This window comes from Alligator mississippiensis, chromosome 9 (assembly GCF_030867095.1).
Source record: "Alligator mississippiensis isolate rAllMis1 chromosome 9, rAllMis1, whole genome shotgun sequence".
In the NCBI taxonomy this organism is placed as follows: domain Eukaryota; kingdom Metazoa; phylum Chordata; order Crocodylia; family Alligatoridae; genus Alligator; species Alligator mississippiensis.
The window spans coordinates 68,564,340-69,717,772 of record NC_081832.1 but is presented as its reverse complement, the minus strand read 5'-3'; the positions used below and the strand labels follow the sequence as shown (position 1 = coordinate 69,717,772).

General features: G+C 43.3%; 1 protein-coding gene and 1 long non-coding RNA gene across 2 annotated transcripts; one reads left to right on the top strand and one right to left on the bottom strand.

Moving 5' to 3' along the window:
- Positions 1-424,654: 424,654 nt before the first annotated feature.
- On the top strand, positions 424,655-960,071 carry FSTL4 (follistatin like 4). The gene is made up of 16 exons (XM_059712862.1): positions 424,655-424,735; positions 424,978-425,027; positions 432,418-432,553; positions 462,397-462,430; positions 603,569-603,817; positions 724,768-724,958; positions 741,942-742,062; positions 876,382-876,548; positions 898,285-898,405; positions 920,190-920,351; positions 921,456-921,590; positions 929,514-929,632; positions 939,117-939,266; positions 939,943-940,050; positions 943,414-943,523; positions 947,791-960,071. Exons 3-16 carry the CDS (start codon positions 432,428-432,430, stop codon positions 948,491-948,493), a joined length of 2,496 nt encoding a protein of 831 aa, XP_059568845.1. The 5' UTR covers positions 424,655-424,735; positions 424,978-425,027; positions 432,418-432,427; the 3' UTR covers positions 948,494-960,071.
- Positions 960,072-1,112,674: 152,603 nt separating this feature from the next.
- LOC132243400 (uncharacterized) lies at positions 1,112,675-1,135,199 on the bottom strand. The gene is made up of 3 exons (XR_009454932.1): positions 1,135,095-1,135,199; positions 1,114,626-1,114,703; positions 1,112,675-1,113,574 (listed from the first exon to the last, which is right to left on the bottom strand). It is a non-coding gene; the product is annotated as an uncharacterized LOC132243400 (long non-coding RNA).
- Positions 1,135,200-1,153,433: the final 18,234 nt, after the last annotated feature.

Genomic DNA, 1,153,433 nt, shown 5'->3' with positions numbered 1-1,153,433 from the left:
GGTGGAGGAAAACTTGGTGATATAATCAGGGATCCTCGTTTTCTCTGATTTAAAAAAAACAACAAAATCCCCAATTTTTGGATTAAAAAAAACCCCAAAACCCCACAATCCACATTTTACTGTGATCAAAATGAAACGCCACTATATGTATGTATATATGTATGTGTATGTATGTATATGTTTCATAGTAGCTAGGGTCAGGAGGGACCTGATCAGATCATCTAGCCTGACCCCCTGCCACAGGCACGAATGAATGCTGGGTTCACAAGACCCCAGACGGGTGATCATCCAACCTCCTCTTGAATTTGCCCAAGGTAGGGGCAAGGACCTGGGAAGTTGGTTCCAGATGTATGTATGTATATGTGTATAATTTTTGTGTGTGTGTGTGTGTGTGTGTGTGTGTGTGTGTGTATGTATGTATGTGTGTATATATATATATATATATATATATATATATATATATATATATATATATATAAAATTTGGAAAAATGTGGATTGTAGGTTACTTTTTTTAACCCAAAAATTGGGGATTTTTTTTTTTTTAATCACAGAAAACCAGGATCCCTGGTGATAATACTCATAACGTTTAGGCACTGAATCAAAACGAGGGTCAGCACCATGAGCAGGCAGCTCTGCCATTGCTCATCAGTACTTACCTGCAGTGCTCTTCTCATACCAGTGTTGAGCCCATCGTGTGTAGTAGTTTTATAGTGTGGTAAAGGGTTTTCAGGAAAACAATTTGCTACTGAGCTAAGATCTCGTTATGGATCGAGAACCTTGGGCTGGGCCTCGGAGACGCGGGGTATCTGTTAGCATATGTTTCGGAGCCTAGTGTGTATGTACGTGTGCATTCTGGGGGGAAAAACAATTACTATCTAATCAAGCACCTGAAATTCACCCATGACTACAAGGTTATTTTACTGAAGGTCCAGATATAAAATCACAAATTGTTTTGCTGAAATCCATGATTTAACCTCCAATCTGGAGGAGGCAGTTTGTTTTTATACCCGGTATCTTATACCATTTATTTTTAACCCCCTTGGTAGAAGAGACTTTGTGCCGATGTCTAAAATTGTGGCTGCTGCCCTGGGTGGGATATCTTTGTCTGTGAGGTCAATGTTTCCTACCCCGTGACTCTCTTGCAGAAGTCCCAGACAGCACGTGTGGATACGGAGCCTGCGTTGAGCATCAAAGCAACTGTTTCACTGAGGCTTCCAGCTGTTTAGAAACCATTTAAATAAAACCAGGGTAAGGTTGTTTTTTTTTGGGGGGGGGGTTTGAATCAAAATGTTTTATTACTAAAGAAAGTTGAAACAAACCATTTTGATCCTTTTCCCCCCAAGAATATTTTTTAGCTCTTCTGATCCAAACAGTCCAGCAAAATCTGATGCAAATTCATGAAACAATTTGGTTGACCTGAATCTGCATTTTGATTTAAAAAAAAAAAAAAGTTTTGAAACATTTCCCACAGAAACAATCCCAAAGCTCATGGGCAAGATGGTGGCATGGCTGTGACAAATATTATGAAAAGGCTTGTTTGCTTTGTTCATAATTAAAGAAAGCAATGTGTAGGGAGCATCTTTGAGTCACTTAACCACCTTTCCACTTTTATTTAATGTCTTTAACAGAGGCGGGTTTTGGGACCTCCATTTCCCAGCTCCATGGTTCTGGCTTGTGTGTCCTTGCAGTTGTAGCTTTATCATTATGCCTGCTCCCAAATCACTTCCTCAGGCAAAAGCTCCCTGGGAGTTCGGGATTGAGCCCCAACTTGGCACTGGTAGTTATTGCTCATTGTACCCATGTTCCTTTCTCTTGTGGGAAGATGGTTGTGAAGAAAGAGCATGCACAGTCTCTAATACCAGAGAGACTACTTCTGTAACTGCTCAGTGGTGTGAATGAGGGGTTCACTAGCACCCACTAAATTTTAGCTATCTGAAGTTGGGGTATGTCTGATCAGAGGGGAAACTACCTACCATTACCCAAATACTGGCAGCTGGTCAGTGTCTCTCTAGTTTGAAGCGAGGCAAAAAAATAAAGCAACACTCCTGCCAACTGGAGTTGGTGATGGAATTGTTTCTGCTATTATGATAAATGGTCCATCTGAACCTAATTATTTTGTTTTAACTGAATTCTTTCAATGTGCCTTGAAGCTACAAGTGAAGATTCACCTTTACATCTCTCTTCCAAATAGAAAGCGTAGATGCACTTAATTTTCCTATAACCTTCAGCTGGTTCAATGCTAAGCCTGCAGTGCTAAAGTAGTTTAGTGCCCTGTTAATTATTTTGGAGGCCTGCGGTGCAAGGTGGTCTGGGAACTCTGCACGGTTACAACTGCACCATGCTGAAACGCAGCCATTTATTGAACAGGAAGTAACTTTATGGCACGGCTTTAAACTTCTTAATAAATGGAGCTTGGTTACCAAGGGCAGAATCTCCCCTCTAAGGAAAGTACATAGCCTATGCTTAGTCTTATTAGGAACTAGAGTTTTTGTTGCATAATCCTCTTTTCAATGCACACAAAGCAACCACACAATGAATAAATAGGGCTTCAGTTATCCTCTGGAGGTAGGTGAGTCCCAAACTACATAAGATGTTAATCAAGTTCCCATACTTCATCTATGCTTTTGCCACGAAGTTGCAGGAAGGAATAACATTATGAGTTTGTAATTTATTTCCATATTCTTTAATCATATTTCACTGGCTGTTTGGTTTATGACCTTTAAAACCACCTTAGATTTAGGCTGATAAATGGATGGCAAATAAATTTAACAATATAAGCAACTTCAGCCTATGGAAGGTCAGCAGAGGGCTGTGCAATCATTGCTTCCATTAATATGTTATATTTCAGTCAAAAGCTTTTCAGTGTTGAAGGTTTTCCGAGGGAGAACCTCTAACTTTGATGAATGGGTTTCTTCTAATAGCTGAATGAGAGAGGGAAATCAAAGCAAGGGAAAACCCACCTTTTTGTAGTAGAGAAAAGAAATTAGCCTAGTGTTATTGATATTGAATGTGAACAGAATAGTAGCTGAAATGTGGTGAGACGGAGCAGACAGCCTGCTTCCTAATAAACTGCAGATTTGCACCTCAACCAGCAAAAACTTTCTGAATGTCCCAGCAAATATTAGCTCTTTGGCAGGTAGTAAATAATAGTATTGATATGGGATCTTATCCAAAGCTTGCTGAAGCCAGCAAGAGGACTTGGACCAAGGTCTGCCACATCCCAGGAGAGTGCCCTTACTAAGGGGCAGATGTTCTTCTGGATTTGGTCCCTTGGCAGCTCCTGTTCAAGCTGTTCCATTTGATACTTAAATGCTTCAACCCCCCACCCTTCCTGGGGGGCTCCCTAACCATGGGGCTAGAGAATCCATTTTCATTGTTTTCTTTGCCCCAGTGACTATTTACATTTTCTTTGCAAAGCGGAACAACTTTCACAGGCGAGTGTGGGTGAGCCCCCTCCTCAATGTTTTGTCCCCAAACAATGTAGTTCGTTTGGTTCAGCTGCCCTATTGAAAACTTGTGGAATGCAAATCATTATCCAAAAGGACTTCAAATCCAAGGGCATGTGTAGACAAAATGAGGGGCATTTGTGCACGACATTTTAAAGCAGGTTAAATGCTTTTGCACTGCTTTAATGGTGTTGGTGTTTGCACGTGTTGGCAAAATTGAAAAACTCACTGCTTCAATTTAGGACCCCCGTTTCATCTACACATGCATCAAGGTCCTATTTTGAAATCCTGGCTGCAGGGAAATTGGGAGCAAAACTCCAGCTGACTTGATGACACAGGCCTGCCTGCCTCCACTGAAGTCAGGCAGGGCTCTAGCGGGGGTCAGTGGCACGTCCAGGTGGGGTTGCTTGTGGGATCAAGACACTCCATGGAGGCTCATTACCTTTGGTGTCACGTGGAGCAACCTGCGGGATCTGGATGCAAGTAGGTATTTGCTCACAGAAAGGCACTATTCTCTCCGAGTTTTGACATTTAAACACCAGGGGCTTGAGTTAGGGACTTGTTAACTCAACAAAGAGGAACTCTATGAGATTTGGATGTCCAGTCAAAGTGGCATGGCTAACCATCTTAATTTTGCATTTTAAATGCTTTTGCAACAGGCTGCTCTGGAACAACCTAGATACAGAACTGGATAATGGATAAAAAATCCGGGAAACCATTGAGTTGCTTGAAGACTAGATGCGAACAGAAAGAGGCAAATGTCACTAAACTGAATTATTTGCTGCTGATATATTTGCCCAGCTAGGTTTGTAATCTCATTCAGGGCTGGAAGGAAAGCTAGTTTTTTTGTTTCTGTTGCAGTTGAAAGAGTTAAAGTAATGGAGAAAACTGCAGAAAGCCTCTTATAGGATCGAGGTGACCTTTCCCTCGTGTTTAAAGCTGTGGTGCTTTTGTGTGAAATAGGAACTAAAAATCTGTTAAAAGCTCCGGTGAGAGAGAGAGCAGCAGTCATTATGGCAGAGATACAGGAGCTGAAAGAAAGGAGCATGTTAAAAAGAGGAATTAGAGTTAATCTCTGGTTCCCACAAAAAAAGGTACTGCCACCACAATGTCCGTTAATGTCTCTGGTCTCTTCAGTGAAACAAAATTGTTTCTTGCTTCTTAGGGTGGTGGGCAGGATCATGGCTCCTGATAAGGATGTTTTGCACGGCTCCAGCAGGTCAGAGCGGCCTTACAGCTCTTTGAAATGGCCAGCTGAGGATTTCCATGACTTGGGGGAAACCCTCGATGATGTAGACCTAGCCAGACCGTGGTGTTTGGGCATGACCGGGAGAGGAGAGTTTGCAGCTGGAGAATGTGGCATTCTGGAAACCCTTTTGCCATGACAGTCCCTCAGTTGATCAGAGGAGCCCCGAGGCTGCTCTGACTTGCACCAGAAAGCAGGTACAGAACCGGGACGGGGCACCAAGGTGGGGTTGGTGTTTGTCTCCTACTGTCTCTGGTCCTGCAGCTGACGCCGTCGCAGAGGCACGCAGTAGAAGGGGTTTATAGCATCCGAACTGTGGGGTGAACGTGTGAGGGGAGAGAGAGGCAGTTGTCAATGCCCCTTCCTGTGTATAAACCACCCAGACGACTTTGCCTTCACTTGGGCACCATTCCCACCAGTGGTGAGACTGGCAAAAGTGAACTGTAGCATTGTTACCAGATTTGCCAAAAAACGAACATCTGCCTTCGTACCAATTGATTCTTCTATACCAAAAATACCTAAGGCAACCAGTAGCCCCCTTTGCTGCCAGCTATAACGTCAGTCCAAGCCTCTGTTGGTATTTCTTTTGGGCACAACACATACAGCCAGGCCAATACAGAAACCAAAGGCCAGATTCTCAGCTAGCGTAAATTGGCATAGGTCTGATTTCAAGAAAGCCTAATTTACACCGGCTAAGAATTTGCCCCCTATTGTCTCTGGTACAGAGAGAATGGGTGGGGAATTGTTTGTTAGTGTATGAATCTCAAGTGGCATTTGCTGTTGATTTAGTATCTCTTAAGTGATATATGATTTCAATTAGGAAACAAAGATGCTTACTGCATCTTTATGATATGTTTGGTTGGACAGAAGTGCTTTGCACAGTCTTTCCATTTCAGATGAGGTAAACAGGAGCAAAGGCTTTGCAGGTTGCTAACTGCAAAGTTACTTCAATGACAGCCTGGAAAGCCAATTGGATTGAATTCATGTCCTGTGCATCAAAGTCAACAAGAAGTCATTGAATCAGATACTCTGTGGGCCTAAATTGGCCTGGCTGTGGAGGTAACTAATGCATACTGTTTGGGGATCTGTTTCACTAAAGACAATGCTCTCTGTTAGAAGGAAGCAGAGGAGCTCGACTATGTCCCGGGCACTGCCATTGAATGGATATTTTCAGCTCCAGTGATAAGGACAAGGAATTTTTGGGCAGAACGATCTAATATTTCCCCGTGTTTCTGATGTTCAGCATAGTGACACCTGTGAACTTCACATCACAGGCTGTCAGAAGTGCCAAGTGCTCTTGTGCTTGCTAAAATTTTATAGCCGTGTCCATAAATGCGGGGGTCTAGCATTAGTCGTGAGAAGAACCTCAGTTTGAGTTAGCGTGCACGACGGCATAAGAGCTGAGGGCAACATCAAAAGAATTTTAAGCAAGGCCAGTCTCTGTGATGCCTGATTCATTAACATCTAAAAGGGCTTTGTGTAATGGGGATACAAATATATTTCTGGATGGAATTAGCAGAGCGGCTACAGAGAGCTATCGATGTTCCAATTCTGCTGTGAGTGAAGTATCGATGTCCAACGTTAAAGTAACACTTCCTATTTCAGATGCAGTGTCATTCTGTGCCAGCTCTCTCTGTTCAATGAGGCATAATAACATGCAAAGGGGGACGGGGGTGTTGAAATAGGGCACTTTTATGACCATCCTCACAGTCGTGACGTTGAGATGAAATGACTGGCCTGTGCAATCCATTTCCTTTTAGGATATCTGCAGAGGAAGAGAAATGTTGGAAGTAGGTAGGCAGATGAGGCGGAAGGTAGGTTCCATTGCTGTGGGCTGGTAGGGGAAGGGCACAGGTGCACTACGTATGTTAGCTCTGTATAAGCACCAGTGGGGGGGGTGTGGGCCTTTCCCATCTGTCCTGCGTGGCCCTGCATCCTTTGCAGCGAATGTGCGGCAATCCTGAGAGATTCTGAACTTCACTTCCCAGCGCTGATCTCCGCAAGTCTGTGATGATGATTGCATGCTCTGGCTTCTTACTGGGTGGGAGCTGCATGGTGCCTTGCTTCTGTGCCCTTTTGCTTCTTGTCTAGTGGCATTCCTCCTAGGACAACAACTGTTTAAGGTAGATCATCTAACCGAGGCTCTGAAGTGGGCAACACAACGACCTAAGAATCATTCCAACCATCCCTGAAATGCAGGCACCCTTTTATTAATGACCTTTAAAAGCAGAGTTTGAGTTTGAAGGGATGAGACTCAGTCTGTACTAGGAACAGTAGATGGTCTTTGAACTCAAGGTATTAAAATTAGGTTTGACAAACTGGTGCCTAAAGCTAGTAGCAGGCATGCTGAAAAAAGAGGTTAGTCTGAAGTCAGGCAGAAGGTAAGGCAGTTATTGGTTGATCTCTAAAGTGCCACTCTACTGGAAAAAAGTGGCTCGTAGTATTCACAGCATGAAAAACCAGAGCTTGTGCTGGTTTGGCAATTACAGGTATAAGTATTAAATACAGGCTGAAGTGTTAACATGTAGTCGTACAGGAAATTTAATATCTAGTTGTGTTACCGCATTCCTTGTACACACTTCAGAACTCCCATGTCGGTCATCTGGAGTTTGGGTTGCTCTCAGAATGCCGGAGATGGCTTGAAAATGAGGATCTGATGATTAAAACTAGGGCTGGAGCTGATTGAAAGCTGGGTTTGAATGTATGACATGCTGCAGCACTCACACTGTCGATGCGAATGTCCCCAACGATATTGCATTTTTAACAAATTAGCTGCCACTCGCAATAGTACGAGTAGGCTTGTAAAATAAATGCCAGCTGTAATTAAAAATGCTCATTTCAGATGCATGTCTTTGTTTCTTCCTGGTGAGAGATGTTCCTGAGTTTCATCCATATGAACTTTCAAACTGCTGAGCTAAACAAAATGGGCATAGTTTTCTTTTAAAATATTACAGTCAGGTGCTTACAAGCAAATTAAAATGATCTGGGATTGATTAGTATCTTGGAAAGCCCTTTGTAAAGCAAGAGGAAGAGTGATCACATAACTGCTTGTAAAGAGGGATGTTTGCCCTGTTCCCTTGGGAGTGTTTCATTGTTCATATGCTCTTCCCAATCTGTGTGCAGAATGTGCTCTCACGGGAAAGTCATACATCCTTCCACCCATTTTCCCTCCCTCCCACTGACCCGGTGCCTTGCTCATTGAGCTGGGCTTGGTGCTAGGGATGACTTTCTCTTTCTATAGAAAAGCAGGAAGCAACTTTCCTCTAGACGGCATAATAGAAATGAATCTGCAGCCCACAGGCTGCTTTGTCCCATAATAGCTGGAGTAGCCTCTGTGACCCCAGATATTTCAGAGATAACGAGAACCTCCAAATAGTGCTCATCCCTCATACGTGCTCCCTTCCTAAGTCTCTGCTGGTGCATGGCCATGCAGAGAGCTCCGGGAGAGCTGGGTTGCAGGGTGGAGAGACCCTAAACCTTTTATTTCTGTTCCTGCTCTTTGCAGCAGTCTCTGTGCCAAAGCCCAAAGAAGTGACCAGGATTTTTCCCTTCACTAGAGGTAGCCATGGCTTTGCTTATAGTACGCTGGGCCACAGGATGCATCTACACGTGCATTAACACAGTTTGGTTAATGTGCATTAAATCTAGGAGCTCAATTGTGAGGTACTAGGCAAATGTGCATTAGCCCAGCTTAATGCACATGAACTAAAGAGCACAGGGCACTTTTACACATGCTCTGGTGGGGAGGATGGGGGGCGCTTTACTTAGAGCGGCTCCGATAGGTGCTGTAATTAAAGCACCTCAGCATCTTGTGTGTTAGCATCCCTGTGCCTCAAAACAGCTGCAGGAGCACTTGAATTAAAGCTCTTTTGACAAGCTTTAGTTAAAGTGCCCCCAGTGCTGTTTTGAAGTGTGGGGATGCTAATACACAAGATGCAGAGACTGGCAGGAGCATGGCAGTTATCACACTCCAGCAGACTCATTTAATCAATGTGCTATAATTACAGTGCCCCGGAGCAGCCTCTGCGCTTGTGTACAGGCGCCCACAGTTTGTAGCGATGCTTTAATGCACATTAGCCTATTTAATGTGCATTAGTGGAAGTGCACTTTTTTTAGTGACGCTTCAATACACATTAAAATAGGCTAATGCCCATTAAAGCACATATATAGACGGGTCCGCTGACATCTAAAACGTGCTTAACAGCAGTCCTTGTCTTTTACAATATGAAGTGTGGTCTGTGGTGATCAGAGGTGGCTGCCTGAATCTTTCATCCTGATCCAAAAAGCTGCCCTCCCTCGCTTCCCCCCCGCTGGGTGTGTTGAATGGTGAACTGAAGGAGAGGTGACGGCAAGCTCCCCAGTCTTATGTGATTTAGATGCAGTCCTTCGGGCTCCAGTGAGGAGTCTGTGTAATAATGGGAAATTAATGATATGTAGCAGCCTGCACCTCTACAACAGCTTTCATCTGAGGATCTCTGTGCTTTTACTAATTAAGCCTCCCCACAAACCTGGCAAGATAAGATACTCATCTTAGATGGTAGCAAATTGAGCCAATTACTCAGAGTCACACAGCCCGACAGTACAGCGATGGGGCTAGGGCTGAGAGTCTTACCTCCAGGCTCTTTGCACTAACCCCTTTGGGCTTCAAGGTGTTTGGGGGCTCCTGGCTTCTCATCATGGCATTTGTGTCTGAATATACCTAGGGCACCATGGTACTGGCTAACATTGCCAGTTCAGCTGCATTTCCCTTGCTATCCCTCTACATTCAACGTGGCTGGAATGAGGGGAACACTTAGGATCGTATACACTACAAAGACCTAAGAAGAGTGAATTAACTCGTGTGTGAAAATAGTCGCAAGTTAAGGGTAAAAACAATGGATGTTGTACATTGAAACAGAGGACAAGGTCAGAATTGATGTCCCAATTCTGAGCTCTCCAGGGGCTGGGAGGAAGGGAGCTGAAATAGCTGGAGACAGAAAGCTGAGTGACAAGAAGGGAAGGAGAGAAAAAGCAACAGAAAGCAAGGAAGCAGAGACGTACCATGTAAAATGGAGATGAAGCAAATAGGAATTGGAAGGTGAGAATAAACAGGGGCAGGAGAAAGGGCATGCAGAGAAGGACAGAAATAATGAGGTGGGAATAGGAGTTGCCAGGGAGGATTAGACAGAACAGTGCCCCTCTCTCTGTAGAGTCGCTATAATTGACTCAGTCTCTTTCTTATTTCCCTGTTTTCAGAGGCTCATAACCAATCTTTCCAGGCAGATTAAATTTGGTATTGGTTCTCATTTCCCTTTCCAAGCTGACTGAAATTGCTCATTTAAGTGCTTAAAGTTATGGCCAAATTCTAACCCCATTTGTTGCATGGGGTAAAAGTCAGGGCAATATTTAGTCCTTCAAAATAGCCCTGAGTTGATAAACCCTAATATCCATCTCTTGAAAACTTGGAAAAGGCATTCTCGGTAGTAGTCTATGAATGCAAAGTATTGCTATTGATGTGATATCATCTCTGCTTGCATCTGCACAGTCTGTAAGAGAAAGACAGTGCCTTTGATTTGAGTACTGCACTTCTACGTGTAAGAGAGGCTCTAAGCTCAGAGGCAGCTGCCATTTGGTGCTCAGTTCAGATATGGCATGTTGGTTTACTCATGTGAGCTCCTTCTCTTCCAGAGACTTAATTTTTTTCTTTGTTGCTGTCCCTAATCTATGAGCGAGATAGCTAGATTGAAAAATACTTGGTTTTTTGCCCTTGGTACATGGAAAAAACATAAGAGCATCCATTTATTGTGCTTTCATTATCTGAAAGTTGTTTTTGTTGGTTGTTTTTAAATCTGGTGTGAAATGCAGAGAAGGCTGGAAATCGTTACATATTCACATTGTTTTTCAAGAACCATCCAGTGCCCTTTTTCTGTTATGGACTCAATCGTCTATGGCCGTGTATGTCAGGATTGCAGGATTGTCCGAGTACACCAGACCTGGGGTTTAGCTCGTCCAGTAATTGGTAAGGGCCGCTGCCAGAAACCTGATGCTTCAAATGTCTGTGTGAAAACCCAGAGGAGGCAGATGCTGAATCATCTTCCTCCATCTGAGATCTGTTGCTCATCGCCAATAGTCAGAGGCTGGCTTAATCACTGAAATACAAGGCTTAATATCCCTTGCAGAAGTGCTGCTGTCATTAATTATGCTATCTCTGTGTATTCCTAATAAGTGTTGCTCAGTTAGGTCTCTCCACTTACAGCTGCAGTCCTTGAATAAACATTTTTACCAGTGATCCAAACAAAGATCAGATTTATAATTTCTCTCGCCCTCCCCCTTTCCAAAATTAGGCTTCCTATATATTATTTACACTTGTTTACTCGTATCCTGCTGTGCTGAAGATAACAGTGCTGTGTTTCCTCTGCAGAAGGCTGTTGTTTGTCTGCAGTGAAGTTCCCCCACCCAGATCTCCCTGTCAGTGCATGCATGTTCTTTTACATGGTGCCCTGAAAGCTAGAAAATTATACATCTGTGATGTATCCCTTAGAGTTGAGTTGGATTTTATTGAGCATTAGAGGTTATAATAATAGGGGCAGGGGAACTGCTTGTACGGGCTGCTCTTTGCAGTACCTCTTCCTTTTTGTGCTGATTTCTGGTAAGCAAGGGTGAGCACAATAGGAGTGATGAAGGCATCGAGTACCCATGGGAAAAGCTGTCTGTCCCTTGGAGACAGGCAGGGCATAATGCTCAATGGGGGTGGTTATGGAAGACAAACCTGGAAATAATCTTCCTTCCCCAGCCCACTGGTGGTGGAAGGGAGTCCAAGTGCTTTTCGAGACTTTGGGAGAAGCGAAGAGGCCTAAACAGAGGGTCTTGTCCCTGTCTTGGCAAATATAAGGGAGAGTTAAACAGAGGCCTAAAACCATGTGAGTTCTTTCAAGAGCAGAGGGAAATGAGGCTTCCACAAAGGAAATATTGGGGCTCTTGTGGGGAAAACAATTAAGCCAGGCCTCATAGTCCCTTGGGCTAAACTGGTCCTTTCTGTGCATCTGAATGTCCTGTGGCAAAATCCCTCACTGTCCATGGCGAGGACCTCATGCCTGGATCTACAAGTGCGTTGGTAACAAGAGGAAGATCAGGGAAAGTGTGGGTCCCTTACTGAATGGGGGAGGCAACTTTGTGACAGAGGATGCAGAAAAGGCTGAAGTGCTCAGTGCCTTCTTCACCTCAGTCTTCACAGACAAGGTCAGCTCCCAGACCATTGCACTGGGCAGCACAGTTTGGGGAGCAGGTGAGCAGCCAACAGTGGTGAAAGAACAGGTTAGGGATTACTTAGAAAAGCTGGATGTTTACAAGTCCATGGGGCCAGATGGGATGCACCTGAGGGTGATAAGGGAATTGGCTGATGTGATTGCAGAGTCATTGGCCATCATCTTTGAAAACTCATGGTGATCAGGAGAGGTCCCAGATGATTGGAAAAGGGCAAACATAGTGCCCAGATTTAAGAAAGGGAAAAAGGAAGCTCCAGGGAACTACAGATCAGTCAGCGTCACATCAGTCCCTGGAAAAATCATGGAGCAGATCCTCAAGGAATCCATTTTTAAGCACTTGGAGGAGAAGGTGATCAGGAACAAGCAGCATGGATTCACCAGGGGCAAGTCATGCCTGACCAACCTGATTGTCTTCTGTGATGGTATGACTGGCTCTATGGATGTGGGGAGACTGATGGATGTGGTGTACCTTGATTTTTAGCAGGGCTCTTGACACGGTCTCCCACAACATTCTTGCTGGCAAGCTAAGGAAGTATGGGATGGATAAATGGACTGTGATGGATAGAAAACTAGCTGCAGCATCAGGGTCAGAGGGTAGTAATCAATGTCCCAATGTCTAGTTGGCAGCCAGTATCAAGTGGAGTGTCCCAGGGGTTGGTCCTGGGGCCAGTTTTATTCAATGTCTTCATCAATAACCTGGAAGATGGCATAGAGTGCACCCTTAGCAAGCTTGCAGATGACACCAAGCTGGGGGAAGTAGTAGATACACTGAAGGATAGGGCTAAGATTCAGAGTGACCTAGACAAATTAGGATTGGGCCAGAAGAAATCTCATGAGGTTCAACAAGGACAAGTGCAAAGTCCTGTGCTTGGGACAGAAAAATCACATGTGGTACAGGCTGGAGGCTGACTGGTGGGCAGCAACTCTGCAGAAAAGGACCTGGGGGTTACAGTGGACAATAAGCTGAATATGAGCCAGCAGTGTGCCCTTGTTGCAAAGAAGGCTAACGGCATAGTGGGCTGCTTTAGTAGGAATGTTGCCAGCAGGTCAAGGGAAGTAATTATTCCCCTCTATTCAGCACTGGTGAGGCCACATCTGTAGTACTGTGTTCAGTTTTGGGCCTCCCACTACAGGAAGGAAGTGAACAAATTGAAGAGAGTCCAGTGGAGGGTGCCAAAAAGGGTGAGGGGGCTGGGGGACACGACTTATGAAGACAGACTCGGGGAACTGGGCTTACTTAGTCTAGAGAAGAGGAGACTGAGATGGGACTTAATAGCAGGCTCCAACTACCTGAAGTAGGGTTTGAAAGAGGATGGAGCTGGACTATTCTCAGTGGTGGCAGATGACAACAAGGAGCAACAGTCTCAAGTTGCAGGAAGGGAAGTTTAGGTTAGATATTAGGAAGAATTTTCTCACTAGGAAGGTAGTAAAACATTGGAGCAGGTTATCCAGGGAGGTGGTGGAAACTCCATCCTTGGAGGTTTCAAAACCCAGATAGACAGACAAAGCTGTGGCTGGGATGATTTTGTTGGGGATGGTCCTGCTTTGAGCAGGGGTTGGACTGGAGGATTTGCTGAGGTCCCTTCCAGCCCTGACTTTCTATGATTCTAATCCCTTTTCTGGGGTGAGAAGTGGCACAGAAGAGCAACTGCTGGTTTAGTTTACCTGTCCCCCCCTTGTGGATTTCTGGTCCTGGCAGAAGCCTTTCCCTTCTCAGCACATAGCCTTCAAAGCCCTGTCCCATAGTGGGTGTGTCTACACATGCATCTATGTAGCATTAATTTTACTGTGCAGTAAGTGGGTTTAGGCCAGAGTTAGTCCCAAGTCAGTCCACACAGTGTTACTGTACAGTTACTGCACAGTAACTAATCAGGTGTAAATGAATAACTAACTGGGCATAATTCACATATCAAATTTACACCCAAGTTAGCATAAGTCGGCAGTACGGGTGTGAACATGTAGATGCCGCCCATACTGGGCAGTAATTTTTGGTTACTGAGCAGTAAATTTGCACATGTAATCGTGCTCAGCGAGTAGGAGAACATGTAGCTATGATGCAGCTGCCTCTTTTTCTCCTTGCAGACACATTTTGCCAGTTTTTTTTGCCCCATTGAACTGTGTAGCAGAGAAGCACATGGCTTTTTCCCAAGCGATTATGACTCTTCACTGGCTTTGTATGCATCTGACATCTACCTAGAGTGGTAGCAGTAGAAGCTAGCAGGAATAATAATCGATACTGCAGGCAGGATTTTCAGAAGCACCCAACATTGACCTGATGCTGATCCCAATGAATTTAAGAGGAGTTTTACCACTGACTTTGACAGAAGCTATACCTCTGGATTGTATTTGAAAATCCCATCCCTGGTGAGAGCCAGGAGCAGTCACTGTCACTGAACAAAATGAGGGTAATGAGACTGCATGGTCCCAAATTTTGCGTTGTAAAACAGACAGTGCAATGCAGAAGGGTCCCTGCTTTTGAGAGGTCCTGAATGCTATCACCCCAGAGGCCCTTATGGGTACTAACCACCTGACAGAGTCAATTCCCATATGGTCAACTGCATTACTACGGATGGGTGCATCTCTGGCTGCTACAGAAATGGCTTTATGTACAAAAAAAAAAAAAAAGAAAAGAAAAAGATTGAACATGTTTTTTAATAACAGTATTTGTCATTGGTGAATGAATGAGGAAAAGGTTAGCACAACATTTGACTGCAGTAAATCTCTGGATGCAAAGCACAATGTAAGCGCAACATATTTTGAGCATTAATTACCAGAAGACATGGCCGTTTGTTTAGCTCACATATGCGTAAGGTTAGGAAGCCCTTCATCAGATGGCATCTGCTGAATATGCAAAGTTTGTGGTGCATCCTACTGGGAAGTTCAGTAACTTGAATGTTGCAGAAGTGACATTGCTTATTTAACTAGGAAGCCAGTCTGGGGAGCTCCATGCTCCCCAAAGGCAGGAGAGCAGAGTACTTGTAAACCTCCTCTGTAGGTTAACATGAAAATCTAGCAAGTGGGCCCCACCCTGGGGAAGAAAGTGGAACCTGACTTTTCCAGTGGTGCAACGTGAAAATATTTATCACACGGGTAAAATTTTTCTTTGTAGCAGAAGTTTCAGAGTGACAAAGAGAACAGTTACTTCAACTTAACTTCTGTGCAGTGGAGGTTGGAGCACTAAGCCTGCTGTCAGTAAAAACCAGCAGCTCTTGCCTTGAAGTGGTTTTGTGTGCATAACACGCACCACAGACTGTTGCGACTGTGCAGAAAAAGGACAGCAACCTGGTTTACAGCATCCAGCTGCTTCCTGTATAATGGGAGTGTCAAACACCTGGCTTCTTGTGGGCTAAGATCAAGTGTAGGGAGCACCTGAAGTCCCAGACTTAAGAGTTTGGGATGGAGGATGCTTGCTTGTAGTATCTGGGGCATCTGCCCAAGACCTCCGGGCTTGGGCCTGCATGTAGGATGCCTGCCAATGGTTTTGGGAGTATCTGAAGTCCCAGGGTGAGAGCCTGGGTCAGAGGGTGCTTGCTGGTTGTAGTGTCATACATGGTGTTTAGAACAATTGAGTTCTGCTCAATTGGTGATTTGGAACTGATTTGGCTGATTTGACATGAACTATATTAATAAAAAAAATAAATCTGGCCTCACAGACCAGATGAGTGGTACAGAGCTGATCTATGGCCCAAATTGGGCCCATGAGCCCCCTAACCCCACATGGGGTACCTTCTGTGGCTGGTCTGGGATTTGTGCTATATGTCCCCAGCTGGACTGTGCCATATAGGTTAGGGACAGACATTCAAAAGCCTGAGCTGAATTGATTCAATCTTTGCAGGTTAGTCTAACCTGGCTAGGCTAAACTGGTTTGTAACTGTACAGACAGCCCCTCTGGACTGAAAAAATGCATCAGGCACATACCTGCAGTGGCTCATGCTAGAAGCTGGGAGGTGCTAGAGCAGCCCTCTTTTCCCTTACATAGTGCTGAGCTGAGGGGAAGTGAGGCCAGGCCCCAGCAGGATCTCTGATTAGGGTCCCCAATCTCCTGAGCAGCTGAGTAGGGAGTTGCCAACACAATGTTTATTACCCCTAACTCAGTGTTTATCAGCTCATTAAGAAAACAAAGCCTCTCTCCATTAGTTCAAGCTCTTCTTAAACAGCTTTTCCATGGAAGGACATTACCGACTACCTGTTGATTAGAGACAGTCTGCCTTTGTCCCATCTGCCACAGCAGGGGCCGTAGCTAGCATGCGCTCTGCTAGCTAATGCTGAGAGGTGTATGCACAAGTCAGAGGGGAGGGGGAACCCCTGCTTCAGCAGGGAATAGTGAGGAGAGGAGGGGAACAGGAGGAAGCCAGGGAGACACTGCTGTGCCTGTCGTCTCTGCTGTAGCTCCAGCCAGGGAGCAGAGGGGAGGGGCTAGGCCAACCCTCTGGAGCAGAGAGCCCCACCCAGCCCAGAGAGCATGCCAGGTTGCTGGGGGAGTCTGATTTAACTTAAACCAGGAAGGGGTCTGGGACAGACATTGCATGAACCATTTTGACCCAAATCAGTTAAGGTTCATACTTCACTCAACCAGGTTTATCTCAAACCAGTTTCAGCCATTTTCAAACTAGTTTATGTGCACAGGTGTAAATTGGTTTCTGATCACTTAAACTGGTTTATGTGTAATGTCTGTTCCTAGCCTTACAGTGATGGTTCCAGCCGCTTTGGGATCTACATTGCATATGCCTGCCCATAAATGCAGTCCTGGAGTGACTGCATACCTCATGGTATGCTTCCCAAGGCCTTCCTGTGGGGCACATGTCTAGCACATGTTGTACCCATGTGAGTCTGCTCAGACCCAGGAGCAGCACCAGGGGCCAGTTGATGGAGCTCTGGGGACTGGCTCCAGCCTGTTGGCCGTATATTTGCCACCCCTGCTGTACAGGATGCCAACGTGACTCTCCATTGTACAGGAAATGGCCTGAGATCAAAGAAACGGGCTAGAATTTCTAAGCTGTACAAGACTTAAATAGAAAAATCTCTTACAGTTCAGTGAAGGTAGATGCAGGAGTTTTAAGTAGTGAGGCATAATTTCATTATTTTAAGTTGGGCAGAAAGCCAGGCAGGGGAGCTCCTATTAAGCTGTGTGCCAATGTGAGTCAGAAATTGCTTTACTGTAGCAACATCTAAAATGTGCTTGGTGCTGTACATGCACAGAGGGAGAGCTGTACCTGTTCTGAGTTTAGGATCTACATGGATTGGGCAGAAATAGTCTCCTGTGGGATTTTGCAGGGCTTTGCCCTGACTGGGTTACTGACTTGTATTGCAAAATTGCTAATGGACATATGCTCCAAATACTGCTGGCTGAGTGTGGAAAAGAGATGTGCAAAATGTGGAAATCAGCAGTAGTCGCATCTCTCCAGAAAAAATGTTGTCATAATAACACAAAACCACCACTAAAGCTCTGACTGATGTACTGAAAATTAGAGGTTTTAGGGGCACCAACACGTCACATGGAAAACTGGAAGTTCTTCAAGGTGTGATCTTGAAGCTGCAAGGTGTGATTTTTCTGCGCTCAGTGCAAAATCCTGGCTTTCCTGTGCTAAGCCTCACTGTCATGGTACCCTCCATGCAGAGGGTTCCTGAGCCAGGTTGCTGACCTGGGGTGAGTTGGCTCAGGAATCTGAGGGTATTCTCTGTGGGCATCGCTTCCCACCTTTCTCTTGTCTGTCTATTCTCTAACTTCTTCAGGGCACAGACTCTTGCTATGTTCCTGAATTGCTCCTCATTCATCACCTGGCAAAATGGAGCTGCTTTCCTTGCTTGGGGCCCTTGAGTGCTACTATAGAACAAATGAATAATATAACGGAAAAGTGAAAATGCTAGCAAGGCACATATGTGTAATCAGATCTCCTTCTTAGAGGCATACTTGATTATTTATCTATTATTCATTGCCCAGAAAGATCTGTGTTGCTAAGGTCCTGAGATCTGGATTGGAAACAGTAGCTTTCAGTAGCAGTTACTATTGGCATCGTTAGGCGTGTTACAGTGTTTGACTTACATTAGCAAGGACGGTGTGTTGGCATCGGATAGAGAACGGGCGTGTGGGGTAGGAAGTCAGATTGAAGCCAACAGTCGTTCTTCATTTGGGGTGAAATTGGGTCAGTGCCAGCAGGAGGTGCACATGCCATTTCAGTCCCACTGAAGTGCTCTTTAGAGCACCTTTGGCACCTCGTTGTGCATAGGTGAATTTTACCCTTGGACAGTGATCAGACCTGGTGGCTGACAGATTACCTGTCCTGCTGCTGTCAACAGCAAGCAAGACTTCTGTGTTTTACCTTTTTACAACCAGCAAAGTTCCAGGCAGCTTTAGGTTGGGCGCTCTTCTATCCGTGCCACGTGAAACGCAGAGAGGTAAATTTCACCTGCCGAGGTGGTCTGCTTTCGCACCTTTATATGTCAGCAAGAGATAATTTATTTAAATTTATGATGGCTAACAGGCTTATCTAAGTACAGTTAAAATAACTTGCTGAATTATTCATGTGATATTTGGAATCATGATTGTGGGAACAAATTAGCTAACTGAAAACTGGAAATTAATGTTGCTCATTAATAATGCATGGATTAAGGCAGGATACCGGCAGAGCCGGAGAGTTGATTCCAAGCATACAAATGTGAAATTTTCCCTTTTATAAATACTCTGTTGATGACAGTGTTTGTGTGCAGAATTATCACAGGCAACTGCATGCGATTCAGGGAAGCCAGAAGACAACGTTTGGGGATTGTAATAACTTTGTAATTGAATCAAGTTGCTTGCCTCGGAAAATACAGCTTCCAGGGTTATTTTTTGTTTTGTTTTGTTTTTGCTGTTAACTGCAATGTTGCTTTTCCATCTTCTGGATGCCAAAGGCTGACCCGTTGGATACCAATTCATTGTGGTCAAATAAATAAGCCTGGTCATTGGCCTTATCACTGGCAGAGGTAGGATCTCTGGTGTTAGGAGGGGGAACATATTCATGATATGAAATGTTGTTGCCTTGCAAATAAGGGCATGATGAACAGGAGAATCTTATGCCTCCTGCCAGCTCTTTGACCTCGGAAAAGGCCAAGCCTTGTCTGCTTCACTCATAAAAACAGTCCTGCTGAAAATAGTTTGGCCTAGAGAGAGCTGTTTCTGGAAGACGGGCAGTTTGTACTGTATATAGCACTGCAGTTAATGCCATTTCTTTTCTATCCAATCTTGCTCATAACTAGGTGATGGTAAGTGGAGTTGTACAAATGATTTTCTCGTTCACTTTCCCTAATGTACGTTAGGCATGAGAGAGTTTCCAAAGAAGAGTTGAAAAAGTTCAAAACATACAATACTCTCTAACCATGAAGGAAGCCAACTCCTAGGACAAGTAGTGTGAGAAAGCCAATGGGTATGAGCCTAGATTTAAAGGCCTCTTGCAGTACCAGAGAATTGATACATATTTTGGAAAAATATGAAAAGGCATGACATGTTAAATCCATCTCCTTTTTTTTTTTTTGAGGAGTCGTCACTAAAGATTAGCCAAGAGGTTCTGCATGATTGTTTGATGTGCCTTCAGATGATATAATACACACAGGGCACGGCTTGGATAATGACAGGTATATGTGAAGTGACATGATTGCTTTGATTAAGATAATAGTTGAAGCATGTGGAGAAGGAAATTATAAATTATATATTGCTGATTGTGAGGTTTATTTTAAGGGCATAATTTAAAGATTGCCAAAATCAGAAAAAGAAGATACTTAATGGAAGGAAGTCAGTGAAAGGAAAGAGATCAGGGGAATTGCCGCTGAGTGACCAATGCAAGTAACCCAACTGACTGGGGCACAGCAAGTTTCAATTAGTGGATCTGTTTTTGCTCCCTTGGGGGGAAAAAACAGCCAAATTGCTTGGCCAGGCCATTCATTCTAAGTAAGGGAGAACTGAGAGCCAAATGTGCTTGGGGGCTAGGGAGCAATGGACATTGCAGTCTATTAATAGTGACAAAAGTGTCTCTTGAATGAACAGGAGGAAACGCTACTGTTTCGGGCATTAAAAATGGGAGCAGAAGCAACAGTAATAAGGATGCAAGATACTAGGGCTGTGTGAAGCTTTGGTCCTTGATTCAATTCGGTGGCCGAATCTTCGAATGCAAACTGAATCGGGAGACCCTTTAATCTCTCCGAATCGAATTGGAACCCTCCAAATTGATTCGGGGATTCGGACATAGACACAGCTTTAAATGTTTTTTCTACATACCTCAAGGTACCAGGCGGCTTGTGAATGCTGAGATGGCGGGGAGGATGGAACGTATCACAGGAGCATGGGGGGCTCCCCAGTGCGCTCGGCTGCAGACCCAGAAGTGGGCCAGAAACACTTCCGGTCTACTTCTGGGTCTGCCTCCTGGGTCTGGGGGGCACCCAGGGTCCCCCCATTGCTGATAACTGAGCTGGGGGGGGGGCACGGGAGGGCCCCTTAGCACGCTCAGTGGCAGACCCAGAAGTGGACTGGAAGCACTTCCGGTCCACTTCTGGGTTTGCCGCCGAGCGTGTGTGTGTGTGTGTGTGTGTGTGTGTGTGTGTGTGTGTGTGTGTGTGTTGGAGGGGGATGCTCCCGTGGGATGCTCTATCCACCCCAGCATTGCAGCATTCACAAGCCACGCCTGGTACCTCAAGGTATGTAGAAACAACAATTAAAGCTGTGTCTATGGCCGAATTGCTGATTCTCCAAATCAGCATCAAATCTTCAGATTCGGCTGAATCGAATCAGGGACAGCGATCTGAATCAACAAATCGAATCACTGTCCCTGATTTGGGCCAAATCTGAATAAAATACAGCCCATTTTGCACACCCCTACAAGATGCAACAGACAGTAGCAAGATGGGTCGAAGCTGTCCTGCTTTGTTGACCGCTAGATGGATGCTTCTGTACTCCCAGATTTAGTGCTGGCAGAGTTCAAAGATAAGAATGAGGGAATTGGAGACGTTGTGAAAGCTGGTTTTGGGGTGGGATGGTTTGGTCATGGGTAGAGGTGGTGACTGGATGAGAGGGTGAGGCAGCTGTTGGGTGCACATTCTTGGGCAATAGGGGGCTGAGGAGAGGTGCTGAGTAAGCACAAAGGAAAAGAGAAGAATAAAGGGGTCTGCTGTACGGGGTGCCCAGCAAAGCTGAAGGCTGGTCAACTAGCTACATTCAGAGGCATGTTGAGGGCTGGTGGGGGATCTGCTGCTGCCTGAACCATCTCAGGTGGTGGGGACAAGAGCAGTGCTGAGTGGGGCAGGGCTTGGGGAGGTCTAGTAGAGGTGTGGGGAGGAGCTGCAGACAAGTTTTGAGGAGAAGGGGTTGCAATGCCCCTTCTGTACCTGTGAAGCTGTTCCTAATGCATTTGTATTAATGCTTGCTGTAGGATAAAAGTCTTAATTGTCTCAGTTACCAGCAGTTTCCTTGTGCAGCTACTCTCACTTGGTTTCCACGTGTCAATGAGTGTTGAGAGCATGTCTCTGGAAGGCTAGATTTCTTTTTTGCATTGATGACTTACACACTACATTTCTTTGTGTTCATCTGCAGCATCTTTAATATGAGTAATATTGGAGGTTTTGAACACTGATCGTGATTAACCAGATCTGCTGATGACTCCAGTTAAATCAGTGAAGTCCAATTTCAAACATATCTGGGGTGAAGTTATAAGAAAGGGGCTAATTTAGCACATTATGTATAGATCAGGCAAATTAAGCATCTTTGCCTGCGTGAAGGACAATATTAATTGAGTATGCAGGTATAGATGGCAGTCTTTCAGGGTACTGAGTATTTATTTAGAGGCAGAGTATATATTTATGCTTTTACCCTGCAGCTTACACCTAAACCTTGAATACCTTAATTAAAACTGGTGGATGTTGGCTTTCAGCTCACTGCCATTGTATTCCTATTATGGATCAAAAGTTTATTTGCTTCTCTGGCTTGTGTGCAAGAAATAAAGATACGCTGCATGAGCTCCTAACCTGCACAGCCACAAATGAAATGCCTTTAATGGATGAAACTGCCCATGTGTTATGACCTTGATACACGATTAAAAAGACAATTTTTTCAAGCTGACTGAAACCTTTCACGCGAGCTGGGAGATGAACCACTTGCATGCACTATGAACCCAGCTCTTTTTTTCTAATTAATAATCCAAAATAGTGGTGGAACAGATTTATTATTGTCAGCAAAGCAGTTAACTGTCATGCCACTGATGAGTCAATGTCTTGTTTTTGGTAAGTGCTGATAATACCCAGGTGTGGGCAGGGCATTAGGGCTGTGAGGTAGTGATTTCATTTTTACACACCATTTAGTTATGCCTTTATCTCAATTTAATCTCTGTTTTTTTTTCTCCTCTTTACTTCGGTGCTTATGTGATACGTTTATGAGTGACACAGGTTGTATTCAAAATGTTTTGCTGTCAGACTGGGGTTCTGTTTTTAATTGCTAGGTGTTGGGCTTTCATTGAAAAAGAAGCATGTAGAGCACAACCAGGAGAATGGATAGCAAGGGTAATGATCAGTGCAGGGTGGGGTGGGGGATGAAGAATGACCCAGGACTTATGATTTCAGGGGTCCTAAACAGCCACAGGCAATGGGTGAGTGGCAGCCACCATGGCTAAGGACAGACATTCAAAAACCTGAGCCTGAATTGATTCAATCTTTGCAGGTTAGTCTAACCTGGCTAGGCTGAACTGGTTTGTAACTGTACAGACAGCCCCTCTGGACTGAAGAAATACAGCCACATGCCTGCAGTAGCTCAGGCTAGAAGCCAGGGGGTGCTAGAGCAGCCCTCCCTTCCCTTCTACAGTGCTGAGCTGAGGGGGGCATGGCCAGGTCTCAGCAAGACACTCTGATTAGGGAGCGGTTGCCCCCTCCCTTTGTTGCTTCTGACCAGTGAGGGAGCCAGCAAGGAGTTAAACAGCATTTAGACAGCAAGGAGATGCACAGGGAGTAACACAGCGTTTAGCACCAAACCAAACCTGCCTCTCATTAGTTCAAGCTTTTCTTAAATGGCTTTTTCCAAGGAAGGAACAGAGTGACATTACCAGATGACCTGTTGATTAGCTCCAAAAAGACCACTGTCCTGTCTGTCTTTGTCCTGTCTGCATTATACACAGACACATCTCAGGATTAGCTAGCATACCATATGCTGGCTATGGTCTGTGCTGTGGGAGAGGGAAGGGGAGAATCCCTGTTTGAGCAGGGAGTGGGAGGGCAGGCAGAAGGAAGAAAGGCAAATGGCACTGTGCTTGCAGTCTCCATGGGAGCTCCAGCCAGGGAGCAGAGGGGTGGGGCCAGTCCTGCTGTGGAGCAGAGAGGCCCGCTCAGGGCTGCAAAGCACCTGGGATGCTGGGGGACTCCGGTTTAACTTAAATTGGGAAGGGGTCTGGGACAGACATTACATAAACTGTTTTGACCTAAATCAGTTAAGTCAGCCAGGTTTATCTCAAACCTGTTTCAGACATTTGCAGACTGGTTTATGTGTACTGAACATCTGTTCTGTTACAGGTTTAGACCAGTTTCTGATCACTTAAGTCAGGTAATGTGTAATGTCTGTCTCTAGCCTATGACTCCTACTGTGGGAGGTAGGCAGGCTTTGGGGAGGAGCAGAAAGAGTCCTGGGTTTGTAGTGCCTTTCAACCAGCTTTGGGGTATCTCTCTGGCCTTTCCAGGCTATCCTGATTTGCTCGATGTCTGTGAACATTAAAGGGAGAATCTGCAGATCACTGGTGATTAGTATTTGAAGTCTGTGGTCCTGCTGTTTGTCTAGATGCACCTAAAGGTGAAGAGGGACAGGGCGAGCTCAGCAGTGCTAAAGCATGTGGAGCACAAGTCAGGAGAGGCAATGGGCAGCTGACAGCTCCCTCTCTTTCTTGATCCTGGTGCTACTCTGTGAGGACCTCCTCCCTGCAGGTGGAAATGGAGCAGTTTGCAGCTGCTGGCTCTTAGGTCAAAGGACACCTTGGGGTCTGTGACCATCAAGCAATCGAATTCACCATATGGCATGAGGTGGGAAGGATAACTAGTAGGTAGGGTGGTTGACTTTAGGAAGGCTAACTTCAGTCTGCTCAGGAGTTTAGTCATTGATGCACTGCAGGATAGGAGTATTGGCGAGATGGGAGTCCAGGACGGGTTCCTAAAGGAAGCGATCCTTCGGACGCAGAGGGAGACAATCCCATTGCGAGGGCAAGTGGGTAAAGGGGCCAAAAAACCTCCTTGGCTAAACGGAGAAATCCAGGGAAGCCTAAGGGCAAAAAAAGAGGCGTACAGGCAGTGGAAACAGGAGGAAGCTACCAAGCAGGAGTATACATACTTGGCCTGCACTTGCAGGGAGACGGTTAGAAAGGCCAAAGCAACTACAGAGCTGAGACTGGCAACAGAAATTAAAGACAACAAAAAGCCTTTTTTTTAGGTATGTGGGGAGTAAAAGGAAGGTGCAGGGCAACATAGGACCCTTACTGAACAAACAGGAGCAATTAGTGACAGACAGCGGGGACAAGGCTGAGCTCTTCAATGAATTTTTTGCCTCAGTGTTTCTGAACAAGAGTCAAGGTAAGTCTCCTAATGGGTTCTTCGATGGGCATCAGAGGGACACCAGCCCACCAACCATCGACACTGACTTGGTGCAGAGTCACGTGGATGGACTGGATGTGTTCAAGTCAGCAGGCCCAGATGAGCTGCATCCAAGGGTACTGAAGGAACTGGCTGGTGTCATAGCAGAACTACTGGCATGGCTGATTGAGTGCTCGGGTCAGGTCCCAGAGGACTGGAAAATGGCCAGTGTGGTCCCTATTTTCAAGAAGGGGAGGAAGGAGGATCTGAGTAATTATAGGCCAGTCAGCCTCATCTCTATCCTTGGAAAAGTCTTGGAAAAAATTTCTGTGAGTCCAGCGGGAAAAATAATGCAGCAGGGCAACCAGCATGGAGTCATAGCAGGTAGATCATGTCTGACTAATCTGGTTTCTTTTTATGACCAGGTCACACAATGCTTAGACACGGGAGTAGAGATGGATGTCATTTAGTTGGATTTTAGGAAGGCTTTCGCTATGGTATCCCATCCCATTCTCATAAATAAATTAAGAGGCTGTGACTTAAATGATTACATGGTCTGGTGGGTGGCAAATTGGCTCGGGGGTCGCACCCAGAGAGTGGTGGTGGACGGGTTGGTATCAACCTGGAAGGATGTGGGCAGTAGGGTCCCACAGGGTTCGGTCCTTGGACCTGTACTCTTCAATATCTTCATCAGTGACTTGGATGTGGGTGTGAAGCGTACTCTGTCCAAGTTTGTGGATGATACTATATTGTGGGGTGAAGTGAACGCAACGGAGGGCAGGGAACGATTGCAGGCAGACCTGGACAGGTTGGAAAAGTGGGCAGAACACAATAGGATGCAGTACTACAAGGGCAAATGCAGAGCGCTGCACATTAGGCATAAACATTTCCAGCACACCTCCTGGCTGGGGAATGACCTTCTTAGCAGCACGGAAACGGAAAGGGATCTCGGAGTCCTAGTGGGCTCCAAGATGAATGCGAGTCGTCAGTGTGACGAGATCATCAGCAAAGCTAACCGCACTTTGTCATGCATCAATAGATGCATGACAAACCCAAGAAATCAGTCTAGTGAAGAGGCATCCTGGTCCTTGTCATGCCTCTGTCCCTTGTTGTGCTGGCACTGCGGAGAAGGTATGTGAGACTCCTGCTTTGGCTCTGTATCACTGCAAGATAACTGCCATGCTGGGCTGTTTAAGATACCTTCAGGGACTTCCATGCCACTGGGTGAGAATTTAGAAATCAGTACCATGTCTGCAGCTGTCTCACAATAAATCCTGCTCATTTTTTTTTTAAATTGAATGTCTCTATCCTCTGTTTTCCACAGTGTTTTATAGAACTCTCCTGGAGAATAAAGTTGGGAAAGGAGGTGATTGAAGGGATAAGCTTTTAGCATTTTTCCATATTTATATAAAAAAAAGTGCTCTGACTTCACCCCCCCCTTTTTTTTTTCTCCCCAATCTCTGGCTATATCCTGTGGCCCAAGTGAAAGGAGAGGAAGCAGTGGCTGGGAGTCATGTGACTCAATGAGCCTCAATTCAGATATACAAAGTGGAGATGACTGTGCTGTTGCCTGCGTGTTCTTTGATGTGTGAACTATCTCTTACGCATTTTTGTGCATGCTTTTGAACAATGAGATCTCGATCTCAGTTTGGATCTCTGAGATGCTGCTTTGATATAGTGCTTAACAGTACTGCATCGGACTGTTTGAGGAGGTGAAAGACCTTTTTAAGGGTGCACACATTTTTTGTACAGCTGGGACTTGGTGTACTTTTTATTCAGTCTGGGCATGTCTGCATGTTCATTCATGTGCCATGGTTATTGTGTGTTCAGTTTGGTACCTGTAATCACAGGCACTAACTGAATGCTTAGTAACCGGCGCTACTGAGCAGTTGTGCTGGCGCATGGTTTTTGTGATGCTAATGCGCAGTCGATTAATTCTACTATACATTAGCGCATTAGCATGGCTTTTGCTGCGATGCGCTGATGCGCAGTAGAATTAGTCGACTGAACATTTAGTGTTTCATGTAGACGCTTTAATTTTTTGTTGTAGACGCAATAAATTAGACCGTTAGTTTTTCTTACCTAGGCGGCTGTTTGGATTTGTAGTGTCAAATTGAGCCTGATGAATGTCTTTGACATGCTCTGTGCTTTACAAGTGGGTTCGGTACACACACATCTGGGATTGTGTTCACCTGGCTGGAACAATACAAGTTAGGGCTTTGTTATTTCTGAAGTCTCAGGCTTCGTGGCCTACTACGTTCCTGGAAAAATCCCTGTGAGCTGAGTTTGGAAGTCTTTTTTGTGTAGCAGCATCTGAAAACATGGAAACACTCGGCATTGAACACGCTATGAATACCTGTAGCTTTTACTACTTGTCCTTTTGAAGATTTGGCTATGTTGAATGGCTTTACCTGGCAGAGGAAACCTTGTATTTTTTTCCCCCGCCAAATGCAGACCCAGCAATACTAATGGGAAATTCTCACCCAGCGGTATGTAGATAAGATGAGTACTTTGTGCTGCTCTCTCAGGGAGTCTGATGTAGGACGAGCAGGAAGAAAAAATAGAAATTCACTTCCAGTAATTCAGTGAAACTAATTCAATGATATTAAAAGTATATGTATTTTGTCAGATGGAATAAACTGTTCTTTGCCGCTCGCTTTCAGCTCTGTCAGTGAGTCCACGAGTGCTAGAGAAAGTCTCCAATGCACATGACAGCCATGGAGCTAAAGATCTGAGGTCAGCCTGATTCCATTTCTCATCTTTGTTTTATCATTCAGAGCAACATTTTGAATGACTTGACAAGACTTTGTATGTCTGTTGCCCATATTTTGAATTCAGTTTAGATGTACTTTATGCTTGTGAACATTTTACTTCATGCAAAGGTTTTATTTTCTGTGGAACAGCCCGTAAATCTATTTTAAAATAACAATGAGTCAAACTAAAATTTACAAATTGCGGGAAGTGAGCATGGAAGTGGAAGGTTAGGTCTCAGGGTTAGGAAAATGTCCTTTATAACAGAGACCTCCACCGAATTAGCAACCAAGTCCAGCCACCCTTTCTTATGTTGTGTAGTAAATCACTGCAAGGTTAGTCATTAATTTTTTGGTGTTTGGGGTGAGGTGTCCATGTGCCACAGCGACATCTGAACTGAGATGTGACTGTAGAAATCACAGAAGCCTTCATGGTTAAAGATACAAAACTCAGTGAGTTCTTTCCCCACACTTTCACCCTAATCTTTTGGAAGCTGGGTGAAAAACTTTCCTTAATGACTTCAGATCCACAACTGGATTTCTACTAGCAGATCCTCAGGCTCTGCCAGGGACTTAAATGGGATTTCATTTAAGAAATGAAGGATCTACCTGTCCAGAGAAGCCTGTGGGATTCGGGCTTAATCCTTTGTGCCTGACCAGCAGGCAAAATGACTATCCTATTCAATTAAGTCATTTTTGACACTAAGCCAACCCACCACAGATTCTCTGTTGTTCAAAGCAATTTAAATTAGCCCATTTTCTTCAATGCTGCTGCAGATTCTACCTTTTTAAACTAGGTTTTAACATGACTATGATGATAAGCACAAGTCTCTCTTAGGGCATGGCCTCAATTTAGAGGCTTATTTTTAGATGGCAATGAACTGGGTTAAAACTGAAAGCAACTCATAGTAGTTGAAGGCCAGTAAGTTATGGAGGGTGCTTGCACAGAGTAGTCAGCTGGAAGCTTGCAAAACAAATTACTTGGTAGAACAGCAGTATCTTTTTTTTTTTTTTTTTAAAGTACAAGACTTTTTTATATGATTTCTGTTGAATTTTTATGAATTATAGACTGGCACTGAGCTTGTGCATACCTAGAAAACAGCAGGAATAATTTGCATGTCTGTTTTTTGCTCAGTGACCCAAATTATTGCATTTTGAATATGTGCTTCCATTTCGTCTGCTCCTGAAGCACATGATATCTGTTCTCAGAAAACTTCACTGGTGATTCCAAGAAAAACTCCACGCACCCCCGCACTGGGGATAGTTGGAGACTTTCACTACGCTTGCTATTGTCAAAACTCTGAGGGCTGTTTGCAGTTGCAAAGGGTTATGAAAAGGTTATGGTGAATGCAGTTAGAAAACCATGGGGAGGCTGCTGTTGAAATACGTGCAAATCGGTGGCAAATTGGTAGCAAAATCAGTTACGTGCACTGGCATATGAGAAGATTTGATTTTACAAAAATGACAAAATGAAGCAGAAATATTTCTAAACTGGGTAGGGGCGGTTGCATTTTCTAGAAAACCTGATAGTTTGTAGGGATGTTTCACTTTGTGATGAGGGTTTCTGTCCCTAGCAAGAAGACCCCTATAAAATGCAGCATCTGGATGTCTCATGAAGATGAACAAACGTATCTTAGCTGCGTACTGCTATGGCAGATATCACCAGGTGTGGTGCTGTTATGGGCAGTCGGCCAGTTCTTAACAGGTATCTGAGCAAAGATCGAGGGACCTGCTGTTTTATTATACGAGGTTTTGCATAGATGGAGGAGTTATTTGCCTTGCCCTAGTCTCTAGTTGGAGTCAACTCTCAAAGCAGAGTTGCTTCCTAAGCTCTGGGAACTGATACAGGGTTGAGCTCTGTAAAAAGGGTTTCCTGCATGATGTTTGTGACTACCTCTGTTCCAGGACTAGTATGTATGTGTAATTACAGCAAGCTACAGTTAGACTACAGTCACAGCCATTCCTGATTCCTGTGCTGCAAAGGTAGACCTGAAAAGACCTAGACATCCACAGCCGTTTGTCAGAAGGTCAACAGCTCTTTCCTCATTTAACATCTGGAGAAACGGGGCCCTGAACGATGAGTTATCTCAAAGTAACATGGGGAGCTAGTGGCAGAGCTGGGGAAGGCGCATCATATTCTGAGTCCCAATCCATTGCTTAAATGGTGCGCTTGCCCTTCCTTCTGGCATTGCCATGTACTGGTATCCTCTGACAGACTTGCATGTCGCTGCTTAGGACGGTGACACACTTCTAACTAGGGTTGGCAAGCCAGTCAACTGACCAGTCAAATATTGTCAATTGACCAGTCAATCAACTTCTTGTTTTTTTGCCCAAAGTTTATAGTAATGTTACAACCCCCCACTACATTTTTGTACTTTTCTTGATAGACACACAATTTTAAAAATAGGTTTTGACACATTTCTTAATGGAGAATTTGTGCTTTTTCTTTGTATGATGTGGATGAGTTGGCAATTTTTTACAATTTTTGACCAATTTTTGACTAATCAGATGACCAAATTTTATTTGACAGGCCAAATACCCATCCCTATTTCTTAAAAACTCTCAATCCTTCATGTTCCTTGCTCAGATGCAGGTAGGATAAATAAAGCTGAAAGGGGAAAATGGATATGATGATATAGAATATATAAAAACAGCAGGTGACACTAAGGAATGACTGACTGTCACGTTGCATAATAAATCCTCAGTTAAGGTATAAAGCCCTTGTATCCATTTTTGATGTAGAATTATTTCAGTGCTTCCAGTCCTTTAACTCGGGCTCATATATCAGTTCATTGGCATCTTCAGGGCCACATCCACATTACAGTGGACGTTAGTATTATTTGCAATGTTTTTTCTATTAGTGTAAGGTATTTAAGCAGTTAAAGTGGGGGCCCAGTTTGATACCTACTGCAAAAATAACTCATGCATTTTATATCTCCTGGCCATCTAACTCTTACTAGAATGTCAGGCAACATTGGTTTTGCATTTACCGTAACATCTTCATAGTGATTTTTTTTGGATGAAGCATCTTAAATGTGGTCTTTTATCATTTTTCTTTTGTGTATTTAAAATCTCAGTACCCACAAACTTGAAGCATGATCAGGTTGGGGGCTCAAATTAGGTTGATTTAATATGAAAATAAAAGCACAAAGCTGAAATGAAATGAATAAAAGAAAGTAACAAGGACATTACATTGATATTAATTAAGGACTCGGCTCATTTTCTGCATACAGTTCAGGAGCATTCCTTTTCTAGCTCCGGAGCTTTTGACACCTCTTTCTAGCGGTTGTCAAGGTTTAAGAGGATGCAGATGCACTCTTCCAAGTAACATGCTTTATTTTCTGTAGCTTTTCTTCCTAGACTGATTAATCTTATGGGGGAGTAATGTATTAGTATCGGGAGTTTGTGCTCGTGTTCTGATCTTCAGGAAACCATAGAAAATTGTCAGAAAAGTAATTGTTTGGACTTGAAAGTGCTCCGTTAAGCTGAAGTAATGGGCAAATTCAACATTCCAAGAGAGTGCTGTCAGGTTTTTTTCCAACTCTTACAAAGCGAATCATTATTTCTGCACCATTCAGTCCCATATTTTCTACGTTTGCCTAGCAAATATTCCAAAATTACTTCTACAGCTGAGGAGGCTTCACTGAACAGACAGACACTATTTTACATTGCAGCAAGTTTTGCTGTATAAGGATTAGAAAGAAGATTCTTGGCAAGGCAGTGTCAGGCGCTGTCAATATTGCATCTGCTTTGTGGTCTTATAACACAGATCCCCAGAATCTGGTTCTGAGAGTGGTAGAGGCCCCTGGCCTCCTTTTCTGGCCCTGCCAATGTTGCTGATGCTGCTGTACAGCTTCTCAAGGCTGCTCCTAATTTACCCCATCCCACCATGGTCACAAAAGGGCTGTTCCAGCTGATTGGGGTTGCCCGGGGGCAGGAGGAGGGAGGATTACTGGCAGGTTGGGAGGGAGGCAGCCCTCAACCACAGAGTTAAGGATTTTTCTTGGCACAAAGAAAAACACGTGTAAACTCGGTGCCTGGGAGCAATAAACTCTGGCACAAACTATGCCAGAGTTTATTATATGGCACTAATAGCACGTGTAGACTTGTCCACAGAGTTCCCAAATGCAGGGGACATCGTCTAGTAACACTTAGGATGGCTTTATACCATCCTAACCTCCAGTGGTTTCCAAGAGCAAGAAATGCTTTCTTGTTTGAATGGCGGTGTTTTGATGCGTGTTAGTGAAACGCAGATTGTAGAAATAAGAGCAGTTCACAAAAGAGCTTCTATAAAATAACTTGCTGAGTTTCAGTGAGGTGTAAATGAGACTTTTTGAACTCCAGCTCAATATGTATAGCTAGATTGTGCCTACTGACACCAGGACATTAATTGCTGAATTTTATCTGTCCTTTAATATGCACTTTTGTGAGATTCATGGCAAGACCGGTGCTTCATAAAGCCTTACGTTTATCAAATATAATGAAGTATGGCTGGTTTGGAGAGGTGAAGGCCTATGCATTGGGATTCATTTTGAGCATGAATTGGTTCTTATATTATCCAAGACTGATTCAGCCATCCTTGGTAAAGAAGTCACTTTCATTGGATGGTGGGTTTTGTTATGAGTATTTATGTCAGTAAATAAAAAAGCTATCATGATGTGACATGTGAAATGTGAAGTCTCAATTATTTTTACGTTGCTTTTCCCTCTGTAGATCTGGAGTGAAAAACATTTTTAATTAAGAAATGAAATATGATATGCAGTTCTCAGTGTGTCTGAGGTAGAACAATCTAAAATTATTGGAGTGCTTCATATATCTTAAAGCGCACACCACAGCTATAGAGAGGCATGTAATGACAACCAATAATACTGATTGATTTATTTCTTATTAGCTGACAGTTTTCCTTGGTTAATGAAATGAAAGCTTCAGCTGAAAACCTGCATATTTTAAATAGCTGCCATGGCCAGAGGTTATCTTTCTCTAAATGCGTTTTACAGTGTAATCCTTTTTTTATTTAATTTTTGTAATGACAAGGGAAAGAAACATGTAGTCATGAATTGTTAATCACAGACATTTAGGTGAAGTCTGTGGATATTTAAGTCTTAAATGTAACAGTAAATGTTAATTTTAAGATCGATCTTGGTACATTTGCAAAGTGAGGAGTAGTTGTGTGTCAGTGCTGTGCTTCGGAGAACTTATCTTCGTGACCTCAGCTGGAGTAACGGACATGATTTCATTACTTCGATATTACATTGACCACGTAAGCCTTTCGCAGGTTTAGCACCTACATTACTGGGGCATAGTGTCATACGTGATATAATCAGAGGTGCATTTAGGGTAGACCTCTCCATCAAATGAGACCATTAAAGTTCAATGCTTAATAGCCCTTTTCTTGAAAGCCTCGCCCACTGACAGGTGTCGTCCCCCCCACTCTCCCCCCTGCCCCCCCAGTTACCCTCTTGGGACTGGATGTCCCCCCCCCCAACACCTAACCTTTGCCACTAGAAGTCCCTCCCCTTGCCCCCTGGAATTACTCCTTTCAGCAAGGGGTTTTGCCATCTCTGAACCAGAAAAATACCAAATTATATTCTAAAAATCAAATGTACTACAACATACATGAATTTCATTTCAAAAAATATTTTTGTCCTGATTTACCATGTGTTTGTGTAGTGTACATAGAGGTGATAGTGTAATAGCTTAAAATGAAGTCTTACTCTTGTATATTGTGGTGGGGTGTGGGTGGGTATAGGTTTGTGGGTATGTGGGATCTGGGGGAGGGTGCTTCTGTGGTCCCAGTGCTGCAGCTGGGAACCACGTGATGCCAGAGCATGGCAGCTGGTGGGGAGAGCAGGGAAATGGCTGCAGCAGGCGGGGGGAAAAGGCAGCGAGCGGGTGCACGGAGTGCAGTGACAGTTGGGCAGGAGTGTAGGGCCCACCTTGGTGCACTGAGGCCAGTGCCAGCGGGGCCCAGAGTGGGGTTGCAGGAGCACGGGGCCTGGGCTGCCAGGGGCTCTATGGAGCTGGGCTAGCTCCCTCCTCTCTCTGCTTGAGTAGCTCAGCCTGGCTCCATAGAGCCCCTGGCAGCCCGTGCTTCTGCCGCCCTGCTCTGGGCCCCACTGGTGCTGGCCCCGGTGCACCGACATGGGCCCCACGCTCCTGCCCGGCTGTCACCGCACTCCATGAGCCTGCTCACTGCCCCTTCCCCCCCACCTGCTGCAGCCCCCTCCTGCCTGCTTAGCACCATGTGGTTCCCATGGGACCACAGAAGCTGGCCCGGCTGGCCCTGAGGACTGGGGCGATCACCTGCGGTCCTCTCCTGCCTCCCTCCCCACCCTCCTTCTTATCTTTATTTCCCTCCACACAGGGAGGCAGGAGCAGTCCCAGGCCAGAAGCGTCCAGAAGCCCCTGCTAGGCAGAGGCTTTCAGCTGGTGCTCAGGGAGTACGGGGTGGCTGGGCTGGACTTGCTGTGGCAGCTGTTTAGTTCTGCCACTGACTCCTCCTGGGTCTTACTGCCCTGGCTCCTGTCATCTTTGACAGGCAGTCAGGGGCAGATTAATATTTATTTTCTAAATTTTTAAGGGTCTCCATGGGCTGAATAGAATGGCCTGGTGGGCTCTATCTGGCCTGCAGGCAGTATTTTGCCTACCCCTGGCCTAGATCCTTGTGATGCTTAGTAACATCATACTGTTCATAAACAGCCACTGATGGCATGACTATCTCTTGTGGTCATCAACCAGCTGAATGCACATGGCATGGAGTTAAGAACTCTGTTCTCTAAAGTGAGAACTGTGTATGAAAATAGAGCTTTATACTCTAACTCCCACCAAACTTAAAGTTATGATTCTTCATCTCCAGGTCCCCTCTCTCCCCATTTACCTTTTTGATGTTATAAAGCAAGGGTGGGCAAAATGTGGCCCGTGAGCTGGATGCGGCCTGCCAAGCCATTCTATCCATCCAGCGGGGCCCCTAAAAAATTTAGAAAATTAATATTAATCTGCCCTGAGCTGCCTGTCATGCGGCCCTCGATGGCTTGCCAAAACTCAGTAAGTGGCCCTCCACCCAAAATAATTGCCTGCCCCTGTTATAAAGCCATATATCCAGAATAACCTGTAATACTAACTGAGCTAGAAAAGAACTTCTTTTAGTTGTCAGTGCATACTAGTGCTCACAAGTTTCTTTTAATTTTGTAGCTGCTTATTATAAAAAGAATAGAACTGAATATTCTGTATATAAAGAACAGAAATGTCTATACATAATAATGGCCATTTTTAGATTATGCTTGCAAGCCTTTAAAAAACCCAGCAAACTAAATGGAATAAAAAACTTTTATACCAAAGAACTACAGATGACTAATACAACCAGCATTTAAATAGTATCATGAAAAATTCAAAATATTTGCTGAAGCAAGTTACTGAACAGATGCACACGATGGCTCAGAAGGCAGTACCTCCTTTTATATATTTGTGAAAAAAATGAGAAGGTAAAATGGAAAACTCCATGCCTTTTGGATCTTGTACATGATCTGAAACTTTGGTATTGCTTTCCAAATGACCTCTCAGAAGTTTGTGGAGCCATGTGTAATGGGTCAAATTACCTAAAGTTTTGAGGATAGCAGCACTAGAAAACCAGGGAAAATAAGGATTGGGTAATAGCATTTCTTAATCATCTTCTTTTCCATAAGGCTCTGATTTTTTTTATAAACATGAAAAATCAATGCGAGTTTCATTGACTGCAGTGCAGCCAGAATTGTCATACGTTAAATTATCTAAATCTGAGCAGAATCGTCTCCACTGCATATATTACCTCAAATACTATGGCAGTTGTGAGCCTTACCAGTCATAGCATTTATTATTATTTGTATTTAGTGCTGGGATAGTCATGATGCTAGAAGGATTTCTGAATTAAACAGTCATTAACTATGACAACTGTCCCAGGGGAGCGGGGGCACTGGGAGACCCCCGCGGTGGCCAAGGGGTCTGCTTACCTCCCGCAGGGCCAGAGAAGCCGAAGAAACTCCACACGCCGGCAGCGCCAGCGTGGGTCGTCAGCTGGGCATTTATCCGGCTGCGGCTGAGCGGCGGGGGCGGGGCACGCCGGCCGGGAGGAACAAAAGGCGGCCCCGCCGAAGCAGCGGGGCGGCTGAAGGGAGAGAGCTGGAGCGCAGAGCCCCAGCGAGCAGGGGATCAGCCGCTGCCCGCAGAGAGCGGGACGCCGCCGTGTAGAGGCGGAGCAGGCTGTGAGCAGTGCAGCGGAGCACCCAGGAGTGAGGAGACAAGGGGAGAAGTCAGCCCCAGAGGTGGGGCAGCAGCCAGCGGGGAACCTGACACCCGAGGCAGCAGGAGGCGTAACAGCTATCCCGAGAGTGGGGCCAGCTGTAGCCTGCATTACGGAGCCGACGGCGCGGGTAACTGCGGCCGGGACTATTGGGGAAGCAGAGAGGATGTCTGCATCCCAAGGAAGGAGGGATCAGGTCAGCACCCCCCACTGGGAGAGGCATACCCGGTCTGAAGACCGCCGGTAGTGGCTAGGGGGACTGAGCCGAGACAGGACGAGACGAGGACGGGTTAGAGGCCAGGACAGGAAGACCTGAGGTGGCGTATGGCCGGGGTGTAGGGGAGGACGGAGCCCCGAGAGTACCCGCGAAGAGGCGTGCCGGCACCAGGGGATACCCCAAGGGAAGACCCCCCACTGAGAGAGTCATCAAAGTCGTGGCAGGCGAGTTCTGGGGTCCCCCTTTATACCAGCCGGGGTAAACCCTGGGGTGTACCAGTGAAGCCCGGGGGTGCAAGATCTCGAGTCCGGGCGAAGGTGGCGCGTGAACTCCTAGTCCAACGGAGGCGGGTACAACAACAATAATGGAAAGTGCCCTGCAAAATTATTATTTAATTACTGACATTCCAAGTCAAGACCAACAATTTGTTTAGAAATGGAAAATAATTAAATTATTTTACTGTAAGTGCATCTCCAAAGAGTAATAAATGCCTAGATGGCAAATGATAAAGAGTGAACAAAAGCTACCTAGTAAAAAGACTTTTTGATAACTTAGATTTTTTTTTCCTTTGAGAAAACGTGCAGGCTGACTCAAATTCTTGGCCTTGGTTGCTGGGATCTATTAGAAACAATTAGTGCTTATGAAAATGAAAGAGCATCTTGCCAAGGAGAAGAATAAAGGCAAGTTTACTAACAGATGCTAAGAATGCCAAGAATGCTTTATTGTTAGTTGTGGAGGATATCTAGATTCAGATTTGAACAGCAATTGCTTTATTGGGTCATAGCTTTAAAAAGTAATATAGCAAAAGGAACAGATGCATCTAATCTGGTATTCAGAAAGAGAATTCTGATAGACACTTCTAGCTATGGCGCATATCGTTATTACAATTTGTTGGTATACAGTAAAGAATAGAAATGTTAGCCAAGGCACTAAATAATAATTAGAGTTGGGCGGATACTTGGAGAATGTGTCTGCAAACATATTAACTGAATCCAACTGGTGGTTTGATTTGGACATGTTTATTACTGCTTTCTGTTAATTTGTTGGAAGCATTTGAGGAGAGCAGCTTGTATTAGGCCGATATGGATATGCATGCATGGACGAGCAGGTTCATGTGTGGCTGTGTGTAGTGTTGGAAAGAATAACAATTAGAAGAAGTAAGAAGCTGGACCAGAATTCTCCAGTAGCAGAAACGATGGTGACTCTTCTGCAACAGGAGCGTGAAATGCAGAAGAGGACTAATATATTTCCTGGTCCAGTCACATTGTGCCGGGAAGAGTTCCAGATAGATCTTGCTCACATTTTACAGATTACAGAGATTTGACTTTCTGCTGTTGCACTCAGCAGCAGAATTACTAGCTACTTAGACATCGTTGGGGATCTCTTGTCTCTCTGGTGGGAGAATAGGGAACTGTAGGAATAGTCTGGGAGAGGGCTTTGCCAGCGCTCGACTTGAGTAAGATTATCAAGAATGAGACGTAGGAAACAGAAGAAGCATTAGCCAGGCAAAATTTAACCTCAGGAAGCAGGGCTTGTAGGTTGTTAGAACTACTCTTTAGTAGAAAATATTGGTGGCATAAATCTTTTTTTTTTTTTTTTTTAAGGTCACTTTCCTCCACCAGCGAGTGAATTTGAAAGCAGCATTATTTTGTTATCATTTTTTGTTTTAATTAGAAAACACATTCCAGCAGTATAAAATATTTATGTAGCCTGGAATGTCATCTCTTATGTACAGTGGTATTTAATAAAAGTCACAACGCACACTTTTATGACCATCTTCTGTTTACAGCAGTTGTTCTTTATAAAGTGCTTTTGGCTCAAATGTTCACATTGGCCCAAATCCATTCTTAGTTTAACCCCGATGACTTTGATTCAGTTATGCTAATGATGAACTTTGTCCGTTTTGCCGCCAGTGGAGTACGAGATCTATCTTTTGTTTATCAGATAAAAATATATATACAGTAGACAAACGAACGCTAATGGAATCAATATGGCAACAGAAAGCTTGCAAACTCTCGCTACTTTTTACAATTTACTTTCTTTGGTGCCATTAATTCTTTTATTGATTTTGCCATAAACACAAACTGCATTCCTATCACAGCCCAAGAAAAAAGCACATTGATTATATTGGAACAAGGTATGTTGTAAAAATGAAATGCCCCAAACATTTAAATGTAGTAGGGTCTCCTAAAGTACATATATCACATTGTTTAATGTTGTAAATGAGCAATGCCTTCTTAAACACCAGAAAAATATGACACTATAAAACAATTTTGACATGGAATAACAGTCTCTGTTTCTTTGTACCTGCCACTTTAAAAGTGCTATCAATAATGGTTATGGTTGTTTGTAAGGAGAATTGGAAAGTGTTCTCAGTATCCCCTTTGAAAAAGTTCCTTCAAAGTCACTTTGTAAAAATGACAACAGTGGTGTTTTATCTAGCCGTAAATAAATCTCACTTATTATTATGTCATGTTTGCTTTTATAGTTCACTCATCAAAAACTTTGATGCATCATTACTAATGATCATTTCATGATCCAGAGATATTGGTGTGCTTGACTGTTATTGATGGTTGGGGAAATTATAGTTGCTTTTTACTACCATAAAGACCAAATTCTCTGTAGAAATAAGTGGATGTGGCTCCATTAGCTTAAATGGACACACATCCATTTACACTGGCTGAAAACTTAGCTTGACACATATAAAAGGTGCTGTTATTATTAGCACATTGTGGTTTGAGGGTATATCCTATGATGAAGTACCAACACGGAGAATGTCATAGGGTTTTTGTCACCATGATTCGAACTGTGTGCAGAATGTCTCCACTTTTGTATTTACTGGCATTACTGTAGCACCAGGGACCTCAGTCATAGATAAGGGTCTGTACAAGCACACGACAAAAAGATGAGTTGCAAAGAACCTAGGTTCAAGAGAAAACACAGTAGATGGATAAAGTGAGTATGCAAGGAAATGGAGACCGTGTTACTCAGCAGCATGGGCTGTGGTCACAGCATATCAACAATATGTCATGATAACTACTAGGCCTGTGCGAATCGGCAGCGATCTGATCCAGCTTCGGATCCGGCCACTTCGGATGGCCGCAATCCGATCCGGAGCTCCGGTCTGGGTTTCTGCCTCAATCCAGCTGAAGCGGCTCCGAACCTTCAGAGCTGCCTTGGAGATCCGGCCATAGGGTATAATGGGGAATCAATTAAATATGTATAATATTCTTGTTTTTTCGTCTGATTTGGATGAAACTTGCAGGGATGGTAGCCTCTGCTGAGAGCATGAACCCTGCCAAGTTACAGGAAGATCAGTGTAGGGGTTTGGGGGGAACGGCACTCCAGACTCTTGAAAGCCAAACTCATGTCACAGCCGTGTGTTACAACACGGGGGTCAAAACAGCAGGACCAGTAGCTCTTACTGAGGCCAAAGTCTGCCAAGTTCCAAGGAGATCGGTGCAGGGGTTTGGGGGGAACTGCACCCCAAGCTGTGGCCAAGCACAACTTGTGCCATGGGTGACACTGCATGTGCTAAGGCGCAGCAGGGTGACAGCTGAAGGGATGGTGGCCCCCCGCTGTGACGCCTGCCAGCTGTCGAGGAGATCGGTGCAGGGGGGTTCTGGGGCCCTGCACCCCTAGCTGCTCACAGACAAAACTTGTGCTAAGACTATGTCTGTCTTGGGGCAGTTGATTGTTGGTCTTGATGCTTTCCTCTCCTTAGCCTGGTTTTGTAGGTGCTAATTGATGCTCGTTAAGTCGTTATGTAGTAGCTAGGTCCTGTGTATTGAACTGGGTCCTGGGGCCCTGAGTCCCTGGTCCCTGAGTGAATCAGGATTGATTGATTGATTGGTAGCTGGGAACACAGCAGCTTAGCAGCCAGGCCTGCAGCAGTGTCTCCCCTCCCACCCCAAGACAGACACAGTCAGTCCCACAGCACCCATGGCACCAGTTTTGCTTGTCTGCAGCTTGAGGGGCAGTTCCCCCCAAATCCCTAAACCAATCTTCTTGAAACTTGGCAGGCTTCATTCTCTCTGCAGAGTCTACCAGCCTTAAAAATTTCATCCAAATCGGACAAAAAATAACAAAGTTATAGATATTTTATTGTTTTCCCATTATACCCTATGGCCGGATCGCTGAGGTGGCTCCAAAGCTCTTTGGGAGCTCCGAACCGCTTCGGGAAGCCGAACGAGGCCAGCGCTTCAACTCGGATGTGCCGCTTCAGACCCCGAAGTGTCTGAAGCTTTCCGGATCTGAAGCTCTGTCCGAAGCCTCGCACAGCCCTAATAGCTACATGCAAATGTGACAGCAGATAAAGGAGGGATTTGAAGGAAGACAAGGAGGTAGCTTTGCCGATTTTTGTGGCATGCTCTTCCCATGTGTGAAGGGCAGGTTGGGAGAAACTGGGTGATGCAAGTGATTATCTTTTTTCCTATTATCCTTAAAGCAGTCAGGGAAGGGACCAAGTCTTCTTATTGTCCCTATGTAGCTCCACATTCACTAGGCTCTGCCTATCTCTTGTGCCATTTCCTTTCTTTTTCTTTAAATTTAGTCATGAGATTTAATTAATCTTGGATTATTCAGATTTTAAACTCTGAATTGCTAAGGTCCTGGCTACCAAGGAGGAATAAATAGATTTCACCTTTAAAAGCAAAGGTAGGCCAAAGCCTTTATAGGCACTTGGGTGTTGTTGTTTCTGTTGCTTCTGTCCTCAGCATGTTTGAATCGGATTCATGTTCCACATGAATAACAAACACTGTTCCTAAGGCAGCATGGCTTGGGAAAGTCACCAGGGACTAGTGAGTTAAAAACTCGATTGTGCTAATCTTAGCTCTGGAGGTACAGACAGAAGTGACAATTTTTCTCCATCTGGCCCTGAAAGTGCTCTGCAGCTGTGATGTAGCACAAGTGCATGGCTGCAGAGCGCTTTAAAAGGGTCCAATCCCACAACAATCTGAACCCCTCAGTGAGAGTTCACATGAAGGTGCTCCAAAGTAGAGTGCCTTCATTAACTTGTGTCTGTGCCAGGAGCAGGGCTGGGCTGCATCAGCTCGGCCCCAGCACTGTTTTCAGATTGGGATTGGGCAGAAGGGAACAGAGGGAGCTTATTCTGGGGTTTGCCCAGGTGGTGCTGGAGAGTGGGGTGGGTGGACTGAAGCCACTTCTCCCCCTCCCCCCACCTCTAGTGTAGGCTGAAGAAACCTCAAACTGAACCTCCCTCCCCTCCCTACTCCTCCCATCTTGAGACAGCACCAAGGACTGGAAGAGGGGTGATGGAGCTAGGGAAAGAGGCTAGAGAGATGCACCCTCTCTCCCTGGATCAGCTCCAAATTAGAACTTGATTCTTCACCCTCCCAACCCAACAGCTAATGGGTTGGGTTGGGAGGATTGGATTAACTCATGGCACTTTCTGTAAAGTTTTATTCGGCTGGCTGATCTCCTTCAGTGAACTTTAAACTAGGCTCACTGGGGGAAGGGGAGGATGAGGACCGAGGGAGCCATGGAACACCGAACCAAGAACAGCCCAGCCAAGACAGGCAAAGAGCACAAGAAATGCCCAGGTAAGAGACAGGGGCCCAGATAGTCCTGGGATTAGGGGTGAGGTGCATACACCTCCAGGAGGCCTTAAATGCCTCTACACTAATGCTCGTAGTATGGGGAACAAGCAGGAGGAACTTGCCCTCCTGCTAGCTAACACTAACCTGGACATAGTGGGGCTCACTGAAACTTGGTGGGTCCAACGCATGACTGGGCGGTAAACATTAAGGGCTATAGGCTGTACAGAAGGGATAGAACAGGGAGGAAAGGCGAGGGTGTGGTGCTTTATGTCAAAGAGCAATACACATCCTCAACAAACAGCACCGAGTCGGAGGAGGTGCAGACTGAAGTGCTCTGGGTCCGTATACAAGGGGGTCAGGGCGGGGGAAAGGGACTTAATGGCAGGGGTTTACTACAGGCCACTCGACCAGGGGGAAGAGCTGGATCAGGAATTCTCAGGTCAGCTTGAGGAGGCAGTAAAGTCAAGGTGTCTGTACTTGGTAATTAAAAGTGCCTCGACACAGCAGAATTCTTAGCACAATGTGAGTACCTGATGCAAGGGATTCCTCACTACGGTGGGAAAAGCCTTGGTGCAGTGATCAGCTCCTGCCAAAACTAGCAGTTGCACTGTTTGGATGCATGCTACCGATTGGCTCATTGTAAATTATTCACACCCGGCGGCTGGCAATTGGCTCACTAGCCGTATAAAAGCTTGGGTAGTTTCCGCCCAAGTCGGAGAACTCCGCGTGTATGCTGGGAACGAGTTCCTCATGTACCTTGGAGCAAAATTGGGGGCCTGATCAACCACCAACCACTCCCCGTCGCCGACCGTCCCGATGTACCCCGCACCCTGCATGCTCGGAAAACATCGGTGTGCCACCCGGTTTTCTTTCTTTTGTTTGTAACCTGTACGGAGCATGCCTACACTGTGTGCATCGACGCAAGTCGCTGTACGCCAGTTTGTAAGTAAAGTTCTTTTCAATTCAACCAGTATGCGTTGGTGCCTAATTCCACTCCATCGGTGCGGCCCCATTTCGGCTATACTCGACCCCCACACAAGGGACGTGGTCATCATGGGTGACCTAAACTACCCGGACGTCTGTTGGGAAGAGTAGTCAGCCAGGTCTGACTGCTCACACAGGTTCCTAGCCGAGTCACAGGACCTCCACCTAACCCAGGCGGTGCACAGAGTCCCACCAGGGGAAATGCCTTGTTGGACCTGGTCCTGGTCCTGGCCATAGGCAACGACCTGGCGAGTGGACTGCGGGTTCTTGACCACCCGGGTGATAGCGATCGTCACCTACTTGAATTCACCATGCAGCACAGGGTGTCAAAGGCCTGCAGCAAGGCAGCAACCTTAGACTTCAGGAGGGTGGATTTCAATGAGGTAGGGAGACAAGTCGGGGAGACACTGATGTCCCAAGGGGAGTTGGGAGTCCAGGAAGAGTGGTCGTTCCTTAAGGAGACGATCCTTCAAGCCCAAAGGGTGACAATCCCGACGCGGATCAAAGGGGGCAAGAGTGCTCAAAAGCCCCCATGGCTCACCAAAAGCATCCAGGAATGTCTCAAAACTAAAAAGGAGGCGTACACCCAATGGAAGGGAGGGGCCATCACCAAGGAGGATTATACCTCCATTGCTCAAGACTGTAGGGGGGCTGTTAGGAACGCCAAGGCGGAGATGGAACTGGGACTAGCGACCCAGATCAAGGATAACAAGAAGTCCTTTTTTGAATGCATAGTGGGTAAAAAGAAGGTACCGGGTATCTGCAGGATACGTTAGGAAATCTGGTGGTCACACCAGATGACAAAGCTAACCTCTTCAACAGTTTCTTTGCCTCTATCTTTTTAAGCAGGGACCAGGGCATCCCCAACATTGAGATCCCCGGCAGATGCAGGGGAGGCGCTACCAGGCCCATGGTCAGTGAGGACCTAGTCAGAGAACTTCTGGTGGGTCTAAACGAGTTCAAATCAGCAGGTCCTGACGATCTCCACCCGAGGGCTGAGGGAATTGGCAGAGGTTGTTACGGGACCCCTGGCACAGCTTTACGAGTACTCGTGGTGCTCTGGTGAGGTGCCGGAGGACTAGAAAAGGGCCAATGTGGTCCCCATTTTCAAAACAGGGAGGAAGGAGGACCCAGGAAACTACAGGTCCGTTAGTCTTACCTTGGTCCTGGGGAATCTTTTTGAGAAAACTATCCAGGAGCACATCTGCGAAGGGCCAGCAGGGGAGATCATGCTTAGGGGCAACCTACATGGGTTCATTCAAGGCAGGTCCTGTCGGATCAACTTGGTGGCCTTCTACGACCAGGTCACAAAATCCTTAGACGCAGGTGTCATGGTAGATGTAGTCTTTCTGGACTTCAGGAAGGCCTTCAACACTGTCTCTCACCCCATTCTCATTAAGAAATTAGGCAACTGTGGCATTGATGTCTACACAGTCAGATGGGTCACTAATTGGCTGGAGGGCCACATCCAGAGAGTGGTGGTGGATGGGTCTTTTTCGACCTGGAGGGACGTGGGCAGTGGGGTCCCCCAGGGCTTGGTCCTCAGGCCAGCACTGTTCAACATCTTCATCAGCGACTCGGACAGGGGGTGAAAAGCACCTTGTTCAAATTCGCGGATGACACTAAGATGTGGGGAGAGGTGGGCACGCTAGAAGGGAGGGACAGGCTGCAACTCGATCTGGACAGGTTACAGGGGTGGGTGGATGAGAACAGGATGGGATTCAATACTGACAAGTGCAAGGTGCTGCACCTGGGGAGGAAGAACCAGCAGCATACCTACAGGCTGGGGAACTCCCTTCTCCTCAGTGCAGAGGCAGAAAAGGAGCTTGGAGTCATTACAGACTCCAAGATGAACATGGGCTGACAGTATGAGGATGCAGTCAGGAAGGCTAACCGCACCTTGTCATGCATCCACAGATGCATTACTAGCAGGTCCAAGGAGGTGATCCTCCCCCTCTGTGCGACACTGGTCAGGGCGCAGGTGGAGCACTGTGTCCAGTTCTGAGCGCCGCACTTCAGGAGGGAGTGGCCAGCATTGAGAGGGTCCAGAGGATGGCCACTCGCATGATCAGGGGGCAGCAGGGCAGGCCCTATGAGGAGAGGCTGAGGGACCTGAACCTGTTCAGCCTCCATAAGAGAAGGCTGAGAGGGGATCTGGTAGCCATCTACAAGCTGGCCAAGATGGACCAAGCTGACGGAGAGTAGATTCAGGCTAGATATCAGGAAGCACTACTTCACAGTCAGGGAGGCTAGGAGCTGGAACCAATTTCCAAGAGAAGTGGTGCTCGCTCCTATCCTGGGGGTCTTCAAAAGGAGGCTAGATAATCACCTTGCTGGGGTTGTTTGACCCCAGTACTCTTTCCTGCCATGGCAGGGGGTCGGACTTGATGATCTGCTCAGGTCCCTTCTGACCCTGCCAACTGTGAAACTATGAAGTGCTGTGAGTTTGAAGGTGGAACTGCACTTCTGTCTGTGCCTTGACTTAGTGACTGTGAATAAATCACAGGACCTCTTTGCCTCACTTTCTCCCAGTTTAAAATGGAAGTAATCAATAGATAGTCTGGAAATATTGGGCCAAAGCCTGCTTTCCTTTAATTCCTTTTTCTTTTTGTTTTCAGTTGGATTTCTATAAAAGCCAGGAATGCCCAAGTGAGGGTGAAGAAATTCCTCTGGATTTACACCGAGAACAGAATTTGGCTCATGAATTCTGGTAAGAAGAGATGTAGGATTTGTGTTTGGAGATTTTAGGCAGGGCTCTTCTTTTTTATTTCCAGATCAGTTTATGGACTCAGGGCAGTTCAGTAAAGTTACTACTGCCCTACCAAGCAGCTGGCCTCTGTTCAGAAAAACTGCCACAAGCAAGCAAAAGCAGAGTTAGCTAATGGCCCTTGTGCAAGGTGTGAGCACCAGACAGTAATTGTCACTGAAACACGATGCGTGCAGTGTGCATGCTTTGTATTCATTCAGCTTTAAATGTTCCCTTTGTTGGTGCCTCATCTTCAAGTAGGTGAAAATATGAAAATTACCTCACCCTTGGGTAGTGTGAAGTCTGCAGCTGCAAGCGGCAAGTTCATTACTTAGTACTTCCTTATTCTAATCTCCTCATACTGGCTTTTCCCACACAGACTGTGTTCCTCTTTAAACTTACAAGTACCGACTTAATGGGCAAGTCCTATCTTTACCAATTTGGCCAGCAAGGCACAGCCGTGTTTTCACACTTTTGATGAAGCAACAGTCAGCAAAGAACAGCAGGCCTGTTATTTTCTGCCAGTTTGGTAGATCAGCACCACTTCTCTCTAACCTCAAAGGCGGCTGAATGAAGCAGTATGAGGAAGCGTGGCAGAGAGGATGAAATTTATGAAACCCTGTGAGCATTAGACTCGCGCATAGCAGATTCCTGCTAGTGCAGAGGGTACTCGAAAAGGACAGTGCGTGCTTTAAAAGGTCATCTGGAAAGCTTTTCTAAGTAAAAGATTAAAGTTAATTGTCTCTGTCCTCTCAGCAGCGAGGGCCCCTTCCCGCAGTGTGCCAAACCTCTTCATTTCCTGTTCTTTCATTCCTGTAAGATCATAAGCATTTTGGTCTTGATAGAGAAAAACACGTACGATCACAGGAAAATAGGCCTGAGCATGCTCACATGTGAGCAGTCCCCCTGCGGTCCTTTCCAGCTGATAGTGTCCTCATGCATCGTTGCCAGGACAGAAGGGCAGAAAAGAGAAGCTAGAATCTGACTCTCCTGCTGTATCGGTGAGCCTATCGAGCCTGGCTCTCAGCCACAGTCCTTGCGTGCCTCCCAGTCTCATGTGTATTTGTGCACGCACTCCTTGTGTGAGGGAGGCAAGTTCAGTATCGTTGTTCCACTCCTACAGGCTCAGTGAGACTTAGGCCAGGTACAGACATTACGCTTTTATAGGTATAAGTGACTGGAAACTAGTCTATACCCATCACATAACAGAAGTTCAGCACACATAAACTGGTTTAAAAAATGGTGGAACCCAGTCTAAGGGCAAATGTGTGTTCTGTTCACTACTGATCTGAACTATGTCACCGTGTAACATAGATCGATTCCACCTTGGGCTTTTTGAATGTCTCTACCTAGCCTTAGGGAATGCCTGCTCTACTGAGGACCATGCCAGGGAATCCCGCAGTCAAGCATGGCATGCCAGTTCTGCACGGGCTATGGATGTAACGTGTGGGAGCAGCAGCTGTAAGCTCAAGGGGCTTGTAGACATGCTGGGAGGCAGCTCCGACATGCTGTAATTACAGCGCATGGGGGCAGACTCAATTAATTCACTCTGCTGGCATGTGCTACTTAGTGTGCTCCAGCCAGCTTCTGCATCCGTGTATCAGCGTCTTTGCACTTCAAAATGGCAACGGAGGCACTTTAACTAAAGCTCGTTTGACGAGCACCCCCACTGCCATTTTGAAGCACAGGGATGCTGATGCATGAGACGCTGTGGGCGCTTTAATTAGAGCGGGTCTCAGAGCTGCTCTAATTAAAGTGCCTCCCCCCCCCCCCCAACCCTGGAGCACATGTAAAAACACCCCTTGAGGCATGTTTAAGTCAGGTTTGTTGGTATGTGCCCAGCGCTGCTCTAAAGTGGCTAGGCTAAGCCTGTTTAAGTGCTTGGTGCATGTGCAGCCCTCTGTGAAGTATGTCCAAAATGCCATTTTAGTTTCATAGATTCATAGACATTAGGGCTGGAAGGGACCTCCAAAGATCATCGAGTCCAGCCACCTGCAGCTGTGTGCGAGTGCGAGATGGGGAGTGTGCAGCAGCTGTGAGGCATTCAGAGTCAATTTGCCAGTATACACCTGGGAACTGCAAGGCTTGATTGGACCCTGGTAGGTTAATGAGGCTGAACACACCTGGCGGTGTCCACCCTGTAGGTGATGAGCTGGGCTGAAATTCTGTGGCACGAAAGCATGGTCCATGTGTTGTGATGAAATATCACTTCTAGCACAGAGTGGCAGCCAGAAAAGGTGAGTTGGGGGACAACCCTGATTTTTTTTTTCCTTTCTGTTTCAGTTTATTTCTGTTTTAACAAGGGGTTCCCAAAATTCCTGCCTCTAAAAGCCCTCAGCTGCCACCACATATATGGGAGGAGTTGCAGGGAATCCATAGATTTTTTTCCATTCTTCCCCTTCCCTTAATTTGTAGAAGCTTTTTGTCCGTTAAACCTAAAAAAAAGACTTTCTAGCTTGATTTTTAGTATGAATTTAGCTGGGATAATAGACTCCTCAGTTAGAATCAGCCTGGATGCATAGAGGGCCACATACTTTGTGCTTAGCTCAGGTGCTGAGCACTGTTCAGGTGGCACAAAGCAGCTGGAAAGCTGCCCTTGAAGGTCAGTTGGAGATTTCCCCGCACGTTGGAGAGCGCGTGGGTGGTGGGGAAGCTGACATCGCAGTATCTTTGCCTTTTTGCTTCCTCAGCACGGGGGTTCCCACACTTGCTGGGAGAGTGTGCAGGTAGAGCAGACTATCCTCTGTAATCCAGAAAAACGGTGCCTAGAGAACAGTTTTTTGCTGATGTAACTTTAAACAATCTATGGGCTGCTCAAAGTTTTATGTTTGGCTCAATCAGCTTTAATATTGTGGGAGCAACGGTTTAATGTCAGACTGTGCTGTTGTTGCCTCTCACAGCACAGTCCTACACTGAATGTAGCTTGGGCAGACCTGAGGACTATGGTATTAAGTCGGTGTGATTTATGGAATCAAACGCTGCCTCGATGATGATGGTGATAATTATTCTATTTATACCTGGCCCTATCCAGAAAGGCTCAGAGCAGCTTACACTACATGACAACAGCAGTAGGGCTTATTGTTTACTGAAAAGGAAGAATAACCAGAGCAACCACTCAAAAGAAACAAGAAACTAAAATGCAGCTAATAACAGTAAGTGCATTCTCAAATGAGCAAGACATTTCCTTCTGTAGCAGAAACCTGTGGGGGGATGCAGTGTAATCATATAAAACTGTTAGGGTAGAATGGAAAACACATTATCTGGTATAGTACTACACATTCCTGTCCTGACATTTTAAAATCGAGTGCATCCAGGTCGAGGGTGTACTATAGAACCATAGAAATGAGGGTGGGAAGGGACCTCAGGAGGTCACATCTAGTCCAACTCTCTGCTCAAAGCAGGACCATTTCCGATCAGATTATCCCAGCCGGGGCTCTGTCAAGCTGGGCCTTAAAAAACGCAAGTAATGCACGTTCCAGAGTCTTGCAAGTATTATTTAGGCAAGAGATTGACAATGCAAGACCTACCTTGATTTCCATGAGCTCCATTGCTAAGTAGGCATGAAAGCCTCTACCATATCTTTTAACTAAAGCTGTCCTAGTTAAACAATGCCGAGGTCACGATGCAGTGACAGGAGGCAGGACGTGAAAAGTGAAGCCTGATGCCCTGTCCTTCATGCTCCTCCGCAGGCTCCCACGTCCACTTTTTCTTCCTTGTGCGGAGCATGAAGGACAGCCTCAGCCCTAATGTCGCTCTCTTTGGCTTTGGATGGCGAGTGTCGCACCCTCAATGTAAATTAAACAGTTGCTTCTGTTTAATAGATGCTGAGAAGCCGATGAAGTCAGTTTGATTTTTGACAGATATTAGATGAATGGGTACTAAACAGGTCTTAATCTTTCCTTACATGCTTTCTTTTTTAAATAACACGATGTTCTCTAGAACTGCCATGTTGCGACTGCCTGATTTAGACTTCCGAGGCAGAATAGCTCCCTCTTTTTAAAGTGTTTCCTCTTTGTAAACATCTTGGACACTTTTTTTTTTAGTACCTTCCTGGATCCAGGTAATAAGGGTTATAAAATCCTTTGGGTGATTATCATTTGACTTGTATTAATATTTACAATAACATTTTTGTGCTGTTTAATTTTTTTGCCACTACAGGAAATGAAATGCAAATTAACAACTGTAAAGATTAAAACATAATGAAATAGGACCCAAGCTCTAAAGAACTAATGAATAAAGTGGCTTCAAGGCACAAAAAGATGTCCTTCAAAAACAAACATGCAGATAAATAACGAGATAAATAATTTGGAGGCATTAAACTGACAAAAAGAAAGAAATACCATGGCCAGGATAAATTGTTTAGTGCCAAAGTCATAATTGCATTCTTTCTTCTTATTACAAAAAATGAAGTTTCTCCCCAAAACTTAACCAAGTGTGTAATTACTGCATGGTAAATTTCCCCCAAACTTACAAATCAGTGCATCATTTTTTTTATTTTACTATCCTCATCAGGTTGTTTAGCAAATGTATTCAGCTCGTGTTGTACAGTATTTATCTCCTGTCTGTTTTCTGAAGCAGAGGTGCATCTGAAGCTAATAGATGCTTTGTCTGGTAATTAATGTCTGAGCAAACCAACAGCTATTAGATCCTGACTCAGCAAAGTACTTAAGTATTTTCTTAAGTCCCACTGACCTCCCCGAGGCTTAATCAGGCGCCTGATGTTAAGAACATGCTTCGTTGTTTTGCTGTGTTGTTGTGTATTTTAAAGATGAACTTTGTAATGCACTCCCGTATTGTGTGTTGCATTGTGCTTCATGGCAGCTAGCTAGGTAACAAAATGACACTTCAATGATGTATCAAAGTTAACTGTTAACTTGCATTTGCAGCAAACGTGTGCTAATCGCTGGGGTGTGTTTACGTCCCTGTGGTCCCTTCTGGCCTTGGAATTTGGAAAATCATTGTACATTTCTTAGCGAAGCAGATGTTGGGACTTCCCTAAGTCCACTCTCGCCTGCATAGTAAAAACTCTAGTGGCATGAAAATCCTTTAATGGGTAGTTCATATTCAGACCCACATGGGACCTGCTATAGCTCCCATTAAAGTTATTAGAAAATTTCCTGTTGACTTCTTGGGTAGTGGAGTGAAGCCCTTTGTACATTGTGGGGGCTATGCTTTCTCATTTGCCTATGCACAAGCATATAAACTGAAAAATTAGTTTCAGACATGTTGATGTGGGATACTTCATTGCACAAGTGTGCAGAGTATCTTACACAGAAGATGGGGTAGTGGTAACACTGAAGATGGGAAACTTGAGAGTACCTAATGCATCAGAGAACCCGATATCCAGGTTGTAGCCATATTGGACTAGAGCAGGGGCAGGCAATTATTTCGGGTGGAGGGCCGCTTACTGAGTTTTGGCAAGCCATTGAGGGCTGCAAGACGGGCAGCCCAGGGCAGATAAACATTTAATTTTCTAAATTTTTTAGGGGCCCCGCGGGCCAGGTAGAATGGCCTGGTGGGCCGCATCTAGCCCCCGCGCTGCATTTTGCCCACCCCTGGGCTAGAGGCAAAAGGAATCAGAACTTGCGTTAAAGGCGATATCTTTTATTAGACCAACTAGTTTTTTTCCAAAAAAAGTCTTTATTTAAAAGCTTTTGGGCACAGGCGCCCTTCTTCAGACATGAAGAAAAGATTGTGAAAGTTCTCCTAGCCAGAAATGAAAGTTCATATTTCATAGGAGAGTTGAAGGTCTGGTAAAATCTCCTGTTTTAGAGGAGATGGATAGATAGCTATATATTTTTGCAAGCTTTCAGGCACAGGCACCCTTCAGGCATAGAAGAAAAGATTGTAAAAGTTCTCCTATATATATAATATATATATTTTTTGCAAAAATCTAGTTGGTTTTTATAAAAGATATTGCCTCTACCACAAGTTCTGATTCTTTTCAGAGTATCTGATACATCTGGGTACCCCACCCTTTGTGAACCCTGTACTGAACAATACAACATAAACTAAAAGATAAAAAAGCATTTGCATTGGATAGTTAAATACTTACAGCTGACCTACCGCTCTTGGATATGAAAATACAGAAAGAGAGAGAGAGAGAAGCCTAAGTATTACTGTATTTCCCACATAACAGTCATTCTTATTCTGCCAAATTTCTTCTGTCCAGTACAAGCTAATGAAGAATTTCCAGGGTAGACCTTAGCTATACACAGGTGACCGGTATAAATGGCTCTATTATGGATCTATAATAAAATGTAATGAACAAATTTCACCACAGGCATCTACTGCCATTCTTCCTCACTCTAGCTCTAGCTTTGCAGCTAGTTGTAATATTTTTGGAGGAGCCATACCATATCTTGCTTTAGGTCCTTGGTCTTTGATCATGCCAACAGTTCATTGTGACCGAAGTATTTTGGTTAAGAAGGTCATTTTCAGGGCTTGAACTTCCTTAGACTTTCTCATTTATGGCAGGAGCAGGCCATCACAATTTTTGCATTCCATGATTTGCATTATAAAGGAAGTTTAGGTTCACCAATCTACTGGTGGTTTCTGGCTTCAAAATCTATAAAAATGTTAGTAATGTGGCTTTCATTTTTTTTTTTTTGGTTTGTTTTCTAAGGAAACAACCAACTCAGAATTGCTCTGAGCTTTATTGCACATGCTATTTTTCATGTAAACCAGCTCTTCACAGATTCCAAATTCTATTGGGATTATTCATTTCTGTCCTGAAATGTGTTTTTTTTTTTTTCTCTAATGCCTCTCTACCCTTTTAGTTGGAGACTGTAATTCATGATTTCAGGCAGAAATAGAGCTGCTAAAAGGACAGTGGGCCATATAATCAAAAGTAGGCACTTAGAAAGTCAGATAGATGTAGGCACTTTTGAAAATCCCCCTAACTCCCTTGGAAATCAGTTGGAGTTAAGCACTTAACCTAATCAGGCACTTTTGGAAATCTCATCTAATGCATATTTGCAACTGTACATGGCTAAATACCTTTGTGAATCTGGGAGAGGAGGAGCTGGAAAAGAGAAAATGACCTTTCCTGCCATCACAATGCGCTACAGACTTCTGCTGACTTCATATGAACAGAATTGGGTCTGAGACAGTGAAACCCCCTCCTTTTCCCTGACAAAATGCTTGAATGCTGGAAGCTGTATTAGAGGAGCAGCAGGTGGTGAAAAATTCAGGACATGCACCAGTCACCATCCCCTTCAGCATCCAATCTCTGCCACTGTGTGACATAGGGTGTGTCTACACATGCATTTACGTGCGACTAAATTTAATGCGCATTAGTGATTTTTGGCAGGTGTTACATGTGCAGGGACTTGGCACTAAAGTTGGTTTCAAGTCCCTGCAGCCCTGCCACGTGCCCTTGTGGCCATTGGGGGAGCTCCAGTCTCCAGCCACATGGCTTCCAGCACTTTGCAGCCATGTTGAAACCAGAGCCAGCTGTCAACACCTGGAAGCCATCTGGGAAACTCTGCTTCCTGGCGAGCCCCTTCCCTGTCCAGGAGCTGCATGCCTAGTGCAGGGGCAACATGTACCAATTCCCTCCTTGCCCACCCTACTTCCCTGTGCCAGGGCTGCCCCTGCCAGCGATGCCCAGTGCCCTGCTGCTTCAGCCCGGGCCCTGCTAGTGACAAACCAGTGTCTCATGCTCCTGTTGGCCATTGTGCTGGCCCTGCTGACCCCAGGAAGCCCAACCCCCCAGGACCCAGGACAGCTGCACATCCACCAGCAGGGGACAGGGCACTGGCTGTGGGAGGCCCTGCCTGACCACCTCCTCCTGCTCTCCTCATTCCAGCTCGGCTGCTCCATAGCCCACACACCATCTACCCCCTGCCTATCCCCAGTTCCACTCTCAGGCCATGCACATGGGTGAAACAGAAAAAAACTTTATTAACCTCACAACACCCACCACCATCCCTCCCCCTTCCCCTCTCAACAAACAGGACCACTTTCCCCTCCACCAGCAGAGCCCCCTTACCACCCTGCCCACCACCAAGAATAAAAAACCTGCTTACAAGTAGGAAACTATATACAATGGAAAAACTATTTACAATATTTTAAGTCTTCAAGCTCAGAGTGGGAGGCTGTAGAGGGGCAGGGAGCTAGGGGTTGGCACCCTGGGGCAGGTGCCCAGAACCCCACCCTCTGAATGTTTCCTGGGCCTAGGATCAGGCTGGCCCCCTAGTGGCAGGGAAGGCCCAGCATTAAGTTAGTGCCAGGTTGCTTATACACATGCGTTCATGTGCATTAACTAATCATGCCTAAATTTGATGCCTGCATTTGCAAGCATCAAATTTAGGCACAATTAGCTTAAGTTAATGCACATTATGGGTGCACATATGTAGACACATGCCCAGAATGTACATTAACTTAGGCTAATGCCCATTAATGCATCTCATGTAAATGTGCCCATCGAATACTGGGCTAGATGGACTTATGGTTTGACCCAAGATAGGGCAGTTCATATGTTCTATAGAGTGATTTCCAGCTATCTACCGCATAGTGCCATAAACTCTTTAAAAAAATCACTTACAATTATGTATTATAGCTCTCTGTGGCCTCAAGCCTACACCAGGATTGCCTAATGCGAGCACTTTTCACCATAGGATTGTGGCTGCGGGAGGCACCCAATAACATTTGATCAGTTAGGCTGACACACATATGGATAATATCCTGTAGCATGCTACACAGGAGAGACCAAAGTGGTGTGAGAGATCTAACTGAAAAAACCTTCATCGTAGCTTTACATCGTCTCTACAACTTCCCAGCTTTTGCTTTATCTTTGTGACTCAATTGTACAAATACTTCACAAGGAATCATGACTTGGGAAAAGCGTATTTATGCTACCCTGTCAAATAAATGAAAATCAGGCCTGTTATTTTTAAGCTAATGCCCATTCATTCAAATCACTGGGGCTATGACAATTTGCACCTCTTGACCTGACAGCTGTGCATAAATTTATGGTCAATAGACACTGCCAGGGCATTGTAAATGGCTTTAGTAGGAATGAGAACCCACCCTAATTACACTGAATGCATATCTGGTACCTGAAATTTTTGCTAAGGCTTCTCTCGTATCCTTTCCCCTCTTCCCCCAGTACTCAAGTTGAAAGGATTCTGTTTGCAAATACTGTTTGTGATTAAAGATTGCACTTATATAATCCGGAACGCATGCGTACTTTTGTATTTCTACAGAAAGAAAAGGGAAAGAAAAGGCACCTCCAAGTAATTTATATTACTTTAAATGGTGATTGCTAATAAGAACTACAGGTTTATGCAAATATGAATTTGTTGAAGTCTCTGTATTTTACTTGTGGAAGTTTTTTTATTTTAATTGGTCTCTTCTGGGCATAGATAGGGGAAACCTGACTTAATCTTAATTCTGAGAAAGACATTCATTTAATAGAAAGCCGCCTTCAGCTAACCATATGTAAGAAGAGCATCCTACTCACTGAAATGAGGTCTGATTCTCTGCAACCTGTTTTCTCACTTCAGACACATCATAAACGTCTGTCTCTTGCATTCATGGTGGCATCAAACTTTGACAAATGTAAGTAATTCTCTCCGGAACTGGCAAAGGTTAAGGTAGATTTCAGTGAACACGGGGAGTGTGTAAGATGAAGTTTAATAGTTAGGGATATATTTAGGGAATCAATGCCATACAACCAACCCCCCCCCCCCCCCCCCCATTATGAAAGCTGAGATTTTTCCATCCAGAGATCATGTAGGGTGAAAACATCAGCCTGTTGCTAAGGTTCAGGTAGTATTTGGTATCTTTATGCCTCATAACATTTACACCCAAAGCTTTCATAAAGCCCTACCTTTTGACGTGATGCCACATGGAGAAGTATCAGTCCTAGGTGTGAAAGCTTCTGAAACCACTCAGCTACTGCAAAGAGTATGATAGCTGAATGCTTTCCAAATGATTTTGCCTGGAGGGGGAGGCATAAACTGCCCTCAGAGATGAAGCTAGTAGGGCTGTGCGAAGCTTTGGTCGCTGATTTCAATTCAGCGGAGATTCGGCCCAATTCATTGGCTGAATATCCAAATTGAATCAGGAGACCCTTTAATCTCTCCGAATCAAATCAGAACCCTCCAAATTGATTCAGAAAGAGTCGGAAAGATTCGGTGATTTGGCCATAGACACAGGTTTAAATGTTTTTTTCTACATACCTCAAGGTACCAGGCAACTTGTGAATGCTGAGATCCTGGGGCAGATGCAGTGTCCCACAGGAGTGTGGGGGGGGGCCAGTGCACTTGGCAGCAGACCTGGAACTGGACCAGAAACACTTCTGGTCCACTTCTGGGTCCGCCGGGGAGCATTCTGGGGGGCCCCTCTGCACCCCCCCCGGATTGGCAACTGGTAACCTGGGTCTGGAGGGGCATCTGCGGTCCCCCCACAGCTGATTGCTGAGCCATAGGGGGCCCCCTGCATGCTTCCTGGTGGACCTGGACTTCCAGGTTCACTGCCGAGCATGCAGGACCCCCCCCCCCGACGCTCCTGTGGGATGCTCCATTTGCCCGACCATCACAGCGTTCATGAGCCATGCCTGGTACCTCAAGGTATGTAGAAAAATAATTTAAAGCTGTGTCTACAGTTCTCCGAATCGGCATCAAAACTTCAGATTTGGAGTTGGCCGAATCGAAACGGGGAAAATGATCCAAACCAACAAATTGAATCACTGTCCCTGATTTGGGCCAAATCTGAATCAAATAGGGCGCATTTTGCACACTCCTAAAAGATGGTGCCATTTTGTAGGGCATCCATGCTGGTAGTTTTGTATGTTGTCAAGTTCTCATTAAAGGGCCATATTTTCCAGCAAGCTAGGTAGCCAGCCCACAGGTTGTGTTTCCCTTAGTAGCAATTGCCAACTGGTGAAGTCCAGCCACTGCATTTAGGCACCTAAAAGTGAGCTCAGCTCTTCTGCAGATGTGGTCTTACGGTGCCTTCTGGTATTAAGAGTCACAGAGCTGGAAGTATCCACCTCTACATAATGACTTTACTAGGGCCATGTCTGGGCTCTTGATGCTATCAAAAGAGAACTGCCATCCAGAGAAGAGCACCACAGTGTGGTGTGGGTGTGGACCTCAGTGCACAATATCAGATGCATATGAGTGCACCAGAGTGCCTTTTTTTGTATACTTAATCACTGGAATGAATTATGTCCAGCACTCTCATGTATCAGTGACCACCTCCATGTGTACATGTGTGTGCAGGTGCATGAGGAGCTCTGTATCCCAACACATTGTTACATGCACATTGATGCGTGTAACAATAGCTGGCTCATTAAGGGAAGCAACAAACCCAGTAAAGCCTGTTCTTGATTTTGGCTCAGAACAGGGGCTGGGAGAGCAAGGAATGCTGGGAATGGCAAACCCCATATAAGGTGAGCTTTCCTGCATAACCCAGAGACAAAAGTAACCAAATTAGATGTCATGTGGAGGAGAGAGTTACTGAACTGTGTAGCCCAGGGAAAATGTGTCTTTGGGTGGGCTCTCATCAAACTCCAACCCACATGGGAGGAGCTGTACTACATCAAACCATTGTTACCTCTAGTGTTGCTGAAACCAGCATGTTTTATGGTTTAAAAAAAAATCTCTGCAATGGACAATTATGAAATGACTGCCTATAGGGGCAGCTGCATCTTAACCCTGGTCAGTTATTAGTAACTCTTAGTTGTTCTCAGAAAACAAGGGCTTGGAGTGAATGTAGTTCCCCATCAGTACCTCCTTCAACATTGTTATATTCATGGCAGACATTCATGGTAGTCAAAGTATTTAGGATAGAGTCTGAACTCCTTTTAAAAAATACAAGACCAGAGAGAGGTCTCAGTACATTACAAGGACTTTTCCTAACATCAGTTTGTTTAATTGAAAAATGCAAATCTACTGTAGGCGGCAAGCACGCTTGTCTTTAATATGGGGATTACTCACAATCTGTTTTAATCCAGTCTTTGGAGATCTAAATGCAGAATAAGCCCATGCTGTACATTTGTGGTCTGCCTGCCTATCTCAGGTAGCAAGTAGTAAATGGGAAGTGTGCCATTTAGAAATGTGCGGTGATCCGTTTGTATGGACAATAAGGAGGTTTGGCGAAGTATACAAATGAGGATAAGCCAATCTCCTTTGGCATCTAGCAGCCCTCCTAAGAAACAGGTTTTGCACAAAAGAATGAAGATCTACATTTTTTTTGCAAGTCTCCTGTTGTCTTTAAATACCAGGGAAAACTTTCAAAAGCAAAAAGGGGACTTGGGTGGCAACAACCATTGAAAAGAAAATACCCTGTAATAACATCATTCTTGTATCTTGCATCTTCCTCCTTGTCTTCACTGCAAAATTAACTTGAGTTATGATTCCTAGTTTTAACTGAAGAGGATCTTGGGATGGCAGTTCTTTAGAGTCATGCTGTTCTCATACCAGCTAGGGCCAAAAAGAGAAATTCATAATCGGTCCTGAACATAATCACCACAAAGGTTTTTTGTTTTGTTTTTTTCCACTGGCAGAGTTTGCTATACTCCCACCAGTCATTTTATGGCTCAAGGCTCTTTGAATTAAAACCAAAATATGTCTATTTGGAGAAGTTGCTAATTTGAATTTCCCTAGTATTTCTATGCAGATGGAAACATGTATCTGGTACAGAAACAAATTCTGCTGCACCTGCCTGGAAATGTAGGTCCTGCCCATACATGAGAACGTCTCCATTATTTATATGCTTGCTACACCCACTAGTTAGCTGGAAGTAGAATTGTTGAGAGCCCTAGTGCAGACAGGCTGCTACCGGCTCTTTTACAAACATATTGCTTAGACGTTCTTTGAGCAGGATGATGTGATCTGCTGTTATCAAGGCTGGTAGTAGATCAAGTCTTGTTTTTCAGTGCTGTTAATGCCATTGGCTCCAGGGAGCAACAAACTTAACAAGGATAACCTTTTAGCCTTCCACCAAATGACAGTGCGGCTATGTCTGAATGAACTGGCAGCCTGGCATTTAGTTTCGTCGGACTCTCATCACTGTAGTGCTTTCATAAAGCTGATGCTATGCTGTAACCCTGAGACCGGAGAGTTTGCACTGAAGACAAGTGGCCCTTCACACTCTCGAGAGTCCACTTATCTAAAAAAGCCTGTGATTAGAACATGACAGGCCACCCTCTTTTGCTATATGCCTTGAAGTATCTCATAAATGCACTTGTGTTCCTTTCGTACTGGGGAGCGGGGGTGGCATAATGACATACTACTAAGAAAGACCAGCGCGGATCTCAGGTCGGCAGGTGTGAGATCTGTTCAGTCAGACGCTGTACATCTGTCAGTCACTGGACTTGATTGTTCATTCAAGACCGAATTGTTGGGCCAGATTCTTGATTTCCTTGCATGCACACTTGTATTTGTGCAAAACAGCTAACTAAGATGTATAGTAGAATTACATTACATCACAAGGGGGAAGGGCATGGAGAGTGAGACCTGCTAATCTGGTTTTGGCCACACTAATGGCTGTAATTGCCAGTGGTATGGCTAATGCTACCAGTAAGGAGAGAAGCATTACAACTACACAATTTGGATCTAGGTTTCTGCCTGGATTTTGAATGTTTGTGCCTTTTGAGGGTGTTTGGATGTGGAGTTTGACTTCAGACTCTTCTCTTATGCTAAAGGGGATCTTGGAATCCATTACTGACTGTGCTACTAAAACAGCAGCTGGTCTGATAGATCTGCCATCCAAGCAGTTCTGGAGTGATCCGTGTTTGTTTCTGTGCAAAAACAAATCTGAGTAAATGTTGGCTTCAGATAAACTCTCCTGAACTCAGACTATTGCTACAGATGACATAAGGTAAATGAAAAAAGCATGTTCAGAGGCTTGGCTGCATCTCCTTGTGTTTTCTCTCCCCGAGCGCAGAAGTGTTCATGCTGCTCTTTGAAGCTTTTATGAATTCGTCTGGCTGTTTCATTTGTCTTCTCAACATTTCAGGCCAGCTTCTTCTGAGCAGCAGGAGCTGGTGATGGTCACGGACTGGCCAACCTGGCAAAGGAAGAACAGTGCAATGGAAGAGAGAGGAGGGGAAAAAAAGATATTCCTTTAGATTTCTGCCTGTAAAGGTTTGATAAGGCTTATGTACCATAATTCTTTAGTAAATCAAATTGTGTTCCTAGTCTTAAAAGTGTTGTACAGGACACCAGAGGTGCCGAGTGGCCCTGGCCCCCCTCGGGAAAAGGGCTGTCACCTGAAACGCTTAAAACTTTCCACAAGTCCATCATCTAAGTCTCCCCTCTCCCCACCCTGGCAAAAGTAAAAGTCAGCACCTATGCCCACTAATAGTTCCCAGGAATATCACTGGTGCTGTAATCTTTTCAAAGGTGAGGAAACAGAGGTAAAGGGCCCCATTCTGCTTTACATGCCAGTTAGTGGATTTAAAGTATTTTAGAACCAGTGGGCATGTCTACATGAGATGCTGACTGCGCAGTAGCTGAAAACTACTGTGCAGTAGAGAGTTGCAGCACGGACAGTGCTAATACGCTACTGTCCAGTAGCTTCTCCTAAAAGACGTTTGTTGGTGCTACTGTGCAGTAACTCCACTTACTGCACATTTATTTAGTACTTGCTAATACAAGTACTAAATAAATGCACAGTAATGACTGTGCAGTAGTGTCTTGTGTAGACATGCCCAGTGAGGATCTAATCTCAATCCCTCAGAGATTTTGTGACCTATTTAAATGTCCACTCCTGCATACAGAATGTGTATATGCTTAGAAGGTAAGTGTTCTTTGAGGCCCACCCAATTAAAACAATATAGCTTTTAATTACTTTAGTAAAACCTATACTTTGTTTCTTTTAAATATAGAGAGTATGTAATTCCTGACAACAGCTCCCTAATAGGAGCACTGATGAGCACAGCCATGTTTTGCTACATTTCCCTTTATTCAGAGCATGGAAATAAAAGAAAAAGATAATTTGTGCCTTACAGTTACTCTCACAAACCTCTTTATAATGTTCTGAGCAGGACTGAACTTTCTAATCTGACAGAAACCTCTCTCACCACTGTTGTTCAGAAACAGCTGAATATCTTCTTTCTCAGAGAATTATGCTTCTCTAATCACATGCTTCATGGCAGTGCCCAGGTATCAGCTTTCAGGCTTTATATAAGGAGTATATACAAGCAGAGGATCTAATTTTAGACTAAGAAGATTTTTACCCAAAATGATGATGTCTCAAAATCATAAGCGGAGAGTAGGTGAACAGCTCTTTAACACATCTGGATGTAGAAGCACAACAGCTGAACCTGGCATATTTATCAAAACTGAAACGCTAATCTCTCATCTACAATAAGGGACCAACCTTTTTTCCCATTCATTTTTGGCAACATGACTGAAGTAGACTTTGTACTGAAAGGATTTTTTTTTAAAGCTTTCACAAGCTGAGTCAGATGGAAAGTACTGGTGTCAGATGTTTGTGGATTATTTTTACCTCTGTCTCTCTGTCTTCTACTTTTTCTTGCTCTAAGTCGACGTGTGCCATGCCTGGGTTCTCACTGCTCACTCTCATATGATTTGGAGGCGGTGGCACCTAGTGGCAGCAACACTAGAGGAAGCCTGCCTGGCCTGGTGCACCCTGTGCAAGCTACCCATACCCAAGAGAACAGCAACCTCCAGTGGCAACTGCTGCATGGGGCCCTTTTATCCCTCACTTAGACCCGGCAGCATTGGCAGCCTGTTCTTTCTGCAAGGAAGATGTGGAGGAGACTCTTCCATGCCTTCCTGGACTGCCCCCCACCTGCAGCCACTCTTTGCTGCCCTTGGCACCCTTTTTGGCATACTGGACTTGGACTTCTCTGAGATTATGTACATCGCTATTCCGTACCGAATGGCCAAGAGGAGTGTGATTTGCCTGGCCAACTTCCTGCTTAGCCAGGCCAAGACGGCAACTCTGAAAAGCCGCAGAAACCATCTTGCACAGGCTGGCTCCAATGACACCCTCCAACTTTTCTGCTTTCTGCTCTTGGCACATATCACATTTGATTAAGACACTTCACCTTGCAACACATTTGATTAAGACACCTTCACCTTCCTCTCCTCCTGGGGGTCTTCAAGAGGAGGTTAGATAGGCATCTAGCTGGGGTCATCTGAACCCAGCACACTTTCCTGCCTATGCAGGGGGTCGGACTCAATGAGCTATTGAGGTCCCTTCCGACCCTAACATCTATGAATCTATGAAAATGTGGACCAGTTTATGTTGCACTGGATCATCAAAGGGGCCCTTTGCAAGATGGAAGACGGACAGCTTCCCCTCCATGTGAAACCCCATGAGGGGCATTGGAGGGAGGGGGGGGGAGTTTCAATCTCTGGTGACATTAGTGTTTGTTGCTTACAAGTGTTTCATACTCAGCCCCTGGGGAGGCCACACACCTTTGCATTTTCACCATTTATTATTAATATGTGTATAATGAAGTTCTTAAAGTAAAAAAAAGCTTCTTTCTGTGCATCTCCCTTCCTTCCCTCTTTTAAAATTGGAAAAGGCAAGTCCTTAAGTTGTATTTTGCATTTCCTTATGTCCTCTGTGTGTGTGAGGTGTTCCCAAGGAAAGGCTTACTTAGAAAAGACATCTTGCATCATGAGAAATGGTCCCAGAGTATTAAGAAATAATCAACCCAATATGAGTTTATATTGATGAAATAAAGCTTCTCATATATTCATTGATTTGCATAGTCTTTTTTCCTTTTCCTGGAGATTTGACGGGTAGAAATCTGTGAAAGGAAGCTCAAAGCATCCTCAGCTGATGCAGTTTGATTGACTTCTAAAGCTGTGAGTTGTTTAACTCTCTTTCAGATTCTTATTTGTTTCTAATCCTGTAGGCCTCTTCTTAGCATCTCTTACACAGGTGTATATACACATTGTTGACTTCAGTAGGGAGTTGTTGGGGCTGGGGCTAAGGAGAAGGGGGAAAGATTCATAAGTATTTTACTTGGAAAAATTGTGTGAAATGTATATGCATTTTTGTGTTTGTTTTTAAATTGCATCCACTGAGGCTCCGTCTGTGCAGTTAACAGAATGAGAATCCTTTAGTTTAAGTGGGTCATAGTATGAAACAGTGCTTGGATCTGTGTTTGGATTCAAACTGGAGAACGTTAAGTATTTCCCATACCTTGGAAGCCATCTCTCCCAGAACGCTAACATCAACCAAAAAATCCACCAGCACCTCAAATGTGCAAGTGCAGCCTTTGGATGCCTGAAGAAATGAGTGTTCAAAGACTGTGACATCAGGTCTGAAACCAAGCTCATGGTTTATCAAGCATTCATGATCCCCACCTTGCTGCATGGAGCTAAGAAATGGACAACGTACAGGAAACATCTAAAGTTGCCGGAGAGGTACCATGAATGCTGCCTGCGGAAGATCCAACAAATCCAGTGGGAAGACAGACACATCAATGGTAGTGTCCTCCTGCAAACAAACGTGAATATTGAGGTGATGCTCATCCGGCATCAACTTCATTGAGCTGGCCATGTCATCTGGATGTCTGATTCCAGGCTCCCGAAGCAAGTTTTATTCTCCCAGCTCAGCCAAAGCATAAACTCAAGAGGAGGGCAGAGAAAGCACTTCAGGGATGTCCTCAAGGCCAAATTAAGAAAATGCAACATTGATGTAAACTCATGGGAGACTATTGCCCAGGACTGCCACAAATGGAGGAAGAGTCTGCTGCAGGGTCTCAGTACTTTGAAATCTCATGATAACAACAGGAGATGGAAAAGTGTAAGCGGCAGAAACAGCATGTCATAGACCAAATCAAGAGTCCAGTGCCACCCACCCCACACGAAAACACATGTTCAAGCTGACTAGAGTCTGTCGATCCTCCTGGTGTGTCTAGCCCATCTTCCTGGTGGGGCAGTCTGTAGTAGACCCCCACTACCAAGTCCCTTTTCCCCCAGCCCACCCTGTATCATAGGAGAACCACTGGCATGGTTGTTTGATCATTCATGGTGCCCAGGTTAGGTCCCAGCAGATTGGAAAAGGGCCAACATGGTCCCTTTTTTCAAGAAGGGGAGGAAGTAGGATCTGAGTAACTATAGGCCACTTAGCCTTACCTCTATCCTTGGGAAAACCTTTGAAAAAATTATTAAGGATCACATTTGTGGGAGTCCAGCAGGAAAATAATGCTGAAGGGCAACCAGCACAGGTTCATAGCAGGTAGATCCTGCCTGACTAACCTTGTTTCTTTTTATGACCAGGTCACAAAATGCTTAGATGCAGAGGGCAAGGTAGATGTCACCTACCTGGATTTTAAGAAAGCCTTTGATACGCTATCTCATCCTATTCTCATAAATAAACTGGCTGTGACATAGATGATTACATGGTCTGATGGGTGGCAAACTGGCTAATGGGACACACCCAGAGAGTGGTGTTGGACGGGTCTGCATTGACCTGGAAAGGTGTGGGCAGTGGAGGTCCCCAAGGTTCAGTCCTTAGACCAGTGGTGTTCAATGTCTTCATCAGTGACTTGGATGAGGGTGTGGAGAGCACTCTGTCCAAATTTCTGGATGACACCAAATTATGAGGTAAAGTAAACACACTAGTGGGCAGGGAACAAATCCAGGCAGATCTGGACAGGTTGGAAAAGTGGGCAGAACAGAATAGGATGCAGTTCAACAAGGACAAATGTGAAGAGCTGCACCTAGGGAGAAGGAATCACCAACACACTTACAGGCTGGGGAATGACCCTCACAGCAGCACTGTAGCAGAAAGGGATCTTGGAGTCATAGTCGACTTCAAGATGAACATGAGTCGTCAATGTGATGAAGTGATCAGTAAAGCTAATGGTACTTTACATGCATTAGCAGGTGCAACACAAACAGGTCTGGGGAGGTGATCCTTCCCCTCTATGTGGCACTGGTGAGGCTGCAGCTGTAGTATTGCCTCCAGTTTTGGGCACTGCACTTCAAGAGGGATGTGGATAACCTCGACAGGGTCCACAGGAGGGTCACTCGTACAGTTAGTGGCCTGAAGGTAAGGCCCTACGAGGAGAGATTGAGGGACCTGGATCTCTTCAGCCTCTACAAGAGAAGGCTGAGAGGTGATCTTGCGGTCATCTACAAATTAATTGAGGGACAGGACAGCAAGGGATAGGAGATGCTCTGTTTACCAGAGCACGCCTTGGAGTAACTAGAAATAACAGCCACAAATTGAGAGAGAGCAGATTCAGGTTAGACATCAGGAAGAACTTCTTCGTGGTAAGGGTTGCCAAAATCTGGATTGGGCTTGTAAGGGAGGTGGTGCTCTCCCTTACCCTGGGGATCTTTCAAAGGAGACTGGACAAGCACCTGGCTGGGGTCACCTGACCCCAGGGCTTTTTCCTGCCCAGGGCAGGGGGTTGGACTTGATCTGCTGAGGTCCCTTCTGACCCTAATATCTATGATCCTGGATAGGCCTCATCAACCGTCTTCGGACACAGATAAGACAATCATGGAAGATAATCATCTTCGACTGTGAGGGATTGCTGAAGAAGAAGAGAAAAGGAGTATGATATAATTTCATGTTGTTAGGGGCTGGAAGGGACCTTACAGATCATTGGGTCCAGACCCTGTGCACTTGGGCAGGAAAGACTGCTGGGGTCAGATGACCCCAGCAAGATGGGCATCAAGATGCTTTTTGAAGATCACCAGGTTGGATGACTGTACCACCTCTGGGGGAAGCCTGTTTCAAACCCTCGGTACTCAACTTGTAAAAAAGTTTTTCCTTATGTCTAGTTTGAAGCTATCTTAAATCAGTTTGTGCCCATTATTTCTAGTCCTCTCCTGAACAGATGCTCCGCCAGGCCTTGATGTACTCCCCTGATATTCTTATAGGCTGCCTCCAAGTCCCCTTTGAGTCTTCTCTTCTCCAGGCTGAACAGTCCCAAGTCTTTCATTCTCTCCTCATGTGACCTGGTCTCTAGGCCTCTAATCATGCATGTGGCCCTCCTTTGGACTCTCTTGAGCTTCTCTACATCCTTCTTGACGTACAGTGTCCAGAACTGGACGCAGTACTACAGCTGCAGTCTCACCAGGGCAGAGTAGAGTGGGAGGATGACACTTTTAGCCTTGCTCAAGATGCCTCGGTAGATGCATGCCAGTGTTTGATTACCTCTGCCAGCTATGGTATCATATTGGTGGCTCATGTTCATTTTGTTGTCTATCACGATACCCAGGTTTTGTTCAGTTGTGGTGCTAGCAAGCAGAGTACTGCCGAGCCTGTTAGTGTGTTGTGGATTATTTCTCCCCAGATGGAGCACTTTACATTTCTCTGTATTAAATGACATCAGGTTGAGGTCTGCCCACCTTGCAAGCCTGTTCAGGTTGACCTGTAGTGCCCACCTGTCTTGGAGTGTGGCCACACTCTCCCATAGTTTGGTGTTGTCAGTGTAGTTTGCCAGTCCACTTTTAATACCCAAATCCAAATAGGTGATGAATGTGTTGAAAAGCACCGAGTCCTGAGGGATGCCACTGGTTACCTCTCACCATGATGACTCAGTTCCATCAGTCAGTACTCTCTGGGTCCTACCACAGAGCCAGTTACCTAGCCACCAGATTGTAAAATAGTTGAGGCCGCATTTTCCCAATTTAACCATGAGGACATCATGAGAGACCAGGTCAAAGGCCTTTTGGATCCAAGTGTATGACATCAACATCATTTCCCCTATCCAGGTGGCGAGTTACCTGATCATAGCAGGAGATGAGGTTGGTCCGGCATGACCTGCCCGTAACAAAGCCATGCACTTGGGCAGGAACACTTGGATCTGGGTTTGGGCTTGAATATTGTCAGCTTCAAACTAGAGTAATATTTGCTCTCTAAATACACTTCAGTCTTTTACTGAGGGTCTGGGAAAGCCCAACTGCTTGCCCTAGCCCTGGGGTTATATGCTCTTCCTCCCTCCTCCAACCATGACTGGGCTATTCTTAGCCCCCTAAGCCTCTCAGCAGCTCCTCCATGGACTCGCTAGCTTCCCCCCCTGCCCTTGATCCCACCCTTCATCCCAAGTTACTTACACTGGGTCCTTGGTGCAGCTCCTGGCACTGGTGAATGTCTGCACGTCACTCTCGATCTATGATCATGTGGCTTAAAACCAGCTACATGATCATAGACTGGGTGCAGTGAATGTCTGCACATACCCCACGGTTATAAATTTCACATCCAGGTTCCGGGCTGGCTTTTGACCCTATCCAAAAGTATTCAGTGCATTTGCTCATATCTTAGGTTAAACCTTAGAAGTTCAATGCGGAAGATGGGAAACAAATGGAAACTAGAAATTTTTAGCCCTTGTGATAGCAACCATGACATGCCACCTGGCAGATGACAATCATGCCTGTGTTGATTTTTAGAAAAGCATTTCACTCACTGCAGCTTCAATTGAAAGATAATTATTAGTATTGGTCTTGCAATTGTCAATGCTCAGTGGTGTGGGCGGTAGAAAAGAGAAGTGGTGATTGTGCTTCCCTGTGATAAGATCAAAATCCTAATTGTGTGCAAAAAGGTGACAAAGAAGCAATTATGAACAAGTTTGCCTGATGATGCATCTGAAAACAAAAGCTACCGCTTGATTTAACGACACTTTTTTGCAGAGAGGACTAGAGTCAGTGCTCTATAAAAATAGCCCCAAGTTCAACAAGTGAAGATGGTAATAATAATAATAGTACTTAACGTATCACTGTTATACATAGCTTAACTTCTGTAGAGAATTGTTCATCAGTAGGTCTCAGAGTTCTGTACAAAGCAAGCAGGTATAATTATCCACATTTTACATTTCACACCTTGGGAAACTTTTATACACAGACTAGTGAAGTGGCTGACCTGCAGTAGAACACAGCAACTTGGTATTTCTATAAGGGTAAAGGTCTTGGTCAGACTAGTCCCAGAGTTGAAAGCTTGGATTTGTGACTCTCTAATTGTTGCCGCTGTGCAACAGGTTCTTAATATTTAGCTCCACTTTAATGTTGTGTGTTCTTGGCATTTTGTTTCTTGGTGTCTCAGAGCTTCTGTTTCTCATTGCTTTTACTGTACAAGCACACAGTGGATCTGGACTGAGACTTAGCATACAAGAAATGATTTGGTTTATAGTATCTTTTAATAGAGTTGCTCAAATATCTTGTACCTAACTGATAGGGGGCTAACATTTGCAGCTTTGGAATATCTTTGGAGTCTTGTTGGTGGAGCACCTGTGGTGGAGATTCAACTCTGGGCCTTTGGGCCAAAGAGCACGAGTTAGGGGACCCAGGTCTGTTAGCTGTCACAGGTTGACTAACTTCTAGATGTGGCCAAGTATCTCTTTGTAATGGATAGAGAAATACACCGATGGGCTATGGCTTGCTACATTTGTGATGTTGTATTAACCATTGAACCTGCTCACCAGGGGCCAGAGTGAATTCACCAGTGCTCAGGATGCTTAAATCAAGATGTGATGCTTTTCTGAAAGAGATGCTCTGCTCAAGTCCTGCTACAAGCTTTTGGGCTCAGTACCAGGACTCGCCAAGGAAAATGTGACATGTTATGAAGGAACTCAGACTAGGTTATTACAGTGGTACCTTCTAGGTTGAAAAGTTGTGAACAAGTGCTGTTAATTAGGATGTTCTTGGTTTTTGGGGAACATCTGAGTTCCTTCATTTCTTGCAGACCAGCAAGCAAAAAGCTTGTCTAGGATGAAAAAGGTAATCTCTGTTTAGTACCCCCGCTCTCTGGAAGTCCATTCATACCTTCTGAGGAAGTAGGTTGGTGTCTACAAAGACTCATACCTTTCTGAACAAGTTAGCCTTTTGTCTGGGATGAGGATGTTATAAAGAGGAAGCAATGGGCAAATAGCCTGGGGAGAAACACCGTTTGTTTATTAGTAAAAACAGCTGGCAGAGTCTGAAAGCCTGAGCTTCTCAACTCTCTTACTACACTCAGTTCAGTTTCTCTGGTGTAACTCCATGGCTGCCTAGTTATAGACAGTAAGACTGCATGTTGGGGCAATAATAGCAAACCTTAGAGATATGGGGGATGAGGCAGAAAAAGATAAAATAGTGGCTGAGGCATAAGGCTACTAATTAATAAAGAGAGCAGAAAGGACAGGTAGAGAATGTCTGATAACAGAGCTGAGTTTTTTCAGTCCGCTGATTGATCTGCAAAATTAAAAAATTGTCATGTTCATGTAAAACAAATGTTTTTGTGGCTTGTACAACAAATACAAAGCATGGGAGAATGGCATTTAGGATGGAATGAAATCATTTGCTTCATTAATTTTTAGTGTTTTAAAAATATTTTTTCTAAACACAAACTAAGAACAAAGCACCCTTTCAAGTTGCAAAGTTTTGTTTTGCAACTGTCAAAGTGAAAGTTTTTCAATATCTTTAGAACTTTTTTATTTTAAACCAAAACATTTTGTTGAAATCGATACGAATCAGAAACATGTGCTGGTCTCCCCAGAACTGCACTTCGAGGTGAAAGAAGTTTTGCCTGAAAATCTGCCAAGCTGTTGTGGTAGCAGAGAAGGAACATTGAGTTAGGAACCTGGCTTTTACAACAGCCAGCTAGCTGCTGTTAAAAATGAGGGGGAATAAGCTGGACCCTGGAGTGCTGTACGTAGCATGAAATATAAAGTTTTAGTTTCTGCATAATGCAACCTTTCATTTCTGGGAAGTGAAGAAATTTTAATAGCAGAGTAGACGCAGTCTGTTATAGAAGAAACACGTGCTGTGCTCTTCCACAGAGACTTATATCCATTGCTGCTGTTGTCCTTCTAAATTCATAGACTCATAGATGTTAGGGTCAGAAGGGACCTCAATACATCATCGAGTCCGACCCCCTGCATAAGCAGGAAAGAGTGCTGGGTCTAGATGACCCCAGCTAGATGCTTATCCAACCTCCTCTTGAAGACCCCCAGGGTAGGGGAGAGCACCACCTCCCTTGGGAGCCCATTCCAGACCTTGGCCACTCGAACTGTGAAGAAGTTCTTCCTAATGTCTAGTCTAAATCTGCTGTCTGCTAGCTTGTGGCCATTATTTCTTGTAACCCCCGGGGGCGCCTTGGTAAGTAAAACCTCACCAATTCCCTTCTGTGTCTGCGTGATGAACTTATAGGCAGCCAAAAGGTCACCTCTCAACCTTCTCTTGCGGAGGCTAAAAAGGTCCAGGTTCTCTAGTCTGTCCTCGTAGGGCTTGGCCTGCATGCCCTTAACCATACGAGTGGCCCTTCTCTGGACCCTCTCCAGGTTATCCGCATCCCTCTTGAAGTGCGGCGCCCAGAATTGCACGCAGTACTCCAACTGCGGTCTGACCAGAGCCCGATAGAGGGGAAGTATCACCTCTTTGGATCTATTCGTCACGCACCTGCTGATGTACGATAAAGTGCCATTAGCTTTTCTGATGGCTTTGTCACACTGCCGACTCATTTCCCAGGCAGTAGGTATGCTGGACATTTTTCCTCCCTAGGTGCAGCACTTTGCATTTCTCCTTGTTGAACTGCATTCTGTTGTTTTCTGCCCATTTGTCCAACCTGTCCAGGTCTTCTTGCAGCTGTTCCCTGCCATCCGGTGTGTCCACTTCTCCCCATAGCTTTGTGTCATCCACAAACTTGGACAGAGTACACTTCACTCCCTCATCCAAGTCACTGATGAAGACAGTAAAGAGTATCGGTCCAAGAACCGAGCCCTGCGGGACCCCACTGCCCACACCCTTCCAGGTCGAAACTGACCCATGCACCACGACTCTCTGGGTGCGACCCTCCAGCCAATTCGCCACCCACTGGACCGTGTAGTTATCCAAGTCACAGCCTCTTAACTTGTTCACTTAAAATGAAGTCCTTTTAGAAAAGGAAATAGACAGAAATAAAAAAATGTTTTGTCTAGGCTGAGAAAACATAACAGCTAGTGTTCATAGAGGATAGAATGAAGAAGGGAAGTGAGAGAGAGATGCTTTGAAAAGAAACCAAATATCTCCAGTACTGAAAAAGCAAATTTAAAAATACATGTGTGTTTTTTTTCATTTTGAATTGCTGAAAATAACTGTCATTTAAAAATTCAGTCCTCTAGAAGAAGTCTAAAGTGTTTGACTTTAACCTGCTCTCCATTATAAACATGTATGGAAGTTTAGACTTTGAGATGTTACTTACAGATGCATCCTTGGATCTTCCCAGGTTCCATTTTCCTTCTAACCGTATTTCCTTTTGGCAGAATTCCAACAATTATTTTAATAAAATCTTCCACTCCGACCATGGGATTATTTTACAGGTACTGAATTAGTTCATTTTAAGCCACAGATGCTTCTTTCTGAGTAATTGAGTTCACTTTCCAATTATGATACCTTTATTTAAACTGAGTCTATATGACTTAAGTTCTGTTCTGCAGTGTTCAGCTGACTCATATTTTCTTAATCTGTATATCCACTCGGTGTCATTGATAACTAGATGTGAATGGTTTCAGGTTGGGCATCTTGCAACTAATCTAATGCATTCATCATTTTTGCCTTAATCATACCACACATCTCTAGGGTTTCCCAATTAATTGAAGGGAAGTTGAAATAATGCTAATCACAATCTTGTTATTCTTACACATTCTCTTTATCTCAACATTTAGTTGTTCAGTCTAATGTGCCTCTGGTCCTGGGTGATTTCCCTGCATTTCTTTCCTGTTTGCAGTGTAATTTTTTGTCCTCCAATGCACCTAGCTCAACTCCCTCTGTATTTCCCAGGAGGTGAAAATGTAGAGTTTCCTATTCAACCTGGACCTTAACAAGCACTGTCCTTTAAAAGACCCCACACCTTAGTTTGAACACATTGTAGCTTTTGATCCCAGCACTTTACACCCTGAAACAGAAGGAAGATGTGGGAGGAGTTTGTCACATCTTAGAGAGATGCCTGTCATCCAGGGAAGCGCACAATTTTGAACACTGAAGGCAAGTGGAAAAGGTCCTGTTGATCTTAGAAAAGGAGCCATGCCTCCAGAAGGGTACAGAGCTGTTATTTTTCTTCCATTTGGAGCTTTGTTACTTTACAGCGATTAGGCCTTTCAGACACGACTTTCCATAGCAAGAGGGTAGCTATGCAAAGAGCATAAAGTAAACTACCTACTAGTAGGTAAAGTGAGACACATTATTCTGTGTAGGGGGAGAGAGCGCTTGCCTATAAAGGGCATGTTTGGTTTGGTATTGTAGACAAATGCACTTTTTCCCATTTGTGAGCTGCCCAGCGTTTATCCTGGGCAATTAAATTTGTGGCTGTCAGCCCAGTGTGGTTCTTGCTATACGAAAATGATGAGCCTGGCTTACAGCATGACTCTTAGTGTGCAGAGAGTCATGTCCAAACTGGTTAAAAAGCTCCCTGAAGTGTTCTTGAAGCATGGCATTCTGCAGTTTGTCCATCCTCCCTGCTTCTGCAGCTGCAGCCAAGGATATTTGTCTTCAAAATAAGATTAACAAAAAGCAAAACAGTTAGGCTAAGTCCAGACAGTCAGAAAGCCCGAGGCTGAATCAATTCAATCTTTGCAGGTTAATCTAAGCTACATAGATTGAATGGATAAGCAGCTGAACAGACATTCACTTTTGATTCCAGAAATGCAGCCATATGCCTGCATTTGCTCAGGCCAGAAGTTGTGGGTGCTAGAGCACACCTCCCTTCTGGGCTGGAGGATCCAGCTTGGGCCAAGGCTAGCTTGCCCACCTTGTGAGAGGGGTGGAGGAGGTGCAAAGCATCCTGGGATGCTGGGGAGGGACTGTGAGTTAACTTGAATCTGGGGAGGATCTGGGACTGAAGTTCAATAAACTGATTTGTCCTAAATCAGTGAAGTCTGATACTACATCCATCCAGGTTTATCTTAAACTGGTTTTGGCCATTTAGAAAGTGGTTTATGTGCACTGAACTTCTGTTATGTTACAGATTTGAACTGGTTTCCAATCACTTATACCAGTTTGCATGTAATTTCTGTTTCTAGCCTCAACAGCTTGTAACTGGAATAGGTTTCAGCTACAGTGTGTGCTACACATAGGAAAATGTAGTCATGCTAAGGGAAGAAGAATATTAACCAGGGTCAGTAAATAAATCAAATAGACCATTTCTCTCGAGGGACTATCCCAGGCCATAGCTCTTGTCTTAGAAGAAACCTCATGCCCTGAACCTCAGATAGTTTGGGGGTATAAGAACAGTCCCATTCCCTCCTGCTGGTGGGACATGGACACAGATGTTCCCCTGGCAGCAAGGTGTTTGGGTGGGACTAACACAGGCATGTTTCTGGGATCAGTGAAGGAAATCAAACACTGTTCAGATGCACTGAATTAAATATATGCAAATAAAATCCACATTTAAGGGGAAAAGCATAGGAAAGATAGACAGAACTTTACCCAGCTCAGTCCACGAACAAGCACCACTGTTCAAACTTGAGACAGATAACATAAACAATAAACCAGCAACATGACAGCAGTCTGGAGAGTGTCTGATGCCATCCAGTCACATGACAAACCCAACATATTGCTATGTGACTTCCAATAAGAGGCTCACTGCTGCATATAATTGAGGTTTCTGATGACACTGTATTTAAAGTTGTGTCAACACTTCCATTTATAAATCCTGTTCTGCTGGCATCCAAGTTCCCAGCTGGAATCTGGCTCGCAGGATCTAATCCCAGAAGTGATTTTTTATTTCAGTTGGATAACAAAGGAAGCAGTTAAGTTACGTGGATGGAAAAAATTAGATGCTTTCAGTTATATTTCCCTTTAGACCACTGATGTTTTCAGGCTGCCAGCTGTGGGTACATATGTTTTGCTCTAGACATATATATATTTGTGTAGGCACAGAAACATCTCTCTCCCTCTCTTTCTCTGCATTACCATGAAAACACAATAATTAGATTTGAAACCTATGTGCTATAGCCATTTTTATATTTTACTTAAATCTCAAAAGATATTAGTCGATGCCTTGGCTAAATTGTGAATTAGAATTTGAAAAATCAAAGATAGGATGTTTGCTTTCCTTTTCTTGAAGATTGTGTGTTGTTAGATGCACATCAAAATACCGATTTCTCTCCCCCCTCATCCCCCCCGATCCAAATACTCTGTGAAATGCATGTTACACCTCAGTGAGACCAAAGCCTTAAGAGGATTCCAGGAAGACTTGGTACAGAGTAATGAGAACATCTGTTACAATAGGAAGGCTTTACAATGAACAAACGCTAGAATTCAGGAAAAAGAATGAAACCCTCATGTTTCAGGGCTCAAACCAATTGTTAACATTTGGGTGAAGACTTTTCCCATAGGTACATTATTAGCTAGTTGCTTGCTGCATGGTTTCTTTTACCTTCCTCGGAAGTATCTGGTACTGATTCCTACACGGACAAGATTCTGACCTGGATAGACTGCTAATCTGATCCACTATGATGATCTCTTAGTTCCTATTTCAACTCCAGTTTTGAAGAAACTCTTGTCAGTGGACTAAGATTACGTGCAGCCGGTAGATTAATAGAACCTGTCGAGGAAGCCATCTCTGGTTAGCTGTCAAGTCTATCAAAAACATTGATTTCCTGCCCCCCCCCCCTTTTTTTTTTTTTTTTTGCTTTTCTTGTCTCCAAAGCTGGTTCACTTGAAAGGTAACATTTCAAGCCGGTGAAAATGTTTTTAAAAATGGTGGAAAAACTTCCAGCGAAATGTTGTGAAAGTCTTAAATCCAGTCACTGCATTATATCTAGGGTCAGATCATGCTCCCCGAGTTGCCGTGCATGGTGGTTTACTTTGTACATTGAAGTCAGCAATCCTTTCTCTGCAGGCTGTCCAGCTGCAGGTGAGAAGGGTGCATAAGGACAGATCAAGCGAAGTGAGAGGAGACTCGCTGTAAGGTCTCATTCCAAAGGACATTTGTTTTCTAAAATTCAACAGATGTAAATAATGACCTCTAAAGGGCTGTAAAATTGTGTGCATTCAGTTGCTGAGGACTAAGCCATTTGATTTTGTCCTGTTGAAGGTCTGGAGTTTTCAAATGGATAACTAAATTCCAAAGGCCATTAAGCAAGGTAATTTACAATGTTCTCAAGCTTTGCCCATAGAAATATATTAACACCGTTTCCCATTTGGCTTGTAGAAAAGTCATTATTCCAGGCACAAAAAAGGTGGTGGTGGGGGAATTAATGATGATTGGTGATGTTAAAGAAATTGGTTTGCTCTCTAATAAGTTTATTCGTACTAGTTGCCTTGCGCGTTAGTTTTGAAAGAGAGCTATGGACCTGGGCAAGGTTCAGGAGGACCTTTAAAATATATCAAAAGGAGATGGGTAGGAACTCCTTTCCTCTTTGTTCCCTGCGCAAATCTGTCTCAACAAGCTTCAATTAGACAGCCCACCACTAGGGAATGTCAACAGTGGAGTTCTGTTCTGTGGAAGCATGTACATAATACAGCGGATATGAGGCATGTTCAAAGGATGGATTGAGGTGGAAATTTTAGCACACCCTAACAAGCCTTGAATCCCATAAGCAAGAAAATATTCCCAAAGGGTTTGGTAAATTGATCCATATGGCATCCAGGCACCCGCAGAAATAGCCTAAAGTGGCCCTGTAGGCGAGACTGGTATGTAGAACATCAAGGGTCAAGCTTTCTCCTTTCAGTATGTGGCATCACTCCCTTAGGATGAAAAAGAGAATGCTTGTCTAATTAATAGGACTGTGAGAAGAAGAGGAGACTGAAGAGAAGGGGTGAGAAAAAAATGACGTTAGCTACACAGTTGGAATAATTTCTTTCTTCATGCCTCGTCCTGCCCTTTGTAATACATACAGCCCTCTCCTGGCAGTTTTCTGAAAGAAGGCAAGGTAGATTTGCCTCTTATAGACTAACCAGATTAAATTATAGACATAGCACAAGCACTTGTGAGCTGAAGCTCACTTAATCAGATGTTGTGAAAGGATGTGCAGGACGATGAGAATGAGGAGGACACGGAAATTGGAATACAAAACACAAGGATGGGGAAAAAGTGCTTTCTAAAGGGTCAGAGCTGTAACTGCCTAGGGAACATAGGCTAAATCCAGGCATTCAACAAGCCAGTGGTGGAAGCGTTCTAATTTTTTAACTTTACTGTAAGTGTCCTCATTTTGGTCAGGAGGAAGCAACATGGCTGCCTGGGCACTGTCCCCCTTCTCCTTCCCTCCCCAATCCCACCAGGGGCATACACCAGGGTGCGGGGAAATGCATCATAAGGAAGAGATGTGCCTTGTTTTACTCACATGGTGAAGGTGCCAAACTGTTAGTATGTTTATTAAACAAAAACAGCAATGTTGCTCACTTTGGAACCTGGAACCTTCTTCTCAGTCAACACTGAGAGAGAGCGGAAAGACCCTGGCTGCACTGGGTGGTTATAACATTGAGGGGGGAGGGAAGTGGGCAGCTGCAGGGGCTCATCTTAAAATACAAAACCTTGGGGCACCAGGGGCAATGCTACATATAAAACTGCTGCCCTGCAGTTTAATTAAATGTTGCTGTCCCTATTTGATTCAGCTGAATCAGAATTGGAGATATGGTGCTGATTCCGTGTTGATTTGGAGATTTGGATTGGCCGGGGAGAGGCAGGCACAGCTGAGTGTCTGCAGCTTCTGCTGCTCATCTAGCTGTGCCTGCCTCTCCTTGGGAGGGGGGAGCCACAGGAGAAGCCCCCATGGCTGCCCTGCCCTGCCCCCATTCCCTGCCAGGCTGTAGCCTAGTCCTGGCACTTCAAAAAAAAAAAGAGCAAAAAAAAGCAAAAAAAAAAAAAAAAAAGCCCCACACTCACCAGATGCAGCAGTGGGGATCAGGGCCTCTGAGAGCTCGTGGCAGAGCCCTCCTGCGCAGTGCAGGGCAGTGGGGATCACCCCCCTGCCTGGCACTCGTGTGGCAGCTGCCCCATGGCACAGGTGCAGTGTGGCTTGGCAGGGTGCTGAGTGGTGTTGGGCTCCGGCTGACTGCTAGAGCCCCCCCAACGCCCAGACAGCACAGGGTGCCCTGCTGAGCCACACTGCACCCACACCATGGGGCAACTGCTGCATGGGTGCCAGGCAGGGGAGGGGCAATAGCAACGTGTAGGGGGTGTATGCAGGTGCATGTTCACCCCTGAGCATGGCAGTGCACCCCCTACGAAAAGGCACCACTGACAGGCAGTCACCACTCACCACCCCCACCACTGACACTGTCGGCGGTGTCTACGGGTAATCGGTGATCACCACTGGCCACTCATGGCGGTGTCTATGGGTGGTCGCCGACCCCTGGTTGGTGCTTGCCACCACCCCCCTGCTGCCAGCAGCACTGGCAGTGTTTGCAGGAGCTCCCTCACTTACCACTGCTGCCAGCACCACCATGTCCCCCCAGCCACCAGGGCCATGCATTATTCATGGGGGGAGCGATCCCTGCTGCCCTGTGCTGTGCGTGCGTGCGTGCGTGTGTGTGTGTGTGTGTGTGTGTGTGTGTTTGTGGGAGGGGGGATTCTGCCACGAGCCCCCAGAGGCCCTGATCACCACTGCTACAGCCGGTCATTGCAGGGCTTTTATAAAGTGCCAGGAGGCTGGGGCCAGGCAGGGCAGCCATAGGGGCTTCTCCCATGGCTCCATCAGCTGTGCCTGCCTCTGCCCCACTGGAGGAAGCTGGGGGTCAACATGCCACTTGCCCGGTCAACATGCCACTTGCCCAGTCAACTGGGGCGGGGGGTGCGATGCAGGTGTGGCTCGCTCCAGGTGGCATCAGCTCTGGGAACAGGTGTTCTGACCTGCCGCTGCTTGTCAGCCATTGTGGGGGGCATGGAATGCAGGTGCGGCAGTGCTGGGAGCGGGGTCTATGCCCTGCTGCCACTTGCCCCCTTCTGCCTGGAGTGAGCCACACCTGTATCCCACCACCCCCACCCTGGCTGGGCAAGTGGCAGCAGGGCAGAGACCCTGCTCCCAGCGCTGCCATGCCCACATCCCTCACCCCCCTCTCCATGTAACGCACCCTGCTCCACCCTGGCTGGACAACTTATCCCAGCCCTTTCCCCTCCACTCCCCCAACCCCAACAGACTTACCAGTTGAAGGCAGCTGTGTCAGCTGCCTGTGTAGCCTATGGCTGAATCTCCGAAGCAACCAAATCTTTTCTGAAGCTTTTCCAAATAGATTTGGATGCTTCAAATCAATTTCCAATTCAATTTGGATTCAGAGATTTGGTCCCTGAATCAGGTCGAATTTCCTCCAAATTGAATTGTCTACTGAAGCTTTGCACAGCCCTATCTTGAATGTCTTTGGGACCCCGCGCCTCTGCTGATGACTGACTGCCAGTGGCTGGGGGTAGCGAGTTGGCACTAGAAGGCTGGCGGAGCCAGTGCTGGCCTTGACATTGGGTTTTGGGCATCCTGGGCCTCTCCGCTCCCCCAGTGGTGTTTTCTGGCGTGGGCCGCACTGGACACTTTCCTGGCTCCTTGGATGATGGGTCAGTTTTTCCTGCATGTTGTATCTCCTGTTCCAGGGCTCCCCTTCACTCCAGCATCTCCCAATCAATGTGCAGCGTGGAGCATTGCCTAGAGGTGGGGGAAGAGTGGGGTTTGCTAGGGAGAATTCTCATTTTCCACTGTGCCTTACCCACAGCAGTGCTCATTTGTAGCTGCTGTGCCAAATGGAGCCTGGAGGATCACCAATGAAGACGTGCAGATTTGCCTGCTGGTTATACCTTCACTGTGGACTTGAAAACAGCTTTCAGTTTATACTGATGTCTGTTTGGGTTAGGGTTTGTCAGGTGGATCCAGGTAAATATACTGGCCTCTCCCAGTAAAGCAATGCCAGTTTGAGGGATGGGGTGGTCAGTTGCCAATTACCCAGATTTATGGCCCAACTCAGTGTAACACAAACTGCTAAGCCCCCAACAATGGTAGAGGTGACTGAGCCTGGTGCTGTACCTTCATTCCAAGCAAGTGGCATAGAGGTTGGGGGGCGGGGGGGTGGCGGTTGCTTGAGATGCATGAGGTCAATGAGGAGCATCAATAAATTGGGATCATCAGTCTTTCACACGGACAATCGTCAATTCAAGAACACTCTGAATATCAGAGTAGGCAACTATATCCTTTCCGGTGAGTCCACCTCAACTTACCAAGGAGTCATGCTAGACCATTCCCTAGCTTATAAACATCACATTCAGAAGGTCAGCAATAAAGTCTCTGCATGGGTATCTGCCTTAAGATGTTTAGCTTGCATGACACAGTGCGTCAACTTCAAAGTACTCAGAAGCACTGCACTTGCAATGGTATATATCTCAGTAGATTACTCTGCTCATGTTTGGTCCAGAAGTTGTCTCACTAAAAAGCTCAACACAGTACTTAACAGTGCACAGAGACTTGTAACAGGCTGTACAACTTGTACACACACAGATGTATTCTCTGCACTAGGGCATGAGACCATATGATATAAGACAGGCCCTAATTGCTCCCTTGCTGCCTGGCTTCTGGGCCTGTGGAGAGCCTGGCAGGCCACGTACTGTGGCCTTGTGTATTGTGCTAAACTTAGACAAGATGTGGGATGAATGGAAATGAAATGATCATTCAGAGTAATCCATTCTGAAATTTATTCTTAGTGTTTTATACCAACACCAATCAAGTCCCCCATTGGACATGAGCTTGACAGAGAAATGTGGGTCAAGGTGAACAGACTGAGCTCTGGATACAGATGGTTCAAAACAACACTGCACAACATGAACATCTTGGATAGCTCCCTGTGTGAATGCAGTGTCCACAAGCAGCACAGCACTTAATCAAAAGCTGCAATCTTTACAAGTGCCCAGGTGGGGTAGATCGAATCTGGGTAGTGGCTCATAGCTGACTGGAGGGAGCAAGGTGGTGGAGAGGTTGGAAATGGGGCTTTGCTGACTCTTGTCAATGACAGCCCTGGGGTGTGGGGTGGGGCACTGCAGTCCTGGCACTTGAGCAGTAGGGCCATGCAAAGCTTTGGGGGCTGATTCGATTCGGAGGAGATTCGGCCTGATTCGGTGGTCAAATCTCTCAATCCGAATCGAATCGGGGGACCAATGAAAAGGTCAAAATCAATTCAAAGCCCTTCAAATCAATTCGGAAAAGATTCTCAAAGAGCTTCAGTGATTTGGGCAGTCCCTGCCTGCTGCAGCAGGGAGCTGGACCCAGACTCTGAGCTGATAAGTAGTGGGCTGGGGGGGGAGGCTGGAGGAGTGGGGAGGGGACCATGGGAGGATCCCTGCCAGGCCTCATCCCCCCAAGCGCCCCCAACCCCAACCTGCTGCCTCACTCCCCCCAGTTCCCAACCTTTTACAAAAAGCCCCCACTGCAGCCAGGTAGGGGGGTGATCCATGCTGCCCTGCACTGCCCCTTGTCATGTGGGGGGCTCTGCCATGAGCCCCCCTGGCTTCCCCTGCTGTCCTAGCCCCCCCCATGGTTGCCTCCCCACCACAGCTCCAGCCCTTTAAGAACTCCCCCCAAAAACCCTGCACTCCCAGGCTCCTGCAGTGGCCTTGGGGCTTCTGGGGGCTCATGCAGAGACCCCCACATGGGGTGGGGCTGTGGGGGGCAGCAGGGATCACCCCCTGCCAGGCAGGAACTGGTGAGTCTGGTTTTTTTATTTATTTATTTTTCTTAAAGGGCCAGGAACTGCGGTGTGCAGGTCAACCATGGTGGGGGGGGGTCTGGGAGAGTGGGTGGTGGGTCAGGGGGCTTGTGTCAGAGCCCCCCATGCAGCATGGGGCAGTGGGGGGCAGCAGGGATCGTCCCCCCTGCCAGGCAGCAGCTGGTGAGTCAGGACTTTTTTTTCCCCAAAGTACAAGGAGCTGGGGTGGGTGGGGCAGTCTTTGCCAGGGCTGGGAGAGCAGGGGATGGGGCCTATGTGATTTGGAGATTTGGCTGATTCTGCAGCAGCTGAATCTCTGAATCAGATTCAGCCGAATCGATTTGGGACAGTGATTCAGATCACCGAATCAAATCACTGTCCCCTGAATCGGCTGAATCTGAATCCAAAGCGAATACCAGCTGCTTCACACAGGCCTATTGAGCAGAGGAGACGAGCTCTGGCCTAGGATAGACCACCATCCCGCAAGGGGGGGTGCGGGAGAGTGGGGTGCTTCAATGTGACCTACTGTAAGTTGTGATGGGATGTGATACAGATATTCATTATGGCACCCTAACCTACAGCACTGAAATCATACCACAGCCATCCAGGGTTATCTTAGAGTGGGATCTACCAATTTTATAGCACTTTATGTGCCCTGACCATCTGTTCAGTTACAGCTGTAGAGCTCTTGCTGCCTGCCTACCATGCAATAAATGTAACTTCTGTCCTAGGCCATGTAGGCCAAAACACAAGGGTTGTATAATTGCATGGATTTGAATTCCCCCAAAATTATTTGCTTTCAACATCCAGTGGCCAGCGAGTCTTTCTTTTATTTTGGAGAAGTGAGCCATTTGCCACCTGCTCTTTCACAGAGATGAACTATTCAACACTAGTGTTAAACTCATAATTTATCATTACCTGCTTCTGTCAGTGCTGGAGGTGAGGAGCATTTTTTGAACTGTGGTATCAGGATACTGGGTTGGCTTATCTGAAGGAAATAGATATGATAACCCCAGTCATTGCTGTGCTCCCCAGTGTACCCTATACAAAGGGTACACTAAAAAAGACTACTATATGATGTTTGCTAAACTCAGTATTTATCTATGGTAAGTGAGCTAAATAAACACCACTGCATAATCTGAAGAATGTTTAAAATCGCTGGGTTAAAAATGCACCAAATGCCTTTAGCAGTGGCAAATATTCACAAGAGGATACATCTGACTCAGTGTCTGTTTTTAAATCATACAAACCAAGATGAGAAGTGTTGGCTTCTGAACTCCAAGGCTTAGCTTTTTTTTGGGACCTAATTGTTAATACTTCTATCTATTTAATAATTAATATAATCATTTTATACCAGTGTCTTTGACATCAATAGAGAGGTAGACTGGTTAGCAGAAGGTACTTCTGTCCTAGTGTTGTTTGAGAAGAAGAAAGTCTTAAGTTCTATTTGCAAAGCTTAAAATATTGCAGTACAGCCAACCACGTTGACGTTGTAGGCCAAATTTTGTCCATGGGACTGATATTTTGCTGCTGGGCATTTTTTCTGTCTAGTTGCTGCTATCTTTATGGTCACTTTTGCTGTACATGATAGTCCCAGAAAATATTCTATGTTCTATGAAGTGTCTCTCGCCTGAGTATTAACCACATGCCCTAATGACCTTCTAACCATCTTCTCTACCTAGTGTATATTGCTGTTAACATTTTCCTGCTTTTTGACATCAGGATCAAGCAGTGCTGTCAGTGTATATTGTTTTTATTTTCTACTGGATTTTTTTTTGTTTGAAATATTGGGTTGTAGAATCTGGAAGGATACAGAGTAGGGCTGTGCGAAGCTTTGGGTGCCGATTCGATTTTGAGGAGATTTGGCCCAATTCGGAGGCCGAATCTCTGAATCCAGATTGAATCGGGAGATCAACAAAAAGGTTTAAATTGATTCAAAGCTGTCTGAATCAATTCAGAAAAGATTTGGAGAGCTTCAGAGATTTGGGCAGTCCCCGCTTGCCACCGGAGGGAGCTGGACCTGGACTCTGTGCCGGTAAGTAGGGGGCGGGGAAAAGGGACCTTGGGGGGACCCCTGCCAGGCCCCATCCCCTAACCCCCATCTGCTCTCCCAGCCCCATCAATGGCTGCCCCACCTGGCCCCAGCATCCCAGATCTTTAAAAAAAACAAAACAAAAAAACCAAAAAACCCCGCACTCACTGGCTCCTGCCAGGCAGGGAGGGTGATCCCCACTGCCCGGCATTGTTTGGGGGGCTCTGGCATGAACCCCCCATCTTCCACACTGTCTCCCAGCATCAGCTTCTGGCTCTTTAATAAACCCCCCCCCCCCAAAAGCCTGACACTCACTGGCTGCTGCTGCAGCAGCTGTTGGAGCTTCTGGAGGCTCATGGCAGAGCCCTTCCCCATGCAGCGTAAGGCAGCAGGGGGCAGTGGGGATCACCCCCCCCGCCTGGCAGCAACTGATGAGTGCTGGGCTTTTTTTTTTTTTTTAAAGTGCCTGGAGCTGGGGGCGGGTAGGGCAGCCATTGACGGGGCTGGGAGAGCAGGTGGGGGATGGGCCTGTCCAATTCGGAGATTCAGCTGATTCGGTAGCAGCTGAATCTCCAAATCAGATTCAGCTAAATTGATTTGGGACAGTGATTCGAGTCACCAAATCGAATCACTGTCCCCCGAATCAGCCGAATCTGAAGCGAATACTAGCCGTTTCACACAGGCCTAACACAGAGTATTTGAATCCTAAGAGAAATGCTGGAGGGAAAACTGGAGGCTGTTTTAAAACAGGGGTTATTGTTACCAAAGGAGATACAGAAATTTCCAGTTAAAGCTTAATTTAGGACTACTTAGAGAAGTAGTGACTGAAAGGGAACACAACAAGTTATGTGCTGTATGGTATAGTAATACGAAGCTAAATTGGACATGTTGCTTTACTGTGTTCAATGCAACAGAAAGAAGGAGATATTGAGAAAAGGGAAAGTCAAACCTTTGAAAATGAGAGGTGCCTGGTCATAGGTAGAGGGAGAGATTGAAGCATTTTTCTGGTGAACAGAAAATGGTTGTGTGTGTGTGTGTGTGTGTGTGTATGTGTACGTGTATGTGTGTGAGAGAGAGAGAGAGAAGCAGCAATAACTTGTGAGCACTTTTCATTTTTCTTTTTTCCTCTTTGCCAATGTTTCCAAAAATAGAAAATGCATGACCGAGCTGCTGAACGCTGTCCATGGTCCTTCATCTCTTTGTGATTCTGAAGTGAGTTTTTTGGAAGATTTCTTAAAAAAAAAAAAAAAAGCAGGTGTTCCCAAGTGTAATCTGTATTTCTGCAGTGCACTCCCAAGTCTGATCAGACGGTCCTTAAATTTTGCAGTGTGCAGGGATCTTGTTCCAAAGTTACTTCACAGTTTGGATTGGATTCCTTCACTCTGCACTGTTTGAATTTCCACTGTCTTCATGGTGAGATTTAGAATGGGTACATGTTGGGCATCACAGGCTTAATGATGCTTTCAGGCTTACAATGCAAGGTGAAGGCTGTAAGATCACCCTCTTCGGAGGTCTGAGTTTGAAGGTATGGCAAACTGTTCACAGTACCATGCTTTAGATAAAACCAGGATATTATTTTACCCATCGCCTTCTGAGCCTTAGCACTGGATAGCAGAGTTTGCACAGTCCTAAATAGCTGCAGCATGATATAACTAGCATGATATGAAGGCCTTACATTTCCAGCTGATGATTCACAGCAGATCATTTGATATTTAGGGCTCTGTTCATTAATAAGTTATGCTCCATTTACCTTGTTTTCTGTGAAATTTATGAGTCAAAAGTGCAGAGTGCACCAAAAATGATCCATTCATCAAATTCCTCTTCCCTCTGTATAATTGGCTAACTCATCATCGCAACCCCGAGGGGCATATTGCACAGAAAGGTGTGTCTTGCATGAAAGAGCAAAGCGGTCTGATTTGAAGAAACAAAAACTCTACTTCTGTTTTAGCAGGCAGCAGCTGCAGTTGCAGTCCTTGAGCTGCCTCTCTTCTCCACCAGACACTTCCAAACACCTATTTTTGCCTTGTTTGCCGGGTGTGTATAGAAGAGCCGTAATGGTAGGGAAAGATATTTGGAATAATTACGGCTCACTTCCAGCATGCAAACTGCCTCACTGAAGTCACTGCTCTCAAACAAACCTAGACTCTACTAGACACAAGCAAAAGTGGGGAACAAGCCATGATGAAAATCCAGCATCATCTGCAGTGCTGGCTTGTCATCTCACTTTTTAATTTAGTTCACATACTGCAAACCTGTCAATGGCACAGCATAGAGCTTACCCATTTGAAATAGGCAATGTCTTCAGGTAAGAAGTCACAGCAGTAAGGTGCTGAGCCTTCTCTAGAATGTGGGAAAGGTACATCAGGGCATAAATACAAATCTGCAAATCGACAGGCACAAATGTTTCTGTGCATTTTTTAATCAATATTGGGGAACAGCTGCAAAAGAGACCTTTTTAGTATTATTTAAATGCTGTTTTGTGTTTTGCTGCATCTACTTAAATACATGAATAATTACTTGCTCTTTGACACAAACTAGGAGAGAAAATGTAGTCAGGATAAAGACCTCAGGAAAAAATTGCATGCATCTTTTGGATTTGCCATCTCTTAATGCATAAAGGATAGAATAGAACAGAAAGGCTGCATGTACTCAGAGTCACTGTTTAAACACACCCATGCATGGCAGGAGGTGCAATTGTGGGGTCCTGCATTAGATCCTATTGCACCCTTTTGCCAGTGCAGAGGGATCCTGGTTCTGGACTCGCCCTGCACTGGCAGGTAGCAGGCCTGGCTTCCAGCTAGGGGAGTGCACCATGCCTGGGAGAGCTCGCAGCCAGAGGAGCACATGGTACGCTGCCTTGCCTGGGAGCTCTGATCAGCTGAGGGGCCTCCCAGCCTCCAGAGCATGTGAGCATCTTGAAAGGCTCACGTGTGCTTCAGAGGCTCTTGCTAGCCGCACATTCAATTAAAGGTGTGGTAGGAGCCAGCCAGGAAATGTATATAACAATGTTGTGGCTTCATTTTATCATCCCATTAATTGGCTGAATGTGTGGCCAGGTCACTACTTAAAATGTGATTAATCAGTTAATCACATCTTAAGTGTAATGTCCCCCTAGAACGTAGGGGGAATTGAGTTTTGTACTGACCACTGGCCCAGATGGCGCAACCTCTTGCCCCCTTTACCGTGTTTAGGTTTTCATGTCACTTCTGCTAACAACAGTTGCTAGGCTGGAAAATACATCAAACATTGTTTCCTAGTATGGTCATTTGCAAGACCTCCATCCTTGGTAAAGTATTTGAAAAAATTATCAAGGCTCACATTTGTGAGAGCCCGGCAGGACAAATTATGCTGAGGGGAAACCAGCACGGGTTTGTGGCGGGCAGATCGTGCCTGACCAACCTAGTCTCTTTCTATGACCAGGTTACGAAACGCCTGGACACAGGAGGAGGGGTGGATGTCGTATACTTAGACTTCAGGAAGGCCTTTGATACGGTATCCCACCCCATACTGGTGAACAAGTTAAGAGGCTGTGATGTGGATGACTGCACAGTCCGGTGGGTGGCAAATTGGCTAGAGGGTCGCACCCAAAGAGTTGTGGTAGATGGGTTGGTCTCGACCTGGAAGGGTGTGGGCAGTGGGGTCCCGCAGGTTCGGTCCTTGGACCGATACTCTTTAATGTCTTCATCAGCGACTTGGACGTGGGAGTGAAATGTACTCTGTCCAAGTTTGCAGATGACACAAAGCTATGGGGAGATGTGGACACACCGGAGGGCAGGGAACAGCTGCAGGCAGACCTGGACAGGTTGGACAAGTGGGCAGAAAACAACAGGATGCAGTTCAACAAGGAGAAATGCAAAGTGCTGCACCTAGGGAGGAAAAATGTCCAGCACACCTACAGCCTAGGGAATGACCTGCTGGGTGGCACAGAGGTGGAAAGGGATCTTGGAGTCCTAGTGGACTCCAAGATGAACATGAGCCGGCAGTGTGACCAAGCCATCAGAAAAGCCAATGGCACTTTATCGTGCATCAGCAGATGCATGACAAATAGGTCCAGGGAGGTGATACTTCCCCTCTATAGGGCGTTGGTCAGACCACAGTTGGAGTACTGCATGCAATTCTGGGCGCCACACTTCAAGAAAGATGCGGATAACCTGGAGAGGGTACAGCGAAGGGCAACTCGTATGGTCAAGGGCCTGCAGACCAAGCCCTACGAGGAGAGACTAGAGAAACGACCTTTTCAGCCTCCGCAAGAGAAGGTTGAGAGGCAACCTTGTGGCTGCCTATAAGTTCATCACGGGGGCACAGAAGGGAATTGGTGAGGATTTATTCACCAAGGCGCCCCCGGGGGTTACAAGAAACAATGGCCACAAGCTAGTAGAGAGCAGATTTAGACTGGACATAAGGAAGAACTTCTTCACAGTTCGAGTGGCCAAGGTCTGGAACGGGCTCCCAAGGGAGGTGGTGCTCTCCCCTACCCTGGGGGTCTTCAAGAGGAGGTTAGACGAGTATCTAGCTGGGGTCATCTAGACCCAGCACTCTTTCCTGCTTATGCAGGGGGTCGGACTTGATGATCTATTGAGGTCCCTTCCGACCCTAACATCTATGAATCTATGAATCTATGAAACCTAACATCTATGAATCTAAGAGTTGTACAGCTTCTTATTTTGATGGTATAACAGCAATAAAGAAGCTAGACAAATGGGTCACTTACCAAGGGCTCCTTGCCTCCCTCTGTTATATGAATAGATTATTCCATTAATACAAAGATCCCATTAAAACACGTGACGTTTCACCTTCAAGGCTTAAGTTGGCAAGGAGATGGGTACTTTGGCTCTGGCCCATCAAAGCACACTGGTTTAAATTTAAGCATGTGCAACATCCTATCGATTCCACAGAGTTATCCCTGGGTTTAAGAGGTTTGCTGGATGGGGTCAGGGTGTTTGGCTCTTTGCAGGATTGAATCATCACATCTCCCTAGGGGGAATGCTAGCATGTATGTGGAGGTCAAAGGGACCATATGAAATTCTGTTCTGCAGAAGTCAGCCTAGATTATAGTAGTGGACTCTTCTGGCCCTAAAGTTGATTTATTAATCCGATCTTTATTTCAGTGAGATTCTTATCTCAGCTACAGCACCTAAGAGTGTGGGAAAGAACCCAAGTTAGGCAGAAAAAAATTAGAATAATGTGGCTGGCAATGAGCAAGTATAAATTGTGATTTAGGGTATACTGTAGGACCCAGGCTGAAGCGCCTTTCCTTAACATCAGTGGAACTCAGTTTCTGATTGAGTTGAGCTAAAAAAGTGCTAAGTGCCTTCTTAAATTGAGGTCTCAGTCTTGCCTACCCCATTTCTATTAATCGGACTAATGTGGTGAAATCCTCATGTATTGGGGTGAAATATGCACATCTGATCTTATGATACATCAGGCTCTGCAGATGTTCTGAAAGATCAAAGTTAGCTTAGTAAAGTTTAACAGAGTCTTATTGTGTTTGTTTGCTTGTTTGAATTATATGTGCCCTCCTCAAAAAAAACCCCAGTCTTGGGTTACAGGGTCATAGGATCATAAAGAAGGGCTGGAAGGGACCTCATGAGGTCATTTAGTCCAGCCCCCTGCTCAGGGCAGGATCATCCCTGACTAAGCCATCCCAGTGAAGTCTAACCTACTCTTGAACATTTCCAGGGATGGAGATTGCTTCACTTCTCTAGGTAGCCTGTTCCAATGCTTGGCCTTCTTCATAGTCAGAAAGTTCTTCCTAATCTCCAGCCTAAATCTCCTCTGCTGCCAGGGGCCAAGCAGAAGTGGTGACTTCCAGACTTCCAGTTTGAGACTATGAATGCACACCTGCCTCCTCCACCAAGTCAGTGCCCAGGGCAGTTTCCCTGAGGCCCCCCTCCACCCCTGTTGTAGCATTGGTGATCAGAGTTCAAATGTAATAAAACTGAAAAAGTAGTGAGTAGTGTGAATATTTCTTCTTAATTAACAGATGATTTAATGTGAGACCATCCTATGATCTTTGTAATGGAAGGCAGAAGAAAACATTTGGAAACATTCTGGTGGCTTTGAATTTTGTAAGAGGCATTTGTATGAAATAAGCTTTTATTGGGGACCAAATCTAATAGTAAGGTCATTTACATGAGACATGCAGCCAGTGGCCAAATCCTGGTTCCAGTGAAGCTAATGCTAAAAGTCCCATTGCCTTCAGCAGAATCAGGATTTTTTTGCCTATAGAAATGTATTTCTTCATTATTAAGAACTTCGGAAGATCTCCTGCAGAAGGGCTCTTTTACTATTCCATGTGATTGTGTGTGTGTGTGTGTGTGTGTGTGAGTTAAGTGTGTGTGTGAGAGAGAGAGAATCGGTAGAAGATACAAGCAACAGAAGACACTGGATCTTGATTACAGTTTGACACCTCAGTGAATTAAAGCCTTGCTGAAAAACATTTGGCAAATAGATGAAATACACTTCCTTTAGACAAAGAATCCCCAAGGTTTGCACACAGAAAAGCTGGAATGTAAATTATTATTTTTTTTGGAATTATTGCAGTATAATAACTCACACAGAATAACCCCAGATGACCTATGTAAACTACAACCAGTTTGATTGGTTAACTTTATATGCTACTAACACTGGTCCCCAAAGGGTTATTTATCCCTTCACACATTTGATTAGTTTTCACTTGGTTAGACATTTCTAAGATTAATTTTATATTGAAGTATGTATGACAAATACAAAATATCTTTTTAACTTTTTAGAATGAAGAGTTTCAGATCCATGCAAACACATTTAACCCGTTTTTTTCATTCAGGGAGTGTCACCTGTCATTTTCTTTTTATTCACATTTACATCATTATCACTCTTTACGACCTTTCAGCCCTATCAAACCTGTACTTTGGTTATGGGCAGCGTTCTGTCATATCACTTTAGGGGACTGTTAATCTTATAATTAATTCTTGCTATAATCTCAATTAAATATCCAGACACCTTAGCTTTGCAGTCTTGTCTATGTAAAATGAATAGTCCCTATCATTGCATACTGATGACTAGAACTGCATTACCTGCATATGGAGCTGTAGGTTGCTTTTTTAACCTTGAGAAGGTGCCTTGAGGTATAAAGGTAATGTTTGTAACCAGCTACAATTTTCTGTTTAAAATCACCCATTTCTTTGTCTTGTGTCCCGACCACCCACGGTTTTATGCCACTTCTACAGCCAGATTGGCAAACAAGGTTAAACACTTCTGCGGCCAGATTGGCAAACAAGCTCCATCTAAACATGGAGCTCACAATCTAAGACCAAATGGGAGTCGCACACCTAATTCATTTTGGTGCTGTACTAAATCCCCCTGCCTTAAAGACCTTGTAAAAATGGGTAGTACCCTTTGAGCACATCTACATGAGATGCTCTGAGCGCAGTCAATTAATTCTACTGTGCAGTAGCACCACATGCAAAACCCATGCTAATGCACAGTAGATTTAGTTTACTGCACATTAACGTCACAAAAAGACTGTTCATTTGCGCTCGTGCAGTAGTGCCAATGATGGCACATTAAGTTAGTACCTGTAATTATGGCACATTAATGAGTGTGATGATGTGCCCTTCGTCTGCTTAAACACAATCTAGATCATGCCTCAGTAAGTGGCTAGCGTGGGGAGGTTGGATGGATTGCTACTTAAATGTTTAGGTCATCATTGTCATCAGTTTAAAGTAGGACTGCATTGGCAGTGGCTACTTGTCACATTTTTAGCTTTGCTAATTATTAGGCGTCTCCTTAAATTGTGGAGAAACTAAACAATTTTTGCGGATTGGTCGTGGCATAAATAGAAAATTCCATGGATATTTCCTGCATGTGCTCTGGCAGCCCTTGGCATTGACTGGTGGAGGGGCCTTAGTGGGATGAGGGATCAGGGGGGCGGTCTCATCTGTCTATTGGCTGCCCTTTGTGTGGCTCCGCCCCTTGGAACTGATTGGCAGAGCGAGCTGGGCAGGGGGAGGAGGGATGAGGGGGCAGCCACCCCTTTTCCCCCCACCCTGGATGGGCTGCGAGGCTGGGCCACAGCAGCAGCAAGGACCACTGGCTCCCACTGTGGGAGGTGGAGGGGGCAGCATTTAATTTTAATGTTTTCTAAGTTGATTTGGTGGACAATCCCAGATGTTGCAGTTTCTACAAAATCTGCAGAATCACAATTTGAGAAGACCTTTACTAATTCTGCAACATCAATAACCTGTTTTATTCTAATTTTTAGTAGCTGGGCGTCCCAGGCTCAGAAAGCAACACCCCAGAAATAGACTAAGCAGCGGACAGTGAGTCCACAAACAGCTTTGCAGCGTTCATTTTCACGGTGTTCTGGAGAGTCTCATTTCCTAAGGGGTGTGATTATTTTTTTGTGATTTATTATTGCTCTTTATCATAAAGTAGGGTGGGGTGTTTTTTTTTTAAATAATTGAATTTTTTTCTTTTACTGTAAACTGGATGGGGACCAAATTAGAGATTTTGAAACTAGTGCAGTTATAGTCAAGGAAAGACCGCTCAAAACCCAAACATTTCAGCTGCACTGACAACTCTTTCATGGGCATTTTCAGTTTCAAAACAAGGCCAAGGATGTTTAACCTGCTTTGCTGATTAGCGCTTTTGTTGGCAACCTCAGCAGATGCTCAGTTCATAAAAGGGCATTGTCACAGGGCCAGAGGCAAAAAAGATGAAAGGGAGAAGTTCATATGGAGGCTCTGGTTTGAGCATGTTCTGGCAAGGTTTTACTGGAAGGGCTCTGGCTTAAGCAAAGCTATTACTGCCTGACAACTCTCTAGCTGCTCAGTCCTTTCAGAGTATTTTACAAGCCAAAAATTCAACCCTCCTAATTCACCATCACTCCCAGCCCTGACTTCTGAAGTCTTTTTTCTCTCCAAAGCTTTGCTTACATGAGGAATTAAAGGAAAAGCTCATTTGATTCATGCTGTCATTTTCCTATCAACCATTTTTTATTAGTTTTTGAAGGCTTTTCCACCACATCAGTTAAAATCTTGCATAATTTTACTTGATGAGGAACGACATTAGACTGGCTCCACTGAAAAATGAAGAGCTTTAATAGCTGAATGAGCATCAGCAGTGCCAGCTTCCACCTACCAACTTGACTTAAGTACGAGCTGTAGCAAGGATGGCTCACAAGGTGCTTAAATGTGGTTCCTGAAGACAAATTACTATTTGAACTGGACACTGCACCACATCATTGGCTCTGTGGCATGTGCATCTCACGTACTTTCGGTCCTGCTGCTCTTGGCTAAAAGAGCTAGGAAGTTTGGCCACCCCTGACCTAAAGGGTTGCGTGGCCAACAAGCACAATTATCCAACAAGCATAATTGTTGGATTATACCAGGGCCTCGTTTACATTTGGGTTGTGCTAGGGATACCATCCAGTCACTTATGCCAACGAGAATTTTTTATTAAACCCAAAAGGAAACACTTTGTTCATCCTTTTTATGCATAGCGTCTGGCATCTCCGTCTCACCTTTACTAACCAGAAGTCCAAGGTTACCAAGGTGCATGCTGGTTATAGCAGACATGTCGGCCTAAACAACATATAATTCACTGAAAATCATCTTTTTTTTTTTTTTTTTTTTTTTACATTTTTACCATCCTGCTAAGGTTTAAGCATATGCCTAACTTTATGCATGGTGAATAGTCCTGGTCACTTCAGTGGTGTTGCTCTCAGGTGCGTCAAGTTCAACATGCATCTAAGTCGTTGGTGGCTCCACCCCTGCAAGCACTCATTACCAAGCACAGAGCCGATGACCCTGAGCAGCCTTTAAAGGTGCAGCTCTCATGTTACCGATTTCTGTGCTAGGAGTTGAGTCTTTTAAAGCCGAAAAGATTGAATGAGAAGCTCAGCTCTCATTAAAAGGAAAAAAAATAAGTTTCTAGCCCATAGTTACAGAGAAAAAACCCAGGTAAATCAGAAGGGAGTGTGATCTATACCCTCCAGACTTTGACTGCAAATAGAAAGAACCAAACATTCATTCACTCATTTTATTTATTTTAATCCTTTGGTTTTTTCACTAGCGTCATGATTTTTAGAGTCCTGACTTAAGATCCTTGAAGGCTTGAGCTTTGTGTTATGGTTATTCACAGTTACTTTGCGGGATTGGATCTTTAGTTTATTGTCTGCTCTCCTGCGTGTTTCCAAATTCATTTATTATAGAGGCTCAATGCCTGAAAGGAACCTGAGAAACTTCTGTATGTTCTGTAACTCTTTTGAACTTAACTTTATGTGCCATTTTCAAAGATTTATTTTTGAGACATCCTAGAAAGAAGCCTCTAAAAGGTTTGCAAGAAGCTCACATTTAATTATCAAGTAATGATGATTCAAGCTATCAATGGCCATGGATAAATCTGGCTTACGGGCCACATGTATAAGACCAGTAGACTCATTTAGCCTATGTCATGAAGGCGTCTGCTTCCAGAATGTATTTTTTGAAGTAAATTATACTGACAAATGTGCCTGTAGGGCTGGTATAGGCAGTTTTACCTTTTTAATCATCTATGCTCCAGAATGTGAACTTATGCATTGGGGGAGAGGGAGAATAAACCTTCTCAGTGGCAATGCATAGGGGGTGCACATGGACCCCCTACAAAAATGCACCACCGACGCTGTTGGCAGCGCCTGTGGGCAGACGCTGCTTGCCAACCTCCCCCCTTCCCCCCTGGTCACCGATCTGCAGATGGTCAGCAATTGCTGCTGGCTGCTGCTGCCAGCGGGGTCTGAGGATGGTCGCTGACCCCTGATCCGCACTCACCAGCTCCCCACAACAGTGCCGGTGGTGTCTGCAGGAGCTCCCCGCTTACCACTGTGGTGCCCCTGCCACCACCAGTGCTGCCATGCCCCCCCAGCCGCCAGGGACACACGTCGTTCATGAACCTTCTCCAAATTGGTATTATTAGGGCAGCTTCCTAATCTGAAAGCAGCTCTAATAAGATCAAACTAAAAATACAGCGGGCGTCATGGTTAATGTGGGGCTGGTCACATCCTTTACAGAATTGTTGGAGAAACAGATGGAGATCGTCTTGCTTTACACAACTCTTCCTCTTCCGCTCTCATGGCTGCCTTCTTTGTTCCGACTGAACTTTCTCACATTTACACTTACTTTATCATCACCCTCGTTTTCCCTTCTATAGCCCAGACCCCTGTTTTTCCTTTCAGAGAAGCTTCTTATTCTGTTCTCCATTGGATTCTAGCCTCCCTTTATCGTCTTTGACAACCATGTTGTGTTGACAGCGTTTTCCCCCCACGTCTGTAAGAACCCCATATCAATTAACTTGACATCTGCTGCAGCCTGCAGGAGAGGGGCCAGAGAGGAGATTTAGCTTTTGGAGCTCAGGAAACTGTAGCATAAAGACAGGCCGAGGTATCTGTGAACCAGCTACAGTAGTGGCACGCTGCTGTTTTCAGACAATGACAAACTCTTCATAGGAAAAACAGACTGAAACTGGGAAACCAACCAGCAACATGAAAGACGCCAGCATAAAGAGAAGGGGATTTGGAGAAAACATTTGTAGTAGTTGAAAGCCCTTGAGGTCTGTCTCATTCATAGTTAAATGTCTTGGCCGTTTGCATTTAAAAAGAAGTCGCTGCAGGTAAGGCCTCTAGCCAGAATCTGCTTTTTAACAGCTTTGAAGTCCAAGTCATATATTATTTTACTTTTTTTGAAGGATGCGCTATGAGGTCTGGGAAGCAAACAAATATCCATGATGTTTCGTTTTAATTCAAACTAGTCCAACAGCCTTCATGCTTCAATAACTGCAAGCTGGGTGAGTTATTGGCTTGTAGGAAGAGAAAAAAAAGAAAAGAAAAATAGCATCTGAATATAAAAATAAAGCTGTCATTTGGAGATTGATTCCAGGTGCTAAAGGCGTTTAGGTTGGCGTAAGGCATTGTAGATGTGCTGGATTGAGTTGAAGACACCCCTGTTGTGTTAATAATTTGCTGCTTCTTTGTAAGAAGCCTATGAAATGAATGTGTCCAGCAGAGATCTGCAAATCAGAAGATTGCCTACATGAACACACATAGATTTTTGTCCCCCAATTCCAATTTTAAATAGGGCCTATAAACTTTTTATAGCATTACCCAACATTTAATTAGCTGGAACGATAAATTTTTGTTCATTGGACAACATAATTTTAATCTGTTTTCCTTATTTTGACCCTGTTGTCATCCTGTGAAACGGTTTAAGAAGAGCAGTGCTCAAGTGTTAGAGAGAGTTGCATATAAAATTATGAAGTTTAAAGTAGCTGCACTAGATAGCTATTTATTAATCAAGCATTAGTTATGGTAGTTAAGCTTTTAGGGATAATAAAATGTAAATGTGCTTTCAGTAAAAAGCTATGTTTTTTGAAAATGAATATATTCTTGAAGAAAAATTGTTGCAGCAAGGTTATGGGCAATATTAATTGTTTAAATTTACATATCCTACAGATGGCTATGCAGATGCTTGTTAAAGTAAGCAACATCTTAAGGAATTGCTTTTATTAATGCCTACTACAAGACTTAAATTGTCTCATCTACTAAAGGTGAAGTCTTTCCTGGAATCTTTCTCATTTTAGCACTTCTGATTGTGCAGCTGTTTTAAAAGGCATTAGAAGCAAGAGGTCAAAAGCTTTCTATCTTCTACTTTATCTAGATCATATAGGAAGCCTACTAGTTACTGCAGAAAATGTTTTCGTACCTGACGTTTTTGTTTCCTGTTCTGTATTGGGAAGCCAGAAAAAAAGTAGGTATTGAACAGTGTATATAATCCTAAATATTTGTATCAAAAGTAGAATATGGAAATGTTCAAATATGCAGAGAAAAATAGAGATGTAAAAATAGTACAATCCATTTTTGTATGCACGTGTGTCTGTGTGTGTGTACACATACTCGCCCTGTCCGGTCCTTACTGCCCTGCCTGTTGTTATATCCCATGCCTGGAAATATGTTGCTCACTTGTTAAACAATATTTCTATTTTGTAAGAGAGATTACCAGTTGAAACAGCATCCCTTATTTTATGCATGGAGAGTCTCTAGGTAGCTTGAGCCTTTTAACCCTGTAGAGCTGGTCCAAAAAAATTCAACTAACTGCTTTTGACATATCTGCATTTTCAATGGAAAATCTAAAAATTTAGCAGAAAGGAATCAATTTTTATAACATTTCTTAAAGCAAGAAGTTGCAGTTTTTACTTTTGACAATGTTGAAATGTTTCACTTGAAATGTATCATTGATGTAGCTTTGTATTCCCTATATTAGAGATATTATAATATTGGGAATGCATGCCTACTAAAGCAAGCAAAGGGCATTACAAGAATCAATTCTAAATGAAACATTTCACCACTGTCAAATTAAAATATTTTGTTGGTCCCAAATCAATTATTTTTCTTTTGAATTTTCATTTTTAAAACCCTAGCTTTTCATGTGATTTCAGAATGAAAAAAAAAATGTTGGAATTTCTTTTTTTGTAGAGCAGAAATCCTGGTCCTCAAATAGTTTTAACATCCTGAAAAGTTCTTCGAAACTTTACCGACTGGAAGGTCAGGCGCTCAGTCATGCCCAATGGCAAAAGTATTTGTTCATGCTCTCTCTTTCTGGGGCAAGCCCTACACCACTCCTGGCCTCAGATTCCAGGCAGACTACTGTACGCTACACTGGCTGCATTTGGCCCCAACGGGGGCTTTCATTAGCAACAGCTATCTGCTATGTAAGGCAAACCACCAGTCACACCTTCCCCCTTCTCCCGGTCACTGGTGACATGGGAATGGAGGCAGCTGCACTATCTCTATGTACGCTGGCTAGTCTCTTATAAAGGGTGGAGATAAAGTAGCTTTCTGTGCTGTCAGAATAGTGCAGAAGGAGCACATAGCATGCCAAAGAAATTGGCCCAAAATATTTATGATCGATTTTTATTTTTAAAGATGTTTGTCTCTGATGCTTACTGATGCTTTTCTTATCTGGTACAAACAGTGCAGGTGGTGCTTGTTTCTGCAGCCATAACACATTTGAATTTTTCTTACCGAGCAAAGTGGCAATACAGTATGCGCTAATAAGAATACATTTTATTGTGAGGCACTATCCACTCTAAAAATTTCTGATGATGCAAGCTGTGAAAGCCTTGCTTGAAGGTGGAGTCATTGAAGCCCCAGATTGCTATGGAGTGCCTATATCAGTTTGTTGGCTGATGTGCTTTTTTGGTATGAGGATATTGGATACATTAAAGAGTTTATGGACTAATCCATAAATTTGATTGTCTTTAATGATCTTTGCTGTCTGTTATTTATTCACCACATTATTACATAGTGAGCCTATGGTACATTAGGTCATTAATATATTCACTTTACAATTTGTTAGTTTTAGCTGCTCGGCTAACCAGTGTTGGGTTATCCTAAGAGGTGTATGTGGATTCTAGTGAATCGGTATACAAAGAAGCAGCAATAAAGAATTAAGTGACAAATCTAAATAAGAAATGAAGCATGCATGTAATAAAGATCTTCCCTTGGAATCCTTCAGTACTGGTCAGGTCAGTTCCCGTCCAGTCAGGGTCAAAACTTTATTGGCCAATTGCTGTAAAAGGTCAGTTGACTTAAAATGGTTTACTAGGTCCAAGGAAATAAAATGTTTCTGAGAAACTCATTTGTATTTTTTCATTTCTTCATGTAACACAAAATCCCCTAAAGAGATGCTTCAAAGTAGGGGCTTGTTTTATATGCTCCTTAAGTTTGATCTGGGCATTTTTTTGAAATGTTGGGGAAATGCCCAATATGCACATCTCCTGTCTGCACCAGGGCTACAGAGCAGTGATTCTCAGCCAGGGTGCCATGTGCGAATCCCTGGCGTTAAAAACACGCTGACCTTTGGTGTTTTTCTGAGTTCTGTGACAGAAGAATTGCTCTGTCATTTTTCTGTAGTCAAAAAGCAAGTGAAAACTAAGCGCTGGCATTTTCTGAGGGCTGCCTTGAATCTTAAAAGTTTGAAAACAACTCATTTATAGTGTTTGTCATCCACCACCTACTCCTGCAAGATGCTGTTATTATGACAGGAAGGTCCTAAGGACTTCTACAACTTAGTATGTCCCACAAAAAAATAAAAAATTTGGACAGATAGACTTTGTGGTACGTGCTCAAGGTGTGCCTGATGCTGCTCTGTCTGGAGCACGTATATGCCATGGGACCAGTACCGCTCTAAGAGGTACCTACAGTGTGTGCGCATGTGTGCGCGTGTATGCATATATTCTTGTATTTTTTTTCTGGTATGTGGCCTATGTAGAGTGGGAATGAATGAGCAGGATGTTTCTCATGGCATCGCTTTCTAGAATGGGAGGCCAGTGTAGATGCTCAGTATTTCAGTATTAGTGAACAGCCACTGACTCGGTGAAAGCTGCTTCAGTGCTAAGCATCTCTCAGAATTTAAGCCTTTAATCTCTGTCTCAGCTTCTCCATCAGCAAAATGGGGCTGACTTGCTTGGTTCACAGGGGGGCTGTGAAGCTTAATTAAAGAATGTGTATGAATTGCTTTGAGATCCTCAAAGAGGCCATACAAATGCAAATCATTATTAATTACTCTTTTTTCTATTAGCTAATTACTGTACTATTAATTAGGACTGGAAATGCTTCTTATAAGAAGCCAGAGGTAGTAAGAAATTGGATTTTCCATTGCATAAGAAAAGATGACATTTTGTATTTTGTCTTGTAAATCAGAATGAAAAGCTGAAAGTACCTGAGGAAAGAAAAGGCCAGAAAAAAAATATTCACAACTGTTGCATCATGTCATTTCTATGCCAAAATGTTTCATTTGGATAACATCCAAATGTTATAATATACAACTAGGCAATTGCCCATCAGGAATGACAGGGGCGGGAGGGGGGAGTGTGTGGGGATGGAGCCCCAAGCCCCCTCCATCCGGGCCCGCTCCCCCTTTACCTTCTGCTGCTTGGGCTCTGGGGCCGCTCCCCACCCCCCTGCTGCAGTGGCAGGGGGAGGGGATGAGTGGGCCTGGGCCCGATGCAGGGGAGGACCAGGCCCAAGGGTGGGGAGAAGCCAGCCTGCCATGGCGGAGGGAGCAGTGGGCCCGGACTGACCTGGGGCTGTGGGGGAACAGGAGGAGTGGGCTCGGAGCTGATGTAGGGGAGGAGTGGCCCGGGCCCGAGGTGGGGAGAAGGCCCGAGCCAGGGGAGAAGCTGGCCTGCCATGGCAGTCGGGGGAGCAGCAGGCCCAGCCCAACACAGCAGCAGCTGGGAGAGGGGAGGAGCGAGCTTCTTCCCCTCCCATCAGGCCAGGCCCACTCCTACCCTACCTCCCCTCCTCCATCCATTGGCTCTGAGCTTGCTCCTCCCATTCCCCCACTGCCATCAGGTCAGCCCAGGCCCGCTGCTTTCCCTGCCGTAGTGGGTTGGTTTCTCCCCACCCGTGGGTTCGGTCCTCCTCCGCACCATGCGTGGGGCCTGGGCCCACTCTTCTCCTATCCCTACTGCCACCGCCACAGTGCATCCGCTATTCCCCCAACCTGCGCCAGGCCCACTCCTCCCCTCACCCCCACTGTATTGTTCTGCATTGGGCCCTGCAGGCAGTGATGACAGGAAGGGGGAGGGGCGGGCTGAGGCCAGAGCCCTGGCTTGGGCCCTGCCCCCCCCACACCAATGCCACCATCACCTACAAGGAGTAAAGGGGGGTGTAAGGCCACCTGCACTCCACCCTTGCCACCCCTCCTACACTCCACTCCATCCTTGTCACCTGCAGGGGGCAAGGCAGGGGGGCCAAGGCCAGCGCTATTGACCTTGCCCATCCTGTTCCATCCGCTCTGTTGCCCCTGCCTCCAGGGAGCACAGCTGGCTTCGCCACCCCCTCCCATCCCCTGTGTCCCCACCCTCATGGTGGCACTCCACCGACCACCAGCTTGTGTTGGAATGCTTGTTTGCACTCTGATTGGCTGTTTGTCAGCCAATCAGAGCGCGAATAAATTATTATGGACAGACAGACTGACTTAAGTATTCTAATATTATAAAAGCCTAAAATAATAATTTCATTTGTACATAAACTCAATATAAAAGTTGAAACAAATCAAAATGTGAACATTCAACTGAAATGCTTTCACCTCTTCAGAACAAAATGACAAAATTGAAATTATTTGCCTTGGCCTTTTCCATTAAAAATTTCATCAGAACTGACACAGAAAATCTAGTTTTGTCAAAAATCAAAACATTGTGGGCCTGTCAAAAATGGTTAAAAATTGTTCAGTGGCCTCTATGAGGGATTATATCACTGTTTGCAGACTCATAGCTTTCAGTCTCAACTGTTGAACGGAGGTTCAATAGACTGGCCACAAATACCTGAGCAAAGTGCTACAAGTAGCAGAATAAAATAATGGATGAACGATTAGGTCCCCTGGGTGTATATCACATTGCCTTTGAAAAGACTATGGCTATTTAATGCACAAGATATCGACAGGTACATTCATCTCCTAAACTGTTTTGCTTAGCTGAAATACTGCAACCCAATGTGTAGGAGTACATCAATTAGCATTGACTTGCAGTTTAAAAATTGCCAGGATGCTTGTAGGGTGTCTACAGATGTTACAGTCCTACTCTAACTCATGACACTTTACATAAAGTGCCACAAGTTAGAGCCACCCCTCAATGCCCCCGACCCAACAACAGGCAGAGGTGGTCCAGCAACCTCCCAGGGGGATACCAAATCACCCCTCTCCCTAGCCCTGCTCCCTGGTTCCCCCCCCCCCTTTCTGGGGCTATCAGTGGGGGAGGAAGGGGGAAGGGGAGGGAACTGTCAGCTGCTGAATGGCCAGAGATGAAGGGGAGGGGAAGGGAATGGAGCCCCCTTGTCTTGCAGGCCTGGCTCAGCTCTCCCCAATACCACAGCCATGGTAGCTCGGGGGTGCCTATAAGCTGTGGGGGCTCTGTTCCCCCTCCCCCAGCTCTGGCCATTCAAAGCAGCTGGGAGCTCACTTTCCTTTCCCTCTGTCCCCCCACACTGCCCCCCACCCCCCCGCAGCAGCCCATCCCCACTCCCTGCATAAAAAACTAATCCCAGATGGAGCGCAAGTTCCCTAATGTGCTCTGCTTTAGAGCACCTTAATGTAATACCTCATTTGAAGAGGGTTAATTTTTGTGCCATCAGCCATTTAAAAAGTGCTCTGCAGCCATGCATATGTGTTACTCATAGTTGTAGAGCACTTTCAGGGGCCCATCTGTGCAAAAAATGTCACTTGTGTATGTGACAACGCTCTTTTGATGAAAGTCAGAAAGCTTTATGAGAATTAAAAAAAGAAATTGCAGCATTGTATAGTATAGGTGGTGTTCCATGGCTCCAAAGATAGTAGAAGAGTGTTTTTTGAAGTGTTTGATAGTAAATGATAATATTCATGGTAATTTAAAAATTAGTTGAACTAAACAAAATAATAATCAAGGTCATACATACTAGTATATATTGAAATTGTTTTAAGCATTGCCATAGAGGTTGTACTACTCTACCCTGCTTCGAGCATAGTTATTGGCCCTACAGCACTCTCTTGTACAGTCAGGGAAAAGACAGCTGGAAAAAATCACTAGGCTGGCTCTCTGTCTCTTCTGTAGTTAACAGAGCATTTCTCTTTGATCTAGTAGTTCTCTCACTACTTTTTCCTTGATATTCAGTCTACATGTTCATTTGCTTAATTATGTGCCACTGGTCCTTGCTGTACTTGTAATGCATCCTAAAAATGTTTTTCCTTGCTAGGACCTTGGCCATTGCTGTTTTATATTGGATAAAGTTATATACAGGAGTAGTACTATTGATTGAAAGGGAATATAGTGTGAGTAGCTGCTCAATAAGACATTCCCAATCTGACTATAATTGATAGTTCTAAATTCCCCAATGTCCTTTGGTTGAGATATTCATATCAAGTAGATATTTTAAAAAAAAATTGTTACTGGGACCCATTGCTTACACTGAATTTATTCACCATTCAAGCAAGACATGCTGATCTGCCCCACAATGATGACCATTCACAGAATACACAAGCAAAATGAAAAATAAGACCTGAGTTCTGAAAAATTTCAGTTTGACTCAGAGTCAGTGAATGGGCCACCCCTATTAGAGAATATTGTCACTTGTTCTTCCATTTTGAAGCCATGTTGTTATGAGTAGGGTCATCTTCAGTGACTTGATAGTATCTTGGGTCCTGGACTCATTATTCTGGGCTGGCTATTTCCTTCTGGCTTACTCAGGTTAGGAATTTTGCTTAATAAGTGTCATTGTGACAAGCCTGCTTTAAACAAACAGCTCAGAGCAGGGGAGTGCTGTTCTCTGTAATGGTAGACAGTAGGAATGTGCAGTGCTTCTATTATCACTTGTGGGAGGCAAAATAGACTTCATTAGTGGAAGTAAGGCATGTGGAGAGGGGGGAAATGAAAAGCAGACTGCATTGACTACTACTCAGAAAGCACCAGCCCATCATCCATTAGAAAGTGCTGCAATTAAAAACACTTTCACCCCTCTGAGAATATAACCCGGCATGCTTGAAACTCAGCATAATTCCCAAATGAACTCTTTTGTTAAATAAATTGCAGCACTTGATTACTTACTCTATCTAGGGTGACTGACTCTTAAGTGTAGAATTTCTCTCTCTGTCTTATTGTCACATGCTCATATAGTAAACAGACAAAAAAAAAAGAGAAAAAGAAAAGGCTGTTTACGTGCTTATGAGAACATTTTAATAGTAGAAGCCTCCAAAAGCACTTCAGTCAGCAGCCAGGCTTCATGAAGGGTTGCATCTGTGCGCAATGGAGGTGGCATTAGTCTAAGCACAGGGCTGGGAGTTGGGATGTGTTGTGTTCCCTTTGCAGCTACTGAGTGGGTGGAATAATTCTTTGCAAACATAAGATAGGCCTTGCACTATTCCAGTGTATAATATTCCAGTGGAGTAGGTAGATAGTATCCTCATTTTCCAGGTGTGAGATGACACATTTGTTTTCTCTTCTCAGCTTCTTCTGGTGGGGGGCAGGGACTCATTTGCTTACAGTGCAGCCCTGTAGTAGCCACGTACTATATTCAGCTACCATGGGATAGCTGTGGTGTAGATGTGTTGCCTGCTCAATATTTTCAAAAGCATCCTTTAATTTTGAATGCCCGGGTTGTGATCCCTGGATTGGGCACCCATTAACTAATGAGCCCCAGACTTACTGAAAATTTTTAGTAAGAATGGTTTGCTCCCTAATCATTTGAAGTCAGTTTTGGGAAGAAGAGTAGAAGAATACAGGTTTTGTGATGCTCTAAAGTCCAGGATAATCGTACATCCCCAATAAAGAATTTTAAAGGGGCCAAGAGCCAAATAACGATGGATTTGGGATGGGATAGGAAAAATAGGTAGGAGTTAATAAAACAGATGAAACATGCTTTCTGTAATGGAAGAGATTCAGAAACTGAGAAAAGCAGTCAAAGGGTTTTGTTTTTTATAATACTCGAGTCAAGAGAGGTGGCATTTCATTTGTTTGTGGTGAAGTGCCTGAAAGCTGCAGCAGGGTTGGAGTGTTGTTATAGCTGAGATGGTCCAGGAAATACTGCAAAACAAGGTATTTTGGTGATGTCTTTTTTATTTTATTGTAGTTGGGAGGGATGTTAAACAAGCTTATGGGCACAGAGTCCCCTTCAGTCATGATTAAGACCTCTGTACAAATGACAGGTAAAATCAGCCCTGGTTCTAAATTCTCCTCTGCTCTATTACTACTGTAGTCCTTTTTTGCTGTTGTTTGAGAGCTATGGTACTAGACGGCATAAGCACACTTTTTCCATACCATGACTCCATGCTATGGCAGAAGAAGATTTTTGGTCCTCTTTTCCCAAAGATCATCAAGGAGGCCGGAGTGGCTGCAATCCTGGTTTTCTTTCTTGCATTTCTGATGATCGTGACCCTCTGTTTGTGATTCTCTAGTCTACCTAAATTGTTAGCTTGGCTAGGCAGGGAGCCGTCCACAGAAGCTCAAGCACTTTTCTGGGTGCAGTATAAATAATGCACAATAATAACAAGATGAGAGAGCCTCTTAGTAAAAGGCAACACTTCATATTTGAGTATAGGGTGTGCTCTAGCTAGGAGAAAATGTAATCATTTATTGAGTGCTAAATAGTGGCTTCTGAATCCATTTTATCTTATCCATATAGATTACATTAATTTTAAATTATGTTAAATCTTACATTTTATCCTTGTCAAATCAAAATAATGTAACCTTGAAAACCCTTTTAATGTGGTTGCTAAATCATAATATAGCTTTAGAGGAGAATGTATAAATTATGTAACTAGAGAGAGTAACAGACTGAAGCTTATTGAAGAATATGTCATGAAACTATTAGGATTAAAAATGCAGCTATCTAAACTATAGGAAGGAGGAACTCCTTAAAATGGTGTAAAGGTATTAGGACCTGAATACTGTATGTCCATGAAGTTTTGAGTAATCTAAATACAGCTTTTATGAAACTGCTGGACCAGTTATTATCCTATGGCATGTGGAAACCACCATCACATACAAGGGTAATAGAGGGGTGCTATACTTTGATAGCTTTCATGCAGAGAGAGGAACCATTGGCAACGTGGTGGCTATAGCACAGGGCAAACCTGTTCTTCAAGGGTGACCCCAAGGCAGGTTGATAACAACTCAACAGGAGATCCTGAGGGCCTGGGGTTGCTGGGCTATGCATACAAGGGGGAAGAGTTGGCCTACGTTCAGCAAGGGTATGAAAGAGGCCAAGAAAAGAGACAGAGCCGCAGCCTTCCTACACAAGGTATGGTGGGACACAACAGCCTAGTGAGTGCCCTACAAGGGAGTTCTTCTAGAGCTGTAACAGAAGAATCGAAGCGGCTGAAGGCCAGGGCCATTTCTGGAGGAGGATGCCAACATATACCATGTAGGCCATGCTCAGCAAAGGCCATGTGTTTCTAGTCATAAAAAAAGGGTGTAAATAAAAATGTAAACCTTGCTCCACTCCCTTGAGAGTGCATGGAAAATTGTGTTTTTGTTGCTGAACCATTCAACATTTGGTTAATAGCTCTCCCTGCTCTGTTAGGAAAGTAAAGTGTCAGCTATTACGGACATTTTGCCAGAATTTGCTGTACAGCTTTGCCTTGAATATTGGAAGTTGCTGTGCCTCAGCGGAGTATTTTGGTGTCTTATCATCCGTTCGTTAGGTTTGTCAGCTGCAACATTACATCTTTCATCTGATTCAAGTATATTCTTTCTATTTATTACTGTCCTTTTTCTAAGAGCCTTGGGAGTTGAGGGGAAAGGAAAAAAGCTGGTAATTTCCCCCCTACCCTCATTCACTGTTTATGTGGGGCTTAACCAGGCAAATTTGGACAGATAAGCTTACATAAGCAAGGCAGTCGAGGCAAATTTTCAATACTTCAGTGGTTCTAGTCTTTGGAAAGGTACCAAGAGAGATCCTGCCAGTATTTTCAGTACAGCCATATGAGTAGGGATGAAGCCAGAAAGTGTGCATTAGCTCATAACTCCTGATAGAGAAAAGTGCTAGTGAATCTGTAGCCTGTGGTTTAGTGTGTGCTACAGGTCCACCCCCTGCTTGTTCTTGGGGGATATGAGCCTATTACAACCCTAGACAGAGCTTTTGGGATGGGATAGGGAAAATAGGTAGGAGTTAATAAAACCGATGAAACATGTTTTCTGTAAAGGAAGAGATTCAGAAACTGAGAAAAGCAGGGCTGGACTCTGTCTTCTAACTGTGGCAGTCCCTAATTAAGTCCCTGATGACCCCCATTGCAAATGTGAGCTTATCCACTTAAACTTCTGGTCATTTTCCTTTCCGTGATCTTTGGGTGGAGCCGATTTTATAGAAACAGGGTTTCAAGACTTTCAGACGGGATCCTCAATTTATTATAGATTCATAGATGTTAGGGTTGGAAGGGACCTGAATAGATCATCATTAGTTTGCTCTTGCTATGTAGGCATGGCCAACTGGCTTCTGTATGGATATGGTAGTATTGACTTGTTTCCCCAAGTTAGAAATAGTTTAATGGTCTAGTTTGTGTGGGGGGAACCAGGTGTTCTAGGTTGGGGCTCTGTGCCGCTCCTCCAGGCACTGCATTGGAAGTACATCCCATGAGCAAAGGGGAAGAAGTAGCTTTGACACCATTGCATCCTCTTGCTTCTGGGCTGCGCTGGGAGATGATATGACCTGGGTATAAGTTAACAGTCTGGAAGGCTGCTTACAGTGACTTCAGTTGTGCCTACTGTTGGAAGTGCAAGCCAGAATGGCTGTGGTGGCATGCACTACATCCATGCCTCAGTCCCCTCCCACTACCCTCATGCCTTCAATCTGCATCTTGCAGGCAGGCTGTCATAGTGCCAGCTATTGCAGGCCAGTGCAGGGCCTTCCTTCCCAGTCCCTTTCCAGTTGTTCATGGCTCCTGTACTCTACCAGCAGGGCAGAGGAAGTATTGCAGGGTTTTCCAGCAGGGTCTTCTGCATTCCAGGCAAATGCTCCATCTCTCTCTCTCCATGGAAATTTTAATTACATCCAGAGGTTCTTTGGGTGAATGTGATATCTTTTATTAGACCAACTTAAACACTTGGAAGATGTTTCTTCCAAGTATTTAAGTTGGTCTAATAAAAGATATCACATTCATCCAAAGAACCTTATCTGCCTATGTCCTTAGACCCACACAGCTACAACCTACACCCCTAATTACATACAGCAAGTACAACAGCTCCAACAATAGAAAAATAGGTGGGAACTGTCCACTGCTTGAGCTGTAAGAGACCTAGATTTAAACCGCTCCTCTGAATAAGTCTCTTGTGTTCCAGGGACTCTGCCCCACAACCCCCCAGCTTTGGATCAGTGAACTCCTTCCTAACCATTTTTGCTACTGAAGCAGATGCAGTCCTATGAAAACAGTCCTATCTGACTGCAACCAGGGCCATCCTTGCAATCATTTGGAAGGACTGGGCTGTTTATCGCTGATGCCCTCTCCTTAGATAAGTCTGGGGATTGGAGGCAAGGCATTTTGAATGGATAGATATTAGCTGTGGAATTTGTTGCTTGGAAGAACCAGATTTTCTTGGCCATCAAGGCCATGGTACAAGGCTAATCCGTTCATTCAGGCTGTTGTCTGAGAATGGGCAGCTGTGGAAGATAGAGCTTCATTCTGGGGCAGGGGTCTTATTAAACCACTTTTGTGCACTGGACCAAATTCCTCCCACTGTAGGACCAGTTAAATTGCACTGTGGCTGAATTTGGACCACCATTACTACATTTCTGTATGATCCCAGAGAGATTTTTTGCTGATTCATTTAAAAAAAATCCTTAGAAATAATAATTTTGTGCAAACAGTGCATGCAAATGAAGGCACGCTGGCTTTGCCTGCATTTAACTGTTGTTATCCTGTGATTTTCATTTAATTATTTATTTCTGAGGCACAGTCAGGGAGAGAACAGAGGTACTTTTCTTTCACTGCGGAACTGAGCTGCAGAATAGGTTTGTCTATAAATTTAAATTGTGCGGTGACATAAATGTCATGAAAGAAAAGTGAAAGTGTTTGCCTTTGGCACTCAAGGTTGCAGTGTCTGAAGTACTAAAAAAACTCAGAAAATATTGGAATAGTTGAGAGAAGTGATGCATCTAACCAGGTCTTATTTCAGGAACATTAAGGAACAGAAGTCAGTGTTTATGTTCATTTGCTCGTCAAAGACATACCTTCACTGAGGATTTGCTACTGGAGTTAATGGATTTAACATTACACTAATTACCACCGGCTTACAAGAAATGTTCTGGTGTTCTTCAGAAGGTAACTTAACAAAGTGTATTCACTGAGTATAAAATCTAGTCTGATATTTGACAGTGCTATAAAACTTTGAAGATGGTATGTGCAGTTTTTTTCAGCTGACACCAGACATATACAAATTACCCTAGTATATGGTGTATAGGTATCAGGGATATAATTGTTAAAAAGTTGTTGCTTGAGGACTAGAGAATAACACATGAGCAACAGTCCTGAAATGGGATAAGAGGTGGAGGGAAGCTCTTCCTTGTCTAGTGTTGCTTATAGATATATTTGTTTGCCACAGTATATATTGAGGGTTGGGTTTTTTTTGACAGCTTGACTGAAAAGCCTATGATATGCTAAAATAGTTGGGCGAGCAGTTACATCAGAATGGTTCTAGCTTTTTTTGTGGTAGGGTCTTTATGGTTTTTTCACCACACCACGGGCTCTTTCAGTATTGTGCTGGTTTCTGTTGACTAGGGGGGATTTTTTAACCAAGGAGCAATGGTCACGTCTCCTTTTGAAGCCCAAGAGCACAAATCCTGCCTTGAACAAAGTGGCTGCTCAAGAACAACGTGAAGTGTTCCCATTACTCATCTGGGCAGAGATCTTTAGAGTTGTCCTGCTTTTCCATGTCTAGTCTCCCTGGGCTCCTTGACAAGATTTCTGTGATTGTGGGGACCTTCCAGCCATATTTTCTCCTGCTTCTTTGGAGGAGAGAGGTTGCAAGAGCCAACGGCAAAAAGGAATTGGCTGACAGTGAAGTAGCTATATGGGGAAAATGAATAGCTTGGAAAATAAGGGCATAGCAATAGTATATTAGAGTACTGGGGACTTGCTATGAGCATGAATCCGAACTTGGACACTTACCCGGAGGCCATAAACTCTTCTTCCATCCTACTGCACTGCCTCTCGTTGTGTCCAGAACTACAAAATTAGCCAGTCACTGATAATATCTATGTCAGCTGCAGCATTACATCTTTTGTCTGGTTCGAGTGTATTCTTTCTATTTATTACTGATTAATAATTTCTATTTATTACAGGCCTGGGATCTGGCTTATTTCTTAACGGTTTAGTGTCTACTAGAAAAGGTGTGCTAGTGTCAATTTGTAGTGGATCTCAGAATGAAATAAGCTTTAGTAGCAAAAGGACTCTTCTGGTACAGCTGTGACAATTCTTGTGCTTTTGTCAGAATAGCTAGGTTGGCTGGGGATATAGTTGGTTGTTCTCATCTTCCAGCCAACAGAGCCAGGCTGGCAGCATTTAAGTGCTGAATGTGTCTAAGATGGTAAAGACCTTTTCTCGTTAGTCCTTTTACATGGTTGTGAAAGGTATGGATAGTGCCCCTTTAAGGATGTTGGATGCCAAAGATGATGGCAAGCTAGAGCACCCTCTTTTGCATGCAGTTGTTGAAAGAGGACTTTGTGTAGTACAAACTAGCATCACGCCTAGGAAAGGCTGATGTCTGCAACCAGCTGGCAAGATTGTGTGGCCCAGAGGGGGAGAGCGTGGGGCAAACTGCAAGGCTGAATGCAAACCATGCGCTAAACTGTGGTCTCTGCAAAGAAGCAGTCTGTGCTGGCTGCTGGAGAGAGAAACCGGAGCTCTCTCTGTGAAAAAAACAAATCAGCTCAGACAAGGCTTGACTTTGTGTCACCCATGAATATTTGGATCAGGGAAACTGGCCTGCAAGACCCACGCCTGTGGCTGCTGCTCAGCCCAGGAGGCAATACTGCCATAGGGAGAGAGGTTCTTGCTTTTCCTGAAGGGAAGCTCCTTGTTTCTTACTGCCCCTTCTTATTTTCCTTTCCCAAAGGATGTTCCATTACTGGGGATGGAAATGAATAATAATATTTGTACTTGGCTTTTCCTCTGCAGTCCCTGGGGAGGAACAAAACAACTAGCCTGCCTGTCAAAGCCATCTCCCCTTGCATCTCCTGGCTCTACCAGTATATTGGGCTGTGCACTCTAATGGGCTACCCAGTATTCCTCTGTCAGGAAGGAGCTGACCCATGTAAGGGATGTGACCCTGAACCCGAGACTCCATAGTTGCCCTGTAAAAAGGACAATTATTTTCACGGTAGTCTAATACCAGCTGAGATGCACCTTGCAAGTCTCCCTCTCCTGCCAGCTTAATTCCCTGGTGGACGGGCTGTTTCCTTTCTCATTGCCCGTGGGAAATGAGCCAGAATTGGACAGCATGAAGTTCCTGGGATTTCCAAGCGGAGCAGGTACAAAGGAAAGCAAAGGCAGCAATTGAAGGTAATGATCTTCCACTAGAATTTGGCCATTGGGTGTTTAAATTGCCTTTTGAGGAGGACCTGGGAAAGCAGCAGTGGCTTATTGGTGCTTATTCGTACTAAAAGGCAGACTGGTCTGAGTGGCACTCACACAGCTTGAGAGAATATCCCAAATCATACAATTTGGTCCCTGTTAATGCCACCTGTCAAATGAAGGCTGGCAGAGCCGAGTCCTTGGTTTGTTACTTTGTGAATGACCTTTTGCTGGAGCGTCTTTGTTTCCAGCCAAAGGGCAGGAAACAGGCTGGCCAGCAGCTCTGGAAAGACTTTGCCTGTCTGTGGTTCACTTTACCAAATACCCGCTACGTTGCCATGCCATAGCTCCCTTCAGCGTGTCTAGGAGCCTGCTGCCCCACTTACATCTGTGTAAATCTGTAGTGACCATTATTGGCAATGGGCCACATTCATATTTCCACGTGTTGTTCATGCACAGATCCAGGAAAAGAGAAGCAGTCCAGGACAACTTGACTCTCCTTTTCCTTATGCATAGCCATGAGAAGGGTCATGATCTGGTGCTGTGCATGACACAATGCAGCTGTAAAATCTGTGCAAGGGTAGGTCCTGGTAGCGTAGCTCTTTTTTCCTGCCTCCCCCCAGTCTCCTAATGGAGGGGGTGTAGCTGGCATATCCCTGATCCTGCTCAGTATCCATTAAGGCACTGATTCAGGAGTGCAGGGGCAGGTGGGTGAGTGGGTGTGAGAGTTAGAGACGCATGTAAACCTACTGCTGTGCACAGCTTTGGTATAGAGCAGGTTGGAGACAATAAGGCATTTACTCTATTTATGCAGGATTCTGGCTATTTCTTCATTGTAATGAATGAAGGAAGGAAAAATTAGGTTTCATTTTCCATGGCTGCCTGCAAGTGGCTTGAGGAAGATCCCTAGATGCAGTTACCACTCGGATGTGCTCTGAAGTCCCTGCTCCTGTACTCCAATAGCATGTACAAAGTCTGCTTAACTGAAGCCACTATCAGTGCTGGAACAAAAGATTTCAAATCCCAGTGCCGTTGTTCCCAGTATATTGCAAACTCTTGTTTCACTGGTGCTCTTCTGTTCCCAGTGGAAGGATGGCAGCCTGGCAGAAATGCAGGATGCTCTGATGGTCGATTAGCTTTCCAGTGGGACCCAGAGCAAATCACTTTAGCTTTGTACCTCAGTTTCCCTCACTGAGAACTGGTGGTAATGGCCACTCTGTAACACAGGAGAGGGGTGAGAGATTTAATTTATTAATGTTGGTCATGTCCCCAGAGAGCCCTTGGGTTGAATGCATGCCTGTGCACGGGGTTATTGTTTCTGCTTTGTATGGAGGTGTGATGTGATTTGCTATTGTCTGACTTCCTTGAAATTCTGCAGGGATTCTCGGCGCTTTACAGTCTCAAATGAGATTTTTCAACATCTTTAATGCATTCAACTGCCTACAATATAAGGGAAATCATGACTCCAGAGAGGCTTTGTACCTGATTTCATATGAATAGCATTATGGCCAAATTCTGCCCTCAGATAAGGAGGTGTGACTCCCACTATTTTGTCAATCTCTCTTTATTGTTTTTGTAATGGAGAAAATTAAATGTCCATATATGTCCGGTGAAAATGATTGCCAACAAGAAAAAGATTGCTTTGTGTCTAGAAGCTGGACTGACACTCATTGCTTGGATCTGAACTCTCCCTGGCTGTGTTCCTATTTGGGGGATATGAATTGGACTCATTACAGGGAGAGGATATTGCTAAAAGGTAGGGATGACTGACTTCAGAACCAGATTCAATATTCCTAAAGCACAGGCTTGTTTGGATTCCAGTTTTAGGACAATATTTATAACCATGTTGGAGAAAGTACAATGTTATTCATGAAAACAGCAAATTTAAGTGCTTATGTTTAACATATGGAGCCAGAAATCTTTAGTGACATCCTCTCTCCGGATATGTCTGAGGGATTTCCATTTACTTGTTGCTGCTAACTCATTTCTCAAACTTATCCATTGGTGTCACATGGTAATGGCTGAGATGTTGCAGCTGTCAGAGGCATAACAGCATGCCTGGGTGCCCAGAGCACCTGCTGCATACGAAGGATGCAGCTACTTCTGGTTGCCACTGTACCACCAGTGTGATTTGTGCGGCTGCAGTGGCAACTGGTTTTACCATCCTGCTTCCCACCCCCCACAAAGCTGGTGCCCAGGGCAGTTGTTCTAGTTATGCCACTGGCAAATCTACGTATCAGGGAATAATGTACAACAGCTCACAATTGGGACTGTTCCTGTGTACCAGGATGCTTATACTCTCAAACCTAGGCATAGCAAGCTTTCTGAGGTAGCTGACACGGTTTGTGAATTCATGGAGGTATCACCAAATCGTTTCAGCCAAAAGATAACTTTGAATGTTTAACTTGGACTTCACCTTAAAACTTCATCACTAAATTGTTTGAAAATTATATATGTGTTTTTTTTTTTTAAAGAAAGAGTGAAGACACTCAAAGAAATGCTTCCTTTTGGGTTAAACGCAATCTTTTGCTGGGTTCCCAACTAGCTTTGTATTTTTGTATTTATTTCAGGAAGAACAGCAATGACAAAAGTCCTTTTCAATCACCTTGAGACTTTAAAAAAAAAAATCCTTTTGGGTTTGTCTACTGCAATCACTCACACAGGCCTACTCCCAGCTTCCATTTTCTGCTAGATGCCGGGAACATTTGTTGCAGCTCAGGGGAAGGAAACTCTTTCCCGGGAGATGGCGCGGAGGGCAACCCAATAACCACCCCGTGCTACTTAAAATTCTGCCAACCTAATTTTCTCTGTGCTCTTAAGATGACAGACCTCTGGCAATGGAAGTGCCTCAAAAGACAATAAACAAGGAAATTGAATATTCCTTTGCCACTGTATTAATTTCAGTTTGAAACATGAGCTCATTTTCTACAATCGCCCTGGGGATGTGTTTGTGTGTGTGTGTGTGTGTATGTGTGTGGCATAGGTCCCTGACAAAGATCTATTTTCTATCATCTTGCAACATACTGCAGGCTCCCCTGCCAGAATGGATTCAATTGAGGAGGAAAGCTAAGCAAATTGCTCATTTGCATTGTGGCCAAAGGACATCATCAGACTCCTGGCAATTGATGGTGTCATGTGTCATTACATGATACAAATGTACAGCGGCACAGGGCAGGTAGCAGAGGATCACCTAAGCGCTCTGACACTCGCATCCGTCAAGAGGAAGGATACAGGTGATGGGAGCAAAAGCCAGAACCTGTTTTTGTCTGAAATGGCAATATGTACAGTTAAACATGCACATTCTTAACAGCAAGTCTCACATATAGGATCCAATCCAAAGTCTGTTGGGACTAACAGAGAGACTCCCTCTGACTTCATTTGGCTTTGGATCTGGTCCATGGAAGCGATTGCATTGCAGTGCATAGGCTGTGTGTGTATCGAGGCAGGTGATTGCCCATGTATGCAAAATTTGTTTTGAGTTTCATCACTTTAAATTGCCAGTCACAACCAAGAGAGGGGATCCCCTCCAGAGGGGAGACATCTAAGGATGCCTAAGCTAGTGTTGGGTACTTGTATAGCCTTAGCTTCACCTCACAGCCAAATCCGTCCCAAGTGTAACTTCATTAGCCTCAGGGCTCAAACTGACCCAATGACTTTTTATTGTCAATGTTCAGAGGTTAAAGCTATGCAACATGTATTTAATATGTGGTACCATTTTGGATTGCTTACAATAATGTGCCATCTTCAGTCAACATGGTGAAAGCTGTGGGTCTGAACTCTGGCAGAGATGTTCAGGCAATATGACTACATCCTGGCATAAGCCAGCCTATTTGAATGAATCATTTTGCACTCTTTCATTTTTTTTTAAAGGCCAAATGGAGTTTGCAGTACATCTTCTACATTTCACGGCTGCTGTTTAATGCGTGAAGGTTTTTTCTATGCTATAAAGGGAATTCTAGCTGGAGATCCAGAATGAGTTAAAAATAATATGCTTTGGAAATGCCTGCAGATGAGATCTTTTGCTGTTATAAGATGGTGTAGCTGTAGCGGTAGCAAAGCTAATCGAACTATGTTGGTTTAACACCAGAGATCTGATGCATCTTCTGCTGTAGACAGTGAAGGGACAGTGACTTCAGTGGCAGCAAGATCAGATTTCACCTGACAATTTGATGCATTAACTAACCGTTCCTTTAACCTTTGCCTAATCGATTTAAAAATTGTCCCCAAACAGCATTGCACAAAGCACCTTGCTTGACGGTGTCCAAGCCATCGGATGACAACATGAAGCATTCCAGGATGCAGTACTCTTCAAAGTTGCATTTGAAATGGATGATAAAACTTCTCTTAACTTTTTAATCTTGAACTGATATTGAGAAACCTTTTAAAAGGTGTTAGAATAAAACAATGTGCTTTCTAATCAATCACATACAGTTATAATATGTTGGAAACTTATTATTAATAATGGAATATTATTCTTTATGTATCATGCCTCCCTATCTAATCTATCTAGGTTAGTTACTTTTTAACGGAATGGAGTGATAAATGGCTCTCTTAAGAATGAAGAGACTTAAGTTCTTTCATAGGACAAAATTGCAAAGGAGTTTTAATAGTGACTTACAGTTTTGCAAAATACATTGTGTACTCCTTGCATCTTCCTGAATGCTGCAGAATGAATGAGCTAGGCTAAAAACGCTTATAGGATTTGTATCTTGATGCAAGAGGCAAGGACTTCTTAAGGTGATATCTTTCATTGGACCAACTATGGGATAAGGTTAGGCAAGCTTTTGAATGTAAGACATCCTTTTTCACTCATTTGGGGAAACAGTTAAACACACGAAGGATATCTGTATTTTGGATGGCATGTTAACACTAAGTGTGTGCTTAAGTGATGTTTCCTGAATTGGTCATAACCTTTAATACAGGGGTAGGCAACCCCCGGCATGTATGCCAGAATGTGGCACATGAAGGCATTTTGCTTGGCACACGTGCCTCAGGGTGGATGGTAGGGGAACTGCAAGGGGCCCCATCCTTGCGGCAGTGCAGCCCTGGCCCTTCCCTGCTGTCTCCACTGAGGCATGCGTGCACCCGCCACTGGCAACAAGCTGGGCTGGGGCTCTATGGACCTTGATGCAGTGGCTTGAAGCCTCTCTCCCACTCTCTGTGGCCGCACTGGGGTCCGTGGAGCTCTGGCCTGGTTCATTGTTGGCAGCAGGTGCACTCTTGCCTTGGAGCGGACACAGCAGGAAAGGGGCCAGGGCTGCACTACCGCAGCAAGGATCAGACCCCTCATAGCTCCCCTGTCATCTGCCCCTGGCACACCAACATCTTACAAGTCGAGGTTGTGGATGTTTTTGGCATTCTGCCCAAAAACATTGCCAACCCTTACTTGAATAGATACTTCCGTTGATAATACTGGGATATATATTCTTTTGGAAAGACGATTAATATTTCATCTTTATTTTTAATTATTATTCAAGCACTGATAACTTTTTTTGGTTATTTTTTTAACTAGTGTCCAAGCTATGAATGCTTAAAAGGAGATGCTTTCTATGAAATTCCTTTAGAAAATGATTTCCCAGACATCCTTTGAAGTGACTAAACAGCAGAAGGCAAGTGTGTATGTGATGTAGGGAGTGAGTGAGATTGAGGCAGAGGCAATAAGGAGTACTTTCTCACTCTTAGACATGCAGCTTAGGAGTGACTATCACGGGTGCCATAGAGTATGCTCTTCAGGTTTTAGCCTTTCAGCCTCCAAGGCAGGTGCAAACCGAGGGTGAATAGTTGGCCTGGGAACCTAGTGGTAGATATCAACTACAAGTGGCTGCCTGGGATTGAGCGATGTTGGTTAGTGGCAGCTGTGCCTTTAGGATGTTAGGTGTATTAGAAGAACAATACCCTCTTCCTGAGAGGCAGAGCTGTATGCAAGACCAGATAGCCAGGATCTCCTGGGGCTTGTTCATGGGTGACTGGTGCCTCCGGAGTCTGGGGGGGGCACCAGGTTGCTGATGGGAGGGGAGGTGTCCCCCAGCAGCCGATCACCAAGCCAGCGGTGAAACTGGAAGTGCACTTCCACTGTCACTTCTGGTTTCATGGCTGGTGCTTCCAGGGGGTGCATGGCCGATCTCAGGGCGTGCACATGCACCTGCGTGCACCCCCTACGCACCACCAATGATCCTGTTCATGGTCCTGTTGTGTGTGAGCAAGTCTCCTTTCCCACTGTATCCTCACTTCTTTTTCTATTGTGATTTCGCCTGGAGGTGCTGGACTAGACACTGCACTGGACACTGTGCAAGCATCTTTAAAATGAGGGCTGCTGGGAAGATGTTTCTGATCGGACATCCAAATTCTCCCTATACAAACACGGAGGAGAGAAACTCAAACAAAATAACAGCTAAGGTTCATCTATATTAATGCCTTAGTGGTATACTGTACATATATGGGAAAAATCAATTTACAGAAATCCTAAATAAATAACTGATAAAATAGCACAGTTTGTCTTGAATTGCAAACAAAAATGGGTGCAATAAATAAATGACTGAATGAATAAGTGAAAGTGTTAAAAGCAGCAGTCGCAGAGTTGGAGGGCTAAAAGGCCTTTAATTTTCATATAAAGCAAAGTATAAAAGCAGCATAAATTAAGGATAAAGCCTGGCTAGTAAGAGGCCCTTGTTTGTTTTCTAATGCTCTAAACAGCTCATTTCCCCCACTCATTTTGATTTAAAATAATCTAAAATGATGGGGCGGGATTTGCTGAGAAGAAGCACAGCACGCTGCCTAATCTTCCATACCACAGGCTTACGAGCATTATCATAAAAAAGCTGGAGGTTTTCTCTTTTTGATCTTACTTTTGTGAAAGTCGTGACAAAGGAGCCCAGAGTGCATTAATAATGGAAGTGGAGTGATTTTTCATGTATATGAAAAGATGCGCTCTCCTTGGATTTTGTATATTTATTGTCTTTGACAGTCTTTGTAATGCTCCATTGGCAGTAACAAACCGTTCGTTTGGGTTACATTTTAGCTGTGTTGGGGTTTTTTCCTCTCCACTGAATTTTTCCAATTGTAAATTGACCCTGTTTTAAACTTCAGCGCAGATGACTGAAAACTTTCAGATTGACTTTGCTATTAAAGCCTGCTTATTTCTTGAAGTGCATGCATTAGTAATATGACTCTTCTTCTTAGAGGCACCAGATCATAACTGGCATTGGGTAAATCCATTGGCATACCCCAGTGTCATTTATAAATAACACAGTGTGACACTGCAGTTGAGGATGCATTTAGGTATTCCCAAGTTAGTTTTAACTTAGCTGCCTTGGGTACCACATAGTAGTGTTGTCATAATAGTATGGGCTTCAGTGTGGACTAAGTTCATTTGTGACCCTGGTTCCTGAGTTGGGTAGATCTGTTAACCTTGTTTTTTTGCAGTCATACCTCTCCTTGCAGTGTGGACACACATAAGCCTATTCTATACTTGGAAGTTTTATTAGAACAACTCTGATGATTAGGGAAAAGCTCTAGTATAGAAACACTTGTGCTTGTATATGACTGACTATACAGATTCAGCTATTCGTTCTCAAGTGAGAATAGCTAGCACAGTACAGCATACTTCTCCACCAGTATATTTGCTTGCACAGTAGGCAGATTATGCTGCATTAACTGTAACCATTATAGCTATAGTGCAACTAATTTCTAATCCAAATAAGACCTTAAGAGTAGCTACTCTGAATTTACCTCAATATAACAGTGTGTCTGGGGTTACTATTGAAGTAATGGATTGGGATCAGCTCGTTTCTTCTGTTTTGTTGCCAATAAAACATAATGTTGTTTGTTATATGGCTGGAATTGGCTAATTATTGTAGGTTGTACCAGTGCTGCAAGAGAAAAGGAAAGCCAATAAGAAAAGATGACATAAGTGTTTTAGGAGAAAGTACTAGTTGAGTCTGCTTTTTCCAATGTGTTGTTATAATAGCATAATAGCAGCAACTGCTTGAAGAATATGCTGGGGATATAATGGACCATAACTGTACAGATAAAGAGAAGGCATCTGGCCAGTTATTTTCTTACCATAGAAGATGATATAAATTGAAATTTTAATTATGCATGTTTGTTTGTCTGTTTACATCATTATTTATTTAATTATGTGCATAGAAAGTTGCAGACAATTAAAAAAAATGCCACTTAGGCATAAAACTGAAAGGGAAGCTGATAAATAATGGATGGGTGGGAGTGGAGAACAGGAAGGATTATACTTACCAACATGAAGGCTGTGAGATGAGCTTAATACATGCTGTTATACTTCATGTCGTATTACTTCTGTTACGTCATATTACTTTTGGTAACTGCTGTAGTGTCAGGGAAAAATGGCAGTGGCAGAAGCGGGGTAAAACTCAGCACTGGAAAAATGTGAGTTATGAAGAGGGTGTTATAACAGGATGAAGATAAATGCATGTTCCAAAAGACTGAGTGAATATACCTGTAGAGAAAACCAAACTAGCCTTCTGGAGTACAAGCAAAGCAAGCAGGGCTAGAGACATGTTTCCCCATAAAATCAAGTATATGTATTTGAAGTCAACGTTTATGAAAATTAGGCTATGTGTCTAGGGGCCTAGGCATCAACTTTTGATAGTATTGAAGTCCCTGCTCTAGAAAGCTCGTGGTCTTGATGAATTATTCATAGGAACCTAGGAATTGTCTGTATTTCTTTACCTTGTTAATGAGAATGTTGTGGGATATGGTGTCAAAAGCCTTGCTAAAGTCAAGGTACATCACATCCACTGCTTTCTCCCCACACAGAGCCAGTTGCTTTATTATAGAAGGAAATCAGGTTGGTCAGGAATGACTTGCTCTTGGTGAATCCTTGCTAGTGGTTCCTGATCACCCTGTCTTCTTCTAGGACAGACCAGCTCCATGGTCCTTCTAGGTATTGAAGTCAGGCTAACTGGCCTGTAACTCTCCAGATTTTCCTTTTCCCCTTCCTTACAATGGGCACTATGTTTGCCCTTTTCCAATTAAAGGTATGTTATGCATTGCCGTTCTCATTTCTCTATATTAATGGATCCCAGCCATTTAAATGTCTCTTCATTCACACCTGTAATAACCTGTGCCAACCCTGAAGCCCCAGAAACTGGTGTAAGAAGCAAGGGGAGTTTCCACTTTTATACAGAAAATCATAGGGTTAGGGTCACAAGCCAATGGGCCAAAGGGAGGTAAAAGGTAAAAAAAAAAAAATCAACACGGTGGTAACACACTCAGTACCTAAATTTCCCCCACAGACCTCTGGAGGTGTCCCCAGACAAGCCATAGAGCACTCCAACAGCACCCTGTGGCTGCCTCCAAGTCTGAGTCCAGTTCCTTCAATCCACAGGCCTGGCTGACTGCGCCAGTGAGATCTCCAGCTCCACCGTGCACTCCTCTGTGTAGTGCCTACCAGGTTCCACGTGCACGTTGCTGTCTCTTCCCCGTACTCCAGCCTCAAGCTTCCTCTTCCTTTTTCCCTTGCCTCACCCCTCTCCCAGCCCCTGGGGGTTTCTGAGAGTTGTAGTTCAAATTAACAGCACAGTTCTGCAGACTACCCCCTCGTTCCTCCTGCTGTCACACACATTACATTCACATTACAAACTTTTGTTGCCAGTCTCTGTACCCCTCTTTCTCATAACATCTTTTTGAGACAGGCTGACCAAGAACTGAAGACAGAATTCCAGGTGTAGGCATCTCTTTGCATGATCTGATGGCATCAGAATACTTTAGTATTCTTTTCTATTTCTTATTACCTCTCCTCTCTGCCTGGGAGAGGTTTTCACCGAGCTGCCCTGAATGATGCCTCCGTCTTTTTATGAGTAGTTATAGTTAAATCAGGATGCAGGAATGTGTGTGAATAATTCAGGGGGAAAAAAAGATTTATTACAAAAGGTTGCTTTGGTTTGTTATGCACATGTTTTTGATTTAAACACAATGACACTTTTAGCGTGTGTCCACCTATTGGGAATTGTGAAAAGGAAACACTACAAACTTACATAATAAATGTATACTTATATAATAAAAAGTATAAATTCAGAGGTAACTATTGTAGTAATAACTTGCTATGAAAGCATAAAACTGTTTTCCAGCAATTTCTCTTAAGCAAATGCTTGGATGAAAAAACCTATGTTGTTGTTGGAAAAAAACCTATTGTTTTATCTGAACAATCTAGACGCAGGATTTTGTGTTGGGTGGAGATGGATAGAACATGCAGTGTATCTGGGTCTGTTATAGTAACTAACAGCTATAAAACATGCTAATAAGGATAATTTAAGAATTTTTACTTTGAGACCTCATTTGTCTTTTGAAATTATATGCGTTTTCTGGCTCAGTGCTTTTCTTAATGGTCACATAAGCTGGAGGTCTGGAATGTTCATTTTATACTTTTTGTTAAAATGTGGAAATAATTTTCCAAGTGCTGTTCTGTCATCTGATGTTTTGTATCATGAGAAGAAGTGTGGCCTCTTGTGACAGGCTCATGACCACCATACCAGGTGCTGGGCATGCTCTGCCCCTTGACCTGTGTCGCACCTAGATCTATTTGCCTGCCATGATTTGCTGTCTACACTGGGTTTTACCTCTGGAGGTGATAACCAGTGGTTCCCATCGGACCCCAGGTAACTCTATTGCCACGTCTTTTGTGGGGCTCCTCCTCCCCTACACCCCTTTCCACTCAGGTGTTATGATTAGCCTGGGTGAAGGTCAGGCATGATGACAGGGCCTTCTCCTCCTGTGCTGGGTCCTGATGAGAACGATGGCTGCAAGGGGTCTTGCTGATGTCCTGTGTGCTCTGAAAATTGCAACACAACTGAAAATCCCACCCAAATAGCTCAGATGGTGTGGTGTGTAGGGCAGCGATGCCCCTGTACTGAACACTTTCCTTATGCATGTGGGTGACTTGGTGCTTGGTGTAGCCTTCGCTCGCCCACCTCTAGGTTTACAGTGCCTTCCAGTGAGCCAACTTTCTGGTCTGGGTTCTTCCTGTTGTATCGCCAGGCCAGGCATGGCAATGCTGTGAGACATGCCCTGCCATCCCCACATGAAGCTCTCAGTGCTGCCAATCCCCTGTTGGTGTGCTCTGGGCCCGTGGTCAGGTCTCTGGTGCCCCATGGGTGACGTAGTCTTCCTGGGTTTTCCATGGATCTTAGCTCTAGGGAGAGCAACCAGCTTTCAGCTAGCCACAGAGAGAGTGTCTGGGTCCTCCCAAGATGCTTCAGCGGCAAGATGTGTGCACGCCACTTCTGTGGGTGTGCTTGGCCCAGAAGGAGGTGCCAGGCCCCTTCTGGCCATGAGGAAAACATCCAGCTCTGCTTCTGGTGCTCTGGCATGCTCTCCCCCAGCTCTCATCTCTGGGCTCCTTTTTACTCTGAGGCCTCTGGGCTTCTGGGCTTGCCCGCAGACCCACCATGTGGACACTGGTGCCACAGTGAGTAGGTTGGGAGCCTGTCGCACCTCTAATGATATTGTTTCCAGCTAAATATTGATTTTGTAATAAATCAACCAGTAGCCATGTTGGGGGTAAGTTGAACACATTCTTGTAGCATACAAATAATGTAACTTTAGGAGAATCCCAGATTGGCTCCATCTCCATCTAGGGCATTCTGCAGGGATAGATGGGTATGGATATTAATGGGTGGTATAGTCCAAGGAACACTTGACTGAGAATAAGGTAGCTGTAGACTATGTGGTGCTTCACTTCAGCAGACTAAATTCACGTACAATTTGGTTATATTTCACAAGGCAAGGGAGGCTTAAAATTTCTCCCTGCCTGATTAGGAGAAGGAGCATCTTTTGCTCAGTTTTTAACAGTGGCTGTGTGCTATGCAGAGGAATTCGCTTTGTAGGGCAGTAAATACCCTGCAGGATATGTGGAATTTTAAGAATCTATCTTGTCTCTGCATGCTCAGAGCTCCCATTGAAATTAATGGGAACTGTGCTCACGTAGCCATGTTAGGATGGGACCCCGTGACCTTATAAATGCAGGCAATATTGTGAAGTAGCTGGCTGCCTCTTGGTAGTGAAGAACAAACAAAACTGCTCTTTATGTTTGCCATCACTCATTCACCCTTTCTCTTCTTCTACTGCACTCCAGGTCCTGATCCTATTAGCCATAGTGTCCTGCTGTAATTTACAAAAGTAATGATTTAACTTGGAAATTCCTAGGAGATTTCTTGCATTGTCCCTGCTAGCATCGTTCTTTCTTTAGAGAGAACAGTCCAGGTGGAGAAAGTCTTTCTATTCCTAGCACAAATCAAACATGTCTATTGTATCAGCTAGCTCTGACAAATCTATTTTCAGTCTGGTTTTTTCCCTCCCCCCTCCATATAAGCAAAGGAATAATACTGTTATTTTTACAAAGGAGGTATTGGTGGGGGAGAAAGATTTGTGCATTTATCTAACTTACCATAACCCTACTTCTACCCCTAGCTCAGGGTGCTGCAGGAGCTCCAGGCATCAAGCCCTGAACAGCCCGATTACAGGAGCTGGCTTGGCAGGCCCCCAAATCCCATGCCTAAGGCCAGTCAGGAAATCCCTGGCTGCTAAAACAGCCCCGGAGCAAGAGGAATCCTCTCCCTCTCAAAGCTGACCAAAGGGATCCCAACCTGGTGGGCCCAGGATCCATCCTGCTTACTCTTAGCATGGACTGCCCTACCTACCTATGTCCTACATATAACTCCAGGAGGCCCACCAATCTCAAGTAGTAAAATAGCTCTAAACCTTTCCCATTCCCTAACATCAACTCTAACCCTAAACCTAATTCCAGCTCGGGGTGTTGCAGCAGTCTCAGGCAGGAGGTCCAATCAGCCTGACTACAGGAACTGGCTTGAAAGTGCCCCAAACCTCATGGTTAAGCCCAATTGGGAGTTTTCTGGCTGCCAAAACAGCTCCAGAGCAAGAGGAACCCTGTTTGCTTTTTTGGTGATGCGGTATATTATAGCATGACAAACAAAGCTCTCAAATACTGTCTTGTTGAATAGAGATGAATCGAATCTGCTGGAGAGATCTAATCAGAGCACTCCAGCATGCTGTGGCATCGCATGCATTCAGCATCCCCACGTTTCAACATGGTGGTGGGGGTGCTTTAGCTAAAGCTTGTTGAACAACCTTTAGTTAAAGCATCCCAGCTGCCATTTTGAAATGCAGGATGCTGAATATGTGAGATGCTGCAGGTGTTTTCATTAGAGTGGTTCCTGAGAGCCATTCTAATTAAAATACCCCTCTACCCTCTACCCCGGAGCACATGTACAGATGTCCACAGATGTTAGGTAGTTCTGGCTAGAAGATGCAGCACTTCTGAATAAAGACTTGTACCTGATACAGTCGGCTTTGGCTTCTGAAAATACCTAGTTCAAGGCTTCTTTATGTATGCAGTGTGAATTACAGGTAGGAACAAAAGTCAAGCCTACTGGTTCAGAGATGGTTGTGAGAGTGAGAAAATGGGCATTAAAATCCCACAAGTGTCACACTTCCAGGGAAGTATCCAGAAGAAAAGTTATGCTCCTTGCTGATCAAGCTGCTCCCATCCTACCCCATCACTCAGCCTCTATTTAGAGTGATAAATGTGGAGAACGTGTTACCAGTTTGGCAGCATCCATTCAAGGTGGTGTCATCTGTCAAATGAACAGTTGCAAAGACTGGGCTAGAACCATCAGTGTCTGTTGGCGCAACTGAACCATAAGTTGCCTTTTTCTAAGGAAAAAATCACAATCAAATCATTTGCATCAAGTTTTCTTTAAAAATTCTAGTTTTGGTAAAAATATGTAGTTCACAAAGAAAGTTTGGTTCAGAATTGAATTTTTGAAAATGCTCATTTTCATTTAAAACACAATTTTATGTGAAAACAAAACTTTCTACTTACATGTCAGTTTTGACAAAATCACTATTTTTCAGCTTTTAAAAAATCCAACTTCTAATAAATAACTTTTGAATATCTGAAATGAACTCTTTAGAAAAGACAGTGGTAATGTCTTCCTCAGTACCTCTCAAGACAGAAGGAGTAAGGTATAGCCAAATGAAGCTTGTTTTGGAAGCCAATCTCCAACCATTAGATGAAAACAGTGATTGGAAAAAGTGATAGCACTAGGGAATAATGGAATTGCTCTTGCACTTGGGTAGAGGACCTGGGGGTGCCTTTTCAGAGTATATCAGGAGGAAAAGGCAACCAGGAGCTGAATGTAAAAGGGGGAGACTTGAAGAATTTACTTTAGATTTGGAGCTTCAAAATGATTTTTTTTTTTTTTAAAGAATCAAATAAATCACTCAACAGTCTCTCCATCCATTATGTGGAAGTTTGAAATGGGTTTTCAATTGCTGTCTGACTTTCATTCAAAAGCAGCGCACAAGTTAAACAGTTTAAACTGGGCAAAGGCTGAGTTCTTTGCTTGACTCACGTGAACATAAATATTTCAGTTTCATCCTGGGCGTTTTTGCTGGCCAAACTATCCTTGATTCCAGTGAGGCTACGGTCAAGGAAAGCTTTGTCTGTGGGATCCAGTCCGTTGAACTGATATTAATTGGGAGATAAAAACGATAGTACTTAGGGCCATGTTTTGTGATTGTAACCACTTCAGTTTGACTGTGATCATGTCACAGCTCTGGGAAAAGGAATCGGAACTCGTGGCAGAGGTGATATCTTTTATTAGATCAACTAGATAGTTGCAAAAAAATATCTTTATTTGCAAACTTTCAGGCACAGGCATAAGAGACAGAAAAGATTGTAACATTTCTCCTAGGTGGAAATATAAATTCATATTTCACAGGAGAGCTGAAGGTGTAAAATCTCCTGGTTGGAATAGTTCATTTTGTGTAAATGAGGCTCAGATAAAAATTGGGACAGTCCATTTGCCTCAATGTTGCCTGGTGTCCAACAGGATATTGAATTATGTTTCCTTCTCGTTATGATATTTCACAGGACTGTGGGGTGATGGATGCTTTTTTGGGCAAGGAATTTCTCTTGCATTGAGGCAACTTTGAGCTCCATGGGCATGCAGATTTAGCTGGAACAATAGGCAGGAGCCATGGTGTCAGCTTTCAGGTTTCAAGGTGGTGACTTTTCTTCCTTTTTGTAAAATTATGAAGTTTTTGTTTCAAAACTTTCTATTTCTATTTGCATTTCTAAAGCATTTGTCTCCAGATGTAAAGAAAGAAGTTCCTACCAGAGTGGAATTAGATCCTACACACCCTAACTCCCAGTCCTTGCCTTAGTGACTGTTCCAAATCTGCAGGTTTACAAAGATTTGTGCCGTTTGGTGAAAGAGGATTTGCATGGAAATTCTGACTAACTCTCAGCCACAGCCGAGAGTAGCGGTTCTCATCTCTGCTGCAGGGAAAGATTGTTGAGTCTTGCTATAACACTCATTACTGAAAATGTCTTGGTGTCCTGTATCAGAGTCTTCAATGGGTGAGGTCGTTTATTGCAGAGAAATATCATATCACGTGAAATATCGCAATTGGGTGTACAAGCTCATGGATCAGGAAGATTGCCTGAATTAGCTCGACTCTGTGATGAATGAGAGAGAGGAGTCACTTTCAAAAGAGCCACAGGAGGCCAGCTGTGCCTTGATTAGCAATGATAGAGTGCTGGTATTAAAATCTAGCAAGGAACAGTTGCTTCCAAAAATGATAACGCGACTATCTCAGGGCTGTGCCTTGGGAAAATGACTGGCAGCCCAGTGGTCCAAGTGTGGGTGAAGCAACATCACAAGGGAAATTAGCCTATCAGTTGTCAGAAGCCAAGGTTGGCAGCAGACAAGTGTGTAGGGGAGTGCGCAAACTGAAAAAGGAGGAATGAGGCAAGGTTTTCCAAATTCCCAGGATTCTGCTAAACTCTCTTCTTCTTGGGAATGACTGATCTGGCTCATAATTCAATAATATTCCTTCTGAGAAGTAAGAACCTGTTTTTCCCTTAGTGAGTTATACTGGTTTAATCCCATTGATGTCAGTGGAGTTTACTTGTGATTTACACTTATTTAAATGAAAGTAGGATTATGCCAAAAGGTCAGATTCTCACCTGATGTACAACAGTGCATTCTGTCTGAGTCAGTGAAGTGATGCTGGCTTATGAGTGGAGTATCTAGCCCCAGATGCTCTGCCTCTGAATGTGGCTGCAAAATCTTTACTTGAAAAGGACACTTTTAGGTCCCTGTCTGAAGGCTCCATCTTTCCTCTACCCATAGGCGTTGAGCTTGTGGGGGCCTGAGGGCCCTGGCCCCCTTTGCGGAGAAGGTAGGTTGAATACCTGTCTCTAACTGGGCAGGACAGTCCCAAAATGGGAACATCAAGTCCTGATCCTGGCCTGCATGACTCCAGGATTTGTCCCAGATTCCCAGTATCATGCAGAGATTCGGGTTTTCCGTTTACTGCAGAAAAACATGGGAAAAAGCAGGTTTCTCCTTGCAGGCTGGTAGAGTTCCAGCCTGCACGAGGCTGTGGGGAGCAGGACACAGGGTGCCACATGCATGTGTGTGCACGCACACATGCACGTGGCCAGGAATACAGCCCCAGGCAGCAGTGGAGAGCAGCTCCTCCAGCTGCCTGCAGGTAAGTTTGTGGGGAAGTAAAGACTGAGGCCCCCATGGTGAGGGAGGAGTGGGGCAGGGGCTGGGCCTGTGGGTCCTGCCCAGCAAAGGTGGTGCATGGCTTCTGGGGCTGAGGCAGGGAGTGGGACAGCTATGGGCAGCTTGTCTGGTGGGCAGTGAGGGAGGGCATGGCTCCCTGCTCCTGCACTCACTCTTGGGGAGGGGAGCACATGCCCCCCAGATTTGTGCTCCAGGTGGTGGAGGCTATGGGCTCCCCACCCTGCTGCCCTCCCTGTGGGAGCCCTGTGCTAGCTGAGCCACCATAGCCACCATGGCGAGGCACTACCCTGGCCATCTGGCAGCAGTGGGGGCAGTGGCATGGAGTAGTGCACACCTGGCTCAGAGCTCCCAGGGTGAGGGCAGGAGGGCAGGGAGCCCTAAGCCCATAGTGGGCAGTCTGCATCTGCCCACCGCCCCATGGGCTCTGCTTGGCTCTGCTCTGGCTGTGCTGACAGGGGTTGGGGGACATCATCTTTTGCTGCCCCGCACCTCTGCCAAAAATAAAAATCGGCACCTATGCTTCTACCTCCCTTTACATCTAATACCATGGACCTGAAATAGTTCAGGAACAAACTTAGCTGGTGGCTGTGACTGAAGTGTCTTTATCAATCCATGACACAACATCAAGCAGCTGAGAGTATGGAGAAACTGTAACAAGGATATTTAGGGGGTCAGGGTGTTTTTCAAGGATGGTATTCTTAATCCATTTAAACTGTAAATTCCTCAAGACTGGCACCTGCCCTTCAACTTTGCATAGTCTGTGTGTCTTGAGGGTGGGATATTTAGCACATTGAAGTCAAGGGGAAGCTTTGCTGGAGGTACTAGATGTTTTATTGGGCCCATAGGCTAACAATAAACTTGAAAAAAATGGGATTACCTACAATTTTGTAATGAGGCACCATAAGTAAATGCTACTTTGGATGGAAAGACAAGAATACTCTGAGAATAATGAGCAGCCCAGAAATTGGAACACAGGCTTCACAATGTTGCTAAATCTCTAATTGACTAACATATAATAAAAGTATTTTTCTTGGTATGTTAGAAATCCTCATTCTGCATCCAATTCAAACTCAACTGCACAAACACTAGAAAACTGGGAATAAGTCTTTGGTGGCAGGGAACAGGGTTACATAACCAGATACCATTGGGAGTGTGTGGGGGGCAGGAGGGGCGGGGGGGGTGGTCCATCTGACTTTGCTGGTTTGTTCTAGCTGGTTGCACAGAAACATGAGAGTCCCGGGAAAGAGTTCTGCCTACATTAGATTATATGTGCACTGATGATTAGTGTGAATTTTTCAGGTTTCCCTAAAGCCTATACCTATTGACTGTTTATTAGGGCTGCGTGAAATTTTACTAGCTGTTTCATTTCGACACTGTTTTGACTAATTTGAAACTCAAAACAGTGAAATCGAAATGGAATGAAGGGCTTTGAAACAGCCTCAAAACAAAATGAGACCAGTTGAAACGTTTCAAAGCAGCCAACAGCTAGGTGGTGGGAGATAGGAGAACCAGGGCTGCGCTCCCAGTGGCTCTGCAGCCCCATGTGGCCCAGCCAGCCAGAAGCGCAACCCTGGCTCTCCCCGCCTGCCGCGGCTGGGCTGCGGGAAGCCGATCGCAGCGCAGGGGAAGGGAACTGAGCCCAATGCTCAGTTCCCCTCCCCAGCACTGTGATTGATCGGGCTGGGGAAGGGAATTGAGCCCGATTGCACAGCCTCTGCAGCCCTCCAAGGGTTGCGGCCCCCGATCTGTCTGCCGGATGAGAAAAGCCAGGTGCTGCTGCCTGGGACCAATGGCGTGCTGGCATCAGTCCCTGGCAGCAGTACCCAGCTTCCCTCCCTCATCTGACAGGCCGATCGGGGACCCGCAACCCTGGGAGGACTGGCACAGCCCCTACAGCCCTCTTGGGGTTGTGGGCCCCCAATCTGCCTGCCGGATGAGAGAGTCTGTTTCAAGCTTTCCCATTATAGCCTATGGGCAAAATGTTGAAACAGCGTCAAAACAGTGTCACTGTTTCAATTAAACAAAATGGAACAGTGGTTTCGAATTGAAACAAAGTTCAAAATGAAATGCTGTTCCGTTGAAACGCAAGTTGAAACGGAATGGTGCCATTGCGCATAGCCCTACTATTTATATTAGAAAGCATCCCACACTGACCCTGGAAGCTCTGCTGAATTTCCAGGTATGTGGATATAATTCTCCTCCTCCCCTGCTAGCCCTCCCCTTTCTGTCTGCAAGTTATCTGTGTGCACCTTCAGCACAGGAAGCCTGCCAGCAAAAATCCCCAAATCCTCTGCTCTCAACTTTGTGTCTGTACTGTCCATAGTAGAAATAATCCTGGACAAGAGAAAAGTCTTGAGACTGAATGCTAAAAGGGCCCTTCTTGGTACATGAGCGGCACAATGTGTCTGGCTTTGGTGCGGGCTATACTGTGATATGTACAGGGAAGAGCAGACTGATGGCAATGTCTCTTTAAACAACAGTGGAGATTGCTGAGGTGCTTTGTTTGGCATGTGCTGAAGTCCCTTGCATGGGGCAAGACCTTACTGTTGGGGTCATACTAAGGGTAGAACCGTTGCCTCTACTCGGTGATTTTTTTCCCCAGATCAGGTCATGGGATACTTGAATCATAGTATTTTTCCAACTCTATAATAATTTAAAACTAAAGAAAAAATAGGAAATCTTCAGCTAGATTGCCTGTAAGTACCTCAGGAGCACAGTGTAAGTACATAAGGTCAACAGGTCCCTCAGGTGTAGAAGCACTTGAATTTCTCTTAGCTACTTTAGATGCCTTCTGCTGACATGCTCAGTTGATTCGACACAGGTAGAACTCGGGGTGATTTTTTTTTCTAAGTGAGGGATGCAGCTGAGATGAGTGGAGATTGTTATATAAAAAAAAATCGTTAAAAGCCAGGCCTAGTTAAATTGCATCTGTTTGCAAACTCCCATTTATTTGGATTTTTTTTTTTAAAACCCACATTAACCAGTTCACTGATACAGGATTATTGCTGAAACACAGGCAATTTAGCTTTCCTCCATGATCATAAAACTGCCAGATTAATACAAACTTCACTTGTTCCTTACGTAAAAATGTTTGCATTATACAAAACCACTCTACCACAACAGTTTTATTAAAGCAGCCCTGCAGCTTACATTTAATGGTTTTCTACTGATGAGGTATTCCAGAAGACCACCTATTGTATATACGCACATTCATTTTGCCTTTAAAGATGACTCTGGGTGCTTTGGAATTAGGTTACTAGAGAACAGTGTGGCCTATAGAGACCTAGTGTTAGATTTAAACAACTCTATGTGCTGTAGGATGGATAGCGACATGAAACGTTTCAGATAACCAGGCATATGGCAAATCAAGCACAAATGCACCATATTTGAGTGCATGAATGTTATATCTTCTTTTTTTCCAGCAAAACATAATGTAGAAAGAGTCAAAGCAGCATTAGTGGGGCCATTTGCATAAAGGCATTGTGATGGGTCTCCGGCACAAAGTAGAATAGACGGATTATCTTATTAGCAACTTCAGTTAAGTGCTCCAGTGAAATGGGTCCAACATTCAAAAACCAGATATGAATTTTACAAACTCCCTTTCCTTTTATTTCTTCCCCAAAATGTGCTCTGAGCTAGGATTTTGACCCGTGAGGACTTTAGATTCCTTCAGTCTTGTACACATTGGTGGGAGCCTTTGCATTCATGGTGTTGATTTTGGCTCAAATTCATCGTATATTGACTGAATAGTTGCAATCTGAAGGCAGTACAGCCAAGCATGTTCACATATTGGGGTAGAGGTGGACTGTAATATTTATGTATGTTGGTGTACATGGAAGTGATTGGAATTGCCCTGGGGTTTTTTTTTTGTTATAAATTCTAACAAAAAAAATTACTGGAGTAGATGCTACTTAAACTAACTTGGGAATTGGGACGGGTGAGAGTCTCTTGGGATGTTGAATTCGGTCCCCGTGGAAGTTTACAATGGCCCCTAGATGGAGGAACTACAGTTGCATTTGTGCAACTAATGGGTAGCACTGAAGCCAGTGATAATGGTTCACAGTACACACCTTTTTCATGAATGCTTTGACGTAAGGAAGTAGAAAGAAGAATATGTAGCTATCCAGGGCTTACCCTTAGAGTAAGATAAAGCTTGAGAGGTATATAAGCACACTGATCCAGGAAGGACTACCAGAAAATCAAATCTGGATCAAAGGATTAAGAAAAAAGTAAGGTCATAGCAACCATCGTTGTAAGGTTTTAATACAGCCCAAGCAAAACAATGGGCGATATGAAGAAATGGGATAAATTTAATGGACCAGCACACTAGCTGAAATACCACCAGGCTTTTATATCCAGCTCTCTTCCTACTGCAGAGAGAATTCTGAATCTCAGCCATACCCTGATTAAGTTCTTATTTCTTTTAAAACTCCACGTTTTAGAGATTATTGTAACAGTGTTTGAGATGTTTTACCATTTTATGGCTGTAATGCCACATAAGTGGAAAGCAGGATTCTGCAGCTCTCACTTGTCACTCCGGCAAATCAGAACAGACTAAAGAACAGTATGTTTTTATTTAGATGTATTGTAATGTAGAGTGAAGCGCCTCGTCTCCGCTTGGAGCATCTTAATTAAAATTAAGGGTGTCAAAATAAACAATCCACTCTTATTAAAAGACAGCCCGGCAGATACTTAGCTGTTTATTCGCCAAAATCCTACTAAAAACAATAATAACAATCCAATCTGGCAACATTTTTGCTTTTGTGCCCTTTCCTCCCCAAACACTGTCTAAATAGACAAGTCTTGAATATAGCCTGGAGGTTAAAAAAAAAAAAAAGGTTTGTGTTGAGGCTGGGGGCATTAGTTTTAGACCCTGGGAAGCTGTGAAATTCTGTGATGTCCCTCAGAGGGTTGCAGCACGGAGTTTGCAGTCTGGGGAGGCAGGAAACAGAGATGGTTTTAAGTCACTTTTGCCTTGTTGCAGACTTATGCCAGCGCCCTGGGAAAAGCCTCAGTCGGAGAGCACTGGGGAACCATGCGCTGCTTGGATCTGCACCACTGCAAGCTGGGGTTCTTCCAAAGGCAGCTGAGCATGATGTAGTGGGCTATACCTGTATCTTGTTCAGCACATAAGACATGGTGATCATAACAGGTATCTAAATTTGCCAGACAGCACAGTCTATTGAACTACATTTCAGACAGCTGCCTATCTGGGAAAGGCCCGTGAAACATCTTTGAAGAGCCATCATGGAGAAGACAACAGTATGGCACCTTGGCACCATCTGGTGAATGGCATACCAGCTCACCCACATCTGACAGTGCGTTTTCTACAGTGGTGGGGGAAGCATGAGTGGAGTGGGAGCTGCAGAGTCCCAGAGGGCCATGTAGCATGGGGAGAGAGAGAGCTCCTTTTAGAGCGGGGTACTGATTTTGTGCATGGATTGGGGCACTGAAGACGAGCTTGCAGGACAATGATTGCAGAAGCTGGGAGTGATGCTAGCTGAGTGATTGCTGCCTGTGCCTGACAAGTCCTAATGGGGTGGAGCTAGTCCAGGCCCAGCTGGGGATAAAAGCAGACTTGCCAAGCAACCAGGGAGCCAGTGAACAAGGGCAGCAAACAGGGCAAGCAGTTCGCAGGTCAGTTTGCATCCCCCACCACCCATGCGGGGAGAGCCTTTCAGTTTGGTGTGAGGAAGCATTGGGAAAGGAACCCTTGGGGGCCTAGGAGCAGTCAATAGTCTGACTTTCAGGCCAGTTCGCTAGGGAAGGTGTGCTTGGAAGAAGGGCAGTAAGAAAGAAGAGGCAGATTAAGAGACCCATGGAAGTGGCTGGAGGACGTTGCAATGCCACAGCCACTGCCGCTGCCTCTGCTTGCACCTGTGAGGTTTCTGTCCAGGCAGGGTCGCTACAGGAGGAGGTGGTGAGGCTCCAATGCATCCTCTGCCATGAAGAATTCATTGATGGAGACCAAAGCCCTGAGGTAAATGGGGAAGAGGGTGACCTGGAGGAAGCACAAGGAAGGGGCAACAGGGGAGGCCTCCTTATTCTTCCTGAGAAATCAGGGCAATTGGCTAGTTACCTGAGGTGCCTGTACACGAATGCAGGAGCCTGGGAAATGAGCAGGAAGAATTGCAAGTCCCTGCTCAGTCAGGGAGCTATGACGTGACTGGAGTAACAAAGTCGTGGTGGGAGCTCGCATGACTGGAGCACGGTCATGGGTCGGTACAAACTGTTGAGGAAGGACAGGTAGAGGAGAAGGGGAGGAGTTGCCCTTTATATAAAAGAGCCATATGATTACTCAGAGCTCCAGTATGAAACTGGAGACAGGCCTGTTGACAGTCTCTGGGTTAGGGTCAGAGGAGAGTGCAACAAGGGTGATGTCGTGGTGGGGGTCTGCTATAGACCACCAGACCAGCAGGACGTGGTGGATGAGGCTTTCTTCAAACAGCTAGCAGAAGTTTCCCAATCACAGTCCCTGGTTCTCTGGGGGACTACAGTCACCCTGACATCTTCTAGAAGGGCAATACAGCAGTGCACAGGTAATCTAGGAAGGTTTTGGAGAGTGCTCGGGACAACTTCCTGGTGCAAGTGATGGAGCAGCCAACTAGGGGCCATGCTCTTCTTGACCTGCTGTTCAAACAGGGAAGAACTGGTGGGGAATTTAATAGTAGTTGGCAACTTGGGCAGCAGTAACCATGAAATGATTGAGTTCAGGATCCTGAGGAAAAGTAGGATGGAGAGCAGCAGAGTGAAGACCCTGGACTTCAGAAAAGCAGGCTTCGATTCGCTCAGGGAACTCATGGGCAGGATCCCCAGGAAAGCCGGTCTGAGTGGGAGAGTAGTCCAGGACAGCTGGCTGTACTTTAAAGAAACCTCACTGAGAGTGCAGGGACAAACCATCCCAATGTGCAGGAAGAGTAGCAGGTATGGCAGAAGACCAGCTTGGCTTAGCAGGGGACTCTTCAGTAAGATAAATCGCCAAAAGGAAGTTTATAAGAAGTGGAAACTTGGACAGACAACTAGGGGGGAGTCAGGAAGGCCAAAACACAACTGGAGTTGCAGCTAGCAAGGGATGTGAAGGGTAACAAGAAGGGTTTTTACAGAAACTGGCCATTATCTTTGAAAATTCATGGTGATTGGGAGAGGTCCTGGATGATTGGAAAAGGTCAGACATAGTGCCCACATTTAAGAAAAGGAAGAAGGAGGATTCAGAAAACTACAGACCAGCCAGCCTCACCTCAGTCCCTGGAAAAATCATGGAGCAGATCCTCAAGGAATCCACTTCTAAGCACTCGGAGGAGGAAAAGGTGATCAGAAACAGTCAGTATGGATTCACCAGGGGCAAGTCATGCCTTACCAACCTGATTGCCTTATGTGATGAGATGCCTGGCGCTGTGGATACAGGGAGAGCAGTGGATGTGATATACCTTGACTTTAGCGAGGCTTTTAATATGGTCTCCCACAACTTTCTTGCAGGCCAGCTAAGGAAGGTACAGGTTGGGTGAATGGACTGTAAAGTGGATAGACTGTAAGGTGGAATGGACTGTAAGGTGGATAGAAAACTGTCTGGAGCATTGGGCTCAGAGGGTAGCATTTAATGGCTCAATGTCTAGTTGGCAGCCGGTATCAAGTGGAGTGCCCCAGGGTTCATCCTGGTGTTGGTTTTATTCAGTAACTTCATCAATGAACTGGAAGATGGCATAGAGTGTGCACCCTTAGCACATTTGCAGATGACACCAAGTTGGGGGGAGTAGTAGATACGCTGGAGGGTAGGGCTAGGATTCAGAGTGACCTAGACAAATTGGAGGATTGGGCCAAAAGAAATCTCATGAGGTTCAACAAGGACAAGTGCAAAGTGTTGCACTTAGGACGGAACAATCCCATGCACCGGTGCAGGCTGGGGGCTGACAGGCTGGGCAACAGCTCTGCAGAAAAGGACCTGGGGGTTACAGTGGGTGATAAGCTGAATTTGAGCTAGCAGTGTGCCCTTGTTACTGAGAAAGCTAATGGCATCCTGGGCTGCATTGGTAGGAGTGCTGCCAGCAGGTCAATGGAAGTGTTTATTCCCCTCTATGCAGCACTGGTGATGCCACATCTGGAGTACTGTGTTCAGTTTTGGGCCCTCCCACTACAGAAAGGATGTGGACAAGTTGGAGAGAGCCCACTGGAGGGCAGCAAAAATGGTGAGGGGGCTGAGGTACGTGACTTATGAAGAGAGGCTGAGAGAACTGGGCTTATTTAGTCTGTAGAAGAGAAGACTGAGAGGGGACTTAACAGCACACTTCAACTACCTGAAGGGGGGTTACGAAAAGGATGGAGCTGGACTGCTCTTAGTGGTGGCAGATGACAGAACAAGGAGCAACGGTCTCAAGTTGCACCAAGGGTAGGTTAGGTTAGATATTAGGAAGAATTTGCTCACTAGGAGGGTACTAAAACACTGGAACAGGTTACCCAGAGAGGTGGTGGAGTCTCTATCCTTGGAGGTTCTTAAGACCTGGCTACACAAAGCCTTGGCTGGGATGATCTAGTTGGGGCTGGTCCTGCTTTGAGCAGGGGGTTGGAGTAGATGAGGTCCCTTCCAGCCCTAATTCTGTGATTCTAAGTTAACCTGTCCAGCTTGAAATGCTGACCAGCCTGGAGCTCACTGACTAGAGCAGTGGTGCTCATACTTCTGGCCCTGCAAGCCAGATGAGTGGCATGGGGTCAGTTCGGGTGTTAGATCCTGCTTGGGATTGGTCCATGGGCATGACCATGGACCAATCTCAAGATCCAATGCCTGGATCTGGCTGTGTGCTGGCCTGAAATGACCCCTGTGTGCCCAGATCTGGTTATGCACTGGAGTGATCTAGCACACAGGGCAATGTTATCTGGCCCCTGGGGCTCTCCATGGGCCTGGAAATTTGGCAGCAGAGGAGCAGCAACTAACGCTGCCCCTACTTCCCCTTTGCCATATTTTCAGACCCATGGGGAGCCCCTAGAAAACAAGATGGTGAGTCTCAGGATCTTGGTATTTTTAAAGATCTCTAAGTTTTGATTGCTTCAACAGAGAAGTATTCCTTGGCTAAACCTGCTCTTCCCTTTCCTGATGTGTTACTCCTGAATTCAAAGTAAAAGCCAAGAGTGTCCATGACCTAGGCAGGGCTCGGAAAGATTGCATGTAAGTAATGGGCCATGGCTTACTTACCAGGTTTCAGGCACTAATTTCAGGTTTTTGAAAGGCGCGCCCCAAAAATAGGTGTCGGATGTGAGGTCTAAGATAGGGCTTATCTCATAAGTTAGATGCAGTGATTTGATCCTACCCAGACCCAGTTGGCTAGCAAGCATGTGGGACCCCACAGGTCTACAAGCAGTAGACTAATGAAAATTCAGAGGGGATTGGGCCAGGTTGTAATACTGAGTTGCTTTTAGATCTCATGGCCTTGGAGAATATGTGAATTAAGGACACCCTAGAGATTCCTAAACCAAGAAAGCAAACAGGAAGAATCCTGTTTCTCATGGGTTTTAAGTCCACATCCTCATTTTCGAGGACCTAACTAGTAATTTCCTTTTTGATCCTTGGGCATTGCTAGTAATGAGCACTCACAGACTAATGTTAGTCCAAACAGAAATTAATCCACCAGGGACAGATGGTTGTAAGCCTCCAGCTATTAAAATTGCTGCCTCGCCCATATAGGCAAATAAACTACATTTCCATAGGTGACGTTTTCCCACTTTATCATCTCACTGATACAAGCAGCATATTTTAGCTGTAGTATGAGATGAGCTGCGATAGAGATCAGCTTCCTGGGAAGTACAGATGTGATAGAGAGGCTATCTTCTTTGCATTTTGAACTTGACACAAGAGAAAAACACCCGGGTCTCAGGTTTCAATTACATGTACAGAATGTTGAAGTTGATGATATTCTATAAAAATTCAATAAACCTTGAAAACAGCATCAGGGCTGATATCTGTAATTTAAAATAATGGATATCAAGAAATTGTTTCTCATTTATCTTTACTGCTGAGTTTCAGAGGCACCAAAGAGACTTCATTAGGTTTTTTTGTTTTTTTGTTTTTTTTAAATAGCTTCATCTATCTCAATCAATGACGGGTTCTAGAGGTGGCTGCCTATTATGTTTAATAATACACAGGATAAAAAATGTCTCCATCCTTTCCCAGTTTTTGACGTGCGATAGGAATGTACAGAATCACTTTGCAGTGGCAGACAAAAACGGATTTTTCTTTTTAATTTCATCATGTTGGATAAATATGTTTTTGTTGTACGACGTGATTCTGCAGGCAGAATATTTAAGAGTCTGTTATACATGGGTTGAGGAAGTAATTATACTTTGGGAGCTTTGCTTCTACTGTTTGCTTAAACAGTGCTGCTTAAACACAGCATAATGGAGTCGTACAAGCCTGGGCACTACTTCTGAGAGCCCCACTCCAGGCACCGAATGTAGCCTGCACCTCTCAGTGACAGCTTTGTCACTTATGGAAGAGTCAAAATCTCAGGTAGCTAGTTTTAGTGCCCTCCTGCCCCACACACTTTCTCTTGTAAAAAAACATCAGCGGCCCAATCTTTTAAGGGTGGGTTTAGGCACATCCTGATCTGGAGTCTGTGCCACCCAGGTAACTGGCAGTTAGTTAAGCCCCTGAAAACAAACAATTGCAAAGTAGTCTAAATTTCTTTAGCCAAATGGTACCCCACTGTCTGGGTAGAGGAATATTTCCATTCCAGACATTGCTTATTAGACACCAGTCTTGCAGCTGTATTTGCCAGCATGAAAAATAATCCACGCAGAGGCACTCCTCCTCTAGCTACAATGGTCAAGAGCTTGGCACCACTTAGGAAGTAAATCTAAGGAATTATCTTGAGTCTCCTTCCCTCCTCCCCCACCCCCTGGCTCAATAAAATACAAAACTCAGCAGACCACAGTGTCGTTATAGGCGGTGAATGTGTCTTGTCCCTACAGAGTGGCATTGCATGCGAGAGCCATATAGCATGCAAAAGGCTCATCCGTGTAAAGGGAGCAAAGAAAAATGGTGTTTAGGAACTAGAGAAACCTAATAGATCTTAGACTTATGGGCTTATGGCCAAAGTTGCAATATGGAGTTTCTCTCTGGGTTTAGGAGAACTAAAGGAAATAAGATTAAGGAAGAAATGTGGATTCTGAAGCAGAAGTAATGAATGGGAAGTCAGGAGAAGGTGGCAAGTCATGGTTGCACTCATAACTTCACGTACGCACACCTTCAACATGGAAAGGTCAGACTGAGTGAGGATTTGTGGGCTAACCAAACTGCCTGGCTGCCCTTCTGGTTTATAGTGGAGACCTACCGCCACTTCATAACGGTGTGTTGAGAATGGGGCAAATGACTAGAGCAAGCCCAGGCAGCAATACCTGAAATATAGAGAATGACCCAAACATAGTGGGATAATAAAGTGAGGATCTCACTTTATTAGTAGTGCTAGGAGCCACCAGTCTTAGCTATTAATGATTCCCTGGGATGCCCCAAGGAAATGTGTTTCCTTTGGTTGAAGTGGTCTCAGTCATTTTTGCAGTTCGTGTGATGGATTGCAACTGGTTGCTGTCTGACACGGTGGAGCAGCTGCATTTCAATGGTGCCCTATGTATAACTTGAGATTTTTTTTTGTCCGCCTATAACATTATCTTTACTCCTAGTCCATTCCTGCCAAGGCTTTTTTTATAAGTAAAATCTTCTATCACACGTAACATGTGAAATATTTTGCTGTGGGATAGAGACATAGGAGCACAAGACTGGAAAGGGCCTTTTGGGCAGTCAAGTCCAGGGCCCTGCACTTACAAGTGGTCATTAACCAAAATTACCAACCTGAGCTCTCACCTAGGATTACAAGGGACAATATCAGAAACACCAGTATGGACACGTGGTTCCTATTGAAGCCACATATGGAGACAGAATTTGGCTCATGGATAGAGTTTTGACTGCTGTTGGCCTATATTAAAGTCATAGAGCAAATTTAGTTAAAAAGGGGTCAGATTGAACTCCTATAAATTATATTCAGTTTTTGAATTCAATGGAGTTTCATGGATTTACAGCCGCATAGCAGAAAGCACCGTTATTTTGCCATTTTTTTACTATTCATGAAGATTCGGGGTTCTTGTTGGGGCTTCCTCACAATCCGCTTTCCCCCCACCCCTCCTGAACAGATCAAAGAGATGTATCAGGAGCAAAGGCAGTATGGAGTAAGCCTCAGAGATGAAAGGGAGAGAAGAACGCAAGACTCTTTGCATCCTCCAAACAGCATGGCTGTCAATGGTAGAGAAGGATAAAGATGACAGGAAATATGAACTTCTCTTGATGTAGTTTACCTTGAACAGACTGGAGTTATGAAGTTATGGAACTCGCATAGGGCTTCTATGGTGCTTAGGGCTTGATTAATCCTGCTGGATTGGGGTAAATCCCACTGTGTTTGGTTATAAAATGTGAACACAAATTAAATGATGCAAACATTAGGAAACATATCCATATTATATTTGCTTCCAGCATCTGCCACATTCGGGAGGACTATCTGTGCTGAGAAGCCTCTGAAGTGACAATCTCAGGGATCAACAGAAACTAAGCCTTGAGGAGAAGTGGGTTTTTAAACTGCAGGCTGGACAAACTTGAACTAGATGTGGGTATTTTAAACCAGGAGTGTTGAAAGCTTCACTGTATCAGACACAGGATTCCTCATCTGCTGCAGTAATAAGGCTCAGGCAGCATTAACTTGTATTAAAAATCTAGTGAATAATTTAGTTGCTCTGACAAAAGTTATTTTGCAGCTGTACAAGCAGAAAAAGAGCAATTAATAGGATGGCAACGACTGGGATAACTAAGGTAGGGCACGTCACATCCTTATGAACGTTGCTTTAAAATCGGAGAGAGCAGGGGTCACGTTTATTTTCCTTAAGTATCAATACTATTTTCCTTGGGAATCTGAAGATGAAAGTCCCTACAAAAAGCACATATATTAAATACCCCTGTAACCTTTTGTTTAAATGATGCCAAGAAACTCTCCAGAATTGGTTAGCCAGAAATTACATTTCTTTCCTAGCGACTCTGTGTGAATATCCCAGTGCCTCTGTTTTAAAGTGAACTTCTGTCCCCATTTATTGATTTCACTTTGCTCCCATCATCTGTCATTGCGTAGCTTTCTGTTGTGCTTTGATTGCAGCTGGAAGGTGGGCGAGCCCTATGACTGTTTTCGGCAGACTCTCCGTGGCGTGATGGACTGCCGAATATGTTATGGACCTTTTCCAGCTTCGCTTCATGGGACTGAGTCATCCCCCTTGTCCCCATGATGGTGATGGTGGAATTAGTGAAGGAAGGAGCCATGACCTGTAGTGAAGCATGCTGGGAAGCCTTTGGACCAGCAGGCAACAAAGGCCAGATTCTGTTTCCTGTTGAATTGGTGGCAAAATCTGATTAAAATGACAATGTAATGGGACTCTAGTCCCACAACAGCAATGGTGACATGGGGTCTCTTGGTTTTGGAGTTTCAGGGCCTAACCTTGGCTGAGCTGTTGCTCCCTCTGTGCGCCGAATGTGATTGGAAAAAGCAGCATGCAGAGGTGAGACTTGTTGCTGGAATAATTCCTTCCTAGTAGTTTTGGTTCAAACAATAAAGAAAGTCTAGAAAGACTTGTATATCACTGACTGGACTGCTGCTAGGTATGTGTCAGATGGATGTCACTGATTTTTGGATTTGCCCTTCAAACAAGGTTATTTTGAAGCTTCTGTTGTCCATGGAACTTAATTTTGAGCCCCTAGAAATGAGGTGGGGGGAGGTTAATTTTGATGCCAGTGGGCATCAAGGGCTCTGAGCTACCTGGAGTGGGCACTTTGGCCCTGATGCTTCACTTGAAAGAGCCATTTATCAGAGAGGCTGCCCGTAGTGAAGCAAGTAAGAAAACCTTGGAGGCCAGATGATTTACTTGACCTTCTAGTATTAAGTTTGCAGATGGGGTGTTGGCTCCCAGTGATTGCTGGAAGACTCTGATAAGAAGAGGCCCTAACCGTGCTATTGCTCTGCCGTGGCATGCTCTGGAGGACTAAAAGGATGAAAGGGGAGGAAAACATGCAAGTAGTAATAACTTGTTCTTTGTCTTTGGGTGGAATTGGAACAGATTTGGAGTCTGCATGCATGACCTAGAGACACTTATTGCATTGTTAGCTATTTTCCAATCCAGTACATCAATGGCAGCTCACCCACGCTTACCTCTAGAATAGAACAAAACATGGTTTTACATTTTAAGTACAATGATTAAGACATTAGATCAAATGCTCTGAGCATGAGTCTTGAAGCCAGTCACTGATGAATTCTACTCACAGGTCTCTGAGCATGACATAACCTTGCTGCTTCCACATAGTTTGCATGAGAGTACAGCTAAACTAATTCATGAGGCCAAAGTGTTTGCAATGTGCTTTGGTTCAATTCCACTTGATTGCTAAACTATCAAAGGCAGAAGGTGAGTCTTTCCCCCACTCTATTAAATACTCTTCTTTAGTAAGTTTAAAATGATATTTCTATTCCATATTGGGGTCTGCTGTTTTACATCAGCTACTATATATATCTATATAGATATGTATATAGATCTATATCTATACAGGTATATAAATTAGCAGTTTATTTTTTCAAGCCTCAAAGTTTTGGGCTAGGTTAGAGTCAGGGAGTGAGCATTTATTTTATATGAAAGAAACGGCTCATTCCACCCTGGTACAGCTCTTCTTTTCTTTCTCAAGGACGTTTAGGATATACAGTATGTCTTCTGTATATAGTACCGGGCCATTAAGGTGTCTCGTTTTAGCAAGATGTTATACATGGTACCCACTCTGCCTGATGAAGTCTTACAGTGATAAATTTTTCTCTGACATGAATTGTTCTTCCTGATTCATGTAAAAATATTATTTCTTTTGGACTGTTTTTATGATTGTGAAAATGAAATTCAGGGGGAACCAGTCTGCATTTTTTCCTAAATGGTGCTGTCATTGGTGCGGTTCTGAGTGCCACTGGATACATGTAGGGACAATCTATTACAAGAAAGTTGGCCACATTTTATGACCTATTATAACTCACCTGAGGCTGTGTCAGTCTAGTCATCTCTACTGAGTTTGCTGGTCTATCTCACTTATCAAGGGGAAGTCCAACTAAAATAATAGATTCGGAAACTCTCTTATGTGAATTTCTTCTTTCTCCCCTTCGGGTTCTTTCTGCTAATCTGTATATCTTAATTCTTCTCTCCTCTGATCTTTACAGAATCCCGTCTGTAGGAATAATACCTTCAAGTTCGGACAACTTTCATTTGAAACAACTGTAAATCCTGATGAAGCAAAAGTGTAAAGGAAGACCTTTCTGCTAAGATAACCCTAATGAGGCATGGCAAAATGTAAGTTCCATGTCTAGTATGGGGCTAGTTTACTGCTACGTGTGTAGTACTTTTGGTATCCTCCACTAGTTAGTATAGGAAGTGATACTGCACTAAGTACAGGTTTTTTTTAAGGGCACAGCACACACAACCTGTTGAAATGTGGAACAAAACACCTAGCAAGTATCTGAGCGTAAGCCTGCTTCCACTGTTGGCAATGTGAGTTTTTAAATTGACTTCAGCGACAGAAGGATCAGGGTTCCTTGGAGACAAACTTCAAAATCAAACGTGTCTCTATAATATATCTTTTGGCAAGCTCTCTTTCAGGGAGCTATCCTGGACAAGATTTTGTGCCCAGGCACAAAACGACTGGTCATGCATGGTATTCTGCAAATGCAAGCAGCCTGCAAGTTCATCCAGGCTTTAATGTTAAAATAACATCAGCAAAAGATTTCACCCATGGCCATGCATTAGGAGAGTTCTATGCACACAGCAATATGGCTTTATTTTGACAACTACCAAGAGGCTGAAAATTACATTTAACTGATGGGGGTTAGGGATCAACCTCTTCTATGGGCATCATAGTTATGCGTTATGGTGTATATTTCTTCCTTTGAAACATTTGCTACTGGCACTCTCTGAGATGATATACTGGACTTGATAGACATCAAGTCTGATCCAATATGGCATTTCATAGCAGCTAAAACATGATTTTCCAGTGAAAGAGCCTCCTCTCTGGCTCAAATTTTTTTTTAATGGGATTGTGCACAATTCTTAGATTTGGGAAGATACCATATTTTTAATGTACTTGTATAGTTAGTACTCCAGCATGCCCTGATCTATGACTGGGCTGCCTAGGCAGCATTGCATTACAGACAGCTAATAACAATGAATGATACAAGCAGAACGCATTGCCAACTTACCTACAGCATCCTTCCATCTGGAGCTTGTGAACTCACTACCCAGGCTGGCTTTTTACCTCTCTGTTCTGCATTTTCCTTTTAGATGTTTCATTTTAAAAGAATGTTTTTCACTTGCCTTGGTGCCACTTCAGAAAAGAAGGAAAAAAAAAAAAAATCTGGTCTACCAGTTGTATATGAATACAAAATTTTAATATCTCTGTCAGCTATTCATCATGATTACATGAACAATTAAATCAAAAGTGGTAATAATTATGCATTTAGATTTTAAAATTCAGTAGTCAACACTTAACGCAGGAGGTAATTGACAGTGCACGTTGCAGTCTTCATCTCGAGCAACATGTGGTTCAGTGTCTTTGGGAACAGATGGTACCCTTTTTATGAGCAGAAGAGGAGCAGCATCTTGGAGCAGCTCTGCTCAGTCCTGCCCTTCCCCTCTGGTGAACCTCCGCCGGCTCTACAGTGGGGTCAGAGTTTTCTGACACTATGGTTTTCATTCTTTCCATTGGAAAACACCAATGAAACTGTGAAACGATTCATGGGAAAAAAGTCTAGTTTAGCTTTTTTGAAAAACAAATGTCACCATCATTGAAACCAGCGGCTCCCACTTTTTTTAAGCAAAAGTTTTTGTTCTGGGGTCTTGCTTTGAAATGTAATAAGAGAATCTGACCTTTTTTACTGAACTTTTGCTGGTTGGGTTGGTCTGGTCCATTTTTCTTCAGCTTTTAATTTCACAACAAAGGATGTGATTTTCAATGGTTTGTTCCCATTTGCAGCAGGAAAAGATATTAAAAATCTTATGTTCCTTCAGGAGAGAAAAATCATTTCTGTTTGGTTCCTCTCTGCTTCTCTCTGCTCCTTTTCTACCCTTGGAACTGAAAGGCGAGGAGGGGCTGAAGTCCCACCGGAGCGGCTATCCTGCCACCCTGGCTTGGGAGAGGCAATGACTAACTTTCAGAGCTTCAGGAGCAGAATTGTGTTGGTGGGAAAGACATTGGGGGAGCAGGGTGACAGTCTAGGGGGGCTCAGGGGCAGAGGAGAGGCTGGGAGGCAAAGGGAGGCACAAAACTAATTGATATTAGGGCATGGGTTCACAAGAAGGTGTGGGGGTTAGGGAATGTATAATAGGGAGGGAGAAGGAGGTTGTCGTATTACTAGCTATTTCTCATAATGAATAGAAATCCAGAAGACCAATCCAGCACAGCTCAATGCATTTATTGGTGAGGTCTGTAAAACACTAAGTAATCAGTAACCTGGCATATATGATACCACTCCTTGGTCTGTTTTGGTGCTGCAAGAATAAGTGGAATATATTTGGCACGTGACTTTACACAGTCCTTTTTATATCCGGCCTGTTTACAAGACAGGGCTGTGGAGAATTTAGCTTATTTTCATGGGTGTATGCAAGTAGCAGATGTACACGCAAAATACTGCAATACCCAGCACAAAAATCTTTCTGGTATTGGCCTGGCATTCTCAAAAGAGGAAACATAGTAGTGCAACATGTGCATGCAGTGCCTCAGCAGAACTTGGTATACAGCCTAACATAGCACTACGAAGGCTGTCTCCTAATAAACATACACGCTATAACAGATGCCTAGATGCCAGCATATGCAAAGGAGAATAATTAAGGTCATGCTAGGGCTGTGTGACTGATGAGGGGAAGGCATATGTGTATTTGTGTGTAGAAGGGACTATATTTGGGGGTTGGCAGTGTCTCCTAATGAGAGAAATTCACCTTATATGTACAGCCAGATATACATACAACCAACCAGATATTAATCTTTTAAGGAATAGTATTTCTTAACTACCTCTCAGAAGATTTTTAGTTTGGGAGAGGAATCACAGGTAAAATTTTCAGAAGTGCCAAGTGAAAACTCCTAAATCCCATCTTTATAAATGAATTACATGAATAGGGCCAGACCATGGGCTTGTGCTGATCCATATTAGTAGGCATCTTTGAAAAATCTGGCCTTTAGAAATCCGAAAGTACACTTTTACTGCAATCCTGCTGCTGCTACCAGGAAATCTTGTGCCTGAGCGTGTTCTGTCCTGTTCCTGCTCACATGCATCAAACCTGGAAATGAGTCAGTAAAAGCTGCTTTCAGACTGGAGACCGGGGTCTGGAAAGCAGCAGTCGGCAGGCTCCCTTGTATTGGCTTCACTGCCTATTTCTAGTTTTGGTACATGTGAGCAAGAGTTAATGTGTATGCAAAAGCAGTGTTCCCTAGGCATCCTGGGGGAGTGTAGGTATGGCCTAAATTCTGTTGAAAGTCACTGAATTGGTACTTAGGTCGCTCCTGAAAATGAGATCTGAACATCTAAATCCCCAAGGGGGTTTTGAGGATTTTATCCATAGTCTGATGTAGAGCACAGGGTAGGTCAGAAGATCTACATTCCCCCCCACAAGTCCTGTGTGATCTTGATTTTTACCAGCTTCACAGCAGGGTGAGGCTATATCCAGCAAAGCTCTTTTGAGATTCTCAAATGAAGGCACAAGCTAAGGACAAAAGTATTGCTTTTAAAAGCACATAAGCACAGACTCTCAGTGCAGGAGCTCTCAGGTGGTGCACGGAGGTGGAGTGTAATAAAGAGAAAATAAAGAAGTGAAAGAGATTGCACAATTTGCTGGGACCAGACTGAGTCTTCTGTAATCCTCCAGGCATCTGCTTGAATTTTGCTTTGGCATCTCTATTTGTTTTATTTTCCTGTTTCACCTTCAGGCTTCCTGGGAAGCTTTGCTTCTGTATCCCCCAAAGGTCAAAGACTTCACATCTCAGTAAGACTGATTTTGCTACACAGACTCCTGCTCCATTAACACAATCCGTAGGTTACTTCTAATCCCTGGAATTGATTTATTTAATCCTTGTAGATGCCATTTATTACACATCATTCTCAGCATTTATTCACAGCACAAACAGATGGTCAACGGAACCAATTAACCTTTCCCAATCTCCCTTTCAGACTTTCTGCGTTTTTTGAGTCTACGGACAAACGAACAGAAACTATCGGGAGACTTCATGACAGAGCGTGATGAATAGGAAGCCTGGTTGTTGCATATGCAACTTGCTCAGACAGACCCTGCGCCCGCTAGACTGGAGCACCTGAGGAGGACTTTTTATTTGATGAAACAGGTAGGGGGAGAAGAAATGATAAGAGGTGGAATGACCCATGTTTGGGTTGGTTTTTTTTTTGCAATTGGTTGTGAAAGAGAGGACGGTGCAACCTTTCTGCTCCTTTCATAAGATGTGAAAAATAAATATGTGTTTTCCTGTTTTTTCATGAATGTACAGTAGAACAGACCACATACATTTAGAGAAACCTTCTATTCAAAACATTTAGGTTAAAATTATTACTGTTTTCCTGAAAAATACAATTTGGGGTGGATTTTTCCCTCTCACTTCAATCTGGATATGTGCACGAGAGGGGGCTAGAGCACTTACATAGTACTGCTCATCATTATCATGCTTTGCAATTAAGGAGTTGATTGTCAAAACATGTGATTTAGATGGAGAACTTAAAGACATTTTTGTTCTACCCATTCTTAGGACTATGCTGTACAAAGAGACAAGGGTCTATGCTAAGAGTTAGATATTTTGGAAGTGCTGTTGGCAAGGGTACGCAGGTTTATGCTACCTAGCTACCTTGTAGGTGCTATACTACTTACAATTTGGCAACTGGTTCTGCTAAAATTGAGTGATTTCTGCTTATGTAAGATAATATTTTTGTAGCAACCTTGTGCTTCTCACTTGTTTTGTGTGCATTGTAACTGGAAATGGGCTCAAATAATCACCCAGGCCAGACTCTCTCAGGGGAAGTTAAGATCCTGATTCAAATAATGTGACTTGTCTGTATCCCAATAGTGGCCTGGAGCAGCCTGTTGACTCTAAATAGCCCAGGAAGAGTTAGGTCTGAGTTTCAGTGTTCAAGCTAGTTCCACCTTTAGTGCTAACACTTTGTGGATTGGTTTCTCTGGTCCAAAGTTTTTAGGCATGCCAGGGCACTTCAGGGCAGGAAAAACAAATGGAAATTTTGACACTGTTTTAACATCAATCTGCTGAATTCTATTCTAAGATGCCAAGAAAAGTCATTCCGGGTGTCTGTTCCAAAAGCAAATTCCTCCTTCATCCACACCCCACAAGACAGCCATTATAAGACCATGGGAGGTCTGACCACTCATAGATATTCAGCCAAATCCTTATTCATCTGGGTTTATATTGAAAGAAATCTATGGGCACCTGAGGCTTCACAGACTTCAGTAGATTTCTGGCTTCACAGAACTTCACAGGGGATCGGGAGCATCAAACTTGTCTCTCTCTTTCTCTTCTTCAAAAGCGAGTTCTGTCAGAAGAGCTAATGGAGATTCTGCACTAATGCAGAGACAATGAAACGCAGCTGAAGAGGGCAATGTAGCAGGCACACACATTAGCCGGCTTGGTGCACAATGTGCTGCACAGTGATTTCTACTTTGGACCAACCTACCTCAAATCTTCATGGCTTGGCTTGAGTCCCTTTATAGTGTATGTGGCAGAGGAGCAGGGTTGCATTTTGGACCATTCTCTGTATTATACCTTTCAGTCTCTGAGCTATATTTTCACAGAGACAGGTGGCCCTTTTGCATTCAGGTAGAGGAAGGTGGAGAAAACCTTACCCCTTCACTGTGTATTCCCTTAAAAAAACTTTACTCTTTTTGTTCTTCCATGTTGCATTACTCCAAAATAAAAGTCATAGCAACTACAGAATGCATTTGCTCCTTGTGGGCGCACCCACACTTGCAGGCATGTGTGCTTGCAGCAGTTCATATAGGAGTGGCACAAATTTGTGCTGGGGAATTTTTGCTTCCATGAACATGCCTGGACATGCACTTTGGTGTGGGGCAAGTTGTGCCAGTTGGGGCAAAATGATGCTGCCCAGCTCCGACCAGATCTGCAGCCAGGGGGAGCTAGAGCCGGGGACCAGTACAGGTGCTGGCCCCAGCAGTATAGAAAGATGCCCTGTGCTGGCCCCAGCAGTATAAAAAGCTGCCATGGCAAGCAGCTTAGGGGTACTTGCTCTCAGGAGCTTCTGGGGTCTGGCCAACTGATATCTGGGGACACTAGTCCTTGTGCCAGCTGGACCGCTGAAGCAGCCCTAACTTAGAGTTCTCTGCATCCTATACCCACTGCAGCAGTCTGGCAGTGGGGACTGCTGCTGATATGACCTGCTGCCACCTGTGCCAGCATGTGGCCCCAAGGCTGCGTGCCTGCCAGACCTAGATGGGGACCACACAGCCACAGCAGAGGCATCTGTACCTCTGGGCCAGCTGCCAGTGGGCCTTGGCTGCACAGTTGGACTTTGTGCGGCATTGCTGCCATGTATGCCCCTGCCCTGCCATCTAGGCAGCTATCGCTCAGAAGATGTTCTCAGCGTGGTGGCCTGCTTTGAGCTGTCAAAGCAAGTCCTCCTGGCCCCAATGGCCAGGAGGTCAGCCACCTAATTTGCTCTGTAGCTGGGCCCTGGCTGCCAGCCTTGAGCAGACTCCTCTGCCTGGGTCCTGCCACTTTCCTCACCAGCAGGAATCCTGGTGTTCCCTATTTAAAAACTGCATTTTCTCTGATAAAAAAAAACAACAACCCAAATTCACTCTTTTTAAAATACTCCAAAATCCATGGTCTTGCACAATTAAAACAAAAGACCATTATATCTATCTAGCTAGCTAGCTAGCTAGCTAGCTATCGAGAGAGATCAATCAATTGGGCAATGTTTTATTGATATATTTCCAATGTTAAAGCAATTTGAAGCCTACCAGTGTCTCTATCATCATAATAAAATAACTTCTAAATATGTATATGCTTTGATGTTTTCTTTTAGCCTTCTTATCATAGAAAAATTAGAGCTCCCCCTGAGCCCTTCACTAACCAGTATATGGGGACAGTTGCCCCTGTAGCCACAGTTCCTGTCAGCAGGCCTCATCCTGTCTGGCAGCTGGGCATGTTGGGTGTGTGATGGTGGGATGTGAGGTTTGCAGGAGTGGGGTGGGAAGAGGTGTGGGGGGATGTTGTGGGTGTGGGAGTGGGGTGGGGTTTGTAGAAGGTGGGTAGGAGGTGTGAGTGGGTGTGGAGTTTGCAGGAGAGGGGGTGTGTGTGGGTGGGTGTGGTATGGGGTTTGCAAGAGGGGGTGGAAAGTGTGGGGTCTGTGGGTGGGGTTTGTGGGGGGGCTGCCACATGCCTGCCCCCCCCATGGTGCCAGCCTGCCCCCCCCCCATGGTGCCAGGATGGTCTGCTAGCACACCTTTGGACATGCGGCTCCAGGACATACGGCTCCTGTCCAAAGGCACATGATACCTGGGCGGGCCAGGCCAGGTCACGTCAGGCCCATTTTCCATGAGTGTCAGGTGGTGATGCACAGTCATGTGGCTGTACCTACAATGGGCCATGGTGCATTGCCGCCTGACTCAGATGGAGAATGGACCCGGCCCAGCCCAATATGATCCAACCTGGACTGCCCAGCTAACATGTGCCTTTGGACAGGAGCCATGCATCCCAGGCCTGTCCAAAGGCATGCTAGTGGGCCATGCCAGGCTGGGTCGGTTCCCTCCAGGCCTGTTCTCTGTGCACAGACCATGGGTCCAGCAGTGCTGCTTCCGGCATGGTCCAGCTGGTGCTGCAGAGGGTGGGTGGGGTGGGCAGGCATGTTGTGGCCCCTCCACACACCCCACATCCCCCACACATACCTCCTGCTACTCCCCACACACCCACCCCTGTCTCTGCTTACCTGGGACAGCGCCCAAGGCCAGGTCCTGCTTCAGCCTTGTCCCACTTCTGTTTGCCCTACATGCAAAGGATGCATGCTGGGGCAACAGAAGCACCATGGAGACACTCCAGCCAGATACCAGAGTGTCTTTGGAGGACCCACTGCTGGTTTGCCTTGGGGCATGGTCCTGGTCCTGGACCGTGCCGTGCCTTGCTTTTTTCCCATGGGTTTTCTTTTGGTACCTGGATTTCCAGGTATCAACTTAGAGTTGGTGCTGCAAATATGCAGTGCAGGGAATGTTTTTTTTGGTTCCCAGAGTGCCTTTTGTGGGGGGTCTCAAACTGCTTTGAGACCCCACAAGAGGCACATGTGGGTTCATCTGGATGCACCCTGTGGGCGCACAAATATATTGGGTATAGTCTTATATAATACCCAAGAATGCACAACTAGTTTTCAAGGGTCTATACTTGGGCCTGTGAATTTTGACAAATTCTGGTGCTGTCTACAGTTTATAAATGTTTAATTCTTCTCAATGTAATCACATCAGTGATTACATTTACAAGTAGTCAGTACTGGTAAGCCTAGCTTGGTAAATCACGCTCAAATCTTCTGCTGACTTATTCACTAAAAAGAAATAGTAAGTGGGTAATTTTATACAGTATGTCTGTGCAAATATGGCAGAAGAGATGTTAATACAGCTATCATTCCCATTGCCAACCTTCAAGAGTTCCCTGAGCTACAAGTAGTACTGCAGATTGTCTTGGATGCATACTGTGCTTTTGTTAAACCTATTATACCTGGCCTATAATTTGCTGTCTGTATCTACACCCATTCTAACAGACAGGGGAGGATCTCACAGGGGTATCATGGGGATAAAAGGGTAAAGAGTCATGCGAAATGGAAGAGGCATCAAAGGCAGAATCTGATTAGGATGTTATTAATCTTCCTTTGTTCTTGTACCATGTGAAAATTATTTACCTTGTACAATAAGGCTTGGTGGCAGCAATCCAGTTGGAGTTGGTGACATCTTTTTACAGGTCATGGGTTAGCTTTCACTTAAAAAAAAAAAAAAAAAAAAGCATATGTGTCTATTTTGAAAGCTATCATCTGCTTGGCCTGAGTCAAAAGATAATTCTGCTTCCATTTTTCTGATATGAAATGATCATCACCTTGGTTAGGGGAAGAGGAAGAGAAAATACTGCTGTTTTTTGTAAGACATAATGCTCCTTCTCCTACAAATAATACAACATAATAGTTCACTTACCAACTTTAAAAATCATGGACTTAAATCTAACTTTGAACCTGACATTCTTTAATTAAAATTTAAAATTTAATAGAACTCTCTGTGTGTCCAACTATATACTACACAAGAAAATGAATATCTCACTTCCAGCTGGTGGCTCCATCTGTTCAAATTTTTCTATTGGATTGAAGGTAAAAGAATCCATGGGTTTTTGGACCTATGTAAAAAAATACCTGCAATCTTGGGGATAGGTTAATTCTCAGAAAAAAGAGGGATGAGACTCCTGTCTTCTGCCCTTTGCATCTGAGCTCCTCTTCTCCTCCTTTAAGAGTATCTCTGCACCAAAGTCAAAGTTATTACGTAGCTGCTTGTGTTTTCTGGAGAAAAATCTGCCACACATTCATATCATACTCTGTGCTTTCTAAATACTGAAGCAAATTCTGTTCTTGCTTGTGTTGCAAGCAGCCAAACTGTGCCCCACTTTTACTCATGCAGAATAGAACATTATGCAGAAATTAGTCCTGTTGTCTTCAGTGGATCTGTTTGTTCTGCAAGATAGTACTTAATACAGTGCTAAAATTGAGCCCCAAGTTGGCTAACTATATTTATGCCCATTTCATGAATGGGTAATGGAGAGGAGCAAAGAAACTAATAGCCTCATTGTGCAAACCTTTCACACCTGAGATACCCTTATTCCTTTGAGTAATCCCATTGGTTCTGTTGGCACTTCTGAGATGAGAAAAATTTGCCCATGGAATAATCATGTTTGTTGAATAAGCCACCTAAAAGTATCAAGCCACTGAAGAACCCGGTGAACCGCTCTAGATAATACTGGATTGAGTAATGTCACTTGTACAGGGTTAGTAGCAGAAATGAGCTCATGTAGAACCAGACACCCAGTCCTTTGCATAATGCTGTTAGCCTCTCTGTATTTCCCTTAGCCATCTGGAAGCGTTGAGGATAAATATTCCTTGGACTGCGATCTCTTCAGGGCAGGGATCTCGCCTGCACCTGCCAGCATGCTTCTGGCTCTACGGGGCATAAATCAGGGGCGGGCAATTATTTTGACTGGAGAGCTGCTTAATAAGTTTTGGTGAGCTGTCAAGGGCCGCACACATCAAATCTTTCAGAAAATATCATTTTAACAAATTACAGATAGAAACAATTCATGTACTAAAAATCAAACATCTATTATAACATAGTTTAATATATTTCATAAAATAATGTTGTCTCAATTTATGTTTTTTTGAGTAGTGTATATAGAGGCGATTGCATTATAGCTCAGAATAAAATCTTACTCTTGTATATTGTGGGGGAGGGATAGAGAGTAGGGGCTGCATGTGAGGATGGGTGTTGGGGGCGTGTAGGGTGTGTGTGGGAGGTGGGTTGTACGTGTGTGTGTGTGTGTGTGTGTGTGTGGTGGGCTGCCCATGTGCTAGGTCCCAGGAGCTGGCTGGGGTTGCGGGGAGGCAGAGACGGACAGGGGGTATGTGCAGCAGAGCTTGCCCGGGTGGTGTGGTCTGCCTCCCCCATCTGGTCCGTGACTGCCCCCATAGCACTCTGCATGGGGCTGAGCCCTGCCTGCTCCCCCTGTGGCATGCTCACACCTTCCCCAGCCTGTGCACACAGCTTCCTGGCGGGGCTGCTTCCAGGGTGGCTGCAGCTGACCGGATCCTCCTCCTCTTGCTGCACTAGTCAGCAAACGCCCAGTCAGGCAGGAGAGAAACGGCAGCTGGGTGGCTCCTGCCCCATCATGGGGGCTCCAACTTCTAGCAGACTTCCACCCACTCCGCTCACCTGGCATGATGAGCATCCCCCTGTGGGTGGGTGGAAGGTGGCCAGGAGCTGGAGCCCCACAAGCTGGGGCAGGAGCTATCCAGCTGCCACTTCCCCACACCTGGCTGGGCACGGGGTGCCTGACATACATCCTCACGGGAGCAGCACAGCAGGGGCAGGAGGAGGAGGAGCAGCTGGAGGCAGGGGCAGCCAAGCAGTACCTGGGTGGCTGCAGCTGCACCAGGAGCAGCCCCATCGGGAAGCTGTGTGCACTGGTTGGGGCCGGGATGGGCTAGAGTGTGGCACAAGCTGCCCCAGGTGGGGTTCAGCACCATGTGGAGCAGCATGGCAGGCTCCCGCCCGTGGGGTGGATCCAATCAGTTGGAGGGCCGGATCCAGCCCACAGGCTGTATTTTGTCCTCCCCGGCCTAAACAATAGCAATATTTGCAATTATCTTAGTCAGAGCCAGAATACATTGGTTAAGCTTGGAAAAATACTAAGAGCTGAAGAATTTTTTCCTTGTTTCATCCTTTATGCCTCTTAGACTTGCAAAAGCAAGCAGCTAATACTTTAGAAATGCTGTGCTTGCTCTTTGCTTTATTTACCATAGCTGTGCTTGATAGCATTGCAAGGATAGCATATGTATTACTCCTTTTCTCTATCTGTTTTTTGTTTGAATAACAGCAAAAAGGGGAGAAATGATAAACCAAACGCTATGGTACAGGCTTCTGTGCAATAATCCTTTCATTCTAAATGTATAGCTTGTGTGTTTTTAAGATAACACTAATAAAGTCAAATGACTGGGATGGGCATTTATTATTAGCCTTCCATTTGGATCATATGTCAAAACATAATGGAAGCTGGCACAGATGCGGTGCAGTATTAGGGGGGAAAACCTCTTATTATGATTTATGTGCCTTTCAGTTTTTAAAAGAGTTGTGTGATGGGTTTTAGCCATGTTTTAGGCTTAGTATATGTCTTTACTGAAAATGAGGATAAAACACCTTAGGTTTATGTTAGAAAACCAATTGTGTGGCAGGCTTTATAAAGTCCTGATCCTTCACCAGGGAAGTCAGTGAGAGTTTTGTCATTGACTTCATTTGGGGGGGAGGATCAAAGTGTTCAGAGACTGGATTGCTTTCTTACTATCTTGGCTTTTTCCTCTGCTTTGCTGGTCAAAAATCTTTCTACTGTTATCTCCTGCAAATGTTGTGATAATAAATAGGCGGCAACAGGGAGTGGATCCTATTTTAGCCCCCAAATGAGGTCTGATCCTGTTCTTGAAAGAGTTGACAATCTGTCCCACACAATTCAGGCAGGATACTTTTGGAGAAGACCTCAGCTGTGACCTAGTGGAATTTGCAGTTCAGCACATACGTACAAGTTCTGCAATCCAGATATGAGAAAGGGGGAGAGAGCTCCACTCATCTGGAAAGTACATTTTGAGAAAGAGTAATGCATGGACTTGATTAAAATGATAAATTTTAACACAATTAATACAGCTTCAAAAGGAAGCCAATGTCCCTTTACCCTATATTATAGCTTATAAATGAAGGCCACCTCCTTTTAATCTCCTCTATATCCATGAATATTTTATATTTATGTTTAATAAACTTTGGGTGGTCTGTTGAAGTCAAATGGCTTTAAGGGGCTATGCTTTCACCCTTAATCTTTTAGTACTGTTTTAATAAAAAAAACCAAAGTATACAGAGAGGTACCATAACTCTACTGATAAGGCTGCTGTATAATCCAGTAATTCCACAGCCATTTAAAATGGTCAGCACCATGAGTCATTAGTCTTAGGTGGACAGGCAAAGTTATACATTTGCTTTCTGGAGTAGAACGCAGTTAAGTATGTCTTTAAAATTAGTTCCACATTTAAGTGTTTCACTGAATTGGGGACCGAGTATTGAATTCAGTGTGAGATGAAGATTTCTGGCATCTTGCAGAATGAAGTCCTTAACTGCTTGCATCTACTAAAACTTAGAAATGAACAATGTTTTCTATTTATATCCGCTTATGTCAGTGGTAAAATTGAACACTTCGTATTTTCATGGCGTTGCAACAACACTGGAGAAATCCTCATATGCCATAAAAGTGATAATTTTGTAGCAAAGCCTAGAAATGCTCTATTTGTCTACCGTCATTCCTTGGCTTTCTCTTAATGGACTTGTTTATTATTTGTTTAAAATAAAATACATTATACCGATTTTGAGCTTGCCGGGATGCAATATTTCACATCAGATGCATTTTTGAAATTATTCTGTAGAGGACAAATAGCTGTTTTGTGCAAGATACTCTTGCTTTCCATAGAAATGGTCTGCAGGCTATGGGAACATATATATTCGGCACCAAAATGAAATTAGTTTATTTCCATTAAAATTATACTGGGAATTGATTTTTATACCCAAATAACCTGTATGCTTTCATAGATGTTTTCCAAATAAATTCATGCTTTCCAACTCTGAATATAAAATATATAAAATGGTAATATAGTCTTGACTGGAAGCACTATCCATCAAAAATAAACTCTGACACTATTTTTGTCTTGAATGATGATATCCTTTGGGCCCCTCTTGTTGTGTATGTGCAGATTTTCTCTTATGTGTTTTTAAAGAACCAAATGTTAGATCAAAGTCTATGGTAGATCTTAGTTGTTCAGGATCCCGTTTCTTTGTATAAATTCCTTCACAGGCATGTTTGAAAGCTTGTACTACTAGAAATTCCATTCTGATGAGCTCTTTTCAATTGGACTTGCTATAGGAACTGTGCGCCAATTGGGCAGTGATTAAAGAAACACTAGGGTCAGAAGCAGATCAGCAGGTAAACCAGTGAGTAGAAAAAAGGGTAGAATGTATCTCATCTTTTAAAGCACCTGATCCTGAAAGCAGTTATACTCCTGCGTGTGAATGGCTGACTTCAACTGCAAATAGTTTTATCAGCATGCAGCCTGGCTGATTAACATGGAGCACTGTATGGCAGGGGTGGCAGTGGCAGGGCTCTCCACAGGATCAGATACTTAATTTGTATGGTCTGGATCCTGCCATGGAGCTATAAACACTTGTGTGCTTGTGCTTCTGTTGGCTGAAATCCAAAGTATTCAGCACAGGGTATTGGGCTTCATCCTCCATTGCGCCATGCAGGGTTTGGAAGGTGGAAGGATGCGGGGTAGGGGAAGCTGCCTGCTGCTTTGAACAGCCTGTTTTCACTGTGAAGGAGAAAACATTTTTTTGTTAACAAGAAATTTGCTGTGCATTGCATATCATTATGTAGATATCATTACAAAGCGCACTTCCTCCCATTCCCTGGGAATAAAGCAAATGCGGCTCCAGGAGTATCTCTTACCTGCCTTCGCTTGTACATTTGAAAGAACGTCCAGGGGTCCAGTCTTCATTCCTGCCTGTTCAGAAAGAAGTCCCACTGACTTCAGTGCAAACATTAACTGCGCGAGTGGTGCAGAACAGGAATTGTGATAATAGGGACTTGCAGAGACTTTTCAGGAGCTGAAATCTGTAACTAAAATTCAAATTAGGGCCAGATTGTGACTGCATTACTTCTATACATGAGCAGTTCCTCGGTCAATTATGTTCTTATTTTAACGTGATTAGTGATGTGGTGGAGACCACCATGATTTAATAGAAGAAGAAAAGTTAGATTAGTAAGAATAGCATCATCAGGGCAAACACCCTAAGAACTTTTGTTTTAGCCACTCTATAAAGTGTTTGATCACCAAAATTCAACCCTAGCAACCTAGATTTTGCTTGCTAGCTCTATGCATTTAAACTTGTAGAAGTGCTACTGATTTGCTGGAAAAATATTTCTGGAATGACTGCCTCAAATCGAGACTTTTACAGCCTCTCTTATTGGCTTCAAATGCCAGTAACTCTGTGGTGAACGCTTTGACTCATTCTGTGTCGTATGTGAAAGCTAGTTATAAAATCACTTAAGGAGCTGAAAGTAACTTAAAATTTACTATGAGATATCCAATTACAAACAAACATTGATTACATAATTAAGGGGCCTGATGATATAGATTGCAGTAGCTCCGGAGACTTGAAAAAGGTGGTTTGTACCAAGTGAGAATTTCCCCTAAAATGTTCAGTAAAATCCTGTAGATGATTTCAGTTATGAGTGTGCACATATATGCTCTTTGAGGGCCAGAAGCTGGGACTGCGACAAGGGTCTACGTAACCTGTTTTTTTTCCATTTGTTCCAATGTCTGCCAGTTGTCCTGCCTAATGAACATGCAGAAGTATTCATGTTTCCCACTTTGTATCTTTTTCAGTACCCTGAAAAAAAATCCACTGGTGTCATTTGCTATATTTTCATATTTATGCCCATGTGGGTGTGCTCGCTATATGTTTAATGAACAATAAATAACCTCTCGCTGTTCTTGCTGCCAGGCTTCTCAGTTTTACTCACGTGGACCCCCTTCTAAATCCTTCACTGGGTCCCAGACTGACCTTTGGGAGTGACAGTCTTTCAAGCCTGCTTCTCTCTCTCACTCGAGAGAAGACAGTAAATACAACACGGGAACACTGCAGTCAAATCAATAGTCATTGCACCTACTGACTTCAGTATCTAAAAGCTACAGTGCCAAACTTATGCATCCGTTAGTTAACAGCAGCTCCCATAAGCACCACCTCACAATAAAACTATATAACTGCCAAGAAGATTTATGGTTTTCTATTGCTAAGCTCCCAGTCAGATAATTTTTCAGTGTCCACTTTTCTGCAGTACTGCGTAAAAGTGGAATTATAATTTAGAATTCAGTTAGGACCTTCTCTCTGGAAAATGACTTCTTTTGGGAAGTGGGCAGCAAAGACTCCAGCCATTGGCTAGTGCTGTGACATGTTGCATTTTGTCAGTTATTCTGATGTTAGTTCTGACAGTTTTTAGGAATCCCATTCCTCATGTGTCTATCCATTGCTGAAAAATGGATTTGACAGAGTTATTGAAGTAGGGACATGTGTTACATGATTAGACTGAAAAGCTGTCCAGTGACACAGCATCACCGAAGGGTGGAACAATGAGAGATGAGGGTTTCAAGGAGGTTTAGCTATGAATACAGCGCCTCTCTCTGAGGTTCACGTTTTTTATAGAGAGTGGTTTAATCCCGCTCTGGAGAAGCCTGTGACTGCAGTCCTTCTATACAGCTTTGTGATCAGCAAACTTAACAGGTATGCATAATTACTAGGTAGCTTCCAAGGTCATTTCCCCCGACTTCTGATCAGCACAAATGTCTTGTCTCTCTACTAGGTCCAGATGGTCTCCCACTTGTCAAAAGGCCTAACTGGTGTAAAAAGCTAAACTGCCCTGAATGTCAACTTGGATGTGCTAATACTGCAGCATTACATTTGGCAGCTCTGGAAGTTAGCACTTCTCCAGATTCCCTCTGAGCTCTAGCTGGGACCTCGTCCCTGGGATCCCAGTGTTTGGCTGGGCTGGAGAGGGCTTCTGTGCACACCATGGGGCAGAGGCCTCTCAAAGAGCTGCGTGGCCTGCCCCACGAATATGGTACAAAGGATTGAAAGTATTTGATAGTTGCTGTGTGTGGTGTGACAGCTGCCCTCAGGGCTGATGCACCAGGGACTGAAACAAGTGCTTCAAAAGCTAAAACCATAAAGAGCTACAACCTGAGCTGGAGCTCCCTGGCTAGAGGTTCTTACAACACAAATGGCACATCTATACAAGATGCTTAACTGTGCAGGAGTGTAGTTTACTGCACAGTAAGCATGTGCATCTACACATGCACATACTTACTGCACAGTAAAAATGCTTAATTGTGAATAAATTTACATGTGATTAGTTACTGTGTAGTTACACATGTGTAGACATGACCCAGGAGCATTTTGCTCCTAGGTCAGCCCCGCTACTAGGGGGTCAGCCTCAGATTAGCCCCAGGGCTCCAGGCTGGGAGCCTCTCCTGCCCCAGGGCTGGGCTGCCTCTATAGCAGCCCCTGCCTCATGCTTATAAAAGCCTGCAGGTATTTTGAGTCCTGGAGCACACCAGCAGGAAGCCTGAGGGTACCGCAGGCTCCTGTGTCCCTGTGGGCAGGACCAAGGCCAGCTGCTTTAGTCTGTCTGTCCCACGGCATCACAGCCTGGCACAGCATTGCTGCACGCCTGCGAGGCCCATGCTGTCCAGGCCTGCAGGCTGCAGCAGGCTCCTACCAGACCTGCCAGCACCCAGGCCCAGCTGCAGGCAGCTTCTGGCTGCCTGGACCAGCTCCATCTGCTCTCAACCCACCCCCAGCAGCCTGCCCTGAGCCTGCAGGTGCTGCAGGGCATTGCCTGTGCTGTGCAGCTGCCAGCCTTGTGCTGGGCCCCTGCACTGGGTGCAGCAGGGAGCTGTCCAGGCCTGGCAGCACAGGGACAGCTGCATGGGAGCCCAGAGAGCCAGTGTGGGACACACGATGGTGTCCTCCTCATCTGCAGCCATGCCCGTGCCCACCACCCAGGGCCTCAACTGGTCCATGGAGGAGACTGGTGACCTCGTGGCCCTGTGGGATGGGGTGGAGGTGCAGTGCCAGTTCGAGCAGGGTGGGTGCTCCAATGCCCATGTCTACAAGGTGCTGTCAGACAAGTGCGGGCACAACCAGTTGGTGTGGCAGTGCCTCATTGAAGTCAAAGCCTTGCAGGCATCGTGGGTCACCATCACTGTCCACAATTGTGCCCATAAATCCATGCCCTTTATGCAGCAACTGATGGACGTCCTTGCTCTTAGGTATGAAGGCTGCGGCTGTATTGTCTATAGCAGCACGGGTGGCCTGCCCAAGCCCCTGCCCTAGCCTGTCACCCCTGGTGACATGTCACTGTGGGGAGGGCCCCTCGGGTGTCCAGCAGCCTATCCTGCCGAGCTCCCTGGCCCCACCCTCCACCAGCAGCTCGGGGACCCCAGTCCAGTGCCTGCTGTTCCAGCTCCGTAGCCCCAGTCATGGCCATGAGGGGTGGTCTCCATGGGGTGGGCAGGTAAGGGGAATACTGTCCAGGCCCCTGATGCACTGGGGGAATCCCAGGGCACAGAAGCCTGCCACCACTGCCAAGGTGTCATGCATGTGTCCACCAGCACATCCGGGAGGGCACAACACATTTCCAGGACGGCTTCCCTGGCAGTGGCCTTACCCACACCAAACAGGTGGCTGATGTACTGGAGACTTGCAGGCATGGCCAACTTGAGCCTGGCAAGGGCCAGCCAGGTCTCCGCAGGGAACGGCAGCCATGTGCCTGTATGCTTCCACTCCAGGTGGGGCTGGAGCTGCTCCAAGAGATCCTGGAAGGTAGCCCAGATCACGTGGAAAGCCTCCAGCCACTGCTTGTCATCCCAGTGTGCTGGACAATGTGCTGCCATCAGTCCTGGCTGGCCCGGTGGGCCCAGAGGCAGTGGGGCTAGAGGCCCAGGAGGGCAATGGCGGCCCCAGTGGTGGCATTCTGGAGTCCATTGTTGCTGTTTCTGCTGGGTTTGGCCAGGAGGATGGGGTGGAGGTGGCAGGTGATTGGCAGTGGCCCTGTGATGGCGCGTGGTGGCCTGGCAGGCAGTCGCTGTATACGGTGGAGCTAGGAGGGGTGAAATGGCTGTGGACCAGGGGGCAGTTGGCGCAATGGGCCAGCAGGGCCAGTGTGGCAGCCAGTAGGAACCCAGGGTGTTGCTCATTGCTGCCAGGGGCAGGGGCTGGAGAAGCCATAGCGCAGGGAGGCACAGGCAAGCAGGAGAGCGCTGCCACATGCTGTCCCATGCTGCCTCCCCTCAGTGGTGGCATGAGCCCGTTGCAGGGCCCTAATAAGCAGGAGCAGATTGGCAGCAAATCTGCTCCTGCTTCCCTGCACTTGTTGATGCCTGCCTGGCACCGTTTACTTGCGAGTAATTTACTCACGAGTAAACTGGTGCCGCAGCAAATACATGTATAGACGCACCCAGCTTGGAGTAGAAGGGGACTTGTAACACACACCAGTGGCTTCCTAAGGAGCAGGAATCATCCTTTTCACTAGTAGATTGGTCCACTTTGCTTGATGTTGATAGCCTTTAGCAGTCTGGTACAGATTTTTAACTACTGGAGTTGCAGGGGAGGTATCAGTGAGGGGTCTTTATTCCCAGATCTGCTATTGACTGAATAGTCCTCCACTGGCCCTCACTTAATGGAGACCTGAGGTCTGGTTATGCTTTGTAAATGTACTTTGGGATTCTTGAAAGCAAGAGGGGGAAATAGGTATAAGAAATGGGAAAATATCTCACAATGTGCAACTGTTTGCAATAGATGAGCAAAGTCAGCAGTTGACAGCATATTTGGGAGCACTTGTGCTTTGCTTATCTCCAGTAAAGGTCTGCAGTTTATATGTTGCCACATGGCAAAATTTATCTCATGGTTTTTAGTTGAGGATTTGATTACTGTGAGTTTTTATTATAAGTAATAGCCTGACTTCTCTGAATATTTGACTGATGAAAATTGGCCTTCTACATGGGTGAACAGTGCAGTATTTTATGTAGAGCATTAGGAGCTTTAAATGAACTTAGCCAGTCTTTTCAGGAGATAGACACGTCACCATTATGCGGCACAGTGATAAGGTGTCTAAGGTGACGCGAAGTTCACAAGAGGAAGAAAAGGCACCATAGACAAGTTTTCCCGGTTTTCAGAGCGTGCTTATGTAGCAGCTGCATTCATAAAACTCCTATTGAATTCTATGGGGGTTGCAGATATATAGCTGCTATATAAGCAATCACTTAAATAACAGATTGAATGAAACGTTATTTTCCCCTGGGATAAATCTGGAATTTGCCAATCTTTGTAATGCTTTTGGTGATCTACAGATTACAAAAAAAACAAACAAAAAAAAAGGGACCAAAAAGCTAGTACCATAGGCAAACAGAGTTCCTGTTATATACAGCAGTTGGAAAAGTGGGTTTTCCTTCTCTCTTTTTAAATAGCAGAAGAATGCTTGATTTAGATAATATCCACACTTGTGTGATATTTATGTTGCTAATCTGTCATGCCCATTTGACCTACAGCCCAATGAGGAGGAGAAAAGATTTTCCCAAAGTGGATGGCTCTTACTTCCCTGTTTATATCAATGCATTTGTCATTTTCTGTATCATTTTAAGGGCTATGTGTGAAAATGGAATTTGTATCAACATGCTGTTATGCCATTAAAAATAACTCTGGTGATTGTCCAGACTGTTCCTGTCTGCAGAGACATAGAGGGCTCCCCCAGAGGACTGGTTAATTGGGCCTCTGTCGTAAGAGGTAAGTTCACTTGAAAATTAAAATGAGTGCTATAAATGGGCTTAACGGTGTAAAATCACGTGGAAAAAATGTAACCTGACATTTCTAAGCTTTTTGCCTTGTTCTAGCAAAAGGTTGGGTGAAAGCAGCAAGCTGAAAGCATTCCCAAGAAAAATGTGCTTGCTTTCAGTTTTGTGAAACCTGAGGAAAATGGCATCATTTTCATGGATTGGTGGAGACTTGTGGAAATTTATGATCAAAATCTTGTCTGCTTGCTGAAGGAGAAGAGTCATTTCCTTGAAAGGAGGTGGTGGTGCTAGCTCCTGGGAGCAGCACAGTCTAGGGAATTAAATGCCGTGCAGGAGAATGGGAATCGCGAGTCCTCATTTCACCTTTCCCACTGACTGGCCTTCGTATCCTTCCCAAGGTCCCATAAGCTCTGTAAATATAACCGGTCCCTTTCTAGAAATGGGGAAGATGGTGTTAAATGATCTCCCATAGTCACAGAGCCAGGATTAAAGTCTCTGCATTTGGACCTTCCCTCCCATTTGGAGTCCCGTAAAGCTTAACAATGCCCAGTTTTCATCATTTTTGCCCATCGGACTTTTTATGGTGAGGTAGAGTCCAAGGCAGAATTGCTGCTACCAAAAAGGCTCATGTGGATCTAGAACTGTACTCTACTCGGCATTTTTGCCTGTCTCTTGGTGGTAGTGTGTGATTGGAGAAGGAGCAGTGAATTTTGCTTTGGATAAAAGGAGTTTCTTAATTTTTGGGTAGAAATGAAGCTTGTAATGAAAAATCCATGAAAAAATAAACAAGTTGAAATACCTGGAGGACCAGGGTAGAGACCTGAAAAAAGGTTAATCAGCCTATTCTGCTTGTGTTGTATCATACGATACCTGTGAGTTGTGTGTTGATTCGAAATACCCCTGAACAAATTACTAGCTAAGCTCCAAGTTGTGTTCTTCACGATAATATTCCTGAGGCCAGCAAGATAGCACAACAAGAAAGATATTATCAGGTTAAACTCTTTTTTACCTTGAACCTTGAGCATGAATTATTCAAACCTTTCACATTAGCATTCGTCTATATCACCTCAATTGTCACTCATCAAAGGTTACATTTTCCCTCTCTGCCCAATTGTACTTGTCCCTGATCTAGGCCCCACACCTTTGGTTTTTGTTTTTTTTTAATCAGCATTGAATTTACAGGAGCAGAGTTGGAGGGCGTCTCCTCTCATATCCAGCTTTTGCTAGAATTGGAAATGATGTCTTCATGCAGGCTTTCAAAATTGCTAAGCCAGTTGCGATTCAAGGTCCTGCAACAAATTGAATCCCCTTTTAAAACTAGGATCTACATCATTTAACCCCTTTATCTTACTAAAGACTTACGGAGTTCTTTGCAGCTTCCTGCTTCAGCCACTTTTTCAAGGTTTTACCCATTATGGGGTCACTGGTGGCAGAACTTCATAGCAGAGGATGACCAAAGAGATGGATATAGCTGGCATGTGCACATCATGGGGAGGTCAGCTGCGGAGCACTAAAAGCTAGTGAGGGATCAAGAAAACTTCAGAAAATTCTGCTATGATGTGACACAATTTGGATGCGATTGCATGGGTCCCTCTCCCTCACCCCTTTTTTCTTACCATACACATTGAAAACCCTGTCAAAATCTGACATAGCAAATTGTCTTTCCTGGCAAAGGTGATCAGCAAATAGGGGAATAGGATCATAGTAAAACAGGACTAGACAGGACCTCAGGGGCATGTACCCGCAAGCGCGCATGTGTGGTTTGCAGCACCTCAAGCCTATCCGTGGTGCTGCAAACTACACGTGCTGCACATGGAGGCATACCTGGCGCTGCTAATTTGCAGCACAGTGGGTTCTTTTGACACTAGGAGATCCCAGTGTCAGAAAAACCTGTGCCAGAAAAAAGTGGGGTGGTGTGTGCACCACCCAAAACCAGAACCTGGCTGGCCAGAGCCACACTTGGGCTGCTGATCAAGCTCTGCATGCCCAGATTGCTGCTACTGGAGCTCCAGCTGGACCCCAGGTAAGGCTGCTGGGGCCAGCCTAGGTGTTGGCCCCAGCCTCCCCTTCCCCACCTACGGCAACTTGCCGCTTGTCAGAGTATGTGTATAAAGGTGTTCCCTGGGGACAAGTACCAGTGGCACAACTAGTACAAGTGGCACAACTATGTGTCACTGTTGTTTGTCCCTGGGGAAATGCACTTGCGCATTCATTTGGACGTGCTCCAGGAAGCCATCTAGTCCAACCCCTTGCTCAATTTGCAATCAACCCTGATTAAACCATCCCAGCCAAGTGTCTGTGTAACCTGCTCTTTAAAATTTCCAGGGATGGAGATTTCGCAACTTTGCTAGGTAGCCTGTTCCAATGCTTGACCTTCCTCGTGGCCAGGGTATATGATACAAGAAGTAAAAAGGCAAGTGTGTGTGCGTATGGGTGTGTTTAAGCTGGAGAGGCAGTTTCATGCTGCCTGGTTTTTACTTCTACTGAAATCATCCCAATGCTCCTTTAGTTTGATGAGTTTAATTTTAGAAATGGTGTCTCCTGCAAGACCAAGTCTTTGGAAGAAACACATCTGGTTATTATTCTTTAGCAATGGAAGCACTTAGTCTTGTTACATCACTATTAGCCTGATTGTAGCACTAAAGTCCCTTTATATGCTCTGATAGCATGGCCTTCAAATGGGAGTGAATTCTCAGAGGGGTAACCACCCGGGTCTGTGCGCTGGGCAGCAGAGCAGCGGCAGCTGGGCTGTGAGGAGGGATGATTGCCATTCTTGTGCCCCATCTAAGTGGATATCCAGGGCTTGTGCTCTGGTTGCCCAGTCCTGGTTACACTATGGTGGGCACGACTACACGTGATGCAGTGTAGTGTCCATGTGGGGTCTATACGTGACTAGCAGCAACTAGTAGCAATGCGCTCCCCTGTTATAGTGCGCTGCTACACAAAGAAGCTACTAAAAATAATCATGTGCCGCACGCATGGCATAGGAGGGGCTGTTATTGTGCCATGTTTTAGTACTTCCATGGTGACACGTGTAGATGTGCTCTGTGAGTTATATGTAAGTATGTAAAGACTGTAAGTGGTGTGTCTTCATTATCACAGAAGCCTGTACGTAGCACTTTCAACTATATTGTCACATCAAGTATCTTCTTTACAGGGTCTGAATTGAGAGAGAATTTTTCCTGATACTTTGCTGGGGGTCATGTCTTGGGGCAGTTGGGATCTTGGCTGATCACAGGGAAATGCTATTTTGCCGTGTTCTGGCTTCTTCATAGCTACAAGAACACCCACATCTAGGAAACTTTTGGTAGTGGCATGCACCTGAAAAACAGTGACCAATCCAGTAGAAAATACAGAGTAAGCAAAACAATTATTGCCATCAAGACATGTTTTGCAGTACAGCCGTGACAGCATTTGACTTCTGCTCTGAACCTAAATTAGGTACAAATAATTTTCACTTAATTAGACAAGCTATAAAACATTTGAAAAAGAAATGAAATTACAAACAATGAGTACAGCTTTTTAAAGGTCACTGGTTACGGACTGGTTTAAAAAACTATTAAGGATGTTACATATCTAGAAGCATATGGTCAAATTCTTCCTTCACTCAGTAGCAGGCTTCCTTGAAGTTACTCTGAATGTACGCTGGTGTAAAAGAAGTTGGTAGGGACCTATTTTTTCAATGACTTGCCCTCTTAATAGCTCCGTTCATCTTTAAGGTAAAGCTTAACTTGTCGGTACAACTTTGACTGCTGTTGTAGATTTGATCATAGCATTATGGGTATATTATAAGCAATCTGGTCTACAGTTTATAATTTCTCCTGGTTGTCTAAAGTAGTGAAAAGCATCTGGCACAACAGCTATTGTTTTAGGATAATGCATAGTGTGGCAGTCATTACCTGATTTGCATACTTGTAATGCATGAACTGGGTTGCATTGCATATATGCTGCGTATGTATATATGATTGTACATATATTGGGTTATATCCCTGACTTGAGAAAGACAGACTCATGTAAGGATTCTTTTTACCAATGGACTTTCCTTCCCAAGTTTGAATGTGCCTCCTGCAACTCCCAGCTCACTTCTGCCTGGTAAAGAATCCCATCCTCGAATGTTCAATATCTACCAAGTCTGGGTCTGGTCCTATGTTCATTATCTCCAGCAGTAAAACTTACAGCAAGGAAATCAGAAGTTAGAAACTGCCTTCTGTCTAGAACCACTAATTAGAGATTGCTATCTTTTTTACCTTACAGTTGCTCAGCTGTATTATCTGCCAGCACGTCGACTGCCAAGGCCATTGCCTCCAGCAGTCTGCATTCTCTCTCTTCCCAGGTCCCCCTGAATGACTGGACAGTGGGGAAGATGCAGGGGGGAAAGAACGTGACCCTGAACCTCAAAGAGCCAGTTTCATTAAGAAAGTGTCATGCCCACGGTCTCCGAGGGACTTAGAATTTGTCCATGTTTCTTTACCATCATCCTTGTCTCTGATTGAATGGACCGGAACAGGTATCTTTCTGTTGAAATTAGTCATTTGTTCCATTTTGAGATGTGCTATGGAAAATGTGAAGAGAAATGATAGCAAGGCTCCTCACACAGCATGTACCAGCTTTTATTATCGAACCAGGTCCGGCTCAAGACGGAGTTGACCACAGTAGCATCTAGTGAAAAAAAATTAATAAAACCTTGTCAATAGCTAACTTGGCTTGCTCCTACCATTCCAGGAAGAGAAATTAATCCACTTAGAACATGATCCAGAGTCTATTAAATTCAGTGGAGAGATGCCCATTGACTTCAGTGGGCTTGGAATTAGATCCTAAAAGATGAAACCAATGCAGTCCATTTCACACCCTTCGTATGTTAATATATAGGAGCTCCGTATTTTTGAAAAATATGTGATCACCGAATTATCTTTCCGAACAGCTTCTCAGCCCAAATCCTTTTATAGGCAAAAATAATGCAGGCTTCCCATTTTGATAGAATAAGGCTGTTAAAGGAAAAAAGGAATTGGGATTCAAAACTGGAAAACTGAGTCAGGAGGAACAGGAGGCATGCGGTGGCAGAATGAGAAATCCTCCATTAAAATCAAGAGATTTTTAGCACCATATTAAAAAGAAAAAAAAAGTTCTATTATTGGCAGCTGTGGGTTTTTGGGGAGGGGGAGAAGGGGGAAAAATAATGGAATTTGTACTTCTAATTTTCATTTGATTTAATGCTGTGCCTGGCATTAATAGCTCCTCCCTAGTGCGGCAATAGTCTCCCTTAGGTCATTAAGTTCTTTGGAAGCCAGCAATACGTTGGTGTAATAGCTGCATGCCTACCAGCCACTGCTTCGGACTATTATTCCATTCCTGTGTACCTAGAAATTGCCATCAGTCTTTTGTAGCACCTATGAGTCAGCTGTTTTATTCCCAGAAATCTCCAGAGGCTGTAATTGTAGAAAGGATGCCTTGTTTGGGGGCTCTGCCTCTGCAGGTAGGTAGAGTTGCAAAAAAGCTAAATGCACCCCTTTTCGAAGGTCGTTGGGTTCCCTGTGCTGCACACTGCCACTGGCATATTTATGGAGCCCCTCACAACATCTCTGTCAGAATGTGTTTTCCTAATATATGCATTAGAGTTTTTGAGCCGAGTGTATAAGAAAGATTATAAAAGGCTGCACTATAAATCTGCTCATATTAATTCAATGGCTCTCTTGTGCAAAGCATTTTTACTGCTACCCATACTGAGTAAACACAAAGCAAAGTCAAAGCGCAATGATACTTTGCAACAGGCCGTGGGTGATCCATATATAGCATAGTGAACCGCGCTGGCAGCATCAGAAATAGGATTCCTGTGACCTTAGGCTCCAAAATGACAGGGAGCCAGAGGAAACGGAGCAACCATTCGGCTGGTCTGATGAATTCTTTCCACTAGAGGACAGTGTTACACAGACACACAACGGCTTCTTGGTAATTAGTGATTCTGCATCAGGAAATTAACCTGTTCATGTAGCCTAGGTCAGATCCTCCACCGATGCAAGCTTGCCTTTACAAAGTCCCTTTAGTGTTTGACGCAGAATCCCGAATGTAGCCAATTCGTCCTGTGCATGAAGGTGTCTGGCACCTCTGTCTGTGCTGGTTCTTTGCCCTTCTGCTGGGGTCTCACTGCCTGAGACAGACTGTGCCAAGTTGCAAGGGAAGAGCATCAGAAAAGACAATGCTGCAAAGCCTGGTGTCGTTGATTCAGTATGTGGTGCCGTTCCAGCCTAGCGCTGAAAGGAACCTGTGCCCAAGCAGCAGGATGCTAGGAAATGTGGGGCAGCTGGAGGTGTCTTTGGGATGCAAGACAAAAATCCAAGTCCCAAGACACTGGCAGTCATTAAAGCCTGGCTGGTATTTTTTGCATGTGTTTGCAGAGGGGCCAGATCATCCTGCTACAGGATATAAATAACTATAAGCTTCAGAGGGAGCCATTTGTCCCCTGTGGGAGAGAAATGGGCCATTGCATCCCATTCCAGCTTAGCAATTACACTTCATCCACCTGAAAATATCCTCCAGGGTGTCCATTGGATGAGATCGCCTTCACTGCTTTGTAATTTTCAGCCTTGTCTCTGGGTGCATTTACACGTGTGCTTTCATGAGCAGCAGCCTATTTTACTGCACATTAAAGCATCACATAAAAAACTGTGCAACGATGCTAATGTGCAGTAAAATAGGCTACTGAACATTAAGCATCGCTTTAAAAATGTGTGCTTTTAGGCTGCATATTAGGGCAGCCTAATGCACATTTATTTAGTACCTCACATTGGAGGTAGTAAATTGAATGCACATTAGGAAAAGCACATCAATGCATGTGTGGACCTGCCCTCTGTGTAATAAATTACAACATAACTGGTTCCCAGTGAGACTATTGTCTGAAAGCTGCAGCCCCTCCTCCACTGTTCTATGGCATAAATTGGGAGCCCAGTTGGGCTCCAGCCATGCAGGGGTTTGACAGTTTTCCTGGGAAAGAGGGTACAATTCCTCCTCAAATACCAGTGGCTCCACTGAAAATCCTTCCTTGCCACTGGTCTCACAGCACCTAGCCAGCCTTCAATTTAAAGGAATGGCCATCTGGCTGTGTCATCAATCATTAACACATGTCTGGGGGGATTTCAGGAACATCTGTAATGTGAACGGATGTGCCTGTTTAATCGGCTTGCCAAACACATTTGTTTTTTTAACAATGGTATTAAGAGAGGAACCTGGATAAGGATGTCACCAGTAAACCAAATAAGCGACAAAGCCCTTTTTATTGCATGGCGAGGCCACATTTTATTGGTGAATTAATAGGAATAACTGAACTATTTTAAAGGCTAACTGGGAGCAGTATATTAGTAACAGTATTAATAAGTGTGGAGTGACAGGAGACTTGTGAGAGTCAGGAAATGAGATACAGTATTTATCCCCTGTGCAAAATCTCTTTTATTATTAAAGACATTGGGTTAACTGGGGATAGATTTAATGCCTCAACTATATTTTTATTGGCTAATCGGTGGTGAGAAAGCCCAAATGTGGTATGAGGACAGAAACGATCCTGCAAAGACCAGTAAAGTCATGAAAGGAACTGGAAGAAACCAAAGGGATGGGAGAACAAGGTTTGTTCCCTCTCCTCCTCCCTGGTCTTCTGAATCCTTGCTCACTGTTCACAGCAATGCTCTTTTGGCAGCGTTTTAGATTTCAAGACTGGCTCTACAACTGGCACACAGCACCCACAGCTCTTACTGATACCTGTCAGTAGAGATAAGCGGACTTGCTCCAGCTGAAGATCGGGCTATTAAGCGCTTCTCAGCAACTTGACATCAATTTGTGGAACACACAGTTCTCTTCGACGCGGTAGCACCATTTATCCTTTTCTCTTTTAGACCTGATTTTGCATTGCTTCAGTTGTCAAATGCTATTGACATCTGCGCACCGTGGTGGCTCAGTCCATTTTCTCACTGTCTTCAGTGTTCCTGTGCTTAATTTTAGCTCTGTGAGATTTGAAAGGTTGGATATGGAACACCTGAGTTCTGCCGTTGCCTTATGGACATTTAGGACTAATATTTATGATGACCATGGTGATTCCTTTCTAACATTTTGTCAGACCATGCTCCTGAGTTTGGTGTGGGTCAGTTCCTTCCTGTCTACACCCATCGTGCAGCTTGGACTGTAAGCATCTCGGGCCAGAGACCTTGTCCATCATGGCTTTTGTAAAGGTCTGCATATGCACTCAGCACCCCATAAAAATTAACTTTAGAGCTTCAAAGAAAAAAGCATCCGGTGCATCCAATCACTGAAATCAATGTGTTAGCACACATGCCAAAGGTTTCTTAAGGACACAATGGCATCTGCAGAAGGGGCTGGCTTCAGTGTGCAGGCTGACTCATTTAAAAATGGATGTACTGTGCTCAATGTCCTATGCAGAGGTCAGGCCTGGACTGAGGTCTTGCTCCTAGTGAAGCCGATGGCAATCAAAGCCCCATTGACTTTATTAGGAGCAAGACTCTACCGCTGGATTCTGGGTGTCACCCTTGCTAGTGAGCATGGAAAAGTGCCTTTTGCTTTCTCTGCCTTGGTTTATCCATGTGCATAGCTGGGATAATGATAACTTGCCAAATTGCTAAGTATTACTAGTGTATTAGGTGCCCTTGGGACTCTACTGTCCTGCAAGACAAGGCCAATAACTACAATGCAAGTTGGTACTGAACTGTCTGTGCAACTTGCTGGTTGCCTAATATAAGTGAGCCACTCGAGCTTATGCCAGCTGCCAATTTTGCCAAAGAACAGCTACAATTAGGGATCACAGAGCCACAGTGGAGGCTGCATCTAATCCTTTCTTCTGAGCACGTTCTGGAAGGTGGCAGGTAGGAAAGAGATAGTGGAGTAAGGATTTCCTTACACTATAGGATGGGCCTCCCCTGGTGAGTTCATGCGTTTTGTGACTTCTTGGAACTGGAGTTGCAGCCCTAAAGGATTGCAACTTAGAGAAGCACCTGGCCTTCAAAGCGCAGCACGTGTAATACTCATTCCACGAAGCCTCACACAACGAAACCTGAGGTCAAAAATATTCTTTGGCTGATGCAGCCCCCAGAAACAAACTCTTTCTGTTAACATTTTAATGAAGACCTCATGGGAGTTTTCTGATTAGAAAGTGTGCCACAGAGCTGGTGGTACAAAGGCCTCCTGCTAGATACTTGTTTGAGCAAGGATTTGCTCACAGGGGTTGAGAAGAACAATGGTCCCTCCCGGGGACTGAGAGCAGCAGTGGAGCCTCCCCACAGCTGCTCCTGTAATCTTCACAGCTGCTGCATCTCCCCTGTAAAGCAAAGCGCGGGTGGTTGATCGTCACAGTCACAGATCCGCTGACCTTGACATCATCTTTTCCCCAGCTTATGCTCGTTACTCTCAAGAAACAAGGCTTCCTGCTGAGGCTTAAGGAACTCCTGTGGAGCTGCTCTCTGGAGCATGCCACAGGTGTGCCCCCACGTGTGGGGTCTTCATCAATTCCACTCGTCTCGCTGGGCTTGGTTGGCATGCTCAGTCCATCGGGGGGGAGGAGGGGAGGTGACATTTCCACCCTGGTGCTTATGCAGTTGGTACTCGATCAGTCAGACGCTCACAGCCCATTTATCTTTACCTGTGATGCCACTTTAGGATTAGTAAGCAAACCTATGGCTTGAGCTGTAGCTTTGCTGTATTGTGTGCACTCAGTTCCACTAGTAGGAAGTGGGGGTAAAACCACTGCACCAGAATGGCAGCTCTTGCATTCCCTCTGTACATAAATGACTACACGTGGTACGGGACCGCTAGGAATCAGACCTGTTCCCCTTGTCCTACATATCTGATGCTACTGAAGAGGGGCAGACATATCAAGAAGCACACACCTGCTGAGAAGCTTATAGATAAGATGACAATTTCTAATGGCTGGATTTTTCTGTCCTTACCACCTTTCTGAGATTAACACTTTGTAATTTAGATACTTTAGATCTGACACTATATTCTGTCTCTGAGCCCTGGAGAAGGGCTCTATTCTTTTTTTTTTGGTAAGTAGATGATTCATTTTGGTTGAGAGAGATTCCCTACTAATGCTTGCAGGGAATGTTACATTTTGCTGAAGCTACTGTTTAATGATATCCTAGGAAGTCTTGCATGGTCCCTATAGATTTTGAGGGTCGGAAGGGACCTATTGGATCATCGAGTATGACCTGCTGCTCTAGGCAGGAAAGAGCGCTGGGTCAAGTAACCCCAGCCAGGTGCTTGTCTAATCTCCTTTTAAACACCTCCAAGGTAGGGGAGAGCACCGCCTCCTTTGGAAACCCATTCCAGATTTTGGCAGCTCTCATCGTAAAGAATTTTTTCGCAACGTCCAATCTAAATCTAGAACCATAGAAGCTGGACAGAGAGAGAGAGAAAGCTGATTTATTTTGGATATCTCATGCACCCCAATATCAAAAAGGGGTGTCTTAAAGGATAGATGTGCTTGAATTTAGCTGGATTGGGAGACTGGTGTGTTTTGTCTGTGAGGTGAGGCCTGTTTGTATCTTGGTGTAGATGGGGGAGCTAGAATCCTTGGGTCTTGTCCAGCCCTCGCTGGTTGAAGTTTGAATGCTTAATCAATTTAGTGAGTTAATCCACTCCCTCAGATTGGGGATTAAGTTTTGCAGTGAGACTTGGTAGACAAGCAAACCTCTAAGTGAGTGCAAAGAGGCTTGAGAAAGCCTTTTCTTCCAAGTACAGTTCTGGGTTTAATACTGTGATGGCCTGGGCTTGAAGGCTAGTATTGTGACCTCCTGGGAAGGTGTCTTGGTTCTTTCCTGCCTAACGCCAGAAGGGACTGCTTCTGGATGAAGTGCAAGGTCATCTAATAAGCCATGGGCAGGACCCCAACCTTTCTATTCAGAGCTTCTCTTCAGATAACTAATCCTTTGGCTGAACTCTTAGGGCCTGGACATCCTTTCCACCAGCAGACTTATCCAACTGCTAAGGTGTCAGTCTCTGGCCTGCCACAAGGCTCCTAACGGGGAGTAAGAAATCCATTTCTGCTTTTCTTCCCAATAGGTATATCTACATGCGAAATTAATGTGCCTGAATAAACCCCAGGACAATTTGTGCAAGAGTTTATTGCTCCCAGGCGCTGCGTTTATATGTGCACCTGAGACTGCAGCACCTTGAGCTGGGTTGGAGCAGCCCTGGCTGGCAGGGGCCGGGTCAGCCTGCCAGCGCAGAGCTACTCCTACCTGGCTCAACGTGCTGCGGAGGGGCTGGACGGGGCATGAGGGTGCTCTAGTGCGGGGCTAGCCAGTAGGCAGCCCCCGCATTGTGCCCCAGCTTCTACACATGCATTGCAGTGCACTAAATAATGCCATTGCAGGATAGTACTCGTGTTTGCAAGTAGTAACCTTTGACAGCAGTTATTAGTTTAGCGTGGCCTAATAGGGTTGCTTGTGTACATACCGGGCCTTTACTGTGGAGCTAATTAGGCAACTGCAGTAAAGGCCTCGTGTAGCTATGCCCAGTCACTCTACAACAGAACGACATTTGCTCCTCTCAACTCTCCTCTCTGCACCTGATATCTGCTGCAGGTCTACTGCAGCAGGGTCAGTAAGGGTCCATGAGCTCTCATTAACTGCTTCCTGGCTGGATGGGATGTGTATGCTCTATCAGTGTGACGTTTATTTATTATATCTGAGGACACTGCACTGACTGAGCTGACTGATTACATCCTCTTGTCTTTGCCTTAATACGTTAAGAAGGGGATGTGGGTTATGTGTGCCAATGCCCTTTTCTCCATTATGTTATTCACTTCTGCTAGCCAGCTCCTCTGCTGCAGAAAGTAGAGGGCAGACGCTGATGCAAGAAAATTTGCAGTTGATGCAGTTGCTGAGGTTAGTCAAGCATACAGAAGATTCTGAGAAATAATTTAGGTGAGTGGGCAACATGATGTCAAATGAACTTTGTTGCTGATAAATGCAGAGTCATGTGGGTGTTCATCACAAGTCACGTGTCTTGCTTACTTGAGAAGCAAACTCCTACTAGATTATTCACTGACTTTTCAAAATAACTTGCCAACCCCATGCTTTTATTGAGAGCCTTCTTCCTAAAAAGAAAAATAGGAAATACACTGGCTATACAATTCTGGCGCTCTCGAATCATGTTTTGCTTCTGTGGTTTTATCTTTGAAAACTAGCCGTACTACTAAAAATAATACATGCGGTGCATGGGTTTTGAAAGACCAAAAGGGGTGAGATTTTAAAGTTTAATATTTTCAAGCGGTGGAAAGATTTGGAGATGTTCAAGCCTTTTCAAAGTGTATGCAAGATGCCAGCGTTTTTGGGTGTTAAATGTAAACCATTCTTCCTTAGGCTAATTGTGCAGAAAAAGAGCACAGTGCTGCAGTTTCATCTGCAGAATGGTGTGATTGTGCAGCAGTGCTAACATTTACTGACTATGGAGTCTGCTTATTTCCTCCATTTTTTATTATCAGCAAAACTTTAATTACAGCTTACCTACCACCTTCTGCCTACATTTACAATGCAATAAATTTCCCTTCTCTCTATGCAATCTGCATCCTGAACAGGGCAGTGCATATGCAATGGAAGATATTGATTCCCTAAAGAAATTATAACGACATTTGTTCCCAAGTAAACACATACACAAAGGGTATTACAACACCTAAAAACAGTCAATTGTCTGTGCTTTATTGAACAACACAACACTAGATTAGAAACTCAATAAAATTTATTATAAAGTGATTGTTGGAACTTACTAGGAACAAAAGCAGATTTGGGACAGGAGTCCCAACTCAATTGGATTCCTGTCCTCTTGAAGACAGAAGCAGACCTTGTCTGTTAAGACGTTTTAAGACTCATTTAAAAAAAACAAAACAAACCACACAGGGTGGAGGAAAAGAGAAAAAAAGTTGGCTTTATGAATTTAAAATTAATCTTGAAATGATTTTATAGGGGTTCAATCAATCTTTCTATCTGTGAACATAAAGAAGAAATAGCAGTGATTTTGAAAAGTGTGTTTTAAAACGTGAGCTTTTAGCTATTAGAAATAAGATTAGAGAGAAAAACTCAAGGTTGCTAATAGCCACAACAGAAGTAAATTAATTAAAAAAAAAAATGCTGTCTGTCATGTGATTACTGACTGGAAAATAGAATATATCCATAGATTTATTAAATACAGCTGAAGGTGAAGACTTACAGTTCTTATTTAAAGGTTGTGTTGTTGGTCATATTGGATCGCTTAATTAATACCATAAATGATGCACCATCTGGCTGACCTCAGACAAAGCTTTGTCAGATGCATTTATTTTTTATGAAGAATGCTTTCTGAAATAATTTAGCCTAATAAACCTGTATGCCAGATTTTCAGCTGATGTAAACTGGTTTCAGTTGAAATCAGTGAAGCTATGCTGATCAACACCTGTTGATGAACCGGCACATTTTGTTCTTTTTAGGTGAAGCTACACAACTATAAGAATAACTTTAAGGAGCTTGTTTTAATGTACAATATTAATGGAAGCTTGCTATTAATATCAAGAGTTGCAGTGGATGGAATTGCAAACAGCAGAAAAGCTGAACTTTTCAAGTTGAAAATTAGTGAAATCTGAGGCAAGTGACACTTCTATTCTTACCACGGTGACAAAGAGATGAGCTGAAAGTGTGATGTGAATCATGCAGTCACAGGGAAAGGCGGCTCTGAAGGAAGCACCACAGCTGCTTAGTATATTGCAGCACACTCTGTTTCTCCAAAAAATGAGGGGAAATCATTGCTTGTAGTTTGGATGAGGTATGAACTGAGATGGTGCCCATTTTTACTGCAAGAATTGTGCCCTGGTTCTTGAGGGCATGACCTGGACCAGAAAGATGTCCCTGTTTTTGCATTTGAGTGTCAGTGATTTTGATTTATCTGCAGCTATAAACCAAAGAAAGATTAAGGTGGTGTAATGGCAGAAGAGTAGACTTTACTTGAAGCACACTTGGGCCATGTTCTCCCAAGTAGAGGAAGGAGCAGAGAACTGTAACTTAGTTCTAAAAATGCTTCTGAAAATACAGTTTCTCTATGGTGTAGCATGATGTATCCAAACATACCGTTAGCTGAAAGGCTAGCAGACCCGACATCTGTAGTGAAGCTACAAAAATCAGACGTGAGGCTGGAGAGGGCTGCTGCCACCACGCAACCTCTCTGGGAGCTTCATTCTGGCTCTCCGTTCCCCCTCCTGCCGCCCTACTCACACCCCCAGTCAGCACCCAGGGCTGGTGCTCCTCTTCCTCACCCCTAATTATACTACTGGTAGCACCTCATCCAGAAGTTCGGGTTGTTAAGACCTTTTTCTATATTACTTTGCTTTTTCCTTCACCCCCCCCCCCCCCCAAAAAAAAATCACTTTTCAATGGAGTTTAAGCCTCTCGTGTTTGGAGAGTCAGGGAAGCAGCTTTATTATTCTTGAGGGGAAGGTTTTTTACTACTATGAATACCACCAAGAAGACTGCCAGAGGTCCCATCTCTAAAATACACCAGCGGAGGAGAAGTGGAGGCATAAGTACCCCTGGAGTTCTTCAGGTAAAAGAGGGTAAGGGGGTAGGTAGCTATAAATCTTCCATTTGCCTTCAGAGCTCTCCTATTGGCTGGCCTCAGAGTAAGTCAGATATCCTCCCAACTAAACTCCTCTCAAAATCAGTTGCTTGCCCATGGGAACACTGCATAGGATGAACAGGGGCCTACCCTTCTGATGCAGTCACTACAACCCATAGCAGGTCAACACCACACTGCCCTAACAGACCCAAGATCTTCTGTATACTTGGTGGAGTAATAAGTACAGTTTTCAAAATGGACAAATTTGTGATTTACCTACCCCATGGAGAGACTGAGCCAAGCTCACCCTTTACTTCAGAAGATGATACAAAAGATAGTGAGGTTACACTGAAGAATGGTTCATAGATACCGGGCATGTCTACATGTTCATTAATGCGCTTTTGCTACTGTGCATTCAATTTGGTACCTCTAATGTGCGGAACTAAATAAATGCACATTAGGTGGTCCTAATGTGCAGTAGCAAAAGCGCATGCTTTTTTAGTGAAACAATGCAGTAGCCTGTTTTTTACTGCGCATTAGTGTATTTGCATGGTTTTTGACATGGCGTTTTAATGCGCAGTAAAATAGGCTACTGTGCATTAAAGCACATGTGTAGACATGCCCACTTTCATTCTCTCAGGCCTGATCCACTCAGAAGTAATTTCCCTAAAAGAAATTTTGGAAGCAGATTGCGCACTTTTAGTGAAAAATGGCATCTGAGCCAGCCATGCTTACAAGATTCCAGTTGGAAAACACAGATGAAAACTGCTTAGTCCACTTGAAAGTGGTGGCTCTCCAGTATGTAGTGAAGGGAAGAGAGGCCTCAGGTAATGTGCTGTTATTTCTATATTTCACATTGATGTTTCTGTATCATTCTTTGTGTGTCAACCTAAAGGTTGAAGCTGGACGTAAACCTGAGTCCTGCACAAAATCTTACATATAGCTCCACATTTTTGACTTATCCTAAACCCTTCTTTTTTTACATCCATAAACTGTAAATCCTTTGAGGATGGCTCTAAAAACGACCTCTTCACGGGGAAGCTCCAAAACTCAATGTGGTTGGTCTACCCTAGAAAAAAAAGGATTGCATTGCTTCAGTTTATTCATCTGCTCTATAACATGAATGAGTTATGACTTTGATTTATATTTTTTCATAACTTCCTTTTTTCAGGTGTCACAATAGTTGCTTTGGTGTCACCTTCACAAATTGAATGAAACTGTATTATATAAAAACCTTGGCAAACATTATCCAGCTGGTTGTGATAAATGAGTTGCCTTTGAGAGGGAAATCAAGGCATCATAAACCTCAAGTGCTTAGATCTCGCTCTGAATGATTCATCAGGAAGTCTCATCAAACTACTTAGGTTTACTGCAGGACAAAATACAAAACTCAAAGATGCTATGAGAACATATAAAAATATATATTTTTGCTGAAATTCAGGATCAAAGTATTGACATTATGGTACTGAAAGCAATTGATGAAAGTATTTGGAAAAAGGGGGTTAAGTTCTTTCATTTGAAATGTGACACTAGAAACAGTTTCAGTGAAAGGAGAACATTTGTCCACTGTTGTGCGTTAATATGAGGGAAAAGCCAAGAAGAGACTTATTGGACTTGTCCTATTGCATAACTTCACTGCTAAACACAGTTTGAAAGACCTCTGAGAACGACTCTTGAGCCTCAAAATACTTTGTGTTCTTGCTTTGTTGACGGTAAAGTTATGTCAGAGTAGGGGCATCTACACGTGCGCTTTACTGTGGAGTTGACTAATTAGCACCACAGTAAAGTATCACCACGTACATGTGTGGGGTTATGAGGTTGGAGTAAATGAATTAATTCCGCCATAGACTAGTACTGCCTGACATAAGTACTATCCTACGGTGGATTTTTTTTATTCTGCCGCAACGCATGTGTAGAGTGGGGCTGGCTGGGGCATGTGGGTGCTACAGTGTGGGGCTACCTGGCAGGCACCCTTTTGCCCCAGCCAGCCCCTCTGCAACACACGGCGTCAGGGCAGAGAAGCTCTGGGCTGGCAGGCTGATCCCTGTGGGCCCTCTGCCAGATGGGGCTGCTCTGCCCTAGCTCAATGTGCTGCGGTCGCACATAAATGCCGCACTTGGGAGCAATAAACTCTGGTGCAAACTGCACCAACATTTATTGTGTCACATTAATAGTATGTGTAGATGCACCCATTGCAAAGGAGATCTACAGATGCATTTATCAGAAAAGGAGTAAGGAAATGCCTTACACGCTGTGTGATTTGTGTGATTACATTTGGTGGTTCGTTATGTATGAGAATGTATCTGGCACTGCTAAATTCTTCTCAACTTTGACTATACAAATCTTTCTCAAGCATGAAGTGGGTACGGTGTGCAAAGACTCCGAAACTAGGTGCAGTTATCACCTGAAGACCTTAGAAATAATCCTTGATATTTTGGAAGAGACTTTTGAAATTCTGAACGGATATGGCAATTTTCCTACTGAAGCAAGAATGCTGTTGGAAGTTACAGGGGAAAAAATATATTGTTCACACCTGAAGTGATGAAACTGGGGCAAAACCTTACAAAATAAATGAACAGTTACTAGGGACCTACTTAATTTGTGGTTTTGCGGATTTTATGGTAACTGTGAAAGCCAGGATAATCCGGAAAATCAATAACAAAAAACTTAATAAAAATAAAACGCTTGCCCCCCAGTGGGAACCAGTGACCCTTGCTGCTGGTAGGGGATGGTTCCAGCTGGCAGGGTAGCATGAAGGGCAGGAGACAAGATGGTGACTGTCCCATTGTCCCTCCTCCCTTCGCCAGAGACTCTCCACCAATCAGCACTGAGGGGGACAAACAATAGCCAGCAGTCAAGATGGCAGCCTCCCCCTTGTCCATCCTTCCCCCTGGGTCTCTCCACCAATCAGTGCTGAGTGGTGGGGCTGCTGGAGAATGCCTGCAAAATCAGCTCTGCAAAACTCGTTGTCTGCCTGCGATTTAGGTAGGTCCCTAACGATTAGCTTCAAAAGGAACTAATGCATTTAAGGAAAGGACATGGCTTGATTATTATTCCCTATGAAGAACTTCAACAAAGGAGAGAAACATGTGAAATCTTTGAGGGGAAAAAATATGCCTCTTCTTTTGAAAACGTTTACGATGAAGCATTGGCTTTAAAACATACCATCAAAAGAGCCAAGGCATTGCCCCCGAATGTCAAGGTTCCAGTCACGGAGGATATACCACAAGTCCAGGGGGCGGCAGTGGTTCCAGTTTTATCGTGAGCTGCTTGATGATAACATCAGCAGTGAATTTTAAGAGAGATTCTTCTGTAAAGCACTCGAGCTATGAAGCTGTGCATGCTTTGACTCACTTGCATTAGAGAGTGAGAAGGTGGAAGGTGAAATAGCTGCATTTAAAATGCAGACATATTATGAGGAATTGCAAAAGAATTAGACATTCTAGGCACTATCCAGGAATTAAAGGAGGCTTTCCTTTGTATATCTAAAATGCCTAGATTAGTCTTGTTGGATCATAGAAAATGAGGGTAGGAAGGGAGCTCAGGAAGTCATCTAATCCAATCCCTTGCTCAAAGCAGGATCATCTCTGAATAGATCATCCCAGCCAGGGCTTTGTGTAGCTGGGTCTTAAAAACCTCCAAGGAGGGAGATTCCACAACCCCTCTGGGTGACATGTTCCAGTGCTTCACCACCCTCCTAGTGAGAGAAATTTTCCTAATATCTAACCTCAACTTGCCTTGCTGCAACGTTAAATCATTGCTCCTTGTTCTGTCATCTGCCCCCACTGAGAACAGTCCAGCTTTGTCCTCTTTGGACCACCCTTCAGGTAGTCAAAGGTTGTTATTAAATCCCCTTTCGCATAGGCGACACACGTAAACTTGGCCTTTGCCAGTGAGGGAGTGGGCGCGTTGGCCGGTGTCCCCCTGAGAAGTGTTGGAGGCACTTCTGGTTTGCCGCCAGTGCTTCTGGGATTGGCAATTGGCTGCTGGGGGACCCCCTCTCCCATCAGTGATTGGCTGCTGATGCCCCCCCAGAGCCAGGAGGCACCGGTTGCCCATGCCCTCTCACTCTTCTCTTCTCCAGCCTAAATAAGCCCAGTTCCCTCAGCCTCTTCTTGCAAGTCATATCCCCCAGCCCCTGAATCATGTGTGTTGCCCTTCGCTGGACTCTCTCCAACTTGTCCACATCCTTTCTGCAGTGGGGGGCTCATCAACTGCAGCATGTGGGGAATTTTTCTTTTTTTTTCCTGTTTGTTTGAAAATAATTTTATCCAAACCAAGCCAAGAATGAGCATGATCCAGGAAAGAAAAAGAAGCCTCTTCTTGTTGTTTTAGGAAAGTGATTTGACTTCAAAACTGAACTTGGATGTCTCAGTGGAAGACCTCTGGTGTCATTATTGAAGAAGTCTTTAAGTGTGGTTTTGTGAACAATCCTTGCTATACATTGTTTTCATGTGTTTTTATGCACTTGTTTCTATATGCTCTTTATCTATTTATGAGCGGTTGAATTTTCTGTATATTTGTTAGTCTGACCAGTCACATGAGCATGTCTGCTATTTTATCTTTATGGATTGAAAGCTCCTGACAGATGGCATTTTACACTAAGTATATGAATTTCTGAAGGCAAACACAACTGCTCTTCTTGCCCCGTCCCCTTGTGTCAACATCCTAATTGCAGGTCTCTGTTGAAATAAAGAACATTTTAGTTAAAATGTGACCCAGATGGTGACCACAGTGTTAAAAATGTTTAGGAAATTCAGCTTTCATGAACCTTTCTAGCTTCAATTCTTTTGTTTTCAAAATCAATTGCACTGGCATGCAACCAGTACATATAAAAAAGAAAAGGTTTAGATTCCAGCCCAGGCTCGTGTTCGGCTCAGATATAATCAATAATAATAAAGGAATAAACCAAACAATAAAGCTTGTGGATTATGAGAAAATGAGAAATATCATGTCTAGTTCCCTTAAGGAATTACAGTTTATACTAACTCTTAAACAGGAGGAAGATTTTTCTCAAAATGAATTATGCCGTTCTTGTCAAAACGGTTCCCCTTTGCTTGCATTTTATATCTGGAAGCATAAACCTTGCCATAAACAATAGCCAGTTACTCCAATAACTGTGGCTTACAAACCTGCTTCTGATGTTATATGGATTTAACACCACCATGACTTCATTGACTTAAACAGCTACTCCCACATTTACCTTAGGAGAGAGAAGCTCAGAATGAAGCCCCACACCTTTATACCAGCAACTAAAAAAGGCAGGAGCAACTGGATGCACAAACTTTAAAAAACATTTTTTTAAAATCAATTTTAGCATTCCCCAAAGTGCATCAAGATACTTATGCAAATAGACTGAGCTAAGCCTAAAAGAGAACAGTTTGTATACTCACTTGGCATCTAATCTCACCATAACGGCTACAAGTTCTTAGCCGGGGAAAAAATTTACAAAATTATGCACGGAAATGTTTAGCTTGGCAGGCCATGCATTTTCCCATGTGTTGATGCCGCTTAATACCTTGTGGTGTGGTGAAAACCCCGGACTCTGTCAAACCTAAATTAAGCCCAAAAGCTCCAATAAATAAATAAATAAATAAACAATATAAATAATAATAAAAAACCCTTAAAAAATTGTAAGCGGGCTTAGTTCAGCTGGATTTCAAAACTCAGAGCTCACGAGGAGCTCCAAAATCTATAGGAGCAGTTAATTGTCAACGATGATAAACTAGCTAGGGACTGCATTATATGCTTAACACATGCTCTGCTCTAAATTGAGACTTCAGGAACTCTGGCACCCCTTTTAAAATTCAAAACCGGTGAAACAAAGGACAGGTTTGTTCCGGCAGACCAGGTGTATTAAAATTAATTAACTTGTTAAAAATATATTTATCTGCAGGCGTGTTATTGCAGTTGTTCCTCCTACAAATAGAGATGTTTTAAAAGCGGTCACTTATATCTGCTGGGTGGCTATGCATGGTTCCTCGTAACAAATGTGTTTCGGATGTTCCTGATCACAAATATTTTCCCATCAGGAACGTGGGCATGACATCTGTACTTTGTTATGGTTTTGGCAACCGAGTAACCTAAGGCAGAGGGAGTCCACTGCACTGCCATAAAGTATGTTTATAGGGATATAATTAGCAGCTCTATTATTTTCATTTAGGTTTAGCATTACTGAATGTCTTATAAACACAGGGTACAAGGATATATTACTGATAAGATTAATAATATCAATTAGATAGCGGTATCACTATATCCACAGTTACTGTGTTAACGAATGGTGCTTTCTGTAATAGAGGCATTGCTTTTTTTCTTCCGAGGCTTTGGGGCAGTGAAAAACCAAACAAAAACTGTGACAACTGATTAAAAAAAAAAAAAAGCAAAAAATTTCTGCTACCAGGGACTGCACAGCTCAGGGGATTGGAAAAGGAATATAGAGTGTTTTCTTGGTAGGATGCCTGCTTTGAATTCAAGCGGAAGTTAGTTGTGATTGAGAGTTATTGCCATCTGATGGCCATTTGGTGCTCTCGGTCTGACTCCTAATACAGAAGTAGCCAAATCACAAATCCCTGTTGTTGTAACAGCTGCCACTGTTGGCCAGCTCTGGGAGAGAGGCTGAGGATTAAATGGATCTACTGGCAGACCCCTTGCAATGAGGGGCAGAAGCGCCAATTCCTGCATCCTCTGTCTTCTTCTGAGGGCTTCAACGTGGAGGCAGGCACGGCCTGGCCCTTTCTGGGGAGCCAAGCAGCTTCCAGTGACGCTGGCTACCAGGCATGGGGCTTCCTAACCACTCCACGAGAAGACCCTGGGCTCAATTTCTCATGTGCATAATACCCCTTAGTGTGATGGGAACTCGCACAGCTGCAACCTGGAAAGACTAAGAAAGGTCTCATTATCACACCCAGCTGGGACAAAGCAGCCCATTAGAAACACCTGCCGGAGCAGCCCACAGCCTAGGCAGCGTGTGGAGAGTTGCTTTGGAGGAGTTTGAGAGAGAGGATGAGGGAGGCTGTTTCAAGACTGACAAGCAGAAAAGGTAGGAAGGATTAATGAACCCCAACTTGGAGAGGGGTTTGCAGCTGGGCATACTGCCCTCTGGACTGGGTTGGGGGTGCTTAACCTCAAATGGGATGTGCCCATGGCTTAGGAAAGACTGGTATGCCAGACCTGACCATGTGCAACAGTGGACGTCCAGTGAGTCGGATTTCAAACAACCCACCTAAGCCAGTCATTGTTACTCTTGCACTCGGCCTGCTCACAGGCACAGCTATTGCCTTCCCTCTCTCATCCTCAAGTGTGTAAACTCTCAACGTTACGTGTTGACTCTGACAAACCTCATTGCCCAGTTTCACTTTTACTCTTCCCCCTGCAAACTTCCCTCCCCCACACCTACAGCTTGGTCTCGCATACACATAGCCCTGAGTTTCCTCTTTCTTTCCCTCTGCACTCATGCGGGGTCTGCGCAGGCGACGCGTACTTCCCTTCCTTTCCTGCAACGAGGTCAGCAGACAGCTTTCCTTCTGGTCTCTTCTTAGGTTGGGCTGCTGCTTTTCACCCTGGCCTGCAAAAAGCAGTCACTGCTCCTTCTCCTCTCCCCCTCTTTCTTTTTCTGCCAGCTGGCATCACAAACTGTGTGACGCTTAAGTGGGGAGAAACTAGCTGCTCCAATGTACAACTGTTGTTATGCTTTAAGAAACCCCCAAAACCTGCCTTAGGAGCTTGATCCTTCCAACGTTTCTCCTCCACTTGCTCTTGCAACATGGTTTTGAGCAGCTGAGTGCTGTGATACAGTTTTCTCTGCCTTCCTTTGAGGGTTGTTCCCAACCAAGGGCCCCTGCAACTGCGGACTGTTAGGAAGAGTCCTGTAAGCAGCACTTGTGACTTAGGGGATGGGGCTAGCCTTGTTCTTTAATGATGAGAGCTGCATACAGTGATGCCTATGCTAATTTAGCTTGACTTACTTGGGTTAATGTCATCACACGGACTTACACTTTAACCACTTGTTTCCCCTGTCCAATTGCTAAGCAACTATTACCTTGTACTTTGCTTTCTCTGGGTTTTGGCACAACAAAATGTTTACGTTCAGGTTCCCATTAGGCTCGAGGTGAAGTCTTTTCCTTAAACTGTGATGATGGCTCTGTGCAGTCAATGCATTATCGATGGAAATATCACAGGCCATCAATCAGTTTGTTCTGTGAAAATAAGAGTGCAATTATTCTTATGAGTGCTTTGTAATCCAGTTGTGGCTCATCCACAGCCCTCAAAGGGCTTTGTGCACTGTAATTAAACCTCAAAACATCCCTGTAAGGTGATTCACACAATGAGTCAGTGGCACAGCTGGGAATAGGACCCAGCACTCCTGACTCAGTCCCAAATTCTAACTGCTGGCTGACAAACACCTTAGTGTATCAGGACTTGTTAAAGTACGCGTGACTTACTTATTAAAGTATGCATGAGTTACAGATGTGTTAAAACTGTGCGTTAAGTACTACCATATCTGTTGTCTTTGGCACTGAAGGCAAACCTGATATTGGTAAGCAGGAGCAACATAGGGATTGCTGAACTAGGTTAGCGTTGCTCCGTTTAGTCTTTGGCTGCACTGAATCAGGTGGCTGGTCTAACAAGATCACTAACTCAATCCCTTCATCCAAGAACAGCTGTACCTACGTGCACAAAATTGCTAAATGTGTTCTTTTAGGTTAGCTGTGATTCTACGGTGTTAATATAAACTAAGCCACAACTTCCAAAAGCTCTGTGTTTAATTAAGCAAGCTCTATTTATCAGTTTACACATTCATTTACGGTGTGTTGCATTGCTTTTATCAAGCCAGCATTTTTTTTCCCTTCAGCTAGGACAATCAAATGATATAAGGAATACATAATGTATTTTGATGAATATTAAATGTGTACTGACTGGGTATGTTTTTCTTCAGAAAGATTCAGTTGCTTATGGTGCTAGATGCTGATTAAATGGAAGAAGGCTTATGTTGGCTCCTTGTTAGCCCTTAGACCTCGGAGCTTAGTGAAGGAGAATTGCATCTTTTGTTTCAAAAGTAAAAATGTGAGAGGCAGCATCTGTAGTTCTGCTTCATGTAAACACACTGGGCATATCTACAGGAGATGCTTAATGCACAGTAAGCTAACAACACTGTGCAGTAGTGTGCAGGGCAAAAGCCGTGTTAATACACTACTGCACTGTAGATTTAGGCTACTGCACAGTAAGTGTCACTAAAAACCCATGCACTGGTGCTACTGCACAGTAACTCTAGTTACTGTGGTGAATTAGTACTCCATTAAGCAGGTACTAAATTAAATGCGCGGTAACTACTGCACATTGATGAACATGTAGACTGATCGCTAAGGCAGGTTCCACTAGGGTTGACTTCTTCAGTGGAAGCTAAAGGGACCTGAAACTCCTCCTCCTCCTCCCTACTTTCCCTATACACAGTCTTGCTAGACAGACTGCGGTCTTGCTAAGTCTTCCCAAAGTCCTGAGCTTGGTTCTTTGTGCAGTATAGTGTTAGAGGCTTGCAAGTTAGAAAACAAATGTTTTGTGACTCGTCCAAGAAGGCTAAGGCCGGATCAGTTTAATAGGTCACCTCTCAGAGCTGACCCATTGTCATGTGACTATCAGTTGTTGAAAGCTCCCTACAGGATCTCCCTATGGGTATCTATGAGGGATGCATATATGACTCCATCACTCCCTTATTTACCTGCTCCCTTAGCAGTACAAGAGGGAGGAGTCAGGGCCGCATTATTTGTAGACCAGCTAAGTATTCTGTAACTACATCAGTCTGCTTCTTGGCTGTCTGCCTGTCCAAGCCAAAGACTGAAGAGTTGGTACTGGGAAAGCCTTTTCTGTCAGATCAGAAGATCCTCTCACTTAACTCCTAATCCTTTCTTGCCCATTTGTAAATCCCACACCATGATATCCAAGTTAGGGGAGACCTGCTCACCTTGTGAACCAAAGCAGATGCATCCTGGACCAGCAGATGACCACTCCCCATATCTGATGACTTGCCTAATATCCCTGCAGTGTGAGAAAAGAGGAGCTCAGCATGGAGCTCATCAAGACAGCCATACAAACTGATGGATTTGTGGGGAGATGGTATCATCGTATAGGGTGAACGCATTAACTAGAAAATGGCACGGGCATCTCCCCTTAAGGGGGGAAGTTTTTGTGGAAAGCCTCCGTTTTATGTTTTAGCAACCTGTCTGGCTGCGAGATGAAATACGGAGCCCGTATACTTCTCTCAATGTGTGCACACAATTACAGAGGTGGAATCATTCAAACTAAATACAACCAGAGATGTGTTTGTGTTCTATCTAAATAGGAGAGAACAAGAGATAAGAGGTTTTTTAAACAAACTCTAGTGGTGATTTTATTTATCTAACACTGGCTGTTCTGTGCTTGGAATGAGTAAGGGTTTGTTCATATGAGCAAAAGTGTGTTGGCATTTGCATCTATTTTTTGGACTGTAAGAAGAAAGTAATAGAGACAAAGCTAATGAGCTGCAAGAACCCTTCCTTTTTGTTTCTGAATTTCACCCTGCTTAAATAAAATGTGTACCTTTCTCTCAGTCCTTGCTTTGGCAGTAATTGGGATAGTGTGGGCACCCGTCATTTCCTTAATATTGTGACTTTTTTATTGATTTTTACACTCACTGTGTTTGTTTTAATTTTAGGAAGCTTCAAAATGGTATATTACCCCTATCCCCTGCCCCCTCATATTCCAGTTTTGCCTCTCCTGATCTTCATCAGAAAAAGATGCTCTTTTCCTGTTTAGACCCCCCCAAACAGTCCCGTGTTTGCTGGGTCATGTGATATTTTGACTTGATAAAAATTTTTCCTGATTTGAGAAAGTTTCATAGCTGGTAGGGTCGAAAGGGACCTGAGCAGATCATCAAGTCCGACCCCCTGCCATGGCAGGAAAGAGCGCTGGGGTCAAACGACCCCAGCAAGGTGTTCATCCAGCCTCCTTTTAAAGCCTCCCAGGGTAGGAGCCAGCACCACTTCTCTTGGAAGTTGGTTCCAGGTCCTAGCTGCCCTGACAGTGAAGTAGCACCTCCTGATGTCTAGCCTGAATCTACCCTCTGCCAGCTTGTGACCGTTATTTCTAGTCACTCCTGGTAGTGCTCGGGGGAACAGGGACTCCCCCAATGCCTGCTGGCCCCCTCTGACTAGTTTGTAACAGGCCACTAGATCCCCTCTCAGCCTTCTCTTGTGGAGGCTGGACAGGTTCAGGTCCCTTAGCCTCTTCTCGTAGGGCCTGCCCTGCTGCCCCCTGACCATGCGGGTAGCCCTCCTCTGGACCCTCTCCATGCTGTCCACATCCCTCCTGAAGTGCGGCACCCAGAACTGGATGCAGTACTCCAACTGCGGCCTTATCAGTGTCTCATAGAGAGGGAGGATCACCTCCTTGGACCTGCTCGTGATGCATCTGTGGATGCATGACAAGGTGCGGTTAGCCTTCCTGACCATGTCCCCACACTGTCGGCCCATGTTCATTTTGGCATCAATAATGACTCCAAGATCCTTTTCTGCCTCTGCGCTGACAAGAAGGGAGTTCCCCAGCCTGTAGGTGTGCTGCTGGTTCTTCCTCCCCAGGTGCAGCACCTGGCACTTGTCAGTGTTGAAACCCATCCTGTTCTCATCTGCCCACCCCTGTAACCTGTCTAGGTCCCATTGCAGCCTGTCCCTCTCTTCTAGTGTGCCCACTTCTCCCCACATCTTTGAGTCATCTGCGAATTTGAACAGGGTGCTTTTTACCCCCTCGTCCAAGTCGCTGATGAAAATGTTGAACAGCACGGGTCCAAGGACCGAGCCCTGAGGGACCCCACTGCCCACATCCCTCCAGGTTGAATAAGACCCATCCACCACCGCTCTCTGGGTGTGGCCCTCCAGTCAATTAGTGACCCATCTGACTGTGTAGGCATCGATGCCACAGTCTCCTAGTTTGTGAAGGAGCATCTCTTACTGTTTAGTTTGATTACATTATGGATTAAATTAATAGCCTTTTGAAACAACAGATGTTGGGAGAGGAAATGTATTTGTATGAATTGAAAACTTTGGATGAAAAGAAAATGTTTTTTGGTCAAATTCTGCAAATTGGATGTTTCATAACCAAAGAGTTGCTTTCTGTTCACAAGCTGCTGTCAAACATGCCAATTACATTACTAATATTAATAACCTATTTCCATAACTTTCATGCTATCTAGAGATAGAGATTATATCAACCTCATCGGCATATTGTTTATTTAGGATTCCCACCACTCCTTCAACAGGATAAAGAAAGTCATGAGTAATAATAATGCTCCAGAGTCTTAAGAAACCTAAGGGAATTTAGAATGAGGCTTACATAGGAAACAGGGATGTTTGTACCAGAAATGACCAATATCAAAGGTTACAGATGTAGACAAAAGGATGCTGCACAATTAAAAGCGTTAATGCTTTCAATACAGTTTGACCTCCGAGCCTGTACCGTTGACTCTTCTGAATCAATAATGACTTCCCTCTAGGTAGGACTAACCTTGAAAACTCTTACACTTTGTTCAGCACACAACATGTCCAAGGTAAGCAGGTGAGTCCATGCATCATTGGTTTATATGTTCATTAAGCTGCCTTAGTAATTAAAAACAAACAAAACAAGAGATGGAGATCAAACTTTCATGTGTCAGAGGGACTAGGAGAGAGAAGATCAGCCAACCCCAACCTCCCTATGACCTGTGAAAGAGATGGAGGGTGAAGATTAAACGCCAGTGGTATTCTACTTTAGGAGCTCCAAATATCACCTGAGTGAAAAGATCCCTTTTTGATGAGTATTGTTGTGGCCACCATGTTGATCATGTGAATGTTAAAACCTATGCTTGCATATACTAATTGGCATTCAGATGTGGTGTCACTTCTTTTAGACATAGACACATGCAAAGAAGCCTAGTGAATGGATCAGTTTTACTTATTCCTATGACTGTTACAAGACATGGGGGGGAAAAGTGCCTATCCTGAGATTTTAAGAATTAAACATACTTTAAGACATACACATCACTAGTTTTATCATCATCAGAAATATTAATCCATAAATTAAAAATACCAATCCCATTGCTTGTGCCTCCCAAGCCTATGAAAAAGGTGGGCTGCACCGTTTGCTGATTAAAATTAAGAGATCATGTCTATTTTGGAAGGCTGCTGATGGATGAGGCTCCTCAGCATCATCTTCCTTGCTGAACTGTGGAGATGCCAGTTTAAACTATGGAGGCTAGTGTTGTGTTCTCTGGCAAGATATTTCACTTGCCAAGTAGACTGTCAGACCGTGTGCTGCTTTAAGGAGAATACAACCAGCAGCTCCAAGTAGGATGCACTGTGAGAGTCTAAATTTAAAAACGAAAGCATACATTTTATAGTGACTTTATGCTCATCTTGAAGAAACACAGCCTTATGGCTGCACAGTAGGGAAAAACCCCCCAATTTTCAAAACTGCCAAAATGCATCACAAATGGAGGACACACATCCTCTTAAAGGAAGATACAAGTTTTGACACAGCTTTGCGTTGATTTTTCTCAGCCCACCAGTTCCATTTTAGCCTTCTCTGGATCCAGTCTCAGCTAGCTGGCCTTCATGCATACCCTGAGGTTTGTCAGAAGCTGGGTGAGGAGTTCAGTCATGTTAGGTGAGTCAGTAAAAATATAGGCAGAGTGCCATTTAGCAAACTAAAGGCATCCTTGCCCAGACACCTTCCCAAACACACCTAACCTGCATAAATTTCAGCTAAGATGGTGCAAGTAGAGCAAGTCTACTTGCAGACACACACACACACACACACACACACACACACACACACACACACACACACACACAGAGGAATCACTTCGCTTACGGAAAATCAGCTGTCTTGCTGATGCGATGTAGCAATAATTCAATATTGAACATCAACACTGCTCACTGGGTTAGGACATGAAAAAGAATCGTATAACATCCCATTAAAAGCAATGGCTCTGTTCATCCCTTATGTAACTTCATTGTTTGGAAGTTGACTTCCATCTTAGAGTTTTTGGACTTCTTTGCAATATCTGAAAATAAATAATGTAATAGAATGAATTTGTCTCTGATATACATTAGAAAGGTTCATACCTACTCTGACATATAAAAGAATGAACATACATACTCAAGGTACATGTAATGTTTCAGTCCTCTGACATATACTGCATGTTGATGCATAATTGTTCCTAAAGTGTTCTATTGTCCTTCGTGTGAAGTTGGTATTTCCAGGTCTGGCGGCTCAGTAAATAAAACGTCAGTTTTGCGTTTGCAAACCGGTAGCAATTTTTTTTCCAGGTACAACAGGAATATTTCTGTGTTGCTAGAATTCCTTTAGAATGTGTAGCAATAGTTTGCCTGCACATTTGAGGTGCTGATACTTAAAACATCCACAAACACCATTTTAAAGTAAAGAAGTCTGTAATATATAATGGCAACCTTTATGCTTTTTAAATATGTGAATGACTGCCAATAAGTTCCTTCTCAACAACTTCATATTCAGGGTTTTCCATGAGTGCAAAATATTTTGTCTTTTATCTATATGTATGTAGCTACATACATTGGCAACAATCCATTTCCTCCTTTTCCCATAGACAGTATTACACAGTTGACTCAGATACTTGACTTTCTTTTTTCCTACCTACTGTTGAAGCCCCAGGTGGAGATTGTTGCCGTAGATAGGGTCCTGGACTTTACAGACAAATGGTGTGATCCATTTGTCTGTAAATCTTCTGGTTCTATCACTAGGTCTTGTAAATAATTTGCAAATAAAAGGGGTTTCTTGGTATCGGGTGGAACAGGTTACCCAGGAAGGTGGTGGACTCTCCATCCTTGGGGTTTTTAAGACCCGGCTCGACAAAGCCGTGACTGGGATGATATAGTTGGGGCTGATCTTGCTTTGAGCAGGGTGTTGAACTAGATGTGACCTCCTAAGGTCCCTTCCACCCTTCATTTTCTATGATTCTATAATTCCAAGGTTCTTCATGACTTTAACTGAATTACACAGATAAATCAGTGCTCAGCTAGCTCCTTTCCTTTGCTGTGCTCTCTTGCCTACAATGGATACTGCAATTTCCTCTGTGAAGTTTTCATGTAGGATCTGCTCTCCTGAGGCTTAAAATGAATCGCAGAACAAAATGAAACCTGACCTTATACTATATGTATTTTTTATGAATAGAGCCAAGCTCATGCTACTCTATAGCCTATTTTGCATCCTAGAGAAATAAATTTGTATATTTATGTTTCATAAAGTCAGAGACCATTGTTTCTTTAAGGTTGGATCTTATTGTCCGTATTGTATACGTTTCACCTAAATGTGACCTCGGTTAAGAATATAAATAGTTTCCGAGCTCTGTTTTTAAGTGTGTTGTAGTAGAAGTACAATCACTTGATGACAGCTCAGTGCAGAGGAAAGGAGTGCTGAGACCGGGGCTGACTACGCTGTTATTTCCGCTTGGCTTTGACAGTAATCAGGCCGGGCAGATGTCTCTGACAGCTGCAGTTAATGGGCTGCCATACTGTGAAGGGACCAGACCTGTAAATTCTTTATGCTCCACAGCAAATGCACGGACCTGAGTGTACAGAAAAACACCAACAGAAAACAACCAAAAGCTGCTATGCGTTTAGCTTTATTATTAAATTCTGCCTTCACAACTAAATCAACACATTATTTGGTTTGAACTCCAATGTCGGCTTTCCCACACCGGGTTGTTTTATTTTTCATTTGTTTGAAATGACTATTTAAATTATTGATAGGAGCTTAAAACTGAGCTAATTCAGTTCAATTTATCCAATAGACCAAACTATTTATAATTAACGGAGAAGCAAAGGTCACTTCCGTGTGTAATAGCTGCCAAGCCAAATGAATAACAATTAGGCAATTTTTTATGCTAAGCGAAAAATTATGCAAGGACTACCCTCCGAATAGCCTTGAAATGATTAGCAAAAGATTCAGGTGATAGGCTTTGGATATGAAAAAATCCTGAGCTCTCAAAACTATGAAGCTCTTTAGCTAGTTAGACAGGCTGCGCTGATTCTGAAACCAAGTGGTCTTTTAAAATAACCCTTATCTCTAAATCATAGTGACAGCAGAAACTATTGTAAATACATGACCATACATAATTGAAAAGGGCAAAGGGTGAGTTTTAACATAAAAGGATAGGGGTTGAGTAGGAACGTGGAGTCTCATCTGATTATTTGCCTGTTTATACAATTGCATGGCCCCTCCGTATGGGTTAATTAGATGATTATGTTACTTTCCGACTTGCGTAACTTTTTCTTGTTGTTAATGTAAAGGGAATGAGAACTTAATCATGTCGGCTTTCTGTTGACTTGTCTGCATACTACGCGAGAGAGCTGGACATAAAGAATGGCCTTGTTCGTTTGCTGTCTGGGTAATGTGTGTCTGTTTGTGCATCTTATTTTATCAACGTGGAATAACAAACAGCAACGGAAAACATTAGCGTATGTTACAATACCAAGTTATTGCAGCAAAGCTGAAACAAGTGTAAAATAGCAACAATTGCATAATAGAGCAATAAAAAAGGCTTCTTACCTTTGCTTGCAGGACATAATATTCGTTCACAACACAATATAATTAGATTGTCACATCACCTCTTGTAAAACTGGAAGGAAAAGAAATTTAGGGATGCATTAAAAGTCCTTTCATTTTCTAACGTCTTTAGAGAGCTATTGGACATAGAAGACTTGCTCCAGCAAAAAAGCTCTAGTGAGCTATTAGGTTTTTAACTATTTTATAGAGTTTTTTTATTGTTACCAGACCTAGTTTTTTCAGTACAATGAGTTTGTCCTCTCTCCCTCTTCTAGTCCATCACAGAGGTATCAATCTTACAGATAACATTCTCTGTAAGTCAAGGCTCTTATGGAAGACTATGTCTCGTTGACCTGTCCTCTCTTTCTTGCAGTTTTTTTAATAAGTTATACGTGACTCGTTTTATATGATGAACTTCTGACACACATTTCTTGTGTCAGTAGCAGGATAAACAGCAAGAACAAAAACACCTCTCTTACAAGGAAGTAGCTTTCCACCATCATTTTGATGGGCAGGATTTATGAGTGAAACATAAGAGAGGAAAACAGAAAAGCTCTTGGGTCAAAAGTCAGGTCGTGCTGTATGAACACGTTTCAACTGTTGGTGAAAATCCTTCTTTGTTTGGATTAACAAAACAGCGTAGTATTTTTTTTGGTCGTCTCAGAGGTGTAACTGGGTGTTTGAGCATCCTGGGCAGTAACGGAGCATGGGGCAGCCACTGACACAGCGGTGACAATGCCAGGCTGTGGCTCTTTGCATTCATTCCAGGGTTAGCCTGGGGCTGGTGCCCTGGTTACTCCCCTATTCATTATGCTGCTGCTCATCTCTAAAAAAAGATTTGGGTAAAATCAAAAACGAGAGGGCTGGAGCAGAAAAGCTTCACCTAAGTGAATTTTGTGTCCCTCTGTGAAGATGGTGACGTTTCCCTTTAGAGAAAGGGAGTGCTTTTTTGAGGAGGACAGATGAATAAAAAAATCGAGATATATGCTTGGATTGGTTGGGATTTGCTATTTTCCACTATGAAAAATGTTGCTTGTTAGAGGAACTGCCAAAGTTTGCCTGGGATCAAGTTTCTGAAACTTTGTGGAAATGGCTGGGTGGCTTGGGATCACGACCACTGCCGTGAAAGATTTCTTCAGTAAAAGGACAGGTATAGTAGGGGTGTTTGCTCAGGGAAAACTGTACTTGCAAGGAAGTAGTGCTCTGTAGCTCTAGGTATAATTAACTTGGAGATCATCAGCAATTCAACTCTGGTGGTGGAAAAAAAAGACACAGAGGAATCCCTGATGGTTGTTTCTCTAGTGGATCATCCTAGAGCCATGATAATTTAACTCCAAGGGTTCAGATTTGATTGGTCTCTAAATCAGCTGTTTGTCCTAGTCTGCAAAATTGGGTGGAAATGTTATGTTACTAGGCTTTTCACTAGTATCTCCATAATTGTCATTGTCGTGGACTGTTTCTAACTTTTTTCTGATGTTTGGCACTTCCACCCAAGTACAGACTGGAACCGATCATTCTGCAGACAAGGTGCTTTGGGTAGATGTGGTATCTTTTATTAGACCAACTAAGTAACTGTTCTTTGCAAGCTTTTGGGTAAAAACGCCCTTCTTCTATATAACAACAGAATTTCCATATGCCTGAAAAAGGGTGTTTGCGCCCGAAAGCTTGCAAAGAACAATTTTGCCAGCTGTTTAGTTGGTCTAAGAAAAGATGCCACATTTACTAAAGCACTTTGTCTGCCTGTGTCCTTAGACCAACACGGCTACAGCCAACAGCCGATCATTCTGGGCACTTTTTTGAAGTTCACTTTAGATTTAAATCTAAAACTGAATGAATGAATGGTTGAGGGAATGAGATCCTGAGTCAGTCTCCAAACTCCTTGAAATATGAACTAGCTGGATATGGCTGAACTTAATGAATTATAGGATCCACAGAAGGTGAGGATGTGGAAATGATGTATGAAGAGCAGGCAGCATTGTTTTCTGTGTCAAGTTGCTACCAGCTGGGCCATGTTGACATGTCTTATATTTCACATATGAATTAAAAACACAAATCTCTGACTTGAGGATGGTATGTACATATACAACAGCAGGATCTGTATTATGATATGCCTATTGTGTTTATTAGCATATACTGTTCATATCTTTTGTCAGACATATTTGCAGTGACCCAGATTTTTGCCTTAAATGTGCATGTGCTCGATCAAAACTGGAGAGGGACACTTTAAAATGAAATATAAGCCATAGTCAGTGAATTCTGTTTTGCATGTCATTTGCCCAATGGGTTGACTACTTCTGTTTGTGGTATGGCACAAAGAGGCGTAAGCAGATGTGAAATATGATTTTGTGAGGTAGCAACTCCCTATCACTTGTGCTGATTGCCGAAACTTCAATTTCAGCTGAAATGATACAAGCCTCTCCAGCCCCTAAAAGAAAAGCCTTATTTTGTAGCTTATAAAAATCATCATCCATACAAGGACTTCTTAACGTGGAATGATGAGGATAAGTAAATGGCATTACATCAGCGCAAAGGATTTGAGGCAGCTTATCAGAGGTGAAGAAGATGCTTCCCTTGCAGTCTTGTGAAAGACAGAAATGAATAGCAGCGTCCAGATCAAGGGCCATACACTTAGCTAGTGCAGAGCTAGTATAACTCAGCTGACCTGCTGATTTACATCAGCCGAGGATTTAGTTCATGATGGCGTGTTGTCGGGAGAAGCCTTTCCTGGATAGTCGATAGCAGGATGAAATCTGGTGACTAGTACACTGCAATTTTAAGTTCTTCATAGAAATGTTATGCCGAAGTGAACATAGGTGAGCTAGGCTTTTCTAGCTGGATACAGTGGCAGGTCCTTACACTGAAGACTACCTTTAGCTGAGGGTACCTTGCCTTCAACAACTACTTGAAAGTATTCTCAAGGACTGAATGTGGTTTGATCGTTACCAATTTCCCTTTTACTAGCTGACTGAGTTATGCCGCTCTCTTGAGTGGCCACCGAAGACACCTTCGCTACAAAGCATATGAACGGCAGTGACGTAGCTGAACATTTGTATCTTCAGCACAGGAGGCCAAATTCTTCTCTAAGGTCGTAAGCTCTGTATCGGTGATAAATTTGACCTTTCCTGTAAAACGTTTGAGTGTGTGTGTGTATATACGCACGCATGCACGCACGCACGCACGCGCAAAGAGTTTCTGCCTGTTCATATACAAACACCCTAATTTAGACCCAAGGATTTTGGTTTAAATATGAAAGGCTACAATAAGCCTTTGCCCAGTGCCCTCTATATAGCATATTATCCCAGGAGAAACCCAGGGAAGGTATTCTCATTCCCCATCTTTGCTACTATAAGGAGGTACTTATCTCAGTACTTTACTATACGAGAGTTACTCCCCATCAGGGGAGCTTGGCTCATTTAGCCGGTGTGTTGGGGAACTGCTTTCTCCGTCTCCTCCTCACCCATCTGCTGTGTGTAACTCTGAGACTCTCAGCATCTGCTCTCTTCCTCTCACCCTAGCCAGAATATCGGGGACAATAATAGAGTCATGTGGGGATGGGGTAAATTTATTCTTCTTTTTCTTTGTGTGCATCTGAGGTAGGCAGGGCCACTGTCTGACCCAACATAATTTGGTGAGTGCTACAATCTTCAAATTTGTAGTAAGATGTTAATATAGGAATGTGATTATTTATTTTAGAGCTTTTAGGATTTTCTGAAGATCGTGCTGTTGGCTCAGGATAACGGTGAACAGCTATAATGTTCCTGGCCTCGGCCTAATGACCCCATAAGTGACTGGGAATGTGGCAGAGTGTTATCTTCTCCGTTACGAAATTCACTGTAAAAGGAAATATTAGAGAAAAGCTAATGACACAAAAAGTGAAGCATTTCTTAATTGTGCAGTGGTCACCCACCATCTCTTCACAAAGAAACTGGAATAATAGTTTTCCCTTTAACCCTACTTAGCCTTATCCTCTGAGGTGGACATCAAAGAAATAGAGCATACATGCCAAACCTTGAATGTTTGCTAGATTTTTTTGAAAGCTGGCTGCACACACCCGTTCCTGATACAGAATGGTATGCTCGCATAATTGAATTGATGGTAACTACAATTAAATTGTAAAGGGGATAGCGGAAGTGAAACCGTGCAAAAGACAATAATAGGGTGGATAGGAAACTGTTAATAATTACAGAGTTTCAGCATAGTTGCTATAAGTAATGACTTATCCCGAGCATAAAGCGCAATGCTCACTCTCTCCTGGATGATCAGCTTTCAGCTGCGGCCAAAGATGACCTTTTACATTTGTATTTGGCTTAGAGAGTGCAGCCTTTCTCACTGACTCAGACATGACCGCTCTAATCCCTGCCTTTGTTACCTCAAGGTTAGACAACTGCCATGTGTTCTGCACGGAGCGATGTGCTAAATACATTTGGAAACGTAGTGCGGTGCACAATGCGACAGCTTATTTTAAAAGCGCTGTTTCATTTGTATTGCAGTCATACCCAGGGACCCCCTCGTAGCAGTATGGTACAAAGCAAACAGAGAGATTTTCCCTGTCCCCCAGGACTTCCGTGTCACAGATACAAAGTGTTGCTTTCTGACATCAGCTGGCTTCCTGGGCACAGGGTGGAAATTCTGGTCCCTGGTTTTGAACGATAAAGCCCTGGACAACCCAAGGTGCGACTGTGGGAGCAGGGCATTTTATGTGCTGGGGCCTCAGCTCTTTAACTCACTACCTCATTTAGTCCTAAATAACCCCCGCTTGCTGATGTGCAGGGCATGCTGCAAGGCTCATCTCTTTTCTGATGGTTTGGGGGGAGGGTTGGTTGGAGAATTGCCTCCCCCACGATTGCTTCATGCTGCAAGCTCTGATTGCTGTTCTCCGTAAATTGACATTTGCTGCGGGTTCTTTTCAGTACACTTTAAAGGTGACCTGAGCTTTGGGATCAGCACCTCTTCGTTGTTCTTCTGTAATTAAATCTGCCCTTAAGTCACCTATCCTGTCATCTCCATCAATAACCAGTTACAGTCCTTTGAAACGGATATGCTGTGCTTTTGAATGCTTGAATATATAATACCACTAAACTACCCAGCCAAAGAAACTCTGTCACCTCTTCTCAGGCACGGCAGGCGGCTATACCGTACACCGGTGGCCTTTCCTTCAACATCCCTTCTCTTTACTGTGTATTTTTGGGCCTTTTGACAAATTACTGAAGGAAGTGTTGAAGAGAGTGATTTTTAAATGTTTGGGGCTTCATCCTCCAATGCAACCGTGAAATAAAGGACATGAGTATGTCCCATTAGCTTTGCTGGATCAGGCTGCCTATCTTGCAGGGCTACGTCTTGCCTGTGCTTTATCAACATTTACACAACTCAGTGTTTAATTATAACTAGTTCTTCAGAAACTGAGACCTGTTTGTGGAGAGACACTTTCCTATGAATATAAGGTTTTCCTATATATTTCCTGTGAGCATAAGGGTTTCCACACACTGGCCTTTTCTGGGTAGAAGAATTTCCACCTAGTCTGGGAACAAGGGACAGGAGCTAATAAGCTAATATTCTCAGTTGCACTCATAAATGATGCAGAGGTGCTAACTGTTCGTGCAGCTGTTGCTGATGTTTCTACCCCTATGTTTACATGCACTCATAAATGCTGCAGGAATAAGAACTACCTGTTTTTCTCTGCTAAAGCTGTGGCATGACTGCAGCTATTACAGTATAATCACTAGCACCTTTTGCTTTATTATGTACAAGAAGCTTGCACATCTTGCTACCTGAGGCATGCTCAGAGTCGGGCTGGACAGTGGTGGGAAAAGACAACGCTGTGGCCAGAAGCGCTTTTATGAGGACATTTTACACGTGTTTTCATGCGAGAGCGGATAATCTGGTGCCACACGGGCAATGCTTACGTTACCTTTTGTCTGTTATTTAGAAGGCACGTCTCTACTCTTGATGCTATGATGGGATGGGGGCAGGCACGCAGGATATGAGCATGCTGCAGGTGCTAAGGGAAGCTAGGCGGATATCCGAAGGTTTATTCCAGGTTTGTGTGCGTGTCGTGTGTAACTCCATAAACCGTGTTCATCAGGAAGAACTCCAGGTGGCAGGCAGGCCGAGTTGCAGGAGTAAGGCCTTTATGAAATAGGCTTAATGCTTAGTGCTACGTAGTGAGCTTTCGAGTGTGAGTGCAAATGCCTGATGTTCAGCTTGTATGCCTAAGCCCCCCTGGATTTACCAGGCTAAGTCCCTCTTGACATGTGACTCTCTCCAGATCCTTTCATCCTGGCTGCCGGGCAGAGTAGCATACTGGATTGATCACAGGCCGAGTGGGCTTTTCCTCTCCATTCCTGTCTCCGTTATCACGCATTGTGTTCTCTGGGTGAAGGACCAGCACTGGCCATGCTGCCATATAACAGATTAGAAGTGGATCTCTTCCTGGGAGTCCCTTTACTTTATTTTATGAATGACATGCAGGTGCCGAGCTTGATGAGCCGTAGCACTGAGTTAAAGTTGTGCCATTGATCCTGACATCCTGAGCATTTGGAAACCAAGCAAATAACAAACAAAAACCGAGTGGAAAATCAGCCTAAAAAGTTGCCTTGCCTTGCTTGCGTTTGACTGCTGTACTAATTGGGGTGAGCTGCCTCGCTTTTCTTATTTTAGAAACCTGTTATTCTGTTGACCTTGAACCCTTTGTTTATGCCAACAAACTTCTTCAGATTGACAAAGAAAGAGAGTTTTAAGGGCTGAATTGTAGTTTTTCCACTAGCTGTTATTCTGCCCCAGGTTGTGCTGTACTTCTCTGCTCCCTCCCTGCTGCAGGGTTGTGGGAGCTGGAGAAGTAAGCTGCACAACTTCGGTGTTTGCTGCAGATGCTTCCTCAGCTTACAGGTGCAGAAATGCTGGCAGAAACTAAGAACTACAGCTCTCCTGCCCCTCATTCCTCCCCAGTGCCATAGCAATGAAGTTTGGCACTCAGGGTAAAGCCCTCAGCGGCACCCCACACTTGCCCTGCATACAGATCTGGGGGGCACATGCCCCCCCATGCTTTCCTGAGAATGCACATAGCGGTAGGAGCTGCTCTTCTCCTGTCAATGAGCTGCTCACAGCTCTGTCCCACGTCCTGCCCCAGCTGGGTAGGGCCTGTTGGCACCCCTTCACTTGGGTGGTCACCCTGCTTGCCCCCCACCCCTTGCTAGGGCAATGTTCCTCCCTACCTGCTGGAAGTTTATGATTACATGGAGAAAAGAGTAAGGCTCTTTGGCTGTGGCTCCCCATCCCCATGTTGCTACTATGTTTCGGGCACTTTAACTGGGGGCACCCCCAGGCATTAAATAGTTAACCTGAAACGTTCACTGTTGTGGGACATGACTAAACAAATGTTGAAGTAGGAGGGAAAGTGGTTGGAGACTCGAGCACTGCTCATGTACCTTCAGTTTACGTATGTATTTTTAGGTACATTGCTCATCTATCATCTACATTGTCTATGGCACAGCACCTTTCCATGTTATCCCGTGACAGTGTGTTCACCCTGAGGGTAGGATTTTCAGTGCTTGTCATTGGCCGGTTGGTTTTAAAAACATTGGTCAGAATAAAAAAAATGGTAAATTTGACGTGGAACAGAAGAGAAATACTAGCTGCATCCTGATTCTCAAGTTTATATCATGGCTGTCTAGAACAGTAGCTCTCAACCTTTCTTGTATTGGGACCCATTTGCCAAGATTGATGGCTTGTCCCAAAACACCCCCTACTCCTCAGCCCTGTGGGTGCCTGACCCACAGTCCCCTGCCCCTCCGGGCCTGGCTGGTGCCCCTCACCCCCAAGCCACAGTGCTCTGGTCCTGCTGGTGCCCCTCACTCCCCATGCCATGCTGGTACTCCTCACTCCTGGTCTGAAGTTCCTTGCCCTTACCCAGCCCTGCTGGAGGGCCCCTGGCTGCCTCTGTCCCCCTCTGGCCAGAGCATGAGCAGTGAGTGTGGGCCCCTGTGTGTATGGGCGCTGCCCCGTGTCACTGGCCAAGGCACGCAGCTACTGGCTATGAAGGACCACCCCAGCCTCCTTCCCCTGCCCTGCTGCAGCTCCACATCAGTCCCCTGGACCTCTATCCCCTGCTTTGCATACTTGCCTGTATCTAGCCTGGGGCTGCTCCCATGATCCGGCCTCGCTCTGTGCTGGCCGTGAACATCTGTGCATGTGCGCCCGCTGCCTCCAGTCATCCTGAGCTGGCGCTTGGAGGCTGGAATACTGCTCCCGTTTCTCAAGATTTTTTTCCACTTACAGTCCAGAATAATATTCAATGGTATTGTCTGGACATAAATGAGACTAGCCAGCCAACATATAAAATCTTTTTGTTGCATTAAAATGATCAGAGTGGATTATGATATAATTAATTTGAATGCTTACCTACTGGTTTGACACGGAGTGTAAACAGTACAGAGAAATGTGCTGTAAAATCCACGGGGGGAGTGCAGCCAGAAAGGGCCAGCAGCACTATACCACAGTGCCTCCTTTATAGACTCGAATTCCAAAACGGCTAACCAGGAAGAAAAAATGTGAATATGAAGCTTGTACTAGGAGAGTAGATTAAGGATTTGTTTTGTTTGTTTGGCTTTTGGATTACTAGAGATGATGATTTACTGAAATGAAAGGCCTGCTCTCTGTGCCCAGACAACAGAGAAAGCACTATGGACTCTTTCCTGAGAACAACAACAGAAAAACCCTTTGAAACCTTGAAGTCAGACTAACATCAGCAGGCAAATGCTTTCAAATAAAGACCTAGCTTTTTTTCTCGTTCTTTCTTTGTCAAGTGTATAGAAGTCCTTAGTTTCACCCAAGCCTACTGTTGAATTCACCATATGCCATTTCCCCTACCCTTGCAATGAAGACAATTTCCTCTTATAAGTCTCCTGTTTCTCTCATCCCTATATTTCAGGCCAGATTTTTAGATATCAAAGTTTTAAACAACTAACGACGTTTTCCTTGATAAGTTAATGAAGATCAATAGATGGCTCAAGGACTAGTGGGATAAGGAAGGTTTTGAGAAGTTCAACCATTGTAAAGCATTTGTGGAAAGCAGCCTCTTCATGGAGGATGGACTTCACCATCCGCTTTTTGTGCCATTTAGATATATCTTTGTGCTAAGTTTGGTTAGCGTAGAATAACAACACTTGATAAGGGAGAGATAATTGCTGTCCATAAAGACATTGGGAATAAATGTTGGGGGAAAAAGCAGAGTCATTTAGCTTAGAATACACAGTTAGCAGAAGAACAAGTGGGTACAATTTGGCTATGAACAAATTTAGGCTGGAAATTAAAACAAGGCCTCTAAACTTTTGAGTATTGAATGTCTGGAACAAACTTCCAATAGGAAGAAGGGGCAAAAGACCTGGCTGCCTACAATAACTGGAGCTGGACTACATGACTCAGAAGAGCCCTTCTAATGCTTTGTTCCTATGACTAAAGATACTGTTCCTGCTCAAATAAAGAAGTTCACTCTTTAACTGGCTGACTCTTTGTACCACGCATGTTCACAGAGTAACATGATTCAGACATCTACTTTGCGGTCATGAAAATATTCATGAATCCAGATGGTTTCATAGATTTTTAGACTCATAATCAGTCAAACAAGATGTGCCACTGTCTGTGACTAACCAGTAAGACACACTAGTCCTTTGCTCCAGGTCAGGTGACAGGGATTTTAATTGGATGCTTGAAAGGTCGGAGGTGGTTTCTGAATGAGTGAATGAATCTATTAGTACTGTTGTCTTTGAATATAAACACTCTTTCTCATAAAAATTGAGCCAAAGCTATCGCATTTGTTTTGCTAAGGACTCCTACCTTCATGTTGTTCAAATTATTTTTACTCACTGGTCAAGATTGCATATAAATTGGGGTCTTAAAAGGCTAAGTGAACAATTACTGTAAAGTACCACATTTTAAATTGAAATGGTTTGGGGATTGTAAAAGAAAATATACCTTAACCTCTTCGGCTTAATCAGTTATTGAAGTCTGTATACGAAAAATATATCTGTGCTGGACCTTATGTGACACCTCTTTATGAAGTCTCCTTTGAGAATCAAAGACACTTTTCCCTTCTTCTCAGATTTAAGGAATAGCCTTTTTCTTACTAAGTCTCAAATGAAATCTTTGTTTAAAAGATCCACAAAGAAACGAGCAATCAAAACAACTGTAAGTATTGTATACTACATGCGCTTTTTGAATGCATTACTGCAGGCAACATATTTTGATGCTGGCTGGTTGGTTCCAGTGTGCTGAAACTAGCTTTCTCATCCAAAACTTAAGGGTTTCTTTCATCATAAAGTAGCTACAGAGTAGATGAAATGCCAAAAAATAGATGCTACCTGCCTCAAGGGAAAAAATGTGTGGCATAGTGCAGACTGGATAAAGCTTTGTGGGTAGAGCTGAGAATAACAGCAAATGCTCTGAGGGCTGGTCTTCAGTGCTTAAGAAAAATGTGGTTTTTACCTTGGTGTAATTAATGGACATGAATTACATAGATAAAGGAGTACACTGAAGGTCAGGTCCTTTTTACCCCAAGTGAAGACCAGTGAAAGAGTGCTTTTGCTGATATACCTCGGACCAGTTCCCTAAACAACAAGCTGTACCAGCAACTGCATCCCAGTTATAGGTGCATTATGGCCAAGAACTTACAAAGCCAATGTGTCCTTACTGAAATGCCCTGAGAGACTTGAGGAACGTGACTTACTCTCTGGGAATTAAAATACTTGAACTCCTGTGTGAAAAATGGTAACTCTGGTAGTAATGTTCTCTAGGCGAGTATCTGAAGAATAGTAATATGCCATGAAACAGAGGAGAGAGCACGGGTTCTTGAAGGGTGGCTCAATAATGAGTATGCAGCCAGAATACATTTGGAAACGGACAAGCTAGCTCAACCAAGAACCTTCCCGTTATCCGTGTTACTCCAAACTGAATCATGGTTTCATTGTGTTAGATTATGGCAACCCCATAAACAGACATGACCTCTGTGCTTGTTTTAATACAAGATGCAATAAGTTATGTTAGTCAGGGGACAGAGTGGATGAGAACAGCAGTAATGAGACCACAGAGGGGCACAGGTTAGCAGTGGAACAGTGATGGCTCAAAATAATTAATATATTTTCTTTTCTACTTAGGCATATCGGTATTGAAGGGAGTCAGTGGTGGAAAATGTGGAGGGGATGGAACTTCCCTTAAATCCCATTAAGCACTCATATGCATGTTTAGGAGTCTAAATGTGGCTCTGAATTCATTATCTGGCCTTACTGGAGCTTTTGCCCAGAAGGTACAACACTATTATAGATGCAGGTGCTAGGTATAAACTTCTACAGTGAAGGATAATGAATCTCAAGATCTCTGTATGCCTCCTTGCTGACTCATAATTACATGTATGAAGGGCATGGGTCAAGCATATGACTGCCTGAAGAGACATGGGTCTGTCTCCAGACTTGCTTTGTATACTAGGCAAGAACAACCTGCTAACTATTCAGCAGGGTTTTAATGCTGGATTTGTTTCTCTGTCCTCATTTTAACTTCTTGATGCCTTCATGTGTTGTTCAGTATTAAGTCTGGCACTGCATCCTTTCACATTCCAGTCCCTCAAAACTGATAAAAGGGAACTGAAATACAGAACTGTGAAAAAGATTTCCCCACCTTCTCTGCCGTTTCTTTCTGAGTAAGGCAAGCATTTCCATAATGAGACATCTGTGAAATCAGCACTTGATATAGTTGAATGGAGTTCTAAGGGCATGAATTCCTATTGTGGCATAAAACCAGTATAAGGGAATAGAGATTTAGCCTCCAAGTATCTCATGCTTCCTAAACCTCCAAATCTAGTGCGTATGTGTAAAAAAGCAAGGGTAACATTGGACCCCTGCTGAACCAAACGGGACAGCTGATAACCGACACCTAGGAAAAGGCCAATCTGCTCAATGGGTACTTCGCATCAGTTTTTCATCAGTCCAATGGGGCCGCCCTGCCTAGCAAGACACGGGACGGCCAGGGTGAGGGCGTATTTATACCCAGCATTGTTGTTGATCTAGTAAAGGATCACCTTGAGAGGCAGGACACCTTCAAGTCAGCTGGTCCTGACAGATTACACCTTAGAGTACTCAAAGAGCTGGCAGGTGTTATAGTCCAACCATTGGCAAAAATATTCAAAAACTTGTGGCACTCAGGTGAAGTACCTGAAGACTGGAAGAAGGCCAGTGTGGTACCCATCTTCAAGAAAGGGAGGAAAGTAGATCATGGGAATTACAGGCTAATCAGCTTGACCTCAATCCCCAGTAAGATTCTGGAGAAAATTATCAAGGAGACCCTTTTGGATAAGCTGTCTGAGGGCAACATCCTGAGGGATAGCCAGCACAGGTTTGTGGCAGGTAGGTCTTGCCTGACCAATCTCATCTTCTTCTATGACCAGGTGACTTATCACCTGGACAAGGGAGAAGAGATTGACGTTATATATCTGGATTTAAAAAAAACCTCTGATTTGGTGTCCCATGACCTCCTCGTGGAAAAATTGGCCAACTGTGGCCTTGGCTACACCACAGTCCAATGGTTGGGAAATTGGCTTTGAGGTTGGACCCAGAGAGTAGTGGTCAATGGTAGTGAATCATTATGGTGCTCCATGACCAGTGGCATCCCCCAAGGCTCTGTCCTTGGACTGGTTCTCTTTAACATCTTTATAAACAATGTGGACATTGGTGTCAGAAGCGCACTGGCTAAGTTCGCCGATGACACTAAACTTTGGGGCATAGTGTCCACACCTGAGGACAGGCTAGTGATCCAGGCTGACTTGGATAAACTTAGTAAGTGGGCGGATGCAAACCTGATGATGTTCAATGCTGATTAAATGTAAGGTACTCCACCTCAGTGGGGGGAAACATGCAGCATGCTTATAGGCTCGGCAGTGCTACGCTTGCTAGCACCATGGTTAACAGAGACTTGGGGGGGGTCATGATTGACCACAAGATGAACATGGGCCACCAATGTGACGTCACAGCTGGTAAAGCAAACAACACTCTGGCTTGCATCCACAGATGCTTCTCAAGTAAATCTCACAATGTCATCCTCCTGCTGTACTCGGCCTTGGTGTGGCCGCAGCTTGAGTATTGCATCCAATTCTGGGCTCCACAATTCAAGAAGGATGTTGAGAAGCTTGAGAGAGTCCAGAGGAGAGGCATGCACATGCTCAGAGGGCAGGAGAACAGGCCTTATGAAGAGAGGCTGAGAGCCATGTGACTCTTCAGCCAGGAAAAGCACAGGCTCGGGGTGACCTGGTGGCTGTTTATAAGTACATAAGGGGTGTGCATCAGGACCTGGGAGAATGTCTCTCTGTTTACCAGAGCGCCCCAAGGAAAAACAAGGACCAACAGTCACAAACTCTTCCAAGACCATTTTAGGTTGACCATAAGACAAATCTGTTTACTGTTCAAGCCCCCAAGACCTGGAATAGACTCCCTCCAGAAATGGTGCAGGCACCTACTTTGGACTCATTCAAAAAAACGCTTGGATGCTTATCTTGCTGGGATCCGTTGACCCCAGCTGACTTCCTGCCCCAGGGGCAGGAGGCTGGACTTGATCATCTTGGAGGTCCCTTTCAGCCCCAATGTCTATGAAATATGTACAGTAAAAGTTCTGTTATCTGGCATCCCCCGGGAATGGGGGATGCCGGATAACAAAATATGCCCTGGCTGTTGCTCCTCCCATTGCATTCCTCTGCCCCACACAGCCCCACGCAGCCTGTCATAACCCCGGGCTGTGGGGGCTTGGCAGCGTAGGCTGCTTTGCCCCCGGCCGTGGGGGCTCGGAGAAACCGGAAATGCCATGGTGGGCACTTCTGGTTTCACTTTTCCTTACAAGCTGGCATGCTGGTTAACAGAGCATGCTGGCTTGTAAGGTGCCGGTTACCAGAGAGTCTACTGTATACGTGCACTCGCACTTGCACTCGCACACAAGATTTGGGGGTTTAGGAAGCATCAGATATTTGGAGGCTAGACCTCTATTCCATTATACTGGTTTTATGCCACAATAGGAATTCATGCCCTTATTATATATAATTTTTTTTTCTTTTGGTGTGATGATAAAGGAAACGATGTAAGAATTGCAAATGGCTTGCCTCTTTCAGTACCACAAACATAGTTATAATGATGTAAAAACAGTGGCAACTCCTATAAACATCATGAAACTAGGAATTTACTGTGATGTTTCTCATGGGATCTAATTTAAAACTGTGTTCTTGGTGAAGCTCAGGTCAAGAGTAAAGAAGAAAAAGTTGATGGAAATGCAGTTTGACAGCTGAAATATCACAGAGCATGCTAGGTTCAACTATGAATGGTTTTATGTAAAAGGACTTTTTGGGAAGAATGTGCTCAAATGTCAACTAACTGGAAGTAAATGATACAAATGGAAAAAGCATATTTTTTTTCTTGTAATTTCCCACAGTGTTATCAACACCAATTGTTCACTTCTAGTAGGCACTTAAGCCAGGTAGAATACCACTCTCTCAGATGAGCACAGATGTGCATTATAAGAGCAACAGTACAATGGAACCTTTGAAAGAAACTCCATTCCCAACTCTGTTCTCTGGATGTAATGTCATTTATGGTATGTGTAAAAGGCCCTGCTGTCATGAGGACAGACATAAAATTAGAGGAAACACACTCCTCCTGAAGTATGTTATTTAGCCATTAGACAGATGCTTTTGATTTTTAAATAAATCACCCCTTTTCCTTAACTTGTATCAACTAATCTATGGTAGAATGAAGTCAATGTAAATAATGCCGGTTTAACCTGAGTTTGGATAGACAGACAAACTCAGGTTAAAAATACACTTTATTGTCTTCATTGAGATGTTTTCCTCTTTTCAGTTTCCACATGTTAAACCATGTTCTGTGTGAATTAAGAACATACACTTTTCCTTAGTGAAAATGAAGCCTTGGGCATGTAGAAGCTTGTGTTTTTATATTGACTTCTTGTTAGAGTTATGCTAGCTGAGTCTTAGGCTAACTTAGCCTAAGTCTGTTTTGATACATAAGAAGTCACAGGTTTCAATTAAGCAAATTTAATAATTTTGTACTTTATAACCAACGTTTATATAGCAAATGTTCTATAGCAACAGTCAGAGAGTTGTTTCTATGGGTAAGTAGGGCAACAAAGTTAGAAGAGGAACTATAGAGAAGTGGAATTGTATTGTTGTGGAAACATCTTGTATTTAACAGAGCCAAGAATTCTTGCAGGTGATATCCTTTATTGGCCTGACTGCATGGTTGGGATACACATAGGCAAGTTTTGGGTATCACCAGTACCCTTCCCCAGGACCCTAGGAGAGAAGCAGATGCAGCAGAGCTAAGTAGCAGATGGAACAAAAGCTTGTGTAAAAACTTGATGTGTAAACAAAAACAGTATACAAGAGAAATTATTTGCTGGCCAACAGGTGGAAGAGATGCAGTAAAAACCTGATAAAGGAGGAACAAGATTTTTCAGGAGGGTACTGAAGTGAAAAGATAGTGAGTATCAGGTAGATTGGGCATGGTCTGTGTTAAATCACTGGTACTGTGAAGTCACTACGTTAAGTCCCTGGTACTTAGTACTAGGGCCATGAGAAATTTTGACGGCTGTTTTGTTTTGACACTGTTTCATTCACTCATTTCGAGGTCAAAACAGCAAAATCAAAACAAAACAAAGGCCATTGAAACAGCAAACAAAACGAGGATAGTCAAAAAGTTTCAAAAGTTAAAACATTTCGACCATAGCACTGGGGATGAGAAGTCAGTCCGACTGGGCTGACTTCCCATCCCTAGTGCAAGATCTGGCAGGGAGTGGGGTGGCAGCCCAGCTGGGCTGCTCACCATTCCCCATCCTAGATCGTGCCAGGGGTGCCTCCCCGCTCCCGGTGTGATCTAGTGTGTGGGGTGGTGAGGCAGCCCAGCCCCACCCCCAGCATAATATGGGAAGTCAGTCCAGCTGGGCTGACTTCCTGCCCCTGGCTGAGGTTGGGAACTCAGCCCAGCTGGGGTAAGTTCCTCAGCCCCATGGTCCCGCGAAATGGTCGAACCAGTGTCAAAACAGCCTCACTGTTCCCACGAAGCGAAACAGCGAGGCTGTTTTGACTCAGAATTGTATTCAATACAAAACACTGTTCTGTCCAGACCTTGAAACTGAAGTCAAAATGGAATAGTGCCATTTCGCACAGCCCTACTTAGTACCCAATAAGCTAATTAATTTCTGTTCCCAAGCATGTTTTGTGAGGGTATTGGATAGATTTCTTTTGAGCATAAGAACTGTGAGGTCAGACAGGTTTTTCTGTGAAATATGTTCTCCTACCTATGTTCTTGATCCTTGTTTAGTGCTCATTCATTTTGTGTGCCTAGTTTGTTTTTTTGTATTTAAGAACCCTTCATACATCTGTATAATCTTTTCCCCCCATCTGATCTCCTTCAACTGTACCCATGCTGTACCTAGATCGAGGTTTCAGTGTTGGCCCATCTTTTAATAAAGAATTACGGTCAAAATATGTGAGACCTTAGATAAGTTATAATTGTATGTTAAATTTAAAATCAGTGGGAAATGTTGCAAGAGCATGAGCTTTCTGGAACAGTTTTCTCCAGGCTAAACTATTCAGGAATACCATGAGCATAACCAAACACATACAATTTTCAGCTCTTCTCCAAGAAGAGATGGACAGATCATATGGAAAAATCAAAACAATATATACTTGAACCTCTAGACAATCAGATCTCTTTGACCTTTGGATCAAGATTTGGTTGTTTGCCAGTTCCAGTTTGCATATTTGTTATTCACAGAAGGCCAATTTCAACTGGGGTTATCGTTGCTTATACTAGCTAAATGTAGCCTTATGTATTTGTTAGAAACACAGCTGTTAAAGCAGAAAAAGTTATAAAGGAAAATATAAAAGGGAGGGGAAAAGAACATGTCCTTTAGTTTTAGTAAGTTTTCCTGACTTGAGAAGCATAAAATCACTCTATTCTCTTTAATTTGTTTTAAACTTTTGCCGGAGGTTCTGTAAGGGAAGGGGTAGGGGGTTGCCAAAGAGAAAAGTCTTTTAACAATAAAAGCAGGAAGAACCAACGGATAGGGCTTTTGTGTGGCTTTTGGTAACAGAATGGGTTTTTTAACTACCCTTTGTATTCTGGATATTTTTTATTGCAAGGGGTGCTGAAACATTTTAACAATATTTAAAAAAAAAAAATGCCCCACAGGGTCTTTTGAACTGAAGGCTCTTTCTGCTTTAAAAAGCACAGGACTTTGAGATAATAGATGCTGAGGCCTCCTGTATTCAAGGGCTTTCATGTTGGAGGTATGGTTTTTTGTTTTAATAGCTCAAGCATCTTTAGGACTTCTTAAAATGCTACTTTCATGTTAGATGGTTTTTCTTGGGTCCAAAAGTTATCCATTTATTATACCCTTTTTTAATAGAGCGGAAATAAATGTTACATAAGTAACTTACCTCAAATGAAGGTAAAAATATTAGCAAGCTTAAGTGTAGCATTATTAGTGTTGGCTACAAATGTCCAACTCGGGATCCTTAAAATTCTGGTTCATTGGGTGGATTGAAACACTGTAATGAGGTCAGATCATAAGGCTTGGGGCTGGTCCCCACACACACACACACACACACACACACACAAACAACACAGTAGCGAGCTATAAGAGTCAAGGTATACCTATCCCACAAGCTCTGCTGTCAATGGCCAGTTGAAGCTTCTTCCAGTGTGGTGTTATCCTCCAGAAGGGGGTCACCGGCTGGTCCTTCTGGCTGGACAAGTTGGGTGCTGGTCAAGTAGGAGATCAAGAGGGCACCCCTGAGGGTCACTACTTTTTATCTGTCCTTTGCAGACTTTAGTGACTCCCCAGTTTTCAGTTTTGTCCAATCCAGGGGTTGTGGATGCTCGTGGGACTTCCCCCTTGGTGGTTACTGGATGGCATCTGTCAGCCCCAGGGGTCATCCGTGTGTACGTGCAGGTTTGGGAGTCCGTTGATGAATTTTGATTAATTTACCGCTGTCATGAATAGGGCTCTGGGCGCGGTCGATCTGGAGATATTCAGCCCCAGAAGGTGGTCCCCGGCAATGATTAACTCAGACTGGGGCTTCTAGCCCTTGAACAGTGAAGTTTAGAGAATTCCCGGTTGCTACCTTGTTTCCTATTGATTTCTTCCCTTGGTTGATCTGCGGTTTCAGCAGGTGTTAATTGCCGCTTGTTACTGAAGCCTGCTACTGTGTTACGCATTCAATCACTGATTCACTCGCTCTTTCAGGGGCCTACCTGATACAGGGAAGCAGGGGGGGTTTGATTCCTGCCCTTGTTAACATTGTTACAGTGTGTAACTTCTAAAACTAAAACGCAACACATTTAGTTAAAAGGTGAAGAGTATAAAATATAAGCTACAACAGTAATGCCATGGCGCACAAATAGATAAAAATACCAAAATACAAGGGGAGATGCAAAATGCACACCTACAAACTTTAAAACACAATTCCTTATTTTATAGTGAAAGAAAGAGGAAGGAAGAAAAGGTAGAAGAGGAGAAACGTATCCGAAGAGTGGAGAGCAAATGCAGGCAAGAGGAAAAAGGGGCTTTCTGCTACATTAGAAGCAGGGAGGGAGAATTTGTTTAAATGCCTGTGTGTTTCTGGAAGGACTGCATTGGGCTGATTCTCTATTTGTTGGCTAAATCTGTTTTAAGGCCATATGACATCACTTGTGCAATGCAATGGTGCTGTCTCACAATAAAAAAAATCTGGTCAAATATAATTCCAAGTATGGTAAAAGATATAAAAATACTATTATTGTTTCTTTAGGAAATGGATGGTCATTGCTGTAATGAGCATTAACTCATTACAGAATCTCAGAGGAAATTGTGAGAGATCATCCAACCATTATGAAATTAACCTGTGTCAAATCATTCAACTGCATTAATGTCAAAAGAAGACAGTATCATGCTAAAACAAAAAGGCTTGGGTCAGGGAAACTGTATAAAATAAATTGGCAACAGAAAGGGTTTCATGAGAGGCTTTATAAATGAATAATTTCTTTTTCTATTTTTTTAACCAAAGCACTACTGTAGTGCTTTTAAAAGCAACAAGAATAACAATTAGTCTTGATGAATAAATCACAGACTTTCTAGGTTGGACATAAATAAATTTCATTTAGAAATAATTTGGGGGCCTCTAAATTGGCATAGATGTTTTAGAAGAATGACTCTTTCTGGGGTACCATGGCATGGGTGCCACTACCAGGTGAAACCCTAATGCAGGCAGGAGCCTGCTTCTGCCACAGCCAGTGGCTCTGGCTCTGCAGAAGGCAGGCAGAGCAGTTTTATTTGGCAGTGGCAGAACCCTGTTTAAGAACTGCTGAGACAGGATAACAATGATTCTCAACTAGGGAGATGCTAAATTCAGAAAAGTGATGGAGGAGGGCTTCGACTCTAAAGAACAACTGGCTTAGAAATAGCAGTAGTTTTTGACAGCTGCAGTTATGAGTAAATAAAATAGCTAGAATTGAGTATTAGGGGTGTGCGAAGTGGGCCCTATTCGATTTGGATTCAGTCCGAATCGGGGACAGTGATTTGATTAGTTGATTTGGATCGCTGCCCCTGATTTGATTCAGCCAAATTTAAATCTGAAGATTCGATGCTGATTTGGAGAGATTCAGCAATTTGGACATAGACACAGCTTTAAATGTTTTTTCTATGTACCTCGAGGTACCAGTAAGACTTGTGAACGCTGCGATGCTAGGGCGCATAGAGCATCCCACTGGAGTGCGGTGGGGAGGCCCTCCATATGCTCAGTGGCGAACCCAGAAGTGGACCAGAAGCATCTCCGGTCCACTTCCAGGTCTGCCAGGGAGTGCCCTGGGGGACCTCCCCGGACCCAGGAAGCACCAGTCGCTAAGCTGGGGGGGCACAGGCCCCCCCCCCCGTGTGCTCCTCGGTGGACCCAGAAGTGGACTGGAAGTGCTTCTGGTCCACTTCTGGGCCTGCTGCTGAGCACACTGGAGAGCCCCCCATGCTTCTGTGGGATGCTCCATGTGCCCCAGCATTGCAGCATTCACAAGCCGCCTGCTACCTAGAGGTATGAAGAAAAGACATTTAAAGCTGTGTCTGTGTCTGAATCTCCAAATCTCTCCAAATTGATTCTGAAGATTGAGTCAATTCGTAGGGATTAAAGGGTCTCTTGATTCAGTTCGGATTTGGAGATTCGGCCACCGAATTGCCACCGACTCGAATAAGGAACCGAAGATTTGCACAGCTCTATTGAGTATGAGGATTTGATACTAAATATTTTCCACACCTTTTCATGTGGTTGTGTCTCTGAATATGCTTAATCACAGGTGCTGCAGTCCTTTTGGTAGTTGTACCACTAGACATTTTTGGGTCAATAGATCAAATTCACAGAAAAAAAGTCTAGTTGTGTGAGAAGTGATAGAGATGCAGGTCTTTGGTCTGACTTGCATGTTTAACAGGACAGGGTATGATAGTTAAGCTCATGATGTTGTTATGAGATAAATCTTCTCTCAGTTTGCATTGGAAGCTTATTGTAAAAGGAAACACTGGAGCTGAAACAAGGAATGCCTAGCTGTATATAATATTCAGTTTAACCTGCATTTCTCAGATAAGGTACCTAATGTTATGTGATGCTCCATTTTCATGAATACCAGACTTGTGTAAACCACATCTGCATTGCAGCAATTCCAATGTGTCAGTCACTTTATGAAAAATTAAATTCAAAAGTTATCAACTAATGAGGCTTAATTGCATCAGCCTTGAGTGCTGGTGAAGAAGAATGAATAGCATAATTAGGCTAGAACTGTCAATGGCCTTCAGAGAGGAGTTGTTTTCAAATGAACTCAACGTATCTGGAGAAGGGATGAATTTGCTTTGTGGGTTTTGGAACGATGATGATGTAACCTTTTGGCCTGAGAAAAGGCCAATGTATAAATAGCTAAGTCTGCAAGAGGGCAGGCCTGGGACAGAGTTGAGAGTGGTTTCAGAGCTGTAGACAGCAACAAAGAACATTTTACAGACCTCTCTATAGAGATTTGCAATGGCACTTACATCCTGACTTGCCATCCATTCCTGCTTGTATCATTTTTGTGCTGCTCTTAAAAATAAAATACTTAATGAGGTTGATGTCTATGGTGGTTCTGATACTGTGGTCAAGCATGACCAAGTTTATCCTTGAAGTAATTGGAGTTACTAACTCCAGTTATGTCAGCTGGAATGAGCGTGGCAGATGTGCACAGAGCCAGAATGAGGCCTATGCGCTATTTAAACCCCAGGCCTTGTAATAAGCCTCTGCACAGATGTAAATCCCTGTATTCCTCTACCTTAATAAATGAGGGTTTATTCTGTTCTCCATAATAATTCTGCCCTGCATAAGTGTAACAGGGGACTTATGTTTTTTGTTACCGAGTGAGAGAAAATGGAGGCAGCTGCACTCAGGCGGCCAAGAAGAGGGCTAGCTACAGAGCGAGAGGCAGCTAGAGCCTTTTAAACAAGAAGTGCCTCTTGCTGTGCTGGTAGCCCAGCAATAGTAGAACAGGGGAGTAACCTGGGAAAACAGCAGCAAGCGGACTGCTACAGTGCTAGCTCCGCTGCTATAGGCTATCCTGAGGGCTGGTGAGCCAAGCACAATAGAGGCCACCTGCAGGCTGGTCAGGAAGTCACGTGACCAGAAAGGGGCAGGGCTCTGGGGCGCACAAACCCAGGCCAGAGCCCGAGCAAGCAGTCTGGTCCTGGAAGCTGAGGGGGAAAGGAGCTCTGCCTGCTGCTGATGACCTGTGTACAGGGGCTGGGGCTAGCAGTGGGCTAAGGCCCAAGATTGGGGAGGAATTTTGGTCTACAGCCAGGTCCCTAAAGGTTTAGGTAGAGCCAGAGGGCTCATGTTGGTTTGAGTTTTGACCCTAGTATGGGACTAGAAAAGAGTGAGAGGAGGTCCCAGTAGTGTCAGAGAGGCACGGAGTTAGAATCAGAGTAGGCTCATTAGTCCCATTCCTGCCCCTCTTGGGCTGAGAGCTCGTAGCCCAGAAAGGGCAGATTGGGGCCAGAAAAAGAGCTCAGAGCCCTGGAGGAGCAGAGATTGGGGCCGCAGGGCAGAGATAAGAGCCCAAGAGGGTGATCTAAAGGCTGGGGCCTGGAGAGCCTGACCCATAATGGGTCTAGGTCAAAGAGGCTAGCCAGAACAGTAAGGGAAGAGGCTGGGAAGGCCAAGTCACCAATAAGGAGTGGAGGCCTAAGGCAGCCTGGTGGTGTGGGGTAAGGTACACACTCAAGTGATGACTGGAAACACCTGCAAGGCATGGGCCCAACTGTAGGGGAGGTTTGAAGGATGCGATTAGCCCTTAAGGTGATGAGCATTGACACCAGTTCTCATGGGTGAGATCTTGCTTGGGGAGCCTTATTTCTAAAGATAAAACAACAACAAAGCACAGCAAATGAGCTGAAGGGGAGATGCCCAAAGGAAGTAGAGCGGACAAGGGATGAGGCTAGGGTTGTTATGGCCACTCTGGGGTAGGACCCAGTTACAATAAGCTTGTAATACTTATGAAGTAATGCACTGAGCCACCTAACCTCTATTCCCTCAAAAGTTAGTTATAAATTAACTTAATTAGCAAATGACCTAACGTTAAAGTACAATCCTGTTTTCTACTCAAAGAATTCCACTGACAGGTCTCCAGGTACCAGAATATTTTTATCTACAAATCAATAGCAAAGCTCCGCAACACTTGTACTATCAGACAATCAACGCTGCGATAGCACTGTAATCAGTTATATCCACATAGTGCACAATACTGACTGCTAATGACATGAGTGTTATCTGAGATTTGCAGGACCTGGCCAATTGAATAGGACAGTAGTGACAATCAATAGTTTTCTATCATTATAGCTGCACCATTCATACTGCTTGGGTAAAAAAGTTTGTCAGCATTTCTATTCTATGCATTTTTGAGGGTTTTTTTTATTTCAAAATGTTCAGAGTTGAAAATCTTCTTATAAGATATATGCCTTGCAACAGGTTTTCTAGTAGCTTGATTGGTACAAGAGTTTTTTTTTTTTTTTACTTTTTTACTTAAATATTACCTTAAATTTTGACTTGCAAAGAATAAAGTGCACATGCAAACACACATGGGCACACACTAATGATTTATTCAATGCAGTAATGCAACGTTCAAAAACAGTGACAGATACAACAGTTTGTGGTCCTAATCCGCACTTCTCACCCTAACCTCTGCTTGCCATATGAATAGGTGTTGTTAGGAATAGTAAGTATTAAACATGTTAAATTTTATTTTATAAATACAGTGACCATAGAAAGGAATTTGCAAAGGCCAGTCCTGTATAAGTACAGCACAGACCTATAAGCCTTCTGAACCAAGACTTTCAAAAACAGAAAGTCAAAGTACTTTAATAAATCTGTATCTAGGGGTGTTTATTAGGGCTGTGTGTGAAGCTTCAGTTGCCAATCTGATTAAAGGGAGATTTGGCCTGATTTGGCGGCCAAACCTCAGAATCCAAATCGAATTGGGAAACCCATTAAAAGGTCTGAATCGAATCTGAAGCCTCGGAATTGATTCAGAAAAGATTCAGAGATTCGGATCAACTGTCCTCTGAATCGGTTGAATCTGAATCAAATACTTCCCTATTCACACAAGCCTGATGTTTATACATCTTCTTGGGGTGGAGGGGGGTGAGGGATTGAGGTGCTTTAATTAGAACATCTCTGAGAGCCCCTCTAATTAAAGAACCTGGAGCATCATGTGTATCAGCATCCCTGCACTGAAAAATGGCTGTGGGGGGTGCTTTAACTAAAGGTCGTTTGACAAGCTTTAATTAAAGTGCCCTCACCATCATTTTTCAGCGAAGGGAGGGTAATACACATGATGCTTCAGGCACTTTAAAGTGCCACTGCCACCATTTTTCAGCATGGGGACACTGATACACATGATGCTGGAGTAATTACCATGCTCCAGCAGACTCAATTAATCTGCGCTGTAATTACAGTGCATCAGAACAGCCTTGATATACGTGTATAGGTGCCTTAGGCTCTTAAATAAGAAACCAGGTTTTCTAAAGCACTAAACGCCACACAGTTCCTATTAATTAGATGCTGAGCACTCCTGAAATTAGGCTACCTGTTTAGAAACTGAATTATGGATTTAAGTTCTTAACTTCAGACACCTCTTTTGAAGACCTTCATGATCGTTTTTAGTGAGATTGTATTTTATTTAAAATGGCCCTGTATTCAACACAACCTAGAAACAAGACATTCAACCCCAAGGATTTAGTCCTTACCTAGCATTAGAACATTTGACATATATCCTGCCCCTTTGTTCAATAGTTTAGGCCTAGGCCCCATTTGGTTGCTTTACTTCCTGCCCTCCCAGTATAACACCTCTGAACATGTTGCTGCTCTTACATAAGCCAATGTAAATCTTTTTGTTGGCATCGTAATCTTGATCAGGAGGCCCTTTACAGGTGTTCGATTGTTGAGTTGATGGCATTGGTTGTGCTTTAGCATGTGAAAGGGAAGTCCACAAGAAGGTTGCCATGGCTTTCAGTCCTAGTGAACATTGCTCCCTTACAGCTCTGCTGTGATGCTGCATGTGTAAGGGAATACTGTAAGGCTATCAGTAGCCGATATCTCCCAATCAGTAAGGACATTGCTATGCCAGATAGGCTCCAATCTAGAAAACCATTCTGGAAATATGCCAAGAAGCTTTATGATGATAACAGGAGCATCGAAGAACAATGGAAGGAAATCTGGGCAAATACCAACCTGCTGCAGAAATACAGCATTTGTGATCCTAGAATCTGCTAGCTGGGATTTGACCTACCGAGAAAGATTTGGTCCTTCCTGAATCGCACTCAGACACTTCATGGAAAATTTAGACACCTACTCCATAAATGGAGAATCAAAAGAGAGTCTGGGTTATGAATGTGGTGTGGTTTTTCAGATGGTGCAATACATTGTCCAGGCTGACCTGGACAGGCTCAGCAAGTGGGCGGACGAGAATCTGATGGTGTTCAACGCCGATAAATGCAAGGTTCTCCACCTTGGGGAAAAAAAACCCGCAGCATCCTTATAGGCTCGGCAGTGCTATGTTGGTTAGCACTGTGGAAGAAAGAGACTCGGGGGTCATCATTGACCACAAGACGAACATGAGCCTGCAATGCGATGCTGCGGCTAGTAAAGTGACCAAAACGCTGGCTTGCATCCATAGATGCTTCTCAAGCAAATCCCGGGACGTCATTCTCCCCCTGTACTCGGCCTTAGTGAGGCCGCAGCTGGAGTACTGCGTCCAGTTTTGGGCTCCACAATTCAAAAAGGATGTGGAGAAGCTTGAGAGAGTCCAGAGAAGAGCCACGTGCATGATCAGAGGTCAGGGAAGCAGACGCTACGATGACAGGCTGAGAGCCCTGGGGCTCTTTAGCCTGGAAAAGCGCAGGCTCAGGGGTGATCTGATGGCTACCTACAAGTTTATCAGGGGTGACCACCAGTATCTGGGGGAACGTTTGTTCACCAGAGCGCCCCAAGGGATGACGAGGTCGAATGGTCACAAACTACTACAAGATCGTTTCAGGCTGGACATAAGGAAGAATTTCTTTACTGTCCGAGCCCCCAAGGTCTGGAACAGCCTGCCACCGGAGGTTGTTCAAGCGCCTTCATTGAACACCTTCAAGATGAAACTGGATGCTTATCTTGCTGGGATCCTATGACCCCAGCTGACTTCCTGCCCTTTGGCCGGGGGACTGGACTCGATGATCTTCCGAGGTCCCTTCCAGCCCTAATGTCTATGAAATCTATGAAATTGTGAACAATTGCCCAATTAGATCATTTAATAGTGGTCTAAAATCAATCCATGCAGCTACCTCTGAAGCAGTCTAATGATTATCACATTTAGATACTAATCTATCTATGTTGTAATCCTAAAATGTCATATGACAGAGAAAACCTTTCTGTTGCTGTCAGCAGGAGCAGAATCGGGCCTCTAGCATGCAGTTACTAGCATGGCCAGTGCTAACCTGTCCACAGAAGCAGGGGCAGAGTTGGTTGCTGCAAACAGGAGGTGAACCAGCCATTTTTCCTGGAACCTCTCCATAGCTCTGCCTCCTATGTGCTTCTTAGTTTTAGGCATTTCAGGAAACCTACGTCTGCCTTTGAGACCCTTGGACTACATGAGTGGCCAAACACAAACCAAAACCTGCACTAGATGGGAGGAAGATAAAGGCTCACTGTCTGGATGATGTTGCTAGTGGGCTGAACAAACCTCCCTAGGGGCTGAATGAAACCAGTGAAGATCGAGGAGGAAGAGTTAGCCAAGGTTCCCAAGTGACCTTTCCTTTCCTACCCCATCAACATTTTACCCAGAGAATCAGGGTTGAAGTTTGGAGGTTATTTGCAAGTATGGGTTAAAAAAAAATTGGCCCTTATCATTTTAGATCATATACTTGTCCTTGCGGAGGGACCAGAGGAAGGGAGGGAAAATGGATAATGGCTCTTGTTGACCCGTTTATTCTTGCTGGTCCTTGCCTTTGAGAGGTGAAGCTATTGAGCAGCATGAAGGACCTGACCCTAGTTTAATAATTTTCATTCAATTTTTGTTGTGTAAATAATTTAGTGAATGTTTTCCCATAATCTCTTACCTCTGCTTCTGTACATTTATTCCCACAGTCACCAGTTTAATCACTTATTAAAGCTGGATTTCTATTGGTGGATAAATATTATTTTAAGCTCCCAGACAGAAGCATATCACTTTATACATTCTTTATCATATTTGTAGAGAAATATACTATCTCTTTGCAATGTAATTAACTTTGTCACTACACAATTAGTTTATAGGATTTATTAATACAACTATTAAAGCCAGCTAACAAGCTCTGGCAATCCCTGTGTGGATTTTAAACCACAATGCAGACAGGCATAATAATAAAAGGAAAACTTTCTCTATTCTCCTGTGAATGGGAATCCTGGCTCTCACACATTTTACACTGTATTTACATTTAAGTATCTGACAGTGGTTCGAACCCTGAGGCCCTTGCTCAGTTTTTACTTAGGCAAACTCCTGTTGCCTTATACTGAGTTCAAGCCCAGAGAGAGGGTGTGTAGTGAAAGAAGGAATGCCCAAGCTCCCTAACAGGAGCTGCATAAAACGAAGTAGAATACCAGTCCTTTCACAAAGGCACTACTTTGTCCTCACTTTGCTGCATGGTCCTAAATGGAGCAGGGGAAGTAAGGCCAAATGAATATGTATAGAGCGCTGAGCTCTGCTCTTCTTAAACACATCCATCTTTTGAACATGACTGGATTCCACAAAAAGAGTAGGACAACTATGAAACTATGATGGCCCGCTCGGCTAGGGACAGACATTACACATAAATCAGTTTAAGTGATCAGAAGCTGGTTTAAACCTGTAACAGAACAGATGTTCAGTGCACGTAAACCAGTTTGAAAATGGCTGAAACCAGTTTGAGATAAACCTGGTTGAATGTAGTATTAGAATTAACTGATTTGGGTCAAACCAGTTTATGCAATGTTTGTCCCAGACCCCTTGCTGGTTTAAGTTAAACCAGACTCCCCCAGCATCCCGGCATGCTCTCTGGGCTGGGTGGGGCTCTCTGCTCCACAGCAGAGCTGGCCTCTCCCCTCTGCTCCCTGGCTAGAGCTCTGGCAGAGACGCATATAGTGGGGTCTACCTGGCTTCCCCCTGCTCCTCTCCTCCCCTCACCATTCCCTGCTAAGCAGGGGTTCCCCAGTCCCCTCTGCCTTACACAGACACCTCAGCATTAGCTAGTAGAACGCGTGCTGGCTGCGGTCAACAAAGGCAGAATCAACGGGTAGCTGCTGATGTCCCTCTGTTTTCTTAATGGGGTGATGAACACTGAGTTAGGGGTGATAAAAACTGTGTTATCAATTCCCAGCTGGGCTGGTCAGGGGTAGGGGCAGGGAACCCCTCCCTAATCAGGGCATCCTGCCAGGGGCTTGGCCATGCCTCCCTCAGCTCAGCGTTGTGGAAGGGAAGGGAGGGCTGGTTTAGTGTCCCCCAGCTTCTAGCCTGAGCCACTGCAGGCATGTGCCTGCATTTCTGGGATCATCACAAACTGATTCAGGCTAGCCAGGTTAGACTAACCTGCAAAGATTGAATCAATTCAGGCTCAGGCTTTTTGAATGCCTGTCCCTAGCCTCAAAGAGCTAATAGTGTACAGCTTCATTCTCTAAAGCAGGTGAAATACTGACATTTCATCTGGGTTCACGTGGCTTTTTCCTGCCCCACCTCCTGAGCTTTTTGCAATGCTTCATCATATGTTTTCATTGCGTTTTTCTTTGAAGATGAAAGAGAGATCTGATCTGTCAATTGTATGGAGGGGAAACTATTAACTTCAAGGTTATTTTTAAAGTATCGCATAGAGAAAAAAGCATATAATAGACATTGCATTTTAACCTACTCAAAATGTAGTGTCTGCAGCACTTTTATGGTGGCATTCCATGCATACAACACCATGGCAAGGGTGGAATTTGACCCACTTATTTATGCCAGAAACATAACCTTCCTCAGACTTAGCTGTTAAGATGTTTTTATCATTGGACATGTTACGCTCCTTGGAAAACAACTGTTTATTGTGGAGCGTTTGGTTTTCCAGTTTTTGCTCTGTCTGTTGTTCTGGCATGGGTTTGTGTATTTTAAAAGAAAATCAATAGTGGGTTAATGACACTGCTAGACTGCGGAAGAATTTAATGATTTTGGTGAAATATTTGAAAATGTTGCAGCTCTGTTTTTACTTATTTGTATCACAAATAGTATGTATGGGGTACATAGCAAACTTATTAAACCAAAGCTTCTGCCACATCATTAATCTGTGATGACTTAAAACCTAAAAACTGAATATAAAAATATTAATGTTTTCTAATGTTAAATGAATTAAATTCTCACTGAAAGTTGTATAGATGTAGCTCTGAATGCATTTGGATGTTTTTTGAATAGTAAAGATAATAAAAGATCTTGACTAGGCTCCTTGTCCTGCTCCAAGAATCTGATGGCAGAGGAAAATGCAACCTTTTCTTTTTTTCTTTTTCTTTCCACTTAAGAGAGAATGTGATATTCAACAAAACAGACAATTACTCTCTTAAATGAAAAGTAAAAGTTACACAATGGCAGTAAGTGCTACTGAAGCTCATAGCCAGGCCTAATTTTGTCATTAAAAATTGGGTTGGGATTTGAAAGTCACAATTCAACCTTTGGCTGACATTACAGCAGAGAAATAGGACGGTGTTTTTATTTTACAGTGGGCTCCAGGGCATATAGTGGGAGCCAAGTTTACAGAGCAGTCAGATAGAAGTCAGCAGAATTTCTCAGAGGTAGAACACCAGCACACGAGGCTGAACAGGTGCTGGCTGGCAACTTTCTCATCTCCATTATTATCCTCTCATCATCTTCTTTTACTTTAGTGACTTGCTATGATCCTGCAAACAATCTCTCACACACACGCACACTCGCACACTTAATTTTAACTGTGAATGAACTGGGCTCCTCACATAAGTAACATTAAACAAGGGTCAAGTAATTGCAGGATCAAAGGGCTAGTTCTCCTCCCTTTAGAGTCGCATCCTTAATCATAGGGTAGGGGGTTAGTTATTGTACCTCACCTTTCCCACACTCCTCCCCTTTGTAGCAGGGAGTGCAACAACTGTGCAGAACTGAGCCCCTGCCAAATCAGAGAGAAGATTGGAACCATTGCAAAAGTATGTAGGACAATTCAAAGCAGTGAGACCCTAATTAAAAAAAAAAATAAAATGACATGGCTATGGCCTCTGAAAATCGAGTCAAGAGATATTTCTGCATAACTGAGTTTCCCCATGTGTAAAATGGAGATAAGATTATTTTGCATTGAAAGGGTTAATAAGCAATTTGGAACATTATTTGAAATCTCTGGATGCAAAGGACTGTCTGGTGTAAGTACAAAGAATTATGATTATGATTATTTTTTATTAATTATATTTTGAGGGATTAATTTGCACATCTGATTACCCAGTAAAACAGATATTTTCCATTAATAAGAGAGCCTGTATCTCTCAACCTCCCCAGCTGAAAAGAGACCGCTATTAACACATCTTCTCATCATGTTGAAAATAATCCTCTGTGATGGTGGTAGATTATGTCTGAAGCACTCTGGTATGATAGCTGATCATTCAAGTGTATGGTCTGTGAAGAATCAAACTAAATGAACACATCTGTACCCAGCAGTAATTATGTCTAACAAAAGGCCATAGAAAGAGATTTTCCTGTGAATAGCCACCCATAGCTAACTTGTTGTTAATTTGATACACTAAACAGGGAAAATCAACTCTGTGTAAACCTTAAGGTCTTCTCACTTCACTTCACTTCACATACTTCACTCCTGGAGGCATAGTACATCCCCTGAAAACCTTTCTGCAAGTTGCTCAGCAAGGCCATTACAGGAAGCATGATTCATAGATTCATAGATGTTAGGGTCGGAAGGGACCTCAATAGATCATCGAGTCCAACCCCCTGCATAAGCAGGAAAGAGTGCTGGGTCTAGATGACCTCAGCTAAATACTCGTCTAACCTCCTCTTGAAGACCCCCAGGGTAGGGGAGAGCACCACCTCCCTTGGGAGCCCGTTCCAGACCTTGGCCACTCGAACTGTGAAGAAGTTCTTCCTAATGTCCAATCTAAATCTGCTTTCTGCTAGCTTGTGGCCATTATTTCTTGTAACCCCCGGGGGCGCCTTGGTGAATAAATACTCACCAATTCCCTTCTGTGCCCCTGTGATGAACTTATAGGCAGCCACAAGGTCGCCTCTCAACCTTCTCTTGCAGAGGCTGAAAAGGTCCAGTTTCTCTAGTCTCTCCTCGTAGGGCTTGGTCTGCAGGCCCTTAACCATACGAGTGGCCCTTCTCTGGACCCTCTCCAGGTTATCCGCATCCTTCTTGAAGTGTGGCACCCAGAATTGCACGCAGTACTCCAACTGCGGTCTGACCAGCGCCCGATAGAGGGGAAGTATCACCTCCTTGGACCTATTAGTCATGCATCTGCTGATGCACGATAAAGTGCCATTGGCTTTTCTGATGGCTTTGTCACACTGCCGGCTCATGTTCATCTTGGAGTCCACTAGGACTCCAAGATCCCATTCCACCTCTACTCCAAGATCCCTTTCCACCTCTGGTATAGGTAAACCTATAGTATCTCATTATGAAAGCAGACATGGAAAGAGCAGAGGTTGAGTAGAAAGCTTTTGTTTGTGGAGATCATAAAATGTTTGCCAGCGGTTGGAAACAACTTGCACCGGTTTTCTAAACATGGCCCTAATACTGAGGTCGGATTGGTTTGGCTTGCCCTGCGTGGAGTCCCACTGGCTTTCAGGAATCTGTCCATGCCAGTCTGATGGTAGGGGCAGGGTTTACATTTAATCTGAACTAGAGAGATTCTGACGTGGATTGTAGAGACCCTCACACTTTTTGACAAGCGTGCAGAAGCCGAGTCAGTTTTCAGGGCAGGCACCATCGTTCCTCCCTCGCACGTAGACATACGTTTGTTCCTTTTCTCCTTTTATTTTCAAGTACGTGTCCCCGTTTGGATGAGAGCTACTTTGCCATGTCATGAAATGTCATCACGTGGGTTTAAATTTTCTATTTAGAGGTACAGTAATGGTTATTTTCAGAAGAGTATTATTCTATTTTCTTTTTCTGACAAGTTTTGTATTTTATGGGATGAGTAAGTGCACATTCATGCTTTCTCAGTGACGATGAAGGTGGATAGCTGAAAAACGTTAGAGTTAAAAGATAGTTATTTGAAGAGTCAGGTTATTATAGATCATCTAACATCGAAGAAATGACTGGAGTAAAAGCATTAAAAATAAATAACAATCATAACCATTGTTGCATGCCAGAGATGCGTCATATAGAGTCTGAGTTCCAAATTAAGAGATCAAAGGCAAACTTCTGGCTTCAGTGGCGTTGGCATGGAGCTTTGCCATTGAGTTCAGTGCTGCCAGGTTTTTACTCCCAAATTAGCTGGAGTCAGATACAGAAAGACCAGTATTCAGCCACTAGATTTTCTTCTGTAATTAGACTGTGCTTGGAGTAGTACTGAAAAATGGGCATTTCAACAGTTTTTACATTTACCATTTTAAAGGCAGAGTAAGTTTATATACCTATCCAGCCATGCAGGGAACTAACATCTAAGTAGGTTAAAGAGGAATTATACACAGAATTCTTGGTAGAGATGGGAAATGCTTTTGAGAAACTGGTATTTCAATAACTATAATGCCATTAACAAGAAGATGCATTTTTCCCGAAAGAAAGATACCAGCTTTGTAAGTACATCTGGCTCTGTGAACCTAGGGTTGGTTTAAAAATAGTTTTGAGGCATTATATGGTTATTCTACACTATATTGTCCATTTTTGATTCAGTAGCAGATTGTAAAACAGTTTTTTTTAATCTCTAACTTTCTTATCCAGGGTTATTTAAATTTATTTTCTTCATCTGTAAATGAAAATTTTTATTTCATTTTAGTCGATGCTCCTCGAAGAAACATGTTCCTTGAACTCCACATTTTCAGAAGAAAAGTGTATAGTTGCTAATATCAGAAATGTTGTAAAATTAGAATATAATGCCTTTTAAAATGCTTACTTTCATAAATTAATTTTCTCTATTGTTCATTTTAATCAATGCGAGATGAAATGGGAGGCACTTAAACCTTCCAAATACATACTGATTGAACTGAATTACGAGGCAAAAATCCCTTAAAGAACAACCAATTAGATGATAACAAACTTTAATTAATTGGAAGATAGGATTTCAAGTTTAAGCTCTTCCTCCAGCAACTCTCATTTACTGGAGGTTTATTTGTTAGAACAATAGATGGCTAAAGAAAAGAGTATGGAGCATGTATCTGTGATCATTTAGTTAATTCTAAATGACATTTCACTTTGTGCTGACTGTTTGAACCAGTGAACTTTTGGTCAACATGCCCATGGGGGAAGTATTTGTAGTCGCAGGCAGCAAAAATATTAGGTTTGGTATCGGAGAATTAACTTATTAAGGGAAGGGACTGTCCTGAAACTAAGGACTGAAAAGACTGCACTGTGACTTGCATCAACATAGTAAAAATAGATCTCCTAGCAGTAAATAGGAACTATTTTCAGATTCAATTTCTTGTCTTCTTTCAGCTCTGTGAGGTGTTACTGTCCTTCCATAAATCCCAGCTCATGCAGATGCCAGCAGCCTGTCTCCCCAGCTGTGCTGCCCATCACAAGCATCTTACCTTTTGTTGTGCTCTCCCAATAGCTCCAAAATTGCTTTTAATGCCAGTTCTTCAAACTCTGATTATGGCCTTCAGTCAGGACCCAGCTACATCTCCGACCTGTCAAGGCAGCTGTGCGCGCCTAGCACAAAGCAGCTTATGAAACACAGCTGAATATCAGTGGGGCTGGAAGCAAGGCATTGCTAGCCAAAATTGTTTAGATGGGGAACCGATTGCAAACTAGAACCTTTGTGATAAGCAAATTATTGTGATAGCCATCTCAAAGAAAATTCAGGGAGCACAAAGTGAGTGAGATATAGGCTGATCTTTCACTAAATGCTTTTTGAAGAATTTCAAGCAGCAAATAATTTATTAGAAACTGGAATCTGTATGAAGATAATATGTGCCAAAGGGCCAAATTCACCAGATAACTTGATAATTGCAAATTGTTCAAAGCACTTCAGTAAGGACAGAATTAAACAATTAAACTAACCCTTCTGGCTTACTACTTTTAAGTGGTCTGGTGGGCTACTAAATTGCCTTGTTCTTCCCTCTCTTCACTAAGTGTGATTTTGATATTATGTCAAATACCCAAAATAAATAGTTCCTGAGACTGCGAGAGAGAAATGACTTTGTAAGAGCCCTGATTGCATCTAAGGAGATATACAGATGTTCTTTGTAGACAGCTTACTTTAAGCTGAGAGATCATAGATTGGGAGTGGCTTGTGCACATCTTTACTATGCCAGGAGCTGCACTGGGAGCCCAATCTAAGTAACTCAGCAAGGGTGGTGCCAGACTTTTCCTGGTGGTGGGGCTGAGGTGGGATACACAGAAAATTGGGGGGGGCTTTGCAGACAAAGGCGGGATATGGGCCTCACAGGCTGGACTGGGCCAGGCTGGGCCGGCCCAGAGTGCTGCACCTCTGCAGGCTGCAGGTGGGAGCAAGGCAGGCGCAACTGTGTGGGGTAGGTGGCAGTGGCAGCCTGGGAGGTAGGCAGAGGGCTTGGACAGGGGTAGGTCTGGGAGGGATGGCTATGAGAGAAGGCTAAGGGAAATTTTGAGATGGCTTTTAGGGGTGTGTGAAGCAGGCCATATTTGATCCTGATTCAGGGAACAGTGATTTGATTAACTGATTCAGATTACTGTCCTGATTCAATTTGGCTGAATCCAAATCTGAAGATTCAATGCTGATTTGGAGAATCAGTGACTTGGCCATAGAGACAGCTTTATGTGTGGTTTGTTTTTTTTTTGTGGCTTTTTTTGTTTTGTTTTTTACATGCCTCAAGGTACCAGGTGTGGCTTGTGAACACTGAGATGGTGGGGCAGATGGAGCATCCCACAGAAGCATGGGGACCCCCCTTGCACGCTTGGTGGTGAACCCAGAAGTGGACTGGAGAACTTCCAGTTCACTTCTGGGTCTACCGCCAAGCATGCAGGGGACCCCCCCACACCCCTCCTGGCTTGGCGATTTGCCATGGGGGGGACCCTGGGTGTCCCCCCAGACCCAGGAGGCACCAGTCACAAAGGCAGGGGGTGGGGTGGGGGTTCCCCGCACGTTCCCTTGTAGACCCAGAAGTGGACTGAACTTGCTTCTGGCCCACTTCTGGGTCCGCCACCAAGCATGCAGGGCCCCCCTGCTCTGTGCTGGGGAGCACCCCCCACACGTTCCCATGGGATGCTCCGTCTGCCCCACCATTGCAGCATTCACAAGCTGTCTAGTACCTTGAAGTATGTAGAAAAAACATAAAGCTGCGTCTATGTCCGCATCATTGAATCTCTCCAAATGGAATCGGAGGCTTCCAATCCTATTCGGATAGATTAATGGGTCTCCTGATTCAATTCAGATTCAGAGATTTGGCCACCCAACTGGGCCGAATCTGCTCTGAATCGAATTGGTGACTGAAGCTTCGCAGAGTCCTAGTGGCTATAGCCCCACTGCCCCTGTATTTCAGGGTTGGGGGAGGAGCAGGCGGGATCGTGTGATAGGCATTGATGGGTCTGGGGTGGGTTTTTAGGGGGGGGTTGTCTGTCTGGGGTGAGTGGGGGTTAGGAGGCTAAAAATAGCCCAGTAGGGGGGAGGTGAAGCACGGCCCTTGGGACTGGGGTGAGCAGCTGGGCTTTCCCAGCCTCAGGGCTGTGCTCCAGTTGTGTGCAGCTGTTTGGTAGATTGGGCTAACCATTCCCAATCTAACTTAGTTCACCTCTTCAGATGAACTAAGCTAGATTGGGGCAGCCATGTTTTACCTGGTCAACCCTCCTTGAACATATGTCCAGATCAGCACCTAGATCTATCTAACCCTAGTTAGGTTGATCTGAGTAGAACATCTGCTCGTACCCTAAGAAGGCTCCTCAGTTTTTCAGGAAGCAGGGTATATCTTATAGATTTAACTAAATGAGATATAAGCTTTCACAAGCTCAAGCATCCAATAAAATGAACTTCAGCGCACAAAAGCTTATGCTACACATCTCTGATTTAGTTAAATCTATAAGTAGGGGTCTACCTAACTTGAAGAGGCAGTGGGCCCATTTTGTGGGTAGTGCCAGGGCTGGCCATCATTTCCACAGGCTGAGCCCCCCTCACACCTCTGATTTGCAGAGTGGCCCCATCTCTCACCACTGATTGGTTGCGGGGGCTATTCATCATAAGGCCCTCCCCCTCACTGCCAATTGGTTGCGAAGACTGTCCGTCATGCAGCCCTGCCCCTCACTGCAATTGATGGAGAGGGTTGGGGATGCACAAAAGGCAGCCCTCTCAGCCAATTAGTGGCAAGGGGCAGAGGTGGCAGCTATCTAGCTGGCAGCCCTTTGTGCCGGTAGCCTCCCCTCCCTGTTTCTCCCCCCATGGGCAGCATGACTGGGCTGCAACACCATGAACACTGCTAGCTCCCTCTGGGGAGCCAGCATTTTATTTTCAGTTTTTTTTTTTGCAGAGCCTGCCCAAATCTGCAGTTTCTATGAAAATTGCACCATCGTGAATTTGGTAGGTCCCTATCTGTAAGGTATAAAACTATGTTGCCTTCTGCCTGACTTCAGACTAACATGGTTAACTACCTCTCTCTCCAGCTTTTCCTCATAGTCAGCATGTCTCGGTATCCTACCATGAAACCTCATGGTCTGTTGTTAACTTCTCTTCTTTTATGGCTTTTTACCTCTAACTGCCTAGAGCACCTTTAAAACTAGCAGTAATAAAAACAAAACCCTAAAAAACCCCAGCTTCTTTGGACCCAGAACTGTCATCACATCCCACAATTACATTTTTCACTTGGGTTGTACTGACTTACCCAATCAATCCATCATTATCCTGTTGTTTATTGTGAAAATGTTGAACTGTCTTTGGCATCTATTATCATAGCTCTTACGTTATCCTATCAGATTTTAACTGCTCTATAATTTCTATTGTTTTTGGTCGTCTAATCTCCCCTTTATCTATTAGGTCTGTCTCATCCATTTGTAAATGGGACCGTCTTTCCTCTTTTTTTAAATCAAATATCAGCATGGCATGTTATCTTGGAATCTGAAGTCAAAAGACAGAACCACCAGTATTTTTTTTCCACATCAAATAATATTAAGTTACGTCTATTTTGTATTTGCATTGACCGTTACCTAGATACTTCTGCATCAATGAGCTGTGCTAGTTTGCTTTTTTCCCCCTTTAAAACAAAAACTGCCATTGGCACTAATGCATTATAGGAGGCTTCTTTTTTGCTTTTCTTCTTCCTGGTTCTAGCTGAAGTCTTTCAAAGTAGCCTAGTAGTTTGATCCTGCAAAGAGGATTTTTTAAGCCCAAATCAGTTGGGTGCTTAGGAAGTTTTGCACATGCAAGTACTGAGATCCTGTTAGAAAATATGGATCTCCAAGTGAGACGTGTTTGAAAGATTAAATTTTTCAGATTGCCATCTTAACTGTATAGTCAGAAATTGTAAGCCTATCTGCTTAAGCTTATACACTGCCACATGTCTTCAGGTTAGTCTTGTCACTAGGTGGGCATATATTGGGTTATACATGCGTACATATAAGCTCTATTGAAATGGGTGCATTGGAATATCCTAACAGGAGACAAACCCTGCACTAAAGAGCTAAAATGTAAATACAGGCAAAAACTGAGTGAAAGGCAGTCTGTAGGCCGCTAAGAGAATAAACAACTTGCCCAAGGTCAAGGAGGAGGACTGTAGAAGAGCTGGGAATTAAACTCTCTTCACTCATGAGCCAATCAAAATGCTTAGCTACATATCCTTTTATCTTCTGGGGCATGGGAATTAACAGTTTAGAGAGAATCATAGATAATTGGGGCTCAAAGGGACCTCAGGAGGTCATCTGCTCCAACCCCCTGCTCAAGGCAGGATTGCTCCCCAACTAGATCTTGCCAGCCAAGGCTTTGTCAATCTGGGTCTTAAAAATCACCAAGGATGGAGATTCCACAGCCTCTCTTGCAAGAATGTTGTGGGAGACCATATCAAAAACCTTGCTAAAGTCGAGGTATACCATGTCTACTGCTCTCCCTGCATCCACAGAGGCATTCATTTCATTATAGAAAGCAATCAGATTGTTCGGGAATGACTTGCTCTTGATGAATCCATGCTGACTGTTCCTGATCACCTTCTTCTCCTCCAAGTGTGTAGCAATGGATTCCTTGAGGATCTGCTCCATGATTTTTTTCCAGGGACTGAAGTGAAGCTGACTGGTCTGTAGTTCCTTGGATCCTTCTTTTTTTAAAGATGGGCACTATATTTTCCCTTTTCCAATTATCTGGGACCTCACCTGATCACCATGATTTTTCCAAGATAATGGCCAGTGGCTTTGCAGTCACATCAGGCAACTCCCTCAGCACCCTCAGATGCACTGCATCCGGCCCCATGGACTTGTACATGTTCAACTTTTCTAAACAGTTCCTAACCTGTTCTTTCACCACTCAGGGCTGCTCACCTTCTCCCCAAACTGTAGTAGCCTGGGAGCTAACGTTGCTGATGAAGACTGAGGTAAAAAAGGCATTGAATATTTTAGCCTTTCCTTTTCCTCATTATCTGTCACTGGGTTGCCTCCACCATTCAAAAAGGGACCCACACTTTCCCTGACCTTCCTCTTGTTACTGACATACTTGTAGCAACCCTTCTTGTTACCCTTCACGTCCCTTGCTAGCTGCAACGCCAGTTGCTCTTTGGCCTTCCTGACTTCATCCCTGCATGCGTGAGCAATACTCTTATACTCCTCCCTTGTTGTTTGTCTACATTTCTACTTCTTGTGAACTTCCTTTCTGTGTTTTAGTTCCCTGATGAGCCAAGCTGGTCTTCTGCCATACCTGCTAGTCTTCCTGTGCATCAGGATGATTTGTTCCTGCACCCTCAGTAAGGTTTTTTTTAAAGAATTCAACCAGCTTTCCTGGACTCCTTTCCCCTCAGACTGGCCTCCCAGAGATCCTGCCCAGCAGTTCCCTGACTGAATCGGAGCCTGACTTTCTGAAGTCCAGGGTCCTTACTTTGCGGTTCTTCTTCCTTCATTTTTTCAGGATCATGAATTCAATCATCTCATGGTTACTGCTGCCCAATTTGCCATCTGCTTCTACATTTCCCAGAAATTCTTCCCTGTTTGTGAACAGATGAAGAAGAGCACGGCCCCTAGTTGGGCTCTCCATCACTTGCACCAGGAAGTTGTCCCCAACACTCTCCAAAACCTTCCTGTTTTGCCTGCGCACTTCTGTATTGCCCTGCTAGCGGATGTCAGGGTGACTGAAGTCCCCCATGAGAACCAGGGCCTGTGATTATCAAACTTTCATTAGCCGTCTGAAAAAAGCCTCATCTACCTCATTCTCCTAGTTCGGTGCTCTATAGCAGACCCCCATCATGACATCACCCTTGTTGCCCTCTGACTTTAACCCAGAGATTTTCAACAGGTCTATGTCCAGTTTCATCCTGGAGCTCTGACCAACCATTTGGTTCTTGTACATAAGGTGCAACTCCTCCTCTTCTCCCCTGCCTGTCCTTCCTGCACAGTTTGTACCCATCCATGACAGTGCTCCAGTCATGCAAGCTCCCACCATGTCTCTGTTACTCCAATCACATCATAGCTCCATGACTGTGGAAGGACTTGCAATTCTTTCTGCTTGTATCCCAGGCTCTGTGCATTCATGTACAGGCACCTAAGGTAACTAGCCGATTGCCCTGATTTCTCAGGAAGAATAAGAAGGCCTCCCTTGTCACCTCTGCTTGTTCTTCCTCCAGGTCACCTGCTTCCCCACTTACCTCAGGGCTTTGGTCTCTATCCCATGGCGAACCTAATTTAAAGCCCTTCTCACTAGGTTAGCCAGCCCATCTGCCTTTATTAGGAGAAGGCTTTGTACACTTCATCACCAGCACTTGCAAAGTCATCCTGAAGTGCTCATCTTGGTACAGTATCATTTAACTTTTATCTTTGGTTTTATACTGAGCAGCTCACACTAAGGTCCCTTAACATCTGGGATTCCAGCTGTAAGACTTTCACCTTGTCCCTATTCTCCCACACTTGATTCTGAACCTGAATTGTTTTTATGACAAGATGATGACAGTCTTGTCTGTGTACAGTTAATTTGTTCTGACTATCAAGACATGGACGAAAGGCTTAGATTCCCAGTGCTGGAAACATCCCCTGGCACGTTTTAAAATGTGAAATGATGTTCAATTTCCGTGAAACTAGCTATTCCACTTAGAACACCACTGTAGATTTCCTTTACAACAGAGTATTTAAGATGCATCTCCCCTTTGTGTGTCCTTGTGTTGAGAACCCATTCCTATATTATGGAGAAAGTAAGAGTCTGTATTTTAATCCTTCTGCCTTAGGTAAACTTTATTTTGCCCACTTAGATACTTTTGTGATCATTATGTTTACAAAGAAAAAAGGTTGAGTCCTGAGTATCTTTTACCAATATTTTACTGACTGAAATGGGCTGACATGCATAGGAGTTAGAGGATATATCTTGCTTTGTACATAGCTGAAATTCAGTAGGTCTTTACATTGGAAATTGCTAGTATTTTTATTCTCAATTTGATAAATGGGATGCAACATGTCTAGTGGTTTGCAGAACCATTGCATGTCTAGAGAATGTAATGAGTGCACTGACCCTATTTTTAATTCCTTAGAAAGCACAAGGTTTTGTTAAGTGAGACAAAGGACAGTTAATTCGCGTTTCCAGCACTTATCAACATGCTGACAGGTGCAACAAAATAGACCTTTGCTTTGGAGTTTACCATCAAATAAAAATACATAATTTCTGCAGTGTAACTTCCCAAGTGAACTCAAATAGTCATGAATATTCATAACACCATGGATATATTAGTGATAGCACTATGCACCTGCATAGGTTCATCAAGTGCACTTTATAAGGACTCTGTAAATACTGAATGGCTCTTATATTACTCATGAATGGTTCATGGTGGTAATTATTGTAGTTGAGATTTTTATGAGCAGACGGGATTCTGGGGGAGAAGAGCAACAGGTGCACTGAAGCAACCCAGCTGTTCGGTTACATCAACCAACATGATCAGATTCATCTTGCACCTTCAAACAAAGTGATGTTTGTATTCACACAAAATGACTCAGAAGATAGAAGAAGAAAAATCGAATCTTATCTGCAATACAGTAAGGATATAGAGCTAATTTTGTTTTTTTTTTTCAGAGCAGCATAGGGACAAACAGCAATGCCAATCAGGAAGTCAGACTCTCTGAAGATCGTAAGCACACGATTCAGTTGGCAGTAGGGCACCTCTCACACCACTGTTGAATTTGATTCAGACATTTTAAATCATGACCAAATTTCCCAGTACAGAATCTTAGCTCTGTACTATCAAAAATTGCTTGTGAAAATACTTTTTTTTTTTTTAATGTCATCTTTAGGGTAATTTTGCAGAATCGCAAGCCATGGTCAAGAAAACAGAGGATTGCTAAAACTGTGAGACTCAAAAGGAAGTCTCTCTTTCTAGATTTTCACACCTAATTTTAAGAGAAATTGTTGTTTCCAATGTAGAAGCGTAATGCCTTTCTGTGCTTGATTGTGAACCCCTTGATTTTGTTGGTAATTGTTCTTGTGCGTAATTGTTCACAAAATAAAGGATCCAACAGGTTGCCAATCTGCTCCACCAGCATTAAAGCCTAAATTTTCGTATTTGCGGACATGCAAAAGTGCATGCTTATAAACCACGTCAGCATGAAGCTTATGGTTGAATTGTGCTTGTGGGGAAATTGGCTACTAGCCCCTTTTCTTTTCCAAGTGTTGCATTCATTTCTAGGGATAAAGGTTGTAGCTGTGTTGGTCTAAACAGCAAAAGCAGTCAGTGTGATAGAAATGATGCCTTTTATTAGACCAACTAGATAGAGAGGTTTTCCTGGGCAAGGAAGTTCTGTTCTGTTCAGGCTGCTCTCCAATATGCAAATTTGGCTCAAAATAAAAGGTTAGAGCAGGGGTGTTAGTTGGTCTAATAAAAGGCATCGATCCAAGCCTAATTTGCATAAACTGAACTTTCTCCTGGCTGGAAAACTTATACCACCCTCCAGCTCTCCTGTGCAATATGAAGTTTCATTTCTACCTCGGATAATTTTACAATCTTCGTATTCTCCTTTGTCGGAGGGAGGGTGCGTGAGCCCAAAAGCTTACAAGTAAAGACTTTTTTTTTTGCAACTATCTAGTTGGTCTAATAAAAGATATAGCCTCCACCACAATGACTGCTTTTACTTTTTAGACCAACACGACTACAACATTTATTCCCGAAACACGGAAGATAGGTAGTTAGCCTCTTTGAAATGAAAATGTCTTCATCTTACAAGGAGGAAGCAAAATTCAACACCTTGAGACCTGGAAGCTAACACTCCTGCCTTTTTGTTTAGAGCCAAATTTGCATATTTGTGGAGTAGCCTTGCTCAGGAGAACCTTTCCATCACCAGTCCTCTTGTGAAAATGCAGCATCTTAACAAGAAAAATGCATAATTCAACATCCTGCTTGTCGTCAGACACCTTTGAGGTAAACAGACTGCTCTAACTTTTATCCAAGCCTAATTTGTATGAAATGAACTTTTCCGGCCAGGAGAACTTACACCACCCGCCAGCTCTCCTGTGCAATATGAAGTTTCATTTCTACCTGGGAGACGCATTACAATCTTTGCGTTCTTCTTTGCCCGAGGAAGGGTGCATGAGCCCAAAAGCTTGCAAATAACAACATTTTCTTGCAGCTATCTAGTTGGTCCAATAAATTATATCACTTCTACCACATTGACTGCACTCAGTTCTAGCCATTCTGTTCTTACTGAAATATGTAATGAGTTACTTTTGCCCCCTTTCTCCTTGTAAATATGTCCTTGAGGATTCAAATTAGTTTGTCCTTTAACTCCAGGAATCTTTAAGTCATGGTAAGATGGCATATTGATACTTTTTTTTCGTCTATAGCTGGTGGAATTACTTTCTTCGGTGGCTCAGCACTGGGGAAAGAAAGTAGGAAGCAAATCTCATGGCACTTTTGTGGAAAGTAGAAAGTCTTAACAGAACAGGCAGGGCTGTATCCTCTGACACCTCTGACCCTACCATGGTAGATGATAAGGACAGCATGACACAGATAGATCAGTCTAGATATATCCTGTTCACATGCTTTCCCTCTAAAGTACCCACTCCTGCCGCTGTTGAAGATGGGATACCTGACTCAATGGACCGTTGTTCTGACCCGGTATAGCACTGGGTTCTTAGGTTCTTTGCACCACCTTCCTTTGTGTCCTTAAAAGATAAAATGGATCAGAAACAGTAAGTGCCATAATTGTTCCTTTTTTAGTTGACACGTTGGGCCTTTTATACTAGCAGGTAGGATATTTAAAAATAAATAATTTTGTTTTAATATTCAGTCTCCAGTCATCTGAATTATTTGATGCACATAATATGGCATGTTCATTGTTCTTATTTAACAGCGTATGTGTTTATTGTTATGCTAGGTTTATGATTACCCATATGAGTGATTGTCTAAAAAAAAATTGTGGTTAAACGATGCTTGGAAAATAAGTTTTGATAGTTTGGCTGTTAAAAATACCGGTGGGATCGGGGATCAAAATCCGTAGAGATTTAAGGGAGTGGGGAGCAGTGGTGGTGGTGGTTGATGGTTAATTAAATTCTACAAATGCTGTTCTTGTCCAAAGCAAGGTAGTAAAGCTGGCTAGCTAGGGAATAATATAAAAATCAGGTTTTAATAATTATGGCAATGTAGAGAACAATTAATGCAACAGCTCAACTCTGAGCAGCTCTGTGTGAAAAAGACTAGAGATGCCTAATTAATTTCATGGGTAGAGATTCTCCTGCTTGTGGGCCATGCCATCTTGCCATCCCATTGCGGAGATGAGAAGTAAATGGAGAGGGGGAGGAAAAAAATCAGGAACAAAGTGGCAGGAGGAACCAGATGGCAACTAAGGGCAACGGAAACAGTGACACGGGAGAACTGAACAAGGAGGACGGTCAGAAACGTAGCTTTACTCACCGGACTAGAAGAACCAGAACTGCTTGTCACTTTAAATTCAGTTGCATTCACTTTCTTATCAAAATCAGTGGTGATAGGGTGACACTTGTGGCACAGCAACTGTTGTGCTGAGGATGGATACAGCTTTGTGTAGCACAGCTGGATGTAATGTTTCCCTTTCATTCTGCTGAGCTGCATCCTTCTCCCAAGTTCATGGAATGAACTTGTCTCCTGCAGCTCTCCCTCTCCTATCGTTAGCATATCTACGGTGAGAGACATAAAATTCAAGGCTGGTCCCCTTCAAATCATAGTGCATTTGCATAGGCTCTTAAAGAATAAATAATTAAATCAATAATAGAACACCTTTTAATCAGTTTTGGGAGGAGCAAAAATCTTTCTGTTTTGCTGAGCATGAATTTCCTGAGAAGGGATACTTTTTAGGCTACTCCAGGCATCCAAATCCATTAAGCTGAAGGTGAAAGTGTTGAAAAAGTTTCCTTCTTTAACCTGTTTAATTTGAGGATATCCTCCTTGCAGGTCAAAGTGGCGGGGGGGAAAGAGCGCATTGTCCCAGTATTTTTGATTCAACCAGAACATTGTTTTTTAATTGATAGCAATCGCGTCTAAATCGGTGTGAAAGATACCACTGTGAGCTGGGGCACCGTCGCCTGTGTTTTAGAAGCAAGCATAGAGAACCCACATATGACAAAAGACAGTTAGAATATGCATCCCCTTGGCCTTCCCGCAGTTTTGTTGTTCTTGTGCCTGGTGAAGTTAGATTTATGTTTGCCATGAGAACGAGATACTTGCTAGAGAATAAATATCCCTTTCTAGTCAGTTACTTTGTGAAGCGCCAAGGGCATCCACGACCTGGAACACATGGGAGCCAGTTCTTCTTTATAGGGAATAGCAAGCCTCAGAAGGAACACACAGAGCTTTCTGCAAGTCTGTCCACCTTGTTTGTCCCACAGACAGATTGTGGGAGTGGGATGTGGCTACCAGGCCCACACACATTGGAACCGCTGGTTAAAGGCCTCCTCACAAAGCACACTTTGAGGGGTGTGGAGCACTCCTTTTTGTACCTGGGATCTGCATAGTGTTAAATTCATCCGTCTTGCAGAGTCCTTTACTCATGATTTGCACAGGACATCAGTGATGGATTCATTTTGGGGTTTAAAAAAACTATTCAAATAATGCACGCGAGCCCCATTATTAAAACGAAAAGAAGTTATCCAAGGAATGATGAAAACTAAAGGGATGATCCCAAGCACTGCATTTTAAAAAGATTTGGGCCCTTGGGAGAGGAATGGAGGGCTCAGCAGCTGTTGCGGTTAGTATTCCCTAGTAAGCACATTGTGATTGCAAACTCTGGAGTGTGCTTTGTGTAAAATTTGCGCAGTGTAAAATTTGCACAGAGCGCAATCCAGAGTTTGTAATCACGATGTGCTTACTAGGGAATACTGACTGCAACAGCTGCTGAGCCCTCCGTTCCTCTCCTAAGGGCCCAAATCTTTATGTAGGCAGTCCTACTCCCATGGAAACATGACCCGGGGATGGATTCTTTGGTCCACTAAGTTACTTCTGGGCTTTGTAACTTATAACCGTTCTAAATTATGGCAGTTTTGCCCCAAGCTGGCCCAGGATTATGGGATGGAGACAACAGCGAGGGCCACTTTTCCTCCTCTTCCTCCACAATTGCACCAAGTGCAGACTCGGGGCAGCAGATGAGCACTGAGCTCTCTGCATGACTTGACTTTATAGTTAGGAAACAGCAAAGAAAGAAGAAATGTGAAAACTCTGTTTGCAAGGAAGCAAAAGTACATGCCTCGTATTCACGATACTTCTGCAGACAGGAACCAAAGTACATATTCCATGAACCATGGAGGTAAGCGTTCTCAGTAGAAACCACAACCAGAAGTGAATGATCATGCACACCAGGGGAAAAACTTCATCAGCCTCATGGAAAAGTCCTATAGGTAGGGGTCTACCTACATCATGGGGGGATTTAGCAATTTTTATGGGTTGATCATAGCCTAAAGCTCTAATCCCAGTCATTTTTGTGGGAGCAGCTGCCATCTTGACTGCTAGCTGCTTTTTGTGTAGCCCCACCCCTCAGCACTGATTGGAGGAGAGGCCCTGCTCCTTGTTGCTGATTGGCAGAGAGGTCCTGGGGGACGGGGAGAGAGGAGGAACAAGGGGGTGGCTGCCATCTTGACTGCTGGCTGCCCTTAATGCAGCCTTGGCACTGGCACTTGGCAATGATTGGCGGAGAGGCCCCAGCAGGTAGAAAGAGGGACAAGGGGCAGCTGCCATTTTGACTGCTGCCCTTTGTGACATTTCAGCACCTGTTGCCTTTCCCTCCCAGCAGTGAGCACTGCTGACTCTCACTAGGAAGCCAGCCTTTTATTTTTATTAAGTTTTTAATTCTCATTTAGCAGATTTTGCTGACAATCCTGGATTTTGTGGGTTTTGTGAAATCCACAACACTGCAAATTAAGTAGGTCTCTACCTATGGGTTTCTCTGGGTCAGAACCAGTGGAGCACTGTAGAAATCTGCTAAGGCAGGGGTGTCAAACATGCAGCCTCCAGGCTGCATCTGTCCAGCAGAGCTGGGGTATCTGACCTGCAGACTTTTTTGCCCCAACACTGATGGAGGACCTTCCCATGATGGCAAGACCTTCGGTGACCTGAGCAAGTCCTACGGTGTTGTGCTTGTGTAGTGCTTGTCCTTGTGGCTGCAGCCAAGTGGCCAAATGAGAGCCATGGTGCTGGAGCCCCAGCAGCACTACAGGAAGGCATGTGGCACTGCAGCTTGTTCCTGTGACAGCAGTCGAGCCCCCAAGGTAGCAGGCTTGTTCCCATGGTGCTGTCCCAGCTTCCTCTAGCTTGGCTGCTGAGCACCATGGGGAGAACAGCGGCACTAGACTGCCAGCAGCAGCATGGGATGAAGATGGCACTGTGGCGCATTCCTGCGGTGGCAGCTAGATGATCCAGGCCACAGAACTAACTCCAGGTCATTCATCTGGCCTGTGGATTGGTCCTGCACCATTTAAACGGCCCACAGGGCCAGACAATTTTGACACCTCTGTGCTAAGGCACTGAAAAATTTACTTTTAAAAGCATCTACGATGTAATGGATATCAAAATCCTGCCATAGGATGTGGGTATGAACCATTTAACCAAACTCTGTAACAGGGATATGCTTTTCTGTGCAGTTCTACATGATGGTCCAAAAAGTTGTTATTTTTCTTTTAAATCTATTGAGTCTCTGGGGATCGAAGATTAAGGATGTGATTTTATGTCACTATAATACAGCCTGTTCACGTTAAAGGATTTAACTTTACATCAGCATCATAATATGGTATCTCTCAAATGCCTAATAAATAAACCTGTCAATGGAGATCATTGGAATTTTGAACAAATGAAAAACAGCCATTTAATCTTCATCTGCTTTCAGCAGATGTTATTCCCAGTGGTACAAGACTATCTTGGATCTTACTTGACTCGTTTTACTGGCTTTTTATAGCATAACATAACAAAACAAATATTTGGTATTTAAATATAGTTCTCCAAGTAAGAGTGTGTTCCTTTCTGAGACTGGCATTATGTTAAACTGGTACGTGTAAGCAGGCAGAAGTGTCACCATATGCTTGCTATGCTTCTATAGCTCTGACAAATTGAATGGAGAGAACAAGGTTGTCATTTTTCCAGAATATAGTTAGTTTCACTGTTTTCATCCTATAAAACTACTGGATTGTTAAATGGGCCTGCTGTGAATTTTTTTTGCAGTCTCATTTGATTTAAGCCCACTTACTATCGACTAAGTTTGAAGTACTGTAACGTTCCTTATGATGAGCTCATTCCAGGTGTTAACAAAGAAGCAAGGTCAGTTCAAATTTAGAGGTTTCACACACTGCCCAGTGCTAGTTGTGATATTTTTTTTGCCATGGAATTCAGTGCAAATTTTAGGTGTGCTTTGAAATGTTTTACTTTCCCATAGATTAACAGTTTTCCTTGAGTTGCCTGAACACTAGCAGTATTACTGATTTCTTATACTTGCAAAGACCTGTCTTAGGACCAAAGTGCTTCTCAAGAAGGCTGTATGTAGGGGAGACATGTTGAACTTTCTCCAGGAACTGTCCTCTCCCGGCCAGACTGTGTCCTCAGGAACAAGGTGACTGGAACCTGTAAAAGAAAAGAGTTTCATGCTCCAAGTTCTGACGTGTCCATTGAGGAGAAGGAAAAGGGCAGTGCAGGGTCTATAACGTGGGAGAAACCGGCATTTGCTTAGGGAAATAAGAGGGCTGGAGCTGCAGAGAGATGCAAGCTGATTTCTTTTTAGGGGCTAATAGAGGTGCCAGTGGCTCGGGAAGCCTGGGCAAGCAGGTCAATGCAGAGAGACCTAGTACACGGTTAGAAAAACTGCCTGAGGGAGCAAGCACGGCTTACGGGAAAAGATTAAGGGGAAAAGCCTATTTGTTCTAGTGGGAGCAGAGAGAAATAGTATTAAACCAGGCAGAAGTGTGAATAAGGAAACTCCTGCTGATTTGGGGGAGGATTGTATACAGCTGGTGAGGCTACAAGTGGGGAGAGCTATAGCCAAGACGGGAAACATAGGCATCCGCACAGAGGATAAGTGCAAGGAGATGGATACAAGGCAGTTATGAGTGAAGGTGTGGTTCATCATCTGCTTTTTTACATGTGCTGTGGTGAGAGACCTTGAGAAATGCATTAAAATGGAACGCTTCCCCTGATGAGGTGGTGAGGGAAGGCATTGGCATCCATGCAGGAAATCCGGGGAGAACTACACTGGGCTTCCATCCTGGGGGTTACTTGACACCAGCAAAGACACGTATCAGTACTAAGAGAAGTCTTTCTCCAAAGAGCCATCAAAAGGGGCTGGGGACATTTTTCCATGAGGCTGCACATCACTAGTGCCAACCTCTTTCCAAAAAGCAACACTTTGGTGGTATGGAGAAGAGAGTTAGAGCATGGGTGGGCAAAATGTGGCCCGTGGACCGGATGTGGCCTGCCAGGCTGTTCTATGTGGCCTGCGGTGCCCCTAAAAAATTTAGAAAATTAATATTTATCTGCATTTGGCCCCCGGGCCACACTTTGCCTACCCCTGCCCTAGCCTCAGAAGTGGGTGTGGTACTTCACCACTTCCTGTGCCTTTTACTGAGCCAATAGCAGTGGGAGAATTTGTGTACTAGTCAGAGCTCTGAATAAGCAAAGTGTTTTTTATATTACACTAGGGTCATGCACTCTAGGGTCATAATCTGGGCCTCTTGGACATTTGTATTCACATCTTCTAGAAGAAGCAGCTGAATAGACAAGGCAAATAAATTCCATAAATACAGGAGCTTTCATTTTGTATATGAAAAAATGTCATTTTGGAACTAAGGACTTGTGCATAATAAAGTATTTTTCATTCCATTATTATTTATATGTTCAGTGCAGCTATGGATGTTGTTCCTAACCTATCAGACAGTCTTGTAGCAAAACCCCCAGTCTGAATACTGAGGACAGGGCAGCAAGAGATACAGCATACAAAGAATATAAATCTTTCTTATAAAGACATGGGGAAAATAGACCAGTAGGAACACAAAGCTTCCAACAATAAGAATACAAATTTCAATCCCAACTTGACTAAATATATGTATATAGGCTGTTTGTTACTTAGTAGAACGAGCTGAAACTGAATTTCTACAGGAATTGCCATTTTGAAAATGTCATTCCTAATTTCTGCAAACCCCCCACAACATTTTGAAATGCCTCGCAAAATAATTTCTAATTCATCAGAACATTTGGATTTTATAAAGTTAAAATGTTTCACTTTAGGCACAGACAGAAATGACATTTGTTGTGTAATCAGCCCCTTGAAATTGCCTGAAAGCCATGTGCAAACAGAAGAGCACGGCTGCAGAGCCCTCTGATCCCATGATAAATTCACCCTCATTGTATGAGGATTCAAATGAAGCTGCTCCTAAGTGCAGCAACTTCATTAATTTCTGTCTGCTCTACTGCAACAGCAGCCCAGCTCAAACTGCTGTCTGGATGGGAGGGGAGAAAGCAAGGGAGGGAAGTCCATGCTGGGGTTTTCTCAGACCTGCTGGAGTAGAGGGCTGGTGGATTGGAGCTCCAGCTCAGGGGTGGGGAAGGGCTCCAATCTACCCACTCCAGCTCATTTGAGAGAACTGCAGAACAACCTCCCTCCCCTGCCTTCTCCCTGTCCCATTCAGAGACAGCAATGCGGGGGCGGGGTGGGGGAAGAGCCAGGGGAAGACCAGCCTTTCTTCCTGGATCAGCTCTGAATTGGAGCTGATCCTCCACCCTCTGGATCCAACAGACAATATCTCTTGGATCGGGAGGATTGGTCTAACTCATGGCAATTTCTATGAATTGCCATGAGTTAGTCCTGGGAGGTACACTTTTGTCTGTTCCTTTTAATTGGGTGCATACCTTTTTATTTCTTCTTCATCATGTCTTCAGTCCAACCTTTCTATATGGTCTGCTCCCAATATTCTGCACGGGACACTGCTTCTGGTATTGGTGTTGCCAAATCTTGTGGTGCTGCAGGGCATGTCAGGAGATAATCTATGGTTTGCTTCTCCTGACAAACACATTGGTTGCATAGAGGTCCCACGATTTCATTAGAAAGTTGAATCTGCCGAGACCCACTCTCAATCTTTTCAGGCTCCACCATGTATGCCATTTGTAATTGGAGATGGATGCTAACTCCTCACTGGGGGTAGTTCCTCACTGCCTCCATTCAACTGATTTTTCACCTAGTTTCTCCCATTCTTTATGCCAGAAGGTAGTTCTGGCTAATTCTCATGATGTGGTCAATGGTATGGTAGAGGACAATGAGAGATGGTGGTGTGCTAGTTGATATCCATATAGCGGGCGGCAGTTTTTCTGACTCTACCTGCTGGTTAATGTAGCCTGCTACTTTTTATTTCTATATTTTTTTTTTTCTATGTTCATTTTCTATTTTAGCACTTTAAAATTAGGTTTTAATAATTACTTTATATATACTATTTAGAGATAGTCTAAGTGATAACTGGTGTTTAAAGTGATTGGCATTTGCAATTCGTATTCTAATTACTTTACCAGATTTTGCTGTCTGGTAAGTGGTATTTTAACTGATCCTCACTAACTAAAATTTTGATTATAAGTACTTTCCTAAATTTTGTGTATAAAGAAAGGAACGGTGGGCTTGAAAGCTCATTTCTCTGCTTTGTACCTGGACAGTTATTATGGGCAATGAGTAGAAGAGCCTCAGTCAAAGCTTCATTCATCCCTGCACTTGTCCTTAGATGGGAATGTTCAGAGTGCAGACACCTATGCTTTGCTTCAGGTCTGGCTACTGATGGACTGAACATGGAGGTGATGTTGACAGGTTGTCATTCCCTCTCACTATCTTGTCTGGGTGAGGAAGACAAATAACACTCAACAGTTATCTTGAATTCTTTGAATAGCCACAAACATTTGCAGTTTGTTTTCTACTCTGTCTGCAAAATCTAACTGTAAACTAGTAAGAGTGTCTCAGCCCTCCTTAGAGGGACAGTGCACCTAGTAAAATATTTCATCCGATGCTTATTTTTGAGGCTTTGTATAAAATGAAATAGGAAATCGCAATGAAGTGAATCTTAATTCAGCCCAACACGGTTCTTGCAACCCTTTTTATTTTGTAGGTATAGGTATTGTAGCCTTTAATACAGGGTTCCCTCACTTTAGTGGGTAGAAGTCTAGCTCTGTGTTGATCGTAGGGGAGGATTTCTTCCTAGTGAGTATGTTTGGGGGGGGGGGGAGAAACCTCTTTTTAACCTATAGTCCCTGACTCATGTTGTTCAGAGAAAAAGTAATTTTGAAGAAGCTGCTTTTGAGACAGTCATGTGTTTCCCACAGGAAATGGCAGGTTCAGGAAGTTAATGAGGGAACTTCAGTGGTCAGAAGCTGCAGGTTTGAAATCATTACCAAAGGCTATTCTTAGAGTCTCTTAAAAAACAAAACAACCCTCCCCCCCACATATTAGAAACCACTTAGTTTTCTCCTCCATTTTCTCTCTCGCACATTTTTTACTAATGCTGAAAATTCTTTGTGTGCGCTACATGAATTCTTGTGTACCAAAAATATAAGAGGCAAGGATTTTTGTGGGTGCGATCTTTTATTGGACCAGCTGTATATTAGGAAGAGCTTGCCACTGTTCCCTGCTGTTCTTCCCTACAACCCGGCATGGCTGGGGACAGAGGAGCCACACAGGGATCTCCTAGTGGCTGCTTGCCCTGTGCTGCATCGGTGATGCGGCTCCTATGCACGGGGTTGCACTGAGGGAAGCAGCAGGCACAGGAGGCACATTGTTGCCAGGGCAGCCGGGGGATGAGCAGATCCCTGCAGAGCCCCACTGTTCCCAGATGTGCCAGGTCATGCCTGTGGGGCTGCAGATGCCCCACAGGAGGGAAGCAGGGTGGGAGCCCAAGCCCGCAGCCTGCCCCAGCACAGATCTGGGGGCACAGGTCCCCCCTGCCCCCTGAGAGTGAAAGACACGGAGTGCCCGGCTGGCTGCACGTGGACCATCCGTGGTGCTATCAGCCTGACTGGGCTCGGCACCTCCATGCGTGGCTTTCCTTAAGGGCCCATAGAAATCCATGTGCAGCCAGCCGGGCACTCCGCATCTCTCACCAACACCTTCCTGCTTCTGGCCAGAGTGCCTGGCCAGCTACACATGGACTGCGAGTGGCACTATGGGCCCTTAAGGGAAGCTGTGCATGGAGGTGCTGAGCCTGGTTAGGCCTATTAGCAGTGCAGGCAGTCTGTGTTTAGCTGGCTTGGCTCTCTGCATTGTTCTCCAACACCTGCCTGCTCCCTTAGCCCCCAGCCAGCTTCTCCCCTGCCAGCTCAGCCCCCAGCTCTGCCCCACTTACCTCACAGGCTTCGGAAGGAAAGTGAGCCAGAGGTAAGCCTTGGAACTGACTAAAAGCCTCAGGCTCTGCCCTTCCCCCTTTCCCTTCCCCTCTCTCTCCCCCTCCAGGCAGGGCTGGGGCTTTCCTGCCTCTTTTGCAATCAGCTCTTGCAGGCTGGAACTCAGCCAGTCTGCAGAGCTCTTTGCAAAAGGGGGAAATTCACAGGTTTTTTTCCTGCTAAAAGGAAAAAAAATCTGTGTTTTCTCTGATAAAAATGGGAAATCTATGGTTTTCTCCATTGTTCCATGGGAAGTGGAAAACCTGGCTCCCTGATCATCACACATGTGTGCTGGAAATATAGTTAAAGGAAGTTGCAGACAGCTTCACCAAAGAATACAGAGCTACATTTACATTATAAAGTGGAACCTGTAAAAGGTGGGAATACCTAAATAAAACCTTTCTGAATGCTTGGCTGTAAGGGGACACTGCCCGCAGGATTATGTAAGACTTAAAGACTTATGCAAAAAATTCTCTTGTCTTCCTGGTTTACATTTTAAGTTCGTATGCTGTGTTTTACTGAGCTGTATCTTCGCCTAAGCTAAGATTTTTGTTAGTTTCCTGTTGCATGCTTTGCAAAGTACTGTGTTCAATACATGCTTGCTTCAGAGAGAGGGCTTTTTCTCTATCCTCACTCCCCAGTCTGTCTGGCAGCAGCAACTGCAGGAATATGGCTGCATTTCCTGATTTTTAACAGAGAATGTCTGTCCAGTTATTTAATCAGTTCAAGCTGCGCAGCTAAAATTAACCTGCAAAGAGTGAATCAGTTCAGGCTTGGGCTTTTTGAATGCCTGTCCCTAGCCTAGATGATGATGAGACTTAAGCCTCTGGGACACATAAGTACATGATTAACTGGTTAATCACTCAATAAATTTAGACCTGCCACACATGCGAGGCAAGACCAGCCACAAGTGCAATGTAATTATCATCAGACAATTAACTGGTTAATCGTGCAAGAACTTTATACCAGCCATGTACACAAAGTTGTTATCACATGCTAAAAATGACTATCCAGCTATATAAAGAGCCAACCAGCTACAAAGTTAGTGCTTGAAAATGTGTAACAATGTTATAGCTGGTTTCTATCCAGCTTATTTTGAATATACAGCAGGGCCCTAGGAGATTCTACAGTCATTAGCAGGGATCCTGGCTTTCTCTGATTTAAAAAAAAAAAAAATCCCCAATTTTTGATGTAAAAAAGTAACCCCAATCCATATTTTTCCATGATTAAAACAAAACACCACTATATATATATATATATATATATATATATATAAATATATATATATATATACACATCTGTATATATAGTGGTGTTTCATTTAAATAATGGAAAAATTAAAATGAAACACCACTGTATATACATCTGTATATACAGTGGTGTTTCATTTAAATCATGGAAAAATGTGGATTTGGAGTTACTTTTTTTTCACTGAAAATTGGGGATTTTTTTAAATAGGAGAAAACCAGGATCCCTTGTCATTAGCAGCGTTGTCATAAAAAAATGTGCACTGTCACTAAGCAGCATTTGTATCTTGCCATATAGGGACAAATCCCCCTAACACTTGGTTATTTGCTCAACATTAACATACGAGTGGTCCCATGATAAACTCAAGAGAGTACTCTTGGTTTTAAAGCCAAGTGTGAACATATGCGTAGGATTTGAGGCTTTGTATGCTAGGATATTTGGTGCTCCAGCTATGATGGATCTTAATCCACATTTAGTACTACCCTGTTAACTCTGGTATCTGGCTCGTATTCCAGAGGGGCAGCTATATGCATCCTCCTTAAAATTCCTCCGTAAACATTGCCATTTTGTGGCCGGCAGGTGGGGAAGACAAAGCTGTACACAAGAAGAAACTGGGATTACATTTCAGTTATGGAGGCAAGTGATTTCTGAAATAAGCAATTGGTTTTTTGAGATCTTTGGCTGGAAAGTGCTGATGAAATGTCAGTCTATATCATTCTCTACAGGCCCGTCCATAAACACAAACGCTTAATATGTCATTGTTTCTGTACCCTATTTTAAGCTTCTGTCTTTAAGGAAATAGAAACCAAGCTAGATTAGTTAAAATTTAGGCTACTGAGACATCTAAAAGAACATTTTATCAGTTATTACTGCAGTAGTTAGATTTTAAATTTGGTTATTGTTTTACTTTGTTGCTGACAGCTCCTACACCCTTCACCCCTTCTACTTTAGCTTCTCACCAATCCCTTATGGTTTCCCCTGTCTATAATGTATTGTTTTTAAAAAATGCTTTCTTTTAGCAGTTAGACAATAGATAGAGAAGTGGGGAAAAAAAATCTGAAAGACTTCAGAATCCATTAACGTAGAATCATGGAAATGAAGGTGAATTCTTAGCAATTTAGTTAAGCACAAGGGGAACATAGAGGTTGCTCTATTAACAATGAAAAATTGTTAAATAATGCTGGGAAAGGATATTGATTGTAAAGCTTTTGTGTGTAAGGCCTAAGCTTGGTTTGTTTTTTTTTTTTTCTTCCTGAATTATCTAGTTTTTGGTCACGTTTCATATATTTCCTACGCAGGAAAATCTCCAATTGCAGACACCAAGACTTTTATGTTTGCACTGAGCGTGGGATCATGCCCTTAAAATAGTAGTAAATAGAAAATAACAGTTACTTAAGGCTAAAACGGTATGTATTGTTTACCAGTCTGGAGGTATCTAATTTTCTCAGAAACACTACACTGAAAAGCATAAATGGCTGTCTTTGGATCCTGGAGAGACATTTTCAACATGTTTTGTTAACCATTGTCTTGCTCAAGATAGGTGTTTGACACGAGGTTTTTATATTGGACATTTTAGTAACTGGATGTCTTTATATGGGCAAAAAACCAAAGCAAATATCAGGGTCCAGAGGGTATTCAGATCTACTTAACCTCATCCCTTAGCTGTGCCAGAATTTACACTGTGATGCATTAAATACAAGACTAGATAGTACAGCAGATGATAACCATCACAGAAAATTCTCCAGGAAGTGGTGGTAACCCATTCATCATTAGGGGTGAAATTCAGCCCTGGGCAGAGTATCAGTACAAAGCCCATTCATCATTTTTGTCCTCAAAATGCTGTATTTTGATGATGCAAGTGGTGCATAGGCAATGCACTGACTTGCTACACAGGAGGGATTTCACCCTGCATGCTCAGACTTACTATGCATAGGCAGAATAGGAAGTGAATTAATTCAGCCTGGGAAAAAAGCTACCCATCTCCTAGCAAGTATTTCTCCTGTGACAGCTTTAAATGATCAGCAGCTCATTCAGTCCAGTGGTGAAGAATTAAAGAACAAAGTTAGTTCATGTTTTGAGCTGTTTCCCAATGATGACATTCTTTATGAAATACCTAAGATATCAGTGTATGGAAGCTGAGCCTGCCAATAAATACTATGCTTTGAAAATATCAGTCCCTGATAAATGTTACATTAAAGAAGCAGCTGCTGGCATCTGTGTTCAAAGAGTTCATTTTATACCGTGGAATGGGGAGCCCTGAAAGAAGGAACCAACCACAGCATATTCACTGCAACATTTATGGCCCATCCATCCCATACTGAAGTCTTTAGCAGTTGCTATGTTCACTTCAAGGGCATTTGGATTAATCTTGTATGTAGACCAGACTCTTGTTTTAATGGTTTCTGTCCAGAAGACAGTTGGGACTACCATTTAGAAAAGGATGCCAATTCCACAAGTGTTACTTTCATCAATATCAAGATAATTAAAATCTCTCTGATCAATATTCTAGTTTTTGTACCAGGCTCTCTTATCTATATAAACATGCATTCTTGTTTTCCCTTCTCATCTTGTCCGAGAAGTCTCAATTAAGGTTGAACAAATTGACTGGGATCAAATAAGATCAAGTGAGTCAAGGCCAAAATGTGAACCAAATTCAAAACCTCTGGGAAGCTGGAAAAATTAAGTTCTCTCTTAATTACCAACAAAAATGATCCAAATCCTCTGGCATTGTTCAGCACCTCTCAGAAAATGCAGAATAGGGCCCAGCATGACAATTACTATTTGTGAAGGGGAAAATGTGCCCAAGAGCTTGAAATGAAGCAAGGGAGAAAGGATCATTAGGAAGAGAAGGCTGGGTAGGAGAGCCATGGATGACGTCTCAGATCTCAGATTAGCAAGAAAAATGTGTCATATCAAGGGGCTGCTAATTATTGTTACTGTTAATTGTTGAACCTGAACTGTGTTTGGTTAAAGATGTTTTAGCACAATCTGGTGCCTGCCAAATGATTCTTGCAAACCAGAGAACCTCAGTTAGTGCAGATTGGATGGGTCCAAATCAGAGCTCCTTATTTGAACACCTCTTTTCTTCGTTGTGTATTTTGTGATCATTGGAAAGTTGGGCGGTAAGGGGCCTCATGAGGTTATCTAGTCCAGCCCCCTGTTCAAGGCAGGATAATCCCTAATTCAATCATCCCAGCCAAGTGTCTGTCTAACTTGCTTTGGAAAACTTGGGAGGACGGAAATTGCTCAGTTCCTCTAGGTTCCAATGCTTCGGAGTCGTAACTTTCCTCCTAATCTCCAACCTAAATAGCCTCTGCTGAGGCTTGAGATCATTGCCCCTAGTCTTGTCCCCTACAACCATAGATAAAAGCCCACCTCTATCCTCTCTGTAATCTTCCTTCAGGTATTCATAGATGTTAGGGTCGGAAGGGACCTCAAAAGATCATCGAGTCCGACCCCCTGCCTAGGCAGGAAAGAGTGCTGGGGTAAGTTGACCCCAGCCAGATGCCTATCCAGGCTTCTCGTAAAGGCTTCCAAGGTAGGGGAGGGCCCCAAAACCCCTTCACCTATCTCCTCGCCAGCTAGCAGGCTTTGTGGCCGCAGCAGGGGCTAGCAGGTCTGCAGCTTTCATCCTGCTGCGCCTTAACATACACAGGGTCACCCGTGTCACGAGTTCTGCTTGTCCGCAGCTTGAGGTGAAGTTTTCCCCAAACCACTGCACTGATCTCCTTGAAACTTGCCAGGCTTTGTGGCCTCGCCAGGGGCCACCACCCCTGTGGTTTTGTCCCCAATGTGGTTTAACACACACGTGACATGAGTTTTGCTTTCAAGAATTTGGGGTGCAGTTTCCCCCAAATCCCTGTATCTATCTCCTTGAAATTTGGCAGGCTTCACTCTCTCAGTAGAGGCTGTCATCTCTGTAAGTGTTATCCAAATCGAACAAAAAACAACAAAGTTGTAGCTATTTCATTGATTCCCCATTATATTCTATGGCCGAATCCCTGAATTGGTTCCAAAGCTTTGGAGCCGATTTGACTGAATCGAAGTGGGAAACTGATTCAGAGCTCCAAATCGAATCGCCAGCATCTCAATCGGCTAAATCTGAACCCGAATTGAATAGTTCCCTATTCGCACAGGCCTAGAGAGCACTACCTCCCTTGGAAGTCCATTCCAAATTTTGGCCACCCTTACCGTGAAGAAGTTTTTCCTGATATCTAGCCTGAATCTGCTCTGTCAGTTTGTGACCATTGTTTCTTGTTACCCCAAAAGGTGCCCCGGCGAACAGAGCATCTCCGATCTCTTGCTGCGTCCCCCTAATGAATTTGTCGATGGCCACAAGATCACCTCTCAGCTGTCTCTTGTGGAGGCTGAAGAGGTCCAGGTCCCTCAGTCTCTCCTCATAGCTGTGAACCATGCAAGTAGCCCTCCTCTGGACCATCTCAAGTCTATCAACATCCTTCTTGAAGTATGGCACCCAAAACTGGATGCAGTACTCCAACTGTGGTCTGACCAGTGCCGTATAGTGTCACTTCCTTGGATCTATTTGTCATGCGTCTGCTGATGCATAATAAAGTGCAGTCAGCTTCACTGATGAAGACTGTTATCAAATTCCCCCTCAGTCTTCTCTTCTTGAGATTAAATAACCCTAGTTCTTTCAGCCTTTCCTCGTAAGCCTTGCCTCTTAGGCCCTTAATCATTTTTGTCGCTCTGGGTCAGACTCTTTCTAAACAGCCCATGTCCTTCTTGAAGTGTGGGGGCCAAAGCTGGACACAGCACTCCAGGGGAGGCCTCACCAGTGCTGAATAGAGCAGAAGAATCCCTTCCATTTATCTGCAACTGATGGTTCTGTTAATACAACCCCAGAATGCTGTTGGCCTTTTTTTGCAACAAGAGCACACTGTTGGACCATATCCAGTTTATGGTCCTTCTCTGTAGTACTGCAACCTAGGCAGTTGTTCCCCAGTCGGTATCTGTGTTAGGAACCCCATTCCAAGTCTGACCAGTTGCCTCAATGATTGATTGACCTGTTGCCTCATGTAGTATAGATGAGATGAAACTAAATTGTGATGTCCAGAAAGGGAATTCTTAGTGAGGCTCCATGCCAGAGGTGCATGAACCAGCCACCACATACAGAGATGGGGGCAACTTCTGGTTGCTGCCAACACTGTTGTGACTCTGTATTTTCAGTGGCATAAAGGGGTATTTTTTGCTCCTTTCTCCCACGAAGTTGGAGCCTAAGGCAACTGCCCAGTCATCCTGCCCTAGTTATGTCACTGCTGCAAGATGTACAAGACCCTTTGGTTCTCTCTGGACTTTGAGATGCCAGTCAGAATAATTCAGATTCTTGAGGTTCCTCTCCATATTTTCCTGAACTTCAGACTCTTGGAATGGATTGCCCTGCACTACCATCAGAGAGGGTCAACCATCACAAATAATTACGATGTCATAGGGATAACGGAGACTTGGTGGAACTCCACCCATGACTGGACCACGGGTATAGATGGCTATACCCTGTACAGGAGAGATTGGGTAGATAAAAGGGGTGGGGGTGTAGCTCTCTATGTTAAGGAAAGCTATGCGTCCCTGCATGCTGACGTTGGCGACCAGGGTGGATGACTGGAGACCCTCTGGGTTAAAATCTGTGGGGAACACGGCACAGGGGACACAACAGTGGGAGTCTACTACAGACCTCCCACCTAAAGTCAAGAGCTTGACCAGGAGTTCGCTCGGGAACTGGATGAGGTCGCATGCTCCAGGACCATGGTTGTCATGGGTGACTTCAGCTACCCAGACATCTTGTGGGAGGATCATTCAGCAAAATCTGAGCAGTTGCAAAGCTTCCTATCATGCGTGGATGACCTTTACCTGACTCAAGAAGTCTACGGGTCAATGAGAGGTAAGGTGCTGTTTGACCTGGTACTGGCTACTGGGGATGACCTAATCGGTGACCTAGTGATGAATGGGAAGCTGGGTGACAGTGACCACGAGCTGATCACCTTCACCATCCGCCGTAAAGCTGGCAAGTCAGTCGGCAACACTGAAGTCCTTGACTTCAGGAAAGCTGACTTTGACAAGCTCAGGAGGCTTGTCAGTGAGGCCCTAAGGGACCATGACTCCAGGAGGAGGGGAGTTCAGGAAAAGTGATCCTCAATGCACGAGCTAACTCTATTCCATCTCAGAGGAAAGGCATCAAGAGGTCACAGCAGCCCCCCCGGCTCTCCAGGGATCTAGCAGACCTTCTGAGGCTAAAAAGAAAGGCCTACAAAGGATGGAGGATGGGATGCACCTCCAAGGAGGAATATTGTGCACTGGTCCGGTCCGGCAGGGAGCAAACCAGGAAAGCCAAGGCTGCAACTGAACTCCAGCTAGCTTTGAGCATCAAGGGCAATAAAAAGTCCTTTTTCAGATATGTGGGGAGCTGGAGGAAAAGCAGGGGCAACATTGGGGCCCTGCTGAACCAGATGGGACAACTGACAACTGACACCAAGGAAAAAGCCAACCTATTAAATGGGTACTTTGTGTGGGTTTTTCATCAGTCCCATGGGATGCCCATGACTGCTATGGGACAGGGAGGTCTGGGTGAGGGAGATTCCCTGCCCTCCATCAATGCAGACCTCAAGAAGGAACACTTTGAGAGGCTGGATAGCTTCAAGTCAGCAGGCCCTGACAATCTACACCCCAGGGTACTCAAGGAGCTGGTGAGCATCATAGCCTAGCCTCTGGCATGGATCTTTGAGAACTCCTGGTGCTCTGGTGTAGTGCCCAAAGATTGGAAGAAGGACAATGTGGTGCCTATCTTCAAGAAAGGGAGGAAAGTGGATCCGGCAAACTATAGGCCCATCAACCTGACCTCAAGCCTGGGGAAGGTCTTAGAAAAGCTTATTAAAAAGGCCATCCTTAATGGACTGGCCGACACCAACATCCTGAGGGATAGCCAGCACGGATTTGTTGCGGGTAGGTGTTGCTTGACCTATCTCATTTTCTTCTATCTTGACTTCAAAAAAGCCTTCCATCTGGTATCCCATGATCACCTCTTGGCGAAACTGGCCAGTTGTAGCCTTGGGTCCACCACAATCCACTGGTGGGGAACTTGGCTCTGGGGTTGGACCCAGAGGGTGGTGGTTGATGGAAGTAAATCATCATGGTGCCCTGTGACCAGTGGGGTCCCCCAGGGCTCTGTCCTTGGACCCATATTGTTCAACATCTTCATTAATGGTGTGGACACTGGAGTCAGAAGTGGACTGGCCAAGTTTGCCAATGACACGAAACTTTGGGGCAAAGCATCCACACCTGAAGACAGGAGGGTAATCCAAGCTGACCTGGACAGGCTCAGCAAGTGGGCGGACGAAAACCTGATGGTGTTTAACACTGAAAAATGCAAGGTTCTCCACCTTGGGAGGAAAGACCTGCAGCATCCTTATAGTCTCGGCAGTGCTACGCTGGCTAATACTACAGAAGAAAGAGACTTGGGGGTCATCATTGACCACAAGATGAACACGAGCCTGCAATGCGATGCTGCGGCTAGTAAAGCGACCAAAACGTTGGCTTGCATCCATAGATGCTTCTCAAGCAAATCCCAGGATGTCATTCTCCCATTGAACTCGGCCTTGGTGAGGCCGCAGCTGGAGTACAGCATCCAGTTTTGGGCCCCACAATTCAAAAAGGATGTGGAGAAGCTTGAGAGGGTGCAGAGGAGAGCCACACGCATGATCAGAGGTCAGGGAAACAGACCTTACGACGATAGGCTGAGAGCCCTGGGGCTCTTTAGCCTGGAAAAGTGCAGGCTCAGGGGTGATCTGATGGCCACCTATAAGTTTATCAGGGGTAACCACCAGTATCTGGGGGAACGTTTGTTCACCAGAGCGCCCCAAGGGATGATGAGGTCAAATGGTCATAAACTACTGCAAGACCGTTTCAGGCTGGATATATAAGGAAGAACTTGTTTGCTGTCCGAGCCCCCAAGTTCTGGAATAGGCTGCCATTGGAGGTGGTTCAAGCACCTACATTGAGCACCTTCAGGTAAAAATTGGATGCTTATCTTGCTGGGATCCTATGACGCCAGCTGACTTCCTGCCTTTTGGGCGGGGGTCTGGACTCGATGATCTTCCAAGGTTCCTTCTAGCCCTAATGTCTATGAAATCACCAATCCGAATCTCCATAGTCTCTGGAGATGTTCAAATCTAGATCTCATTTTGGCTGTGGGAGCTTCCTTGTAGAGTATAGAGCAGCCAGGCAGTCCATAGGAGTGCTGTTTTATTGGTGTTCTCCTTGTTATTCCTTTGAGAAGTCAGACTGTTTGATGGGTCATACGGTCTCTCTCCTCACATAGAAGATATCCCCCTCCCCTCTTTTACCCCTTTTCAATTTGTTTGGCACAAAAGCAGCAAATGGCTTAATGTACTGACAAGCACTAGCTTGGCACTGATTGAAGGTGGGCAAGAGCAGTGTGAGGTATGTGACGTTCCTTGGGGGCAGGTAACATGTAAATGTGCATGGGAATGAGAGGTGAGCTGAGAAAGGAACCTGTTCCCTTCCTATGTCAACTGACTGGTACCCAGACAGGGGATGATGTGCAGCGTAATGACAGCAAATGCATTCCTAATGCAGGAATGTTTGGCGGTGTGGATCATGCACACCATGCAGCTGTATTTTCTCTTTTTTTTCCACAGGCTTATAGTTTTCTCTCATCAAGATGCTCAGTAAACCAAAAACAGGAGAGAGCTGGAAGCTTACTGTTTTAGTAGGTGTATACAGCTGTGAAAAATGTGTAATAAAACTCTGCAGCAATAAAGCAAAGGCCCCAATTCTCCAATGGCTTATTCTGTCTCTTGGAAGACTGACTTTTTTTTTTTTTAAACTGAATTTAGGAGAAAAACAGATGCAACGTGGTTTCACCATGTGCTATGGACTTCATGAGCGAGCTGCGTGCACACTTTCATTTCAGGAGTTGAAAATAAAACAAAAGCAAGTGTTCTGGTAACTTCAACGAGGGCTTGGATCATCTGGGTTTACATCCTATGTGACCTGGGGCAAATTCTCTCTCAGGATGTCGATTCCCACCTGTATCTGTTCTTTTCTTTTTCTTTGTGTTTTTAAAAAGCCCAAACATAATACTTGCCATTTCTTAGCTGTATTGTTAAGTTAAATCAATCCATTTTTGAAGTGCTCTTACATCATAATTACATGAGTCATCTAGCTCCTTGGAAAAAAATACAGTCAGTTCAAATACTGGGGAGAGAGGGTCTTGTAGAGGGGTGAAGGCTTTGAGGTTAATTTTCATTCATTCAGCCTATTTTCCTGTGTAGGCTGAGGAGCAAGATAGATTCTGGGGTTGGGTCACGGAGAGCCCTGCAGCTACCAAGGAGCTGTGGAGAAAGGTATTTAACACATTGTGGCCACAGGGACTCTGGGATTTAGGGAGAGGTTCCCTGATATTTGGATACTCTTGGGCCAGGACCTTTAAAAGCCACTTGTGCAGCTGGGTTGCACACAGTTTTCTAACGTCCCTGGTGTACAGGTGCCCTGGGATTGGAAAACCTCTCCCCAGACCTGGGGTCCTGGTGTGTGGGACTTCAAAAAAAAAAAAAAAAGGATGTGGAGCTGGGTTGTACGTAGGTTTTCTAACATCTTGGTGCATGAAGCTCTGGGTGCCAGGGCTAGGACAAACAATCAGGTGACTCTCAGTCCCTGCCCCAAGACCAAGCCACTTCACACCAAGGTGTGGCACTTGGCTTCCAACTGGCTGTGGCAGGGGGAATCCAAGATCATGATCTTGGCCTCTCCCTGCACTGACCAGTAGTAATGGCATGATTTGGATCTGATCCCTGATCTCATAATTATGCATCCTGCCATGAATGTGTGGCATGGTAGGAGGCTCAGTTGTTGCAATTGGGGATCAGATCCCACCCCACCATTAAATGAGCATGTGGCAGGGGGCCAAAGTTACGATTTTCAGTGTAGTTGTAGTGTTCAGTAGAAATGAATACAGGCAACCCCCGCTCAGCACTCTTAATTGGTTCCTGAAAAATTGAGATTAAGTGAAATGAGCGTGAAGTGAAACCAAAAGTATTTGACAACCCAAGATAGTGGCTGTGCGGGCTGGAGGCGAGCTGGGCCTGTCTTCGCGCACGCGGGCTGTGGCCAGCAGCCCGGGCACGTGGGGCTGGAGAAAACCGCGGGGCGGTTTGGTACACGCGAGCTAGAATTAGTTACGGAGGCGTAATGGTTGATTGAAAAGATTGTTTACTTACACCCAAAGATGGTATTGGTGTAGGCTGGACAGGTTTCCAGGCACAGCTTCCGCTTAGATCCTCGCAAGAGGAACACGACAAATTCGATTGCTCCCATGGAGTTGTTCAGGCTCCGCGGGTCCGGTTCAGGGTTCGAAGCGTTCCCCGGAGTTGCTTAGGTTCCGCGGGTTTGAAGTTTAATACACTCATTCGCATGAAGTTTGCTAGGCTCCATGGATCCGGAATTTTACAGGAAAGGGATACGTCTGGGATTGCGATCGGCGACGGGGAGAGGCTAGAAGTGAAAGCTCCGTAGGTTCGGTTCTATTGCCTCTATTGCCTGCTTAGGGGAGGCGCGTTGGGTTCGCGAGGGTCCATAGCGCTTGGAAATCTTCACACAGAGTCTCTCTCTCTTCCTCCCTCCTCCGACTTGGGCGGAAGCTACCCAAGCCTTTTGTACAGCTAGCAAGCCAATAGCTAGCTGCCACGTGTGCCTACATTTGGAATTGGCCAATAATATGGCGCGAATCCGAATACAAATGGCGGGAACTCCTTTGCAGCGTGTATCATTAGTATGCAAAAGAAATGCACCCTGCAAAGAAGCTGTAAATTGGCGGGAAATCCCCCGCTGCACCAGAGTTCTCTCTCGCAGCAGAGAACTCTACTGTGCAAAGAAAGCGACAATCGGCGGGAAAATAATTTAGCAGTGCCAAAGCACACACACAAACAAAAACCACAACTTTGGGTTGTGACAGTGGCCACAATTGTTTTTAATGACCCAAGATGGTGACCGTGAGCATTGTGATGAAACTCGCTGAGCACTAAGTGAATTCAGGTATCAATTTAAAATGAGCATTATAGTGAAATAGCACTAAGCGAAACAATGTTAAGTGGGGGTTGCCTGTAGTTGTAAAGTTCAGTAGAAATGAGCACCAGTATCCAAACCTGAAAGCTTCAGAAAGAAGGACAACGGTTTGGGAAGTCGTTGGAGACAAAGAATGACATCCACAACAGACCTCTGAGCCCAGTGCGGGATGCTCCGAAATTCTTGAGCCAGACACTAGATACATTTGGGAATGTCAACATCTGGAACTCTACAGGTTGGAGCTTTCTCCGATTCTAACAAATTAGTCCCATCTATGTTGATTGCCTACATATTAAACACAATATTAAATGTGGTTTCTAAATTTGGGCTTGGAAAGGAATGGGACCTGTTTCTTAATCAGTTATGGATTGTTGAAAATCCACTTTTAATTCCCATTTCTCAGTTCTCGAAGCCCTGATTAAACATGGTGATTTACTTGGTTTTACTAGTTCTAAGCCTAGTAGTATTCACCATACAATTCACTCAATCTAAATCCTTTAAAAAGTAGTAAGTTTCCTTAAAAGGAACTTACTTTACAAGTTTTTGACGGCCCTGGGCACTACTCAGATAATCTATGCGAGCAATGACCTTGCCAGTAATGTAATTGTCTATGTGGATAAGTCAGTCTTAAATGTTTTTTCAAGTATAGTAAGCAAATACCTCCAAAATATCACATGTTGATGTTCTTTTCCTTCATCCTGTTTACTCTCATATAAAAAATTAAATTTCCAGACCTACTTTTACCAAATCCCAAGGGGTAGAAACCCCTCTTTCCAAAGAAGATAAGACATGAACATAAAAACAAAGCTTAGGGAATGAAAATATCACAGAAACTCTGCAACCCAGGTTTAGAAAGAATCAGCAAATGAAACCAAGTAAGAAATGCCACTTAAATAAAATTTGTGGGTCAGACTTTGAAAGACCTGATTACAGGTGAGCCACTTGAAAAGTATTTGCACCCATTGAATTTATGGTTCTACCCCCCCCCCCCCACAATAACCAGGTTGATCAGGTGAAATGGGTGAATGCATGTGCAAGCAAGTAGTAGTTTGTAGGATTATCTAATTTGTGATTGCATTTATAGATAGGATTTTAGCTCACGGGTTTTTGCTCATGGGTGTTTGCATATGAGTATTAAACTATAATGTGAAACTGAGCAGCCACAAGTTTTTGCCTTTAAAAAAATACAGTCTAAACCAGATTATTGTGTAAGTATCATTCAGCCTTGGATAAACAGCTTGTACTGATATGGATCAGCAAAACATTTCCTTAAGGGTTCAACTTTCTAACAGAAAATTTGAAATTCAGTTTGTATGTAGCCATAGGAGAATAAAGTCGGCATTCGGCTGATAAGATGCATTGCTGGCAGCCAGATAAGAAGGAAGCACCAGAAACACCACTGGAAAAGTCAGAAATATCTTCACGAGATCAAAGCTTTGGCACTTTTGATTTCAAGGAGACTGAAAAAAAGGAAACGAAACAAAACAGAAAAACCAGCATAGGCTTTTGGTGAAAGTTTCAGCCACTTTCATAATAATCGCACCAGATAGTTCAGCAAAAACACAAGAACAACTTGACTTTATTAAAAGTCAACTCCACTGGCAATCAGAACAAGAAAGTGTTGAAGTAGAGACCAAAGTCGATGTTATTGCATTTCCAAGCGTTGTGTAACAAATAGGCTAAATTTCATATTTATTATCAGTAAATTAAGTTATATTTCCCCCATTCAACAAATAGTCCATTCTAAACGGTTAGGTTTAGTTCTGCCATTACTGAAGTCTCTTGGTGTCCAGTGATACTGGAAGTTTAGGACTCTCGGGATGAAGGCAAGAATCAGCCTTATGCTTGATAATGTTGCTAAGAAAGTATTTGCCTTTTGCTTTCCTCTCTGTTTCTCAGGGACTTCCCTGAGTTTTATGTGAATGAAAGATGAATTTAGTGAGGAAGCCATTATGATGCGACGGATTGAATTGCATTTACCTGGTTCTAAAAGGTTGATGGAAATCGAAAATATGTTCAATACTAGGAAGAAAAAGAGTGACGAGAAGAAGTTAAAGACAGCTGTTGTTCGATGGGCGCAGTCACTTGTGGCAGGTTTTTGGGAACCAGAACCTCGCAGTGAAACCACACTGACTTGTGTCACGTGGCAATGAGGAGCTCGTGTCAGATTTTTGTTGGACCACAATCAGCCTCTGTGAAAGAAGAGGGCTCCAGTTGGACAAAGTGTTTCGTGTTTCAGTCGATTTCCTAAGGTAAAACAACAGATGCTTCGAGGGTCTGATCCTGCAATCTGGATGCTGGATGCTGTTTAAACTTGAGGGAAGAGTTAGCTGAAGATTATCCCTGAAAGCACTTTCAGTCGAAGCAGCGTTTTACAATACCTTTTGCTTTCAAGTGACATTTTGCTTTCCTTTTTTATTTCTTCAGCTTTTTCCTATTAATGTTTATGAGCAAATAAAAGCTAGATAGGTATCTTGGGCTCTTGGATCATTTAGGACTGTGGGGTCATGAACATCTAATTTAACATAACTCATGAGTCTTTTGTTTTCTTTCTTTTTTTGTTAACATTTGCTTCCTGGATGGGTTTTTCATACGTTTTATTGTTGCACATAAAACGGAAATTTAATCCAAAACCGAGGTGATCTGTAGTTACTCTTTTAACCTCAAGTTAGTTTTCTGTGGCTTTACTTAGCTTGTGTAATTATTTTCATTGACAAAAATAAACATGCATTTGTACTATCTTTTTTTTAAAATTCGAATTGCTTGATTTCATCATTTAATAGACAAAATATTTCATACAACATTTTGCAAGTTTTCTACAGTATGTTGTCAGATATTGCGTTAGATTGCTGGAGTTCCTCTGGAGTTCTTAAAGTTGGCCTGAGATAAAATGGCATTGACAATAATCGTGCTATGTCATTCAGCCCTTATTTAAGCAATATTTTGAAGCGGATGGAAATAATAGCACTGAATCTTAACTATTGTCAAGTAGGATTATAGTAAAAAAAAATGCTACGTTTGGCAAGAATCCGTACGTTTTTTAAAAATGTTAAAATAATTGATAAAAATCATTGTAGTTTGAGAGAAGCTGCAGAACACATTTTTTAGTAGAATAATTGAAGGTGCCTAAAGCAATGTTTGGTAACCAAGTACATCGTATACTGTAGTGGTAAAGCTACTTTAATGTTAATACTTTAGGCCTGGTAAGTTTGGAAGTTGGATCTGAATGTCACGTCTATCATAACTTCATTTTTATCTAGCACCCCAAATTCGGCTCAGGGTCTCATGCACAAACACTAGGATGAAGGGGAGTCAGTGCTGTCTCTTGTATGGATTAATTTACCTTTATAAATCTTGAAAATGTACTGAACCACATCGTTGACCCTACTCTATCCCTCTTGAATTATATTGGTGCAGCAAGGAAGACTGAAAGTGGATTTTAACAGCCAGTGGGGAAATTCCTTCATACAAGGTGAGTCCTTTCATGGCATAGACAAAAAAGATCAATATCTGGTTCTCTTGCTCCCGTTCCTTGGGATGCTATTGTTATTCATGTTTATTATGGTAAATGGAAATGTGTGTGTGTTGCGTATAAAGCCAAGAAAGGGAATTTGTGGTTGGTACTGTGCAAACACAGAATAGGAGATGCTCTTTGCCCCACTCTAAATACCTGGACTGACACAGGGTAGCTCTCTGCTACTATCCCATCTTCAATTCTGCTTGTGCTGTAAGCAGAATTGAAGATGGGATAGTAGCAGAAGGTTCCTCCTAGCTATGAGAAGCCCAGCTGGGTACTTTCATTGTTTTTTGGGGTACAGCTGGCTTATGCTGCCATTTCCCATGTCTTAGGCGGCACACTGCTCCAGCACACCAATTTAGCTTCCTAAGTATATAGAGATCTTTTTTTGAAGCTGCAATGAATAAATGATCTGCATCATATCATGGGGAAGACTGAGAAAAGGCAACAATACCCATACGAAATTTCTTTAGTGAAAATCAAAGGGAGAAATTACCCTCGGGTCCAAATCCTCAGTGGTTTCTTGGAAGCTTACCTCTTATTTTGGTGTTTGAATCCTCTAAGTACCTTTGGAGTTCAGGCCATGTTTCCAGTGGAACATGAAAGTGGTTTCAATGGGGTGCCTCTGGATCTACTGTTACATAACTGAAAGGAGGGTCCATCCCAACGGTGCTGTACTTTCATGAATGTATGTTTTAAAAGTGGGGCTGACTTTCCCTCCCACTCATTATATTTTGGGACATAGATATACAGAGCTTTCTGTATAGAAAGCCCGCACATCTAAATAGACTCTAGGCCTTAGTCTGGCTTGAAATTCACATCACTCTTGCCATCCAAATTGCACTGTCTTATTGGTTAGACCATTTGATTCTTATCTGCTACTGACAGTGGTGATGAGCCAAAGCGATGATGCAAAAATCTAACTGTGTGTGGAATCGGCAGAAACTAGCAGAATTGGATATAAAACACTTTTTTTTCCCTGGTACATGTGAAAGAAGTGTCAGCAGTTTGTCTTTGCTAAAACCCAGAATTGAATAGTGACCCGAGAGGGTAGATAAGTTATCCCTTCCACAGTATTAGAATACCGATATGTATTGCCACAGTGAGAATTATTTATTTAAGGAGATTGAAATGAAAAAATATATATAGCAAACTGATATTTTTGATGCTTAGAAGGCTGTTGGGCTTAAGCCTTCAGTAATTTTCAGTGGCTTAGCTTTTCTTCCCACTGCAAGCAGACCAAAGCTCTTGGCTATGTATAAAATTTGACAGCTACTTTCAAGCTCCTATAAATTGATATTGGAGCTGTCCATTACTAGTAGCTTCTCTGTTGGAAACTGATACAAATCTTATACTGATAGGCAGAGGTTAAAATGGCAAATTTTAGGGAAAGGATTTAACAAAAATCTTAAATGAAATCTGGAAATAATAAAAAGTATTTATAAGCTTAAACAGAATTCTGTGCACTGTGATAAGTATTGTTCAGTTTCTGAAAGATTGAGTGGTGTTTTTGTGCTAGCTTTGAAAGAGATAGTATTCATCTTTATTTGTGCTACAGCTTAGATAGAATGGACTTAAAAGGCAAGATATATATGAGCAGTACTCAATCTACAGTAGGAATGACAGTCTGATTTTATCACTGCCAAAAGCAATATGCAGTCTTGTGTTCAGTACCCATACCAAAATAAAGATGCATTTTTAACTTCAGGTGTAAAGGATTTTTTGAAAGGGGAACCGAGGCATCCAGCAAATGTGTGTTGTACAAAACTTCAGAAATTTCCAGTGTATATTGCTATGTATAGCAGATAAGTTTAAAATATACAGTCATGTGGTTCCAAGTATCTGGAAGGTGATGGGGTAGGGGGAGAATGGTTTACCAAATGGTAACTCAATGCAGCTGTCTGTAAATCTGGGTTTCTGCTTGTGAATATTAGGGGTTTGTGAAACGGGCTGTATTTTATTTGGATTCGGATTCGGCTTCAATCACGGGACGGTGATTTGATCTGTTGATTCGGATCACTGTCCCGATTCGATTCAGCCAAATCCAAATCTGAAGATTTGATGCTGATTCAGAAAAATCAGTGATTCGGCCATAGACACAGCTTGAAATGTTTTTTATACATCCCTCGAGGTACCAGGCGTGGCTCGTGAACACTGCGATGGTTCCCACAGGAGCACGTTGCAATGGAGCGTCCCACAGGATCACGAGGGCCCCCCTGTGTGCTCAGCAGCGGACTCAGAAATGGACTAGAAGTACTTCCAGTCCACTTCTGGGTCCACTGCCAAGTGCTCAAGGGACCCCCCCTGCACCTCTCTGGCTCAGTGATCAGCTGCAGGGGGACCCCGGGTGCCCCCCTAGACCCAGGAGGCACCAGTCGCCGAGCTGGGGAGTGAGGAGGAGATCCCCCATGCTCTCTGCTGCAGACCTGGAAGTGGACTGGAAGTGCTTCTGGTCGACCTCCGGGTCTGCCACCAAGCATGCTGGGGCCTCCACCATGCTCCATCCGCCCCAGCATCTCAGCCTGATACCTCAAGGTATGTAGAAAAAACATTTAAAGCTGTGTCTATGTCCGAATTTCTGAATCTCTCTGAATAGATTTGGATGGTTCCAATTCGATTTGGAGAGATTAAAGGGTCTCCTGATTTGATTCGGCGGCCAAATCTCTGAATCCAAATCGAATCAGTGACCGAAACTTCTCACAGCCCTAGTGAATATGTATCCTTGACTGCTGGATGTTATAAAGTGGTATTTTTTCATATCAACCAAAAGACAATTTTAGAAATAGAAACTATAGGAAGAGTGAAGAAGCGAGAACTAGTCATTTTGTCTTAGCAAGGCATTATTGCTATTTGCTTCTCATGAATATTGTAGTGAACAATTTTGCTGGCAGGAATACATGCAGTAAAATTTAATGCAAAGTGAATATTAGTGAGTGGTTGTGAAAAACACATTTTATGCCCATAATATGACACATACAGCATTGGACACTTTGCATTCTCTAAGCATCACATAGAAAAATGTCCTGCAATTCATAGATCTTATCAAATCAAAACAGCTCAGTTTTGATTTTTTTTTTCCAATGAGCTCAATGAAGAATTCACAGAGTCAAACCTATAGTCATTTGCAGAAGTGATTGTTAGTAATGTTGAATGACAAATGTTTCACAATCAAGAGAAGAAAAAAAGTGGGTACTTTGTATAAAATGCTTCTCCTTTTTTTACTGAACCTTAATGGAAACAAGTATTCTAGAGTGACACCTCTCCTCCATGTTGCTCTGTGTAGGCATTTATTGGAAGCAAGCATGCTTTTAAATATAGCTTGAAGACAGTGAAAACTGCTTTTACTGAACTCACCACCAACTCATCCACCCACAGCATGTATGTAATAAGTACACACACCATCATATTTCGGATGACTATATGTTGCTCAAGAAAGGCCATTGGTGATGAATTAAAATAATCTGTGCAGTATTTTTATACGACAAACTGAGGAGAGTATTCTTATGAACAAGAGCGTTTCTCTCTTGCAGAGCGTTTATTTCTAGGGAAGGACACGTGTCCGGGAGGGGAACATGACAATCAATCCCAGGGCAGTCTAGAAAGTGGCACACATTAAAGCTTCATTACTTATTACAGTGCCATACACAGTGGGGTAGGAGTATAGCCAGAGAAGCACATTTGAGGTTGGAGTTGAGGTTTCTATTTGACTCAGATGTTGGTAAATCCCATTAAAATGGGTTTAAACTTCCTGTGTTCTGGGAGTCTCTGGAAGACGCTTTCTGTTGTCTTGTAAGAGGTAGGTTTGGCTCGAGTCTCAATTATGTTGGGAAGTACAAGAGCTTGTATAAATGTAATTTTTCTTAGTGAATCTTGCTGTCTACAGAACTAGAACACTTTCCCACAGTATTTTTTTACATTTGGGCTCACTTGGGTCTTAGAGCAATTTTGATAAGGTATGGTGCTCATGAAGAGCGTCTCTTTCTTAGTTAGATATAACAAAATTTAAGATCACAATTTCTTTCTGAGTTGATTCTGTTCCTTTCCCCCTTATCCCTTTTTACACCACTTCACAGTTTCCCCCTGTTTAAGAATCCTGCTTGTAAAAGTCTACTGCTTTTATGAAACATTTTTTGCTGGTCCACCACTAAACTCTCCCTGCATTTATATTTTTGACAGCGTACACCAAATTGCTCGTAATTCCATTATGTTGTGTATATCAGTGAATGTCTGCGGATAATTCTGCCATATCGTAATGCCTCTTAGTTTATACACATAAAATGCCATTCTGGTAGCGAAGTACTGGGTGTATTTTATAATGGGATATATATCATTTTGAATGGGACATGGATTTTACAAAATGTTTTAAGAGGAAGGTAAATTAGGTCATGAAAAGTGCATAAAGGCCATAAATTATGCAATAGCCTAAAGAATTATTACAAAGAGATCTGGTCTCAACTTTTGCCCATGAAACCTTTAACAGTGGCCATTAAAATGGAACGAATCGGCTGCTCACAACCTCAAAAAGAAATATTACATCCCACGGAGCAGTCACCCGAAGCACTGGAATTTCTTGCTGTATGGAAACAAGGGTGGCCCTGACTTATTGATGTGCATGATTTTAATGAGCAGCTTTAAAATCTGAAAATTATGGAAACGTAACGAAACTCTTTCATATAGACAGATCAAAATGTTTTCCTCTTGCATAATAGTACTATTACTAGGTCTATATTTTGTAACTGAACACATGGCAAAGCTCTGATGTCTGATTTAGGTTGTGACGGGTACAGTTTGATGGAGTGGTAAAATATCATGAGAGAGTGTTTGTCCGTTTGAAGTCATTGTTACCGTGGCAGTTCTGTCCATACCGTAATAGTGTATCGCAAGGAAAATGTTTCTTGTGCCCTGCTTAAAAAGAGCCTTGGCTCATTTGGGCTAGGTACAGACATTCAAAAAGCCTGAGGCAGAATCAATTTAAGTCAAGTGGTTTCCTGTAAGCAACATAGTTTTAGTTTGGTAGTGAACAAAACACATGTTTGCCCTTGGCGGGTAGGGGTGGGGAAAAGGGCAAATCTTAGACCAGGATCCACCATTTTAAAACCAGTCTACTTCTGTTCTGTGATGGGTATAGTTTGGTTTCCAATCACTTATACCAATAGAAATGTAATGTCTGTACCTGGCCTTTCAGGTCTCTTTTTTTTCCTCACTAAATGCTCTGTCACAGTATGATTGCCCTTGGAGCATATGGTCAACTTAGCCCTTCCCTCAGGATACCTGCAGCCAGAGCCTGCGATAATGGCATTCACTGAAAAAGTTGGTATTTATAGAGTACCCTGTATCAGGAAATGTGAGCACGTCACATTGCTTTTGAATGAAATTCTTTCCATTTTTTTTCCAATTGCTTGCCATTACAAGAGTTTCAGGAATTAACTGATGATACTTAACTCTTCTGTCTTTTGCCTACAGCAGTTAGTCTAGAAAGTTAGACTAAAGTACTTTAGACCTTAAGTTACTGGGCTCCATTTAAGGATAACTGGGTGAAATGTAATGCTCTGTAGTATCTAGAAGGTCAGACTACATGATGTAATGGGCCCTTCAGGCTTTATACTCTTGAAAACAAATTCCACCCCCATAGCAAATATCTGTAGTTTGTTTAATTTTTTTTGCTGTTGAAATATAAAATGGCTGATTCTTTTAAATCACTGATTGTTTTAAAAAGGTTAGAGGTCCACAAGAAGATTGAACGAAACCAACCACTATCATTTGTGTGACCTATAACAGATTTTGAAATGTGGCTTTCAGGCATGAGAGGCTATTCGTGGCTTCACTTCACCATTCTGTGATTAGGACTGTTTTTACAGTAGGATTTGGTATCACTTTAACTAAATTCAACATACAGTTGAACTACATAAAAAAATAGCCCTTGGGGTGCATTTGTATTCCGACTGAGTGGCATTGCATGGATATAGAAGTATGTGCAATTTGGCCTCCTTTTTTCTAAATTAAACTTAAAAAATCCTTCACCTTCTCAGCACAAAAGGGTCTGTCACCTCCTCAGTGAGCAACTTAATTTGATACATTTTTCAATTTTTTAATGCTATCTTCCTTTGAATACATTAGCATTCGACTTGCATTAGTATAAATTAGAAGTAAGAGAAGAATCAGGTTGTGGATTTCTAAAGGTGACTACTGTACTTGAGTAGTCTGACCTCCATCCCTGCAGAAACCTATGGGGACAACGCTCAAAAATAATGACTTTACTCGGTGGCAGCTGTTCTTGATGCATTAATGTCAACAAGAAATCAGTTCCATGTTCTCATAAAAAAAAAAAAAAAAGTTGAGTTTTTCCATACTACCTGCCCTGTGGCAAAGCCTGTGCCGCCTTGAATTTTTGCACATTTTGTAATATCTCGGTTGTATCAGACCATAGCCAATGGCTGTGGTTTCACAGTCAACTGTGATGTGTTGTGTAGTGTTTTTCTTTAATCCCTACATTCGGGAGTCATGCGAACACACCAGGCTCCCAGCTTTCATTTAACAAAAGATAGTTTGCAAATGTAGTTTCTCATCTTCCTGGTTGTGGAAAGATGTTGAAAAGGTGCCTTTAAAAAGAATCAAAAGTCAGAAGGCTTAAAAAGACAACCCTCTCTTACCCCCCTTTCAATCACATTATTTTAAAGTCAACCTCATGATTTTGGGGGTCTGACCCATGAGTTTTCAATGATTGGGGTTAGTAATACTAATATTGTTAGAATAACCGTTAGCACCATCATGGCTAAGAGCCCTTGGACACTGATATTTTTATCTCCTGTGTTAAAAAGAGGCATTTCACAGAAGTGGCTTCACACTGGAGGTTATTTAGTGGTTTTGTTTTGTTTTACATAGTGTGCTAACACGCGCAGAGCAAACAGAAATGCTTTTTAGTTTGTGGTCCCTTCCTTTATACTCTGGTTTTTCATATATCTATCTATCTATAGATATAGATGACTGCATTTTTTCTCTGAATACTTTTTACTAATTCTTTTCAGCTGCTTTTCAGCTTTAACTTGCATTCATAGGGCAAAGGGTTGTAGTATAGAAAAGCAAATGTGTTCAGTATTTTTATTCCTTTTGTGTGTAATTTAGGTAATTGTGCCAGCACTTCGGGATTTTAACAAGCAAATAACGAAAACACAGTGCTTAGCCACAGAACAAATACTAACATCAGCAATAGTTTGAGCTGACAGCCTTGAAGGGGGTTACCCTTCAGAATAAGAAAGCAATTTTGTCTCTGAATCCATCATTTCAGGACAGAGTCTGAAGGTAATTAATTGATAATGGGTGTGTGTGTGTGTGTGTGTGTGTGTGGCCCCATTCCATGAAGCTTTTAAAGGTTGTGGCAGAGCTCCTACTGCTTATGGTAATTTGAGGTTGGAACCTGTATCATTAGATGATTTGTTAATTATATAATTTTTTGGGGTGACCAACTTAGTAATTTATTTAGAAATTTGATAGGAAGTTACTTATTAGTTTAACAGGTGAGCAGATTAGAGGGAGAAATTTGTATAGATAGTAGGCTGCAAGAAGATATGGAGTGTGTGTTCTCTGCATTTCCCAGTGCTTCTGAGCAGTACTAAATTCAGAATTTCTTTCAATCCTGTTCTAGTTTAACACTGGCCACTAAGGTCACCAAAAAGTGGTCACAAAAGGACCATTTTATTCGTTCCTGCAACTTGAGCATCCATCCGCGGCAGAGTGCATGCTCTATGTGCAAGAGTTTTAGTAGCTGAGCCAGCAGCAGAGCTCCAGATGGACCATAACATGTCTTTGGGATGTGTTCCAGATGGACTGCAGCAGGTCATTCAAATGTCGATTGCCTGGGACAAAATGAAGGTAGTTGAGAACTGGAAATGCAGTGCCAACGTCTTCTGCCAATGTCTATCACAGTGTGCTGTCCCTCTAGAACCGTTTTACACCCCAGAACCAAGGATCCCTGGGGGCTGCAGTTCTTAGCGTCTCAGTGGGAATTACCATGTATCAAGGGATTCTGGGAAGGTGGCAAGGCTGCAAAGGAGCCCTGTTACTCGTAAGAGGGAGAGATCTGGAGAGAACATGAGCTAGTTGATCTCTCTTCATCTATCAAAGCAGATGGTTAAGCTTTGGTGAACCTATTCAACCTGCTTAGCAAACTATGTAGGGATAGGCCTGAAGAAAAAAACAGATTATCCCAAGTGCTCAAACCTGTTTTTTTTTCAGGACCCAGGGGCAGGCATTAAAGAAGGAAGTGTGAGGAAAATCCCTTCCCTCTCCTGCAGCAAGGCTACAATAGTAGAAGGTTTCAAACATCTTAGAAGTGGCCAGAGGAGAGCAATGAGCAAGAAGAAGTGCTCTTTTTAGATGGTTTATTTATTCTGGAGTATGCTTATCCTAGCAAAATTTTAAAGTAGCTTAACTAGTGAGGGAAACTGAGGTAGCAGCTTCCATCAGCACAATGCCACCCGCCCCCTCAGTCCCCTTGGTGCATCAAAAGGTATGGGCATCTATTTGCTGTTGCTTTGTGCCACTATAAAACATTTAATGGTGGCACAAAGGGGTTGAAAGGCTACAGCTGTTTCCACTCTTAGTTAGGATTAACACAAGCTTCCAGGAATCTCTGGTCCTGATCCTGCAGTTGGATCTATATATGGAGATCCACATACCGAAGTTTTCAGGCTTTGATGGGGCTTGAAGCAAATTAGGCATCTGTACCTTGGGCTAGGAATCTAGCATGTTAATAGTTAAAATGAAAATAGTAACCACCCTTTCTCCCCAGCGCATTATGGGGAAAGTTTTAGCCCCCCAAAGCTGTTTTTAGAATCTCCATATCCTCTTCTACAAACTCTCCATAAAAACTAGTCTCAGTAGGTTTACATACTTGCCTGGTCAGGTAGGTATTAATTGTATATCTGCCTGCCCTCCTGATCTTTTATTATCATTTCACTGTGCTTGGAGCTCAGTGCTGGCTAGGACAGCTGCAAACGCTTGCTCAATTGAGAGGCTGACACTTTCCAAAGCTGTTGGAAAAATTAGGATGGTCAGTTCTCAGGTAAGCAAATTGGAACTGAGCGTCCAAATCCTGGATCTAACTCGGGTTGTAATCACACACTCCATCCTTGTTGCTGCTTATGGGCAAATTATGTCTGGTGCCTCCTTTTGATCCACGAGTATAACTCTGATAAAGAAAATAATTAACCAGCAATGAGATGAGGTCCTTGCCCAATTCTAGTGGGTACCCAATGCCCACTGAAGTCAATAGGTTTAATGCAAATTAGGAGTACAGGATTGGGACCTTTTGAACTCTCACGATCAGACCGTCAAAATTATTTTTGACCTTTTTGTAATAAAGGATCTATCCTGGCCCCTCCAAGTTCTGGTAATGCTCTCCTTAAATTACTCCTATTTTCCAGATTTTTTCATTGGCTTTACAGCCCCTTTTAAAACCTCTAAGATTACTCTGAAAAGGAAATCACTGAGCAAAAGACTAATTGAAATTTCCCAGAGGACTTGCTTTAAGGTGGTTATGACTCAATGGTTGGCCAACATTGCTACAAGCCTTCCACATCCCTTTGTCAAGGTTAGTTAACTAAAAGGCTTTCTCCCATCATGGACTGTCAAACTGAATTTGTCTTGTTGCATGAGTACGAATCAATGAACTGATTAGCAACTGTTGAGTTGGTTGTATTTTTAGAATTGGGCCTGGTATGATTTGCATGTGTTTGTATGCGTTATTAAATATAAAAGTCTTGAATCAGCTGTTATGTAAACAGGTTCCCATCTTATGGTTTTGAAGGCTTTGCTTGTGCTAGAGAAGGATTTGGCCTACTGTACAGCAAAAGGGACAATATGATATGAGATAGCGAAAGGAAAAAATAATCAATTGCCCTTTCTTCCTGACTTCTTTCCCTCTTTTTTGTTTTAACATTATAGATGTGATGACCAAAACAGTGTCTGAGTAAATCTGCAAAATCAATAAAAAGCAAATTAAAAAAAAAATCACTTGTTGGGCAATATGATTTTAAATGCAGCCCATTTTTTGCTATGTTGTGTGTACATGGTTTTACTAATTTCCATCAGCATTTTGCCAGAGGTAATGTTTGAGAAGAGGAAGAGGGAGTTAGTTTGGGTTTTAGAAAATGACCCAAGGTTATAGCTCATATCAGACTCCCCGGAAATTGGAAACTCTCTGGAATGCATATATAATTGCTGCCTTTCTCCCACTGTTGCTTCTCATATGGTTAACTGTTCCAGTGCTTGTACGTTGGGGTTCCTCATTTCCCATCAGTGCCTTTCTTCCTTTTTTTGAAATTTAATTTTGAACAGAAACAGTTTAAAGGTGTGGCATCTTTGTTGTTGTTTTGCCTTTTAGTTTCTTCACCTTTGTTATGACTTGGGGTAGCCCCTTCTCTTCTGCACTGCTACACAAGGATTTTGATAATTAAACCAAAATCTACCATTGAAGGGATGGGCGCAAATGCGTCCCTCAGAGCATTTGCTGATCTAGTCACAGAGCCACTGGGGTAATTTGGGGAGAATTCACACAAATGAATAGCTGATAAAATAAATAGGAACACAAGGACAAGTACAACTGATATAAAAATGGCAAGACTTGCAGTTATACACACGTGCATGAGTACACCCACAAGCCGCACACCCCAGGATTGGGTCTATGCACCACAAAGCCTGGCAGCTGCTCAAATTAGACAGGCCATGCCTAAGAGCCAACTGGCTTCAGTGCCTTATCTGGAGAGAAAGAGATCTCAAGGTGGTCACTTTGCCAGGCCCCTCACAGCCCACATCCACAGTTATTTCTCTCTTCAAGAGAAAAATAGAGGCCATAAAGGCTCTGGGTGTCCTATCAATAGATGACAGAGGACAACTGGACTGTCATCTATGATGGCCACCCTACTCATTCACAGAAGATGCATACGTCAACTTAGAATAAGCAAATGGTGTCACTGAACGCATCAACTCAACAGAACAAGGCCAGGAATACTGAACCTTGGCTACAGTGCACTCTCTTTTAAACGACTGCCAGGTTTGATTCTACTTTTTGTTTCCTCTGCCAATGCCATGGCTCTTGTTGCTTTGCTCATCTCTTCTGCACCATGTTTGCTGCATTCTGTCTTCCTTGCTTTAGCCTGGTTGCAGTGGCATTCGAGTTGTTGAGACTATGAAGATTTGCTTGAGTTTGGCTGGAAGTGTTTCGCAAAGTAGAACAAAATTAAAAAGATATGAGGGCTGGTGTGATTACTGCTGCTGATGGAATCGCATCAGGGAGGCCTCAGAGCCCACATGGAAATATAGATTTGCCATATTTATTATTAATGTGACAGATGTTCAGAAAAGCACATTCCTCAACTTCTCTTTAAAGAACGTTACTCAGACAGCATGTTGTCCATGCACAAGTCTTTATTTTTAACTAACCAATAGCCATTCGAGCAAAACTTGGTGAGTTTCAGGTAATTTTTGTGAGGAATGGTGATAGAGGATTGGAGAACCGCATGGCTTCAGAAAGCAGATGCCAGGATTAGGAGGAATATGCCCACTGCCAGACCTAAAGAGGCACCAGCAGGTAGCAGTCCCAGTTCTCAGGAGGTCCCTAGGACATAAGTGAGTTGCACTTCATGGAGCCGGAGAAGATGGCTTCTTGCACCCAAACTCAGCATGCAAATGCAGAGAGAGTCTAGATGGCATAAGTCTGCCCCCCACCTTGCCCCAGACAGGAGTGTGATTTGTGTAGATATTTTTAAGCTTGTTGGAAATATCTTTTTTTTTTTTTTTATCAGACTTGGTATGACAAGGTAGGGATGTTTTGAAGTTGTCAGTGTTGTCACCATGTCAGTCCCCTGGATTCAGGGATGATGTAGCTAGGGCATTGAAGGCCAACAGATCTAATTTAGCTTGAGGAGATTTCAAGTGAAGAATTCCTACTGACATGAGGAGTGCACTTGTGACTTGAGTGATTTGCACCCCAAAGCTTTGATTGCATTCCCTGCAGTGCCATGTATGAGCCTGGGGCAGATGCATGGCCTGCAACTTCTGCCACTGCTGCTTCTTGGGCTTTGGGCATTTTTTCTGGTATGTCAGTAGTGTCATTTCTTGCAGAGGTCACACTGCTCACATACTTGCATGCCATTACAGTCTAGCTGCAGCCGGTGGGTCTCGGGCGCTGCTCTGTGCTTTTTTTGGCTGACCTTGTTACAGTTCTCTGTGGTGATCTTTGGCCTGTGCTCATTGCCATGGTCAGCTTCACCGAGTACTCCTTCATTATCCATGCTTCATTGCTGTCACAACTGGCTGGTTGCAGCACATCCGTGTCGGTTACTTTGTCACATTATCTGAGTTTTAGGAGATGGAGCAAGAAATATCAGTGCATGTTTCTTGAGCTGCCAGAAGTATCGCTTGCACCAGGTACAGATTTTACACCTGTGAAGTGAGGTTGTGGGAAGAGAAAGGTTTCTAATGCAAGTTAATATTTGTTTCCTGGTCATGCCAGAACTGCTCAAGCAATTTGCCAGAGGCTGCATTTGTTTTCAGGCGGTAGGAAACAACTTGTTCATCAATACGAATTTAATCTGCTAGCACACTGCTCAACTAGGGGAATTTATGAATCGCAGGAAGCCATTTTCTGTCAGTGCACGATATGGGCAGCACATAACTATCTTGCTCAGTGCCAGCTGATACATGACCTCAGTTTGGATTAAACTGTTAACTCAATCTGCCTGTGGCCATGGGAAAGAGACCAGCCAACCCTTGCCAGTCTTGGGCACCATTAGTGCACAGTCGTATTTGCAAAGCAACTTGCAGAGCAGCTGAGTGGTGACCTTCCATGTTGCTTGCAGTCTCTCATCACAGCTGCGCATAGACCAGAGTGAAGAAAATCAATCCAAAAACACAACCTCAGGTTCAGATGTGTCAGTGCCTATACTTACTTTTCCAAACATTTCTTTGCGGACCTGATGCGGCACCACAAGGAACTTCTCAAGACATCCAAGCCTGTCCGCAGGCTGGATAGACGGCTTTTGTTAAAAGCTTTCTTGATGTCAGTGAAAACTCTGTAGAGGGTCACGTCAATTTTCCCTGAATTTGTTGAACAAAAAAAAAAATACCTATGGAAAATCTTGAAAATTATAATATCAGTAATGATGCCCACTTCTTATAATCATTTTTGTCAGTAGATCTGCAAGTACTCCTTCACTAGTTCACATTACTTTTCTAATAATGTGACAACATAATTTAGCCGTGCTATAATTTACTGTGTCCTGCTTCATGTTCTACATCAGTGGAAAACTGAAGAAGGTTGTAATATCAGTATACATGATCAACATGTCTGTCGTTTTCCCCCTTGTTAAGAGAGGAGTTCCTTATTTTATTTCTCACATTTCCTACTCATACGGTGCATCTGCATGCGATGCTTAACTGTGCAGTAGCATAGTTTACTGTGCAGTAAGTGCATGTGTTTACACGTGTACACACTTACTGCCCAGTAAGAACCCCTAATTGTGAGGAAATTTGATACCTGCAAAAGCAAGAAGCAAATTTACGTGCAGTTAGTTACTGTGCAGTTACACGCGTGTAGACATGGCCTGGGAGCAAGTTTGCTTCTGGGTTAGCTCTGCTACTAGAGGGCTGTCAGCCTCCAGGCCCAGCTGCAGGCTGCTTCTGGCTGCCAGGGCCAGCTTCACCTGCCCACAGCCCACCCCAAGCAGCTTGCCCTCAGCCTGAAGGTGCTGTGTGGTATTGCCTCTGCTGTGTGGCTGCCAGTCCTGTGCTGGGCCCCTGCTCTGGGCTCTGCAGGCAGCTGTCTAGGCCCAGCAGCATAGGTGGGCACAATTGCAGGGGGGGGCCCATAGGTCTGGCGTGGGGCCCACAGTTGTGTCCTCCTCATCTGTGGTTGTGTCCATGCCTGTGCCTGCCATTCAGGGCCCTGACTGGAGGAGACTGGCAACTTTGTAGTGCTGTGGGGCCAGGTGAAGGTGCAGTGCCAGTTTGAGCGGGGTGGGCGCTGCAATGCCCACATCTATGAAGGGCTGTCAGCCTGGATGAAGGAGCATGGGCATGACTGGTCAGTGTGGCAGTCCTGCATAAAAATCAAGGCCTTGAGGGCACAATGAGTTCCCATCACCACCACAATCATTGGTTAGGGAGTGCCTGCAGGTCCATGCTCTTTATGTGGCAATTGATGGACATACTCATGCCCTGGGATCCAGGCTGCAGCTGTGCTGTCTATAGCAGCACAGATGGCCTGCCCGAGCCCCTGCCCTGGCCTGGCATCCATGGTGACACATCACTGGAGTTGGGCCCCTTGGGTGTTCAGCAGCCCATCCTGCCAAGCTCCCTGGCTGCACTCTCCACCCTCCACCAGCAGCTCAGAGAGCCCAGGCCAGTACCTGCTGCACCAATTCTGCAGCCCCAGCTCCTATCATAAGGTATAGCTGGCCATGACACTACCGGCCCTCAGTAGCAGCAGGGTATAGTGGGTTGAGCACATCTAAGTCCATGCAAACAGCTCCTTGTGCACTTCCTGTGCACATTCTTGGCAGCTGGGATGTGGCCTCGGGGTTGCCAGTGCCCTCTGAATGTGCCAACTCTGCCAGAGGAGGACCCTTGACAGGACCCTCCCCCTGGACCATCAGGTCACGGCATTGGAAGACTGGCTGGGGGTCACTTGGGCTGGTGGATGGAGCACGTGCCCCGCCAGAGCAGGTGGCGGGCGGAGGATGTGGACCATCAGGACAGGTGGCAGGTGGATGTCCCCCGTGAGGATGTGCGGGACTAGTGTAAGGAGGCACAGGACCTGGTGGATCGGGGTCCCAGGCCTAGTTCTTGGCTTTGAAACATGAGCAATTGGAGGCCCTGCAGGAACAGAATGCCATCCTGACCTGGGCAGCGTAGGCCATGGACAACAACCTCTGGGTACTGGACACCATTCTGGCCATGCCAGTTGCTTTCGTGCTGCCTACTGCCCAGCCTCTGACACTAGTGATCAGAAACTGGTTTAAACCTGTAACAGGACAGAAGCTCACTGCATATAAACCAGTTTGAAAATGGCTGAAACTGGTTTAAGATAAACCTGGTTGAATGTAGTATCAGACTTAACTGTTTGAGGTCAATGCAGTTTATGAAACTTCTGTCCCAAATCACTTCCTGGTTCAAGTTAACTCAGAGTCCCCCAGCATCCCAGGATGGTTTGCAGCCCTGGGCTGGGCTCTGCTCCAGAGAGCAGGGTTGGTTCTGCCCCTCTGCTTCCTAGCTGGAGGGGTGGCTGACAAGGGGCTGGGACATCCAGCTGGGGACAGCAGCTGGGTCTGCTTGGTAGGGGGGCAGCCCATGCCAGGCTATTCCCCACTCAATGCTGGAGCAGCAGGGATGGGGGCAAGGGGCAGGGTGAGAAGAAACAGTCAGAGAGGGACTGCCAGCAGACTCCACCCTCTCCCATTGCTGGCAGAGACTGAGGCAAGCAGTTGATAAGGGGAGAGGAAGGAGTGTAATTCCCCTCAGTTCCCCAAGGCCATGGGGGAGGGGAAAGAGGCTGGGGAACTGGGGCTGGAGGGACTGGTCCCCTGTCACCTGTGAGCACAGGGCCAAGCCCTTCACGACCAGACTGAGAGGTGGAGGTGTTGGCAAAGACCTGGCATAATCATATATGTGCTGGAGACAGAGCTAAGGAAATAGGAGAGGGGTCCCAGACTACTGGGGCTGGTGTGACCAAAGAAAGCAGAGAGCTATATTTACATTATAAAGCAGAACCTGTAAAAGGTGTGAGACTGGAATACCTAAGAAGAGATTAAAAAAACCACTGAATACATGAGAGTCCTGCCAAAGGTGCTATAGGTCAGAGGTACCCAACCCCCGGGCTGTGAAGGATTGGCTGCTGGTCTGCAGGAGGGTTAGCTGCCGTGAACCAGAAGTGACCGTGGACCAGCAACCTGCGGACCGGCAAAATGCAGACTGGAAGTGATCGGCATGCTGCAGACCAGCAGCCAACCCTTTTTTATACTGAGTATACTTTTTTATACTGGCTGCCTGCCGGTCACTGCTGGTCTGCAGTTTGCTGGTCCACGGTCACTTCTGGGCCATGGTTTGCCAGTCTGCAGTTTGCCAGTCCTCAGCATAAAAAGGTTGGGAACCCCTGCTATAGGTGACAAGCATACTAATGTCAAGGCACCCAAGAGGGAGAAGGGGGTTCAAATGAACCTGTAAAAACCCAAATAGAGATGAGGCCTGTGGGATTTCCACTCCCAACACCTAAGACCACCTGCTGATTCCCAAAGAAAGACTTTCTGAATACCTGACTGTAAGGAGACACTCTGCCCTCAGGATTACAGAAGACTTATGCTAGGCTTTCTCCTGTCTTTTCGGTTTATTACGTTCCATTTTAAGTTGGACTAAGTTGTGTGTGCTCACTGTGCTTTACTGGGCTGTATCTTAACGTAGGTGATGATTTTTACTTGTTCTTTGTTGTGTGCTTGAGGTTGTAAATTGCTGGGTAAAATACATGCTTGCTTCAGAAAAAGGACTATTCTTGTTCAAACATTCATGAATTCAATGCCACTACCATTTTTCCCACCCACCCACCCCCTCCTCAGCCTGGCAGGTGCTGTCCCCCCACCCAGGCAGACCCAGCCAGGGAGGGGATTTAAACCTGCACCCTCCAGGTGGAAGCCTAGGGCTCGGACCTGGCCACACCCTCCACTCGGGCAGGTAGGGAGGAAACGTCTTGGAGCTTTAGTCCCTTCCCATTGGCAGTGGCTGGAAGGCTGGGAGCCATGCTCTAGTGCCCCTCAGCTTCTGGCATGAGCCACTGCAGGCATGTGACTGCATTTCCTAAATCAAAAATAAATGTCTGTTCACTTGCTTCTCAGTTAAATCTCTGCAGTTTAGACTAACCTGCAAAGACTGAATCAATTTAGCCTTGGGCTTTTTGGCCATCTGTACTTAGCCTAATAATCTTATAGAAATATTCTATAAAGAGTTTTATAAAAAAAGCAGGCTGTTGATTGGAATGTAGCTTTTAACAAGGCTTGCACATTTCTACTGTACTATTTGAAGATAATAGCACTAACTGCTCCTCTACTAGTCACCTAACTGCTCTTTGAGAGAGAACTACTAGATGCAGTTGCTATTTTGTGTGTACATTGGCATGCACAAGTCTGTCTTTAGGACAGAATATTAATGCTTTCATAACTGCAAGTATTGAGCCATGCACAAATTCTTTTCCTGTCTTCACAGACGGCAGTATGCATGACAGTTCCCTGGAAGGAGAAATTTAACTTTGCCCCTAATCTGGGGGGCTGAGGGGATATCGAGCATTCAGTTGTAAATTACAACAAAACTCATGGATACAAGCGGCATATTTGACAGCCGCGGAATGCGGCACTGGGTCTAGTCATTTTCCAGTTTATCATGCCGAACTTGCACAGCACGCCTGCTACAAAATATATTTCCTCTGACAATGCAGCAGGGTTCTGTGACTTGTCCAATTCAGGAATATTGACTACAAATAGTAATGTTAAGGCAACGTAACTGGATATCATGCGTCATCATAATTGATAGTGTCATCCCAGGGTTGGAGAGCTTTCCTGAGATTTTTCTGAGAGCTCCTGGTTGCTACATTAATGAGAAAATATCATTTGAGTGCATTTCAAAACACTGGGTGCATCTACATACGCACTTTGCTGTGGAGTAGACCAATTAGCTCAACAGTAAACCGTCACTGTCTACACATGCAACGGTATTAGGACATAGTAAACTACTTAAGATAAGTACGGTTGGGGACAATACTATCTGAGGGCAGAGTAAGTAACTGTGCTGAAATGCATGTGTAGATGGTGACAGAGGCTGGCTGGGGCACAAGGGTGCTAAAGTGCAAGGGCTGCCTGCTGCTGAACCATATGGCTCTGCATGATCAGCACCCTCGTGCCCCAGCCAGCCCCTCTGCCGCGTGACACCGCCACCGAAAGCCTGGGGCTGGACCTCCCCCACCCCACCCTGCCCTATATTCCCTGTCAGCCCAGGGCTGCTCTGCCCTAGATCAAATTGCTACTGTCCTGGGCACACATGTAGACACTGTGCCTGAGAAAAATTTCCTCTAGCTTAAATGGGTCCAGAGTTTATTGTGTTGCATTAATTGCATGTGTAGCTGCACCCACTGAGTCTGGGGACACTTTTAAAAAAAGATAATTCTGACTAAATGGGGTACATCAGGGCTTGAGAAAAAGACATCGGATAGATTCACTCAAGTATTTAAAATTCATATGAGGATTTTCAAAGTTATTTTAAAATGCTGACTGTAATTACTCAGTAACAAATTTTAGAATGCAAAAATACATTATTTGTGAGGAACATGTTTTCCTAACTGTTTGGGAATTAAAAGAAAATAATTCCTCTGCCACATCCTCTGGACACAGGAGGAGGGGTGGATGTCGTATACTTAGACTTCAGGAAGGCCTTCGATACGGTATCCCACCCCATACTGGTGAACAAGCTAAGAGGCTGTGACGTGGATGACTACACAGTCCAGTGGGTGGCGAATTGGCTAGAGGGTTGCACCCAAAGAGTCGTGGTGGATGGGTCGGTCTCAACCTGGAAGGGTGTGGGCAGTGGGGTCCCGCAGGGCTCGGTCCTTGGACCGATACTCTTTAATGTCTTCATCAGTGACTTGGACGAGGGAGTCAAATGTACTCTGTGCAAGTTTGCAGATGACACAAAGCTATGGGGAGAAGTGGACATGCCGGAGGGCAGGGAACAGCTGCAGGCAGACCTGGATAGGTTGGACAAGTGGGCAGAAAACAACAGGATGCAGTTCAACAAGGAGAAATGCAAAGTGCTGCACCTAGGGAGGAAAAATGTCCAGCACACCTACAGCCTAGGGAATGACCTGCTGGGTGGCACAGAGGTGGAAAGGGATCTTGGAGTCCTAGTGGACTCCAAGATGAACATGAGCCGGCAGTGTGATGAAGCCATCAGAAAAGCCAATGGCACTTTATCGTGCATCAGCAGATGCATGACGAATAGGTCCAAGGAGGTGATGCTTCCCCTCTATAGGGCGCTGGTCAGACCGCAGTTGGAGTACTGCGTGCAATTCTGGGCGCCGCACTTCAAGAGGGATGCGGATAACCTGGAGAGGGTCCAGAGAAGGGCAACTCGTATGGTCAAGTGCCTGCAGACCAAGCCCTACGAGGAGAGACTAGAGAAACTGGACCTTTTCAGCCTCCGCAAGAGAAGGTTGAGAGGCGACCTTGTGGCTGCCTATAAGTTCATCACGGGGGCACAGAAGGGAATTGGTGAGGTTTTACTTACCAAGGCGCCCCCGGGGGTTACAAGAAATAATGGCCACAAGCTAGCAGAGAGCAGATTTAGACTGGACATTAGGAAGAACTTCTTCACAGTTCGAGTGGCCAAGGTCTGGAACGGGCTCCCAAGGGAGGTGGTGCTCTCCCCTACCCTGGGGGTCTTCAAGAGGAGGTTAGATGAGTATCTAGCTGGGGTCATCTAGACCCAGCACTCTTTCCTGCTTATGCAGGGGGTCGGACTCGATGATCTATTGAGGTCCCTTCCGACCCTAACATCTATGAATCTATGAATCTATTTATTGCTAGGTGTTCAGATATATGTTAAAAACATAATACTTGTATTTATGACTATGCCATGCATGACTGAATATATCCAACCTTGTCTGATCTTAGATACTGGGCAGTCTTGGGTCTACCTAGCACTTGAATGGTAGACTACATGGAAATCCTGGGTTCTGTAGACACGAGCTGAACAATCTCGATTGAATGATTGGTGAAGGTTAGACTACAGAATCTCAATGAGTGAAAAGGCCTCCGTTAGCTCAGTCATTGCTGCTCAGCTGATAGAATGGAATAATAATAATAATAAATGTTATTTCATATATAAATAACTGCATTCTTCTCCTAGGATTAAAATCTTCCTTTCTCACAATTTGGTTGTCTTTAGCTTTGACCTAAGCCTTATGACCAAATTTTGCAAAATTTGTTTGGTCCTTACTGATGGAGCAGCAGCCAGTGGAGCTGGTTTTGTGCATCACATACTGATGGTCATACACTGTTTTCCGAAGGTCGGCAACGGCGTGCCTTTTTGGACCTTTGAGAGAGTGAATTTTCTCAAGGTTGCCCTGTGGCAGGTCTTGCATATTCAGTACTAGACACTGCTAAATATATCCAAGGTGATCACAGTTGCTCCAGTGTCGTGTGGGTAGGGAGGTGATCTTTTATTCGGGTGGCATTGTCTGCCTAATCATAAATATTGCAAAATGACAAGAGAATCCTTTCTGTTAGGACTTCAAATCTACTGCTAGACAGCACATGGCTGGCAGTGCACAGAGAAGTTTCCCTTTCTTCCTTATTGCTGGAGTGGACTGGTGCTCTCATCTGACACTACAGCTGTTAAAGCCCTGTGCAGGAGATGGTGTAGGTGCCCTTCATAACTGAAGCCAATATTTCACTGGAAGAGTGCCATAGCCTGGGAAATGTTGAATGGCAATGAAGAGATGACCAGCATGAAAGAGCCCTGCATCAAAGAGAATTAGTCATAGGGTTGATCTTAGGGGAACTGGTGTCTGTCAGAGATTTGCTTCCAACTGGAAAAAACAGACAAATGGCAATGTCTGTTTCAACACTTCTTGTTTGCTAAAACTTTGATTTTCTCACTCTATTAAAAACCTTGGTGGCTCTGCAGCAGAACAGCGCTGTGGTGAGACTTCCCCAGTTCTGTGCCAAGTTTGAGAAATAGAGCTCGTGTGAGTGTGCAGCAGGGGAGGCAACGGATCAAACTCCCCCACACTGGCCTATTGTTGCAATTCCCTCATGGCCAGGAGGACTCCTTGTGCAGGACTGTGTGCTTGCCTGTATTGTGGTAGGAGCAGATTCTGGCATGGCACCCACCTGAGCATTAGGGCTGTGCGAAGCTTCGGTCCCCGATTCGATTTGGCGGAGATTCGGCCCGATTTGGTGGCCGAATCTCCGAATCCAAATTGAATCAGGAGACACTTTAATCTCTCTGAATTGAATCAGAACCCTCTGAATTTGGAGAGATTCGGAAAGATTCAGCGATTTTGGACATAGACACAGCTTTAAATGTTTTTTCTACATACCTCAAGCTACCAGGCAGCTTGTGAATGCTGCGATGCTGGGGTGGATAGAGAATCCCACAGGAGCATGGGGGAGTCCCGAGCGTGCTCAGCAGCAGACCCAGAAGTGGACCAGAAGCACTTCTGGTCCGCTTTTGGGTCTGCCGGGGAGCGCACTGGGGAGGCACCTGGGGCCCTCCCGTGGCCTATTGCCGAGCTGGAGGTGGTGCGGGGGGGGCCCCTGGTGCACTCCCCGGCAGACCCAGAAGTAGACCGGAAGTACTTGGTCCCCTTCCAGTGTATTTCTGATCCACTTCTGGGTTCACTGCCAAGCACGCGGGGACCCCCCTGTGCTCCTGTGGGATGCTCCATCTGCCCCAGCATGGCAGCGTTCGCGAGCCATGGCTGGTACCTTGAGGTATGTAGAAAAAACACTTAAACTTGTGCCTATGGCTATATTGAATCTTCAGATTCAGATTTGGCCAAATAGAATCAGGGACAGTGATCCAAACCAACAAATTGTATCTCTGTTCCCGCTTCAGGCTGAATCTGAATCGAATACGGCCCATTTCACACACCCCTACTGAGCATGTGCCACCCACCCAAGTCTGCAAGCATGCTTCAGACCTGAACAGTAGCCACCACCACTGGTTTGGGCTCATCCCAAGTGGCCACGCTCAGGCACACAGGAGACTAAGGGCCTGAAAGTGAGCCCTGGGAGTAATCTCTGAGTAGCCTTAGGAACAAACTTCTGACTTGAGGCTGAAAATGCACCATTCATCTTTTCCCATTAGAAACTTCTGTTGCAGCAGTAGAAACAAACCTTTAAGTCCTTGGTCTCTCTCCTGTACTGGCTGATAAGGAGATCACTGACTGCTGAGTGTGGTGATTGTCTTGCTGATTAGGGCATATTCACTGAGGGCTGCTATGAGATCATAAGCATTTCTCAGTGGCCCTGGACAACCATCATTTCTATTTATTAACTGAGTAGAATTTTTGAAAAGTAACTTTGGCTCTTTGGAGTTGAAGTCCCATTGAAAGCCAATGGGGTGGAGTGCTTTAGGGTCAGGTATGTAAAAGCATAAAATTGATGAGAGCATAACGTCTAAACAGTTTTACAAATCCATCCCTAAGTCCATTCTGAAAGCGTGACTTAAACTTCTACATCACTTAAATGTTTTGAAAGTTTTCCCCAGGTTCATTTAAAGCAGCAAACTATAGGAAGGACTTCATTTTCTCATTACTCACTGCAGTTGTCCATTCTCCAACTAATTTTAAACTGCTTTATATCTCTTGGTTTTTTTATATTGGTGATTTGTATTTTTCACAAATGGCAACATGTCAGCATTAGCATAATATATAACACAAATGTGAAATAAACCACCCCGCAACATGTACATTTTATTATACGCATTTGGAGACAAATCTATACAGAATAACAACTAGGTCAGTATGTTCTTTTGTTTTTTTTAACTGAATATGATTTTTTTTTCTATAACAGTGAAGACAAGTAACCTGATTAAAACAGAATTGTTGGATACTGTACCACATTACATGACTTTAATTTAGAGACAACAAGCACCAATTCAATGAAACAGAAGCTTCATAGGAACATCTAGTACATATGTTGCGTCTACAGTGGTTTACTGCCCGAAGAACAGGTAATTACAGCATAGGAACGGTGCCTTTCCTGGATCACTTATGTCACACTACTCATCTACATAGCTAAAGAGGAGGCAAGGCTGGATTTTAAGAGACAACTCCTTAGCAGCTCTGTTAACAGCTTAATTAACATGCAACCTGCAACCCTCATTGATTTATAATGATAATGTGACATGGAAGGTATGGATTGGGACAATAAACAAACTATTATGATGGGTCACCCAGATAGCACTGTTGCGTGTAGTCTTGCATTTTTCTTTTCCATGAAAACAGCATATAGCCTTTGCAGAAATACTGTGTTGTTAGTTTTTTAATGCATGTCGTTCTATAGTAGGAGGTAGGGCAGAGGTTTTTTTCTGCTTCAATGTTTTTATAACTAGATTGCAGAACTGATTCTGGCAAACCTGACTTTGGTCTGTGGAGCGAATCATCTATATTCTAGATGTTTGGCTTTGTTCCATTTGTGACCATCTCTGTGCAAGGACTGGTGTATAAATAGTATGAAAAAAGTTGCTGTAAGAAAATTCCCAAACTCTGCACCTTTGGTCCCTCCTCAGAGAGAAACTGCAAAGTCGTGGTAACTGGTACTGTTTAGCAGATGAAGGACAATACCAGATGCTTACCATATTTTTAATACACAATGTCAGGTTGCCTTTTTTCTTAGGCTAAGGACAGAGAGTATACATAAACTGGTATAAGTGATTGGAAACTGGTCTAAACCTGTAACCGAACAGAAGTTCAGTGTACATAGACCGGTTTAAAAATGGCTGAACCTGGTTTAAGATAGATCTGAATGGATGGAGTGTCAGATTGAATCACTTGCAGCTAGGCTGGTCTATTGAACTTTTGTCCCAGATCCTCTTCTGATGCAAGTCATCTCACAGTCCCCTGGTATCCCAGGATGCTATGCAGCCCCCGCCCCCCTCTCCAGCAGCCTGCTGGAACACAGTTCACCGTTCACTGCTCCAGCCCTGTGCCTAGCTGGCCCTGTCTCCGGGCTGTCACCTCTGCTTCTGCTCCCCAGCCTGCACCTGTACTTGCAGGGTGGGGGGGGGGGTGCAACCCCCTGGTCCTGGCCCAAGTTCCCCTGAGCTCTGGTCTACCCTGTGGCAGGAGCAGGAGGGGATTCTCCTCCACCCCCTTCCCCGAGAGGTTGGGCAACAGCTCAGCCCCATCCCCACATGTGGGAGGAGGGAGCAATCCTTCAGCCTGGTGCTGCCCCTCCCCATTAGGCATCTGTCCATGTAGGGGAACCCCAAGCCTCAGAGGGGGTCCCCCAAGCCCTGATCTGACTTGTAGCAGGAGCAGAGGGGTATTTTCCCCCACCCCCTTCCCCATATAATCAGGCAGACCAGGGCTTGGGGCACCCTGGGCCAGGGTGGGGGAACCTCTTGGGGTGTGGGGCTCCCTGCACATGGGCAGACACCCTGCTGCAGGAGCCAGCACCTAGATGGGGGGCTCCTTCCCCCCTGTTGGGGGACAGTAGGGGCTTGGGGGCATGTGCTGGGCTGCTAATCAAGGGTGGCCCCTGCTCTGCTGGCCTCAACAATGGCCGGCAGCCTGGGAGGTATGTCCTAGCATCCCCTGTGTTCTGCCCTGGGCCAGTGCAGGCATCTGCCTGCCTTTCCCAACTGCAAAATGAACATGAGCTCAATTCATAGAATCATAGAAGTCGGGTCAGAAGGGACCTAGTAGATCTTCAAGTCCGACCCCTTGCCTGGGCAGAAGGAAAACTGGGCTTTGTGTATATATCTGTAAAATGTGCAGCGAGGTAGAATAACATCACTTTTTTGACAGCAGTGAATTTAATATTTATGAAAGGTATCAGATCATTTAAACGTGAGACCAAAACGTAGAAAGGCTATAGCATTAGCCAACAGGTATGCAAAACTTCCCTATGTAAGAAATGAATCTCAAAACTCTTTCCAATGTGATTGCCACTACCAGGTTTCCTTGCCCTTGCACTGAATTGCTCTTCCTGAAACGCATGCCCATTGTTTCCTGTATTTTCTCATTGCTGGATGTTCTGTTGCCCCCCTCATGGCTTCCTGTGTTTGGATATAACCAAGATGATGGGCTATGAAGTTACTCTTTGGAGGAAGAAAGTTTGATCTAAATAAACCCCAGGGTTGCTTACATTAGTGAGGCTGTTGATTAGTGATACAAGCTAAGGTAAATTGGAGGACCTCTCATTTTGAGGACAGGCCCTTAGAGCATTTTTTTAGGTCCATGAACTGGAAAATTAATATAAGCTTTTATGACCTACTATTTGTGCTTGGAAATGCGGCACTGTAGCAAGCTTTTCACAAATACATATTTTTTAATTGTATTTTAAAAAAAAAATCAATCCATTCAAAAGTATGTTTTATGTCATATTAATGGCTTTGTGGGTTACTTTATTTAAGTGAACAAATCATTTGCATAGAACTAAACTATATTTTATGACCTTACATTTAGAAAAAGTCTCCCCAAAAGTGTCTTTGCTGCACTGTGAAAGATGCTATTACCATACAAGCAGTATACTTGCAAACCCCATAAATCCACCTTACAGGTTGCTTTCAGTACCCTGGTGGGCTACAGCAGCTCTGTATTTCTTTTCCAGTCTTGATCTACCATAATTTTAATTGAGAATAGTGAATTATCATGGTAATTTGGGGTGTGCTAGGGAAAAGATTTATAAGCAGCAGGAGGGATCCTACAGCATTCTGGACTCACTGCTGGGAAAGAAGCATAGCAAAGATGTTGCTATGATGAAAACTGAAAGAGAAAATAATAAGACTATGAAGTCAAACACAAAAGCCAGAAAAAGGGAAAAGAAATCTGTTCTTTTTTTTCCAGTGGAGCGGAAGGAACCAAGGAAGTGGAAAGCAGTCAGAAAAAAATACCAGGGCCCTGATTTTTCTAAAACAATAAAGGCCAAAGACTGGTCTGGTTATACATTACAAGGGCACACAAGCTAGACAGACATCCTGCATACTTTGACCCCCACTTGTTTCTGGTGCTTTATCTAAAACATTTGCTTACTGCATGAGATCATGTCTCCCTCCAGGAGCTGGTCCCTGATTCTAATGACCTGTTGTTCCCAGCTAAAGGCATAAAGGCATTGTCCTTTATAACGAGTGAGAAAAGTATGGGGGTTGATGCTGCATATTTTTGGTTTGATCCTTGTAGTCTAGATGTATGAAGATGTGTTCTGTTACACACCACAAATGTATCCATAATTTATAGGCAGACAAGGTTCCTTGGGTGAATTTGATATCTTTTATTAGACCAACCCAAATGGTTGAAGAATAGTTATTAAGCAAGCTTTCGAGTTCAAAAACCCTTCGTCAGGCTAAGGAAGCTTCAGCAGTTGCTGTGTGCTCTTCCTGGATGGAATGAAAAGTAAAGAAGCCAGGGGCTGGGCTGGGCTGGGGAGTCAGTTGCCAGGCAGATTGTCATGTATCAAAAATCCAATGTCTACGTTTAGTCCCTGATCTCTAGTATCCAGCAGGTTGATGAAATGGAGCTCATAGGCTCGTCTCTGGGAAGTGTTGTGCAAGTTTCCCTTGAGGATCAGGACTGAGAGATTGGAGAGAGAGTGGCCCTCCTGTGAGAAATGTGTCCCCACCGGTAATTGGGTGTTTCTGTCTTTGATGGATTTCCGGCGTGCATTCATTCTGGTGTGCAGTTGTTGTTTGGTCTCTCCTACATATCTTCCATCAGGGCATTTGGTGCATTGGATGAGATGTATTACATTTCTGGAGGTGCAGCTATAAGATCCTGGGATGCTGATGGCTCTGTTGTGGGGTGTAGTAATTGTGGGGGTGGTGGAGATGTGTTGGCAGGTTTTGCATTTCTTGTCCTGGCATGGTCTGGATCCTTTTGGTGTGCTCTGGGCTTGAGGAAGTTTGCTTCTGGTGATGAGGTTGGCGAGGTTTGGTGCTTGTTTGAAGGCTAGGATGGGTGTCTCTGGGAAGATCTTTTTAAGAATAGGGTCTCTTTCTAATATGGGTTGCAATTTTTTGAGGATTTTCTGTACAGGTTCAAGGGAGGGGTGATAGGTCATAACCAGCGGTGTGCGATTTGTGGGTGTTTTTCTTCTGTGCTGCAGCAGTTCTTCACATGGTATCCGGGTGGCTCTTTCAAACGTGCGATCTACCTCTCTGGAGGAGTGTCCTTGTTGGGTGAAAGCCTTTTTAAGATTGGTGAGGTGGCGATTCCGGGTGTTCTCTTCACTACAGATGGGGTGGTATCTGAGGGCTTGTTCAACACTTCCTGTGGATGATGGGAACAGCTATGGGCACTAAAATGGCCCCACAGTATGCCAACCTTTTTATGAGCCACCTGGAAGAAGACTTCCTCAAGAACTGCACCATCAAACCCTTACTATACCTAAGATACATCGGTGACATCTTCATCATTTGGAGTGAGAACCTGCAATTTCTGATTGAGTTCCATCAGAAATTCAAGTCACCATCCTCTCCACAGTTTATAGGCATCATTTTATAAAAAAATCAGGCAGAGCTAAAGGCTAATGTTTTAAAGACTAAGCTAGTCAGGGCCAGGGATAATCTAATTCCTGTGCTTGTTTGGTGGCTAATATGCAGGAAAAGTTACCAGAAATAAATATATGAAGAGGTGCAATATGTTTGTGGAAGGTCAGATTCTGAATGACAGTCAGCATGGCTGTTTTACCAATCTGAGCTCCTTCTTTATCTTACCAGTCTTATCTCCTTCTTTGTCTTACCAATCTCATCTCCTTCTACAACCAGGTGTCTCGCCACCTGGACATGGGAGACAAGGTAGACATTATACACCTAGACTTCCAAAAGGCTTTTGACCTAGTATCCCACGATATCCTTGTGGGAAAACTGGAAGATTGTGGGTTCAGATGCTTGACGCTTCAGTGGGTAGGAAACTGGCTACAGGGTAGGACCCAGAGAGTTCTCATGAACGGATCCGTGTCGTCCTGGTGTGAAGTGGCCAGTGGTATCCCTCAGGGGTCTGTGCTTGGACCAGTGCTTTTCAACATCTTTATCAATGATGTGGATGGGGGAGTGAAAAGCTTGCTTGCTAAGTTTGCGGATGACACCAAGCTATGGGGCACTGTGGCCACGCCAGAAGGTAGGTTGCAGATACAGGCAGACCTGAACAGGCTCGAGAGTTGGGCAGATCAGAACCAGGTGAAGTTTAACCCTTCCAAGTGTAAGGTGCTCCATCTTGGGGCAAACAACCTTCAACATATATACAGGTGCGGTGGTGACAGCTTGACTTGCACCATGCCTGAAAGGGACCTAGAGGTAATGATTGACCATTGCATGAATATGAGCTGTCAGCGTGAGGCAGTGGCCAGCAGGGCAAATAACACGCTGGCATGCATCAACCGATGCATCTCGTGTAAAGCTAAGGAAGCAATATTCCCTCTGTACTCGGCACTGGTGAGACCACAGGTGGAATATTGCATCCAGTTATGGGTGCCACATTTCAATAAGGGCGTGGAAAAACTTGAGAGGGTCCAGGAAAGAGCCACCTGTATGATCAGGGACTTGCAAGGCAAGCCATACGAGGAAAGGCTGAGGGACCTGGGCCTCTTTAGCTGAAAGAAGAGAAGGTTGAGAGGGGACTTGATAGCAGCTTACTGTTATATCAGCGGAGTGTATCAGGAGCTTGGGGAACAACTATTCACTAGGGCACCCCCGGGGAAGTCCAGCACCAATGGATACAAACTCCTGGAAGGCCGCTTCAGGCTTAATACCAGGAAAAGCTCCGTCATAGTCAAGGTGTCCAGACTATGGAATAAACTCCCTCCAGAGGTGGTGCAATCACCTACCCTGGAGGTTTTCAAGAGAAGACTGGACAGTCACCTCGCTGGGATCACCTAACCCCAGTTGTCTTCCTGCCTAGAGCAGAGGGGCTGGACCCGATGATCTGCAAGGTCCCTTCCAGCCCCGTACAATCTATGAATCAATCTATTAAGCTATGTTATGGATAACCTTGCCTACCCATTTCTTCTTCGGCCCTGTACATAAAGTAAACCCCTGACTTTTCTAAAACTGTCAAGTTTTTGCCATTTCTTCTCCTTGCCAGTCAACTCCAGGTTATTTATGCCTTACAGATCTGCTGGCATCTTGCTCTTGGTCTTTCAAATCTCTCTATCAGTTTCCAGTTTTAAGGATCCTGTTTTCTTCTATTCATGTTGCATGCCTGAACTGTGTTTACAGTCTTTCTTTCATAACTTACTGGTACTAACTGTTCTGGTCTTTCATATGTTTCTAGGTTTGTAACCTTGTCCATCCACTTAACTCTTCACAATCATGAGTTAAAGGGTTTCTTGTTTTGCCCCAAGTTTTATTGACCTTGGTCATGGCTCTGCTTAATACGAGAAGAGGAATGCTATTAGGGTGCTGCACAGCTTCGCTGTTATACCTGCTGACATGTTTTACTACACCAGATTTTGGCTGCCCTTTCTCTGTTTCTTCCTGTTTTCTTTATTTGTCATTTTGTCTTCATCTCCCTATGTTGTCTACTGTTGTTGGACTACAAAGGTAATTCAATTGCTCAATATTCTCATTGTTATTCTTGAGCAATTGTTATTTTTTTTTTTGTTGTCACCTGCGTTTCAGTCTCTTTATTTATTTATGTATTTATTTTTGTATAGACTTTTAATCTGTCGTCTTTCCCATATCAGTTATCTTTTGTCCACGTGTCGTATTAGCAGCCAGAAAGGAGGGCTATGTCATCTGCAAATCCGGTCTTCCCATGTTGTCAAGCCAAAGATCCTGGTGTGGTACTTTTTTGATAAACCAGTCTGAAAATACACCTCTCCTGTCCCTATTTTAAACCACCTGGCTGTGTTTTGCTTGATTTCTTTTTTTTCTTTTTTACACAATATTGACTGTCTTCAAAAAGGTTTCTTATTACTCTGACTAGCTGTTGTTGGATTCTATGGCTTGCCATTATCTTCCATAAGCTTCCCTGTCAAGACTTTCAGAAAGGTTTTTTTTAAAGTCAATACAGTTAATGATGACTGGCATTCGGTACTCCAGTGCATTTTCTAAGATTCTTTGCAACACGAATATTTGCTCAGTACATGAGCGCTCTCCTCTGAAACCTGCTTGTTCTTCTCTTAGCAGCTTGTCTGTCTGATTTCATCTGCCCCGGTATCATCTTGCTACAAACTCTTTCTGGTGCTGACAGTAATTCTATGCTGCACCAGTTGTTACAATCTGTCAGATCTCCTTACTTCAGCAGTTTGACAATTAAGGACCTTTTCTAGTTGCTTGGTACTTTCTCATCTTTCCATGCACTATTGCAGATCTTGAGTAGCCATACAGTCATTTTTTAGACACTGCCTTTAATAGCTTATCACATATTTTTTCTGCACTGGGTGATTTCCTGTTCTTTAGCACTTTATTTTTTCTTTCCATAGTTGAATAATTCTGTGCTGATTTTAAGAGCCAGGAGCATTTCTCTGAGCAAATTTCAGTGCCTGTATGTGTAATACCGGATCTTGATCTACTAAGAATCTCTTGCCAATGCTCTTCTGATCTTAATTTTTCACCTTCAGATGCGAATGTGGGACTCTATTGACTCTTGACTGTTAACTATTGGCTACCTGTCAGCTCTTTGATTTAGGAGACTAATTTACAACTAAGACAAACCATCTGAATCTTCTAGAGTAGAAACTACTAATTTTATTGCTTTTTGCATTTTCTTCCTTTTAGATAAAACAATAAAAGAAACTCGATAGACAAAAAGAAGCAAGTTTTCCTTGGGAGCCAGGAGTGGGCTGGCTCCCAAAGGCAGTAGTTTTACCCTGATTTAATAGCACTGGCTGTTGTTTCTTTGTGTTTTGCTTTATTGCCTTGCTCCTTCTCTCCTCCAGTCCTGGACTCTGAGCCAAGGGTAAGTTCTGTTGCTGTCCTGTAAATACCCCTTCCTTCCCACATAATTGCTCTGTCTGAGCAGACTACATGGTGTTCCTGTACTCGAGCAGAGTAAGAATCAGTGGCAATTGTGGATTCTGTCCTCTTGATGGCTACGCTACAACACAATTTCTTTTCCTATTACTCCCAAAAGTTAGGCATATGATTGTAGCCTGTCTTTTTCAAGCCCATGATATGGATCCTTCTTGGATCATTTTACTATTGATCATTTTGTTACATATGTAAATATAAATAGTATTCACACGTATACAGGCCCTTGCTTTGGTAGAACTCCTTTGTGAAATCCGTATGTGATGAAGTTTAAAATGGCCAAAGGTCATTTGCAGACGTGAACGTGGAATTGGATTCCTTATTTGTGCTTGCGCTTTCAGTGACTTGGGGAAACTGGACATGTATGAGCATAGCTGTGTCATTAGACTTTTCATTGCTTAGGAGTATCTGCAGTCCTCTAACCTTCCCCTCTATTCCCACCCCCCTCCGGTTGCAACGATCTCTGCAAGTGTAGATACATGCACATTTTTAAATCAAGGGGGATATGCTTTATTTTTTTTTAAAAGACTCGGAGATTTCTCCCCCACCACTGCCTTAGGCAACCTTTTGGCAGGCATACCATAAATGAAGCCCTCCACCCTCCCCAAGTGCCACACCAATCCCCTTCCTCCGGCCTGTCTGATATTCTGCTTGTTGCTCCAGGCTCAGTCTGTTGCTCTTCTATCTGCTGCTCTGCTTTCTGCTCCCTGCGCTGTGTTTGTTGTGCTATATGCTGCTTACTCCCTCCCTGATCTGCTCTGTGCCCCACACCGAGGCTACCCACGCCATATGTGGTTGGACACCTTTGGGCTAAGGCCTGGAGTATTTGAACTCCTTTTTTTTGTGTGTTTGTTTCTGTAGAAGTATTACTATATCAGCCACAGTAAATACACTAGTGAGGAACTAAGAGCACAGTGGGGTAACTACACCACTAGTTTAAACCAGTGAAACCCTAGGGAAACTACTTAACAAATATCCACACATAATTTTCACCCTTGGGAAGGAAAGTGAGAAATCCAGCACCACATGTAAGAGATGATTAGTCACTTCACAGAATACATTTCTGAAAGTTGCTAAGATACCATGATGACAGGTGCAGTAGGTAAAGCTGGATAGAACAGCAGAGACATACAGAGTGTAATTCTGGTCCCGTTGAAAGCACTGTGCATCTTGGGTCCCCTTGCTAGATTTGTTCTTCTTGTATGTATTTTTTTTCTCTTGCATAATGACTGTTTGTATAATGATTTTTCTTCTGAAGAAATCCAAAGCCATCAGTAAATTTTAACAATGACAACAACAAAACCAGTCTTGTGAGGGAAAATTGAATTATTCTATATACAAAGTGTTTTTCTATATACACGCAGCGTATCCATCACCGGAGCAAATTGCAGCAACTCTTATACAATTGTTTTAGCAACTGGGCAGCTAATTGTTCTTGTAGAAAGGCAAATGAATAGGAAACGTCATTGCTATTTTGGAAGATATAAATGCGTTGCTATTTAGACTGCTACATCTCTTGGTTAAAAACAAATGAATTAATGAGAATTTTTGAATCATCAATATTGCTGCAGAGCCACCTCTTATTCTTTGAGGGATGCATTTCCCACTGAAGTTAATCAGTGTTCATTCCATCTGTCTGAAGGTTGGTTCTTGCTCTAAGTAGGTCAAGTCAAAGAAGTCCGTGTTGTTTTCCACTGTCCAAACCAATATCGGAAACATGATGGACACAGTTGAAACATCAGATTGGGGCCCAGAAAATAAAATTATTGTGTACTTTGTCTTCATTTGGAAGCCACGCTCAGTTAGTAACCACATCTCCACCATGCCTCTTTATTACTCAAGCCGAAGGAGAAAGTAATTAAATTTAATAGGAAGTGCCCTTGCTTTGAAGCCAAAATGCATTTAAGGTTGCCAGAGAAAGTAATTAATGGTAAAAGATGTCATGACTCCTAAGCAAAAACATATAACTTTAAATGGTATATATGGTTTACTTTTTTGAAGCAAATTATTAAATTGTTTATGCATCTGCAATAACGCAAGTACAAAGACCCTTTTACATAACATAGCACAGAGGGGCACAGACTTACCATTCCCATCCAAATTCTGAGTGTTCCCTTGTGCTTCCTTTAAGTCTGGTTTCTCACAGGTTGTCTCCAGAAAAATAAATATTTTGTCCAATTGGTTTTTCTTGGAATATCTAATGGCTCTTTCACACCATTAAACTTTTCCTCTGCCTCATCATTCAGATCAGATTGACTGCTTCCTTTAAGGGGCAGATCATTTTGGATGCAAGTAGAGGATAAGTAATAGATGTATTTTACATAGTTTTCTGTGCTGCTAGAGGAATCTTGAGGACCAACATCCTCCGATTTGGGAGCTTATGACTACAACTAGTATAAATAACCAGAGGGGCATCAAGTGTGTTTCAGTCTCAGGATGCTACTATTTCACTTTGGGTTTGCTAACTAGCAATAAATAGGTCCTTTTTAATGAAACCTTCTCCGAGCTTGGGTCAAGAGATGACTGTTGTCATATGATTTTCTTTTGGGTGAAAATATGATGGAGTAAACTCTTTAGAAAATCTAAATTCTTATTCTGGTGCCTAAATAGGAGCTGACCATTGTTGAAAATCTGACCCCACTTATATGTAATGAGTCCTTTCAAATATTTTGACCCCATCATTTGGACAAGATGAGTGGATGAGATCCATGTAGTTGTGGTTCAGCCCAATAACACAGAGGCAATGTTTGATAAGTGGAAGGAGGACCTTGCAGGTATAACGGGGATCATTTCTGCAGTCATTTTGAAGACATCCTTAGGTAATATCTCTGACCAGGAGAAACTTTCTTCCACCTGAATCTGGCTTTTAACTTTCCTTTCAGATCTGTACTTTGCCACGGTCATCAGTAGTGTTGTTGCTTCTTGTCTGTACAGTTTCAAAGACATTTAAGCCAGAAAGAACTATTAGATCATCTAGTCAAACCTCCTGTATGCTTTGCAGCCTTAAATTTCACCCAGTTGCCCTATATCACACCCAAAGATGTTGGTGAATCCAAGTATTTCAGTACTCAAAGAAATGAAAAATTATGCCAGGGATGGAGAAAAGGAAACAGTAATGCATCCTCAGTCAGTGGTCCGTCTCCCACCGTGGCCAAATCTTTGAGGCTTCTATACCCCCCTACTGCAATCCTTAAATGCAACTAATTTTGGTCATGGTCTTACCACTTGCAGCTCCCCGTTATGAGCATGTTGAGTACAGTGCACACAATCCTATTTGCCCTAGAGCCCATGGAGAGGGATGAAGGAGACTTAGACCTACAGATTCTAAGGCCAGAAAGAGCTACCACATCTTTAGCCAAGTCTGTCTTTCCCCCAGGCCAAAGGATTTCTCCCAAAAGCTGGCTCAAAGCATGTCTTACAGAAAGCTACTCAGTTTTATTGTGAAGACTGAAAGCAATGGTGAGTCCATCTCTTCTCTTGGTAATCTGTTCCATTGTGTAATCACCCTTACTGCAGGATAATGGCATCCTATTTCAATATTAATCTTCTCTCTTTTGGATCTTGGTACACCTTTGTCAGCAAGGTTAAAAAGCCTCCATCTATCAAACCCTCTTCTCCATGTGAAAGTACATATAAATAGTGATCAAGTCACCTCTCACCCTTCTCTTCAGTAAGCTGAATAAATCAAACCCTTAAACCTTGCCTTGTAAGGCTTGTTTTCCAATCCCTGGGTTGTTCTCTGTCCCTCTTTTGAATTGTCTCCAATAATTCCATATGCTTCTTGAGGAGTAGACTGGAGACCTGGAGAAAACTGACAAGGCTGTGCACAGAAGACAAATCATCTTTATTTCATACTCCCCTGTATCCCCCTGGCCTCATGAAGTCTTTCTCTGGTAGCCCTGGAGCAGGTGCCCATGGCTAGCCACGGGGGCTGCTCCTGCAGCCGCAATGTTGGGTCGTGTTCTCCCTGAGGGATGCCCTGATACTCACCTGCCACATCTTGGATCTTTTGTTCAGTAGTGGGGCTCCCTCTTGTAGCAGTATGTGTGCCAGGCGTTGTCGCCAGAAGATGCTCTTGGGGCTCCACCTCCCCTGCACCTGAGCCATGAGCCAGCTTCTTGGAACGGCTGAATGATGGTCTGCCAGGTCCCCTACAGCGTTACCTCTCATAGCCTCTTTGCCACTTGGGCTCAATTTGCCCTTTGAGAGCCGCTAGTGGCTCTCCTCCCTTTCCCTGGGCTCCAAACAAATCAAAAGAAAAAATAATAAACTGAAATTCTGGGGTGGGCCTCAGCCTGCCCCCACTCACGCTTCCTATGTTCGATGGCCTCACCATCCCTCGATGCCTTCCCTTCGGCCTGGATCCCTCATCGTCCAGGGTGGCATCTCCTTTAGTTACATGTTGGACCCCTTGGTTGGGTCCCTCTTCGGCGCCTCCTCCTCTTTGCCAGAAACTCCTCACCCATCCCGTGGAACGGCACCCCAGCTTGCTTTCTGTGGTGTTCCCACAGCTGTTTCCCCGCCACTGGGTTTTATATTTTCCAGGTGGCATTTTTCAATGTCATCTTGTGCCGGTTTTAGCTACAGATAAAAGTGGCTGACGAACTGCATGGGCATTCCTTCCCTCCGTGGCTCATCTGGCTCAGCCGTTCCTGCAATGGGTAAGTTTGCCCTGTTCTCCGGGTTTTTAGGCTTGTTGTTATGGCAGGCTATGCCTTAACCCATGCCATGAGAGGGGTCTCCCACCCCTATTCCTTCATCCCCCTGGGATGTCCCCCTTCTTATATATCCAAGGATTGCATTAATTCTTTTTAGTTAGAGCATTACACTGAGAGCTGATGATAACACAATTGCCAACAATGTCCCCTCAGTCCACCTGTGTCACTTTTTCCTAAGTCAGGGTCTTTAATCCTCTAAGTATAGCCTGAAATCTTGGTCTTGGATGTTATACCCTGTGGGTGCATTTACGTGTGCCATTAATGCAACTGAGTAAACTATGGAGCAAATTGATCCACAGTAAACTACTTCCAGGTGCAGCATCTACATGTGTGTCTTGGACAGCAGCAAACTAAGCTGGGGAGGAACAGTTTAGGCCAGGGCTATTCCTGCCTTGCTCTGCCCCTCTGCAGCAGCTGGGGGAGCTCTAGACTCTGGCTGCAGCTTCCTAGGTGCCAACTCCATGGTGGTAGGGGGCACAGGAGTCAGTCTCAGGCTCCAGGTGATGGTGGTGGTGTGGCTCAGAGACCAGCTAGAAATGATTCAGTTACTGGTATGTCTCCTTAACAATCTACATTCTAAGATCTTTTATTGAGAGTTTTTAAGCCATTTAATGAGCACCCTCTTAATGCCACACAATGCTACATTTTTAATAATGTGCATTCTATACGAGGCTACAACTAAGGCCCAGTTAGTCACTATAGAAACTGAAGAGAAGTTCAATTTCTACCAGGAGAATTGCTGTTATCCTGGTAGAAACCAAAAGTATATAGACATTTAGGCTTTTTCTCTTGGAGCAAAAATGGCTGCTCTGAGAAAAATAACCAGGCAACAACCAGGGTTAAATCATTCATGAGAGATTGAAAGTCTGTATACTTTCCCCCAGCTTAACTCCTGCAGACCAGGAGGACTGGAGCCAGGAGGAAGGCTCTCTGGTTTCCTGAGACTGAGTTTACCAATCCTGATCCTTCCGTCCTATAGACTGGGAAGTGAGGGCAACAGCAGTCACCACCAGTCCCCAGTTTCAGGAAGAGATCAGGGACTTTACTGGCTCCTGTGGCTTCCCCTTGCTGCCCTGCTGAGCAGCGGAGTAGTGATTTTAAAAGCTGGTGGCCGGGAGTAGGACTCCAGAAAAGTCCTGGCCCCCAGTTCCCACTGGCTTCCCAGAGCCCTGTTCCAAGCTGCTGACTCCTTGCTTCCCTGCCACTTAGCTGCCTGGTGGGGTGGCAAAGGGAAGCTGATGGGAGCTGGGTCAGAGAGCCTTTCCCCAAGCCCTTCTCTCAGCATCTGCCTTTTAGCTTGCCACACACACTTAGCTGAGTGGCAAGGTGGAAAGCAGACCCAGCATGGCTGAGAGCCAGGTGTGCAGAGCCTTACCCCAGCATGGCTCCTGGCCTCTACAGCTTCCTCTTGCCACCCATGCTGCTCAGCTGACCCAGAGAAGTGGCAGCGAGGCAGCACAGTGCCCCCTGCTTTGCCCCACGCTACTCTGGGTCAGGCTGGAGCAGCGTAGGGTGAGGCAGGCTGCCATATCCCTGCTGCAGGGCTCCCAAAGCCTTGCTGCAGTGGCTGAGTGACTCAGAAAGACAGGTCAGCTCAGAGGAGTGTAAGGAGTAGGATATTTTTCCATTGGGGAGAACCAGGAGTGTTTCCAGCATAGGACAATACCCCCCCTTTCTGCTGAGCGGCGGGTTGGACAGCATTCTCTTGGGGCAGAAAACTTCCCTGACTGTCTGTGGCTTTTCAGCAGCTGCCAGCTTGCACTTGACAGCCTGCCCCCTTCCCAAGCAGGGGAGAGGGCGGGCTATCAATTCATGGGCTTTTTTGGCTAGTGCCCCCTGGCTAGAGAGCTTTACAAGGCAAGCTGGCCTTGTGAAGCTCTCCAGCCATGAGGCCTGATAGAGGTCTGCACACTTTGGCTCCTGGGCTATTTTTCTACTGGAAGAAATTTTTTTTTGGCAGAAATGAATGTCTGTATGCAGTCAGAGAGAAGACTAGCCACCTGGTGTGTGACATCAACTGCAATGCATTTAGTTCTTCAGCTGCTGTGGTTTCTTGTCAGTTTACATGACTAATCTGGGGTTTGGGGCTGTAGCTTTATATTATTTGAAGTTGGCTGTGACATTCTGGCTAACAACTCCTTGATTTAAATTTTAGCAGGCCAGAAAGAGGACATTTCTCTAAACCAGTGGTTCTTAATCTTTTTAGACCCCTTGAAAAATGTCAATTCTTAATTTTCACTTCATTTTTTTCTACAGGGAAAAGATAGAACCATTCTTCTGTTGCAAAGACTCAGAAAAACCAAAACAGACTTTAAACATGATGAATTCCTGTTTGAAGTCTTTGGATTTAACTTGTGAATCACATTTGCATGCCTAACAGTGCTAACATTGCATGGCACTCCATGGCACTTCTGAAAGGATCTCCAGGCACCCCAGGGTGCTGCGGCACCCTGGTGGAGAATGTCTGCTTTAAACACTAGAATTCACTTCCCTAATTGCTTTGTAAGAACAAGTATTTTTGCATCCTTCAGCCTGCAGGTCATAAATTGAGGTTCAACCCCCTGTTGTATTTTACAGGCTCTCTCTTTGCCTGATCCACAAAGCATACAAGGTTGTTACAGCTGCAGCTAGGGGATTTTTTATTAAATATGATTTGATCTGTAACTGCTGCATGCATTTCAGTCTGGAGGTTCCTGGTTCAGTGCCCCATGGGTTGGGCAAGACGATGGGTGTTGCAACAAAATCTCACAGGCATTTGTCTCTCTGCATGTTGGCATTAATACCTGAAGGCTTAAATTTTAAGAGCATTAGATATGAGATGGGGTTCTCCTTGGGCTGTTGAATCTTAGTTCTGATCTCTTGCTAGTCAACTGACAGCACTCTGGAGCAAGGCTGGTCAGAATATGCAGAAAAGAAAGTCAAATTCATGGGGAATCATTCTCAGTCAGCAGGATACAGCTGAAGTGGCATAAGGCCAAGGGGAGGGAGGTTCAATTAGGAGAAATGGAGGTGTTGCATTGCATTGTACAAAGGAAATGAAGGCCCCTTGTGGGGAAAATATAGTGACAAAATATGCTTAATGTTGTTTTAGGTAATATGTCCTTTCCATACATTTAAATTATTGACAAAAGACCATTAAAAATTACCAGGCACCAAGAAGGCGTCTGAAGGGAAGCAAAGATCTATTGATTTCTTGCTTTGCAAATATGCTATTTATCCTATTTAGGAACTGCAATTTTGCCATTGCTTCCCTTGTGAGGATAGTTATTATAATCAATAGAATGAATCAAATGACCAGGAAAATCCTGCATGGGGGAAAGTGCTGTATGGCTGATTTAAGTGTGTCCTGTTGTTGAAATTAACTTTCTTTTCTGCTGCATGTAAATAATTGTAGGAACCTTCTGAAGCAGGAGTAGTTTTTGTTGTTCAGCTGCTTAAATAGTATGTACTGTTTTGCGTAAAAAAAGGAAAATCTTTTGTAGGTAATTCTGGGGTCCAATCCTGAGTGGTGCTGAGTTTCACTTATTCCCATTGAAGTCAAATTGTATGACACTTAGGCTAAGTACAGACATTATAAAAAGCCTGAGGCTGACTTGATTCAATCTTTGCAGGTTAGTCTAAGCTGCATATATTGAACTGATAAGCAAGTGAACAGACACTCACTTTTGATTCCAGACAGGCAGCCACATGCCTGCAGTGGCCCAGGCCAGAAGCCTGGGAGTGCTAGAGTATGTCTCCCTGCTCTGTTAATGCAGACGGTTTGGGCCAAAGCTAGCCTGCCCACCCTGTGAGGGGAGGTTGTGGGGGAGTTGCAAAGCATCCTGGGATGCTGGGGAACTGTGAGCTAACTTGAATCTGGAGGGGATCTGGGACAGAAGTTCAGTAAACTGTTTTAACCTAAATCAGTTAAGTCTGATACTACATCTATCCAAGTTTATTTTAAATTGGTTTCAGCCATTTTGAAAGCAGTTTATGTGCACTGAACTTCTGTTGTGTTACAGATTTGAACCAGTTTCAGATCACTTATAGTGGTTTGTGTGTAATTTGTGTTCCTAGCCTTAGGGCCTTGTTACACATTGAACTTTGAGCTGCTTAAATGCCAATTTGGTGTTGGTGCTAGCTCAAGTTGGGATTAGTCGCACCTTAAAGCTAAAAAACTTCTCTGACTGTCCCCTATCTGCACAGCTGTGACTTACCAGTGGAGGCCTGATGAGCAGGTGCCTGACTAGGAGCTATAGCTGTGAGCTGCCACTAAAGTGCTGGTGAGCCAGGACAGGCTGGTGTCCTTGCTCTCTGAGCTAGACCCAGACTGTCAGACCTAACCTAAGTCGTACACTTCTGCTGTACCCATGTTTCTGGATCCAGGCTCTGGGGTGGTGCAAAACACCTGTTTGGGCTGTGGGCTCTTTGCACCTTTGGGCTCCAAACAGTAAACTCTAAGCAGCAGAGGAGGGAGTATAACTGCCCCAGGGATCTGTTGGAAGGAAAAGGCCCTCATGCATCGTAGGCTGATAGCACTAGAGGAAGACACGTCCAGTGCCTAGATTGTCCCCAGCCACTAAATGATGTGGTCTAAAGACTGAAATGGGTTGAGGGAGTGGGAACATGAAGCTGGGAGGCAGAGAGTTAAAGGGATGGGTGGAGTAGGTGATGAAATGGGAGGTAGAAAGGAAATGGGGGTGGGAGAAGGGTGGTGAAATGAAGGAATTTCCCATTGAAGGAGAAAATAAATAGTAGTAGGGGGAAAAAATAATTTAAAAAGAATGAAAGAGGAAATAAATTAAAGATGGTCATGTTTCAACCAATTGGGATTTGGGATTGAGGTTTAGGTTTCATGCTTCCCAGGGTGAGCAGTGAAGGAAAGTACTTTTGGGGGAGCTACTGCCTCTGCCCCAGGAAGAAAACCCCAGCTCATGGGGATCTGATGTGGTCCCCTACCTTGTTCCTTCCTGCCTCCCCTAGACCTTACTCCTGGATCTGTCCATGCCCTGCAACCTTGCTAGCTGGCATGTGCTCTACAAGCTGTTTGCACAGGGGTTGCACCTCTGCAGGAAGGAAGGTCACACTCCCAGGAGTGTCAGTGGGAGGTGGATTGGTGCTAGAACTGACTCCTAGGCAGTAGAGTTCAGGGGGAGGAAAGTTTGTTCACACAAAACAGAAGGGCAGAGGAGGAAACCCTGCATCCTGGGATGCTGAAGGACTGCAACTTGGGTAACTCATCTGTGGAGAACGGCCACACGTTAATGGAATATGAGTTGGGTAACACAGATAAGAGATCAACCTGCCCTAGAGTGGCATAACATTAAGCTGCCTAAAGTGTGCTTAGTTTCAGGTGTCAATGTGTGGACAAATCCAGGGTTTAAGAGCTCCAGGAGCCACCTAAAATTAATGTGCAACAGGGCCCCCATTACCTTTTATATGGCTAACCTCCTAATTGTTATGACCAGCCACTGTCTAACAGATTGCACACACATGCACGCACACACAACAATGGCAAAGGAAAATTAAGGTTTCAAAGTCAAGTACTAAACATTAAGTTAGGAAATACCTGTTCAACTTTAATTTGGTCTCTTGGTGCCTTTGCATTAATATTGCCTGAGGACACCAGTGTGGGGAGTACAGGAGGAGCAGCTCCCCATGAGCTATAGTCCAGTAAGATGCTAGTATTAGCATAATGCTTATATATGTGTGTGTGTGTGTGTGTGTGTGTGTGTGTGTGTGTGTGTATAAGCATTAGCATAAAAGTAGTAAAAAGGATAGACACACACACACACACACACACACACACACACACACGTATATATTTATATACCTATATAGATATATTTTCATTTGGTAAACACACAAGTGTTTTTTTTAATAGTGGAGATTGCACTACTTAGTTTTAATCTTTTTCTCCTCTGCCATAGCTGAATGGTGTAGTTCCTATCAGGATCCTCATCACAAATTGCATTTTAGGTTCTTCTTCCCAGGCTCCTTGATTCATGCAGATGGTGACTTCTTACCCCAGTAGTTTTTCTCTGAAATAGTCATGGAAAGGTTGAATGTGCCTTGGCTTTTTAATTGATCTAACAACTGATATGAGAAAAGTAGTATCTCTTACACCACAATTAAATGAAATCAGTTTAGGGTACAGTAATAAGGGGAGGTTACAGCATGTTCCTCCAAGTATTGTCTTTTGGACCATCTAGCTCTATACCTTAAGATCAACAGTTTAATAATAGCGAGGCAGTGAGGTTCCATGCAGAAATAATTTCCTTCAAGTTTCTTTGGTTTCTTCTCTCAGGACAATGGGGAGTAAAAGGAGTCTTAACTGTTGGTTGCAGAACTGTTAGGATACAGACAACCCTAAAGATAGTGGAGTCCGGTATTGTATCTCAGTTTGTTCAAGGGGCAAAAGGTCCCTCAAGAGAAAGTAGATGAAACATCAGCCTGATTTCCCTGAACCAACCTGTGAATTCCACTTCGCAGTTCCCACTATTAGCTCTAGATAACTCCTATACTAATTCATTTTATTGGGTTTCTAGATCTGTTTCCATAGCCCATTCCTCTTTCACTGTATCATGGCCAGCATTTGCCTGGACTCTGTAACCCCCAATCTTTAACTTCATTGTAATTTTATTTTAGGTTGATCTCTTACTATCTCTTTTTTTTCCCTTAAGTGTCTATCTCATTGACTTTTCTTAGTAATGCCCTAATCTTATCTTTGCTTTCATTTTTAAAGACTGACCTTTTATTAGCCTGCTAATTGGCTTTAATCTTTTTTAAACTGTCTTTTTGTCTTACCCTTACATCTTCCATTATTTTATCTTCCATTCTTCTCTTTCATTCTGCTTCTTGGTCTCTTCAGATTTCTTTGCTGTTTCCTCCACATTTTCACAGTTAGATTCCAGTTTTTTTAAACCTTATTTTTATATTTCATTAAATGTATCAGTTATCCTTTCACATACAGATGTAGTTCCTTTCTTTCAAGAAGCTTGGGACTTCACCAGCACTAATTAATCTTCCAAATGCTTTCTGTACTATTATGCACATTTTACAGATGGGTAAACTCAGGAGCATAAAAGTTAGGCAATTTACCTACAGTTGCACAAAACCTAAGTAGCAGAGCAAGCATGAAGGGGCCTGATTTTTCAGATCACCCACATACCTTCAAAGCCTACAGCCTTCAGTTGTGGTTGAGAGTACTGAAAACCAGGCCAAAGCAGATTTGATATGCAGCTGCTCCTGCATTAACTAAACACTTGTGTGGATGCAGCAGCTATGTTAATCTGTGCATTTCCAAAGGGTACCTCTGTAGTAATTGTGCTTTTTAACTAAATGTTTCAGAGAATGGCTAAAACATGTACAATATCACAGGTTACCTCTGCACCTACAGATTCTGAGTCTAGTACCATAATTATTTGGACACAAAGCAAACTTCTCATCTCATATTGTTTTTGCCCTCATAGATCCTTGCTTATTCGGTTTAAGTTGTACACATTTATGATGACTGGCACTGAGACTGGTCACTTAAGAGCCAAATCCTTTAATGACTTTTTCATGTGCCCAACACAACACCACATGGGTCTTGTTCTGATCCTCATCAAAGAAGAGACCTAGATGTAAATGCCTTGCCTATGGCTCTTCAATTTATTGTTTTACATTAACTTTATGACTCTTATTGACTCTTAATGTCGATATAAATTAGATAAATAACTAGAAGCTGTTAACTGTTTTAGTTGACTTAACCTGATCCCACATGTTGACAAAAGGAAGAAAAAAAATATTAATCGTAATTATGGGCATTTGACCACAAGGGATAAAGGGGAAATCAAATGGTAAAGTAGTTAAGCAAATATATTAAAGACCTGGACAAGGAAACAAGGTTTCTGATCTATAAATGTGGAGGGAAGTAATGTGTAGTTGCTAAATATACAGAACAAAATGCGCCAGTAAAGGGACTTTCTCCTTTTAAGGTCATTCCAGTGCCCAGCGAAGTAAATGAGAGACTTTCCATTGGCTTTAGTACATGCTGGAATTAAGGTTATGGCCCAACAACAAAAATAGCAGTAACATGAAATCAGGTAGGTAGGAAAGAGCTTAATGACAGGACTTGCAATGAATTTAAAATTAGTACCGCTAGGTCTGTTAAGGCGCACATGTATTGAAGGCTTTATGGACAACCAGTAAACAAGTACTGTTCAGTCTCTTGATTTGAAGAGTAGAAATTTGGAGAGACAATATTACTCTCATAATCCTGCTTACATGCGAGATTAGAAGCACAAATAATTTGGAAGGGAGAACATTTGCATCTCTTGGTACTATCCAAGTGAAGAGCCTTTTCATTAGGGGTTTTGTGTGTTTTCAGGGGAAAGAACCATCCATGAACATCTCAGAGCCCATGGAAGAGGTGTTGAGCACTGGGGATCACAGTAATTATTTTGAATCCATGACTGGAACCTGAATGCCAATTTCTAGCATGTGATACTCCTGCAAACTGCAGCTTTTTCCACGCAGGCTTTCCCTGTCCCTTTCTTTGGACCTTGTACGAATTCCCCTACCCTTTTTTTCGGAGGTTTAGCATGCAGGGCAGGTGGAGTGAACCAAATCTATGGTTGTGCTCATTAAGGTTATGTCTGCATTGTTGTCCTTATAGCCATCTTCCAGTCCATACCTGTCAGCCATCTACACTGAAAACTTCCAAGCTTACCCCCTGGCAGCAGTCCAGAGTAGGCTTGGATATCTGCTGAACTTCTTGCAGTGTGGCTGGAACTTGTTCAGGCACTAGAGGCTACAATTACAGGACATTTCCTAGCAGAAATGTCTCTGTTTCCCGGTTTTGACTTCTGGCCCTTTTGCACCCTACATCCTGCCATAAAAGCCATGTGCAGATGAGAGACAAATAAGGAGAAACAAGAGACCACAATATGGACAGATTTAATATAGGCTGCAAGGTAAGATATAGTCAGGCGGCTTATGTGGCTCAGGCTGGCGGAGGGATGTGCCTCAGGGTCAACTTCAAATATCAGCATAGACATTCACTAAATGGAATAGACATGAGCTCATTCATGCATATTTGATATATTGCTACTAAAAATAGCAGTATGGTCTGTTTTAGCTATTTTCCAGCAGAATTTAGAGATAAATCAGGTGGTGCACCTATTTGTACTAGTTTTCAAGGGCCTCTGATTATAAAGTAAGTTTTTAAGCAATTGCTATTGGAAAGCGGGGAACAAAAGTATAAAAGCGTGTAAGATTTTTAGCCTGTGGGCCGTTTTTTTAGTGTTAACTTAGCATGTTGCAGGTAACGTAAAGGGGACGGTGTCTCAGATTTTGTAAAACAAAGTTTTAAAACCATGAAAATACCTTTGAAAAAAAAAAATTAAAGAACTCTCCCTTACCTGCCTGCATCTCTGAGAAATGTAGCATCCCCTATGAGTTAAGGTTTCTTTTATGGAACAGTTCTGAACGATTGTCTTTTAGAGCTCAGGAAAATGGCAGGGGACACTTTTGATGCATTTACGGCTGGAGCAATATAGATTTCTTCATGTCTGCAGGTCTTAGTGGTGTCCCACTGAAACCCTCTGCTGAGCTACAGGATATGCAATAATTAAAAGAATTTATCTCATCATCCTAGGATCCTGCCTACTATGGCAGAAAAACATTCTTAATAAAATGATGTGAATCAAACTGGGAAGAAAATAAAATCTTTATGTGTTCAGTTCTACTGTAAAGAAGTAAGATGCTACTATTTTGTCTGGGGGGAAGTGAACTATGCTGAAGTGAACATCAGAAATTCAGAATGGCATTCAGTGTACAAAAAGATTTGATGCTACATACAGAATTAGGGGCCAGATAATCTTTTGGGTAGGTTTCTACTGCCTAGGACGCTGGAAACGGTGGTAACTGGAACTCGTGGGCTTTTGGTTTTGATTTTGGGTTTGCAGGGGAGGCGGACTTTACCTACGCCTGTGGAATAGAAGAAGTTGCTTTCCACTAGATCTGGAGGTATCTTGAAATCTATCTCTTGCCATTGTTCACCTCTTGCAAACTTGCCATGCCCACCGTAAACAGCGTTGCTCAAGCTGGAACCATCGTCATAATGACCTCCTTATTCTGTCCCCTAGGTGAGGATGGATAATATTTTACTTGTACATTTCCTACAAGTACAGAGAAATTTCAGTGGACATATAGATGCCTTTTCAACTCTACCTCTGGCCCACTCCCTTTCTCAGCTCTGGATGACTTTTCCTACAGGGCAATCAGGCAGCATCTTCCATGGATGTAGAGGACGTGAAGAGTGATTGTGCAGAGGTAATAACCCCCTCTTTTCATCCCTCCCCCCCCCTTTTAGTTCCTTTTGTTTGTACAGAAGAACCCATTTATTTGCCTTTATACTTATGTTTGCAAAAATCCTGGAGGCAGGTATTTTTCTATTCATCATACTTTTATTAACATTCAGAACGTCTCGTCTTTGTCTGATCTATAATAGGTTTCTATTCTTAATTGTGCCACTGCTGCTTTGTATAGCGCAGAAGATATTTTATTTGGCGTACATGAAAATATAGTTTATAGGATATCGCTAGAGCTGCAAGCCGGCAGAGTTGAGAATGCAATTCTGAAATGACGGTTGTGCAGTTTAGAAGGTTGCTAGACAGGGCTGTAAATTATGTCATGTGTGGTTCATCAATTATATAGATAAAACTGTGAAGGAGAGTGGTTTGTCAAGAAAGATAAGGAAAGAGGGACTGAATCTAGATATATGTTCTATGCTGATGATTTGGTCGTTTTCAGAAGTGAGAAGAGTCAGTTGTAGGAGCCACTTAATAAATTTAATGACTGTTGGAAGGGACAGGATGAAAAAGAGCTGGGATAAAATGTTAAGTATACTTGCAATTGCAAAATCACGGGGACTTTTTTGTTAAGTTTACTAACGATTGTGGATGTAGTCTGGGAATGAACTGTAACACAACATGCAAAGGGTTAGACTTTTCTTTGTGAATGGGGAACCTGCATATTTTCGGAAGTTTGATTCAGACAGGCATCTGCGTTTCACCTGAAGACTCCTCCGAGCATGTTTGTTCTGGCGATTAGACTGAAAATATAGCAAGATCTAGTTCTCTCCTGAGACTTCCCATGCTTGCAGGTATGAAAGAGCACAAGAAAAGTGTCTCTGGATATTATTCATGCTTCCTCTTCTGTTCCAGCCAAAACCAGGAGGTGACAAGGGGACAACAAAATTAAACTAAAATAAAATGCAACTAAATCAGTTGAGACATCAACACCCATTTAGATATAGTTCACTCTATGGTTCTTTCTTATTTCCATTATTGGTTGCCACTTTTGCATTTAGAGAGAGTGACATTTGGAGGGAAATAGCAAGGGCTAGTTTATGGCTCCAGAAGCCCCTGGGGTGCAGTGGTAGGAGCCTCTAGCGCTGCAGCAAAGGCAGAGGATGACATATACTTGTACAAAGCAGAAGGCACCCAAGGACAAAGGGACAAGAGCAGTCACGAATGGGAAATGCTAAGTAGCTGGTGCTGGTGCTCATCACCCTGGGTTAACCTGATCTAAAATGGGTTAATCAGGTCTAATGAACACCTGAATGCATTCACAGCCTAGTCCCAGGAAAACCCAGCCAGTCACCACAGCCTCGGGACTGTGCTCTTCTGACCCCCCTGCTCCTGACCAAGCTATTTTTACCCCCCTGACCAGCCTACCCATGGAGCCACCAATGCCCCTCCCTCCTGATATACTAGCCCGCCCTGCAGACCCACCAGCCCCTCCATGCCCCCGTGTTACTTAGGCTGTCTGCACTGCTCCTGGCAGTGGTGACTGCCTGCATGTGCTGCTCCTGGTTTAGGTTTAAGTGGCTTAAAGTAAGCCACCTAAATCTAAACCGGGTCCCACAAATGTGTGTTCCCACCCTTAGTACTATACCTAACACCCTCTAAATGAGATGTTAGTTTGTAGTCTGCAGTTACTTCCTGCTTTGGTGACAAAGACTTAAAGCTCCCTTTCCTCCAAAGGAGCTGAACGCAACAGGAAACACACATTTTCCATCCTTACTGCTTCCCCTGTTGGCATTTTTCTGTAGCTTAAGGTAAAATGAATTTCTGTACTTCAACTGCAAAAAGCCCTGCAAGCTGCACTAGAGAAGGGGCAAGTGAACATGCATTGGCAGGAATATTGTCCTGAGTCCAGTTGCTTTATGGCTTCTCGGTGAATGTGAGGAGAAGGCTGGAGGGGTAGGGAGAAGGAAAACCTCAGGGTGAGAAGAGTAAGAGGATCGAAAATGTTTCATTATCTTTCTTACTACCCACAAACCTCCTTTATATTTTTTTAATGTTTAATAATGTGTAATAAGATTTTATAGTAGTAGGGCTAAGCACCAAAACCTGGTCAGAATCCCCAGAATTAACAAGTGGCTACTATTCACTTGTATTAAACACCAGGTATTTAAAGACTTTCCTTTAGTTGTTGCCAAAGATGGTAATTATTACACTGGCTAAACATCAAAAGGCAGGAAAATTGAAGTTTACCATTCCACTCCTATCTTGAAATCCTCCATTGTGCCTAAGGATTATAGCATGTCGTTATTTATAACGCCCACTGACAGAGGAGGACTCAGAGTTCGCGGTACCTGCGCATTGTGGAGTGAATTATATAGTCATCGCCTTCATGCTGATTATTTTTGGAGCTCATGAGGCTGAAATTTTAACTGCTCTTGGCAGGTCAATACATTTTGAATACCTGGATTATATAAAAAAAAGACTGTATCACCTCCTAGGGAGCTGGGGTTATGACATTAAGAGAGAGATGCAAAGATGATTATCAGGGCTGTATGATTTAAAAAAAAAAAAAAAAGACAAAAAAGCATACTAATTACCACGAAACAATTCAAATGGGCAGTTTTTCCTCTGAGTTTAGTATCAGTTGGCAAAATTCACATCTATAATAAATCTGTTTAACTGCACTGCAGCTGCACTAGTTTACACCAACACTGAATTTGGCTCATTATCTTTCTTTTTTTCCCTAGGTTTTTATCAAGTCTACTATATTTTAAAAAATGAAAGTAGCTCCTTTCCCTGTTCTTTACCTTGTTGCCAGGAGAAGCCTCGCAGACGAGAAAGTTTACCTTTCATTTGTTTTAGTGTAATAATCCATTAGGTCTGCAGAGAAATACCATGTTTCTTAAGCAATGTCAACACCTCCTTCCATTTACTCTTACTCTTCAGAAAACACAGCATGAATCCCAGATGCTGAAGTGTGCCTCCGTCCTTGACCCACCGGAGCGCTCTGAGAAAGTAATTAAAGGAAACACATTGATGAGGGTTTAGTAGTGGTGAAAAGAACAGTTTCTTGCTTCCTTTTTCCGAGCTAGGACGGGGGCCTCCAGAGTTCACCAAGCATAGTGAGGTTAAAAGATTTTCTGCTGGGTCACAGTCCGTATTGGCACTTCCTCAAGGCCTGAGGTCTGAATCATTTCAGGAATGCTTGGAATTTTTTTTTAATCTGTTTTATATAGTTGCATCAAATATTGATGCCCAATTACCAGAAAACATAGAGCAAAAATAGACTTCTGAGATTTCCTCTGCACCTCCACAATTTTCTTTTTGCTGGGTGAGGTGATGGGCAGGAAAATCGAAGCTAAACGAAAGGCTCCCCCAACATAACGAGGAATTCATAGGTTTACCAACAGGCCCTTGTGATTTTTTTTCTTTTCTTTTTGTTATGATCTCCAAATCCCAATCACAGGACAAAAATCAACTGTACTTGCGTGGGATAGATGGAAATCGCACAACGCATGCTCCATGCTTGAAAGTTTTTCAAGTAAAGAAGAATGCTAGAACCGATGTTTCTAAAATATAACAACACAAGTATTAAGGCGGTTTGTTTAAATGATAAATTTGACTGTCTTAATATGCTGATGTTTTTAAAGTTGCAAAATAACTCCTGTTCTTATAACAGGTAAAGGCTTTTTGTTTTTGTCTCAATTTTTTCCCCCACAAAATAAGTCTTTGCAGTAAAGCTGATTTATGGGTTGGCGTTGGTTTTTGGGGGTCTACTAGCATGAGAAAGGAGTCTACTGGGTTGTTTGTGATTGTATAAAACTGCCTTTATTTCAGCACAAATAGATTGAACCCTCAAGTTCTTTCCAGTCATTTTTAATTATGTCCTGAGTACTATACCAAGCTGCCACCATACCACTTGCAAATAAATCTGATCTGAATGCACGCTTTTCTGAGTTCCTATGAAAAAGATGCTCTTCCTGCAGGACATCTGGAATTATATGGAAGGCTGAAGCGCCAGATACGTCCCAAGTATTACAGAACGCATTGTTCTCTATAGAAGCAGTGTCCCTCTGTTTGCTATTATGATGGTTATATTCTTTTCTGGTAAAGTTGATTGATTATTATTGTCAAGTGCTTTGAACCCTTGAATTGCTCCATAAATATTAATTTTATTAACACTGAGGTGAAATACAGAATTCAGGAAAGATATTAAATTCACAAAAAAAATTTAAAAAAATCAAAACCTGCACTCCACAAGATTTCCAGACCTTTAAAACATTCAGGTAAATTCCTAATAAAAACCAACCGTTTTTTACATGCTCAATTGGGTTGACTTTTTTTAAGCTCTGCCCATTTCCAGTATAGTCCAGTCCAGTCCAGTGTGTTTCTCTTATGGGAGAATGCTATTACTCTGCAATGATGATTCTGAACTGGGGGGGGGGGTAGGTGCTAGTGATACTTGCTGCTAAAGGTCATTAGGGATAATAGTATGATGAATGAACATGTAATTCTGTGCCCGTTGGTAGGAAGGCAAGTCACAGAAGAGATGAGGCACATGGGACTCTGGAGGACCACGTAGAAGAACTCAGTAGCTACTGACAGTGAAAAGGAAGGTTATATTGGCCTGTCTCTGAAACCAGAATGGTTTGTTTAAAGAAATACTGTAAGACACTAGGGTATTCGGAAAGCAGAGGAAAGAGTGATTTCTGGAGGCAGGAGGGATGAGATGCATTCCAGGGATTTATATACTGGAGACACAGATTGAACAAGCTATGAAAGCAGCCAGGCAGCAAGTACATGCAAAAGAAAGAGGAACCCAGGCAAACAGGCATCTGGAAAAAGCAAAATGGAGCCTGTGCTCGAATCATACATTTTTTCATTTGAAAAGTGCCTGAGTTTTGTCTGCCCAAGTGGAAGTATTTAATTCTTTTCCAGGTACCCCTAGCTCAGGTGCATGGCTTGCATGCCAGTAACAGCAGTGGGCTGGTTCTTTGTTCACCTCCATGTGTTGCATATGTCAGAAAAAGGCTGCGTATGTAGCTTGTCTCCTTCCTTGCTTGCTCCGAGGGCCTTCTGGCTAAGGGCAAGCAAAACTCGGGGGCATCCGAACCCCAAGCCTCTGCTTTTGGGCCTGCAAGTAGGATGCCTGCCAAAGGTTATGGAAACATCTGAAGCCCCAGGTGCGGGTAGAGGATATTTGCCGGTAGTATGGCCACTAATGGTTCTGGGCTCTTGGATATGGAATTAGTTTGGGCTAATTTGGCCTCGAATACCAATTAAAAAAACCCCATAACTTTTCACCATGCCTATTCTATTGCACTGGGAGGAGTGCGTAGTAAGAGAATTGCCTTTTCCATGCAAGCAAGGTTGTTCAGAAATAGTCAGAAATGCAGGACAGTTCTCAGCTGGGATAAGGCTAACAGATGACTGTAAATCACCCACCTGGAGACAGGGGGAGCAACAGGATGTTTCAGTAATGTGTAGGTGGTAGGGAAGAGTAGAATAGGGTGGCTGGGTAGGTGGGCAGGGGATGGTTTTCTGGAAGAAAGTTCCCGAGGGATCTAATGCCAGGTGCACAAGTTAGTTTCTGAGGCGCAGCCTGATGTTACAAAGGGGTCAAGGAACTATCTTTGACCTTTCCTGCCTACAGTGTGTCCAAGGGGAGCTAAGCCCCAGAGAAGAATCTAGCCCAACGAAAGATTTGCTGCTGAATTTTATGGAAATAAGTTATAAATCCCCAAGCTGTAAATATTTTGGGTTAGAAGAAAATGCTGTGATCCTACAAGCTGTAAAAATGCTTTATAGCCATTAGCAGGACTCTCAGCCTACCTGTGAAGTAGACTAGTATAATATACATTTGATGGGTGGTTAAACCAACACACACAGAAATTAAAGCCTACCTTTTCAAACTTGAGAACCTAAAGTAAGACCTACAAATCAGCACTTAGCACCTAAGCATTCTGATTTTTCAGAGGTGCTCAGTACATTTACTCAGTGGGGGCTATTAATTTTATTTGAAAACGTTGGCATATCCGACTTAGGGTTGCACAATGCAACAGTGAGGGAGTGTAAACCAGATCCCGGGAGTCCCTTTGATTCTGCTTATTCTGTTTGGACCAGTAAGCAACAAGACTTCTGCCCAGTGTTCGCCTGCTGTTAAATTGTGCCATGTAAACTCACGCAGAAGTTTTGATGTTTAAAATTCTCTCGAGCACTTGAGCAGTTAATTCTGACCAGAATGCATGTCATGAAGAAGGACTGAATTGCATCAATAAAATTCCCAGGTCACCAGACTTTTCTTGGTTCAACCAAAGTGGCTCAGAGTGTGTTTTGTGAATTTTCTCCAGTTCATTTGTTCATTAGCTAGTATTGGACTCAGGCCCACGAAAATCCCCACAGAATGCAACTTGGGCTGAAGAGCTCTTTGTATTTAATTTTTTTTTTCTTTTTAGGGCAGGTTGAAACTGCTCATAGAATGAGGCTGTTAATGACTTGCCATAAGACACACCAGTCAATGTAATATTTAATATGCATAGCTCTCTACACAATTACATGCAGTATTATGTGTATTTAAAAATGCTCATAAAATCAGTGGAGGAAGAATTCTCTTTATGCTCATAGGACTTATATGTTTACTGTATATTATTTTACCTTATTGTGGAATGAAACCCTAAACCTTTGGATACAGTAAAACAGTGCTTGTTTCATATGAGGACCAACAAATAGGTTAATCCAAGCGATATCCGTGTCTGTTATACTCCCCATATAGAAATGGGCACTTGAAAGCAGGATGGAATATTCATAACCTTCTTGCACCGTGCATTTCTCTTCCTCGCATAGAAATTAGAGATGAAAAAGGCATCCATTCATCCCCATGCCAACGTGCGTGGCTGGCATTCCCTTTGTGGAATAAGAAATACAAACGTGACAGTGTGGAAACCCACGTGGATCTAAAGATATTGCTGCTTTCGGGAGACAAGAATTCATTTAAGCTTAGCCTTAGCCAGGTTTGGGAAGCCTGGAGGGTGTGATGTGCAATGTGACTGTTGTTTTGGGAGACTTTAGTTTAAGGGTAATAACCCTAACTGGGTCAGGGTGGTGGTCCACTTTTTTAGCAGATGCTAAAATAGTATCGGTTATCTGAAACGAAGTGCAATTCTGGTGGAGCATGTGTCAAATTAGGAACAAGTTCCTAAACTCTGATTATCTTCTCCCATTTCTGGAAAAGCAGGGACTGAAGCAGTTTTTGTACAAATTGGTTGCTAAGGTAATGCTGGGGAAGATGATCAGGTATTTTTCTTTTCTGTATCTTCCCAGTTCAGACCTCTGACATTGAGATTCCAGTTTCGGTTCAATCAGGCACCGTGCTTAGGATCTTTGTGTTGGACTTTTGTGGCCCTTTGACAATAACTCAGTAACTCAACCTCAAAACGCCAGCTGCTCACAGGAACCACCTTTTAAAAGTAGTGATCAGAGGTGGATCTGACAGAGATCTTGAATCTCTTGTAATTTCTAATCTCGCTCTTGATCGGAGGCACGGAGCTATTAAAAATGAAAGCAGTCATTGTAATCAAGGTCTTGAAGGCTATCAGGAGCAATGTGTATCAATATTACATTTATTTCCTATGTAGTCTTTACAGAAGGTTTTGAAAACCATATGATTAACAAAAGCTTCTCGTGCATTGAATCAACACAAAAAAGTTTTTATTCCTTTTGCTCTGAAGTGGCTTAGGGCTCGTCTGGAGAGGGCAAGGCAGTGCAGAGATACCCCGAGCTAGTTCTGCGTGTGCTCATCTAGAACAGGAAGTAGAATTGTCACCTTAGCGTGACACAGGGTCCGCACTAATAACCCCTACTGCCCAGCAGAGCCAGTTAGCTGAAGGCAGTGCTCCAGTGCTGGCTATCCTCTTTCTGGGACTGAAACTAATATTCACAGAGCTAGCATGGGGTCTCTCCCCATGGTGTTGTCTTACACTGGGTAGACCACCCACGCACAGGCCAGACGAAGAGCCTACTGAGATCAGTGAAATGGCTTCTATTGATTTTCGTGGCAATTTGTGTCCTAAATGAAGAACGGAGTGGTTGCACCCTGTGCGGGTGAAGAAGTTAAGTTAGTAGATAAAGCAGTGGGTTGAGACTCACACACCTGTCTTAGCCAAAAACCTCCTCTGTGACCCAGCAGATTTCCTCTGAAAATCCCTTAAGCTCTACTATCCCCCAGAAACCCATCCACAAAACTGGAAGGGCCGTCCTTGTCTGCTGGGGGGGTTGGAAGGATCCGTGTATTTTATGTCAGTGAAGCATTCAGTTGCTGCAGGGATACAGGTCCTGCAAGTATCTAGGAAACTGGGGGAAGAGGGGGGTGTACTATTTTGTCAATAAAGTTCAAGAGAGTTAATTTGTCAGCTGCAAGGTTTCTCATGTTTTTATTTCTCTACAAGTAAAGCTTACTTCCTACCTACCCTCTTTTTCTTGCATAGAGAAACAAATGTAGGTGTGTAAGGAATAGAATGAAAATGTCAAATGTTATCCACTGAAGACAATGTTGTCTCTTTAATCAAGAGTAGGATTGGATCCAAGGGTAAATATACTTGGCATAGATTGTTCTCAGAAAATGCCTCTTATCTATCTGACAAGCCATGTTCAAACTCGGGGAAGGGAGGACTTGGGTAGTATCTTAGGAAAAACAGCTCAAAATGGCAATGAACAATCATGGTAAGGCAGCAAGAGTAGGGCAAAACATTTCTGGTTTCCATTTTGCTAGTGATTTGCTAACTTTTATTTTAGTTTGATTCTTGTATTAAGGATTTTGCACAATACATAATCCATAAAGAAAGACAGCAAAGATTAAAAAAGAAAGAGTAGAAATTATTTAACACTTTGGTTTGTTAGGAAATGCACTGATGGTACAAAAGGACTCTCCATTATTATCAAAAGTGACATTCGTCTTTGAAGATTTAGACATAATAAGAAGGAATCGCATCTAGTACGATGATTTTTCTTCTGGTGCTTCAATATAATTAGTCAGCTCATGTCATGGTTTTTTATTCTTTTAGGCAAACCCCAGCTTCGGGAACCAAGAGACTCTGCATAAGAATTGCAGTTTTCTTCTAAAATAAGGCAGGTTTCTAACCATCTAGGTTGTGGAGAATAACTCATGAATATGACCTGAATGTATAGTGAAGACAAAGACACAAAAAGGCAAATAAATACAACCCAAATGTGGTGAGTTTTCTTTTCCTTAAAGCAATGTCATGAATTTAAAGCCAACCTGGTGATACTTAGAGGGACATTGGTATGCTCAGCATGGAAAAATCCTGGCAAGTTTCTTTTTCCTTTTCTTCTTTTTTTTTGCATTAGAATGATTGAAGTGAGGCACATTTCCCACAATGCACTGTTGAAATGTTTGCCTTACTTTTCCTTGTGCTATGTCTGGTTTATATATTAACTAGGAACCAGCTCAAAGTCTTCGATCTTTGGTTCTCAGGCAGCTAATGGTGTTACCTTTCATCAATATATAATTATTTAATGCATTTGAAGCACTGGAAATGTACTTGGTGCTGTATGAAACTCAGTCAGCCTTGGCCTCCAAGACCTTCCAGGGTAGACAGAAAATCCAGGCAAGAGAAAGAAATAGCCAGGATGCTTTTTTTTTTTAGGCTGGTATTAGATCATTGACTCACTTAGCGGGCAACATGGGATTATATAAATGCTGCTTAGGTCTTTTAGGGTGAAATTTATTTCTGGGCAGATGGTTGCACCGAAGTGTAAGTGCTATCTTGAAAGTGTAAGTCAGATCTGTGCATAACCTTGCTGTGACCCTGTATGAATGAGAGTATATCACTGACCTAGTGATCTCAAAGTGTTTTTCAGGGCAAGGGAGATGACAATATTCCTTCTTTACAGATGAGGACATTGAGGCATGGAGAGAAATAGTAATCTGCTGAAGGTCACTAAGCAGTCAGTAACAGAATCCAGTATATACCTTTGTTTGTCATATCCACTGGTACTTTCTGCTGAGATTTTTGGAATAGTTTCATATTGGGGGGAAAAAAAAAAAGGAAGCTAAATGGACAAAATATATATATCTACTTAGATACTCCATGTCACAATAGCTTTGATTAGCTTTTAGCAGAATCATTTAAGGTACATTAGATTATATATCTCATGAATATTGCATGTTGAAAAAAGAAAACAGCATTTATAGTGCTGAGCATATTGGGTATTTTCAAAGAGGGTTATAAAGCTCTTTTCACCAACATCTCCTAGACTGCAAACAATTCCTGCTTGTTTATGCTCAGCTTTGCTACCTTATTCTCCATATGCCACTGAAATTGGAGCCATTCACTGCAACTCCCCAATCAAACTTTCAAGCATCTGTGTATTTAATGATTAGTACTGGCAATCTTAGCTATTCAATATGGCTGGATGATGAAAAGATTTAATTTTCACCATAAGATGTACTCCAGAGCTTGGCTTAACAACCATGCAATTAAATTCAAGTTGTCTACAATTTTCCTGGTTCACAAAAAATACTGTATTGTGTTAATTTGTGTAGAGAATATTTGCAAGGGAAAAAAAGCTGATAAAGATACAAAGAGCTAAACAAGATATGAAATGGGCATTGAATCTAAAAAGCATGATGTGCCTCCTCTATGATGGATTTGTTATAAACCAAGAAGTCTAAATGGTATATTCTTTTAGTGATACCATGGTGGAGTCCTCTAAGAAAGCGGAGGATATCATGTTTTCTCTCAGATTTACTATTAGGCCTGTGCGAAACAGCTAGTATTTGCTTCGGATTCAGCCAATTAGGGGGACAGTGATTTGATTCGGTGATTCGAATCACTGTCCTGAATCAATTCGGCCGAATCTGATTCAGAGATTCGGCTGCTGCTGACTCTCCAAATCTCTGAATCAGCTAGGCTCATCTCCCCCAGCTCGGCAATGGCTGCCCCACCCATCCCAGCTCCCGGTACTTGTTAAAAAAAAAGAAAGAAAAAAAAAGCCCCAACTCAGTGGGTGCTGCTGGGTGGGGGAGCAATCCTTGCTGCCCCATGCTGCATAGGGGGCTCCCCACCCATCTCAGCCTCCCATGGCTGCCCCACCTGCTGCAGCTCTGGCCATTTAAGAAAAAAAACCCGAAAAAGTCCCAGACTCACCATTCCTGCTAGGTGGGTGGTGATCCCTGCTGCCCCATGCTGCGTGGGGGGCTCTGCATGAGCCCCTTGAGGCTGCTGCAGAAGCAGTGAGTCCTGGGACTTTTCTCACTTTTTTTTTTTTTTCTTAAAGGGCTGGAGCTGGCTTGGGCAGGGCACCTGTGGTGGGGGGCTGGGGGAGAGGGGGGAGTCAGAGGGCTCGTGCAGAGCCCCCCATGCAGTGTGGGGCAGAGGGGGACAGCAGGGGTCTCCCCACCCACCCACCCAGCAGCAGCCGGTGAGCACTGGGGCTTCTTTAAAAAATGCTGGGAGCTGGGGTAGGATGGGCACCCATAAAGTTGCTGGGGGGGGGAGTGGGCAGGGGTCAGGGGCACTGGGGGAGCAGGCAGGGAATGGTCCCTTCTCCAGCTCCCCCTCTCCTGCCCCTAGTACTTACCAGCTGAGAGTTGGCTGCAGCTCCGTACTGCAGCTACCGGGGACTGCCTGAATCATCAAAGCCCTCTGAAACTTTTTTGAAGATTTCATAGACATTAGGGCTGGAAGGGACCTCGAAAGATCATCGAGTCCAGCCCCTTTCCCCAGGGGCAGGAAGTCAGCAGGAGTCACAGGATCCCAGCAAGATAAACATTCAAATTTCTCTTGAAGGCATTCAAAGTAGGTGCTTCAACCACCTCCAATGGCGGGGTATTCCAGGCCTTGGGGGCTTGGACAGTAAAGAAGTTCTTCCTCATGTCCAGCCTGAAACGGTCTTGCAGGAGTTTATAACTGTTCAACCTTGTCATTCCTTGGGGCGCTCTGGTGAACAAATGTTCCCCCAGATCCTGTTGAACACCCCTTATAAACTTATAGGTGGCCATCAGATCACTGCTGAGCCTGCGCTTTTCCAGGCTGAGGAGCCCCATAGCTCTCAGCCTGTTGTTGTAATGTCTGTTTTCCTGACCTCTGATCATGTGCGTGGCCCTTCTTTGGACTCTCTCTCCAGCTTCTCGACATCCTTTTTGAATTGTGGAGCCCAAAACTGGACGCAGTACTCCAGCTGTGGCCTCACCAAGGCCGAGTACAAGGGGAGAATGACGTCCTGGGATTTGCTAGAAGAAGCATCTGTGGATGTAAGCCAGTATTTTGCTCACTTTACTGGCTTGAGCTTGAAGGCTTGCACATTGAAGGCTCATGTTGATCTTGTGGTTACTCATGACCCCCAAGTGCCTTTCATCCACAGCTGCACCTTAACAGACACATACAGTCTCATGTCACGAGTTTTGCTCTGAACAGTTTGAGGTGCAGTTTCCCAGAAACCCCTGCACCTTTCTCCTTGAAATTTGGCAGGCTTCATGGCTTCAGCAGGGGCTACCAACTCTGCTGTTTTCATCCAAATCTACCAAGAAATTAACTACCCAAGAAAGATGGTGCCAGCAGAAAGCAGCTAGGAATTATAAAGATGATGTTGCTAGAATATTTTTTGTTTGGTTTACAACACCTCTGGCAAAGCTGCAGAATATTTAAACTAACTTTCTCTTGATTGCCATTGCAGCAATAAAGTGGATATGTCCTACGTAGATGCTATGTATTTTTCGCAACATAATGTTTTGTTGGCTTGTGGTCAAGAAAAATGAAGGAGCACAACAGAAAATGTATCATTCTTGTGGGGGATATATAGTATGTATATACATATTATTAGTGCTGTTGTATCGTATTCTCCCTTTATGTCTATAACCTGCTGACTTCAATGAGATGCAAGTTGTTGAACTTGATCCAGTCTGTATGTCCCTTGTCCCTTTGGTTAAAGAAATTGATCTCTTGACAGCGACCTGGAAATAACTAGAATGGGACTGAAAATGAAAGCCTGTTACATGGTGGCTGCTGAAGACTTTGCAGTGTCAAGTACTTATTATTCTAGACCCTATTAAAAAGGGGCCAGTTTTAGCTTGTGACCTAAGGACAAGAATCAATACCATAAAGTCTCCCAACCCCCCACAAGTATGATACATTTTCTGTTATGCTCTTTCATTTTTCTAATGTACAAGCCAGCAAAACATTATGTTGCGAAGAATACATGGCATCTACATAGGACATATCCACTTTATTGCTGCAATGGTAATCAAGAGAAAGTTAGTTTAAATATTCTGCAGCTTTGCCAGAGGTGTTGTAAACCAAACAAAAAAAAAAAAATCTAGCAACATCTTTTTTTTATAATTCATAGCTGCTTTCTGCTGGCACAGTCTTTCTTGGGTAATTAATTTTAGTAATGAACACCTGCCCTTAATTTTTACTGGTAATTAGTAGGTCAGAAAATGTGCCCAAAAGGATTACGTTCTTTGCCCCCCTTTGGATTCACGTTGTGTATTTTGACTCTAGTTTATTTCTACTATGACAGAGCAAAAGTTTTTTGCATTTTTTACTGGCCTTATTTTCACTTTAATTAGGAATGGGGCAACCAGTTAATCAAAAGTAAAATTAACTCAGGGTCATCAACATACACTTCACAGAAACTTTTTGGAAAAAAGCTGGGTTGCATTTCTGTAACAAACAAACAAACAAATGCACCATTTTTTTGCACTAAATGTGGGTTTCTCTTGTGATTAGAATCCACTGAGTCACAAGTAGCACGGGCAGAGATGGGCCTCATAGACCGTGACCCACCCAATTAGCATCTGGATACACCCGCCTAAAGCTGATCTCATGTAAATCCCAAACAGAACTAAATCTGTGGATAGGATTTTTTGTTTCTTGATCAGGTATCTTGAAAGTGGGACACAAAGGGAGGATGTTTCATGTATATGGAGCATAAATTATTTGCTATGATGTCAGATCTTTGGTCATTGCCTTCCCAGCGCAAGTAGGGTCCTATCCACGCTTTCATTCCGAGCTATGCTGCTGTATCTAATACAAGAGAAGCCTGTTTTGAGACGGCCTATTTTATCAGATTTGAAGAGCTGTTCCAGGCACTGGAAAGGCACATAGATAAGCAATAGCTCTGAAAAATATCCAAAAGCTTGTGTATTTAGTCCAAGTAAAACTCTGAAATTTGACCTTTTGTGTTTTTTGACTTTGCCAGTGGTCCTTAGTTGTCTCCTTATGTTTATTTCTGCCTTTTCAATTTTTTGGGGGGAATGATTTAAAGCATTAAAGAGGACAGATGAGAGGTGAAGAGATGAAGTGGTGCTTGGGCCTCATTTTGGTCCTCTGCGCAGGGTTAACTGCACGCACAGAGTGGAGGTGAAATGGCTCTTTGCTTTGAATGGAACAGAGAACGGCTCAAACTTTTCAGTAACGACAAGAGGAAGTAGAGTACTAGCAATACGAGTGGGCACTGTTAGCTCATACAATTTTCTACTTTCTCATTCTCACATCAGATGCCTAAAATTCCACTTCTCTGCACAAGTCATGACTAACATGTAAAAATTTGAATATTTTCCTATTACTCTTGCCTGGGTTGTACAATCTCAAGCCCAATCCAGACTCAGTCCTAGTAAACTCAAATTAGCAAAATGTATGTTAGAAATGATACCAAACCTTTGTTTTCCATCTATCCTGTAGAAGAGCAAAGATTCGTTTCTATGGTAATGTTTTAACATAACAAAATAGTTCAATCCCTTCCTGTTTGCCTTGCTGATCTCTAAAGTTAACAAAAAATTACCATGGAAACTGATCATTGTTCTTAAAACACTCTTTTTTTTTAAAAAAAATGATTCTTTTATTTTTTCTGTCTTTTCCTGGAAATATTTTTGTGTACCTTGCGATAATTTTTCTCCTGAGCAAGATATTTTGTACTACTCTGTTTCCAGGGAGTGTAATTTTTCAGGCTGCCACTTTATTTTCAAATCTCATTAGGCATAAACACAAACAAAAAGGAGAGCAAAGATGGGTTTTGCTTTTTTCTGCTGGCAGCTGACTTTCTATGGGATTTGGTATAACGTGTATTGGATTTAAAGCCAAAGCTTTGATTTCTGCTGGATAGAAGATTACAGCTGTGTTACAAAGGTTGCCAGTCAGTGCCGAAAAATATCATTAGTAAAAGCTGCGCTCACAGTGGACAGAACTTCAAAGTGCTTTCCTAATAGTCCCGTTAAAATTCTCTTACTATGAATAGCTTTGCCCACATGCGCTAAACAGCACGATAACTCAAGGTTCAAGTGGGTAATTCTGTGATTACATGATATACTAATCTTATTACCAGAAAAATAGATATTGGAAGAACACGACTCCTGACTGTGCAGTTTGTACTACTTGAGTTATTTATATTGGATAAGTAGAGACAATAATATAGTCGCTGTTTTGGAGCTTAATTCTGAAACAGAGTAGCTTCCCTTATGCAAATTTCCCTATCAAGGCAGAATCAGTTAATGAATCATGCGACTTGTACTTGCAATAAATGCATATCTTTGTACTAGAGGGCATTTCTACACCTCTGTTTTTGGTTGCTCCATCAAATACCCATTAGACATTTTTGCCTAAGACACTTCCATCATAGAGAACAATGTATTTTGTTGAGTTGGTTGTGACCGAGTAAGTTCAGCTTATATATATGTAGCGGGCCACCTGGCTCCATCAGGCTCAAATCAGTCCTTGAGCCCTTTAACTAACTCCCAGGTGTGATTACCTGGTCCCCACTGCAGTCTCTCTCTGAGCTTCACAACACAGATGAGCATGTGCTGGGTTCTTCTGCACCACAGAGCACAACAGAAATCACAAACGGTCCAAAAGAAGTTCAAGCCCTGGGATAAACCACATCACAGAGTGCAACAAAATTGTCAAGAGCCCACCGTGAACACCCAGCAGCCTGGGTGAGTTCTCACCCTGCACACATTTTTCCTCCTTGGAGAGACCTGCCTCTTCACAAAGGTAATTCCCCTTCCAGATCCTCTCTCTCACGTCCTCTTCCTGTTTCCTTTCATTCCTGCATCAGCCGATCAACTTCCCCTCATTGACTAATCATTTACTAATTTACTGATCCCTTAGGCAAGCAGCCTGCTAACTGGCTAGCTAATATATGGCTGTTACAATATATATTTAACAGGAGATTTCCTGCTTCAGGTAGTTGTTTGGTAGGGAACGTGCTGCTTTGGAGTAAGTTTCTTTTTCCCTTCCATCCTGTATTTTCCAGTGATGAGGTGGGTGGGTTCCCACTGACCGTCTCTCATCTAATGAGCTTTCTGCCAGGGCAGTAAAGAACATTTGAATGGGGAAAATAACTTTTTAACTCCAATGGAAAAATTTAAGAATACGTCTTGGAGAACATGTCTTTGAACAGACCTTTAATTCTGGAAGAAGCTTATGTTCCCTGCTAAGAGATTGTGCATGCGCTGCCCCTCATGCTGGAAATGAACATGTTGTCTCTGAGCATTAAATAGACACTGCTGTGTAGTTGAGGTGCATAGCAGAGATTAAATTAGAAGATCTTCAAATGAGGGGGGAGGACGTGTCTTGTTTTATTAACAGTACCTGCAGATCTCATGGCATGGATTGTTCTTTGAAGACGTATTGGAGTTGATGCAAAGCAAACGAGGCAACAGAAAAGGTTGGGGGTGGGGAGGGGATTCAGCCTCCACACAGCTGAATCCTTGCTATCCAGCCGTGGTTGCCCATCCTTACTCACTGCCTTTCTGATGTAATTCATCCAGGACTCGGTTTCCCAATAAAGAGAGATCTGTGCTTATACTGGCTGGCATAGACGGTTCCTGGAAATCCTGGAAGTCCCCAAAAAGTTCCTTATTACTTTCCAGGCCAGTCCAACCCTGGATTTTGCGTACATTGTGAACTGTGTATAATATTTTGCAATATTTACAAGCATGGCTGAATAAAACCATGATGGGTAACTTCACCTGCCCAACTAAGTTGCCACAATGAAATGGTTCAGATAGAGGCATAGCTGCAACAGCCCTATATTTCAAGAAGGCCGCTTCCTAGACAGAAGAACAAAAAGTATGCATATGAAGAAATATTTTTCTTAATATAGCTAAAGAAGGCTGGTAATTCCTGCAAGTACATTGTATCCTTTTTATAACATTATCATTAGAAGCCAGTTATTTTCAGTGTCATAAATGGGCTTTGTCACAAGGAATGTAAAATGAGCTTAAATATAACTAGGTAACAAGCTAAGTAGCCTTTTGAATGAGAGAAGATAGTATAGATAATGTTCTAATTATACAGACAGCATTGTTTTTTGTTCCTTGTGGCAATATTTTTTTTTACTATATTTTTTAATGGTGGTTTAGATTAGATTAAATTAAGGACCAGTGTTGTCATTTGCATGATTGATATCCAGCACTTTTGTCCAATGCATTTATTTGGCGGCATATGCTTCTCTTGTATGTGGGTGTGGAGCCAAGTCCCAGAAATGCTGTACAGAGGTGGAAAAGAGACAAACAGAAAGGGCAGGTGGTAGATTTCCAGTATAAAAACCTGTGTGTAGGCTAAGCTATCCAACTCCATCAGCAAAAAGGGCAGGGAGCCTCTCCTACATGGCACATTCTCTTTAGAAAACTATCATGGGAGGCAGCAATGATTTGCACTGTTCACAATGCTCTGGAGAGGTGTCAGTAAATAATCCTCAAATCATTGTGGGCTTTTTTTTTTATTTGCTTATTTATAGTTTGTGTGAGTAATTATCTTATTGTGTATCTCTTGAGAGAGGGGGCAAAGAAATTTAAGGGAAACTAAATTGAAGAACCAAGTTTGGAATTAATTTTCACAAGCAGTGAGGTCTCTCGCATAATCCAGCTCAGATCCCGCTTCTGTCCCCTGCACTTTTGCCATTAGTCAAGAGTTTCCTTATTCTGGGGAAACCTTGCGGTTAGTGAGTGTCATGGTTGGGAGGGCGACACAATCACAGGTGGCATGGTCCTGTCCCTTTGGAAAAGAAATGAAGGGCAGAGCAAATAGAGTGAAACACAGGAAGCTAAACAGAAGAAGGGAGGTCAGAAAAAGTACCTCTCAATGCAAAACACGACACATACCAGGCTGACTATTTAAGAAAGAAACAGTATTCACTGGCAGTTCAGTGACCAGATGGTAATAATGGGAACTACAATTCTACTTTGGATTGGAGATGATTACTCCTTCAGATGCTAGCATGTGGTAACTGAATGCAAATGCTATTTTTTTTCTAATGGTGAGCAGTCTACCTTATATATTCCGCTTGTTTTTTTACTGTCCCTAATGCCCACCGCAGACTTTGCAGTAGGTACAACAACATATAATCAGTCTTGTAAAGATAAAAAGAAATGGGTTCCTCAGCTAGAGCAACTCAGACAAGTTTTATTGAAATCAACAGGAGCTGCCGGATGGGTGCCCAGCACTCCTGACGGTCAGGTAGTTTATTGGAGAGCCTAAATGTAGATCCCAGAGTGTAGTCATAAATTGCAGTTAGGTTCTTAAGTGTTTTTTGAACTTTTTGAAATGCTTTTCTTACTTCCTAAACTCCTTTATTCTAAAATTGCTGGTAGACACAGTGACAATTTATATCATTCTGTTGTACGTAACTGGTCATAGGTAATAGCTCACAAACAATCTCTTTCCTCTGAGGGACTGGGATTTAATAGCCCAGGAGACCCCTCCTAGTCTTATGTTTTTTACTATGGATCATCATCAGTGGAGATCAAGTCTAGGAACTTAGGCTAGCTATAGATGTTACATTTAATGCACGTTAAGTGCACGGAAAGTGCTTTGAAGCCATAATGGAACAGACATCCCCAGCACTTAAAGCACTTTACAAATGGCAGATCTCACTCTAAGTTAACCCTTGATGGATGTGGTATTAGACTAAAGTGCTTTAGGTTAGAGTGCTTTTTTGAACGTCTGTACCACATCCATCGGGCTTCAATGTAGAGCGTATTCTGCTGCAATTGCAGGGGCCCCTTGCTGGTGGCTTGCTAGCTTCAGCCGGTGCTTGATTCTCTGGCCCTGCTCCTAGGCTGTTACAGGGGAGAGAGAAGCTGCATGTCTGTTGGGTCAGGAGGGTCAGTCTAACTCATGTTCCTGTGAAGCGCCATGAGTTAGACCGGGGAGCTGCACATCTGTCAGAGCCATTTAAGTTAAGTGGAATAGAGTGCTTCCACCAGGGGCTTTTTGTATGTCTGTACCTAGCCTTAAAGTTCATGTCTAAACCTCTTCCCCACCCTTCTGTCACCCCTGGGATCACTGCCAAGAAACAAACCCAACATCTCACACCTGCTTTGTCCTTGCCTAAGATAGACAATTAGGCAGCACAGATAGCTCAGAGGGAACCCGAGTGCTTGAGCCTTAGCACTATTGGCAAGCTCTCCAGAGCACTATGGCCATGTGCTCGTTCTTAAAAATGTGGCCCTTTTGTTGAGCTAAAGCAGTAACTCCATCAGCAAAAGAAGGTTATTGCCTTCTTGGGGACACGCAATGGATGCAGTGAACCACACATGTTAAAGCTGTTTGCTCCTCTGATTGGCCGACATAACTGAGTGGAAACAGGTCCCTGATAACATTTGCCAGCATGTTTCTATTTGCTATTAATAGTTTTTCCTCTCTGTATCAGGCCTTATGTGTGTGTTTACTATATCAGTGGGTTTTTATTCACGTTAGAACATATTTTATAGATATAGATATAGTATAGATATATTCCTGTTGTGTCTGCAGCAGATGTCGCATTTGTTCCAGGATAAGCCATTTTATCTGAGGAGAGAATGGAGTCGTAGAGACATCCATGTCTGCTATCCTGGGATAAATCCTAAACAAGTTTTCCTGAAAGGAGGTAGCGACAATTTATCCTCAGATATTGCAAAATACATCTATACACCTATCTTGGAATTGCATCCTTGAATCAATGGCAGAAAAGCGGCATTTCATTCATCACTTACTAAACCCTGATTAAAAAGGCAGTGTGTGTATACAACGATCTTGGGATAGTTTTGTTCTGCAGACATTTTTTTATCCAGGGACAAATGCAACGTCTGTTCCTCAGCTGAAAGAAACAGATTTTTTTCCTTGTTCTGTAAGGCAAACACTGATGTGTTTCATGTGTTTCACACAAACCCACAGGATTTCAGTTCCATTTGTTCCCCTCCTTGTGCAGCAGTAGCATTAGCGATGTCAGAAAAGGTTTGGGAGTAGATCTGTAAATAGCAGGACCTCGAGCACCCACGGTGAGCTTGACAGGGGCAGAGCAAAGTTCTGATTTTTTTGTAAATCTAAAGTCCTTTTTTTCCCCACTTTGCTTTGTTGATGCTCCGAAATGTGATCACTATGAGGAAATCGGTATCTTTTTTGCTCCAATTGATTCTGTTCAGAGCAAGAAACTCTATTCAGCTTCAATTTATGGATTCAGATGGACCAGGAGGGGGAAAATATTTGGAATGGACTTTTCTCCAAACACAGAGGGCTAAATTATTCTCCGATTTACACCAGGTTTACTCAGGTGAAAAGCCATTAATTTGTGCTAGTATAGCGAGAAGAGTGTTCGTCCCATAGCATGGGATTTGATTGAATGATTTCCATGGTATAAAACAATACCCTATTTCCATCCGACTCTCATGTTACAACATGGAGTTATAGACATAGCTTTCCATTTCTTCTAAATGTAGGTTTTAGTTTCTTAGTGGCTATCTTTTTTTCCCCCTTACAGAGCTATGCAGATAACTGATCTTTTGGTTTGCTGTTAACTTAAAAAAGTGTTTAAAATGTTGATTTTTAGGTTGTGTTAAAATTAAAAAAAATCAGGAAAGGAATACATTTTTTTAAATTTCAGAGTTGCACTTTGAAGACTTTTAATTTTTGAGTGAAACATAAAAAAAAAATATTTGGACAATGTCAAGAGGAAAAAAAACTATTAAAAATTGCTTTCCCACAACAAGAACGCTATGACAAAGTTGAAATGAATTAAAAAAATGTTGTGGTATTGTAGAATCTATATTCAAGAAAAGAAAAGCTTCAGCCAAAAATGTTCACCATCTTTTCTTGCAGATTACAATGGAAAAGCCCAGGGAAATTAAACAGCTACTCTACAAGTTCTTATTGATTACCAGAAAGCTTATAAGTTTGTCTGTCAAAAACCAGATGTAGATGGCACCATTTGATATGGATTTTCCATATCATGTAATTGCATTGCTTCAATCAGTATAAAACTATGAACAGTCCATAGTACAAATGGAAGGATGATTGATCTGTAAAAAGAAAGTCAATGCCTGTTTTTAATGTGATCACATTTGATCTTCTTTATTTTCGTGTTGAGATAGTTATGAAAATAGTATGGGACAGACTAGAGGATAGAGAATTGTGCAGAGGCAGGATGTTCAGTAATTTGAATTATCCATGGGATGTGGCTGTCATCTTTGCTATCCAAATGAATATACATTTTTAGCAAAAGCTAAATGCAAACCTAGCCTATTCTATTAGAGGTTTGGAAATTTGTGAATACAGCAAAAACTAGTATCCTAAAGTCTACCAGTTCTCTACAGGAGTTTAATTTAATCATGGCCATTACTCTTTCTGTGTTCAAAATCCTCAGACATTCTTGTCGAGCACTCATTGAAAGATAGGATTTTCCTTGATTGCTTGAATTGTCATCAATAGAAATAATAATTTTCCTTTTGATTATAACCTTTATAATTCACATTTGCATTGTACCAATCCAACACAGGACAAAGAGCAATTTGTAGATATTACAACTGAATATGCAATTCTAGAGTCATGACAAATGATGAATTCCAAGAATAATGGTGTAGCTCGCGTCTGTGTTCGTACCCCTTGGCACTCCTGCCGAATATGAATGAATTCCCTGTTTGAAGAAGCATTATAACTGGGCAAAGCTCAAAGATTACTGCAAAATAGCAAATTGTTTTAAATCAAGGATGTTGACTTCCCAAGACAATTTGGTTAAAAGACTGGCATCGGCTAACATATGGTACCAGAACTGTCAATAAGAGCCATGCAAGCCTCTTCTGGGAATATTTTAAGAACTCACTAATCACTGATGAGGAGAAACAGCGGGTCTTTCTGGTTAAAGCAAAGGAAGCGATTAAAGGGATCTTCTGATAAAGAAATGAGCCATTCTGTCTGAGTGGCTGGCTTCAGCAACAACTGAATTAGGGCTTTAGGCTTTGGCCTAGAATTGCTTGCTGTATTGCCAATTATTTAGTGAGTACTGACAGGGCTTGGTGCTTCAGGGAGCATGAAAGATGTGGGGCTAAAAGGCACTTTTGGGACAAACAGAAGCAAATACACTCAGCAGGAATTGCACTTGCCAAGTCATGAACTGACTGTGCTTTGAGCTCTTTCCAAAACCAAAGAGTTAGCGCTTAACTGCTCCGTGTGGCACTTTCAGTGATTTCAGTCCTTGGTATGGATGGTGGGGGTATTTGCCTTTCTCTGTAGTGGGGGCCTCTTCCTTGGATCTCTTAGGTGTATTTTGCAGTGATTTCAGTCCTTGGTACAGACTTGGCGGGGTGGTGCCTTTCTCTGTAGTAGGGGGAGGCTCTTTTTTGGATCTCTCAGGTGTATTTTATCAACCTTGCTGGGTTTTGGGGTGTAGCTGTGTTGGTCTAAGGTCATAGGTAGGCAAGGGTCTTTGAGTACATGTGATATCTTTTATTAGACTGACTAAATAGTCAGAAAAAAGTTCTTAGCAGGCTTTCAGGTGCAATCACTCTTCTTCCGACATAGGGAGTCTCTGCTGGTCTGAGACTCCAAGGAACGAGAGAAGCTAAAAGTGTGACAGGATGCCAGTGAGAATGTAACTAGGTAGAAATTAGAAAGACAAAAGGTAAGGCAGAGACGGGAGGGGGAAGAAGGCAGGAGAGAGAAAAGGGAGACGTTACAGTGAGAGAATACAAGGCAGAAAAGAGGCTGTCTATGAAAAAGGTAAAACGATTGATAAGGGTTCATAAGGTTGATAAAAAGATTGATAAACGGGTTGATAAAAAGATTTTATCAACCTTGCAGCAGCAGGCATTGACTGCTGTGGTCCTCCTGCTCTGCCTGTGGCAGATTATGATATGTCTTGTGGTTTTTGTCAGGGTTGACTGTAGTTTTGCTAATAGGTTAGACAACAGATTGTCTAGGAGAGTATGGATAGGGATGATCCTGCCTGAAGCAGAGGGCTGGACTAATAACTTCTAGATGTCTCTTCTGCCCTGACTTCTCTATGATTCAGTGGAAATCCCATGTCCCTGGGACTAGCAGGATCTGAACTAGAGCTGGAGAGAAACTTATTTTTTTTCTAATTGGAAAAAATCCCATTTTGTCAAAAAACAAATGTTACATGAGACGAACATGAGTTTGGACCAGTTTTTCACCAGGAAGTTTTTTGAGATCCAGCATAGATCTTGAAATGGGAGGGAGGTGGGAGAAGCAAAAGCATTGCCTGCTTTGGTACAGAGAATTTTTTTATTGCAAATCATTCTGGACCATTCAGAGCAGGGTCCAAAGAGGGCTACAGAGTTGCACGCTCTCTCTTCTTTCAGATCCTGCCCAATAATAGCTGAAGTCTTATTTTTGTTCCAGTGCACAATTCAAAGAGATTTTGAAACCCCAGAGTGTTTCAGGAAATGGGGTGGCTGGAAAACAGCGGTTCCTGCTCAGAAGTGAAGCAATATTGCATTTTTATATCTTTCACTGGAGGTAATTCACAGTTGAGTGCAGCCTGCTTCACACTAATCCAGCGCTGGAAAGTGTCTTTAAAGTGGAACCGCACAGAGAATTCACACCCACTTTAAGGTTAGAGGGGGGTAAAGGGGCCTTAGCATAGTCGGATCCATTCCCCTCGCTCTTGCCATTGAATTATGGTCAACTGACAAAAGTCCTTAGTTTTATATCAAATGTTGAATTTTCTCTGAAAACTTTTGCTTGACTTTGTAAGTTTTAGATGATGAGTCTAAATTCTGTTTGCTTTGCCTTCTTCCTCCTCTACATCTTTGCCACTATTCAAATGTCTACATTTAGCCAGTATTATAGCTTCTCCCAGCCAACAGAAATGCTAGGCAGCACCGTAACATATTGGCTATGCAATAATTTCTCTCTTTCACACTCACACTCACACACTCACATGCACTTGCTTGCTCGCTCTCTTGCTTTCTCTCACGGTAACTGGGAGTATACATATCTATATTAGGCAGAATTAAAATTGAAGAATGTTTCTGGAAAGCAGAGAGATGTTGTCAGAAAACAAGACAGAAGAAACCTATTCCATATTCAAGAATCCTTTAAATCCCCAAATGATGGTTTCAATAGTAAAGTTAACCCATGTTTAATCCCATCGACCTAAACTAAATATATCTTTTGATGTTTAAAGAGCAAAATACGTCATTTTCTTTCATTCTTTTTGTCAGGGAAATGTATCATCTGGGGGTGGAGCTCTTGAGTCTGAAGGCCTCTGTCACCTATCATTGTGGCACTTAATGTCTTTCTTTCATCCACCTCTTCATACCCTTGCATTTATGTCACTTCAGAACTAAAAGAATTCATTTCTGCAAGTCAGCTGCAAACTACCATCAAGTTGGCACTTGTAAAATTCTTCATAAATTATTATGTTCCTGAAATATTGATGTGTTTATCTATGGCTTAGGACAATTAACTATTTATAATGTCACGATTGCCAATCATATTTCTATATATAAAGCGCCAGTGACTCATCTCCAGAGAATCACTTCTTCTGTCAATGAATGCTTCCTGGTCTGGAGAACTAAACAGTACTTAAAGCCAGAAAGCAAACATAATAACAAAGACATGGATTTGCTAATTTTCGTGCCTGCTTTTTGTAAGCAGGAACTCTTTAGTAGGATCTTCTTTGACCCATCCTGGTATTGTGTCTATACGTTTTCTTTTTTGCACAAGCTGCCTCCATCTGATTAGGAGAATATGGAATGAAATTTTGACCTGTTCTGGAGAATAGTTATTTAAAGTTCTTAGAAAAAAAAGAAAGTCACTTTCCATGTAGTTCACAAGCTGATGTCTGACTGTAAGGGTCATTCTGGTCTGAATAAGTACCACGTGAAAAGCATGAAGGACCTGAGTAACTGGTATGGAAACACTGGCAGTTCATCTACTGTCTCGGTATCAGGGTGAGGCAGAGTAAGGAAGCTTCAGACTTTATGCTCAGTGCTACTCAACTTGCTTTTCCCCCTTCTTTCAGGGCGGCCAGAAAGATTCTTGAAAGAGAAATGGCTGTATGATCAGAATTAAATTGACATATCCTCCCCCAAGGAAGTGAAAAGATTCTCCCCTGACTCTTTAAAAAATGTTTCTACTACTGAATAGTCTGATTTGAAGCTATAGAATTCAGGGCAACTGTAAATGCGACGCAATGGCGTCTCATTTACATTGTGGGACTCCTTGTGTGCCAAGCAATCTAAAAAGCTGCTTGAAACTTGAGAGCGCACTGCTGATGAGTATGGGAAACTTTATCCTTTGCGTTTAATCTATTCTGCTTGTAGATAATCCCATATATATTCACCTTTTCCTTGTGTACTCGCAGCAGAAGAACTGCACCCATAATTTACCGCAATTAACTGAGCCCTCTGTGCTCATGGCATCAATATGTTTTTGCCTTAACCTGCAGCATGAGCTTTGTAAATTTATATACAAACATGTCAATACAGTGACATTTAGGTTTGACTTGTTTTGGCCACTGTTTGTTCTGTATTGATCTATCCTGGAGCGCTGAGGATGGGTTACTCTCCTAAGCTATATTTTGCATTATTACCTGTGATAAGAGGGGATCAGTCAGAGCTATTACAGATATACATCTTTTGGCCATTAAAATGCAAATTTTAAGGTGTGCGGCAGATAGAAATCTTTGCCCTCTAGAATGGTGAAAAGCCTGGATAATTATGACTCAAACTATTTTTCAGATAACTGAGCAGTAAGTCATTATAAAATTTGTAATGTGATTCTTTTTATTTCCCTTTCCCCCTGACTGTTGAGCCACAGACAATCTAATAAGGCAGTTTCTTGTTTCCTGAGTTAGTGTTCAGGAGTTTACTTTTTGTTTTTAAATTTGAAAGCAAATAAAGCCAAGAAAATCAGCCTGTTGCATTGACTATTTAAGACTCAGGCTACATAAATATTAAAAAAGCAGTCAAGTGTTGCATAATTTATATGATAGAAGATCAAAATTTGAAGCCTTAGTTATTGTTTCACTATGGTACGGCTGGTATATTTTTCCTAAAAGCTTATAGGGGAAGTCCAGATTCTCCAGGACCACAGACATCACCCGTTGGTCATGCTGCTGTAGTGCCTAACACAGGAGACAAAAATGCTCTCCTGGGCAGAGCTGAGTTCTGGGTTTTGCAGTTGTGAAATAGTTGTGTGGGCCCTAGATCATCGCATTAAAAAAGAGCATCTGCTGCTGCAAAAATTCTGTAGCTTCCACCCTCTGGGGCTACTTGTACGCGCCATGGGGCTTTAATTTGGTTTAGTTCTCCCTAAATTGAAATGGTAGGTTTTTAAAATCACTGCTTCACTTTGGGGAGAATTAAACTGAACTAAACCCCCGTGGCCTGTACACAAGTGTGGGGGCCCGAACCTTACCTGCTTCTTTGATGGCGCCGGAGGGACATGGTGGGGTAAGCTGTCAGTTTGCCCAGCAGCAGGTTGCGGCAAAAAGGGTTGGGAACCACTGATGTAAATCAATCCTTTGAATTCAAGGGAGTTAATATAATTCAGACCACCTGAGGATCCGCTCAGTACAGAAGGCTGGAACAAAATCCCAGATTCCAGCAGAAGCGCAGCAAGCAGCTTTGTGCCCTGGGTGGCAGTGGCAGCTGGGCCAGCAGCAGTGGTGACCCCTGATCATGCTGGTGCCCCACTTGCCCACCTATAATTCTGGTACTGAAGCCTACAGCAGCACCAAAATCAGTCCTGACATCTGAATGTTATGGTCTGAGCCCGTCTTTGCAAGATGGGAAATATGTTGGATTCAGGTGCATCTATACATTTGGCAGTCGTCTTTTCATTTTGAACTTCAGTGAGAGAGAGAGAATATTGCTGGCAATAACTGGCGTTTTCTGCTCCTGGCCACTTCCGATCAATGGGAAGATCTATGGGAAATCTCAGCCCAAAGAAAATTAAAAAATAGAAGAAAGAAAACTGTTCCCCTGGGTGATTACTTACAGCCCCCTGGCATCCCTACATTAGAAATTTGCTGCCTATTCCATGAGTCTTGCCTAGCCTGTTCACTCTAGTAAAGACAGGCCCTCCGACAAGAGTGTTTTTACCTTGCGTTAATTGACTGATCATTTCAGGGTAATTAACATATTTATAAACATGTCTGCATGCTCCACAAGAATACAAGATGCTCTAGTATTATTATACTCTAGGTTTACCCCTAGATTAATAGCGTAGATATGTCTGAATAATTTGTGGAGTTTCTACAACTGTTGCTTTATTGCACAGTAATGGACCCCCCTCTGATTTAGATGTCACAATGCTAAATTGGCCACATCCACCCTAGGGAAAAAAAAAAGAGGGGTATTTTTAACCTGCATTACAATCCTAGTTTAAACAAGGTCATTGTAATTTCATGCGTTAGGTAAACCTCAGGGGAGCTGGGTTCCCACCTATTATGGCTACACAGTTTTCCTAGTGAAGAAGAAGCCTAAGAGTCCAGCTTTACCTAGTAGTGCAGGGCAAGAGGGCGGAAGAAGTTAGAATGACATCTTCAATTTAAAAAATATACCGGGAGTTGTAGCTGCACAGAATACAGTTTTCCAGTTTGAAATTTAACCCAGACACCCAGGTTGCTATGCCATTCCTCTTGCAGACATGCCTTTGGATATTTAGATTTTAATCAGACTGTTTGCTTTGTATTTTAACTGAAAGACAACTAGTAAAAACTGATTTTCTTCTACCAAATGGTCTGTTCTAGAAAAGTTATAAAATGTCTGCCTTTGTATAGGTAATGCCACAGTTCACATCTTCCCTCTGGCAGTCGGTAGCTGGATTGCATAGGTAGCTAAAACCTTTGTACGTACAGCCATGATAATTGTATGCATAACATAAAATATCTTGCCCATAGAGTCCATCTCCTTTTATTTATCTAATTTGTTGTGTCTGCCTAATATAGCGTATTTTTATTCAATCTTTTACATATAGATGAGTTTTATGGAGAAATTGCTGCCATTGTCCACCCTTTGTACCATATATTTTTGCACTGTGGCTCTGTTGAGTTTATGGATCCTACTTCATTGTATTGCAGTAACAAGTTTGTTTATTGCTTTTTTAAATCTCCTTGCTGACACCAGTTAAAATTAAGGACACGGTTAAATTCTTTATAGTTTCAAAGTGTTTTTAAAATTTCATATTTCCATAAACTTAGATGCCTAACATCACAAATCAAACAAGAAATGCTGTGGCTACTTGTCTTCCGATTCACAGAAAAAGGCTGCGGTCTGCTGGTAAAACTACCACAAAGCTTCTAGGTTCCAGATGCGCAGACAGGTTACTGTTCAGATGTAACAAATAGGCTTAAAAAGGTATATAAGTGTTTGCAGCTATTCATATTTGTTTCCCTTTGTGTTTTACAACCCTGCCACCCACCATCCAACGGGGCTACATAAATCTAAGCTGCGGATCAGTGGAGGAGTGCGACTGATGATATTTGAAGCTTAGGGACAGATTTTTTGAGCAAGCCAACTTTTTACCCTTGGACCGTGCTGCAATTTTTTTTTTTGAGAACACATTTAACATTCAGGCCAGATCTCTGCAGCAACAAGAAGGCTGAGCAGTGCAGTGTTGATTTAGGCAGGTTTGTTAGGCACTTAGTATTGGCGGAAATTAATGACAGAACCGGTCTCAAAGTTAACATGTACACACGTAGTTTAATTATAACAAGAGACCTCTGCAAACATTAAAAATAAAATGACAAACCTAATTCTCCAACCCGTTAAGCCAGCTGGAGCTTTGCCATTGACTTCAGTAGGAACACGATTGTGCCTTTAATGGGGCATGTCTTAATATTTTGGATACTTAAAATACAGTCAGCAGAATGCAGAAGGCCTCATGACGAATTAAACAAACAGGTATTATTCTGATCTTTCCTGGTGTAAATAAGAAGTAACCACTCTAATGTCCATGGAGTTTCTGCGATGTAAAAAATCAGTGCAAGTAAAAGCAGAGTCGGGTGTGACAAAATCTGGACAGACCTTTGGAGGTGAAATTCATGCTTGTGCAGATGCGAACATGAGGCCTGTACAGTACTTACGTCTTTCATGTGTTTTATTTTGGAGACTGAAATGGTGAGCAGACCACATGCTGATTCTCTTCAGGGGCAAATTTAATTATAAAATCGAACAAAAATCTGATTAGTGGCAGATATTTCCAGTGCAGAAAGGTGACTAAAAAAATCGTCCAGCGGCTAAGCTATGTATAGCATACACATTTTGGCACATGAATATGGTATTTATTTTAATATTATTTTATCTATTTTCCGTGAGCAAATGGAAGAGTTATGGCGCAGACCAGCCTTTCACTTCAGTAAAAGATGTGGCTTTTTTCTTTTCATTTTGGTTCAGTTAAATGGTTGAGTAGGAAATGTTGCAGCTCTTTCATCTTTGGTATTTGAAGTCTGATCAACTTCTCAGCTCTTTAAGGTACTCTGGTTATTATTCAACAGTACTTCCCTCCACGTAGTCTTCTCTCTTCCAAGTCTAGGGACCCCCTCATTCAAGTCAGCCGTTGAACTCCTCTTTTACAGCATAGGCTTTGCCACAATGCATTATGTTGTAGGGTCAAGAGAGGGTTTGAGGTAGAAAATTACTCACTGCCCCTACACTTCCCGATAATCCATTTTGTTCAGAAATTTAAGGGATTTCAACGGGAGCAATTTTTATCCCATTGACAATTGGCAGCATTAGCGGGATGTAGGGCTAATAAAGTCCCGCTGAAATAAATGGAAAGACTCTACTGGGTTTTGGCTCATGCTCATTGTGCTCATGGCCTCTGCAGGACCATTTTTCCCCCTGACTCTGCTCATAGATATAGAGCGGGCAAGTGAGGCATAGGCCGAGCCTTTACATCATCTCCCCAGTGAGTTGGCATGGAGGAAAAGCATATCCGTTCCAGGGGCAAGATGAGGGCAGATTTCTTCCCCTGATGCCAAACAATGAACGACTGCCAGCGACTCTCAAGCTTAGGCAGAGTTGGAGCTTCATCAGCAGCTTGAACACTTCCATTGAATTCATGGGTGGCTTTTAAATGTCACTGTTGTTCTTTTTGCCAGGACACGTGCAAAAATGTGGTATAAATAATAGATGACCTGTAAGTGTCTGCAGGGGGTGGGGAGGGGAAACTGCGCCTCTGCCACTGCCCCTGCTGCTGCCAGGTGCTGGCTCCTGCTGGGCTGCAGCCCCGCACCCCACCATCAGCACAGAAATCATGCCAATGACATCTTTGCTGCTGCGAGGCCCTGGCTCTGGCCAGGTTGCAGCTCCAAACCCCACCATCAGCGCAGAAATTTGAGGGGTGGGGAGGGGAGGCATGTGCACATTTGCCCCTGGTGCCCCCCCATCGCCTATGATATAAACTTCTTGTTAGGTATTTGTACAGTGCCTACTACAATAGCGCCTTGGTCCATGTCTACTGCTCCTCAGCGTTATATTAACATTAATAATAGTCTGAACAACATGGTGTCATTTTTCTCTGCTTTATACCAGACTCTCTTTCCTTAGATTCTCTTTATGAATGAATAATAATAAAACTAAAAGCAGTGGAGTTAGGGCTTTAACTCCCAGAGGAGTAGCAAAGATGGGGATGATGAACTGTGTAAGGATACTCTTCCAGGGCTTGCTAAGTCCTGAAGGTACTCCATTTAAGGCAACAATTATTCCCAAACCAGCTGAATTCAGGAGTTACTAAATAACTTATTTGAACTCTGTCTATTTTGTGCTTTAGAGACTTCTGGTAGAATAGACGGCTATATACAAAGGGAGAGTAGGCGGACAATGTGTCCTGGTTTCACACAGGCAACGCACGTTGTTTAATGCACTGTCCCTGCCGGTTTACATCAGGACATTAAAATGACCCAGTTGTCTCCTGTTTTGCTGTTGTCCGCCCTCCGGCCTATAGGTCAGGATGAGATTTGAAGTCAGCCCTTTTTGGGAAATGCTAGATGCAAAGAAGATGAGACAGGTAGTGGAAACAGTGAGCAAGACAAGAAGTAATACCAAAGATTTTTAACTTGAAGTCATGAACATCCCCGTAAGAAGACTGTTTTGCTTATTGTACTGCTGCTTTGCTGTCAGGTCCTTTATCGTCCTTGCAGAAGTCAAGTCACATTGCAAACTGTGGACCTGTGAATGCTTTGGAAGGTACCTGTGGGTGAGGGGCATATTGTTGTCATCAGGTCTTCAGTCCTCATCCAAAAAAGAAAACTGCTTTAGCATAATAAATGCAAAGTAGTCTGATCCCATTATACTCTAGCCCTGCTTGAAATTCAAGTGTTTTGGACTACCATTCATTTTTACATGCCTCTAAATAAAGTTAATGTGTTCTTTCCCCCCCTTAAATATATACTGTAGCTTAATGAATAAAAGGCTTAATCACACTGGTATCAAGATATCCTTTTTACAGCCATGCAAATGTTCTTTGGTATATAATTTGTACATGCTTCACTCATCTATTACCATTGTTCTTCCTAAATGAGAAAATGCTAATGTTACACCAAGGGCCCCGTCTTCATAGCTTACTGAATATAATTCCTGACAGCAACATGAAGCTCTTTAGCATAATTTTTCTGTTAATAAACTGCCAATTACAGTAATTTAGTTTTTAGTTTTTAAAGACCAATAGGTAAATGATGATTTCCAGCCCCCTCCCAATTCATGTCTCAGTTTATTATTTTGATATGCTGGTGGAAACTGAGAAGAAATGGAGTTGAGATACACTAATGCAATTTGTTTCCCTTTACAAATTCAGAAGTCTTATCACTTTTTTTTTTTTTTAATGGCAAAGTATGATTTGGGGTGTGTGCATATCTATGGTTGCATTTACTCTTTCAGTATAGTATATAGACTGTCGATATTGAACATGAGCAACTATGAGATGGTATGAAGATATTACTAAACTAAACTGTTTGTGGAAGCTGCAAGTGCTTGGAAGCTCCTGCCTAGCAATGCAAATGCTTTTTTTTCCCCCTCTCCAAACTCAGATGTTTAAGAAGAGCTTTAATAAAGAAAGTGGAGAAATCTTGAAGAAGAGAGAGTGTGTGTGTGTGTGTGTGTGTGTGTGTGTGTGTGTGTGTGGAGGGGGAAGGAAATATTTGAAGAAGTGTTCAGAACGATTAGAAAAGGTTCAAAGGCACTATATTTAGAAACTATTATATTTTGAACAGACCTTCATGTATTTTTCTGTTTAGCTCTCTCCTCAGCCCTTATTATTAAAGGGAATTTGCATGAAAACAGCATCTTTGTTTCTTAAGAGTTTATCTGATCTCCCTGCTTATTTCTTCCTCCCTATTCCACCCCCTCTCCCACCGCTGAAATCAGCAGTCTCTGTTTTATGATGGAGCAGTTTTTGCAACTGGTCTTTATGACAGTGACTTTGATTGAGGGGATAAGCAGAGGGACTCTCAGGAAACCAAGGTCCTGCTTGCATTGCAAATGCCCTTGGTAGTTGAACACAGGGAATAGACATGCAGAAACATTAAGGGAAAAATATTTGGGGCTCCCAGTGGAGGTATCTTCAAAGGCTCGACTTTCCAAATGCTCTAAAAAGGAAATGCACCCCTAGAATAAAAATTAGGCTCTTGGATGATGGAGACCCCCAAATGGTGAACCATTTAAAAATGCTTGATCTACCTGTCTAAAATCAGGGAACTAAATCTAGATGAGGGCATGTAAGCACTTTCAGATGTGGTGAGTATGCCCAGCTCCCATTGACCTTGGGAGACAGTAGGTGTTTGCCACTTCAGAAAGCCAATCAGCTGCTTTAGGGACATGTACATTAGCTCGGGGACCTAGGTTTGAGGGCTCACCTTTGAAAATGTTGGCAGTGCTCTATAACGGTTTCTTTAAGCACCTGCGTTCTTAACATGTTTCAATACTTCTACTTTGGGCCCTGCTTAGTAGCCTCAGAATGAGCAACAAATAAGCTTTAAACAAAAGGAGAGACCACAGTTAACATGTTAAACTCAGCTTTTCATTTTGGGAAACATTGAGAGCTGCTACGGCCCTTTAAGGCCGACTGCAAGGATCTTGTGGAGTCTTCTGTTGCTCAGCAGTGGCACCTGCTGGCTATACCATAAAATTCAGTGCAAGAAAATTGCATGGTGTAGCCTGAGGAGATGCTATAATTATATCTTTTACCAAGATATTGCTATAGATATGTGCCTTTGCAAAATTGCCCGTGTCCTCAGTTTTGTGCATTCACTCTCTTGCATGATGTTTATTTGAATGCAGTGAGCTGCTATTGATGTGACAGGCTATATAAATGTGATCAAATTATAGGGAAAAAGAGACAGACCATGCAGGTGTCTGAGATGGACACAAAAAACCCAGGATGGGGGTTCAGACTGTCTTTGGGGTTGGATCCACTGTGTCTGCCTGTCAAGATGGTTGGCAGATCGCAGCAGAGTGGTATCTTCTTTGCCCCTTCTCTAAGCCTTAGAGGCAGCTCATTAGATTATCTGGGGTGAATGTTTTAGTTTTTCCTGTTTGAGTAATCCTGACTTATGCATCCATGTATTATTTATTCTGAGCTATTTGCCCAATAGAGCATGTGACCAAATTTCACTGTAATCCCTGCACCAGATCTAATCAGATCAGAAATGACTTTAGTGGTAGCTACCATCAGCATGAAGGAACACACCTTGCTCACTGGACCATCCACTACTGCTGATGATCTAGGATTGTGGTAAATCTCTCTGTCTCCTGGATTGTTTGGAACAGAGAACACCACTTTTTTTTTCCAGTTAACTTGTTGTTATTTTTTTTTAACTCCTTGGAGAGGCTGACTTAAATTATCTTGAAAGCTAGCAGTTCATGGCCTTCTTTTGACCCTCTCCCTCTGGATGGGACCGGCTCACTGAGTCCAGGATGCACTGCTGACTTCTCAGAGCATTCATGTTTGCACCTTGTTATTCAATAAGCTTAGTTCAGCATTATTCACAAGACAGAAAGAGGACGAGGCAAAGCTAAACCAAACACAGCTACTGAACGTCAGCCTGCTATGTTCAAGTTAAGTGATCTGGCAACACGATTTAAAGACACACCAGTCACTTTTTAAGCGGGTCATGGGGAAATGCATGGTTGGAATTGTACTTTTCATAATAGCAACTCTTATTTCATATGTTTAGCTTCAAAAGGCTCTATAGATATCAAGGCCCATATTGGGTCTGGCTTGCGTCTCTCCCACAGGGGTAGACAACGAAGGGAGGGTGTAGTGTACAAGCCCCTAGTCCAATGCTCAGCTAATGCCCAAGTCACATTTGTCAAAGGAGAAGAGGGAAAATGTTCTTTAATTACATTTGGATCGGGGTCTTCTCTGGCTTTTGGAAACAGAAAGAGTGGGATTTCCTGAAGCACTAGTATTTGCACCGGTATAGGTAGTGCTCGTAATAGAAGTCAACCGACTTCAGAAGGTGTACAGTTGAATCAGTGTTGAGCAGGTGTATAGACCTTACTCATAGCTTACACAGTAAGAACTAGAGGCAAGGATTTTTTTGCAAAGTGTTCTTCAGGTCTTTGCATTTGAAAGCTTGTCTAATGTTATCGCAACTATATAGCTGGTCTAAGAAAGACATCACCCCACAAAAAATCCTTGCTCCTTGCATAATTCCTGGGCCGTCATGGTTATACCACCACTCTAACACTACCACGTGTATACTAGGAAATTTTATACAAGTATTAAAATAGTCTCACTCATTGTACCCTTACATACTTTTGTTAGCATAATCATGCTCAGTAGCAATTCGCCATCTGCTCTTCGACCTCTAGCGCTTGAGTGGCTCTGTTAACTCTGACTAAGTACTGAGCCCTTACCATCTGCGTGAGTTCATCGTGACCACGTCACACACACCCAACTTGTGCGCTACCTGCTTGTCTGAATGTCTCAAACATCTCTAATACAAGGGATTTCAAATCCAAAAAAGTGTCCTTTTACAAGAAGTCCATAGCTGCAATCCTACAGTGGGCGCATTCCTAAATGCAGACAGAGCTCATCACGGGGCTCTAACATTTGAGCTCCTGGGGTATCGTAGGATGTTCAGAAGAGTAGCCAGTCTATTAGGCACATGGATAACCTTAACTGCAGAAGTTATGCAACCAGGGAAATCCCATTACATCCCTCACAATTTTTTAGTATTACTAGTGTTGGTTGGGGAGGCTAAATTCATTACTGGGGTAATTCCATGACCTAGGGCACAAATTGGTCCTTCTTGTGGACTAGGCCCCTATCATATTTTGAAAACTAAATTGAGGTGCCACCATTATGGAAGTTATTGGAGTTTAAGAAGCTGCCACATGCCAGGTAGTTACTTTCAAGTATTACTATTCAATTATTCAAGTTACTTTTAACATTCATTGTGCTTTTTCAAACCAAGCACTGGAATTGTGGGGGAGAGATTCTTTAAGATACTCCTTGATGGTAATGAGATTCCCATTTTAAGGGGCTGTTTGAAGCTATTACACTGGTTTTACTCATACAGCTCCCAGATTGAACCAGTATGAGACAAGCAGGCAAGACCTATGCAAAGAGAGGAGAAAAACAACCCTGCTGAACATATGATAGTGATTGTGTACCCCTTCTCAGAATAGTATTGCTAAGCACTGAACATAACTGACAACTGTGTTCATTAAATGGACATTGTTGGTATGCAGAACAATGCAGTAGCATTTCCTATATATTAGGATAAGCAAATTTGGACATGAATCTTAGGTGTGGAACATTTGCTGCTATCTTGGGTTTTTATATGCCAAAGACTATAGTCTTAGAGTATATGTAGGCTTACAACAGTATTGCATTTTTAATGCACTTGACTGTTCAGTTAGAATTGAATAACTCATATTAATCATATCACTTTTCATCTGCCTTTGGTCGCAGATTTTTTATTTATAGACTAGAGATTTAGGGCCTTATAGTATTTTCTTCCTGGCTGTTCATGCTAGTAAGTACTTCTCCTTTCTAGCCTGACCTCTCTCCCCCACTATAGCTGTAAACTCATCACCATAGCCTGAGGCTGGAAAAGCCTGACAAGCGGTTGCCGTGGAACTGGTGTCAGACTATTACATGGAACAAGGAAAGAGTTTTATAAGAGAGCGACACTATTGCTAATCTCCCCTGGAGCATTAAGTCTTTGCCTATGTGCATTATGCCTATATGCTACCAGCCTGGAAAGCAAGAGCCTCAAATATCCTGCTAGCACTGATCTTACATAAGACAGCACGAGGCACTGCAGACGTCCCAAAGGATTTACTTAATTCATCAAACAGCCCAAAGATGATTTAATCTGATGGGATGGGATGAGCTTTCATTGCTAGGAAACCTACAAAATATTTATAGTTATAATTAAGAAATGCACTAACCCTGCTGTTAACCTAATTGATGTGAAGTTTTGATTGGGTGGGAGCTGGATTTCCTCAGCTGACTGTACGACAAGAACAATTTGTCTCGAAAGAGGAGTTATAAAGATGGCAAGTTTCTGATCATGCCTCTTACTGGTTGCAAAGGAAGAAGGATTGGTTTTGCACAGCTCTTTTCTGGACCACCTCGATACAACTAAAGTGCCAGAACTTGGATCTGGCAATCGGGAGAAGAAGGCTGAGCTGTGATTGCAGGCTGATGACACGAACAATCAAGGAATCGTGTGTTTTACTCTGAGAATCCCATTTGCTTTCGAGTTTGGTGACCTGGTGGAGTAACGATGATAAAATTATGTATCCTTTCATGTGATTCTTGGAAAAAATGGCTGCTTTTGTTAAATGGAATGAAATTCATCAGAACACGGATCACCTCGGTTGGCAAGAAAATTCCCTTGCTGGTAGTTACAACTTTGTGGTTTGAGGCCAGCAAACGCGAGCATGTAGAACAGATGCTGCTGCAGAATAATTGCACGCTGTTTAATCGAAGAGCAGACTTTATATCTGAATACACATTATAGAACCAGATAGTTACTTGACCTCTGATACTTTATTTCGTATTCAAAGCCACAATAGTGTTAACCAACCTTGCTGGTTAGAAGGCGCTTTGCATCTTTGCAACATTTTGTAGACATGAATGTATTAAGTTCAAGTAAGCATGTCTTTAACATCAACCTCATCAAAGCCTTTCTACAAACAGAGACTGAAGATGGACAAGAAGTAACTCACAGTTGATACATACAGGAGATATTGCAATATAATTAGTGTTCAGAATAGCATGAACACTGTGGTTTGGCAGCAACCCAAAAGTCAGGTATTACAAAGCTGTTCTTGATATTCATTGCCATTTGGATAATAGGATGGTCAGGAATTCGTGTACTGGTAGATGCATGACCAACAGATCGAGGGAGGTGATGCTTCCCCTCTATGCGGCACTGGTCAGGCCGTAGTTGGAGTACTGTGTCCAGTTTTGGGGGGCCGCACTTCAGGAGGGACACAGAGGATCTGGAGAGGGTTCAGAGGAGGGCCACTCACATGATTAGTGGTCTCCATGAAAGACCCTACGAGGAGAAGCTGAGAGATCTGGATCTCTTCAGCCTATACAGAAGATGGCTGAGGGGTGACCTAGTAGCCGCCTATAAATTTATCAGGGGAGGATAGCAGGGAATTGGGGATGTGCTGTTTACCACAGCACCCCAGGGAGTTACTAGGAATAATGGGTGCAAACTAGTGGAGAGTAGATTTAGGTTAGACTTTAGGAAGACATTTTTTACAGCAAGGGTGGCCAGAGTCTGGAACGGGCTTCCAAGGGAGGTGGTGCTGTCACCTAACTTGGAGGTCTTCAAGAGGAGGCTTGACAATCTCCTGGCTGGGGTCATCTGACCTTGGTCCTCTTTCCTGCCAGGGGCAGGGGGTCAGACACGATGATGCATTGGGTCCCTTCCGACTCTATAATCTATGAAATGGCGATGAAGAGACCCTTCAAAAGGTATTTTCACGTCTCTATGATCATGTTCTTAAGCAGGGAATTTTTCCATGGATTCAAATACAGATTGTGGCCATTCATGTTCGGCATGAACTGCAAGAAAAGGCGGAAACTATTCACAAAGCACCAAGCACAAAATGTGTCACAATTAGGTTTCTTTCAAGATGGGCAACTGTTGTCATCTGTTCTTGCCTAACAGAAATGATGCCCATAACAGAGATACAAGCAAGGCTTTGGATGAGGCAGAGAAGCTTACAGCACCCGTCTTTATATAGCACAATGCACCTTTGTGCAAAGTTACCTCACTTCCCTATAAGGACTAGAAGCAATAGTTTCACAAGTGATAGAAGACTGCATTTAAAGGCCTACTGCCTTTGCATCCAGATCTCTTGCCCCTGCAAAATATAGCTATGCTCAGATTGGCCAGCGGGGCAAGAATTCATACTACTACAAATCAAACACCAGCAGTGTTGCTGAGACATAACTTAAGGCTGAGGTACTCTGTTAGGCTTTGGATCAGGATTATGGACAGGTAAATGAATTGTCTGAGGCCATAGATTTGAGCGAGTGAGCTATTAGGATGTAGGACAAAAATACTTTGTGGGACAATTTTTCAAAAAGGTCTCAACTCAACAGCCGTTACATTTTGGATGTCTCATTTCTGAGCAAACACAACTTGATGCTCAAATGTCAATGTACTTTTCTGCAGACATGTAAATGCACACATCTGTGGGTGCAAACTATTTAATTCTCCCAAAACATATGTGCAAAATACCTATGAGCTGTTTCAGTGACCACTGTTGGAAGGCCAGACAACTTGGACATTAATGTGCAGTACGTCCCTGTTTATACTTTCTTAGCTAGGGAGCATAGGAATCATAGCTACGTAACATTTACTGACATGTTAACAGTAAAATATTTTCATTTGGCATTCAGCATTTAATGCGCACAGCAGAACATACCCGACTCATTGTAGGGAGGTGCTGCCAAAGTGCCTTTAATACTATTAACATGTTTAGACCTTTGAAGAGTCATTGGAATGACTAGGACGGGGGAGGTCATCAAAAGCCACTGCTTCAAAGGGGAAATGTTACGGCTATTGGAGGGTAATTGAAACACTGCCTATTTACAAAGGTCTGCCTTGGAAACATTCCTTAGTGAATGCTAAGTTTGATTAAGAGCTTTCCTCCTTGAATTAGGCCAAAGACAAATTCAAAGGGTACAGAAAAGAAAGAGCAAGGAGGCTGGCAAAATAAAATGTGACATTTCCAGCAAAGCTCTGCTAATGGGCCAGCTGCAGACATTCATCAGGCATAGATCACATCATAAAAATGATTCCATTTTGGGAGGAGTGAGAGACAGCAGCCATAAAACTTTGTCTCATTTTCTTGCGATCTGTTTTATTTTGGTAGGATCTCTGCTGTGTGGTGGCGGTTTGTATTGGTATACAGCCTGGGTCGATCTACTCAGCAGTCAAGAATATCTTTTCTTGTGTGTATGTGTGCATGTTTTGATGGTTGAATTAAAAATGCAAGTGACTGGTTTAAAGACCTATTGAACTTGTCTTTGCTTCCATGGAGATAAACTGACAGGATTAAGCCCATGCTTGGGCTAGGAGATTGCAACTCAGTATGACCTCATTTGCACTACACAAGAGGAAAAGTTGGGGTCAAGCTAAAGGAGAATGGTGTTTCAGATTATTATTGATGATTATAGTATTTCTAAACCTTATCCTCTTGCTGGCCCTTGGTACCAGACCATATCAGTGTTCTTATGATAATGTTTCCCAGTTCAGATCCTGTACTGGCAAAAGTGGGAGCAAGAAATAAAGGAGATGCTGGATTTCAGAGAAGCCCTAGAAACAAACAGAGTGCTCCAAGGCCAATGGGTAAATGTATCATGTTACTTGTTCACTCCAAAGCTCAAGAAATCAAATCTAGCTTCTAGCTTGGATAGGGAGAAAAAGTAAGAGCCATGAAGAATACTTATTATTTCATCTCTGGTTTACAATGGCTCCCAATTTGAAGATATATTTTAAAGTTTACCAGTGGAAGTCAAAACTGGGCCTCTACTTTGCATGCCAAAGTCTTGGCTTTCTACTCACTTATCTTAGTAAATGATTATATGCTTATGTCTGTGCTCAACCATGAATGGACTCCTATAATCCCCTTTTGTGGAGTTAATCTGTTTAGTGTTAAAATGCTTTTGCATCTACTCAACTAAAATTTCTTTACTTTTGAAGAAATGTGTGCAGATGTCTTGTCTGCTTTACAGCCAACTTTTAATATACTCTTTCTGTCTATATACTCCATAAATTACAATATGTGAAGATGTTAACATTTTTTTGTAAATAATAAGGTTTCTGACAGGTGTGAAACAACCCCACAAAGCAGAGCTTTACCAGAAGAGGAAGCATGTTAGTTTGACCCGGTCTCCTCAGTGTCTGTATAGATCAGGTGCTTCAGTGGGGCTTTTTGGCACTTTTATCTAAGATTCAATCACTTATTAAATAAAAGTGCCAAAAAGCCCTGCTGAAGCACCTGATCTATACAGATGTTGGAAGAGCAGGGTCAAACTATTGTGATTCCTCTTTTGGGCATGAGCAGCGCTAGATGCAGGGGTGCATCAAGCTTGAAGTAAAGCACTGTTTTGGTTTTATTTCCACATCTGTAAGCAGCTGCCTAAAAATGTTTTGTAAAATATAGCGTTTCATTGATTTCAAGGAAGGCTAGCATCAGTTCTGATGTGCTCTAGTACTCTCTATATACTCAAGAGGTGCATCTCCACGTGCCCTTGACTGCGCAGTTCCCATGGCACATGGGTCATGTTCAACCCTACTGCGCAGTAGCAGTGGTATCATGGTTAGTGCTCGTCGATGCTACGTTGCCATAGCCCGTCACTACAATGACATACCATCTCATGTAGAGGCACCCAATGATGACCAATTTAACTAACCTTTTTTCATATGAATACTGATGTTGGAAGAATCATAAAAGACTTGCCTTTGGGAGATTTTCATGCTTTAGTTGCTTTCTGAGATTGGCTGAGTGCACATTGGAAAACTGCATTCGTTTTCAAACATTCATTGGAATAACTATTTCAATTTCACATCACCTGTACACACAACTCGTTTAATTTGTTTTCTATGGACATTTGTATAAGTGAATTATTCACCCATCTGTAATATTTGTCTTTAAAAATGACTAGACAATTCAGTCTCTTATAGAGAGGTGCCTCAATGTGAATTCATAAATCTAGCATAGCTGGCAGAACATTTTCTGCAGGGGATAATGATCTATTTATTCTCTCTCTTCTCCTCTCCAAAGGTTAGCCCAGGCCCTCTTTCTTTGACATGAACTGCAAGCAAACAACTCACATAATAATTTTACTACTTCCTACTTTGAATATAGAGTTCTTACAGCTGCACAACTACTGCAGCCTGTCAGGTTAGCCATTTTCTCAGCTGATTATAAGACAGAAAAAAAAACAATTTAATATGATTTTTTTTTTCTCTCTCACAGCTGCTATAATGAGCAGAAGGGATTATATGATGAATCGAAATTACTGAAGAGAATGAGGAACTGGAAGAAAATAAGGAGCTAGAGATGCACATATTTGGGTCTTTTGCACTGTTATTGGTCAGTTCTTAGCCTTCTTGCTCCGAGGCCAACTATGCCCTTTAATGTAACAATCTGGTACCCAGAGCCAGATCTTGATCCCATCAGCTGCAAAAAAGGAGCCATTATAACTCGCTGAGAGCTGGAATACTGCTGGGCCTTGGGAATTCCCAGCCAGTTAATGCTCCCTTATTAACACCAGACACTGGACACCAAGAATTAGGCTTATCCAGCAAAGCCTTACAATGGAGGTCTGATTCATGCAGGTCAAGTGAGATCAAAATATGTGATATATTTCCAATAGTTGAAGCAGTGCATTTGTGAGCACCCTGTAAATAGAAATATGGGTATATAGGAATTTCAGTGAATCACAAAGGTATCCAGGTTGTAGGCGTATTGGTCTAGGGGAAAAGGCAATCAGGACTAAAGAAAATTTTTTGCAAAACTCTTGTTGGCCTAATAAAAGATATCATCTCTACGACTAATCCTAATGAATCGCAAATACATTTGTAGACATTTTGATCTTTTGCAGAAAATCTGCACGCACGCAAAAGGGCTAAGTTCAATGGCTGGGTTTCTCTGAATTTACTTACTCAGCTGTCGTGGTGTCTGAGCTGCCTATACGTTTCTGCACGATTAGGAGGAGTAACTGTAGCTTATAGGCTATCATCACCTGGTAACCATTGTTAAATGTTGAGTAAGGCAGTGCTTTGCTTATTCTTCCAGATATTCTATAACTATAAAGTACAAATATCCTTCCCTCTTGCAGTCAGTCCAAATAACTACTTGCTACCGAGTAAGCTGGCACGGCACTTTCAGTCTCTTTCAAATAGAACATACTGTTCTTTGTCTGCCTAATGAAAACAAATACAAAGCTGTTTAAAGTGTGTATGTGAGACCTATTTTTAGTTGGTCTGCTTATGAAAAGAGGGACACTTAACTCTCTCATTTCTCAGCTCCTTAGGAATCATTATGCAGGGACTCTGTCTCAGTGAAATCTAGTTAGCTGTCTACGCTAATAAAGGATAGAAAATTATCCCAAAGTGTCCAGTTCAGAAATTGTTTTCCCCGAACACCAGGAAGCATCTAGTGCGCGTTGATGGTTCCCTTAGGGCTTGATTGGCAGGTAGGAATCTCCTCGCTCTTCCAGATCTTTGGGCCCTGTCTTAGCACAGCTGCTGTTCTCCTGGGGTTTTTTTTTTTTTTTTCCAGTTCAGTCTCTTTCCTTTCCTTTCTGCCTTTCACATCTTTCTTCTTTTTATTCATTTCTCCATATTTTTTAAAAAAATTTTTACCTTCATCCCTAACCGTCTCTCTTGGTTGGTCTTTGTTTTGTACTTACCCTTCCAAGCTCAGGAGGAGGCTTTGTGGGTTTGGGGATAGGAGTTATATATTTGGGGGCAGATCTAAAAAATTCTTAGGAGGGATTTAGGCATCTCAGTCCAAATCCCTAAACCCTATTCTGATTCTGCCCGACTTCAAGGGTACCCAAACTCCAGGGCTAACCCAGTGCCTCTTTCCCAGATACATAGATAGGTCCATGCCCCAAACTGCCCTATTGTTGACAGAGTTGAGCGATTCCAGCAACTGGCTGACACCTAAACCAGATCAGGACTGAGTACCATGATATTTCCAATTATTTCCCCACAGAGACCATGGATTTTAGCTCCTGCTGCAAGTGCTATATATGAAACACCCTGGATAAAATTAACAAACAGACCTCAGAAAAGTGACTGAGGGCGAGAGTCCTCAACATTAGGCAACAGAAGCGTGCATGTATGCATGGATCTAGGATTTTGAAAAGGACGGTGCAGACTGCGGGATACATCATCACATATAACACAACACACATTTTTCTCCAGTCAAAGAGGAACTAGAAGCTTTATGAATCTAGTAGGGGGCCATCACTATGTTGTGCAGTTTAAGACCACAGCAAAAGCAAATGCAACTACTGGAACGTGCACAAATTTTGTAGTGTGTGTGTGTGTTGGTGTGTATGTGTATGGTATAAAACCCCACAAAAATTAGGCAAAAATTGTTGTCATGGACATTGTGTCATTAGTCCTGTAGTCATTATAATGCAATGTATATCTCTTACTCAGATTCATAAAACAGAGTCTACCCTTCTTGAATGTCTTGACAGTGCCTCTTCTATGTCGCCATCAGTTTTTTCTGTACCTGAGTTAGTAGCACCACACCTGAGTTAAGGATTTTAGCCAAAACTAAAAACAGTCTTCAGGGTTGTAAAGTGTTACCAGGGATAGGAAGCAGACAGCAATATTGTAGAAGAACAGATAGTTTGAATATTGAAACATCAAGACCATTTGAAAGGAAAGAGGGTTGTTAATATCTGCGGAGCGGAGGAGAGAGTAACAGGAATCAGGGAGATGAAGATGAGTCATGAAGTCAATTGACTCTTCAGCACTACTTGAATAGAAATGCCTGTTTCCTTCTTAGGCAGTTGGTTTTAAAGTTTGGGTGGAGCAAGAATCAAAGGGGGTGCAACTATACCTTTGCAGCCCCCTGGATCTGCCCCTTGAAGCATATAACCTCGTGCTTTCTGTCTCTCTTGTGCTCTCTCTCTCTCTTTGGCCTAAAGAATCTGTATTTTTCTGTGGCACAGACCAAGCAGTGGAGATAGCTCTCCACCCAGAAGCTTGGCATTGTTGAGGGAGGAAGAAGATGTGGGTTTGAAGCCCCTCAGGCAGAGGAGGGAGTTGAGTCTGGGTCTACCACATCCCAAGTGAGTGTTCAAACCACCAAGCTTTTGATAAAAAGGGAAGGGGAGAGAAAGCACTATTACCACAGCATCTTTTGAAAAGCAAAGAATGACCTCTGCTCTCTTGAAGGAATCTCTCTCTTCAGGAAAGGGCGTCGGATTTGGGGGAAGGTCCTGAATCATGTAGCAAAGTCTCAGAGTGCGGCAAGATAGACTTCTGTCCTTAGCTGGTTCTCCTGATTCACTCTACACACCTTTGTCTCATGGCATTGTTGGTTTTGGAAGCCAGTCGGAGGCTTCTCACTCTCCCCATGTGTTAGAAAGGGTGCATAAGGATGCCTTTCAAACTTAATTTCTTCTTTGGTTCTAGCTCTTTCCCTCAGTACAATCATGCAATGCATGTCGCTGGAGAGAACGGCCATCCTGACTTGGCGGAGAAAAGGAACCATATTAATTGCAGCCCTTAAACATTTATTCCAGCCTCTTAAGGAATGTTCTTTAAAGTTCAAACTCTCTTAAGTATCAGAAAAGTCAGATTAATGTAACTTGGTGGTAATTAATAAAGCTGAACTTTTGTCTGGGCTGCTCGCAGAAGGCAAGATCTGTTGTGACCAACATAAGGGGTTCAGATTTAGGAGAAGGGAGCATTAGGGCCAGGCTCTCCACCCGTGTCAACTAGAGGGTAGCTCAGTTGTCTCCAGCATTGATTTACATAACATGAGGGCATGGCTTGAAATCTCCACTCTTAAATGTGAGTCTGGAAGTGCTCATTCGTTAATGGGATGTTCCTCAGTCACAGAGACAAGACTTACTGAAGTGCTGGGTACTGGGCAGCATACTGAACCGTGCCACACATCTTATCACACTTTATTAGATGATGACAAAATTATTCACTCTTAAACTGTGAAGGTTATTTGTAGTTTAACTATTTGGAGTATGGAAACCCTGGCCAGCAGGACTCTACCTGATTATTATAAAGCCTATTCACATCCTTACCCCATCACTTGCACAGCAGCAGCATGCTAATTCTGCTACAAAAAGGTTGCCTTCACTCAGTGGAAGGGATGATTTTCCCCTCAGAACAAATTATTCTGAAAAAGATTCACAAATCCTTATCCCATACCATTTGATCTTCCTTTGCAAATGGGTTGGTTGGTTGCACTGAAGAGCTTTGTGGTGAAAGCAGCTAAAATACTGTAACCTATTTCTACCAATTTTAGGATTTTGCTTTTGATAATATATGTGCACCCTGTCTAAAAGCACTATATTTTTGTGCAGCCGTTAAACTTGAACCTTAATGGCTGAAAATGGTATTACAGTTGCAGTTCTAAAAGCACAGACATGGAATGAGGAAATCATATCCACACCAGTTCTATTAACTGTTAAGTACCCAGCCGATGACCCAATATACAGTACAGCGTATAAAATGTTTCCTACTGAGTATAGGAGAGAGTCTGGGTCTATTAAAGGACAAGACAGTTTAAATCAATGTTGCCCAGCACGAACTAGACACCAGCTTTCTAACCTGTACAGTTTCTTTATCTGAGCTATCATCTACAGAGTACACCACTTCACAGTGATCTAATTAGAATGTTAACTGATGTAGCAATCCAGCACAGCTAACAGTGAGATTGAAGTTTTAGTTGAATGGACAAATTAGCTCTGAATTTTGCAGCGGTCATAAAAGATTTTATTGTAATTTTCCATTTCTGCTGCTGGCATATTTGCGTTTTGCTTAACAATTTATCTCCAGTCATTTGTCAGATATTATCAATCTCCTCTTAATAAGGTAAAGCAGCTTACATTAAGAATTTGTAATAGCGCTGTGCTCATTGTGCTCATTCTTCAATAGGCTGCTTTAGGCATTGGCCCTCCGGCAGTCGCATGTCCTGGTGGCCCTAAGAGTGAAAACCACAGTTGAGGAATTAAACATGGATTTATAATGTAAATCCTGTAGCAGGGTAGCAGCCTGACCCAACGGCCTGCTAAGGTGAGTTTAGGAAACCACACGAGCAGTACATTTGACTTTCTGATCAAGAGACACCATGCCTATCTGTATCCTCCAGTAACATGTTCTTAAGACCTACTTAAATGCATATAATTCTGTGACCTCCTACTAATTGCAGCCTGTAGTAGGGATGAATTGTAGTGGTACATATCCAACGGGACATCTTTAGTGCATGAGTATCTTCCTTTGCTTGCTACTTATTGTTGGACTATTTGAAAAGTAGAGGGGCAGACTGGGCCCTCTTGTGTCAAGCCAGTGATTATCTTTCTCTCTCCCTTCTTAGGCCCTGTTCTTTCTCGTGTGACAGGAGGCGCTAGCACCTTGTGATGCCTATGGACGTGCCTGTTCACGTTTAATTAAAATGCGTTGGAGCAGCCTTGATTAATCGAGTCTGTCCCACGTTCTAATGGGAATGCTCCAGCGTTGCCGCAGCGTCATATATAGTAAGCCCCTGCGTGTTTCAAAATGGTTGTGGGGGCACTTTTTCTAAACTGTGTTGAGTAAGCTTTAGATAAAGCATCCCGTGTCATTTTGAAATGTGCGGGGGCTTCATACGTGTGACAGTGAGCCGTTTTTAATTCAGCGACTATCCGGGAGCCACTCTAAAATGCTGCTGTCCCACCCCTGAGCACCTGTTTAGGCAGCCGTGGTTTTTTTTTTTTTAGCACTAAAGTGTAGCTTCTATTGCAAGGTAGTTAAAATTGTACGACCACATTGTCTTAATTTTATCTGTCACCCTGGAGCTGAAATGCCGTGTGTAACAGCCTGCCTGCAAGACATAGAGGAGAACTGGAAGGAGAAACCAAACTTTTCCCTGAGTTCTGGGAACTCTTGCCCACAATGCCTGGGCAAACACCCTTCTTAATGGCTTATGAATTGCAGATCTGGGTGGGTATATCTCAGACCCCTCCATTTCCATGGGTGCCATCTCCACTGAAAAGTATTCAACTCACAAATCCATCATATACCTGACTTAGCCCCCTCCATTCAGTCTCAGCCTTCACCTCTTTCTCTACCTCTCTCACCAAGCGTGTTTTGATGTCACATTAAATTTAACATGGCTATGCCTGAACTCTTAGCCTTCTCCCTAAACCCCCACCCCAGCACCCTCTTCTCTGTCACTACTGATTACTCCACCATGCTGTTACACACGTGCCTGGAACTCGGGGCTTATTTTTTGTTCCCCACGTGCCTTCACCCCTCCCAGCCTCCATGTGTCCAAATCTTGCTGCTTCTTCCTTCCTAATCAAATGCATCAGATCCATCCTTTTCTCTCTGCCCCAGCAGTTACAGCTCTCATCCAGACACTCCTCATTTCTCAAAACTAACTTCTTCACACTGTGATTCTCTTCATTAGATTCTCTTTCTCTTGTCCTCTCTTTCAAGACCTGACATGATTATGTCCATGCCTTGTGTCCTCTGCAAATGTCCTTGTTTTGCTGAATGCTGTCTCTTTTCAGACCATCAATAAATCATGAAAAAACCTGACCCTGTTAGTGCCCGCTGTTAATCCCTAACAATGCTCCAACGGTCTCTGCAGTCCAAACTGATCTTTCACCTTCTACCACCGCTCCCTGGCCTCTGTTAGTTAGTCTGTTCCTTGTCCAATTGATTATTTCATCAGCCAGGCTGTTTTAACAGCCTTATTGAAGTCCATGTAAATTTATAGCTCCAGTCTCACTCCCATTCTCTTTCATTGCCGCTTCTTCTGAGATATGAATCAAACACTAATATTGATCATCATTTAATGCAAGACGCAAAGGAAAATTTGCTTTCATGCAATATGAAGTATTAATAAAACATTAATGGGAGCAGGGGAGAAGGTTGCCAGCATGATAACCAGCATGTCCTTTCCCTTCTGCTGTGAAGAGGAAAACTATAGTACACATTTGGAATATGTGATCACCTGAAATTTTGGTCTGCAGAGAAATGTGCAATAGAAGGCATTCACCCGACTTCCCCTGATCAGACAGGTGTCTAGAGAGATGCATCACCCCACTTGATAGGCTGGATAGACCTGAGGATGCCATCCTGCTTTGCAGACTCGGGATGTGTTCTCAAGTATTATTAATATCCGGAACGCTAGCATCTTAATAGTCATGTTATCAGTGTTGGTAACCAACAGTGTCAGTCAAATCCCGGTATTGTCACTCACTTAATTGGGTATGTACTCAGGCTTCAAGGGTCCCCTGTATAAGTTTATCTACAGCTCTAGCTGCATAGTCTGACACTCGGGAAACTCAGCTGGTCAAAAAGAGACTGACAAGTGAGCTCTGGTTTTGATTTCAAATGGGCTGATAGTTTGCCTTCAGCTGTTACTTTAGAGTCTCTCATATATACCCAGAATCTGGCACGTCCCTTCTTCACATTATTCTACTGTTACAGCAAGAGAAGCTTTTAAGGGAGGGATAAAATGTAAATGCTGAGATACAGAAAGAAGAAAGGGGAAGTTAAATGCAAAGGAGGATGGCAAATCTGAACATGGCAAGGTGAAACACACACACACACGTGCATGCGTGTGTGTGTGTGTACAGCTCACAGCACAACTGATATATCTAGATATAACTATATCTATATCTATATATATATAGAGAGAGAGATATCTATATCTAGATATAGATATATATACTGATCTCTATATATACTGAGATTATATATATATATATATATATATATATATATATATATATATATATATCAGTAAGCTGAGTTTGAATTATAACAGTGAGGAAAGATTTCACCTGACTCAGGAAAAGGTAGAAGAGCCCACCTGGATATCTTCCATTGTGTAAAGGTAATTGGGAGCCAAGTACCTAGAAAAGGAAGGGTCAAGGAAACAAACAGCAGGTTGAAAAGCGATAGGTCAAAGATGGGCATAGTAATAAAGGAGGAATAGCGAAAGCCACATCTATAGAGGAAAAAAAAAATCAAAGCTGCATGCATGCTCATGGTGAAAATATTTTGTTCAGTTTAGATTACTGAAGCAACCTAAGGGTGAATCGGGGTACTCGGAGTTTACAGTGATATCACGGAGCACAGACTTTAGCACTGCCCTAGGATTTCAATTAATTCTTATGCGGTTGTGAATATATGAATGAGACAAGAAGATGCACTCTTGAAGCAATAGTCAGCTTGATGGTGGGAATATAAACAAAAAAGAAAGGTGGGACAAGAGTGATCGAGTGGACTACCTAATGTGGAAAGTCATTATTGAGTTTGAAACAAGTTCCTGCTACAAAAGCACTATTGTTGCCTTAGGTGGCTTATTGTTAAGCACTTTGGAGATATTTGGGTATGTCTCAGCATCTGTTGATTATTTGATCATCAAGTCTATTGCAGCTTTTGAATGAAAAAGAAGCAAAGATAACTTTGAGAGATTAATAGAGCTGGTGGAAGCTTTTATACCTTATTTGAAAGACTTTTTTGTCATTGTATTATAAGATGACAGTTTGTTTTAATTCTCCTATCTAACGGTCCCTTTTGTCGATGACTTGCATGCTGCATAAGTGTGAATTTAGTAAAATTGGCATGAAATCAATATTTGTTTCGATGTTCTTTTCCTGCTTATGTAACAGATACTTATCTGGGCTTTGTGACCTAAATGGTCTGAAAACCTTGAGCTGCCAAGCACAAAACTTTGAGGTTGGTCCTTAGACTCTAAATGCGATGGCCCTAAACTACTGTAGAGTCAGTGGAACCAACACACTAAATTAGCCTCATTTTGAGACACAGTTGAGTTGTGCAATTCACAGATACCATCGTGCTTGGCAGCACCCCATGAATAAATGTCAGTCTAATTTTGTTCCTTTTAATCAAAAACAGTCAGTGTTACTGCCAAGACTCAGTCAAATCACCCTAAATGTCAGGCTTGCAGAGTGAAAAAACATAGGAATCCAATAGAGTAGCTGTGGTCAGTGAAGGACACCTGTGAAGATGTTTCCAAACAATTACATATTGTATTAATGTATTTGTTTTTTATAATTAATTTACTGTTATTCATTCTTAATATAATTATTGTAAAGCAGGAGTGAGGCAGGGGCTCAGCAGTGCTAATTAGCTTGCCTGAAGCAATGTGCAGATACAGGACATTTTAACACGTGCTGTGGGAGGCATGGGGGAACGCTTTAATTAGCAAGCTGTGCTAATTAAAAGCACCTGATTGTCACGTGTATCAGCATCCCTGCACTGAAAAAATGGTGGCAGGACACTTTGAACTAAAGCTTGTTCAAGGAGCTTTAGTTGAAAGCGCCCCACTGCCATTTTTCAGCATGGAGACGCTGATCCACGGGACTCTAGAGTTTGTTGGAGCACATTCATTTCCATGCTCCAGCAGCCTCGATTAATCAATTTTGCTCCAATGCACTGAATTTCCAGTGTGTTTGAGCAGGCTCCTTGCATGTGTATAGGAGCCCATAGTGTTGCGAGGTTGGTAAGCAACCCTTGTGCTTGAGGACGCTGCTCTGGAGCACGGTAAGTTTATTGTGTGAACATGGCTATAGGTACCACATCAGAGGTGAAGCTTGAAGTGGGGTTCGAAGAGGATAAAACAGTGACTTGGGATTTTATCAGGTCCTCTTTCCCCCACCCACACAAGGGGCTAAGTGTGAGGAAGCAGATGCTTGAGGGAAAAGCTGCTTGATGCATGGTAAAGACACAGCTGGGGTGGCTGTCATAATGAGTTAGTATGATCAGCTGCATATAGTCAGGCAAGTCCGAGTTACCAAAGGCCTCAAAGGTGATGACAGAAAATTTGCATCTAATGTGGAGGTGCAGGGGAAGCCACTGGAAGGAATCAAAGAGGAGGCTGACATGATCAGAGCAACAAGCCAAAATGATTTTAGTATCAGCAGGCAAATAGATCGAAGTGGAACAAAGCAGCAGTGCTGAAGGCTAGAAAGGGAGGTGCAGAGCAACACCTGGCACTACAGAGGTGGCTGCACCCCTCTGCTCTCAGCCACCTTCCCTTCCTCCCCCCACCCCTCAAACAGGTGGAAATTTCCTTTCCTTTCCTTTCCTTTCCTTTCCTTTCCTTTCCTTTCCTTTCCTTTCCTTTCCTTTCCTTTCCTTTCCCCTTTGTGCTCAGAGGCATGTTCCCTCCCCTTCCCATATTCCCCACCTCCTGCTGCTAGGTTCAGCTGAGCTGGAAATGGGGTCCAAACAGCAGCAAGGGAGATGGGTGAGGGTTTTCCTTCCCTATGCCTCCTCCCAGGAAACCAGGTAGGGAGGGAGAACCCACTCTTTCTCTGTGTTGTTGCTGGCTGGAGTGGGTAGAAGTGGCTCTGAAGCTTTCTCTGCACTTGGGATAGAAGGGATAGCATGAGCAGCAGCAGGCAGGGGACTGATACAAGGGCGGGGGAGAAGAGGGGATGTGACTGAGCACAAAGTGGGGAAGGGAAAGGGGATTTTCACCTTCTTTAGGGACTTTAAAAAGTCCCTAGAGGCTCCTGCAGTATGTTCTGATCCAAAAAAAGGGGTGCAGCTACACCACTGCACCCCCTCTAGATTTGCCCTTGATTATCCACTAACCCATTTTATTCTGCTCTTGTCTTTTGAGATCTGGGATTAAACTCACTGGATTAGGAGGCTTCAGTTGTTGCCTTGACTCTGCCACTTAACTCCCATCTAACTTTGGGCAAGTCACTTTTGTCTCTTTGCCTTAGTTTATCCATCTGCAGAATCACTATAATGATATCAACTTTCCTGTTGCTTAAAATTAGTAAGAATGATTTGTTGTATACATAAAAAAATCCAACAAAAAAAATTCCAGTAAACATAACTACTACTAAAAAACCAAGAAGATTTATGAGAAGGGCTTGGAAACTGAATGGCCTATTTTGTAAATGAAAGTTGCCCCCTCTAAATTAGAGAGAGAGGTACATCTGAGTGGGCAGTTTTATGAGTGAGGCTGGGGCTGCTGTTCTTCATGCTATGCCTGTTATGGGAGTGGAGAATTTGTCTCTAGTTTCCAGGGCTGTTAATCTGGCACTTTTAACTAGATATCTATATAAAAGTAGTAAATCATCAATCTCAGATGCTTGTTAAATATTCTTGTTAGGGACTGTTTTCAATGGTCCGTAGCTTTAGTCTGCTAAGAGTCATTCTGTTCATCTTCCTGGCGGCTCTGCAGATGAGGAGAGTGACTGACAGCAGAAATATTCCAAAACAGGGGATATTAAGCAAGCATACTGATGACTGATGCCTCCTGTTCTCCCCGTGGAGTTATCACTCATTTGATTTAAGTTGACTTTGGTGACACTTTTGCCCTTGAGGATTTCTCCACTATTTTTCCAGAGTGCTTTATACTTTACTTGAAGTTTTGTAAGGAGCTGTGCAGTGAGGATACCACGCCAAATCAATATGGCACCATCAGAATTGGCAGGTGTTAAAAGATGCTTCACAGTGACAGTGCATGTCTGCAGTGTTTTGTGATTGCCTGTGGGCCCCCAATGCTTTCCTGATCGACTTTTAAGGTGATCTTGACCTATAAAGCCCCACATGGCTTGGGATTGGCTTCCATGTATAACTGAATCTCTCCTAGCCTATTATTACCACCGAGGGTCCCGAGGTGAATCTTTCATTTCAGAGAGCTGGCTGTAGGACACTCACCCTGATGGACCTTCTGCTTTCCCGTAGGATAGTTTGGGCCTGTTGATCTGCAAGATGCACTGCAAGGTGTAGCTCTCTATATGAATTACTTTCAGGATGGGGTTGGCTGGGGGTGAACCAGAGGGATAAGGAAAGTTATATGTTCTTTTAGGATTGAAAGGTCCTCCCAGCCCAACAGGTCCAGTTCCTTGTATTGGCAGGGAGCCATCTGGTCAAAAGGGTCCACAGAAACACCCACTCTGGCATTTTCAAAGCTCTGATAAAGATCCCCTACCGTGTGCCACAGGAAGAGACCAACCATGGCAACAGCTAGGTGTTTGCTAGTTGAACGACGCTCGGATGACCCTAGGAAGTGGACCATGCCCCACACTAGGGAAGAAGAAAAAACAAATCCCCAATATCAGAGAAAAAAAGATGAGCCTCAGCTTGGTGGATAGAGCTAAACATCTCCAAACCTGGTTTCGTGTCCTCTGAGAAATACATTGCTTGGCATGCACAAGGCAGTATAGACAGCAAGTAAAGTTTATTACTGCTTGATTGCTCTTTGGTGGCCTACATGAAGTGAGTTGGCAGCTGTAATCCTCTGACTTGTGGCTACCAATTGTGTTAACAACTGGTGGAAATGGGTGCTTATAGATTCATAGATATTAGGGTCGGAAGGGACCTCAATAGATCATTGAGTCCGGCCCCCTGCATAAGCAGGAAAGAGTGCTGGGTCTAGATGACCCCAGCTAGATACTCATGTAACCTCCTTTTGAAGACCTCCAGGGTAGGGGAGAGCACCACCTCCCTTGGGAGCCCGTTCCAGACCTTGGCCACTCGAACTGTGAAGAAGTTCTTCCTAATGTCCAATCTAAATCTGCTCTCTGCTAGCTTGTGGCCATTGTTTCTTGTAACCCCCGGGGGCGCCTTGGTGAATAAATACTCACCAATTCCCTTCTGTGCCCCTGTGATGAACTTATAGGCAGCCACAAGGTCGCCTCTCAACCTTCTCTTGCGGAGGCTGAAAAGGTCCAGTTTCTCTAGTCTCTCCTCGTAGGGCTTGGTCTGCAGGCCCTTGACCATATGAGTTGCCCTTCGCTGTACCCTCTCCAGGTTATCTGCATCCTTTTTGAAGTGTGGCGCCCAGAATTGCACGCAGTACTCCAACTGCGGTCTGACCAGCGCCCTATAGAGGGGAAGTATCACCTCCTTGGACCTATTCGTCGTGCATCTGCTGATGCACGATAAAGTGCCATTGGCTTTTCTGATGGCTTCGTCACACTGCCGGCTCATGTTCATCTTGGAGTCCACTAGGACTCCAAGATCCCTCTCCACCTCTGTGCCACCCAGCAGGTCATTCCCTAGGCTGTAGGTGTGCTGGACATTTTTTCTCCCTAGGTGCAGCACTTTGCATTTCTCCTTGTTGAACTGCATCCTGTTGTTTTCTGCCCACTTGTCCAACCTATCCAGGTCTGCCTGCAGCTGTTCCCTGCCCTCCGGCGTGTCCACTTCTCCCCATAGCTTTGTGTCATCTGCAAACTTGGACAGAGTACATTTCACTCCCACGTCCAAGTCGCTGATGAAGACATTAAAGAGTATCGGTCCAAGGACCGAGCCCTGCGGGACCCCACTGCCCACACCCTTCCAGGTCGAGACCGACCCATCCACCACGACTCTTTGGGTGCGACCCTCTAGCCAATTCGCCACCCACCGGACTGTGCAGTCATCCACGTCACAGCCTCTTAACTTGTTCACCAGTATGGGGTGGGATACCGTATCGAAGGCCTTCCTGAAGTCTAAGTATACGACATCCACCCCTCCTCCTGTGTCCAGGCGTTTCGTAACCTGGTCATAGAAAGAGACTAGATTGGTCAGGCATGATCTGCCCGCCACAAACGCGTGCTGGTTTCCCCTCAGCATAATCTGCCCTGCTGGGCTCTCACAAATGTGAGGCTTGATAATTTTTTCAAAGACTTTACCAAGGATGGAGGTGAGACTGACTGGCCTATAGTTGCCTGGGTCCTCCTTCCTCCCCTTTTTGAAAATGGGGACCACGTTAGCCCTTTTCCAGTCCTCTGGGACTTGGCCCGTGTGCCACGAGCGTTCGAATATTCCCGCCAGTGGCTCTGCAATGATGTCGGCCAGTGCCTTCAGTACCCTCGGATGGAGCCCATCCGGGCCTGCCGACTTAAAGGCATCCAGTTCTTCCAAGTGACTCTGCACCACCTCAGGATCTACGTGTGGAAGTCTGGCGCCTTGCTGCTGCCTCTCTACAACCCCAGTGAGAGACTTGTCGTGCCCCTCACTTAGGAACACTGAGGCAAAGAACTCGTTGAGGAGTTCAGCCTTGTCCCCCCTGTCTGTCACCAATTGTTTCTGCCCATTTAGCAGTGGTCCTATTCCTCCCTGGGCCTTCCTTTTACTCCCAATATATCTAAAAAACAATTTCTTGTTGTCTTTTACTTGGGTTGCCATCCTCAGCTCCATGGTAGCTTTGGCCCGCCTAACTGCCTCCCTACAAGCACGAGCAGAGGAGGTATATTCATCTTTAGTGATCTCACCCTGTTTCCACTTTTTATGTGCTCCCCTTTTGGCCCTTAGGCTGCCCTGGATTTCTCAAATTAGCTTATTTCAGAAGCTAATCGAAGTGGCTGAAAAGTAAGTCAACAAGATGGCTGAATTTACCTGCTCACCTTTGGGAAGGTAGAAGGATATTGGGTTGTACCTGTGATCCAGAGTAAGAGCATCAAAATGAGCCACTTATGTCTCACCTAACTGCACTTTACTGGATCAGTGGCAAAGCTCCCATCAAGGTCTGTGGTGCAGTATTAAGGCCCCATGGAGTTCATGGCTTTTCTTAAACGAAGACTGGCTATTGTTTCGAAAGTAAACATAAAAATGCACACAACTCAGTAGATTTTCCTTCGTTAAATCTCTACCCCATGTCAAATTTTTGCTGTGTTGCTGTGATTTGTGAAGCCATCCACTTAGTTGTGATAGGTCGTGAGAGCTGAAAATGAACACAAAGGACTTCACAAAGCAGCTAGACCACGTGCTAGGGGACGCAGCGAAGGTATAGGAGGGAGGAAATTTCAGTGAGGTGTTGAGGGAAGAACTGAACGTAGTTCTTTACTTTAGAGGGTACGCCACAGATAGCAGTGAAAGAAATTGCTTTTGTCAGCTCACAGAGGGAGTGCAATTTGTCATTTTCTCTGGAGGCCAGATTACTACCTTTATTAAGAAATATTATATGGATTCTAATTTTTAAGATGGTGAACAAAAAGATGTATAGTTGGACCCACAAAAGCAAACGACGTTGCTAGAAATGTGCTGAGATGAAAATGTCCGTGTGACAGGTATGATATGTAGAGAGGATCCTCTTATGTAGGTATTTATATTATGATATTGAGTTTAGTCATGAAAAGTTCTGGTCTCGGTGGTCAGCTTAAATCTTGCAGTAGAGAGGCATGTAAGAAACACTGTTTTAAATTACTTTGTTATACCATTGTGCTCGTCAGAGATTGATAGGCAATATCTTATTGGCCCAGAATATTGCTGACGTGATTGAAGATATATTAAAAGAAGCTGACTTCTTCTGGGCAAGAAATTATTGCAGCACTAGCTAGATAATTTATTCTAGTAATGTACTGCCACTTCATTTGTGCAGTGCATGGAAGTGGAGACTACTTGAAGAATAAACCATGTGTTGTGATGGTAGTATAAAATAATAAAAACAACATTTAACACTTATTGCATTCAGGGTCACAATGTGCATTACAATCATTAAGGAAGGAGCCCTCATAACACCTGTTTTTGTGCATGTAAATATTAATGTAATGTTAATATTTCATAGACAGGGAAACTGAAGCCCAGGTAGAAAAGCTGTCTTGGCAAAAGTGTCACAATGAATCCAACCTACCTGGCACTCTGCAGAATTGAGGTACCCAGTGATGAAACCCAAGAGGCTGAAAAGCCAATCCCTCCATACTCCCAGTCCAAGCATTAGGGGACAATCCCTCCCTGAAAAGAAGCATATTTCAACAAATTGGCTTTCATATAAAGTGGTGCAGAGTGATATGCAGTGTGATGTAAAGCTGAGCGAAACCCTCTATCTTTAGGAACTTTAAACAGCTGAGTTCAGACGTCATTCCTGCAAAAGTAACTTTCTAGATATAAAATACTTAGGAATGATCAGAAAAAAAATGAGCACCTAAAGACAAGGTAAGTAGCCTATCATAGGCTTCTAAACTCTTGTGTTCAGAGGAAAGCTGTTTTGTTGGGTTTTTTTGATCATCAATGCTGGCTTTATTCCTGGGCACTTTACAGCAGTGTTTCCCAACCCCGGGTGTCAACCCAAATGAGGGTTGGGGGGCAGCCGCACAGAAAAGATGACCCATGCCAAGTGCAGGGAGCTACCCTACCCCCGGGCCACCGCTACCGCTGCCACTGTACTCTGTTCCCAGCAGCAGGGCGCAGAAACAAAGGTTGGGAGCCACTGCTTTAGAGTGACATTTGTGGGGAAAACCAGGTAGAATTCTTTTGCGGGACTTCTTAATATAAATTAGCAAATCGGCTCACAGATCAGATTTTTCTCATAATCTATTCCAGCACAATTGATCCCAGCCTGTTTCAACTTACTTTAGAAAGCAGAGAGTAGTTTCCGCAAAGGCTATTTAGAGTGGGTGGAAGCATCTTGTGACCAGTCTGTTCTTCATCTGTTCTTCCAATGCAGCCTGGATGTTCCAGTGTGGTGATCAAAGTTAAAAATGCCTTAGTGTAAAACCACCAAGCTTTATCCTCCCCATAAATTTGGCCGAGGACTAGAAATGTTTTAAGGCACCTCAACCCACAGAAGTTTTAGAGTGTGCTGGAAAAGAGCTATAGCGCCGCAATTTACAGCAGGGAACATTCACCTGGACAATAGAAAGCCCGATGCACTGAGCTGCAAAATATGCTGCGGTGTACACTATTGGCTTGTTTGTAATAAACCAGTAGTGTTGTACATTTTATTGGTTTTACTGCCATTTATTGTTTTTGTTTTCAGAAATACAGTATGTAAGCAAAGCCAATAAATAGTTTATTATGTAGTAATTGTTCAAGAAAAGAAACATGACATGCCCTGCTAAAAAAGGAACTTGTGAATCCCATTTCCAAGGGGCTAGCTTGGTGTAAGCACAGTTGACCTACTCCAAAGACGGGGTAAGTTTTCTCTGTTGTTGTGAACAGGGAAGCATTAATAGTTTCTCATAGTTTATTGGAAAATCACTCACAAGTTTCATAAATGTGCTCACAAATGTTCTGAAAATTCAAAGCGGTGTGTCGTCCCTTGCTTGCCCTTCATGATTCTGCTATTTAAAAAGTTGAAACTAACCAGTCACACGACACGAACAGCAATTTGACTGGATGTAGTGGTCGTGATGGTCATAATATTTCCAGATTAGATTTAGGGCCAGATCCTGCAAAAGATTTACACACATGCTGACTTTTGTTAATCCGAGTGCTCCTGTTAGTGGTTCTGTGTACAATCTGAACACGTTGTGGGAGTTTCATGTAAAGAGAGGTACTTGAATTCATGTTAGTGTTTCCAGAATTGGGGTCTTAAATGCCAATATATTTTTAGTAAAATTAATTAAGTGATATTGTATGGGCCATTCCTTCTGTGTTCTTGCCACTTCCAACATACTTTCATTAGAACCAAGTTCAGGAGAAAGTCATTCAAGTGAAGCCGATGGAGTTGTACGCATTCATGCCAGAGCTAGGTTTGGGACATTATTTGTTATGGATTAGATGTGGGCTTTTTCCAAAACCACAAATAAGGAGCAGCATGTTCTGTTGCCTGAGGACCATGCTTTTGAAGAGCAATGCTCTGCAGATAAATAATATGCGTCATTCCTGTCCTTAGTATGGAGTGCTTCCTTCTTTGTGCGAGCTTCGTGTGTGTGTGTGTGTGTGTGTGTGTGTGTGTGTGTGTCCAGGAAGTGGGGACTGGGGGGAGAAGGTTTTGGAGGGATATAGTCAAGGCTCAGTTTGCCTGCTACAGGGTGTTACTCCATCCTGTGTTATGACACTACAATGATGAAGGCCTACACAGGACTTTCAAAGGGTGTCTTGCTCCACCATCGAGCCAAATATAGAGTGAGACTGTACCCTATCTCCACATTATTTTCACCTTTTTTTTTAAAACATTTAGTTCCAAGTCACTTAGTTGTTTTAAAAGAAAAGGAAAAAAAAAAACCCAACATGAGCAAATTCAGCATTCAGATTTTTCAAATATGGATACCTAAATTGCGTGTGAAACGTATAGGATCGTTCCTGTGCTTCTACGTGAACCTATGTGTAGGTGCTGTAATTCCTCACACACCCTATTGTCCAGTGTTAAGCTCGGAAGGTCAGTATTTCTGAAGGTATGTTGCCTTAATACTATTAAGATCATAACTAGCATGCCAGAAGACGGATCTTCTGCAGCAGTCTCTTCAATGCTTTCCTTGCTTTGACCATCAACCATAAAAGGACTTAGTTTTTCCATGAAAGGATCTCTTGGGACAGATGCTCCTGTAGTTTCCTAACTTCCGTTATGTCCTAGTCTTTTAGTTAAGAAATGATTGATACATAATCAGCCCCACCCCCAGCTTCTTAGCATCTTAAAATGCTTGCTGTGTCCAATGCTCTGTTCAACCTGCTATAATTGAGCAGTTCTTTCCAGCACACCTACTACAGCTTCATCCTTATACTACAGGAACCTATTCCAAGCTATTACTGCACTGCTTAATGATCCTGTTCAGGCTGTTTTGGAAGAGTAGTCCTTAGCTCTGCGTCTCACCTCAGGGATTTAAATAGGCTCGTATATCAAGGCCAAGCCTTGTAATTCCTTTATTTCAGGTGTTATTCTAAATCACAGGGAACCAGGAGCTTCTCCAAAGCAAGAAAATGACTCCTTGCCATTAGGCAGTACCTGCTGCTACCCAAAAGCATGCTTTAAATTTGGATCTTTAACGCTAGCAATTGATCACGTTTAATTGATCAGGCTGGGAGGAGTGAGTCACTGTTTAAATTTAATGATGTAAATGTGTCATCTAAGAAGGAGTCTCCTTCAGTAGCAATGAATTTCATTTTTTGCTTGTGTTTAGTGACTCAAGCATGTACATGGGTTTGTAAACGATTTCAAACTATCTATGAGAATTGTCATCCCCCTTCAGTGTGTATTTTAGTAAAATGCCCCCAAATAGTTTCAAGCATTACTTTCTTTGTTCTGTTTTTAATTTCTCTAAGCTGTGGGTTATAGCCTCAGATCATTGTAGAGGGAATAAAACACTTAAAATCTTTCAAATAAAGTTGAGAACATATTTCTTATGTAATAATCACTTGTGGTTATAAGAGGATTGTATTGCTATGGGAGTCACACTCCAGTTGCTTTCTTCCACAGGGGCAAGTTCAGCTGTATCTGAACTTCTTCATGTCACACTTGAACCATCCCATTGAGCTGACAGAGGGCATGATTCTGCTCTATGCTGTTTTACTCTTCAGCATTGCACTTCTACAAAGTAGTGGTTGGGAGCACTTATTTATATGTTGCTACTAGGCTTCAATATGTTTCACCTAGGTTTTGTCTAATGTGGGTTTATTCACTTCCAGATGCTGCATAAAGTTCTCTTGATTCTTTTTGAGTGTCCCCTGGAGTCTGAAAACAGAAGAAGTTGGGGTTTTTTTAAAATTTTGCATATAAATACAACTTGACCAGAGAAGTAGGATATGAGTCTATGGGCGTGTCTACACACAACGGCGGGCGCAACCCGTGACACTGCAGCTACATTGCGGTAGCAATGTGCTTCCATGGTAAAGCACATCGGTACAGTGATGTAGGGGCTAACAATAACTGTGCGCTACCGGCATGGCGCAATACGGGCTGTTACTGTGCCATCATTTAATACTTCCAAAAAGAAGTAATCCATGCCGGTGCAGTAACAACAGTGCCATAAGGGCGAGTATAGGTTTGAATTGAATTGAACTGCGCTTGTATTACTTAATCTCAAGCGCTTTTGTGTAAATGGGAGTGTTGCCTGAGTGAGAAATGTGGCATTGAGCCCTGCGGTATGGACCACTCTTGTCACTAAAGCGCAGAAGACCTGATCCAAAGCTCGCTGAAATCAATAGAAGGGCTCGTATCAGCTGTTGTGAACTCTGAATCCCGATTCCTTGAATCAAGAGATCTGGGTTTTATTGTGAAAGGAAAAAAGAGTTCACAACAACTACTTCTTGAATTTTCACCTTTTTCTTTTTGTGAAAGGCTTAAAAGTAAATTGAAAACCTTTTAATTATATTCAGTATTCATTTGTTCGTGCACGTGTAGTCTTTATTCTTGGGCAATAAAAAGGTAGGGAAAAAATCACCTAATGATGCTTTTCTTGGAGTTCCTCTAGGTCCTTACCAAATAAATGCACAATGATAATATTTTAATGGTTCTTTCTATCGTATTTACAGTTCTGATGCTAAATCTAAATCCCAGCCCATTTGTTGTCTTTCTTTATAGCAACATATTCAGACAGCTTGAAAGGATTTAACCATATATAACAAAGATTCATTTATTAATTTATGCATTAAGAGATTATCAGAAAATCAGTGGTCTGTTCAAATGAAATAATTAATACAGGAAATTAGTGCCTTTTAGAGAATGTATTAATGCTAATTACTAAGACCAGTGCAGTAATATTACATTGAAGCAATGTTAAATTTTAAAATGTAAATTCTTTTTATTTGAGAACACAGATTTAATCATACCAAGCTCTGTTTATAACAGAATATTGATTATTATTACTGACCAATGTACTTCTTAATGATTCAGCAAGCATGTTGGTTTTTATAGTAATGAATACGGGGCTCTTAATCAGGTGATCGGACAAGCGGTAGAAGGTAGGAGTTTGAATGACAGCCAGCATGGCCCCGTCATGGGCAGGTCTCATCTTACCAACCTCATCTCCTTTTACGATCAGGTAACTCGCCACCTGGATAAGGGAGAGGAGGTTGACATTGTATACCTTGACTTCCAAAAGGCCTTTGATTTAGTATCCCATGATCCCAAATTGGAGGATTGTGGGCTTAACCATGAGACAGCTAGGTGGGTAGGGAGCTGGCTGTGGGGTAGGACCCAGAGTTCTAATGAAGAGATCTGTCTTGTCCTGGTGAGAAGTCCCTCGGGGCTCAGTGCTTGGTCCAGTGCTTTTTAACATGCTTATCAATGATTTGGATGTGGGTGTGAAGAGCTCACTTGCCAAGTTTGCGGATGACACCAAGTTATGGGAAAGCGTGATCATGCTTGAAGATAGGCCGCAGATACAGGCAGACCTAGACAGGCTGGGAAGTTGGGTAGATCAGAATCAAATGAAGTTCAATGTTGAGAAATGTAAAGTGCTCCACCTGGCAACAAAACCGCCCCTACACACCTACAGGCTCTGCAATGCCAAACTCACCAGCACCACGAATGAAAGGGACTTGGGGGTATAATAGACCACAGTATGAATATGAGCCAGTAGTGCGATGCTGTGGCCAAAAAGGCAAATAATATCATGGCATGTATCAATGGATGCATCTCCAGCAAAATTAGGGAAGTGATTCTTCCACTCTACTCAGCGCTGGTGAGACCATGGCTGGAGTACTGTGTCTAACTGGGCTCCACACTTCAACAAGGACGTGGTAAAGCTCCAGAGAGTCCACAGGAGGGCTACCCGTATGATCAGAGATTTGCACAGCAAGCCATATGAGGAAAGGCTGAGGGATCTGGGACTTTTTAGCCTTAAAAAGAGAAGGCTGAGAGGGGACTTGATAGTGGCTTACCACCACATCAAGGGCATCCATCAAGGGCTTGGTGAACAACTGTTCACCAAGGCACCCTTGGGGAAAACCAGTAGTAATGGCCACAAACTCCTGGAAGACCGTTTCAGGCTCAACATTAGGAAAAACTTCTTCACAGCCAGGGTGTCTACACTCTGAGAGGTGGTGCAATCACCTACCCTGGAAATCTTCAAGAGGAGACTGGACAGTCACCTTGCTGGGGTTACCTGACTCCTAGTTGTCTTCACTGCCTGGTGCAGGGGGGCTGAACCCAATGATCCCCCAGGGTCCCTTCCAGATTTGCAGTCTATGAATCTATGAATTGTGCCATTTGCCAAGAAATTATGCCAGCCTGGATTTTTTTTGGCGAGGAATAAGTAAAAGAAAAGAATGCAGAAAATGCCAGAGCTGGGAGAAGAAAGGACTAAACTTGAAGAGGCAATTCCACAACTGAATGCAAAACATTTATCATTATTATCATGTGTTCCCAGAATTAGGTCAAAGATCAAAATTGGGATTGGGGTTCCTTTGTGCATTAGGGGCTCAAAGCAATACATGGTCTCTGCCTAAAGACCTTAAAATCTCAAGAGAGAAAGAAAGGCAAAGGGAAGAGGAACAGACTCAAACATTCGAGCAGTGTGATTGAGATGATGGTTGGTACAGGCTGATGAATTATAAAGGACTCCTTTTTCTTCAGAACAGGTAGCCTCATCCCAAATTCCTCTTTACCAGGCATCATTAGTTCCCTTTTTTTAGGGAGAAAAACTAAGTATTTGGCTTCCAGCCTGCATAAGTTATCCTTGCCATTATAGTCAAACTAGGTATCTGTCTGCAAGCCTTGCCATTCCCTTTCACCAAAATGGTCAATTCACTGATACTCCGGCCACCCAGGATCCCAAGGGAATGCGATAGAAAAGGGAGCCTTCTGGACTGGTTGCCAGCACTGCCAAAGATTCAGCACTTCCTGCTCAGAATATATTGGGAAAGCATTGCAGAAAGAGTAGAGCCACTCTTAATTTTACATATATAGAGGGCTCTGTGGGTCTGATCCAAGGAAAGAATCCCACTGATTTCAGTGGGCTTCAGACCAAGCACTAACTATCTCAGTGTTTCTTATCAGTAATTAACCTCAATCAGTATTCTGTCTGAATGCCAAAAAGTACTTAGATAACAGAGACAATTAGTCTAATAACAACTTCTCTTAGATTCATGTAAATCTGGAATGATTTTGCTCCCTTTACTCCATTTTTACATTTTAGCCCATGTGTGCTTGTACGTGAACTAAAAGATCACTAGGAACCGACTTTTCTTCTTCACCTTTACTTTGAAGAGGGAGGGAGAAATTTCTACTTTCTCTTGCAGACTTTATACTACTGTATTATTCTGTTACTTTCCTTCCTTTAATTCTGTGGGCTCAGTATTAAAAAATAGCCATCCAAAACCTAGATACAGTGCTTCCATTGAGTTTATATAAGTTAACCTTACAGAAAAAAGAAGCAGCATTACCCTTTCTTTATTTATTAGATGAGGGAATGGATTAGGCACTAGTGAATAAAGTGATTTTCCCCCCCCATTCTACACAGGATATTTTCTTTAAAATACAGGTAGTATAATAGCTTTTTATATGTTCTTTATTTCAATGGCTTGACCATTTCACTCTTTACCCTTGGTTCAAAGAGGCTGTAAACAGGCAGAGAGGTGGAATGCACACAGTCAAATGATAATGTATTGGAAAGGTCAGTGCTGGACAGCACACAAGTATAATTCACAAGGTCCAGGAGATATTAAAACTGCTGATACCTCATTCTTGTGTCCAAGGTTTTAATGTGAACAGAAAATGACATAGCATAGACTAATACTCATGACAGTCATGGTAAAAACAATGGTGAGTGTTATAAATGTAACTCATTAGTTGGCACCATTTGGACATTGCAGTTTTATAATAATGCTCGGAGTTGCTAGAGTGCTTTCAGCTTTCAGAATGCCAGCTGAACACATTATGTATTATGATTTTGGACCTTTCCCCTTGTTAAACTTTGCTTAACAACCATCTTTGGTTTCTTTGTTAATGTCAAAGAGCTTGAAGGTATGTGAGATGTGGCAGCAGGAATTAAAGAAAGGATGTTTCTATAAGTATCTGCTTTGAGGTAAGTGGGCGTTGGGGGTTTAAATAAATAGAACATATTGTATTTAAAATAGGAGGCCTAAATTATTTTGTCACAGAAGACTCTGGTAGGTAGAGAATTGCGAATCATAGAAAATTAGGGCTGGAAGGGACCTCAGAGGAGGTCAGCTAATTCAACCCCCTGCTTAAAGCAGGACTGCCCCCAACTACATCATCCCAGGCAAGGCTTTGTCGAGCCAGGTCTTAAAAACCTCCAAGGATGGAGAGCCCATAACCTCTCTGGGTAACCTGTTCCAATGCTTTCCTACCCTCCTCATGAGAGAGTTTTTCCTGATATCTAGCTTAAACTTCCCTTGCTGCAACTTGAGACCATTGCTCCTTGTACTGCCATCTTCCTCACTAAGAACAGTTTAGCTCCATGCTCTTTGGAACTGCCCTTCAGGTTGTTGAAGGCACCTTTAAATCCCTCCTCAATCTTCTCTTCTCTAGACTAAATAAGGCCAGTTCCCTCAGCCTGTCCTCATTAAATCATGAGCCCCAGCCCCCTAACCATTTTTGTTGCCCTTTGCTGAACTCTCTCCAATTTGTCCACATTTTTTCTGTAGTGGGAGGCCCAAAACTGGACACAGTACTCCAGATGTGGCCTCACCAGTGGCAAATAGAGGGGAATAAACTATAATGAAGAGATTCAAGTTCCATATGTTAGTAGTCTGCAAGCAGTGCAGTTGTTACAATAGACATTTGTGATGTATTCCCAGCTCCCTATAGAACCTTAATTATGAGTCTTTATAATAGATATATGTCGTTATTATTCCCTTCCCACTTGGTGTGCAGGAAAGGTTGATACAAAGCTGACTGAGGTCAATGAAAAGAGTCCTGTTTACTTGAATGTGCTTTGCGACAGCCCCTAACCTTACTATAGAGCTTGGACAGCTCCAAATTCTTGCCATTTGATTGTGCAGAATCCATTTTGAAGCAAGGTGCATCATCTGAAAGAACTAAAATGTTAGGTGCTGAACCTTTAAAGGCTTCTGCATATATTTAACTAGATACATGGGGAGTATTCTCAGTCAAATCAGCAAGATTATTTACTGCACCTAAGTTGGTGGGTGTTTCTTTCTTCAGTAAACTGAGAATACCAGAAACTACTGCAGTGTGCCATAGTTCTGTATAAGCTTGTAGGACTGGCTAGTGTTGTAGTCTCTCCGTTCTTTCTTTCTTTCCTCCTTCCTTTCTTACACTCCTTCTCTTATCAAGTAACTAGTTATAATTTGAAGGCAATGGAGTTCTTTAATTACTTTGGGGAAAAAAAATCATTAATATAACAGACAAAAATATAAGACTTTGAGAGTCCAGCTTTCTTATTCTTAAAGAACCAAATGGAGCAAGGAGGCAATTTCAACTGTCATTTTGTAAATAGCCTTACTTGCTTTTCCCCCCTAAGTTTAGTGCTATATCTATTGTGTGCACAGAACTCTTACAAAACAGGGTTGTGGGAAGTTGATGGAGAGTAAGCACCAGCAGCGGATCAATATAGGTGAACTAACCTTAACTCAGGAAGTAAAAATGCATTGTTGAAAAGCTGTGTTGCATTATTCCTATACTGTCTGAAGCACCTGTGCCTCAAAAATCATTTGGAAATATACAAGTATTTTTTACCTACATTGTTAAACTCTAAAAACTCCCTTGTCTGTTTGCTTTCTGTTATCAACGGCTGGTTTCAGTGATTGCATGGTATTCCCTTTGTCTTTAAAACTCCAAAATGACCATTTAGATTAAATGCCTGAAGTGATCACTAGGTAAGCCAAGCTATATTGCATTTCCTTTCCAAATCCAGTAGATGGATACATCATTCAATAACAGTGTTTCAGTATATCATAACTATGAAATGTATTGGTTCTTTTGTTCCTGAATGTTTAAAATTACTATTTTTTTAAACTTGCTTTGATAACCACTCAGCAGTATCATACTTTTCACAAAACATGTAAAAGCCAAGCTATTGCCCCGAGATACGCGTTAGTCACTGATAGTGCCTAGCACTGAGTATTCACCACATCTTAGAAAAGTTCACGATGGCTCCATCAACTTCTAATGAACTTAATTTAGTTATAAACACAGAATAGTAGAATGGTCCCCTTTCCAAAGACTTACACTTTATGTAGAGAGACAACAGATACAGAGAGGAGGAAAGGGTATAACTAGACTGAACAATATGGCCAGTGATAGGAAAAGATGCTATCTTAAGTTTCCAGAGTGTTTTTCTGTGTAGGGACATAGGGACGCTAAGAATGGGACTTCAATAACGAGGGGGGGGGTTCGTCTTTAATCTATCTAAATTCTAGAATCTTTCAGAACAGTTACATATTAACTGAATGTACAACTTGAATTACGTGTTTTTTAATGGAAATTGGTACTAACAACAGAAGAAACTTCAGATGAAAGGGAGAATCCCTACAGGTTGTTCCCAATAGGAAAAGGGGCATAACTAATGGACTAGTTTGAAACAACAGCATTTTTATGAATTCATATTAGGTTGATTAGACACATGCTCACTGATAAAGTATTTTGTGCATATATGCAGCAAATAATGAATTAAATAAGAGCATGCATAACCTAATGATCATCATCATGTCTCATCATGGTGTCCTGTGACCAGTGGGGTCCCCCAAGGCTCTGTACTTGGACCCATACTGTTCAACATCTTCATTAATGATGTGGACACTGGAGTCAGAAGTGGACTGGCCAAGTTCGCCGATGAAACCAAACTTTGGGGCAAAGCATCCACACCAGAAGACAGGCGGGTGACCTGGACAGGCTCAGCAAGTGGGTGGACAAATATCTGATGGTGTTCAACGCCGATAAATGCAAGGTTCTCCACATTGGAAAGAAAAACCCACAGCATCCTTATAGGCTCGGCAGTGCTATGTTGGCTAGCACTGTGGAAGAAAGAGACTTGGGGGTCATCATTGACCACAAGATGAACGTGAGCCTGCAGTGCAATGCTGCGGCTAGTAAAGCGACCAAAACGCTGGCTTGCATCCATAGATGCTTCTCAAGCAAATCCCGGGACATCATTCTCCCCTTGTACTCGGCCTTGGTGAGGCCGCAGCTGGAGTACTGCATCCAGTTTTGGGCTCCACAATTCAAAAAGGACATGGAGAAGCTTGAGAGAGTCCAGAGAAGAGCCACGCGCATGATCAGAGGCCAGGAAAACAGACCTTATGACAACAGGCTGAGAGCCCTGGGGCTCTATAGCCTGGAAAAGCACAGGCTCAGGGGTGATCTGATGGCCACCTACAAGTTTATCAGGGGTGACCACCAGTATCTGGGGGAACGTTTGTTCACCAGAGCGCCCCAAGGGATGACGACTAGGTTGAACGGTCGTAAACTACTACTAGACTGTTTCAGGCTGGACATAAGGAAGAATTTCTTTACTGTCTGAGCCCCTAAGGTCTGGAACAGCCTGCCACCAGAGGTGGTTCAAGCGCCTACATTGAACACCTTCAAGAGCAAACTGGATGCTTGTCTTGCTGGGATCCTATGAACCCAGCTGACTTCCTGACCTTTGGGCAGGGGGCTGGACTCGATGATCTTCCGAGGTCCCTTCCAGCCCTAATGTCTATGAAATCTACGAAATGATCAGTTCATATGGAGTGTTCTCCTTGATCCACATAGTATATGACAGTAGTCACCAACTAGTAGATCTCGATCCACCAGTAGATCTCGGAACCTCTTGGAGTCGATCTGAGGCTGGGTTGGGGGCTGAGTGCCCACGTGCATGCACCCCAGCTCAGCAAGTCAGTCCGTGGGGGAGGGAAGGGGCAGGGGCTAGATTGAGGCCTCCGCAGTGAGGGACAGTGCCGGAGAGATGAGTTGAATGGGGCCCAGGCCAGGTGGGACTTACCTGCTGGGCAGGTTCACCCCCAAATAATTTTTTCTCCCTCTGCCTCAATTTACCCCTCCCCCCCTTTCCTCCCCATAGGCTTTGCTGCTGGGTGGGGCGGTGGTGGTGGAAGTGCACGGTAGATCTTGGGTTGCTTTTAAATCCCAAAGATGATCTCCTTTAAAAAGTTGGGTTTTTAGGTTGGGATATTAGGTTTTACAGTTGTTAGGATGGAGCCTGACTACGTCTCAAGCTACAGAAATTCATGCCTTTAACTTTTTGTTCCATAACTCAATCCCTGGTGTCAGCCAAGATGGCAGCTCTTGCAACTTACTGCAACCAACTCAAATATGAGAAAAATTAAGTATTTTGAGTTCTTGATTTTTTCATAGATGAACCAGGTGGTATGGAATTGGTTTACTTTACATTCCTGCTAGTCTAGCTGTTTCAACCTCTACCCAAAAAGTAATAGGAACATGGGACAGAGAGTCTTAAACCAGTAAAGGAGGAGGAACACAATGTGGGAATCTTTTACCTTTAACCTTAACCTGGGGACACTTCTCCTTGTCTCTACCATGTTTAGTGCAGCTGAGATAGAAATGTATGAACTCAAGGAATACCTGCTCACCACAGCAGTCTCTACATAATGGGATAGTTTCTTTTGTGGAATCTGTGAGCAGAAACTAACTCCTGTAATATTTTTCCCCCTGTGGATTCACTAGAGCATCCACTATGTCATTCATCTGTCATGGCAGGAGAAGGCCTTCTCCAGTTATAGTCTGGGACTTAGCATATCTGGGAGATCATCCTTATATCTGCCTTCACTCCCTGCTCCATTCTGGTAGGAAAGAAAGGAAACAAGCTTCACGAGTTTTCTGAGTATCCATGCTCACCTATGGATATATTTGAGCAATAGTAGAATGTTTTTTTCCAAGTGGTACTAAAGATATTTTTAATTACGCCATTGGGCTAACTCTGTAAACCTGAATTTTTTGTTAGTCATCAAAACACAATTCCATAAAAAGTACCTTATTCATCACAGAATGGATCTTTGCCCAAGTGAACATCTTTTAAACATGGCGAGGGAAAGTTGAACAATGGCTTGGATTATTTTTCAGCCATCTAACGACTTTTTGTTAATTGTGGAATTTTCGTTTCCGGAAAACACCACATGTTTAAAACTTCTCAACATTTTATTTAGAGACTGTGTTTGTAGAAAGTGAAAGCAGCAGTTGCTGGATCTGATGGGTTGCAGGTTATCTCAGACATCTGAGCAAATAGAAGCAGGAAGCACAAGCAGTGACCTGCTGACTAGCAGAAGAAAGCAAATAGGCACCTCCTGTGCGTTCAGACAGGTATCGCCCAGAAGTTGTAGGAGTGCTGCTTTCATTTGGAAGTTAGCATAAAACATCCTGTAAAAATCATAACTTTTTTTCTTCCAATAGGATGTCTAGTCTCCTGATGTCTAGTCTGAATCTACCCAAGCTGGCAGAGGGTAGATTCAGGCTAGACATCAGGAGGCGCTACTTTACAGTCAGGGTGGCTAGGATCTGGAACCAGCTTCCAAGTGAAGTGGTGTTGGCTCCTACCCGGGGGCCTTTAAGAGGAGACTGGATGAACACCTCGCTGGGATCGTTTGACCCCAATGCTCTTCCTTGCTGATGGCAGGGGGTCAGACTTGATGATCTGCTCAGGTCCCTTCCGACCCTACCAGCTATGAAACTATGGATGCTCACCGTATTTACCGTCTCTGCAACAGTGTGCTCCTATTGTCAAAGGCTGTTTTAATGAAATGAGGGCTAGATGCATCAAAAGCATCACATGCCTAAAAATTAGATACCTGATCCTCAGGTAATCTGGAACACTTACGTCAGAGGACTAGGTTCACTATACTATACACAGGGTGCACAGGCAGGCATCCAAAACAGCTACTGTGTTAAACAGGGAGCTGCTTAAAGTCACTGTGAGGTTGCCTAGAGCTAGTTAACAGCAGGTATATGTCTGCAATCCCACCCCTTTCTATAGTTTAGGTGGGATCCAACTGGGGTACATAGCCCAGAACTTCTGTTGGAGATAAGTGGGGAGCACTACTTTCTTTTAAACCAAAAAGGAGTAGTCTCATTTCCTTGGCAAATGCTGCGATCACTGAGTAGTTATATGAAAGAGGGCTGTTGCTGCCACCACTTCCACTGTTTTAAACGATCTGCATTTTTGGGAGGAGCCCATTCCACTTACGTGCACTAGGCATACTGCGAGGATGCCTCCTGGACTGAAATGGGGGACTACATCAGAGGCCTGCCTAGTTGCTGGATCTGGTTACACTTAAACACAAGCTGGTAGTGGGGGCTGCCCAACCTTTTCATGGATGGGACACTTCTGGGCATTTGGAGATGGAGAACTACAGGTGCATGGGTGTCTTTAAGGCCAAAAAGTAGGGGGCCTGCAGTGTTTAGCTTCTTAAAGGTTTGGGTAGCATCAGAATGGAACTTTCATCACTTTGAGCTTGGGTGCCTAAACCCTACACATCTGACTTCAGGTATCTAAATCCTTATTGCATCTAGCCCTTATTTTGGGCTGCAGGGTAAAGGCTCTATCATCTTAGCTCTATAGCAAACTAGGTTTAAGTATCCTAGAAGCACGGGACCCTCAAAACCAAATATCTGTCAGAATGATTTGCTCACACAGTGAACTTAAAAATGTGGAAGTACCTTCAGTAGTATAAAGCATTACAAAAATGCATGTTACCTATAGTTGGATCAGCATTAGCCTTGGGGGGAAAAGCATTCAAAATCAAAATTAATCATCATCTAGGTTAGCCCAATGAGCTCATACTCTGCATTATTTATTATGAGGATCAGCTATCATTCCTTTCAGTGTCGCAGCTTCAGACATTTGTTGTCTCCAGTAAGTCCTCAATGGAGTAGCTTTCCATTAGTGATAAAGTGGGCACCATCAAATGTGCAGCCAATAAAAGATGGTTTTCTCTCTTAAAACACCATGGTGATAATCCAGGATTTTTCCAGCAACCTAAATAAGCAATAAAAAGATCAAGAAGGGGAGCAGTTGACAGCCTAATAATTCTCTTAATATGATTCTGTCCAGAAACAAAAAATGGATGTGTTAGCTGGGAAGATTATGGACAATAATGGGAGTCCTATATGTTAGCAAATATTTGTATAGCTTTCTGTCAAAATAGCAAATATGGATGACTAATGATGTTGCATGTATCATGCTCACTAATGCTCAACTGCTGTCATGTTTTTTCCATCTTTTAGTTCCATTTTGGAAATTTCTTTGTAGTTATGTTTTCTCATGGGATTTTTCACTGCAGTCTGCAAGCCTAATGACTTATGTCTGAATAAAGGACTCTATTATGGCAATTAACGGTTGCTGGGTAGCCATGGAAATAATCACTTTCTCTTGACCTGCGAAAGTAACTTATAAAGGCATTATTCTACCCTTATGCATGAATTGCATGTCTCGGTTTTTTGCATAATTTACATGCTTCTGATATAAATGATACAGTGCAGATATTCTTCTCAGGGAAAATATAGTACATAAATCAGTTAAATTGATTCCCATACCCGGGTAAAATGCATCCGTTGGATGTACTCATTGACCAAATGGATACTGTTCTCACTCACCTAACAACAGAATTTGGCCTATATACTGACTGGAAGCGGAGCAAGAATTGAGCAGAGGAAAAAGATGGAATCTTCCCAAAGAGCAAAAGGCTGATGCCCTGCATCCTTACAATAAACTGTAAAAATGTTCATAATTTAAAGCTGCCCCAGGTAATCGTTAAATTATTCAGTCCTCAATTACATTCAGTTTCTCCTTAACATAGAACTATCTCCCCAGATTTTTATATGTCTCGTGTCAGGGTGGTCATTTACTTTATTTTGATTCATCAAGTCTCATTGTCTCTGTACAAATGGTCACCTCAGTTTTTTCTACTGTGTGATAAGTCATGACCAAACAGGGCAATCAGAAGTAATGTATAGATTTTTTTTAAGCATCATTCCCATCTTCAGCATGAACATTAAAGATACACGAAGCAATGTCAAATGTAAGACTAAAATGAAAAACAAATAAAGCTAATTTACAACCAGCATTAATTCAGCTCCCTTTCTACTCTTAGAATGCATCACACATGACATTAATGTGAAGCAATAAACTCTGGTGCCTATCATACTGGAGTTTATTGCTCCCAGCTGCCACGTCTTCATGTGTACCCAGGACCGCAGCACATTGAGCTGGGGCGTCTCAGCGTGCCAGCCCAGGGCTGCTCCGACCCAGCTCAACGTGCTGCAGAGGGGCTGGCTGGGGGACGAGGGTGCTCCAGTGCAGGGCTAGCCAGTAGGCAGCCCAATGCTGAAGCATCCTTGTGCCCCAGCCAGCCGGGTCAGTGTCTACACATGCGGTGCTGCACACTAAAGGAAGCCACCACAGGATAGTACTTGTATTTACAAGTAGTAATCGGCGGTGGAGTTAATTAGTCTCCTGCAGCCTAATAGAGCCGCATGTGTAGACATCGAGACTTTACTGAAGAGCTAATTAGGCAGCTCTGCAGTAAATGTCTTGTAGAGATGTGCCCTTAGAATATCTATCACTAGACCATGATTTCTGCTATAGCTGTCCATGATATCCCTTTATGACCTTGATAACTGTCTTTTAAATTCTTCTATGCTACAGTTTAATCCTGTGACTACTGTGAAGTTGGTCAGAGAAGTCACATGCCAGTTCCCTGACTGGATGAATTGGCAAGTGATTCTGCCTGCATTGTTCATGCAGATATAAAATGTGGTTACTGTTAATATTTCTGGTTAACTAAAACTCACTTGTAACAAAGAAATCAGCAAAACTTGATTATTTCATTTTTGGGGGAAAGCCAACATAAAAAAGGGCTCAAATAAGGGCAAAATTATTCTTTTAAAAATGTAAATTAATACTTGCAGATTTTTTTTGTTCATTCATTATTTACCCAGACCCATCAAAGCCCTAAAAGATCTATATATTTAAATAGCAGGAGACGTATTCAACAGACTTGATTATACAATACCTACATAAGAGCAACTCCCTTTAACTTCAGTCAATAAGAGTTTTTGGGAGTGGACAATCATTTGTTCACTGACCTTAAAATAAAGGGCTTTATTCAGTCCCAACTAAATCTTGCAGTGTTAGCTAGCTAGCACTTAATAACCAGGCTCCAGCTATTTTAATGAGTGCTCTGCTCTCTGGATCGAAGTGGATGCTTTATTAAATGTCCATATTTTCATTTTTGTTCAACTATATATTGAAGAGGGTATTAATAAGTCCCATCAGTTACTTCTTCTTACTTCAGGAGTATATCTTTGTGTTCACATGATGAATGTCCTAGTAACTCAGACATTCTTTGAGATAGAAACTCTAGCATATAGAGCCTTAACTTTGAAATATATCTTTCTCTAACTATATTCTTCTCTTTTATGTAGCTGTTTCCTACATGCAGAGGACTTTCTGAATCACAGTTTTTCCTTCTTCACGTGGAAAAAAGGACATAGAAATTTACCATTTGCAAAATATCACCTGTTAGTAGCATCACGGTGGATGTTTACACCACAAACAGTTGTGCCCTACAACCTTAAAACTATTTTGGAGTTTTGCAAACTCCTTAGGCTTCTGCTGAACTAACTTGTTGCTTTCCACACCATTTATTTCTGACTTAATTTTTCCATTGGGATCGTCTAATTTACCATTCTATAAACAGGTTTCCATAATGATGGCCAGCTTGTTAAATGTTGTAATTATAACAATGGCATTCAACCAGCTTTGGTCCTTGTCCATTTTCCAATAAGTAGAAGACTCTGCTCCCAAGAGGAAAAAAAATATCCTTCATTAACAAGCATTGTTTTGAAATGTAGGCAAATTTTACTGTCATAAAATAGGTGCTAGATAGACTGCCCCAGAGACCTCTCTTGTCGGACTGCCAGTAGAGAGATCAGATTGTGACAGTAATTTCCAGGCAATGGCCATGCATTCATTAGGAAATGGATCAATGCGGCTAACTGTTCACAAGAAGTGTCAGATAGAAATGACTTTCAGTCACTATCAATCTAAACTTGAACCAGTGACTTGAAGATGAAATCTGTGAACTCCGTAACCTATTGCAAATCACAGAGTAAATCCAGAGAGATTGTTTTTTTTGCATCTATAGCTAGAATCATACAGCCCAATAGCTTAAAAATTCCACTTGTACTTTTTAAAATGTATTGGTTTATTATTTACTTCAATGCCATGTTATTTAATGGAACAGAACTTGTGCAGCAGGAAACCTCTCTGAAGAGGTGGCACTTAATTCTAGTGACCAAATGCTACCCCTAAGCAATCTCTCCTTTTTCCTCTATTCAAGGCAATATGTCCACTTATTTACAGGAAAATGTTGACTTTATAGCAGTAAAAGCAATAGATAATCATTCAAAATTATATAATTGTAACATTTCAGCGGGCACAGGATTCCCACAGAATTGGGAATCCTGATAAGAGGCCTCATGGAACTGTTTGGAGTCTAAGTCTTAAGAACCACGGCCCTGCGACTTTCAAAGCACAAATGAGACTCTTTTTGTGGGGAACTCAGAATAGAAGAAAATGGGTATCTGCCATGCTTTATATAGTTCTGTAAAATGAGACTACGTAGCACCTTGCAGTTGAAATATTTCTTCTGGATACCTTTTGCTTACACTTCATTTTTAATCGAGAGATTTAAATGTGATCCAAAACAAGCCCTTTCCATAATGCTGAGTTTAACGATCCTTTTAATACCAATACAGTTGGGCTTCTTCTATCTATCTATCTATCTATCTATCTGCTGTTCCCTGTCAGTGTTGGAGCATTAAACATGTTATAAAAACGACTTTTCGGTATGGTCCACAAATTAACCAGAAGGCACACACAAGCAGTATACTCACCCAGCATGAAATCAAAAGCTAATCAAGCTGGATTATGTTAGATTAGCTAAGCAGGTAAACAATTAGCAAAGTTAATGTTACCTACCCTGTCCTTCAACACTAAACAGTTAGGATATTTGTCTTCCAGACATCTCTAGCTTCAGTTCATTTTTATGATACTACAGATCAGTGGATGATGACTTTTTCCTAATGAGAGTGTCTATTATTATAGGCCTATTTGGTTTTTTTTCCTCCCTTCTTGTAGGTCTTATATAATGGTAGCAACCATTGATCCTTCTGGATCATGGTGTATGCATGAGGGCTGTCCAGACCTTCAATGCATATGCATGGATAGGAATTTTTGGAGGAGTGGAGGCTGCCCAGATCTTCTATCCTCCCTTTAGACCACTGAGCTAGCATCCAAAGACCAGATGTTTGGTGCCTCCATAGCTGTAGTTGTATAAGTGTCTGGGAATTGAACCCAGGTCTCTTGTGTTGTAGGCAAAGATTCTACCACTGAACCACAGGGGAATGTCGGGTCTTATATAATAACAAAAATAAAATGGTAGGCATTAGAAGAGGGTAGGCAGCTGATCAGTGAATCGTGATTTTTACAAGAAACTTATGATTTGCAGGCATTTGGTGTGAACTCTTACAGGAACAAGAAGGGTTTAGGTTTGATGATGTTTTGCATTTCCTGAGTTTCTTACAGAATTTTCAATTCAGGTTTAAACTCAGTTGAACTAGAATTTGCACAAGCCCAAAGTTGAAGCCTTAGATCCCTTTTTTGCACCTGGAATTTTTCCAGGATCATACAAAAAAAATAATTCCCCCATGCAAGGCAGCAGGACATCCTTATGGCATTTACATTTTGTATGAACATGCCAGATGATCTCAACTGCTGAACTCTGACTCCCATTGGCCACTGGCTGAGTATAAAATAATCATTTTTTTTAAAGGTCACAAAAATAATGGATTGTTGTGGCATAATGTCAATATAAAAGCCTGGCTAGGAGCAGATACAGAAATATACTTTCCCAATTACTAGATAACTGGGATTCTAGAAGTAGTTAGTAGGGGTGTGCCGATAGAGATTTTTTGGGCCAGTACCAATGGTTGATGTTTCATGAGCCATATTGGCCAATACCGATCCGATACTGATATGCAGCCCTGCAGCATGGAGAGCAACTGGGTCCAGCTGGTAAGTCTGTTGTGGGGGAGGCAGTGAGGGGGGAGAGAAGGGGCTTGTGGAAGGGGGGCAGATCGAGACCCCTGCAGTGATGGAGGGAGTGGGAGTGGCACTGGGGCAGGTACTGCCCAGCCGGGGTGGAGCAGAGCATGGGACACAGCCAGGGCTTGTCCAGGGGGTGCGGAGAGTAGGCGGTGGTATATGCCACTGCGTGCACCCCAGCAAGGCATGGGGGGCATGTGCCCCTGTATCTGCACGCGGGATGAGGGTGTGTTGCCACTGCAGGTTGGGGGTGGGGTGGCGTCCAGCTCTTCCCAGTGTTGGGGCAGGGTTTGTGACAGGCTGCACTTGGAGTGGGTGGCGGCAATGCTGGAAGTAGGGGCTATTGCAAATTTTGGGGTGGATGTAACTCCCCCAAGCCCCACTCCAAGCATCACCACCACCTGCCCCAAGCACAGCCCTGGTCCAGCCCCTGACCGGGAAGAGCCGGGCAATGCCCCAGCCCACAGTGGCAGCCTGGCCTCACCCCATTCACAGATCCAGGGGCACCCCCCCATGCCCTCCGAGGGTGCGTGCAGTGGCAGGAGCCGCCCCACCGCATGCCCACTGGATGAGCCATGGCTCTGTTCCATGCTCTGCTCTGCCCCCCGGTTGGGCAGCACCTGCCCCAGCCCCTGTTCCAGCCCAGCCCCACTCCCACTCCCTCTCTCACCATAGGGGCCTTGATCTGTCCCCCCCCCATACCCCTATCTTCCCTCACCTATTCCCCCACAACAGACTTATCAGCTGGACCCAGCTGCTTGCCATACTGCCAGGCTGCAGTCCTGGCCCTGTGCATGCTGCGGCCACATTTATCAGCCATGTTATTGGCCACATCAGACAAAAAAAGCTGATTGCCGATGCTCTCAATTTTCCTCATATTATTTTCCTCATATTATTTTCCTCTAGTACTTAGTAATTTTAGAAGAACTTTTCAGATTCAAACCTTTGAACAAAGGCTGCATGATACAGCAACAGGTGGAAGAAATCTGTTAGATGCTCAAGCACTTTCTCTTAACCCACAAACATCACATCTACCTTATATTAATAGATCTTTACTCGAGTTACTCTCATTTAAGACCTTGGAAAGTACAGGTACTATAGAGTGAAAATTAAATGCAGAGTTGTGCATTATTTTCAGGCTGATGACCTCAAATGTACTTTTAGGGTATGTTTCTACTGCTATCTAGGACTGCTCCCAAATTTGCTCCCTACCCCCAAATCCACTGACCACCAACATTAAAAGCTCCTTAACTTACCCTCCAGCAGCAATCCAGACTTGTCTCCCTCAGGAAGCTCACCTGAGGTTGAGCTTCCTCCTACCTTGCCTCTTCCTTGCAGTTTGTTCAGAACTCATTGGAGCTGCCACCACATGATTTAGTTCTCCACCGTGCTGCTTGTCCTTGTGACCCATAATATGAACAAACCACAGAAGAAAAGACAAGTAGTGGGCAGGCTGATTCCTAGAATGGTTCAAATGTGGAGCCCTTCTAGGAATCGAACTGTCTGCTACTTGTTTTTCTTGTGTTTGATGTGCAGCAGGGCTAAGGTATTGCAGGGATGCCTGATGCAGCATGGATTAGTTAATGGCAACCTGCAGATTTGACCCTAAGTAGCAATATCGGTATAACTTTCATAGCTTCATATGCAGGTTGGATAGCGCAGACCTCTCAGATCTGTTCTCATACTAGTTTTACACTGGCACATCTCTGCTAACTTTACTTTGTTCCTCCTGATTACCGATAATACTGGTTTAAGCAAGATAAGAGTCGGACATACTTCAGACTTGCAATGTCAAGAAGACAAGGCTGAATTAGGCCTGATGTTGAAAGTTTTTTGGCAACCATAAGGGCTAGAAAAACATTTTCTTCACTGATAAGTTGGTAATTGTCCATCCCTTCCACCTGGATTCCCCACTAGGCATAGCTTTAAATTTTCTCTCAATGACACCATAATGAAAAGGAAAATAATTAATTACCATTTGGGCTTTTGAGACCAAAAAATAGAGATTTGATAAATATAATAGGTTCTGTCTTCCAATCTTGGGCTGGTAAAACTAACAGCTGAGCTTAGGCAGCCTCGTATTCACTGAAGGATATAATGTAAATGTGCAGGTCTTTTACCATATTACATTTCAGGTTTGATTTATCCTCTGCTGCCAGTTCTTTTCCAATTAAAACAAACAAACCAACAAAAATAATTAATTTAGCAATATTAAAACTGCATCAGAGCATCTGTTTGTCTATATTACAGTTTCCAATCCGCAGAATAAACACAAGTCTGATTTTTAAGATCTTACCATAACACAGGAATTCAATTATGTTTATTTGCACAATTAATTCTCTGAGAACAAACACAACCCATTTTTAGCTGCTGTTTACTGAGTAGTTGAGGAAACGGAGTCCGTCCAGTGATCATGTTTATGACATATGAAATAAAACATTTATCTTCTATCATTAGCATTGGCTATTTAACTTGCTAAACAAGCCTCAGCAATCTCTTTTCAGCCTTCTTCCATTACAGCAAAAATGTAAAGGATTCCAGAAATGCATTATTTCTGATTTATTGTATCCTGTGCAGAGGGTTTAATCCCATATTAAACACAGGTTACAGCTATTATATTTTTCCATTAATATAACATGTTGCCATTTAGCTCCCTCATTTACGTCTGTATTAAATCTGCCCTATTTGCAAGAGAGAACAAGATGGCTTAAACAGTGGAGGAAACCCCTCAAGTGTGAAGGTGTATAGATATTTGTGAGTCTGGGAGTCTCAGAACAGTTTACCTGGGTCCAGGTCATTTTTGAGCCTGACCATGCAAGACTCTGAAAATCTTCTACCTCAATGGCACCTGTGGTTACTCAATACCTTTTAGAGTCAGAATTTAACAACTTTGTTGGACTTCCCAGAAGCAGAATTTGTTTTGGAAGCTAGGCAGGTTTGATATATCAGATTTATAGGAAAAGGCTGTATCATATGAAACCTCTCAAGGAAAAAAAGAAAACATTTCGGCATGAAAATGCTGCTGCTTGTGTTCTGCCAGTACTGGTACAAAGGTTGTGCTATTGTTTTTCTTGTCTAAAACGCCTTCAAATACCTTTGGCCTTGGAAGGGCTGTGAACAGATGTTACAAGCTGCTGAAACGCTGTTAGACACAGCACTGCATTTATCTGCGATGTTATGCACCACAGAATTTAATGCTGGAGAACCTACTATAGTCCTCTTTGCCCTCCTTACGTTTGCCTTCCTGTCAGTGACAAATCATTCTGCATGCTGGACAATTCACATCAATCCAGCACAGCTCTACAAGCTTTCCTGTCTGGTTGCAGCATACATTCCAGAAAGTGAGTTTCTCTCTTATAAATATTAGGGTGTTTGCTGTAGAGTGATCACCTTTTCCAAATTGGAAGGTGGGACACATGCCTGCCTCCCTTCCTCCCCCCCTGCCAGTGGCATGGCTGACCACAGCTGGGCAGGGGTTGCTGCCAGCTGCCTCCTGTGGACTCAGGGCTCCCCACCCTGCTGCCCTTCTCCAGAGAGCCCCATGCCGGCTGCACACCCCCTGCCCACGCAGCAGCAGTGGGTGGCACAATTACACGCTGCCTCTGCCCTGGGTGTGGTGGGTGGGCAGGGGGTGTATCACTGTGGTGGTGCAGGGCACCTGAGGGAAGAGCAGCCAGGCAGGGAGCCCTGGGCCCACAGCAGGCAGCCCACATCTGCCCCTGCCCTGTGCACAATTTGGGGGGGAGGTATGTGCCCCCTATGCCCCTCCTGAGGGGTGCACGAAGAAATGGGGAGCCATCCCCCACATGCCCCACACCCTGTGGATGTCCCCACATGCCCCACACCCCCCACAGCCCCACTTCCCACCCCAGCCCCAGGGTCCCATGCACTGCCCCCAATGCCTGCTCCATTCCCTCTCTCACCATGGGGGCCTCGATCTGCCCCCCATAGCCTTACCTTCAGGGAGCTGCTCATGAGGATGCCTGGCTCTTTCCCAGCTATGTGTATGTGTGCAAGTGCGCACATGCACGTGGTGCCCCCTGTGTACCGCTCCAAGCAACCCCTTGCAGGCTGGATTGTTGCCCACCTGCAAGGGGAAACCTGGATCCCTGCATGATGCTGTGAATGTGGGACAAATGCTGTCCCAGAGCCATGCAGCCCAGGACTGGAACTCGATGATCCCATTCCAGGACTGGGATGGGTGGTCAGGTCACTCTAGTTTGTGGCCAGAAGCAGATTCAGGATTTTACAAAGGGGGATGTGGCAGCAGCAACCAGTGCTGCATGGGTGGCTCTACCCCCTGCTCCCAGCCTCCTTCTCACCCCCCAGGCCAGGCCGATCATGCCGCAGAAACAGTGGTCAGGGACTTTAGGTCCCAGAAGCATGCAAGAATTCCCACTCCCTTCCCCTCCCAGCTCAGAGGTACATCCCCCTCTCCTCCCACTTTCCTCCTCCCCACCTGCAGCTGCCACTGTCCCTGCTGTCCTAGAGTGAGAGGAGCTCTGGAGCTGCCCCTGCTAGGCTGCATGGGGGCTATGGCAGTGGAGGGTGGGTAGGTTCCCCTTCCCTGTGCCTGTTCCCAGGCTGGCAGGGAACACCTGGAGGTAAAAAGCAAGGAGGGGGAACCTATCTACCTTCCACTGCCACTGTTGCTGCTGTCTGGAGCTGAGCTTAGCCCCTGCACAGCCCAGGTGGACTGAGACAGGACCTCCCCTCACCCTCAGGGTAGTGGGGACAGTAAGTGCAGGAGAGGAGGGAGAGGAAGGAGGGCATTCTTACCTTCTTAAGGGACTTAAAAAGTCACCAACTGCTGTTCCTGCCATATTACCAGAAAGGGGAGAGGGTGCTGCAGTGCTACAGAACTCCCTCTGGATCCACTCCTCTTTATGGCCATTATTATTGTCCTTTGCCTTCAAATTCGGTTTGGTGAGTGGCTGAGGGTGCACAAAAAGGGGAGTGAAGACACATATGGTATTATTATTTTTTACACTAATCTAATATACAGTGAGCACATCTACATGTGCACTTTACTGCTGAGCTGACTAGTTAGTTCTTCAGCAAAGCACCACTGTCTGCATGTGTGCTCATATTAAGGCTCAGTAATTAACTCCACTGGAGGATAGTACTGTCCTTGACAAGTGCTATCCTACAGCGGAGTAGTTACGTGTGCCGCAATGCACAAGGAGACAGTGACCCAGGACTGGGGCACCAGGGTGCTCAGTGTGAAGCTGCCTGCTGGCTAGCCCCTCAGTGTATGTAGCACTCTTGTGCCCCAGCCAATCCCTTTGTAGCATGTTGAGCCAGGTTGGAGCAGCCCTCCCCTGGCAGCCTTGGGCTGCTGTGCCCCATCTTAACAACTTGCGGTACTGGGCATACAAGTAAATGCTACACCTGGAAGAAAAACTCTGGCATAAATTGCACCAGAGTCTATTACTACGTGCTGATTGCACATGTAGATGTACCCGCTGGCTTATACTTTGCTATGTGAATTTTGTTTTCTTTTTTTCCCTCTGTCATCTGAAAGGATACTGATTGAATAGAAGCAGCAGAAAAAAATGTAAAAGGTCAAGTACAATTATGTTACAATTAGAGTTACACGTTTGGGTTATTTTTCTCCACAGTAAAGTAAATTATTTTTCCTTTTGATCTTCAAAGGCTTTCTGAATCGCTGTTTGTTTTCTTTTGGTATAAGAACTTATTAGCATTTCTGAGAAATAAATTGGAAACACTTTTGAGAATGAGGCCAAAACCTATTAGTGTTTCTAGATTGTAAATTAATGTTGGAGTGATAGCATTAGGACTTTCTTGAGCAGTTCCTTTTCAGTAATACATAGAGGTAAATTTAAATCTGTACTCGTTTCATCAGTAATTTGTTATATAAACACATACACACACACACACACACACACACACACACACACACACACACACACATATATATACATACAGAACATTTGCAAGCCTTTTTATTAGTGATGTTAGGGAATTTTTTTACCACTTTTAAGCCAGTGACAGTAGCGCAAGCCAAAAGGATATTGGTTAATACATAGTGTTTGGGAATAGCCTTCATGAAAATAATTATAGACCAAAAATGGTGGTGAATGGGTCCAGTGTTTCTAAATAGATCATGTCCTGGGAGTCCCATGGAGCTGCAAGTCTAGTTCTTAGCCAAGCTCATGTAATAAAAGCTATTCCTAACAAGAAGATTTTAAAAGAGGGGCTTTTTTTTCGCAGCAGGGAGTACGATCATGAAACAGTACTGGTACCGGCTCTGTCAATGGGGAGCCATCAACCACAACAGGATTGCTGCCATGCAGTCTGGTAGCACAGTAGGTACTACTGCATGGATAATGTGACAGAAGTACTACACAGCTGAACTGGTGGCAGGGCAGAACAAAAAGCAGAATTGACACTTGGCAGTAAAACAGCACTGAGGAGAACTGTCATGGTATGTGCCATGGGGAGGAATAATAACCCTTGCTAGAAAACCAGTGGAGATAAAACATGAACAGTACTGCCCTTCATCTCATTCCTTGCACTAGACTCAAAATTTGCCATTTTTTTAGCCTGAGCATGTTGGCCGAACAGTTTTGCTAGCTCAGCTATTCAGCTACTACAAGGCTGGGAGATGTCGTGCTCTGGGATTTTAAGTTACCATTTCATACCTTGTTGCTTAAACACAGCCAATGCCAAATCTGAAGGCAAAGTGGTCAGCTGGACCCAACAGAGCAGTTGGCTAGGGTCTGTGGCTGCAAAGTAGTATGCTTCTTCAGATAAGTGAGACCAGCATGGGATGCCGCCTTGGAGAACACCGTGGTTGAGGGTGGATGGAAAGCAATGCTGGATAGAGAGAGGAACAGGTTGATCATTTACCTCCTAGTGATGAGGAGCAGTGCCTTGAGGTTTCTCTTGGAGAGGAATAAGAAACACTAGATTTCAATGCTCCAGTATACCCAGGGAGTACAGTGCAAATAGGAATGAAGAACAGAGGCTTTTTGGTGTGTGCCAAGTTGCCCCAGGTGGGGTAGGGGAGGCTGGCCTCAGAAGCCTTTACTGGAGTCCTAGGGATTTCCTAGGGTGATCTGGGTGCATGGAGCTTGGCTGGCAGCTGGAGAGTGGCTCTGGCCAGCCAGGCTCTGGGTTTGGGCGGTGCACACTCCTGCTGCATGTGCTGCCTCTCATTGTTTCGGCACACATTTTTTGACACTGGGATTTCCTGGTATTTAAATTTGGCTCCATGCTGCAAATATCCAGCACAGAGACCCAAGTCATGTATGTGGGGTGTGTTTTGTGGCACCTCAAAAGCCTTTGAGGTGCTATAAAACTCACATGTGTTCTCATTTGGACATGGCCCATGAGTATTCAGGTTTTTTCTCTTAGACCAAAAATGACCATGACAGGAGAAAAATAACTTGCAAACAGCCAGGGTTAAATCACTCCTGGTAGAGTTCCTCTTGAGGGTGAATGTCTATATACATTCTCTTCTGCGAGAAGCCACATTACAGTCCTCTAGCATTTCAGGATGCTGTTTCTGTCTCTTCGCTCCCCCACATTGGACTCTACTGCTCCAGCCAAGCAAGAGGCAGGACATGCCTCCTTCACAATCGCACCTGTTCTGCAAGAAGACACTGGCTGACCCAGACTGCTCAGAGTCAGCCTATCAGGGATGCCCTGTGCACTGCTACCACTCTGTCCAGGCAGACTGAGGGAGCCTGCAAAGCTATCTGAGATGTGTGCATGAGGGCCCCCTGTCGGTGCAGCATCAGCACTGTAAGCAAACTTCTCTTCAAGGGCTCAACATTTGAATGTCTGTAAAGATGTCTCTCGGTAAGTGTTTCTACCAGAAGAAGAAACCGAAAAGATTTCTCCCAGATCATTTAAATGTGTCAACAGCATTAGTCTAAGGCTGCTTTCTGTTTTCATAGATTTCCAGTATTTTTCAACATAATTTCTTTTCTCATAACTTTACCCATCGTTTACATGCTTCATGGGCTGACTCATAATTTGTTATTTTGAAAAGTACATTAGAGCCACACTTTTTTTCCAAAGAGAAAATACTCTTCCTGGACATTGAAAACACAGAAAACACAATATGGATGTTAATGTACCTCTCCAGGAATGTTTAGAGCACTGCTGAGAGATAGCTGAACAGTGCAGTACTCCTGAGGCAGAAACACCATTCCTCCAAATAAAATCTCATTTCTTATAGTGGCCTTTTTAAATTGTTTTCACAAGTAAAATCTCAGAGGCTGGGTTTAAAGAACATGTGTGGCAAGTGAGCCAATCAGAAAGTGCTTAGGATATACTGTGATGATAAAGTTTAAAAAAAAGGAAATCTTTAAAGTGCTTAGAAACCTGCAAAAGTGAAGAAATTCTTTTTCTTTTTTTTTAATTCTCTGTAAAAGATGGCTTTCCTCTTGAAGCCTGAAGCAGGTTTTGGCATAGTGCAGGGCCTGGGAATCATCATACCCCAAGGCACACTGACTGCCAGTGACTCTTTGAAGTTAGCAGAGCTCAGCTTTAAAAACTCATTTTATTGAAGCATATTACAGGCTTTAGGTGCCCGATCCACATACCAACGAACTCAAGAAAATTACTTGGACTGACATCAAGGAGCTTTGGATCAGGCTTCTAGGTTCTGAAACAAACAACATAGAAATTTGTGACCATTGTGAGCTAACAATAAAAAATAGAGTTCATTAGAACTAAAATAATTTACATAAAGAACATATCTTATGTGAAACTTTAGATGGCTAATTACACACAGTATTTATTTATATATTTATTAACACAATAGTTCAAAGTCCCCTGGAATCCAAAAGCTATTAAATTGGTAAAGAAAAAAATAGTTTGCTGATTTGTCTTGGATATATCTTATATGTTTATCCTGCAGTGCAAAAGGACTCCGCGTTAGTAATTAATTGTGTATCTATACATATATGTTTGTCTTGGTCCTGCAAGTCCTTCTATACTGTGTTGTGCAGCAAGGTTTACTAAGGTATTTAGGTATTAGTTCCCCTTTTCATCTTGTTCTGATTCTGAGCAGAAGTAACTTATTTGTAGCAGTGTTTGTATAAATGGAGGATACCCAACTCCAGACTTTATAGTTCATTTGTTTTCACCAATCAGGGACACTCACAGCCGGTTGACCATTTAACTTCATGAAAAGTCTCACAGTGTCCAGCCACTTCCAACAGAATTAGAGAGCAGCCTGACTAGCTTATTATACCATTATAATCAAAGCCTTCAAACACATCAAATGGGATCTGTGTGAGTGCTCATTTGCTTTGCCACAGACCTTGAGGTGTGGGAAGTGAATAGTTGTACTGCCTCAAGGAATAGACCAGAAACTAGGTGGTATTGAGAACTACCCTTTGCTCCAGCTTGTACCAAACCTGTATCCGGTATACTTTCTCAAGCAGACCAGCTCAGCTGCTTTTGAAAACCAAAGTTTGAGCACTTTTCTATCCCTGGTCACCCATTTCCTAATGACATCCACTGTGGGGGAGTATTGGCCAATGGAAGTACACGAAGTGCTTTATAATTAAGTCCTAACAAAATTAAGTTTTTACGTCTTTTTTTTTTTTTTTTACCAAAGCAGTCGATTAATTATGCTCCCTTTTGAAGTAACTGGGAGTTTTGGCATTGATTTCTGGGAAAAAAGGATTAGGAGAAAGGTAATTACTTTTCAAATGCAGGGAATATTTATGGATGTCTATAACATTAGAAAGATTCCCCCCCCCCTCCCCAATTCAGAAAATAATCATATATTTTTAGACACAGAAGTTTTGGGCAAGACAAAGTTAAAAGTACAAGCCTAATCTGAAAGTCCTAGCTGCACTGACCATTAATTGTGTAGAGAGGATTTTCCAATTTTTCATTTATATAAAGCAGTTCAAAGACCAGAGGTGTTTTCAGATAAGCGAGACCCTTATCTTTTAGGGACTTACCTGCATGCATTAGGATAGAAGCCAACTTCTTCCTGCATTTTAGATGCAGGCTTTGAACCTATAAGTAACATTTAGGCTCTGATCATGCAACTGCTAATGCATATGCTTAACTTCTGCCTTCCGCAGGCCAATTTTTTGTAGGAAGTTAAATGTGTGTGTAAAACTTTGTCGACTCAAAAGGTTCTGTTGTACACTGTTCCTGTTTTTCCCATTTCTCCTCCTTAAATAATACTGATGTACATATATTAAAAAGATATAAAATATTATGAAAGCAATATGTTTTGTATTTTGTCTGATCATTGAATTTCTTGTGTGTTTGTTTTTACTTTTCAGTTTAAATGATATTATTGACAACTAGTAAAACAAAACAATTAAAAATGCTAACTATTCCACTGCATCTCCCTGGAGATATAGAAGGGAAGGAAAAGAGATGTGACATTTGAAGACCATTTTTTCTCTTTACATAGCTCTAATTCCTGAAGCCATTGTGTGCCAACAGTCATCAATGATTGCATAGCTGGAGGGCATCCACAACTACATCCATGTCTTACTGTCTCCCCATGACCAGAGTCAGTTGCAGATTATTTTACAGAATAATAATAACAATATTTGATAAACCTTGAGCCAAAACGCCCTTTTGCTGTACGCTAGACCCTTAGTTCCTTTTTAGATCATAAACTATATCAAATAACTATGGGTCAAATTTTTCTGTCATTTCTTACGTATGTATAACCTCATTTCATGAGCAGCCCATTTGAATTATGACTCTAATCCCAGAGTACTTTACTGTTACTTTTTGGATTTAACTTTAAATGAGTCCTACAGAATGACTAAATGGTGACTGGGTAGTATAATGTGATCTATCTGCAAAATCTTGGCAATGTTTTCCATACTGGAAATGGAACCTTTTGAAATTTGCTCACATACCAATGTACTGGAGCCACTGCTATTCTTGATAGGTAGCCAGATCCTACACAGTGTTTATACCTCTCAGCTTCCATGGTTGGAAGGGGGACAATGAACTCGGACCCTGGACTTCAGAAAAGCAGACTTTGACTCCCTCGGGGAACTGATGGGCAGATCCCTTGAGAGGCCAGGAGAACTGGAGTCCTTAAAATAATCTTGCTGAGGGTGCAGGAACAAACCATCCTTATGTGCAGGAAGAATAACAAATATGGCAGGCGACCAGCATGGCCTAGCACAGAACTCTTTGGTGAGCTTAAACACAAAAAGGAATCTTGCAAAAAGTGGAATCTTGGATAGATGACTAGGGAGGAGTATAAGAATATTACGCGGACATGCAGAGATGAAATTACGAAGGTCAAAGTGCAATTGCAGTTGCAGCTGGTAAGGGACATGAAGGGTAACAAGAAGGATTTCTACAAGTATGTTAGCAACCAGAGGAAGGTCAGGGAAAGTGTGAGTCCCTTACTGAATGCAGGGAGGTGACCTAGTGACAGATGAGGAAAAGGCTAAAGTAATCAATGCCTTTTTTACCTCTGTCTTCACAGACAAGGTCAGCTCTTAGACTACTGCACCAGGCATCACAGGTTGAGGAGAAGGTGAGCATCCCTGAGTGGTGAAAGAACAGATTAGGGACTATTTAGAAAAGCTGTACATATACAAGTCCATGAGGCTGGATGCAAGGCATCTGAGGGGGCTGAGGGAGTTGGCTGCTGTGATTGTAGAGCTGCTGGCCCTTATCACTGGAAACTCATGGCAGTGGTGGAGAGGTCCTGGATCATTGGAAAAGGGAAAAATAGTTTCCATCTTTGAGAAAGAGAAGAAGGAGGGTCCAGGGAACTACAGAGCAGTCAGCCTCATCTCAGTCCCTGGAAACATCATGGAGCAGGTCTTCAGGGCATCCATTTCTAAGCACTTGGAGGAGAAGAAGGTGATCAGGAACAGTCAGCATGGATTCACCAAGGCCAAGTCATGTCTGACCAACCTGATTGACTTCTATGATGAAATAGCTGGCTCTGTGGATGCAGGGAAAGCAGTGGATGTGATGTACCTTGACTTTAGCAAAGTTGTTGATATGGTCTCCCACGGCATTCTTGCAAGCAAGTTGAGGCAGTCTGGGTTGGATGAATGGACTGTAAGGTGGATAGAAAGTTGGGTGGATTGTCAGGTTCAACAGGTAATGATCAATGGCTCAAGGTCTAGTTGGCAGCCAGTATCAAGTGGAGTGCCCCAGGAGTCAGTCAGTTTTGTTCAATATCTTCATTAACAATACCTTCTATTCAGCACTACATCTGGAGTACTGTGTCCGGTTTTGGGCCCCCCCCCCACCATACAATGGATATGGACCAGTTGGAATGAGTCCAATGGAAGGCAACAAAAATGCTTAGGGACTGAGGCATGCAACTTATGAGGAAAGGCTCAGGGGACTGGACTTATTTAGTCTGCAGAAGAGAAGACGAAGGGGGATTTGGTAGCAGCCTTCAGCTACCTGAAGACTGGTTCCAAAGAGGATGGAGCTGGACTGTTCTCAGTGAGGGCAGGTGACAGGACAAGAAACCATGGTCTCAAGTTGCAGCAAGGGAAGTTTGGGTTAGATATTAGGAAAAACATTCTCACTAGGATGGTGGTGAACCACTGGAACAGATCACCTAGAGAGGTCATGGCGGAATCTCCTCCTTGAAGGTTTTTAAAGCCCAGCTCAACAAAGCTCTGGCTGGAATGATGCAGTTGAGCAAAGGGTCAGACCAGATGACTTCCTTAGGTCCCTTCCAACCCTAATTTTCTATGATTCTGTTATTTTATGACAGTACTATGCATCTCCTAGAGGATTCTCATAGTCCTTCCAGGTTTGAGTCCTGTAAAATGATATCTATGATCCTCATTCTTCAGGTATTCTTTCTCTCTCTGAATCTTTAATCAAAAAGGTATGTAATGGATACTGCACTGTAGCAGATACAGAGAAAAATAAACAAGAACATGGTCTACAGTACGAGAAATATGGAAAGACTGTTACTCTCTGAAGCTGGAATGTGACTCTTTTTTTTTTTTTTATGCCAAGACTGCAATCAGATTCCTGTGAGGCAGATCCCTAACTCTGCTTTGACTCCCACTGATGCCTTCCCACTGGGAAGAGTATCCTACCCATGTAGAGCTGATTACAGGACCAGGGACAGCTCGGCATTCGGATATTTGTTACAATTGTCAATTCTTTGTTCTTCTTGACTGAAAGGATCTGGATGCCGAAGCAGCACAGAAATCCCAAGCAATAATAAACTGTCAAAAGGCATGTAAAGCAGACTAATGTGGCAATAATTCTGTTGATAAGGGACTAAATATGAAAACAATCAATCTAAGATATGAATTTTGTTTGGTTTGCAAATAAGAATCATTAATGTAAAAGGATTTAACATTATCAGATAACTGGCATAGTTTGATTCCAGTTGCCTGGAAATTTCAGAATTTGATTCCAGCATTAAACACAGTGGTCTTTTAAGTTTTAACTTAAAAGTTGCCAGAATAATGTATCTTTTGAACATCTGAGCTTGTAAAGGAATTGTATTTTGTGTCCAATTCAAACGCTTCTGTATTCTCAGCACTTCTCTAAAAGAAAAAAAAAATTAAGGATTTTCAGAATGTGTTTTAACTTTAAAGCATTAGATTATTTAAGTGCTTTGATAATGCAGAGAAATCTCCACTAGAAACAGAAAAAAGAGAGAGAAACAAAGACAACTCTCTTTTAAAGTGTCTTTGGAAAGAACTGAAGACTTGAAAAGAGTAACTAATTAATAAAGGGCTTGTGAAAAGCAGGAATTCCCTTTTTGTTAGCTAGAAAACACCACATTTTTCATCCATTTGAAACAAAAATGAATAAGTCAAATTACAATATTTCTTTGGCCTCCTCTAAACATTACAAATATTGTGCAATTACCTTGAAACCAGCTACACATTGTAAGTAGCTATCATGCTGTAAACCAGCTATAAAGTAAGACCTCAAAAATATGTACAAGCTTTTTAGCTGGTTGCTATCGAGCTTTAATTTGCACCTGCAGCTGGGAATCCCATCAGCTGACAGGGCTCCCAGCTGCAGGGATGCACCATGCCTAGCTGGGCCTGGAAGTCCCGCAGCTGAGGGGACTCTCATCCCTAGCGGATGCTGACTCTCGGTCCTGCAGCTGCAGGGGCTGGGTCCCCAAAGCATGGTTCCTGGTGCTGGGATTCAGCTGGGTCCTGGCAGCCGCGGTGGGTGGCTGCGATCTCCCAGCCCTGGGGGTGTGTGAAGCCTCTGGGACTGGGAGTTGGCAGGTGCCACAATCTCCGAGTCCAGGTTGAAGGTGGGAAGCATGAAGCCCACCTTGAAGGCTGGAGAACTGCAGCTGTTGTGACTCCTCCAGCCCTGGAAGTTTCACCCCTCCCAAAGCTGCTGTAGTCCCGCAGCCTCAGGGGTTTCACGCACCCCCAACACTTGGGGATCCCAGCAGCCATGATCCTGCCAGCCCCAGGGGTGTACGGGGTGTCCCTGTGGCTGGGAGCTGGCTCCCAGTTGCAGGAGCTTACTTCCTGCTGGTCCTGGGATTGGGTTCCTTTGCACCCGCAATAAGGTGTGATGGGATATAATTCAGGATCCCACAATCATGCCTACTGCCATGTGTGGCATGGGAGGAGTCACGCTTATGTGGAACATGCATTAAAACCCACCTGCACATGTAGAGGGAGCACTTTTTGTGTTTGCTAGTAAAATTCCTGTAAATTGAAATCACTCTAATGACCGTGTATTGCTGGAAAGGGTAGAGAAGGGCTTCATCACTGCAGAATAGATGTAAAAATATTGTGTTAATTATAACGGTAACTGAAAGTCTAGCGATAATTTGCATTGACTACTGAATACATAAAAAGTTTTTTTCTATCATCCTTATCATCTCTGAGCACTTTCTAGTAGTGCATTAAATGGCTCACACATCTTTCATTCTTTTTCTGTGTGGAGAAGTGTGTGTTTTTGGTTTTGTGTTCGGGTTTAGAATGTGAAATGTATTGATGAGTGTGTATGCACAAGCACATGGGTGTCTACTTACGTTAGGGAAAGTAAAAAGTGAAGTAAAAAGAATATGCCTTGCACTTGGAGGAGACATTTAGAGTGGGCACATGGGAGAAGCGCAAGGTTTGACTGCAGGCTGGGAACACTCAGAACTTCACAAGGAAAAGAGCATACCATTGAAAAGTGACCACATGGTCTGCACGATGGACATAATTTGAAATAGTTTAGATCCATCTCATCAGGACAGTCTGCCAGGTTTAAAATACCTTTGGTGTTTTGTCTGAGGTTAGCTTTAATTTCGCTGTTCAATTGTCTTGTTGCCACTCATTGTCATAGGACTGTCCATAAGTATCTAACCTAACTACAGTGAGCCTAACCATTAGGCATAACTAAGATGAGGAATTTTAAAATATATGTACTTACCTGAACATACTGAAAGTGTTTGAGGAAATGAGTAAGTACGGCCTGATACACTGACTTAGAAGCTCTCTCCTTATTCTGTGTTAGAGCATCCAACATAATATGGTCTTTCTCCATGTCAGAACTTCAAGGTACTATTACAATATATATAAGGAAAAACAGCATGTAAAGGAGTAAGGGAGGGATGCCGTAGAGACACTGATGCTTGCTGTTTGAGTAGACATTTGGGAAGAGCTGTATAGCCTCTTACATAATTGTCTTTAATATTTAAATCTGGTTGTTAGCTTGCAACCCATTTCCTAAACTTATGTCAGCCTTTTCTGAACAAACAGTGTGCATTATTTTTTACCCGTTTCTGCATTTCACATTCAATGCCTGACAAGACCCGATCATTGATTAGAACATTAGAAAGTGATTGCAAATGCTGAACAGACCAAAGTTATGAGAGTCTGCTGGTGACATTTCAGAAAGCTTTGTTAAAAAGGAAAAAAAAAACCCTAAAAAATGTAAGAAACCTGTGAAAAGAAAAACCTATACAAATTATATAAATGGCAACACTTTCCTCACTGACCTGCTCCTGTTCAAGTGCAAAGTTATTGGATAATTGGTTGATTAGAAGACTTTTTTTTTTATAAAGATCTTGATATATCCTTAACCTGGTTTCCCCATACCTCCTGAAGTTATACGAACACAATTAAAATTAAGACAGCAAGCTAAAAAAGATCAAAAGGAGGATATGCTAGGATATGCTAGCTGACCTAAATTATCACAAGTAAGTGACTGTTTAATTAGGGATGTTGTTCTTAGGTTGTTCTTGTGATGGGTATAAATTAGCACAAAGAGTAACAAAAATCTTAATGAGTCCTTTCCCATAAGGCGTGCAACCCAATTATGCAGACCTCTGAGGCTTGGATGGTTCAGATATCTGAACAAAACCAAGAAATACTATTATTGATGTTATTTCCTTCTGATCTGAATGATCCAACCTACCTAGTACAGTTGAGCTGGCACATGTTTCTTTAGCAGTATCTTGTGGTGCTGCTCAAAGCCTCATTTTACCACTTTCTGTTCAGAGAAATTTTACTTTTAAATAAGTTAAATAATTGACGTGTTTGATTATATTCTAACCATCCTTTTAAAGCTAAAGGATGCTTGGCTCTTCAGTTTTCTTTGAATGAAATAAACATTTGATAACATCAGTTGAAACCTCTCTGAAATCTTTCCCTATTTTTCCCCTTAGTATAGCTGCACTGTAGGGAAGGAAGAAGACAGGACTGGGGAAGGGAAATGCAACCTTTCATCTCTATTGTTATATCCCGTTAGTTAGAGGCTACACAGATCAGGGCTTTATTGAGCTAGGGACTGTACAAACATAGGAAAGGACAGACTACACCACAAAGAAGTAGCAGTCATGGGTTAATAATATGTGGCCATGAACAGATGTGAAGGGGAGTTAGGTTCTTTATCCCCTACCCTGCATCTACTTCTTAAGGATTCCCTGAATGACAGCCTCTGTGATTTGGAGTACTACCCTACTGGGAGAGACTTACTGGAAAGGAAGCAGAAGGTAGAGTCCTGCCTAAACCTTTTGCATGTGTCATCCAGCAACAGAGCTTACTACGGCGAGCCGTGCCCTTTCTGTTTAAAAGATTGCAACATATTACTACCTCTTCCAAGCAGCTATGGGGCTTTGGAGCTATTGTGCCTCCTCGAGGCAGAATGCCTCTGAATGTTCCCGGCTGTGACTAAGTGCCAGTTATTCCTGTTACAAGTGACTATACTCGCTGATTCAAAAACGAAGAAATTTTCTTCTGTGGTGAAGGAGAGAAGATGGAGGTACAATAATCCCTAAAATATCACATCCAGCCCTTCAGAGGGTTTCAAAGACAAATACTGTCTGCTCTATGTAAAAGCAAATTTTTGGCATTTGAGGAACTAAAAAAATTTGCAACATATTTAGACCCATTGTAGCTTTGGAAAATGATTTTCAAAGAGAACAGTTGGGGGAAAAAGTCCCCATGATTTTCAAGATCCTTTTTACCCAATAGACCTTTGATTCGAATGGACTGATTTACATATAACTAAGATGCCTACAGATCCCAGAACCGCACCCCCCCCAAAACATTAGTATTCATGTGACAGTGCAGAATACCACGTGCCCCTTTGCAGTCTCCAGAAGAAATATTGGATAGCATAATGGGACATGGAGTCACGAGAGTTTCTTTCTACTTATGATTCATCAGGGTCATAGTTTGATGCCAAAAGGGAAATGGAGACTCAAATCTAAACAGGCAAGTGACTTTGTCTTGCTGCTTTGCCGTTTATGATTTACTTAGAGCACAGCCGCATGACACTCGCCAACAAAGTGCAAAGCGGTGTTCCTGCAAGCTGAGGTGGGCAGACCCCCATGCTCCCTGAAAACATGAGCGGTGTTTCCAGGGTCAGGGGCTCCCTCTCCAGAGCAGCCTATAGAATTGGGCTCTCACTTGGAAAAGCTGATATAACTAATGAAGTTTGAAGCACAGAGGTACAAAGAAAGGTGGTTGAATGTGGCAGATATTTGAGCTTCTCCCAACTCAGGACACTGAACCACAGTTTGGCTAGATAAACAAGCTCTCTGTATTTTATTTTGGAGGAGTTATAATGGGATGCGATTTGATGAATATTGAGGTAATAAGAGGTAATCTCAGCCATTTTCAGTGTAAATACTGAGACGTGTTGTTTGTTTTGATATTGCTAAAGATGATAAACTGGTTTAACGGAATTACACACCGGTTTGAACGTTTGCCCAGCACTTGAGCCACTAGGAAGGTTTAAAAAAATGTTAGTTATTTTTATTTCTTATTTTTAATTGTCATGTGCCTCTGCACTTCCAGGACTGGATTCTGATTTCATTTATACCACTGCATTCCAATTCATGCTATGAGATCACAGCCACGTGTTTGTAGGTAAAAGAGACAATGCTATATTACAGCAACTGAGGCTATTTGGGGTACATATGAAGCCTAGAAGTGTCCCAAATCCTATAAAGTAGCTTTTTGTGATATTTCTACCCAAATTTAGGGGCCAAATTACTAAGTATCTAGGCAAAGATTACTAAATAGGACCAGTTTACTAAGTATCTAGGCAAAGATTACTAAATAGGACCAGTTTGCTAAGTATCTAGGCACAGATTTGCAAAAATGACTAATTGTTTTTTATACTTCAATTTTGAAGGCACTAACTGAAGACAGCTTAAAGAAGTAGTGCTTAGCAGTTTGTGAAAATCGGGCATTTTAAAGATGTTTAAAATTGGTCACCCATACCTGAGAGACTGCAACTCACTGTTTGTTTCCAAACATTTGGGTATTGATCACAGCCCATTCCCCGTTACTAGTTGATGCATGAGCTTGTTATAGCATGCAGAGTGAACTCCAAAAAGCACAGCAGCACAAATGAAAGGAAAAGATTGCTCTGTTCTTGTGGATGGTAATGGACATAGTCTTTTTATTTCCTTTGGAATTGTTCTTGATTATATCTGTGTTTGCATCCAGAGTTCTGAGCCGTTCTTTGTCTGGGGGGTAAATGTTGCATCCAGGGTCTATGGAAATACTTATGAAAGGCCTGGCTATGTTTGTGATCTCTGATATACTTTGCAGAGTGTGCTGCGCTGTGACAGTACAAAACAAAAACCTATCAATAATCAAGGGATTGTGGTTAAAAAAATTAATGGCTTTAGATATAAAATTGGATCTTTGGTCTTCACTCATCCACATCAGAACTGTTTCAAAGCTATCCAAGGTAATAAAAGGCCTTGCTAAAATAAAAGACCTATCCAAGCTAATAAAAAACTTGACAGAGTTACTGTGTGTCATTTTCTAGGGAGCTGTAACTACTGTGTTATAGCCAGTTCATTGAGAACTAAGTACAGAGCCCAAACACTGACATAGCTTCCAAAGAAAAATGAGTCACGGCTGGATCAGATATATACACAAAAGTGCTGTGTTAGAGGTTAAAACCATTCTGGGAGCTGAAAGTCTTGCCTGCTCAGAAAAGGACATGGCAATGAGTTTCATTTAGAGATTGCATTCATTTGCTACAGGAACAATGAGGTTGTTTATCAAAATACAGATAAGCCATTTTATATGCAAGCAAAGCTCTGAATTATGTTAGAAAAGATGCAGCCCATGAGTAAAGGGTCTTTCCTGTAACGTGGACATAAATTGTGTGCGCGCGTGTGTGTGTGTATGTGCGCGCATGTGTGTGTGTGTTCACGCACATAAATGCACAAATAAACAAACACATATGGATTAAAGGAGTGATTTAACTTCTCATTTCCTTGTTCTATCAGATTTGTTTGTGAAGATGTCAGGGGCGATAATATATTATGTGGAACTAGGCGGATAATCAAGTGTGAGAAACAGTCATTGCAATTGTAAATTTCTGTTTGTGAGTCATTTGTGAGTCAATTTTGCCCATCCTGTGATGTTTCCTATTGAGGAACATTAACCAAATAGCTTTCAGGGATAATTTCAGCCAGTGGATTTTTCATAGTCTTTTTCCCTTTGATTATTTTCTAGCTGTTTATCATGGCCAGTGATTGGTCACCTATAGATTCATAGATTGTAGGGTCGGAAGGGACCACAATGGATCATCGTGTCTGACCCCCTGCCCCTGGCAGGAAAGGGGACCGAGGTCAGATGACCCCAGCCAGGTGACTATCTAGCCTCCTCCTGAAGACCTCCAAGCTAGGTGATAGCACCACCTGTCTTGGAAGCCCATTCCAGATCCTGGCCACCCTTACTGTAAAAAATTTCTTCCTAATATCTAACTTAAATCCACTTTCAACTAGTTTACACCCATTATTTCTAGTCACTCCTTGGGGCGCCTTAGTAAACAGCGCCTCCCCTATTCCCCGTTGACCTCCCCTAATAAATTTATAGGCAGTCACAAGATCTCCTCTCAGCCGTCTCTTGTGAAGGCTGAAGAGATTCAGCTCTCTCAACCTCCCCCCGTAGGTTCTATTATGAAGGCCACTAATCATGCGAGTGGCCCTCCTCTGGACCCTCTTGAGATTCCCCACATCCCTCTTGAAGTGCGGCGCCCAAAACTGGACACAGTACTCCAACTGTGGCCTGACCAGTGCCGCATAGAGGGGGAGCATCACCTCCTTTGTTCTGTTAGTCATGCACCTGCTAATGCACGACAAGGTGGGATTGGCCTTGTTGATGGCCTCGTTACACTGCCGGCTCACATTCATCTTGGAGTCAATTATGACTCCAATATCACTCTCTGCCTCCGAGCTGCTGAGAAGGACACTCCCTAACCTATAAGTGTGCTGGGGGTTCCTCTTTCCCAGGTGGAGTACCTTACATTTATCTTTATTAAATTGCCATCCTATTTGTCTCTGCCCATTGATCCAACCTGTCCAGGTCAGCCTGAATTTGCTCCCTGCCCTCCGGTGTACTAACTTTGCCCCATAACTTGGTATCATCAGCGAACTTGGAGAGGGTGCTCTCCACGCCCTCATCCAAATCCCTGATGAAGGTATTGAATAATATCGGTCCGAGGACCGAACCCTGCGGGACCCCACTGCCCATCTCCCTCTAGGCCAAGAGGGAACCATCCACCATCACTCTCTGGGTGCGGTCCCTAAGCCAGTTGGCCACCCACCTGACCATGTAGGCGTCCACTCCACAGTCTGCTATGTCACCTAGCAGTACTTCGGCTCGTTGATCTGTAACTTTCGAAATGGTAGGAAATTTTGATTTGACATTCTGCTGAAAGTTGCTCATTGTACATAGTTGCCTGGATATCCACAATGTATGATAACCCCCAGAAATAATCAGGGTGACCATATGTCCCAGTTCATCTAGGACAGTCCCAGATTATAGTTCTGGCCAGTTGGGGAAAATTAAAACAAGTGTCCCAGGTGCAGTGTAGGGAGGCAGACCAGCACAAGCTATGAAATAGGAAGCCTTAGCAGACAGCAAAATTGCCCTAACACAGGCTGGTTTGCTTAGTGGAATGACCATTAAAAAGGGGGAGATTATTGTTAACACCTGTGAAGTCAAGAATAATGGGTCATTAATGGGTCATTAACTCCCTTAGATGCCTGAATGGTAATACCAGAGCTACATCTGCCCCTGCCTCTGCTTGAAGCAGCTTGAGGGAGTAGGGAAAGCAGCGTCCTAGATTTCACATTGTCCCATATGGTCACCCTACAAATAATAGCAAGTTGAAGTCAGGCCATTTATTTGTGAATCTGTTCCCCGCACTCAACCACTGCACCTTTTCCCAACTTGTTGTAATTTAGCATGTTAATCAGACTTTTGCCAACAAAATTGCAACTTGAAATCAGACCCAAAAGTTAAGCTCCAGCTAAACTATTGGCCAAATCTTTGTCCTTACTCAGTTTTGCTTTGGTAAAAAAATCTCATTGAATTCAACCCAGTTTTACCTGAACAAGAGTTCAGATCTCAAATCTACTTCCCTGAACAAAAATACCAAATACAGATGAAAATGTGGGGTTACTTAAATGGAAAGAGTAATGTCTGACTGATCGACCACTGCCATGATTTACAGCTACCATGATTTCTGTTAGCGCTCAAGTTCTGGTCCTTTTTCCCAAAGAAATGAGAAGAGGCTAATACACCTTAAAATAAAAGTACAACAGCTGCCTATTATCATTGTGAGGTATCATCACTATGGGGGGAGTCTCCTAGGCTGAGAATGAGGTATTTGGAGGGAAATGAAAAATGGTCCTAGGTTGAATGTGGTCTGTTGATTGGACTGAAGTGAAATCTAACTTCTCTTGTTTTCTTTAATATACACCCCCCTCCCTTTGGAAAATACTGTTGGGTTTCAGCCTTGAAGGAGAAGGGACCTGTTTCATTATGTTGGTTACTCTTGAAGATCCTTTTCCTGGTTTTGCTGTAGGTAACTGGTTTTGTTCTTCTGGTCCTGTCTGTATGGTCATTTTGTAGTCAGCTTAGGGGGTATACAGGGTGGAGTTTAGACCTTTACAAAAAGGACTAAATTATATTTCAAGTGCTTTATGCACTTGAAAGGCACATATGCAGCTGCACAGCAGCCATTTTGGGCTTGCACACAGCTTGGGATTCAGCTCTGTGTGTGCAAGCCAGTGCACACCCACTGAGCATACTCAATAGGCCTGTGCTCTAAAGGGACAGTTGTGTGGCAAAGTAGGAGTCTTCAAGTATGCACATAAGGCTGAGTAAATGTGGACATCTTAGTTGTAGAAAAACTACAACTACCAGGCAGAGGCCCTCTCACCTGTTGGTTCAATGGTTAGAGCATTTTCCCAGGGAACAGGATATATGGGTTCTAGGCCCCCCCTCACCCAGAAAGGATTAAAGCCTATGACTTCATTAATGATGTGGACATTGGTATCAGAAGCAGACTGGCCAAGTTTGCTGATGATACCAAACTTTGGGGTAAAGCATCCACACCTGAGGACAGGAGGGCAATCTAGGCTGACCTTGACAGGCTCAGGAACTGGGTGGATGAGAACCTGATGGTGTTTAACATCAAAAAATGCAAGGTTCTCCACCTTGGGAAGAAAAAGCTGCAGCATGCTTACAGGCTTGGCAGTGCTATGCTGGCTAGTGCTATGAGTGAAAGGGACTTGGGGGTCATGACTGACCACAAGATGAACATGAGCCTTCAGTGCGATGCTGCAGCTAGCAAAGCAAGCAACACGCTGGCTTGCATCCATAGATGCTTCTCAAGCAAATCCCGGGATGTCATTCTCCCATTGTACTTGGTCTTGGTGAGGCCGCAACTGGAGTACTGAGTCCAGTTTTGGGCTCCACAATTCAAAAAGGATGTGGAGAAGCTTGAGAGAATGCAGAGGAGAGCCACGTGCATGATCAGAGGTCAGGAAAACAGACCTTATGAAGAGAGGCTGAGAGCGATGGGACTCTTCAGCCTGAAAAAGCACAGGCTCAGGGGTGATCTGGTGGCCACCTATAAGTTTATCAGGGGTGCTTACCAGGATCTGGGGGAACATCTGTTCATCAGAGCACCCAAAGGGATGACAAGGTCAAATGGTCACAAACTCCTCCATGACCATTTCAGGCTGGACATAAGGAAGAACTTCTTTACAGTCCAAGCCCCCAAGGTCTGGAATAGCCTGCTGCCGGAGGTGGTTCAAACACCTACTTTGAACACCTTCAAGAGAAATGTGGATGTTTATTTTGCTGGTATCCAATGACCCCAGCTGACTTCCTGCCCCTGGGGCAGGGGGGCTGGACTCAATGATCTTCCGAGGTCTCTTCCAGCCCTAATGTCTAGGAATCTATGAAATCTATGACTCCTGCTTCCTAACAAAGTGGTTGAACTCATGGGTCACCAGCTAGGCATTGATTACTCAGACTCAAGCATAGGAATGCAAGGCATAGGCAAGATGAGACAAGTAGCCCACCCAAAAGCCCCTCTGCCCTCTGTTCCCCTTATTTTAAAAAGGTAGAAAAAAGAAGAAAGAGGTGGTTTGGTAAGCAGGCCAAGAAAAGAGGATCATAAGGGTAACACTATCTGTCTGCAATTATGGTTTACAATAACTCTTCACCTTCTACTCAGAGTAACCTGATCTAACAGAAGCACTAGCTATTCCTTCTGTCTGTTGAACCAACAGATTTCTTATGGAGCTAATCCACCTCCACTAGTATTGGCTGCTAGTCTCTAAGGGACTGCATTGCAGGAGTCAAAAATAAATTACCCATCAAGGTCAATGAAATTCATGGCTATATCTTACTTGCGGTGCCCTTACTTGCAAATGGTGAGGACTTGCATGATAGTTCCATTTACCTCTGTGAAACTATTTGTAAGAGTAAAGGCAATATGATCTCCCTTTGGGAGTACATTACTGATCAGCTTCTAATCATTTTTGGTTCTTGGCTATTATTTTTGCACTACTCTTAGTGATGTCCAGAGGGCCACACTAAAGCAAGAAATATGGAGACAGCTTTTCATCGTTACAGAAGCAAAAGAGAAAGTTGTTACTTAAGCAGTGCTGAGCTGGTGATGGCTTAGTGAAGCTAATGTTTATCCCTGAAGATAAATGATTTTGGTAAGTTGAAATCAGCCAATTTTTTACCCATCCAACTGTGTAGGCATCAATGCCACAGTTGCTTAATTTATTGATGAGGATGGGGTGGGAGACAGCTTCAAAGGCCTTCTTAAAGTCTAGAAAGACTATGTCCACGGTGACACTATCATCCAAAGATTTAGTTACTTGGTTGTAAAAGCCAATCAGGTTGGTCTGGCAGGACCTGCCTTTGATGAACCCATGCTGATTGCCCCTGAGCATGATCTCCCCTGCTGGCCCCCCACAGATGTGCTCCTTGATGATTCTCTCCAAGATCTTCCCGAGCACCGAGGTGAGGCTTACAGGCCTATAGTTACTTGGGTCCTCCTTCCTCCCTTTCTTGAAAATTGGGACCACATTAGCCAGTTTCCAATCCCCTGGCACCTGGCCAGATGACCATGAGAATACTCATACAGCCGGGCCAAGGGCTCCGCGATGACCCCTGCCAGCTCCCTCAACACCCTTGGGTGGAGGGCATTCGGACCTGCAGATTTAAAAATGTCTAGCCCTTCCAGAAGATCCCTAACTACATCTGCTCTGACTGAAGGCCTGACAGAGCTATCCCCGAGATTGTCCCTACCTCTGGTAGGTGGGATATCCTGGTCCCTGTTCAAGAAAACAGAGGCAAAGAAACTGTTACAAATATCAGCTTTCTTGTATGGCATAGCCACAAGATTACCGTTTGCATCTTGCAGGGACCTTACACTGTCTGGTGCCCTTTTCTTGCTCCCAATGTACTTGAAAAAGGACTTTTTATTGTCCTTAAACCTGGATGCTAGCTGAGTTCCATCTCTGCCTTGGCCTTCCTAATAGCCCTCCTGAACTCATGGCCAAGGAGGAGTACTCCTCCTTGGTGAGTACCTTCCACTGTTTCTATATATATACCTTGAGATATATAGAAAAAACATTTAAAGCTGTGTCTATGTCTGAATCTTTCTAAATTGATTCGGAGGGTTCTGATTCGATTTGGAGAGATTAAAGGGTCTCTTGATTCGATTTGGATTTGGAGGTTCGGCCACCGAATTGGCCCAAATCTCTGCCTAATCAAATCAGCGACCAAAGCTTCACACAGCCGTACCAGACAGCTACTACTATTCAAGATAATGCTCAGCCCTTAGCAGGCTACTTGTTTCAGAAGAGGCAACAGTATAGTTCTCACCCCTGCATTCCTGGTTCAGACCTGGGACAGAAATAAAAATGAACATTTGCTGGCATGTGCAGGCCAGCTGTGGAGTCATTCTAGTTAACTGCAAATAAAAGCCAGTGTTGTGTATGAGCACGCCACTAAGTCAACCTTGGAGGTGACTGCCCCATGAGTCACTGTATTGAGAAATTGTATGTGATCATATAACTAAAGACAGGATCATAATGCATCCATGGAAGGAGCGGACACAGAGGAAAAAAATACCACTGATGTGTGAAAAGGCTGACTTGAGGACGTTGCAGCAGCATAGAGAGCCCTGGTCTGGGAACCTAAGGCTTGCTAAAAATAGTCAGAGACAATGTTTGATTTGCAAAGCTCTGAGGAGAGTGAAAGTCTTAGGAAGGTACTACTCTAGAAGACAAGAAATGATAGATATAACTGAATGTGACAGTAAAAATGTCAACCTGAGAAACAGAATTCAAGAGCAAACTTCATTGAGTTTTCATGTTAAGGTGTGTGTTTGCTAGATATGTCTCAAATATTTATGGAATCTCCATTTCTTTACCTCCCTTGCTGAAAACAAGACTTCTAGTGCCGATTTCAACTAAATTACATTCATTTCAATAATATTGTTGCATGGTAACACCTAATATTGAATCTGCTAGGCCAAGACCTGCTACCACTGAATTCAATGGAAGGTTCATCATTGGTTTCAATGGGACTGGTCGCTGATTAAATGTAAATTATGTCTGCAGAAGAACCTAAGAAATAGCTGCCTGATCCAAGGTGACTATATAATCTGCATTGTATAATCAATCAAAGGTTTGGTTTGAGTGGGTGATTGCTCAGTTACTTCAGTGGTCTTAGCATACTTCATATTTTCTCCATTATTTCCTCTATGAAGATCAGAAAGCACCTGAAAGATTAAAGAAAGACCGTGCCTCATAAAATTGTTATTGCTATCGACTTGCGAAGGATTTGATTACAGTGAATTGTCAGGGAAGAGATTTAATGCTCTTATGACACTTATGTCCAGGGAGTAATTCTAAACAGGAAGAAACGCAGATGCATGTTCCTTTGCTGTGCAAGGAAGCAAAGCTGATGCTTAATAGATAGCACAAAAAGTAAGAACAATTAATATCAATAGTGTTAGAGCAGAAATTGTTTGAATTAGGGGAAATTCAGCTAAACAAGTAACAAATTTACAGGAAAAAAATAACTCCTTAAGGAGTTCTTTCAGAAACATCTTATCAATAGCTATTACAAATAAGTGACCACAAGGTGAAATAATGGAAAACCAATGCTGGTAAAATGTCCTGGGCTAGATCCCACAATGCCATGTAACTTTCTAATGGTTGAATGTTTACACCTTAAACGTAGGATCTCTTCTTCTGGCTCAAATCAGACTTTCAAAGAGGCAATCTGACATGTTTCCCGCTTTTCTCATTCCAGTCTTCAATATTGGCCTTTCATCTCTCCCTATGTTTTGCTTTGGCTGGTGTTTTCTAAGCCCATTGTGCTCTGCTGGTTCAGACCAGACCAACTGAAGAATGACTTGCAATGCAGCTAAGTAGCTGTTCACAGGAAATAATAAGGCCTAATGATAGTCAAAGCAGAAATGCTCTATAGCACAGGTAGGTAGAACACAGCATTATGAAGCAAAAGGTGTCATCATCTATTGTGTTTAGCTAATGGCTTCTTGTGTTTTCATCTTTGTAGTCATAAGCGTGTTGCTTTATTGACAGGGTATTTTCAAACTGTAATGTATGTGCTTGTACATGCACAAGTAACACTTGTACAAGGCACACAAAGTATGGGCTCAATCCTTCCACGTGTCACCTGTGTTAGGCATTTGAGAGTGCCAGTTCTTGTAGCATCTATGCAGCACTGAGACCAGTAAAACTTGCAGGGCTTTATACCTTTCCAGAAGTGCTAAATAGCTGGGGGCTCTGGATTCATTTGATCAAATCTGGAAGTTCACAACTTTATTCCCCCTAGAGAACAGTTGTAGCAAAATTCAGTCTTCTCTGGTGGCTGACATAATAGACTAACAGCCAAGGGCATATCTTCTTACCTTTCTGATGGAATATTTTGTTTTCTCCTCTTTCATTAATTCAGAGCTAAGAAGGAGGGGGAGGTGATGTTCTGCTTCAATACAACCCTTAACATCTTTCTGGTAGGTATTAAGACATGCACTCCAAGCCCATTAGCACAAAGGAAACAAAGAGAATGGCTGTTATAATTAATTTATAAGCAGAAGGAAAGTTCAGAGGAAAAGTGGCTTCTCCTGTGGATATATGTGCTTATAACATGTCTGGTGGCCATGACATTTGCCTTTCTTCTTTCTGATAATATATATATATATATATATATATATATTCCTAAAATAGATCTTAATCCAGCTGGGAAATCTCTTTTTTTCCATAACCATTTATAACTATTGAAAGTGTAGTACAGAAAGAACTTATTTCTGTAGCCATGACCAAAAAATAAGAATAACTTTTCAGCATTACTGTATATCAATAGCCAATTATTTTTGTATGGATGGGTTCTGGCTGGCTGCTAATGGACTGACTAAATAAGATAACTCTTCCAGGAAAGAAACTATCATTTCAAAGATGGAGAAGCTGGCCCATTTAATTTGGAGGCATTACAAAATATTACACCTCTCACCTTTAAAAGCTGTAAATGATCAAGGTCCCATGCTAAATCATTTGATCTATGAACTGAGCCATTCTAGCCACTGCTATTTTGTAAGAGGTGGTCTTTTTGTAGCACTAATGCTCCATCTAGATCTTGTTGCATAATTTTTCTTAAATACCTACATTCTCTCAGCTAGTACACACCTCCCAGCCTTTCTTCCAACCCTCTCACTGAACAGGGAATCGAGAGAGTGTGTGACTTGTTCTTCCTTGCTCATGCATTTCCTTTAGGCTTGCACGCTCACTCATTTTGCTATGTGCAGGCTAAATGTAGCAGATATGTGGCTACCTGAGACGGAAGGTTTCGAGAACTTCTTGAAAGCACATAAAACAGATGTAGACTAGACCAGCAACGAGTTGAGACTGCTATTTTTTGCTAAACTGTTTTGGTACTCTATCTATTGCCTTGTTTCATGCATTTCTTGCATCCTCCCTGATATTCAAACTATCTGGGATAGGAACAATGGAGCCTGAACTCTTGATTAGGCTTCCAAAATGTTGGCTTAAAAGCTATAAATAATGAAAACACAAGATGAGGCTTTGCAATGTAACAATCATCATCTTAAGCTTTTGTGTGAAAATAAGCTTAAAAGCTTGAATGCACTTGTATGTAGGCACCAAGATATTCTCTCGCTGGATTTTAATATAAAAACCACCATTTCAGAAAACTAATGAGTAAACGTATTTTTGTAAGTGTTTGCATCTCAAAGTCTTGTCCTGTTTGCATATTCACGGTTCCCGTTGACTTCAGTGGCAATCCTCTCATATAGCAAGGGAGAGAAACTGGCTCATAAACTTCGAAACAAATGAAACCTGAGGGAAGTAGGTGTCATTCCTGCTGAAATGAGTTCACCAATGTATGTAACATCTATTTACACCACTCCCAAACTTCACCTTATGTGTTTTAGTTTTAGAGGGGAATGAAAGGAGAGTTACTGAAAAGTCGGAATGTCCCACATCCGTTTTAATTAATGTATTTTAAGCTATTTATAATGAACCGTTCAGACTGTCTCCTGTTCAACAACAGACTAGCTGTACTGACAGCTTCTAAGTACATAAGAAATGTATCTTGGGTTCTGTGACATTTTATATTCCAAACTTTGCCCAGTGGCTGATGGTTTCTTCCTCAAAGTGACATATTGATTGTAGGTACATGTAGGGTGAGTATGATTGTGTTCAGTATTTTGAGCTCATCATCTGTTATCCCATTCTTATTGTCATCCTAGGCCCAGACAGTATCAAATTGGAAGCAGTAGTGTAGAAAATTACGAACAAATCAAAAAAGACTACAGCTGTGAAATGAATCAAGCCACTGTTTCTACATTTAGTATTTCCTTTGGTATAAAACATCTTTAAAATTTTTTTTAGAGGGGTGGGAGGAGGGGGGCATGCAGCTCTCAAAACAAGAATGCAGCATTAATTACTGTTACACACTAGACTGCAGTCAGGTCATTCAGTGCAACCAGAATGTAGTAGCAAAGAATTTCTCAAATCTGTTATAATTTACTAAGGCACGCCCCCCCCCCCCCCAAAAAAAATAGGCAAAATTATCCAATATAGCATTTAGCTCATCACCACTCCACTAGCATAATATGACCCTAAGCCATTTTAACCACCTGAGAAAGCATCAATGATGTGTCAGCTGCAGTAGCATATAGCTGGGGTAAAGCCTTATATATTACAAAGCCTTCCGCCTGCTGGCATAATAGGTATAAAGAGGTGTGGGCAATAGAAACAAGGGCATGGACAGAGTTTCCATACAGTGGTTGAGTCTTTGACTGTATTTTGGTCCCTCCAAGCTTTTGCATTCGACATGAAGTGAGAAAATATACTCAGAGTAGCAATATACTTAGAACAGTTTAATTATGAGCTGTAACCCATTTTCATGCAGCGTCTCCTGCCTGGTGTCTGTATAGGTCGTCTGAACCCAGGAACCGACCCAAAGTGTGTGTGTGTGTTTGTATCTAGGTGAGCAACTTAAATTTAAAGGGGATACCAATGCTAATTCTTCTGGAACATGTATGCAAAGCTGACACAATCCCTAAGAGCTTGAGGCTGATATGAAGTGTGTTCCTCCTTATTAATTTATGACCAAAAGGATAATGGAAAGATGGCAAATTTCAAGTTGACATAAAAGTGAGAGATGTATAGTTGGCATGGATAATTTTATGCGCTGTCAAAGTGAAAAGGCTTAGCTAAATGTATGTAGGCAAAGATACACACTGTCATCTTAATAAGCAATTAAAAGGTGGGGTCTTAATAATTGAATCATGTCTCTTGTCACAATTGTATTTGTTTAAAATATGTCTGATTCTCTTTGAATATAGTTTTGAGTTTCTCTTTTAATCAGCACTGATTCAAGTTCTGGTTCTAATCACTGAAAATGACAATCATCCCTCTATCAGTTACTTCCCCAGCTTCTGCCTTCTGTAGTGAAGAAAATGGTCTGGAAAACCTCAATTTCAGTTACCTAATTTGTAGGATTTGGGATATGGGAATGGAGATGGGAGAGATGACTTTCTGTATTTTAAAATTAAATTTTCAAATAAGGGAACGTTGTCTACCTCTACTTTTGCACATTTACGAGTGTCGCAGGGCACCTCGGTACCCCTGCTCCTAGAAAGGAGGAACTGCCAGGGAGCGAGTGAGCGCGCCCTGGCCTGATATGACGAGCCCAGCTGAGGCTGGCTCAGGTAAGGAGCGCAGCTGCGGGTTGCCGGAGCAACCAAGCGGAGCCAGCTGCCTGTAGGGGGCAGGGCCTGGCCCTTATAAAGCTCAGGGCTGAGGCCAGGCTGGCAGTTCTCTGCCAGCAGCCGGAGAGGCAGGAGCTCCCTCGGCCGAGAGATGGGAAGGAGCCTAAGCAGCAAGTACAGCTCATGATAGCCCTGGAGGCTTGAGCTATTATGATGAGTTATGGCCAGGCGGCTTGCATTTGTGTTACAGCCTAGGGGCTTGTGGTTTTGCATTGTGTTATTACACCCGGAGGCTTGGGTGAGGCTGTAGGGGTTGGAGGAGGCCTCAATCACAGGGACCCCAGAGAGTGTGGGGTGCCCTAGCGCCACGAGGGCGCATTATCTACATAGCGCCAGGGAAGGCGCAGCTCGCACGCCAGTGTATGAGCAACTGGCGGCGAGGAGCGCGACCAGTAGGTCGTGGGCGCAACCCGCAGGTTGCAGACGGGGACCGAGACCCCGGATTGCGTGTGGGGGAACATAGACCCCGAAGGTGCAGCTTGCACGCCACTGCGCGAGCAGCCGGCGGCGAGGAGCGCGGCCAGTGGGTCGCGGGCAGAACCCGTAGGTTGCGGACGGGGACCGAGACCCCAGATTGCGTGTGGGGGGAACATAGCCCCCCGGCCCCAGGAAAGGGGCGGTATTACTGAGGAGCCCATTGTGGGCGCGGCGAGCCCCAGAGAGGGGGGACGCCATTGTGTTTTATTGAGTAGCCCAGCGTGGGCGCGGCGAGCCCCAGAGAGGGGGGACGCCATTGTGTTTTATTGAGTAGCCCAGCGTGGGCGCGGCGAGACCCAGAGGGGGGGAATGCCCTTGTACGTTATTGAGTAGCCCAGCGCGGGCGCGGCGAGCCCCAGAAAGGGGGAACGCCCTTGTGTATTATTGAGTAGCCTAGTGTGGGCGCACGGGCATAATGAGCCCGGCCGCAGGCTAGTGCGGCAATCCCCCTCAGACCAAGGCAGGGCGCTGCGGTTGCCCCTGAGAAGACAGGGAGTAGCAGCGCGGGGAGCCAGAGTCAGGGAGGGTATCCGTGCGGTTGGCCCATAGGACCGGAGGCCCGCTAGAGAGTCCCGAAGCAGAACCACACCGGCAGGGGAGGCCCAGAGTGGGCCAGACGAGAGTCCCAGCAAGAGGCTGGGCACGAGAGAGGGAGCCCAGAGTGGGCCACATTAGAGAGGAGGCCCGGGAAGTGGGCGTATAGACCGAACAACGTCCATTACATCTGCGAGGCTTGGGGCGTGGTATCAGGGGAGGTAGGAGCCACGCATAGCCCATAAGGCTAGGGCGCTTGGGTAGTGCCCATTGTACGGGGAGACCCACGAGGGGTCCAAGAGCTGACAGGCCCGAGGAAACACAAGGCAGCCTCCCTATTACATATATTCCATCAAGACGTGGCGGGCGAGAATGGAGGGTGCCCTCGGGCTGGAGTAGCGCGGTGAGAGGGCCTCTAGGAGATCACGGCCCTCCGTGAGGACCCCGCCGTGACAACGAGCATCTTGAAATTACTTATTTATTTACGTTAGCTTCTTTTTATAGTCTCGTGTCAGTGAAAATTGGGGAATCTTGTCTGCGTTCATCATGTTACTGCTTAGTAAAAGTGTGGCTCTTCCAGTAAGAGAGTCCTGTCTGTTCTTTGAAATACTAGTTACATCAACTACTGCAGTGACCCTCCATGGAGTCCATTGTGTCCTTTGTAGCTTCTAGGTCTACATTTCCATTCCTGTGCTTAAAATATCCCGTCAAGTTCTTAAGTGACCCAGGCCATAGATGAAATAGACTTGGAGGACTTTTGTGTGTAAAGAAAGGTATATATTATAGTTTAATTAAAGAACTGAGAGTTTGTAAATTTTAATGCAATGGTGATTCAATTTGAGTTTGCCCTGTTGGGGAAAAATACCTTCATTTGCAGTAAGACCACTTGCTTGTGGTCTTGGCAATGTATCACAGCCTTAAAGCGATACCAAATTATACTAACATCTACTTTAAGGCTTTGTAACCATGCTGAAGTGGTATAAAGTGGCCTTACTATGAATAAGAATCGGGCCCAAAATATTTCTTAAAGTTCTGAACTCTAATGTGAGGATCAGGATTCGGGGAGCTGGGGAAACTGGTTTTGGAGCCCCTTAAAAATGACGTCTTGTTTGGAGAAATTAAATCTTTTTAATCCTTAATTTAACGTGAATAGGACTCAGAACTCCTTTGTATTCCTCCAGTAGTCTAAGCCAATCCCTTTTCTTAGTCTCAAGATGGGTACCCATCTTTATTTTGAACGTCACTGCTGTGCTACTTGCAGTTTCCACTCGTACGGGTTTCCAGAGAGCTTTCATTTGGCTTTTTGTTTTCAACACATTTTCATTCTGAATATATGGCTTATTCCCAGCTTCCCTGAGCTGGCTTCAGTTCTGCATTACAACTCATTATCCAATCTTTGTCTGATAAGGAATTGCAGTGTTTCACTTCTCTGTTCCTTGGCACCTGGAATCTTCCTATTCCCAGAGTTTGATCTAAAAATCATTCCTTTTTCTTTTCCTTTCTGGTACAACCATGGTTTTATTTCTGTGGTATGAAGGGTTCCTTCCATGCCTAGTTTAATTCTATACAGCAATTATTTTGCTTCAAACTCATCTAACCCTGAACATCGGGAACTTGTTCTTTTTTCATTGCTGACAAACTGCACCAGGTAGTGGTTTCTTTCTTCCACCCCATGTTTGACAGTAATTTTCTGTGCTAGTACATGTAAGCTGTGAGAACCAGTATAAAGTATCCTGGGGCACGTTAGAGCTATGAAGATGCATAGCACCTTTTCCACAGAATCTAATGTAGAAAACCTCAGAATACATCTTAGTCGTGCCGGTTGTTGTTGGTTCACTGAAAACTCTATTCACACGGTAGTTTAAAAGTAGGAAGGGGGAGATACCAGTGTATTTGAGGGGAACAAAAGGGCTTTTCAGCAGCTTGAGGATGGGTTGCTAAGCAGTAGTGTTTTCTTTATAAATACTATTTTGAAAATGGTAAAGTACACCGAAGGTCAAACGTCTACATTTATACTGTTCGGAGATAAGTGGTACACCCTGACTTGCCATGGAAATTAATAAAAACTAGGGTGCTCAGCACCTTTTGAGAATTTGGCTATATGTATGCAATGCCATGGCAAGCAAGTTTGGCGCTCAGGGCAAAGCCTGCAGCGGCAGCCTGCCCTCGCCCTGTGCACAGATTCGTTCTCCCCTCCGCTTGTCTGGGAGTGCATGCAGCAGCGGGAGCCGCCCTTTCCCCATCCCCATGACCCACCAAACAGGCTGCTCGTGGCTCCATCTTATGCCCCACCCCAGCTGGGCAGCACCCATTGGTGCCCCTTCACTTGGGCGCCCGGGGTGGTCGCCCCACTTGCCCCAACCTTGCTATGGCACTGTATGTATGTGCTTAAATATGAAGTTAGATGCCTAAACTTAGGCATCTGAATTTCAAAATATCAGTCTTTGTCTTTTTCAAGGATACGGAACTTCCATGGAGAAGTCTGTGATCCTGCTTTTTTTAAATGGCCAACATCTTTCATGTTTGTTGCGAGTAAAATTATATTTTTGTGCAGTGAATGGTTTAAAGTGACGGATGTATGATTCAGCTTCTTAGGAACTGTGCTTCCCCTTTGAAAGGGCACTTGGTACCATTACTTCTACTACCATGGTAGAGCATGATGGAAGGACTTGCTTTTATTGCTGAACTGCTGTCAAGTATTTAACAGTCCCACCCAACCAAATGCCTGTAGTTGCAGGAAGTGGTCCCCTAGCCAATTTTACCAATGTTATTCCTTCTCTTCTGCACCCCAGAATGAACTGAAATTCAGTACCTTCTAGTATTTTTAGATGCTAGCAGAACTGCAAAGCCACCAGCCTTAGATACATGAAATCCCCAAGGCCTCCACATTTCCCTCCCACTTTCTGGCTGCAGCTGCCTCACGGATATCCACTGAGTGAATCTTCCCCATTATGGAAAGGGGCACGGTAGGAAAGGTAACCTCTGTATTTCTGGTCTCCTATTAAACTGCGTGCAGAAATGCCAAGCCTCTCCCATCTGAGGAGTGGTTGCATCTTGACCTGGACCTGCCCAGTTCCTGTACCAACCTCTCCCCCCTTCACAAATCCCAGCCCCACTGCAGGCATCCTGCAGTGATCCAGGAAGGGCCAGACTTTACCAACCGCAGCCCATGAGTGACCTCTACACAGGATAGGGGCAGGGGAGGGGGAAGGTCCTCTCTGCAGGAAGGGAGGAAGCCAGAGATTTGGGACCAACTCGCACGGACAGGCCAGCTGATACAGGTCTGAAGTAATAACACAAAGATAAGTTTGCTTGTGGGGTAAAAATGAAAACCTAACTATATGGACATACTACAATGTGAAGCTGGGCACCTAAAATTAGGCATCTGGGGTCTCTATACATGTGCTCGGGGGTGGGGATGGGCCATTTTGATTAGAGCAGTTCTCCAACAGCCACTCTAATTGAAATGGCTCACCATCTTGGATAGTAAGCCCCCTGTGTTTTAAAATGGGAGAGCTTTAACTAAAGTTCATTCAACAAGCTTTAGTTAAGATGCCCCTGTAACATGCGGTTGCAGGGAGCGGGGGAGAGCTTAATACACATGACAGCGAGGCCGTGCTGGAGTGCTCTAGTTCGAATGCAGAGCAGACTCGACTAATCCAACGCATTCTAATTAGGACACGAACCAGCATTTCTATAGGCAGCCTTTGGTTTCAAAATATCAGTCTTCATCTTTCAAGGATATGGAACGTGCCTCGGGGAGGCTGTGATCCTGCTGATTTTAAAGGGCCAGCAAGCATCTTTCATGTTTGGTCTGAAGGGACAGGTACCGTGAGTGGGAGGACTGAGAAGAAGCAAGGTCTGACATGCCAGGCTGTTGGGTTGTTGGTGTTTTTATGAGGCTACGCTTTCCTTTGGTTTTCATTACTTGGCATCTGTTTCGCTATGACCTCTTGCCACAGCCACCATGGATACACTTAAACTCTGATCTGATTATGTAAAATGAGCAAATTGTGCCTACTGCCACAAACACACTACTTAAAATATCACCCACATAAGCTGTTTTTGCAAAGCAACATGATTTTTCCCTCTACTGGGTGCGTGCATATAGGTATGCAGATATTTTAAATATAATAACTACTAGTGCCACTTGTTTTTATTCAGTCTTTAGGATTAAGGGAGGAGTTGTTTAATATTTCTAACCGATGGATGGTGTAGGTAGTTTGAAGAGTGTTTTCATTAAATAAATAATACTTATAAGCGGCAGAGTTTGTTTGGGTTTGTTTTTTTTTCCTTTAGAAAATGGAAAAGGGTTGTCTTGGCAGCTATTATTTCTTATTTCCCCCTCAGGATAGAGAAGATCTCACTGAAGATATTATTTTCCCTAGTAAGATTTCAGCCTTCAGATTTCTTTTCTTAGCCCTTGTAAACTCATGGTTCAGCTGTAAAATATTCATTCATTTCTTCCATTTACAAAGTTTTCCTTGTCTGCCTTTGGATCACTTTGCAAAGACCTGTTTTATATTGCACATGAAGAATTCACTGTCAATACTGCCTACCTCTTATATTTGTGATGTCTTATCCGAACTCCAAATCTTCAGTTTCAGATGTTTCTCATTATAAGTCTGGGAAAACCAGAGGAAATAAAAATTCACATGAACCTGTGTGTACGGCTAGACCTGGGCATCCTTTTCCTTTATTTTTCAGGTGCTGGAAAATTTTGGTAATTTTTTTAACTATCAGCTTCTGGCCAGAATTAAGCATTGAGGGGGTGGGGTGCCTTTTAGAAAATGTATCCTCACAGAAATTTTTGCCAAGGATAAAAAAAGGTCTCAATCTCATGTAAGGACCTGTCTTGCAAGATTTAGCATAGTACTGTAACTCAAAGTTTTCCTAAGCAGCTAGATTCTCTTCCAAAATGGAGTCCAATTTCTGGAGAATTATCAATTCCTCGTTCTGTTAAACTCCTATTCCAGGACATCCTGTCCTATTTCCATTAATTCTATGACACCTCCTGCTTTAAGTTAATTGAAGTGAATTCAACCCTTGAAGTCTCTCCTGGGCAAGAATATAGGAATTGTCATGTAGCATCAGATTGGTTGTTCATTTATTCTAATACTCTGCTTTTGCTTCGGTCACCGATTCGATATGGAGGAGATTCAGCCCAATTCGGGGGCTGAATCTCCAAATCTGAATTGAGTCGGGAGACCCATTAAGAGCTCTGAATCGATTTGAAGTATCCAAATCAATTCAGAAAAGGTTCGAAGATTTGGATTGGCCGGGGAGAGGCAGGCACAGCCGGGTGGCTGCAGGTTCTCCCGTGGTTCCTCCAGCTGTGCCTGCCTCTCTCTGGGTGTGGGGAGCCATGGGGGAAGCCCCCATGGCTGCCCTGCCTGGGCCCAGCCTCCTGGCACTTAAAAATGCCCTGCACTCACTGGCTGCAGCAGTCGCCCGGAGCCCAACAGTGCTCAGCCCCAGTGGCCCCAGTTCCCAGACAGTGCGCAGCACCTTGCTGAGATGCACCGCACCCCTGCTATGTGGCGGGTAGGAAATTCCTGCTGCCCCGCACTGCATGAGGCGGGTTCTGCCATGAGTGCCCAGAGGCCCTGATTGCCACTGCTGTAGCCGGTGAGTGCGTAGCTTTTTAAATTTTTAATTTTTTTTTTTTTTTTTAAGTGCTGGGAGGCTAGGACCATGCAGAGCAGCCATGGGGGTTCCCCACCCAGGAAGAGGCAGGCACAGTGGGAGGAGCCATGGAAGAACCTGCAGCTGCCTGGCTCTGCCTGCCTCTCCCCAGCCAATCTGAATCACTGAATCAGTGCTGAATCTTTCAAAGCCGATTTGGCTGAACTGAATGGGGACAGTGATTCGAATCACCAAATCAAATCACTATCCTTTGAAGTGGCTGAATCCGAATTGTATACTTCCCTATTCACACAGGCCTAATCTGTAGGTTGGTATATATTTCTCACCTACATGTCTAATCATAACTTTAAAAATGCTATTAGCTGCAATGATACCGTATTCTAAGTATATATATTTGTTTTTTCCCCCAAACATTTAAAAACATTCTTAGTGAGGAGGAGAAAGAATATAATTTTAGAGACTGGATTCCTGACAACCATGGACATGTAATTTTAATTGTCTCAAAGTGAGAAACATTTTACAAAGTGTCACAATTCCACGTTGAACAGTTCTATTACCCTGCCTCTCATTTCTCCATTTCCCCTCCCCAAGAATTACTTACCTTCCCACTGGTTTGGATCAACAGCTATTTTTAATATTAAATCATGCAGAAGTTTAAATCTACCTTGGCACAAAAAATGTGCCTGGAGCAATAGCAAACTTGATTTTACAAAAGGAAAATGGTATAAATATAAAAATAGCAATTACAGATGGTCAAAAATATTGAAGCTCTTGGTGAAAGACTAAAAATTGAAATCCTTGGACTCTTATGTGCTACTGCAGTGGTTTATGGGAGTTATATTTTAGATGCCTATTGCACCCACTTAACTATAAATCTTCTGTTCTGGCCACACCACCCCTGATGCATGAGCAAATGGAGGTAGTATATGATGGGAGATGAGATGAAGTCTAATTGGGTGAAGGAAAGAGAATAGGAATGTGAGACCATGAGCCCTGCCACCCATTCAAATAAAAGCTAGATGGAAACCAGCTATGAAATTGTTACACATTTTCAGCACTAACTTTATAGCTGCTTGGTTCTTTTTATAGCTCAATGGTCATTTTTATCTCATGATAATTACTTTGCACATGTGGTTGGTCTAAATTTACTGCATGATTAGCCAGTTAATTGTGTAATATATTGAATGTGTAGCAGGGGCCATTGTGACAGCATTTCAGGTTTTGAGTATTTTCATTTTCAACCCAAAGCTGAGAACCTGTTATAGTTTTCAACAAAAATCAATTTTCTGTTGGAATCAAACTTTTTTTTTTTTGTAAAATATTGTTCAGTCAGAACTTTAATTTTCCATTAAAAATGTCAGGAAAAAAAAATCTATATACACTTGAACAGAGGAGGATTGCAAACAAAAGAATGAGAAAATTTTAGATACAGCTAATGGTGAGTGGCTGTGCACCCAAGGTCTGAGGACAAATGTGGCTTGCTGTAATAAGTTACATGCACTTAACATAAGGAGGCTTGACTTGATTTTTAACTAGATAGGAAGAGCTTGAATACCTCTAAGGTTTAAAGTTAAATCTAGATTTTGTAGCCCTGGTCCTTCTCTAACCTAGATCTAGTTTTAAAGAATTTTTACATAAGGCTCTACCATCCTCCTCTGGCTCATAAATCCTGTTTCTTACTCAAACAAGCTGCACAATGTCTCTTTCCCAGACTGATGTTTTAATGGAAAGACAGCACCAGTGACCAGGTCCTTACCCAATGCCATTTAGAGGTATAATGCCTCCTCTTCTCCTGAGCACATGCTGTTGCCTCTTCAGAGCAGGACAGCCATTCAAAGAAATCCTATTTAGCCCTGATTGTGTCAAAACCTAATAATCCAGCTCAAAAGTCTAAGCAGTCATCGCATGATAGTGCATTGACATCATAAGAAGAAGTGTGCCCCGTCTCAACTGCAAACAGGGTAGGAATACTGAATTTTTATAGTAGCTCTACAGAGTGTGTGTATAGAGTTCAGAGTATGTTGAATCTAGTGATGACTATTTCACATAGCTCTAGGGTTAACCTACTTCAGATTCCAGCATCTTCTCAGAGGATTTCTCTCTAAGCGTGGTTTGCTGCTAATAATTTTTCCACCTTTTCCTTAGGAATTAGAGCAGCTCCTTTAGCTTTCTGCCAGGGAGTCCCAGTCCTCCTCATTAAGCAATGCAGCTGTTGGTCTTCCTAATCCCACTAACTCAGTATTATTTCTTATCTTGTAGACCTTAAAATTTGTAATCTTGAATCTGGAGCTGTGTCAATGGGGACTTGCTTTGGAAACCAAGTAGAGGAACAATGGTACCCTTACACAGCAGCCAAAATCAGTCTGAAGCTAAACTATGGGGAACCTAATACCAATGAACTAATTAAAGTTACTTCTGTGCTTTGCCCAGTCACTTAGATGGGATTTGAAAACTGAAGTTCAGGTTAGGTTCTGACCCTGGCTTCACCATATGATCTGTTTGTTCATCGGTGAATTGAAGATAAGGTAATGACCGTTTTGACATGCTTTGAGATCTCAGGAAATGCTCTACATAGAAGCTTATTACTTTTGGTGAGCAGACAAATCAATCTCTCAATGCATTTTGTCCTTGGTGCTTGTTTGCTTAACTCCTGCCGCTTGCCTGCCAAGCAACCCTTTACCGCAATCCTCATTGCTCTGGCTAAGCTAATCAAAGGTCATAAAAATGCCCTCCTGATGAACTGAGATTAAAAGCAGCCACTCACAACTTGGTCCCCATAGTTTAACCCCAGAGTTTGTCTCGAGTCATTTCTTGACTCAAAACTGGATGTGAAAAGGGCATTTTTGTCTCAGGAGGCTGATTTGCCTTGGCTCTGCACTTTGTGTAGTTTATTTAGACTAGGGCAAAGTGGGTGTGCTAATTTGATTGCACCAGTGTCTTACAGACCCATTGACATGGTCTAAAGGGCCACAAGATGCAGGGAATGCACACTTAAGTCCACCATGAACATACCAGCTTGAATGACATGACTTTTCAACCAGCAGGGGATAGCAACGTGACGGTGGTTACTGAGGTGTCAAACTTTATTACCAGCCCTTTTTTAGCATTGTGTCCATGTGCTTTGCAAGCAGCAGTGAATCAAGCCTGAGGGCACTAAAAGGAATGGGATTACCCCCACTTTACAGGTAGGAAAACTGAGGCACATGGGCATTGCAAACTTTATTACCAGCCCCTTTTTAGCACTGTGTCCATTGCTTCGCAAGCAGCAGTGAATCAAGCCTGAGGGCATTGAAAGGAATGGGATTACCCCCACTTTACAGGTAGGAAAATTGAGGCACATGGGCATTGCAAACTTTATTACCAGCCCCTTTTTAGCACTGTGTCCATGTGCTTTGCGAGCAGCAGTGAATCAAGCCTGAGGGCACTGAAAGGAATGGGATTACCCCCACTTTACAGGAAGGAAAATTGAGGCACAGAGAGGGGGAAGTGGTTTGCTGAAGGTCACTTCGGCTGTCCTGGTTCCAAGCCCTGCCCTTGAGCTTCACTAGTGATGAGGAGGAGGAGACAGCTGGAGGATGGGCATTTACCTTTACCCACACCTAGAAAAACAGCAGCATCTCACTCTGGTAATTGCTACTATGCTGCTGACAAATCCCCTGTCTAGCTGGAGCTGCAGCTCTGCAAGCCCCTCGTCCCTGCCCTTCCTCACCCTACCTGCCCCTCCTGGAGAGGGAGAGCTCATCTGGGTGTCTGGGACTCACTCCTCCCAGCTCTGCTCCGAGCCGCACAGGTGTCAGCTATTGGGTAGAATATGCAAATGATCCGGTGACGTCAGGCAGCCCTGGTCCAGACAGCAGAAATAGGGCAGGATTCAGCAAGCCGCGTTTACACCTCATAGCTCCTGGATTGCGACTGAAACCTCCCCCACGACTGTGTTGTTGTGCTCTTGGGTTGTTTTTTTTTTTTTTTTTTAATTTCCCATGATTTTTTTTTTTCTTTCTCCCCTCCTTCAGTGTCCAGCCTTTCATGATCGCCTCCCCTCTTCCCCCGGCGCTCCTGCAGACTTCTCTCTCCTCCTTTCCCCATAAAGAGCTTTCGTGCTTTTTGTTTTTAAACCCCCAAAGCCAAAAAACAACCCCAAACCCCCACCAAAAAGTCTGACATCTTTTTTTTCTTCTTCTTCTTCTTCCAGTTGCTACATGCTTTAAACTGTGCTCACTTTCTGCCCCTGGGATACTACAGGTAAGTAACAGGAGACAAGCCAGGGGTGGGGGCGGGAGGTGGAGGTGGGGGGTAGATGGATAGTCTTTTTTATCCCCTCTCCCCAGAGCAAGGTTAATGTATGAATGCTGTGATTTTTTTTTTTGCAATGCTCTTCATTTCCTTCTAGTTTCAAGCCACATGCAGGCTCGCAGGGTGCGTGCTGATCGCGGTGGCATTAAATCAGACTCACTTAATGATGAGTGACAAGAGTTTGCAACATTCACTTAACAGATGGGAGCCGAGGATGCACCGGGCGATTTGTGCTCCTGGATGCAGGGGAAGGGCTGCGGCGGGAGCGGGGGAAGGAGCAGCAGCTCCGGAGACGCCAGACTTTAGTCCTGACCCAGCGTCCTAGACCCGGGATTGCTGAGCCCGGGGCTGTCTCCGGAGACCTGGCGGGGCTGCAGTGCCGCCGGCTCCCCGGAGAGGTGGCGAGCTCTCCCCGCGGTCCTTAGGCGGGTCTTGATCGTGGGCTTGGGGGAAGCAACACCGGAGGCTGTGCGGGGAGAAAGATGAGCAGCCGCTATAGCTTCTGACACTTCATTTATGTGTGTGCGTGTGCAAAAGCTGCTTATCCAGACGTTTCTCCCCCTGGTTGTGCCCTTGCTCCTGATCATGTTTACAAGTTTGAACGTGTTACAGTAACTGCAGAGGCAGCAGAGCTGCGATGAGCAGGGAGCGCTGGCTTCTCCACCGGCCAAACCAGCAAAGCCCGAAGCGCTGCTTATAAAAATACCCTGCGGTGCAATGGCTCTCTCCCCTGCCCCTTCTTCAGGAGCTCCCTGGCCCCTTTGGGGAGCTCAGGGCACGGGGATCGCTCTTTCCCTCTTCTCAGGTGACCCTGATGCAAACCTCAGTTTAGTAGCCAGACTTTTTTTTTTTTCAATGTGCCAGGTAGCAGGAGCTGGAGCAGGCGGCAGCCCGGCTGCTTGCAGCGGTGGCGGGGGGGGGGGGGAGCGCTGCCGGGTGTCTGCGTGTGTGCGGGAGAGACGGAGGGAGAGATGCAAAATTAATTTTGCAGTCGCCTCGGCACAAAGCAGCGGGGCTCGGGGAAACCTGCCAGGTCCGCTCCCCCACCCTGGACGCATCCCTATGCAGCCAGCCGGAGGGATTTAGGAGCCAGGAGCCTGTGCACTGAGAGAAGGCTTGGGCTTTGCGTATCAGCTCCAAGATCTGCTGCCTTCAGCCTTGGGTTCCCCCCCACCCCCCATTTTGGGAGCCCATTTGGCTGGGAAACCTGGCTCAACACTCCCTTGCGCCCTTCCCCCCAGGTCCACACTGGAGCCCCCAATCCGATTTATTAGCAGCAGACTCGTGATGCTAGCACTTGTCCCCGCTCCCCCCCAAAGGGCAGGCGTGTCTAACAGGTGTCTGCTTCCGTGCTGGGATAACCAGGGCCACTTTGGAGGCCGGGAGTTTGTTTGAACTCCGGGCAGAGCCTGGGTCGTGCAGCCCCGGCCTGCGGCGGGCAGCTGTGGACCTCCCTCCGTTCCCCCCAAACGGCCGAAGCGGAGCTCATTTATCACCTGCTTCTGTTTGCAAAGGGCCGGGACTGGGGCAGCTGGTCGCTGATTTCCACTCCCTCCCTACCCCCACCCCCGACTGATGCCACAGGCGCAGGCTGGTGCGTCCCAGGGGAAGTTGCGTCCCAGTCTCTGCCTTGCTCCCCTTCCGACGGGGAGAAGCCCCCGGGGAGATGCGTGGGTCGTGTTTTCCTCCTCCATGTGATGCACAGAGTTTGGAAAGAGGGAGGAAGGGGCGATTGCTTCAGACCCTGAGCAATGGCTCTGCGCCCCCGCGGGGGCAGCTCGGGGCAGGAGCGCGGAGGGGATGCGCTGTCCACAGCTCCGGTCCTGAAATGCCTCCCCTGCGCTCCTTGCTTTCCTCTCCTTGCCCCCTAGGTGTCGCTTCTGCTGCTCTTCTGGCTCCAGGCTCAACCTTGTTCCAGGCCAAGTCCTTTTCAGACAGCACCCAAAAAGTTCCCCCCGGGGTAGCTGAAGAGCCCATCTCCCCAGCTCAGCCCCGCTCCTTGAGGGGAGCCGGGTCCTTTTAGGGCTCCATTTGCTGCGCCGCAAAAGAACAATGCCAATGGTACACTTGATTTGCTGGCACATACATAATTATCTTTCGGGAACCTGAGCAGACAAACGCACAGACACAAGTATGAGTCGGGTTGTGTCTAACATTTCACAGTAGTTAGTTATCTAGTCATCCGTGCCCAGAGTGGCTGGTTGAATGGGTGCAATTATTTTTGCATATATCTGGTATAGGCCAGAGTACCTCTGTTTTGAATTAATTTCAGCTGCGGGAGCACCAGTAACAGTTTCCACTAAACAGCAAGGAGGATACCAGTTTTTGCCTACTCTAAAAACAGAGACAAAAGTTGATGGTAGGGAAAAATGTATAACCATCAAAACAGTAGTAAAAAGCCAAAGTTTTTTTTAAATCTCTCTGCTTGTTTGCTGGTCTTCTAAATGTGTGCAGATGCTCCCTCTGCCAGAAAAAAGGTGTTTGTACCCAAAAGCTTGCAAAAAAGATTTTTTCCAACTATTTGAGTTGGTCTAATAAAAGAGACCAGATTTATCCAAAGACTCTTGTCTGCTTACATCCTTAGACCACCACAGCTACAATCAACACCCCTGAAATGTGTGTAAAATGCATTTAATTTCACCCCCTCACCCCCAGCCACTGCTATGATCCATTAAGCTATCTGCAAAAGGTGATTTGATGATAATATGTCATTGCCCTGAACTACAGGCAATATCTGTGTGATGCACCAGGCAGAGGGACTCTACTTAAATATTATGGACTTCAGTTACTTTGGGAGGGAAAGTAATAATCTGGAGCTGCCCATTAGTCTTTCACTTGAAGATGGCCTTCAGCCTGTGATCTTTGCATTCATCACTTGCTACTCTTACCCTGCAACTGGCATTGGATAATACTGACTTAATAAAATACCTGGCTCCTCTCCTACTTTGCCCTTTCTGAAATATTTAGGATGGTGCAACAGTTTTTTCCTTTATGACTTTCTAACTAGCCAGTTTTGTGGCATAATGAGGGGCAGGGGGAGGATGTTGTGGGGAAAACACTTCTCTGAGCATAACTTAAAAAACCCCCGTGAAAATAACCTTATGGAAAGGTCAATTTGCAAAGGGTGCAATAATTAAAGAAACAACAAGGTTATGAGGGCTTCACTCTCATTCAAACAGATGAATATAAGATTTCTAGGATCTCTCTAGGAGCACTTAATACCTGGCAAAACTGAGCAAGGCAGGATAGGTCAAAATAAATAGTTCTCAAAATATTAAGCTATTATTGACAACCTGTACAAAATGCTCTTTGCCTGAAGTAGAGTATATTACATATATTTACATATTACACTTGATACTAATTAGGCACCTCATTCATCAAAATATAAAGTATTAATCAGCAATAGTGTAGATAGATAATTTGAAATATAATTTAACTTCATTATAGTTTGCTGAAAGATTAGCTTTAACTGATTTTTCCTGATTCATTTTATAGGTTTACTAGTGATCTACAAAAAGTACAACCACCTAAATGATTTTGCAGATGATGGAGTACTCATTACTTATGAAGCTAAAAGAAAATTGAACTCAGATCAGTTTATCATCTCAATGGAGCCAGTTTACACTACTGTATATTGTCCTAAAAATTTCCTCTTAGAAGAACTGTAATAGGAAAGATATAGGATTTCATGATATTTATTATGTTTGGTCTTTTTGGAGACACCAGTCTAGAAACTTAAACAAAAATAATAACTTCTATTGGAAAAATGTTCTTAATTCTATTACAATAATGAAAAATAATTTTAAAAACAATTCCGTGATTGGGCGGAAAAGGTAGTTGGATTAATGTAGACATCTAATTGTTTTACTGTTTGGCATATATGTCAAAGTAGTAGTAGTCATCCTGTTTAAACAATTTGCCTTTCTCCTTGGTTAAATAGAAAATATGACTGGCAAGTATTTTTTCAAGGTGACCCCTGTGTTTTTAATGGGGTGGGCAGAGGGAAGGCTTTAGACCATGGACCATATTATTAGCTTCTGTACACTTCAGGTTTTCTTTCTATTCAGTTTATACTACAATAACTAGGGTCTGATGCTCTATTAGCCTACACATGAGCTAATATATTTGTTAAGAAGGGATATTCTTAAACTGTTTTTATTCTGGCAGCATTTATGGGACATATACTTTGATGTAAACTGTTAGGGCAAGCTTCCCCCATGTAATTCCTCTGAAGTCAATGCAGGTAGCCCAAGAATTAAGTTGGTGGTTAATTTTAAGCATACTAAAAATCAGATTTACTGAAAACTTAGACTTGGTTATCTAGTATTTTAGAATTGGTCTTTCTTTTTTCTTTTCCTTTTGTTTTTGTTTCTTGCTCATGTGAAGTTTGCTAAGAAGAGGTGTTTGGCAGGTTTTTGTGATTCTTCAGAGTTTCCTAATGTTTGCCCAAGGACATTGTTCAATAGTTGCTCCTTTTGTGCAAAACAGTACACTTGTGCTGGGCTCAAGCCTTCAAACTCCTGCTCACCTGAGCAAAAACTGCCCATGTGAGCAGGTTCAAGCTTTCATCTCTCTTTAGCGAGGAGAGAACTATTAGCAAAACTTTGACAACGATGAGCCTGTGCCCATGTACAATAAAATAAAAAGGAGTCCTTCATAAGAACTTGGTGGATTTTGAATCGTAATTACGTTAGTTTTCATTGAGTGTGATTTAAGATGCAGTCTATTATAATTAGAAGCCAGATTCTGCAAGGATCTAGTCAGATCCTATTAAACTAAATCAATCCTTACATGAACCAACTCAGTGGAAGACGATACCACTGAGAACATGGTAGGACCTGTAAACTTGAAATCAGAATTGTGCATTATTAAGGATCACAGAACTTATTTTATAGTTTATATTTCTAGTATATGAGTAGTATCTGGCTTAGCCCATTCAGATCTACACTGAGCATTAATATAAACTTCACTGTTTAAAAGTAAAGCTAATTAAAATATTGTCAGGCACTGTGCAATAAAAATAGAGCAATCTATAAATTGAATTAAGAAGGATATTAGCTGTACAAATTACACTAAAATATGTATTGGGATTATTAGCAGAATGGCAATTGCTGCACAGTTTCATTAATGTTATATGCAACTATGACATGCAACCTAATCCAAATATCATTGTGTTTCCTAGGAGTTATTTACTAATTATACTTTGGCTTGGCTAGTTCTCTGATGTTTGTGCTCTGGAGTCATAACTCCAAACAACAGATAAGTCAAAGCTCTCCAGAACTGCAAAATTAAATTGTTATCGTTTCTGTGATGGTATCAACAAATGATGCACAATACCTCTATAAAAATGTAGGGAATTGTATTGCTGTGCAAGACTGGTTTATAATGTAATGTTGTACTTGTAGCATATTGATATAGTGACTTTGGTTAAATCTCTCTCAATTCCCAGTGTTTAAAATAGTACTGAGAAACAGCAATGACTTAACTGTGCTGCTGAGTGTATAGAACCATAATCTGTGCATGTTTTATTAATAATACAAATTTGAGCACACAAAATATTTAGGACTAAATTCTACCCTGCTGTAAATTGGCATGCCCTGGGAAACAAGAGAGTGACACTTTGCCTAACTATAAAGCAAGAAAAGTCAGTTAGTGATTGTAAAACATTATAGAATTAATTTTCTGACAAGCCACATACCATATACATCCAGATGTAATTCTACCAAGTTCATTCCAGGTGTTTGCACCAACTTCTAGGTTGATTTGATTTTTAACAGAGATGTTGCATTGTTAATAAATGTTGTTGGGGTTTTTTTTCCCAATCCCAGCAGTAACTGGTCTGTCTGCTCACTATGAAAACCAAATCATTTTGCTTTGCTTAGGCTTTTATAATATACCCAGTAGGAGGACCAAGTGCATCTCTTGTGGAAGCTAAGAGCAAAACTTGCATTGATTCAAATGGAAATATTTTTTGTCATTTCTATGGAAATCTGTGCAAAATATGTGCTACAGAACACCCAAGCCCAGAACTCTTATGACTTTCACAAATACTGTTCAGTGCATCTTCATAGAAAGCTACTGGTTCTTTTTGTGCTAAGGATGACTAATTTTTTTAATGAATCTGGTCCAACCTTACAGTGAAATTGCCAAATTATTCATGGGTTTCATACTTTCCATTTCACCTGATTTTGCTTTGGGTTTATTCAAACTTCAAAATCAAATAAAAAAACCCTCCTAAAGCAGGTGACATGTACATTACTTTCAAGTATGCCTGCAAACAAGAATACCACTCTGTATTGATTACCTTGTGTCCTGGGACCCTTGTCTGTACCTGAGAATTCCCTTATTCATGGGTCTGGAACCAGTTTTTAAATCTGACAGTGGCCTGTCAATAAAATAATGGTAGGAGGGAGTCTGGAGGTGACAGGGGCTCCCAAAAGCCAACTTAAAGGCACATGTCTGAAAAGGTAGTGAATTTTGAGAAGAGAACTGCTGCCCATTTCAGAAGGGGAGGGGAGCAGGGAGAAGAGAAAGGAAGCACCACCTGTCAGACACAATATTCTTTGGGGATATAATGGAAATGTTTACACTCCTCTCCAAGGGGTACTACAGATCCATGAGGGAAATTGGGCTATAGTTTGGGAACTACTCTTGAACTCTTTTCAAAATGTAAGTCTTTCTATTTACTCAACATTTAACTTGCTTAGTGCTTAAGCACACGCATTTACATTAAGACCCTGATTCTGTGGTGGCTGTGTTTTAAATAGACTTCCTGCCCCCATGCAGAGCCTGGGTGAAGCTAATGGAAGTAGTTAGTAGTGCAGGGATCTGCCATTGCAGACTAACTAGGTTAGTACTCATTCAAAAGAAAGGAGGGAGATTCGGTAAGTGACATTATTTTTTACCAACGGGTAGCAAACCATTACATCTGGAGGATGGCTGCACTTATGTGGACCACCACTAGCTTCACTAGGGTTTTGTCAGAATAGAGATGCTTGTTGTCACCCCACTGTAAGCACTGGCATTGTACCGAGCATAGACATCTGGGGCTTTCAAAAGCACCAAAGATTTGAGTGCCACTCTCTTCTAGACTCTTGACACTTCACCATTTACTCTCCGTTTTTTATATATGGAAGTTTCCAAAGAAAATGCCTGCAGCTTGATAGGATTATACATCGGAATTCAGTTTTCTAGCACTTAAGCCATGTGGACATGGACAATTATTAACTATATATGCATCGTAAGTTAACTGAAATGTCTGCCTAGTTTCTATGGTGGGTTTTTTGTTGGTTTATTTCAAATGATCATGTTTGATTTGTTGTCATCTTGTTCTCAATAGGCTTGAAATAATGAAACCAAGAAGCTTTTCATTATTTCTCATGTTGCTTGGGGTTTTCCTGTCAGCCTCGTGGGGATGGATGGAATCAGACAGGAGCAGAAGACTTGATTTGGATGCCGGGAGGTTGCGCCAAGAGGTACTGTTTATCAGCTTCTGCTGTAGATGCCATTTCAGCTTTTGTATGTATTCTGCCTCATTCTGCTTTTAGCTTTTTCACTGGGGTAAAGGAAAAATAAGGCCGTACATTAAAGAAATATATTTGCTGAGTCAGACGGTGGAGAAACTGTAGTCTGTGTTCTGTAAAACAGAAGTGTTATTATCACCATATTACTGTAGGACTCAGTCCTCAGTTTGCTAGATGCTGCATGAACACCTCTGAAAATTCAGTACTTGCCTCAAATAGTTCAGCATCTAACCCTTCAGTCATGGAGCAGGTACAGTGCTGGCAGAGCCCTGCACTCATTTCAACCTCACTGTAGAATTAGGGTTTACAGGCAGGTCTATGCTGCCGCCAACTGTGGCGGTGAGCACCATCCTCGAAACAGCCTGGACGCTAAACACCAAAAATATATAATGGAGCTGCTGTTATTGGTGCTGAGCATACCTGATTATGTGACAACCTATAGCTATCTTTTTTTTTTGGTGTTAAGTTCACTTAGAGTGTGAGTGAATAGGGTGTGGGGCTGCTCAAAAGCAGTGTAGACTTGCCTTAGGAATCTAATCTGTATATGCAATATTAATCATAGGGACTGTTTTGTCATTATTTAAGGATTTCATCTGAGGATCTAAAAATCCTACTGTATGATAGTTTTTCCTTTTTGTAAAATGGGAATAAGCCACTAGTCATTTTTAGTGGCCTTCTAAGGTTATTACTGGGAACTTTGTCCCTGCCTCCACAGGCTATGTTGTATTACAGTCCTCAGAACTGAGGCTTGTTATATGTAAAATGGAAAAATGCAAAGGATTTCTGAAAACAAACAGTAAGAGTAATAGTGAGTAATGATCAGGGATCATGGTTTTCTCTCATTTAAAAAATTGCAAATTCTCTGATTTAAAAAAAAAAAAAAATCCCCAAAACCATTATTAAAATTTAAAGGCCCCCCACAGCACCCCCCTGGCCCTGCTGGTGCCTCTCACTCCTCTCCACACCTCCCTGGCCCTGCTCGTGCCTCATTTCAACCCCACACCCTCCTTGCCCTGCTAGTTCCTACCACTGCCTCCCCACCTCTTCTGGTGCCCCTCAGCCCCCACCCACAGCCCCCTGCCCCCACAAGCTCTGCTGGAGGGGGGGCCTCAGCTGCCAGGGCTATGAGGCCTGGGACCCGGTTCCATGGCCCCCTGCCCCTGGCAGGAGGCTGCAGCTGTTGCAGCAGAGCAGGGCCCAGCTCCTCCCTGCTGCAGACTTGGCTGGGGGAGGCTGGCTCCCTATGGGAGCATGCACCCCCCAGGGGGCAGGGGGATCCTGCGCCCCCAGAGCTGTGTGTGGGCTTGGGCAAGGGGAATGGAGCTGGCTCCCCAGTGCTGTGTGCACTCTGCGGGGCAGGGGAAACCTGCATCCCCCAGATCTGTGTTCGGGATGGGGGTGGAGGTAGGTGCAGGCTGTGGGCTCGGGCTCCCACCCTGCTGGCCTGCCCCAGTGGGCATGGTCCGGTGCAGCAGGGACAGAAGAGCTGCGTGGAGATGCTGCTTGTTGCTGTGAGCTCGTGCAGTCCTGGCAATTTGCCACTGCACACGTGGCAGCTTTAAGGGGTGTGACTCCATGCCACTGCCCCTGCTGCAGCCATGTGCACAGGGAGCGCATCACCAGGGCAGCTCAGAGCTCACAGCATCAAGCAGGTTCTTCATGCAGCTCCACTGTTCCCTGCCATGCTGGGTTACACCCACCTGGCTGTGGAGGCCTTGTGGGTAGGGCAGCAGGGTGGGAGCCTGAGCCCACAGTCTGTTCCTGCCCCATGCACAGATCTGTGGGGTGTGGGTCCCTCCTGCTCCCCTCCCCCTCCTGGGAAGTGTGTGCAGTGGTGGGGAGTGACTCTTTTCCCTGGATGAGTCGCTCACAGCCCCATCCCACTCCCCTCTGTGGCCCTGCAGCTGCACATTGTAGCCCTGAGCCCCATGCACTGCCTGGCTAGGCAGCAGCCCCAGTCCCAGCCCTACCTAATTCCCTACCTCCCTATGGGGGCTCAATTTCCACCTCCCACCCCCTACACTTACTTGTGGGAACTGCTCTCCAGGCTGCCTGGGGCCACATGCATGTACATGCACAGGGTTCCCCCTGCCTGACCACCCTCCTCCCTCTCCCACCCAGGCCCCTGCAGGCTGGAACTCTGCCAGCCTGCAGAGGGCTCATCACAAACTACAAAATCCACTGGCTTCTCCGGTAAAATGGGAAATTTGTGTTTGCTGCTGGTAAAAGGTAAAATCTGTAGTTTACTCCGTTTTTCCATGGGAAACGGAAAATCCAAATCCCTGGTAATGATGAACTTGTGATCAGATTATAAGGTTATTTCTTTGTATCAAGGCATAACTCCTTAGTGCATTACAGTTGCATCTTAATGAATATTAGGGCCCTGCTACATGTTCAAATTAAAGCTGGGTAGAAACCAGTTATAGAGTTATTACAGATTTTCAAGTACTACCTTTGTGGTTGGTTGATTCCTTATAGCTGTCATTTTTATCAAGTGATGATTACTTTGCATGTGTGGCTGGTCTATATTTAACGTTCGATTAACCAGTTATTGTATGATAATTATTTTGCACATGTGGCCAGTCTAAATTGATGTGAGATTTACTAGTTATTTGTGTAACTAGATAGTTGTGTAATATATGTAATGTGTAGCTGGGACCTACTGTGCCAACTGTAGATATTATATGGTTTGAGACCCCCTTCCCAGGGATCTCGGCCCTACTGGTGGTGATGTGGTAGCGCCTGGACTAGTCACTCGGTCTGCCTATCTGATGTTATATTCCTTGTCTGCCACGACTTTGATGTAATTTACGGGAGGCAGTTCCCCATAGTGGAATGGGGCTGGCTCCCCAGTGCTGTGTGCACTCTGGGGGGCAGGGGAAACAGGCATCCCCCAGATCTGTGTTCAGGGAGGGGGTGGAGGTGGGTGCGGGCTCGGGCTCCCACTCTGCTGTCCTGCCTCGGTGGGCATGATCCGGTGCAGCAGGGAACAGAAGAGCTGCAGGTTCTTCCCCTGTTCTCTCTGTGGGACTCCAAATCTCCCCTTACCCGCCCCCCGAACCATATCTGGTTTCTGACACAGATGGATGTTGTCAGGAGTCTCTGATGACTCTAAAGGTAAACGTTCTTTATTGCAGTTGTCTTCTCAACCGGCCCTGATCCAACTGTGGCCTTGTTCCCACTGAGCCTCTGTGGCTGCCAATTAGTTAGCTCAGCCCTTAAAGTATAGTCTTGGGTTCAGTGGCCCTATATCAGTCTCTATGCCGTGAGCAACAGTCAGTGCTGGCTCACTACACTGGCACAAACTGTAAATCTCCTCCCAACCTGAGATCCTTTTACAGTTGTACTCTTAACTGCCCCAGAGCCTGCCACTCAAGATCCCTTTGGCAATTCTGCAGGGCTTTATCACCCCCTGGCCTTCGTTCTTAGGGTTTGGTCACAAACTCTGGAGCCTCCTGTTGCCCTGTCCCATTGTGGAATGTGAGGCCTGGGTAAGGGTGTAGACCCCAGACCTTTCCCTTACCCCTAAGTACAATGATACTGTCCCAGGGGTAAAGTACTGGCTTCATACTTGGACCTTTTGTTCAGTCTGCCTCCACCCAGGGTCCCTCTGCCCTGAAATTCATCCTGCTGTTGCTGGGTTGACTGGATGTACTGGTCTCTGGCTCAGCTTCTGCTGGTCATCTGGCTTGTTGAATGGTGCTCCTCTGAGCACTCTGCTGCTCAGGCTGGGTGGGCTGCTTTCCTTCAGCCTCTAGGTGCCCCCAGCCTGGGGGCAGCTCAGTCTGCTGCCTTTTCTGCCTGCTGCCACCACCACTGTGCCCCTCTCTGGGGCTGGAAGTACTGCTCTGGATGTTTCTCTTACTAATCTGGAGCTTCATACTGCTCTGGAAGTGTCATGGTGTTTCCAGCATGCTGCTCTTGGAGCCACTTGGCACTGTGGTAAGTTTGGGATGCTGGCTATCCCTTTCTTTCTCTCCATCTCCCTCACACCTATATGCTTATACTTGTGGAAACTGCTTAAGTTATGATGCTGGGTTTATCTGGCTTAACAGAAACCTTAAGATACTGGTATTATACCATTAACATTACTGTAAATTTACAGTATTTACACAAGTACAAAATGAGGTTTGCTTTTTTCCCCCCAGTTGGCATTTGGGGGTGGGGAGGTGGGAAACCCCCTCATCTTATAATTGCATATACAGCTCACTAAATGCGTTGTCTATCATTATACTGCTGTCAAAAGCAGCATGTGCTCAGCAATGGAAAACAAACTATGAAGCTGATTAAATGCAGCTAACACTGAGCATGACTATATAACACATGACCCATGTTAGGCAAACATGCTGATGGGAGCCTACCACAAGCACAGGTTAGTGTAGCCTGTCTGAATAAGACACATGATTGTGCCCATAGTGTAGTCCCACTCACCACTGATTTTTTTTTTTTTTTTTTTTTTAACAGTCATGGTGAGCCACGGCATTGCACACAGTTCACCCCAAATCCCTCTGTTGCATACGATCAGTGTGGTTCCACCCTTCATGAGATGAAGCCAGACTAGGTTGCCCTGCACCTCATCTACATATACATTTTTGGAGTATCACAGGATTGGTGACATATACATGGGTGCAGCCTAATTAGCATATAAAACCTTTGTGGGGGTTCTCTGGGGTTCATATACATACTAAGCAATACTGAGCTATGGGGTCACTATGGCTTCAGATGCTGATGACTCTGGTGGAGCTTAGCCCAACAAACTACATGGTAAATCATGAGCCTTTGGCACGTATTTATATGTAGTATGAATTATGCATGATATTGGTCCAAAGCCAAAGTGCTGCTCAAAAATATGTTTATGAAACACCTCTGCTAAAACTTGCAGCAGTTTCAAAAATAGGCAACATGCTTCATTTCTGAATAAACTATGTGCATAGGTAGTATATGCAAATTGCTACAGCCATGTTTAATGCCAAAATTATTGTTTTCAAATTTGCTCCTCACTTCCATGTCCCCAGAGAAGGCAGGGTCTGACAGTAAAGAGAATGGGAAGGGGCTGCCAGGGGAAAAAATTGGGGGAAGCAGAAAGTTCAGATTTCTTTTCCCGGCTGTAGCTGTGGGAGGTGGACAAATTCAAGGCAAACCTCCAATAATTAGTTTCAATACCTGGAAGATTATAACACCTTTATAATTTTTCAGTATATAGAACCTTAATATTTGGGGGGTCATTTTATAGTCAGGGTCATCCTCTATTTGAGTAAATTGGTAATTTCGTATATACAGGTTAAACTCTGCGATCTTGTTTTTGTGTTCAAAACACTCTAGGTTTCTTTATCAAGTTGATTTAAAGTACCTGGCATTCTTTTTGCACTCAAATCATTGAGCCATTTTTTATGTAATACATTAGAAATTTGACCTTCTAAAGGAATATTGTTCTTAGAAGTGAATTTCATTACTCAAGTGATCTAGTGTCATAGAGTGTCTTTACATGTGCACTGGGGTGGGGAGGGAGGGGCCCTTTCATTACAGCAGGCCACTCTAAAGCACCTTCAGCTTCCCATGTGTTCAACAACCCAGGCTTCAAAATGGCGGTAGGGGCGCTTTAACTAAGGCTCATTTGGCAAGCTTTAATTAAAACACCACTGCTGCTATTTTGAAGTGCAGGGATGCTGAATACATGTGACTCTGAGGCTGCTGAAGCATGCTAATTAGCATGTTCCAGCAGACTCAATTAATCGAATCTGCTCCAACGCATGCTAATTAGCATGCATCCAAGCAGGCATCAGGCACATGTATAGGTGCCCATAGTTGTAAACTATTTAGTATAATAGTATCCAATTTAAAACTAACCTACTTGGAAGGCATTCATTCATTTGACCTTGCTCTAAAAGCCATAACGTTATTATGCCAATTATTTGATTTTTGGCTCGAGGTGAAAGGATCAAGGCCACCAATGAATTTGTTCAAAGATCTGTAAATGATTTTTAACAAGTGTGAATTTTATTAAAATATTGAAATGTTTTTTATGTACAAAGACTGCGGTTGAAATAGCTGCAAGGGGTATAACATTTATAAACGCAGATTAAAAAAAAGTAACGGTACAGGAGGCTTGTTGAACAAGCAATAGTGTTTGTACAACATGGAACTGAATACTAATAGAAATCTGAAAAAGACTAGCATGCAACTTCCAAGCAACTGGAATTGTGAAATAGCTGGATTTTCTGATTGTTCTCTCAGAATACCCTCATCTTGTTCAGAGAACACCCTTTCAGAAAATGTAGTGTCCACGCTGTGTTTATCACAATAAAATTAGACAAGGAGTTCATGTTTTCTACTGGCTATACTAGCTTATGTTTTAATTATTATTATTATTATTTATTATTTAATTTATCTAATTCCTGGCTTGTAATATGAACTAATTTCTCATAGATTTAGAACCTGTGGCACTCAGTTGTTTCGACACACTTTTGAAATGCTTAATTATCAAGCACGTGATCAACTCTGTTCCAACTTTTTGGTGTCTAACTGGACTAATTTATCTTAGTTAAATGCTGTACCACTGTGTTCAAGCATTGTGTTGTCATTGTAATTCCACTTGAAGACATTCTGACTGTTGAATGGCAAAAATCTTCTGCCAAGCTAAATAATTTTAGTTATAACTGAGGAAAAGGGCTGTTTCACAGGTCAAATAATCACTGATATAAAATCTCTATAAACCTAATCGAAACGTGTACCCATTATGAGTCACTGACCTTGACAAATGTTTGTCTAATCAACATAAGAATGAGTTTGATGTAAATAAAAAAAATATGTTTTTGATTAAGTAAAATTGCTAAATTGATTTATCCATGGTCTGTGGTAGAAGTTATACTGGTTGTGCTTTGCATTTATAAAATAAAAGTAAGACTTGGGGCCATAGATTTCTCCCTGCATGTGCAATATATAGCTCTTACAGATAACAAATTTAAATCTGTATTACAATGGCAGTGTGTGTTTCTTGATGCTCAACATTCAAGACTTTTAAAATTATAGACCATTCTAGAGGCAAACAGAATTGTTAAGTTGATTCTGTGAAATATTTGTCCTTTGAGTTATGTTTTAATTAGAATAGCAGTAACAAACATGTATGTATGTATGTATGTATATTGGTCAAAAGTGCTATTGATGCATACTAAATTAATAATAGTAATATTGTCTTTTTAAGTTAAGTTATAGTCTCTGCTTTAATCAGCAGCAGTGTGCTCAGTAATGTACATGACTCGGAAGTCACAATCCTTCTCAGGATTAATCTTTAGTAGCCTGGCTTTACAAATTACCAAGTTCTTGCAAGCTGCTGACTTCCCTTTATAAACTTTCACTGAAGTTGATGGGATCCATCTTTCTTACTTAGGATCAGGAAAGCCAACAGGAACAGAACAAGGAGGAAATGCTATTAATATTTTAGAGGAGGTGTCTCAGCTGGTTGGCCTTTAATACCAAGAGTTTAGCATCGGTGGGGCAGCAGATTCTGGAATTCAGAAACTGGAAAAATCCAACATGTAGTGTCTTTGCTGCCAGAAATTAATCCTGCAGTCACCCCAAACCCTCACATAGCTGTTCTGAAGTTTGTCACAAGGGTGCTGCTGACCACTGGCAATGTGTAGGGGGTGCATGCAGGTGCACGTACACCCCCTGAGAAACGCAGGTGCACATAGCGGTGCATGTGCACCCCTGCAAAAAGGCATCACAGGCACTGCTTGCCTCCCCCCTTGCTGCTGACACCGCTGGCAGCATCTGCGGGCAGTTTGTGATTGCCACTGATGCTGCCAATGCTTGCCACCCCCCTGGTCGACAGTGCTGCTTGCGGCAGCTCCACGCTTGCCTCTGGCACGTCCCTGCTGCTGACAGCACTGCTGCCACCTGCGGAAGCTCGCCATGCCCCCCCCCAGCCTTTGGGGGCATGCGGTGTTCATGGTGCTGACAGATTCTGAAATATAAATGAAATATAAATATATTACCTAAAAATAATTTTTTTGGTAATATATTGAGCAAATGAGTTCCTAAATATTTCCTTATTTTTTAATGTATATTAAAACAAGCAAATCACCACACGGAAGTTACAGCTTTGCAGGCTTAAAAGAAACTTGTAAATGATTTGAAGTGTTGTAGAGCTTAGGAGGGATATCTTGGCTTTACTGAAACAAATGAATTCTGTCAATGACTCCCACGATACAGGATTTCACGCTAAGTTGTCGGCATTCGAAACCCAGATTCTATAGACTGTTTTAAATCTCCTTTAAAAGTCTATGCATCACAGGTGTAACAACTTTAAGCGTAGTTTGTTTAAAGAATGGAAAAGTCATGGTTTTTGTTGTTAGTACAATATTTACCCCACAGCTCTGATTCATGATGGGATGATTATATCACCCTCTCCCCTTCCCAAAAATGCTGGAGAAGCCTGCAGTTTTATTAGGGCTGAAATCTTGCAACAACTATTTGCCTGATATGCTACTGAGAACCACCTAGTGCCTTGAGCTTCACGAGGGATGCCTTGAATCTAAAAAGGTTAGGAATCACTGGTATAATGTGCAAAGTTTCTGTTCTGTTTTGTTTTATGTTTTTTGAATTTTTCCCTGAAATGAGAAGCAAACTTTTCTCTGATCTGCAGCGTAACTGAGAGGAGCACTGCTGATCTTCCTTGGATAATCTGCGTGCACAACTTCCATCAGCCTGTGGGAGTTCCTCAAACAAAAGATTGTGAAGCACTGCATCTCAACAATGAAATCCTTGTATTATGTTTTGTGATGCACTGCTGGCATATAGCTTTGGAAAATATTATTATTCCTTGGCAAAGGAAAAATATCATTTTCTTGACAATGTGGAAATGGAAAATATTTATACACTGGTCCAGCTATTGTCTGTTTTTGTCCAATGCATAAGAGAAGCATTTTAAAGTCACTGATTGCTCATAATGTGTAGTGATTATAGTGGAAGATTGATCCACTGACAGATTTCTTTTTTTTTTTTTAATCCTTGGCTGCACCACCGAATTGCCACTGGCTTTTGTAAAGGTTGCTTACTTTCTTTTGGCATGCTCTTGGGAGGGAAATGGGTCATAAAATGAGTGCTTTATAAAATGCATTTATGTCCTTGGATAGAATGGACTTGGAATCAGTGAACATTTGTAACTAGAACCATCGTCTCCTGAATCACTGTCCTAGGACTTTGCCAGCTGGTTTACTTTTGCAGCGTTATTTAATGAAGCTTTTAAATACTTAAAATATCCAGACCCTTCTTAGAATGGAAAGCAAGGCTGGGAATCTCCTAGGATCCTTTTCTAGGACAAGAAACTCTCTTTTAGCCCAACCTGAAACATACAGATCCAGGGGAAATACAAATGATCAAGGGAGAGGCAGTTCAGAGACCGAGGTTGTGTGCAGTTGACACGATGTGTGAAGGTTCATCTTGCAGCCAGACAGGAAAAGATGAGATCAGTAGAAATGTGAAGTGGGTAAACGGTGGATGGTCATTTGGCATGATGCATTAAACGGGTGCACAAGAAATTGCTCATTTGTCGTTCAGCTCTGTTGGGTCTTGCTACTCAAGGTAAGGAGTATATTTCTAGACTAGGATAATAGAAGACTATGTGTTGGGTGGGGGGTGGAGATGGAGGGGGACGATTTGGTTTCCCTCAGAGCAAAGCAGTGATGGAGATTCAGTTCAAAATTTGTATCTTTTCATCTCATCTTGTGTATCAAATTATTTCGTTGAGGTTCAAGGAGATTAACAGAATATTGGATTAAATATTTGTACTGGGTTCAGCTGCTTTTTCATCCAAAATATTTTTCCCTTCCATTTCTAACTTCAGTTATGAAATTCAAATGTGTAGATGAGAGTGCTTTCCACCCTGAAAAAGTGAACAACCTCCTCTTTGTAAGCAGTAGGAGACAAGCTTCCTAAGTATTGAATATCTGGAAAAATATCCTTTGATGAAGGGTTTTTTCATCACTTGTATAGAAATATATAAGTTTAGCTCTTGAGCCCAAAGCAAGATAGGCATATTGTATCATACTATAGGCAGCAGTGGAGCTAATAGCCTGGTAGTTAAGTTAATTATTAACATTGGTATGAATGTATGAATTCCCCGGGGTGCATATATGGTGATCTCTTTGATTGCCGGTAACTTTGATGGCGAAATTTCAATTCAGATTTGAATTGAGGAGGGGCTGGAGAAGTCAGAGTCTTCCACTTTCAGCATTAATGAGTTTAAATGTGGAGAAACAATCTAAACATTTCTGTTGGAGCAATTTTTGTATCAGATTATTCAAAGTTGTACCTCCTCTTTATCATACAAGTACCTGTCAAATGATCATACCAGTTGATTGGAGAATCCAAGGCAACTTCTGCTCTCAGTTTTACTCAGAAGATGCAGAATATCTGCAGACCCGATGGCTGATTAGCTAAGGCTACAAAGAGGCGACATTTTTGTGCCAGCATAAACATTTTTAGGGTGACACAAAACCCAAGCAAACCGATGCCCATGCCCTTTGTTGCATTACAAAGGCCTAAAATTGTGGCCGTGACAATTGGTGGCAGTAACTTGTGCCACTTTTAAGTGGTAGACACCTGTTTGCCCAAAGCTGCCCACACTCTCCAGCTGCTCCGGGAAGATGCTTCTCAAGCTTCAGGGGCTTAAACCTGAATTCTCCTCAGGGCACATGTCCCTGGGCTTGTCTGCAAAGGTTTGCCGTTGTCCCACAGGATCAGGCCCCTGAAGCCCTAGGAGTGGCAGGGGCCTGACCCTGTGAGACAATGGGCGGCATCTGTGTCACCTAATGTGCCCCCGTAGGACACACCTGATCGGGCACAGCTGATCCCATTCCAAGAATGATATCTGTTTATAGCTTAAATGCACCTTGTTAATACATTAAAAACTGGGGAAACTATTCCTCTTATCAACAGTTACAAATTGCCTATGCTTGCTGCTTTTCTCTCCTCTCTCTGTGCCCCCCCCCCCCCCCTTTTGAGTAACCCAGACAACCCATTGCCATAAATGTTCTGTCAACCTAAGGTATTGCATTGTTCAGCTCACATTTTCCCAGCTAATAGCAACTGGGGCCACAACTAAATATGGGATTAAATAGCTATAGTAACTAATAATAACTAAATAGCTGTAAAGTTGACAGCTTGACACTCAAGGTCATTAAAATCCAGTGCTCCAGCCAAAGACTTCAGTGGAGGCTTTCCTATGGGGGAAAAGAAATAAGCCGGAGGAGTTTGAGCGTTCTTGCTCTACGCTGAGCTGCAGCACAAACTGACATTGGTAGGAATCAAATTGGTAAGTTCTAATAATGTCACAGTCAAGTATCCGTGGAAAATCATATCTGAGCTGGAAAATACTGGTTGATTCTCACAGCAGAGGTTAAAATCAGACTAAAATGTATGTTCTTGAAAATAAACTTCCCTTTGCTTATCTGGTTTTGGCAGGAATGTAATGGAGGGATACTCTTTCTGATGTCCTATTGATAAACCGCTTGCCTTAGCAGGTTCTGGTTGTCTATTTAGTCTTAAATGTAATGTCTGTATACCAATCACATGTTTATGGAAATGTGTGAAGGGGATGAGGGAGAATTTTCCATTAGTGTACCCAGAACTCTGCATCACGAAGAAGTATTTTAGATGCTTTGGAAATGATATATTTGCATTTATACAGTTCTTAAAAGAGGCTTTCAGTGAGGTTTTTTTTTCCTCCTGTGCTCGGTTAGAGATTTATGGAGTTATACCTGGGTTTATAATCTGAAGTCCAGAAATAGTAGTGAGTAAAATCAGAGATGCAGCAATTATCTCAATTAGATACCGTATGGAAGAACAGATGATACTGTGCGATTTGAGCCATCAGAGCTTCTCTGAATGTTTATACTAGACAGGACAAATATAAATTGCCAACCTCTCTGCTGAAATCAAGCTTCCTCTAACTAATAATGAGTATTTTTCTTTTGCCTCACTCAAAAAAATATTGAGTGAATGTTGCGTGCCTCGTTAGCACCTTTTTATGAAATGCAATATGTTTGTGACTGTAAACAACACAAAATCCTAATGGTTAAACCAAACCTACAAATCATAGTTGCAAATTAAATCTTGCAAATTTGAGGCATGCCACTCAAACTATCTGCTGTGTTGGCTTGACTGTGCCTGTTTGAACTCTTGCTTGTTATAGGGCACTGTTGAGCTGTATAGCTTTGAGGACGCCATAGGAAGCCTTACTCCTCCTAGAGAGGTTCCTACTTTAGATGTGGAGCATGGTTTCTGTGTCTACTGGGTAACCTCACCCTTGCACTATTTCCTTCTTGCTCTACCTGGTCTTTTGATGTCGCTTGCTTGCAATACTGTCTTGGAAGCTTGGGAGTTCAATTTTGTGTCTTGCTCGCCTTTCCTTCGCTGGAGCCTGCACAATGTGGCCCTTGAAGTTTTTGTAGTTCAGCAGAAAGAGCATTAGAGACCACCTTTGAAAAATCCAGCCCCAAACCACTAGAAAACAACCTATTTTAGTTTAGGATGTAACTATATTAAGTATCTAAAAATCCTTTTTGAAAGAGAAAACCAAACCCAAGCAACAAACAAAACAAAAAAGGGCATTTCCTTGATATAAAACAAATGGATGATGAGGCTTCTTTTTTTCAACCATTTTAAGAGTGAAGACCAAAAATCACAGGAATGTTCATCAAGGTTGAATTTATTCTTTGTGCATCCTGTATCATGTCTGAATTCTCCTGCAGGATGTAGGAATAAGATTGATTGCTGTCCCCTCCAAGGCTGTCTTGAAAACAATATGTATATCAACATGTTGTTACAGTGAACAAAAGCTTAAATGAGTTTTAAAGCCTTTATTTGGTTTGGTCTGTGTACCAGAAATGTTGCTGTCAGCAGGAATATTTATTGGTCTTGGAACAGTGTCCACTTCTTTACTACTCGGGAGTATTACCAGAGTGTTTTTAATATGCCCAAATAAAAAGTGACAAATTTAATGATCTGGTCCTACGTGTCCTGTCCATGGTAACGTAGGATGTCTGTGACTGAAGTGAGAATAAAACTTAGTTCTCCTGGTTTCCGGTCTTGTGCTTTTACTACAAAGACCCTTCTTTCTTTTTCTGAAAATTGCCTCCTAACCTTTTTACTGATGGCTTCTTTTTCTTCTTTTTTTTCTTTACTTTATAATAGTGCCAACTTTCCATTCCTTGTGTATCCATGAGCCCATTGATTGTATGCAGGAAATGAAAGGTCAAACATTAGCTTTCATATGTGTTATCTGAAAACCCATCTCATACCCTCTTTGAATTTACATACAGTGCTTTGGATTTGTTCCTCTTCCCAGTCTGTATCCCAGCCTATTACAGGCATCCACCCAAATCTTCAAAAAATAGCCACTAATTTTGGAGCTCATTCATTTCTGTTCAGATCATAGGTTTGAGTGAAAGCTATGATGTGATCAATTTATTTATTTTGCCTAGAGGGTTTGGGTATTTGTGTCTGCCACTAAAATTGAGCAGATGCATACTCAGTCTTGAGCTTTATATTCCTGGACCAAATAACTTCATTCATGTTGGGATTTTACCTGAGATACTGAGACTCTTGAGCTATAAGGAAATAAACTTATAGGTTTCAAAGTACTTGTTTGTGCCCATGTGGTTGTGTAGCCCCTAGACACCAGACAGGTGATAGCTGTTTCTGATGTTTTACTTGCAGCTTACAGAGGGGAGTTCATTTATTTCTCCTTCCTGATTTACAAATCAGGGGTTACCCATAACTGTTATAAGTTCTGCATAACTAAAATATATCGGGTTAAAACAGTTTTGTTGACCTTGACAATTTATCAGTTTCCATCTCCAACTGAATAATCAGGTAGAAGAAGCGGTCATATGGTATATTTAATGTTTCAGTGCAGTTTCTGTCCTATACATGTCACTTTGGATTCTTGCACCTTGAATGTGCTGATTTTGGGGAGATGGTGGGGCAACACACAAGGGTGCATCTTGGTCTAGTATTGCAACCCCCTTACTAGAGGATCTGTGAAATGAAAGGCTATTCTGATTTCTATATAGTTTGGCATTTTGACAGTGTATTATACATATTTCCAAACACAGGAAAAGACTGGTGGAATTACCTATTTCTTTCTTAGTCTAAACTTTTTGTTTTTTTCAAGCAAATGCAATTAGCTTGGATGTTCTGGGCAAAGGACAGAAATTACACATAAATCGGTACAAGTGATTGGAAACTGGTTAAAATCTGCAGGACAACAGAAGCTCAGTACGTGTGACCTGCCTTAAAAATGGCCCAAACTAGTTTAAGATGAACCTGGATGGATGTAGTATCAGACTTCACTGTATTAGATTAAATCAGTTTATTGAACTTCTTTTCCAGATCACCTCTGGATTCAAGTTAACTGAAAGTCCCACAGGATGCTTTGCACCTCCCTCCCCCTGCCCTAGCAGGGTGGGCAAGCTAGCCTTGGCCCAAGCTGTCTGCTCCAGCTGAGCAGGGAGGTGTGCTCTAGCGCCCCCCACCTTCTGGCCTGGGCCACTGCAGGCATGTGGCTGCATTTCTGGGATCAAAAGTGAATGTCTGTTCACTCGCTTCTTGGTTCAAGCTACACAGCTTAGAAAAAGCTTTGAAGATTGAATCCGTTCAGCCTTGGGTTTTTTGACTGTCTGTACTTAGCCCTAGAGGACCATTCTATAGGAATGTCCTATACTATGTTCTCAATAGTAAGTTTGGGTAGGGTTATTTTGTTGCACTCGGCTAAGTCTTAATATTAAAATATTCTGTTGTGTAATAACCTAATAATCACAGGGAGTCACTACTTATATTTGTTAGGCAAATACATCCTGTATATTTGGAAATCATGCAGTATTGAGGAAGACATTAAAATCAGAACCCTGAAAAGTAACATGGCCAGAGATAACCAGTCCAGTGGTCAACAAAGCCCATTTGGGAGAGGGCCTAATTTGCCTGGTTTCTGCTGGTCAAATAATACAGCCTTAAGGATCCAGTGTGAAGTGCTGCTAAAATCTGAAGATTTGCATTTGTGAAATGTTTTGCCCTTCCCCGACATCTGTTCAAGGCAGCAGAAGCATGGCTTCATACAATCCCGAAAGCATCAGTAATAATTATTGGGTTGACTTTTTTCCTTCCTCCCCTCCCCACCCCACCTCTTTTCTTACACTGGTATAAATTATCACTGTAATTGAAAAAAGAATTGGGGCCTATATACTCAGTTCCTCTAGTAATTTCTGGGTACGAGGGCATTTGGTAGTCATGTGTGTCAAGACCTGTCAGACATTTCTGACGGACTGTGTGGAATGCCTAACTTCAAACAGTGCTTCACTTCAATTCCAGACAATCCCTGGAAGAAAGGCTTTGCATACACCTACCAACACCCCCAATACCGCAACACTTGCAGTGAATTTCAATAAATTCCTACTGCCTTGACTTGTAATGAAGGGAAGTGACAACTGTGCCTCTGGGGGAATATGAGAAGCGGGAGAAGCTAAAGGCTTCAAGAGCACTGTGGTATTTATCTCTAAAGGAATTGTTGATCAGTAGATATTCATTTATTTTTTCCCTTATTTCAACCTGTTGCACTTGGAAGGCAGACTCGCATGAGAAGACGTCGTTAAATTTGCAAATCACTTGACAAAGCAAATGGAGATACTTTTGGCCATCGGTTACTTTTAACTGTGCGGCTTGCAACAGAAGGGTATGCAAAATGGAAGAAGTTTGGGTGAGGAACAGTGAGCACGTACTGCCTGTGTTGTGAAGATACACTCATTAAAAGATTATATCAAGTTGATTCTTCTCTGCAAATCCCATGTGTGTTAATTTAAAAAACAAAACACAACCGCATCTATTCCTAGCCAAACAAAAGTGGGAGGAAGTAGGAGAGACAAGAATTTGCCTTCCCTGATTCAAGCATAATTGTTGCTGCTTAATTACTAACCTTACAAAGAACAGTCGCCCTTCTCTTTAAATTAGAACCCAGGAAATTGCATGCGGCCACATTAATATAACAGAGGAGTAAGGACTGAGAGAGAGAACAAGCACTGTAATAAAAACCAGGAAATGGGATCTTCATTTTTCCCAACAGCATAATATGCTTGATTTGTTAAATATGTGCATAAATGTCATTTATGAGTGTGAAGCCTAGATTCTGCCCACTTTTACTGGTGCATACTGGGGTGCAAGCCTTTCATTCTTCCTATGTGTTACTGGTGAAGGGGCCAGGCAGGCTTGTAGCTCTTGCTCTATTTCTATTCCTCTGGGGATGCCTAGACCAGAGGGTAAGTATATGAACTCCCCTCCATACTTCCTTGAGTCCTGGAGGGTGTCTAAATAGCCCTGTTTTAGTCTCAAGCAAATAAGTAGTGTCATTTCATGTTTATTTGGGGTGGTGCCCATGGTGAGCTTAGGTATATTCCAGGCATTTAAGAAGAGATGATCTCTGCCTAGAAGACCTTGCAGTTTATGAACAGACAAAGATGCAGAGAGAGATTAAGAATAGGGCTGAAACAAATATAATTTATTAAATAAGCTGTAGAAATTAGTCACATAACATGATTTCTTGCCCTTTGGGGGGATTTTTCTTTTTTAATATGGGTAACTTCAATGTTGCATTATGTAGGTTTTTTGAATCGCACTTTATCTTTAAAGGTAGGGTTTTAAGGGGTTATTAAATGACTATTCAAAGTCATTAAGTCATTATAGATTCCAGGTTGATAGGTTGCTTATAACCATGTATAACACTTTTTTTACTTAGACTGTATATTTGAGTTAAGCATATGTCCATAAATATATTATTATAATGGTGATCATAAACCATTTATGAACAGCTAATAAATATACCCTACTTAAATATGAGGCCTCATCTTTCTAATGGCTGAAACCAAAACTCCATAACAGACTTTCCAGAAAGTTTGCATTTGTTTTGCTCATTGTCATGTGGGCCCTTGTGTATTCCAGCAGTGCACTAGATTTTTACCTGTGGCTATGTTCACCAGTAGATTGAATTTTGTTTTAGCTTTGTTTCTAAATGGTCTATCCAAGCCAACGCTGTACTCATTCTTTCATGTTTGAAGGAGGATGGAGCTAGGCTATTCTCAGTGGTGGCAGATGACAGAACAAGAAGCAGTGGTCTCAAGTTGTAGCAAGGGAAGTTTAGGTTAGATATTAGGAAGAATTTTCTCCCTAGGAGGGTAGTAAAACACTGGAACAGGTCACCCAGAGAGGTGGTAGAAGCTCCATCCTTGAGGGTTTTGAAAACCCAGTTAGAGAAAGCTTTGGCTGGGATGCTCTAGTTGGTGCTGGTCCTGCTTTGAGCAGGGGTTGGACTAGATGACCTCCTGAGGTCCCTTCCAACCCTCATTTTGTAGGATACTATGTAGTTAAGCAGTTCCACACAGTTGTTTTATTCCACTGTGTCATTCCCTGGGTGCAGAAGAAAGTGTAGGCATATTAACGAAGAACTCACTTGTGTTAGGTACAGACATTACATTTTTCGTATAAGTGATCAGAAACTAGTCTATGCTCATAACCAGGGACCCTGGTTTTCTCTAATAAAAAAATTGCAAATTCTCTGATAAACCCCCAAATCCATTCTTAAAATGGCCCCTTACAGCCCCCCAAATCCATTCTTAAAAGGACCCCCTACAGCCCCCCCTGGCCCTGCTGGTGCCCTTCGCTCCCCCCACAGTCCCCTGGCTCTGCTGGCACCTCTCACTTCTCCTAGCCCCCCACCCACAGCTCCTGCTCCCCCAGCCCTGCTGGAGCCCACAGTGCACAGCCCAGTCTGACCCCCACACATGTGGGGGCGCAGGTCCCCCCCCCCCATCCCCTGGGACCACATTCAGTGGTGCGGAGCTGGTCCCAAAGCCCCCTGCCCCCAGGACAAGCTGCCCGTGGCCCCGTTCTCCTCTCCACCAGGGCCCTGCAGCCGCTCATTGCAGCCCTGGGGCCCCAAACCCTAGCCACTGCCTGGCTGGGCAGCAGCCCCAGCAATGCCCAACTCCCTCCCTCCCTATGGGGGCCTCAATCCCCCCACCCCTCCAACTTACCTATGGGAGCTGCTCTCCGGGCTGCCTGGGGCCACATACATATGGTGCCCCCTGCCTGACCACTCCGGTCAGCCCTGTCTAGACTGGAAGTCTGCCAGCCTGCGGAGGGCTCATCACAAAACTGAAAAATCTGGGGGTTTCTCCAGTAAAATGAGAAATCCATGTTTGCCTCCAGTAGATGTTCACATCTGCGGTTTACTCTGTTTTTCCATGGGAACTGGAGAACCTGGGTCCCTGTTCATAATGGAACAGAAGTTCAGCACAGGTAGACTGGTTTAAAAATGGCAGAATCTTGTCTAAGCTTTGTGCCCCCAACCAAAGGGCAGATGCGTGCTCTGTTCGCTACTGATCCAAACTAGGCCAATTACAGAAAACGGCAACCTAGATCGATTCCACCTCGGGCTTTTTGAACGTCTGTACCTAGCCATTAGGCCTGAGAACTGGATCACCACGTTGCTGACAGTTATGATAATACCAAGGCATGATGATTACTTGTTCAATGGAGTAGATCAGTGACTACCTTCCAAATCAAAAGGTTAATTGTTTTTTAAATACATGTCAGTTTTTCCCATGACACAAAACTGGGAGTATGTGTGTATCTGCACTTTGTGGTCATTTAATGTTCAGATTAACAGCCAGAATGAGTAGAAATGCTAAATAGCAGGTGAGCAGTTGTATAATGAAGTTATCCCAACATGTAGAAGGCTAATCTTAAATTACATCAATATAAAGGATGATGTTTATTTTTAACTTTTTATGGTGGTCTTTCTGCATTTTGTTTTTCAAAATGTTTGTATTTCAAACTTGCTTTGGAGACTATCATGATATGTGGCTGAAAAAACAAGTCTTTGTTTAAAAAAAAATCATTTTGACCTTTCGAAGACATGGGAGGGAGGAAACATTTCCATCAACTGACACACAAAATTACAACTAAATCCTCACCAAAGGGTGATTGAATTAAGGCTACAAACAGATGTCACATTTGTCCTGGGATAAAGTACAGTCATACAGATGTCCATATCCATTGTCCTGGGATAAATCCTAAAAAAAAGATTCACAGGATAAAGAAGTACTAACCGTTTCTCCCAGAACCCCACAAAGTGCATCTGAATAGTTATCCTGGGATTGCATCGCTGAATGAATTGGAGAAAAACAGCAGTGCGTTCAGTCACTCACTAAATCCTGATTAGAAAGGTGATGTGTATGTATCCTGGGATATTTCTGTTCCACTACAAACACAGGCACAAATTGTCAGGGGCAAATAAATTGTCTTTTTCTAGTCTAAATGCATAAAATACTGAGATCCTGAGTGTTTATGGAAATGGATAGGACCCACCATTTTCCAATGATTGTGAACTAAGGGTGCTCAGCACCATGCAGTATTAGCACCCACACAGATAATTATTATTTCGGGAATGAAGGCATTATGACCAGCAGGCTGTTCATTTCTTTCACTTAAAACATTTTGTTTTCTTAAAGGTATTTCTTATCTCATTGTTGTGTGTTGGGGCTGTAGACAGAAGACATATGCTGAACTCAGGGTCTCCTCTGTGTGTTAAAGCACGTGTGTGTGTGTGTGTGTGTGTGTGTGTGTGTGTGTGTGTACTTGCACATGTGCACACAAGCAGAGCTGTTACATGAATAAATACCACCGAATACCAGTATTTTAACTGATAAATTATTTGTGAATGTTCATCTGATTTGCAAGACTACTTGCACATTGTGAAAGCTACATGAATTCAAGCTGGAAACGTCTTTGCCATTTGTCATGCTCTTTTCAGCAAGTTTGCCATTACAACTGATTAAAAAATACTCCTGATTGTAAATGGTCTTTTTAGACTAGGCTGATTAAACAAAATTAAAACTTTTTTTTTTTGCAGCAATATATTGGTTTTATGGGAAATTTATCAAGCGTTCAATTTTGACTTTATCACTTTGACTTTTATGTTTCTTTACAAGTTATAATAGAATATAAAATTTGAAATCTCTCTCTTCTGGAACATAATTAGGAGAAAAATCGCTTTCTATACTGGAACATAATTAGGAGAAAAAAGTTCCTAATGAAGTATTTTAAAATGACCTGAAGAACACATTACAATAAAGTATTTCGTATTAGTTTTGTGAAAAATTGGGATGTGGCAAATACTAAATTTTGGAATTTACAAGCTATATTTGTCTGGTTCAGGACACTTTGAATAACTGACAAACAGTGCACAGTTGTACTTGTCCATCTTGCAAAAAGTAATTTTTCTGAGAATGTTTTGCCTGTGCCGCATGGGGACTCTACAAATCGCAAGCTCTAGCAGAAATCTGGATTAGGTTGCAAACAGTCAATTAAATATGTGGTTTGTGAACCAACTTTTGAGTAGCAGCACAAAGTGACAATTAAATATGAGTACAAAGGATCAAGAGGAAACCAAACTGTATTGAGTGGCCGTGTCTACACGAGATGCTGACTGCGCAGTAGCTCATTACCACTGCGCAGTAGCATTGTGTGGCAGGAAGTGTAACGCGATGCTACCGCACAGTAACTGTGCAGTTATTTAGTACTCATATAAACAAGTACTAAATGACCGTGCAGTAACAATCGTGCAGTCAGCACCTTGTGTAGCTGGAGTCTGGCAGGTTAATCCTTTCTGGTATTGGAGGGCTGGTGAGAGTTAAACATGTCATGTGCTTTTTGAGGACCATGGTTGGATCTTCATCTCCTAGATTAGCTGTTACTCTGAATGCTTTACAGTAAGGGAACGGATGCATTTAGGGCTTGACAGTTACTGCAGAGAGGTCTGATGCCAGTTTTTAACCTAACTCTATCTGTGTACATAGCCATAGCTTGCAATACATCACAACCTGCTCTGGATGGATTTGCAGGATAAAGTCAAGCTGTTTGTGTAGGTGTAATATAGGATGTCAAATCGGCTTGTTGCTGGCTATCTGTGAACAATAACAATACACTTAAAAAAAAAAAAAAGAGGGTTTTTTTTTTTTTTTTTTTTTTTTTAAGGCTTTTTTACCTTGATTTGCTTGGGATGATTTGAAAAAGCTCTCAGGGTTTTACCACTTGGATGACTCCAAAAGGTGTCAAGCCCTTTCCAATACCATTGCCATCATGCATTATGTCTCTATATTTACTGTTTTATAGATGCATCTGACCTGTTGCTATCGCCAGCTAGTATATGCATATGTCAGTGTAAAATGTGTGCTACTTAAAATAGGTTTCTTCCCCACCCCCAATACCCCACTTTCAAGGAAATCTGATTCTCCATTCCAAAAGTACTCTTTCAGGTCCACTGGGGAGTACCGGGAAGCCTTTCCCCTTTTGCCCCCACCCTCCCAGCTCGGTGATCAGCTGCGGTGCTCTCCCAGACCCAGGAGGCACCAGTCACCAAGTCAGGGGGACATGGTGGGGGCAGGTCCCCCAGTGCACTCCCCAGCAGACCTGGAAGTGAACCAGAAATGATACTGGTCCACTTCTGGGTCTTCTGCCAAGTGTGCTGGGGAGCCCCCTGCACTTCTGTGGGACACTCCATGCGCCCCACCATTGCAGCATTCAGGAGCCACCTGGTACCTAGAGTATGTAGAAAAAACATTTAAAGCTGTGCCTACATTTGAATCTCCGAATCTCTCTGAATCAATTCGCAGGGTTCCGATTTGATTCTCCTGATTCTATTTGGATTTGGAGATTCAGCTACTGAATCTCCACCGAATCGAATCAGGGACCAAAGCTTTGCACAGCCTTAACAATTATCATTCTCCCTATGCCTAAAGAAGGGTGTTTATGCTGGAAAGCTTGCAGAGAACAATTTTTCCAATTATTTAGTTGGTCTAATGAAAGAGATCACATTTACTCAAAGAACCTTGTCATACAGAGTATCCTGTGCCCTTTCCCAGCATGCATTGTAATAGTAACAGTAATCACACTTTATGACTTTACATGTCTTAGCAATTCATAACATTGGTTAGATTAGTCCTTTGGAGGTTCAGCTTTCCAGTTTGATAAGAGTCTTGTGAAATGATACTTGTTGGACTATATTGCATCGGTGGTGCTCAGCCTATGGCCTTAGGACAGTATCCAGGGTTTGAATTAAACTTTGACTCTTGGGGAGGGGGCGTTCTGCAAAAAAAAAAATTGGGCTGCTCATCATGATGCCCTAATAAAATCAGAGACCCCCCCAGGTTATGATTTTCAAATTTTACAGGGGGCTCTTGTCTCTTATGGAGGGACTCATCCCCCCTCCCCCCAAGCTCCCCTGTAATTTGAACCCTGGCAGTATCCAGACTGCAGCCTTGGGGATCAGTGGCAAATAGTTCAGTTTGGCGTGCCCTGTTCCCTGCCCTGCACCGGGCCACTGAATTGCTCTACATCCCTCCCTGCTCCCTCTTGCTTGCTCTCCCTCCTCTCCGCCACCCCCAAAAAACAGGCGCTCCTTTGTCTCCCTCCCCAGTGGCAGGTGCTATTTACCATAGATAAGTATTCTTCCTCTCTCCCTCACCTCCCTGGCTTCTGCCACTGGCAGACACCTCCCTACCCCTTTCTCTCCCTCCTCCCAACCCCTTACCCAAGGGGAGTGGTGGCTGTCACAAGCATCCAGCCCCCCCACTCTAAAAGGTTGAGCACCACTGCATTGATTTCAGACTAAACAACGATTATGAATTTCTAATACTAAACCAAGTTTTTTATTTTAAGTTCAATTAACTTTCATTAAAAGAGAGAACAATGCATGCTGAAAGTCACCCTTGACAAATACAGCTGCTGTATTGTATTAGTGAAATGGCATTTAAAATGATTTGCAAGCCAGAGTCATGCAAAGATTCTAGAAAAGGAACAAAAAATGTGAAAGGAATTCCCCACTTTAAAACATGTAATTTACACTGCAATAAAATTAGATTCTTAGTTAAAGGGATTTGCAGTCATTAAATGATGCCCATGAAATAAGTCTTATTTATAACCATCTGCTTTATGGCTTCTGTAGAAAATTATTCTTCCTCAGGCTATGCATCCAAGTATTTTAGTGTCACTTTTGTCAAAATAGTTTGGTTCACTACCAGTATATTATTGACCTCTTTGTGATTATTTTTTCTTTCAAAGAAGCAATAATGAATATGTGCAAGGAGGGGAAAGGGCTCTTTTGCTAGTGACATGGTTGAATATTTCATGCTGTAGTCTGATCTAAGTTGCACCACATTTTGACTTCATGGAGTTCTTGAATTCAAATAATTTGGCTAAGCAATAGATACAGGACCTGTAAACTAAGCTTACATGTTCTAATGAGATGTAACGATCTATTTATATCATTAATAACTGGCTGTTGTATACAATTAATTTTATTGTAGATCTCCCATTGCTAATAAAGTATCATTTAGTTCCATTTTACTGGGTGGGGAGGGAGAAAGGGAGGAGAGGAGGAAAGCCACACACAGGTAAAGTGAGATTTGCCTGTTCACCAGGAGGCAAATATAAATTAAAAGATTAAGGTTGAGAGCTGGTTCCTCCATATTTCTCCTTAGAGGATGGTATCTAGTGTTTAAATTTATATATAAATACAGCATCATATTGAACCAATTAGTGGTAAATTATAGCTTGAAAATCTGGTATCATATTTGCCTATGACACTTCCTCTACACCTTTTCATCTGAATTTTTGTCATATATATATAACGGGTGTGTGTATTAGGGGTGCACCGATAGAGATTTTTATGATATATTAGATTATTAGATATTAGGGGCTGATACCAATAGCTGATTTTTAAGGAGGCATATTGGCTGATACCGATCTGATTTCCATTACAGCTGTGTGCAGATGGTAAGTCTGTTATGGTGGAAGGGGAGGGGGGAGGGAAGGGGCATGGGGGGGGCAAATCATTGCCCCCCATGGTGAGGGAGGTAGTGGGGCATGGGCAGGCACTACCCAGCTGTGGTGGAGTAGGGCGGGGTGTGGGATGGTGCCACGGCTCATCTGGGAGGCATGGTGGGGGGGCGGCTCCCATCATCACATGTGTCCTGGGAGGCACGGGGGGAGGTATGTGCCCCATGGATCTGCGTGGGGTGGGGTGGGGGGGGCTGCTGCTGAGGGCTGGAGATGGGGCTGCACTGGACTCTTCAATGGGGGCTCAGCTCAGGACAGGTCGTGGTGGCACTGGAAAGGGGCTATCGGGGGGGGGGGCTGCAGTCACCTCAGATTTTGCTGTAGCTGCCTAACCCCCCTCCCAGCACTGCTCCTGCCTGCCTGGCACAGCCCCTGCTCTTCCCAGTGTGTGGGTGAGGCAGAGGTTCAGCCGAGGCTGTGCTGGGTGGGCAGAGGTTCTGGGGAGGGCGGGGTGGGGGGCCTGTGGTGAAATTTGGGGTGGCTGCAGCTTCCCCATAGCCCCCTCCCATCCCTGCCCCAAGCCCAGCTCCTGCCGAGAAGAGCCTGGTGCAGCCCCAGCTCCAGCCCACAGCTTCAGCCCTCCCACCTGACCCTGTGCAGATCTGGGAGGCACACGTCCCCTTCTGCACCCCTTGGATGAGCCACGGCTCCATCGCGCGCCTGTCTGCCCTGCCCTGGCTAGGCGGTGCCTGCCCCCGCCCCTGCCCCACTCCCTCCCTCGCTGTGAGGGGCATTGATCTGCCTCTTGCATGCCCCTTCCCTCTCCACTCCCCTTCCACCACAATGCACTTACCAGCTGCACACTGCTCTTCAAGCTGCTGGGCTGTATGCCTCGCTGCCTGCATGCTGTGCTGTGGTTACGCACACTCAATGGCATTTATCTGCCAAATTACTGGCTGCATGGGACTGATTTCTGATACAGCCAATTTTCTTTATATTGGTGCATATCAGCTATTGGACCAATGTACTGGTGCACCTCGTGTGTGTGTGTGTGTGTGTGTGTGTGTGTATGTATATGTAAATGTATACTCTTTAGCTAAAAGTCATTTAATAGGATCTGTATTTTAAAGTGGAATATAGTAGAAGAGTAACAGAAGTGTCCATTCAAATGTCATTAATTTCACAGAGCCTCTATCCATTTTACTGATCTACCAATAAAGAAACAATTCTTTAAATTTTTTATGTATTATGATTGTTTCTTTCTTACGTTCCCTGTGGCTTCTCCCTGCCACCGCCACCAGCGCACAGTAGCTGAATGCACAGCACCAACCACTGACCTTGGCCTGCCCTGCATCTGCTCCAGACTCACCCTACCTGGAGTGGACAAGCTCCAGACCAGTCAGAAGCTGTGCACAGCACCCCACCGCCAGCCCATCCTGTGCTGCTCTGGACCATCCTGAGCACTGAAAGCAGCTGAGTAGAAGTGGCTGCTGGGCACAGGGGAAAAGCAGCCACCTCCCCCTCACTGTTGCAAGGCCCTTCTTGCTGCAGCTACCCAGAGACCATGCCCAGTCTGCCCTGTGGCTCCTCTCTGCCACCATCACTGCTGCCTGTGGGCTGCTCAGTGGGGTAGTGGAGGTAGCGCAGAAGAGCCATAGAGCAGCCTGGGTGCGGGCTCCAGGCAGCTGCAGCAAGAAGAGCCCAACAGTGGTGAGGGGAAGGCAGCTGCTTTTTCCCCACATCTAGCAGCAGCTTTTGCTGCTCAGCATGGGTGTACACTTCAGAACAGCTGTAGGGTGAACCAGGGTTGGGGCTGTACATGCTGGTCCAGAGCTGGTTTGCTTTGGCCAGATGAATCTGGAGTGGGCATGGGGTGAACTGGGGTCAGGGCTGTGTGCATGGGTCCCTGCTAGTACCATGGGGCATGGGCTCACAGCAGTGGCAGCCAGAAGGAGCTGATGCCACCGGGCCTGCATAAAAATGCAGTCCAAACATGGAGTTGCTCCAGCCCCGCTATGCTCCCAGGGCCAGCAGGATGTTTCACAACCTTGTGCCTGGGCCAGGCGGGACCAAGAGACCCACTGTGGGCCAAACCAAGTCCCTCTATGGGCTGGAACTGGCCTATAGGCTGTATTTTGCCCACCCCTGTCCTAGCAGCTTGTCTCCTTCAAACCAGCTGACCCATAGCATGACATCACTGTAGTCTTGTACAGTCAGGGTACTACACTCCAGTCTTTCTCTAAGCCAGTCTTCCTGAAGATGTCTTTGCTTCCCCTGGCCAATCAGGCCAGAATATTTTATCCAGATACAAGGCCCCAGCTTTCCATGTGCAGAGCACATGGCCATCTTGCCCATATGGCCACACAATACATTTGCTTCTTGGCAACAGACGAGAGGAGAAAAGGAAAGAAGAATAATGGTAAATACAGAACCCCCACCTACAATACACAACAACCAATGGCACACACTCTGCCATACATAGCCCAAGAGTGTGTGGGTGTTATATCTGTAATGGTGACAATTACTGTTACAGTCTCTAAACCTTTAAACAGTGAAGAATTCAAGCATCTTGTTAAAATGAGGTGCTCTGGAAGAACATAAAAAATGCCCCTTTTAAAAAAATATATATAAAACACATATATGAGGTTGAGGCTACCAGAATAGATTTAAGAATTTTTAACCTGTGTTTCCCCTCTCCACCTACGATATTTTGAAAAGCTTTGAGTTGTCCCTGGTGGAAAACTACCTGCATGTTTCAGAACTTCATTGTATAACAGAAATAAATGATTAAAAATGGTTATCTTTATCCTGAATGCTGCTTTACATATTTTTCTATATCAAGGAGGTTACATCTGTTGGGAGTTACATTCTTCTAGGATTATAAGCATATATTCAAATATAGCCCTTCCTTTTTTTTTCTGACTAACTCTGCTTTAGGGTTTATGAGCCTTGCCAAATTCTGTGTGGTTTTCTTTAATTTCCTTGCTTAATTTAGATTTTTCTTTGCTCTGTATTTTTTCTTTGCTTATATAGTCATATAAAACTAAAATTTATTTTATTTTTAACAATGTACGTGGATTTTTCTAACCAGTTTTTTATTCTCTTAGTGAGGAAGAGGATGACCTATTTCAAATAATTGCTCCAAAGTTTCACAGTAGCATGGCTTAATAGGCTCATTCTTTCCTGCAAGGAGTATCACTGAAAGAACTGTCAGATACCCAAACTTCTTACACAAATGAGCATGTTACTATAAATCCCTATCCAACAGACCACCTATTCTTGAGTCCTTCACTTGAGGAACTGCCCCTGAAGGATTAGGGCAAGGGTCTGGAACAAAAAGATTTAGAATTAGGAGCTCTTGTTAGTTGACGATCTGAGTAGACTTAGTTTTTGCCGTTTGTCCTTATTTTCCATTTCTTACATAACATCCACTAAAGGAGGCCAGTCAGACATTAGGGTTCATTGAAGGAAGTGCTGTGCAGACAAATAATGTTAAAAGCAGTCCTTGCCCTGACAAGCTTAGAATTGCTTATATTCAAGATGCCAAAGACGAGAATAAATACATAAATGAGATTGAGGGCCAGGTGACAACATAAATGAGCCATTTGCATTAGTAACTATATGGGTTTTGATGGTCATAGCGTACTCAGACTTCAGAATTGAGGTTGAATTCCTTGATACCACCTTCAAGGAAATGAAGGGGGATATCTGGTAACAGATTTTCTTTTTTTCTTACCTTACTCTTATCTAAGTTTCTCAAATCTGCTGTAAGGTTTGGCTATTTAGCTGGAGATCTAACAGCCGATTCAAGTTTTGGCCTTTCTGCAAATTTTAACGCAGCAAATCATTGCAGCTCCTTTCAGGACAGCAAGCCCTCTGGTGAAACCCTACACTTTTTAAGAAGGTAGCTTGCCAGTCCTTAATAACCCTTTATGCCATATATACATTAATAGCAGTAATTCCTTCACAATGGACAGGACATAAAAGACATGTTGGCTGTGCACCAGTGTTCAAATAAAACAGACTTTGGTCATGACCTCTATCTGAATGACCTGGTTTGATCCTCTGCAGGGTGTGGAGAGATTCAGGCCCATTATAAAGGACTATCTCCTGTCAATAAGCAAATCTGATTTTTTTTTTCCTTGAGATGAATGAAGAAAAGACACTGTCCCCTATACCAGAAAAGGCATTTGTGTTTCTCTGGTCATATAAACTTTAATATAATGAATGTCCTGATCGTGTGCACATCTCCTTGTGAAATAGGTATTTGTACTGCCTAAATCTTAAGAATTGAGTTAATGGAAGTATTGCCTATATAAAAACTTTGGGACTGATACTAGTAACTATTGCTGTCTGCCCTCCCAAACTGCTCTTTTCTTTTCCCTCACTTTAAACATTTAAAACATTTTTATATGCATTTTCTGTCTGTATTCTACATCATTTTATGCCAGACTTCCTTGACTGCAGCAGGGGGTTGGAGATGACAAGATATATGTAGTTCATTAAGTATGTGATATTTAGATTAAACAAAGTAATATATGCTATGATCCAAAGAGATGCACTGGTTTTTAAAAAAGGCAAACCAAGACCATGTAAAAACCATAATGAGCATTGTGTGGCCATGAAACTCCAGTTGTTTAGGGAGGCCATGCTGTTTCTTCATTCTCAAATGGAGAAAAGAAATACACTTTGTTTATTTCCATTCTCACATAAAGAAGAATAGTAAGTGCTAAGGGAATGAACTGAGGTTGAACAAGCTATGATCTTCAAGATTTAAGAGACTTCGCTATGGGTCACTATCAAAAGACTCTGATGTACCCTTCAGCTGTTTAACTCAGAGATGAGGAAGCAGGTGTCAAAAGAAAAAAATATTTTGTGATATCTGGGGGCAGATGATTAAAATAAAATTAAAGAGCTACAAAATCTGCCCAAATACATGCAGTAAAACAGGGACTGAGATCTCAGCCTTTGGGTTGATGGAAATCAGGTGTGGATGCTAATCTGTACTCTTCAGGGAATACCTGTGCTGTCTGTATAAGGGATAAGCAACCTGCTGAAACAATCACAGGCCTGCTTAGGTAACACATGGGTCATTTGTGTTTTTAAGCTTGCAATTCATAGGCCTGATTCTATAACCCTAATGGTCTCTGATAGTCCCTGGTCAGTGAATCCTACTCATTACAAAGGGAAAATGTTGACTGTATCTTTCAGCTTTCTCCCTAGATTCAGGTACTGGTTGTGACGGGGTGATTGATTATCTTATTTGAAAATGATTTATGAATAATCATGAATAATTTGCTCAATATTGAATAAAATGGTGTACTACATAGCTGCTTGTAGTTGCGATTCAGAGGTGGGATGTAATCTTAAATTACAAGGATCAGAGTGACTATGTTAAGAGCTGCATTGAATATATATTTTTTAAAGATGCATTTAGTACTGGTAGGAATGCCATGTAGGGTGCTGCTTTTTACAGAGATCTACACAGCTTAGGACTAATTCTAAGCACATGAGTAGTCCCATTAATTTATTTGCGACTATATGAGCATTTGAGAATTAAGCTTGTTTGTAAGTCTCTGCAGGATAAGGGCCCATTTTTATAGTAAAATGAAAACACTTAATGTATTAAAGCTTTTTTTACATCCCATCTTATTATACAAAATTGATTTAAATAAAGGTTTTGTGCTTTTTCACTCTAACTTTTCACCAAATAATGAATATAAATGTTAACTCATACGTTAAGTGCTCTATGAACAAACTCAGATCATAAATTCATTAGCTATGTAGATCATCATAAACATTTCACTATAACACGGAGTACTTTTTAGGGGATTAAGTTCATGCTGCCTATCAATTATTCTTGTGTACTTCAAAACAACAACGACAAAAACGTCTCTTTTTCCTTCTAGGAATCCAGAAGCTTTGAAGTCACAAGAAGAAAAGGTAGGAAAAATATGTTCTTTTTTTCCCACTGTATTTGTCACTGTTGAGTGTCTTGAAGTAACTTGTTGAAACAAATATGAATCTGAAAACTTGAAAGAGTTTATTGCTGTCTTAGTTTAAAAGGCCTACCTCCTAACATCTACCTGTCAGTTTTTATTAAAACCACCTGTCAGATGTTGTTAGTGAAAAATCACTGTTTCATCAGAATAGTAGAAGAGTTTTTGGTATGTGAGGGACTTCTAAATTTTATTTCCATGAGCATTACTTGATTAAAAATGTATTGGCTGACTGGAAAAAATGTGCTAGGATCAAGTTGTCTGGAGTTTGTGCTACATGAATTATTGGTGGTTGGGATCTTCCTATTAAGACAAACTGCAGTCTTGAACACAACAGAAGAGGACGTTAATTATTGGCTTGCTTTGGACATCATCTTTATGAACTAATAAGAGAAGGAGATATTCATTAGTCCTGCCCCAGCTCCTGACACTTGGAAAATAAATTAAAAAAAAGCCCCAGCTCACTGGGGCACCTGTGGGGGGCTGGATGAGCAGGGGGGGTCAGGGGGGCTCATGGCAGAGCCCCCCATACAGTGGGGGGCAGCAGGGATTGCTCCCCGCACCTGGCAGCACCTGGTGAGCACTGGGACTTCGAGAGGGTTGGGGGGGCTGTCAGAGGTCCCCCCATGGTCCCCTCCCCCAGCCCCCACTTCCCTGCCCCTAGTACTTACCAGTATGGAGTCAGCAGCAGCTCCCTGCTGCAGCCACCGGGGACTGCCCGAATCATCAAAGCTCTCCGAATCTTTTCCAAAGGTTCGGAGAGCTTTGATTCAATTCAGACCTTTAAATTGGTCCCCTTTTTCAATTCAGATTCAGAGATTCGGCCACCGAATCGGGCCGAATCTCTTCCGAATCACCACCCAAACTTTCACACAGCCCTAATATTTATCCTTTCCTGAGCTTGCACAGATACTGCATACATCTGATAGCTTTCTAAGATACTATTCATCTATGTAATGAAAGGTACTTTAAATTCTATGAATAAATCCTGTTCTATTTTATTGAAATAAAATGGCAACATACAGCTAACAAGGGCAATAGGATTCTCAATTTCATATGTATCAAAAAGACGTTTGTATGCACATTCTTCCCCCCCCCCCCCCAGACTAGTGCTGCATATAAGATGTCTGGCAGATCACTTCCCATGTGACTACTTAAAAGAAACTGTAAATAAATGTTGGTAGTGTACCTTGGTCTTGAAACAGCAAAGCGGGGCAGGAGGGTAGGACTTTGAAAGATTGCCTGGGGAGGTGGCCGGGTGATTACAAGAAAGGGAAGAGGTAAACACTGATGGTGCAATCAGGAAAGTTAGGAGGCTGGGATATGTGACATTTTTGACTTCTCTGTACGACCTCAAATGTAGTCTCTCTCTCGGGTTCAAGATTTGGGAAAGGTTTGATACTAAAATGACATGCTAGACCTGACTTGCATTTGGTCTGAGAACAGGTTATTTGTTGTGATGATGAAGTTCAACTGTTCACATATTTTTAAAGCTACCAGTTCTCTTTAATTGCTTCTAGCCTTCTGAATTTCAGCTGCTGGAGCAGCTAGGAGGGAACACCTCAATGGCTCCAGTAAGTGGCCATTTTAGAGTAATCCTCATCAGTTGTTTTTCCAAGAACATAAGGCTATCATCAAGATATCTCTGGTAGTTATGATTGCTTGGTGGCCATTAACAGAGTGAAAAGGGAAGTACACAATCATGGGGAACTGACTAATAGCTGGTGGAGTTTAGAAAATGTGTTCACAGTTGTGTGTTTGCAGTTAGTGATGTGAGACTCCAGGGAGGGAGGGAGATGTCAGAGAATGGTGTCACTACCGTGGCTCAGAAAGCCAGCTATGCAACTAGAAACTTTGTTCACATGTACACACCTGTTAAATAAAAGATCCAAGCCAGTGCACTTCTAGGTGAGTTCAAATCACACTTCCTACAATTGTTTTGAATGAACAACTAATTAGCAGTTGTCTCAAGCAGCTCTTTTATTGTTATGGGCAGCTGGCTGAAAATCAACCATCAAAGAACCCATTCTGTTTATCATTAATTTTGATTTTGTTTAACAGATGGTTTTTGGATCGCACAGTCATCTGCCTAATCTATCTTGGTATAACGTGAAGTGGGTAACAGTCGTCTATTAAACAGATTAATAGGTTTCCTAATTTTGTTCTGGTAGCTGTTTTAATTGCTTCAGACATGCAAGATACTGGGAAGTATGCTGTAAACTGTCATGGTTTTATTGTGTTTGTGACGATAAAAGGTCAGTTTCAAATGGATTTGCCCTTTGGACAGATTGTCCTCTTGCTTCCTTTGCACTTGTTCTGTGTGTGAAAGTCTTGCAGGTTGCTGAGAGAACTGAGGGACTGAATGTGTAGAGGGAATATCTTATGGCCATCGCCAAAGGAGAAATTGGGTTGCCTGAGGTTTCCAGCTGTGCAACTATTTGCCTCAACCTGCTTACTTCTTTCTAACTAAGAAATTAAGTTGTATCAGATATCCCTATATTTTAAGAGGTGGATTTTACTTGGGCAAGGATTTTCAAAAAATATTCAGCATTGGCCTGCATCTCTTCCCATTGAAGTGATTGAGTTCTACCATTGATTTTGCTAGGAAAATTCTTGCTAGATAGTGACACATTTCTGGCAGGTTTTACATAATACTTTCATTTTACTTTCAAAGATTTGTATATCTAAAGTTGGGTTTCAAAATAAGAACATTTCCTGTTGTAGTGCTGTGTACCCCTACAGTTATGAGGTAGGATAATATGATTTCACAAAAGAGATGTTGTGGAGCAAAGCAAGCTGCCTGTTCTCTTATCTGCCAGGTTTCTTTGGGTTTTTGTTTTTTTTTTACCTTTACCAGTCCCTTCTGCATATGAGATCCCATAAAAGTAACTGGCTGCCTATCCCTCTATAGCTTCCCACCCCTCTTGAAAATTTGGCTAAGAGCATATGAATTCCAGACATTTTATTTTATGAGTTTGGCTCAGTTTCTTGTTTTGTATTGCTTGTTTTGTGTGCGTGTGTTTCAGTTTTTTTTTTTTTTAATTTTTGCTTCCCCCACCCATGAACATCTTGCTCCTGGAAGTAACTGCACCCACAGCTTTATATGCAAGTTTTATACCTAACGTTTGCAAGTAACATATTAGTCAGTAGACATGCAACAATAACTTAACATCTTACTGTTTTGATAGTCAAGCATCTTGTCTATCTGTATATCCAGTCACAAGTCATTATGGGCACACAAATGTCAGAATGTCCCAGTGAAAATTGAGGCTTTAGATGATAAAATCTTTGAAACCACCTAAGTTTCTGACTTCTAACTTACCCGCCTGACCCACTCCTGTGAATGGGTCCTGAGTCCAGAAATGCATGTGGTCATTCCAAGGTTCTTCACAGGAGCAATCACAGTGGAGACTGAAGTCTCAGGAGCCATCAGTGAAGGATGCCTTTATCAGGTGTATGCTATTGCTTACGTAGAACCACTGGGATACTTTTGGGGCCAGAGCATGTCAGTAGGAACGGGCAGGTTGTGCTTGGAAATGGCCCAGCGAAGGAATACCTCTGTGACAATGCAGAAAGCCCATCTGGAACTGCAGCAATTACTTTTGACAGTGGGACTTAGGACGTTAAGTGGTTCAGTACTTTTCAAAATTTTAACTCACATCTGATGCTCAGGTTTACAAGGTGAGATTGTCTAGATTCCCTTATTGCATTAACCTACCATGTCTAACATCAAAACCCTGATTTCCCCCTGCCTTGCACAACATGTAGTAGAGTGGGTTGGTCTTGCAAGTTTTTCATGAAAAATTTCGAAACGTCTCAGTTTACCCTCAGGTGGAACAAAATGAAACCTTGAAACATCTTGTATTTTCTTTCTTTTCCACCTAGTTCTATCCCGTAGTCTTTACACCTGGGCAGTGTATATGCAAATGAGCATAGGAGTGTTTCAAATCCATTTTCCATAGGGGTAAGCTCACCCGAAGAGCAGGGCAGTCTAAAATAAGGTCCAATATGTGCTTTCTAGTCACCGTCATGTTTTGATGCCTCGCATTCATTTTCTCCAAACCATTCTCAGCAGCATGAATACCATCTGTCAATGTGAACATCCCAGAATGTTGCACTGCAATACAAACGGTATGCGTGAAGTGATTCTCCAGTTCTGATGTGATTCAGCCTTTCTGTAATCAAAGTATGTTTGAAGAATTACACGCAGCACTGAAGTCAAGAATAGACAGTTATCAACTAGGGTAAATACATATCTGGTCACAAAGAAATCTGAAATGATTTGCTAAACTAGAGTGGCTTTCTTTCCTGACTTTGCCCTCAGCTCTTTCTGTTTGAAAAGTAGTTTCTGATGTAATAAAGTATTGTAGGACAAAAGAAATGGGAGACACTGCAAAAGAATAGAAAGAAGGGAAAAAGAATATGCTTTTTATACATATTTATAAATGCATTAATAACATTTATAAACATATTTATTATATGCCAGGATTAATAGAGGGAATCCAATTTGAGAGCCAGACCTCATATAATATCAACAGTTTTCACATAGGGAATAGCTTTTACATGAAGCTCTCAAAACTGAGAGCTGTTGCAGGGAGGGCAGGGGGAACTTTTTTTCTTATGAAAAATGTTGGCTTTTTTGGCAAAATATTGAAAACAATATCAGTTTGGAAATATGCTCAAGGGGCCTCCTGAGATACATCGTTCATATACCTCATGCTTCCACGCCCCTCTTTGTGACCAGCTCTTGTTGAGTCACTGGAATATGTCATATGAATTTTCATAGACAGTAAGGCTGGAAGGGACCCGGCGATATTGGGTCCAGCCAATGCATCCTGTGGCCAATTCTATAGCCATGATGCATCCTAGGTGATGTAGAATGGCTGAGGATATCATTTAATTTTGAATAGAGCACAAATGCAGCTCCTTCTTCCCCCCACCCATTTGGTTTATCTAAGTTGTTGTGGTAAAAGCTCTGCTAACTGGCACCTTTACAAGTCAGCATTTTCTATTAACTGGCATGCTGGCTTGTAAGGTAAAGTGAAACTGGAAGTGCCCTTATGGCCCGGGGCATAGCAGGATGTGTGGGGCCCACTTCCCTGTCCCTCAGGGTCTACGGGGCCCGCAGAAGGGGCGGCGATGCCATAGGAGGGGTGGCAATGCTGCAGGAGGGGGGCGACGCCCCGGACATGGTGAGAGAAGCAGCAACCCAAACAGGAAGGGCATTTGTTTGGGCCTCTCAATAAACCAACATATTTTGTTATCCAGCACCCCCTATTCCCCATGGGTGCCAGATAACAAAGCTTTTACTGTATTTGTTATTGTTCTTTTGGCACAGTGAGGGGTAGTGGGTGGAGGGGGACAGGGAGTCCTGGTTCAGTTTTTCTGATCTCTTTTCTTTAAATTCTAAAGAGTTAAATAGAGAATTCTATTAGGTAGATCTAGACGTAGATATATATTAGGGCTGTGTGAAGCCTTGGGTGCTGATTCGATTTGGAGGAGATTTGACCTGATTTGGTGGCCAAATCTCCAAATTCAAATTGAATCAGGGGACCAATAAAAAGGTCCAAATCTATTCGAAGCTCTCCAAATCTTTGGAAAAGATTCGGAGAGCTTCCATGATTTGGGCGTCCTTGCCTGCTGCAGCAGGGAGCTAGAGATGGACTCGGAGCTGGTAAGGTGGGGGAGGGGGGCTGAAGGAGTGGGGAAGGGACCATGGAGGGACCCCTGCTAGGCCCCATCCCCTGCCCATTCCCCCAGGCCTGCCCATGGTTGCCCCGCCTGCCCCACCTGCCCCAGCTCCTAGTGCTTAAAAAAAAAAAGCCCCTACTCACTGGGTGCTGCTGGGTGAGTGGGCAATCCTTGCTGCCCCCCACTGCCCTCCTGATCCCCCCCACTTTTCCAGCCTTTCCATGGCTGCCCCGCCTGCCCCAACTCCGGCCCTTTAAGACCCCCCCCCCAAAATTGCTGGAGTCACCAGTGCCTGCAATGGCCTCAGGGGGGGCAATGGAAGAGCCCCCCCACATGGTGCAGGGCAGTAGGGGACAGCCAGGATCACCCCCTGCCGGGCAGAAATGTCTGAGCCTGGGTTTGTTTTTTTTTTTCCTTAAAGGGCCAGTGCTGGAGTGGGCAGGGTTGCCATGGTGGGGGGCTGGGGGAGTGAGCAAGGGGGCTCATGGCAGAGTCCCCCATGCAGCATGGGGCAGCAGGGATCACCCCCCTTCCCCCACCCGGCAGCACCTGGTGAGTAGAGGCTTTTTTTTTTTTCAAACTGCTGGGAGCTGGGGTGGGTGGGCCAGCCATTTCTGGGGCTGGGTGAGTGGGTGGGGGATGGGCCTGGGTAATTCAGAGATTCATAGATTCATAGATGTTAGGGTCGGAAGAGACCTCAATAGATCATCGAGTCCGACCCCCTGCATAGGCAGGAAAGAGTGCTGGGTCTAGATGACCCCAACTAGATGCCTCTCTAACCTACTTTTGAAGACCCCCAGGGTAGGGGAGAGCACCACCTCCCTTGGGAGCCCATTCCAGACCTTGGCTACTCTAACTGTGAAGAAGTTCTTCCTGATGTCCAGTCTAAATCTGCTCTCTGCTAGCTTGTGGCCATTGTTTCTTGTAACCCCTGGGGGCGCCTTGGTGAGCCTCACCAATTCCCTTCTGCGCCCCCATGATGAACTTATAGACAGCCACAAGGTCGCCTCTCAACCTTCTCTTGCGGAGGCTGAAGAGGTCCAGGTGCCCCAGTCTTTCCTCATAGGGCTTGGCCTGCAAGCCCTTAACCATATGAGTGGCCCTTCTCTGGACCCTCTCCAGGTTATCCACATCCCTCTTGAAGTGCGGCGCCCAAAACTGCACGCAGTACTCCAACTGCGGTCTGACCAGCACCCGATAGAGGGGAAGTATCACCTCCTTGCTTCTGTTCGTCATGCATTTGCTGATGCAAAATAAAGTGCCATTAGCTTTTCTGATGACTTTGTCACACTGCCGACTCATGTTCATCTTGGAGTCCACTAGGCCTCCAAGATCCCTTTCCGCTTCCATGCCTCCAAGCAAGTCATTTCCTAGGCTGTAGGTGTGCTGGACATTTTTCCTCCATAGGTGCAGCACTTTGCATTTCTCCTTGTTGAATTGCATTCTGTTGTTTTCCGCCCAGCCAAATCTCTGAATCAGATTCAGCCTGATTTGGGACAGTGATTCAAATCATTGAATCGCTTTCCCCCAAATCGGCCGAATGTATATGTGTAATTTCAGTTAAAATAGCAGTTTGAAAGTTCCTTCAGGATGAGGCTGATTGGGAAATTATATGGAAAACCTATTGAATTGATTTCAATGGCCCCAAATCAGGTTCTAACTGTGCAGTTTTCTTATTGCTATGCTATGCAGGGGGAATGCCTGCCTGACCACATGCAGTGATCCATGGAGGATGGTCTTCAGAAGCAGCTAGGGTTTCAGCTTTAGTTAAGCAGGAAAGAGAGGGTGAGTCAGATGAAGATTAGGCTCTGTTCCTGCTGTATACATCTATAACTGGAAAAATCCCACCCCCCAATTGTTCTGCATTGCAAAAACAAGGTACATATTCTATTCAGTGTATGTTGTATGCAAGGAATACAGTAATACTTCTATATATTCTTCATTCTGGAGAAAATTCTAATAATCTTAATTTCTTCTCATAAAAAATACCTTTATGACTTACTTTTAAAAATACCTATAGTTCCTTCTTCAGACACTTTCTGGTACTCTTCTATTTCATATGATTTATACACCCCAAATTGCATATAGTGCTTGAGGTGAGGATGAACTCTTGATTCATGTTAATTTGTACTTTCTCCTACTTACATCCCTGCATCTCATTCAGGGTGCATACGTGGAGATGTTCAACCAGGAGTGGGTTGATCAATGTTTGGCTTAGTCTGCATAACCTTTACGTTGAGCTGTCTGAATCATGGACTTCAAAGAGAAACATTCAAAAGTTCTACATGAGTGTTAGCTAGAATTTATTTCCTTGCTGATTGGTGCACCTGCATGTACTTCCTTCATGCTGCAAAATGAATTAAAAAAAAAAGTGTTAGTAAACTGCACTTTGAAAACTGCTGGCAAACCCACAGTAGTGAAATGGTGCCATAGAATAATTGGGAAAGGAAAGCAAAATGGAAAGCCTTACATGTTTATCCCTATCAAATGCCTCTCACTAAGCTGTATTATTTTTTGCACCTTTTAAATAGTTTTCTCAAGAAGTTGGGGTGAACCGCTGTATAATTTCTGGAGGTCATGACTGGCCCTATTCCTGTTCACTGTAGGGGAAGTAGAGAGTATGCAATACTCAAAGAGTCATTAAATCTTCTAATATGAACCTGCCTGGTGAGTATAACTACGATTAAGTAAACTGGTAGTTGTATTAAACTTACAGAGCTAGCTGTTTAGTAGATGGAAACAATCAAAACTCCATCCAGTTGAATGGAGCAATAGCAGTTTTTCACCAGGATCTAATCCAAACACTTTATGCACACTCTGCATTTGTTTGTACATAGCTTGTATCTTTCCATATAATAAATTAATGTCTAAAGATGACTTTAAGCCATCCATCCAAGAAATGATCATATGGTTCTTCCACTATGTTTGGTCAAATGGCTTTATTAAGTGAGATGCAACTCGAGATATTTACAGACAGCGGATACCAAACTGTCATAGAGATCACAACTTTTATTTCAGATTCTCCATTGAAAAAACTAAAAAATTCCTTAAAAGATCTTCATTCAGAATGAATTTATATTCATTTAAAATAATGGCTTAAAGCTTTTTCTTTTTGTTGTTGTTGTTGAGTAGTTCTATAGTGTTTATTTCAGCAACCCCAAATGTAGCTGATAACCTAATGGACAAGATTTGCCATGGGTGTAAGTTGTCCTACCTTCAGTGAAGTCTATGGAGGTATATCCATTTGCACCAGTAGAAGATGTGGCTCAGTAACTTCAATAATATTTTATTCCCTGCCCTTGGTTAACAGCTTTTTACATCATAGGTCATGGATGTCAAAGATAGGCCTGTGGGTCATGTCATCCAGCCTACAGGGATCCTGGAAGTGCTGGGAATTTTGGGGCGAGGCATGTGGGGTTGCAACCTGCTGCTGAATTTCAGGGTACAGAGACCCGTTGCAGATGCATTTTACCTGTGGTGGGGCAAGTGATGGTGGAATGAATTCCCACAGCTCCCTGAGCCAACACAGTGGGTCAGGCACCCATGGTCATTAATACCAGTGCTGCTTGCCCTGCACTTACAGTGCTTGCAGTGCTGGAACTGGGTCCAGATCTAGCCCAGGTCCCTTATGGTCCAGATTTGACTGGGAGTGGGGAGGGGAAAGGGAAGGATTGGGGCAAGAGAGTTTGACACTCCTGCTGTAGATGTAATATTTGTTCTTCATCTATATGGAAGGCAAGATTTGAATAAGAGTGGTGGCCATGGCAAGTTTCTCTTGTCAGTTTGCTCTTTTATTGCTGAACAATCAATGAAATACCACAAATTGTTCAGCAATGTTTTTAAAGCAAACAACAAATAACTACCTATCCTATGTCCAAGAATTGCCTTTATTCCCTAAACCTATAGAGGCCAGGGGCTGTCATTCTGTTGACTTCAGTGGGCCTGAAGTCCTGGATCAAGCTTTCTTGAATTCCTCATTTTCCAAATCAGTTCTGAAAAATCGTATTATATGGAAGCACCAGTCTTTCTTCAAGGACCTAAATAACAACCATATTTCAGAACTCTTCAGGAAGAGAAGTAGTACCCGGATAAAACCTGCAGTGCCTAACTGAACATTTATAATCCATGCAATTTATGGAACCCACACAAGAAATTCAAGAAAATAAGCCAGCCATAAAAACTCCTGCCTTGTGCAAGATCATGAGTAGGGGTAGTTTCATTTTATATTGTTTATTTTACTAATTTTATCCATTATTCCCACTCTGCTTGAAGCAAGATTTCACATGACTATAAATCTCCAGCTGTTCTGTCTTTTTTGTAAGAATGTGTATTATCTTTGAATCTGTTCAGGGCATATCTTGTCACAGAATTGCAATCTATTGCCAGGAGGAGGACATTTCACTCAGAATAATAATCAAAAGTGTGGCTCACATTAAAAAAAAATTAGAGACCTGTGTTGTGAAATTATAATACTCAGATAGTGTTTCCACATTGTCTTTCTTGTGCAATACTCCAAAAAAATAATGCAATGGGGCAATTAGACTAACAAGGGAATGGATAGAAATTAATTAAGGGAAAAATGACTTTTCTAGCAGCTGTCAAAGATTATAATCTTACACCCTTTCTGGAGTCAGGATCTTTCACATGTGAAAAAAAATAGTGAAGTTAACCAGTTTCATACAAACCTATCTGGAGTGAGATTTAATTATCACTTGACACATTTTTTGGTTTAGAGTGAGAAAACCTTTGGAAGAGAGAGAGAGAGAGAGGGAGTAAAAGAATCAATTAATTAGCCATTGTCAGGCATGGTATTAACTTAAAAAAAATAGAAGACATCCTAGATAAATTGCCCTGTCCTTATTTCTATTCTTTATGGAATTCAGGACAAGGAAGAGTAATCACAAATGTAGAGGAAATGCTGGTTTTCAGTGAATTTGGATAGTTTCAAATATATTTTCTAAAGCAAACCGCAATGACTTCAGTAATATTGTTTGGCTCCCAAATTTACTTTTTGGAATCAAGTTGATGGATTCTGAAACTCTAAGTGCTTTTGTGGTCTGCTTCAGTATTGCCAAGGGCTACAGTAAATCCACTGTGAAGTATGCTCAAATCCAGCAGCATTTACCGGCAGAAATAGGAAAAAAAAAAAAAAATGTGTCCTGACTAAACATAAATAAATCAGGAGGTTAACTTTCCACATTTAAGTAGTTTGGGGTGGGGTGGGTGGAGGGATAGGGGCAGGAGGAAACGAGTAGCTTCACATGCCCGTTTGTGTTCAATACACAATGTTCAGTATTCAGTACATGGCTTTGCTAGTGTGAGAGGCTAGATAAACCCATCTAGGTTCAAATAACCACCTCAGGCAGAAAGAAACAAGGCAGCAGCTGCCGGAAAGCAAGTATTCGAATGGGGCATGCAGACAAGCCTAATTGGCAGCAGGTCTCTGATTCCCTAGGGGCCGGGGAGTAGAAACTACCAGGGGAAGGTAGCTAAGAGACTTTGTGGATAACACAGAACGTCCCTTCTTTTTGGACTACTCTGTATCGTGCCACAAAGCTGCTTGCGGTGCAGTGTATAGACTTTCTAGGCTGGAACCTCCTTTCTCCTCTGTTTGGACACGGCTGAAGGCAGCTGTACTTTTCCTTTTGAATACAGAGGAAACCATGCTGCATTGGCAGCTGAATAAACACCCTGTTGTGTAGCTTTCTTCCCTGGCATGGCTAGCTGCCACACCAAGCTGCCTGTCACTCCGCGCAAGCAAGGAACACAGATCGAACAAGAGAATAAACATGTTCGTTTCCCCTCGTGCTCCTTTCATTTTCCCCGGATGAGCGCAACCTCTTCTCCCAACAGGAGCAGCTGAAGTGAACATAATAATTAATGAGAAGCTTTAGAAATCACACGGTTCAGATGTAAACCCAAGATAGAAAGGGCAGCAGAAAGTGCAAGGGATATTTTATTTCTTTTTAGGTCACCGTATCCTAACCTGAGATTGCCAATGCTGCAGGATGTTGTGATTTATGAGCTGGTAGAATATGGAGTGAACAAGAAAACCAAACCATAAATGGAGGATAAAAATCGACGTGGCATTTGCATCACCTGTATCCCCAGCATTTGATACCCATGGATGGAGCAACTGCTCAGCATTATTTTATTTTGCACGGACAAGCAGATTTATCAAGCCAGCGTGGCAAATCCAAAGCTACAAATTGTATTTCTACCACTCTGCGTGATAGACAAAGGTTTCTGGAGTCATCCCTGAGTTTTCCCATGGACCACTTATTTTATTTATGAAACTTACTGTCTTTTTAGGCAACTAATGAAACAGAGTCTGAAACGGTAACCTGCGATAGCCAGGGACTAGACTCAATAACCAAGGAGGTTGCTTCAAGTATTATGTTCTTATGAACCTGGAGCCAGCTGACATTGATACCTTTTCATGTTGCAAGTGTATGTATCGATCGATAGGTTTGAATGTATCAGTCACCCCACATGTGATAGCACCCCGTCTGAATTTCTAGGTTGACTCGTGGGATAAGGATGCAAATTGAAATGACTTCAGCCAGTGTTTGTGCAATAGCTGACACTAAGTCAGAGTTTACACTGAGTAGACTTTTAGACATAAGTTATGCAGGAAGCAGAATGACAGGCCGCTGTACAACTGCTGTGTATGCTAATAGCCCACATGTTCAGTCTCAATAGAACAACTGTCAGGAAAATAAAAATGGCAGCCTCCTGTTTTATTAACATTTTACTGAACAAGTCCCCTTCATCTAGGAGTCTCTATTTGCTAAGCATTTGAAAGGGATTTCTGTTGGCATAGTACCTATACTACATTGCAAAATTCAAACCCAAAACAGGAAATGGAAAACTTATCTTCTCTGATTCAGGTGGAGGGCACTTAAAGGTGCAAGAACTCCATGCCTGCCAGGCAAGAATAAAGTGGGGGAAATACTAACGAATGTAGTGAAAGCCAAGTACATCCATATGATTGGGAGGTGCTTTTTTGCCCGTAATGCCTGCAATTGAAACTAGAAGAGGGAGCGCTACCAGCAGTATTATCTGAAACATGTTCATGCATAGAATAAGCAGAGGTCAAGTTGAAGACTGGGAGATTTGCAAGGAAGCAGAATTCAGAATTAAGACTTCAGAGAGTTTCAGCCTGGAAAGGAAGCACTTGGAGAGAGAAAAAAAAAGCACTGGTTGGCTTTGAGAGAAGGTATTAAAGTACACTGTGTCAGAATACACATTAAGTACTTGTGTAAACCAGGAGGAAAAAGAAGCCAGGAATCTGTTAATGTCGCAAGTAATTCCAAATCACAGCAGTCCATTAAAACTTTTTATGTTAACTTCCTTAACAGCTTTTCAAACGAAGGAGAACAAGTGGTTTCCTGAATGTGCCCATTGCAAGGGGAGTATGGATACACAATTGTCATGGCAACAGTACTTTTATGTGAATAATAGGAAAGGCATCTTTAGAAGAATGCATATCAACCCTTGACGGGGTTGTGCCGTACTAGGGCAAGATTGTGACCCGTAGAAAATAACTTACAAATCCCTGCATCACTAGAGGTTAGTGTGGTGCCTAAATTGTTTGGAGCAGACCACAGGCTCTCCTTGAACAAGGAGCAAGCACTGGCTCTGTGCCTCTGTGTGCATGTCCCAAGATAATACCATATTAAAGAAACTCTAGCATCTTTATATGATTTCAGGCTACAAAATACAAGTTTCTTTGTATTATTTCAGTCCGTCGGATATTCTGGTTGATAGAGACGAGAAGAAAACCTGTTCCATTATGTATCAAAAGAGCTCTGTTTAATTTAAAAAAAATAATTTTTGTTTCGTTTTGTATTTGGTCATGTTTCAATATCTTTCTTCGTGTTTTTACCGAGAGGTGCCAGACAGTAGCGTGTGTCAGACTGAGGAAGGAGGCAGCAGCAAGAGCGACTAAAAAGCAGGAGACTTTGCATGTGTAGAGCAGGGAATGAGTGCTGATTACACTATGTGCTTCAGAAGAGCACTTGAGGAATGGTGGCAGAATGAGGAACGTGCGATGCCTGGAGGAAGTAAGGGGGTCACTAATCATATAAGGGAAGACGCAATTAGAAGAGAGAGAGTGAGCTTCAAGACACTAGCAAATTTGCCATGCTTTTTGTACTCTAGCAGCCCAACACTAGTGTAACTGGGGGGGCGGAGGGGTCAAACGGGGCATACCGGGGTGCTGTCTGTGTGGGGCACCAGGATCTGCCACCTGCTCCCCGTAGAAAATCTTTGCCCTGTGCTGGCCGGCTATAGGAGCTCCCCTGCACCCAGCGGTGTATCCAGGGGTTTGGGAAGAGTGAGGTGAACAGAATGGTGCTTCTGCTCACCCGGTCCCTTCCCCACACAGGCATTTTTTGTCACAGGAGGTACAGCCCTGTGTCCAGTAGCATATCTGGGGTGGGGAGGGAGCAAACAGGAGCAGCTCTTAGGGAGCCTATTCCATGGAGCTCCTGCTGCCCAAGCCCACGCTGCTGCCTTCAGTGTGCAGAGAGCCTGGTAAGGTAAGACTTCCCCTCCCCTTGCACTCCCTGCACCTGCAGCCCCATCACATTGGCCAGCATAACCCTTCCCCAGGCACTGATGAGCTTGCTATGCCTGTAATGTGCCATTTGAATCTACAGCTACCTGGTCCAAAATTGAAACGCACAGGAAACCAAGAAGCCGTATCCTCAGCTGTCTATGCTGGCTTAGCTTCTTTGAAGTCGGTGTAACTGCACTGATTTACACTCCGAGGATCTAGCCTGTAGTGTGTCGTACCAGCAGCTCTGTTATCTGATCCAACCAATCCAGCTCACAAAAATCACTGGGGTGTTTGTGGCTTGCAGGATGTACTATTAACTGATTACGGCACAGCAGTTTGTTTATGCTTCCATGGCTAAGCCTGCCAGATCTTCTGTTAAATCCTTATTTTTCAGGGGTTTCTTCTTCATTTGCAAATGTTCACTTCAGGCTGTATGTTTGCAAACAAGGTCCCCGCTCAGTAATTAACACTTGTGCATGGGTATATCAATTTGTTAATAATATGCTGTGAGCCTTTAAAATGGTCCAGTTGTTTTTGGTATCTGGAAAAGAAAAATGTACCGTACGTAGGGCAATGTAATTATTTCCTAAAGAAATGTCATAAGATTTTTTTTATTAGGTGTCTAAATATACATTTACTGTACTCGAGAGACCAGAATAGATCGGAACAAGCCATTTTGGTCTACTGGGTAAACAAAATAGGTTTCTAAAGCATTTATAAATATGTATTTAGTTGGTAGATCTGACTGGCTGCTCTGGAGCTGTTTGAGTCTCTGAGATAAATAATGCAAGTTGAATGGCCTTCCATAAATATTTCTTTGTTTGACACAAGCCTACTACAGTGTTTATCTAAACCACGCTGCTTGGTTTTTTGTATTTGAGAAGGACTTTGGAAGAACACTGCAGAAATACAGTATGTTTGCACACTTATGAAGTTATATAGTCAGCTTTCTGATAGCTAAGCATCCTCCTAAGGAGCTGGGGGAGAAAGAGTGGGATTCCATCTGTTTAGAAAGGGCACGAAAACTTGTCAGGTGGCAGGGCCAGCTCTTTCTCCCCATGGTAGGGGTGTGGTGCTCTTGTTTCTGTGCTTTTTCTAGTTATAAGAAAAATACTTTTCACTCTGCGTCTGCTTTTCTTATTTGCCTGCCAAAGTGTATCATGGATAAGGGGGTACAATCTATAACCATGTTATACCCCGACTCCATGCGGCTCCCAATGACTAGGGAGATGACGATCCAATTGCTCATGGATCCTGTTACTCATTAGCCAGAGCAAGCAGGGAGCAAACACCAGCACACATTGCTTACAACAGCTTTATTCAGAATGGAGACAGCTTCGGGCGAGCTCCCTCACAGACGCACAGCCTATGAACACGGGGAGCAGTGATGAACAATAGTTCTTTCCACATTTATACATTTTTTGGTTTATGCTTGTTAACGTTTATTCCACCTCTGTCCCTCCTTCTCTTCCACCCATTTCTCCTCCCATCTCAAGCTCTGCCTCTGTTTGCTGTTTGCTTCATTAGCATGGAATTGCCTATGCATTGTACTCATTTACATGTTTTTTTGCTATGAGCATTTCCAAGGCCATGCACTTGCTTCTTTAGTCAATCGGCGGACTTTGACCAAAACCTGGAAGCTTCTTCACCAACCACCATTCACGCTTTTGCAGATGTTCATCTTGGATCCTGGTACCAATTACATGTTGTCTTCCACATTCCAGTCTGTTTTTCAGTCCCACGTTGTACCATCTTCCACATTCCTAAGGCTTCCCCTCATTCATGGCACACAGACTCATTCCGGTCTGTTTTTCAGTCCCTTGTTGTACCATCTTCCACATTCGTAAGGCTTCCCCTCATTCGTGGCACACGGACTCATTCAAAAGTGGTTGACACAGTTAAGATGGTTACTTAGCATAAGCAAATGGCTGGCTTAGCATAAGTATTCATAAGCAAAATCTGCTTACCTAAGCATCTTGCAATATACTTTTAATATATCATTCTGCCTTGTGGTCAGCAGCTTTTGCTAGGCCACAGGTTATAGCCTTATATTCAGCTGCAAATCCAGTGCTCCCCAAGATCCAAATACAGTTACCCTAACAAACCACACACTAAAAATGTCACTAGAATTGTATTTGAAGACAGCAATACTTTAAAATTAAGTATAAAACTATTGGATGCAGACTGGGAAACTTCAGTAGCTAACATGCTTTGACAAAAGGAAATTAGTGTGTGTAAAAAAACCAAAACAAATAAACAACCCACTTTCCCCACCCCAAAACTCTCAGTATTCACTTCACATAACTCTCCATACAACATGGAGAGTGGTAGTGTAAGTGTATGTAGCTGCTTCTTTAGAGGTGTGACCTTGAAAGATCAGCCTCTGTACTCATTTGGCATCTCTACTGAAGTTGTCAATTAACGGCACCAGGTCTAGTGGTTTGTTGTGTTGTGGAAACTAGTAAAGACCATTAACTGATTTCCATGGAGTCCGCCAGAAAAACACCAGATCATAACAGATAGCAACAGGCTCATTTGGGTAAAGCCCTGTAGATCCTGAATTCTTTTCTTTGTGTCTGTAGAGTGTGGACGTCTTGGAGCATAATGCTTCTTGCCAGATTTCAATTCAATTTCTCATTTCAACTACAATGTGAGTAAGTTGCTTACTGTCCTCTTTTGTTTCTCATTCCAATCAATTTGCAAGTGCAGATTCCTACACAAAACTTTTCTTCCCCTCTAAATTTTCTTTTATTTTTAAAAGTTTTCCTCTTTTGGTTCAACATTATTTGAATATTTGGGTAAAACTGCAATTTATTTGCATTGGTCTATTATTATTACTATTATATTATTACTATTATCTACATTTACAGAATTTCTAAATGTTATTTTATTTCTTTTTCTATTTTGATAAGAGATTCTTCACTTTTGCATGTACATGTGTGTGTGTATAATGTTAAAGTCCTTTAAAACTTTCTTATTTAATATTATTTTAAATAATTATATTTCTCACTGTTATAATACACATCTCTCTTATTCAATTTAGAATTATTTAAAAATTGAATTATTACCTATTTTCATAATTTTGTGCTTTCCATATTATTCTCTTTCATGCAAGAGGCAAGGATTTTTTTTGGAGGTGACAATTTTTATTGGACCAAATATATAGGTGGGATAAAGTTAGAGAAGCTTTTGAATGCAAAGCTTTCATCTTCAGGTCTTGCATTTGAAAGTTTGCCTAACTTTACCCCAACTATACAGTTTGTCCACTTAAAAGATGTCACCCCCCAAAATTCTTGCCCCTTACATAATTCCTGAACCATCACAGGTACTTCATTCTAAAACAGCTATTCTTTCATGGTTTTTTTCCGTAATATAATAAAAATGTCATAGTTTCATAGTTGGTAGGGGCAGAAGGGACCTGAGAAGATCATCAAGTCTGGCCCCCTGCTATGGCAGGAAAAAGTACTGGGGTCAATTGACCCCAGCAAGGTGTTCATCTAACCTCCTCTTAAAGACACTCAGGGTAGGAGCCAGCACCACTTCTCTTGGAAGTTGATTCCAGATCCTAGCCACCCTGACTGTGAAGTAGTGGCTCCTGATGTCTAGTCTAAATCTACCCTCTGCCAGCTTGTGACCGTTATTTCTAGCCATTCCTGGCAGTGCTCGGGGGAACAGGGACTCCCCCTATGCCTGCTGGTACCCTCTGACTAGTTTGTAACAGGCCACTAGATCCCACCTCAGCCTTCTCTTGTGGAGGCTGAACAGGTTCAGGTCCCGTAGCCTCTCCTCGTAGGGCCTGCCCTGCTGGCCTCTGATCACGCAAGTGGCCCTCCTCTGGACCTGCTCCAAGTTGTCCACATGCCTCCTGAAGTGTGTCGCCCAGAACTGGACACAGCACTCCAACTGCAGCCTGACCAATGCCGCATAGAGGGAGAGGAGCACCTCCTTGGACCTGCTCGTGATGCATCTGTGGATCTGTGGACAAGGTGTGGTTGGCCTTCCTGATTGCGTCCCCACATGCTGGCCCATGTTTATTTTGGCATCAATAATAATTCCAAGATCCTTTTCTACCTCTGCACTGATGAGAAGGGAGTTCCCCAGCCTGTAGGTATGCTGCTGGTTCTTCTTCCCCAGGTGCAGCACCTTGCACTTGTCAGTGTTGAAACCCATCCTGTTCTCATCTGCCCACACCTGTAACCTGTCTTGGTCCAATTGCAGCCTATTCCTCCCTTCTAGCATGCCCACATCCCCCCACATCTTAGTGTCGGCAGCAAATTTGAATAGGGTGCTTTTTATCCCCTTGTCCAAGTCACTGATGAAGATGTTGAACAGTGTGGGTCCGAGGACCGGGCCCTGGGGGACCCCACTGCCCACATCCCTCCAGGCTGAAAATGACCCATCCACCACCACTCTCTGGGTGAGGCCCTCCAGCCAGTTAGCAACCCATTTGACTGTGTAGGTGACAATGCCACAGTCCCCTAGTTTTTTAATGAGAATGGGGTGAGAGTGTCGAAGGCCTTCTTAAAGTCCAGAAAGACTACGTCCACTGCTACCCCTGCATCTAAGGATTTTGTAGCCTGGTCATAGAAGGCCACCAGCTTGGTCTGACAGGACCTGCCACTAATGAACCCATGTTGGTTGCCCCTAAGCATAACCTCCCCTTCTGGCCCCTCATGGACACGCGCCAGGATAATTCTCCCAAAAAGCTTACCCAGGACCGAGGTAAGACTGACTGGCCTATAGTTTCCTGGGTCCTCCTTCCTCCCTTTTTTGAAAATGGGAACCACATTGGCCCTTTTCTAGTCCTTTGGCACCACACCAGAGCACCATGAGCACCACGAGCACCAAAAATATTACCTGATTGTTATTTCTTCCTTATTACATATTACACATTTTATTTATCATCCCCTTTTAGTAGAGTCAACACTATGGCAAGCTTTATTCTGTGGGAACAGAGTCAGTGGTGCTAGAAAATGGATGCAATGCTATATGGCTTCTGCGCTGGTGTTGATACATGCAACTCTGTATTAGCACCAGTGCCAGTGAGAGGTGATCCAATGCTAAAAAGGTTCCTGAGGAAAAAACAGTCATTTGTAGGAAGAGAGGGGTGTTGTAATTAGAGCAGTTACATTGCTGAGTATATGGGATGCGCTAGCAGGAAGCGCTTTAGTTTAATACCTCATCCATCAAGGGTTGACTTAGAGTGCAATCTGCCATTTTTAAAGCACTCTAAGAGCTGTGAATGTCTGTTCAGTTATGGCTTTAAAGTGCTTTATGCATGCTTAAAGAGTGATAGATGTAACATCTGTATCTAAGCCTATAAGGTCCCCTGCACATTCTAAGATGTATTTAGAGTGGAAAATTTCAACAGCTACAATCTTTAGTTAAACAAATATGTTTTATAACATGTCCTTTAGCAGCACTGAAGTTGTAGATAAGGCCATGGCCTGGCCGGTAAGATATGTGATTTCATTGATGGTTTATTGTCTGCCCTATTAAAATGCCAGTCAGAGTCATTGAAAGAATTTATGAAGTCTACAAATAATAAGATGTAACAGGTCATGAATATTTTCCTGGAGCACGTAACAGCTTGATTATATTAGGGCCTGAATAGAGAAGGCTGTAAGAAATTACTTATAAAACAGGATCATGGTATAATCTTGTCACAGAAGAAGAAGCTGTCCTTGGCTTCAAAATATGTAGAGAATATGTACAGCATTAGGATTAACTTGATTCATTAGTCCTAAGGCATATAAATTTAGAACTGTTTTGAATATAGGTAGCAATATGAAACACGATACAAATGGAGTTGGCCCTAAAGGACTGACACCTTAACTGACCTCCTTCAGAGGAAAATTGGAGGTCAGGCCTGCCCAACTTCAAAGCAGCTGGGAACTGCACACTGCACTGGTCACGGGCCCCCAGCCACACACTGTAGGAGCTGCATGGTGTGTGGGCTCCTGGACCCATGTTGTATGCAACTCCCACCCCGGGAGCCCCCTCTCCAGCCCCCTGATGTGTAGGCAAGCCCTTCCTGCTGCTGGATAGATGGGCAAGACCCCACCCTGCCATGTAAACCCACTCCTCCCCCCATTCCTTGTGACCATTATGTGGGAGACCCCCTTCACTGCTGCTGCACAAGCAGTGCAGGCCCCTTATGAGCCTCTTCCCCCGCTCCCCCAGTATCATCTGCGGGCACTTCTATGCACCAGCTCAAGCCTACCCCCTGACACCTGGGCAGTGAGTTTACTAGGCTGCATCCCACTGTACTGCCCTGCCTTAGAGTCTGCAGCTGCTGCCCCAGCAACAGAAGCAATGCGGGGAGCAGCAGGTGGGCAGGAGTTTGGGCTGCCAGCTGGGCAGACCTGTCTTGACTCACTCTTCTTTTGGGGAATATGACTGAGGCTCACAAAGAACTGGCCTCTTTGAACTCACTTAAAACTGTTTGATTGGGGCACAAATCCCTTAAAATGGGATATTTCAAGCCAATCTCACTACCTCTTGATCTTGGATCACAAATCCTACAGTAGCTTTTCATGGAGAAAGCCTGTTCCAGGAAGCAAGAAAACATGCAAAGAAAGTAATAACGGACTAAAGGAGTTTTGTCTGAACATAATACCGACTCACAATACCTTGTCACATCTTTTGAGACTCTTTCTGAACTAATCACAACTTGCAAATACATGCTTCCAGTATCATGCAGGATAAAGAAGTACAAAGAAGCCATGCTCAGGAGTAATTGTTCCTTGTCTGGTTAATTGACCCTGTCCTCTCTACAGCACTCCTCTCTGAGTGTCTCTGGGATTTATGAACAGAAGCCCTAACTCAGGGGTGGGCAAAATGCAGCCTGTGTGCCAGATGCAGCCCACCAGGCCATTCTATCCGGCCCATGGAGCCCTGAAAACACTTAGAAAAGTAATATTTATCTGCCCTGGGCTACCTGTCGTGCAGTCCTCGATGGCTTGCCAAAACTCAGTAAGTGGCCCTCCACCCAAAACAATTGCCCACTCATTCTTATGCTTCTTAATTCCTTTCCAGCATGCAAGACCTACAACATTGTTTTTTTTTCATGAGGTGGTGGTTTAGTTAATGTGAGCCTGTGACAAAAAGAAGGAATTTGACTTTCCTTTAAAAAAAAATCTGTTCTCAGTTATGTTCACTTGTATGCATGTGTGTGTACACACAGATATTTTGCATCCGGTTCTGAAAATACAGGGTGGCTTGTAGTCATTCAGGTTGTTAGTTTATGGAATCAATATATCTCCTATACAAGGTTAGCACTGGAAATGCTTTATTCTGTGGTCTGTTTTCTTTCTTATTTACAATGATCTAAATCAGAACTCCACATAATCAATTGGAGTAATACTCCTATAAATCGGAGCCCTCGCGCTCCTAGAAGCAGGCTTGTAGACTCATCAGATAGATGGAGAAGACCTACTTCCTTTCCTCTTCAATTCATCTCCGTGCCAGTTAGTATGGTCACGTGCCATTTTCTCCTGTTTTGCTCATTCTGTTTTTAAATGGTTCACACAGTAAAATAGGAGGTCCTGCCTTGTATTCTCTGTGTGCATAAACTAACATACACCTGGCACAGAACCACCATTTCGACATCCACATTTTAATTTCCAAACACGTTTCTCTCTTAGTAACTGTTGCTATCTTGTTCATGATTAGATGGAGTATAGCAGGGGATTAGAGCTGAGGTAAAGAGAATGCAGTAGAAGCTTTGATTACGTGTACACGTTTCATTTGAGTTACATACTTAACATTACCAACTGACCATTGTGTAACTTCCTTGGATACAAAGGAAGATTGGAAAAGGTGAATGGGTTATTTCAATATCAGCTATTGTAGGGATTAATGGTGTAAATGAATTTTTTTTTTTTTTTTTTGCTTATTCACCAGTGGAAACACAGTTGAGGACACTAGTGGTGTTCACTTTACTTGATTGTTCAATTTTTCAGGATGGAACTGGAACTTGGCTAAATGTTTGGATGCCCTGCTCTCCTTTCCCGAGTTTCCATTTATTTCCCTTTTATGGTTTTAAAGCAGTAAGTGTTAGATCTTACTGAAATAAACCTTATTGCTGTTTTTTCTCAGTGTATTCCCTAGAGCCAATGGGACTGCTCTCAAAACAGCAAAAGTATTTCTTTTAGGCAACCAGTTCAAAACAGAAAAAGAGAAATGCTTTGTGTGTGTATACTGCCTCTTGGTGAAGGACCGATCAAAGCTTTGATGAAGTCTAACTCTTTAGATAGCCCTATTAATATCCAGCCACTGTTATGACCATAAGAAGTGAGCGAAAAGCTTCATATTACTCTTATGTGATTTAGACACTAAATTTTTATTTTCTAATCAAGAATTTTATAAATCCCACAGGTTTGAAGCCAGAGTTTGTGTGTAAAACTCTTTTATTTTTATGGATTATTTCATTAGTTTAATTGAGTAAAAGCTGCAGGCTCTGAGTTTAAGTATAGAAGAGAGCTTAAATCCCCTTTTCAAACATATTTAGAAAAGAAAAGTTGAATGAATTTATAGCTGTGGCTTGCTTCTTTCAACCATACACGCACATGCTAATGGAAAGGCTAGATGACATGAACAGAATTAATAGACTACTAGCTGAAACCCGCAAAACATTTGTGATTACATTTTTTTTATTGCAAAAGCATTTCTTTCAATACAAGATTTTTAGTTATCCATTGGCCAAATACTTTAATGGAATCGAAACTCCTCACCTTCAAAAAGGCTACATAAGTTTGTCCATGTATAAAACAGGCTTAGGAATATAAATACATATTTTGTCAAAAGTCTGACCTTGTGACTTGCTTATAGTCACAGAATAAGAAGGCCTTTGTACACGTGACTAAGGTCCCTTGTACATGTGAGGAAATTGCCCCTTTTAGTGGTTTACTTGCCCTTTTTAATGATTTAATTGCATAACAGTGTACACGCTCGGTGGTGTAGTTCGATTTAAATGACATTTTTTACATAGCAAACTAAAACACATCCCATGTGTTTTAGTTTGCTACATATCAAATTACAGCAATATTCCTCTACCTGGCGAAGGCAGAGGGGACAGTGCATAGGGCACTGGAAGCCCGGGTATGCTTGGGGAAGCTTGAGCTTGGTGGGCTTCCAGCGCTCTGTGCACCGTCCTCGCCACCTTCTCCGGCTGACAGCACACCCAGCCACCCTCCGGCCACCTTCCCCTCACCACTTTTTTTTTCCCCCCCTCCTTTGGCAGAGCCTGCCCACTGCATGGTGGGATACCCTCGTGCTTCATCCTAGCTCTGACTCGCCTGAATATCTATTTGAAATGCCGGAGAATGTATGATAATAGCACACTTATTCTGTCTGTCCGGAGCGCTCTGGTTGTTTCAGTAAGCATTGTGATTGGCTGCCAAGACAACCAATTAGAGTGCTCCAGACAGACAGCCTAAGCCTAGTATTATTATTATAGATTCTCAAAAAATAAAGCCTTTCAGGCCAGTTTTTCACAAGTGGCAGATTTTTAAAACAGATGCAAATCCAGGTGAATGTGATTTGCCCACATCTGCATAGGAAGTCTGAAAGAGAGTTGGATGTTGATCTAGGATACCTGAAGTCCTAGTCCAGTTCTTCAACCACAAGAGAAGGATAACTTAGAACTGTACGACTTTAAGGCAGGTGCATCAACCATCAGACTGTTTGGGCCCAAGTGGGGCCCTGCATCTACACAGAGACTGGATTTCCTAGAGAGGAAAAAGACTACGAACACAAGTGGGAAACAGAGACTGTTGTGGGGAAATGGCACATTGTTAAGAACTGCTAACAGATTTGGCTTCCCTCTCTCATTTCTGTGATGCTTGGGTCATCCAATCCACCAGGTAACAAATGTACCATAATCCACAGTGAATATATTTAGCCAAACTATAGTCTATTATCTAGTAGTAAGCCTACTAGCACACTCAGCTGAATCGAATAACTCCTCTAAATCAAGCAATAGATCTGGGTTCATCAAGCAAGAGAATATTATACTAGTTTGAAACTTTCTCCTTTTGAGATTTGAGTGAGAACTAGTTTAATTAATGGATGGGCTCCCATATGTAGTACATGCTATTGACAAATAATTTCTATAGGCAACCTTAGCATTTATATAATCCCAAGATTTTTTCCCTAGGACTCATGGTGAGAAAATGAGCCTATTTGAAATTAAAACTCAAGTACCTGAATTTTCATACAGCCATTTCTATCAGCAGATGAGGTTGCTGTTGTGAAGCCTAGCTCTTTGCTCCTACATATGATGAATGAAGCATGGCTGTGTCCTGACCTGCAAGCTGGTACAGATCTCTAGATATTTCACAGAGCAGTTCATTTTTCTTTATGGCTACAGTCCTATGCTTGTTTCTTATCCTAAGAATTAATTCAGATGTTAGTATTTAATACGTTGATATTTACTTCTCTATCACTTCCAGATTCTTTTTCCTGATTCTCTTGGTTTCTTCTCTCCCATCTTTCTACTACCATTGAAAAATCACTGTAAAGCCATGGTTGTTTGGGATACAGAGACTGGTATGGTTTTGGTAGCACAATCTCATATTTGAGATTAGAGATTTAAAACGGCTACACTTTGTAACTATAATAACATCAACCTGCAATTAAATGATGCACACCCCAAACAGGGCCCCTGAAAAGCTAAAAACAAATGTCATGAAAGAAGGGAGACATCATCCACACAGCGAGAAGTCTGAACTCTGACTTGTCCAACTCTGCTGCTAGCGAAAAGAACATGCACACTGAATACAGGAAAGCTGTGTGGTCTGGAACAGTGCAAAGCACTTATGCAAATAATGAATTCATTTTGGGCCAGGACAGAAGCTGGCAGCATCAGTAGTTGAAGCGGTGGGTTTTGGAGTAGTTTTTTTGAATGTCAAACTGAAGTCCATCTTCAAAAGCAATAAGATGTGATTAGAAGTAGCAACAGCTATTAACATTTTTGCAAAAACAAACACAAATAATACCATGACTCTGGTCCATAAATCTGCATCTATTTTTATGGTACCCTTAGGACATCCAGATGCAGAAGCGAAGGAGAAACTTCTGAGACTAGGTCAGGAAGAGAGGGATGGGAAATCATTATTCAGCAGCTATAGAAGTGTTTCTATTGACTACTGAGGCGACACGAGTTCCTCCCTAACATACAGTCCCTAATATCCAGTATCTTAATTGCATCTTAAATGACTTGTGCTATGTCTACACAATCTTGGAAGCAAGCCCATCAGGTGATCAAGTCCCACCCAACTGCTCACACTCAAGCCTGAAAATTAGACCTTACAGATGACTGGAGAGACCTGTGTATGCACTGTCTTGCCCTCTGCGTCTGGAGAGCAAGAGGGCAGCGATGGGGCATGTGCTCGTGGCAGCTCCAGGTCACAAAGGCATGTTCCTGAGCTGTCTTTGCCTTTGGGCAGAATAACCATGAGGCTTTATTTCTTTGTGGAACTCCTGGGTTCACACCAGAGGCTGTGAAGAAAAAGCCTTAGGCTCCTGCGTCCCTTTGATTTTCAGTGAGGTTTTCTCTCATAACTTGCTTGGTATTTTTGAAATTTTTATTTTATAGCTGCAGTATTCATGCCCTGCCTGTGTTTGAAAACTTCTAGAGCAACAATAGAAAAAAAAATGGCCTACTCTTTTGCCCCTCTACGAGATTACGGACAGAAATTCTTTCTCGATTATTTTGTACCCCACTACGTGGACTAGAGGTACTGAGAATAAGAACTCCTTCTCCTTGTCACACCCCATGAGATATAGTTGTGAAGTTAATGGGACTTTTCTGTACCATATGGGAAGAAATAGCGTTTAAATCCAGGATGGCACTGTGTGACCTCAAAGAATTTAACCTATGTAGCAGTTTTTTTCATGTGGAAAACGGGGATATTTCTTTACCCTAAGTGAGTTTAGCCTCTGCGCACACCGATTGTACAGCACTTTGAGATTTTTCAGAAGAAAAGCAGTGTATAATTTTCTTTGAGACTGACAGTCCACTCTGTAATGAAACATGTCAGCTTCAGGTTTAGCTTAGATAATGCTGCTCGGTTTCAGGTACTTCAAGACACTCTAAAAATATATTCACTGAGTTGAAGTCCACATCTCCTGTTGGATCAGATGTTGCCTTTCAAAACCCCATCTATTGTTAACCTATATTTCTAGGCAGTGGCTCATTCACAAGGCACATCCTTTATAACAGACCCCTGCAATTTATTTAATACAGCTGATTCTGTACTTGGAACAGCTCCAACCTAGGCTGCTGCAAAGACCTTACAGGTTTTCAGAAATGTTCATTTCCTGAACAGAAGGAATCATAGATTCAGCCCCAATCCAGAAGTTGTACCTGTTCCAAGTGGAAAATCCCACACTTAGGTCTACAAATGGACAAGGGCACAGAAGTCTACGAGAGCTGACAATACAGCAGAGGATGTTTAAGGGTTGGACTGAGACAGTCGATGCTTATTTGTATGGTTTCTTCAGCAGATGACCCAGGTTTCTCTTCTAGAGCCAGTTTGAAGAGGCTTTCTGGCATAATTCACTGACTCTCAAGCTTGGGGAGTATGACCAAAGAGATTAAGTGGGCTGAATTTTAACCTGCAGTTCTGGTAGGGAACAGTTTTGTGGGGGTCAGGGTGAGCATGCTTTGCTATAACCAGTTTTGTAAGTAGGATATCTAGGCTAGGTACAGACGTTACACCTGCTGTGCTTTAAACCTGCAGAAAGTGCTCTAAAGCTGGGACTGAACAGATGTTCATGGCTCTTAGAGTGCTTTCAAAATGGATCGCACTCTAAGTTAACCCCTGATGGATGAGGTGTTGGATGAAAGTGCTTTCTGTTACGGCTCTTTATTGAATGTCTGTGCCAAGTCCCCTAAAGGGTTAACTTAGAGCATGATCACCACCATCCCACGGTTGCACAGGGCTGTGCACTAGCCTTGAGCAGAGCTCATTTGCTCTGCCTGAGCGTGGGGATGGCCCCAAGAGCCTTGGCTGTCACTAATCTGAGTCAGAGACAGCCTCTAATCCTAGCTCTGCCTCCTACCTCTAGCCAGCTGTGAGCTGCAGCTGGCTGGGGAGGGGGAGGAGGAAGGAGGGGATATTTCTCCCTGCAACCACTCCAGCCCCACAGTGTGCTGCAGCCTGGCCAGGGGGGCTGTGGGGGAATGGGTCTGGGGTCTGTCCCCCAACAGCAGCCCCAGCCCTGTGGCACATCACTGCCTGGCCAGGGGGCTGCAGGGACACAGCCCAGACACCTTCTCCCACAACCCCCCCTGACTGACTGAGCCACCCCCCCCAACATCTGTTTGGTTCACTTGCACTCTAATTTGTAGTGCTCTAAAACGTGATAGAGCACTTCTGCCATGGGCTTTTTGAATTTCTGTTCTTACGCTTAGATGTTATTTTTACCCCCGGGGAAGATGGCAGTCTGGACCTGGCAGCAGGCTGCAGAGACTGCTTTCTGCTTGGTTCCTGATAACATCATGGCTAATTTTATTGGGCAAGTGTTGTCCCCAGGTTCTTATTATTGTATTATAGTGAGTGTGGCTGACTGCCTGAGGTAAAAAGAGTAAGGCTTTAAGAGAGATGGGGAGAGAGAAAGGAGTAGTCCCAGGAAGAGTCCAAAAAAGGGCACAGGGAACTGCAGTCACCGTGAATGACTCATGGCCCCTGAGGCTGGGGGAGCACGGCAACTTCCCTCAGGCGGCAGCAGAAGCGTGGCAGCGGTGAGTAGGGACCACCCATAGGTGGCTGTGGTGACGTCGGCAGTGAGGACGGGCTGAGCAGGGACTATTTGCAGGTGGCCACGTTGATGTTGGTGGTGAGGGCATGCCAAGTGGGGACCCCCCACAATCGTCCATGGCAGTGTTGGCGGCGAGGGGAGTGGCAGCGAGTGGCAACCGCCCATAGACACCAGTGACAGCGGCCAATCTGAGGGAGGGCACGTGCCCCCGCCGTGCCCACAATGCATCACCTATGGCAGTCGCACGATAAAGATGTTTGTTGGGAGCTGAGCTGTCTGTGGTGCTGATTAGGACACCGGCATTCTGACCTTTGCCTCCTTTGAAGCAAAAAACCGGCCCTTCCCAGGAAATGACCAAAAAACTTTCTGAGAGATGGGGTCACTATGGATTGCCAGGGAAGTCAGGGTCTCAAAACCAGAGGCAAACTCCTTATAAAGTCAACCAGGGATGGCTTCAGGGCATTTTTCAGGAAAGGGAGACTGAATAAAGCTTTTTCTTGGGGAGCCCCCTGGAAGGGGTGTGATCTGTAATGGGGTATCAGCTTTTCTTTTCATTTTGATCCAAATTGCAACAGCTGAAGTTGACGTGTTGCATAATGTTTTGATTTAGTTTAGTGCATGATTGACTGCATGCACACGTGGTGTGGATGTTTGATTCCCCGAGCACAAGTAGCAGCAGTGCACTCTGTGCCGCTGCTAGTTATCCCCAGAGAATGCCCATGCCATGTGTGCTCTGTTACCCCAAGGGCATTAGGGGAGGCTGGGACCAGCACTGGGTTGGCCCCAGCAGCCTTACCTGGGTCCTGGGGGCTTCCTGGGGCTGCAGCAGGAAGAATTCCCAAAAAGTGGGTATACTGTGCTAATACCTCGGATGGTGCGCACCACCCCATTACATTTGATTTGTTTCACAAGACTGAATAATTTTAATTGTGACCTAGTCAGGAACAGAAGGCAAAACAGTGGGGTACAACAACAGAAATAAGGTGGAATATTTTTCATTACGTTCTGCCAGGAATATTAAGAAGTGGCTACCCTCCGGAAGCAGGGTTGTTGGTTGTAGCTGTGTTGGTCTAAGGACATAGCTTGAAAGAACTTTTTTCCAACTTTTTAGTTGGTCTAATAAAAGATATCACATCTACTCAAAGAACCTTGCCTGCCTATGTCCTCTGGAAGAGATTTTAAACTATGAGTTGAAACCTTCCCTATATTTTAGATTTATTTTTGTGTCTTCGCCCTCAAAAAAAAAAAGTGGGTAACGTGTATGGCTAGTCTGGATATTAATATATGAGTAGAATTCTCAGCTGAATTTGGTGTGAATTTATCATAGTTTAATTGGCTTCAATGCAACACCATGAGTTGGTATGAACAGAGGATCTGGTCCACTATATTTATGGCTACAGAAATTTTCTTACTTAGTCATCACAATAAATAGATAATGGATGGATGCCTCTGAAGTGCATGTTTGTCCTGCACCTACTATGGTAGCAGTATGCACTTTCCAAATATGCACAAAACCATTTCTCAGTAGTTGACACTTCTGCTGCATTCTTCATTGTGAACTAAACCTTGCAGTCCTTATGGCAAAACTCACACTGAGTTTTAACTCTGTAAAGGACCATGGGGTCATCTAATCTAATCTCCTTTATAACACAGGATATGGTATTTCATTCTGCTACTCTTGTATTTAGCCCAGTAACTTGTTTAAGATTAAAGTGCATCTTCCAGAAAGACATCCACTCTTGATATGAAGACTTCAAGAGATGGAAATTGTTCACTACTCACAATCATAGTTTTTTGTAACTTGTGTCTTTTCTCTAATAGATTAAAAGAGCCTTTTAGTACCCACTATTTCTTCCCTGCTGGGATACTTGTACACTGTAATCAATTCACATCTCTATCTTAGTGATAAAGTAAATTGACTGAGGACTTTAAATCTCTCGGTTTTCCTAGTCCTCAAATAATTCTGATGCTCTTCCTTCACCTTCAGTTTTCATCAGAAACCTTTTAAAAAAACTGGACAACAGGACTAGATGCAATATTCCTATGTTGCTTATCATCAGTGTCATATACACGGGTAAAATAACTTTGCTATTTCCCTATTCAGATATCTCACAATTGTATTAGCTCTTGTTACTCCAACATTGCCCTGGCAGCAGGTGTTCAGTTTTTTGGCCAGTATGTACATTAGTCTCTTTTAAGCACTGCTTTCCAAGATAGTTTCACTATTCTGTGGGTATGACCTGCATTATTTGTTCCTGCAATGTATGATCTTGTATTTTATTGTATTCAATATACAGTATTTTGTTTCAAAGGAACAGGCAATTAATAATTACCAAACTCAGGCTCAGTGTTCACCAAAAAAAAAAATTATTTTTTCCTCCTTAAGTTCTATGAAATATAAGTGGGGGGCTGCAGAATTATGTCTTGTGAAGGCTGACTTACTCTGTCCACACACTTATATTATGTACATTTCTCCTAAATATCTCTACTACCAGGACTCCTGCTGAACTTTAGAACAGCCACAAAATAATAGCATGGGATTCTGGGAGGTAGGGGAACAGATGAAAAAATCAAATAAAAGTTAATCCAGGCTTTAGGCAGAAATGTGAATTAAAGGATATAAATTTTGTTGCATTTCTTGTAGATCCCCTCAAGGGTCCGAGTGGTACATAGAGAATGGTGGCCACAACAAGAAAAAAAAATCCATACCATTTCTCTGATTGCTGGTCATGGGTAGCATGGATGAGGGTTGTTTTTGTATTGCAATGACATAAACGATCATCCGAATGGAATTATCATTCCTGTGTCAGACGGACAGGAAAATTTAGCTTTTCTAAATTAAATAAGTGTCATTCCTACTATATCTATTGTGACTTTAGCTGCGTGCTCTGTATTTTATCATTTTATATCCAGCACAAACTTCAGGTGATTACCTGGGGCTTTTGCAGTGTTTCAGAAATGTTTAAATGATCTTAGAAACAACATCTAAAATATAAAGGAAGAGGACAATACAATATGTATGCAATAGCTGAACAAAAATAACTTCTCTAGTAAGTCCCTTTAGCCTAGATCCCCAAAGGTATTTAGGAACCTGGTGCCCAACAAACATTACCATAAGTTATTTCATGTGAAAGTCTGCTACTAGGAGTGCATTTTGCAGAACCCTGTAAGAATAAGAGCTGTATGAAATGAATACACATAGAAAGTCTGTTCCAGTTTCTACTGATATTGTTTTGGAGAGATTTCTTGGGTCATATTTATATTGCCATTTGCATTGCTACCAGAGCCCTGGTTATGGAAGCTGGATTGCATTGTGTCTAGGCAATCGAGCTGGTGATGTCTCTAGAATCCAAATGAACTCTGGTGCCTCTGTTTCATAGATTCATAGATGTTAGGGTCGGAAGGGACCTCAATAGATCATCAAGTCCGACCCCCTGCATAAGCAGGAAAGAGTGCTGGGTCTAGATGACCCCAGCTAGATACTCGTCTAACCTCCTCTTGAAGACCCCCAGGGTAGGGGAGAGCACCACCTCCCTTGGGAGCCCGTTCCAGACCTTGGCCACTCGAACTGTGAAGAAGTTCTTCCTAATGTCCAGTCTAAATCTGCTCTCTGCCAGCTTGTGGCCATTGTTTCTTGTAACCCCCGGGGGCGCCTTGGTGAATAAATCCTCACCAATTCCCTTCTGTGCCCCCGTGATGAACTTATAGGCAGCCACAAGGTCGCCTCTCAACCTTCTCTTGCGGAAGCTGAAAAGGTCCAGTTTCTCTAGTCTCTCCTCATAGGGCTTGGTCTGCAGGCCCTTGACCATACGAGTTGCCCTTCGCTGTACCCTCTCCAGGTTATCCGCATCCTTCTTGAAGTGTGGCGCCCAGAATTGCACGCAGTACTCCAACTGCGGTCTGACCAGCGCCCTATAGAGGGGAAGTATCACCTCCTTGGACCTATTCGTCGTGCATCTGCTGATGCACGATAAAGTGCCATTGGCTTTTCTGATGGCTTTGTCACACTGCCGGCTCATGTTCAACTTGGAGTCCACTAGGACTCCAAGATCCCTTTCCACCTCCGTGCCACCCAGCAGGTCATTCCCTAGGCTGTAGGTGTGCTGGACATTTTTTCTCCCTAGGTGCAGCACTTTGCTTTTCTCCTTGTTGAACTGCATCCTGTTGTTTTCTGCCCACTTGTCCAACCTATCCAGGTCTGCCTGCAGCTGTTCCCTGCCCTCCGGCGTGTCCACTTCTCCCCATAGCTTTGTGTCATCTGCAAACTTGGACAGAGTACATTTCACTCCCACGTCCAAGTCGCTGATGAAGACATTAAAGAGTATCGGTCCAAGGACCGAACCCTGCGGGACCCCACTGCCCACACCCTTCCAGGTCGAGACCGACCCATCTACCACGACTCTTTGGGTGCGACCCTCTAGCCAATTCGCCACCCACCGGACTGTGCAGTCATCCACATCACAGCCTCTTAATTTGTTCACCAGTATGGGGTGGGATACCGTATCGAAGGCCTTCCTGAAGTCTAAGTATACGACATCCACCCCTCCTCCTGTGTCCAGGCGTTTCGTAACCTGGTCATAGAAAGAGACTAGGTTGGTCAGGCACGATCTGCCCGCCACAAACCCATGCTGGTTTCCCCTCAGCATAATTTGTCCTGCTGGGCTCTCACAAATGTGAGCCTTGATAATTTTTTCAAATACTTTACCAAGGATGGAGGTGAGACTGACGGGCCTATAGTTGCCCGGGTCCTCCTTCCTCCCCTTTTTGAAAATGGGGACCACGTTAGCCCTTTTCCAGTCCTCCGGGACTTGGCCTGTGCGCCATGAGCATTCGAATCTTCCCGCCAGTGGCTCTGCAATGACGTTGGCCAGTGCCTTCAGCACCCTCGGATGGAGCCCATCCGGGCCTGCCGACTTAAAGGCATCCAGTTCTTCCAAGTGACTCTGCACCACCTCAGGATCTACGCATGGAAGTCTGGCGCCTTGCTGCTGCCTCTCTACAACCCCAGTGAGAGACTTGTCGTGCCCCTCGCTTAGGAACACTGAGGCAAAGAACTCGTTGAGGAGTTCAGCCTTGTCCCCTCTATCTGTCACCAATTGCTTCTGCCCATTTAGCAGGGGTCCTATTCCTCCCTGGGCCTTCCTTTTACTCCCTATGTATCTAAAAAACAATTTCTTGTTGTCTTTTACTTGGGTTGCCATCCTCAGCTCCATGGTAGCTTTGGCCCGCCTAACTGCCTCCCTACAAGCACGAGCGGAGGAGGTATATTCATCTTTAGTGATCTCACCCTGTTTCCACTTTTTATGTGCTCCCCTTTTGGCCCTTAGGCTGCCCTGGATTTCTCTGGTCAGCCATGGAAGCCTCTTGGCCCCTTTCCCTCTTTTGCCTCGCTCGGGGATCGTCTTGCTTTGTGCCCAAAGGATCGTTTCCTTTAGGCACAGCCACCCTTCTTGGGCACCCATCCCATCAAAACTCCTACTCTGCAGTGCTTCCTTGACTAATCGCCTGAGTGCAATGAGATCAGCTTTCCTAAAGTCTAGCACTTTCACCCTACTAGTTACCTTACCCACTCGCCGTCTTATGTTGAATTCTATCATAAGGTGATCACTGTCTCCCAGATAGCTACCGATTTGGAGGTCCCCTATCATGTCATCTCCCATTGCCAATACCAGATCCAGTATGGCATTCCCCCTAGTGGGACCATACACCTCCTGTTGTATGTGCATTGGAGAGTTGGTGAATTTTACCTATAAAATGTTGGATTTAGATTGGTGGTTATTCTAAGTGAGCTCACCCACTGTTTCTTATTAGGGGTTCAGTTCTACTAGACTACATCCTGAAAGGTCTGTATCCATCCCTACAGAAGTTAGCAGGGCTTAACACCTCAAGGACTAGTCCTCTGTGCATCCTTCTAAACATCTAAATTGACTTTGGCATCAAATAGTCCCCACATTTTTGCCACATGAATAATGAATACTGACAAGTGCAGGGTACTGCACTTGGGCAGAAAGGACCAGCTTCATGCCTACAGGCTGGGGAACTCCCTTCTCGAAAGCACAGTGGCAGAAAGAGATCTTGGAGTCATTATCGATTCTAAAATGAACATGGGCCGACAGTGTGAGGACGCGGTCAGCAAAGCTAACCACACCTTGTCATGCATTCACAGATGCATCACGAGCAGGTCCAAGGCGGTGATCCTCCCCCTCTATGTGGCATTGGTCAGGCTGCAGTTGGAGCACTGCATCCAGTTCTGAGCGCCGCACTTCAGGAGGGATGTGGACAGCATGGAGAGGGTCCAGAGGAGGGCCACTCGCATGGTTAGGGGTCAGCAGGGCAGACCCTATGAGGAGAGGCTACAGGACCTGAACCTGTTCAGCCTCCACAAGAGAAGGCTGAGAGGGGATCTGGTGGCTGTCTATAAGCGTACCGGGGGGGACCAGAGGGGAATGGGTGAGACCCTGTTACCCCAAGTGCCTCCTGGAGTAACAAGGAATAACAGCCACAAGTTGTTGGAGAGTAGGTTCAGGCTAGACATCCGTAGGAACAACTTCACAGTCAGGGCAGCTAGAATCTGGATCCAGCTTCCAAGGGAAGTAGTTCTGGCTCCTACCCTGGGTGTCTTTAAAAGGAGGCTGGATAACTACCTAGCTGGGGTCATATGAGCTTAAACTTACCAGGGGTTATATGAGCCCAGTATTCATTCCTGCCCAGGGCAGGGTGTCAGACTTGATGATCTGCTCCGGTCCCCTCCAACCCTACATCTATGTCTCCGCCTCAAAATTGGGTTAGAGATAAGATTCTAAGACCTAAAATATTTTTTTCTTCCTCAAAAAAGGTTTTTAATCAGTAGAGATGACTGAATTCTACCTCAGCGTTTTCTAAGTATCCTATTTATTAAATAAGGGGAAAATTTTGAGTAATACCATGATCATACATTGACATTTTGAAATGCAGTAATGCAGCAAATTACATAGTGCAATAGGGGAAAATTGGAAGGATTTTATTAGGGTATGAACTGTGAATGGATCCCTCTTGTGTCTCTTTTTTGTAGAGTGGACTAGTCTCTTTTTAGCCTGAGCAAAATACATTTGATGAAGCACATACATTTAATGAAGTCTAGCAGTAGTGCTGTGTGCTTGTGCCCTTTGTCATCCTGAAAATTGAGGCAAGAAAAATGATGTTGTTGTCCAGTGTATAATGACATCTGTGTTGCTTGATTCAGTTAAAAGTACAGGGCAACTGGAAATATCCAGCTTGGGTATCTTCGTTTTAAAATTTAAAATGTATGCACACACATGTTTTGCTTGTTCATATGTTTCCCTATATCTCCCCAACTTGAGGGTGTGGATTTCTGAAGAAAAAGGGGGATACATGCATGGTGGGAAATTTGGGGCAAATTGCATGATGTGTCTTCCTCCCACTGGCCTGGTGCAGTGAGAGGAGCTGATCTAACATAGTGTGGCTTCCCCCCGCATATGCGTGCCTAAGACTTTAGAACATTTTGCTGTGGTTTCCCAGCTTCTCAGTAGTGCTAATATAGGCAGCAAAGTTGTAGGGTGTTCTGGGTCTTATCAGTGTCCTGGTTTGGAGGTCAGGGAGGAGTTTTTCTTGGGCAAAAATTGGCAGAGGAGTTGGCAACCTTTCAGAAGGAAGGACTACTGCTTGCGACCCAGCTGCCCTGCCCTGCTGCCACCCCAGTGTGCCGCACCCAGGTCACCTGCTCCTCCCTCCACCGTGTGCTGCCACAACCTCTGCCGCACACTGCTGAGACCTACCCCAGTGCCAGTGGGGAGGGGAAAATTCAGCAGCAGTGGGGAGTGGTGTATGCTGTAAGGAGTGATAGCAGTTGGCAGAAGGCAGGGATCAGTAGCATGATATAGGGTGGAGAGGGGAAAATGCATGGGACCCAGGTGTGGCATTGATCCTTGGTGTTGCCATATGCTGGATTTGGCCCACAGGCCCTAGGCTACCAGCCTCTGCCTTAGGGTTTGCACCTCTTTCACAGTTAAGACATCATGAACGGTGGCAGTTCTGTGACTGTTTTAGTTCATTGTAACTTGCAGCTGGTGTCCGGTGCTGCACAAAGTGCAAATGGCCAGCTCCTGGGATTGCGGAGGAACAGGAATTGTACTGGTGTCACTTGTTTCTATAGAAGGAGGAAAGACCTAGGGACTGCACAGGTCCCCTTTTGGTGCCCTCTCATCATAGGCGAAAGGGTGGAAGGGTTACAAACTGAATCCCGTGAGAAGGTTGAAGAAAGACTACCTCAAGTTAGGTGGGAGACCTGTGACCCTCATTCTGGACCCATTTGAAAGTACTAGATACGTGAGCCTAATGGAGTTGTGGCCTGTTACATAAAACTTGTTCCTGTGTCTGTCTTTAATCACCTGCATGTCTGGATTAGTTGAAACTGCTCATTTGAAAAGTTGTTAGCTGATTTCAGGGCATTGGGGTTACTCCTAACTCGAGGACTGTGTTCAGAGATACAGTGTAAACCTCTGTTCATCTCTGTAGTCTTCGAGGATTATTTCTCAAATACCTGGCCCTGTTTTGCCCTTCTCTTATTTTACTTAGAATTACAAAAGAGGTTCCAAGTATGCAACTCATCTGTGTTTGAAACTGTTTCATTAGTTACAATCTAGCCCTCAGCCACCATGTATTTTTTTTCAAAATATTATAGCTAGAGTTTGAATTTTATAAATAGCTTTTGTCTTTCTGGTCTGTGTGGCTATAGACCTGAAAAGCACTATAGTTCCCTGCCTTCCAGGATGCTCCTCACTGTGATGTTGATATTCCTATCCTTTAATGGTAAATTGTATGTTTTCTCTGTATGGACCAGCTTAATTCTTATGCTGTAATGGTTCTTTATGGATATTGCAGTAGCATGACTTTTTAGCCAGTGCTTTTTTTCTGTTTCAGTAACTTTTTGTTTTAAAAACACCTTGATGGTTTGAATTAATCTATGTCAACAACCTTCATGGTGTGTCGCAGGGAGAGAGAGGTTATGTGCCATATCTAGCCCTTGGACTATGCTGTGGATGACAAGTTAAAATGAGGCATGTGGAAGCTTTTCCAAATGCTCCTGACTTTGGAGTGTTTGAAATCAAGATCTAGGTTTTATGGCCTGAGTTCGTCTTTAGGAAACGCAAGAATAAAATAAAAGGTGCAAAAAATGTAGACAAACAATTCATCCTGCTCTTGTATTCAAATAGTTGAATTCAGTCACAATGGGCACCTATATATGAACACTGAGGCTGGTGGGGTGTGGTAATTACCGCGGTCTGGCAGACTCCAGCATCACATGTATCAGTATCCCTATGCTGCAAAATGGTGGCGGGGGTGCTTTAACCAAAGCTCGTTGAATGAGCTTTAGTTAAAGTGCTCTGCCACCATTTTTCAGCGCTGGGACACTGATACACATGATGTAATGGGTGCTTTAATTAGAGCAGCTCTCGGAGCTGCTCTAATTATAGTGCCCCTCTATCCTGGAGCATGTGGATAAATGTCCAATATTATTTATTACAAGCATTTTCTTCATGACTAAAGTCAGCATAAATAATGGTGAAATTCAGTCCAGAAGGCTTTCCCAAAGGCCTCTGCACCACTTAAGATCCTCTCCATTAATTTCCACTTAAATGTAATAATAGACTCTGCTTTTTAAGGGCCTGATTCAAAGCCAGTTAAAGTCAATGGCAAGAGTCTGTCTTTGAGTTACTTTAACTTTCTGTGTCTTGTGTTATATTTCAGAATAATGATTTGGAACCCTTTATCTATTTCACTTACTTTCTGGCGATTGTTCATGATTTAAAACCCTTTAAAACTCTCTGTTGTCATAGCCAAGAGGTTAAATAGCTTTCTTGTCTCCCAGCTAAGATCACTTGTACAAAGCTCAAGGACTACACTTTAGAATAGAGGAGGAAGATAAGTGTGTAAAGTAGAGTTCAGGGTCAGACTGGAGAGAAACACTCCTTTGGACAAAAGATACTGATTTTTCGGTTGACATGTCAATAATATATTAACATAAAACTGGCGTTGAGTGAGATTTGCTGAAGAGATCAAGAAAAGAAGAATCCCTCTTAGACAGCAAATTACCTGCGTCTAGAATCAATAATAGCCCTGTTCGAGGACCAAATACTGTTCCTGTTGAATGGTAAAACTTCTTTTTACTTTTGTTTCAGAGCTTATAAAATGTTTTTCTTATGCAAACATTGCTGGTTGATCCTAGCACCGTTCCTTCTGAAGAGTAATACCCTGCTGCAAGTTGTTCACTTGAAACTGTACAAGGCAGTACATAGCATAAGGGTGTTATAAATGGACCCTGTGCGTCTCTGACAACTGCAAGCGTGTAGGTTGGGCCAGAATCACTTAATGTGTTAAATGATATAGTTCACTTGTGTTACCCCTCTCCTCTCCCTGTTGTATAAGAGGCATGTTCATGTTCCAACTCTGGAGTTTTTTTCTCTCAACACTGTTACTATCTCATTCTTGAACTATGCTTCAAAGACTTAAGAATGAAATACAATCTTCTCTTGAAGTCTACAAAGCTAGTCTTAACAGCCTAAGTAGGCTTCTTTTCTTTACTTAAAATTCCACTTCTCTTTTCGCTCTTTCAAAACTGTTAGGCTAGGGACAGAGGTTACACATAAACGGAATAAGTGATCAGAAATGGATTCAAATCTGCACAGAAGTTCAGTGCATATAAACCGCTTTTAAAATGGACAAAACTGCTTTAAGATTAGCCTAGATGGATTTAACTGATTTAAGTTAAATTGGTTTACTGAACTTCTGTCCCAGATCCCCTCCAGATTCAAGTTAACTCACAGTCCCCCAGCATCCCAGGATGCTTTGCATGCTCTAGCAGCCCCTGCCTGCTGGCTTGGGCCACTGCAGGCATGTGGCGGCATTTCCAGACTCAAAAGTGAATGTTTGTTCACTTGCCTATTGGTTCAATCTACACAGTTTTGACTACCCTGCAAAGATTGAATCAATTCAGCCTTGTGCTTTTGGACTGTCTGTTCATATCCTCAAAGAACATTTTGTGCATTGCACTACCTGATCAGTGGCACTCGATTCGTTGTAGGTAGAGAATAGTGCAATTCTTATTTCCTTCTTGCTTAGCAGCAGCACCTCCTCTTCTGTCTACTAGTATCAAAATGTGATGCAGCATATCCTTCACATTTTTTTTTTTAATGAAATTCACTCCAAATCAGAGATATGATGCAAATCTTGGTATGTTACTTAAACCCTGAGGTCCTATTCTCTCACAAAGAGCAGGAGTCATGTTATAATTTTCAGTAGTAGGAGAAAAATCTAGGGGAATGCATTTATAAAAAACAGAAATATTTGGTTGCTTGTACTTAGTGGGAGAGTCCACTGTATTTAGTCAAAATAGTCACCAAAAATAACCAATAGTACTATAGCTGTTTGGTATACTATGTAGTTTCCCACCAACCTTTTTCCAAATTCATAAAAAATTACATGAAATGCTTGTGGATGCATGTTACTGTAGCTGCATCTTTTTCTGGAGTAATTTGATCAGCATAATTGTTACATTATTGCTTTGCAAAGTGCTTAGTTTACAAAGTTCCTTCTTTTATACACAATTAAGTATGATATGTGAATAAAATCCGAGAATGCTCATCAGCAGGCTACCAGGATTTCATGTTTACTAAACACATTTTAGCTGTTAAAGGGTGTCCACATTTATCGTTATATCTATGTTAAAAATACAATGCTTTTTGTATCTATAGCAGGAATCAGAATACTTCATTAACATATTTTCTTGGTTCAGGGCGAATACTTTTATGGCATAATTACTAAGGTGACTAATGAAGTAATAAATTCCTCTAAGGAACTAATTGATGAAAAGATATTCAGTGCTGCACCCACAGGTTTTTTATTTGTCATACGCTATAGCTCAGATTTGCTGCTTTTCCCCCATCCAAGCCCACTGTCCCATCTAGGTAAGCTTCCCTCCCATTGAGGAAGGGCAAGGCAGCCATGTCCACTGATACCTATTTTGACATGTTGGAGATCATGACCTGTAGGCAGAGAACCCGTGCTCTACAATATACTGTTTAATTAAATGAGCCATGGGGGACAGAAAAGCAAAACAGGAGGGCATGGAAGCTGGTATGCTGCTCAAGAAGTTAGAGGTTGTGTCTTCTGAAGAGACTTTAGAGGCTGTCAAAGTGCATATTCCTTTAGGGATGCTGGGAGGAACATACTTGCAAGTTGTGGTTACATTTGTAGACTGTCCCTTAAAGCAATAGAAGGCAAGGTGGATTTGCTCCTTCTAGACTAACTAAATCCAAGGTTTATGGTGTGAGCCTGAACTCACTTCCTCAGATGTTAATGCTGCTGCTGCTGATCAGGGATCCTGGTTTTCTTTGATTTTAAAAAAAATCCCCAATTTTCCAATTTAAAAAAAAGTATGCACAAATCCACATTTTTCTGTGAGTAAAATGAAACACCACTAATAAATATGTTAGTGGCATTTCATTTTAATCACAGAAAAATGCGCATATGAGGTGACTTTTTTTTTTCATCTGAAAATTGGAGATTTTTTTAAATCAGAGAAAACCTGGATCCCTGCTGATGATAGTGACTGATGATGTGAACTCAGGCTCGTGCTATACATCTCTGATTTAGTTAGTTTGAAGGTGTAGATCTATCCTGACTTCAGACTAACACAGCTAACTACCTCCCCCTGAAGGTACCAGTCAGGACACAACAGTCTTAGTAATACCTTCATCCTAGCTAACCATATGCTTTCTTGGAGGCATGTCATACTGTTGGTGGTTTTAGAAGTGCACCTTCTCTCTCTGCCCTATGCTCACAGGTTTCAGGTCTCTCATATTTTTACCTGGTCCTAAATTTTTGCATGGATCACGAAGGAAAGGATTCTTTCTGTCCTCTTTTCTGTCTCCAAGGAACTTGGGTAACATTATTTAGCCTGTAATATGATGTGTAGCTCACACATATTACTTTATTTAATTAAACAGTGGCTAGGTTTTCATCCCACACATAACTGCAACAGCCCTGGTGTGTGCTTATGTATCTGCTTATAAAGCCCTCTTGGAATCCTCAGAGACTAAAGGCTGGATTAAAAATGTAAAACCATCATCACTAATCTTGGAAGTGGACCAATGTATTTAAAATAAATAATTATAATTTTTTTTTCAAGCAAGATGACTTCATCCGATAGGGCACTTGGGAATTGGGATTTTTATTTATTATTATTATTGTTGTTTTTATTATTATTTATTACGTTTCAAGGAGTGAAACATCATCTTTTCCTCTTGGAGGGTTTTATGAGATTAGTTCCCATTTGTTTTTTTCCATCGCATATTCTTGCAAATATGTATATAAGTACGTATGTCTTCAATTTTTTTCTGAAGCTTTTTCTTTTTGCTTCTCTTTCCATGATACAATGCAGTCTTTGGGTTGGCCACCATTGGATGTCAAGGACAGTGGGGGCAGGTTTTCCCATAATCGATTGAAAACATGTACAATGATTTACTAATGCAACAGGATACTCACTAGCATTGATTCCCATAATTTGGCAACACCCTACTGGCTAATAAAATGTTTGTTTTTAAATTAATGGTTTGGATGAATATTGAATATTGAAAGATATTGAATCCCTCAAAGGATCCCTCAGTATTAATATTGAAGGATATTGAATGTGAAAATAATAAACTGGATCCATGTTCAAACTTTGAAGGATCTTTGAGGGATCCATATTCACATAAGAATCTTTGAAATTCCCTTCCAGCTACCCAGCACAGGGAACAGATGAATTGAGATCCAAATACAAACCAGTAGATGTAGTAGACTTCCAATAAGGTGAGGTGAAGGAGGTGAAGGCCTCATACTGTGTGCCAGAGGGAGAGATGTAAGAGTGGATTGGTCATAGTCCTGGAAGCATAAAGTTCTACCTGGCCAGCTTAACTGAGGAGCTCTTCTACTGTGCTAATTTCTATGGAGGGATAGGGTGCAGAAAGCGTAAGATGCTAAGCTGTCCTTGTTACTGTGCAGCATTATCAATTAAATAGCATTCAAGGTTTTGAGTTTGGAGACCTCGATCATCAATCCTATGGCAGCATCTATCAATAAAAATGTTTTATAATAAAACAAAAAAGTACATTTAAAGCATCTGAAACACAAAGTATAAGGTTTGTTATTTAATAATATTCTTTACTACCTCTCTGTTTGGATGAGTAAGGTTTATGACAGTCTTTTAGGTGGTATTTATTCTTCTGAGGACAAGTTAGGATGATTTGGTGCTATTTTTACTACTGCTTCCTCTTCAGATACTGGACTTTAACATGGAAACAGAAAATGCAACTTGTCACTGGTGTTTACTCTTACTTTCAGTCTTCCTGTTGAAGAAACGTGATCACAGTAGCCATTCTGAGGTGTGATAGCAGTGTGATAAAAGAAACAGTGTTAGCCAGTTAAACCAGACAAGCAATAGGCCAAGAGAGTGGGGAAAGGTTAAATTAAGTGAGAGGACACTTGAGGGACAGGGTGCCAAGTTGAACCCAAGAATCACATTACAGGAAGTGGCCAAAATTTAGTAGATGATAATGTCATCTTGGTCTTTCTGTAGTCAGGGCATTGTTTTGGTGTAATCAGTATAATTAAAGTCCAGTGTGGTTGTGGTGATGGTGTGCCACATCATTACACTAATGATGAGCTTTACTCCTTTCAATCCAGCTGTCCTCAGCACTTCAAACCGGTTACTGAATTCTCTTAAAAAAAGGATCACAAATGGGAGTGATGGCCAGAATAGCCATTCTCTCTTTCTTTTGTCCAGTAGACTAACTTTTATCCATTAATTTTCAATTCTGTTCTCTTTGTTTACCAACGATAATCTTAACACAATTCTTGGGTAGTATTGATGAACCCTTTCTCTTTGGCCAAATTCAAGTTTTTGTCTTTTTATGCCCCTTTTTCACCAGTCACTCTTGCAAGAACACTTTTATGTAACTTACTTTTCAGCAACTGAGCTTTCAGTTGACAGGCCAGATAGATTACAGTGGTATTGGACAGGTGGAAATGTATGGCTCCAGGGATTCTTTATAGATAATTGGACTGAATGTCACTGCCAATGGGACCATTAAAGTTTGTTGTCCAAAAACCTAGGTTCATAAGTGGAGATAGGCAAGGCCTATAAAAAAGGTGTGAAGGTCTATTTTGGATTGCTGCTGAACGTTAATCATCTGTCACTTTGGTAGCTCCTGCTCAAGCCTTCTAGGACATGGTTGTGTGCCTCTTGGAATTTGCAGGGATAGTTGGGTTAGAGAATAAGAGGTGAAAAAATGGTTGGGGGATGGTGGAAGAGAACTGAGGTTTTGTGAAACTGTTATGAGGAAGGAGGATTTGGGAGTTTGCTGGTATTGAAATTTGCAGTGGGAATATGTAGAAGACCTATGTAATAGGTTACTAAGACATGTTAGTGACTGAGCTGAACAGTAGCATGCATTTGAAGTAGGATATTGGCTGGAAGGAGTCCAATATGAGAAGAAAGAGCAGATGTGAAAATGGGAGGGAAAGTTTATCTGAAGAATGATGGGTTTCTGATGGGATCAGTTCACTTCGGTCTCCTGTCTCCACAGACTGATTCTCCCATCCATATTTATAGCTTATAAGCCTGCTCTTGAATTCAGCAGTCCCAGCTGGCAGACTAAGGAGTACAGACACAAAAACCAAGCCAGCTATGATTCAAGAGCCATGGCCAGCCAACCATATTTAAATTAGATCTGTGCTTAATGTTCGTAAATCACATTAAGTACATGCTTTGTGTTCTTGTTCATTTTTTTGGACAGATGGCACCTGTACAGAGATTTCCTCCCTGAAACATAATTATACGTCTGTTCTAACAGTGTTGCCTTTCCTTAAAACTTCATGGGTCGTCTCTCTCTCTCATGTATGCCAGGTGTAAATTGGGAATAATTCCCTTAAATTGATTTGTTACATTGGTGCAAACAAAAGGAGAATTAAGTTCATTAAAAAAAAAAAAAGAGCTTTTTTCCCCACCCCCTCAGAGGATAGCTTGAGTATTACAAGCTCCCTTTTGTTGCATGCTTTTTCTTCCCCTGGAGGCCAAAAGCAGAGGCGGCATGGGGTGGAGAAATCGGGAAGCTTGTTCGTAAATAAGGATATACTTCTCTTCAGCTAGCACTCCCTTCCCCTCCCCCTTGAATGATCCAAGTTAAATAGCAAGCATACCCTTGTTTTTGTTAGGAAGAATGCTTCATTGATTCTCTCTGATCAACCTCTGCCAGCTATTAAAAGTAAAAGTTACACTGAAATTCAGGAGGTTTGAAACCACTACATCAAACTTTTAAAAAGATCTGTAACAAATGAATTGTCCTTGCTATGGCCCTTTGTGATTGTCTGCCTCCCATAGTCTGCACTGGAAGAGTAAAACTGTTTTCCAAAAGCCCCTTGAAAGCCCTGAACCAAGGAATGAGGGAAATCAAGTGCAAGGCTACAGTTCACAGTTATTTTAAGTTTCTAGGCAATGCTGACTCCAGAGAAACTGCAGTAAGTCAGGCCTTGGAGCTTTCAGAACTATACATAGAAGTTGCCCGTTCCACACATCCGCCCAGGACCGAGGCAGTGGAAAGGTGGTTTAAGAACATGCTTATTTTCCCTCCCTTTGGTTGCAGGCTCATTGCTGGTTGCAGGCTCATTGCTAGTTGCAACCCAGAATATGGGTAACCTCAATAGTTCATCATATTTGAGTTAGACGCAGTACGTCACTATCCAAGTTAATACATTAGGGCTGTGCGAAGGTTCAGGTGCTGATTCGATTTGGAGGAGATTTGGCTCAATTTGGTGGTCGAATCTCTGAGTCCAAATTGAATAGGGGATCAATTAAAAGGTCTGAATTGATTCAAAGCTCTCCAAATCAATTCAAAGCTCTCCAAATCAATTCAAAGCTCTGCATTTGTCCTGCCATCTGTTCAAAGCTCTCTGAATCGATTCGGAGAAGATTTGGAGAACTTCAGTGATTCGGGCAGTGCCCGCTAACTGAAGCAGGGAGCTGGGCCCGGACTCCATGCTGGTAAGTAGAGGATGGGGAAGGGGGATGGCAAAGGGGGGAGGGGACCATGGGGAGACCCCTGCCAGGCCCTATCCCCTGCCTGCTCCCCCAGCCCCCCCATGGCTGCCTTGCCCTGACTCAGCTCCTGGTTCTTTAAAAAAAAGCCCCCATTCACTGGCTGCTGCCATGTGTGTGTGTGGGGGGGGTGATCCCTGCTGCCCCCCCCACTGCCCCACGCTGTGTGGGGGGCTCTGCCATGAGAACCCCCCAGCCTCCACCCACTCTCCCAGCCCCCTCATGGCTGTCCTGCCCACCCCAGCTCCCGGTCCTTTAAAAAAGAAAAAGAAAAAAAGCCCGGCACTCACCAGCTGCTGCAGCAGCCTTGGGGCTTCTGAGGGCTCATGGCAGAGCCCCCCATGCTGTGAGGATTGCTTCCCTGCCTGGCAGGAGCTGGTAAGTCAGGACTTTTTTTATAGTGCCGGGAGCTGGGGTGGGTGTGGCAGCCATTGATGGGGCTGGGAGAGTGGGCGGGGGTCAGAAGGCTCATGGCAGAGCCCCCCATGCAGTGTGGGACAGTGTGAGTAGGCTTTTTGTTTCCAAAGACCCAGGAGCTGAGGCTGGGTAGTGTTCAATGATGAGATTAAGCCTCCCCAAGCCTGAACACAAAAAAAAGGGCTAGGCCAAAAGATCACAAAAAGGCTGCAGTAGAGCAAACAGAACTGCCACTAAAGAATTTTAGGCCGTAAATACCTGGGAGTTGGTTCTTCTCAAAGTCTGTTTTACTGTAGAGGGTTTTCATTTGGAAGAATTGCCTTTCTTTATCAGAAACTCTGCAGCTGCAGATGCAAAAACAGCCTATTGACAAGGAAAAATATAACCCCATACATAATTTGAGCAATGAGACTATAAGACACCTCGTAGACTGTTATACATTGACTGTTCTCTAGATCATTTGAAAGATACTGCAAAATGCTTAAATTCACAGCAAGGTCTCTGTCTAACCTACAATCTTGTTGGCAAAGTATTAATGATCTTCCTACAAGCAATATACAAGAGAAATTGAGCCTTTTTGTAGTCTTGTAAAAACTTAATTATTTTACTGGGGATAAACTCAATTAGTGGAATTCATTAACATCTCAAGTTGAACTAACCCTGAGTTCTCTGTCCTCAAATGTTTAGCATTGCTGGTAATGATTTAATACAATTTTTGCAAACTCTAAAAATGTTTTAAATTCCCCACAGGCTTTTGAGAAGCAAAGTCTTTTCCTCCTTCATTAGAGCTTTAAATGTAACAGAAAATTCTCTGATTCCAGATGTTAAAATGAACATTTGTACTACATATATATGACAGATAGTGATGGACAAATCTCAGTAGATTTTAAGGGTTGATATGTTTAACCACCTGGAACCTTTGATGCTTATCTGAACCACATTTTAAGCCTGAACAGAAGTCAAGTCAGTACTTTCTTTGTCTTCAGTGGGCTTTGGATTAGGCCTTTGTATCACAAACTTCCACCTGATTTTGAAAATGTGTGTGTACATAGAAACTTAACACATCAGGAGTCATGGTTTTCTCTGATTAAAAAAATTCCCAATTTTCAGATTAATCATAGAGAAATGTGGACTTCAGTTTACTTTTTAATGTAGAAATTAAATATCTGTAAAGTAGTCATGTTTCATTTTAAATCACAGAAAAAATGTAGATTTGGGGTTACTTTTTTTAACCCAAAAATTGGGGATTTTTTTTTAAACTGAAGAAAACCCAAATCCCTGCTAATGATTAAGCATGTGAGTAAAATAGAACTAAATACAAGCAGCTGTTTAAGCACCTGGCCAGAGCACCTTGCAGGAGGTGGCCCCTGGAGGCACCATGATGGCCAGCTAGGACTAGATCCACAAAAGGAATTCAGCACCTGAGTTCAAAATTGCAGTCCTCAGACTCCTTGCTCAGCTGTTACCTGAAGACACGTAAAATTTCATAGATTTCCACATTAGGGCTGGAAGGGACCTCGGAAGATCATCGAGTCCAGCCCCCTGCACAAAGGGCAGGAAGTCAGCTGGGGTCATAGGATCCCAGCAAGATAAGCATCCAGTTTCGTCTTGAAGGTGTTCAATGAAGGTGCTTGACCCACCTCCGATGGCAGGTGTTCCAGACCTTGGGGGCTCGGACAGTAAAGAAATTCTTCCTTATGTCCAGCCTGAAACGGTCTTGTAGTAGTTTGTGACCATTCGACCTCGTCATCCCTTGGGGCGCTCTGGTGAACAAACGTTCCCCCAGATACTGGTGGTCACCTCTTATAAACTTGTAGGTGGCCATCAGATCACCCCTGAGCCTGTGCTTTTCCAGGCTAAAGAGCCCCAGGGCTCTCAGCCTGTCATCGTAAGGTCTGCTTCCCTGACCTCTGATCATGTGCGTGGCTCTTCTCTGGACTCTCTCAAGCTTCTCCACATCCTTTTTGAATTGTGGAGCCCAAAACTGGACGCAGTACTCCAGCTGCGGCCTCACTAAGGCCGAGTACAAGGGGAGAATGACGTCCCGGGATTTGCTTGAGAAGCATCTATGGATGCAAGCCGGCGTTTTGGTCGCTTTACTAGCCACAGCATCGCATTGCAGGCTCATGTTCATCTTGTGGTCAATGGTGACCCCCAAGTCTCTTTCTTCCATAGTGCTAGCCAACATAGCACTGCTGAGCCTATAAGGATGCTGCGGGTTTTTCCTCCCAAGGTGGAGAATCTTGCATTTAACAGTGTTGAACATCATCAGATTCTCATCCGCCCACGTGCTGAGCCTGTCCAGGTCAGCCTGGATCACCTGCCTGTCTTCTGGTGTGGATGCTTTGCCCCAAAGTTTGGTGTCATTGGCGAACTTGGCCAGTCCGCTTCTGACTCCAGTGTCCACATCATTAATGAAGATGTTGAACAGTATGGGTCCAAGGACAGAGCCTTGGGGGACCCCACTGCTCACAGGACACCATGATGAGTGACTCCCATCAATTACTACCCTTTGGGTCTGACCACGGAGCCAGTTTTCCAGCCAGTGGATCGTGGAGGACCCAAGGCAACAATTGGCCAGTTTCTCCAAGAGGTGATCGTGGGAAACCAGATCAAAGGCTTTTTTGAAGTCAAGATATATGACATCAATCTCTTCTCCCTTATCCAGGTGATAGGTCACCTGGTCGTAGAAGGAAATGAGATTGGTCAAGCAAGACCTACCTGCAACAAACCCGTGCTGGCTATCCCTTAAGATGTTGGCGTCGGCCAGTCCATTAAGGATGGCCTCCTTAATAAACTTTTCTAAGATCTTCCCCGGGATAGAAGTCAGGCTGATGGGTCTGTAGTTTGCCGGATCCACTTTCCTCCCTTTTTTGAAGATAGGCACCACATTGGCCTTCTTCCAGTCTTCGGGCACTACACCAGAGTGCCAAGAGTTTTCAAAAATCCTTTCATCTTTGAGTTTTTTGCCTGTAAATGTTCAAAAAAATTACTTCTGGGTGTACCTTGAAACATGCCTATATTTAGAAGGCTGAGCAGTTCAACTTATAGCTCATAACTGAAATCCCATCAAGCTCCAGACTCGCTCATCTGCAGTGCTTGCTCCTATGACAGAGATCCTTATTGGAGTGAGCTTGCTGGAGAAGGGGGGATTTGACAGCCCTTCTCTTTTTAATTCAATAGTTCAGTAGTTGATTAAGAGGATGGAGGTAGGAGGAAGAAGACCTTTGTTCCAGTCCCTCCAAGGAAAGGTATGTAAACATTGAAGCAGGGACTGGAATCCAGGCCTCTCCTTTCCTCTCCCCTCCACTTACAGGAAGATGGGTTTGAAACTCATCAGACAGAGGAAGGACGTGAACTTCAGTTTTCTACCTCCTGGATGAATACATCAACTAATACAGCTATTAGATGCATGGAAGAAGGGCAGTGGCCCTTCCTCTACCAGTGTTTCCAAAGAAAATATTTCAGTTTTCCACTTTTCAGTTTGTGAAAGAAAGGACTTGGCTCACTGCAACAGGAGGTTTAGGGCTACAGACCCTGAGTGGATAGAAGCATATCCTTGCAACTCAGAATAGAGTATTTAAATCCCAGAGAAAGAGGGCAGGTTTCAGACACAACTTTCTTAATGACCTGAAAGCTTCCTGCTCAGTATTCTGGCTCCTATAGACATCTGTGTCTATAGGCACTTAACTCTTCCCAGATATGTAGTTTTGGCAGAATTCAATTTTTTAAAAATAATGTTAACAGCTAAAATTGATGTTTATTTTTAAGCATTTATTTTGATTTTTTTTATGAATTAAAATGTTCAGGATTGCACAAAATTAAGGATGTGTGGGCAGATAATTTAGTAATGCCAGTATTCTGTAAAAAGCTTTATTAAAAAACCACGTCAGAATATAAAAAGTAAATATCTATAAAGCAATAAGCCATACCCACTTTAAATCATTCTGTTTATTGATCAGGAAAGAGCCAGGCAGGCAGGGACTGGAAGAGGAGGGCAGAGGCACTCCCAGAGCTCTGGGAAATGGGGAGAGGCAATGGCTGCCCTTGGCCTCCCTTGCTTAGCCAACCTGGCCCAGGCACAGCCCTGCTGCCACCAGCCTGGAGCTTTGAACACCCTTTCGCCATCTGGCTTTTGGGTAGTGGTTTGTTCAAGTAGCCTGTTATCTCCATCCAGCCCCCTTCCCCACACCTGTGAACCAACAGCTAATTGCTTAATTGATGAGTCATTAGGCAGCTATTTGCTTTAGTGAAAAATCATTATGCTGACCTTTGTTTTCCTCTTTAACCCTTCTGCCCTCTGTCCCTCCGCCTTTTCCATTGTCCAGTAACAGAGGTAAGGGTTCCCTGTTACAGCCCCTTTCTATAAATTTCGATTATTACCAAAGGAAATATTTTTCCAGAGGACTCTGCCTATGAGGTGAAATCCCTGTTTATTAATAAAAATTAAATCCTGCCAAGCCTATATGTATGATACAGGAAGCTCATACACCTATCTCAGGGCTAGCATGGCCAGACACCCAAATGCTCAATGTAGTGGCACTAAAGCTTTTTTGCAAGTGGAGCTCCCAATGTTCATAATCCCAGCAGAGCAAGGCCTGATGGTCATTGCATTATAACACGAACACATTTACAACCAGGTGCTTGTCTAAGACCACTTGCATCTGCCTTGCATCCATAGATGCTTTTCAAGTAAATCTCAGGATGTCATCCTCCCGCTGTGCTCGGCCTTGGTGAGGCCGCAGCTGGAGTACTGCATCGAATTCTGGGTGATGTTGAGAAGCTTGAGAGAGTCCAGAGGAGAGCCATGCACATGATCAGAAGGCAAGAGAACAAGCCTTATGATGAGAGGCTGAGAGCCAGGGGACTCTTCAGCCTGGAGAAGTGCAGGCTCAGGGGTGACATGGTGGCAGCCTATAAGTACGTAAGGGGTGTGCATCAGGATCTGGGGGAATGCCTGTTCACCAGAGCGCCCCAAGGGATGACAAGGTCCAATGGTCACAAACACCTCCAAGACCATTTTAGGCTAGACATAAGGAAAAACTTCTTTATGGTCTGAGCCCCCAAGGCCTGGAATAGACTCCCTCCAGAGGTGGTGCAAGCACCTACTCTGAACTCTTTCAAGAAACGTTTGGACACTGATCTTGCTGGCATCCTTTGACCCTAGTTGACTTTCTGCTCCTGGGGCACGGGGCTCGATGACCTCCCGAGGTCCCTTCCAGCCCTAAAGTCTATGAAATCTATGAAATCTTATTTGTAAGACGAGAATTCTCTATTTTTACATCTCCATATGTGGAATCTTCCTGCTTCCCACTTCACTTTCATGTATTTCTAAAGCATGTAAAAGCTTGTACAAAATATGAAGTGTTTCAGCAATCCAGTGCTCTTTACAGCATGGAGTGGTTTTAAAGCCATAGAGGGTCTTCTGTTACATCTCTTTTTTTTTCTTTTTCTTCTCTTAAGCACTTGAATTAAGAACATTTGTATTAAATAACTTTAGAACTGCCCTTATACCAAATGCCTAATGGCAGAAATAAGATATTGCTGAAAATGAAATAGTGGCTTCAATACCCAGTCAGTGCTATCTGCTAGTTTAGTAGCAAGTAGACAAAAATTATCCCTCCAGTATAGTTATGGCGCAAAACTGAGTGCTAAAGGAGATGACTGGCTTAGTCTGGGGAAAGAGAAGAGATCACTCTGATGGTTCATATTTTTCCAAAGCTCATTTTCACTGTCATATCCCCCTACTCTCTCTATTGCAGCAGTTCCCAAGCTCTGACAGATTGCGCGCCACTGATTTAAATGATACAACCTTAAGTACCACCGGCAAATTTTTGTCATATGAAGTAATCATAATAAATCTGTTAATGCCTACCACTGACAGGTTGTCTGTATACCACTGATGGTACGGGTACCACAGATTGGGAGCCGCTGCTCTATTGAAAGGCTGGAGGAAGGGGTTGTGGCAGGGGCCAGAGCAAACCTACAATAGCATTCTTAGCCTTTGTCCCTAGTTGCCCCACGGTATGGACAAGTGTCTTTTAACTGCTTTAAAACAGGAGGGGGGTGATCAGCTTTTATGGAGCATACATCAGCAATTGTGATCTAACAGTTACAGCTGCATGATCCTGTAGAAACACACTTAGTTAAATTGCTTTCTAACCCTGAATGAGACAAGGTTATCTTTACAGCAGTTTTACTATGCTTGTATTACTACCGAATCATGAAGATGTAACAGTTTCACGATAACTACTTACGTCGGTGTTATATAATATGTCAGTTGCCTACCTGTGTTTTTACCCTCAGACTTCCACGGAGTTGAGATTTGGCACTCTCTTTCCATGCGCCAATGTGGAAGTGAATGAGGGCCATTGGCATAAAGTGGTAAAATTATGTGTGCTGTTGGGCTGCAGGATGGGGAGCAGTCCTAGGGCTTCCAGATAGGCCAAACCAGTGGTCTTTGTGCTGTATGCCTCACTTGCTCTGTTTTTTTTTGTATCGGAGCCAAAAGCATTCTGGCTCAAAAGGCAGAAAAGGTTCTTTGGGTAAATGCAATATCTTTTATTAGACCACCTCAAATAGTTGGAAAAAATCTTTTTTGCAAAGTTTTGTGTACAAACACCCTTCATCAAGCAGAGGAAGCATCTGCAGTTGGTCTGTGCTCTTTTTGGATGGAGTAGTAAAACAGTCAGAGGCCAGTATGTATGCAAGAAAGCCAGCTAGTTAACATGTAAATCGAGGTAGTCAATAGATGAGAGACAGGTGCGGGGAAGGAGAATGAATGTAGCTGTAGTCAAAGGATGAGACAGGAGGGGAGTGGGGAAGGGAAAGAATATAAAGTAGCTGGTAAAAAGTGAAGAAGTTACCTGGTGAGTCAGATGTTAGATAGGTTATAATGTGTCATAAATCCAATGTCTATATTTAGTCTATGATCTTTTTTAATCCGGTAGATGGATGAAGTGAAGTCCATCGGCTTGTCTGTGAAAGGCATTTTGTAAATTCCCTTAGAGGATTAGAACTGAGAGATTGGAGAGAGAGTGATTTTCTGGCTCAAAATGCATATGTATTTGTGCATGCGCACTCTATCCTGATTGGCAGCTATAACTTTAAAAAGCGTATGTATAAATGGACCCTTTATTTGCACACACAGTTTTACTTCTATGTTAGTTCCTTAGGCAGCCTAGTTTTAATCACCTGTTTTATGTGAGTGTATTTTAAAGTTTAGCTTAAAGCTTTGCTTTTATATAGTGGCTTGATTATAACTTTAAAATGAGGGCTAATAAAAAGATTAGAAATAAATGGGAATGTTAAGTTTATTTGGTTTGTAATATTACTGTAGTTATGCTCAATCGTTTGTAAGATAGGAGGATGTAAAATATATTCCAAAGGGAGCTGTATCAAAGCTAAACATGCTCATAAATAACCAGATTCAACTATTTACTTTGTGTAATGATCTCTAAATAAGGGGTGATTGGAGTAAATATGATAGGCAACATTTAATTAAACTGAAGGTTGCCAGTGAAACAAAGTTGTGTATTGGTAGTCAGAATAGTTAAGGTCTAAAATGCATCTGTAACTCTTTTCTTTTGATAACTATTCCAATGCCTTCATGCCTGTTTTCAAATTGAGTCAAGGACATCCTGAGTGTCACATCTCTGCCTAACCTCTCAGTCGAGATTGCTGCACTTCTCATTTGCAGTGAAAACATTGCGAGTAAGGAATATATTCCATAAATATAAAATCAGTTGCTACAAACAATATTGTAAACTGAAAATACAATTTGCATTTGTGGATTGATGATTGTATTGTCACAAATGTCAAATACTCTGCTTACTCTTGTGGTGGCAGCAGCGAAGAGAAAAAAACTAAGTGATTTTTTTTTTTTTTTTGCATGGACTCTCTCTTCTCTTTCTGCCATTTCTAGTCAAAATCTAATTCATCCATGCCTTCGAATGTTACACCTCTTATTCCTCCTTTTGTCTGGAATTGTCACACCCTGAAAAAAGGGGATGAATACTTCTTTCCCATGCTGAAGGATTTCAACCCCCACTGGCTTTATTTCAGCACCTTATAGTTTTGGCTCATATATGACATACTACAACTTTTTGTAAATCTGTTCATACTTGTAAAGGAGCAAATGTATCTGGAGTGGTGCCTTGCCTGAGGAAATTGTCCACACATCAGTGTCAGAATAGACCCCAACTTGGGTGGTAGAGAGAGCTCTTGCTCCCCACTTCAGTCTGGGTGCAGATGCCCATCTCCCTCCTTCAACTGCTGCTGCCTGCTTTTGCCCCAGGCACTGGGGTAATACAGCAGTGTGGTGAGCTGAGGGTGAGTCTGGGGCCATGCCCCGGGGAGATCATGCCCATGCAGCCATGTGTTGTAGTGCAACTTGCATTTGCCCACCTCCCCCCTTAGTATGACTGCCAGGGCTTAAAAATGGAAAAGCCCTGCTTGAATACACATGCCCAGAGAATTATAACTTCAGTGCTATATCCCATTCAGAAAAGCATGCCCCAACAGAGCATACCAAATTCACCATCCCTATAAATTCCTCCTTAAGGTCTCTGAGGCCAACATCCCCTGGCTTATCACATCCTGTGCTGCATAACATCTGCGAGGCCCCGGGGAGTGCTTTGGCAAGGCCAGGGCAGAGGAGGTACAGCAGGCAGAGGACACTTGGCCCTGGGAGTACCAGCTGCAGCAGCAGCAACAGCAGTGGGCCCCCCTTCATTGAAGCTCCAGGCAAGCCACTCACCTGCCAGTGGGGGCCAGGGCCTGGACAGCTGCCCATGGACCCCAGCCCCACTGTGCATCCCCAGCACAACACTCATTGTGGACAGTTCTCAGAAAAGCACTTTATTCCCCTCCACAAACACAGAGCCCACACCCTTGCTGAACTAGAGAGCCCCTCCACCACCCACCACCAGTAAAGCACCCTCTTCCCCATGCAGACCCTATACAGTGCTATGTATGCCCTCCTGGGGGCGGTGGCAGTGGGGTGGGGGTGCTTAGGGGGCAGAGCCTGGGGACAGGTGCCCAGCACCCCAGCCTCTGGCTGCACCCCAGTGGGTGTACATACCATGGCAAGGCCAGCAGTTGAGGAGCTTGCCCAGGGTCAACGGCAGCTGCTGTTCTGCTGGTGTGGGTGGATCCCCCTCCTGCAGCCAGCAGGGCCTGTACATGGTCGTGGACCTGCATGTGGTCCTGGTTCTGCTGCCAGCAGCTCCTGCTGCAGGACTGCATGGAGCTGGGGTGAGCAGCATGGCTAAGCCCAGGTGGAGGACTCGGGGTGGGATCTGGGGCAGGGGCACCTGGCTGGTGGAGGCACCACTGAACCTCTGCCCAGGCCCATGGGAGGGCCTGTTGCTGGATGGCTGGCAGCTTCCAGCGGGCAGGTGGGGCTGTGACCAGGAGCAGGGTAGTGGGCAGCATGAAGGCAACCACCAGAGCCAGGATAGTGTCTAGCACCCAGCAGTCTTCCTTTGTGGCGTCCGCTACCCCGGCCACCAGCTCAGCCTGCTGCTCCTGGGCTTCCAGGTGCCTCTCCTTCATGACCTGGAGCCTGTTCCTGAACTTCTAGTCTGTCTGGTTTCTCTCCCCCTCATAGGCAATGTCCTCCATGCACCAGGCCTGCAAGTCTGCCAGCCACTACTTGTCCACCATGATCAACCACAGCCAGGTCCAGTCCTGGCTCCTTCACTGCCAGAGCTGGCACATATGCAGGGCCCTGGTAGTGACCCTGACAGCACATCCTGGCTACCAGCTGGTGCTTTTCTCCCGTGTACAACTGTAGGTCCTACAGAGCCAAGAGAAAGAGCTTTTTTTGTGAGAGTTTGTAACTTTTCTGAGATAAGATGATCAATACCAGGGGCCTGTGTGCTGCCTGGCCTCAGACTGGGGGTCACGCATGCAAGGGTGCCCAAGGACCATGGTAAGTTGGCTGGGCAGGCCCTGGCACAGGCAGCCATTGGCCAAGCCCCCCATCCTTGCTCACTCCATAAGGGTAGGTGGACTGCTAGGTGCTGGCTGCAGGCAGCCTGCCTTTCCCACCCCTTTCCTAGGCTGGGACAGGCCTGGCTCCTGGCAGCACTTGCTACCATGGCTCCAGATCCACTCTCCCACTTCTTCTTGTAAAAAGCCATTCTGTCTCCTGTGCTATCACCAAGCCCACGGCACCCAGGCTCAGATGCTGAGGGGCTCCTGGCCAACTGGGATGCAGGGCTGGTTATGTCTCTGCCCTTCCCCCCAGGGGCCTATCTGGGGAGGTGCCCTAGGACCAGCCACACCCTGTTCCAGCTCTGCAGCCCAAGTGTGCCCATGTTGAGAGTGTCCTGGGTGTGCCACAAGGAGCTGTTGGTGCAGACCAAGGGGTGCCTGACCCACTACACCCTGATGCTGCTGATTGCCACGGTGTCCTAGGTGCACCTTCAAACCCGGTGTGGGACCCTGAGCTTTGATGGTGCAGAGGGCAAGCCCGCACTGCCCTGCAACCTTTGCCACTGTGTGTAGGGTTATCTGTGGTTGTGCTACGTATCCCTGCCCCCACAGCTGAGGACATCATCATTGCTAGGGTTGCCAACCCTCCAGGATTGGCCAGGAGTCTACCGGAATTGGCATCGATCTCCTGATGACCATTGAAAGCAATCTGGGAGATTGAATTTGTGAACAGGTTGAACAGTACAATTAATGACGTTACGTCACGTTGGGAAAAAAAAAATCTCCTGGAGTGGCTTCAGTCAGTGTTGGCAACCCTAATCACTGCTGGCATCAATGTGTTCCTCTTCATGTTAGATGCCCATGCCTGCCTAGCTGTGGGGGTACAGCATGCTCAATAAAGTTTTGTACACCCATCTCCCTGCATGCTGTGGTGGGAGGGAACCTGGGGCCAGGGGAGCATGGCTCAACTGGGTGTGGGGGGGCAGGGCCAGGGGCAGGGGAAGGGCCAGTGGTGGGGAGGGGGAGGGCCTTCCTGCCAGTGCAGGGCTTACCAGGTGGGCATGGCAGGCATGCCCAGTGACCCAAGTTCAACCCTGGTGGTGGTGAGAACATGCAGCTCCCAGCAGTATCCTGGGGCATAGGGGCCTGGCAAGAGGCCCCATCCAGGGAAGAGCTGGAGCTGCTGAGGTCTGACAGTGCCATGGCTGGCCTGGCTTCCTGGTTGGGGTTGCATGCCTAGAGCTGCTGGGGCAGTGGGGTGCTTGCCTGGGCTCCCAAAGCTGCTGAACAAGGCCAGAGGTGGGGTGGTGGGATGGGCTTTTGGTGCCCCGAGGGACCCTCCCCTTGTGACTTGTTGCCATGGGTGCCAGGCTACAGCAGAGGCTCGGGTAGGCTGCCCATGCTGGAGTAGACAGCATGGTTCAGGTCAGGGTCCTGGGGCATGAGGATGTTATCCATCTACTGCATAAAGGGCATGGACTTGTGGACAGCCCCCAACCAGTGATTGTGTTTGGTGACAATGACGCACTGAGCCTGCAAGGCCTAGACCTTTATGCAGCACTGGTGCGCCAACTGGTCATGCCTGCACTCCTGCATGTGGCCTGACAGGCCCTTGTAGATGTGTGAATTGGATTACCTGCTCTGTGCAAACTGGCTGAGGGCCTTGCCTCACAGTGCGATGAGGTCCACGGTTTCCTTCTGGGACCGGTTGCAGCCCCAGAAGGCAGCACATTCCATTGTGGAGAATGCCAACCGGGCTCCCTTGATGGTTTGCTGGGCCTCCATGCAGCAGTCCTTGTGTTGACGGGCCTGACTAGGTGTGTGCAGCACCCAACTTGGGGCACAGCACAGGACAGGCAGGTGTATAGCAATGATGTGCCAGGCATCCAACAATGGTGGGATGGCAAGCTGCTTTGGGTGGCCTGGGGCCAGCTGGAGTGGGACCCGGTGGTCAGAGGCTGGCTTCTGGGCCTGGCAGGTGCTGCAAGATCCAGTGCAGTGCAACAACATAGCTCTGGCTGCTGCATGGTGATGTGGTACTGGGGGACCAGTGCTGGGATGTGGGCAAGCTGCTATGGCTGGCCTGGGGCCTCTGCTGTGACATACAGTGGCCAGAGGCTGGCTGCAGGTGGCCCAGGGCCCCAGTGTCCCCACAGGCTTTTAAGGGCCTGGGGCTGGAGAAGCTCCCAGCCCTGTGACCATGGGGCTGAGCTACAGGTAGCCCCCTGGTGGTGGGGTGACCAGAAGCAAATTTGCCCCTGGTCAGCATCTACATGTGCATTACTGCACAGTAACTGCTCAGGAGTTAATTTGCTACTTGTATTTATAGGTAGCTAATTAACTCATGATTTGAACAAATTCCTGCACCGTAAGCATCTGCACATGTAGTCTGTGATGCTTACAGTACAGTAATTTGCTCTACTGTGCAGTAACGCATCTCATGTAGATGCACCCTCTGTCTCTTAAATCCATTCGTGATTGTTACCATAAAGTTAGGCTTCTTCTTTGCAAAGCTCCCCAATTATTTTGTATAATTCATTTTTGTACCAATAACGCTGCTGCTTCTTTTGCTGCTGTTCTTGCTCAAAATGTAAACTTCATACATTCATAAGAAATAGGGCAACGTTTTATGTTCACTTTATCAAAAACTTAATAAAATATGTGAGTACAAAATAGATAGTAATAGTTATCATTCATATGGGAAATGTCAAGGCTATGAATTCCAAGTTGGCAAGTGTCAGTTTTTCAATTTTGAAACAGTTTGCCCATAAATTATTAGAGGAAAATATATGGAGAAATAAATGAAAGTGAAGAACATTTGTTCAAGTGTGAAAACTGTAAGCATTAAAAATAGCTTAAAAGCCTATTCTGATAGTAAGGTGAGTGTAAATCCTATGGTATAGTATTGATTTAACCCAAGTTCTACATTAAGCTCTTCAGGGCATGATCTCAACAGTGATGTAAAGTGGGTTCTGTACAGAGATAGGAAAGGGTCCAAATGGACACTCTTCCAGGTGCCAACTCTTACAATTTTTATTAAAAATCTTGTAGCATTTAATTTTTTTCTAAGCCCCAGCTCCTAAAATTGTGTTACTTCCATAGTACTCCTTTCATTTACAAAAAAAAGTGAGAGGCAGGGATTTCTTAAGGCGATATCTTTTATAAAAGATAAAATTGATCGCCGTAAGAAATCCTTACTTCTTGCATAATTTCTGGACCATCATGGCTAAACACTGCTCTTACACCATCAGGAAAATGTGAGTGAGTGTCTGGCTCTCCTGACTGCAGGCAGAAGGTTGAAAAGCATAAATCTTGACAGCTTGAGCACCAGAAAGCAAACAGACCCCAAGCTGATTGTATAACAAGTGACAGCATTGCGGTTTTTAGGTCCTGAGTCATGGTTTTAAAACTGTTAGAGTTGGGAACGATGTAATTGCAGGATCAGGACCATCATTTGAACCTTTGAATGAAGGGGCTGGTATTCAAAGATACACATGAGTTTTAATTGTCTGACTTCCATCACCTTGCAGTGACTTGTCTGACTTCCATCACTATTTTAGTGCTAATATGTCCTTTGTGCCCATGGGCGACTGGTGCCTCCTGAGACTGGGGAGGGGGGGCATCAGATCACCGATGGTCGGGGGGTGGTCCACCAGCAGCTGGTTGCCAGCTGTATCAGGGTTCCCCCAGCAGCCGATCACCAACTGGGGGAGGAGAGTGGGGTTGGTCTACCAATAGCCAATTAATTGCTGAGCCAGTGGCAAAACTGGAAGTGCGCTTCCAGTTTCGTGGCTAGCGCTTCCAGGGGGTGCACAGCTGATCTCAGGGAGTGTATGTGCACCCTTGATATGCTGCCAGTGTTTCTGCCCCTTAATTCCCTTTGCATCTATTTCAGATTCATAGGCTTTCTGGCTGTGCTAGAGTTTGCAGTTCTTTCAAATTTAGGTCTGTATTCTTTTTGTGTGAAAATTGTGCCCTGACATCCTATTGGGGCTAAGCAGAATGTAATGTCCTTCTGTCTAGGCCTTCCTTTCCCCTCTGTCAAATATCTGTGCAGCACAGAAAGAAGGAGCGGGTCAATACTGGAAGCAGGAATTGCTCTAAACATTGCCTTGCAAGCATTCCAGCCTCCCACAGGAAGCGCCTTTACATTTGAATTTGCCCTGTTCATCGTATCTCCTGTTTTGGAGTCCAGCTGCAGACAGGGGACACAGTCAGTGAACAGGAGCGAGATATACTTTGTGCATGTTGCCACAGCTGGTGGAAGGGAACCTGGGGGAGTGGACCTGCCCTCTATATATACTCCATGATGCTTGGGGACAGGAAAACTGTGGATCTTTTGCAAATCTGACAGTTTCTGCCTGTTGCCTGCATCATGCCAGTCCCACAAACCATGCCTAGGGAGAATGCCCTGGTTCTGCACTTACATGTAGAATGCCTCTTGGTTTTCTCCTTTCTAAGTACATTCACACCAGATGGAAGCATGAGATCTGTGGTGTGACTATTTTCTCATTAAGATTTTCATTAAAAGTTCATCTTATTAAATAAAAAAGTTTTCCTTTTTGAATTGAATTTTTTTTGTGGTTTAAGTGAGCATGAGAAAATAAATGAATTGGATGACAGGCCTTCTTTTGACTTAGTGTCCTAGAAATATGTCTAAGCAAGATCATTCAACTAGTGCAAGCCTCTCCCTCCCTCCAGTGGGTTAATGGATTAATTCAGATCCAGATCAGCTTGGACCTATCTCCACTTTTGGACAACCCTTATAAAACTGTTATTGTGCGAATTAGAGTGGACTCTTCCTACCGCTCTTTGTCTATGCTATATATTCATCTCAAAGGAGCAGGCATCTACTTCTGTTCCCCAGAGATGTTTTGCATTTTCTCACTTACCTAAAGGGAGTTTTAGCCTTGGGGGAGTGATGCAGTATTGAACATCCAAGAATCTGCTCATTCAACCGCTCACTTACTTGTGCTCATGCTTGCACTTGGGTGTGCTCGCTTGCTTTTACTTGCGCTCTCTCTCTCTCCCCCCACCCCCATTACTAAAACTTGAAATAGTGTTATATACTATGCTGTGTTGCTACATTGTTTGGCTTTGCATACAAGAAATAGGCTACCTTCAGTCTGCCTTAAGGTAGCTGCTAGCATTACAATTTTATTTTGCCTTTTTATATAGAAACACACCTCAATTTAATAACATAAAATTTATAAGGCCAGACAATGAGCGTTTACTCTGCGTATTCTAAACTCTCTGCAGTGCAGAAAATTATTATTTCCTTTTTTTGTAAATGAATGCTGTCAACACCCAGAGTTTGTTGTTGAACTACTGGAGCATACCTTTAAACATAAGCAGTTTCATCTGAAGACTTTAAGTAGCATCCAGAATGCACTAGGACAGTGGGGGCCAGTGTCTTTGGCGGGGCAGGCATGCCACAAATTAACCTTGCACCCTCCCCTGAGTGTCACTTTGATCCTTTTCCTTTGTCCGATCTGTTGTTCTGCTTCCTGCCCCATCTGCGGCTGTGTTGCCCATCCTCTCCCTGATCTGCTGTGAGACACAGGGACTGCCCACGCCACTTTTGGGGGACATGCTGCATGCTAGTCATCCCGGTGCTAGACAACCTGCAGTTGTTTATGAAGACCTAATACTTATTCCACAGTTCTTATAATAATTTAAGAAATTGGATGGATCCCCTTTGCATTCTTACAATGTATCCAGTTTCGTGATGAAATCTGCATGATGCGCTCATTTAAAGTGAGAGAGAGAGAGACTGTGACCATATAGATTTCTCTCGCTTCTCCCCCCACCCCCACCTCTGTCTCTCTGTTTAAGTGAATGCACTTTAATTCACATTTATTAATTTAGACTTGAAAGAAATGGTGGTGGTCGTTTTCTTGGTAAGTGAACACAACATTAATGTAGATAAGCAAATTACCCCAGTTACCCAACCATGCAAAAAGGTGCAATTTTGCTTCTCATGAAAAATTAAAAGCTAGACTTGATCTGATGGAAGACATAAAGAAAACCAATGAAGCAACTTAGCGGATGAATTCGGTCATTGCTGATAAGACGGATGATAAACTGTGTATATACTTCGGCCCTAGGGATCTAAATAGAATCTCTAAAAAGAAAATTACAGAGGAAATTATGATTAAATTTGCAAGCGCATGGTATTTGAAATGCTTTGTAACAACTGAAAAGAAATGGTGTCATCTCTTGAAAATGTGTAATTTATTCTAAGCACATTATAGGAGGTACAGAATTTTCTCTCTCCATCTGAGACACAGTACCAGCTCTCTAAATATAAACACTCAGACTGACACTTTCTTGCTCATTAATAAAGTCAGAGTTTCAAATGTGTAGCTGAGATATTTATAGAATGAACTAGGGATGTGTGCATGTGTATGTGCCCATGCACAGATCATAGCCAAGTAGAAGATGGCACTGTCTGGAAAGCTCAATCCATGAATACATTTGATGAAAAGAAAAGCTGTGAAACTGAATACGCTAGTCAACTCCCCTTGCATTAATGAGAGCTGTGAAAGAAGAGGTAATTACTTTTTTGTTTCCTGGTAATCATCAAAGGAAGAACATAGGTTTTTTGAGAGTCTAGAATGATGTCCTGCAATAAGACTTTCCATTCGGAAACCCCAGAAAGAAAATTACGACTCTGGTGTTGCTGCATTGACACTTGTCTGGGCTGTCATTTGCTATCAAAGCATGTAAGCCTGACAATGAGAAACATTTCAGTAATTGAAGCACGAAGCGATGTGCAATGCCCTCTGCGAGGTGTACTTCAGTATCTGAGATTACAGTGATCAATTCTGTGGGTAAATTTTTATCTCAGTTCTCTAAAATGACCAGCATCTTTCAAAACTCTGGTATTCACTTTTCAACACCAAGGAAGGGAGTATACATAAAAGTTTGAAGAACACTTTTTCAGAGGAGACAGCACAGAGAGCCACAGTATGAGCAGTCCCATTAAAATTTCAGCAAATCTGTCCCAGAGAGAATTGGAGTCTAAAAAAAAAATGTGCAAGGTCAGGGGCCACCTGTACTTTATGTCTCTTAAGTGACTCGGATAGGAGAAAATTGGTACCTGTTGGAAAAAGTACAAGTAGATGATGATGTTGTTGCAACAGAAAGAGTTTGCAGTGGTTTTATTTGGGAGATTATTGAAATCCTTCCTTTCTGAAAAGTCCAGGGTTAAGGACTAGGCTACTGAGTGTACTGCAAACAAAGCAAACTCATATCCATCAAAGTTCGTGGAATATGTTTAAGTTTATAAATAAATTCACTGAGGTCATAATGTGTTACTTAACTAAACCTTATAATAGGCTTTCCTAATATAGTCTGTTATGTGAACATCATTCCTTAAAGCAGCTTCATAACAATAAGAACTAATAACCACATCACATGATAGAAACCACAAGTACTAGATGCTTCTGCCATCCTGAATAGCCATTAGCATCTGATTGAGCCTAGAAGAGTCTATCAGACAGTGAGTTCAGGGTTGGAAATGGCCTGGAAATGCTGAGATGAAGCACAGATGACTGAAGAACAGAAGTAGGTATGGAAGGAAAATGGTGCCAGTATTTTTGTGCGGATCCCATTCAAAGTCCGTAGGTCAGTGACAAAACCTCCCATGATAGAAATGGATGCATATGATAATGAAAAGAGAAGAGCAGAGTGAGGAGGGAAAGCACCATTCCAGCTAAGGACGTTCCAGCCAAGGCTTTATTTATATCTCAAGACTCAAGTCTCAGGATATAAATTGAGATATCTAATTGAAGGAGAAATATATTAATTGCACTCTGCGAGAAAATCCAAGCCTTGCTTTGAAAAGCATTCAAACATTTGGATAAATCCTAGAGCACTTCAAAGGGTTGTTTTTTTTTTCATCCTTAGCATGATTTGCTGTGAATTGTACCTCAGCACTGTGAAAAGAAATTGCATCTAAAAAAAAAAAAGGAGATCTAAGCCTGTGTTGACTGGACTGTCACTTCCATGCTAATAGGTTTAGAGGCTGAATTAAATTGAAGCCGAAGTAGCTAGAATGGAAACCTTTGGGGATCCTTTAAGGAAAAACAAACATGAATTTTGCTGTCTCGTGTTCGTGTCTGCATGGTAGTCATTGTTCTTTGACGATGGAGTTAAACTGTTGAGTCACTCGTCTTTATTATAAAGGTCTTGCCTGAAGGACGGTAGATTGGTTTATTAGTTTGTTTTGACATTTTACTGTCTAGAGGTTTCAGATTCGGTAATGGCCATAAAACCTATGTGGACAGCGACTCTTGATTTGCCCCAAATTTCGCTGACGTGAACTCAAATATTGGGAGCTCTGACAGAATGTCTGCCATTTAGAGGAGCTTACAGGATCTCTGAAACTCCGAGATTTTGCTGGGGAGATATATAGGGCTGCCAGCCCTCCATTATTTTCCTGGAGGCTCTAGGAACTGGATATCAATCTCCAGGAGACTGAGAGGCCCCATGGAGATAAACGATAGGACATTCATTAAAATAGATAGTGAATGGTGCGTCCGATTTCTGTAGTAGATAGGCAGGTTTTTAAAATGCAAAAGTCATGTGCCTTTGCCTTCCTGGCGTAAAGTCTACGTGCCATCATCCATAACTGATATATGCAAGCACGTTGGCGTTGTGTGTCACGGGCATGTTGGCATTTTGGAAACCTCCCGGCATAGAGTTGCACAGAATTGGCGACCCTAGAGACATCATCATAATCTCTGAGGAATGGGCCAATGCAGTGCATGCAACTGCCCCCGGCTCTCACAAGTACACCCAGTCTCTGCTGGCACAGCTTCTGTGGCAGTTTATCTGTGTTTCTGTAACGACTCTGGGAAAGCTCTATTATCCTATGTGAATGAATTCCTCTTTTGCCCAAAGGACACCAGCTACAGAGGGCCCTCGTAGTGCAATGTTCACCACTCTGCTTGAACAAGGATTAATTTGACCAATTTGCTGTGTGACTTCAGGACCCAGTAATGTCACATTTATCTAAGTGCTGAACCTCTGTGGATTCTCTAATTTCCATCTGTCCACAATCACTGGGCAGGTGAGATGTATAAGGTCAAATCTCTTTAGAAAGTAGTTGCATGTTAGAGGGTTTTTTAAGCAAATTTTCTGTAGCAATTCATTCTCTCAAATATGTTGTTTTTAGTTAATTTATGAACAACTGTATAGTGCTGCCTGCTTAAATATGGAGAACAGCTAATGAATTCTGGGCTGTAAAGTAACTCTGGAGCAAGGGAACTTAATTCAAATAGAGTAGTTTCTATTTTATTGAAGCACTATAGTCTCTAAACTCATCCACGAGTCTATTTGTATTAAATACTGAATTTGAATAAGGTGTTTGTAAATGAAGACAGAAATGGACAATACCATTGTCTTGAAGTATAAGAAATATTATTTACTAGTCTATGCTTCCTACCCCTTTATCTTTCCAAATTAGAATCCAGTCTAAGGCATTCAAAGTTGTGACAGACAAATTGAAAGTGTTAGGAAATTTAGCTCAGGTTGGCTGCTTGCTGAAACTCCTCTACATCTTCTGAGTTGTTCTTAAAATGGGGGTAAGGATTTACAAGACTCATCTCATGTTATAGAGGTACTTAGTTAATGCTTGAATGGCAGTTAGAAGACAGAAAGTGCTTAGTGTTGCTATAACTTTTTCAGAGAGGAGCTAGTATCAAATCCAGATATCCCCAAACTGGAAAAACTGGATCTGAAACAGAATTTACAGACTGGTCCCTCCTGTTCTCTCCTCATCCCCTAACCCTTGATGTTGATGCAGGTTGAGGTCCTCAAAAAGTTGCATACCACCTTCATAGATTTCATAGACATTAGGGCTGGAAGGGACCTCAGAAGATCATCGAGTCCAGCCCCCTGCCCAAAGGGCAGGAAGTCAGCTGGGGTCTTAGGATCCCAGCAAGATAAACATCCGATTTACTCTTGAAAGTGTTCAATGTAGGTGCTTGAACCACCTCCAATGGCAGGCTGTTCCAGACCTTGGGGGCTCGGACAGTAAAGAAATTCTTCCTTATGAAAGAAATTCTACCTTGTTTCCTTCTGTCTTATTGATCCATTTAATCTGCATGAGCGGATCCAGGTAGTCAGTTTTTTCCCTTCTTTCACAACAGGTAATACTGTTTTTGGTACTTAGGTGGCAGATTATAAACTCTTCTTGTTCCGACCAGGGATAATTAACTATTTCAGAGTGAGTGAAAAGAGGCTAAGATAGAAGGACACAAGACACTATGTCTGTGTCTTACATTAAAAAAATTAAATGGCAACTGTTGTAACAAGGTTAGAGTTTTGTTTCCAAACCCATGAAAGTTAAGCAAGAGATGTATTTTTTTGTTGGTACTGACAAAACCCCTTGATTCAGTTATAGGGTAGATCTACAATTTACAGTTGTCTGACTGTTATTTTATAAGTAGATCAGGTAGCTGATAACAAGAAACAATTATTTCAGTGAGCTACCCCACAATATCAAGAAACCTGACTGCACCTGCAGCTTGCCAGGAGCAAAACCAATTAGTTAAACTTGAAATATTTCAAAGATGGCCAATACTGCTTGTGAAAATAGATTCAAAACACTTTAATGCAGCCCAGCCATTTTCCCCAGGTACAGAACCCCATGCCAAGTATAAAGGTAATGTATTGTGAGACACCCTCTCAAGTGAGAAGTAAACTGTGCCACAGAAGAAAAGCTGGTTTACATCCTGTAAAAATCTAGCTCGCGTGTAGGGCTTTGATAGTCAGTCGGTAAACTGATTTGAAATGTCCCTATTCTGCAAAGCATCAGAGAAGGGGGTTGATTAAAACTTAACTGCTCTGAAATGTATTCCCAGTTTTCCAAATTAGTTAGGCAATGGTGATTTACAAGTGGTGTTAATTCTCCTGGTGCTGTTGGGACTGCCTGGAGTGAAGTACCTAAAGCCTAGTGCTAAATTATCGAGTTAAATACTTATCTCCTGCAATTGCGCAAGTGAGTCTAGAAGTTTTGAGTTAGGCTGTGCACATCACACTTTCCCTAGAATTGCATTTACCCAGCAAGAACAAGTGACTTTAAGTGCTGCATTTATACTATACAGTTGGGACATGGTCCCACAAAGTCTATAGGTAGGAAATTCCCAGTAGGGAATCCTCTTACATCAGTGGTGCTCAACCCCCAACCCATAGGCCAGATCCAGCCCCTGGCACCATGTCATCTAGCCCGTGTGGTTTCCCATGGGTTGTGGTTCTGCATATAGGGTACTGCAGGGCCCAGTCCCAGTGCACAGGCCCAGGCAAAGGTTGCTGGGCCCCAGATACCAGTCCTGGTGCATGGGGCTAGGTGGAAGTGATGTAGGGTAGCAGGGCCTGATCCTGGTGTGTGGGTCTGATCCAGCCCACAGACTGTCCCCATGACGTTGGGTGCCATGTCCAACATCAGCCGCTTCATTGGTGCATTATAATTGTGTGGTGGGGGGAGAATGGGTAGTTCATTGTTTCTTGTTTGTTAGTGTGTCCCAAGGAGATTCACACTGTGGTGGCCAGAAACCTCTGGGTTTCCTAAGTACCAAAAAAGAGCATCACTATATCCCACTCAAGGTGCATCTACATGTTCACTTTAATGTGCATTACCCTATTTTAATGTGCATTAAAGCATCACTAAAAAAAGTACTGTTTAGCTAATGTGTAATTAAAATAGTTCTCTAAAAATAAATAAATAAAAATAAATATTTCCCAAAAATAAATAGTCCCATTCTCTTTAGTTAATGCACATTAAGACAGACTAATGTGCATTTTCCTAGTACCTCACAATGGAGGTACTAGACCTTATGCATATTAACTAAAGTGAGTCAATGCATGTGTAGATGAACCCCCAAATGCTAGCTTTTGCTCTCTCCAACATCCTAATGCTTCAGAAAAATGGGAAAAGAGACCTATAAATTAGTACCATTCATGAAGGGAAAGAATCCTCCTGGCCCCTCGTGGCAACCACTAGAGCTCTTGAAGTATGGGATTACTAGACATGTCACACTAAAATATACCCCAACATGGTCATTAATAAAACCTAATACCACATGCCTTGATTGTTGAGCCAGAACTTCCTGTCATATAGTCATCTCTTTTATAAACTTAACTCATTTACTCTTAAAGCAGCTCAGATTCTTTGTCCCACTACTCGGCTTGGAAAACCTAATGAAAAACTTGGTGTTTTAATAGAATTCTGCCTGTTTTCAGTGGCACGTATATTCATAAGATACCCAATATGTTATAATAGAAATAGCAAAGATCTTGAATCTTTCATATTAACACACTTCTACAGCTGCTTATTTGAAGACAATAATCCAGATTCTTGTACCTTTTTCACCAGTTTACACTGTGCAAAGGTTGAAAAACGCTACAACAGCCAGTTTGGTCCTCTTGAGTAAGACATGCTGGTTGCCACAGCTACAGAGGAAAATGGGAACTGTGCCCCAGCTACAAATAAATGTGGACTGTAAATGTTTCTTACCAGAAGGGAAAAAGCCAGAGTACGTGGCTATTCTTGGTGGGCAGCTCCTATTATACCTGTATACATGAAAGCAGCCACATCTCTAACTTGTCTTAGGGGCTTAACTGAAACAACTGTCTCTAGGACAGAGGGAGTGGAATAGAAAGATACAATAAGATCACTTATGACTTGTTCCTTAAATGCACCAAGATCAGGTTTATTGCACCTAATATTCTGTCCTGCTGTCATCAACCCTCATTAATAGTGTGTTCCATAATTAAAAAGAAAAGGCTGCATTATTGTGAGCTTATTTTTTAATGTTTAAGTGTTGAATCTCACTTCCTTTTTATTGTCTTCACCTGTTCTATTTAAGCCCTTCAGGACAGGGAGCTAATTCTTTATTAATTTATTAAGTGCCCTGTGTATTTATAACAGTATACCAACAAGAGTTAGCAGAAATCCATGAGGTTACTCTTGGCAATATACTAACTTTACCTAAAGGAGATTTGCCTGATAAGACATAAAAGAGTTCAACGGTTTATCGTTAATTAAAATTCTTTTAAATAGATGTAATTCTCATGGTATCAGCATCAAGCCATGCTTTTTTTGTGTGTGTTAAGCATATGCTTTTTCCAATTTTTAATTTTTTTAATGAAAAGTAGCTAGCACAGGACTCCTAATTGAGCATCTGTTATTCACAAAATATAAGGTAGACTCTTCAAAACAGCCTTAGTGTTAGCTTAACTTTGCACCTAGTGAAGAGAGTGGTAAAAGTTGTATTTATTTCAGTGGAAGCAGTTAACACCAAAGGATGATTACTGATAAAATATTGTTGCAAGAAACAACATACTGGGCCTGTCTACACGAGATACTGACTGGTCAGTAGCTCATTACTACTGCGCAGTAGCAGCACGTGGCAGGAAGCGTGCTGCAGTGCTATTGCACAGTAGTAATGAGCTATTGCACAGTCAGTGTCACCTAAAAGCTGTTCAGTGATGGTACTGCGCAGTAACTCCAGTTACGGCACAGTCATTTAGTACTCATTTATACAAGTACTAACTGACTGCGCAGTAACAGTCTCGTGTAGATGCAGCCACTGGAAGGATGTATTGAGTTCCAGTTGTATGCGTGCATTTGAGTGAACCCAAATTTTATATTAAATTGGAGAAAGCCCTCTAAAACGTTAACATTATTTTTCTCCATGAAAGCTGGGTTTGATTCTTTCATTTATGAGTGTACTAAACCTATGGTGAATGAAGACTGTTTTACTGTCAACAGAGATGGTTTCTGGTGCTTATTGAAAGATAAAATCCATTTACCTCTCCCAGTAAGCTGACTTGTGAACATCATGCGCTGTAGGATGACTTCTGTACATACTGATTCATTATATTTTTCAGAAAATTCTTATCAGAAAAATCACATTCTTGACAAATGACCTGATGTGTGCAGTAATTCCTGCATTTACCATGGTTACCTGTAACAACTCTTGCATTTTGTGGAAAACTCTATCAGTATTCGTTCTGGAGAAAAAAAATGCCAAAAATATTCAATTAGATATCCAATGTTTTGCCAAAATTCTTCCTAGTTTTACTGCAGCAATGTGATATAACATATTATTCCTGTTTATCTTTTATCTGAAATGTCCACTACATTTCCTTTACTGAGGAATTTCAATAGTAAAATCCTTTAGTCTGTACAGGCTTTCCAAACTTCATACAATTGCAGTTGTATAAATGCTTGTAGTAAGCCTATACAAGGAACGATGTGATGGAAGTCTCCTTGATTTTTATAAAGTTTGAACTTTAATATCATAGAAGAGGAAACTATGGCTCATAGGATCACAGGAAAGTAGGGGTGGGCCTCATATAGTCCTCTAGTCTAGCCCTGCTCAAGGCAGGATCATCAATGACTAAACCATCCTAGCTAAGCATCTATCTAACCTGCTCTTGAAAACTTCCAAGAATTGAGATTCAAAAATTTCTCTATGTAGCGTCTTACTCAGCAAGTTCTTCCTACTCTCCAGACAATTTCTTCTGTTGCAGCTTGAAGTCATTGCTCGTAGTCCTGTCCTGTACAACCACAGAAAAAAGTCCGTCTTTATCATCTCTGTAATCACCCTTCAGGTATTTGAAGACTATTATCAAATCTCTCCCTCAGTCTCCTTTTCTCCAGACTAAATACCCATACTTCTTTCAGTCTTTTCTCATAAGTCATGTCTTCCAGGCCCTCAACCATTCTTGTCACTCTGCGCTGGACTCGTTCCAAATGGTCCACATCCTTCTTGAAGATACTATGACTCTTTTTACATTCATTTACAATTGTTTATTGTACTTGAGTGGAATTCATGGGATACCCATTGATTTTGGGTAGATTTAGCAGGCAAGGAAGGGAAAAGAGCAGTATTGTAATTTGGGCGGGGAGAGGAGCAACTGGAGCAGCAGCCTTGGATCTTTCTTTTGGGGAGAGGGACAGAAATTGTCACCACCGCAGCTGGTGACTGGTCATTGTGCCATTCTTGGCAGTGCAAAACTCAGCACTGCCCTGTGCGCTGCTGCTGCCCAGGGCATAGAGCTTCCCTGCAGTGCCTCTGGGGCAAAGTATTATATAAACTAGATAAGATATAGTTAAAAGTACTGAACAGATTAAAGCAAATGCTCAGGGAGTTTGGGATTACGTTGAGTAGGTAAGCATATGGCGGTAACCCAGAAAGACTACGAATAACACTCAATACTCTGAAATCATACAATGTAGCTCAATGAACTACTAGATTGGTGACACATTTTAGAGTGTTTGTCACCACTATATAGCAAAACATTGATTTTGCTTTCAAGCAATATTAAGAGGATGGATTATAGTGGGTTAGACTGACAAGGTTACCCCTCTCAACTGATAAAATGAATGTTTGTTCCTCTAGAGGAAAGCAAGAAAAGATTCCTCTCAACATTTGAGCTGGATAATGGCTATAGGCTGAAACTGGTAGTCTTAGAGTAAGTAATTTTATATTCAACTTTTCTCACTAATGGGTATAACTGAAGATAGTGTGGGTTTTTTGTTTTTTGTTTTCTCATTGTGCGGCTCAGCAGCAACAATAGGAACAAATCAAGTGTTTCTATTCATTCTGATTTTGCAGTCTATTATCTGCCAAGTTTTTGACTGGCTCCTCCACTTCTACATACAGGAGTTTTAGGTGCTCTCCAATCCAAGTACTACCTACCTACAGGCCTGAAGAAGCCCTGAAGAAGCCATTGCATTCAAAAGCTTTCCTACCTTTACATCAAGTATGCAGTTGGTTCAATAAAAGAATGTGCTGTATTTTTCTGAAACTAAGTCCAGATTGGATAAATTGATTAATTAATCATATTAGTACATTTTGGTAAATTCAGTAAAGATTTTGAATTTGTAATGAAACTGAGTAAAATTTTCACAAGGCAAAAGACATATTACAAACATTTCATACTCATTAGCTGTAGTTGTCCATTGAAAGGCTGGGTATGGCTATTAGGAAAAATACCTGTTTTTAAAATACTGTAGAAAATTAGCTAATGGACTTTTAAAAATGTGAGTCTTATTTGATAGAGCACACTGAAGTTTTGGCTCAGTATTATTCCTCAGAAACTTTCAGATCTTTTGTTAAGTTACTGTACTCTAGTTGCAAAAATACAGTAGCATTCTTCTAATTTTTTCTTCAAATACTCCTGGAATCCCAATCAGCACTTGAAGAGTTGTGAACAGGTTTGATTATCTTACTAAAGACTTCTGCATTATATTTATCTGAATGTGTGCATATGCAAATATAGATGAAGAAGATAAGTTTGGTTTGAGAGTAGGTTACATTATCTTTTTAAGTAATTATTGAGATTCCAATATTAGAACATCCAATGGCAGTGTATTATGACTAATAGTACAGAAGTAACGGCAGCCAGCATTGTGCTAGCAGTGTACAGACATAACTGGAGAAGATTGCGGACAAAAAGGATTTATAATTTACGTAGGCGAAAAGGATAAACACAGGAAGTATTATTGCCAACTCAAAGATAGAGACCTGAGGCATGGAGAGATGATGTGACTTGCCCAAGACAATGTAGAAGGTCTATGGCAGAACTGAGAACAGTTCTCCTGAGTCTCAAGATTCAGACCTATTGCAACAGCTCCAGCATGGATTTTAGATATGTCATTGTGGAAAAATTTTAGGTCCATTTTTCTTAAAGAAAAATAATAATTATGGGGGTTTTTGGTTTGGGGGTTGTTTATTTTTTGCAAGATGCATCTGGTTGTGTGAAATCCTGTGTCTACTGAAGTCAACAGGAAGGTTCCCCCTTGACTTTTAACGGGGCCAAGATTTTATCGGTAGCACCTAATTTACATATGGTTCTGGTGAGGTGGAACACAAGCTAAATATGTATTAAGAGTATTAGGATAAGCTAGAGAAATGAAAATCTGTCTTCAGTTTCCCTTGTTTCATTCACTAGCTTTGCAGGGTTTACTGTCTTGTTTTTCCTTTATCCAAGGGAAATATAGTAGGGGCTAATGAGCTTCTCTTTTTCCAGCTGTTCTTCTCAGAGATTGTTTTAATTGGTTACAAACTATCAAAAGTCTTTATTGGTGATGTAAGGGAGAGAATTCAGCCAAGAGAGAATAATGCTTGGAGTGATAGTTTTGGATACTTGAACCTGTTTTAGAAGAATAAAAGAAGCAGGTGCATGACTAATAGATCAAAGGAGGTGATGCTCCCCCTCTATGCGGCACTGGTCAGGCCTCAGTTGAAGTACTGTGCCCAGTTTTGGGTGCCGCACTTCAAGAGGGATGCGGGGAATCTGGAGAGGGTCTAGAGGAGGGCCGCTCGCATGATTAGTGGCCTTCATGATAGACCCTACGGGGGGAGGTTGAGAGAGCTGAATCTCTTCAGCCTTCACAAGAGACGGCTGAGGGGAGATCTTGTGGCTGCCTATAAATTTATTAGGGGAGGTCAACAGGAAATAGGTGACATGCTGTTTACTAGGGTGCCCCAGGGAGTGACTAGGAATAACAGGTGTAAACTAGTTGAGAGTGGATTTAGGTTAGATATTAGGAAGACATTTTTCACAGTAAGGGTGGCCAGGATCTGGAATGGGCTTCCAAGAGAGGTGGTGCTATCACCTAGCTTGGAGGTCTTCAAGAGGAGGCTAGATAGTCACCTGGCTGGGGTCATCTGATCTCGGTCCTCTTTCTTGCCAGGGGCAGGGAGTCGGACATGATGATCCATTGTGGTCCCTTCCGACTCGACAATCTATGAATCTATGAATAAGTCTTCTAATTACTACCAATGGAATAGAGAGAATATTTCCCTTGTAATACGGTAAATGATTCCCCTGCCTCTGCTTTCAGAAAGTAAAATATACGTTTAGTACAAAACTGTCCAAAAATCCAAGCAAAAAGAAATTAAAACCGGGATACCTAAGCAACTCTGATAGGACAGGATTGACATGTTCCAGAAATGCACATCTGTGTCACAGAGGAAGCTAAATTGCTGGCAATATGCCCAGCTGAGAGTGAATTAGGAAGGGGGGATTCAGTAAGAGAAATGTCCAGGACAATTCATTTTCTTTTTCTTTCTGCTTTCATCTCTTTTCCTTTTCCATTCAGAAAGCACTACCGTGCCAACAAACACTGATCTATCTTCTGACACTGATAGTGTCTGACACAGGATTAATGTGTAGCCAAAGCGGTGAAAAACAAAACAAGAAGCACTGATTTGTTGTTTTCCTACTTGGTTAAGTTCCTTTCTGTTAGAGAGAGAGAGTTAAATATAGCTTGAGAGACTGGTTTGGAATATCAATGTGAGGGCTTGATCCTGGACGCACTGAAATTAATAGCAAAAATCCCACTGACTTCAGGATTAGGTAGATCTCAGTAATCATAGTAGAGGAGAGGACATCTGGGAATTTCCTGCTTCTTAATACTGTGAAGCAGCAGTCATTAAAGGCCAGATTTGTAGGCTGCTCGTGATGCTGAGTAGTACCTTATACAACCTTACATTTTAATGTGGTAGTGTGTATGGGATCAGCTGCCATTCACCGTAAGCACAGAAAGGTATCAAAATCAGGCCCTAAATGGGCAATCTCACAGCATTCTACTATAACTCTTGTTCTGCTGAAACACTCAGGGAGCTCTTCTGACTCAACAGTCATGTAATTTAAATTTTCCAAATGGCCTCTATCCCTATCCGTGATATTATTGCTATGTCCCATCACTGAAAATGACAGGCATTTGTCTTCTCAAGCAGCATCTCTTGACAGAGCTATGATCATTTCAATACTGTTTTAATTTATTTCACTTTTAGAGTTATATTTTTCTTCGAAGATTGACTCAGTGTGGCACGGCTAGCAAACTGTGGGTGAAAAAAAGCTTATGTTCACTAGACAGTAGAGTTCCTCTTCAGTATTTATCTTCATTTACTTTGGCTTTTTATAGTGGACTGAGCTCATACGCCTCTTACCAACACACTAGGAACACCTCATAGTCCAGGGGCGGGCAATTATTTGGGCCTGCGGGCCACATAGGGAGTTTTGCTGAGCTGTCGTGGGCCGGATCAGCACCTTCCCCCTTCCCTACACAACAGTTGACCAAAAATCCCTATGTGGGATGGGGCTACGGGTGGGTGGGGAGTAGTGTTCAGAAGTGGGAAGGGGAGGCAGAGCCAGGATCACAGGGTGGGGGTCACAGGGCAGTGACAGCACAGGGCTTGTGCCCAGGGCAGAGCCACTATCTGCATGCCCCTGTGACAGGCACCCGTTCCGCAGGCAGTGGTGCACAGGGAGTAGATCACAGCTCTGTCCTGACCCAGGCCTCATGCCGTCACTGCCCCAAGATCCTGGATACAGCTCCCTGCCCATCCATGGACCCATCCTATCCACCTGGCCATTGTGCCCTGCCTGCACGGCTCTCAGCTGATTTCCATGGAGACTCCAGGATCACAGGGTGGTGACAGTGAAGAGCTGGGGCAGAGCTGTGATCCACTGCCTGCAAGGGCTGTGCAAAGCTTTGGTCCCTGATTCGATTTGGCAGAGATTTGGCTCAATTTGGTGGTAAAATCTCCGAATCCAAAATGAATCTGAGGACCCTTTAATCTCTCTGAATCGAGTTGGAACCCCCTAAATTGATTTGGAAAGATTCAGCGATTCGGACATAGACACAGCTTTAAATGTTTTTTCTACATACCTCTAGGTAGCAGGCAGCTTGTGAATGCTACGGTGCTGGGGCGCATGGAGCATCCCACAGAAGCGCGTGGAGCGTCCCACAGAAGCATGCTCAGCAGCAGACCTGGAAGTGGACCAGAAGCACTTCCGATCTACTTCTGTATCCACTGAGGGCCCAGGGGGCACCCCCACCCCGGCTTGGTGACTGGTGCCTCCTGGGTCTGGTTTTGGCACCCGGGGTCCCCCCACTGCCAATCAGTGAGCCGGGGGGGGGATGCCCCCCCCCCCGCACACTCTCCAGCGGACGTGGAAGTGGACTGGTTCACCACCAAGCATGTGGAGGGCCCCCCCACGCTCCTGTGGGATGCTCCATGTGCCCCAGCATTGCAGTGTACACAAGCCGCACTGGTACTTTGAGGTACATGAAAAAACATTTAAAGCAATGTCTATGTCTGAATTGCTGATTCTCTGAATCAGCATCAAATCTTCAGATTTGGATTCGGCCAAATTGAATCAGGGAAAGTGATCCAAATCAACTAATCAAATCACTGTCTGATTTGGGCCAAATCTAATCAAATAGGGCCTGCTTTGCACATCCCTACTGCCTGCACATCCCTGCCTGCCTGCAGAACCAGGGCTCTTCCCTGGCTCCAGCCCCATGCTGTTACCACTTTGCAATCCTGGGGTCTCTGTGGAGACCAACTGGGAACCACACAGACAGGGCACGTAGCCTAGCGGACAGGATGGGTCCACAGGCAGGTCAGGGGCTGTGTCAGGGGCAGAGCCAGGATCTTAGGGTGGTGACAGCATGGAGCCAGGGCCTGGGGCAGAGTCATGATTTGCTCCCTGCACACCGCTGCTCACGGAGCTGGCTCCTGTCACACGAGTGCGCGGGCAGTGGATTGTGCTCTGCCCTGGGCCCCAGCCCTGACCCCACACCTCTACAAGATCCTGGGGTCTGCCCAGTCCTGCCAGCCTGTGGCCTCATCACAGCTACCTGGCTGAGCACCCTACCCATGCAGGTCACATCCCCAGCTGTGGGTGCGAGGCTGATGGGCTGGGTACCTGGGCAATGGGTCCAGGTCCAGCAGTGGCAGCAGCCAGAAGGAGCCACCACCACCAGGACTGCTGGGAAATGGACTATAGCCCCCTGCCTGCCCATGGGCTGCCCCCTATCCCTGGGCCGGGTGGAACCAAGTGATGCACCGCGGGCCAGACAAAGTCCCTCGGCGGGCTGGACCTGACCTGTAGGTCATATTTTGCCTACCTCTGCCCTAGCCCTTTCCTTATTGTTTGTTCATTCGGTATCTTTTAGTGCCATGCTTTCAATTAAGGAATGAGTTTCTAACTGCAAAACATAATTTATTCTTGATTTACCTATTTGTCTTTGCCAGTTACTGTTAGTACAGACATTGGAGGAGGCAGAATTCAGCAGTGAAAAGCATTATACTGCACCTTTCCTATACTGAGATGCTACCCAACCCAGCTTCAAAAGTGGGTGGGAATGGCTGAGGAGGAGAACAGGTGGTCAGCAGCCCTAGAGAACACATTATTTCCTAGGGAGTGTTTGGTAGTTGCTTTTCTCAAGCAGAAAACCTGTAAAAGAGCAGTAGTAACTGGGGTGAGAAGATCCTGGCCACCATGTAGATGTTTAATTAAAGCCTGCTTAGGCTGGCTTTAGTGAATATATGCTACAGTCTTAAGTAATGTTGCTGGTTTTTTTTAAATTCAGCCGTAAAGTAAATATAATACAGGAAATAGCTGCACTGCATATCAAAGCTCTTTCCATTCACGTTCCATATATTTAAAGGAAAATGAAAGGCATGTTTTGTGGGTGGATGTTTGGAATTTAGCCACCAGAACAACACAGTAAAAACCTATCATTTTTTTTTTTTAACTTGTAAATGGGAACATTTTGCAAGGATAATGAGAGAAGCAAAGTTACAGTTTTTCCCTGGTGCTGAATTTTGTAATGTTTGCTGTCAACAATGACAAAATTTTACCCAGGATCAAATTCACAAACACTCGAGAAAATAACTGATTTTGCATATGGGTAGTCACAAAGCAAATGCTGGTAGCATCTGAAAACTCCAATTAGTTACATTATTGTTGCAAATAAGCCTGCAACTGTTCTTTTCAAAGAGGAGTGCAGTTTTGCCTAGTACATGGCTTTCTATCTTGAAAATAAACAGAAAAAATCCATCATTTCTCTTCCTTCTTGACTCTTGAGAGGATTTTACAAGGTATTTTTATGAAATGTCTTAAATATTACATCCCGCTCCAGTAAGATTCCTGGGGCTTCTCTCTCTTTTTATACCCTCAGAAAATACTTTCTTTAATGAAATTCTACCCAATGCATTATTCACACCTGACCAAGGGATGTAATAAATAAACCAGCTTCTTAAAAATGCTTAGTTATGAGTATCACAGTATAATATCAATACTCTGAAAGTGACTGCTGTGCTTCATACCACGAAAATGTATTTCTGACGAAAACATGTTGGTTGGACTACCCATGGATTCGGGATCTCTTAAATTTGCTTGCAGTTGGGATGGGCCCTCTATTCTATACAAGACTTGACTCTTGCTTTGCAATTGGAATTAATATTTTTCAGGTTAATTGTTGCAATGTTACATATGCAATGTTTTGGAGAAGCATAGAGAGTTGAATAATCACAACACATAACCCTTTCTTTGAAAACTGTGGGTCTGGGGGACAGAGAGGTGGCAGCATAAACCATCAAACACTTGTCTTCACAAACTGGGCCAGGTATACAGGTGAAGATGGAAATAGCTTGACTAGGCTGGAAATTGCGCTCAGGGTTGTATGCAGCAGAACAAAGCAAGGTGTAACAAAGTCAGTAATTGGCAGCAAGTGCCAGAGGATGCTCAGTAGATGGCAACAATGCCCAGAAATACTGGACGAGTACCAAACGACTGACAGATATCCAGATTGTTACTGCACTGGGTCAATAACAGATGGGTATTTGGTGGCCAGCCAATGTCTTGTTTCCCTTGAATTTGAGACAATATCATCATAGAAACTGCTGTCCAAAATCAGCCTTAAATGTTCTGGTGTTCCTGTATTTCTGAGTGACTGGACATCACCCCAAACTAGTTTTGCTACTAGTACTAGGCACACAGTAATAGGAATTAATAGGAACTTCTACACTGAAGATGTCGCATTTTGTTTCAGTCAGTGTCGTCTTAAATTGTTTTACTTTATTATTATTTGTGTACAAAAAGCAAGAATACCAAAGGCTCGTTTTATTTCTTCTTGCTAATATTACAGCCTTTTTTTTTTTTTTTACCTCTTTTCTTTTCCTCTTTGATGACATCAGGTAGACCTCTTCCCTGTGTTGAACCTCCTAGCTGCCGTAGAGTGCATCTGTATTTCAATCTTGTCATTTGCAGAAAAAAATACTTTATTATGATATCCTTTTGAATAAGCGAGCTCTTCGGCACAATCCAGCAAGTGAAAATGATGGGTTCTTTAAAGTATAAAGATTGAACATAACAGACTTTGCGATACATTCCCTTTTTTACTCAAAACGCCCAGATGCCGTTAGTGCCGCTGTTCCCTTTTGTATTATATTCCACTGCAGTATTCATGTTGAAATAAGGAGGTTTGAAGCAAATTTGGTAATATGGCAGGACAGGTATGTCTCTTGTATTTTTTTTTCCAAGTATGTGAAGCAGCATTCAGGTCCTTAATTGGAATTATATGTTACCAGGATTAGGAAGTGCTTAAAATTTCAAGAACGTAATCAAGGATTTGAAAAAGAATCAGGTCTCATTTAGTTAAGTAGTAACATGTATTTACTAAGCATTTATGATTGTCATTTATTTTCCTCTAAAACATTATGGGTTGCAAAAGTGTAAATTTGGCACTTTCAAAGTTTCTTATTCTGCCCTTCTTAAGTTTTATTTTGCATCGGTAAAGGGAAGGGGAAATCCATGTTTATTAAATAATGTAGTAGTATGCATGCATAGAAAATGGGGGAGGCAGGAGATTAGCTTTGTTATGTTTTGGGAACACGTGAACCTCCTTTTACCTAGTTTATGATACTCTGTCTGTGTGGAGTTTAACTCCGAAGGGGCTGGTAGAATCAATGAGCAGAAAATGAAACAATGGCCAGAGGTCAAGCATCTCTGGGTGAATAACTTCTAGGAAGTAAAGAAAACAGAAGCTGAGCCATTAACTGGGATGATAATTTATGCACAGAAGACCAATGCTGGAATAATGAACAGTTAAGCTCTTGGTCCCAGGGAGCAGTTTGGCTGAAACATGTCCTCTAGGTGGGTCTGCTAGGCTTGTCCAAGTTTTGCCCCAAATTGTAAGTTTTAGGTGATGCCCCAATATGCTCTTATTCTGTGGTTTAAACCTTTTCCTCTCCTTTCTGCATGCCATTTAGGTGAACAATCTGTTGGGAAAGAGCTGTTAAGAGTCACTTTTTTCATAAGCTTCTAGTCACAAGTTCCTAGGAAGATCTTTCTTACAGGTGCCAAACACAGCTGTGATCATAATGATACATTTGGAAACAGGCTGGCACCACAGGTCCGGTCTTAATCCTGAAATGATAAAATTGTAGATCCACCTGGAGGGAGGTGAGGGTTGCTAGTGCTATCACCTAAGGATGCATTTGAGAGAGAGATTGCAAAGGGGATCTAAGGTAGGGCAGTTGATGAAACAGAGTTGTAATGGGGTGCTCCAGGCTAATGCAGGGTCAACTGCAGGGTGCTGGTCTTGGGGAAATGCAGGGAGAGGATTGTGGCTTGAAAGGAGTGCCCATGGGGAGGCTGGGAGAGAGTTCACTCATGCACCTGGTCCCTAACCTGGGATGCCGGGTTTATGACGTGAGTCTGTAACTTAAACGCAGAAGAGAAAAATGGGAAGAGGAGTGAGGATACCAGTATTGAATTTACGGGACTGAATGTGTAATTCTTGTCTTTAGATCTCCTTTATGTTCAAAGTGGGAAAACAAAATACAAAATAAACTTGAGACAGGTTTGTGTTGCATGATTCATCCTTAAACAAATCTTGCTGGAGGAATACCTACAGCTGTGCCACCTTGGGCTATGATCTTGTCAGATCTAATAAACTAGGCAAGGCTGAGCCCAGTCAAAGCTGGGAGATATCCAAGGGTAATCCAAGTACTTCAAATAGTAATCGTGACTTACCAGGTGGGACTTTTTCCTCTGGTCAGTAAAGAAGAAATGCCCCAGCAGGGAGTGCTGTGCTGTCTTTTGGATAGAATGTAAAAAAAAAAAATCCTAACCATCTGCAATCATATCGATCCCCTGGCAGTTGTTGCATTTATAGAAATATTAGCTCCTGGGTCCATATGCCATTCTAATGGTGGCATTCACATTAACATTTGACAAAAAAAATGCCTCCTAGACTTCAATTTTTATATTTATATCTACCCCCCCCCCCCGGCAGCAGTTACATTTAAAGATATTAATATAAATAATGTTCTACTTATCACTCCTCCTCTTCCTTCATCAGGGGCTATAGAATAAATTCATCTCTAATGATTAAGTACACCAGGGCAACAGTTGTATATGAGGATATAAATATAAGTAATGCTTTTAGTTGGAAAGAGATAAATACACACACACATTACTTATATTTATATCTTCATTATGCAACTGTTGTCCTGGTGTACTTACTCACTCACTGGAGATTAACTTACTCTATGGTCCCTGATGAAATGGAAGGACAAGAGGAGGAGCGGTAAGTGTTTCCTCTGTTCAGGTAACAGCACTCTACATGCGTGCTTTGGTTGTACCTTTGTATTAATTCCAGTTCATAGAAGGTGGCATCAGAGATGCATATCTACGCACTAGGCGCATCTACATGTGCAATTAGTTCACATGAATAAACTCTGGAGCTTATTGCTCTGGAGTTTTTTGCTCCTGGGCATGCCATGTGAACATGCACCCGGGAGCAATTTTTCATGTGCAGCACGTGGAGCCCCACTGGACCAGCCCTGGCTGGCAGTCCCCACGCTGAAGCACCCTCATGTCCCGGCCAGCTGGGGTAGGATCTACCCATGCTCTGGTATGCATGAAAAAACTCCTACCTTATTGCAGAGTTTATTACTTTCCTGTGACCTAATAGGGGTACACATGTAGACACTGAAACATTTGCTGTGGAGCTAATTAGTAAGCTCCACAGTAAATGCCTTGTATAGATGCTCCCACTGTATTCCCCAGCAAAGGAATTGACTGGGTCCATGAAATTTTTGCTCACCTCCTTGTGCATGTATGGGTTCAGGTATGTAGGCAGGGTACCAAGAGGCCTGATTTGAATTCCTATCCAGCTACTGGTAGGGAGAAGATGATTCATGAATGAAGTTAAATTATATTCCCCCCATCTTGTAGAAAAATGTGAGCTGTAAATTATACCTGAAGCACTTTACACTGACAGTTTATGTGCTTATGTTAAAAGGGATGCTCACAGTCATATTTCAAATGTCCACCCTTTTTTTTCCCCTACACAAGTACGGATGCTTCCATATGTATCTGCGGGAGAGACACTGCAACCTGTTTAGACTGTGCATCCCCAAGCTCAGACGAGAATAACCATAAGCTACGTGGTGGGACAGAAGTGTAATGGAGGGCCAGATTCACCAGGTATATTAGAACAGCGCTCTGGGATTATGGAGACACATAGGGCTATTTACCTCCCGCTCCCCACCTTTCTGGAAGCTGCAAGGGGAATTAATACTCTGGCTGCACCTCTTCCCATGCTCATCCTCTCTCCGGGAAAGAGACAAATGTTCAATCCATCACATGAGGGGACTGCCAAAATGCTGCCTTAAGGCAGGTTTGAGCCCCATTTGCCTTGTAAGCATCTAGCCTGTGTTCTTGAAAAAAATTTAACTTCTGAAAAGTTTTATAACTGTTCCAGTGAGATAGGAGAGGAGCAGCATTACTACCCACAGGGAAACAAAGCCATTTGAAATAAAGTGCTGCAAATTGCTTAGGCACGTGTTTAACTTTGAGCATGCTCTTTGGTGCATACGTCCCTGTTCAGCTCAGGCCTGAAGCATGTGTGGCAGTGTCTGGTTGATCAAGGCCTCAGCTCTTAGCCTGTGCTTTTGAAAGATCTGCACAATTCCATGCGGAAGATGGAAACCAACATGTACCATACTTAGTTGATCAAAAGATGAGTTTTTTTTCCTCATTTAGCATGGTGGTGGGGAAAGCACCTCGCTTTACAGTCATGCATGAGGCATTGGGGGGGGGAGGCGGGGGCAGGTGCCTACTTTGGCTCCAGCCCCAACATGGCGTTGGGGCTGGGGCCAGAGCTGGAGCCACAACAGCCTCCTGCACCCCACCCTACCTCTGCACACCCCACCATTCCTCCCCCACAGCCCCAGTCTCCTTCCCCCATGCTGCTTCTCCCTCTCTCTCTCCCTCTGCCACATTCCTCCTTACCTTTGCTCTGCACCAGCAGGCTCCATCCCTGCTGCAGCCCAGGGCACGGTGCATGGATCCAGCCCAGCCCTGTAGCAGCAGCACAGAGCCAGCACGGCTGTTCCAGCCTGGCCCCATAGCAGCAGTGCCAGCTCCTTGCCACTGCTGCTGTGGGGCTGGGATGGAACAGCAGTGCCGGCTCTGGGCCACTGCTACAGGGCCAGGCTGGAGCCATGCTGTGCGGTCAGGGCTGATGGAGGGATGGAGCTTGTTGGTGTGGAGCAAAGGTAAGGGCAGGGGGGGGAGGCAATTGAGGGGCAGGCAGGAGGGAAGAGGCTTTGGGCAGGGGGAGATGGGAGGAAAGGGGGCAGGGACCTGAGGCTGCAGGTGACAGAGGTGGTATGGAAAGGGGAGGAGGGGGCAACAGGAGAATGAGGAATTGCGGCAACTGGAGGCTACTTAGAGGAGGGGCAGGCAGGAGGGGGCATAGTGCCTGCCCCATTACTGCCTTCCTGCCTGCCCTATCGCAGTTCTCCCCAACAGCCTCCCCCACTGTCTTTTCCCTACCTCCTGCTCCATTACTGCCCCCCTCATCACTCCTCCCCACCCCCCACCTGCAGTAGTGGAGAGGGACTAATTTAAGATGATCTTCCAATAATTAAGTTCCAAACATGGAGAATTATAATCAATTTATAATTTTTTGTGTGTGCAGAATCTAATTATTGGGGGGTCATCTTACATTCAGGGTTGTCTTGTATTTGAGTAAGTTGGTATTATTGGCTCTGTATTATTGGTTCTTGTTGTACAAACTGCCCTATGATCCTACTCTGCTGCTGTCACCTGTTATCTGAACCAGAGGAACGTCTTCTCTCTCTCAATGTATTCCTCAGTCTTTGCATTTAAAACAATAAGTCAGAAAATGTCTTGTCTTGCTTATATCATGGCAGCTTTGAGTTACTATATATAGGGTTGTAAAAAGGTGACTTCCTGATTAAGGTTTCATGTTCTGCCCTGTCACTGGCATCAAAAATGATATTACATTCACACCTTGAATTGCACTTTACACAATTCAGCTGCACCTTCCAACTAAGCTCATGAAAAAGGAGGGGGGGAATCCAATATTATTTCATTAAGTGTAGGTATGTGGTAATTGGAATGGTAACAGTATGAAGGCATTTTGACATCTACTGTTACCACTTCCTGGAAGATGCAGTCTTTCATCAAAACATACAAAGGCCTGAATTTTCAAGGTGCTTAAGTCAAGTGTCATCAACTCCATTTGTTGGTGGAGCCCAGCGTCTCCAGTTGTCCAACCTTTTGAAGGCTTCCTTTCACACTGAGTTCAATTCAGCAGGAGCAGCCGTTCTCACACTATCATGTTTGAGCTTGACTTCTGCTTTATAGACTGGACAGCCACAAATTCTGATGTCAAAGACATGTCTCAGATCAGCTGCATTCTCTGAAGTTATAGCAAGGGTTTGGCTATGATAAATTCAGTGGGCAGCAAAGGCGAAAATACTGATTAGCTGAATAGCCTAACCTACATTCTCCAATATTATTTGTAGCTTTGCTCCTAGAGATTTACCTTCAAGTGGAATGACATACTCCAGAGTGCCTCTTCTGGGAAATTTTAATTTTTCCTTGAATTATGTGGTTTGGGGAAGAAAAGATTGGACCCGTAAATATGGTTTCAGCCAAAGTGTAACACTGAAGTATTGTCCGCCTTCATCCTTGTTGTTCCTTTTTTATCTCATTTGACAATTTCTTATGTCATGTCATGCCTGAGAACGTTTTTATTTTTTTAGTTTTTTAACAGGGAGGAAATGCTCCCTCCCAAGGAAAAAAATCATGACGTGCCATCTGCAGAAGACTATAACACAAACTTTCTACAAAAATGCCCAGGACTTTTCCCCTTCCTTTCACCATTTCTTTTACATGTAGCATCTTTTTCTAACCAATTGTTTTATAAAATTGTTGAGTTTTTTTTCCCCCCCTGTAATTGCTGTATTGTGCCTGTTTGACTGATTAGTTTTGAAAAGTTACTGGTGAAATCCTGCATTAAGTCAGCTGTTTGTGAAGTAAGGCTGACAGGTGTGATGTTTTCCTGGGGATACTCAACTAAGAAAAGTATTGCTTCATGCAGTAATGGAGCTAATGGTGTTACACTCAGGACAGCTGTGGATACATCTGGTGTTAAACTACCGTTATTTAAACTTTATGATGCGAGAGACTGCCAACTCTCCCACTTGCAGCATATAAATTATGTCGATTGCTCATGCACTTTTTTTAACCCTGATTTCTTTTGAATTATGGATGATAGACAGGGCCAGAATTTGCTTTTAGTGTTCCCTTGTGACCATCTGTGTGCTGAGTGCAGTGAGCAGTCATAATCTCAGTGTGTGCAGTCAGGGGATGCATAACATAATTTGGGCTGTGACCATATAACTTGTATCCTAACCATTAAGGGAGCTTTTATATTCGAAACTCACAAGCTATTTTTGGTTCGTGTAGTTATTTCCTCTGAAGGGGAAAAATCACTTTGCTGCTAGGTCTGGGGAGAAAACTTCAAGGCTAGAATGGTTCACAAACATGAACTTTGTGTCCCAGATAACTGTTCTGGTTTTCAAAAATATATCCATCTTCATAAAGAGAACAATATGCTGTAGAGAAAACCTAATGACCATCTTCAAGACTTCATTGTGTTTAAAAGTAATGCTACATATTTTAATGAAGACATTTTGCACAGCGTCTTTGAAGTTTTTATGCCAATCTGATTGCCAGCAGCAGTGTGTCTTCATTAAGCTACGCACTTAGTTGTGCTAGCAGGATGACTGGACCACAGACATGTAGAAGTAAATCACAGGCTTGATTGTGTAGTGCTTTCCTGTTTTTAGAAATCCACGCAAGGTAGGCCTTTCTGTAATAATAGGCAGTCATTGGCTTTCTTTGAAGTAACGTGATCAAATCCAGATTTCTGCTTTGCACTGGTAACCCATTTTCAGTTAATTTCAAAGAAATTTGTAATGATTTGAAACACATTTGTGGGTACAATGGAAGACCATCCTGTATGCGTCTTTCCTTGAGAATAGATGGCACTGTATACACAGAAAGGAATCTGGAATATTATACTCAGGTGGAGCTGAGTGAACCTCCCAAGGGTTGGACTCCTCATTCAGTTCTAAAAAGCTACAGCAGCCCTGTGTCAGCCTCAGACATGAGCATGGGTGGACCTAGGATTTTGAAAAGTGGAGTGAAAGTGATGTGCTGCAGCACTGTGTAAAGCATATAACACATTTTCTCCACTTAAAAAGAAACTAGAAGCTTGACTAGTATGCTAGAGGCCTGGGTCTTCAGAATTCAGCTTAAGAGCAAAGCAAAAACAAATGTAACTTTACAGGAACATGCATTGATTTGCCATATTATCTGTTAAGTATAAAAACCACATGAATCTAGGCAAATAACAATCAGGCCATTAGAATTGAATGTGCATCTCTTATTCAGATTCACAAAACTCTGTCTAGCTTTCTTGAGCATCTTGGCAGTGCACCCAATATTTCACTAACAGTAGATATAGATTTATGTTCAATTTGACTAGTCCATCGAGATGCTTTTCACCCATTGTTGAATAAACTTTTAAGTTTCCGGCAACAATTTTTTTGTGATATATTTATTGGACCCTGTATAGTAGCGGTGTGTGAAGCGGGCCATATTTGATTCGGATTAGGATGCGGCCCGATTTGGGGGACAGTGATTCGATTCGTTGATTTGGATCACACTCCTGATTCAATTTGGCCGAATCTGAATCTGAAAATTCAATTCTGATTTAGAGAATCAGCGATTTGGCCATAGACACAGTTTTACATGTTTTTTCTACGTACCTTGAGGTGCTAGGCACAGCTTGTGAATGTTGAGACGGTGGGGTGGACAGAGCATCCCACAGGAGTGCGGGGGGGCCCCCACATGCTTGGTGGTGGACCCCACCCATGCCTATCCTGGCTTGGCAATCGGCTACAGGGAGACCCCAGGTGCCCCCCCCCCCCCCCCCAGACCAAGGAGGCATCAATCACTGAGCCAGGGGGCAAAGGAGGGATCCCCCGCATGCTCCACGGCAGACCCAGAAGTGGACCAGAAGTGCTTCTGGTCCTCTTCTGGGTCCACTGCCAAGTGTGTTGCCCCCTTCCCCCCGCTCTTGTGGGATGCTCCATCCTTGGCACCATCTCAGCATTCATGAGCCACCTGGTACCTTGAGGTGTGTAGAGAAAACATATAAAGCTGTGTCTATGTCTGAATCATCGAATCTCTCTGAATTGAATCAGAGGGTTCCAATTTGATTCAGAGAGATAAAAGGGTCTCCTGATTCGATTTGGATTCAGAGATTTGGCTGCTGAATCAGGCCGAATTTCTGCCGATTTGAATCAGTGACCAAAGTTTTGCACAGCCCTACTGCATAGTTGGGAGAGCTGTTGGACAAGGTGACTTCAAGTTTGTCCTTGTCCATCAGCTCTCCCAGCTATACGGTGAGTCCAATAAACAATATCACAACAATCCTTGCCTCAAGAACAGTAAATAGCAACCTGCCTGAATAAGATCTATAAGGTATGAGATGGCAATAAGCACTGTAGGAGTGTAATCAAGGGGGCTGCAGAGCTGCATGATTCTAGGACACTTTAAAGTGCTGCCTGTAAAGGTAAGCCAGATCTTTCACTGCTGCTGCTGTTTGTCCAGCTGCAGGAGGTTGGCGTGTGGAGCCCTACTGGCTACATACATAGGGGAGCTGCCCTCTGTAGAGTGTGGCTCAGGATGCCATGCTTCTTTCACCCCATTTCCTGCTGGCTTCGGTACCAGCATTTGTTTCCTATGGCAATAGCCACGTTAAGAGAAGTAGTTAGCTGGGTTAGTCTGAAGCACCGTGCTGGCCACGTGGAGGGGAGACACAAAGCAGGATTTTCCCCAGGAGCAGCAGTTTCCCTGGACTCCTGTGGCATTTGTACGCATGTTTGTGCCGCAGCATTGGGTGCTGTTAAAAGCACCCAGGCGCTGTGACACATGCAATTGTACAAACGTTGTTTTAGTTGATAAACATCAACGGTTTTTTAGTTCAAAAGTGCGCCACCACCATCTTCTCAGTGCTGATGCGCATTCTGCCATTTATACAAATACATGCGATGCAGTGTCGGGCGCATCAGTTCACACATACAGCAGACTCAATTAATCAGGTCTAGCTCCAACACGTCGGAGCGGACAAATGTGCATGTATAAATGCCTCTGGAGCCCAGCTTAGGTTTTGCTCTGCTTATGTCATTCTCTGCTGGCTTCACTGCCAGCACTTTGCTCCCTAATGGCAGTAGCTGTGCTAGCCACATGGAGGGAAGGGGGAGGAGGGATGGGACTTTCCCCAGGAGCAGCACATGCCCTGAACTCTGCGAGCCCTACTGGCTTTCCCATTGCTTATCCTTTCCCATGGGTGACTGGTGCCTCCTGAGTCTGGGGGGGCACCCACAGAAGCCGTAGGTGGTGTTGGCACCAGGGACATGGCTGGCAAGCACCTGCAGAAGCCAGTGGTTGCATCAGCGGTGGAGACGGGGCTGGCAAGCACCTGCAGAAGCCATTGGTGGTGTTGGCAGAAGGGGATGGCCCCATCAGGGGGGGCACATGCCCCTCTGTGCCCCCCTTACCAGTTGCCTATGTCCTTTCCTCTTTAAATCTCTCACCCCAACCCAGCCTGACATTGTGCCAAACATGTCAGCCTCAGGCTCCCTCAGCACAACTGCTGAGTAAAGCAGGAATCAAACGGGGCAACTGCGCTCCCTCTGGATCCGTTCCTGAACATGAGTCCTAAAGCTAGTGTGCTATTAGAAACCAACAACCTCTTTTCTGAAAACAGTAGTACATCTGAGACTTATTAATGTGAAATTCAATATATGTCTATAACTACGGTGAATGCAAGTGGGAGGTATGTGGGTATTTTCAAAAGATAAAGGGTAAAATACTGGTCCCTTTGGAGACAATGGGTGTTTGCCATTGAATTCAGTTGTTCCAAGATTATACACAGTGTACAGATGGCATATAACATTTGCCTGTACAACTCAGTCATATTCCTTTTATGCTACTGTGTATTTATTGCTTGCTGAATTGATACAGATCTTTAAGTGTGTTAATAGCAACTGTTTGTAAAGTTAGTTGCACATTTGTAGCTCTATAAAAATGGTAAGTATTGGCACTGTTGCTTTTGTACTTGAATTCTGCACGAGGTTTGCTATAGTCCTCTCTTTCAACATTTATAATATATATTGGCGTTCTACAAAAGTCTCTGATGTTTGTAACCGATATTTACAAATCAAACGCCTCCATTTGTAAAAATGCCAATGAACTGTTATACACCTGCCACTGAAACAGAGCAAGTTCATGTACTCTACTTATAGTTTAAAAATAGAAAATAAAGTCTGTTTCATTCCATAGTGTATTGACATAAGTAGTTATGCAGGCATTGTCACTTTAATCAAACACTACTGAAGGAATCTGTAGGGGTAAAGTGTAAACTTCACAGTGGGCTAGCGGGATGAAGTCTGTCATTGCCAGTATCAAAAGTGTTTGACACTGGAAGATTTTAAGCAAAAGTTGGCTGTAAAGTAGACAGCAGAGTTTCAGGGTGAGAAATGGCTGGAAGAAAGGGTGGTAGAAAGTGGAAAAATCACTGAAAGAAGGGGCATAGGGCTTAGTAGAAAGGGATTTTGGGGAAGCTGGGACTGTGCAAACCTTTCCATACGAGTTAAGGACAATGCCCCATGGCCTTTTTTTTCCTCTTCATGCCCTTACGTTATTGGATCTTCCGCCTTACCCTTTCTTAATGTTATGCAGCTGGAAGGTTCTGCATCTCCCACTGAGGAGGAGCTGTCTTTTCTACAGAATAAGTGAAGCTAGTGGAAATGAAGGAAGTCCACAAGCTATATGAACGATCTCAACCCCTGAGGAGCAAATTTTGGTGATGATGACTCATATACTGAATCTCAAGGCCCATGTTCATGCTGGTGGTTTGGAGGCTGAAGGGAGATATTTTGCATAAATGTATTCTTGAAATCCCTCCTCTGTTGAGTCCTTCATTCTGGAGGCTTTTCTATCTTTTTTATATCCAAGTTTTAAAAACAGAAGTAAAAGATACTAATGCAGCAATAAACAGATCTCTGCTCAGTGCAGATCTTGGCCTCTAACCTTGTGCATGAACCCATGTCGTCATCATATCCAGGAGCCCAAACAGGGCTTTGTGAGAGAGGTAGTCAGTAGAAGACTCGCCGAACCTGTGTACTTCTAATCATAGCAACTGGGCCTTAGCTTCAACTCATTCAAAGGCTTATGCACATGTTTACTCTATCCATTTGTGCAGTGGTTTATACCAGGACTTCCCAACTTTTTCCTCAGCATGACTCCATTTAAATCCTCGACATTTTTTGTGAACCCAGAATGGTGCAAACAAGATCAACAAAGAAGGATTCATCAAATTTCCACTTTTGTATCTTGCACTCCTTTTGTTTTTCTTTCTCTTCCTTTTCATTAGCTTTGCTGCTAGAGCTTGCAACAGAAACTTTTTGGAGAAAAGCATTCATGTTAGATTCTCTGTCACGTAATAATGTATTTCAGCCAGCCAGTATCAACATACTGATTTCACGGCAGCTTTCTGTAATGTACAAGTGCCTTGCGTCGGAGCTGCAACTGTCATGCGTAGACAAATAATTGCCATGTGCGAGAGTTGTATATTTACAGGAAGCGTATTCATCATAATTGGTCGACACTGTTGAGCGGTTTTGCAACACCATTTTTTAGTGTTGTGATCTCAAATGGGGTTACAACCCCAAGGTTGGGAACTGCTGGCTTGCATGCATACGTAGTCCCACTGAGATATATATAGAACTATTCCCATATGTAAACTGTTGAAGAGTTGTGGCTACATATATTAAGCCTTTTCACAGATAGACCTGTTAATTTCGTATGGTAAGCTCTGGGGATATTTATAATGCTAAAGATACGCATGTAGCTCTAAATGCTTATTAATAATGGTAACATTTAAAAATGCATATCTTTGCAAATAATTATCCTATAATGTTGCCTAATTAATTTGTTTTTTAAAGGGCTTAATTCTGAAGCTGTCCTAGGAAAGCAATTATTTTTCAAAGACATGTCATAAGTATTTTATTTGCTTTAATATTATACATGCATTATTATTTTAGACAGGAAGTGCAACTAGATGGGCACCACTAGGATATATTTGGTAAATATTACTCTGGAAACATTTAAGAGATCAGAATACATCTCTTAACACATTATAATCTGGCAGATTGATACAAATCTGTAAATTATATTCAGCTATAAATTTTTTTAGTGGTTTTAATCTGTTAAAAATACAAATTGACAAATATTTAATTGGGGCATGTTAGCACAATGAAAGAACCATCTGCTGTTACATAAATTATAAGTATTTTATAACCTCACAGAAAGTTTTTGTTTGTGGTTTTTACTTTTCTCTTAATTTTTAAAGTTTTGTTTTTCTTACATTTTCTTAAGAAACAAAAACAAGACAACCCCCCCAAAACCTTTGTTTAAATTGAACCTGTGGGTGTGACAAATAAATCAAGCCAGGTAATAATTACTTCATGCTGTCATCTTTTTGTTTAAATCTAGGATGCTGTTTTAAAAAGTAACAGCAACAAATTAAAAAAAAGCTTCCATTGTATGAAGTGAGAGTAAGTTATCTGCCTTAATTTTAAATTTCTTGGCTTTTGTTGGTTTTGATAGAACCAGTAACACGTTTAGACTTTGTTTCATTGCATTGCAATGTATAGAATGCAAAACTGTCAAGTATGCAGGTGTTAACAAGATTAATTTGCCCCACTGTTATTAAATTCAGAGCAAAGAGCCTATAGACCTTAATGGCAGCAAGTACAGGTCCTGTTAAATTATCACAATGCCTTCAAAAAATAAATACTTTACCAATAGTACTGTCATTATCTCTGAATGACATCTAATGGCTCAGAGTTTTACTTGCTGCTTCTCCAGTCATTAGAGCCTGGTTTCTTATGGGAAAAGCATAATCTTTTCCCATGTTAGGTGTCCCTTTGAAGCCAATTGGTCTCTGCATTATTAGAAGACAGGAATTTGACTTAGTCTTTGAAGTCTACAAATAGCACTGGTGGGAATGTAGAGATGAAAAAAATGTGGGGAATAAAAGGCTCATGGCCTACCTCTACTCCCCTTTATTGTTAAAACTCCTGTTGCCTGCAGTAGATTCAGTTGGGTCAACTCTGAGCATTTTAGAAAATCATATATTGTATTCTTCCAAAGCAACTGGAATCAGCTTTGTTGGATGTAACAGGACACTCATCCCAGGCCCTATTAGTCTATGCATGCCAGCCAGACCTGAATCCAGCTAAAAATTTACCCGGGGAACTGGGTAGTTCTGTGTGTACACTGAAGACTTGGTGTTAGGCACACAGATGCAGGCTGAGGCTGGAGGGGCCAACACGGATGGCACACAACCATGTGCAGCAGAAGCTGGCTTCCATTGGCCCCAGGGATTTCTACCAAATGCTCAAAGGGGCTACCAGCACATTTGAAACCCTTGGAGAGGGGGAATGCACAGGGAGCTGAGAAAGCTGTGCAAGCCACATGGAGCCAGAGCCAGGGCCGGAGCCAGAGCTGGAGCTGGAGCTGGAGCCAAGGCTGAGCTGAAGCCTGAGTCAGGGCCAGAGCTAAGGCTAAGCTGGAACCAGGGCCAAGAAAGAGTCGTAGAGAGTGAGGCTGGTGAGCTTAGAGGGATGGCCACAGATCTCTGACCCAAGCAGAGCACAGTAGGAGGAGGCAAGACAATAGGGGATGAAGCAAGCCTTTCCTAAAGGTAGCAAGAAACGAATTGATAAGGGAAAACAAAGTGAGCTGGCAGCTAGTTGAGTTAAGGGGCTAGATTAACCATTAATTATGTTAATTATATGAACATGGGGTTGAGGGCTGGTTCAAAGAGACAATGTACTGTTACCTGGATAACTAAGTTGATTTTCTACTGAGGGTGGTGTCACTAACCACCTAGACTGGGGAAGTGGAAGGATAAATAAGTTGATTTTTACCAGTGGCGGTGAAGCTAACCAACTAGGCCAGGCAAGTGCAAACACAAGACTAAATTAGTTGATTTTGCAAGTGGCGGTGATGCTGACCAGCAGAGTTGGGAAAGTGCCAGTGCCTGAATAATTAATTTGACTAGTGACAGAAGGGGAACCAACCCTAGGAATTTGCATCAAGTAATCCAGAGGCAGAGGATTACCTGGGATGAGTTGGCCAGGAAGCTGGATGAAGCACATTTCATTGAGGATGTGAATTTATGAGGTCTGACTTTAAGCCTCAATTCCAATGGGGTGTGGCTTGGAGCAGAGTGTAGAGGACAGAGGAGCCCTGTGAAGAAAATCTCTGCCATCTAGCTGTACTGCTAAATCATTGGTAACACCTCACCTTCTTTTTTTATTGTAACACCAAGGCATGGCAGGAGAGAGAAGAGGGGTCTTGAGGCAGTTGTGCGGGTAGGAGAGACAGCTCTGGAAGAACCCACTTACACTCTTCCCAGTTTCATTCTGAACCCAAAAGATCAGGGGTTAGGCCATGGCCCTAGAGTTTGTTTTCAGACCCTATCAAGTATTGTCAGCAATGGGCTCTGCTTACCCGGTGTTGAAAACAGTTTAATAGCTGGTGTGGAGAATGTGAACAGCCAGATTGATGCAGGAAACATGTTTGTGGCCTATCTAACTTGTGGCTGTATAAGGACTTGGTGGAAGCTTGTCTTCTTTGGCCATACATTTGGCACTCCTGCCTTAAACAACTGGTGTGGCATTCATTTCTTTTCTGGATGCTTAGGCAACCAGGTTTGGCCACCTACATGGTTGTCTGAATCCCAAGATCCCACTTATAGAGAAACAGTTATTTTATTTCTGGGTGCATATGTAACCATTCACATGCATAAGGCTATGCGTTAGGGGTGTGCAAAATGGGCTGTATTCAATTCAGATTTGGATTCAGGTCAAATCAGGGACAGTGATTTGATTTATTGATTTGGATCATTGTCCCCAGTTGGATGTGGCTGAATCAAAATCTGAAGATTTGATGCTGATTTGGAGAATCAGTGATTCGGCCATGGACACAACTTTAAATGTTTTTTCTACATACCTCGAGGTACCAGGTGTGGCTTGTGAACACTGTGATGCTGGGGCAGACAGAGTGTCCCACAGGAGCATGGGGGGCCGCTGTGCACTCGAAGGTGAACCCAGCAGTACTTCTGGTCCACTTCTGGGTCTGCTGCTGAGTGTGCTGGGGGCACCCCCATGCTCTCCTCGGCAGTCAGCTGCAGGGGGACCTTGGGTGCTCCCCCAGACCCAGGAGGCACCAGTTGCTGAGCCGAGTGGGTGCAAGGGGGGCGGGGGGCAGCGCATTCCCTGGCGGACCTGGAAGTGGACCAGAAATGCTTCTGATCCACTTACGGGTCTGCTGCTGAGTGCACTGGGGAGCCCCCCATGCTTCTGTGGGACACTCCATCTGCCCCAGCATTGCAGCATTCACAAACTGCCTGGTACCTTGAGGGATGTAGAAAAAACATTTAAAGCTGTGTCTGTCTGAATTGCCAAATCTTTCTGAATCTCTCTGAGTCAATTCGGAGGGTTCCAATTCAATTCAGAGAGATTAAAGGATCTCCTGATTCTATTCGGATTTGGAGATTCAGCCACCAAATTGGACCGAATATCTGCCAAATCAAGTCAGAGGTCAAAGCTTCACACAGCCCTACTAAGCTTTCAGAATCACTAGCGTAGGACCATAATTATTATTCCCCTTCCCACCACATCCTATGTACAGGTGCCAGTGTATCCCAGTTAAGCACACTGCCACAGCAGTAGTATCACAGATTTAATGCAAGGCAGCCTACAAGTAATACCTTAGGATATTTGGAAGAGTATTATTGTTAGATAATCACTGGTGCTTTGCAGTATACAAAGCAATAGATGACTGCCGAGATTAATTAATAGACAAAGTGAAGCCGAGGTGTTTAATCCGTCTCAAAAGGCATATTTTGCCAGTCTACTACAAAGGCAAAGGGCTCAACACTAGTATTAAAAACACCCTAACATCAAAAGGAAGAAAAGCACACGTTTCTTTCCTTGTGAGTATTTGAAAGTGCACATGCTGTCGTTCTGTGCCCCAGCATTGTTTAAACCCAGTAAAATATTAGAAGTGTGTTAATTGCAGTGAGTCAGTGTAATCTATTCTCAGAATTTGAGCAAAGCGTAGAAAATGCAGTGCATACTCAGAACTGATGCAAATCTGTACCACTTATAGCGGTACTAGGAAAATGCAATAAGTTCCCAATAGTCTGGATGGATTTTAGAAGGGGTTGTGTAATATTATGGGCAATATACTAGGATATGTGGGTTAAAAAGTGTAAGTAAATGTCATGCTCAGGTATATAGAGGTAGGCTTAGGATTCGGGAAGGATTCCCATAATTGGCAAAATGAATTTGTAAGGAATGTGAATTCTTTGCTTCCTTTCAAAGCAGGGGTGTCAAACTGTTTTGGTCCCCCTAGGACTCCTTGCAGACCAGATCCAGACCATGGATCTGGACTGCAAGGATCTGCATAGGCCAGATCTGAATCCACTTGTGACTCTGGAGTGGATGGCAGTGGCAGCAGAGTGAGTGGAGTCAGGGAGCTGCAGGGGTTAATACAGCTGTTATTTGCTCTGCTGCCATCAAAATGCATTCCCAATAGGACTCCATACCCTAGATTTCAGCAGCAGGCCAGAGTGGAGGCTTGACCTGCCCCTGAATTTCTAGCCCTTTCAAGAGCCCCATGGGGTCTGCAGACATGGGCAGATCCAGGATTTTAAAAAGTGGGGTGCAGGTGGTGTGGCAAATGATCACATAAAACACAAAACATTTTTCTCCAGCTAAAGAGAAACTAGATGCTTTACTAAGACAGTAAGGGTTAGCGCTAAATTATTCAGTTTAAAGCAAAAGCAAATCTAGCTCTTGGAATATACACTACTTTACTAGATTATACATAATGTTAAAAAAACACAACAAACTAGGCAAAATTAGTCAACACAGTAAAAGATATTGCATCATTTATCCTGTAGTCATTATCGTTAAACATATATACCTTTATTTGGATTCTTAAAATAAAATCTAGCCTTCTTCAGTGCCTTGAGAGTGCCAAATACTTCGCTGTCAGTCATTTCTATACTTGAATTTATATCGCCATACCCGAGTTAAGTTTTTTAGTTAAAGCTACAAGCAGTCTGCAGGACTGTGAAATAGAAGAGCGATGTTACCAGGAATCACCTGTGGAATGGCCTGAGATTAGCCTGAATCAGGGAGATGACAATGAGCCATGTAGTCAATTGAGTCTGTCAGCACTGCCTGAATAGAAATGCAGCTGTCCTTTCTAGCAGTTGGTTTTAAAGTTTGGGTGGAGCATGAATTAAAGGGGGATACGACTGCACCCCCTAAATCCACCCCCAGACCATATCTGACAGTCCCATTCTAATGGATCCTATATTAATCATAGTATGGAGCAAGACACTAGCCTTGTTATGATTCAGTGGGTATGTCTACACAAGCCATTTACTGCAGAGCTGACTAATCAGCTCTGCTGTAAACATCTCGGCATCTACACATGTGGCCCTATTAGGCTGCAGAAACCTAATCAACTCCACCATAGGTTAGTACTTGTAAACACTAGTGTTCTCCTACAGCAGAGTTCTTTAGTGCACTGAAATGTACATGTAGACAGTGACCAGGAGTATAAATTGTACCCGGTCAGCCCAGCCAGATGGGGGCCTGCTCCGCCCTGGCTCAAATGGCTGCTATCCCAGGTGCACGTGTAGATGCTTCATCCTGGAGCAGTTTACTCTGGCTCAAACTGTTCTAGAGTTTGTGTTGCATTAATTGCATGTGTAGATGCATCCAGTGTGGCTAATTTTGTGTTCTTTAAATGTTTCATTGCTTTAGATTTAAAGCATAAATAACAAATGCTGGGAATTGCCTACAACCAGGCTGTCAGATGCCACTGGCACTATGGACTGGCTGAGGGTTGCTGGGTTGGTCTCTGGGTAGGGTTGAGACCAGTACCCTGTGCTATATGCCGTCCAGCTGACACATGGCCTGCAACATGTGCCATCCTTGCCCTAGGGCAGGCGTCGGCAATTATTTTGGCTGGAGGGCTGCTTAATGAGTTTTGGTGAGCTGTAGAGGGCTGTAAGGGTAGTCCCGCCCCTTGACAGGAGCCCTGCCTCCTGGTCACCATCTTGGAATAGAAGTCCTTCCCCTAACCCCTGACCTGGAAGCCCCTCCCCTTGCTCCCAGAAGTACTCCAGGCTGTCGGCTCCATCACACGGGGCTCTCCACAGCTCATGTGTAGTTCCCAGGGCTCTGCCAGAGCTGTGTGCCACCAGGGGCAGCCCCATGCAATGGATTCAGTGGCCTGGCCACACTCCCTGCCACCACGTGCAGCTCCCGGGACTTGGCCAGGGCAGCAGGGAGCAGAGCCAAGCCAGTCAGGCTCCAATGCACAGGGCTCCCTGCTACTTCCTGCTGAGTCCCCGGAGCTGCACATGGCAGCAGGGCCAGGCCACTGGCTCCATCGCAAGTCCTGGGAGCTGCATGTCAGCTGCAGAGAGCCCCACACGATGGAGCCAGGCTGGCCCTGTGCTCCTGCCAGCCCAGAACCTATACTTCTGCTGACCTGGGCTCCATGCTCCCACTACTCTAAGTTCCCACCAGCCTCAGCCCCAGCACAGGCCCTGCACTCCCACTGGCCCCCACCCCACACTCCAAACTCTGCACTACTGCTGGCCCCTTGCTCCCACCCAGCTGCAGCCTCCCTTGCAGGACAGGCACAGCTTCCAGGCATGGCTGCTGCCGCCATTAATACAGCCATCCAGGGAACTGCTCAGTTCCCCTGGCCTCAAGTGGCTCCTACTACTGTCCTTGCTGCAGCACTCTGGTCCACAGCCACTTTTCTGCTTGCTGCCCAGAGTGGCAGCAGCAGCCATGCCTGGAAGCTGTGCCCACTGGCCTGGCCCAGGGCTGGGCCTGTCCTGCAGATGAGAGTGGGAGTTCAGCACACTCCCTGCAGAAGTAAGCAGGGCTCATGTGAGCAGGTCTCACATGAAGCATAGCGGTGGCAGCCGCAGGCTGAGCCAGATACAACTAATTGGTGGGTGCCTGCCTGCAGGCCAGATGAAATCACCTGGATTCAGTCTGCAGGCCATATTTTACTCGCCCCTGCTCTAGGGGCTTGTGCTGCACACAGCTGAAGAGGTTGGGCCAGGGCACACGCTGCATGTGAATCCTGTGCCAGGTTGTCCCTGCTTGCTGGCTGTGGGGCGGTTGAGATCAGGCTCCGGGGGTCCATGCATGCTGGGCTCAGGTGGGCCTATCTGGATGGGGTGTTCTGTGCAGCACAGATGGATCCCGTCTGCTGTATGGAGCACCAGGTCCAGCCCCATGCTGACTCCACATACACAGTGAGTCCTGCTGCATGTAGTACTCTGCTGGATTGACCCTGTACTCTGGTTCCAGCATGGTCCAATCTGGACTGGCCCGGGAGCCAGAGCTGCTCTGGTGCAGGCACCACAAGCAGCACAACATCCCCAGGCCAACCCCCTGTTCTTCATGCAGTACATGGAGTCAATCCGAGACCTATGGGCTGTGCTTGGCCTGTGATCATGTTTGGCACTCCTGGCCTACAGTAACTCTAATGCCCCACTAGAGTATAAATATATACTGTTGCTAGTCATTCTAGGTTTTATACTAAGATAGAATTCTTATTCTTTGCAGATAGAGAAATCTAGTTAAAGTCAAAAGAAGTAAAAATGAAGTCTTTAATGAATGCCCTCAAAGTGAGTGGGTTTTATAATTCCTATCTTTATTTTTTTTTACTTTGCCACAAAAATAAAATTCCTTTATAGATTCATAGATGTTAGGGTCGGAAGGGACCTCAATAGATCATCGAGTCCAACCCCCTGCATAAGCAGGAAAGAGTGCTGGGTCTAGATGACCCCAGCTAGATACTCATCTAACCTCCTCTTGAAGACCCCCAGGGTAGGGGAGAGCACCACCTCCCTTGGGAGCCCGTTCCAGACCTTGGCCACTCGAACTGTGAAGAAGTTCTTCCTAATGTCCAATCTAAATCTGCTCTCTGCTAGCTTGTGGCCATTGTTTCTTGTAACCCCCGGGGGCGCCTTGGTGAATAAATCCTCACCAATTCCCTTCTGTGCCCCCATGAGGAACTTATAGGCAGCCACAAGGTCGCCTCTCAACCTTCTCTTGCGGAGGCTGAAAAGGTCCAGTTTCTCTAGTCTCTCCTCGTAGGGCTTGGTCTGCAGGCCCTTGACCATACGAGTGGCCCTTCCCTGGACCCTCTCCAGGTTATCCATATCCTTCTTGAAGTGTGGCGCCCAGAATTGCATGCAGTACTCCAACTGCGGTCTGACCAGCGCCCTATAGAGGGGAAGTATCACCTCCTTGGACCTATTCGTCCATTCTTTTAAATATATATACACCTCTATATGGAAAGTATTGCCAACTCTCATGTTTTTATTACGAAGTATATAAACTTTGATATTTTCCTCAGTAACCACCTCTTGGAATTTTGTAAATATGAGGCAATTTCCATTTTAAGGCTATTTTCCAGCCCTTGTAGGTGTGATCTGAGTGCACTGGAAAGACTCAAAGCCCACAAAACAAATCAAAGGGCTTTGATTTATTAATTTTATTCTTTAAAAAAATAATCTTGTACAATTCTTCAGCCAATCACATGATTTTTTGGCACTCAAATCATGATCTTTCATTGTTAGAAATTAGTAGTAGTGCATGTTTGGTTGACTTTTACTCCCTTGATCCTCCTCTCAGGAATATATTGAATTTTCTGGGAAAAGATCAGTACTTTTCCTCCTTTAGTTATGACTCTAGTCTACTGGCAGACATAAATACTTCCAAATGTAGTGACAAAGCCCAATTAATCAGCCACAGTAAAAATCAGATCCTTGAGACATATCTGTATGGGCACGTCCCCACAAGTGGAAATGTGCTTTTCCCCAGGGACAACTAGCAGCAGCACAGAAATTTTCATGATGCCTGAAATTTGCTCAGAATTTGGTACAGATTTTATTCATCTTAAAAATGTGTGACAATTATGTGCTGCTGCTAGTTGTGCTCAGGGAATTCCCCTGCACGTGCACTCTGGCAGCAATTGATGGGGTAGGGAAGTCTGGGGCTAGCACCTTGGCTGGCCTCATCAGCCTTACCTGGAGTTCTGGGGGCCTCCTGGGGCTCCAGCAGTGGTGATCCAGCATGTAAACCCTGGCTAGCAACTGGAGTGTAGTTCTGGCCAGCCAGGCTCTAGTTTCAGGTGACACATGCTGCTGCCATGTGTGCCATCCCGCTTTTTCCTGGCTTGTTTTTTTTATTTTTTGATACCAGGGTCTCCCGGTGTCAAAAAACCCCTGCCACGCCACAAATTAGCAGCACTGCAAATGTATGCATGTGTGGCATGTGAGGTTTGAGGCACCACAAATTGCACAAGTCTGGATGTGCCCTACAGGTTCAAAAAGGAATGAAAGGTGTGAATTTAAGGTGCAGTAGTTAAAGCATATTAAACTGCATCTGACAAAGTAAGCTGAAGCCCATGAAAACTCATGCCTCTCTGAACAAGTAATTTTATAAGGGCACTGTTGGTGCCTGCCACTTTAAGGGCCAGAAGGCAGCAGTCAGCAGGTGCCTGATGAGGGCAGCCATTTTGAATCTAGGGCTGCCCATATAAACAGGGCTGTTCAGCTGCCGGAGGCCAGGCAACAACGTTGCCTGGCCGGAGGGCTGCTGATATCATCTGGACGTAAGGGAGGAGCTGTAGGGGATGGTAAGGTTCATCACACATTTTTGAGTGCTTTTGTGTTTGCACATAATGAATCCATGGTGTCCCGGGGATACAGGCATGGGGGAGCAAGGAACCCTGCCTGCCGGGGAACACAGGACAAGGGGAACCCAACCCCAGAACAGGAACTCGGTAAAGGAAAAAAAACTTACCTCTTCCAGGACGCCAACAATCTGAAAGAACAAATGAAAGACCTATATGGTTCATTAGCCATGCTTATCTGCAGCTAGAGCTGGGTGACATCAGTAGAAAATGCCGCCGAGCGGATTCAAAAGCTGGCTCTGAGAGGGAGCGAGTGGGGATGCCGGGAGCAAGAGAAGCTGCAGGGATCCCCCATGCTGGGCGCACCCAGCACTGGCAGAAGCAAGAAGATCCAACGCAGGGGCTGGCATCACCACTGACAGAGTTCAAAGCAATGTCCTGCACCAGTGGCGAACAGCACAGGAGTGCAGGACCAGAGGCGGCTCAGCGAGGAGCCGAGGAAGACCCTGGCTAGGGCAAGGACATGGATCCGAGTCAAAGAGACACACAGGGTCGAGGCTAGGGCTTGGTGGAGGGAAGAGGGTTGCCCAGCCCGATACCTCTCTCCTTTTTCCTTTCAGTCTTTTCTTTATTTGGCTTCATCTATAGTTGGTTAGGGTAGTTCCTTTCCTTTTGTTTTGGTCCGCTGGTTTTCTTTCCTCCCTCTTTTACTTTGATGCAGGCTCTTGCTGATTATGCTGTCGCAGATAGGTCTTAAGGCCCATCTGTAAGGGAATTCTGGCAGGGAAAAAGGGGAGTGGTAACGTACAGCGCCCAACGGAACCACCAGGCTATTGAGACACATCTCCACAGGGAGAGCATCCAGAGGCCCCTGAGTCAAGACGGAATGAAGGTCGGGCCAATGAAAGCATAGGGAGCGAAGATCCAGAGTTGACATCACCAGAAGGGCAAGCCGCACTAAGATCTTGAGGCTCATCTCAAGGGCTGGCATATGGACGGGGTGTAGGGGAGGTGGAGCCCCACTTACATCTGCTGGGGGATGCGACAATTCCAGAGGTCTCCTTAATGGGAGTCCCCACCACTGAAGATCTATCTGAAGTCGTGGCAGGTGAGTTTTGGGGTTTTCCCCAAAGTGACCGAGGGCCTCCTCTGAGATTTGTACGAAGTCCCATCACGTCCAAAACCAGGCGCACATGCTAAAGCTGCACAGGAGCGGATAATCAAACTGAGACGGGCAGACATAGATTCATAGATTCATAGATGCTAGGGTCAGAAGGGACCTCAATAGATCATCGAATCCGACCCCCTGCATAGGCAGGAAAGAGTGCTGGGTTCAGATGACTCCAGCTAGATGCTTATCTAACCTCCTCTTGAAGACCCCCAGGGTAGGGGAGAGCACCACCTCCCTTGGGAGCCCATTTCAGACCTTGGCCAGACCTTGACATGGACATGATGCTTTAATTCGCGGCAAGCCAAACTAAACTACATCTAAGGAGTTTTAGTTAAATGCACCAGAAAGACTTGTAAAGCATCCAGAAATTCTGCTCATGCAAGCAGTCATGATGTTGCAGCACAAGAAAGGGAAAAAGCATGGTGTGTACAAATGCCTTAAGGTGCTGCTACTCTGCCCTGCCTTCTGCCTTCTACTCTGCCCTGCCTTCTAGTGAACAGCTGTGTAAACATTCTCATTCAGAATTAAAGTGGCCTTGGTATGCTATAGCTTAATTAGCTTTAGCTAAGTGAGGTTCACTTCTCAGGTAGATAACCCCTTAGGAAGAAAGTGAAATGCCTCAAATAGGAAATGGAACATATATTGGTAACTCAAGGTTTGTGTGTGTGCATGCATGTGTGTGTGAGACCTGATTTTTATTCTGCTATGTTCCAGTAATTTTTTCTGAAGCTGATCTTTCAAACCAAAATGATATATATTAAAGTCCTTTTTGGACATCATGTTTTGAGACAAGGATACAATTTTTTTCCACTAAAACTGGAGGAAGTGATTGAATAATAAAAAAAAATTCGATGATACAAAAATGATTCTTGGATATTTTTAATTATGAAAACACTGCATGCAATTTCTGGGATTACTGGATTAGGTGATAAATAATTATTCAAATTTTCATGATGCCTGAAATTTGCTCAGAATTTGGTACAGATTTTATTCATCTTAAAAATGTGTGACAATTATGTTAATTATTTTGTTATGTTTATGTTTTTTAAATTTGTAATTACACAGTCCAAAAACAGATCTAATACTGGATAACTAAGGTGAGCAATCATACTTTGCAAATAGTCAAGGGGAAAAGTTAATGAACAGCTCACAGCCTGTCTACACAAGGAATTGGATGAAGCTTTATGAATAATATGTATGAGAAATCTGTATTGTTTTTTGGGTGAATCATGAAGTGAGCAAAGAGCTGAACATACAGTTTATATTATTCAAAATAAATAATTCAACCAGCTCTGGTGAAAATGGTGGGAAGACTACAGGCAATTACCTAGCAATGTCTATACTTTCTGCTAGTATCACACAGTAATAACTTCCCTTTTTCCTTGCCGCTCTCCTGTTGTATTGTGGATGCTTTAAAAAGCTTCATACAAAAAATCCTGCTTCTGTTGTTGAACCTTTTCTTCACTAAGCAACTTTTATTTGAAAGATCCAGAAGTAGGTCTGGTCTTCACTTTATTTTAGGGCCTACATTGGAAATACCGGAATGAATGTAATCCCATACTTAAAACGACATATTTGTCCCAAGTGGGGATTTTTCAGAAGTGTCTAAGTGAAATAGTGGTACAACTTGCACTGATTTTTGTTTATATTTGTTTTGTTTTCTTAAGACTTCAGCGGGTGCTTTTGTCAATCAGCCCCCCTTCTTAAGCACCTGGGTACCTGACGTTAGGAACATCACCATTAAGAAGTACAACCTTTCACCTTAAAATCCAACAAGGCCAAAACTTCTATTCTGCGTGCAAGCACATTTGCACATCAATCACCAATGTGAATCAAAGAAATACATCTTCAAAAGCTTGAACATACAAGGCCTACACGGTGGCTTAGTAAAACCCTGTAGGTAACAAGCGCCAGCAAGTATGAACTTTGTGCCATCACAGAGACAGGTTAACTACAGGTTTCCCTTGCCAGCCGCAGGGGTTAGGTTCCTGAAAGTTCCCGTGGTTGGCAAATCTGGCAGGGCTGGGGGAGCAGGGACTGTGGGAGGGGTGAGGGGCACCAGCAAGGTTGTGGGGGCTGTGATGGCAGGGAGGGGAGTGTGAGGCATGAGCAGGGCCAGAGGGGCTATGGGGGGGTATTTTCAGACTATACCCCCCGCCTTTCTCTGAAACATGGATACTCAAAACCGTGGTTGGCAAAACCGTTGTTGGAGAGGGAAACGTGTATATGAAAATACCTCGGTGGATGAATCTCCTACAGCGCACGCGGAGCTAGCTCTTTATCAGTATCCTGTGTGGAATCCTTAACAGGTTATTTAGAGGAAAATAAAATGCAGTAATACCCCCTACCATACATTTGTCTGCTCAGGAGAAACAGCAAGAGTAGGTCAGAACAAGTAGTAGAGCATGCAGCGTAAAATCTGTGCAAGCAGAAAGTTACAGAAGCAAGTCTTTCTGTCCCATGACATTTTGTGAGTTTAGATTTCTCTGAAGCGAGGTAAACCAAGTAATCCTTGGATGAACAAATCTGATGCTAATGCCCTGTGTGTTGTTGTGTACTATGATCTAATTGAGAATTAATGCATTCCGCGTTGTCCCCTGCATGAACTTTTCCACGCGCTCCCTTTGGGCAATGCAATGCAAGTTTAGCATCAGCAACTTTCTTTTCCATGTCTCAATTTCTGTCTTCAAAGACATGTAGGCATCTGTCATTTGATTTACACACACAAACTAGAATTGTCCTGGGAAAAAGACTGTCTGCTACAAGTTTGTGTTTCTTTCAAAGTTTGTATTTTGTCTCAGACTGGAGTATTCAGTTGTAGTAATTTTATTCTTCCTTCCTCATCATGTTTAAGATCTGCCTCTCTACTACTAATTGTATCAGATACGTCTGCATCTCCCATGATGGAATTTAAAATCCCCGAGTAATATTTTTGTGTAACATCAATTTAAATTGTCAGCACAGATGTGCATGTGCAAGTCTAGCAAGAGAAAGTTTTCAAGTTACAGCTTTCCAGCCCAATTCCTCAGTGTCAGCCTGTGTATCAGTAGCTTGTTCCAGAGCCAACCACATTGTTTTCAGAAGGAAGGAGTATTTCAGTAGCAGCAAACCTGATGGACACACTACCCGAAAGATTTAGAGTAGCATCTTGGCAATGCATTTCTCTCTGGTATTCCAGCACAAATCCCGAAGGTTGATCTTTTATCTAGCCGATAAAAGAAGCGGTTGCCCTTTCATTGTTACTCACAGGACATGCTTCTGGGACCTAGCTTTCACACTTAAAATGAAAATTAAAAAAAACAGGAAACCCCCAAATTCTGCAATTTCTGAAACTCCCTCCCTTCCTGAGTGGAAGATTATTTGGAATAGGGTTGCATTTGCACAGTTACGTTTTTAACATAGGGGATTTATTCCAGTTTTATATTATGCTTAAGACCAGTTGTGGCTTTAAAGATGAACTACAAAATTCAGTATTCCTGAATTGCTAGTGCCACTCACTGAAAAGTGATTTTACCAACTTTCTTTACCCAATGAATTTGTCCCCTCACTTCCCAACTGCTAATCAACTCTAGTTCATAGTGAGAGCTGGAGGGTTTTTTTCCTTCCGTTTGCACTTCTGAACCAAACCTGAGTTTTAATCCGTATTTTTCTTTATGCAAAAATGGGGCATCACACAATCTGCTCCATGACTTCCATGACCAGTGGACTAATGGAAAGCTGCTCCCTTTGTTTCTGCAATTCTTGCTGGAACACCTGCAAATCGCATCCTTTGGTCCATTTACTGCCCTTGCTCTGCACACACTGATGTTAGTGAAGATTACGCACGAGCAAGCGGGTTTGCTATGAGGTTCTGATTCAGAATTTAACTGTAAGCAAGTGTATCTTTTGAAAAAAAATATTGTAAAAACCAAGCTTACTTTGAAATTTTGATCTGTAAAATTCTGCATAAAATAAAATTGTGTTTTAACGTGTTCACGGTATTGATCAGGGAATAACAGCTTATAGCAGAGATGAAGCTGCCTGAAGCTCCCCTCGTTGGGGTCTAACGCGAGTAGAAGCAATTGAACACATGCACATCAATAGGAGATTAGGTAGCATAAAAATTGAATTCTTTTTCCTCCACTCTTTTTCCCATAGAGTAAATAGGCCCTTTAGTATTGAAAGCTTTGGCAAGATGGTATTTACAGTCCAAGCCTAGAAAGCAGCTGTCATCCCCTGTGTGTTGTTAAATAGAAGACTTCACTTTTCACTGCTGCCAATATCGTATCCGCCATGAACAAAAAATATCAGCTGGAATTTGCCTTCTGGATATTTTCTCCCTTACTAACATGTTGAGGAAATTTGACTTGATAGTTTAACTCCTTGCAAAATATTAGGGCAACCTCCCAAAGTATCATTATATAAAAGAAAAGCCTATAATAAAGCAAACAGCGTTCTGAATGGAACTTACTTAGCCCATGCAACATTACAATTTTGTTTGTAGTCAGTAATGTAGCCAGTGAAGTGGAAAAGTTTCTAATCTTTATGGTGTGACAGCGTGTTTCCAGCTGCACAATGGATAGGAATGAAAGGCCAGAGTTACGGTCTCATGAGAAAACAGCTCCCAATGGGAGATTCTATAGATGCTATGGAATTTACATTCCGTAAATGTTGTAAACCTAGTTTTAGAGTAAATTCTAAAGCAGATGCTTTGTAAAAGTTGTCGCAGCGATCACCGACATAACCCTTCTCCTTCCCTCACGTGCCTTTATGCACATGCGCTGTTTTATGGAGTAGATCCCATTATTAAAATGCCAAACTGCAAAATATTCCCCCACAAAAAGCATCCTTCCTTAAGACGAAGTAGTTGGAATGGCTGTTGTATCTGTCTGGTTAAACAAGACCATGATCTTGGGCAAAACTATGACTTGAACAACCACCATCACAAAGGCTAGCAAATATAGACAGGTCACAGAAATACAGAAGCAGAATGACTAATATAGATTTTGTACTTTAGATATCTGTATAGAAGCGCAGATCTGGAGAGCCTTTAGCGCTTACCCTTTTACCACTGTCTGAGTTAGCACCACTTATTTCCCCCTATGTTCCATTGCACTGAACGCACTGACCCTGTGAAGCAAACTGTAATGGCATCTGCTGGAAAAGATAGATTGACTAGATTTTCACATCGTCCCTTAATTTTTTTTCTTAATAAATAGATTTGTTAGATTTGTTCAGTTTGTCTAAGCCACCAAGGAATTAGTCTTAACTGCAAGTTAATGAGAAATGTGATGAGTTCCAGCTTTAAATCTTAAACGTACAAGCGTGTCCACACTTGGCTCATTTGCTGCTAATTCTTGTTCAAGTTTATAGTTTGCATTTTAACAGAAAATTTAGTCTTGTTTCTAGTAGCTGCTGGTATTTTTTTAATGTTCTCTCACTTCAGTATGGAATGGGACTTTTTCAAAGTCAACAACATTGCCGAGTGAGAGAGAAGGAGTAAGAATAATGCAGAAATCAACAGTCTGACTTCTGTAATATTTGAAAACTTTCCACATTTATCTTTTTTTTTAAAACAGCATTTCTAATGATACGCTTAAAGGAAATAAGAATAGTGTTAATGCTTTTGAAAGCAGAAAGGCGTCCATAATGATAATAGGAATGGTTAAGAATCAGTGGCACTGCAGGGGTATAAAAGTCACAATGGGTGCATTTACATGAACAAGTGCTGCAGTAATTTACTCTACAGTAAACCCACCCTGGGCAGGCATCTACACGTGGAGAGTTGGGAGCAGCAGCAGTGTGCTCCTTTCCTCCCCAGCCCTGCACTGGCCCACTGCAGCAGTCAGGGGGAGCTCTGGGCTTCCCCTGGATACTAGCCCAGGGGCTGGCAAGAAGCATGGAGCCAGGAGACAGCTGTCTCTTGGTTGGGGCTGGGAGACTGCTCCCTACCCCTGGGAGCTGCCTGGGGCAGGTTCCGGTGGCAGAGCTCGGGCAGGGACAATGTCCCCCTGCCCTGACAGCAAGGAGCTCCCAGCCCTGGTTCTCCAATCAGGGTCACAGGGCTTAGAAAGAGCTGCAGGAGAGGGGCAGGTCCCAGCCCTCTGCCTCGATTCACTGGTAGGGCAGCTGGCAGCAAGCCCCCGGCTGGATGATCATGGACCAGAGACTGGAAACAGGCTGGGTCTGGGAACAAGTTCCCAGCCCATGCTCCATGATCACAATGGCAGAACAGGGGCTGGGAGCTCCCAGCTGCCAGGGCAGGGGGGCAACGTTCCCACCCAAGCTCCAGTGGCGAAGCCTGCCCCAGTAGCAGGTAGCTTCCTGGGAAAAGAGCAATCTCCTGCCCCCTCCTGCCTGGCTGATTGGGAGAAAATTTGTGCCTGGTTATCCATCTACATGTGCCATACTGCATAGTAATTACTAGGGCTGTGCGAAGCTTTGGTGGCTGATTCAGTTTGGTGGAGATTCAGCCACTGAATCTCCAAATCCAAACTGAATCAGGAGAGCCTTTAATCTCTCCGAATCAAATTGGAACCCTCCAAATTGATTCAGAGAGATTCAGAAAGATTTGATGATTCAGACATAGACACAGCTTTAAATGTTTTTTCTACATACCTCAAGGTACCAGGTGGCTCGTGAACACTGAGATGGTGGGGCAGATGGAGCATCCCATGGGAGCACGGAGTGGGGAGTCCCCAGCATGCTCAGCAGCAAATGCAGAGGTGGACCAGAAGCACTTCTGGTCCTCTCCCGGGTCCACTGGGGAGTGCACAGGGGACTCCCCCTCCCCCCCCAGCTCAATGACTGGTGCCTCCTGGGACTGGGGGGGCATCTGGGCCCCACCCACAACTGATCACCGAGTTGGGAGGGGCCCTGGGGGCTGTCCCCCATGTGCTCAGTGGTGGACCTGGAAGTACTTCTGGTCCACTTCTGGTTCCACCGCTGAGCACATGGCCCACCCCCCCATCCTCCATCTGCCCCAGCATTGTAGTGTTTATGAGCCTCATCTGGTATCTTGAGGGATATAGAAAAAACATTTAAAGCTATGTCTATGTGTGATGGTGGCGTGCTGCCGTCACGGGCACAGGCAGGGAACAGAGAAGATTGCGGGGGCAGCAACAACCCCTCAAGAAAACCCCGGGCCGAGCTACTTACCCTCGGGAGGGATGGTGGCGTTGGAGCCGGGACTGCGGCAGCAGCTGCAGCCGCCATTACAGCTGCGCGAGCCGCCATTACGCCGGCTGTTTAAACAGCTGTTCCCGGCAAGGGGAACAGTTGAATCAATCGCGGCAGCCGCAGCGGCCGCCGCAGGGAAGTTTAAAAACCCCAGCAAACCCCGTGGCAGGGGGGAGCCAGGGAAGGAGAGAGGAGACAGGTAGCACACCGGTGGTGCTGCGGCTCCCCTGGAGCGAATGCCTCAGACAGGCAGCTCTGCCTCAGCTCAACAGCTGGAGCAAAAATTGGGAACCTTGGCAGGGGCGGAAGGTGTGGTCCCCAGGGATTGCCAGGGCCAAAACGTTGTTCTGGGAAGCTTCCCCGTCCCGGAGGGATATTATTTCTAAGATCAGGGGAGGAAAAGGGAGACAACCCAAGCTAGTGGTGGGATCAGCAGGATCCTAAGGCAGGCTGACTTAAGGCCACCATTAGCCTGGGTCCGTACGGTCAGGAGCATCTACCGGCCAGCAGGCCTGCAAATAGCAGCAAGTTACCATCTCACCAGCAAGTGATCGGTTGGTGAGTGGACGGGGTGTAGGGGTGGCGGAGCCCCGTGGAACAACGGAAACCTCAACCGTGAGTACACCCGCGTCGGGGAAACCCCTCTGGTAAAAGAGCTCCACTGAACCCCTCCTTCGAATCACCCATAACATCAAAGTTGTGGCAGGCGGGACGAGGGGAGGGGCTACCTGACGAAGGGTGTTACCGGACGTGAGGCCACCAACGTCACACTATGGCTGAATCACTGATTCTCTGAATCGGCATCGAATCTTCAGATTTGGATTCAGCCAAATGGAATCAGGACAGTGATCTGAATCAATGAATTAAATCACTGTCCCCCATTCAGGCTGAATTTGAAGCCGAATCGAATATGGCCCATTTCGCACACCCCTAGTAATTACTCGGCAGTTAATTTGTTATTTGCATTAGCAGAGGTAGCAAAGCAACTGCAGAGCAGAAGAAATTACTGTGCAGTGAGGGCCAGCACATGAAAACAGTGATGGTTACTGTGCAATAATTAGCTCGAGTGTGCAGTGAAGTGTCTCATGTAGACACGCTCAATATGTAGCTATTCTTGTTTTTTCCCTGATGAAAAGCAGGGGAAAGTAGACAGACAGGCTAAGAACCTTATTGTCACTTCTGGCCATGCCTTCTTTACGGAAAGCCATTTTACAGACATAGTGGAATAGTACTATTTTTCATTTCTGAAACGTGTGCTGGATATACATTCCCAAACTTGAAATACTCTCGTGACTACAAAACTCTGTTGTTGTAAACACCTTTTCTTGGTCCTGATTCCTTTCTTGGTTGGGAAGTTTGGTTGCTTAGTGCTTGCTCAGAATGCATTTGCATGGATTTTAACTTGTTTGCTTTATTGTATTCTTGTTATTCCCACACTGCATACTTTTGTGGTAGCTTGTGACGTGGCATTTTGACATTAAATTTGAAGGCTTGGTTTTCTAAAGCCAATACTCCTGTTGCTTTTGGCTATATTTGAAACTTAGTCTTTCAACCTTTTGCACATAGGTACCTATCCAGCATGTAGCATACATAGGCTTTTCACTACATGAGTACAGTTTTGCTGCAGTTTGGCTTGTGTGAAACATGCACTGCTCTGAAATTTGCTTTATTTTATTCCTCTCCTCTTTTATAAAGCTATTTCCACAGAGGCCATTTGTAGGATGGTTGGTGGTGGCTATTTATTCCTAACTTTAATCCCAATCTTTTTCTACCCTGTTTTAAATTGGATCTTCTCATTCAATTTCTTGTCTTGTATTATAAGGGAAATAGTGTTTTCTTATGGCTTCAATGTGTTATGTTTCGGTTTTGTTCTGTTGTACAGAGAATTGTGAGAGAGGGACCACTGTTCCATTGTTATTTATTGCCTTTCCAGTTTGGCTAGGTACAGGCAAAAAGCCTGAGGCAGAATTGATCAAAGTGATGCGGTTTTGTGTAAGCAACATAGTTTGTATCGGTAGCAAACACAACACATATTCCCACTTGGGGTGGGGGGCAATCTTAGATTGGTTTGCATCATTTTTAAACCAGTCTGTGTGCTGAACTTCTGTTCTGTTAAGGGTATAGACCAGTTTTCAATCACCAGGGATCAGGTTTTCTGTTTCCTGTGGAAAAAATGTGGATTTTCCCCTTTAAGGGAGAAAAGCCAGATTTTCCACTTCAAAGTGGGAAACTGTGGGTTTCCCTTTGCATTCTGGCAGAGTTGCAGCCTGCAATAAGCTGTTTGGAGCCACGGGGAGCATGGGAGGGTGATCAGAGGCAGGGCTGGGCTCCCCTTCTCCTCCTGGCTGGGGCTGACACTTGGGCAACACTTCCTAAGTTACTTGCGCGACACTTCCTAAGTTGCTTTCACTTTTGGACACAGGGCTCAGAGCTCAGGGCTTTGGGCAGCAACAGCACAGGCACCCAGGAGTTGAGGCTGCAGTGGGGACTGGCAGGCATGGGCTGTGGTGGGCTGCACTCCCTGCGGGAGCTGCTGCTGTCAGTGCTATGTGTCCTGGGGGCCATTGACAACATGTCGGGGGGGACACGGGGTACACTCATTCCCCCCAGATTTAATGTTAATTGATTTTATTTATAGAAAGGGAGGAAGGTAGCAGGGAGGTAAAGGGACCCAGCCGCATATGTGGTGACAGAGGGAGGGTGTGCCAGCCATGTCTGCAGAGCAGTGGTGGGGGGGGGGGGGGGGAGGCTGTCCTCATGTACAGTTCAAGGGTCACCTGCATGTGCAGTGTTGGGGAGAAAGAGAGAGACCTGCCTATGCATACACGGCTGTACGTGGGGGGATGCAGCTTGGAGGCCCATGGCTCACATTAGGCAGCTCTGGTCTAGATGACTATTAGATAATCTTCTCATTACTTTTCAGATAATGTTAGACCACATCTCATTTAATCTATTCAACTGTATCCTCAGCTCTTGTAAATCAAGATGGCTTTAATGCAGTCTTATATCTCAATTCTAAATAAACCTTATATCTGAATTCTTGCTGCCAAGTTCTGTCCATTTCATGCTCTCCTTGGTTCTTTAAATTGTGAAGAGGATTATTAATGCTAAAGACTTATGTTTAATAGGGCATTAAGAATGTAACAAAATCTGACAAAATGGTGACATTCAGAGTTTAGGCTGTCATTTCATTCCTAGCTCATATTACATAAAAAGAAATGGAATAAGGGAAAGCAGCAGGATCTGAGTTTGATGTGTCAGTGTTATCATTCAGTTTCTGAATTTTTTCACTTTAAACAGTATTTAAGTTATTACACAAACTTAGGGATTTCTTTTTTCACTCTTAACTTTTCAGGGTATTTTTTTTTAATGAATTATTATTTCAGCAGTCTGGAATTGTACCCAACAGATAAATACCATATTTACTCAAATACAAGATGAGGTTTTCCCCACTAACTGGCATACGGGGGAAAGCTCCTCATCTTATACAAATATAAAGAAATCTCATTTTATAGACTGTCTATCATTAAACTGTTGTCAACAGCAATATGTGCTCAGTTACGGAAGTCAACTGTAAGTTGATTAAATACGGCCGGCACTGAGCATGGCTATAAAACTCATGGCCTGCATTGTGCAAACACGCTGATAGGAATCTACCACAAAAATAGGTTAGTGTAGCCCGTTGGGATAAGACATATGGCAGTTGGGGGTTACCCCACCTGACCCACCCCCCAACATGAGCCCCCAAAGCCCTGAAAATGCTGCAGGAGCAGCGAGTCCAGGGGCTTTTCTCATTTTTTTTTCTTAAAGGGACAGAGCTGGTCCTGGCAGGGCACCCGTGGGAGGGGTTGGGGAGCGGGGGGGGGAGTTGGGGGGTTCATACAGAACCCCCTATGCAGTGTGGGGCAGTTGGGGGCAGCAGGGATCACCCCCCGACACACCCAGCAGCACCCGGTGACCACCAGGGCTTTTATTTGAAGTACTGGGAGCTGGGGTGGGCAGGGGCAGCCATGGGGGGGCTGGGGAGCAGGAGGGGGTCAGGGGGGCTGAGGGAGAGGAGGGCTTGGGGGGGCTGTTTGGGATCCCCCCCTTGGTCCCCAAGCCCCTCTCCAAGGCTCCCCTCCTCTGCCCCTAGTACTTACCAGTTTGGAGTCAGCTGCAGCTCCCTGCTGCAGCCACCAGGGACTGCCCAAATCATCAGAGCTCTCCAAATCTTTTCCAAAGATTCAGAGAGCTTTGAATTGATTCAGACTTTTAAATTAGTCCCCTGATTCTATTTGGATTCAAAGATTCAACCACCGAATCGGGCCGAATCTCCTGTGAATCAGATCACCGCCTGAAGCTTCTCAGAGCCCTAATAAGGACACAAATGAGCTAAACCACAACAATTAATTCTTATTCTCCCAGCTCCCCCTGTCCCTGATAACTAGTGGTACAAAGAGGAATGAACACTTTTTCTGTTACAACATTTTTCTCTGTTTTTTTTCACAGCTGATGAGATCAGGTATGTGCCATATTTACTTGAACACAAGATGGCCCTGATTATAAGGTGACCTCCCAGTAATTAGATTCTATATATGGAACTCATAAATTTGTTATAATTCTCCAGGTATAGAATTTAATTTTTGGAGGCTGCCTTGAATTTGTCCCCTTCCCACTGCTACAGCAGGGAAAATAAACCTGGAAGCAGAGGGGGTGGGGGTTGGCAGGTAGTAGCCCTTTACTCTCTGATTCACCCCAATGTTTTCTCCTGGCAACCCCTTCCCCCTCTCCTTACTTTTATATCCTGCTCTCCCTGAGCACATGGAAGTAAGGAGCAAATTTGAAAACAATAACCTTGAAATCAAACATGGCTGTAGCAATTTGCATATAGTATCCATGAACTTATTTTAGCTAGATATGATGCATGTTACTTTTCTTTTGAAACTGGGGGCAGCCATGGGGGCCTGGGGGTGCAAGCAGGGCATGGGGCTGGGCAGGTCAGCCAATGGGGTGTCTGGGAGAGCAGGGAGGGGTTGGGTGGGCAGCCATCAAGCCCCACAAGTGCCGGGGGGTGGGGCAGCCGTTGCTGAGCTGGGAGAGGGGTGGGGGATGGGCCAGGCCTGGCTGATTTGGAGGTTCGGCTGAATCGAATCAGGGCAGTGATTCGAATCATTGAATCGAGTCACTGTCCCCCGAATTGGCCGAATCTGAATCCGAAGCAAATATTAGCCGCTTTGCACAGGCCTAGTCCTTATGGATGTTTTACTTCTTTACCATGTAAGCAGCATATTTCGAAGTGCTTCATTTCTTCCCTTCCACACTCCCTACTTCTATCTCCTTAGTTCTGATTACATCCCAAAAGTTCAGAAGTACGGCAGAATGTAAGTAATATGGTATACAAGGAGGAGTTACTGGAGTTTTCCAGAAACCTTAGAAATGGTCAGGTCAAGTTCAGAGAGAAATCTAATTAGCCACAACCAAATGATCATTCCTCAATAGGGAAGGACTCAGTCCCTCTGCAAGTTCTGAACCATCAACTTTGTCCCCATCCAAACAAGTATGGTATGTAATGGAGATTTTCATCTGTACAAGAGAGAGACTTCAAAAGCTGATGTTCAGAAGCAGGTTTTTTAGAGCTCTAGAGACCATTAAATAGGAAATCTTCCATCAAAGAGTCAGACTAATTTCCTTTCATGATGAAAAAGTGCAGTATGTAAGAGTAGCTGTCATGCAGTAGGGATGTAGCCTTGAAAGACTTGCTATTAACTAGAGGCTGTTAGCTTTGAGACACAACCACTGGAAAAGGTCAGACCGTCAAGGGTTTGTCCAAACATGGCTAAAAGATGCTGCAAAATAGCAAAGGCCCCAGATAGGTCAAACAGTGACAAAGACAACAAAAAATAAGATGCATGCAGATATAATAGGGCTAGAATATAATAACTTCTGTTACAGTTAGGTGACAAATATGAGCTAAAAGTGTGGTGGTTTGCAAAACCAACAGCATTGGTTGTGAACAGCATTGGTATTATACAGAAACAGCATGTCTTTAAATGTACTAGCCTTGAAAAGAGCTTCCTTAATGATAAGAATAATTGCAAAGAATTGTTAATTGCGTTGCAGTTTGGTAGTCTTTCAATCTGGTCTCCAGTTCAGTATTTACTGGAGACGCCGGAGCGGCGAGAGACGCGCGGGTGAAAGCTCGCTGCGCCCCCGCTCCCCCGAAGCCCCCCAGAAACCCTCCAGCAGCCGCGGAGCCCCCCGCTGACCCCCAGCACAGCCAGGGTAAGCGGGGCCCGTGGAGAGAGGGGGCTAACCCCTTAGTGTGTGTGTGGGAGGCGGCGGCTGAGTGGAGCCGGGCCGGGTCAAGCCCCGCCCAGGCCCCTACTTCGCCCAGCCCCCCAGGGAGCCACGCGACCGGAGCGGCACAAACAGGCGCGCTTCTCTGCCGGTGCGTGAGTTAGCGCGGAGTTTGCGCGGGAGGGCACACGGGAGGGCCCAAGACCCTGCCTGCGCACCCCCCAAGCTAGACAGCCCCAGCCGTAGCCAGCCTACCAGAGGCATGACACGGATGGGCACGCGCCTCACCCCGAGGGTCCCCTCGGGCTCCGCGGCCCCCCCCCCCCCGGCACCTCAGAGATGGCCACCCAGACGGAGACCCTGGTTCCAGGCTCCACGCAGACGGAGCCCCTGGCTCTCGGCTGCGGGGGCTGCCTGTCCCTTTTTCAGGCTCTGGGGCCTGGGAGCATGGCAACCTCGCCTTGCGGGGTCTGCTCCCTTTTGGGGTCTCTGGTGCGCCAGCTGGAGGAGCTCCAGGCCACAGTCCAGAGACTGCATGCCATCAGGGACTGCGAGCAGGAGATAGACTCCTACTGCCAGGCCCTTCTCCCCCAGGAGGCAGAGGGTAGATCGCAGTCTCCCTCCACACCAAAGGAGGACTCTGGGACCTCCTGCTGTGTCCAGCCAGGGGCATGGACCAAGGTGGTCAAGGGCCCTAAGGCCTGCCGCACCAAGGCCCCTCCCCCACCAGAACTGAGCAACAGGTACGCACCTCTTGCTGCCCCAGCAGAGCCTGCTGAGTTGCCGGCCCCCACAGGCAACATGGGCCTAACTGCAGCTCCTGCCCCTGCTCTCCCCAAGACAAAACGTAAGGTGTTTGTTGTGGGAGACTCCCTCCTGAGGGGGACGGAGGGGCCAATCTGTCACCCCGACCCCTTAGCCCGGCAAGTCTGCTGCTTCCCAGGGGCCCGCATCCGGGACATTGCGGAGAGGATCCCTGAGCTCCTCAAACCCACAGACCACTATCCCATGCTCCTTATTCATGTGGGCACCAATGACACGGCTCAGAGCACTCCCAGCCAGGTCATTAGGTGCTACAGGGATTTGGGAGCGGGGCTTAAGGGTCTGGGGGCACAGGTGGTGTTCTCGTCGATCCTCCCAGTCTCAGGCTATGGGCTGAGAAGGGACAGGAGGATCTATGTGGTCAACCAAAGACTGCGGCGCTGGTGTCGTCAGGAAGGCTTTGGCTTTCATGACCACAGCCCGCTCTTTGGCGAGAGAGGCAGCGAGCTGCTGGGAAGAGATGGTCTCCACCTCTCTCCCCTAGGGAGGAGGCTCTTCTCAGCCAGACTGGCTGACCTGCTCCACCGGGCTTTAAACTAAGCCCGTTGGGGGACTGGGGGACTACCGCCACTGCTGGCCTGCTGAGCAATCCTTGCAAAGCCAGCGGATCATGGCACTCAAGGGAGCCCACCCCAGCCCCAGCCCTGGTAAAATCTGTGGGCAAGGAAGGAGCCCCCCAGGGGGCACTTGCCTGCCTGTACAATAATGCCAGGAGCCTGGGGAAGAAGCAGGAGGAACTCATTCTCCTGCTCAGTGCAAACAATTACGATGTCATAGGGATCACGGAGACCTGGTGGGACTCCACCCATGACTGAACCACGGGTATAGATGGCTATACCCTGTACAGGAGGGATCGTGTAGAGAAAAGGGGCGGGGGTGTAGCTCTCTATGTTAAGGAAAGCTGCATGTCCCTGCAAGCCGATATTGGCGACCAGGGTGGACGGCTGGAGACCCTCTGGGTTAAAATCCATGGGGAACATGGCACGGGGGACACAATGGTGGGAGTCTATTACAGACCTCCCACCCAAAGTCCTGAGCTTGACCAGAAGTTTGCCCAGGAACTGGCTGAGGCAGCTTGCTCCAGGACCATGGTTGTCATGGGTGCCTTCAATTACCCAGACATCTCGTGGGAGGATCGCTCAGCAAAATCTGAGCGGTCGCAGAGCTTCCTCTCGTGCGTGGATGACCTCTACCTGACTCAAGAAGTCTATGGGCCAACGAGAGGCAAAGCGCTGCTTGACCTGGTACTGGCTACTGGGGATGACCTAGTCGGCGACCTAGTGATCGATGGGAAGCTGGGTGACAGCGACCATGAGCTGATCACCTTCACCATCCGCCGAAAAGCTGGCAAGTCAGTCAGCAACACGCAAGTCCTTGACTTCAGGAAGGCCGACTTTGACAAGCTCAGGAGGCTTGTCAGTGAGGCCCTAAGGGACTGTGACCACAGGGAGAGGGGAGTTCAAGAAGAGTGGTTGCTCCTCAAGGGAGCGATCCTCAATGCCCAAACTAAGTCTATTCCATCTCGGAGGAAAGGCAGCAAGAAGGCACAGCAGCCCCCCTGGCTCTCCAGGGACCTACCAGACCTCCTGAGGCTAAAAAGAAAGGCCTACAAAGGATGGAGGATGGGAGTCACCTCCAAGGAGGATTATTCTGCACTGGTTGGGTCCTGTAGGGAGCTGACCAGGAAAGCCAAGGCTGCAACTGAACTCCAGCTAGCTTTGAGCATCAAGGACAATAAAAAGTCCTTTTTCAGATATGTGGGGAGCCGGAGAAAAAGCAGGGGCAACGTTGGACCCCTGCTGAACCAGATGGGGCAACTGACAACTGACGCCCAGGAAAAAGCCAACCTATTAAATAGGTACTTTGCGTCGGTCTTTCATCAGCCCCATGGGACACCCACGCCCGCTACAGGGCCGGGAAGTCCGGGTGAGGGTGATCCCCTGCCCTCCATTAATGCTGACTTCGTGAAGGAACATCTTGAGAAGCTGGATACCTTCAAGTCAGCCGGCCCTGACAATCTTCACCCCAGGGTACTCAAGGAGCTGGCGAGCATCATAGCCCAGCCTCTAGCGTGGATCTTTGAAAACTCTTGGCGCTCTGGTGTAGTGCCCGAAGACTGGAAGAAGGCCAATGTGGTGCCTATCTTCAAGAAAGGGAGGAAAGTGGATCCGGCTAACTATAGGCCCATCAGCCTGACTTCTATCCCGGGGAAGATCTTAGAAAAGTTTATTAAAGAGGCCATCCTTAATGGACTGGCCGACGTCAACATCTTAAAGGATAGCCAGCACGGATTTGTTGCGGGTAGGTCTTGCTTGACCAATCTAATTTCCTTCTACGACCAGGTGACCTATCACCTGGACAAGGGAGATGAGATTGATGTCATATATCTTGACTTCAAAAAAGCCTTCGATCTGGTGTCCCATGATCGCCTCTTGGAGAAACTGGCCAATTGTTGCCTTGGGTCCTCCACGATCCACTGGCTGGAAAACTGGCTCCGGGGTCAGACCCAGAGGGTAGTAATTGATGGAAGTCACCCATCGTGGTGTCCTGTGACCAGTGGGGTCTCCCAGGGCTCTGTCCTTGGACCCATACTGTTCAACATCTTCATTAATGATGTGGACACTGGAGTCAGAAGCGGACTGGCCAAGTTCGCCAATGACACCAAACTTTGGGGCAAAGCATCCACACCAGAAGACAGGCGGGTGATCCAGGCTGACCTGGACAGGCTCAGCAAGTGGGCGGACGAGAATCTGATGGTGTTCAACACCGATAAATGCTAGGTTCTCCACCTTGGGAAAAAAAACCTGCAGCATCCTTATAGGCTCGGCAGTGCTATGTTGGCTAGCACTATGGAAGAAAGAGACTTGGGGGTCATCATTAACCACAAGATGAACATGAGCCTGCAATGCGATGCTGTGGTTAGTAAAGTGACCAAAACGCTGGCTTGCATCCATAGATGCTTCTCAAGCAAATCCCGGGACATCATTCTCCCCCTGTACTCGTCTTTAGTGAGGCCGCAGCTGGAGTACTGCGTCCAGTTTTGGGCTCCACAATTCAAAAAGGATGTGGAGAAGCTTGAGAGAGTCCAGAGAAGAGCCATGCGCATGATCAGAGGTCAGGGAAGCAGACCCTACGATGACAGACTGAGAGCCCTGGGGCTCTTTAGCCTGGAAAAGCGCAGGCTCAGGGGTGATCTGATGGCCACCTACAAGTTTATCAGGGGTGACCACCAGTATCTGGGGGAACGTTTGTTCACCAGAGCGCCCCAAGGGATGATGACTAGGTCGAATGGTCATAAACTACTACAAGACTGTTTCAGGCTGGACATAAGGAAGAATTTCTTTACTGTCCGAGCCCCCAAGGTCTGGAAGAGCCTGCCACCGGAGGTTGTTCAAGCGCCTTCACTGAACACCTTCAAGATGAAACTGGATGCTTATCTTGCTGGGATCCTATGACCCCAGCTGACTTCCTGCCCTTTGGGCGGGGGGCTGGACTCGATGATCTTCCGAGGTCCCTTCCAGCCCTAATGTCTATGAAATCTATGAAATGTAGCACTTATTCAGACTGGGTACAAGTGAAATGAAAGCTTATGGTGCTGTGATACGATAATTTCAAAGACCATTAATCAATGTCCATTTCGATGGACTTCCAATGGCTTGTCAGAGAAGTTCCAATGGCCTGCAACATTAAAATTGGGCAGCACAACTTATAAAAATGAGTACACCATGTACACGTGGCTAGGAAATGGATGGAAAACATCCTCAAGCCATTTCCAGTACATTTTTGTTATCCTTTTAAAGACCACATTTACTAAGCAGGGAGCCCTTTTTGGGTACTAAGGTGGTTATTTAAACTATTGTTCACTCTATAAATCTCAGCACATGTGCTTTTTCTCTTCTTGCAAATGTTCTCTTTCAATTCTCTACCCCCCTCCCCGCCTGCCATTTTACTACTATTTTAAATCAAATTGGTGTTCAATTTTGTGTATTTTATAGAATGTTTAATATGCTGACTGACCTCCTATTGTTTCCTTTACTGGCACATACATAAAAATGGTCAGAATTTTTTCAGTGAACTGTTTCTTCATTGGAAGAATGGAGATTAATTGAAAGCCAGAAACCTCATGAAAATATATTGTTTTAGATTAATCTTTCATCAAAAATAATTTTGGTTTCAGGTTTCAGTTTAGGCTTAGACCCTTCACCTAGGATGCAGTTTCAAGACATTTTCTCTAAATAGAAAGAGCAGGGACTTAAACTGGAACTTCTTTTAACCCAGGGGAATGCTTGAACCACTGTGTTGTTAACTATTTTGGGGTAAGTTGCTCTCTCTCTCTCTTTTTATTTTTCACACTCTCTCTCACTATCTTTCCCCCACTCTCCCTCACCAGTTGAAGTTTTTGAAAGGTCTTCTTTTCATGCTTTAGCAAAATAAAACAATTTTTATTAAATGGATTTTTGTTTTCTGGCCAACTGTCATTATCAGCCATTGTAGATTTCATAGATAGATTTCATAGATTTCTAGGGTCATAGTTTATAGTTTCATAGTAGCTAGGGTCAGGAGGGACCTGAACAGATCATCTAGCCTGACCCCCTGCCACAGGCAGGAATGAATGCTGGGTTCACAAGACCCCAGACAGGTGATCGTCCAACCTCCTCTTGAATTTGCCCAAGGGGTGAGGACCACTTGCCTGGGAAGCTGGTTCCAGATTTTGGCCACCCTAACTGTAAAATATTGCCTTCTGATCTCTAACCTAAACCTATTCTCCATCAGCTTATGACCATTGTTCCTCATCACCCCAGGTGGTGCTGGGGAGAAAAGGGCTCTGCCTATTTGCTGTTGATCTCCCCTGATGAGTTTGTAGGCAGCCACCAGGTCCCTCCTCAGCCTCCTCTTGCTGAGGCTGAACAGGTTCAGGTCCCTCAGTCTCTCATCGTAGGGCCTGTCCTGCTGCCCTCTCACCAAGTGGGTGGCCCTCCTCTGAACCCTCTCCAGGCTGGCCACATCCCTTTTGAAGTGCAGCACCCAGTACTGGATGCAATACTGCAATTGTGGCCTGACCAATATCACATAGAGGGGGAGTATCACCTCTCTGGACCGGCTTGAGGTGCATCTTTGGACGCATGACAAGGTATGGCTGGTCTTGCTAACTGCAGTCTGGCATTGGTGGCTCATGTTCATCTTGGAGTCAATGATGACTCCAAGATCCCTTTCCGCCTCTGTGCTTTCAAGAGGGGAACTCCCCAGCCTGTATGTATGCTATGGATTCCTTCTCCCAAGGTGCAGCACCCTGCATTTGTCTACGTTAAACCCCATCCTATTCTCATCTGCCCACTTTTGTAGTCTGTCTAAATCTAGTTGCAGCCTCTCTCTCCCTTCAAGTGTGCCCACCTTGCCCCACATCTTAGTGTTATCAGCAAACTTGGACAATGTGCTTTCAACCCCCTAGTCCAAGTCGATGATGAAGATGTTAAATAGTGCGGGCCCAAGGACTGAGCCCTGGGGGACTCCACTGCTCACATCCGGCCAGGTTGAATACAACCCGTCCCCCACTACTCTCTGGGTGCTCCCCATCAGCTAGTTGTTTACCCATCCAACTGTGTAGGCATCAATGCCACAGTCGCTTAATTTATTAATGAGAATGGGGTGAGAGACAGTGTCAAAGGCCTTCTTAAAGTCTAGAAAGACTACGTCCATGGCGACGCCATCATCCGAGGATTTAGTTACTTGGTCATAAAAGGCAATCAGGTTGGTCAGGTAGGATCTGCCTTTGATGAACCCATACTGGTTGCCCCTGACCATGATCTCCCCTGCTGGCCCCCCACAGATGTGCTCCCTGATGATTTTCTCCAAGATCTTCCCAAGGACCGAGGTGAGGCTTATGGGCCTATAATTACTTGGGTCCTCCTTCCTCCCTTTCTTAAAAATGGGGACCACATTGGCTAGTTTCCAATCCCCCGGCACCTGGCCAGATGACCACGAATGCTTGTACAGCCAGGCAAGGGCTCCGCGATGACCCCTGCCAGCTCTTTCAACACCCTTGGGTGGAGGGCATCTGGACCTGCAGATTTAAAAATGTCCAGCCCTTCCAGAAGATTCCTAACTACATCTGTGCTGACCCAAGGCCTGACAGAGCTATCCTTGAGATTGTCCCTACCTCTGGTAGGAGGGATGTCCCGGTCCCTGTTCAAGAAAACAGACAAAGAAACTGTTAAAAATATCGGCTTTCTCATCTGGTGTAGCCACAAGATTACCATTTGTGTCTTGCAGTGGCCCTACATTGCCTGGTGCCCTCTTCTTGCTCCCAGTGTACTTGAAAAAGGACTTTTTGTTGTCCTTAATCCTGGACGCTAGCCTGAGTTCCATCTCTGCCTTGGTCTTCCTAATAGCCCTCCTACACACCCGGGCCAAGGAGGAGTACTCCTCCTTGGTGATAGCCCCGTCCTTCCACTGGTTGTATGCCACCTTTTAGTCCTCAGGCATTCCTGAATGTCCTTGCTGAGCCATGGGGGTTTCTGAGCACTCTTATCCGCCTTGCTTCTCTCAGGGACTATTACCCTTTGGGCCCCCTTAAGGTATGACCATCCCTCATGGACTCTCATCTCTTCTACCTTCTGGGCCCTTAGTGCCTCCCCGACTAATCTCCAAAGCTCACTGAAGTTGGCCCTTCTGAAGTCAAGGGCTTTAGTCTTGCTATAAGCCCTTGACACCCTGCACTGGTTAATGAATTCCAGCAGGTGATGATCGCTATTGCCCAGGTGGTCAAGGACCTGCAGTCCCCTCACCAGGTCATCCCCCATGGCCAGGACCAGGTCCAGCAAGGCGTTACCCCTAGTGGAGCTGTGCACTTCCTGGATAAGGTGAAGGTCCTGTAATACAGCCAGGAACCTATGCGAGCGGTCAGACCTGGCTGTCTGCTCCTCCTAGCAAATGTCTGGGTAGTTTAGGTAGCCCATGACAATGACATCCCTTGACCTAACTGCCTCCGTAAGCTGACCAGAGAAGTCTCGGTCCAGCTCTTTCCCCTGGTTGGGTGGTCTGTAGCAGATACCCACCATAAGGTCCCTTTTGCCGTGCCCCCCTTGTAGTTTGACCCACAGTGTCTCTGCCCAACCCTCCTCTAAACCAAAGCTAATCCTTGATGATGTGAGTTGCTCTTTGACATAGAGTGCTACCCCCCTGCCTTTCATCTCTGTCCTGTCCCTTCTATATAGGGTGTATCCCCGAATGCCCGTTGCCCAGTCATGGGTAGGGTCCCACCAGGTTTCTGTGAGCCCTACTAAGTCTGGATTCTTAATCGCAATCAGCAGCCACAGTTCCTCCTGCTTGCTCCCCATACTATGAGCATTGGTGTAGAGGCACTTGAGGCCTCCTGAGGGTGCACACGCCTCCCCCCCCCCACTCCCAGGACATTGTTGCTTACCTGGGTGTCCCTTTCTCTTGTCACCCTGCATGATGGCAAAGCACCCTCTCTACTCGGAGCAGCCCCTTCCTCTGGCACAGCTAGTTTAAAGCCCGCCGTATGAGATCAGCCAACCTAGAAGAGAAAATACATTTGCCCTTAGGGGACAGATGAAGCCCATCCCACCCCAGCATGCCCTCCATACAGAAATATGTTTCGTTGTCAAAAAACCCGAAGCCCGCCTCGTTACACCAGCTCTGAAGCCGCCGGTTAACTACATCAATGCAGGCCTCATGACGCCTACCCCGTCCACTTACTGGGAGAATGGAGGAAAATACCACCTGAGCTCCCATCTTCTTGAGTTGGTGTCCCAAGGCCTTGTAGTCTTCCATGATGTTGTCCAGCTTGCCCTTGGATGCATCATTTGTCCCCACATGGACCACAACCAGTGGGTAGTAGTCAGAGGGCTTGATGATTTTCAGGATGGTTTCTGTGATGTCCCGAATCCTCGCTCTGGGCATACAGCAGACCTGCTGTGACAACGACTCAGAGTGACAGCTTGGACCATCGGTTTCCCTCAGGATGGAGTCCCCAATGACTAGAACTTTACGTCTCCTCCTCCTCCTCGGGGTCTGCCTCTTCTCAGCCCGTGTTGTAGGTTGAGCAGCATCAATGACTCTGGGGATCTGCTCTTCTGCCTTCTGAAGAAGGAGCCAGGGCTGGAAGGAACCTAGTAGATCGTCGGGTCCAGCCCCTTACTCCAGGCAGGAAAGAGCGCTGGGGTTAAGTAACCCCAGGCAGATGCCTGTCTAATCTCTTCTTGAACATCTCCAAAGTAGAGGAAAGCACCACCTCCCTTGGAAGCCCATTCCGTATTTTGGCAACCCTTACCATAAAAAATTTCTTCCTTATGTCCAATCTAAATCTGTTCTCCTCTGGTTTGTGGCCATTATTTCTGGTAACCCTGAGGGGCACCCTGGTAAACAGAGTGTCCCCTATTCCCTGCTGCCCCCCCTGCCCCCCAATGAGTTTGTAGGCAGCCACAAGATCACATCTCAGCCTTCTGTTGTGGAGGCTGAAGAGATTCAGATCCTTCAGTCTGTTTTCATAGGGTCTTACCTGCAGGCCCTCAACCATACAGTAGTCCTCTGAACCCTCTCAAGGTTATCCACATACCTCTTGAAGTGCAGCACCCAAAAGTGGACACAGTACTCCATCTGTGGCATCACCAATGCTGCATGAAGGGGAATTATCACTTCCCTAGACCTGCTTGTGGTGCACCTGCTGATGCAAGAAAGAGTGCGGTTAGCCTTGCTTATTACCTTGTCACACTGGTGACTCGTGTTCGTTATTGTGTCAACTGGGACTCTGAGATCTCTTTTCACTGTTGTGGTACTCAGAACGGTACCTCACAGTCTATAGGTGTGTTGGAGATTCATTATTCCAAAACCTTGAGTTTTACAGCTTTAAGCCTATATTTGCTGTTTAAGTCTTCATTCTTGCAGTGAGATCAACATGGGTTGATCTGTATCTTGTGCAGAACTCCACTGAAGGCAGCTGAATAGTGGAGGGGTCAACACATGCAAATCACTGGAAGCCTAAAACCAACATTTCTTTGTTCTTCTTAGACAGAATGGAGTTGCTCTCCGCTTCATCTACTACTGCTTTTTCCCATTGCTCTCTATACTGCATTCCCCTGATTTTCTTTTCCATCTTCCATTAAATTATTTCCCTACCAATCTTTTTAGTGACCCTTCATAGGTCTTGCAAACTAAATCTGTGAATAACTAAGCTTATTTTGTCATAGAATATTTTTGCTTGTCACTTTTGAAAAGAACTTAGCCTCCAGAGTTAGTTGGACCCTTTGGAAAAATATTGCCTTGCATTTTGAGACAGGCCATCGTAGCGACGAGAAGCAGGATTCCAAAATGAAAAAGTAATGGGGTCAAATTCAGTCCTGCTTATATCAGGGAGTATTTTGATATCTGAAGTCTTTTCAGCAAAAGCTGAACATTTATCTAAGTATCCACTTGCTGTATTTTGAATGATGACCAAACCCAAATACCGAGGAGAAAATTAAGTTGGATGAGGATAATGAATGGACTTTGTGTCACAAGTCCACAATCATAGTCAAGGAGTTGGAGGTCAGTTTACTTCTACCATGCCTACCACTGTGGTACGTGAATAACTCTCCATTCTCTTTCTTTCATATCTTTGTACTTTCTTTCTTCTCGTTCTCTTTTTGTGGTTGAGTAGTGCAGTTAACCCACTCCCTTTCTCTTTCCCTCCTACTCCACAATTAATCTGTCCAGCACTCTTCTTGACTGAAATTAAATGATTCATTAAGAGAGAGGTTAGAGGATGTAGACTAGACGCAACTTATTTACTCAGAGCTGGTGAGCAGGTGCCTCAACTTGTTATTTCTCTTTTTGAGGACCAGCTCAAGACTGATTTATAAAAATGTCCTTCCCTCCATGTCCCAACATAAATGTAATACATCCTCATTCAGTGGTTACATGATTGTAATTCTCCCTATAATGGAACAGTTTGGCTTCTACCTCACTCTTCTATTATATGGTAATACGCTTATGCTTATAATGTATGAAGCCATACAGCATCCAGTCAAGAAAACGTAAATGAAATGTCTTGGAAAAAAATATGCAAAAAGACACCGTGCTACCACAACAGTTTTCAGCTGAAAGTTGAAGCTGGTTTGGATGTGATATAGGAATGCCAATAATCCCATTTCTGAAGCTGCCTCTTCAATCAACTAATGGAGCAATGAGTCAAATATACACTGCACTTTATAAAAAAGTAAAAAAACTTAAAGTAGGAAATACCAGCACTAATATAAAACCCTAATAGCTAAATAGCCTTAAAACTTCCTTCCCTTTCCTTTTCCCTTTCCCTTTCCTTTTCCTTTCCATTCCTTGTAGTTTCACCATATGGAAAGCTTTTGCACACAAGACATAAAGCTCAGAAATAGACTTTTAACAAAATGATGTATATGCTGAGTCCTTAGTTTTGGCAGAGTTGTCTACCTTATTTGTCCATAGGATGCAACTAAATGTTACATTTTCTTAAGAGTTTTTATTAATTATTTGTACAGAGCTGAAACTATTGGTGGATTCTCTGTTGGCAACTTCGCCTAAAATTTAATCTAATTTGGAAAAAATAAATAATGTATTAAAAAGGAAGAGAAGGTCCAATCTAAAAGGTCTCTTAATATGTTGACTTTGTTTATGATATAATTGTATTAGAAGACTGCTGGTGTTAAAGAACTGAATGTTATCAGCTGTTTGAAGATCCCTCATGAATTACATTTGCATGATATGAGAAATTATATTGAAGTGTGTGTGGGGAGTAATTCCTTCTATAGAATTCTATAGGTAGAATTTGTTTTTTTCTGATACATTGTGCTATCTAAGGTTGAAAGCCCAATTTGGTTAGGTAGGGTCTAAAGGGCTTGGCTCCTTTTCCTGGGCAGATGTATGCCATTTTACTGCGCCAATGCTAAGAGGTGAAGTGATGACTCATATGTTCCTAGTGCTTTGCTTCCTAGTCAGTGGAAGAAGGGAGGTGTGGTGAGGAGTGAACATCCCATGACAATGTGGCAACTCGGGACAGCTCTCCTATCCTCAGCAGCAGGGACTGTAGAATTGTACTCTTCTCCCTTTAGCGGGAGATCCTTCTACACAGGAAAGCGTGAGTATTATTGAGATGAAATTCTTCTTGACCCGGGAGTTATTAATTGAACTATGGCAGGTATAAAAAACATGGGGTTAGGAATGGTGGTTCTAGGAGATGTCTATGTTTTGGAAGCAGAGCTGTTTGTATGCATATGGGGAAGTGTGGGCTTTGAATGTTTTTTTTTTTTCTCTTTTTGCTTGGAAAGTATAATTCTTTTGATGTTGAAGCAAAATAAAGCACCCATTCCTGCAAGGCACTAAACACCCTCAATTCTCCCTCTGAGGTTAGGCCTGCATGTGGAAGTAGGAAGAAAACTGTGGTATTTGACTGACTTGTTTTTAGTTGGGACATACCCAGTGCTCGTCTCCATCCTTAGTCAGGGCTGTACGTGGCAGCTTGTGCTGCATCTCCTTAAAGGGACTGTTTTGAGACCATTCAAAAATATGGTGCCAAGAGCAAGAAGTTAGATGCCACCCTTCAGTTTTATACCACAAAACTCTTTTTTAAGACATGAGAGCGATTAATATTAGAAATGCTAATGAAGACTTTGCTATGATGATACCAGCTGAAGTCCCTATAATTGGTCATTTGTCCTTTGCAAGCAAAGATAACCACATCCAGTGGGGAGGAGGGGGAGGGGAGAAGAGAGAAAGGGAGCAGGGAAGAAGAAGGGAGGGAGAGAAGAGAAAGGGAGAGAGAGAGGAAAAGGAGAAAGGAGAGGAGGGGGGAGGGTAGAGGCTAGGTTGCGTGGGTATGCAGGTGATTTATAAGCCTAATCTTTGCCCTGAACAATCTGCTGCAGCAGGGGCAGGAGAGCAATGAGGACTGGACACAAGAGGTCCTAATTTTCTTGGTCATGTGCTTCCTCACTGCCTCTGCCATGCACCGCTGCATGAAGGCCAATGCTCTGCTCTGGACTAATGACCTCCAGGATGGACAGTCATGAGTGATTTTTCTCCCACGACTCCAGGTTGATGCTGAAACTGTTTAGGGACAGCTTTAGGGTGTCCTTGTACTGCTTCTTTGGTGCACTGCAAAAGCGTACTCCATTTGACAGTTCACCATAAAAGATTTTCTTTGGTATGCGAGTGTCAGGCATTCTTGAAAGGTGGTCAGCTCATCTTAGCTGTGCCAGTTTCAGTAGGGTGTGGATACTGGGGAGAGATGATCTTCTGAGTGCTTCAGTGTCCAGAATTTTGTCCTGCCACTTGATTTTTTGGATCTTTCACAGGCCACACCAGTGGAAGTAGTTTAGTTTCTTGGCATGATGCTGGTAGATGGTCCAGGTTTCACAGGCATAAAGGAGGGTTGGGAGAATGAGGCTTTGTAGACCTTCAGTTTCGTCGATGTTCCAATGCCTCTGTGTTCCCAGACCAAGTTACAGAGTCTGCCGAAGGATACGCTGTCATTTGCTAGCCTTGTGTGGAATTCATCATCAATGTGGACAGCACAGGAGAGCGTGGTGCCTAGATAGGCAAACTAGTTGACCATCAACAGTTGTTGGCCTTTAACTGAAATGTGTGGTTCATGGGATGTTGTGCCAGGTGCTCATAATTAATCATATCATTTAGACCTCACACAGTAGCAATAGGATAGTTTGGCACCAATGAGAACCATTTTCCCCAAGAGCACCTTTAAAAATAATCTAAATTAGTATTAATTATAAACAGCCTTTTACCTACTCTATCTCCAACCAAAATAAATAAATAAATACAATTAAAAAAAATTCCAGACAAATATGCTGATGAGCTATTTTGGTTCATCAGTTTATGGGTGAGAAAATTAATAGTCAGGAAACTGAAAAATCCTTCTCTTCAATATGCAATACCATCTGGTTTATGCATATGTAAGGAGAAAGTATGCATAAAATAAGGAAAATAACTCCCCCCCCCTCTATAAATGATCTTATAGGAAGTGATGGATGACCAAAATCAAAGAATGAGGAAATTTCAATGGGGCTTCACATCTTTATGGTCCTTCCTCATATCAGCATTTAGATCCCCGGTTTTTGAATGAGATACGTAATTTGTAAAATAACTAAGTTGGTCATCCATGAGGTACAATGAGTACCCTTGGCTACTGTCCCTTTTCTTGAAGCCACACATATACTGAAAGATGCAGTTTTAATTGCCCTTGAAATCAAAATGGGCCTGAACCATATTCAAACTTGTTTCTGTTCTCTGATTCCTTCAAAATTCATATGTTTGGGTTTGATATTCTAGGGGGAACAAATAGAAAGGAGTTGATCTGATTCTGAACTCTCTGAAAGGTTCTGGGGACTCGATTTCTACACTAAAAAGAATGATTTTCAATCACACGTTTAAAAAAGAGTGAATGGAGAATTCCCTGTTTTATACTTGATAAAGGGAGAAAAGTTGTCTGTGCTGGTTCATACTATCACAGCAAATTATAAAGAAGGGAGAAATGACTAGAGGAAAAATGTAGGGTCCTTAAAGAAAGAAATAAGTACAGAAGGAATGAAAAACTTGACCAGTAGTGTAGTCAGTCAAGCCTCAAAAGAAATCTCACAATATGGCTCTAAAAAGATAGAGGGAAGGAAATGAAAACTTATGGAGATAGCTTATGCTAACTTGACCAATGTGGCCATTAAAATTAAGGCTTAATAAAAAAGTATCAACTGGTAAATATCCCTAACCAGACAGTGTTAGACTTTCCAGCTTACTTCCAGTGATTCCACAAGGAATATAATTGAAGGGATCACTATTAAAATAGGCAAGCCTTCTACAGTGATTTCATTATCACATTCCAACCTCTGCCACAAAAATTTCATCCGAGGAACAACAGATGGATACATGACACTGAACTATTGATTTCTCATCTCTTTCATAGTAGCCTGTCGAGTGGAAGCACTCACTGCTGTGGTCAAAGGGTAAAAGACAAGTGAAAACAAAAGAAAAGAGAGGATGGTCCGGAGAGTAAAAGTGAAGGAAAGGGGCAGTGAGAAGGGCTAATGAAAGAAATGAAATGCAACGAACTGACTTTGAGCAATGGCCTATGGGATTTCATATCCTTCTTTCAGAAGTGTGTGGCAGTATTGAACTGTAATAGATTTGTTTCCCACAGTTCCTGTGATCCATGCTCTAGAAATCAGATATTGGAAAGTTTCTTTATTTCTATGTGCTTCAAACTGTTCTACTGTGCTGTGGTGGTAAAGACCTAATCAAGACCAAAATATATCCACATATTAACTGTTACAAGGGTTCATTGGGTTGTTCACTAAGCTTTAAATTTGGGTACCCAGGAAGAGATTAAGTTTGAAAAAGGAATGTCTTGATGTATGGAGAAGCTGTAATTGTAGTTCAGTAAAGTCTTTTTTTATGACTGATTTATTTTAAGGGAAGCTGGTCATCTACTACTAAATTACCAAACACAGGCCCAAATGTTGTCCTTAAATGTATGTATATGGATTCCATTGACATGGTACACAAACACGTGAGCCATAATCAATATTTTCTGTAAGTCTGTGCAAAGCAGATAGTATTTGCTTCAGATTCGGATTCAGCTGATTCGGGGGACAGTGATTCGATTCAGTGATTTGAATCACTGTTCAGCTGAATCAATGCAGCCGAATCTGAAAGCCCTGGCTCACTGGGTGCTGCTGGGTGGGGGGCAATCCCTTTTGCCCCCCCACTGCCCCATGCTGCATGGGGGGGTTCTGCACCCTCCCCCCGCTGTCCCAGCCCCCCCTTCCCCATGGCTGCCCCACCTGCTGCGGCTCCAGCCCTTTATGAAAAAAAGAAAAACAAGAAACCCCCCCAACTCACCGTTCCTGCCCAGTGGGGGGGCAATCCCTGCTGCCCCATGCCATGTGGGGGGTTCTGCATGAGCCCCCTGAAGCTCTGAGGTCACTGCAGGAGCAGTGAGTACTGGGAGCTGGGGTGGGCAGGGCAGCCATGAGGGGGCTGGGGGAGAAGGTAGGGGATGGGGCCTGGCAGAGGTTCCCCCATGGTCCCCCCCTGGCCCTCCCTCCCCTGCCCGCTACGTATGAGCTCTGAGTCTGGTTGCAGCTCCATGCTGCAGCCACCGGGGACTGTCCGAATCATCAAAGCTCTCTGAATATTTTCCAGAGATTCAGAGAGCTTTGAATCGATTCGGACCTTTTAATTGGTACCCTGATTTGATTTGGATTCAGAGATTTGGCCACTGAATCGGGCTGAATCTCCTCCGAATCGAATCACCACCTGAAGCTTCACATAGTCCTAATTTTCTGCCCTGCAAGCATGAAGTAAGAATATTTTTAATATCAAGTATCTCTCATAGATAATCCTTTAAATAAGAGAACTTTTAAGATACAATATCCTTTATGACTCATTGACTTTAGAAGTTTCTCATTATAGGGAAGAGAATACTTAAACAAATTTTGTCTGCCACAAATTAATGACAAGTATGTATTGAGCCAGACTTTCAAACACTGAATTACAATTTTCTCTCTCAATTATTGCAGATGTAACTTACATCGTTTCTCCTTTTGATTTATTTTTTTTTTAATATCCATTCCATCTGCTGTTTCATACACTCACAAATGTACTGTTTTCCAAATAAATGTGCTAATCAAACTTTGGATCACAGAGTGTTTGATTGGGGCTGAAATTAGGCAACATTTAGTTCTAATTGTATCCACAGTAGCACAGTAGGACACTTGCAATTTTCAGGCCATTTACAATATTACCTGTAATCCTCCTCAGAGCACTGTCAATTTTCACAGACAAATTGTCTTCTAATTTTGAGTACTGCTATTTTCAGAACTGTTGGGCAGAAATAACTTTACTGCTAGATGGATTAACACCAGTACAAATTAAATCATTCTCTCAGCACACACTGGGAGGTCACAGAGATTATTTACAATGACAAGTCTCTTCCCATATAAAGGTGTTTCCTTTCTTTTAACCATCTCATGCTTTTCCCTTCTCTACAAATTTCTTTTTGTTGTGGGCTCATGTGTTTTTGTGGAATGTAGACCTTTATAAAAGTCTGTCTTCTAGCAGCTATTCTGACTGTCCGTTGTTCGAAAGATGTGCGGAGAGTGGGGAGGGAGAGTGAATAAATATTTGTGAATTCAAAGCTACACTCAGGGAATCCTTTTAATGAGCTCTTCAGGTTAGAATGGAAAGTTTTCTGGGAATAGATTGTGTATCCTGCCTTTTGGTCACATATGCATTATTACCTTTATTCACAAAGGAATTCTGATTATGGGGACAGTTCCTCTGCCATTGATTTGTCTTTATTATGGATGTGTTGTCGCGTCTTGAATTAGCCACCGGTCCTTTTACTGATCCATTTTGTTGTATCCGCTTCAGGACAATGTAACTAAACATTGCTCTTATGGCTGCCAGTTTAATATGGTATTCTTGATTTTAGTCAAATGCTCTGCTTTTAAATTGTGTCATATAGCCATGAGATCCATCTGATTAGGCACACTGATCTCATTCCCTGGACTGCCTTCCTTGACCTGTCTTGCTCAATTCTACACCATAAAAATCAATTGGAAGACTCCTAACTTCAGTAGCACAACATCTGTCCATACTCCATTCCCACTTGGATTTATTTTAACTTTCCTAAGTACTGATCACTTTCAAGCACCAGCTATTAAAATAATTTGCTGAAGAAATGTTTCTTCCTTCCAATAATGAATGGAATTTCTATAAAAAAAAAATATCTTGGGAACAAGGCCATGTTTCCTTCTGCACCAAAGATGAATTTGAGATCCAAAGTCAGAACTTAGAAATTTGAGCATTATATTGCTGGTTGGGAGAAATTCCTAGCTTTCTACTGTGAGGACGCTGGACCTGAAAATCATGACATGATATATAGAGAAGCTATTAGAGATCAGTTCTGGAAGCTTCCACTTTCTTGCAGGCCTTTGCAGTTGGAATCATTTAAACCCTGCATAATATGCCTGGCAGTAATAGACTAACATCAGTACCAATAAAGTCATCTCTAAAATAATGAGATTATTTTTCAGGTTTTATTAGTTTTTGATTTGGGGATTTTTTAATGCAATATGAGGTATACGGAGAAAAGAAGGTGAAGCAGTGTGATTAGAGCCAGGACAGAGCAGCCCTGGTGTGGGAGAGGGCACGGAGCGGGGTCATCCCCAGGCTTGAGGTGGCAGTGTTGGGTGGTAGAGGAGCTGGCAGGAGCTAGGGGTCTATCCCCTGGCTGACTGGGCACAATTTTTTATTTCAATATTATCTTACGGTGGAGTTACTTAATTTACTGAGCCCTAATACTGTGCATATGTGGATGGTGATGCTTTAGTACAGAGCTAATTAGTCAACTCCCTAGTAAAGTGCATGTGTAGATGCACCCACTATCTTTCTTTTTCCTGTAGAGTATCTTAACAAACATATAATATATTATCATTTTTTATCCTTATCCTTGGAGGCCATAATATCTCTTTCCACTGGAACAGTCTGTGTCCTTCCTCTTATGTAGTGTTTGTGTGTAATGCACATGATCTCCAAACTGTCTTATTACATGAAGGTATAGAAACACTCGTGATTATAAAATTAGTTTATATTTTTGATGTTACAGCAGTGTCACATGTCACAAATTTTAATACTCACACCCATAGCCAAACAGACAACTTTCTCATTTTCTTAAAAAAAAAAAATCAGAGCACCAAAGATCAGACACAGATAATTGTATGCTTTGCTGGCACTTCAGCTAACACACCCTGGTTTAATATAGATTTTCTAAGGTGAGTTAACTTTTTTTGCCTCTACATTTGCATAATAGGAATGCAATGCAAAAAAGATATATATTCCAGGATTATTAACAAATTTTTGCTCATTGCTTTACCTTTTATTAATGAAGCAATAATAATGCACATATACATTTGTTAACAGGAACCCACTGCAATTTGCATTTATCCAGATTGGTAGTACTTCAAAGCATGAATTATCCAAAAAGCATACAATAAGTATGTGCTAGTGAGGGAAGGTGAAAGGACCCATACTACAGTAGCTACACCTTTATTACCAGCCGAGAGCAAATAAATAATGTTAAGTCAAGTGTCAAGTACACACTTATATGTGTATAACTACACTTATATGTGTATGACACTAAGATGCGGGATGAAGTGGGTACGCTAGTAGGAAGGAACAGGCTGCAAGCAGATCTAGACAGGTTACAGGGGTGGTCGGATGAGAACAGGATGGGGTTCAACACTGACAAGTGCAAGGTGCTGCACCTGGGGAGGAAGAACCAACAGTACACCTACAGGCTGGGGAACTCCCTTCTCGCCAGTGTCAAGACAGAAAAGGATCTTGGAGTCATCATTGATGCCATAATGAACATGGGCCGACAATGTGGGGACGTGGTCAGGAAGGCCAACTGTACCTTGTCCACAGATACACAGATGCATCTCAAGCAGGTCCAAGGAGGTGATCCTCCCTCTCTGTGCGACGCTGGTCAGGCCGCAGTTGGAGTACTGCATCCAGTTCTGGGCACCGCACTTCAGGAGGGATGTGGCCAATGTGGAGAGGGTCCAAAGGAGGGCCACCCACATGATCAGGGGTCAGCAGGGCAGGCCCTATGAGGAGAGGCTAAGGGACATGAACCTGTTCAGCCTCCATAAGAGAAGGCTGAGAGGGGATCCTAGTGGTAGTCTACAAACTAGTCAAGGGGGACCAGCAGGCATTGGGAGAGTCCCTGTTCCCCCGAGCACTCCCAGGAGTTACAAGAAACAACGGACACAAGCTAGCGGAAGGTAGTTTAAGGCTAGACATTAGGAGGCACTATTTTATGGTCAGGACGGCTAGGATCTGGAACCAACTTCCAAAAGAAGTGGTGCGGGCTCCTACCCTGGGGGTCTTTAAAAAAAAAGCTGGACGAACATCTGGCCAGGGTCATTTGACCCTAGTACTCTTTCCTGCCACGGCAGGGGGTCAGACTAGATGATCTCCACAGGTCCCTTCCGACCCTACCAGCTATGAAACTATGAAACTATATGAAAAGGTCTACAAACTGTATTCTTCACAAAAAATGTCTAGTTCTGGTGCAGTTTTATTTCTGGAGGTTTACATTGGACATAAGAGTTTTAAAAAAAAATTAAACTGAGATTGTAATGAAATAATACATTCATTGCTTATTTATGAACTTTTTCACTTTAGAGGTTTTACTTTTTTTTCCCTCTTCTCAGTGTTTAATCTCTTTCCCAGCTATTCTGCTAGTAAATTAGTTACTGTAACTGATTCTGGTTTGTCAAATTAGTTATTTTTTGGGTAGAAATTTTCCATGGTTATTAAGATCTACAGATGCATGCATGCATGAGGTCTCCTACATCTAAATTATCTTTGCTGTGCTTGGCTTCTCCATATTTTCCATGTTCCAGCAAGAAATGTTGCAGGCATATTGTTCTGTAATGACTGAATAATGCCTCTTAGGTAGTATAGATTTCATTAAGTTATAAAGAAAAGAGGTTCATAAACCATTTTTTAAAGTTACATGGTTAGATTTTCATTCAGACTGAGTAAAAAAACATTGCAAGTACACAGCACTTCACAAATGCTATTGAATTTATAAACCACTTATAAAACAGGTACGTATTATGGCTTCCATTTTAAATGTGTAGAAAACAGATTAACAAGACCTGGGATTTTAATCTTTCTCCTTACTCTATCTAGCATCCTTTTAATTCTTTGGGAGTTTTGCCCAAGTAAGGAATAGTGATTAGGGATGAGAGTGTAAAAGGTGTATTATAATAAGTTGAGTGTATTTAATGTATTCAACAGTGTGTAAAATGCAGACAAGGTCTCTATCTTTATGACTTAATGAGTGGCCAGCGGATGGATAGTCTCATAAGCCCAAGGATGCAAATTGCCTCTTCATTTTTCTTTTAAAGTTTTGTGTTGAATTTAAAAGCCTTCTGAATGAACTTGACATGATTCCTGATCTGCAGTTATATTACTGTATGTATTAGGCTGATTTGGGCTTCAGCCAGAATTCCAAACTTTTCTTGTTTCCTGTCAGAATCCATTTGAGAAGTTGAATCCTGCCACTGATGGAGACAAATGGATTGGCTCTCTCCATCATGCTAACTTTTAATATAATATATCAACTTAGTCTCCGGCCACGTTTGGTAAATTTAATTAGTGTAGAAAAGTGGTTTGTTTTGCAAGATGATCAATTTTTAACCTAGGCAAATGGCTTTATAACTAATAAATTAAATGCATGATATCTTTTTCATGCAGCGTGGTGGGGCTCATAAATACTGCAAGCAGTTAGCTAATATTTTCTCTTGATTACCTTTTTCCATTACTGCTCTTTTTAACCCTTGTAGGAGTGGGGAACTCACTCTATTTTAATAACATGAAAGCAAAATATTGACAACAGGCTTATTTAATTGGTGAACTACCTTTCAGTTTTCATTCTTCTCTTAAAAGCAGAGGAGTAACCTCATGGTGTCGGTGTCTTAGATGACAATGTATGGCAATTTCAATTTGATTTAGCACTCTGAATGGCCTTCTGAGGTTTATTGTAAGTAATTATCACAAAGCAGAGCAAAATGTTAAAGTTCATAAGATGATCATGGTCAAAAGCTCGGAGAACTCTGACTTCCTTTTGACTATTGTACTTCCTTTAGTGTGACTATTGGCTAACTTTGCTGTGTTGACCCATAAATTTCTAGGTTAGGTGCCTAAAAGCCATGATAATATTCAGCAAATTCTTAAAATAAAATGTTTGGGAAAGGCTGCATGTAAAATCATGTCAAACCATCCCAAATACCCATTGTTTGAGCATTTTCAATTTGTAGCAATGTTTTCAGGGTTTTCCCATACCAAAACATTACCATTAAACTTTTAGACGTTGTAACAGGGACCATGTTTCCAATTATGTTTATAAAGTATCTTGCATTTATAGTCACTCTACATGTTGCAAATGTTTTGGAAAAACGCACAAGTAATAATTATGTTCCAATTATGAATAAATAAAGGGGAGAAAATACTTCTTCTATTGAAGCAAGCAGAAATCTTGTCATCAGGAGTGGTTATAAGACTTCTTTTTGATAACTATTTATATGACTATTTATAAGAATTATTTTTGCATGGTTGATAGTCTTCTATTTGAGATGGACCAAACTTTTGGATGTAACAATTTGGTATTGAGGTTCTGGCAAAATCTACCTCTAAAGAGGACTGGCCTTTTATTGACCATTATCTCATCTTCCCCCACCCCCAGCAGTTCTTCACATTTCTTATTCTGCTATTAGCTGTGCTTGGCTTATTTTGGTCAGACCTGAAGAAGAATGTCTTGCTTTCAGAACCTTATTCCAACCAGACAGTAGGTCCAATAAAAGAAATCACCCTGAGAAATCCTTGTTTATTGCATAATTTCTGGACTGTCATGACTAGAACACCACTCTCACACTACTTATTCTGCTATCAACATTTTTGGATGCCATATGCATGCGGTTTTTTTGACAGAACTTTTTAGCGCTTAATATGTTTAAAGGATTGTACAAATACAAATTTAAATAATATTAATTAATATCAACATCCTACAGACTGGATAAAGTAATCCAATATTATATACTTCATTTTACAGATATGGGGTTTTAAAAATTTAAGATCAGTCAAATCATGTGAGACTTACTGAATGGAAAAACTGCCTGAAATCACATTTTTATTAGTTATATAGTGTTAGAAAAGGTTCAGTGACTAGGAGAATACCAGAAGCCTATGAACAAAGCAAATAGTATCTTGAAAACCAGAATTTTTTAAAATAAATTATCTTGCGGTATCCACAATGGTCATAGAAAATCAAAAGTATGTAGGAGTCTACATCAGTCTATGTATTTAGTTACTTATGTTGGAATTTCACATCATAAAGGTCAGAAATATTGGCTGCCTATACATGTGCTTGGAGGTTGGAGAGGGGTAGTGTTTTAATTAGAGCAGTTCTTGGTCAGCCGCTCTAATTAAAATGCCACAGTGTCACACATATTGAGCTCCTGTGCATTTAAAAATGGCCACGGGATGCTTTATCTAAACCTTGTCTGACAAGGTTTAATTAAAGCACCCCAAGGCTATTTTGAAGCATGCAGGGGCTTAATTCACACAGCTCTACAGTGACACTGGAACGCTGTACTTAGACGTGGAGCAGGCTCGATTCATTGAGTCTGCTCTAACAAATTCAAATTAGAACATGAAGGAGCACATGTATAAGCACCCATTTACATTACAGTGGGACTACGAACTTTTGTTTAGACAAATCCAACAATATTAAGTTGGACACAGGCTAACATAAGAAAAAATACACCATGATAAATGTAGAACTATTGCCCCAATAGTAGTTCCATAACTACTGGTGTTCATAACTACTCTGAGGTGTAGAGGTAGCTGTTAATTTTAAGAGCTGACTTGCCACAGAAGACAGAAAAAATAGCCTAGTGTGGATGGGGAGATTTCGGTTGTAATAGGGGTAGAATGCTTTTAGTGAGAGTCATGTACACGTAGAGTCGTGTAGGTTACATGTAGAGTCAGAAACAACACGCAGGTCCTGAGTATATTAGCTACACATTGCAGAATGTCTACCAGAAAGCATGGCAGCTAGTAGGATTCCTGCCTCATTGATGCATTTTTGGTGAGTGAGATTGATATTTTATTTTAGCGAGTAAGAGAAGGCTTAAATTACCCGGATCATCTCCCACAAAACAATGCGTCAATAGAGCTAGGGGAAGGTTATGGCCCTAAATTTGCAGCCTACACCAACAATTGTGCTCACTTTCCAAAGGCACATCTATAGAACTCTGTATAGGCATAAGGATGTGTGCGTGGAGGGTTGGTGGGTGAGGATCACTGCAGGATCTAGGATCTAAGAAGGAAAACAGCAAAAAATATTTGCTTTGATTATTTTGGTTTGGGGGCACGGGGTGTAAAAGTTTCTTGTGTTCAGTGTTTTATTGAAACCTTTCATTTTAAACAACCACTGTAGCTTAAACTCCAGTAGCAAATTCTTACGTACTTTTCCAGTCAACTTGAGTAAAATAACTAACCAATGAAATGCTCATAACAATGTTGTTCAATAATGTTTCCTCATTCAAACATTGGTATGTTTATCCTGATAAATGTACAGCAGATACCGTAATTATAAATGGCCTTGACAATTAGGTCAAGTAGAGGTTGCATGTAGAGGTTATATTCCCGTGGATATTTTGCCAAAACATGCTGAACAATTAGTAAAGCGAATGAAAGATATTGAGATATGCCTCTTAGGGATGGTACTTTTCACGCAGCTCAGAGACACTTTGACCTTCTAGTTTATTATGATTCAGGAAAAAAAAATCAATATTTCTCAGCTTGACGGGGTTGGAATTTTAAAGAGCTATTGAGTCAAATAGTTAATCGTCCAGTTTTTCCTTTTGAATTTACAGTAATAAAAACAAAGGCTTAACTAGGACCTAAAAGATTGCAGTTTGTTACATATGAAACTTTGCATTTTATATTCATGTTTTAACCTGAAATGTATTCAGAGGTCCTATATTTGATAGTATTGCATTTTGGGTTAGTATGTAGTAGTGGGATATTAAATCAAGCTTGTGCTAAATTGTTGGTTACTAACTTTGTGTTTTTTAGCAACTTCCTTTTCTAATTTACCATGTTGAGCTTATTATGATTTACACAGCACAGTTTGGGGAAACTCTCATAATTGAGTATAATTCTAGTAATTACTCTTCGTACAGTTGCTTACCTGGAACTTTCCAATTTTTGTATAAATCATAATATTATTAGTTATGTTGTAAGCCTATGAATACAAAATCTTCAAATGCTACAATACTGCAATCTCAGTTAACCTCCCACGCCTTTTAAAAATATCACACAATAGATAAAATAAGTGTTCAGTCCGTCATGTTCTATTAATACCTGAAAAGAAAGTTTCTTTATATTATATTTACCTGAGGCCAAATTCAGATGGCCTTACTTATGCTGGGAAGAACCTTTGTGAATTTTACAGTGTCACCAATGGAGAAAAGTACTAACCCAAATCAGTAAAGTTATTTAAGCATATAGTCCATAGGTTTCGAGGTGCTAAATGAATTGCAGTCAACTTAAAGAGCCCATAATGCAGTGCAATCTAACCACAGTATTTGTCACAAGGACAAGTCTGCATTTTGATTTGCTTCGTTCACTCAAGAAAAATATTTTCTGTCATAACCTACACAAAAAGAAACTTTGGCCCTTGTGGTACATTTTCCCCTCCCTAGTTTCTATCCTAAACAACTAACATAGAGTTGAAGCTGTTGGCCACCATGGTTCCTGCAGTTGCCAAAAGGGAATGCCAGTCCTTGGCAATTTTCCTGTATTTCAAGGAAAAGCTCTTCTCCTGTCTGGGGTGTTATTAATTATACAGGCCACTACACATTTGACCTTTTAATATTTTAAGTGGAAAAGGAAGAAAATAGCCCCAACAAAGTCATGTATCAGAAATGCAAAATATATGTACTGTAGCAACTTAGTCACTGCAGCTGTGGTTCAGTAAATACCTAAAGTATATAGAATCATAGAAAGAAGGACTGGAAGGGACCTGTAAGATCATTGAGTCAGTCCCCTTCCATGGGAGGAGGTAATTGGGATCAAATAAGCTCAATAAGGTATTTGTCCAGCCTCCTTTTAAAGACCGGCAGGGATGGCGATTGCACCACCTCTGCTGGAAGTGTGTTCCAGATTCTAGTTACCTATATGGAAACAAAGTTTTTCCTTATGTCCGGCCAAAACTTTTCCTCAACTAGCTTGCTTTGTCATGAAATTCCTACATCTATTGCTATCTAAAACACCACAAATTTAAAATCTTTGCCAAATCAGGCCCGGAGAACTGTGCGTATATCTCTGAAGACAGTCCCCATATCAGAGTAGAGTACTGTCCACAAGATGACCGTATGTAGTTGGAATCCTCCTATGCTATAAATTCAGACTAGATGTGCTGAAACAAAAGAATAATTAAATCCTGCTCAACAAAATGTAGTTAATATTTATTTTTTTCCTTTTCTAGTGCTTTATGGACAAGATGGCCTACATGCATCATGTGAAAAGAAATTTTGTGGTCGGGGAAGTAAGTGCGTGGTTAACAAGGAGACTGATCAGCCGGAATGTAGATGCTTAGAAGATTGCAAACCTAGTTACATGCCAGTATGTGGATCTGATGGCAAATTTTATGAAAATCACTGTGAAATCCATCGAGCCTCATGCTTGCAGAAAAAGAAAATCTACATTATCCACAGCAAAGACTGTTTCTTCAAAGGTAGGACATAATTTTTAAAATACCTATGTTTTGTCCATTATCCATCTTATCTTAACCTGATAAATAATAGGGCTGTGTGAAACAGCAACATTTCATTTCAACTTCTGTTTCGCCGTTTCAACAGGACAGTGTTTCGTTTCGAGTTCTGTTTTGTTTCATCAAAACTGTTTCGTTGTTTCGACATTTCGCCCATAGGCTATAATGGGGAAGCATGAAACTGCCTATAACTTTGTCATTTCTTGCCCGATTCAGTTGAAACTTGAAGGGTGGTAGCCCCTTCTGAGGCCATGAGGCCTGCCAAGTTTTAAGGAGATAGGTGCAGGGGTTTCTGGGAAACTGCACCTCAAGCTGCTGACAAGCAAAACTTATGATGTATGTGTTAAGGCGCAGCTGTTTTTCTATCCCTCCCCCAGAGCACTGGGATTGGAAGGGACCTCAGGGAAGGATCACACTCACTGGCCAGCCACACAGTCAATATGAGAGCAGTCCTTCCCCCCTCTTCCCTCTCCCTCTCCTTAGTTTCTCTTTAGCTGCAAGCAAGCACAGCTTCGAAACTTTTCAAAACTTTTGAAACATTTCAACTGCCCTCATTTTGTTTTGAGGCTGTTTTGAACCCTTTCATATCATTTTGATTTCGCTGTTTCAAGCTTGAAATTAGTCAAAACAGTGTCAAAATGAGACACCCGGTGAAATTTCTCACAGCCCTAATAAATAACTCTGCTACATTTTCGACAAGATACATTTTTAAAGGATGATTTATTCCAAAACTCTGGGGACTGTAGCACAGTACTTTATGCAGTGGTTTAACCCATGAATACATACCCAAAATGTAATCAAAGTAGGAAATGGCAAATAACTAGATTATATATAGTGTACCTATTGTAGTAATGTTTTATATACTTTAGTTTCTAGTGCAATAATATTTTACTGTGTAATTTGTTTTGCAAAGCTTTGAACGAGACAAATTCATAAAAATGGTATAGTGTATTATACAAAGTGTGTCATGGAAAAAACCCAGAAAGTAGCCATTTTCTCCTACAAGCAAATGGGAAGACTTTATATATTGCTTGCACATGGCATGAATATTCTTGTGAGGTTTGACAATGGATTATACTTTGGCTAGGTACAGGCATCCAAAAAGCCCGAGGCAGAATCAATCTAAGTTATGTGGTTTTCTGTAAGCAGTGTAGCTCAGGTAGTGAACAGAACACACATTCACCCTTTATGAGAAATAACATGTTGATATTGATGTGGCAGAGACGTTCATGATGAGAGGAATAATTAGCAGGTCAGTTCAACTCATATATTTTTTACCCAGTAAAAGTAAAACATACCCTAAGAAGAAGTCCTCCATGGTGTAAAATGCTCTCTCAGAAAGAGTGGCCCAAAAGTTACAATTCACAAACCAAAATTCCAAAATGTCATCTATTTTGACAATGGCAGTGGTCACCAGACAATATAATATAGCTTTATATTGATCATTTGCATGGCTGAAAAAAATATGTACCTGCTATAGAAAATTATGGCCACAAATTCAGGTCTTGGAGAACAATCTATTTAAACAATTGAAGTCTGGATTCTATTATCATTGGTGTCAGCAATTGCAGTTAACACAAATGGAGCTCTGCATGGGAGTTTACTCTTACCAGAGACTCCTTTTAAGGTTTTTTATTTTCATTTTTGTTGTTGAGTAACTCATGAATGCAGAAGAGAACTCCTGAAAGATGCTGTTCTTTTCTTTTATATTCAGCCAGATTCATTTGGCTTTCCTTTAGATATCATTGAAATTTTTAGAAACTGCTTATTATCCTGTTAATTGAGAGAGATCAGCGACCCTACCTCTAGATAATTGCTGTGAAGAAACGGTGTCTGCCGGATTATTATTGTAAATGTCTTTCACATGGTCTATTATATTAAGGTGTCATAATTGTTACTGAGTTCTATAACAACTTCCAGATTACAATAGAGTTCTAGCACCTGCCAACAAGTTTGCATCACCTATGCACAACTTGTACAGATTCTGTATTAATGTCATTATTAAGACCTGATTGAGGCTGGCGAATGTTTATTCAGACTGATTTCAGTAGGTCTACCACACAAATATGCTGGAGCTGGAGCCGCAGTTCTAGCAGCAGCGGTACCTGTCAGTGTGCCGACCGACTTGGGACTAAGTCAACAGAGGGGCATGAGGCACAAGGGCTTCTGTCACATCACAAGGGAGAGGCCCCACCATGACTCTCTGCAGGGGAAAGGGGCAGCACAACATGGGCAGGCCCTTTGCTAGTGGCTACCCTGTGCTGTTCCCCTGGGGCAGGTTTGCTGGTTGGGCAATGCAGCCCTGCAAGGGTGGGACATCTTGCTGCCTGCCCAGGATTCAGGTGCCCTTAGAAGCCCACACTGGGGCTCCTGCCCAGGACAGCTGGTAGGCTGGGACTACATCTGTTCCCAGTGCCTGGAACAGCTTTCTCTCCTCCACCCATCTCCATCCCAGGCAAGTGCCCAGCCTCCTTGCCAGACACTGCCTGTGGGAGAGGTGGCATGAACTCCTGGGGGCTCTGCACAGTTCATCCAGGGCAGGTGGCACAAAGCAGGTGAGGGCTTGGCTATAGATCAGGCAGGCCAAGAAGAGAGCCTATATACTTCCAACATTGTGTCCAACTCCCTCAGGATCTCACGCAGCCTCTCCCATGGGCAGTTCCTGGCAGGGAGGCTAGGTGCTTGCCCAGGACATAGATGGATGGAGCAAGGAAAGCCATGCCAGGAGGTGGGGGAAGATGCAGTCCCAGCATGCCTGTTGTCCCGGGTTGGAGTCCCAGTGTTGGCTTTTAAGGGTGCCTGAATCCCGGGTAGGCAGCAAGGCATCCTGCCTCTGCTGGGCTGCATTGCCAGGCCAGCAAACCTGACTCAAGGGAGAGGCATGGGGGAGCCAGTAGCAAAAGCAGAGGGTCATAGGGAGGGTCTTCCCTTGTGCTCTGACAGGAGCCCTTGTGCCTCCTGTCCCTCTGCTGACTGAGTCCCAAGTCAGTCAGCACACCAACAGGTAGTGCTGCTGCTGGAACCACTGCTCCAGCTCCAGTGTCTGCACCTTGGAGAATAGAACTTGCTGCTTCTTGATCTTAGTGGTGCTTGACAGCCATGGGCAAATGGTGCCTCCTGACCCTGGGGGGGGAGGGGGGGGCACCCACAGAAGCTGGCATCGGCATCAGCAGTGGGGATGGAGCTGGAGAGCACCTGTAGATCCACCAGTGACATCAGAAGCGAGGACGGCCCTGTCAGGTGGGGCATGTGCCGCCCCCACCATGGTCCCCCTACCAGTTGCCTAGGCGAGCAGCAGTACAGGGCCCTGCAGGCTTGACTCCAGCCGGCTCTCATGCTGGGGAGACAGAGTGGGATTAGACCTGGGTCCAGGCCAATTGCATCTGGGGGGACTGAAGGCTCCCATCCCCTCTGCTGGTGCTGGGCTGTACCACCCAGCTAGGCTGCCGAGGACTTCAGGTGGCTGTCTTGGGTGCTGACCAGGGCAGGCTACAAAGGTGTTCACCCAATGAGTTGCATTAAGATGCCTTAAGGCATGCACATGTAGACACACACCTAAATTGGCTTAATGCACCTTAGGCTAAGGCACATTAATTTTAGGCATGCGTAAATTCCCTTGTAGACACGCCCTGTATTGCTTTTTCAGTAGATAGCTATTTGCTTGGAAACTGTTATCAACACATGTTATAAGCATGCCTTTTAGAATTTGCTTTCTATATTGGGGATTATATCAGTCTCTCCTATTTTCAGAAGCTATCTAACCAGTGTTAGTTGGCCAAGGAAACAGAAAATTCAGCCTATATTCTCAGGTGGTCCAAACTGGTGTAACACTATGGAGCAATGGAGCAATAGTAGAAAATTGCTGTCAGGACCTGACTGGCTGTAAAGAGCATGATTAACATAAAGTTCAGGATTAGTTTACACTGGGTGTGTCTACGTGCATTTTACTGCTGAGTAGACTAATTAGCTCTGCAGTAAAGCATCACTTGTCTACATGTGCACCAGTATTAGAACACAGTAAACTAATTAGCTCTGCCATCAGATAGTACTGTTGGGGATAGTAATATCTTATGGTGGGGTTATTTGCTGCACTGCAATGCACATGCAGATGGTGACCAGGTGAGGGTCAGACTCCTGTCTACCACTGAGCAACATAGCTCAGCACCCTCATGCCCCAGCCAGCCCCTCCATTGCCTGCTGCTGCCATCTGGAGCACAAGGCTGACACTCTATGGCACCTGCCAGCCTGGCTGTGCTCTGTCCCAGCTCAAATTGTTGCTGTTCTGGGAGCATGTGTAGATACTGCACCCAAGAGCAGTTTACTTTAGCTCAAAGAGATCTGGAATGTATTGCTTCACCCACTGAAGATTTAGCTGCTCCGTAATAACTCATAACTTGTATAAGCATAGCTGACCACTGTGGGCATTTCTATTTAATACATTAGGTTCCAATCCTTTAATTATATCTACATTGCTGAACAGGCTCCAAATAAAGCCCCACTGAAGTAAATGAGACTTTGCGCTGGGATTTCTCTGTGCAGATTCAATTGCAGAATCAAAGCTTTAGATTTAAAATCTCTGAGACAGGGACCTTCTTTTACTCTATATTTGTGCACCACTTCACATAGTGAGGCATGAAGCCTTGATAAGTCTTTAAGTACCATCACATTTAAGATATAATAATGGTTATTAAGGCAGATTTTAGGGATTAAAGAATTATTTATTGTTATCTGCGGACAGTTCTTTCTGAATCCCTTTCCATTTTTATCAAGGGGCCATGGAGGGAAGAGAGCTGAGTCTATGACTTTTATAACATTTTTTTTTCCAGTTAATGTTACCTGGCAAGTTAGGTTGCACTAGCAGAATCTATGCGATACAATGCAGCATACAGGAATGATCACAATTTCCCCATGTACTTTGACATGTTGTAAGGGCATGCAGTGCTGAGTAGAAAGGAAAGCTGAAAATGAGTTATCAAAGGTAGATCCATGGACCTGAAGAAAGCAGAATGTTCCATATGTTTCCAATGATAGTTATGTGACCAAATGGAGGAATGCAGAGCTCTTTGAATGTGTGCAGAACCATACTTCACAATCTCATACCTGTTATTAATAGTATTGTAATAAATCCCACAACCCTAGAAATTAGCATGGGAAGCCGAAAGGAAGGTTCCAGATTTTGTACTAAAATGCTGAGGATTAGGGCCACAAGCCAACAGAAATAAACAAATACAAATAGATAAATATTAACATTAAAGTACAGGAACCCCTCATTATTCGTGGGCTTGGCGTTCGTGGTTTCAAATATTCGCTAATGCCGAACCCGTTTCTTAAATACGTGCTTGCCACCACCAGGCTTCCGCTGCTGCCGCCGGGCTCCCGCCACTGCCAGAGCAGCCGTGCCCACCCCCACTAGCCGTCGGGGGCACTGAGTTCATGAATGCAAACTGCGTTCGTGAACGCTGTGCCTTATTCATGGATTTCACTATTCACGGGGGATACGAGAATGTATCCCCACGAATGGCAAGGGTTACCCATACATACACTTAGAAGCTGAACAACAGATAACAACCACTAACACTGGTATATTAATTGAACAACAGGTAACTAATAATGCACACTAGTAACAAGGTGCAGAGACTCAAAGACCCTTATACCCTCCCACACCTCCAGAGGTGTCCCAAACCAGCCTCTACTCCTCCGAGCGCTCAACTGCTATCCACGTGTCTGTGTCCTGCCACTACAGTTCGACAGTCCTGGCTCTGTCACTCCCGAGTCTTCAGCCATGTATTTTCCCTCTGCCACTGCATCTGTGCTGTGCTGCTGCTTCCCACATTCTGCTCCTGCTTCCCCTGTCTTTTGTCCCCCAGCCCCCAGGGTCTCTGGGAGTTGTAGTGACATGCAGTTAGCACAGGTTGGCAATTCACATTCAGTTAGCAGGGCTGCTCTTCTGCTGTCGCACATCTACAGCACAGCGCATTACACGATCCATTACAATACATGTGTGTATAAATGGATGTAATCATTGGAACAGGCTATCTAAACAATATTGAATCTAATAACAGAAATCTGTCTTCCCCCGGTATATAAATACTATCCAGTACCATATATCTGAGTACTACACAGAATTTAATGTGCATCTTCTTCAACTATATGTCTGTGAAGTGTTGTTTAATACAATTTTATGGAAGAACAAAGACATGGAGACACTGAGGCCCAGGTTTGTAAAGATGTGCTTCGCTCAGCAGTGCTTAAGAAACTTTGGGAGCCTAAATCCCACTTTCAGACATGACTTAGGTAACTGGCTTTAGATGCAACTTAATGTCCCATCACAATACTGATTAGAGTGACACCTCAGTACCTTTACAATCATGGGCCTCTGATTTTCAGAGTCTCATGGGAAGTCTGTGGCTGATCCAGGGATATAAGTGAGGTGTCACGAGTCCCAGACTAGTGGCCTAATCATTGGACCATCCTTCCTCATTTTAATGAAGGAGAAATGACTGCCATTCAGATTTTTCAAGTGATCTGTAGTAATTAGATTAGACCCAGAATCAATACAGCTTGTCTTAAAAAGGATTGGAAGTCAGAAAAAGAATGCTGAGCATCAAATGGGACCAAAGGGCACTTTAGAGGATATGCATCACTGGAATTTATGCAAATCTTTATTCTTTTAAATATACTTCTAGAACACCTTGATCTCTGGCTTTTTTTCCCCTTCAATAATATCTTTGGTGGGTCTCCAAATAATTAACAAGTGACATACCCAATCCTTGAATTGAATATTTGTGCCCCAAGCACTACTTGCCACATAACGAGTCATTGTTATAGGATGAAAGATGCTTGGACATCCAAAGTGAGTATCAAAGCACCTCTTCACTTTTTCCTAAAAAGAGCTAGTGAAAGAAAAGGCCCAATAAGTGAGTTAATAACTATTTTTTTTAAAGAAATGTTACAAACCCACAAATCCCACTGAAATCAATGGTGCTACAGGTTCTCAGCACCTCTGAAGATTAATTTTATATTTCTCCCCCTTCCCTGGAAGCTGGTCAGAATTATTTTCTTTCCATTTTTGCGTATGGAGTTTCCTCTTCAAAATTGTATCTGAGGACCAATATTTTATTCATTCTTTAGCTTATATACTGTAAAAGAAAATGAGTTCTCATTTCAGCAATCAGGGCCCTTGCAATGCCTATATTATACCTAATGATACAATGTCAAGCTTGGATAGTTTTCTGAACAAACCATGAAAGTATGTAAGAAAGGAGTGGTTTAACGTTCCAGTTTAAGGAAGCCCTTAAACTTTTGGCAATGGGGCTATGTTTATAGTTGCTGTTTGATATTTTATTTGGGGTATGTGGTTTCAGCATATTGTTTCAGCCATTTTAGGACATGTCATCACCAGTGTCAAGAGCTTGAAGGCCACCAGGTAGCGTACTAGATAGACATGAGTCAACAGTATGGGACACAGTTTGAACATGTCCACAACGGTACTTGTTGTCATTGCAGAGGCCCCATTGGTATAGGCTGAAGGCACAGTGACCATGTCCAGTTCAAAAATGGTTGAGAAGTGCCCAATAATGGCGTGGCCTATTAAATCCTGGTTGACTTACTGTAGGGTCAGAGATGATGGGGTGATTGATTGGTGCTTGTGCTGACCTTTTTGCATGCCATTGAGTAAATAAGGAAAGTCGAAAGGATGGACTGTACTGGATGTCTTGAGGGAAGCTGAGCTTGTGGTGGGTGGAGTAAGTCCCAGTTAACTGGCAGCATAGGATTGTCATGGAGCATTCGTCTGGTGGAGATGAGGTTTCAGTTGCTGCCTCAAGATACTATTAACAATAAGTTATTATGCTGATAAACTTATATACTGACATAAACCCCAGCAATTTGCATGTTTGTGTCTCAGGGATTAAAGAAGAAAGCCTGACAGTGCAAAATGTTGTGTGTGAGAACCGAGCGCCGTGTTTATCTCAATCAGTAGGCATGTGCTCTCTATTTGTTTTCTATAATCAGCATAAGTAGATAGTTTAATTATTTGAGCAAGATTAAGTTGATGAGAAGGGCTCTTCAAGGTGGTTTTTCCCTGTTGGTGTCTTCAATTAAGATTAAAGTGCCCAGGTAGCTGCATCTGACTAACACTACAGATTGAATCCTTATGTTCTGCCAATTTATCCAATTATCTGAGTGACAAACTTGATACCCTTTACACCCAACTACAGATAAAATATTTTGATTCCATTTGAGCGTCTGAGAAAGGTCTATACTTAATAAGTAATAGCAAATCTAGCTAGTCTGTTTGCTTGTTTTTAATTTGTTTTAGTTCTTTACCTGTCAAGTGCTCTAAAATGCTTCTCTACTAGACAGTGCTATATTGAGGATTGAGGATGCTGAGCGAGGCATAGGAAAGAATCTGGACAATAGATTTTTAAAGTCCTAAGCTAACTCCTCCATCCAAGTTGTGGGATGTAACAACCTATGCAGCCCTCGCTTGGTTTGTGTTATTCACTGGCTGAAGTCTGACCTGTTTCAAATTTTCAGAATGGTTGGATTTTGACTCTGAGGGTAGTAATAAGTAAATCATTAAAAATTTTTGTAGTAGAGCATTCTCATTTTTTTGGAGGAGGGGCACAAAGTCAGAAGCTCTTCATATCAAAAGAATGGCACCCTTCTTTGCAGGGAATAGATGGTGGCAGGGTCAGTGTAAGGCTGTTTTTGGAGGTTAGGCATTCGGGGATTAGGCAGGAAATCCTTTGAATATAGGTTAATATCCATAATGGTATCTCTCATTTTCTTCGTTGTCTCTTGCTACACTTTTACCCTGTCTCTTCAGTCCCATTTTTTTTTTTTTTTTACATTTACTGATAATTAGTCAGCAGCATTATTCAAATTATGTAAATGAGATCTCACTAGATGGCAGGTCACTATTCAAGAAGTGAAAAGTATGAACAGTTGCTAATTTGTATTAGTAAAAATGTTCAGGATACATTACATTTCCAAGCTGGACAGACAAGTACACGAGATCCTACAATGCTTTAAGGTCTGAGAATCAGGGAGCTACTGACAGAATAAAGCGGAAGCTAAATACAGGCTGTTGGGGAGAACTGGACATAGAGGTGATACCGCTCATCAATAGGAAGTTGACTCCTCACAAGCCCTCTCCTGAAACTAAAACATGGTTGACCATTTACTTTTCTGATCTCCAGAAGGGCAGTGCGCCCACGTCATGCTGTTTCAGTAATGGGAGGAGACTGCAGTAGCTGCACAAACATAATTCCCCCTCTCAATTTTCAGAACAAGTAATGAGTGAATTGCAAACATTCCTCAAGACTTTAGAGACGGAGGGAAGTCAGAATTTATCAACGAAAGTCTCTTACCTTCGGGTATCAGCAGAAGTGTTACCACTTCTAATTGATACACATGCAATTGTTGCAGCTGAAAAAGCCTGATCTATAAATGAACTGCCTCCATGTATCTTCATTCTGTATGATGCTGGAGTTTGTAGTTTTTAGGCTATCAGGGGAAAATCTCTTAGTCAAGACTTCTTTACAATGTGACTGTCCTTTTCACATGTTACTATAATGTGCTATGATATTTTTGGTAACTTTAGTGTTTAGTGACTGTAGCGGGGCAACAGAATATATAAAAATTAAATGAATTTGTTTTGTAAAAGAAAAATAAAGAACCCCCCCCCCCCCAATATTTGACAGCCATCCCCTTATTTCAAGTTCACATCTGCTCTGTACATATTTCTATTTGGTGTCCCAGCATGTTGATTTGCTGTCCTAACTGTGTTTTCCCTTAGTAACAGTTTCTTTATTTCCACTTCCATTCACTTTTCTTTCCTTCCTTCTTTTTATTGCCAACTAGTCTCTTCATTCGTTTTTCTCTCACCAGTTTAGCTACTAAAAGCTGTGCATACACTACATATTGTTCACTCCAATTTTCCTCTCCTATCTCATGCCTTTCTCGGAAATTTAGGAATAATTTACTTTCTTGTCAATGTACATACATTAGAAGATTTCTTTTCCATTTAGAGCTATCCTATTGCCCTTTCAGGTTTGGGGGCTATGTTTCTTTCTACCTTTCTGCTGGGTCAGCACTCTTAAAATGTTCTCCTGTCCATCAAACTTGCATTACAGAATGAGTAGCTGCATTGACTTTCTCTGCTTCATTCTTTGCTTTCACTTTTTTCAGATTATGACATACCTCCTTTCTCATGGTGTATTATGTTTTATAAAAAAAAAAGTTCTGTTTTTCTTGCGGGGATTTACAGTCAGCTTTCATTTGTACTGCTGCATAGATTCAGTGCAAGGAACTGACCACAATCTTGAACTTTCCATCATAAAAGCACTGTTCCTTTGATAATTTCCTTATTCATATTTTGATTAAGTCCAGTCTAAGCAGAACTCTAATTGTACTTGGCCTGGCAATGTGTAACTAGAAAATTGGAGCCTCACAGAAACGTGAGGAAACTCTAATATTCATATTCCAATCTTGCTCCCACCCACCCACAAAAGTCAAATGCCCTATTTACCCAAATCCAAGATGACTTTGAATTAAAGATGCCCCCTCTCTAGTAAGTTGATCGCATACATGGAAAATTATACAAGTGCCATGCAGGAAGATGCATTTATTTTGAGGCAAAGACCTGGCAGTTATTTCCATTTTCATATGAGACCACTTTGTGCCTGTGGATAATTTTTTTCCCATTCATGAATCTAGTATCAAAGTCTTGTGCAAAATTGGAATGGAAATCTGTCTAGTCACCTTTAGAAGTGTATAAGCACAGGCTAACCAAACAGGTGTCTGGAGTGGCGTGGCCATGGATGATTCTGCCTTGAACAAAGGGCTGGACTAGATATTGCCTTTTGAGATCCCTTCCAGCCTTACTTTGCTATGATTCTTCATTATACCGTAGACACGGCTGTTTTTTCACTGCTGTTCAAAAGGGTGATAATACTTTCTCTGCATATCATTATTTTCATTATTGTTCTCCTTACCCTGAGACGCTTGAAGAGTGAAAAGGAAATGTCTTTGTCATTGTCAAGGAAATGTCATTGTCCTTACATAAATATTCATCTGTGCTTTGGAAAAATATATTTAATCAATCGTACAACATACAGCAGTTTCATGGTTAAAATAGGACAGGACTAAAAAAGAAAAAGAAATATTCTTATTTACCACAAATTCTTTTATTGATAAGGTTATAGAATGCCTGAGCTAATAGGTTTATTTTTCATCTGCAGCTTCAGCTATCGCTCTCTTCTCCATCTCCATTAAGATTTTGCTTTAATTTTGGAAAGCCCCAGATTATCTTTGCCTGTTGACAGAAATCTTACAGTGCTTGAATACAAATGAGTTACAAAACATATTTAAAAGTACATGCAGGCAACTAACAAAGCACACGCATTTCATTGACCTTGTATAAAATACATATTCAGCCTCCAGTGTTGTTTTTTACAACTGTATTTTATTTGTCACCTTCTATGCTTTGTGCTCTGAGCAGCAGTAGTTTGTTCTGAAAAAGCTATTTTAGGAAATATTCCTAAAAGGTTTATTTGATTAACTTAGTGACTGCTCCCCTCACCCATTACCTTCAATTAGTGATTTCAGTACTGGTGTACTATGTCTGTCTCTCTGGTTGCAAACATCAAGGAAATCTATTCTTTGTAATACTATTTATCTTTGAAGCTGGAAAATGCATTGACTGTGAATCAATGGTAAATTTTCCAGTTGAAAATTAGTATTTGCCATTTTAAATTTGCTATATTATTAGTCCAAATGCCTCCATGGTGCTATAAAGGATTTAGAACGGGTGGCATGTATATAGTTAATCCCATTTGAAAAGAGGCTGAGGTCTCCAAAGTACAGGACTGATTTCTTAATAATGATCTTTTCAACCTCAGTATGTCTGAATAAGGGATTTCTAGGCTTGCAAAACTACATAACTTCTATAAATAATAGTCACTTCACATTTTTAGGATAGTAAAACTGGTTTAACATATTTGCTTTCAATAGAGCGGGTAAAGTTCTTAATATGCTGAATGCATCCTCTGTTGTACAGCGTATTACTGATTCCCTCTTTTCTCTTCCCTCGTAATATCAACAAGGCCAAATCACTCCTACTCTACCGCCCTTCCCATGTGGTACTTCAGACAGAGCCCTTTGTTCACCGGTCTTTTCGAGACTGATCAATTTTATCTAGCTTTTCAGGGCACATGCTTGAAGCTACCTGTAACAGGAAACCAACGTTTTCTTTTAGTAGATATGGGAAGATGGGAGACTAGCCTGGCAACGTAGGTGAACAGACCTCAGGAAAGAGGTGATCTGCACACCAGTGGATGAGAGAAATAGGGCAGACACACCGGCAGGCATAAGCTGGGGGCTGTGGACAGCAAAACCATGCTGCAGCTGGGAAGCAGGGCAAATTGCTCAGTAGGACTAAAGACACACAGTTGTTCTGGAGCTAAAGTCTCACCTGATTAGAAGGAACTATACTCCCAGGCACGTAAAAACCCTACACTGTGAGCAAGAGAGGGAGGGTGGACGGGCTGGTGCACCACGGGGAACAGAGCTCCCAGGAGGGGACGAGCTGCCTGAGGGACCCTGACTGGCATGGATTGCCTTGAGACAGAGAGGTGAGGGCCTGGCGGTAAGAGGACTGGCCAAGTGTTGCTTTACCCCAAGAAAGGGAAGGAACGTTTTGTTTTAAGCAGATACTTGTCTTTTGGTTTGGTTTGGTTTTGTTCTAGTTAAACCGGCAGACCAGGTATGGCTATAAGGGGTGAAGAGGAGACAACCGGGGTGCCTGAGAGGCAAGCTATTAAGGCCTTCCAGGGGTAGGAGCACAAGCCACAGTGTTGGCCAAGGGGCACATGGGTGTTTTGAGCCCTGCCAAGGCTGGGTGCAAGATACAGCAAAGGTGATAGAGGTGACTTGAGGCCAGAAAGGCTAAGGTCAAAACCCAAGAAGGACACAACAGGACCTGGCACCCAAGACCCAGAACAGTGGACTTAGGCTAAAGGGAAGCCCATCCAGAGAAAAGGGAGCCAAAGCCAGTAAGGGCAAAGCCTCCAACAAAGGATTGGAGGCCTGAGTGGGGCAAATATTGCATTGAGGGCAAGCTGTCCCATTGAAGTGTTCACTGATATCATCTGCAAAGTATGGGCATGACTGTAGGGGCTGAAGTAGGTCACACATTTAGTCCTTGAGAATGACAGGGCCCAAGAAAATGGGCACCAAGCAGAAAAGGGAAGAAGAAAAGCCTCATAGACTCACCAGCTCTGTGGGGCAGCCTCCCTTCTTTACTCTTCTTTAACAGCAAGGCTTGGCAAGTGAGTGAGCGGTTGAGTAGACTCGAGTAGGGACTGACTTCTTAGACCAGATTTTCATTCCTTAGTTGGTGCTACTCCACTGATTTCCTATGAAGATATAGTCCCTTGGTTGCAGGTGCATTGCCACCACTTCGGTTGCATGCTTCTAGGGTTTACTAGACCTTTTGGAGGAGTTGTTAGCTGGCTTTTTCTCTTCTCTAAGAAAAGAACTTACCTTGAATGCTGTGAATGAAATCTCATATTGACTTTGGACTCAGGATTTCACCACACGTGAGAAGAAATGTTTCTTTCCTCAGTACAGAAAGCAAAGAAGCACTTTCTCCCTCTTCTTCCCATGGGTTCAGATTATATCTCCTTTCTCTTACCATGTAACACCACCATTAGGAGGAACGATATATTTATGCTAGGCTTGTTATTACAAATAAATGTTAACTTTCTTTCTTCCCTCTATTTACTTGTAATTGTTTTCATGTCATTTGTGGTTTTGTATCCTTTTTTAATTAACTAGGGAAAAATGAGAGAGGGAACAGAATAGATAATGTTTTCCTAAGAGTTTGCACACTTTGTAAATTAACTTTCTTATTTAACACAAATTCAAACACATTCCTTGGTTTTTGAAACACTTTGACTAAAACATAAGTGCACATCATCTTATCAGCTCAAAAAAGCAGTAACTTGTCTCCATTGCAGCAAAAAGTGCAGACTCAAATACTTTTCTTCACTAGCACTCTTTCTTTTTCCTTCTAAATAAAACAGCGTCTTGTCTTCTAGTATGTACTCAGGTCCCTATTCTGCCACTCCTAGTCATGTCAAGTAGTACCTTACTACATAATTAGTTTCCCCTGAAATCAATGAGCCAGGTTGCGTAGCACGATACTACTTAACTGGAGTAGGAATGAAGCCTCTTTTAATGAAACTTAAAAGCAGTTAACAAAGCAAAACAGAATAGAAAATATGAACCTTAAGAAGAAAATCAAAAGAAACAACACAGATGAAGTTCCCACAGAGAACAACAGGATATGCAAATTGGAATAACAAAGATGATTCATAAAAGCCTCTGATTAGAGTCTAATGCACATTACCGCCACTGAAACCTTTGTCTGAGAACATTATAGCCCATAATGGCAACCATAGCGGTACAAAGGAGAGTGGAATCAAAGGACTTCATCAGATACTGTATAGGCTGCCTCCTGTCTCAGTGGATATGAGAGAGATTGCATGAAATTGCAGTGGAAAACCAGCTAATGAAGGCTCCAAGTAAAACACCCCACATCTAACAGGATAACAACTGTTAATGAAGCAAATATTTGATATACTCTACAGACTGATAGTCCTTTCTCTCTCTCTTTCCCACCCCCGCCCACAGAAAGTTATGTACATAGACAACCGCACAAGTTAAACTATTCAAGTTAACAGTAAAATCTTCTTTTCAGTAAAGCCAGATAGTGATGTGGTGCTGTACTATTCATCAATAAGAAATCCAAAAGTGCCCTGCTGTGTAGTGGCATTTAACAAAAGGTAGAGTAATCTTGTATACAGTGCCAGATTTCAGATATGATAAGTGAAACAGTGATGAGAAAACTGCGCTATTGATTAAATGAGTGAGAAAAGATGGTTTGAGATACAACCACCTTTTATTTGTTGTGCTTTTACAACCTCAATGCAAAGGAATAGCCACTTTGGCAATATAGGAGTGGGTGAATTATGCAACTTTATGGAATTACATAAAGCTTGCTTTTACATAGGGCGTAAATCACTTCTGAGTGGGATCCTTTTCTATCTTGATGTATCTGATTTATCTTATTTTATTTAAAAGCCTGTCTAATAATCTTTGCAAATCACTCCCAAGAGCCACTCAAATTTAAATGTCCACCCTCCCACCTCAGAGCACATGTTTAGGTGACCCAGCCAGACTAAGTCATTCAGAAAGGCACAAGCTTTTGTAGACAACAGCCTGCTTGGTCAGATGCCAAGCAGATAGCATCTCACCAAGTAGGCTACAGAAGCTTATTCCTTTCTGAACCAGTTATTTATACATATACTCTGGAAGTGGGGGTTGGGGAGGGAGCGCTTTAATCAGAGCAGCTCCAACAGCCTCACTAATTAAAGGACCCAGAGCATCATATGCATCAGCATCCCCAAGCTGAAAAATGGTGGCAGAGGTGCTTTAAAGCACCCCTGCCACCATTTTTCAGCTCAAGGACACTGATACACGTGACACTGGACTCTGCTGGAGCACAGTAATTACTAGGGCTGTGCAAAGCTTCAGTCCCTGATTCGATTTGGCAGAGATTTGGCCCAATTCAGTGGCTGAATCTCTGAATCTGAATCAAACCAGAGGACCCTTTAAACTCTGAATCAGTTTGGAAAGATTCAGAGATTCAGACATAGACACAGCTTTAAGACATAGACAGGCACATCCTATCATGCATGGATGACCTCTACCTGACTCAAGAAGTCTACGGGCCAATGAGAGGTAAAGTGCTGCTTGACTTGGTACTGGCTACTGGGGAAGACCTAATCGGTGACCTAGTGATCGATGGGAAGCTGGGTGACAGCAACCATGAGCTGATCACCTTCACCATCCACCATAAAGCTGACAAGTCAGTCAGCAACACTGAAGTCCTTGACTTCAGGAAAGCCGACTTTGACAAGCTCAGGAGGCTTGTCAGTGAGTCCCTAAGGGACCATGACTCCAGAGGGAGGGGAGTTCAGGAAAAGTGGTTGCTTCTCAAGGGAGCGATCCTCAATGCACAAACTAATTGTATTCCATCTTGGAGGAAAGGCAGCAAGAGGGCACAGCAGCCCCCCTGGCTCTCCAGCGATCTAGCAGACCTCCTGAGGCTAAAAAGAAAGGCCTACAAAGGATGGAGGATGGGATTCACCTCCAAGGAGGAATATTGTGCACTGGTCCAGTCCTGCAGGGAGCAAACAGGGAAAGCCAAGGCTGCAACTGAACTCCAACTAGCTTTGAGCATCAAGGACAATAAAAAGTCCTTTTTCAGATATGTGGAGAGCTGGAGGAAAAGCAAGGGCAACGTTGGACCCCTGCTGAACCAGATGGGACAACTGACAACTGACACCCAGGAAAAAGCCAACCTATTAAATGGGTACTTTGCGTCGGTCTTTCATCAGTCTCATGGGACGCCCATGTCCATTACAGGACAGGGAAGTCCGGGTGAGGGAGATTCCCTGCCCTCCTTCAATGCTGACTTTGTGAAGGAACACCTTGAGAGGCTGGATATCTTCAAGTCAGCCGGCCCTGACAATCTACACCCCAGGGTACTCAAGGAGCTGGCGAGCATCATAGCCCAGCCACTGGCACGGATCTTTGAGAACTCCTGGTGCTCTGGTGTAGTGCCCGAAGACTGGAAGAAGGCCAATGTGGTGCCTACCTTCAAGAAAGGGAGGAAAGTGGATCCAGAAAACTATAGGCCCATCAGCCTGACTTCTATCCCGGGGAAGATCTTAGAAAAGTTTAGTAAAGAGGCCATCCTTAATGGACTGGCCAACACCAACATCCTGAGGGATAGCCAGCATGGGTTTGTTGTGGGTAGGTCTTGCTTGACCACTCTTATTTCCTTCTATGACCAGGTGACCTATCACCTGGACAAGGGGGAAGAGATTGATGTCATATATCTTGACTTCAAAAAAGCCTTCGATCTGGTATCCCATGATCACCTCTTGGCAAAGCTGGCCAATTGTGGCCTTGGGTCAACCATGATCTGCTGGCTGGAAAATTGGCTCCATGGTCAGACCCAGAGGGTAGTAATTGACGGAAGTCAATCATCATGGTGCCCTGTGACCAGTGGGGTCCTCTAAGGCTCTGTCCTTGGACCCATACTGTTCAACATCTTCATTAACGATGTGGACATTGGAGTCAGAAGTGGACTGGCCAAGTTCACCGGTGACACCAAACTTTGGGGCAAAGCATGCAGACCAGAAGACAGGAGGGCGATCCAAGCTGACATGGACAGGCTCAGCAAATGGGCAGATGAGAACCTGATGGTGTTTAACACCAAAAAATGCAAGGCTCTCCATCTTGGGAAGAAAAACGTGCAGCTTCCTTATAGGCTCGGCAGTGGTACACTGGCTTGCACTACAGAAGAAAGAGACTTGGGGGTCATCATTGACCACAAGATAGATGAACATGAGCCTGCAATGCGATGCTGCGGCTAGTAAAGTGACCAAAATGCTGGCATGCATCCATAGATGCTTCTCAAGCAAATCCCAGGACATCATTCTCCTCGTTGTACTCAGCCTTGGTGAGGCTGCAGCTGGAGTAATGCATCCAGTTTTGGGCTCCACAATTCAAAAAGGTTGTGGAGAAGCTTGAGAGAGTGCAGAGGAGAGCCACATACAGATCAGAGGTCAGGAAAACAAACCTTACAACAACAGGCTGAGAGCCCTGGGGCTCTTTAGCCTGGAAAAGCGCAGGCTCAGGGGTGATCTGATGGCCACCTATAAGTTTATCAGGGGTGAACACCAGTATCTGGGGGAACATTTGTTCACCAGAGCGCCCCTAGGGATGATGAGGTTGAAAGATTACAAACTACTACCGCAAGACCGATTCAGACTGGACATAAGGAAGAATTTCTTTACTGTCCGAGGCCCCAAGGTCTGGAACAGCCTGCCATCTACACTGAACACCTTCAAGAGTAAATTGGATGACTATCTTGATGGGATTCTGTGACCCTAGCTGACTTCCTGCCCCTGGGCCAGGGGGCTGGACTCGATGATCTTCCGAGGTCCCTTCCAGCCTTAATGTCTATGAAATTTTTGAAATGTTATTTTCTACATACCTCTAGGTAGTGGCAGCTCATGAATGCTGTGATAATGGGGTGCATGGAGCGTCCCACAGGAGTGTGGGGGGGGTCCTCAGTGCACTTGGCAACAGACCCAGAAGTGGACCAGAAGCACTTCCGGTCCACTTCTGGGTCCACCGGGGAGCATGCAGGGGGGGAGAGCTCCCCCTGCACCCTCTGGCTTGGCAACTAGTGCATCCTAGGTCTGGAGTGGGCACCTGGAGTCCCCCCATGGCTGATTGCTGAGCTGGGGTGCATGGGGGGGCGGCCCTGTGTGCTCCCCGACAGACCTGGAAGTGAACCAGAAGTACTTTCAGTCCACTTCTTGGTGTGCCGCCAAATATGTGGAGGGCCCCTCCATCAGCATGTATGTGGAGAGCTCCCCCCCCACCCCGCTTCATCATCCCACTTGCAGTAGCACTTAGAAACCCCCTGCATTCCTGTGGGATGCTCCATCCACCCCAGCATCACAGCATTCACAAGCCACGCTGATACCTTGAGGTATATAGAAAAAACTTTTAAAGCTGCATCTGTGTCTGAATTGCTAATGCTCCAAATCAACATCGAATCTTCAGATTCGGATCCGTCCAAATCTGAATCAAATACAGCCCACTTTGCATACCCCTAGTAATTACTACACTTGAATAAATCGAGTCTGTTCTGATGCACTGTAATTACAGCGCATTGGAGTAGCCTCCCGGCATGTGTATAGGCACCCTAAGCTGCCACCCTGTCCTGACTTCTGCCAGAAAGACAATGGGAGTGGAAATCTACTGCTGCTTGTAATAGATGTTTAGCACCTGGCAACACTGACTCCTACATTATTACTTTGTTTATCAGACAGTGAACAAAATAATTAAGGATGTCTCTGCATCAATCACATCATTTTAAAGAAGAAAATCTCTGGATTTTCATTCTGAGCATTTTTACTCCTATAATTTAGAGCATATTGGTTGAACTGGGGTCACCTAAGCCCGCAATTTATGAAATATGCAACCTGTCAGCTTTGCTTCTGGGCAAACCAGACATTATACTCTGTTTGGCAGTTTACTGTTATGCATGAACATACAGGAAGGGTGTCATAGCTGTGTATATATTTAGTGAAACATGGAACAGGTTTTAAAGAGCCATTAAAACATGAAAGGAAAAGTTCACCCTACATTTTTATGACACAGTAGGAGGCTGTAGAAAGCATGAGCTGGTCCTAGCTTTTACGATCTGGAGCTGCAGCTCATTTATTGTTTAGAGTAAAGAAATGGAATGCAGCTAATTATTCTTTAGGGTAACATAAACCCATCCCACTCAAAGACCAGCACTGGAAAAATCTAAGCTGCATTTATTTCACTAAAGCTGAGAGGTGATAATGAAAATTCTTCTGATGCATAACATTAGCACTTGAGATGAGAAATGAAATGAAAGCAGAGAAGGTGGCAGAATAAAAGCGGGAAAGAATAAAATGTGGGAAAGGGAACCAGGATGTGGCTCACACTTACTAACTGATGTTCTTATTAAAACTTTTTTGTTGCTGTCTAGTGCACCTGCTGTCTTATATCAGGATATGTTAGCCTTTCTTTCCCCCCCCCCCCTTTTTTTTCCATGGGTAAAACATTAGCTACACTACCTGATATACAATGGTAAGTGAAATGACAGCTTTTCCATTAATTAAATAACAAATGCTTAGAGCAGTGCATCAAAAATGTGATGCTGGGCAGGGTTTAAATTACAGGGGAGCTGAGCCCCCCCACCATAAGAGATGAGACCCCTCCCCTGGGGGCCGGTCCACCTCACATCTTTCTAAGCAGGGTGAAAGTGGCAGCAGCTCCTTCTGGCTGCCACCACTGGTGGCCCCAGCCCTGCGATAATGGCAGGGACCCATGTGTGCAGTCCCAAACCCGGCCAATTTTTTTTGCAGACTCCCCTAAGAGTCAAAGTGTAATTCAGTCCCTGATCCTGGGAGATGCAGAGCATTTATTGGAAAATGTAGAGTACCTTCCACACCACTGTCATAACCACTTGGCATTTTTTTTAGGACTTGGCACTTCTTGGCCTGTATCATATACCTGAAAAAAGGACGTAATCAGCTGTTCTCCATCCAGTGTTGTTTGCTGAATGGAATAGTGGGTAGTCACAGCAATCTAGTTGACTGTTGTAATGCTCCCTCGCTCACTCACCCACCCATCATTATTGCTGAAATGCCCTGTATACCAGGAATGCCTGTGCTCAGTTTGCCTAACTCTAGTCCTACATGAAAGGATGGCTCAGCACAATGTTAGGTTTATGTATGTTCTTCTTATGAGGACCTGTATTAAAAAAGAAGCTGAGAGTGATATAGTCATAAGCATGCCAAGGCAATTCCATGCACAGGGCAGTGCGAGCTGTTGCTGTGCTGATTGCAGCAGTGACTACTTTTGTACCTCCTAACATAAGTGGTGCCTGAGACTGCTGCTCCAGTTGTCCTCCTTCCCACTTTACACTGCCGTATATTGTTCTCTTCATGGAGTAGTAGGACTTGGGGTCAGGCCCCACATTTTTCCATCATGTGACCCTGTTACATGAAGTTAGGGACTCCCTGTTATTAGGGAGAAGAAGAGTTCAGGTGACCTAGGCTGCTCACTAAAACATAGCAGGACATAGCCTAGGCTATACTAGGCTGGAGAGCTGGTTATTGCTGAGGTATTGGACTATTGCAGTGCTACTAAGGCAGAAAAGAGTGAGGACCGCAATCTGCCGGCTGCAAAGCTAGCTGCACCACAGTAGTACTGAGAAGGAGGGTATTTGGCTTCTATCACCCACAGTTGGGAGTGGCTCAGAGCGCCAGCTATTTTAGCCTGGGAGATCCCAAGACCTGGAGGTGTGAGGGGACCATGGCCCTATATAAGCCCAGGTCTTGAGCCCTGGAGGGAGTCTGTTTCTGCAGGCTGCCAGGGAAAGAGCTTCTCTGTGGCGGCTGTAGCTGAGAGGCTGCCTGAGTAATCCTAACTACTATGTTGCCATGAAAGAGGTCCTGCGCTATAACAAATCTGAGACCACTGGAGACCTTGCATCCATCAGGTTACTAATAAGGAACTATGAGTTTCCTTTGAGCTTGACTTTATTATGCAGCCAGGGGGCTTGATTTTGTTGTAGCTGGAGGGCTGAACTTTTCCATTATAACTTACACCAGCGAACCAGGTTGAGCCTAGAAAGGGGAGTTCTGGAGGTCCCATTAGTGCCTGAAGGGCATGTGACTTCTTTGAGCCCTGCCTGGGGGGCCAGGCTCAAAGCACTGACTGGGCCAGAGAGCACAGAGCCCTATCAGGGTGGAGACAGGGACCAGGGAGTCCAGCGTTGCCCTTAAGAGGGTGAGAACCAGGGCCAGAGACTTAAAGCCCATGAGGGGCATAACCATTGCCTGAGATGGGGCAAGAACCAGGGACGGGCTCCTGAAGCAACACCAGCAAGACTCTAGCATGTGGGCAGCCTCCCAACTCCTTTTTTTTATTAAATATCATCAAAGGCGTGGCAGGAGAGCAAAAGGGAGAAAGCCAAGACGCAGAGGCTGAAAGGCCACCACACCTCACCACCAATGGCTCCCAGTCCCACTACAGACTCCTTTAAGGAAATAAAGGTCTAAAGAAGCAGGATGCAAGCTATGAAGTGGGAGTCAGGGACTAGTTAGATAGCTTCTGATCAGGATGGAAATCTGCCCATTGGCTGATGTTCTGGTGTTCCTTTTGTTTAACAAACCCTGACTACTAGAAGAGAAATGCTACCTTATAGGCTCTGAATTTGTGAATTTTACTGGAAGACCTTGGACCCTTTGAAGGGCGATACTTTGACATAAGATAGTATGGTCTGGGATGTGACCTTGATACAAATACACGTCTGTATCCACATCAAACAGTGGTTTTAAGTAACAGCATGATATACCAGCTTCGGAGGGACAACAGGTAGAGAAAAGTGAAGGGCAAATATGGTATCTAAGCTACCCATTTTGACAGATCAGGGTTTTTTGTTTTCTTGTCAGAATTTGTTGTTTTGTGGTTTTTGGGGAGTGTTTTGTTTTTTGTTTTATTTTTAATGGAATACATCTTGAGGATGTATTTGAGTTGGAGGAGAGGGTTTTGGAAACTGTTTAGTCCTGGTTACCTATAGAATGGTAAGAACTAAGGTGCTGGCTGTGCAAGGCACATTGTTCACCTTGATCTGAAGCACCCAGCTTTGTCCATAGGCCAGTCTCTCTATCTGTACAGTCTCTGGTTTTCTACGTAGGTTGCTAAGGGTGGCGCTTTAATAGCAAACTGTGGTAGTGGCTCTTTGCAGTGCGGGGCAATATCTTGAGTCCAGATCTTGATACTGGAAGCTCTTTAGAAGTAGACCGAGACCACCATACTTGCTTCATGTAAGCTGCCAAGTAGCCAACAAGCTGTAAAAACCAGACCACCCCCCTCCCCCCAATAAACAAACCGCAAACCTGGTGGGGTGGATTTCAGTCAAGCAAGTGCTTGGGAAGGCAAATACGGGGGCAACAGAGAAAAGTCTTAGCATATATCAAGAGGTAGCATTCAAAAGTTATTTCTTGGGTTCTTTTGTACAGGGGAGTGCTGCAGTATCTCAGTTATTGCACTCCAATAACAGCTCGAAAAAGCTGACTTTTTAATGGACACCTCTATAATTATGTATATTTGGAAGGATGCCTAAGTACTGTTTGCATGTCTGACCTATATTTTCTGTGTGACTTCATATGCACTATTTTTCATTGTTTGTGCTTCAGATTCCCATTGTAAAAATTGAAGTTAATAATATTTGCCTACAGTATGTGAATTATGAGACTTAATTCATTGTTTGCACAATGATTAAAGATCATCACCTAGAAGATAATAAAGAAAATAAAGCTTGCGTTTTTCATTCTTGGATAATTTAATAATGGCTAAAACAATTTTATTAAAATATTCCAGAACAGTTCACCTTTCAGTTGAGAATAAACTTGAGAAATGTCAAGCACGGCAGAAAACTTTGGAAGTGTGGTAACAACTTTTTTAAGTAGATTTGTTTATACGTGATTACAATGCCATTTCTTTTGTCAGAGAAATCAGGAAATCTACAATTCAGATTCCTCAGTAACTCAGAAAGCTATGTATACTTTAAATGTTGTTTAAATTCATAGCTAATTATACTTTAATAGGTTCAAGCTACAAAATTCAAACTTTTCTAATGTAGAGAGGTAAATTCACTTTTCCCTATTTAGTGGTAACTCAGACCTAGCGTTAAAATCTGGATTCACTACCTCTCCCTTGTGAAAAGCACCCCAAAATAGGAATAATTTGACTGATATTTGACTCACGTTCATCTTTAGTTTTGTAACAGCCACAGTGCGTGTCTGCTTATTTTTACAAGGCAGACTATAATCTTACAAACAAATCATTTAATTTTCAAAATAAAAATGAGTTGTCTGTGATTTTTAAATTATTCGCATTACTAAAACCCATAAATCACTTAACAGTACTGATCATTTCACATGGAATTTATTGCCAGAGACAAAAGTACAATGCACAATGTAACAGGCTTTTAAAAATAGCTGGGTTTTTTGTCTCTGCTCATTAGAAGAGATGGAAGATAACTGTCGTTAGCTTTTGTGTTCAAACGCTTTTCAAAATATACAATCCTAAGTAAATAATCACATTCATTGTATGCAAAACTGATGTTAATCTAGATGTACGGTGGTAGCAATAAGCAGCAGTTCCTGGCAAGAGCTGCTTTTCTATAGAACTGCTATCCCTCAGAGCACAATTAGAGTGAAAGGCTGACCTTGTCATAGTGATATGAATTTCAATTTCCCCACCGGAACCACATTTTATTCTATAAAACTCCACATTTGTAATTCAGATTTATGAAAGCCACCTGAGATAGCATGAGAAGGCTCCATATACAGAGGCAGAGGAATCATTGTTCAAAACATGTCAAAATCTGTCACCTACGTAAATGTCATTAGTAGTACAACATCTGACTTTCATTTGGATTCGTTTTGTTATTCCCATTGCAGATGTTCATCGAAACCAGTGTAGTGGCATGCAAAATCTTGGCAGTTCTCCTGATTCTGTTCTCTTATATGAATTGTCAGATAAGCAGAATAGTTTCTACTTCGTTGCAGTTCAAGTAGTCTGTTAACCCGCCTTGGGTAGGAGTGATGCTAGATGGTGCTTTATAGGGAGAGAAAAATCTCCCATAATGGAAGTGGATTATTTGTGTAATGCTGTCATTAATGTGAATGGAACAAATTATTTTATCAATGTGAAGGCAGTGGGAGGGGTTTCTGAATCCTACAGAACGGTTGCTCTAACAGGGTGCTTAGAAGGTCCTAGGCTTACTAAACTGACAATGTGCAGGTATTCGCTACCAAAAAAACAGGATCACAACCTGTTCCCATCTTTTTAGCTTCAAATGAAATAAAAAATATTCTCAAAACATCTTGGGTAGGGTCATTCTGTTTAATTTTAGTTATATTCAGTTTCCTTTCACAAACGTCTGTAGCCAAATTACACTCAAGAAGCAAACTACATTGATTTAGAAACACCCGCATTTCGACACTTAGGGATGACAGGTAATCATCCAGCTCTCCAACACTTGATGCAGAAATCTGCAAGTAGATACATAAAACTGCAACGTGTATGACAGCGATTCTTCCATACAGGCAGAAAAGTGATAGTAACATTCTTGGGAAATCTAGGGAAATTGCTACAAAAAGAAAATATTCATGCTGTTGAAGCATTCTTCAATAACAAAGTGGTAAACTTAGCTGTAACCAGACTATGGTGTGTAGTTTGTATATAATATTTATAAAGTGAGTTTAAGCCTGCATCTCTGGCTTCCTAGCGCAGTGCTGTAACCATTAAAGCACAGGTTAGACATTATCCAGTCCCCTTTCCATCCCTTCCATTGAAGTAAGTCTCCTGGGAAGCCAAGAGAGGGAGATATGTGGGGCCAGAAGGATTAGTGGCTTAGAAAGATGGATGCCAGAGGCATAGCGGACCAGTTTTGCACCCTGGGAAGTGGTGGCACCTGGGGCAGCAGCTGTAGCTGGGCCATCAGCGTGGCAGATGCTATTTTTGTGCCCTGCTACAAATTGGCTCCCAAGGCTGGTGCCTTGGTCTCCTTATCCCCCCATTTCCCTCCCTCTTGTCCCCCCATTTCCCTCCCACTCCTACTACTACACTACTGATGGATGTTGCTCCTGATGGTAAAGGGATTTTGCTCCCAGTGGGGCACAAAATTCCTTACTGCTCTCTATTCATTTTACCTAGTGAATATTCAAAGCAAGGCAGAATGGGCCAGCTTCAAGGGGAGGGCTGTGGAGCAGCCGGGTTAATGTCTAACCTGAGATCTGGTGGTTAGAGGACTGTACTGGGAAGCAGGAGAAGCAGGTTCAAACCAACGCATGGGAAGATGTCCAAAACCTGGGTCTCCTGGTTCCTGGCTGAGTACTTTGACCACTGGCATACTGGACACAGGAGGAAGGCTTTCCTGCTCTTCCATTTTGGTTCTGGCAGGCAAGTACACACACAGCAGGCGGGGTGATGCTCTTTCACCAGAGGACCAAATAGAGCCTAAAACTGTGTAGGAGCCAAAAAGGTCAATTAATCCCTCTGGTAACTGCCATATAGGCACACGTGGGGACAGATTTAACCTTTGGTATTAACTTTTTATATAGCCGATGATTTGGTAAGGGGATATTAAGTAGTGAATTTATTGTCCCACAAGGAAGGAGAGAATGATCTCATGTGGTCATGCTCCTGCCCATCTGAGCCACTGTTTTGGCTCCTTTACTACCATCACAAGGTGCATGTGCTGCAGGACAAGAGGACATGCCAGATACTTCAAAACAGAATTAAAGAGCAGGTTTTTCTCATGGGCCTTTTTAAAAAATCTAGATTCTAGAGCTCTTTCTAGCATCACCTGCCCCATGTGAACATTGCTAAGCAGCTATTTGACATCCAAAATGAAGTATTGGTGGAAATGCTTCTAGACACTTACCCAATGGTGTTTGATACTCAACAGGCCAAATTCTGGAACCGTTATCCCTTCTGCATAGCTTCCACAGGGCTACCAAAGGAAGTACATCAGAATCGGGCCCTCACTTCAATGTTCAGGTAGTGTCCATGAGTGCAATTCATTGCAGGGACAGAATTTTTCCTAGAAAAATAGAGGCTGCTGTTGCAAAAACAGGCTAGTAAAATGTGTAGGCTACTATAAGAAACAAAAATAAATCTCGTGTAATAATTACCAAGTAAATACAAAAAGGTAGAGCGGAGTGGGTGTGAGGAATATGTCTAAAGATGGAAGCAGTTCTGTCTCTAGTATAGGGGAGGGGAGAGGTGGGGAATAGAGCGTGATGAAAAGTATTAGTTGCTGTGTTCAGGGGTTCGGTGTTATGCCTGCCTTCAGTGTGAATTTAACAGTGAGAGTCGGAGCTCAGAAGGTTGGCTAATTGCATCTCAATATAACTTAGAGATATCCTCTATATTTTGGTATACAGTTGACCTTGCCTACTGCGTGAAAGGATTGAATCAGTGAAAAACCATCTGTGATCAAAAATCCTCTTTGGTGGGGAAGGGGAGGGGGAGGGGGGGCATATTTCAAGCCAGCAAAGCTCTAAAAAAGCGGGGGGAGGGGGACAGCAAAGTGTCAGGTCATAAAAGAAAATGAGTTGCTCAGGCTAAAAGCATCAGTAAAGCCTGATTTTGTGAGCAGTGGACGCCAGATAATTCCTACATCCTGCTTTGAGCAGCTGACTATTTTGGCGCTGAGAGGGATTTATTCCTGCATGATACCTGCATTTGTTCAGCAAATGCCAAGCAGGTATATTTCCAAATGGTGAGACATTTCATCAGTAACCAAGAGTTAATTTTAGTAGAATGCTGGTAGGATCTGCCTTAGGGAGAGATTATCTACACTAAGTTTGATATTTGTTCAGTGCTTGAAAGCTAAATTGCCTGGCCACAAATGGTAATATATCAGGCAATCAGCTATACAACTGAATGCACCTGTAGTGCCTTTCTCAAAGAATATCTTTTTGGAATATATTTTAAAATACCGACTTCCAGAGATTTTTTGGCTTATGCTAGATTTTCAACATATCAGAGTAGAGCTAATAAAACAATATTTGACAAATCCCAGTGGTGAAAAGAGATTCAAGTTTCATTTTGAATTTGACAGAATGGAGTGAAACTGTTGGGTCTCTCTCTCACACACACACACACACACACACACACACACACACACTTTCTCATACCATCTGCCATCTGGAATGCTGCACCACACTGAATTTATCACCCAAGAACAGATAAGAAATCATCATGTTTATAATCACCAAATGCTACTGGTTTTATCTCTTAGTTAGCTAAGAAATCAGCAAGAGTACTTTAGTCCATCCCTATCTTTAAGCGTGATAGTTGAAATCTGAGATGATCAATGTGCTTAAGTTAGTGCGGGTATATTTGGACCTAAAGAATAATCCTTCTCAATCAACCTGAAGAGACTAGAACAATCAATTCCTGTCTCTTAAAAACAATTAAAGGGGACGACCCTGGTTGAAATCACCCTGAATGCTAAAATGCATTTTATGTTACTGTATATTTGACATACTTTTACTGAGGATGAATGAGCTGGCTAAGACAAAATAAGCACCATCCAAACTTCTATAGAAAATATGAATCTAACTGAGCCAAAATTTTCACTGCGGCTGAGAAAACTTCTGTTTGCCTTGTAATTTCATATGTAGTTCCAGTCTGGGAGCAGATCTTCAGCTGTGATAGCTCCACTGAGTTCATGGTACTTTACAACAGCTCTCAACCTGCTCCAGGATTCACTTCTACCCTGGTGGTACAATACAGTATCAAGCTTGTATTACATGAATTGTCTGTAATGCTATAATGTGGAGGTTGGCGGGTCACTTATTAACCTGCCACGATGCTAATACTTTTTGTTGCAGTGGCTTAATACCATTAGTAAATACATGTTTTAGTAGAATGGGTTTTTAAGAGCAGGTAACTTCAATACTTAGGAATTTCTCAGTTCCTGACTGTGCATTTTCTTCTTGCTTCAGTTCAGCTGATAATTCCTGAAGTCACATTTTAAGGAATGCCACGAGACCAAAAAAAAAATAATCCTGTACACGTTCATAATAACTTTGGGAATTTGTGGGGGAAACCCAAGGTTGCTCACATGTCAAGTTTATCCAGCTCCTCTTTTTTTTGGTGCCACTTTTGATTCTCACTGTAATCTGTGAGCACAGGATAAAAAACAGGACCTGAGTGCTAGTGCAACCTGAACGTTAGGACACATGCGGCGCTCGGGTGATCTTCCCACTACTCTGTATTTTGGTTAGCTGACCATTCTACTTCTCTTCCCCCTTTGCCAACGGTGCTTTAAATGGGATAAAACTGGAATAACCAACTAACCTGATGGTAGAACATTGAAAAGGTCAAAGTGGTACAGCATTCCTTTGGAATATAGACATTATCCACAGCATTAAAACTGTGATATCATCTTCTTATCACAAAAATTGTAGCACGTAGAAAAGCCCTCATCTGCTCTTGTACTAATGATTGACAAGATTTCAAAGAAAAGTGTTATTTCTTCCTGAACCCGCATATTAATGTCAGGACATAATGCAATGATGAGTCAGACCCACTGGTTCTTTGTTCCTTCACCATTTGAAATGGTCTTTGGTAAGACACAAAACATAACACACCCCAATAATAGAAGGAAAAAGACTCCAGTGAGGTGCAGTGTGTGTTGTTACAGCTGGCTCTGCCCTGTTATAGCACTACATATTTTATCTACATCTATAGCTATCTCTCTCTCTCTCTATATATATATAACAATATCTGTATCTGTGTGTGTGTGTGTGTATCATCTTCAGAAGCAAATGATCATGAATAGAAAAATGGGAAAATTCAGACTTCAGCAATACTGGAGTATCAAATAAGGGGAAGGAAAGGGAAGAACTTTATTGTCTTTCAGATGAGGAAGGGCTAGTATTATTGCATTCCTAGTCTAGTACACTAGTATTACTGAGAGAGAAGGGACGTGCAAAGGGTAGGAACAAGGAAGGTAATATTAAGGGTGCTAAAGTAATCTGTGGTATTAGATGTAGCTGAAAACCATTTCAGCAATAATGTTCAGGCATCAAAAATTCTGAAAGGTCTCCTGACTTTTTAATTATCTGCTATATTATTTGTACACTCCTCCCCAAGGAAGGAAAGCACTTATTTTTATTAGGAAAAGATGGAAGGAATACATAAGTCACCCCTGAAAATCTTCCCTAAAATGCCAGTGTATTCTAGAGAAGAAATGGTGAGGCTTGGTAAATAAAAATGTTGACTGTTTTCAAGCTGAACTTACTGGGAAAAAACCAAGAACCCATATAGGAGACTTGGTAGATTTAAACTCACTTAGCATTTGCATTGGGATTCTCAGGCTTGTTTCTGAAAGTGCATAAAATCATTGAGTCAACTACATTACGTATTGAATGATTGTTATCTTATTCATTTTCTGTCTTCCCAAGAACATGTTCTGTAAGAAAACAATGTACCCACTCTTGGGCATGTTTTGTGCACATAATTCCCATTGAAACTGAAAGCAGTTGCATCCATGCATCAAGAGAACATAACCTAATCTGCTCATAAATGAAACATTTTGCCTATGGCCTTTTCTATGGTACTGAAAAATGTCAAGATAGTCGAACATTCTCCCCTTAAACAATTGTTTGATGAGCAGTGAATAATTAAAACTAGCAATGCCCTTTCTTTTCAGGTATTCAGTAAAGGAGGGGCTTTCTTTACAAATCAGGGGTGGGGGGTTGGTGTTTTGGTTTTTTTAGGATTAGGTGTCTCTGGTATCATGTAAAGGCAAGCATCCAGTGCCCAGAAATTCATTGCCCTTGTGACAGTATTCCAGAAGGTATGGTCAGGTAAAATCTACTAATTAAATTAAGGATTGCTAAACCAGAGCTTCCTGACAAGCAACTCCATATAACAACATCTTGATCTATAAAATGGATGCTGCAGGGAATCTTAATAGATTAATGAACCCTGAGAGAGACCCAAAGATCACTTTAAAAAGAAAACTAAGAAGATTAAAAGATAGAGATTAGCATCAAAGATTAATGTGATTAGATCATGATAAAGGACCCTGGAAACGGAGGGATGAAAACTGAACACACAGAATACTTTTTAGTACTAAGGGAGTCTCATAGGCAAGGAGATTTAGAAATGCTTTAAAAAGAAGGACTGTCATTTGAGAATAGTTGATTAGAAGCTATTCAGCACAAATGCTATTTTTTTTTTAGTGGGCGCTCAGTGTGAAAATCTATGGAGTAAATTGTTACTATCACCCAGCATTTATAATTCCAGACTCAATGCCACAGATTCAATTAAGTGGCTACAAGAAAAAAAAAACAACAACTATACATCTTTCTTCAGCGTTCATTGCAATCCCTGCCTTTCAACTGTGTGATTTAATAAACATTTTTTTCCTAATGTGTATTCAAAGGAACGATTCCTACTGGAGGTCTTATCATTCAGTCAGAGCCTCACAATATGAGTATTTGATAAAATCATTTGGAGTTCCTAAATTGCTCTTTTGCATATTGTATTGAAGCTATATCCTACTTTGAAGTACATTAAGTACTCACTCTAAGGTTATCTGGCTTACCACTTCCTCTTTGTAAAATGAAATGGCACTTGACATATTCAGCTAATGAACAATTTGTGGATTTGTACTATCTGTCAGTGACTAAACTCTTCTGTTAGATACAATTGTTGCTAAAAAGCTGAGTAAGTGTGGGGAAGTCGACTTAAAAGTGCCTGGTTGGTTAAGAGCATACCTATCACAGTATCTGCATGCCAACAGAGTAGGAACTAAGGATTGTATTAGGAACCCGATGTTTTAACACAATGCATTGAAGCTGCCTGCTCATGCTGAAATTAGAGGCGGAGGAATAAGTCTGAAGCCCTCAGTACTAGAAGTCAATTTAAATTGTGGGTATGCAATTCACAGGGACACAGCGGCTGAAAGTGTTTGTTAAGTGGCGGGTACTGGTTGACTGGCTACTTTATATGAATTAGCACATCTACATGGAAGCTATTGTTAGCACCTCACCGTGGGGTCTATGCTGCTGTTAAAGCATACACATAAATTCCATTAACACTAATTGCGTGAGAATCAATCACAAATTAAAGAGAAAGAGGAAGGTTTCCAGGTGAGATTTAAATAGGTGGTTTTCACTAATAGTATTTTGCATTTTATATAGCATTTTTTCATCAAAGGATTCCCACGTACTTCACAAAGATTAATAAATGAAACCTCCCCACACTCCTGCGTGGCAGGAAAATATTAATCCTCACATTGCAGATGAGGAACCTGAGATTCAGAGCTGGAGACATTCCCAAGGTCACAGAAGTAAATGTCAGAGCTCTGATTAGAACCAGGAGTACCAGGCCCCATGTCCTATGTCATATCCACTGGATTGTGCCATTTACCCTACAGTGTAGCAAATTGGGATACATAGAGCTTTGAGGCAGTAGCACAACAAAGGGTAGGCCACTGGGGCAGTTGGACTGCTGTTCAAGGCCCAGACCCTGGTAGTTATGTCTCTGAGGAGAGGTGCTGTCTCAACTCTCATTGCTAAGACCGTTTGAGACTAGTGGTAACCTTTTCTGAGCGTGTAGGCAGGGGTAGAAAAAGGCAGGGCTATGTTCCCTTTCCCTTCAAGATATCAGTGGAATTGGTGTAGCCGATATGCTGTAAAAGTGTGTATTGGGGATTGTAGTGTTCCATGCTCCATAGCAGTGTGCCTGAGTTGCTCACAATGCTTCCTTGTATTCCTGCTGGGGCAATCATTTCTCATCTCAAATCAGCCAGATCAGGGTTGCCAAACCAAGAAAGATTCTTGTTTTGCTTTTTTGTTTTTTTACTGGCAATCTGCAAACTTTTTACTGACAGCCAAACTTTTTTACTTGCATATGTTTTACAAAATGTGAATGCAACTCTTCTTCCAGGCCATGGGCAGCAGTTAAAAGGGCCAAATTCAAATTAGGGGATTAATAACAAACATAGTAAAAAACGTTGGTTGCCATTAAAAACAAACAACTTTTTCTTGGGTTGGCAATCCTGCTTGACTGCAGCAATGGTTTTATACTATTCCACTCCCACCCTTGGGGTTTCCTACTCACCCCCATGCCCTGATACCCCTGACCACATCTAGCACCATGTTGCTCCCTCCTGGTCCACCTCCCAGCCTTACCCCCATTGGCTTTACTTCCCCTGTCCCAGCATAGACCCCCCACCTGACATCTTCCCCCCTCAGTCTGCAGCTCCATCCCTGCTGTACTACCCCCTCCCCATTCTGCCCTGCCTACATGTGGCCCAGCAGTGTTATAGATAGGAGACAGGACACAACAGCAGCAGCATAGGACTGAGGAGAAAGGGGCCTATGGGAGGCTCCTGTGGGCCACAAACCACTGGCAGAGCTCCCTGTAGGATCCTATGCTCCTGCTCAGACACAAGGTGGCTGTACTCTGTTCTTCTACATCCAGCCTTGTTCAGATGAGGAATATTAAAGCAAGCTTTCAGTTGCTTAGGTTTTTTTTACAGACACCTCCTTTCCCCCCTCCTCCCCCCCTCCCCCCGATTTTACAGACAGATGTTTTTAGCCTTTTTTTTAATGGGATTTTAGTAAATTATGGATAGTTGCCAACTTGTAGACAGATTTATAGCCACAGACTAGCCTGAATGGGGCCACACACGAGGTCTGTTACAGAACCAGGGTTAAACTCCTGCCCAACAGAAGTAGCGCTCCCACTGACTTCAGTAGAGTCAAGTTTCACTCCAAGTCTCCAAACACACAGTTCTTTGCTTTACCCATAAGACCATTCTTCTCTTCTTGAGAGGAAAAGAGAAACATAAATGAAAAAAATGATTCCCAACTAAGGGAAGTCTAGTAAAAGAAACCTAAATTACCCTAACAAATACCCTGACATGACTGTTGGCACCTTTGTTTCACAAGCTCATTTTCACCTTTGGCAGGTAGTAATGTTTTTATTATTTGCTTTTTGCCACATGGTGTGGCCGTGGTATGTGACAATTGGAATGACATGCTGTTGTGGTGCCTTTGGACCCATGGTTGCTTGTGAACAGAGAACAGAGCTGAATGCTCCTGTAAACCCTGTCCACGCCCATGTTCCTAAGCACTGTAGGGATTTTCTTTGGCATATGTATTTAATTGTAGTGTGGTAATACCTAGGAGTCATGGCCAAGGGTTGGGAACACCGATCTGTTGGCTTCTGCACAGGCAGATGAGAAACTGTCGTTCAACATTTAAGAGACTGTTGAAAGAAAGAGGAAGAAAGTGGATTTGAGTACGTAGGTGGATCTTGTGAACTAATCAACTGTTTTAGCCGCATAACGAGACAAGTTTTGAGAGTGAAATGAAGAGAGAGATGAGTATTGCAACATCTGAAATGTATTGCTTTTTAAATGTTTTAATAATCTTCCTTAAGGAAAAATATGCTAATAAAAATGGGGAAATGAGACTGATAGAACTCATCCTGGTCATATGATATTTCAGCTGCTGCTGGAATTCTTTTCAGACGCAGAAGACTCTTTACAATGATTAATGACAAACTTGCTAGTTTACCATTATGGTTAAATATACCCTGCCTGTCATGATAAATCCAAACTAAATGTTATTTCCTCTGAATTTTATTTCTTTTCATTGAAAACACCCTGATGAATTAACCAAAGATTCACCTGTAAAATGTCACATCTTGTTTTTCACAATAACTGTGATCACATTTTTAGTATCTCTGCCAGAAGTGTTTCTCTTTCTGCTTTCATTCTTTTTTTGCTGTCTCACTAATGAGTTAGCTTAGCAGAGTTAGTGAATTAAGATGTTGCTTAGAATTTTATAATTTTATTTTTTTTAATTTAATTACAGAGAAAAGAAACAGGTTAATGGGGTTTAGGTGTCTCACTCCAGAGGATTATGATCAAGGTGTTGCAACGTGCACAGAAAAGAACTTGAGTGAATCCAGAATATATACAGGCCTTTCAGTTTGCTATCAAAGCTCACACAACAGTTTCACTTGCAAAACAGCATCATTCTTTAAGCACAGTAACTCTTTTGATAAATTAAATACCCGTGGTAGGAACAGAGATTAAGGCTACAGGGCTGCAATGATCTCTCTCTGCCCTGATGGAACTGCACCAATTATTAGCAAGACTGGTACAATACCTGTACTTCACCTGCAGTGCAGTGTATGCTAGGAGCTGACACTGTTGTATTACTCTGGTAGTGCCTGGGAGCTCTGCTCAAGGACCAGGACCCAATTCCATTGGGTGCTATGTAGCAGCCAAAGCAAAATAAGACTTCCACAATAAGAGGTAACAGTCTATGGATTTTGTTCTCTGCATGGATTTTGCTCAGGAATTGGAAGGTGAAAATGAAGTGATAGTTGGAAAAATGTCTAGTGCAGAGTGTTTGCTTCCTGAGGACTGAGCAAACCAAATCTTCACCCCCCCACCCCCCCGCCAAACCCCCCTCCCCTGGAAAATGGTAACTTCACTTTTCTGAAGGAGATACTCACCACTTCCATTACTAGCAAGCATAACTATTTTTACTGGCTGTTACCAATCAAGAGATACAAATTTGTTTCAGGTATCACCTCTTTAGCTTTATCACACACACTAAAGCCTAAGTCAGAGTGGTGTGGCAGAGAACATAATCTAATAAGGTGTTGAATGATCCTTCCCAGTTACCTCCATATATAGAATTTAGTGAATAATTTTGAATAATTAGTGTATCTGCCAACTTGTGCTTTTGGACAGTTTGTAAGAAGCAAAACAAAAATACTGCCAATTATCTATTACATATTGGCAACTGTAACTCCGAAGGATTTAGGTGCATTGCTTTTATCATTCATTCAGTTGGTTTAACCGGCTAGGGAAGGAATGAAGGTTTGGGGAACACTGGCTGTGCTCAATAAGAGATTAGTCCATGGATCACTAAGGTGGCTGATACAGTTGAGTGGGTAGTTCCAGAGGATGCAGGGTGAGGTGCTGGGCCTTGAGCTCAGGAGTCTGTAGTTGGCTGTCTAGCAGACATTTTCCCTTTAGGGATGGTACGCAGGAAGAGTCTTATAACCTACTCAGCAGTGGGTTACATTACTAGAAGAAAATCAATCAGTTTATTTATTATTTATCATGTTTGTGTTCAATGAAACACTCTGTAAAAAATAGGTATCACGAGATTTTCATATGGCAAATCTGCTCTACAATAGTTTTGAACAGAAATTTTAAGAAGTAGTTGAACACCCAGTCAGCACTACTGGGGAAGTGAGGGCAGCTTCTATATGAAATATCCAACAGATTTTAAAAGTGTATTTGCCTGTGTGAAGTCTCTGGCTGTCATTCTGTGGTTCAGTTCTGCGAGATGCTGGGCAGACGGTGAGAGTTTCAGATCTGAGTGCAGGCAATAGGGTACAGTTATCCCTTCAAGGAGAGGGACTTCAAAATGGTGCTGTTTGATCAGCTGTCTCAGACTGGGTATTGCAGATCCACTGTTGAGTATAGAGTTGTGTCACACTGTACTCCTAGGCTGGAATTGCAGGTGACTATGAAAGAAGAGAGGGGAAAAGAGTAAAAACATTCAGGGTTTTTGGTTGTAGCTGTGTTGGTGTAAGGACACAGGCAGGCAAGCTTCTTTGGGTAGATGTGATATCTTTTATGAGACGAACTGAGTAGTTGGAAAATAGTTATTTGCAAGCTTTTGGCACAGTCACCCTTCTTCAGGTGTAGGGAGGCTCTGCTGTTCTGAGATCTCTAAATAATGCAACAAGCTAAAAGTATGACAGGATGTCAGTGAGAATGTAAATAGCTGGAAATTAGGAAAACAAGGGGTATAGAAGGGATGGGAGGGGGGAAAACAAGGGGGAATTAATGCCAAAAGTAAGTAAGGGAGACTCTACTGTAGTTGAGTTATCCAAGGTAGAAAAGAGGCAGTCTGTAAAAACAGTAAATAGCTGGAAATTAGGAAGACAAATGGTCAAAAAGGAGGAAAAGGGAATTGTAAATGGTAAGGTCAGGCAGGTACCTGGTGAATCAGATGTCAGGCAGGTTGTAATGTGTCATGTGTATATTGAGTCCATGATTTTTTGTATCCAGTAGATTTATGAAGTGCAGTTCATCAGTTTGTCTACGAAAGGTGTTTTGTAAATTCCCTTTGAGGAGTAGAACTGAGAGACTGGAGAGGGAGTAAATGTCTTGTGGGAAGTGTGCCCCCACAGGTAATTGGATATTTTTGTCCTTGATGAATTTTCAGTGTGCGCTCATTCTAGTGCATAGTTGTTGGAAAAGTTGTTGAGTGAAAGCATGAGCATTTACATTAAATACCTGAAATGAATGTTCACCCTTTCCAGTGTGTTTACAGCATGGAAAATTGCTCTGTCATGCTGCTGACTAGTTGTTTCACCCGCCTGCTCCTACCCCAGGCATGTGAATTCCAGAACTGATGCAGCCAGGATGCCCTGGAGGTGTCTTAAGCCATCACTGTTGAGTACCCAATTTGTAAGCATGTTGCTGCATGCATCCTCACCTTATTTCTGGGGTCAAAGTTAATGGAGTAAGAGTGGGTAATCACATGACTGTGCATCCTTTGAACATCCTAAGAGTGTTCACAAGGAAACTTAGTGCTTGGTAGCTAGGGGATACAGATTTACATACTCACTTATTGCGCACCAGCTTCTCTGTGTAGACAAACCCATACAGTTTGTTTGATGCACACACATCCATTGGGGATTAGTTTGAGATCGGCTTCCCTTTGCCTGATTCATTACTGGACCATTGCTGAGGACTGCAAATAAGTGCCTTGTTCATTTTATTGGAACAACTTCCAGCAAATAAGAGTCTTTGGTAATATGCGTCTATCACAATTAGCTTAAGAGACCTGTTGCATAGGTCACTTGGACACAATGGAGAAGAGAAATATTTCTGGATCTTCATGGGTTTCTGTCAGTAAATTCACAGAAGCTAGTTATAAGGAAAGCTACATCATTGTATTTATGCAGTAGAAAATGGAGAAGTGTGGCAGCACAGACCAAGAGGAAGGAAAGGTGAAAAATGTTGCTGTCCCAGTTTTCTTATTAGGGGCTGGTAAGCATATAAACCCTTAGCAAGCAGTGTGAATGACAAGGGAAATCTCTGTAATGGAGGCAAATTCCAACTGATTTTAATGGAGAAAACCTCTTTGAAGAGAGAAGCTGACAGGCTTTCCTTGCTATTTAGAAAAGTAAATAAAATATACATTCTAAAACTGGACCCAGCAGACACATTTCATTCAGTTTATATACAGTGGCTAGATCAGCTGGCACCTCTGTGTCTCTCTAGGAAGCCCTGTTTTTACGTACAGTAATCTCCCAGTCACTTAAGACAGGCTGCTCTCATTTCTGTTCTGCTGCACAGTTTGCTTGATATCACCTTCCTGTCTTTGGAAAGGCAGGTCAGTGAGCAGCACTTTTTCTTGCCTTTCTGAGAATGGTGCAGTCTGTAGACTCTGTTAACACAATGACAGACTGGCTGCTGGAACATGTGATCATCTGCAAATTTCTGATGCATGGTAGAAAACCGGACTGATTTCATGACATTGGATTAGCTGTGTGGACTATGAAGTGTATGGAAACCATGGATACAGCACTGTACCATCCCGGGTATGAGCTTTCCATTCCTTTCCCCATTTTTTCCATACAACAGCTTGCTAAAGGCTGCACATAGGCTCATTGCCCCCTCCAGGTGTGAGATATGACCAGAATGATAAGAAATTAATTAGGTTGGAAACTGAAAAAGATGCTTTTCTCTCAGTTTACTTTTATCAGATCCTATCCTGTAATAGATTCATAGATGTTAGATTCATAGATGTTAGGGTCAGAAGGGACCTCAATAGATCATCAAGTCTGACCCCCTAATGCAGCTAAACTAATGGAACAAGATATTTGAAACCCCAGACCCTATCTTAAGGGGCCTGGGAATGAGAGATTCAACAGATTTGGTATGAAAGGAATGCAAAAAAGTATGGTAGGATTCTGGGTTTAAATCTTTAACTTGAAGCTGTAACTGCTGGAAGTTGTAAGAAGGTTAAGTAGGTTTGTTCCATGTAGATTTTCAGAGACAAGTTAATGGTTTGCTTTATCATTTGCTACCATGTACTTTCCAATTCCAGGCTTATTTGGCTCAGATTATCAAGTGATTAGCCCAGGAGCTGATTCAAAGTTCCTCATCATCACTTTTTTTTCAATAAAATATCTGTTTACATTAAGTTTTGTTTGTTTGTTTGAATGTTAATTTGGCAATACTTCTTCGGGGGTGGGGAATAAATCTAAAATGAAGTATTTTGATAATGTCAATACATCTCATGTTGACATTTGCAAAAGGAAATGTTTCGTGTATGTGTTTTGTTTTAAAATGACCAGTCAAACGATACAACTCTTGTATAGTGAAATATTGAGATTAAAATATTTTCATTCCCAAATGGAAGGAAAAAGACAAAATAGTCAGAAATATTCATTTTTTTTCCTCCCTCAGTATTTAAAAAAATCATTGAATTTCCCATTAAGTAGTAGAATATGGCTTCCACCTATCTCTCTACTCAGTACCCAGGGATGATTTTCAGGAGAACTCAACAGGTAGTGGACCCACAACCATCACAAGCGTTTCTGAAAATCTCCACTCAACTGTGTCAATAAGGTAGCCCTGTCTAGCACAATTCAGTCTCAAGGTCACTGGAAGATCGTGCTTAATGGATTCTGTGGGTTGCAGAAAATGGTCTAACTACATTTTTTCAATGCCAAAAACTTATTAGTTTGCAGCAAACTGGCAAAGGATCTTGCTGTGTGCTAGTGCTGGAATAAAAGGCTGCTAAGAGGAAAAACTCAGAGCCTCGCTGAATCCTTGAGATTTTTGGCTTTAGATTTGCTGGAATGGAACTGAAAGACAATTGGAGACATTTTCTGGCTTTTACTTAGATTTTATTTCACATAATGAATTACTGAAAATCAGAGTACAATTATTCTGAGTTTGCTTTAAAAATGTGAACAGGTTGCTGTCTGCAGTTTGACTCATTGAATGTAGCTAGTTCTTTTGGATAGTTTAAAACTGAAAGGGGTCATTTTCATTTGCAAGAGACTTGGCATAGGCAGTTAAGCAGCATGCAGAATACCCTTCCAATCAAAATGGGAACTTACAGACTGTCAAAAGGGTTTGTCCTTCCTTAGGAACTGAATCTAATGAATGTAGAGCTTACATTCTGGTTTACTGGGATTTGGCAGTTCCTGTATGAAGTTGGGGTCTTTCCATTGCTTAAGATGACACCAGTTTTACCATGGAAAATGGAATTGTTCCAAAAGAAAGTGGTTGGAGGGGAGTGGGGAAGAAGGGTTGTGTTTCTTCTTATGTTTTGGCACTGGAATAAGTCTTTAATCACTGAAGGAAACCAGTACAGACATGTGGCTCGATTTATTATTTGGATGCTTATCTTGCTATTTGGATGCTTATCTTGCTGGGATCCTATGACCCCAGCTGACTTCCTGCCCCTGGGGCAGAGAGCTGGACTTGATGATCTTCCGAGGTCCCTTCCAGCCCTAATGTCTATGGCATTATTTTTATTAATTTTTTTGCTTTATTATAGCATGTAGCATGTAGCATGTCTATAGCTCTGGAATGGTAAATAGACTACATGGCTACTGAATATATTTTTTTCCCACTCACCTTTGAGATTTTAGACTGTGAAAGAGATCAGTAATTGCAGAAGGGGTTACGTGAGGCTTTATTATTCTACTTTATTACATATATTTATGGTCATGAAGGGTAAATGTAGTTTATCTTCTTTACATTTCCGCAACATTTTCCATAAAACTGAGAGATGGAGAAGTGGTAGCAATAAAAGTTACCTTTTGAGAGTCTTAAGAATATAAATTGCTAATGTTTACCCCAGAAGCATGTCTGTTGCAGTAGAAAGCAGATGAAAGAAGGAATGACTATTCATCTGAAAATGGACTTCCTTGCCAAAAAACTTGATTTTATACAAGTTTCCTTTCTCCTTAACCTGAAAAGGTTATAATGGACCAAATGCTCAGCTGTAAATTCAGTGAAATGCCAATGAAGACAAAAGTCATTGGCTATTGCTGTGGATGAAGCTATGCTGATTTAGTCCCTTTGGGGACCTGGTCCAACATTTTCATTTAAATTTTGTTTTACTCAATTGTTTCTTATCATTCTTCTTTTGTCTTATGTCAGCAACTTACCTGCTTACCACTTAATCTCTTCTGCTCAATTGGTGAAAAAAAGATAAGTATTGGTCTGCACACCCAAACCAATGGTCCGTCTAGTGCTTTGGTTTTCAAACTGTGTCCTGTGGATCCCTAGGGTTCAGCAGTAGGCCTGTGCAAAGCAGTATCCACTTTGGATTCGGATTTGGCCGATTCAGGGGACAGTGATTCGATTCGGTGTTTCGAATCACTGTCCTAAATCGATTCAGCCAATCTGATTCAGATATTCGATCAGCCAAATCTCTGAATCACACATGTCCCATCCCCCACCCATTCTCAATGGCTGCCCTGCCCACCCCAGCTCCCGGCTTTTTGGGAAAAAAAAGCCCCCACTCACTGGCTGCTGCCAGGTGTGGGGGGCAATCCCTGCTGCCCTGCGCTGTATGGCGGCTCGGCCATAAGCCCCTAGAAGCCCTGAGGCCACTGCAGCAGCTGGTAAGTTGGGGCTTTTTTTTTTTTTTTTAAAGGGCCTGGAGCTGGGGTGGGCAAGGCAGCCATGGGGGGGCTGGGAAAGCAGGCAGGGGGCTCATGACAGAGTCCCCCATGCAGCGGGGGCAGTGGGGGGGCAGTGGGGATTGCCCCCCACCCAGCAGCACCCCATGAAAGGGGGACTTAAAAAAACAAAACAAAACGGGGGCTGGGCTTGGGCAGCCATGGGGGGGGAGGCTGGGAGAGCAGGCAGGGGTTGGGGGTACTCAGGAGGGGCTCGGGGAGCAGGCAGGGGATGGGGCTTGACAGGGGTCCCCCCATGTTCCTGTCCCCTCTCCTGCAGCCACCCCTTCGCCGCCCCCTATGTACCGGCATGGAGTCATGGGTCCAGCTCCCTGCTGCAGCGAGTGGGGACTGCCTGAATCATCAAAGCTCTCTAAATGTTTTCCAAATCGATTTGGAGAGCTTTGAATTGATTTAGACCTTTTAATTGGTTCCCTGATTCAATTCAAATTTGGAGATTTGGCCACCAAATCGGGCCGAATCTCCTCTGAATTGAATCAGCTCCCAAAACTTTGCACAGCCTTATTCAGCATTAGGTCAGTATGGGTTCTGCAGAGAGATTGAGGGTAATGGCGAAGTGGGCGAGGAGGTACAGGCCTGGTTGCCTGGCTCCACACCAGGCTTTGTAAAGTTGTTGCAGAAGTTCTCCTAATCCTTTTTTTTAGTTCTATTTAACTCTGTCTCATCATCATATAGTAGTAAATTTATGGGTTTCTAGTGCAGTTTGCAACTCCATTGTCCTTGTTCCAATTTTGCCTTTTCCATTACAACAAAATAATACCTCCCTTTCAGTCCACACCTAATTTCCTTATAGTCTTTGCTTGGCTTTTTCTTAGCCTGGTTACATCTTCATGAAGCCATGCCCCTGGGGGTCAGGTATCTTCCCTATGCTCTCTTCAGGTGCTTTTCATTAGGCTCACAGGCTGGCCCTGCTGAAGCAGCAGCTCGTCTCTCCTCCACTCTGAGTCCAGTTGCAGTGGCTATCACTGCACCCTTGGCACTGCAAGAAGTGCCCTGCCACACCGGCTGCTTTACCTGACTGCTTGCTTTGAGTGTCTGCAGTGTGCCAGTCCTTTGCTTCTCAGCCTCTCCAGTCTCCTGGTAAGCAGTTCCTAGCCTTTGATGTTCCCTGTCTATCTACCACCTCGTAAGTAAAAGGATGTTCTTGAGCCCCTGTTATACCTAGTAACTTGGAAACTTCTTTCTAGCTGCCTGTACATGGTACTCAGTATTTCTCCAACCTTTTCCATGTCATGAAACATGTTGCAACAAGAAACGTTCAGGAACCTCCTTCCATACAGCTATAGAGAAAAGGAGTTTGCTTGGTCCCTTATCTTTCCTAACTGTTTCTCTCTTACTGTACCAAAATATAAATAAAGAGGGTTCTCCACTGAGGTGGCATTTTCTCAAGTTAGAAAGAAAGAAAAATTCAAAGGATCTCCTAGCTGGCTTCCTTCCCCTGCAACTAACATTTCTCAGTTCAGAACATAGAAATATCAGGCAGTGATATTCATGTTATACGTATGGCATGTTAACATCACCTTAATAAAGTTAAGGTTATTTTTTAAAATACTAAAAAAAACAATCTGGTTTGGTAAAGAACGCAGCTGCGGTTAAGAATATACAAGATTACAATTACTCAAGATATATTTCCTATGGAATATGATCTTTATGATTTATTTACTTATGTGATGGAATATATCTTTTTTTTATACTTTATTCTTAAGTTTCCTCCCCATACACTGATCTAGTGGGTGCTTACACACAAATATCCAATCACCAGATCTCAATTTCTTGGAAAGTGAATTTTCTTTCCCAGGTAGATCCTCAACTCATCTTACAAGAATTGCCATAGATTATCTGCCAAGTTTTTCCCGGCCATGTTTTAAGGAAGAGAACTGTAGGCTGTATAGAGTGAAGGTTAGGCCCGTGTGTTAGGACAGAGGTCAGAATCACAGTTCAGAGTGGCGGCGTTAGCCACAGCATCGGGTAAGCCAGGCTATTCAACGACAGTATCCCATGGTGCACAGACAACACCACTAAGTCTTATCACCTGCACATTGCACGTAGTCACAGAGAGGATGTTTATAACCCATGAAAGATATAGTCAAGTGGTAAACTCAGACAGCAACAGCAGCAGTTAGAGACACTTTCTGCTTCATCCACAGCCAGTTGCACTTCTCCCAGTTGTAAATGTGTAAACCTTATTGAATTTGACTTGTATACACACAGAGACTGCCTATGCCAAGTGCATGCTGAGTGGCAGGGAGTTTACATGCTCCATGCAGTCAGGAGATAGCACAACTGCTCTCAGTGAAGAAATAAACCAGAATGGTCCTGTGGAACATATGGAGCATGTCCAGCCAATCAAGGAATGAGAAAAAAATACCAAGGAACGTTCCACACATAAGCAATCTCACGTAAAACTGGAAATACCCTACAAAATAGCATATTTTTCACCCATATACAGAGGGTGCATGGGGGAGATGTAGCTGGCACTATATATATGTAGCCAATAGTATATATTCATGCAACTACAATAAATTTAAATAGAATGAACTTTAGAATGAACAGATGACACCCGAAGTAAGGTGAAATCGGTTTTATCTACTGAAAGAGGTAGCATGTTGGATTAGGAGGGAAAGAAATATTTCCCTTTCATGAAATTTTACGCATATATTTTATGAAAGTCATAATATTAAAGCATATTTCCAAGAGAAATTTTAATATTTGTATTTTTATTGTTAGGGTGGGAGTTTTAAACAAGTTCAACGTTGTCTAGTTTCTCCTGGACTGAAGTTGGTTGTGATGGTTCCATTGACTTTAGTGGGACCAAATTTAGGCAGTCACTGAACCCCTTTGAAAATCTTGCCCCTTCATTTTTCTATGTTGTAACACCCTAGACCAGTATCTGTCAAAGATTAAATAAACATACAGAATGTCTGATAAGAAAAAATAGGCAGTAAGATATTAAATGAAGTACTTAGTACTTCCACTGTAAAAATTGCCTGTGTTCAGTAGAGACTGCACTTATGGATTTAGCAAAATATGACAGCTGGAAGCTACAGACTTTCCCATGTGTCACTGCCTTGGTATCAACAAGTCTTCCTAAATGTTAATTAATAGTAATGATGAGTCATAAAGATAATAGATAGCACATCTACTTATCAACCCCAGGACAGATGTATCTTTAGCTATATGCCGAAATTGTTATTGATACTCTATAAAAACAATCACTCTGCAATTCTTTTTATTGTGCATAATTGATCAATGCGATGAAAGGGACAGATAATTGGAAAATAGATTTAGTTAGTGTAAAACAGTGAGAAAAATTGACAAGCCTTTTTAAATCTGATTTATGTTTTATACATATATTGTTCTTCCAATAAAATATCCTTTCAGAGATCCCTGTCTAAGCAGAAGCTTGGGACCCAATCGAGAAAGCTATGAAGAGTCCTGTCTCCCACTGGAGATTCAATATGGGATCTTTATTTAGGATCTTTCTTCTAGCATGCATGGCTTTTATAGTGAAGTGACTAGATGCAAATACAGGTTCCCACACAATATATAACTGGTGTCCCATGGTGCAATATTTTCCCAATATGTTCAAACAAAAAGATAAAGCATTGGATTTTCTGGAGGGTTCAGTTGGGTCCTTTAATGTTACATAAGATCTTGAATTTCAAAGCTGAAAGCCCTGCCCTGCAATCAAACTCTGAACACTTATTAATTTTCTCTTTCCTAGGCACATTGATTATTTTCTCCTTATTAGATGTATATTCTTGAAAGCAGGTTAATTTTGCGCACATACTTGCATGAATACTGGCGCACAGCTGTCGGTCCTTGACTATACAAGTCTAAACGCCAATGATTAAGCATTGCTCAGCATGACTGAATGAGCTCAGTGTATAATAGTTGTAAATTCCAACCTCATGAGTATAGTTCTCAGGAATTCTAAAAGTTTCCATGATTCAGCACAAGTAAAACCTAACAGTGATTCTTGATCCTAGCTCTGGCTGTTTGAATCTCAGATCATGTTTCATACCTCCCGTAAATGGCCACACTGCAACAGTTCCATGCACTGCAGATGACTGATATAATTGCTACATAAATCATACAGAGGTGGGGAGCTGAGACTTGATCCTTGGTCCTCTAGCTCTAAAACCATAGACTTTTATCATGTAAGCTAAAGGAGCTGCCAGAGGGGTGAATTCTGCAACATTTATATTGTGTAACTCTTATTCACATGTGTCCTCCCACTAACTTCAGCTGCTCTCTTATGAATTACATCAGGGATTGTCGTATGAATTACATCAGGGAGTACTTGAGAAGCCCTTAGGGGTATGCACGGGTAGGTGGGGACCAAGTAATGCCACCCACCACCCCACACTACTGCCTCCCGGGAGTAGGGCTGGGCAAGGGCAGTGGTATCCCTTTGCAGGCCACACAGGTGCCCCCCAGATGGCCGGACTTGTTGGGGGTGGGGGGAATCTCACACATGGCACCCACCACCCTGCGCTTTCACTGCTCTGCATCTTGCATCTCCGCACCCCACCTCCTCCCACATCTGGCTGCCAGAGGTACACTTATTAAAAAAGGTTGAAAGCCCCTGAATTACATTATAGGCCTTCATAACTGAATAAGTGCTACTCAGTGGGAAGTAGGAAACGGTAGTAGAATTTGGCCTTTAGTGAGAGAAAACAGCAGCTCTCTTATAGTTTAATTCTTATTCATTCATATACATCCTGCCAATAAATTGTAAAACATAGACTGTATCCTCTGGTGACATAATGTGCCAGCTGAGTGGAGAAACTGAAAGCTATCATTTAAATCAATCGAATAAGTTTGAATTTACAGGTGTAACTGAGGTCAAAATCTGTCTTGGTGCCCTTTAAGAAATACCAAAATGTACCATGTTGGCTAGGGAATATAGGATGATCTTTGGCAGGAAAAACAACTAACCATTTTAAAAGAAACACTAAAACAGTCTGTGTTTCCAGCTGGGGACCAACACCTGAGTGGAGATCTCAGGGCTCCATGCCATTTAATCAGAGTTGGATGAACTTTAACAAAAATCCCCTGTGGCTATGGAAACATGTAGAATCAGAGGAGGATCCAAAGAGAGAGGGAAATGTTCATTTAAAAATTGAGAAGCTAGCCGAGCAAGGAGGAGGAAGTCATTTGCACAAAACCTTTGCATTCCCCTTTATGGCTCTTCACAGCCAAGGTGCTAGGTCTGTAGACTCAATTAAAGGTAAACCAAAATCCAAATGTGAATTTCTCCAAATTTCAGGGACATTGGGATAAGGAGTTTGGATCTGGGGCTATTTCTCATTACATCTAAATTATATTTTAAAAGAGAAAGTTGAAACTGAAAAAGTGTTTCATTTAAAAAAGGATGAAATGTCATATTTTAGTTTTGTATAGTTGTATTTCCCCAAAATGAACTATTTAGTAAATTGATATAAATTTGCAAAATAGTTCTGTCCCTGGATTTGATTTTTTTTTGGATGAGAAAATGTTGCCCAGCTCTAATTTCCCCTGTAAATCCAAGAGGACAAATATCACATAAGCAGTTTTTAAAGGAAAGAATTAACCTCATTACAGAAAACTGCACAGAAAGCCATAAGAGCCCCCTGGACTCAATATATAAATGATATTCTGAGCCTGGTTCATCTCTCACCCAAGTCAGTGCAAATCAAATGAACTGTGCTAAAATCAATGTAATCACGTACGTATAATAATGGAATGAGAGGCAAACCAAGCCCTCTGAATCTTGGGATTCAAAGTTTTATGTGAAAAGTACACTCACTTATCAGCCATCAATGTGATTTAATAGCAGAACATATAAACAGATCCTTATAAGATGTCATGGACAAAGATCAATGAGATGAGGTTAGCACCAGAGTCATGCTAATGAAAAGGGTGAGATGTTACACTGAAGCAGTAACTGTTAATTATTTCACCTACAACCACAGGTTGACTGTATCACAACCTCTAATGATAATAACTCTTGCTGTATGCATAAACCTTGTCCTGGGTATCACAAAAGCTCTTTTGTCATTCCAGTGTCAGAAGCTGCTATGTATTCCCTGCATGCAGACTCTGATGCACACTTGAAAGTTGCTCTGAGAATGCTTTGCTACAGGCCCACCTCATAGTTGGTAACATTGTACGCTGTCAGCTTCCCCGCAGTGTCAGGAGGGAATTAAGCTTTAATAGCAGTGACACTGGCTCCATTTTGCTCTGTTCTGCTAAGTCTTTCATGATTTGTAGACATGTTGTGGCAATGGACAGTACAATGATGTCTCCACAAAGGCTGTCTCCTCTCCAAAGGGAAAAAAAATAATATATATGTGTGTGTGTAAAGGTAAAAGGAGTCTTGAGAATAAAAATGAAGGGAGTAGAATTGCACTCGAACATTAGCAGACTATGACAAGACATACCTCCGTTGTGTGTTTCTACTATGTCTGATCCATAGAATTGAAAGCATGCAAGTCAATTGACATGTGACATAGTGAAACAGAATATACATAGAATCATGCAATGAATTTTGTTGTAATATTTTGAATATTGTGCAACATAAGCAGATAAAAGCCGACGCAAAATCATGGCTAGGTACAGGCATTACACTTAATGCATTTTAAGTGTGCAGAAAGTGCTTTACAGCTGTCACAGAATAGACATTCATGGCATATTAAAGCGCTTTAAAAATAGCAGATCCCACTATAAGTTAACCCTGGATGGACGTGTACTAACCTAAAGCACTTTCTGTTAGAGTGCTTTATTGAACCTCTGTGCCACATCCCATCAAGAGTTAATTTAGAGTGCAATGGCCACCATCCCAGGCAGCGTTGTGCAGGGCTGTGCTCTAGCCTTGGGCAGCGCTTGTTTGCTCTGCCTGAGTGCCAAGCTGGTCCTGCCTTCCCTGGCTGTCACTGACCCATGGAGACTGGCCAGGAGCTGTAGAGGAAGGGCACGTGGCCAGGTGGGGAGTTGCTCTGGGGCTGTGGCTGGGATCCAGTGGTAGTGACAGCACAGGGCAGGGCTAGGGCAGAGCCACAATCCACTGCCTGCATACCCCTGCCCATGGAGCCCGTGCTCATTGTGGGGTGTGTGGGCAGCTGATCATGGCCCTGTCCCAGCCCCACCCTGTGCTTTTACTTCTGCAAGATCCCAGCCCCAGCCCTGGATCATCTCCCCGCCCAGTCACATGCCCTGCCTGTGTGGCTCCTGGCTGGTCTCCCTACATCCCAGTGCAGGGCTGTGACAGCACAGGGCTTCGCTGAGGTAGAGCCCAGTTATGCAGCCCCGTGCTGGCATGTCCCCACGCTCCCAGGTTCTTTCTAGAGATGGCCAGGAGCCACGTGGGCAGGGGCTGCTGGAAAATAGAGTCTGGCCACCAGCTGGGTCTGCCATTTTGCCCACCCCTTGTTTAGTGTCAGTGCTGACCAGGGTTAAAAAAAAATGGGTTATCAAGTTGCTCCCTGGTCTTCTTTTCCGTCCTTCCTCACTGAACAAATAAAGGGAAAATGTTGTCACTCATAACACAAGTGAAAAATTGGCACACAATAGAATAATGTCTGAAACACTGAATAAAATGGAGGAGATTGGGAAAAGAGTGTACTTATTAAAAGAGTCGATAGTAAAACTATTTGCTAAGAATTTTCTATGAGAAGGGACAGCTAATGAAAAGATAGATGGACACATGTATTCAAGTACATATGTAGCCGTTTTCCTTGAAAGAGCCTCTGTACATACTTATGCACCAAAACTTTCTTTCTTTTGTTCTGTCAGTATAGTGACCCCCTAGACTGGATTTGCATGTTTGGGTAGTGATGTTATGATATGTGATTAATGAGAAAATTGTACTGGGAACTGAATCATTATGGGAGACGTTTTAACTTCCCAGATATAAACTGGAGAGCATGTACTTTCTTATAAATCATGGTAAGGTCCAGATATAAGGTAGATATGCATCTATAGATTTACGTCTTATAGAGTAACTAAATCAGATATATATATAGCACAAGTTTGTGTACGCCCAAGCTAACTTCATCAGACATTCATTAGGTCCAGATGTTCCTGTTTGTGATAGCTGGTATCATACTTCACTGCACATTCATTGCACCACCAAGACGTGATGCTATTTTAGATTGGTTGTTTAGCTGGTTGTAGAACATCTATTTAGAGCCCATAATTTTAGGTTGATTCAGCTTTTGGTAAATGGAATAATAAACAACAGTATGTCTGTACCTAAGTGTCTTGATGTCAGAAGGAAACCTTTGATAAATTAAGGGAACTAGTTAGTGAAATCAAGAAGGCCAAGGGCTTGAATATGGAGGAGGTTTTCAATTTCATTGTCAGAAGCTTTAAAACCATAACGACTCTGCATCTCAAGTCAGGGGAAAGAGTTTTAGAAAGAGCTTCCAGATCTAATGGGATAAAAAAACCACCTCAAAATGAATATTAGGAATAAGCAGTGGCTCAGGCCAGTGATTCTCAACTTTTTTCAGGTGTGAGGCATCCCTCAGAAAATGCTAGGTAATAGTATTGACTCTTTTCTTTTCACTATAGAAAAATAATAGAACAATTCTTCTGTTACAAGGAAATCAGAAAGATCACAATAGGTCAGGATACTTTTACTATTATGGATCCCTATTTGAAACCTCTGAGTTTATCTTGTGAATCATGTTTGCACACCTAACAGTGCTAATATTGGGTGGCACACTATGACACCCTTGAAAGCATCTCAGAGCACTTTTGCATGCAATGTCACCCTGGTTGAAAATCACTGGGATAGACTAAATAGGCTGGTCAGCAAAGAAATGTTTGTCTCAGAGCTGACTGCCTGTCTTGTAGGCAGACCAGCCCAGTCTCTGGCTTCTTTACTTTTCATTGCATCCAGGAAGAGCACACACCAACTGCTGAAACTTCCTCAGGCTGACAAAGGGTTTTTGAACCTGAAAGCTTGCTTAAAAATAGTTTTCCAACTATTTAAGTTGGTCTAATAAAAGATATCAGTTTCACCCAAAGAACCTTGTCTCAGAGCTCAAGATATTAAGGGAAGTGAAAAATTCAGCTGAGCTAGACCTTGCAGAAGATATTAAAACAAGAAGCAAGTAGTCCTCAGCTACATAAATTACCAAAGAATATGAAAAGATGAAAGAAGGCTACTATGAAGTGAATGTGGTCTACAGATTAGGACTCATTTTGATATGGCTCCAAAAGAAATGTATTTTGCCCCAGAGTATTATTCAAATAAACGATTGTTTTATTAGACAGATACTTTCTGTCCCCAAATTTGGAAAGGACTTTCATAGTAAATCACAGGTTCAGTAGCAAGTACTTTTTAATAAAGCTATCCAACTGAGTGTGGTACTATCTGGCTTGAAAATACCAAATGTGGGTATGTCTAAACGCGCAATTAATTTGAAACAATAAACTTCGGCGCAGTTTGCAGAGTTTATTGCTTCAGTTTGCCGAGTTTGCAGTTTGTGCCAGAGTTTATTGCTCTCAGGTGCCACATTTACCCATGCACCCATGAGCTGGTCAGAGTAGTCCTGGCTGGCATGGGGCCTGCCCAGGGCTGTTCCCACCTGTCTCAATGTGCTGTGGAGGAGCTGCCTGAGGGACGAGGGTGCTTCAGTGTGAGGCTAAATGGCAGGCAGCCCCCGCACTGAAGCACTCTTGTGCCCCAGCTAGCCCTGTAAGCATCTACAGGGAGATGTGTTGCTGGGGAGTAAATAACTCTGCCATAAGGATAATGTGTGTTATCAAGTGTTTACAAGTACTAACCTACAGCAGAGTTAATTAGTTGACTCCATCCAAATAGCACTGCACATGTAGACACTGAGACATTTACTGCAGAGCTAATTAGGCAACTCCACAGTAAATGTCTCATGTAAACATACCCTGTAGTACCTATATTTAAAAAAAGGAAAAAAATCATGCTCTCAAGTATAGGTGTTCAACTCTTACCTCAACAGTATGTGAGGATTTAGAAGAAATAAGGAAAGGTAAAGAAAAAATAGGAAAAATAGGGAAATAAGAGGAAGAAATAATTGAAGACCTTGAGATTAATAGAAAATGGAGTAAAATGCAACATGAGTTTACCAAAGGTAGATTGTGCCAGACTAACTCGAAACTCGATAGCTTTCTTTGATAAGATAACTGATTTTCTAGAAAAAGAAGTGCCGTAGATCTCATCTATTTGAACTTTAGTAAAGGATTTGATACCATGTTACATGAGAAGTTATCAGTGAAGCTGGAGAAGATGGGGATCATCACAAGAACTGTAAAGTAGGGTAAAAAACTGGCTAACTAGAACAACACAAACAGTGTTGAAAGGGGAAATATCAGGTTGGAGAGAGGTTACCAACAGGGTTATCCAAAGATTGCTTTTGGGACTGATTTTATAGAATATCTTCATTGATGAGCATGGAGCAAACAGTAGGGTTACTGATGATAAAACAAAGCTTGGAGGTATGTTCAATATAGAGGTGGACTGAATTAGCATATACAAAGAACTGAATGACTTTGAGGACTAAAGTAGAAGTAGAAGGAAATTCAATAATATAAAATACAAGGTTGTGCACTTGGGCAGCAACAACAATAAGAAAAAAAATCCTTCTGCTATATGCTACCTGCTCATCAGTTTGGAATGACTGAGGAGGAGAAGGATGTAGGCGTGCCAGGTAATCGCAGAATAATGACAAGCCACCAATGTGATGTAAAGGAACGTGTGGTATTAGTTAATGTATTTCTAGGGGAGGAGGATAAATATTAGTTCTGTTATAAAAAACGCAGTAACAAGACCATCTTTGTAATATTGTGTGCGTTTCTGATAACCCTTGCTCAAGAAAGATGAATTCCTACTGGAAGAGGTACAGATAAGGTCATGAGGATAATCAGAGGAAGTAAGAGCTTAGTGTCTTAAGGAAGGAGACTAGAAGAGGTTTTCTTGTTTAGCTTAGTAATGCAAGGCTTGAGATGGGATACTACCGTTTTCTACAAATATATTTTGGAGCAGGACACAGCAAGGAGAGAGAAGACCCATTTAAGCTAAAAGGTAACATTGACATAAAAACAAACAGGTATAAATTGACCATTATGAAGCTCGTTTGGAAATGAGATTTTTTTTTTTTAAGTTTTAGAGCAGTGAGGTTCTTGAACCGATTTCTATTCATACCAATGGGGGTGGGGGGGGGAGGGAGGAGGGAGGGAGGAAGGGGACAGAAAACTTAACTACTTTTAAGATGAAGATCAATTGTTTTATTAAAATGATTATGGGAAACACTTCCTGCAATAGAGTGGGACCGAGCTCAATGAAGTAGAAGGTCCCTTCCAATCTTAGGGATGTTGGTACACAGATACTACGATGATGGGCTATACAAGCTCTAAGATGGGCATGAAACTCTAAGGGCATGTCCAGAAGAGTGCCTATGTGTGATCTGCAGCCACAAACCACAAGTCCTGCATGTACAAACATTCACCATGCTGCTAATTCCCACCACAGTGGGGGGGGGGGGGGGGTTATAGTGGGCGATCCTGGCATCAAAAAACCAACAGCAGAAAAAAGTTGGGGTGCACACATGGCGGCAATGTGTGCTGCCCAAAACTGGAGCCTAGCCAGCAGGGGCCATGCTCTAGCTGCTGGCCAGGCTCTGCATGCCCAGATTGCCACCACTGGAGCCCTGCGAGGACCCCAGGACCACCAGTAAGGAGCCCAGCTGCTGACCCCAGTCTCCCCTACCCCACCCAGGGCAACTTGCTGTGCACCAGAGCGCATGTACCTGGGCATACTCTGGGGACAAGTAGCAGTGGCATAACTGTGTGCTGCTGCTGTTTGTCCCTGGAGAAACACATGTGCATGCTTATCTGGATATGCCCTAAGAGTCTAACAAAGAACTCTCTTTCTCCAGCCATTGCTGTTAGGTAGTACTACTCTGGAAGTCAGCAATTCATTGGTAATGCAAACTAAGGCAGAAACATGAGAGTTGTTTTCAGTCTCTCTTGGGCCCCTTAATCACGTCTTAAATTGTGACCCCACCATGCATTCAATCAATTAATGGCCTGTTAAATGAAGGAATAAGCTGCAGTTACTCCACAAAAAAAATATGTAATAACTTTGTGGTTCATTCCTATTATGCCATTAATTGAATTTGTGCCCAGGGCTATCTCCGTGCCTGGGAGTCCTGTCAGCTGATTGGGGCTCCCAGCCATGGCAGCACATGGCCTTGCATCAGCTGAAGGGGGTGCTTCATGCACTTCCATGCCCCTCCATGCAGGCTGTCCCTGCATCAGCAGGTAGCAAGCTGACCAGGCTCCCAGGCACCCCTACAACTGGGATCCTGAATCAGCTGTGGGCTCTCAGTGATGGGAACATGCACCTCCCCCCCGCCCGGCTGGGGCTCCCCTGCAGCTGGGAGCCCACTTTGGCTGACAAGACTCCCAGCTGCAGGGACACCTGGGGCACCCCCACAACTGGGATCCCTGCCAGCTTGCTACTTGTTGGTGCAGGGAGATCCCAGGCAATATGGTGTGATGATGAGACCCGAAGCACAGTCATGCCTCCTGCCATGCATATGTGGCATGGTAGGAAGTGCAGTTGTGTAGATTGTGCATCAGATCCCATGCACTTTTACCTGCAGGTCTGGAGGGGCTCTTAGCCAGATGATAATTGTGGGAGAGAGACTTCAGGTTAATAGTATAGTTTGTCATAGTCTAGGAGGTAAATTTAATCTCTTTTATCTCCAGTTAGAATATCTGTGCAAGTAAATTGTTTGAATAGCAACTAAGCCAGGTTTAGTATAGGACAAGGTAAAACTAGTACTTATTTGTGAGTGCAGGGGGATCAAATGAAGTATCCGATGTCCACAGATGGACCCTTGCTGTGTGAGCTACCACCTGAAATGCAAAATGCTTTTCTAAGTAAAATGCAGTGTTAGTCAGCTGCAGCATGAATCTGAGTGGCTGATCAAAGACAAATTAGATTGTATGAAATGGTGGTCAGTGAATCATCCATCTGTGGAGGGTAGAATTAGGGATATGGACCTGAATAAGCCTTTTTCAGCAAACATCGCAAAATCCATAGCTGTGCCTGCTTGCAGGTCTCATGTTTCTTTCTGCATTCTTCTTAAACTAGCCCATTGCACATTCCCAGCACTACGACACCGTGTACAGAGAAGGTACTGTACGATCTGACGCAAGCTGGGAGAGAGAATAGCAGATGATAATACCCATTACTGATGTCGTTGTTCAGACGAATGTTGGTGGCACCTGCGAATTCCCGAGGGATAAGGCATTTTAGCAACAGCTCATCTGGTTGCTAATCACATACAGAGAAGTGAAAAAAAAATCTGCCACAGATTTCTGAAACAAGGTGGTCTCTTGGGTTTGTAAAGCTTATTTGGCTACTTTCTGAACGTGCACAATTAAATGAGATATTTACAGCTCTTCATCCAAATCCCACACGGTAAGTTTTGAAGTTTCATATGATGCAAAGTTCATTACTGTGCAGTGAAGTACTGTCAGGAAGCTTTGGCTTGCCTACAAAGGTATTAGGTACTAAAGTGCACTGATGTATCCGAGAGCTGATAATCTGAGAATCTGATAGCGGGTTGTAGAAGGGTTGTAATGTCCACATGCATTATTATTTTCCACAGAGCATTACACCAGACCAAATATCTACTTCTCTGGAGTTCTGTATCAGTGCCAACCTTCTCTTTCCCTTGAACATTTTGCAAATTATTGCAGGTGCAGTTGGCAAAATTCACTCTTTCAGGGCCATGCTATATCTCATAATGAGTCTTTCCAGGCTGTGATCTTCTGTATATCTATTTATTTATCATCTTCTTTGGTCTTTCTACTTTAAGTTTTGTCTTTGGAGAGAAGAAAGAAGTCTTTAATATATTGTGTTGTTTAATGTCCTAGATTTTCCAGTTATAGGTGAGAGAAGCACCTGCCAACATCTAGTTTCAGAAACCTTTTTACATTGTATTTACCTGAACATGCATGACCTTGGTGGGTTTTTTCTTTTTCTTTTTTTGGGAGGTGGGGGAAAAAAGCTTTATTATGAGCTGTTCGTTATTATTTTTTTCCTAAGGAGACAAAAAAGCTGATTAATTTATGTAATGAAAATGCCAAAACCTGCAATTTCTGAAAATTAGCATACAAGATATGAAAGCAGACTAGCATTGATCAATAATAAGATCTGATTTGAGGCTTTTCACAGGCTCACTGTAGTTATTTATTACTGTAAGACAAGGTTTTTATCCTTGACTAAACAGGGAACATTTAGGAGAATTTACTGCCCGGAGATTGAATTCAGGTGAAGTAATGACACTCAGAATTTCAATATAGCATTAAATCCCCTGCAGCCAGTAAAAGCTCCACGTCTGTTATTAATAAGAACAATAAATTTTAATTTATAAACGCCTTTTCTTGATGTCAAAAAACTCAAAAACCACTAGTAAATTTAAAGACTCTGATACTTTACAATCTCATTCTGGCTAAAATAAAATTAACAAAATGTTAAAAAGATAACAGTAAGACTTAAAAGTCCTGAAAAAAGTGTGTCTTTAAGGCAACCAGCATTTTTCTCTGCTCAGAGAGTTTGAATTTTTATAAGAGAAGCAATTCTCTCCTTGAATAAACTATGAGGCATTTGAAAATAGGTTCATTAGCATTTTTGTGACTATTTTAGTATATAGTGGCAGATCATATGACATTATACAGCTCTGATGTACTGTAGAGTTTTTATGAGTTGTCAAACTGCTGTAATAATCCTTCTGAATTAGAAAAGTACCAAATTGCTTGAGAGGTGGTAAGACTGATTAGAGAAGCGACAATTGCTTACCGTGCATAATGCGCCTTGGACCTTCACTTTCCATCAATCCCAACTTGCCTCTTTTGTCCACCTCCATTTCTTGTCCCGACCTGGGATTTTCAATTTGTTGGAGAAAGGACTATATTCTCACTGAATTGTGGACTGCCTAGTTTACGTTCTAATCCCTGAAAGGAAAAATAAGCCTTTTCCTTCTTTACATAAGCATTTATGTAAGCAGAAATGGGTACCTTTTAATTCAATTTTCTGTGCATTTTATATGATTTCTCAATAGCATAAGTAGGGCACCAATTATGGGGAGGCCCTAGGATTCTCTGCTGGTACTCTTTGCCCCTGCCTACTATAGGGGTTGGGAACAGCAGTGCCACACCAGTGTATCTGAGGGGCAGGATGGGTACATGGAGCGAGCAGAGTGGTGCTCCACTGCCCCCACCTCCAAATTTGCAGTGGGTGTGGGAAACCCTACACTGGTCCTGGCTGGCCATGGGGCTTGGGCAGTGTAGCACTGCACCAAACTGTGTATTTGGGGGCAGCAGCAGAGAGTGGGGTAGGCAGAATGGGGCTTCCCTCTCCAGCTCACCCTGCCCCAGGCACTCGGTGAGCACCCTACGCCACTGTATTTTCTATATGCAGAAGATGCACAAAAATGCGACTCAGTAGCCTACATTTGAAAAAAAGAATGACCATTCGTCTCTTAGATTACCATACAGTTTACCAAAACAGGGATATTTTATAACATTTATTATTGACTTCCATTTATAGATTCCTCCTAAAAAAAGTGCCACAAAGAGTTTCCATAGAGATCATCACAGCAGCTAGAAGGGAAACACTAACTAATATTCTGGGCTTATTCTGAACCATTATAATATATCTGCTAACTAAAAGGGAGAACATCTGGTCGATCTGAACCTGTGTGTGATGTGGGCAGACCCTACATATGGCACTGCAGCTACATAAATGTTATATCAGCAGTAGCATTACAGTTACAAAGTGTCTGTATTTCTAGCTCACAATGGTAGTCACAAACTATGTGTATGAATCTCTTTTGTCAGCCATTAAAATGTAGCTGCCTCTGGGGTGGAAATTTCAGAACATACATAACTGTTTAGCATATGAGTAAAAAGTAATAATTTATTTGGTTGATTCCACAAAGGGAATTTGGTAGGCAAAATATAGTTATTACCCGACCTGGAATGTTATCCTACCCACTAGGGTAACATTTTGTGTGATAGTCCTAGAGGATGTTTAACAGGCTGAAGCAGGCCCTTTGCTTTTTAACGATGCTTTTGCTTTTACATCTCCTCTAAGGCACAGAAAGAGGAGAGCCGGCTGACTTAACCTGCACCAATCCCCGTACTATCCTGGGATTTTGCTGGAATGTCTGTCATCCAAGGACTAACCAAGCCCTGCTATGTCTGCAGCTTATTCTACATTAGTACAAGGTTAATAAGGGAACTAATTTTTTAACATCAGATGAATCGGTATTCTGAATGACTTGAATGGGCGATGAAAGAATTGTACATGTCATTGTAATGATTTATATTTACACTTTTAACTCTCAGGGGTATTAATGAGCATCAATACATCTGTGAATCTCAATGCACTGCACTGGACAATACCAGAAAGTATTTGGAGGAGGCACCCTAATAATTTAGTTTTTGAGAAGTCTTTTCACATTCTGTCCAACTTGAGGAGAGGACAAGGAGCAGCCAGACAGATGTTCAACTGAAATTTAAGGAATTTTTCTGTCACTCTAAAGAATAGCACTACTTTGGGGGGGAGGGGAGAAGAGGGCAAGGAGATTAACTATTAAAGCTGGCTCTCAAGCAAATGTCAAATCAAATCCAGGGCTATAGGAAAAACCTAACACTCCCCAGGTGTACATAAAGCTCCTCGCCGGGTGCACCGTGAAAAAAATGAACAACACCTAGCAAGTAACAGATGATGTTCAGCTCTAGGGGACCTTTAAGAGAAGATGACAACTGCTGTTCACAGCCTTGAAGAGAAGCATGAGATAACAGGATCACTAACACCCTTAGAAAGCCCTTATCTTATTGGAGATGTTGGGAAATCTTGAGAACTGGCTAACAAGCCCAGCTAAAGAAGCATATCCTATTCCTAGTTCCTGGTCATGTTGAGAGCTTGCAGAAGTGCTCACTGGTTGCGTCTACACGTGCACCTGATTTCACAGTTGTTATTACACAGTCATTTATTACTTGCTTCATTTAGTACTTGCTTTAGTTACTGCGCAGTCCCAGTGGCGCATGGGTTATTTCCTACCATACTGCGCAGTAGTGACTACATCATGGTTCATGCCCACCAAATCTACATTGCCGTAGTGACCAGCTGTGTTGCTGTAGCTCATTGCTACAGCGATATAGCATCTTGTTTAGACGTGCCTACAGCATACTTACTTTACAGCACCTACATTTTAAAATGAAATCTGATTTTTACTCAAAAACAAAACAACTAATAGTACAGATTGAGTGCTTTTTAATTTCTGGATAAGGTTAACTTTAGTTTTCCAAGAAATCCTGGCCCTATGAGCTATTTAGTGTAGTTATTCATATAGGAATGGTTTGTATATGCATCAGGGAGTATGGATGGCTTTCTGAGCTGTGATATTAGATGAAATATTTGAGGTTCTCCCTTGGTAATCTGGGATTAGGGGAGGAGGCATGCTCTGTGAGATTGTGGTATTATAAAGCATGGCCAATATAAACAACCAGCTCACTGAGAATTTGGCTTGTTATGGGGGTTCATTTTTCTTTCTGGCACTGCATTGCAATGCTCCTCTGGCTTTTCCCCTCACTAGAGGAAGTTGAAATATCATAGGGGCAGTGCTTTTCCATCAGGGCAAAAGGCATGCAGATAATTTATAGCAGCAGTTGTGCACTATTGAAAAACGCTAGATAATTTCCATATTTTGAAAGAAACCTTGATCAGCTTCTCCAGCACAAACATTAGTAGAGGCTAAGAAGTGTGAAATAACTTCTCAGTAAATGAAGCCGGGAAATAGCGCTACTGTCATCAGTTCTTCCGTAATGATACAGACCAGCAACTTTAGGCTGAAGTTGTTCTGTCACAAAGTGTTGTTCCCATTTATTAATGACGCATGATACACCAATACTTTCTCAGCAGAAGTTGATTTTCTAGGTATATATTCTTGTGTAGCACATGAACTAATAATATATTGGAGAAATATTGGCTAGACAAAACTACCATATGGCTCTAGCTCAATCGCCATAAGCCAAGGGTAATTATAAATGGATCCGTGTCAGAATGGTAGGAGGTTTCACGTGCAGTTGCACAGGGGTCCGTCCTGGGCCCAGTGCTGTTCAACATGTTTATTCAGGATTTGGATTCTGGAATTGAGAACTTGTTGAGCAAGTTTTCAAATCACATGAAACGGGGAAGGACTGCAAACATGCTGCGGACAGCGGTGCTATTTAGACTGGGAAGCTGGGATGGAGCTAACAGGATGAACTTCAGTATTGACACGTTCAAGGTGATGTACCTCAGGAAGAATAATCAAAAATGCAAACACAAATAGGTAACACTGGAATGGATGGCAACACTGTGGAGATCTGAAGCTCCTGATAGATCACAGACTCAACATGAGTGCGGTGTGATGCAACTGCACAAAAGACAAATGGGGTTTGGTGATGCATCAATAGAAGCATTAGGTGCAAGACATGGGAGATGATAGTGCATCTCTACTTGGCACTGGTTAGACCTCATTTAGAGTATTGTGTGCAGTTTTGGGCTCCACATTTTAGGAAGAATGTGGAGTAATTAAGGTCTGGAGACAGGTGACAAAAATGCTAAAGGGCTGGGAAAGCAAGTCATACAAGGAGAGGTTGAAGGAGTTAGGCATGTTCAACTTGCAGAATAGGCACATAAGAGGGGACAAGATAGCAATCTTCAAGGGCTTCCATAAAGAAGAGTGAAACCATCTGCAGCGGAGAACAGGACAGGGATCAATGCAGTGTGAAGTTGCAGCAAAGCAGGTTTAGATTTGGTATAAGGAAAAACTTAACTGTTAGAGTGAGGCAGTGGGAGAGACTGCCGAGGGAAGTGGTGGCATCTCCATCATTGGAGGTGTTCAAGAAGACATTGGACGAACATTACAATAGCTATGCCTATGTTCTACTATGGGTAATTCCCATACTTCTGGGCTTTGCTAGTGGCCACATGGGGCTGGGAAGGAATTATTTTCCCTCCTGCTGATACATGTCAGGGCCTTTTTTTAGGCTTCCTCAAAATCATTAGGTGTTGGCTGCAGCCAAGGCTGGGGATTTTGACTGGCACTTGCCAACACTCCCTCTAGGATATAAGCCTGAGGTTCCTGACTAGAGACATGGGCAGATCTAGGATTTTGAAAGAGTGGGGAGGGGTGCAGATGGTGCGGTGCATCGTTGCATTTAACATTTTGAGCATATGCTCTTCTGTAAGTACATATGAGAAGGTACTTGTGTGCGAGCCTGTTTGATAAAAAGAAATACAAATGTGCATATTTTCAAAATGGTGGCACTTAACCATTATGGTTTTGAAATGTCATTTGATACAGATAGATAAATCTTTATCTTCAGCCTCTTTCCATCTGTCAGAAAAGCAAAGATTTATTCAGAACACAAAACAATTTTAAAATGTCTAGTAGTTCGCTCGAGCACTTGCCACTTTTGTGGGTTCCAAGGTTTCATTGTACGTATGTCGAAAACAATGGACATTTCTTGCTCAGCGTTCTCAGATAACCTATTGAGAATATAAAACAGCACACACAGGTCATAGCCTGGAACTAGAACAATTTCCCAAGCAATTTTCCTATATTTGGAATAACAGTGTAAGTGCTGAGGTTTGCAACTAGACTGCTGCTTTAGCAAAATAAATGTCCTTCTATGTGTACAGTCTGACTCTGAAGATGATTGACTGGGCTGGAACCAGATCTTAATACAATTTACTGAAATATCCATGTCTGCACAAAAGCAGAGAAGTAAAAGTAGATAGGGGTTACACCGGGAAGGACATTATGTTTATCTCTGGAAAACATGGTTCGTTAGAATTTGGCTTTGCAAAATCGCTCCCTCCCACCCACCTTTTTGTGGTTAAGAAACACTCCTTACCGTAACTAAACCTTGAATCTGCGTGGTAGGGAAAAGCATCAAGTGACTGTTTTTTGTCAAGTTGCATCTAAAAAAAAAAAAAATCTTTTTCTCAGTGTTGCTGTTTGAACAGCAGCCATTGTATTATTTGTGACTCCCACGTTCCTCTCCCCACTTCTTTTCAATTTGCTGAGGCTTTTTAATAAAGATGTTTCTTCAATTGTGCAAAAATAAGAATCTGGCGATTGCACTGTTGATAGAGAGCGCGGTAAGTGCATTTTTCAATGGGTGGTGTTCCAGCAGATTCATTATGTAATAAATAGCACTTAAGAATCCTAAGGGGAGTTTTTGGTTTGGGGTGGTATTTCTTCCATCTCCATGAGATGCAGAAATCACAAGACAGAGTGGTTTTGGATTTGAAGTGCTCATGGAAAAGTCCCAGGAGACTTTTGCCACCTCCAAGCCTCACTCCACAGATGAGTTCATGCGGAGTGGTGTACAGCCAGTGCCTGTGAAGCATGTGGATGCTCCGGTCCTTCTGTCATTCATTGGGCTAGCTTTGAAGCTTCAGTAGCTGCTGTTTCATGACCTTTGAGAAACCCAGCAAACAACCGAAATTTCTATGCTGCTAACTTCTGAAAAAGCTGTGAGCTGGGGAAGGCACTCTGTGTTATGGCCTCTGTTGTGCTAACAGCAGCTGTTTCTCAAAACAGGCTTTGGTAGTATCATTGCCACAGTGCTTCCTCAGAGGACTATGGTACCCCACCTCTGGGGTCAACCAACTAGGAAAATATCCACGTTAACATGTTTCAGTCACAATGTGGAAAGCAGCTGTGTACCTTCATTTGGCTCCCGAAAAATCCAAACCATTCATTCCAACATCAACACTCTGTTTTTAATACCTGCAAGTTCTTCACTGTAGCAGTTAAGATTTGTAGCGGTTAAGACTTAATAACTGGTTACCTAGACTTAGCCAAAAGCAGCCTTTGTTAAACACTCAGAATCCGTTGACAAGACCAACTTTACCCAAGTAGGAATTGAACTAAGAAAACAGGAGGTGTTGCAAGCGTTGATCAGAACCTGGAAAATCTCTAAATTGGAAGAAAAAGATAAGACAACTGCCATGGCATTAATCATTTCTTGTTACAATTTTCAGATGTTATATTCTGCTTGGATACTGCAATTCATTTTATGGTCTAGATAACAATATTTGGGAGCCATCACTATTTAGGAAGCTGCTGGCTGGCTGCACAATTCCTCTCGCATGTAGAAGGGATAATAGGTCACCAATGTTTGCTCTGTTTAGACTTGTATTCCTTTTGATGCTCCAGAAAACTCCGATGTGATAGTATCCAAATTATATGGAAAAGAACTTGTGCAGAAAACACAATGGATTCTGAAATAATAACTGTTCCTTGTTTTTGCTAATGGTAGCAAAGCAGAAGGCAGGGGAAGCTGGCACCTTATAGTTAACCAAAGTGTGTGTGTGTAAAATATTTATGTAAAGAACAACCCTACAAGCTTTTGTGGGTTGAAGCTTTATTAAATGTAGTAGTATAGCCCAGCTGGGTATATAAGGTGTATACCTCCTACATCTATGATTGCTCAGAGTGATATTTTACCAAGAAGTCATTTCATGTCACATCTCAAACTGTCTGTAAAAGACATTTATCAGACAAATATGCAAGAAGCAATGTGCAGTTTGTGCAGTGAATATTTTTCAGTCTGAGCAATAGAGAAGTAAAAATAGATCAAATGTTGAGACCAGTAGTTTGCATACCAACTGTGCCCTGCATTTGGAGGATGAGTGACGCATATCCTAGTGCGAATGGCAGGAGTTCAAACATATTTCTGTAGGTTGATAATAAAAATGTACTGGTCACATTTGATTCTGGGATACATACAGCAGGACTTCTTTTTGAAGACAGGGAATGCAGAGTGTTAATCTCAGGGTGTAATTTTACTGTACGAAATCCCTTTATAATTTGACCCGAGTATAAAAATTAGCAAAAAACTACATGTTACACACATGTGCACACTTAGCTTACAGTAGTAAGTAGTCCGTTTGAAATTAGAGGAACTACTCACAGTGCATGCAGTTAAATATGCATCCAAATTATTGCAAGATGTGACACCTAGGCTGAGTACAGATGTTCAAAAAGCCTGAGGTGGAAGCAACCTATGTTTCTAAGCTCCCTAGGTTAGGTGGGAATGAACAGAACAGATGTTCACCCTTTGGTGGGGTGACCATGCAAGCTTCCTGCACTGGCTGAGGCCAGCAGGCGGAGGCGCTCCCGCATACCTCCCAGCCGGAGAATACTGAGCCCAGATAAACATCTGAGCAGCTGCCAGTGAGGCCCAGTCCCTGCCAGCAGTCGTGGGGGGTGGAGTGGAGGTCCCCACCTCAGCCCCAGCCTCCCCAGACCTGAGCTTGCACAGCTGGGGACAGCATATGGCAGGGCCTCTGCTCCCCCCCTACCCTGCTGCCTGGCCCAGCTGACAGCCGGTATGGCCCCAGCCCATCTTCTGCCTGTGGCTGTCAGTGGCATGGTAGCAGGGGGCGGTGGAAGTGGACACCCTCACCATGTGCCCCCCACCCCCAAGCTGTGCTGGCTGAGGTCTGGGGGAGGTCCATGGCTAGGACCATGTGATGGGGCCTCCACTCCCTCCCCCCACCCACCTGGCCTGGCTGACAGCTGCAGGCAGGAAGTAGGGCTGGGACCTGTGGCAGCTGTCAGTCAGGCCAGGCAGCAGGGGAGGGGAGGGTGGAGGGGCTGAGAAGCCTGGGACCAGATCCATCTGGCAGGAGCCTCTGCTCTCCCCTCCCCACCACTATGGCTGTCAGCCAGGCCAGGCAGTGGCGGCGTGGGGTGGGGGGGTGCAGGAGGTCTGCCTCCCTACATGGGGTCCCCCCAGCTGTGGTGGCTCAGGCCAGGGTCAAGTCCAGCTGGGGCTGACCTCTCCCCACACACTGACAGATCGCCAGATCTGGTACAGAAGTTCGATATACTGGTCTAACCTAAATTGCTTAGGTCTGATACCACACTGATCCATGTGCATCTTAGACCAAGTTCTGCCATTTTTAATTAGTCTGTATGCGCTGAACTTCTGTTTGATTACGGGTGTAGACCTGTTTCGGAGCCCTTATGCTGGTTTATGTTTGATGTCTGTTCCTGGCCCTGGTCTTCAATCTCCATGAATATAAGATGTCTTCATATTTGGGCATTCTCTTCATGAAACCTATGACATGATGGCAACATGGTTCCCCATCATTATGCCTCTTGCAGGTTTTCTTGAAGAACAATTAAGAAAGCTCCTGGACAGATTCCAGCTGTGTTTATTTGAAATTTCACTCTGTTCATGTCAAATTTTCAGTTGTTTAAATAGGGAATGATATTCTTTTTTACCTATTGGACTGTTGTGTAATATGGTTGCATACAATGGATGGGAATGCCCTAAGGATCCACCTATACTTCATGATTTGTTCCTAGTTATGCATAAAACAGTGAAGAAGATAGACTGCCGCTAAAAATGTTCCAGAGCAGCCTATTTGTATTCTGCTGTGCTTTAATAGAGGAGCATTTGTTGATTTCCCCCCAAAAATAATCTTTCTATTGTACTTTATAAAGAAAAGGTGCCATCCAGTGGCCACTTAAGTAATGAGCCCTTTAAGAGACTGTCAAAAAAAGTCTCATGTTTAGTAACATGGGTCTGTCACAAAGTGTCTGAAAAAAAGAGAGTAAAATCAACTTGTATTTCTTACTTGCTGTACTATTTAAAGGAGATATTCCAAGTCTGTGTCAGATCAAGTACTCCATTATTCAGCATATTGCAAAATGAAACACGTTTTTCCCTGGCTTCTGGGTCTAATTTAATAAAGGTCTATCCAAATGAAAAGGGCATAAATGATATTCTTGTCCCTGTCACATGCATGCGGAACTCCTGTTAATGGCAGGGAAAGAGCCATTTGCAGCATCAGGGAAGAAGGTATCTGTAACTATATTCCATTTATTTTAATGGATAGGAAATGAAGCTACAGTGGTGGTTTGTTGTCACTCTAGTCATCTTGTGTTGCACTGTACAGTCTTAAAAGACAAAATATTAGAAAACCAAATTACACTGTCTGAAATGATTCCGTTTTAGACTGTTTAGCAAAGAATATGATGATGTAATGGTCTGCCAGTGTATAAATGTAGTAATGTTCCCTAATAGATAGAATTAAAATGACTCCATTCTGTGTCATTAGCTCTTTACTAATGAGGAGATTCTCTTTTAGTTCAAGTAAAGGAAGTCAGTGCTTTACAGCAGGAAGACATGAAGTCTATTGCTACTCTTACTGTTACTCCCCTGTGGAGAATGATAGCACCTACAAGTTATTTCTTAGTACACAGGACTGACTTTATAAACAGCCTAATTTTTGCAAAACAAATTGAAATTCAGATGTCTTGAGATGGATTTATTTTACGTTTTTAAACGTTGTTGTGAAACATTTTGAAAATAATTATGGATGCTTTCTGTTCACTGAAACCTAATACATTTCTGTCACCACTCTGACAACAATTTAAATAACATATTTTAAAAAAATAAAAAAGGAAAAAGGCACAATTATCTTTGCAAAAGACTGTTTTTCAAGAAGAAATATATTTTCTTGCAACAGTGTTTTATCAGAACTGTTAGCAACAGGTTTGTTACAGTATTTATACAATTCAGAACACACTCAGATTGTTTGAAATAGTTCCTTAGATTTGGGTTTGGTGTACCTTATAGCTATTCTATAAATAATAAAATAAAATCTAACTTTCTGGCAAATGGAAAATATACCCCCAACATTGTCTGAGTGTCTAGACCTATGTCTAGAAAAGCTGCAGTTCTGCTGAGAGGTCTGTGCCCTGCAGTGCATTTAATGTGAATGATAAATATAAATAAAAGTAGAAGCATATGATGTGTCTTTTAAAAAATATGTAGCCCATTTTAACTTATCTTTTCTTCCTTTCAATATCAAGTGAGTTTTTGAAGTGTGAGAGTACAGGATGCTCTTGCCCGTATCGATGGGAGGAAGTGAGAGTTTTTAAAATAGTTGGTCCAAAAGCCCTCTGGTTAGTTGGGTTTGCAATCTCACTACAATCCATACAACCAGGAAGAAGAACTGGACATTAAAGGCTGGACTGAAATAACAGTATCTGAGAGCCTCAATCAGAAATAGGTGTCTTGCGTGATTTTCAAGAAACATCATCTGGCTGGTGATTCAACTTGCAGTAGCGCTGCAAAGTATTGCATATGGCCTTTAGTGTAGAAATAAGGAAAGGTTCAGCAAGCATTCTCTTCAGAGATGGAGGCATGGGCTTTTTAAATTTGATATTGTGTGTTTTATATTTTACCGCTTTGCGGATATTTGGGACCTTTGGCTCATTCCCCACCAGACTCTCCTCATTCCAAAATCCCAGAAATACAGGTAACCACCTTGCATAGAGAGATTAATCGCATTCACCTCTTTTTAAGCCCTCTTTTTATTGTATTACCTGGTGGTAAAGGACATATGAAACATTTGAAAGTGTCTAGGGCCTTTAACTGTGAATAATTCAATGGACTCGCTGTTTAACTGATGCTCTGCCCTCAGCTTATGCTTCTAAGGGAAGTCTGAATAGACAGAAGAGATGGGATTCTAAAGATGAAAACTTTTAAGTCATGGTTTCCTGTCGTGGGCTCAAAATAAAACTACCAAACTTTTGGACTTTCATAAAATAGCCCTGCTGTTCTTTTAACTTACTATCCGCAGGTCTCTAATCCAAGTATGTAAGGCAGGAGGAAGCCATCATATGTTGAATTAGATTTTCCACTGTCTGCAAAGAAGTTCCAGCACTATCAGCCGTTGGCAAAATATAGGTGAAGGATCGCTGAGGGGTACACATTTCTGTGAATGTGGCATTGTGACGCCCGCCACTCACTTTTGGCCAACACAGGCACTTCTGGCAGGCCACTCTTATAAAGAAAGGTGGCTCCAGGAAGAACCCAGCCTTTTCCTGCTCCACTCTTTCTTCCTCATACTTAGCTCCCCTCCCTAAAAACATGAATTCTTGCATGCACAGAGTTAGCTTCATATGGGTTTTTTTGTTTGTTTTTTCTAGAGTTGATATGCTGTGCATCAGATCGTTGTGGCTCATTGGGTTGTGTATTTATCTTTTGGACTTTAAATCAGTTGATGAGGTTGTATTGTGCAGTCATAAACCACTTGATACAGGTGCACAGCTGTCTGAGGTATGCTGATGGTTTGTTCTTTCATAGCAACACTATTTTGGGGCACTTTGTCCTGGCTGAAGGAACTAGACCCTTTCCTGGTAGAGTTAAAGTGACTGGATGCCTATAGATGTCTTCATTCACGTTCTAATTAGAAAGTGTTGGACTAGGCTCGATTAATCGAGTCTGCTCTGTGTTGTAATTAAAATGCTCCAGCGTTGCCTCACCATCACGTGTATTAAGCCCCCACACATTTCAGAATAGCCTTGGGGTGCTTTATCTAAACCTCATTGAATGAGCTTTAAATGGAGCATCCCATGCCATGGCAGGGGGGCTTAATACACATGACGGTGAGCGGCTTTAATTAGAACAGCTGTCTGGGATTAAACAGCCCTTCCCACCCCAACCCCTGAGCACATGTATAGGCAGCCACGCAACTGAGGAACAAACCTACCAACAGGAGATGGGTGTTGCTCTTTCCTGCAAATTAGATATCACCCTGTCTCATGTGGCAAAAAGGTGTGGCTTCATAAGGCTGCTAAATTACTTGTGATGAGGTTTCTTCTTATGCGATTTTCAGGGTGTCTCAGTTAAACCTTGAAATTCTGTGGGTTCCTAAAGGCCTACACCAAAGTAGTTTGCACCTTGGAAATTTAGGTTTTTCTAGATTTCTAGAAAGATAAAGGAGGTTAGAACAGTTAACAGCTTGTAGCAGTTGTTGCTGCCTCCTTTCCCCAGCTGCCATGTGACTTGGTTTTAAGTGGTATCCTCTTTTAAATTTGAAAAAAAACCCTCTTGCTGGCATCTCTCTCTCCTGACTTTTGCCATTCACAGGAAGCAGTTTCCACTATTTCTTTGCACACCTGCACATTTAGATGTGCCTCAGCATACCTGTAAGATGAATATAATTTCTGCCTGAATGTTCTTTAAACTGATGCACTGTTGACCGATATCTGAGAGGCACTGATATTAAGTTGTCTGAACCACATTCATTGAGAGTGAAGTTGGAACAGCTTAGGAAAACTGCTGGGCTTGTTTGCTCCTAAACTGTCTAGCTGATCTAAGCCCACAAGCCTAAGGCATGCTCATGTCATCCCTGAGAAACAGTGGTCTCTCATAAATGAGTTGATATCTGACATCTGTAATTATTGGTGACGGTGGCATTTATTTTACGGCATTTCTTGATCAATGTTCTGCTTTCACTTCAAGGATCTCATCTAAAACTCATTTGAGGCTCTCAAATAAAACCTTGGAAAATAGTTTGAGATGTTTTCTCGGTCCCTTCAATACTATGAAAAGGAAAGGTATTAAAGGAGGCAGTGTTTTAGCTGTTTCTATCTCCCTGTCTTTTGGAATGGGTAAGACCGCTGGGGATATCACCAGATAAGTCAAACACAAAGGAGAAATTGGTTTGAATACCTGAAGTTTCCTGAAGCTCAGGGATAATGAATGTATTTACAGGGTAAGCAAGTACAACAAACATCTGTATCATCATCCCCTACAGAAACAGCATTAGGTGATTAGGGGCTGCTCAGTCTCGAAACAACAGACCTCTCTGTTTTCTTTTATGATTTACTGCTCTTCCTTACCCGATATTGGGTGCATCTACACAGGTGCTTTATTGTGGAGTTGACTAATTAGCTCCACAGTAAAGCATCATCATCTACATGTGTGTTCCTATTAGGGCACGGTAAATTAATTAACTCCACTGTAGGATAATACTGTCCAGGACATGTACTATCCTATGGTGGAGTTATTTAGTGCACCAAAACGTAGACAATGACTGAGACTGCCTGGGGCACGAGGGTCCTACAGTGTGGGGCTGCCTGTCAGCTAGCCCCACACTGTAGCACCCTCTTGCCCCAGCCACCCTCCCCGCCTTCGCAGCACGTTTAGCCAGGGTGGAGCAGTTCCAGGCTGGCAAGCTGACTCCCAGGCCTCCTGCTCTGCCCTGACCCAACATGCTGCAGTCCCAGGCACACGTGTAAATGCTGTGCCTGGGAGTAATAAACTCTGGCACGGACTGTGCCGGAGTTTATTGCTACATGCTAATTGCTCATGTAGATGCACCTAGTGAGTGTACCTACACAGCGTACTGTGATGTAGACTGTGATGTTGATAAATAGGCTCAGGTGCTTGAAGCAATCTAGCTATGGTTACCCATAGTTTAGCAATGGCCAGCTCACTTTGCTCAAAGCCTTACCATACTCCTTGGGGAATGTTTCCACTATCAAAGCTAGTTTACTTAAACCTAGCTTTGGTAACTGTCCTCTTGTGCAGTCTGATACATGAGAATCACAGGCAGTATGTTTGCACTTCAGGTTAATGCTGCGTGCCCACCTCACTCAAGATTTAGCATGAATTTGAGCATCATATACAAACCCTGGGCCATTTTGTTTGTGTGGTTGGAAGGCTAGGAGGAAGATACAGAAGAGCAAAGAGGGACTCATGTGCCCAAGTCTCCATGCTTTTCCTGCCAATAGGGCAGGGGCAGGCAATTATTTTGGGCGGAGGGCCGCTTACTGAGTTTTGGCAAGCCATCAGGGGCCACGTGGCAGGCAGCCCAGGGCAGATTAATATTAATTTTCTACATTTTTTAAGGGTCCCGCGGGCCAGATAGAATGGCTTGGCGGGGTGCATCCAGCCTGCGGGCTGCATTTTACCCACCCCTGCAATACGGCATATGACCAAGGAGGGTATTTGAAGAATAACATATGGAAGAATATGTTCATTTTTGAAGTCCTTGAGGAATGATGATGCCTTAAGCATGTTAACTTACTGCTGCCCAAGTCATCCATAATTGCCCCTTCATAGCTTCTTTTCACCACCATAGAACATGCATACCTGGTGCGGAGGCAGCATGTGGCAATGGGCAAAATCAACATGAAGGCACATCCCTGTGGAACATGACCTGCACATATCTGGCTGCTCCGTGGATCATCTCTCTCCATCTGGAACAAAGGATAGTCAGCAGCAATAGCCCAGGAGATATGTGGTTATGTTCATTCCTTCTGAACGTTTTCAAAGAAAGGGTTTTTTACCCATTTATTTAAATAAGATTTCTATAAATGGATCTAGTTCTTGATACAGCCTTCTATCTTCGTTCTGGCTTCTCAATAATTTGTGAGAGTTCCTTGGGTTTGTTGTTTTACTTGCTCATCCTTATCTTGTCTGTAAGAGGGCACCTAATGAGGGGGCCTCACAACATAGATGCCACTTCACCCTGTGAAAAGCAAAATATGTGCTTCACAAATATAGACAGGCAGGGAAGGATGGTGATGAACCCCAAGTTGAGCATTTATTATTATCAGTCAGACCTTTATAACAGGCACTTTTAAGGCTGATGATGGATTGTGAGCCCACTGAGCTGGGAAGCTCACTGGCTACAGCTTTGTTCACCAGAGTTTGAAACTACAGCGTAAACTGCAATAAGGTGCATTCATTTCCATTTCCCACATCACCCCCAGGGTGGATTCTGCACTTCTGATTTGGTTGTTAAATTGAATTACTTTCTGCTTTATCTCTGAAAGCAACACCGTGTTATCATCTTATTAATGTATTTGCAAACTATAACTATTTCCAATCTACTGCAGAACATGATGTAGGAAACCTTAATCAGAGATCTATACAGCTTGGATTTATAGCTTCTTTCAGTCCTTAAGCCTTTCCTATTAATTAAGATTTTACAGAATGCCTTTCAGGTTTTCCTTCAGCATTTTATTGCTCATTTTAGCACCTCCTTTTGTCCAGCTGCTAAGTGATTTTCCTCATTCTACTAAGAGCTCCATCACCACCAAAATCTGATAAGCAGAAAGAGCTGTCCAAATAAGCATAGATCCAAGCACATAATGTAGTGCATTTGTGACAAGGACAGGCCCTGGAAGTACTGCTGGAGCAAAATTCTCAGCTTAGATCACTTGTAAATGTTGTGTGAATAGAAACACCCTAGAGCTAGTGGTTTTAGGTAAGAGCAGAAATGCATTTTCTTACAGAGGAAAAAATCTTTTGTCTAGCTGACCAAAAGAAAATGTCTGTGCACCCACAGAACTGGAGTTACACAGGAAGGTCACAGGAAATGTGGTCTCTAAGGTGAGCAATCATTTCAAAGAATACATGAATAGAGTTCCATTACACCGAGCGGTATGAGACAGGTGGCGAAAAAAATGCTGTCTGATTTTTCCAGCCGGGATATTGACAGTTGTATATTGGCCATTTACCACTTTTCCTTTCTCAAAACTAGATCTTTTGGCTTCTGGGTTCAGTGCAGTCTGCTCCATGGACGTGAACTGGCCATGGAATGAGTACCCAAGCCTTTGTCAGAACCAAAGATAAGGATTTGGTTTGGCTAAAATTAGATCCAATCCTGGACTTTATTGAAAGTTTACATAAATACTGTAATTTTTTGGTGGTTGGAGAAAGAGTGGAAAATTATATGCTCCCTTTTTTTCCCAGGTTTCACATACACCTATTGTGTTATTTCATTTTGTATGATAGATAAGTCTCCACTAAGCTTCCACATTCATGCCCATGAAACTATTTCTGGGTGCTATAAAAGCCACTTAGACACCTTAGCACCTGATTTGTGGGTGCAATTACAAGTGACATTAACTGCACAAACAAAAAAACGGCCAGTCCAGTTACTTACAGCTTGTGACACGAAGCAGCTGGCTAAGTTTTGCAAATCTGTCCCTTACTGGATAGTTCTTGAGTAATTTCAACTGAATACTATGCATCATTTTATGATACCCTTAGATAACTGACATTTACCATTTACTTTCGTACCAGATAACTTTTTTGGATCATGATTCCTTTTGGGGTTTTTCCCCCCCTGCTTTCTTGCTTTTTTGTTTTTTTTCCTGGCCAGCTTTTATTGGACAACACTTTGCTGGGGACTTTTGCTTTCTTTTGCTTTCTTGCCTTTGCAAACCTATAGTCAGTAATCCCTTTTTTCCATTTTTTTCCTTCTAGTCTATAACTCCTGTCATTACTTTATTCTTTTTCCAGCATTGCTGTCTTCTGGGGAGGGGGACAGATCAGTAGCAGATCATTTCAATGTGTCTGTCCACCATACAGAGTGCAGCGGTCATCTTCCATTATCTCCCATAATGCACTTTATTTACTATTGTCAAAAGCCAAAACTGTGTGTAAACAGGACATCATTTTCCATGCTTTCATTCTTCATGGGTCAGCAAAATGCAAAAGCAGTGACAGCCTGACTGCTACTCCAAAGCCATACTGGGAATTCTTAAATTAAGCATGTTGTCCATGGAAGAACTTAGTAAAAATACTTAATTACCTCTACCTATACACTGTAGGCTGGATGTCCAGCACATATAAAGTGCTGTGGCTGCACTAAGTAAAGTTAACGGGGGAATATAACCCCTCCCCTTCCAGTTGCCTGATTTCCCCCAATGTACATGTTATATATTCAAATTGTTGCCATTCACTATCTTGATGGGAGTATTGCTAAGAAGTCAAAAGAACTTTTCCATGTTCTGAAGCCTCACATTTCTGGCTATCAGCATCCCTATTTATTCAGAAGGGGCAATGTGCTCACCAGGTAACTGGAGGTAGGTTTCCAGTGACGTGAACTCCTCCAGGCTGTGAAAAAAATGGTGTGATAGATTTTGAAAGAGGAAGAAGCTCTTTAGTCCTTGCTAGATCAGATTGATTATGATTTATGATGGTGGATCATAGGGAAAAGGACCCAAATTAGGAGAAGCCTACAGGCCTTATTCAAGGCTGAAGAGAAACTCTCGGGAAAACAGGAAGCTCTTAGAAAACAAGCAAATAAGCAAGCAAGAAAATTAATTAATAGGAATGAGGAAAAATCCTTCATGTTTCTGACATAGCTTTAACCAAGGGCATCCATCCTTGGTTAGAGCAGAAACATAAAAGTCAAACCCTCCTGGGTTTCTTCTCCAGGTTGTTGCTTCTTGGCTCTTTGTGACATTAGGAACAACATTGTATTTCCTTAAAAATTAGGGTAACAACATCTGCCCCCCCCCCCCCATAGTTCTTGTGAGGTTGATTCATTTTTTTTAACTATTTTGAAATGCTTGAATAAAGAGTCCTGTAGAAATGGGAGGATTCCTACTTCAGTTATTTATTTTATTTAGAAGAGAAGTGGAAGGGAAGATGTTAGCTTCCATGTTTTTCCTAAGATTTTTTTTTTTTCTTGGCAGGAAAAGAGAGATGAGTCTTGCTTTCAAAATAACTGCAATACAATAGTAAAACTAGTAGAGACTTTCATGGATATGCTTTGGAAAGGAAGTGCTTTATCTTCTGGAGTGCTTCCTTTGACTTCTGCTGTGTATTGGTCACCTATGTTCATTGTGCCATCAACCTTCTTGCAATAAGAAACAAACAATGTCAAGACTCTTCAGACTCTGGCTTCTTCCACAAGTCTACCAGCAACTACCCTTCTCCTCTTCAACCCCCTTTTAATCCTTTGGAGGACATCCTTTACTGGATAGAATACCATATTTACCCACATCCAAGATGACTCTAAATTTAAGATAACCCCCCGAATACTTAGATTCAAGACATGGAAACATGATAAACTTGGTATAATTTTCCATGTCTATAATCTAATTATTGGAGGGCCACCTTAAATTCATTCCTCCCCCCAAACTGCTGGAGTGGAGCAAGCAGCAGGGGAGTAGGCAGGGTAGGGGGGGAGGCAGCAGGGGAATTGAGCGGCCTGACTCCTTCCCCTTGCTTGCCTGCACTCCATTTGCCCCTCTCTGGCTTCCTGTCTCCTCCCTAGTGCCTGTATGCCACTTGCCAGCCCCCACGGTGCCTGCCTTTCACCAACGCTTGCACACCTCCCACCTCTCCCCCCTTACCCTCCCCCTCCTTCTTCTGTTTTCTCCCCCTGGGACTCAGCCACTGCCTTCATCAAAGTTAAGATGTTAAATGTGGGGGAACCTGTCTTAGATTTGACTGAATCTGATACTATAGAGTCCACAAAAGACAGCTGGAAATCAGTGTACGAGTCTGCTGGGCTTCTGAACAAACAGAATTTGATTTCCAAAATAATAGTGGCAGAATAGAAACTTTTCCTGTTTCGTTCTGTATATATAACTTTGTAAAACTGTGCTGTGTTTTAATAAAATTCCTTCTGCAGGTTTTTTTTCCTGTTAGCTGTAAAATATTCTGCCCTAATAGACTGTAACTAGTCCATTTCCTGGAATGAAGGAAGTGCCATACTGGATCAGTTCAGTGGTACCTCTGCCTGATGTTTTGCCTTTGGCTTTCACCAGTTCCAGAAGGAAAGTGTAAAATCCAAAGGAAAAATTGTGCAAAAAACATGTCTGTATGGGAACATTTCAGACTGCCCTTGACTGGCTTATATTCTGACAGGCAAGATTTAGTTTCTTTTAAATGCTTTATTTCACCTGGTGTAACTGTGGATAATATTTTTAAGAATCTGTCTAGATGTTTACTTCACTTCTATCATGCTCTATTTTTAAATAATATGTTGCATCAGTCAGTTCCCTTTTTTCAGTTGTTGCTGTTCTGCACAATAGCTTTTTCTGTGGTCAGTTTTAAATGTGCTGCATTTTAATTTACTTGCCTTTCCCCTTGCATTATAAAAAAAAATGGGACTATACATACTGTAGGGTTACCTGGAACTGAGCCCACTTAATTTTTCATATGCCTGTGTCATGGTCTCCCTCTTGGTTATCTTGATCCAAACTAGCCCTAGAATATCTATTGTAATCACAGACGCACTCACACATACTTACATTATCTTTAAACTAATTAGCTTGGGTATCACTGGCAGCCCAGCTATGTCTCTATGTCAATGTAAACCTCAGCTGAAGCTGCTGAATTCTCCCAAGAAGGGGGATGAATATTTGGACAGGCAACCTGTACAGGTTTCCCTTGATTTATGCGGTACATGCGTTCCCGGAGAATGGTGCATAAATTGAATTTGCATAAAGTGAACCCACTTTACAATGTAACAAATAGGGATAAGTTCCCATGGTGGGGAGGGAGGGAGTGAGGCTGGGATTTGGAAAGGGGCAGGGGGAGAAGTGCTGCTCCCAGGGCACAAGGCAGCAAAGCAGAGGGAACAGAGCGGCACTCTCTCCAGCTCCAGCTGTAGCACCCCTGGGAGCGGCCAGCAGTCTGCAGCCACTGGGATGCACCATGCTCTGCCTGTCCCCCCGCATCTAGGCTCTGCCTGTCAGCAGTCACCTCTGTTCCTGGGCTGTGATGTGCCCTGGTGCAGGCAGCTGGTGTCAGCAGCTCCTGGGGCCACTCCAGTATGGGCTGGGTGGGATGAGTGTGGGCAAGCAGAGCCTCAGGTGGCACGGAGCATGGCACTCACCCCAGTCCCTGCTGCAACAGCCCTGGGAGCGGCCAACACCAGCTGTCTGTAGCCACTGGGCTGCACCATGCCTCGAACCCCCCACGCTCTGCCTGTCCCTACTCACCCCAGCTCCTGCTGCAGCAGCCCCGGGAGTGGACAATGCCAGCTGCCTGCAACAGGGCATGGCGCAGCCCAGAAGCAGAGGTGAGTGGAGACAGGTGGAGTAGGAGCTGGGGTGAGCCCAGGCACAGGGGGGCAGGTGGAGCATGGTGCAGCCCAGCAGCTGCAGGCACCTGGCGCCAGCTACTCCCAGTGCCGCTGCAGCCAGGGCCGGAGTGAGTGGGGCCACGGCCCTTTCCCCTCCCCCCACAGACTTACCTGCTTGGGCGGAGGGGTGGGATGCATCTATGCTAATCGCATAAGAGTGAATTTACCTCGCATGTAACGAATTATAGGTCTAAGTATGCCCATTGCATAAGAGCAAATTCTCATATAAAGAACCTTCATAAATCAATGGATACCTGTATCAAGCTCCCAGCTATCAGCACTCTAGCTAGCTAGTTTAAAACTAGTCTTGATATATCTGTACTACCTTCTGTCACTTCTGTCCTTATAGTGTAAGCACTACCCTATTTTTTTTAATATCTTGTTTCTTCCAAGCCTATAATAGCTATAAAAGCCTTGTCTTTCCTCTCTCTGAATCGCTTGCAATAGAATTTATGCAAAGCTCAAAGAGAGAGTGTATTATTGGCACACTAACTGTTAGGGTATTCTTTGTATGTCAGGTTATTCATTCTTTATTAACTGTGAGCAGCCCTTTACATTTTAAATGACCTTATTGAAATCGGTGGGACTATTTGCAAAGTAAGGTTTGGCTCAAACTTAGTAAGGCATTCTCAAGCTTGCCCTGTGTCTACCTTTTGGGGGCTAGGTTTAGAACTCAAAGGAATGGTGGGCGCTTCTACAAGAGATGCTTAACGCGCAGCAGACTAATTTTACCGTGCATTAGTGTCTCACAGCAAAAGCCGTGCTAATGCGCAGTAGAATTAGTCTACTGCACATTAAGCATCACAAAAAGGCCACGTGCTGTTGCTACTGCTCAGTAGCACTTGTTACTGCACGTTTAGTTAGTACCTCATATTAAAGGTACTAAACTTAATACGCTATAGCAACGGCGCATTAATGCATGTGTAGACGCGCCCACTAAGCAGGTATTATGCTTCACTAAAGCGGAGTTCTGAATTACTCCTAGGTTCCCCAGATCACCTGAGCCTGGTAGTGGTGAGGATAATAAATGTTCATTCTTCAGAAAGCAAACAGTTCCTGCTGGCTGAATGAGAGAGTGGAAGCAATTGGCTTTAAAGTGAGTCCCATTCAGAACTCCTCTCCTTGAGGATTCACAGAACCTCACCACTGGCATAGAAAGAAGTGGAGAAAATAAGAGTAATTTAGAAGCACCCTTAAGATAAGAAGAGACATGACTAGATGCAATTGTCTTTCAGAGCCTATGATATATGCACTGGATTATGCCGCTTGCCAAGCATGAGTGGGCATGTCTCGGGACAGCATGACATTCTTGCTTTAGTTCAGTACGTCGAGGTATTTATCAAAGCTACAAAACAAAATGTGAGAGTCATCTATAGAAGAGGGACTTAATTTACTATTCACAGGATACTTAGAATGGAGGTTGATGATGATCTTGATGATGTCAGTCATGGTCCCAGAAAATTGGAATCTTTATGCTGTCCTTGGTGTAAAGTCAATGGGAGTTTTACAAGTGAAACTCAAGGACAGTGTAGATAGACCCTTTGTGTCCAATAATAAATGCATCTAGCTCTACAAACCCCAAGAATCAGGTTTTAATTTTACAAGCTAGAGAGTTTATTATGCCTGAGTGATTGTGCTAAAGAGGAATTTATACCCTGTAGATTTTACAGAAATACAGTATGTAGCCTAACTGAACCATGTTGATAATCTTTAGGGAAGAACAGACAATTTTCCAAATTGGGTGGATGTTCAAGTGCATCTCTTACTGATATCACCATTTGGCAGCCTGGGTATCTAGCCAATAAAATACTTTAATTTACGTTAAATTTTAATTTAAGTCTGTTTTTGTGATCCATTATCTCTATTAAGTCATTTAAGAGCTATAATCACTGTAATTTGGTTGGCAAACATGGATTTTAATAAGTGTAGCATAAATAAAACTAACCTAAAGGAGAAATAATGGAAAACATAATTTTCTGTCAAATTTAAGGTACTTAAATTATCATTCTGAGATACCAATTTTAATTTAATTTAATTTAATTTAATAACGTTTGGAAAACAAACACATACCTAAATTGGTTCCAGATGTGATTCATTTCCTGTTGTGTCTTTCAAGACTTTTTAACAGCTGATGTATTTTTTAATGCAAGAGGTAGCCAAAGGAGAAGCTTTTCTGATTCAAGTCAAAAGAGCAAAAATTCATTATCTGAGCCAAAGGAATTATTTTTTTCTGTAATTTATTGAAAAAAACCCTCAATTATACATTTTAATGAAAAGAACCTGCTTTATGCTCCATACTAATGCAATGAATGTCAACTATGAGCAGTTCCTCAGAGAAGATATATTGCTTGACCCCATGTATTGCAATAAATCACTTTGTGATGGGTTTTAAAGCTACAAAGGTGGCAATATAACCACCTTTCTATAAAAGTGTTTATGTGCCTACATACACAGCTGAGTTCAAAAGGGAAAGGTGCCCATCCGTAAGGCAATTGAAGGGCTCCGTGGAATGAGACTGCAAAGAAAAAGGAATAAGGCATGGCTAATTGAACAACAATTGCAGATATACGGGGTCTTGGATAGCTGTTGGCTACCTCATTACATACCATTCTGTCATAGAATAAATGAGCATTTCATTCATATTTTGAAATGCTTACAAAACTAGAAGAACCTGAAACGTGAATTTGTAACACAGGGTGCGTCTACATGAGGTGCCTAAGTGTGCAGTAGCCTAGTCTACTGCACAGTAAGCACGTATGTCTACATATGCACACATTTACTGCACAGTAAAAACTCTTAACCGCGAGTAAATTTGCTACCTGCATGGGATTAGTTACTGCTCAGTAATGAACATGTAGATACACCCTGGGAACAAGTTTGTTCCTGGGTCTTTCCTGCCACTAAGGGCCAGCCTCAGGCTAGCTCCAGGGCTCCGGGCTAGCTCTCCTGCCCCAGGACTAGGCTGCATTAATGGCAGCCCCTGATTCAGGCTTAAAAAGCCTGCAGGTATTTTGAGCTCTGGGGCACACATGCAGGGAGGCTGAGGGCACTCAGCCTTGGGCAGGCCACAGCCTAGTTGTGCCAGCCTGCCTGCAGCCCAGTGCCGCTGTCTGGCACTGCAGTGCTGCGCAGCTGCCAGGACTGTCATGTCCAAACCAGCAGGGTGCTACAGGGTGCTGCAGCCTCCAGCTAGGCCTGTCGGCTCCCAGGGCTAGCTGCAACCAGCTTGTGGCTGGCAGAGCCAGCTCCATCTGCCCACAGCACACCCCCAGCAGCCTGCCCTGAGCCTGCAGGTGCTGCAGGACATTGCCTCTGCTGTGTGGCTGCCAGTCCTGTGCTGTGCCCTTGTGCTGGGCACTGCAGGCAGCTTCCCAGGTCCGGCAGCACTGGGACAGCTGCACGGGGGCCCAGAGAGCCAGCACAGGATCCTGGATGGTGTCCTCCTCACCCAGGCCCACATCCATGCCCATGCCTGTGCCCTCTACCCAGGGCACCAACTGGTCCAAGGAGGAGACTCGTGATTTTGTGGAGTTATGGGGCAAGGCAGAGGTGCAGCGCTAGATCAAGCAGGGCAGGTGCTCTGAAGCCCACATCTATGAGGTGCTGTCAGGCTGGATGCGGGAGTGTGAGCACAACCAGTTCGAGCTGCAGCACCACATAGAAGTCAAGATCTTGCAGGCAGAGTGGGTTGCCAGGACTCACCTAATCATTGATCCAGCAGTACCCATAAATCTATGTCCTTAATGTGGCAACTGGATGATATCCTTGCACCCTGAGACCCAGGCCACAGCCGTGCTGTCTACAGCAGTACAAGTGGCTTGCCTAGAGGCCTGTCCTGCCCAGTTTCCCGGCTGCAGTCTCCACCAGCAGCTCATAGAGTCCTGGCCTGTGCCTTCCTTGCCAGCTCCACAGCCCCAAGCTCAGCCATGAGGCATGGCCAGCCATGACACCACTAGCCACAGTAGCACCAGTGCCAGCAGCAGCGCCCCACCATCTAAGGACACTGGCTGGAGCCACGCACCATCATCAACAGCCAGGACCAAGCAGAGCTACCATCCATGCCAGCCACGGCCATGTGGTAAGGCCCACACTGTGGGGAGGGTTCTCCCTGCACCTGCCCCTGGCCCGCTGCCCACCCAGCCCAGCCACACTCCTCTGGACCCAGGTTTCCCCCCACCCCTCATGGCATGCAGGGTGGTGGAAGACTATGCAGAACTTTGGGCAGCCCGTGCCCCCACAGTTAGGCAGGCATGGATCTCTCACACCAAAGAATGCACCAATGCTGGTGGCCATATCAGTGGCAATGGTCTCCTTGGCTGTGGGGGTCAGGGAGGTGTAGCGCAGCCACAGGTAGCCCTCCAGGTGGTGCTGGAGGTTTAGGGCAGCCCAGGCTTGCCCTCCATGTTGTCATACCTCAGGGTCCTATGCCACATATGCAGGTATACCCGGGGACCCATGGTCATCAACAGCAGCAGGAAGGGCCAGGGACATGCCCAGAAGTGCCAGCAGTGCTTTTCCTGGTGCCCCCACTCCTCAGCCAGCACTCTCAGGGGGGCACCAGCACTCCCACCTGCCTCCCTGCCCATCACCTAAGTGGGGAACGCTTTATGTCAGGGGGTGCACCAGTGCTCTCAGGGGGTGCACGTGCACCCCCTAGACATCACCACTATCAAGTAGACTTCTTCAGGGGTCTGTCCTGAGACTGGTACTGTTCAGTATCTTTGTTATTGCCTTGGAGGATGGGCTTGAATGCCTGCTTTATCTGTTTGTAGATGGTACCAGGCTGGGGTTTATCCAGAATAAACCCAATGGAATTCACTAAGAATAAGTGCAAAGCACTACAATTAGGATGGAAGAGTCAAATTCCTAAATTCACATTGGGAGTCTGCTGCAGACAAAGACTGGGAATTATAGTGGATTACAAACTGATTATGAATCAAAAGTATAGTGATGTTGCAAAAAAAAGCTAATAGACTACTGGGATGTTAATGCAGGAATGCTGCATGCAAGTCACGGCAAGGGATTCTTTCACTCTATACAGCATGGTGAAGCATCAGCTGGAGTACTAAGTCAAATTTTGGCACTACATTTCAAACTGGAAATAACACAGAAAACAGCAGAAGAAATTATAAAATGCCTAGAAAATATGACATACAAGTACAGGTGGGAAGAACTGGGATTATTTAGCCTGGAGAAGAGAAAACCACGGGGAGTATATGATAACCATCATATAAAAAGCATATTTTTAAAGAGGATGGCGATCAATTATTCTGTGTCTATAAGCACAGGGCAAGAAATAACAGGCTTAAATTGCAGCAAGGGAGGTTAAGGTTAGATATTAGGAAGGACCCTTTATGAGGATGGTTAATCTGGAAAATAAATTGATAGCATAATTTCTCCCAGCTGGTGATATAGATGGGTGTTTTCCATTTACGACTCAAATGTTAGGTAGTTTTAAGTCATAGAGAACCTGCAGATCTCACTCCATTTGACATGAGAAGCTGATTTGTTTCTGGTGAGGCTTAATAAATGGCAGCATAAGATCTGTATTTTGACAAGCCGTCTCTGAAGTGTACATTTTATTATCATTCCTGTATCGTTATGACTATCTCCTAGAATATTGTCGTGATACAATGTGCCACAAAGATCACTAAACAAAAGAATCATCCTGATGAAATGCTGCTGAGCAGAAACTGAGCAGAGCTGCCCACTATAGCGCATTCAGTTGCAAACACTATTTCCAGTCTCATCACATTTTGTAATCCTTCCGTATTTGCGTTCTGCAAACATTCAACCGATCAAGGCTTCCTAAGGTGACCCTCAGGAAAAAAATACTTTAGTGTGTGAATGGGTAAAGATTCTCTGAAAGCCAAGTTTGAACTGTATATTTAATTGCAAAGTTTGCAATTTCTACTTTATATCCTTTTGCTTAAATAAGCCATGCGTCAACAGAAAAAAATACTGTTGTGACTTACGAAAATAACTAGCACACTGTGACGTGAAAAGAGAGAAGATTCAAATTTGCAGAATTGCATGGAAGAACTGGATAGATGGCTAATAGCAAAGAGCACTGATGAAAGTACTTTGCTGATCCTTTGAGATTCAGGTATGGAATGGATAGTATTTAATATTTTAATTGACAACTTTGGCACAAAAATAGAAATGTACTCTTGGAATTTGATGATGATCCAAATTTGGAAGGTGCCTCAATATTTCATAGATTTCATAGACATTAGGGCTGGAAGGGACTTTGGAAGATCATCAAGTCCAGCCCCCTGCCCCAGGGGCAGGAAGTCAGCAGGGGTCATAGGATCCCAGCAAGAAAAACATCCAGGTTTCTCTTGAAGGTGTTCAAAGTAGGTGCTTGAACCACCTCCAGCGGCAGGCCATTCCAGACCTTGTGGGCTCAGACAGTAAAGAAGTTTTTCTTTACATCCAGCCTGAAATGGTCTTGCAGGAGTTTATAACTGTTCAACCTTGTAATCCCTTGGGGCACTCTGGTGAAAAAACATTCCCCCAGGTCCTGGTGAACACCCCTTATAAACTTATAGGTGGACATCAGGTCACCCCTGAGCCTGCGCTTTTCCAGGCTGAAAAGTCCCATGGCTCTCAGCCTATCATCATAAGGTCTGTTTTCCTGACCTCTGATCATGTGCGTGGCTCTCCTCTGGACTCTCTCAAGCTTTTCCACATCCTTTTTGAAGCCCCAAACTGGATGCAGTACTCCAGCTGCAGCCTCACCAAGGCTGAGTACAATGGGAAAATGACGTCCTGGGATTTGCCTGAGAAGCATCTATGGGTGCAATCCACCATTTTGCTCACTTTACTGGCTGCAGCATCACACTGAAGGCTCATGTTCATCTTGTGGTCAATCATGACCCCCAAGTCCCTCTCGTCCGTAGTGCTAGCCAACATAGCACTGCCGAGCCTATAAGAATGCTGCAGGTTTTTCCTCCCAAGGTGGAGAACCTTGCATTTTTCAGTGTTAAACACCAACAGGTTCTTGTCTGCCCATTTACTGAGCCTGTCAAGGTTATCCTGGATTTACCCCCCTGTCCTCAGGTGTGGATGTTTTACCCCAAAGTTTGGTATCATCAGCAAACTTGGCCAGTCCACTTCTGACTCCAGTGTCCACATCATTAATGAAGAGGTTGAACAAAATAGGTCCAAGGACAGAGCCTTGAGAGACCCCACTGGTTACAGGGCACCATGATGATCGACTTCCATCAGCCACCACCCTCTGGGTCTGACCATGGAGTCAATTCCCCAGCCAGCAGATCATGGTGAGGTTGAGGCCACAGTTGGCCAGTTTTGCCAAAAGGTGACCATGTGATACCAGATCAAAGGCTTTTTTAAAGTCAAGGTATATAACATCAATCTCTTCCCTCTTGTCCAGGTGATAGGTTACCTGGTCATAAAAGGAAATGAGATTGGTCAAGCACAACCTACCCACAACAAGCCCATGCTGGCTGTCCCTCAGGGTGTTGTCATTGGCCAGTCCATTAAGAATGGCCTCCTTGATGATTTTTTTCTAAGACCTTCCCCAGGATAGAGGTCAGGCTTATGGGCCTATAGCTTTCCAGATCCACTTTCCTCCCTTTTTTGAAGATAGGCTCCACATTGGCCTTCTTCCAATCATCGCGCGCTTCACCAGAGTGCCAGGAACTCTCAAAGATCCATGCCAGGGGCTGAGCTATGATGCTAGCCAGCTGCTTGAGTACTCTGGGGTGTAAATTGTCGGGGCCAGCTGACTTGAAGGTGTCCAGCCTCTCAAGCTGTTCCTTCACAAGGTCAGCATTGATGGAGGGCAAGTAACCACCCTTGCTTAGGCGTCCCTGTCCCGTAATGGGCAGGGGCATCTGATGGGACTTGTGAAAGACTGATGCAAAGTACCCATTTAGCAAGTTGGCTTTTTCCGGCTCCCCACATGTCTAAAAAAGGACTTTTTATTGTCCTTGATACTTGTAGCCAGTTGGAGTTCCATGGCAGCCTTGGCTTTCCTGGTTCTCTCCCTGCAGGTCCGGACCAGTGGAGAAGGATTTAGGAGATGATCCAAAAAGACTTTGATGACTAAAATAAAGAAATGGAATTCAATTCAGTAGTACAGAGTGTTGCATTATACACTTAAGGACTCAAAATAAGAATGCTTACTCTTAGCTGGGAGCCCTGCGGTGGACGAGGACTGAGAAGATGAAAGACCTAGATGGCGGTAGTAGTCAATTCCAGGATGACTAATGTGGGGTGACCATGAAAAAGGCAAATGTAATCCTCAGATGCATTGGGTGATGTATTTCCAGTCAAGACAAGGGAATACTGATGGCATTGTATAAAGCATTTTCATATTTCCAGTAACTTTTACAGGTGAGGGAACTTTTCTTCCCCACTATGCAAATAGATATTATCGAATCAAGCCAGAGGTATTTAAATGTCCCTGACATTGCTTAACTTAAAGTACAGATTTCCACCTTTGAACATTAGCAATTAACTTTTGATGAATGAGCTATATCCCAGGAGTTATGTATACAACAACATTTCAAACAATAAACATAATGATTTGCTGAGCATCAGCTATTTGTTTAATGGCTCGGTATACAAATCCACTGGAAGTGAAGTAAAAAAACCTGGGGAAAAGTTTTGTTTGGTTTTTAATAAAATCAATGTCAAAGTAATTCTAAATTTCCCACCTAAATGTTTCATGTTTCACAATGTGAATAGCCCCTGGTAATCTGTAGCCATTAAAATTGATCAGGTTGTCCAATTTGTTCAGATTTCTTATGTTTTTTAACCCAGTCTGGTGTAGTTGCATTGCTACCAGGGAACTGACTTGTACATCTCGCCACTACGCTCATTCTGTATACTAGTGTTTATTTGTTTTCACGGGTCACTTTAAAAGTCTCTGAAATATGAATTAAGCTAATGGGTGTAGACTGGCATCTTTGGGATGACAGGATGCTACATTCCATTAGGTAACAACAGAATTTTTTCACAGCTCAAAATAAATTTGTCTGACAGCCATAGCCACATTTTCTACTTGACTGGCTATAACTCAAAACATTTTGTGATATTACAAAGCCTAGCATGTGAAGCATAAAATTTTATATTATCAGTTTAAAAAGTTTTCAGCTGTTTCATAGGTGTTATATTTAAAAAATGAGGAGAGTATTTTACTTGCTTGGCCAAGCTTTCGTTTGGAAGCTTGGTTGCATTGATGTGACTGACCAATACTTATCAAAGACCATATCAACAAACAAAAGGGGCAGTAAATGTATTTAATTCTGTTCATCTGGATACAGAAAAATGTATCAAAAGATAGTTTGACATTTCTAGTGTCTTAAGAAGTGGATCATTTCCAGCCCCTGCTGAAGGAAAGACAGTGCTTGTTTTACAGTAACGGAGAACTAAATGTAAAAGTACATTAGATTTTTTTTTTTTTAATTACAGGAAAAACCTATAGTAAAAAAGGTGGAAACTTGCAAATATGGTGCATTATCCTTTTCTTACTTTCTCTGTGAATCAAGATGAATTCCTTTAAGGTCAACCTCTGTAATGCCAACGTGAGATCATACTCAGAGCCATGCTCTATAGAGATGATGTGCCAGGCAAAAACCTATTGGTATCACCTTTGCATTAGTATTTGTCTATTATACCAAGCACCATGTATGTGGTACTTTCTAAAGAGTAGTGGATATGCTCACTCTCTAAAGACTGAAAGACAAAAAGGCAGTGATCGAGGGAAGATGAACAATAATAAACAATTTATATCCAGCTCAACTCATTATGCGCTAATATGCTTCAGATGAAATGAGCACTGACCTGAAATCTGGTTCCACACATGAACTGATCTAAATGGTTTACTTTTTCCTGAGCCTGTAAACAGTTTGATTAACTTCCTTTTGTGATTATTCTTATTTTGTTTTGCACATTACCAAACTCCCAGGTGAACACGTAATGAAAAAACTCTTATAATGCTAATATTTTTATACAAAACGAGGAGCCACATGAGAAAAACATTATACAACTTAGGCTCTGATCCTGCATTTGTTAAGGCATTGGGGTATATACCAATAACTTCCATAGCTACAGCACCCTTTTCATCTTCCATAGCCTACTGATATAAAATATATCCACTATTAGTATCTACCTTGCCTCAACGAGTAGAGAACCAGGTGTATAACATCTCATATGTTAAGTGATCTAGCTCTTTGATGATGTTAATTCTTACCTATAAATGTAATAGGTTTTACTGAGATGGCAAAATAACTAGATTAGATTTTCACTATGGAGACAGACATGTTATCAACATGTCCTTTCATCTTGGAGAACCTGCTGTGTTCGAAGGGCTTTCCTACAGAAAGCTTAATTAGAGCACTTTCCCAGTGCGCTTAGTCTCATAATCTTTGCTCTTCTTAAAACAAAGCAGACACTTTCCATAAAGCTGGGCTAACATGCAGCACAACGAAATGCATTAGCCTGACCCCCAGAACTATCAAATAACGGTTTAAGAATTAATTGTGACATCTTCTCTTGCAACGAATGGTGCTCAGAAATTCAGTGCATTTGTGTGACTTGCTTTCCTATGGATTAATTGTAATCAATCTCTCAAGCATTGCAGAGGAGAACATCTCTGCAATTTCTGACTTGGGCTGACATTGTGACTGACACAGTAGGAAACGTTATTTCTTTCTTATGAGTTACCAACAAATATCATCTGGGCCAATAAAATTATGTTACACCACACTTGCCAGCACCAAACCTCCTTTGTGAGTGAAGAAAAACAAAACCCACACAGCATTTTAACATCCTTCCATACTGCAATATTGAATTCTAATCTCCCAACTGTAATAAACCTCAGAGCTTTATCCCCTTCAGTGGTTTCATTTATGTCTTGTACTGTTTATACACAGCTACTTAGGATTTTGATGATCTATGTATGCGAGTGAAATCTGTCTAAATCTTGAATAAGACCAAATTGTCTTAGCTATATATAGGTAGCTTAGACATAAGGTAATATATTTCCGTCAATCTATCACATTTTGGTTCCACCTGACTCAACTAGGTATGTAGTTTGTATTGTATCTAAGCATTGGAATATATCTCATGCACTTGAAACAAGTAGTAAGAGTTATGAATATGGAACAGACAATAAGATTAAAAGATTTCCCTTTGTGTGAAAGTAATCGGACTGAATTCATCACTATAAGCAGGTTTATCTGTTTGTCTTAGTGCCACTGGGGGAGGAAATATATTAGATGGCAAATATTTTATGAGGGAAGATGTATAAGTAGCTTAATGTGTTTTGAACATGTTCTTTGAGGCTCCTTGATTTCCTTTGTTCCTTCCCCTTCCTTTCCAGAAACTTTGTCCATTCTCCAGGCCACAGTGTCAACGAGAGCCATTGCTTGACAGTAATGCTATGGGCTTCCCTTTTCTTAATGATAATCATCTTTTTGCACTTTTGGATTTGGAGTTGTAGCCAAGGGAAGACGTGGAAAGCGTCGAGTCGCCATGTAGAAGGCTTTTTTTAGAGTATTTGTGTCTAGCTCTAAGACAAAGGAACAGAGGGGCCTCTCCAGGCCAGCCAAGTCATTTCTTTTGGAAACCAGATATAGAGAGTTTCTGTTAGTAAACCATAGCAGTGAATGAGGGCTATATAACCAAGTCTATCAAACCCTCTAATATAGAAGCCAGTAAGGTGCAAAGCACCTACATGGAGGTGCATTGTTCTCATTTCATCTTGCAGCCTGGACCTTGAGTTTGTCATTTCCCCCCACAGCAGGGTTCAGCGCGGCACTTGTCTGAATCAACCACCTGGGATCTTTCCCACTCTCCCCTGGAATATCTGCCACTCTTAGCACCGAAAAGCTTAAGGAAAAAAAAAAAAACAACATCTGTTTTCATCAGCTTATTTCTACAGTAAGAAGCTTCATTTTGTACTTTAATGACATAAAATAGAAAATCCCTCTGCCGACTTTTCAGCTTGGGGATATTGTTATCTTGACAGGCCTCAAGCCAATCTACCTCGGAATTGGTATCCTGAGTCTCACAAATGGTTATTTGCGTTGTCAGCAGCAAAGAACCTCTAGTGTTTGGTTGACTGTTCCATTCATCATCTATCATTACCGAGCTTAACAGAAACAAATCCCCCAAAAGGAAGAGAGGATTTCCACAGAGAGTTCAGACCAAAGGATGCGCTGAACTTAACAAGCTGTTATTTAATTGTTGTCTCATAATTCATTATTTCGCCCATCATATTTTGGATTTCAAAACAAGGAGGCGGCATTCCTTTTTGCCTCGAAATGGAAAAAGCATTCGTATTTTAAGTGGTGACCCCTAAATGTATTTCTGTATATTCTTTCCCGTTACATTGTAGTTTCCAGGGCTCCAGTCCTGCAGTTGAATTTGTGTGTGCAAGGTCACTGCTGGCATTTGAAGCATGGTTATTAGCTAAGCCAGCCCTCTGGGAATTGGACCTCTTGTCTTTCCACCATCTAGGTTCCACTGTGGCCAAATGCAACCCCAAGGGAAGAAGCGGGGGGATTTAATTCCCTCCTTATTTTGTGCAAGCTGTGCAGTGCTTGTAGGGATGGGGCAGATTTTGGTGTCCTCGCTCATTGGACATGTTTGCAGCACCTGAGATTCTCACCAGGAAGCATCTCATTGACACATGGCATCCCTGTTCTGTGCATACATCCAACAAAAGGATGTAATGGAGCCACTGTAGTGCAGCAGTGGGCACAACTTTTCTGCTCCTAGGAGTGTTGATTGGCATGCCACCTGCATTGTTCTGATTTGGTTTCATTTGATTCATTTGGGGGATTAATTTTGTGGATTGGGTGTACTGTGCATCAGTGCAGTGCTCCTTAGAGTGGTTGTCAGGGCCTCTTTGAGAGCATTGCCTTCCTGCACAAGGGTCCCTATAGGTTTCCCTACTCATGGAGTAAGTTATCATGCAGTTTGATTGAAGGCAGGGCCATCCCTAGTGGGGTGTGAATTGGGGTGACGGCCCCAGGCCCCACAAAGCCAGGCCGGCTTCGCATCCAGCCGCTCACCACCACCTGCCCCTCCCCCTTTTCCCCCCATCCGCTGCCGCCACCACTGCATCCCCGCATAGGCAGATTTGCCCCGGGCCCTGCACCCCACTACACTTGTCTCTGATTAAAGGTGTGGGTATATGACCCTATTGTTAAAAAAAGTTTTAACATTATTTAAAATACATAGTTTTAGTTTCATTCACTAGGAGAAAATGAGCAGAACTTGTCATGTAAAAGTTTCCCTTCAAAATGTTAATAGCGTATCCAGTGCAACATCTTTCTGCACCAATTAAAGTTCTGTATTTCTCATCTAAAATTTCTTTACCTTAGAAGTACTTATTCTTCCCCTTGCATGTTTTTCCTTAGAAGTTAACATTTTATAATTGCAGTAATGCCCTTTAGGGTACACATTATGATCTAATAATGAGATGCCTAGGAGGTCTCATTATGGCATACTGAACAACAGGCAAAGCACCTCATTATTGGACTATTATATACGTCCTTAACAAATAATAAATAATCCTGCTTATATTTCCTATTACTTAATGAAGGAGCTTCACACATTTCAGTGTTTTGGTGCAACATGAAAAAAAGTCCCTAAATTAGTCAGTGTTTTATATCAGGTTTCTCACAATGCCTTTGATATACATTTGTCAGATTTCTTATTTCAGTCAGCCTGGAAATAAAAGAATGCTATTCTCAAGTGTCCCACCATTTCTGGTTCCAGGCTCCCTCCATCATCACAGGAAAGCTGACAATCTTTTATGGTGTTGAAGACGGTATTAATTCTTAAGCAAGCCATTCCCTGCTAGCAAAATGACCCTTACTGAGAAGGGGTCTTCTGGGGGCAGCTGCTGGATTAGGATTCCCCGATAGTGCAAAATGATGGGAGTTCAAGGGAGAACTGTGAAGTCCTATATTGTGCATGGAGATCCCTAAGTTTTGTGGGCAGAAGCAGTAAAATTACCCTGGAGGAACTAGAAGCAAAGCAACCTCAGACATCCATTGAGTTATTGTAGAAAAATTCCATGAATTAGATTCTTCCTGAATTCAGGGCCCCACTTTCCTTTATGGGTGTTTCCATGCAGCAGATTGCCCACATGCATGGCTTTTGTTTTATCTATGAAGGTGCAAATGAGAAAGCAAACAAGCCAACGAGAGAGGAAAAAATCACCTTTATCAACAAGTCTGATTCATGCAAAATGCTAATAGACAATTCATTCTAAAATATAGATGTGGTGAATTATGAGTTAACAATTATAAGAGCATAACAATATCAGTACAATTTACATTAATGCCAGAGGGCTGTAGCATTTATGAAAGTTTCCAAATATTACATTTGCTATCTAGACTATATGATAGATGTGCCAGTCAACCATAAAACAGTGAGCATTGATTACCCTCCCCCCCCCCCCAAGGAATCCAGTCTATTGTGTATTCTCTAATAGAAATAAGAGAAAGGATTGTAAAATGTCAAACAGCAGATTGTGTAGCATCATCAATTGAAGCAGACATACAGAGCAAACATACCATTTATGTAACAAAAGTCCATGTGGTTTTGCAAATTTAAATTACAAGATGCTTGAGTTAAAGTCATGATGAAATATTTCTCTCTTAGAATTGAGGCTGCAATGGTTGGCTACAATAAAAATCTAGATATGCAAATAAGCTACTGGGCCAGATTCGTTCCTGGTGAAACCCCAGTGAAATAGTATAGTTATGCTAAGGATTCATAGGAACAGAATCATAGGAAAGTAGGCCTGGAAGGGACCTTGTAAGGTTACCTAGCCTTGAGCAGGGGCTGGACTAAACCATCCCAATCAAGTGTCTGTCTAATCTGTTCTTAAAAATTTCCAGAGGTGGAAATTCCACATCTTTTCTAGGTAGCCACTTCCGGTGCTTGACCAGCCTCGTAGTCAAAAGTCTTCCAAAATGTCCTTTGCTGCAGTTAGGGGCCATTCCTCCTGATCTACCCCCCTACACCCACAGGGAAAAGTTTGTCCCCATGGTCTTGATTGATCTTCAGGTATTTGAAGACTGTTATCAGATCTCCCCCTCAGTCTTCTCTTCCCCAAACCAAACAGTCCTAGTTTTGTCAACCTTTTGTCATAGGTCTGAATGCAGTTTGGTTTAAAGAAGCTTGGCCACTGAAAGTATTATAACTATTTTTTTATTAAAACAAGCAAACGAAAAATACTTCATTACCAGGCACAAGATATTTCAAGGTATTGGTCAAACTTGTGGATTCATGAGTTGATTACAAAAAAAAAAAAAGAAGGACTTGCTGGTGTGATTGTCTCAGAAAAGCTAATCCTTTCCTTTAAAAATAGAAAAAGAACAGCTGCTTGGACAGCAGTTGTTGCCTCATAGAAAACTTGGAAAAGCAATTGATTTAGAAACAATTCAGGTGAAATATATCTTTTTCTTGTTTCAGGGATCTACTTTGTAGCCATGTTGGTCTGAGAAAAAGGGAAACACAAGACTCTTGGTTCAGAGGTGATATCTTTTATTAGACCAACTAAAACGTAGCAAAATAATTTTTTCTTTGCAAGTTTTCGGGTGCACACACCCTTCTTCAGGCTGAGGAGAAATCAAAGATTGTAAATATCTTCTTAGGTAGAAAATAAATTCCATTTTGCACAGGGAAGTTGAGGTTGGAAGTGTATTGCCCTGGGTCCATGAAAGTCCTCTTGTGAGAGTTGCTTTTTGATGTGCAGATAAGGCTGTCTTCATCTCTGGAGGTGTCAGATGTCAGAAGCAGGCAGGAAAGTGCAAAAACTAGGCCTGTGCGAAGTGGCTAGTATTCGCTTCGGATTCGGCCGATTCGGGGAATAGCGATTCGATTCAGTGATTCGAATCACCGTCCCGAATCAGTTAGGCCAAATCTGATTTGGAGATTCGGCTGCTGGTGAATCTCTGAATCAGCTAGGCCAGGCCCATCCCCCGCCCACTTTCCCAGCCTGGCAATGGCTGCCCTGCCCAGCCCAGCCCAGCTCCCAGCTCCCGTTAAAACAAAAAAACCCCTGACTCAGCAGGCACTGCTGGGTAAGGGGCAATCCCTGCTGCTCCCCACTGCACCCCCCAGCTTTCCCCCATCCTCCCATATCAGTCCCCCCCCCCCCATGGCTGCCCTGCCTTTTTTTTAAGGAAAAAACAAACAAACCCTTGAGTCACCACTCCTGCCGGGTGGGGGGGAGAGCCTCGCTGCCCCCCGCTGCCCTGCACTGCATGGGGGGCTCTGCATGAGCCCCCTGAAGCCCTGAGGCCACTGCAGGAGTGGTGAGTCTCAGGGCTTTTCTCATTTTTGGTTTTTTTTTCCTTAAACAGACAGAGCTGGCCCGGGTGGGGCAGCCATGGCGCGGCTGGGGGAGGAGTGGGGCTGGGGGGCTTGTGCAGAGCCTCCCATGCAGTGTGGGGCACTGGAAGGAAGTGGGGGTTGCCCCCCCTCCTGGCAGCACCTGGTCAGCATTGGGCTTTTTCTAAAAACTCCAGGAACTGGGATAGTTGGGGCACCCGTGTGGGGGCTGGGGGAGTGGGTGGGGGTTGGAGGGCTGGGGGAGCAGACAGGGGATGAGGGTTGGCAACAGTCCCCCCATGGTCCCCTCCCCCAGCCCCCCACTCCTGCCCCCTATTACTTACCAGCTTGGAGTTGGCTACAGCTCCCTGCTGCAGCCACCGAGACTGTCTGAATCATCAAAACTCTCCTAATCTTTTCCAAAGATTCATAGAGCTTTGAATCAATTCAGACCTTTTCATTGGTCCCCTGATTCAATTCAAATTTGGAGATTCACTCACCGAATTGGGCCGAATCTTCTCCAAATTGAATCACCATATGAAGCTTCGCACTGCCCTAGCAAAAATCCTTATTTTTGTTTAGCAATGAAGTGTATTTATCCAAAATGGCTATAATATGAAATCTTCCATGTTTCAGGGAGCTATTTCATAGCTGTTTTGGTCTGAGAAAGAGAGAAACACAAAATTCTTGGTTCAGAGGTGATATCTTTTATTAGACTAACTCAACAGTCTAAAAAACTGAAATAAAAGATATCACCTCTAAACCAAGAATTTTGTGTTTCTCTTTTTCTCAGACCAACATGACTGAAACATGGAAGATGTCGTATTTTAGCCATTCACAGAGCAACTCTCACAAAAGGACTCTCACAGACCCAGGGGAATACACTTCCAGCCTCAACTTCCCCATTGCAAAATGGAGTTTATTTTTTCCCTAAGAGGACTTTTACAGTCTTTGAATTCTCCTCAGCCTGAAGAAGGGTGCACATGCCCAAAAACTTGCAAAGAAAAAAAATCTTTTTCTACTTTTGGTTGGTCTTCTAAAAGGTATCACCTCTGAACCAAGAGTTTTGTGTTTATCTTTTTCTTGTGGTTTAAAAAAATATTTTTTCTTTCTTTGCTTCTGATTCATAAAGATGTTTGCACCAGAAGAGGATGTTTAACTCTTAGCTAAGTCTGTCAACTCCTGCTCTTTCTTCCCTGTCTGAATTCTTAATCCTCTACTTACAATCATATCTTACTTAAACCACTCAGTTCAACTAATCATAGATAAAGGGCCAGAAGAGATTTCCCAAGTTGTCTTTATTATTATTGTGTCTTTGTTATTAAGAAGCTCTTACTGAAACAAGTTTCTGATTGTGTAAGCTTCTGTACATTCACATGGTTAGAAAATGGTCCCCCTTGCAAAAGGTTTGCAATCAAAATAGGCAAGACTGTCATACAGCCTGAGGAAGAAAGGATTACTGCTGCTATTTACAGATTGTGATATTAGATGCAGCTAGTTTAAAGGACAGAATTTAGCACTTAATCCAGATCTCCTTAGTCCAGTAACATCACCACAATACCATTCTTTCTTTCTGGAGCCACATCTCCATTCCTTTGAGCAGGCTGCTTAAATAATCTCTGAGTAAGGGTACCACTGAAGCATAGCCTCACGGCTCTGTTTTAAGTCCCCATGGGCATGTCTACATGTGCATTTAGGCGTGCCTAAATTTAGTACACATTAGCTTAATACACATTAAGGTGATTTAGGGGTATAGGTTGTAGCCGTGTTGGTCTAAGGACATAGGCAGACAAGATTCTTTGGATAAATCTGATATCTTTTATTAGATCAGCTCAAATAGTTGGAAAAATTCTTCTTTGCAAGCTTTCCACATGCATGTGTTGAAGCACTTTAACACCATGAGAGTGGACTGACATGAAGCTAAAATGAGCCCCGAGTCAGTCCATACAGTGCTAATACATCTTAACATGTCTATATGTGTGTTAATGTGCTTTAGCTATTTGCGCCTGAATTTGATACCTTCATTTGCAGGTATCAAATTTAGACATGAATAACCTAAAATCGCCATATTAAGGTGCATTAAGGGGCGCGCGCATGTAGATGCATGCTCTTACTGCACCTTAAATCAGGCTATAGCTCCTTAAATTGGCATGTGTAAATGTGCCCTATGTGTCCTGAACTCCTTCTCTAGAGGCGAAGTCAGTGCTTAAGGAGTTCCCCACTAAAACAGCCTTCTTAAAGAATGCAATCGTATTGCAAATATTGCCTGCCTCCTCCCACAGCTCTGCTACAGTGAAGCCACACCACTTACACGGTATTCAGAGCTCTTCATATCCCCAGTGCGAATCAAAAGGATTCACCCCATGGAAATAAATGTTTTGTTTCTATGCAGGTGCCTTAGTAGTACAGGCATGAGGCCATATGAAAAGAAAGTATGTTTCAAGTGTAATTGGTTTTAGAAAGTGAGGTTTTTGAAAGCTTTCCTGTGAGGCACCAGAGGGTCTTTGAGGACACGTCTGTGTACAAAACGAGCAAGGAGTCTTGCAGTGCAGATACCTGTAGAACTGCTTAAGACCACAATATTCAACTCAAAAAGGTACAATCCACAGAAGCATAAGACCTTTGGGATAAAAGATTAAGCTGCAGATAGTGAACACTGCGCTAATGGAGATGTCAGTTCTACACAGCAGGATTTCCTTAAACTAATTACCTCTGATTTGTTGAAGCAATGAGACAAAAATCAAAGTCGGAATTTATGCAGGACTCCTCAGACTCTTCAGGAATACTGCTCAACCCTTATAATCAAGCAAATATGTCTTTTCTTTTTAAAACAGATTTTTTTTTTAAATCATGATGATGTAGTAATATGAAAGTGTGTCTTTTTGGCTATTAGGGTACTGGCCCTTACTGGAGGGGAGGCAAATCTGCTTCCTCCTGGAGATGTACAAGGTGTGGTACTTTAAAGAAGCTTATGTCTCCTGGAGCCCACTGGCATTCAGGGAGAATAGACTTGCTGCCACCCATCAGAAGTATTTATCATGCCTAGATCCTTTACATTATATTGCCTGGCTCATTGCTTTACCTACTTCCTGACCCTTTGAGACTGATACATAATAAGGACTTTGGAAAAGAGTGCTCCTTACAGCCCGGAGAGCAAAGAAATGAAATTGTGCTGGGTCACCTTCTGGTGGGGCATGTCTCTTGGTTGATCCCACTGGGCACCCCTGGAAAGACCAGCACATCCTGCCTCTATGTCTCCGTGAAATTGATACTTTATTCGTCTTTAGCTATCACCCCTCAGGAGTCTGCATCTTCTAAACCAAATGGCAGTAGCATATGATTTCCCTCTTTACTCTCACAACCTTCATAGGCACTGGCAATGTACCTACTTAATTATGTCTCCGACTGGGACCCTCCACTGGCTCCTCATCTGCTGACAGAACCAATTCAAGCCTTTTGCTGTCACCTTCACAGCTCTACATAACTCTGTACTGCCCTTCTTTAATTTACATTGCAGCTAGTCCCATCTGCTTCACTTGTGGTCCTAGCCTTATTTCAGGTGGCCCTCTGTGCTTGAGCTCGTGCCCCACGTTCATCTGCATTTTGGTATCTCTTATAAGATCCATTTTTGTTACGCTGCTTATAATGAACAGAGAGCATGTCTACACATTGCCATACACTGATGTTGCTATGGCACCGTGCTTCAATATTTCCTTTTGGAAGTACTAAAGCATGGTGCAGTACAGATGGTTACTGTGCCGTGAATGTGGCACACAGGTAAAGTTTGCTGCTAAGTCATCGTAGTGGCACATATACCCAGGGAGCATGCTGCTACAGTGATGTAGCTGGCAATCACACATAGACACACGTGATCGCTATATTGCCATGGCATGTCATACGGTGACATAGCGCATCATTACGTCACCATAGGGTGACATGTAGAAGCACCCAGAATGTATAGTATATGTATGTCGGTTGTATAATGTGGCTGTTCATGTGCTCTGTCCAGTTAAGCTTGCCTGTCGCATTTAGATTTTGAGATCTTTCTTGTTATTCTTTGTAGCTCACCTTAGTGACTCCATCATGGACCAGGGCCATGTTGTGCTGTACAAAAGACAGAACTAAAAAAATAATTGCTACCTTAGGGAATTTACAATCTGAATTTAAGGCAAAAAGCAACAGGGAAAGAAGGATAAAGGAGCACAAGGAAACAGTGAGGGACTGTCCCTAAGTGTTTGGAAGAGTACCCAGGGACATTACTATATATAATGATAGGTAGCAAGAATAACTCTTAATTATGCAGCCCATTAATTATCTTATGCACATCTTAGGAAGATTGACCCCAAATCCAAAAGCTATTTCTTGCAACCCATTTCCTGTGATCAACAGTTTTCTCAGCAGTGACCAGAAAATGTTGCTATCCATAAGGTGCTGTGGTCGTCACAGCAGCGAGCATGGTTAAACTAAGCATTCTATTTTATAGAAACCTATGCAAAACCCGTACCACCCTCCCCAGCTATTTCAGTATACTGTTCCTCAATAATTGAATCAATTCATTATGCCGTGAATTTGTTTTGGGCTGGGATCTTAGGTAATTAGACATTCTTTAAGCTTATTTTCCTGTCATTGTTAAAAACAGCTGTGTAAGGCACATTTGCTTCCCGCCCTTCTCTGCAGCTTAGAATGCAGCATGACTAATTTAGCTTAATAGTTGTTATGAAGAAAAACAATACATGCTAAAGAGACAATGTAATTGGGAAAGTGCACAACAGATGCACGCAATTGTGTATGTGAGTGTGTTTATACATGCTCAAATTTCTGTGTAGATGGAGGGGTGATTATGCTGTAGAGCCGGCGTATTATTTATTGTGAATAAATTAAATAATTTCTGTCTGAAAATCATTTGTAAATTGATTGTGATTTCAGTTTTTGTGCATATTCATTGACTAGCTTGGATAAATATTTTTTAGTCTGAGGTCACTTGTGAACTGTTTGCCTTGACTATTTGGTACTCCTATTCATGTATTGTATTCATAGTGTTGTGTGTTCTCTTTGAATAGAAAAGTGAGTTTTATTTTTTAAACAGGGGCATGAAATCCAAAAAAAGGAAAGGCAGGGAATAATAAATAACAGTAGGAATGCATTTGTTTGCATGTGAGTGCAGATACTGTATAGAAAATTTTCATTTCCCAAACATTAATATTAGCAAAACCTGATTTTTGTACAACTATTTGTACATAATGACTGAACATTTGCTTGAACATCCATATAGAATTTGAACAAACGTGTATGAATGCTGTTTTAGCAATCTTGTATTTTTCAGGTACTGGATTTTAGAAAGCAGTGATTCAGGGGGATGGAGAGTCACTTTGGATTACTGAATGGGAACTTGCAATGCAATGTAGTGGCTAAGAAAGTTAATGTGATCCTTTGATGTATAACCAGAGCAATGTTAAATGGAAGTTGAGAAAGAAGTTTTATTCGCAAGAACACTGATGTGTCTATGGTGATTAAGTGGAAGGGGTTCAGAAGAGAGCTTCAAGAGTGATTCAAGGTCTTGAACACCTGCTCCACCATGAGACAATCAAAAAATCCAATATATGTAGTCTATCTAAGAGAAGGCTAAGAAGTGACTCTATCATACAGTGTAGATGGAGAGATGATTTATGAGATATAGGATTTATTATCTGCATTTACCTGCTAAATCAATCTTAACAGGATGCAATGCATACAAGTTAAAATGAGACAATCTTAGAAGTAAGAACATGTTTTTAACTTTGAGCGTATAAAACCATTTGAACAACTTAGCTGGTGTACAGTTTTCAGGGTTCTCTATCACCTGAGGTCCTTAAATCAAGTCTGGATGCCTTTCTTGAACATGTGCTAGAGCTCAACCAGAAGTTATGAAACGGATGTGAGAATAATTTCATACAATTTTGTGGCCTGTGTAATGCGGGTTAGACTAAGTGAATCAATATGGTCTCTTCTAGTTTTAACGTCTATAAATGTATGATAGACACATGAGGTGGTGATAGGTATTTGATGAGTTGCATTTATCATGCATTTTCCCACCTGCATTGTACCAACTAATCCCTATCCTCTGTGATGATTTCTGCCATTTCCATACTCAGCACAATATGTGCTACTAACAGGATGCATCTACACATGCACATTTACTGCTCAGTAACAGAAATTACTGCTCAGTACAGGCACCCATTTACACATGCATGCCCGTACTCCACAGTAAATATGGTGACTTATGCCAACTTAAGCATAAATTGGATACCTGCATCATACAGTACCACACATAGAGATGCCTTACTGCGCAGTACCACTGTGTATGTGGACTGACTTGGGACTAACTTTAGTTCCAAGTCAGTCCACACACAGCATTAATGAGATTTAATGCCTGCACATTAGGACTGTGCAAAGCTTTGGTCCCTGATTCAATTCAGCAGAGATTTGGCCCAATTCAGTGGCTGAATCTCTGAATCTGAATGGAATCAGAGGGCCCTTTAATCTCTCTGAATTGAATCAGAACTCTCCGAATTGATTTGGAGAGATTTGGGCAGTTTTGGTGATTTGGACATAGATACAGCTTTAAATATTTTTTCTACATACCCCTAGGTAGCAGGGGCTCTGAATGCTGCAATGGTGGGGCAGATTCATCATCCCACTGAAACACAGGGGGCTCCCCAGCACGCTTAGTAGCAGACCCAGAAGTGGACCAGAAGCACTTCCGGTCCACTTCCTGGTCTACCAGGGAGTGTGCTGCCCCCCCCCCATATTCTCCCCCTGGCTCAGCAACTGGTGCCTCATGGGTCTGGGGGGGTACCTGGGGCCCCCTGTGGTCAACCACTGAGCTGAGGGGTACAGGGGGGATCCCCTATGCGCTCTCTGGCAGACCTGAAAGTGAATCGGAAATACTTCCAGTCCACTTCTGGGTTTGCTGCAGAGCATGCTGGAGAGCACCCCCATGCTCCTGTGGGATGCTCTATCCGCCCCAGCACCTCACCAATCACAATCCGCACCTACTGCCTCAAGGTACGTAGAAAAAACTTTTAAAGATGTGCCTGTGTATGAATTGCCGATTCGCTGAATCAGCATTGAATCTTCATATTCGCATTTGGCTGAATCGAAGCAGGGACAGTGATCCAAATCAATGGATTGAATCACTGTCCCCAATTCAGGCCGAACCTGAATCTGAATCAAATAGGGCCCGTTTCACAGAGCCCTACTGCACATGTAGATGCCAGCCTATTCCCACTTACTATGTAGCAAATTTAAGTCAGAGTAAATCCATGTATAGACGCATCCATAGTGTTCTCTCTAAAGGACCCTACTTCCAAATTAACTTTCCATCTTGGTAAACAAAATCCCTTGAGTTGTTGACTTTCCAAGAAAGCCCATAATTTTTCTGGTCCTTTGGGGGTAAGACAGATGTAAAGTTGGAGGATTAATTAAATTTGTTGATGTTTGAAAACTGCTAGTAGTAGCAATTTAAGCTAGTAGTAAAATCTATTTGTTTAATAAATACATTAAAAATCATAATATCTGAATATAATTACATAGTTATTAAGCAATGCAGTTCTGGGTAAGTTTTTAGTCGGTGATAAAAGAAAACTATAATAAATCATACGGTAAATGTAATTTTTCCACTTTGTAAATGTCCAGTTATTACAGCCACATCTCAATGTATATGTTTTTTCATTTTCCTGGCTTATTTGGCACATGTCCCATTATGTTTTAAATAATAGGGATATCTGATAACTATGTATCTTATTACCTGAAACATATCCTTAAGATAAGCAAGTTGATTTTGGCATTTATTGTTAATTGCATTTTTTTCAGCAGGAGCAGCTGTAATGTTCATGAATTTACATGATGTTAAGCACCTGCTCCTCTTAAGTGAAACTCTGGTAAAGTTACAGCTAACTTGTACATTCAAATTAGGAAAAAAAGTCAGCACTTCAAATTTGAAGGACTAAATGGCAGACAGCAGGGCAACACTGCAATGAGAGCATTTTAAAATGAACTGCTTTGTGCCTAAATGTCACGTGCAGGGCATTCAGTTTATGCTGTGTATGTATCATTTTTAGTCTGGAATATGGTCTTTAGTTTATGTGATTGCTGCAGCAGCATGTTGTTTGCCTTGAATCACAGAATCATAGAAAAGTTGGGTTAAAAAGGATCTCCAGAGGTTATGTAGTCCAGCTCCCTTTTTGAGGCAAGATCATCCATAGCCAAACCATCCCATGCAAGGTTTTGTATAACCTGTTCTTAAAACCACACAATCAACCATGCCACACAATTGCAAGACACCAGAAGCATCCTAACCTGACACAGATAAAGCGGGAGGATGAGAGCTGTCACTGTTCTGCCATATCAAGGGTTGGTAAAGCGTACTCAACAGAACTGAGGAAGAGGGTCTTCTACTCCCTGCCATCACTACATAGGAAAGCAAAGCTCCCCACAGTCTATAGCATGAGGTAGAATTAATTCTTGATTCCAAATGTGGTGATTGGTCTGACTTTGAGTGGAAGGCAAGCCCCTCCAATGAAGAACCACTGGATTTTAGTCCAGTCAAAATCCCCAGCTTTGGCTGCAGCCAACACCCTATACTTCTGAGGAAGGCAAGAAGAAGAAGAGGAAAAAACAAAACTGCCTGTAGCAATAGGTTATTAGACATTATGGAAACATTACCTAAAATACAGTTATTGTAAGGCAGCATTACTCTATATTATGCAGTATGTAGCTAATTCTTGTTGCCACTCTAGATGATTTTGATTTGCAATATTCATCTCACAGTCCTGTATTTCATTGTGGAGGGTAGGAGGGAATGTGTTATCAATGTCCTAAAATTCTAGAATTAAGTAATAATTTATATCGTCTTGCAGAAGGTTGAGAAACAGCCATGCTATCAAGGGCCTAATTCTGTGATCTTTTATTCATGTAAAGGTTGGATGTTCTGCTAAAATACAACCTCACTTCTTATCTTTTAGACCTCATAGAATACAGTGTAAATAAATACATATAGAAAACTATTTCACTATCCCAGACTTCTTTTATTTCACTTTTGCTTTATTGAACCAAAGGGAAGATGAAGGGATAATACTGAGCAAGGCTGAAGAGTTGTTAATGAGAATTATCAGCATTGGGGAAAAATTTATTTGGATAAAAAAGGGTAGGGGCTGTCGGGATCAGAGCAGCCGCCAGCAGCCGCTTGCTGACCCCCCCACCGGAGCCGGAGCAGTAAAACTGTTGCCTCAACAGGTGGGTAGTGATGGATGGGGTGAAATTAACCAGGCACAGACGCGTGTTGGTTACAGGAGATTGTTTACTTACGTCGCCCAGATAGTGACGTGCGACGCAGGCTGAGCCTTTGTTCCGTTACAGTTGCATCTATTACAGTCAGTCAAGCGTACAGGTTTGGGTTATAGTCAAAAACGATTATGAACGTGGTGCCGGAACGTGCTATCATTCCTGCAGGGCTTTGATACGTCAAGATTTACGATGACGGGGGTCATTAGTGGTTGAACAGTCCACTAAGTCACTCTGGTGATGGGCTCAGGTTTCTCTTCAGAGATTCCCCAGAGGTCTCCCACTTAGGCAGAAGTTGCTAAACTATTTATAGACAGAGGTAACTAACGGAGGTGTCCAATGATGAACTGCTATGTGGAATCTTTAATTTTCTGGCAAGCAGCAGTTCTTTGTGCTCTCAGGTTGCTATCAGGTTACAAGGTAGTGGGTCAGGTTTCCTGCCTGTTATGTGTGAGGGGTTTGAGCTTGTTTCTTGACCAATTGCAGGGATTTATGGCAGGGCTATCCCCGTTTACTCTGACCAATCATAAATCAAGCTTAAGTTTCGTTTCTTGGTTGTGATGTGGGCATAAATTTAAGTCCCTGGCAAGGATTTTTTTTAACCCTTAGTTGATCAGATTATTGTGTGTGAAATGAGGATGGTATCTCTTGCTAGTGGCATGGGCACTGATTAATTGGGTTGTGACGGGGCAAATTGTAAGGACCTCTTGGATCTAGACAGGAAAAGCTTAGTAGCCGTAGTACAGCTGAAAAATAGAATTCAGGGATTCCAGCGTCAAGAATGAAATAAATTAATACAAAGCAAATTATGCTTTAAGAACCATTATTTGATTAATGAAAATTAATAAAAGTCATTTTTTTTCTTAAAAGTAAATGCTGAAACATTTCAAAGATGATAACAACAGAGGTGGACAATATGTTTTTGGTTGTTCTTACCTTGTGCTCCAGAGCACTCAGATCCTTTTCTGCTGGTAGAGTGGTTTGCAGCATGCAATGTATAGCAGTACAAGAACACACAAGAATTAAAGGTAACCCATCAGTGACAACAGTTTGTGAGTTACAAGCAATGAGTGTCTGTACACGAGCCTGGAAGCTGCTCTGATACACTGTAATTGTGATTAATCTTCTGGAGCGTGGCAATTCCCACACTCCAGCAGCGTGTACCAGCAACTGCGCACTTCCAAATGGTGGCAGGGGCGCTTGAACTAAAACTTGTCAAATAAGCTTTAGTTCAAGCACCCCTTGCACCATTTTGAAATGCAGGGATGCCGATACATGAGACACTATGGCACTTTAATTAGAGAGGCTCTCAGAACCGCTCTTATTAAAGCGCCGCCTGCTCCACCCCCAGAGTATGTGCAAAAATGCCCAGTGATACCAGTGTATCTGGGGCAGAAGTGTGTAAGATACTTTATCAGAACCAATGAAGGGTTCATGTGATTAGGTTCATTGGCTAATGTTCGTCTTGAATCCATAAAATCAAGTGGCTCAAAATTCACAGGGGTTAGGAGTGTAATGAGTGGTGGGCAACCAGGGAACCAGCCCCAGGTGCCCACTCAGAGGGCCCAGCAACCACTTCTGCCATAGCTGGCCTGACCCCAGCTGCTGCTGCTACAGCCCAGAACACAGCCTCTGTCAAGGGTCTTCTAATTGGCAAAGGTTCTCCAAATTTGACCTGGGCCTCTAGAGTCTGTCACTGCCTTAGTACATTGATGCTATATGCTGCCAAATTACAACAGAGTTGATGGATTCTTGGTCAATTAACTCTTTGCTCATGTTCTGCAGAGAGAAGCTGAACCTTTCTGCTCTTCAGCTGGCAGCATAAAAATAATAAAAGAAAAAAAAACCTGATCTGCCCTGGGTATGGAAAGAAACAAAAAGCTTAAAAAATAAAAAAAAGTCATAGGGAAATGTTTAGTGAGCATGTTTGTGTGTGGAAATGGAATGTGCAATAAAACTTAGAAGTATAATGTTTATTCCATATTTCCCTTTACCTAACTTCTTCCTTCTGGTAGAGTCAAAGACTGTCCAAGGGAGGGCCACCCGCATGATCGGGGGCAGCAGAGCAGGCCCTACGAGGAGAGGCTGAGGGACCCGAACCTGTTCAGCCTCCACAAGACAAGGCTAAGAGGGAATCTAGTGGCAGTCTACAAACTAGTCAAGGGGGACCAGCAGGTATTGGGGAGTCCCTGTTCCACCAAGCACTCCCGGGATTTACAAGAAACAACAGACACAAGCTAACGGAGGGTAGTTTCAGTCTAGACATCAGGAGGCGCTATTTCACTGTCAGGGCAGCTAGGATCTGGAACCAACTTCCAAGTGAAGTGGTGCTGGCTCCTACCCTGGGGGTCTTTTAAAAAAAAGGCTGGATGAACATCTGGCCAGGATTATTTGACCCCAGTACTCTTTCTTGCCACAGCAGGGGGTCGGACTAGATGATCTCCCCAGGTCCCTTCTGACCCTACCAACTATGAAACTGGCAATGTTAAAATGTCAGTGTATTATTAGTTCCAGTCACCAGGCTACTCAGATTCAACAGCCTGATGCTTAAAGGTCACATTTTCACACTTTCAGGTAAGCAGGTACCCGCTTATTTTTCCTGTATGCAAATGTGCCTCTGTGTTTCAGCGTTTTGGTCATAACTGTGCACAAATTGAGGCTTACTTAAATAAATTCAGATTTTATAAAATTTTATTTAGGATTATTTTAATGCTTCCAGCATTACACCTTCTTTGCTTCTTGAAATTAACTATAAATATAGTTTAAAAAATCAGTAAAATGCCTAGACCTGCGGCATATGTCACATTCAGCCTGCTTAATCAAACTGTATCTTTGTGATATAGCTTAGTAAACAAAGCTGGCAAAGTCTGAAGACGTCTGAATTGGGATGTTAACTTCAACATTCCACCTTTATAAGAGAAAACACAGTTTTTTCTGTATTGTAAAATTAATTTCCAAAATATTGCCCCTTCCCTCAGAAGCATTTCATTGTATCAGTTTAAGCAGTTTTATCAGGTATTTGACTGGTTAAACAAAGTTTAGTTAATTGACCAATCAAATATCATCAAAAATTGTAAAAAATTGCCATTAGGTTGAAATAATACATAGAAAAAACACTTATTTCCCATTAACAAATGTGTCAAAAATCAATAAAAATCATATTTCTCCCAAGAAAACTACAAAAAGTAGGTTTTTTGGGTTTTTTTAATGCTATAATCTTTGACCAGGTAAAAAATATATGGTCAATTGATCTTTCAAATATACGGCCAATAGGGCTATGTGAAGCTTTGGGTGCTGATTCGATTCGGAGAAGAATTGGCATGATTCGGTGGCCAAATCTCCAAAAACAAATCGAATCGGGACCAATTATAAGGTCCGAATTGATTCGAAGCTCTGAATCAATTTGGAAAAGATTCAGAGAGCTTCAGAGATTCAAGCTGTCCCCATTTGCTGCCACAAGGAGCTGGACCTGGACTCCATGCTGGTAACTAGGGAGCGGGGGAGTGGGGGGCTGCAGGATTGGGGAGGGAACCATGGTGGGGTCCCCTACCAGGCTCCATCCCCTGCCTGCTCCCCCAGCCCCCCCCAACCCCTCTAACCCCCACCCGTTCTCCCAGCTCCCCATGGCTGCCCCGCCTGCCCCAGCTCCTGGTTGTTTAAAAAAAAGCCCCTACTCACCGGGTGCTGCTGGTGAGGGAGCAATTCCCTCTGCCCTGCACTGCCCCACACTGCATGGGGGGCTCTGCTACGAGCCCCCTCACAGCTCTTGCAGCCCCCCCATGGCTGCCTCACCCGTCCCAGCTCCCAGGCCTTAAAAAAACCAAAACAACTGCAGTCTCAGAGGCTGGTACAGTGGCCTCAGGGCTTCTCAGGGCTCATGGAAGAGCCCCCCCACAGTGCGAGGCAGTGGGGATCACCCCCCCCCCACTGGGCAGGAGCCAGTGAGTGTGGGATTTTTAATTTGTTTTTGTTAAAGGGCCAGGAGCTGGGCCAGGCAGGGCAGCCATGGGGTGTCTGGGACAGCACATGGGGAGTGGGGGGCTCATGGCAGAGCCTCCCCGTGTGGCATAGGGCAGTGGGGAGGCAGAAGGGATTGCCCCTTGCAGGAACTGGTGAGTCGGGGGGGGGGGTTCAAAGAGCCGGGAGCTGGGGCGGGTGGGTCAGCCATTAAGAGCGAGCTGAGGATGGGGCCTGTGTGATTCAGAGATTCGTCTGATTCGGTAGCAGCCAAATCTCCAAATCAGATTCGGCCAAATCTATTCGGGACAGCTATTTGAATCACCAAATCGAATCACTGTTCCCCAAATTGGCTAAATCTGAATCCGAAGTGAATACTACCCACTTCACACAGGCCTAATGGTCAACTGATCTTTCAGTTGACCATCTCTATATATGGCCAATTGATCTGTCAAATGACTGGTCAAGATTTGACCAATCATTTTACCAGGTTGCCAACCCTAATTTAAGGCCATTACCATATTTTTTGCCCCCCACATAAAAGGAAAAGGAAGCAAAGCTGATTTTAGCATTGCTTTCTTGGGTGAATTTCCTCGTAAAGCTGAGAAACTGCCATAGGACTTGTGATTCTCTAACCTGACATGCTGCCTAAAATAGCCAACGTGCTGTAAAGGAACTGACAAAAATGACACCTTCAGTGCCTTCTGCAGTAGAAATGACACTCTTCAACCTATTCCAAACACCTCTTTATTACCACATTTGGTGGTGGTGAAAGGTTGCCCTGAAAATTAGTGGCACTGGAGTTCACCTTCTCTGGAGTTTTCAAGCATTGTGTTATTATGCCTCACCCACTGGAGTAGCTGGGGCAAGAGTTCCCTCGCTAGCACAGTACTGCAGTTACAGGCATATATCTCACTGCAGCTGTGCCGTGTACAGCACTCTCAATTGCTTTACAGCTGAGCATGCGGATAGATAATCATGTGTAATTCAGCATGCTGGCTGGAGGTTGACAGCTCCTAATGTGATTCCCAATCATGACATCCTAACTCACCAGCTTCAGGCAGCAAGAGAATCTGCGCTGAGTTAGGGTAAGCAACAAAGCTTTAAATACATAAAGGAAGATTACGGCCAAGACTGGGAGATAGCTGCTGCCATTTAATGTTTCCAAGTTGTATGAGTAGCTACTACAAGTAGGGCAAAAAGAGATTTGGATTTGGATAAAAGGAGAACGAACAAATACTTCCACAAGAGGTCTTCAGAACCCCAGTGTCCTCTGGTGTCCAAAAAAAAAAGGGTCAGCTTCATAATCTCTCGCTGAATTAGCCTGCACTTTTGAAATATCTTCATTTGGTCCCTAGCAAAGATGGAATTTTGCCATTGATTTTAATGGCATCTGATTCTGGCAACTATTTATAATGGATCTCCTGCTGTTATGGATAAAAATTAGAATAGATCCAGCTGCTTGTACTAATGCAGGGCTCTAATCTTGCAAAGATTCATGCATGTACTTAAGTTCACACACTGAGAACATCCCTATTAACTTCAAGTTAAACACAAACAAAAGTATTTGGGAATGGAGCTCGACATGAATCCTCAGTTCATTCCTGAGGTTTTACTTACCACATGGTAATGCACCTGGCAAAATAATATTTTCCAGCAAAGTCAGATTATCTATCAAAGAAACTTCCATTTTCCTCCTTTTTATTTTAACAGCATCAGATTGAAGGACATTTAATCCCCAAAGCTGCTATTTCCTTGTTAGTGCCTTGGCTCGAAAAATGAATGGAGGATTGGTCTTGGATCCCATTCTAATAATCTGCTACAATTCACAAAAACCCAGAGTAGACTTTTCAAAGGGGGCAATTATTGAGAGAGCTAGATTAATGAGGTGTCACTGCAATTTAGCCACATTCACCACTGACCTTTTGCAGAAAGGATGGGCTTGATAAATGTAGTTCATTACCAAATTCTGACATGAAAATAGAATCACACTCTATGTTTCTTGGCAGGCTGATCAATATTTTATCTGCCAAAGCATGCAGAAGTGCTAAACAGAATGAATTGCATAGCTGCTATAAAACATCGCAAAACCCCCCCCCAAAAAACAGAATAGCTCCGAGTGAACAGAGCATGTAAATGTGACAGGTGTTGTTCGCAGCACTTTTGCAATCAAAGCTTAATACTCTGTTTTTCTTTTTCTTTTTTCTTTTCTCTCTTGCGCTCTCTCTCTTTTTAATATAAACACTGCCAGGCATCAACAGTTTTGGAAATGCTGTAAACAGATAAAAAAAGGCCTTGTTTCTTCAGAGATCTCCCACAGCAGGGAAGAGGAAAATCAAAGACTTTTCTATATGTTGGTATTTTTACAGTATGTTCACTCCGTTTCAGCTTCATCCCAAGTAATGCAACATCAACACACACCACAGGGAGAGGGCTGGGGGTAGGACTGAAGTGCCACTTCAGTATGTTCCTAAAGGATAAGTCTTTATTTGGATTATTTATGACAAATTTTACAGAAATCCCACTCTTTGAACTTGGCAAATATACAGCTTTTTTTTATCCAAAGTGCATGCAGAGAAAGTCACCTTGCGTGAGATTCATTCGAAAGTCACAAGCAGTTCGTTTTGTAGGTGCTTATAAGCAGGATACACATATCGCAGAAAGGAGACAGATTGACCTCCAGCAGTATTAGGGAAACAAAGGCATTTCTGTGCCTGTAGCTTCTCATGCCACAGGAAATCAAAAACCACGCGGCTCTTCCTGGGGAAGGCTTAAGGTTGTCAGACAGAAGATTACTGCAAATTGCATGGCTCTATATTTTATGAGCAGTCATCATTAGAAGTGGCACATACTTCAGAAAATCTTCTTAAATGAGGAAAGCAACTTTTTTTATTTTAAAGATCATATGGTCCAGCTTGAGCTGGAGCTCGTGTAACCTGCCACCTTGGTTTTATTAGTAACTACATTTATTTATGCATATGAAATGAGTGTAAAAAAACGTTATTTTGCTTGTCAAGTTAAGCAAGATTTTATAGTTGTCCATATGTCCTTAATTCGGCTCCATCATGCTGCGCACTGAATAAAGCAGGGGGTGGTCGTGTACTGAAAGACAAACCTGTATTGCAAATGGGAGCTGAATTAACTTTAGAGGAGTCCAGCTCCATTGCCAGAAGGGAGGAAGTGTTGGTAGGACCTCAAGTTAAAATGGGAGCCTGGCCCATCTCTCTCATGGCAGTGGAATGGATATTTGTGGGAACTGGGAGAGATCCAGGTCCCCTAATGGTGGAGGGACAATGGGCTGCTGGGAAAACAGGCATTAGGCCTGAGAAGCAAAGAGAGCCCAGCCTGGTTCTTTTATCCAAGTGTTATCAAAGGAAGGGTCACTGGGATCATGTGTCAGATTGGAGGATGCCAGCAGCCCAATCTAGCTCTCTTCCTTTGCCCCTGCAGTAGCTGCTGTAGTAACTCCCAAGTGTCCCTGGTTCAGTAGTGCCTTATGTATACTCCAGTATGACAGAATTTACATTCTCCACCTCTTCTCTTATTTTCTGTGATCCAGTAACAGGCAGCATATGCTCCACTTCATCAGGATGTGACTTAAAGCTGGTGATAATTTATAGCCATTACCATACTTGACGTTTAATGGAGACATTCATTCTGTTTAATATGAGACCTTAAGTTGATTTAGTGATGCCTGCATCTTTCACATGCCCCAGTACCGTAGTGGCCCTAATGATTTGCCCCTGAACAGCTCTCAGTCTGAGCAGACACACTTTGGCTGTGGTTTGGGTATGCAACATGTGAGTAATGTTTAGAGAGAGCACGGTCATGGAGTTTAGAGGTGTTCATGTAGGATGTTCTGGTTCAGCTCATTATTGAATCAGTCTTGATTTGCAAAGTTTAGATCAGAATTCCAGCCTCTTCTGAATCTGAAGGCATTTGAATCAGGCACATATCTTCGAAGAGCTGATTTTTAAGGCAAATAATAATGGGGCTCTTAAATATGTAATTTAGAAGTTTCCCATATGCATGTTGTAGCAGCGGGTCAATTGCAAATGCTCCTGCTGATCTCTAGTTCAGGAGTTGACTACAGTTGGCTCTCAGGATGCCTGTAGTTCAGGTTTATAATGTGTTGAATTTATCAGGAGGGAACTTTAATAAGAACTTAAGGTCAAACTAAAGTGATGTTTTTCACTTAATGTTATTCCACTGCTAAATGAAGCTCTGAGACACTTCTGAATAGATTCAATAATAAGCCATGAAATCAGGCATAGGAGAAACTATGACATTAAAAACTTTTTCCAGGTTACGGTGAAGAAAGGAAAATGATAAGAAACCAGCTATAGCAAATAGTCCCAGGATGTTTGGCAAATGAATAGAGGAAGTTTTTCAGAAACATCTGTGGTGAAAGATCAAAACAGTTTAATTTTATGTTTCCAAAATGAAATTCCATTTTGGTGGGCTTAAGCAGAACTTGAAGAACTCTTCTTGACTTGTAGACCTGAAAGGTTTGAACTCGGCGTCTGTCACTTCCAAGCTACTCCTCAGCCCTGGGTCTTGAGAGATCCAATACCCAGATCAGCCAGAGCTTTCAAGCTCCTGACTTTTTGTAAGCATGTCGGACATACTTGTGGGAACATAGGATCCAAGGGCTTCCATGAATCCCCAACCCTTAGGACAGCTGGCTTCTTAGACTGCCTAACTCAGCTCTCCCAGGACTGTCATGGGGTTCTTGCCTTGGAAGTCCAGGCTCCCCAGTAACTCAGAAGACCTTTTGGGTCCCGAGTGAGCCAGGGGGAAACAAAGTAGGGGTCTCATGAGCTTGACTGAAACCAAACTGTCTCTGTAAAAAAAAAAAAAAAAAGCTGTGACAAATTGGATAATTCTGACAAAAAGTTGTTTTCTAGGTTTACCTAAAAAAGAATATCAGAAAGGAAGGGTGGTTAAGGGCTTAAGATGCTAATCTAGGATTTGGGAGACATCTACTCTGGCTGGCGAGGTCAGTTCCTGACCATGGTCAAAAGACACTTCTACTGCCTGTGCCTTGGTTCCCTATTTGTAAAATGGGGAACTATCCTATTTCCTAACCTCACAGATTCAAGAACAAACACACTGAATATGGTAAAATATTTAGATACTACAGTAATTTGTATTATGTAAGTACCTAAGACAGGGGTGGGCAAAATGCCTGATCTGGCCGGCACGCAGACTCCATTTCCTAGCAGCCCCTGCCCACATGGCTGGGACCAGTCTCCATGGAGACACCAGGCACAACTGCACTGTGAAAGCTCAAGGCTGGGGTTGCCATGGAGACTGGCCCCAGCCACGCTGGCAGGGCGCATGGCAGAGCAGGGCAGAGGGCTGCTCCAGAGCCACTGGGATCTTGTGATGGGGCCTGTATGCTCCAGGCAGGGGCACGCAGGCAGGAGATCAGCTCCTTGCAGCAGTGAAAGCCTGGTCTGGAGAAGGGGCAGAGCGATGATGCCTTGCCTGGACACCCCTGCCTGGAGCATGCAGGCTACAGATCACAGCTCTGCCCTGGCTCTGGAGCAAACTGCCCCCATCGCAAGATTCCTGTGGCTCTGGAGCAGCCCCCTGCCTTGCTCTGCTGTGCTCCCTGCCAGTGTGGCTGGGGCCAGTCTCCATTGCAACCCCAGCCTTGAGCTTTCACATGCAGATGCAGCTGGGGTTTCCATGAAGACCGGCCCCAACCATGCACAGGGGTGGCTGGGAAATGGAGTCCACTGCTGACCAGATCCACCCCGTGGGCTGGGTTTTGCCCATCTGCGATCTCAAATGTATAGCAGCTCCCACATTTCCAAAATTTTTAAACTATAAAAGGAGAGAATTCCCTCAAAACCCATGTTGGCTTAACTGGCGTTCACCTCCCATTGTGCAGGCCAGAAGACCAGGCCCCAAAAAAGAAGCAGCTGGAAATATGAAACTTGTAAGTCTGGCATATCTAAGCTGGGTTCCAATTAAAAAAAAGAATCCAGGGCCCCAGGAGCTGCTAACAAGGTAATCCAGACATGAGATATCTATTAAGAAGACCTACCAATGCGAATAGTCTGAGATGATATAAACTGCTAATGATCAGTTCATGTTGTAAAGGAAGCCACTGCAGGGCACTTGAATGTTGAAGCCATTGCAGAGGCAAGAATGGGAATAAGTGAGATGGCATAGAAATGGTATTTCTACATTTTTGTTATTTTTGGGGGGGGGTTGTTTTTTTTAACAGGCATGATTTTAACATTGGAAAGAACAGCAAGTGCACAAGAGACAGTGGTGCTGCTAGAAAGCTAGAGGAAGTGAGTATTTCGTACTTAAAACAGGTGGATTCCAGGCACAATGTAAGAAGATTACAAGTGTCATTGACAGCAAGGAGGGAAGAAAGAAGAGAGGATGCAGCAGCTGTCCTTAGTAAGCCCTGTATAAACCAACTCCAAGACAGGATTGCTAGCCTCTCAGTGGTGAACATTACTAGTTTAAAAGACCCATCACTTCCAACAAAAGGAAAGAAAGAGCGGTAGAAGAGTAACCCTGACTGTCCTTGACATTTATTTTCCATGGTACTGAAGTAATCTTTTTTGGTGAAAATCCATTGAGTCACACCATGGATAAATGCGATCCATGGAGTAACCGGGTAATAGCATCCTAATTAGAAGCTAAAGCTATAAAATGTGGATGCAACACTGCATTTCAAAGGTTCAGAGTCTGGATCCATCACTTGGTTTTGTTTAGCTATAAAAACAAGAGCAGTTTGCAAAATGTGAGCCCTGATTCAGGTTTGGGTTTGGAAAATACACAAAATTTGGGTGTTGCTTGGGTCAGTTTCATCCTGAATACATTTTATTAAAACTGAAGGATTGTTAATTTGAATATATGCTAATATTAATTAAACTGAGGCTCTGTTTAACCTCTGATACTTAGGAGCAAGCCCCAGAGGTTACTGAAAACTGCTGTGGCTTATATGAAGAGTTGTACCAGTATCTGAGAACTGAGAGCCCATGATGCCTAAATAACCACACCAGGGTTGTTTTTTAATGTGTGGTGGAGAACTGAAAAGTATTTGGTATTTCTTATGATATATAAGAAGTGCATACCTTCATGTCTTAGTTTGTTAGAGGTTAGTTGCTATGGCCAAGAAGAAATGTCGAAAGAACCAAACAATGACAATGGAGCTAAGTCTTGGGGAAACAATAGCAAATCTTATTTGTTGGCAGACCTTTGCCTGGCTCAGTGCAGGCTAGGAAGAGCTCCAGTATTGTTTTCACTCTTTGTTCGTTTGCTTGCTTGCTTGCTATTTCTGGGTGGGAGGGGAAGGGGAAGGGAAGGACAGTAAATAGATAATGTTTTGTTTGTGAAGATTCACTTTCTGTGCCACTAAAATTCAACTTTCTCAGACTAGCAAAAGGAAACTCTTCCATGTTCAAAACCCATTTGATTCTGCGTCATGCATGTGGTCAGTTTGGGTCAGTTCTTTCACCCTGTTTTTAATGGTAAATCCCTTCCCCATTCCAATGAAGTTCCTAAAATTAATGCTGGGGAGTCAACAGACAAAAAAAGAAGACAAGATCATGTCTGGGGGTAGAGGGGAAGCATTGAGGGGAAAGATCATGACAGGGCTAACCTCACACTTCATCCTTGGGAGTGAAGGTTTGTCTTTGGGGGAAACCTTAAAAATTTGATTGTGTTTGTTATTCGTAGATATACTGTGGCTATGTTTGTAAGATAAGGATATGCCTCACTTCGTTTGGGTTAAATACTCATCAATCTCTGCCTCTTTCCCCATGATTGTGGAGTTTGGAACTAATTCAGCTGGCAATGATATAAATGAAAGCTGCTGCTGTTTTTGTTACCATAATGATCAGCTTATGCTGTTTTAAACTGGGGGAAGGAAAAATAATTCTATTAAAAAATAATATTTTTTTTTTTTTTAGTTTGTCTTCAGGAGCATGCTGTTATATTGCCAGTCAGACAGCTCTTTGCTAGACAGTTCCCCCACAACACTGGACATGGCAGCAATAGTAGTGGAAGTAAAAGCAACATGATGGTCCTCTAAGTGGGTTTTGTTCAATATGATAGGATTTGCAAAGCCTCTGGGAGCTGCTGCTAGTGGCGATTTCCAACTTTTGCTGTGATTTCCCTTATTCTTTTTGAGACTGATCTTTTCTGCAATTTAAGGAGCACATTTTCAAACCCCACGTGGGCTTAAAACCCTACCTAACATCTTACTTGAAGATGTGAGCACAATGTAGGTGAGCATGGACTTTTCAAAGGAGGTATTAAGGCATGGTGAGCACGTGGAATTACAGAATTCTGTTACAGAATTGCTTACAGTTAAAGGAGCAACTTCCTGGGATGGGGAAGAAGAGGAATCAGCATAGATGAATAGCAGTCAGGTGCCCCATTCCTCAAAACTATACCCAACAGTCATACCTTATGACCGATACTCTTCAGTGTCTTCATCAGTGACTTGGACGAGGGAGTGAAGTGTACTCTGTCCAAGTTTGTGGATGACACAAAACTGTGGGGAGAAGTGGACACGCCGGAGGGCAGGGAACAGCTACAAGCAGACCTGGACAGGTTGGACATATGGGCGGAAAACAACAGAATGCAATTCAACAAGGAGAAATGCAAAATGCTGCATCTAGGGAGAAAAAATGTCCAGCATACCTACTGCCTAGGAAATGACCTGCTTGGTGGCACGGAAGCGGAAAGGGATCTTGGAGTCCTAGTGGACTCCAGGATGAACATGAGTCGTCAGTGTGACGAAGTCATCAGGAAAGCTAATGGCACTTTATCGTGTATCAGCAGATGCATGACGACCAGCAGCAAGGAGGTGATACTTCCCCTCTATTGGGTGCTGGTCAGACTGCAGTTGGAACACTGCATGCAATTCTGGGCGCCACACTTCAAGAGGGATGTGGATAACCTGGAGAGGGTCCAGAGAAAGGCCACTTATATGGCTAAGGGCTTGCAGGCCAAACCCTACGAGGAGAGACTGGGGCACCTGGACCTCTTCAGCCTCCGCAAGAGAAGGTTGAGAGGCAACCTTGTGGCTGCCTATAAGTTCATCATGGGGGCACAGAAGGGAATTGGTGAGGCTTTACTCACCAAGGTGCCCCTGGGGGTCACAAGAAATAATGGCCACAAGCTAGCAGAGAGCAGATTTAGATTGGACATTAGGAAGAACTTCTTCACAGTTCGAGTGGCCAAGGTCTGGAATGGGCTCCCAAGGGAGGTGGTGCTCTCCCCTACCTTGGGGGTCTTCAAGAGGAGGTTAGATAGGCATCTAGCTGGGGTCATCTAGACCCAGCACTCTTTCCTGCCTATGCAGGGGGTCAGACTCGATGATCTATTGAGGTTCCTTCTGACCCTAACATCTATGAATCTTATATACATACAGTTCTGGTCAAATTCATATGCCAGCATAGGCATGCACCTAAATCTTTCCAAGGGCTTTATAATGTATGTCGCAGAATTTTCTCTGGGTATCTGTGGGCATAAGCACTTTAAAAAATTCCCTAACAGCCTCTGGCAGCAGGTTAACCAAATGGGGATTCACTGAGACAGGTAATACACACAACATGTAAAAAATGACGATGCATTGATAAGCTTGTGATATAATATAGTGAGGTCCTTTGCAGATCCCTAGCAGAGGACTCGTCAATGAGCATCCTAATTACTTAGTGGTATTTATACTACAAACAAAGCGTCTGACTCAAAAGGTTCGGAAGGCAGAATGTGGAGTTCATAGTTATACACCCATTCCCTAAACAGGTCTGTTTCATTTGATTTGGCAACATGTTCAGAGCAAGTCCTAGTTATAAAAAAAAATGGAGCTACAGAGCTCTCATTCTTTTCAACTTTGATATGTTTCTTTACGTTGACACACAGTCATTTTTTAAAACTTCTTTAAATGCATAGCTGTGCTCTCTTTTGGCTGAAGCCACAACATTCCTGGCACTTTGTCGCATCAAGTTAATTTTGCAGATTAGAGTGTAATGGCTGAATGGCTTACACTATACATCAAACTGGAACCAGTAATTAAAGTCTTAGGTCCACTGAATTTAAGTACAAAGCTCCCATTGAATTCAGTAGAAGATGCACACGTTGCTGTGTCTCAATAGTAAGAAGAAAATGGGTTACTTGCCTGATAAGGATGTTGAAAATTTTGAAGAATGAAGCAGTGCAATAATTAATTCCAAAGGGTGCGTGGGGAGGAACTGCATTAAAAACACATTAATATTTTCTATGCAGCTTTAATTTTGGCTCTCATATACTTACGCATGTGTATATGCTATTAATATAACATACATATATAGAATATATATCAGTGCATTTAATACTTTTAGGTATTAAATATGCTTACATATTATTGATGTATCTATGCTATATTAATATTTTATACATTAAATATTAATATATGCTACTAACATTGATTAAACACATTTAAATATATTTAAATCCTATCATCATGCATTTATATACATATGATCTATAAATGCATGATGATAGTGGTTTTTACTCATGTAAATGCATTACTTTTTCCATAAGTCCTCTGTCTCGGGGAGTGTTCAGGGTGAACGATATTCAATAAATGAAGCAATTTTTCAATTGTCTTTATTCAGGAGCTGAAACAAAGTCTGTTGAAAGAATTCGATTGGCTTGGGTGTTTTTTTAATCAGATTCTCAGCACAGAAGTGCATGTTTTGGACACTGCATGCAGTCTAAACCATGGCTTGAATGACTGAGAGAATGAAAATGAGAAGAAGACATTTAGCCATTAGTGAAGTAAGCTTCTCCAAGTTTTCCAAATGAAGTACTGTGAAAAAGAAACTACCTGGCTTTCAGATGGAGCTTGAAAAGTTTATGAATAGAATTATGCTATGCGTTTACTTGTAACAATAGAAGCCTGGATTTAGTGACCCCAGTGATCTCTTCCATCCCTATGTAATCAATAATAACCCCTTAGGATGGAACGGTTTGTGCAAACACAGCACTAGGTGTCACCTCATGGTCTGCCTATCATTTGTTAAAATGGGGAAAGAAACCACAGCAAGAAAGATAAACAGATCTAGAAGCAAACTAGACAGATTTTGTCCCTGCTGCTTGGGGTGTTTGTCTAAGATAAAGATTTTGCTGGAGAGAGGAAAATTCTCCAGAACAGGGGAAGAAGAATCTACTAGCAGAGTATCCACAGACATGCAGATATTATGACTGCAGAATTGTTTGATTAGAGTGAATAAGGCAATTGATTTTCTCTAAGTAAACACATGCTGGAAAGCAACATAGACCATCAGAATGGGAATCAGTTGACCCAGTGTCGGGAAAGATGCTGAAATATAAATGAGCAAGACAGGAAAATAATATCTTAGCAGCCTAGTTTTAGCATAACATGAGATAAAAGCGTATGAATTCCATCCCTCACTCTCAAGTTAAAAGCAGGCATCAGAAACTCTGTGTATATCATAAAATGTATGTGGATATCATAAAAAGGGGGGTGGGAGGAGTATTTTGGACCACTCTCGGGCAATCCCAGCAGTTGAAGGAACTTTTGATAAACCAGTCCTGAGGTGGCCTCAATATTCCCGAGGGCCAAGATGCTGTCAGAAAATAAGTGTTTGACAGCAGCTGTCAAAAAAAACAAGCATTCAATATATTGTTTGGATATTAATTTTATCATAGATTCTCCCACTAGGACACTGACAGGGAATTGCCACCTGAAGCCTGAATGCCTTGCATTACCTTGTAGAATTATGGTATTTTTAAAGACCAAAAATGTTCAGAATGTGTGTCTGCTATTAAAGAACTAAATTTCCTACTTGGCGTCTGAATCCAGTTATGATGGAGCGGGGCCACAGGGGGGCACTGTCTTTGATTCCTTTCTGTCTTTTCTCCCAACAAACTAGTCAACAAAATGGTAACATAAATCAACAGAGAGTTTGGAAAAACTGGACATGCTAGGTGTCCAGAATCTGGGTATTTGGGTGGTTATTATGCCTGTGTGAAGTGGCCAGTATTTGATTTGGATTTGGTTGATTCGGGGGACAGTGACTCACTTTGGTGATTTGGATCACTGTCCTGAATCAATTTGGCCAAATTCGATTCAAAAGATTTGGCGCTGATTCAGTGTGATCCGGCCGTAGACTATAATGGGGAATCACTACAATACCTATAACTTTGTCATTTTTTGCAGAATTGGATGAAAACAGCAGTATTGGTAGCATAAAAGTGATAAGTGCAGGTGTTTCTGTGAAAGTGCACCTCAAACTGTTGAAAGCAAAACTCATGTCGTGTGTGTGTTAAGGCAGAGCAGGATGAAAACAGCGCATGAAGCCTGACAAGTTTCAAGGAGATGGTGCAGGGGATTCTGGGAATTGCACCTCAAGGTTCTGAAAGCAAAACTCGTATCACTTGCATGTGTTAAGGCAGAGTGGGATGAATGCAGCAGGGATGGTAGCCCCTTCCAAGGGCATGAAACCTGCCAGGTTTCAAAGAGATAGGTTCAGAGGCTTCTGTGAAAGTGCAGCTCAAACTGTTGAAAGCAAAACTCGTGTTACTTGTGTGTATTAACTGGGTTTCTGTTTGTAGCCGTGTCGGTCTAAGATTCTTTGAGTAGATGTGATATCTTTTATTAAACCAACTGAATAGTTGGAGAAATATATCTTGGCAAGCTTTGGGGTTTAAAAACCCTTCGTCAGACTGAGGAAGCATCTGCAGTTGCTGTGTGTGCTCTTCCTGCACGGAATGAATAGTAAAGAAGCCAGAAGCTGGCATGCAACGAAGGCAAGAAAGCCAGTCGGTTAAAATGTAAATTGAGGCATCAGGGGATGAGAGAAAGGCAGGGGGGCAGGGCAGGGGGATGTAGCAGGTAAAAGTGAAGAGGTACCTGGGGAGTCAGATGTCAGGCAGGTTATAGTGCATCATAAATCCAATGTCTGTATTGAGAACATGAGTTTTTATATCTAGATCACTTCACACACAGCCTTATATGTTGTTTCTACACCCCTCCCCCAGAGCACTGTGATTGGAAGGGAACTCAGGGAAAGATCACAGTCACTGGCCAGCAACAGATATCAATATCTTCCCCCTTTTCCCCCTCCCTCTTCTCAGCTTCTGTTTCCTGCAAGCCTGCCTTCCAAATCTCTGAATCTTTTCTGAATCGATTTGGAGGCTTTGATTTGGTTCAGACCTTTTAATGGGTCTCTTGATTTGATTCAGACTGAGAGTTTCAGGCAACAAAAATGATGAGGGGGCTGAAGGACATGACTTATGGGGAGAGGCTGAGGGAACTGGATTTATTTAGTTTGGAGAAGAGAAGACTGAGAGGGAATTTAATAGCAGCATTTAACTACCTGAAGAGAGATTTGAAAGAGGATGGAGCTGTACTGTTCTCAGTGGTGGCAGATGACAGAACAAGGAGTAAGGGTCTCAAGTTTCAGCAAGGGAAGGTTAGGTTAGATATTAGGAAGAGTTTTCTCACCAGGAGGGTAGTAAATCACTGGAACAGGTCACCCAGAGGGGTTGTGGAATCTCCGTCCTGGGAGTTTTCAAAACCTGGCTAGACAAAGCTTTGACTGGGATGATCTAGTTAGGGATGGTCCTGTGTTCCCCTGGGGGTTGGACTAGATGACCTCCTGAGGTCCTTTCCAACCCTTCTTTTCTATGATTCTGTGATTCTATAATTCAGTGGCACTGCTGGAAGCAGAGGCAGAGGCAGGTAGGCAGGGGTGCAGGGCACAGTCCTATAGGGAGGCAGAGTAGCATTGTGCATGCAGCAAGTGGGCAGGCATGCAACATTGCTGCTGTGCAGGAGCAAGGCAGGTGGACTGGAGCAGGTGCCACCCTCCTCGCATGTGCCCACACTGCCTATCTCTTCCTGAGCAGTAGCTAGAAGCAGGGGGTGGACTGGCCTGGGCACTACCTCTCCTGCCTGGGGTGGGGATTGGTTATTGGCTGGGGCAGGATGGGGGGAGAATGCTGCTGTAAGCATGAGGGGGGTGTGTGTGTATGTGTGTGTGTGTGTGTGTGTGTGTGTGTGTGTTTGGCATCTCCCTGACTCCAGCACCCTTCATGGTCACCCATGTTGCCCACCCTTAAGGCCAGTTCTAGAAGTCATTGTTGTCATGTTCCTGGCATGTACCCAAGCTATTCCTTCCTGTCCTGCAATGAGATTGGGCCTCTCAGACCTAACACATGAATAAAATAATGGGCTTCACATTTAAAAGGCAGTATTTTAAAGCCCTTGTTGTAATGAATTAAACAGAATAAGATCCTGAAGACTAAGCCACTTAAATCTGAATATGATATTTTCCAGGCGCATCAGAGGGAAAGCATTGGAGAACTGATTTCTCTATTCTAGCAGTGCTGCATCAGTAAATACATAAAGCTCATAAATGTTATAAGTTAGATTCTGCTCTCAGAGTTACTGATCTCCTTCCAAATAACTGCTCAGAGGACACTATTTTAACTGAGAATAGAATTTGGTCCTGGATAGTATCTCAAGGATTAACACAATCACATTCCCCAGTAAAACAATGTGCACAGTCAGCACCATGACATAGGAGTTTTAGGTCAGCCCTTAGGTTTGTCACCTTTTATTATCTATCCTATCTGACCACTTTATCAGATTGAGCTGGATTTAAGGTTTGATTTCTCTCAAGCATGTTACCAGTGAGATAAAATAGTTAGTGTCACAGTGCATTTCATGCCTTATTTGCCAAACAACCTTATAGTTTTTAGTCAACATTCACAGGGCAACTCCACATTTTGCATGGTACAGTGCTCCAGCGTGGCACTTATTTATGACCACAAAGCTTTTTATATTCATATTGGTTAGGTTTTATATTTACTTTAGACTCTTGGGACATGGGCATTTATTTGATATTTATTTTAAAGAATGAGTAGAGTAAATTTGGCATGGGCAGGGATTAGTAGGCAACCTGCTAACCAAAATCCTTCAAGATTACATGATAAAAAAGTTTCTTGAAGGTAAAGTAGGCAACCATCAATCCTTTGGATCATGATGTATGTGTAAGGGGTCTAGTCAGATCCCTGATGAACCTGCTTGCAAAGAGTCCTGTGACCATCACACCAAGACCTTTGATGCATGTGTCTAGGCAAAAGTATGGAGGAGTGGAGGCTGTCCAAGGCCTCCCATCCCCACTTCAGACCATTGAGACAGAATCCAAAGGCCAGGCGGAGTCCAGATATTCGGTGACTCAATGATTGTAGCTTCTGCCAGAAAGCAACAGAAAAGAAATGCCACTGACTGCCTAATGCCTCAGTGAGGGTGCATTTCTGTCAGGGTGATGTCCATTAGCCTTTCTCCAATCAAGGAGTACCCACAAGTGTGGGTACCTTGTGGGCACTGTCTTGAAGGCAAGTTTTATTTTAAAAGCCAGCTATTGCAAAGGATAATGACTATGGGGCCTATTTAAAGGATAGCATCTGAGAGCTGTATTTTTTTATGTCTTCTTCTCCCCTTTAGAAGTTCGGTTCTTTATGCAGATCAAGATGGTCCAGTAATACAATCTTTGTCTTTTAGGTGACACTTGCACAATGGCAGACTACAGTCGGCTTAAAAGCATTCTCCTGGACCTTCAAGCTCATCGCCAGAGCAAACTGGGCAACACTGTAGAGGATAAAACATCCCAGAAGCGCTTCTTAGTTGAAGATATGTTTAAGTACTTGGATATAAACAGTGATGGACACCTCAGCAGCTCTGAACTGGCTCAGGTGGGTTTATTGTTCAATGAAAATTGAATTATGAAGTGGATTGCATTTTCCATTCAAAGTGTAAATTGAATATAACACAGCAGAATTCTTGTGAGAATACTTGTTTGTAACTGTCTTTCTAACATTAGGTGAAGGAAAGAAAATCTAGTGCAGCATATAAGTCTTTTCCCCCCATCTCCCTTGGGAGAAAGAGGTGTTGTCTCAAGCAATTTAGGATATTTTGCAAACAAAAAATATGGCACTTTTCCATATCTCTTGCCATCCTTTCCAAAAATAAACCCCTCGCTATTTACAATCATTCTTTGAAATTCTTCCAGCTACCTGACAAATATAAAATTAATCTGGATTTCACAATGTATTTAAATTAAAAAATGAACTTCACCCTTCCCCTCCTCTTTGGCCTGTATTAATATGACATTAAGATTAAAATATGTTAACAGCCGTATTTTCCAGAGATCTCTTTTCAGTTATTAAAATGTTGATTATTAAAACATAATAAAACTAAAAAGGTGCAGAGCTTGGGAAAACAGTAATCTTTAATTACCAGCATGCTGTGCTCTTTGAATCCATCTAATTGGTAAAGTTAACCAAACATGAAGCACGGAGAGTTCATCTGATTCCACATGTACTCAATTTGTTCATTTCAAGTAAAAAACTGAGAAAGCGGTACTGTAAATAACAGTAAGACATTATGCTTGGCATGGAAAAATATTACGACTTATTTGCTTCTCTTCTTAGGTCTGTATTTTTTCCTTTTATTTACAACTGGTGCATCTCAGGACACCGACTCTGTCCAGAGACAGTGTAGTAAAGTCAACTAATTCTTTTGGGATTATGTTCATTGCTATCATAACTACTAACCGAGTAAGAACATGAGCTGTTGCTCTCACAGCCTGAAATCCATAAATGGACTCAACTGTCCTCTCAATGGCCTGGTCCTGAAAGGGGCTTATGAGCAGGGACCTGGGTTTTCTGTTCACCACAGAAAAATGCAGATTTTCTCCTTTTAAGGAGAAAAACATGGATATTCTCTTTCAAAGGAGAAAATGTGGGGAACAGCAGGTTCCCCCTGCAGGCTGGCAGAGTTACAAGCTGCAAAGAGCTGCTTGGGGCTGGGGGGAGCAGGATGAGGGTAATCAGACAGGGGGCGCCAAGTGCATGTGTGTGTGCACACATGGACGTAACAGCCAGGCAGGATGGAGAGCAGCTCTCACAGATCCCTGCAGGTAAGTTTATTGGTGGGGGGAAGAGGAAGGAGGAAGAGCAGATCAAGGACCCTACAGTGAGGGAAGGAAGGAGTGAAGGAATGGGGCAAGACTGGGGTGGGGGGTGCTGCCCAGCCAGGGTGGTGTGTGGGGGCCAGGGCCAGGGCAGAAATGTACAGGCCTGGTTGGGGAGCAGGATGTAGCCTTGGGCGGCTCATCCTGGGGGTGGCAAGGGGGCTGTCTGCCCACTGCTGTGTGCACTCCAAGGGAGGGAAGAGTGTGTGGGGGGGTTCATGCCCCCTAGATTTGTGTGCAGGATGAGGGCAGATGTGGGAAGCCCACTGCAGGCTTGGGGCTCCCCAACCTGCTGCCCTCCCCCAGGAGACCTCCATGGCACAGGAGGGCAGAGCATTGTGGAGAGGCTTGTTGCCATTTCCAGGAGCCTCACACCAGCTGTGCTGGCATGACAAAGTGCCCTCTGCCTGCCCAGCAGTAGCAGGAGATGCAACTCTGTACAGCCACCCCCACTGCTCCCAGGTGGGCAGGGGGCACCTCGCCATGGCAGCACAGCTGGTGTGGGGCTCCCGGCAATGGCACTGAGCCTCTTCACCCTCCTGTGCTGGGTCCCTCCCACTGGGCTGCAGAGGTCATTTGGGGGAGGGTAGCAGGGCAGGGAGCCCTGAGCCTACAATGGGCAGCCCACACCCACTCCCATCCATGGGCTTCACTCTGGCTGTGCCACCTGTGGAGGAGGGGGAACCGAGCTTTGTGCTCTGCTCCAGTCACAGCAGCTGCCATCTCTCATGGGCAGTACCTGGAGCTTGGGCACTGATGGGGCAGGCAGGGGGCTGCAGGACCTGGCCCTGGTCCCTCTCACCCACCCACTCCCTCTGCTTTGATTCCTGCTGCACCAAAAATTTAAACCAACTGCCTGGTAGCGGTAGCAGCATTTTTGTTCAGACAACAGTGAAGGAGTCACTTGACTTCCTGGCTAAGTATAATCTACCTCAGCAGCATGCCAGCACTGGGCCTCACTGGGTGTGCACTGCATGCAGCATGTGGGCTGGACCCAGCACTGCAGCCAACATGGTGGGGTTGGGAGTAGGGGTTGGGCTGCATACAGTGTACCACCAGACCAATCCTTGTGCTGGCTTCTTTGTGTATAGACGGCCCTGGACCTGACCCAGACTGATCTGGCCCCAGAACCAGTGTGCAAGGCCAGACTGGTGCAGGTGCCACGTGCAGCTGACTTCCCAGCCCTCCTGTGCTGTGCGTTATGTGCAGTGCTGGGTTGCACCCACATGCCACGTGCAGCACAGGCTGAGAACAGGGCCAATGTGTACTGGACCTAAGTGCAGCACAGGGGGTCAGTCTTGATAGGGCCCACAGACTGATCTAGTGACCCTTAGCTGGCCCATGGGGCTGCATGAATTTGATACCCTTGACCTTTGTGATTCTTTCTAAACTTTTCATTCCACACCTGTTAATGACCCTCTCTCTCCTGTTTTAATGCCCGTAACATTCCACTAATCAAACTAGCCTTTCTTCTGCAATTCTGCTCTCTTTTGACTGCTTCTTATAATGTAGCTCCTATTTAACAGCCCTGTAAATTGTTTTTAATTCAAGCTAAAAACATTAGCTCAGGTGTCAGAACATGAACTCATGTGACAATCAACTCAGGTGTGGAAATAACTTTCTCTGAAGTATTGGATGCGCCTTCAAGACATTCAAGAAGGCTAGATTTTGTATTGGGAATCTAAAAGACTTGTACTTTTAATTCTAATGACAACAGGACTTAAGAAAGAATATGTTTGGTTATTTTTTGCCTAGTTTGTTGTGTTTTTTATAGATAATGTATGGTATTAGGGGTGCACCAATAAAGATTTATTGGGCCAATACCAATGGCTGATTATTAATGAACCATATTGGCCAATACCGATCCGGTTGCCAATATGCAGCCCGGCAGCTTGAAGAGCAGCATCCAGCTGGTAAGTCTGTTCAGGGGAAGGGGCAGGGGAGGTAGATTTAGGCCTTCACAGTGAGGGAGGGAGTAGGGCTGGGACAGGGGCAGAGGCAGGCACTTGACCAGGCAGTGGGGTGGCAGCTTCCACTGCTGTGGGCACTCTGGAGGATGCACAGAGGACATGTGCCCTGACCCCCCTGGATTTGTGCAGGGAGTGAGGGCAAGCTGCCTGCTCAGGGCTGGGGGCAGCACCAGGCTCTTCCTGGTGGAAGAGGGCTGGGCCAGGGATGTGCTTGGGGTCGGGGGCAGGTCAGGCGGTGGCACTGGGAGGGGGGGCTACAGCCACCCAAAAATTCACCGTAGCCTTCACTTCCAGTGTCACTGCTGCTTGCTCTATTCACCTCTGCCCACCCCGAACATAGCCCCAGCCCAGTCCCTCCCCCACTACTGGGAAGAACCTGGCACTGGGAAGAACCCTATCACACTGTGAGCAGCCCACCAGCATGCTGCACACAGATCTGGTGGGATACATGCCCCCCATGCTTCCCCTGGGAGGCATGCAGAGGTGGGAACCACCTCACTCCTTGACCCTGCCATGGCCCCTGGATGAGCCACTCATGGCTATGTCCTGTGCCGTGCCTCAGCTGTGTAGTGTCTGCCCTAGCCCCTGCACAGCCCCAGCCCTGCTCCCTCCCTCACTGCAGGGGCTTCAATCTGCTCCCCATTGCACCTTCTCCCCCCTCATGCCCCTTCCCCTCCACAGACTTGCCAGCCAGATGCTGCTCTCCAAGCTGCCCAGCTGCATTCCTAGCCATGTGCATGCTGTGGCTGAGCAAATGCATGCAGCATTTTCAGTGACATTATTGGCCACATCAGCCAAATAAAGCCAACTGCTGATAACATCAATGATCCTTTTCTCGGTGCCGTTACAATATGGACCAATGTATTGGTGCACCTCTTTATGGTATAGCAAATTAAGGCACACTCCAATAAAGTTACATATTTTTTTGCTTCAATCTTAAGCCGAATAATATACCCCTAGGCTCCTAGCATGTTAGTAAAGCTTCTAGTTTCTTTTTACCTGGATAAAAATGTTTGTGGCATTATATGTGATGATGCACCGTACCATCTGAAGCCCCCTTTTCAAGATCTTAGCTGTTACCATGCCCAAATGCATGTGTTTACAAGAGGAGAGTAATTCTATTCAACCCAGGGAAGGAGATATCTTTCCCATTTTTTCATTGGGCAGTCCACAGTGCATCCTGCAGAAGCACAGAACTATACAACCACAGGGCTCTTATTCTCTCGACGTGAAGCCTTATGTAACTCCAGAAATGGATTCTCTTGCGCTACGGCTGTGCGTAATTCTCTATTCTCTCAATAGACAAATTGGAGGATTGGGCCACAAGGAATCTCATGAGGTTCAACAAGGAGAAGTGCACTTAGGATGGAATAATCCCATGCACCTGTACAGGCTGGGGGGTTGACTGGCTGGGCAGCAGCTCTGCAGAAAAGGACTGGGAGTTACAATGGATAATAAGCTGAATATGAGACAGTAGTGTGCCCTTGTTACAAAGAAGGCTAATGGCATACTGGGCTGCATTGGTAGGTGTGTTGCCAGTAGGCCAAGGAAAGTGATTATTTCCCTCTATTCAGCACTGGTGAGACCACATCTGAAGTAGCATGTTCAGTTCTGAACCCCCCGCCCTCTCCACTATAGAAAAGTTGTGGACAAATTGGAGAGTGCAGAGGAGGGCAGCAAAAATGGTGGGGGGCAGGGCAGGGCAGGGGGGACATGAGGAAACTAGGCTTATGTTGTTTGGAGAAGATGAGTCTGAGAGGGGATTTAATAGCATCCTCAGTTACCTGAAGAGGGTGAAGCTAGACTGTTCTTAATGGTGGCAGATGACAGAACACGAAGTAAAGGTCTCAAGTTGCAGCAAGGGAAGTTTATGTTCGATATTAGGAAGAATTTCTCACTAGGAGGGTAGTAAAACACTGGAACAGGTTACCTAGAGCTGTGGTGGAAGCTCCATCCTTGGAGGTTTTCAAGACCCAGCTAGACAAAGCTTTTGCCAGGATGATCTAGTTGGGGCTGGTCCTGCTTTGGCAGGTGGTTGAACTAGATGACCTCCTGAGGTCTCTTCCAACCCTAACTTTCTATGATTCTATGAATAGCAGCCTCAGCAGAAATATAGCTGACTCCATGAGTCAGGCTTCAGTTTGATTCTACAAGACGGTGGGAATACATCCTTTTGGGATTCAGCCCTTCAGAGAGGAGACTTGTTGTGTCTGAGTTCAGTTTGGTTCAGTTTAACTGGTATTGACCTCAATATAAAGCATGGGGCAGAGTAGGTCCTCCCCACTTCCGTATTGTATTAGTACTCTTTTTGGTCACTTACTGATTTGAGGCCCCCTTACATCCACATCCCCTACATCCCACATTTCAAGCCTGAAAGTCAAAAAAAACTTATGCTGCCACATGCCTGTATCACCATAAAAAAGGAAACTTTGGCTTGTAAGTCATTTGTTCATTTCAGGTATAAAACTGACAGTGAAATACTGTAAATAACAGTAAAGCATTATGCTTGGTATGGAAAAATAGTAAGACTTTTTAAAAAAATGTTACCTAAAACATCTACTGTTCCCGTTGATTTCAGCTCAGAACCCGCAGAAGCACACTAGTGAAAGGGTCTGGGATGCCATGGTTTGCTGGTGTGTTTGGAAACTATTAGCTGAATGTGCTATTGACTGCCGCTGAGAGGTGGGGTTCAGAATTTAGGAGATTCAGCATTGCAAAAATCTTCAGTTAGACATCATTTGATTCTGACTCAATGGTGGGGATTTTCTTCAGAAGAAATATTAAAGCATAAGAGTACCCTTCCATAAAGTTGCAAGATGCAAGTGCATAATAGAATGTTAGGATAAATGATAGTCATGAGCAATGGGGATGAGTTTGAAAAAGCCACCTGGAGATCTGGCTAGAGAAAATAGTAAAAGATCTTGAGGTCACTAGCACATTGTATGTTAGAGTTGTGCAAAGCTTCAGTTGCTAATTCAATTCGAAGGAGATTCAGCCCTGTTCAGCAGCAGAATCTCTGAATCCAAATTGAATTGGGAGACAAATTAAAAGGTATGAATTGATTCAAAGCCTCTGAATTGATTCAGAAAACATTCAGAGGAGATTCAGAGAATTGGGCAGTTCCCGCTTACCTCCACAGGGAGCTGGACCTAGGTTCCGTGCCAGTAAGTAAAGGGTGGGTGGGGTGGAGCTGGAGGAGGGGGAAGGGAACCATGGGGAGACCCCCACCAGGCCCTATCCCCTGCCTGCTCCCCCAGCCCCCCTTAGCAACCCTGGCCCCTTCCCTCTCTACCAGCCCCATCAATGGCTGCCTCGCCTGGCCCCAGTGTCCTGGCACTAAAAGAAAAAAAAGCCCTACACTCACCAGCTGCTGCAGTGGCCATTGAGGCCTCTGGGGGCTCATGGAAGAGCCCATGCAGCACAGGGCAGTGGGGGCAGCAGGGATTGCCCCCTACTTGACAGGATCCATGTGAGTGCGGGGCTTTTTTTTTTTTTAAGAGCTGGGATGCTGGGGCTGGGTGGTGCAGCCATTGATGGGTCTGGGAGAGTGGGCAGGGGTTGGGGCCTTTTCAACTTGGAGATTCAGTGGCAGCTGAGTCTCTGAATCAGATGTGGCCGAACTGATTCAGGACAGTGATTTGAATCACCAAATTGAATCACTGTCCCCCGAATTGGCTGAATCCAAATCGGAAGCGAACACTAGCTGCTTCTCACAAGCCTATTGTATGTCTCAGCTCAGCTAATTAAAGGCACTGGGGAATTTTTGAATTAGGAAAACAAACTCACAACAAGGATGGTTGAATAATTAGCTATCTGAATATGTTTACTATTCTATTATACCTTACCTGAGAGTAATTAGAAACAAATAGCTCTTAAGAAGCCACTTCAGTTCTAAAAGTTAGCATTTTATCTCTTAGCTCTAGATAAGTGTCTTTTTAAGGCTTGCTCTTTGCTGTAAGCTTGATGTATGTTTTCAGGTTCAACATGAAAATGAATCCCCTGGGCAGGATGCTAACAAGTTTGCTCCTCCCCTGAGCTTAGTAGTGAGTAGAATGGTTTGCTGTGAATTTAATCCTAGTACAGTTGACATGACATAAGATCTTATTGCACAGGGAAAGGTTTTAGGGTAAATTTGCTTCGATCTCTGTATCTCTAAATTTGTATAACGGCTAATCTAAATTTGATAATTTTTTAAGGGAGATGGCTGCTTTAAAAAAAAACTTTTTTCTGAAGCTAAAAACAGATTTCACATACTGACACTTGGTAGTTATGATGTTGCACTCTGTTCTTATATTTACGCAACACATTCCTTCAGGATATTAAAATTGAACTTGCATTGAAATAAAAGTTTGATTCTGTATAAGCTATTATAGTTATTAAATCACAAAATGTAAAATCATAAAAAATACAACAGGAAAAACCTGATGTACTAAGGTATATTTGGAGGGACTGGAGAAAGAGTTACATTTAAGAAAGATAGATCTTCCCATATCATGTCAGTGGGAAAGCAATGCACGGGGCTAAGAAGTCAGAAATTCCCTCAGTTTTAAAAGTAACAGTGGCTCTGAGATTCTTTGTAGTCTTTGGGAAGTCATAATGGCTTCAGTCTTCTAGAGATGAATCAAATTAGGCCTTATTCATAGATTTCATAGATATTAGGGGCTGGAAGGGACCTTAAGAGATCATTGGATCCAGCACCCCCACCATAGGCAGGAAGTCAGCTGGGATGAAGTGACCCCAGCAAGAAATATATCCACCTGTTTTTTAAAGGAGTCCAGAATAGGTGCTTGCACCACCTCTTGGGGGAGTTTGTTCCAGAACCTGGACACATGCACCGTAAAGAAGTTTTTTCTTACATCCAGTCTAAATCGGCCTTTCTGGAGTTTATGGCTGTTAGACCTTGTTATCCCTTGTGGAGCTCTGGTGAACAGCTGTTCTCCCAGGTCCCGATGTACCCCTCTTACGCAATTGTAGGCTGATACCACGTCCCCCCGAGCCTTCTCTTCTCCAGACTAAAGAGTCCCCAGTCCCTCAGCCTCTCCTTGTATGGCCTTCCCTCCAGGCCTTGGATCATATGAGTGGCTCTCCTCTGGACTCTCTCAAGCTTCTCCACATCCTTCCTGAAATTGGGGGCCCAATACTGGACACAGTACTCCAGCTGCGGTCTCACCAGGGCCAAGTAATGCGGGAGGATGACTTCCCTGGTTTTGTTTGAGATGCATTGGTGGCTGCACACCAGAGTTTGGTTAGATTTGTCAGCCACAGCACCACATTGGTGACACATATTCATTGTGTGGTCAGTCAAGACCCCCAAGTCCCTTTCGGTCGTGGTGCTAATGAGCATAGCACTGCTGAGCCTGTAAGTATGCTGCGGGTTCTTCCTACCAACGTGCAGCACCTTACACTTCTCTGCATTGAAAGCCATCAGGTTTTGGTCGGCCCACCATGAGAGCATGTTAAAGTTGGCCTGTATCGCCAGCCTGTCCTGCGGTGTGACCACCTCCCCCATAATTTGATATCATCTGTGAACTTGGCCAATTCACATCTGACTCCCAAATCCAGATCATTGATGAAGATTTTAAAGAGTACTGGCCCAAGTACCAAGCCCTGAGGGACTCCAGTGGTCACTTTGCACCACGTTGATTTGCTCCCTTCAACTAGTACTCTTTGGGTCCGACCCTGTAGCCAGTTCCCTAGCCACCTGACCGTATGATGATCAAGGCCACAGTTCCCCAACTTAACCGTAAGAACATCATGGGGAACTAGGTCAAAGGCCTTCTTGAAGTCTGGATATATGATGTCCATGTCATCTCCCTTGTCCAGGGCACATGTTACCTGGTCATAGAAGGAGATGAGGTTGGTCAGGCATGACCTGCCAGTCACAAAGCCATGTTGGCTGGCATTCAGAAGCTTGCCTTCCATCAGTCTGGTGTTGATGGACCCCTTGATAATTTTCTCAAGGATTTTTCCAGGGATGGACGTAAGATTGGTCTATAGTTCCCCGGGCCATCCCTCCTCCATTTCTTGTAGATAGGGACCATGCTGACTCTTTTCCAGTCATCTGGGACCTTGCCTGAGCACCACAATTTTTCAAATATCTCTGCCAAGGGGGATGCAGTGATGTCTGCCATCTCCTTCAAGACTCTCGGGTGCATTCCATCTGGACCTGTGGACTTGTGAATGTCCAGTTCCTCAAGGTGTTCCCTCACCTCATCCACATTGATTTAAGGTCCATTACCTGCTCCTGGATTGGTCTGTGCTGTTTCTCCTGGGAGGGTGAAAAACTGATGCAAAAAGAGTAATTTAAGAGATTGGCCCTTTCTTGAGCATCAGAAGTCAGTTGACCCATTGGATCTCTCAGGGATCCAATGCTATCCTTGTTCTTTTTCTGACTTCCCACATATCTAAAGAAGGACTCTTTGTTGTCCTTATCTACTAGGGGTGTGGAAAACAGGCCATATTCAATTCAGATTCAGCCTGAATCGGGGACAGTGATTTGATTAATTGGTTTGGATCACTGTCCAGATTCGATTTGACCAAATCTGAATTTGAAGATTTGATGCTGATTTGGAGAATCAGTGATTCAGCCATAGACACAGCTTTAAATGTTTTTTCTACGTACCTTGAGGTGCCAGGCATGGCTTGTGAATGCTGAGATGGTGGGGCAGATGAAGCATCCCACAGGAGTGCAGGGGAGCCCCCACCCCCAGCGATTGGCCACGGAGGGATGTTGGGAGGCCTCCAGACCCAGGAGGCACCAGTCACCAAGCTGGGGGGTGGGTGGGGGTCTCCCATGCACTCCCTGGCAGACCCAGAAGTGGAGTGAAAGTGCTTCTGGTCCACTTCCAGGTTCATCCGCCCCACCAGCTCAGCATTCATGAGCCACCTGGTACCTTGAGGTATGTAGAAAAAACATTTAAAGCTGAATCTATGCCTGAATCATCAAATCTCTCTGAATTTCTCTGAATCCATTCAGAAGGTTCCGATTTGATTTGAAGAGATTAAAGGGTCTCCTGATTCAATTTGGATTCAGAGATTTGGCCACTAAATTGGGCTGAATCTCTGCTGAATTGAATCAGTGACTGAAGCTTTGCACAGCCCTATTATCTACATTTGAAAGTTTTAGTGATTTAATTAGACTGTCATCGCTAAAGTAGCAAACATACACAATGGAAGCACTTATGCTCTTATAAAAAGACTTGTACCAGTAGAGCTTATTCCAGTTGGTGAAGTCAAATAAGCTATACTAGTACAGACTGGGACTCAGGTAATTTTCTTCCAGGAGCTATTAAATAACCAAACCTTGCAGTTCAGTCAGCCTGACATTATTTGCTGAATTTAAGTTGAACCTAACAAATAGTTGTGATGAGTTGAAACATTTCAGGACTTTGGCATGTTTTATAAAACCAACAAGGGGGAGGTGGAGGAGAAGCCTGTAACTGCCCTACCAGTTGCAGAAATGTATCAATATGTTGACATACTGACGGCTTTTGGGGCACTGACGCACATACGCTCCCCACTGTAACTCATGGCACTTCTCAGGAAGCACTATGAGTTACAGTGATCCCCCAGACCCAATAGACATTTGCTGCTGGGTCTGGGGGGTTGAGGGATTGAGCTCCAGTTTGGAGTGGCTGCATGTCTGCAGCTGGTCACCCTTACTACCCAGCCCCCCTGCAGCTCTGGTGCTGTCTCCGGAATGGGAGGGGAAGAAGGGAGTGGAGGGAGCTCAGTCTGGGGTTTCCCCAGCCTGTTTTGGAGGGTAGGACAGGTGGGTCACCCCCTCCCCCCCCACCGTCCCCACCTTGGGGAGGTTCCAATCCACCCACCCCACCCTCCAGCACAGGCTGGGCAAACCCCGAATAGAATTCCCTCCCCTCCCTTCTTCCACTTCCAATCCGAAGACAGCACCAGGGAGGGGCGTGCAAGTTAATGAAGGCTTTGAAGTGCCTTCATCTGAACCCTGATGTAATGAGGGTTCAGATTGTCGCAAAATCAGGCACTTTTAAAGCACTCTGCAGCCATGCTCTTCTGTAAGGGCATGGCTGTAGAGCACTTCAGGGGTCTAATCACATGATAAACCACCGCTTCTGTCTGTGCCCTTGGTTTCAGGTTGATCTGAAGCATTTTTCACTGATGACTTGGTTTGGCCATCATGCCAAAAAGTCACAGGCCTTATACCAAGGTGTGCCTACCTGCACTAGGACTTCTACACAAATAACAATGGCATTAAAAGCATACCCAAAGCAACCATAGTTATGTCAATGAAACTGTTCATGGGACACCAGGTCTTGAATAAATCTTTGTCCCTGACTTCTTACAGCAGTGCATAGGTATTCTCTCCCAGAGGCTCATCTTCCCCACTCACTTTGACCTGCCCCAGATGGAACAACAGTGATACCTAGAGCAACTGTTTTTGTCCTGTGGTCTGCCTCATGTCCTCTCAGCATTATTCACAGCCCCACAGTCTGCCTCCCTTGGGATCTGATCTCCTTCCCTCCCCACAGACACTCCTGGTTCCAGGTTGCTTTGTCTGCACTCATTCTGACACAGGAAACTGAACAACTGCATTTGTGCAGCATTAAGGCCTGGGTTACCTCTCAGCACAGATAATTAGCCTCTCTGGCATCACTGCTTTAAGGTAGGAACTCGGCTGTTTCCAGGCCACACATGTCATGTGCAAGGCAGCCTGGACCAGAAAGGTTTGGGAAAAGGTGGGAGGGAGGGAGTCTGTGATCCCCTCCAATCTGTAAGCACTGCTGTGGCCCAAGTACAGCCTCTCCGTGGCCCGCCAGTTAAGAATCCCACTTCTAAAGGGCTGGTTGTACGAGTCTGACACTGAAATGAGTTGGTTGCAGCAGAGCCATTCTTTTTGCTTTTGTATTTTAAATTCCCACACCAAGGCTGAGATTCAGGGCATGCCTCTGGGCAATTTATCTACCTAAGCTTTTGAAAAGATTTGCTAGGTACTGAGGGTTGCCTTTAATTTTCTCTCCTGCAGTCTCACCAGATTTGCCTGCTTCATTAGGTAGATTGGTGGTTGATCTGAGCTGGATCTTTTAATTTGTATGAGTTTTAAATCACAAAGCCCTCCATAGATAGGAACTGTACTGCAACTCAAGAGGTATAAATAAAAGAAATGTGGTGCAGTGGGAGACACTGTGATCTCATTCTCCTTGGCCGGCACATGAGTTGTTGCTGCTCATTTCCTTTGTTTTATTTAAAAGAAAAATAGTCCGTAGAGCACCACAATCTTGCCTGCATAGTGGAGAGGCAAAGTAGGTAACATGCTGTTAAAAAAACCCATTTTTTTAAATGCTGATTCATATTGAGGGCTGAATTGTCACAGATAGGCAAAGTGCTGAACCAGGAGGTGATGTGCAGAGACACTGGCACAAGAGGGAAGGTGACCTCTTAGAACCTGCCTGCATTGAAGAATACAGCCCCTTTAAGTTGTACAGCATACAACCCAGAAAGCTTCACCTCCGTCTATCCCTGCTATCTCCCTGCACTGCCTGATCATTTCCTCCTGCCCTCCCAGGAACGTACAGTCCCAGGATCATTCCTGGCACATTTGGGTCCTACCCATATAAGCTGAGCAACAGGGAAGTTTCTTCATTCTGTCTCATTCCCACCTACAAGAGCAGTATCTAGCAGAATAGAGGATGGATGGAGGATAGAGATTAGCTTTGCCATTGTGTATATCCCTGCACAGTGACAAACAATCTTTGGGAAGAAAAGAGGAAGGAGGGCTGCTTGATTGTTCTCCTTTTAGGGATAGATTCCAACTCCAACCACAGTTCCTGGAAAGACCCTATTGAGCAATTTCCTTGTGGGCCCATTACTGTGAAATATCAGAGAAACTTTGGAGTTGTGGGTATACCAGGCTATTAACAACTGTGGTAATTGGAATGTTATTTCCATTTAAAACTTTAATGTATTTTAAAGTCGGTTTCATAAATCTACCAAATACATTGCAGCTAACGTGTTTTTTTCCTGACGTTAAATCAAAGGAGGTAGTAAAAACTTGTCAGTCTTATGAAAAGTTAATCAATTTTCAATACAAAAGTAGACAAAGGGAAATTTCCATCTTTAGAAGATTGATCTTGGAAGTTATGGTTGATCTCACTTTTATTGAACATTTTTACTTGCTAGGTGAAGGGTCATTTTTTTAGCATTATTACTTTAAATTGCTTTTAATACAATGGGCCAAGACTAGAATTGTAAATAAAAGAAAAAGCCTCTGGCCAAGAGCAAAAAGATTTTCTTGCTCTGGAGATTCTGTGTTTCAGCAGTTTTCTTTATACTCTTGTAAATTCAAAGATCCTATCGTTTTCATTATGCTTAATTTTGACTTTGATTCTTTGCTAACTTAGCTATTTGACTTCTGGAAGCCTTCTCCATTTTTAGAATAGAAAATGTCAAACGCCCATATATATTCTAAAGAAACATCTGTAAGAGAGAAAACATATGTTGAGAAAGAAGTATATATTCAATATGACTCTGCCCGCTGCCCACACTAGACATAAAGATGAATAATACAATTTTGCCTTACCTACTAGGGCTACATGATCTGTTTTGTGGCTATATTTGGAATCTCTTTTTCTTTCCTTTTCATTTTTCCAAGTTGAATATTTATGTTTTGATACACTTTCAAGGAGATATTATTTGTTTAGAGAAAACATGTCCAGCTCTGCTCTTGTTACACAGTGTGCTCTTGGGGAGATGCTTAGAGTCATCTGATATTTCGCTGGGTTTTGTTAAAGAGAGTTTGTGCAGTTGTTCTGCTTTATTTTATTGTTTTTTGAGATTAGTAATGTACACAGATTAGCAATAACATTGCTGTAATGACTAAGAATAGACATAACAGTATCTCACATGCAAAGACTGCTGCCTCAATACAGGATTCCAGCTTAACCCTCACCCGTTCTCATGAAACCGTAACTGTTGTTGTTCTCATGGGGTAACTTGTTACCCTGCAATTCAACATGACTGTTGGACTCATGGTGTAACTTGTTACCCCACCCGCATGAACAAAATGGAACCAGTGACAACAGTATAAAGGTACCAAAAACTATTTATTAAACACACAGATTATTTGACAAAGTATATATTAGGGGTGTGCAAAGCAGGCCTGTTGGATTCAGATTCAGCCTAAATCAGGAACAGTGATTCAATTAGTTGATTCAGATCACTGTCCCCAATTCGATTTGGCCGAATCCGAATCTGAAGATTGGATGTTGATTCGGAGAATCAGTGATTCGGACATAGACGCAACTTTAAATGTTTTTCTACATACCTCGAGGTACTAGCGCGGCTTGTGGACACTGTGATGCTGGGGCATGTGGAGCATCCCGCAGGAGTGTAGGACCATAAGTACTTCTAGTCCACTTATGGGTCTGCCAGGGAACATGCTTGGGGGGGCCTACATCCTCCCCCCAGCTCAGCGATTGGCCATGGGGAGACCCTGGGTGCCCCCTTCAGACCCAGAAGGCACCAGTCACTGAGCAAGGGAGGGGTGTGGGGGAGCCCCCTGCGCACTCCCTGGCAGACCCGGGAGTGGACTGGAAGTGCTTCGGGTCCACTTCCAGGTCTGCTGCTGAGTGCACTGGGGACCCCCTCCCCGCTCCTGTGGGACACTCCATCTGCCCCACCATCGCAGCATTCACGAGCCCCTGCTACCTAGAGGTATATGGAAAAAACAGTTACAGCTAGATCTATGTCTGAATCACCAAATCTTTCCAAATCTCTCTGAGTCAATTTGGAGGGTTCTGATTTGATTCAGAGAGATTAAAGGATCCTCTGATTCAATTCGGAAATTTGGGCACTGAATTGGGTTGAATCTCTGCCAAATCAAATCAGAGACCAAAGCTTCATACAGCCCTCATATATATGATGATTTGAACCAAACATATTATTTAACCAGAACTATGAACAAAATTTAAACTTTTTTTAGAGTTTCAAAACATGAATGAACAATTTGTTAATTCTGCTGTTCACACTGTTTTAAAACTAACAATTACTTCCCAAAATATTTCCTAACTGTTTTAACTAAATATTGCATTCTTCACAAAGTAGCAGTGATATACTGTGGTGCACACAAAAAATTGCTTACAATCTTCACATCATTTCTGGATTTTGCAGTCATCTGTCCTTAGACCAAAAGCACAATGTTCACTCATGCTTGCAGAAGGTTCTCCTGGGGTGCATTGTGGCAATTTGTAATTTAGGGCAGTCATACCAAACTTGACGAACTTAGACAGATTACGTGTATACATCTTTCCTTGTTTTATTTGTCCATTGATCAACTGTTCTCCAGGCTCCTGGAAAAAAAAAGTGCCATCTTCTTAAATGTGATCTTTGCTTCCAGTTTGCATTGTGGCCTAGCCAAATGATGGGGCTAGCAATGGCAGCCACATCCAGCATATTGAAAAATTGTCATTGGTCACCTGTTGATGTTCCATCTGCAGGTGGTCATATGGACTGTGCTCAAGGTTATCCACCCCGCCCTTGTTTTTATTGTAGTCATGGATGACGCCTGGCTTTTTTTTTGTTGCTCTCCATCCACTGACAGATCATGTTGCATGCTTGATAGCAACAGCACAACTTTGGGCTTCTTTGGAACATAGGAAACTAGGATGAGTTCCCCACCAAAAGCAAAAATGAATGAAAAAGTTTCCTTTCTTCAATTTGCTTGAATTTTGTTTGGGATATTGGCCTTATTTTTCCAAATTGTACCTAAATAGATCAAGTCCTGCTGTAGTAGTCTTTCTGCCAGGTCAGTACTTGTGAATAAATTATCACCCACAATATCGTTTCCTGTCTTGTACCAGGGATGAACCAGTTTCTCAGTGACCTGGGTACCAAAATTACCTTGGCATGGAGCTTCTGGTTGCTTGCCCAGGTAGATGTCTCCAGACAGGGGGAATGATGTTGCTGCATCACAGCACCACCAAATTTTCAAGCCATATTTGACAGGCTTTCTGGGCATATACTGTCTGAAGGGACAGCGACCCCTGAACGCAATGAGCTGCTCATCAACTGTGAGGTATATTCCTGAAGTATTGGAAGATTCATCTCTTCTCCCCTGGATTGTACTCTTCCTCTTGGCTCCACATATCTCCCTTTCCTGGCTGTCCAGTAAGTTAGATTCAAAAGAAGATGGGTAGAACAGTTTGGTTAATGCCTGACATTTACAGGCATACCCTAAGCAATCCTATGATACATGTGTACCTAATGAGCATGCTCAGTAAGCACACACAGACTTGGATCACAAATTGTGTAAGTGCCAAAAATTGTAGTTACACAGCTTCATATGTATAATTTAGTTGTATAAAGGGAAATAGGATTTAGCCCAAAAAACATTAACTTCATATTCCATGGACTCCTTGGAACATATTAACTTCCTACAATCTCTAGGGTCAAAACCTCTACTGCTAAGAAAGAAATATCTATGGCCACAGAGATCCATATTCTGTCCCCTGGCTAAGAAGTTCACCCCCAACCATATATTCACACCCATATATTCCCTCTTAAGTTACACAGGATAGCTCTAGTAAAGGCAACCCCTAGGGCTGTGCGAAGCTTTGGGTGGTGATTTGATTTCGGAGAGATTCGGCCTGATTCGGTGGCCAAATCTCTGAATCCAAATTAATTGTTGTGATGGTAATTTTTTCTTTAAAAAATTACAAATGGTTACAACTTTTTATAAACGTATATTTCTCTTCCCACAGCTAGTGAAAACAGATGATCTAGAAGATGATTTCTTGGGATGTACGCTAGAAGATCTTCTCCGATTTGATGATTACAATAATGATGGTTACTTAACCCTGCAAGAACTTTATACTGCATTCCGTAAGTCATGACACTCTTTGGTTTTCTTTGCAATGATAAAATGTGGGGTATAGCGCGGGTGTTAAAACTTATGGATGCATTTCAGGACAGTAGTCTCTCTAGACATTTGTTTAAGAAATCGGGGGCGGGGAAGGGGGGAGCATTAACTTGACATGATAGGGTTTTGTTTCTATCTTTGGTGCTGATTTGCTCTAAAGGAAATCATTGTGAACGTTAGGGATATGTCAAGGGGTTGAAAGGATTGGAATTGTGTTCTTGTGACTCTCATTGTACTTTTACTAACATCATTGGAAAGATACTGTTTGATTAATGGCTAGGCACATAGTTCATGAGTACCTTGGATGAACATATAATCTTGGCGCTATAAGTTAATTTAGCAGTGAAAAAAAAGTTTTTTCCTGAATTTCCTGCCTTGGAATCATGACTTACGCATTTTATTTCTGTTTTGGGGAATGAATTGCTCTGCAATATTAAGAGAAATCTCTGTGTTTGTTTAACCATTTGCAACATGAGTATAGGTGATGAATCAACAAGGTGCTTAAGCAGGGTGTAACTTTGAGCTCTTAAATGCTCCCTTCTGACTTCATTAGTATTATCTACGCACTCAAGTTACGTGTGATCTAAAGTACTTTGCTGAATCGAAGACATGCATTCTTCCCATGGATGTTATAATAGTTCATTATTGCTTGTAAAGCATTTTGAGATACTCATAAAAAAACCTTTATGCAAGCATAAAAAGCATTATTTTAGTAGAAATCCAGAATGGTGATCTTCAAAGAGCCTGTGACATGGTACATCATGGAGATAAATTGCTCAAAGAATGCTTGCAAGTATTTGTGGACCTTATCAACCCAAGGAAATGACTGATATCAGCACTGGTGCCCATTTCCAACACAGTTTTTAACCTGTGCATTAAACATTTTGAAGATAAAAAGAACTATTTCAGCGAGTGCTTCTGCCTCTTGATACCTCTTCATAAAGTGCAGATAGGCAAAGTAGGCTCAATAGTGCCATCTTTACACTTGTTAAACGTAGTACCTTATCCCATGAGTAATCCCAAACTGATTTTCTATGCTTAATCCCATGAGTAATCCTAAACTGAGTTTCTATGCTTAATATTAGTGAGGGTTGCAAAACTGGACTCTGAATAACTAGATATAACCTGAAATAGCACGTTAATTTTCAGTGTTTTTGTCTCACTACCCTTACTCACTAAATAGAGTAACTTCCACTTCCTTAGATCATCTTTTTTGTAAAGAGGAGGGTGGCTTCTGTTTTCTTCAATTCTAGTTTTTAATTTAAAAAGCTTTAGGATAATAATTTTTAAAGCATTTTAAAATTAGTCCCAGCTGTCACCTTGCACCTGTTTGAACTACATATGCATTTAATTCATCACGGTACATCCAAAATAATAGATATGCAATAAAACATAAAACCTAATACATTAAGGAGGCCATAAAGTGAATTAACCCAGCTATAAAGGCTTGACATGCAGTTACTTGGGATCACATTTGGATCAGTGGGTTTTCAAAGTCACAGGAAGTCTAAGCAAATTCCAATAGTCCTTTGAATGGGTTGGTGGTTCAGTGAATTTTAAATAGGTAATGAAAATAAGGTAGGTACAAAATAGTACCCAAAGAATAGTCAGAAATCAGTAAGCATTCCAAAGTATTTTAAAGAAATTGTATAGAAAATTATCAAGAAATAATACTAAGGATATTTCAAAAGAACTTTAATTGCAAAAAAGAAAGTTCTCTATCTTAAGAGCAAAATTGGCCCCTTTATGACCTTATTCTCCATTTTGAATCTTTGCAAAGTATATGCCTTTATTAGGAGAGGGCAATGGTTCCCCAGCATTTTCAAGCACAAGATGGCATCACTGAAGGACCTAGCAAGTCCGCAGCTTTTGTCAGCAAAGTAGAGCATATCTTTTTTTTTTTTTCTGGTTAAAAATGTACTCAATTAACATGATCGTGTGGAAAACAATTCTAAAACATTTGTTCTCCAAATGATTGTCTTGGGTGCGTAATTTGGTTTTGGAATCTTTAAGTGCCTCTGAACTTTGTGTTAATCACTTCATTATGAGCCAGAACTTCAGTCATTAGAAATAAACTGCTGCTTTTAAAGGTACAAAATCCCACATATTTTTCATAGATGTGACCCAAGGTAGTCACCGCTCACTTGTTCAAATCCACACAAGTTAAGTCAGTCACTTTTGAATCAGGGCAATAGGTTTGCAAACACAGTTGTTCAGCAAGCTGTGGAATCTAATTATAAGAATTCAATGACATCATAAAGTCTGAATCTAATTTACCCTTCTCCAAAATTGCTGTTACATTTATTTCAGTGCGCCATGTGCCTGTTTAGTACAGTGCAAGGGAGGTTTGAAGATGACCTTGATGATTTGAAGAGTTGTGCTGTCCAATTTGTCTTTCTTTTGTGGGTCTGGAGCTTACATTTTGTTTTAAAACTCTCATGGCTTTTCTGTAATTAACCACCACCCTGCACATTGGCTCCAACATATTCTTATATTCTCTTTCTTTCTCTCTCTCTCTTTCTGTCTCTCACACACACACACACACACACACACACACACACACACACACACAGTATTTTTAGTTGATTATTTGCCAAGTAGTAGAAAATGGATGGAAAATGGCTACATCTGGGTAATTGTATAACTTGAGAAAAATAATAGTTCCAGTTACAACATTGCAAGTATGAATTCTAATAATTTCAATGATAATTTAAATCAGAGGTGTCAAAGCTGTAGCCTGCAAGTGCATCCAGCCCACCAAGCCCTATCCTCCAGCCCACAGTGCTGCCTGTGGGTCATGGAGCAGCTTGCCAATACAGCGCACACTAGCTGTGGCCCAGTGTAGGTGCGATGTGTAGTGGGTACACGGGGGTGCATGTGCAGCCCCTGAGAGTGCCAGTGCACCCCCTGTCAAGCTGTGCTCTCTGTTTAGCTGGTGGCCAGGGGGCAGGCAGGAGCACCAGTGCCCCCCGCTGCGAACGCCGGCCAGGGAGCGGGGCCGCCAGCAAAAGTGGCTGTGCCATTTCTGGAAGTGGCCACTGGGGGACCCCCCTCCAGTCAGCGGGATCACATGCCCCCCTCCCGACTCAAGAGGCACCAGACACCCATGGCCCAGTGTGCTTAATGTGGTGCAGCTGGCATGGGCTACACATGGCTTAAGAGCTGAGGCGAAGGTGAGGACCTGGTCTGGGGCATATCATAGAATCATTGAAAATTAGGTTTGAAAGGGACCTCCAAAAGACATCTAATCCAGCCCTCTGATCAAAGCAGGACCATCCACAACTAGATCATCCCAGCCAAAGTTTGTCTGGCTGGGTCTTAAAAACCTTCAAGGATGAAGATTCCACCACCTGTCTGGGTAATCTGTTCCAGGGCTTTACTACCCTCCTAGTAAGAAAATTCTTCTTAGTATCTGACCTGAATTTCCCTTGCTGCTTTGGATTTGGATTCAGCTAATTTGGAGAACAGTGATTCGATTCAGTGATTCAAATCACTGTCTTGAATCGGTTCAGATGAATCTGATTTGAAGATTCAGCCGCTGCAAAATTGGCCAAATCTCCAAATCAAACAGGCCCCATCCCCTGCCTGCTCTCCCAGCGTGGCAATGGCTGCCCAGCCCGCCCCAGCTGCCGGCACTTGGGGAAAAAAAGCCCCGACTCACCAGGTGCTGCTGGGTGGGGGGGGGCAATCCCCACTGCCCCCCATTGCACCAAGCTGTGTGGAGGACTCTGCATGAGCCCCTGACCCTTGCCTGCTGTCCCAGCATCCCCCCCATGGCTGCCCCGCCTGCCCCAGCTCCAGTCCTTTAAGGTGAAAAAAACCAAGAAAACCCCCCAAACTCACTGGTTCCTGCCCGGCAGGGGGAGATCCCCACTACCCCCCGCTTACCCCGTGCTGTGTGGAGCGTTCTGCACAAGCCCCCCAAAGCCCTAATGCCACTGCAGGAGCCAGCGAGCCCCGGGGTTTTTCTCTGTTTTTTTTTTTTCTTAAAGGGCCAGAGCTGGGGCAGGCAGGGCAGCCATGGGGTTGCTGGAAGAGCAAGGGAGGGTCAGGGGGGTCATGACAGAGCCCCTCATGCAGTGTGGAGTAGAGGGAGGCAGTGGAGATCATCCCCCCACCCAGCAGGACATGGTGAGTTGGGGTTTTTTTTTAAAGCACCGGGAACTGGGGTGGGTGGTGCACCTGTGGGGGGGTAGGGCTGGGGGAGGAGGCAGGGGTTGGGGGGGCTGGGGGAGCAGTCAGGGGCTGGGGGCTGGCAGGGGTTCCCCCATGGTCCCCTCTCCCCTCCCCCAGTCCTCCCTCCCCCGCCCCCTACTTACCAGCTCCGAGTCCAGCTCTAGCTCCCTGCTGCAGCCAGCAGGGTATGTCTGAATCATCAAAGCTCTCTGAATCTTTTCTGAAGATTTGGAGAGCTTCAAATCAATTCAGACCTTTTTAATGGTCCCTTGATTCGATTCGGATTTGGAGATTTGGCCACCGAATTGGGCTGAATCTCTTCTGAATTAAATCACCACCTGAAGCTTCACACAGACCTACTGGCAACACTTTGTCTGACGCAGCCCAGTATGCTGTTATCCTTTTTTGCAACAAGGGCACACTGTTGGCTCATATGCTGCCTGCAGTACCTGTGCCAGACTAGCCCTGCATGCTGGATCCAGGGTTGGTCCACATCAGGCCCACAGACCAGCCCTACATGTTACAGCCAATGTGCAGGGCCAGTCTGGTGTGGGTTCCACATGCAGCGCACACCCTCGAGTGGTCCCATGCACTGTGTGTAGTATGTGCCCTGGACTGTCCCCACTACCAGGGGCCAGTGCTGTTGTGTGCTACACATGGTTCAGAAAGTTGGAGATGGCATGTGTGTTGCAAGCTGCATGTAGGCTGGTCTAGAACATGCACTGCATGCAGTGCCTGCACTGGATTGGCCCTGCCTGCTGCATATGGCATGTGGCGCCAATGTTTAGGCCAGGCCCAACCCATGGACCAGCTCTGTCCCCCTCATCTGACCTATGGGGCAGGATAAGTTTGACACCCCTGATTTAAATAAATGTACATGCTAGTGTCAACATTTAGTTTTAGATGATGGGCACAATCATGGAGATCTTACTGCCCCCTTTACCATTTCATTCAGCTTTTCTAAAAGATATTTTGTCCTTTTAATTAATCCTGTGAGTACCACCTGCCTGAATTTGTTTGCATGTGTGTAAATTGCTGTAAATATCTATTGGTCCTGGATAAAAAATGGTGTTTTAATTCATCCTGATCATACATAAATAACATATCAAGCAGTATAAATATTTTTCCTGATGGGTCTTGTAAGAAAAGCAAATTGTGGGTGTCTTCTAGTCTCTGATTAATGAACCATATTAGACATCCATGCTCAAGGGTATAATAAAAAGAATTCTAGTTTTAATTTGATTATCTCAAGATATTCCTGTCCCAAGGATATATGAAGAACACTGGTAAGGTGCTAATTTAGCTGTATTACATGTTTGTATACTTTATATTTTCTGTATAGACATATAAAACTTAATAAGGAACCACAACTGGTAATAGGGATAGTTGTTGTATGAGAGAGAATACAGCTAATTAATCGGCGTGGAAACAATCTAGTAAATTGGCAGTGCATTGCATAGCTGAGTAGGACTTTAAATATGCCCAGATGAGTGATTTTTGGATATATGTTCTGGAACCATATCTGATCGGAGGTCGTTAAAATTAGGCATGTCACTTCTGGCTTTACCTTTGTGTCTTTCCCTAATGAGAGAAAAGTAGGTTGGCAGATGTGAAAGTCTGGTTGGGGGAAAAAAAATCAGTGTCATTGTCTAGGTCTATATTATCATCAGTGTGGACAGGTCAATTAGTAATACAAATATGTCAGAGAGAAAGAAAACATGTATTCAATCAAAATGACTATATCATGTCAACATTGCTTTAGTTAATAAGAGATTATTAATGGTAAGATAGAAATCCTCTTAAATTATAGCTCATTAGGGTTTTCCTAACTGACATTCACTTTCGACAGCTTGGCTTTGTGTTTCATTTGAGTATAAGAGAATATAATACAGTCTCTTAGTGAATGCCTTGACTAGCTGCAATGTGGGCTGAGGAAGCAGTGTTACCTCTCCTGACCACCATCTTGGTTTCCCACCCAGTTGCCTCTTCTATCTCTCAGGAACCTGTCCTATTATCTTGCCTGCCACACCTTAACTTTAGGGTTAGAAGGGGAGTCCGCCCTGGAGTGCAGGGGAGGTTGGGTACAGAAACCTTATTTGGACCAAGGCTGGCCTTGGCCCACTTTGCTCTGGTTGGTTGCCTTCATTCAGGGCCCACAGCACCAGGACCTTAGGCTCCCAGACCCCCAGTCTGCTGCTAGCTGCCCCACCAGTGGATTGGGGCAAGGAGCTGGGACCTGCCTGACCCAAGCAGCTCTTTCCAAGCCCAGGACCTCCTATCAGGGCATGGGGCTGGGACCTTCCCCTAACCAGGACAAGTCCTCGTCACCTGGGAAGCTTGTTCCCCACTCACCTCTGCAAGGGAGCAGGGCACAGGCTTCCCAGCCCCCACCAGCAGGGAGTTCCCAGCACCTGCTCCACAACTGCAGGACTGGCATTGGGAGATCCTTATCTCCCAGTGCCAGCCCCATGACCACGGAGCTGGTGCTGGGAGATAAGGGTCTCCCAGCTCCAGCCCTGCAGTTGTGAGGCTGGCACTGAGATGTCTGTGTTGGTAGGGTCTGGGGAGCCTGTTTCCCACTCAGCTCTGTGAGCGTGGAGCTGGGCGGAGAAAATCTGGAGAGTTTGGAGTTCTCTGCTACTGAGGCAGGGGGACAAAGTCCCCAGTCTGACAGCAGGCAGCTCCCAGGGGCAGGGAGCAATTGCCTGTCCTCTGATGAATGGCTGACCAGGAGCAGATTTGCTCCCAGTCAGGCGTCTACACAAGTGCTACTGTGCCATTACTAATCAAAAGAAAATTTGCTACTTGCATTTGCAGGTAGCAAATTTACTCTTGATTAGCAAGGCTTACTGCATATTAAGCATGTGCACACGGAGATGCACATGCTTACTGCTTAGTAAACTATGCTACTGTGCAGTTAAGTATCTCATGTAGATGTACCCTAAGCCAAATATTGAACAGAGCACAGGGATAGAGGCAGAAATTCCTGACTTTTACTTTTAGCTCTGCCACAAAATCAGTGTATAACCTTGGGCAAGTCACTTAAGTACTGTGGACCTCAGCCTTTAATCTGTAAAGTGGAGGTAACTAATCATTTTTCCTGCTTTCATATCATTCCTTTTGGAATTATTCATATAAGTGGGGACCAAGCTTTTTGGCAGGTGTGTCACAACTTAGCCCCACACTTCCCCGAGCACTACTCCAATTCCCTTCCACTGTCCAATCTGCTGCTTTGTGTTCTGCTCCCTGCCCTATCTGCCATTTTGCTGCCTGTCCACTTCCTATCCTGCCAAGTGCTACACACAAAGTCTGTCCATGCCATTTGTGGTATTAATGCTACAGGTTGGCCATCCCTAATTTAGATAATATTTATAAAGTGGTTTTGGAAAGTGTAAATGATTTACCCCAGGAAACTCAGATCTCTTGTTTTTATATAAATGCCCAGGCAAGAAAATAAAATTTGCAGGAGAGAAAAACAAAATGCTACCGGCACAGGCAGTGACTTTTATAGTTTTCAGCCTTTTCCTGGAGTTCTCTGATAGCTCATTAAGAATTATGAGTTTAAAGCAGACATTTTTAGCATACTTTTTACTGCGTGGCTGGTACTTTAAGGAAGATCTTTCGATTTATCACAAAAGAACTCGCATGCGTTTTTGTTAATGCAAAAGATGAATGCAGAGGTCTAATTTAAGTAAATGGAACCAAAATCAAAACTAGAAGGCTGACTTGGACAAGTGAAAGATAGGACTTGTTGGTGGTTAGAAGGGAGAAACCCAATCAATGGAAGTACTGCCATGGCAATAGATTTGTATAGTTTTAAGGAAATACATGTTGTACGTAGGGTGCCCAGGTGGGTATGCATGCATGCACATACATCTTTATATAAATATATTGTATACATGTTCACGTTAGGAATATGTCTTTCAAACAAACCTAAATTACAACTTCAGATTAAATGTATACTCAGTAATACTTCTGGTCAATATGCTGCATGGTTTTAGGTATTCATTATTCTATCTTTCAGTTAGTTTGGTCAAGACCACTTAATTGCATTAGACAACTGTATTGTGAGATAAGGCATTTTGCTCTAGGTGTTCTTCTCTTAGGCCATATTGTAACAACAATATCTGCAGGATCAAATCATCATAGTCCTAAAATATCGACAAGCTCTGCCCCTTTGGCTGTTATCTCCTCAGTATGTGGTCTTCTTTCATGTTGCTGCAGATATCAGTACAAAGTGGGAAATAATTCATTAGCTTACCAACATTGATTTGTTTCTCCTGTGAGCTATGCTTTATCTAAACTTCAAATGCACCATAGCAAGAGGTAGAGTTCCAGCCTCCCATATCAGACTGAGCCAATGTCAGAAGATGATGCTAGGTACCCAGGGGAAGAAATGACGTTTCCTTCAAATTGACTGAGGCAACTGCCTTTGAGCTACGTTTGCCTCAAACAGTGAAATGAGCACCCATGTTATTAAATGAAAATGCCGTTTATTTGGTGATTATCGGAAGACTGAATTATCAGCAATTTAGCACAACAGTTCTACACCTTATATTAAAAGAAAAAATGAGCCCGCTAGTTTGAACTTAAGAAACGATGGTTGTGCATACACTGATAGTTAGGCTCTAGCTTGTATGTGAGCTGTTAGAAGACCATGACGACCATATATGCTGTAAATTAGGGGTCTGCGAAGCGGGAAGTATTCGATTCAGCCGGATCTGGGGGATGGTGATTCGATTTGCTGATTTGGATCACTGTCCCAATTCTATTCAGTCGAATCTGAAGATTCAATTCAGATTCAGAGAATCAGCGATTCAGCCATAGATACAGCTTTATATGTTTTTTCTACGTACCTCGAGGTACCAGGCGCAGCTCCTGAACACGGAGATGGTGGGGCAGATGGAGTGTCCCATGGGAGCGCGGGGGGTGTCCCCCACATGCTTAGCTGTGGACCCAGAAATGGAACCAGAAGTACTTCTGGTCCACTTCCGGGTCCACTGCCAAGCACGTGGGAGACCCTCCCTGGCCTCTAGCTCATCAATCGGAAGCAGGGGGACCCTGCGTGCCCCCCCCAACCCAGGAGGCACCAGTCACTGAGTTGGGGGGAGGAGGGTCCCACACACGCTCCACGGTGGACCCAGATGTGGACCAGAAGTACTTCTGATCCACTTCCGGGTCCACTGCCTAGCACGCAGGGGACCTCCCTGTGCTCCTGTGGGATGTTCCATCCACCGCAGCATCTCGGCATTCACGAGCCGCTCTGGTACCTCGAGGTACATAGAAAAAACACATAAAGCTGTGTCTATGGCTGAATCACTGAATCTCTCTGAATCAATTCAGAGGCTTCCAATTTGATTCGGAAAGATTAATGGGTCTCCTGATTCGATTAGGATTCGGAGATTCAGCTGCCGAATTGGGCCGGATCTCCTCCGAAGCAAATCAGCGACCAAAGCTTCTCACAGCCCTACTGTAAATCCTTAGGCCCTATCTCTGGCAGTCATTCAATCCAACCTGCAGGCTCTTTTGAACTTCTGTGCCTGACTCAGACTGTGTCCCCCTCCGCACCGCCGTGTGTCCACAGTGTGTTTGCATTGCAGGCTTCAAGCACACATCTGTCTGCAGCAATCCCACCGTTCTCTGTACCTGACTTCTGGGCCTTCTGTACACCGATTCCTTTCTCAGCTGCCGGTAAATGCAAGCCCAAAATGGCTGACAAGTAAACTGCAGACTGATTCGTAGACCAGCTCCACAGAGAAACCTGGCACACATCACAGTGACATTTTAGAGAAAGATTGAGAAAGGTTGAGGATCACCCCAAGGTTGACCCTAAATGTCAGCATAAATATGCTCTCTGTGGTAAAATCTTTCATGCAAAAATGTATGTTTCACTCCCAAGCTGCATTGGTTAGACAAGGTACTAATTGGATTTCCTTTTCATATATAATAGTATCTCCACTGTGATAACACAGTCCATCAATTATCTGACTGTATTCCAGTCACAACAGTCACATTTTGCAAGGCCTGACAAGCCTATAACACCAATTACTGCCTCGGGCTTGGTCCTACACTACTTATTGAAGCAGTGCTTACACTGGGACAAGTTTTGAATCCCACTGTTGTGTTGTGGATTCAGGCAGGCATCAGTACCTCACCACTAATAAAAGAATAGGGAAGGAAAATCCCTATTACCTTTGGTTCTCCACGTCCCCCAGGTTTTTAGATGGAAAAGTGTGTTGGACTTCTCTCTTCCTTGTGACCTTCCAGAGCTGTGCCCTCATTTCCTCCAGAGTTTTTGGTCCCTTCCATTCATGTATAATATGTCATCCTGTACCCCCTCACCCCAGAGCTCTGCTTTCCTCTAAATCTTTGCACTCACACCTTCTCTGTCCTCACCTTGTGATACATCTCATTCCAACTAGTTAGCAAGCCTCACTTAACCTAACCATGCAGTGGACTGGCTGGAGATGTACCTCTCATGCCAGTTCATATACAATAATAAATCCAAATGATTTCAAACTTTGTATGGAATCATAATAAAGCCAGGGCAGAAGGGACCTTAAGAGGTAATCTCGTCCACCTCCTGCTCATAACAAGATAATCCCAGTCTGAACAATCCCTGGCCAAATGTGTGTTTTACCTATACTTAGAAACTTCCAGTGAGGGAGATTCTGCAACCTAGTAATCTGTTCCACTGCTTCATACTGTCATAGTTATTAAATTCTTCCTAACGTAACTCCCCTTTGCAATTTATGCCCATTATTACTTGACCTGTTCCTCATAGACACAAAGAACTATTGGTGACAATCTTCTGTATAAAAACATTTCCTGTGGTTGAAGACTGCTATAAAATCCTGCCTCAGCCTTGTCATCTCTAGGCTAAATAATTCCCACAGTCTCAATTTGTGGTTCTACTCCAGCCCCAATACAGTACTTGGTATGTTAACCCTCCCTCTATTTACTAAAAACAAGGAGCTGGAACAAATGGATATGACAAATATTTTTTCTTCAAAAAACAAGCTTTCATCTGGCAATTCATAAAAAAAAAAAAAAAAATCTTGGCAAAGACTGGAGACTTCTTTTACAGTCAGAGCTGGTACAAGCACAGCAAACATTATTAGATTCATTCAATTCTGTAGCATACTTTGCATATGCATAATGCCATCTTGATTTGGATTAACAGAGAATGCGAGGTTATAATTGATATAACAGCATCAGCAGGATTTTTTACGCTTGGTATATTTTATTTTTTTTAAGATTCACAGATCTATGTTTTTTTACTCAGCAATTAAATCAAAAGTAGAATCTGTGATATAAGAGTATATCTGATGTATGTCTCACTGTTTTACCTTACTCAGCCATATCAGTTGTACACTGGTGCTAACGCATTTGTCAACTGCAAAAGAATGGTAATTTTTCAAATACTTTTCACTTCAAAAGATACCAGCTGGAAAATATCAATGTACTTCATACATACTGATTACATAAGAGAAAATGAACTAATTACACATTGGTATTGGAAATCCATTGTGTACAAATTGCAAAGAAAACTCATTAAAATACAATGCTTTTGTGATTTCAAAATGCTCTTTAGGGAACATTGATTTGTTAATCTCTGTTTTAAATGTAAGATTTTCCAGTGTGGAGTGGAGTAAGTATTCCAAAGGTGATGTAATACAAACCATATCAAATGTCTGCATACACATGTGCAGAAATAGACTATCTAAATATTTATAAGCACTGATGGGTGACTCACTGGTGCATAAAACTGGCTGAATACTATCCCTCAAATAATAATTTGATCTATACCGGCTATGTTCACTGAGATAATTTTGCAAACACAAGTAATAACATTATCAATTACTCGCGGATGCAAAATTAGGTCAGGGAACATTAAATGCAAATACAAATATTTGTGAGTTCATATAGTAACATGTAATCCTAATTGTACAGGTGTACCTGAAGATCAGGTGGCCAGGTGTCTAAAGGTTATCACTTGAATTTACAATTAAGTATGAATGCAAAACCATGGACAACTATTTGCTGGTGTAATTTTGTTCCAACAAAAGTGGAGGCAGTGTCTAAATTATAGAGTTTAGAATGATCAAGTGTCCACATTTTTGGCCCAAATATCAGTTTTGCTAAGGAACAGTAGCATAACTAGGGTGGGGTGAGCAGGGCGCCAACTGTGAGGGGGTGCCAGGGTCCTCCACTGGGAGTCTTTGCCACAGCAGGGGAAGCTCTGCACTGCCACTGCCCACCATACAAGCTGGGCAGGACAGTGCCATACCCAGCAGTGTTTCTGGGGGATGGGGGCAGGAAAAGGGAGCAGTGAGTGGAGTGAGCAGAATGGTGCTCCCCTCCTCACCATCCCCATCCCCATCCCCCCCCGCCCCCAGGATCTTTGCCAAAGCAAGCTTAGCCCTACTCCTAATATGCATGTTTGTGCTGGCGGGGGGTGGGGAGGAGGAGGAAGAGAGAGCAAAAATGGGGCAACAAGATCCAGGCAGAAGCACCAGCCTCAGGAGGACACTACTGATGCTAAACAGTAGCAGCACCAGCAGCCTGGGAAAATAAGACTTCCCTTCCCCTCACGCATGTCACTGTGACCTCCATGTCCCTCCCTTCCCCCCATTCCCCAGTTTACTGTGGTCAGCACAACCTTGCTGCCCCCGCCTTTTACCCCAGTCACTCAGTGCATTCCTACCCCACTGCTAAAGAATATGAGAGTAAACAGTGTGATGTACCATTAAGGTACCTTTAACTGTGTTTAAATGATATATAAAAAAATTATTTATACATGCGTATGTGTGCGTGCGTGTATGTGCGTGTTTCATAGATTCATAGATTGTAAGGCTGGAAGGGACCTCGGAAGATCACCGGGTCCAGCCCCCTGCACCAAGCAGGAAAGATAACTGGGGATCAAGTGACCCCAGCAAGTTATCCATCTAGTCTCCTCTTGAAGATTTCCAGGGTAGGTGATTGCACCACCTCTGGAGGGAACTTATTCCACAGTCTGGACACTGTGAATGTGAAGAAGCTTTTCCTAATGTTGAGCCTGAATTGATTTCCAGGAGTTTGTGGCCATTACTCCTGGTTTTCACCTCAGGTGCCCTGGTGAACAATTGCTCACTGAGCCCTTGATGTACCTTCCTAGTGTAGCGGTAAGCTGCTACCAGGTCCCCTCTCAGCCTTCATTTCCTCAGGCTGAAGAGTCCCAGCTCCCTCAGCCCTTCCTCGTATGGCTTGCCTTGTAAGACTGCTCATATGAGTGACTCTTCTTTGGACTCCCTTAAGCTTGTCCACGTCCTTGTTAAAGTGTGGTGCCCAGAAGTGGATGCAGTGCTCCAGCTGTGATCTCATCGCTGCTGAGTAGAGTGGAAGAATCACCTTCTTGGCTTTGCTGGAGACACATTGATTGATGCATGCCAGAGTATTACTTACCCTACTGGCTATACCATCACACTGCTGGCTCACATTCCTACTGTGGTCTGTTATTACCCCCAGATCCCTTTCATTCATCCCTTTTGATAGTGTGCATCAGAATTGAGGGATAAGGGAAAGGGCATTCTCTTTTTATATAAAAAAAAAATTATATTTTATAAATATATTAAATATTTTATATATAAAATAGCCACTCCTATAACAAAGAGAACAAATGTTTATGCAGCTGAATTGTCTTGGGTTTTGGTGCATCATACATGGACCAGAATACTGTCTTCCCTTGTGCTAGGGACAGGAATTACACATAAACCATTATAAGTGATCAGAAACCAGTTCAGATCTGTAACACAACAGAAGCTCAGTGCACATAAACCACTTTCAAAATGGCTGAAACCAGTTTAAGATAAACATGGATTGATGCAGTATCAGACTTAACTGATTTAGGTTAAAGCAGTTTACTGAACTTCTGTCCCAGATATTCCTCCAGATTCAAGTTAACTCACAGTCCCACAGCATCCCAGGATGATTTGCACTACCTCTGCAAATCCCCCATTGCAGGGTGGGTGGGTTAGCCTTGGCCCAAGCTGTCTGCTTCAACTGAGCAGGGAGGCATGCTCTAGCGCCCCCTGGCTTCTGGCCTGGGCCACTGCAGACATGTGGCTGTATTTCCAGTATCAAAAGTGAATGTCTGTTCACTTGCTTATCAATTCAATCCACGCAGCTTAGTCCAACCTGCAAAGATTGAATCGATTCAGCCTTGGGCTTTTTGACTGTCTATACTTAGAGTTTATAGTTAACACTATTCCTTTGCCATCATTTGTCTGTCTTCTCTACCTTTGTATCATTTAATTACTTCAGAAGGCATATTTCTTTTTTTGGAACATGAACTGTTCTATCAAAAAATTGACTGCAAGTGTTAATTGTTTGGCCAGAAATATTCCCTCTACCCAGGACAGCAATTTATTTTGAATGGAATAACCTATTTGCCTTGTTTCCTTGCTAACTGATATTATTCTGAAAATACTTTCTTGCATGTTATATCTTTTATAAGGTGTGCCAAAAAGTAGCAACTGAATCAGAAAGTTCTGTTTCCTGTAGACTGTGAAAAAATGAAACAAAAATAGAGTGGATGAAATTAAAATTTTGCTAAAAATGCTGGATATTAGGGCTGTGTGAAACAGCGCCATTTTGTTTCGACTTCCGTTTTGCCATTTTGATGGGACGGTATTTCATTTTGGGTTTTGTTTCATTTCAAAAGCACTGTTCTGTTTTGTTTCGTCGAAACTGTTTCATTGTTTCAACGCTGTTTGGACATTTTGCCCATAGCTATAATGGGGAAACATGAAACTGCCTGTAACTTCATCATTTCTTGCCTGATTTAGATTAAATTTGTAGGGATGGTGTCCTGCCAAGTTTCAAGGAGATAGGTGCAGGGGTTTCTGGAAAACTGCACCTCAAACTGTTCAGAGCAAAACTTGAGTCACTTGTAAGTGTGAATGCAGAGAGAAAGCTCAGTTCAAATAGGGTTTTTAATGCTGTTTTTCCATCCCTCCCCCAGAGCACTGGGATTGGAAGGGACCTCAGGGAAGGATCACAGTCACTGGCCAGCTACACAGTCAATATGAGAGCAGTCCTTCCTCCCCTCTTCCCCCTCCCTCTCCTTAGTTTCTCCTTAAAACATTCGAAACATTTCAACTGCCATCGTTTCATTTCAAGGCTGTTTTGAAGCCTTTCATTTCATTTCAATTTGGCTGTTTCAAGTTTGAAACAAGTCGAAACGAAACAGCTGACAAAATTTTGCACAGCCCTACTGGATATCTGCTGTGCCATAGCTTTTTACAAAGTTCCCAGAAAATTGTTTGTGGCCATTCAATGATGCAGTAAATTTGTGAGAGAATGGAAAAGTGGTGAAAAGAGTGTGTGATGGAATACAATCTTAATTTTTAAAAATTTCATCTGCTAGTATTACCAGATTAAGTGTTCTGCTGTCCCCACTAACTCCCATGCAGACGTTTGAACATGCAGTGGGTATAGGTTTTTGGCAACCCAAATTTCACTGTGATTAATTCATGCACAGCTGGATAAATGGGGGACAGCCTCTACCCACCTGGTACAGCACAAAGATTTGTTGTTAAATAAGAAAAACCAGTGACAGCCTGGACAAGCGGCACTAGTATAACGACCAGTGACTGGAAACAATTCAGGATGGATACGGGGAGCCAGAACAATTGCCTGTCAAATTCAATGGGAATGTTTCCATTGACTTCAGTGGGCAGTGGCTCAGGTTCTTACTGTACTGCAATTAATTGCCTTTATTATGTTATTTTCAGTATTCCCAAGATTTATACTCCAAATGAACTTTGGCACTAGCTTTTACTGACATCACACACATTACATGTTCAGCACATCCAGAGCATGGCAGCGATTTTGAATTTGAATTTGGGCATCTTAGAGAGTTTTTCAATTCTTTTAAATACACTACATTTTTCCCTTCACTATTTGATAGAATCATAGATTTTACTGTCAGAAGTAGTGAACCTTGGATTATATAGTCCAACATCCTATCTATCACAGAGCTCTAAATTTGACCTAGTCACGCCTACGTTTGAGCCCAATTGCCAAAAGCATAACTTCTAAAAAGTGAACCAGTTTTGACCTGAAGACATCGAGAAATAGAGAATCCACTGCTTCCCTCAGCAGTTTGTTCAAATGCTTAATTATCCTCACTTTAAAACATTTGCCCTTAATTTCTGCTTTGAATTTGTATGGTTTCAGTTTCCAGGTGTTGGTTCTGGTTATGTCTCTCTCAGATAGATTAAAGTGTCTCTTAGCACCTGGCATGTTTTCCTGAAGACGTTAATTTTACACTGTAATCATCAACTCTATCTTCTTTTCATAAAATAAGCAGATTGAGTTCTTTAAGTCAAGTAATCTGCTCCAGTGTTTGAATCATTTTTGTGGCTCTTTTCTTTTTTTTTAACATTTCTTTTGAAACATGAATGCCAAAACTGTACAAAGCATTCCAGCACCTACAGATCATACCTCACCTATTCTCCACTCACCTTCTCCATTTATACATCCAAAGATTTAATGTATTCGTTGTACCATAGCTTTGTATTGGAAACTCAGTTTATTTATTCTGACCTCCAAATCCTTTTAAAGAAACAGTGGTTTTCAGGATTCAGTTCCATCATTGGTAGGCATGGCCTATATTTCTGGTTCTTATATATGTAGAGTTGCATCTGGCTGCTTTAAGACATTATGTCTGATAAAGATCAGATGATCCATATTGCTATATATTACTCTCTGTCATCCTCATTCTCCACCAATCTTTGCCACAAATGTTATCAGTGCACTTATTGATTTGGCACTTATTCCCAGATCACTGATGAAAATGTCAGATAGAATTGGCTGTAGAATCCCACTAGAAGCACCCCTAATTGATGATTCTCCAAAACTAGTATTGAGATGTGTCAGTTAGCTAGTTCTTAATCCATTTAACATATGCTTTATTGATATTGTATAGTGCTAATTTGGTAATCAGCATGTCGGAGCGGCCATCAGAAAGTGATCATGTATAGAACATATTCCTAGAGCAATCAATATTATTTATGAGGTGCCACACTTGGGATATTTCTGTGTTCTTGCTTCCCAGAAGAAAACTTTGATGAATTCAGGATGTCCAAATATAAACTGAAAATGCAGAGTCAGAGGAAAGAATAAGTTTAATTCAGCAATTAGTTTTCCATTGGTTTCAGAAAACAAAAAGCTTGTAAACCTATACTAAAAAGCAATGCATTGCATTTGGTTTACTCATGTAGAATTCAAATTTCTGTTTCAGTTTCCCCTACCATTTCTCTTTTTCCCTACCACGCAGTAGCATTGCTGGGTACTAACCATGCGGTGATGACACAGCAGTAATAACAAGCTCCTACATAGTAGCTCATTGCTACTGCACAGTAGCATTGGAAAAAACGGTGCGGCAATGGTGCTGTGCAGTAATGCCTGTAATACTAAATGTAGTATACTTGTACTAAATGACTAGGCAGTAACAGATGTGCAGTCCTCTACTCATGTAGACACAGCCACTGAAAGCAGTTAAACAGAACAAGAAATTCCATTTAATATGGAGTCAATCCAAATTCTGATTGCTATATGTAAATATAGGTGTAGGGGATATATCTTTATGATTAATCAGTTGAGAAATAGGGGTTTTTTTGATCCTTACAAACCTTAATTATACCAATTTAAATGGGAATCTTAAAGTCTACAGATATCTAGCAGAAGGAAACTTTCTTAGAAATTAAGGGACAGCTGCTTGGTATTAACTGAACACAAAAAAACCCCCACTTTGCATCTTTCAGGCATGGATAAACTAGGACTTTGACAGCAATGCTAGGCAAATGTGCTGCTTTAAGAGGTTTAAACAGAATTGCCAAATGAGTTGGCAAAAGTCTGAGCGTCTCTGAGTGTTCAGTACATAAGTGGAGTGCTTTGATAGCTGGCAGCCTTTCTAAAAAGAGAACAGGTAGGAGAAAGTTTGGGGCTACCTACTTTTTGAACTTTTTTAGTGCTGCTTGCTAAACTAATCTACAGTTTGTCCTCAGGTAATCATCACACTTAGCTTGGAGACATGTTATTGAGATTAAACAAACCTTCCGTACAATCTCTGGGAACCACTTCACATCCCTCATGAAGTGATAGTTTCCCACCAGAGCACCAGTCCAGGATGGTATGGTGACTGGCAGAAACTTATGCAGGGACCTTGGGAAGAGAGGAGTAATAAGGCTATCATAGAAACTCTGCTATTGATCTCTGTTTTGCAGAAGAGAATTCCTTTCTCAGAACTTGTCATACAGCACAGTATCTCAGGCTTGGCAATGGTATCAAGGTTTGATCTCAAGAGCAAGTTTTGCTAGAGTGTCTCTGACATCTTTTAAAATATGCCCTCTTGACTCCTAATGTTCATAGCTTCAAAGGGAAAATGATGTGCAACCAGGAGAAACAAATGTTTCCAAGCTCCTCAGCCTGTTCCCTGTCCAGTTCGATGCTCGCAGATCCGAGTGGAGAACAGGCTCTCCAGCCCCTGCCCCATGATTGTGGAGCAGGGGCTGGGAACTGTTCCGGTCATGGGCAGGTCCCAGCCCCATGCCCCATTCGGGTGATCAAGGCATGGGGCTTGGAAAGAGCTGCAGGGTGGGGTAGGTCCCAGCCTTCTGCCCCGATCCACCACTGGGATCGGGGCAGAAGGGGCAGGGGACTGGGACCTGCCCCTCCCCTGCAGCTCTTTCCGAGTCCTCTGTCCCTGATCAGGGTGCCAGAGCCAGGATGGGCAGCGGGACATTGTCCCTGACCTGGCAGCAAGCAGCCCCCCAGGAGCAGGAAACAATGTCCTAGCTGGCCCAGTGCTCCCTGCCAGCCTCTGAGCTAGCACCCAAGGGGAACTAGGATAATATTAGGTTAGCAAGGAAAAAAGGCAAACCGATTATTCCATTTGAAATAAGTTGCAATCCTGGGTACAGAGGATCTTTCTAGAGCTCCCCCTGGTGGCAGCAGGGGCCCATTGCTGGGCCCCAGGAAGTGGGAACAGTTTGCTGCCATTAGCAGCAAATCTGTTCCCACTTTCCTGCTTGTGTAGATGCCTGGCCGGGAGCATTTACTTCCAAGTAAACTGATGCTGGATCAAATGCATGTGTAGACACACCTGGAGACTCATATTTAAAGCCAGACTTGGATCCTGTATCTTTCACCACAATCAGAGGACTGACATGCATGCAACATTACTTGTAGAAACTTGTTGCTTCTACTTGGTAAACCAGGTTCACTTTGGTGTTGTGGTTGGCATACATCAGCCACAAAAACTTAAAGCATTCTTTGTCATTCTGTTCATCATGAAAACAAAAATAACTTGTTATAAAAACCCTTTTGAATCCTGACAATCATTAGAAGGAGCTGCCTTCTACACGGCTGTTTGGAGCATTGCATAGTTACAAAGCACTTTTCATCACTTTGCATTAGAACATCTCGAGTGACTGTTGAAGAGATGGAGAGTTGCATGAACCTGGAGGTGGGGGTTAGGGAGGACCTCTCCCAGGGTGAAATAGAGCAGAGAAGGAAGCATTTGCAGTAACATAATAGAAAGACGGTAAAAAAGAGCAGAGCGAGGAAGAATGAAAACTTCTTAATCAAAATAGGTTATCTCTTTTTTCTTATATTCATTCACCCACAAAATGGAAGGATTTAAATTGCACAATGCAAAGAAATCAGTTCTTGAATTAGTTTTGCAAAACTAAAAAATACTTTCTGTTTCAACATAATATGAACTGTGTCCCATAACTCCTTCATGCAGTCTCCTGTGAAATACTTATACAGATTGGATAATACTGAGCTGCAATTGTGAATATCATTTGCTGGAAAAGTTCACTCCAAGAGAGACCAGCTTTTCAGTGCTCCATGAGGGTGGATGGTGGGATTCTGGCTGTCTGACTCCTCTCCCTTGTATACAAATTTGCAGCCACATAATTGTACCTGTGGGGAGAATGTGCCATCTCTTTTACCTTCTGTATGCAAGCTTTAGCCATATTTGATTTGATTCAGTTCTGAAAAATGTTGTAAATTACTAGCCCTGGTGAAAATGAACTTGTCGCACATTGTGTTAGCGAGAAAGAGGCAGTACGCCATTTCCAATGACATATCTCACCCAACCACAGCAGATTCATTAAAATAAAATAAAAAAAACATGGTACAAAACTGTTTCCTGTTCACAGGCTGCTTGCGGTTTGTGTGTGAACAGATGTGGAAGTATAAATGGTTTATTAGGCCTGTGCGAAGTGGCTAGTATTCTCTTTGGATTTAGATTTGGCTGATTCGGGGGACAGTGATTCACTTTGGTGATTCAACTCACTATCCCGAATTGATTTGGCTGAATCACACATCCCCCGCTCCCTCTCCGAACCCCAGCAATGGCTGCCCCACCTGCCCCAGCTCCCAGCACTTTGAAAGAAAAAAGCCCCCAGTCACCAGTCCATGCCTGGTGGGAAGGCGATCCCTGCTGCACCCCACTGCCCCACACTGCATGCGGGGCTCTGCATGAGCTCCCCAAAGCCCCAAGGCCACTGCAGGAGCTGGTGAGTTTGGGTTTTGTTTTTGTTTTTTTCTTAAAGGGCCAGAGTTGGGGCAGGAGGGGCAGCTGTGGGGCGGGGTTGGGACAGTGGAGGGAGGTCAGGGGGTTCATGGCAGAGCCCCCCACACAGAGTGGGACAGTGGAGGACAGCAGGGATCACCCCCTGCCCGGCAGCACCCGGTGAGTAGGGGCTTTTTTTTAAAGCACCAGGAGCTGGGGTGGGCGGGGGAAGCAGGCAGGGGATGGGGCCTGGCAGGGGTCCCCCCATGGTTCCCTCCCCCCACTTCCAGCCCTCTCTCCCCCGACCCCTACTTACCAGCTTCAAGTCCGGCTTCAGCTCACTGCTGCAGTGGGCGGACACTGCCCAAATCATCGAAACTCTCTGAATCTTTTCCAAAGATTTGGAGAGCTTTGAATCAATTCAAACCATTTTATTGCCCCCCCCCCCCAATTCCATTCAGATTTGGAGATTTAACCACCAAACTGGGCCAAATCTCCTCCGAATCGAATCAGCACCCAAAGTTTCACACAGCCCTATAGTTTATCATACTTTTGAAATCACATCATCTGAATTTAGGATTGTTATAGAGAACCCTAGCCCTATTACTAGAAAGCAGGGCTGCCCCTTTAAGGCCAGAGTCTTCAGAGTGCAGCCTGCCAGCAGAGCCGGGGTTAAAGAGTAGCCCTGTAGGCCAGTCAGCTGACCAGGGACTGTCACATGACTGTGTGAGAGCTCAGGCCAGAGCTATATAATCCCTGGGCTGAGCTAGCCAGAGAAGCCAGCCCAGGCTGTGGGGGAGTGTGGGCTCCTGAATGCCCCAGGAAACTGGAAACACCCCTGCAAGCTGGAGCACCACGCAGAGTGACCCAAAGAGGAAGAGCCATGGAGTAAGCAGGCTCACTACCTCTATTATTTTTCTTTGTTACAGCCCAGGGGCTTAGTGTTTATGTTGTAATTTAAACTGGAGGTTTTGGATGAGGCTTAAAAGGGGAGTTTTGGAGGTCTCATTAGTACCCAGGAGCACATAAACACTTTGAGCCCTTCCAGCAGCAGTCTCAAGGCTCCTGTGAGTGTTGCATAAAGACAGGGCCCAGAGAGCCTGGTGCCAGAGGGGCACAGCCAACAGGGGCCAGGGGCCCAGCGGTGGGAAAGGAGGAAGCTGAGCTAGCACCTCAAACCTAGGTCTAACACTGTGGGCCTCGGCTAGAAGGCCTAGCCACGTTGAAGGGGCAGTGGTCGAATAGGCCGAGACCCCAACAGAGGTGACTATAGTCTTGTGACATCTGTGAGGCATGGGGTCCAGTGTAGGAGAGTTATAGAGCCATGCAATTAGCCTTTAAGGCAGGAGCTCCTCACCTCCAGGTGCTCTGGAGTGAAGACCCAATCTGGGAAGCCCTGGGGCAGCTTCCCATTTGAGAACCACAGAAATATCAAGCCGTGGCAGGAGAGTAAGGAGGAGACCTGTTCCCAGAAATGGGGGACTCTGGGGTACCTCCAGGGGTTCTTGATCACCCTCAGGATGGTGCCCTGTTACAAGGACATACTATTGCATCATTCTTTCTACAGCAAAGATTTTTTTGTATGTTTGTTTGTTTTCTTTTAAATATACAATGACATGGTCTTTATTTGATGGGTAGTGCAGTTGGAATTTTAAAGATTTCGCTGCACAAATTTCTTCCGTTAATATTCTGCACACCTTCCTAGGGCTATTGATCTAAGAAGCCCTTTGCCTCATAGGGAAAAAAAATCTTTTCTGCCACGAAAATTCAGGAGCTGTGTACTGAGCCTTTAGCAATCTGATGAGTGGAAATGCAGGACTATGAGTGCCTGCCTAGACTTAATATTGTTCTGGTTATCTAATCTATCTCCATTAGCACAGCACTTTCAAATACTCTTAATAAAATTAGAGTCTGAAGGAAAAGCATTTGCCAGTGCTTTATGGATAAAACTAGAGAATGACGTTCTTTGCTGTTTGGTGTCTCATGGCATGCAGTAAGGCTAACATTTCAAATGCTTGGGGCCAGTTCTTCAGAGAAGCATGTACATATTTGTTTGCCTAAGTCTAAATGCATGACTGTCATTGCAAACAACTAAACAGTAATTGAAAATAAACATACCAGTTTTGGGAGCTGGCATACAAATGAACATACATGTGAGCATGTCTACACATTTTCTCTGGCGCATCCCAACTTACATCTAGAGATTATTCTGTTCTAGAAATAATGAATCCTGTATCTTGGACAAATGTCTCTTCACCATAAAAACTTAACAACATGCATGTTTTCCCTTTCGTAATGTTAATCTCTAGCAAGCATGTGGAAGACATTTTTGCAAATAAAAAGATGAGTGGCTAAAAGAATGACCACAGGGTAAGAGTCACCAAAGTACAAGGACTGTGGACATACATGAGTAAAAGTGATATAATTCATCACACCTCAACAGTCCTTTTCTGACACTCATGGCAATAACCAGTAGCATTTGAGGACAGTGAATAGAAACGGAGAGACCACTGCTAGCCTGGCCTGCCCATCCGCACTTCTGGAAGCTCAAGGAAGCATTTTTTGGGAAAAGGCACGTAAGTGGGGAGGAGCACCTAGAGAAGAGCCACTGATAGTGTTTACCCAGTCAAATTACTGTGTTGAGTTAGCATTTATTTCTCTCTGTGTAACTAATATTTTTGGTGACCTGGGCAGGAGAGTGGGTAGGGAAGGGGGTTGCTGAGCTGCTGCCACCGCCACACAAGATCTCCACACTGTCATTCCTTATGCCATTGCACAGGCTTCCTGCTGCTGTCCAGGCTGTAGAGGACCTGATGTTCTGGCACCCCCTCTGACTTGGCACCCAGGGCTCCTGCCTTGCTCACACACACGTAGTTATGCTACTGTTCCACAACTTCCCTTTCACCAGCTAGAATAGACTTTCTAATAATAGGTCTGCTTAAGTTCCTGTATGGTGTACAATAAGTTCCTATACAGTAAAATCAAAGTACTTGTTGCTGTGGCTTTTACCAGTTTCCTTCAGCTAAGAAGAGAAATAAAATACGATTCCTCTTTGAGCTGCAAGATACACCCTTCTACCTGTACCAAGGAAATCTACATAGGAATATGGAAGTCCTAAAATCTGTAACTTTTGGGTAGGATTCACTATATGAAGTTTTTACTCACATAGAATAAAGTTGTAAAGTTGTTTTTCTGTTAATGATAAACGATGAAGATAAAATAGTAGGATCTCTCATGATTAATTCTCTCGGGTGAGTGGGGATTACAGTACTTTTATCAAAAGGGGGGTGGTGATTATATGGCTAATGCTTCTAGCAATAGATGTAAAATATACCTATTAACTTCTGTGGGGAAATGGGGTGAGAGGGTAATATATTGTAATTGCAGAATAACCCACAACAGATGTAAAGATCTGAGTAGAAAGTAGTGAGGAGGTAAAAGAATTATTTTCAATATTATGCAGTAACAAAAAATAAGATCATTAGCATTAATATAATTGGGAAGAATAAAATCATAATCTGTCTGAATTTAGTGTAATTAAATTGTATATAGTATGTTCCGATGCTCCTCTTAAAAGTAAAGATTTAGATCTCAATCCTGCTTAAGACTCACATAAATTTCTTTTTGTATCTGAGTAGTCCCACTGATTTTAGCATAGCTATTTATGTGCTCACTGTCTAAGCTTATATGTAAATTTTGGAGTGTCCTGAAATGAAAATTATGTTTTTAGTGAAATAGGAAATGGAAAAAAGTATGTACAGGTTTTCTAGTCTTTTAACCCTTGTTTTTAAAATGTAGAGCAATTTCTTTTTGCTTTTGTTTAAAAAACGCATGCACCTAATTATTTTATTATTTGCTATTGCTGGTATTTTTTAGCCTTTAACATATTTTCAGTTCTGTATAAATTACCCAAAGTAAAAGCACCTGTATCCTATCAGTTTCTATTTCAATACATATCTTAATGGCATCTGCCCTGAAATATAATACATCTCTTGGCAGAGCTGTTTGAGTTGTTTTGCTTTTAATACAATTTACTAACCAAGCATCTGCTAAAATAGAAAATGTTTACTGATCTCAATTTATGGCAGACCTTATTTTGGTCCAAGATGCATTTTTGTGAATCCATTTACTCAACTTTGGGTCAAACAAGATGCGTTCATGGAGGGAATCCAATACATTAATTGCTATTTATTGAATACTTTAGCGTGATGAACAGACACTGTAGATTGTAATGAATACATTGATATATCAAACTGCTTTTGCTGAATAGTAGATGAGAGCAATTTGTGCTGGGCATGGCATACATTCATCTGCTTAGTGCAATGTGGAAACTTCCTAAATAAAATGGCTTTCATAAGAGGATGGAACTGCAGTTTCTTTGCCAGATGCCAGGGATTCTTCATGGTGGTGGCTCAACTCTGATAGAAATGTACCGAAACAACAGAAGCAGAAACCTAAAAACACAAGAGTAGGCTCACTGATGTACTGACTCCTCTGAAGACATGTCACCTTTCTGCATAATCTAACTCAAATGAAAGAAACATATGCTTAAGAAATAAAACAGCAAGCCAGGCAGCTGCACTCAAAGATAGCACTGAAAACAACAGACCTGCCGCTCGCAAGTGGAAGAAAACACTGCACTTGTCATTGTGGGCTCAGTCATACTATGGCAGCTCCCTTCATGAAACAACAGAGGCAAGTCTGTCATAGAGACAAAAAAATCTTAGAGCTCCTGAGTGTCATGAAGCATCAGGAGGGATTCTGTCTTAGAAAGGTAAAAATCTTGGAGTTGCTGGGTGCAGAAGGGTTAGCACACTTACTGTCACACTGGCCCTGAAGGAAACTACTGTCTTTCTGCAAGTAGCCAGTAGGGCTGTGTGAAGCTCCAGGTGCTGATTCAATTCGGAGGAGATTTGGCCCATTTTGGCAGCTGAATCTCCAAATCTGAATTGAATTGGGAGGCCAATAAAAAAGTCTAAATTGATTCAAATCTTTCTGAATTGATTCAGAGAGCTTTGGGGAGATTCAGGCTCACCGCCACAGGGAGCTGGACCTAGACTCCATGCCAGTATGTAGCAGGTGGGGGGGGCCTGGAGGAGGGTAGAGGGGGCCATGGGGGGATCTCCACAAGGCCCCATCCCCTGCCTGCTCCCCCAGCTCCCCTGAGTGCCCCCAACCTTGTCCCGCTCTCCCAGCCCCATCAATGGCTACCCTGCCTAGGCCCAGCATCCCAGCTCTTAAAACAAGCAAACAAAACAGCACTCACCAGCTGCTGCAGCAACCATCGGGGCTTCTGGGGGCTTGTGGCAAAGCCCCCCATGCAGTGCAGGGCAGTGGGGAGCAGTGGGGATTGCCCTCCCCCACACACCTGGCTGTAGCCAGTAAGTGCAGGGCTTTAAAAAAAAAAAAAAAAGGGCCAAAACACTGGGGCTGGGTAGAGCATCCGTTGACTGGGCTGGGAGAGCGAGTGGGGGATGAGGGCTCATGGCAGAGACCCCCCCCATGCAAAGCAGGGCAGTGGGTGCAGCGGGGATCGTGGTCGCCCCCCCCACCCCCGGCCTGGCGACAGCCAGTGATTGCAGGGCTTTTTTTTTTTTTAAGCACTGAGATACTTGGGCTGGGCAGAGCAGCCATTGACTGGACTGAGAGAGTAGGCAGGGCATGTGAGGGCTTGTGGTAGAGCCCTCCATGCAGCACAGGGCAGTGGGGATCTCCCCACTGCCTGGCAGATGCTGGTGGGTGCAGGTCTTTTTTTTTTTTTTAAGAGCCAGGATGCTGGGGCCGGGCAGGGCAGCCATTGACAGGGCTGGGAGAGCAGGCAGGGGATGCGGCCTGTTTGATACGTAGATTCGGCCAATTCAGCAGTGGCCGAATCTCCAAATCAGATTCGGCCGAATCAATTTGGGACAGTGATTGGAATCACTGAATTGAATCACTGTCCCCCGAATCAGCTGAATCCAAATCCGAAGTGAATACTAGCCGCTTCACACAGGCCTAGTGGCCAGCTCTCTTGGTTCCTGGGTCGGAAGATCGGAGCTATTTCCCCACCACTGGTCTACTGTTCTGTCCCATTGGGAATGCCATTGAACTATTGGGAGCTAACATAGGAACAGCCCCTGATCTCTCCATAGCCTGAAGTGCTGTTTGGCTATTACACAGATTGCACCTGGGTAGAGAGAAGTTTTCTTATGGCCTTTCTATGACAGATCATTTCATGGAAGACCAGGAAGAATCTGACCACATGTTAATCCTTCTTCATACTTAATTTTATCTTTTATTGGAGACCTGAATGCATATTTGACCCAGAAAGAAACATAAAAGCCCTTGCCTTGCAGAAAGTTTTCTAAGGATGAGGGAAAACTGTAGTACCTATGCTGTAAAGGGAACCTGGGTTGCCCTGCTTGTCCTCTGTTGCCCTGGGTAAAGGGGAGGCAGAGCAATGGTTCAGTAAGACATGGCGGGAGGAGGTATATTCTTAAATGGGTGCATTGGTAGGTTAAGTTCCTCTGCTCACTCAGGACTTTTGAGGGTATTTCCCTTCACAAGACATAATGACCCTTAGCAATCTCCCTGGCTCACTGTGGCTGCTCAGTATGCTGAAAACCTAAATTCCTGAGAGTTGCTCCATTGAGTGGGTTGCTGAATTTGCCCCATGGTGCTCCAAGTTGATAGGATAAGGATTTGGCTTGGAACGTTTTAATACATTAAGTGAGTAACATCACTTATTTCTGTGATGCATTAACTTTCGTTGCCTGTTGACTTTAATGCATTAAGTAAATTATATGAACTGCAAGTAATAAGGTTTGTGTTCTAGCACATAAACAAGGCTTCAACAAATGAATAAACCAATGGCCAAAGGCTGCCTTTCAGACTTTGCTTTTCATGCCCTGCAACTAAGTACTAATACAATTATGTCTAGAGGATGCTCAGCATATAGAAGTAATGAACTACTAGATTCCCTTCTGAATCATTTAAGGAGGCCTTAAGGGAACAGAAGATTTCTCTCCTTTTCTCAGCAATAAGCATCATACATCCAAGACTTCTAAAAGGAAAAAGGAGAGTGGTTAGCCCCATCCTTTCGGCTCAAAGATAAGACCAATAGCTTCTAGCAATCACTGATGAGACTCCTTTTTGCTAAGCATTAGGCAAGGGAAGACTTTACCAATTCCATTTTCTTTAAGGAAATAGAGGACAAGAGGGAAAGGAAACCTATGCTACATCATATTTAAAGATTTCTATTGTTCCCTTATTTACTAACTAATTACTTGAACATTATACCCATGCTTTATAAGAACTCTGTTCCTTCTGCCACATGAACCGAAAGTATTTCAGTAAATGTCAAATGAGCTATTAATCTCTTAGGACACAAGAGATCAAAAATCCTTTAATTAACCCTTGGGAAGGCCTAGCACAGACAGTTTCAAAGCAAGTTTCCTCATGCTAAGCTTCCAGACACTTTACACTGAACCTTTAGGAATGAGAGGATGTTTGAATCATGCTTTTGTTGGTTGTTAAATCTCTATTGAAATGAAAAATAATGATGCAAATCAAGATAAGGAAAGGTTTGTGGATTTTTGTATATTTTTTGTGAGCACTTGTCCTGTAATAACTGCACTGAGTTCAGCAACAGAATACATATAGGTGTCAAGAATTGTCATGTGATAATGCTCTTGGGTCATTAGAAACACCAGGATTCAGATCTGTGTTCTGGAGCTGAATGGTCTATTTGTATATCAAGAATTGTTATTCCCTAGTGCAGGGGTGGGCAGTTATTTGGGCTGGAGGGCCACCTAAGGAGCTTTGGTGAACTGTTGCAAGCCATGGGGGGAGGAAGGGTGCTGTCATTGCAGAGCAGTCATAGCATGCGGCCTGGGCCCGGGCCTGGGGCAGAGTTGTGATCCACTCCCCACTCATCCCTGTGACAGGTGCCAATTCCATGGGCAGGGGCCAGGATTGTGGGGCAGTGACAGCGCAGAGCCAGGGCCCACAGGAAAGCTGCAATTCAGTTCCAGCACCCATTACAGGGACATGCGGGGAGCAGATTGTGGCTCTGCCTTGTACCCTAGCCCCATGCTATCACCACCCTGTGATTCCACCCCTGGCTTCAGCCCCAACTGCCCATCCCACTCCCAGATGCCACTCTATGCTCACCCACATCCCATCCGCCTGGCCAAGCACACCCTGGCCATGGGGGTCCCGGTTAGTCTCCATGGAGACCACACCCACCCACTCCATCCTGTGATGGGTGCGGGACAGACTGCCTGGGGTGCCCAGGCAGCGATGCCAGGTGTGGTGGCAGCAACAACACTGGCAGTGGCAGCCAGAAGGAGCCACTACCTCTGAAGCTGCCAGGAAGCTGAGTCCGTAACCGCCCCAGCCCCACTACGTGCACTGGGGCATCAGGAGCAGCCGCATGCACCACAGCCCAGGCTGCCTCTGTGCTTTGTCCAGGCAGGGCTGGGGGACCTGCTGCAGGCCACATAGGATCCCTTGGCAGGCTAGATATGGTATTTTGCCCACTCCTGCCCTAGTGGGATGGCTTCATAATTATTAAGATAGTAGATGTTATGCCTAAGTGCTAATGATTCTTCTACAGTTCTCATGTGTTTAAAACATTAGATGATAATCAATTAAGGTAAATTGGCACCGGAATCTGCACCAAACTATTTGTATAAATAGTCAACTGTAGGGGGTTATTTCATCTTCCATTGAAACATAGTAACAGAGCTCCTTCAGGCAGAACATCCTGTTAGATGGATACTCTTCTGGTATGCCACGTCTTTGCCATTCCCAAATCTCGTCATTTTTAGCTATGCTATTTTTTTTTAACTCTGAGTATGCCAGTATGTCCTTTTAATATATTATAGCCTCTTTCAACATTTATCTGCTTGCATAAATTCACTCATTTTCTATGGCACTTCAGTAGGACTTGCCTGTGTGTATCGAGTTCCACATGTGCAAAATATCTGTAGGATCAGGTGTTAAGATGTCTCCTTCAGTTCCACTTCCTACCCAGTACATAAAATTGCCAATAAAACCCTTGACAGAGCAGCTACAGTTATGTGAAATAAATCAGTGACAACACGGCTGGGATAGCACCAGAATTGGTAGCAACAGATGCTGCTGCTTGGCCTCCCTACCATTGCTAGGTCAATAAAGTAAAATACAAAGGTGCCCATGTGGCATTTCAGTGCACAGCACAGCAGACTTTTAGCTCGGATTCTAGATTGCCCAATTTACACTACAGATTTGTTGTACATGCTTCACCTCCACAACTAACACTCCAAATCCCCAAATTATAATCAGAGGAGGCATAGAAAGGCGGGTTGCTTATGCCTGCAGCAACAACTTGATTCCTCACAGAGATGCTTCACTTAACTGACTTTCTTTTCTCAATTAACTAATTCTTTACACCTGCTTCTTTCTATGCTCAAGGAAATAAAAGGAAAGTCTTTTCAAATGAGGGCACATCAAGAACATGCACAATTCCCATTTTAACAAATTAAGGGATTTGTAAGCCTTCCTTGTGTATGCTTCTTGGGGGTAAAAAACAAAACAAAGCATGACTATAAAAGTGTGAGATGTTTAAAAGAGTTTTTCTACTTTGAACAACTCTATCTCAGTAGCAGATGGACACATACCCAATGCCTCAGCTGTCAGGGACCACAGCCCCTCTCCTCATTTTGCAAATGCTGGAATTTTTTCATAAGTAATTTCCATCTCATTCATCACAGCAATCTTTCTAACAGATCAAAAAAAGAGAGGGCACTTCCTCACTATTTAGATGGTCCTTAACCAGATCCATCACAGGAGGAGAGTCACACAAATGTAGACTGCTTGCTCACTTGAAAGCTGTTCAACAAGGTCTCTGGGCTCAATTGATTCGCTATTACCTGTTCTTTAGTTGCTTGAAGCTATCTCTGCTTTATCCGTTTATTCCCAGTGGTGCCAGCAGGAAGCAGTGTACTAATACTAAAAGAGGACAATGGAAGCACAATAAAATTGTAAGTCATGAATGAATAGTAATGTTAGCATGGCTAAGTAGGCATCAGCATTTGTTCATGGCATCCTATAAATAGATACAAGAGGCTTGGAAATTGCCCTTTGGTTTTGTAAGTAAGAATCTGATCCAATCTGTTTAAAATACAGAGGGGGGGTCACAGTATAAACTTTGAAATGTGATAAAATAAGAGCTGCTTACAGTTGCTAATGCTACAGAGGCTTTTATTTTTTCTGCTTCTGTTCTTCAGTAAACTCAGCCATTGATTTTACATGATAATCACTTGATGTCCTTATCCAGGCTCATAGCAACTCTTCTGCAACTACTTAATAAATATTTAACAAGTCTAGTGCTGTTGAACCTGGATATGGCTGGGTGTGGAAATACTTGTCACTGCCAATCTGTTCTTTGTTATATGTGTTAATCTGGAATAACTCTGCTGGGGTAAATGGAGTTACTGGTACAAAGGACAGCAGGATTTGGTCCATGGTTCTTCTCTGGGAGAGACCCTTAAGCGTACTGATACGGGTATTCACAATTCATGCCCTTGAACAAAATAGCTATTTAAACATCACCATTTTTTAGACAGTTCTGTTTTAGTTAAATCTGACCGACAGGAAATTTTCTTGGATTCGATCCATCATCCAAACAAATTGGTTTAAAGACTTAATGTTTGCTTACAAGCCAGACATGTTAAAATGATTTTGAAGGATTGCTTGGACTAGATGGGTGTGCAAGGGTAACTTTCTTATAGTTTTGCTACTATAAAGATTTCATTTTCAAAATTGCCTGAAAATTATGCTTGTTTTATTTTTTATTTTTATTTCACTGCCTACATTTTTTTTCATTCCCCTAGTCACACTTTTTTCCTTCATTGATTTATGCTGCTGTGTAGAATGAAGGTCTTGGTAGTTTTCCTTTGGTAGTTACTTTATACAAGCTTCTCAAGTTATGTGGATTAGAGCTTATGAAAGAAATTAATTTCTTAATAAAGTAAAGTTGAATTTCTTAATAAATGAAAGAAATGAGTCCTCTTTACATTGACTAGGCTAATGCCAATATCTCTGCATTGCCCTGCCCTTGTGCCACATCTTTGATCTGCAGGGACTGGTTCTCAAAGTGACACTATATCTTTATATTGTGCCAATTTAGCACAATTTGACCAGTCTCTCTAAAATTTCCTTTGAAGATAACAATGACAAGGATTGTTGTATAACATAGATACTTGTCCACTAAGAATTTAACTGATATCACTTGTGCATTTTGCCATCGGTAAGTAATAAATATTAGCCACAACAACCAACCAGGTTTAGTTAAGTGGCTTAAATTAAAAGAAAAAAGAAAACGGTCTCAGTTTGTCTACGCAAATCCTTGTTTAAGAAGTCACTTAAAACTAATTGCCATAGAAGGCAGTGTTTCTTAAGCAAATGTTTATGTTTAACTTGAACCCTGTATTTATATGTTTCCTGAATCAAGGTCCTAGAGGTGAATGGCTCTTTGTGTCTTGCCATCATCTTCAGCCAGCTGTCAGAGTATTCAGAGGAGCACCATGGCTTATTTGACTTATTTTTTTACTATTAGTTGCCAAAAATATTCATGAAGAAATGGTTTCTGCCCTTACCAGCTACAACAAACCCTGCAAAATAAGAGACCAATCTGAAATTTGAAATATATGATACAGAATGAGATGATTCCAAACTAGAAATAGTTAAACAGAATTCTCTTCCTCTTAAGGATTTCTATTGTCTGCTTCTTCCACCCACCCCCCACCCCCCATTCCTTGTTTTATTTGCTTTACAGCAGACAGGTAGAAGATGCAGCGTCTCAAAATACAAAGGTTTTGTTTTGGTGTACAGACCTGAGTATAGGTGTCTGCAGTACACAAGCTTCATTCTCGTCTAAAAACTGGTGTTTTCAATACTGGTCAGTTTTCTGCTTTTTTTCCACCCTCAGAAGCCAGGCTTCCTATTTATTTTATTTCTTTGAGACCCACATCCTGCAGCCAGCAGCAGAATGAGTGGCTATTAAAGGCCCTCCAGTTTGAGTTCTAGCAGCTTGGTGCCTGAACATACCTGATAGCTTTCAGCATTGTATCCAGTAATTCTTTGCTGTCTGACTCGGGTTGTTCCCTTTTATGTCAAGAGATTCTGAATGTTGATCGTTACTCTGGGAAACACAGAGATTCCATTCCAATGAAATTGTTGCTTGGTGCTACAAAGGTGGTTTGGTTTTTTTCATACTGTATATCACCTTTTTTCTCTCTTTCTGAAAATGCTCATCTGCCTTCCAGCTCAAGTGAAAACTTTTGATGCAAACTTTACATCTACTTCATTTTGACGTCTTGCAAAATGACTTTTCCCCAGATGACCTTGCAGTTGCAGCTTGCTCATCATCACCTGATGTGCTTGTTGTTTTTGCCTGGGGTTCAGAAGAACCACTGCCACGAGCCAGTATTTATCTTTCTCTGAAATGTAATAACAACAGTGTGAAGGGTCACTCTTGTGCATCACATGGAAGACCTAGAGAAACTTTAAAGCCAGGATGACTTGTTCTGTTGTAGAGAAGATTAAAAGCAAGGAACAGCACCACACTGTTTGTGCTGGAACATGCCAAACAATGCTCTACAGTCTAGAAGATTTCTCAGAAAGCCAGCAATACAGGATCTAGTCTCCAGGAACTGATGTACATACACCTTCACCATAAAACAAAAAATAGGGAGAGATAAAATAGACCACAAAGGACAAATCTTTGTCCTAAATTAAACCCCATAATTTCATTGTGATATCTAGACATGGCCTAATTGTCAGCTGTAGACTATGTTTCTGGTAAAACATACTGACCTCATCTACACATGCACTTTACTACAGAGTAGAGTAATTAGCTTCAGAGTAAAACCTCACTGTATGCTTGCGACAGTATTTGGTTGCAGTAAAGTAATTTACACTGGCATAAAATAGTATTGTCAGGGACACTATTATCTTATGCTGGAGTACTTTACTGCAATTAAATGTGCATGTAGATGTTGACTGTGGGCATAAATTGCACCCAGCCAGCCAGGGGCTAGACTCCCGCCTGCCACCTAGCAGCATGGCTCCGCACTTTCAGCATCCTTGTGCTCCAGCCAGGCCCTCCACCACCCAATGCTGCTACCTGGAGCCCAGAGCTGACCCCCCACCCCTTCCCTCCCCCCTCCCCTTCCCCTCTGTCAGCCCAGAACTACTCTGCCCTGGCTCAAATTGCAGCTATCCTGGGTGCTCATATAGACTCTGCACCTGGAAGTAGTTTACTCTGGCTCAAACTGCTCCAGAGTTTATTGCTTCACATTAATTGCACATGGAGACACATCTACAGGATTGTACCATGCGCCTCAAATTCAGTGATCTGGCTGGACTTGTTTTAAGAAAAGTTCTTTGATAAGACAGGGCTTTGTTTCATTTCTGCAATTCTCAATTACTTGTAAAAATGGTGAAACAATTGTCCGGACACTTTACATATTGATGTAGTAAAAGCATACTCACAAGAGAACTGAGGGATCTAATAACTGATATTTTTCCTAATACATGAAGTCCCTTGTAATTTGAATGAGTTATGGAGACACCCAGAAACTTCATAGAAGGTGATTGGCAGGCTGGTGTAATCTGCTTGTGCTGTCTCTCCTCTCCTCAGGGCAGCTGATTGGTGAGAGAAGATAATAAGTCTGAGCATAAAGACACTGGAGTTTTTGTCTAATGTATCTACTATCTTCTCTCCCTTCTCTTCCTCTGGTAAGATAGAAAGTTCCCATCATCTCTTGCTAAGCTGATGAAAATTGGGATAACTGCATGAGTTAGAGAGCTCCTTTCTCTGCCTTCCTTTCTAGCCTGCGAACAGCAAGCCTCAGAGAACATACTGAACTTTCACTGTGTGGAGCATAGGTCAGAGAGGTTATGTTCTACATCCTATTTTAAATCCACCCATAATTGTTGCAGTTGTCCAACTAGCGTATGTAGTCTTTTGAGAAACTATTGTAGTCTTTTAGACTAGATCCTTTTCTGTCGCTTAACTCCCACTGAGTTCAGATCGCTGGATAATGATACAGTCTGTTTCAAATATATATTGAGTTGGTAAAGAATGTATTATTTATGATGCAGCCACTCTAACCACGTCTGCCACTTATCAGAAGGCTAGCTATGTTTACACTCTGAACCAACCGGGAAGATAAATGCTTCTGAAGGGAAGTACACCTATCTCAATTTAGCAAGATTAAGGAGGAATCTGGAGATCATTGTGGTTTACCACTACAAGCGTATACATGCATCAATGTTGGACCTATAAGGCAAGGTGTAGCAGGTACTGCCAACCACCTAAACAGCCAGGATCAGATTCCATTCCACCTATCACATGCACTTAAGTGCCTGAATGCAATCCTATTTCACTTCGCTTGGATCCCTAAAAACTGTCAGTAGAGAAAGTAGGTAGGTCCTTCTCCACCTTGCTCCATTTTTGTCACTAAATCTTGAGGGTACAATGATGGTGCGCTACAAAAGTAGATGCATTTGTGGATATTCAGGGACTTGACCCGGATGGAGTAGAATTGAACTTGTGCCAAAAAGGTGGAACAGAATCTGGCTAGAAGACAGAAGAACAGTATGCAGATGCAATCGCTGTTGGAAAGGCAATAAGCCAGCTCTGGTCAATTGATTCCTCAGTTACCAGTATAGCATTAGATTGTACCAAGGTTCACTTGTCTAAGCTGACGGCACACAAACTAGACATAGATAAAAAGTGTCCAAATCACTGCTATCCAAGAACATGTTAGCCTGTTATTTTTTTCATATCAAGAAGGTCACCTGTGAAAGTTGGGAGGTGTGCGCTCCTCACTCTGAGTGGGTTGTAGAGTGCCAAAGGCAAGTCATGCTGTGTTTGAAAAGTGATTCTAGATGACGGGATCCCTTTTTCTACCAGAATTTCTTTTGAAAGACCAATGATTTCTCATGTTCACTGCAACAGAATATTTTGTTGGAGATGTGGAAGGTTGTTTATGATGAATAACCTACTGGTTTGAGGACTCCACTGGTTGATTAAAGGCATTCAGAAGGTGTCAGTGGGTTATTATTAGGGCCCTACTGAATTCACAACAGAAGTGGACTGCGTGGCAACTCCTTTAATCTTGTAGGTTCCCCCGTGCACCCGCCCCTGCCAGCTAGTGGAGGGGCCCTGCTGCTTGTTCCTGACCGGCAGGGAGGCAAAAACCACGGTTTTAAATATGGTGTCATCTTTGCCTCTCGGATAGTCAGCAGCAAGCCAGGGCTTCTCAGCCAATCAGCGATTGGGGGAAAAGGGGAAGGTGTGCAGGGGAACCTGCAAGATTAAAGGAGCTGCCACACAGCCCACTTCCACCATGAATTTGGTAGGACCCTAGTTATTATTGAGTAGTTCTGGTGGAATAGCTCTTTTCTCTTATTTCATGTTAATGAAGTGATGACAAGAGAAAACAAACAACCAGGGAGGATAAAAAAAGACTCTCAAAAAAGTGGGAACTAGAAACAGTGGGCACCTATACTGTGCAGGAGGCTGCTCCAATGTGCTTGATTAATTCTTAATTCTTGATTAATCAAGTCTGCTCTGACATGCTGTAATTAAAGCACATTGGGAACCCTGGGCCTAGGACCAATGCCAACAATCAGCTCCAGGTCTAGAACTTATGCCACGCCATTCAATTTAAGGCACCATAAAACCAGCGATATGATGTGGAGCATCTTTGTGGCTCATTTGCCACTTTATGGCACCATAATTTGGCTGAATAAATGCCATGTTGCAGTTGATGGCATGATTAATATGTTAATCATGCCACAAATGTAATGAGTGCTACAGGGACTTAGGACCCAAAATGCAGGAGGGAAATGTGATTTGGAAAGACAGAAAGAACAGGAAATGAATGAAAAGAAGAAAGATGATGGAATGATTTGAGCCTTGAAATTCAGAGGGACATATAAAGGCAATCTTACTGGGCAGGAAGTATTTCTTTGGAATCAGAAGCTAAGAGATAAAATATGGTTTTGATATAATCTTGCAACCGTAATGGAAGGCAATGGGAGTTCCAGTCACTTATCCGAAGCTAAATAGAACCCTAAATCTAAAAGGAAGCAGTGACAGAAAAAACTGATCTGTAGAAAGCCAATTGGGATTTATTTTTGGTAGCCAAGGGCAATTAATGTATCTGTAGAACTTTCCTACTTTTATTTGTTTCTGAATCGGTTATTCATCTTCTGCTATTTATTTACCAGACAGAATAACTCAATGGTTTTCAACCTTGTTGGACTCAAGGCACCCCTCAGAAAATGCCAGTTCTTAGTTTTTACTTCTTTCTTGACTATAGAAAAATAATAGAGCAATTCTTTTGTAGCAGAGAACTTAGACCACAACAGGAGGTCAAAATGTTTAGCACTCTGAATTCCTGCTTGGAATCTCCATGTGTATCTTGTGCATCTTATTTGCACATCTAGTAGTGCTAACATTGTGTGACAGCCTATGACACCCTCGAAATGATCTCAAGACACCCCAGGGTGCTGTGGTATTCTGATTGAGAATCATTAGAATACCTGATTACTGACTTATACTGTGAACTGCTTTTCATGTCACTGATAGTCAGTAACTAGTTAATCTGCTCTTCATTTAAGTGCATTTTTATTTTACAAAACACTTCTGAAAAGTTTTTTAATATAATCATCCTCAAGTCTGTAGAAGATGTATTCTTCTTCTTCTAATGACTATGCTTTTAGCCTACATAGTCACTGCACATTTTAACACATTATTTTGAAAAGCATTTTGAGATGTTAGCTGTGAAATGCTCTTTATAAAAAAAAATACTGGGTATTGTGTATCCTTAAACACATAGTTATGTAATTCATTCCCATTAAAAATGAAAGCTTTTCAAAATTTAAACTCCATAAATCTCTTAAAATCTTTTGGTTTTACAATTCTGTATTCAGCATCATCAGTCAGACTCTGCCCTCAGTTAGACCGGTGTAAGTACTTGACTGCAGGGTTAGGGACAGACATTACACATAGACTGGTTTAAGTGATCAAAAACTGGTTTAAACCTGTAACAGAACAGATGTTCAGTGCACATAAACCAGTTTGAAAATGGCTGAAACCAGTTTGAAATAAACCTGGTTGAATGTAGTATCAGACTTAACTCTGATACCGGATTTCCCCAGCATCCTGGCATGCTCTCTGGGCTGGGGGGGGGGCGGGCTCTCTGCTCCACAACAGGGATGGCGCCTCCTCTCTGCTCCCTGTCCAGAGCTCCAACAGAGACTGCAGACACAGCAAGGTCTTCCTGGCTTCCCTCTGTCCTACCCTCCCCCTGCTGTTTGCTGGACAAGCAGGGATCCCCCATCCCTCCCTCCTATCTTCCACACCATGAACCCTAGGCATGTGGTATGCTAGTTAATGCAGAGAGGTGTCTGTGTGTATCTCCAATTTCACTGGGACAGGCAGACAGAACAGTGACTGCTTAGGGCTTTTAGGAGCTAATCAACAGGTCAGCTGGTAAGCTGTTTAAGGAGAGTCTGAATTAATGGAGAAAGGCTATTGTTTTGCTGATGAGGTGATAAACACTGTTATCAGCCCCCTCCTGGCTTGCTTGCCTGTCAGTTTGCTGCAGACAGTATAAAGAAGCAGGGAGGGAGATTGAAAAGCTCAGTATCATCAACTGATGTGTGCATTGCACAGCCCACCTTGCCTGAGAGTGCTAGCAGGGGGGTGGGGGCTAGCAACACTCGTGCCCCTTGAGCAGCAAGTGGGAAAAAGCGCGGGATGGTGCAGACAGGGTGAGGATTTACACCTCTCCCTAAATAGAGCATCCTGCCAGGGCCTGGCCATGCACCCCCTCTGCTCAGCACTGTAGAAGGGAAGGGAGGGCTGCTCTAGCGCCCCCCAGCTTCTAGTCTGAGCCACTGCAGGCATGTGCCTGAATTTCCTCAGTCCAGAGAGAACGTCTGTCCAGTTACAAACTGGTTCAGCCTAGCCAGGTTAAACTAACTTGCAAGGATTGAATCAATTCAGGTACTGGCTTTTTGAATGTCTGTCCCTAGCCCAGGGGGCTTACTCCAGATTTTTACTGGTGAGAACTGAATCTGGCCCTATGTGACTACATACTGGAGTGCAATACACTGTCTGTAAGCAAGACGGAATATAAAAATGGAGAAAAGCTCATTGATTATTTTGAAGCTGTTTATATTCCAGCCAAAATATGCTCACAATGTGTAGGATTCACCCATACATGCATATGCATGTCTTTACCAGACTCCATTTTAAATTAGTCATCCTTGCTTTTCTTATCATCAAGCCTTCAGCTTTGAAGAGGTTAAATGATTGTACGAGCAAGGTGAGAAGCCATTTGATTGATCAACTTCTAATTACCCTATTCATTTATAACAGTCAGCAGCCTTAAACAGCTTCTTCACTGGCCGAAAACTGAGATACAATTCCTTTGCTTTCAGTTGCTATCCTTGCATTCATACATTATGATATAAAATAATTAATCCTTGTGCAGCTTCTGTGGTAGTATACAAATCTTGTTGGTATTGCTCTGTTGCTTCAAGCACAGGGAACTTGCATGGTTGCTTAACAAATTGACTGCTGAAGATTTGTTTAGAGTACTCATTTTTCATTTTGACTTTTTTTTCTTGGAGGGATGAAAAGCTTTCTTTAGTCTTCAATATACTGCACATGCAGGGGAGTAGCAATATATTAAGGGAAGACATGGAATTTATCTTTACTCCATTTGAATAGAAATGCAATTCCAAATAAGTACTTTCCCTTTTCAAGAACCATTTCCCCTATTTTCCTCTCTCAAAGAGACTGGCAAAATAATCCAAACAAACAAAATCATACCTTCTTGCTGCCAGACTGAATCAGTATCTCTCAGTTTTGTGGCATATGCTTTGTAGACTGTAAGCGACTTGGGGCAGAAGCTGGCTCTTGATATGTTAATACGGATAGGGTAATGAGACTGTAGTCTTAATTGGGAGCTTTGTACACAACTGTAATAGGAATAAAAACTGATAAAATATTATAATTAAACATTACCTAGCACCCTTAGAAGTCAGCAGGCATTTCATAAAAATCCTTAGTATATAACCCATTTATGTATTATAATATTGTTATACATTTCCATTTTTCCCTTATATTGAAAAGCAGAAAAAAAACCCCAAACAAAACAAAACCCCACGAAACCTCAAATTGAACTTAAAAGAGAAACTTTTCCTGATTCCCTTAAGGTAAATAAAGATATTCAAGGTTTGATATGTCTATACTTGGTTTTCTGAGCAGCAGAAACTATGGCAAAGTTATTGTTATTTCTAATATCTTTGTATTGTTTATTGCGATGCTGAAATAAGAGGGTTAAAGGCACCTTCAATATAAAATCTAGTCATTTCCAAAAAATGAATTAAAAGGAGTTGCAGGTACGACTCCCAAGTTGCATCATTTTTCTGGTTTTATGAAAACCTGTTTTCTTCATTTAAAAAATGCGTTTTTTCTGTTTGTTATGAAACTCACTCTCTTCCACACATGCACACTCACAACCACCAAGGGGATTGTACAGGGAAAAGTGTAAAACTGGCCATATGCAAAGTGCTGTCAAATACGCAAGGTAAAGAAATTAAAAACTCAGCCAAAGATGTTTTCCCCATTTCCTTTTCATTAGATTAACGTTAGGTGTTACTAATAATAACAATGGTAGATAAAATGAGTCTTCATAGCTGGCTTTTAAAGTGATGGAGTGATACGAGTAACTCAAGTAAATCAGTGTCATTTTGTCATTTTTCCCACCACAAAAGATAAACTACCTGTGGACCTAACCAGGCATTACCTAAGTTTATGTTGCTCCATTTTGAGGACGGATTTATCATTTTTTGTTACCAACTAAGAACCAAACAGGATTTTAAAAAAACCCATTACTCTTTGGAATATTACAGTTGCCCTTTGCTCCCCCACAGAATGTAAATTAACCTTTTTTCTCCCGTTGCTAAGGTCTTGTTTTGATGGTTCTTGACATTAACAATCTTTAAAAAAACTGGCTGCCGTAAGGCTTCAAAAAAATAGCTTGTTTTTCACATCTCTGCTTAGATATATTGGTCACATCTTGTCAGTTTTGTCAAGGGTGGCACAATGATTTAGATGAAACAGCCATGAGGCACATAATTGAGATGAAAGGATCATGTGTATGATGGTGCCATTCATTGCTTAATGCAAGGGTGGTTTAAATCATCTTAGCTGGGTCCGGGGGGCAAGCTGAAAAAGAGGATAAAAACATGGTTTATACAGCGTTAACCAGCTTCTGAAGTACTCCCCCATCCTCCCCAAGTTAACTTTTTTATAGAGCTGCTTTCATTCCACCCTTGGACTATGTTTTGTTCACCCTTTGGACAGCTTTGCTCACCCTTTGGACTATGTTGCCACCCTGATTTCTTCCTTGGTTGCCATTCCAGAAGCATGATTGCTAACACTTTGCTTTTTAGGAGCCTCACCTGCATGACAACAGCGGGAATGGAACCTCCTTGCTCGATGGGTCTTTGCTCTACAGGCAAACAAAGAGGAGCAGCCATGGATACAACATACACTACTTACTTGCACTGCTGAAACCCACTCACGTGATGCATTTATTGATATCAATGTTGCTTATCATATACACAAAGGCGCAGCAGGAAATGAAACAAATCCAGTATGAATCAAGCAATCTTGTTGTTGTTGTTGAAATTGCAGCAATGTCTAAAAATATTACAAGTGGCCTATGATATGTTTGATACCCAAATATGATAAAACCCTAATAAAGCATCAAATAGCACTTAAACTGAGCCACAGCAAGATGTCAAATTACAGCAACCAACCTTTTCAGTCTCATGAGTTCGGTCATACAGTCCATAGGCTTGCTTTCCATTTAAAGCCTGAATTTGCTTTTTAAAATGCATGTTGAAGAATGAACCTGGAAAAAATTGCATACAATGTAGGCACTAAGACGGTGATTAATTCAGTCTGTTCTCAAGGCAAGGGTCCAAGGGAAGTTGCAACTGTCTAGTGAAATACCATTGTTCAGAACTGGTTTACTTCTTCAAGATCAGATGTATGCAAAAAGAGAGGCTTAGTGTTGAAGCAGAACACAGAAACAGAAGGATGGGCATGAATGAGCAGTAAATTAAATGACCATTATTTTCATTTGGTGGTGTAGTAGGATCCCAGAGGCCCAGTAAGAATCAGACCCCTTTGTTTTATACTCCATGCAAACCTCTGGGATGTACAGTTCCTGCCCCAAAGAACTTACAATCTAATTTAAGACTAGCGACAGTAATAAAAAGTAGGCAGGAAGGGAGATGACAGGCAAGGGTGTCTCAGCGATAGGAAAAATAAGATGCAGTGTTCATCACCGGTGCTGCAGCAGTGGAACAGGGCACAGGCATTTTATTACTAAGTCATCAAACCCTGCCCAGGGAGATTTAAGACATTACTGCTGAAACTAGCAGTCATTGTAGTCATAGAAGCATCTAACCTCAGTATCCAAGCTTCTTGCTACAATAAAATTTCTTTTCCTAACTTAACGTTAAATAAAAAAGGCTGATGAGTGTCTGAGGTGGGAGACATGCCACTCCCAGCATAGTCTGCATTGCTAGCTGCTGTCAATAAGCTTTCATTTCAGTTGTAAACTTTTTTATAACACTTAAATTACTGAATAGGATAGCAACTTCTCCAGGGAAGCATTTTAGTTATATGTGTAATGCAAAGGCTGGGTGCTTATTGCCTACCACAAAACTCAAACTGAGATGTATGTACAGTGCCAAGCACACTATTAACCCAACATGGATGAGATTGCTGTGTGCTATCAAAATGTAAATGGTAAATCATAATAATTAGTTAATTTTAGTGGCCATGTCTACACTAGTGGCATAAGCATATGCATAAGCAAATACTAAATGACTGCACTAGTTGACTGTGCAGTACCTGGCATTACTGTGCAGTACCATCCCTGCATGGTTCTTTTTTCTGGCACTACTGCGCAGTAGCAACAAGCTGCTGCTCACTAGCTTGTCACTACTGTGCAGTAGAGTTGCATCACAGTTAGTGCCCAGCAATGCTACTGCATGATAGCAACAAACTACGGTGCAGTAGCAAATTGCCACTGCGCAGTAGCGTCTTATGTAGATGCGCCCAGTCTAAAATAGCTAGCAACCCAAATCGCTGGCATCTTTATAAATACGAGCCAGATCCTCTCTTCCCATTGCATGGAGTGCAACAAACATGGAAGTGGACTCGGGGTATATTGTGGAGAGCAGCCTCTAAGCATTGCAAGTCTCTCAGATCTCATTTTGTCTGCACTGTGCAATTGGGGCTTTGCTGCAAATATGGCATCATAGATTGTTCATTTGCTACAGGACTAAAATGCACTGGCAAATTGCAGCAAAGAGTAAGTTTGGATACAAACATTCCCTTTCCACTCTCACCCTATACAGTATTAATCCCCCACAGAAGCATTAAAATACATAGCCAGTTATGAAAGCTATGAGGGACTATAGTGTGAGGCGCGCAGGGAAAGATGATTGCAGGGCATGGGGCAGGACAGCTTATGTATCTCAGTGACCACCCATCCTTTGTGAGTTCACTCCTGCTGAAAGTCATCAAATTTAAATTCATTTGTCATTTTAAAAATGTGGAAAAGGCAAAAGCTAACCAGCTTTGGGGGGGAGGGAGGGGTTGTCCTCCTGATTCCTTGCCACCCCTCTTGCTTACATCATTTTTAAATTGGGGGAATACCACTGAAGTTAGTCAAGCTGTTCTAGTGTTAAACCAGCGTAAGCTCTAAAAAATAAAAATAAAACTGCCTGGCTGTGCTTCTTTTTTATAAAGAGATGGGAACATGCCTACTGAGGACTAGCAGATGCTCTGTGCAGTGTCATGTAGTGAAGGAGTATACCCTTTTTCAGGGTTTCCTCCTTTTGTTATCTGCTTTACAGCTTCACATCATCAATATCTATTCACCTCCTTCCATTAACCTTTCTTTCTACATTTACCTCTGCTCTCAGCATTGGTGGCTATGTTCCAGCACTGATTTGGTTGCTTTCCAATGACTTGATCCTGCTGTTGTTGAAGTCAACGGTAGAGCTCCCATTGACTTCAGTGATATAGGTTCAGGCCTCAGACTGTGTAAGCTCTTCTTCTGCCAATGTGAGAATTGCTGTGCAAAAAAAGGTAAGTCTAAAATGGAAATTTGAACATGACAGTGAGAGAGAGGTGATTTTTAGCTAAACTGTAGTTTTAATAACTTCATTATGGGGACTTCACTGTTGCTATTGATTTCACATTGAAGATACTAAGACACAATGGTGATGAGCAGTGTATAAAACTCTAAGATAGATAATGACTGTAAAAATAAAAGCATTGATAAGATAATGGCAACAATATACATTTACAGGGCAAGCCTTCAAATGGTCCCTCAGTATATAAACATTTATATTACTTCCTTAGCATAATGTTTTTCAAGACATAAATGTTTCTGAAGACTGTAAATCTATTCCAGCATATACAATGGAGGGCATTATTTTAAGATGGAATATATAACTACCCAAATTGGAATTTGTCTCAAACTCTATAATTTATACCCTAACTCCTGTGAAAAGAGCCATGGAATCATAAGACATTCAAAAAGCCCAAGGTGGAAGTGCTCTAAGTATTGTGCTTTACTCAAAGCGCTCTAGATTAGGTCGGGAGCAAACAGAAGTTACACTCGGTGTTTGGTTGCAGCGGGCAGGTCTCAGAACCTGCCTGCACTGGCTGAGCCCAGCAGGCCAGGGGCTCTCCCGCACACCTCCCAGGAGGCTGCTAGAGATTACCAAGCCCAGCTAAACAGCCTGCCACCCCTGACTGGCCACTCCAGTCCCACCCCACTGGCTGGCTGTTGTCAGTACTGGCAGCTGGGAGGTTGGGTGGGGGGGGAGGAACCAGAGCCCCCTGCCATGTGGGCCCCCCCCCAAGCTTGCTAACTTGGGTCTTGGGGGGTTTGGGTTGGGTAAGCATGGCAAGGGGCTCCATTTCCTGTCCCCCCATCTGCCTTAGCCTCCTGACAGCTGCAGCTTGGAATTGCCTGGCTTTTTACTGAATGGGGAACTGAGGGTCAGGGGAGAACAGAGCTCCCCTGCTGCATGGGCTTCCATGGCTCAGGTCTTGAGGGAGACTGAGCTGGGCCCATGTGGCAGGGGGATCTATTGCTCTGCCAAACCACCTTCAGTTCCCGGCACAGAGAAAAGCTGCATGCAGCTCTGAGCTGCAGCCATCAAGAGGCTGGGGCAGGCAGGAGGGAGGGGAATGGAGACCCCTGCTGCATGGGCCTGGCCCAGCTTGGCCCAGCATCCCCAGGATCTTAGCCAGTAATCTGGGAGGATCTCATGCCTCAGGGGGGCTCCTTTCCCCCCACCCCTCCAGCCTCCTGACACCTACTTGGAGTTGCAGGCAGCTTTTCACTGTGCCAGGAACTGGGGGTAGGTGGCAAAGGAACAGAAGCCCTCTACCATGCAGGCCTGGTCTGCCCTCCCCCACCCCCAAGCCAGCAAGCTTTGAGGCAACCTATACAATAAGGGGGCTCCATTCCCACCCCGTATCCAACCATGCAGGAAAGAAACAGAACCCTTTCTGTCTCCAGTCTGTGAAAGCCTGGCTGGGCTGGTGCTTGCCTACAGCAGATGAGCACCAGCCAAGGCTAGCCAAGCCACCAAGTGAGGGGCCCTGGGATGCTGGCAGAATGTGACTTACCTTGACTCGCAGTGGGATCTGGTACAGAAGCTTGCTAAAGCTCTCTAACCTAAAGCACTTTAGTCTGATACCACATCTATCCAGGGTTAGCTTAGAGTGGGGTGCACCATTTTGAAAGCACTCTATGTGCCTTGAATGCCTGTTTGGTTAGAGCCGTAAAGCACTTTCTGTGCACTTATTGTATGATAAATGTAATGACCGTACCTAGCCTTGGATTGCAGCTTTCCATTTATGCAGAAGACAACAGTCCTGATTCTCTCTGAATCACATCATTCTGAATTAAGAATATCTCCTTGGCCCAAGTGGAAGTACAACTCAGCATAGTGAAAAGAAATCAAGGCCAGTTCTTCCCTAAAGTACAGATACACAGGCCCCTTTGTACTACCCTGCAATCTTTGCTAATATGACAGGAGCTACCTATAGTTTTCTTTGTGACTTTCACTGTCAATATTTACCTCCTTTGAAATTCTGCCATTTCCATCAAACATTGCTGGAGACCTCTTTCTGAGGGGGTGACATTTAAGCCAAGTTTGCTCTTGTTAAAAAAAAAAAAAGTAAGCATGCATTTTAGAATATGCTCTTCAACTGCATGTGAATGGGAGTTATACATACAGCCATCTACAGTTAAGAAGAGTTTTTAAGTGAGAAATATGAAAAGATATCTACAATCAATGCTTCTTGAATTAGCTGCCTCTTTTATGGGATTAAAAATGTTTCATGAGAACCCTGAAGAAGAATGTACACTGAAGGCAAAGTAGAGATGATTACTTTATCTAATAACTTCCAGATGCTCAGAAATATTTTAAGTTAAAAAGTAAATGGCCGTTTCCAAGCACCACATTTGGGTTGTTTGTTTGTTTGCTTGAATCTTTGAAGTTATCCCTTTTAGAAAATTACAGTGGTACAGATAAGGGCAATAATTTCATAGGTTTCATAGGCATTAGGGCTGGAAGGGACCTCGGAAGATCATCGAGTCCAGCCCCCCGCCCAAAGGGCAGGACATCAGCTGGGGTCATAGGATCCCAGCAAGATAAGCATCCAGTTTCATCTTGAAGGTGTTCAATGAAGGCGCTTGAACAACCTCCGGTGGCAGGCTGTTCCAGACCTTGGGGGCTCGGACAGTAAAGAAATTCTTCCTTATGTCCAGCCTGAAACGATCTTGTAGTAGTTTGTGACCATTCGTCCTCGTCATCCCTTGGGGCGCTCTGGTGAACAAACGTTCCCCTAGATACTGGTGGTCACCCCTGATAAACTTGTAGGTGGCCATCAGATCACCCCCGAGCCTGCGCTTTTCCAGGCTAAAGAGCCCCAGGGCTCTCAGCCTGTCATCGTAGCGTCTGCTTCCCTGACCTCTGATCATGCGCGTGGCTCTTCTCTGGACTCTCTCAAGCTTCTCCACATCCTTTTTGAATTGTGGAGCCCAAAACTGGACGCAGTACTCCAGCTGCGGCCTCACTAAGGCCGAGTACAGGGGGAGAATGACGTCTCGGGATTTGCTTGAGAAGCATCTATGGATGCAAGCCAGCGTTTTGGTCGCTTTACTAGCCGCAGCATCGCACTGCAGGCTCATGTTTATCTTGTGGTCAATGATGACCCCCAAGTCTCTTTCTTCCATAGTGCTAGCCAACATAGCACTGCCGAGCCTATAAGGATGCTGCGGGTTTTTCTTCCCAAGGTGGAGAACCTTGCATTTATCGGCATTGAACACCATCAGATTCTCGTCCGCCCACTTGCTGAGCCTGTCCAGGTCAGCCTGGATCACCCGCCTGTCTTCTGGCGTGGATGCTTTGCCCCAAAGTTTGGTGTCATCGGCGAACTTGGCCAGTCCGCTTCTGACTCCAGTGTCCACATCATTAATGAAGATGTTGAACAGTATGGGTCCAAGGACAGAGCCCTGGGGGACCCCACTGGTCACAGGACACCTAATGGTAGGTTTGAAAGTGTCTAGTTACTTAGTATTTACAAAATGATAAATACTTTATAAAATACTTTCAAAACTCTGATCCTGCTGCCTGCTTACCATTTAAGTTAGATAAATCTGTCATACAAGAATATAATTCACATGCAAGAGATTACAGAGAGAGCAGGCAGATTCTGCTCTTATTCACATAATCGTAAATCCAGAGTGAAGTTATGGACAGATGAAACAATTACTGGTACGTTGGTCGAAAAGTGGGTGGTACTTTCATGGTGTTTCAAGCTGATCTGTTGTAATTGTTTCAGGTCTGCTCTATTCCACAGTAAATAGAAGCTAAATCACAGTTATTTAGTAGCTGTTTCATACCAGCGTAAGCTGCCCCAGTTTATTTTCACTTATTACAGGATGGGAGTGCACGTACAAAACAGTGACAGTGGACCAGCTGACATGTGCTCAAAAGTAGTAAATACCTCCCCACCTTTAAAGCAGGGTCAGACTCCACCTATTTACAGCCTCGCTGACATCATGACTGCTGATTGGACTCAATTAATACAGAAGTAACTAGTAAGAACTGATGTTATTACCTGGTATCAGCCTGGCCCACTATCAATGAGTACCCATTCAAAATTAATCAGTACCCTTTTTTTGGTGTTCACGCAATACATACAGTAAAAATGCTGGAAAAATCTGAACACTATAAGTGGCTCATTTAATAGCTTTCCACGATGAATACATTGGAAACAAAAATAACCTGCATGCAAACAAATTGAGAACAGTGTAAAGATGACATTTATCTAAGAGAAAATTTGGTACAAAATCCTCACTGCTCGAGAGAGTGCCAGCTCTTTTAGGGCCTATGCTAATTGCTGCCATGTCACGTGGTGGTACCTGAGCTAGCCCAGGTATTGGGAGCAATGTGGTCACAGTAGCATGGAGTTCCTTGCAAGGGGACGATAACCTGGCTTGCACAGATCTCCATAGCTTCCAATGCATTTGGTTCCCAAGCTTATGGTACTTCCATTACCCCAAGGTAGCTCGATAGCTCTATGCCACTCTACACTGTCCAGTATGGACATCCCCTGATTTTGTGCAGCTCACCATCTCTGTACTGTCTGATTACCTTGCACATAAAATAGATTGGCAATAGCAAACTTCATGGGGTATTCAGTTTTTTTCCCATTTTCAGCCTTGCATATGTTATGTTGGTTGTTAGGGCTTTTGGTCTTGTTTTATTTAAAAGGTGGGGACAGGGAAGGAAAAGGAACAGTGTACTCTTCCTGCTGATAGATACCAGAGAACATGAAAATATGACTGTACACATAGATCTTCAAACACTTCTTGCTTTGAAGTAGCCCATTAAAAAAAATTACAGACCTAGAATGGGATTACCTGAAATAGAAACCCCTGTTGTTTCATTATAAGTCAACATTACATCTGGCCTATCCATGCCATTCCCCTGCAATCAAAGTAATGAGATCTATTATGCACAGCAGCTCATTACTATCAACAGCAGGATCATTTTACAACCCGGCAGAAAAATGAATTAAACTAATACTCCTGGTATTAACAAGAAATAATAAATTTTAAACTTGTTAGCATATATTTATCTTGCTCCTGATGAATAGGAACCCCTTGCTTTTTGCTTTATCTTTAATAAATACAAATTCCCTTTCCCACCTGGCAGCTGTCAACAACACGGTTCTTTACCCTTTAGATTATTGTTTATTGGATCTTGAAGAAATTGAGTTGCACATTATGCATGTCAGCCATAGCTTACCAGAGTGCTTGTTCCCTACTGAAAGGGGCTTATTGCTTTAATCATATAATTGACTTATCTGAATTTTGCAAATTTTAAACTACCATATTTACCTGAATCCAAGATGACTTTGAATTCAAGACAACCTCCTGCAAAATTAGGTTCTATACATTGAAAATTATAAATTTCTTATCATTTTCCCTGTTAAGGATGTAATTATTGGAGATTGGTCTTAAATTAATTCCCCCCCACCAACCCACTGCTGCAGTAGGGAGCCAAGTGGCAAAGAGGGTAGTCAGCCTGACCCCAGATTCTTGCCCCGCTGCACCTTGTCCCCGTGCCCAAGACCCTCCCCCCATACACATGCCACCCCACCACATGCTGTGCTCCCAGGTGGCTCTGTGCCGGGTCCCTCATTGCCCTCTGGCTCAACAGGGAGCCAAGGAGCAATGCAGGATCCAGGGCTCAGCCAGAGAGAGACAAGGGAGTCAGTGCAGAGTCAGGGAGTGGTGGGGGAATCACTGTAGAGCCAGGGAACAGCAAGACCTAGCACACAGCCAGCTCTGGGTCTCTGGCTCTGAGCTGATTCTCCCACCCCTCCGTTTCTCAGCAAAAAGTCAGAGCACAGCAAAGGAGTCAGCCTGGAGCCAAAAAACAGAGCAGGATGCAACACTGCTTGCAAGTACTCAATTCTAAGAAGAGGCTTCATGATGCATGGGGAAAATAACCTCATCTTGCAATGAAATAAATCCGGTGTCCTCCTAAAGCGGATTCATTTTTTTGTTTGTTTTTGCTTAACATATTAAAGAAAATATATTAGCAAACACAAAATGGCATGTGTATACATACATTACCTCAAATGAACCTTTGCTCTTCAAAACTAGGTACATCTTGATCCAATTGTACATAATCTAAAAAAGGCTGGGGTCTTCTCTTGTTCTTGGTATCCTAACCAACTGAATCTCCTTAGCATATCAAAGGTTAGTGATCTTTTAGAAAGAAGGGGCTTGATCGTCGCTGATTTACCAACCACAGTATGAGCACTTGTCTATATATAAATATTCCTATTCAGGACCATGTGCACCAAAATAACTCCATGTGTAGCTGTTGTTATTCCCAAAAATGCCCATTTTCCTGAATTAACTGAATCCACTTTGGATTTATGCTTTAAATTTATGCCTTGTTTAGAGTGAGATATACATTTATATAAGCCTTAACACTAATGATGGAGATACTCCTGTGTAAGTGAGACTAGAGTAGGTGCAAAACTTGGAACACCACATTATGTCATCCTTAGGACTCAGGGGAATTAAGATGAACAGGGAAGCTCAGGGGAATTAAGATGAAGTGAACTAAAGGTGTGAAATGAATGTGCATAAATTAAAGCATGTTAAATCTCGGAGTATTTTTTTGTTTTATCTATGAGAAAAGTTAGTTTAGTTTATTGTAGCTTAAGCCTTAATTAGGGTTTGTTTGCCATTTAAAATTAATATGGCTCAAAGTAGGGTGTGAAATTAAAAGGCAGCAGCTTTGCCTGAATAACTCCATTTGTTGGCCAGCCCCAGGGCCATTTTACATCTAGAGATGAGCATTTTTACAGAGGTTTAATGTGCTTTAAGTTATGTATATTCACTCCACACCTTTAGTTAATTTATCTTACCTTTCCTGAGTGTCTTTATGAACAAAATCCTGACTGAAACAGATTGTAATGTCATGTTAACTTAACTTGTCTAATTCAAATAAAAATAAACCATAATATTAATTCTTAGTATTACTGTAGATGACAAGCGTGGTTGGTGTTGATATAGTGTGTAATGCTGGGTTAACCAACCAGCAGCATGCATGCCACAAGTGGCATGGAAAACCTCTGTGTGTGGCACACAGCTGAACAGGGAGGAGACAAGTGGCACACTGGCAGATAAGGCAGGAAGTGGAAAACAGAGCAGCAGATTGGACAGCATAAAAGGACTGGATTGGCACTCGGGGAGGGTACTAGACTAATTTGTGACAGGCCTACCAAAAAGATTGGCCCCACTGGTGTCATGTATTCTGAATTAGAAGAAGAAACATGGGCCAAAACATGAAATAATGATGCAGTTTTATGTATGGGCTATTCCTTGAGAGCCATACCAACTTAGAAGTTGATGGGTGTGATTCCTTCTCTCGCCGGGAACCTGAGCAGGGGCTATGATTTACTCTTTGAGGTTTCCCCTCACCTTTAAACTGATAATGTTTCTCTAGGAACCTTGTTAGGGAACTAAGGACCAGCCATAGACATAGGTAGACAACTACTGAGTGGCGTTCCTCTGGGTTTACATTGTTGTGACTGTCCATTAATATTTTTGTAAAGGTCATGCCAACACTAGGGGAAAGTTTGAGCAAAGACACCAACTAACACACGTTAAAACTACAAACTATTTGCATAGACTAGGATTTTAATATAGCTAGCTTCAGTTAGCTAGCACACGATAAAATTAATCCTTTCTTATGAAGATGAATTCAAGGACAAAAGATGTCAACTATCTTTCTAAAATAACCTGTCTGGCATTTCTGCCTACTCTAATTTCCACCTGTAATGCACTGTAGCAACAACAGCTGCAGAAAATTGTTGGCCATTAGGTTTTAACACTGAAAATCCACATAACTTGTGATAAATTGCCTGAGAAGTCACAGATAAACAGGTGATTTTTCTCACTTCATCTGTTGAGAGAATAGTGATTCAGATTTCATGAAGGGACAAATCCTGTCTCTTCTGAACTTGTGAACTTCAAATGCAATGTATTGCCACCAGTCTTGTAATAAGCATTCTGAGGATATTTTGTTTCCCATATTATTTCATACTAATGAGTGTTAACTGTTGTGTCTTTGACAGGAGATAATCGCCCCCTTTCTCCTCTCTCTTACACCTCTTTTACACCAATCTGTCCTCTTCAGAAGTGGTATTTCTAGGTTCAGAGCATCAGATGAAGCACCACAATAATTTGTTTTATGTTCTAACGCAAATTACTTAACTTGTAAGAGGACTATTAATTCCTTTTGTTGACTAGATCAATAGAAACTCTTTCAGAGCCAGTCTGATCTCAAAGGCTTTAAAAACATGCTTCTATGCTTAACAGAATGGCCTATTTTAATGCTAGGTAATATTTAAGTAAGCGATATGTGATGTTTGCTGCTAACAGCTTACAAAAAAGATGACTGTGAAGATGTAAGGAAGGAAATTTAGATGGATTCATTAAGGCAGGATGAGGCTCTCCTGAAGATCAGACAGAGATTTGAAGGCTTTGCTTTCAGTCTACATAAGGCAATCCTTCTGGACTCTTTGGCTTGACATTTCATGTAAACCAGTTTAAGTGATCATAAACTGGTTTAAACCTGACCTGTAACAGAACAGAAGTTCAGTGCATGTAAACCAGTCTGAAAATGGCTGAAACTGGTTTGAGATAAACCTGGTTGAATGTAGTATCAGACTTAACTGATTTGGGTCAAACCAGTTTATGCAATATCTGTCCCAGACCCCTTGCTGGTTTAAGATTAACCAGACTCCCCCAGCATTCCAGCATGTTCGCTGGCCTGGGTGGGGCTCTCTGTTCCCACTCTGGAGCTCCAGAAGAGACTGCAGTCATCTGCCTGGCTTCTCTCTGCTAAACAGGGTTTATTGCCCCGTCCCCTCTGCCTTATACCTTTCTACATTAGCTAGCAGACCACACGCTGGCTACGGTCCATGCTGTGGGATACAAGAAAGGCAGGCTTTTTGGACCTAATCAACAGGTAGCTGGTAATGTCCTTCCTTGGAAAAGTTGTTTAAGAAGAGCTTGACCTAATGTAGAGAGGCTTTGTTTTCTTAATGGCTTAATAAACGCTGAATTGGGGTGATAAACTTTTCCCGCTGGGCTGCTCAGGATGAGGTGGACATCAGAGCATCCTGCCCAGGCCTGGCTGCCCCCCCACCCCCCCACCCCTCAGCTCAGCTCTGTGGAAGGGAAGGGAAGGCTGCTGTAGCACCCCCCTGCTTCTAGCCTGATCCACTTTAAGGATGTTCCTGACTTTTTCAGTCCAGAGGGGATGTCTGTACAGTTACAGACTGGTCTAGCCTGGCCAGATTAGACTAACCTGCAAAGATCGAATCAATTCAGGCTCAGGCTTTTTGAATGTCTGCCCCTCACCTTGAAGTACTCATAGAGGAGGATATCATTGGTGCTGTTATGTATATGGAGATAGATGAAGGTAGCTTCCATCCTGTGAAAAATGATTGCATATATCTATGACAGGGGCAAGCTCCCATGCCTGATCTCAGTATCGGCCCACCTCCACTCTATGGGCAAAAAGTCCACCTCACTTTCCTGCCACACCTCGTTGTAAAGTAATTGGGATGTTAATCAGGTGGGAGGCTGCCCTTTGAGCACCCTGCTGTAATGGGTGATACATACACACTCCAACCTTCCCTTACACGTGTCCCATGCCTCGCAGATGTCACACTCTGTGTTAAATTTCTGGCTCAAGGCCAAGCCAACTGGACACACAGTTGGGTGTCTCACACACTGCCATCAAGAGCCACACACATACTGCTCCCCTCTCACTGGGGCCTCTTGCACTCCACCCTCTCTCACAGGGCCTCTATCATACCACCCTATTTGGGACCACATTCATCCCACCCTGCTCCCTTGAGCAACTCTGTAGGGCCATCAGGCGTTGCCCTTCATGCCTCGGCCAGCCCTTGTGCAGCCTTTTGGGCCTCTTCCACTGCCCTCATCTGAACGGGACTGGGCAATTATTCAACTATGCATCTGCTTTGCCCCTGACCCCTCACCAGATCACTACGCCCCTCTTTTGGTCTAGTACTCCACCCCTACACCAGGACCTGGGGTCTTCCACCCCTACAGGCTCAGGTGCTTCTCTAATTAAGCATGCCTGGCCTGCACTCTGCCCTTTCCATAGGGCCTGGGGTCTTACACCCCTTGGGCTCAGGTGCTCCTCTTTGAGTGTGCCTGGCCCACCTCCAGAGTCCAACACACCAGTGGGACCAGGTATTTCTATTAACCAAGCCTGGCCCCCACTCCTCTCACATTACCCACCCAAAGGTGGGGGCTGGGGATTAGGCACCTTTCACTGGGGAGGTTCTCGGTCCTGGCATTTAGGTGGCACTGCCCCACCACAGGCAGTCCCACCAGGCCTCCCTACCCCAGCAGGTTGCAGTTTCAGGTCATGTCCAGGACCATGAGGCCTCCTCCTTCCCCATAGCCTCACCCTTATCTCCAAGATGTCCCTAGAACAGGAGCTCCATTGGGTGATGCTGCTCCCAGGATGGTTGGTTTCAACCTACTCTCCTAGTCTAGAGAGCTAGGTTCTAAAATGGGCACCCTAATCAGCCACCTGCCGGCTACCTGCTCTAGCCTTAAAGTCATGGAACACTAAAGCTGCTCCATCACAATATCCAAAAGGTCTTTTGTTGAGTTAGCAACAGGAATACATTCATTACAGATTAGAAAAAGGGTTGCCAGATTGAAGCAGTTAGGTGCACCATGTCTTTGATAAAAGGTGTTAATTTATTTCCACATGGACTGCTGGAATGAGATTAGGGACCTAGGTGGTGTGCTGAAACCCATTGTTAGAAGATTTGTTTGGAGCTCCTATATTTGACATTCTTTATTAGTGGTCCAAAGTAATTCTTAGTGAGTGTATATACACTCGTTATCCTGCAGAGTTTACTAATTAACTCTGTAGTAAAGCATCACAGTCTATAGGGGCACCTGTATTAGGGCACAGTAAATTAATAAACTCTGCTAGTACTGTCTGGGAAAGTGCTATCCTACAGCAGAGTAATTATGTGCACTTAAACACACATGTGGATTGTGACTGGGCCTGGCTGGGGCACAAGGATGCTATAGTGCGAGGGCTGTGTGCCACCTAGCCCCACACTGTAGCCCCACACCCTCATGCCCCAGCCAGCCTCTCTGCTACCTGATGCCACCATCTGGAGCCCAGGGCTGACTCCTGGGCCTCCTGCCGGTTCGGGGCTGCACCACTGTGGCTTGATTTGCTGCTGTCCTAGGTGCATACGAAGACACTACAACCAGGAAGCAGCTGACTCCAGCACAAACTGTGCCGGAGTTTATTCAGGAGCATTAATAGCACATGTAGATGTGGCCAATAAACATTTAAAATATTTTGTCTAAATTGTCTATGGTAATTTTTTGTTCATGCCATTAATATACATTTGATTGCATACTTCAAAGAGAGGATGTGAACTGACTAGTGATATTTTTGTTTTTTCATTGGAGCTGATTATATCTTGTTCCCTTCAGAGAATTTCAGTCTGTGGCTTTCTAAAGAAGTTTGACACCATTAGCATTAAAATGTTCTGGCAGGTATTGGGAAAGTAAGTGTTTTATTGACGTGCTATAAAAATAAGTGCTTTAGAGAGATACTTGGTTTTTGGTGAGAAATCTGGTCCAATACCACATGTGTGTGTTGCCACGGGAGAATGGTACAGAACTTGTGAACCATGAATTGAGGTACCTCCCAAAGCTGTCAGCCTATAAGTGAAGTTTCTGCATCTTCCTTACAGACACTCCACTAATAGTAGTAGGGCAGGGTGGGGGACATTATCTTTGACTTAAGTACTCTACAACAAATGTCAGAATGCTTTGTCTACTAAAGTAGTAGTATCTAATACAATGTTTTGCCAGCAATAAAGAACATGTAGGAGTTAGTAGGTGAGGAAAGTGTGAAAAGCAGATATCACCCAGGATATTTTGAAGCTAATATCTGTCTTGTTTCTTGTACACAGGATTTCTTATATTGTCTGGCATATGTTAAATTGTGTTGCTTTGTATTCACCATTACAATGGCTCTATGCAGTGCAATGAAGCAAGTGAATATAAATCAAAATGCAGCTCCTTCCTTTTCAGACATCTAGGAGCAGTTAGGTATTCAATTAGAAAAAGGTGGTGCTTGCACAGAAGTGAGTAAAAATTCTTGCTTTCAAAAGTTTGCAAGTTTGAACACTTGCTGTCTGCAAATCTGATTCTCAAGACAGTTCAGCATCTTTACAGTATATAGAACCTATCATCAAGCCAGCAAGTAGCCGTTAACTGCCTCCCAAACTATGGTCCATCCCTTACCTCTAGAGACAGAAAGTACTGGGATAAGGAAATAGAGCTCCTAATTTGAGGTCTCACTGATAAACTCAATGGCTATCAAGAAGGCACTGCAGAAGAAGTTTCCTTGCTCTGCATTCTGTCCCTTCCCAATCGAGTTTCAGAAAAAGGAAGAGATATCATTGCTATGTTTATTACAGCAGGAAAGCAAAATCACTATTGTAGAGGAATCTGGACAGTGGTGAGGCCCACGAACTCTGGAGCTGGCTGTTTTAGCCTGGCTAAACTCTCAGTTTTCCCCTTTATGCTTTCCACTTTCACCATCATGACTGTATCAAAGGAACCCGATACACCTGAACCAGGAGCACTGCTTGAAAAGCTTGTGACTTTTGTCACAGGGGAACTAAGACCCCTCCCAGCCTAAAGCTTTAAACTAAACAGTTACATCCTCTTAGCCTTCAGAGATGGAAGGACAGAAGTCGGCTGTGCATACATTTAGCAATTCAAAGCAAATGTCAAAGCTAGAGACTAATACTTTTACCAACTCCTACAAAGGTGAATAATTCTGATTTACCGAATTAGTCTCATTTAACTATAACTGCAAATCTGATTCCCGGTTGTCTCCAGTGACTACCATGAGAAAATTTCATGAATAAGGGCCCCTCATTGGCCAGATCAGTTTTGTACCAGAATTGAAATGCATTTTAGCTGAAATTGGTTTGACTTTAATCTTTCTGGGGCCTGGTAGCCAGCATTAGGCCCCCACAGGGACTCAGACAGTTCCCTTGGAATAAAATTATTTGTCCAAAGGCCTATAGTAAACAGAAAAAAAGGTTACAACTACCATAACCTAAGCATATATTTTCTTTCACAAACTGAGCCTTTTTGTCACTGTAACTCTGTCTCAGTTGACCCAGGTTCCCTCACCAATGGGGATTCAGTGAGATACAGCTCCAGCCCTATATCTTCTGTCTTGGATGGGCTGATCCACCCACTTGGAGCATCTCTCACACAGGTCTCAGGTAGGGCTGGCAGCTAGATAAGAATTTTGAGGCAAGCATTTAGTTTCGTTCCATGTATTAACAAAAGCTTTGATGTGAAAGTATGTCTGTGTGTGCACACGTTAAGAAAGTTCTCTACCCTTGAACACCCAATTCCCCAGTCATGAAAGGACTGGGCAGTGGGACACCCAGGTTCAGGTCCTTTTTATGAATCTCCCGTATCTGCTAATGAGTGCCCTAACTACTGGGGTGTCCTGGTATTTTTCCATCTCTTTCATTTTCAGTACAGACAGAAGTGACAATTTTCACCCGATTCGGTCACAGAAAGTGGTCTATAGCCATGACCAAACACAAGTGCACAGCTGTAGACAGCTTCAAAAGTGGGCGACCAAGTGAAAATCTGAACCTTCATTGCATGAGGGTTCAGATGAAGACATTTCAAAATAGAGCATCTTCTGTAACTTCTGTCTGGGCTGCCTGCCAGCCTCGAGCTGTTTTTAGAATGGGAGGGGGGAAAGGGAGCAGAGGGAGTTGGGAATGTTTTTTCAGCTCCCACGGTGGGGGATGGGGGGGCAAGTCACCCATCCCACCCTCCAGCGCTGGCTGGGAACCCCTAGAACGAGCTCCCTCTGCTCCCTTTCCCCGCTCCCCTTCTGAAAACAGTGCAGGCTGCCAGGGAGCTGGCAGGGAGGAAGGGCCACTGCTAAGGGAAACTGCCTACAGGCTCACAGCTACCAGCTGGATTCCTCTCCCTCCTCCCTCCCCCCTGCCCCGAACCAATACTGAACTTCTGTTACGTCTGGGGCATCATTGTAACTCAGAACACTTCCTGCAAAGCGTTCTCAGTTACAGCGGGGAGCTGCACTTCTGTCTGCATCCTTCGAGTATAATTTCCATTATGGCCTGGAGAAAGGGTTCCTATGTGAAAAAGTAGCAAGAAGATCTACCAAGCTCTGGTCACAGGTTCTGGTCTACAGGACTTCCCTCCTGGCATCTTTCAGGCAGGGCTCTTGAAACTGGCCAGATTGGTTTATGCACCTATCCAGGTTGACCAGAGACTGTTTCAGCAGTGGATTTTTTTGCATTACCCTTTTGAGAACCAGGCAGCTGAATTAGTCAGCACTGAGTTCTAGGCTGCCTAGGGTTAATTCCAGCAAGGATTAACCTACAGGTTTCCACAGAGTCAACGTAAATGGGAAATTTCATTTCATCTACACATGCCCCCAACCACATCCCAGTAGTCCGTTATATGTGTAAGTATTTATATCTATGTGTATATATTTATATTTGTGTGTAAAACATTTGTGAGATTACCATAGACACCGCAAATATTCTTTACTTTCTACAGACACATCAGTAAATTCATCTTGCAAGCACAAATATAGCACACGGTCAGTTAAAGTGTGTAACGTTATAGAAACAAGAACCAATGCAAATTAAATAACCATGCTAAACTATTCTGTTGTCAGGTGGTGTTATTGTTTTTATAAATTTATTGCTGTAGGCCTTGAAGCAAACGTGTTTTTGCATACTTACTACTTGCCAAGTATGGATTGCAAGCTCTAGTCTCTTTTTTTATCCTATTCTTGCCAGTTATTGCATGTTAGATAATTTAAAACACTTCATCACTAGTAATTCATTCCAGGACAGTGCACATGCAATGGAACCCTGTGTATTTTTCTTATCTCATGATAGACTCAACAATCAGAGGTAAACATTATTCCATTGCTAATGGTCTTAAAAATTCATTTCAAGTTTTCCAATTACATATTTTATTTACTCCATGAATGTTAAATGAAATTGTGTAGAGCAAAACTGTCAACTGGCATACACCCGGAAAACAGAGGTTTCACTTCTTGATTTTTGTATTTAAACATGTGAAATGAATTATTACAATGTAAGTCATTCCCATTTGCCATTACATGCCTCAGAGGTTTTTGGCCTTGATCTTGGATTGTATCCACAGCTTTTTCTGTGCCATCTTTTCATACAGCAGAAAAAAGAAGACACCCTAAGTAACGACCCGCTGTAAGAAGTGCTGCACTCGCATTAGGTAGCGAAGCCTCTTGCTAAACTGACACTTCTTATGGTGGAAAAGGAATACATTGCCTGAGAAACTAACTGAACCCAAAATGGGATGCAGTGCATGCAGTTGTTCTTCATCTGTCACACTATTTTTATTCTATTTGGCTTTTCACTAATAGAAATAACAGGAGGTAAAACAAAAAGATTAACCAAAAAAAACCCACCACAGTGACATTATCTTTCTTTAATCTCCTCTAAATTTAGCACAATTTATTTTGTCACCGAGGGATGTTTGCTTGCAGTTGGTACAGCTGTACCGGTTCTGACGGAAATGGTGTCTGAAATGTCAGTTAAGACCATTACAGAGAACTACTTAGATGTGTCAAACCCTCTTCTAGGAAATCACCCCTAACATGCGTAAAATGCTGTGAATGAGAGCCCACTTCTGTGAGGCCACTTGGTTTATACTGAATTGGTTAGGAGGGGGATAGGCAAAATTGAAAAAAAATCCACAGCACAATTACCTTTTCTTAGACTGCTCATGCCATTTCTCCTTCTCTTATTTCTTAGGACAGGGTTTCTTCTCTTCCTGCCTCGGCTATGGTGCTGAATACCAATGAAGAGATACCTCATTCAATCCCAGCCCTTCCTACTCTGTTTGTTAAATATTAAACCATCTGTCTGGAACTTTGCTAAGTAATCAATGAGTCTGATTCTTGATTCCCAATAGGGTATTTGGTGGCAGTCATTAGAGGTCCAAGAGCAGATGTCAGTATTTGATCCCTAGCTATTGAACCAGTTTTGCTTCTTGCGCAGTCAAATTTGTATTACATTTTTCCTAAAGGTCAGATGAAAGAAAGATCCAATATCTTATGTTCTTTTACATAATTTAGTTGATTCCCTCCCCTCCACTACCTACATATCGTTCATATGGAATGAAGAAATACTTTCTGCTTTTGAATCTGCTTCACCTTCCTGGTGTCACAAGCCTCATTTTTTTTAAAGATCTGTTATGTGAAACGGGTTCAGCATTTCACTGCATCATCCTATGAATGTACTCCTAGCAAGTCAAAAGGTGAACAGCAAAGCTTTAACCTTCTGTCAAAAGGTTCTGCACAGGTGGCTGGTATGATAACTTCACCACCACCAACAACAATCTTGTGAAAAATGGAATAAATTATAGGCTTGCTTTGGATAATAACAGAAGGCTTCTGTTATTCTGCCAAAGCTTGGTGTGACTCTAGGACTGGTATAATTATTGATAGAGCATATGGATTTCAACAGAGCTCAAGGCAGTTCGTACACTCCCCGGTTTAGTTTGTAAGACACATGTTAAAACTGTAACATATAAAATGAGCTATTCTGCAAATTAGTTCACAATTGTTACTTCATCTACTCCAATTAAACACCATTCTTCATGTATTATGCAAATCAGATTTTAAAGAAAAATCATAAGGGTTAGGAGTGGTTGATGTAGTCTTTCATATAACGAACTTTTATTTTTAAGTACAAAATAGAGTTTTATTGGTTCTGCTCTATTTGGGCCTCAATCCTTATTTTTCAGGGTGCCCATTCCTATGGAGGGATTTTTCCTGTGCTTTCTGCATCTTATGCCTGTGTGTGGTTCCCTATCAATGCATTTCTCCTATAATCTGTTTTGAAGAAGAGTTAATATTGATTAAATTTGAAGAACCCAGATTCCTAGTCCAAAAAATCCTTGTGTACTGAAGCACCATGAACATTATACGCTATGTTTTCAAAGGTATTTAGCTTCATAAAAATGCATATAGATAAGTGGGATTATCCAAAGCACATAAACTGATTTCAGTGGGAGTTAGATGCCTAATCTGTTTGTGTGCTTTTGAGGTACCCATTTCCGTCTTTAGATAGCTAAATACCTTTGCAAATCTGGTCCTAGGTGAGTAAAAAAAAATCGCATTTGAAATAGCACAAAGACCAAATAATTCTTGCCTGTGATTCTCCGCTGCACAGGGTCTTAATCCCATCTATATTTTTCCAGTTCTGGAGCAGATGGTGAAGTGGAAAAACTTTGATAATCACCAATAGTATGGAGATGTAGCCATCACAAATAAGCTGAAGTTCTGACATTAGAGTATTTGTCCACATGGAAATCCAAATTCACTTGAGAAAGTCATAGCAAATGCAAAATTTCAGGGATTTATTAATTCCAGTAATTGTTTTGTCCAAACATGTTCCCTTCTGCAGATTCACTAACATGAAAGCAGACAGCATATGGCAGGCAACATGTGAACAGGCTGTTTTATGTAAATTTGGATTGGGTGTCCTTAGTGACAAGTAGCAACTGTCTTAAGGACAAATCTTGGTGGTGCTGAAATGAGTATCAATATTCTTCACAGTAATCCCAAACACATGTCAGCATAAGGAAATTGTCTCTAATGTGTTTATCTTCTGCTCAGTTTGAATTGTGCAAGATGCTTTATATGCATTCAGGTGTCATGTCCATCTGTGAAAATGAAATCTCTCCAGATATTTTTTTCATTGATTCTCTCCAGCAGGAAAACCTATCTCAACCATTTCTGCTCCCTGTCTCTCCCCAGTCCCTTTGAGGTAATGTTAATTTGCAATGTTGCATAGTTCCCACACTCCTGATAGAAAAAGGACTGAAGTTTGACTGTCCCTTTCCCTCAGATCCCCAGCCCAACCCATGAAGCGACTGCCCTTCCCTTCTCTGAAGACCTACTGCCTCTCTATCCCTGTCCTATAGATTGCTTATGTCCTCTTTTATACGCCCAGGCGAGGGCCACATGGAATCTGGCACCGCTGCGGACTTTAATTCCAAATTTAGCAAAATGGAAAGCACATTTTACTTGAACAGATTGAATTTGCCAACCAAATTTAGGACCTCGGATAACAAATTTTGAGTTTGTCGATGTCAACGCAGGCATTGGTCTTTGTACAGAGTAAGGCACTGTTCAGTTTTTGAATTGTGAAATGTTAGTATTCTGAGATTTTTCTTTTTGAACTGCAGGTCAGAAAGAGAAATCAAAATTCTTCGTTGGGTAGCCAGCCAGAAAATAAAAGAATGTGCATGTCAGAATAATGTATTCAGAAATTCATTTTTTGCATTGAGAAAAAGGATCAAATGAGAAAAAGTGCTTGATGAAAGCATTTTGTAGGTGCCTAATTATTTCCAATATCTTCACAAAGAAGCAGTCAAGTAAAAGCAAACAGCCACGTACGCCACTGGCTGTTTCAAGTGCCAGAAAACTCCTAACCCCCTTTTCAGAGTGGAGGGCTTCAAATAAAAGCCCGATACTCTATGGGCATTGAATCTTTGGTCTGTAGTAAAAATATTTCTATTTCAATCGAGGATACGTGTCATCCCAGAACAGCAGAGCCTAGTCTTCCAGGCTAGGTAGACTATTGTTTCATAGAAATTCATGTTGCACAGCTTCAAGTGACACCGACTGTATATCTTACTCATTTGAACTGAGTTTACATTTCATTCTCGTTTATCTGTAAACAAGCCACAACAGCAACGTGGCAAGTGAAAGATGGATGAAGTCACTGGAGTGCAATTTAATTCATATCAGAAACAAACACAAAGACACAAAGATTTCTGAGAGCTTGCTGGAAATACTTCTTCTTTCACCAGTTTTATTTTGATACTATGGCGGCCTCTGGAAGGTTTGATACCCTTTGAGTTTTGAAGTTTTGAAGCAGGGGCATATATTTGAACAGGATAATTAAATGCCTCCAACACCGGTAGATATCTTACCTAAGCTAAAGCTGCCTGCAGCTGCTCAGAGATGTGTGCAATGCATGGTGTCTTTCCAAAGAGAAAGAAAGTAATGTCTTAACTCTCTGCTGGACTTTGAGTGTCTTCTTTACTTTCCCTCAGATCCTGAGTCTGCCTGATCAAGGATCCATGCTCCTCCCATGGCTCCTTTGAAGACCTGTTCGCTCTCCAACCTTTCCCCATACTGAAGCAATTTGAATTAAATACAATGGGTGAACTTCACCAAATTTCCTAGTCTCTTTAATCCTTTCCCATAGGTTTCTGGATACAATCTGGCTCTTAACTACTGAAACTTTTTCAAACTACAACATGAAGCATTTTTTAGCTGTTCGTCTAGCACTGATGTGTTATTGTTATATCAGGTATGATCTATAAAACTTACTCTGCTTTATCATGCTTACATCCAATATGTTCAAGGTAAACCTCAGTAAGTATTCCAAGAAAAATTATTAGAAAGCTTGCCTTTTCATTGAAAAGCTTTCCCTAGCATTTTGAGACTATTGCTGCTAAGTACCAGTAATATTTAGGGCATAAATGTGAAGAATGTAATGGTAGTATGATGGAGACACATTGGTTCTGATTTTTCATTAACTCAGGATGAGCTTTCTTGCAGAGGAAATGCTTTCTTGAATTTTTATTAGATTGAATTTGAAAGAGTTGAAAATACCTCTGAACATGATCGAAATGACAAGTAATTTCTACAATATGACACTCATCTAATCCTAACAGTAATTTATTTTCTAATTCACAAATTAATGCACCACACACACACATGCATATGAAGTTCCTCTCTACTTAATGTAAAGTCAAACTGATTTCCAATATGAAAAAAAGGGTTCAATCACAACTGTAACTTTGAACATACAGACTAAAACATTCGCTGCCTTTTGTACAGATTGTGATCTATTTTGATGACTCCATTTAACAAAAAAGCAATTCAATCCATCACTACTAGCTAATTGGGTTACTGTAATGTCTACAGCTCCCAGCTGAGCTTGTGCTAAGTGCCGTGACAAATATGTACACCCCAAACTGTCAAAGGTTTATGCGGAAGTTTAACTTTACTCATAGTGAGCAGGCCCAATGGCATCACGGTACAGGTCGAGGGCACAAAACTAAGCACATGTGTAAGTCCTTGCAGGCTACTGTAAAAGATGGGGCTTGTTTTTCCTTCACCTTCCTGCTATTATAAAATTCACATTCTGCATACGAATTCAAAACACTTTCTTTTATCCTAGGGCCCTCTTTAGGTGGTTGACTATGACAAATTTCAAGTAAGGCAGATTGTTCCTCTTAATTTTTAGTGTGATGTTGTATCTTGGCCCATTATGCTGGCCTTCTGGCCTCTGCTTGCTAAATTCAGCTTTCAGCTACAGTGCTGTGCTTTTCATTTTGACAGAAGGATATAATTATACCTTTGGATGCGCATGTGTGGCTCACTTTGCAGTCAGTGGAGCAGCACATCTTTGTCTGAACCTTCTTTCATCCTCCCCTACCTGTGATCATTATCCATCAAATCACCCTTTATGACTCACCATTTTAGCCTAGTCTGTTGTGATTGATGGTTTCCTGTGACCCCATCTATTCCTGCTGTTGTGACTGATTTAAAAGTTTGTGCTGGTTTTATCCACAACAGATTTTAAACTGATTGGGGCAGGACCCAGGTTGTTTGCAGGGTTGGCAAAGCACAACATAGCTTTAGGTAATAAATAATAATAGGTAATTTGGAGATGGAGATTGCGAAGGGATATGAGAACTCTTTACAAGTACACTCATGGGGTGAATATCACAGTTGAAAAAATGACACCTGCATATCTTAGGCTGAAGAACTGACACCAGCACAAGACAAAATGGCTACATACTTTCTGTGGATACATTTAGATTGGAAACAGGAAGATTTCTAACTACTGGAGGAATGGCCTTCCAAGGAAAACAGTCAGGGCAAGGAAGCTAAATTGTTTTAAGATTGATGTGGATAAAGGTGGAAGGAAGGGTATGATAAGAGATTCAGTGGCTGTGATGCAGAGTCACATGCTTGCAGTCCCCAGGGTGGTGTAATAAGGTAGCTGTTGTGACGTGGAAGGTTTCAGGTAATCCAGCAGGAAGGAAATTTTTTCTTTATGAATGCTATTGGCTTTTTGGGGGAGGCCAGGTTCACTTTCCATTGAGGCAATTAAGATGCTGATGAGATCTAAACCTAGTTTCTACTGGAGTGCATTTAGAAAACACAGTAGCTCTTGGATAGAGTGAGTGTCTTGTTCTTCCACTGCAGGCCGCAGCTACTGACAAATTTGGGGTCAGGAAATTTTTCCCTAAGATTACATTGAAATGGACTGTGGGGTGTTTTGCCTTCCTCTGATGTATGGGACATGGTCCTTTTCCTAGGAGCTTCAAAGTATATATTAACCAACTACTGCCTTCTTATTACAGTAGCAGGACACTGGCTGTGTCCTCATCTCCCTTGCTTTTATCTATGGCATATTATAAAGTGTTCTTGCTGTTTTTGATATCATGCCTTGTATCTAAAGCTGAGAGTTTAAAGTGGTGATTATGGGGATTCCTTGTGCTCATGATAACCTGCGAATGCAGGAGACTGGACTTGATGTCCCAGGAGACCCTTCCAGTTTTATGTTCCTAAAAGAGTCAGAGGAAGAGAATTTGCTCCGTTGTACAAGGATGACAGCTTGAGGGGAAAGCTTTCTTCTTATACATTTAAAGAGAGTGGCTCATAATAGCAAGAAGCTGTGATGGTGACCTGGGAACTAGTAGGAAAAGCAATGATCTTTCATTCATGTCAACAAGTTTGTCTCAAGAAAGAATTCATCCTGCAGTTCCTCCTCCAGCAAAACTCTAATTGAAGTATTTTGCTGACTCATAAACCAATAAGAATCTTAAATTGTTTTATGGTCTAAAGGGATTCCTGCTGATAAGAGTAAATTATTTCCTAATTTAAGCTCGAATCCTACTGCAACTGATGTTAGGAGCCATTCACTGCAACAAGAGTAAGATCAGCCTGTTTTTAAGCAATGTGACCTCACTGAGGTGGATAGGATTGAATAGGTGAAAGTCAGTACAGATGTTGGCTTTTCGTACTGATTAGGTTAACAGCATAAATTAAATACTCTGTGCCAGACCTGCTGACATAACACCATTGACTTCAGTAGACTTATGCAGGAGGTAATATAGGTTAGTAGCTTTGTTGGAAAGTCTAGTAACTATGCAGTAATTCACTCCAGCATTACAGTATTAATTTCCAACAATTTATTTATTATTTAGCAGATGCAAATATATGAAGCCAAGCAATAGCCTCCTCATTACCTAAGTTCAAAGTTATTAATCCACCTCTTAAATTGTAGAGGTGTTTGTATCTCTCCACAAGTGCACAGTGGGTTAGCACTGAGGCCCTAGCGGTGAAGGTTGGCTGTGCAGGGGCCTTGGCCTGTCCTGAACCTGTTTAGCAGGGACCACTCTCACTGTACTAGTTCAAGGCCAGCAGTTTGACAAGTAGGGTTTGTCTTAAGGAACTTATTTCCAGCAATTATTCAGTTAAATCATATTGGCATTGTAGCACTAGACTCTGAAACCTGACACCTAGGAGGTATATAGCAACATTTATTTATTTAAAATTTAAAAAACCAGAAGTGATCTGCTCATCACTTGAATAAATCGGCTTCTCTGATATGCAACAGAAAATGTATTTCTGAAGGCATATTACCATGGCTTTTTCAGGGTGGTGTATTTCTAATACCAGAAACATGGATCGTTTTCACCATGCTCTTTGATTATGGAGAACCCTTCCTCATTTACTCTTCCTAGGAATTCCTGGTATAGTTTATAGTCCAAAAAAGGAAAGAAGGGAGGGGTCATACAAACAGTTTAAAAAGCAATGGTAATAAAGTCACTGTGACTATTAGTTTTTATATGCCTTTTCATTCGCAGGAGAGAGAAAAACACAGCAAGAGAGACCAACCCAGGGGCAGCCATAACTTTCAGAGCCACCCTGACATAGAGATGAAAGAAGTGCCAGTAACCAGAGATGTTCCTACTAGAGATGTTCTATGGGATACTGGACCTCTAGCAATAGCATTAGTCTGCCATGAACCTCCTGGGATCCTCAGCTACTTTATCTTGGGGGGGGCATTAAACCCCCCTTTCCCCTGAGTACAGAGCTGCCCTGCTCTGCTAAACTTACTGTTGGCTGTGACTCTAGACTACAAATCCCAGAGGCACTTGGAAGCAGGAGGAGGAAGTAACAAGCAACCCCTCAGAGTCCTGCTACTGTGATTCTGGACCATGAATCCCAGAGATCTTGGGGGCAACAGGAAGAGGAAATGAACATATAGCCCATGCTGGCTAGCCAGACAGCCATGCTCTAGTGCCCCCCAGCTTCTGGCCTGAGCCACTGCAGGCATGTGCCTGCATTTCCTGAATCAAAAGTGAATTTCTATTCACTTGTTAGTTAGTTCAATCTTTGCCACTTAGACTAACCTGCAAAGACTGAATTGATTCAGCCTCAGGCTTTTTGATTGTCTGTACTTAGCCATAGACATTAAAGTATAAGTGGGTCATGGCTCTATGGCATTTTTATGCTAGAAAGTTTTGGCATTATAACTATACTTAGTTATAGTTATATGTTGCCTTAACTACAACTTAGTTCTTTATAGTTACGCTCTTTAAAAAAAATGTTCCAGTTTGGGAAGCAGAATAAGCTATATTGCAGTAAATTATTTTATAACCTGTGTAGTTGTATCCACACTAGGACTTTCACTACTATAAGTAGAATTTAACATCCCAGACCTAAATCACGTAGTCTAGGCCTGTAGTGCTTCTTTAAGCAAAGTGGAAAAACTGAGTCACTCTGAACTCAGTTTCCCTACCCTGATGCACTGTGGCATCTCTTTTGTGTTGTAAGGATCACTTTGCCAGGTGAAAACAGTAGATGCACACAGATACTGGCCTCTTGATATGTCTGTAGTTAAAAGAAAGAGATAACCTTGAAACTGTTAATACAGTCTGGAAGTTTTTAATGGAATACTAGTGTTAATAAGATTGTTTCAGCACTATTAACAGTCCAAGAACAATATTTCTGTATCGCAACATTAATGAAACATCAGGGTTATGTATTCTGGCTTATTTGCAATACTCCTACCACCTGGACCTTGACAGAAAAATCCATTTCCAATAGAGCAAGGCATGAGTCATGCATAAAATATTAAATTTTCACAATAATTTATATTGCATTATTTTTAATTACATTAGCTTTCTGCCACATGATTACTCTGCAAATGTATTCATGAGTAAAAAGATGTGTGGCTGTGTTTGCACTGACTGTGTTCTGTACCAAAGGTGTAACAATACTCTCACTGTGTTTTATATGTGCATAATTTAGCTGGGAAATTTGCTAGATCTTTAAATACAAACTAAAATTCTAATAATTATGTGTGCTTTTTGGCAAGTTCAGATTGTGTTCATTGTTACAGATTGCACTGCTAGTTTATTTCTACGTCCTATTGATTTCATATGAGATCCTGTACCTCTAACCATGAAATAGTGTTTTTATTGTACTAAAGAGAATAAACAAATAAGACTTTAAAAGGAATGTACTTGAAAGGTCACCTCCATTAATGTCATAAAAGGGAATTCATTAGGGGTAAAATGTTAATGTGCTACTATTAAAAATACAAAACAACAAAAAACACACACAGCAACCAAAAAAATCAAAAACCCTCATAGGCCTGATTTTGAATTCTATCTGGCTTCCAGCCTCTATTCAGCACTAGTGAGGCCACATCTGGAGTACTGTGTTCAGTTTTGGGCTCCTGCTGCTGAAAGGATGTGGAGGGCAACAAAAGTGGTGAGGGGGCTGAAGGACATGACTTATGAGGAGAGGCTGAAGGAACTGGGCTTATTTAGCCTGCAGAAGAGAAGACTGAGCGGGGATTTAATAGCAGCCTTCAACTACCTGAAGGGGAGTTCAAAAGAGGATGGAGCTGGACTGTTCCATTGGCAGATGACAAAACAAAGAGCAACAGTCTCTAATTGCAGGAAGGGAAGTTTAGGTTAGAGATTAAGAAGACTTTTCACACTGGGAGGGTAGTAAAACACTGAAGCAGGTTACCCAGGGAGGCTGTGGAATCTTCATCCTTGGAGGTTTTCAAGACCTGGCTAGACAAAGCCTTGGCTGGGATGATCTAGTTGGGGATGGTCCTGCTTTGAGCAGGGGGTTGGACTAGATGCAACCTCCTGAGGTCCCTTCCAACCCTAACTTTCTGTGATTCTAAACCTAGTGACTCTACTTCACTTATTCCTGATTTCTGCCAATGTATCTGCCATCCGAATTAACCAATATAGTGAATTATTTGAGTATTTTTTAAACCAGATGCAATAGTTTCATAGTTGGTAGGGTCAGAAGGGCCCTGAGCAGATCATCAAGTCCGACCCCCTGACATGGCAGGAAAGAGTACTGGGGTCAAACGACCCCAACAAGGTGTTCATCCAGCCTCCTCTTAAAGATCCCCAGGGTAGGAGCCAGCACCACTTCTCTTGGAAGTTGGTTCCAGATCCTAGCCGCCCTGACTGTGAAGTAGTGCCTTCTGATTTCTAACCTAAATAGATCTCCAGTTTGTTACCGCTATTTCTAGTCACTCCTGGTAGTGCTCGGGGGAACAAGGACTCCCCCAATGCCTGCTGGTCCCCCCTGACTAGTTTGTAAATGGCCACTAGATCCCCACTCAGCCTTCTCATGTGGAGGCTGAACAGGTTCAGGTCCCTTAGCCTCTCCTTGTAGGGCCTGCCCTGCTGACCCCTGACTATGCGAGTGGCCCTCCTCTGGACCCGCTCCATGCTGTCCACATCCCTCCTGAAGTGCGACGCCCAGAACTGGACACAGTGCTCCACCTGCGCCCTGACCAGTGTCTCATAGAGACACAATAATATTGATCAGATTATTTCATCACAGGGTAGAACCATATTAAGTTGCCATGCTCTCTATTTTATTTCTTATAGGGACCTGAGAGATATTTTGTTAAATAAAATTAATTACACTAAGGAGAAAACGTATACACGCACTGAAAATGGGAACTCACTGCAAAAGACTTTAATAAAGTTTGCCAGTAAACTGCTCGGAAGAGAAAATGAGTAATTTCCTCATGGTCTCTTCTCTGGCACTCATCATTCTAGTATAGGAGAGCTTGGTAAACAACGAATGTATTTTTACAACAGCCCTCTGAGATGAAGAGGAATTTTTTATCCCCAATTTACAAATGAGGAATTAAGGCACAAGGAGATTACAGTCAAAAGCATCCATTAATTAGGATTGCTAATTTGTGATGCATTGTTTCAGAGTAAATACTATAAAGAACCATGTGGATTCAAAGCAGGGATGCTCATTGATTCCTGCAAGTGCTTAGTGCTTGTGTAAATCAGAGCCCCAGGGTCTCAAGTTGGGTACTCAGACAATGAAGAAACTATGAAAAGTTTGGTTTCAGTGACTTGATTACCATCTCAATGGAAATCTCTGACACAGACAGGAATAGAATCAGATTCTCCAGGGCAATATTCAGAAATAATCCCTTTGTGCACTGCAGTTCTCTGCTATGCTCACTAAATGTTACTGACCGGTGCCTGGATCCCGGGATGGAATTCATTGGGGTTCACCCAGTCAGTCCCAGACTCCCCTTCTGTGGCTCATGATTTCCCTTGGATTCCATCTATGTCCTACAGGACTGAGCTCACCACAAAACACAGTGGACAAAGTGGTGGCAAGGTGCTGCCCCTTAATAGATCCATGCTCCAGGACTAAAAAATGTAGGCTTTGCAATGTCTAAGACCCACAATACCCACCTCACTTTGTGTACCTAGCCCATTATGTTTCCACAGAGAATTAGGGGTGCAACATCTTGTTCAATTAGCTGTTTTGGTTACTATGATTTACTATTGACTAGTCCTACTGTTAGAGTATATGATTTACTATTGGCTTTTTTTTAACTAGATGTAAGATTATCTGTGTAAGTCTTTTGCCAGGCACAGGACAGTGGTGATAAGGGCTGAGTTCAACTTAAGACTTTTACACAAGTTTACTCTCTTGGCTTGAGCCCCTGCCCCAGAACCTGGGAAAATAACTTCTGCTGGATGTTCCAATGTGAAATGACTTCTCCACTCACGAGCAATGTTAAACTATAACAGGGGTTACTGAAGAGAAAATGGGACGACAGGCAGACTTGGGAAATCCTTAATAATCAGTGGCCCACCTCAGCCAACTATTAACAGTTTATCACAGTCAAAATGTTCCTAGAGCTCTCAGTCCCACACAGGATGAACTTGGTAGCTCATGGAGACAGTGTAGCTGCTGGCCCTAGTTCTTGCCCTGGTTCACAATGACTGCGGGGGTACTACTCCACCACTGCTGTCACCGCTCCTTCTTGCAGCTGGAGGCCCCACTCCACCTCTGCTGCCATTGTTCACCACTCCCCCAGGGAGCACTGCCCCACTTCTGCTCAGCACCCCAGGGGACACTGCTCTGCTATCCACTTCTGGGTCTAAAAGCAACCCAGCTCATTTAGACCTTAAGCAAACTCAGAGATTTCACCTCTTTAGAGTCTAGCAGGCACAGACTTCAAACTGAGCCATTAGTACTCCAAAGATTTCAGCTCTTTAGAATCATGTGAATGACACAGGTCCTACTAGAGCAGGGGTGGGCAAAATACAGCCCGTGGGCTGGATCTGGCCCACCAGGGGATTGTATCCAGCCTGTGGTGGGTCCCTCAGCCCTGCCTGGCCCAGGCATGGCAGGCAGCCTGGACCAGGGCATGTGCAGCTGGTCCTGGCTCCCCTGGGCCTGCAGTGGGGTGGAGGAAGCATGGTGGTTGGGCTCAGCTTCCCAGTAGCCCCCCCTGGTGGTGGCTCACCCTGCTCAGCTGCTACTGTCAGCCACTGCTGCCACCAGGCCTGGCCCTGCTGCCTGGGCACTCCAGCCCATCGCCCCACACCCATTGCTGGGGCACCAGATGGAGGAGGCAGGTAGAATCTTCATGGAGACCAGCCTGGGGCCCCCATGGGCTGGGCATGCTCAGCCAGGCACGTGGGATGGGGCCATGGGTGGGTGGGGAGTGGCATCGGGGAGCAGGATGGGCTGGGCCAGGATCATGGGGTGGTGACAGCATGAGACCAGGGCCTAGGACAGAGCTGCCATCAGTCCCATAGAACCAGCACCTGTCACAGGGATGTGTGGGGAGAAGATCATGGCTCTGCCCCAAGCCCCAACCCTGCACTGTTGCTGCCCCATTATCCTGGCCTCACCTGCCCATTGTGTTCACAGATGCCACTCCTCACCCACCTGTGGCTTCATCCCATCCACCCAACCAAGCATACCCTGCCCTCAGGGGTCCTGGGCTGGTCTCCACAGAGGCTCCCCCAGCCTGTCCTCCCACTCCATCTGGTGTCCCTGGCAGTGGGTGCAGGGCAAATGGGCCCAGGGCCAGATAGGATCAATTGCCCACTCTCTCTCCCTGCTGCACTGGGCTGGGTGAGCCCCACCTCCATTGCTGCACTGAGCTGGGTCAGCATCCCTTCCATCCCCCCAACCCATAACAGCTCACCAAAAGTCCTCAAGTGGCCTTCCAGCCCAAATAATTGCCCACCCCTGTACTAGAGGTACTTGGAGATCACCAATACTTATCCATGCAAAGCTGGATGGTAAAGTGCAATACCACCCCTCTTGAAGAATTCCTACCTACAATGTCTCCTGAGCTGAGGGTCCCCCCATCTTAGACTTCCATACAAGATGTAATGAGTGCTGAGCCCTCAGCAACCTTTACCCAAATTTCCTCTGAAAGCATCAGTACCCTTATAAATTCTACAATGGACAGTGTGTGCACAACCTACCTCACCTGACTCCTCATATTCAAATTGCTAAATGCAGTTAAACCATGTTAGCCCTGTCAAAATAAATACAAAGCATTCCCACCCATCAGGCATTCATACCAAGGGAGATATGCAGATCAGAGAGACAGTTCCCAGCAATCTGACCATGCAGACCCATGGAGGCATGCAGATACGCATCTCAGAGGTTGTCACACAGAACACAGATACATTAACAGGGTTACGTTGTTATATTATTTAATAGAGTCACGTGCCACATTTGTTCTGACCTTGAAGCAAACTATAGAATCTGTAGTTAGAAACGTGCAGTTAGAAGCACAAGCATCTGCACACCTATGAATCATCTGAATGATTACAAAGTGTCACCACGTTCTTTACATTTTCCAGGGATATTACACATTGATGTTACTCATATGACTTTCTGCTTAAATTTCAAGTTATATATAACCTTTCTGTACTTCAATTTTTAAGCAATGTAATATAAAGCAGTAGCATCATCTCTAGCCCAGATGATGATTGCTCATCTGTTTGTTATTTAGATGAAATGACCACAGTTTAAATTAACAGATTATATAAAACAGGGCACCGTGATATATCAGAATCACAGATGGATCTGCTAATTTAATTTTACTCTTTTATGACTTGTCCATTAAAGAAGCATGTATGGTCCTTTCCAAGAAGTGTGACATTAATAATATAACTACAGTGAGAAAGGAAATTAGCATTAAGATTTTATGTGGTTTTTCTATTAATCCTTCATTAGACATTTTCAAGGGTCTGCTGCTAACACAGATGGAAGTCATGGACACAGGAAATTAACTGCTCAAAGTTCTATGAAATTGAAATTGCATTTAGCAGCTGTAAAATCTAAGGGGAACCTGAGCAAACTTTCCTCTATCTTCTCAGTGGACTAATACATGACCTATATGCAATGTAAAGAGATAAATCAATCCCCTAATCAGTGCTCGGGTATAATTTTAACGATTTTACTAATAAAGTGAACATTTATGACTATAAAGTGAGAGCATTAATCCCAGAAACTCTCAATGATGGGAAGCTTTGTATTCCAATAAGTATGAAGTGGCCCAAATATGCAAGCGCATCCTAAGCAGAATGCTACTCCTGCTGCTCCAAGGTTAAGTATTTAATGAGAAAAATATTATTCATACGTATCATGTATCATTTACATGAGATTTGTATAGAGGAAAAGGGAGACCTGGAGTAAATGCAACAAATTCTGGCCCCAGAGCCACACTCAGCTCCTTGTGTAGAGTCTCCAGGCCTCTCCATTAGCATAAGGATACATAAATGTGGAGCTCACTGCAAGGTCAGGCCCAAATTAAAGAAACGTTAAAGTCTTCATCTCAGCTCTGGTGTCCTCTGTGTCTTGTTTGGCTTACAGAGCCAGTTCCCCGTGGACACAGCCACCTCACTGGGCACTATATGCAAGCCAACGCTGTCCCTGACTAGCTTTTCTTCTGCATTCTTGGAAATTGGCTTTATTTTTCCTCATTGCTCACTTTGACAATCCATCTCTGGACGTGTGAACCTGAACCCTGCTTTCTGTAGACTGCAGGGAAAGGCAAGTTATCACTTTAAAGCAAAGAGAAAAGGAAGTTAGAGTGATGCATTACCAATGGCCAGGTAACATTAGTGAGCATGGGGTGGTCAGATGGTGGCTGTTAACAGGGAGTGGTGTAGAGTTGCAGTCGAAATTCCATGTACAGGGGAGCTGATGGTTATAGAGGATAGCAGAGCACCCCATGTGCTTCTCTAGCCCTTTGTGTGCAAGTAGCAGAGAGGGTGTAAGTAGACTCCTCCTGTCTCTAGGCATTGAAAGGGGTAAAGATTTTTTGTCCTCTTCCTCCTGCACCCATTTAAGGATAATGGGTAATTAGATGTTGGATCCTATAATGCTGTATCAAGTCACTTCTCTCTGGTGCACAAATGCCAGTGTAGCGTATCAGTACTGCACCGTCCTGTGATAAAATCCATTTTTGTTGTTGTTGTTGCAATGAAATTGGAAAACAAAAAAGGAAGCAGTCCTGCTCCTTATTCATCCCTGTTCTCTGAAATCATGCAAACTAAACTAAAATGGTAATATCCAGTTAATCCCATCATTAGGCTAGCTGGCTTACATACACTGGTACCAGAACACACAGAGAGCTTAAGCAATATATGAGCTCCATATCCGGAGAGTTAAAGGCATGTTATGTTTAAGTGTCAGTCTGCTAATTAGATCTCTGAGCCTTGAAATAACCTTGTCTGGTTTTTGTATACATTTTAACAGGGGATTTTTTTTAAAGGCTGCCTTCCTAATCTGTGTTGAGTTTGATCCAAAGATCTTTGACATTGCAGTAAAAACCAAACTATTATATCGGTAATATTAAATTTACTATGTGCAATAACATTTATCACTGTCTCAGTGATTATCTGCCTCTAATTACAAAGGGGCAAAGAAATCTATCAGCCCTCAGAAACTGGAACATTGAAAGATGTTGGTTAACCTCTTGTCTAAAAAATACCAACTGAAATAATGCTTTTATGATAAATCCAGGTGGTTCTTTCTTGACACCAGCAAGATGCCAGCTATGTAAAACCCATTAAAATACTTTTCTTTTCATTCCTGTTACAAATTCCTAACACGACAGTAATGTTTCAGCACCTAAAAAATATCACCTGCTCACGTTTTGCAACTGAGGCTATGCAAACATTTCACATTGGAAACCAAGTGCATGGTAGAATTCCAGTCTGCTTCTGTTCCAGAGTCAATGCCAAAATACTGAAGGATATATCTGATTCCTCAAAGTTACCCAAGGAGGATGAAAAAGGGTCAATCTTTTGTACAGAGTGTACCATATGTTCTCGCATACAACACATGCCTTTTTGTCCCAAATCAGCCCACCAAAACTGGGGTGAGAATATTAAGCAAGGAAGCTGATTTTCCTCCTGGGATAAAAGAACCTGACTTTGATTCTTGCTCCACAGTGCAGCAGCTGTGGTTTTACTTTTCAGGCAGCTAAGAGAGTCAATTGACTTAATGGCTCATTGAGTTAATGATCTACTCTTCTTTTTAATGGTTTTGATGTTCTGTTAATCAAGCTAACCTTTGGGAAATTTTTCTGTCTGCTAGCTTCTCCTGGTTTCTCTCATCCTATTTCACAGCCCTGGACTCTTTATCTCTTTTCAATAAATAGATCAGCCAGTCAAGACATCGAGGCCAGGCTTCAGCTGTAGCCAGGGTTTTAGCTGTAGTTAAGCAGGAAAGGGAGGGTGTCAGGTAAAGATTAGGCTCTGTCCCTGCTGTATGCAGCCAGCACTATGGAAAAATCTTTTTTTCTTCATTCTGCTTTTCAAAAACAAGGTGTGTATTATATCCAGGAGGTGTATTGTATGCTAGAAAATATGGTATTTCTTCTATGTCTCATTTCCTTGAAATAACCATGAGAAAAAACAAGACAGCTGTGTAGATGAGCTCCACACCTTAAGAAAATTGCAGAGAATATATCCAACCATTTGCTGACTGTAAGATGCTGCTGCTGAATGGTAACCCCTCTGCCAGTGTTTACTATGTAGAGTGATATGAATGAGACACATTAAGACAGATTTGGTGGGAAAGTACAAGGTTTGTGATGTTTTGACAGCAGTCTTGAAGTGGTGAAGCAGCATGCAATGACTTTTGTCATAAATGAAGACTTTGGGCACATTTTCAAATGCTCACATGCAATAATTGTGTGTGTGTCTGTGCCTGCATCAGGTACATTAACCGCTGCACATAAACAGCTTACAGACTGCATACATGCAACACTCAAGCACAAACCAAGGCATGCGTGTGTGTGCCAGGGCACCTGTATGCTTATATTTAGTTCTCACAAAGTACATGGGTACATTTGCTTATTTGTCCCCTTATCTCTAAATACCTTTGCACTTATTCTTCTCAAGTTTACTATTCAAAGTAATTTGGACCACTGTTAAGTGTGTCACTGATTGACATGGTTTGACACAGTCTGCCTGTGCTGTGCAGCCTCAGGAGAATAGATTAGAGGCCTTAGGGTAGTGATCCACATGGCTGCTCCATAAAGGATCACAGAACATGCTTCTAGATCCATTCTGGAGCATGAACGGTTGTGCAGGAGTGTCAACTGAACATGCCCCAGTTCTGGCAGTGGTTAGAAGTACAACAGAAAGGAAAAACTTTACCAAGGAATTGGTATTATTATTGGTATTATAATTAGTGTGTTTTGCTGCCTTGAGCCTTGGACAGATACTTATTTAGGTCCTAGTATTATGTCAGTGACTTTTTGATTGGAGCTAGAAAACAAAATGTATTTATATGCTTCTTTTTCCCAATGTACCTATGGCTCTTTAGGAACAAGGATATCATCAGTGTTGTTGTGAAGAGGGAGAATGCTAAAAGGGCCTGTGCCTTATTGCAAGCGTGACTTGTGGCATACTGCAGTTTTCATTGCAGGCATGTCTTGTGGTTTAATGCATTGCCAGCGTGCTCTGTGGTTTAATGGTTTAATGCATGCAAAGAAAGATTTTCAGTGCTGTTGTCTGGCTCGTTGTTTCATTGGAAGAAGCCACAGGAGTAAAAATCCCTCTGCACAGAAGGGACCATGACGCTTTCACATTAGAAGAAAGGGGAACTGTTGCTATAGATTCTTCCATGACTTAGTTTTAGAAATTTCAGCAGCAATTTAAAATAAATGTTATTCTTGGGACTATAAAAGAAAAATGGCCTTTGGCCCAAATTCAGGAAAGCACTAAAGAACATATTGAAATCCATTCTTATTCAGGGGAACTGTTAAGCACTTACCTAAAGTTAAAAATAAAAGTCCTGCACGCACCTGTACATGCATGTTCTAAAAGGAGAATGGGGGAAAAAGCATGTCTAATGCACCACTGGAAGGTGGTTATTTTATTTACTGCAGTAATGAGTATATATATGTGTGTGTGTGTGTGTGTGTATTGAATGGGGGAAAAGCATGTACTGTAACACTGTTCTATGTAGGACTGGTGAATAAATAATAACTAAGGCCTTCAAGATGTTCAAGATATTCCTTGAAGATGTATGTATTTGGTTGTTGATTCATTTCCATTTAAATAATTGAAAAGATAAGTATCTATCCAAGGCTTAAGGCATCAAAACACACTAATAATAATACAAATTAAATCTCAGCACTAGTAAGCTGATCAGTCCTGTAGGAATTCAGGTAGACAGCCATCAAGAGAAACTCCCTTTTGCCCCATTAGCTTTTTGGAAAGAATACCCTTAGCCCTCTGCAAAAGCCTTGGAAACATGACATGTTTTTTCCTCCCAGGGAACACTGTCAGCTGCCCCCACTCTTGATAAGGAGTGTGATCAAACTGTAGTTGAGCTGGGACCCTCACTAGTGACAATATGGCATAGGGAGACAACAGTCCTTCAAGACCAAATGTAGGTCACTGAAGGCCTTTTTGTCATAACCAAAACCTTCCATGTTTCTGGGTGTAGGTTATAGCCGTGTTGGTGTAAGGACATAGGCAGACAAGGTTCTTCGGGTAAATCCGATATCTTTTATTAGACTCTTTTATTAGAGTTGGTCTAAACTAGCAGAGAGCAGATTTAGACTGGACATTAGGAAGAACTTCTTCACAGTTAGAGTGGCCAAAATCTGGAACAGGCTCCCAAGGGCGGTGGTGCTCTCCCCTACCCTGGGGGTCTTCAAGAGGAGGTTAGATAGGCATCTGGCTGGGGTCATCTGAACCCAGCACACTTTCCTACCTATGCAGGGGGTTGGACTTGAAGATCTATTGAGGTCCCTTCCAACCCTAACATCTGTGAATAAAAGATATTGGATTTACCCAAAGAACTTTGTCTGCCTGTAACCAAAACCTTTCATTCCACCCTGATACCAATAGGTCTTATACTCCCAACAAGGTATCTCTCCCCAAAAAGTTAAAAGCTATGTTTGAAAACATGAGTACATGTTTGGCCGTGAGTGTAGCTTTTCTCATCAGCTGTCCCACTTGTCTACAAACTAATGAATAAAATAGATGAGAAAAGGAAGCAAAGACCTGAATATCCGGTTTGAATCTAACAGTTAGAAAAGGGTTTTGTACGTATGGTTGGGTCTTAGCTACATTTCCTCCATCAGATAACTGCAGTGAAACAGCTACTTTTTGTGAACCCACAGGCTAGGGACAAACAGTACACATAAACGAGTTTAAGTGATCAGAAACTGGTTTACATTTGTAACAGAGCTTAGGTTCAGTGCATATAAACCTGCTTGAATGTAGCATTGAACTTAACAGATTTGGGTCAAACCAATTTATGCAATGTCTGTCCCAGACCACTTCCTGATTTAAGTTAAATCAGAGTCCCCCAGCCTCCCAGATGCTTTGCAGCCCTGGCCTGCTTGAAAGAGCAGAGCTGACCCTGCCTCTCTCCTCCCTAGCCAGAGCTCTGGAGGGGACTGCAGGCACTGTAGGGTCTGCCTTGCTTCCCCCTGCTCCCTGCCACCTTGATGATCGCTGCTCAAGCAGAGATTCCCCACCTCCTTCCCTCCCATCTCCCACAGCATGGAGCCCAGCCCCATGGACCCTAGGCATGTGGTTTGCTAGCTGATGCTGAGAGAGAGAGAGGTGTGTGTGTGTGTGTCTCCAATCTCACTGCGACAGGCAGACAAAATAATGTTTGCTTAGGGCTTTTTGGAGCCAATCAACAGCTGGTAATGTCCCTCTGTTCCTTCCTTAGAAAAGCTGTTTAAAGAGAGTTTGAACTAATGAGAGAAGCTTTTGTTTTGTTAATGGGCTGATAAAAGCTGTGTTAGCAGCTCCCTGCTGGCTCCCTCACCTGTCAGGTTTGCAGACAATATGAAGAAGCAGGGAGAAGGAGATTGAAAAGCTCAGTATCATCAACAGATGCAGGCACTGCACACCCCCTTTGCCTCAGCTGGGCAAAGCCTGTGGCTGGGGTCTGGCAACACTCCTGCCCCTTGAGCAGTGAGTGGGGAAAAGCCTGGGTCAGTGCAGGCAGGGTGGGGGTTTACACCCCTCCCTAATAGGAGCATCCTGCTGGGGCCTGGCCACATCCCCCCACTCAGCTCAGCACTATGGAATGGAAGGGAGGGCTGCTTTAGTGCCCCCCAGCTTCTAGCCTGAGTCACTGCAGGCATGTGCCTGAATTTCCTCAGTCCAGAGAGAATGCCTGTGCTGTTGCAAACTGGTTCAACTGAGGTAGGTTAGACTAGCCTGCAAAAATTGACTCAATTCAGGCTTTTTGAATGTCTGTCCCTAGCCACAAACTACAACATGGAAGAAAAAAAAGCGAGTGTTCAGTTGACAGCAGACATTATATAGAATGTTTCTATTCTGCTGCAGAATAAACTGTTGTTTTGCAAGTACAGTAAGTGTCCCTATTGATTTAAAGCTATGGTGTAAAGCTGAATGCTCACAATTAGATACTGTAGTTATACATCCTCTGCAGAATGATCTATTAACGCTATACTATCAGACATATTTTACATATGTTTTAAAAGAAAAAGGCTGTAGTCAAAAACTGCATATTTCAAAATGTTAGCCTACATGGTAGGCGTTTGTTGAACATTTTCTTCACAGCTTTTTAGAGCAGAATGTGATAACTATCAATCCCACTCCAGGTGAATTCCAAGACCTGATTTACACTAGAAACTTTTGCAAGTCTAATAATGAGGCAAGCTAAGGGGGATGAGGACTTTTATGACATTTTATGTATGCAAATGTCCTAATATAAATGTAATTATACCAGCAAATAAGTGGTTTTGCTGGTATAGCTTTTTATTGAGGACCTGATATAAGCTATTCCAGCAAAAGCACAATTTTACTGCTACATACACAATTACTCATCCACATGATGTGAATTTGCTGTTACAGCATGTAGTACTGGATCTAATGGAACAAAACTTTTCTAGTGTAGACTTGACCTAAGTTTAATACTTGCCCATCAGTTGAAAAGGGCAGAAGTGTAGTGAGGATATGTCTGTTGTTTACTGGGCATTTCATAATTGAGGCTTAGAGTTAATGCTCCACTGAGATTTATGAAGCAGGTCAAACCTTGTGGAGATATTTAACTTCAGGCTCTGTGCAGATTCAAACAGATGCCATAGCACCAATTATCCTTACTTCATATTTTCCAGCTTTTATTTATAGCCATAAGAGCTAGAAACGCACTTGCTTAATGGAACTAAGATCTTGATATTATCACATCTCAAGGAGCTGATGTCCTAAGAATGGGCAGTGATGCCTTAATCCTATCATGTTTCTGTATTATCTGCACTACCCTTTCTCTTTGTACCCTTCTCCAGTGAAAGGAAGGATGCTGCTATAGAAAGAATTAAAATCCTGCTGACCTCTTGAGTGGAATGGGGAGGTCCATCCAAAGAGCAGCCTCATATTCATCAAGATCTTGAGGAAATTTGTGGGGAGGTGGGGAATAATAACATAAAGGAGATTTGCAGGATATGGAGACAAAAAAGAAGCTTTTGTGTGCATAAAAGAATTAAATGTACATAGAAAAGAAAGTTTTGTTTACTCATTTATTTTTGGCAAACCTGAAGAATCATGGTATTTAGCCAGTTCTTTTTCACAGGAAGATCGAACCTGTAAAAATGTGATATATTTAGCTGGTTATGTTTCACAGCAAGATTGATTTTTCACGTTGCTATGTATAAATATTCTCTGTGTAACTCTGTCCTCCATGTTTTCAGAACACTTTGTTGTCAACGTTACTGAAAGAATCCTTATTAAGAATCTCTACAAAGTATGATGAGCAGAGTTGGGACGACTACAGATTTTATTATGTCTTTTTGCAGTCCAGTAAGGTGTTCGTAGTACTAGGAGTTTCCTCATTCTAAGTAGTGAAAATACATGTTCATACCAGCCACACCTCACTTCATGTTACTTAGATGGAAGGAACTTGGTAAGAGTCCTGACTGCATATGCCATTTCCCTCTTTTTACTGATGAGACTAAAGTCAAGATTACTGAACATGGCTAGTGATTTTGGATGCCTACATCTCTGGGTACCCACCTTGTGATCCATTCACGGTATCTGATTTTCAAAAGGTATTGTGCATCCACCCTCTGAAACTCAAGCTCCTCAGCTGTCATAAATTGTATGCTTAAAATCACTGGCCACTGTCAAAATACTTAGCCTGAAAGACTTACCCAGTGCTGCACAATGACTCTACAGGATGAATTGCATAAGGGTTGTAGCTTGGCATTAATAAAGCTCTTGTTCTTCTTAAACATAGCAATAAAGCTCTTCCTAACCATGGGAATATGCTTCATTTGACAAGGCTGTCTTCCCTATTTTTCCATAGTGAGGTGGCCTTCCTTCAGATCCTGCCTGGCCTCACACTCTGCACTTTTTGCCAAAGCTACAGGAGAATTGGGTGGAGGCCAATGTGACAGGGGGCAAGGCTGGGGCCAAGTTTTAAGTCGGACCACCCACCTGTCTCTATGGAGCAGTATACCTAGTCTCGCCTGCCATGACTTTGCTGTTCCCATAACTTGTGAAAAATATGGGAGACTACCCATTACAGGTCACAATGCCAGGGGGCACTATCCACCATGCCGAACCTCCTCTACAGGGTGGCCCATGTCTTGCAGATGCCATCATAAGTTCTTGCTATGCACAAGTTCTTGTCTAAAGGTGGACCAAGCTTAGCCCTCATTGTCAGGCCTCTTTCACATGCACATTCACACTGCGCTCCTTTCACTAGGGCCTCTCGCACACCACACCCTCTCACGGGGTCTCTTTCTCACATCAACAACTTGTTCCACCCTGCTTCCTCTTGGAACGACTCCCATAGGCCTTGGGGCTTTATCCAAATCACACCTTGGGTGGCAGACATACATTTTTGTGGGTCTGTCCCAAAACTGTCACCTGAGTAGTGGCCAGCCAAGTTCCTGACCCAGGCCAAGCTTGCCCTGGTCCGTCTCAGGGCAACTCTACATAAACATACACAAATAAACACTGTGCCCCTGGCCTCACATACTGGGCTCCCAGCTCTTGGTTCCCATCAGTGGGGCTCTACACTGCCCCTTCTCCAGGGCTAACTCTATGCCCCTTCATGGGCTTGGGTCTTACAACCCCAGGGGCTCAGGTGCCTTTCCTTCAGCATGCCTGGCCCCATAGTTTGTATATTCTCCACTATATATTCTCCCCCACTCCTCAGTGGGGGCTGAGGTTTTAAGGTGCCCCTACCCACTTTTCACCAGGGAGGTAACTGGCTTGGCATTTCCTGGGGGCTCTCACACCACTAGGAGCCCCACCAGGCCACCCTTCCCTGGCAAGGTGCAGTTTCAAGTCATACCCAGGATCAGGAGCCTCCAAACCACTCCCTGTAGTGCCTACCCTTACCTCTAAGCTGTTTCAGGAGCAGCTCAGTCTGATGTTGCCTCTTTGGCAGCTCTACCAAACTGTTGCCTTTATGGCCTAACTTTGAAAATGGCCACTGCAATCAGCCACCTGCCTGCTCCAGCCTTTAAAATGACAGATCACTAAAGCTACTCTGTCACACTCAGCCATAGACAACTTCTTGCACACCAGTTGTGGATCTTAGGTATATGCTGTCCCATAGAGCTATGCTGACAGGATCTTCTCAGTTGGCAGCTGATGCACGTTACCTTGTTCCTTCGGCAGAGTAGTAGGTAGGGTATAGTGAAAGATATGGCTATCTGTTCTGATGGCTAATAGAGGATAAAATATAATTTGGACATTCCTAAAGTAATAAAATGAGTTATATTATTATAAGAAAATGTCAAAAACTACAGTATTCACTTCATGAGGAAAGTGGAATAAATTAAAATCATCTGTGGATGACATTTTTAATTGAATTGTAATCTAACATCCAACTAATATATTATAAGAAGAAGAATACTAGGATGATTAAAAGATATTTAAAATTCTAGCCAAATTAAATGATGAAACATAATACTGGGTAAAGGAACATTATGTATATATTAATCTACCATTGAATCTAACAAATGGACACTAACTGTCTGTTGTTTGGCACTGCACTGCTAGAAAGCTCTGGCAGCAAAATCTGTTCATTGTCAGTTAACATGTTCTTTCCTAACAGCACTAATGCTGGAGGTTATCTTAAATATAGTTATGCATCTCGCTTTTTTTGCATTTATATGCTATAATCTATGTAAGATTCAAATAGTTAAATTTTAGTTCCTTTTCAAAATGTATTTGTGGAGTGGAACTTGGTGATATGGGCCTCATCAGAACACCATTGGCATGGGTGAGAGGATTCCCATTGATGTTAATGGGTTTTGGATCAGCCCAAGTGACTGGAAACTATGAATCAAAGGACCTTCTTTCTTCCTTGTAAGCATTATTTGTACATTTGTACAACTGCACAGGAGATTAAAGTCTATGGTTTCTGTCTAGAGAGATCCAAATAATAGGTTTACCATCTCCTCTCCTTGGAATGGTAAGTCTTGCCATGCATGGAGGAATGATCCTGCAGGTAGAAATGGGATGAAGGGTTGAGTTGGTGATTGGGGTACAGTGGTGGTTTTTGAAGTGTGTTCCACCAAACTGTGGGTTTCCATGATAGGTCATCGGGGGTCCCACTCCAGGATTGCAGTTAATGGCAGAGCAGGCTGTGAGGCAGCACACCATAATTGTTAGACCAGGTTGCCTGGCTCCATGTCAACTCACAGGATAGGGGTACAATTTCCATGGCAGAAGAAGTGATATAAAAGGTGCCGTGACTTTAGGAAGGTTGAAAACCACTGCAGGACAGGATTGGCATTCAAGTTTCTTGGGCTTTGTTTTCAGGTCTGATGAAAACTAGCTGTATAAGTAGATGTCTCAAACTCTACATGCAATTTTATACCATTTATAAATAGACTGTGGCTATAGATTGTGTTCCGCTTCTTACTTTGCACATTGTGTACCCTAGGGGGTTGGCAGATGGTCACAGCTACTCTGCCTTTCCACTCTTACTTAATGGAAGAACATGATAGCTAGATCCTGGCTAGATAGTACGAGAAGAAGCAGAGAGAGGCTAGTGTGGAGAAATATTAAGATCCACTATGTTTTTTCATCTGGAGGGCAAAGGTGGGAATGTGCAGTGTTTATTGGTATTCTGAATAATACAGATAAAAGTCAGTTAACAAACATCTGTGCTCTTACTATGCTCTTACCATGCCTATCGAAACCAACCTGCCTTCTCTAACATAAATACAGAGCAGCATGTACATTTAAAGAAAACAAGAACAAAATCACTACCAAACCAAAACACTGCACCGCATTCACAATTCTCTCCCTGGGGAAAAGATCAGAGAAAGAACAAACCACATGTGACAGATGTTAGGCATGATGCTTAATGCATGACTGGAAGATACTCAGGTACTGCATGTGAAGAGGGAAATATCTGAACTATACAGAACATAACAACATTGAACATGCTCTCAGTTGCCAGAATTTTATTCCAACCCTTGCTTTATGCCCTACCCAGCAGCATAAAAATGTTCAAGTTTAGCTTTTAAAAAAATAAGGAACAAAAAAACAAAGCAAACCAACTAGCACAAACCCTAAGTGACAGGTTGATTTTTGGTAACAATTTGGAGAGCAGAGCCCTAGCAGCAATTAATGAGTGTAGTAGCACTATTGTGAAATTGCATTTATTATAAGGAGGTGTGGGATAAGCCTGTTTAAGCAATTTATCAACTCTCTAGGTCAAATAGAAGACATTTATGTTGTACTGGTATAGCATAATACAAGCATACACCACATTTAATTTATTGAAAAAATTAGGATCAATTGCCAGCTATTATATTGATGGAATATTGGCCTACACTTCATAAATGTTATTATTATTATTAAGAATAGGGTACTAAGGCCAGGTACAGACATGATACTTCTACTGGTATAAGTGACTGGAAACCAGTCTAAGCCTGTAACTGCACAGAAGTTCAGCACACACAGACTGGTTTAGAAATGGTGGAACCCCGTCTAAGAAAGGCAGCCTGCATGCCTGCCCCACTCCCCACCAATGGGCAAATATGTGTTCTGTTTGCTACCAATCTAACCTACGCTGCCTACAGAAAACCTCATAACTTAGGTCAATTCCAACTCAGGCTTTTTGAATGTCTGTACCTAGCCTTAGAGAGTAAAATGCTTTTCTCTGGAGGTGCATAAAACTCTTTACACACACTGATTCCTCCAATAGTCCTATGACATAGGATTTGTGAGTGCTATTCCATTTTTATAAATGGATAAACTAGACTGTGTATGCGGTGCAGTGTTTTGGTTTGGTAGTGATTTTGTTCTTGTTTTCTTTCAATGTACATGCTGCTCTGTATTTATGTTAGAGAAGGCAGGTTGATTTTGTTAGGCATGGTAAGAGCATAGTAAGAGCACAGATGTTTGTTAACTGACTTTTATCTGTATTCTTCAGAATACCAATAAACACTGCACATTCCCAGCTTTCCCCTCCAGATGGAAAAGCATAGTGGATCTCAATATTTCTCCACGCTCGCTTCTCTTTGCTCCTTCTCGTACTATCTCGCCAGGATCTAGCTATCATGTTCCTCCATTAAGTAAGAGTGGAAAGGCAGAGTAGCTGTGACCACCTGCCAACCCCCTAGGGTACACAATGCGTAAGGTAAGAAGCAGAATGCAATGTATAGCCACAGTCTATTATAAAGTATATTACACTTTAATTGATCTTTAATTGGTTACAGCTTGGTTAGTATATATTTATTACTGTGCAAGTCATACTCTGGAACCCACTGAAATGAAAACCTATTCCAAGACTCAAACTGCTGACTGAAAACACTTGCTACCAGTCACAGTGGAAAGCAATGCAGGCAGAATCCTATTAGGTAAATGCTTACTAAAGAAACAGTTGGCTTGCTGTGAACAGAAAGATAAAATGCAGTAATCTTTTAAATGGTTTGATATAATAAACTGTTAGAATACATTTTTTACTAATTCCTTACTATAGGAAGGAATCACTCGCAAATCACTTACTGGCATGATTATAAGAGTTTAAAAAAAAAAACCCAACCTTTTTCATGGATTTTCACTGAACGGTATCTGTGTTGGGGAATGTGTATATGCACACAAAAATCTGTATGAAGGATGTCATTAGCTAGGGACAGACATTACACATAAACCAGTTTAAGTGATCAGAAACTGGTTTAAACCTGTAACAGAACAGACATTCTTTGCACATAAACGAGCTTGAAAATGGCTAAAATCAGTTTGAGTTAAACCTGATTGAATGTAGTATCAGACTTAACTGATTTGGGTTAAACCGGTTTATGTAATATCTGTCCCGGGACTCTGGTTTAACTTAAACCATAGTTCCTAAGCACTGAAAATGCTTTTCAGCCCTGGGTGGGGCTCTCTGCTCCAGATAGCTGGGCTGGCCCCACCCCTCTGCTCCCTGGTTGGAGCTCTGGCAAAGATGGCAGGCACAGAAGCGTCTTCCTGGCTTTCACCTGCTCCATCCCCCCCCTCACCACTTGCTGCTCAAGTAGGGATTCCCCCCCACCCCCCTTGGAGCTAATCAACTGGTCAGCTGGTAATGTCCCTCCATTCCTTGCTTGGAAAAAGTTGTTTAAAAAGAGCTTGAACTAATGAGAGAGGCTTTTGTTTTGCTGATGGGCTGATAAATGCTGTGTAACTAAATGCTGTGTAAATCCCTGCTGGTTCCCTCACTGGCCAGAAGCAGCAAAGGGTATGGGGGAGGCTCCCTAATCAGAGCATCCTGCTGGGGCCTGGCCATGTCCCCCCTCCCTCAGCTCAGCACTGTGAAAGGGAAGGGAGGACTGCTCTAACATCCCCTGGCTTCTGGCCTGAGCCACTGCAGGCATATGCCTGTACTTTCTCAGTCCAAAGTGGGTGTCTGTGTAGTTACAAACCAGTTCAGTCTAGGCAAGTTAGATTAACCTGCAAAGATTGAATCAATTCAAGCTCAGGCTTTTTTAATGTCTGTCCCTAGCCATTAAGGTGGCAACAGAAAGCCATTTGAAAATGCAAGATTTATGGTTAAGAAAACAATAAAAATAGATTTTGTTGTATGTAACAACCATCAACAGGCTTCAAACCCTGAGTGTTTAAGCATAGAGTACTATGGCTGGAACCATAAGACTGATCATATAAGTCTGAAACAGAAGAAGCTGTTTTTCCAGGAAAGGTATGAGTAAGTGTTGCTTAGTTCAGGTGCTTTGTCTGAAATATCATCTGGCCTTGTTCCCTCTCTCATCTCTCCCCTCCTACCTTATTTCTGGGGTCGTGGGAGTTCTAACTCCATGTGTTGCCCCCACAGGGGAGTCATTGCTGGTACTACATTGGGGTAGTTGTACAAGTTTCAGGCAGACTCATTTCCTCTTTGCTTCTAAGGATACTAGAGAGAGACTGTATTCGTCCCTGTTTTTACCAGTAGTAGCTACTGCTTCTGCTGTTGCTTTGGCACTGGCATGAGCCTGGATCATTCTGTGCTCAATGCTTGCCATCATAGACCCTGTTTCCAGTCTGTTATAGTTTTACCAGACTTAAACATTCAAACTGAAATTCTCTATGCTGGCTGTCTCCTGAAGACTGATTCCTTCTAGAGAATTTCAGCTAAACTTGCTCCACTGTTTCCAGAGATGAGGTTAGGGAAATTTAAGTTTTCTGCTTGTATAAAAAGATTCTTGCATCCTGTTTCCTTGAAAGGGGGGGCAGGAGCTTGGGATGAGAGTGGCCTAGAGTGCTAGAGGAAGGAGGATTCAGGAGGGCAAGACAGAGGAGGGAGGCAGAAGGGGAGGTGGAAGACAGAGGAAGGAGGCAGAAGCAGATGGCAGTGGAAGTGAACCAGAGCTGAGGATAGGAACCAGATGGGGTTGAGAGAGGAATGGAGACAAAAAAAAGAGGCAGGATGATGCTGGCAGGGAGAGAGGAGCTGAATGGTCTCCAAACGTTAGAGCCACTGTCCTTCCAAATTTGGTATCAAACCTGGTATACCAAAGAGTCTACATTCCTTTGCTATCTAGCTAGTAGTTGTGAAAACCCCAGCCTAAGTCTGTGCCCACATCCCCTTCTCATGAGCAGTTCTACATAAATCATTGCAGCTTCCTACTGCTACGACTTACTCTGTTAGTTCATGAAGGAGAAGTCTTTGTGGTGGGTCTAACGTGTCCAATCCCAGGGGGGGCAATCAACATGATTCCACACAGTGACCTGCATTTTTTCATATTTTTTAGAAACTGTATCCAAAAAAATGGTTATGTGAACATTGAAATCAAGCAATTAAAATTTAGGATTTGCCAGATGAAAATAGACAGACAGACATATAGACAGACACTGAAATGCACAGTGGCAATGCTGTTCATGTGAGACACTGTGAAGCTAAGTGATCATAGGCGAAGTGTGGGGGGGGCACATGCCCCCCCCCCCCGCCCCCAAGACTGGCCTTTGCCAGCGAGGGAGTGGGGGGCGATGGCCAGTGCCCCCCTGTGAGAATGTAGGGGCGCCAAGAGAGGGGTCAGCGGCTCATCCAGTTTTCCACCAGCACTTCTGCTGGTGGTGATTATGAGCCACTGGGGGATCCCCCCTCGGGTCAGCAAACGGTCACTGGTGCCCCCCCAGGATCAGGAGGCACTAGTCGCCCACGGAAGTGATGAATTGAGTTTCTCATCAAGTTTGATTTATCTCCCTTCTGCAGCCTGCCCATGAATCCTTCCCCCTTCAGAGCAATCGACACCACTCACATGGCAAACTCCTGAGCAGCTTCAAGCTATTTTCTTAAAAATAGTCTTTTACAGGAATGTTCCATTCTTTTTACCCCAAACATTAACCTTTTCCACCCAAACTTCTATTGATCTGAAGCACATGAGGAGTTACTGGTTTCTAGTCCAATACATAACTTTCTATCATGAACACATCAGATAATTTTCTTGCTTTGAAATAATACAGCACTTCCATCTCTCAATTATGCTGAAATCTTATATATCATAGAGGTATTATGAAGATAAATACATTAAAGATTGTGAGGCACTTGGATATTACAGTAAATGGGGTCATATAAATATCTATGATAGGTAGGTGGATAGAAATATCCAGGCATATTTAATTATGTAGGTCAATCATTTATTTTGAGGGTCTCTAACTATAAAAATCCACTAGTGGCAGATTTCATTGAAAGCCAAAATGAATCTCTTATACATAGCAAATAGCAACACCTGAAGGAATCTTACCATTGAGCCGCTCCTCTCTAGGAAGTCATTATGAATAATTAAACTTTTAATTATAGTGCTGCTACAAGCCTCACACATGCCATCATATAGTATTACAAAATCTCAGCTTCCTGCATAGAAGGGTTCTGTGCCTTGTGGCAATTTCAGGAGATTTAATGCCCTTTACAGTTTCACCTTGGTTTAATGACTGCAACTTTGGAAATATGTTGAAGGGATTGCTCCTGTGGTGTTTTCCATAACGGAAAGTTCTTAGTATGCACCACATAAATGCTTATATGATCCTGGCTAACTGGGGAATCAACAACTCTGACCTTTTAGGGTTACAATTAGCTCCCTTGCCTTGGTGTGTTTTATTTAATACTTTCTACTGGGCAAAAACTTTGAGCACATTAATTTGTCAAAAGCCTGGAAGCTAAAGAGCACAGGAAAGAAGAAAAGAAGCAATCATGGCTTTGCCATTTGAGAAGGAGGCTGGCCCTGGTGTCCTATCAAATTTAGACCTAAATATATTTTACCATTATTGTAAAATGCCCTTCAACTGGCACAAGTGTTCAACACACACTGAGCTAATACATTCAACAGCACAGACTCTTTAAGGTGAGAATTGAATCTTGTTGCCCCTTGACAGAGATGGAATAATAGTGTAATGCAATGGAACATTTTTGAAATGCTAATGCATGCCACCTGCAACTTAGTTTTATTTTTCTTATTGCCTTTTTTTATATGACATTTCACAGCCCCATAGCCTCAATAGATGGATCTGCATCATAAAAATGACACTCCAATGATTTAAGAAGGATAGTCAGTCTGAGTGAAACGGATGGAGTGTTTTAAAAGTGTCAGTTTAGCACCTATTACGTAGGGTCAATGTTCATTTTCAATACATCATTAAAGCATCCTGTTAAATCACTCAGAAAATGTTCGTGTTCTCCTTCCTGAGCCACCATGTTAGATTATAGGGATAATGAAGTGTAACTGCACATAAATGGCAGCACTACACAAGCATATTTTATTGTTTTCAGAGCCACCATTTTAGGTTAGCCTAAATGCAAAACATTAAAGAAACCCACAATGAAACACTGAGTACCTCTTTAGGTGATAGCTTCCATACTTAGGTTTGCAGTAAGCCACCAGCTCCATCAAATTTGATATCTAGTGAAGTCATTTCCTCACCCTATCAGTTTTACAATATATACTGCTCACTAAACTAATATCAATAAAATCAGAATTGCTGTCAGCCTAGTAGCTATTTCTTAAATTACATTAGAGAAGATATATTTTTGTTATTTTGAGAACCTTGGAAAACTAGTTATTTCAATAGAACTCACTCTGCCAAGGTCAATTCAAGTGCAAAACTATTATTGTTCTCTCCAGATGCTATTAGCAGTGCAGAGACTGAGAGGTCCCTCTTGATTAAAACTTTCACTATTGAGTTCAAGTTAAAATCTGATATGACTCAGACTGATTACCAGAAAAAATATTTAAACATTATGAAAAAGGCACTACCAAACCTACAGGCTCACAAACCAGCCCCTTTCACAGTAATCATGTGTATCCAGTGTATACAACAAGAGAAATATTAAAGTACTGTGACCTTGTACTGAAACCAGGATTACAGTGTTGGCGTGAGTTATCTTTCACTCCAGGAGAAGATAAGGCCATTGTGTTAACTTGGGTTGATATAAATGGTTATTTCCCTTCAACACAGTCTCTTATGGAAAGAACATCTTCTGGTTACAAAAGGTCAGTGCAATTATGTCACAACCTGGGCCCAACCCTTCACAAATATTTTAGACCACAAGCTTCTCTACTCAGGGGTTGTGTCCTCACCCATTAGTTTGGACAGTAATGAGCGCTTTTTTGGTGTATTATCCTTAAAAATGAAATTGTGAAAGGGTACACTGTAATGTGGGAAGTAAAACTAAGCAGTTGGCTCCAACCAATCATTAAATCCATGTTAATGTCCTGGAAGGTGTCTGGGACTGATATAAACTAGACCAGACTTGTCCAGAAGGAAGGGAAGGAGAAACAATGTCAAGAAGGTTGGGAAGGTTGATGGAGTGCCAAGAGGAGATATTCCAAGAGTGATAACTGCAGACCAGCATGGATATTGTGTGGATGGCCAAGAGACATTTGCAAATCCATTAGTGAACAAAGGATCGTTCCAGTTTTCCATAAGTCTACTAAAACTCAGCCATTCCATTTATTCATTGTTGCTATAGTCAGATGGAGCATGAAGCACAAGATTGTTCTGGGTTCATGAAAGTTAGAGGATATCTTCCACCATGGATGTATTTCTTGACATAAGACCCCAACAGTTTATTATTAAAGTAATAGTAGTGTCACATCTCTTATATGATTTCTGCTTAGGTGAAGATTTCACAGTCTTTACTGACTAAGTGTCCTTTGAATATAAAATTAAGCAGAAAAGAAGAATTAGACCAGAATACTTTTGGAGAGCCAGGGAATATGTGGAAAAGGAAGATACAGATAAGATGAAAGGGCATCAAGTGGGAGAAATTAAAAGACTTTCAGGATAAGCAAAGTAGGAGGTGGAATAACCAGAAGGTTTTGCTGGCTTGATACCAATAAGTGACTAATTTTTAGAGCCTGCCATGAATACCAGAAGATAGACCCATAAAGGAAGAGTAATTTGGCATCCATTACTCCGCTACCAATAATATATGTAACATTTCCTCAAATATTCATAATGGGCACATCCAGATGAGCACACACATGTTTCTTTGGGGACAAATAGCAGCAGCACATATTTGTTCCACTGCTAGTTGTCCCTGGGGAATGCCCCTGCCCACGCATTCTGGCATGGGGCAGATTTCCCTGGGTCGGGTAGAGGAGGCTAAGGCCAACACTTGGGCTGGCCCCAGCAGCCTTACCTAGGATCCTGGGGGCCTCCTGGACCTGCAGCAGTGGCGATCCAGGTGCATGGAACCTGGCTGGCAGCTGGAGCATGGCTCTGGCCTGCCAGGCTCCATGTCCAGGCCATGCATGCTGCTGCCACGTGTGCTGCACCGCTTTCTTTTGGCGCACTTTTTTTTTGATACCGTTAAATCAAAATTTGCCTCCAAGAAGTTTGGCTTCAGGAAATCAAAATTTGATCAAAATCAAATACGCAGAATAGAGAACCAAATCTCATGTGCAGGGTGCATTTTGCAGCACCTCAAAAGCCTTTGAGGTGCTGCAAAGCATCTGTGCATGCTTGTGTGGACTCACCCAGTGAGTCCTTTTGTGCAAAGCCACCAGGACACCTCTAATCTTGATAATAACCTGCTAAGAGGCATAAAGGACAGTTGTAGCGATTTGGTTCAGTTGTTCAGATGGACAAGCAGACAAGATTATAACTGACCAGGAGACATACTTTACTACATATAAAAAGAAGAAAAGAAGAGTCTCATAAAAAGACTTAACCAAACATTGAAACGAATGGTATGAAAATCAGTTACTAGCACAGGATCAGCCTAGAAGAAATGGCTGGAACAAGTGGCCTGCTTGGAGGGAAGTACCCCAACACCACAGGCTTTTCACCATTTAAAATTCTTTGTGGTGGTCAATAAGTATCCAGACCACTAGATATTATCATGAGAAACCCTAGAAGTCAAATCAATAGAAGCAGTGCCTAGTTACATTCAACATATGAGAGCTGACCTGGAAGAGATGAGAAAAATTCTAGAGATGCTCAGAGAATGCCTAAAGTAAAAATAAAGTCATTTACTTTGGGACCAAAATTGTCACTCCTGCTGGCTACAAATTGTTGGCTAAAAGGGAAGACCCTAATGAAATACTGAGTAAGGTTTCATAGTTGGTAGGGTCGGAAGGGACCTAAGTAGATCATCAAGTCTGACCCCTGCCATGGGCAGGAAAGAATGCTGGGGCCAAACGAGGTTGAATTAATGACAGGTAAAATAGCTATTCCTGGGAGAAAACACAAAAAGCAGACCTGGTATGTGAATAGCCTACAAGAATGGGAGAGAGCCTCAAAGGGAACCTCAAAATAGCCTTATGATCTAGGAAATATCAGGGCCTACAACACTATAGAAATGGACTTGCATACTGCTTAGAAAGAGGAGGAGCCTGGTTCTTTAAATAGGCAACTGACTGCATTGGTAGAGGAAGAGCAAGAAAAAGCCTTAATAAAATAGGCATCAGTGAATTCAAAAGGTTGGCTTAACAGTAAACCAAGCAAATATGTAGCATCTCTAAAAGAGATTAAATGTGTGAAGTACGCAATTGGGTAAGGGCTTGCGACAGCACAGGAAGAAAGTGCAAATCAGTCCAGGTGTCTAACCCTAAAAAGCAAGGTAGACCCTTTTTGAAAATCACTGGGCACTACAGGAGGTTTATTTTCCAACCCCTAACATGCCTCTGATTAACCTACCAGAACAAACAAGATGAGGTGATTTCATTTGGACAAATGAATATGAACCAGGCAAACCATCCGTGAACATCCGGTACTTCTGAGCCCAGCTTTTTGCCTGAATTTATAGTCCAAATGTATGTTTTAGGAGTCAGCCAGGGAGCAATTTTACCACAACAAGAAGGATACAATGTCCAGTGGCATATAGGAGCAATAAGCAGTTTTCACAGGAAACTAAATGCAGGAAAAGAAATGCTTGGCTATAAAAGGATACCATTAAATGCTATCGACGTGGAAGACTGCTTGTCCTTGAAACAGATCACTGCGGTCTACAACGGTTCTAGTGTAGAAAAAATAAAAATGTGCGGCTACCCAGGTGAGACAAAGCACGGTAGCCAGATAAATGCATCTCTTGACATAAAGCAGGGCATAAATATTTATGCGCAGGTAACTTATCTCAGTTTACCCTAAAAGGGGGGGCGTGAGATTGTGACAGAGTGATCTATCAAATGGTGGGAAAGCCGAGGCAGTTAGCTCCAGTGGCTGCTGGAAGGAGAAGGGGCCTACAATGAAATGGGCCCAACCAGATTCATTCCAAAGAAAGAGAAGAATAAGCAAGGTCCAAGAAGGCTGGGATGCTGATTGGGGTGCACAAACTTGTGCAGAGAGGGACAGAAAGGGAGACCAACACCTCGAGGAATAAGATACTGAGTTGGGGCACAGGGCAGAGCACCCCCATCTAGGAGACTTGGAACTTGCTCAAAAGTTGCATGATCAAGCATCTAAAAGACTTTGGGTAGAGAAGAAAATGATCTAACACTTGTCTCTTTAAGAACTACTACATTTTTCCCAGGTCTCCTTCTCCCTTCATCTTCCCTCCTTCCAAGAGAGGTGGCCTTATCCTCAGTCATGATGTTAATAGCTTAATGAAAGAAACACTGCCAAAAGGAGAGCGGTCGGGGAGTGCCAAGAAAACATCAGAGAAAAACACCTTTTAGCCACTCTGAACAAAATAGTCATTGCTCACCAAGTTACATGGTGAGCAGTAATGTCCGAGGAACCTCATTACCCCCCAAAACCCTGAATTTCTCTTTATCTGTTAAAACAATAAGAAATGGGTGTCGTACATGGTAGATCCAGTCAGGAGCCAAAATACAGAGCAGAAAAATTAATTAACTTTCATTTATATGGTCCTGTGGAATAAAGAGGGAGTGTGTCAGCATAGCCATTCAAACGCACACATGCACCTGCTTTCTTTGGCAACACGTATGGGAGCAAAGTGAAGGTGAACAGTAGGCAGGTAGTCAGAAGATGGCAATGACCACTGTGAACTAAAGCTAGCGGGGGGAAATACTTCGAGGTGGGTAATGATGCAGCCACTGCAGGTTTTTTTAATGCTTCAGTTGGGAAATTCTTACGATTAACAAGCCATTTGTCTCAATGACAGGCTTATTTTAGGAAACGATCAAAGCTAATAACAATAGTCAATTATGACGGTTAGCAGCATTGAGTTTTCCCCATTCACCTGTAAAAGACTGTAAAAGTCTGCTACCCTGCTGCCAATAAACTGCTCCACAGGTTATACACTCTACAAATCAGCTTTTCTGGAGTCAACCTTTCTGTCAGGGCTTTAAAAAAGCCTTTGCTTCAAAAGGTGCTGATTCTCACAAGGAGAAAAAGGTGGGGAAAGTAATGACTACAAAGCAAACACTTTGTCTTTTAGGAATATAACAGACCGGATCTGCAACCAGGAATAATTGTGTGCAGAAAAGTGTTATTTTGTAGGCTCTCAAAGGCCATACAACTCATTTCTATTCCTCAGAGAAATGCCTTTTTAAGTGTGGAGTGATCCTTTTTCCAAGAAAGACCTCTATACTTCTATCATCATTCCTCCCTGGGTGGCATGTTTGCTCATCTTTTCTTCTGGGAGCTCGCAAGTCAACAATCAGACAAATCCCAGTGCCAGTCAGGTTGAACTGGATGATCATGTCTTGTCATGAGACTCTCCAAGGAAAGAAGGGGCCCTATACACCTACACTGAGGCTGCTCTGACGTGCTGTAATTACAACACGTTGGATCAGACTCGATTGAGTCTGCTGGAGTATGGTAAAATGACCACGCTCCAGTGGACTCCAGCATCAAGTGAATCAGTGTCCCCGTGCTGAAAAATGGTGGCAGGGGCACTTTAACTAAAGCCCATTCAACAAGCTTTAGTTAAAGCACTCCTACCACCATTTTTCAGTGCAAGGATGCTGATACATGTGATACTTCAGGCAATTTAATTAGAGCAGCTCTCGGGGCTGCTCTAACTAAAGCGCCCCCCCACCATGCCTCCCAGAGCATGTGTATAAATGTCCAAGGAGACTAAGTCATTACAGGAAAGGCCTGGAGATCAAAACTCATTGGCTCTAAGCTCTTCTCCTGGCCTCATGCAAGTTAAAACTTCTGCCTGTGCTTCAGCTTATCCATCTGTGAAAAGGGGACAAAAGTGCTTGGTTTTAATAAATATGGGTAAAATGCCCAGAATTCAAAAAATGTGCAAAAGACATTATTATAAAATTAAGGATGTATGAAACAGCTTTCTTGTTCATTTATTTTAGAAAGGATGGATTTGGTTTAGTAGTTTATCCAGCCCCCAGACTGTAAGATTTAATGATACATATCCTTAGAACAACCCTGGCATTAAGAGCCTCACAAATGAGGCTTAGTAAAGAGCTGCTCCAAAATGTTTGTCCAAGTGGGGAGCTTTGTTGAATAAAAACCTTGAACCAAGTTCTGGTTTGTGATTTTTCTGTCCTCCAACAAGGCTTCTTCATTATGATGGCTCAGGCTTCATCTATCAGGTTCCCGATGAAAGCTATCCTAAATTTAAAAATAAAAATCAGCAGAAATCATGACATCAAAACATGAGGGATTTGGGGCTGCGTTGCACACAGGAGTCAATGGAGGAAGCACACTAAATTTTAATTATCTGATTTAGGCTTATCCTGCTTTCACGCCTTTATATTCTTTACTTCGCTTAATTTCCCCAATAATGCAAAAGAGGAATATTTTTTATTTCTTTTCCTTGAAGCTGTCTACCTGAGCTCCCCGCTCATTCCGTGTGTCTTTATTGGATTTCTTTTTTTTTCCTTCAGTAATTTGACAATATATCAATATTATCCAAGTTCTCCGACCCTTTCATATTTTGAAAGCTCATGTTCTGTAACCTTGAGGTTTCCTCTGCTTTAATGAGAACTAAGTTGTGCCCTTTAGCCTTTCTTCATAATGTCAAATCTATATGAATTAGGCCATAATTATCCCTTTACTCTGCACAACAATAGAAGCAATCGCTTTCTTATAGGATAATAACAGTGTACCCAGTGAAGACCAGCCCATTCCACCTGCATTATACAGAAGCTAGGGTCTTCTTTTACATGCTGCTTTCATGTCATTTTAGCATCACTTTCTTTTTTGCTGCACTGCACTGAAATGCTTGTTTTAAAGGCCTCTAACAAAAAAATTAAAATCCTGACCAGTGTGATGCACAAGTGTTTCAATTAGCAAATAATCCCTAGATAGGTTCCTTGTTTACAGACTAATAATTTTGCATTTGTCTACATTGATCAGCAGTTGCCTTCTGCAAATATAATCACTTACAATTTACCATGATACTTGTTTTGTGTGTGTGTGCGCCCATTATTCCTTGTTCTTTAAGCCACCGCTAGCTTTTTAAAACAAAATGTTTTTAGACTTCTTGACTCAGAAATAGCGTGCCTGGGTTTGTAGCACTTTGTATAGCATAGCATAAAAAAAAAGACCAGATTCATACTGGCATCAGAATTACACACACAAATTTGATAGTGTTATTGGTCCACGGTTTTCTTGCATAGTATGAGTCAAATTAATATGACATCTGATGACCCAAATGCAAGCAGTTGGAAATTGGGCTTTCGAATGAAAATGCTGGCTGATGGCTAGACTGATAGCCAAAAACTCGTCATTGTTTCAAGAGCTGTAAAGTTGAGAATCCTAAGTGAGTGCCGTTACACATCAGTTATCTTAGGGGCAACCATGCTGATGTGAAAGATTGGTCAGATTTTGAAAGAACAGAGGTACTGGCTAATGTGACCTTTAAAACGGACCATTAAAGCATACTGGAACACAGTGGCTTCTGAAACAAATACAGCTGAAGAGTTTAAGTATTACTTTGAGGATTACTCTCCCATTTGATTTAATTCTTCTGGCATTTTACAGACAGGTCAAAGACAAAATTTGTTTTAAAGACTAAACTTTCCAAAAAATCTTGCCGACCAGGCACTTTCAAAGGGTTACTCTCTCTACATATTGTATTAAGTTCTGCTGTCCTGTTGTCTGTATATAGCTCTTCAGAGCATCTTCTGGATCCTTGCATTGATTTGCATTGTGTGTTGAGTCATTCAATGGCAAACCTTCTTTCATGAATGATCTTAGTATCAAGCAGTCAGGAAAAAAAACATTGTATCGGCTGTCCCCTTCCTTCCTTTTCTTTCCTTTTTTACGTCCTCGTGTGACGGTAATTAGCAGAATTCATCGATTTGTTGGGACCTGTCAGGGCTGCACCGTGAATGCTTCTACTATGGCCTATAGGTACCCTGGGTCAAATAGCAGGACCCTGAGTGATGTGGCATAATTTAGATAGCCCCCGATCAAACGTCAGAAGCAGTCTGCTTCTGATTCTCTTTTCATGGGATGGGTCTGCGCAACTTTCTCTCTTATTTTAACCGCAAACCTGAAGCCTTCTTTTTACAGTGAAATCTTAAATGAGCTAAACCAGTTTGACCTCTCTCATATATGTCCATCTGGCAGTTTATTCTGCTCTGAAAGAAGATACTGGGGAATAAATCCTTTGAGGTTGATAATAAAAAGGTAATAAATGAGGCTCTACAATAGATTGACTCTGGGTACTCCCTTTATTTCCTTGAGTTACTGATGACCTCATAACTCAGGAGTGGCAGAGCGAGGCGGAGTTATGAAAGTTTTGAAAGGTCATCAATAACAGGGGGAAATAAATGATGTATCTCGAGGAAGTTCATTGTATTTTCTTACATACACTGTCTGAGAATAAATGTAATGGAAGATGACAGGCTGAAGAGACTGAAAGGAAACTTTTTGAGGGTCCCAACAGCCCTTAGTTTCTCCTTTGAATTATAGCCATTATAAATCAGAAATACCCAACAGTATGTACCAGAAGATGCCAAGTTCAGTTGGAATGCCTTTCGTGCAACTTGAATGCTGTATCGTCATTCGCAAGTAGGTACTTTTTGCTGGCGCCAGGAGACGTAGCAGCAGCACAAGCAATGTGGCTCACTGCTGCTATTCCTAAAGGCACCGGGGCTCTACGATAGCAGTCCCCATTTTATTACCTGAAGAGGCAGGCAGCCATGAGGCTTCAGACCTCACAGAAAGCCCAGGAAGGGATTGAAAGACTGCAGTAACAGCTGTTCTTGTGAAAGCTTTACAGTACAATATACCAGCATGATGGTGCAGAAAGTGTTTAGACAGTCTATCCTGTGGTGTTAGGCTGCTAGTTCAACACTTGTGTATATTAGTTAAAAAGAAAGGTGGTCTGATCTCATCAGGTATAATAATAATAATAATGCTTCTAACTGGCATAACATACGAATTTGCCTCTTCAAGGCACTATATTAATATGAAGAAATCCCTTTCCCAGGACCCCTTTAGGACAAGCAATCTAATAACGTTTCTCCTCCTTCTGATACGAGTGTCCTTTCTAAAACAAATTTCATCGTTCCGACAGCAGGTACCTGAATCCTGACAGCTTGGGTTCCCAGTGGAGATGAAGCCAGTGACACTGTCTGGAAGTACACTTAAAATAACTCCCTTTTTTCTATGTATATACATCACTCCTGCAGTGATTTAGGCAAGCACAATGCAGGCAGTTCTTCCCTCTAGGAGTCTCAGCCCAATACCAACACTAAGTGAGCCTGAGGGAGGGCGTCAACTCTCTTGCCGCTTCCTCTCTTTCAAATCTCCCGCTATCAAAACTCAAAATTAACAATAAAGCAGCAGGTGTTCCCAAGAGTCCAAACTTGTTCCCAGGCTAAAAAAGCTATAAAAGCATGATAAACTCACCAGGATCAAGCTGCAGTAACAGCCTTGTTTGTGAGCAAGGGATGGAACAGAAACATGCATATTTCTTCTCTGCCACAGACATCCTGCATGGCCTTTGGCAAATCACTTGGTTTTTTGCCCTTTTTTTCCTCTTCTGTAAAATGATAAGGACATTACGGTCCCTTCTTCCAGGGAAACTGTGAAGATAAAGTCTGAATCACTAGGATAGTATTGCGATGGAGGGTAGAAACAGATCGGCCCTGGAATGGGAAACCTCTAGAGAGAAAAAGAAGGAAGCTAGTGTTAATGAGTTAGCAGGCGACTCTCTTCCCTCTGAGAAATTATTGAGCTCCAGCAGGTTGTTCGAAGACAGCTTTGCTGACAGCGCTGTCTTTCAAAGGACACGTGAAATCCGCATCCCGGCCATCTGTTGTCATTAAGGATTCCATGGCACCTTTTACAAGAGGAGGGGTGTTTTTAACCTTGGCATCCTGGCCAAATTCCAGCTTGTCTAATTATATAGATCGCAACCTGCCTCCAGTCTTCAAGTGCTCTTCTGCTGTGTCCTGGTGGGGAGGTTGCTGGACATTCACTCCACTTCACACACGTGTGCTCTAGTGGTGAGCAAACATATTGTCTGAACGTGTCCAGCTGCAAGTCTACTCTCATATGGTCATACCTAAGAGAGGTATTAAGATAGAGGCTGATACTTCGGCTAGTAAGGCCAAACCCTTTAATTTGACAGCCCCTCATTTAACCACAACGGCCATTTTCAATTAAGGAACATCAGCTTTGCAGTTTGCATTCCCTCTTCCTCTTAAAATTCCTTAAATACAAGTTATGTGCAGAGCAATCTAGCAGGTGCATGTTAACTATTTGCTGTGGCATGTGGCTATTTAGAGGCCTGTCTGCATATTGGATCCACAATGATCATCTGTACATAAAAGCCTGAGCACAATTTCACACACCCGCCTTTACAAATCTAGGCCGTAATTGGAACACTCATTTGTGCAATCAGGTAGTACAGCTGGCTAAGCACTTGGGAGGTGACATGGCTATATGAAATATTAATACCCTTTTAAGCTTCTTAGAGGCAGTTATCATTTAAGATCTAGTCTGTGGCTTGTAAGCCACAGCCCTGCCTAGAGATTTGTCATGGAGTATCCCAAGAAGGAGTATCAGAGGCACAGAGTCTTTCCCTGTTGCTGCTGCTGCCTTTGCATAAGAGCATCTAACGGGCTCTATTTATACAAATTGTTTCTACAGTGTCTGGGATGCATTCTGGTTATAGAGACCTCAAGGCTCCTATCTCAATTTCTGTTGGGGAGTAGTGACCATCCCTCTGTTCTGGGAAATGCAAGAAGGGGCTGGATTATTATTATTATTATTTGCACAAATGGAAATATGTTTTATATCAAAAGATCCAGAAGCAAAGGTGTCCTCCAGGAATTTTAAAAAAAATAACCCATGTAGCATCTTAGGAAATACAAACTTGGTGTCAATAAAACAATATTCGAGTATCACACAGCTAAGCATTAATAGCATGGCCAAGAACAGTGTACAGGGCAGCTCAGTTCAGATGCAGTTCCTGATTTCCAGGGATGTACTTCTTTTTTAATTCCCGATTTCTGTCCTGAAACATAAGGACTTGAATGGAGTTGCTTTCTCACTGATGCAGCAAGGCAGTGCCCTGAGCATGAAAGCACTGCAAAGCACTCTAGCCACTCTCTTTCCCATCCTTGACATCTCCCAAACCAGCCTGGAGAAAACTGTGCATCAGGGTTTCTTGGGGCAGGTAACTAATGGGTCAGGGACAGGTGAATTCCCAGAGGGACTTACTTTTGGCTACTCCCAAATGTGGACTTGTGACTGCCAAACCGAAGGGGGTATAGTGAATTTTCCCCAAGGTTAGGTTGATTTGGGAAGCACCAATTTCTGTTTTTTATTGTCCGTGACTTTAGTTTCTTTTTTCTAATTCCCTATTTTCTGTAACTAATGACTAAATATCTCCAAAAAGTTTGGGCTGAAAAACACGTCTGCAGCATTTTTGTAATGCTGTATTTGTTTAAACATGTGAAATACATTGCTCTCTGAATAATTATGAGCCTTTGTCACAGAATGTCCCTGACTTCAGCATTTCATTTCTGACATTTTTTATGAGCACTGTTCTTGATTTATGAGTTAATGACCTGCAATAAAGTGCCGTGAGAGACCTGATTTCAGCAGGAGACTGAAAACCACAGGCCTGAGAGTTCTTTAGTTTGGGGCAATATAAACAAGTGCCAATATGGTTTCAGTCTTGGTGCGTTCCCTTAAATATCCGATCCCTCCCAATTCCACAAATGTTGTTATTTTGCCAACTGGTGGCTGTTTGAAAGGAACACTGCCTTAGCAAAAGAAAGACGAGAGGAGGCAGATAATTCAAGAAAGAAATGCAGAAAGGAGAGTCTTAGGAAAAAGCGGAGCAAAACAGGGAGACACATGACAATGCTATCCAGCAACCTACTTCAAATAACATTATTTATCTCATGCTAGTGCCAGAAGCACATACTCATATCTCATCTCATTGGTCTTTCCAAACCCAAAGACAGCTGGTTCTTCCTAGATGTTGTACCCGTTACTGGGCAAGTCATCTTTGTAAGGATATTTGGGAAATGAAGAACAGGGGGAAAGATAGCTATGATCCTTGATATAAATGTTTAGTGAAGTCATTTTCAATTTCTGTAATAACATTCACATGGTGGCATGGGCTGTTGCATAGTTTTCAGTGGGACTCAAGAAACCTGGGTTTTATCTCTCGGCTGGCTATTGACATCTTGGCAGAACGTGGAGGAATCTTTTTGCTTTACAGTATCCCATCCCATCGGGGATATTTATTTAGATTACAAGCCCACCAAGAGTGGCACAATCGCTATCTCTGTTCTTGGGAGTAAGGTTTGCATCTCGGGTGAGAACCAGAGGGACTACTATAGCAGCAACAACACCAATAATAATAATGATACCTGGCATTGCATAATATCTAAACAAAATCTTGCCAAGCATTAGCTTGTACTACAACCATGTTAAAACCAGTTGAATAACGGCTCCATAAATTACCATCAATTATTTACACAAATTAATAATAATTCAGTTGAGCCAATTAAAAATGTAGGATTTGAGATTGCTTTGAACGCGTATAAACCACCAAGGACTATACATCAATTAAAGTACTTGCAGAAAGCTTTCCACCAAGTGCCCTGCAGGTATATATTATGTCTTAGTGAATGAATGTCATGTTATGTTTGTGAAAGCTATTTCATTATCAAAGCCTTGATTTAAGCAATAGATAATATATACTGGCATTTACAAACTAACCATTGATCCTATTAATACTGGGTATTGGCTTGCAAGTTTTATTTTGAAATATTTAAAACCTTTATGCCACAGTTGTGTGGTAGATATAGTCTGATAGAAAACATAGAGTTAGCTCTGGCTTTCCTAGTACATGGATGTTCCTTAGTTAAGCTTAGTTAAGATGCAACTGAACCATAAATATTTCATGCTCTGTACAACATTGCTGCTTTTTGATATTCGTAATCTGTATGTGAATGTGAATATGTATATTTAGGGCTCGTGACATTTGTGTCTCTCGGTTTTGATAATACCATATTTTCTCTCACACGGCATGCCCTGGAATATACAATTCACCTTGTTTTTAAAAGGCAAGTGTTGAAGAAAAGAGTTGTGGCTGCATAAAGCAGGGACAGAGCCTAATCTTCAGCCTACATACCTTCCCTTTTGGTCATGGTTACACATGCTCCAGGAGTGGGGCGTGGTGCTTTTATTATTTTATTCTCATTAAAGCACTGTATCAGTATCGGTGTCCCTGTGCTTCAAAATGGCAGCAGGGGTGCTTGAACTAAAGCTCGTTGAATAAGATTGAGTTCAAGTGCCCCCGTCACCATTTTGAAATGTGGGGATGCTGATACACAAGATGTGGGATGCTGCTGGAGCAGACTTGATTAATCGAATCCATTCTGACACACTGTGATTACAGCACGCCAGAGCAGCCTCCACACTCACGTACAGGCACCGTTCCTGCTTAACCACAACGGCCATTTTCAGTCCTGCTTAACTACAGCTGAAGCCCTTGCTGCTGCTGAAGACTGATCTCCATGAGTTTGAAAAGAGAAAAGGTCTATGGGGCTGTTAAATAGGAGGAGAGAGAGACCAGAAGCAGACAGCAGCATTGCCCTAAGAAAGGCTATCTTGGTTAGGGGAACTTCAAGACTATTAAAAAGGATAGTGGATCATTAACACCTGTGGAGTGAAGAACAATGAGCCATTAAGTCAGCTGAGTCCCTCAGCTGCCTGAACACTAATGCCACTAATGCCCTCAGCTGGTGCACTGTGGAGCAGGAATGAAAGCAGAGTGCTTCTATCCCAGGCAAAAAATCAGCTTCCCCATTAAATGCATGCACCCCAGTGTTGGGGGAAATGTGCTTGTATTTGGGTGTTATATGTGAGAAAACACCGTATGTTAGGCTGCCTCTATTTCTTTCCTAGACTTTTCCTAGTCTTTTCATTCCATGAAGAGCACGCAGCAACTGCTGCAGCATCCTTAGCCTGACGAAGGGTTTTTGAACCCGAAAGCTTGCTTAATAACTATTCTCCAACCATTTGGGTTGGTCTAATAAAAGATATCAAATTCACCCAAGGAACCTTGTCTGCCTTTCCTAGACTGACAAATTTTTCAGCCCCAAAGCTGATGTAATCCTGAAAGCTTGTGTAACCTCTCTCCTAACTACAGATTTTGTCCATTAGAAAATACTACCGAGGAAAGCTTACTACTTGTATATCCCTGAACCATCACAGCTGTGCGTGTATCTGTGTCCAGAAAATCTTCCTCGGTGGTTTGAATTGATACTATGACCTAGAATTAACCAGATAGCAGTGAAGTTTCATGGTTAGGACTTTAGATTGGGAGTGAGAAGAAAGGGAGTTTTGGCATTCAACCTTGTGTTGCTGGGGAGGGGACCGTATCAAACAGATCCTGTGATTCCTGTTGATCCCAACAGACCTTGTGATGCTGTACTAGCAGTGTGGGGATTGCAGACGGCGCATTTCAGTATGGCCTGATTTGTCATGCTTCTCGCATAGGTTTTGCAACCCAGGATGCAGGTTTTGCAACCCAGGGTTTTGCAACCCTGTTATCCCAACTAGTCTGGGAGCTGTGTTCAAACTACCTAGATCAAAGTGTACACTAGGTCTGTGTATGCTACACTATGGTCACTGTGACTGGACAAGAGTCGTACCCTTTTTTGTGCTGAAAATGGAAGAGAACTGTCTCACAGTTCTTTCTTTTCACAGAAATGAATCTTATTCTTTAATTAAGCATGGAAATGCTGCAAAAGGGTTAAGTGAACCTGGCAAATCAGTGTAAATATTTTAATCTGATACGTATTGATTTTCCAGTTGCAATTTCAGGAGATGTATATCAGGTTCTCTGAGGCTGTAGGGTCTGGAAAGTATCTGAATGCAACTCTTACTTTTTAATTTGTAATCTTGAAAATGAGAAAATGCTAATTACTGCCTAGACTTTTTCTGCTAAGATTGGCTGCGTCATTATTCAGATGCAGCTCAAGCCTTTCAAGCACCTAGCAGTGCATCAGGATCTCATTACAAGGGCCAACGCAGCAATGGGAGCAAAATGTGAGAATAGACTTTGGGGGTAGACCTTTAAGGGGAGCAGGCTGGGATGATGGGTGCTCAGGGTAGAAAAGAGTGAGGTAAGAAAAGCTCTCTTTTTCCCAGTGTGTTCCCATGCCGGTGTTTCACTCTTCATATTTAATGTATCTCAGTGACTCAGCGACGAGATGTCACCCAAACTTTCATTCACAAGCTTACCCTTATGCATGAGGCCAGTGAGAGTCCTTGCATGCATGAAGTGAAGCATATATGTAATGACTTGCAGGGATCAGGGCCTAACCGTTCACAAGTAGAACAGTTTCTCCCATCGCTGGCAGTTCCTGAGATTCAGGCTGCATCTGGCACGTCAAGCTGAGTGTTTTTCTTGGCAAACAATGCCAATCTCATTTTAGTTAATAATTTTGTTGATGATGCACTACCCAGAAATGAGTGCAACTCACTCTGCTATAACTGTGTTGGCTCTGCAGCACTAATGAACCTGTGAAGCAGTGAAAAGCATTTTTGTCACCCAGTAGAGGTTGAATAAAAGGAGGTGGGGAAGGGGCCAGGACAGCTCTCTTGGCTGAGAATTTGACATTTTTACTATCATTGTTCAAAAAGAAGAATCTCACTTTCAGTATTTATTATACATTTTTCCTCCACATAAAGAGTGAATTGTCTCTTGGAAAAGGAGAGCATCTGGTTGATAATATTTATGTGACAAGCACTTTGCCAAAAATCTTAAAAAGAAACTATCTTGACACCCTTGATTTGACGAATATTATTGTTGTTTGTGATACTTGGCATATGGCGCTGTGCTGGTAAATAATTTAGCATTAAACGAGTTTTCATTTGATTGGCCATCTACTCAATTTCTCCTGAGCTGTAGTAGATTAAGCATGCATTTTAAGCTATTCTTTTTGTTACCAACTAATTTGGCAATAACTGATTACTTAAGTATAATGGGCATTAAACTGCATCCATCAGACGTGTATTTTATTGAGCTGATTTTCATTTATAATCATTAAATGGATACGATGTATGTACTCATAGTAGTCAGCCTAAAAAAAAAATCAGCACTGGATAACAAATTTGGCTTCTGAGTTTACCGTAGCCTTGTCCTAGAATTAGAACAGGAGAAACCTCTACATCACGGTATACAATTACCAACCTGGGGAAGAGATGTCTAATACTGTAAATCTATTTCATCTCACATGCAAAGAGATAATGAGATGCAGTTGCTGGAAGTTGAAGCTAGAAAAATTAAAAATGAAAGGAAAGAGCACATTTTTAGCAGGGAGTGTTGACAAGAACAGTATCAGCTAAAATTCATAGCAAGGATTAAACATTGGGATAGCTTATCAAAGATGTGGGAAATTCTCTATTACTTCAGTTATTCAAATCGAAATGGAATGTCTTTCTAAAAATAGTTTAGCTGAAGCACAAGTCATTGGTTTTGATGCAAAACTTACTGGGCAAAACTCTGTAGGAGGACAGCGTAGCTGGATCGTAGCACTATTTCTGACAGTAGACTGTGTGTACAAATTGCACATGTGCTACCTATCTGTGGAAATTGGGCAGTGGCAACTGGCAAGTGCTGATTTTTGTCATAGCATCTGTTGTTTGTACAGGTTTATGGGATTTTTCAAACATCACAGACCAATTCTGTATGTGTGCAACTTCCACTGACTCCAGTAAGAGCTTTGTATGTGTACACATAGGCAAAATTTGCTTTATATGAGCCTACTCTAAAGTTCACCTAAGTTGATAGTTGTATTTCTCCCAACTTCAGCAGATTTTTTGGTCAAGCCCTAATTTACACGGCATTAAGATTGGTTAACGATGACCTTGGCGCATGCTGGCAAAAGTGAAGCAGAAAGACCAGTCACATTTTAAAACATTAATCTCTTGTGCAGGCATTAATTACTCATCCATTTACAGGAAGAGTAAATATAGTCTGATCTGAATATACTCTAATAGCACCACCTATTATTAAGGCTACCTATTAACACTTCTTGCTTTTGGCAGTTTGTAATGTTGCCAACTTTTATTTGCTTGCACTGAAATTCCCCATCCCAGGTGTTTATTTCAAGAAATATTTTATTGAACATTTTCAGCCAAACAGTTCAGCCATTTCTGAAAACCAAGTCAGGGTAAAATGCTGTTTTGAGTTACAAAAAATTCCAGCAACATTTTATTAAGAAGCTCAAGTGCCTCCAAATATTGAAGCAGAGTCTCTCCCTGGCAAGAGAGTCTCTTTTTTGTCAGGGACATGACTTTTGCTGTGTCAAAAGTCTGCCCAAAATTTGACCAAGGGAAAAAGCCTTTGAAAAAACCACCATTTGCACACAGTAAATATTTCTTAGATTTTAGCAGCTAAATTTCAGGACACTTTCATCCACACCGGGCGTGCCCCAGCTCAGAGCTGAGTAGGGCTTTCTCTGCAATTTTGCCTCTAGGCTGCTGCAAACCAGGTCTGTGCACCTAAAGTAATAGCAGGGAAGCAGTTGCTCCTGTTGTCTTAGTGGTTCAGGAAATGGAAGCTACCTTATTTTAATGCAGAGAAGACAGGAGCTGGACCTGTGGGGAGAGGAAAGTAGACGGAGAAAATGAATCCAAGAGGAATGAAAGCAGGGGCTGAAAGTTGGCAACAGCAGGGGAATAAAATGGCTGAGAGTTGACCTGGGAAGGGACTGGGTAGAAGAAGACTAGGAATGAGCACCAGGGAGCAGATAATAAATACATTGAGGAGACAGGGATTGGTGGGAAAGCCTATTTATTAACCTGGAGAGATGATTGTGCTACCATCCCAAGATTATGCTAGATGAGCAGCTCAAACCAAATGTTTAATGGGTAACTACTAATATTTGTAGAGCCCTCCATCATGGGCATAGGGAAGCTCATGAGGAAATTAATAAATTCTGTCTTCAGAGCAAGTTTTGAATAGTGTTCAGTAAATAAGGCCTCAGGCTGCACACGGAATAACGAGGTAAAAATAAAATATGGAGTAGCTGCTCATTAAATGAGCACCATGAATTTTGTGCACTTCATGCAGCAAAAATAGTATATGATCATGTAATTATAATCTATATCAAAATGCATACACCCAAGGGGACAGGCAACCTTAATTCTGGCTTATCCCAGCATTCAGAGTGCCTGACTTAGCAAGCCTAATGATGCTCTTTTAATACGGGATTGCATGTGTGAGGTGAGATGGTTGGAATCCATGGTAAATCATTTGGTGACAGAGCTTGCACAAAGCGTCAAGAAGCTGGTAGTTTCAGTCCGTATGCATGTACCACTGGGTATGTTTTATTTGATGTATGTATCTTGCTTTTAAATGCACCTTTCAATAGAGTATGCTAAAGTATCTGCTTTTCTTCTCATTTTGGATGATGCAGTATTTAAAACTTTATCTTCTTCATATACCTGGGGTTCCAATTGCTCAAATGACTTGCCTGGAATTGTCCCTTAAAAGCATTTCCACATAATTAAATTTCAGTGTTATACACAGTTTTCATCTGTCAAAATTATGCTGTTTAATGAGGATCTACACAGCTGGAACTTAGTGACATGTTTTCCTCCCATCATAGGTACTAATGGTCCTCGCACATCTTTTACAATGTATTTCTTTTCACAACCCCCTTGGGAGGCACAGGAGTGCTGTCTTCCCTGTTTTACAGGTGCAGGGAGAAAGAAAGAGCCTTGCCCAAAGACACAAGCCAGTCTCCAGCTTAGGGACTTGAACCAAGGTCTCCCAAGTGCTGGTCTAGGGCTCTGCTGTTGTTTATCTGCCTCCCGTGTTACTCCTTCCCATCTTCCAATCAAAGAACAGCCATAAAGAGTTGAAATGCTGAAAATATAGTGTGATAGTAGACACCCCCCATGTGAGAGGTGTACTATTAATTGATAGGGTGGGTTTAAAAACGTCAGTTGTGGAATTTGGTAAAAGACGCATGACTTCAACATCGGGCTGTGATTTTTCAAAATCTCATTTCTGTCTTCAAGACATAGAAATGTAAGGTTTTATTGTTCTTGTTGAAGATATAGGTATATTTGGGAGCTTGTGACTATCGGGGTAATGGAGCTGTAAGTGGACACGTAAAGAATTGGCACTAATGAAGGCTTTGAATTAAACAAGTATGCTACCTTTAACTATTCCACAAGCTCCCATGCTTTAAATGATATCTTTTTTTACAATTATGTTTTCTAGTAATTATTTTAATTCTATTGGTCTCTGGTCATTATTACAATGTTACCTGCAACACTTCAGCCCAGCAATTCCTTTAGAACATATTTTAAAGAACATATTTTAATATGTTGCTATAGGAAGCTTGCTATAAGTTATGACCCTTAGGGCACAGACAGAAGTAACAATTTTTGCCCAATTTGGTCACAGAAAGCAATCTATAGCTATGACCAAACACAAGTGCATGGCTGCAGACTGCTTCAAAAATGGATGATCAGGTGAAAATCTGAGGCTTGCATGAGGGTTCAGATGCAGATGTTTCAAAACAGAGCATCTGCTGTAACTTCTGTCTGTGCTGCCTGCTAACCCTCCAAGCTGTTTTCAGAATGGAGGAGGGGAAAGGAGGTGGAGGAAGTTTGGTCTTGGGGTTTTTCAGCCCCCACTGGAGGGTGGGACAGATGTATTGGTGCCCCGCTAAGGGGGGAGGCTCCAATTCACCCACCCCACCCTCCAGCTCTGGTTGTGCAACCCGTAGAATGAGTGCCCTCCACTCCCTGCCCCCTCCATTCTGAAAACAGGGACAAGCTGGGGCTAGGGCCAAAAGTTGCACATAATATCATAATGATCGGAAGCTGGTTTAAAGTGATCGGCAACTGGTTTAAACCTGTAACCGAACAAAATTTCAGTGCACATAACCGGTTTTAAATAAACATGGTTGGATTTCATATCAGACTTAAGTGATTTAGGTGAAACCAGTTTATGGAACTTCTGTCCTAGACCCCTTCCTGGTTCAAGTTAACTCAGTCCCCCAGCATCCCAGGACACTGCCTCAGGCAGCCTCAAGGAGTGGAGGGTAATTGTCCTGCTTCTCTGCAGCCGGTTTTGCCTCAGCTGTTGCAAGTCTTGAAGCAAAACTAGTTGTAGGGGAGTGGAAGAATTTCTCTCTGCTCCCTGGGGCTGCCCTGGGCTATCCCCGTGACTTGCAGGGGTTAAGGCAAGCAGCTCTGGGGTTCGGGAGAGGAAGAATTCCCCCCAGCTCCCTGGGGCTGGGGACCCTGGCCTGGGGTGAGGGGAAGCCCCCCAAGGCAGGGGCTCCTTGGTGCCCCCATGCTGGGCTGCATGGGCAGGAGGACTTCTTCTCCCTACCTCCTGTGGCAGCCACTGATGCAATCAGCAGCTGAGAAGGGGGACCAAGGGGATACTCCACTGCTCCCCAGGGCTGCCTGGGCTGGGAAACCCAGACAAGGAAAACCTCCTGAAGAGGAGGCTCCTCCAAGGTGGGCCAGCACCCAGACAGGGGGCTCCTTAACCCCTTGTGGGGGGACAGCACAGGATGGACACTAGCCTGGGCTGGCAATGGTCAGCAGGCTGGGAGACATGCTCTAGCACCCCTGCCTACTGGCCTGGGTCAGTGCAGGCCTCCCCCTGCCTTTCCCAATTGAAAAGCAGCTGGTTTTTTTATCACTTCAACCTTCACAGCTTAGAGGAAGCTGCTTAGATTGAATTGATTCTGCCCCAGGCCTTTTGACTGTCTGTACTTAGCCTGGGATGGAGGAGGGGCCATGGCTAGGACAAACTAGATTTCCTCTTTCCCCTGGAACAAGCAGTGAACTTGTGTTTGGTCCGGGGGATCAATGTAACTCAGAGCGCTTCCTGCAAAGTGTTCTCAGTTACAGCGGGGAGCTGCACTTCTGTCTGAGCCCTTACTTTTCTTCTAATACGTTATCCTTTGCTTTAAATGTGCTTGTGTATGTGTCTGATGTTCAGAGGCATAAGATTTGAACCTAATACTTCCTGGCAGTGTTTATAATTGCCTTGAGCCTACCTGATTTCACTGACGGACTTTCCAGACTCTTGCAGCTGAACTCATGATGTGTGTAGCCTTGCTGTTCTGTTAGAGGAGAATAAGATTTTTGTTACCACATTATGCAAAATCTGTTGTAAGCCATGAATTAACTTCGCATTTAGAAAGCATACCTGACACAGTTGGGTTTTTCATTTGGATACATGCATGCAATTCCCATTAACTTCCAAATTACCTGCACAGAAAGGAGGGAAGATTTTGGATCGTTATATTTATTTTTCAACCATGCAAGTGTAAATTATAGCTTCAACCAAAACCTCTTTGTCCTTCTTGAGATTTTTTTTTTTTTTTTTTTTAGATGAGTAACTTGGGTCTTATTCTCTGCCTTCTGTTCTTTCATTCTTTCTTTCTTCACCTTTAGGGGTTCTTAATCCCGTGAAATGAAGACAGCTAGTTTTCATTGGGGGTTTTTTTTCCCTTAAATTTACATGTGTCCAGGAGTTGGGGCTTTAAGAAAAACACAAACTATATGAAATTCCTACTAGCCTCACAGAGTTAACAACGCTGTGCTGCTTAAAGGGTATATTCATAATGCATAAAAACAATCTTTCCAATTCACAATGTGATTTCTTTTTACATTCCCTTCCCCCCCCCCCCAATCTCTGCAGCTTTCTCTGCAATGGTTTCTTCTCCACTGGGATAAACTGCCTCACTGGCTACATAAAGCCTATACTTACCACTTACCCACTGGTCCCTTTCAAGTCTTTTGTTGTCAGCACTAGAATTCCCTGTGGAGGCTAAACCCACTGAAACTCCAAGCTATGTTGTCTTTGAAATGCTGATTCAAAATTTTGTAAAAAGCCCTTGCTGCCTGCCAAGAATCAAATATGAGCTCTGATGAATTACCTGCACAGTTTATGTGGTAATGTTAAAAGGTTCTTAACTGCAGGGGTTCCAACTTTAAAGGACTTAACGGCAAGAAAACCTGATCACAATAGATGCGCTGATAAAATGAATCACATGGCTTTCCTTGGAGATTTTTTTTTCTATCTTCCATTTCAATTCATCCCATTTTCGGGGCAAGGAAGTGTCATTTAGTAACCATTTTTTTTTTATAATATACATATTTTGTCCACATATTGTTGCTTCCTTATAAATCTCCGTTCAGATACAAATTGTTTTGAACACAGTAAGGGCATGTATGTGGGGGTTGATGCATGAGGTCTGATCAGCCAGCGGGTTTTTTAAATATCCTGGCTGCCCATTGTCTGAATAAATCCTATTGTATCTCTGTGGCAGCCTTGTAGTTTGGTTGGCTAGGTCTGGCCTAACCTTGCTTTTAATTGTGTGGTGGAAATGGTCATACTGAACAGAAGCCTATAATGTATGTGAAGGCAATAATGGAAATGTGCACTTAAGGAAAATGTGTCTTAAATATTCATGGTTGTCTTTAGCAAGAAAAGACATAAGCCTAAGCAGACATCCAAAACAGATCCAGAGTCATTCCAAATTTAATTTCTATTCAATCAATCATGTTAATTCTCCCCAAGCTGATGAAGGGGTCCTCCTTTACTTAGGGTGGCAGAGAGGGGAGCCCCTTTTTTTTTGTGCTACCAACCGGGTGGTCCAAATGGATGGCTAGGCCAGGGAGACCTCCCCTGTATGTCGTACTTCCCCCAACATCCCCCAGTGCAGAGTCATCAAGTTCATGCTATACTGAGGTGCAAAACACAGTGCCGACCTCCAAGAACTATTGTTTCAGCCTCTCAGCTGATTCGGGAAAGTGTCACTCTGTTTGCAACAACTTTGGCTAGAATCTTTTTTAACTGAAAGGTAAGATTCATAAATACTAGACGCTCAGTTCTAGGACCTTCAGGGAACACTTTAAGTATTCATGTGTTAATTCTGATCAGACTTCCTTTAATGTCTGGGAGGGCACATAAAGACCTCCCCCCTCCTCCCCGCCAGAGGGTTGCTCAGTGGTAAAATAGGTCACTTAGATGAACTGCAGGAGGTGTTTTACTGGAAAGGCAGAATGAAATGTAGAAAGTGAAATGATATAGGGGTCAGAAGTGGGAAAATGGTGGGAGCTGGAAATGGGATGCGGGGGTGGAAGGGACAAAAGAGAAAAAGGTATGTAGAAGGAATGAGGAAGGAGGTATAGGGGAGGAATGAGAGAGAGAGAGAGTACCCACTTGCTTGGATTGTAGAAATCCCTATCCTGTAATTTATTCTCAGCCTTTTCTCCTCAAACATCAGATCTCTCACCATTTTACCATATATGCCCTCAGTCTCCACCCCCCTCCCCGCCACGGTGTCCCTGATATCTTTATCCCACTTGCTGTATGTGTATTTTTCTCTTTCTTTCTCTGCAACAGCACCCCAGGATGCATCATACCACTTTATGCAAATGAATGCAAATGTATACAAATCTTTACCCATTTTGTTCAAATACACTCTACTGGTTTTTGCTTTTATGAGATTGGCAGGTATGTAGTTATCCCATCTGAATTCAAACCATTGCTATATATCATTCTGGCCCAATTCCAGGGAATATATCTTAACACCATATTTTAATTTAGTTTGAACATTTGCTCATCAAAGGGAAGGCTATAAAATGAACCCCACCTGGGATGATGAGAGAGTTGCCTCCTAGAGACATACAGCAGCCAAAGATCTTGTGACAGTCTTTAGCTAAGAGATTTTATTTTGCAACACTGCAGGGAATATTTCCTTATATTGTAATGCAAGCTCCATGTTGGCCCAAGGGTACATTTCACAGGTATCTAGCTATGCATTTATATTGAGTTATCTTTTCCTTTTGTGGTTTTTCCTTATATGACTGTAATTTACCAATAAAATCTGTTCTTATTTTATACAACCAGACTGGGGCTTCGAGAGCTGTTAGTGAGGGCAATCACTGAGTGCCTCAGAGAGAAACTGAACTCTGACTTCAAAGGAGGCAGAACCTGAAGTAGATACAGCTTGAGTAGAAGTTCAAGGGGAATGATGAAAGGTCTCAGGCCAGTGTGGGCACAGGAAAAGCTGAAGCCCTACATTTATTAAGTTCCCTAGGCATGGTTGCAGTCCTGAAGGATGCAAAACCCAGGATATGAATCAAGACTGAATTTAGATACCCATGGCAACAGCAATGGAAGATCCATGAAAAATATTAATGATGCTTATTTCCAGCTTATAAGGTCTAGAATCACTGACTTGGGTGTTCACAAACCTAGCATCTGCTGAGAGATGTGAAAGGAATATGTAAATATTGATTTAAATGCCTGGATTTGTATTCTGAAGCCTTAAAATTAGGTTTCAGAAACAAGATGGTTCCTACATTAATGAACTTTATTCCAGTGATGCTCCACTTCTGGCCTGTGGGTCAAATCCAGCCTCCACAGCCACATCATCCGGTCCATGGGGCTCCCCATGGGTCTTTACATTTGGCTTCCAGAGCTACAGCAATTAAAGCTGCCACCACTCCCCCACCCTCAAATTTTTGGACCCATGAGGAGGCCTGTTGGCCATATGACATGGTCCCATGTGATGGAGCTCAGGGTTGAGCCGCAGGAGTTTGCATAGCCAGGCTAGCGCCTGGAGCCAGGCCACAGCTAGATTCAGCGTGCAAGATTAGGCTGGTGCACTGAATCACGCACCTGGATCAATCCCGTGTGCTGATCCCATGCTGAATCAAGGCCACAGACAGCCCCTGTCCACAAAATTAAGCACCCAGACCAACCTTGTGCTACTCATCCAGCCCATGGAGCCAGAAGGTTGAGTACCACTGCTTTATTTTATATGCTTATCTGATTTCACTTATTGTGCTCTTGTAATGTTGCTGTGATGTAACTGTTCGGAGTGCATACTGTCAACTGGAATGGAGAGTATCAGACTGAAACATTTGCATGGAGCTATTTATGAAACTCGAGTAGTTTTAAAAGATGTCTGAATACTTCCTTACATTCCTCAAATAGCTTCTGCCCTGATGTGTCCCTGTTTTGAAAGTAATTTACTTATATATTAGAGCAGTTCCTATAAGTGCTCGAGCACTGCTATAGCTAGCATGCAAAGCTTCGGTCACTGACTTGATTCAGCGAAGATTCGGCCTGATTAGGCGGCCAAATCTCTGAATCCAAATCGAATCAGGAGACCCTTTAATCTCTCTGAATTGATTCAGAAAGATTCAGAAAGATTTGAAGATTCGGAATTAGACACAGCTTTATATGTTTTTTCTATATACCTCAAGGTACCAGGTGGCTTGTGAACTCTGAGATGCTGGGGTGGATGGAGCATCCCACAGGAGCATGGGGGGATCCCCAGCATGCTTGGCAGCAGACCCAGAAGTGGACCAGAAGCACTTTGGGTCCACTTCTGTGTCCGCTGGGGAGCACTTTGGGGGGCCCTCCCCCTGCCTCCCCCAGCTCAGTGACTGGTGCCTCCTGGGTCTGGGGGGGGCACCTGGGGTCTCCCCATGGCCACTCGCCAAACTGGGGGTGGCACAAGAGGGGAGGGCCCTGCGTGTTCCCTGGCAGACCCAGAAGTGGACTGGAAGTATTTCCAGTCCATGTCTAGGATCATTGCCGAGCGTGTGGGAGGGCCCCCTGAGCTCCTGTGGGGCACTCCATCCATCCCACCATCTCAGTGCTCACGAGCTGCGCCTGGTACCCCAAGGTATGTAGAAAAAACATTTAAAGCTGTGTCTATGGTCGAATTGCTGAATCTCTGAATCAGCATCGAATCTTCAGATTCGGTTTTGGCCGAATCGAATCGGGGACAGTGATCCGAATCAACTAATCTAATCTCTGTCCCTGATTCAGGCCAAAACCGAATCTGAATTGAATACAGCCCAGTTTGCACACCCCTATGGTCAGTCGGTGTTTCCATGATAAATCTCAGGGGTTTACAGAGCAGCCATAGGAATTCATCCCAAGTTCTGCACCAGAAGTTTTTTCTCCAGCAGATAGGGTATAAATCAGACTGAGTGCAATCTATAAGAGTTTTACAAAAAATGTAATAATTTCACTTTTTCTGTGTCCATTAACCCCCACAAAAGCATTCTTTAAATATAGAAAGTGGTTGCCCTTGAGAAATGTCATTAACACAGAATCTGCCCATACTGATAGAATCTCCCCATTTTAAAGGTAGAAAAAGACAGCAGAGATGAGAGGAGCTTTAAAATCAGTGTGTATATTTGAACGAAGCTGTTCCTTTGCACTTTTAACTGGAAAGGCAAGAAAGGTGTGGAGAACAGGAGCTGGAAGGATATCCAGTAAGCTACATTTGCAATAGGTTGCCTGTGCCTGTGCAGATTACCTTCCAAGGAACAGCATGATGTCATAGGAGAAACTATGAATAGCAGCCATAGGTTACAGCAAAAAACGTAATGGTTCAAAACTAGCAACCGTACGATAGTTAGTGCCTCTCTTATATTGATTTTTTATATATTTTCCTTTTCTACGGGTGCAGCATAGTACCTGAAATGCATGGCTCCTACTGAAAATCAGTAGTAAGAGATAACACATCTACATTAATGTATCTAGAATCCTTTATACAGACGGCAGGCGCAGAGTTAAAGGCAGGCAGCCTGTTGCTGATTCTTTTCGACTTGTTTGAGGTCCTGCACTTTATTCAGTTCTAGATAATGTCACCTACGGATTAGAAACCTGCAATGGTATTCTGGACCGAGAATATTCAGAACAGTGAACTTGGATTGTTTTAACCCTATAAATTATAAAAGTTGACTTCAGAGATTTAGGAGTGCAACTGTCATTGATTTTAACTGAAAGAGAAAAGACAGGTAATAGCTTTAATTTTACTTTCCACCCTTATTCTATGAGCCAGGCATTGTTGGAAATGACAGCATGGAGCTGATTGTTCTAGCTTAAAATAAGCAAAAATTGCGAGTCAAGTGTCTTAATGGCATGGTGACTGTAGGAAGTAATTATGAGAAGCCATTAGTCCATTAGCAATTTTACCTTTTAAATTAATAAATTGACTGGAAAAATGCATGGCTATTGCAATCTATGCAGGGCACTGTTGACACAACATGAGAATGTTTCATCAAAAATTAATCAGATCAACATCAGTCTTAGAATCTGAGGGAAATAGGAATTTAAAATAAAAACAAATACTTTTATGTAAACTATTCTCTAAAATAGTCTACTTATGCCTATTTACATAATGAATCCATCTCTTATCACCCTCAGGAGATTAGATAATTAAGTAGTGAACAACTTATATTTATTCATGTACTTTCAAGAATGAATGAATTATCTCTTTCTGCATATACTAAATATTTTCTCAGTGATTAGCAATACGAATTCAGGGCTAGAGCTTTCTATAGTAAATATGTTTATAACCCTTAGTGGGAAAGGAACCATGGTTTTAGAAAAATAGTAAATGCTACCAAGGGTTTGCTTGGTTAAAATTTAGCATAATTGTTGCCAATAAATATGTATACTATGTAAAGCAACAATGGTACAATGGCTTAATTAAATTGTAATGGTAAAATGTTGTCACATTGAAGAGCGTATTTTATTAAATGACTTGATTTATGATGAATAGGTAAACATCTAAGTAGTTATTTGATGCCTGTAGAACTCAATGATGGTTCATAGTCTGAAAGCCTATGAGTCTAACACCAACTGATGCCAATGAGAATGTTTGTTGAAGGATATCTCATCATGCTTCGAAAAGTAAAACAACTTCTAGAGCAGGCAGAGGTGGAATAGTCTGCTCTGAAGGCCTCATCCAAATCCCTGACATGTAAAAATTAATTTAAACACTGAAATATGAGGCTTTTATTCCTTCCAAAACACATTGTTTGGTTCTATATATTCATATTACCTATAGAACTGACTTCTTATATGTGGCATAATGAGTGCACAAATGCATATGTTGGAGATAATATGTTATGAACTTTTCAAACATGGCATTGACTGGAGAACAATTAAGTAGATTATTACTGTTGAATTGTTTTAATCCCTCCTATTGACTCCTATTACATATGTTGCTTAAACTAAAATTCACTAGTATCTGGATTGGGAGAATCTTCTGCAATTGATTGGAAGGAGAGAGGAAATTGTCTGGGACTAAGAAGATCAGGTTTTCCACCGGTCTGTGGAGTCAGTACTGCAGCGATGATGATCTGCATGCTCATAGTCTGAATTCCATACTAGGACACATTTTATACTCTCAGTACAAGATTAGAAGCTATCTCAGAAAGTCATAGCCTGTGGACTTCATGAGTAATGACAGAAAGGATTTAAGGCACTAAATTCTTTCACACAGCTAGAAATATGGTTACGGTTTTTTATGACTCAGAAAACAGCATTTCTAATTTAATGGAGGATTTACAATAAAATACTCTTTGAAGTAGCATACCTAAGGTCCTGAAGATTTATAAATTACATTAATAATTTGAATTATTACAGGTACAAAATAAAGCTGAGGTGTGAATATTTCTCCTTAGCTTTAGAAATCATTTTATTATACACATTAATTCAGCTTATAGAGCGTACTGCATTGTTGAATCTCCTTTCCATGGAAACCAACCTCTAGAAGCTAAGTTCTGAAAATGCATTTCTGAAATAAAATATGCAGTGGCTGATCACTGCTCAGTTACTTGATTTTCCTCAGATGCCACAGAGGTTTAAAAATATCATTTCTTAATGGCAGAATGGAGGAGCAGCCCCAAAGAAAATTTGGCTGGTGGGGAAAGTATTTCCTTTTGTCCTCACGGGGAAATCTGCTGTCTAAGGGTATAGCAGTCCAGCTGATAGAGACTATCTATGAGACAGACCCTTTAGTAATACAGATACTCCACCCTGCTATCCTTCCAGGCAGCTAACCTTGAAAATAGGTAACCCATAAAACAGAGGTTGTGAGTGTACAGCACTATTGTGATTTCCTCCCTCCGAGGAGATTTTCAACCACACGGTCCGTACAGTCTCAGTTTTACCTAGTCCTTTAGTAACGTTGGACACGGACACAAAAGGCAGAATGGGCCCTTGCTATTTAGTGTATTTTATAAGGCCGGAAGGATCACTGTCATCATGAAGTTTGCCCCCTTTGTATGCTGCCAGCTATAGATTTTCCCTGATTTTATTATTAGCAAATGTAATTATGTCAAATAACATTAATAGGTACAATAGCAAGGCTGGTTTTCTGTTTCGAGGCTGCTGTTCAGGAAGTAGAGAGATTCTTTGTTTTGTTTTGTCTTTGCCTGATAGATGATAAGTCATTGACTCTGGACAGGTCAGGAGGTGATAAACACAGCTAAGAAAGATTGGTTTGTTGAACCTAAATAACCCACAGGATCGGTGATAGAACAGGTAGGACTATATGTCTTGAAACAGCCTGTTCCACAGCTTTATGAAGGCTTGCAAAGAATTGCTAATGCAGAACACATCCACTATGAATGGTTTTTTTCAGTCACCCAAGATCCGTGGTCTGTGCACTAGAGCTGTGAATAAAATCAAACATATGTCCCATATATTATTATGGTTTTCAATTACCTATAATCACCTCATGTAGTGTTTCACAGACCCAGACCCTTGAAAGCCATCCTTTATTGTCTTTTTCTCTACATTGACTAATTAGAAGACCACATCTTATCCCAAAAAATCTCACACATCACCACTAGTCATTCAATTAACCTTGTTGCTAGCCATGCCATACTCCTTAGTTCAATCTTGTACTTACAAATATGTCTTCTCTAAGCCAACATCCCACAACCTTCTTAAACGCCCTAAGTCAAAGTCAGCTGAAATGTGACCAGAGCCATTTTGTGTGTGTGTGTGTGTGTGTGTGTGTGTGTGTGTGTGTGTCATTTACCTATGTGCAAGTATAAAATAGTTCCACTGAACTCGGGGGAAGGATTAAAAAATGTTTCAAGGTATAGCATAATTTTCAGCCTCTCTCCACACACATAGCAGTTGTGTTTTCTTGGATGAATATTCCCTATTGACAGTAGTTCTTCCCACAAAACTTGTTTCTGGCAGAGGAAGCCCCACCGCCTTGCTTTTAGTGAAATCCATGGTAAAATGCCCATCAGGTTCAATGGTGGGCCCTAAGTAGTGAACAGTTTTCACTAGCCAAGTTCAGCCGGTGGCAGGAACTGGAGAAGTTAGTACAGGCAACCCCCATTTAACGCTGTTCCACTTAGCTCTAGTTTGCTATAACGCTTGCTTGAAATTCATCCCAGATTTCACTTAGCGCTCAGTGAGTTTCATTATAATGCTTGCGGCTGCCATCTTGGGTCATTAGAAACAATTGCGGTCACCATCTTGGGTCATCAAATTCTTTTGGTTTCACTTAACGTTCATTTTGCTTAATGCTCAGTTTGTCAGGAACCAATTAAAAACGCTAAACAGGGGCTGCCTGTAGAGGAATAAGCTAGCATCATTAAGAAATCTATGCTCAACCACGCTAGGGCTGGAGAAGTATGCATTTAGGAGCTGAATGACACAACGTTCCCATGTCAGAAAAAGGTTGTATCAAGTTTCTTCTGAGTTTTGGGGTAAAGCTTTATGTTTGATTCATAGCTTGCTGAAAGCTTTAAAAAAATAGCCTATTTAAATGGCAACTCATCCTATTGTAATTAAGAACAAGTTATAGGATAAATATCACTTTGCCTTTTAAGGAGAGCTTCAACTATCATATAAATTATTTTTTAAGCCCTGAAAAGGTCCTTATGAACAAAAGGAGCAGTGATTATAGACAGTAACAAGGTATTGGAAAAATATATTTACAGGGTTTAAACTGAAAATATCTAATTAAAGATACAAAGCATTTTTTCAAAACCTAAAATCAACTTCTGTGTATCCTGTAGCATGGAAAACGTAGGGCTGGCAACCGACATTTACTATGTAAATTATTTCTACGCCATGCTAAATCAATGAGTTTTGCTCTATAGATGCTCATTCCAGTTGCTCCCTATAATGACCTCAATTATACATGTCTTCATTGTGAAATTATGATTGCCTTTGGCGGGCTGAAAATGACAGCAGAGGAAAGATTTCCATGATAAAACAGCACAACAAGTAATACCTACGCCCATTAGTATGCATAGCTTGGTGTGTGAGTGAGTACAACTCCTGTTAACACCCTCAGAAATAAAATAGGAGAAAAGAAGGGCCAGGGGAAAATGTTCAAAGGCATCGTGATATTACTAACAATAAAGAATAAGTCAGCATATTTTAGAAATATGTCAAATTGGGGCCTGCTATTTCAAGGAATTCTATTTTTGCCTTTCCCATGAGATGTGATCAGTTTTGCCAGCTCTCATGTGTCTTTTCCCAAAATCTCACAATATTTGGTGGTGGTGGTTTTTTTAATTCCTAACTGCTGGAGTCATGTGAATATGTGAGAATTTTAGTTCTCATTTTAAAAACAGCTGAAAGATCTAGTCCTCCTGGTTGCAGAGGGAAGGCTGAAAATGTGATCTATTGATAAATTGAAAGTCCAACAATTAGGAGGCAAATAAAAAAAAACAAAAATGCACTGCTTTTATGAAACCTCCAATTTTTTTGATCTTACTTTTCTAGGCTCCTATACACGTGCAGGGAGGCTGCTCTAACACATTGTAATTACAGTGATTAACTTCTCGATTAATCGAGTCTGCTGGAGCATGGTAATTAATGTGCTCCAGCAGACTCCAGCATTATGTATATCCCCATCCCCACTGCCATTTTTCAGCTCAGGGACACTGATGCACATGACACGCCAGGCTTTTTTTTATTAGTGCAGCTCTCGGAGCATGTCTATAAATGCCCTAAGCGTTTAATTACTTGGGGTTAACAAAAGATGGCCCGAAGAAGACCCTACATTCTGCTTCTGGAAAATGGACACACTGCACCCAAGTTGCTTTTTTCTATAGCAGAGCAGGCACAGTAAAGGAATGTCTCCTGCTCTCAGCAATATGGGCAGCTCACCAATAGCATTTGGACTCTGATCTAGAAGTCTGTTTCACTGCCACCTGGGAACATGAACTAACTATGGAAACAGTGATGACAAGTGCTAAATCAGCCCCAAGGAACAAAAGATTTCTTTCCATCAGCAGCATAAGTTCATGACCCTCCATACCTTACTGAAGGCATCACACCCTGCATACTTCAGACTGAAATTTTGGATATTCTTTCCTATGGCTTCATCCTCTTCCCACTTAGTTACTGCTGCCAGCCATACCCTTTCTGTCCCTATTTTTCCTTCCTTCTGTTTCTTCCTCTGCCCCTTTCTTCCCTCAATGCACCCATCCTGTCCATGTTTGTCTGATCTACTCATCCCTTCCAGCTTTTCCCTCTCCATATCCCAGTGGGCACCAAAAATAGCTTGTAGCTGCAGGACTTACTGACTTTTGCTGTTGTTGAGCAGAGAGTGACAAACAAGTGGCAGCATTGGTTTGATATGGAATAATAACTGACTCCTGTCAAAATAAGTTAAAGGGAAACAAAGTCCTAATTCTAGCATTTAGGGATTACTAGTATTTCCAGAAGGACAGAAATCCATCCTGCCTCACTGTATTTATTTGTTTGTGTTTTATGGGGATTAAGCAGTGGATTGAACAGTGGAAACATAGGAGTGGAGACGCTTTCTTGGAGGCTCCATATGCCACATCATGCAAGGAGCGCTAAGCAAACAAGCAAGTAGTTTGGAACTGGCTTGGTTTTGATCCAGGGATCCAGGTTTTCTATTTTCTGTGGGAAACTGCAAATTTTCTCCTTTAAAGGAGAAACTCATGTATTTTCCCTTTAAAGGAGAAAAACCCAGGAAACTGTGGTTTTCCCCTTGCTGGCTGACAGAGTTCCAGCCTTCAAGGGGCTGCTTGGGGGAGTAGGAAGAGAGCAATCCCTCCATGCACGCACATGGCAGGCAGGCAACGTGGTGGAGAGCAGCTCCCTGCAGGTAAGTCTCTGGGATGGGGCATAGGCAATGTGTGCGAGGTAGAAGGACATAAGTGACACATAAGGGGGCATGGAGGACACGTGTTCCTCCAGATTTCTGTGCCCACACCAAGGCAGGAGCTTCCTCCATGGCTGAGCAGGCAGAATCCAGTGTGGGAAGGAGCATTATGTTGTCGTGCCTGCCAAGGTGAGCTGCTCCCTGCCTACCCGGCTGCAGCAGGGGGACATAACTCTGTGCCACCACCACGGCACCTCACTTTGGCAGCCATACCAATACCATACCATACCATAGCCATACCAATGCAGCTGGCTTGAGGTTCGGCTGAGTGGGGGACTGTAGGTTGGGAGTGACGGGCACCAGCATGGTCAGGGAGTTGCAAGTTGGGACTGAGGGCCACCAGCAAGACTTGGGATTGGGGGAAAGTAGGGACACTGGCAGGGCCAGGATGGTGCAGGTCAGGAGTGAGGGGCATCAATATGGCTGAAGGGGTGGGGGACTGTGGGCTGGGAGTGAGGGGCAATGGCATGGGCAAGGGCAGGGCACTGGCATATCTGGGCTGTTCAGCACTACAAACCAGTTGGGGGGGGGGGGGGACAGCTGCAGCTCGACCTGCATCCTGGTGAGGAAAGGGGGCAGGGGGAGCTCTGATCTTCCCTGATTTAAAAAAAAAAAAGAAATCAAACGCCAAAATGTATAAGGATTTAGAATGTATTTTATTATAATGATTGAGGCACTGGTAGGCTTCCAAAATGCTTTAAAATTATAAATATATCAATAAAACATTGTGTTCAACTGATACTTATATATAGTGACGTTTCATTTTAATCACAGAAAAACACAGATTTGAGGGGTTTTCAGCAGAGAATTTGGGGGAGGGTTTAATAAGAAATTTTTTTATTTTTAAACAGAGAAAACCAGGATCTAGGTTATGATGTGTGTCTAACTTAGTGTTCTCTGCTCCATAACTTTGACTAGGAAACCTCCATACAGGGAGTCCACTATAGACAGTGATATCTATGCTGTGCATGTGCTTTTAATATATGGGTCTTTGTCCTTTCATGTTATTGTTGTTAAAGTAGCCAGAATGTTATATATAGGGAAGTATTGTTCGGGAATTCTGGTAAGTAAAAGCCCTGCTCAAAGATGACCCGAGCAGGGTGCGGGGCCCCATCCCTGTGCACCCGGATGCAAAAAACCCAGCAGTGGATTCAGCAGCAGGGGAGGAGGGAGGGAGGTGCCAAGCATACAGGTGCAAAGCCAGCACCAGCAGTGCTGAGTTGCCGCAGCCACTCTGCCTGGCTTCATGGGCCCCCCCAAACACGGGGCCCAGTGAGGTCACCCTGTTTCACACCCCCCAAGGACAGCTCTGGCCCTGCTATATACTTCCCTGTTGCAAGAAAGAAAAGATGCTGCTTCTGCCAATAGTTATCTATTTAAAATAGGAGTTAGGACACCTATACACATGACAGAACTCTGCTCCAACATGTGCTAATTAGCACGCATTGGAGCAGACTCAATTAATCAAGTCTGCTGTGAGTCTCCGTGTCAAGTGTTTTCAGTGTCCCTGCATTTCAAAATGATGGGAAGGGTTCTTTAACTAAATCTCATCAAACAAGCTTTAGTTAAAGTGCCTCATCACCATTTTAAAGCATGTGATGCTGCGTACACATGACATGCGGCATGGGGGAGCCAAGCAGGGGGCACGTGGCTTCCTGTTGTGTGCACAGGGTAAGGGTGGACCGCAGCCTCTGCTCCCTGCCTCGCTGCCAGCGCTTGGACAGCGGTATGGCACCATGTGAGTCCCACCGCTGGGTGGGCCAGGCAGCAAAGCACATGGCACTGTACCGCTGTCCGCCCTTGCCCTATGCACAGACCAGGGGGCCACATACCCCCCCTCTTGGCTCCCCGGTGCCATGCCCCTGGTGGAGCCACCAGGCTCTGATTGTCCCATGACCCACCCTGTCCTGAATGCCATTCACCATAAACGGGGCCCTGGTCAGGCTGGGGCGTGGAGCAATCAGAGCCCAAAAGGTCATCCAGGGGTGCAGCATCAGGAAGCCAAGGAGAGGGGAATATGCTCCCCTGCCCCAGCTCTCCCACAGTGCACGCGGTGATGGGACCCACCTGCCCATACCCCTGGAGTAGCCACTGGGCTCTGATTGCCCCACAACCCAGCCCAGCTGGGACCCCCTTCATGGTGGGCCCTGGCCCAGCCAGGTCATGGGGCAATCCCCACAGTGCAGGAGGAAACGGGGCAGGGGTGAATACTTTGCCCCTGCCCCACTCCCTCCTGCGCTGTGGGAGTCTCCATCTGCCCCCACCCCAAGTCTAGGCAGTTGGAGTGGGGTGGAGCAGGGCCAGACCCAGAGCAGCAGCAGGGGAGGGGTGGAGTGGGACTGGACACAGAGTGGGGGGGAGCAACGGTGTGGCAGGAGGAGCCCAGAGCCCAGCGGTGTGGCAGAGCAGGCCCAGACCTGGAGAGCAGTGACGGCGGGGGGCGTGGGTCTGGATCCCAGGCTTCGTTCTTGCCCCCACCTGCCCCCGTCATTCTTGACAGGCAATTTACTAGTACATCAGAATTTGATATCTATTCACAAGTAAGGCTGAATCTATATAGTTGCATATACAAGGCCGTGATAAACTGACTGCTGTACATTCTCTGTATTCTGCATGATAGCAGTAAATTCTCTGCTGTAAGATTTTGGGCTTTGGTATGTAGAGCTCATTTTTTGACAGTGTCAGTTTTCTTTTCTTCGTGAATATAAGCACATTGAAAATCCTTAATCCTTAATCACCTAACATGTTAAAAAATATTGTAATCCATTTAAGACCTAATTTAGAGAAAGGGTGCTCAACCCTCAGCCCACAGGTCAGCTACAGCCCTTGGTGCCAAGTCATCTGGATTGTGGGAAGCCCCACAAGCCATGGCCCTATAAATTAGATCAGGCAGGCAGGGCCCAATCCCAGCACAGGGGGCTGGACATGGGCAGTGCAAGGCCCCAGAGCCTGATCCCAGCATGCAGGGCCAGTGTGGGGCTCCAGAGTACAATCCTGGCACACAAAACTGGGCAGGGGCAGCGTGGATACCCAGGGTTCAACCCCAGCAATCAGGGTCAAGCCAAGGCTGCATTGCAACCAGGTGTGGAGGCCCACTGCTGGTGCACGGGGGGATGCGACCTGCTGACCAGCCCTGTGCCACTCCTCTGGCCTGTAGAGCCAGAAGTTTGAGCAACACTGATTTTGAGTGTTCAGAAGATTTGCTACAGAACTGCATGGCTATTTTTTGCCATTTATAAGGCAGTGTCACATCTGGTATCAATGCTTCAGATTTATAACATGCTGCAGGTACAAATATCTTTTTAAAATGAACACTAAACGCTCAGATTTTTTTAAACACTATTTGAATTCTGTAATCAGCTACTGGTTTTCCACCAATAAAATGGAACATCCTGAGTATCATTGAATAATATCTAGATTTTTTTTTTAATGTTACCATATTTTTAATGTTGTGGTAACCAAGGTATATCCAACCCACATCAGTATCTCAAAAAGTAAGCTCAAGTATCATTAGTTACATACTAACGGTAAGTCTAGGGTCATGAAGTTCTAGCTGCCTGTAATCAAACCTAGAGTTGCTTGATTTACAGAAGAAAGTTTGGGGGCAGTTGTGAAATGGCATTTTACTGCTATTTTCTTCTCATTTTTTTTTTTTACTTTTCTGCAACTCATTCTTATAACAACGTTTATTATTGTGATGGTGCTGGTGTGTTTGCGGGAGGACGGTCACATAAATAGACACACTTTCTCCTCAACTATTAAGGCCTTTGGCTCTCATATTCCTACCAGTTCTTGCAATTTGTTTTAGCTTTTCAGGGTATGCCTACACAGTCAATACGATGCCATAGAGAGATGCGCAAGTTAGCACAGGCATAAACAGCATAACTGTGTTAGTGTGGCATACTACCTCAGCTAATTATTCCTACATCTAGATAACCCAAGTGGAGCATCATGTTAACACAGCTGTTTAACTTCCAGTATCAGAGCTAGCTAATTAGTGGTTAGTGCACCGCAGCACTGCCTTGAGCCTCATAGATACAATCTTATTGAGACTGCTATCTCTCTTGCAAAGGAGGGTGGTAGAATTTCCTGGTTTTATAATGAAAGTACCCAGACTGCCACAAAAAACTAGATTTTCCCTCAAAACTATGCAAGTAGAAATCAATGTATTTCATGTACCTCAAATGATTAAACGCAGTGTTTATATTCTTGTTTCGAATGCAGGTTGCCCAACTGAAAAGGAGCACAAGTCAAAAGTAATATGCACTGATTTTCTGATACTAGCCAAACTCAGCTGATGATATAATGTAAACTAACATAAGAAGACACTTGGCCCTTTTCTCCTTTTGTGGTGTTGCCATTCTGTTCTAATGTCTTTTAAAAGCTTCCCCCGTTGGTTGTGTAAAAGGCTCTCAAAGACAGAGACTGAAGATGGTCCTATTCCAGCTAAGCACTTAAGTGCACGTTAAGCGCACAATTTGTCCCATGGCCATGAGGACTCAAGGAGACTAGTCACATTCTAGAAGTTAAGCATGTCCTGAAGTACTCTTCTGGATCAGCGCCTAAAAAGGGAAGACAGTGAAACGCCTTGTACATAATGTATTGCCAGATGTACAGTCAACAAACTGACCCAAAGCACAGTTTTCCTCCCTGCTCCTTTTGTTTCCTCTCAGATGTAGTAGCAGGAACTGAAAGCAAAAATATTCACGTATTAGGGTGACTCTTTTTTTTAGTTGGTAGCATCCCTTTAATGTGGGATTGCATATGAATAAGCCTGCTTGCTTGGATAAGCATAGCTTAGGTATTAGGAAAGATGAAGTAATGAATGTGTGATCAAGGCATTGATAAAGGCAATACAAGGATGATGACTAATTATAACTGTTTTGATTTAAAGAACTTAGTGTAGTCCTAATAGTGTCCTCTCAAATGTAACTGTGAAAAATCAGAAAGGGACTGAGTTTTTGTTTCAAAATTCATCTGTATTAATTGCATGCAAAGTGACCTCCAGGAATGGCAGAGTTTCATTATAGTGCAGCAGCTATCTTATTTTATTCCTTACTCAAAGTAGATGTATTTTCCATCAGTGTACTTTAAAATGTGAAACTAAAGCCTCTTTAACTGTAAGTTTCAAAAAAAAAAAATCTAATTTTTACTGCAACAAAGCCCTCAAAAACTCCTGCTGAAGAGGGTGTTGATGGGATTTAGGAGTGTTCCAGAAAATTCAGGGCAGTGTACGAAATAGCATACAGGATTAAGGAGAAACTGTAATAAGAAATAAAACCCAATTCTCTAGTGAATAAATGATCCTCTATTTCAGTTCTCTTCAAGGGAAGATGGTCTTTATTAGCCCTAGTGCATGCTACACATTATACTAATTAACTATTCTTTATCCTGTCAAGTATATCCTGAATACTATATCCGTAAAAAGAAACACTGCAGAAAACAGCTACAGTAGTAGAGCATATAACCAATATAACAAACCCAAGGCAGAAGATCACGGTGGGGTCTTAGCTCACTGAAACTGTGGTGGACCAGTAGAGGGTGCCCGATTGCCTACCAAGCTCCACGTGCCTCCCCCAGGGCACCTCATGTCTGGCCGACCCCCTTTCTGGAGCACACCTGCAAGCCTGGATTAACCGCCGCCACCACCCAAGGGTCTGGACTGTTTCTGGGCCCTATGCCCCCCAGTAGACCTTGAGGGTGCTTGACCCACTGCAAGAACTTGGGGTGCTTCCTTAAGCCTGAAGCACAGAAAATAGCCTCCCTTAGCCAGTTGAGCATAGGGAAAAGAAAAGGCGTGCCCAGTCCCTCTCCCAACAAGTCCACCATGTTTGTTGCAATGAAGAGCTTTATTGGTTAAAGAGGGTAGGCTTAGGGAAGGGTACAGGATAGGAAAGTATCAAAGAATATCCCAGAGCAAAACAGTACGGCTAGGTAGGAAGCCTTTTGTCAGACTTCTACATTACAGTAAGCTGTATTTCTGAATAAGTTTCAGGTAAGTTACTCACATGTTTAACTGGAGCCTAGAAGAGCTCCAGAGGCCGTGTGTTTACTCCATGTTCCCCAAAATTGCTCTCCCGCTTCCAGGAAGAAGATGCCCTTAAATAACTTTTCTGGCCTAATCTTCCATACCCAATCAGGGCAGGTGCTATTGGATGCTGGCCAATCAATTGGAAAAGCATCATCACTACATGCTACAGCCCCTGCACCATGCCATGAGGTCAGTGCTAACACAATAGACAGTGTTGACCTCTCACCTGTCATCAGGCACATAGGTGGAGCTGGTTGCTCCAGAGTGATAGACACGTAGGAGAGAGAGGGAGGGTAAAACAGACTAGTCCCAGAGCGAGGAGGCGGCTGAAATAGGATTTCATCATGGAAACCACCTGAGTTCTGCATTAGTAGACAGAAGACTATGAGAGGCAGTGTTATCCAGTGGATAGAACATGGGACTGGGACTGCTCCATGTGTTCCCAGCTCGGCCACTAGCCTGCTGGGTAGCCTCAGGCAAGTTTTTGACTTGGCAGGATTTATTTCCTATGTGTCTGTATGGTAAGGCCGTCATTTCATTTGAGGCTTCTACTAACTACTGCAATTCAAAATCTTAACCATAATAATTTGGCTCAGAATATTTTTATAGCCGCTGTTTCTTTCCAACTAGTGCTGTTTTTTAAAGTGGCCTAAGAATATTAAATGGAAGAAGGGCTGATTTCTTACACACAGTGCATGTAATGTTGTATTGATTTTTACAGTCCTAAATCAACCTAAGATCTACACTAGTGGACACAATTTGTAGCTCGCTGCATTAACATCGTACTTAGATGGGGGAAATATGAACAGTAAGGATGCAGAGCTCATCATTTTTGAGCTGCCTGTCTGCTTGGAGGTTGATGATTGTTTCGGGCTGGCCACCTGAAAGGCCTTTGCACGGAAATGTTCTATCACTTGATAGATTAGTGCACATAAAGTGAATCTTTTCAGGCTCCCCAGTGCCACCAGAGAGAGAAAACCTGCTAAGTCAGGCCACCTAACAGATTTATTACTCCAAAAGAGCCCGTGCAAATGAAAACCTGAGAGAGAAAATTAAAATAAATGGGAAACATTTATACGTGCATGCAAATTTTTCAAAAATGAACATTATGTCCCTTTTCATGTAACACAGTGCTATGGCATTGGTCGAGGTAATGGAGTTTTGTATCTTTCACTAAAGGAATGAAAGTTTTCCTTCATTCCATCTAGGAAAGCAAAACCATAACTTCATGGAGTTTTTTAAAGCTATTAATTGATACTGTCACAATGGATGCTTGGATTAATTGATGTCCAACTCTCTTCAGACCAAAGGCATGGGGGTTTTTTTACGTGCGCGTGCGCACGCACGCACGCACACACACACACACACTATACCATGTTGTCTCATAACCAGTCTGGTTCACTTGACACTCCATAACACACTTATACAGTTAACCTCATCATTATCATCCCATTACAATAACTGCAACCATGTGCCCCCACCTCCCCATGCCTGTCACCATCTTTCACCCATCACAGTCACGCAAAAACTACCTTTCCCTTTACCCCCATGCCCCTAAAACCCCTGCATCTTTCAGTCCTTAGTCCACGTCGTCTTCATCACTCTTCTTTCCTGTTGTCCTTGTCACTCACCCCCTCTTTGCCACTGCCATCGTCATCTTCTCTGGGGCCCCACTCCTGAACAGTCTGTGCCAGTCTCTTCTCTTTCATATGATCTCTGCCATCTCCCCCCAGTTGTCATCTACCGTATTCCTGTCGTACCCATGCAGCTCGCTCGGTCTCACTTGTTTGTGTGCCTATACATAAGCAGATTCCTGGTCTTCCACAGGGCATTTCTGAAGCAGGAAATGAACTGGTTGAAGTGGGCTGTCCAGGTCCCTTGCTGCTTGGTTAGCTGCCTGAACAATGCCACCTCTCTGGTCAGGATCTTGACCCCTGTCACCATCATAAGGAGTAAGATTACTCTCCTCCACACCTCCCTGCCATACGGGCAGTTCCAGAGGAGGTGGTTGATTGTCTCCTCTTTCCAAAGGCAGGTTTGCCTGCCTCTCTGCTCCTTTCTGTGTCTTAGTGCCCACACAAGGAGTTCCTGGTGGACTGCTTCTCAGTTCAAGTCCGTTATTTTTGCAGGTGTTTGTGGAAGACTCACTCCCACACCGCCTCACTGCTGCCACCAGGGAGTACGTCCATGGGCAATAGTTTATCCCTTGTTCTTACCACCTCCTGTACATTAGATTTCATTTAATGCCCGTGAGACTTAAAAGGCTAGCTTTTTATATTGCAACTTGGGAATTTGTCAAAGGGCCTTTTTCCTAAAATGCATGGCCTAGACAGTGTCAGGTTGCTTTGATTTTTATCTTCCTCCAGCTACTTAATTTGTGCAGACAGAGGGAAAGGCCTTGAAGGCAGCAGAGGGTATGCAATCAGATTATCTGGTGATTCATTCCCTAATCAAACTTTCTTACAAAAGCTAATCAGCCCTGGCACACGAAGGGTGAAGCACCTATTCTTTTGCTGTTCTTCCTTTACAAATTCCAGATTGGCAGGAACCTCAGTAATGTATGGCGGTAATATTATTGTTGGTATTTTTTCTTCCTATGGCCATTCAGCTGCCAACCGAAAGGTCCATGCTGGATGTATAGTGTGCCCATTTTAACAACCTCCCTTAAAGCATCCCTACTGCTGTCAGAACAAGCAAAAAGTACTTAATGTTTCAAGAGTGTGAAAATTGCCTCCAGAGAAGTGACAGGTTTAAAGAGAAAGCACTATTATCCAAACCAAATTCCAGCTCTGATAACTGTCGTTACTTAATCATGATGAGACTCCCACTGTTTTCGCACAAGTTTTTATTTCCATAATGTCAAGGTTTGCACTTTTTTCATTTTAAATCCTATTTTAAATCTCATGGCCATTGCCTTTTCAGTTAGCACTATGCAGCAGCTACTAAGCAACAGCAATCCTCAAGCATGGAAGATCCATGAATTCATTGATGTAGGGTCTCTCTAAATCAATGTGCAGCTGTCTTGTTTGTTTGGCAGCAAGAGAGTGGAGCAATATAACACCAAAGAGGTGTGAACTTTCCCCATTCATCTTAATAGGCTATTATCGTGAAAGTCCAGTTTTGGACATTGAAATGGGACATAGCTTCAAGGCCTTTTTATTGCTGGAGCCTTCTGAGTAGGACCAAGAAAAAACGTCATGGAAATGATAAAATTGTGAATGTTGCAGTTTTGACAATGCAACTTGATTGCCTTACTGCCTGTTCACTGTTACTGAAATGCTTAATAATGACTATCTGCATCAACAGTAATTCTAACATCAAATGTCTTACCTATCTTTCCAGCCACACATGCAAAATATGCAGACACATCTTTATAAGAATTGGCCAAGAAAATGATATGACATTTGTGTGGTTTTAGAGAACTATGAAAGGTCTGCAGCTTCAAGCACTTTTGTAGATGTACCTATGAATCAAATAAAATATGTAACTTAAATGGAGTATAGGAAAGCTTCTAATTTCTTATTATAGAGAAAAAGTGGTATCTCATATGCCATATGTAGTAACATCTGGCAGATGTTGATTTTTTTCTTACCCGTGGCCTCCATATTACGCTTGGAAAATAAAAAAGTAGGTTTGCTAAGTAAGCTTACTAAAAATATGGATAACATTATCATAATTCTTTTTTTTACTGCAGCATGTGTATTTTTACTTCTGGTTCTTTGTGGCTTTCTGTCAGCAGCAGAATAGTGTGGCCTAGGAAATCTAGCTTCAATAGAAGACTCATGGTTCCACCTCTTATTTTGCATTATTGCTTAAGCTGATCCTTTTTTTACTGTGTATAGGTCTTTGTTGTTGCTAAAATCATCCAAAAGAATCAATGGGGGGAGGGAGGGAAATAATGACTTAATTTTGTTATTGATAATTACTTCCCTTTGCATTGCTCTTTGCAGAAGTGGTTCAACTCACTCTTCCCGAAGACCAGAAGGTCAGCATTACCACTGTAACAGTTGGACTGAGCACTGTATTGACCTGCACTATCCATGGAGCCCTAAGACCCCCAATTATCTGGAAGCGAAATGGAGTCATCCTGAACTTCTTAGATTTGGAAGATATCAACGTAAGGTTTGAATTTGGGTTGCTCTGTTCTTTACAATGCATTGAATATGACTTAACTTAAAAGTAGAGGATCGTTTTAAGCAAATCTTTTATTTCATTATTATAATGGAAAATGAAAGCAAGCATCATATCCTCTTCCTCAGTAGCCTGTGTCCAGGAAGAAAAAGGGGGCTAAGTCCCACAGCTGGGAGCAAGCATCTTAAGTGTGTTTATAAGAAACTGGAACGTAGCACAAAAAGTAGTCATGCCAAGATTTCGTTCCTTCTTTAAGGTGGTAGAGTTGAACCTTATAGACTAAAGCATTTAAATCATTTAGTTTAGGGGTGCTCAACCCCCAGCCTGCAGGCCAGATCCTGGCCCCAGCACTAAGTCATCTAGACTATGGAGCTCCCCACGGGTCCATCAGGAGTGCCATGGGCTGCAAACCTGCATGCTGAATCTGGCATATGGGGCAGCACAGGGCCAGGCAGGTGCAGCACGGGCCCTGGAGCCAGATGGAGTGTGGGTGTAAGGCTCCAGGGCCCTAATCCTGGTACATGGGGCCAGATGGCTCTGATCCTAGCACATGGGGCTGGATGGAGGTGGTGTGAGGTGCTGGGACCTGTCCCATCAGGTGGGGTCCAGTCCACGTCACATGGGCCCAGTCCAGCTGTGCAAGACTGATTCTGATGCATGTGGTCTGATGCAGCCCACAGACAGACCCAGCAACACTCACCTGGCCCAATGGGCAAAAAACTGAGCACCACTGGTATAGTTAGTCTTTAACACACAAATCTACACTGTTTTCTGCCTGATTTAATACTAACACATCTACCATCCTCCCTCATTCCACTTCTAAGACAGACCCGTGATACAAGTGCTCTGTAGATGCCACCCCTGAAAGCTCAGAGCAAACTGGCTAAATAAGCTTCCTTCTTTCTCACGTCCGTGTGACAAGGTATTGAGCAGTATTTGCAGATTTGTCGGAATCTGACAGGGCCACGCCGTAAACCCTTCTACTCTGGTCTCAACTTGCAACCTCGGGGCTGTCAACCAGGTGCTTTAGTCTACCCACTCTAGAAACCACAAGTATACTGTAGCTGTGAAATACCACCTACATGTCAATCAAATAAGAAAATAATATAGCCTCTTTTTTGTGCAGTCTAATCTTATGTTTCAGTCTGTTTTGAATGAAACCTTTTACCACCTACTGCCTAGTTGGTGTGACAGCTGAAATTTCGGCTCATGATGCCATCCATGGATGAAGGAATGTGTACTTCTCTTGACTTCCCCAGTTATATCGATGCCTAATTATAAATATCTGGGTGACTCTCTCTCATTCTCCATGCTTTGTTACATTAACACTGTGAGTTCTAGACTACTACAGATAATGTTTGAATAATGTGATACACTTACTGATTTAATCAATAATATTTAATTATAGAGAAGATGAAAAGTAGTATACTGAAAATACAGTCCCAAGTTCATTTCTTTTCGCATTAAAACACACACTATAGCAGGTTCTTTTCAGTTACAGTACAATAAAACTATTTTTATTTTTGTTCCACTCTTCTTAATTTGATATCTATTTGAGTTAAGGACAGTTGTATATAGTACTATGCCTCACTAAACTGTTGAGGTGGAGAAAAGCCATTGTTTTACTCTTACACTAGGAAATGAAAACTATGAGCACAGGCTGTCAGGGAACATGACTGCTTATTTAGTTTATTTATTGACTTCATAACTGCAGGAAAATTCAGTGTGCTTGCATATGTGCGCACTAGTTGTGGGGAACATACAAGTTGCAAGACTGTTTATTATATCAGCACAAACTGGCTACGTCCAAATTTCTTAATACTCTGCTCTTTCCATCAAAGCAAGCACTACCCTTTTCAAATTCAAGGCTTGTTGCCATCTGGAACATGACATTCAAATGACACTTGAAAGTGGCAAACATATTGCTGCAATATTACCATAGGATCATAAAGAAACTTTAATGAAGACAGGCAGGATAGCAGAACTAGCCAGAAGTCAGAATACCTGACTAGGTTCTTACAGATATCCTTCTGTGAGATGAATTGATTGCCAGTCTTTGGGTGCTAGCAGTAAGGAATATTGCCAATGTACTACATGCAAATGTGTGGGAGTCGCACTGGTTGCAGGAAAGCAGCGTGCTCAAATGCACCCAGTGTTTTCCTGAACAAATGATTATATCTTTAGTATAAAATATATATTGCCTTTTGTATAAATATTCTTTTTGGACAGCCCTATTCTGACCACAGACTTAACTAGTTAAGCAGCAAAAGTTGCATATCTCACCAAGGTTTTTAGTTTAGCTTGCAACAAAATGACCTTGGACGTATCATGTTAATTAGGAGCCTAGGAAGAGCCCTTGGGGGTAATCATTCTCAATAAATATGGTCTGAGAAGGCTTGTTTGTATCCAGATCTGGAGTAAATTTAGGCCAGGTTATTAGGGTAGCCAACTCTGACTGAAGCTATTCTGGGAGATTTATTTTTTTCCCCCCAACATGCCGTAAAGTCATGGTTAATTGTATGGTTCAACTCGTTCACAATATCAATCTCCCGGATTGCTTTCAAAGGTCAACAGGAGATCGATGCCAACTCCGGTAGACTCCTGGCCAGTCCAAGAGGGTTGGCAAACCTACAGGCTATAGTGATCAAAACCAAACTGAACTCAGTTTGGGTCTGAGGTTAAGCTTCCTTGAAACCCTGTTATGCTGAAGGGTTGATCCTTATATTTCTGCCCAACATAGTGGAGATGCTATGAGATCAGCTCTTTCTTATAAGGTTTTGGCCACATCCACGCTTGAACTCAGAGACAGATCCCTTTTAATCTTGCCTGTGAACTGGGATAGCAGGAATTTCAGCAGTGTGAATTCAAATGGACTCTAAGGGAAGGTGTTTGGGTTTGGGCCTTCAGCTTGAGTTCATATCTAATGTTTTCCATGTTCAGAGTGCTGAGCATATTGTTTCAAGATCAAGAATCTCTTTCCTCCTTTTTAAATTGCATTAGCTTAGTGCCATTGCAAGTGGATTCCTGTTTTGTCTAGGCAAAGATTTACAACTAAACACGGTATTGGTTTCTGATTGCAAACACGGCTTAATTTAGTAACTAGTGAGAGGAAGCTTGATATCCTCACATAAAACAGAAACACTTTTGTACAATTACACTGCTCCTTTTTCAATGCTTCTTTCAATCTGCCATCAAACAATCACTCATTTTTTTTAAACCTGTCCTTGATCCATGGTTGTCATCTTCCTGGGATCTCACTGAAAAGTTTATCAAAGGGGCATTTTCAAAGACGTACATAAATGAAAAGCAATAACTGTTCTTCAGTTTTAATGCTTCAGTTTATGATCTCTTTCATCTTGTCATATACCACATGGTATTACAGTAAACATTTTTTGCAGCAATTAAACACCACCACGTCTTATCTGCCTTCAATTAACCTTCAAAGGCTTTTACTCTTACTTATACTCCACCATCATCTGTATTATCTCTTCTTGTTACTCGTGATGTCACGCATTAGGTTTGGGGAGTATGACCTTTCCGTCTCAACTCTTCACCAAGAATAATCTAATGGACCAGGAGTGGGAGGCTGTATGTTTCAAGCACTTGTCAGGAGGAGGATATCAGAGGTATACATAGAGTAGTTACTGCTTGAAAGTTGTTGTTTACCAATAGATGTCAGCCCATAATTATGACCTATTTCCTGATCTAAATAAAGGGGGGGAACTGTGGTGACTGACAGTGAGGGTAGGCCCATCCATCAATACTGGAAAATCAGATCCTTCCATGTGGGTGAACACAAGTCTGCAAAAACATGATTCTCAACCCAATTTTTGAGGCAGGGTTAGGATGTGAAGCATTACTCGTCAGGGCTGCTTAGCTCCAGAAATGTTGTACAGGAATTTATCACTGTTAATCTATTCAGTGAAACAAAACACATGATATACTGACGTTGATGTTCCTAGCAATATGGACGTTCAATGTGACATGATGATATTGCATCTTATTATGGGTACATGTGTATTCTTTAGGTGAATTCATACAGCATTAGTAGCATGTGGGACTGTAAGGGTTTGCACTGAGGTTTGCGGTGCAGGTATCAATCCTTCCAAATATTTGTGCGCTGTTTCTCCAGTTGGATTTAAATGTTGACTACAATGCTTTCTGTTGCCTCTAGTGATTATAGGGGTGTTGGTTGTAGCCGTGTTGGTCTAAGGACATAGGAAGACAAGGTTTTTTGGGTAAATGTCAAGCATAGGCACTCTCCCTAGGCCTGAAGAAGCGTGTTTGTGCCCCCAAACTTGCAAAGAACAATTTTTCCAACTATTTAGTTGGTCTAATAAAAGATACCACATTTACCCAAATAATTGTATCTGTCTAGCGATTACAGAAATTCACATTACTCAATGATCTACTCAGAGGCATTGGAAAAAGAAGGCAAAGGCAGTATGCTTCTTAATATACTTGAAGTCAGTTAATTAAATTACTTCAGTTTTCCTTTAGTATGCCTCAAGCAGAAACTCAATTGCATTTCTACTTTTCACAATAAGGTTAGCAATTTGGCTAATTGGAAGTGCAACAGGAGATTAATTGTACCTTTTTAACTTCAAGGAAATCCTCCCTGCTTCTGGCTCAGTCATAATCACAAGCAAACCTACAGGATATTTAGGCACTTAGAAAAATCCTTACATTATATTTCAATTAAACTCTTCCTCTTCTAAATACTAATGATTAGATAGGGAATCAGATCAAAATATAAATTGAAATCTGAGTGATAATAAGAATCTCCCTAAGAAGATTTGAGTTCACAACTAGGACTGTTCTGTGACTATTTTTGTTGCATTTTACTGCTTGGTCCAATCTCTTGATAAATGTATTGAGAGAAGATGGAAGTATGTTCTAAATTAAAATGAGGATTGACAAAGACCAACAACAAAAGACTGGATAATCTTGAATTTAAGCAGGAATTAAAACCTGAAGATTAAAATGCCTCATTGTTTATATGCCTTCTTTCTTTATCATTTTTATGAGGCATCTTGACTGGCAACAAAATATGAATCACTTTTCACTGCTCTTTTAATGATAAGCTTTCATAAGCAACACAATAATAATTTGTTTTATCTGTTAAGAACTCTGTTAATGAATTCAGTCATATAGCTATTACAAAAAATGCCATCCTAATGACACATGTAATTAAACCTTTTTTCTTTCAAACATTTAAGATTGTTTTCAGCACCAAAATAATATTTAACCATGAGAAGTGCATTTATAGCTATATTTAAAAGAAGTTTTATCAGGTTTCTCAGAAATAATTTTTTTTTATTTTATTTTCTAAGCACAGCTAAGACTTATAAGCATTAGATAGAGATAACAGGACATCAGATTATAATGAATTAAATGATGGAAGTATGTCCTTTTTCAAAATTATGTGCTTGTGCGCTCCAGGAACAATTCTAGCTTTTGCCAATATATTTAATTAGGAAATCACTCATAAATCCAAAATACATTGAATCAAGTAACAGAAGCAAATATATTTATCCTACCTCTTGACCGGTTTTATGTCACTCTGTATATAGCATTGGGGCATGAAATGGCTTTATACTTTCATTCCATTCTAAATTTATAAAATTATTGTCTGCGTCTTCCAGAAATATAGTGCAAGGGGTTAGAAATTTGCAAAAATGTGCAAAAAGTAGGGCTAGAAATTTGACCAAAACAAAGCCAATGCACTGCAGAATCCAAGAAGACAAGAACTTGCTTGCTTGCCAAGTATAGCGTGGACAACTAACAGATAAATTCATAGCTGTCTTACATTATTTGTTTCACATTAATCTGGACAGTTTAGTTCAAATCTGCATTAGTTGTTGCTCCAAAAATATGTTTTTCATTATACCTCATTAAAAAAGGTGTTTTCCTTCCCACTGTTGCTGCATAGTATGAAATTTACTGACTGTCTCAGGATCTGATTTAGAGACAAATGCAAACCCCCAAAGTCAATTGCTTCTTTGTTGAAGACACACTAGGGAATTAAATGCAGGGAAGCATGAGTACTTTGCAACTGGTTTATGGCTTGATTTCCCACTTGTTTGATTAAAAAATCAATAATTTCCCTTAAAGAACGTGCTCCCAGGAGTTAACAAAATGCAGCATATAATTTGTTTACTACTGTAGCTCATGTGTGTCAATTAGTTTGTCTTGTGGCGTGTACAAAAGGACCAGAATTGCCAGTAAATAGTCTACATGCTAAACTCCTCATTGTGTCCCAACTTGTGTCCATTTGTAATTCACACATTAAAATGTTTGTTTTTATAACTTGGGGCTTAAAACAGCTCTCGTTAAGAGATTGTATTTCTATTATGCTGCAAGTTCTAAGAATATGATGCTATTGTGTTGGTCCTCCGCTGGCGTACCATGCACAGTACTGCATACCTTATCTTAAAACAGAGTTTACATAATTAGAGGGGAAGATAACAAATATGATGACGAATGTTGAAACATTGAAAACTTTGGGACTGTTTGCTATTCAGAGAAGACAAGGGGAAGATGATAAAAATGAAACACACGCTGTCTTAGGCTAAGTGCAGACATTCAATAAGCCCGAGTTACACAGTTTTCTGTAAGCGGCATAGGTTAGATCAGTAGCAAACAGAACATACATTTGCCCTTTGGGGGGGCGGCATCCAGGCTGCATGCACTGGTTGAGGCCAGCCGGTTGGGGGCGCTCCTGCACACCTCCCAAAGTGAGGCTCCCTTGGTTGCTGGAGACTGCTGAGTGCAGCCAAGTGCCCAGGCCACCCCGATTGGCTGCCAGGCATGGGTGAACGCACCCCCTTTCCCCTGCAAGTGCAGTCATGCACGGCCCCCTGGAGAAATGCTCTATGAGGCTGTGTCTGATGGTGGGGTTCTCCTGGGCTCAGTGTCAGGTATGTGTGTACATCATGGGGTGCTTTGATGGGGAGCAGGAGCATGGCTCAGTGACACAGGTGCCCAGGTCTGGGAGAGCTGGGGGGCAGGGCCCTTTGGGCACATGGCCAGAGCAGCCAAGCAGGAGACCGGGGGGGCAAAGGCACATGGGATGTCAGCAGACAACAATCTAACTTGAATCAATAGAGGAACTGGTACTGAAGTTCAATGTACTAATCTAACCTAAATAGATTAAACTTGAGTACAGATTGATCCAGGTCTATCTTAGACCAGATTCTACCATTTTTAGACTGGTGTATGTGTGCTGAACTTCTGTTCTGTTATGGGTTTAGACCAGTTTCCAATCACTTTGACTGGTAAAAGTTTCATGTCTGTATCTGGTCTTAGTTTTCTCTTGTGTTAGTTAAACCTCCCAAAGGAGTTTCTGAACATTGGGATTCTTTTGAAGTCCTGGTAGCTACTGTCATGCAAGTTATCTATGTAGTTGTGATGGAGTCTGAATCAGAGAGGAGAGTATGTAGAGGCAGAGTGAAATGATATTCTGGCCACTAATGCTAGTTGGAAAACCAGCAACTATCCAGAAACCAAGAAACTAGAAACATTAAGAAACCCTTTTCAATAAAGACAAAAAAGGCAGCTCTCAAGGAAGGGAATAATTCTTCCTTATGTTTTCTTTTTCTCACTAGCATCATCTAATCTGGGTGAGCCTTCAGCCAGCACACTATTTTTATAACAGTATCCTTAATAGCCATTTGCAAAATTGTTCTGCAAACCTGGTCTTTGGGCCTTCAGAACAGCCTCTAGCCCGGGGCGGGCAATTATTTCGGGTTGAAGGCCACTTACTGAGTTTTGGCAAGCCATCGAGGGCCGCATGACAGGCAGCCAGGAGCAGATAAATATTAATTTTTAAAATTTTTTAGGGGTCTCATGGGCTGGTTAGAATGGCCTGGTGGGCCACATCTAGCCCGCAGGCCGCATTTTACCCACCCCTGCTCTAGCCACTATCCTAATAAACCAGTAGCACTAGTTTCAACTCTCTATTCCATATTTGAGAATACAGGCCCATTCTTTCACGTCTGAACACCAACAGTTAGGTGCCAAAATCCCTTCTTGGCACATAAATGACAACCTTTTGTTTAATGGATTTAACACTTCTGGAAACCAGGCCTCTTTTTTTAGGTGCTTAATTTTAGGCATTAACTTTTAAAAATTAAAGCCATAGTGTGTGTTTTACCTTAATAATTTAGCTACTGCATCAGAAGCATGTATAGTACATTGCTTCAAGTGCTCAAAACACTTCCCGTTACATGCTGCCATTTGATATGTCTATGAAATGGCATCATGCTCATCAACTGAGAATATGGTTTATTCATAATCTCATTTTGAAGAAACAGGACCTCTGACAAAAGCATTGCACTGAAAGGCTGTTACAGCCCAAGTCAACAAAACCAGCAAACAGAAATCCACAACCTCAAACAAAATACAGTAAAAGCTTTGTTATCCGGCACCAAGGGGCATGGGGGGCGCCGGGTAACAAAACATGCTGGTTAACAGAGTAGCCCGAACAGGCGTCTTTGCCTGTTCAGGCCGCTGCTTCTTCCGCTGCGTCTGGGGCATCGTTGCCCGTCCCGAGGCATCGCTGAACTTCCCATGGCATCGCTGACACTCCTGTGGGCCCCAAGGGACAGGGAGGTGGGCCCCGCACAGCCTGCTTTGCCCCGGGCCATGGGAGTTTGGAGAAACCGGAAGTGCCACGATGGGCACTTCCGGTTTCACTTTACCTTACAAGCTGGCATGCTGGTTAATAGAACACGCCAGCTTGTAAGGTGCCGGTTAACAGAGCTTTTACTATAAAATACTTTTTGCTCTCACCTTCCATTCTCAATAAAACAGAAAGGCATTTCTTAAAGACTTGCAGCCCACTTAACAGCCAAATGGCAAGCAACAGAATTAGACCAATTCCCAGTTTTACCTGGTTCACAATTTGTCCATTTTCATCCTTTCAAGCAGTGCAGAAGATTTCTTCATTTTCATCCTTGCTAGCAGTGCAGAAGCTAGTTCCTTCCCTGGCAATCAGACTTTTAATATGAAAAGAAAGGTAACAAATATCTTGCAGAATGCAAATACTTTTGTATGCCTATTCAGGGACACAGTACAGATCTCAATTCATACCCATGAAGGGTTTTTTCTTCCTAGGGACTTTACTGAGAGCTTAGTTGGGTCTCAAAGGAGTCTGTAGTATTTTCCTGTGAGTTAAGACTTCAGGTTAGGTCCTAACCAAGCAAAGACTGAAAAACTTGGTCAGATTAAATTTGGATTAGCTAAGAATCAACAAGGCATGTTTGGTTTTGTAATTTCTGGTTTTGCAGACATGAAAAAAAAACATATTTAAGGGTAAGAAGACCATATTATGTTTAAGGAAATCCAGGACATTGCCCCCCACCCACCCCGAAGTCATTGGCACTGCTGAAGGCCGAGGTAGGCAGGCAGGAGTGCAGGACACAATCAAGCAGGGAAGCAGAGAAGTATGGTATGCCAGGAAGGTGAGTGGCCCAGCACTATTGGAGCAGGCATCACCTCACCCACACGTGCCCAGCCCAGCTCCTCCTGAACAGCAACTGGAAGCAGGGGGCCATGCTGACCCGGGCACTGTCCAGTCCACCCACTTTGTTTCTGCATAGCAGCAGCAGTGCCTGCCTGCCTGCCTGCCTGCTTGGTGCACCATGCCACTTGGCCTCCCTGCCAGACTGCACCTTGCACCCCTGAGATTGTGGGACTTTTGATTCAATACGAAATCCAGGACTGCCCTGGCCAAACTGGCATGTATGTTCACCCTATTTAAGGGCCACTCTTGAGTCTGTCTCCAAACAGCATAACATGGGTTTTGTGTCACTACAAGGGAAGATCACGGCTGTGTCTGAATCTTAGGCAGCTCTCCACATAGCATGGCCACCTTCGTATTGCCCTGGAACAAATGGACTAAAAGAGCCCACAGCAAGAAGGGTATGTGGTGACTTGGAACAGGCATAAATAATGCACAAGGACAGGGAGAGGGACCACTTTCAGTATTCATCGTTCTATTTCTATAAAAACTACGATAAGCACATGAGTCATCTGCTGATTGGTAGAATGGGAAGTAGCATTCCCAGTGAATCATATATATATATCTTCTCCTCCCATGTTCATGCATATCCTCCTGAAATTGGCTGATACAGGATCCATCACTACCTGCATTGATATGCATTTAATAAATCTTTATTCAAATACCCCATTTAAAGGCAAGAATTTGAAATCATTTTTGGAACACACCGTGTGTTGCCGTGCACTTGCTATCTGAATTACACTTCTTATTGGAAGATGCTGTATGAAGAGAAATATTCCTGTTTACACTGTAAAGTAGTTTCCACAGCTGAAAAATATATAAGGCATGTGTAAATAACCCTTCCTAACACCCTGGCTAATGGAAATGAGGCCATTAAAATGATCTAGCTCTTATGTCATCCAAGATACTGCAGTAACCTAGTAATGTGAGTAAATTACAGGACGTTGTCTACCTTAAAGATTTTTTTCCTTTAAAGTCAAAGTTTAAGAAATTGCAATTGGTCGTATAGGACCTCCCAAGAAACATAGGTCTTCACAGGCTCTAAATAATGAAGATTAAGTGGCAAATTGATATTTAGGATGTTTTCAGAACGTATAATCTTTCACACTGACATAATAAGGATCACTGATCTTGTAACCACTTGGTGCTTTAAATGGATTATCTTTGTTCTGGTTCAGAGGCTAAAGTTAAATAGGTTGTTAGTACAAACATAAAAATACCAACAAGAGAAACAGTAGCAGTTCAGTTTGTCCTCTGAAGCCCCAGGGTGCCAAGCTTAACCTCTGACGTATATAATTTTAGAAGAAACCTCCACATTTGCAGAAGTTCAAATGTGGAGTTCTTGTGTTGGGGAAAAAAAGGTGAATATTAGATGCAATTATTTTGTAGACAGATCGCATCTATATTGTAGGGCTGTGGGAAATTTTGCCGGCTGTTTCATTTTGACATTGTTTCAAATCATTTCAAACTCGAAACAGTGAAATGAAAATGAAATGAAGGGTTTCAAAACGGCCTTGAAATGAAACGAGGGCAGTCAAAATGTTTCGAAAGTTTTGAAATGTTTTGAGTTTCAAAGCTCAAGCTGGGCTTGCCTGCAGGGAAACAGAAAGTAAGGAGAGGAAGGAGGAAGAGGGGGGAAGAACTGCTCTCATATTGACTGTGTAGCTGGCCACTGACTGTGATCCTTTTCTGAGGTCCCTTCCAATCCCCGTGCTCTGGGGGAGAGATGGAAAAATAGCATAAAAGGCAGCATTATTTGAACTGGTCTGCTTTCTGCCTTGGGGTCTGACAGGTACTGAGCTGTATCTTCCAACAGCTCGGGAGCATTAGACAACAAAGGCTACTACTAGCATTGATTTGAATGCTTTCCTACTTCCTAGCCTAGCCTAGCAAGTGGGATTCCACAATACCTTTTGCTTTCTTCTATACCTTTTATTTTATTATTATAATCATTGATTTATTCTTTTCAATTTTATAATTATATTGGATATTACACTATAGAATTTATATAGGAAGGGAGATACATTTATATTTTATTTCTATACATTTATACTTCGTGGCATATACTACATACCTTATATAATTTATATAGGAACACAGATACATTTATACCTTGCACCGTATACTATACACCTTATAAAATTATATAGGAATGCAGATGCATTTATACCTTGTGCCGTATACTACACACCTTATAGAATGTGTATAGGAATGCAGATACATTTATATATTTGTATAAAAACAAGACACTATGAAACACACCATACAGCAAGGGAAATTCTGGGGAAGGACGGAATCAGCTGCGTTTGTGCTCCACACCCCTGAAGTTTCCTTTAGAGCCAGGTCTCCTTCCCCAGAAGGCACTTCAGAGGAGGCTGAGGTAGAAGTTGCGGAGGCAAGCAGCTCAGCTGAGTCCGCTCCTCCTGTTGCTGTGCTTCTGCCTGCTGAGGAGGGGGAAATTGCAGCATCCACACATGCACCCACACCCCAGAAGCAAGCAGGTAGCATGGTTTGGGATCATTTTGAGCTGGCAAATGATCCCATGTACACTATCTGCCTGCACTGCCAAGCCAAAACCAGCCGGGGCAAGGGAACAAAACACATGAGCACCACGGGGATGCTGATACATCTCTGCAGGCACCACCCCCTTGCCCTTGCTCCTCCTCAGCCTGGCACCATGTGCCCAAAGGGAAGACCCCCACTCACTCCAAAGCCTCCATTCCCCCCCAAAGCAGAGGCAGACCACCCTGGAACAGTGGGGGAAAGGCAAACAGAAAGTGAGGCACATTGCAAGGGCAAGCAAGATCACCCAGAGAATTGGGGAGATGCTTGCTGTCCATGGCCAGCCCTTCTCCTTAGTTGAGCAGCCAGGGTTCAGGTGGGTCATGGCCCTCATGGCACCATCCTACCAAGTGCCCACATGCACCACCTTCAGCAGACCACTCTGTCTCCAATCTCTCAGGCCTGATCCTGAAAGGCAATTTACAAACCATTTTTCACAGATGGGCTTATGAACTTCACTTCATCAGCCTCCTAGGTAGTAGGTACATGGACTCAATATAGACATTGGATTTATGACACACTCCAACCTGCCAGACATCTGACTCCCCAGGTACCTCTCCACTTTTACCTGCGCTGCTACATCCCCCTTCCCCCTCTCCCCACCCCAGCCTGTCCCTCACCCCCTGACACCTCCATTTCCATTTTCACTGACTGGCTTTCTTGCCTGTGTTGCATGCCAGCCTCTGACTTCTTTACTATTCCTTCCATCCAGGAAGAGTGCACACACACACACCAACTGCAGGTGCTTCCTCAACCTGAGAAAGGGTTTTTCAACTCAAAAGCTTGCTAAGATATATTTCTGTAACTAACTATTCAGTTGGTCTGCTAAACCATAACAGATTGACCTAAAGGATAGGACCCTGTCTGTCAGTGCCATGTCCTTAGACTAATGTCACAAGTTTTGTTTGTCAGCAGCATGAGGTACAGTTTCCCAGGAAACCCTGCACCTATCTCCTTGAAAGCTGGCAGGCTTTATGGCCTCATCAGGGCCTACCATGCCTGCAGTTTTCACTCTGCTGCACCTTAACACACATGACATGGGTTTTGCTTGTCAGCAGCTTGAGGTGCAGTTTCTGAGAAACCCCTGCATCTATCTCCTTGAAACTTGTCAGGCTCTGTGGGCTCAGCAAGGACTACCATTCTTGCAAGTTTAATCTGAATCAGGCAAGAAATGACAAAGCTATAGGCAGTTTTGTGCTTCCCCATTATAGCCTATAGGCAAAACTTCGAAACAGTCAAAACAGCGAAACGAAACAGAACAGTGGTTTTGAAATTAAATGAAACTTGAAACGAAACACTGTCCCATCAAAACATTGAAATGGAAGTCAAAATGGAATGGTGCTGTTTCACACAGCCCTAATATATTGTCTATATATTGTTAACTCTTGACAACATAATGGAGAAATAGAACTACGAACACAATACAGATCTCCTAAAAATTATAAAGAAGAAAACATTTACCTGTGGAACTCACTGAGGTAAGGTATTAAAGCAAATGGTTTAGAAATATTTTTAAAAATTGATTCAACCCTTAAATTGAAATTCTAGCCAATTGAAATCAATTGCAGATGCCCCACATTCTTCAGTGATTTCACACACAAATGAAGGTATGCAAAATAAAAATGTCAAGGACTGTCAATCCTCAAGGTTCAGCGTATAGGCTAATTATTAGTTGGATTTGCAAAGAAAACTGCTTCCATGTCATAGCAACTGGTCAAGCATGGCCTCTGGGACTAATCACGTGCTTTTCTTTGGAGTATGTGGTATTCTAATTATTTAAGATATTCTATTAGACTATTGGTATGGTAACGTCTTCATTGCACCATAACTCCAAAAAGAATGCTCACCTTAATTATTATATAATTGACTCTGAGAGCACCTGCAAGTCAGTGGGTATGTGTAAGTTGGCTATTATGATCTACATTATAATAGAGGTCTATAGAATATATCTTTTTTCTGCGTGTTTAACAAAAGAAGTATCCATAGCTTACCGATCATATCCCTCTGTTGTACTAAATCTCTTGAGTAAAATAATAGAAAAAGAAAAATTAATTCTTCATCATTTATTCTTTGCAGTAGTTTTCTGGCATTTGCTTAGGGCTGAATATTTCCCCACTTAAATTACTAAAATGATAAGCATGTAAAACCAAGAACAAATAATTTTAATGAAGCATAAGTTCTCTGCTTGTCTCTGGAAATGAATTATTGAAAAGACCAAAGAAAGTGATTTAAGAATCCATGACTAATTTAGTTTTTATTATTTTTATATGAATCACTCATGGATCCATTGTAAAAAAGATCAGAGACATTTGATTAGTGTGGAAAAATCATTTTCAAAGTGACAGACATTGTAGATTTTGCATAATAATAATCTCATTAAATGCTTGGGTACATTTAGTTTTAAAATCCTGTAAACATTATCAGATATTTCTGGGACTCTGAGGATCAACCAAGATTTAAAAAAAAATTTTTAAAGAATTATCTAATAAATGTTAATCACAATATTGGTTATTGCTGAATTCTGGAAGTATTTCTTTACCCTCTAAAATACCTATAGGCAGGTATTAAATCAACCCTAAGAAAATATAACCAATGAGTTTGGAGAAACTTAGTTCTAATGGATAGAGAATGGTTCCACCTTATCCATGGCTTGAATAGTGATGTTTTGGTCTTTCTTTTATATAGGATGTTTTATATCATATCTTTGGATAGACTGAGAGGCAAGCAATACCATTAACTGAGGCCGTATGCATTGCCAGGGCTTGACATCAACCCTTTGACAGCTGCTGGTAATTACTGGTAACAGAAACACTTTATCATCATCAAATTAGAAAACTATAAGGCATCTTCCATCAGCCCTTAGGCAAGTGTTTATCAGCTGTTGAAAGCTGATGCTAGTTAAAATCAAGGACAGGAGTAGGGTTTCGTAATCCAAGCAGGACAATGAAATAGGTGAAGAGCGTGCCAAGCTTCACTAAATACATAGAGAAGCAGCAGCACTTTTACACTCCCTCTACCTGCTCTCAGGTGCCCACACAAAGTTGTACCAAGCCTTGAGACTGTACCCCATGAATCACCCTTGTGTATTCATTCCCTTTCCCCGAGCTTCATACACTGATGCTGCAGCACACATTTTGTGCCATAATCAGTAAATATTGAATTTCACTTGAGTCAAACTGAGAGGGATTTGCAAGCAGTATATAATGTTTTACCCATCTCTAAATACGGCATCTCAGAGCAAATTGTATGATCAGAGATTGCTTTAGGAAGGAGGAATAGGATAAATAGATTTGAGAAACCTTTGATATAGAAAGACCAAAACCTCTGAAATGATGGTAAAGAAATGTAATGCAGAAAAAAAGTGTGTCAGTTGTCTAAAACATGCTTAATTTAATTTTAAAACTGGCTGTTCGAGGTAGTGACTTTTTTTGATTGCCAAGTTCAATATAAAACACTCATTTTTAATCTTGAAAAGTTTTAATTTCTTCAAATATAATTTAGTTGGTCCTTTTATGTGAAAGACAATTGCAAGCTCTAAAAGAAACTAAGTAGGGAATACAGAATATTTCATTCTAAAGAGAGAGGGGAAAGGTGAGACAGACCATAGAGTAAGTCAGTTTGCCATCTGGCACCATTTGAACACATCAGTCGTGAGAAATTAGCAGAGCAACCTACTGAAAAATATTTTACTAGAACATTTAATGTTGTTTCATAATGAGGTTGATGAAATACAGGTGAGAGGTGAGAAACATTAGCATCCTTATCTTACTGCTGGGAAGCAGCGAATCATCTGTCTGCAGGTACTACATCCTTCTACACTCATAGTTCTTCCTTTTGTCAAAGTAACCCACCTTCATACCATTTAATGAGTAGGAAAACATATACAGATTAAGTGTATTTGTGCAACAGCTATTCCATGCACAGACCTAATCCACTCAACAGAGGTCTGACTGATGGCTGACAATTACTGAGCTTCTCTACAGGAAAGTAATTGCATCAGTTTTGCTGAATTACACTGCCAGTTGGGGATGGAGAACAGGTTTATAAACTATCCTGTGGAAAAGAAACTTTGGCAGCGAAAATAATTAAATAGACTAGAGAGAGTAAGGTTGTAGAAAGAGTAGTTGTGCCATAATCAGTAGTCCCCTCTGCCTTTATTAAGGTTGCCTGACATTTCCAATTGTAAGAACCTGCTTTAAGTTGTTTGTTATTTTGCCAGACTTCAACCATTTGGATTAAATGATATATATTAATTTATTGGAAAAATATCCAACAAATTTTTCAGCCATTTCCAAAAATGAGAATAGAAAACAAAATATGTAGTCTTGTCCATGGTACAAAATTGTAGTGAACTTTTGAGCAGTAGTGCCTCATGCTTTAGCTCAGGGAGCTGACATCTGGTAGATGGGGTAGCCTTTGTGCCTTTTGCCATTCCCATAAAAATCATCCAAAATCTGATGCTTGATCCAAGCCTTTGAACAACTCACAATTTAGATAGATTCTTTGAGGATCACAGATTCATTCTCCACATATACTGTCTACACTCAAGATACTCCAGCTAAGCAGGACTTCCCTGAAATTGTAGTTCCTCACTGATACAGGCTTTGCTATTTGGCCTGTGCTCTCACTGCTTACCCATGTTGGGCCCAGGAAGAAGGCATATGAATTAGGGCTGCGTGAAGCTTCAGTCCCTGATTCGATTCAGCGGAGATTTGGCCCGTTTTAGGGGCCGAGTCTCTGAATCCAAATCGAATCAGAGGACCCTTTAATCTCTCTGAATCGCAATGGAACCTTTCCAATTGATTTAGAGAGATTCGGAAAGATTCAGAGATTCGGACATAGAGACAGCTTTAAATGTTTTTTCTACATACTTCAAGGTAGCAGGTGGCTTGTGAATGTTGCAATGCTAGGGCACATGGAGCATCCCACAGAAGCATGGGGGCTCCCCAGCGTGCCTGGCAGCAGACCCGGAAGTGGACCAGAAGCACTTCTGGGTCCACCAGGGAGTGTGCAGGGGGGCCTCCTCCATGCCCACCTGGTTCAGTGACTGGTGCCTCCTGGGTCTGGGGGGGGCACCCAGGGTCCCCCCACGGCTGATCACTGAGCTAGGGAGGTGCAGGAGGGGGGCCCCAGCGCACTCCCAGCAGACCCAGAAGTAGACCAGAAGTATTTCCGGTCCACTTCCAGGTTCGCTGCCGAGCGTGTAGAAGGCCGCCCCCCCCCCCCCCCCGGGCGCTCCTGTGGGACACTCCATCTGCCCCAGCATCGCAGCATTCACTAGCTATGCCTGGTACCTCAAGGTATGTAGAAGAAACTTTTAAAGCTGTGTCTATGTCTGAATTGCTGATTCTCTGAATCAGCATCGAATCTTCAGATTCGGATTCAGCTGAATCGAATCAGGGACAGTGATCTGAATCAACAAATCAAATCGCTGTCCCCGATTCAGGCCGAATCCAAATCGAATAGGGACCACTTTGCACACCCCTAGTATGAATCATAGGTATAGGGTTCAAAAGCTGCTTTAAACATGTTAAGTGCAATATATAGTAAATTGTTCTGAAAGATCAGGTCTTGGATGTCTTAACTTAGGACCCAAAATGTAGCTGATACTTTTAATCATAATTTTTATGGTTTTAGGATAACTGTTTACCCCCTAAAGCTGCTGTGCAGAGTAGTTAATACTTTGTGTGACATACTCAGATGTGGTGGTTATGGATATCAGAAGAAAAACAAGTGGGGACTAATAATTCTGCCTTCAAAGCAGGGTGTGAATAGTCTGCAGTAAATAAGGCCTGAGGCCAATTGCACAACTCTGAGGATAAAACAAAATACCAAAAACCTGCTTATAAAATAAGCATTATTCATCCTGTGCATTTGATGAGGCTAAGGTCCTCTGGACAAAATAGTGTGTGCTCCTGTGATTAAAGAATGCATCATTCAAACCACAAGCCCACAAGGGCCTGAACTGAGATTGCACAGGCAACATTCATTCTTGCATTTCCTACTTGTTGAGTGTTTCATTTGGCAACCTTAATACTCTTTTTTGGTCAGAGAGGATTTTTTAAATTAATTTTTTATCTACAGCATATATAATGGCCAAGTGATAAAGAGCAGTTGAGTGGTTCACGTTGGACTTCCTCACTTTCTCTCTGCCCACTAATCCTTCTCTTCAGGACTTATTCTAAAATATATTCTCCAAGCAGCTGACATACAGCTGACTTTTTTGTTCAAATCAACCGCAGAAATGCTTCCTTCTCCCTTCAAGCATGGAATTTTCCACCTAAAAATTACACCTGCCTGAGGCCCAAGACAGGTAAGATTCAGTCCTCATCCAGTGACAGTTTTATTATACATAAAAATGGCATTCTCTTAAAGTCCAATATTTTGCAACCCTGCAGGGCCAGAAGCGGGATATTTCCAGCTCCCCAAGGGAAAGTGTAGCAGTCACTACTAATGCTGGACAGGTCCAAGATATTATACTTCAGTTATATTTTAGGAATAGAAGGGTTATGCAAGATCATTTTTACAGATTTTTATGGCTCCCTCTGAGTACATGCGGGCTCACAGTGGCTAGGACACCTGGCTTTACGGGCCAAGGAATATAGAAAACAGTCCCTATAAATATTTTCAAAACCATCTAAAACAGTCCTATAATAGGTGTTTGGGGCACACAAGTGGCACATACAAGGTACATGAGAGTGAGATGGCATTAATGATGTAAATGTGAAATCCTTTTGTATTAAGTGATAATATCCAGAGGAGAGCAAAAGAGAAACCATACGATGCAAAAAGGAAAATCAGTCATTAATTTGTTACAATATTCTCCCCATAGCAAATACAATATTAAGACAGATTTTGATATTAGTCATGCTGGATAATACTCCTATGTTCACTCATGGAGATGTACTGAAAATGTTTAACTCCCTGCACACTGAAAATATTACCACTCAATGTCTGGCAATACATAGTATTACCAAATCATATCTGATAACCTTCTTTATTAAATGCTATTAATCAGAAAATAGCTTTGAAAGCCATAAACAATGCTTTTATATTTTTTTAAACTTTCATTCAGAGAAATAATGTATTTGAAAGGGAAATAATAATATAACCTTGCATCGGTTTGTTTTTGCAAGAATCTTTGCTTATACTAATACATTTATATACATCAAACAAAAATAGATCATCCATAAAAGAACAATTACAGGGCATCAATCAAGACTTCATAACATTATTCCAAGATATCTATAAGGAATCAGCACTAAAAAAAAAATAAAAAAATAGTGTTTTGTTTTTCTATAACTCCTTACAAATCATTCCATAAAAGTAGCCATCCTACTTTTATTGCTCTAAACTCAATTTGAGCTGCATTTGATATTAGATTTCAAAATGTTATTAAGTATCCTATATAACAATATGCACTGTGTTTTTCTGGTGCAAATATTATGTTTACAAGCTTGGTGCATCTTATACGCCAGTGTCATTGACACTTATTCCATTTCCAAGAGAAAAAATTTCAGGGGACCGAAAAAAAAAAGGTAATGTTTAAAATAGCAAGTTTTAAGCAGATAACATGAATTAGATAATGCATGGGTTTTCAACCTTTTTAAAGGAACGTACTTCTGGATACACTTTTGGCAGAGTGAGGGTGGCGGGGTGGTGGCGGCTGGACACAGAGCCCCTTCTGTGGGGTGGCAGGAGCCAGATGTGGAGCAGAGGTGGAGGGCTTCCAAACGGCGGCAGTGCAGGGTGGTGGATAGCGGCAGCAGATGCCACATGCAAGCGAGTTCTCCCTCCACATCTGGCTGGCTGGGCAGTGCCTATGCAGTCCACAGAAGGGAGCTGCTGCCCTCGCTCTCCACCTCCCCCCAGCCCTCCTCCTGGTAGGCGGCGGTGCGGAGTGGCGGGTGGTGGCACTCTGTCCCTGCCCACCCATGCCTACCCCCTAGCTCCTTTCCAAGTACCCCCGGTTGACAACCGCTGAATTAATGAATAGGAGCTTCTATCCTCTAACTTGTTCAATAGTCAAAAAATATGTGAATTTGCCCATAATTTCAGTATCAACTACAGTTAAAGGTGCAGGGCTCAGCTCTGCTTTGTAGTGATAGTACTTGCCACTAAACTGGGCTTTGGAGACAATATGCGCATCTCCATGAATACAGATGGTTATGCAAGAGGCTGATCAACTTCAATGAGAAGGTGCAATATACCATGTATAAGTAGTATTTGATCGTGAACTCCACCCGGACATCTAGGCACGTAGATTCATGGCAGCAGGTTGGGCTGCATCTTCCCAGTCCATATAGAAAATGTCTCTGTTGGCCCTGAAAAAGACAGGCTCTTGTCCCACACAGGCTTCTGTGAGCATGGGGTTTTGGTGCATGTAAGAAAGAGTCTGCCCCTGTTATGGTTTTTCTGTTTTCAAGGTCATATTGAAGTGTGATTGTGTTTTATTTTGAATGGCTGTAGCCAAACTGCCTGGTGTACCAGATACAATGTGCTGTAAAGATCTTCCCGACAATTGCCCAGATTGCTTTCATTTATCTACAGTGCAAGTTTAGAAGAAAGTTTTTGAGTATTGGCCAGCAAAATAACTTTGCATTCCTTTTTGTTATTATTCATTCTGTTTTATTTAATTACTTTATATTGCTCTTCTTACATAATAAGGAGCTCTACTGTACTTCACTAATGAATTTCTGTAAAGGATTTCATTTAGCATGCTTCATGCATTGAGCTAATTAAGGAAAAATCATTCTTTAAGCTAATTAACTGTGGTTTTTAAATGTATCCTTCTGGGTTTTGCATAAAAGTATAAACATTTCAGAGCAGCAGAAGTCTGAATCCTAATGAAAACAGAAGAGAAACTGCAGTGTGTGTTATTCCCCAGTATAGTCCTGTTTGGTCTAATTTGAAATAACTTGATAAGCAGAGCACAAGGGCAAAATATTCAGATACTGAATCCCAGCAAAGTCATGAGTATCTCCACTTCTCTTCTGGAATAACTTTCATTTGAAAATGATACATGGTAGAAATACAAGAAAAGCCATAGCAGATGAGAGAGGGAGGAAAAGGCACATTATAACCAATTAAAAATCAAAATATTTAGCTGAAGGAAATACTCTTTTTCCTCCTTAATTCCTATCTAGACTATTTTTAATTTTTTTTTCACATAAGGTGTTTTGTAGATAACTGACAAACGGCTTTATTTCTTTCTCATCCAGACTCAAGATTCCAGCACATTTTGTGAGCCACTAAAATAGATTAAAACAATCTTTAACCCACCCAAAAATTAGACTTTGTTGTATCACCTGAGTTCACAGGCAGGTATTAACTTCCCCCATAAATTAGACAGCAGGGGACTGGCATCTTTTTATATGCATGTAGCGCCTCGTTAACCAGAGGAAAAATTCACATTCTTAACTGAGTTACTTTAGTTGCATCACCTTACTCTTACGTTGCCACTCATTTCCTCCTGCCTGATGATTTATGAACTCTAAAGCTTGCTATTCAAAATTCATGCTGTGTTGCCAAGTTGAGATGCTATCAAAACAACTGAAAAGGTAGCCTGCCCTTGTGTGATGTCTAAACTAAATTTGCTAAATGATAAGGCCTCTTTCTTGTCTTTTGTTACATACAGGATTTTGGAGAAGATGATTCCCTCTACATCACCAAGGTAACAACTATTCACATGGGCAATTACACCTGTCATGCCTACGGCTATGAAGAGCTATATCAGACCCACATCCTTCAGGTGAATGGTTAGTAAATGGCATATATGACAATCCACTGAAAATGTTCCAGTAAGCAATGCTGAATGTTAATCTTGTTCTCATGAAGCAATGAAATGGAGCAGGAGGATTTTTCTGCAAAGGAAAAATTCAAACAACTATTGGCTTGTCCAGTCATGTTGTTATTGTGGTGTGGTCTGATTATACAAGTGGGCAAATGCATAGTTGTGTCGATTTTTTACAGAGGTAAGCAGCATAAAGTGAGTCTGAGTAAATATATAAATACATTTAGCCCACCTTTACCAATAAGCTTCACCAATTTCATGATCTAGAATATGATTCCTGTTTCACTTAATAATTTAGACCGTTTATACTACTGCAGGATTCCTGTTATCAGTTATTAGCATGAGGCCAGATTATCAAGTGGTTTAAATTGGTCCAATTCCATTGAGGTCACTTTGCATCAGCTATAGAAATAGTCCTTCAGGTTCCAAACAGAGGAGGAAACATTTTACAAACAGTAAATTTCCAAGTAATCAGAAAACCAGATTCCTGACTCCACTTAATTAGCACCTTATTTCACAAGTAGTCTCACTGGAGCTGGTACTTACCTATCATGAGCGAAAGTCCCTTGCAGTCGAGGATGATTGTCTTCCATGATTGCCTTATCTGTGGGTCCAACGACAGCTGACAAGGCCAATCTGGGATCAGCAGGTTCTATTTCAACTTGGGCATGTGTTTCGATGCAAGGTGGGTGACTCTGGATTCTTGGTTCAGTCTGTGACACTGTTTGCTGCTCCTGGTTTTGCATCACCTGTTGTCATCATGAGGTTTCAAAGTCCTTGCAGCATCCTTCCTCCAGTTCTGGCCAATAGTCTCCCATGAGTTGATGTTGATGTTGCATATTTTTAAGTTGGCCTTGGGGACATCCTTAAGGTGCTTTCTCTGCCCTCCTCTTGAGCATAGGCCTTGACTGAGCTGGGAAAATAAAACTTGCTTCAGGAGTCTGGAGTTAGACATCCGGATGATGTGACTGGCCCAGCAAAGTTGATGTCAGATGATCTTTGCCTTGATGCTCATAATGTTTGCTTGCTAGAGGACACTAATGTTAATGTGTCTCCCCACTGGATTTGAAGGATCTTCTACAAGCAGTGTCGATGGTATTTCTCCAGTGACTTGAGGTGTCTCCTGTAAGTTGTCCATGTCTCAGCTCTGTACAGTAAAGTAAGGATCACAACTGCCTGATAAACCATGAGCTTGGTTTTGAATTTGAGGTCATGAACTTCAAACACCAATTTCTTCAGCTGTCCAAAGGTTGCACTTGCACAGTTGAGGCTATGTTGAATTTCTTCATCGATGTCAACTTTCTGCGAGAGATGACTTCTGAGATACGGAAATACTCAGTGTTCTCCAGAGTCTCACCATTAAATCTGAATTGCTGAAGCTGCGGACTGCTCATTAAGAGCTTGTTGATGGAGGGCCTTAGCTTTCCAACTGTTAAGCATCAGTCCCATTTTCTTGTATGCCTTAAAAAAGACGTCAAGAATTGCCTGAAGATCTGCTTCTGAGTGAGCACACACTACAGCTTCATCAATATACTGAAGCTCAATGACTAAGATCAGAGTGGTCTTGGTTTTGACTCAGAGTTGGCTGAGATTAAACAATTTACCATCCATTTGGTAGTTCATTTCCATTCCAACTGGAAGCTTATTAATGGTCAAATGTAGCATCATGGTAAGGAAAATCAAGAAGAGTGTTGGAGCGATAATGCAGCCTTGCTTAACTCCTGTCTTAACTTCAAAAGGATCTGTGATAGATCCATTACTGAGAACCACAGCTCGCATACTGAGCAGGTGAAGAATGGTGACGAATTTCTGTCAGCATCCAGACCTCAGAAGGATCTTCCACAGCACTTCTTGGTTGACAGTTGAAGGCTATCCTGAGGTCAAAGAAGGCCATGCAGAGAGACTTATATTGTTCCTGGCATTTTTCCTGCAGGTGGCAAGCAGAGAAGATTATGTCAGTTGTGCCTCTTAAAGGGTAAACAGGAAAGAGAACTCTGCCTTCATGGAGTTGGCTTTGCCTTTAAGAATGAACTCATAAACCAACTCAATGAGTTCCCTTTTGGATTTAATGAGTACCACATGTCTCTCTGTCTCAAATTGGCAGGGAGCCACTGTCATCAGCATGTATGTCCCAACTCTTGATACCACCAATGAAACCAAGGATGAATTCTATGCCAAACTTGACCAAATCCTTTCTGACATTCCAGAGGGAGACAGGCTTATTCTGCTCTGTGATTTCAGTGCCAGAGTCAGAATGGACTCAAACCTCTGGACTCAAACCTCTCAAACCACTGGCAAGGAAGGGGTGGGAATGGTTAGTTACAATGGCATCCTCCTTTTGACCAAATGTGCAGAACATAGACTCACCATCACCAACACCCTGTTCCACCACAGAAGCAGGTGCAAGACATCATGGCAACACTTGTCATCTAAGCATTGCTACTTGAGTGACTACATCACTTGTACCCAGGATTGCAAAGATGACCACATCACTCAAGCTATACTGTTCAATCACTTGATAATTGCCAGACCAATCACTCACTCATCCTCTTAGTTATGTCATTCAAACTGGCTCCCAAATAGTGGCTGCAGCAGAAGCAATGGCAATGGAAGGTCAACATCAAATGACCCAAGGACCCAACCAAACAAGACCTCTTCCACCAATGCCTCAACAAAAAACTGGTGAATTCCAATAAAAATGTTGGCAGCATTTGGGGTGCCTTCAAATCCACTATCATTATTGCCTGTGAAGAGACACTTGGATTCCCTACCAAGAAACACCAAGACTTGTTTGATGAGAATGATAGAAAGATCCAAGAGTTGCTCAGCTACAAGCACAAGGCCTTTTGTGCTTAGCAGAGTTACACCAACTCCAAGAAAAATAAATTAGATCACAACAATCCATGGTAAGAGGTCCAAAGGAGGACCTGTGATATAAAGAACAGATGGTGTCAAGACAAAGCGAAGGCAATTCAATATCTCACTAACATCCATGATATGTGTGGTTTCTTTAGTGCCACCATCTACAGTCTGAGCACTCAAAGACCAACCCCCTTGAGAACTAAGGATGGAGGAGACCTGATCAAGGAAAGGGGAGCCATCAACAGAGCATTTTGAAGACTTTCTCAATCGAGACTCTGTTGTTGGCAAGAGTATTCTCAATTGCATTCGGCAACACCCAGTCAGAGACGATCTTGGAATCCCTCCAACCCTTGATGAGGTGAGGAAAGACATCAAGCAGATGAAGAACAACAAGGCATCTGGAACAGATGGAATGCCTGCTGAAATCTTCAAGCAGGGGGAAGAGGAACTTACAGCACTGTGCCCTCATCTTAAGGATCATGGTGACCTCAGGAACACCATGATCATGACAATCTTCAGAAAGACAGGTCTGTCTGTGGAAATTACAGAGGGATTTCCTTGCTGTCCACCACAGGAAAGATCATTGCAAGAACCCTCCTTAACCATCCCCTTGCATTTGCTCAAGAGCTTCTCCTGGAATCTCAGTGTTGGTTTAGGGCTTACCTATACAGCGCTCATATTCAGAGTCACATTTTTGCTTCCCCCATTCCTGGTCTGGCTTGATACTGCAACAGCCACTGCCTATCAAAGCAAAATAGGGGTGTTCTACCCAACCCCTACCAGCTAATGTCCCTTGTACAGAGTCTACACATTGCCCTACAGTGACATTGTTACTTCACCGTGCTTTAGTGCTTTCAAAAGGAAGTACTAAAGCACGTCTCAGTAACTGCTTGTACTGTGCCGTGCATGTGGTGTATGGTTAGTTTTTGCCACTATTTCACCATAGTGGTGCACTAAAACAGGGGAGCACACCACTACGGTGAAGTGGCTGCCAATCATATGTAGACCCACGTCACCCTATGTCACCATAGCAATGCACTTCAGTGACATAGCATGTCACTATGGTGATGTAGAGTGATGTAGACGTCCCACGTGGGAAAGCTGCACTCTGAACTACAGCATGATTCTCTGCTGTCCCTTTTGAGCATCTATCTGCCTGTTTTATGCTGGTGAAGCAGTGTAAAGCTGGTAGGTCTGGACAATGATAGTTTTTATGCCTTATCACCCATCCATCTGTTAATGTACAGACAGAGATATACAATACTCTAATTCAGTGCACTAATTTCAGCTGAATATGGGTGAGTTTAATTAATCGTACCTTAATAAGTGTTGTATGTCTGCTATGAGGGGCTTTGCTTTAATGAAGTACATTAAAATGTTATTAGTGTAGGTAAATTAGAAAAAGTTGTGTCTATATCATTATTAGCTTTACAACAGCCCTTTCAGGTACTATATACTTTTCAAGCATTCATAAAGGCACAGAATCAGGTTGCTGCTAAGGGCAGGTAAGTACACAGAGTGGTAGAGGTTAAGGCAAGAAGAACAAATAAATAAGGGTTTTAATGCAAATCAGGGACATAAAAGTGATTAGGTAAGAGTCTTGTGGATAGCCCAAGAAAGTCATACAGTGGAGAAAAGAGGAACAAAGCACTAAGGTAGTTTGACTGGAAATGAACCTCATGTTTACAGATGATAATTTTTCATCTTTTGATATGGTAAATGGTGAAATCCCAGAAATACAGGTAACTACATTGTACGTGGTTCAGTGAGGAAAATAGGTTTCCCTCCTCAAAATGCTATTTGTTTGATGAATGACAGTTGAAAGAAAAGCAAGCTAACAACTTAATCTTGTATATATTATACGATGTATTATGAACCTTGAATGGAGTTTAGTTGGCAGGCAACAATGTAGATTTTGTCATCCCTGAGAATTAAAGACCCAAAGGCTTTGAAACTAAAACCAAAATGCAAGAAGATTAAATGGAATGGGATTTTTCACTTAGTGGTTCAAATCTGAGACATACTCAAGCTTGTCACTCAGATGTTACATTTTGTTGGGGGAGGGATGGATGATGCTTCTTGATTAAAGTACTAGAGAGAGTTTTGCAAAATAGCTCTGTGCAGCTTTTGTTATCAAAAAGGAAAGCTTTCCAGCACAAAAATCCTCTTTCATTTTTTGCCCTTGTAATATAGTCATTGAATACTCGTGAAAAATATCGTGCACAGTGATGTCAAAGAGAAAAAAAACAAACGTGATATAGTAATACTGTAGCCTATAGAAATCCTTGTCTTACGCAGCGTCCAGTATTCCCATGTGAGACACTGGGCTTTGCAAAACTGCTTTGTTGCAGCACTTAATGTGGTTGGCTACCCTCCCACATCGCTTAGCTCTCTTCTTTTCCACTTGGGTGATTACTCCTTTCAGCAAGTGATGTCAGGTCACCAGATCAAATACTGATGACAGAACTAAGCTGCTTCACCAACAGGAGATGTTGTGGGGTCCCAAGACATATCCCTTCTCGGGAATCTTTTGTCTTTTCCTTTACTGAAGTTCAGGGGCAAATCTACCATTTCCCCTGAGAGGAGGAATAGTGAAAGCAGCAGCGTCATTGCTTCTGGGTACTGTGACAGTCTGGTGAATCTAGATCTGTAAAGCATATGAACTCTATTCAGTATTAGGGACTCTTCATGTCTGTCTGCATCAGACTTCACACACCGTTTTGAATGTGGGGCTTCTTTCTCATTTTACCTCCATGTTGAACCGAAGCTCCACGGGGGGCAACCCAGGGCTAACAACAGTCTTTGTTAAACTTCGGTGATCCAAACTTTAATGAGCTACTGCCCAGAATAAACTAGTTTTTCAAGCCTGAACACTATGGGGGAGTTCATGCCCCACCCCGCCATGGGTAACCTGACTACAAACTGGAGCATTTGGCAGACTAGGTCGGCTGATCACACAGCACACAAAGAGGATTGAAAACTATGAAAAACGGTCTCACCCACCATCTGAAGGCAGGAATCAGAAAGTTTACTGCAGGAGTGAGAGGAGACTCCAGGCTCCAAATGTAAAGTCATTTGCAGCAGGGAAGGGGAATAGAGATAGGATCTCATGTTCCCCAAAAGACTCCGACTTAAGCTAAAAAGAGTGGTGAGGAAACTGAGGCAGGGAAATGCATCCCGGTGTTATACTGTGCGTTGGGAGCTGTATATTCCTTGTGCCGCTTAAAGAGCAGTTATGTTAGAAACCTTTTCAAAGCTTGAGTAGTGTGTGCTTCAACTAGGCAGAGAGATAAAGGGTAAACCCTAGTGCCCGCAGCATTGGAGATATGGGAAAGGCTGTGCTTTAAGCTGCAGGGAACCACAGTGCTAGCCACAAGTTCTACGCCTGTGGTTTTGCAGCTCTTAGAAAAGGGAGCAACATGGAGAAGCAGCACCACAACAGTGTGGCAACGCCTACTCAGATTCAGGAAGCCGACACACACCCAAGCCAAAAGAGTATCAGCTTTACCAAAATGGTGACAAGAGCCCGGAAGTTGTCTTGCCTGCACCAGTTATGCACCAGCTGTGAAATGTAGGACTGCGCTCAGCAGCAAGGATCCTTCCTGCGCTCACCACACTGCTCCAAAACACATAGGGGGCTGGGAAGGTTGAGCCATCATTGCACCAACCACATGCCCACTGTGACAGAGAGAGAAATTTAGCAGCAGTCAAATACTACAGTCTGTATAATTAACTGCATCAATTGTCCCTCTACCCTTAATGCACCCCTGCCTGAATGCACTGGATCTGAACAGAGAACGGTAATTCCCTTTTGCAGAGAATGATAAAGTCTCTGCAGTTGGTTTGGTTCCAGCGCAAGCAATAAATATAAAATATTGACATTTTCCCTGAAGCAAAACAGAGCCCTGAATCCAACACTACCTAGGAGCCCAGCTACCCAGGAGCCCCACACCTAGGAAGGAGGCTCTCTGCCAGGCTCCAGAGGAGCCGGGGGGAAGTGGGCAGGAAATCAGGCAGGTTTCTGTCATCCCCCCTGCCTGTGTGACATCAAAACTGCATCCAAATCAAACCATCTCCATAGCATGTTTAAACAAACACCTCATTCTCCCAAAAATGTTTCACCATTTCACCTGCGCATGACCATAATGCAGCCGTATACGATGGCTTGAGCCATTGGCTTTGTTCCTGTTGCCAACCTCTATTTCCTACATAAAGCAAGCAGTGTTCTCAGCTCAGAAATAGGAAGATAAACACGGATGCAGAAACAAGGCAGCATATGTAGAGTCCCAAGAGAATTTCAAGTAACATCTTTATAACATTATTGAAACAGTTAAGATGCAGTCCACTCTAGGCTGGTGGTTCTCAACCTTTTTAGACTCAAGGCATCCCTTGTGAGATGCAAGGCACCCCTCAGAAACTCCCAACTCTTAGATTTCCTTGTTTTTTGACTGTGGCAAATGGGGCAGAAAGCAAGGCAGCAGATCAGGCAGGGGAAGGGGATCGAAGTGGCACTCAGGGAGGGTCTTGGATTCGTTTGTGGTATGCCTGCCGAAAAGTTGGCCCCCACTGAACTAGAACATTACTTTGAATGAACTGGTTGATCAGTTTTAAATAATCAAATGTCACATTGCTATGTTGTTCATGTTAGTCTGGGTTATAACTAACAATACAGCAACAATTTTTTGTGAAAAGAGCAGGGAGCTCTATACAATTCCAAAGAGAGAGAGGAGATATCGCCTCGTGAATCTTACTGAGCCCTCTGGTCTAAAACCGCAGCCCCGTAGCATAAGCAGGAATGAGCAAGTAGGGTAACAGCTCCATGTGCTAATCCAGAGGGGGACCAAGAATGGGAGCTGCTGGCCAAGCCACCCCTGCCACCGTGCTGTCTGCCGTCACTGCCCAGGTGCAAAAGCAGCCATTAAATATTGTTGGCAAGATGGAGGCAGGAGAGGATGGAGTCATTTCTTCAGAAACACAAGTGGTACATTAACAGGCCTGGATGCCTCCTTTCAGTTCACCTTTGGGATTACCAGCAAATAACAGCAACAAAAAGAGTATATATGTTCTGCTCTACTCCTCTAAGTTTTACCATGATTTACATGCCAGGTGGCATTTGGCTTTTGTATCATTTTCTTTCCTTTGAGCCTGGTTAGTCATCTGTCTCCCTTTAGCTATATGTTGACTTATTGCATAGTGACAACTGGTTATGCAAAGGTAATATTAATCGCTGACAGTGGGGAAGCATATTTAGTTCCCAGCTGCAGAACGTGGTATCTTAATTGCTTTCTACCATGTATACGAGAAAGAAGTACTGGCCTCAGTTCCATGGACTTTATCTGACCATTAATAGCCATCCTCCAACTAGATTTCAGATCTTCTGTTTTTTTCTTTTAGAAATGTATCATTGCCATGTAATGTAATATGTGAAAGATAAGCTTGAGGCATGACGGTTAGAACCTATTCCAGATCCAGATTTGAACTATTTGTTAAATGAAATGTTCTTTCAATTCAGGGTTTAGTTGCGGAGTGATCTGTATTGTTTTAGATGCACTAGATGTTAATCTCATTTGCTGATACATCTAAAAAAAGATTTCCTTTAATCCGACTACATTAATAAGCTTTTCACTATAGTCCCCTTTTTGTCACCCCATAGCAGTCAAAAGGTCCTGTCTGAAACCAGAAGCCCTCTCTAGAATTTCACTGGAATATAGAAGTTTTAATTTTGACTTCAGAGAAATGTAATATCGTCCTTCCCTTTCTATCCAAATAGATAACTTCAGAATCAAGATAAACATGTTGTTTCCTTAGGCCTCCCTTTGAATTATTGGATTGGCTTTCCACTTCATTAGATCAGCTAATTTTGTTTTGCCTAAGAAGGCACAACACTGCCATTAGAGTAAGCGTCATTCCTAAGATATATTAGTAGTTTTGTGGCTTTGTACCATGGCACGGTATTAGGCATTTTTTGTTGCTGTTGTTGACTCTACCATACTTCAGATATTATTGTTCCTGTGCTCTATTTTTGTAGCCAGGGACTTGGGGACCTCAATGCAAGGTTTATGTACATTTTTCTTACCAGCAGCTCCTGGATGCAGACTACAAGTTTCACAGCTTTCATTCCATAGATGGTTTCCCAGGATCTTTAAGTATATCACAGGCAATAATGAATCAAGCTTCATAACCCATCAGAGGTAGTAACTAAAATGACACATTTTACATGTGGGAAAACAGAGGCACAAACAAATTACAGGACTTTTCTGAGGTCAAACAGAAAACCAGTGGTTTGGGCAGGAATGGAACCCAGATGTCCTGATTTAAAAAATCTAGAGCATGTATCCTCTCTCATTAGGCATGTATAGATGAAACAGGGGCCCTAAATTGAAGTGGTGGGTTTTAAACAACACCGCTTCAATTTAGGGCTGATTAAACGCCTGTGTCATGCACCCCACCCTGCTGATTTACCTGCCTCTCTGGTGGGGAGGGGAGACTGAGCTGCCGGTGGGCAGAGCAGTCCCTGGGCTGGGGGGGAGGGTTGGTGCTTCCCTCCACAGCAGTGGCACCTCCCTTCCCAGGGGGAACTGGCCTGCAGGCTCCCACCTTGGGCAGTCCCGGGGGGCACTGCAGCCACGGAGGGAAGCACTACGCCCCTGCACAGCTCAGAAAGGCAGGCTTGGGTGGTGGGGGGGAGGGGAATCAGGCTTGCCACTTTTCTTGGGTGGAGCCAGCTTTCCCAGGCTGCTGCCAGGCTGCCTGCAGGGCTTCCTGCAGAGCTGCACGGAGCCCGGTGCTTTGCTCCATGGCTGTAGGGACAGCAAACTAAAACTCCTTGGAGGAGTTTGTTTGCTGAGCCCCAAGTCATTTAAGGCACATTACGCTGCCTAATTTCCTACAGAGGAATTAATGCACAATACGGCACCGAGGTATGCAAACACAAACACCATTAAAGCGGTGCAGAAGCATTTAGCCTGCTTTAGTGTCATACACACACACCCCTCGTTTTGTCTACACACAGCCTATGGCAGCAGAATCTAGTAGTTAGTTAGTGTTTTTAGATGTGCTTGGTAATACCTGCTCACATGTTTAGTGATACCACTGATGACACGATGAACGCTGTTTATTAACAATAAAATGTAAATAGAAATATACACTAATTTTGACATAGAAAAATGCTAGTAGAAGGGAGAGCTGAAGACCACCCTAAATATTGGATAAGCAATATCAGCTGATGCATTTTGTGCCACAAACATAAGACACCTCCCACTGAATCTCTGTCATATGTGTAGCAGATATGTCACACCTGACCTGATGCATCTGTTCTAAGATCAACATCAAGGTTTAAATCTTACGCAACTTATGCAGTAATGGTAAAAGACCCTAATGTTTTATAAAGAAAAGAAGTTTAGGAAATTCAGAGAGTAGAAGGCTCTAGAATGAAAACTAAGCCACGTGAATCTCCCATGCCGGTGTATCTTTGATAGCAGGGAAAAGGAGTACCTAGAAAATGATATTCTTTTTCTGCAAACTGATATCACTTGAAAAGTTTATACTGTATCTACTGAGTTGAATGAGAAAAAGCAGTTTATCTGTTCCACCAAAAAGAGTTGCTGAGAATACAGAATCTTGTAAAATTGTAATCAGCTATGAAAATTGATAGTTTGCATATCAAGAGACCACTGAGTGTAGGGAATAATTTTGCTTGGTTCCTGTACTCTGGAAAACATCAGCATAAGTCATAATATTGTACTCCATGAAAATGGTTACTAAGGGCCATTGGATTTTGAGTCCAATTATAAGGACCTTGTAGGAGACATTTCTAATAGGGGAGATATCTTTTAAACAATGCAATGTTTTGTTAACTTGGCATCCAATAGAATTGAGAGGGGCTGCAAATGTATTTCATTGGTGAACTGAAAGGATTAAAACACCTGAGATAAATGATTAGTTTAAATAAAAACTAAAATACACAGATGCTATAGTAGCAATGTACTGCTTTGGGCCTTGATTTTGTCAGCCTTTCACAGAGTGACTTGTGCCTTACTACTGGGGAAGAATGATATTAATGAGTCCACTCACAAATTAGCTATTACTCTGCATGAGCAAGTGCTGCAGAATCAGGTCCTTTACAGATAAGTCTGTCTACCTAATCTCTCACTTGAATGAGCACTGTTCCTTTACCACTTTGCTTAATGTAACAGCATATTATATTGCCTTTGGCTGCAGACAAAGTAATGATATACATTCACTAAGGGAAATGGCAGAGTATAGTCCATACATTCCAAAGTCTGGAGCTGAAGTCCTTGCAAGTTTAAAATAAAATGTGCTTTCATGGAATGTATTAATTTATAGCAAGGATAATAAACATGCATTCTGCAATTTCCTGGTTAGCACAAAGCACTTATATGCAATAATTTGTATATGCAATGATTTTATGAAAAGACAAGGAAATATAAATAAAACTTAAAATGGAAAGGAACAATAGCAAGTTATGGGAAGAAAACAAAAATGGAGCTATAGCACAGATTTTGAAGTTGAGAGAACGTAATTTCCCCATTAATCATTCTGGAAAAAAAGATGTACACTGGGCCATAATTTCAAGATAAGCCAATTTTAACGGAGTACACTGATTCAGTTTCTAGGGTACCTCATAGCTACCTTTTGCAATGTAAATATGTTCTGTTCTCAGAGCTGCTAATAAACTATGTGAATGCCTTGGATCCAGGCTATTAAGAAAGAAATAAGGAGATTTAAGCAACCTCTACTTTGCTAGCTAGTACCTTGTTTACAGAGGGCATAATCCTGCACCATTGAAGTATGTGGGAGTTTTGCCATTAACTGCAATGGGAACTGGATCAGCCCCAAAATGATCTAGTATCATGCAAAACATTCTACCAAGATTGTGAGAGTATTAATTGGGCAATATTTGCAAAGCACTGTGTAGGCAGTGAGAATTTAGGGCCGATTAAACCCCTGCATATGTGAAAAACCGCTAAGCATAGCCCCCAATTAATCTCAATGAATTTAAGAACCTAGGGGCACATCTACACATTGCCCTACAGCGACGTTGTTACTGTGTCATATGGTAGTACTTCCTTTTGGAAGTACTAACGCATGGTGTAGTAACCACCCATACTGCACCATATGTACAGCAGACGGTTATTTTGAGCAGCTACTTCACCATGGCAAAAACGGGGAAACACGCCACTATGGCAAAGTAGCTGCTGGTCACATATAGACACCCATAGATGCTATTTTGCCGTAATGCATCACTATGGCCACCAGGTTGGTCTGACAGGACCTGCCTCTAATGAACCCGTGTTGGTTGCCCCTAAGCATAACCTCCCCTGCTGGCCCATCGTGAACATGCGCCAGGATAATTCTCTCAAAACGCTTACCCAGGATCGAGGTAAGACTAACTGGCCTATAGTTTCCTGGGTCCTCCTTCCTCCCTTTTTTTGAAAATAGGAACCATGTTGGCCCTTTTCCAGTCCTCTGGCACCATGCCAGAGCACCACTAGTGCTCGTAAAGCCATGCCAGGGGTCCCACAATAACCTCTGCTAATTCCCTCAGTGCTCTGGGTGGAGATCGTCAGGACCAGCTGATTTAAATGCGTCCAGTCCCTCCAGAAGTTCTGTGTGTCCTCACTGACCCTAGGGCTGGGTGTGCCTCCTCTGGGGCTGGATTATTCCATCCAAAAAATGTGGAATAACTTTGTGGCTGGTTTCTATGATACCATTAACTAAATGTGTGGCCAGGTGCACCCCCCCGGGCTAGGAGCCCAGATCAGATGTTGGCGCTCCCAGTAGCAGAAGCTGCCTTGCAGCTGGGAGTGCTGTCAGCTGTGGGGGCTCCCAGCCATGGGAGCTTACAACTTCCTGGTGCAAGGGGAGCCCAGGGTCACAATCCTGGCCTCCCTCTGCACCAGCAATAAGGTGTAATGGGATTTGATGTGCAATCACAATCCCACCTCCAGCTATGTGCATGTGGTGTGGCAGGAAGCACGATTATGTGGATGGCACGTCAGATCCCATTGGGCCTTTACCTGCATGTCTGGAGGGACCCTTAGGCTCCTAAATCGCTTAGATACACTTTTAACTTCTTTACCTTTAGTGTCACTGTGTGAAGCAAATACTTCAAAAAACTCTGTGTAGTGGCTACATATTATTGTCCTCCCTCTGTCATAGGTAGGTGTGTTGAATCAGAGAAGTTTAAATGATTTGTTCAAGACTACAGGAGAATTCAGTATCGAGAATGGGTATAGAACTAGTAATTCTTGGTTTTCAGTATAATGATCAGACCAATCTGTCTCAGCTCTGTTAAGCTGGGACATGTTGTATTTGACAGAGTGTATTTGATTTAACCCTATAGTTTCACAGCAAGCAACGAACTCCAACAACTGACATGCCAAAATAAAACCTTAAGCCATGCTTAATACATCATTCGTGCCTGAAGGCTCCTGAATTCTCAGAACATTGCCCCCCAAATAATCAAAAGTTTGAAGGGCATCAAACAAGAAATGGCTCAAAAAGGCCCCAAACCATTTATTGTAGAGTACATGCTTCCTATTCCGGGGTGGGTGGACTGGGGTGGGGTGGGGGGCAGGTTAAAAATAAGAGATAAACCCTGGTTCCTGAGGGGTAGGAGAGAAAACGCTTCATTCCCCCAAGCCTCCCTGTAGACCCCATGAACCCCTTGTTCCCACGAGCCACAATGGACCCTGCCTGCCCCCCCAGTTCCCCATGCAGACCCTGCTTGCCCCCCAACCCCCCCACAGATTCTTCCCCCCCCCCATGCTCCTCTTAGTGGATGCTAACTGGCTCCTAATCCCCCCTGCAGACCCCATCCCCTGTCTTCCTGCCAAACTTCCCTTCCACCAACCTCCCCATCCCATCGTACCTTAGCTTGAATGGTCATTTTTAGCTCAATCTACCTCTCCCCAGCCTTGCTGAATGTCTAGGCATGCTCTTAGTGATTTCTTTGTACTAGGACTTAAGCACTGAACTCACTTATGTTCTTCTGTAAAACTGATCATAGTCCTCCTCTTACCCCTACGGCATGGGTATATTCCACTGATTCCAATGGAGGCTATTTGGATTCTATGAGGAAGGAAATTGGATTGTATAAACTTAACCCTGGGAATATGGTTCTGCCAAACTAAGACTCTGTAAATTGTTTCATGATTCCCAGTATTTCCCAGTGAAAAACTGACAGAAATGTAACCATTGAATCATGAAACACAGCAGCCTGCTACTGTCTTTAAGATTCCATCAACGAGTCAGATTTACGTCCCTGCAAGACAGACTAATTTTGACAAGTTCTTGAAAAGGCACAAAGGCTGCATTCTTTGTGCCAGAAATGCCCAGGATTTTTAAAGACATACAGAATTAGAACATTTTTTTCCTGCTGATTGTCCAGCTGAATCCTTCAAACTAAATAGTCATTATTTATGAAAATATTGAAAATAGTCTGATGATTCAAATCATCATTAAGAGATGTGCAGCAGTCAGCTTTGATATCATTGGTGTTTTCAACATAGGATTAGAAAAGCAGCTAAAGAATCATGATCCCCTCCCTACCACCCTTCTCCCTAAAAATTAATTTTAAGATTAAGGAACAGTTGCTGCTGTTACAGGGGTTGCAGACCTGCTCCAAGAGCCAACTGTGCACTTGTTTCTCTTTGGACACCGTAAGGAGTGCTGCAGTGCATAAAGCATTTGGTGCATGTTCTAGTTATACATACCCGCGTGCAAGTCCTTTTACTTTGTCTATATTACCATGTAGTTCCTTATTGACATATAAAAATAATATCCTTTCCTCTGTACCTGAAACTACTTTTCTTTCCATATTGCAACTATGTATCCCCCTTCTGTGAATGTGGTAGAAAAAAAGAATTCTTACCATGGGACACATTAAGTAACTATAGTGTGCCGTCATTTTTTATCTACCTTCAAAACAGTGAAGGTCTTTCTTTACATCCCTGCATTGAAAGCTCTTCCTGAAATCATGAGAGAAGTGCTGTCATTTTTCTCCAGGTAAACATTGCTGCTTGTTCTTCCCTGATGATCCCCAGCTCCCTTAGCAAGAACTACTTCAAACCTGAAGTGTAACCAATAAAAATGATGTTTATCTCCCCTCTCAAGAAATACTCTCTAAAATATGGTAGAGGAGGGGCTTAATTCTTTGCTGCACTGCAAGAACTAAATCATGGATGTCTGATCAGGCCATAAAAACCTCCTTCTTTCCCCTGCTGGAAGAAAATGCAAACTGTAAATTGAACGAGGCTAGCAGTTTAACAGACTGGTGATTCTTACTTATGTGGCCTATCTTATCAAGCAACTGAACCTACCTTCACAATCAATGAAGCTTAAAGAAAGGACAGCTCCAGAGGCCAGTAATAGGTGTTATCCAGATTACAGGTAACCTTGTGGCCAGGCTATTGATACAATAGGCAGCAACAGGTCTACAGCCCAATATTTTATTTGCTTGCACTTTAAAACATGAAAACAAGCATTTATCCCAAAGTCTACATGGCTACCTGTGACAACACAGCATAAATTCTTACCTATACAGGCTGGGGAGACTCAAGAAGTGGGAGGAGGGTGGCATGCAGCTGGTCTTCTTGAATTTGCTGAGTTTTCCAAATTTCTCTTCTGCCTGTGCCCAGTATTTATAGATGGCTGGTTCTAATAGTCTAATAAATGATCTCTGATTGGTTTTATTTAATATTTTTTTTGTTTCACTGAAACTTTTGGAACTGGTCTAAACCATATCTGTGGTGGACTTAGAAGCTATCAATTAGTTAGGCTTTATATCCTTGAGAAAGAAAGAGAGAGGGTTTCTTATTTCCTTTCGTTCTTCATTGTGGAGTGTTGGCCTGTTTTATTATTATTATTATTAATTATTATTATTACTATTTACATTAGTTGATGGTCTTCTCTGACACGGCTATTTTTGTTTTTACAAATTATCTAAGCGTCTTAACAAAAATATATCTTATAGCAAAATATCATCTAATACATATGGTTACATCAGGCACTACTGCTAGTATTTTAAGATAAAGCTATGATATAGTGTATATGGATTATTTAATGTACGGTCTTCCCTTATCTCCTTTTAGGCTTTGTGCTTTAATTCAGTTTGATGGCGTCCTTTCCTTTTTGACCAAGCTAGTTGTCACATCTGCAAAAGTTTATACAATGGAAACAGGTTTTGGACCTTTGACTCAACAACACTTCTGCACCTTAGCCTAGGCCCATTGAAAATGGCCAAGACTGGCAACATAGGATGTGAACCACTGGAGTGAATTTCACCTGGGTTACAAGAAAATAAGAAAAGTTTCTGACCCTTTCTAACTGGCTACTAGGGCTGTGTGAAATAGCTGTGTATCATCTTGGTTTTGGATTTGGCGTTTTGGGGGGACAGTGTTTCATTTCAGTGTTTTGCAGGGCTGTGCAAAATGACTGTGTTTTGGTTTTGTTCAGATTCAGCATTACAGAGGGACAGTGATTTGTTGTGGTGTTTCGAATCGCTGTCCGTTTTGTTTCAGCCAGAACTGTTTCAGAACTGTTTTGGATTTCAGTGCTGTTTCAATGTTTCAGCCATAGGATATAATGGGGTATCACAAAGGCTAGATAATCATCTAGCCGGGGTCGTTTGACCCCAGCAGTCTTTCCTGCTCAAGGCAGGGGGTTGGACTTGATGATCTGCTCAGGTCCCTTCCAACCCTACCAGCTATGAAACTATGGAACTGAAACAAAGCTGCCTATAACTTTGTCATTTCTTGCCTGATTCAGATGAACTTGCAGGAATGCTAGCCCCTTCTGAGGCCATGAAGTCTGCCAAGTTTCAAGGAGATAGGTGCAATGGTTTGTGGGAAACAGCACCTCAAACTGCTGAAAGCAAAACTTGTGACATGAGACTTTGTGTGTGTGTTAGTGTGCAGTGGGATGAAAATAGTAGGGATGATGGTAGGCCTTGTTCTCTCAGCGCTGGAGGTGGCACTTACTGTATCACCAGCCAGCAGGGGAAGAACATCTCCCTGCTGAGCTCCCATGCCAGGATGAACTTGAAGGTATGGGCTGGGGCTATGGGGAAGGAGTAGGCCCCAGGTTTGGGCATGACCTAAAACTGTACCTTGCCAGGGTTGGAAGGCCTGGTGGGACTGCCAGTGGCCTGGCAGCCCCCCAAAAATGCCAGAACCGAGGACCTCCCTGGTGAAAGGTGGGTAGAAGGCACCTTATAACCTCCAGTCACCACACACATGCACTTGCCTGTAAGATCTTTGAGAGGCTTGAGGCTTGCTGGTTGCAGTAGAGTTGTGAGGCGCCATGTAAGTGTAGCTGCCTGGGATGCCATCTGCAAGGCATGGGCTTTCAGGTTTAAAACCCTTCGTCAAACTGAGGAAGCATCACCAGTTTCCATGTGTGCTCTTCCCAGATGGAAAGGATAGTAAAGAAGCCAGAGGCTGGCATGCAGTCCAGGCAAGAAAGCCAGTCAGTGAAAATGTAAATTGAGGCATCAGGAGGTGAGAGACAGGCTGCGGGGAGGAGGGAAGGGGGATGTAGCAGCTAAAAGTGGAGAGATCCCTGCTACCTTGGGAGTCAGATGTCAGGCAGGTTGTAGTGTGTCATAAATCGCAGGCAAAGGCGAGTGAGATCACTGAGAGCATTGGGGAGAGGCTTGCTCTGGATGGCCAGCCCTTCTCCCTAGTTGAGCAGCCAGGGTTCAGGCAGATCATGGCCCCATCCTACCAAGTGCCTGCACGCAGCACCTTTAGCAGGTTAGTGGTATCCTCCCTGTATGAGGCAGGCAGGGAGTACTTGAGGGAGGAGCTGCACAAGACAGGCCCGCAGGTGGCATTGCACTTCATGTCAGACATCTGGAGCAGCTGGACTGTGACCCCTTGGCCTATTGGGCAACCCACAGCCAGATCTGGCCACGGTTGCCTGGGAACACCTGTTCTGTCCACCAACCAGTGTTCCAAGCGAGAGGGTGTTTAGCATTGCTGAGGATGTTGTGACACCCCACCACACCTCCTTGGATCCAGGTTTGGTGGAGCAGCTGGTGTTCCTCAAGGTGAACAAAGCTGGCATCATGGATGGCCTTGACTATATTGGCCCCAACGCTGGTGACCATGAACCCATGGGTGAGGGCACCCTGCCCAATGAGCCACCCCTGCACAATGCAGTACATGGCCACCATGATCTCCATTGCTTTGTGGGAATCATCCATCATCTCAGCTTGAAGGAGAGCCCACCGACAGCCTGGCTAATAGCACCAGTGCCCTGTTAGGGAGAGGTAGGCATGATCTCCACCCCAGCTGCTCCAGATATCCAAGGTGAAGTGCAAGGCCACCTGTGGACCTGTCTTGTGCAGCTCCTCCCTCAAGTACTATCTGCATGCCTCATAAGGTGAAGGCACCGCTGTCCTGCTAAAGGTGGTGCATGTAGGCACTTGATAGGATGGGGCCACAAGTGCCATGAGCTGCCTGAACCCTGGCCGCTTAACTAGGGAGAAGGCTGGCCATCCAGAGCAAGCATCTCCTCAGTGCTCTGGGTGATCTCACTCACCTTTGCAACATGCCTCCCATTTCTGTCTGTCTTCCCCCACTGTTCCAGGGTGGCCTGCCTGTGCTTCTTGGGGATGGGGGCTTTGGAGCAAGAGGGGGACTCCTTTTTGGGCATGCTCACACTGATGCTAGACTGAGGAGCAAGGGCAAGGGGGTGGTGCCTGTGGAGATGCATCAACATCCCCATGGTGCTCATGTATTTCGTTCCCTTACCCCAGCTGTTTTTGGCTCAGCAGTGCAAGCAGAGAGCATATGTGGGGTCATCTGCTAACTCAAAAGGATGCCAGACCACACTACACCCTTGCTTCTGGGGTGCGGGTGCATGTATGGATGCTGCCTTTTCTCCCTCCTTAGCAGGCAGAGGCACAGCAGCAGGAGGAGAGGACTCAGCTGAGCCACTTGCCTCCACAACCTAAACATCAGCTTCCTCTGAACTGCCTTTTGGGGAAGGAGACCTGGCTCTAGGGGAACTTGGAGAGGCGTGGAGCACTAATTCAGATTCCTCCTCAGTCCCCAGAATTTCTTTTGCTAGGGCACTCAGGTCCCCTGCTTCCAGATCCAGCTCCTCCTCTGGCACTGGAAGGCTCAGGCTGGGAACTGAAATGGGGGTGGAGGATACTGTCATGCTGGTGCTGTTTGTCATGATGGTGGTTATTATTATGGCTGGTGTTATTGGAGGGGGTGCAGATGCAGGCACCGATCCCACCTCCTTGCTGCCACTAGCACCACAAGCCTCATGCCTGCTAGTGCTAGGAAAGAGTCTAAGTTTGGGGGAGGGGGAACTTACAGCTCTCCCTCTGCCCCCTCTGGCTCCCCTGCCAGAAGACCTGGCACCGGGCTTTCCAGAACACTTCATATTTCATGTGCTGGAAAAAAATGTGTGTCTGTGTGAGTGTGTGTGTAATGTATGTGTAGTGTTTTCCTGCAGTGCACAGTGATGGGACACTGCCAGGCAAAGCACTGCTTTTTGATGGGGTGGGAGTGGGGGAATAAAAACAAACAACAGGATTTTGGGGGGGAAAAGTTGCAAGGGATAACAATAGGGAGGGTAGGTAAGGGTAAATAGGAAAGGATTGGCTACAACCTGGTAGGAAGGCACTACCAAGCTGCAAGCTTACAGATGCTGCTCTCTGCTACTCTACTGCTACTGCTGCTACAGACACAGATGCAGCTGCAAAATGGCAGAGAGCAGTTCACAAACAGCCTTTTATGGTGCTTCTCTGTCCCTCCCCCAGAGCACTGGGATTGGAAGGGACCTCAGGGATAGATTGTTGTCACTGGCTAGCTACAGACGTCAGTATCAGACAAGTCCTTCCCCCTTCCTGTTCCTCCGTCTTCTTAGTTTCTCTTTCCCTGCAAGCCTGCCTCCAAAACAGTCCAAAACATCCAAAACATTTTGGATGGATCTGTTTAGTTTCAGAGCTGTTTTGGAGCCTTGCTTTTTGTTTCAGATGCGGTGTTTCAGCTGCCAAAATGTCCGAATCCGAAACTAAATGAAACAGCCACGGGAATTTTGCACAGCCCTACTGGCTACATAACCTTAGTGGTTTTGGTCCAGGTCCTAATAAACAGGTACCTGCACATACACATACATAGGCACCTATTTTCCATTAAAATCACCTGCTTGGGCGCTTTTGTTAATCCACTGAGAACCTGTGTGCACATCTAGGACATTTATACACGTGCTCCAGGAGGCATTGGGGGTGGTACTTTAATTAGCACAGCTCCAAAAGCCACACTAATTAAAAGCACCCAGAGCATCATGTGTATCAGTATCCACATACTGAAAAATGGCAGCAGGGTGCTTTGAACTAAAGTTCGTCAAATGAGTTTTAATTTAAAACACCCCACTTCCATTTTTCAGTGTGGATCACTGATGCACGTGATGCTGGAGGCTGCTGGAGCGTGTTCATTTCCATGCTGTGGCAGACTCGATGAATCAAGTGTGCTCCAATGCACTGGGATTACAGCATGTCGGAGCAGGCTCCCTGCACGTTAGAGGAGCCCCTAAAGATTCTTGAAAATCTGGCCTATTGTGACTCAGCTTGCAAGGAATTTCAGTTAAAAGTCTAGGGACTTAACAGAGCTAATAATAATAACTATTAGTACAACATGGTGATTGAATAACCATCTCGCCTCTTTGCATTAGGCATGAGGTATACTGATTGAATTACCTAGATGAATCTTGTCCATGATTCACCTATCATATCTAGTGAAAAGTATTTGGTATCAGTTACTATGTAGTGGAGTGCATGGAACACCAAAGTATTTCCTTAGTAAGAGATTAAGAGAAATCTCTAGTAATTGTGTAGTAATGGTGAAGAAATAAAAAATGTTATGTTATTTATTCTTCATAGGTAAAGGAATTAAATCTTCAGCTCTGTAATTTGTCAACCCAACAACTTGCTCAATGAATAAATTAAAATGTATGTAAATAATAAAGGTAATAAAAACCACAGAAAGAAGGACAAACTATTGAGAATATATTTTTGAATCAAGTACTTTAAAGTGTTGTAAAATGCCAGGCCAGATAGTTTAAAAAATAGTTAATTGGTATTATTATGGTTTATTCAACTGAGCCATGAAAGCAACATGATTGAAAATCAATAAACATGTCTGAAATTGTAATATAATTAGTAGTTCTGCCAATCAGTACATTAAGTGCCTCATAAAGAACTTCCTACAAGGAATTAAGTCAATATTAAATGCCTTCAAATAAAAGTAATAATTTATACATACCTCAGTTTTTAATATGGTATATAGCAAAGACTTCAGGTATTCTATTACACACAGTTAATTGTTAAATATTTTGATGCCATTTGTTTAATGCATGCAGGTGGAAAATCCCATTCGGTTCCTATCAGTTTCAGTGAGATTACCGCTTACATTACATTGCAAAGCATTAAAGAATGTTTAACTTCGAGCAAGTTATCTCCTTAGCTCCCAATTCGGTTGCCATTGAATTTTATGGGTATTGTCATCAGTTGGACCTGCATTGAACACTTAGGGCACTGACAGACATACAGCTCCCCGCTGTAACTCATGGTGCTTCACAGAAAGTGCCATGAGTTAGAGAAAACCCACCCCTGACCCAACAAACATTTGTGGTTGGGTGGGGTGGGGGAGGGGCCAAGCTCTACTTCAGAGCCAATCAAGCAGAGGAGCTGTATGCCTGCCATTATTCTAGCTTACGTTGTAAAGTAGAATGGTATTTCAGCCTTCCTTGAATCATTTGTATAGCACAGTCAAAATTTACATAGGACAAAGAAAGATGACAATTGACAGGTTGGTTTAAAGTCACCAATTCCTTTTTTTTTATAGTGCCACCAGTGATTCGTGTATATCCTGAAACTCAGGCGCAGGAACCTGGTGTATCTGCAAGTCTCAAATGTCATGCTGAAGGGATTCCTAATCCCAGAATCACCTGGCTAAAGAATGGTATTGATATCATGCCAAAACTCTCCAAACAACTAACACTCTTAGGTAAGAAAAAATACTGGTTATTTTACATGCTATGGGAGTTAAGCAGAATTGTTTGCACTTAAAATATAACTTATTTTCCTTTTACTTTGTCACAGGGGCTTGAAAACACTTTACATGGAAACCCGTTTCTTCCTTTTTTATCTATGTCTCTGCTGAATATCTCAAGTATGATACTGATTGATATAAGTGGTAACAGCATTCTCTTAAGACACAGAATGCCTTATTCTTGAGTGCCTTGCCTCTTGTGTAAATCAGTGCAGATCAGAAGGACAATATATTACATCCATTTTCTTTAGGTGCAACTGTCTATGCACGATGCAAATCAACTGCAAATCAGGCTCTGAGTCATGCATCTTGTTTTCATACTATTAACTGCAGATGAAATTATTCCTTGCTGCTAATTTTGGACCTTATTTTCAAAAGCTAAGTATAAAGCCGGGTTACATGTGGGTTCAACTAGCATGTTAGCATTTTGTGGGTAAGTGCTAAGAATGCTAAGTTCTACTCACCCACCAAGTGCTATAATTCTAACCCTACAGTGATGTGGGGTAGCCCTTATGCTGTTGGCCACAATATGTATCACTGAAGCATTGCAGCCAAAAATGTGAAAGCAAGAAAAAGTCCTTAAAATGATGGCTATCGATAGGAAAAAAAGATGATAGCCAGAATTATGTAGACAAAATTAATACCTCCAGCTAAAATAGTGAAAAATCAGGTTTACATTGGTTTTATAAAAAAAGTTCATTTAGAATTTTTATGATTTTTTTCATAAATGCAAAAAGTAATATGACATGCTTTTATCTGGGGTAAATCGCTAAATGTATTCTGTTTGGGTATGGAATTCATCTTTATTTCTTTGTGGAAAGGCTAAGTTTCCTAATAGAGAGGGGCAACATTTCAGCCGTTAGCAATTCACGGGCTCTGATGAAAACTCCTCAAAACTCTAAGCTGAGTCACTGAAAACATTCTCAGGTGAAACCTATAACTTGCATGCAGGCGTGTGTCACCAAAGCTCAGGTGAGAAGTTGCCTTGAGGAAGTTAGAGCTGTTGCATAACATCATTACGGTCAAGTGGAACACACCTTATGGATGTCTTTGTTACAGCAAATGGAAGTGAACTTCATATCAGTAGTGTTCGATATGAAGACACTGGTGCCTATACCTGCATCGCCAAAAATGAAGTGGGAGTGGATGAGGACATATCTTCTCTCTTCATTGAAGATTCAGCCAGAAAAACCCGTAAGCTGAATTTTTCCCTTTTTCTTTTTGAGAACCCCACTAAAACAGTCATCAAACAACTGTATCATTACAATTCAGTCCTGCAATCATTATATGCGTTATGTGGCACTCCAGCTACACCAGTGGGAGTTTTGTCTACACTGGAGCAAATTCTGTTTTTCAGAAAACATACGGAGTAAGAGAAAAGACTCCCTTTAGAACCACACGAGGCCATTTTATGTGACAGCATGTGTTGAAATATGGGTAGGGAGAGTATCTTTACTAAAATAATAGACTGCTTACACTGTTGGCTTTCAAACAATCCAAACCAAAAGATTTCTTCTAATGGTGACATGATTTTAGGAAAGAAATGTAATTGTTCACTTCATGCAGGTCTTTCCTTTTTCAAGCCAATTATATGCAGCATAATGCAATAGCTGGCTGTCTTACACAGTGAGCTGTGAAACTTTAAGGGATGCTATCAGATTAGATTGGTTATAAGCTTTTAGTTTGCCTACAACATAGGAGTAAAACAGATTGTCAAAACAGTATGATTTTTTTTCCAGGTCAAATATTTCGCCATTTACTTCTTAGCCACTGTTACCATTATGTATGCAACAGTGTTATCTTTGCAGTACTTCCCAACATGAGAGTGAACTATTGGAAAGACTGATTAGCTGCCACTCTGGAGTAATTGCTAAAAGTACTCCTTTCCAAGTATTTGTGTATATGATGCTCCTAAGGGTGCATATTGACATCAGAGGTTCACGTGTAAACAATATGTTGCTGCTTATCTCACCTTGCTAGAATACATATTGAAATAGATAATAAGAAATAAGCTTGCATACCCACAGCAATACTTTGGAAAAACATATTCTTTTGTTCATTAAATAGAATTCCATACTGTTACTAAGATCATTCATCCTACCTTGAATGCTTGAGCAAGGGAATTTCAACTGGCAAATCATTTAATATATTTTGAACAAAAATTCAATCACAAGGGTACCTAAGGATGGTATTTGAACCATAAATGAAAATACAATGTTGTTTCTTAAATTCCCAGAAGAAATACTGCAAAGTGTTTAGATGGTTTACCTGTCATCTCAAGGCTTCAGAAAGATGTTATGTTTGCTTATTGACAATGTACACAAATTATTGTCTGTACGATATCTACAATTAGATTCAAGAAATCACTGTTCATTAAGGTTTGAGCCTATGTGTTTGCACAGGCAAAAATCCCATTTGTTCTAGTAAGACTTCAGGACTCTCCCAAGACAGGAAACTTGACTTTAAGAATGCTTATTTTTCCTGATGTTTTATTTTGCCTGGATGAATGCTATGACGTTTTTACAAACTAAGTAGTTCATTTAAACAAGAGTATTGATTCAGTTAATTGCTACAGTGAAAAATTTGACATTGTTTTATGTTTTTCCTTTTCTTGATTATTTTCTGGCTTCCCCAATTTTCTGATGCTGCAGTTGCAAACATACTGTGGCGAGAGGAAGGTACTGCAGTAAAGTTGTTTTGTTGTAGTGATAATGTGCTTGTCTGCTTTAATAATTCCATAATGGGCCATTCTCCACTGACTTTATCAACTCTCCCAGTTGTCACACTAGGTATAGACCAGACTTTCAAAAGCCAACCCATTCAAATTAGCTCGTCTATTCTGTGATATAAATCCTGGACATAATTTCATATGTATTTTTCCTATAAAATGAGAGGTGATCGTGAAGTATATACAATTCTGCATTTGACAGAACTGTTTATCAGTGTAATTTAATATCACATCCTTAACAAATAAGAAAACCTCCACAACAAAAATAATTAATGGTAAATGAACAAGCACAAACTTCAATTCAGTATGTGCCATTACAAAAAGTGTTTCCATCTATTATTTGCCAGGTTTTTTATTACCAAGCATTAAAGTGTATTATTTAAACCACACAAATTGTTTGTGTTCATGTTTGGTGGGTGAAGCAGTAAGTTTTGCTCATATCATTTCAATATATTCAGGGCACAGGTTGCCCTGTTACATGCTGTTTTAACTGGCAATTAAGAGCTCTTGTCTTATCAGATTTACAGTATGCCCCACACAAGGTCAAAGTATGTGCAACTTGAAGACTAATTTAAAGAAAAAGTATTCTGAGCAACTAATGGATGCAAACTTAGAACAGGGACAGTTGAAACCAAAAGTGGTTTTGATTTTGTGTGCATGTGCTCTCAGTATTGAAAAAGAAAAAGAGTGCTAAGATGTCTTTATACCAGCTTGCACATGCAGTGACAGTAATTGAGTATGCAAAACTAGTTTAAAAGTTGTGCCCAGACTAGATATTTAGAAGTCTGTCACATGTATACATAGCTGTGGTAACTGCATGCACAAATATCGGCACTGTGGATTTTTTTGGCTCTTGTGAATGTGTCCACAACCTACTTGCAAACCTGGCTCTGGCCCATGAAACAACCAGCCTTGCAAACAGTGTAAAGATGCGAATGCATGTGAGACCAGGCCCAATCCGTAAGGCAATTCCAAATTGTATTGCCGGGCGTGCACACAGAGAAACCTGGATATCTCTGGTCTGCAAGTATTACAAAATAAGTCTGGTATAGGCATGTTTTCCTGCTATTCCCAAACAATCCAACCAGAGGAGAGTGCAAAGGCCATTTCACAGCCACTCCTCTGCCTTATCCAGAAAGAAAAATCATATTGCATGCTCTCAGCCTAGGGTTTTTTGCTTTGCTTTTGCTTTGCCCTTAGGAATAGAGAGGCATAAGGAAAGTGACAGTGTTTAGTGACCTGTATTTTTTCATCTTGGCATGTGAACACCCAGAGTGTGTCTGTTGTCCAGTCCCCTGCAGTAATACTGACAGCAGATGTGTAAAAGCAGCAGGCTTCAGGTCATTAGATGTGGCAGAATCACTAACCTAAGCAGACTGTCCTGAAACAGTTTTCCCACACTTATTTCCCAGAACACCACCTGCTAGCATGTAATGCCCAGTGATGGAGAATGTCCCTTCACAGCTGAGCATCATGTAAACGGCACTGTGGTAACTTGAGGTTAAGATTTGCTTTACTCTATTTAAAGGAGGGAATAAAGAGGAATAAATAGGAATGCAATTGCCTTTTTGTTTTTTTATTGCCAAACTGACCTTTTTATTTTAGTTTAATCGATCAGGCCTCGTGTATATGGTACTACATAGTCATTTATATATTTGGTACCCCATAATGTGGTACCTACTTTAATACATATTCCTTTCGCAGAGAGGAAGGAATTGGAGAGGGAAGAAAACTTTACACGCAACCAAAAAAAAGAAAAAAATATATAGTGATATTTAAAGGAATACAAGGACTTTAACTATGTAACGTTGTGTAATAGTACCCTAAACAGAGAATAGCAGTTGTAAATCAAACTTGTGTACTTTATAAATTAAACTGTGAACAGTTATAGGAAGACACATGGCGCTAGTAATGACAGATTTACTGTTGATGTTCTTGAAACAACTCAGCAGGTTCAGAGTGAGATTGTTTCAATTTTTTTCTCTACCTAGTAGATATAAAGTTGTAAAATATCTGATCTGCAAATTCATCCTGGAGGAAAGGATTCACTGAACAAATATGTTAGTATTATAAAATTTGACATAGAATAAGGCTCAGTGAGGAAGAGAGGAACTTTTATTGAAGAAAGGGATTTACTTTTATATTTAAAATAAAATCTCTTGTGTCAGATATTATAAACCATTTTTGGTAGACAGGAAGCCCCATAGGAGGATTAGTCTCATGCCATCATAGATACAGTAGTAACCTATAATGCAAGTAAATCACTAGATGTTACAGTGTATGAAGCAAGCTTTTTGCTTGAAGTCAGAGTTTAAAAACTTGCAGTTGATCATTTTAAAAAGACTATATTTTCAAAACTCTTTACAGAATAACTAAAACAGAAACATGCTATAATAAGATATTTGGAAGCATATGTCATAATCAGGAAGCATACTTCTTTACATGTGAGGAGCAAGGACTTTTGTGGGTAGGATCTTTTACTGAACAAACTGTATAGTATAGCTGGGATGGACATAAACCTTTCCAAATATCACCTACAAAAATTCTTGCCCCTCTCATTTCTCTTATACCATCACAACTTCAGCATCACCCCGACACTATTTGTTTCCATGCCTTTTCTACACAGAAAATAGTGGATGGCTCTAAAGTAGAATTGATCATCACATTATTGTTCATTATAAAATTTGGAGTAGCTTCTGTTATGCCTGGAGAGAGGAAAGAACATAAATAATGATCCATGAACAAGGAAAAATCATGTTATCAGAATTGATTCCTTAATCAAGAAAACATCATATTGTGTTTCTTTTTGGTGATTTAAAAAGTAAAGGACACCTGCACCAAGCTTCATCTGTAATGCAATGCTAAGGGAAACCAGGCAATGCATTAGTTTGCCTTTTATTACATGTCTGCTACAGTAAGCCAGACTTGGATTTCATAAAGTGTTTTGAATTCGTTACCAGATATAAGGCTCCATATATTAAAAGAAAAAATGGTTCCTACATTTTTTTAAAGCATTACGGGCTTATTAGGTTTCCACCAACATCACTGAGAGCAGAATTTGTCCAATTGGCTTTGTACAGACAGTACTGTAATAAATTTGGGGGGCTAGATCAGGTTAAAAATGGTTCCCTGATCTAACTCGGTGATTCTTAGATAGGTGCCAGAAGTCTGATCTAAGGTAAATTGGGGGAGGAGGAGGGGCAGCCAAGATCAAGGGGAACGAGCAGGGTCTGTTGGGCAGGGGGAGTTGGAGGGTTTAGGGGGCTAACATTGTCTGAAGGGGGGTTGGTAGGATTGGGGGGCTAGCAGGGTCTATGGAGGGCTTGGGAGACTTGGGAGGTTTGGCAGGATCAGACATCCACTCCAATCCCACCAAAACCCTGCTTCCAGATCCCTCCAGTGCCCTCCCTTCCCACCCCAATAGCACCAAATTGCCCCTGACCCCTCAAATCTTCCCAAGGCTGGTTTTACCAGCATTTGCCAGTGTTGGGAGCCTGACCAAAGTAAGTCAGGATGGAGAAGAGGGAGGTGGATCAGGGGGCTGGGGCTTCCTGGGTGTATTGGCAGGGTTGGTAGAGCTTGTAGTTCTGTGGGGGGGTTGGTGGGGTATGGGGGAGGTGGCAGGATCAAGGGGGCTCTCCAGGAGCTATTTTTAGCTCCTGCTTCCCCACCCCAAATAAAGAACCCCCTCCAGCAAAACTATTCCCCCAATCCCGCCCACCCCTCCCCCCATGCCAACTTACCTCGATTGGCTCCTAGCACTGGCAAACACCAGTAGAACCAGCACCAGGAGTGGCTTGTGGAATCAGGGCATTGGGCAGGGGGAACTGGGGCTGGCTGGTCCATGGGGGGCAGGGGAGTTGTCCATCTCAGGGTGGCAGGAAGGGCCAGGGGGCTAAAAATAGTCCAGTGGCAGAGGAGATAGGAAAAGCGCAAGCCTGGGGTTAAGGCCAGCTGTGCTCAGAACATGTACAGATGTTCAGTTAAATCAATCTAACTTAGTGCAGTTCAGAGGTACAGTTAAATTAGATCAAGTCAGCCATTTTTTTGTGTGATCTAGCATTCCTAGAACTTCTGTACAGTTTGTACTTGGATCGACCTCACAAGGGATCCAAGTGTAAGGTCCAGATGTGGGGGAACTAACTTAGGTCAGGAGGCCATTTTTAATGGGACCTAAGCTCCTGCTAACCTCCCCAAATGTCCATTCCCACCTATAGACACCAGTGGGATCACTAGTGCCAGTCAGGATAGTGTATGTGATGGCAGAATTCCATGCATAATGAGGAAAATGTAAAAGTATGATTTAATAAATCATGTGAAGGCCATCGATTTTAAAAATATTTACATTTAATCCTGGTTATAAGGCTTACAGTATACTTCCAGCATCTTAATGTAATACATAACATCTGCTTATATCCAAGTTAATGAAAATCTCACGCTAACTTTACTGGAAAAAATCAGAATGCTTAAAATACTGCAAAATAACTGAAGCTACTTGCAGAGTGACTGACTTCAAGTCAATGAAGAGCTAAAATAAAAGGATGAATGCATCTAAAATCTGAAATGTGCATTCCGGTTGTTAACCAAATCATCAGACAAAATAAGATGAACTATAAGGATGACAACAGCAACAAGCATTTCTCACAAGTGTCATGACTTATTGCATGGCTGAGTCCACTTCTTAAAATACATTCTTTTTACATATGCACTCATTAAGCAAAGGACCATAATTTGTCCTTTGATGTATGCTGTCAGTTCCCAACAAAAATGGGAGTTGTGTGTATGCAGTGAGTGTGGGTTTTGGTCCATAATGCCTGGGCAAATGACTTGGCAATATACGTTTGCAAAATTGGCCCTTTGCACCTACCGCACTATTTATTCCTAAGTAAAGCTTGAGTTGAAATCCAATATTTTTTGCTTTTTCCAGAATGCATGATCCCTCACTGTGGCATCACATTTAAGGATCACAGCTCCTGTATCCGCTTGATGCCTTAACTGGGGTATTTCTGTGATATGGCTGAGAAGCTAAAATTAAAGTATCAAAATCTTTGTGCAACACCAAACATAGCAAAAGATGAAGAGGCTCTACATTCAGATCTGCTTTGATACCAAATATTCAATGGAAGGAGAGTTTATTCTTCCCCATAGTGAAATTTCAAATAAAGATACCAAACATTTTATGAAATTTGTTAGAAATGTGTTTGCCCCATTGTTTTTGTTTCAAAAAAAAAAAATCTCCTAGGATGATTTAGGCCTCAATCCTGCAAACATTTAATGTGTGTAAGTAACTTTGTAGATGTGAATAGCCCTAACAAGACTATTATAAGAAAAAATAGTAGCTCAAAATTGTTCTATTTGTAGGATTGGGACCTTATCATTCATGGAGAATATAATGTTATTAAAAACATATTTTCACATTCAGTATTGTGGAACTTTGGCAGATAAGTACACTATCAACATTACCTGGGATGACAATGGCCATTGAAAGAATTTACTTGGCAGGGTGGTGTAAAAATGTAAGAGGTACTGGGATCTTTCTGAGTAAACCTTCTGAAACGATCCCTCACCCACCTTCTAAAATATCCATTACTGCATTTGCATGTAGCTGAAGAGAAAACAAACTATCAATGTTGTAGCATTTCTGTTTAACAGAAATGTGAAAATATGATCTCTTAACAGAAATCCACTAAGAAGCAGACTTTTTTTTTCAAAAAGTTCCTGGAATGCCCCAGTTCGGATAGACGAGTGCTCTTGCAATGCTAAAAACTCCACATTTGTGAATTACAGTTTGCAAAATTTCAAAAATGTATTTGTTTTGGTGGCTTTTGCATTCATCTGGATGGTTTTATATACGGGATTTTATTTTTCAAAAAAATACCTCGTGGAATAAACAAACAGCTTTGCTCTTATGAAATTACAAAAGGACAAATTAATTGTAAGCGGATGGGTTTCAGATTCATGCTGGATGAAGCTTCTCAATTGTGACATTAGTAGCAAACTACTTCTGTTGTGCAGTGAAAAATAGGGCGTCATGATTGGACAAGGTCACAAAGGGGCTTCTCTGATTCAGATTTTGATGCAGATATATCTATGTGTGTGTGTGTGTACAAGACCTCCATTTACCTGATGATTTTATAACTGCCACCACCAAGGCAATGCATTTTTGAATATGTCTGTACTTCCTTCCTCACACCTTGAAGCCCTCGTTGTGACATGAAATTTGATTTTGTGAATGCACCAAATGCATCCAAATGACCAATTTTGATGTAAGGTGATTTTTGTTTGTTTGTTTCTTTGGGGCTTTTTTTTTTTTAATTCTTCAAACAAAAAAGTTTAGAAGGCATAATCTTTTTTTCCCCACTTCTTTCGCTTTGTTTCTTTCCTTAAAGGCCTCAGCGTGGGAAACATGTTTTATGTCTTTTCCGATGATGGCATCACAATCATTCAGCCAAATGAATGTGAGATCCGAAGACACGTCAAACCCAATGAAAGAATTTTTACAAGTTATGTAAGTTACTGAAATAAGGTATCCACATCATCAGTCCGCTTATACTTGTATAGAGGATTGAGCCAGGAAGGGAAAATTATATTGAATGCGTCCAGCTGAGAGCGAGGAAGGAGGTATATAGAGGCTGCAGGAACCTTAGCTTCAGAATCGCAGAGTGCCTTGGGTCTGGTCTGGGTCTGGTTTGGCAGTACAGAGCATGTCAAGGAAACATTTCAGCCTATGCAAAGTGAACTACCAAATTCAGAATGGGGGCAAAAAAGCACCCAGCTGAGGGCTCCCAGTTTGTGGAAGAGCAAATGCAGACATGGTATACCTGGCTTTTATTCCCATTTACTACAGTTTAAAGGAGCAGGGGAGGTATGGGTAGCAGAATAGCGAGGGATTGCAGCACCGCTGTGTTCTGATTGCTGTCAGCTAGTGGAGGACCACCCTTTGCTGCCAGCTCCCCAAAAGCTGAACCCAATATACTTATAGCTTAAAATCAGAGATTCACAACTAGCAACTTCGTAACACCCAGTCAAACATGCACCAGCAGATAGTGGGCACAGCTGACATCTATGGGAACTACACGCGTTACAATCCTGACAGAATATTATTAATGTGCTGCACAGCTTTTGCTTAATTTGCTCAAATCCATGCAAGATTTTCATCTTTAGTTTATCTGTTCAGATCATTTGGTGAGTAACGACCAAAAGTATTGATTGCTTGTTTGGATTACAAAAAATTTAGTTGATTATCTAGGTCTTAGCAGATGTTTCTATACATCACTCTTAATGAACAATCCTATACAATGTAACTGAACTTTTACTGATGGTGAGGTCAGGGGGCTAAAAATAGCCGAGTCGAGGTGGGAAGGGTAGGAAGAACACAAATCACCTTAGCCGTAAGACTAAGCCACTAAACGCAAAGAACAGAAAGACCAACCTACCCTTCATTTTAAGTGTTTTTCAGGGCCTTGAGCAGAGGAGTAGGTTCACATTAGGCACATAGGCCAGGTACAGACGTTACACATAATCTGGACTAAATGTTTGGAAATCAAACCAAACCTGTAACTGTACAGAAGTTCAGGGCATATAGGCTGGAGTAAAAATGGCAGAACCCAGCCTAAGATGGTCCTGGATGGATGTGCACTCACACGTCTGTGAATTAGGTTAGTTGGGTGCACCAGATCCCCTATCGAATCAAGTTAGGTCACTGTCCTCTGGCAACCCAGTCTTCTTTGCCAGACCCCACTAGTCCCACCTTACAAGGAGGTGCGCTGGAATTTGGCCCATGCTCAGCTGCTCTGGCCGAGCGCCCACTGGGCCCTGCCCCCAGGCTGTCTGTCACAGAGCCAAGTCAGCAAAGCCTGTGTCCCCAGCCCTGTCTCCTGCCAGGTGTCAGGCCCAGCCAGGACCGAGGTGGGGGTGGGGGGTGAACAGGGATGAACAGGATTCCCCCTTCCTCCAGAGCTAGCAGTTGTGGGGCTCTGGTCCCTGGAGAGGGCAGGGGCAGCCGTGGGCAATTCCAGTGCAGGAACAGGGCCCACAACTCGGGGAGCCAGGAGAGCCCCCTGCCCAGCCCAACCTGCTGCTTGAGCACCGGCTGCTGCTGGCTGCGCTGGCTCAGCTCAGGCAGGTCCATCACCAGCCTGATCTCATCAGCAGCCTTGCCAAGCCCCCTCCCCTCACCAGCAGTGGCAGCACCTGGGACCAGAGCAAAGCAATGAAACAGAGGACAAAACCCTGGCTGGAGCCACTCCAGTGGCTGCCCACCCGCCACAGACTCTAGACGGCTGCTCACCCCCTCCCACCCTGCTCCCAGGGATACTGGGGGACCCTGGATCCCTTCAGTATGTGGCAGCTATTTGGAGAGTTGAGACAACGCCCTGATCTGGGGAGCGTGCAATGAGTGTGCAGAAGTGTGTGTGTGTCAGAGCCTTTCCTGGGGTCTTCTGCCAGCCCCTGGCACTGGAGTCCAGCTCTTCCCCTTGGACCCGCCTGGCTGGGTACAGCTGTGGATTCACCTATGCCGCTGTGAGCAGGGGCAGCCCATACAGCCCGACCAGGCTGCAGGGCAAACCTGCCTCCCTCCACTGGCCGTCTGCAGCTGACAGATGCCTGTGACTGACTGTTGATGCAGTAGCGGCAGCAATCATACTCACCAAGCAGCCAGCTGGGGTGGCCTGGTTGCTTGGCTGCATCCAGAAACCTGGGGAGAGTGCCGAGAGGTGTGTAGGATGCCCCCAAAGTGCTGGCCTTGGCCAAATGCAAGCAGCCTCTCCTGTTTGCCCTACTCCCGCACCCCACCATGGGTAAACGTGTTGTGTTCACGCCCAGTCTAACCTTGGGCACTTAGAGTAAACCATGTAACAGATTGATTCTGCCTAAGGCTTTCTGAATGCTCCTAGCCCTAAGTACTACTTAGATGCTTAATAACACGCCTAATGATTAGGAACTTCTGCCATTCACAAAACTGTCTAGACACCTGGGGCCAGATTCTAATTCACCTTCATGGATCTAATCTGCAGTTTGTGGCACTCATAAATTGGTGGGATTCAGAGTAGCAATCTTTCCTATGTGCTCAGTAGGCTGTTCTCTGGCTGCCTGAACACCTGGTTCAGATAGAGTTGCACAGACATACACAATACTGGGTAAATCCTGAAATTTAGTTGCAGAAAATCATGACTAGTGACTGAGTGCTAGATGTAAGAGGATGGTATCCCTCCCACCATTTAGCCTAGTGTTTGCCCAAGGCACAAGAGACCTCAGTTCTAGGCCCTGTGTGCCCCATATGGGTCTTGAATTTACATCTACTTCTTAGCAAAGTGCTCCAGCCACCAGGTCACAGGTGCACCATTGCCCAAAGGGTTCTCCAGCTCTCCTCTTGAACCCGGCCCACATGGCACTCAGGAAGGAAGTCTCTGTGGGGCCAAAAGGAGGCAGAGAAGTAAGGGACTGAAAAAGACAATGAGAATGACTCACCGGCCATGGACAGACTTTCTATCTGTGGTATTAAAAGTGCCACAAAAATGTAGAACTATAGACAGAGAGAGACAAGGCAAGCTACACTGGCTGGAGTGCTACAAAACCATCCTAAAGGTATGTAGGTGTTTCGGGTTATTCAGTCCTACAATCACTGGGAGCCTGCATGCTCCTGTACTGTGCAGAAAGGGAACCAGGTAGCAGTCCCCCAGGGATTCGGGGGTTGCAGTGAGCTCACCAACAAGCTGTGAGCATGCTGCAGATCCCCAGCTTGGGAGGTGGCTGGCTGTCAGTAAGTGCACTGAAGCCTTTGGGGGCCTGTGACCCACTCTTCCTCCCCCACAGTGGGGAAGCAGGTGGATTGTCAGTGATCAGCAGGTGGTGGTCCTCAGTCCTGGTATTTGAAAGACGGGCCTGCTTGCTTAACTCCTGGAAAGAACCTGAATCACAAGCAGAAGTAGGCACCTCCCTGTCATTTGGTTAGACACATAGGCCATTTGTAGATGTTATGTTTTTCTAAATTTAATCCAGACTACAGTGGTATTATATATGCATGGATGCCCGCAGTCCATATTAAAATTAACTCCAGGCCAAATGAATGAATCCTCATTGAATGCAGATTAAAATTAATGCAGACTAGGGCTGTCCGAACTAGGCAATTTAAACTGTATTCATTATATATGTATATACACACAGCATTGCTTTAGGAAAAACAGTCCTTAGGAATTCATCAGATAAGTATTGCAAACATCAGTCCCCACAAGGGAAACTAAATTGGGTTTTTGCAACACAACAGAGGCTATCAGGCACAAAGTAATATCTTTACAAAATCAAATGTGCCAACAATACTTCAGAGTAACTAAGTATCAGTATCCTGACTAAGCCCCCAGCCCTACCCAAGCACAGGGGCTACTGGTCTGTGAAGGAGAGGGGAAGCCCTCTTTGCCCCCCTTCCCCCACAACATGTTGCCTGAGATGGTCATCAACACTCAGGGCAATTACACTCATTATAGCTGCCGGAACAGCATTTTAGATAACTGCAGTAGGTTTGCAACAATGTAGCAATGCTTAAAAAGGCTTTTTCACCTCCTAATTACTTCCAATCCCAAGGGCTAGGCACATAAACCCACACAGAGGCTGAGAATTGGGACTGTTAACAGGCTGATGGTCAGTGATCATTTATTAGCCCTTAATTCAAATTGAAATTTGATTTGAACAGGGTGATGTGAATCAGCTAACAGGATTTAGAAAATAGTGAGCACATCTACCCTTACTTAACTCCTTTAGAGGCGTGGGACCTAACCAAGCGTTGTGAGAGTCAGTCGCACTTTGTGAACCAAACTCTTTGTGCTCAGTAAGTTGTTGGGGTTTTTTTTAAGTAAGTCTTGAAAACTCTGTGCTTAACAGCCTTTTCTTGACTGGAGTATTTTAATATGTCTTCCTATAAACCCAGACTCTGATCCTCACCCAGGAGGTTATCCCTCCGCACGGACATATTATTAAACCTTATTATAGCTGTTACGACTCAAAAGCAGACCTCTGTGATTCTTTTCTGAAGAACTGTTGAAAAAGTAGCCCAGAAAATGCACCTTGAAAAAAACCCAAGAAAGAAAGGAAAAAGAGAGTTTTTAAAAAATGTCAAAACAGTTGTTAGAGCTTTTGTAAGTCCAACTAAAAGCAAGCAGGACTAGACTTTGGCTGGCTGCAAAATTGTGGCAGGCCCTTATGCAGAACTCACTGAACTTGGAGAACAAGTCTTCAAAACTTAAACTTAGTCTACACACACATTCTGGACTGTTGTAACTATATGAGTTGCAGCTGTAATGGTTTAACTGTAATCTTTATACTGAACCCTTTGTGTCAATGCATTATATTGATAATAATGTGTTTATAGCAGTATAACTTATTCCCCTGGTAATACAGAAATAAACTATAGTACTATAACTAGATGGTTTATATTCTATAGTTAGAACAATAGATGTTTTCTGTGTTGACAAGGTCTACAAAACAAAGTAGCTGGAAAGGAAGGGAAAGAATTAATAGGCAGTCTGCAGGTATGAATTTTTCCAAGCTCACTTGTGACCCTACAGATACAAGGTATTATTAAGTATTTGCTGAAGTTAATTGAAGGTTTGATGTGGAATTCAATGGGTGTAGGGTCAGGTCCACAATTACTTACAGTTTAAAAATACAAGGAGAACATCAAAAGGCCTACTTTGTGATGCTGTTGCCCTGTGCCCCCCACCCAAAGCTCCTGCCCCCCAGCCCTGCTCATGACCCTTGCCCCCCACCCAAAGCCCCTGCCCCCCAGCCCTGGCTCTGTGACTATCAGCAGCTACCCAGAGTCGGGGCTGGCTGCAGCTGGGAAGCTATAAACAGCTGCTGCCCTCCTGCCCTGACCCCGGTCCCAGCTCTGGGCTCTGGAAAAGCAGCAAGAGCTGGCACTGCGCCCGTTGGGGCCAGGCCTGGGAAGGCAGCAGCTGTTTGTAGCCTCCCGGCTGCAGCCGGCCCCGGCTCTGGGTAGCTGCCGATAGCCATGGAGCCTGGGCTGCTCCCAGCAGGGCTTGCAGTGTCCCAGCTGCCTACTGGGAGCAGCCCAGGCTCCCAGCTGGCAGCAGCCAACCAGAGCTGGGGCTGGCTGCAGCCGGGAGGCTGCAAACAGTTGCTGCCTCCCCAGCCCCAACATGTGCCAAGGAAAATGGCCTTGTATGCCATGCTCAGCATGCATGCTGGGGGTTGCCGACCCCTGATCTATAGAGATTTTTTTGTAATGAGAGAAACAAGTGTCATCCAGTGGACATTCACCTCTCAGGGAGGAAATCAGGAAACCGTGTTGTTTCAAGGCATCCTACTGACTTGCTGTATGAATGTGGACCGTTCTTTGGGGGTTTCGATTTTCTGGTGTACCACGTTTCCATCTGGTCCAGTAGGAAGGATGGAGGCTCATCAGTGAGCAGCCTGTGATTTATGCTGCTCTGTGGTGCCAACTCCCACATGTTCAAAAACAAATCACTAGTCAGATTTTGAGATACTTTAAAAATAACCTCACTCCCAGTTGGTCTCTCTTCTGTTCCACGCCTAAAAAACAAACAGAGGATGATGATAGTTGATACCCAGCGCAGCCATATGCTGTGGCAAGGTGGAAATAGGACCTACATGCAGATGTTCTGTCCCCCCAAACCAAAGCCCATTTTGTACCCACAGGCCATGTCAGGAGTATGCCCGGGGGCGTGTCGGGGGGGGCGTGCCGAGAGACAGGCTGATGCACCCCCGACACGCCCCCCCCCACCCCGGCGAAAAGCCGGCTTGCCAGCAAACGCGCCGACACACCCCCCAGCATACCCCTGACACGCACCCACCACGCCTCTGACACACACCCGGCGAAAACCCGGCTCGGGGCGAAGCTAGCTGACACACCTCCGACACGCCCCTGGCATACTCCTGACACGCACCCGCCACACCTCTGACACACACCCCCCCCCCCAGCGAAAACCCGGCTCGGCGCGAAGCTAGCCGACACGCCCCCGGTGAAAAGCTGGCTCGCCGAGAAATGCGCTGACACACAACCCCCGACACGCCCCTGACGCCCCCGGCAAAAAAACCCGGCTCGCCAAGTAACGCGCTGACACACCCCCGACACGCCTCCGGCCAAAAACCGGCTCACCGAGGGACGTGCCGACACACCCCTGGCATACCCCTAACACACCCCCGGCACGCCTCTGACACGCCCCCAGCGAAAAGCCGGCTCGTCGGCAAACGCGCCGACACGCCCCCGACATGCCCCCGACACGCCCCCGGCATACCCCTGGCACGCCCCCGGCGAAGAGCCGGCTCAGCAAAGAACGCGCCGACGCACCCCCGACACACCCCTGGCATACCCCCGACACGCCCCCCGGCACGCCTTTGACACGCCCCCGGAAAAAAAAAAACGGCTCGCCGGCAAACGCACCGGCATGCCCCTGGCATACCCCTGACACACCCCCGACACGCCCCCCCCCCCCCAGCTAAAAGCTGGCTTGCCAAAAAAAAACACGCCGACACGCCCCCGGCATACCCCCGACACGCCCCCGGCATACCCCTGACACACCTCTGACACGCCTCCCACCAAAAACCAGATCGCTGAGGAACGCACCGACGCCCCCGGCATACCCCTGACATGCCCCCGGCAGACCTCTGACACGCCCCCCCCCCAGCGAAAAGCCGGCTGGCCGGCAAACGCACTGACACACCCCCGGCATACCCCTGACACACCCCCGGCAAAGAGCCGGCTCAGCAAGAAACGCGCCAACACGCCCCTGGCAAACCCCTGACATGCCCCTGACACGCCTCTGGCACGCCCCCAGCAAAAAGCCAGCTCGCCGACAAACACGCCGACACGACCCCGACACGCCCCCAGCATAACTCCAACACGCCCCTGGCATACCCCTGACACGCCCCCGGCGAAGAGCCGGCTCGGCAAGAAACGCGCCGACACGCCCCCGGCATACCCCTGACACGCCTCTGACACGCCTCCGGCCAAAAACCGGCTCTCCGAGGAATGCACCGACACACCCCCGGCACGCCCCTGACACGCCCCCAGCGAAAAGCCAGCTCGCCGGCAAACGCTCCGACACACCCCCGACACGCCCCCGACATACCCCTGGCATGCCTCTGACACGCCTCCGGCCAAAAACTGGCTCGCCGAAGAACGCACCGACACACCCCTGACGCGCCCCTGGCATACCCCTGGCACGCCCCCGGCGAAGAGCCGGCTCGGCAAGGAATGCACCAACACACCCCCGACACGCCCCCGGCCTACCCCTGGCACGCCTCTGACACGCCTCCGGCCAAAAACCGGCTCGCCAAGGAACGCACCGACACACGCCTGACATCCCCCGGCATACCCCTGACACGCTCCCGGCACACCTCTGACACGCCCCCAGCAAGAAGCCGGCTCGCCGGCAAACGCACTGACACACCCCCGACACGCCCCTGGCATACCCCTGACACACCCCCGGCGAAGAGCCAGCTCGGCAAGAAACGCACCGACACACCCCCCCGACACGCCCCCGGCATGCCCCTGACACGCCTCTGACACGCTCCCAGTGAAAGACCGGCTCACGGAGAAATGCGCCGTCACACCCCAGGCATGCCCCCGACACGCCCCCGGCACACCCCCGGCGAAGAGCCGGCTTGTCGAGAAACGCGCTGACACCCCCCCCCACACACACACGCCTCTGACACCCCCCCGGTGAAAAACCGGCTCGGCGCGAAACTAGCTGACACACCTCCGACACGCCCCCGGCATGCCCCTGACACGCCCCCCCCAACACGTCTCTGACATGCCCCCGGTGAAAAGCCGGCTCGCCGACAAACCCGCCGACACAGCATGTGCACTTGCAACAACAACAAAAACCACATCCTTGAATGTGCACTTTGGTGAGGGACGCATTGTCCCGCTTTGGGCAAACTGCCCACTCCTCCTGGCTCCCAGCAGCCAGGGCACAAATGAAATAATAGGATGCTCTGGCCAGCAGCCAGAGCATCTCCATGGAGGATCCAGCCTCCATTTGTTGTAGCATGCACTGTGTTGCCTTTTTTTCCCTGCCTTTTTTTTCCCTACTAGGAAATACTGGTAGCAAAATAGGCCCCCACACTGCAAATTTCAAATGCAGGGCACATTTTAACATTCTGGTTGTGTGGTATGTGGTGCTGCAAAGAGGTTTGCGGCACCACAAACCACACGTCTGCATGTCTGGACTTGGCCACAGAGTAGCATAATGGAAGAAAGACTCTAGCCTTCTCAGTCATACTTTTTTAACTTAAAAAAATTGATACCTGCTCTTGTAAGGCAAGGTTTTTGTTGTTTGGAGTTTATTTCTAGGTACATAATAATACTAAAGAAATCAAACCCATTCATGGGAAACAAAAATGAAGGGATACTAAGAGAGAAAAAAACACTAGAGAAAACATAGCAAATCTTTAGTCCTTTCGGATTAAAGGAACTATGCAGCTGTGAATAAGGTGAACAGGATTTAGTCGAAAACATGATAGTTGCTATATGTCTGTGGGAGGGTTGTAGGATAAAGTGACTTCTCTTCTGCTGCTATTGTAAGAGCACAAACCAAACCTGAGAATGAAGGCAAGAGTAATACCATAATGCAGTAATTCCATTAAACATAAATCAGTGTTTTTTAAACCACAGAATGAGGTTTCTAGTGCTAATAAATGTTGACAGCACCATAAGTCTCCTTGTACCAGGCAGACTTCAAAAGTCTGTTCTGTGCAGTGTTGTAGTTATTTGAATATGAATGTGAGCTTGCAGCAGGGCACAGTTCCTTAGTCTCACTGGGGTAGGTCCTGACTGCAGTGCGCTTCCTAAACTGACAATTATTTCATGTTTTCCAGGGGAAAAACATAAAAGAAATAATGTGGGCCTGTGGAGTTTTAATCGATGCAGTGCATGCTGCTTAGAGCATGGAGCTCAACTCAGGCATATTAAACCTTATCTTTTCTTCTTCTTTTTTTTTTTTTTTTTTTAGGAAGAGATATGTCCTGAAGTTGAAGGTGAAGCCACTCAGTCCTGCCTCTGGGCTTCAGCCGTCAATGTCAGAGACAAGTATATTTATGTGACGCAGCCCAGGCAAAATAGAATACTGATTATTGATATCCAGACCCAGAAAGTCATGCAGGTATGCATCAAGCGAGAAATGTGTTCATGGACCATAAAAAAGTGATGATATGCCAACAAATTAGGTTCCTGCTCAGTGGAGCTGCTGACTCTGCTAATAAGTTGGGCATGTACTGTTTTCACCCATCAGGTAACTCCAAGTCAGTGACCAGGCTATGACCTCAGTGTAAGAAAACCTGTTTTATGGCCTAGATAGTCTTTGCACAGTGTCTGGAGCCAAGTTTGCAGCTATCTAGATTCAAAAATATGTCTAACCTACATTTGCTGAGCCTAATCTTAGTTACAGCCAGGTTGAAACACATGCCATTACCCAGGCATAACTCAAGTTGAAACTGGAGAGAGGTGGTGCTATCACCTAACTTGGAGGTCTTCAAGAGGAGGCTAGATAGTCACCTGGCTGGGGTCATCTGACCTTGGTCCTCTTTCCTGCCAGGGGCAGGGGATCCTTTGTGGTCCCTTCCGACTCCACAATCTATGACTCTATGGTCCCTATTCTACTGACTATAAGTTCTAGTGTGAGACGAGCGCTCACGCTCCTTTCCTTGCCAAAGCAGAGGAAGTGGTACTTCATGGCCATGTCTCTAGCGATGTTTGCAAGTCAATGTTACCATAAATCTGCATGAGCCACCTTTAATTTGCTGAATAAAATTAAACACTTCTATTTCTGTTCTTTGAAGTCTGTGGATGTTGATCCCCTACCTACCAAATTACATTATGATAAGTCACATGACCAAGTCTGGGTCCTTAGCTGGGGTGATATGCAGAAGTCTCATCCAACACTGCAGGTAAGTTAGCATTTCTCTCTAACAGCGCTGTTGGCTATAACAGCATTTTGTGTCTTGACAGATCCATTGTGCATTTTCTTGCTCCCCCCTGCATCTCTGCACTTCTGATAGTTTGATTTGGTTTTGAGAAGTTTATATGCTGTAGACCAGCAGGGGGATTGCTGAACAGCCGGTGCCCATTTTGTTTCAGGATTGATAACAGAGCCTCATGGAAGGACATATAGAAATAGTTGGTAACCAACTGAGAAAAATATAAATATGCAGATAATGTTCACAGTGATTTAGATAGTCTCACTTCAGTTTGACAGGATCCTTAAAGCACACCTGGCTCAAAGTGCTTACAAGATAGCTATACGGGCACACCTCTCTTTCTAGCAAAGAAATATTGGAACCTATACAACAGTTAAAAGGCCGCGTCCAGACAAGCGCAGACGTTGGGTATGTGGTGCATGCAGGCATTCCCTGTGCTGCTACTTTGCAGCATGGAGGGGGTTTTTTGACCCCAGGAGATCCTGGAGTTAAAAAAACCCACACCCAAAAAGGGCAGGGCAGCACACATGGCAGCAACATGTGCCGCACAAAACTGGAGACTGGCCAGTCAGAGCCACATTCCAGCTGCCAGCCAGGCTTCCTGCCACAGCTGCAGGCCTGGGAGGCCCCCAGGACCCCAGATAAGGCTGCTGAGGCCAGTACAGTTGCTGGTCCCAGCCTCCCCTACCCCACCTGGGTAACCTGCCATGCACCACAGCATGCATGGCACGGGGGTCCCCTGGGGACAAGGTGTGTCGCTGCTACTTTTCCCCAGGGAAACAAACATCTGCGCTCGTCTGATGTGGCCAAAGAGACCATTTCTTAAGGAGTGCAAATTAGGACAACTCTGACCTGTTTTCTTCTGAACATTGCATTGCTGCTTGTTTTCATTGAATTCCACCGGTTTTATTTCACTTCCTTTCCCCTTCCCCTTCCGCTTCTTTTGGGGATAACTATGGTGCACAGGATAAGAATATTTTCCAGTGGATTTCTAATGTTTCTCATTTCAATATATTTGAATGTTTCTAATTTTCAGTAGATTTCTAAAGTTCTAATTTCTTTAAAAGACAAACACCCTGGGTTGTTCACTGCTTCAGAGAATTAACATATTGGGAGGTAAAAAGGAGCAATAATTGAACAAATACTGCAAACTCAGCTTCCAATCCTTCTTACTGAATAAAATGGTTGGATAGTTTCCAAAGCAGCCCTCAAGGCAGGGGGGAGAAAAAAGAAGGGGGGAGGCAAGCAGCATACACAAAAATGGGACAAATTCTGAATTTTTAGAACAAACCAAATGGCAAGTTCTGTCCCTGTCTTTTTGTCCGTAGGCGTAAAGGGGTCAGGTATAAAGTTCTGGAGGGCTTTATGCAGGGAATATGAAACCCCTGTGCAGCGCAGAACTTGGCTCCAGGGAGAAGTCATGGACTATGGCTACACGCTAGCAGCAGTGGATCTTTTTCGGCTCTCATTTTTAGAGGAAGGAGTTGCAGATAGACACCAGATTTTTTCTGGATGATCTTCTTAAATTAAGTACAAGTTATTATTCTAAACAGAAGGGTAAACTGCTTAAATTAAGCTGGGTTGTGGTATACAGAAGACAGACTACATGATCTAAGAGCCCTTCGTGACTTGAAACCACAAATCGAGCCCACTGCATCACGTTGGGTCAGGTAGAAGGTAGGCTATGTAGCCTCTCCACACTTGCAGCTGGGAAGATTCCTCTCCCTGTTCCCTCAGAAAAGCTCAGTGGCTTCCTGAGCTATCAAGCCAGTCCTTTGCTTATCGACAGTCACCTTCAATGGACCCATTGCCAGGACACTACACAGCATGCATTGCCACACATATCTGACAAGCCATTTGGATCTCACGAAACAAATGAGAAAACCTGCATATGGGCCGATGGGTTTAGAAACAGAGTGTAGAGTTGCAATTCCTGAGACAACAGAAACCGAATGATGACAAGCAAAGAGAAGTTTCTGAAGTAAAATCAGCTTGCTTTCTTTACGGGTGACCATTCCCCGTACAAGGTACAGGATGAAGAAAAAATAGGTTCTCGTTACCCTTTCCCACTTAATTTCTTCCATCCAGCTGTGAGAGGTTGCTGTAATTAAAGGAAACATGGCACAGGCTTGTGATTATTAACAAGAATATACTATCTGCACAGCTGGAAACTTGTTATGAGGCTATAGCTCTCAGATGGTCCTTTCAGTTACACATGGAGAATAGCAGATTAACAGCAGCAGCAGCATACCTTTCATTTTCCCAGTTTTCCCCCCAAATAAGTTTGTAGTGACTAATGTGAAGAGGTTTCCCACAGACTTCTAATAAAAATATTCCGCTGTATAAATAACTTGCTCTATTTTTTCTCCCTGTCCTCAGAAATTAGGAATTTATCAAACAACTCTGCAGCCTAGTAATGGGCTGCCATTGTTTAGTTGTTACTAGTTGTGGGGAGTCAGCATAGGCAACTCCCTGGCTTTGTGAAAACACTCTGCAAGAATTGGCATGTTTCTTGAGCAAATTAATTGGAAGAAATCTAAATGGCATGACCAGAATGTCTCAACTAAGCCTTTTCAGGTTTCAGATTTCCTGTAATGAATTGTGAAGCCATACATTCAAAAGAACTACTATTAGCACATTACATTAGAAAAGCTCCTAATGAATTGACCTAAGCCATCTTAAACCAAAAAACAATCCCCATAAACAATGTCAGTATTTAACATTTTAATTATTGCAAAATTCTATCCCCTCTTTTCTGAGGTTGTGGGAGATAATAAAGCTGAGTTTCCATGGCAGCAGAAGGTATGCATGCTGCTGGAGGACAACACTGAGAAAGTAAAAGCGCCTTTTTCTGCTCTTCTGTGCATTTTATACAGTGCAATAGATGGGTGAACATTTCTTCTCCTGCAAAGTGATAATTAACTGCTGTGAGTTAGTGTCTGATCATTCAAGTCAGTGAATTATCACTGTGCATTTAAGTGAGATTAATAAATATGGCCGTGAAATAAATGTTTATTTTAGACAGTGTGGAATAGATTACTGTGGGTTTAGCGTTGTCACACTATTTCAGTTCCTGCATGATTGCATTGTCTTATGAAAGTAAAGAGAGTTGTGCACTTACTTACAAATGTCAGGCTTAAAATACCATTTTATTAATACAATTTTTCAAGACTGCTACTCCAAACAATATTTTGAAATTATTAATCAATTTGAATCTACTAGATATCCAGCAAAATCATTTTGGTGTAATACACAGTTATGGAAGCTGTATTAACTTATTTTTGTTTTATTCATTGCTTTCACTGTGCTCAACTTTGTGGTTATTTATTGTAGGTAATATCAGAGGCAAGCGCAGGGGAAAATCAGCATATCATCCGGACACCATTTGAAGAAGTGGATGATTTTTTTATACCACCTACTAATCTTATTATTAATCACATTAGGTAAGACACAAACTTTATGATGATAAAGATAAATAATCATTGCTGTTCTTTGTGCATCTAGTGGGCTTCTGTCTAATCATCTTATAGCACTTTACAAATGAATAAAGGGATGTGTGATACATTAAGTGTTATTATCCACATTTTGTCATGCAGACACAGAGGCATGAAGAGACAGAGAGCGAATTGCCCAAAGTATTTCTGTAAGTCCATGGTTGCATAAAGACCAGGACCCTGACCTCCAGGCTCTAGATACCAAGCATTAACCTTAAGTCTCGTGTCTAAAAAACATCTAAGGGTGCTTATACACAAGCAGGGAGGCTGCTCCAACCTGCTGTAATTCCAGCATGTTGGACCAGACTCGATGAATCAAGTTGACTGGAGTGTAGAAATTACCAAACTCCAGCAGCCTCATGCAACTCATGTATCAGTGTCTCTACACAAGCCCCATTCAATGATATTTAGATAAAGTGCCCCTGCCACCATTTGGAAATATGGGGACACTGATACACGAGATGTTCCAGGTGCTTTAATTACAGCAGCTCTTGGAGCCACTCTAATTAAAGCACCCCCCCCCCCCCACACACACACACTCCTGGAGCACATGTATAAATGCCCTAAAATTTTAAAACCCAGAACAAAAACTGGACTTGGGCTCTGTGAAAACAACTAACTTCGGTGCCTGCCCTTAGAGTGGAATCCACAACTCTAGCCCAGTGAATCTTTAATTCTTCTCTGCAAAGTAGCAAACGTGGGTGTGGAGCAAAGGAAAGAAATGAACCTGCTTCTCCCACCTCTTAGGTGACTGCTGCAATCACCAAATGATTGTACCAAGGGTGCAACTGGCACCACAGCCAACCCTTCCACCTGCTCATCTTCTCCAGCCATACGTCAAACGAAAGCAATGGCTGCCACTGAATTTTTTTGTGTGCAGCTTACCCCACTAACCATGCAATAAGTTTTCAGAGCTCAACTACCAGATTGAGCCCCTCAGTGGACATAAGCAGAACGACACATACTTTGTGGACCATGACAGGGTTAGACATAAGCTAGCTCATAGCACAGTTGAAGCAGTTTTGGATTTTCACAGAAATGAAACTTTAACATTGAAAACTGAGGCTTCTTTGGAGTTCAGGTGCCTCCAGCATTAGTCAGAATTAGAGCAGAGGTTTTCAGGGGCACCACTTTGTACACTGGTGACACATAGGGGGTGCACATGGGTGCACGTGCACCCCCTGCAAAAAGGCACTGCTGACACTACCAGCGGCACCTACAGGCAATCACCAGTCACCACCCTGCCCCCTCACCACCGACACTGCCAATGGCATCTGCAAGTGGTCCACGATTGCCGCTGGCCACCACTGACACTGCCGGTGGTATCTGCGGGTGGTTGCTGACCACTGGTTGACGGTCGCCACCACCCCCCCCCCACCCCTGACAGTGCCACTGCCGCCTGCAGGAGCTCCCCATTTGCTGCTGCCATGCTCCTGCTGCCGACAGCACTGCTGCCACCTGCAGAAGGTCACCGTGCCCCTCCAGCCTCCAGGGGCATGTAGCGTTCATGATTTTGTACTTACATAACTAAAGTAGGACTTAGTGGGCATGTCTACACGAGACACTGTGGCAATGTAGCTCATTGCTATAGCGACTTAGCATTAGCAGGCACAAACCGTGATGCTACGTTGTCATAGTGTTGAGCTGCCTCACTATAGCAAGTCACTACGGCAACATAGCTGCTAAAAATAACCGCACCACCGGGATGGTGCAATAACAGCTGTTACTACGCCATCATTTAGTACTTCCTGAAGCAAGTACTAAATGACGGTGCAGTAGCAACTGTGCCATGCGGGGGGGGGGGGGGGGGGGGGCACACAGATGCGCCCACTGATAAGTTTTTGTGATATGGTTCACGTGCTTCAGTGCCACCAAACTGTCAGTTAAGATTTACTGCCAAGAGTGGTTAAGGCATAACAGATAGCTGTCGAATGTAAAACTGGCCACCTGCATCTCAAATAGCTATTTGAATGCCCCGCATCATAACTGTCCAGAGTAATGATGACAAGTACAATCTGCAAATTCCCCACCTAACCGCCCAAGTGCCCGAGAAGTTTCAGGCACCTAAGGCTTTGCTAGAAAACGAATGTAGCCTCCTACCCCTCTGTTATTGTACATGCTGGAGATGCCAGCCCTCTTGGCTGAGCTCACTATCCAAGTCCTCTGAGAGGTCCAGTCCCTGAGACATGCTTACAGCATATAGACCACATACCAACAGCACTGGGTTCAAAACACAGCACAGCAGCCACAGCTGACTTCACTTAAAAAGAGTTGTGGAAGTGTCACCAAACTGTCATGTAACAGCCTACTACTTAGAGGCTCTTCCTGCCCTCCTTCTCCTCCTTAAAGAGCAGCACTTGACTATATCCGAAGAGACAGTGTTTTTCCTGTGCAAAATACAGAATGTTCTTACTATTTTTCTATTTAATTTACTTGTGGCAAATTTCCATAGGCACATTTCCAGAACTCCACCTTCCCGCCATGGACACATGACACTTACTGCGGAGTTGCTTACATTAGATTTTGTCTCCCACGAGTGCCAAAATACTTTTGCATGTTTCTGTCTATATATTTCAACTACCTATCTCAGCTACCTAAAAATCTAGGAACCCACCCATTTTATTAGTAGACTTGTTAGGTTGTTGTCTATTAAAAATACACTAAAAGTGAGATTTTTTTATTGAGATGTCAGAGTACAGGCACAGCATCTCAGCAACAGCTGTGTGCACATAATGCACATTCTGACCCACTTTTTCAAATGAGAGTTTATGATAAGAGCCTAGTTTATTTTTCACTTGTTTAGGCATTTGGCCAACTATTAAGGAAGTCTGGAAACAAATGCTACATAAGAAGGTCTTTAAAAAAAATAAAACAAAACCAACAATTTTCCATGTGCACTCATCCAGGAGAAATCCAGGTGTCATCTTCAATTTCCTTCATACACAGCACCCTATGAATCTCCACTGCAGATATGTTAAGTGAAACTTCTAAAGGATGTGAGCATAATGGGGAAATAAAAGGCTGAACCCAGTGATTTTCACGGGATCTTACAAAACAGTGGCTTATTCATCAGGAGTGAAATCACTGCTGGATGTCTTCACTGCTGCTCTGATTAAGAATAAGGAATTAAACTCACTGTTTTAGGAAAAATATATATTTTAACTGTGTGCACACAAGTCTTCTGCAACATTTCATAAAGTGATTTTACATCTTTCCAAGAAGAGCTGCAAACCAAAATATTCCATTAATTTCCTTCTCTCTGCACTGAAAGGATGAGCAGCCACTCAATGTAAAATTAATTTTCAGTCTCATAAGTGAATATCAGTGACCTGTGATTTGGAGGGAACATCGAATGTGCTATTTCTATGGTCCTCCTTTCAAATTAAATAGAAACATTGCTTGGCTATTCTTGACCTTTTCCTCTGTTCAACAAAGGTCAGATGCACTGTAGCATGTACCTTTTATAGAACATTTAATCTGGGTTCATTTTATTTTCTAGTCTCTCTTGTGGCTGAAAACAGAGACCCCTATTTTCCATTGCACTGGTGCCTCTCCAAGGGGGATCATCTGAGAGAACGGTTAGGTACAGGGTGCCCTGCACCCTAACATCCCTGCCTCCTATAATGACCCCTGGAGCCATTAGCAGTAAGTCAATTAGAACTGCCCTCAGTCTGGTCTGATATAGGGTAGGGGAATGGGACCAGCAGACCTGGAATTTAGGGCATAGAGCAGATTTCAAACTACCTTTGTACCTTTTCCCCTGTTAAGGATTAGGCCCCAAATATGCTGTATTTAAACAAGGTGCCATATCAAGCCACAGAACAACTGAAATCCATGTTGGTCATACAGATCCAGAATAATTTGCAACTGAAGCAGTTATCCATCAAGTGGAACATCATCCTGCATGCTGTTTCTGTGTGAAAGTAGGCCTTCCCAGTAAAAGCAGACTACTAATGTTGATAGGACAACTCACGTGAGCAAGGAATCCTGCTTGCAGCATTCAGGTCCCTAATTTGTAATTCCACAGTAAACCAAAAACATTGCTTTTTTAGCACATTTTAGAAGAATGAGAATGACAGAGGCTTCATGTAGGAAAGAGAGTACATTACCCACAAGGCAATAGCATAGAGTCTTCCAGTTCTGCTGATTTATGACTTCTCTCAAGCATGTCACCGAGTCTCCAGAGATGACTTCAGTGTCATGTTTTCTGTTTCAGGTTTGGTTTCATCTTTAACAAATCGAAATCTGCAGTTCAAAAAATTGACCTGGAAACTGTGACCCACATCAAGACTATCAGCTTCAAAAACTATAGCTGCATCCCACAGACCATGGCCTATACACACTTGGGTGGCTACTTCTTTGTCCAGTGTAAAAAGAATACGTCGGTAACTGCATTTCCCCAGCTTATTATTGACAGTGTTACAGATTCTGTGATCGGCCCCAACGGTGACGTATCGGGCACACCCTATATTTCACCTGACGGATGCTTTTTGGTCAGTGCGGATGAAGACAGTGGCAGGATCAAGGTCCAGGCAATAACCATCCAAGGGGAAATCAAGTTGATTTATGACTTACAAACAAACGTGCATATATCTGATCTGACATTTCAACCCTCTTTCACTGAAGGCAACCAGTACTATATATATGCTACTTCACATTTGCAAACAGATGTGCTTTTTGTAGAGCTGTCAACAGGGAAAATGAATGTCCTGAAGAATTTAAAGGACCCTATCGTATCCAAAGACTGGCCATGGAGCAGCTACAACAGAATTATGAAAGACAGTGGATTATTTGGACAGTACCTTATTACACCAGCTAAAGATTCACTGTTTGTTATTAATGGGAGACAAAACACATTACGCTGTGAGATTTCAGGTATCAGGAGAGGTAACACAGTGGTCTGGGTTGGAGAAGTATGAAAGGGCAAAAAAGTAGAGCCAACAGCAGACAAATCCTGATTGGACCTTTACACTGCAGCAAACAAGCAGTCGCATTGTATATTTTTACACTGGAAAAAAACCTGTATAAGCTTCATGGTGCAACACTGGTCTACTTGCAAGTTCTCTAGTATAAGGTATGCTCTGCTAATAGGAAGTGGGTTTTGTTGGGAATTTTTTGTTTGGAAGTATGATTTATGGTTATGAAAAGGACGTAGTCTGGGAAAAGGAATAATTTCTCCACCGAGGTCTTATATGAACCATGTAACTTGGCAGTTCTGTAGAACAAAACAGCTTCTGAGTTTCAGTAATGACAAGTCTTATGTTCAAGTCTCAATTTTCGTTCAGTCTACACACCAAACCTCCTGTACCTCTGGTTATTTAACCACCTAACTACACGACCTTTAATGTAGAGTGGAAAAACCAGAGGCAAACCTGCAGTTGATACTCATCTGTGAGTGATGAGGGACAAATTAACATCACAAAAAGCATTTTTCAAAATGCAGAAATCTAGGGAGAGATTGAATGAAAACTGATACGTTTTCTTTGCAGGATGGATTTTAAAGAATACTTTGAGGTGTTTTTAAAACCAAAAATGGCAGGAATAGCTACTCTCAGCTCTTTTTCTTCCCTCTCTTTTGCTCTTGGCACTACCAAAAGCAATGTTGTAAAGTCCCACCTCTTCCGGTAGCTAGAAAGAATATCACCTAATTCTATTTGGGTAACTTGTTGCTGAAAAAAAAAGAGGTGGTAGGGTTGATTTTAAAGCTAGAAAACATGAGTGAGTCCGATTGGTTGAATTTCCTACATTATCAAGAAGCAGAGCACTCTACCTTAGGCACCAAGTGACAGAAGTCAGATCCGTCATTGTGGGCAAGAACGCATGCATCCCAGCAAGCAGGAAAGTAGCCATGGGTGCTCCCATGAGAGGTTGTTCTAGAAGTTGCTCATTTCCCTCATTAAAAATTGACTAGCATTGAAGTCACTTGGTTCTTCATAAAACAATGGCTACATCTCCAAATGCAAGACTTTCAGCACTACTTTTGTAATAGAAAGCTTTCACCCTTTATAATCTAATCCTTAATTTACATGTCTCTCAACAAAGATTCTCAGAAAGAGATTTTTTTCTTTTGCTTTTTCTTTCCATTTATAGCACTCTTGTAACTAAATGGTGATTGACTATAAACAAGCAAAGAGATTCATGTAAAACCAATTAAATTACCCCAGAATGCAACAGCTGGCATTGAGAAATTTAAGTTGATTTCCCATAAAAATGTACATTCATTTGCACATTTAGAGAGATATAAAAGAAAAACTCACCAGTTCCTTTTCGTAGCTTTTACTTTTCATCACCAGGAAATAATCGGGATAACAGCAGCTATAGGGACATTTTCAAAATTATTCAAGCCATACAAATACTTTATAAATAGCAGAAGATGAGCGGCTATACCCCACACACTGCTTTGAAAAGGTAAATTTGATGTTGGTGCAAACTCCCTCTTCTAAGATAGGCATCTGTTGCATCACAGCACTTGGCCTTTTGAATGACGTGGAGAAAACTATTCTCTAAAATGACCTTTGTTGCCCAGAGTTTATACGAAAGCAATTGCTGAATATATACGGTGGTACTTAAAAGGTGCAGTAACCGTTGTTTTGGAGGTTTTTTTTAAACACAGATGCTTAAGAGTCACCCTCTTCACAATGCACATGAAAGGATTATAAATCAAAAGACTGCAGACTAACTCCAGTAACCTTTGCTTTAAATGTTTACCTTTTACCAAAAGAGTTACATTTTAGGATGGCTGTAGAATCAAGTAATTTGAACCATCTCAGTTCTGTAAAAAATAATTTAAAACCTGTTCAGGCAGACGAAGAAGAGGAAATGAATCCTATGAATTCATTAAACATGAGCTCCTTTAAATTGCCCTTTCTACCACTGATAGGCAGAAACCGATATATTTTCTCTTATGAGCCATAGGGGTTAGAAGAGACTATCCCACCAATAGAACACAAACGCATACAAATTGGCATAGTCTTCATTTAGAAATGCATGTTTTTCATGGTTCGCTACTCATCTGGTGTGGAAACATACACAGGTCTAGGAAAGGAGGAGATCAACTTTGTAAGTACTTTTAAATATGCACAACTCCTTTCTAAAACAAAGCTGTACTCATATATCACAGTCATCCTGAAAATGTTTTGTTAGGCCAACCACTGCTCTGGTGTTACCTTTTATGATTTCTTGAATATTTGATTATGCCTATGGAAAGTCTCCCTGTAGAGAAATTCATTGTGCCATAGATCAAGCAAATATTACTTTTATAAGAATATTTTACAAAAAAAAAAAAGTTGTAAATATCCGTTCAGGTAAATATTCTTGAAACTGGTTTATATATAGGATGTGACAGATGTGTACTACACCTCACTTTTTTCTGTTTGTCTGGAAATATAGGACTAGGATTCACTCGAAAACTCCCACTTTAACCTTCCAAAGATGCTCCCGTCCTTCCCTTCTTCAGCCCACGTTCTGGTGATGTGTTTTCTAAATTATCCTACTGGCTATACCGTACTTAGAAAATGAAGTACAATTTAGATCGTCCACGCTATTTGTGAACAGTTCCAATGATGGTCAATCCAACATTAAAGTGCTGCACATTTGTTAATCTGGATTTTTTTCTCATGCCACAGAAAACACCAGGTTCTGTGTATCTGAAAAGTTTTCACGCATTTGCCTTCAACTGCGACTGCAAGCATATTAAATCTCCATAGTTAGTTTCTTTACCAGTCCTTTGCTGTATCAGTAACAATTTCTCCACCGTGTCACATTTCTTCCCTGGTTAATAAATTACTAATCCCAGTGATTAATTTAAATGAATTTAAATTGAATTAACAAATAATTAGTTACTCTAACATACGTGTGTGTCAATTGGGTGGTCTATCTGATGGACATGAGGAGCTCAGGAAGAAAAAAAAGGGGCTAGTTTAAGATAAGCATCCAGTCCTAGAGGTCACATGCAGTTTCCATTCACTGCTTAAATTTAATGATAGTTCAACAGAACTATCCTTGCTGCTCTCAACAGTGACCTTTTCTTCCTCCGCTCTGTTCTAAATGAGGGAATCTCTTTTGGTAGCACTAGCTATTCAGCTTAAGACATGAGCACGCAAGCAGCTTTGAAACAGTCCAAGTTTCAAAAAGGGGGATAGGGGAAAGAGCAGGAGTCCTGTGATTTGAAACTAAAAATTGTGTGTCCCATTTCTATTTCATTTTCTTTTCTTTCTGGCTTGACTTTTTGAACCTTCACACCTGACTTGCTGTTAGCATTCTGCAGGTGTTGGGTGAGCAAGCCCTTGAAACCAGTTGGATTAACCACAACTAAGGCAGAAGCCACCCAGAAGCCTCCTTTTCATACCCAGGGAGCTACTGGAAAATCTTAACCTAGCAATTTTGATCACTTCCCCAGTTTGTTCCCTGATTTACCATGTCTGACCCCTTTGCAAACACCTCCCAGTCCAACACATGCACAAACGTTTTTGCTAATTGATGCCAGAACTCTGTAACATAGATAGAAAAGTGGGGCTGGAAGGGACCCCTGGAGGTCAACTGGTCCAACCCACAGTCTGAGGTCATCCCTAGCCAACTCATCCTATACAAATCCTTGTCTAGCCCATTCCTAAACCACACAATCAACCCTGTCACACAACTACAAGGTATAGCAGCCTAACCTGCCAAAGTGGCCTGTTGCTGCAAGGGTTGTTAAAATGGGGTCAGCATCATGATCACTGGTTGTGTATTACAGGGCCCCAAAAGTGTGCTAGGTGCCTCCCAAGTCAGATAAAGATATCTGGATTTTTCTTCCCTAATCTAATATCAAATGTGGCTTTACAAAGGCTAACAAGATGAAAGATGAAGACTGCTGAAAATATATGACTGATGGCAGTATTACGGGGTTACCAAGACATGGGCACAGGTTGATGCAGTCAAGACATGCTCTTTTTTTCCTCCAGTGTCAGCAAGTCTCCTACCACTCAGAGCCTTAGATTAGAAAAACATCCATAAAAATCTATGAGCAACACTGCTTTCTGTTCACCTAGCATTTTTTCCATTAGCCTAGTTTGGTGGGTTTCCTGTAACAAAAGTCCCTGTGTAACTTTTTATTGACTTCTCAAGTCAACATAAAAGGAGACAGAGCCAAGCAGCAGCTTTCTGTAGGTCTGACTGGAGTGTGCATCTGGAAACGTGTCACTTTATGCCCTAAGAGCTTGTTTTTGCGGTGGAACATCTAAGGCCAAATTCTGCTTGTCCTTCTGTGACAAGGCCCCTAACTTGCACATGAGGCCACGAGTCCCAAAAGATCCTGAGCTAAACACTGATCTTTCCTGACTCACCTTAAAAAAAAAAAAAGTTTTCTTTTTCTTTTCAGTACCAAAAATACACAGCACACTACCACTACAGAAAAAATGATGGAGATCAACTTTAAATTCACCTCTGCTTGCTACTTGTCCTAAGAACTTATTCTTCGTCGTAATTGTAGTTGCCTGCAAGCCCTAAACATCATAAAACCCTATATTTTGGTACACTTTATCGCTCCCCCTGATCTCCTTCCATCCCCTGCTGTCCTGTAGTTAACCTCCCAGACAGACAATGGCAGTGACTGTTCTCTTATTCTCCTGGATCCCTGTCTGAATTGCAAGCCCCCTCCCCCTCTCGTATGTAGTGTAAGGTGCTGCTGCTGCACTGACTGCTACTCGGGGATGCAGGCGCATGCTCACCTACCTCTGTCTCATACTTCTCTGAGTCAGACCCCATTACCATGCCATACAGCTTTGCCTTTCCCCATCCATTTGTCTCGGAGATTTTTTTATTTTTATTTGGGTAGGTTTTGTTAGCTTTCTGAACCATAACAAAGCAAAAGCCAAAACTTTAAACATCTCTCTGGGCAGGGAAAAGAAACCCTGTGCCTTCCTTCCAGAATTTTATGAGATACCGTACTGGTGAGCATAGTACGTGATTGATTAGGAGGATAAACATTAGCATAATTCACCCAGGTGGACCATGCTGCCACTAAACAATATTTCCTATGCAACAAATTGAGAGAAAGAGAAAGAAAATGCCGGTGGACATATTTGACCCCACGTGCCCTATATGTAACAAGAGATTTTTTTTCTCTCCTGATGAGTATTTTTTTTTAGCAAAATCTGGATGTGAGTAGCATTTAAATGATCCTAAAGAGAACAGAGGTGGAGGATTTTATCTATGTTTATATTTTATAGAAAGCAGGCAACCTGGAGGAGAAGTTAGCCTGAAACCCTGCCTGTGCCTGAGAAATGCAGATTGTGTTACATCTTTATTCTTTAGGGACTGCTGTAGAAAGCTGCAGCAAATTGCAGTGAATGGACTGAGCTTTTGTTTCCTCTGCAGAAGGCTTGTTTTGCAAATTAACGGTTGCTATAAATACAGTTTGTGAAAGGGGGGAGGAAGGTTGGAGGTGTTTTTTTCTGTGTTATAGCCACTGTCTTCTGACCTATTCCTGTGAACTAAAAGAAATAAGTGAACTATTTTTATAATGGTCTTAAATACCCATCTTCGCTTACTAAAGATACTTAAACTTAAAACTCCCACACGCAAAAGTGCAGAATGCTGCTAACATTACTGGCATAAAGGTTGTATATTTGCTTTCCCGTGTCTGTGTAATGGCCTCACTTCCTCTGCCAGTTATCAAAGGGCAGGCTGATGACCTGCCTGACACACAGTCCTCCTCTGTTCAGAAATATATTGCATGAAGGTCAAACATCGATCGAGTCAGCTGGACTTTTTTTTCATATGTCTTCAAAGCACCAGAGTTAATAGCTCCCTTGATTTTTATTGCAAGTGTTCTCACTTACTTACAAGCCCAGCTACAGAGAAACAACTGACTGCAGGGATGTCAGATCTTTTTTTAAGTAAGCGTTTAATCCTTATCATGACAAAGAAAATCATGAACCGGTGACGTAAGCACATCCTACAAGCTCAAAAACCTGAAGGCAAGCAAGATTGCAACAGTTCTTTTAAGCTATCTTTTTAAATGATTTTATCATTTTGGGATGACTCACAATTTTCCAAATTGTTGCAATTAGCAAGATGGAAAAAAAATAAACTGGGCAAAGAAAAACCCTGCAATTAATTTTCCTAGTTTCTGCCCACCTCCAAACTCTAATTGAAAAACTTCAACTTCTTTATAGCGCTTCTGTCTCACAGACTACCCCTGCCTTGAAGCTGACTTAATTAAGCACTTCAACACCTAACCCTTGGCATGATATGGTGTTTTTGACATTTGTCTGAAGCCATCAGCTAAAAGTCAGGAAGGAAAAAGACAGAAAGAAAGAAAGGATGATGACTATAGCAAGGTAAAAGCTCCCTGAATCAAACCGCCGTCCAAAATTACCAAAGTTAGAGCACTGGCGTTTGGAGAAGTTAGAGGCTTCCCTCTCAGTTCCAGGTGTGAGCGCACACGTGTCCTTAATTTCTGATGGACACCAAGTTATACACCACAGTCTCTAGCTACTCTTAAACGTATCTAACAGAAGATGTCATTCAACCATTTTCCTGTTCATCCAGGCAAATGAAAATTAACATATCATTTGTAATGAAAGCATTGTAATATCTTTAAAATACATGGCATCTTGAGACTGCAGGCAACACTATCAAAGAACATGCCGGACCCTGCTTTATTTTCATAAGGTCACAACAAAATAGCGTAAGTAACAGATAACCCACTTCCAGTTATATTGGCAGCAAAGCTTCTGTATACATATAGATGACTGTTAAACTTTCACCTAATCTCTGTGTGTGGCATCTGAGATAAAAAGCCTGGCTTAGTGTATTATACCCTCTAACTCCTGCTCCCTTTTATATAGGAGGATAGGTGATGGCAACCTGGCTTCTTATATTGGTTTAAGTTTACCTTTAGGTACACATCAGCTGTAGACCCTGTGTTTTTGAAGCAGAGATTGGCTCAAAACACCAGTTCCTCACCTACAATAGAGTTCAGAGCTTCAACATCTATCTATACTGGATAAGATCCAAGCAACAAATCTGAAAAGATTACAGTAAGAATTTATGTCACGGCACCTTGCGGTGTCGTGAGATCCTTTGGAGGGGCCCACACTATATTAGCAGTGCTCGCTCTGCAAACATCTTCACATGATTTGCAAGGTAGACATGGAGATCTCAAAGAGGAATCCACAGTGTCAAAAGTACTGAGGTCTTTGCAACAGAAGAATTGCTCTTTTTCCAAAGTCAAAAAACAAATGAAAGCTAAGAGCTGGCATTTTCTGCGGGATGACTTGAGTCTAAAATGCTTGAGAAACGCTGGTCTACAGCTTCCACATTTTCTTTCCCAATATTACAAGAGTCAAAGAGAGCATTAGGGCATCTAGTCTGGCTTCCTGTAAAATACTGGTCATTAAATGTCACCAAGTTCCCCTTTACTGTTTACTAAAACGTACTTTCCAGTAAGACATCAAGGCTTGATGTAAAGACATCAGGAGATGAAAAATGCATTATTTCCCTTGGTAGTTTCTCCAAAATTTAACCATGACCCTCACTGTTAAAAATGTTAGCCTACTTTTTCAACTTTTTCACTGGTTTCAGCTTCCAGCCATCGGTTCTCAATATGCTGTTTCGCATGCGATTAAAGAACATGTTAGCACCTGTAATTTTCTCCTTGGCAAAACACACTACAATCAAGTCAATTCTTTCTGATACTAAACAGATCATTTTCTTTAAATCTTTCATTGTAACACGTTTTCTGTCCTTCAAATCACTTTTGCGACTCTCTTCTGTACTTCTTCTCTTCTCCAGTTTTTCACCACTCTTTTTAAAATGTAGGCAACAGACATGTATATGCTAATGGTCTCATCAATGCCATGTAGAGGTAAAAATTGCCTCCTAACTCCTATGTACTCCGATTTATGTATCAAAAATCCACATTAACTTTATGTGACATTGAGTCTTTACCCACTATGACCCCAGAAGCCTGCCAGAGTCGGTGCCACCCCTATTCTGTAAGTATTGGTTGCATTCTTTGTTCCTAAGTGTCTAACTTTGCATTTGGCTGTATTACAATTATTTTGTTATAATGGACAGGTTCAGCTTACGGCATGATCTTGATAACACTTATGACTGCCTTGTCCTCATCTTTTACCACTCTGCCCATCTTTGTTAAATAGTAATAATTATATTCCTCCCCTTGGTTAATTGAAATCTTTATCATTTTTTTCCCATGATTTTGTTTAGAAATGACATTAGGTTAACTGGCTTATAGAAATGAAGGTCTTTTCAACATGTCCTTTTGAATATTGGCACAACATTAGCATCCTTCCAGTGTTCTGTAAGTTCTTTGATATTCCAATGTTTATTAAAAATCAACAGCAGCAGACCAGACGTCATTTCAGCCAACTCTTAGGTGCATGTTATCTGAGTTACCATCTTTTAAAATGGTCATTCCTATCCCTACATGCTGTTAAGCATCCTTCTTAGCTACTAACAAGCTAAAAAGACTTCATCATCCTCATGTGACAGGAGCATATCATTCAGCTTCTTTTCAACCAATATTTATTACACATTTCTGCCCTTTCTAAATCATTAACATGTTTTCTCTTCTTGCCTAGCTAAGGGATGTATATCAATACTAAGAGAGTGTTTACAAATATTTCTAACTGTCCTTTGCCTTGCTACCCCCATGGGCTTTCCCCCCAATGCCTTGAGCTGCCCTTATCAAGTTTCTACATTTAATAAATTCCACGTCATATTGACTGCCGATAATTCCACTTTTTTTCTTACATTTGCTATAAAAGTTTTCTATTTCTAGTTGTTGCTTGCACTGCTGAACCAGGATAGACTTTCAGGCAAAGCTGTCCAAAGAGTTTCCAGTCTCCAAAGAAACAGAATTGTAAAGAAATAAAGAAAGAAAATAATTGGAAAAAGAAACAGCCTGTCATAAAACAGAGGTTAAACCAATGCTTGTTGAAATCAATGGAAAGATTCATTCCTGTTTCACTAGACTTCAGATCAAACAGATGCATTATGCATATACAAACATTTCTAGTAAGATCACTTGTGTACTGCAGCACCGGTGTAGTTTTATACTTTTTCTTCCTCGGGTATATAATGCTACACCGTCAGTCTTCAGCCTTGCTGGAGTTCTCGTTAATAGATAAAAAGATAGCCATTGTAAAATGCAGAATGCTGGATTAGAAGGTCCAATAGTCCTATGGTACCAACAACCCAAAAGATACTTGCAATAGCACACTGAGCCCAGTAACACTGTTTAATTGCAGTTTTTCTATACAACATGTGCCACAACCCTCTTTGTAACCCAAGAAACATCTTCAGTGGTCACCAAAAATTTAATAAGAAACTGTGAAAAGGGGGGCTGGTTTAAAAATAAAGGCCAATTATCCTTTTTGTGTTAAGTATGTAGCCTCTTAAATAACAAACAGCTATAGCTGAAGTTTTTTATATTTATACAATGCATAATTTGCGCTCCTCTCTGCCTTCCCGGCTTACAAGAGCCTTCGTGGTACCATCAAACAATATGCAGGGAGGCAAAAGCATTGTGGCTAAAACAGACAGTCAAAAAGCCTGAGGCTGAATTGATTCAGTCTTTGCAGGTTAGTCTAAGTTGCATAGATTGAACTTATAAGCAAGTGAACAGACATTCATTTTGATTCGGAAAAAGTAGCCACATGGTTGCAGTGGCCCAGGCCGAAAGCTGAGGGGCGCTAGAGCACGCCTCCCTACTTGGCCGGAGCAGATAGCGTGGGCCAAGCCTAGCTCACCCACCCTGCAAGGGGTGGGGTTTGCAGGGGAGGTGCAAAGCATCCTGGGATGCTGGGGGTCTGAGTTAACTTGAAGCTGTAAGATACAGTGCTATATTATATTAACCCCCATCAGTCCTTAGCTTTCATTCCAGCTGGAGAGCTACCCTGAACCACATACAAAGAAAGGCTTAGAGCAAAAGAATGAACAAGGTAGGTGTAGCATTCTGCCTTCGAAGGGAAGCAGGCAAAACCAAAATGTGACAAAGAGGACAGTGATTACTAGTGGGTCATTTCTCTTGACATTTTACCACTTTAACATGCTCATCATAGTCTCTCAGGACATATCCAAAAATTAATTAGCATAATTTATTACACATAAACTAACCAAGACCCTCAGCTGGGCAATAAGTCTGTCCAGGACCAACTGCCCCTTTTTCTCTTGAACTGAGAAAAATTCAAGGAAGTAACTTAGCCATCATCAATAACTCAATAATCAATAGGTTCTGGTTTTGTCCAAAGAATGGCAATATCTGAGCTTTTTCAGACATAGCCAGGCGAAACCTATTATTGGGCTTTGAAAAGCTCAGTAAGAATGACTAGTAGCCGCATGCAATTATATAGAGCAGAGGACAGTTCTCATTTTAAGAGAAATTTTTGCCAAGCCTACATCTTTGCCGCTCAAAATCTTCATATTATTTATCCACATGGATTCAGTCTTCGTCTTCAATTTGAATGTGTCCATTAAGTTTGCTGTGAAACAGAAGCGTAGAAATAGTGCCACAACGCTCTTGGGAAATTCACATTGCTGCAGCCCTGGCAGCAGACTGTTATGAAAATGAAAAGTAACATGACATCCTCCTGACCATGACTTTCATTTGGAGTGTGTGAGGTGAGCTCAAGGACAAACAGTCTTGCATCCTTGTGGGATAGCTGGGAGAACGGCTAGCACAGTATGAGCAAAATAATGTGTGGCTATTTTAAATGTTGCATTTTTTTTTCTTTTTTACCCTTTCCCCTTCTTCCCCCCACCCCTCTTTGCCTCAAACAAGAATTTCCAGCTGCTTATTTTTCCACCTCCATTGACTTTATAACCAATCTCTCTATGGACACCTAAAACAGCTCTCTAATTTAGGGAGCCTGTGCTGATCGTGCAAACAAGACTATATAAAAAAAACCCCACCGGATCCATTGTAAACCTTAGGGAACTTTGGCAGGTTTTTTTTTCCCCTAGAAAGGTCCCCGCACACCCTAGCTCATCCATCTCACATTTTAACTTCCGTGATTCAATTATTCCTGCAAGTGTAACGGTTCCTGTAACACCCAGCACATCTGTTCTATAACAAATCCTTCCCCACACATGCATACGCTTGAAATCTTGTTCATCTTTCTGTCTCAAGGATGGAGCTGAAGCAGAGACAAACCACCAAGCAAATGAGCTATATAATCATCCTTTTTTCTCAAAGGGCCTTCTCCTGTAATTATGTGACTTTTTTCTTTACTTCTTAAATCTAAATAAATTATTTTTAATACATCAACTTTTAGTAGAGGTTTGTACCAACACAGTAATAGTGTGTGGCATTTGAAATAAGCATGTGTTTATTTTGATGTGTTATATAGTACTGATCACACAATGTATTTGCAGTAACATTTGGTATGAAAGAAAATGACCCACAAAAGCTTTCTCTAATGAATTATAATGGTAAATGCTGTTTCTTTTTTTTCCCCCTGAAGATTTTACAATAAAACTTGTCAAAACTCACCTTGACACGCTTGGCTTTATCCCCTCGTTCTCAGGTGAATAATGCTGCAAGTCAGTCAATGCTATTCACTGGGCACATCTATACATGAAATTAATGTGCATGAATAAACTCTGCTGTGTATCACACCAGAGTTTATTCCTCCTGGGTGCCGCATGTTCACATGCACCCAGGACCGCAACACACTGAGCCAGGGTGGAGCAGCCCCGGCTGGCAGGAAGCCCCAGCTCAGGGCTGCTCCAGCCCAGCTCAACATGCCGCAGCGGGGCTGGCTGGGGCACAAGGGTGCTCCAGTGCAGACCTAGCCAGCAGGCAGCTCCATGCACCAGCTAGCCCTCTCAACATCTACATGTGCACTGCTGCACAGTAAAAAACTTCACCACAAGATAGTACTTGTATTTACAAATACTAACCTGCAGTGGAGTTAGTTTCCTGTAGCCGAGTAGGGCCACACGTGTAGACATTGAGACTTTACTGTGGAGTTAATTAGGCAGCTCTGCAGTAAACATCTTGGGTAGATGCATCCACTGATGACAAGGTAGATTTTTATTGTTTCAGTGCATGTAACAGTCCTCTACTTTCTTTCTTCAAATTAAAAAAAACCCCCGCAAAAATCAGTACTACCAATAAATCCCTGAAAAGTAAAACAATACGCCTTTCTAACTTGTATTGAAGATGCAAGGTTAGTCAGCCTTCAGCACAAATAGAAGCTTTTACGTTCGTGCTGTATATGCAAGACATCATCTTGAGTTCAAGAACTTTTAGGGAAACTCTGCTCCCTTCAGTGTTGAATGGTAAAAGCTGATTTTTTTTAAAGATTTTTTAAAATATCCACATTTTAGTCAAACAAAAACTGGGATTTTTTTTCAAATGAGGGGAGTGAGGTGCCCAAAACCAGAATGGGAGTTGGTTGTCACGGTCCCTTACACGTCTTTGAAAAATTACAGCCTAAGGAAATGTGCAATCAGACGATCTAGGCTTGATTGTGCCTCTAAAGCAAGAACCCATAGAGCCTGAGGGGCATTATCGCTCCAGGTTTCCAGGGTACTGATTGGCTGGGGTCGGGGTGTAAGGTGTGCACATTCAGAACCATGACAGTCTGCTTCCCCACAGCCAGCCTAACTCCCCGCCAATCTGGATGCAATAAGAGAGAATCCTGCCAATGTCTTTTTTTATCTGCATGTGAAGGAAGAAGTTCTTGCACTTCCTTAGGAAATGCATTTTCCACAGGCTTTTTACACTAGCTACTCAATTGACTAAGCTCCTTAGCAAAGTACAGACAGCCAAAAAAGCCTGAGGCTGAATCGATTCAATCTTCACAGGTTGGTTTAAGCCAGGTAGACTGAACTGACAAGCAGGCGAACAAACATTCACTTTTGATTCCAGAAATGCAGCCACATCCCTGCAGTGGCTCAGACCAGAAGCTGGGGGGCGCTAGCACACACCTCACTGCTCAGCTGTAACAGACAGCTTGACCCAAGGGTACCCCACCCACCCTGCAAGGGGGAGGAGGGTTTGCTGGGGAGGTACAAAGTATCCTGGGATGCTGGTGGACTGTGAGTTTATTTGAGTCTGGAGGGGATCTGGCACAGAAGTTCAATAAACTGATTTAACCTAAATCAGGTAAGTCTGATACTGCATCCAAGTTTATCTTAAACCAGTTTCAGCCATTTTGAAAGTCATTTATGTGCACTGACCTTCTGTTGTGCTTTGAACAGGTTTCCAATCACTTATACTGGTTTAGGTGTAATTTCTGTCCCTAGCCCTTGTGCCATCCAGCCAGTTATAATCTGACCCCAGTCTATATCCCTATAAAGTAGCACATATTAGCTATACAACTGCACTCAATGTATGGGACAGACCCATTTACAATTTGGTTTAATTATTTTTCTAGTTCTTAAATATATCCACCAACAAATTGTTTGAGATGCATATGAAAATGTTCAACACACATATTAGGTATAATAAACTAGCCCATAATAGGAAGTTATCACCGACTTTTACCCATATTGCCCCACAGCATCCGCTGCAGAATTGCTTTGGTAATTTTTTTTTGCAGGAGTTTTTAACTGACTGGACCGATCCACACTAAGGGCTGTTTCATGGCATGTTACCTTCATCCTGGGCACAAATAAAAGCAGAACATGAAAAGAGCAGACAGTGTGGGTCAGTGCACAGGACATGCAGCCAACACAAGGAAGACTTGGATTCTGTTGCTAGGACGCTAATGACCTGCAGTGGGAACTCAGCTAAGGTGCCTCACCTTGTTGTGCATCTGCTTCTCCTCCCAGCCATTGTCCTCTCCTACCCCTTTGACTATTTAGCTGGCAAGTGCCTTTAGTGAAGACAAGGTTCTCTCTTTATGGTTTAAAGTGTTCAGCACAATGGCATCCTAATTTTGCCAGGATGCCTCTAAATAATAATAATATTATTACTGTATACTCCTATTGCTAATCTCCTAAACCCTTTTGTTCTTCCTCTATACACGAGCATACAGGAGGTATGCACAGATTAGAAAAATAATATAATAATATAGCTCTATAATGTAGAAGGAAAAATATAAACGCCTATTTGCCATTGCATTCCTTGTTATTAGTAATACTGACAGTACAATATGTTTTTGAATGGCTCACCGACTGAGATGCATCAAACCTGGGTTTGTTTGGGGTTTTGGTTCATTTTTGTGCCCTTGGGCTTGATTAGGTGAGGGCACAGGGGAAGGGAAGCCACAGAAATCTGATGATAGATCACTAATCTAAATACTGACGTCGGTTGTTCCTTCTTGAACTACCCGAGTTTGTTTTTCACTATTGTATAAGAGATTTTAATCATAGTGTTTTTCTTTCTCCCTCATTAAAAATAGAAAGGAGGTCACAGAAGCAATACAAAGCAATTTTTGTAAACCAGAGTACAGGAAGGAAAATTTCCCCCCAAGGACATCTTGCTTATATTTTTAGTGTTTGTCTTGAATTTCTTTGTTGAAGAAAAATGCTCATTTAGGAAGAAACAGCACAAAATTGCTCTTTTCCCTCCCTCCAGTCTCTGTTGGCTTTATTTCATTTTGCCAGTGTTAACAGTTCCATATGCTATTTGGGACAAGCGCAGCCCTAACACAACCTATGTGATCCTGTTGACTTCAGAAGCAAGGCCAAGTTCAGTCTGGTCCCACACAGGCCATATTCTTCTAGCTAGGGTGTATTTACTGAGCTAGAGTCGGTACCTTAAACCTCCACTAAACTCACTCTAGAGTCAATGAAAACCAGGTAATATGATGCTAGTCTATGGGCACAGCTATATGTGCCTTTAGGGTGGAACAATAAATTGAAGAACTTATTCCTCCACACTTCATTGTTTCTGGGAAGGTCCTAGGTACGTATTTGCATGTGCGCCCAGAGCACAGCACATTGAGCCAGGTCATAGCAGTCCCGGGGGTCAACCTGCCAGTCCTGGGCTCAAGGTGCTGCAGAGGGGCTGGCTGGGGCATGAGGGTGCTTCAGTGTGGGGCTCGCCAGCAGGCAACCCTGGCAATGAAGCACCCTCATGCTCCTGCCAGGTGGTTGGCATCTACATGTAGGCTGCTGCAAATGAAAAACTGAAAAAAACTCTTATTACAAGTCCTACCCTGCTGCAGAGTTTATTCATTTCACGTGCCCTAATAAGAGCACACGTGTAGGCACTGAGACATTTACTATGCAGTTAGTTAGACAACTGCGCAGTAAACTTCTCATGTAGATGCGCACTATGTGAGTAAAGGGAGCAGGATAGATAAGTAAGTACCGCTCTCCTGTGTTGTGCTTATATATTTGTATGTATAAACTTTATAACTCTGAAGGTCATCTGGATTATTCACAGCTTATTTATTATTTGACACTGAGTATTCACACTGCTCACCTAACTGGAAAAAAAAGCATGCGTCAGTGCCGAGGTGCTTTATTGTAATGGGAATTTATCCATGCCTTCAGGTTTGCAGGATCAGGCAGTTTCTATTGAAATAATAAAACCACCATTGGAAAGTGAGAACAAGGGGTTGCATTTTTCTGGTGAAAATATCCTGCCCAATCTGTTACATCTCTGAGGTTTGCAAGGAAACCAGGCCAGTTTCAGAGAAGGGCTGTGTTCTGTGAGTAAACTGAGTTTTTTCAATTCAGCTCCTACACCAAAAACTTGAAAACCATTTTCAATTCAAACCATATTTACGTTTTTTCTCCCCAAAATGAAAAATCAAATGACTGATTCCTTCCATTGGACACTAAACTTTACATTCCATCTCAAATGTTTCACACTTCTATATGAAACCAAAGAAAATGATAAAGCCTGCATGAATATCTGCTCTCTGCCTAATTCAGGACAGGGACTTTTTAGGGGGCTGGCTTCCAGTCCCTACTCCAGTGAACGTGTGCCTATACAAAGTAAAACACTGTCAACGGGACTGACTGACAGTCCAAGCTACATACTGTAAAGTAAGAGCACAACTTGATTTGGAGAGATCCTAGTTTGATATTTTGACAAACTTCATATTACTATAGACATCCCAGTGGAAAGGCCTAGGAATGGCTGTAGGCTTGCATAAATCTGTTACGTATCACTCATAACTGTGACTTTCCTTTAAAAGTATACAGCCGGATGCATGGAAAAGGGAAATTCAAAGTATCCTGTGCCAGTTTCCAGCAAGACTCAGACCAAACCATGCGAAATCCTTTTGCTGTTCATGGCATTGTGCAGCGAATAAATCAAAGCAGCCTTTGGCTTTCACTGATTGACTCAAATTCATCAATCTGTCATTTTGGTAAAGTTGTTACACTTACTGAATGTTTTCCTGTTTGAAAGAACCTATTACAGGTCCCTCACTCAGAGCAAAGGTTATAAATGGACCTTCATGTTAAACCCTTTCTACAGGACACTAGCTCACTGTGCATAGAACCGAGGTAAATACCTGCAGTAAGTGAATGGGGATTTCTTACTGCAAGCAGAGACAGTCCTTTATTCCATGTAGCAGAGAGGATTAAAAGAAAGCGTAGTCCTTTCTACCTCAACAGGGGCCCATCTACATGTCGCCTGCTGTGTCAGGGTACGGCGTGCTATGGCAGTGTCACGATCACGTGGGTCTACACATGATCGGCAGCTACACGTACACTGACAGTGGTGTACACATTAGCTACATATACACATAGCTACACGTAGCGACTCACTCCCCCATTTTTACATGCCACTATGGTGACATAGCGGTGAAATCTAACTGTTCACCATGCACACAGCACAATACAGGCAGTTACCGCACCGTACTTTAGTACTTCCAAAAGGACGGCACTATAGCAACTTTGCCATATGGCAATGTGTAGTCACACCCCAACTGTACTATGGGTCAGAGCAAGCAGCTTACCCAGGGCAAAATACCTGGTTGCTGAACCATACAAAAACATTCCTGCCTGCTTCCCTCTCTTTGGTACACAGAGAAATGCTGCGAGACAAAAGGCACTGCATCTTATGACCCATACAGGATAATTCTGAAAGTGGAGATCAATAATGAAAGATGCCAGAGAGGCTACAGATAGCAGAAGATCCTGGAACAGGGCAAGAAGCAGGTAGTGCCCCCCTGCCCCAACTTTACCTGTGGCTCACATGCCCAGCTCCTAGTGGCAATGCATAGGGGGTGCATGGGAGTGCACATGCACCCCCCCCGGGAGCGCCAGTGCACCCCCTGACCCACCGTGCTTAGGCAATGGGCAAGGGGGCAGGTGGGAGCACTGGTGCCCCCCCTGCAAGCACTGACTGATCCCGGGATCGGCTGCAGGGATCTTCATGGGCAGTGAGATTGGCTGCGGGGGGGGTTCCCCCCTGTTGGCAGGATTGACCACGGAGGACCCCCCCCCCAGTCGGTGGGTCTGGTCGCAGGGGGGGCACATGGTCCTCCCTGACTAAGGTGGCACCAGTCTCCCGTGCCAGCTCTCCTACTGGAACTCCGCATGAACAGCGTGATCTGAGCTCACCAGCTGCTAGGGGTGGGGGCTGACCAGAGCCCCTGCTTTCATGTAGCTTCGGAGCCCAGAAGCGAGCACTGCTGCTGGTTGAACTTCCCCTCCCTCCCCATTCAGCAGCAGGGGAAAGGAGGGGAATAAGTGGTGGTAGCAACACTCATTCCCTCAACCTCTGGAGTTGCATGAAACAGGTGCTCTGGCCAAAAGATGGTGTAACCATGCCACTAGACACCTCGCACCCCTCTGAATTGACCTCTGCTGGCTAACCAAACACAGGAATGTGCTCTGCTTGGAAAATACATACAGCAAGAGAGAATCCACCAGTGCAGCCAGAAAAAAAAAATCAATTATTCTCTACCACTCATTAACTGGATTCTGGAGAATATATCTACAAGTATGAAATGAAAGCACTAACACTTCTTTTTTTCAAGTAACTAAACCATTATTAATATTAAATCTGCAGTACAGATAGATGGAACGTGCAGATCCATTCTTTAATTCATTCAAAAAAGAAAAAAAATAGGCAATTAATTGTATATGGAAGAAATAGCCATTAGACATGAACTATAAACTCTCTTTAACTAGGCTACATAAATCCAGTATGTGTGCTTGGGAGCTGTTACACTGACTGCTTCATTAATACATTTTTAAAAAAGGGGAAATGCACTTTTTTTTTTAATGGGTTTCTTATCAATGTGTAGGGCTGGGTAAAAAAAGTTACTGAAGGGCTTGAGCAGACTAAACTATTTCAGCTTAGATAGAGCAGTCTTGAATGTCTTCAGGCCTATATAAAAAGTTAATAAGGCTCAGCTCCCTGGAGCTCCAACTTCATCAGGTTTAATCATCTCCCTCTTAGAGTAGGTAACATCTGACACAGCTGAGAACTAAAGAGGAGTCACATTCCTGATAACAAATTAGCATTGGACTTAGCCATGCATTCACATACCATGCATCAGCTCCCAAAATAGAAGCTTTTGAAAAAAAACTACACTTTGTGTTCTTTTTCTTCACCTTTTCATTTCTAAACCTTCAGGGAACACATACATTGGTCTGTCTAGCTCTGCTCTGCCACCATGCAGGAAAACAACGACTTCAGAAAAATGAAGCCAGAGACTCTCAGCTAGGGTTTGATCCAGGAAGGCACTGTAGATGTCTAAGATAAGACTGTAAATGAAACCAATGGGCCTAAGTCCAACAAACATTATTTAGGTCCCCCTTCTTCAAAGGCCACAAAACAAAGTGGCACCTACATTTTGTAATAGACCATTTCATCTCTAGACACCTAAAGTAAGGCCTCTGTGCCTAAGGCTAGGTACAGGCAACCAAAAAGCCCGAGGTTGAATCAATTCAGTCTTTGCAGGTTAGTTTAAATTGCAGAGATTAAACTGAAACAGAAGTGAACAGACATTTACCTTTGATACAGGAAATGCAGCCATGCAGCGGCGCAGGCCAGAAGCCGGGGGGGACACTAGAGCAAGCTCTCTGGCTGTGTTCACTTCCTCCTCCTGCTGCCCTGAGGTCTCTGGGATTTTCAGTCCAGAATAACAGCAGCGGGACTCTTCAGGTTGCTCATCACTTCTTCCTGCTTCTAGGTGCCTCTGGGATTTGTAGTCCACAGTTGCAGCCAGCAGTAAGTTTGAGCAGGGGGAGGGCTGTTTAGCCCCCTCCCTGGTCCCAGGCCCCAGTTGGGGTTTGTCTGGGGGTGGGGGGCAGTCCCCCCATCCCCCTGTAGACTGGACTGCATCCCCAGATGGGCCGCTGCCCCCTCCCCCCCCATCAGCCAGCCAGCCCTCACTGGTCCAGATAGGGAGCAGAGGGGCAGGGCCAGCCCTGCTCTCTGGGGCAGACAACATAGCTCATCCAAGGGCTGTAAAGCATGCTGGGGGACTCTGATTTAACCTGAACCAGGAAGGGGTCTGGAGAGAAGTTTCATAAACCAGTTTGACCCAAATCAGTTAAGTCGGATACTACATTCAACCAGGTTTAGCTTAAACCAATTTCAGCTATTCTGAAACTCATTTATGTGCACTGAACTTCTGTTCTGTTACAGGTTTAAATCAGCTTCTGATCACTTAAATCAGATTACATCTAACTTCTATCCCTAGCCAAAGTGTCTCCTCCTCTGGACACATAAAGTGCAAACTTAGAAGAAGAGTCAGGGGTTTGATATCCCAAGTGTACAGAAGTGTCTAATGTGCAGCCCTGAATCAATTGCCTAAGTTCCAGAGAGGGGCAGGAGCTCAGAGACACCTCCATACTCAGTATTTCCTACCGGCTGCCTCTAGGTAGCTCCCTGTTTTGTGGGGTAGAGTTTTATGAATTGCTCAACTTGGAAGAACCCTAAGATGGCTCTCTAGCTATCAGCCCCAATAACATCTGTGCCACAGCTGGGCCTCTAAAGGAAGCCATCAAATATGATGAGGCCCAATAAAAATAAAAATAATTGCTAACACTGAATGTTTGCAGTTAATATATATATATGGATGTGGCAGTGTTTCCAATGTAATATTTAAATGGATGTAAAATAAATAAGGGTGCACCAATAGAGATTTTTGTGGCCAACATCAATAGCCGATTTTTCAGGAGGCATATCAGCCAATACCAATTCAATTTCCAATACCCAGCCTGGCAGTGTGGAGAGCTGCCTCCAGCTGGTAAGTCTGGTGTGATGGAAGGGGAGGGGGAAGGGAAGGGTCTGGGGGGCAGATCAAGGCCCCCGTGGTGAGGGAGGGTATGGGGCTAGGGCTGGAACAGGGGCTGGAGCAAGCACTGCCCAGCAGGGGCAGGCATGGGACAGAGCTGCGGCTTGCCCAGGGGGCACAGGGAGCAGGGCAGTGGATCCTACTGCTATGTGCTGCTAGGCTGGGAGCCACTGGTCTGGCAGCTTGTCCAGCAGCTCCTGCCACCCATCCCGGAAGGCACAGGGGGCTCCCAGATCTGTGTGGGGTGGGGTGGGCTGGGGCAGGGCAGGCTGGGGCCATGGCTGTGCCAAGTTCTTCCCAGTGGGGTGGAGCTGTGCTGGGAAGGGGCTACGGTAAATTTGTGGCTACAGCCCCCCGCCCCATAGTCCCTTCCCAGTGCAGCCCCAGCCTGCCGGGAAGAGCTTGGCACAGCCCCAGCCCCAGCCCGCCCCACGCAGATCCAGGGGCACATGCCCTCCTTACCCCCCGTCATGCCCTCCTGAATGAGCAGCGGGAGTAGCAGTGGGAGCCACCAGGCCAGCGGCTCCAGGCCAAGCAGCGCGCAGTGGCAAGAGCCGCCCCATGCCCCCCTCCACTCTGTGCCCCCTGGATGAGCTGGGGCTCTGTCCTGTGCCTACCCTGCCCGGCAGGGCAGCGCTTGTCCCAGTCCCTGTCCCAGCCCCACACTTCCCTCATCGTGGGGGCCTTGATTTGCCCCCCGACACCCCTTCCCTTCCCCCTCCCCTTCCACCACACCAGACTTACTAGCTGGAGGCAGCTCTCCATGCTGCTGGGCTGTGCTCCTCGCTGCCTGTGCTGCATGGATAGCCCATTTATTGGCCAAATTATCAGCCTGATATGGCCAATTTCCAGTATAGTAAATTTTCTTTATATCAGTGCCGATCCATCGGTAGACCAGTGTATTGGTGCACCTCTCAAATAAGTGAAATTAAAAATGATCAGCTCTTTATCTAATTTAAAAATGAATTTCTGCCCAATAGCTTATCACTAAGGCAAACCAGTAAAGTATAAGAGAAGAGAATCATACCGCTCAGTGTGGTTGCCAGTCAGAAATCAAAATACTCCTTCCATTTCCTTATTTTGCCTCCCACAAAAAAGAAAGCAGCATGGACACAGCTATATGAATTGCTTCAATTGGAATCCCATTGCAGAGTCCAGAATAGGACCTACGCTGCTTGAATCCCATTACCTTGTTTTAGCTACGACTGCTAAGCACATTTTGAGGCACATTTTTCTTTCTTTTTTAAGAATAAGTTACATTTTCCTTTCAGGTTCAGGAGAAGAGAGGACTAGAAACTGAACTTAAGCACAAGCTTTACTCAGTTATATTGCCCCAAGGATCTTCCTGTCCATAAAAACAGTAGGAAGGAAGCAAATACCTACCTTCCTTCCAGTCTGCATTGGTCACAGGTAAGCACGCAGCACCAGTTCCAAAAGGCAGGGCTGTAAGTGCTGTATTGCCCACAAACACTGGGTCTCTACATATCAGTGAGCTTCCCAGACCAAATACTCTGGCAACAAAACTACGCACCACTCAGTACCTCACGTCAACCTCAAGTGCACAATCCAATTCTACCTCAAAGTGCATGTTCTCCTCTTCTTTTTCATCACTTTGCTCTCAATGTATTCCAGGCTGAGCCTCCCTTTCTCCTCCATGGACCTCAACAGTGCTTCCCCGTACCTAATTGTCTAAGGAACTGCTGGCAAGTACAATGTGCCATTTGCTTATCAAGTGAGACAGACATTTTAAATGTTAACCAATCTGACATGGAAGACTTGTGGCAGCCAATGGAAAAGGTCCCCAGTGGATACTGGAAGAGGAACAATGCCTCCCCAGGTACATTTCCTCACATCTCAGCCATAAACGGAGAGCATCATTTTTCATCAAGCATGCTGCTGCAGATCTCACTTAATATCACTCTTGCCAACGTTTCACTGAAATCCTTCGTCTTTTCAGCAAATTTCTCATAATCCTGTATCACTGTTAAGATTAGATAATAGCAAATGGGCAAAAGGCTCCCCTTATCTAACTCTGTGGAGCTTAGACAATAAAAAGCTGAATCTCCTCCTTGTTGAATATAGTCTGCAATTTCCAATATCCAGGCAAAACTATTGCATGAAAACAAGCGATTCACACACATACTTCGCAGGAAGGGAATCCAATGGGATTTTAAATTGAGGGCACTCCCTAAAGCTAAATAATCTTAAAATAAGTAGATGCCTCTGGGTAGAATGAGAGGTTAGACCAGAAAATGGAAGTAGGGAGCACCAGAGTCAAAAAGTACATATTGTTGTTGTTACTTTATTGTTTGGGAGGCAACATCCATTTTAAATGCATCTTCCTCAGCCACCCATGAAAATCCAAGTCATGCCTCTGACTTCAGACATAGATCTGTACTGGGATAAAATGGAAGAAAACTGATTTGCTACTCAGCTTCAATGTTTTACTGTTGCCTACTGTTCCTTTCAATTTATGACAAAAATTACCTACCAGCCCTCGCCACCTCAGCTTCCTGCACAGGCCTTCCCAAAGTGGGTCTAAGATCTAGTATATTCTTTTAGCAACCTTTCTCTTATTCCTCCTTTAAGTTATACCTCAACATGTGCTTAGCAGTTATTAATAAATATTATTACCTTATATTGTTTCTGAGTGGAAACAGCCATCTCTTCCAGGGAGCACTGGAGCCAGGTGAGCAATATCTTGTCTACAAAAGGGAAGGTAGAGTAATTTTGGTCATGATCGAGTGAACTTTAATTGTCAGAAATGTTACCATATCCTTAATATGGAACAGATAAGGCCTTGATTAAAGGTATGTTCTGTAGCACAATAATGCAATGAACACAAGAGACCAGTCTTTGACTAGTAACGATAGGTATACTTCCAAAGACCTGCCCTAAAATACCTCATTTGGAAGAATAAAGGCCCTCACTAACTGCTTACATTTGAACCTACAGATACAAACTACCCCTTTCTGAACTAGTTTGCTGCGCAGGAGATTATAAATGACATAGGAAACAGTGAAAAAAGAGTTCAAATTACAAGTAATATAATCAGGATCCTGAAACACATGACAGCCTTGCTGGTCAGGCACCTACTTAGCCTTACTTCCTGTTTTAGTGCCTGATGAATAGGATAAAATTCATCCTATTACTGGGGGCTCACGTCTCCAGCACACTAAGACTGCCGTCTGTAATATAACATGTCATCCAGAGCAGAGGTAATATGCTCTCTATTCCCTATGGTGCGGTTTTCACTCTTACCATATTTTTAAGGGACATATTTGACCTTCAGCATCTCTCTGAATTAAAACAAAACATCCCCTATCCTTGCACAAGGGATACGCTGGCAGAATACTGAAACGCTCTCATGATGCTCAGACACAGGGATGAGTTTGAACCATGCTCTGGGCATTGCTCAACTATACGTAAGTGCCTGGCCATTGTGGTTGGGTGTCAAAGGCACCTGGGTGTGAGGCTAGCTACATCATTCCCTTGAGGGTTGCTGGCTACACAAACTGGCATACCTTTATAAAGCTAGCCCCGGGGCTCAGGAACACTTCTGACCTTTGTGAATGTGTTTGAAATCACTGCAGAAGAAGTTGGCATGCAAGTGAATTTTAGCTCCAACTTTGGCCTGGTTAGAGCCATCTGTCCGGCCTAGGTACACCATCAGGATCGGAGCTACGTGGTGCATAGCACGGACATCCGAGCGTGTCTCAGGAGAAACCTCCTTAACAAAAAAATAGCTATGCTAGGATGCAGTGACACTTGTTCTCCTCGTGCACTGTATGCCATGGTACCACATGTGTGTATTTAAGACTTACTCTGCCATTTCAATATATATAATTTTTATAGTCATCACTTGCTCTAAGGCAATTAGTCTGTTTTTCCACAAAAATTGTGTAACGCCAAGACACAGATGGCTGATTATATAAATGTCTAACAGCATCTCTGAAGTAATCCTAGGGCAAAAAAAACACTTGTGACAAGCATTATTTGCTGACACAAATTCCATTTAATTAAGACACGCTGTATGCGGCAAAAGGCATGTTATCTTGTCAACAATGTTAACTGCAATATTAAATGTTGCTAGAGGTTATGCTTTGCACCAGACCTTAATGGCAGAGGACAGGGGCCTTTGGAAAATCTCTAAGGCCGTGACCCAGCATAACTCAGCTGGTGGATTTTAATAGCATATTTTTTTTAAACTTTGCTGGTGAAGAGACTTGGCTTGACAGTCCTGGAGACTGAAATCCTCATGAACAAATATTTGTAGTAGTGCATGCTGTTCTATGCTATGCTGTTCATACCTTCATTTCACCATAGGGGCTAAAAGGGCACTTAAAGTCACCAAGGTTATTCAGTACTTCCGTTCTTCAGGACCACCAGAGAGTCAGTAAGTCAGTCTTCCCAGTTCTTGCAGTGGCAGACTCCGTGTTTTGTATTACTTATCTTCTTAAAGTAAATGTGCTAGGCCAAATTAATCCAGAGTGTTGCTGTTCAAAGCAATGGAGTTATATCAGGGAAGCCCTGGACACTTAACAACGTATTTCCAAGGCACTGGGGATATTTGCCCGAGTCCTTTTCTAGAGGAAAGGAAATTTCTTAACATGGATTTGTATCAAAGGCAAAACTACACTGGCACAGAACCAGATTCTATGACACTGATTGGGCATCTAAGTAGACTTAGGCACCTAAGTGTAATGCTGTTCTACCACCTTCATGTCGCTAAAAATCCATCAGTGCTTTTCTTTTTGTAACGTGCCATCATCTGACTCTTACATCACAAAAAAAACCAGCATGGAAGACAGGATTCACCCCACCTTTTGTGTTAAAGTTGTTCAGGGACTTAAACAGGACATGTAAGGCTTAGGCACCTACGTCCACTTATTTGCCTCTTAGGTGAAAAGTCCCAATAGCACTACTCAGAGTGAGGGTGATTGGTCTCACTGCCAAGTGAATGGAGGTAAATAAAAGGATTCTTCCCCTTCCTCCCCATCCCCTCCCCAGTTTCTATGAGCCACATTCAGTTAAGCTGCTTATCGTGCCGAAAGTAGACAGGGGGAAGACTGGGAGCTGGAGCTGTACATGGTGGGGCAGGAACTGCCCAGCTGCAGGTTCCCCCCAGCCTGGCCAGGTTTGTGGTGCCTGGCACATGTCCCTGTGGCTCCCCTGTACTACTTGCTGCCCAGAGTAGTGCAGCAGGGGCAAGAGGAGCTGCCACAAGAGATGGGCGGAGGAGAGCATTACCTGGGCAGCTGTGGCAACAGCCCCACCAGGAAGCTGTGTGCAGTGGCTGGGCCAGGGGAGGTGCTTTCAGTGGGTGTGAGGTGGGTGCAGGTGGGAGCATGGTGCGGACTGCCCTGGGCAGGACTCGGCCCCATGTGGAGCACCTCCTGGGGCAGCCATGGGAGGGGGCTGGGTGGGGGCAAAGGGGGTGGACCACACCTGCACCTGCACCATCTGGGCGAGCTCTGCTGCACATGCCACCTTCCCCTCCCTTCCAGCTTCCGGGACCTAGCACATGGGCAGCCCCCCACACAAGCCCACAAGTCCACCCCCCACACATGCCACACACCACCCCACATGCCCACTACTCCACACCCACGCCATGACCACACCTCTACACAGCCCCCAACAGAATAAATTCATACTCTTGCATATTTTTAGCTCTTATGCAATCGCCTTTATATACACTACTCAAAAACACCCCACAAATCAAAACAAAACTTATTTTTAATAAAATTAAAATATGTTATACTAGCTCTTTGATTTTTAGTATATGATTTCTTTTTTCATCTGTAATTTGATAAAATTATATCTTCTGAAAAATGTTATGTGTACAGCCCTCGACAGCTTATAACCAAACCTCACAAGTGGTCCTACAGCCAAAATAACTGCCCACCGCTGCTATAAATTCAGGAAACTATAGGCCAGGCAGTTTGACCTTGATACCAGATAAAATGTTGGAAAAAATTATCAAGAAGTCCATTTGTGAAAGATGTGATGGGCAGAAGGCATGATGATGAAGGATAGCCAACATGGTTTTGTTGCGGGAAGTTTGTGTCTGACCAACCTCGTCTCCTTCTTTGATCACGTAACAAATTGTTTAGATGTGGGAGACATGATTGATGTCATATACTTGGATTTTAAAAAGGCCTTCAATATGGTCTTCCAAGATGCCCTAATAAAATAACTGGAGGATTGTGGGCTGGCAGAGTCCACGGTCAGGTGGATTGGGAACTGGCTAAGGGTCAAACCCAGTGAATGTTACTGGATAGGTCTGTATCATCTTGGTGGCCTGTGATGTCCCACAGGATTCGGTTCTTGGCCCCATGCAGTTCAACATCTTTATCAACAATTTAGATGAGGATGTGGAGAGTATGCTGGCCAAGTTTGCAGATGATACTAAGTTATGGGGAAAAGCGGTCATGCTAGAGGATAGGATGTGGATCCAAGCAGACCTAGACAAGCTCAAAAGGTGAGCAGAGCAGAACCGGATGCAGTTTAATAAGGATAAACACAGAGTGCTTCATCCGGGGAAACTTAACCAGTGACATGAATATAAGTTAGGAGGAGATGTCCTGGCCAGCATGATGTCTGAAAGGGACCTTGAGGTTATATTTGATCACAAGATGGAGATGAGCAGCCACTGTGACACTGTAGTCAACAGATCTAATAGCATATTGGGATGCATTAGGAGATGTGCTGTGAGCAGGGCTAAGGAAGTGATACTTCCTCTCTACTTGGCTTTAGTGAGACCCCAGCTGGAGTACTGTGTCCAGTTCTGTGCACTTCAAAAAAGGCATGGAGAATCTTGAAAGGGTCCAGAGAAGGGCCACAAGGATGATGAAGGGCCTGAAGGACAAACCTTATGAGGAAAGACTAAGGGATCTGGGACTGTTCAGCCTGGGGAAGAGAAGACTGAGCGGGGACTTGGTAGCTGTGTATAAGTAGTCTCTTTCTATGACCAACCTAGTCTCTTTCTATGACCAGGTTACGAAACGCCTGGACACAGGAGGAGGGGTGGATGTCGTATACTTAGACTTCAGGAAGGCCTTCGATACGGTATCCCACCCCATACTGGTGAACAAGTTAAGAGGCTGTGATGTGGATGACTGCACAGTCCGGTGGGTGGTGAATTGGCTAGAGGGTCGCACCCAAAGAGTCGTGGTAGATGGGTCGGTCTCGACCTGGAAGGGTGTGGGCAGTGGGGTCCCGCAGGGCTCGGTCCTTGGACCGATACTCTTTAATGTCTTCATCAGCGACTTGGACGAGGGAGTCAAATGTACTCTGTCCAAGTTTGCAGATGACACAAAGCTATGGGGAGAAGTGGACACGCCGGAGGGCAGGGAACAGCTGCAGGCAGACCTGGATAGGTTGGACAAGTGGGCAGAAAACAACAGGATGCAGTTCAACAAGGAGAAATGCAAAGTGCTGCACCTAGGGAGGAAAAATGTCCAGCACACCTACAGCCTAGGGAATGACCTGCTGGGTGGCACAGAGGTGGAAAGGGATCTTGGAGTCCTAGTGGACTCCAAGATGAACATGAGCCGGCAGTGTGACGAAGCCATCAGAAAAGCCAATGGCACTTTATCGTGCATCAGCAGATGCATGACAAATAGGTCCAGGGAGGTGATACTTCCCCTCTATAGGGCGTTGGTCAGACCGCAGTTGGAGTACTGCGTGCAATTCTGGGTGCCACACTTCAAGAAAGATGCGGATAACCTGGAGAGGGTACAGCGAAGGGCAACTCGTATGGTCAAGGGCCTGCAGACCAAGCCCTACGAGGAGAGACTAGAGAAACTGGACCTTTTCAGCCTCCTCAAGAGAAGGTTGAGAGGCGACCTTGTGGCTGCCTATAAGTTCATCACGGGGACACAGAACGGAATTGGTGAGTATTTATTCACCAAGGCGCCCCCGGGGGTTACAAGAAACAATGGCCACAAGCTAGTAGAGAGCAGATTTAGACTGGACATAAGGAAGAACTTCTTCACAGTTCGAGTGGCCAAGGTCTGGAACAGGCTCCCAAGGGAGGTGGTGCTCTCCCCTACCCTGGGGGTCTTCAAGAGGAGGTTAGATGAGTATCTAGCTGGGGTCATCTAGACCCAGCACTCTTTCCTGCTTATGCAGGGGGTCGGACTCGATGATCTACTGAGGTCCCTTCCGACCCTAACATCTATGAATCTATGAATCTATGAAGTATGCAAGAGGTGAATATCAGGAGCTGGGAGGAAAAGTGTTCACTAGGGCACCCCAGGAGAAGACAGGGACCTCTGGTCATAAATGGTTAGAGGATGGTTTCAGGTTGGATGCGAGGAAGAACTTATTTATGATAAGAAGCTGGAATCGACTTCCCAAGGAGGTGATGCAGCCCCCAACCATGGAAATCATTTGATCTCAGCCGTATTTTTGCCCAGAGCAGAGGGGTTGGACTCTATGATCTTTCGAGGGCCCTTCCAGCCCTTAATTTCTATGATTCTGTGATAAATAGTCCCACCAACAGCTTGTAAGGGACTGATCTAAAGCCTGTTAAAATCAATAGGAATATTTCCACAGATTTTAGTGGGATTGGGGTGTAGCGGAAGAGAAGTAACTATTCTTGTTATTCATTTTGTTCCCTCTTAAAGCAGAACTAAAGCAAATTTCTTCTATCATTTGTCAAGCAAGGTACAAAGCACTGCATTTGGCTATAATAGGTAGTGTCTTCATGTGTCCATATTGTGGAACAGACTCAGAGCTAATGCACCACACAACCAAAACTGATTTAAAAAACTGTGGGACCAGAGGTTTATTTCTGATATTACCAAAGGCAGAGTTGACTGTTGCTCACCCTCCGTTCACAGCAGATGATACAGAATATTTAAATTTATGTTTATTTTGATGCTGCCAGCCATGAAATCTAAGCCACTGGAGGTTGTTTTAGATTGTTTCTTTAAGTCATCCAAACAAATCCCTGAATTATCATCTGCAGCAAGCGAAAGCACAGACATGCTATCAGGCCAGGCTGTAAATTTTGTTGAAAAGCAAACCTGACTAATAAATTAGAGGCCTGTGGTAGTGATAGTATGAATACCGCATTGGAAGGAAAGGCTCACAGGGGGGAAATAATGTATTCACTGTGTTGCAGGAGAAATGAGAAAGACACTTAATGGATGCTAGTTGTGTAGCATACATTGTTCACGAAGCTGTTCAAACTGCCACTGACTGCCTCGCGATCGATCTGAAAGTGATAGTCAAGAAGATTTACGCTCACTTTCACATCTACTCAGTAGGACTGGGAAGGTCGAAAGAGTTCTGTGAGTTTGCTGAAGATTCAGTGCCAACAAATTCCAGGTCGCCCAGATCTAATTATAGGTAGTTTGTTTCCAGCACTTTCAATAAAGTGAATCTAGCATCACCCAAAGATTTATAGTTCATTCTTCCTGTCATGAGCAAAATGTTATATAATTTTCAGCAATTTCTTTGGAAGTCTGTATGCTGAAATGTTGGGTTTGGAGGAAGTGTCAACTAACAGTTAGAGAACAGGACAGTGACTCTTCTGGTGGTTTTTCTCCTTCTATTACACATAAGCTGTGTTGGTACTAGGAAGTTTTGCCACTGAACTTATGCTAGTTAAAGCAATGAAACATCTTACACGCCACAAGTGTGGGTCCAGTTATTCCTGCATTAAAACATTCCTATTGATATACCAGTAGTTTACTCTGCTTTGGGAAGTGGAATAAGCTATAAATATATATAGATATAGTATAAGTATAAGGAATACTTATACTATAGCTAGATATAGTATAAGGAATACTATACTATATCTAGATATAGTATAAGTATAAAGAATATTTTATATATAGCATAAGGAATACTATACTATATCTAGATATAGTACAAGTATAAAGAATATTTTATATATAGTATAAGGAATACTATATTATAGATATAGTATAAGTATAAAGAATATTTTATATATAGCATAAGGAATACTATACTATATCTAGATATAGTACAAGTATAAAGAATATTTTATATATAGTATAAGTATAAGGAATACTATATCTAGAGATAGTATAAGTATAAAGAATATTTTAAGTGAAGGCTAGCACTTAATATAAGATTATGAGGAAGTCACTTAAACTCTTCCTCACTCATTTCCTCCTTCACTGAAACTTAAGAAATGTGGAAGAGAAAGTGGTTACGAAGGCTTTGTGAGGTTTAATCAATTAATGCTTAAGGTGAGCACTGAGGTCCTAACATGGCAGGCGCGATCTATATGATGAATCAGTAGTAGAACCAGCGTTTTCCTATCAATGGGCGGACTTCTGTTGTGCCACCCAAGGGTGAGATTTGTAAACAGGAGAAACCTTGTTATACATCAAACAAAAAGTTGCAGGCATGGCTTTCTGATGGTAAGATTTACAACTCTTTTAAGAGAAAGGCTGATACTGAAACAAGAGAATTAAAAACCAAAAAATCCCTAGTTTCATGTTGTGGGAGATCTTTGTTGAAACATGATATCCTCTCACACTCACGTTCTAACTTCACTGGTAGGGATGACACATCCGAATGAGAAACCTAATGAGTCTGAATGAAAAACCAAAGGTCTGTGCTTTCATGCGAATATTTCCACTGTAATCAGGGCTCTTCAGGATGGAATCCAAAGTGTGGGCTGCGTAATTTGCTCAGATGATAGAAATATGCCAAATTTGATTAATATAACCATATTATGCAACATTAGAATGAAAATCGTCTCAGAATGAGAAGAAATCTAATGTTGTGCTACTCCAAATCCAGAGAAGGTCAGGGAACCTGTAATCATTCCCAACAGTGCAGAAGTAATAAAGGGTTATCAAGTACAGCCAGAGCATGGGATTCACCTCCATGTGTTTGAAAATAGGAAGAGGGGGAGTAAGAAATTGATATGGTAGTGCATACTCCAGCAAAAACCTCCCTTTGACAGCCGAGCCAAACACCATTCTGGTAAAGAGAAAAACTGTATTTGGAGGATAATTCCCAGGCCTCTCAAAGCACAAGGGTCTTATGGAAAAATATAAAAGCTTGGACTATTTAAACTGAAAAGGGAACCAGTCAACAAACATCAATAATGGGACTTCTCTGAAGCCTGACGCTTATCAGATGCACTGTTCTGTTTGTAAACTGCAACCTCCCCTTCTTCCTACATATTTCTATGTAGACAGTAAGCATTTCAAGGCAGCAAATGTCCTCCATTGTTTATATAGCACATAGTACAAGACCTTGATCAGGATTTCTGAGTACTACTGGCATACACATAGGAGGAAAAAAAATGATGGGGTTCCTAAATATAAATCAATCACTATAGAGTGTAAATCTGACAACATTTGAAAACAATTATTTGGAATGTTATTTTCAATTAAAAAAGAAAAATAACATTTCTACCTGCACAACCCCTTTGATGATGATTATTAGTATTATTAATCAAGTCACTCATGCCCTCCATCCTATGGATGGGGATTTACATGTTTAATTCCCATTAAAGCTAATTACTGAGAAGCAGCAAAATTCTCAACAGGTGTGATGCAAATTGCCCTTTTGCCCTTAAATAATGACCATGTCCCCTACATTGCACATTGCATTGGCTACCGACCTGAATTAACACCTAGAAAGAGTTCTGCTCGGTAGAAAGTTCAGGAACTATAATGATTCTTTGCAATTAATTGTAAAAAGAAAAGTTAAAATTGATACACAAGGCTTTCCCAAGCTGCTCTATGATTACTCCACAAGTTTAAAGGATAAAGATGATGATGACTGGGGAATAATTTCATTTTGTTGCTACATGCAGCTTTAACTAAACAGCATCAATTCAGCAAGGTGGATCTTTAAATCTTCATTAAACTTGTCAGCCCCATAATGAATATCCACAAACTAATAAATGATCCCACAGAAAATGCAGCTCTTTAGGGGACTCCAACAGCTGTTGTATCACTGGTGAGACTGCTGGCCATCACTTTTTAATGGACGAACCACCGGGTGGGAAAAGTAATTGATTTATATTGCTTCAGCGGGTGAGCTGTATTAGTTAATCATTTGTAGTTTCTTGTGATCTAACAAATTGCACATTGTGAATGTCCAACAGAATAATTATACAATGAGAGAGCCAGGCAACAAAACCTACTGGGTTAAGGCAGAGCAGGGAAGTCACGTGCAAGTGGGCACCATCACTAGCCTCACCACATAAAAAAGCTCGTACTACAGGCAAAAGTCATGTTATATGCCACTTTTTATTCTGGAGGATAGACAGTGGGTGGGTCCTTCCAAGAAGCTTAAACTATGCCTGTTTGGATGCATTCGCCAGCGTCTTCTAAAACTGGAGTATGGCGAGATTAGCTAAAATGCCTGGAGTTAGTACAAACCACAAGCAGCAAAACTGTCCCAGTCCCCCCCATGTACAACTGTCTTACTTTTTTATCAGAGCAAATTATATAACTTAGCTCTGATGACCAGGTCTTGGAAAAGAGAGAAAACTTGGACTAGGCAGTGTCCTGGGGTTAGCGTTATGCCTAGGATTCAATAGTCTAGACATGGTCTGGTAAACCAAACCGTGTAAGTAACTATTCACAGTTACCACAGCAACCAGAACAACTCCAGATGATATGTGCATGCAGTGGTTAAATTCTGCAGTGTTTTTACCACGTCACATTTGCTCTTTCACAAAACATACATCTCCTTCCTACTCTTTTTCAACTGTTCTCCAAGCTACAGCATAGTTATTTGTTTCCAACTCCCTTCCTTCCGCTGCCCTTTCAGATCTGGTTTGTTCTGCATCTCTCTCATAAGAGATGACACCTATTGAACCCAAAGGACATAGCTTAAGGGAACATCATCACTCTAAAGGCACATCCACAAGGCAGGGGATGGAAGGTATGCACAAGAGTGCATTGTTTCCAATATGCTACATCCTATTTAGGTTCTTTGATTTTATGCTGTTCTGAATTTTGTTTAAGACACGTTCAGGGTACCACTCATTCAGCACTTTCTCAGAAAACATCATAGCCAAGCGCTAAAGAAAATGTAATGCATTTGAATTGAACATGACTGTGTCTGTAGAAGGTAATCTAAGAAGAACATGCAGCACCCTCCTTCACCTACCCTCCTAGCAGAAAAGGAAGTGACAATGTAAGCTAGATATGTAATCTTGGGTCATTTGTTTCTTTGTAAAGTTTTGTTTCCTGACCAGCAATGGGAATGAAGCCAGGTCCTTCCTTACAGCTCTTAGAAGAAAAAAAGCAGTGAAGGCAAATGTGAATTCCTCATGGTGACAGGAACATATGATGGACTGATAGCCTTGGAGACCAAAGTCTTCCAGCAGATGTGTACCAAGCATCTCATCCTAGTATTGGGCCAGAGCTAATAATTGGTGGCCAAATATCTATTTGAAAGCTAGAAATCAGTACAACCCTATCATGTATATCCACAAGGCCATAGAGCACTGGCACTGCAGTTAGTGGGAGTTTGGTGACTGGACTAAATGGGACAAGGAATTCACCTGGAAGTACCAAGTGATAGCATATAAGGCCAGTTAACAACTCTGAAGACTCCTCATCTTGCTTGGACAAGTATTTCTGTATACACTGACTAGTAGTAGTTTCCAGTGGCTTATTCCTGGTGTTCAATGAATTATAATTTTATGCAGCGCTGAACTTTAAAAAATGCCATTAAAGTGAAGAAGTGTTCATCCTGAGCCAGATACATTTGGGTTTTCTGCACAAGGGATGCATCCATGCAACCAGCCTTTCGTATACAGTCAACCAGTAATCCTGTGGTTGTTGCCAGTCCCTCAAATACCATCATATAGACAACATCCATGGGCAATTATAATGAGACTAGATGGTGTTGATTGGTCTGTCTCTCCGCTCATGAGTTGCTTTTCCTACACGTATATGTGCAAACACTGTTGTTACTGTTAAATCTTTGACATTACAGAAATATGCAATGGCCATGACTACATTGAGCTCCCGCGTGCTGGGCAGTGGACAAATGCATGTAAAATGATAGTGCCTGTTTCGGCCAAAGAGCTGAGTTAACAGGAGTGCATCATTTGAATAATTTAAAGACTGGTGATATGCACGTTCCTGTGCCAGGAGACTGTTTGAAAGATTTCTCTGCTTAGGGAGCAATGTATAAGTGTTTCCATATCTACTCTCTGCACTTGGGAAAAGCAAAAAACATCATGTTTCTGTTATATTCTAGAACTAGAATAACTAGGATGGAGCTATCAGACTGGAGGCCTTGACTGCTTGCAAGCAACAACATAGAAGGGGAGGAAGTCCCAGCATTTCCCAGCTTAGATCACTGGAGCAAAGAACTCCTTCAGGGCATTTATAAACATGCTCGGGGAGGTGGGGGAGGGAAACAACACTTTACTTAGCGAGCCACACTAACTAAAAGTGCCTGAGTGTCACATGTATCAGTGTCCCCGCACTAAAAAATGGTGGCAGGGCACTTAAAACTAATGCTCATCAAACGAGTTTAGTTTAAAGTGCCCCACCTCCATTTTGCAGCTGATAGACATGACGCTGCAGGCTGCTGGAGTGCATTAATTTCCATGTTCCAGCAGACTCGATTAGTCTGCTCCAATACACTGGATTTACAGCATGTCGGAGGAGCTTTGCTGCACATCTATAGGAGCCTTCAAAGTCTACTTAATACTGGCAGCCACTGCACACATAGGTTGTAGAGAAATCAAATGTGGACACATCTTGTTTAAGGCCTCCTTCATCTATGTAAGCAAGAGGCTGGCAACCAGATCTGGTCTGCCAGCAGTCTCAGCTAGTGTGCAAAGTGTAGATATCAGTGGCATTTCAGTGGTGGGGAGTTTTTGCAGCAGGGCACACATGCATTGGACTCAATAGTAGAGGGAAACAGCAGTGCAGCAGCCAGGTCAGAAGTACTGTCTTCCTTCCAAGCCCTAAATCTCCCATTCCTATGCTGTCAGCAAACATATAAAATCCCCTAGCGAAGCATCCCATTCTGCTTTAATATTGGTTCATTTTATTAGCATGAGTAGCAGAGGTCTGTGCCCTGGGTCACAATGTTCAAACTGTGCTGAAGGCCAGGCGAGGGTCAATGTGATGCTGTGACAGGATTTCTGATTTCGTTATATATAAAACTATGAACTCCGCTGATGGACACAACAGATGGATTTTTTTTTGCTCTCATTGTCCCAGTTATTCAGTAGGGCTGTGTGAAGCTTCAGTCGCTGATTCAATTCAGAGGAGATTCGGCCTGATTCGGCAGCTGAATGTTGAAATCCGAATCAAATCAGGAGACCCATTAATCTCTCCAAATCAAATTGGAAGCCTCTGAGTCAATTTGGAGAGATTTAGGAGAGATTAGACGATCTGGCCACAGACACAGTTTATATGTTTTTTTGTACGTACCAGGAGCAGCTTGTGAACACTGGCATGGTGGGGCGGATGGAGTGTCCCACAGGAGCGCGGGCGGGGGGGGGTGTCCCCCCATGCACTCGGTGGCAGACCCAGAAGTGGACCAGAAGAAGTACTTCTGGTCCACTTCTAGGTCCACTGCTGAACATGCAGGGAGGTGACTGGTGCCTCCTGGGTCTGGGGGGGCACCCAGGGTCCCCCCACAGCTGGTCACCGAGCTGGAGGGGCCTGGGGGGGGCCCGCTTCCAGTCCACTTCTGGGTCCTTCGCCAAGTGTGTGGGGACCCCCCCCCTTGCACTCCCATGGGATGCCCCACCATCTCAGCATTCATGAGCCGCACCTGGTACCTGGAGGTACGCAGAAAAAACATATAAAGCTATGTCTATGGCCGAATCTCTGACTCTCCAAATCAGAATTGAATCTTCAGATTCAGTCTAATCAAATTGAGACAGTGATCCGAATCAGCAAATTGAATCACTGTCCCCCAAATTGGGCCGAATCTGAATCAAATACTGCCTGCTTTGCACACCCCTATTATTCAGTAAGTGTTGTGCAACTTAGTAGGCATTTAATAGTTGGTCTCACATCCTTTTTAGCCAGCAGCAGCAAGCAAATACCTGCGAGTCCTCTGTCTATCACCACTTTCTAGTGTTCCTAAAATTGTTCCACTTCTAGAAGGAAAGACCTTGAAACAGGTATGGATGACTATAGAAAGGTCACTAAAGAATTCACTGAGGTTCTACATTATCCTGTCATTTGCAAGAGAAGTGAACATACTTTATTATGATAAATATGAATGTGTTAAGAAAGGTCTTAACCATGCAAATCTTATTCGAGTGTAAAATATTTTATATATTTGTTATTAAAAATGTCAGAAAGTAATAGATACTAATGAAAATAGTAAGATCGGGCCAAAATTATGCATGATGTAACTCTCTATTTTCTGTGTTTATTATACCCTTGTATAATATTCAATCTCTCCTTATTTTTTTCTTCTCCCTAAGATTGAACATTAGACTATTCCATGCCTTGATAGATTCAGTAACCGGAATTCCATTTTTGAACCAGTCAGGTGTTGCACAAAAAGGTGTCCCCATGGGTACCCTGAGATTGAAAACCTTGACCTTTAGTTCCACTTTAGTAGAGCAAGTCACACTACATTGACTTGATGTATGAGTGCAGAAGAAAGAGTGGGAAGAAATAAGGAAATTTTAGTAGATATAAATAGGATTTACAATACTGTCATCTTTAGCAACTTTGGTTTTTCAATTCATTAGAAGCCTAGATAAATTAGATGTTTGGATTCATTTTAACTAATTTCTGCTCTTTGCCCTAACTTAATTTATCATTTTGTTCTCTTCTGCTGCCTGGGAAGGAAAATACATAAAGGAACTCAATGGAGTCTATGAGTAAAATATTAAGCAGTTAGCACTGACAAGAGGATACATTAAAAAAGCCCAGCCCCACAAAATTTCTTCAGCTCTCTTTGCTAAAGCAAGTGCTAGCTACACTTTTAAAGATACAGGATGCTGTATTTATTTGCTTCGTCACAACTCAGACACCTTAAAATGATTTTTTTCATAGCTAACACATGCATCATGGGATTTCCAGTCTAAGTCACTGTCCAGAAACAAAATACCATGGAGAGAAGCCTGACACTTCAAAAGTGATTTAATCTAGGCTCTGAAGAACATGTTATTAATTCTGCTAAAAAAATAAAATAAAAAATACACCGTTGCCATTTTCTGTTATAAAAGTACAAGATTTTGTTCATATGAGATAATATGATCAATGCTGTTTATAATGCTTTCCTTGTGACTGTATTAGGAGAATGCTACATAATTTCCATATATTTGCCTCAAATGTTTTTTTGACCTTAAATTGCTGACACAAACATCTATTACAAAAGCCAATTCTGGACACATGCTGAGAGTCTCAATGAAGAGTAGTCTGTACATTCATACACAGTCAGACTTTCAGGCAACCAAAGAGCAAGAACCACAAGCTCTCATTAATGCTTTTTGCTTACGAGTAATCTCTCCAATTTTGTATTATAGGTTATGCTGCACTACATACATTTTACACATTGTCCTTACACGAAAATATACTTCAATAATAATAATTATAATAATAATAATGTCCTTAGACCAACACGTCTAAACCCCTACTTCAATAATAGTAATGAGTATTAATGTGCTAATTTTCAGGAAGAGATTGCAAAAGATTTGAAATGGGTGAGGAATTCCAGGCACAACGCAGTTAACTGACTTTCCCAAGAAAGCAAAGCAAGTCAGAATCGACTAAACTTTGGAAGCCTAATTTCAGGCTTCCTATTCTGGCTGCTAAACACAAAACCACCAGGCAAGGATGACACTGCAAAGCTACTCTTTTATTATAAGGCTCCCACAGAACAAATAAAAACACATTTAAAAAAAAAACAAAAAAACCCCTATTCACATACTTTAGTCTAATTTGCAGTAGAGCTAACAGCACTCACAACAAGCAGTTTCCTCATAAACCCACGGTCTAGATTAGAAGGCACTTACATAATTTCAGTAGGCAGATACAGATATGCTTTTCTATTATATGAGGAACAATCATATACTGTCAGTTAGGGAGACAGCAGAAAAAGAAAAAAAAAGCTATAGTAGTTGGGGCTGGTTCTGCTTTGAGCAGGGGGTTGGACAAGATGACCTCCTGAGGTCCCTTCCAGCCCTAATTTTCTATGATTCTATAATAATTATCATTATAATAATAGAGAACACATGTATCCATATGCTCCTTTATACCAAACCGCCTCTTCTGAAAATAAAATGCCACCTCCTGCTAATACTGAGAGAGCTCCTTAGCGTGGTACACCCAAAATGGTCATTCGTTGCATATAGTTATTTCAAGCAGAGACGCATCCAATGTATGCTACTAGCTACTAAGACAATTGCAAACAGAAGCTCCGAAGAAAAAAGTCTATACCACACAATTAAAAGTTCAAGGGTGAAATCGTTCACAGCTAAAATGAATTCTGTGCTGCTATATTCTGTATATATTTGAACAGAGTATCCCCTAAAGACAATAGACATTGTAATACTTGTGGCAATGGAGTCCTCTGCTACAATGCTGTGGGAATGCAGCGCTGTCGCTACTGCATTTCCCCTACTATTATTTTTTAGAAAAAACTCAATTTGAATTTAACCCCATTGTGCTAGTGCTCTGGAGTTCCCTGAATGGGGAATCCTAACTCCTAGTGCCAAGGCTACCATCTGTTAACTGTCTATGATGATTTTCAGTGGGATCTTGCCATGTGTTCCAATTTGATTTCTGCCTGTAATCCATGCTCCTTTATTTGGACTGTATCCACAAGACACCTGTGATTTTCCTATTCGAACACCATTTGCAACCTGCTACATGCTGACTTGAGAATTGAAAGGTGTGTGGGGAAAATGAAAATGAGTGACACCACCGTAAGGAATTTGTTATTGTAAGTCAGACTCTAACAGGATAAAAACCATGTATCAGCATTACAGTGAAAGGAAGGTTGTATCTCCCCTTACGCATGTGTGATACAGAATTTCTATCAGAGGAAATCAGATTATCTTCTTCACTAACTCTGACCTGCACTTTGAATGTAGTAAGGGAATGGGTGGGAGCTGTGCTTCTCAATCTCTAGTTTGCAAAGCTTCTCCTGGTGGTGTCCTTCCCATGCTGATACACACAAGACATGGGGCGTTACACAAAGGAAAGACTGGAGGAGAAGTGGAAACCTTGGAGCTCAGAGAGAAAGGAGCCCAGAGAGAGAGCAGCAGATGAGCAGATTTGGAAGTAAGCTAATGAGTGAAAATGGTAGTTGAATGCAGAAAATGTTAGATTGGAAACCTCTGGGTTAACAATTAAATATCATTTTCTCTAGATCAACAAATATTACAAACCATCCACAGTTTTGAACGGTGTTTACCACACTGTGTTGGTGCTTCCCCATCAATACCTGAAACTTAAAAGAGACCTGGGATAAGGACTCAAACTCAGGACAAACTCAAACCTAAAATCTGGCCTTGTAAAACGTAGGTATGCCAGAGGTACAGATGATATGTACTGTATGATATGTCATGACGGTATGACGTATCATACAGAGGTACTGTATGGCATGTAATGACAGAGCTTGACAAGTACCTTCCTACAACTCATACTCAGAGCAGAAATTCCAGGAGCAATGGGAGGCAGAGATCTACAACTCTTCAGCCCCTCTGATAGAGGAGTTGTGTCAGGCCCCCACAATGAAAAAGGGAAGAGGGACATGATGGAAGATGTATAAAGAGAATCTATAATCCACAAAGTTTTAATGTTATGCCTATCCAAGTAACTTTGTACAGATACACCCGGTAATATAGGCATACACATATATAGCATATAGAACACACACACAACATACACACACACACACACACACACACACACACACACACATATATATATATATATATATATATTTATATATAGTATGTGTACATAGATGTTCTATTGTATCCAGTAACTACTGAGACTTCAAAAAAAGGAACCTAGCATTAATACCTATAGTACAGAAACATTATAATATATGCACAATTTTTGGCAAACTAATCCTACTAAATTAAATAACAAATAATTAGATAATTTTAATTTACTTTCTGAATCTTTTAAAGAGTAAACTGCTTACAGGCAGTTAATGCAATAAAATTACTTTATAAGCACAGAGAAACATCTGTCACAATTGAGAGTCTGCAATATGCATTAGGATTCAGTGCATGGCCAGGCAGTAGTTAGAGTAAATGTATCATTAAGTTGGTACCCTTTCCATTCAAAGCACATTTTCCAAGATTTATATACTGCAGACTGTAAGACAGCATGTGAATCAACTTGTGCTGGAGTGTATTCTTGCATCTACACCCAACCTCTCAATGAGAGAACTGAAATGAAAATCGTGAAGCAGAATACACACACAAATACCTCTTTTAGAAGGAAAATCATTAAGGTTGCAAAATTAAGGGTTCAAAAGTTAGGAAATACCACAATTTAGATTGTGCAAAGGGCTTTGATTTGCTTCCCCTTTGTATCTGTATGTATTAGGGTACAATCTTTAATTACATGCTCACATACCATTTCTCCTCCAAAGGACCCCTGCTTCATTCAATGCACTGGATGGACCTGCTCTGGGAATGAAACCAAGATTGTTCAGTAAAGCTGGCTCTTGTTTATAGAGCCTCCCTCAGATTTGTTGCAGATTTGGAAAGTGCACAGTGGATAAATCAAGAAACCGCAGGAAGAGACGACATCACTGATTGCAAAGGCTGCCGAATGCTCTCCTGGAGAACTGGATTCTATAATGCCTCCACCACACAGGTCCTGTGTGATACTAGTTGTGTCTCATTCTCCGGGTGCCTGATTTGAAATGCTGGGGGCTGCTTTACAGAACTGCTAAGCATTCTCAGTTATAGCTAAAGTCAAAAGGAATTCTGCTGTGGACATGTTGAATGTTACGCAAGGTTAAGAGATTTTTATTAGTCAGGATCAGATCCAGCCTTAGGCAAAAAGGCACCCTGGGTGAACCTGTATTTTGGCACCCTCCCTCCACCAGGTCACCAGCACTGCTCCCTGCCACAGACAGGCTCTGTCTAAGAGGCTGGGCAGCTGGACAGGGCATCTGCCCATGGCAGGGACCCCCAGCTGCCCCCCATGGAGCCGAAGTGGAGGGAGCAGGAGCCTGCAATGAGCAGCAGGCGAGTGTTGGCATGGGGACCCCAGTGGCCTGCGGCTTTAACGGAGCTCCTCCAGGGCACAACATGCAACCAGCTGCATGCAGGCAAGACTTGGCCAAAGCTCTTCCACGCTCTCCTCTGTGGGCTGCTGGCCCCAGCCCAGAGCTCCCTGCATGAGCCGCACTGCCCTGCCTGGCTCCACCCAGGTAGGAGCAGTTGCTGCTGCTCTTGCACACAGAATCCCAGGCAGCCCACCCTGCTCCACCCCACCTGGTCCTGCCCTACCATGCCCTGCTGAGGCCCTCTCCCCCACTCCCCTGGCATCATATAGGACCCCGCTACCTGCTGCTTACAGCACCCATGTATGGGTGCCCATGTCACCCAATGCTAAGGTTGGCTGTGGTCAGGATTCATAGATTCATAGACATGCTTGACCTTAATCTCCATGCGTCTCAGTTCTCCATCTCCAAAAGAGAGGCAGCAGCACCCCAGAACCTACCAAAGGCATTCTGGAGTGCTCATGTATGCAAAGCACTCAGATACAAAAGTGAGGCCCATAAAGAGATAAATAATTTGGTCTTCAGGGCAAGCTTTGAATAATTTGCAGAAAGTAAGACAATACACAAGTAGAAAATACTAAAATAAAATAGGTCCATTAGCAGTCAGCACTCACAGGGCGGCAGGGGTCTTGTAAAAAAAAACAAAGTGAATATGTAATTTAGAAGTATCATAATGTCTACATGCAAGAAGACCCACTTAAGTTTGTCAGGCTATGTAATGCTAGCATGTAATAATGTCAGGGTGCTTGACTTGGCAACCTTAATACTTTTCTGTTTAATGTAATTTTTGAGGATAATTTCATGGTTTTATATATAACGAAATCAGAAATCCTGTCACAGCATCACATTGACCCTCACCTGGCCCTCAGCACAGTTTGAACATTGTGACCCAGGGCACAGACCTCTGCTACTCACGCTAATAAAATGAACCAACATTAAAGCAGAATGGGATGCTTCGCTAGGGGATTTTATATGTTTGCTGACAGCAGAAGAATGAGAGCTTTAGGGCTTGGAAGGAAGACATGCTTACACTGGTCTTACCAGCTTTTTCACTAGCAAAAAAAAAAGGAGCAGATTTTGCGCTACCATAAAAATGATATAAATGGTTAAAAAAAAATGGCATAAATCCTTAGTCTGGTGCGACTTAATTGAATCTGATGTAAAATCCAAACCCACCTCAAATCAGGGGTAATTCTGTGCCATTGTAAGTGTAATTTGTTCAATACAAACAATCTACTGCCGTGCTGCAATAGTACCTACCCTGGCATAGCTGCTTACCTGTCTACTCTAAATCCCTATGTAATTTGAAACAGTATACAACACCAATGAAACTCAGCAATGAAACTGTGTAAAGGTTTCATTTCTTCAGGCCCTTAAGAATATCAGATTCCATTCTGGACTCAGGAAAGGGATGTGCTTTAGTGAATGCAAACTTCTTCCAAGAGAGAACCCTTTTTCTATGTTACTATATCCATCCAGTCCTTGTCCCAATCCACTCTCTTCTCTGCTCTTAGTTCCTTGTCTAGCAATCCTGTTGTGAAGTATCTGGGCTCCACACCATAGTCCCACAAGGCTCTATGCCCTCATCTTAAGGATTTGGAATGATGAGTATACCTGAGATGACCTCAGGGACACCATGAATATGACAATCCTCAAGAAAGGAGACAAATCCAACTGTGGAGTTTACAGAGGCCTTGCGTCCACCACAGGAAAGATCGTTGCAAGAAACCTCCTGAACCATCTCCTTCCATTTGCTGAAGAGTTCCTCCTTGATTTCAGTGTGGATGTAGGGCATCAAGAGGCACAACTGACATGATCTTCACAGCTCACCAGCTTGAGGAAAGATGCCAGGAACAACATGGCCTTCTTTGACATCACAAAAGCTTTCAACTGTCAACCAAGAACCTCTGTAAAGAATCTTTCTGAAGTATGGACGCCCACCAAAATTCATCACCATTCTTTGTCTGCTCCATGATGGCATGTGAACAGTGGTTCTCAGTAATGGATATATCACAGATCCCTTTGAGGTTAAGATGAGAGTTAAGCAAGGCTTCATTATTTCTCCACTCTTCTCAATATTCCTTGTCGTGATGCTACTTCTGACCACCAACCAATGCTACATCCGGCCACCAACAAACTTCCAGCTGGAGTGAAGCTAAACTATCAAATGGATGGTAAACTGCTTAATCTCAGCTGGCTCTGAGCCAAAACAAAGACGAGCCTGACGCCAGTCATCAAGCTCCAGTACTCTCCAATGATACTGTAACTGTGTGCTCATGTGGAAGCAGACCATCAGGTAACCAATGTCTTTATTGAGGCGTACAAAAAAATGGGACTGCCACTTATCGTTGAGAAAACTATGGTCCTCCATCAACAAGCTTTTAATGAGCAGTCCCCTGCTTTAGTCATTCAGATTCACAGTAAGTTTCTGGAGAACACTGAGTACTTTCCATTCCTCAGAAGCCATCTCTCACAAAAGGCTGACATAGATGAAGAAACCCAACATCACCTTAAATGTTCAAGTGCAGCCTTTGGATACCTGAGGAAACAGATATTTGAAGCTTGTGACATCAGATCCAAACCCAAGTTCATGGTTGATCCAACAGTTGTGATCCTCACCTTACTGTATAGCGCTGAGATGTGGAAAACCTACAGGAGACACCTCAAGTCAGTGGAGAAGTACCTTCAACACTGCCTGTGGATGATCCTTCGAATCCAGTGGGAAAATACATGCACCAGCATTAGCATCCTCTTGTAAGTAAACACCACAAGCATGGAGATGATGATTATCCAACATCAACTTCACTGGGTTGACCACATCATCCAGATAGCCAACTCCAGACTCCTGAAGCAAATTTTATTCTCCCAGCTCAGTCAAGGCATACCCTCAAGAGAGGCACTTCAAAGACATCTTCAAGGTCAGCTTGAAAAAAAAAATGCAACATTGACATCAACTTGTAGGAGATTATCACCCAGGACCACCCCAAATGAAGGAAGAGTCTGCTGCAAGAATCTCTGTACTTTGAAACCTTATAGTGACAACAGGAGATAGAAAAGCAGAAGCAGCAGAAACAGCGTGTCATGGACTGAATCAGGAATCCAGAGCCACCCACCCCACATGGAAACATGTGCCTTAGTTGCAACAGAGTATGTTGATCCTGAAGCAGCCTCATCAGCCATCTTCAGAACCACAGACAAGATAATTTTAGAGGATAATCATCCTTGACAGCAAGGGATTGCTGAACACATCCATCCAGTCCTTATCCCAAATCCACTCTCTTCTCTGCTCGTAGTTCCTTGTCCAGCAATCCTATTCTAAAGTATCTGGGCTTCACATCATAGTCCCAGTCTCCCAGTTCTCCCATCCTAATCCTTCATTTGTTCTGCCTATGCCCCATTAACTTGTCTCTACTTGCCCCACTCCATAGTACCAGCTCCTATTCCCAGTTTTCTTGCCCAGCCAGTCCATTCACAGTTCCTAGACCCAGATTCCCAGTGCCAAACTATGTGTTTCATAGATTTCATAGACATTAGGGCTCAAAGGGTCCTCAGAAGATCATCGAGTCCAGCCCCCCGCCCGAAGGCAGGAAGTCAGCTGGGGTCATCGGATCCCAGCAAGATAAGCATCCAATTTTTTCTTGAAGGTGTTCAATGTAGGTGCTTGAACCACCTCCAATGGCAGGCTATTCCAGACCTTGGAGGCTCGGACAGTAAAGAATTTCTTCCTTATGTCCAGCCTGAAACGGTCTTGTAATAGTTTATAACCGTTCGACCTCATCATCCCTTGGGGCGCTCTGGTGAACAAATGTTCCCCCAGATACTGGTGGTCACCCCTGATAAACTTATAGGTGACCATAAGATTACCTCTGAGCCTGCACTTTTCCAGACTAAAAAGCCCCATAGATCTCAGCCTGTCATCATAAGGTCTGTTTTCCTGACCTCTGATCATGCATGTGGCTCTTCTCTGGACTCTCTCAAGCTTCTCCACATCCTTTTTGAATTGTGGGGCCCAAAGCTGGATGCAGTACTCCAGCTCCGGCCTCACCAAGGCTGAGTACAAGAGGAGAATGACATCCCGAGATTTGCTTGAGAAGCATCTATGGATGCAAGCCAGCATTTTGGTCGCTTTACTAGCCGCAGCATCGCATTGAAGGCTCATGTTCATCTTGTGGTCAATGATGACCCCCAAGTCTCTTTTTTCCATAGTGCTAGCCAGTGTAGCACAGCCGAGCCTATAAGGATGCTGCAGGTTTTTCCTCCCAAGGTGGAGAACCTTGCATTTTTCAGTGTTAAACACCATCAGGTTCTTGTCTGCCCATTTGCTGAGCCTGTCCAGGTCAGCCTGGATCACCCTCCTGTTCAGCCAGACCTCATCTTACCCCATTTGCAACATCCAGTTCCATATAACTTCCACCAAGTCCAAACTTCCACCTTTCCCAGGTAGTATTTCTGTGCCATTGGATTCCAGTTCACCCTCTCCCCCACATCCCACCTATAGATCCAACTCTTGCCCCTGTGCATTCAAATCAGGCAACTTTCTGTCTCATGCTGCCTGGAACCAAGAAAGAGCTCACTGAGAGAGAGAATCCCTGTCCCTACCCTCAGTGGTCCACTGCCTGGATTCAAACTCAACAAAGCTTCACAGCAACCTAGACCTGAAATTGTTTCCGTGGCTGGAGCCAAAGAATCTTTGAATGAACTAACAACTAAAACCAAAGATGCTTCTACTGAGCACATTAATTTTTTCAGAGCTTTGTAATCTGGACTCAGGGATGACATTCATCAAGGTAGCGAAAGGAACAACTCTTGTACAATGCCTCCATCTTCTAAATTTCATGTCCCTGATTCAAAGCAAGGGACACAAAAGGCTTTCAAAAAAAAAAGGTCTCAAACTTTTAAAGAAGGGCAAAACAATGTATTTTCCCTTGCCCTTGTTTTTTGGAAATCACTGAATCATTTTAGCTGAAATTTTCCAGTAACTTTGGCTCCTTACTTGTATACTTTGGGTCAAAATGCAAATAAGACATCTCAATGGTTTCTATGAATACTATTTTAAATACATCAACAAAGACATCAGTGGATTTTTGGTTTCTTGATGGGTATTTTAGTTTTTCCACAATGTACCCTCAGAACAAGAACACACTGTATACCAGTAACATGCCAAATGCCAGTTTCTAAAACATAAATAGTAGGTTTAGCTATAGCAAAGGAAAAAAAGGATTTGTAGCCATTAACATCTGGGGAGGGGGTAGTATTGAAAAGAGGGAGTTGAAGTCCATGACATTGAGCACAAAGATATGCGTGTGCACAAACACACATATGCACGCACACATACCACCCCCCAACAATATTTTTGCTGAAATTTTGTAAGGAAAAAACAAACAAGCAAATAGAGCTCTTAGTACATTTAAACAGCCAAACATCTACCCAGCCAGCCTATCTACCCCTCCTAACACATACATACACAAGCTCTCACTCATAGTGGCAATGTTGATATAATAGTTTCCACAATAAAACTGCTAAGAAAATGTTAAGGGAGAGGACTGGCAGTTATTATGGGTTGTAAAGAAACAAAGCTGTTTAAGAGATACTAACCATACAGTGCTGTGGGTGAGATCCAAACAATCAAAATCTATTCTTCTGGGAGATATTGTTATATATGCTGTTCTTTCATCTAAACTATATAAAATGTGCACAAATAATGCTGTGACAAGCAGCCAATAAAGTGCTGTAATAATGATACTAACTTACTACTTTATAGACTTACTCTATGTCATGCACATAATCCAAAGCTCTATGCTCTTCAATAAAGTGAAGGAAAAAAGTTTTTTGTTTGAAACTTTGAAAGTTTCAATGCTGATGTACCATTATGGATAGAGGACTGATTAATATACTTTGCTGCTATATTCAGCAGAGCTCTGCTGTAAATGATTCATTATATGATTCTTTCCCAAGATGAACAGGTTGATATTCAAATCCACCTAGGTTTTTTCAGGACTGGAATACATAGGATGAGGAACCAAATGTCAAATATTCTCTTCTACTCTACATAGTGGTCAAAAAGAAAAACAATTGTATTCCTTTTTTTACAGCTGAGTAGATTCTCCAGGGATGAAATTTAAGGAGCTATTCCAAATTAGCTAAACCTCTAAAATGTTCCCCTTCATACACTGTCTGTATATCTTAATACAAAGTACTAGTCCCACTGATGTCAAAGTGTAACAGAGTAAATGAAGAATATTTATAGTGTCCCTGTTCACCTGATCCCTAAAAACTGCCTATTCTCCAAAATAATTATATATACTTTATAACTATAAAAAGTATATAATTATAAAAATTATATATATATATTTTTTAATGAAATAAAGTGAAATTAATCGCCTGCACACACTCAGGAGAATGACAGGTACTTTCATTATTGTGGACTGCAGCATACATATGCATGTCAGGTTGTACTCTGCCTGCCTGATCCATTCTCAAGCTGGCAGGAAGATATCAAAAGATGCAAAAAAAATACTGCGCTGAAAATATTAGTGCATATGCATGTCCACAAACCACAGTATAACACTGTCTATCTTGAGATTGTCCCTTTATGTTTAGTTCTGAGTGGCCAACATGACTGCTCCGGGTGCCTGTAGATGTGAGGGGACGCTGCTCCGGGGACTAAATGAGTCTGCTGAAGCGTGCTAATTAGAGTTCTCCAGCAGCCTCCCTGTTTCATGTAGTCAGGATCTCCGCACTTCAAAATCGTGGCAGAGGTATTTTAACTAAAGTTCATTGAACTATCTTTAGTTAACGCATCCCCACCACTCTCAGAGCCACTCTAATTATAGCTCCCTTCCCCACCCCCAGAACAAAAGTAAAGACGCCCAGTGACCTCAAAACTTAAACTATGGCAATGGGGCTGTTCACAGAGATCAGATTTTGGCCTGCTGTTTGTTGGCCTGATCGACTGGTACAGGAACACATATAAAACTGCTGCTTGCGGGTCCTGGATGGCATCCCAGAAATAGTACTATAGACCAGTTCTTTTCAGCCAGTGTGCCATGAAGGGCTCCCTGGTGCTCCATGAAAATTTTGGAATAATGAAAAGAAATTCTCTAGCCAACTAATGCTAACGAATAAGCCACATGGATGAGATATTCACAGGCTCATACATGTGTTGGCTGTGGGGGAGAGAGAGAACCAGCCAAGTAGAAGGAAATTCATCTACTGCGCAAGTGTTGGCTGTGGGGGGATGCGTAGTTTGTGAGCCTCTGAACAACCGTACCGCAGAATTTTGCTGCAGCAATGAGCTACAGTGAGTTCATAAGTATGGGGATGGGGAATGCTTTAACAGGTGTGCTGCAGAAACACTTTATTAATGTAAGTGTGCCTTGGGCTGGAAAAGGTTGGGAAACACTTCTACAGACAAACACTGACAACATTGGGGTATAGTGATCCATGAAGAAGATCTTGATTCTTGTGTTCCTGTGTTTCTTGCGTGCGCTAAATTTCCTAGCAAGAAGAGCCCACTGGGAGAGAAAGCTATCAGATGAGAAATTACATATTTGGTAGCTGAATTATGCACTGAATTTGATTAAAAGAAAACAAACTCATATACATGCGCTTCAGACTTGGAATTTCTACCCAGATCTCATTTACCATGCATAGTTTTGTTAAGCAAATATTAATAAAATAGAAATGCTTGTGTCACTTTAATCTCCTGATTAGCATGGTACATCTTTCATTGTGTCTAGATAATGGCATACGTCATACTAATTGAAGTAACACAGTGTGTCAAACGCTACAGAGCTGATTTACTTAAGGCTTAGATGTCTGGGCCAATTAACTCCCAATGTAGATTGCACTGGAGTTGTATATATCTTGTTTTTTTACCAAACACAACCAAAACACATGTAAGATGAAAAACAAAACTGCAGAAGTTCTCTTCTTTCCCCGCGATTTCCAATCACATCTAATAGGAAGAAGGTTAAAAAGGGACTTTGTCGAAAGTATCCTTTGCTTGAGCAATATCCTTTTCATGAGCAATAGATTCAGACCTACTTGTAAAAAGGCAAAATCTCTGCACGTTTTCCAAGTCTTCATGCTTTGCAATACATTCTGCAGCTTCTATAGGAGTGCTTCCCAAACTTTTCCTCAGCACGACCCCATTTATGGCCCCTCACTCTGAATGCACCCAATGCACAGCCTCCCAGCCCCTCAGGTGCCCTCATGCACCACCCACACCTCCCACCACAGAGTTGTGCCCCTCACTGCCACCAGGCAGGTAGGGGACACTTCGCTCCAACAGTGGCACTGAGCCTCCCTGCCCCACTCTGCTGTGGGGAGGGCAGCAGGGCAGGGAGCCCCAAGTCTGCAGCAGGCAGCCTACATCCGCCCCTGCCCTGCGCACAAATTTGGGGGACATACTCCCCTATGCCTCTCTTCCCGAGAGTACATGACCCCCTTTTTTATTGTTGTGACCCCAAGATTGGGAACTGCTGTTCTACAGCAAACAGCCACGCAAAGGAGGGGGAAAAAAACTGTCCAGGGAATAAAGGCTGTACATAATATAAAGGCCATATCGTTGAGCAAAATCAGATCATTGTGTCTAACTTGCTCTTTTGAACTGAGCTTGGATGCATTTATAAGCTATCTTTACATCTCACAAAAAAACCCAAAACCATCATACATGTGAGTTGCCATTGGAAGTCTGGCCTTATTAACATCTTATCATTTGAACGAACACGGCTGAACTCTATTGTGCTGCCTGCTACTACACTTTTGCAGTTCATGAGTGCAAACTGAAAAATGGTTTACATAACAATCAAGGATCAATTTCAGTCGGGGAAAATGGAACGAGAAGTGGAATAAAGGAAATACTAACCAGAACATAATTGCCACTGAAAAAACAAAACAAAAGAGCAGAATGATGTGGTCACCTCCGTTGGTAATGTAATGAAATGAAACAAAATATACACCACTGGCAACGATGACATTTCAGTTCCAAGAAAAGTCAAGGTAAGACAGAAAGCTTAGAAGAAAATAGTTCAGAAAAATGTCAAAACAAATTCTCTCTCTAATATGCTGTTTATCACCATTGTGCTGTATAAATAACTGTGATGCTATCTTACACAGGATCTGAGCCTAAGCACATGCTTTCAGCACTTTCAGCACATACTTAAGTGTAGTTCTCTTGAAGAAAGTGCATAATAAGCTTTAGCACATCCTTAGGCTCCATTGGTTTAAAGGAGACTTAGGTATATGCTTAATTGCTTTGCTGAATCAAGGCCTCATGTGACTTGTTAACATCTCGCCCGGTTGCCTGAAGTGCCCAAAGCTTTTCAAATGGTTTCTACAATACACAAATTGTAGGCAAGATCCGATAAAGGAGAGAGACGCTTAAAGTGAGAGGATGAAGAAGCTAAGGAAACCCATAATCCCAGAAACCCCATTCAGGTGCTGCCCCACTCTGGAATTATCTAAACGTCACAGAAACAAAGAGTCGAGGCTTCTTATATTAAAAAGGTTTTGGATAAATTGCAGAAACCTTCCTGGGATTAAAACAGAGGGCTTCTTTTTCCAGGGCAAGCTCCCTAACCAGTAGACTACAAGTAACATGCTCTGTTGGCGTGTCTCCCTCTGACTTGACAAATTTTGAATTATTTTCATCACAACGGCACAGCTTCAACAAGAGGGGTAGGGAGTGCTCCACCCCAGAATAGCCTGCTGGGGAGAGATGTGGATTTGAATTCACTCAACAGAGGATGGAAGTTATACAGGGTCTCCCACTGCCTGAGCAAACACCCTATCTTCAGGGCTGACACCCCAATCTGAGGTGTCAGAGATCTGTCAGAGATAATCTGACAAGGGCTGACACCCCAATTGCTCTTACTTTAACTAGCATTTGAAAACAAAAGAAAGAATTACCTGGCCTTATCTTTAGAAGAGAGTTCGATTCTGTTGATCTCACATGAAGGCATCTCAGTGCAGAAAAACAGCTACAATTTAGAGCACTTTTTATAGCACTGTAAAGTTACAGTGGTCTTAAACATGACAGAAGTGCAGTGTTTAGTGGGGGGGGGGGGGGAGGAAGGACTCTGAGCCTCCTGAACTTTCCAAGGTAGGAAGTGGGGGTGTTCCTCAGCCTTGTAGGGCTTCCCCACTGGTCAATCTGACCAGTGTACATAAGTTATGTCAAATGCTGTAGGTTGACATTGCTTCAAATTTAATACCTCATTTAACAAGGGTTAATTTAAACCTCTGTACCCATTTTTAAAGTTCTGTAAAGCTGTGCACTTCTGTTAAGTCATAGCAATAAAGTGCTTTAAGTGGCAAAAAAAGCAACACACCCAAAGCACCTTGGCTAAAGCTCCTGAGGTGGAGGCTTTGAGACAGCCCCCTGTGCTCAGCATTTCCTTCTGGCTCTAGGCAACTCCCCTCTGGACAGAGACTTTAAGCGGTCCCTATTCAGCATGCTAGCTGCTTTGGATCGCAGGTCCTGTAGGGAGCCTAGGTGCCGAGTTTGGTGTTCTAGCTTACAGGTGCACAAGTCCATGAACTTTTGTCCACAGTCCAGAAAAAGTTTTCTATTATTCCCTATACCTAAGCACTGGAAATGAGTTTTCCACTTGTGTGGAGGACGAAAGGAAAAGTAATGAAGATGCTGATTTAAAGACTCTAAAATGGGAGGCCTCTGATTGATATCAATGACCTTTGGATCCAGCCCCAGTTGTAGTAGATATATTCAGTGTTCCTTTCTACTGAAGCAAAAATGTTAAAGTGCTTTTCTGCTCATTGGGCATGGAAAGTCCTATGCATTATAGTTATCTGGAAGTAAGGATACCTTAGGGTGGTATCTTTTATTAGACCAAATGTAGAGTTGGGGTACAGATAGACAAGCTTTCAAATGCCAGGCATTTTTCTTCAAGTCTGAGCAGTGAGAGCCAACAAAGCATAGTAAAAGAAAACCAGTTGTAAGAGAGGGGAGAGAAATTCCCAGGGGTAGCAGACAAACAATTAGTAGAAAAAAAGAAGTTGATTACTGGGAAATCAAGGCCTATCAAAAGGGAGGAAGGTCCTTCTCACCTTTTGTGTGTAGGGAGAATGCAATGTGCCATCAATCCAATGTTAACGCTAAGTCCTTGGTTCTTAGTGGCTAGCCATCTTATGAGCGTTTATAGTTATCTGTACATGTTCATAAAGATTGCAAGCTGTCAAATGGTGAAACAGAATCATTTTGTACTTTAAAACTAAATGGAGTCACTCTAAGTTGCTACAAATCAAGACAAAACTCTATGGTCATGTATCAAGTCTAGGTTAGTACTCCAGGTGTTTGCATTATGCCCTATGTATATTGTTTGTGTCAGATTTTAAATTCTCCTGGCCGGGAACCTTGCCCTTCCTGCCCCTCCTTTATAAAAGAAGACATATTATATTTGCCACTTTACAGCTTACTGCTCATTCATAATGTTGTTACCAAGAGAGGAGAATCTCATACAGGTAAATTTTGATCTCACTTAAACATTGTGGATTGAAAGCTCCAGCTGAACTTCCCCTGTTACTAATACCTACTACATTCATGCATTGAGCTAGAAAAAAAAATCAATTTAAACCATCCTTGAAAAAAAACAACCCTTATATTAGTTAAAATTATAGGAAAAAAGAGCCCCCAAAACTTTTTGAAAATCTGTGGAACTTTGACCATGTTCCCTTTCCCTCATCTCAGATCCATACACCGAGCACCCAAATTCTAGTGGAGGAAAACATCATCATGGCAGCAGGCATGTAAGGTAGCCTAGGAGAGCTAGGAGGCAGAGGCAGGGAAGGTGGACTGCGACTGAGAAGGCAATGACTGAAGCATCCTCTTCCCTGAGTTTCACATTTCCCTCTGCCCTGTAAACCAGTCTGCTTCTAGCTCCCACTCTCATTCCTTTCAACTCACTTGCTTTTCCTGCTAGTCAGCAGGCCATATATGTCAATGCCAGAATAAACTGTAATGCCCGGATACTTGTGCTGTAAAGCAAGCAGAGGCAGCCATGCGGCTCATCCTGGAGTGTAGTACAGTGTTGAGTTAGCAGAGTAGCTCCTATCCCATTGGTCTTCTCTGTCTCAGGCCCCCTGCATACACACATTTAAAGGTGCTACAGAAGTCAATTCCCAACTCCAACAATCATGCCCTCTGCCATGCCATATGTGCACGGCAAGAGACATGCTTTTGGGATCAGGGATCATGTCCCAGCTGCATCTTTTCTTCTTCCTAGTGCAAGAGAAAGCTGGGTGCCCATGTATCTGGGACTGAAGGTAATTGTTGGCTCTGGTCCTGAGGCTCCAACCAGGGCTTAAACTGGCACCCGTGCAGTCCCACAGCCTGGATTGGGGCTGGAAATCAGCTAATTATTGGCCCCAGGGCTGGCACCAACAATCTGCTGATTGTCAGTCCAAGAGCCAGAGCTGACAAGCAGCTGATTATCAGCTCTAGCCCAGACCACTCCAGGCTGGTTCAAGATGCTGGTGCAATCCCAGGGCTGAAGCCAATTGTCAGCCCCAGTCCCAGACCTGCAACATGTTCAATTTAAAGCACTGTACAAACCAGATGTAAATATGTTCTACATTATACGTGGAACATTCTTATGGCTGGCTTGCCATTTTATGTTGCCTTAAATTGGGCACCAATTTAAAAGCTTAGTTGCAACATAAATATAATATTTAGAGGGGGGCATAGAGAGCACAACTAAGACAAGCAGGTATGATTGGAGCTTCTTTCCATATGCCATAATGGCCTTCTGGACCACTGGTAGCCAGAGGTCATATGGCCCATCTTAAAGCTGGCTTTGTGTCCTCGGGTCACCACAGCTGATGCTGCAATTCTTAGTATTTAGAGTGAATCTGATATATCATTGTCACAGTTTTTTACTACTTTCCAGCTAATGTTCATGTGGTTACTCTAAATAGAGAAATAGCACTAGAAATACAGTAATTAATAATATTTCAGTTACCTGTTTAAGAAATCTAGTCCCAAGTAGCCAATATTTCATCAGTGTTTATATAATGGACCTCAAAGTATGAAACTTGCACGCTAGTTAGGAACACTGCAAACATTTCAAAGATTAGTTTTTACAGTAAAGAGAGAAAATGATTGGCGCAAATCAAACATTGGCAGCAAAAATCAAATAGAGTGAAATCCGGCCAGAACTGGCAGTATTGATATAGTACAGGTGTTGCATATGTGCATCCAAAGATAGAATTTGGGCCAATAGGAGGAACTTAAAGCAGGTGCAGAGATCATTACAGTTCCATTGCATTTAGTGGTTTTGCATCACCTCCTACAGAATGGAAATGAGGAGGCTTGCTTAAGTCTGAACTTCCTTATTTATAATTGAGTCAGTTCCTTGTGTTACTTTATCGTAGCAATTTATATTTAATTTCCTATACAGGAAAAAAGTTGGAAGAAACAGATGTTGCCTCCTGTGGTCTGTAGAAGAAGAAAAACAAACATGAAAATTCATTCGTCCATCTTATTTCTTTTTTATTAGGTAACACAGATGCTGTGTTAAGAAAAACCTGAAAAGAACTGAAGGATGTCAGAACAGTAACTTCTTGTTCGAGTGCCGCTCCTCCCCCATTTGAATCACCTGGTAAACAATAAGATGGATAGATAGCAACTGTGTTCACTCTTCCATCCATAGAAGGTGGAACAAACATCTGTTTTCATCTCTTCGCTAATATACTAGAGCGCAATACTGGTTCATCCTTCTGTAAAGCACCCATTATTCAAAAGTCTGTTCAATAAAAGATTTACCTGGTTCATCTGGTATAGCGTCTAGATTCCTATTTCATGTAGGCGCTCTGTGTCACAACTGAGGCACTAGGGAAGTGGAGAGGTATGGCAATATAATTTCAGGCTTTGACCACAGTATCTGAAGCTTCTTCAAAGGTACTAGTTCTGTGAGCACCTTGATTCATCCTGAAAACAGCTTGACAAGGATTAAAGAGTCCTTTGGAAGAAAGTTGTAACAGGAAAGGAGGTGGGAGTGTTACAGAAATAGAAAAGCCACTCCTTATATGGGGACAGAGGATGGAAGACATGCATCACTTCAAGTCATCGATGTGCACCTCACTCTTGATATACAATACTGAAACACAAGTTAACAGACTCAAGAGAGGAGTAAAGGAGTGAAATTCTATGGTCTGTGAGGCACAGGTCAGATGTACTAATGGTCTCTTGTGGCCTTAAAAATCTATGAATCTATGTCTGGGTCCTTTGGACCATAGTCAAAGTAAAATAATATTACATATTACAAATGAACAGAATGGTAGTGACTACCTTTTGATTACACAAATGTCAATATAAAATATGAACAAAGGACCTGATTCTGTGACCACGTCCAACATTAAATAAGATGGCTTGAAGCCTCGTATGTTTTAAGCCCCAAAAGATGAGAACAGGAAAGTTACAGTACATTACACCTTAATGTTACCACTGATCTCTTTCACCAAGTACTTTGGGTAGTTTCAGTCAACCCTAGCTACCTTACTTCATTCCTCTATGCAATTGATAGAATTAAAATCAACCAGGTTCCTTTCCCTCTGCTCTAGATTTCACTTCCTCCTGTTTTTCAACAAAATCTGGGCCAAATTCAAAAATGATCTTATGATGGTATAATTAGGACTCCTTACAAGAAACTGATCCCCTCATTGTCCAAGCAACCAGGGGGAAAGCAAACAGGACCATTTACAAGCAGTTTGCTGGGAGCAAGACAAGGAAGGAGAAAAGGAACCAGATTCTGCTCTGGGAAGGTAACTGAGCCAAGGGTTACGTGCTTGGCTTGCTGAGGGCTGTTTGGTGGGTTTGTGTGCTTGGGTGCGTGCTATGAGCAGCTGATTGCTTATTGATTGCTACCTTGGTCTAACAAAAGACCCTAACAAAGGGACCTAGCCAGTCCTGGCCCAGGGAGGTATATTAGGAGGTAGTCCAAATGACCAGGGGAGTGGCAACCAGGACAATTTGCAAGCAGTTCCCTCCCCGCCCCCTCCCCCAATTGCTGACTGGTCACTGGGGGGGCACATGCTCCCCCGACTAAGGTGGGACCAGTTGACCATTTTCCAACAAGAGGATTTCATTGATTCCATGCTGGAGGAAACCTCCAGGACTGTGGACAAAGAACTGCCAGAGGCAGTGCTTCCAGGAAGGTGGCAACTGGAAACTTGTATCTTCTGGCAGCAAGAAGTTGTCATCCCCACATGCAGTGGTTTGCCTGGAGAACAGATATGGAGCTCTAGTGAAGGAGGAGGAGGAGCACATTCCATTAGTGGAAGAGGCCAGGCCAGGCCAGGCCAGGCATCCCCAAGGTAGGGAGGATCAAGACCACTGCCACAAAGAGAAAACAATAGGTGGTGGTGGTTGGACACTCCCTTCTGTAGGGGATAGAGGGATCCATCTGCTGACCTGACCTGCTGCCCCGGGAGGTTTGCTACTTACCTGGAGCCTAGATCCAAGGTGTCACAGAAGGATTACCAAGACTTGTCTAGCCCTCTGACTACTATTCTGTGCTGTTCCTCCATATGGACACCAATGGTACTGCCAGAGGTGACCCTCAGCAGATGAAGCATGACTACAGGGCTCTGGGTGTAAGGGTGAAGGACAAGGTCACAGGCCATGTTCTCCTTAATTCTTCTGGTCAAGGGGAAGGGCCCGGTCAGGAGCAGGTGCATCCTGCAGATCAATACATGGCTGCACAGGTGATGTCACCAGCAAGGATTCAGCTTCTTCAACCATGGGATGTTGTTGCAAGAAGGAATGCTAGGAAAACATGGGATCCACCTTATGAAGAGAGGGAAGAGTATCTTCAGAGACAGTTTCGCTAACCTAATGAGGAGGGCTTTAAGCTAGGTTTACTGGGGGATGGAGAACAAAGCCCTGAGGTAAGTGGAAAAGCAGGGGATCTGGAGGAAGCAAACACAGAAGGGGGCAACAGGAGTGGCCTCTTTCTTCCTGAGAAAGTAGGGCAATCAGCTATTTACTTCAGGTGTCTGTAGACAAGAGCCTGGGAAACAAGCAAGAAGAAATGGAAGTCCTCACACAGTCAAGGAACTATGATGTGATTGGAATAACAGACTTGGTGGGAGCTTGCATGACTGGAGCATGATCATGGATGGGTACGAATTGGAAGGACAAGCAGGGCAGAAGAGGAGGAGGAGCTGCGGTATATGTAAAAGAGCTGTATGATTGCTCAGAGCTCCAGTATGAAACTGGAGATAGGCCTGTTGAAAGTATCTGGGTGAAGGTAAAAGGAGAAAGCAACAAGGGTGATATTGTGGTGGGGGTCTGATATAGACCACCAGACTAGGAGGATGAGGTAGATGAGGTTTTCTTCAGACAGCTAGGAGAAGTTCCCGATCATAGACCCTGGTTCTCATGGGGCACTTCAATCACCCTGACATCTGCTAGGAGGGCAATACAGCAGTGCACAGGTAATCTAGGAAGTTTTTGGACAACGTTAGAGACAACTTCTTGGTTCAAGTGTTGGAAAGACCAACTATGGGCCATGATCTTCTTTGCCTACTGCTCACAAACAGAGAAGAAATGATGGGGGGATGTAGACATGGATGGCAAGTTGGGCAGCAGTGACCACAAGATGACTGAGCTCAGGATCCTGACAAAAGGAAGAAAGAAAAGCAGCTGAGTATGGATCCTGAGATTCAGAAAAGCAGACTTTGACACCCTCAAGGAACTGATGGTCAGGATCCCCTGGGAGGCCAGTCTGAGGAGTAAGAGAGTCCTGGAGAGCTGGTTGTATTTTAAAGAAACCTTACTGAGGGTGCGGGAACAAATCATCCCGATGTGCAGGAAGAATAGCAAATGCAGCAAGCGACCAGCATGTCTTAGCAGAGAACTCCTTGGTGAAATGAAACACAAAAAACAAGCTTACAAGAAGTTGGGAGGAGTATAAGAATATGCTCAGGCCTGCAGGGTTGACATCAGGAAGGCCAAGGCACAGTTAGAGATGCAGCTAACAAGGAACATGAAGGGTAACAAGAAGGTTTTCTACAAGTATGTTAGCAACAAGATGAAGGTCAGGGAAAGTGGAAGTCCCTTACTGAATAGGGGAGGAGGCAAGCTAGTGGCAGATGATGAAGAAAAGGCTGAAGAACTCAGTGCCTTTTACCTTGGTCTTCACAGGTAAGGTCAGCTCCCAGACTACTGCATTGGGCAGCACAGTTTGGGGAGGAGGTCAGCACCCTTCAGGGGTGAAAGAACAGGTTAGGGACTATTTAGAAAAGCTAGACATGTATAAGTCCATGGGGCCAGATGCAATGCATCCAAGGGTGCTAAGGGAGTTGTTTGATGTGATTGCAGAGCTCCTGGCCACGAGGGGTGTGCGAAACAGGCCATATTCGATTCAGATTTGAATTCAGCCTGAATTGGGGACAGTGATTTGATTTGTTGATTTGGATCACTGTCTCAATTCTATTTGGCCAAATCCAAATCTGAAGATTTGATGTTGATTCAGAGAATCAGCTATTTGGCCATAGACACAACTTTAAATGTTTTTTCTACATACCTCAAGGTACCAGGCATGGTTCATGAACACTATGATGCTGGGGCACATGGAGTGTCCCACAGGAGTGCCCCGCATGCTCGGCAGCGGGCCCAGAAGTGGACCAGAAGTATTTCCAGTCCACTTCCAGGTCCACCGCCAAGCATGTTGGAGGCCTCCCCCGCACTCCCATGGGACGCTCCCATCGGATGGCCCCACCATCTCAGCATTCATGAGCTACCTAGTACCTTGAGGTATGTAGAAAAAAAATTTTAAGCTGTGTCTACGTCTGAATCATTGAATCTTTCTGAATCAATCTGGAGGGTTCTGATTCAATTCAGAGAGTTTAAACGGTCTCCTGATTCGATTTGAATTTGAAGGTTTGGCCATGGAATCAGGCTGAATCTCTGCTAAATCGAATCAGCAACCGAAGCGTCACACAGCCCTACTGGCCATCATCTTTGAAAACTGGTGGCAATCAGGGGAGGTCCCAGACGATTGGAAAAGGGCAAACATAGTGCCCCTATTTAAGAAAGGGCAAAAGGAAGATACAGGGAACTACAGACCAGTCAGCCTCACCTCAGTCCCTGGAAAAATCATAGAGCAAGTCCTCAAGGAATCCGTTTCTAAGCACTTGGAGAAGAAAGTGATCAAGAACAGTCAGCATGAATTAACCAAGGTCAAGTCGTGCCTGTCCAAACTGATTGCCTTCTATGATGAAATGACTGGCTCTGTGGATGCAGGGAAAGAAGTGGCTGTAATATACCTTGACTTTAGCACGGCTTTTGATATGGTCCCCACAGCATTCTTGCAAGCAAGCTGAGGAAGTATGGGTTGGATGAATGCACTGTAATGTGGATAGAAAGCTGATTTGAATGTTGAGCTCAATGCGTAGTTATCGATGGCTCAATGTCCACCTGGTAGCTGGTATCAAATGGAGTGCCCTGGGGGTTGGTCTTAGGGACAGTTTTGTTCAGTTTCTTCATTAACAATCTGGAAGACGGGATGGAGTGCACCCTCAGCAAGTTTGTGGATGACACCAAGCTCAAGGGTGCAGTAGATATGCTGAAGGGTAGGGCTAGCATTCAGAGTGACCTAGACAAAATGGAGGATTGGGCCAAAAGAAATCTCATGAGGTTCAACAAGGACAAGTGCAAAGTCCTGCACTTAAGACAGAACAATCCCATGTACCATCACAGCCTGGGGATTAACTGGCTAAGCAGGAGCTCCGCAGAAAAGGACCTGGGGGTTACAGTGGACAATAAGATGAACATGAGTCAACAGTGTGCCCTTGATGCCAAGAAGGCTAACAACATCCTGGGCTGCATTAGTAGGAGCACTGCCAGCAGAACAAGGGAAGTGATTAGTCCCCTCTATTCTGCACTGGTGAGGTTACATCTGGAGTACTGTGTCCAGTTTTGGGACCCCCACTATAGAAAGGACAGAGACAAGTTGGAGAGAGTCCAGTAGAGAACAACAAAAATAGTGAGGGGGCTGGGACACATGATTTATGAGGAGAGGCTGAGGGAACTGGGTTCATTTAGTTTGGAGAAGAAAAGACTGAGATGGGATTAGATAGCAGCCTTTAACTACCTGAAGGGGGGTTCCAAAGAGGATGGAGTTGGACTGTTCTCAGTGGTGGCAGATGACAGAACAAGGAGAAATGGCATCAAGTTGCAGCAAGGGAGGTTTAGGTTAATATTAGGAAAAACTCTCTCACAAGGAGAGTGATGAAACAGAGGAGCAGGTTACCTAGAGAAGTTGTGGAACTTCCATCCCTGGAGGTCTTTAAGGCCTGGCTCAACAAAGACCTGGCTGGAATAATCTAGTTCAGGATGGTCCTGTTTTGAGCAGGGGGTTGGACTAGATGACTTCCTGAGATCCCTTCCAATCCTCATTTTCTATGATTCTGTGATTGTACCTGTTCAAATATGGCAAGCTTTTTCACACCTGCTCCATGCATGTGTAACAGCATCTAAATTAGCCTAATAGATACACCCAAAAAAAGGTAAAAGACATTCTTCCTTCTGTACCCATCAATCAAGGATCTGCCTCTGATATGGAAAAGAGTGTGAAAAGGAAGTCTATTTAAAATGAATAAATGAGAAAAGTTATGGTCTTGTCCTGGCAAAGAATGCAAGAGTCACAAATTTATATAAAAAATGCAAATTACCAGTGACTGGATCATAGCAATTTCAGGAAATTATGCTGTTATTTGCAATAAAAAATATTAAACACTATTTGAAAACCACAGCCACCCTCCCATACTCCACTAGAACCAAACTGTAAAAATTTATGACTGAATCTAAGTCAGCAGCAGACTGATTTGGGTGAGAGAGACCAAACCATGACTCATTATGTAAATAAATCCATAAAAAACCTGACTTCTTACCACAACATTGGGGCTGTAACTAGCATACTGTGTTAATTAGATGGATTGGTTTCATTCCTATGCACATGCCCACAGATTGTGCAAAGTGTGCATGTTATAACCCTCTAAATAATCAGATAAATTTAAAAAATCTCTGCTACTACCCTGTTACTAGCTTTTTATGAAGTCCTTCATCCAGTCATCATTAACATGCAAATGTTAAACAACAAATGCTTTGTAGTAATTACTGCTATTGTTAATGTCCAGTGTTGGTGACCTTTGTTACGTGGATCAGGAACACAGTAAACCACAGCAGTCCCAAAAGTGATGTTGTTTCGTCTTATGTGTTTATACAATATTACTCTTATGGAACGTTAATGTGGCACTTAAGATAATAATAGACTGTCAAGCATCATTCAATGCAATGACATTTGATTGTTCCATTGGGCTTTTTGGATATTTAAAAACATACCGTAAGTGGTAAAAATCTGTAATTTATATTGTGCCCAGGGAGACATTAACTATCAGGTTTTGCACCCCAGGCTTTTGCACCCTACAGGAAGGTTAGGGAGGGATGCGGGGAGATGGTGTCAGTGTTACCTGCCCAGGGAGTCATTTTCACACATGCTGCAGGATGAAGTGTCAGGTGCTTTAATTAGAGAGCCACACTAATTAAAAGCACCTACACGTAGGATGGCAATCACAGAGGGCAGTTCAGTTGTCCTCTGTCCTCTACTGATACAAAACCCAACACCTTTACATCCTCTATTTTACTCTACAAGAGACGTAAAGGCATTGGGTTTCATATCAATAGAGGACAGAGTAGCAGAAAACCGAAATGCCCTCTGTGATGGCCACCCTACCTGCACATCATGTATATCAGCATCACCATGTGTCCCAGCGCTGAAAAAATGGCAGCAGGGCAGTTTGAACTAAAGCTCAAACATGTTTTATTTCGAAGTGCCACTTCCATTTTTTCAGCGCAGAGACGCACAACATTGCTGATACACATGACGAGGAAGGCTGCTGGAATACATCAATTCCCATGCTCCAGCAGACTCGATTAATCAGGTTACAACAGTTTGTTAATTAATCGAGTCTGCTCTGATGCACTGGATTTCCTGCATGTTGGAGCAGGCTCTGCACACATGTCTAGGAGGCCAAAGTTCCCAGCCGCTACCAGCATGGAGTGGCCTGCCCAGCCCTGGCTACAGCAGCATCACGGAGTCCCTGCACCTGGCTGCTGTTGCTGTAGATGTGACGTAAAGAAGCCATTGCAACACCACAGATTCCCAGAGGAGCTGCCCCAGTGCACATGGGGAAAGCGCATGTATACCAAATGCTTTGTGACTTTCCTGGGTGAGCACATATAACTTCTGTTTTTTTTAAACCATGTTTTCAGTCAAGGTTTTGTTACCTTCTAACATTTGCCCATAAATCATGTTATACAGCACAGTCACTAGCTAGGGGTACAGTGGCAAAACCCCCCACAAACTCTGAATTCCACTTTAACCTGAAAAAGGAAAAAGCATAATTTAACCTCTAGGCTTTTTCTTTACTGTTCCAGAATTAGACTCCTGATGTCAAATTTTCAGATTTGAATTCACAGTATAAAATAAATACTGTATCAAAATATATATTTTTTAAAAATCAGTCCTCCGTAAGCTTACATACGATCCAGGGAGAATATGACAGGTGCTAATTCAACAAATCACTAAAGCATATAGTTAACTTTAGATGTGTGCTTAAGTCCTAGTGACTTCAATGGCATTTAAAATATGCTTAAGTAAATACTTAGATATTCTGGTGAATCTAGGCCACACTAAGGGGCCTTTAAGTGCATATTGTTAGTGAGCTACCCAAGTAGTGATGTCTGAATGCAAACAGATTTGCATATAAACACATGTTGTGGTTAAACTCAGTAAAAATATTAGAGATGTCCTGTCACTCACAAATAGCTGAAACTGCTTACTAAGTAGGAATCAAATTTGAAATGTGCTTTTAAAATTTGATGTATAAAAACCCCTTCCTTTTTAAAGTAGGGCCCATTAAAGTCTTCTGCACATTTCCTGACACTAACATATGTCAAAGTGTAAATGAATTTGCACTAAGAGATTTTTCCGATTAATTTTAATATTCATCAACTTTATTATTTAGTGAGTATCTAACATCATCGTGGGTGTTAAAAATAAGGGTTCTCTCTCCACTGACTCACTCATTTCTTTCTCCAAACACAGTATACAGTTTCAATTAACTTTTAATTCAATCCCTGGGATCAGTGTATTTAGAAGTCAATCAAGCTTCTAGTTTTAGACATCTTACTGTTGTAACCCAGGGTACACCCAAGGGTGTGCCCTATTCTCAACTGAATGGGATGGGGGATAGGCAGGAGGGGGTGCTGTGAGAGGAATACCGGACTTTCAAGCAGATTCCTCATTCCACTATAGAGTTAGCCCAAGCCCAAAGTTCTTAACTACATACAATTCATTAAGTTATAATATACATAAACATAAAACTAAATATCATATATATGTATATTTACACAATGAACACTAACCAATAACCAAGGTCAAGCCCTAAATAACACTATTTACAACAACATTACAATACAACATTTCAATTACAAAATATAAGGTGCAAACATAAACAATCTTAATAACATCTATTCCTTAATACAGTCCCTGACCCTTGGAAAGAAATAGTCCTCCTTCTAATGGGGTCCCTTGGGGGTGTCCAGGAAGCTCCAGGGGCCCCTCCCCTTAGGGCCTTGACTAGGTGGGGGGCTGCTCACCCAGCCCCTTCTCTGGGTTTGCCCACCCCAAATGTCTTTCCCCTGTGGGACCCAAGGGCCCAATGACTCACACTCCCTCCGGCGGCAGTGGTCAGAGCACAGCTCAATGGGGTCTCCTCTGCTGGAGTGCCTTGCCAGGCCTCTCCTGCACCACTGGGCTCCTCTCCACCCTGTGCCCTGCTCTGGGCACTGAGTTGCCAGCTCCTCTCAGCTGCTGCACCACTGTTGCTAGTTCCTGGGTGCTGGGCCTCACGTGGCAGCACTACTATTTCCCTATGCCCTGGCTCGGCACTGAGGGCTCTCTTCGCACAGGCCAGGTGCTTCAGGCTCCAGCCAGCCATCCTCAGGCCAGGCGGCTAACCCAAACAGCCTCCGCTGCTCCCTGGCTCCCAAGGTCTGTGCACCACCCTGCACACCGTGGGACCTGGCCACTTGCTGGGAGATGAGGCCTGAGCTGCCTCACTGCAGCCCCCAAGGCCTTGCCGGGGTTGCAGGCTCAAGCCGCCACTTGGGGCTCCCAAAGCCTGGGTTGCATGCACCAAAATGTGCACCATGATGGGCCCGAGCAGTCTCACACCACTCCCAGGGCCGGGTCTCTGCGCACTGTCCCTGTGCGCTGTCAACAGCCCGAGCAGTCTCGCACCACTCCCAAGGCTGCTTGAGCCTATTGCCTGCTGAGGGAATGCTCCCCAGCTTTTCTTGGCTCTACTCTTCCTGAGTTCCTCGCTGCATCTGCCCCCCATGCTAGGCACGCAGCTCCTTTTATACGCTCCAGGGCTCCGCCCCTGAAGTCTTCCAGACCTACCTGACAGTTTACAGTCTTCAATCAGGTCCGGGGGAGATCTTCTCCCCTCCCTTCAGGAAAGGGGCATGACTTTATTTCTCCTGCTGCCTCCTGATTGGTGGATGGGCTCCACCAATCAAAACAGCAGGATCTCAAGCCTGGGACTCAACCCGAGCTCTGAAAGGTAAGCCTGCTACACTGGAAATGTGTGTCACACAAACAATTGACAAGTGTCCTGAATTTAACATCTCCTACCACTTAATAGTCTTAATTTGAGAACTGTGTACCCGTCTGGTTTGGTATGGGTGCTCTCTAGCATCCTTAGAGCGCACGCCCACTTCAGACCATGGGGTGGGTCCCCACAACTTGGATGTTGGGCTGCATTTGCCCCCGAGGGCTGCGGAGACCCCGACACTCACCTGTCACGACTTGGTCTTCTTTTCAGTAACGGGACTCTCCCTCCTGGAATCTTGCGGATCGGGCGCTGCCCTTTGCAGGCGTTCTTGGGGCTCCACCTTCCCTACACCCCAGCCACATGCGAGCCCTCAGGATGACCAGGTGATAGATCATTGGTCTGCCTCTTTGATGTTCTCTTCTGCTCTGGTCCCCTCTTGCCTGTCCCTTGATGCCTCTCTTTGCACCGGGTGTCTATGGGGTGTAGGACCAGCCCTGTCTCAATGGCCATTCTGACCTTGCCCTCAGGATGTCACGTTCCACGGAGCTGACTCCACTACTCTCCTTGACCCTGTGGGTCGATTGGGGATGCCTTCTGCAGTTCAGACCCTGGGTGCCCCTCAAGTTGATAACATAAAACAGAAGAAGTAAAAGAAGAGAAAAAGGAAAAGAACCCCACTCAGGCCTCAGCCCACCCCACTCATGAATCTGGCATCTGTGGTCATCAGGATTCCTCAATGCCATCCTCCTTGGCCCTGCTGTCCCGATGGGCTGGGTGTATACTCCTTTAAGGGAGCCAGGACCCTTCCTGTGGGTCCTCATCCAGTCCCCCATGGGGCTGGTGGTCCTGTTGTTGTGAGGCCCGGAGAGCAGCCTCATCTCCTATCTCTGGCTTCCCTGCTGCCCACTCTCTTTCCCTGCCTCCAGCTTTTAAATCAGCTGGGTAGCAGTTTCTGATAACATCATCCCCAGGCACCACTCCCAGCCACAAATAAAGGAGCTGATGAACCGCACCAGCAGCTCTTCTCGGCATGGTGTGGCTTTTCCTAAGGGAGGTAAGTGAGCCCCCTTAGGGCTTTTGGGTTCTTCTTTCTTGCAGCTCACCCCAGCCTCAGATCCCACCATGGGAGAGTGTTTCGGGATCTCGGTTTGTGTCCTCGTGGACACACTGAAAATAAATATAAAGTAATTAAAAACAATTCATTTGCAATGAATAATGGGTTTGCACTACAATCAGTTTTGCCATATCAGCAAAAAATGCTATCAACAAGAATTTAAAAACTAGCTATACTAAAGAAAAAAGGGGGCCAAGATTCTTGGGGCCAACATTTTGAGCACTTCCCCACATGCCCATAAGAGTTGAGGTTGTTTTCACATCCAGAAACATGGGCCACACGTAGTTATACATCAATGGAATTAGTTTACTCACTTTTGTATCCTTTTCTGCGCTCTCTTTGTTCCTTTAGAAAAAAAAAGACTCCAACTCATCTTTCTGAATGCCAGGGCTTCTAACAAATGTCAGACATAATATAGGCATGAAGCCACTCAAGCAACTTGCATTCTTCACCGTACAACTCTACTCCTGCACCTGACTTTTGGGTCACTTCATCTCACCTTCTGATACAATCCATGGGACTTTACCAGTGTTCTCCATTTGGGAGGGTCAGTAGAAAATGGAACCTCCTTGTCTACTGCAGAGGGAAGTTCTGCCAAGGCTCCTTGACTATATTACCAAGAATAGAACAGAGAAAAATAGGGCTTGTAAACCAACTGGTACAGCTATCGACCAGCCATTATCCACCTGGTAAAAGGGAAAGGCTGCATGTATCCATGGGGAGAAATGACACCCAAGTTACATGGGTTTTTCATTTATTTCAAAATCTGGGGGGGGAGGGGGGGGGAAAGCTAGGTCAAGTTTTAGCCAAAATTACCTGCATCTTTATATTCCACATGTAGACAGTCAGGTGGCACCATTTATTGATTAGGACTCAAGGTTCTAGAAAATAAAATATTCCAAGCTCTTCTCAGATAACAAGAGCCTTATCTCATAAGATTGTACAGAACTGGAGGCTATTTTATCTCAGACAAAATGAGTAGTGAAAGGAGCTCATAGAGAAAGGGAGACCCACTGAGTTGTCTGGCAGAGAGAAATCACAAACCCAGATATAGACTGGCTATGAGTACATGCTGTAACCCTGATGTAAAGAAAGTATATTTCCTCCTGAGTTTCATTCCAGGCTCAGTCATGATAAAGGAGATTATCATTGCAGGTAGCATCAGCATGGACTGATGCAGTGGATTTATCCCCTGAAAAGGCTTAGTCCTATATTTGGTCTAGTGTTCGGTGAACACACAGTTTGACACATGAGGCTTGATTCATTGTGTGTGTTTATTCTCTCCTGAAACACTTACTGGAGAGGATTTAAGAATGCATTATACATAACCCAGGGAGACTGGCCCACACTCATCTCGGCAGATGTATTGTTTTAACAAGCTGCTTATTCTGTCAGGACTAGCAACTTTTTAAGTGTGTTGCATCGCATGATGTTTCAGAGTGTTGCAATGACACTGCCTCCCAGAACCCTTTTAACAATGCTTACATTTCATTGCTGACTTGATATTTATATTTAATGTTGGCACTTGAAGGGGATTATAGTTGTTAACCTTACTCAGATGGAAACAATTTGCACGATATTTGGTGGTGTTTCCCCCCCAAAAACACAGTCCTTTAGGCATTAGAGATGATTCCTTGAAGCCTCCAGATGGATAAAAGTGCTTTCAGAAGCCATTAAGACTGCCATGTTACAATTCCCTTCCTCTAATGTTTCATTCCTGATTCCTGACAACCTATAATAGAGAGGTTCTAGCAGAGCCAGTCACCCTTACATGCAAACATACCTGCAATAGAAGAAAAGTCTTCTTTTCAGCAGCATTGACTGACATCACGGCAATTTGTTGTTTGCTGTATCTTTGGCACAAATTGCTCCTCAGCGGGCTAGCTAGAGAGGTGCTAAACTAATTCCACCAACCATGTAGCTTCAACAAGAGAAGAGTCTAACGTAACTTCCTTAGTCTTCAGGAATTCAAGGACAATGTTTGTTTGTTTGTTTCTCCTTTTGGTTTCATTTCACAGAGATTTGGAAATTTCAGACCCAAGAAGAAAAGTTTATTGTGAACATTGGACTAGTCACAGTTTAATCTGTTAAGGGCACTGAACAGCTCTCACTATTCTTGGAGTCCACTTCATCTCTTTGGTTAAGTACAGAGGTTCAAAAAAACCCAAGGGGGAAGTTCTCTAAGGTTCACGCTTTACTCTAAGTGCCCTAGGTTAGGGCAAGGGGGAACAGAGCAGACATCCCACCTACCATGGGGTTGGGAAAGCAGGGTCCAGCAGGCTGGGGGCACTTGGGCACTCTCCCAGCAGCTGGGCCACCCCTGATTGGCCAGTCCAGCCCTCTCCTGAGCCCTGGCACCCAGAAGCCAGCTGTTAGCAGCAGCTGAGCAGCCCCCACCTCCCAGCTGTGCTGGCTGGTTCATGGGGACAGGTGGAGCTGGGGCTGGGCTTGCATTGCAGGGTCATCTGCTCCCCCACCAGTGCACTATGTCCAGTTACAAACACTCAACCCCTAGAGTTCCTGGCAGCCATGATCCCCAAGCTCTGGGGGTTTCATGTATCCCCAGACCCTGGGAACTGTGGCTGCCATGATCCCTAGTGCTTTGGGCCATGGGAAATCTCCAGGGCTGGATGATCACCAGAAAACCCCTGGGCCTGAGGGTTGCCCCTGCAATGATGCTCCAGCCCTGGGAGTTTCCCACACCCCCAGGGCAGGTGGATTAACTGAGTAGTGATCCTCTGGCCCCAGGGTTTCCCTGTACCCCCAGGATTGGGGGACTCCCATGCAGTGATCCTCCAGCCCCAGGGGTTTCCCTGCCCTCTCTCCCCATGGAGCATGAAGATTTGCTGCAGTGGTGATCCTCCAGCCCTAGGGGTGTATGGGACACCCTGGCAATTGGGAGCCCCTCAACTGGGGTGCATGGAGCCTGGTTCTTACCAGTGCAGGGGGAGCCCTGCCCCCCCCCAACAAGCCAGCACTTGAGGGGAGCACCACCACTGCCCAGCCCCAGCGATGATGGGCACAGGAAAGAGCACACCCCTTCTTCCTTCCCCCCCACCCCCCGGCAACACAGTCAGGAGACAGAGGCTCTTTTGGCTCCTGTCTGTGACCTGGGTGCTTGCCTGGAGCAGACAAGGACCAGCTGAAGCTAGCATGCCACCTTGTGAGGGGTGCCTGGGATGCCAGAGGATAGTAAAGTAACGTGATTTGCCATGGGATCTGGGACAGACATTCAATAGACTGGTTTAATCTAAATCAATTGAGTCTGATACTACATCCATCCAGGTCTATCTTAGACCCGGTTCTGCAATTTTGCAACCAGTCTATGTGCCTTAAACTTCTTTTCTGTTATAGGTTTAGACCAGCTTCTGACCACCTAAACTGGAAAAAATGTAATATCTGTACCTAGCCTTTGTTTCATAGAAATCTCATTATTGCTTTTCTTCTTGGTCCTATTTGAATCTCAAGTGCCAGCTTCATAGTAAAAGTAAGGCAGGGCGAGTTATAGATTCCTGATGCATTGTACAATCAGTTCATGCTTATTCTGGAACAGAAAACTTTGGAGGAGGAGTACAAAAAGACCCACACTGAGCTCTCAATGCAGCTATCAACAGCTGGCACATCACTATTATGCACTTCCTGGTGCCAGCACAATATCAGTGCTGGCAGCCAAACCAAGCAAGTGGCAGGGAAGCCTGTAGGGGAGAGAAAGACGCATCGGAAGCGTATTTACAGCTCTCAGGAAAGCTGGATAGTCACAAAAGCTGACTGGGATTCAAATAGCCAAAGTATTTACAAAACAGCAAGCTGCATTCAAAGGACACCTTGGACTTTTTACTGTATAAGATTCTCAACAACATTAGGCATGATGTTATAGCCTAGAAGTACATGGATCTTTTCATGTCCATCTGATAAGGGTGAGCAGTGCAGAAATAAATGGATGCCAGCCATCCAAATAGTCAAACTTAGGCAGGAAAAAGAAAGCTTAGAAAAGCAGGGAAGTCATTGTAAAGAGTGATATTCAATGCCATTCAAACCTCACTGAAAGGAGTTTAAGTGGCAGCTGAATAGCCTTCACAAAGTCTACATCTCTCCTTCGGCTCAACAGGCCCCTCTGGAATCTGGCATGTATTTTCTCTTCTCCTTCACAGCGTGTGCTCCCCAAATGCTGCAACGCAGGCTGCAAAGAATTCCCCATGCTGGTTTTCAACCCCACTAAGCTAACTTAAGTAGCTGACAGAAGAAAATCAGGCTTTTGACCAGTTAACAAGCATAAAACTAAAGACCTCTCAGCCACGCAGCTGGAAAATACAGTACTTGAAGTAGAAGTGAATGCCAAACCCTCCACATTTCTCATCTGTAGAAGATAGAAGCTGTAATGGGTGATGTGCAAAAGGGTTTTTTTTTTTCCCATTGGCTTCTCATACAAACTCTTTTGAGCTGGAAATCTCCCAGGCACTGTTAAGAAGAGATACTTATGAAGTGGCTTTTGGAGAGGTTAAAACAAGCAAATGCAAAATCTCAGGGGATGGGAACATAACAGACTGTCATAAGGAAAGCTAAAGGTACTTGTATATGTGACAGGGGCTTAGTCCCCGAAATTGAAATGGTGGGTTTGTAATTGTGCCAGTTACAAACCCACCATTTGAATTTAGGGACTTCTGTCACTGTTATGACGAGGGGCCAATCTGGATTTTTCTTTTTCCGCAACGCCTGCCTGCCTGCCTCTCCCATGGCCAGGGGGCGAGCTGCCGGTAGCCTGAACAGCCTCTGAGCTGCAGTGGGCCCCAATCCTTCCCCCTGCAGCAGCAGCGCCCCCCACCGGGTGGGCTGCTAGCAGGCTGGGGGCTGCCCCAGCTTTGAAGCAACCCATCCAATGCTTCTGAGTCTGCCCAGGCTTCCAGTGCACGGTCCCTGCCACCTTCTCTGGCTGCCAGCACACCCAGCTGCCCTCCTGCCATTCCCTGCACTGCCCCAGGGGCAAGGCAGCCTGTTCCTGGGTTGTCCCAGGCAGTGGGAAGGCAGCGCGGACAGTGCACAGAGCACTCCCCAGGCAGGCTTGGGAAAGAGTTGGATCCAGTGGATGCTGCCTCTGAGCTGGGGCAGCATCTGGCCTGCTAGCAGCCCACCTGGGAGGCCCTGGAGGGTGCCACCCCCAAGGAGGGAAGAATCGGTGCCCCTGCAGCTCAGGGCACACCAGCAGCAAACCCCTTGGCCACAGGCAGGCTCCATGAAAAAAAAAAAGATTGAGCCCCTCACCACTTTTTTGTTTTCCAGCAGACCCTGCCTGTGTGAACTACTGGTGGACTGATCAGCTATGGGCGACCCTGCTTCTTCCCTCCACAGTGGCAGTGCCTCCTGGGGCCTCCCAGACAGGCTACTAGCAGGCTGAATGCTGCCCCAGCTTGGAGGCAGCATGCACCAGATCCAAGCCTGTCCAGGGAGCAGTGCTTTGTGCATTGTCCCCACTGCTTGGGACTACCCGGGAACAGGCTGCCTAGATCCTGGGGCAGCAGGGGAAAGCAGCAGGAGGGTGGCTGGGTGTGCTGGTGGCCACAGAAGGCAGCAGGGATGGTGCACAACACAGCATGCTGGACGCCCAGGCAAGCTTGGGGAAGCATTAGTTTGGGTGCCTTTTGCTCGCCCCCTCCTCCCACCACCACCACCAAGGCGGGCAGGCTCCACAAAAAAAAGGATCGGGCCCCTCACCACTTCTGCCTTCAGCCCACCTCTCCCACGGCCAGGGGGCAAGCTGTCAGATTAAATGCTGAAATATTACAAGTAACTATGTTGCAAACTAAACTACATGCAGATGTGGTTTAATTTGCAATGTAACGAACTCATTTAAATTGTAAAAAAAACCAAACCCCATACATATAAAGCGTGATGCAATTAAACTGCAAAAATGTGCAATTTTCGTCACGTATACAAGTGCCCTAAGGCATGAACTTACAGTGCATTAGCTACTCAGGAGTAACTGCCAGCATGCACACTCACAACAAATGCCTGTTCATTGCGGGTTAAACGATCTCTCAGTGGTCGGGGAGTGAGAGTGCTCACAGGCAGTTACCGCAAAGTAGCTAGCATACTGTAAGGCCATACTAAGGTAACCCCAGGGTCTGTGCCTCAGTGTTACCTTGTCTGCTTGTTATTATACCCACTATTATACCCATTATTATTATTACACCCATTATATCTCATCCTACACTTAGAATAAAATGTAAGCTGTTTGGGGCAGCAACTATCTCTGTTCAGCATGTAAAATGTCAAACACAGGGCTGCTACTGCAATACTAAGAAATAATAATGCCCAACACTCATATTTCCATTCCCGACTACTGTGTGATGTTACGCGCGTCAGTTCATCACGATGCTTGCACTTTTGAAATGGAGAAATAATAACCACCATAACTAAAGTACTGTGGAATGGCAACGTAGAGAAGCACAAAGATCATCATTTTAAGAAAAAGGAGTGAAACGTTGCTGACAGTAAAGGAGCTGTCTGAGCCCCTGCTGCTACCGCAGCTTCCTCTCCCTGGGTTGTATGAAAATATCATTATGTTAAGATGTGCACATATTCTGAGTGGAACAAAACAATGGGAAGTGCACTGAAGTGCAACTGATGATACTTGTCAACTCATTCAAGTTACAAGTGGATTTTAATAATTTCAGATCCTGGGAGAAATTAATTAAATTCTGAATGAAATTATCAACTCCTACCTCCAATCACTACCCAAATATTTTCGTTCCACCATACAGGTAAGATTTTCGCTCCCACATTCCTAATATTTCAACTGGAGTTTTAGGCAGAACTGAAAAGCACCCTAAATCTCATGCTCCATGTCCTCTATTAAGAGGCATAGGACAAGCCATAATTCCACCAACATCAGTGGATAAACGTTTACGGGCTTCTGGGGGACTTAGCTGTAATCCACGGGAAATCTCATGTATGTTTTATTTCAAAGGACTCTCGTGGTTATTCACTCTAGTATTGATACTTTTCAGTTCAATGAAAAATGGAATCATGCAAGATAATTAATGTATGACAGGAAAGTCCTAATAGTAGTATTGTGACTACGATTCATTATTCATCTCTGTTTGGAGCACTTACAACTTCCTGGCAAGCTTTTGACTTCAAATTTTCTTGGCTTGATTGTAAAGGGGGGTATGAATTTTCAAACTTTCTTTCAATATATTTGGCTCAGTCTTATCTGTACAAACATACATGTAAGTTTTGGGGGACTGGCTAGGTCAGGGAGTTTGTAATGGAATTACCAAATATTCCTTTTACCACCTTACCTATATCCCATTGAAAACATAGGGTAGAGGTATTTAAGGTTGGTTTAATACTAACATTGCCAACAAGAAATGCTACGCACTAACACCACCCTCAGTTAAGGACCAATTCAGCATGGTAAAGAGCACCTTCAATTCCCATAGAGTTTAAACAAGAGATGTGGATATCCGGCATACTTCAGCACTTGGACAGCTTGCAATATCCATGAGGTTTTGTCCGTGTTGTGTGGATGTATGCTTTAGCTTGTTTTTTCAGTAATCTTCAAACACATTCAATACAAACTTGAAGTATTTTAACAACAATATAATTTGCTTTTAAAAATAGGAAATAGTTCATAGAAATTATAAATTGACTTGGTCCTGCCAAATAAAATGAGAATAGGATTTGACTTCCAATTTTTGGCTGGAAATGCTCCATTCAGTTAATAATTTGTAAAGCTTTGTACTTCATATCTGCACAGTCAAATGCACAACACACTTCTTAATTATTTTGAAATTATTAAAATGGAACTATAAATCTAGCACTTTGCACAATGTGGTTGGGTGACCCAAAATATATCATATGACTTGTTAACGAGTAACCTAAGTTTATGGATTTTTTTCAAAACTAGTCGCTAATTAAAAGATGCATGTCATGATCATTCTGAATAATTATGGCTTAATGCTACATTGTTTCCTATCAATTTACTATTGATGTTAAAAATAGATGTACAAATTTTGCGCTTACACCAACTAGTAAATTAAGCTGGTCAGGGTAGAGGGTAATTAATGTAATAAATACAAGTGATTAAAAATTAACAGAAGCTATCAAGATTACTCTACTAATTTTTTAAAGTAGAAAATTCATTTGTTGACTTTAAAACCAAATGGTCTTTCCTGCATCAATAACATGGAAAAAAAATGTTTCACTTCAAACCATAGACAGATGTGATTGAAAACGCAGGGAGTAAATCTTTCATACTTCACTAGATCTCAACTTTATGGGTAATAAGGTTATACACATCACTCAGTTAGAGTGGTGATCTATCCCAGACCCAAGGGGAATATAGTGAAAGGCAAGTAGAAAACAGTGAAATGCAAATACTTAGACCGTATGATAAAGTCTGGATGAATTCAATTTATGCAACTATCAGGATGTGTTCAAGTCTACCACCCAGCTCAGAAACAAAACCAAAAAAAAACAAGGAACGGGGAAACTAGAAATGAAGCAGAATATTCAAGAAAGTTTATGTACTATAGTGTAAGAAGTAGGAAAGATGATGTTCATATTGATAGACTCTATGCCCTCAGTTCATATTTTATATGCAATAATCACAAAGCTCCTTCTTCTGCCATCTCATCTGTTTTTTCAGTTAATTCAGAAATAGTTTGTGGGTCTATAGCCTATGCTCTTTCTTGGACTAGCCAAAGTAAAAGCTCCAAAGAAAATTAAAAGCACTTATCCAGATGATAAGAACTAAGGAAGATATGAGAAACAAGTCCACCCAAATGTATAGATTTGGGGTGTTTTACTTTTCCAAGTTCATCACTAATCCTGAGATAAACAAATAGCAGCCCTTTCATAACAGAAAGGGATGAGCAGAAAAGTAGGTATGCAAGAAAATTAATATTCTTTTTACTTGGCATACAGCTTTTTTTCAGTGCACAGCAGAAAAAAAATATCACTTTGCTCAGATAGGTTTTCTTTCATTTTTGGGGAGAAGCACCCCAGCATGAAGTCCTGATTCTTCACCTCTAGTTTAAGGATCATGCCTGCTTTCCTGCAACTGGGTAAACAGTCATGAATCTCAGAAAATTAGGTTAACTCTGGGCATCTGCAAATACATTAACATTATATAGCAATGCATACTGTGAACCAGAGGGCAGAGTCTTATCCCAGAATGCAGAGGACTGAGTTGCATTATCAAAAAAGAAAAAAAAGAAAAAACACACAGTATTGGAGACTGCAACCAAAATAATCACCTTATTTATAAAAGAGTAGTACATCTTCACCATGATTATTTTAATAGACGGCTCCCAAAAATTTAACAAGCAGAACTATTATCTAAAATCCAGGGAAGTTTTCTTCTGTGTTGGCATTTTGGATTAAAAGTCACACAAAGATAAACCAGCAATTTTCCCCAGGGAATCGTATTTCCAAAACTAATACAAAAGCTCCAGGCCACACCATTTAACTTCCAGGAGCCATAAAAAAAACAACATGGAACTTGCAAAAAAAGGAAAAATCATTACATGCAGGATAAATATTTTCGAGGTACACTATGGGAAATGAATGTTATAAAATCTGCTGCCCAAGCAAATATAAACCCTTAAATCTGCTGGATTTATTGTTTTGTCTCAAATGTATATAGAGTGAGTTAATCAGTTCAGGAATTATCAGTTGATTTAAAGAATAAATTAATTTGGCATGAGAACCTCTGATTAAGAAATCTATTATTATTAATGGCAATATTATGCATAAATGACTATTCATAAAAATTGATTTCCAAATTCTCAATTGGTCTATATAAAGCCCATGTATTAACTAATGCATAAGATTTTGATAGGCCTGTTAAATACCAAATACAAATTGTCTGTCTATTTGAAATTAAATCGCTAAGCCCAAAGATCATGTAGCAGAATAATTGACACAGGAAAAGACTATTTCCTCACATGGTGTCCTAGATCCTTTCGCCATTCTGCGCCTGTTTTGAATACATTCACATAGAAGCAATATCTTGCTAATCGTATTCTTATCAGTAATTTCCAGGTCTTGGAATTGTAACTTTGAATTAACATAAAATAAGTCCCACTGTAATTCAATGTCTCTACTCCCTGGGTCCTTTGCAAGAGATTTAAGTAATATTTCCTTTAGGAAATAATTCATTTCCCGTTGCTGTCAGTACTGCTTTTATTTACTGTGATGTTCTATGCCTAATCCCTTAGCCCTAATTTTGACCTTTATCACATCAGTAATATGTCAGTTAGTTTCACGTTTTTCTGTCGGCCTGATAAATTTGTGTTTAACTAAAAGGTGGTATGAACAAGTAACAATGTCATAACAGGTTGCCATATTTTACACTGGAAAAAACATATATATAGTTGAACCCAACTATTCCTTATGCCTGCTTGGAAATACCCTAAATACATACTACACAAGTAACAGCGAAACAAGTCCTTTTATTCTGGGTTGACAGTATGTGTGAAAACTCTGCGAAGACCAAAAGAAATGACCAAAAAAGGAAAGTATTTTTTTTGAGTCTTTAATTGAAGGAACTAGCACAGAAAGTTCAGCTGGACTCCCCGAGGAGTGTATTTGTTCTCTTGCAATTAATTCAGAACCAGGTCTATGCAAGTCATCCCTTGAAACAAATATGTTTTTCTACAAACATAGAAAAACAAAAAAAATTGTCTGTTTTTTTACAAACAAATTTTCAACTATATCTTTACTTTACTGTTGTGGTCTATTTATTGCTCCATGAATCAATGACATTGCGTCTCCCCTTTCCTATCCACTCAGTCTTGTATTTCACTCCTGTCAGCATGCAATCTTCTACTGAGGGATATGTTCGCCTCCTAGATACTGTTGGACCTAAACTCGCCTTCCCTTTTTGCATTAAAAATACCTGAATTCACTTCTCTTTTTTGGCTGGTGCTCCTGGCACAAATATAAGAGCAATCAGAAGCCACTGTGATTTGCCTCCTATTTCCTGCTCTTTATTTAAATCGAAATGGCTGGGGGTTTAAATTGCTTACCTCACTGTATATGATACGCTCCCACTTACGTTCTATGTTTGAATTAACGCAATGGAGAATGTACGAGAAAATGTTTTGTTAATCGATTTGCCTGTGTTGAAAAATTAACGTGCCTAACATACTCAGCATGATCACCAAAACACGGATTGAATCATTCCTGTACCCTTCATTTATATGCTTCCAACCCAGGTACACAGGAACATATTTCACCGTAATTCAAGCTAAGCAGTGGACATGTATACAAAAGTATTAAATTGTTTTTTATTTATACAGGAATTATGGTTGAAATTACAGATTACTGACTACGATTGACTGTGAATTCTACATAGTGTGACTTGGTTAAAATTCGTTCGGAAAGAAAAATGGTAGCGTGGCTGTCTACATTCATAGTTAGGAAAAATTCATCCTGCTTGTCCTACTCAATGTCCTTTTGAGCCCTAGGAGATGCTTTAGCAGCACGTGCTGTGTTGGCTCCACAACATTACATTCCACATTTACTTTTCAAAATTCCTGTTTTACATGATACTTTGAGGCCAGTTATTTGCAGCCTGAAAATAATCATAAATGTTTGAAGCTTAAATTAGTAACAGGCCTACATGGCTTGAAGCCTTTATTTCCTGGCGGCTACATTTTCACATCTGGAACAGAGTGGTAGCAATTGTTCATAGATCACATAATACATACATACCTCTCTTATAGAGCTAAAATGATTGGAAAATGAGAATGGTCTGCTGCTTAGTGAACAGGTATACACAGCACTATTAGTAGACAGTCTTGGTGAAATTTTCATTAGAGCACTGAGGGAGCAAGTTGCCCATGAAGACTGAACCGTCATATCAGTGGCACCCCTCCACTTGGTTTACATAGTACACTCGTGACAAGAGGTGGCTGGACACACACATACACATACACGCACACTTCCATGTTGCAATAAGATTTCAGGTTTGGGAATTTGGTTTCGATGCAAAAAATGTTTTGAAAAATTTCAAAGAGATGTGGCCTGCATCCCAGACAAGTGTCTTGATAACGAGGCCCCAGAATCAGTTAGTCTCTCTCTCTCTATATCTGTCATTGGCCCAATGAAAATTTTATCCACGGTGGAACAGTTGCAACAGGAACTGGACCAGGTAGAAAAGGCAAAGACACACACACATTCAAAAAGAACCTCAATAATCTGAAGTTAGGGTATATGCCTGGGATGTGGGTGAATGTTCAAATCCCAGCTCCCAATCTAGCATTCCTACATTTCAAATAAGTGCTCTAACTACCCGGCAAGCCCCTTTCTCTTTTGGGTTTGGACCATAAATTCAATCCCAGACAGGGAAGCATTCCCAACACAGTATTTCATACAAATATATTGCCTTTGCCAAAAAAAATTCCTATAATTTTCAAGAAATTGGTAATTTTTGACCCTTAAAAATATATTTTATCAAAACATACCTAATCAGATCTACTTGTGAGATACTGTGGGTAGAAGGTAGGACAGAAACCTGCACTGGAGATCCATGTACGTATGCTGCTCCCTGGATTAATAGAAGAGTTCAGTCTCGAGGACTGGCATTCATCACCATGAGGAAGTTTGGCTCCACTTCTAAAGATTGCCCAAATAATTTTTTTCTGCCTTCCATACAGTCATTTCAGTACCTAGTTTCTGGGTTGCTGTAAAATTTAGTTTTTCATAGATAATATTTGCTTTGTTCTTTGGTTTTTGGGAAAAAGTTCTCATGTGCACAATGACTATATTCCCCCCTCACAGCCAATTTTGTACCCTTAAAAGGCAGTAAAGCATCATGCCAGAGATGTTTAATTCTTTATACACTTTCTACAGCACCATTTGACAGACCACTTCAGAAAGAAAAGGAACAAAGATCAATTTTAGCAATCAGAGGCCCAGATATCACCATTTGTGCAGGAACTTCAGCAAAAAGCTTAAAGGAGGAAGTCATAAAACTGTGCTTTTAAGCTGTGGTATTGGCAACACAAAGAGACATGATAAAGAATTCAATTAAACTGACCGTCCATCTGAACAAAATCAACAGAAATACATTCAGGCCAAAACAATAACCTAAAGATAATTCTGTCAGAGAAATGACTGCTACAACATGGTTATTGCTCGAATCAGTGAAATAGAAACATGTATCAGGGGAAGCGGCCCCAAGATATTTTTATTATAGAGGAGGACAAAAAATCTCCTATGATCCATGTGACTCAGCACACCCTCTTCATAGATGTTAGGGTCAGAAGGGACCTCAACAGATCATTGAGTCTGACCCCCTGCGTAGGCAGGAAAGAGTGCTGGGTTCAGATGACCCCAGCCAGATGTCTGTCCAGCCTTCTCTTAAAGACCCCCACGGTAGGGGACAGCACCACCTCCCTTGGAAGCCCATTCCAAATTTTGGTCACCCTTACTGTGAAGAAGTTTTTCCTGATATCTAGCCTAAATCTGCTCTCTGTCAATTTGTGACCATTGTTCCTTTTTACCCCAAGAGACACCCTGGTGAACACAGCATCTCTGATCCCTTGCTGCATCCCCCTAATGAATTTGTAGGTGGCCACAAGATCACCACTCAGCCATCTCTTGCGGAGGCTGAAGAGGTCCAAGTCCCTCAGGCTCTTCTCATAGGGCTTGGCCTGTAAGCCCCGAACCATACGAGTGGCCTCCTCTGGACCTGTCAAGTTTATCAGCATCCTTCTTGAAGTATGGTGCCCAAAACTGGATGCAGTACTCCAACTGTGGTCTGACCAATGCCGCATAGAGGGGAAGTATCACCTCCTTGGATCTATTTGTCGTGCATCTGCTGATGCATGATAAAGTGAGGTTAGCTTTGCTGATGATTTTGTCACACTGACAACTCATGTTCATCTTGGAGTCCACTGTGACTCCAAGATCCCTTTCCGCTTCTGCGCTGCTGAGAGGGTCACTTCCCAGCCAGGAGGTGTGCTGGATATTTTTGCGCCCTAGGTGCAGCACTCTGCACTTGCCCTTGTTGTACTGCACCCTATTGTGTGCTGCCCACTTTTCTAACCTGTCCAGGTCTGCCTGCAATCGTTCTCTACCCTCCAGAGTGTGCACTTCACCCCATAATTTAGTATCATCCACAAATTTGGGCAGAGTATACTTCACACTCTCATCCTTCCAGGTCGATACCAACCCATCCACCACCACTCTCTGGGTGAGATCGCTAAGCCAATTTGCCACCCACCGGACCATGTAAACATCTAAGTCACAGCCTGTTAATTTATTTATGAGAATGGGATGAGATACCATATCAAAGGCCTTGCTAAAATCCAAGAAAGTGACATCCACCTCTACTCCTGCATCTAAGCATTTTGTGACCCTGTCATAAAATGAAATGAGATTGGTCAGGCATGATCTACCTGCAACGAATCCATGCTGGTTTCTCTGCTGCATTATTTTTCCCACTGGACTCCCATAAATATAATCTTTTCAAAAACCTTTCCAAGGATGGAGGTGAGACTGACTGGCCTATAATTACTCAGATCTTCCTTCCTCCCCTTCTTGAAAATAGGGACCACATGGGCCGATTTCCAGTCCTCCAGGACCTGACCTGAGCGCCATGAGCACTCAAACAGCCATGCCAGTGGTTCTGCTATGACACCAGCTAATTACTTCAGTTCTCTCAGATACAGCTTATCCAGGCCTGCTGTCTTGACCACATCCAGTCCATCCAAGTGACCCTGCACCAAGTCAGTGTCAACAGTTGGTGGGCTGATGCCCATCTAAGAACCCATTAGGAGACGAACCTTTGTCGTGTTGTCATGGAATAAGTTACCCTATCAAAGTCTCTCTCAGCCTGGATAGGAACACCCTAAAAGTGATGCCTGCTAATGTCAGAACAATCCATTTCCTTTCCTTCTCCATTGGCTCTGCGCAAGACTCCAGGGTTAGGGACAGAAGTTACACATTAACCAGTTTAAGTGATCAGAGACTGGTTTAAACCTGTAACAGAACAAAAGTTCAGTACACATAAACCGGTTTCAAAATGGCCAAAACTGGTTTGAAATAAACCTGGTTGAATGTAGTATCAGACATAAGTGATTTAGGTCAAACCGGTTTATGGAACTTCTGTCCCAGACCCCCTCCTGGTTAAAGCTAAATCACAGTCCTCAGCATCCCAGCATGCTTTGCAGCCCTGGGTTGGGCTATGCTGTCTGCTGCAGAGAGCAGGGCTAGCCCCACCCCTCTGCTCCCTAGCTGGAGCAGTGAAGGCTAATAGACAAGGGGATGGGAGTGGGAAACCCAGCTGGTGCTGCCCAGTTTGCCTGGTAGGGACAGAGCAGCCCCTGCCAGACTTTTCCCTGCTGAAGTAGAGAGGGCAGGAGCATGGGCCAGCAGGCTCAGGGGGATAGAGGGGAATTCAACTCCCCTGTCCAGCTCTGACCATGGCTTCCACTGCACAAGCAGCCAATGGGGCAGAAAGCCAGACAGACCCCGCTAGGGTCCCTGTGCCTGAAAGGGGAGACAGGAGAGTTTAATTCTCCCTCCCTGCCCCGCCCTTCACCTGAGGCTCTGCCCTGGCCACTGTCTGGCCACGCTTCATTGGGGAGAAACTTGGCAAGGGCTCCTTCCCCTTCCTGGCACACCCCAACTGGGGACCCTGCAGGCCAGGGTGGGTGTTTAAACCCATCCCCAGTCACACACAGCCTGCTGGGGCCTGGCCACACCCTCTCCCCCCCAGTTCAGCTTCCCTCCAGCCTGAAGGGAAGGGAGGGCTCGCTCTAGCACCCCCCAGCTTCTAGCCTGAGCCACTGCAGGCATGTGGCTACATTTCAAGAATCAAAAGTGAATATCTATTCACTTGCAAATCAGTTCAATCTACGCAGGTTATACTAACCTGCAAAGATTGAATCAGTTCAGGCTTGGGCTTTTTGAAAGTCTGTACTTAGTCCAGGACAACCTTTTGATTTCCTTGGCCATACACAACATTATCCTATGTTTCATGAATGTTTTCATCACAGCTGTGATATACTGTATGTACTAGATACAGGATTTGCCATAAGGGTTCATCCTACACGGAGTCTCTGAAGACTAAAGTATGTTCTTTCACAGGAGCCTGAAACAGGTACTTCAGAAGAAGGTTCAAGAACCCTTTAGTAACCCTCCTCCCCACTGCTTCACACTCTTGCACACCGGTCTCTGCCTGATATTTACTTAAGGCCCAAGGCACCAAGTTTATTATCCATCCTTTCCAAAATATTCACTTTTACCAATTATGATAAATACAAATATTCTTGATACTCATATGAATAGCCAATCTCTTTATAAATCTTGTTAAACTCAATATTTTAACTGGATTTTTAAAAGTCTCCAACAATGTCTAGTAGGCTTTTAATACAGTAAGCCTTTCTAATGACGTACTTCCTTCACTAAGAGCAAGAAAATGCCCATAAAGTCTTTTTATAAGGACAGTCCAACAGGTGTCATGGCAAATTCACTTATAATAAAATGAAATGTCTGATAAGAAGATGGCTAGCAAGGAGAAACTCCTTCATCAGGAAATGTTACCGGTGATGTATGTTGTGGGTGGGCTTTCATTTGTTGGATGGTTGCATCCAGTCTTTTCACACAATATAAAATATCATTCCAAGAGGAGTTACCAGAAAAACTGATCATCAAATCAAAAAAGGGATCGGATATATTGCATTCAGAAGACATTTTACCAAAACATCAGACTTTGGAGCATGAGAAAAGTTTTACTTTTAAATGTTTAGGCTTTTAACTGAAGAGGCAATTATCAGGTTTGAATGTCCATATTCTTAAACATGAGTGGCCTGGTGACAGAGAAACACCCCAGCCTGTGCCACAGGACAGCCCATGCCATGGCAAACAGGTCTTTGCCCCTCTTCCCCCTCAGCACAATACCCTTCTGTTGCACACCAAACATGTATAGTTCATCTCTGCAGCACCACCATCCCTCCCTCACCACCCAACCCTTCCAAAAGGATTCGTGACTCTCTCAGGCATTTCATAACTCTTCTTAAGAAAAATGATTAGAAATGTATTCCAGACAAAACAAGCCTGGTTCAAAATTCCTAAGCATTACCTCTTTACAAACAGAAGTGTTATTGCATTACCCGGTTCATTAGAAAGGCTTACAAGCAAATGTAGATTACTGTTGGGGAATTTGCAGTGTACTTAGTTCACCAGCACGTTAGTAAACAAGAGTTATTAGTGTACGCCTGACACAGGCCAAGAAGAGATAGGGAACAATCTATAAATATTAAATAAAAATGGCAAATGCTGTGAACTGCTAATGATTTAATAAGTGCATTGCCTAAACCAGCAGTGCAGTGTTAAATTAGTAGCAAAATGTGAGCACCTAAAACAAATATTTTAAGGAACTCCTTTAAAACTGTTTTGTCTATAAGAGAATAAGCCAAATTTCTCTCTTATGTAATTCTACCAAAGTCAATGGAGTTGCACCACAAAAATGTTACGCTTATTTTGTTTTAGCAGCAAACTTTTAAGAGGCCTTTCTTGGTTGTCACATTGGGACATGGGCAGACATGCACACACGTCACCTAATATAAGTTTCTATATTGCCATAAGTAAAAGGGAGCTTGAACTTTCAGGAGATTGATTATGCAATACACAACCTTTCACTTCCTGGTTGCCCCTTCTAGTCCAAACTAGGTGTAAAATGACCCCGGCAAGCAGCCCCACCAGGGTAAGGCCCAGATGCCACTCGCTTCACAGATGTCTGCTTCCCCCCTATCTCTGTAGCTTGCCCACCACAACTCAGTGTTATTAGGAAACGTTGTCAGGAGGTGGTACCTGAAATCCTGGGGTTCGCTCAGCCGATCTGGGTCCCAATGGCTGTGAGTCTTCTGTGCATCTCTGCCTCCCCTACAACCTACCCCTTTCCACTTGGGTGTTGCCAGGGATTGGCATGGGCACCTGGTCTTGTTAGGCACCTGGCTTCATTTGTTAGGTGCATATGTGCACCAGGGGCAACACCAGCCTCTTCCCAGTGGAGGGGCTGAGATAAGCTAGACAGAAGATTGGGGAGACTGTGCTATACATCTTCTGGCCAAACATACTTATTTGGTTTTTTTAGCAATACTCACTTAAACATGTGTTTTATCTATGTTATCTGCAAAAGGAGAATAAAAATATATACTGTATGCAAACAGATTGGTCTGGGCTGGGCCTCTGTGGGCAGGAGTGGGGCAGGCTTAGCTGTGCAAGGTGGGCAGCAGCAGCTCGGGGGGTATGGGGGGCTTGGACAGTGGTGGCACTGGGAGGGGTGGGTATGGGGGGGGATAAGGTAAATTTTGGGGTGGTTATAGCTCCACCAAGCTCCCCACCATTGCTGTTCCTGGTGTCTGCAGTGGAGACAAACAAGTATATGAGTCAGGTGATACTGTTTGTACCTGCATCAGGCCTCATGCCAGCCCACCAGCGCACCTTGGTTGTCCTTCCCAATGCAAGTGGGTTCTTTAAGACTTATCCTCCCCCTTTTATGAGTTAAGCCCATGTGGGCTGGCCCATATTGAGCTAAGCCCTTTGGATACTCAGAGGCCACCAGTACCACGACCCCCCATGTGGCTTCTATGTGTGTCTGACCTTTGTCGGCTGAGGGACAGTCAGGGTTCCTTCTCTGGAGTTGGCGACTTGCTGGTCCTTGATCTGAGTCCTGCATTATGGTGGGGAAATGTGGAGTAGGCTAATGCCAGTGCCAGCATCCCCCTTCCTCTGATGCTGGCACACTCTTATATCAGATATCCCGAGCTGGCCTGGGCCAACCCGGATCCCTGCTTGCCTTCACATGCCATGCGCTCACTGCCAGATGCTCAGAGCCCCAAATGAGCTCATCAGCTCCTGTACCTGAAACTCCTGGGCCCAAGTTGCTGTTCACTGCCGCTGCCTGCCTGCTCGGCTGGCCAGGCTCCCTGGTTGCACTGGACCCAGGCTCCGGCTCTCACTCGGCCCCAGAGAAGGGGCCAGCAGCAAGCCTGCTTCCCACCAACCACTCAACCCACCCTGAGTGCAGGGGAGCAGCAGGATGCTCCATCCTTCAGTCTTGCCGCTTTCCCACCAGGCTAGCTGCGAGCCCACCACCTGTGGAACACACCAGCAGTCATCACCCTGGTAAGCACAGGGTCCAGCCGGGTCACTGCTACACTAGGTCAACTGCAGCAGAAAGCCATCACCATTATACAACTGTGCAATGAACTCAGAGATTCCTATTAAGCACAGTTCCTCCCCACAACTAGCAAGCTTTCTTTCAGGTTTAGTACAAAGAGACCAAAAATCAAATACTAGATATTGACTGACACTCTTATCCATGGAGGTGCTTCCTCCTGCATACTGTGCAGTTTCAATTAAGACCCCCTTAAGTTCTAGGAATTATTAATCTTCATTAATCAATATGGAATGTTTCTATCACATACTAACCTTTCCCAGGAACCTCAGAGAAGGCTTCTGATTGCTTTATCTCTATTTTCAGTGAAATTCCTCCTTCTGATTCAGTTTTGTAGCTGAGATAATGGAGGTAAACAAAGCTAGAGTGCCTTTGCCCACTACTCCTATACTTACAACCTTGCCCTCTGCCATTAACCTATAACCTGTCCTAGTATTTTTGCTGCAATCATTCTACCACGCAGTAAATATAAAAATCTATCCATTTTTAAGAAATAATAAACTTCTGGGTACTGATTTTCTGCAACAGTATCCAAGTGAAGGGGATGATTTTTGTGTTTTCAGCATTCAAAAACTGTAAGTGCTGGTTACAAATTTACTGTTTTTCATATAGTGAAGCTCAGCAGTAATGTTAAAATTATTAATTAACTCCTGGACTTGACAAACAACCATCTGCTGCCAGAAATAAAGAAGTCAGACACAGAGCCTATAAAACAATAACATTCGGGTGGTGTGTATGTGCAGTCATTGGCTTCCTCCTGAGCAATATTGCCCCAACAGGAATCTGCCCATTCACCAAAAGTTTTTATGGATCTGCAGGGAAGAGCCAATAAAGTGATCTGTCACATAGGATTTGCACAGTCTGCAGAACCCTGCAGGGAATTATATTGCGATGTTTTCTCTCCTGCCGGGAGTCTAAGCATTTTCAGCTGCTTACGTTGTATGTACAGTACAAGATGCACACATGCTGGATCCTCTGGCGTTCCCCCTGACAACAGCCTTAATGTAAACTTAAAAACAAGCTCTGCAGACAGTGCACAGTTCAAAAAAATATTCATTCCCTGATCCCAGCCCTGCTGTTTGAAAAACCTTGAGCATGAAATCCCGGCTTCCTTTAAGTAAATGGGAATTATGCCATAAACCTCAAATGGGTCCAGGATTGCTCCAAGAAGGCTGAGACAAATAGACAGTCTGTCACTCTTATTGCACTATTAAGATCTTATTCCCTACTGAAATACTAATGGAAATTATATTGGATATGCATCTCTGTGGATGGACTGGTAGGTGTTATGCTGGCAAGTGTTTATTAGGAATGACAACGACATGCAGATACATTTCTTTGGAACTTTCTGTATCACCAATGGCAGATATTCCTGCTTCTTAGTATTACCATTACTAGAATACGTAAGGTAAAACATAAACTGCTTTTCCAGACAGTATCAACATGGGTCTAAACACCACCCAGAACCTTGCAGATTTGGGTAGCAAGAACCTACTCCTCTGCACAAGCAAACGGTTAAGAGAACAGACAACCAAATATGTGCCAGTGGTGTAAATCCAGCGAAGTCAATAGATGTACACTGATGCATCTGAGGTCAGAATGCGTCTTAAAGGATAAAATACAAGAAAGTATTGGAACATACTCCTCAGTTTCTCTCTCTGCCTCCAACCTCCTATTTTATTTCTTTGTACGTAAATGTAAGTGCATTTGACCATTACTTTTATTAACTTTCCCTGCTCTGGGAAGGTACATGAGCCAGGATTGCTTGTGTGTTTGGCTTGCTGAGGGTTCTGTGGTGGGTTGTGTACTTGGGCATGTGCTCTGAATACCTGGGAGAGCTGAGTGGTGATTGATTGCTGGGTGTGACAAAGGGGGCTCAGTCCAGGCCAGGAGAGGTGTATAAGGAGACACTTCAAGTGACCAGAGGAGCAGCAAACAGAGACAAGCAAATAGAGCAGGTTTCCATGCCCCCTCTTTGAAGGGGAACCTGTAAGGTAAGGTTCTATTTTTATACATAATTAAGCCCGACTACACTACCTGGTTTATTTTAAGCACTAAAGTTCAGCAGCTAGACCAAGACTTCATAGATTTCATAGATTTCATAGACATTAGGGCTGGAAGGGACCTCGGAAGATCATCGAGTCCAGCCTCCTGCCCAAAGGGCAGGAAGTCAGCTGGGGTCATAGGATCCCAGCAAGATAAGCGTCCAGTTTCGTCTTGAAGGTGTTCAATGAAGGCGCTTGAACCACCTCCAGTAGCATTAAAGCCCCTGGTTTAACAAGAGTTCAGAGCAAGGGGGAGTTTCCCAGCAAGTTTGCCTGGAAACGCTCACATTCCTTCACTGTAAGCTTGCAGAGGGGAAAGAGGTTTGCAGGGAAAAGGGAACCCCTTAAAGATCACGGAACAGCAAAAGGCCAGTTACAGAGGAGCTTTCTAGGAAAGGTCTGCTTGGAAAGAGAGGCACAAAGGGAGAGGCAGTGGATTAGAAGACCCAGAGACGTGGGTGGAGGACATCACAATACCAGAGCCACTGCCGCTTCTAGCTCTGCCTCTGCTTGCAGAGGTGTCTGCCCTGCAAGGACCACACACTGTCGAGGCTTCCACCCAGGTCCTGGTTTGGTGTCATTCAGACTCGGCTTGCAGGTTCCTTCCAGTGTCAGCCAGATGGGGGAGTGCCTGCGATGTAAGCAGTGCTTTCTGGTGGTGATCCTCAGAGAGAAGGCAAGAGAGCTGCAAGAGGAGACAGGAAAGCTCCAAAGTATCCTCCGCCATGAGGACTTCATTAATTCCATGCTAGAGGAAACCTCTAGGTCTAGGACTGTGGAGGAAGGACTGCCAGAGTCAGTGCTAGAAAAAGAAGAGGGCACGAACTTTCAGGAAGATGGAAGCTTGTGACCTCTGGCAACAAGAAGTCATCATCATCCCCGCCTGCAGTGATTTGCCTGGAGAACAGATATGGTGCACTAGTAAAGGAGGAGGAGGAGGAGCACATTTCATTGCTGGCAATGCAATTGCTGTCATGCAATGTTTGCACCATTAGGTATGCAAACATGACTCACAACATAAAACCAGAGATTTCAAATAGGAATCCACTGTATTAAAAGCATTTTGACCTGCTGTGGGCTTTTTGAGCTCTCTGCAACAAAAGAATTGTTCTATTATTTTTCTGCAGTCAAAAAACCAGGGAACATTCAGAGGTGGCATTTTCTGTGGGGTTCCTTGAGTCTAAAAATGTTAACCATCACTGTTTCAGTCCGCTAGAAGCCTCCATTATCAAACCTGTGTTCCCACATAGGCACTTGCAATCTGTTTTCCAGTCACCTTTAGCCTGCCCCTTGATAAGCCTAACAGATAGAGCTCCACAAGGGTCTTGCTGTGATGCAGGCCTCCTTACCATGGGATTATTCTGATCACTGTTCTCTAAACTGTCTCCAGTATCTCAACACCTGTCTCAAACCATCAACATGAGACCCTGACACACGTAATCTGTATTTGGTATGGATGGCACCAGATTACATCCAACACATGTAATATAATTAGATACAAGAAGAAATTAGAATTTGCATCTCAGAAAATGTTCCCTTCCCCAAACTATTTTTATTTCCAATTTCTCATTCTAAGTCAATAATGCAAAGTATACCTGGAAACAGAATTTGTCAAAAAATGCTGTTTTAGAAGACGTGAACAGAATTTTTCAACATTGTCTATGCCCCATGCTCAGACAGCTGCCCAGCCTGCCAGGTGGGCCCAAATGCGTGGAGAACTTGCCAGGCACGCAGATAGCTCAGGTAGCCTTAAAGGCAAGCAGCTACCCACACAGGCAGCTGTGCAGCCAACCGGCCTTCTAGCCTGCCTGGTTTAGGTTGAAAAAGTGTTGATGGAGTCAACGTGTTCTATAGAACATGTTGCTTTCATCAAAGCATTTTCAAACAGAAATTTGGAAAGTTTTCAACCAGTGCTAAATATAAGCTCCCCGACTCCTATTTACTATTGCCCTGTTTATACGTTCTAAGATGGCCACAGTTTTGTGGTGGGAGTTCAAGTCCAGCTTCTTATCCATCATAACTCCCAAATCTTCTGTAGAACCAACATTTGCTAGAGGAGAGTTCTGCAACCTGAACAAAGGGACTTTCCTTTGTTCCTGGATGCCTGACCCAATATTCTGTTGCATTTAAATTTAATTTTGTTAACTTGAGTCCGTTTTACCAAGCAATCCAGATCATTCCGTATCAGTGACCCACCATCTTCATGGTTTACCCTATCAATGGTCTTTGTGGCACTTGCAAACTTTATGGATGGTGATTTTTCTATATCCTTCCAGGTCACTGATAAATAGCAAAGGGCCAAGAACCAGTTTTGCTGAAACATCCATGTTCAGCGGTGCTTCCACATTTACTATTACATTTTGAGACTGAACAGTTATCCAGTTTTAAATCGACCTCATAACTGCTATGTTTATTTTGTAGCATGTAGTTTCTTAATCAAAATGCCATAGGACTAAGTCAATATAGAATCCTGATATGATATAAATCAATATTATTATGCTTGGCAAACTTCTAATTTCAAGTTATTTTTATTTCATCTTTTTTTCTTCTATATCCATGTTGCTTGGCATTAATTATACTGTATTAGCCCTGTGACTCTTGATCAATCAAGTCCCATATCAGCCATTTCATTATTGTTTTCTGGCACTGATGATAAATGGACAGCCCTATACTTATTCAGGTCATTCAATTTATCTTTTTTTTTAAATACCAGTACATTATTTCCTAGTACTTCCATGAATCAATCACATATACAAGCCTGGTCTATCTGTAGCTTTTTTAAGGTAGGCCTTGATGGCCAGCCAGACGTTCCCAAATTCTATCCCATTATATCTTCACTGTTCAGTCCTCACTTAGCACTGGATTTAGGTCACATTTATTTTTGGACTAATCTTCTGAGGTGGACCCAAAGTGAAGGAGAAGGATTAAGGTACCAGACCCTTAAACTCCTCTTCTGAACTCAGGAGTTTTGATTTTCTTGGGTTACATCTTCCAGGGAACCAGAAACAGGCCTGATGTTGAACCAAAACCAGCCTGGTCTTATTTCCATGAGATGTGAAACAATTTCCTTCCCCCTTCCCAGAAATTGAAGGGCTGCATCCATATAGAAAGTTCTGATTCATTCTTTTATCATAAAAGGGGTCTTACTTGACTAGCACATACTAATTTAAAAGGTAATGCATCTATTAAGGAGAAAAATGGAGGTGGCTTCCCATGCTAATGGGCAGCACCAGTACCACTGCAGTGAAAAGAGTCCTACAGAAATTATTTTCCTCAGTGAATCCATAATACATAATTGTATCGTTGTCTGCAGTGAAGTGCTGGACTCACTTCTCCTCTTGGATACACAACATTGAGTTCCTTTACATGAGACACAAGCCCAAGAAATACAAAGGGAGTGTCACCCTGAACACCAAGACAGAGAAAGGTAATGTCATTCACTCTAACAAATCCATTGAAAGGATCTGAAACAAATCCAATGATTTGTCTTTTCTATTTGCAAACAAAGGATATTCCTGACCCGTTAGAATTGGCATTAGTGAACTCTGTTTTTACAGAACATGCTTTGATTATAATGCAGTGGATAAAACCATTTAAAAGGTTCACTCACCACACACAGAGGTGATGTTTTCCCTGATGGGATCCTTCGACCTCTGAATTGAAAACATCTCCCTCCATTCATCACTATAGAGAACAGTCAGCCACAAAGGCAATAACTGACCAATGTTTGTCTTCTTGGTCCTGCTCCCAGGGTGCTCTGAAGAACTAAAAAAAGTACTTCCTTAGCCATTATCTTTTATGTACACAAAAGACATGTACAGATGCAATTTTCTAAATGATCATGAATCTCTCCTGAAGACTCCATCCTAGTCTCAATCATGGCCGGTATTACAATTAACAATAAAAAGGTTTCTAAAAAATCTCACTGCTTGAAACCCCCCTTTTATAACAGAGTTCCTTCCAGTCAAAGGGTTACCACAGAATTACCAAAGGATTACCGCACACTGCATTAACATCTTCTGGGATCCACATGGTAGATGAGCATAATCTAGCTCCTTGGTTATCATTTGAGAAAGGGTTTCCTAAAATGATCTTTCGCAGCAGACAACTGGGAGCGGGTTTTCATGAAAGACTCTTCATCATTATAACACACTCAGGAGACAGCAAGCTAGAAAAACACAACTACCTTATTCTGGTCCTAGCCAAGCTCTCCCTCCCCACTGCATCAATGAAGTTGCACCAAGAATGAACTTGTCCCCATATGATGGGTTTGGACATGGCGTATATTATTTGTTCTTTAGTCCATACTTTCTCTGTCATTAAAAAAACACTATCTAGCTATCTAGACAGCTGAAATGGTCTAATGAAAAGATGTGCATTTGAGAAAACATAACTTGATTATCTACCTTTGTAGCTTACATTCAAGAACAATAGCTATCTCTCTCTATCTATCTCTACATCCATCCATCCAGACAGACACAGAGAGAATCTTTCAAAAAGAAATCAGAACATATCCTATCACATTTTCTTCCCTATGATATAGTGTATATAGTCTTTATTCATAAGCTCGGAAATTTTGTTCTCATTTTCTGAGACAAGAAGCTCAGTTACTTTCATGAGGTTTTGCAAAGTGCAAAAAACATTTCTTCCTCTCTCCTCCAAGAAGAAACATTACTTTCAGGCACAGAATCCTGCAGATGCAGCACCAGCAGAAGTGATGCAAACTGAATATCACAGTAATCCGAGACATTGAAAAACAAATAGGATGCCTTTCTGAGCAAACCCCATTGCCAGTTATCAAGCATGCAGTTCACAATGTGGCCTTACTGCTGAAAGCCTGCCTTGCCAGTTCTAAATTGAATTGCCCACAAGAGGTGTGAGTGCAACACCTCCTAACATTTACCAGCCTTGGATTGATTCCAAAGGGTTCTACATATTTTATTAAATGGCTGAATTAAATGGCGGTGCATAGTTTATGGCGACAGAAAACCCTTTAATCAGCCTGCTTAGTCATTCATCCCATTGAGAGTAGAAAGGAGAGAGAGGAAGGCTACCTAGCTTTTACTGCAGTCTATTAGAGAATGAAAAAGGTTGTCCATTTTAACATCATTAGAACAATCTTTGAACCAGACGTGAGCCATTTTTAACTGCTAAATAAATAAACATCCCTGCTGATATATATTTAATTAAGAATAGAGGTGACCTCATATCTGTCTTTAACTATGTCATAAATTTAACATGCCAGGATAACTTGCAAGACTTGGATGCCTTTGTTGATGTTGTTCACAAAATTACTGACAAGTGTTTGCGGTGGGTCGTTTATGTTACGAATCTCTCTTCGGTAACGGTCGAGCTGAAACTCACTGCCCTGTTTCAGATGTGTCACAACTAGTTTATGGTGGTAACACCCATCAACCTCTACCATGCAGAGCTGGACACAGGCATGGGTGAACGGGGCAGCCATCCGAGGGCTAGACAGAAATGGGGCCTGAAAATATTTTTTTTTTCCATTGCCCGATTATTATTATCATCATCTCTAGTGATGGGGGGCCCAATAATAGAAGTTTGCCCACGGCTGCCGGAAATCTAGGTACAGTGCTGCTACCATGATGCAATTGTACTAGGTTCTGTAGAAATACATTTCTGATAGACAATCCCTGCTTCAAAAAGCTTACAAGCCAAGCAGACAAGACAAACCACAGGTGAGAAGCACAGTGGGGAAGGGACTTTCTCAAGCTCACACAATAGGTCAGAGGCAGAGACAAGAATGCTATTGAGTTCTCTCAACTCCCAATTCAGGATTTTGTCCTCAAGACCACGCTGCTACAAATGTAGACCTATTTAAGCCTACCTAGAAGAGACTGTTTCCCATATTGGACCTGAGTTAATACCCTATTTTACATATCTTTAAAGAAACATGGAATGCGGCAGATTATATTAAGTGTATATGTCACATATTCACATTCAATTTTGAATATCGATTGTGACAGCAGTGTCTGAAGAGAGATGGAAAGAAAAGGTGACCACCTTCAGAGACTGTGTGCTGGTATAACATTAAAAATGCATGTCACACTGATCCACTTGCTAAACTAATTCAACCTTTCCACCAACAAGAATTGAAAACACATTCTATTGTGTTTGCTTCTCTATTATAAAGTCACTTGTAAGGTTTAATCTCCAAAACCTTAGGCAGCTCTGAGTCACATATTAATTTGTGGAAAGAATGCAGACTGTTGGCCTCTGTTTTTCCAAACAAAATCCAATGACAATACAAAGCTGTGACAAAAGAGAGAAAATCTAGAAAGCCATGGAAAAAACCAACAATAATGCAAATATTGTATTCAAATGTTTGTTCTCTGTTTATTTATCTGTCTTAAAAGAGGCCACCGAAGGTTGGGTATTTCCATATCAGGCACCTGTACCTTGTACTTTATTCTGGAGAATGAAAGAAGCTGAAAAGTATTCCTCTGTTATTTCAGTGATAGCTCCTGTCAGCAGAAGTGTGAAGTATAGAACTGTACTGATCACCCTGAGCTCAGACATGTGTTTCAGCATCACATACCAGCTTCTTTAAAACCATCTCCACAAAAAGCTTTAAAAAGGAGAAGGTGCAGAAAACAGCTTTAACACACACATTTATTCACTCTAAAGTACAGATGCTTTGTTCATATTCTCCAGCTAGAGAACGCCTGAGGATCAAGCTGCCTATATATTATATATAGTTAAGTGTCTGACTCACTTTGCCCAGTATGGTTCCTAAATTAGAACACAGGGAGAAAAAATTTAAGAAGGTTTAAATATGTGTTGCTTGGTTAAGTGGCAACTCTAGGACACAGGGGGTAGGAGATGTCTTCAGTAGCTGAAGGGTTTAAGCATCGCAGGGGAAAATAACTTAAGGTGGTATGCAACAGTGTGACTATGATAAAAGGATGGCATTTTAAGGAGGTAAAAAGTCAAGCTGATGGCTCCCACTGGCAGGGAGTTTCCTCTCTTGGGATAGATAGACTTTGACCATTATGAATAATCCTTGGTAAAGCAGTAGATAGTATGAGCTAATTTCCCCTACAGCTCTGGGAAATTATAGGATAAGGAATCATAGAAAATTAGGGTTGGAAGAGGCTTCAGGAGGTCACATGTAGTCCAACCCCCTGCTCAAGGCAGAACCAACCCCAACTAGATCATCCCAGCCAAGGCTTTGTCTACCCAGGGCTTAAAAACCTCTAAGGATGGAGATTTCACAACCTAGCTAGGTAGCCTGTTCCAGTACTGTACTACCGTCCCAGTGAGAAAGTTTTTCCTAATATCTAGCCTAAACTTCCCTTGCTGCAACTTGAAACCATTGCTGCTTGTCCTGTTCTCTGCCACCACTGACAACAGTCTAGCTCCATCCTCTTTATAGTTGAAGGCCATTATTAAACCCCCGAGTCTTCTCTTGTCCAGATTTAATAATACAGGTAATAATAATAATACAGGTACAACAAGCCAGATCCCTGTTCTGAATATGGAGCCACGCAGTGCTTCACTGCTATAGCTGCAAGACCTCAAATATTAGCCCAACTCACAGGTGATACAAGAGCAGGTGCTTGGAAAGCAGCTGTAAGGCTTCCCGGTGTACCTTAAGAGTCCAATCCTCACTTAGCATTGCAACTCCACCTCTCGAAGTACGGGGCCTGCTGCAGAGACCGGTGGTGGTGTGGCTGGGAAATGCAGAGGGCCTAGCAGCTGCTCCTTTGCTGGGTTCTGCATTGGACTGGAGCCTTTTTGGGGATGGCTGGCAACACTACCCTTAAACACAGCCCAACACTCACAGATTCACAGGAACTGTTCATGTGGCCATCTACTGCATTAGGTTGCCCAGGGATCTGGAGAAAAAATTCCTTCCTTTTCCCTCTCCCTTTGATAATCACCCAGGTGCTTAGCCCTGGTCTGGACCTGCTTGCTTTTTCTTTTTAACTAAGTGCTTTTTAAGTTTATTTATTATAGTCATGTTTCCCCTCAATGCTTACTATTTCTTTCTACCTCTGCTCTCTGTTCGGCCCTCACCTCAGTATGTTGTACTCAAAGAGCTTCCTCTTTGAGATGCATCCTGACACCGCTGATCCTCTTTATTAAGCGGCACTTTCCCCTTGCCCAGGGAGTCACTGCATCCCTCACAGCCTCACACCTTGCCAGGACTCGTACTGACCCGTACTTCACACAGAGGCACAGGTCAGTATGAGTCCCCGTGTGGGGCAGGACAGAACAGCGTGGGAACCCAGGAATCCCCGGTGCCCCATGCTTCTGTGCCCCGACCTGCGCTGAGACCAAAGTGAAGCACAGGTTAGCATGCATCTCAGCAAGGAGACCTGGGTGGCGTGGATACCAGGGAATTCTCCTGCTCCATGCCCCATACTACCCACACCACCCTATGCCTCACATGGAGATAGGACCAGTGGAAAAAAAACCCTGGTCATACCCAATTCATTTTCTCTTTCAGCATCCATTCTCTGCCATTGTGTGACACCAGAGGCTGGGCAAGATAGACCTATAGTCTGCCCCACTACATGGCAATTCTTCTGCTCTGATGCAGGCACAGGTCCCCGTGTGAAGGCACAGGGTGCCAGGGATTCTCCAGCTCCCACACTGCTCTTTGCTGCCTTGTGGCAGGACCTACTTAGGGAGATGCCAGGGTGGGTCTCTGTAAGCGGGCAATCCTGACTTTCTCCACTTATGGAGAGTTGCCCCCAAATTCCCCAAGGCACATCTCTGTACGTGGGAGAAACACAGGCAGGTACTTTAGGAGCTTGAGGGACTTGATCCTACCCAGGGTGTACAGGTTCAGGCCCCTCAAGCCCCCAGAGCACCTGCCCACACCAGCTGGAGAGTGTGGGCATCTCCAGCGCTGTCCCGGCACAGAACAAACAGACATCTACCACAATAAAGTGGCATGATTCATTACTACCTTTTGTCACAGCCACTGATGTTGCATGACAAAGGTTAGGGACATCTATTTGCTTGCCATTTGTGCCGCTCTAAAAATTCTTATGGTGGCACAAAGGTGACATCTCTTTCCACCCTTCATTACTTAATCTAATCCCTCTGACTCTTCCATTTCTCAGCCTCTTTTTTTGGCCAGACACTCTTTACCTATCTGTTCTCCCTCTCCTCTCTAAATGCATTCCAGCAGCTAGGACAGTTGGTCTCCACATATAGCACTATTCTTCTGCATTTCCCTAAATAAACACCAATTAAGAAAAGAATCTATATAATTTGGAGTTAAAAATAACTGAATTAAGCACACATGGCTCTGAAAAGAATAGCTCTGGGACTGTTCATCTCGCCACTACAAACATGGGTCAGAAAAGGTCTACATTTGTTCCTTTGGATTACTTCACTGATGGGTTCAACTGTTCCTCCTGTTTCCTCTTCTCTCTGTCTCTCTCTTCTGAAGCTTAGTCTGAATTTTTATGAATGTCAGAAGCCACATTGACCTTCTCTGCAAGACGGTGAGATTCTTTCAACTGGCTAGCTGGAGATATTTCGTTTCATGTAATTCAAATTCAAAGTAACAATATGCTGGAGATCCTTAAGCTTCTCATACATACATAAAATCCATGGCCTAATCCTGCATCTATGCAGACAGACACCCTCATCCACGAGAATTTCTGTTAACATATTATCAAGCATTACAGGGAGCCCTTCATGTGTAGCACTATACACAAGGAGTCACATCCTGGTCCAGCTCTACTCCAAGAGAGTTCTTGTCACTGACCAAACAAGATCATTATTTGTCCCTGTATACAACCACAGCAATGCATGCTTTCAAAACTGATTAAGTCAGTGGGCATGTCTACACAAAACGCTACTGCACAGTCATTACTGTGCATTTATTTAGTACTTGTATTAGCAAGTACTAAGTAAATGTGCAGTAACCAGAGTTACTGCACAGTAGCACCGGCAAACATGTTTTAGGTGATGTTACTGCATAGTAGCCTAATAATACTGCACAGTAACGTATTAGCACCGTCTGTGCTCTGACATGCTACTGCACAGTATTTTTCAGCTACTGCACTGTTAGTGTCTTGTGTAGACACACCCAGTGTGTACATACCACTGCATGCTGCAGTTTAAGGACATGTTGAAGGCCTGTCAAGTTATACATACATTCAATGCTACGCATAGACACATGCCGTTCTCACTAACAGTGAAGCTAGTTATAGAGACAATGTTTAGTTCATCTCCAACAACACACCAAAGCTCAGAGACTCTGTAGGGATTCAAATGTGCAAAATGAAGGGCAACAAGGCTGAGCACTAGGGAAAAGGATCCGTCTTCCCAGACCCCTTGGAGCCACTTGATGGTCACAGCTGGAGCCCTGAGGTTGTACTAGTTCCCATGGCCTTTTTTCATGGGAAAAGTTCCACTTCCACTTCCATCATCTCTTTCTGTGTGCTCTACACTCCTATCACCATCCTGCTTCATTGATTTTAGTTAGACTGATGGCACCGTCTGATTGTTTGCTCACTTTGCACGACTATAAAACTGACTACCTGTCTCTTTTTCTACCCTTCCTTTCAAACCCAGTCTTATTTCTCTCCTAAAAGGTGCCAGTGACATTGAATTGATCAAACTCAGTGCATCATCCCAACGCATTTGACAATGAACCACACTCAAGAAACTGACTCCAACTCTAGTCCTTGGAGTGGGAATGCATGGCTGAATATGGAAGCTACAGGTAGTGCCAGGGTGTGAATATACAATTCTGAGTAGCCACTGTACACTGTAGGGCATACCCCCTACAGGCAGAACTGAACTTAGAGTGATTTTTAAAACACAGTGAATTAGCCAGGCTTTTGCCGAAAGTCTCAAATAAAAATTGCCTGTTTAAATTGCATAATAAGGATGATTAGGCCTCAGATTTATTTTAACAATTTGGTACAATTTTCTTTCATTTACTTATTTAGACCCAGACTATTAAAAATATGGGTCATATTTCCTGTATATGCCTCTCCTGAAATAATGCCAGTAACATGGCAGGACATACCTTGACAGTTAAGACATAAGACAAGTTGTAAAACATGCTAAAAGTACATTGGGCCATTGACTCTGCTATTACAGGGTTTAGGTGTGGGGCTTTGTATTTTTAACAGTTTTTATCCACTGACTTTTGCAATACATTGGGCTTCTTGTCTATTTTCCATTAGATTGCCAATAGGGAGTAGCATTTTGATGCTAAAATGTCAGAATAATCAACATTTCAAAAAGTGCATTCAGTGAATTTCCTTTATGGAAATTTCATGAAAGCTTCATTTTCCTTCATATTTTAGTCATTACATCAGTGGTTCTCAACCTCTCAAGGCACCCCCTTTTTCACTGTGAAAATATAATAGGGCAGCTCTGTTGCAAAGAGCACAGAAAGACCACAACAAGTCAGAATGTTTTTAGCACTGTAAATTCCTAGTTGAAATCTCTGGGTTTTAGCTTGTGAATCGTATTTGTACACCTAGAAGTGCCAGCTAACATTGCACAGCACCCTACAGAACCCTTGCAAGGATCTCAAGGCAGCCTAGAGTGCCCAGCTGAGAATCACTGCATTATGGCTCATGCCTTCAAATTACTAATTGCTTAGGCCTCATGGTCAAATTCTATCTTGTATTCTGTCACATAGAAAAATACAGCTAGTTCTCAACTGATGACTTTTCACCTTTACATTTTATGTACAACACTGCAAAGGGAAATTTATTGGAAAAAATGTTCAAAACAGAGGCACTTGGAAGTTCCAGTTATATATAAATGAACGTTGATGACTGTGAAAGAAACCAAATAGTGATATTATGAATAAAACATTAACACAGTGACTAATGTTTACTTGCCCAGCCTAGATCACAAAAGTGGTTACATTTCCAAAAACTTTACATTTGTATTAGACAGAAAACATCTACTAAGTAAATACCAGTAGATTTTCCTCAAAAAAGGGCACCATAAGTCACTCAAAATCCTTCAGATCATTTTTTGGCTTTCAGACTTGAGTTGCACTGATGAAGAAATACCAATTGGTAATAAGGAAGGAATTTCACCAACTCCTAAGCCCAGAAGATACAAAAAAGGAAAAGTGAATACTCTGGTTCATATTATAAATGCTATCTTATAATGAGGTGTTAGGGGAAACAAAAGGATACATCCATGTGTTACATAAATGTACACATTTACTCCTGCTCTAGTATCCGCATACAATACCTAGTATTAACATAATTATTCCATGGACTTAAAGGCTAGGGACAGAAGTTGCACATAAATCAATCTGGGTGATCAGAAACTGGTTTAAACCTGTAACAAAGCAGAAGTTCAGTGCACATAAACCAGTTTCAAAGGGTAGAGACAGACATTACACATAAACCATTTTAAGTGATAGAAAACGGTTTTAAACCTGTAACAGAACAGATGTTCAGTGCACATAAATCAATTTGAAAATGGCTGAAACTAGTTTGGTATAAACCTGGTTGAATGTACTATCAGACTTAACTGATTTGGCTCAAACCAGTTTATGCAATGTCTGTCCCAGGACCCTTGATGGTTTAAGTTAAAACAGACTCCCCCAGCATCCCAGCATGCTCTCTGGGCTGGGCAGAGCTCTCTGCTACACAGCAGAGCTGGCCCCCCCCTCTGCTCCCTGGCTGCAGCTCCAGAGACTTGCAGGCTGCTCCTCCTGTGGAAATAAGTTTAACCAGGCCTCTTACTTGACTAAGAAGAGAGAGAAAGAGAAGAGAAAAAGATGCTGATGCTGATGCTGTGTGTTTTATAATGTTCTAAGATAAGGAAAAACTTTCATGCCTTGTTTTGTCTGTGCACAGATGTTAACCTCCTCCTTTCCAGGAACCAAAAAAACCCCCAAACTGATAGCTGTTCCCAAAACAATGTGTTTGCTCAAAAAGTAAACTGCTTATGTGTGACAAACGAACGATCAACTTTTTCCTGTTTCTTTCAAGGTTGCTTTGTCTGAACCCTGCATCTTTTCTGTCTAAAGTATAAATACACTTGTAAACTTGTAGAGGTCAGAGTTCCTTTGAGAACCCTCCTTGTGATCACTTGTATAGCTTTAAATAAACCAAGATGGTTCTGCCAATTCTAATACAACCACAACGCAAAGTTTGATTTCTTCCACAATCTGGTGCCGTGACTCCGATAGAGATGCCCGGAGTGATCGGTTGAGATACAGACCATCTCCTCACTGATGCCCTGGCACCAAACTAAGGTAAGAGACCTTTTGAAATCTCTATTGGGGCTTTTCGGTGAGAGACTGCCTGTGTGTCTTCCTGTTCGCTGCTTGAGGCTTACCCTATCCGACCCTTCTGCTGCCAGAATTGTCAGACTCACTATGTAAGTAGGAACTGTGAGTAGAAAAGAGTTTGACACTGTGTTGCTGTTGTCAGTGAATGTGTCTCCCTGTGTGAATTGAGTTAAGTTCTGTATAGAACTATGAGGTCTTTCTGAAGCTAGGAGTGGAAACCTTGTGCAGCCACCCCGAGGATGCCAGACTTGTTCTGTGTGCTCTTCAAAAGCAAGGGTGCAAGGTGGAAACTCTTAGACTGAAGGAGATCAGGGTTGTGTGATGAATTTTCTCTACCCACACTCTCATGAATGAGCCGTGTCTAACAGTGAGTAACTGCATTGTGTGCTGGTGCTACGGAGTCTTGTCTTTGGACACTAGCCACAGCATTCCTGTGCCACTAGCAAATCTCACGACCTGAACGGACACCCTCAATAAGCCTCTCCTGTGTGAAAGACCTGTGTGAATTGAGCTTGAAGACATGGGGAGCGGAGGGTCTAAAGATGTACCGGCTCCGCCAAAAGGGACTCCAGCATTGTACATGTACACACACTATGGCCATAAAAGTTGTAAGTTTCTAGACAAATGGAATTGGTATACCAGAGACGATTCTAGCTTGCAGTTTCCCCTGGAGGGAACATTTGATTTAAGTAAAATCATTCATCTCCGTGGAGCCCTTGAGTCAAGAGGCAGTAAAACGCCACAGACTCGGTGGGACACATTTTTTGATTAGTATGCAGAAGCTTCCAAAAGATGTCAAGAATCTCAAGTTCAAAGCTTTAAGGACTCCCAAGAAAAACTAACATTGCAGATAAAGGAATTAAAACAGAAAAATGCACCAATAGGGAATCCCCCATCATCAGCACCAACACAACTTTATCCACAATTGACTGAGAATGAATCTGTAGAAGACATAATTGATTTTTTAGTGTGCCACCCCCATAGTGGTCCCAGGAGATCTCTTAAACCTTGTTAAGCAATTCCCCAATATCAAGGAAGAACCCCAGAAGTTTAGAGATGAACTGGAAACTGTAATCAATTGTTATGAGCCAACATGGGCGGATTTAAACCAAGTAATGAGAAGTGTTTTGCCCTCCGAGGTCCATAACCACCTCATTGCACAAGCTGATTGGCCTCCTCAAGACCCCAGAATGGGAAGTCGCTTAGTAGGTGCCCGAGAACGCCTTCTTGAGGCCGTGCTTAAAATCTGCCCCAGGAAAACTGACTGGGCTAAAATAAATAACTGTAAGCAAAACAAAGGAGAATCCCCAGCAGACTACATGGATTCCTTGAAACTTGTTATTGAAAGACGTTCCGGCATTGAAGATGCACCTGAAACTGCCCCAGAAGCAGTTGCCGCCGCTTTTGTCCAAGGACTTCTTTCTAAAGTCCAGGAGCAGCTGCATACAATTGCTGTAGGTTGGCAAACGAAGACACTTACAGAACTAGTCACCATTGCTAATCATTGTAAAGCCTGCCAAGAAAAGAAAAAGGAATCCATGGAAACTAAGCTAATGTCTTTACAAATACAGACTTTAGGCAGAGGTAAAAGCCGACGTTTCCATCAAGGACAATTCAGAGGCAGGAGACGTGGTTGTGGGATGGGACAAGGAGAATTTCAGTCCCAAAATAATGACAGTTCTTATTATTGTTGCCAACCAGGACACGGGAAGGCTCAATGTCCTCACCGGCCTGGTCAGCTGGGGATGACATTTAACCAGCCACCACCTCCTCTCGCTCAATTTTCCGTCCCGAATCAAGGAGCCTCTTGTTAGGACAGCCTAAGGAATGATAACATCATCACAGCCCTGCTTCTCTCACTTAATCAAGAGGATCCCTTCGTTTCCTGTTTAATAAGTGGCACTCCTACAAAATGTTTAGTAAACACTGGCGCAAGTCGCTCTACTCTCCAAGCTGAAGAATTTTCTACAACTCCCCTCTCCTCTGCTGTTGTAAATGCTGTAGGAATTTCAAATCAGATAGTTCCTCATCCTGTTTCCCAACGCTTACATGTTTCTCTTGGCCCTGTTTCTGATCAACATGCCTTTCTCCTCAGTCCTTGCTCTTCTGTTAATTTGTTAGGCAGAGATTTGCTTTGTAAACTCGGCTGTACTATTTATTGTTCTCCTAATGGTGTTTATTTAGATGTTCCCTGTGTTAATGAAATGGCTGTACTTGCTACCCTAGCTAGCTCACCTCCTGAGCCTGAGTCCCCTAATCTTTCTGTGTTACAAGAGGAAATCATAAAGGCTGTCCCTCCATTTCTCTGGTCCCAACATGCTAATGAAGTAGGGCAAATCCATACTGCCCAGCTTGAAAAAATTAGATTAAATCCAGCCACTATCTTGTCCTGTATTCCTCCTAATGCCTGTTATTTTACTGTTGTTGACTTGTGTTCTGCATTTTTCTCTATCCCTATACACCCTGATAGCCAGTTTCTCTTTGCACTCACCTATCAGGGACTTCACTATACCTGGACTTGATTGCCCCAAGGCTATATTGAATCCCCTTCTCTTTTTTCTCAAATTCTGAAGAAGGAATTAGATGACATAATATTTAAAAAAAATTCTTTGTTTGTACAGTACATTGATGATCTGCTCTTAGCATCTACCTCCCTTAAAGCCTGTAAAGCTGATTCTTTAACTCTCCTCACCTCTCTTGCCCTAAAAGGCCATAAGGCATCTAAAGAAAAGCTACAACATTGTCTCCCTCGTGCCCACTATTTGGGTCATGATATTTCTGCTGGAGAACGACTGCTTTCTTCTTCCAGGATAGAAGCTATTCTTAAAATCCCTAGACCAACTACTGTGTCCCAAATGCGTACTTTCCTAGGCATGGCTGGCTACTGCCGCCAGTGCATACTTGGCTATGCCTCTACAGTCAAGCCACTGCAAAACCTGACTCTTGTTAATACCCCTGAGCCTTTGCCCTGGACTTCAGAAGCTGAAGCTGCTTTTGCCTCTATTAAACAAGCTCTGTTGCAAGTTCCTGCCCTAGGCCTTCCCGATTATACTAAACCCTTTATTCTTTTTTGTCATGGAAAAGACGAATTTGCACTTGCTGTGCTCACTTAAGCACATGGAGACAAGTACCGTCCCATTGCTTATTTTAGCTCTGCTCTTGACCCAGTTGCAGCTGGACTTCCTCCATGTCTTCGTGCTGCAGCTGCAGCTGCTATTACTGTTGAACTGTCCTGTACCCTTGTATTAGGTTCTCCCCTTACTGTTGCAGTCGCACACGCTGTAGCAGCCCTTTTACTAAAAACTAAAACTCAACATCTTTCAAATGCTAGATTGACTAAGTATGAAATTTTGCTTCTTTCTGCTGGAAATATTACTCTAACTAGATGCCCAGTTTTAAACCCTGCCTCCCTGTTGCCTACTCCTTCAGATGGTGAACCCAACGATTGTATTGCTGTTACTGCCCACCTAACAATGCCCCGCACTGATCATTCCCTTGCAAAACCCAAATCTAGTATTTTATGTTGATGGATCATGTCAAAGAAACTAAAAAGGTTCTCTTGTTGCAGGATATGCAGTATGTTCCCAATATGATGTTATAGAAAGCCATCACTTGCCTAATGTGTATTCAGCTCAAGTTGCTGAGCTTGTGGCCCTTAGCAGGGCTTGCACCCTAGCCTCTGGTACCTCTATTAATATTTACACTGATTCTCACTATGCCTTTGGTATTGTACACGATTATGGTCAACTTTGGATGCAAAGAAGCTTCCTCACATCAGGAGGTGCCAAAATTAATAATGGTCCATATGTAAATGCCTTGTTAAATGCTTTCCAGTTACCTTCTGCTGTTGCTATTATTAAATGCCAAGCTCACCAGAAACCTTATGATGATGTTACACGTGGAAATGCTCTGGCAGACTCCACTGCCAAAGGTGCGGCTATTTCCACTTCTCAGGCTACACCTGTGTTTTTGTCTATCTCTACTAACCAGTCTCCATTGGCAAGTCTTCATGATGTTGCCCTCCTCCAAGATCAGGCTCCAGAACCAGAAAAATATACGTAGAGACTGGCTGGGTGTTTGTTACACCCTGACCATTTGTGTCGCTCCCCGGACGGCCGCCTGGTTGCCCCAACGGTCCTTCTTCCCTATCTTGCTCGCATACACCACGGCATAGCATGTGTGAGTAAAAAGGAGATGATAGAAGCTGTTAAGCTTGATTGGTTTGCTCCATCTTTTCCATCTGTGGCTCAACAATACTGTTATACCTGCCCTATTTGTCAAGCCCATAATGTGGGAAAGCCTGTAAAAACAAAAAAGCAGCACATCCCCCAACTTGGGGGCCATTTGTAAATTTACAAATAGATTTTATTCAAACGCAGAAATGTTGTTCTTATGAATATGTTCTTGTTATTGTATGTATGTTCTCTGGATGGGTAGAAGCCTACCCACGTGCAAAAGCTGATACCATCACTGTGAGCAAAAAGTTGCTCAGAGACATTATTCCAAGGTTTGGTATTCCTTTATCCATAAACTCCGATAGAGGAACTCATTTTACTGGGCAGATAATGAAAGAAGTCTGCAAAGTCCTGCAAATCCAGCAGAACTTTCATTGCCCATACCATCCACAGGCCTCGGGCCAAGTGGAATGCCAGAATGGCATTTTAAAAAATAAACTGGCCAAAATTTGTGCTGAGACTCACTTGAAATGGCCAGATGCACTTCCCATAGCCCTTATGAGTATGAGATCTACTGTCAACCAAAAGACTGGACTTAGCCCACATGAAATCCTGATGGGAAGACCCATGAGGCTCCCTGCCTCACCACCTGTTGCCTCCCACTTTTGCAATATACATTTACTTGATGATACTATTCTAGACTACTGTACAGCACTAATGAAGTGTGTTAAGGCTTTTCATTCACAGGTACAAGCAGCTCTCCCCAAGGAACCAGATGAGCCATGCCATTCCATCCTGCCTGGTGACTGGGTTCATATAAAAGTCCATCAACGGAAGTCATCGCTGGAACCTCGCTGGAAAGACCCATTCCAGGTACTCCTGACAACCAACACTGCAATAAAGTGTCAAGGACTCCAAACATAGATCCACGCTTCACGCACTAAGAAAACATCAGCCCTGTTAGACCTAGAGTCTCCTCCATATCAACCTTGTAATCAGCCTCCACAGACTGGTAGTGAGCCTAGCACCTGCCAACAGGAGAGCTCAAGACCAGTAGTAAGCCAAGCGCCTACTGGTGAAGAGGATTTGCCACTACAGAGCACAGAATTTGCTACAGAGTGAAGAAAATGTACCCCAATGACACCACTATGCCCTTCAGGAAGGAAAAAGGCCTCTACCTAATTCCTGGTTCCCGAGGTGGGGTTAGTTAGTCATGACTTGGGTACTTCTCAGTCTTTCCTTTTGGATCATCTTATATGAACTTAAAGACTCACCAGATAAAAGAAACTTTGTAAATCAAACTAGACTTCAAAACAGGTCAAAAAGATCACTCCCACACGGCATGCTCACCAAAACGCTTTTCTTCAACTGTCTTATCAATATGCAATGATTTTAAATGTTTCTAAATGTTGAGTATGTTCCCACTTGCCTCCTAGTACAATAACAAGGGTGCCCATAATTGCTTTATCCCTTAATTGGACCAACTTTGGTGATATGTATGTTAAAATAGTGAAAAGGTAAAGAGAAAGAAAAATTAGAAGTTAAAAGGCTCATGGCTATAAATATCTAATATGTTGGGCCAAAAAAAGGCCCAAAAGGGGGGAATGTGGAAAATCAGTTTAACCAGGCCTCTTACTTGACTAAGAAGAGACAGAAAGAGAAGAGAAAAAAATGCTGATGCTGTGTGTTTTATAATGTTCTAAGATAAGGAAAAACCTTCATGCCTTGTTTTGTCTGTGTGCAGATGTTAACCTCCTCCTTTCCAGGAACCAAAAAACCCCCAAAACTGATAGCTGTTCCCAAAACAATGTGTTTGCTGAAAAAGTAAACTGCTTACGTGTGACAAACGAAAGATCAACTTCTTCCTGTTTCTTTCGAGGTTGCTTTGTCTGAACCCTGCATCTTTTCTCGCTGTCTAAAGTATAAATACGCCTGTAAACTTGTAGAGGTCAGAGTTCCTTTGAGAACCCTCCTTGTGATCACTTGTATAGCTTTAAATAAACCAAGATGGTTCTGCCAATTCTGATGCAACCACAACGCGAAGTTTGATTTCTTCCACACTCCCCTCCACCTCCCCACTCCCTGCAAAGCAGGAATTCCCCCCTCCGCTCTGCCTTGCTGAGGAGGTGTCTCTGTAGTAGCTAGCAGACCACATGCTGGCTACGGTCCTGCTGAGCAAACAGGCAGAATCAACAGGTATCTGGTAATGTCCCTCTGTTGTTTTCTTAATGCTGTTAGGGGTTAACTGAGTTAGGGGTGATGATGATAAATACTGTTATCAATTTCATGCTGGGCTAATTAGAGCATCCTGCTGGGGCCTGGTCATACCTCTCAGCCTCCCGCCCTCAGCTCAGTGCTGTGGAAGGGAGGGAGGGAGGGCTGCTCTAGCACCCCCCAACTTTTAGCCTGAGCCACTGCAGGCATGTACCTGCATTTCTGGGATGTCTGTTTGGTTACAAAATTGATTTAGCCTAGCCAGGTTAAACTAACCTGAAAAGGTTGAATCAATTCAGGCTCAGGCTTCTTCAATGTCTGTCCCTAGCCAAAATGGCTGAAACTGGTTTAAGGTAAAACCGGTTGAATGTAGTATCAGACTTAACTGATTTTGGTCAAACCAATTTATGAAACATCTGTCCCACACTCCTTCCTGGTTCAAGTTAAATCACAGTCCCCTAGCATCCCAGCAAGCTTTGCATCCCTGGGCTGGGTTGTGCTACCTGTTCCATCAGAGAAGGGTTGTGGGGGCAGGGGGAGGGGCCTGCTGCTGTGATTCTGGACTGAAAATTCCCACAGACCTCAGGGGCAGCAGGAAGAGGAAGCAAAGACACAGCCCATGCTGGCTAAATGCCAGACAGGCATGGTCTAGTGCCCCCCAGCTTCTGGCCTGAGCCACTGCAGGCACGTGGCTGCATTCCTGAATCAAAAGGTAATATGTGTCCAGTTGTTTCTCAGTTTAATCTCCGCATTTTAGACTAACCTGCAAAGACTGGATTTATTCAGCCTCTGGCTTTTTGACCATCTATACTTAGTCCAAGGGTCAAAATCTCCACCTCATTAAATTTGGAAAGATAAATACTCTCTGATTTTGTAGATCAGAGTCACAGCAGTGAAATGTAGTCAAAACCTGATATGTAGCGGAGAAGGGTGAGCTTGGGAAGAGAGAATATTTATTATTCAAACTGAGAAGCTGAGCACAGAATAAAGACGTGTCTCAGTGGCCATGAGATGAGTCTGTATTGTAGTACCAAAATGTTATTCCTGTCAGATATGTTGTTGAAAACCTTCCCACCTACCTATAATGGAAGTGAATACGCTCAGCATTCACCAATAAATGTTGCCATGGCAGTGAGAATAAGATTACAGGAATAAAATCTGGCCAGTCAAAGGAACCTATGATTACACTTACAGAAAATCAGGGAGAAAGATTTGCTTTGCTGATGTCTCTGTTAAATGCCTCTCTTTCTTTTAAAGCAGTGCAGTAATATCATGCCTTCAAAAAGTCTGAAGAAAGCAGTATGTTACTCAAAATAAACTTTTATGTAGCTGTTTTTTCATTGCTCCAGTAAAAAAAAAAACATGCAAAATTGTTTTAAATTATGCTGAAAACTGATTAATCATATCAGATCTAAGATGCATAAATCTAAAAATAACTACCAGTATTAGCACTTCCACACTTCTACTCCATCCCATCTACTCGCTCTGAAATCCTATGGCTATGATACGGCCACGATCATGAATATGGGAATCAGCAGACAGCAACTACCGGTGAAACACATCCAGTAACTCCTAAAGGCAGGCTCAGATAGAGTTCACCTTGGCAGAGCAACCACAGACCTGGGAGCCAGGAATGTCCTCAGTCCTAGTCCTACATTTGCTACTGACTCACTTTCAGCTTTAGGCAAATCCCTTAGTCTCTGTGTGATAAATGAGAATAAAACCCACTGCAGTGTCCTGGGGATAAAGGTTCCCAATTTCTGGCTAAAACTTTGGACCAGACAAAGACAAAACTAACCCCCAGAAATTTAAATTAATTCACATTTGCACTCTGCTAGTCTTCGCTGACTATTCCAGCAAACAAAATTAAGCAAATTCTAAGCAACAATTTTAGGGCATTAATGAAAAAAAATTAATGGTGTTTGCAGCAGAAAACCAATTCTAAAAGTTATACTTATCCAATTAGGGAATTGAAATATGCCATGTGATCAACATACTAATTAAATACCTTGCAAGAAAACTTTTGTGAGCAGCCCACATGCTGACTTGGTGAATAATTTAGAAGAAATTACTACTTCAAAACTTCTGGTTTTTTGCAAATATTTCTTAAACTGTAAATAGAGCTAGATTTGCCAGACAAATGATTCACCCACCGCTCACAGAAATTAAGTGTTAAAGAGCTTTTCACTGCTTTCAGTGCAACGACTGTTTAATGTCTGGAATGCTTGCTTAGTGAAAATTTCTATATATTTAGTTTCTAACCAACTTGTGTGTTTTCAGCTGATCCCAGTAGCTGAACGTTACACGTTATGCTTTCTGTGGTCCGACATGCAGAGTTGGGAAGGTATACCTGAGAAATGCTAGTCAAATAGAAGGTTATTTACATGAAAAAGCATATTGAAAGCATAATTAAACAACCCCTGGTGTCACACTTGTGTTCTATTCCCAGCTTTACCATTGGTCTACCACATAGTTTCTGGCAGTCATTTTCCACTTCTATGCGTCAGCTTCACAGTATGAAAAACAAGTGGATAGTACCGTCTGCCATTGCTATACAGTGCCTAGAGGGCTCTGGATAAAATATAGTCTATTTTATTTTCCTTCCTTTTCTTCTCCTCTCCTCCACCCCGCTGGACTAAAAGATAAATTACTTCGCTAAGTCTCAGAAAATGAGGCTTCCGGAAGTCAGATTTGCAAAGCTGCTTCTCCCTCCATCCCCTCCTTCCGGCCTAGTGATTGGGATGGAAGAGTTCTTCTTTCATCTCAAAGTCTTCATATTAATAAGATCATATATTACATCTGACAGCCTCTAACTGGCCCCCTGTCTCTAATGTGGCTGGTACCATTGTCATTATTATTGGCTCTTTTCACTAACTGCTGGAAGTGGAGGTGAAGTGATGCTCCGACTAGAACTATGCTCTTTTAGAAGAGTCAGTCAGTAATGATTTGGAGACATAACTTAAGGCTGTAATTTGCAACACTACCTGCAGAAATGTGAAACATAAATGAAATATTCCTTGGCTTCAGTAAGATGATTTGTGTTTGCAAGTCTCTAAGCAGCAACTATTAAACAAGTATGTCCAACAGACTCAGAACTACTGAGCCTTCCCTTTGGCCAGCCAGTTACAAGGCGTTTGGTGCTCAAAAGCACCGATTCTCAAATCTCTGTGCATCTTTGAAGACCAAAGACAAGTATGGGAATGGAAAGTCAATGTAGATCTTCCATCTTTACATTTAAAATAGTGTTTAAAAATGGCCATTGTTACTTATAAGATTCATATCTGTGCATTTCAGAATAAACTCTGAAGCCACATCTGAGGAAAAAGGTCCCTAGTTGTGGTCTCCTAGAGAAGGCAGGAGGTGAGAGCTCATAGGGTTGTCCTGGTTTATCCGTCATGAAGTGTGTAGAAGCATCATCCACTTCAATGAGGAGAGAAACTCACAGCCTGGCAAGATCCTTGGCATTATCACAACTGACAGGTTCTCCTATTTTGAATAATTTTATCTATTTTCATAGCACTTGTTCCATATTTGACCTGTTGCCATTTCTGCTACCTTCTCCTAGCCATACAAGTTTACGGCCCACCTCCTGTTTCAAGCAATTGCATTCATTATCATAATGGGGTTAAATAAAAAGCAATTGTTCTACCTGGTATCTACTTTAAGCTGTACCTGTTTCTTATCCAGACCTGAAAAAGGCAACTTGCACCTGACGGCTGCTCTAACATAGCTCCTGACTATACAGGTAGTCCAATAAATGATTTACCTTGCCTCATAGATCTTATCTCCATCTATCTGCAGGGGCAGATAGGTGTTAAGCACAGAGGCTTCGGCGATGGCCATGAGGCACCTGTACTGCCACTCTGCTCTGTGGCGGAAGGTTCTTTCGCCATGCCAAAAGAAACCATTATTAAACCAGGTTTGTCACACATAATTGGGCATATGATGACTGAGATCGCATTTAACTTGACAGAAAAGCTGCAAAAAAATAATGATTTTTTAATATAAAGCACACACAGCAGGACCTTCCCCTCCTCCTCCTCCCCCCACATACACACACACACTAACGTATAGAATAGGGACAGACATTACACACAAACCAATATAAATGATCAGAAACTGGTTTAAACCTGTAACAGAATAGAAGTTCAGTGCACATAGACCGGTTTCAAAATGGCTGAAACTGGTTTAAGATAGATCTGGATGGATGTAGTCTCAGACTTAACGGATTTAGGTTAAACTGGTCTATTGAACACCTGTCCCAGATCCGCTCCCAACAAAAGTTAGGTGTCAGTCCCCCAGCATCCCAGGATGCATTGCAGCTCCCCACTACCCCCATTGTAGGCCTAAAGGGATAGCCCCTGCCCCAGTTTGTCTGCTCCAACCTAGCCAGATGGCCCCAACCCCGGCTGTCACAGAGCTGAGGCAGCCTCCCCAGCCCTGCCAGTGGCTGCACAGGAGTGGAGTGGGTGGGAACAGATGCCCACCCCAGCCCCAGCTCCTCCAAGCCAGGGTCTGCACAGTAGGGGGGAAGCCCTTGAGACAGGGGTCTCTCCCCAACCCCACAGTGCCCCTTGCCTGGTGGAGGGGGGAATGCACCCCACTTCATCCCCCCAGCCAGGGTCTATACAGTGGGTGGGAAGGAAAATCCCCTGAGGCTGACAGGTCTGAGGCTGGTGAGAGGCAGGACTGAGGCATTAGCAGCCCAGCAGAACCTCATGGCAGGGACAAAAGCCCCCACCCCAGGGGCTCCCCCCCTCACTGTGCAGACCCCAGTTAGGGAGCCAAAGCAGGGGTCCATTCCCACGTGGGGGCAGGGGTGCTGGGGTGTTTTCAGCCCAACAGAGCCACTGGGTAGGAAGACCCCTCCTTGGGGGCTTTTTCCTCCCACCTACTATGCAGACCCCACCAGGGGGTGGGAGCTGGGGCTGGGCAAGGGAATCTGTTCCGCCCACCCACCTCCCCCCCACGGCTGAGGTGGGGGAGGTCCAGGGGCTGGAGTGTTTGCATCCCAGCAAGCTGGGAGGCATGCACGAGCGCCCCCCACCTTCTGGCCTTGGCCAGTGCAGGCATCTGCCTGGCTTGGCCAACTGGTGAGTGAATATGAGTTCTGTTTCTTAATGGTTTTAGAGAAAGCTGTGTAGATTGAATTGGTTCCTCCTTGGGCTTTTTGACTGTCTGTTTTTAGCCATTCAGAATAAATGCATCTCCAAAAGGCTATATCCCTCATATAGATGTACCATTTTCATCAGTCTTCAAAAGAGATTTCTTACTGTGGACCAGATCCCACTGAAATCAGATGGGATTTAAGCATCAAAACAGGAGCCAGAAACATAAATAGCTTTATGGGACTGACCTGTAATAACTACCCACCTGAGAGAAAGGAGGGTAGCTCATATGGTGGCATCAGAGGAAGAGTAGGACAGGTGTCCTGGAGAGGCCAAAGAAGCATTCAGCCACTCTGCCTCTCCTTTAGTTTTAAAAATGAAATATCTAAGGTATAAGAATTATTTTCCTGAGAAAACCACTGTTCCTGAGATGGCTTGAATGAGGATGATCTTTTTGAAGGAAGATAAGTAATTAATTAAATCTGATACACATGTGCTAAGTGAGATATTTCTGAAGTGCTCCTAATGAAATTTATTATCTTGAATAATTGTATTGTTGTTCCAAAAGTAAAATGGCCTATGCTCCGTTCTGTGGTTATCGTGAAAAAAGACAAGGAATTTCCAGAGGCTCTTCCAGGATAACTATGGAGATAAGTCTTAAGCACATACAAAATCCAATATTGGTTGCCCATTTCAATTTCCTTGTTGGAATTGCCAGTAACTATTGACAATCTGTCTGCCTGAGTTTATACAGTAAAATGTTTTAGTCTACATTGTGTATTGAGTGACTCAAATGGTTAGAATTCTTTCAGAGCCCAAAGACGTTTACTATCAATACTGAGGTTTGCCACAGATATTAAATCTTCTATGACCCTCAGATACCTCTTACAGTATGGCAGGGTACTGAACAGTCTCCTGACTCAGCTATATTTTCCTAAAGAATTTCACTTTGCTTGTGCTCCAGAAATTCTCTTTCAAGAATTAAAGTAATTGCCTTAATTTTGACAGGAAAAGATCACTTTACAATGTCATGATATGAACAGTCTTTGGAATCTCAGTTGTGGCATGCTCGTGAAACCGGGGCGATGTCTACTATGACTGTTCTCATGCAATAACCCTCTCTGATGTGGAACTTCCACATGAATACATTTTGAACAATACTACTGGTGAGGTATTGTGTGAAGCCAGATGTTGCAGACAGACTCTGCCTTCCCCTGCATATGAATGCAAGTAGGAGTAGAAGGCTATACAGGAGAGGGCAGTACCATAGCAAGGCTGGAGTGAGCAGGGTGACTGCCCCAGGCACTGAAGCAAAGGGGTACCAACACGCAATGCCCAGCTGAGTCAGGGCATGGGACAGAGCTGGAAGTGACTCATTTGGAGGGGCGGGGGGACAAGGGGAGGGCGGTAAACTCTTGGGCAAGCATATGTGCTCCCTGGATCTGTGAGCAGGGTGAGGGCGGACTGCTGCTGCAGGCTTGTCCAGAGCACTAAAGCTCTTTCCTACGGTGCTGGGGGAAGGAATCCTAACTGCACTAAAGCCAATAGGAGTATTGCAATTTGCTTTGCAGGTACCAGAATTTCACCCAGACATTTTTGGCCCTGCATGCTACTCAGTGCAAAGGCTGCTCAAGGCTCACAGAGCGAGTAACCCTACTCTCCCAAATGGTTTGGCAGCTCTGTTTCCAGCTGCCACAACTGCCAGAGGAGTTGGCCTCTTGGCAGGGGAGATACCACCATGAGGTGGTTTTCAGTGGCAAGATACTTACCTAGCAGGGGAAATTACCCTTCTTCTTGGCCTTGAATGACTTGGTGTAGTTAGAGGGTGAAGGCCTGTCCCTTGCACTGCGGGCAGGCCAACCCCTGTGAAAGTCTACAAATGCCTCCAAATGTGAGAGGATCTCAGCTACACAATTGAAAGTGATGGGGGATTGCTCTTGGGCTTTCTCCTCTTGCTTGCTCCCAGCCAAAAGGCCAAAGGAGCGAGACTAGGGAGCACCTGAACTCCAAGGCCTCTGGGCTTGCATGTACGATGCCTGCCATGGATTTGGGGGTATCTGAAGCCCCAGACTGAAGGGTCTGGAAGGTAGGCTACTTGCCAGTAGTAGCACCACACGGACTTGAATGATTGAGCTCTGCTCGGTCAATAGAATTCAGAACTGATTTGGCCGATTCGACCCAAGACACAAAATTAAAATAAAAACCAAAAAAAAAACCAAAAACCCAGCAGCACATACTTACACCTTGTAAGAAAAATATATCAGAACTACTGTCTCCCTAGAACCAGGAAAACTGGCTCCTGTGTAATGCACAGCAACTGCAGGAGCCCCCTGTTTGGGTGGTGCAATTCTGCCAACCTATACAACAAGCAAGCTAGCAGAAAGGAGAAAGCCATCCCATTGAAAAATATGGTGAACATCAGAGGTGCCAAGTATGTGAGGACCTGAGGGCCCTGGCCCCCCTCAGGAAGAGGGATATCACCTGAAATGCATAAAACTTTCCACATGCCCATCATCTTAACCCCCCATGGCAAAAATAAAAGTCAGTGCCTAGGGTGACAATAATTATTTAGAGCTATTCCTGTTTCAAACAACCAATCTTGTGGTATCACCAGACAAGGGGCCTCCTAAAACTTGACAAGCTCATTTGCAGATCAGTACCCAGAATCTTCTTCCCAGCAATTGCTACATCACAAATGCTCTGGTTTATGAAGGCTATAAACATACCAAATAGTTTGGGTAGGTTTATGTCTTTTCTGCTTTCTAGTGTTAGTGCTTACTGCGTTTCTTTCTAGCAGCAGTTGCCATTCAATGACAAATGAAGCAATGGACATTTAAGTTTTAAGTTAGTTTGAAGTATTTTGGGATGAAACCTCCCATCTAAATGTACAATGAGAGCATCTGTATTGCACTAGCACTTTGAAGCCCCAAACAGAGGATCAAGGCCTGAAAACACATAAAAATATGGTTTCTGCATGACAGTTTGCAACCCAAGTATAAAACAAGAGGCAACAGGCAGGTAGAAGACAAACGGAGGGACGCCAGGGAAACAGTGAAATGATTTTGAGCAGCAAGGGAACAAATCAGTAACCAACTGCATACTTCCTATATTTTAAATACACATTGTTTTTGCAAAGCTTACTTTGCAAGTGATGTTTCCCTGTATTAGTGGAACACCTGAAAGCAAACTAGTTAGCAAAATGTCCATTGTCTGAAGAGGCGTAAAGCAGGCTGAGAGGTGAACTTGTGACTGCCTATAAATTCATCAGGGGAGAGCCGCAGGGAATTGGAGATGCTTTACTTACTAGGGCCCCCCTGCAGTAACTAGGAACAATGGCCACAATTGACAGAGAGCAGATTTAGGTTGGACATTTTAGGAAGAACTTCTTCACGGTAAGGGTTGCCAAAATCTGGAATGGGCTCCCAAGGGAGGTGGCGCTCTCCCCAACTTGGGGGTCTTCAAGAGGAGACTGGACAAGCACCTGGCTGGGGTCATCTGACCCCAGCACTCTTTCCTGCCCAGGGCAGGGGGTCAGACGCGATGACCTACTGAGGTCCCTTCCAACCCTAACATCTACGAATCAATGCAACATCATGGAAGACTTCTTCCTGGCTACCAACCTCAACATTACAAATTCACAAAGGAATGAAACCCTTCTCAGCAGTTTTTTATAAGCAGTGCTCAGAATAGAGATGGTCCTAAACCAAAACCCAATTGTCCCTGAAACTAGGATCTAGCTCCATGAAAGAATTTTATGGCTTTGCCTATCTCTAATTCATAATAGAACATGTGTTCCGGTAGTAAATTGTTCTTAAGTATAATTCAAAAACCTGCATTTCTTACCACAGCATATTCAGTTCTGATGCAGAATCCAAAATGTCCCTAACACTATGGGGAGCACATTGGCAAAAAATGAACATTAATACACTACAAAAATGTAAATGAATTATATTAAAATGACAAATCCATTCAAAATCTGCTAGATTCTTTTAAAAAAACAACAAAGACAGTATGTTGTATGTAATACAACTGGTACTAAATGTTAATTGATGTTATTAAAGCAATGGCTAAAGGAAAAGATGTTTCCGCTATGATAGATACACTTTGCTCAAATGCATGTGTCAAAACATGCAGGAAAATATAGTAAAAAGCCTAAATTAGGGAACTATAGGACTACTGACCTGCCAGCTGAGTCCAGGAATGACAAACACCATGGCCATATCTCAGCTCTTCCCTCAGGAAATGGGTAGTTAACTTAGACCAGGATTAGGCAAAACATTGACTCCACTACTGCCTATAGCTTTTCCCTTCACTTCTCAGTGCCTAAAGAACACTCCCTTCCCTTCAGTCCCCTTGCTACAGGAGCTACTGCAAAACCATATACCCCTCCTACAGCCCCTTTTCACTTGAATGCTGGTCTCCCATGGGGACCACTTCACACCCTCTCAGATGGGTCTGATTATTGAATAGACTGGTTGGCAACAAATCCCTAACTCTTTAAAGAGCAAAGTTCATCCCCATTGACAGGAACAATTTTATCTTCCGTGATCTTGAACTTCTCTTTTACTTTTAGCTCACAAAGTGTGCAAAGTTATAAACCAGCGAAGTCATTTCTCTTATCGCTGTTACCATTTCAATAAATGCACACATTCAAATCAACTATCAGCTTAATTGCATGAATGTTAAGGCTAAGCTTGATAAGCTGGCCGATGGCAACATCCTGAGGGACAGCCAGCATGGGTTTGTCGCAGGTAGGTCTTGCCTGACCAATCTCATCTTCTATGACCAGGTGGACAAGGGAGGAGAGATTGACATCTTATATCTGGACTTTAAAAAAGTCTTTGATCTGGTGTCCCATGATCTCCTCATGGAAAAAGTGGCCAACTGTGGCCTTGGCTACACCACAGTCTGAGGGCTGGGAAATTGGCTCCAAGGTCAGACCCAGAGAGTATTAGTCGATGGAAGCGAATCATTATGGCGCTCTGTGACCGGTGGTGTCCCCCAGGGCTCTGTCCTTGGACCGAGTCTCTTTCACATTTTTATCAACGATGTGGACATTGGTGTCAGAAGTGCATTGGCCAAGTTCACCGATGACACTAAACTTTGGGGCATAGCATCCACACCTGAGGATAAGCTAGTGATCCAGGCTGACTTGGATAAGCTTAGTAAGTGGGCAGATATAAACCTGATGATGTTCAATATCAAAAAATGCAAGGTACTCCACCTCAAGGAAAAAAACCCTCAGCATGCTTGTAGGCTCGGCAGTGCTACGCTCGCTAGCACCATGGCTGAAAGACTTGGGGTTCACGATTGACCACAAGATGAACAAGAGCCACCAATGTGATGACACAGTTGGTAAAGCAAACAAAACGCTGGCTTGCATCCATAGATGCTTCTCAAGTAAATCTCAGGATGTCATCCTCCCACTATACTCGGCCTGGGTGAGGCTGCTGCTGGAGTACTGCATCCAATTCTGGGCTCCACAATTCAAGAAGGATGCCGAGAAGCTTGAGAGAGTCCAGAGGAGAGCCATGCGCATGCTCAGAGGGCAAGAGAGTAGGCCTTATGATGACAGGCTGAGAGCCATGGGACTCTTCAGCCTGGAAAAGCACAGGCTCAGGGGTGACCTGGTGGCTGCCTGTAGGTATGTAAGAGGTGTGCATCAGGATCTGGGGGACCATCTGTTCACCAGAGTGCCCCAAGGTATAACAAGGACCAGTAGTCATAAACTCCTCCGTGACCATTTTAGGGTGGACATAAGGAAAAACTTCTTTACCCCCAAGGCCTGGAATAGACTCCCTCCAGAAGTGGTGCAGGCACCTACTCTGGACTCTTTCAAGAAACGCTTGGATGCTTATCTTACTGGGATCCTTTGACCCTAGCTGACTTCCTGCCCCTGGGGCAGGGGGCTGGAATTGATGATCTTCGAGGGCCCTTCCAGCCCTAATGTCTATGAAATCTATGAAACAGCACCATTTTGTTTCAACTTCCATTTCACCATTTTGATGTTTCGTTTTCATTTTGTTTCGAAAGCACTGTTGCATTCCGTTTCGTCAAAATTGTTTCGCAGTTTTGACATAGGCTATAACGGGGAAGCCGCCTATAACTTTGTAATTTCTTGTCTGATTCAGATGGAACTTGCAGGGATGATAGCCCCTTCTCAGGTCATGATGCCTGCAGAGTTTCAAGGAAATAGGTACAGGGGTTTCTGGGAAAGTGCACCTCAAACTGTTCAGAGCAAAACTTGTGTCACTTGTAAGAGTGAAGGCACAGAGAAAGCTCAGTTCAAACAATGCTTTTTATGCTGTTTTTCCATCCCTCCCCCAGAGCAGTGGGATTGGAAGGGACCTCAGAGAAGGATCACAGTCACTGGCAGCTACACAGTCAATATCAGAGCAGTCTTTCTCCCCCAACCCCACCCCCCAGTTTCTCTTGAGCTGCAAGCAAGCGCAGCTTCTAAACTTTTCAGAACTTTCAAAACATTTCAACTGCCCTTGTTTCACTTTGAGGCTGTTTCAAAGCCTTTCATTTCATTTCAATTTTGCTGTTTCGAGCTCGAAATGAGTCAAAACAGCATTAAAATTAAACAGCTGGCGAAATTTCGCACAGCCCTAATGAATATCACAGGGTCCCGTTTATCCCAAAGTCTGTTTGAGGTTCAACCAAGTCAAGCAAATGGATTCTTTTTTTTTTTTTTTTTTTTTTTAAAAGAGAACTGCCTATTGATCCCTGAAAATGTCCATCACCATTTCACTAAATGCCTCCCTTGGCAACATGAACTTCAAGTGCATGCACTGAATCCTTCCCCCAGGGAAAGAAATCTGTTCATGATCATCTGTGAGTCTCTGCATAATGTTGCTTATCTTACTACATCCTGACCTTCTTGCTCCTAGAAAGGCTCGTTTCTTTTTTATGAGGTTTGGCTGGAAACGTGCCTTTCAGTTCATGCATAAAAAAGCCAAGGCAACATCCTGTAAAGGCCACATAAATATTTCTCTTTATTTTTCTCCTTTTTGAATTGGCTTGGAGAGAGACAAAGTTCAGGGAGGAAGAACTCATGCATTTTGACTTTACTAACTTCTCCAAGGGAGATGCACAGAGAGGCTTTTCTCTCATTCCTGGAATTCCATTTTTTATTTCATCACCCTTTTTATCTAGGCAGATTACAATCTGATAGGTTTTGTTGTAATTTTAGAAAAAACCACAATAAATATGTTTGAGACTTGCTTAATTTCAAGGATCCCAGTCTCTTCCACTACCTCACTATTGTAACAGTGAAGACGTTTTTCTAGATACTGAATCTAAACTTCCTTTGCTGCATCTTCAAGCCATTGGTCTGCATCTTCCTCTCTGCACCAAGAGAAAAACGGTACTTCTCCTCTTCTTTATGGCAGCCCTTCAAGTGTTGGAAGACTGCTATCATGTCTCCTCTTAAGCACCTTTTTCACAAGTTGAATGCGCCTAGCTCCTTCAGCCTCTCATATCACTTGCTTACCAAGCCCTTAATCTTGTTTATTGCCCACTTCTGGACCCTCTCTATCTTCTGACTCTATACACAAAGGAGCTGATATGATAAGACTTGTCTTTCTTTCAGAAATTACAGCAGCACCAGAAATTTAAACCAAATCACTCAAAATTGGCCAGATTACTGGAAATCCTCTTCCTAAAATGTAATATAGGACAAGCTTAAAATTAAAGGGGACTGAGAAGATATGCACAACAACTACATACACTTTATTTGACTCAAAGGACCCAATATAGTTCCACAGAAATATTCCCAGTTCAATGATGGGTATAAAAATGTTTACAGTATAAAACATACTTGCTTTGAGCATTTTCATATTATGGTAAAGTCTGTACTTCAAGGATGGGAATCTATGATGGTGCCTAACTGAGCTGGAAATAAATCTTAGTACACTTGGGACAATTTAATGATGAACCCAGAAATGCCGACAGTCTTTATTTTAGGCATAACTCCACGTGAAAGAATTACCTGCCTCTCTAAGAAGCTCCTACAATTTGTTTTTACTACATTATCTGTTTCAAAGGTATTTGGAGTCTGGGAAGTGAGGTGTCCTCCTGAAGAACAATCAGGGGAAAAAAGGCTGCCATTACCCCAAGGATTTTTGTTTAGAGGTATGGACCAGTAATTCTGCATTTCTGTCACTCACTAAAAGACTAAAGAAATTATGCTTTAATTAGTAATTCATTCTCTAACCTGGAAATCTTTTTTTCTGTGTGCATGCATGCATGCACTTAAAGACAATGGACATTTTCCTGGCATTTGAAGTGCATCCCTTCGTGCATTTGTATAGTTTTTTTAAAAATCAGATGAAAAGCAAAGAGGTACATTGGTCCCAGCTATACTTACAGAAATATTTTTTCGACCTAACAAGGTATTTAAACTGAGCGAATAATTGCTAACATAATTTATTCATCAAATTTCAGCTCTTTGTCTTACAAAATATTCAAGAGGAGATCTTGAATTTATTCTTGACATTTCCCCCCTCTACATAAATAGCTCATGAACAGCTTGTGAATATTCAATATTCAAACCCTAAAATTCATACTGTGTCAGTTACATAAATCATGTGGTATTATTTCTGTTCCTTGATGACTTACGTAACTAAGCAACAGAGCATGAATTTGAATATTATAATTTAATACACCAAAGGGTCTTAAAATGGGGGCGAACAAATGACATGCAACATCTCTGCCCTTCCCTTACTGGTAAGTGAACCTCAACTTTATGGCAGAGAGCTCCCAACCTGTTCTTAGGATTATGCATGGAGAATCATTGTGACATATCCACCCCAAATATAAATGTTGTTATCTGTTTGCCCATCCCGGCTTAATAGTTACATTTTATGAATACCTGTCCTAGGAAAATTCAATTTCTTAATTGTTCACAAAACAAACTAAAAAAAGTCAGGAAAGGGATCAAATCAAATTTTGTTCTTGATTTCAAAGGTATACACACACAGGGAAAAATATTCATTTTGCTGGTCTCCGTATTAGTCAGTACTAGCCACTTACTAACTGCATTTGAGCAGAGAGATCTAAAAATGTTTTAAGAATAATTGCAGTTTCTTGCAGTCAACATTGAGAAGTTGCAAGGCAAAAGAGCTGGAGGACTGGTATAAAATGAGAAGGCCCCTTCAAAGTTGAAGGAAGAGCCATTTGTCCTTTAAAACAAAAATTGAACGCTTCTAAGGGAAAAAATGGCAGAATAACCTGAGAATAATAGGTTTTAAGGTACTGAAGGGAGTAACCTTTAAGGCATGCTGGCAAAATGGATCCCTGAAGTCTTGTCTCTGAATACCAGAGGGGAGGAAGAAAGCCTGGAAATGAATGCACGTTACTCCAACAACTCACCAGAACTGACAGGAAAGTTAGAAGTTTTGATCAAAACTATTTCCTTTCCCCGATAAAACCTAAAGCCTTAAAGCAGCAGGAAGAGTAAGAGGAAAATATAAGGGGAAATAAATCTCTTCTTTTACATGTATTTAGTGGTGCAACTATAGAGAAAAGGATTTAAATTCAATGTATTCAGAGAAGGTAATGCGGTGCAGTATATTATCTGTAGTTTTATATGTCACTATCCTTAAAATCTTTGATACACAGCTTCTCTCTGGGTAAATGACTACACTTCTTGGACAGGGAGCTATGTGCCATTTACCAGAGAACCCCTATGGCAGCAATTTTCAACCTTTTTAGACTCAAGGCACCCCTTGTTACACTCCAGGCATCTCAGAAAATGCCAGCTCTTCGCTCTCACTTGCTTTTTGACTCTGGAAAAAAAATAGAGCAATTCTGCTGCTGCAAAGACCTCAGAGAGACCACAACAGATCAAGACATTGTTGATGTTATGGATCCCTATTTGAAATCATAGAATCGTAGAAAAGTAGGGCTGGAAGGGACCTCCGGATGTCATCTACTCCTGAGGTGGGATCAGCCCTACCCAAACCATCCTATACAATCCATAATCTAAACTCTACATAAGACTATCATCAACCGTGACACAACACAAACTTAACACCCTAACCTGCCACAAGCAAAGCAGGGAAACCATAGCAGCAAATGTCCTACTTCTATGAAAAGTAACCAATATATGCTCAAGAGGTTCCAGGTAGAGAACCACCCCTCCCCGCACTTCAAAAGACGGCAAAAACCTTCACAGTCCAACCTTACCAGTCTGACCACGGGGTAAATCCTGACCTCACATACGGTGATCAGTCTAATCTTGAGCAGAGAGGGCAAGACCCTTTAGCCAGGAAACTCTGGCTTTGGTCCCAGCAGAAACAAGACAGAGCCCAGTCAAAGTTGAAATCCAAAGCCTCTGAGAAGGCTTAAAAACACCCTGACATGTAGCAGAAAGAGGGGCCAAAGGTAACCAGCAAAGCCCAGAAGCATGAGAAAAACCCATAGGAGAACACAGGCATTGCTATGGCTAGATCATCCCTGATGAGTGGCTGTCTCACCTCTTCTTGGACACCTCCAGTGACAGAGAGTCCACAACTTCCCTAGGCAGTCTATTCCACTGCCTCACTATTCTAATAGTGAAGAAGTTTTTCTGGATACCGAATCTAAAATTCCTTTGCTGCAACTTGAAGCCATTGGTCTGAATCTTCTTTATGGCAGCCCTTCAAGTGTTGGAAGACTGCTATCATGTCTCCTCTTCAGCGCCTTTTTCGCAAGTTGAACAATCCTGGCTCCTTCAGCCTCTCCTCCTATCACTTGCTTACCGAGCTCTTAATCACGTTTGTTGCCCACTTTTGGACCCTCTCTATCTTCTCTGCTTCCTTTTTCAAATGTGGAGAATTGCATGCAGTACTCCAGATGAGCTCTAACTAGTGTTGAGTAGAGAGGCACTCTCATGTCCCGCTTCCCAAAACTGCATTCGCCTTTGGGCGGCTACATCACACTGCAAACTAATATTGACTCTGTGATCTACCAAGAATTCCAAGTCCTTTTCCACACTGCCTCCATCAATCCAGGTGTCACCCATTTTATATTTGTGGTTTTGACTATTCTTCCCATGGGATAGCACCTTGCATTTGTCTGCATTGAACTTCATTGCATTAGCTTCAGCCCAGCTTTCCAATCTGTCAAGATCCTTCTGAATTGTGCTTGCATACTCCAACATGTTTGCAGTCCTTCTCAGTTTTGTGTCAACTGCAAACTTGCTCAAGAAACTTTCTATGCCAGGATCCAAATCATCAATAAACATGTTGAACAGCATTGGGCCCAGGACAGACCCTTCTGCCATTCTGACATAGACCCATTGATAATTACACTTTGCTTGGGACTATTAAGCCAGTTATCTATACACCTTATAGTAGTTTTATCCAGCCCATACTTCTCCAATTTGTTTATGAAAAATTCAGGTAGGACCGTATCAAAAGCCTTGCTGAAGTCCATATATGCTATATGTACAGAATTCCCTTCATCCACCCAAGTAGTTACTTTGTCAAAGGAGATCAAGTTTGCTTGACACTATTTGTTTTTCATAAATCCTTGCTGGCTGCTGGTGATCACCCTGTCCTCCTCCAGATGCTTGCAAATAGTATTCCTTAGGATATGCTCCAGTAGCTTCCCATATATCGAAGTAAGGCTAACCTATCTGTCCCTGGGACCTATTGGTGATGCGTAGAGGGTGCACGCGGATGCATGTGCACCCCCCAAGATCAGCCGTGCACCCCCTGGAAGCACCAGCCATGAAACCAAAAGTGCCAGTGGAAGTGCACTTCTAGTTCTGCCACTGGCATTAATTCCAATGACAAAACAAACATTGTATGAACTGAGGAGATCAATCATAATATTTCGGTGATCTGGTGCCCCATCCGACTCAGGAGGTACCAGTCACCCATTCTGGGACCTCCCTTTTGCCCTTTTTAGAGGGGCACTATGCTGGCCCTTTTCCAGTCCTCCGGTACCTGGCCTGTCTCCCACAACTTTAAAAACCTGATTGCCAAGAGCTCCAAAATCTTCTCTACCAGTTCTTTCAGTACCCAGGGATGAAGTTCATTTGGCCCTACTAACTTCAATTTGTTTAGACCTTTAAAAGCTCTCTAATCCTTAAAAAGCTCTTGTTATCTTATCCCTTGGCTTGCCTGTTCTTTATCCAAATAATCCTTACTAGGTGTCTGGGTGAAGCTTCATATTTTTTGTGAAGACTGAGGCATAGTAGCTGTTAAGTAGATCTGCCTTCTTTGCATCTTCTTTAAGGAGTTCCCCCTCCCCCCCCCCCCCCAATGGCTTGTTAACAGAGAACCTTTTCTTTTTTCCTTCTTTTCAGGCCAACAAACTTACAGAACCTCTTCTTATTGTCCTTAACCTCCTTTGCCAAGTGCAGCTTGTTCTTTATCTTTACCTTCCTGATTTTGTCCCTTCAGGTTCTAGCTATTTCCTGGTATAGCAAGGAAATTCCTCCATTGCCCGCATGCTTTCCTGTTACATTTGAAGCATCCTAAAAGCTCCTTGTGCAGCCACATTGGTCTCCTGCCATTCTTCTTGTGCTTCCATCATGTCATGACAGCTTCTTGTTCAGCTTACAGTGTCCTTAAGAAACAGCCCTCCAAATCTCTGGGTTTATCTTTATCTTATCAGTCATTTCCCTGACTTCCAAAATGAATTCACAGGAGGCCTCATGGGCAGAACACATATTTATGACTCAGGTGACCTATCCTATTTCTGGTTTGCCCACTGGCCTGGGCTGTGATGTTAGGCAACTCACTTCATCTTTATTACTCAGTTTCCCGACATGAAAAATTGGGACAATGGTACTGATCTCCCCTGCAAAATACCTTGAGGTCTGCTGATGAAAAGTGCTATATAAGAGCAAGGTAGTATTATTATTAATCAGATAATACAGCAATTGTTGAATATTGCTTCTGTGATTTAATATTAAAAGTGACATAGGTTTATAAACTGCTGCCCTGAATTAGTATAACTAAGGAAATGTAAACTCAAAGGGATTATCCTACCTGATCGGTGATGCAAGGGCATTTGAAGGGGTTGAGTAGCCATACCGTATCTGCTCAGAATCATCTGTCACTTTTCAAAGTGTTTTCATTAAGTGGGTTAATTGGGTTCATAATTGATGCCAATGCAGACATCTGGCTCAGTTACAGCACTCCTTTTTTAAAAAAGAATATGCACAGATTTCCAGACATGCTGCTGAGGAGAAACTTGTCCAGGGGCTACACAATCCTCACTCCTATGTTCTAAACAAGCTACCGAGGGAAAGAGTTTGAGCCCTGGACTGATTTATTATCAAGATGATCTACTTCTTGGTCAGAAAAGTTGGGTGTGTCTGGTTGAATTAAAGTTATTTTCAGAAAGATGCTTCCCCTTCAACCCCCCTTCCCCACACACATACACACACATGCAATTCCCTAAAGGTTGCTGAGGAAGAATTTTCAAGGCAAATAAGAAGTCAGGGATTGAAATGAAAAGCCTCTTAGGCAAATGGAAGGTATTTTGGGAATCCCTTAGCTAGCAAATCATCTATTTTAATGTAAGCTTCAATGATGCTAATGCTCGAGTTCTTCATGTATTATCTTTCATTGAAAAATGCAGGAAGGAAGAAGTTATCTTCAGGGTCTGAGACTGGAATTCTTCACTGTAGTAGCTCTGATGAGAAACTTGGTTCTAGTGGAACTGAAGGTACAGTGGAGGGAGTTGGAGTTATTTTGAGGAATAGCATTTAGTGAATTAGCCAATTTAAAATGGAATTTATTTTACTGATTGAATTAGTGCTCCAAGGAAGCACTGGTAGCTAAAAAGATTTCAAGTAAACAAGAAATTCAAATGTTTGACTTTTCCTTTTCATTTGCTAACATTTAAAAAGTAACTTTCATGTGAATTGTATTAAATTATAAATGAATGATTACTTTTTCTTTATCTGCTTTGAAAAGTGCTACCGGCCATGTCTGCACGAGACGCTCACTGCACAGGAGCTCATCACCACTGAGCACTGCTCAGTAGCATCGCTGGGCACAAAACGTGACGTGATGCTACTGTGCAGCAGTAATGAGCTACTGCACAGTAAGCATCAGTAGGCAATCATGCCAGGATGTTACTGCTCAGTAACACCGGTCACTGTGCAGTCATTTAGTACTTGGGTATGCAAGTATTAAATGACTGCACAGTAATAACTTCACAGTAGGCAGCTCATATAGATGTTATTTCATAGGATTACTGAACTAAATATGAGAGTAGGTTTGGTTGTCATGATTAATGTAAGCAACAGCAAAACAGCATTTGCTAACTGCAATGAATTAAAGGACCTTGGCCACTTACAGTAACTTATTATATGGATAATGAACTCAAAGCAACTTTAAAGAGGAAACAAATTATATGGTACATGGAAGCAAAGTGTGTCAAATGCCAGAATATGCCTGCAAGATTTTGAGGTAACATGAGATGATAATGAGCTTAACAAGTAGATATTTAAATGCATAAAAATGATGGGAGGCTTTTGGTTTCTTTCTTTTAATTTTCAATGATGAGCAATAGAAATATCATTTAGAAGACTAAATTTTGCAAGAAAGTGTCCCAAAGTGGTTTAGATTAAATGAGATGTTAATTATTCATATTTAAAAACTTCAATTAGGAATTAGGGGGTGCAGCTACACATGCCATTAAGGTGACATGATAAACTACAGCGCAGTTTGCACAGGAGTCAGCTGCTCCCAGACACAGCATCTGCATGTGCACCTGAGACCACAGCAGCATGAGCCAAGATGGAGCAGCCCCCAACCTGGCAAAGGGTCCAGGGGGTTAGCCCCAGGCTCTAGGTAGTGATAGAGGGGTTAGCTCAGGCCAGAGGGTAGTAAGGTTTGGGGCTAGGTGGCATGCAGCCCCCACCCTTTAGCACCCTCATGCCCCAGCCACCCCCTGTCACTTTTGTCACAACCCAAGGGTGTGATTTTTGTTTGTGTGTGCTTCGGCACTGCTAAATTATTTCCCGCCACTCGTAGCTTTCTTTGCAGGGTGCGTTTCTAGGTTACAAAAGAGAAATGCACGGTGCAAGGAGTTCCCACCATTCGTATACAAATGTGTGTCCCACTATTGGCCAGTTCTAAATTATTCCCATGTGGTGGCTAGCGATTGGCTTGCTAGCCGTATAAGAGGCTTGAGCAGTTTCCGCCCAAGTTGGAGATCTCCGGAGGAGAACCCTGCAAGGGAGGACTCCGTAAACATCTTAAGGAGAACTCTAGGTGCGCTGCAGAGCCTATCGGACCCAGCGCGTGTACCTTAGAGCTGGCTACAGGGGTCCGATCAGCCTCTCGCCTCTCCCCGTCACCGCCTGATCCCTCGACGTACCCTTCCCTGCGCGCAAGTTCCACGGAGCCTAGCAAACTTCATGTGAGTGCATCCAGAGCTCTGTCCGGGTTCGAGTCCTGCAGGTTTATCTTCCCATCGCTGAAAACCCCCTGCGACGTACTCTCGTGCCCTGCAGGTTCGAGCTTTGTTTTGTTTTGTTTTGTAACTGCAACTCAAGCAAGTTTTCCTGCCTACACCGCGACCATCTTCGGTGTAAGTAAAATAATCTTTAATCAACCACTAAGCGTCCGTGCCTAATTCTAGAGTGCCGCCTGCCTTCCCCGACCCGGCGTGTCCGGGCTGCTGGCCACAGCCCGCCACACAAAAAAACCCCCGAGGGCCTCGGACCACTCCCGGCCCGCACATGGCGATGAGGATGGGATCAGGGGAAGGCACGCTGGAGCTAGAATTAGTTAAGAACTGCCCTTGGCGCAGTGGAAAACGCCAAGTAGAAAACTTTATGGAACTGGAGGCGCATATGGCTTACCACCAGGCAGGCGGAACGGGTGAGAGGTTTATCAGCGGACGCCTTTCGCTGAAGGGAGAAGAGGGAGCTTCCGAAGACGGAGCCCCGAAAGAGAGGGAAGTGTATTTGCACCCCGCGGCATTCAGGTGTATAATGAGCAATGAGCGGGTCCTGTTCAGGCCCCTCGACACTGTGTCCCTTCCCAGAGTCAACCCGGCAGGCGAAGTGAACCCGACCCTCACCCGGGAGTGTGCCCGTTGCCTAAGATGTGCTCAGGAGAGTGAAGAACCGGTACCGATCGACCGATTCTCCCCCTTTATGCTGGTGTCTAGATTAAGGGGTCGCGAGCTTCCATCCGAGCTCCACGAAGATCTGGAGACGGAGGAACGCGCCGCGGATGAGAGGGTGGCCCCACAATACGACAAGGGGGGAGTGTTAGCTGCAACTTTTCGCACTGTAACCAATTTAATGCAGAAGAATTTAAGTTTAAAAGCCCAGCTGCGTATGGCCGTTCAAGCGGTCAAAGAAGCGGCTGCGAAAGAGAATCCTGAAACGCCACAACAAGATGGCGCCGAGCAAGAGGGAGACCGCGTGGAAGAACCAGAAGAGAAGGGTGGAGCTTCGGAGGAACCCGCGAGAGTTCGGCCAGCGACTCCGCCCACCGACACAGCGTTGTTTCTGGCAACTCCGCCCACCGACGCAGCGTCGCTTCCGATGACCACGCCTTCATGCCAACGGAGGGGAGAATCGAGCAGAGGAGTGCATCCACCCCTCCTGCCTGAAGTAATAACAGCAGCAATGACTCCCACAGCAGTAGTTCAGCCTGTAACAACAACTAACCGAGTTGCTACTGCCTACTATGCTCGCACCAGAACTGAACTACAGGATTTGTGCAGAGAATCAAGAATCCAACCTGAAGAAACTCTAGCTGTGTGGTTGGGACGTTTGGTCGTGGAACTTGGATCCGACCTGCTAAACCAGGAAGAAGCAAGCTTCTTGGTAAGACAAGCTTCGTGGAATAGAGGACATGTCACTGACATCGACATGGTAGCGGTTAACGTTCACTGGCCTATTCCACTGCCAGCGCTTGTTGCAGAACTAATTGGTCAGAAAGCCCACGTATGGCATGACGGACGGCCAGAACATACCGGCACAGAACATCTCATGCAAGCAATCATCAGAGTCTCGTACTGTGCCTGGAACCCCAGAGCATGTGCGCTGGGACTGACATCACTCCAGCGAATAAGACCATGGCCTCACCGTCATCTACGAGATCCTGGAACCGTTCCAGTGACCGTTCACAGCATAGATAGTTGTCTTGAGGTTTATGGGCAAAAGAACATTGCTGTCCTCTGGATTCTGCTTAACCCAATGGTGAACCAACCCGTGAGTAACCTCCTTCGTTAGTTGTCACGACTGCGTATCCTGATGGAGCCAAGATTGTCTAGTGATCAGGAACGTCGACATCCGACCGAGATTCAAGGCACAAGACACTGCGAATCCCATCGTCCATCATTGCCACAGAGAACACCAAAGGAGCGATACATGTTTGGATTTCTCCTACAGCGTTCTGGACTCAATAAGCGGCAACTTCGGACTTTAGGGGATGCAGGCCAATGGCAACTGGCCTATGAGTTAGGTTTTCATTACCTAGAAGAATTAGACAACGGCTCCTCGACGATTTCATCTAGTTGAGTGTGCAAGAGAGGGTAGTTCAAAGTAGCAAACACCTGTATTATATGTTTTAAAATTGATAGTATAATTCCATGGAAATTTTGTAAATATTTTGAGATATGTTAACTTATTTTTTGAAAGTTTTGTTTACAGATCTGGAATTCAGAGTGCGTGGTGAAAAGAAGCCCCAAGAAGGATAACATCATTGGAAGAAGTGAGGGCCTGACACGCGACTTCGCCATGTCGCCCACTGAAGCCCTGATCGTGCAGTTCTTTGTTATGAATCTGATCATGTGTATATGTATTTGTGCTGGTTATTATTTGATTCGATCCCTAGAGGACGAACTTCTTATGTTAGCAAATTTTGTGTTTATTCGTTTAGTTCAACAACCCGTGGTAAGAGCTCTTAATAACCCGAGTGACGAGCATGCAGCATAATTTAGCTGTGCCTTCAGCAAGGGGGGATGTCACAACCCAAGGGTGTGATTTTTGTTTGTGTGCGCTTCAGCACTGCTAAATTATTTCCCGCCACTCGTAGCTTTCTTTGCAGGGTGCATTTCTAGGTTGCAAAAGAGAAATGCACGGTGCAAGGAGTTCCCGCCATTCGTATACAAATTTGTGTCCCACTATTGGCCAATTCTAAATTATTCCCACATGGCAGCTAGCGATTGGCTTGCTAGCCGTATAAGAGGCTTGAGCGGTTTCCGCCCAAGTTGGAGATCTCCCGAGGAGAACCCCGCAAGGGAAGACTCCATAAACATCTTGAGGAGAACTCTAGGTGCGCTGCGGAGCCTATCGGACCCAGCGCCTGTACCTTAAAGCTGGCTATAGGGGTCTGATAGTTAGGCCCCAGCTCAAGTCTGGGTTCGTGCCCGGTATGCAAAGGCCAAAAAAGATACCAGGGGTGAAAGTATAAAGAAGATTTATTGCTAGCAATAAAAGGTGCAAGCGGAATAATTTCACAGAACAAGCACACCAGATTTCAATTCTAAGCCCCTTTTATACAGGAGTTTTAAACCTTCATAAGCATCCTTGTTTGCTAATTGGCTATAAAGGAGTGACGCAAGGAGTTCTTTACTGAGAATGTCTCTATACCTGTGTTTTAGCTATGTATCTCATTAACATACATGCATGTTTCATTAGCATATCTTTTGCCCACCTAGGGGTGTGATTTTTAGTATTTTAATGAGCTCTTTGACCCAGTACTCTGATTCTGCTTTTGTTTTCAAGCCTCCTTTATCTAAGACTGTCTCCTCCTTATCATTGCAGATGGGCATTCGTCACATAACAGAGACTTTTGCTTAGGCTTTGCATAGTAGTTTCTAGGTCAAACCTCACATGATCAGCCTCTCGCCTCTCCCTGTCGCCGCCTGATCCCTCGAAGTACCCTTCCCTGCGCACAAGTTCCACGGAGTCTAGCAAACTTCGTGCGAGTGTATCCAGAGCTCTGTCCGGGTTCGAGTCCTGCAGGTTTATCTTCCCGTCGCCGAAAACCCCCTGCGACGTACTCTCGTGCCCTGCAGGTTCGAGCTTTGTTTTGTTTTGTTTTGTAACTGCAACTCAAGCAAGTTTTCCTGCCTGCACCGTGACCATCTTCGGTGTAAGTAAAATAATCTTTAATCAACCACTAAGCGTCCGTGCCTAATTCTAGTGTGCCGCCTGCCTTCCCCGACCCGGCGTGTCCAGGCTGCTGGCCACAGCCCGCCGCGCGAAAAAAACCCCCGAGGGCCTCGGACCGCTCCCGGCCCGCACAACTTTCAGCACATGCATTTCAGTGCATACAATTACTCCACTGTAGGATAGTACTGTCCCCAACTGTACTATCCTATGGCAGAGTAAATTAATTTACTGTGCCCTAATACCGACATATGTGTAGACAGTGACACTTCACTGCAGAGCTAACTAGTCAACTCCTCAGTAAAGTGCACATATAGACACACCTAGTGTCTCATTGTGCTTGGAGCTGCATAGATACGTCTGCCTTTTCATCCCAGGGTCACTCCCATGTCTCCTCTTTCATCCCTGCCCCTGGTGTAAACACCAAACATTGTAAACACCAGAGGCAGGAGAGCATCATCATTCATTCCTGGCTAAAGTTTATTCAGCCGTTATTAAGCCCAATATGGTCGTGCCCCTGCATGATGTCCAAACATCTCATCAGTGGTCAGAGTCAGGGTCAGTTGGATCCAGTTGCATCTACCCAATTTCCTTTGACATTCTCTCATGTGTTTGTTTTTTGCAGTATCCCCACCAGCATCATCTCATGCCTTGATTTCACATCCTACTCTCCTTCTAACTTCATTTATCTTAAAATCATTCCACTTCACACCTGCCAGGTTTTGACAAACTCTCATCATTACCACCCAGTAATGTCAGTTTCACTTAATGCAACTGCTTCCACTCTGTAGAGCAATACCATTAGAATACTGGGTTGAGGTATTTTCAGTTTGAGGCCAATTACAATGCTTTCACCAGTCCAGTTACATCAATTTCTCGCAATATTTGTGACAAAGACATGTTTCCTTTTCAAGTGATCCTTGATGCAATCATCAGCACCGATCAGGCTTCCTAGATACGCCTAAGAATCTCCTTGTCCTGTGTTTAGCTGCTGCTGCATTTCATAATATTTTGATTATAATACATGCAATAGGACCACAAAAAAAAAAAAAATCAACAGAACAAAAGAGATGTAAGTTCGTCTCAACAACACCAGTTTTTCAAGGTAGCAAAGACTTTTATCATTCATTCAAACATGCCTACTAGTCGTACAGGGCTATCGGCATCAGCTGAATTGCTTAACTCTAGATCATTCAATTCATGCCTATCTAACGTTCTTAATATTCAGTTTAAGGACCTGATGAAATTCTATGCTCCGTTGGCTTACACCAAACTTATATTTGAACCAATTGCTTAATCTTCCACCACCTCTCACAGTACCACAGGATTTTTGCACATAGCTTTCATAAACTACCATTACTTTACCTGGAATGCCATAGGATTTGCTACTTTGCATAATCCTTCCCCCCAACCCCAAATTGAATCAAATGTTCTTTATATAGTTAATAATAATAACTATTATCTTTAATTGCTATTCTTATTTCTTTTTCAACTTCTGTCAGAGTGAGACTATCTGATCAATGCAACTTTAGCCTGGTCTGAAGCCACACTGTTCTTCTGCCAACTACTTCCCCTAAACCTGGTCTCAACGTGTTGACAATTACTTTATGATTTTTCCAGTAGCAACAGTAAGTACTTACTAAATTACTGCAGAATAAGACACTCTGCCACAGTCTAGGCAGATTCTAGCCTGAAAGGTCTAATTTTAAGTGCTGTCATGAGCCATCAGGTTTTGTTAATGATGGTAAGATGACTATTTCAAAGTTTTAGAGATGAAAAAGGCCTATCATCTTAAACTAATTCAGGCAACTTTGAGTCTATGCCAAATGCACACAGCAGCATCAAGTCAGTAGCAATCACTTCTGCTCAGTGCACATGCAATGCTATTTTAAATGCCTCCAACTTCAATTAAACACTATATTCTGAAATTAAATAGACCATAACTATCCCCCTCCCCAACTGCACCAGTATGGTACATTTCCAGGATTGTGGCCTAAAATATATAAATTATATAAGGCACTTTTAGTGGACAAGGACTCGTAGAATCATAGAAAATGAGAGTTGGAAGGAACCTCAGGTGGTCACATCTAGTCCAACCCCCTGCTCAAAGCAGGACCATCCCCAACTAGATCATCCCAGTCAAGGTTTTGTCTAGTCAGGTCTTAAAAACCTCCAACAATCATCCCTCCAGGGAACCTGTTCCAGTGTTTTCCTACCCTCCTAGTAAGAAAATTCTTCATAATATCTAACCTAAACTTCCCTTGCTGCAACTTGAGAACATAACAGAGAGATGAAGTAAGACTTCTTCCAAGGGCATACAACTGGTCATCTTTAGAGTTGGGAATAGGATTTAGTGAACAATGTTAAATTAACTTCAGAAATTAGCCAAAGGTTCTGGGGATTCCTATTTTCCAATCTCAATTTGTTAAATATGCATTTATTTCACTTTATGTAAGCATTTTTTTCTTTTGTGCTTATCTCTCTTTCTTTTTTTAAAGAACCTAGCATATGATCTAAACATAAATGACCCTTTCGGTAGTTAATCAGTTCAGATCAAACCCTACATTCTTAGATATTCATACTACCCAGGTAGAGGGTGAATAAAGAATATGGAACTGGGCCACTGGAGGGTGTAATCACAAAGCCCTTATAAATCATTATAAAATGGCACTGAAGGTTCTGCGCCAGCCTGTGCAGCATAAGCACCTTTATGCTGTGGAGAAGCAATGGACTGTGAGATAATCTGGCAGAACAGGGAAAGTCCCTAGCAGGGACACAAAAAAACATGAGCATTGATAAAAATGATAAAGCTGTTTTTTACACCATTAGTATTCACCCAACAGCTGCTTCTGATCATTTTGACTTTCAAATTAAATTCAAATAGCCTGCCCATATGTATCATGTTTAAATAGTACACTGGAAATATTGTCATTATCAGAAACACTCAAGTGTACTACAAGGTTGGTGGATCCTTCTGTGTTCAGGAAGATTTAAAAGACTGTATCACATAGAAACAGGAACTTAGAGTTTCTGAAACAACTCTTTCTTTTTATTCCTATCTTTGCCTGATTTTCCTTCCCCCTTGATCCACCCTTAGAGACTCATCAGCTGGTGAATTGCATCTCTGTTTTTCTGCTATCTTTAAGTGCACCCCCGTTACAAGTCTCAAGTCATTTCTTAGGTGGAATCATGAATTCTCCCACTTGGAAACAGGCTTTGAGTTAGTTTCCTGTGGGAGCCGTCATCATCTGAGGAGATCCAACTTGGGTTGAACAGTTGCATTTCCTTTCCGTCCAAGAACTATGGCCTGATGTATCCGGTAGTGTATTTAAAGTAAAATGTTGCTTGTTTACAACCAAAGCACTTCGGAGAAAAGGTCTTGAAGGAAAGAACAGGCTGTGTGTATATCTGAGATCCTGGTAGGTATAAGTGTGCAGACACCCGTGGACCTCTAGGGACTGGGCGGTTGCCTGTTTCTTTGACTCACAACTGAAACCAATCTCTCTACTCTCTCTTCTTTCATGAAAGGATTTCTCACAAGACATTCAGTGATTTTGCACACTCATGTGACTCACACCTCGTGACGCACAAGAACTGTCCTCCACCATTCTGACTAGTTTTCCAGAGCAGTCTGGATCTGGTCCATGGCCTCAAGCTTTATCTCCAAGGTGCTCTCAGTGACCTTGGTCAACATGTCTCTAAGACTGCATAAAACTCTTGGATGAAGATCACTGCCAACAATTTCACTTTTTTAGGCATGGAGGAAGGTTCGATAAGGTAACCTTTAATAAGGTTAAACCCCATCTGTGCGACAGATAGAGCTTTCTAGTGGTGGGCAGCCTAAGACTGCATTCTCTCGGGAATGGAGATTAGTTTATTCCACAGCAAAATCTTACCACCTTCAGTCCAAACACAAGGCACATTTCTTTTGATTTCCGTAAGATTATATTTATACAAAGAATATTTTAGAATTTTTCTATAATGTATAAAAGGCAGAGAGAAATATACAGAAAGCTGCTAAAACAAAACACTTTATACACCTCTAGTAAGGAAGTTAATGCACAGCAGGCAAGTGATCAGATACTAAGGAAATGAGAATAGTGCAAGAAGCTATACAGGGGGGAAAAGGACACCCAGTTGCTGTTAATTTTCAGTAGGATTTGGAATCTAACTCCCTGAGGTTTCGTGGAAAACCCAGCCCTAATGAAATCCAGACTCCAAAACTTACAGTTCAGCCATCACACAAGGGAAACAGCGCTAGATGCATTACTTTAATTCATACTCCATAGGGTCATGCTCATTAAGCAACTCTCCAGGTTGGAGAAGTATGTACTGCTTCAGTCCTCTTTTACCCGTCTCAAATCCTTAGCACAGAGGAAAATATTGCACATTTCTCTGCAGGATGGAAAGAACACAAGCTCGGCAGCTAAAAGACCTTAGTTCATGTAAAATGTAGGAGGATATAATGGAAGTTTCACAATACCCTTTTCAAAGCATCTTAATACACATTAGCTAAACCATTTTGGCTTCTGAATTAATTCAACCTTTCTTTGACTGTTGGTTGTAACTTGTGAAATGTGGCATTTTTATGATTAGAGCACTGTCATTATAGGTTCAACTTGGGCCATTCATTTAGGACTTTCCCTTTTCAAGCAGAAGAGAATAATTTAGTCTCCAGAGCAGTTTGACTCTATACATTTCTGGAATGTATAATACTCCTGTTCAGTCAGCCAATCAAAATGTAGAACTACACTGTACCAGTGATCTTTTATTATCATCCGATGCCTCACAACCCAGAATGTTAAACATTTAAAAATGCAGAGTTCAGAGTTATTTTACTGGTAGCTGCTGGGGGGGGGGGGGGGGGGGGGAGTGTTTAAACCAGAAGATATTGCAGAAGCTAAGTGACAAAAAGAGAAGCCTTCCGGTTGCAAGGAAATACATCACCATCTACTAAATGCAGCATTATAAATTCTACGTAAAATGAAGGAGATGGTTAGGGCACTGGGAATGTGATATGTGCATGGACTCCGCAGTCCAAATCCAGGCCAGGCCAGGCCTGAGTGATGGCATCTAAGTGATTACAATAAATGAAACGTTGGCCTCCATGCATTTCATAGAAAGAAGTCCATGATAGCAGGACACCCATGTTGGGTGGTCTCAGCTGAAAGAACTAGAGGATAAATTGCTGTCTTAAAAGATAAGAGTTAGGAAAAATCAGTGGGATGCTGTTAGGCTGCCAACACTGACAGGATTAGCACAGTCTATGTTCTGGGGATATGAGAAGAGGAGTTTACTCCTAAGTATTTGCTTTTATATTCAATTCATGATTTTCAATATTGAATAAATCATTTTGATCAGAGAGCTCGTAGTGATCTACAGTGACTCTTAGCTGCAGCTTCCAGCAAAAAAGGCACACACACACACACACCCCACACTCGCTGCATGGCTTTATTCCACATTTTTAAAAAATATCACTAGCATGTGCCCTTTTTATGGTGATGATGAATTTTCATTATCTTACTTGGAAATACACAGGTCTGCCACCAGTGCCCTGCATGGGAACAAGAGGATTACCTCTCAAGAGGGTTTTTATTTTTCTTGTTGACATACATAGTTTAATACACAGCAAATAAAAACACAATATAAGCTGAAGAGGAGGGAACAAATACTTGGGTTAATAATTCTGGGCTCCTTCATACCGCAAACTGTCTACTTGGAGAAGAGAAAAAACAGTCAAAGGTAGAGAGTTAGATAGAAAGGGCAGATTTTGACCTGATGAAATTGGCATGGCTATTTAGGGAGAGAGATTTCATTAGAGTTGCTATAGCAATCTGAACTGTTTGGCAAAACCTAATAAAAGATTATGACAGAATTAGAGAAGACGGCAAACTCTCAAAGAAGCTATAGGAACAGAAGCTTCATGGTTTCTGAGTAAAATCCCTCCGAAAGCACACTGATCACTTTGGAAGATACTGCGTTCATTTTAAACGCGTCTCTACGGTATTCACCGAACAATGACTGCAATACCAAAATGAGTGTGTTCTCAATTACAAAGAGTGATTCATAGATTTTCTCTTTAGAAAAAGAGATGCTTTATTATTTAAAGCTTTTATAATAAAAATACTTGGCACTTAGCACAAAATTCAGTACTGCTGCTGCAAATTAAACTTTAGAAATCCTGCCCCTGAGGGAGGTGTGGTATTATTAAAATACATTTTGTGTCTACGTAAACTGAGTCATAGAAGTGACTTATTCAGGGCTTCAAAGTGAACCAGTGGCAGAGCAGGGACTAAATCAAACATGGAAACTGGATCCCTGGATAAAATCCATGCAATGATTATGGAAAAGAACATGGAGGGAAAGCATCAGAAGGGCAGCTTGCCTTGTAAGGGTAAGTAACTGCAGTATATGCTACAATGCCACCGTTAGAAGAGCAATATATTACAGAATGACTTTTGAGTCTACCTGTAAATCCTCATGAGCTGCAGTCTCTCCTTGCTATTCCCCCAAGATGTGAAGCCAACACATTGATTTATCATTCTCAACCTGAATACATCCTGGTATTTGCATCCCTGACAATAATACAAAGGAAGTGAAATTACCCATCACTTTCATACAATGATAACAGAGACATCTGTACTGGCAAGAGAAAACTGAAGTCCCTCAAAAATGACACTTTTGGCTTAGGTTTTCACTTAGGTTCAGAGAAATTGGAAATCATCATTTGTAAAACTTCAAGACACAGTATATTTTAAAATGATAAAGATGAGAGCCAGTGTGTTTCTGTGATGTCCAAACTATCAGAAATACCGGATGGGACGTTTATGACAAGATACAAAGTCTATCCCGCATTTGACGGCTTTGACAGCAGCAGACTTAAACCAGGGAGAAATTTGTTCCGTATTCTCCAGTCCCAGTAACTTTCAGTCCAGAAACAGCAATCCACCTTGAACAACGCCATGACTGGGCTGGCAGTGTTAAGGGAAAATAACAAACAAAGGGAATAAGGTAAAAAGGTATTCAAGTGAAGCAGTAAATTTACTTACATTTTTCAGGAATTGCCCGGCCCTCGCCAATTCCTCCAAATCCCGGGTTTCTTTGAACCAAGGGTTAATGAAGTGTAACAGAACAGATTACTGCGAGGAAAGCTTGCAGTGCCTCAGTCACTATTATAAGCAACTAGCAAGCCGATAACTGAAGTGTCTGGGGATTTTTTTTTTTTTGAAAGCTTTATAAATCAGTGTACTTACTTGGATCAAACATATCATCTCATTGCTAGCAAGCAGGTGAAAGACACTTAAGCGTTTTTTAAAAAAAAAGTCCATTTTGACGTTGACTTCAGTTCTGACTGAGTAACCTGGAAATATTTGATGCGTTGTGAACCTTGACATGTCAAGCCAATATGCTAAACATATTGTGTCAGCTTTAAATCTCTTATGAAGAATTATTCCAAGGCTGGCTTTTTTTTTTTTTTTTTCCTTTTAACAGACAACAATAGCAAATGCAGAATTTTCTTGCCACTGTTAGTGGAGAGTATAGTATGTGCATGTGTTTGGATGTATACAAAGAAACATATGCTAAACTATTAACCCTTTCAGTGCCATCCTGCTCGGCAGAGTCAACAGAATTAGTTATCCGTACCCCTCTGGCTAAGCATAACTGTAGTTATTTGGTATATGTACGACACTCCAAACCACAGCCCATGTCTAAGACCTAGGCAAAATAATACAATTTTAACTTTCAGATTCACTTGCTTTGCCTCTGTTCTTACCCTGTTTGTATCCACCCCTAGCGATTATTTGAATTTTGCCATCAGAACTAGTCACAGAGAAGTAATTTCCAAGTAAGACTGTAAAAAGAAACCACAATCTGCACCCGGGAGAGCATCAACATTAGCAGGGAGAGTGGACCTATCCAGTGGGGAAGTTTAAGATGTAGGCTGAATAAATTAATAGAAGGCCTGATCTAAAGCCATTGAAAGCCATTGGACAGATTGCTGTTGTCTTTCATGGTTTGTAGATAAGGCTTACAATGAATAAACATGAGAAAATCATAGGAATAGAAGCACAATCTGTCTTATCGCGCATCCTGTCACCACAAGCTTAAGATCACAATAGGCAGATCTGGGACAGTATGTCAGCCACGAATATCTCATCCTTATCCCTAATAGAAAGAGACTGTTTTAAATTTTGAAGTATGCGCTTTTATCTTCTGTTCAGTTACAGTTAGCATTAACTATAACAATTCTGGATACTCTTGTTATCTGTGCAAGTGTCCAATATCTCTAGGAACCTCACCAAATGCTTGGCCTCAATGGTTTTCTGAGGCAATATGTTCCTCATGCTGCCTGGGTATGATGGAAGATAATATTTCCTTATATCAGTTTTGAATTTGCTGTCATTCATTTTTTTTAAATGTTACCAAGCTGCCGTGTAGGGGACAGGGAGGCCCTCCTGATGCCACGTGGGCAGGGAACATGAGGAAGAGAGAAGAAAGCAAACCAGTAGATTGGATGTAGGTAGGGGCCTACTGAAATCGAGGAGGCAGGTGGCCATTAGCAGAGCCAGCCAACAATTTTGCAGGTTTATCACAGTCCCCTCCCATGCCTCTGATTGGCAAAGTGGCCCCTTGCTGTCAACTGGCCGAGAGGGGTGAAGCCGTAAAATGGGCACCCCTCAGCCAATCAGCACCAAGGGGTGGGGCTGGCCACCATCCGGGTTGCTCACCCTTTCTGCCAGCAGCTCCCTCCCCTCTCCTTGGCAGGCTGCACAGCTGGGCCGCAGCAGCCATGAGGACTGTTGGCTCCCACTAGAAAGACAACATCTTTTTCTTTTCTTTTTTTAGGTCCCCCCCACCCCAGAGAATTTTGCCAACATTGCCTGATTTCACAATTTCCACGAAATCCATGAAATCACAAATTGAGTAGGTCCCTAGACATAGGAATGGTATTGGAGAGGCACTTGGGAAGGGTGCAGGCACATGGCACACCTACCAAAGAGGTTGCCCCTCCACTGCCCTAATACAACCTATATGAAGAGGTCTGAAAATCTAAACATTCATTCAGGCTATTGAAAATGGCAAATGCACAACTACTAAAGAGAAAAACTACCAACCGAGCGCATAAGCAATAAGGTTGGTCTGAAGTGTCAAGCAAAAATGTAGTTCTGTTATCAGCTACTACATTGTTTCCTAGAGGCCTCCTTGACTGAGAAAACATGCATCTTAGTGCTGGGAAAGTAAAGATAAACCTGTGTTGATAGGATGGGTTATGATCCTGAATAATGAGCCCTTTCAGTTTTTCTTGAATACTTGTAAGCAGAGCCCATACTTCATACACAACACAGGAATATCCTGATATCCTCTGACATTCTGCTGGCAGTCTGAGTCAGTGTGAAAATAAAAACCTTGGAAGCAAAGAAACAGGTCTTGAATACTATACTACTTAAGAAATCGAAAAGGGAAGCTTACCTCTCCCAAGGTCCCTGAATCTGGCACAGGAAGTGCTGCGGTTATTTTAAATGCCTTTGATTTGAGAGGAAAAAATCAAGACCACGTGTTCAGATCTGCATGCATGATTCATGGGAACAGCACTCATAGACCAAGAACAGACCGAGGCCTGCCCTGATATATTCAATGACTAGATTCATGCAGCTGTACAGAAGTCCCTGCTTTCTAATGCTGGGCAATGCATTTGTTGATTTAGATCATTACAAAAATTAAAAATGCTCCCCTGTGGCACCTGCCATTAATTTAACGACGTGATAAGCTGCTATTTTTTTTAAGCTGTTTTGTTTTTCACGCAATTTGATTTTAAGCAAACAAGATATTTTTAAAAATTCTCACTCTCTTTATACCATAAACTTTTATCTGCCCAGAAACGGAAGCATTCCAAGATTTAGGAGTTAAAGAACCAAGAAGCTGGCGCTACTGGAGTAAAGGAACAATGTTGCCCCACCGTTTAAAACATAGGCATGTCAGTTTTCATTTTCATGGTCTGAAAGCAAATTTCAGCATACATCTATGATCAGACCTTGGAAATAGCACGCGTTTGAAAAGACTGTTAAACAGAGAAAATGCTTTCAAGCCTTCCATGCTGAAAATAAAGAGTTATGCCAGAGCGCAAGAGACTGTTTGCTCTATCCTACTAACCTGGAAACAGAAGAGAAAGCAAGAAGTTTGCACACTAATTCTTTTCTTTTAATACTCAGCAGTGATTTATGCAAGGCTGCCTGAGCTCACAGGTGCCGGTGCACCTCTGGGAATTAGCTGGAACCATGTCTGAACAGGGAACTCCAGAGCTGACACAAGCTTTTGTCACATCTGAATACCAAAGCGTTGTCTATTCGCTATGCATTTTTTTTTTCGATGATCAATACCTTCTGCACCTACTGACAACTCAGTAAAAACTAAAAATAATATATATGCAATTTGTTTTGGATTAATGCTTTATTTTATAATTACTTTCCTTTCCTGCAATTGTTCAAGAAAAATTTGACTGCGAAGCAATTTGCTTTGTGTGCCTTTTGGGACCAGCAGGAACAACTGTCTTTATATCCAAACCCAGCTGGGCAATGCACATGACTTTTAAGCGGCTGGACAGCTTCCGTTCCTCTTGATTTCATTTGGAGCTGCCTATACTTTCCCAGAGCCACATTTCCATTCCTGCTTTGTTGCGTCTTTCTCTAGAAGCCCTAAGAAACAGGATGAACTCTGCAAAATGTCCTGCAGCTGAGCAGACTTGAACTCTCATCAGATCGACATGGTGGGGAGGGGAGACTCATTACAAAGTTGTGCTCACCTCTCATTGAGAACAGCCTATACAATTTGTGCTTGGTTGGAACAAAGAGGGCACCTGCTTGAGTGCCTCAGCTGATCTTGCTAACAATTATATCAGATGCAGAGACAGTCCCTTAGACTGCCAGGGCCTCAACTATTGATGCACATGAAGAATAATATTGAATATTCATTCTTTCCTCTGAACTCTTTTACAAGTGCAAAGGAGGACCTTGGAAGTGGCACCTTCTGCTTATATTTAATACTACTGCACCCATTATTGCTTGTAGCTATACAGGCCATGCCAGGAGAGAATGCATGCAGCCCCTTCAAAAACACAAGAGCTAGTGCTGTAGCAGAGCCCTGCCAAGGGCTGAGAGCAGCATGTGCTGGTCTGTTCAGAAGTCAACAGGTAGATGGAGGATTTTTCCTGCAGGGAAGTTCCAAGAAAGGTTTGATTTCAAAGAACAGAAGTTCTCTTTCAAAAACAGGGTTTGCGCTTGACATAGCAACTCAAGCAAACAGGTCACTTTGGAGGATTGCACTCTCTGGACTCCATTTCCCTTTAATTAGGTTGCCTTCAAACAAGTATCAGAGAGGCCCCTTTCTGTGCAGCAGCTGATTCAGAGGACATTTGGCAAAGGCTGTGGGATCTGGGAAGCTGCCTTGCACCTGTATATATGGTAACAGGTTTTGAATAGTCCATTAGAACAGCACAATTTTTTACTCTGCTCTCCTAGCCAGCAGGGACTAGGCTTCATTTACAGCAAACAATAGCTGCATTTGCAGTAATTTTAATTATTAAGGACAGGGAATACATATTCTTGTCTAGTGACTTCCCTCACATGTATTTTCAGAAGAGCTTATGCAGAAAACTCCTTTATAATGAACAGTAGTATACTTCCACTCATAAGCTCTGAAGCAGCAAGGCATTTACACAGGTGCCTAACTTTCAGGAAATGAATAGTCCCACTGAAGGCAATGGAATAACATAAAAATATTAGGGCTGTTAATTAATTGTGATTAATGCATTAATCATTGTCAACATTAATATTTTTAACGTGTTAATTGTGCGAGTGGTTTTGGAGCCCGCGCCCGGGCTTCACTGGGCTGCTGTCACCGCTGCCAGGGCAGCCCAGGCTGGGGTGAACGGGGCCACAGGGCTGGGACAGAGCCATGGGAGGCTCATTTAGAGGAGCAGGGGGGCTCCCACCACTGTGCACACCCCTGGGGGAGGCATAGGGGGCATGTGCTCCCCGGATTTGTGTGCAGGGTGAAAGCGGGCTGACGACGTGTGCTGGGGCTCTGCACCCTGCTGCCTTTGGCCCTTGAGCCATACACTGGCTGCACTGCACATCCCCTACCCGCCTGTCGTTGGGAGGCACATGACATCGCACAACTCCCAAGGAAATGGCAGTGGGGTGCACAGCCCCAGCTTGCAGCACCCCCCCTCCCCACACCCCTGGATGAGCCACAGCTCTGTCCCGCAACCTGCCCCGGGCGTGGGGACCCCATTCACCCCAGCCCCTGCCCCCCGCTCCATTCCCTCCCTCACCGCAGGGGCCTCAATCTGCCCCACAGCCCTTCTCCTCCAAAGACTTACCTGCTAGGTGGTGTCTGTGTGTGTGTGTGTGTGTGTATGTGCCTGTGTGTCCCTGTCTGTGCAGGTGTGTCCCTCACCCCCAAGCCACAGCCCCCACAGCCCCTCACTCCTGACGCACAGTATCCCACATCCTGCCAGGGTATGTGGGAACCCCCTCCCTGGGCTCCAAACCCCACACACACCCCCAGCCATACAAAGTACCTGCATAATTTTGCATAACTTCAAGGTTTTCTGTGTATAATTTTGAGTTTTTCGCTGTGCAATTAAAATTGTGATCAACTGCAACTAAGTTTTTTAATTGCACAACTAATTGCAATCAAATTTTTTACTCCTTTGACAGCCCTAAAAAACATAATGGCATTGTTGGAGTGATGTTGTATCTGAGAGGGTCCAGAAAATAATGCTTTTTATTCGAAAGCTTTTCTAAGTTGATCCCAACTGTACAGTTGGTCCAATAAAAGTTATCAGCCACAAAAATCCTTGCTTTTTTATCATTGTAATGCAAGACATGATTTTGAACTGTCCTAGCAGAAGTACTCCATTACTCGGAGGGCAAGGCTGTGTGGAAATGCTGTGGGTACAGAGGTTTCTCCTGCCTCTGTGGCAGGTTATCACATTTCCCTATATGTCTACAGTATTCAAATTAATCACCTTTTGACTTTCATTTCTTTCTTCTGGAAGTCACTGTCCTCCTACTTCTGGGACTATCTCCTAATCCTTTCAACTTGAATACTAAGATGTGTCACAACTAGAACCAGTCAGGAATTTTTCAATGAAACCATGAAAGAACAGGATGAATTCATGTAAGATGAATCCGAAACTTCTTGTAGAAATGTTTCAGTGTTTTTATAGCCAGACCCATGCATAAAATCCTTCATCCTGTTGTGAAGCCATTGTTATAAATCATGCTTAAGAGTGACTTGCACAAGAAGAGATTAAGTAATTTGCTCAGAGTATACAGCAAGACTGTAACAGTACTGGGAATAAAAGCAGGAGCTTTCATTCCCTTAAATATGACATTTCCTCAGAGCTGCTTCAAAATACTATTCTTTATTTTTCTTCCCATTACCACTTGCCAAGTGTCTCCGTTAGCAGTGTTGACCCACATTGCATTTCACGTAAGCTAGGCTCACTCGGAAATGACAGGTTTCAAGATGTTGGGCACTTTCTGGATGACGCAGCATTATACTGTAACCAGAGCCATTTTGAAATTAAGAATATGAAAAACTGGAATTTTTAAACTATAGGATTTTGTGAGCAAATTTCACCTATATGACCATCAGATTCATTCAAAATGTGTTCAACCAAATTGTGAACCCGTCAGCTAATGCAATTAGTAAAATTAAGACTATAGAGCTTCTTTTTAGCTTCCTACATAGTTCAGATCCATCGTGTATAAACAAAAAATTACAATCCACCTTCAGCTTAAGGACTTTCCACTAGTTTTGTTTGATTTTAAACTTTAAATTACTTTCACTTTTGGGAGCTGTAGTTATTGGTCATAGTCCTAAATGCCATCAATATTTTACCAAGCAGGGGTGGGGGTAGAATCAAAATGTATATGTAATTTAACTTGATGCAGGACATATTTGGGAGTTTGTGTCTCCATTTTCTCTTAAAAATGAAAGTTCCTGTAGATCTTGTTGATTATATTACCCCAGTGAGAGGCAGAAATAATCCTGAATAAAGAAACTTAAATCACCACTTATAATTTACTAAAACAAAACAAGCACTGAAAGAAAATTTGTCTGCTCTTTTATAGCAATATTCAACATTAAAGTGACTACAATTCATAACTATGAATAAATAACACAATATAGTAGGTCTTTTGTAATGCGAAAGAATTTACTATGCAAAGCTGTAACATTTTTTTCTCTGAAAACTAAAATGCGTAAGCGCCGCCGTGAATCATGCAACAATGATTAATTTCAACAGCGAAACCAACATGTGGCTTGTAGGATCATAACCCTTCCTCTTCCTTATCATGAAATGCCAAATAAAGATGATTATTTTAATTTATGAAATGGATTCTCATCTAAGGCTGCTGGCTTCAGACTGTGCTTAGACTTGCAATGTGCATTTTGAAGTCACGTGTACTGTGGATAAGCTCTATGGACGAACCAGGGCAAGTTCCAGGAGTTTTCCAGGCTGTAGTTGGTTCTTCTGCTTGTCTTATTAAGGAAGGCCACATAATATTTTTTCCCCGAGAGACTGACTTCAGAAGAAATGAATTTGTTCCCTACTTTTCTTCTCCCCAGCCAGTTTTTACTTTACCTCAGCACTTTATTTTTGTACACAGGGGACACAAAGTGTGCGTCTGAAACTGTTACTGGCATGAACCTTCATTATAACCCGGGGGAAAAGTTCAGCTTGACATAAAAACACTTTGATGCTACACCTGCACGTTTGGGGGAAAAAAAGGGTGTGCTGTTTATAAACTCTGGGTGAATCAAAGGATAAGATGGTTATATGAAGGTCTAGAAAATGCTAGCTGAGATTCTGCATAGTCTTTGCCCAAAATCTAAATCTATCCAAACGGGTTTTCAGTCTGAATCTATACATCAATCTACAAAAGTGGGGGGAAAGTACTGCAACTTTTAGGGACAATCTAGATAAGAGAAGTCTCGCCCTCTAAAACAGTCATTTGATTTCTACTGGAGATGAAAGCTGGTGTTTTACTAGGACATGCAAACAGGGGGGTTAGAAATTAGGGTGGCCCCTAACAAAACCTATTTATTCAGTCCTGACCGTGAGTCAGGACTGTTATAACTGTAGCATTATTATTTTTGTCTAGAAAATATGCAAAAAGTTTTTATCTGCCTTTGCAAACCATTCACTGGCAGGGCCCAAAGCCCATACAAGCTAATGTGAGTTTGCATATGTATGCAAAACCCAAAGCAATTTAGATTTCCGACGTGTTTGTGGCATGAGCCAAAACTTCCTCACAGCTCTATTAAAACTTAAGGGCCAGCATGGACAGACAGACAGGAAAGGGTGAAAAGTAAGCCAAGTAAAATAAAAAGGCATGTGTACGCTTTGAAATATCAGTCACAAAGGACAAATGAAGTTCAGGGTATATCATAAAAGATAAGAAAAGCAGAAGTGGATACTATAAAGAAGGCTGCACAAGACATTAAGATAAATAATAAGCAATGCTTCAAATAAATAAGGAACAAGAAATCACAGCAAACAGTAGGGCATCTAAATGGATGGCAATGGTAGGAGTAATTTATGGAGAGAAATGGTATAAGGAAACATTTGTCAGACTTCCCTGCTTGTTCCCCTTGATGGCAATCTTATTTATCCTGTTCCCAAGGTCCATAACCTTGGAGTTACATTTGATGCTAAGCTCTCTCTTGGGGATCATATTTATCGGGCACTAAAATTGTCATAGCAGCATTTCAGGAACCTCTGTAGACTGTGACCTATGTTGTCTTGCCCGAATGCTTTCATTCTCCCAATAGCTTTTATGATGTCCTGTTTTGTATTATTTCAGCTCCTCGTTTACTAACTTCTGGAATATTCCCCATCATGCAGGACTCAGCTGCCAGGATTGCTTAGTGAAGTCAGCAGCTCAAGTCAGCCCAATGCTGAGAATTATTGTATTGCTTCTCTAAGACTTTTTTAATGGCATGTTGTATAAAAGCCTGAGAGACTTGCTCCATTCTGCCAAAGGGATGTCTTCAGCTCAACTCTTGCAAGCCATATCCTCATGCTTCAAGGGACTGCTGACTTATTTCCATGTCCAGAGTGCATTGTTTGAGGAGAGAGACATCCATTCTTCACTGTACCCTTATTTGATTATTTGATTAAACTCATCCTGCTCTCAGATTTGAACTGAGCTAGGGCTCAGATTCTAATCTGATTTTTTTTGCACTGCTTATTTAGCCTGTTTTTTCTTATCCATTTACTATCTTTTCTTTCTACCTCACTCCACACATTATAGGAATGCCCAAGTGAAGGTCATTTACACAGGGAAAAAACTGGAATTGTTATGCCCGTTTGTAAAGCAACTCCCTGGTGACTTTTAGACGACACCGTATAACTGTCAATCAAAGGTATGGTAAAATATGGTTACAGAGAACATTTCTTCTTAATTTCAGGCAGTTAACTGCTGGCTTACTAAGCCACACTGAATGATTGGTGTATAGAGAAAATATCTTCAGTCTTTTCTCCGTTTCCATTTCACACTCATAGTCAAAATGTTGATGTCCTATTGATTTCACAGGCAAGGACTCCATAAACAATACATAAGGACGCAGGATGTAGTGACTGGAAATTGAGCGTGCTAATAAACATGAAAGCCAAGTTCTTATTGTTTTACATTTAAGTCTATGCATTATATAATGGAAACACCAATTTTAATCATGCAAAAAAGGAGAGTATAATGTATGAGAAATAAGGCAGCTTAAACACATTAGCTTCCTAGTAAAAGTGGGAGCAAAATGGTTCTACTTTCCAGACTCCCAGATGGATCTCTTGCTTACTAATTACATGTACTCATAATGATGGAGACAAAGGCCAAGAAAATGCATAATTTTTTTTTTTTTTTAATATTTGATCTGATAAAAATCAAGTTGTGTTTAAACATCTATATCCTCAGGTACATCTCCCAGCTCACCCGAACCATTATTATTAATCTAAAAGAAGGACTAAAAGCACTATACTCGGGCTCCACGTAAGCCATCCCCACTCAAACTTGAGGTTCTTCGCTTCAGGCTGTTCCATTCCTGGGGCATCCTAGAGCCAATCACAGCAGGCTGTATAATAAGTACAAATGAAATCTTCAAATTCCCTGTCACTTTTCTCCAGAAGAGATTTCAGGGAGATGTAGACCCTCAGTAACATCAATGTAAATCCAAATTCATACTCCTTTTATGATGGAAATTAAGGTAGAATTTGACCCTACTGCAATGAATTAGCTTCAATAAGAAGTAAACTCACTGTTATTTTCAAGCATAATTATTTCAAAGAATAGAACACCCCACATGTTAGTTTTTCAAATCTAATTCAGCTTTGGCAAGACAAGAATGAAAGGCTAGAAGCCATTGAACTAATTAAACCAAAATGTGGACCAGGGAGATGGAAATGATACATTTAGCCAAGATTTCTATGTTGTGGGTTATTTATTATTCCAATCCAGTGTGGGAATTCTCACTTAACACACTTTTGGCTGCATACAGCTATTTGGGGAGGTTAGATTGTGATAAAAATGGCCTCCCAATCTAACTTAGTTTACCCAAGTGTGGACCTTACTCTAGTTAGATAGATCCACATGTGAATGGTACAGAAGTTTAGGACAGTGAGATTGGCCTAAAAATGGCCAACCCAATCTAAATTAACTCTGCCTCCAAGGTAGTCTGACTTAGATCAGTCTCATCAGACCTGAACTAACTGAACTTCTGCACAGTTCCCTGCATAGTCCCAGTGCTGGGAAAGCCCAGCCGCTGGGCCCTGCCCTGGGGCTGTGATTTTCCTACTCCCTCTCTGGTAATGAGCTATTTTTAGCTCCCCAACCCCTCTTCCTCCCTACCCCTGGATGGACAACACCCCCCAATGGACCAGTCAGGTCATCCCCTGCCCCCATCCCACAAGCTGCTCTTGGTGCCGGTTTTATCAGCGTTCACCAGTGCTGGGAGCCGAGGAAGTAAGTTGGGTGGCAGGAGGGGCAAGAGGGATGGGGGTTAGGTTCACTGGGGGGGGGGGGGAGAGAAAAAGAGGGGTTGTCTGGGAGTGGAAAGCTTGAGGGGTTAAAAGTAGCCCCTGGTCCTTGGCTGGGGGAGAGAGCCGCCCATGCTCCCAAGCCTCCCCATGGACACTATGAGCATCCCTGATCCCACAAACACTCCCAAAACCCAGCAAGCCCCCCTGTGGACCATGCCTGTCCCCCTGATCATCTCAATCTCCCCATGGACACCCCCCCCCCACCAATCCTCCCACAGTCTGATTCCCCAACCCCAGCTTGCCCCCTCCATCTCAATTTACATTAGGTTGGGTGGCTATTTTTAATGTGATCTAACCTTCCCCTAACCTCCCTGAACGTCTGTAGGCAGCCTTTGAGAGCTGTTTCTACAAAATGGAATACTCACCCGCATATGCAACAGACAGTCTGCGCAGCCTGGAATCAATATTGAGTTTTTGCAACAATTTTCTCATTAGTTGTTTACAAAATTAATGTTCCCACATTCCCTTGCAAAGGAAAAAGTGATGCCCAGTCACTAGCTACTCCGGTCTCTGGCAATCTAGTTCCTGACTGTGTTAAACAGAGACATAAGTAATGTCATTGCAGACATGTTTTAACTGGCAGGACAAACCTAGACCTAACGTAAGCTGGTTCAAATCCACTGCAATTTACAACAGTGTTCATCTGTTCCCTTGAATTATCAGTGGCTTCAGGCTCTCCAACACCAATAATGAATGAGGACCTTAACATCTTAATGCAAAGAATAGTACACACTGCACCTTAGTGAAAGCAATGACAAATGCCTTTTGAGTGTGTTTATAGATTTCACAGCTGTGAACAGAGCCACTCCCTTTACTCATCAGTGCTAAGTACAGACAGTCAAAAAGCCCGAAGCTGAATTGATTTAATCTTTGCAGCCTAGTCTAAACTGTGTAAATTGAACTATATGCAACTGAACGGCCATTCACTTTTGATTCTGGAAATGCAGCCACATGTCTGCAGTGGCCAAGGCCAGAAGCCAGGGGGCACTAGAGCACAACTCCCTGTTTGGCTGGAGCAGACAGCTTGAGCTAAGGCTAGTCCACCCACCCTGTGGAGAGGAGGGGAGAGTTTGCAGAGGAGGTGCAAAGCATCCTGGGATGCTGGGGAACTGTTAGTTATTTTGAATCTGAACTTCTGTGCCTTAATCTGGCACAGAAGTTCAATAAACTGATTTACCTTAGATCAGTGAGGTCTGATCCTACATCCATCTAGGTTTATCTTAAACCAGTTTCAGCCATGTTTAAGGGGTTTATGTGCACTGAACTTCTGTTGTGTTACAGATTTGAACAAGTTTCCGATGACTTATACTAGTTTAGGTCTAATTACTTTCCCTAGCCCAAGAGTTCTCCATGGAAGCATATGACTTCAATAGCACTACTCAGTACCTGATCTTGAAAAATCTTTGGTATTTTCTTCTTTTTTGCTCTGTGTAAGGGGCAGCATAGCTCAAGACTCTGTTAAGACTTGTAAATATACCCACTCTGTCCTCCTATCACAACCACTACAAGGATGCACACAGAACTGCAACCTGACAATGATCAGGCCCACAGTGGATTGTTCATATTTGTTTTGCTATTGTTTCTCTAACTCTGTTCCCTTCAATCTGCTGATCTCATCCATCTGTTATGTCTCGTCTTTTAAAACCCGAGCTCTTTAGGACACAGCCTGTTTACAGAGTGCCTTGCACAATGGGACTCAACTTGTTTGGCCTTTAGGCCTTAATACAACATAAATGTAACCAAGGCAGCCAGTTCTCAGCAGTGGATGGTCACCCAAGCTTATAAGCAGCCAAAGAACCACAAAACATTTTAGCAAGACAAACAACATCCTATGCTCTTTGAAACCACTCATATTATCAATCACCCTGTGAAGGTGATAAATGTTAGCACTTAAAAAAAAGGAGCTTTTTATTATTTTATTTTTTTATTCAAGCAGACGGTTCAGCATAACAAAACAACCCCGGAGCAGCTCAGTTAAAATATGAATCAGAAGCCATTGTACTTTGAGGACTGGAGGTATCTGTGTACTGCTATGTAGGGACGAATTTCCTAACTCTCTAATATCCTGTTTTCTACTTTGGCTAGCAAAAGCACCCTGCTGGGTTTGCTTGGATAAATGTGTAGAGCAAACATTAGCTCTTTCACTTTCCACACGACACACTGGCTTCTGCAAATATCTGCCACATTTTTCTTTAAAGAGCTACCATACAAAGACACTGAAATACTTGGGACAGTTGCCCTTCCATTACATGGACTCCCCTACTGAAAGCTTCATGTCATTACCTGGAATGTTATATTTGGCAAGCAAAGTAATTATCTCAGTCTGCTTGATACTATTACATTTCTAGCTTCCATTTGGTATGTATGTGTGTGGATATATACATGGACAGATCTAAAAGATCTAAAAGAAGAATTTTTCCAACTATTTGAGTCCTTGCCTGGACAGATCTAAGATATTGAAAAGAAGAGTGCAGACAGAGTGGTGCATCATCACATAACACAATGCATATTTTTCTCCAGTTAAAAAGAAACTATAAGCTTTACTAATATGGCAGCACTATATTATTCCGTTTAAGATCAAAGCAAAAAAATTATAACTTTATAGGAATATGTCTGAATTTGCTAATTTTTAGAGAGAGAGTTTAAAAAACACAAGAAACTACGGGAAAATACTCCAAAGAAATTATTGCATTAGTCCTGTAGTCATTATAGTTCATCTTTTATTCAAATTTGAAAATCAAAATTAAGTCTTCTTGAGCATCTTGACAGTGCATCTAACACTTCAGTCTATCATTTGCACACCTGAGCTAATGTTCCCCCAAGTTAATATTACTACACCCAAGTTAAAGTTTTTAGCAGAGCTAAAAACAGCCTGCAGGGCTGTGAAATAAAAAATGAGAGAGGGTCATTAACACCTGTGGAGGGAAAAGAGCTTAACAAGGAACAGGAATGTGTGTATATAAACAAATTATTTGATAAAAGACACTCTTCCGTTACATTTACATACAAAGACACGCGCACACAAATTATTCGATTAAGGACTCCCCTCCATAGCACAAATTTAAAATATTTGCATTTCTATCATGCCCGTCCCCCTGAGAACTGAAACCATATTGTAAAACAATCTTGAATTTCTCATATATGTTCCATAAATTAAGAATGTGTCATTATTTCCCATGAAGTCCATTAGTCCAAAGGGATTCCATTATATCCAATTTTACAGTTGGGTAAACTCATACACTGAAGAGATTTAAGGACTTCCTTAAAGCCACGATGAATCAGTAGAAGAGAAACTAGATAATTTGACTCCTAGTCCTGTGTCATAGGTCTTAATTCAGAAAAGAGCATTTATTAAGCAAGTGCTTAACATTAAGTGCAAACTTAAGTTCCTTCCTGAACTAGGGAACTAACCATCCTTACTTTGAACTACAAAGTACTAGCAGGTGAAAAAAGCTCCAGGATATTAATCGTCTCTCCCTAACAACCCTAGAGTCCGAATGCAGAGATGATATACTGTTTTGCATTAAAACGATGCAACACTCATGGTTCCCAAGGCAAACACCTATGAAACTTGGCTGGGCCAATGGACGTTTTGTATTCATTCAAACCAAAACTTAAAGGAAAACTAGAGCACACTAGATCAAAGCAATGGGGGAAAAACTTGCAGCTGTGTAAAACTTGATGGATTCTGCTTTGTAGGTTTTGCAGTATTAAAGTGGCTGTTGGTGATGCACAGACATTTCAACCCACCAAGTGAATTAGGCTGGATAACATGGGATCTGTATGCAAGCCATCTCAGAACATGGTTTAATTAGAGTGTGGCAATCTTTTTTAAAATGAAGGTTCCATGAGGTTCCTAATACAACCCAATCTTCACTGCAATCAACTGCTTCAAGATTACTTGAAGAAAATATCACAGGCCCTCTCTCTTCTGACACACCAAGCTCTGGAATAGTAAGGTGCAGATTACTGTGGTGTCACAGATGCACAGGTGGATGTTGAAACAGAAACAGAGGTTCAGAGAAGCAGTTGCTCTAGGAATGGGAGGATCACAACATGGTCTCTTACCAGAAGTCCTGTTACCATTTCTCCTGTGGCAACGCAAAAAAAGTGAAATCCGCAAAGGTGTTTCTTGACTAAAGTCCAAATTTGTTCCATGCCTGGAGACTAAGACTATGCAAAGTGGCTAGTATTCATTTAGGATTTAGATTCAGCTGATTCGGTGGATGGTGATTCGATTTGGCGATTTGAATTACTGTTCCGAATTGATTCGGCTGAATCGGCTTCAGAGATTCGACTACAGCTGATTCAGCCGAATCTCCGAATTGGCCCCATCCCCTGCCCATTCTCAATGGCTGCCCTGCCCTCTTGCCCAGATCCTGGCTCTTTAAAAAAAAAAACCAAAAACAAGCCCCTACTCACTGGCTGCTGCCAGGTGGGGGGGCAGCTCACTGCCATGAGCCCCCCCAACCCCTGCCCACTCTCCCAGAACCCCCATGGCTGCCCGCCCACCCCTGTTCCCAGCCCTTTAAAAAAAAAAAAGAGAGCCCTGACTCACCGGATCATGCCAGGCAGGGGGCAATCCCTGCTGCCCCCCACTGCCCCGTGATGTGTGGAGGGCTCTGCCAAGCCCCCAGAAACCCCAGGGCTGCTATAGCAGTCAGTGAGTGGAGACTGTTTGTTTGGTTTTTTTGAAGGGCTGGGAGCTGGGGCAGGTGGAGTATCCATGGGGGGAGCTAGGAGAGCAGGCGGGGGTCAGGGGGCTCAGGGCAGAGCCCCCCACACAATGCAGGACAGTGGGGGGCAGTGGGGCTTGCCTCCCCCCGCCTGGCAGCAGCTGATGAGTGGAGGCTTTTTTTTTTTTTTAAGAGCTGGGGCCAGGCAGGGCAGCCATGGTGGGGTGGCAGGGAGGCAGGCTGTGACAGTGGGCAGGGGTCAGGGGGCGGGGCCTGGCAAGGGTCCCCCCATAGTCCCCTCCTCACTCCTCCAGCCATCTGTCCCCCACCCCCTACTTACCAGCATGGAATCCAGATCCAGCTCGCTACTGCAGCCAGTGGGGACTGCCCAAATCACCAAAGTTCTCCAAATCTTTTCTGAATCAATTTGGACAGCTTTGAATTGATTCAGACCTTTTAACTCGTCTCCTGATTCATAGATTTCATAGACTTTAGGGCTGGAAGGGACCTTGGAAGATCATTGAGTCCCGCCCCCTGCCTAAGGGCAGGGACTCAGCTGGGGTCATAGGATCCCAGCAAGATAAATATCCAATTGACTCTTATAGGAGTCCAGAGTAGGTACTTGCACCACCTCTGGTGGCAGTCTGTTCCAGGCCTTGGGGGCTCGGACAGTAATGAAGTTCTTCCTTATGTCCAGCCTGAAACGGTCTTGCAGGAGTTTGTGACCGTTTGACCTTGCCATCCCTTGGGGTGCTCTGGTGAACAGGCATTCCCCCAGTTCCTGATGTACACCTCACATGTACTTATAGGCAGCCACCAGGTGCCCCCTGAGCCTGTGCTTTTCCAGGCTGAAGAGTCCCATAGCTCTCAGCCTCTCATTATAAAGCCAGTTTTCCTGCCCTCTGACCACGCACTTTGTTCTCCTCTGAACTCTCTCAAGCTTCTCCACATCCTTTTTAAATTGTGGCCCAGAATTGGATGCAGTACTCCAGCTGCAGCCTCACCAAGGCCGAGTACAGCAGGAGGATGACATCCTGGGATTTGCTAGAGAAGCATCTGTGGATGCAAGCCAGAGTTTTGCTCGCTTTGCCGGCTGCAACATCACATTGGTGGCTCATATTCATCTTGTGGTCAATCATGACCCGCAAGTCTCTTTCGGCCGTGGTGCTAGCAAGTGTAGCACTGCCGAGCCTATAAGCACGCTGTGGGTTTTTCTTCCCAAGGTGGAAGGTCATCAGGTTTTCACATGCCCATTTTCAGTGTTGAAGGACATCAGGTTTTCACATGCTCATTTTCTGATCCTGTCAGGGTTGGCCTGGATCACCATCCTGTCCTCAAGTGTGGACACTTTAATCCAAAGTTTGGTATCATCAGCAAACTCAGCCAGTCCACTTTTGAAACCAATGTCCACATCATTAATGAAGACGTTGAAAAGAATAGGCCCAAGGACGGAGCCTTGGGGGAGCCCACTGGTCAATGATGATTGACTTCCATCAACTACCACTCTCTGGGTCCAACCTTGGAGCCAGTTCCCCAGCCAGTGGACTGTGATGTAGCCAAGGCCACAATTGGCTAGTTTTTCTATGAGATGATCATGGGATACAAGATTAAAAGCTTTTTTAAAGTCAAGGTATGTAACATCAATCTTTTCTCCCTTGTCCAGGTGATACGTCACCTGGTCATAGAAGGAGATGAGATTGGTCAGGCAAGACCTATCCACAACAAACCCGTGCTAGCTATCCCTCAGGATGTTGCCTTCACCAGTTTGTCAAGAATGGTCTTTGATAATTTTTTCCAAGATCTTCCCCAGGGTGGAGGTCAGGCTGATGGGCCTGTAGTTCCCTGGATCTACTTTCCTCCCTTTCTTGAAGATCAGCAACACACTGGCCTTCTTCCAATCTTCGGGGACTTCTGCCCGAGTGCCACAAGTTCTCAAAGATCCATGCCAGTGGCTGAGCTATGATGCCTGTCAGCTCCTTAACTACCCTGGGGTTTAAATTGTCTGGGCCAGCTGACTTGAAGGTGTCTAGCCTCTGAAGGTGTTCCTTCACATGGTCTACATTGATGAAGGGTAACAGTTCTCCCTCATCCTGGCCATCCCGTATCATATTGAGCAGTGCTGTCCCTTGGGGCTGGTGAAAAACCAAAGCAAAATACTCAGGAAGCAGGTCGACTTTTTCCTGGGCATCAGTTGTCAGTTGACCCATATGGTTTAGCAGGGGTCTGATGTTACCCTTGCTTTTCCTCCAGCTCCCCACATATCTAAAAAGGATTTTGTATTTTCCTTGATACATGTAGTCAGTTGGAGTGCAGTCACAGCCTTGGCTTTCCTGGTTCGCTCCCTACAGGTCTGGATTCAATTAGGACTCAAAGATTCAGCCACTGAATAGGGCTGAATCTCCTCCAAATCAAATCAGCACCCAACCCTACCGATACCAATCAAAATCCCTACACAGAATCAGTGCTGAACATTAAGCAGAGATCTGTAAGGCAAAATACAGAATGATTTTCCATACTCCTCTCCAAACCCTATTAAAATTCCAATGTTTTCATTACCATCGCTTTTGATTACCCAGTTATTTGCATGTAAACAAGAGAATTTCCCTTTCAAATCAACCTATTCTTCCTGTCAGATTCATTTAGTAATACCACACTCCAACCTCTTTTCACATCACAATTCATGAAAGTTTCTAATAGTGTTACAAACACTGGATTGTGACATTATTGAAAGAATCAGGCAGGAGGAGGGGATGCTTGTGGCAGCAATTATAGAGAACACATTTTTATTTGGTAATCAGTCAGGAAAATGAATAATTGCAGAGAGAGAGGCAGTAAGTATTGCTACATCTGGTGGTGGAGGGAATTAATGTGGAAGGGGAATGTACTGTGGGTATAGATTAGAGGTGCACTGATACATCAGTCCAATATCGGTTGGGCACTGATATAAAGAAAATTGGCCCTATCAGAAATCGGCCTGATGAAGCAGAAAATTTGGTCAATAAATGCCCATGTGTGCATGTAGCACAGCACACAGGCAGTGAGAAGCACAGCCGGAAGCTTGAAGACCTGCATGCAGATGGTAAATCTGTTGTGGTGGAAGGGGAGGCAGGAAGGAGGGAGTAGGAAGCAAGGGCAGATGCTGCTCAGCCTGGGTGGGATGTGGGATGGAGCTGTGGCTTGTCCAGGGGGCACCAAGGGTGGCACCTCGGGTGGGAATGGGGGGCGGGGCTGTGCCCCTGGATCTGCATGGGGTGGGGCGGGCAGGCTACAGCTGCAGGCTGGAGCCGGGGCTGCACAAGGCTCTTCTCAGCAGGAGCGGTGTTCCGGGCGGGTGGCAGCAGCACTGGGAGGGAGGCTAAAGCAAAATTTGGGGTAGCTGCAGCCCCCCTCCCAGCACTGCCAAGCCCCTGCCAAGAAGAGCCCAGTGCAGCCCCAGCTGCAGCCTGCCCGCCCCTCCCACAGCTGGGGACACGCCCCCCCTGCATTCCCGGGGTTCACACAGTGGTGGGAGCCACCCCCACCCATGCCTCCCAGACAAGCAGCTCCATCCTGCGCCCCACCACAGCTGGGCAGTGTCTGTCCCTGCCCCACTCCCTACCTCTCCATGGGGAGCATTGATATGCCCCCCCTACACCCCTTCCTTCCTCTCTCCCCTTCCACCACAATGGACACACCAGCTGCACACAGCTGTATTGGAAATCGGATCAGTATTGGCTCCTTAAAAATGGGCTATCAGTATCGGCCCCCCAAATCTCTATCGGTGCACCCCTAATATAGATCCTATAGGCCTTAAGACTGAACAGAAAAGCCAACTAAAGAGAATATTCTGGACTGAGACAATCAACCTTTCTAAGTTATTCTGAACCATGCTATAGATTCACTGACCTTGTGGAAGCTATGTTGTGGAATAAATATCGACAAGCAGAACTTCCTAAAAATAAATAAAGTACACAAAATACTTGTCCTCTACCCTCACTCCTTTCGGCACTAACATTATTTGGGGGGGTTGGAGAAGGGAGAACTCATTAAAAATTAAACTGGGTATAACACTGCGATGTCACACCAGCCAGGACTTCGGTCCTTGCTGACAAATTTATCCTTCAAAAATTCTCCAATACGCCAGAATCCACATCCACTACTTGTCTAAAAAGTTCTTGAAAGGAGGTCATGGCCCAGGCCCAGTCTTTGTTCCTTGCAGTGCCTAGCTCACTTCTGCTGTTCTAATTGAGTTTTTGCACTGAAAATAAATTTCTTTCTGCAGAACAAGGGAAGGATAGAACAAGTCCTGGCTGCCTTCCAGGAAGCTCTAGTCATTTCAACATCATCCTGAGATTTAGACCCTAAAATGAATTATAAATGGACCAATTTTGTACTGCTTAATGGAAGGCCTTGTACAAGATAGACATGGGGATTCCAGGTCTCATACCAGCTGGGACAATAGCCTGGAAGGTATTGTATGCTTATAACTGAGGAAATAACCAGGTTAAGTTTAGGATAGCTTATCTGCAGATTCGAAGTGCCCAAAGGCCAGATTCTCTTCTTTATAGCAGCGTAAATCAGGAGTATATCCACTGATCCCTACAAAATGAGACATAAGACCCATATAGGTAAGTGCCGAGTCATGCCCAGTGAGGCCCCACACCTCAATTCCTTGAGCTAGGCACGATCAAGTTACTAGACATCAAACAAGCCAGAAAAGTCTCTTAATGTAACACTGCTTTGAGAACTGGATACAACACACCTAATTTTAATTGTGTATATAGAGAAGGGCCCTAATTACAACCCCAGGGTGTGGACTTCACAGAATATTGCATCTCAGGCTAACCTCCAGCTGTTGCCATACATTAGATGAGAGTAGAAAACAATTTGTGCATCAAACAGTGCCACTCGGGTAATGTTTGCATTTTAGTAGTTGGTGGATGAGAGGGAAGCAAGTCATGAAGCACTCATGGAAAAAGTAATGTGGCTCAACATTATCAGAACTGGCCCCAGATTTCAATGCCTTTACTCTCAGATGCTCCCTCAACTTGGACTTCAGAGTTACTATGTGGAACTACTATTGACTTCAACTAGAAGCACAGGATCACAGTACGTCAGAAAAAAACACAGGCCAAGGTATAAAACCTAAAAACACGCGAAGTTCCAGATTTATATGGCCTACCAAATAGTCAACTTCTTTACCCTTGTAATAAAGGATCATTATATTTTCAGATAATTTAAAGAGAAATTTACTAAAAGTTTTGGATATGGGATTCATTTTGACTCATTCTTGCGTCCCACATCTGGATCTTAGGAGTTTGCTCAGGAGACACTCAGTGGGGACCCTAAGCAGAGATGATCCTTGATTTCACTTTTCATTCACTTAGGACACAGAAATATGACCATACTGTTTGATAGCTATCTCACTTCAGTTCTCAGCAGCGGTGCTTTCCTTTTCATGCAAGCACTTCACACCCATTACACGTACATGCAATAGCTGTGCACACCGTTCAAAAAGCCACTTTGGAAAACTGGGAAGTGTCCTTTCATTTGCCAATGAATCTCATTTTACGAGAAGATAGGTCAAGACGGCACAGCAGTAGAGTAGGCAACACAGTTTACCAGACATTTGCAACTTCCAATTTAAACAAACAACAAATGCACGACCGAGGCAAGAATGGATATATGTGAGCAGCAGAGAAAACTTCCTGAACACAGTCCCATTTCAGCGGTGGCTGCACATCTGTAAAAAGGAGCTCTCACAACAGGGGCCTTACAGGCACAGATTGCATCAACATTTCAAATTAATTAAGCTGATTTTGAGGGCTTGTTCCTATTTTACCCCTTCTGTGAAGTATTGCTTTATCAGAAAAACCCCTAAGGGAGCCAGACTCCATGGTGCTCTCCTCCCTAAAACACCAAATTATATTAGCCTTACTACTAAACACCAAGATACAGTGTGATGCTTAAGAAGGTATTGCATTCTTGATGTGGCTCATCACATTAAAACTTCCTCAATGTATATACCAGAGTGACAGAGAAATGAGCTATATTTTACCATGTGAACTTTACAACCTAGAAAATCAAGCACTTATGTACACGTCAGTGCCACTGCAATTTCATCTGCTCTCTGGTCTCCACAGCATATGGTCTGATGGCGCCATTCCATTTTCTGTCCCCGCGAGAGTAGTTTGAAACTGAGAGAAATAGCATGGTACATTTGAGTTTATGGGGTATTAAAAGGGCTACACTGAATGGTAGCCAAGGCACTGAAATGAATTATATATAGTGCAATTGCACTTTCTCTTGAACTACCCTTCAGACAGGTCAGGCCTTGGACATACACATTAAGGTCTTGTTAAATCTAAACAGGGAGTGGAGGCTGGAAAGGATAATGAAGATACTTTAGTATTACACAGCACTGTGCTCTTCCTAGATCAGGGAACCTATGTAATTTTTAAGGCATTTCTTTGGCTCTTCCCCCTTCCCTTTTAAAGAATGATGCTGGATTTTGCTCCCCTTTGGGGCAAGATACACCGCTAAGGAGAGGTTCAGTAAGTCGGAAGAGAGGTCACAGTACCTAATTCTTGCACGAGTGCTGCAACTAGGAATCGCAGTGGCTTGGGAGCCCTCTCCTAGCAGTAGGGCCAGCCAGGCATCACTTGGAACCAGCTCTGCAGCGCTGGAAGCTGCAGGCACTTTCTGAATGATTTTCCTGTATTTGTTACTGGGTAAATCCCGCATTGTGCAGGGAGCAATCATATCATGAGGCTGAGAACACAGCTGGCAAGACCAGGTGGTAAGGCTTAGTTGAGGAGGTTCCTCCACCCAATGCACAATTTGACCCCCTTTAAGGATTCTGCAAGACCACCTTTGGACAACTCATTCCCCAAGCCAAAAATCCTTTAGACAGACAAGAGAAAAGACCCCAAGACTCTATGGATGTCATAGTAAGGGCTCTACCAGAAGTGATAGCTGACCTAGAAAAGACTTAAATAAAAGTGCATCAAAGCTAACAGAAAAAAAACAACACATTTACCCTTTCCTAGGATTCAACTTGACTGATAACCTCTGTAAGCCACTGGTAAGCGTGCCAGCTTCATGATGACCTGAGTCTCTTTCCAGCCCTTGTCTCAGAATACAGTTCAGTGGTCAAACAGAAACTCAGGCAAAATGGTAAAACAGAAGCAGTGCCCCTGCCTCATGTGAGCTATTGTTCCCCAAGGCTTCTCTCTCCCCTCTCCCAAACAACGCCCTAGCCCAGGAATTCCCCCAAAAAGCCTTTCTGCTTCCTGTAGTTCTCACTTAAGTTCCACCTTCCTAAAAAAAACCAAAAATAAAAAAAATCACCCTAACAAGCAAAGGTTGTTGCTGTATGTGCAGCTGTTCCCCACTCCGGCTTCCTACAAGGACCAAACTACCTACTCCCAAGAATTCGCCAGCTCAGTTGAGCTCCGGCCAATATTTAAAAACACCCAGTCCCAGCTCCACAAAGGTATTTGGATCCCTACCTCCCAGGGGCTCCTCAAGCTAGTGCCTCCTTCTTTCTCTCAGCAGGGAGGGAGTTGGTGAATCCAGCTCCACCGGTGACTAATTTTGCCTTAAAAGGGCCAGTCACCCAGTGCCAATCACCTTGTCCCACAGCTCCCCCCATGTCCTAACAGGAGTAATACTGAAAATAACAAAGTACAGGCACCTACACACATGCCTGATGCCTGCTGCAAACTCTGCTCATTAGCACGTATCAGAGCAGCCTCCGTGTCTCATATATTCAGCTTCCAACCCCTGCTGCCATTTTGAAGCGAGGGACACTGCATACACGAGACACTGTGGAAACTTAAATTAGACTGGATCCTGAGAGGTCACTACATTTTCAACAACGAGTCCGCAATGCGGACAACCAGTGGCAGGCACAGATCAGGAAGTGTCATTGTGGGGGAGAGTGGGAAAGATCTTCATTATCCCATCCAGCCACCTCTCCTTGTTGGGACGTACCCAGACCTCAACGTGCATGTCCAAGGCCTGACCTGTCTGAAGAGCAGTTCAGGAGAAAGTGAAATTGTGCTATAAAGGGGCCCCTGATGCCAGAGAAAGAAACCCATCTGAGATGCGAGGGAGAGGCGGGGGAAGAAACCAAACCAGCTGCTTCTCTGGCAGGGAGCAGGAAGCGTGGCCCTCCAGGTGCAGAGATGTACGCACTAAATGAACACCCCTCAAGGGGTAGCTTGAGTGTGCAGAGCCAAATGCAGCGGCGCACACGTTCTTGGACGTCTGCCAGGTTTGGGTTCTCTCAATCACTTTGATTTCAGGGTTTAGGATCTTGCCACCATCACTTCTCAGTTTTCCTAAGTCAACAAACTGCCAAGACTAATGGTGTTCAACCTCTAGCTTGCAGGCCATTTTGACCTGTGGGAAGTCCTGCAGGCCCAACAACATGGCCCCGAATACCAGATCACACTGGCACCTGGGGTAGCTCCAGCATCAGGTCCAATGCATGGGGCCAGGCCAGCATGCAAGATCACACCTGCAGACTAACCCCACACTGGATCTGGTCTGTGGACCAGCCCTGCAGCACTCATCTGACCCACAGGGCTAGAAGTTTGAACACAACTGGCCAAGACCATTCTGGGGGGCGATTCACCTTTTCCCTACACACCCATATGAGCCCCTGCCCTGGGGAAGTTGCACCTAACCTAGGTAGTCCCTTAGGGCTTCAGTCCCACTGAAAACCATGGAGCAACCTGGAGTCAGGAAAGTGCAAAATTGGTACCCCACGTTCTTCTTGGCCTACCAGAACAGCATACAGTCTTATTACAGACTTTATTAGGATGCTTAAATAGGTGCCTAGCTTTTGGTCCTGAAGTATGAAAATTGAGCCCCAGTTATTGCACCGTAGAAATAAACAAACAACGTTTTTGACAGTAATTCAAATTCTGCCCCAGTCACAGTCATTCTCTATCCTGGCCATTAGACTGTAAGCAAGCAAACCAGAAATACTGGCTCAGCAGTAATTACACATTTTTATGAGGGTTGATGGCACATTAATTGATTTTATTGCAATTTATGGCATTTGCATAATGATGTGAATCAGTATAAAGATAGTGATGCAGCAAGTTATAAGATATATGGCAAGTGCCCACAGAGCTTCAATTTCATCCTTAAGAAACTGAATCAAACATCAGCCATTTTTTACCCTTTCATTTTGCTTATTTTTGAGAATGTGATTATTTTGCATAACTCCTAAAGTAAATTAGCACTCAATTAAATGAATAGCAATCCAAAGAATCTGCCTGTGTCACCAAGTGTATATCCAATACCACCAGGCAAAGGTAGTAACAGTAATATAGTATAGTAATTCATTAATATGATAGAAATAATTGAGAAATTAAGTCTGTCTCATTAGACTGAGAACCAGCTTTCTCCCTCTATTCTAGGACTCCCTGGTCAATTCACCAATATAGCTGAGCTCATAAGCATAGGAAATATGATGACCTTTTTGTTAAACCATTGCTTTGCAGAACACCCTTATTTATTATGTGTCTGTATGCATTCACATAGCATTACTTTGGTACTTTGTGTTTCCAAATCACTGGTTCTTTGCAGAGATTGACTGTAGTCCTCAAATCATAAGGACTATAATGGTTCATGCCTATCAGAACCACCTAAGTGCCTTTTAATGCAAGGCCATGGGACTCTTCAGCCTGGAAAAGCACAGACTCAGGGGTGATCTGGTGGCCACCTATAAGTTCATCAGGGGTGCTCACCAGGATCTGGGGGAACATCTGTTCATCAGAGCGCCCCAAGGGATGACAAGGTCGAATGGTCACAAACTCCTCCATGACCGTTTCAGGCTGGACATAAGGAAAAACTTCTTTGCTGTCCGAGCCCCCAGGGTTTGGAACAGACTGCTGCCAGAGGTGGTTCAAGCACCTACTTTGAACCCCTTCAAGAGACATTTGGATGCTTATCTTGCTGGGATCCTATGACCCCAGCTGACTTCCTGCCCCTGAGGCAGGGGGCTGGACTCGATGATCTTCCGAGATCCCTTCCAGCCCTAATGAGTCTATGAGCTCACCAAAAGTCATTAAGCAGCCCTCCAGCTGAAATAATTGGCCACCCTTCTATTAAAATATCCCAAATCACAGGTAATTTTGTAAAAATTCTGGGCCTACTTTAATTTTCAAAGGTCCAAACAAACCAATGAGCACCATGCCTGGCCTTATGGAGTGAATTTTAAAAGGGTGGATGCTAGCCCCAAAGATTGTTTTCAGCATGTCTCAAGCTATTGCTGCTGCTTCCCAAATGTATTTCCCACCATTTTGGTGGGAAGAGCATAGTAAGAAATGGAGTCCTCTTTTTGCCATTATCCACAGAGGCATTTGTGCAGAGCTGTTACAGTGTTTGTTCTTGTACCTTTTAGGGATGCTGTTAAGTAGGATATTGCATCACTTCGGCCTGTTCAGGTCTTTAGCCAATTCTGCTATATATTGTAAGATGTAGTAGAGGCATCAGGTACACACTGCATTTTAGTATTCAGAGCACAAGACAGAAAAATGATTAAAGGGGGTTATTAAGACTTAAGAGTGGTTAAAGGAGGTTTTGTTATAAAATAAATTAACTATATTAAATATGGAATAGCTTGTACCATGAATCAGTGCAATGGGCAAAACACTGAGGGATTCATTTGAATGAAAGGCTATCTATACAGCACAGGAAATCATCATCCATATTACAGCAATCTCTCCAGCACTGACGGCACAGTGGTCATAATATATTATTGCACTGAACCCAACAGTCAAACAAAAATAGGCTTCTATCCCACAAACGAATTGGTATAAACACAAGCTATAGCCACAGATACCTTGCAGGACAGGGCTTTTTCCTTAGTAAAATTAGATAACCCCACTGAGGATTTAATACATTACATGTTGCAATCCAGAGTTTCTTCTAAGTCCATATCAGCATGATAGAATGAGGAGAACTATATTTTTCTCTTAACCAGTTCCAGCAACCATGAGATCCTATAATAAAAAAGAAATGCTTGTTAATGTGCTTGTGGGAGCCATTAGCTTGACTTTCAATAGGATACATTATCTATTAATTAGTGCATATTAGCCAAGAGTCATCTTTTCTGGATACTCATGCCCAATCACACACAAAGACACAATAGGCCAGATTCTTACTGAACTAAAAGTGCCTTAACACTCCTGAGGCCTGGACCCAGACCAAATTTTTAATCTAAATATCAGTTTTTAAAATGAGTAAACAAAAACAGAGAAATAAATGGAAAGTAATCAAATTGAATCCTAGAATGGTTCAGCTGTTCAAATGTATAAGCTTTTTAAACAAATAAATCAGAAGCTTGCCTATTTTGTAATGCTGATATCAAGCTAGAAGCTTGAATGTATTGTGTGTGTGGTTTTGTTGTTTTGGAGATATGATGAACAGAAAGTGTTTTGCTTCCAGGTGGTCTTTTTATGCCTTTACATCTAGGAAAGGTGACTAAAAAGAAAGGTATGATATAACTATAATATTATAAATTATGAGTAGTAGATACACTGGAGGATAGAGCCAGGATTCAGAGATACCTCAACAAATTGGAGGATTGGACCAAAAGAAGTCTCATGAGATTCAATAAAAAAAATGCAGTCCTGTACAATCCCATGCACCAGTACAAGCTGGGGCTGACTGGTGGGCAGCAGCTCTGCAGAAAAGGACCTGGGGGTTACAGTGGACAAGAAACTGAATAAGAGCCAGCAGCGTGCCCTTAGTGTAAAAAAGGCTAACGGCATGCTGGGCTGCATTAGTAGGAGCATTGCCAGCAGATAGAAGGAAATGATTCTTCCCCTCTATTAGGCATGGGTAAGGCCACATCCAGAGTCCTGTGCCCAGTCCCGCCCCCGCTCCCACTATAGAAAGGATATGGACAAGTTGGAGAGAGTCCAGCGAAAGGCAACAAAAATGGTGAGGGGGCTGGGGGACATGACTTGTGAGGAGAGGTTGAGGGAGCTGGGCTTATTTAGTCCAGACAAGATAGGACTAAGAAGGGATTTAATAGCAGCCTTCAGTTACCTGCAGGGCGGTTCCAAAAATGGAGCTGGACTGTTCTCAGTGGTGGCAGATGACAGACCAAGGACCGATGGTCTCAAGCTGTGGTAAAGCAAAGTTTAGGTTAGATATTAGGGAGAACCTTCTCACCAGGAGGGTAGTAAAACACTGGAACAGGTTACCCAGAGGGGTGGTGGAAGCTCCATCCTTGGAGGGTTTTAAGAACCGACTAGACAAAGCCTTGTTTAGCTTGATCTAGCTGGCGCTGGTCCTGCTTTGACCAGGACATTGAACTAGATGTGACCTCCTGAGGTCCCTTCCAACCCTCATTTTCTATGCTTCTATGAAAACACAATGTTATCACTTTGCCACCCTTGAAACATCATCCATTTGGGAGTGAAGAGCTATGCAGAAGCACAAAGTAAACTGCTATGGACAGGAAGTGAGGGTTGATGTTAACAGTTATTCTGAACTTAAATTTAGCTGTGAAGTTGAAGCTTTTTTCTTGTAAGGATCTTTAATGCTCACAAGAAGTCAGGAGGGGTGCAGCGGTATGGATGCACCCCACTTCTGTCACTATCCCTGGCTGATCTGGGGGAAGAGGGAGCCCCAGAGCTGTTCCTGCCCTGCTCCATCTGTAGACTGTGGCGATGAATGGTGCCCCGCTCAACAGGAGACAGCGACAGCATTATGCAGGTTCCTCCTTCCAGCGCCTGCTCCCTGCCCCGTCTCCCCGCAGTGGAGCAGGGATTGGCAGGAGGAAAGAGTGCATGGCTGTTGCTGTCCCCAGGCAAACGCAGAAGCCCACACAGCCGCTCCCCAGAGCACCCAGCTGGAGCACCTTTCTGGGCCCCCCTCTCCCTCACCCTCCCCAAGTCAGCTGGAGACTGTGGCAGCAGTATCAGTTGGGGAGGGCAGGTCCTCCCCACCTTCACTGGTGATTCACTGATTCCTGCCCAGCTTCCCAGTGTCTCCCACTGACCTGGAGAATCCAGCCATGCCTCACCTCACCCCCACCCCCACCTGGGGATGTGCTGCCTCCCCACTTTAGGAGATCCTAGATCCACCTATGTAAGACATCAAGATCTAGGCTAAAATCCTGGTTCCACTAAAATGACACAAAACTCCTACCGATTCCAGTAAGACCCGAATTTCACCTATAAGCTTCAGGTCATCTATGAAATATAATACCTCCAGCACACCTTCGCTTCTTCATCATGTTGCTTGGGCATCAAAAGGGTATTTTCTATATCCGTACCAGTGTCTACAATACCACAAGGTTTTCTTTACAGTTCTCTCCCAAATACTGATCCAAATCAAACTTCCTTGGCTGATCATGGGGAAGTCCAGATCAGTATAGAGACCACTGTTCAGGAAATTTTAAAAACGGTATTCATTTTTTTGGTGGGTTAATGTATAAAGCTAAATGGGGTTATTTATTTCAGCCAGGATGGTGTGCTGGCTTCTAAATTCTTGCTTTTTGGAGATGTATACTTCCAAGGTTCAGTAACAGAAAATATTCTCTGTTCTGGTGGTAATGACTGTACACAGTTGGTGGATGAAATTATAGGACATGATTCTTACAGTTATTCTTATGCAGAAGATCAGCAACTCCACTGAAGTTATACTGACTTACAGAGATGGGACATCGGTTTCCGTTAAGAATCATGGCTACAACATACTAATGGATACAATTTAAATGCCATTTTTGATAGATGTTACTTACGGTATTTTTTATTACCTTAAGCAACTATTGAAGTAGCCTTGCCAAAATCCTAAAAAGGGATTTGTAGTGGTTATGTCTGAAGAATAAAAAAAGATTGGATGGCATGGTAGCAGAACTGAAAAGCTCCCTTTCATCACAATTGTCCATGCAACTTACTGCAGAGCTTGTGAAAGTTATTTTCAGAGCCTTGAAAACATACTTGACTTTGTGCTAAGCCTTAAAATATTTTTTTTAAATATTTTACAATGGTTAAAAGTCACCTTTTATTTTAGCTCTTGGTAGTTTATAGAGTCATAGATGTAGGGTTGGAAGGGACCTTGTAGATCTTCTAGTCCGATCCCCTGTCCTGGGCAGGAGAGAAAACTGGGCTCAAATGACCCCAGGTAGATAAATGTCAAGCCTCCTTTTAAAGACCCCCAGGGTAGGAGCCAGCACCACTTCCCTTGGAAGTTGGTTCCAGATCCTAGCCGCCCTGACTATGAAGTAACACCTCCTGATGTCTAGTCTAAACCTACTCTCTAACAACTTACGGTCGTTATTCCTTGTTCCTCCGGGAGATGCTCGGGAGAACAAGGTCTCTCCCAATCCCTGCTGGTCCCCCGTGGTAAGTTTATAGATGGCCACTAGATCCCCCCTCAGCCTTCTCTTGTGGAGGGTGAACAGGTTCAAGTCCCGTAGCCTCTCATTGTAGGGCCTGCCCTGCTGGCCCCTGATCATGCGAGTGGCCTTCCTCTGGACCCTCTCCATGCTGTCCACATCCCTCCTGAAGTGCGGCACCCAGAACTGGACGCAGTACTCCAACTGCGGCCTGACCAGTGTCGCATATACGGTTATACCTCCTTATGACCAATTAATATTCTTCCAAATAATTTTCAGCTTTAATGAATTAATGTAATTAAGTAAAGCTCATAACCAGTCCTAGTCAGCACTTACACTCTATCTTTCAGTGGGATACATTCTATCCCAAAATGCTCTTAATAAAACCAATTCCCACAACATCCATGTGATATAAATACCATTTTACAAATGAAAACTGGAAGCACAAAATAGGAAGATGATGATTTGTCTTACACCTAATCCAAAGTCAAGGTCACTTGACAGGAGCAGAGCTGGGAACAGAATAGAGAAATACTAGCTGACAGAGGGGAAACATATATGATAAACTACTTTGAGATTACAGCATTTCTCTTCCCTACCCCCCTCCTGGAAAGGAAAGACTTTCAAGACATGATGTGCTTTGACTGGATGTGATTTTCCAGTTACAATCTGCCTTTATTCTGTGGGGTAGAATTGCATCCACAGATGGTCTAGGGAAAAGCAGCGGCTAATTTTAGCTTAGATAGAGCCTCATGTATGTACCTGGGGGAAATAAAATTAGGATGCACTTTATGTACTTTCTAAATTACCAAGAATTGCTTACTACATACATAAATAATACCTACTGCTTTACATTTAATAGGTTTGGTAAGAAATATCACAAATATCAAAAAGCACATTTCTTTTAAATATGTAATACATATAGCATCATATACAATATATATTTTAAAACGGGCTATTTTCTGTCTCAGCGTGTTGTAAAATCTCATTATTGTGCAGTAATGTGTCCCCAGCATCCGTTATAGATTATTTTTTCTGCATTTCCAATTCAGCGAAATAATTAGTGGTAATTGCCATAAGCAAATGGTTACCAAGTGATCCAACACTGTCAGTAAGCAATTTGTGCTTTTGAGATGTCCTTGTCCTTGCATGTTTTGTTTTGAAGCAAAGAGATAAGCAGAGGGAAAAACTGTGATTGTGTATCATAGTTCACCCCCTGGCCTGCTCCTAATGTGATGCAGCTCCACACCAGTTTGGACCTTATGCAGCAGTAGCGTATAATCTGCGAGGTGCTGTGTCACAAGTCTCTCAGTATTACACAAAACTCTGCATCTCACTGAAATTTTCTTTGGGCACAAATTATATTTTCATCCAGCCAAACCTGTTCTAATATATTCAGAGTGGGACTATAAAACCAAGAAGTCAAAAGAATAACAAGAAGCAGAAGAAATATGAAGAAGAGCCAATCTGCATCTTAAAATCTTCAGAGACCTTTCAGAAAGTTCTTCCGTTACCTCATCTAAAAATACACATTTGCATGCACTTATGTCTACGCATTTAACAGTAAAATACAACCTGTCAAGAGGACCATAGCTGTCAATCAATCACCATTATAAATATCAGAATGTAATTAATCTTTGAACAATTGAAAGTATCAGAACAGACAGCTAAAATTGTGTCCCCGTTACAGCACTGACCAGCAACTTCTCATTTTCCATTTATGTATATTGTGTAAAGACATTTTAGGCAGGCTTCAGCGTTAGAAATGTCCCAGCTGGAATGTCATAACCAATAGTAGCTCCTATCTAGTTTGAGATCTATAAGCTTTATTATCTGAGCCAATTTTATTTGGAGCAGAAATTGTTCCTGGACAACTAGTGATCAGAGTATCAAAAATGTATACCAGAGAGCTTTGGTTTTAAAATCAATTTGCTATAGATATTCTAATCTATGAATGCAAATTGGTACATATATAATCCACACGCTTCATCACTATGTTAGCAATAGATCTTTTCATAAAAGTGCTCTAAGTATGTGACCCAGGCCTAAAAAATTGTATAGCTTGATATACTGGATGCATGTACAACACTAGTTACACAACTATGGTATACAGAGTCAGTGTCATATGGACTATCAAAGGAGAGGAGGGAACGATGGCCTTCAGTAAACAATTTGTCTAAGCAAAAGTTTATAAGGTATACTTTTCTGCACAGTACATCTGACCATAAAGAAACCTGGACTCAGCAAAAATGTATGCAAAATATGATCCATTTGAAAAGTTTGTTCTAGACCCTTTCATATATTTTTGCAACCCACTTTTGGGTTGCGACCCACAGCTTGAGAAATGCTGGCCTAGATGATCTTATGAAGTTCCTTCCAGCCCTACTTCCCTATGATCCTCATTTCTCAGATTCTGATGAGATGAAACTCAGAGCATCATTATGGGGACATGGGTAAGGATACCTGTATTTAATTATTCTCTTCCATGCTTTTAAACATCTGAGTTGTATTTTAAAAGTAATTATACCTGAATTTCTGTTTCTTAGTGGTGAGCTTTTCACTCTGAATGCAGAGACAGACAATGACGTCTCCCATGTATTAGCCTGTGTCAACAGTTGAATTTTCTGAAACAACCATAAAAGTTTCCAGCCTGTTTTTCAAAATGCTGGATTCTCTGTTAATAATTGAAGAATGCATGCTGTGTTTCTCCTCTGTGTATGAATCTCTAGTTAAACCAAAGGTTTTGGTTTAGCAGTCTACTAAGAGTGGAAGCTAGGAATAAAATAAATCAGTATTTTTTCAGTGAGAGAAGCCAAATCACAAAATCATAGAAAATTAGGATTGGAAGGGACCTCAGAAGGTCATCTAGTCCTACCTCTTGCTCATAGCAGGATCATCCCCAACTAGATTATCCCAGCCAAGGCTTTATCTAGCTAGGTCTTCAAAACCTCCAAGGATGGAGATTCCACTACCTCTCTGGGAAAACTGTTCCAGCGTTTAACTACCCTCCTGGTGAGAAAGTACTTTCTAATATCTAACCTGAACTTAATTTGCTGCAACTCGAGACCATTGGTCCTTTGTTCTGTTATCTGCCACTTATGAGAACAGTCCAGCTCCATCCTCTTTGGCACCACCCTGCAGGTAGTTGAAAGTGGTTATTAAATCCCGCCCCACTCTTCTCTAAACTAAATAAGCCCAGTTCCCTCAGCCTCTCCTCAGAAGTCATGTCAAGCCCCCTAGCCATTTCTGTTGCCCTTCACTGGACTCTCCCCAATTTGTCTACATCCTTTCTATAGCGGGGGGGCCCAAAATGGGACACAATACCACAGATGTGGCCTCACCCATGCCGAATAGAGGGAAATAATCACTTCCTTCAGTCTGCTGGTAACACTCCTACTAATCCAGCTGAGTATGCCATACCCTTCATCATGACAAGGGCACACCATTGGCTCATATTCAGTTTCTTGTCCACTGTAACCCCCAGGTCTTTTTCTGCAGAGCTACTGCCCAGCCAGTCAGCCCCAGCCTGTACCAATGCATGAGATTGTTGTATCCTAAGTGCAGGACTTTGCATTTGTCCATACTGAACCTCATGAGATTTCTTTTGGTCCAATCATCCAAGTTGACGAGGTCTTTCTGTATCCTATCCCTACCCTCCAGTGTATCTACTACTCCCCCAAGCTTGGTGTCATATGCAACCTTGTTGAGGGTACAGTTCATCCCATCTTCCAGGTCACCAATGAAAATACTTAATAAAACCAGCCCCAGAACCGACCCCTGGGGAACTCCATTTGATACCTGCTGCCAACTAGACATCAAGCCATTGATTACTATGCTTTGAGTCCAACAATCCAGCCAGTTTTATAGCCACCTTGCAGTCCATTCATCTAACCTGTCAAAAGCAGTCCACTGCTCTCCCTGCATCCACAGAGTAATCTCATTACAGAAGGCAATCAAGTTAGTCAGGCATGACCTGCCCCTGGTGAACCCATACTGACTATTCCTAACCTCCTCCTTCTCCCCCAACTGCTTAGAAATTGATTCTTTGAGGACCTGCTTCATGAATTTTCCAGGGGCTGAGGTAAGGCTGACCAGTCTGTAGTTCCCCAGATCCTCCTTTTTTCCCTTTCTTAAACATGGGCACTATATTTGCCCTTTCCTACTAGTCCAGGACCTCTCCACAAGCACCATGAGTTTTTAAAGATGGTCAGCAGCTCTGCAATCATATCAGCCAGCACCCTCAGCACCCTCAGGTGCATCCCATCCAGCCCCATCAGAGTCCAGCTTCTCTAAGTAGTCCCTAACCTGTTCTTTTGCTACAGTTGGCTGCTCACCACCTCCCCAAACTGTGCCGTCAGGTGCAGTAGTCTGGAAGCTGACCTTGCCTGTGAAGATTGAAGTAAAAGAAGGCATTTATTTCAACCTTTTCTCATCATCATCGTCACTAAGTTGCTTCCCCCATTCAATAAGAGACCCACACTTTCTCTCACCTACCTCTTGTTGCTGACATACTTGTAGAAACCCTTCTTGTTACCCTCATGTCCCTTGCTAGTTGCAACTGCAATTGTATTTTGGCCTTCCTGACTTCATCGCTCCATGCCCAAGTGATACTCTTATACTCCTCCCTAGTCGTTTGTCCAAGTTTCCACTTCTTGTAAACTTTCTTTTTGTGTTTTACCTCATCGAAGAGTTCCCTGCTAAGCCAAGTTGGTCTTCTGCCATACTCGCTTTTCTTCCTGTGCATTGACATTATTTGTTCCCGTCTTTCAGTGAGGTTTCTTTAAAATCTAACCAGACCTCCTGGACTCTTTTCCCTCTCATACCAGTCTCTCAGGGGATCCTGCCCATCAGTTCCCTTAGGGAGTCAAAGTCGGCTTTTCTGAAGTCCAGGGTCTATACTCAGCTGCTCACTTTTCTTCCTTTTGTCAGTATCCTGAATGCATTCATCTCGCGGTCACTGCTGTCCAACCTGCCACCCACTACTACATCCACCATCAATTCTTCCCCGTTTATGAGAAGCAGGTCAAGAAGAGCATGGCCCCTAATTGGCCTCTCCAACACTTGTACCAGGAAGTTGTCCCAAAAACTTTCTGGATCACCTGTGCACTCCTGTATTGTCCTCCCAACAATCGGGTGATTGAAGTCCCCCATGAGAACCGGGGACCGTGACCAGGAAACTTGCACTAGCCATTTGAAGAAAGCTTCATCCTCCTCTACCCATCCTCATGGCCTGCTGGTCTATAGTAGACACCCACCATGACATCACCCTTGTTGCTCTTTGCTCTGGCCCTAACCTAAAGGTTTTCAACAGGTCTGTCTCATACTGTTTCATTGCTCTGAGCAATCATATGGTTCTTTTACATATAGTTCAACTCCTTCTCCTCTTCTCCCCTGCCTGTCCTTCCTGTGCAAGGATTTCCAATTCTTTCTGCTGGTTTCCCAGGCTCTGTGCATTCATGTACAAGCACCTAAGGTAACTACCTAGCTGATTGCCCTGGTAGTTTTCCAGGAAGAATGAGGCGGCCTCCCGTGCATTACCCCATCCCGTTTATGCTTCCTCCAGGTCATCCGAGTTCCCACCTACATCAAGGCTTTGTTACCCATCTCCCAGCAAACCTGATTTAAAGCTCTCTTTGCTGGCTTACTGAGCCTGTCTTCAAAGATGGTCTTCCCCAGGGGTGGGCAACTATTTGGGCCTGAGGGCCACATAGGGAGTTTTGATGAGCTGTCACAGGCTGCGTCAGCACCACTCCCCCTGCAACAACTCACCCAAACTCCCTATGGGTTTGTGGGTGGGTGGGTGGGCAGGGAGCAGTGTTCAGGAGTGGGAGGTGAAGGAGAGGCTGTGATCACATACCCCTACTATCTGGGGTGTGGGGAGGGTGGGTATGCTTGTGCATGTCTATGGAGAGGGTGCTGCCTGGGCACTAGGACCTGGGACCCTGCTGTGTGTGGGGGGGGGGAAGGGGGGCACATGCAGCAGAGTTTGGCTGGGCAGTACAGTCCATGCTGCCCCCACAGCACTCCCTATGGGGCCAAGGTCCATCCATTCATGATGGGCCAGCCCACACTATGCTCCCACCAGTGCCCACAGTCCATCCAGGTGCTGCTTTGTGTTCCCTGCCTCTAGTGGCAGCTCCTGCTGTTGATCTTGCCCCTGAAGCACCATGCCATGCTTTTCACCTGGAGCTTGAGGAGCCACCTGGCTAAAACTGTGACCCCAGAGCAGCATGGCACAGTATGGCAGGGGCAAGATCAGAAGCAGGAGCCACTGCTGAAGGTGGGGAGCACAGAGCAGCACCTGGCTACAGCTGCACCAAGAACTGCCTTGTCAGGAGTTGCTTTCTGGCCAGGGCCTGGGCCAGTGGGCACTGGTGGAAGCCCAGTGCAGGCTGCCCCAGCATGAATGGGCTGGCCACGGCCCCATGGAGAGAGCCATGGGGACAGCAGTGGGCTGGATCCAGTCACCTAGTGGGCCAGATCTGGCCTGCAGGCCATATTTTGCCCACCCCTGCTCTTCCCTCTCTTCATTAGGTGGATCCTGTTTCTTCCTAGCAGTCCTTCTTCTTGGAACAACATCCCATGAGCAAAGATGCCAAAGCCCTGCTGGAGACACCATCTGCACAGCTATGCATTGATCTGCAAGATGCATCTGCTCTTGCCTAGTCCCTTCCCCTTGACTGGGTGGATTGAGGAGAATAGCACCTAAGCCCTTTTCCCCTCACCCTTGAACAGAGAGCCTTGTAGTCACTTTTGATCTGCTCAGGGTCTCCCCTGGTAGTATCATCGATGCCCACATGGACGAGCAGCATGGGGTAGTAGTCAGAGGGCCGGACAAGTCTCAGTAATCCTTCTACGACATCTCGATCCAGGCTCCAGACAAGCAGCAGACCTCCTGAGACAACAGGTCAGTCTGGCAAATGGATCCCTCCGTCCCCAGCAGAAGGGAGTCTCCAACCCCCACCACCCATTGCTTTCTCTGAGTGGCAGTGGTCTCAGTCCTCCCAACCTTAGCAATGCCTGGCCTGGCATTTTTGTGCTCCTGCTCTTGGTTTCCATATATGTTCTCCAGGCAAACCACTGCAGGTGGAGATGAAAACTTCTGCTTGCTGCCAGAGATAACAAGCTTCCAGCTTCTATCTTTCTGGGAGTCTATGTCCTCTTCCTTTCTAGCACTGCCTCTGGCAGTCCTTCAGGTCTCCCTCAAGTATCAAATCAAAGAAGTCCTCATGGTGGAGGATGCTTCGGAGCCATCCTACCTCCTCCTGTAACTCTCTTGCCTGGTCCCCGAGGGACACCCCCAGAAGGCAGCGCTCACACCGCAGGCACTCCCTCACCTGGCTGTCACTGGAAGGAACCTGCAAGCCGCAGCCTCCACAGCGCCAAACCTGGGACTGGGCAGAAGCCTCAATGATGAATGGTCCTGCCTGAACAGACCCCTCACAGATGCAAGCAAATGAAGAGCTGGCAGTGGCAGTGGCTCCAGCGTTGTGACATCCTTCAGCCACTTCTCGGGGTGTCTTAATCCATCACCTCTCTCTGCCCTCCCCCTATTTCCAAGCAGACCTTCCCTAGCAAACTCCCTTGTAAGCTGGCCTGTTCACTGCTTCTTGGTCCCAAAAGGTTCCCTTTTCCCTGCTAATCTGCTTCCTCTCACCAAGCTTACAGTGAAGGAAGGCAAGAGAGAGTTTCCAGGCAAACTCCCTAGCAAACTCTGGATTCTAGTTAAAGAAGGGACTTAAGTATTGGTCTAACTGCTGCATTTTAGCTACTTACACTAAATATATGTAGGTTAGTTACTCTTAATTAAAGAAAGAGCTTACCTTAAAGGCTCCCCTTCAAAGAGGGGGATGGACAAATTGACCTGTGAACTGACTTGCAAACTGCCCTGTTCCCAAATATGTTGCGCCTGCTGCAAACAGTCTGAACAACCAAGATGCTGCATACAAAAATGAACCCAAAGATTTATTACGACTTCAGCATTGCAATTCTGAATGCAATGTAATGGCTCCTTGATTACACCGCATAGAATTGACTAAGTTAGTCCATTTAAAGTGTACAAACATGCCGTGTTTAATATCTGAGACCGTTAAGCTGTGTTGTTTAAAATAATTAAACCAAATGTTAAAGAAAATCAAATGCGTATATGCCAATATGCACAGTGGAAGAAGTTGGTGCTCATCTTGAACAGCCCCTCTCCATCTTTAATTATTTTTATTATGGACATTGGTATTTAACTGGTCAATGGATGTAAAGTGTGAGCACGTTATAGTCCAGACAAAAGCTAATTCAAACAAGCACTTATGCAGCAGCAGCTCTTAAAGGAGTTCAGAAATAATAGTGTTTACTTTCTAGAGCAATGTCCATAGAGAGCTCAAAGTTCTTTACAAACATTACATGGCAACAAATCCTGGGGATGCTATATTTCATATTCATTTTGCAGCTGAGTAAACCGAGGCAAAAATTGAGTTTAAACAACTTAACCAAAGCTACAGAAGACAGAGCCAGGCTTACAACTTTTTATTCAAGTTCCCATGCCTCTGCTAAAAAGAATACATATCAACTATTCTAGTACTACTTGATTTCTACATCTTTATACAGTGTCGGTCATGATCATATAGCCAAACTGTCCATCATATAGCAATATCACGTGATGTGACCAAATATCTTAGTTTACCAAAAGCAATTAGTGCCTAAATAATATGAATTTTAAATTCTTCCGTGTCTCATTCCAATTTATGTTTTGATTCTTCAGTTCCTCGAAGATAGTAATCAAACTTCAGTGGGATACTTGACATTTATTCCAAGTCTCTTCCATAAATTACTGTGTCTGTTAAAATGATATGACTAACATAATACAAGTCAATTCAAAATAATCTGAAGTATTACTCATGGAACTGCTTCTGTATTAAAAAAAAAAAAATGTTCAAATCATATTATAGTTCAGAATATTGATGTCTTTGTGATGCATCATTGTGGATCCTGATAATTATGAAGTAAAAATGAATTGTATTTTAACAGACCTCTTGTCTCATTTCTCTCATACCCAGAAGCCTCATCACTCATGCATGATGTGTGTTACTGCAGAGGTGGCATTGCTATTTTGGCTGTATATCCTAAACAATTCTTCATCCTCTCGAAGAATTTTCTTTCCTAAGCCAAACTTAGATCTCATTATCCATTGCTCCCAGGAATATGCAAAATATTCTACAACTGTTAAAGCAAACACAGATCTTTTAAAAAGATATTTGGTAGCATCCTCTGATGGCTGACTTGTGAGCCAAGTTCTTTTCCTGAAAACATTGCAGGTGACAGCATCCCAGTGAGAGACGAGAACACTTCTGTTCACCACAATGCCTCTGTTTGTGTCAGTGGAGCATCCTATTGTCATATCTATTATATGCATTACAAAAAGAGGCAGCCAGACTCAGATACTGATGAATCACAATGCACCATGCCTGAAACTAGGTGTCAATGAATAATGCAGCTGATCACACAGCCAAATATTACTCGCAGGTCCTGAAGAGACATTACACTTAAGATGTAATTAACTGGATAATCAACAGGGATCCTGGTTTTCCCTGATAAAAAGTTGCAAATTCTGATTAAAAACTCAAAATCCATGATTAAAATGAAAGGCAAGCTATCTAGCTAGATAGTGATTAAAATGAAAGGCTAGATATAGATCTATATCTAGCCTTTCATTTTAATCACGGATATCTATATAGATATATATCTATATAGGTATCAGTTGAACCCAATGTTTTCTTGATTTAATTACAATTTTAAAGCAATTTGGAAGCCTGCCAGTGCCTCAATTACTATAATAAAACAAATTCTAAACACCTATACATTTTGGCATTTGATTTTAGGTTTTTTTATCATGGGAAAAAAAAAAAAAAAAAAATCACTCCCAAGCCACAGCCCCCCTGGCCCTGCTGGTGCCCCTCACTCCCCAACCAGAGCCCTCCTGGCCATGAATGCCGCGTGGCTCTGGAGGCTGGGGGGGCACAGTGAGCTCCCACAGGCGGTGGTGGCAGGACTGTGGCAGCAGTGAGCTGCTAGCTCTCACAGGTGGCCACGGTGTTATCAGCACTGGGGGTTGGTGGGGCAGCAATTGGGGACCACCTACAGACACCGCCAGCAGCATCGGTGGCACTTTTTGCAGGGGGTGCACTGCAATCTCAGGGAATGCATGTGCACCTACGTGCACCTTCTATGCATTGCCAATGCTCCTGGCCCTGCCAGTGCTCCTCACTACCCCCACCACCACCACCATAGCCCCCTGGCCCTGCTGGTGTCCCTCACCCCCTACCCATAGCCTGCTGCCCCCCAAGCCCTACCGGAAGGGGTCCCCAGTGCCAGGGACCTGGGTCCACAATCCCCTGCCCCCCTCAGCAGCACCTGAGCCCCAGCTGCTGTCTTCAGGAGGCAGCAGCTGCTGCAGCAGAGTGGAGCAGGGAGCCTGGCTCCCCCTCCTCTCCCCTTGCTGCCTGTCTGCTGTGGAGCTCTGCGCCATTGTGTGCACTCCTGGGGGGACCCGCGCCCCCCCAGATCTGTGTGGGGCAGGGGTGGGAGTGGGTTCCCCACCCTCCTGCCCTCTCCCAGGGCCTCTGCAGCCCAGCAGGAAGCTCCTTGCTGCTGTGAGCTCCTTGCTGCCCAGGTGAGGCATCCCTTGCCCACGTAGCAGCAGCGAGAGGCACAACACACACATTAGCACTAGCTACGTAGAAGTGACCACAGAAAAACTTCAAAACAAAGTCTGTATCATTGATTCTCAGTTAGGCTGCCAGCATCCTGGGGTGTCTTGAAATCTTTTCAAAGGTGCCATAGGGTGCAATGCTAGCACTGGTAGTGTGCCAACATGAGTCACAAGATAAGCCCTGAAATTTCAAATGGGACTCCATAGTGCTAAAAAAGCTGACCTGCTTTGGGCTCTCTGACACCTTTTCAACAGAAAAATGTCTCTATTTTTTTTTTCTACATAAAAAAAAAACAAAACAGGCAACTACTAAGAGCTGGTATTTTACAAGGGGTGCCTTGAGTCTGACAAGGGGTTTCTTGAGTCCAAGAAGGTTGAGAACTGCTGATTTAAGCTGAAAAAGAAATGTGTTTAACTCTGGCTAATCTGAATGAGTTAGTTCAGGTTAAAATAGCTATGAAGAAGAGGTAATTTTAATTTAAACCCAAGGTAGAATTTGAGCTGCAAGCTTCAGTTAAAATGCAAGTTACTTTGCATAGCTAGCCCAAGTCAACCAGTTTGCAGCGCTTTATGCTAAAAAAAAAAAAATATGTGAGCAACCCTTATTGCCCTCAAAGCATGCAGTCACATCAGACCACCCCCAAGCTTTAATTCTAACCAAAACGAGCCTTGGTTTGATGCTTTAATTAAATGGCATGTGATGCCCTAGGTACATTGCTCATTAGAGGGGGTACTAGTAGAAACAAAATAGATACATGATAAAGAGATGAAAAGTCAAAAAAAAAAAAAAAAAAAACTTCTGAGTTCTCCAGAACTACCCTGTTTTATTTATGAAAGGCAAAAATTCCTAGCACTAAGTATGTCAGGGTAATTAGAAAAAAAGAAAACTCTAAATATGGAATTGAAAGTCAGCAGGTGGTCTGGAGCCACGTGACACCGAGTGGCAAAAGCCTAAGAATAAGTAATATAATTCTCATGGTCTTGATTTCCCACCACTGTAGGATGTCCATTGGGTGATGCCAACTGCTACTGAGCAAACAAACATGATGTGCCGCATCCTTGCAAACTGACTCAAATAACGAGGCTTGCATTACTAGAGAAAAATTATGTGGTGCATTTTTATGCAAGGGCTGGAATGGATCCAGGCTTGTTTCTTAGTTGTCAGTCATTAAACATTTGACTCCAAAAAAATAAATAAATAAATAAAGAAGTCTGCATACAAATTGGGAAAATACACAGTGCCGAGTGGATTAGTTGAATAAAATATGATATGGCATAACTTTGTGGAGACATTATTCTTTCCATTGTATCATATTAGAAGGTATTAAAAAGCCTCTGTGATGTGTCAGGAATACATGCAAGTCAGTGCTTCCCCAGCTTTTTGTGAGACTACTGGCCAGTTGCCACATGTGCAGTTTATTCTCTCTCAGCCAACCTATAAGGCTACAGTAGGAGGTTTGATTTGATCACTCCTATCCAGACCCACAGAGGCAACTTGTTGGTATGAAACTTGAGTACGAAGACAGTTCCTTCCATATCTTCCTGGTCAGTAGATCAGAGTCAAAGTGTTTCTGCATCAATGTCAAAAGCAGCAATTTTGAATGGAAGTAATATTTTATAATGGTACTTACATGCAGAAATATCCATTATCCAGAGCCTATCCGGAGCAATACCTGTACTGCGCAAACAAACCAAGGAAGTCCTGGTTGGATGAATGGATGGGATGCATGGGATACATGGATGGGATGCACGGATGGGATGTACAGAGGGTGCCAAGGGAGTTGGCTGATGAGATTGCAGAGCCATTGGCCATCACCTTTGAAAATTCATGGTGATCAGGAAAGGTCCCAGATGACTGGAAAAGGGCAAACATAATGGCCATATCTAAGAATAGGAAAAGGTAGGATTCAGGGAACTACAAACTGGCCAGCCTCACCTCAGTCCCTGGAAAAATCATGAAGCGGATACTCAAGGAATCCATTTCATAGAACCATAGAATCATAGCAGTCGGGTCGGAAGGGACCTTGTAGATCTTCAAGTCCGACCCCCTGCCTGGGCAGGAAGGAAACTGGGCTCAAGTGACCCCAGCCAGGTAGGCATCGAGCCTCTTCTTAAAGACCCCCAGGGTAGGATCCAGCATCACTTTGCTTGGAAGTTGGTTCCAGATCCTAGCCGCCTTAACTATGAAGTAGTTTTTATGGATGTCTAATCTGAACTTACTCTCCAACAACTCGTGGCCATTATTCCTGGTTATCCCGGGGGGGCGCTAGGGGAAACAAGGTCTCCCCCAAACCCTTCTGGTCCCCCCTAGTGAGTTTATAGACAGTCACAAGGTCCCCCCTCAGCCTTCTCTTGTGAAGGCTGAACAGGTTCAGGTCCCATAGCCTCTCATTGTAGGGTCTGCCCTGCTGTCCCCAGATTATGTGGGTGGCCCTCTGGACCCTCTCAATGTTGTCCACATCTCTCTTGAAGTGGGGTGCCCAGAACTGGACACAGTACTCCAGCTGTGGCTTGACCAGTGTCACGTAGAGGGGGAGGATCACCTCCTTGGCCCTACTTGAGATGCACCTGTGGATGCACGATAGGGTCCGGTTAGCCCTGCCGACCGTGACCTCGCATTGTCGGCCCATGTTCATCTTGGAGTCAATGATGACTCCAAGATCCCTTTCTGCCTCCGTGCTCTCAAGAAGGGAGTTTCCCATCTTATAAGTGTGCTGCCGGTTACTACTGCCCAAGTGCAGCACCCTGCACTTGTCCGTATTGAAATGCATCCTGTTTTTGTCAGCCCACCCTTGCAACCTATCCAGGTCTTTCTGCAGTCTTTCCCTCCCTTCTAGCGTGCCCACCTCACCCCAAATTTTGGTGCTATCAGCAAATTTGAACAGGTTGCTTTTCACCCCGTCATCCAAATCACTGATAAAGAAATTGAACAGTGTGGGCCCAAGGACCGAGCCCTGGGGGACTCCGCTGCCCACTTCCCCCCAGGTCGAATATGACCCGTCCACCACCAGCCTCTGAGTACAACCCTTCAGCCAATTAGCAATCCATCTGACCATGTAGGCATCGATGCCACAGTCGCCCAGTTTTTAACAAGGATGGGGTGGGAGACAGTGTCAAAGGCCTTGCTGAAGTCCAGAAAGACTACATTCATGGCACCACCTGCATCCAATGCTTTTGTGACCTGATCGTAAAAGGCAATCAGGTTGGTCTGACATGACCTGCCCCTAATGAAACCGTGCTGGTTGCCCCTGAGCATCATCCTCAATGCCGGCCCATCACAGATGTGCTCCTTGATGATCTCCTCAAAGAGTTTCCCCAGGATTGAGGTAAGACTGATGGGCCTATAGTTGCCCGGGTCCTCCCTCCTCCCTTTCTTAAGATGGGGACCACACTGGCTATCTTCCAATCATCTGGCACCTGGCCCGAGCACCACGAGCACTCGTAAAGCTGTGCCAAGGGCCCAGCAATAACCCCTGCTAGCTCCCTCGACACCCTGGGGTGGAGAGCATCTGGACCTGCTGACCTGAACATGTCCAGCCCCTCCAGAAGCTCTCTAACCTGGTCCTCCTCAACCTTAGGTCTTGAGGCATTCCCCTCGAGTCAGTCTTAAAACATGGTGGGGGAGTCCCGGTCCCTACCCAAGAAAACGGAGGTGAAGATTTCTAAGCACTTGGAAGAGAAGAAGGTGATTAGGACCAGTCAGCATGGATTCACCAGGGCCAAGGCATGCCTGACCAACCTGATTGCCTTCTATGATGAGATGACTGGCTCTGTAGATACATAGCATGAACTGAACTAATGTAGCTGATGTTAACGTAGAGTGTAATAATAGTGAAATATAACCATGTTAGTCTTATCCTGTAAGCAACTCAAAAACTCCATTTTGTATCCTTCTGCTTGACATAAGTGAATGAACTCTGCATAGCCTTTATGTATGAGTGTGTATAAAAGGATGACTGGTGAGAGAATGGCAGAGATGGGAGAAGAAGATTTAACTGTTTACGTAAGCAGCAAGGCACCAAATGTAAGTTACCAACCAGTAACTAACTAACAAACGGCTGAAGAATCCCTTTGAAGCTTGAGCACAAAGGAGATAACAGAAGAAGAAACGTTGCCAGACGGGTAACAAGAACACTCCAAGGCTAGGATAAGCTGAAGACAAAAGAAGAACAACTGCAAAAACAGAAGCTGGGTATAGAAAAACCCCCAAAGCACTGAAACAAGAGATGCCAATCCCTATAAAAGAACACTTTCAAAATGCCAAGTTGAGCAAGTCTCTTTCTCTACTGCTGTTTCACCAGAGCACAGATGCATCTGTTCACCCCACTCCAGCTGTTATCTTCAAATCATCATCATCTACTCAATAAGTCTGGGTTAGCCACCCTGGGCTGATATTGAGCAACTATTGCTAATAACTGTATCTGGTGTATGTGTGGATAAAATGGTCGTTTTGTGTACGCGTATGCCTGTGCGTAATGATGTGTATGATGATCTGTGTGTGTTCGTATGAATGGTGTGCCCAAACCTCTATGTGTAACCCATATGATCAATAAATGTGGCACCTTGCCTTATCCCCCTTTATAAAGTCTCACTCGTGGTTTGAGCAATTGGCAATCTGTGTAACAGATATGGGGAAGCCAGTGGATGTGATATACCTTGACTTTAGCAAGGCTTTTGAAACAGTCTCCCACAGCATTCTTCCAAGCAAGTTAAGGAACTATGGGCTGGAGAAATGGACTGCAAGGTGGATAGAAAGCTGATTGGATCATTGGGCTTAACGTCTAGTTAGCAGCCTATATCAAGTGAAGTGCCCCAGGGGTTGGTCCTGGGGACAGTTTTGTTCACTATTTTCATTAACAACTTGGAAAATGGGAAGGATTGCACCCTCAGCAAGTTTGTGGATGACACCAAGCTGGGGGAGTAGTAAATTAGCATGGGGCTAGGATTTGGAATGACTTAGACAAATTGGAGGATAGGGTCAAAAGAAATCTCATGCAGTTCAACAAGGACAAGTGCAAAGTCCCTCACTTAGGACAGAACAATCCCATGTACCAGGACAGGCTGGGGCTGACTGGCTGGGCAGCTGCTCTGCAGAAAAGGACCTGGGGGTTACAGTGGACAATAAGCTGGATGTAAGCCAGCAGTGTGCCCTTGTTACCAAGGCTAATGACATCCTGGGCTGCATTGGTAGGAGTGTTGCCAGCAGGTCCAGGGAAGTGATTATTCCCCTCTATTCACACTGGTGAGGCCACATCTGGAGTACTGTGCTCACCTTTGGGCCCCCCCACTACCAAAAGGATGTGGACAAATTGGAGAGAGTCCAGTGCAGGGCAACAAAAATGGTGAGGGGGCTGGGGGACGTGACAGGATGGAGTGCACCCTCAGCAAGTTTGCAGATGACACCAAGCTGTGGGGAGTAGTAGATACACTGGAGGGTAGCGCTAGGATTCAGAGAGACCTCGACAAATTGGAGGGCTGGACCAAAAGAAATCTCATGAGGTTCAATAAAGTCAAATGCAAAGTCCTGAACTTATGAACAAACAATCCCATGCACCGATACAGGCTGGGGATCAATTGGCTAAGCAACAGCTCGGCAGAAAAGGACCTGGGGGTCACAGTGGACAGGAAGGTGAATGTGAGCCAGCAGGGTGCCCTTGTTGTGAAGAAGGCTAACGGCATCCTGGGCTGCATTAGTAGGAGCAGTAAGCTGTTAGCCTTCTTGGCAACAAAAGCAAACTGTTGACTCATTTTCAGCTTCTTGTCCACTCCAACCCCTCAGATCCTTCTCTGCATAGCTGCTGCTTACACAGTTGGTCCCAAGCCTGTAGCGGTACATGGGATTTTTCTGTCCTAAGTGCAGGACTTTGCACTTGTCCTAGTCCTATCCTCCAAAGTATCCACTACTCCCCCCAGCTTGTTGTCATGCAAGAACTTGCTGATGGTGCACTCCATCCTGTTTTCCAGATCATTAATGAAGATTGTAACAGGAGGGACGGCAGGGTCGCTGTGCTAGCCCTTGCTGCCTCCTCTACTGTGCCAAGCTTCAGACTTGCATCCTCCTATTCTCGCCCGCCACGACTTTGATGATATGTTTTTATAGGGAGGCTACCTCTCCCCCACTTGGCCACAGTTCTCCTGCTCCGGGTGTCCTGCGTATCTAAGCTTTGTGGGCCTTCTCTGTACGCCACCCTTCTCACTAAGGCCTTCTCCATACTGCTGCCTTTCTCACTGGGACTCTCCGCGCCCACAGTGGGGCTTCTCCATAATGCTGCCTTTCTCACTGGGACTGTCTGCGCCCACACTGGGGCTTCTCCGTAATGCTGCCTTTCTCACTGGGACTGTCTGCGCCCACACTGGGGCTTCTCCGTAATGCTGCCCTTCTCACTGGGACTGTCTGCGCCCACACTGGGGCTTCTCCGTAATGCTGCCCTTCTCACTGGGACTGTCTGCGCCCACACTGGGGCTTCTCCGTAATGCTGCCCTTCTCACTGGGACTGTCTGCGCCCACACTGGGGCTTCTCCGTAATGCTGCCCTTCTCACTGGGACTGTCTGCGCCCACACTGGGGCTTCTCCGTAATGCTGCCCTTCTCACTGGGACTGTCTGCGCCCACACTGGGGCTTCTCCGTAATGCTGCCCTTCTCACTGGGACTGTCTGCGCCCACACTGGGGCTTCTCCGTAATGCTGCCCTTCTCACTGGGACTGTCTGCGCCCACACTGGGGCTTCTCCGTAATGCTGCCCTTCTCACTGGGACTGTCTGCGCCCACACTGGGGCTTCTCCGTAATGCTGCCCTTCTCACTGGGACTGTCTGCGCCCACACTGGGGCTTCTCCGTAATGCTGCCCTTCTCACTGGGACTGTCTGCGCCCTCACTGGGGCTTCTCCGTAATGCTGCCCTTCTCACTGGGGCTTCTCCGTGCCCACACTGGGGCTTCTCCGTAATGCTGCCCTTCTCACTGGGACTCTCCGCGCCCTCACTGGGGCTTCTCCGTAATGCTGCCCCTCTCCTGGGGCTCTCCGTGCCCTCACTGGGGCTTCTCCGTAATGCTGCCCCTCTCCTGGGGCTCTCCGTGCCCTCACTGGGGCTTCTCCGTAATGCTGCCCCTCTCCTGGGGCTCTCCGTGCCCTCACTGGGGCTTCTCCGTAATACTGCCCCTCTCCTGGGGCTCTCTGTGCCCTCACTGGGGCTCTTCCCTCTGCAAGGCTGCCCGCTCACCGGGCTCTGCTCTGGAGCTGGGGTCTGTACCCCCAAACTCCGTGCCCTCACTGGGGCTGAGGTCCTCACTCTACCATAAGTCCCCTATGAGGCCTCCTCCATCCCCTTATAGCCTCACCCAAACCACCGGTGTTAAACAAACTGCAACATAAACTCAAGCCTCTTGGCTACAACTTAAACCTAAGCCACCTGGCTGTAACGACATTGCTCAGCTATCTCGGAGCTGCTCCCCTTTACTCTGCTAGCGGTACCTGCAGTCAGGCTTCTCCCCGCATCATTGCTCCAGGAGCTTCTCTCTCCCTGGCTGCTGGCAGGGAACTCCTTCGGTCTCAGATACCAGTAGGAAACTGCCTCTGGCCTCAGCTTCCCCCTCATAAGAGCCAGGCCTTGGCCCTTACTGCCAGCTGACCGCTGGCAGGTGTGGGTCGTTTGCTGGCTCCCATTGCCCTGGCAACCAGCACCTGAGGAGTCTTCCGGGCTCTCTCAGCAGCAGGCACCTTCCTGTCCTGCTACAAAGATACTGAACAAAACTGGCCCCAGAACCAACCCCTGGGGCACTCTACTAGATACCAGCTGCCAACTAGACTTTGAGGTACTGATCGCTGTCTGTTGAGCCTGACAATCCAGCCACCTTTCTGTCTCTCTTACAGTTCATTCACCCAACCCATATTTCCTGAACTTGCTTGCAAGAATGCTGTGGGAGACCGTATGAAAAGCCTGGCTAAAGTCAAGGTATATCACATCCACTGCTTTGCCCGCATCCACAGAGCCAGTCATCTCATCATAGAAGGCAACCAGATTGGTCAGGCATGATCTGTAGATACTTTATGTACCAAAATGGTATGCATGCAGTCTCTGGCACTTGCACACAATTCGAGATTTTATTTTGCCTGGTAGTAAAATAGGGTCAGACAGCATAGCATGCCTGCTGCCAGAAGCAAGATACTGACAGGGGGTGCTCCCTTTTCACCTACTCATTGGGTGCCATTTCCATCCATGAGAGGAACAGAACTTAGCCCATAGCGCTCCTAATGCAGGGGTCCCAATGCAAGGACAGGCCACTCCCATGCCCTTGGCAGGCAGGTTTTATAGAAAGCTTTCATTACTGCTTGTCAAAGTTTCTAGGTGTTTCAGTATGCCTCCTTATGGTAGGCAGAGATTACCCTGAGATAGAAATGCCTTTAAAATACTGACTTAGCCACGCAGTCACCATCAACAAAGTTCCCCTGAGTCACCTGGGAAAGTTCTGGTGCAGCCTTTCTTTCTTCTTACTCAAACTGGAGTCCTCATGCTAAATGAGCAGAGGTAGGCAATTTTAGATGTAGACTGAGCAATTGAAGAACCCAGCAATTGAGGCAAGTGCAGAAATGGTTGACAATGCGACTGTCTTGAGCTACTCAAGGAAAATCACATTAAAAAAAAAAGTCCAGGAAAGTCAGAACTAAGGAAACATAAGTTGCCGAGTATGGAGATCAATAGGGTAGTTAAGAGATGGAGGAAGCAAGAATGAAAGGGAATTTTTTTCTAATTCTCTCCAATTCCCAACTGCCCTATGAGAACAGCAAATCCAGCATAAAGAGCTAGCACATCCCTGCTTTAAGCTCAAGCATTTGTCTGCTTCCTCTCTAGTGAGAATGGATGAATGAGATCGAGTCCCAGCTAGTCATTAAGCAGAGGAAATGCTTGGCAGCAGTCTCACAGGCCTGAATCACAAAATATTGGAATAAAATATTTTTTCTGAAACATGCTAATTAGTTGCTTGAAAGCCAGGGGGGCTGCTTTGCTTTGTTTTGCTTTTTATTATTGTTATTATTATTATTAATTATAATACATTTCACAGCAACACTCTTCTAAGTGGTTTGGGACACACACAATCCCAATTTTACCCCTGCATCATTTGCATATATTTCCCCAGGATTTGCATGTCCTTCTGTAAACAACTCTGTCTATTCATATCCTTAATTTTTGCTATTAGTTTTTGCAGAGAGCAATTAGCCACAACACTGCAGGATTCTGAGAATCCAGTTCTTTAAGGATTCGACTGAGAGGGGCAACTAAAGACGGTGACTCACTCTCCACTGCATACAGACCAAAAAAAATGTCTTTTCTAACTGGTGTACAATATCACACAAATGAACTGTATCACTGCCCAAAAGGGAGAAGAATCCCCTTCCACCCTTCTGCAAACACTGAAAGGCAACTGCTCAGCTTCTTAGCTAGCTGCTCCACCCGGCCACTTCCTCTAGTTATGTGTGCTCCGAGTAGGAGGGAAAGGTCTTGATCCATTAAGGTTGTCTATGTAGACGTGTACATACAGGATAATATGCGTTACCTCCTTATTTTAGTCATATATCTATAGAGAAATATTATCAACTATACAGAACAGGAAGCTCAACATGCAGGTGTTATTTCATGCTGATCAGCATTTTACAATTATATGTCAAATCTCTCTTTTGGATTTCAATAAAATCTTACCCAAATAAATAAGTCATTTGTATGCAGAATCGTATAAACCCTCTCCACTCTGTCTTTGTCAAGGGAGGTTGCCTTTCTGAGAAACAGGTGGGCTACACTGGCCTTTCATTTACTTAGAGAAGCAGATCACTAATATACCCAATATATGGCATAATATTCCTAAAAGTAATGTTTGATGAGGGTATAGAATGATTTGACCTAGGCAATTCCCAATATGCTCTGTGTGCTGCTGTTGATGGAAATCTCTCCTGCTTCTCACTCCAGCATAAATGAAAAAACAACTATAACAAAAGGCCAGTAAAGCGTGCCTCCTATGTAATATAACCAGCACATCTGCAGAAATTATTTTTGCATTGGCCTGAGCTTTTTGGAGCTCATCATGTGTCTGACAGTCCTACCAGGCAGTTACTTCTCAAAAACTGCTCAGTTATCATACCGCTGAAACTTAAAGACTTCCCTTCGTTTTATTTGTAGTCTAATGTGTCAAGCAAGATGCCGTATCATTTCACAGAAGTACTAAGCGCCAGGTTTTCAGAGGTGTTTAGGCGCCTAATGGAATCTGAAATCCATGGGAGTTAGGCACTTTCAAAATCCACTGGGTGCCAGACTAAATGCCTTTGAGAAATCTGTCCGAGTGCCTGCAGGAAGGATTTTACCTATGTACTTGTTTTCTAATCCTGAGCGCACAAGTTCCCTAACTAGGCAAATCCTACTCATGTTTGCAGGATCATACTATAGTTTATTCATTGCTGTTTAACTCAAGCATGTCACGGGACACTCTCAGTTATTTGTGTGCATTATTAATAAAGTATTATGAAAGCTACCAGTCCATTTTTGTTTGGTTCAGTTTGGTTTGGGTTTTCTAACCTCTGATTTACATTTCACCGCTTAGGTTGTCAGCTTGCTTTTTGTTCAGCTTAGGCATTAAAGATAGTCTCTGTCTAGCTACAAACTATCACATTTTACTTTGCAGTCTGTTTCATCTCTCTGTGCACGCGTGAATACAATGCTGCAGCATCTAGGTTGCTAGGTCTTCAAGCAGGTGTTTAAATTCCTATTAAACCTGTTTTCACTACTTACATCTTTAAAATATTTTAAGTTTTATTTTAAAATTTAGTAATATTTTAAAATTTAAAATTAAGTAATATTTTAAAATTTAAAAAATATCTTAAAGTTTGGCCCCACACCAAACCATATGGAGTCTGTCACAACCAGCTGACTTTTCGATCATTCTTTCTGAGAATAAATATTTCCATTTTTATCACAGTGTGTGCCATGGTCTGGAGACGCAACTAGGGGACTGGTAGCTGGACACTTTCCTTCCAGCCAAGAGCCTGACACTGCATGCATATAAAGTTTTCTAAAGATGAAACGTATGGGCACAGACAAGCGTTTGCAGGAGCTGGGTTAGGTTTAGGTGGCTTGCTTGAAGCTGCCTAAACCAGGAGTGACACATGCAGGTGTTCACCGCTGCCAGGAGCAGTGCGGCAGCCTAATATAATTAACTCAGCAGCCTGGAAGGGGTGGTGGGTTGGGTGCAGAGACTGGTGTAGAGCCACTGGGACAGTGGAGGGGAATTAAAATAGCCCTGGGACTGTGCTATGAGTATGAACATATACAAGCATCACTAGACCCAGTGGTGGATCGAAGGGGGGTGCAGTCATGCAGTTGTATTCCCCTTTGGTCCACCAAAAGTTTAAAACCAACTGCCCAGCAGTGGGAGCAGCATTTTGCAGCAGTGGGGGAGTCACTCGACTTCATATCTCAATCTAACTTACCCGATTCCTTCTAAACACTTCGTGCCACAGGTGTTAACGACCCTCGCTCTCCTTTTAATGGCCTAACCTTGAAGCTGCACTACTCAAGCTATCCGCTCTTCTGCAATTCTGCTGTCGTTAGCTGCTCCTGGTAACGTAGTACCCATTTCACAGACCTGCAAACTGTTTTTAATGCTAGGAAAAAATGCTACCTGGATATGAAAACAGTGACTCAGGTGAACATTGACTCAGGTGTAGAAATAGCTTTCGGTAAAGTATTGGATGCACTGTCAAGCTGTTCAAGAAGGCTACATTTTTTTATTTTTTTTTGTGAACTGAGAATGCAATATAGATTTAAGTTAAATGACTGCAGGACTAATGAAGCGACATCTTTTGGATATTTTTGCCTAATTTGTTGAGGGGGTTTTTTCATACATGATACATCATACAGAAAATTCATGCATATTCCAATAAAAATATACTTGTTTTTGCTCCAGTCTTAAACTGAATAATGTATCCTGAGGACCCCAGCATATTAGAAAAGCTTCTAGTTTCTTTCTAACTGGAGAAAAATGTGTTGTGTTAAATGTAATGATGCACATGACCATCTGTACTGCCCTTGTCAAAACCCTCTGAGGTGAAGTCACTTTAGCTCAGACGTGCCATATTCAGGGCAATTTAAGGCCTGTGAATGCCTGCACACCCACCCATTTAGATCAGACTTTGGTTAGGTCAATCTAAATGCAACACTTGTGAACACCCTATATAAATGGTAAGTGAATAACTGATGGCAGTATTTCAGTCCCATATAATGTCCATATTGCTGCTTGAGGCAACCTAAAAAATGACAATTTAAGGATACAGGGAGTTAAGAAAACCAGCTTGAGTGATCTAAACCCACCTCTATCCCCTGGTGAATTTGCTTAGTCTGATTGCCTAATTGGAGGTGATAGCTTTCCATTTCCATACCCTGCAGCTCCCACTGAGGCAGATATGTATGCGCTTAATTTTCATGAATAAAAATCAATATGTATGCACGTGTCCAGTTTTACCATAAATCACTTTTCAAGAAACACCCACATGTAACTCTCTCTCGCATGTAACTCTGTTCTCAGAGAATAATTTTTGCTGTCCGCATTATTCTGAAGTTACTAAAAACCACCCTAATCTTTCTGTCAACATTTTCAAATGTAGATGCTGAAAGTTAGATACCCAAGTCCAGGAATAAGTAGTTAAATAAGCAGCCTCATTTTTATTGTGTGAAGTACCCATAGACCCTATAGTTATCCCATGGTTCAAGTGGTAACCTCTAAATGACAAAAATATCATCGCTCGTTATTTATTCGGTATGGTGATTGTACGTCCACCGTGGAAAGTTATTTCTTGGTTTAGGAGCATTACTTTTAATAAAGCAACTTCACTGATTTTTAAGCTTCTAATCAGGATAAACTTAAAAGCTCTCGTCACTTATTCTTACATTTTTCCTACTGAAATAAAAATTTGTTCTCAGCAGATCTCCCTTGCTGGAATCTTTCATCTGCCGCTCGACTATTCCTGAGCTTTTCATCCTTTTTCATAAGCTGCTGTATAGATGTTGCCAGATCAAATAATCCTGCATTATCACCTCCAATTAGGCAATCAGACTAAGCGAATTCACCAGGGAATAGAGGTGGGTTTAGATCACTCAAGCTGGTTTTCTTAACTCCCTGTATCCTTAAATTTTCATTTTTTAGGTTGCCTCAAGCAGCTATATGGACATTATACGGGACTGAAATACTGCTATCAGTTATTCTATAGAGCTCCTGGGGGAAAAAAATTTAACAGCACAGCAAGAGCAGGCCAGCTATTATGGAGGTAACCTACAGTATGTCACAGCTTCTTGTTGGAAAACAGCTACACAACTACATGAGCAGGTACTTTTATCCCAGTCTTCCACTGATCCATCTTATTTTTATGTCCTTTAAAGCCACAGAGTTTTGTATTAGCAGCTCTGAGCTTGCACAGAAATATTAAACCACCAGCTCACCTCATTTAAGATGCAGGATGTTACTTAATAAACTAACGGCAATTGGTCTCAGGATGTAGAGAAAATAGGTGCTGCTAAGCTAGTCGCAGCCAACCACATAAAGAAGAAGGGAAAGCGTATTGATTTGGGAGAAAAAATACCAGCTTGTAAAAGAAATATGGTGTAGCAATAGGATTCGGCTTACTTCTGATATAGTTTCTCAGTAGTACTTGCCCTAAAGCCACCTCTGCTTCTTTGGGAATGTCGAGATGAACCTCAGTATTATTTATGCTGGTTTTGTATACTGATATAATTACAGCGGGATCAGAAATAGAGTTACTGGGGGGTAGCTCGCACGTCAGTGAGCTCCTGCTGTGTCTTTCCACTGGTAGTAAGGGAGTTGGTAATAGCCTGCCTTTAGCAAATGCGTACCCTCGGGCTGAATGAGGACAGATGAAACCTAAATGGGAAATTTAGGTTTCATCTTAGGGAATTGGTGAGGTTTTATTCACCAAGGCGCCCCCAGGGGTTACAAGAAATAATGGCTACAAGCTAGCAGAGAACAGATTTAGACTGGACATTAGGAAGAACTTCTTCACAGTTCGAGTGGCCAGGGTCTGGAACGGGCTCCCAAGGGAGGTGGTGCTCTCCCCTACCCTGGGGGTCTTCAAGAGGAGGTTGGATATGTATCTAGCTGGGGTCATCTAGACCCAGCACTCTTTCCTGCCCATGCAGGGGGTCGGACTCGATGATCTATTGAGGTCCCTTCTGACCCTAACATCTATGAATCTATGAATAAATGGGTATAAGAGTTTGGTGGCGATATACTGCTAGTTGTTGGAGCCTCGTTACAGGTTACAGTGAGTTGCTCAAAAGTTGATCTGTGTCAGTGCTAGCTCAAGTTTGGAGCAGCCACATGTTCAGGCCAGCAGCGGCCAGGAGGACTGAAAGGTAAGCACCCATTCCAGGTCCCCCCTGCACCCTGGGGCTGCCTCAGTTTCCCCCACTCCTGGAGTTCCCCCTCTGCCTCTCAGGGTCCCCCACTGCTCCCAAGGCCACCCTTCCTGCTTACTTGTGCCTACCTGCAAAGTGTCCCAGGGGAGCAGGCAGGGAAGGGTTAACCTGCTGCCACTACTGGACTGTTGCTCTTCTCTGAGCTGAGCCCAGTCCAGACAGCAGCAGTTGCAGTAGTTGTTGTGGCGGCAGCCACAAGTAAGCAGGGCGGGCGGTGGGGGTGCAGTGAGTAAAGATCTGGGTTGCTGGAGGGGTGGGGGGTGTTAACACTAACATGTAGCCTAGGCTGGCTACATATTAATGTAACACAAGCTGGGTAACAGGGATCAGAGATAAGCCCTGGCTGCAGTGGTATAACTTTAAGACCCCTAAAGAGTGCTTAAAATTAGTTTCAGGGATTGATGTGTGAACCATCCAGGGGTTAAGAGCTCCAGAAACCACCTAAAATTAATGTGTAACAAGGCCCTTTCAAGGGTAGTCCGCCACCAGATTGGGTGAAATAATCCAGGTTTAAGAGAGCCTGCTCATGTGTCTACTATTTAAACCAGTGTAAACTTTTTGTATGTTCAGGACTGAATACAGAGGGTGGGGAGCAGCAAAACCCAGTTTAGGGTGGGAGTTTCATTTGAGTTCATTAAGTGATGCCAAACAGAAAACCTGGACCCCGCTGCCCAGAAGAAAGGCCTGAAAGGGATAGAAGGGATAGGCAGTACTGCCTTGCTTACCTCTCACTGTGTTGGACACTTACGGTTTGTGGATCTCTGTTACCCCAGAAGGGCTGGGACCAGGTGTGAGAAGGGCTAAGTTGCAAAAGAAGGGCTACTGTCAAGCTGGAAGAGTTATTTGTAGGGTAACAGCAGCCTGCTTTACAAGCCCAGCCACGAGACGGGGCATTGGCTGGTGGTGAGACGCCCTCCTACATGCAATTCCTTCTCTCTTCCCTGCCTAGAGGCCTAGTAGCCTGCTTGTTATAGCTTTAAGTTAGCTTTAGGGAATGTATACCATAGTAATCTAGCCTCGAGAAGGCTGGTGGATAACCAGTAGCCATAGAAAATTTGACCATGAGCCATCTCTTCAGCCCTCGCTATTCTGTTCAGGATTTGGGGCTTTGGAGGACAGGAGACAGGAAAGGTTTCTTGATGTAGCCTCCAGTTCCTGAAGCCAGTCATGGGCTGGCTTTCTCCCTGACAACTTAGAGCAGCCTCAAAACTGCTTCAAATTGCTTCCAATTACCCAGCAGCCTATGCCACAAACCAGTCTTTGCTTCACCATGCATAGGATGGGGGCAAGAGGGGACAATGCCACCCGTTTGCCATCTTGAGTTCGAAAGTCCTGTTTGCCCTTCCAGGAAGCTGTTGCCTATTGTTTAAAGGCCAGCAAGACTGAATGAGTGAATACAGGTTTAAACATTTATCTTGCTTTCTTTAATATTAAATTTTAAAATATTTCTATTTTTTTTCTTTTGTAAGTGTATTAAAAAAAATCCTCCAGCTGAAGTGCTATTCACTTTGTGAAGCCACATCTCTTCATCAAGGTTTCCTGAACAAAGCACAATAATATAACAAATACTGCCCATTAATAATTGAGAAAAACTCCTTCCTCTGTTATTTTTCCTGAAAAGGATGTGATATTAGTTCATAGGTATATTTTTTTTAGCTGAAGGCTTTCTTTTGGCAGCAATTTGGCCTTCACAATAATGGACTTTACTGTATGTAAAGCCTTGGAAAAATAATGCATTTGAGAGAAGTTCAATAGTGAATGAAAATAGTTTGAGAGAAGGCATTTGCTTTAGAGGAAATAGAAAAACACTGCCATCTTTTGGACTGACAAGCTATTTCACAACTGTCTCTTTTTCTAGACCCAGCAAATAAACTTGTCTCCTTGTGCCAGTTGGGCTAGTATTGCCTGGAGTGGTCCTTTTAAATCTTACTTTTGAGTAAAATCTTCAAACAGCTCCCGGATCAAACAAACTTGTTTGAGAGGTACACTCCAGAATTCTCCTGGCTATGCCTAATTACAGTGATTTGGGTTTAAAAAGCCACAGGAACATGAAAGAAGTCAAGTTCACCCTCTCCTGGTTTTACTGGAGGACTTAAAGGCTCCAGGAATATGGACCACATGAGACTCCAGTCTTTAACATAGAGGGCACATTAACAACAAGCACCCTTCTTTCCAGGGTCATGTAGGTGTTTTTATCAATGAGATTTTATCAACAACAAAGCCATTAAATCAGTCAGTTAAAAACCTCCTATTTTTATTCTATTTATCCTCTTGCAGGTTAGAATACAGCCAGGTGCTCTGATATCCATAGTCATCCAGGAGCAATGGAGTTGGCCACTCTACAAGGAAAAAAAGAAAAGGAAAAAAAACCCCTTGGAATAGGAAGAAAGCTAGGAGGCAGTCATACCAACCTGCTTACAGGCAGTCATACAAACCTGTTTGCTTCACCTTTATGGTAAGTCATATTTAACAGAATTGGCCTTTTCATTGCATTATTTGCTTGCTTTCCTTTGCTGCATTCCTCAGATAAAAAATTACATGAAAGATAATCCAAAGTAAACACCTGTTATTTCTTCCATCATATACCCAGGTACTTAAATGGCCTCTGCAACAGTAACAGTAGCTAAGGCCCTGACTTACAAAGATATTTAGATCCCTAATTCCCCTTAGCTTTTAGTTGGGTTAGTGCTTAAATGCTTTGGTAGCTCTGGGTTTAAGTGCCTCTGCACAATTTAAGAAAAAGGCAGGGACTTGGGAGGGGGGGGGATTTGTTGGTGTCACAGGTCACCAGGATCAATTCAACAGCACAGCTTTGAAAATCAAGGTGTTGCTATACTTTAGCTTTACTAAATGCTAAGTGAATGCTCAGTGGTGTTGAGTTAGAATGAGCTTAGGGCAGTCACACATTAAGGCTCAATACTATCTCTGACTTGCCACTAGGGCTAAGTATAGACAGTCAAAAAGCCCGAGGCTGAAATGATTCAATAGACACAGGTCAGTCTAAGCTGCATAGATTGAACCAATAAACAAGTGAACAGACATTCACTTGTGATTCTAGAAATGCAGCCACATGCCTGCAGTGGCTGAGGCCAGAAGCTGGGGGGCGCTCGAGCATGCCTCCCTGCTCAACTGGAGCAGACAGATTTGGCCAAGGCTAGCCCACCCACCCTGCAAAGAAGAGGGGGAGGTGCAACACATCCTGGGATGCTGGGAGACTGAGTTAACTTGAATCTGGAGGGGATCTAAACCAATTTACCCTAAAATCAGTGAAGTCTGATACTACATCTATCCAGGTTTATCCTAAACTGGTTTCAGCGATTTTTAAAGCAGTTTATGTGCACTGAACTTCTGTTGTGCTACAGATTTGAACCAGTTTCTTATCATTTATACCAGTTTGTGTGTACTTCCCTTTGCTAGCCCAGAGGGCTGGTGAGCCAGGCCACCTGTGCTAGGTGGGGATTGGGTAGGAAAGGTGGCTTGTGGGGGTGGTAGCATAGAGCTGAGAGGCAGAAAGGCATGGGGGGATGGGGCCTGTGATGAAATTAAGGAAGTCAGCCACTAAAGCAAAATGAAATAAATAAAACCTAAAATAATAACATGAAAGAAGTAAAAAAAGAATTTAAAAGAATAAAAATAAGAAAAGTCTCATGTATTAATGAAATGGGAGCGTGTTGCGAGGAAGGGGGAAATCAGTTGGCAGGGGTCATGCTGCCCCCAGGGGCTGGCAGAGATGGGGAAAGGCATTTTCCTTTGGCTCATTCTCTGCCTCTGTTTCTATCTGATTGATGAAGGAAGGTAGGTAATAGCTGCCTGCTTAAACTGCTGGCTTCTTGCACTGCTTGCATGGGGTTGAACCTCCTGCAGAGGAACGGGAAATTGGCTTGGTGGCAGTACCACCCCCTAGGCAAAGTTCGGCGGAGGGGAGGAAGTTTGTCTACTTAAAGCAGGAGGTAGGAGGAGGAAATGGTGCATCCTGGGATGCTGGAGGACTGAGAATTAGTCATCTTATCTCAGTGGAGCAGTCTCACGCTATTGAAACACGAGCTGGGTAACGTACCTCAAAGATGAGCCGTGTCTGAAGCGGTGTAACTTTAAGAAGCTTAGAGGGTGCTTAACACTAGATTTCACACTTTAATATGTGGACACTCTCCCATAGTAGGAGCTCTTCATATAGCCTAAGGTAATGTGCAACAGCGCCCTCCAAAAATCAACCACAAACCTGCGCCCTGTGTCCAATTATTTATTAGCCAAGGACAGCAATTAGATAAACAGCTATATTCAAAAAAAGAAAAGTAAAACCCCCCAAATCTGATACCCAACATCTCATCGAATGCTCATTTTGTGCACATGCACATATTTGATCAATATTTTTTTTTAACCTAAGCCTTCGGGACTTCCTCTTCTAGCCTTGCAAATGAGCATACTAAAAGATCTTTGTTCATATGAATAAATAGATAACCACACAAGTTAAATAAACTCAGCCTCTTGAAATGACCAGTGAATATTTAACATGCTTTTGAAAGGATATAATATAGAAGCTCTGGCCTTATCAGAGCAGAATGAACTCAATTTTCAAGTGACAGACTTCAGTTTAGTTCTTCAAACTCTTTAATATCTTTTCCCAGTGCCTGAGAAAAATAAAGATTCAAGTCTGATTGCAAAAGTTTGGTAGCTGTTAACCATTCAGGACAAACCGTAGGTGACCCAGCCTCCCAGAAATGTCCTGCAATCAACATCCTGATTTATTGACTTTAAATTGACATGAGGAAGTCTATTAAATGCTGCTCTGGGCAATATGTATTTGACATTGTACAGGTGCACACTATTCTGGCAAAGCATCCAAATGAATGACAAAGTAAAAACACACCATCCCCGCAGTGCTGAAGAAATACCCTCCAGCTAGAAGAACTGGACAAAGCCACTTCTCGATTAGTCAGCACAGGCTGCTAACTGAAGTGATGCAAGAGTCAGCACCAGGAAAAAGCATAAAGTTCAAAGAGAAGTGATTTCTAGCAAAAAGTCATAAGAAAGTATAACTCTCCTGTAATTCTCCCACAAGCTTCACATTGAAATACTTATTGTGCCTGGCTCATGGCTCATCCCAATTGCACCAACACAGGCATAACTGATATATCTGTGGGGGTGGAGCAGTCGAAAAAGCACAGAAGAGGTTAAGAAATTGTCCTGATGTCTGGCAAACATCATCAGTATAAGTGGAAAAGGAGCTTACTGAAGATCTTGTCCATAAGGCAAACAAATTCCCCAAAGCTCACAGCAGATATTGCATTGTAAAAGGATTGCATGCTCAATCCAGGGCTTACCTCCTTAGAAAGAGCAAAGCAACTCTTAATAGCTTCTGAGGTCTGTACCACGGTCAGCTCTCATGCTTTCAGCTCTTACCCACCTGCCCTCACAGATATGATCATTGATACCTGGAGTAACGGTACTGTTATGTCTAGTTTATTGTAACTCCCTGCCTCTTAAAGTTGAAGTCTGCCTCTCACCAGTTATCTGGTAGCACAGCACATTTATTTCATTGCTTCTATGATTCAGAAATCGGATTCTTACCTTGTTACTGGTTGTCTTTAGAAAAGACAAAAGGCAGCTGATAAGTAAGCAGACATTTCAGAGAAGGGGTAAAATTGTCTGACGTCCCCAAGTGGAGCCTAAAGATCCATTTTTAAAAAGTGACTTAGGTCGATAAATACTTTTAAAAAGTTGACCCTAACTGCTTAAAGATTCAGATAAGTAGATGTAGGGGGATTTACAAAATTGTATCTTAATGAAACATACAGAAGTTAAGTTAAGCATCTAACCTGCTTGGGTTCTTGTGAAAATCCCACCAGGTGTTTGATTATGTACCACTGAGAACGGGGCCCTTTGGCACCTACATCCCTCTGGAAGTGGACAGGATGCCGAATCCTAACTTAGCTGGGCACTTTTGGAAATATTACCCGAGGCCTGTACCACTCCAAACTCATCAGCTGTATGGGGACAGGCATACTGGAGAAGGACCTACTCATTACTCAAAGCCATGAGACGGTTCCAGGTTTTCAATAGTTTTTACTTTGGTCTGTTTTAGCTGTGAAATAGCCTTTTTGTGATGGCATTGGCAAGATTGAGTCCTGAAGCGGCAAAGCACTATGAGTGCTGACGAACCTAGAGCCGAGTTTGTGACTCGTTACCAGCAACCAATTGCTTCACTGAGGTTCACTGAGACAATAAAATATCATAGAGCAGCATGTAGGACAAACCATTAAACAAGGATGCTGTTCAGACTTTAGTTCCTTTTATCTAAAATCAGCTTAAACTGGTGGCTTTGACCCATCTATCCACTCAAGTGATGTCATTCAGGATTAGCTCCAATGTTTTCAAAAAATCCCATCAAACCATAAAATGCGACAAACAGCAACATGGTTTAGCTACAATTAGCTACCTGGCTTATTGACTTGTCATCTTCCCTCATTAATGTCCAAAATTGTGACAGCAAAACCAAATGAGGAGAAGAGGAAAGAACCCATGAAACATGTCAAATTGGATTTTACTTTGTCAATGAAATACTTGATTTTTGTGAGAACCAGAAACAGGATTTAAGGATGGTGCTCCTAGTTGTTCAACTTCCAGCTAATGCTCCTTGACAGTTTAGCTAAGCATATTACAATCTTCGGCAGAAATTGGTGCTACTCAGGTTGTCCCTCCCCTGCCCGTTTCATAGCAGAACTAAATGAGGAAAATCTTGTCAAAAAAAAAAAAAAAAATCACACCTTGGGCTGCTTTGCTCATTGCTCAACACTTCACTTAACTTGTAACGCGCCCAGGATAAATCTACTCAGAAAGCCAGACAGGCGTTCAACTGGATTCAATCACATTTCTTCAAAAAGATGCAAATTGATGCAAAAAAGGCAAGCATTAGAGTTATCCTAATTTTGTTAGAAGTGGTATAAATCAGTCATAGGATCCTCTGCAAGCACCGAAACGACAGCTCAATTTATATTGCAACAGCAGGCTTTCGTGGAGACAGAAAGATGACTCCTAATGGCATGCAGCGTTGGCCTGCAAGAAGCTTAGTCAACACATAAGCAGAATAAGTGATGGAGTAAAAAGCCACTGCAGCGTCTTGCTCTGTGGCCTCTGCCCTTTAACTTGTAGACCAATGCGGGAATGCTTTGAAAGCAATGCCCTATACTTTCTCTACTTGTGCTCACTTTTGAGGATGGATTCAGATGGGGGAGCATTAAACCCTACAACTCAGTCAGAGCGATGCAGCTACAAGCAAACAACACCAAGCTTTTCTGAAAAGCTGACTTACATAATTATCAAGTACATACAATGGAAGGAATCGGGACAGAGCCTGAATTTATGGATGGCTTTGAATACACAACGCAAGAGATTTTAAATCATTTTCAAAACACACAATACACCAGAAAACAGGGGGGTTGGCTTGAAACACAAAAATAAATTAGGATAGAGAAGAACTTAATTCAGGATATAAAGGCAGGTTTAAAATAATATGAAACTGGTGAACACACGAAAAGTTCTCTCCATTTACAATGACCAAAGACCAGGAGAAGGAAGAGTTGGGACAGTTTGTTAGGTTAGTGGTAGCAGCTATGTTGTTGAATTAGTGGCTTCAGCCTCTGGCAGGGACCGTGCCATTAAATAGTCTTGTAGTATTACAATGAAAACATGCCTGAGCTGAGGAAGATACGCTGGCAGTAGTCAACATGGCCAGGAAGATTGATAAAGAGTATTGGAAAGTAAAAACTACCCTAGTCATTCCTTGGGGGAAGGAGTTCCTTATTAACCTGAACTCGCTGGAAACAGCCCACGCTGTGGGACATTAAACTTTATGAAGGACTGGAGGAATTTTAAAAGAGCCCAGACAGTCCTTTCCACTGTAAATGTGACAATGACCGTATACTTTCAGGCAGACTCTTGCAGATATAACCATTGGCTTCAAGGGAACACATTGAACCACCTGAGTTACAGGATCAGGGCCTAAGTTACCATGTGTTTACCATCCACTTTTAAATCCTGGTTTGGAGCGTTAGCAGAATTGCAGGTATCCCAGGTAGTACCTGACATGGGTCACAACGTGAACACTTCTGCTATGAAAGATCTTGCGAAGTACAATAAATGAGAACAAGCAAGTGTAAGAAAATGGTCAAACGCGGTGCAGAGCCATGAGAAGAAGATCCACCTTTAAAGGTGCATTTACTAAGAACATCAGACCCTAAGTGGTGTCAGCTGGATGGCCCACCTAACCCAGTATCCTGCCTCGGACAGTGGCAGGAGTGGACAATTTAGAGAGAGAGCACCGAACAGGGTGTATATCCCCCTGCTGATTAAACCCATAGTTAGTTTAAAGACTCTAAAAGATAAACCTCTGTTCTGTTTAATAGCTAGTAGTAAATCGATCAACAATTAATTTGTCTAGTGGCCCTATATCTCTCACCAATTGTTGTTGTGATACAGGACAAAACTCTGCCTGGGTGAATGAGCTGAAATAGGCTGCTTGAGAAAGGGCTGCCAGTGATGAAGTGTTTTTGAGTGCGAGTTGGCTCTGCCATCGCCTAGCAGTGGAATTTACTTAACGGTAGGACTCAATGAGCTGATGCAAATATATTCCCCCAGCATGTTTCAGGACTCACTTTTTTATTTAGTTGATCTATGGAGCTGTGCAAAGCAACCCTACTTAGCCTAACAAAGGGGACTACACGGCATCATTCATTTGTAGCGCTTAATATTCAAACTCGCAGTCCTGACATGTTGATAGAACTTAGTCATTCAGATTCTAGTGTTTCTTCAATTCTTTGCAAGAAACAGAACCACAGTGTTAGACTTGCTGTTATTTTCCCTGCATTGTAGCTGTCTGTCACTGAATTATTGATCTGAGGAGTTCTTGTTGGCCACACATCATTTGCCCATTGAATAAAAAAAAAGCCTGGCATGCTACTGACACTCACAGTATGCAGTTACTTCATGCTGTCAGAGCCAAAGGTAGGGGTAGAACAAACACACCTGTGTGATACGAAAGCGTTTTACAAAAGGAGTCACCGCCATTAAATGTACAGGGAAAAAATAGCCCAGAGTGATTAAGTGACCTTTTCAAGGCCACGTAAAGCAGCAGAATTGGGAATATAACTCATGCCTCAAAACCGCCACCAGAGGCAAACAATTGAATGAGTGCACATCAGTATGGAAATTGCACATCTGCACAGGAAAGTATTCAAGGAAGAGAGTCCAGACTGGAGCAGGCAGAGGGAAGAGCCAGGAAGGATAATTCCTCCTGAGAGAGAAGGCTTGAAAGGGCTTGGCTTGTTTAGGCGAGCAAAAATGAAGTCTGAAAAGATATACTATTCCTGTCTAGAGATACAGCAGAGAAGTAAACACCAAGGTGGGAAAAACAACTATTTAAGCTAAAGGATGATGCTGGTACAAGAAGAAATGCTTATAAACTGGCCAGGACTTAATTTCGGCTGAAAATTAGAAAGCTCTTTTTCTTACTGATACCCCGTGTCTGTCGTATCTATTTGAGCTGTAAACTGCTCAGGGACTTTGCACGCTGCCATTGTTACAGGACCCTATGAAAAGGTGGGTCTGGACTCCTCTGTAATATTAAATACCGATTATAAAGCAGATCCTGAACTACTCAGGCTTTATTACACAGTCTACATAAGCGTCTGATAATTTCTTCTGAATATTACATACCGCCCACTTAAGCGTCTGCTAATTTCTTCACGCTTTCAAAAAAAGGTATCAGCAAGATCAAGTCACCTGGCGTGTCGAGCTGTTAGACACGGGGCTTTCACCCGACACAGAACTGTTTTCTGCCATTGTTACCTGCCTTGCCTGCCCGAGTTTTAAGAAAATTCTCGAGCTCACATTGGTTTTCTCAGCAGGAGACGCCGGCTTTTTCTTGAACGTAAGCTGTCATTTCTACACCGTGGGAAAGGGTATTATTAAGCAAGAGGCAGGTATTAGGTATTTTTACTAGATTTGAGGTGGAGTGATTTAACAAAAGGACAGTCAGTGCTGTATTGAATCGTTCTAGTGGACTAATCTCTCATTGACCAGGTTCTCTAGTTCTGTAAGCCTAGAGCTCCAAAACAAGCCAGCTTTTAAGCGTTAAAATTTATAATTGTCTGACAATTATGCTTTTTAAATATACGATTCAACCATTAAAGGCATTACACAAACTAGCAAAGCTCAAGTAGCAAAATATCTCTGCTAGTGAAGGCTTATCACCTTCCTCCTCAAACCTTTTTGAACTAAGACCTGCAGTTAGATGTTCTATTTCAGGAAGAGACGACAACTGGAATCGAAAAAAATCCCCCAAAACTTGAAGGTTCTTGTGCTACTATTAAACTCTTCTAATGCCAATCGAATTTTCCCCATTTGACTAGCAGTATTTTTCAATTAAGCATAGTAAAAAGTATTTGTCTAATGCAATGAAAAGACCAAACCAGAACAATTGAACAATTAAGATAGTGTAAAATTATGTCTTCAGTCCCCAGCACCATTTCTGTGTCCTTGGTTAACTGTTTGGTCCGAACGATGTCAAATGTATAGTTGGGAAAACATATGTCCTTGTTTAGAAGTCGGATCTTCAATTACATTTAATTACTCTCCCCTACTGCTGTAAAATAGAGGGTGACTTCTATTAAATTTAATTACTTTCTTCTGCAGATGGCAAAAGTGGGTCTTCCAAACATGGTGGTTACTAGGCCCAGGTTGGACCCAGCAGCAGAGATGGGAACAGATTTCAGTGAGGGTTAGCTCAGAAATGCTGCATGCACGCAGTCTCTTATGCTGCAGCAGAATGAGACACCACTGACTGCTTATAATCAGAGCGTTGCTGCTTATGCAAGTCATCAGCACTCGCAGCAGCAGCCATGTGTGGAGCCAGATACCTCCACTGGGAAAGTCAGGTGGAAAAGACACCTGTAATTACATTCATGATTGAGTCAATGGGAAAAGAGAGATGGCAGAAGAGGAGTAGTGCTCACCTGTGGTGACTGCTGTCTTTGTTTTACAGAACTAAGGTCCCCTCGATGCAGCATTGGTCAGGCTGCAGCTGGAGTGCTGCGTCCAGTTTTGGGCACCGAGGGATGTTGCTGGCCTGGAGAGGGTTCAGAGGAGGGCCGCTCATCTGATTAAAGGCCTACAGAAAAAACCCTATGTGGACAGATTGGGAGACCTGAACCTCTTCAGCCTCTGCAGGAGGAGGCTGAGAGGTGATCTCGTGGCTGCCTACAAACTCATCGGGGAGGGGCCAGCAAGAAATAGGGGATACAATGTTTACCAGGGTGCCCGTCGGGGTGACTAGAAATAATGGC

Coding starts and splice junctions, on each gene's coding strand:
- FSTL4 (XM_059712862.1), top strand. CDS start 432,428: ATGAAACCAAGAAGCTTTTCATTATTTCTCATGTTGCTTGGGGTTTTC. Junction 898,406..920,189: donor CCACATCCTTCAGGTGAATG/GTTAGTAAATGG, acceptor TTTTTTTTATAG/TGCCACCAGTGATTCGTGTA. Junction 921,591..929,513: donor AGATTCAGCCAGAAAAACCC/GTAAGCTGAATT, acceptor CTTTCCTTAAAG/GCCTCAGCGTGGGAAACATG.